Source organism: Mustela erminea, chromosome 17 (assembly GCF_009829155.1).
Source record: "Mustela erminea isolate mMusErm1 chromosome 17, mMusErm1.Pri, whole genome shotgun sequence".
NCBI lineage: Eukaryota > Metazoa > Chordata > Mammalia > Carnivora > Mustelidae > Mustela > Mustela erminea.
In genome coordinates this window covers 10,444,606-11,598,038 of record NC_045630.1, presented here as the reverse complement: position 1 = coordinate 11,598,038, position 1,153,433 = coordinate 10,444,606, and the positions used below count along the sequence as shown (strand labels likewise).

Genomic DNA, 1,153,433 nt, shown 5'->3' with positions numbered 1-1,153,433 from the left:
GTGAGTGTGGAGGAGGACCCCGCCGGCCTGACACTCAGACCTCGGAGAAGGGGGCACAGCTGGGCTCATATCGATGTCTCTAAGCTCAGAAGACGAGTTCCTTCTGCCTGAACCTGGAACTCTGAAGAGGCAAGAGCTGACTGGTCCTGGCATTTCTGTGGGTCGTGATGAGGCTGGTACTGGGTGCAGTGGAAAGACCGCAGACTTGTCCCAACTATTGCTATGGGAAGGAGCTACCACTGATAGAAGGGAGTGATGTTCCCAGAACTCTCGCACCCCACAAACAAGCAAACAAACAAACCAACAAGTGCCAAATACAGAAATACAGCTCTTAGAATCCTAACCCCAGCAAAACAACGTTCGAAAAGAAGGATGGGTTTGGAGCTGAGAGACAGCCGAATAACCAGCACAGACCGTGGATGCACAAAAGGGGAACTTCAGTTTTGTTTTAAAAGCAATGGGAAGTCACTGGTTGGTTTTATGTAGGAACTTGGTCTAATCAGATTTCCCTTTTGAGAATATCACCCTGCTGACCGTATAGACATGAGAGCAGAGGAAGGCAGAATCCACAAGGTCGATCAGGAGGCTCCAGCATTGAGTCTCAGGAGACATGGCGGTGGTGTGTTGCGGATGGAGAGACGTGGCTGGATTGCAGATGGGGGACGGATAGGACTCACCTACAGCTCGGAGGCAGGGACGGTAGGGATAGCAGGAATGATGAACTCCTGGCTTTCCTAGACTTGGAAGCAAATGTCATTTACAGAAACAAGAAGGCTTGGAGAAGTGAATGAAGACAGGGAAATCCCAGGATAACATTTTGGATCACATCATATTATAACATTCCCACTAGACAAGTACATGGAGAGATCAAATAGGTAGCTTGATGGGAGTTAGACTTTGGAGCTAAGGAGAAATGGTGGGACACTACCATGGGTGACATGACTGGGTAGAAGAGGTCCTGAGTCTCAGAGCTGGCGACAGTGTCCAATCTGGGCAGAACACCGAGGGAAGCTTCTGGACTTACTGTACAGAATATTTTTATTTAAAAACCCCATGTGTTATATAAGCTCTTCAACTGCAGGTAACAGAGGTTTACTCAGATTAACTGAGATAATCAGGGTGTATTTTCATCAGAGTCATGAAAATAAAGATGAGGACGTTAGCCCACAGCTGACTTTATGGTAACTCAGGGACACACAATGAGCCATGTTATTTTAATAGAGTTTGGAGGAGGTTAGGAGGAGCTAACACAGCAGAGTAAGAGGAGGATCCTAGACTTCCTTGAATACCCCTAGAGAAATATCAAATCCTTCTATATACCCAAGAAATCAATCTGAGGACTGTAAGAACAACATACATAACTAGAAGGAGAGAAAAGGCTACACCGTGGAAGGCAGGAGACGTGATCTGGAGGAGAAACGGGTCACAAATGCTGTGGAGAGGAGAGGCCTCTAGTCACAGACCGGAGTGGGGGGTTAGTGTACAGGGGTATGTGGAGGAAAACACTTCCCAAAGCCATCGACTGGGAGAATGAGAGGGGCTGATTATTGGGAGTTGTTACAACCCGTGGGGCTCAAAGATGGAGGTTTAGAGGTCCAAAGTGTGGCTGGTGAGGAGGTCGGTGGGCACTGTAATGTCCCTGTGGAGAAGGCGAGCAGATGCCCAGGAGAGGATGGAACGACCTGAGGATCCCCTGGGACGCACTGGGAGAGATGGTTCCCCCTTCCTGAAGCACATCGGGGAGGGGTGGCATTGCCTCTCGGGGGACAAAAGAGCCAGTCAGCACCACTGCACTCCTCTGCCCCTTGGCATACGTACAGAGACACCTGCTGAGGGCAGGTAACCTAGACACTGGCCTTTTGCTGTACTTTGCTCCAAACCCCACACTCCTGTGCTCTGATGTGACCACCCTTCTGGGACAAACCTGCATGAGTCCCAGCATGGTATGACCCTCCCCCAGAGGACCAGCATGGGTCCCTACCAGGCCCGGTCCTTAAAGTTCGGAGTTTTAAAACCCAGTTGGCCTGACTGGGATAAAAACGAGAGTTTCCCTACTCCCATTCCAGGATGAGGGAGAGGGATGGAGCCATTCCCCACCCCCCATCAGCATAAACTAACTTCAGTAAGCAGCACAGTACCAACAATGGCAACCTAAACTGCTTACACCAAGCCCCAGCTCCCAGTGCTCTGCAGGTGCTGTTTTTCTTGGGCAAGTGTGCTTGAGAACCAGAGCAGTGGGCCCCTCTTCCAGAAGACCAGCACAGCCCCCCTGTCACGAACCACACCTACTGATCACAGGGTTCTGCAAAACTTCAGCTCTAGTGGAAAAAGCATCAGATCTCTTCTAACAAACAGACCAGAGCACATCTAGATGAAACTCGCCACACTCTGGCCAAGGGCCAAACACTGCCCACTGCAGGGAAGGAGGAACTCTTCAGGGGACTGACCTGAGGGAAAGAGCAGCCAAACACAGCAGCGCGGTGCATGCAGCATGGTGCACGCGGCACACAACAGGACACTGCCTGAAGCACCAGGCCCTGGATGATATATGGCCTCTTCATAATAAAGCCATTACAGTATTCTCAGGAACAGGAAACATAACAGGCCTTCCTAACATACTGAAGACAGAGACTTGGACAAAATGTCAAGATTGAGGAATTCATCCCAAAAGAAAGAACAAGAAAAAGTCATGGCCAGGGATCTCATTGAAACATATAGAAGTCATATGCCCAAGCCAGAATTTAAGGCAACAATCATAAGGATACTACCTGTGCTTGAGAAAAGCTTAGAAGACACCAGGGAGTCCCAAACCACAGAGATAAAACACTTATAACCTAGTCAGGCCAAAATAAAAATATGCTATAACTGAGATTTGAAACTGACTGGGTGTGGTGAGCACAAGGATAGAAGCAGCAGAGGAACAAGTAAGGACAGAAGATAAAATTGTGGAAAATAATGAGGCTGAAAAGAAGATGGAAAGAAAACTCTTGGATCATGAATGTAGACTTTGGGAACTCAGTGACTCCATAAAACGTAATAATGTTCACTTCATAGGAGTCTCAGATGAAGAAGAATTTCATAGGCGTCTCAGAAGAAAAAGAAGAGAGGGCAAAGGAGGCAGAAGGCTTATTTGAGGAAATTATAGCCAAAAAATGTCCTAATCTGGGGAAAGAAACAGACATCCAAATCCAGGAGGCACAGAGAACTCCAAACAGAATCAACAAAAACAGGTCAATACCAAGATACATTGTAGTCAAATTTGCAAAATACAGAGACAAAGAAAACAGCCTCAAAGCACCAAGAGAAAAGAAGTCCCTAATTTATAAGGGAAGTCACATCAGGTTAGCAGCAGATGTCACCGCAGAAGCTTGGCAGGCCAGAAGAAGGTGGCCTGGTATGTTCAACCTGCTGAATGGGAAAAATAGCTAGTCCGGAATATTTTTTCAAGCAAGGCTGCTATTCAGAATAGGAGAGATAAAGAGTTTCCCAAACAAAAACTAAAGGAGTTCATAACCACTGGACCAGACCTGCAAGAAATATTAAAGAGGAGTCTTTGAGTGGGAAAGAAAGACCAAAAACAACAAAGACTAGAGGTGAACAGAAATCCTCCAGAAACAAAGATGTAACAAGTAATACAAGAACACTAAATTCATATCTTTCAAAAATTACTCAGTGTAAATGGACTACATTCTCCAGTCAAAGGACATAGGGTGTCAGGATGGATTAAAAAAAAACAAGACCCAGGGGCGCCTGAGTGGCTCAGTGGGTTAAAGCCTCTGCCTTCGGCTCCGGTCATGATCCCAGGGTCCTGGGATCGAGCCCCACGTCGGGCTCTCTGCTCAGCAGGGAGCCTGCTTCCTCCTCTCTCTCTGCCTGCCTCTCTGCCTACTTGTGATCCCTCTCTGCCAAATAAATAAATAAATAATCTTAAAACAACAACAACAACAAGACCCATCTGTATGCTGCTTGCAAGAGACTCGTCTGAGACCCAAAGACACCTGCAGATTGAAAGCAAGGGGATGGAGAACCATTTCTCATTGCTAATGGACATCAAAAGAAATCTGGGGTAGCCATCCTTAGGTCAGACAAACTAGATTTTAAACCAAAGGTTGTAACAAGATCTGAAGAGGGGCACTCACTATATCATAATAAAGGGATCTATTCAACAAGAAGATCTTAACACTTGCCAATATTTATGCTGCCAACTTGGGAGCACCCAGATATTTAAAATAATTCATAACAAACATAGAGGAACCATAATTTAAGTGGTGGATTTTAACACCCCACCTGCAGCAATGGATAGATCTTCAAAGCAGAAAATCAACAAGGAAACAATGGCTCTGAATGACACATTAGACCAGATGGACTTAACAGGTATATTCAGAGCATTTCATCCTAAAGCAGCAGAATATACATTCTTTTTGAGTGCACATGGGACATTCTCCAGAATAGATCACATATTGGGTCACAAGTCAGACCTCAACAAGTATAAAGAGACTGAGATCATACCATGCATATTTTCCAACCACAACAATATGAAACTTGAAGTCAACCACCAGAAAACATTTGAAAAGACCACAAATACATGGTGATTAAAGATCATCCTACTAAAGAATGAATGGGTTAACCAGGAAATTGAAGACAAAATTTAAAAATACATGGAAACAAATGACAATAAAAACATGACAGTCCAAAACCCTTAGGATGCAACAAAAGCAGCTGTAAGAAGGAAGTATATAGCAACGCAGGCCTATCTCAAGAAGCAAGGAAAATCTCAAATATGCAACCCATCCTTACACCTAAAGGACCTAGAGAAAGAACAACAAATGAAACCTTAAGCCTGCAGCAGAAGGGAAATAATAAAGATTAGAGCAGAAATCAATGCTATAGAAACAAAACAAAACTCAGAAGAATGGATCAATGATACCAGGAGCTAGTTCTTTGAAAGAATTAGTAAAATTGATAAACCCCTAGCCAGACTCATCAAAAAGAGAAGATAAAGGACCCCCAAAAATAATCTCATGAATGAGAGAGGAGAGATCACAACCAACACCTCAGAAATACAAATAATTATAGGAGAATATTATGAAAAATTATATGCCGACAATTTGCACAATCGAGAAGTAGATAAATTCCTAGAAACATATAAACTACCAAAACTGAAATAGAAAACTTGAAACAGACCCAAGCCAGCAAAGAAATCTAATCAGTAATTAAAAAATCTCCCAACAAGTCTGGGCCAGATGGCTTCCCAGGGGAATTCTACCAGACATTTAAAGAAGAGTTCATACTTATTGTTCTCAAACTGTTCCAAAAAATAGAAATGGAAGGAACACTTCCAAACTCATTCTATGAAGCCTTCATTACCTTGATTTCAAAACCAGACAAAGACCCCACTAAAAAGGAGAATTTCAGGCCAAGATCCCTGATGAACATGTGTGCAAAAATTCTCAACAAGAAGACTAGCAAATAGAATTCAACAGTGCATTAAAAGAATTATTCACTAAGATCAAGTGGGATTTATTTCTGGGATGCAGGGGTGTTTCAAAATCCACAAATCAATCAATGTGATACACCACATTAATAAAAGAAAAGATAAGAACCATATGAACTTCTCAATATATTCAGGAAAAGCATTTGACAAAGTACAGCACCCATTCTTGACAAAAAAAAAAAAACCTCAACAAAGTAGGATAGGTGGAATGCACCCCAACATCATAAAAGCCATATATGAAAAATACACAGCTAATAGCATCCTCAATGGGGAAAAGCCGAGAGCTTTCGCTCTACAATCAGGAACAAGAGAGGGATGCCCACTATCACCACTGTTATTTAACATCGTGCTGGCTGCAGCAATCAGACAACAAAATAGAATCCAAATTAGCAAGGAAGAAATCAAACTTTCCCTATTTGCAAACGACATGATACTCTATGTAGAAAACCTGAAAGAATCCACCAAAAATTTGCTAGAACTGATATATGAATTCAGTAAAGTTGCAGGATACAAAACAACATACAGAAATCTGTTGCATTTCTATACACCAATAATGAAGCAACAGAAAGAGAAATTTAAGGAATCGATCCTATTTACAATTGCACCAAAAACCACAAGATACCTCGGAATAAACCTAGCCAAAGAGGTTTAAAGATCTGTACTCTGAAAACTATAGAACTCTTGTGAAAGAAATTTTAAGAAGACACAAAGACATGGAAAAACATTCCATACTCATGGATTGGAAGAATAAATACTGTTAAATGTCTATAGTTCCCAAAGCAATCTACACATTTAATGAAATCCCTATCAAAATACCACCAGCATTTTTCACATAACTAGAACAAACAATGCCAAAATTTGTTTGGAACCACAGAAGACCCCAAAAAGTCAAAGCAATCTTGGAAAAAAAAAAAAAAAAGCAAAGGTGGAGGCATGACTATTCCGGACTTCATGTTGTATTGCAACGCTGTAATCATCAAAACAGTTTAGTACAGCACATGCAACAAAATAGAAAACCCGGAAGTGGACCCATAACTCTATGGTCAAGTAATCTTTGACAAAGCAGGAAAGAACATCCAATGGGAAAAAGACAGTCTCTTCAACAAATGGTGTTGGGAAAACTGGTCAGCAACATGCAAAAGATGAAACCGGACCACATTCTTACCCCATGCACAAAAATAAACTAAAAATGAATGAAAGGTCTAAATATGAGACAGGAAACCATCAAAATCCTTGAGGGGAACAGCAATAGCAACTTCTTACTAGATACATTTCCAGAGGCAAGGGAAATAAAAGCAAAAATGAACTATTGGGACTTCATCAATATAAAAATCTTCTACACAAAATCTTCTGTCCAAGAAAATAATCAACAAAACTAAAAGACAACCTTTGGAATGGGAGAAGATATTTGCAAATGACATATCTAATAAAGCATTAATATCCCGAATCTATAAAGAACTTAACAAACTTGACAGCCCCAAAACAAATAATCCAGTTAAGAAATGGTTAGTAGGCATGCATAGACATTTCTCCAATGAAGACGTCCAGATGGCCAGTGGACACATGAAAAGATGTTCAACATCACTCATCATCAGGGAAATGCAAATCAAAACTACAATGAGAGACCACCTCACAACTCCCAGAATGACTAAAATCAACAACATAGGAAACAAAAGATATTGGGGAGGATGTGGAGAAAGGGGGACCCTCTTACAGTGTTGGCGGGAATGTAAACTGGGGCAGCCACTCTGGAAAACAGTATGGAGTTTCCTCAAAAAGCTAAAAATAGAACAACCCTATAATCCAGCAATTGCACTACAAGGTATTTACCCAAAGGATACAAAAATACTGAATCGAAGGGACACATGTACCCTGAAGTTACAGCAGCATTTTTCACAATAGTCGAATTACAGAAAGAACCCAAATGTCCCTTGACTGATGAATGGACAAAGGAGTGGTCATGTATATATACAATGGATACTCAGTCATAAAAGAGAATGAAATCTTGCTGTTTGCAGCAATGTAGATGGAGCTAGACTGTATTATGCTAAGCAAAATAAGTCAGTCAGAGGAAGACAAATACTATATGATTTCACTCTTATGTGGAATTTAAGAAACAGAACAAATGGGGGGCACCTAGGTGGCGTGGTTGGTTAAGTGTTGGATTCAGTTTCAGTTCAGGTCTTGATCTCAGAGTCGTGAGACTGAGCCCCACATCAGGTGCCACCCTCAGTGTGGCGTCTTCTGGAGATTCTCTCTCTCTCTCCCTCTACCCATCTTGCTTGTGCGCGCGCTCTCTCTCTCTCTCAAATAAATAAATCTTAAAAAAAAAAAAAAGATGAACATGGGAGGGGAAGGAAAGAGGCAAACCATAAAATAGACTCTTTTAAAAAAAGATTTTATTTATTTATTTGACAAACAGAGAGAGAGCACAAGCAGCAGGAACAGCCAGCAGAGGGAGAAGCAGGCTTCCTGCTGTCCATCCCAGGACCCTGGGATCATAACCTAAGCCGAAGGCAGACAGTTAACAACTGAGCCACCCAGGCACCCCTCAGTACATATTTTTAGAAAGAATGAGAATTATTTTATGTTGCTGATTAGGAATATATCCCAATACATTATTTTATTTTAATTTATTTTCTTAGTGGGGGAGGGACAGAGGGCGAGAACCCAAGCAGGCTCCACGCCAACACAGAGTCCAACACAGAGCAGATCTCAGGACTCCTATACCATAACCTGTCCCGAAATCCAGAGTCAGACTCTTAACCGACTGAGCAACCCCAGGCACGCCCCGACTATACTTTAATTAGAGGTAGGCTGCTGGACTGACCAAGAGTCTAATCCACAAAGAACGGCCAAGGGAATGTTTGTGGGCAAAGCACACATTATTTCATAGAATAGTTCCGAGTCCTTCCCAGCACAGGGTGACTAAAGGCCAAACTTCTACGTTATGAAATATCATCATGATAACTTTTACCCGGAATTTTCTTTTTAACATGAGGATTAACAAATGTCCCAAATAATAATTACGAAATCTCAATAAAGTAGCCATAAAATGGCTAGGGGCCAAGAACGTCAATTGGCTGTCTGTATCTGGGTGACTTTCTAGACTCTGTTTCCTTGGTCTGTATATCTTATCATACACCCTACACCACACTGTCTTCATGAGGAGAGCTTTGCAGTAAACATTAAAGCCTGGTAGTGTAAGTCCTCCAACTCATTTCTTTTTCTTTCTTTCTTTTTTTTTTAGATTTTTATTTATTTATTGGACAGAGAGAGAGGTACAGCGAGAGAGGGAACACAAGCAGAGGGAGTGGGAAAGGGAGAAGCGGGCTTCCTGCCAAGCAGGGAGCCTGATTCAGGGCTCTATCCCAGGACCCTGGGACCATGACCCAAGCCAAAGGCAGACACTTAACGACCAAGCCACCCAGGCGCCCCTCATTTCTTCTTTTTCTTTTCTTTTCTTTTTTTTTTTTTAAGATTTTATTTATTTATTTGACAGACAGAGATCACAAGTTGGCAGAGAGGCAGGCAGAGAGAGAGGGCAGCAGGATCCCCACTGAGCAGAGAGCCCAATGTGGGGCTCCATCCCAGGACTCTGAGACCATGACCTGAGCCAAAGGCAGAGGCTTTAACCCACTGAGCCACCCAGGTGCCCCTCCCCTTTTTAAAACATTTTGTTTTTTCATTTCTTCTTTTTCAACTTTCAACTTATTCTAGGACTTTGGTTCTCCTCCACAGATGTTGATATCAGCCTCTCCGTTGGGATTTTTATCAAGATTCCACTGAATCTGTAGGGTCATGTGGGAGGAATAGACATCCGAAAAACACAGAATCTTCCAACCCAGGACTAAACTCTCTTTCTCTCCATTTATTTAGGTCTCCTTTAACTTCTCCCGGCAATGTTTTATTATGGAGGTCATCCTGTATTTTGTTATATTTATCCAGTGGTGCACCAGCAAAGCAACTTTTGGGTGGGTGTCATAAAACCCCGATTTGTTCTGTGCCAATTTCTGTGTGTAAAATAGGCACACCATGATCAATTTCAAGCGATCAACGTGAGGTCTCTAAGTGGTTCAGGAGAGAGGAGAGAATTTGAGCCAGTTCCTACACACAGTGGATACAATCCTAAATATTTCATGGGTTTGGGGCTCTTTTAGATTCCTAGTATTGTGACTGTAATGTTGTTATCATCTCCTTTTGTGGAGTATTAAAGCATGTTTTGTTGGGTGGTTATTTGCAGATGGGGTTGATGATTGTTTGTTTGTTTGTATTAAGACTTTCCTGTCAGGCTAACTCAGCCCTCTTACTGAGGCAGTGACCCTTCTGGGGTCTTTACTCAGTACCCGGGTGTGCACGCCCAGATTGGTCTCCACACAGAGTCTCTAGGGAACCCCCGTTTCTGGAGCACTTTCCTTGCCTAGCTTCTTCCTCCACCTTCTTCCCCACAAACTGAGAATCACCTCAGCGCCACCCTCCCCCGAGTCTTTGTCTCTTCAATTCAGCAAGATCTGCTAGGGTTCTGCCTGGGTTCCCATTCCCTGCCCAGCAGTGTCAAAATTGCTTTCAAGGCAGAAAGCTGGGGTGATCCAGGGCTCACCTTATTTGTTTCCCTTGCCTCAGGGACCACAGGCTATGTGGCCAAATGTCCCAAAGGCCGAGTGTCCCCAATATCCAAGCACCTGTCATTTCATATCTTTTGACCTGTCTCCTAGTTGTTTATGCCAGAAAGGAACAAGCTCCAGTTCAGTGACTCCTTTGCTGCCAGAACAGAAGTTACGGGTTTGCTTTCTAGTCTGAGTCAACACATGCTTAATCTAAAACATCTGTGTTCCAAGGCTTGTTCTGTTGCTAAGGGCCCCTGACAGCAAAACACTCCCCGGAGTTATGGGAGAACCAGAGTGCGTCTTCTGAGTGAGGGGAGAGACGGGGGAAGGCTTGCAGGGGAACATGCTGGAGCATTCAAGACTCCCCAACTTCCCAAGTCCAGCTGGGAACTCCTGATCTTAGGTCCCCAAACCTGCTCGTCCAAGGCTTCCTGGACACCATGCTTGTCACCCTTCTTTCCCTTGCACCCCACATCCGACCCTTCGGCAAGTCCATGAGACCCGCCTTTACACTACCTCCAGAGCCCAGCCAGCCTCACCAGCCCCACCATAGCTGCCCTGGTGCTCGCCCCATCCATCCCTGCCTCACCACCCAGCAGCCAGCGAGATCCTTGCAACATGTAATTCCTGGGCTCTACCTGCCAGCAGCTCCTCGTCTCATAGGGAGTAAAGCTTCATGAGGTCGCCCCAGTCTCTCACTTTGACTTTTGCCATTCTCCCCATTACCCGTGCTGATCAGTCCACGCTGGCCTCCTTCCAGGAGCTTTGGCCTCAGGGACTTTGCCCTTGTTCTACACTCTTCCCTGAAGGATTTACTGCCAGACACTCACTCAGCTGGCTCCTTTCCTTCCTTGTCTTTGTTCAAATGTCCCTTCTCCATGAGGCCCTCCCTGACCACTGCATCAAAAACTAGAATGGCCTCCACAGCCTCTAGGGCATCCTGGTCCTGCTCCCCTGCTGCGTTTCTGTCCAGGACACCCACCCCTTCTTGTTTGTTACACGCCTTGCCCCTTGTCTGCTCGATCCCGCCATCACCACCACCACCACCACCACCACCACCAGGAGGTAAATGAAGGGGGTGAGTATGTAATATGATCAGGAAACTGAAATTAGGGGGATGTGGCTGGAATGAGGGACATGTGGCAATGGGTCCAAGAAGCATGTCAGCTCGCCATGCTGGCATGTTTGAACTTCAGCCTGAAGCAGCAGGTGTTGCTAAAAGGTTCTAAGCTGGTATGGGTGACAAGGTGTGGAGTGAAATCTGAGCATATTAGTAGTAATTTGGTAGAAGATATTGACTTAGAGGTGGTGAGTCTGGACACAAGGAGGCAAGGTTCTAAGATCAACAGTTCAGGTGATGAATTATGAGTACCTGAATTCAATCAGTGGCAGAGGTGGGCTTTTTCAGGGAAAATGGTGGTGGAGTAGGAGGCCCCTAGGCTCACCTCGTCCCACAAATACAACTAGATACTATCAAATCATCTTAAATACCCCTGAGATTTATCTAAAGACTGGCAGAACAAACTCCACAACTAAAGGTAAAAAAGAGGTCATATTGAAGAAGTTAGGAAGCTTGGAGACGTGGTTTGGGAGAGAAGTGGATCGTGGCTTTTGCAGCAGGGAGGGAGCCGCAGTCTCGGAGAAGAGCAAGTGACAAACTACAACACGGGGAAGCTCACAGGGAAAATAAACCACAATAGCAATTGGCTTGGAAAGCAAGAGAGGCTGAATTTCATGAATTCTCATCACCAGTGGGGCTTAAAGCTGAGAGTTTTAAAGGTCAGAAGCTTGGCTTGGGGAGAGCTCGGTGGACAATGGGGATACTCCAAGAGAAGGCAAGCAAACAGCCAGCCGATAGAAATCTGAAGAGCACCTGGGGCACACAGTGGGGAAGTTAGTTGCTCATCTCAGAGCATGTCTCAGAGAGGCAGCAGTCATACATGGATAGACCCCTCTGGGAGAAAAGGAACTGGCTGGTGCCATTTCCCTCCCCCACACCTCAGCATAACCACGGGGCCACCTGCAGGAAGCACTCACTACCTACCTTGCTTGCCCTAAGCCCTGTTCTCCCGACACTCTGGTGGAACCACCATTCTCAGTCACATTTGCCTCACTCTGGTGGAACCACCATTCTCAGTCACGTTTGCCTCAGTCCCAGAGCAATGGACTCCCTCCCCCAGAAAACCTGCCCAAAGTCCTGCCAACACTGCATCTCCTTACCCAGGAGTTTTGCAAGGCCTCATTTCTGGTGGCAGCAGCAACAGGTCTCATTTCACAAACAGACTGGAGCACACCTGGGGGACCAAATACACAGCATTAGCACACATTGGAAGCAGCAGGCCCTGGAGAGTAGGGGACACTACATGGCAGGAGGACATTACCCTCAGGAACAGGAAATGTAGCTTTCCTAACACAGAGAAACAGGCACAGAGACAGACAAAATGAGAAAACAGAGGAATTTGTCTCAAATGAAATAACAGGATGAGGCCACAACCAGAGATCTAAGTGAAACATATATAAGTAACATCCCTGATGGAGAATTTATTTTTTTAAAGGATTTTATTTATGTATTTATTTATTTGAGAGAGAAAGAGAATGCATCGGGGAGGGACAGATGGAGAGGAAGAGGGAAAGAATCCTAAGCAAACTCCTCACTAAGCATGAAGCCCAACACGGGGCTCAATCTCATGACCCTGAGATCATGACCTGAGCTGAAACCAAGAGTCAGATGCTTAACTGACTGAGTCACCAAGGTGTCCCTGCCTGATGGAGAATTTAAAGCAATGACCATAAGGATAATCACCAGAATTGAGAAAAGAGCGGAAGACCTGAGTGAGAACCTTAACACAGAGATAAGGAATAACATAGCAGAGATAAAGTTCTCAACAAATGAAATGAGAAATACACTTGATGGAATGAACAGCAAGCTGGAAGAAGCAGAGGAACAAGTTAATGACCCAGAAGACAGAGTAATGGAAAGTAATTAGCTGAACAAAAGAGAGGAAAAAGAATTATGCAAAATGAGAAGAGATTTAGGGAACTCAGTGAGGCCATCAAACATAACATTTGTATTATAGGAGTCCCAGAAGGACTCAAATAAGGGGGCAGAAAATTTATTTGAAGAAATACCAACTGAAAACTTTCCTATTCTGGGAATGAAGCAGATATTCAGATCTAGGAACCCCCAACAAAAATCAGTAAAAGCAGATCCACACACCAAGACATAGTATCTGTTTTGTTTTGAAGATTTTATTTATCTATTCTAGAGAAAGAATGAGAGAGCATGGGAGTGGGGAGAAGGGCAGAGCAGAGATGGAGAGACAGACTCCATGTCGAGCACAGAAGCCAACATGGGGCTCAATCTCACAACCCTGAGATCATGACCTGAGCTTAACTGACTGAGTCACTCAGGTGCCCTAATGCCAAGACATAGTATAATTAAAATGGTAAAATATAGTGATAAAGACAAAATATTAAAAGCAGCGAGACAAAAGAAGACAGTTACCTACAAAAGAAACTCCATCAGGCCATCAGCAGGTTTTCAGCAGAAACACTGGAAGGGAGGGGTATGTTATGTTCAAAGTGCTGGATGGGAAGAACCTACAGCCAAGAATATTCTATCTAGCAAGGCTCTAAGATTAGAAGGAGAGCTAGTTTACCAGACAAAACAAAACAAAAATTAAAGCAGTTCGTGACCACTAGACCAGCCCCACAAGAAATATTAAAGAGAACTCTTTGAGCAGAAAGAAAAGACCAAAAATGACAGTATGAGGGTAGGAAACAATACTCTAAATCAGTAAAAAATTAGTCAAGGAACTCACAAAGCAAAAGGATATAAAATATGACACCTTATACCCAAAACCTGGGTGGGGAGAGGAATTAAGAATGGGTTCAAACTTAAACCATCAACTTAATACAGATGCTATTTACAGAAGACTTTACATATGCTTAATGGTAACCATGTATCAAAACCACTACTAAATATGCAAGTAATAAAGAGAAAGAAATCCAAGTATATTACTAAAGAAAACCAGGAAAACATGAAGGAAAGACAAGAAATGATCAGAGAAAGTCTTCAGAAAGAAATACAATGCAAGTAATAAGATGATAATAAATACATTACTCTGAGGTGATGAATCACCAAATTCTACTCCTGAAACAAATATTATACTACATGTTAACTAACTAGAATTTAGATGAAAATTTGGAAAAATACTTTGGGGGCGACAGTCAGTTGAGCATGTGACTCTTGATCTCAGGGTTCTAATTTTGAGCCCATGTTGGGTGTATAGATTACTTTAAAATAAAATCTTAAAAAATAATAATGGGGGGGGTGTCTGGGTGGCTCAGTCAATTAGGTATCTTGCTTCAGCTCAGGTCATGATCCCTGGGTCCTGGGATTGAGCCCTGCATTGAGCTCCCTGCTCAGCGGGGAGTCTGCCTCTCTCTCTCTCTCCACCCCTCCCCAGGTTTGTGTTCTCTCTCTCTCACTTGCTCTCTCTCTCAAATAAATAAATAAAATCTTTAATATGATAATGATGATTATTACTTTGAATGAAAATGGACTAAACACTCCAATCAACAGACATAGAGCGTTAGAACAGATTAGAATACAAGACCCTTCTATATGCTGACTATAGGAGCCTAATTTCAGACCTAAAGACACATGGAGATTGAAAGTGAGGGAATGGAGAGATATTTTATCACGCAAATGGATGTCAAAAGAAAGCTAGAGGGGTGGCTGGGGGGCTCAGTTAGTTAAGTGTCCAATTCTTGGTTTCAGCTCAGGTCAAGAACTCGGGGTCGTGAGATTAAGCCCCATGACGGGCTCCCCACTGGCTGTGGAGCCCGCCAGAGATTCTTCCCTCTCCTTCTGCTCCTCCTCCCACTCCAGCATGCACTCTCTCTAAAATGAATAAATACATAGAATCTTTAAAAAAGAAAAAAAAAAGCTGGAGTAGCAATATTTATATTTAGCAAATTAGACTCTGAAACAAAGACTGTAGCAAGAGACAAAGAAGGAAACTGTATAACCATAGAGGGGACGATCCAACAAGATACAACAATTGTAAATATTTATACACCCAACTTGGGAGCACCCAAGTACATAAAACAGTTAATAACAAGCATAAAGGAACTCAACAATAAAAATACAATAATAGTAGGGAACTTTAACACCCCATTTTATTCAATGGACAGACCCCCTGAACCAAAAATCAACAAGGAAACATTGACTTTGAATGACACAGTGGAACAGATGAACTTAACAGACATATTCGGAACTTTGCAGCCTAAAACAGCAGAATACACATTCTTTTCAAGTGCACATGAATTATTCTCCAAAATAGATCACATTTAAGTCTACAAAACAAGCCTCAATGAATTCAAGAGATGGAAATCATGCCATGCACCTTTCCTGACTGTGATACTATGAAACTAGAAGTCAACCCCCCCCCAAAAAAAAAATCTGGAAAGAGCACAAATACATAGAGGTTAAATAACATGTTATTAAACAATGAACAGGTCAACCAGGAAATAAAGGAGAAATAAAAAAGCATATGAAAACACATGCAAATGAAAACACAATGGTTCGAAACCTTGGGTGCCAGCTAAAGCGGTTCCAAGAGGAGGAGTTCATAGCAATACAGACCTAACTCCAGAAGTGAACCAGTGGCAGAAGCACTGAAAGAAAGGGATGGATTCCAATCATATCTAAGAAGCGAGGCCTTCAGGACTTGGTAGATAAACTGGTGTGAGGGGGGTAAGGGGGACAGAGGAAGAGCTTAGGATGACCACTGGACTTCTAACTCAGGTCACTTGAGGGGTGGTCGTGCCATTGGCCTAATACAGATGTAAAGCCATCACACAGCATTTCCAATCGTCGTCCTGTTCCTGGGTCACCAGGGCCTGTGACCCTGGGCTCGACAGCCAAGCCATTCTTTGTATTCACCACAGGGGAACACCCCGCTGGTGGCAGGAAGTCTGACCTGAGTACCATTTCGTTGCAGCTTCCCTTCCATCATGAACGACCAAGCCCATAATATAAATATTGCTTCAGTCTGTCGTCTAGGGCTTTGTGGTTTCTCCACCCACCCCGACTGCCCTATGAAGTAACGGAGAAGCAGATTTTGTCTGGGTTTCCCTAAAGAGAAGTTTAGATTTGTAGAAGGGGACAAAAGTACACAGGAGGGATCATCCCACCAAAATCTACCTTGACAACAAATATTTGGACACAGCACAGTTCCAGACACTAAACTTAGCACATATGCCCTCAAGGGACTACTTTATCCCTCTGCCTTCCTGTGACAATCATTCCGTTAACTGGGTGGTGAGAAAAAGATGCTTTGGCAGCCAAGGTTGACTGGTCAACCGTGAAGTCAATGGTCACGGTGGTCGGCTCGCCATTACCACCAAGTCCAAGCCATCTGAATGTCCCTCCAAGGCTGGGACTGGCTGTCCTCCCCAGGCTGCAGGATGAGGAGCCCAGGGCTAACACCCAAGAGGAAAGTGTGAAGCATCTTTTTCCTAGAAGAGAGACCAGCCTGATGGGTGAATGCTGGATCTGAAATGCAGGGGCTATAAGCAGAATTAGTAAAGGGGGCGGGTGAGTAGCAGGGTAGAAAGGAAGCATCCTGGAAAGATTCCCTGAGGGGCTAGAAAAGAGAAGCAGAACCTGTCAATGAGTATGGAGAGAGCTGTTGAAAGCAACTCCCTTGGACTCAAGCCGCTTATACAGCTATGACCCTGCATTTTATGGAATGGAAGTCGTGGGCGATATGGGGGTTAGGATAGAAAGGCGTGCACTATAGGACAGTAGAATATTTGCATTCATTTATTTGAAAAGCTTTTCTAAAGCAATAGGTAGCAACATGAGATTGTCACGTTATTGGAATATGCAGATTAGAGGCTAGTGCTGTTTAGCCCATGGATAACTTCTAATAAAGGTTATGCCCAATTAGAAGAATGTATATAATTTCTTTTTTTTTAAAGATTTTATTTATTTATCTGAAAGACAGATCACAAGTAGGCAGAGAGGTAGGCAGAGAGAGAGGGGTGGGGAAGCAAGCTCCCTGCTGAACAGAGAGCCCGATGCAGGGCTCGATCCCAGGACCCTAAGATCATGACTTGAGCCGAAGGCAGAGGCTTTAAGCCACTGAGCCACCCAGGCGCCCTATAATTTTTTTTTAAATGATACTGTCAAAGATGGCAATTTCAAGTTAAGTATATATACTCTGTAAGAGTTCTATCCCATGGGTTTGAAGTTGGTAACTTTTCTTGAACATTAACTCACCCTACTATGAGTTTCAATAAGTGGATCAAGCCAAGAGGTTCACCTTCATGATGTTTTTAAATGATAAGGGAAATAAAAACATTTGTGCCCAAAACAGCGCCACAGATCCTTTCCTTCTGCAGCTACTTGAACTGTTGTTTGGAAGAAAGTTAGCTTCCTTGGACTATTGAGAACTGACCTGAGTTAGCGGACAGACGTGAAGACAAGAGCTCGTTCTACATGGCCAAGCAGTTCTGTATGGCTTTCATACTCCAAATGGAAATAGATTGTACCCTGAATATATTGTACCTTGAATATTGAACATATATAGATATATATATGATATATATGATATATGTTTTCATATATATATATGAAACATATATAAACATATATATATATGAAACATATATATATGAAAAATGGGTGCTATTCTGTGTTTCTGCACTTACCAACCTGTCTTTGCTTTTATGTTTATGACAAATAGCATCGAAGGAAGTAGCAAGTCACTGCAAAAAGCCCTCTCAATAGACAGAAAGAGACAGAGAGAGAGAGAGAAAATGAGATTGATTGATCTTTTACAAAACAGTAAACATACAGCCTTGCTCACGTACAGCAAAACCCATCTGGGTCACTGAGAAATTTTAAGGTTTCAAAGTTGTTCTCTCTAAATATATTAGTGTTTCAAATAGAACCCTGGTTCCCTTTTTGCTAATGTGTTTACAATTTCTTTAACCAGAAAAGAGGAAGTATTACAATACGACTGAGTTTCCTTAAATAATGACATGGCAAAAATGTGTGACTCTGATAGGAAACGTAAACAATTATGGGGCATCTGGCTGGCTCAGTGGGTTAAGCATCTGCCTTCGGCTTAGGTCATGATCCTGGGGTCCTGCATCGGGCTCCCTGCTCAGCGGAAGTCTGCTTCTCCCTCTGACTCTCCTCCTCAGGTGCTCTCACTCTCTCTCTCTCAAATAAATAAACCGAATCTTTTTAAAAAGGAAACGTAAACAATTATGAATTCTTCAGGAAATTTCTCGAACTTTCGTTCTGATGGAAGAAAGAGCAAGACTTTTCAAAACTGAGCTTGTCAATGCAGCTCGCTTTGTTTCAAAGGGCACCTTTGTGAACTATATAATCTGATAAATGTACAGGGATTGACTTGAGGTGAAACTATTTCATGAGGACAACAACCTACTAGAAACATCTAACCCTCGCTGTGAAAGTGAATATAGAGCTAATGGGTCAGAAACACGGGAGGGCCCCTACTTCATCTTGGGTGTCGTTCCTGAGGACACAACAGTGCCCTCGGGAGCTTATATTCCAGACAGGTAATAGAAAAGAGCTGAGTTTGGGGAAGTTAACAGTGCTATGTAAACACAGCGGCTTTCATGTTAGCTCAAAGGACTAAGCAAGTTTTGAAAAAACACATTTTATACAAAAGGAAATGGATCTGGATTAAAATGAAACCATTTCTGTTCTTTGTAGGCATTTGGCAAGCTCAAGGAGGAGATGAGCAGTGCTGAACAGATTGACGATTTTGGAGTTTGGAGCATGTCAAACGCTGTATAAAGGGATTCTGCTTCTAATTAAATAAAATTAGGTGCTAGCGTTTTGTCCCACCATCCCTGCCAGTTTTGGCATTCTCAGTTATCATCCTTCTAACTCTTTAATAAGCAAGAAACCTATATCACAACAGAGATGGTGAGGCTCACGGGGTCATCTGATCCAGATTCCATGCTCTGACAGATGATCTCATCAAGAATCTTGCAGAGGGATTTGCCTGGAACTTACAGCTCTGGATGCACTTGGCTTCCATGGGCAGAAGCCCAGTTCTGAAGTCCCCGCGGTTAGATAAGGCTGTTGGAATCTTGTGTTGTCTTGATCTGTGTTCCTTGTCTTCCATTACGTGCATTTTTCTGACTGTCCCATGATTGCCAAACCGGTAGGGCCACTTTGGTGTGACGGCAATGGCCAGTCTGGAGACTGGTCTTATGCCACTGGTGGCAACGGGTGGGTGGGGGGTTCCTGTCTGGCAAGGCTGAGCCTGAGATCATCTGGGAGCCTTTCCCCTGGAATAGCTGCCATTGTGTGTATCCACCTTTGGCTTTAAGCTGCTGGGCGACGTGGTGGGGAGTGTGCACCGGTCCTGGGGAATTTTATGCTCCTTCTCGACAGTTCTTTGTGCAGTTGTCTCTCAGGGAAATTCTGGACAAGTTCCTTCTGTAACTTCAGGGTTAGCCTGATTGGCAAGGTTGGGGGCGGGTTCTGTCCAGCTGAGCACAAATTGAAGATACTTGTTCATTCGTGGGCTTGCATCCCTGTTTCCAGGAACAGTTGTTCTAAGGGTAGAAAGTGGAAGACTTCGGAATTTCAGATAATGCTGACTGGCTATCCTCTCGGGACTCCTGAGGGTCTTAGCAAAGTCCCACGTGCTACACTTACCCTGAGTTTCAGGTTTCTTTGTTTTTTTTGTTTTTTTATTACCGAGAGTATTCTGCAGGTTTCCTTAAAATAAACGATCAGCTGCTAGATCCCCATTTACAACTTTGATGACTTTCCAAAATTCATAAACGAATAGAACAATAGTTAGCAATGTCACATTAACTGGTTTAAATCTACTGGAATCTGCCAGTGTTCTCTTATGCTCCCCTCCAAAGGAGGTCTGATGTTGGAGTAAATGATAAGGAAACACTTATTAGAGTAGACCAAAGCCAGTACTGAACCAGGATTCTAGGGGTGCTGTAGAACCTGGCTATTGGGAATGGGAAGAATTGTAGTGGAGACATGCCCCTTCTAGTATGGCCCAGGCCTAGCCAGATCCTTTTGTTAGGTTTTCTTCAGCATGGCTGAAAAAGGCAATACTTTCCCAAGAGAAGTTATTTAATGTGGTATGGGGGAGGGGGGAAGGTGAATCACAGAGAATTAAAAAACCATAACATCATTTATTCAGAAATATTCCTTGAGCATTGAGTATACACCAGAGACACAAACAGTAAACAAAACTTAGAAAACTCCAGTCCCTGCTACCAGCCCCTAAAACTCCTAGTTTTTAATACCCTTGCTGATTCAAAGGACAAAAACTGCAAAATATAAGGAGACACATGAAAAAAAATTTTTTTTTTTTACAATCACTTGTGCAAAGTAAAGGGACATGAGAAAACACTTGATAAACTTGACCAATGGTGGAAATTGTCCTTGGGAAGTTAGACAGTAAACAGGTAAAGTGAATGTGTGTCATCTGGTGCCAGGAAGACACAGCAGGTGAGGGGAGAAAGAGGGAGAGAGGAAGGGGCGTACCTGGTGGGGGACATCAGGGAAAGCCTCTCTGAGAAGGCCTGTGGATCTCATTCTATCCCTCTCTAGTCCCAAAAGTTTGGTTCGACCTTGCAAGCACCTCCTCGTTTTCTAGCCCCACCTCATGGACCTGCCTCATGGAAGCTGGTTTTGCAGACAATATGGCGGCCTCCAACTGAGGACTGGCACTTCTCCACCACTGGCCCAGGACTCGCCTCTCCATTCTGCTCTCTGGTCGAGGAGCCTGGATTCGTTTTCTAGGTCTGCTGTAACAAATGACCGCAAACTCACTGTCATGGAGGCCAGAAGTCCAAAATCATGGTGTCAGCAAGGCCACACTTCCCCCAAAGCCTCTCTAGGGAGATCCTCCCCATCTCTTCTGGCTTCCGGTGTCCTCAGGCATTCCTTGCTTGGGGCTGCATCAGTCCAATCTCTGCCTCCACAGGGACACCTTCCCTCTGTGTCATGTCTCTTGTCTTCTTAAAGGACACCAGTCATGTTCATTAAGGGACCATCCTACTCCAGTATGACGACGGACCTAATCACATCTGCAATCACCCTATTTCCAAATGAGGTCACATTCTGAGATACTAGGGTTGGGACTTCACCATAGCTTTAAATTTTTTGTTGTTGTTGCTATTTAAGTACAGTTGACACACAATGTTTATTGGTTTTTGTACAACAGAGTGATTCAACAGTTCCATACATTACTCTAGCTCACATAATCAGTGTAGTCACCACCTGCCACCACCCAATGTTATTGCAGTCTTACTGACTGTTTTCCCCATGCTGTACTTCATCTCCCTGACTGATTTATTTTATAACTGGAAGTTTGTACCTTTTAATCCCCTTCACCCATGTTGCCCATCCCCCCAACCTGTCCACTGATGGCCACCAGTCTGTTCTCTGTATTTATGAGTCTGTTTCCCTTTTCATTTGTCTGCTCTTTGTTTTGTTTTTTAGTTTCCACATATAAGTAAAATTGTATGGTATTTGTCTTTCTCTGAGCAACTAGTTTGGTTAGCATAATACCCTCCAGGTCCAACCACATTGTTGCAAATAGCAAGATTTCATTCTTTTTTATGGATGAGTAGTATTCTAGTGTGTGTGTGTGTATACCACATCTTTATCCATTCATGTATCAACGGACACTTGAGTTGCTTCCAAATCTTGGCTATTATAAATAAAGCTGCAATGAAGAGAAGGGAGCATATATCTTTTCAAATTAATGTATTCATTTTTTCTGGGTAAATAGTAGTGAAATTGTTGGGTCATATGGTATTTCTATTTTTAATTTTTTGAGGACCCTCCATATTGTTTTTCACATGGGGTTACACCAATGTCCATTTCCACCTACACTTTTTATCCAAATCCTCACCAATACTTGTCATTTTGCGTCTTTTTGATACTAGCCATTCTGACAGGTGTGAGGTGATCTCTCATTGATTAGCATTTCCCTGATGATGAGCATCTTTTCATGTGTCTGTTGGCCATCTGGATGTCTTCTTCAGAAAAATGTCTATATATGTATACTTTTTTAATTGAATTATTTGTTTTTGTGTGTGGTGAGTTGGATCAGTTCTTTATATGTATTGAATATTAACCCCTTATCACAGAAATAATTTGCAAATATCTCCTCCCTCGCTCATCAATAGGTTGTCTTTTCATTTTGTTGATGGTTTCCTTTGCCGTGAGAAAACATTTTACTTTGGGATAACCCTCACAGTTTGTTTTTGCTTTGTTTTCTTTGCCTGAGGGCATATATCCCAAGTATGTTGCTAAGACTGATGTCCAAGAGATTATGTTTGTTTTGGTTTAGGAGCCTCATGTTTTCAGGTCTCCCAACTAGGTCTTCAGTTATTTTGAGTTTGTTGTGTGTGGTGTAAGAAAGCAATCCATTTTCATTCTTCGTCATGGTGGCAGCCCATGTTTCCCAACACCATTTATTTGAAGAGACTCTCTTTTCCCTGAAGTATATTTCTGCCTCATTTGTCATAGATTAATTGACCATATACTCATGGGTTTATGTCTGGGTTCTCTATCTTGTTCCATTGATCTGTGTCAACGTATGTTTTAGGGAGGACACAATTCAACCCAAAATAGACCAAGAGTCCACACAATTATTCCCCAAACAAGTGACTGGGCCAAGAGTGACTGACATCATGACTGAATGCGCACATACACTGAGAATTTCTTAGTGCCTCCATGGGAGGCCGACTTTATGACAACACTTTAATTGTGTGGAAAGCACAATCTTCTTGCAATATGAGTAACACCCTTCTGTCACAGGAGAATGATTAAGGTCAAACTCTCAGTTTATTACTAAATATACGTAGATTGGTAATAAACAAGGGAATGTAGAATTTGAAGAAACTAGAGGCATCTGCTTAATTTTCTTAAATGTATAGAGATCATAGGAATAGCTAATATTTCCTGAGTGCTTGTTAGATTCCAAGTAGAGCCGATTCTTGAACAACGCGGGGGTTGGGAACGCAGACCTTTCACATAGTCGAGAATCCACATGTAACTTTTGACTCCCAAAACTTACCTACAAGTAGACTACTATTTCAAAGCCTTACCAATGACACTAACAGTTGATTAACACATATTTTATATAGGTATTTTATCCTGTATTCTTACAATAAAGCTAGAGAAAAGCAAATGTTAAGAAAATCATTAGAAAGGAGAGTGTGGGTGGCTCAATCAGTTAAGCGTCAGAGTCTGGATTTCGGCTCAGGTCACCATGTCAGGGTCATGGGATCGAGCCCCGCCTCCGGTTCCACGCTGAGTATGGAGCATGCTTGGGAGTCTCTCCCTCTCCTCCCGCCCCTTCCCCTCCACGTGCTCTCTCTCTCTCTCTGGAAAAAAAAAGAGAGAGAGAGACACACACACACACACACACACACACACACACACACACACAAGTGTTACTACGGACTGATGGTTGTGTTATACAATAGAACAGTTATTAGTCTTTTCCATTACTTTGCAACATGGAAAAGCTATCAGCAGTCACAGCGACCACCACTCCACATCAAGAAGGTGGGGGAGGTGAAGGATCAGTCACTCTGGGAACATGTAAGAATAAGGACATTCAGCTCAGTCAGAAAGCACAGCCCACAGTTCACGTGCGAGAGCTCTGTAGGAGACACTAGTCCCTTGCTTTCAACAGGGTTGTATTGAGTCACAGTTCAGGTTCACGTGCATCTCACAGCATTAAGTTAGAGAAAAATACCACGCTATGGTATTCCTATTTTCATTCTTACTAGCAGGGTCCTTCCTTTTTATTCCTCACTTTAATTTTTTTTTTTTTTTTTGAGTTTTGGAGTCACTGTCACCCCTGGAAAACTTTTGCCTATGGTTGTTTCCATGAATATTGGGCTACCATTCCTGAAAGAATCCTCACAGCTGGTCAAAACGAGGGAAGACAACTGGCATTTATTGGACCCGACTATGTGTTCGGCACCATTGTGATGGTTTTCCATAGGCTGTATACTTTAAGTCCCAGTGACGACTCAAGCAGGGGCACTATTCCCGCCCCAGTGTCCACATGAGGAGTCCATGCTGGCGCTGCTGAGTTGTGGCCTGAATGACAGGTGTAAGCCCTCAGCCTCCTGTTTCTCTTCGCTCTGTGAGCCTGTTGCTGAGCTCTAATGTTAGGAAACTCCTCTCCTGGTGCAGTGTGGTGCTGAACTGCAACAATAACAACAAAATAACAGAAGAGACAATTATGTATTGTAGTCCTGGCATGTATCATGTGTCCTCATTAATCTTACCCCTATAATAGCAGCTCTGCTTAGGTGGTATTATTTCCCAATTTTATTGCTAAGGAGACAGGGCTGGAAAGTACATCAACACACTGCTTTCTTCACTGAGAAAGTTCCTCTTTAGACAAAGTCTCTGCACTTAGTGATTGATTTCTCATTCTGGTGGCGGCATCGAGTTCCTTGAAGACCTGTCTATGCTGTTTGAAGACCGCGCTTGGAGGCCCGCTGGCTTCGAAAGGTCAGGTAAATCCCTCGGGGTCTCACAGGGAATGAGTGGTAGAGACAGGATTCCAACCCAGGTCAGACCATGCTCTCGCCCAGCACCGAGCTCCCTTTCCCTGGATTCGTGGATCGGGGTGACGGTCGCAGCAAACAACCCTGTAAAACATGCTTTGTCTCCCCCATCCCCTGCCGTGATTTAACAGTGAGTATATTACGGCAGAAAGAACAAGGCTTTTCATAAATGATCTGTTAGAATTACAGAAGCATGTGTGGGGCGCCTGGGTGGTGTGGTCGGTTAAGCTTCTGACTCTTGGTTTTGGCTCAGGTCATGATCTCAGGGTCCTGGGATCGAGCCTCACATCGGCTCTCTGCTCAGCAGGGAGCCTGCTTCCTCCCTCTCTCTCTCTGCCTCTCTGCCTACTTGTGATCTCTCTCTCTCTGTTAATAAAGAAAATCGTTTTAAAAAAAAAAAACAAAAACAAAAACAGAAATTCACACATATCTTGGATGGACTTGACCATCAGTGGGAGTGAATCAAGAGACCGGACGAATCCGTGTGGGTGGGGAAGAGTAGAACGATCCCTACCTCCCTCACAGGCACCTGGAAGCAAACTCGGGGAGCCAGCCTGGTTGTCATTTCGTCAGCAGAACCCCCATCCATTGTACTGGCCCTGTCTGGACTGACCTTGCGCTCACATTGGCAGCAGTGAACCTTTCTCCCAGGACAGGAAGTCAGGGGCCCAGAGCTGGCCGTGTTTATCCAGCACAGACTGTCCTCTGTTGTAAGGCCATTGTGAGTCATCAGGCTTCTCCGGCCTGGATGAAATTTCTCTCAAAACAATTCCCCCCTTCAAACTCTGACTTCATATTCATCAAGCGATCTTTTATTATTCCATTTCCTGGGTACCTCACCATCGGAAAAGGGGGTGCTCTGGAGAGGACTTACAGGGATCCTAGGTGAAGCAAGGGCATATCCACTACTCTAAGCTAATAAATTAGAATTGGGGTTTATATATAAACTTCTAATGAATGTGGTTCATACAAGTCTGTCTCCTTGAGACAGATGAGCTCTGGGAGTCCTGGCATGACCCAGTTTCTGGACCTCCGAGGCTAAGTCTGGAGCCAAAGTCATGGTGCCCTCACCCTGAGGGGGTCTGAGGGGCTGTCAAGCCAGATACATCGCTCCTGAAGCTCTTCCTCCCAGCTTCAACGACAAACACAATGGTTGGCCATATAAATGCCTGGAAACAAGGGAAGGTCAGCAAAGTTTTCAGAAGTCTAAAAAGTGACTCAGATGGCACACAAACCCAGAGATTATAGGAGCCACGTAATTCAGAAAAGTGACAAAAGGAAAGACCAAGCTTTGGAAGAGAATGAAAGTAAAAGCACGTTGTAGGGAAACAGACAGAAAACGCCACGGTGTCCACATGAGGCTCTGTCATGCAGTGATTCGTGGGCCCAGAAAACATCGGGAAGCACTCAGGTGGTCAGTGCAGGGGTGGTAGGGGAAGGGGGTCAGGAGAGTCACGGGGCTTGAAAGTAGGGACCTGAGGATGACGCCTGGACTGGCAGGTGGGGGGAAGGGTTTGCCATTTCCACTGCTCACTCTTTTTTTTTTTTTTTAGAGATTTTTATTTATTTATTTGACAGAGAGAGATCACAAGTAGGCAGAGAGGCAGGCAGAGAGAGAGGGGGGGAAGCAGGCTCCCTGCTGAGCAGAGAGCCGAAGGCAGCGGCTTAACCCACTGAGCCACCCAGGCGCCCCATCCACTGCTCACTCTTAAAGAGGAAAGAAAATGAGCTAAAACAAGCCACTGGAAACATCTGTATTTATGGAACTATGGCGCGGCTTTACGATTCTCTCATCTTCTGGTGTCTAAAGCTTCTCAGAACACTAAGAATTCAAAATGCGAGTGGTTAGGAAGACCTCCCTGCTTGAAATAAGTCTTCATTCTGAAACCGTGGGGTGTTCCCGCACAAGCCGCATCCAAAGAGCTCCTGTGTGTGGACTGTGAGCTGCCCTAAGAGAGCCCAGCAGAGGCTGGGGGTGTGGAGGGAAGGGGTGTGAAGGCTCACCTGTGGTTGGGAGCCACAGTTTGGATCTCTTCTTCTCCAGGAGGCTGACAATATGCAGGTTTGACAGCAAAAATAGCAAAGGAAAGAAACGATTCTAGTTAAGTACCATTAGCAAAGCCACTGGGTTCTTAAGGACCCGCCTGCAACTGTCATTGAATGATCTATGGAGATTTCTTGTACATAATAAACGGTTTCCAAATCAGTTGGTGTCATACCCAGCTCTGCCAAGGTTGGTTTTCATGCATCACTTTGTCCTTTCACGGTTCTGCCCCATGACTCTCCCCGAGCCTTGCAGTATCAGTGGGACTGTATTTGACTCTTTGAAATCTTCGTGATCTTTATTTTTAACTTTTTTTAGAGAGAGACAAAGAAACTCACGCAGATTCCCTGCAGAGTGTGGAGCCCCATGCAGGGCTTGATCTCACGACTCTGAGATTATGACCTGAGCTGAAATCCGGAGTCAGTCACTCAACCAACCAAGCCACCTAGGCGTCCCCTTTATGATCTTTAGTCTTTATTTTTATTTTTATTTTGGCGGGGGGGGGGAGAAATTTTCACAATCTTTACACTGAGACCCCTATCTTCTTTAATCTTTGAACACTAACTCAAAAAGACAGGAATTCTTCTATGATGGCTCTGCTGTGTCCCTCCTCCCTCTTCTTTTTTGAAGTTAAAGTTTCCACTGTAGTCCCTGTTGAGGAGCAAGCTCCCCAGCCTTATTGACTAAGTATCTGTCAAGTGTCTGTTTTCCAAAACTGCCCCATTGATGAGGCAACATATGATTGTCCAATTGGGATTAGAGATCGCCGAAGTGCTGTGTCAATAGTGCAGAGAGTGTAAAAACCTCCTAAGCACACAAAACCATAAACGCTGTGGGAACAATGTGCAGCAAGGGGGTGTTTAGTTATTCATACTTTAATCAGAACACTGGATTATATTTAATACCTGGAATTTGCCAAGTGTGTTAAACTTTCATGTCCACAATCTGTGGCCAACATAATGAAGGGTAGCTTTCTAACTTCAAAATTAGACCCTTTAAGGGGTGACTCAGTGGCTCAGTCGGTGAGGCATCCAACTCTTGATCTCAGCCCAGATCTTCATCTCAAGGTCATGAGTTCAAGTCCTGCACTGGGCTCCATACTGGGCATAGAACCAGTATGGAGTATTAAAAAAAATAGTAAAATAAAATGAGGCCCTTTAAATAAGAGAATGTAGAATCATACAAACAAAAGAAATCTGGGATTATAGAGCCATCATTCAAAAACATAAAAGTGGCAGGCCTTCCTTAAAAGTGTCTTTTGTCCAACTGGTAAGAAATGAGTCTGTGACCCAACCCATTCTTTTGAATACATGGCTTGACCAAAACCGAAAGGTGAAGGTAGAATATTCCTATGACTGACTAGGACACTGACTGTTCATTATAATTGCCAATAAGATATTCAAGAAAGAGTTGTAGTGCTCTTCGATTTCAAAGGAAGGTTTAGGGGTGCCTGGGTGGCTCAGTCAGTTGAGCATCCGACTACTGATTTCGGCTTAGGTCATGATCTCAGAGTCTTGGGATCGAGCCTCCCACTGGACTCTGAGCTCAGCAGAGTCTGCTTGGGATTCTTTCTGTTCCTCTACCCCATCCCCTGCTTGCACGCACACATGTGCTCACTCTCTCTCTCAAATAAATAAATGTTTTTTAAAAAAAGAAAAGAGGGGTGCCTGGTTGGCTCGATGGGTTAAGCCGCTGCCTTCGGCTCAGGTCATGATCTCAGGGTCCTGGGATTGAGGCCCGCATCAGGCTCTCTGCTCAGCAGGGAGCCTGCTTCCCCCTCTCTCTCTGCCTGCCTCTCTGCCTGCTTGTGATCTCTGTCTGTCAAATAAATAAATAAAATCTTTAAAAAATAAATAAATAAATAAATAAATAAATAAAAGAGGTTTTATAAGAAATATATTAAACAAAAGTTAATTTTCGTTTCATTATGTTGTCCTCAGTGAGTTCCTAAAGGACACAGATACTGGTTTTATCAAACTCTGTAGCCCCAGTGCCTGGAGTAATGGCCAGCCTACTGAAAACATTCAATAAATATTTGAAGGATGGACAAAGTAATGAATGAATGACAGGGAACTGAAACAAAACTATACAGAAAACTATAAACAAAACTATACAGAAAAATACGACCTGAGAGTTCTGATTTAGAATCTCAACGATGTCATTTTGATTTTATTAAAGTTCTATATTGTTTTCTTTACTAAACAGGAATTCTGTGTCCCACTAATAAATAATTCACTTCTAAACCCTATAGGTCTTCTACACTTAAACTTATTTTCAGGAGAGGAATGTTCTAGGAATATGCTGAATTTTATCCTGGACATCCCATTGCTGGCTTTCCCCCTAGGCATTCTAGTGAACACCTTGTTTTGATTTTCAGAGACACTTCACCATGAAAAATGGATACTGTGTCACCTACGCCCTTCTCTAATCAAATCCAACAAATCTACCTGAAGTTTATTAAAAAACCATATAGAGGACACAAGAAGGAGTAAAGATCAGAAAAAGGCAAAAGGGATGGGGCGCCTGGGTGGCTCTGTCCTCAAGTGTCTGCCTTTGGCTCAGGTCATGATTCCAGTATCCTGGGATTTGCCCAGTGTTGGGCTCCCTGCTCCGCCTCTTCCTCTGCCCCTCCCCCAGTTCATGTACATGCATGTTCTCTCTCTCTCTCTCTCCCCAATAAATAAATCTTTAAACACACACACACACGCACGCACAGATTTTAAGAAGTAACATTGGGAGAGGACGTGGACAACAAGGAAAGGCAGAAATGGAAATAATTTTAAAGAAGAGATTCATTGTGCTACGGTGTTCACGATAAATACCATAAACGTTCAGAGGGAAAGAAAGAAACTACATGGCTTTTTGGGTATCATTCATGTAAAACATTCTTTCAAGTGCATAAAGACTACAGAAATAGGGACATCTGGTGGGCTCGGGTGACTCTTGAACCGTAGATTTGATTTAATGTTTATATATATTTTTAAAAGAGAATAGATAAAATCCACCCCAAAGTATCCATGGAAAATCATTTGACAATGACAAATGTCATTGACAATGACATTTCCCCATCTGTAAAATGAGCCTAAATATCTCCAGGCTCCCTTTTAGTCAAGTACTGCATATTTTGCTTTGAATGGGAAAATCATACATATACACTAGTTCACTAAACAATTATCTTAGCACTAATTTTTATGTTGGCATCATGCCATCTCTGGAAGCATAGCGGGGAAGAAGAAAAATAAGACCCTTCCCTCATCAAGCTAATTGTCAATTGGGAAAGTCAAGGGTGGGGCACTGCTTCTAGCCAATAATCTCTATAAGAATAATGAAAATGTAGCTGTTGAGACAAAAGATTGCCTCTCTTAGAGACAGACAAGCTCCCTTTGTTGTTTTGTTGTTAAAGTAGGAAGGTTCCCTGCCCCCACCAATTTCTTTGAAAAACAAACAAGATCTAAATCACAGCACTTCAATGAGATGCTAAGATATGTGAAATCACATAGTTGTCTGTTTGCTCCCAGGAGGCTGGCTGGCACGGTCCTGAAGTAGTGCCTCTTAAATAAAACATTCCAAATCGAAGCACGAGGGTCCCCACTAGACATGATCACGCTGTAGGCTTTTTACCAGAACCAAAACTGTAACAACAACAACAACAACAACAACAAAACCCCCGAGAACCTACTGGCCATATAGGTAAAAAGGGAATGATGTTCTGAGCTGGGCACACACTTGGCTTTAATCTCTGCAGGAGCCCACCAAGGGAAGTGTGTAAGTCACATTCTCCCTTCTTCCCAGAGTAGAGAACAGGTTCAGAAAGGGAAGTAATTCAGTTAAAGTCAGGTTGCCAGAAAGTAGGGAAAAGAATTAAAATTAAAGTTCTTCTGACTCCAAATGACCATGTTCTTTTCATGATACACGCTTTCTCCGGTAAGGGAAAGCTTTGAGGCCAGGTTTACCAAGGCGCATTCTGGGGAACACCAATGAGGCCAGATAATCCAAGAGCATAAATGGAGTCCACCGTCAAGTATCTTTGGGAACTACCAAGCATATTAAAGGCTGTGAGGTATTACATAAAAGAAACATTTGATTTTATTTAATCAGTTTTTCTCAAACTCATTTAACTGCCAAACCTAGATTTTCCCCCCAATTAATAGTTATTAACATCTCTTGGAACTAACAAATAGTTTACCATATGCTTAAATGACTGAAAAAGAGGAAAAAGTGTTGAATGAGAGCTTTAAAGTGAAAATTCACTTTTTGAATGGAATTTAAATAAACTACTAGCAGTTCTGAGGGTAGCATTAAAAAAAAAGTGAGATGTAGTTTGTTCTCAAGGTGATGGGGGTGGTGGAGCGGATGGAGGGAGTCAGAGGCAAACAGGGAAACAGACATAGGACCATACATGTAGCATATTTCAGGGCAAGTTCTTAGTAAAGAATGAGGACTAAAGTTGAAGGGAAGATTTGGGAGAGAAAAGAGGCTTGAGCTAGACCTGAGGGATAGTGAGATTTAGAAAAGGGGAGAGTCTGGGAGACAGTGAAAGGCAGAAGTATGTTTGGAGGATAGTTGTTGCAGGATTGTAGAGTGCAATGGTCAAGGAAGAATTCTTGAGACATTTTGGGCACAAAAGCTGTTTTTATTATAGTGCGAGGACAGGACCTGTGGGCAAAAAGACCTGCATTGTGATTGTGAAGAGTGACTGATCACACACAGTTTCCCATCCGATGGAAGAGAAGGGGACATTAGGGCTCCAGGAAACTGAGTCTATAGGTTCCTGGAGGTCTATTATTAAGATTGTGTTTCCCTTGTAAATCATTAAGACCTTACAAACTATAGAGGAGTTTCAAGTCTTATAGGACAGTGATCTTTATCAGTTGGCCATTTGTTTTTCCTTTGTTCTTGGGCAGTTACTAGTGCCTGAGGAATACCATATATATCAGATATGTATATAGTATATCCCACCTTATATTATATATACCCCACCTTAAGTTGGGGAGGGGTCATGGGGTGTCAGCTAGGGTTTTGCCCTCCGTTTGCCTTTTGCTCCCTCATCACAGTTAAGAAAGGATCCTCAGAACTACAGGGGGAAATAAAATAGGACAGGTAGGGTTGGTCCAGATTATAGATAACCATACAGAAACCATTCTGCTGATAATGATGAAAGAAAAGATTAAAATCTGATTTGGAAAGCTGATTGATTAATCTGTATAAGTGTGGGGAGAGAGACTTGAATTTTACAACTGGCAGCCCCTTAGACAAAAGTTAACAGAACTCTAACGAACAAATCAGTCAATTCTCTAATCCAGTCCCTCTTGCTCTAAAGATAATGGAAGGCCAGAGAGGTCACTTGATTTTCCTAATGTCACACAGCTTCAGGAGCAGGATACCAGAGTTAAGAACTCAAGAAGTTCAATACGCAGGGATTGAGCACAAAATGGTGCCAAAGAAAGTTAAATGTACGATGGGGAGCAAGGGCACGACACAAATCAGCACCTTTGCCAGAGGGATTTCGGTTTGAAAAGGTCTATTTAAAATAATTAAGACAAACCACCAAAACCCCTTTGAACTCCAGGTTAGCCCAACACCTTTGCAAACAAATACGTTGTTATGTTTAGAGGTTGCTGTCAACAAAGAAACACAAATTACAGGAAAAAAGAAATTACATTTTTAAAAGGGAGCGTATCTTAAAAAACACATGGGAGAGGGTAACAGAAAAGGACAAGCTTTCCTGATAACAGAAGCGGCTGCCACAATCTTCCCTCCACTTCACGTTATAATCCTTTTATTTGGTATTTACTATCAGGGACATAGGGGACATCTCCGTGCTTGAAACGCGTTTGGTGCTGGGACTAGCTTCAAACATACCAACAACAAATTAAAGAAATTCCGCAGTGAAACCCTCAGCGACCAAAACGGTAACTAATTTGGGGTAAAAAGAGGAAAAAGATTAGGCTAGGTGGCGTGACACCTGTGGCCAGGAAAGCAAGCGCGGGTATTTAAAAATAAGTAAGAGTCAGAAAAGGGTTTCCGCAGACTGCCACCTTGGGCACGAAGAGTCCGAGCACAAGGAACGAAAACCACCCAGGGTAGACGAGCCCGCCAAGGCAGCAGAGGCCAGCCGGGCGCAGCCAGCTATATCCGCCAGGGATACACGCTAACGTGGCGGCCCCTCTCCCGCCACAGGGGAAGCCTAGCCCCGCCCGCGGATCCCGGAGGCCCCGGCCAGAGACTACCACTCCCGACTCCACGCGCGTACGCGTGCCAGGCCGCCGCAGCGGGGTGGCGCGCAAGGCATCGCGGGACTTGTAGTTTCCTCCCGCACTCCCCCTCCTCCCGCCCCAAGCAGCTCTCTGGAGGCGGGGAGATCCTGTTCTATGTAAATGATCCGCGGTGCCAGGCGGGCTTCCCCTCCCTCCCCTTACCTTCTCCTGCGAGAGTTTGAAAATTCCCGCGGAGCCGGCGCCTAGGCCGGAACACTCGCGAGAACTCAGGTCTCCGCGCCGCGATCTCCTTTCCGGCAGCTGCCCTCCCTCCGCGCCCTCCCTCCGCGCCCCGCCCCTCGGCGCCCCGCCCCACCCCGCCCCACCCCTCCCAGGCTTATAAGACTTGGTCTGTCCGCCCGCGGTAATGCTTAGAGCAGGCCCGGCGCCATCAGTCTTTAGGAGGCAGAGTCGTAGGGAGGACTTGGAACGGCGGCGCGGCCGGCCTCGGAGTCGCGGATCTGCGCGTCGGACGGCAGCCAGCGGAGGCGCCTCAGGGGCTGTGGGTCTGCGGCGGCCGGCGGGGTCGCGGGCGGGGGCTGGAGGTGCGGCGGCGTGCGCGCCCTGCCTGAGGCGGCCGTGTCTCCCGGGAGATGCTGTGACGGACCCGCGCGGGAGGAGCTCGCGCGCGGCCTTGCGCCCCCTGCACTCGGCGGCCGGGGCGGTCTGCCGCCCGCCCTGCGCAGGTAGGGAAAAGGCGGGAGGGGCCGGGCCGGCGCGCGAGGGCGGGTCCGCGCGGCCTGGGCCGCAGGGCCGCGGGCCTCCCTGCGTGGGGCCGGGGGCCGCGGCGCGCGGCGCGGGGGCGGGCGGCCGGGCTCGCTGGGCGGGCGGCGGGGGAACGCGGTTGGCGGCGGGGGCCGCGCGCCCGGGGGAGGGGGCCCCCCCAGGCAGCGGGTTACATAACCACCGGCCGGCGGCACATGGCGGCGGAGAGGCGTTGCGGGAACCACCCCTTGCGCCTTCCGCGGCGCTGGCCGGGCCCGCACGCCGCGCCGGGGGGCCGGGCCCGCGGCATGCCCTGGGCGCCGTGCTCCGGAGTGGTGGAGACCTTGGCCGGCCTGGCCCCGAGCGAGCTTACCGGGCGGTGGAGCCGGTATTTCATCGCCGTGTGCTCCACATGCTCCTGGGCCTGGCTCGGGTGAGTCCGGGCCGCGGGAGGGGTCGGGGCGGGAGTGGAGAGTGCGGCGATTTGGCCAGCACGTCTTGGGGTGGCTGTCGTCTTCCTGGACCCCCGAACTTGAGGATGATCACTTTTGTTACTAGTTGACTGCTGGGCTGTGGGGGAGGTTAGTTGATTCTCAGCGCCAACGAGGTCCGTGCTCGCTGTTATCTTTTTTCAAATACCGTTTGAAAAGTATTTGGAAGAACCTGGGCCCTTTAGGGTAAAATATAGGCCTCATGGAAACTTTAAACTTCCGTTTATTCTCAGAAGATCCTAAAGAATCGGTAGATTTTGAGAACCTTTCGTGAGCTTTGACCGACTGGGTGGGAGACCAGGAATGACAAGTGCAGTTTCAAGTTAATGCTGGAGGGATGCTCCTGGTGTGTTAAGTGCTATGGGAAGTGTGCATTCTCTCCGTTACTGTAATTTTTGATCCTGTTTTTCAGTAACCTAGCAAAGTGTCACCAGGTCGCAAAACAGCCAGAATTATTTTAAAATGATTTTTAAAAGATTCTTCTGTAGCAATTTGGGGATGGACACATCTTTATTTAAAAGGAAGCATAACATTGTTCCCTTTTCTCCTGCTGACCAGGAAAATTTACAGCACCTTCTAATTTTTCTTCAGAATGAAGTCTAACTCTCTTAGGTTAGGCCAGCAGTTACCACGATAAGTCTCTTCTGCTTTCCAGACTCAACTACTCACATATTTATGCTTTGCCTATTCCAGAATCCTCCCCATATCCGGGCCCATTTTTCTTGAAGATGTATGTAGGTGTTTCTTTGCTCATGGCCTTCAGCCTGGAGCTCCATCCCTGCTTTATTCAAGCTCTGAAATTTCAAATCCTCCTCACTTTAAATGCCATGTTTTCTAGTCACTCTTCCATTTCCCTTTATTCCACATCATTTATACCACTGTTGCAGCATTTATTTTTGTCTGATATTCTAAGGGTTGATTATATGTATCTCCTTCTGGAAGGTAAACTCTTTGAGGTCAGGAAGTGGGTCATCTTAGTGCCCTAGAGTTCCCTGCCCAGCACAATGTTTTAAAAGTACTTGGAGATTAATAAATGTTGGAAGTAAGTTTGAAAGAGCTGCTACTAAAGAAGTTTAACTTAGTAGTTTATTAGTAGAAGTTTAGAAGCTTTTGAGTCCACTGACAGCTTACACGTACATCATAATTCTTAGTCTTTTTAGAAGTCACAAAGTAAAAATGCATAGAGAATGTTCTGTGGAAATGTTTGTTCTGTGTTGTTACAATATAATTAGTGAACAACTAAATGAGAGTTTTTTTGCTGTAGTGGGATTCAGCTGCTTTTGAGGCTGTGTGTGTATCCCGCAGAACTGATTTGTGGTATTCTTTTTTTTTTTTTTTTTAAGATTTTATTTATTTAATTGACAGATCACAAGTAGGCAGAGAGGCAGGCAGAGAGAGAGGGAGAAGCAGGCTCCCTGCCGAGCAGAGAGCCCGATGTGGAGCTCCATCCCAGGACCCTGGGATCATGACCTGAGCAGAAGGCAGAGCCACCCAGGCACCCCTGATTTGTAGTATTCTGTGTTATAAAATCTTTCCTAGTATTTTTGTGAATTTTATTTTGCTTCTTAGTACTGAGACCATATATATTTAAAAATAAGTTGGACCCCAAACTCTGTGGCCATTAAGAGATTTTTCTTTTTAATAAGTTTACTTTTTTAGAGCTGTTTTAGGCTCACAGCGGAGTTGAGTGGTAGGTACAGAGACTGTAGTTCACACTCTCCCTGCTTCCACTCAGGCATAGCTTCCCCCCATTATCAACATTCCCCACTAGATTAGAGCATTTGTTACAATTATTGAACCTACATGGACACATCATTATCACCAAAGTTCACAGTTTACATTAGGGTTCAGTCTTGGTGGTGTATGTTCTGTGGGTTTGGACAGATGTATAATGAGAAGTATCTACCGTTATAGTGTTATCAGAGTACTTTCACAGCCCTAGAAATCCTCTGTACTCTCTCTAGTCATCCCTCACTTACTGCTAAACCTTGGCAACCAAGAAAGTCTTTTTACTTTCTCCACAGTTTTGCTTTTTCCCGAATTGTCCTGTCATTGGAATCATGCAGTATGTAACCTTTTCAAATTGACTTTTTTCACTTAGTAATAATTCTGATTCCTCTATGTCCTTTCATGGCTTGATAGTTCATTTCTTCTTTAAAGTTTTTGTCTGTTTATTTAAGTAATCTCTCTGCCCAGTGTCTGGAACCTGAGATCAAGAGTCACAGGCTCTCCTGTTTGAACTAGCCAGGGGGCCCTCGCTCACTTCTTTTCAGAACGGAGTGAATATTACGTTGCCTAGATATTCTACCATTTATTTAGCCATTCACCTACAAAAGGACGTACTAGTTTTCTACAGATCTTAGTAGTTACGAGGAAAAGCTGTGATAACATCTGTGTGCAGTTTTTTGTGTGGACATGTTTTCAGCTCCTTTGGGTAAATACCAAGGAGTGTGATTGCTGGATCCTATGGTAAGAATATGTTTAGTTCTGAAAGAAACTGCCAAACTATCTTCCAGAGTGGCCGTACCATTTTGGATTTCCACCAGCAGTGAAGGAGAGTTCCTGTTGCTCCACATCCTCACCAGCATTTGGTGGTGTCAGTGTTCCGGATTTGGGCCGTTCTAAAAGGTGTGCAGTGGTGTCTCATTGCTTTGAAATGCATTTCTCTGATGACATATGAAATGGAGCTTCTCATGTGCTTCCTTGCTATCTGTGTATCCTCTTAGAGAGTGTTTGCTAAAGTCTTTGGCCATTTTTTAATTGGGTTGTTTGTTTTCTTGTTGGCTTTTAAGAACATTGAGTTTTTAAAAGTCGATTTTATTGCTTAACCAGTCTATTTCTATTTCTATTCCCTGTGGTGAGTATCTTTGCTGTCCTAAAATACCATGTTTTGGATCTGTTAGTTGCAAGGCATTGTGACTCTGGAATTAACAGGAACAAGACATGATTTTTGCTTTTTAGGAATTCATACTATGGGGGGTGGGAGGACAGACAAACAAAAATAACAAGTTTCAAAAATAATAGTTATGATTGCTAACCTAAAAGTAGAAAAGAGTGAGCTCAGAGATGAGATTAGTGGGAAAGGATGGGTCTATGCAGACCACACTGGGAGTTTAGTCTTTGATGGATGGGGTTTTGGCACATAGAGATGAAAGGGGGGAATAGCGTAAAAGAATGAAAGTGCTGGGCAGTAGCAAACTTCTGGTGAATTTGGGAGACAGCCCTGTAGAGATAGTCTGGAGCTGCCATTCATTGCCTGTGGCTGAGGATATTGGTTTTTATATGCAGTAGGGAGTCATTGAAGGGTTTTGAGAAAAATGATATAATCCTTTTGTGGTATCAAGAAGATGAACATTTTTATTTCAGTGGCAGCCAGCATTTTTTTTTTTTTCCCAATGTCCTGCTCTGCCTGCCTAGACCTTCAGAAGGAATTGAAACTTTCAGAGGTTGCTGATGTTGACATGTCGTAAAGGCTGGGACTCTACTTAATTTTGTACAAAACTGAGCAGAGCGTATATTTGTGAACATACATGTCTATATGAGATGTTCTTTCTAATAGTATAATTTTTCAGTTCTCTTCATTGTGCTTAAAATGTTAAAATTCATACTGTAAATTGTGATTTGAAAGGTCTTGAAGCCAATTTTTGCCCTGTGGATTCAGAGGCTAACTTGTGAATTTGAAAAACTTTCTTTCATTCACTGAGCACTTTTTTAAAACTCTTGTGCCAGGCCCCATGATAAACTAAGAGTTAGAAAGATAGGTATTCACATTATCTAGAAGCTTGGGTGTGACATGAAGACGGAGTAGAGAAGTCCAACATTACATGTATTAGGGAGCAGTAGAACCAGGACTTAAAGCCATATTAATTCAAAGTTTGTGCCTTTTCTAATACTCTGGATGGAACCTGCAGTTATTGTTCAGCTTGCTGTTTCTCAGACACTAAGAGCTTTGAGAAATTCTTTTTCCTCTTGAAATAGCATCAGTTTGAGAATACAGCTCGAAATCCAGAGGTTCTAAAGGGGTAAATTCCTTTAGTTATGTAGAAGCTAAGTCTAACTTGCAGGACCAAGAAGTGAATTATAATTGTTATTGTAATCCTAAGAAACAACTGAATGGAGAAGGGAAATGGGGATTTGAAGAGAGAGGAGCACTTAGAAGGAAGCTGTGGTTTCAGCCTTTCATTTTTGTGTGTGGAGCATTTTACCAGATGATAAGCATTTAGTATTGGTTGAATGAATTAAGAAATAGACTCAGAATTGATAAACTCATTATCCATTGAATGTGACAGATTAAACAGATCACTAAGGAAGTTAACAGCTTCAAGGATTCAAAGTTCTAGAGCCTTTAAATTTAATCTCTAAGTTTCTAAGGATAGCACTAACTTAACATCATTATAATCTTAATCTTTTGCGGAAATACTGTGTACTTGGGTTTGCTATATGGTGTTGAAGTGGCTGCAGAGCATCTTGTTACTGGCCTGAGGTGGAAGGCATCAGCTAGAGCAGAAGCAACAGTGCTTTGGAGATGTGTGACTGACCTTGGATGTACCTGTACAGAAGTCCGTGTTATGGAACTGTGACTGGGCCTAGCAGAGAGAAAATCATGGATCAATTTAGGACAAGTACTTTTACAGAGAAGTTGGACCACAAGTGTGCCTGAGAACCAGGTAGTGGGCCTCTCCCCCTTGAAGACCAGCACAACCCACCCCCAACGCATACACTGACCATAGAGTGCTGCAGAACTTCAGCTCCAGTGGAAACCACATCAGGTCTCTTCTAACAAGCAGACCAGAGCACATCTAGTTAAAACTCGCCACACTCTGGCCAAGGGCCAAACACTGCCCACTGCAGGCACGGAGAAGCTCTGCAGAGGACTGACCTGAGGGAAAGAGCAGCCCAAACACAGCAGCAGCGCGGTGGCACGCAGCACGCAACAGGACACTGCCTGAAGTACCAGGCCCTGGATGATATATGGCCTCTTCATAATAAAGCCATTACAGTATTCTCAGGAACAGGAAACATAACAGGCCTTCCTAACATACTGAAGACAGAGACTTGGACAAAATGTCAAGATTGAGGAATTCATCCCAAAAGAAAGAACAAGAAAAGGTCATGGCCAGGAATCTCATTGAAACAGAGAAGTAATATGCCTGAGCCAGAATTTAAGACAACAATCAATCATAAGGATACTACCTGTGCTTGAGAAAAGCATAGAAGACACCAGGGAGTACCTTAACACAGAGATAAAACACTTAAAACCTAGTCAAGCCAAAATAAATATGCTATAACTGAGATTTGAAACTGACTGGGTGTAGTGAGCACAAGGATAGAAGCAGCAGAGGAACGAGTACGTGACGTAGAAGGTAAAATTGTGGAAAATAATGAGACTGAAAAGAAGATGGAAAGAAAACTCTTGGATCATGAATGTAGACTTTGGGAACTCAGCGACTCCATAAAATGTAATAATGCTCATTTCATAGGAGTCTCAGATGAAGAAGAATTTCATAGGAGTCTCAGAAGAAAAAAAAAAGAGAGGACAAAGGAAGCATTTGAGGAAATTATAGCCAAAAAGTTTCCTAATCTGGGGAAAGAAACAGACATCCAAATCAATGAGGCACAGAGAACTCCAAACAAAATCAATACAAGCAGGCCAACACCAAGACACACTGTAGTTAAACTTGCAAAATACAGAGACAAAGAAAACAGCCTCAAAGCAGCAAGAGAAAAGAAGTCCCTAACTTATAAGGGAAGTCACATCAGGTTAGCAGGAGATATCACCGCAGAAGCTTGGCAGGCCAGAAGAAGGTGGCTTGGTATGTTCAACCTGCTGAATGGGAAAAATAGCTAGTCTGGAATATTTTATCAAGCAAGGCTGCCATTCAGAGTAGAAGAGATGAAGAGTTTCCCAAACAAAAACTAAAGGAGTTCATAACCACTGGACCAGCCCTGCAAGAAATATTAAAGGGGTCTTTGAGTGGAAAAAGAAAGACCAAAAACAATAAAGACTAGAGCAGAAATTCTCTGGAAATGACGACTTAACAAGTAATACAAGAACACTAAATTCATATCTTTCAATAATTACTCAGTGTAAATGGACTACATTCTCCAGTCAAAGGCCATTGAGTGTCAGGATGGATTAAAAAAACAAGACCCATCTGTATGCTGCTTGCAAGAGACTCATCTGAGACCCAAAGACACCTGCAGATTGAAAGCAAGGGGATGGAGAACATTTCTCATTGTTAATGGACATCAAAAGAAAGCCGGGTAGCCATCCTTAGATCAGACAAACAAGATTATAAACCAATTGTTGTAATAAGAGCTGAAGAGGGGCACTCTATCATAATAAAGGGATCTATTCAACAAGAAGATCTTAACACTTGTCAATATTTATGCTGCCAACTTGGGAGCACCCAGATATTTAAAATAATTCACAACAAACATAGAGGAACGATAATTTAAGTGGTGGATTTTAACACCCCACCTACAGCAATGGACAGATCTTCAAAGCAGAAAATCAGCAAGGAAACAATGGCTCTGAATGACACATTGGACCAGATGGACTTAACAGATATATTCAGAACATTTCATCTTAAAGCAGCAGAATACACATTCTTTTTGAGAATACACATGGGACATTCTCCAGAATAGATCACATGCTAGGTCACAAATCATGCCTCATCAAGTGCAAAAAGATTGAGATCGGGGTGCCTGGCTGGCTCAGTTGGTTAAGCATCTGACTTTTGATCTCAGCTCAAGTCTTGATCTCAGGGTCTCTGAGATCTCTCTCCCTTTCCTCTGCCCCTGCCCCTCCACCCTGAGTGTGCTCTCTCTCTCCCCCCCTCTATTTCTAATTTTAAAAAAGCTGATTGGGATCATACCATGGGTATTGTCCATCACAACGCTGTTTGTCTTTTTTTTTTTTTTTTGTCTTTTTTTTTTTTAAAGTAGGCTCTGCGCCCAACATGGGGTTTAAACTCACGACCCTGAGATCAAGAGACACACCAACTGAACCAGCCAGCAACCTCTCCAATCACAGCAGTAAGAAACTTGAAGAAATCCACAAGAAAAAAGCTGGAGAGACCACAAATACATGGAGGTTAAAAAACATCTTACTAAAGAATAAATGGGTCACCCAGGAAATTAAAGAAGAAATTAAAAAATACATAGATACAGTGTACTTGGAACCTCTTAACACTTGAAAACAGTCCCTACAGCACGGGTTCTGTTTCTGATGGGTTAATGCAAATTTGACTTTATTTTGTTGAATTTATTTATTTATTTATTTATTTGTTTGTTTGTTTTAAAGATTTATTTATTTGATAGAGAGAGATCACAAGTAGATGGAGAGGCAGGCAGAGAGAGAGAGAGAGAAAGAGGAGGAAGCAGGCTCCCTGCTGAGCAGAGAGCCCAATGCAGGATTCGATCCCAGGACCCTGAGATCATGACCTGAGCCGAAGGTAGCGGCTTAACCCACTGAGCCACCCAGGCGCCCCTTGTTGAATTTATTTTGATGTAAGGTAACAGAATAGTAATAAAAATCTACCCACTGATACATTCAAGATAGCAAATGTTTCACAAAACTTTCTACTTCCTTTTATTTTATTTTAGGAGGTTCTGCCCCAGACGTGGGGTTAGAACTTACAACCCCAAGGTCAGGAGTCACATATTCTACTGACTGTGTCTGCCAGGCACCCTTACTTCCTTTTGTTTTAGATTAATTGTGGATTTATAAACTTTACCTTTAAGGTTTTCCTTCAAATTAGGCTGCTTTTTTACAGTTTAAAAATTATTATATTTTGGAATTTAGTGATTAAGTCAAATGGCTCTGTGTACTCTCTGAGATCATTCTTTTCCCTTGAGTTTTCTCTTTCTAGACCATTGAGTACCCCCTACCCTGAAAGTTTTTATTTCCATATGTCAGTTTTCACCTCAAGATCATTATCTTTTGGTGTTAGCCATTGAAGCAGTTTTTCCCTCCTCAAAAAAGTGTTTTATGCTGTGCTACTCAGAACAATAGTGCTGGGGATACAAAGATAAGGCAGGGTGCCCGAAACTATAGGGCAGACATGGTGTCAGTTTTACCTAAAGATTTGAAGTCTAATTAATGTCCAGTACATGGAAGTTGCTTCATAGATTGTAGCTTCCTTCCCCTCACCACTCATTTTAGGGTGGGAATGCCTTCTGATCTTTTTTTATTCATCTATAATTTCCCATTTCTGTGTCATACTGAGGAGGAGGAGTTTTTTTTTCTTCCCAGCAGGGATGGCTAAATTATCTCAGGACATTATTAAAATTTTGTGATTTTTCCATCTGGTATCATTTTCACAGTGATTTGAAATGTTATTTTTGTCATAAGTGGAATAGTTCAGTCTCTGGTCTCTTGATTTCATTGATCTGTTTCTCTGTTTTGTTGTTTTTTTGATTTTGTTTTTTTCTTAATCGTACAGAACCAGCTTTTTGTTTCATGGATTATTTTCAATTATGATTTTTCTGTTTTGTTTCGTTAAATTCAGTTCTCTTATTCCTTTCTTCTGTTGATGGTTTAATTTGTTCCTTTTCTAGTTTAAGGTGGAAGCTTAGGTTACTGATAGGAGATCTTCTAGTTGTTTAGTGCTGTGAATTTCCCTCTAAACACTGCTTTAAGCTGTATTACACAAATTTGGGTAGGTCATGTTTTCATTTTCATTCAGTTCAACATACTCTTCTTTCTGAAGGAACTTATTCGACATTCTTTGTACTTCCTATCTGCTGGTGACTGTCTTTTTCACTCTTGTGTGTTGAAAAGTATTTTGCCTTCATTTTTAAGTGATATTTTCACAGGGGATAGAATTCTAGGTTGAATTTTTTTTTTTCTTTCACAACTTAAAATATATTGTTTCACCATCTTCTGGCTTGCATAGTTTTCCACGAGAAGTCTCTTGTCATTCTTGTTCATCTTTGCAGTGTAATACTTTTTAAGATTTTCTTTGTCCCTTGCATATGATATATTTTGTTTCAGTTTTAGTATATGTATTGCTGAAGTGAGCCCAAGTATGATGTATTTTGGTGCCATTTCTTCATGTGCCTTGTGGTTGAGTTGTTGGCCTTTTTGGATTTGTGGGTTTATAGTTTTCATCAAATTTGGAAACTTTTGGCCATAAGTTTTTAAATATTTGTCCTTTTTTTTTTTTTTGAGATTGCTGTTATATATTAGGGCACTTGATATTGTCCCATACGTCATTGATGTTCTGTTCTTTTCCTTTCTGCCTCAGCCTTTTTTTTTTTTTTCTTCCATGTGCTTCGTATTAGATAGTTTCTTCTGTGGATGTTTAGGTTCAGTAATATTTTAAGTGTCTGAATCCCATTCAGTATTTCTCATCTCTCGAAGTTTGATTTGGTCTTTTTTATATCTTCTGATATATCTTCTGTCTTCTTGGACAGAGGTATTATGGCTAGGATAACTGATTTAATGTCCTCATCCAGTAATTCTAACTTCTGTGTTATTTCTAGGTCTACCTCTTTTTTGTGCTCTCTCTCGCTTTCTGTCTGTCTCAAATAAATAAAATCTTTTTTAAAAGGGGGAGGTAATTTTTTTTTCCCACACCACTGAAGCAGTCAGTACCTTTCTGAGTACTCTACTCAGTGCCTCATGTATTAGGAGGTTTTTCCACTTTGGAGGTATTCCTGGCCTTGTGTAAGCTTTGGGGATTGTTTCTCCTCTCTTTTTCCAATGATTCATCCCTTGGCTTCTGGTAGTTTCTTTCCATGCTTATTACATGGATCATATGAGGTTCAGGGGACCCCACTGCTGATATCTAGAGCTCTTTTTGTGTCTCAGACTTTCTGATCGCTATTCTCCCTGAAGCTTTCTAGCTATAATTCTTTAGGACTCCCTTTAAGGGAGAGTGTATTTGTGGTAGACTGTTTTTGTTTTTTTCTAAAAACGTGTTTCATATTTAAGGATAATTCCAGGGATATATAATTATATGTTGACAGCAGTGTTTGCTTAGAATTTTCAAGATATTCCAGACTTTTGGCTTCCACTGTTGTTGAGAAGTCATTTCTTTTTATTCTACCTAGGATTCACTGTTCTTCCCAATTCCAGAGAATTGGTGTGGTCTCTACAGATTTGGGAAATACCTTTTAGAACATTGATTCTTCTTCTTCTTTTTTTTTTAAGATTTTATTTATTTATTTGACAGAGATCACAAGTAGGCAGAGAGGCAGGCAGAGAGAGAGGGGGAAGCAGGCACCCTCCTGAGCAGAGATGTGCAGGTCTTGATCCCAGGACCCTGAGGTCATGACTGGAGCCAAAGGCAGAGGCTCAACCCACTGAGCCACCCAGGTGCCCCAGGCTTTTTTTTTTTGTCCTCTTAATAGATTTTATTTATTTGTCAGAGGGAGAGAGAGCACATGGGCACAGGCTTGGGGAGTGACAGGCAGAGGGAGAAGCAAGCTCCCGCTGAGCAAGGAGCCCAATGTGGGACTTGATACTGGGATCATGACCTGAGCTCAAGGCAGATAGTTAACCAACTGAGCCACCCAGGTGTCCTTAGAATATTGCTTTTTCCTTATTATTTAGTGTTATATTTTGAGGGATTCTGAATAAACATGTTAGATCTTCTTCCTCTCTTGCCTGTAACTTTTTTTTAAAGATTTTATTTTATTTTATTTTATTTTATTTTATTTATTTATTTTTAAAAGATTTTATTTATTTATTTGACAGAGAGAAATCACAAGTAGTTGGAGAGGCAGGCAGAGAGAGAGGGAAGCAGGCTCCCTGCTGAGCAGAGAGCCCGATGCGGGCCTCGATCCCAGGACCCTGAGATCATGACCTGAGCCGAAGGCAGCGGCTTAACCCACTGAGCCACCCAGGCGCCCTAAAGATTTTATTTTTGAGTAGACTTACACCAGTGTGGGGCTTGAACTCAACACTGAGATCACGAGTCAGATCCTCCACTGACTGAGCCAGCCAGGTGCCCCTCTTGCCTGTAACTTTCAACTACTTATTTCTTTGTCTCTCTGTCCTACATTCTCGAAGAGTTTGGGGATTCTCTTTCTCGTCCTAGTTTGCTGTATTATTTGTTTTTTGAGTTTGCTTTTGTTTAAGTAGGTACAAGAGTACTATTTGTTGAATGGAGACAAAAGAATATTTGTAAGTTAAAAAGAATCATGATGCAGTGATTACCTGTCTACTCACCGTAAAAGTTTTAGAAAAAGGACATTGGAGTTCTTCTGTATTCCTTTCCATTCCAGCCCCTTTCCCTCTTCTCAAAGTAACTACTATTATAGTCCAAGTAACTACTGTTACGGTTTTTGTGTTTGTTTCCTTGCTTATTCATAGTTTTGTTACATATGTTTGTGTTTTTAAATATTATTTTCTTAGTTTTATAGCCTTTTAAATGTTATGTGAATATAATCATTTCTGCGGATATTTTTTGCTCCTTTTATTACTATTGTTATTATTTTTAAAAGATTTTATTTATTTGACAGAGAGAGATCACAAGTAGACAGAGAGGCAGGCAGAGAGAGAGATAGAGGGAAGCAGGCTCCCTGCTGAGCAGAGAGCCCGATGCGGGACTCGATCCCAGGACCCTGAGATCATGAACTGAGCCAAAGGCAGCGGCCTAACCCACTGAGCCACCCAGGTGCCCTGCTCCTTTTATTATTATCACACTCTGACATTTGTCCATATTGTTGCATATTGCTGCAATTCTCATTACTCCTTTGAGGTTTTCTCCCCCATTGAGGTTTTTTTTTTTTTTTTTTAAAGATTTATTTATTTATTTATTTATTTGGCAGAGAGAGAGAGAGAGAGTGAGAGGGGGAATACAAGCAGGGGGAGTGGGAGAGGGAGAAACGCTTCCCGCTGAGCAGGGAATCCAATGTCGGGTTCCATCCCAGGACCCTGGGATTATGACCTGAGCCAAAGGCATAGTCTTAAGGACTGAGCTACTCAGGCACCCCCCACCAATTGAGTTTTAAATTTTATAATTTTTCATTCCAGGAGTTATGTTACTTTTTTCAAATCTACTTGACCTTTTTCATTATAATTTTTAGTTTCTTCCTCACTAGCAAGCTAGATCTTTGAGTTCTTTACCATATTAAACATATTTTCTGTTCTCTGATTTTTTTCAATATCTAAAATCTTTGATAGATTGATTCTGCTGGCTGGAGTTCCTTGTTCTAGTTTGTTATTTTGACTGTGAGTCATTTTCTTTGGAATTTCATCTTTGAGAACTCTGAGATTCTGGAGAATATTTGGTGGTGTCTGTGGGTTATGTAGAGCATTACCAACCTGAGAATAATTTATAAAACATTGCTGTCTGAGTATTGTCAAATATCATAGCTTGAATTCTGGCCTCCACTTTGTGTGAAGGGAAATATTCTTTTTCTGAGCAGATACTTCTAGCCATGGCCAAGAGGAGCAGCATTATTGCTCCCTGTCCTGCACAGTGGGTGCTTCTCTCACTGATTTCTCACTGATTTATCTCACTGATAAGGCTAATGGTATAGCCTTATGGAGTTGAATGGCATGGGGAGGAGGCTCTTCTTTGTGTGCCTTGGCTCTATTAGTCCATAGCTTTTTCTTCTGCCTCTATGCATCTCAAGAGTCTCAAAGTCAGAGACCACCAGCATTGGATTTGGTAACCAACCCTCAAGGCCCAAGCCAGCTTAGAGGTTTCCAAAATCCTGCTGTCTCTTTCTCTCTTTTTTTAAAGATTTTATTTATTCATTTGACAGAGAGAGATCATAAGTAGGCAGAACGGCAGGCAGAGAGAGAGGGGGAAGCAGGCTCTCCACAGAGCAGAGAGCCCAATGTAGGGCTTGATCCCAGGACCCTGAGACCATGACCTGAGCTGAAGGCAGAGGCTTAACCCACTGAGCCACCCAGGTGCCCCCCGCTGTCTCTTCATGTTTGGCTCTATCAGTTCATTCAAAAAAGTATTTTAACCATCATTTTTGGTTATTTACAATATAAGGATCATCCAGGAATCTAATCTCTATAGTGGAAGCAAAAGATACATTTTGATTTTTTTTTTCTTCTGTGGAATTAAAGACACATCCCAGACTCGATTCTTGAGATAACTGTGTTTGGACATTTTTTTATGGACTTTCTCCCCTTTGACCATAGCAGTAATTTTTCTAAAATGCATTAGTTCTTCCTGTTTGTGTGTGAAGAGTTCTTTGAGAGTAGGTCAGGCAATAAGATTAATGGCGTTGAACCAGTTTTCAAACAATCTAGGGAATCATGTATGTCCTTAGGACATCTGGCTTAATAAATCTATACTCTCCTAAAGCTGTTGGGAAATACATTTTTAGGTGGGAACCACCTCAGACCCAGAAGCACGTAAAGTGGGTTTTATGATCAGATTTTAGTTTTAGCTTATTTACTTTTATGTGGTGGCTTTTTCTTTTTTTCCTTCTGGCTAGAGATAATCAAGTATATTATAGTACAAATATATCGTAATAATATTATCTTTTAAAAATACTTACAGTGAAAGTATGCGAGGCTTAACAGCAAAAGTGACTAGTGGTCTTCTGCCCTTGCCAGAAGTGAGTCTTCAGGCCCTCGAAGATGAAGTATCAGTGGAATCTGTGCTTCAGGGAAAGATTGCTGCAGGTATGGTAATATTGCTGAAAACTTAGATTTGATTGATTTGTAAGCTAATGAGCATGTATTATAATTTTTTTTTACTGTGGAAGAAAAAACAATACTTGGTTATGGTGGTCTTATATAAGTATAGAACATCTACAGTTAGTTATGTAATAACACCTGTATACTCTCAAACATATTTTCACTGAATCTTGGGATGGTTATTTTTCATTTTTCCTTATGAAAAATGCTGTATACTTTGTATCTTTCAGTGTTGGATATTTATATTTAGAAAATAGAAATACACAGCTGGGGTTTTTTTGTTTTTTGTTTTTTTGTGTTTTTTTTCTGAGGGGGGTGGAGAGAGCGCGCTCGCTTATGTGTACCAGCCAGGGGGCGGGAAGGGAGAGAGAGAGACTCTCAAGTAGGCTCCGTACCCAGTGCAGAGCCTGATGCAGGGCTTCCATCTCACAACCCTGAAATAATGACTGAGCCTAAATTAATAGTTGAATGCTCAACCAGCTGCTCCTCCCTGGCGCCCCTGATATTTCTTTATGATCCATCAGTAAGTTTTATTGGTGATGAATTTGGATTAGAATCTAAATAGTCATTATAAAAATCTGATTGTAGGGCCGTAGATAATACAAAATACTCAGAAAGTCTTGTGGGGTTTTTTGTTTTTTTTTTTAAGATTTTATTTATTTATTTGTCAAAGAGGGAAGCAAGGAGAGAGAGAGCTCAAGGGGGGTGAGTAGCAGGCAGAGGAAGAACTAGGCTCCCTGCTGAGCAGGGAACCCGATGCAGGACTCAGTCCCAGGACTCTGGGATCATGACCTGAGCCAAAGGCAGATGCTTTATCGATTAAGCCACCCAGGCATCCCAGAAAGTCTTGTTTCTTAATTCCACTAATCTGAACAAGATTCTAATGTGTAGTTTGATTATATAATGCAGCAGAAAACCATACCAGAGTAGCCATTAAATTGTGGATTTCAGTCTAGTGAAAGGTCTTGCAGGAGACTTTCCTGAAAATGAATTTCACAACTATCCATCCTAGCAGGTAGACAACAAAACTTATCAGTCATTTAGCTAGTTAGAGTGCTACCCCCTTGATTATTAAAAGTAGTAACAGTGCTTCCTGTATGCCAGGCACTGTAACAACTTTTCATTGAGGTATTAGACCCTTACTGTTCTGTGTGGCTAAGAATCAAATATCCCAGTTATACAGGCAGCAAGTGGTGAAAGTGATTTTTGAATCCCATGTATTCAGGACCTTCATTGTGCCATGCTATTTCCTTAAACTAGGTAGCTGCCCTTACAATGTAGTATATCCAGCTGTGTACTTAGATGCACGGTATACATCACAAATTGAAAAGTTACCACCAGTCATGTAGTTGGTCAAGGGAAAATTCGAGTCTGTTCTTAATTCCTGTTTTACTTACCTTCCCCATATGTTATTCATCAATAAGCCAGTCCTTTTAGTCCTGTCACTGAGCTGAATCTCCACATAAATAAAGTCAATCCACTTGTATTTATTCACGGTCACTGACCAGGCAGAGGGTATTCTCCTCCGGTGTGGACCCTGTGCTCCCCCTTATTATCCATTTTCTGCTTAGCAGCTAGAGTAACATTTAAAAACATAAATCAGATTGCTTAAAAACCTCCCAGTTACTTTATATTTTGTACATAATAAAATCCAGACATGACTAGTAAGGAGTCAGGAAGGGCTTCTGGTATTTCCTATTGTTACACTAGTTATGTCTTCTCAAAGTTTGAACTCTTCGGGGATAGAATCGTGTGTTCCACTTCATGAGCGCCAGAGCACCTGGTTTAATCCTTGTGGTATGATGCAGTGGAAGTGTGAATTTTGGCATTAGACTCATGATGCACTCTGGCTCTGGTATCTGTACCCATGCTTTTTTTTTTTTAAGATTTTACTTATTTATTAGAGAGAGAGCAGGAGCAGGGTGGGTGGCAGGCAGAGGGAGAAGCAGGCTTCCTGCTGAGCAGAGAGCCTGACACGGGGCTCAATCCCAGGACCCTGAGATATGACCTGAGCTGAAGGCAGATGCTTAACAAACTAAGCCACCCTGTAGCCATACATATTTGAGCAAGTTGTTTAACTGTATGAAAGTTTAAATAGGGGTGCCTGGGTGGCTCAGTAGGTTAAAGCCTCTGCCTTTGGCTCAGGTCATGATCCCAGGGTCCTGGGTTCGAGCCCCGCATCGGGCTCTCTGCTTGGCAGCGAGTCTGCTTCCCTTCCTCTCTCTCTGCCTGCCTCTTTGCCTACTTGTGATCTCTGTCTGTCAAATAAATAAATAAAATCTTAAAAAAAAAAAAAAAAGAAAAAGTTTAACTGAACTTACCTCTGATGAGGTGTGACAAGGAATAAATGAGATAATCTGTTTATAGCATGTATAAAGGCCCCACATGGCATGGTACCTTTACTGAATGGCTGCTTTATTATTGAGGTAATAGATATTCAATATATTTCACTAATTGGGACCACTCTGTTCTATAAATAGATTTCACTTTGGAGATGATAAAGTTATATCTGTGATGAGCTGTGTATTATATGTAGAAGATTCACAGACCTGTACCCCTGGGGATAAAAATATATGTTTATAAAAAATAAAAAATTAATTATATATGTAGAAGATCTAACTGCTGTTTAGTTAGGTGGTGTACATACGGTATTAAAATAAGCAACATTTTTTTCCCCTTCCTTCTAGGGAGGAGAGGACTTGCTTGCCTGGCGTGTGGTCAGCATCTGGAGGTGGTGCACTCGCTCACAGGAGAGCGGCTGTCTGCCTACAGATTCAGTGCAGTGAGTCAACAGCCGCCTGTGATCCTGGCTCTGAAGGAATTCTCTTGGCAGAAGAGAGTTGGATTGTTAATTGGATTGGAAGAAGCCGAAGGGAGTGTTCTCTGTCTTTATGACCTTGGCGTGTCCAGAGTGGTTAAAGCAGTTGTTCTCCCTGGAAGGGTAGGTCCTGGTTAAGGTCTGTGAGCTTCTGCTTTCTGAGCGGCGCTCCTGCTGGGAACACAGGTGTGTTCACTTCGTGACTGTTCACCGAGCTGTCCATTTATAATTTGTTTACTTTTATGACAGTGTGTTCGTTTTCATTAGAAGTTCAAGATCGAAAGAGGTTCAAGATAGTATATTATCAAAAGAACATAACACTTACAATAGAACTTTCTTATTCTTGGTTAGAAAATTGCAGAGTGAAAGTAGGGATGACATTAAGGGTTCTAACATTCTTTTCTCTAAAAAGTATCATCCGAGTCTTGTTATCCTCGGTTGTGTTTTTCGAGGACACTGAAAGTTTATATTAGAATATTATGTTCATTAGTATGGCATTTTTTGTTTTGTCTTTTTTAATTTGAAACTGTAGCCTTGGAGCACTGTGGAAGATAGGTCTTCCTTGTTGTTTAAGATTTGAATGATATTTAAATAGTGGATTTATTTATAATTTATTAATTCTAATATATGTATGCCTTCCATATGCAAACATCTTAACCAGTAGTAAGTATAGAAGTACTTTGAATTCAGGTTGTTTCTTCAGTAGGTTTATTCCTGCTCTTCCATATGCTAAGAAAAAGTATGTGCCCTTACCAAATGTACACACACGTATAAATGCAAAATGATGGAAGAGTAGAATTCTCTCTGTACATAGTGTGGAAAAAAAATGCAACAAATATTTAATAGCATATAAACACTATACAATATGGATAATATATAAACCATACACAAATAATATATAACATATAAACAAATACATGCATTCATATAAATGTTATATTGTAGTCATAGAATAGCATTTTTTTAAAGTTAAGAGATAAATGTCAGAATACTATGTTTTTGCAGTTTGGGAAAACAGACTCAGTGGGCAAATATAGGGATCTGAAGTGGTTTATAGCCTGGTTATCTTATATGTACTTGCTAGTGTAGATGTTAAGGGAAGAATTAATTTAGCAGTTTATTGAGTGCTTAGTGTAGATCAAGCTGTGTGCTAAATTTTGGAGATGAGTAGAGACGTAGAACTTGGTCCACACTGTTGAAAAAGCTGATAATCTAGTGGGAGAAGACAAGTCAGAAGTTTACAGCATAAATATAATAAGTATTTTTTTTAATATATATATTTTTTAAAGATTTTATTTATTTATTTGACAGAGATCCCAAGTAGGCAGAGAGGCAGGCAGAGAGAGAGAGAGAGGAAGAGAAGCAAGCTTCCTGCTGAGCAGAGAGCCCGATGCAGGGCTGGATTCCAGGACCCTGAGATCATGACCCAAGCCGAAGGCAGAGGCTTAACCCACTGAGCCACCCAGGCACCCCTGTAATAAGTATTTTGATAAACTCAAGCACATGGAACATGAAAACAGATAGGTAATTTCTACTCATAGAGGTTGGACGTTTCAGGCAATGAGACCAGCATGTAAAAAGTCACAGTATATGGAACATTTGGGAACTGAGCTTATTTGGAATGGCTGCGGGAGAGGGGAAATCGGAGGTAGGGTCTAGAAGTGCCGAGCGTTGAGATAGTAAATGACCTTGTTTGTAGTTTGTGGCGTCTGCCTGAACTCTCTGGTGAAGACATTTTAAGTTTAAAGCAGAACTCTAGTGTAAGAAGCTCTTTGGATTGGAGTAGTTCCGGCAGATAATAATGGTGAGCTGAACCAGGCAAATGACCTTGGAAAGGGAGAGGATGGGGCAGATTCAGAATATATTCAGAAGGTGACATGGATAGGACCTGTTGATCATTTGGTTAAGAGTAACTGAGAAGGAACAAGAGTTTTTATTTATTTTTTAAAGATTTTTTAAATGGAGTGTGTGCATGCGCATGAACAGGAGGGAGGGGCAGAGGGAGAGGGAGAAGCAGACTCCCCGCTGAGCAGGGAGCTCGACATGGCACTCCTTCCCAGGACCCTGGGACCATGACTTGAGCTGAAGGCAGACATTTTACTGACTGAGCCCCCAGGTGCCTCGAAACAAAAGAGTTTTAGATAAGTTCTTGGTTGCTCAGTTGTGTGGATGGTCGGCATCCCATGAAAGAGGAAGGAGAAAGGAAGCATTGGAAGAGTAGTGATAGATAACCTTCCATAGAATTTGGTTAACTAGTTGTTTTTTGGCTAGGGCAGAATATTTCCTTTTAAAGTTGTTTGCTTTTAACTGCCTTACATTAAAATTAATTAAAGTACCATTATCAGTTAATTCATAGAGTATTTGTGTGGGGAATGCAAACTGAGATAGATTTCTTAACCCCTATCTGAGGGAATTGAAGAGACTGTGCTCTATTATTTATAGACATTATTGCCATAATTTGGAAAAGGAAGACAGTCCATAAAATTACAGCTTTCAGAATTAGAAACACTGTAGAATGTTTTGTGTACCAATGAATTATAGACAGAGTCAGGCTTTTGTCTGTGATAATAAATTACAGCCTGAAAAAATAAATAAAAATAAATTACAGCCTGAAACAAACTTCTATATTAATGCATAAACGATTGATAATTAATTTCCTCTTTTCTTTCTAGGACTCATCAGTATCATAGTAGAAGTCACTAAGTACTTAATTACCAGATATACCTAATTGTGAACTAATAGGAAACAGAAGGAAAGCTGAGTATAAAATAGACTGTTTATTAGGTATAGACATTTAAGATTTGACACATGAGAGGAAGGGTAAAAACATAGTTCTATAATGTAGCTACAGTATGACTTCTTAAAAATAACTAAAGTTCTTGTTAAATGTCAGTGATCCAGTCACTGCCAAAGCTTAGTGTGAAGTCCATTATTATATGGCCCTTTTAAAGAAGGTTAGACCTCTTCAGGCTTCAAGGCATATACAGGACATTTGTTTTAAAGAGTAAACAGTAAATTTTTCTTGAATGATTTATTTTTACTCTTCCTCAGGAAAAGAGGCTATCTGATTATGGAGTAGTTGGTTGAGAGCTTTGAAGAGAAAAAATCTAAGTTTGAGTTTTACACTTAATGTCTGTGTGACTTGAATAACCCCAGCTAAACTTTCTAAGTTTCAGCATGGTTTCATCTTTGAACAGGTAGAATTATATGTGATCCAGTATCCAGGGTTATGATGAATGTTAGTGAACCAATTAGCGCAAGGCCTGGCATACAGTAAACTTGGAGTAAACACCGTTATTATTCCAACTGCATGATTTGTTTTACATTGAAATAACAGTGTCATTTCTATTTTATCTGAAGATTTCATAGTGTTATTCAGATTTACAGGTATCAAATGCAAATTTATAATTCTCTGATAGAAAATGTTTAAATCCATGATAACTAATAATCTGCTTTAACTTCCAGTTTGTTTGTTGAGTTTTTTAATTGTATTTTCTCACTTTGTATAAGAAAAACAAATGCTTTATTCTGCTTTTCTAGGTGACAGCAATTGAACCCATAATTAGTCATGGAGGAGCCAGTGCCAGCACTCAGCATTTGCACCCAAGCCTGCGATGGCTTTTTGGCGTGGCTGCAGTGGTGACCGATGTTGGGCAGATTCTTCTTGTTGACCTGTGTCTGGATGACATGTCATGCAGTCAGAATGAGTTAGAAGCCTCAGGTAATTGTTCAAAACCCAAAACTGAGCATCTGAATATTCTGATGCAGCGGATTGGTTTGTTTGTTTGTTTGTTTGTTTTTAAAACATCTTTTTTAAAAACATCTGAGCAGAGAGCCAGATGCAGGGCTTGATCCCAGAACCCTGAGATCATGACCTGAGGTGAAGACAGAAGCTTTAACCTACTGAGCCACCCAGGCGCCCCTAACCTAAAAACCTTAGAAAGTGTATGTGTTATAATGTTTCAGGAAAGGACCATTTGATCTTGAAGACCTTCTTGATAGTTAAAGCAATCCTGTAATATTAGGGCAGAGCTATTCCTCTGTAGATCAGCTAAGAAAGAAATGATCATTATTTTATCCCAGTTTATAATGAGCATAACTAATAAAAATTGTCAGTGCATAGTAAAACTGTTTAAAACTGCAAGTAGTAAAAATTGTATTTTACCAAAAACTCAAGAACCAAGTCAGATTTCTGAGCAAAATTTTAAATCTGTAAAATGCGACTTGAAAAAAAACTTACTTGGCAGAAATAAGTGGGTCAAGCCTCTGCCTTTGGCTCAGATAATGATCTCAGGGTCCTGGGATTGAGTCCTGCATTGGGCTCTCTGCTCAGCAGGGAGCCTGCTTCCCCCTCTCTCTCTGCCTGCCTCTCTGCCTACTTGTGATCTCTGTCTGTCAAATAAATAAATAAAATCTTTTTTTAAAAAATGCTTGAAATTCTCTTTATGGAAAATTGATAGAGGACTTCAGTAGTCTTTTTTTTTTTTTTTTTTTTTGAGGACTTCAGTAGTCTTGAAGTTTTGTTTCAGAGTTTTTAGATAATATCATTCTAGATGTAAGGCTAATTAAAAATGCTTGTATTCATAATTAAAACTCTTCAGATCAAAATAGTGGAGTTAAAACATCCTTTATAAAATCAGAGGTCAACAATCAATAGTTGAATTCATCACAAGGATGATTTTATAATGGAACTCTTGGGATTGTGATCAGAGATCAGAATCATTTCTCAGGTATAAGATTTACAGAGCTGTTGAATAAAAAATTGGGGTTTAATGCAGAAGTTTTTATGATAGTAATTTATGATTACAATTCTTTGCACTTCACTGTAATACACATAACACAGAAAGTGAAGTTTTGGGGCACCTGGGTGTCTCACTCAATTAAGCATCTGCCTTCGGCTCAAGTCCCTAATCAGCTCAAGTCCTGAATCGGGCTCCTTACTCAGTGGGGAGTTTCCTTCTCTGCTCTCTGACCTTCCCCTGTGCACGCATGTGCTCTCTCCCTCTCTCTCTAATAAATCTTTTTTTTATTTAATGAAATTCCCGGTATTTATCATACTATACTGTTTTATACTTTTCCAAACTTGGTAGTATTGTACATCTTCCCACATCAATACAGATAGTCTACCTTACTCTCTTAAACAAGTGTAGAGTATTCCATTGTATGAAATATTTATTTTGGCAGAATTTAATCCTTGCTTTTTATCAGAAGCAGAGGGATTAGGAGAGGGATCAAGTACAATATATGATTTTCCCCCTCTTCATAACAGCATTGAGGGAATCTGCCCTTGTATGTGGTTATATCACTATATGGGTCTGAGTATTTTTCCTTTTAATTGAAGATTTCAGAGATCTTCAAGTAGACAGAATATATATTAGAACTCCCACATACCCATCATCTAAATTCAAGTTTAGTTTTCAGTTTCAAGTTTTAGTTTGGTTTTCAGAATTTACCATATGTGCATCTTTTTTCTTTCTTATCCCTCTTCACCCTTTTGCCTCTGCATTAATTTAAAGCAAATATTGGCTGTCCTACCATGTAATCGTAATGCCATGATCAGTCCTAACTATATTAATAATAACTCCTTGGTGTAGTCCAAAATGGGTCTATAATCAGATGGCTGTGATTGGCTCTAGAGCATCTTTCTGCATTTGTATTGTTTGAATCTCGATCTGAACAAGGTCCACACATGACACTTGAGTTACGTCCCTGTCTCCTTGAAGGTAGAGCGGACCTCCCTCTGTCCTCTCCTTTCCTATTTATTTTTAGTTCTTCTGACTTGCTGAAGAAGTTAGTTTATTGATAGAATGCCCCACATTTTGGAATTAGTGGAGTGTTTTCATGTGGTGTCACTTATATTTTGTATTTTTTGCAAATGAAAGTTAGCTCTGATTAGGTTCAGATGTGACATCTGGCAGGGACACTTCCAGAAGTGCTGGATATTTCCTGCTGTATCACATTGAGAGGCATGTGGTGTCTTGTTTCACCTTTAGTGATCAGTGGGTCCAAACAATGACACCACAAACCTTCCTTGTTAAAGTTTCCCGTCTGCCTTTGTACCAGGGATTCTCAACCAGGGCTGATGTTTGCCCTGTAGGGGATAATATCCTGGGGACGTTTTTGGTTGTTGCTCCTGGAGGGAGATGGTGCTTCTGGCATCTAATAGACCGGCCAGGGATGCAGTTCACTATTATGTAGTGCATAGGACCATTCCCCCAGCAAAAATTTATCTGACCCAGAGGGTCTGTGGAGCCAAGCTTGAAAAACCCTATTTAAATTGTTTCATCCATCGAGATTGTTACCTAAATCTTTTGATTCAGTAGGGGATATAAAAATGATTTTGAGATTCTCTTAATCTAAAGAATTTTCTCGTTAACTAGGGCTGTTTACCCTGAGATACAGTTTGTTTGGAAGAGGCAGGATAAATGCTTACTATTTCTTTAAGTACTAATTTTCAGGGTAAGGACCTGGTACACGGTTACTTAAAATGGTTCAGTAAGATCTTTTGTTGGTGAGGACAGGAACTTAGGAGGTTTTGTGTACTTCATGTGTTTTGTTCTTTTACATTCATTATTGTTTATTGATGTTCAAAAGAAAAAATTTTTTTAAACTTATGAGAACACCTTCATGTAGTCTGACAAATCCCCTTTAGATGTTGATAGTTTCCTAGATTTTTGGCACACGATGTACTAGGCTCATCTTAGTATTTTCTGCCCCAGACGGGGACTGGCCATTTCTCCAAGGGGAATATTTAGGTTCTTAGTTCTAAATTTGAATAAAGAAATCATCAGCTTTTTTTTTTTTTTTTTTTTTTTTTTAAAGAAAACCCAGTCAGCTTTGTTTATGATTATTAAGGAAATTGTGTAATCTTTTTTAAAAAAAAGTGTACTTCAGATAATATTTGAGATGTACCATGAGGTTTTTTTAAAAAATCACACAGTTAAATGGATTTTGAAAATTAGAGCATTTAACTAGGAATGGTTGGCTGTTTTATAGTTCAGTGTGCTTTGTTATCACGAATCTAATTTTAATTGACCACAGTAGTCCTCAGTTGCAGCTTGAATAGTGGCTAAAACGTTTGCTTTTATGGTTGTTGTGATCTGTTAATCTTACTTGTCTTGTTTTTCTAGACCTTGAAGTTGTAACCGGCATCCCAGCCGAAGTGCCACACATCAGGGAGACCGTGATGCGTGAGGGCCGCCACCTGTGCTTCCAGCTGGTGAGCCCGTCGGGCACCCCTGTGTCAGCCCTTCGCTACATCAGCAGGACGAACCAGCTCGCTGTGGGCTTCTCTGACGGCTATCTAGCTCTTTGGAATATGAAAAGCATGAAAAGAGAGTAAGTATAGCTTCTTCTCTTACTTGATTATTGGTAGTTTCTTTCTGAATATAACTTTGTTTTGTTTTGTTTTTTAAATTTAATTTTATTTTTTTAGTGTTCCAAGATTCATTGTTTATGCATCACACCCAGCGCTCCCTCTATGCAATATGTGCCCTCCTTAACACCCATCACCAGGCTCTCACAATGTCCAACCCCTCACCCCTCCAGAACCCTCATTTTTGTTTCTCAGAGTCCACAGTCTCTCATGATTTGTCCCTCTCTGATTTTCCCCAACTCACTTCTCTCCAACTCCCAATGTCCTCCTCAATTATTACTATTTTAAAATTAGCATAAAGAGAAAAGGGTATGGTTAAAAATAAGATTTTTTTTTTTTTAGTTTTATTTATCTAAGTGATCTCTACACTCCATATGAGGCTCTAACTCAGGACTCCAAGATCAGAAGTTGCATGCTCTTCCAACTGAGCCAGACAGGTGCCCCTCTTCTTCTTTTTTTTTTTTTTTCTTAAATAAAAAATCTTTAAAAAATGGCTACAGAAGTGACCCTTAATTGAGGGAGGTAGCAGCTCAGCATTATAAACTTTTGATCTCTTTGAAGAGTTAAGTAGATGCCTGTTTTTCTTGTAAGTTGTCAGTTTAATATTCATTTTTTCCCGCAAGGCATGTTGTATTTATTTATTTATTTATTTACTGACTGACTTTGTTTATTTATGGCTAAGTACCAGGCTGAAGCGGCAGTGCCAGTCCCTAGTAGCTCCATGGGGCGAGTCCACCCTACCTCTCTTTGCTTGAGAACCTTTTACCAGCTCTTGTCCTTTTTTTTTTTTTTTTTAAAAGATTTTATTTATTTATTTGACAGAGAGAAATCACAAGTACACTGAGAGGCAGGCAGAGAGAGAGAGAGAGAGAGGGAAGCAGGCCCCCCGCTGAGCAGAGAGCCCGATGCGGGACTCGATCCCAGGACCCTGAGATCATGACCTGAGCCGAAGGCAGCGGCTCAACCCACTGAGCCACCCAGGCGCCCCAGCTCTTGTCTTTGAACTGCTGCTACGTGAATGCCCAGGGAACCTGGTTTCTGTAGTCTTTCCCCTGGCGCTGTCATCTCTTGGCTAACTGTGCTTTTTTCTATGTGGTTTGTGGGAACTCTTTGGATTCTCACTCACTGGGGGTGTCGTGGTGGGGAAACCTAAGTGCAGGGAGCTGAGATGGGAGTGTTGTGTCCGTGTTCGTCTTTTGTAGGGGGTCTCTTGCTCGTAGCAGTCTACAGTGGCCGACCCTCACCTGACAGGAGGGGCTGGTTTGCACACGTGTGTGTGGGGGGGGGGCACGTTAGTTGTTTTGGCCCTTCCCAAGGCCGTGTCCATTGTCTTGCCATCCTGTGTACGTTACGATCAGGCGATTCTCACACGAGACCCCTTATTCTTTCTGCATGAAATTATAACTTAAAAGTATGAACTGTGCTACTTCTTGTGCCTGTTGTAGATACTACACGCAGCTGGAGGGTGGCAGAGTTCCCGTGTATGCCGTCACTTTTCAAGAACCTGAGAACGATCCGCGTAATTGCTGTTACTTGTGGGCTGTTCAGTCGACACAAGATAGGTAAGTGTGACACGTGTGTTTTTTAAAAATACTTGTCAAAGATGAGGCCACATTTCATTTTTGGGGGGAAAAGCCTTGTGGTATACTTTTTTTAAAGCGAAAACAGCGTAATTCAGTGAATTAGCAAGTGGTAGTTGAAAGGATTTTGAAAGTTAAATGTTTCTACATGGTTGAGTAAATTCTTGGATATCAGTGAGAAAAATGATATTTGTTTGACTTGCTTAAATGCTCTTTCGGAGTAAGCCAGTACAGGTGAGTGGGCAGCCTCTTACCGCCTTAGACAATTTTTATGGCCTTCTGTGTTCTTGCACTCCTAAAATTTCCTTTCTTCTCTTTGTTGTGTATGTCTCTCTCATTTTTATTTACCCCCACTCTGTTCCCTGGTCCTCCTGTTTGCCTTTTTCAGTATATTCTTAGCATTAACTTGGTTAATTTTTCTGTCATAACGTTTAATTTTGTCCCAATTATAGCTAGTGAAAAATCTTTCAACTGAATTCTAACCCATTAAGTTTGTTCAACTAGAATAGTGTAAGTATTGATTTTGTGTTATTTTTCTTTGGTGTTTTGTTCTTTCTTAACTGATGAGTGAAACAGTTGAGCTTGTGGTATAAATGCCGTGATGGTGATAACGTGCAATTCCCAGTACTTTCTCTTCCCAAGTCCTTCCTACTGTGGGCTTGAGGTACCTGAGTTATGGTCAGTTTGGTTTTTTTGTTGTGTGTGTGTCTTTTTTTTTTTTAAAGATTTTATTTATTTATTTATTTGTGTGTATGTGTGAGAGAGAGAGAGAGAGAGAGCACATGTAGAGGAGCAACAGGCAGAGGGAGAAGCAGGCTCCCCACCAAGCAAGGAACTTGATGTGGGACTTGATCCCAGGACCCTGGGATCATGACCTGAGCCGAAAGCAGACGCTTAACTGGCTGAGCCATCCAGGCGTCCCTGGATTTTGTGTTCCATGTCCCTACTTGGTGGTTTGGCCTTGTTTTTCTCTGTAGTAAGTCAGGAAATAAAATTATTTGCCACTTTGAAATTTGTCATTCCTGGAAACATACTGAAATGAAGATACAGAGCCCACTGTTGGGCTACCCCTTCTTAAGTCAAACCCATATTTCCTTTCATCTGAGTGTAGTGGGGGACAGCAGCAGCTGGAGGGATGTGCCCGCTGAGGGCTCTGGATGATGGGCAATGTGAAGGGACTTTTATCTAGACAGTTGTGATATTCTGCTTATTTTTCCTCCTAGAATTGTCTCTTAGGATAAGTTCTATTGATTTTTTTATTCTTTATGTGGGTTTTGTATTTTTTTTCTGAATTTCGCACACTAAATTCTAGAGTGCTTTCCTCTTATTTTGGCAAATAAGACTGCCTTCTTTTTTTATCATGCCATTCTTCATTCTTGTAATGTTATCTGTAAGTGATGCCCACTCTGTTCTTATAACCATGAAGCTTATCTGAACATTCTGTGTTCCTGATTTTCTTTTGTAAAATTCCTGTGAACTGTATACACTTCTCTTCGTTCTTTTTTGAGGTAGTTTTCAGAGCTCTCTACAGCTGATTCTTGAACAGGGTGGGAGCTGGGGCTCCAATCCCCCTGTGCTGTCAGAAATCCACGTTTAACGTTAGACATCCATCCTGCCCCCCAAATTTAGCTACTGATAGCCTGCTGTTGACTGAAGCCCTACCAATAAACATCAGCAATTAGCACATATTTTGTGTGTTAAATATGTTACATAACTATATTTTATAGTATTGCCTTTTGGCTTATTGTTTTCAGTATATCTGTACTGTGCAGTTCATCTGCAGGTTTTCTCAAATTGTCACAAATCTCCAAAAAATTTCCCGTTTGTATTTATTGAAAAAAAATCTGCATACAAATGGACCCACACAGTTGAAACTTGTGTTGCTCTAGAGTCAAGTGTATTTGTGTTTGAAGTACAAACGAATCATAGATTAAAATATGGGCAGTATATACTGTTCTCTCTTTCTCTTACGGTGATGCCCAAGGTTTACTTCTCTTATTCACAACATACCGAGTAAGTAACCCATAGGAACAATTCTGTAATGACTTTTAAACACTTAGTAGTACTGTATATAATATTCTTTTAATAGGACAAGGTCAATTTAATTGGTAAGTTGGGTTATTTATTCCTACATGGTTTATTTTGTGTTTGTCACTATTATTGATGTGAGGTACTTTTGAGATTGGTATTTTTGTGGGCTTCCAGTCTTTGATTTGGGCCCTTCAGTTAGTACGTCGTGGGCCTCTTTGAGAATCTGATGAAGGCTGTGATATATATTGGTATGTGACTGTAACATGATTTAAGGCAGAATTCCTCACCTGTGGTCTGTGGGTAGACCTAGAGTGGTCTGTGAGCTCCCTGAAATTATATATAAGATTATTTGTGTTTGTTTACATATGTATATGAGCAATACATAATAAAATATATGTACATCTATACAAATAATATGTGTATACATGTATAAATAATATTTATACACATGTAAATAATATATATAAGTAATGCTTATACACATGTTGGGGTGTGTGTGTGTATATGTAGATGGTATTGGTATTGGTATATATAGATGGTATTGGTATTATAAGTAGATGAAAACAATACAAACTCAGATTACAAGTCTAACTTAGAAAGGTGATGTCATCCTTCTTTTTCCCCATCAGAGTGATTATTTAAACAAAATTTTAAAAAGAACAAAAAGAATCACTGTAGACTGATTATACCACCTCAGAATTACATAGGTATAGATTTTAAATTGTTGCCATAGTGCTCATCAATTATAATAAAAACCACATTAATTTTTAAATTTTTTTTTTTTATTTAAATTCAATTAATTAACATGTATTGTTTCAGAGGTGGAGGTCAGTGATTCATCAGTCAAGGCACATTAATTTTATAATATAAGAAAGTAGATGAAAAAACTGCTTTTCCCTTTATTGTTGTCTGTGGTTTATCCTGTTTAATATTTGGTCTTTTAGAGGTTATTCTTTGTTTCACAACCATGTGTTTATTCATTCCACACACTAATTGAGTGTTTATATGTACTGATGATTGTTGTAGAGAATGAAGCGCTGCATAATGCCAATAAATTTCTGTTCTTCTAGATGTTCTCTTTCAGCAAGTATATTTCATAAATATACTAGTGCACATATTTCATATAATTTCAGGTAGTGATGTTAAATACAGAAAAATAAAGCTGAGAGAGGAGATATAGACTGTGCAGTAAAGGGAACTGTTCTTTTAGATAGTTTAGTTGGGGAGATTTGTATGAAGTCAGTTGGGGCGAGTAGGTAGCAAAGCAATGGGGATATTTGGGAGAAAGAATTCAAAGGACTTAGAAAAATATCTCAAGGAAAGCTAGAAGAGCGGTAAAGGGTAGAATGCAGACTGGTCGTAGATGAAGTCAAAAGAGTGGAACTAGTTTATATAGGGCCATGGAGGCCCTATGGAGGGATAAGGTAAGTATATGAGTTCGGCCTGACTAGACCAGGCCAATTAAATCAATTTCTGGTGGTAGGGTCTGAGCATTAGTATTTTTTCAATGCTCCTTTGGTGATGCTAACAATAAGCAACCAAGATAGGGAACCACTAGGCCAGAGTTAGACTAGCTAGAGAAGAAATCTGGGAATCCTGCACATGGAGATAATTGATGGTGGAGAAGGAGAGGGTAGAACAGCCAGCAGAGGACTGCGGGTCGTGTAGTGTGAGGAACACGAAGATCTTGTGGTATCCTGGAGATCAAGAAGAATATGTGTGTTAAGAAAGATCCGCCAGAAAGAATAAGAATTCACATTCAGTCTGTGCTCTTAATACCTAATGAACGCCGTCCTTAAGCAGAGAGGAGTTGATTGGGGATCTTGGCCATATATTCATACTGTGTAGCCCTCATCCTGTGGCCCTAGGCAGATCTTCATTTTAGGTAGAAGCCTCACGAGATGGCGGAAGAGACCAGGAAGAAGGAGCAAAGGACATGCAGTCCCCTCAGGATGGTTTTCTGTAGTTGCCGTGGGATAATTTGGTGTGCATCCTTTTGGCCACAACGGGGGCTTGTTGCGCCAAGCTCAGAGCACACCTGTTGAAGATGGGGCGAAGCAGTGTTGGGTAAACCACTGTAGGCTCTACTGCATACGGGCCCACCTAAAGTGTAAAAATGACATCGGCTTAAGCAAGTTAGAATCTGTTAAAAATAAAAATCAGTTTTTGTTTCAAAGGACTGCATTTTGTGAAAACAGCCAAATCACTGGAATTCCTTTACATTGACCTTAGTTTTGTCGTGTGCACTCAATATTGTATACTGGGCAGTAAGAGCTGCTTGATATATTAGTAGGATCTTGAGTGTTTCTTCTCAGCTCATTTCTGTTTCTTTCAGTGAAGGGGATGTGTTGAGTTTACATCTACTTCAGCTGGCCTTTGGTGATAGAAAGTGTTTGGCATCAGGACAAGTCTTGTATGAGGTAAATGGTACCGGGAATACGGGTTCATTCTGATCATTTTATCGTTGTTTGACTAGTTTAGTCTTTGTTTTAAGAAATTAGCATATTGAAAAGTCCTTCTATTCCAGTTAATACTGTATTCACAATGTAGTAGAAGTGTTAGATTAGGGATCAGAAGATGAGCAGTTGTGTCAGCATAGCCTTCTGAACTTCCCCATATACCATTTTCATCTAAACTGAGGGGATTGGACAAGACTCATTCGTGACTTCATTGGTACCCAGGAAAAGGAGCTCCATTTTGTTGCTCTAATATGGCAAGCAGTAAGCCATGGGGTGACTTTATAAACAGTCTTGGGGCACCTGACTGGCTCATTCGGTGGAGCATGCAACCCTTGATCTCAGGGCTGTGAGTTTGAGCCCCATGTTGGGTTAGACATTATTTAAAATCTTTTGTTGTTTGTTTTGTTTTTGTTTTTGTTTTTGTTTTTGTTTTTTTGGAAAAAGAGAGTGCAAGTAGGGTGGAGGGCAGAGGGAGAGGGAGAGAGAAAATCTTAAGCAGGCTCTACGTTCAGCATGGAGCACAATGTGGGGCTTGATCTCACAACCCTGAGATTATGATCTGAGCCAAAATCAAGATTCAGATGCTTAACTGACTGAGCTACCCGCGCCCCACTTAAAAATAAAAATATTAAATAAATAAATAAATACAAATTTTTTAAATTAAAATAATTGTCTTGCCACTTATAAAAAGGATAAATGAGTTAGTCTTTTAGGTGACTGAAATTTTTCCAGCTGAATTCTTGAAGACAAAGTGGCGTGCTGCTAATAGCCACCTGGTCAGCCCCTACTTCCTTTCTGTAGAACAGGCTTTCTTAAGCTAGTGTTTGAGGTTGTATGGATGGCCTTTAAAGAATCTATAAAGCCTGTGAATTATCTGAGACATTTTTATGATTATGCATTTTTCTGGAAGAAAGTTTCATAGTTTTTCTTAGGTTCTTTTTTTTCCCTCCATAGATTGATTGATTTATTTGGGAGAGCGAGCATGTATGCACAAGTGGGAGGGGCAGGGAGAAGAAGGGAGACTCCCAAGCAGACTCTGTGCTGAGTGGAGAGCCCAATGTGGGGCTTGATCCCAGGACCCCGAGACCATGACCTGAGCCGAAACCAAGAGTCAGACACTCACCCAACTATGCTACCCAGGCGCCCCGGCTTTTGTTAGATTCTTAAAGAGATTGATGAGGGGAGAAAGGGGGGGCTGTTGTTCTAGAGCAAGAATGTCACTCTGAACAGAGGAGCAGGTTTGCTGGCCTCGTGTGTCTTTGTGCAGAATAGTGACGGTCAATCCAGTTCACACTCCGGCCCCAAGTACCTGAAGGTTCCCATGTTTGATAACTGCTTTAGAAGGTTTGTTGGTCATTATTTTCGAGAGACTAAATATCTGTGATTTATACTACATAAAATTTCAGAGGCCTTTTCAAGTGATTTGTTCTCTTTGTAACTTTTTTATGTTTTCTTTGTATTATGTGAAAACTCTTTAAATTCAGAGAACATTTAAGTTTTGAATGACTTCTGGCTTAGAGTTCTATGAAGATAGAGATTTGTGTGCATTTTCTGTTTCAGGGGTTAGAGTACTGTGAAGAAAGATACACACTGGACCTCACGGGTGGCATGTTTCCTTTGAGGGGACAGACTAGTAATACCAAACTGTTGGGATGCCAGAGTATAGAGAAGTATCGATATCATGGCGACAGAGAGGAAGGTATGAATGAAGGTTGGTTAAAAGCACTCTTATATGTCATGTGGAATGCTTGATTTTGATAGTTACCTTGATGTAAGATTTATGACATCCACCTTGATGGAAGATTTATGCTTTTTTAGAGTTCATACTCCTGGCAGTTAAAAAATTGGAATACTGATTATGGAATTTCTTTTAGGTCTGTATGAGACCGTCGGTATTCTTACTGTGCAGTTTGCTGTGCAGAACTCAAGAGTCCAGTAGCTTGAGGGACCCCCTTGTATTTTAATCCAGCTTTTTAAACAGACAAGAATGGTCTCTAGATTTGACTAGTATGAATAGTCTGTGAATAATGGTTCCTTCTGCGTATTTTTTGAGACCTCTGGCAAACAGACCTTGCTTGTCTTTAATCTTTCTCTTTCCTTTTAGTATCATCCCTTCTTCCTGGTAAACAACCTTTGCATGGTCAAAATGGCATAGGTTTTGGAATCCCTCTTGGCTTCAAATCTCAGCTCTGTCAGTAGTTGTGACCTTTGATGAATTATTTAACATTGCTGAGCCTCCCTTTCCCCATCTGAATGGAGTAACGCAGTTGGACCTTTTGCAGAGGGTGGCTGTGAGAAGTAAATGTGATGCCGGTGGAGGTTCGTTCGGCTCTGGGCGTGCTCCCTACAGCCGTGCTTGTGTGTGTGCTTCCTGAGACTCATCCTCATGGTTAGCCCCTTCGTCTGGTTGTGTCCTCTGTGCTTGTTCCACGTCGGTTTTTGTGGCCCAGTCTTCACGTCCAATTAAACATGCCCAAAACAGCTTTTCAGACTCTCCCTCTTGTATTCCCTACTCCCCTCTTCTTTCTGTGTTTCCCATTAGTTGTGTCTCAGATGTTTACTTTTTCTCTCCTTGGTGCCTCTTACCTTGTTCCTATCTTTCCATTCCCCGCAACCATCATCCAGGTACTAGTCTTCCCCTCTTTCCCATAGAGCTGGATCAGCCCTTCTCAACTAGAATCCTCTAAAGAATCAAGCCCTGTGCCTCGAGGCGTGTTCCCTTGTTGGGAGAATATGCAATCAAATAAACGAATCAAAATAAATCAAATAAATTCCTACTTTTACCTTCAATACCTCAAAGTTGCCAAAGTGTTAAGTGAAAACAAGCCACACTATAACTTTCCTGATGAGTATTTTTTTTGTAAAATCTTCTTGAAATGGAGAGACAGTAAAGATATACTGAATGAAACCCTTCTTACAGAACGCGCCATAGAAATGCTCTTTGACATATCAGACGTGATAAAACTTAATTTATGACAAGATGTTGCTGAAATTTTATTTGGGGTAATTTTAGTTTGTGATTATTTATTCAATTTATAAAAATTATATTCTTTTCTTTTAGCTCTGTCTCCTGACACTAGTGTTTCAGTCTTTACCTGGCAGGTGAATATATATGGACAAGGAAAGCCTTCTATGTATTTGGGGCTTTTTGACATAAACCGTTGGTATCATGCACAGATGCCGGACTCGTTAAGGTAGGACTTCGCACTCTTTTCTCTTTCACATTTGTGTGTGTAGCAGCTCGGTCAGTTAATGATTTTGTAACATTTTCTTTTAGAGCAGGAGAGTATCTGCATAACTGCTCGTACTTTGCATTGTGGTCACTGGATTCCGTTGTGAACAAGACTTACCCGCGTTACATCTTGGATATACTAGTTAATGAGAGAAGCTTAAGTAGAGGAATTCCCCCTTCATATCCACCTCCCGAGCAGTTTTTTAACGCAAATATTTACAACTTTGGTATGTGTTTCCTTAACATTACCTTTCGAGAAAAATAACATGCACAAGTATATCTGTGTGGGTGTTTGTACGTGTAATATGTATTTGTATAGTATGTGTGGTATGTATGTAGTGTGTAGCATGCAGGTATGTGTGCTTACCTGTTCATGTCTCGTTACTGTTAGTTAATATATGGGTAACTTAGGAAATTTAGTTTGATATGTACACCAGAAATTTAATACTTAGGTATTTTATAAAGATACTATGACTTATGAATTCGCTAGAAAAGATAAGTATTATTTATATTAAGTTTGGTATCTTGTCAGAATGGAAATATTTGGAAAAGTTATTTTAAAATTTATTACATGTAATTTGATATCTTGCCTAACAGTCTGTTAGGATAAATTTTGTTGTATTAATGCCGTCTATGATATAATTCGTAAGCAGATTTTATTTTATTTTTTCTTACATCTTTTTTTTAGATGCCACTTGTTTGTTAAACTCAGGAATTGTTCATATAACTTGTAATGGCTTTCAAAAGGAGGTAGGTAACAACTAACAATGTGGACAGAGTTTCTTAATGAACTGAAGTCAGATCATGGATTTAAACTTTATTTAGTGTTAATTATATAAACTGTTGTTTCAGCTTAAATGGTAGCTTCTGCTAGGTTTGTGATATGAGCAACTAGTAGCATCAGTTACTGATGGCAGCGTGCCAGAAGAAGTATTGGGGTTGTGTGGATGTTAGCTACTTGAACCTAAGGAAAAGAGCAGAAGTAGGTCAGTGTCTTCGCCGTATCTCTTTGTATCCATACTCTTCATTCTCCTCTTTCTTCTCAGGAAGCTTATGAATGAGGCAAGTAATGCAAAGAAGATACCTAGCACAGTGTCTGGCACAGAGCAGGCAATGACTAGATGTTGAAAAAGACTTCTCCAGGAAAACACAAAATGACAGATTTTGAAATTGATAACTGGCTAGATGTGCCTGAATGCCATATTTATACTTCATATTGGATCTCTCTGACATTAGATCAGGAGGAATAAACTGCAGGGGGTGTGTGTGTGTGTGTGTGTGTGTTCATTAAGACCTGTCACGAAGTCTGTCAGCTGTCAGCATTGGAGAATGTAACAGGGTTACCCATCAAAGACAGAATGCCCCCCAAAGTATCTTCATCAGTAATATTACTTTTAACTAGCATGCATTGGTTTAGCTCAAGAACTTGTAAACCCGTTTCCTTGCAAGAAGTGTAAAAATGGAGTCTTAAAATTTCTATTTAGTGTCTTTTAGCTTTATTCAGAATATTAAGTACAAAGTAGATGATAAGTTTATTAATTCTTAAATTTGATTATTTGAAATTATGTATTAATGTTTATTCATCAATCTTTATAGACTTTGAGGTTTTTAAAGAAATCAGGAGCATCTCTCAGTGAATTCATACCTGATGGCTATAATCGATGTCTTATGGCTGGCCTTCTGTCACCAAGACTTACTGATACTCACCCTTCCAGTTTAAGTCAGGTGAGATGATTTATAACACTGTTGTTTCTTTTGTTATTAGCTTTCTATTATAGTATTACATTATTATAGTAAAAGTCTACTAGATAATTTCTGCAAAAGTAGATTCAGTAGTATAATGCTTATGCTTCATGATCAGTAACTGTGGTCTTAGGTTTGGCTTAGAATACATACTACCAGGACTCAGTAGGCCATAACTTGGCATGAGGTTCATTTAGCTGTATAGAAGGATTTAGACAGAAGCCACATAGTGGCGGCCCCAGGCATGTCATGAGTAGAAGTAGTAACAGGCCAGGAGCCATTTTCCAGCCCCTGTGAAAAATGCGTAGGTACAAGTGAGTAAGACCTCATGAGTAAAAATCATCTTGACTCAGGTGGATTTCATGGTCTAGAATGCCAGTATGTGATCATTGGCATGAGTGTCACTGGGAACTTGTGCTGTCATAGGACTGTTGAATCGGAAGTTCTAGGAGTGGAACCCCGCACTTGGTGTTTCAAAAAGCCCTTGATGTGGGGGCGCCTGGGTGGCTCAGTCAGTTAAGCGTTTGACTCCTGATTTCGGCTCAGGTCATGATCTCAGGTTCCTGGGATTGAGTCCTGCTTTCCCTCTCCCTCGGCTCCTCTGCCTGCTTGTGCTCACACACACTCTCTCTCAAATAAATAAATCTTAAAAAAAGAAAAAGCCCTTAATGTGATTCTGATGCAGTGTTCTAAGAACCACTGCTTTATAGAAACTCGTATCTTCTGAGAGCCTGGGAGGAGATTCCAAGTTCCTGCAGAACAAGGCCGTTCTAGAAGTGAGACTCACTCATGGAAGCCAAAATCTCAACTTCCTAGTGGAGGTTTATAATCCAATCAGTTTTCCTGGTCCCAGTACATTTTACCTACCAGGGGACATTCTAACAGTAAACAGTGTTGCCTGGGGACAGCTCATAATTCACATTTAATTTAACTCATTATTTGTTAGTAAAACACGCTAGAATAAAGTAAGCTCCATTTTCCCATGGAGAAAGAGAAAATGTTAACTCTCCCTAAGTAGTGTTTGGATAAACTTATTTTAAAAATTACAGATATGTGGGGTCCCTGGGTGGCTTGGTGGATTAAAGCCTCTGCTTTTGGCTCAGATCATGTTCCCGGGGTCCTGGGATCGAGCCCCATGTCGGGCTCTCTGCTCAGCGGGGGGCCTGCTTCCTCCTCTCTCTCTCTGCTTGCCTCTCTGCCTACCTGTGATCTCTGTCTGTCAGATAAATAAATAAAATCTTTTAAAAAATTACAGATAAGTAACATTATGAATTGCTGGAAAAAGAGCCTTTTAAACACCCATGGGATATAAATACTGCCACTCATGGTTTAACATTTACGGTTGGATTTTAATACTTAATTTCATGGAATAAATGAAATATTCGATACCGTTATCACTGGGAGATTCCTCCCTCCTTCCTCTCCTTTTATAGTTTGGTACCTATGTAAATATTGACCATGTGGTCATGTCGTGATCATGGTCGATGTTAATGTTCTTACTACATAGCTTGTTTTTTCCTGGAGTTTCTAAGTGGCCTTAAAAAAAAAAAAAAAAAAAAAAAACCACAAACACCTTGCCTAGTCTCACACAAGCTTAATTTTTTCTTCCAGTTAGTTTTTGCTTTTTGTGGTGCCCCTTTAGACGAAGGGTCTGACCTTCTGTCAGATTACTTCATTGCCCACTAATTTGTCACCTTTGCCTCTGGTTCTGTTTTGGGGGAGATTTCTTCATCATCTACCTGGCTTCCCATCAGCTTTTTAAAAATTTGACCCTCATATAAAATTTCTGTGAGTACTTTTTCTTTGATCAGTCTTTTGTTTCTAGTATTCTGTTTTATGGATGACTACCTGCTGCCCGTGTGTGTTCACAGTCTTACTTGATTTTTGCACTGGCTCTGTTTCCTCTGCAGTTTAGTTTCTTCGTCTGGTCTCTTTGATGGCAGTGGCTCTCCTTATGCATTTGGTGGCCGTCATCTGTTCATATGTAAAGTGGGTCAGTAACAGATGATACACTGTATTTTGCAATGGTATAGTTCATGGAGAGGAATCCTTTTCTTGAGGATAGTAGATGGGACATGCACCATTTCAGTGGAGCAAGGCCACACTTTTGGGGAGCCATTCCATTTTCCCAAAGATCTGTGATGCATGTGTCCATGGTTCTTTATTGCAGGGTCCTAAGGGGGTACGGCTCGCTGTTCCATAGACTAAGTGTCCACCGGTTGCTTATTTTTAGCCCAGCTCTGACCACTCTTGACACACACACCCCCCTCCTCTGTACCTGGACTCTCCACGGACTTGGCCTGAGGGCTCAGAGAGCTAACTTGACTAGATTCTCATCTGTAGCTCCCGTCTGTGAGGACCTAAGGATGCGATTTCCCTCACACTGCTGAGTTCATCACCTTTCCTCATGACTGCCATTCATGGATTTTGTTGAGCTGTCTCACCCCATGATGCCTTCTCTTTTCTTTGCCCTCGTTGATTGATACTTTTCTCTGCTATTTACTACTGATCACTCACTGGGGTCTGGTGATGATACCAAGGCAGCAAGTAAATGGCTGTGTGTGATGTTCCATCTTTATCCATAGGTAACAAGAATTTTCTTTTTTTCAGGAAAGGCTAAAGCAGTTTATAAGGTTGCTTTTGTCTGTTGTGAGTAATAAATGGTCTTTTTTAACCCATCTACTTGATCAGAGTTATGGGAGAATTGCTAATATATTGTGCAGAAGATATCGATTCTTTCTGTCTAATGGCCCAAGAATACTCTTGAGGGCTTTGTTTGATAAAACGGCATCATCCCACTCTGGGCAGTTGATTTCCAACCATATGCATTCAGGGAACACCTTTGCTCAGTCTTTCGTTCATAGTACTCTGTTTTATAGTGTCCATTCAGCTGCCCTCAAGAAGACAAGGAGAAAAAGCACCAGATTCACAGTGGTTTCCTCCAGGAACTTTGGCCCCAGTGGCCCTGCCCACCCTACTGTCAGGAACTGGAACTTACTTTCCGGCCCAGTGCTCCAGCTTCCTGACCGCAGAGAACTCACGGCTCATCATCCTCAGGCCTTGGGCACTCCCAAGTGCTCCATTTAACTTTAGGGAACTTGATACAGATTCTTTTTTTTTTTTCTGATTATACACTGTCAAATTTAGTTAAAGCAGTAATACCTTAAAAACGTGAAAAATAACTTGTAATTCAGCCACGTGAATAAAACAGCATTTAATGTTTTCCGTGATTAAAATCTGGTATCCACCCCATTTGGGTTTTTTTTCCCCCAATTACATAAATAATACATGAATAGTTTGGATTTAGAAAATCGCTATAGGGTATTGAGGCATGTAACTATTGGCATTTTGTTAACTATCCTTTGTGTGCCCTTTTTTTAAAACTCCATTCCCAGAACAGGCCAAAGTAAATTACATTCTTTAGCAATGCACATGTAGAGCTAAAACAAAAAGAAAAGCAAGAACATGATGACTTCAGAAGGCAGGAAAGGGGTCGTGGTTGCCATGGGAGATGAGAGAGGTGGGTGGGATTTGTTTTTGGTCAGGTCCAAGCAGACACAGCTTCCAGGTTACTGCCACATATTCTCAGTCTAAACCTGGGTGGTGGTCTTGTCAGTGTCCCCTTCATAATCATTTGTTTATATACATGGTGCATGGACTTTATGTATACTTTTCTTTCATGCCTCTCTTTGTATCCCTTCTTCATATCGGGAAAAGGATGATACAGATGCAATTTCATATTTTCATTGGGTGGTCAGTGTTCTGTTAATTACATTATTTGCAGGTTTTACCCTTGTTTTATTGGGTCTTTTCCCTCTTGATTTCTTTTATGGTATCTTTTGCTACATACAAATGAATATTTTTAATACAAAAACTCCTGGCTTAAAAAACCTTGCTAATCAATGCTTCATTACCATTTAAGGCTTAGTTCATCTGTGTTCATCAGGTAAAGGTTGCTTTTCTTTCTCCCGGATGAGGATGAGTACAGCTGTGCTACACCCCTTACAAAACAGAGCACAGAATGTCCTTTTGTCAAACTACTGAGATACCACATTTATTTGATTTCCTCTGTCTGTGTACTGGGTTCTGTTTCTGGGTTTTTTATTATGTCCCATTAATCTGATCTATTTTTTTTTTTTTAAAGATTTTATTTATTTATTTGACAGACAGAGATCACAAGTAGGCAGAGAGGCAGGCAGAGAGAGAGAGAGAGAGAGAGAGGGAAGCAGGCTCCCCGCTGAGCAGAGAGCCCGATGCGGGGCTCAATCCCAGGACCCTGAGATCATGACCCGAGCCGAAGGCAGCGGCCCAACCCACTGAGCCACCCAGGCGCCCCAGTCTGATCTATTTCTATGCCATTTTAATATACTGCTCTAATATTTGCTGATGTGGCTCTTTTTTCCCTATAATTGTCAATTCATAGGCATTTGTTCTTTTGTATTAATTACAAGATGATTTTATCCAGCACTCCCATTGGAACTCTTCTTGGAAATTTGTTATAGTCATGTATTAATTTTGGAGAGAATATTTTTATCATCATTTCATCCAAGTCTTAAATGGTCTATTTTCTCATTTATTCAGGGTTGGTTTTCTATCTCAACAAGATCTTATAGTTCTTTTCAGTTCTTACAGGTGTCTCTTGTGCTTTTATCTCTTAAGTGCTCCATAGTTGTGCTGCTTGTGACTAGAACGTTTTTCCTCTATTAAATTCTGGGTGGTTATTGCTGGTACATAAAAATGCAGTTGGATCCGCAAATCAGTCAGTGTGATACAACACATCAATAAAAGAAAGAACAAGAACCATATGATACTCTCAATAGATGCTGAAAAAGCATTTGACAAAGTACAGCATCCCTTCCTGATCAAAGCTCTTCAAAGTGTAGGGATAGAGGGCACATACCTCAATATCATCAAAGCCATCTATGAAAAACCCACCGCAAATATCATTCTCAATGGAGAAAAACTGAAAGCTTTTCCGCTAAGGACAGGAACACAGCAGGGATGTCCATTATCACCACTGCTATTCAACATAGTACTAGAAGTCCTAGCCTCAGCAATCAGACAACAAAAGGAAATTAAAGGCATCCAAATCGGCAAAGAAGAAGTCAGATTATCACTCTTCGCAGATGGATATGATAATATATGTGGAAAACCCAAAAGGCTCCACTCCAAAACTGCTAGAACTTGTACAGGAATTCAGTAAAGTGTCAGGATATAAAATCAATGCACAGAAATCAGTTGCATTTCTCTACATCAACAACAAGACAGAAGAAAGAGAAATTAAGGAGTCAGTCCCATTTACAATTGCACCCAAAACCATAAGATACCTAGGAATAAACCTAACCAGAGAGGCACAGAATCTATACTCAGAAAACTATAAAGTACTCATGAAAGAAATTGAGGAAGACACAAAGAAATGGAAAAATGTTCCATGCTCCTGGATTGGAAGAATAAATATTGTGAAAATGTCTATGCTACCTAAAGCAATCTGCACATTTAATGCAATTCCTATCAAAGTACCATCCATCTTTTTCAAAGAAATGGAACAAATAATTCTAAAATTTATATGGAACCAGAAAAGACCTCAAATAGCCAAAGGGATATTGAAAAAAGAAAGCCAAAGTTGGTGGCATCACAATTCCAGACTTCAAGCTCTATTACAAAGATGTCATCATCAAGACAGCATGGTACTGGCACAAAAACAGACACATAGATAATAGAACAGAATAGAGAGCCCAGAAATAGACCGTCAACTCTATGGTCAACTAATCTTCGACAAAGCAGGAAAGAATGTCCAATGGAAAAAAGACAGCCTCTTCAATAAATGGTGTTGGGAAAATTGGACAGCCACATGGCAGAAAAATGAAATTGGACCATTTCCTTACACCACACACAAAAATAGACTCAAAATGGATGAAGGACCTCAGTGTGAGAAAGGAATCCGTCAAAATCCTTGAGGAGAACACAGGCAGCAACCTCTTCGACCTCAGCCGCAGCAACATCTTCCTAGGAACATCGCCAAAGGCAAGGGAAGCAAGGGCAAAAATGAATTATTGGGATTTCATCAAGATCAAAAGCTTTTGCACAGCAAAGGAAACAGTTAACAAAATCAAAAGACAACTGACAGAATGGGAGAAGATATTTGCAAACGACATATCAGATAAAGGACTAGTGTCCAAAATCTATAAAGAACTTAGCAAACTCAACACCCAAAGAACAAATAATCCAATCAAGAAATGGGTAGAGGACATGAACAGACATTTCTGCAAAGAAGACATCCAGATGGCCAACAGACACATGAAAAAGTGCTCCATATCACTTGGCATCAGGGAAATACAAATCAAAACCACAATGAGATAGCACCTCACACCAGTCAGAATGGCTAAAATCAACAAGTCAAGAAATGACAGATGCTGGCGAGGATGTGGAGAAAGGGGAACCCTCACACTGTTGGTGGGAATGCAAGCTGGTGCAACCACTCTAGAAAACAGCATGGAGGTTCCTCAAAATGTTGAAAATAGAACTGCCCTATGACCCAGCAATTGCACTACTGGGTATTTACCCTAAAGATACAAACGTAGTGATCCGAAGGGGCACGTGCACCCGAATGTTTATAGCAGCAATGTCCACAATAGCCAAACTATGGAAAGAACCTAGATGTCCATCAACAGATGAATGGATCAAGAAGATGTGGTCTATATACACAATGGAATACTATGCAGCCATCAAAAGAAATGAAATCTTGACATTTGCGACAACATGGATGGAACTAGAGCGAATCATGCTTAGCGAAATAAGTCAAGCGGAGAAAGACAACTATCATATGATCTCTCTGGTATGAGGAAGTGGTGATGCAACATGGGGGCTTAAGTGGGTAGGAGAAGAATAAATGAAACAAGATGGGATTGGGAGGGAGACAAACCAAGTGACTCTTAATCTCACAAAACACTGAGGGTTGCTGGGGGGAGGGGGGTTGGGAGGAGGGGGGTGGGGTTATGGACATTGAGGAGGGTATGTGCTTTGGTGAGTGCTGTGAAGTGTGTAAACCTGGCTTTTCACAGACCTGTACCCCTGGGGATAAAAATATATGTTTATAAAAAATTTAAAAATTTAAAAAAAAAGATACCTTTCAAAAGACCTAAAAAAAAAAAATGCAGTTGGTTTTTGTGTATTCACTTAATATCTATTTATCAAATCAGAATCTCTTACTAGATTTTCAAGGTCTGGAGTCATCAGCAAATACGGGCTTCTACTTTTTCCATTTTTGTTTATCTTCTCACAGCATTTGGTAGAACCTTTACAAACTTTGGAAAAACAATGGTACCAGCAGACATTCTTGTTTTGTCCCCAGTGTTAATGTAAATTGCTTTACTGAGTCTCCATTTAGAATCATGCTTTTCTTCATTTTGAGGGAGTCTTTATCATAGTTAAGCCCCTCTGTTCCTGTTCGACTCATCTGTTTTTTCATTCAGTTCTTTTAAAAAAGTTTCTTGTTCTAATGAATGAAATTCATACGTTTCTTTAATATTCAGCGTGATTTATAATGATTTTAAATAAGACTTGTTAAGACACAGCTAAATCTTATAGTCACCTGCTTACAGTGGTTTTTAGTAAATCCATGGAATTGTGCACCTGTCTCCACATTCAGTTTGAGAACATTTTTCTCACCCCCACAAAACCCCCATGTTCTCCCCCCATTTCCCAGCTTTCAAACCATTCTGCTTTCTGTCTTCATAGGCTGCTTGTTACTTACAGTTCATCTGTGTGGTATATGCATCAGCCCCTCATCCCATTTGTTCACCCATTCTTCAGTTGGGGGGCATTTGGTTTGTTTCCAGTTTGGGACTATTATGAATGATGTTGTTCCATGTATAGTTTTGATGTGGGCTTGTGTTTTCATTTCTCTTGGGTATGGAGTTGCTGGGTCATGAGGTAACTCAGTATTTAAGTTTCCCAGAGTGGCTACCATTTTCCATTCCCACCATCAGTGTACAAGGATTCCAGTTACTCCACGTGGCCACCAATGCCTCTCACTGCCTTTGTGTTTATAGCCGCCTAGAGAGTCATGAGTTTTTAACTCTTTAAATATTTGTATTTTTAAAACTTATTAATTGGTTTTAAAGAGAATGCCTGTGGGGGAGGGGAAGGGGGAGAGAGAGAACCTCAAGCAGACTCTCTGCTGAGCGTGGAGCCCCACACAGGGCTCAATCCCAGGATGCTGACATCATGACCTGAGCCAAAACCAACAGTTGGATACTTAACCCAACGGAGCCACCCAGGTGTCCCTAAGTGTTTGTATTTTTATAGAACTTGCTATCTCTGAGACTGTGATCAGATATCTTCTACCCTCATTTCTTACTCTTTTTCCTTTTTTTAAATGCATGGTTCAGGAAGAACAGTTAGAAGCTATCTTGTCAGCAGCAATCCACACAAGTTGCCTGGGACTTCTGACTGGATGTATCAAAAAGTGGACAAAAGAAGGTAAGATTATGGTTTTTAACAAATAAAAAAATCACTTTTATATTTAAAAATTTTTAAATGATTAATTTGGGGGTTTAGTTAAACTTTATTTTGAGCTAATTAGATTCACATTGCTATTTTAAGACATTGTGTACAGAGATCCTGGGTTACCCTATATCATCACCTTCCCTCTGCAAGATCTGGTAAGCTTCTGGTACAGTATCTCAGTCATGACCCCCATGTTGTCCTTTTTATAGCCGCACCTATGTCCCCCTACGCATAAACCCAGGGAGCCACCAGTCTATTCTCTATTTCTGTAATTTTGACATTTCAAAAATGTTTAGAAATGACATTATACAATATGTAACTTTGGGATTGACTCTTCAGCAAAATTCTCCGGGATTCATCCCAGTTGCTGTGTATCCTTCTCTTTTAAAAACACACATGCTACACCCCCTTTATTTTTTATTGAGTCATTCGAGAATAAGTTGAAGGCATCAACATTTCTCTTCTTGTAAGTAATTCAGTATTACTTCCAAGACCAAGAACATTCATTCCAAAACCACTTTATACTTACAAAATTCAAAAAACATTGATACATGCTGTTATCTGATCCCCAAACATTACTGGAATGTTACTAATTGTGCCAGTAACGTCCTTGATAGCATTTATAGGGATAGAGAATCCAAAATGGAATCCAGCATATACTTTGTATTTAGTTTTTATGTCCTTTTAATGTCTCTTAATCTCATATAATTCCCAGGCTTTTATCTTTCCAAAAATTGGCTTTTTTTTTTTTTTTTTAAAGATAAGCCTATCAATTTACAGACAGCCTTTGAGTGTGTGTTGTTAAGCTTTCCTCCTGATTAGATTCAGAGTTGACATTCTTCACAGCAGCACTGTGTAAAACAGTGCGCTCTTTGCTGTGTTTCGTACCAGTTTGTTAGTGTTGACGTTCCCACTGCTCACTTGATCAGTGTGGTCTTGGTCAGGTTCCCCACTGGAGCTACTGATTTTTTGTTTGTAATTAATAATCCTTTATTTTCTTCCATGGATATTTACTAATAAGAACAACCAAATTCTGCGGCCAATCTTCGCTTTGTTCTTGAGTGGACGTGGAATAAAGTGGTTTTTACAAAAGAGGAATTTGACAGACTGTGTAAGTATTATATTAAAATATTAACCTCGATTTGTGTTTTAAGTACATGACAGTCATCATTTTTTTTTTTTTCCCCCAAAGATTTTATTTATTTATTTGACAGAGAGAGATCACAAGCAGGCAGAGAGGCAGGCAGAGAGAGAGGAGGAAGCAGGCTCCCCGCCGAGCAGAGAGCCCGACACGGGGCTCGATCCCAGGACCCTGGGATCATGACCTGAGCCGAAGGCAGCGGCTTAACCCACTGAGCCACAGTCATCATTTTTAATCATTTTGAAGTTGTAAACTTGTTTTTTTTTTTTAAAGATTTTATTAATTTATTTGAGAGAGAGCACAAGTCGGGGGAAGGGGCAGCAGGCAGAGGGAGAGGGAGAACCAGGCTTCCTGTGGAGCAGGGAGCCCAAATCGGAACTCCATCCCAGGACCCTGGGATCATGACCTGAGCTGAAGGCAGATGATTAACTGACTGAGCCACCCAGGCGTCCCTGAAGTTGTAAACTCTAAGAAGTCTCAGAGGAAAAACTTTTCTTTTAATATTAGGGTGGCAGAATTAGTATTATTTTTATGTTTGTTTTTAAACATTTTATTTTTAAATAATTTCTGCACCCAGCATGGGGCTCGAACTTAAAATTTCAAGTTGAAGAGTCACATGCTCCACCACTGAGCCAGTCAGGTGCCCCGACGAAATTCTTTCTTGAGCAAGACTTTGCAATCGATTGTTAAACTGGCAACGTGTTAACATGCCTATAATACCAACTTTCAGAGTTGTACATTTTCTTTGATCTTAAGAGATTAAATTATGAAGTTTGCAGATGATGGAGTCAGGGTGGTATGCCAGTTGACCTCAGAAGGTCCCCTTCTTACTCATTTTCTGTTCAAAATATTTATAACCAAAAAAAAGCTAAAGAGGAGGGCAAAAGGGGCACCTGGGTGGCTCAGTGGGTTAAGCCTCTGCCTTCGGCTCAGGTCATGATCCCAGGGTCTTGGGATCGAGCCCCACATCGGGCTCTCTGCTCGGCAGGGAGCCTGCTTCCTCTTCTCTCTCTGCCTGCCTCTCTGCCTACTTGTGATCTTTGTCAAATAAATAAATAAAATCTTTAAAAATATATATTCTTAAAAAAAAAAGGAGGGCAAAAACTCATCACCTCTGTCTTTTGCTAGCAGGTGACATTATCAGTCATTTGCAGTAATTTTTCTTCTTGTCAGGCTTATTCATTCATCTGTCGTTAATCTGAGTTTTGAGGTGTCCTATAAATATCAGAAACCCATTATGTACAAAAATAATGTGATTGCCCTGTACATGAAAGTATAATTTAAGTTTATTTAGAAGTATATATTTTTGTTATTTCTATCATTGTATCAATGATGAATGAATTAAATGGACTTTTTAGTTAAGTTATTTTTAGTAGAGAATCTACTGTTAGAGACATGGGGTTCTTTAGTATTTTTAGGTCATACTTACAAAACATAAATATGAAATAATTATAAATACTTAAATAATTGAATAAATTATTTGAATAGTTATTAAATATTTAATCACTTAGTTAAAGTCAGGAGCAAACACCTGGTAATTCAGAGTTAGGGCCACAAAATGTATTTTTTTGAGTGGAAAATATATTCAGGACTGGGCTATGTAATTCATGTAAGAAAAGAAAAAAATTCAGATTGGTTCATAAATTATATGCCTTTATTACACTTTGAGCATAATCTGGGACATCAGGTTTGAACATGGTAACTCAGCCATTATTGCTGCCTTGAGCTGCATTACTGGTTAATGGAGTTCTTTTAAAAACCTAAATGTAATAAAAACACAAAGCATAGTATTTTAAATGTATGGGAAGTGAAGCAAATCAATTTGATTTGAGAAAGGATTTCTAATTAAGATATGTTTTCTAGTTTCCAGTTACCCAGTAAATATTAATGTGATTAAATCTTAACTAAAACATGTAATCAGTAGCAACTAAAATACCCATTTTTTCCCCAAAAAAGGATTTGAAAATTCATTGTTGAGTTTAAAATGAAAGGACAACCAAGTCTACAGTGAATTATAACAAGCACGTAGTTTTATTATGTCTTTATCTGAGTCTTAATGTCTCACTTTGGAGCACTGGAGATGGAAAAAGTGCTCTTATAAAATAATCACAAAACAATGTGGCATGTAAAAGATCTGATAGGAAAGATTTTTACTTGAGGGGGAAGCATTTAACGAATAGACTTATTTCTAGTCAGTCTGAAGTTGACTCTGTGTCCCCTTCCTCTGCTCACATTGCTTGTTCCTTGTTCTGCATCTTAAAAAACTAGGAATTTATATTTGTCCCTTCTGGGTTTCTTAAGGTTATTTGCCATTTCAAAGTCTCATGATGTGTAGTCTAACTCTGTAGTTAATAGGAGTTTGAGAAATCTTGCCTTTATGATTTTAACTAATTCGGATTTATTGTGTCAGAACTAATCTGGTATTTTCTCCTGGAAAGGTATACCATTATTTGACGGCTCGTGTCGTTTCATCGACCCACAGACCATACAGGCTCTCCAGCAGTGCCACTTGCTTCTCAGCAACCTTAATTCCGTCTTAAATTGTTTCACCACAGAAGCCCAGGAGATCACGGAGAGAGGTGTGCTCTTTGTCTCGTATAAATGAGTTTTTGTTTAAATTTTACTTCAAGGAAAAATAAACTTCCTTGTCTTCCTTGTCTTAGATGCATCATTGTGCAAAGTACGAAGAGACTTATTTTATTTTTATTTCTTAAATGGAAACTGCAGACTATTACTAGATGTGCCCTGAGCCCATGCTTAAACAAGCTTGGGAAATCTGCGGGTTAAACTTGCTGTTAAGGTAGCGTACGTACTTCCAGTAGAGTTTCAAATTCTTCAAATATATGTAAGTTCTTATTCACAGAGGTCATTGTAAATGTTTGTCTTTGTTTTGCCATTTAAACAAAATAGCCAGTTTCACGTAAAGGCCCGGTTTGAACAACCTACAGGAATATCCCTGTTCTGGTCTGTGTTACTGGCTGCGTTTGACTTCAGAAATGCAGCATAGGCGGAAGCTCATGTAGCTCAGATGTCTACTTAGTGAGTCACCCCCTTTAGCATCGTGGAGATTTTCTGTTCAGGCTAAGTATATTGAAGAATCCACATACGCTGTTAAAAGTTTTGAGAACTGGGCAGGGTCTTGATTCTCCACACGGTTGGTGCACTGCGTGTTACTCGACCGGTGTTTGTCTCCGCAGGCCTCATGGACTTGCACAAGAAGTGCCTGATCACACGGCTCATCGGCCAGTACACACAGGTGGTGCTCTGGTTCTGTCACTCGGGGCTCTTACCCGAGGGCTCAGGTAAAACACTGACTTCAGCTGCGGATATTACTGGAGACTTTCTGAAATCTCTGTCATTTGAGGGGTTCTCATTTTCGGGTTGCCTTTTTTCCACCCTCCCTCTTCCATTAAGAGTTGTTTTAATATGCTTATTAACCAAGATTATTTGCCATCAGTCGAATACCTCTTTTCAACTAATTTATGCTACCAAGAATTAGATTTGACTTTTGCTCTGGCTTGTAGAGAACACTTCTAAGTCCTCTAATTTTCTGCATTTCCAGGTCACATGTTAGATTCTATTGAGAAGCACTTCTGTCCCTTTGCTTAATTGCTGTTGACCTTACTCTTTCATTATTCTCTGTGATTTTTACCTAAATAGTGAATACTGCTTGCTTTCTAAGTATATGAATGATTAAGGATTAAGGGGATGGAATTATCTCTGGAATAGCTTTTCCAGAGTTTTAAGCCTATATCCTTGTTTTTTACCAACTGTTATGAGAGACTCTTTTCTTGTTTGTGTATCTGTTAATAAAGGGATGTGTATTTATTACTTAAATTTAGGAAGCCTGCAGACTAAACAGTATCATGCATTTATAGTAAAATAATGTGGATGACCTTAGGTATTGTTAGGATGTTTTGGAAATATTACTAATTTTCCTGACTCTTAAAAAACTCTAGATGATGCTGTGCAGTTGTCCAGGTTGTACTACAACTACCCTGTAATTCAGAACTACTACACCAGTCGTCGACAGAAGTGTGAGCGTCTGGCAAGGTACCTTCCAGAATTTTCCAAAACCTCTTAGAAGTTATTTTTGTAAGAAGTCATCTCTTTCTCAGAACAGAATTCATGAGGCTACAGAAAGATGAAATGCGTGGAATTCTCAAGTGACAGAATTTGTCACTAGCATTATTATAGTTGTAACATTTGCATGTTTGCCTAGATCTGTTACACCTTGTTTGATAATTTGAGTGTGGCTACTCAGTATTTCCTAATTAAGAGTTGTTACCACAGTTGATTTATTAGAAGAGATTCTGTCATTTAAGCATGTATTTTTCCTGAGGATTCTTATTTATACTTTTTAAAGATTTTATTTGTTTATTTGACAGACAGAGATCACAAGTAGGCAGAGAGAGAGGAAGGGAGGCAGGCTCCCTGCTGAGCAGAGAGCCCAATGCAGGGCTCGGTCCCAGGACCCTGGAATCATGACCTGAGCTGAAGGCAGAGGCTTTAACCAACTGAGCCACCCAGGCACCCCCTGAGGACTCTTATTTACTTATTAATTTTTATGAACATATAATGTATTTTTATCCCCAGACGTAGAGGTCTGTGACTCGCCAGGTTTACACACTTCACAGCACTCACCATAGCACATACCCTTCCCAATGTCCATAACCCCACTACCGTCTCCCAACCTCCCTCCCCCCAGCAACCCTCAGTTTGTTTTGTGAGATTAAGAGTCTGAGGATTCTTATTTAGAAAATGACTAAAGGCTCCCAATTCATCAGAAAGCCACAAAGCATACCTTCAGTTAGGCTTTTTACGTTCTTTCCATTAACAGTTGCTTTTCAGGCCCTTCAACCACTGTGTTCCTGTTCTCTTTGTCTTATTTCCTTTATTTTTCCTTTTTAATATACATGAATGTTACTCTCATTGGTTCCTTTGAAATAATGAAGCAGAGGTAATAGAACAAAGAGCAGGGATTATATAGTCTTGTTCCTCGGGTGGGAGTGACGCTTGCAGCACAGCATGCAACATTGACAGTGGTGGTTCACGAACATGGACATCAGGTGTGTTGTCAGAATCCCCCAGAAATCAGTCCTCAGAAGGCCATGCTGTCTATAATTTGGTATGTGGCAAGTTTGGGGTCCGGTCCTTTAGAAGAAATAATCTTGGAGCCTAGGCACCGAGGTGGGAGATTGATTAGGCATATTATATTTATTTAATTTTTAAAGATTTTATTTATTTGAGAGAGAGTGCACACTTGAGCAGAAGGAGGAGGAGAGAGAGACTGTGAAGCAGACTCCCTGCTGAGTGCAGAGCCCGCCGTGGGGCTCCATCTCACGACCCTCAGATCGTGATCCCAGCTGAGCCACCCGGGTGCCCCATCAAGCATATTTTAAAATCCTAGATCTGTTAGTTCCTAGATCTAATTCTAGATATGTGTCCCTGAATGGCTTTGCTACGTTTTTCTAATCCTGCTTGTCACGTAAGACTCGCAGGCCATGTAAATAAAGGTGGAGTGGTCGGTGCGGTGCTGACTGTCAGGGGGAAAGCTCAGGAAGGAGGAACTGCCACCCACCGGGCTGTTGTAGATGAGGCAGGGACAGGTTCTGCTGCCCACTGCAGGCGCTCGGGATAGGTTTTTGAAGGAATCTCTGGGTCAGAAGACTCAGGTGGTGAAAGGGAACTCATAGCCCTTTGACTGAACTGCTGGGTGTTTATACCCGACTGGCTGCCGTGCTCTTGGGCAGTTTGCTCTGGGTGGTAGAAGCAAGCTCAGGCATCTGGCGGCTGGACCGCACTCTCCCCCGGGGAACCTGTGTGCACTAGCTTCCTGGCGACCAAGCCCGAGGCCTCTGCATCTAATTCTTGTTGGTGACTGGACTTCACATGGTGCCAAATGGGGTCCTGTTCTCAACTCTCTTCTCCTTTGGATTGTGGGGATCACAAGAGTTTGGAATAAACATGAATGGCGAATAATCCTGAATGTTGCCTGTTTTGCAGAGGGAAATGGAACCCCGATTGCCTGATGATTGACGAAATGGTATCTCAATTGGGAGACGGCGTTGAGAGGTTGTGGAAGCGGGATGAAGGAGGCACAGGAAAATACCCTCCATCTAGTCTGCACGTACGTTTCTGGCCACGTGCTCCCCCTGAAGACTCTGCGGTTGCTGGGGGTATTGTTCCCGCCCGGCACGGGCTTGGGAGAATCAGGAAGTGTGAATGAGTGAACATACAAAAAACACACTGAATGTTTTATCCCTTTTACAGGCACTGCTTGACATATACCTATTGGATGACGTCACTGAAATAAGCAAACATGCTGTTGTATCCTTTAAACACTGTCAATTCCTGTATTACGTTCATCATAAAATTTGAGAGTAATAGGAACCTCGAACGTCTAATCCAGTCTCAGCTGCACATTTGCAGTTTTTTTAAAGGAAGGTTAACCCAGGGTCTGTTGTTTGGGTTCGAATGGTCTATGGCAAATCTGAAACTATGCAGAATTTTGTTATAATTTTCTGGGGTTAGGATCCACAGCTGTCATCAGATTCTCGTGTGTGAGTGTGTGTGTGTGTGTGTGTGTGTGTGTGTGTGTGTTGGACATCATCAGAGTTACCAACATACCAACAGCAATTCTGAAACATTGCTGGCCAAATGGTCTTCTTTTTCTTTCTTTCGTTTTTTTTAAAGATTTTATGTATTTGTCAGAGAGAGAGAGAGAGCTCACAAGCATGAGTGGCAGGCTCCTCACTGAGCAGGGAGGCCGATACAGGACTCAATCCCAGGACCCTGAGCTCATGAGGTCATAAGCCAAAGGCAGAGGCTTAACCTACTGAACCACCCAGGCATCAAATGATCTTTCTTAATGAGGTTAATTTATGTGTTCAATACGAATACATAATAAGTTAGTTTAATATTATGTTAGGCCTCGGGCCTGAACCCAGTCTTATTTGCAATAGTATTTTTGTGCTGATGTCAGTTTCTGAGTTTAAAAATGTGTAGTCCAGGGAGGGGTGGCTCAGTCAATTAAGCGTTTGCCTTTGGCTCGGGTCATGGTTCCAGGGTCCTAGGAACGAGTCCTGCATTAGGCTCCTTGCTCAGCGGGGAGTTTGCTTCTCTCTCTCTGTCAAATAAATAAATAAAATCTTTTGTTAAAATGTGTAGTTCCATTCATAAATTATAAGTTACATGATGTGTTTGCTTTAGCCTTTGGCTTTTGCTGATAACTGGAATTTTGTCTGTACCTCTGCTTCTTCAATGCTAATAAGCTACTGACTTCATGAGGAAAGTGGGCTTTTGTTAATCTCTTTTGCAGTGGTACTTACTACTGAGTGTGAATTTGTGAATTTGCATCTAGAACTGGCTGCACAGTTATTTAATAACACTGCCACACCAGGGTATCTGTTTAGGCTTTCGGAATCCTGAAAGCAGCCTCTTTAAGCTCTGGTGCTGTAGTCTCTTGATCCCTAATACAAGTAGATATGTAGGAGATTTTCTTCTTGTTATTGTCCTTAATTCTCTTTTTTAAAGACCATTTATTTGTTGCTCGATATTATGTATTCCTTCCCAAACAAAGCAGATACTTGCATTGAGTCATTTCCCACTGCCTTTGCCATTCCTTGGGGCCAGGTGAAACTTATTCAAGGCTTTTGGCTGATAGATCATAATGACTATGCGGTAAGTCTGTTCGCTGAGAATGTAAGCTTTCATCAGCTGTTAGAATTTCAGAAAGAAGTACGTAGCTGGATTAACTGTGATATTAAAGATATGACTCAGTCTACTTCTGGAGTAATTTACGGACTCAGTTCAGTCGATACCTTTATCAAGCAGTGTCGTTGGCAGTGAGAATACAAAGATGCAACACTTTAGGACCTCAGGGCCCACAAGGTCTAAAGAAGGAAATAAGTAGTAAACAATTACTAGTGGTACAGATTCGGCCATTGTTTTGTTAGAGACCCGGCCATTGTTTTGTTAGAGACCCGCTTGGTGTGTTGCCATAGAAGGCAGGACTTGGTATTGATGTGTGACCTTGGTGGCAGAAAGATTTTACATCAGATCTCAACCAGGCCTCAGAAGAATGGGGCTTTTGATAGGCTTTTATTTATAATAAAATGTACCATGGATTAAAGTAGAACTTGACAGGTTATGTTTAAACTGTTGTTTGTGGCTGTAGTGTCCCCCGTCTTTTTTTTTTTTTTTTTTTTTTTTTTTTTTTTTTTTTTAAAGATTTTATTTATTTATTTGAGAGAGAAACAGTGAGAGAGAGCATGAGCGAGGAGAAGGTCAGAGAGCGAAGCAGACTCCCCATGGAGCTGGGAGCCCGATGCGGGACTCGATCCCGGGACTCCGGGATCATGACCTGAGCCGAAGGCAGTCGTCCAACCAACTGAGCCACCCAGGCGTCCCATAAAGGCTAGGTGTTTTTGTCCAAGTGCAGCACATTTTATGTGCATGTAGCATTTTTTGTGTTCTCTTTGCAGAGTGGCTTGGATCTTCTGTTCCACCCAGCTACTGTAAAACCTGTGTCATGGCAACACTCAAAGATTATTGAAGCCTTCATGAGTCAGGGGGAGCACAGACAAGCTCTCCGATACATTCAGACAATGAAGCCCACGGTGTCCAGCGGTGAGGATGTTACCCTTCACCTCACCGTTTTGCTTTCCAATAAGTAAGTACATGTTTTGAAAACACCGTTGAAGCCTTGATCATATATGTTAATAAAATGGAATTGATGAGACAGTCATATAAAATACTTTGCTTTGGTTGCATTTACATCCTGTTCTTAGGATTCTTCATTGTCAACGTTAAGAAGAATGTAAAAAACCTTTTATCTTAGAATAGGATGAAGAAGGAGTACTCTTCAGTAAAAGGGGAAGCCAAACTGAGCTTCATTCAGAATTCTCTCTCTTGCTAAATGGCAATGTGGGCATCTCCCCTGTGGTCAGTTGAGGTTTGAGGGGGGGTGGGGGGAGGAGCCAAAGATACAAAGGAAGGATAAAGCCCTGTTGAGTTGTAAAATCAGGTTTTGTATCTTAAATACATGAACCAAATGGGATTTGAGCAGGTGGGGATTTGAGTAGGTCCTGTCTTTACATTGTTCCTTTTCTTCCCTTTGCCAATGTTAGTGCTCTCTAATCAGCATGCTATAGATCCGTTCATATTATAGCTGTATATGTATATTGCTGTAGTTACTTGTGTATGTGACAACTATGACAAGTTAAAGGCATAATTGGAAATACAGTTGTCTGGTAATTTGGGTTTTCTTGTTAACCATATGATTTGGGGAAATTTCTTGGAGCTGTTACTTCCTATGAGATTGTAACTGTTTTATACAACTCACTTTTTTTATCAGTTCTGTTGGTTGGTCATTTTTATATTTTTAGAAATTCGTTTCTTCACTCACCCCAGATTGTTTATGAACCAAATGCTACTTCAGTATCAGCATTCGGAAAGTTAAGCTTTCTTTGTTCTCAATGTATTTCTGAGAGTAGAGGGTTGAATCTCTAAATTTCAGGTAGAAGAGGAGTTCTGTAGTATGGTAATGGGTTGATTAGATAGGTAGGACACTACTAGTGTCCTCGAAAGGAATAAATTAGGAAGTACTTGTTGAAGTGAAATAACTTGAATTAGCCACAAACATTTGGCTAGCCGAATAAATCTGGAATGAACGTAAGGGCAAGACAAAATTTAAAGAAGCTAGTGGCGATAGAGGTTTAAAAAAATGGGTTAAGAGTCCCAGTACTGAGTAGTCAGGCAGCATGTAAATTATTTTCAGTTGCATAAAAGCTGTTCAGTCTACTGACTTGAAAGAGGTTGTCCTTAACCACTAATGCTGACATCGAAAAAACAGATGTTGGAATCTTGGAAAAACACCTTTGAAAGGTTGCTTGTTTTCCTCTGCGATCCTTGTTATCTGTTATCCTTCAGTTCATTCACTACACATTTTTGTGGTTTGCTGGGTAGATCTGATGAAGTTCTAGAACCTAGGTGAGGTTCAGTGGGCAGGAAGAGCATATGAAAACTCCCGTTGAAACCTCCCTTCTCCTCACCTTCCCCCAACCGCAAGGTATATAACATGCCTACCCTCACAACCTCGGGCAGCAGCTCTTCCTGCCCACGGGTCCTGTCCCCGTGTTTTAATAAACCACCATTTTGCACCAAAGATGTCTCAAGAATTCTTTCTTGGTCATCGGCTCCGGACCTCAGCCCACCGAACCTCACCTAGGTTCTAGAACTTCATCAAGTAGTGGAGTATGAGGGCTTTCTTATTTTTAAAATTTACGTCAGTGTTGGCAGTGGAACAGGCTTTCTTGAAGTTGGAGATAGTGTTGTCTCCTGCTAGAGGGGAAATGGAAAAATACATTATCATTTGCCCTTTGCCTTCAAGTATACTCTCCTGGTAGATTAATATTCAATAAGTCATAATCTTACTCTTACTACATTTGCTCAATTAGGAGTGGACATCATACTTTGAATTGGAAAATTTCCATGGACTGGTGGATGGAGGGTCAGGAATTAGGGTTGGTTTTTCTTTTGTTTTGTTTTTAATTTTCAATAGTAAAATACTTACATGCTTCCAAAAGGTTCAGAAGGATACACAGTGAATTTCCAGCCTGCTACACTGCTTCTTGGTACCCATCAGTGTTAATAATTTCTAGTGGTGGACCTATGTAAGCAAATGCATGTATGTTTCTTCCCCCTCCTACTTAAACTCCCACCCCACCTTTTTGAAAGCACTTGCTAGCATTTAATGAACCTCCCTCTGTGTGGCTTCAAGCTACTAGGATGCAGGCCCCAGCCCCGCCATCACACACACCCTTCATCTCCTCAGCTCTTCTGCTGAAGAAGTTCGCCCTTCGTGATGATGGGCTGTTTGGGGAGCGTTCCTTTCCCCAAAGCTTTGTAGTAGTCCCATCACAGCACATTAGTGATGGGAGCAGCTCCAGGCTCATTTCTAGCAGTATTTACCCTACCACCTCCCCCTACCACCCCTACACAAACAGTGCTACAATACAAACAGCACACTCTATGTCTTGCTACAGTGTACTTTTTCCTGTTTAGTTTGGACTTGATATCCTGATAGGACAAAGAGACTTTCCTTACTTTTGACAGTTACGTAGTAGTTCCTTGTGATGTGCTGTGTCAGTATTTATCGAACCAGCTCGCCTCAGCGAACATTAAGGTATTTTTCAGTCTGTTGCTATTTTAACCATTGCTGTGAGTAACCATACATTTTACACAGGTGCAGATTTCGTTTGTAAGACATAAAATCCTAAAAGTGGAACTACTGGGGAAGGGACATTTGATAGCTCACAGCACACTGCCCTCTGGTGGGTGAAAGTGGTAACAGTAACAGGTTTCATCTCACCAAAATAATAAGAGAATGCACCTTTTCATAAAGCTGCTATTTCCTGCTTGTGACCTGCCTTTTGTTTTTGTGTGTGTTGTTGAGATTATTCTTCCTAACATGTTAGAGCTTTTTGTGTGTTAGGGATAGTAATCATAGGTTTTTTTTCCCCTCTTGTTTGTCATTTGTCTTTTTACTTTGTTTTAGAATGGATTTTGTTATGTTGAAAATCATGAAATCAGAATTATCAGTATTTTCATTTGACTTTTGTGTTTGTTTTTTCACTTTAATGTCATTTTTTGTTTTTAGTTCTCTTCATGGTATCTGCTACCACTTTTGTGGTTTTTGTTTTATCATTTAGGTATTTATCTGAAATATATTTTGGTAAAAGCATTTTTAAAAGAAGATTTCAGTGTATACAGAAATAGAATAGTATGGTGAAGGTTCCATATACCAGTCTTACATTGGATTCTACAAATAGATTATGTCCTACCTACTTCAACTTTATGTTCATATGGTTTATTTTTAATTTATGTTGATATACTTATTCATTCTTCTTGTTTATTTTTCTGTCTATAAAAATGTGCTCATCTTAATACTCCCATATTTTTTAGGCAGGAAAAAATTTACCCCCCTAAGACACTCAGGTATATAACAATCATACTCTCCTCCCTGTCCTGGTATGGGGTGAAATACAAGGCAGTTTTAGATTTTTAGGGAATACCTGTAAATTTGTTAGTTATCTGGGTTCGTAACCTTTGTAAGTCCTGCAGAGTATGTTAAAATATTCTGGTCCCAAAACAAGAAAATGAACAGTTGGCCCTGCCTGGCCCGTCAGCACAGGGAGCCCTTTTCTTCCCTGAGGAACTTTATATCCACAGGAAGCCTGGCTCAGTGCTGTGCGAATTATTCTTCCACGTATTTCCGGGCCGAATATTAATCGACGTGACTTAGTTCACATATTCTGTGTTTCTTACATGTGTCTTGGTTATTTATTAACAAGTTTTTATGTCAGTATTTGTGACTGTTTCAGTAACCACAGCTAAAGCTTTTTTATGAAGTTGTCCCTTGAAACCAAAATTATGTGTTGACTTAGAATTTGGTAAATGATGGCCTTTTTAAGAAAAATTATTTCCTGGTACTCATATGTACTTGCCATGTATTTATTCTACCTCTCACAGCCCTGAAAGTTTTCAGCCCCTCCAAAAGTTCTGACAATTTTAGTGTATATCTTTCAAGACATTTTGTTACCTATTTAAGTAAATAAGTACATAAACATGTATAGGCTTTGTTTATTGGTTAATTTTTTTACAATTATAGTCACTGCTGATACAGTTTGGAGCTTGGTTTTTTGTTTTTTCAAGAGTGTGTTACAAGAAACACTGTTTGATGTCTCACTGCCCACAGAAGACAGTGTCTCATGCTCCCACATGGTGTCTGAAACTCCCTAATTTAACCCGTGTTTTCCAGTCAGCTCTTGCTTATAGATCAGTCAGAATATTCTTTGACTGAGATAAGCCCGTCAGCATCCCTTAAACACAATGGTGCCCGGGTAGGTCTTTGCTCCCTTCCCCTTCCACTGCTCTCCTGCCTGGCGTGCATCCGTAAGGCCCGGCTTTCTCTGCCGCACCACAGTGGTGCTCTTCTCACTCCCTTGTATGCTCTGTGCTTTCCTGTCCTGTACTCCAGTAACGACCCAGAACAGCCTCACACGAAGTCTGCTCGTGAGATCAGCAGACGTCTTGATGCCGTGACGTGTGTTTAAGAAAAGCTCAGAGTTCTCCAGCGTTACAAACCCAGAGTGTCACTGAAATTCTGTAGGTGGGTCGCTCGTTTGGAAAGCTTCCAACGGCTTTCCTAACACTAGGTCTCGCGGAACGCTGTTTCAGGTACATGGTGGAGGCCTGGACGTTCCTGCGGCAGCACTCCACCAGTCTGAACATCGAGCATCTCCTGACGCACACGTACAGAGTCTGCCAGGAGACAGGCCTCATGGAGGACTTGCTGAAGCTGCCTTTCACAGACCTCGAGCAGGTAACAATGCCCCAGCACGCGCTTGTCGGAAATGCAGGAGAAGGGAGTAGCTAACAAGTGTTTTGGTTCTTCCTAGGACTGCTTGGTGAGATTCTTGCAGTCCAGCACCAATGTTCGGAATCACGAATTCCTTCTAGTTCACTATCTGCAGCGTGCCAATTACGTCTCTGCCCTGAGGCTGAATCAAACTCTGAAGACCAATTTTTCGGTATATAGTGAAATGTGTTCCATTATGGGGGCCAAGAGAGTAAGGAGAAGTGGTAACTGTTGTGTGAGAGTTTCTAGCTCGGTAACCACCGAGGCTCTTCATATCCCCTTGACCTTGGAGATGCCTCGTCTGACCTTCCCTAGCACGTTGGGAACAGGACATTATTACTTACCTGGGTCCATTTACATAGGCCATTTCTATTTAGATAACTGCCCACAGTCCTGCCAGCCTAACCACTTCACTTAGGGGGAGCTAGAGGAGGAGGTAGAGGAGCAGTGGGAGTTACGTGGTTCGAGGAACGTGGACTTCAGGGCTCAGACAGATGCTCTTTTGTGCCGTGCTTGGAACACATTCTTGGAGCCTTGGTTCTTCCATCAGTAAAATGACAGTGTCTGTTTGTGGGGATGCGCACGATGTGTCAGAGGTGACCTGTCGCCTAACCCACGTAGATACTTGGTACGTGATGACCATTGTTAGTCGTGGAGAAAACTCAAGCCTGGACGGGGGAGGGGTGGAACCCAGGACAGATGGGGACTGATAATGCAGTCAGGTGTGTGTCGGAGGTCCTTGGTTTGGAAGAATGGATATGGGAGAAGGAAGATATTGTTAGGTATTCAGAATTATGTTTTAAATGGTAAATACATAAACATAGCACTTTTGAAGAATAAATGTTTACAGTTTATGGCATGTTTAATAGAATGACCGTGATCCTCGTTTGCGGGAGAGATCAGAGGTTCGAAATGCTATAGTAGAGCAGTATGGGAAAGTCCTTCCTAAAATCCAGCGAAGATTAGCTGTTGAGCAAGCTAAGCCTTACCACCTGTCCACATCACCAGTTCTTCGAGAAGGTAAGATTTGATTGAATACTATCATAAAAACATATCTTTGGTGAGAAAGGACATCAAGCAATTTATCTCGTGAAACTGTTGTTCTCACATTCAGCTCATTTTTGCTTTCATTACGGTGGCGTGCTTTTTTTTTTTTTTTTTTTTTTTTTGGTGGGCCGCTCTGCTCTCCCCAAATGTAAAGTTTTCTTAGAGGTTTTTATAACTGATTTATTAGGGCAGAACAGAATAAAGGATCTCGTTTTATTTCGTTTGGACACTCCCGTCCACCTTTTAGAGAACACGTACAGTAAATTACCTCCACCTCTCAAAAGTCCCAAGTTCTATTTCTGCATAGATGTTGCTGAACTAAGTATAACCTGTAGCTGCTTATCTTGTGAGCCCTATGTCCTAGTCACTCATATTCATCTTCTGGTAAAATACTGGTTTAGAAAGGAAAGTAAACCCTGAACTTGCATTCTTTGTTTTACAGTTTCTAGACCCCAACCATTATCCACTGTTACAAAGCAAGCTGCAGCAGGGGCTGTGTTAACAAGATCTGCTTTCATCAGTAATGTGTTGTCTAAAATCGGAGAGATTTGGGCATGCACTGAACCTAAAGGTGGCACCTCAGCCTCCAAGAGGTACGCTTCCCTTAACACCTTATGGTCTTACCACTCTTTTTTCTTTCCCTGGTATCCGAAGCAATCATGAGCCATCCAGTCTTAGAGTTTATTAGTCTGTGCAAAAAGGAAAAACTCTATGTTGACTATTTTGATTGTAGGAAAATTGTTTTGTCTTTAAAAGCAGTTATGTTTATTGTTATTTGTAAATAAGCAGAAAGGTACAAAGTAAAAAGTGAAAGCCCTCCTCTCCTACCTGATAATGCCTTTTTTAAAAAGCATAGTTTAATACTCTCTGTAATACGTACTGAGAAGTTACATTTTTATTTTCTTTGTAGTCCTAAAAGAGAACCCTCTCCTCTGCCACATCCGCAAGTGCCTGAGGCATTTGTTGGAACACCAATTTTAAAAGCATCACAAAAAGCTTCTAGGTAAGACTTAGTTAAATCATTTTAAAGTCACAGTATTAGATGATAATTACACTGTCATTTTCAATTACCTTTAAAATGTTGCAGTATTTTAAATTCTTGAATGAGTTTTAATACTTTTTTAAGGCTTTTAATTTTTTATTTTTTATTTATTTATTTATTTTTAAATAATTTGGGAAGTAGCACAGTAATTTTAGCACCAGCTGCTAGCCTGCTTAGAATTTTGGCTTAATGGTTTCAGATGCTTAGAGAAAAGAAGTGAACTTTGTTTTATTAAAAATCATGAGCAAAATAAACTGGTAACTTCTTTTAATACAATTTCCTTGTTGATTGATCCTGAGCAAAGGTTATTTTTGGAAATCGTTAACTAATTTTGGCTTATTGAAACTTCTATACGACAGAGCCCACTAAAATGCCTTCCGTGGCTTCAGATCAGTAATACTTGTACAACTTAAACTGTAATATTAGAAAAGTAAATAAATAGTAAGTCAAACTTCTGTATCCAAGATGAAATGGTAATTGTATTTCATCTCAGAATATTGGGTAGTTGAAAAAGATATTCATATTCTCAATAGCAGAGAACAAGTGTCTCAAAACATGCTTATATGATCGTTATAAATTTGATTGTTTACATTTTATCAACAACAAAATTATGTTATTTTTTGAAAATAAAATGATCTGAATTTACAATAGAATAAGGTACTCAGAATAAGTTAATAATTTACAAACAGTTGGAGTCAAAAGCTGTTTAGAGTGGGCATATTTTCAAAGCATGAGAGGGTTTTCTGTTTGGGGGGTTTGGATTTAATTAGATTGATGTTGTTTTCCTTTAATTACCAGGAAGATTATTTCAAATAAAAGTCATTATTATTATCATTCTGTTTTCCTAGCAGTAGTTCCAGTTTTTTCCCCACAAGTCACTTTTTCTCAGTCCCTTTGTACTTTAATAGATCTGGGGTTCAAGAAGGGAGCAATTAATAAAAGTTTTCAGACTCATGACTAATGGCCTAAGGACCTAAAGAAAAAGAAGTATTATGAGAATCCTTCAAAGCTATGATTAACTCAGATGGAAGAAAGTCAATTGAGGTGTGAATATTTATTTTTATAGAAATCATTCTGTTCCCTAATACTGTGTTTCAAACTGGTTTGTGTTAGTGGGTAGTGAGTAAACTCAATGGCTTGTGACTGGCCCATCTTTCGGTGGAGTAGCCGAGGTCGTATCCCTCGGTACTGCATACAGTAAGGCTAGTGCTGTGCTGTGCAGTGTGTGTTGTGTGTGTGTTTGATATGAAATGCATTACTAATGTGTACCATGCCCAAAGATTTGTGGAAATCTTAAGATACGATGAAGTATTTAACATTTTTAAAGAGGATATAATAAAAACAAAATATCATAATCAAAAAATATTTTCTTGATAATTGTTTTAGTATAATTTAGATACATTGTCTTATAAGAATTTTGCTTTTACTCAGTAGGTACCTTTGTTGGACAGGCCCTGCTTTTGAGAAGGAGTCCTTGATAATGATTAAAGATCTTGAGCAGGAATACTAGCACAGTGCAAGACAACTAACAAAATTCCAATTTGGGATAGTTCAGTATAAAAGTGAGCAAATGGTTTACAAATAACAGACTTTGAATACAAGTGAAGTAGAGAAGGAAAAGAAGAATTAGACAATAGAGAAACAAATGTTAGTGGCCTGATGGGATATTCTTGGTTTGGTGGAAATCTCTCAAAGCTGTGCTTAGTACAGAATAAGAAGCAGTAGGATTAAGGAAATGCTTCCAGTAATATTTCCCACCAGGCACCAGGCTGGGTCTTCAGGCACCCATCTGGGCTCTGTGTTCATCTACTATCCCAACTGTGAAGATCTCATTTGAAGGTAGAGGATGGGACGACAAGGCACAGCCATGTGGTGTTTTTATTCCCAGGCACGGGGACATGCTGGACCTTTCTGGTCATTCTCAGCCGAACCAGAGTCATTTTAGGGAAGTAAAAATACATTGTTTGTATTGCTAGGAAATTGTCCGTAAAATAGACTATTCATTAGGAAATTGCCTATGCAAATGGCCCATTAAAAATTGTAACCTGAAAATTTCACTTTAAATTCTTTATCTGTAAGTTTTTAAACTGTTGGGACTATGCATATTTAATACAAGTTACTGATGAGGTTAGTTTTATCATTTGCATGAACTGCATCAGGACTTTATAGAAAACCAGCAGATTCTGGAGATACCATTTTGTCATTGAACACTTTAATTTGAAAAAATTAACTTTTTGTGTGTGTTGGTGCTCAGTCTTTTATTGCAATAAAAACCATAAAGGTAAAGCAAGCCAGTATTCATTATGTATATCACATGTAGATAAAATGAGTTTTAATGTGTTCATAAAAATATATTTATTTTATAGTAATTATTGGTAAAAGGGCGGGGGACTAGAGCTTTCTTTTTTATCGTTATCCAGAATTCCTAATTCTTGGTTTTACTACTGAATTAATTTTCTGACTTTTTTTAAGTATGATATTAATATCCTCACTGAACTTACAATTTCATGTGGTTACCCTATTTTAACAGTGAATATGGAGTCTAATGGTATACTAAATTTTTTGTGTTTTCACCATAACTTGATAAGTTAGTCACCTGCATCTTTTTGTGTACATGTGTGCGTGCTGTGCTTACAGGCCACTGGATCTGGTCGTCCATCCTGTGCGCCAGCCTTGTCAGCGTTTGGGGTTTATTCAGCAAACCCCCAAAAGATCTCCTGTATACCTAGCATCCAGTTCATTGTTGAAAGGATCACATCACAGTCCCTCTAGGACTGTAGAACTACATGTGCTTGAAACTCCTTTTGTGGTGAAGGTGAGTATTATATACCTCGTGTTCATAGTAAAGCTAGGAAGTTCTCACTTGTCACACAGCAGGGAGAAATAAGCCATCTCTGATATCTCTGGATAACTGACAGCTTTAAGCCTTTGTGGGGTGGGGGGGAGCACCTTTTTTTTTAATCTTCTTAAATAAGACTTTACAAGACTTGACCTGTGCTTCCCTGATGTTATACTCAAGGTTAACAGTTACAAATACATTGTTGTTCGGAGAGTAATCCAAGTCTCTGGTTATTACAAGTTGAAAGCTTAATTTAAAACCTCTGAAAAAAGTTTTCACATTCCTGGGTTTGCCCCCGCCCCATGCCATTTCTGCTGCCATTTTGCTGTTACTTCTTCCTTCTGTCAGAAGCTTTTAGTTCTCTGGTTTCTTTTTAATTTACATTCTCTCACTCCTTTGATGAAACTGCGCTCTGTTACTCCTTCTTACTAGCAGTAAATCTGTCTTAATTTCTTTTCCTCCACCATCTCTGATAAATAATTAGTTGGGAAACCACGAAACTAGACTTGTGGTGGCAGGGCGCAGGCACCTTTTCCCATCCCGTTGTCAGAATGGTTTCATAGCAGTTGTGTGCACTGGCTACTTGTCCAGTGTTGTGGATTGAGTCTTGGAGGTGCCCTACCTTCATTTCTTCCATTGTTTCTGGATATTCAGCATAGAAAGTGAAGCTAGGGGCTTCTTGCTTTTTCTTTCCTCCTTCTTCTTCTTCTTCTTTTTTTTTTTTTTAATTTATAAGAGAGAGAACAAGCAGGGGAGGAGTGGGAGAGGGAGAGGGAGAAGAAGCAGGCTCACCTCTGAGGGAGCTGACACGAGACTCAGTCTCAGGACTCTGGGATCATGACCTGGGCAGAAGGCAGACATTTAACCAACTGAGCCACTGAGGCATCCCAGATTCTTACTTTCTGAGGTGAATAAAAGATAGTTCAACAAATGTCAGTCCTAAAATAGTTACTGAAAGAAGTGGAAGAGAAGGTTGGTGAGTGCCTGATATTTACTCTCCAGGGCTGTGATTCCAGTTTTCATCCATTAAAAATAAATCACATTTTGTATTCTCTAAATCAAGGAATAATTTTGTGTCTGCTACCCAAAGTAGTCTTGAAAAAGGATCAGTATAACCTAACAGATACAATGGAATTTGGTGATCTAATGGGGTACAACCATCTGCGTTGCTAGTCCTTCAGAGGAGAAGTGAAGGGAAGGGATTATTGCAGCTAAATAGCTTCTGTGCTAATTATTGTTATTCTGGTAAGTCAGGATTCTCATAAGTCATCCATCAGTTACTGGTGGACTTATGTGATGAAATTGTATTTCTTATAAAACATTCTTAAAGTCAGGCTTATCATTTTGTATTAATTTGCTGTAATTAAGCTTGGGGTTTTTTATACACATACTGTCCTTTCTCTTCACCTAACTAAAGTTTTGTAGGGACCCATTAAATAATTGATCTCTGCACCTTTATTAACGTATAAAACTGGGAATAACCAAGACCTTAAGAGTGATTGTGGGTGTAGTTTTGTGTTTTGTAGCCTTAGGTATAGAAATCTCTTGGGTAGAATTTTGTATTTTCTTTCCAGCAATCTATAATAAAACCTTTTACTGATGTGTTTATTAGAGTTGAGTATATAGACACCATTGTGACTCAGTTGGCCTTCTCTGTCCTTAATGTAAGTGGCTTTTACAAATACTAATGGTGGAATTCTATTCGTTTGTTGCAGAGAGCGAAAACTTTGGCCATGTCAGTTACTTCTTCTGGATTTGCCGAGTTCACTCCTCAGTCCATCTTAAGGTCTGGACTTCGAACACCACCTTTACCCTCTCCCTCTCTGTCACCTGGAAGATCCATTACCCCTCCTTCACGACTTAAGGAAACTAGAATTTCATTTATGGAAGAAAGCGTGGCCACAAAACGGACTCCTGGAGTAAGTTTGACAATGTTTGGAACAAATTAAGACTATATTAGTATTTACAAGTAAAAAAGATAAATCGATTTGCAGGGGGTGGGGAGAGAAAGAGCATGAGCCAGAGGAGGGGCAGAGGGAGAGGTGGACTCCCCACTGAGCAGGGAGCCTGACTCGGGGCTCTGTCCCAGGACCCCGAGATTATGACCTGACCGAGACAGATGCTTAACTGACTGAGCCACCCTGGTGCCCCAGATAAATCAATATGCCTATAGATATTTAAATACAATCTCATAGATAGGCATGAAATCAGAAAACACTGATTCAGAAAAAATCTGGCAGTGACTAGCCAAGCCAGACCCATCATTTACAACTGAAGTTTTAAAATAGGGCCCAGAAGACCAAGTAAATTGCCTATAATCAAATGGCTAATTGGTGGCAGAAGTGGGACTATAGTCAAGATCTCCTAATTGCTTTTTTTTTTTTTTAAAGATTTTATTTATTTGACAGATGGAGATCACAAGTAGGCAGAGAGAGAGGAAGGAAAACAGGCTCCCTGCTAAGCAGAAAGCCCAGTGTGGAGCTTCAATCCCAGGACCCTGGGATCGTGACCTGAGCAGCTTTAACCCACTGAGCCACCCAGGCACCCCTCTTTTCTTTTTTTTTTTTTTTTAAGATTTTATTTTTTATTTGACAGGTAGAGAGCACAAGTAGGCAGAGCAGCAGGCAGAGGAAAAGGGAGAAGTAGGCTCTCCATTGAGCAGGGAGCCCAATGCAGTGCTCAAACCCAGGACCCTGGGATCATGACCTGAGCCAAAGACATATGCTTAACCAACTGAACCACCCAGGCGCCCCAAGACCTCCTCATTTCTTAGTCTATGTGTTTTGTTTTGTTTTGTTTTTACCTTATATTGTGTTGCCTGTCTTATTACTATGTTCCTAATTGGGTGTCTCTTGAGACGGTATGTAGTCAGAGTTCCATTGTGGGTTAATAGGAAACCATTTAGTGGTAGTGGGTTGTCTTGCCTATTTTGTGTTTGAGTCTTTGAGAAATACCGTTTTATTCCCAATCAGGGAAACATTAACAACCATTAACTTTCATGTATCTGGAGAGAATGGATTTATAATAAGTGAGTTTTGACTGAGAAGAGAATCTAGAGAAATACCAAACATGAAAAGGTTGTAAGTAATCAGTTACTATTGATTGGAGATGGAGAGCTTAGACTCGACTGATTTCTCCTAGTAAATTATTTTTTTCGAAACCTTTTACTTGACAGGGTACAGATGACAGTAGGACGAAACTGTCTGTTACTACACCTCTCCATAAATGTGGAGGTCCAGCAAAAAGCGAATGGCTAAAGAACAAAGCCAAGACAACAGCCTTTTCCCTGAGTAGTCCTGAAAAGGACCATCAGGAAGTAGAATTAAGGTCCCAGGACACCCCTTCCCAGAGTTTGGAGAAACTGGATATGAGCCGAGAGAGTAGCGGAGCCTCCACCAGGTCAGACCAGACGACCTTGGAGTATCAGGATGCACCTTCCCCGGGAGACTTGGAAGACAGTTTCGTGGCCCTGAGGCCAAGGCGCTCTTCCACAGAACTCATTATCAACTTAACTGAAGCGACTGAGAAGGACAGTGATAAAGATGTGCTTGAATCCGAAACGAGTCCTCCAGACCTGGAGAAAGAAACGGGTAAGAACTCCTTTCTAGATACTTAAAAAATGTGTAGTAGAAGTCTTCCCACCGTGCACAAAGCTTTAGGATTAAATAATTACACAATCCCAGTGTACTATATTCTAGACGCAATGCATACATCTGCCTTAAGGCCCTCTCTTACAGCTCTAAGAAGTAATAATACTGACTCTACAGTCTAGGTTGTTGTTATAGTTTCTGACTTGTCCAGCAACCTCAACTTTCTGGAAGGCTGCTCAGAAACCAGGTCCATCATTCTCTTCATCATCCCTAATTCCAGAATAATCACTAGACAATCAAACCAGATACCCAGAGGCCCATGAATTTAGAGTCTTTATGTTTACTTCTATATCAAAAAGATTTTGAGCTCCTAATGTCTGTGGAGAACCGGCGAGCCCCCCAGCGAGTGTGCTCCGTGTTGGGGAGCCTGCCGCTGACTGCAAGTAATTTAGAGCCTAGGGGACTAGCTATATAAACAAACGAGCACTTACAGTGTAGCTGGAAAAACACTCCGGTAGGAGGCAAGGAAGGGGCCAGGGAGGCATCAGAGAGCGGGGAGAGACTTGGCCTAGAATCAGATCAGAAAATTCAGTCCGTTTTTTGTTTCGTAGCCCTGCACAGGTTTAATAAGCATATTTAAGGGTAACTCCTAACTTAGAATCTGCAAAACTAAATCACTTCAATAAGTATCTTTATCATACTGGTTTCTTTAGGCCTGTGATGTCTCTATGTAATAAACACAATCGTTATTGCTCTAAGAGCCTAGGACTCATGAACAGCCTCTGTCTACAAGTGTACATCAGTCCAGATGTGCTCTAAAACAGTTGAATGATAAAACAGAGGAGAATGTTCATGACCGTATCTTCATTGATGATTCCTAAAAAGAGGAGGCAATCTCAAATAGAAACTTTTTATTGTTTTCATGGGGGGTTATATAGCACAAACTATAGGATAAAATAGGCTAGAATTGCATCTCAGCTACTTAGTAGGCCTAGGATAGTGTATCTGTGTGCTTCTGTGTCCTCATCTGTAAAATGAGGATAATAGTCCTCCCCACTTTGGTTGTCGAGGACTGAGTCGACCTATGTATAGCATCATACATTGGGCCCCGACTGAGAGAAGTGGTAGGGTACGAGGGGCTCCCAGACTGGGCTCAGACTATTAGAAGGACCTGTTGCCATTCTGAGGCCAACAGAGTAAACCTAAAAGTACGAAAAAGCAGATCCAGCAGCTCGTTACAAGTAATCATCCAGGGAAGATCCTGAGTACTCCATAACATTTGGCAGAAGTGGTTGTAACTGTTGCTCATGCATGATTTGTAGGCACTGTCGCCGATCTGGAGACGAAGGACCTCTTGATTGAAGAGGAGGTACTCGCAAACCTCTGTCCCTTGCACCCCATTCCAGGAGGTGAAACTTCCCGCTGCGCTCCGCCAGCCCACGACGGGTAAGCTAGTAGGGAAGGCTTCACGTGTGCACAGAGTGTGACGAAGTGGTGAGCCGGTAGCTTCGTATTCCACGCGTAGAGGAGCTTTTATTATATTTAGTTTTATTTTATTTTAGTGGGCATTCCTATTTTGGTAGTGGTTTCTGTTACGAAGGACCTTCATTTGTATGAGCATGTGTTACAGAGTAGTTGCTGTGAAGTTTTAGATTGATGCTAGACATTTCTGGAACATACAGTCGTGGTGAAGTAAGGCAGATCTCCTATATTCTTTGGGGATCGTGTTTCTGATGAAGCCGTGCATTCCTCTGGCCCCTCCTGGGTTCAGTGGTTTCGGGTAGATGAGGTGGGTCTCCTGCAACACCAAGGTGGAATGCGGGGGCCGTGGCTTGGAGGCAGTTTTGTTCCCTGCCATTTGGTGAATACAAGATTCCAGCAAAGGTTTTCATTTGCAATGACTGCTTGAACTGTTATGCTCCTGGTTGGTTTTATTCAGTGTCTGTACATTCAGGCACTGTACTGGACCATATGAGGTCTGCCAGCCTGAGGCCAGGTCCCAAACGGTTTATAATCTGCAGCAAGGTCATAGATCTTAGATCAAGATCATAGGGCAGCTTGTGTTAGACTATAAACCACTACATCATTCCTTTCCTGAAAGTCAGCTGAGCTCATCAGTGAGGTGACTGACGGCCCCTCTGGCAAAACCCCCTCCTCCCGTTGCAAGGCTGGATGCCTTGTGCCTTGGCACTGGGGGCAGTGCTGTTGGAGAGGATTCAGAAAAGTTGCAGCTTTGATTATTATGAAGTCCTAAGGGTGATTTACTGAGGTTAATCCATATATAACACGGTCCTTTAAGATACCCTAAGTGGTTCAATGCTTTGTAAGTCCTGAGGGGGTTCACACCCACCCACAGAAATCACTGTTGTAATAGTCATGTCTCACACACTGACCTCCATCATGTGCTTCCCTTCTGAGAAGACAAATCCTGATTAGCTGGTTGGAATCTTCGCCAGGCCTCCAGAGAAAAAGTGGGAGGAAACAATATTATAAAAGCATTATGTAGATTGATGATTTAATTCTAATGTTTCTTGAATTTTAATGAAAATACTTTTGGCAATGGGTTTGACAGAGAATTGCAACAAATTGCGAAGCAGAGAGTAATCACCTGACAACAAACGTTGTGGTTACTGGTAATCTAGGTAAATAGTCACCATCGTGACAAGCCTAGGTCCTTTTAAAATGTAAATGTATTAGTTGTTGCTTCTTGGTTATCCTAACATCATGAAACAGATATAAGTCTTAAAAATACATCTGTAAGGGCATCTGCCTTCAGCTCAGGTCATGATCTCAAGGTCCTGGGATTGAGCCCCTCATCAAGCTCCCTGCTCAGTGGAGAGTCTACTTCTTCCTCTTCTTTCCCTCTCCCTGCACATCTATACATTGGGTATATATTCCAAATGTATGTTTTTTTCTTGATTTTACTTTATAATTTTATTTGTCCCATTTTTAAAAAACGAGCATGCTTTTATTAGGTTTTGGGAAATGGTCTGTTCAGAATAGGAGGGGATTACTGTGCCCATATTTCCAGAACTTATTTACACGAAGTGGCTTAATGCAGGTCCCACTGGTCTCCTACTGTGAGTCTTCTTTCATACTCTTTCCAGATAATACTAAAATATTGAACCTCATTTTACTGAGTATATAGGAAATACTCCATAATATCTGAAGACTTAAGAATGTGCCCACAGAAAATTAAAAACTGGCATAAGTGTAATCTATATTGACCAGCATTTTAAAACAATTTTATTTGTAGTTTAAGGCCATGCATATTAGAAAGTGGGAATACCAAATACAGTTTTATTCACTTACAAATGTTATAGTGTTACTCAAAATGAACTTGGGTGGTATTAAGTTCTCCAGACCTTGATTTTTTATTACCAAAAATGACAGGTAGCAGAGAGAGTGGGGTTAGAGCAGGGAAGAGCAGGTGGATCTTCTCAAATACTAACGCATGTGTTTCTGTTTTTAAAGGAAAATCCTTACCCTGAAATCCCAGGTACCAGTTTTAGACGAAGGACTAGTATCCATTGAGACCTGCACCTCTACAGTTAGAGCAGGTAATAATCAATGTGTATATTATTTTGACTTTAGAATTACTTCATTTTAGGGGTACCTGAGTGGCTCAGTCGGTTGAACATCTGACTCTTGATTTCGGCTCAGGTCATGACTTCAGGGTCATGGGATAGACCTCCCTTGCCAACTTCCAACTCCCTCCCCCACTCTGGCTCACGCATGAGCACATGCGCGCACCCTCTCACTCTTGCTCTCGCTCTATCCCCCATGCTCCCCCAAAATAACCCCCAAATAACCAAAAAAATAATAATTTCAGTTTTAGTGTTTTATGTGTTCTATTCTTATAGAATACATATATTCTATATATGTATTCTATATTCTATATAGAATATATGTATTCTATAAGAATAGAACACTTAAAATATTCTTATTCTATGTTCTATTCTTATAGAATATATAGATAGATCTATCTATATAGATATAGAATATATATAATATATATTATATATATTTATATATCTTATATATATTATTAAATATTAAATATATTATATATATATTTATATATATATCTTATATATATTAATATATATAAGAATAGAACATAGAATAAGAATATTTTAAGTGAATAAGAATAGAACATAGAATAAGAATATTTTAAGAATATTTTATTTTTAGAATATTTTATAGAATACATATATTCTATAAGAATAGAACACATAAAACACTATAACTGAAATTATTCTCAGTTCTTTCTCTTCAATCAGGTTCTGTAGCTATAAGTAACCTTGTGTTCTAGGGAGATGTATCCACTATCAGAGCACTGAGTTGCTTGTAAGGCACTCGGAGGTCTAATAGTAGACGTCTTAGAATGGTTTTTGTGGACATATTTTCCTTTATAACATTAAAGAAGAGTAAAATTAATTACCAGTCCCCAGCCAGATGGCATATCGGCTTTTCGATCTTCTGGGACTCCGATAGCTACATGGGGCAACTTCTGTTTTTTAACTGAAGACCAAGATTGGTTTTTTATTAGTAGAAAAAATAATTACAAACAACTGCATTTACTCTAGGGAAATTAACAAATATGTAGAGTTCATTTGACTTTTTTTTTTTTAATCTAGTGACCTTTTTTTTTCTTCCTGTTAACACTGATAATTGGAAGGTAAAGTGTGTGTTTTCCCATTCCTCTTTGCCACACGGACAGGTGAAAAACTTTCTTCATTTTGTTTTATAAGCTGTTTTTGTATATTACGGATACTAGCCCCATTATCTGTTAAAAGCATGCAAATGTTTTTTCCTAGGTTTTTTTTTTTTTTGTAACTTTTAACTCTTTTTTAACTTACGGGGGTTCTTGGGTGGCTCAGTCTGTGGCCTTATGGATACTTTCTGCCAAAAGAGAACTACCTAGTCCTTTTCACAGTGAGATACGGCCCAGACTGCAGGTCCCTTTTGCTATTGTACACCTGCTCAGCGGGGGTAACTGCTGGCCACTTGTCAGTCCCCTGATAACCATGATTTCCAGGTTCAGTGAATAGGGAACAAACATTTGAGCTCCTCTAAGCAATTGTTCTCATACTGAAGTTTCGCAGTAAGGGCGGGAATTATACCTAAGTTAAAGAAAAAAGCCACTATTGTCATTTTTAAATGTAAAACTTACCTTCATGTGTTTGTAGAAAGCAGATACATATTGTTTAAACTGAATGGATACTGAAGATATGGGATTAATATGTAAACCCTTGTAGGCTTTTCCCCTGTAAGAAGTTAGAAACTATTGGGCAATAGGACAGATTTTCAAGGAAATGTTCTCAAGTGCAATATGGCCTGTGCCTTTCTCTTGCTTCTCAAACAGTGTATGTGTGTGTGTATTTTTCTTTCAGCTGTGGCCGATGTGCACAGTGATAGCAGAGACTCTGGACTTGCTGATCCTGAAAGTCCTGGGGTCTCTGACCATAAGCGCGACCAGGAAATAACACTGAACTTGCAGGAAGATCACAAAGTAGAACTTGATGTCCTGAAAGCAAGTGTTGACTTAGCGGAAGAAAAGCCTCCTGTTTCTGATGCTCCTCCTGATCCTCAAGAAATTCATGTAAAAAACTAATTTTTTACTTCGTTGTTAGTTTTGGTTTAGTTAGGTTTCAAACCATAGTTTAAACCTAATGTATTCACTTATTTTGACTGCTGTATAAAAACCTCTTTATAATATCCATTAGAAGAAAGCATGTAAATATTTTGTGGAATATAAAAGAACACATCCTTTAAGTGAGAAGAGTGTTTTTCGTGAAAATCAAAAAGTTATGTTAAAGAAGTCAGAATTGTAACCATTAATTTCTGCTTAGTATCTGGTTCAAATGACAGTTCTTTTAGCCATGAGAAAACAGATACTGGCTACTGCAGAGACCAGTATGACAGCGAAACTATTCAGAGCATTTGAAAATAACAGAATACAGTTCGAGAGGATTGTTCCCCCATGCAGACTAGTAGGAGAGTGCTCAATAGCTGGCTGGGGTTTAACTTCTATAACATGAGAAGGGATTTCTTTTCTTTCTTTCTTTTTTCCTTCTCTTTTTTTGTACTTAATATGACTTACGGTTTCTCAAAATTGCACCACATTTCTTTTAATATCAACAGGCAACTATATATGATAAGTGAATGTAAGATTTAAAAAAAAAAAAAAACAAAAAAAAAACCTCTTCTAATTTATAGAAATGTGATTGTATAGTATTTGGAAAGTTTCTTAAGTCATAAAAATGTCATGGTTGTCCATATTCATTTTCATGAGTATTCTCACTGTAAAATGGATGGATAAAGTCCCTATTCCTTCAGCTGGGAAGCTAATAAAAATTGTGGGCATGGTATGAGTGAGAATCCTCATTTCTGGGTATTTCCAGTCTTCATCTCACTGAATGTGGGGGGAGTGGGAAAATGTCATTGTCTAGGTGGGCGGTAATGTTCTACCTTCTTGGTCAGGAGATCTCTCTGTTACTCTCTACCTCCTCCTTTTTCTCCCCCTCCCTTACCAAAAGGTAAATGCAAGGACCATTCCTTCTTCCACCAAACCCTTGCAGGAGAGGTACTGAACTTGAAAGCCTTAGGAATTTCATGGTTTATGCAGCCCCAGCAAAGGGAAGAGGATTGAGTCTAGCCCAAGGGAGCTTATGTAGGTGAATTCTTCTTCAACCTTATGGGGATGATGCTGTTTAGAAAAAGTGTGGTTAGTTAGGGAATTTGGGGATTACCATTAAAACAATTTGGGGATTGTCTTTTTCTCCAGTTAATGTTTTTTCTCGGGCGAGAACAGACTAAGTCCTTAAATTAGTATCATAGTAATTTTCAAGGTTTTATAAGGACTGTCTTTTTTAGCTAGGGAAATGTGAAATTTCTATTTTAATTCCATTTAGAATCTCAAAATCTTTTTCTGTCTAGTTATTTTGACCAAGTAATAATGTCTGATTTCTTAAAGGGATATTTTTTTATAAAGTAAACCCATAAGTATATGCCATATCAAATGTAGTTTATGTTTAACAATTCATATGCCAAAGATGAGATGATTATTAAAAAACTGTATGCTTTAGGCTAAAATAAATGTACACATTAAAATTCTTTAACCGGTCTCTTATCTTTAATTCATTGTAGGTGACTGAACATGAAAAGCTCGGAGTTCAAGATTCAGGACACGAGGCTAGGAGTCTTGCATTTAACGAGTTGTATCCCTCAGGGACTCTTAAGCTCCAGTATAATTTTGATGCCATTGAGCAACAGTTTTGTTACTTATCTGATAATAAAGACTCTGCTGAGTGTGACGTTCCTGAAGTAGATGGGGAACTTTTTGGGGCTCAGAGCAACTTTACCTTGATATTGGAAGGTGAAGAAGGAGAATTAGAGACCGGTGATGCTGCAGCATCTAATGTGTCAGCTCCAGCAGCGAACACGGCAGCTGAGGAAAAACCCATATACAGTGGGGAAAACGGTGGACCTGGTGCAGAGTTGGCAACGGTCGTAACTAGTAATCAGGAGTCCCAAAAGGTAGAGACCTTACCATATGTGCCTGAACCAATTAAAGTAGCAATTGCAGAAAATTTGCTAGATGTAATCAAAGACACAAGAAGTAAAGAAATTACTTCAGATACAGTGGAACAGCAGTCCATTCATGAAAACATACCTTTAATAAGCCAGCAGGTCGTCACCAAGGTAGTCAAATCTACGTTGAAGACTGTTCAGGAAACCAGTACAATGACTATAAATGTGAGCCAGCTTGACGACACGATTTCCTCCAGAACGCGCAGAAGAGTACGTGTACAAAACCCAAGCGTCCTATCAGCACAGCAGGAAGAGTCCACAGCTGTTGATACTCCTGACACATTGGGCCTTTCAGGTAGGAGGACTCGGAAAAGAAACGAAATTTCCGGGTCTTCTGAAGGTGCTTCTTCTGATGTCAGAGTTCTCTCTCAGAACCAGCAAATACCTCAAAACCCTGGGACTCCCCGGAGAGGAAGGAAAAGAACAGAAGATAATCAGGACGTGTTAGGAAGTGATCGTCCCGTGGAACAGGACGTAGAGGTTACTCCAGCTGGCAAACTAAGGAGGGTAAAACCCTCTCAGCTGTTGGAACCAGAAACTGAAAAAAGTAAGCTTTTGTCTGTTACCAAAAAGACTCCTAAAGGAATTAAAAAATCTGTGGACTCTCTGGAAAGCGTTGAAATGGTAGAAATGGTAGATCTAGATCTGAAAGTTAGTAAAGGAGCACGTCCCAGCGGAAGTACCCAAAAACTGAGAAGTGCCACTCTAGAATCTTCTAAAAAAACAGGACATAGGTCAGTTGGAGAAACTAAGCTTTCATCTGTTACCAAAAAGACTCCTAAAGGAATTAAAAAATCTGTGGACTATCTGGAGAGTGTTGAAATGGTAGATCTAGATCTGAAAGCCAGTAAAGGAGCACGTCCCAGCAGAAGTACCAGAAAACTGAGAAGTGCCACTCTAGAAGCTGCTGAAAGTAGAGGACATAAACCTGATGGAAAGCCCGTGGACCAGGCACTGCCTGCCGAGCCTGATAGAAGTCCTAAAAAGAGGGAATGTAGCACACTTGATGTCACAGAAGACTCCAGACTGGATTCCTCACAGCTGAGTCTTCAGGCGGAGTTTGGTAGGCCTAGAAAACGTGGTAGACCGAGAAAAGTTAATCCATCTGAAGATGTTGGGTCCAAGGCTGTCAAGGAAGCAAAAAGTCCCAAGAGGAAGTCAGGAACTCTCAGCAGCCAGAAGAGGTCGACAAGAAAGACCCCGGCTAAAAGAAAGACTGATGTTGCAAAGACAGCTTTAGAAAAACTCGTTTTAGTGCCAAACGAGGAACTTACTCTGGTGACAAGCTCTAAGAAAAAGCTTACGAAAAGGACTGGAGATCCAAGCCAGACGTGTACATTAGGCCCAGTATCAGAAAAATACACCGATGAAGGAACGACAGCCATGGAAACTGACAACGCAGAAGAGAGGGTGCTTGCCCCAGCCACTCCACTGAAGTCGTCCCGTAGCACGAGAACTCGATCTAGCAAGGCCATCTCGTTTCCCGACCTCTCTGAACCGAAAAATGAGTTTGTATTCTCTACTCCCATGTCAAAGGTTCCAAAGAAGGAGAAAGGTACGTTTATTTATATTCAAAGCACAGTTTTCATCTTGCTCAAAGTCTTCAGCTTAAGATTCTGTTGTTTAAATCACAATTTGATTCAAGACCGTAATTATTTCTCCTAAAAATGGTTAGTATTTACAGGGAATTCCCCCCCCCCCATAAAGAAAACACGCCTTATCTTTAAATAGTAAAATTTAGAGATTTTATGTTTCAAATTTTTATTCTCAGATTCAGGAATTTCACTGTGACTGTTGAAGCCTTATAATTCCCTTGACATGGGTTTAATCTTCTAGGATAGTATCATTTCTCTTCATTCTGCCCTGACATAAGTGACTTAATTTCTCCCCCGATAGAATCAGCATTTTTTTAAAGATTTTATTTATTTATTTGACAGACAGAGATCACAAGTAGGCAGAGAGGGAGACAGAGAGAGAGAGGGAGAAACAGGTTCCATGCTGAGCAGAGAGCCCGATGTGGGGCTTGATCCCAGGACCCTGGGATCATGACCTGAACCAAAGGCAGAGGCTTTAACCCACTGAGCCACCCAGGCACCCCTAGAATCGGCATTTTTAATCTAAGTGCCACTGTGTTTAGCTCGTGTTCCAGCAGATATCACCACCTCAAATTGTTTTAAAGGGAAGGAGTAGAATTTTATTGAATAGGATACAGAAATTATTTCAGTGCCTCTTCCCTGTTGCCCTTAAATTGGCACGACTTCCCATCTAGCCTCCCTCATTGCCCCTGATGAGCTCACAACTGTATCACTGGGTTGGTATAGCACACACCTTCCTTCCCAGCAGGGGCGGCGTGTCTTCCCAAAGGGTGAGAATATCTTATTCTTTATCTGTGCTGTTAGGATTTGGAGGGGGGATGTTTCAATGAAGTGGCCAATTAGGAGGAAGGGTCTAAAAGGTAATGATGATGAAGGAAATATTGAGACACTGGTATAGCTGAACAGAACCTGTTAGGGTCGTTCTTGGCAAATGTGATAAAAATGGTTAGGTGTGCAAAATGTAGTCGCTCACTTAAGGCTGAAGATTGGAATTTCAGCAAAGCAGCTCAGGGACTCATAAGTAAAGTACGTGACTTTGTTGTATTTATTTAAACCTTTCAGAACTATTGAATGTACTTCTAAAAGCATTAGTGAACATCCTATAAAGTTAGTTGCCTCATGACTTGAGGAAGGCCACTAGAAATTTAAGCTGCTAAAAAATATTCAGACTGAAAATTTTCTGTATTCAGCATTCACCCTGCAAACATCTGTATAAATGTGCTGGATTCTGCAGTCATTCGATTTAGTTACATAGCCTGAGCCTAGGGAGGGACCCTTCGCCATCAGATGGATCGTTTGTTTTACAAAGTAACTTATAGTTGCAGGAGGTCCGTCTTCCTGCCCCCTACCCCAGTTTGTTAAAAATAGATCTTTGATTTTGTAGTGCTGTAGGATTCAGTTTTTCACAGCATGAGGAAAGGGAGGTCACGGCCGTGCTCTCCATGGAGCCAAATGCAGTGACAGGAGTATGTCTGAATTGAGCTCACTTGACTAAGCTGTTAGATCAGATAAATTTTAAATGAAATGTCATAGGGTGAGTAGAAGGTCATTAACACAATCCTTTCATGCTTTCCTTATGACTTAGAAAAGTGTAGCAGACACACAAATTGTGTTAATAGGTGTCACTAGCATCTCTGATCTTCGTCGTCTTTACGTATTTGGTGTCTATATGCCCGTGGACTAGTTTTACTTGTTTTTGGAGTAAAATACGTGCCAGCCATGGAAGATGAGAAATCCCGTGTCTCCGGTTATCAGCAGGACCGATAAGCAGCGTTCCCGTTTCCTTCCAGCTGTGTGTCTGGGGACGTAGTCTGCTGCTTCTCCCGCCTCACTTCATGAACATTTTCTGATCCTCTCTAATACTCTTCAGAACCGGGTGGGTGTTCCTGAGTCTGTGTGGCTCGTGGCTGCCCCACATCTCCCGAAGGGCCGCACATGCTTGTACGCTCTCCTGTTACCTACTGGAACTGTTGTCAGGTTCTCTCGCATTAAAAATAGGCACCTTGTCTCGGTAGAAGTGGTGAGAAATTGGGGACCGAGCTCTCTCGTTCCTGCCACTCAGTAGCTGGGCAGCCGGTCCTTTCCCTTTGCCACATCGGGCTTCTCACTTGGACCACAAAGGGGACAGCGCCAGCCCCGCAGCCTTCTGGCCACAAAGCCATCACCAGCATCCAGGGCCACCTGCCTCTCTCGCCCTCCTGCTAGAGTCCGCCCCGCTCCCCTGCCCGTCCTCGGCGTGTCCTGCCAGCAACCCCAGAGGGCAGGAGGCACCGTGGAGCGGGCACGTATTCTCATCAGACGGGAAGGCGGTCAAAGAAACAGCCGTCTTAGAGTCTAGTTCAGGGTGTTTTGCCGGTCAAAAGAACGGGAAGCTTTGCTGTCTCTGTAGATTTGGTCTACTTTCTGCTACTCAGCGGCAGATCGTGCGGAGGGGCCTGCCGTGGGCTGGAGGCCGTGCTGGGGTCGGTGTCTGTCAGGACTCTGCTGCAGCGCTGTGAAGTGTCGCTGCTCTTCCTCCTGCCCCAGTGCGGGGAGGTTGAGGCTCAGGGAGACGGAGCCCCCGCGCCGCGCAGGATACGTAGTGGCGTCCCGGACGGGCTGCCCGGAGGGAGTCGACGCGGCCGCGGACCAGTGCGTTCCTGGCACCGAAGCCCGCACTCGGGAGCGCCGTAGGCCGGCAGAACTTGCCCTCGGGAAGCGTCGAGAAGTGGGGGAGGAATGGACATGGCCAGCAAGGATCACAAAGTCTTGTTGGGCTTAGGAGAAGCACATGTGGGAGAAACGGGGGAGGCCAGACGTTTTTGCCCTGGAGTGGAGGGGTCGGCGTCACCTTACTTGCTCCATGGACGTGTAGGGGGAGACGTGGGGAGGAGCGCGAGGGGTCCGAGAAGCCAGAGGGGCTGTTGCTCCCGGTGGCCCGGAGAGGAAAGACAGCGTGTTTTTATTCCCTAGAAGGAACCTAGACAGCTTTCTTTTTAACGACCGAAGGGCAGTCACACCAGCTCCCCCGGCTGTCGCCGCGGCCGCCCCTTACCCGCTAGTAGCAGAGCGGACTTCGATTTCCGACCTTGCCTCGGTTTTTTCTTGTAAGCATCATGTGCTTTAAAAGCAGAATTTGACGTCTTAGAGAAGTCTTGATTGTCTGATCGTCTCGCTGGGACTAGACTTGGAGAATTTTATTTCCGGACTTAAGTTCTTGAAGTAGTAACCTCCTAACAAATGCAGACATCGCTGGAGCACTCCCCGAGCACCGTCCACGCTGCTCGGATCCGCTCGTCTTCGCGGTGACATCGTGGGTCCCGTCACTGATGGCATTTTATAGAAACTGAGGCACAGAGGGGTTTAACTGATTTGCCGCCTGCAGAAGCTAGGACTAGCCAGCGGCAGGCAGCCTCACCAGCTGCTTCCACAAGCACAGGGCTGCTTGCCGTGAGTCCAGAGACCCCGTGGCGAGAACAAAATCTGAGATGAAGTCTGTGATGTTTTTAGTTACATACTTTGAACCAGTTCTTAATTCAGCCATTTTACTTTGTCTTTGAAATATCTTCCTATCAGCCGGTTCTTCCACAGTCATTACTTTCTCTGCTTGCTTTTTTCCTTTACAACGTGGACTTTCTTCTGTTGTTGCTTTGACCCAAGCAACTACCTCTGAATGAGCCGGAAGGAAAGAACTTTGGGGTGTTCTTTGAAGACAAAATTACTTCTGTAAACTAAAACCTTGTCTCTGGAATAGGTGGGCTTACGAAGCAAACTAGCTTAGCTTATGTACAAGATTGATGCTTCCCTTCCTAAGAATGTTTGAGGAGCAGTAAAGATTAGAAGTTGGGGTGTCTGGGTGGCTTGGTGAGTTAAGCCACTGCCTTCGGGTCAGGTCATGATCCCAGGATCCTGGGATCGAGTCCTGCATCTGGTTCCAGCAGAGAGCCTGCTTCTCCCTCTGCCTCTGCCTGCCTCTCTGCCTGCTTGTGCTCTCTCTGGCAAATAATAAAATCTTAAAAAATAATAATAATAAAATCTTTAAAAAAAAGATTTGAACTAGTTGACTGATACAGTTCTGAGCATTATAGGTGTTATTTTTCTACTGTAGCATTTAGTTTGAGGCATTAGATGTTCCTGAATGTTGGGTTTGCCCCATTGTTCTTGTCCTCCTGGTGCGGCCGCTGTGTTCAGATGCTCGTGTCTTCCTAACGTGTGTTGTTTGTTCCAGGCTTTAAAAAAACCATCGTTAACTGAGATGGATATAGATGGGCATGGATACAGTGTGTGTTCTTTTCTCCCTGCCTTGCTTTAGGGAAAAAAATAGAGGCTCCGGCACAGCTGCAAGAATTAGTTTCAGATTTATCTTCTCGGTTTGTCTTCTCGCCTCCTGCGTTAAGGACCAGGCAGAAAACCACATCTAACACATCCAGAGCGGGAGATGAACTGGTAAGAAGTGCAGTTTATTCATATGCTTATTTAAACATGCTCTATACTCCGTATCGGCCATGTTTCCTAAATAAACCTCTGGTGAAAGCACAGATTTTTAGACCAAAAGCCCCAGATCCTTGTCTGCACTTCTGTGGGCTGCCCTTAGGGTACAGTATGTCACCGATGGTGTGTTCCTGGCAGCTGCGGTTTAGATTACCCATTAGGGGAAAGGCTTCTAGCTTTCAGTGTCGCCTCAGAAGGATCCGGATGTATTTATCTAGATTAGAGGTCTGAGGTCCCTGAACTCCCGGGGTATCACGCACACCCCACACTTGGAGAGAGCGTGTTTCAGAGGTGACTGTACCACCTGACTGCACATAACCCTAAAAATCAAAATAGCTCTAGGGCTGAGTGGGAGACAGACCCATATTTTAACATTAATCTTAAACATTTCTTGAACTATCTACTATGAGCCGGTTACTGTTGAAGGACAAAGACTTGCACAGAAATCACTTGGGCAGATTCCTGGTCTTGCAGGAGCTCAGTTTAATTGGGGAGGCTGAAGCACGTAATTGTTTCCCGGTGTGGTGGGGATCATTTATGCTCAAAGAACCCTATCGACGGAAAAAGGCACCACTGGAAGAGAAAACTGGATCGCAGAGGCACAGAGGCCTGGCAGTACGCGGGGGTGGGGCGCTGCTTACAGACGGGTGAAGAGCCACGTGCACACTGAAGGAGGGAGGCCGTGAATTCTAGGGAGGAAAACTAGTCTCTGGTGGCCTGTTCCCTTGCGAGATGACGAGAGCCTGGACGTGGACGGAGGCAGTGGGGACAGGAGGGCACAGACAAGGACGTGTTCCACGTGAAACACGCGGGCCTTGGAGAGGAACCGGATGTGTGGGGATAGGGCCCTGGATGGCCCTAGATGACCGGAGTTCCTACTAAAGATAAAAGGGGTGCATTTGGGACTTGTGGCGTCTGAATTCACCAGCCCTGTTTGGCCATATTCCTTGACTCAGGATAGAACTAATCCAACGCGGATTTTAAGTATTTACTTGCGATTTATCTTCTTAAATTTTTAACGCGTAGAAAGATAATGCTCCGTCAGAAACCGTGGGAAGGCCAAAAGTGAAAACAACCAGGACATCAAAGACAAGACAAACAAGCAGGTATGACCTTTTAGATGCTGTAATTTTTATCCAGAGTCATAAGTTAGAGAAATGAAACTCTTCAGGGAGCGGTCATTCTCAGGGGCATTTGTGCACACTGGCTCGTGGTGATGGCTGGGTCTCCCTACATAGCAGTGAAAGCCCATCCATCCTTTTTAAAGAAGGTTCAAGAGGGCAGTTCTGTGCCTGTTGGGACTTCATTTTGGCAGTGGGCGGGGGAAGGCAGTGCGAGGTTTCAACCTTTTCTTGGTAAATGTAGGTAATTACTAATAAAAATAATTGTAACTTAAAATTCTTGCACTTATTCTACTAGTAACAATAAAACTTCCATTTGTGGAGAAATTGAAATTTCTCTTGGTATATTAACGCTTAAGCATGATTGAATTTCATAAAAGTACCAAGTAAATCCACTTGATCACCCTTTAAAAACGGACTTCATGAGACCTTGGAGGCCATATGAGACCATAACTCATAACACCGTTGACATGTCATTTGGCTTCGTGTGTATTTGTGGGAAACGTTCCTATGACAAAAATGTGCACGAACTTGCCAGTTGCTGGCATGTGAGAGCTGATTCTCACGCACCTGACGGGCCTGCTGGACTCTCAGCCCACTGACATGGGAAGACTTTATACAGCCTCCAGCTGCCATTTGTGACCGGATGCTTCTCTTCACTTCTAAAGATAAAGCACCAGGAAAGGGTACTGCTCATAGAGGCTTTTTCCTCAGTGTAATTGGGAAGTGGATTCTAGTTTACATTATAATGTGTTTATTCTTACCTGAATTATGTTTTGTTTTCAGAAACAAAGAAGAAGATAATTGGTCACCTCCTCCTGTGAAAATCCGGCTGATTTCTCCTTTGGCAAGCCCAGTGGACGGAGTCCAGAGCAAGCCTCGAAAAGCGACAGCAGTGGCGGGAAGAGCTCCGGGAAGGGGCAGGAAGAAGCTGTCTTCCTTTCCAAAGCAAGTTTTACGCAGAAAAATGCTATAATTTTTTTTCAAGTTTTTAATGAACACCAATTTGTAAAATCATCCTAATTGTGTGGATTATTAAAAATCATCTAATTTGGAAGAAAATAATTTGTATAAATTACTGTAAATTTTTGTAAACAGAAGGTCTTCAATAAGTATAATAACTCCATTAAGGAGTGTGATTCTTTTAGTCTGGGCAGTTTTTCTATTTTATATTAAGACTTCATACATTTATATAATATGTAAATATGGCTTATTACTGGAATGTTAAATAAAGTGTATACTTCATGGTAGTTTGTGTCTGTTAGATTTTTGAGAGGGGATTTCTGTTTTAATAATGATTTTATAATGCGAGTAGGCATTGGTCCCATTTTCTTTTGCTACAGTTCAAGGTATTAGACCAGCCTTAAAATGAAGATGATTGAAGAACTGATTTTTTTTAAAAGTTGCTATTTTATAATTTATGCACTTTGCTCCTATGGTTGAGATTTCTAATCATAAAATGTACATATATCTATTTTTGCCTGTTACTATGTTGAAATTGAATTATGGGCATGTAATTTTGCCGCATTTTGTAGTTGAACAAATTTTGTATATTCTACCTCAAATGAGTCCTTTTCCAAGCAGTGCATTGGTTAAATACAATGTTGTCATTTCTTGTTCAGCAAGCTTAAAGGCTCTTTACCTTTATGGTCTCTTCATTTTTCAGAGACTGTTATCCAGATTAGAGTGACCGGTTCACTGCTCACTAGCCTCTTGGAAAGGTTTGAGAGGAAGGGAAATGTTGAACAAATCTTGTCTCATGGTTGCTCGGTGCACCTCGTGTGTGCCTAGTCTCGCTACAATGAGAAGTCTGAACAAATTTTATTATATTCTTGCTGTGAAGGAGCTTGCTATAAAAAAAAAAATCACAGAAATCCCATAATATTCAGGTTTGAAAACTGACGCATTTTCGTAGGACCTCAGGCAGAGACTATTGAGGACGGGGATCGAGTGTGAGGTGGGAAGGGAAAAGAAACAAGACACCTGTCTGCAGTACGACTGTGTGCAATTCAGTGGGGACGCTTGATGTAGCCTGGGAAACTCATCCCGAAGTTAGTGCTGTAAAATAATTTATAACAGGTCATCGGATAGTGTGTAACGAATGGACCATTAATAATTGATTGTCTAGAAACAAACTGCTTGTGTTGGCTAAGCTTGTAATGTGTTAGTATGAAGCAGAAGCACTGTGCTTTCCACCTTATTTTTCTACCAAATCAAAACCACCAGAGCTGGGAAAATGACGACCCCTCTGCCGAGTACTGATGGTGTGCGGGTGGCTGTGCGCGTGCGGCCTTTCAGTCAGGTTAGTGATGAATGCGATGCCGCCTGGTTGAGACTCTGACTAGATCTTGCATTTTATTCCTTGTTCTAATGATCGTTATCAAACGTGTATTCAAGCTGCTTGTCATTGATGGAACATTAAACTTCTTTAAATGAACTTGTTAAACGAGTAATTTAACGATCGCAACATAATTAGTGAACACGTAACCTCATTCCTTTGCACAAGTAGCTCAATAAAAAAATAATTGATGAGAGAAACGTACTGCAAGTTAGTTTTTTCAAACCAGTGTGAGTTGGTGAATACAGATGCACGCTCTTTTTAACGAATGTCCTTTTCCTCCCAACTGCTCCTTCAGCTGTGTTGCCACTGCAATGTAGGGTAAAAGAGAAGGGATCCTTGTCCTGGGACCCCGTAGAAACCTCTGATTACCAAGGCATTAGTTACAAGTTTTACGATAATTGACTGCTGTGGATCAAACGCAGTCCTGGAGAAACGGTGCAAAGCAGTTTGCAGTCTCGTTACGTAAGTACTTGGTGACGGAACGTACCACAGTGGGGAGGCAAACAGCTCCCAGAGATGGATCAGGTCTAGTTCATTCTGCCTGGCTTGGTCATGAAGATTCTGGAGATGGAGGCATTTCACATGACCCAGGGGCCAAGTGAGATTCGGACAAGGATATTCCAGATGGAATGACGAGCAAGGGGTGTGTCGGTCCCGAAGGCGTACAGTGAGTGTAATGGAGACATAGGTGAGCTCTTCCTTCCCATCTGGACCTTGTTCAGCCTGATGCTCTCCTCGCTCGTCCATTAGTATTCAAGATTGCTTTGCACGTTTTCCGTCCGTGTCTCTGATTTCTACTCCCTAGCATTCATCTGTATCACAGCTACCAGGTGGCTTGTCACAGGATAGCTTTCTACGCCTAACTGGACAACTTCAAGTGCAGGGGCTCATGGGGGCTTCTACAGAGGCATGGCTTTTCAGGCCCCCGACTGATAAAAAATAAAGGATTTTGTATGCAGTTTAATATCTTAGCCAAGAAGAAGGAGGAAATCGTCATTTTATAACCTAACCATTTTATAACCCGTCATAAGGCTAAAGGTAGTCCAGGGGTATTTTTCACTGGCTTTTAATACGTTAGAGTAACTACACGTTTTGAACAAGATGTAGAAAGTAGGCACCTTAGTTACATGGCTTTTAGGACGCCTCATCAAACAGATGGCATCTGATCATACTCCACCACCAGTTTGGGCTAGCTTATACTGGAACAGTAGCAAGGAGGAAAGCGGGCCAACTCGAAAGGTGACAAGGGTGGATGGTTCTGGGCATGCCTGGGCAGCTGGTGCCCCTTGGGAGGGGGGAACCCTGACTCTCTGACTTCCCATCTTTATGCTCATGGTGGGGTCGGAGCACCAGCTTGGTGAGACTGACTGTGTTTGAAGATATAGCATTTTCTTAGGAGCCCTTGAAGTCAGATGAGCTTGGGGTCAAGACTTGACTTTCTCACTCACCCACTATGTGACCTTAAAGGTTTTAAGCTCTCTGAGCCTTGGTTTCCTTCCATACAAAATGGAGATGTTGTTAACTTAGGAGGCTTACTATCACAAAATTAGATGAAATAATTGTTAATCAACACAGTGCCTGACAAGTAGTCTTGATATTAACCTCTATAATTTTTTCTTATTTGAGAGAGACCAAGACGATATTGGGGGGCTGGGGGGTGTGCAGAGAGAGTCAAGCACACTCTGCACTGAGCGCTAAGCTCAGTCTCACGCACCAAGATCAATCCTGTAACACCAAGATCGTGACCAGAGCCAAAACCAAAATGTGATTCTAGTATATTCACAGATAGGTGCAGCTACCAGCAGTTTCAGAACTAAAATATTTATGACCTCAAGAATCAGTCACTTAGCTTCATCATCCTTGTCCCTCTGGTTCTCAGCAGCATTAGTCCGTCTATTCCCTGTTCTGCCCAGGTCACGTGAATGCAATTAGTCTTTTGTGACTGGCTTCTTCGACTTGGCATAAGGTCTTCAGGGTCCATCCACGTAGCACACACCAAAATTCCATTTCTTTGTGGGTGGATACTGTCCCATTCTATGGATGTACACATTTCGTTTAATCCACTCTTCAGTGGATGTTTGAGTCGTGTTGGCTTTCTCCACAGCCTTACTTTGGTTTCTGCGAGAAATAATGCTGCTAGAGACACTCGTGTGTAAGCTTCTGTGTGGGCACATATTTTTATTCTTCTTGGGTTTACACCCAGGCATGGAATTGCTGAATCATACAGTAACTAGTTTCATCACTGGAGGAACTGACTTTTCCAAAGCCAGCTGTACTGTCTTGTGCTCCCCACAGCCAGTGCACAAGGGTTCCACTTTCTCCAATCCAATCTAGCTATGTGACTATCCTAGCCTTTCTGGGTGTGACATGGTACCTTGTGGTTTTGAATTGCAGTTCCCTGATGACTAAGGATGTCAAGTATCTTTTCATATTGTTGTCCATGAGTGTATCTTCCTCAAATGTCTCTTCAGATCTCTTACTCATTTTTAAATTGGATTATCTTTTTACATGGAGCTGTTCTTCTGGATACAATTCCTTATCAGATAATATGATTTGCAAATTTTCTCTCATTCTGAGGGCTGTCTTTTCACTTTCTTGATGGTGTCCTTTGAAGCACAATCGTTTCTAATTTTGATGAAGTCTTACTTTTTTTTGTTTTTGGAATTCATGCTTTCGGTGTCGTTAGACTCTGTCCAATCCAAGATCATGACTATTTACTCCAATGTTTTCTTCTGTACTGAAATCTCTTACATTTAGGACTTTGTTCCTTTTTTTTTTTTTTAATTTTATTTATTTATTTGAGATAGAAGCACCCAAGCAGGGGAAGTGGCAGAGGCAGAGGGAGAAGCAGACTCCGCACTAATCAGGGAGCCCAGTGCAGGCTCGATCCCAGGATTCCGGGATCATGACCTGAGCTGAAGGCAGATGCTTAATTGACTGAGCCACCCAAGTGTCCCTCATTGGTCCATTTGGTGTTAATTTTTGCATAAGGTATGAGGCAAGGGTCCAAGTTCATTGCTTTTGCATGTAGCTCTCAAGTTTTTCCAGGACCTCTTCTTGCAAAAGCTATTCTTTCCCCATTTTTGGCAGTCTTGTTGAAAATCAGTTGACCATGGAGGCCTGGGATGACTCTGTATGCCTATCGCTGTGCCCGTATCATGCTGCCTTGGTCACTGGTTTGTACTAAGTTGTGAGATTGGGAATTGTGAATCTTACTTTGTTCTATTTCAAGATGGTTTTGGCTCTTCTGGGTGCCTTCCAGTTCCATGGAAATTTTACTATCAGCTTGTCAATTTCTACAGAGAATCAGGTAGGATTCTGATAGAGATTTCACTGAATTTGTATGTCAGCTTGATGAATTACCATCTTAACAATGCTAAGTCTTCTCATCTATGAACATGGGGTCTTTCCAATTTTTAGATCATCTTTAGTTTCACTCAATGTTTTGTAGTATTCAGAAGATATGTTTTGTACTTCTTTTGTTAAGTATTCCCAAGTATTTTGTTCCTTTTGATACTACTAGAAATGGAATTTTTCCATTTCACTCTTAGATTCTTCCTTTCAAGTGTATAGAATTGATTTTTGTGTATTGATCTTGTATTTTACAACCTTACTGAACTAATTTATTCGTTCTAATAGTTTTTTTGGAGAGTTCCTTAGGATTTTCTTTAAACATGGTTTCCTTTGGTTCCATGTGCTTATAATGCTCACAGTCTGGCATCTGGTCACTGATAGATAATTTCTGTTGCCTGCCGTTTTCCCAATATATGGGTCTTACTCTCCTGTTTCTTTGCATACCTCATCATTTTTTAATGGAAAGCTGACACGAGATAATATGGTGTAGCAAATCTGGGAACTGATTCTCCCACCCCCCGTATATAGCTTGTTGCTGTGGCTTATTTGTTGGGTGACTGGTTGGACTATTGTAGCGAAGTCCATTCCTCACCTCAGGAGGGCACAGATTTGGGTATGCCCTGGGCACCCTGGGTGACACTGGTTTGGGTTGGGCTCATTCCTCTCTTGACATCAAATTGTTCGACTCCACGGATTGTGGCTGACTGCTTTGTTGTCAGCAATTCCTGGAGGCATAAATTACTCTGCTAACTAATGCAATCAAATTCAGGTTCCTTTAAAAGGAACAGTCTCTGAGAACACTGACTGATATTTTTCAGGACTCCAGGGGGGTCCATCCAGCTACGGTGTTTCCCAGCCACCCCCCCATACCCACCTTGCCCCCGCAACTTCTGCAAACTAGAGGGCCTATAATTTAGTCCTTATCAAAACAGACCTCCTCCCAATTCCCTTCCATCATGACTTCCATTCTTGAGTGTGCCCTTAGGATCCAGCTTCTCTAAGAGGGCAAATGAAGTCCGTGACTTTGAGAGGACATGAGCTGCTATCCCCCTGGGCAGGATGTCTACACCTTGGCTCCAGACTTGGCGGTGGGGACAATGGCAAGTTGCTGTTTTAGAAGCCCAGCACTTGTTGACTGTGGAACAGCTGCTCGAGATCCTCTCAGCTTCTCTGTCCTGGCGTGGACCCACCACCTCGGGGACTGGGCAAGGACAGCCAATACCCTAGTGTTCTCAGCGGGCTGATCCAAAGTAGAGCCTCTGTAGCACACCGGGTACAAGAAGGAGTCCCTGGGCACCTGGGTGGCTCAGTGGGTGAAGCCTCTGCCTTCGGCTCAGGTCATGATCTCAGGGTCCTGGGATCGAGTCCTGCATCGGGCTCTCTGCTCAGCGGGGAGCCTGCTTCCCTCTCTCTCTCTCTCTGCCTGCCTCTCCATCTACTTGTGATTTCTCTCTGTCAAATAAATAAATAAAATCTTTAAAAAAAAAAAACAAAAAAAAAAAAAACAAGAAGGAGTCCCACCTCTCACCAAGTCTCTCCCAGGACTTAGCCTCGGCAACATGCAGATGGGGGTAGGATGTGAAATGCTGAGATCCTGCTCCTGCCAAGAAGAAAGCCCTCCACCTGCAATCTGGGGAGAGAGGCAGCCTTGTGGTGGGGGCTCCAGCAGTCTGGGGGAGTCTCTGCCTGGCTGAGCTGGCGGGAGAGAGAAGGGAATGGGCTGGCTTCAGATACCAGACTCCCCTTTCTTCATAACTGTGCTACACTTCCTTGAATAGATGTTTTGTCATTGGCCATCTGCCCTGAGGACCGTTTCCAGGGTCCTGAAATGATTGTTTTTCCTTTTTCATGAAACAGGGAAGCTCTCTGTTGCCGTAGTCATTGCTGTTAGCATAGCTGGGTGTTAGGCTGGTCTCGGAAAATTAACATCACTAGAGACCAGCCTTTCAACAATTCTGAGGGTTTAAGAGACACTGCTTGTCATAACCTCTGCTAAGAATAACAGAGAACAAAATGAATAACTGGTAAGTGCCCGTCTTAATTCCTTAGGAGGTATGTACCAAGACTTGCCAAACAACTTGGATGACAAAAACTACAATGATGAACTCTGAATTTGTAATTTGACTATAGAGAGAGAAGAACTCTGGGAGCAAATGTGTGATTTCCATGCATTCCGGGACCACCACAACCATACAAGACCCTAAGAACCCAGAACATAGGAAGACATTTATTTTTGACCTGGCATATTGGTCTCATGATGGATTTCAAAAGGACCAAGATGGTGTGTTGATTTCAGCTGATCCTAGCAGTCAATTTGCAAGCCAGGTAACTCGCTTCAAAACACAACTTCAAAGGAAAGGTGGTTTCTTTTGTTTTCTTTTTTTAAATGAAGTATTAATGGTAGAACAGTATAATTTTTTAATGCAAGCATGCTCTGGTATATACTTCCATTTGAGAGTTTGATTTTAAATTTTTTCCTTTTTCATGCTAAACATGAGGTCCCAAAGTATAGTTATTGCCTAAATAATTTTTAGGAACTCAATCAGTTGAATTACCATATGTTGTCATATTTTGAATAAGAAGTGTCAGTCAACTCAATTATATCTTGCCTCTCTGAAATAAGAAAATAAGCAATATTTGTGATACACTCAGCATTTGAGAATTCTTGTTTTACCAAGTATTTCACATGTGCCAAACATTATTCCCTCCTGGGGAGTTAGATAGGCAAGTGCTTTCGAAATGTTACATGTTCTGGGATAAGAACATGGGATGTGATGGGGTAACAATGGAGAGGAGGTCATTTCAATCTGGACAAAGCTCATGGAGTTTCTAGGATCTGGGTGTGTGTAGTTTCGATCAAATTTGGAAAAGTCTCAATCATCATTTTTTTCAAATATCCTTTACCCTGACCCACCTTATTCCTTCTGTGATTCCAACCAGGCTTGTCCACAGGTCACTGAGGCTCTGTTCATTTCCCCCTAATCTTCTCTCTCTACTTTTGTCTGCCTATTTGTCTTTCAAACTCAGCTGAAAGCTCACAGCTTTTATTAAACCACTCCCGAAAACTCCCCCTGTCGAATACTTCTGTCCTCAAAAACTCCCTAAAAGGATCTCATGGACCCTGGAATGCTCTTGAGAACTGCCATCCCAGAGTAATCAATTAAAAAAAAATCAAATTAAATTTTGTAACTAGTCAGTCAATTGTGGGGAAATGTGATTAGGAAGCGCTCCCTCCAAAACACAGCAGGAAAAGAGAGGGAAAGTAAAAAGGAGATGGGAGGAATAGAACACAAATAGTGAGCAGGTAAACTCAATGCCAGCCACATCACTTATTACAGCAAATGTAAATAGACGTGCCAATTACAAGTCAGGAATGATTAGATTTCATAGGGAAAATGGGATCCAACTCTGATTAGAGAAACCCCATTTTACATTATCATGTAAAAATTAAGGAAAACTATAGAGGCCATATTTACATCACATAAAGTAGATTTCACCACAAGAAACACTCCATAATCATAATCAATTTGTTAAGGAAACATACCATCCTAAATGGGTATGTTCCTAATAATAGAGCTTCAAAGTACATGAAGGAGAAACTGCTAGAAATTGAGGGAGAAACAAACAAATCTACAACTGTCATTAGTGATTTCATCACTCCTCTCTGAGTAATGGATAGAACAAATAACCCGAAATCAGTACTATACAGAAGACCAGACCAACACCATCAGCCTAACTGGCCATTATGTATTAGAGAACTCCATTGCTACCCACCACCCAACCACAGCACCACACATTCTTTACAGCTGAACACAAAACTTCCACTACAACAGACCATATTCCAGGTCATAAAACTAGTATCAATATCATGAGATAACTGAAATCATACAAAGTACATTCTCTGTCCACCAAACTAGAAAGAAATTAAAGATACTGGGAAAATCTACAAATATTTGGAAATAGCAGAATTCTAAATAATCCATAGGTTAAGGAATAAACCATAAACAAAATTAGCAAATACTCTGAATACGAAATTTAAGGGTGCCTGGGTGGATCAATCGGTTAAGCATCTGCCTTTGGCTTGGGTCATGGGGTTGAGCCCTACATCAGGCTCCCTGCTCAACAGGGAGTCTACTTCTCGAGGTCCTGGGGTTGAGCCCCACATCAGACTCCCTGCTCAACAGGGAGTCTACTTCTCCCTCTTCCTTTCCTCTCCCCCATACTCTTGCTCTCAAATAAATAAATAAATAAATCTTAAAAGCAAAAATTTAAAAATTTTTCAAAATTTGTGGGCCATAGCTCAAGGAGAGGCTTAGAGAAATTATATAGCATTAAGTTATTAGAGAAGCACAATCTCAAGTCAACATTCTAGTCTTCCACCTAAGAATTCAGAAAGGAAAGAGCAAATTAAATACAAAGCAAGCAGAGGGCGAAATAAGAAAGAGCAGTAATTAATGCAAAACAGTAAAATAATAGGAAAACCGATGAAACTCAAAGCTAATTTTCTCAAAAGTTCAATGAAATTGAACCTTTAGCCAAACCAATCAAGAAAAAAGATACAAAATACCAAGATGAGAAATGAGTCATCATGGCAGATTTTAAAGACATGTAAAAAGGAAGGGAATATTATGAAAAACTTATTGCCAATAAATTCAACAAGTTAGATGAAATGACACAAGCCACTGAAGGTCACACAAAAACAGATCATTGAACTAGACTGAAAGGAACTGAATTTATAGTTAAAAACCTCACAAAGAAAACTCTATGTCCAGATGCCTTTGCTGTGAATTCTACTGAAGTAAAAAATAATGAGAATTCTTAAAACAAAACAAAACAAAATCCTAGAGCTGACAGAAGAAGGAACATTCATTTTTTGAGGACAATATTATACCAAAACCAGCCAAAGTTTATGAAAACACTACAGGCCAATATCTATCATGAACGTAAACACAAAAATTAACAAAATTTCAGCAAATAGAATCTAAAATATTTTAAACAATACATTTCTATCAAGTGGGACTTTACTGGAATATAAGATTGGCTTAATATTTGAGGATCAATGTAATTCATCATATGATCAGAATCCCGGGGGGCAATATTTGGTCAGATGCAGAAAAAACATTCGACAAAACCCTGTCAAAATTAAAACTCTCAGTAAACTTAAAATAGGAGGGAACTTCCTGGAAATAACCTTCCCTGAAATACATAGGTAATATCATATTTGATGCTGAAACACTGAATGTGCTCCCCCTAAGATGGGACAAGGCAAGGAGGACCAATCTCATCATTTCTATACAACATTTACTGCAGGTCCTAACCAGGGCAAGTAGGTAAAAAATAGGAAATTAGTGATATGCAGATTAAAAAAGGAATAAGTAAAACTATTTTTAGATTACATCATTATCCATGTAAAAAGCCCTAAGAAATCAATAACAACAAAAAGGGTTACTACAGTTCATAAGGTTGTTTAGCAAAGCCAATATACAAAAATCAATAGTTTTTCTCAATACTAGCAGTGAACAACTAGAGAGTGAAACTTAAAATATTTACAATAACACCAAAAATATGAAATACTTTAAGAATAACTTTAACAAAACATGCAAAAGCTGTTCACTATAAAACATTATTGAAAGGAAGACAGACATGCATTAGAAGACTCAATATTATTAAGAAATCAAAATGAGTGGGGTGCCTGGGTGTCTCAGTGGGTTAAGCCTGCCTTCGGCTCAGGTCATGATCCCAGTGTCCTGGGATCGAGCCCCATATCGGGCTCCCTGCTTGGTGGGAAGCCTGCTTCTCCCTCTCTCACTCTCCCTGCTTGTATTCCCTCTCTAGCTATGTCTCTCTCTGTCAAATAAATAAATAAAATCTTAAAAAAAAAATCAAAATAAGCAATCAATTCAAAGCAATCCCAACCCAAACCCCAGCAATAAGGTTTTGAAGCAACTGATAAGCTATTTCAATAATTTACATGGAATGGTAAGGGACTTAGAATAGCCAGAATTATTATTTTTTGAAGATTTTATTTATTTATTTATTTACTTACTTACTTATTTGAGACTGAGAAAGTGAGGAGGGGAGCAGAGAGAGAGGAACAAGTAGATTCCATACACTGAGCACAGAGCCCAGCATGGGTTTGCATCCCCTGACCCTGAGATCATGACCTGAGCCAAAATCAAGAGTCAGATGCTCAACTGACTGAGCCACCCAGGCCAAAATTAATTTGAAGGACCATGAAACCTGAATAATTAAAACCCACTAGAGAGCTTCAGTTATCAACACAGAGTGGTACTGGCTGAAAGATAGAGATAACAGATCAATGGAACAGAAAAAAGTATCCAGAAATCAATCTTCATATATTGTCATATTTTTATGAGGATGCTCTAATGGGTTGAATAGTGTTCCCTCCAAATCTAGATCCACTCAATACCTTAGAATGTAACCTTATTTGTAAATAAGATATTTGCAGAAGTAATTAGGCCATAGTGGATTACAGTAGAACCAAAATCCAATTCTTCTCTGATGAGCGAAATTTGGACACAAAGACACACAGGGAGAATGCCATGTGACTATGAAGGTAGGTGGAATGATGTAGCTATGAGCCAAGGAATGCCAAGGAATGCTGGCAGTTACCCGAAGCTGGGAAGAAGTAAGGAAGGATTCTTTCCTAGAGCCTTCAGAGAGAGCATGGCCTTGCCAGCACATTGATTTTGGACTTTCAGCCTTTGGAATCATGAGAGAATAATTTTCTGTTGTTTTTAGTCACCTGTTTAGTGGTAATTTATTATGGCAGCCCTAGCAAACTAATACAGGTGACAAACTTCTTCAAAATTAAAGCCTTCCAACAAATGATGCTGGAGATATTAGATATCCATGTAGAAAAGTATGACTTTCTTATTCTTTCCTCACACCATATAAAAATGAATTCAGAATGGATCAGAGACCTAACTGTTAGAGCTAAAATTATACAGCTTCTAAAGGAAAGGAGAAAATGTCTGTGACCTCAGATTTGAAAGATATCATAGGACACAATCTTAAAAAATATTTTTTAAGTTCAAGTATAATTATGATAAAAGAAAATAATAAATGAGACTCATTTGAAAAAAGCTTTTGCTCTTTAAGACATCCCAGTAAGAGCATGAAAAGGCAAGCTATGAAGAAAGAAAATAGTTACAAGACAGATAAAATATCCAAAATATATAATGAGAACATAAGTAGCAACCTCTTTTACCTCAGCCATAACAACTTCTTCCTAGGCACATCACCAAAGGCAAGGGGATCAAGGACAAAAATGAACTATTGTAACTTCATCAAGATCAAAAGTTTTTACACAGCAAAGGAAACAGTCAACAAAACCAACAGACAGCTGACAGAATGGGATAAGATATTTGCAAATGACATAGCAGATAAAGGGTTGGTGTCCAAATCTACAAAGAATTCATCAAACTCAACACCCAAAAAATAAATAATCCAATCAAGAAATGGGCAGACAACATGAACAGACATTTCTGCAAGGAAGACATCCAAATGGCCAATAGACACATGAAAAAGTGCTCCACATCACTTGGCATCAGGGAAATACAAATCAAAACCTCAATGAGATACCACCTCACACCAGTCAGAATGGCTAAAATTAACCAGTCGGAAAAGAACAGATGTTGGCACAGATGTGGAGAAAGAGGAACACACCTACACTGTTGGTGGGAATGCAAGTTGGTACGGGCACTCTTGAAAACAGTATGGAGGTTCCTCAATAAGTTGAAAATAGAGCTACCCTACAACCCAGCAATTGCACTAGAGAGAGGAACAAGTAGATTCCATACACTGGTTATTTACCCCAAAGATACAAATGTAGTGATCCAAAGGGGCATATGCACCCCAATATTTATAGCAGAAATGTCCACAATAGCCAAACTTATAGAAAGAGTCTAGATGTCCATTGGCAGATGAACAGATAAAGAAGATGTGGTATATATATTCAATGGAATAGGATGCAGCCATCAAAAAATTGAAATCTTGCTGTTTGCAACAATGTGGTTGGGACTAGAAGGTGTTATGCTAAGCAAAATAAGTCAATCAGAGAAAGAAAATTATCATAGGATCTCACTGATATGCAGAATTTGAGAAACAAGGAAGAGGATCATAGGGGAAGAGAGGGAAAAATGAAACAAGACAAACCAGAGAGGGAGACAAACTGTAAGAGACCCTTAATCTCAGGAAAAAAACTGAGGGTTGCTGGGGGTTGGGGGAGATAGGGGGCTGGGTGATGGATACTGAGCAGGGTATGTGGTATACTGAATGCTGTGAATTGGGCAAGACTGATGAATCACAGACCTGTACACCCAAAACAAATAATACTTATATGTTAATATGTATATATAAAATGAATTTTTATAACTTAATATTAAAAAAAACAAGTCAATTATCATACGGTTTCACTTATTTGTGGAGCATAACAAATAGCATGGAGGACATGGGGAGTTAGAGAGGAAAGGGAGTTGGGGGAAATTGGAAGGGGAGGTGAACCATGAGAGACTATGGACTCTGAAAAACAATCTGAGGGGTTTGAAGGGGTGGGGGTGGGTGGGAGGTTGGGGGAACCAGGTGGTGGGTATTATAGAGGGCACAGATTGCATGGAGCACTGAGTGTGGTGCAAAAATAATGAATACTGTTATGCTGAAAATAAATAAAAAATTAATTAATTAATTTTTTAAAAAACAAGTCAGTTTTTAACCCACTTTTTAAATTTATTTTTTATTTTTTTTAAAGATTTTATTTATTTATTTGACAGGCAGAGATCACAAGTGGGCAGAGAGGCAGGCAGAGAGAGAGGAGGAAGCAGGCTCCCTGCTGAGCAGAGAGTCTGATGCGGGGCTTGATCCCAGGACCCTGGGATCATGACCTGAGCTGAAGGCAGAGGCTTTAACCTACTGAGCCACCCAGGCGCCCCCAAAACAAGTCAGTTTTCAAAGGGAAAAAAATTGATCAGAGGCTTTGTTAAAGCAGATACCAAAAAACAATGAAAAAGTGTCATACTTTATTACTTGTTAGCAAAATGCAAGTTAATACCACAATGAGATAATACTATATGCATCCATGAGAATGACAAAAATTAAAAACTGACAATATCAAGGGTTGACAGGCATGTGGAGCAACTGGAACTCTAATGTGGTACTTACGGCAGTGCAAAAATGTTGAGTTATCTTGGAAAAGTAAGCTCTTTAAAAGACATGCATACCTTTGACCATACAACCCAGCAGTTCCAAGAGAAATAAAACATATGCTCTCACAAAACAAACAAACAAACAAACAAACAAACATTGGCAGGTGTCCTTTGCAACTTTATATATAATAGTCTCAAACTAGAAACTCACATTGAGAAAGGTAAGAGGGTCAGAGATGCAGTGGGGAAACAGACCTCAGGCACAGCAACCCTCACATAAGAAGGACAAATCACGGTGCAGAAATTCTCCCCACGGATTGAAAGGATGGAGTCCTGCCATGGGTATGCCTAGCCCTGGGTACCTGAATGGTGAGAATGGGCCCCCCTAACACGTGGCTTTGAAAATCAGCAGGCCTTAACTCTGGGAGAACCTGAGGGCTCTAAGAAACTGAGACTCCATTGTTAAAGGTCCAGCACACAATTTGAGACACTGCACAGCAGCAGGAGTTCGAAAAACACTGTATGCAAAGGTTTATTGATTAGTTTTAGGTAATGTGTCAGAGGGTTAGGGATCTGTAGCAATTTTATCCAGGAACAAGAATGCTGGTCGGTGCCATTTTTCTTGCTGTCCTTCAGCCTAGCTGGCCGAATGCTTGCAGAAGCCAGTTCTGATGCTTTCTGTCTACCTTGTTAGCACTGTTTGCCCTGACCCAGCATTCCCCAGACTGCCGCTACTACAGGCAATCCCTCCAAAGCGGCTCTCTCCCCACCACAACCAGCAGGCAGCTTTGGCTTGGATTGGAACCTCTCCAAAGTGGTTCCTACCCCAGTGGGGGTAAGCAGCCAGCCAACCAGCACATTGATACAACTACAGCCAGGCCTATTAGTCATCCATACCAAAGACCAGCCCTAACTCACCAGTACACCCACAGCAGCCAGTCTCAATAAGAAGGTACATGCAGCCCACAACAACAGCCTCCCTAGACCATGTGATTCCACTAACTGAGGCAGACTGTGCTGCTGGGCCCTACAGGACACCTTTTATATAAAGCCACTACTTTCAAGACCAGGAGACATGGATGACCTACCTAATAAACAAAAACAAACACAAATGTTAAGACAAAATGAGAACACAGACAAATATGTTCAAATGGAAGAATGAGACAAAATCTCAGGGAAAAAAAAAACTAAATGAAATGGAGATAAACAATCCACCTGATAAAGAGTTCAAAGTAATGGTCCTAAAGATGCTTACCAAACTCAGGAGAACAGATGAACACAGGGAGAATGTTAAAAAAGGAGATAGAAAGTATTTAAAAAATCAATCATAGCTGAGTAATACAATAACTTAAATGAAAAAGACACTAGGAGGAATCAACAACAGAGGAGAGGATGCAGAAGAACAGATCAGCAATCTGGAAGACAGGGTGCTAGAATACCCTGAACAGCAATTATTTAAGAAAAAATTTATTTTTATTTTTTATTTTTTTTAAGATTTTATTTATTTGACAGAGAGAGAGTGATCATAAGTAGGCAGAGAGGCAGGCAGAGAGAGAGGGAGAAGCAGGCTCCCTGCTAAGCAGAAAGCCTGATGCGGGTCTCAATCCCAGGACCCTGAGCTTAAGGCAGAGGCTTAACTCACTGAGCCACCCAAGTGCCCCAAGAAAAAAAGAATTTTTAAAAATGTGCATAGATTCTGAGTCCTCTGGGACAAATCCAGTATACTAACATTTGCATTATTGGGGTCCTGGAAAGAGGAAAGAGAAAGTGGCAAAAAAAAAAAAAAAAACTTATCTGAAGAAATAATAGCTAAAAACTTCCCTAACTCTTGGGAAGAAAAGAGACATACAGGTCCAGGAAGCCCCAAACAAGAGGAACCCAAGGAGGTCCACATCAAGACATTTAATAACTAAAATGCCAAAAATTAATAATAAAGAATCTAAATAATAGCAAAAAGAAAGCAAAATGTTTTATACAAGGGAAATCCCAAAAGGTTATCAGCTTGTTTTTCAGAAGAAACTGCAAGCCAGAAGTGAATGGAGTGATACATTCAAAATGCAGAAAGGAAAACCTACAATCAAGAATACTCTACCTGACAAGACCATCATTTAAAACTGAAGGAGAGAGAGTTTTCCAGAGAAAAATTAAAAATGAAAAAAAGTTGATCAGCACCTAACCAGCCTTACAAGAAATGTTAAAAAGACTTAGTGGAAAAGGAAACACCATAAATAGGAGAAAATTATGAAGGGAAAAGTTTCATTGGTAAAAGCAAATATATAATAAAGGCATTAGATCAATTACTTATAAAGCCAGTATAAAAGTTAAAAAAAACAGAAGTAGTTAAATCATCTATATTTTAAAAAATCAGTTAAGGAAACACAAAATTTTAAAAATGCGAAATAGAGTGTTGTGTACATAAAACATACGGGGAAGAATTTAAAATTGTAGATCTTTTAGAATGTGCTTAAACATAAGCAACCATCAACTTAATATAGACGGCTATATATATCAAATATTACACGTGATTCTCATGTAGCCACAACAAAATCCTATCACAGATACACAAAACTAAAGAAAAAGGAATCAAAACATAACACTAAGGAAAGATATCAAACCACAAGAAAAGAGAACAAGCAAGGAACAGAGAAGAATTAGGAAACAATGGCCAAAATAATAAGAAGCACATACCAATCAATAATTACTTTAAATGTAAATGGACTAAATGCTCCAATCAAAAGATATAGGGTGACTAGATTGGTGAAAAAAAAAAATGTATATGCTGACTACAAGGGACTCCACTGTAGACCCAGACACACCAACTGAGCACTTTGTGCTTTCAGTCACAAAGTCAGAAAAAATATTCCATGCAAATGGAAGTGGGGGGGGGGGAAGCAGGGTAACAATGTTTCTATCAGACAAAATAGACTATTTTTTTAAGTTATATTTATTTTAGAGACACACTGAGCACACGCAAGCAAGGGATGGGGCAGAGAGAGGGAGAGAATCCTCAAGCAGACTCCCTGCCGAGCACAGAGCCCTACTCAGGAACCAGGTTATGACCTTGAGATCATAACCTGAGCTGAAATCAAGAGTTGGGGATGCTCAACCAACTGAGCCACCTAGTCTGGTGTCCCAGACAAAATAGTCCTTAAAACAAAGACTTTAAAAGTCTTTAAAACAAGAGACAAAGAAGGGCATTACATGATGATAAAGCAAACAATGCAACAAGAGGATAGAACAACTGTAAATCTCTCTACACCCAATATAGGAGGACCTGACCAATATTAAGAGACATAAAGGGAGAAACTGACAGTAATACAATAATAGAAGGGGACTTAACACCCCACTCATGTCAGTGAACAAATCACTCAGACAGAAAACCAACAAGGAAACAGTGACTTTGAATGACAGGTGTGACTAAAGGGACTTAACAGCTACATTCGGAACATTTCATCCTCAAGCAGCAGAAAACACATTCTTCTTGAGTGTACACAGAACATTCTCCAGGATAAATTTCATGCTAGGCCACAAAAGAAACCTCAATAATCTTAGGGAGTTTGAAATCATATCACACATCTTTTCTTTTCAAAGAAAGGGGAAGCAGACTCCCCCTGAGCAGGGAGTCTGATGTGGGACTCGATCTCAGGACCTTGAGATCATGACCTGAGCCAAAGGCGGACATCTAACCTCTGGGCCAACCAGACGTCCCTAAGTATCTTTTCTGACCATAATGGTGTGAAAGTAGAAATCAAGTACAAGGATAAAACAAGAAAAAACACCAACAAGTGGATGCTAAACAACAGGCTACTAATCAACCAGCAGGTCAATGAAGACATCAGAAAGGAAAGCAAAAGATATATGGAGACAAATGAGAATGGACACACAAGGGTCAAAATCTTTGGGGTGCAGCAAAAGCAGTACTAAGAGGAAAATTTAAGTGACACAGGTCTACCTCAATGAACAAGAAAAATATTAAATAAACAACTTAACCTTACTCCTACAGGAATTAGAAAAAGAACAAATAAAAGCCAAATTTAGTAGGAGGAGGAAATAATAAAGATTAGAACCAAAATAAATGAAATAGAGACTTAAAAAACAGAAAATAACTATGAAGCTGAGAGCTGGTTCTTTGAAAAGATAGGCAAAATAGATAGATCTTTAGCTAGACTCATCAAGAAAAAGGAGACAGGACTCAAATACATAAAATCAGAAAGAGAGACATTACAACAGACACCACAGAAATATAAAGGATTATAAGAGAAAATTACAAGAAATTATAAACCAACAAATTGGAAAGCCTGTAAGAAATGAACAAATCTGTAGAAACATATGACCTTCCAGACTGAATCAGAAAGAAATAAAAAATCTGAACAGACCAACCACTAGTAACACAATTGAATTCATAATCAAAGAACTCCCAAGAAAGAAAAGTGTACAACCAAATGGCTTCCCAGGTGAACTCTACCAAATATCTAGAGAAGAGTTAATATCCATTCTCCTTAAATTATAAATACACACAGATCAAAGGCATAGAGTAAAGAGTCATAAATGAACCCCTGCTTATATGGTCAGTTAATCTATGAAAAAGGAGGCAAGACTATAAAATGGGGAAAACACAATCTCTTCAGTAAATGGCATGGAGAAATGGGGCAGCTACTTGGAAAAGAATGAAGCTGAACCACTTTCTTAAACCACACAGGAAAATTAAATTGATATTAAATTAAATTAAATTAAATTGATGTGTAGTTAAAGACCTAAGTGATAACTGAATCTATAAAAATCCTAAAAGAAAACATAGGCAATAAACTCTTAGACAATGGTCTTAACAATATTTTTATGGATCTGTCCCTCAGACAAGGGAACCAAAGCAAAAACAAACAATTGGAACTAATCAAACTAAAAAGCTTTTGCACAGCAAAGGAAACCATCAAGAAAATGGAAAAATCAACCTACATAGATCAGTAAAACAGACAGAAAGCCCAGAAATAAACCCATGTGTTTATGACCAAAAATCTATGACAAAGGAGCCAAAAAACGGCAATGGGAAAAGGACAGTGTTTTCAGTAAATGGTGCTGGGGAAATTGGACAGCCACATGCAGAAGAATGAAACTGAACCCCTACCTCACACCAGTCACAAAAATTAACTTGAAATGTATCAAAAACGTGAACATAAGGGCTGAAACCATAAGACTTCTAGAAGAAAACATAGGTGGTAAGCTTCTACACATCAGTCTTGACAATAATGCTTTGTATTTGACACCAAAACCTAAAGTAAATAAGTAGAACTATATCAAAACAAAACAAAAAAACCTTGTATACAATAAGGAAATCATCAACAAAATGAAAAGGAAACATATGAAATAGGGAAAAAATTTGCATATCATGTATCTGGTAAGGGGTTAATATCTAAAACAGATGAAGAAGTCATACAAAAAACAAAACCCAAAACAAAACACACACAAAAAACAATCCAATTTAAAAACGGGCAGAGGAAATGAATAGACAGTTTTCCCAAAGAAGATATGAAAATAGCCAACAGGTACATAAAAAGATACTCAACATCACTCAACACCTGGGAAATGCAAATCAAAACCATGATGAGACATCCCCTCTTACCAGTTAGAATGGCTTTGATCAAAAAGACTAACTCTGCTGATCATTTCACATTATATACAAATATCAAATCATTATGCTATTCAACTGAATCTAATTTAATATTAGATGCCAATTACACTTCAATTTTTTAAAGATTGTATTTATTTATTTGAGAGAGAGAAAGGAGGATAGAGAGGGAGAGGGAGAAGCAGGCTCCCTGCTGAGCAGAGAGCCCGATGTGGGGCTTGATCCCAAGACCGAGATCATGACCCGAGCCAAAGGCAGACGCTTAACCGACTAACCCGCCCAGGCATCCACATTTTAACTTTGTTTTTAAATATTTATCTATTTTATTTTTTTTTAAGATTTTATTTATTTATTTGACAGAGGGAGATCACAAGTAGGCAGAGAGGCAGGCAGAGAGAGAGAGGAGGAAGCAGGCTCCCCACTGAGCAGAGAGCCCGATGCGGGACTTGATCCCAGGACCCCGAGACCATGACCCGAGCCGAAGGCAGAGGCTTAACCCACTGAGCCACCCAGGCACCCAATATTTATCTATTTTAGAGAGAGAGAAAGAACATGTGTGCATGAGTGGGAGGAGGGGCAGAGGGAGAGAATCTCAAACAGATTCCTCCATTGAGCTCCTAGCCCATGTGGGGCTCAATCCCACAACACAACGAGATCATGACCTGAGCCAAAACCAAGAGTCAGACCCTTCACCCACTGTGCCAGATTCCCCACATCCCAATTTTTTTAAAAAGATTTTATTTATTTATTTGTCAGAGAGAGAGTGAGCGAGAGCGAGCACAGGCAGACAGAGTGGAAGGCAGAGTCAGAGGGAGAAGCAGGCTCCCTGCGGAGGGCAAGGAGCCCGATGTGGGACTCGATCCCAGGACGCTGGGATCATGACCTGAGCCGAAGGCAGCTGCTTAACCAACTGAGCCACCCAGGCGTCCCCCCACATCCCAATTTTTAAAAAGATAGTTGTAAAATACTGCAAGAATCATGCTGTACAGAACCTTGATTGTCACATTTTTCTCATCCCCAGGTGAGGATGACCAATTAGCTTTTGTTGACCACCTATTATGATAATTGCCGAATAACTGTTCTATGTACTATAGTACAGGAAAATGTTTCATGTAGTTGACCATAGGATGGAGAGTAGGAAGAAATTAGAAATGTAAGTCTAAATCCAAAACTAGTTATTTTACTAAACTTAGTAAGCACTCCTTAGGTTTAGCTAATAGCGCCCAAGGTAGAGTTGATATCCTTTATGTGAATACGTTTTTCTGAGAAAAGTACAGTCACGATGTTTTCAGAAACCACTGGTCAGATTCTACATTTTAGGCCAGAAGCTCCCCTAACCCTTCTAGGGCAATAATTTTTATGGCTTTCTTATGAGAAATGAACAGTATGAGAAGACTGGTTACTGTCTGTGGTATATATATAAACCATACCATGGTGATATGTGCATCTTTCCCAGAAGTAAAAATTATATAGATGATACAAATGGATCTATAATGGGGGTGCCTGGATGGCTTAGTCAGTTAAGTGTCTGCCTTTGGCTCAGGTCATAATCCCAGGGTCCTGGGTTCGAGCCCTGAGTCGGGTTCTCTGCTTGGCAGGAAGTCTGTTTCTCCCTCTCCCTCTGCTGCTCCCCCTGCTTGTGATCTCTCCCTCTTTTTCAAATAAATAAAGAAAAATCTTTAAAAAATGTACCTATTGTAATTAGGGATCGTGTAAAGATTCTTTACTATTTTACTGATATGGGAGACCAGAGAAAAATGTACTCAGACAAGGGAATATTGTTGGCTTTGACCATGACCCAAATACTGAAAGAGCCAGACCAATTCCTCTCTTCCAAGCAGTTGCGGGCACAGGCATCTGTGCCTCCCACTTAAAAGTGGGGAGGGGGGGTACAAATATGTACGTGTGCTTATTGTAGAAATGCTCCAGAACTTCTGGGTCTTGTGGCAAAAAGAAAGAAAAAGAAAAGAAAAGAAAAAAAAAGAGTTCACCAGCAGAGGACTACAATTAGTGCAGTCATTTTGTGATGTTATTGTTTGTGGAGTAAAAAACAATGAGATGGTAGAAGATGCTTTCACTCACTGGTCTCTGTCCCCTGGCTCCTTGCAACTGATGTCTAATTGCTGGGTTTTAAAGACTGAGCCAGGCTAGGTTTGTACTAGGCTTTTTTGACACCAGCCCGGTGAAGATCCATGGTGATCAGTGCCTTCCAAATAGCCAACTCCCTTTTTGGTCTCCAGCTTTATGCCACTGGTTCTAAGACAGCATCAGAGTCTTCTGTCAAACACGCAGCATGGGGGCACCTGGGTAGCTCAGTGGGTTAAAGCCTCTGCCTTCGGCTCAGGTCATGATCCCAGGGTCCTGGCATTGAGACTCACATCAGGCTCTCTGCTCCACAAGGAGCCTGCTTCCTCCTCTCTCTCTCTCTCTCTCTCTCTCTCTCTGCCTGCCTCTCTGCCTACTTGTGACCTCTGTCTGTCAAATAAATAAAATCTTAAAAAAACAAACACAGCATGGTACTAAGCAAGTTATCAAAATATTTATTATGTTAAGGGTATTGTGAAAAGCCCGTGCTGAACGCGGTGTCTGTGATCTTCTTTCCAGACAGATGTTTTCCATGATCTCGGCCGGGGAATTCTGGACAGCGCATGGCAAGGCTATAATACCACCCTCCTAGCCTATGGCCAAACTGGCTCTGGGAAAAGCTACTCCATGGTTGGGTTTGGTGCAAACAAAGGTATCATTCCAAAGGTGTGCGAGGAGCTCTTTCAAGCAATTGAGAAGAAGGAGAGAAATGAAGACTACCAGGTACGCGTGATCCGAAAATCCCTTCTTTGAGGAATTTCATTTTTCATTTTGGAAATTTCTGGCTCCAAACGATCAGCATCTCTATTTCAGGATAATGTTAATTTTCCATACCCAAGTCTTTCCAGGATTGCAAGATCAGGTTGCCGCTAACTAGAATGTTGACCTTTTCTGGTTCTATGGAGGCAAACCCAAGGCAGTAATTTTGAAAAGCACTTTGAGTATCCCAGCAGCAGACGTCTTAGAAGCTAATACTCATGAGGGATTCTTGCTGAGGCTGATCCAACAAGACCCTCACTGACTCGCCTGTGGTTTCCTTTACTCCGCCTCTTCTACCAAGGCTGTGGGTGTGTGCTCATTTTCATTTCTTTCTTTTCTTTACTTTTTTTTTTTTTTTTAGTAGGCTCCACGCCCATGGAGCCTGATGCAGGGGTCAAACCTGAGATCAAGACCTGACCTGAGACCAAGAGTCAGATACTTAACCAACTGAGCCACCCAGGCGCCCCTGTGGCATCCTGTTTTTTCACGGAGAGCATTCTTTCTCTCTCCGAAACTGAATTATAGGACTTTAAAGAACATGGTCTTCTTCTCCATGTATCACCTGCTTTCCTGGAGTTCCTTTTTTCTCCTGTTTGTTGGATCTCTCATATTGGAGGCTTTCTTTGTCTGCTAACATTGGTTTAAAGCATGTGACACCACGCTCGTTGGAAGCTCTGGGGACATGAGAGGTGACAGAAGACCCGCCACCGGGAGACAAAAGACAAGCCTGCCAGAAGGTGGTGGCAAATATCAGTATCTTAAGATCTTTTCTCTAGGCTGGGGCCATTCCAACTCCTCCAGCCTCCCACTTAAGGGGAGTTGGCTGGTCCAGAAATATTCCAGAAGCACAGTAGGGTAAAGACTGGTCTTTTTCTCTACAATGTTCAGATTGGGGGTGAGCAATAAAGAATGACATTTTTCTGTTGCCAATCGAGACCGAAACACACACACACGCAGGGTCGTATATAGTTTTAACCTATATTAAGAACTTTTCCATAGCATCAAAGTTATGTGAGAATTGCTTATTGCATGTGAATCAGAACTTGCTATATTTGTAAATGATTTTATTTACTCGTCTGAGAGAGAGAGAGCACAAGCAAGAGGAATAGCAGACAGAGGGAGAAGCAGACCCCCCACTGAGCAGGGAGCCAGATGTGGGTCTTGTCAATCCCAAGACCCTGGGATCATGACCAGAGCCAAAGGCAGAGGCTTAACCCACTGAGCCACCCGGGGCCCCAAGCATTACTATATTCAATATTAGCTTCTTCCTTTGTTGGAAATTAATGTTGTTCCTATATGACTTTCTTCCCCAAAGATGAGGTTCCAGAGAAGATTAACTCTATGTTCTTTTCTATACAGGTTACGTTCAGTATGTTGGAAATTTACAACGAGCAGGTAACGGTGATTCTATTCTCTGGCACACACACCTGTGGGACTCTGCAGCAGAATACCTATGGAGCCTCCCCTCCCCGACCCTAAGATAAAGTCACAACCCTGTAGCCTGGCATGGACTACAGCCCTCACTTCCCTCTCCCGCGCTACCTCTTGCCCCTTTCTCCACTCACTCTGTGCTTCCGCCACATAAATATCTTCCTCTCCGGAACATGTCATTCTTTCCAACATCTACTCTTCTCTGACCCTAGAATTCTTCCCCTACCCCTACCAGTCGACCTCAGTCGGCCTGGGGGGCAGAGGAGATGGCAAACTTTGTGTTCAAAGGACCAGATGGTGTCTGCTGAAACTATTCACCTCTGTTCCCTAAGCAAATGGAGTATGGCGGGGTCCCAGTGGGGGGCCGTTCTTGGACGCTGAAACTGGAATGACACATAATTTTTGATGTGGAGCCGAGAGCCAATGGTGAAGAAAGAATTCTTGAGCTTCTTTTGGTGCAAAGAGGTGCTTTCGATAGAACAGGGGACAGGACTCGAGGGTGGAAAGAGCTGCCCCAGGGCTATGAGGAGTGACCGATCGTGGACTTCTCTCAGTGGGGGGTTAAGGACAGCATAAACCTCTAAGGAACGTGTGCGTGTTAGAAGCAAGGCCTCCAGGACCTTGGAGGGTTGTTAGTGTTAAGATAAAGTTGCTTTTAGTCTTTAAAGAAACATCAACATGAAGGCGACCAGTCGGCCAGTTGTGAGTTCCTTGGGGAATGCCACACTCAGCAACTTGGGCTCCAGGTTGTAAGAAAAATTTAATTTCCGCTGCATTTCTCCTGCCTTGGTTCGTCCCATCAATTTGCACATGTCACACAATATTTTTCTTGTGATTTTTTTCAGTCACTTAAAAATGTGGAAAATGTTCTTATGTCAAGGATCCGACAAAAACAGGTGGCCAGCTGAACGTAGTCCCCAGGCCATGTTTTGTTTGTCCCTGGGGTGGCTGGAAAGGGCATGACCTCAGACCCTACTTCTCTCATTGACTGGCCATTGACTTTGGAAAATCACTTTCTCTCAGTTGTCTCATTTATCGAGAATGTAAAATAAGACATTACACATCAAGGTGACCTGTTTTCAATTTCTAACACAGAGCTTAGAAAATGCCAGATATTCGCTGCCCTTACCCCTTGATCATATAATACTGTGAAATTTTATTTGCCTATTTGGGTCTCCGGAACAGATCGTGTCCTTGTGAAGACCTTTCTATAGGAAATGCCCTCTCAATACTCAATACGCTTTGTAGGTTTAGAATGGGTGCTCCGAATATTTACTGAGTGGACGAATTGACAAAGGCATCTAAAACTGTAACTTTCTCATAAGAAGACCGTAACCTAATTGTTTTTGTATAACCCCAAGCACCATCCAAAGCCTTGCACTTAATCATTCCGAAGTAAATATTGTGAAAGGAATAGATCTGTCAGTGGTTTTTTTTTTTTATATTAAGGAAAGAAAGTACCCATTTTGTTTCTTACACTCTTTCATGAGTCAGTTATTACCATTGAAGGCTGATAGTAAATGCAAATGAGTTCTTTTAAAAAAAGTTTTAAAATTCCAATTAGTTAACATGCAGAGTCATATTAGTTTCAGGTGTACAATATAGCAATTCAGCACGTCCCTACATCACCCGGGGCTCATCACAACAGGTGCACTCCTCAGTCCCCCTCTCCTGATTCACCCATCCCCCGCCCGCACCCACCTCCCCTCTGGTAGCCAACAGTTTGTTCTCTAGAGTTAAGAGTCTGTTTCTTGGCTTCTCTCTGTTCTCCCTTTGCTCATCTGTTTTGTTTCTTAAATTCCACAAGAGTGAAATCATGTGATATTTGTCCTTCTCTGAAGGGCTATTTCACTTAGCATAATAGTCTCTACCTCCATCCGTGTCATTGCAAATAGGGAGATTTCATTCTTTTTTATGGCTGAGTAATGTTCCTGTATGTGTGTGTGTGTCTGTACCCATTCATCAGTCAATGGACACTTGGGGTTTCCCTAATTTGGCTATTGTAGATAATGCTGCTATAAACCCTCATGTGCGTGTTTCCTTTTTATTAGTGTTTTTGTTTTCTTTGGGTAAATCCCAGTAGTGCAATTGTTGGATCATAGGGTAGTTCTATTTTTAACTTTTGAGGAATCTCCATACAGCCTTCCACAGTGGCTTGCCCAACAGGGTAAGAGGGTTCCTCTTCTCCACATCTTTGTCAATATCTGTTGTTTCTTATATTGTTGATTTTAGCCATTCTGACAGGTGTGTGGTGGTATCTCATTGTGGTTTTGGCATTTCCTTGATGATGAGTGATGTTGAGCATCTTTTCATGTGTCTGTTGCCATCTGAATATCTTCTTTGGAGAAATGGCTGTTCATGTCTTCTGAACTTTTAAAAATTGGATTATTCATTTTTGAGTGTTGAGTTTTATAAGTTTTTTTTTTTAAGATTTTATTTATTTATTTGACAGACAGAGATCACAAGTAGGCAGAGAGACAGGCAGAGAGAGAGAGAGAGAGAGGGAAGCAGGCTTCCTGCGGAGCAGGGAGCCCGATGCGGGGCTCGATCCCAGGACCCTGAGATCATGACCCGAGCCGAAGGCAGCAGCCCAAACCACTGAGCCACCCAGGCGCCCCGAGTTTTATAAGTTCTTTATATACTTTGGATAATAACCCTTTTAAATGTCTTCTCCCATTCACTAGGTTGCCTTTAAATTTTATTGTTTCCTTTGCTGTGCAGAACTTTTTATTCTGATGAAGTCCCAATAATCTCTTTTTGCTTTTGTTTCCTTTGCCTCAGGTGACATATCTAGAGAGAAGTTGCTGTGGCCTAGGTCAAAGAGGTTACTGTCTGTGTTTTTCTCTAAGATTCTTATGGTTTCCTGTCTCACATTTATGTCTTTAATCCATTTTGAATTTATTTTTGTGTCTCATGTAAGAAAGTGGTCCAGTTTCATTCTTCTGCGTATTTTTGTCCAATTTTCCCAAAATTATTTGTTGAAGAAACTTTTTCCCACTGGATATTCTTTCCTGCTTTGTTGAAGATAAATTAACCATATAGTCTCTGGTTCCCAGTGGATTTTTCTGTTAAGGTCACCGATTAAATTTCTATTTCTTTCAAGTTGCTAAGGCTTGGAAGACAGTGTGCTCCTTTATCTCATACCAATAACTTTGGGAAGACAATTTCCTTTGTTACCCAGTTCTGGTAGTCATCTCACTGTGGTCTCCATACTGATATGTGTTTATGATGATAATCTGTCTGGAATTCTGTTTCCTCATCTTTAAAATAAGAACACTGGACATCCTAAGAATCTTTCCTTTCCTCATATTCCTCGACTCTCTGGTATATTCCCAATAGGTACTTCAACAGTCAATTAAAATGAAGTTTATTATGTACTTCTAATGTTTCGGACATCATCCTAGACTCTGAGGATGAGTTAATCCTTGGACTTAATTCCCACCATAGAGGAGTCTGGCGGGAGCTATAACACTTTACAGACAGTGATGCATTACATGTGCTCCGTGAATGGCGGGGAGCAAGGGGCAGAGAGGAGGGAGTGCATGACTACGTGGGATGTTTAACAGCAATGGTCAATGGTCAATGGTCAATGGTCAATGCTGGGCTTGGACTGGACTTTTGTAGGGAGGTTGGAGGCACAGACAGGGGCATTTGAGGCAGGATTAGTTGTAACTAGTCAAAAAATACATGAAAGTTCATGGTGGTTAAAGGAAGAGTCAGTACCCTGCATAGCCAGATTTGGATATATGGTGCGGTCATCAGGAGATGAAGCTGAAGATAGGCTCTGCCAAAAGTAAAGGGCCTTTGTCCTGGCAATAGTGGAGAATCTTTGGAGGATTTTAGAGGGAAATCAGATAATCAGATTGGGTTCTGGAAGAGTTCTCTAGAAGCAGATTGGAGTTGGATTTGAAGGTGTACCAAATAGAGGCAGAGTTCAAGAATTCCCAGGAAAGCTCAGGTGAGTAAGGAAGGTCTTGTGATAATCACCAATTTTGATCTCCAGACACACATGGAAGGTCCCGGCACCAGGATCCACCCCCATCTCTGGATGCTCATACTTCCACTCCATCCAGACAAATCTACTTATTTTTTTTTTTCTAATAAGACTTACTCAGTCCTATCTTAGATGTTCCTTCCAACAAGTTGTATGTTAGAGGAAAATTTTCCTAGCTACACCAGAAATGATCTCCATTTGGATGTCTCCTTATCCCTGGCACCTTATGTCCACTGTCTTAGTTTGGCTTGTCCGAACTTCAATCTGTGATCTTTCCCTGGCTCTAGGATGAAAAGTCATAGAATATCGGAGTTGGGGAAGATCTCAGAGATAACTTAATTCACCCCTTCCTATTATGGACACTCAGAAAGTAAGAGATTTTCCAAAGTTTTATCAGGTTAGAGGCAGAGCCAGGACTGAGAACCCGGGTCTTAGACATCTCTGTACCATGTAATACCACCCCTCTGGGGCCTTTGGCTCTACCACAATCCCACAGTAGAACCTACTTAGCCTTGTTAGAAGTGGCTTTTCTTGGGTGAGAGACAACATGGGCTTTCACCCAAAGCCATGGTCTCGGTGTGATATCTCACCAGTCTCCAATAATAAGATCTGAAGAATCACCCATATTCTCCTAACATTATTTGTTAGCCTAGCTCTGGCTACACTGTTCTGTCAAAATTCATTCAATGTAGAAGAGTGCCTCTTCGACATTGGGAACCAGGTCAAGATCTACAAGTAAAAGGCCCTGGTCCCACCCAAAGGGAGTTCACAGGCTCGTTGAAGTGCTTTAGGTACAAGAAAATACTAGAACCGAGTTTTTTTTAAAAATTCTGCTTATTACAACAGGTTTTCCCTTATTACAACAGGTTTCCCTCCTGTTGGCCATTCCCCTATTTCTGACTTACCTAAATTATGAACTTGTGTAGTGCCTCCAGAAATTTAACATTTTTTTCATTCATGTAGTAAGTTTTTATTGAGCACTAAATATATTCTAGGCAGAGGTGTAACCATGAAGTAAATAGAAATCCCTGTCTTCCTGAAGTTTACTTTATTTATTCTCTTTTTCCACAGATAAGAGACTTGCTGTCTAGAACCAAGAAACCTGGGGGACTAAAAGTGAGGGAAGATCAACAGCTGGGCTTTTATGTGGATGGCCTGAAGTCGGTGCCCTGTGAGAACTATGCACAGATTGAAAGACTGATGGAACAAGGGACCAAAGTAAGGACCACAGCATCGACCAACATGAATGCCAGCAGCAGCCGGTCTCACATGGTTGTCACCATTCAGTTCAAGCAGGTGAGACTCACGGGAAGGCTGCTGTCCCAGTTTCCCACCAAGCGTGGTCCATGGGAAGGGTTGCCAGTGGCGTGAAGAGTTGGTGAGTGTTATGGAATCCTTTCAGATTTGACCTATGGATTAAGGTGGCTACTGCCAACCATGGGCTTTAGGGTCAGAAAGAGAAGTGAGGGACTTTCTATTTTCCTACCTGTTCCACACAGGTTCCCCAGGATGATGAAAACCAGCTTCATGAGCCTAGAGAACCACCAGATGCTGACCAACCCTTCTGATACTTGGAAGTAGCAAAATAAGGTCTTTGAAACTAGCTAATCCATGTAACTCTCCACTAAGTAGAATTTTTTACAAACCTGAGCCTATGTTTTTTCCTCCTTACTTCTTGTTAGATATCAGAGAGTAAACTCTACATCATCAGCAGTTTGATTCAGAAATACTTATTTTCAAAACCTGGGTAAACATTACAGTTAGCTATGATTTCACCACCTCTGTTTCCTAAGCCACAGTCCTAATACATAGATAGAATGGTGATAAATGAAGATTACCTTGTTCTAACCAGGAATAGTGGGAAAATACTGGACTGTATCTCTTTGTTTACCGGCTTTGAAACTTCAGGAAATCACTTACTCATTTTTAGTCTCAGTTTATTATTCTGTAGAATGAGACAAATAGCTATCCTACGGGAGTGCTGGGAAGCCTAGAGAAGTACCTGCATTTTAAAGAACTTTGAAGAATAACTGGGAGGATGGTAGAGAGGGCTCTGAGCTCACCTCCCCCACTGACACACAGAGACAACCACTCTGCATAATCCAGCTAACTCTGGAAATGACCTGAAGACCGGCAGAACAGCTCTTTCACAGCTAAAGACATAATGAGAAGCCCACATTGAGAAGGGTAGGAGGGGCAGAGATCTAGTTGGAAACTAATCCCCAGGCACAGCGACCCTCAAAGAAGAAGGATATCTTAGGCACTAGGTATTTCTGGAGGAGCCAGGGTATCAAGCTTTACATGAGGCACCCCCTGCTCTGGAGACCTGCACCAGAAAGACAAGCCTGATAATATCAGTCTTTGAAAAGTAGTGGACTCAACTCTAGGAGAGGTGGAGGAGGGCTATAAGAAACTGAGAGTCCATTCCCAAAGGGCCAGTGCACTCTATCATGCACTGTGAGACCCAGCACAGAAGCAGTAGTCTAGGAAGTGCCTGGGTTATACATGAAGAAGATTTAGTGACTAATTTTGGGGCATGTGCCAGAAGATCAAGGATGGTAGGAGCTTTCTCAAGGAACAAGAGTACTGGAAGGTACAATTTTTCTTGACCTCCTTCTGCCTAGCTGGTCCATCCTTGAGGGAGCCAAAATCAAGAGTCAGACACTGAACTGACTGAGCCACCCTGGTGTCCCTCTACCAAACATTTAAAGAAGTGTTTAAAATATCCTTTTCAAACTATCCCCAAAAATAGGAGAGGAAAGAAAGCTTCCAAACTCACACTATGAGGTCAGCATTATCCTGATGCAAAACAAAGCAAACAAAAAAAAGTACAGATCAATATTCCTGATGAACACAGATGCAAAAATCTTCAACAAACAAATTCAATCATACATTAAAAGTATCATTCCCCCACAAATCCAGTGGGATTTATTGTAGGGATGCAAGGATAATTAGCCAATTAATTAAATAACCAATCAATGAGAAGCACCACATTAACAAAATGAAGGATAAAAATTATATGATTATCTTAATAGACCCAGAAAAAAAGCCTTTGACAAAACATGTATTCATGATGAAAAAACTCTCGATAAAGTGGGTTGAAAGGGAACATTTCAACGTATATAATAAAGTCCATATATACCAAACCCAAAACCAGCATCATACTCAATGGTGAAAATCTAAAGGCTTTTCCTCTAAGATCAGGAACAAGGCAAGGATATCCATTCTTGTCACTTTTATTCAACAAGTACTGGAAGTCCTAGTCAAAGCAATCAGATGATCAGACATGAAAAGGAATAAAAGGCATCTAATTAAGGAAGAAATAAAATTTCCATTATTTGCAGGTAAAGTGATATTACACATAGAATACTCTAAAGATTACCGAAACACTATTAGAATAAATGAAATCAATAAAGCCTCAGGATACAAAATTAATACACAAAAATCTATAGATTCTTTTTTTCTATACATTAATAATTAACTAGCAGAAGGAAAAATTAAGAGAACAATTCCACTTACAATTCTATCAGAAAGAATAAAATACCCAGGAGTAAATTAAACTAAGGAGGTAAAGGTAAAAGAAATGTCCTCTGAAAACTCTAAGACATTGATAAAAGAAATTGAAGAAGATGCAAATAAATGGAAAGACAATCCATGCCCCTGGGTTGGAAGAACAAATATTGTTAAATCATCTATACTAAAATCCAAAGTGAGCTACAGATTCAACACAATCCCCATCAAAATACCAATACTATTTTTTTTATAGAGCAAATAATCCTAAAATTTGTATGGAACCACAAAAGACTCCAAATAGCCAAAGCAATCTTAAAAGGAATAGAGCTGGAGTAATTGCAATCCTACATTCTAACCTACACTACAAAGCTATAGTAATCAGGACAGTATGGTACTGGCACAAAAACAGACAGATAGATCAATGGAACAGAATAGAGAGCCCAGAAATAAACCCACACATTTACGGTCAATTAATCTATAACAAAGGAGGCAAGAATATATGATGGGAGAAACGACGATCTTTTCAATAAATAGTGGTGGGAAAACTAGCCAGCTACGTGCAAAATAACGAAACTGGACCACTTTCTAACACTGTACATGACAATAAATTCAAAATGGATTAAAGACCTAAAAGTGATTACTGGATCTACATAAAGAAAAAATAAAACATAGGGAGTAAATGCTCAGACAACAGTCTTAGTGATATTTTTCTGGATATATCTCCTCAGACAAGGGAAACAAAAGCAAAAATAAACAGTTGGGACTACATAAAAATAAAAAAGCTTTTGCAGAGCAAAGGATCCCATCAACAAAATGGAAAGCAACATACAGAATGGGAGAAGATATTTGTGAATGGCATAACCAATAAGGGGTTAGTATCCAAAAATACAAAAAGAATTTATACAAATCAACATCAAAGTAAAAACAAAAAACAGTCTGGCTTAAAAACTGTTCAGAGGATCTGAATAGACATTGTTCCAAAGAAGACTGATACAGATACATGAAAAGATGCTCAACATCACTCATCACCAGGGAAATGTAAATTAAAATCACAATATGAAATATCAACTCCCACCGGTCAGAACGGCTAAAATCAAGAAATCACAAGTGTTGGCGAGGATGTGGAGAAAGGGAAATGTCTGTGCCCTGCTGGTGGGAATGCTGACTAGAGTGGCCATTGTGGAAAACGGTGTGGAGGTCCTCCAAAAAATTAAAAATAGAAATACCATGTCAATCCAGTAATTCCACTGTTGAATACTTGCCCAAAGAAAATGACAAAACTATTTGAAAAAGATACATGTATCTCTGTATTTACTGCAGCACCACTTACCAGAACCAAGACACAGAAACAACCTGAGTGTTCATTGATACCATATGGTATATATACTCAATAGAATATTACCTCCCTTTGATAAAAGAATGAAATCATGCCTTTCAGGACAACATGCATGGACCTAGAGGGTGTTAGGCTAAGGGAAATAAGTCAGACACAGAAAAAAAATACCATGTGACTTCACTTGTATATGGAGTCTTAAAACACAAGACAAATGAGCAAAGAGATACAGATAGAAACAGACTCATAAATACAGAGAGCGGGTGGTTGCCAGTGGGGAGGCTTTGGAGGGATGGGTGAAAGAGGTGAAGGGAATTAAGAGGTACAAACTTCCAGGTATAAAAGAAGTAAGTCACAAGGATGAAAAGTGCAGCATAGAGAATGCAGTCAGTAATATTGTAATGACATTGTATAGAGACAGACAGTAACTCCACTCATCACGGTGAGCATTTTGTAACATATATAATTGTCAAATCACTATGTTGTACACTGGAAACTAATGGCATGTCCCATGTCACTTGTGCTTTGATTAAAAGTAAAAAAAAAAAAAAGGGAGCCCCCAGGTGGCTCAGCTGGTGAAACACCTGACTCCTGGTTTCAGCTCAGGTCGTGATCTCAAGGTTGTGAGATCGAGCCCCGTGTGGAGCACCACACTCAGCAGGGAGTCTGCTTAAGATTCTCCCTCTCTCTCTCTGCCCCTCCCACCTCTCTCATGAGTGCACACTTTCTCAGATAAGTACATCCTTTTTTTTTTTTTTTAAGATTTTATTTATTTATTTGACAGACGGAGATCACAAGTAGGCAGAGAAGCAGGCAGAGAGAGAGGAGGAAGCAGGTTCCCTGCTGAGCAGAGAGCCCGATGCGGGGCTCGATCCCAGGACTCTGGGATCATGACCTGAACCAAAAGCAGAGGCTTTAACCCACTGAGCCACCCAGGCGCCCCATCCTTTTTTTTTTTTAAGTAAAAAAAAAATAAAGATTGTCATAAACTTTAAGTACTATTCAGATGATTTTATGTTAGTAACATTCATAGACTTTACATATGGTTTGCCCTTTTTTAATTTGATGTTTTAGAGGCAAAGGAAGAAATCCACTGAAAAACATGTATGTAGCGATCTAGCATTACGCTCGCTCGCTATTGGTGTAATGATATTAACATCTGTTACTGTATGCAGGGCATGGCTAGAACCGTTACTTCTCTTATCTGTTACCCTCCTAACACCCAAATAATATGCCATGATCCCTGTTTTCCAATTAAGACAGTTGCAATTCTGAAAAGCTAGTTCTCACAGGCATGTAACCAACAAGGGATCTGTCACATTCTAAAATCCACGTTCTTTTTCCCTCCCTGCATGACCACACTGTCCCGAACAGTTCCTTATTTTGCAGATTTCCCAGTATTCAAATGTTTGATCACAGAAATACTAGAGCAGTAATTGGGATAATATACCCCTGGAAATAGCTTTGCAAAATTGAGAAAGAGAAACTGAGACAGATATTTGAGCCTGATGATTTATTAATGTGAAATGTCCCTGTAAAGAAGACAGCCCTTTTTTTGAGAGAGAGAGAGAGAGAGAGAAGAGTGAGCAGGAGGTGGAGGGGCGGAGGTAGAGAGAGGGAATCTTAAGCAGGCTCCTTGACCAGCAGGTAGTCTGACATGGGGCTTAGCTCCCACAACCTCGAGATCATGACCTGAGCTGAAACTAAGAGTCGGGTGCTTAACTGACGGAGCCACCCAGGTACCCGAAGTAGTTTTTTAATTTGTAAATTTTATTATATATTTTTGAGTGTGAAGTACAATTCGGGAAAAAATTTTAATTCCAAGAATTTTTTTATTATGTTATGTTAGTCGCCATACAGGACACCATTAGTTTTTGATGTCATGTTCCATGATTCATTGTTTGTGTATAACACCCAGTGCTCCATGCAATCCGTGCCCCCCCTTAATACCCATCACCGGGCTCACCAGTCCCCCCACCCCCTCTTCTAAAACCCTCAGTTTGTTTTAAAGTGTGAACGAGATGGACTTCATATGTAGCCTGCTACCACTCTAATAGCACGACTTGTGGTGCTTTCCTACAGGTTTTCCTAGACAGACACCTCACCAAGCAGTCCAGTATTAATTTGGTGGATTTAGCAGGAAGTGAAAGGCAGAAATCTTCAGGATCTGAAGGAGACAGACTGAGGGAAGGATCACGAGTTAACTTAAGCTTAACCAATTTAGGAAATGTTATCAGGTAAATAATTGATGCATGGGTATTTATTTCTGCTGTAAAAATGTCCTCAGAAATTTTTAAAAATCAGATTAATCATAGACCTCGGTTCATGACCCACTGTCATCATTGGCTCATACCTGGTCCTCCTATATATTTTATTTTAAACATATTGTTCTTGTTGTTGATGTTGATGTTGTTGTTGTTGTTCTTTAAAGATTTTATTTGACAGAGAGAAACACAGTGAGAGACTGAACACAAGCAGGGGGAGCAGGAGAGGGAGAAGCAGGCTTCCTTCCCAGCAGGGAACCTGATGTGCGACTTGATCCCAGGACCCTGGGATCATGACCTGAGCTTAAAGCAGACGCTTAACAACTGAGCCACCCCAGTGCCCCAACATATTGCTTTTTAATAAAACTAAGAACACCAGTAAAGTCACCACCCAACCCAAGAAAGAGTTGTTATTTCTCTGCTACGCTCTCCTTAGAGGTAGCCACCATCTTGGATTTTGTTTATCCTCTCTTTGTCCCTCACTCCCTTTCTTGTTTTATCACTTCTGACTATTAAGTTTGTGACACTCATTTCAGAAATGTACAAAAAAGGTAAAATATTATAGGTTTTTAGATCTTGTTCTTTTTTAAATGATCAAAGTATAAATTATGTGAAGTACACCAATCTTAAATGTTCAGTTTGGTGAATTTTTATATGTATATATCTACATGATTACTACCAAGCTCAAGATATAGGACATGCCCAAAGCCCAAGAAAGTTCCCTCGTATCCTCCCCCTAGCTTTTACTCCCACCAAAAGAAACTGACCTTTGCTACTAAAAATTGGTTTTGCCTAAAACTATCTTGATTTTCATCTAAATGTGACCATTTATAAGAGGTCACCCACTTCTGCATCTGGCTTATTTCACTAAGGACTGCGTCTGTGAGACTAAGCCATGTTTCTCATGTAATGTATTCACTCTTTTTCATTGCTATGTAGGATTCCATAGCAGAAAATATACCACAATTCATTTATCCCTTCTTCCACTGATGGACATTTCGTTTGTATCCGGGTTTTGACTATTATGAATAATGTTGCTGTGAACATTCTTGTACATACGCTTTGGGGAAAATAATTTCTTATTCTCCTCAAGGATACATCGGGAGTAGAATTGCTAGGATTGGCTTTTGTATCCAACATTATTAACAATAAGTGTCCATGTTATGTGTGGCTTTGGTTAATTGCCTTCTATTCTGTCACTAAACATTGTGTCTATGAGACTCCCTATGGTAGTAGAAGTTGTTACTTCTTTTTCTTATGATATAGTATTATATTATGGGTATACGCCATGATTTATTCATTTGTTCTCCTTTTGGTTTGGCATTTCAGTTGTTTCCAGGTTTTGGTTATTTGCTATTATAAACAGTGCTATTATGAACATTCTTGTACAAGTCACTGGGTAACAATATATTAAAGTTTCTCTTGAGTACAAAGGACTGAAATTGTTGCATTATTTGTAAGGTTGTGTGCAATAGCTGCTTTTTTTTTTTTTCAGTACCTAACTTTTGACAGTGGGGACAGATTATTTTTCAAGAGTTTGGGGCAATTTTTACTCCCAGCAGCAATGTATAAAATACCCCACTGAGCCACATCTTTTCTAAGACTTAATACTGTCATATTTCTTGATATTTTCTGATTAAATGGTCTACCCATGGTCTGGATATTCCTGGTTATTAGCAAGTTTGAACAGCATTTGGTATGTTTACTGGCAATATGTCTTCTCTCAAAATACCTTATGTTTGCCAGTTACTGTCTTTTTATTGATTTTTAGGCATTTTTTACGTATTTCATATTACTCTTTCCTCAGGTATATAATAAATCTTTTCCCAGCAGGTAGCTTGTCTTTTCACTTTAAGGTATCTGTTGATGAGCAGAAATCATGGTAATGGTTTTTGTTTTGCATTTTTTGTGCCTTGTTAAAGAAGAGTCCAAAAGGTATCTCCCTACGTTTTGCTTAATTTCCTATCCATCTGGAGTTGACGTCTGTGCATAGTTTAAGATAGGCATCCTTTTTGTTATTTTTTCCTTACAGATTACCAATTTTTCCAGTTACACTTGTTGAACAGTTCCTCCTTTCCTTGGTGGATTTCCTGTGCTACCTCTGTCACAGACCAAAATTCTATATATTTTATTTAACTTTTTAATATGTTCAACTGGTCAAAGTCTAAATATTAATAAATGCTTCATCCTCTTCCTGGATAATACAAGGATCTCCAGCCTACATTTGTGATCGTTGTTATGTATGTTAATTCTACTCTTCTTTAACCCCAAAGACATTACTATTTCTATTTTACACAGTGTTCACCCTTTAAATTACTCCTGCCTTCTTAAACCTCAGAGATGCTGAGATCAGTTTCCTCCTGGTGGAAGAAGAGTCTATAGAATTTCCTTCAGTGATCACCTGCTGATAGCAAATTCTGGTTTTGTTGAAATGTGTTTATTTCACCTCATGCTTGAAAGGTAATTTTGCTGGGTATATAATTCCAGATGTGCAGTATTTTCTTTCAGCTCATTAAGGCTGCAGTTTCCTGTTTTCTGCTGGTGGTCTAATGGCTATTTCCTTGAAGAAAATCAATCTTTCCCTTTAGCTGCTTATAAGCTCTTTTGTTTTGATGTTCTCCAATTTCATTATGTTGCACCTGAGTGTGAATTTATTTATTCTGCTTGGAATTCCCTGGCTTCCATAGCTCTGTAGATTAGTGATTTTCATCAGGACTGGAAAGCTCTCAGCCAGTACTTCTCATGCACTGTCTGCCCATTTATTTTCTCTCTTCTCTTCTGGAACTTCGATCAGACCATTTAAATCTTCTCACCTGTCCTCCAAGACTCTTAACCTTCCTCGATTGTTTGCCATCTCTGGAGGTCTCTGGGCTGCAATCCAGTTCATCTCTTTTGAACTATCTAGTTCATTAATTCCAGTTATAGCAGTGTCTAACTTGCTGTTAAACCTGTCCATTGTATTTTTCATTTCAGTTACTGTATTTCTTTCTTCCCAGCAGATCATTTTGTTTCTTTCTCCAGTCTTCTAGACTCATTCCATATATTCCTTGTCACTGTTGGTGATTATAATTTCCCATCAATAGGATTGCCTCCCTTCTCCTGCCCGCTCTGGTCAGGGACAACACTGCAGTGTCTGCAGTCCCCTGGAGTGGGGTGGGGACTGGCACATTGACTTATTCACACTTTTTCTGGTGCCTTGTCATACAGGGGTCCTAACTTTATGGGCTCTTCTGAGGGCAGAATGAGAGAAAAGCAAGAAGAGGACTTAACCCCTTTCCCCATTCTGGTCTTTACACTTCTAGCTGGTGCCCTCTTCCTCAGACTGAAACTCTTCTTTATACACAGATTTACAACAGCCTGCAGGTTCCTCCGGTTTTCCTCACAAAATTTAGCATGTCTGCGCCTCAGATCTAGGCTTCCCTGTCTGTCACCGTCTCTCTGTCAGGGACGTCTCTCTGTCATGAGCTCAGAGAGGGAGCTGGTGGCCCATGTGGGTCGCCATCTTGCTGCAACATCGTCATACAGAAAGTGTCTCAACTAGTGGATATTATTTAGTCATGGCTCAGGTTTATGGGGTCAAAGACAGGATCGGACGGGTGTTTCTGACTTATTCCTGGGGAGACAGATTTCTTCTTGACCTGTCTTTTTTAATCTGTTCTTTTGTATTTCCTTTTTCATTAAGTGCCTTGGCTGACGCCGCCATGGGGAAGAGAGTTTTGCACGTTCCCTACAGAGACTCCGTCCTGACCAAACTTCTCCAGCCAGCTCTGGGCGGAAACAGTAGAACCACTTTGGTAAAGTGACTTTCTTGCAGCATGTGAGACTGACCTGGCGGTTGCTGTTGTCGTCACTGTTCCTGTCACAATTACGCTCTGTGTACTGTGACGTCACACTTTGCATATATGTAACACATTCTTCCCTTGCTCTTGACTCCTGGAACTCTTTCTACTGCAGTGTTCAAATATTGCTCGTTTTTGTTTTTTATTCATTCTCTTCTGTAGTTTTCAGGTTCTCTACATGGAACATTACTATTATTATCCAGAAGAAACATATGAGTTTTCAAATCACACTGAGACGGTCGTACTATTCTAAATTGGGGGTCATTTCAGGGCAGGACTAGAAGTCTGTCTGATCATGTGTGACCATGTGACACAAGGCAGGTGTTTAAGCTGGAGAGGAGCTGAACTGTGTCATCTTAGCAGAGACTCCAGAGTCTTCCTAATGAATGCTGGCCAAGTGGGTACAATGTAGAATGTGTTAGAATCGGGATTCTCTGCCATTTGGCTCCGGGTGTGGGAAGGAACAAAGCCGGGCCAACTCTGCCTGCCTCCTGCCTGCTGTCCCGGTTGGGAGAGAAATGCTCACTGCCCGGCCGGTTCTGTGCACACTGTCCTAAATTCACAGCAGAAGACATCCTTAGTCTCTATCACTGAGCCTTGCAGCGTTTAAAAATATTGTAACATTTTTCTGGCTGTCTATCTGCCCATGGGCCTCAATGGGAAAATCCCCCAAGAACCTGGAATTTAAAAAGGGCCCATAAGATGCTCAGAACATTAGACTACAAAGTCAAGTGCAGCAGGTCTGAGCCGGTGTGTGCGAACACTGGTGGACTTGAGGGTCTGCGGGGTAAGGCCCTGACTCAGGCGCTACGATGCTTTAACAGAGGTAGATGTGGTCGGGAGGAGGTTGGACGTTCCTCAAAGAGCACCTGCAAAGCCAACATCCAACCTCTCCGTCCTCTGTGCTCCGATCCTATTTCTGGCACAAGTATCTTCACATTTCCTTTGCTTTATTTCTAAAGTGGATCTACTAACTGTATTCCCTCAACAGTGTTGCTGTGTGTTGGGAATACGTGTCCTGTGTTTGTGTCGTGTATCTGAGATGTCCGTGAGCTGCCTCTGTGTGTGTGTGTGTGTGTGTGTGTGTGTGTGTGTGTTGGGGGGTACATGTGAGGTCGACATAGGCTGTAAATGTAGGTTGCGTGTGTTTTCCAAGTTACAAAGCTCGAGCAATAGTGTAAATCACAAGATATTCTATGAACGTTAGCCACTACAACAGACCCCTCTAAAATCGCTCAGGCTGAGAGGCCGTTCTTTACAGATCGCAGCCATAAGCCCGGCTGACCTCTGCTACGAAGAAACTTTGTCCACACTAAGATACGCGGAAAGGTACGGGTATGAGTGTCTACTATCCCGCGTGGCTCCCGGTTCTGAATCTGCCAGATTCTTCCAGTACCCTTCCACCCAATGGGTTGGCAGCTGGGGAAGAGGTCTGGGAGGAGGCAGGACAGAATGCTTCCTGGGGGACCCGGGGCCCCCTGAGCCTGTCACTCGGTTGCTCCAGCTCTGCCTGGGAGAGGCACCGGGGGCTCCAAACAATGGAGATGGACTGATGCCAATCCTGATGTGATTGACATCGGTCTCCCTGTATTTTCCCGCTGAGCGGCACGGCCCTTCACACATTTCTCCCCTTGTCACGTGGCTCACGGGGAGCACAGAGAAAGGCAGGCAGGGGCTCTTACGCTAGTAACATGGGAGGCCCGGCTTTCCCCTGGGCCGGTTCTCATTTCTCCAGGCCCCACGCATACGGATGATCCTCTCAGAGCAGATGGTCACCAGCATCTCCCCCCGGGGAGGGGCCGTCATCGCCCGGTTCCTTCTGTCCAGCGGGGCCGGGGAGCAAGTCTACACCCGTGGCCTGGGCAGGAGGCTGTGGCCCAGACAGGTTCCTGCTTTTTGAGGCAGGCAATCTGGATCCTGCTTCTCCAGACCCTTTTAAGAAAGATGAGGGTGCGAGGCAAGGGAGCCTCTAAGTAGCAGCCCTCCTCCCCTTTTGTGGGGCAGACACCGAGAAGCCCCCACCAAGACCCACCTGTCAGGGTCAGACGGGACCTTGGGATTCTGGGCCTCCCACCGCTCAGCGGCCTCCCTTACGGAGGGACGCGATTTCTCATCAGAGTCGGGGTGAAGAACCCAAGAGATCAGGCATGAGCCATGCCTGCCACGGGGCGGCTGCTCAAAACGGCAGTGGTCACTGTCCCGCGCAGTAGTGGCCCCTGGTAGGGAAGGAGGCTTGCATTGCAAGGACACAGACTAGCGTCTCCCTTCACGGAGCAGCCTAGAGACCGTGTCACACCGTTAGATGTTTCTTCCAGCATCTGCACTGCGAGCTCACGTCTTTGGGTCGACTTGGTCGCTCCGCTCACTAGATGCAAATCTGTTGCCGGCAGATTTCACACGAGAGATGATGTGATGCGGAGGAAGGAGAAAACAGTAGCCGAAAGTCCTGGGATCACAGCCTGGCTCTGCCATGGGGCCGTGGGCCTTGGGGGCCAAGCCTTAGAAACCCGTCCCTTCCTCACTGAAAGAAGTAAGGTGACCACAGTTAGCCAGTCAAAGCCCAGGATCCGCAGTCAAGCTCCAATTGCAGAGGCAGAGCGAGTCAGGAATGTGTTAGCTCTGCCCATTTCTGGCCGGCGCCCTGCAAAGTGGCCCAGGGTCTCAGTGTGTGTTATTCTTTGCACACGGAAGGGCTAAAAAGATCCAGAATAAAGCTGTGGTCAACACCTCGATGCTGATGAGAGAGTCAAAGGCAGAGAACAGCAAAGCACTGCTTGCACACGGAAATTCCAGGACGGCAGGTAAACTGAGTCTGGGTCCAGGCCAGCAGCAGGAAGGCCGGGAGCAGGATGGCGGGAGGGACCGGTTGCAGGCTCAGCATGGGGCTTGGGGTGGGGGGACACCTGCTTGGAATCACTGGAGCCCTAGCCCAGGGCAGCCTCCAGGGACATTTTGGCCGTGGCCCTGGGGAAACACACTTTATTTTGAGGCAAATGCAGAGTCCCATGCAATTGTAAGAAATAAAGGGCCCTGCCCTTCCTGGAGGGTCATTTTCAGTCTCATTTTTATTACCATTTTTGTTCTGAAGCCATGGTTTCTCCCGAGACTACTCTTTCCTTCCCAGAATTGCACGGCGGCCATCTGACGTTGATTCTACTGATGGCCTCATGCAGTTAAATGATGTTCAACTCTCCAGAAACCTTAACGGCAGCACCCCACCAGCACCAGTAATCCCTGGGGGCAGCAGAAACACTCACGGCACACCCAGCTGGTTTTTAGTTATTCTGCTCCTCGCCTTTGATATTGCACAACTGTTGCTGAAATGCCTCCTCCCCTTCCAGAGTGGCCGCCCTGTCTGCTGGCCGAACAGGGTCCCAGGCCGCAGACAGGCCAGCCGACCTGGGCACGCCAGCTGCAGCAGGCTCGGGAAGAGTGGCAGCAGCGGTACCTGGCCATCGCCCAGGTGAGCCTCGCTGCCTCCACCTGCGGAGGCCGGCCCCTGGCGGGGATCCTCACCCCGTTTCCAGATGCGCATGGCCGCTTGGGCAGCACGCTCAGGTGGATCATAAGGGGGGCTTCTGTTTCCAGTGAGTGTGTAGTACGGGAGATGTGACAGTGACTTACATTTATGCTGGGTCAAGGACAAGAGACAAGCAGGGACAAGAGACAAGCCAAGAGGGTTGATGAGTGAGGCTGAGGGTAGATCCAAGGCTGCCCATAATTACAGTTTGCGGAGAATTTGAGGACCATGAACTGTCTTATGGGGATGGTGTGATGCCCTGAACCCCGGTGTCTAGCGTGGCATTTGCTGCTGGTATCAGATCCTAAGTGGGTTGTCCTGTGACTTTCACACGTGGGTCGGGGAGATGCCCGCTTAGTCCCCCATCCATGGCACACTCCCGCCATGACCTGGGCCCCAAAGTCACAGGCTCTGCATGAACCCCAAGTCAGGGACTAGGCACAGAGCCCTTGGGGAGAGGTGGCGTCAGCCCAGCCGGCCTTCCAAAAGGCTCGTGAAGACTGGAATAGAGGTGAGCCTCAGGCTCAGGGGGCGCAGTTGGGGTCGGGGGGTCTGCAGCACTGGGAGGCCAGGCCGAGTTAGGGCCCAAGGGTTCCAGAGGTGCGGACAGTAACAACAGAAAAGGATCTGACCCTCCTTACTCTCTATCTGAATTTCAAGATTTAAAAGTTTTCCTTGTGCCTTCACGGCACAGTCCAGGTCTATCGATCCTCTAGAAGGCCAAGACCGATCAGTACTGCACTCAGGGATGAAAGGCGCTCAGGTGACCAGGAGAGTCCTACAGCCGTCACATTTGTCATCAACATCTGATGACCAGTAGGGGGAGCATGGGAAGTAGAGGAACAGGCTTAGCTGCGGCCTGGGGAAGGATGAGGCCGGAGAGGCAGCAGCCTGGGGCCTGGAGATGGCAGGGGGTGCGGTATGGGGGGAGGGGCGCAGGGCAGGAAGGAGAGGTCAGGGTGGAAGGGGCCGATGCAGGGCGGCCGGGAACGGGGAGCAGAGCTGGGGACTGGCTACACTTTGCAACAGATGAACTCAGCCCCTGACGACTGACCTGCCAAGGGTCTCACCCCTGCCCAGACGAGCCCCCAGCCTCACTCGGCCTCCCTCGTCTGGATTCGCTTTACTGGGTAATTTGACGGGATGCATGGACCACTGGCTTTGGGAGCAAGCGGATAGGACAGGAATGCTACTCTCTCCTGAGCGTGCGAGCCCTGGGACCTCTCCGTGTCTCCTCCAGGAGCGGGAGATGACCGAGACCTTCCCTCACCTCCTCAACGTCAACGAGGACCCGCAGCTCACGGGCGTTCTCAAGTTCTTCATTCAGACTGGTACTCGCCACCTCCTCCCCCGACCCCGACTCCCTCTGCACCTGCCCCTGCTTCTTGCTTCACAAGCATGTTTCTGTTCCTTTGGAATCTCTCTTTTTGCGGTAAATACATGCAACACAGAGCTCCCCATGCTGACCGTTGTTAAGTAGTTCAGGGACATTGGTGCATTCACAGTACTCTGCATCCATCACCCCCGATCTGTCTCCAGAACCTTCCCTCTCCTCAAACCGAAACACTGTCCCCAGTCAACAACTCTCAGCACCCCTGCCCCACCCGCTGCGCTTAGGACTACTCTAGGCCCCCGTGTGAGTGGGATTGTACCATCTCTGTCGGTCTGTGATGGTATGTCTCACTTAGCATAATGTCCTTGAGGTTCCTTTTTTATTGCAGCAGGTGTCAGATCTCCTTCCCTCCCTTTGAAGGCTGAGTAATAGTCCATTATGTGTGTAGACCACATTTTTTTTTTAATCTATTCAAACTTTGGAAAATGGCATCGGTTTCATAGTAATGTCTGGCTTTCCACACCCTCGCCCTATGCACACCCCAGGACAGGAGGGGGATCATGCAGGATGGAAGTGGGGGGCAGCCCCCCAGGAGGGCCAGAGTGGTGCTCTGGGCTCTGTCCAGCGGTCAGTAACAGGACAGAGACAGAATGTCACAGACCAGGATCTGGAAACCAGGCTTCAGCCCATCTCCCAAGGCCCAGACGCAATAGTTTCTTCCCCCAGAATTCCTACCAGTAAGGTGGAATTTGAAAAAAGTTAGGAATATCTCCCAAAAAGGGCGGAAAGTAAAACAATTATCCCTAAGGCAGCGTGGTGTGCAAGGACTTCTGGCTGAAAACCCTAGTGGGGGCAAAACCCTTGCACGATCCTCTAGGAGATGAAATGGCACGGCCCAATGTGCAACATGATCCTCCATCAGGGTCAAATCCCAACTCACTGACAGACCAATTATCCTCATTCTTTTCAAGGCTCATGTGACGCTGGTCGCGCTCCATCGAATGCCATCCTTCTTCAGGGCTTGGGGTAAGTCTCCAAGAGCCATCTTTGCCCAGCAGGCGAGAGCCGTGACCAGTCAGCCCACAGGAGAGCCTCAATGTTGGTCTGGTCATCACCGGGTCAGGCCACAGAGCCGGCTGGACCACCCCAAACAAGAAAGTGCCAGACTGTCCTTGGGATCCACTCCAGGGCTTGGGGAAGAAAGCCTCGTAAGGGCTTTCAAGCCACTGAAATCCCTGCTGCTGCTCTCCACTTGTCTCCTCGGCTCTGATGTGGGGAGTTAAGAGGAAGACCCGTGGCCAGACGCTGTATAAGAATTCTGCACGAGGGGACCCACGTAGATGACGCCCACCTCCAGTGTCTCATGTCTTTTCTGGTCTTACCCACCAAAGCGACAGCACCCCAGATCCCTGCGCTCAGAGCCCTGCCTCACCAACTGGGCTGAGAGCAAGCCCAGCCTTTGAGGTGATCGCCTCTAAAAAGGGAGGCCCCTGCCCCCTATGGTGGTCCCTGTGACCTCATAGCTATCCTCTACCTCTGTGGCCTGGCCACGGATTTCCAGCCAGGAGGCTCAATCAGCTCTTACGTACCTCAGCCCTCCCGAGCCAAAGTGCAGGGAGAGTAGGAGAGGGGGTCTGTGCGGACCCTGCCCCGCCAGCCTCCAAGTCCCTTTTCCCGACTCCTCCAGGGCACCCCCCTGGCGGCCTTTGCAGGTCTATAAATGGCCAAACTCCAGATGATCTGAGGTTAGACCCTTTCCTGCAGGACCCCTGGGCTCCGAGCAAACAAGAAATATGGATGTGCATGTGTCTCGACACCCAGAATATTCCATGACAACCAAGGAGTCTAGGAACATTCTTGAACAGTTACACTGGTCATTCACAGCACACAAATAATATCTTGGGGGCAGCCAGTCGGTACCTCTGACATTGTTCCCCAAGTCTTTAGCTGGGTTTGCATAAAAAGACCCAGAAATGGATCTAAAGTTCTCTGGGGTATGTGAATTATTTTCAGTCATTATTAGTCGCCTGTCCCAGCATCCCCTCAAACACAATTTTGCCACTGGAGGTCTTACTGAAGCAGGAAAGAGGGCAAACAACCAGAAATGTTCGCTAAAGTCATCACTGTTGTGGCTCCTTAGACAAACTCTTGTCTTTTTAGAATTTCAGATAAACACGCTTCCTTCACCAATCTGGATGGGACAGTGATGGTCACACCACACGGCGAATGCAAAGTTGTTGTTAATGGGGTGCCCATCGTGGCCAAGACCAAGCTGCAGCACCTGGTAACCCTTCCTGCCTGGTCACAGAATTCCCTAAGTCCCACCTGCGAGCTAGGAGAGGAGGATCTCGACAGGTTCCTCCGCACTCCCGCTGCGGTGGGGCCGGGCGGGGGCTGGGCCCCAACCACCCCGTGTCCTTCTGCTACAGTGTCATGATAGACGTGGTCATGGCTCGGGGTTGGGAGATCTGATAGTCACTCGCTGTGTGTTCTTGGGCAAATCACTTTGCTTCTCTGGACTTCATCTATAAAACAGAAAGGAGCGAACTAAAAGTTCATCAAGACGCTTCCCAGCTCTAACGTTTTATGACATCTTAGACTTCTTAAAAAACCTGCCACAGGGAGGGACTCGCAGAGCCTGGGCCTTCCGTCTCCTCCCCATGCCTCAGCCGGAGTCCCCAGCACCACAGGGACCCTCCCCAGCCTCCCTGTGACCCAGTCCCCTCTTCAACCCATTCCTCACACCGTGGCCACAGAGAACCTTCTAGACAAGCTATTGGACCACGCCATCCTGGAAATTTTCAGTGACCCCACTTTGGGACACCTGTGTGAGCCGCCCCATCTCCCGGCCTCCTCCAGTCTCACTGCTCTGCGCGAAGGTCACGCTGACCTTCTCTTGGTTCTTTGGAACATCCCAGGCTCTGTTTGACAGCAGCCTTCCCCACCTTGCTGAAACTTACCGCCCCTGACCTCTTAGCTTAAATAGTGCACCTTGGGAGAGGACCGCTCTGATCCCTGGTACATGGCAGGTCCCCTCGCCCTTCTGCAGAAGCACCCCCTTTTCATTCAAGCCTCTTTCTCAGGCTATTACACTATTCGTCTGTAAAGTCCTAGAGGGCAGGACCCAGCTCTGTTGGGTCCCCACTGGGATCCCTGGGTCAGAGCTGGGTGTGGGATGCAGAAGTCATCAATGAAAGCGCGCACACAAAACCAAGACGCCAAACTCTTCCTCTCTGTTCTTGGGTCTCTTCCCTCTCGGGGGAACTCAGGAAGGTCTTGTGATTTAACACAGCCAGACAGGGCTTGGGGCCTTGGCTTCCCCTGGAGCAGGCTGACCCCACACCCCTGGTCTCCGCTCTTCTCCCCCTGAGCCAGTTGTCTCCTCCCCAGGACCGCCTTATCTTGGGATCCAACAGCGCCTACCTCTACATTGGGTTTCCTGCAGAGCGAGGCAGTGAAGACTTGAGCAGGTTTGACTATGACTTCTTCCAGCTGGAGAGAGCGGCTGCAGAGGGAGTGAGCGTGGACAAGCTTGGTGAGCAACCCCGGGCCCTGCCTTCTAGCATCTTCCATGCACTGATCGGAAAGCAACTGCTTTTGTTATGCGCTCTCCTGCCTCCCTTAAGAAAATAATCATTTACTGTTTCAAAGTGCAATGTTTGGAACGTTCAAATAGGATTTCCATATACGTGCAGAAAGAGGGCGTGTCTAATATTTATTTCGTTAAACTGCTTCTTTAATAAATGGAGTGGGGAGGAGGCGGGTGTATCCCGCTGGCCCTTGGACAACAGGAGTTGAAGGGCACGGGTCCACTTACATGTGGATTTTTTTTTTTTAAATACAGCATAGTTCTGTAGATGTACTTTCCTCTTTCTTAGGACTTTCTTCTCTCTAGCGTACTTTATTGTAAGAACACAGGATTGTTGTAAGAATACATAGAACAGACAAAATACACTTAGTTAACTAGTTAATCAACTGCTCACTGCTGAGTCTTCTGGCCAAAAAGAGGCTACTAGTAGGTACATTTTGAGGGGGTCAAAAGTTAAGTGGACTTTTTTACTCTAAAGTGGGGGTCAGGGCCCCAACCAATAGCTCAGTGAGTGGACACAGGGACATCCCCCTAGGGGATCAGAATCCCTACCCAAGGCTCTGCTAGGACATTTTTTTTTTTAATGATTTTTTTTTAAAAAAGATTTTATTTATTTGACAGAGAGAGAGAGATCACAAGCAGGCAGAGAGGCAGGCAGAGAGAGAGGAAGGAAAATAGGCTCCTTGGTGAATAGGACCCTGAGATCATGACCTGAGCCGAAGGCAGAGGCTTTAACCCACTGAACCACCCAGGCGCCCCTCTGCTAGGACATTTAAAGGACAGTCATTCCGTTAGCCTTATTTCCGCGTTCTGGAGGTTTTACTCGAGTTTCCCCTGCTCTCCCCCAGGCGCCGTGTGGCTCTCAGACACAATTCCCACTGCCTTGTGGCCAGTCCACCTGTCCTCAGTGGCTGGACATGCTCTGCCCCCCTGCCCTGGAGCCTCTTGCCATGGCAGGGAAACTGTGTGGGAGATTCTCAATTTTGAATCAGTTTCTTGAGAATACAGAAAAGTTTCAAGAGTCGTGTGTAGAACTCTCATACACCCCTGAGCTCCTGTGTCAAAATTTACTACACTTGCTTTATCATATACCTGTGTATGTGTGTATATACTTAAATGTGTGTGTGTGTTTGTGTGTGTGTGTATATGTATGTATATATATATACATATATATAAAATCTTTAAATGTATATATAGATACATTTTTTTTCTGAATCATTTGAGATTAAGTTGCACTACGGACTTGACGCATGTTGAACTAATTGTTTGTGTCAGTAGTGTCCTTTATAACAACAAAAATTTCAAGTCCAACATGTAAGACAGCATTCAGTTGTTGTGTTTCTCTAGTCTCCTTAAACCTGGTAAAGGTCTTTGTCTTTCGTGACCGTGACATTTTTAAAGAGTAAAGCCCTGTTATTTCGTATAATCTTCCTTCATTCATCTTTTTGGTGGCTGCCCAGTTTCTCCACTGTGAAGCTACCACCTTTTTTATTAATATTTTATGCGGAGAGGCTTTGACATGTAGACACCCTACACCTCACCATTCCTTCCTCCGCTAGTTTTGTCATCCTTCGATCATTCTTGCTCAGATTATGATAATTTTTGTCAAATGGTGCATCTCCGGTTCCAAACTTTCTTCTACATTTATTTGAAAACAATCTGCCGCAGCTTCTCTTTGCTTACTCACCTACCTATTTCCGTATGAACTCAAAGAATCTAGTCTTACACAAGGGGTTTTAATCTGTTGCTTTCAGGGTCTATTTTGATGAGCAAACCATCCTAGATATGGCCCGGAGGAGCCCCAAGCGCATCTCCATGTCTTCGTATCATGTCCTCATTGTTCATTGAACACTAGCCTCCTTTCTGGCAGAAGAACACGTTCCAGGTTCATCTACAGACTCTCAGTCCCAGCATCCTGACTCCTTCTGGTTGAGAATAGCATTTATAAATCAAGATCTGGAGCTAGGTGTGCAGACCGCTGTATCGATAAATAGATATAGCTCTATGGACAGACAGATGTACATCTCCCTCAGACATACGGATAGCTTGGTCTATACCCACAAAACCATGAGTTCCTAATGATGAATTCCATGTTCAAAGCCCCAGGGATTAGTCTAGTTTTCCCTTGGTGCAGAAACCTCCTAATATAATATTTATGTCCCATTTTTCTCCATATTTCCTCTGGATTCCTTCCCCTGGAGCAGAGGGAGAGGGAGAAGCAGACTCCACAATGAGCAGGGAGCTCCACACGGGGCTCGATCCCAGCACCCCGAGATCATGACCTGAGCCAAAGGCAGATGATTAACTAGCTGAGCCACCCAGGCGCACCCCTACCCCAGCACCTTCTTAAGCATTTGTCCCTGCAGGGTCCCCTCCCCTGCACCATCAAATGCCCTCTGTGGGTCATTCCCATCACACAAACATGCTCCACTATCTTCTGCCATAAAAATAAACAAAACCCTACCTTGACCCATCCCCCTTTAGCTACCGCCATATTGTTTTTGTTCCCTTCAGTAGAAAACTAGTCAGCTATTTCCACTTTCTCATCTCCCACGCACGCCCTGGCCTCCTCCAGGCTGGCCTCCGTCCCGACCATTCCTAGATGCTGTGCACTCTGTGTTCTAGATCTGTAGGCACCTGTCCACACCCATCTCACTGAAATCTTGGCAACGTTTTATACCATTGAGTATGCTCCCCTGTGAACTATTTTCCTCTTGGAACAACATGCCCTCTTGGTTTCCTTCGAGGCTGGTTCTCCCACATCCCCTTTCCTGGCTGCCCCTCATCTGAGCCATGTTGTGCTTGGACCTTGGGGCTCTTCTCCAGACGGTGCTCCCCGGCTCCTCATCCCGCCTCCAGCAGTGCTCAGTGCCATCTTATGGAAATGACCCTCAGCAGCTCTGCGTCTTGCTATCTACTCGCTCTCTCCTTGGTATCTTCACTCAGCTGCCTTCTCGATGCCATCACCTGCGCGTCCCACGGACGTCTCAACCACTCACTGCACCCTATTTCCATACCCAGGATTTACCACATTGCGAGTTGCTCAAGCCCCAAACCTAGGCCTCCGCCCTTCCCTCACTTTGCGATCCAGTCCGCCTTTCTTCCGTCTGCTTGCGCTACCATTTCTGTGGAAGCTACCGACTTCTCTTGCCTGTTACTCTCAGGTTGAAAAATGTTCATCAACTTCTCAGTGTAAGACTAAAATCCAAACTCCTTACCACGGCTTTGAAGGCCTTATATAGTCCACCACAACCTTATCTCACACCGCTCTCTCGTTACCTCGCTTTGAAACTTCCTGGTCTCTTTGCTGCTACCTGGAGGACACACCAAGCCCTGTTCTGCCTCAGGGCCTTTGCACTTGTTGCTTTGTTTTTCCTTGCTGCTTTGGCTCATTCTCAGCTTTCAACTCTCAGCTGGAATCTTACCTTTCGGGTAGATCTTCCCCCTTTCTTGGTCACATCTAGTTACTCTCTTACGTAACTCTATCTCCTTCCAAACATTTATCACATTTAAATTTTTACTTACTGCTTTACTTGATTATCTATATATCCGTGTGAGACTCTCAGCTCTAACTGGGATTTTTTTCTCTTGTTCATCCATTCATTTGTATCTTCCTTCATTCAGCTAATAAATATTAGCTGAGCCCCTACTATGTGCTAGATGTGCTTCTTAGTCCTGGGGATCCTGTCCTGCTAGAGAAAACCCAGCCCTGGGTTTCTGAGAAAGATATTCCTTCTGCTCTCAACCTGCCTGCCACCCCCCAGCAAAAATCTTGGATTCCTCGAAGTCAAGAGCATTCAAAGCTCTGATGCTGTCCTTCCTTGTGTCAAGGAGACTCCAGAGCACCTTCCGGTCTCCCACACCCAGGCCCGGGGTGGCTTTGCTCAAGGCTCTCCTGGATCCTGGGCAAACTGGTCCTCCACGGAGAGCTTTGTGCTACGCTGGGCCCCCAGGGGGAGGAGCAGCTCATACATGCCAGGCTAACCCTTTCCTTGAGCACACAGGCTTGCCTGAACTTGCCTGAAAACCATGGATGGGGGGCACAAGGGATGCACCTACACGCATGTCGGTCTCTCCCTTTCCCCTACGCCAGAGTATATGCCTCTGAATTTTAGCAAAATAAACAGACGTGAGATTCACCTCCTTATCCTTTGCTGCTGCAGTTCCTGACCCAAATGGACAAGGCTCTGGAGTACCAAGCCACGTACTCCATTTACCCACACGCACCTGCCTCCCCAGCCCAGGGCCAGAGGCGCAATGAGGGGTAACAAGCCCCAGCCCCCAGTGGAAAGCACTCGGCCTCTGTGAAGTTTCTGGGTCCTCAGCAAGGCAGCCTGGGGACAGTTCTGGGGAGGCAGACCTCAAGGCCACCGCGGGCCACGGTGTGGACCCGTGGGCAGGAAATCCCTAAAGAGCTGAGAGTCGCTGACACAAGGCAGCGTCAGCCTGGGTGCGGCAGGGCGACCGGCCGTGTCCCCATCTCCAGCACCCCCAGCTGCAAGCCGCCCAAGGAACAGAAGTAAGAACAGGTTACCTGTCGGGCCAGCTGCAGCTTCAAGAGGAATCCCCAGACCTTCACGGGGCCAACCCTGTTTTAGGCTCCCTACCCGCCTCCCGGAACAATCTGACGCTGCTTTGGTCGAGGACCCTGAGACCACGAATGGGAACCAGAGGCGGGGAGATCCCTGTGGGATGCCCCCGAGATTCACGGGTTGAGATGAGTCGGCATTTAAGAGAGTCAGGTGGTGGTTCTTCTCCACACTTGGTTTTGTTTTTAAAGATTTTGTTTATTTGAGAGAGAAAGAGAGAGCGTGCATGGGGTGGGGACAGGCAGAGGGAGAAGCAAACTTCCCGCTGAGCAGGGAGCCAGACGCAGGACTTGATCCCAGGACCCTGAGACCAACTGAGGCAGACCCTTCACCAACTGAGCCACCCAGGTGTCCCTGGTTTTTGTTTTTGTTTTTTTAAATTACATGCTTATAATTTTAAAATGCAGACATTTGTTGAACAATCAAATGACTGAGGAGCATATGCATTCCCTCCTGGCTGGCAAGTGTCCCGGAACAGGAGGCCAGTGCTCAGGAGCACGTGCTGTCCTCCTAGGGGCCGCGGGCCGCGGGGACGGGAACGCAGACCCCAGCGTGCTGGCTGTGTTCCAGGACTATGTCAAACTGATGCCGCTGGTGGCGGAAGCGAATCAAATGGGCGAAGAGCTGGACAAGGTAAGAGCTAGAGGACGGTCCAGCACTCAGTCCAGGAAGGGCCCCAGAGAACAGGGTCCACGGCCCCTCACACCACCGCCACGGCCGGCTCCGTGGGGTGGATGGGGACACGGGAGCCTGGAGAGGTCAGGACCTAGGACGCCACCATGAGCCAGTGACAGCACCCAGGTCAACACCCAGAACTCTCCAGTCCCAGCTGCTAACGCCATTCCTTCCACCTCGGGCCACCGATGCCCCCACAGCCACCAGGGCCCCAGAACTCAGGACCGCAGACCAATGCCTGCCCGCCGAACCACCCCATCCCAGATTGCCCTCCAGTGGGGTTTCTCTGGGTCCGGCACCCCGAAGCTTTCTGTGCCAGAGAGGACCTACATGGGGGTTGGCTCCCTGGTGACACAGGACCCCAGTCCTCAGGAAACTTGCAAGAGACTTACGTCGGGAGGGTCAGAAAAAGGGCAAGACAGGGCAGGGATTGTGCGGAAACGCAGGGTGACTCAGGGCAAAGTGTTTCTCTTACCAGGGACTCAGAATGGAGCTGAAGGTGAAGAATTTAGCGTCTTCAGACTCCAGGGGCTACGACCTACAGAAAGAGGTCATGGTGAAGGTGACGCACCAAAGGACTCATGAGGTGACACGCCCCTGGGGACGGGGTTTCGGAGGTACTTTCCCGGGGACAGAGGTCAGTTCAAGCCCTACAGCCTGTGGAGACCCAGAGAAGGGACACCACGTGTTGAGTGTGAGCTGGGACCCTGCGGACAGAGGACCCTCCTCTGTGGTTCCCTCCTGGGCCTTTCCCACACGCACGAAGTCCTGAGACTGCCCCAACCACCAGCACTGAGCACTTTCTGTTGAACAGTTTTTCAATTTTTAATTTATTTGAGAAAGAGAGAGAGAGCACAAGCAAGGGGAGGGGCAGAGGGAGAGGGAGACGCAGACTCCCCGCTGAACAGAGAGCCCGATGCGGGACTTGATCCCAGGACCCAGAGGTCCTCATCTGAGCCGAAGGCAGATGCTTAACTGACTGAGCCACCCAGGAGCGCTATTTTTAACATGAGTACCAGAAGGGAGCCCGAGAGTTTAGCCAGCTGATGGTCGTGTCTGTGTGCGAGCGAGCGAGACAGAGCGAGAGAGACAGAGAGGTGTGTCCCTCTGGAGAAGTGAGAAAATCTGCATGCTGGTTAAGATTCCAGAAAAGGCCTGGCTGATCCTTTCCCATGGTTGCCTTTGCTCACTGCCAGGAGGGTCCCCTTCAGGTACCTATGACCCCTTGCCTTTCTCTCTGCCCAACAGAAAAGACTGGGGAGCTCCATTGGTATCTATTACGTATTTCTGCCCTCGGAGCAACCCCGGGACCTCTGGCCCCAGCCCAACGCGCTCTCCTCAGCCTCTCTAGACGAGCCCCAAATGCTCCAGGGGCATCTGGGTGGGCAGCCAGAGTTGGCAAACGTGCCACTGGTGGAAGGGACCAACCATCACTGGGTGATCTACCCTACCAAGCAACGAGCTGGTCCTCCTCTGGGTCTCACCCTTCTGCTCGTTCCCCCAAAGTTGTCAAAATCCTCTTAAAATTGTGTAATGTCACAGGAAAAGAGTTATAAATGGATCCTCAGGGACCCATGAGTGTGTTTCCTGCCGGGCACCAGGGTCACAGAGTCTCAGCTCGACGGGCCCACCGGTTGGGAGAGCCCAGGGAGCCGACCTGAGCCAGCCCAGACTGGAGCTGAACTTTTTTTTTTTTTTTTAAGATTTTATTTATTTGACAGACAGAGATCACAAGTAGGCAGAGAAGCAGGCAGAGAGAGAGAGAGGAAGGGAAGCAGGCTTCTCACGGAGCAGAGAGCCCGATGCAGGGCTCGATCCCAGGACCCCGGGATCATGACCTGAGCCAAAGGCAGAGGCTTCAACCCACTGAGCCACCCAGGCCAGAGCCTGAACTTCTGAGACATTCTTCTGTCTCTGCCTCTGACCCAACACTGCGGTGGCCTCCTCTGTACCCCGTGGGGTGAGGAGAGAAGCTAGACATGTCCCTGTCCCTTCACGTCACAAATCTCACAGCTCTGGAGGCTGGAAGCCCGAGATCGTGGCACGGGCGGATCTGGTATCTGGTGAAGGATGGCTTCACGGGCCAGAGCAGACACCTTCTTGCTGGGTCCTCACGTGGCATTCTGGGCCTGGGAGGGCTCTGGGGCCTGCTTCATCAGGCGCTGATTCCATTCGTGAGGGGCCCACCCTCCTGGGCCAGTCGCCTCCCCCAGGCTCTGCTTCCTCATCCCATCACACCCGGGCTTGGGTTTCAATGCACGGATGTGGGGGGACCTAACACTCAGTCCAGAGCCGCAGGCTGGACGTCGGCCCCTCGCACACCCCCAGTGCAGCTCTCGGGGGTCCAACACAGGGGCCGGACAGGGCCATGGGGGGAGAGGGAAGTCTCCACTGGAAAGGCTGGCTGCACTCACTTTTCAGGAGCTCCCAGGCAAAAGCTTCCAGCCAGGGTGTCTGTGTCCACGGTCACCCCCTCTAGTCCTGTAGAACTTCGCTGACGCTCAGAGGGCAGGGCTGTTCCTCTCTGCACTTGAGGCTGACAAGAAAAGAAAGAAGTCTTTTAGGGTCCGGAAGATGTTCTTTCTTTTGAAGACACATTACACTCAGAGAACGATGTGTCTGTTGAGTTGTTTCCAAGTTGCTCAGACAAGGGGTTGCTCGGTTTACCCGGTAACCACTTCTGATGGGATGTTTATGGTCCAGAACATTCCATCTCACTTGCATGCCCTCTCCCCGCTCTGCATCTTATGCTTCTGTCCTCTCAGTAGCCATGTCCCTCACCCAGTGAGGAGACAGACAGTGGCAGTCTCTCTCAGGGGCGTGAGCTCACACGTTTACCACCTTATTATTCTGTAGCCCAGACGCCCAGCCCAGGCCCCCCTGCATGAAAACAAAGGCACTGGCAGAGCTATTTTGCTTTCTGGAGGCTTGAGGACAATGTTTCCTTCCTTCTTCAAGCTTCTAGAGGCCCCTCCTTTCCCAGGCTCATGGCCGTCAGGCTCCATTTCCAAAGTCGGCCACGTGGCATCTCCCTGACCCGGCTCCGGCCACGGCCTCTCCAGCCGCCTCTTCTGCCTCCTCCTTCCACATTTAAGGTCCTTGTGATCACACGGGGCCCACGTGGGTAAGCCAAGCGAGTCTCCCGATTTGAAGGTCAGCTGATAAGTCATCTTGACTCCCCCTGCATCGACTTCCCTTGGCCACATGAGGTAACACACGGGCAGGTTCCCGAGACTGGGACGCGGACATCCTGGAGGGCCATTCTTCCGCGAACCACGAGCCTCACACCTCCATTCCTCCTGGGAGGGCCTGTCGCCTCCACTCTTCGTCATCTCCTCGGGGTTGTTCAGTTCCAGCAACTCGAGGGTGCTGAAGTGACGGGTCAGGAGTGAATGTGGACAAAGTTGGTGGAGAGCGTGGTATGGTCCTGGGTACCCCAAGCGCAGGCCACGTGACGGAGGTGAAGTCAGACACCCTTGACTCGTCCGTGTGTTTCCAGGTGTGGATCTGGTCGAAAGCCAAGTTTATCAATAGGAAATTCCTAATGGAGGAGCTTTACCAGCGCTTCCTGGAGGGGGAAGCCAGCCACGTGGCTCGGGAAGATGACCCTTTCTGGGACCCCGTCGAGGCCGTGCACCTGGGCTCGGCTCACGTGTGGCTCCAGCCCCTCGCCTACTGCATGAGGCTCGAGGAGCAGGTGGACTTCCTCAGCTGCGACGGGACGGAGGAGGCCGTGCTGCACGTCCACGTGACGCCCTGCTCCCCGGGGGGACAGTGGGTGTCTCCCTCTTCCCTGGTCCTGGGTGTGCCCAGCAGAGGGCTCACAGCATGCCTGAGCTCTCCCGGGAGGTGGTCAGCTCGGTGTCCCGAGGAGCTCACGCAGCCACGACTTGGCCAAGCCAAATCTAATTGGATTTTTGCCATGGCGGTCAAATCGGCTGACCTGGAATTTTCCAGAGCCCGGTGAGGAGGCCCTAGAGCCGGAAGGGAAAGCTGGTTTTCCAGCTCATCCCTTCTCCATCCAGGGCATAGGATCCAATCATTTTTTTGTTCCTTTTCTCAAGGTGGACACTGAGGTGCCTTTGTTCCCCAGCCTGGCCTCATTCTGGGTGGTTATTCGACCTTCTATGGCGATGGGCTTTGCTTTAACTCTGCTGTATTGTCTCTCTGCCTCCCTCTGGGGAGCCTCCTCTCTTTCTCTCTTCAGGCCAGAGGCAGTTCAGGCAGTTTTCACAAAAGCCCAAGTCTCTTAGCAATCCTAAGAGAAGAGGCTGGCAGGCAGGGGCTCTGGTCTGGGGGCTCCGTCCCCTTGGGCACCCATGGCAGCCTTTTTGTCTTTCTGAAGAGGCAACAGGCTCAGAAAGGGGGTGAGAGGCTGCAAGTTCCTGTGACCCGGGGACCGAGCTGACCATCGATTGTCTTTCTTGCGACTCTATGACACTTTCTGGTCTCTGGGCTACCTCGGGCTACTGGTTTGCTGATTGGTTCTGGGCTGCTGGGTTGCTCTCACGGCAAGTTAATAAAGCAGGATTCTAGTTTCTAGGCTTTAGTCTTTGTGAGTTTGGTGGGAGAAATGGCCCCTGTTGGAAAGTCCAAATTTGCAAACTTGTAGGCCTGGAGTTGGCTCTGGATTGTGAAGCGTCCACCAAGGAAAGTGGCACCTCGAGAGGCTGCCTCTGGGTGGCCGGACAGCTTTCCCTGGGTAGCAGCCCCTTTCTCCCAGTGGGAACCTACCTAGGTCTCCAGGGTTAGCGCATTTATTGCATGAAGTGGATACATTGCTGTCTCCTCCTCAAGAAGGCTGTGAACTCCTTGAGTGTCTATTGAATGAACGAATTCCACAGCTGGTAACATCCCCTGTCTTTTCTTCAGAGACACGGGCCATCTCTTGAGGAGTCTCAATTGTCCCCTTTGACTACACAATCCTAACAGGTTGGGCCCCGGCTAACCCATGGTCCATGTTCTCCTTCTCCATTTGCAGAGCATGTGGTGACGAGGATGTGGTTATGGACCCTTTGGAGCTGCTGGGCAAGAGGATGGATTTCCAGATTGGCCTCGTGCGGTGTCTCGGCATCAAGTGGCTCAAGGAGCGCGCCGAGCGAGGCGTCCAGATGGGGTACCTGCCTGCCCCGCGGAGCCGTGCGCACACACTACCCACTCGTGGGCCCTGGTTGGAGGGAGTCTTGCCTCAGGGGTCAAATACGAGTGTACCATGAAATTTTCTTCAGTTTCTCCTTGCCCAGCCCCAACATGAGTATTTCCTCATCTATTTAGTGGAAGTTCCATTTCCTTCAACGTTGTTGGACAGTAAGCCACGTGTGCTGAGAAGAGTGATTGAAGCAGGAGTCACAGATTTTGTCTGAAAGAATATCCAGTAAAGCTGTTTTATCTATATGGGATAGTTTGGGTTTTTTTGTTTTGCTTTGTTTTTATTTTTGTTTTTTTGAGTTGGAAACAGAAGGACTGTGTTGCAATATGGCAGAAACACCAGATAGGCTTAATTAGGCTGAAAGGATTTTAAGTGATCAAGGGAAGTTTTGAAGGACAAAAACCCAACCACCACCTCACATGGAAAATGAACATTTTTCTAAGTAGAAAGTATTTATCGAAGTGTTTATCCATTTCCTTTTTGTTAGACACGTAATACCCTCCATGTAGGGGTGCTTCCCAGGGGCGGCACTCGTGACGGGCAGTTGCTGGTCATCTTGGATCGACTGACCGATCCAGACCATCGTCCTTCGGCTCATGTGATCCTTTTCTTTAGAAAGGTGTTCCTTCTGGTTTTAAATGGTGTTTTCTGTTCTTTCAGGTACAGAATTTATGATCTTTCAAGCACTTTCTATACCAAGCCTGTATGGAAAACTGTGAATCCTCAAATAGAAGAAACTGTCCAATTTACAGCCTTAAATGCATCTCAGGAGTTTCTGAACTATTTACAAACAAACGCTCTCGTTGTCGAGTTATGGGGTCTGCAAGGTACCCCGTTTACTTCCTCTTTGGCGCGATGCATCCTTCCATCAGCCACCACGTGTTTCTGGGGCTACTGAGGGACGGAGGGAGAGGGCGGGAGTCAGGGTCTTAATAGCCAAGAGCCATCTTCTCCTAGGTCCCTGGGCTCAGGTTCACAGGTTATACAGTTTAAATCTCTTCACGTGACACTGGGGACCGAGAGGGGGAGTTTCTTTCCTGGACGGTATCTTTCCCACATTGCAGAAGGCTGTGCCCAACTGAGCTCCTCTCAGCCAGATGTCATGGTCACAAGTGAAGGCCACATCATGGTGGACACCAAGAAAATTTCCACAGTGATGGATACAAGCCAGGTGGGCACATTCAGGTGGCATTCAGGTAGACAAAGCAGATGACAAAGAAATCCCAGGGGACAGCTGTTGAGGGACCAGCAGAGTTCCTTCCACTTAACAAGTGTTTTCTTGATTTCCTCCTGTGTTTGAGGGTCTTAAACCCTGCTTTCTACCACCCCCCACCACCAACTAGTTGTGTCCTGATAGTATAATTGGCAGTCCTAAGAGATAGGCAAATAAGCCAGCCAAAGGCTAAATGGACGTGTTTTTTATAGACCACCTCAAATCAGATATCAGAACTTTATATGAAGTTGCTCAAGTTAGAACAGGAGACGGAACTGCTCAGAAACGTTAACAGAGCCTTGAGAGAGGAAAATGTGCTGCTCAAACACTCACTCGAGAAAGTTGCTTCTGCCAAACCAGGTAAGAGACGACCCAAGTCCTGGCTGTTTACTTTTTAAACTTCTACATCTGAGAGGTGTGTTTGTATTTCTAAGAAATTCACTTAAAAAAAAAAAAGATTGTATGTATTTATTTGTCAGAGAGAGAGGGAGAGAGCACAAGTAGGCAGAGCAGCAGGCAGAGGCAGGGGAGAAGCAGACTCCTCACCCAGCAGGGAGCCTGATGTGGGACTCGATCCCAAGACCCTGAGATCATGACCTGAGCTGAAGGCAGAGGCTTAACTTACCGAGCCACCAGGTGCTCCTCTAAGAAATTTACTCTTTAATGAGTTGAACTAGATCTTATTTCATTAAAAAATGCAGAACTTCCCCCCACTTCTGCCGGGTAAGGTCTCTTTGGAGGGTCTCAGCGATGCTGGGTAACTGCTGCTGGGGAATGCCGTCAAAACACAAGTGCAGGCACTTGGAGGAACAGACGATTAAACAAATACTGTCTTTTCTCACTACCTCAGCACTTAAGCCATCAGATACCCTGAAGGTCCCTCCAACGCCAGCACAGCTGCCCGCAGCCAGGGACAGTCCTCACGTGTCTGCCCAGCGAGCCGGCTCGGACAGGGAGCTGGCCATGGCCCTGAAGGTCTTCTACCAAAGCATGAACGCGGCGAGAGGACAGTTTCTCAGACTGAGACATTATAAACCTCCCGTAAGTAACCAGAAGCCCGAGAGCAGAAGGAGATTTTCTCCATTAAATTCAGGCATTTGAGGGAACTGCACTGCCTGAGCTTGGGGAGGAGGGGGGAGGGGAGGGGGGTGGACACCTGAACGGAGTGGCCACGGCTCCCCTAGGTAGCCATCGTGGGACATCGTAGGACATCCGCGCATTCTTTGACTTTGTGATTAGCAGAGCATTCCCGAAATGCAAATGGGGCTATTGTTATAAACCAAATAAGATACTGTGGCAGAAAAACCATGACTACTTCAATAGATTCAGAAAAAGCCTGTGATAAAATTCAGCATCTTATCATGGTAAAAAAGTCTTAGCATATTAGGAATAAAATGTGCATTCCTGAATTTTATAAAGGCCATCTTAAACACAGAGCAAGCATAAGGCAGAGTGGCAAATCCTGAATGTTCTCTGTGTTGCATCAGGAAGAAGTCCGAAATGCCACCAATCAGAAGTATCTGTTTCCCACTGGACTTGAGGCTCTTGTCAGCACCACAAAGCAAGAAATACAAGGTAGAAAGATTGAAAGGGGGGAAACTAAATTATAGGAACAATAGCACATATTTCTACAGTATTTACTAAGTGCTTTAGAGTTACTAACTCAATTCTACAACAACCCCTTGCAGTAGGAACCAGGATTAGCCTTATTTTACAGTTCAGGGCCCTAAGGCACAAGAAGGGTTAAGTAACTTGTGTGAAGATACACAACTAGGTAAGTAGCAGGCCCAACCTCCAAACCCAGCCAGGGCCACTCCACAGTCTATATCCTTCCTATTACCCCAGGCGGCCTCTGTTTTTATTCCCAGATGACATGTTTCTGTAAATTAAAAATCCAGAAGACTCTAGAAATTAGCTATTGGAATTACAAAGTTGCTGGAAAGAAAATCAATATTTAAAAATTAACTGCATTTGAATGTAACAGCATCAAACAGAACTACCTTGTATAGAAGATGCCATTTATAATTGTATCAGATATATAAAGTACTCAGGCTTACAAATAACACAAAACTATAGACTTCCATGGAGAGCATTTTGAAACTCACTTGAGAGACGTTAAAGATGTAAATAAAGGGCGAAACACGCCGTGTCTGCATGGTTGGGCTGATTTGTTCTTGTAAATCTGTCACAGCTCCCTGAGAGTCCGTGTAATCCCAATCAAATGTAATGGGGTCTGACAAGATGATTCTGTCATTTAGATGGAATCAAAATAAGTGAAGAATAGCCAAGACCAAGACCCCAAAACATCGTAGGAAGACTGGCCCCACCTGACACCAAGGTCTGTTTTAATGCTACTGTAACACATGGTAACATCTCGGTCCCGATCAGATAAGGTGGCCAGAGGAAAAGGACAGAAGACCCAGAAACAGATTCACTCAGGACTGGGGACTTGAGAGATGACGGATGAGACGCAGTGGTCATGGAGAGGATGGATTTTTCAACAAACGGTGCTAGAATTAAGAATACCTACAAGGAAAAACGAAACTGGAGTCTTACCGAAGAGGACACCGAGATCACTTTCAGGTGACAACTGAGGACCCAATCATGGACGGTAAGAGCCTGGACACAACCATGAGCTCATGGTGGGACATGACAGGACAAACAGTGATGAACGCACCGACATTAATATGGTAAACTTGGGCCCATCTAGATACCCAAACAGAGCCAAAAGAAGTTCGGAAGGGTTATTTATAACACATTTAACCTACAGCGAACTAATATCCACAGTCAGGAACTACACATCAAAAGGATAAACAGCCCAGCAGGGGAAAAAAAAAAAGTGGTCAAAAAACCTAAACAGAAACTTCACAAAAGAACCAAAAAAGTTAATAAATATACAAAAAAGTGCTTAATGTCATTAGAGGTTTGGGAAACACTACCTGAAACCACAATGAAACCGTACCATAAACCCAACTGTACAGGCAAAATTTTAAAATCTCAAAAGCCTGAGTTGTGGCAACCGTCTGGAAAGAATGGAAATCGGAATGGCCACTTAAAGCATTTTTTTGCCATTTACCCTAAAAAAGTTGAAGCTACACCGTCCCCAGAAACCTGCCACTGTCCTCCAGGGAGTTCACTGGTCCTGCAGAGGATTCAGCCCCGGTGCCCTGAAGCAGAGGTTCTTGAAGTGTGGTCCCGGGCCAGCAGCTCCAGAATCATCAGGGGTCTTAGAAATACAAACCGAGGGCCCTGCCAGCCCTCCTGAACCAGACCGCTGGGGTGCAGCTCTGGGGTCTGCGCTTTAACCAGCCCTCCAGGTGGCTCGGTCTTGAAGTTTGAGAACCATCTCGCAAGACATTCAACATACGGAATGAATTCACTTCTCTCCTACGTGTCCAGAATAGTACTCATTATATACACCATTCTTGAGAGAATTGAGGAAACAGTCACACAGATCATTTCCTATTCTGTGGTTCAGTGAGGAAGTGGCTGGAAAACCCTAGAGAAACCCGGACCTACACACACTGGCTGTTCATACCATCTGCTTTCCACCCGAGAAGGAGCCCCAAACTGGAAACATCCCAGTGCACGCCCTCCTCGCCGAGGAACACCATCCTGCTGTGAAAACAAACTCCAGCCCCCCCGCCACACGGGGCCACACGGGGCATCTCAGCACAGACCGAGCTGACCCGTAAATCACAAAAGGCACCACCCAGTAGGATCGCATAAATGGTCAAGAAACAGGCAAAATAGACTGTTGAGGGCTGCATTCCAGGTGGCAAGTTAATGCTTAAAGTCAACAGGCTAGTGGTTATGCCTGGTGGAGGGGGTGAGCGGGAGGGGCTCGAGAGGCAGGTGCTTTCTGGGGCAGGTGTATTCACTCTAACACATTACAGGTACTCATTTGTGTGTTTATCTCATAATAAAAAAGAAAGAAAAGCTTTTAGGTGAAAAGCTAAAAAGAAGCCACAGCCTGTTTGTATTACTTCTCACTGCGAATATATAAACAACGACCTTCAAGAGAAAGTTGGGGTCAGAAAACACACTGGAGAAAATGGCCAAGGTACCTAGCAGCCATTTCACGAGTGATCCTGGAGGCAGAAACCGAGAAGACGCTCAGGGGCGGCCTGGGTGCCCGCGCGCATCTCAGCACCGGCCCCCTCCAGCCCACCCGCACCCCTGCAGCCTCTTCTCGGGCACCTGCTTACCTGGGGTGGGGGACTCGGCAGCCCAGCTTCCCCCGCCCACGGGAGAACCGCCAGCTCCGCACGGTCCTTGGCCGACCAGTCCTGGAGGAACACAGATCCTTCCAACCCGAGAAAGCGGCATCAGCTCAGCGCGGCTCCCCGTTCGCAGCACCTTCCTGGGGCCAGGGTGCTCCTGGGTGACACGCGCGTCTGCCAGCAGCTCTCAGCCGCCGCGCTGGGAGAATGTCCTGGGACCCCACTCAGTCCACACGTATTTTCACTCCCATCACGTGAGGCTACTGTCCTTTTTTCCCCTTTATTTTCAGGATGACGATGGATTGCTCCGACCGTTTGTGCACCAACAGTCGCAAAGGCTAAAGGACTTCGGGGAGCTGCTGGAATCCAGCTTGTGGAGACTGAAAAGCGATGTTGCTCGCATAGTGAGAGAGAAGAGAGCGGGCTTGCTGCACCCCGGCTAGCGTGGGCCGCTGACCCAGAGCACCTGCGCTGCGCCTGCCGCTCGCTGGGGCGGCCTGGGAGCTTGATGAACTTGGCCCTCTGCTGAGCTGGGCACTCAACATACCCAACCCATTTCTCAGACAGTTTCTGGCCTTCAGTTTGATTCCAAATCCTGTAAAAACGAACCCCGGGTGAAGGTGAGCTGGGAACGGGCCTGTCTCCAGCTGAATCCTGTTCAATCAGTCACTTCCCCACTGCAGCTGGAGGCAAGTGCCTTCCCCTCGATAAGCCTCTCATTCCCTAATATAGACGAAGGACAACAGTAGTGACTGGGGGTGGTTAACGAGCATGACAAATACAGGGGCGCCTGGGGGGCTCCTTGGTCAGGCGTCTGCATTCAGCTCCAGTCATGATCCCAGGGTCCTGGGATCGAGCCCTGGGTCTGGCTCCCTGCTGGGAGAGGGGGCTGCTTCTCCCTCTGCCCCTCCCTCTGCTGATACCCTCTCTCTCTCTCTCAAGCAAATAAATAAAATCTTTAGAATTATATAAAAGACTATAAAGCACTCAGAACAGGGCCTGGCACACTGAAGCATTGATACCTTTATAGTAAACGGCTTGAAAATTCAAATAAAGCTATTTTGATCAATTTCTTGCTGTCAGACCTGGATACAAACAGTGGTTTCAAACCCTCACTTTGCAGCCTTGCTCCGGCTCTGCTAACTCGGCCTCGTTGAGTCGATCTTCGAAACATCCCTCAGGCCAGCAGCTGGGCAGCTCGCGCCATGGGGCCCAGGTGGGGCGGGGTGGTGGTGGGGCAGGGGCCGGGGCAGAGAGTGCGATCTGCAGGGGATCAGTCAGGCCCAGGCGGTCTTGGCTCCACATGGAGCTGCCTGCCAGCCCCACAGAGGGTCACCGGGCACAGGTGGCTCTGGGAAAGGCTGCCGAGAGCCCTGACCTGGACGGCTGTTGTACTCACAGCAAGGCCCCGCGAGCCACCACGTGGCAGCTCCCGTCCTTCGTTAGGTTTCCAGGAGTTTGGCTCAGTTGTCTCCAGATTGAGGCATGAAAGGATAAACAAATCAGGCCTGCCCAGGACTCGGGGGAGGGGGGCAGGGGCTGCCTCTGGAGAGGGCATTCCTGCAGCAGAATGGGGGGGATGGGGGGACGGCTGATTGCCGCAAGAAACCAGGATGGCGGAAACAGGGGCAACAGGCCAAGTCTTTGCCCTGAAGTGTGATGTTAGGGGGATAAACAGGAGGTCACCGAAACTCCACTGGCAGGACAGGCTAGCTAGGAAGGCAGGGAATCTGGTAATTTCTGCTTAAGGATGGGGCCCAAAGGCTGTATCAGGGAGGCTTGGGTTTTTCCTGCAGCTCAGGTGCGGGACTAGTACACACATCAACTAAAAAACAACCTGCAAGCTTGCAGCCCGAGTGTGGAGCTCCATGTGGGGACGGCGGAGGGGCCTGGGGTCTGTAAGGCTGCATGGTGTCCTCAGGAGCCTGTCGGCGAGGCAGGCCAGCAGGGAGGCCCCAGGAACCAGGAAAGGCTTCTACCCCTTAGACTGAGCCTCAAAGTTCTCTAACAATTTGCAGAAATAACTGCAGAAAGGATGTGTACTTTTGGCAAAGGAGCAGCTAGAGGAGGCTTGTGGGTTACAAGGAACGTCTAGACGAGACACGCTTGTACACAGATGTATACACGCCAGTGTCCGCCTTAGAGCCACTCGGCACACACTGCCAAGCTGCAAAGAACATGATGCGGTCTGTGGCCATATCCACTAACCCCCAAATGCACCTCTAAACCATCCAGGCCTCAGCTCCAACCTGCAGACCTCCACGGAACCCACTGGTGTATTAGGATTCCGCCCTGTGGCTCGTCGTGAGATCTGCGGCTCCTGCACACCTCCCTGATTTTAGAGAGGATAAGACCTTTCCTAAGGGCCCACCAATGAGGCCACAGCTGAAACTAATTCCCAACCAGGCCGGGAAGAGGATGGGCAAGACCCCAACACCACCACCACAAACCTCCCTCTTCAAGCTAGGGCCCCGCTCAGAAGGGTCCCTCCACACGAATCAGGTTCCTGTCCATGTCGTGCTTCTCACTGAAGAGTAGAAATTTCATAAAGGCAGTGGCTGTCCTCTTTATGTCATGAATAGCACAGAAGACAATGTATGTGTTTATTATATGCTTATTACAAAAAGGAAATTCCTTTGCCTTATTTTAGGGCTTCAGTGGAAAACCTAGTTAAAATACAAAAAATAGGGGTGCCTCAGTGGCTCAGTGGGTTAAGCCTCTGCCTTCAGCTCAGGTCATGATCCCGGGGTCCTGGCCTCGAGCCCCACATTGGGCTCTCTGCTCAGCAGGGAACCTGCTTCCCCCCGCCTCCTACCTCTCTGCCTACTTGTGATCTCTGTCAAATAAGTAAATAAAATCTTGGAAAAAAAATAAAATACAAATAATAAATGAGAGAACAGTTCCGGTCAGGCAGTGCAAATCAACAGAAACTGGCCAGCTAGATCTTTAAAACCAATCACAGGTACAGAACTGTAGAAAAGAAACAACAGGCCCAGTTACTAGCAGTACCCAGGTCAGAGCCCAACTCAAATACCTACACAGGTCCAAACACAAAGCCACTGTTCCAGTGACAACTGTTTATTATTCAACTTAGGTAAGAGTCAAAAAGTCAGTGTCGATGGGTGAAAAAGTAGGCTAAAATAGCAAAAAAGTTTCATTTGGCAAAGGGCCAAAGAGTATATAGAGAAACTCCGTAGGTGAGGTCCCATTCAGCATCATAGCAGAAGGGAGTGGCCCCCTGTGACCACCGGCCTGACCGCCTCATCCGGGACCTGTCAGCAGCACAGAGGGAGGCGCCCACCCCAGCCTCTGATCCGCCAGCTCATGTTTAAAAACTGACCATGAATTCTTCAATGAAAAAGTCAAAGATTACTTCTCTCTCACAAGCAATAAAACCACAAAATCAGCTAAGATTTGAAATTTAGGGAAGCTAGTACAATTTCCTGCTTTTTAATGTGTACGTATTTTAGATGTGACAAATCTTTTTCACATACAGTCAGACAGGATAGAGAAGAATTTCAAATTTCAAATTAAGAAAAGCCGTTAATTCATGCACTTTATGCCTTCAGGTAATTCTTCAACGGTTTAGACTTCAGAGCTGCTGATGACACTAAATTCAATGCCGCGCTGGTTGAGTCTGTCAATCAGCTTTGTTCTGGAGAAGGCTGCTCCGGGGGTGAAGACCCCACCCCTGTAAGACGAGAACAAGGTCAATCCCCGCACAAAGCAAGCTCTAGCCCTCTCCTGGGGGGCGGGTCGGTGAGATTCGCTGGAGGCCTGGCCAGCAAGCCATGCAGAGAAAACCTTCATTCTGGAAAACCTTCATTCCATACACACTAGTTTGGGTTCCTTTCTCGAAATCAGCCAAATGAGCAAAGGAGCTATAAGCCAGGAGGAAACTAGCCCTCAGCAAACCCATCCAGAAGGGCTCAGCTCCCAGGGGGATTGTCTCTGTGGACTGCTGAGTGTTTGAGGGGGACACTGAGGGTCATCAGCCTAAGGGACCACTGCTGTCAGTAAAGGCAATCCTCAGATTCAGGGGGATGAAAAGGGACCTGAGTGAAATAAATTTAGGCAACATAAATAAGACTTAACATAGAAGAAAAAGAAGTTTTTTAAAAATCTAATGACTAAAATTTATAAAGTGCTAAATATTTTCAAAGGGTATACAGCTGACTCAAACAACATGCATTTGAACTGCATGGGTCCACTTATATGTTACTTCTTTACAGTACTATAAATGTATTTTTTCTTATAATTTAACATTTTCATTTCTCTAGCTTACTTTAAGAATGTAGCACATAATACCTCTGTCAACAGTAAACTATTCATTAAACTTGGGGGGAGTTAAACGTTACACATGCGTTTTCAACCATGCAGGGGTCAACTGTAGAATTATTTGGAAAAATTTAATTAGGCTTCACTTTATACCATTTTTATGTCACTGAACATTGTTTCAGGTCATGGCTACATTTATTTGTTTCTAAGCCTGCAAGCCTGGACTTATCTGTAAAGTTAGCCTACTTTTACAGTAACAGCTAAACACTCTAGTAACTGAGTCCACTTGATAATCATCTCGCCAAGATGCCATGCATCAGTTCCCACTGGCATCAGGGCTTCCCACTGCCGGCTGGGCGCCATCAGCGCTGGCAAGAGGCTCCTGACAAGACTATTTAACAACAGGAACCTTCCCTGGGTAGCTGACTCCTGCCCTGCACTACTTTTACAAGGAAGGAAAGCCAGCCTACATAACCCTGAAACTTCTCTATTTATCTCTGCATTGTTCTCAGAGGCCAGTCAGAAACTGTCCTCTCACAATTTTAATTTGCCCCTATCTTTGGATCAGAGGTACTGAAAATGCTTATGTGCAGACTCAATGTCTGAAAACTGAAAATAAGCTAAAATATAACATAGATGAAAATGACATCTTCGAATTAGAAGAAAACCAGACTCACGTCTTCGGAAGATCCGAGATGTCATTCAGAAGAGTCATGGCTGCCTGGACCATGGCTATGGAGGTGGCCACATAGCCAGCCTCTGCAGAAGACAGGAGATCAAAGCAAACTGTTAATGAAGTATGCATTTGGCAACACCCAAAAATCAAACGGTTGATTTGATAGCTCACTCTAGGTATACAGAATTTTCTCAAAAACTCTGTTCACTTAAAACTAATAATATTCATATAATAGTTATTAAGTTAGGATCTGTTAGTGCTTTAATTTTATTAACCATACTTCATTCTCCCAGCAATTACATGACATTAATCCCATTTTTTAAATCCTCATTTTACAGGGGAGGACACTGAGGCACAGACTTGAAGTCAGCAGCGGCTGGGCCAGGAGCACCCAGAACTGCCATGGTCCACAGTTCACGCCCCTGCATGGCCTCTGGGAAGCAACTGAAGCCAATGAGCCTAATTCCTTGTTTCTCTATCCACACACCAGGCTCCACTTAAAAAAAAAAGATTCCATTTCTTTAAGATAAACAACTGAGTAACAGAAGTCCAACTTAAGAAGTAGCTTTAAAAGAAGTCTAAAAGCAAATGGAACTTTAGTGTTTACAATTCTGCCAAATCACAAAAATATGATCTTAAAAAGCCTGGTGGGAATCTGAGAAGGCAAGATACAAAGTACCTTTGCCATCTGGCTTGATCGAAACTGCAAAACAGACCCCCTCTCATCTATCAGAGGTGATGGTAATTAAATGACAATTATACTAGAATTCACACGTAGGACTGTCTCTGTAGAGTTCTGAAAAATTCACACACCAAAAGTTCTTGAACTTTTTTGGGCGACCGATCCTTTCAACTACCCATCAAAAGCCTTTACCTACTCCAGAAAAATACACATGGATGCACACATTCTACAAACAATGTCAGTGTTTCACCTGGCCCACAGCTTTATGTTAAAATTTCACTGCTTTAAAGTGACTCTTGAGTATGAGAATAAATGTCAACCAGCCCCTTTTCTTATTAATATTAAAATATGCCACTCAGAATTACTAATAAAATTAGACTGTAACAATTTCAATCCTTCCTTCAATGGAATAATTTATATATATACATATATATATATAAGGGGATAAAAAAACAGAACAAACTTCACATAACTGCTGGGAGAATTATTTAATAAATAATTAGATTACTCATGTATTGATTTAATTACTTAATAAAATAATTTGTGCAAGTTTATCTCTAAAACAATGAAGCTTTAAGAAAAAAAACCTCACAATACTGCTTTCTGCCTTAAGACAATGTAAAACTCTGTAGCATTCTTAAGTCATATGTGAAATACCTGGTCCTTTCACCTGAGTACAAATTCTCATATTTGGTTTGTTCTTCTCGGGACTAAAGCCTTGGCCGTATCCTTGACCAAAGAACGTCAGTGTAAATGACGCGGCATCAATCTGAGAAGGAAGCAAGCATAGGCCTTATTTCAGGAACATGCCACTTCCTCCCCGAACCTGGTAAAACCTATTACTCTACTTCACAGGAGACATTTTCAATAGATGAAAACACCACTAATCGGCCAGAACATCCTATCATGCATTAAGCACCAGGCAAAAAATCAATCCACGCCCGGCTGGTGCTGGGGGAGGCTGAGGAAGAGGAGTGAGCGCGGACGGTTCTTAGCCTGGGGACTCCAGACGGACAGCACCTTGAAAACAGCAGTTCCAGAGGAACAGCTAGCCTGGTGCTGGCAGCAGAATGTGGTCATCTGGTTTCAGATTATCAGTTTGAGGAGACAGGACCAAACTAGCCAACAAGTAGTGGAAACACAGGCCAGAAAGAATTGGTACACTTGGAGATGTAAAAACCTGATTCAAAACATTAAATTCTAGAAGACTTATCCAAGCATCTTTCACAAGTTCTAAACTAAGAAAGAAGATGAATGAAGAATTCAGTTGTGGTCAACAAATTCTTATTAATGAGATGTCAGTCAAATACGTTTCCTGTCTTTTCTGGAGCTGAGAGCTCAGTGCGGGATACATATATATGTGTGTATGTGGAAACATACACAAGCGGATCTAATAACAATGTGAGACATGAATTAAAAGGTGCCAGACTAATTCAAAGGAGGGAATTATTAAATCTGTTGGGGAGTATGGGGCAGGGTTTTGAAATGTGTACACACACACACACACACACACACTAAGGGATGTGTACTACATAGAAAAGCGGAGTGGGCACCAGAGGGGACAAACCATCGTGGGAAGGCAAGAAGGGATGCAGGATCACGGTGGACCAAGGAACAGGGTGCCTCTCGTGTATTAAAGGAGGTGCAGACAAGGTCGGACAAGGTCGGACACACATGCAGCACTTGTCCTCACCCACCTGCAGCACACAGACTACCTGAGCATAACCCTCTCAGGCTGGGCACATATTCAGCTTTAGAACAAATTTCTTTTCTTCTTCCAAGATTTTATTTATTTATTTGAGTGACAGAGTGAGTGAGACAGAGAGACAGAGAGGGAACACAAGCAGGGGTAACGGCAGAGGGAGAAGGAGAAGCAGGCAGGGAGCCCGACGCAGGGCTCAATTTAAGGACCCTGGGATCATGACCTGAGCCAAAGGCAGACAGTTAACTGACTGAGCCACCTGGGCACCCTCTAGAACAATTTTCAACACAGTCTCCAAGGCTGCTATGATCAAGTAACCAGAGTTGGCATGAGCATGAAACCTACCCAGGACTGGAACACGCAAGACCTCGCTCCTCCAGAGGTAAGACTGTCAGCCAGTGGCCTCTCAGGGTGGGAACCGAAATCACCCCCACCGGACTTGGAGCCCACCCACCTGCACACCAGAGGTGACAACCCTGGCAGCTCATTAACATAACCAGTTTTTAAAGAAAGCGCAACGTTCAGGCCACATCCAGACCAGCCACACTCAAATCTCTGGTCAGCAGTTCTAGGCTCTTTGTCAAAGCTGAGAACCACAGCTCCGTACTTCCAGGCCCTACCCCACACCTACTGCGTCAGGACACTCGGACACAGGGTCCGGACGTGCATGCAGAAAAGCTCCCTGTGGCGTTCTGATACATAAACTCCCATGTAAGAATCACTGTCGATACAGTGCGTCAGGGAACCTGTTTAACAAAGATGATGACCAGGTCAGATCTGTCTTCCATCTTGAACAGCGATGGGAAGAAATATTTGCAAATCATATACCTGATAAGGGATTAATATCCATATATTGAGAACTTCTAAAACTCAACAACAAAAACACAAACAACCGATTCAAAAATGGGAAAAGGACTTGAATAGACATTCTCTAAAGAAGACCTACAAACAGCCAACAAGCGCAGGACGAGATGCCCCACAGCATGAATCCCTGAGAAGTGCAGATCAAACCACAAGGAGATACCACTTCACACCTGTGAGAATAAGCACAATAAAAAAACAGCCTGGGGGCGACTAGGGGGTTCAGTCGTTAAGTGTCTGCCTTTGGCTCACTCAGGTCACAATCCTGGGGTCCTAGGATTGAGCCCCATTGAGCTCCCTGCTCGGCAGGAAGCCTGCCTCTCCCACTCCCACTCCCCCTCCTTGTGTTCTGTCTCTCCCTGTGTCTCTCAGTCAAATAAATAAATAAAGTCTTTAAAAAACAAAATGAAAGAACAGGATGCTGCTGGCTGGCTCTGTTGGTGGCACACGTGACTTGATCTCGGGGTCATGGATCTGAGCCCCACCCTGGACCTGGAGATTACTAAAAAATAAACTTTTAAAAAGGCCAGGAACTAAGTGTTGGCAAGGATATGGAGCAATGGCTACCCTCGTGCACTGCTGGCGGGACCAGGACAGGTGGGGGGGGGGGGCATGACAGGGCCTGGAGCCGTGGAAGCATCTGGTGGCTCCTCAGAAAATTACAAAGAGATTTCCCACTGGAAATCTCTTTACCCCAAGGAAGTGACAGGAGGATCCTGCAGGTGTATCTGCACAGCCAAGTTCACAGCAGCACCGCTCAAGACAGCCGAAAGGGGGAAGAAACCCAAGCGTCCATGGATGGCTGGACGGAGACGGGGGTCGTACGCATGGGAGGTGTGGGTGTCTGCGCGTGTGCGGTGGGTGGGTATGAGTGTGTGAAAAGGAATCACTACTATTTAGCCTTAAAAAGGTATGAAGTCTGACACCTGCTACGACATGGAACCTTGAGGATATCATGCTCCGTGACACACGCCAGTCACAGAAGGACAAATACAGTCTGAGCGGACACACTCACAGACAGGAGAATGATGGTGGCCAGAGGCTGGGGAAAGAGGAGAAAGGCGAGTTATTGTTTACTGGGGACAGAGTTTCAATGCTGTGAGAGGAAAAGTTCTGCAGCCAGACGGCTGGGATGCCTGCACGGTCATGTAACTGCTGCAGACCAACGTGAGTTCGTGCAGAACGAGTGCTGTCACTGAGACGCGCGGATACCACCGAATGCGCACAAGTGGCTAAGATGGTACCTTTCATGTTACGTGCATTTTACCACAATTTCAGGCAGAGAGGAAAAAGAAAGAGAGGAACAAGAGCCTGAGCTAAGGTGCATATGATGGGTTTGTAGAAAAATCTAGAATGATGCCTACATTCGTGACTGGGCAGATGACAGCGCCACCAATCGAGATGGAAAACGAAGAGGAGAAAGAAGTTTCAGGGAAAGACGTTCAGATTCATGATGTGTGCAATTTCAAGTGCCCGAGGGACATCTGGGTCAAGAGGTCCAGAAAACAGGTGGACAAGCAGCCGATCGAAGCGGGTCTGCTGAGAACACTGCGGAGACAGCCCAGGCACAGTGCAGGGAAGGAAGAGAGCGGGCACCTGGAAGAGAAACGGTCTCAGAAGCCAAGGGAGCGAGCATTTCAAGGACAATAATGTCAGAGATATCAGACTGAATAGGGACCCACAGCATTCAAAACATTTAGCAGAATGAAAACAAACATCGACTCTACCGAGGGAAAAACGGGGCGAAGAAGGGCCGAGGACTCCTCTCTGGGCTGGCATGTGCACAGACAAGGAGAGGTGGGGGCGGACGGCAGGGGACACCACGAGGAAGTCAGCAGGAAAGGTGAGGCTCAGGCCGGTATGGTCCTCAGGTCCACTGCACTCAAGCACACGAACTCGGGCAGGTAACACCTGCTCTGCGGACTTCCTCAGCTGGAGGAAGCGGCTAATACCTTCACGTATATGACCCCGGGAGGACTAAATGCGATGTAAAGCACTTAGCTCCACACCTGCCACACAAGAAGGGCTCGATCTTTAAAAAGCACAGGTGGCGGGATTGTCTTGTCCAGAGTCCTTCCCTGAGCTGCCGAGAACGTGGAGACAAGAGCAGCGGCCACCAGCGGAGAGCAGGACTCCGAGGGGCGCACTACCCACGTGCTCAACCCCACCAGTGAGGCAGGAGCGGAAACTGCGGGGGCGGGGTAGACGGTGAGGAAAGCCCATGAGGAGATGGAGAGATCCCTAATTCAAAGCGACAGTATCAGCAAATGGTGCTCAAGTTCCAAGTTCCAGTGAGAGGGGGAAGCAGGCATTCGCCTCACGCCCAACCTCGCTGTCGGGGAAGGGAGGGCAGCTCCTGGTGGTGCCCAGAGCAGATGGAGCTCACAACCCAGGCCTGACGGGGGGTCTGTGAACCACATAGGGGGAAGGAGGGAGGAACTGGCATGGGGGGAGGAGGCACCGGCGTGTGCAGAACGGGAAGGGAAGCACTGGGGAGGAGGCAGTATGGAGGAGAAAAAGGAAGGCTAAACATTTCTGAGATCTCTGTGACGTCAGGAGAATAAAAGTTTGGAATCAGACGACTGGGTTCTCACCCCGGCTTGGCTAAGTACTCGCTGTAGGACTTTGGGCAAGTTACTTAGCCTCTGGGCCTCAGGCTCCTCTTGACCAAAGGAGGAGGAGCTTACTGTTTATGGCCACTTCAAGAGTGTTTGAAAAGACTGAGTCACCTAATTTATGTAAAGAACATAAAAGCACATCTGAAGCACAGTAAGTGCTCCAAGTTTTACCTTCCAGTAAGTGTGCTGAGGAAAAGTAAAAATGAAATAAAGAAAATCATTTAAGAGCTGTATACAAGAGAAAGGGTTACCTGTTTTTGCGTTGGACCTTGTTTTGAAAAATAACCAAAGGAGAAGAGCCATGGGAACTAAAAAAAAAAAAAAAAAAATTTAAAAACCTTCAGTGATATTTTTTAAAAATTTTTTGGAAAATACTTCTAAAGACCTAGTTTCATAAAAATACCACTTACTTTTATGAGAAGCTGCCTCCCAATGCCAAACTTCACAAAGAATAAAAAGAAAAGTCCCGCAAACATCAGCTTAATGACAGAAGTGATGCCTCCCACCGTCATGTAGGCGGCGTACTGGACCTAGATGAGGGCGTAAAGTCAGAATGTTACCCCCAACTTCTGCAGACAACACAATACAAGAATGTAAGCTACTTACAACTTCCTCTGTGGCCATAAACAGTGAGCAAAAGCAGTTTATGTTCTAAAATCTTGTTCAGAAACCAGACCTTGGGAGCCCATTTTTAAAATAAATTATTATAAGTGGTAATTAGCTTCCCTGACCTGAACACAAAAGTCCCTTGATCCATACATAAAAAGCCCACAACAATGTACCTAAACGTAGTAATTATACATTATAAGATACAGATTCTAACTACAACCTCTTCTATGAGAAAATAATCTTTTAAATTGAGATACAGTTTCCTCTCTTTTCCCCCCTGTGGCATGCTTTAGCTTTGGTCCTTTTTTTTTCCTTTCATTTTTTAATTTAAATTCAATGAATTAACATATAATATACTATTAGTTTCAGAGGAAGGAGTCAGTGATGCATCATCTTATATAATACTCAGGACTCTTTACAATATATACCCTCCTTAATGTCCACCACCAAGTTACCTCAGCCACCCAAAACACTCCCTCCAGCAACCCTCATTTTGTCTCCCATGATTAAGAGTCCCTTATGGTGTATCTCTCTCTCTGGTTTCATCTTGTTTCATTTTTTTCCCCTCCCTTCTCCCATGATCCTGTTTTGTTTCCACATACGAGATCATGACAGTTGTCTTTCTCTGATTGATTATTTCACTTAACATAATACCCTCTAGTTTCATCTATGTTGTTGCAAATAGCAAGATTTCATTCTTTTGGTGGCTGGATAGTATTCCATTGTACATATATACCACATCTTCTTTATCTATTCATATGTCAATGGACATCTGGGCTTTTTCTATAGTTTGGCTGTTGTGGACACTGCTGCTGTAAACATTGGGGTGAGGTACCCCTTCGGATCACTACATTAGTGATCTTTAGGGTAAATACCCAGTAGTGCGATTCCTGGGTCGCAGAGTAGCTCTATTTTCAACTTTTTGAGGAACACAGTTTTCCTCTTCAAGTCTCAGAAATGGGAGCAATTACTTCCCAGACCAAAAGGAGCAAGATGTTACTCCAGAGGTTGGAGGTCACAAGGAGGAAAACCCAGACATCTCACCAGCAACAGAGTATCCTAGCAGCCAAAACTCTCAGGAAGGGCTGTTGGGTGTTTAGGATACCAGCATTCCCAGCACTAAATTCGCTGCTGTTCTGTTTCATCAACGAGGTATGCAGCTGCCAGACCTGAGTTATGGGGAAAGCTACCTCCTCCCCCATGAAAGCAAAATGCTTTATCCTACCGATTCTTACACTTTCAGAAACTGAACCCTGCATTATTTAGCCTGCTCTTTTTTTTGCTTTGCAAACATAATAATCCTACATTAAACAGGTATGGGAAGGATAATGAACAGTACACTCTTCATTAAAAATTAAATCATATGCACTTACAGGTGACTGCTCCAAATTCTCGAACAAGTAGCGCTGAGTCCGCCTCACAACGGACACGTCTGATCCCAAGAAGGGAATGGAGTAGCTGTTCAGTTCTCTGCAGTAAGAAATCGGCCACCTGCAAGACAGACCCGCAGACCCAAGAATATGCTGCATTTTCTTCACTTACGGTTAACTCCGCAAATTTCTGAATAAAAAATGTAGCTTTTCTTGAGGCAGTAATGACAACAAAGATGGCAGATCTGCTCTCAATTACAATTTATCTACGTGTCCTGTGCTCCCCACACCTACACCAAACAAATGAGTGGGACAGAGCAGAGTTCCTCACAGCAGGGGCTCGCAACAGGTATGTTTTACCCCATCAATCTCCCCAGACAGTACGCTCATTTCAACAGCCAAACCCTAGTATGAGTTTAGAGTTCTCACATAAAAGTGCTACTAATAGACAATCTAGGGCGCCTGGGTGGCTCAAACATTAAGCATCTGCCTTCAGCTCAGGTCATGATCCCAGGGTCCTGGGATCGAGTCCCGCATTGGGGCTCCCCACTCTACAAGAAGCCTGTTTCTCCCTCTCCCATACTCCCTGCTTGTGTTCCCTCTCTCACTGTGTCTCTCTCTGTCAAATAAATAAAATCTTAAAAAAAATAGATAATCTACATTAGATCATGACACTTATTAAAATGGTGGTTTTACAGCACAAAATTAACTGATGTTTGATTTTGATAATGATAGTAAAAAGGCATAAAATTCATTTTCTCCCAGAATGCAAATATATTATTATATATGAAGTACTTAAGCTTAGAATAATGTATTAATCATACTATATTTAGCTAGGAAAACAATCCTGTATTCACTACAAAACAGTCTCAGGCTTTTCTAAGTGGCAGACTTTATTAATAACCACACCAACAGCAATATACTTAGATCTGATATGCTAAAGAATGGATTTTGGGGTGCCTGAGTGGCTTAGTGGGTTGGGCATCTGCCTTCGGCTCAGGTCAGGATCTCAGGGTCCTGGGATCAAGTCCCAAGTCAGGCTCCTTGCTCAGTGGGGAGTCCGCTCCTCCCTCTCTCTTCTGCCCGCCCCTCCCCCGCTCCGTGCCTCCCCCCCTCTTCTGCCCCTCCCCCGCTCATGCTTTTTCATTCTCTCTCAAATAAATATATAAAATCTTAAAATAAAAAAAGAATAGATTTTAAGTTAATATACCTTCTTTTCAATTTTGAACCAACAATTGGGACAGGTTTCAGATTTGACTCATTTCGCAGTTTTTTCAAATTACTCTGATCTGCAAAACCATAAACTGCAGACTTCCAGGTACCATCGTGAATGCACAACCCCTAATAAAAATTCAGAAAGTAAAGAAACATGTCTTAAGGGATAATGACAAAACATAAAACCAAGAAATTTACAAGTGTTTACAGAGAACAGAATTCCGCCTCTCTCTGAGCAAGGCAAAAATCCCTTTCTTAATCTCGAGATGAATCTCAGGCAGGACTCCCTGGCGTGATCATACTCGATATTTACACCCATGTGTGGTCCTTCTTCTTCCTTCCTACCCTCACTTATGCTCCTTGTAAATGCCACTGAGTTTTTTACCTATGCATTTCCACTCAACTAACTGACCATACTCCTTCAAAATTACCCTAATTCCTCTCCCTATGCTGATTCCTCGAAGTTTCAAGACGTGTCCCTGAGCACATTTATGTAACACGGACACAATGTACAGAACAATCCCGGCCCCGGCACAGTCGGGGTCCCACTGCCCCCAATGCACCTTACTCCAGACTCAAGTTATATAAATTCATCCCACATGAGTCTTGTTAAAATATATTTTTTTTAGTTTTAAGGCTCATTAATATTTATATTTTAATTTCTTCCCCCACTTCTTCAGTTTCTTTCTGGAACTGTAGGCAGCAGAGAACCCTTGCTTGATCTTGCCCAGACTCATTCGTTCAGTATTTCTCATCCTCAGTGTTTTCCATCCTTCCAGCGTAATTACACCCTCTCCACGGACCTCACCTCCAACGCCCATTAGACGTGAGGGGCAGAAAGGAGAACACGGGCGAGGATATAGCCTCGGACTTGACTCTTCTTGACCTCCTAACTTTCGGTTGGGCCTTTTAATTCTCTGTTACGTAAGTATTTGAAACTTCATTTATAATTCTGATTGTACATAACCTTTCAGGTAGTTTACCTTGTTTGAATGAACAAAGTTATTTAGAAATATTCAAAACCAATTCTGTTGCAAGATTTTTGAGAGAGGAGCATCAGTAAAACTGATGTGAAGACATTGTTGCTTGTTAATAAGGAGAATAATAAGAGAAACAATAAACCATCAGAAGCTGCAGGTGTTTATATCAGAGCTCTGACGACAGTGAAAGGCAGAGAGACACCAAACTTAATTCCCACTTTGATATGGATTCGTATCTTCTGTTGTGTTAAAACAAACAGAGCTAGAACTCTGAGGGGTTTCTATGTGAAACTACTCTCAATCTGGACCCAGTCAATGTGACCTGTTTGCAAACATTAAGATTCCCAGGGGCACCCTGCTAGCTCTGTCGGTGAAGCACATGACTCTTGATCTTGGGTACAAAAATTACTTAAAAGTAAAATCTTTAAATAAAAATTAAAAAATAAAAAATTTCCAAATACCAGGAGAAAACAGCTTTTTGGAAACCTAAGAATATATTCTTATACAAATAAGCTATCAAAAAGGCACAAATCAGTCCATTTTAAAAAACTGTTTACCTTATTGAAAAACATAAAGTACACAAAACATAAAGAGGCCATTTAATGAAATTGTAAAACAAATATCCCTGTAGACAAGGCCCAACTTCTGTCCTGCTTTCATGGTAATAAAGACAAATACTTGCTTTTCCTTAGAGTTTTACCACCTAAGTATTCATTCCTTGTGAATTTTGCTTGTTTCTAAACTTTACAGAAATGGAAGCCCACAGCCTATATTCCTCTGAGTTTGGCCTTTTCTGCTCAAGACTGTGATATTAAGATTCATCATGTGTTAGAAATTGCTCCTACTATGGAAATCAAAAATTACATGGAAACATATGAAAATGAAAACACGATAGTCCAAAACCTTTGGGACAGAGCAAAAGCAGTTCTAAGAGGGAAGTTCATAGCAATACAGGCCCACCTCAAGAAGCAAGAAAAAACTCAAATACACAACTTAACCTTACTCCTGAAGGAGCTAGGAAAAGAACAACAAGACCCTAAACCAGCAAAAGAAAGAAAATAATAAAAATTAGAGCAGATACAAATGATACAGAAACTAAAAAGCAACAGAAGTGATCAATGAAACCAGGAGCGGTTTCTTTGAAAAGATAGCAAAATTGATAAATCTCTAGCCAGAACCATAAGGAGAGAGAGAAAGGACTCAAACAAAATCACAGAAGAAAGAAGATAAATAATAACCAACACCACAGAAACACAAACAATTGTAGAGAACATTAGGAAAATTTGGGGACGCCTGGGTGGCTGTCAGTTAAGCATCTACCTTCAGCTGAGGTCCTGATCCCAGAGTCCTGGGACTGAATCCTACGTCGGGATCCTTGGCTCAGTGGGAAGCCTGCTGCTCCCCTTGCCAGGAAAATGCAAATCAAGGGGCATGTGGGTGGCTCAGTCAGTTAAGCAACTGCCTTTGGCACTGGTCTTGAAGTCCCAGGATCGAGTCCTGCTCTGGGCTCCCTGCTCAGCAGGGAGTCTACTTCTCCCCCTGACCCTTCCCACTCTCGTGCTCTCTCTTATCCTCTCTCTCTCAAATAAATAAAATCTTAAAAAAAAAAAAAAAGGAAAATGCAAATTAAAACTAGAATGAGAAATCACTTCACACCTGGTAGAAAGGCCAAAATCAACAACATAAGAAACAAGTGTTGGTGAGGGTGTAGAGAAAGGTGTGGAGAAACTCCTGCACTGTTGGTGGGAGTGCAAGCTGGTGCAGCCACTTGAAAAAACAGCATGGAGGTTCCTCAAAAAGTTAAAAATAGAGCTACCCTAGGATCCAGCAATCACACTACTGGGTATTTACCCAAAGAATATACAAACACTAATTCAAAGGGACACATGGACCCCGACGTTTATTGTAGCATTATCTACAATAATCAAATTATGAAAGCAGCCCAAGGGTCCACTGACAGACGAATGGATAAAGAACACACACACACACACACACACACACACACACACACACTGGAGTACTACTCAGCCATAAAAAAGAATGAAATCTTGCCATCTGCAATGACATGGATGGAGCTAAAGAGTCAGAGAAAGACAAATACCATATGGTTTCACTCACAGGTGGAATTTAAGAAAGAAAACAAACAAGCAAAGGAAAATAAAAGAGACAAACCAAGAAACAGACTCTTGAATTCCTATATTGTATTGAATCACCACATTGTACCCCTGAAACTGATATAACACTGTAAGTTCACTATACTGGCATTAAAATAAAAAACTTTAAAAAAGAAAGAACTGCTCTATTGCTGGCCTTTCCATTTTCTAAATGGTATCTTCTCATAAACAGACATTATCAATTTTAAATGTACACAAATTTATCACTTTTTCTTTCTATCTAATGCCTTCTCTGTCTTTTTTAAGAAACCATTCCCTATACAGCCTGGTGACTATAGTTAATCCTGTATTCCCTATGTGAAAGTTGCTAAGAGAAATCTTAAAAGTTTTCACCATAAGGGGCACCTGAATGGCTCAGCTGGTTAAGCATCAGACTCTTGGTTTCAGCTCAGGTCTTAATCTTAGGGTCATGAGTTCAAGCCCCATGTTGGGCTCCAGGCTGCACATGGAGCCTACTTAAAAAAAAAAAATTTCATCACGAGAAAAATAAATTTGCAAGTGTGTATGGAAATGGATGTTAACTTATTGTGATAACTGTATTTGCAATATACTGCAGTATATATAAATACCAAATCAGTATGTCGTACACCTGAAACTAATGTTATATCAATTATATTTCATTAAAAAATAATAAAATATATGGGGGGGGGAGAAGCCATTCCCAACCCTGAGGCCATGAAATGCACATCGTCTTCTAGAAGCTTCACTGTGTTGCCTCTCACACTGTAATCCACCTAAACTTGATTTTTTGTACACAGTGCAAAGTATGAATTTAATTTCATTTCTCTCCATCTGGATACCCAGTTGGCCCAGCATCACCTCCTGAAAAGCTCCTTTCCCATAAATCAAGTGCTCACACACGTGAACTACTCTGAGCTCTTTACTCTGTTCCAGGCCTACTGATGTCCCACTGCCAATGTAATGCACTGATTTAATAATGAGTCTTGATACCCAAGAGCACCTTTCTATCTTTTTCTCCTTCAAGAATGTCTTGGTTATTATCAGCCCTCTGCATTTCCATATATATTTTAGAATTAGCTGGCCAAACTGCACACCAAAACAAAATCCTGTTTCAGATTTTGATTGGAATTACATGGGATTACAAATCAATCTGAGGAAAACTGACATCATAACAAAACTGAGTCTCCCGATTCATGAATATGGTGGATCCTTCCATTTCTTTGTCTTCCTTAAGGTCTCCAAACATGTGTTATAGCTTTCTTCACAGAAATATTGCACATTTTTCTATTACTATCCTTAGGTACTTAATTTTTTTCTATGCTATTAAAAATGGTCACTTTTTAAAAAAAATTCATTTTCTAACTATAGCTTGTATATAGAAATGCAACTAATTTTTATATTAATTCTGTGTCCAGCAACAATAAAGACTAGGATGGAAATAAATGAAACAGAGAATAGAAAAATAGAGAAACTCAATGAAAACCAAATTTCTCTCTTTGAAGAAATCAACCAAATTGACAAACTTTTAGCCAGACTGACAAAAAGAGTGAAAGAGAAAAAGTTAGAGAAAGCACTCAAGTTACTAAAACCAGGAATGAAAGAAGGAACATCACTACCAACCTTACAGAAGCAGAAAGGAGTATTAGGGAATACTCCGGACAACTGTACGCCACCCAATGAGAACAACCTAGATGAAATGGACAAACTCCAAGAAAGACACTATTACAAATTGAACTGTGTCTCCCCAAATTCATAGGCTGAAGTCCTAACCGCTAATACCTTAAAATGCAACCTTATTTGAAAACGGGATTTTTGTAGACATAATTAATTAAGGGGAAGTCAAACTAGAGTGGGTAGGCCCCGTCCTTAACAGACCTGTGAGATGCGGACACAGCATCCCCACAGAGAGGACGCAGAGATCAGAGCGCAGCATCTACACACCCCAAATGCCCAAGAGCCAGCAAACCACAAGAAGCCAGGAGAGAAATACTGAGCAGATTCTCCATCAAAGCCTCCAAAGAAACCAACTCTACCAGATCTCCAACTTCTAACCTCCAGAACCGTGAGAATAATAAATTTCTGTTTTTTAAGCAACCCAGTTCTCGGCAGTTCGTTACAGCAGGCCTAGAAAACTAATGCCAATGCAAACCAGCAAAACTAACTTAAGAGGAAATAGAAAATCCTAGTAAACCTGTAAGTAAAGAAATTGAATTAATAATAAAAAAACTTCCCACAAGGAAAAGCCCAGGCCCAGATGATACCAAACATTTCAAGAATTAATATCACTTGGGCGCCTGGGTGGCTCAGTGGGTTAGGCCGCTGCCTTCAGCTCGGGTCGTGATCTCAGGGTCCTGGGATCGAGTCCCGCATCGGGCTCTCTGCTCAGCAGGGAGCCTGCTTCCTCCTCTCTCTCTCTCTCTCTCTCTCCGCCTGCCTCTCTGCCTACTTGTGATCTCTCTCTGTTAAATAAATAAATAAAATCTTTAAAAAAAAAAAAAAAAAGAATTAATATCACTTCTTTGCAAACTTTTCCTAAAAGGTCAGTACCAATTACCCTGATACCAAAACCAGACCAAAAAAAAAAAAAAAAATCATGAGAACTACAAACTAATATTCCTTATGAATATAGATGCAAAAATCATCAACAAAATGCTAGTAAACTAAATCCAGCAATATATAAAAAGGATTATATACTATGACCAAGTGGGATTCACCCCAGCAATGTAAGATTGGTTCAACATACGAAAATCAATTTTAAGCAATACAATAGAAGAAGGGAAGAAAAAACAAAAACCACATGATCATCTCAACAGATACAGAAGAAGCATTTGATAAAATATAACACCCTTCACATTAAAAACACTCAATAAACTACTAGAAGGAAATTTCCTCAACCTGATGAAGAGCCTCTATAAAAACCCATAGCTAGACAAAGACATCCGTTCTCGCCACTTCTACTCCCCACTGTACTGGAGGGTCTAGCCAAGGAAATCAGGTAAGGAAAAGAATTTTTCTAGCAATCTATGAAACTCATTTACTCATTCTAAAAATATTGCCTATAGATTTCTTTGGAATTTCCTACATTTACAATTATATCATCTGCTGAAAATAGTTTTGTTTCTTCTTTTAAAAAAAAATATTTTTATTTATTTATTTGAGAGACAGAGATAGCAAGAGAGAGCATGAATGGGTAGGGGAAGGAGAAGCAGGGTCCCCACTGAGCAGGGAGCCCGACTCAGGGCTTGATTCCAGGACCCTGAGATCATGACCTGAGCCAAAGGCAGATGCTTAACCGAATGAACCACCCAGGCACCCCTTGTTTTCTCATTTCCAACCTATATACAGTTTCGTTCTTTCTTCCTGCACTATTGCTCTGGCTACAATCTGGCGGAAGCAATGGGCACCCAGGTCTTACTCCTGCGCTCAGAGCAAAAGTTTTCAATGTTAAATACAGATTTAACTTTATTACAGCTTTTAAAAAAAAAGATAATCTTCCCTCTACTCCCGGCTTGCTGTAAGTTTTTAATCATGAATAGAAAGTACATTTTACCACACTTTTTCTCTGCTTATCGAGATGATCATAAGACTGTCCTCCTTTAACCTGTTAGTGAGGTGGATTATAGTGATTATGTAATACGACACGTCCTATTCCTCTCTAAAACTAACTTGGTCAAAATATATTATTCTTATGTATTACTGCTTTTAATTTGCAAATATTTCACTTCGAATTTTTACATCTGTGTTCCTAGAACATGAAACTGGACTGGACTTTTGCATCCCGGAATTGTTCTTGTAGGGTTTTAGAATTAAGGTTCAGTTAGCCTTGTCCACTCAAGTCAGCTGACAAAGACGCTTACTGAGCTCCTACTATGTGACCAGCTTCTGGTCACATAGTAGGAGCACCAGTTCTGGGTGCTTGGCGAACTAAAAAGATAAACATCTTTCTTTTTGTAGTGCTCACATTCCAGAGAGGGTTACAAACTCAATAAAAAATACAATACACAGGCTTTAGAAGATGCAAAGTACTGTAAGAAAAAAGAAAAAGAGTAGATATGATGAAGTGAAAATGATGGAATCAAGTTTGCAATTTTAAATGGGACTTCGTCAGGAAAGTAACATCGGAGGAAAGACTTGAAGGAGAGGGTGTCAGTCATGCAAACATCTCTGACAAGTATTTGCAGGAAAAGGAGAGAGCCAGGACAAAAGTGGAGGACGGAAGTGTGCTGGCATGTTCGAGGGGGCACACGGGTCAGCATAAATGAGGGAGAATGCCCAGGTGTGGGAGAGGAGGCTAGAGAGGGGACAAGGGCCACGTCACTTGGATTCTTGCACACGACCGGAAGGACATGGTCCGAGTGAGGTCAGAACAGGATCATCCCAGCTACATGTCAAGCATGACTCTACAAGAACAGGTGGTAGCAAGAATAAGGCGTGGGAGAAAGAGAGATGGTGAAGAGTGATCAGATTCTCACGTTTCGCAAAGGCAGAATCAACAGGATTTCCTGACTGACAGGATCTGAGGATCTGTCCTCAGAGGACAGAGAGCAATGACCCCGCCGTCCAACCGTGGAAGGACACGCCACTACCAACCGAACCAGATACAAATGACCCGAGGTTGGAGCGCATTTGGAAACAAACAGGAGGTCAGTTATGGACAAGGCACAGTCTGAGAGAGCTATCAGGTGTTCAAGGACAGATGTTAATTAGGTGATTAGATGTTTTAAGTCTGGAGTTTAGAAAAAAGGTCTGGGTTAATGACATAAATTTAAAATACATTTCATCATATGCAAATATACAGAGATTTTCATGTTATCTCTTCAGTGATTTCTAGTATAACTGTACTGAGGTCTACAACACACTCTAGGACAGAGCTTGGCAAACTGTCTCTGAAAGGTCCAATCTGTAGGCCACAGATGGTCTCTACGACCTATTCTTTGTATTTCTATCGCAGCCCTTTAAAAATGTAAACAATCATCCTTAGCTTGTGGACATATAAAAAAGGCCATGGGCTGGGGCAGCCGGGTGGCTCAGTTGGTTAAGCATCCAGCTCTTGGTTTCCGCTCAGCGTGTGATCACAGGATCTCAGGGTCATGAGATGGAGTCCCATGTCGGGCTCCACGCTCAGCACAGAGTCTGCTCAAGACTCTCTTTCCCTCTCCCTCTGCCCCTCCCCCTCACACCTGCCACAGGCAAGTGGCTGACCTGTTCTAGAGCCCCAACAGCCACTGTATAAGCCTCCACGCAGCACACACGGAACATTTCCATCACGGCGGGAAGACCGACTGGACAGACAGGACAATTCTACACTATAATTTCAATCCTCTGAAATTCAAGCATGTGGTCTATGGTACAATTTTGTGTGTAAAATAAAAAACCTCCAGGGGAAAAGACAGAGAAGGAGGGACAGGACAGCTCAGTGACTGGGGATACACAGAACCTGTCCCATCCTTGTAAAACTCAGGCTGTGGGTTTTGCTTTAGGGGGAATGAGAGCGGGAGCTGCACTCCTACGGAGGCTTCAGCTGTCTTGTCCTGAGTCAAGCCCCAACTTTAAATTTAAATAATATTAATAAAAATAATACTTAATAACATTTACTGGGCAATTTGCTAACTGCCAACCTCTGTTCTGATTTAGAGTCATTGACTCAGCGACCACATGAAGCAGATGCTATTATCATCTCCTTTTACAGATGAAGGAAGGGGGGCCCGTGAGGACAGTGTGGTACTTGCCCAGGCTCCCATCACCCATAAGTGGCAGAGCCAGAACTCAAGCCCAGGCAGTCCTGCTGCCAAATCTGGCTCGCCTCCCTGTGAACCACCAGGAGCTCGTCGACCCTCTAGTGAAGGGAAGACACCTTCACGACACCAGCTCTCCTTCCAACTGCATCTCCTGCTGTTCTTTCAAAAGCAGCCTCTTTTCTACTCTACCAATTTTCTCACGATCTCCCTGATGTGACATCTGGGTTCTGTCATCCTGCAGCAGCTCCCTACAGTCCTCTAACTCATCTTCTGCTTATAAAACTCTCTCTCCTATCTGGAATGTGGTCCATGCTGGAGAGATGGAACTGTCTCTGTGGTGCCCCCTCCAGAGGCCTGCGACCCAGGCCGAGGCAATCTGACTACGCCATTACACCAGGTCATACTGATGGGCTCAAGAAAAGCCCAAAGGCCCCATACTTGACTGATCTTTCCTACCATGTGATACATCAACTCTGCTAGCTGTTCCCAGGAAATGAGGAACTTTAAGGACAATGTATCCCTGGGAACGCCAGCACCTTCCCTGCCACGCTGAGAGCCACACAGAGGAACCCAGAGGAAAGGAACGCAACATCAGTAAATCCCACACTATCCCCTGCAGAGTCAGTCAGTTCCTCTTTGTGTTGCTGGTTTAAACTGGGTGGAGCTGGGTTTCTAGCCATGCTCCCCGGATCCATGCACGTATCCCACTCTTGCTTCTGAACCTTGCTCAGGTGACTGCTTCTGACTTTCCAGATGCTATTTCCTTCTCGAAGCTAAACTCAGCAAGGCCTCCAGGAGGCCTTCCCCAGTTACTCGGGCTCGGGCCCACTACCACTTCCCTTTACTCGGACTCTCCAGTGGGCATTCCCTGTCACCACGGATTTTAGCATGCGTGACACAGCTTTGTGTCTATTAACCTGATCCCACAATCTGGACGACTAGAACCATGAGTCTCACCCGCACACGCTCATACCATCCCGCAGCTGTGTCCCGACGCCGCTGCTCCCTCTCCCTTAGCCCAGCTCCACGGCTCCCGCCTCCCACACTCGGCGCAGCTCTCACCTCTGGCCTCCCAGCGGGGTTTACTCTCCATCCTCAGAATCCTACAGTATTTCACCTGATCTCTCTAATGTCTCTCTCTCCTGTCAAGCCACATTATTCTCCCCTTCAGGAGAGGCCTGTATCTTCCGTTTCTGGGTCACACCACCTTGTACTGCTATATGTACCTGCACCACCACAGAGGGCTTGCTGAACGAATGGATTTTGAACCTCAAGCGCAGACCTAGACCTGGCTCAGACTGCCGGCGACAAAAGGCCTATCGTAAACATGGGCCTCCGGGAATACGGCCACCTCGGGTCTCACGTTCTCCAACAGGCTGGATGGTCAGTGATGACATCACCATCTCTTTCTGGCCACGATGGCCTTGGCCCGTGAGGCGCACAACACGAGTGTACAGACTTGGACTGAACTGGTTGACAACAGTTATTACACAACAATGAGAGATATTTTGGTGCTGGGATCATGGGACCTCATTCTAATACAATGAACCGTGCAGCTGTTTGTAACAAAATTCTATTTTAAGTCTAGGTAATTCCAAGCAAGCCACCATCTCTACTTTTTAAAATCAAACATAGTGACTCTCATACCCTAAAAATTACAAATATGTATGAAATTTAACTCATCGAAATCTTTTTAGGAGGCATGTATCATTTCCAAAATGTTTTTGTTAACTTTTAAAAACACCTGAGAAACAGAAAAACCAACCTCAGGTCCGGAATGTAGAGTCAGGAAACTTTCCACAGCAGTCAGAGTGCCTACAAGAGCAGCAGAACAGTAGAGTCAAATCAAATAAAATCCACACAACTAAGACATGCAGAATGCATTATTCCTATTTTTTAAAGATTTTATTTACTTATTTGAGAGAGCACAAGCAAGGTGAAGGGCAGAGAGAGAAGCAGACTCCCCATTGAGCAGGGAGCCCAACGAGGGGTTCGATCCCAGGACCCTGGGATCATGACCTGAGCCAAAGGGAGACGCTTAACTGACTGAACCGCCCAGGCGTCCCAAAATATAGCAATTTCTTAAGACTGGTCTTCCTAGTTTTAATTCCAAAGAAAACAAAATCGTGGGGTCTTGGAAAGCTGACCCTGAAAAAGAGAATGAACAACCTGGTCATCAACAATGATGAGAACCACAGTCATCTAAGTGTTGCCCGGTGACCGTCGATAAACACCTAGATCATGAAGTGTAATCCCCTGAGATGATTCTGACTTAACTGACTTAACTTTAGAGACTTAAGTTGATAAATGGGGACCTACCGGATCCATAATTTTAAGATTAAGTGTTTTAAAGACGTTCAGTTGGGGGGCACCTAGGAGGCTCAGTCAGTTAAGTGACCCATCTTGGTTTCAGTTTAGGTCGGATCAAGCCTGGGATCAAGTCCCGTGTCAGGCTCCACACGGAGCATGGAGTCTGCTTGGGACTCTCTCTCCTTCTATCCCTCCCACCACCCAACACTCACTCACGCTCTCTCTAAAATAAATAAATAACTTTTTAAAAAAATAGATGCTCGTCTTCTTTTTATTTGGAATGGTTCTAGCATTTCATCACTGAGTATGATGTTGGCTATTGCCCTCTGACATTAATTATGTTAATAAAGCATTCTATTCCTAAAAACCTGCAATCAGTAAATGGCATGAATTGTCAAATCATTTACTGAGATGGCCCTCTAGTTTTTCACCTTCAATATTCTGATGTGAAGATGACATAACTTCCTAATAAGCCTTGGTTTTGATATATTATTCTTTTAAAATGCCATTGAAGATTTATTAAAAATTTGGCATTTTTTTGACTACTAATTTCACAAAGCAAGACTGATCTGTAGCTTTCTTTCTTCTTTGGGTGCTATCTATCTGGGACTTTGGTTTGAGTTATGCTACTTTTTCCTATAAACTAGAACACTTTCCATCTTTTTAAGCTCTTAGGACTGGAGTTACCTGTTTCATGTCATTTTCTAAATGGACCCTTTTAAAATATGCAAGACATTACTAATTTCCATTGTTTTACCACAATATTGATATTTTTCCTTTTTTTTTTTTAAAGATAAAGGGTTTTTAGTTCTAAACTGGTATTATTCACATCAAAAAGCTCTCAAGAAGAGCATAATAGGGTGCCTGGGTGGCTGAGTCAGTTAAGCATCTGCCTTTGGCTCAGGTCATGATCGCTGTGATCCCAGGGTCCTGGGATGGAGCCCCGCATCGGGCTCCCGGCTCAGCAGGAGCCTGCCTCTTCCTCTCCATTTGCCTCTCCCCAGCTCACGCTCTCTCTCTCTCTCTCATTCTCTCTTGCTCTCTTTCTCTTAAATAAAACTTTTTTAAAAAATTAAACTTTTAATTATAATAGTTATATCAATTATATTTTTAAATGTGTTAATTCCTAAACCAACCACGTTTGGATTATAATGGCTGTCAGAAAATCTTTTTCCAGAAATTTTGCAGCTTTAACCATAACTAAGTTGAGACAATGGACAATTCCTCACTTTGGAATACACACGGTACTAACTGCATCTTAAAAAATCGTGTCAAAACTAAGCAAGTGGGTTTTTTTTTTAATTTTTTTAAAGATTTTATTTATTTGACAGAGAGACAGAGGGAGAGAGAGCGCTTACATGCAGGGGGAACGCGAGAGGGAGAAGCAGGCTCCCCACTGATCAGGGAGCCCGATGCGGGCTCCAATCCCAGGACCCCAGCACCATGACCCGAGCCGAAGGCAGACGCCCAGCCAACTGAGCCACCCAGGTGCCCCTTAAATGTTTTTTATTATTTTCTTTCTTTCTTTTTTTTTTTTTAAGAGAAGGTGAGAGGGGGTCGGAGGAGCGAGAATCCCAAGCAGGCGCCACATCCAGCGCAGAGCCTGACACAGGGCTTGATTCCACAACCCCGAGATCACCACCTGGCCAAAGTCAAGAGCTGGATGCCTAAACAACTGAGCCACCCAGGTGCCCCAAACAAATCATGCATTTGAACATTACCCATTTATAGTTATATCTCTCTTCCCAACTAGATTTTAGTTCATCACAGTTATAAACATGAAAATTTTCTATTATTAAATTCAATTACTGCTTAGTGATGGATAATTACCGTTCATCTTATTTCTGGTATATATTACCCCCAGATCTGCTGGAATGGAGTCAAAGCCACTGCTTCCAATGATATAAGATCCTTTTTCTGCAGCTTTCTCATGATACTTCCAGTACATTAATTCCAAAAACTAAAAAATTCAGGACAAAAATCTGAATCAGAGCTATACAGAAACATGTACATCAGCATTAAATGACAGACCTTAAAAGACAAAGCAATTACATTGTGAAAATGCTAACCAATGTGGCTTTGTAGTGAAATATTAACTGTGGAAATGTTTTTCACTTTTTCAGCAAATATTTACTGTACATCCATCACGTGGCAACTAGTGGGGGGCAAGGGCTGATCTGACTTAATGACACTATTAACTTTTTCAGAATGACTTCTAAATGCAAAAGTAATATTATGAAAAACTAAATTAATATGCAAAAACCCCACAAAGACAGCAAGAACACATCTCTAAATCGTATCACACAGAGGGGCATCATTACAGACATGGGTCGGCACGCACATGGTTGGGGTGAACAATGTGGAGGAGGAGAGATGGAAGAGAGAATAATGTCTGCTCAAATCCTCCGCCTGTTTTTACAAATTACTTTTAGAACAATTCTAGAGTCACAGAAAATCTACGGAGTGGAGAGTTCCCATGTACCCCGACCCAGTTTCTCCTATTGTTAGAGTTTTCTGTTAACATTTGCTACAATTAACAAACCAACACTGATAACATTATCACTGAAGACCATACTTTTTCCAGATTTCCCTAGTTTTCACGTAATGTCCTTTCTCTCCCCCAGGATCCCACATCACATTTATCTGTCGTGTGTCCCGAGGCTCCTCTTGGCTGTGACGGTCTCCTCGGGCTCTCAGGACCCTGACAGTTTTGAGGACTCTGGGTCAGGTATTTTGTAGCATGCCCCCCGTTGGAATTCTTCTCGTGACCAGCGTGGGCTTACCGCTTTTGGGGGGCAGGGGGGAGACCGCAGGGGTAAGGTGCATTTTGTGACATTCCATCAAGGGTATGTACCGTCACTGGGACTTACCAGTGTGGACGGTGGCCCTGAACACTCGGCTGAGGTAGCGATTGTCAGGTTTCACCACCACCAAGTTCTTCTCTTGCTCCCTCCTCTCTGTACTGTTCTCTCGGGGAGGGACTGACTCTGTGTGGCGCCCCCTGAGGAAGGGGTGGTGAGTCACGCTCCCCGCCTCGAGGGTGGAGTAGTTACACAAGCAATTTGGGATTCTTCCACAGAACGTGTCTCTACTCATCCCTTTGCCCATTTTTAATTAGGTGATTTGATTTGTATTACTGCCTTGTAAGAGTCCTTCATTCAGTCTGGATCTTATTAAGGCTCTGAGATCACTTTTACTGCAGTTTATAGGACACTTTAGGAAGGTTTCCTCATTTTCTTTGCTGTGGGATTTTTTTTTTTTTTTTTAAATAAGACAGGAATTGGTTTCTGTCTCACTCAGGTTTCCTACCTCTTCTTGACTCGATTTTGGTAATTCACACTTTCCTAGTCTTTTCCAGTACGTTACTAGATTGGCACACTGGTGAGCACAGTGGCAGAGACCACAGGGACAGATGAGGTGACAGTTCTCGAGAAGCCGGGGTGGCCTGGTGCTTGCGGACCTACTTCCTGCAGGCAGGCGAACCCCAGCTGAGTCCTGCTTCTACAGAGGGGAGGGAGGACTCAGCGGCACGACTTAACCCCCCGCAGCTTCAGTTTCCTCATCCACAAAACAGGCCAGACGACACCGACTTTACAGGAACACGGAACATTCAGATGACACAAAATGCTGGATTAGCAGAGTGTCGGGCGTGCGGTAAGCACTAGAGTGTGAGTGTCTACAATGTTTATATTTGGAGGATTTTACACTTCCTTTTCTGTAACGCTGTAAAGGTGTCTGATTACAAGAAGGGAATTCATTATGAAAACGTTACAAAAGTGAGATTCTAAGAATTTACACACGGCGCACTGTTTTAATTAAGCCCTCTCACAGCACACGGAAGCTACAGAAAGCAGCACATCCTACACACAATTTTTTGCATTCCCTGCAAAAAATGAGGTGGTAAGGCAGGAAAAAAATTCAAGAGAATGGAAGACCTGACCATCGCACTCTCCTTCAAGCCATCAGTGGAACCGCGCGTCTCAGCACGAGGGAGGGGGTCCCCGACTTCTAAAACAGGTCTATGGGGCGGCACTAAATAGTCCCCACCTCACAGACAGCTCCTTCTTTCTTCTTCATTTTACATACCTGAGGCTCTCCACAGATGTCAATACAGCTCGTTCCATTTTCGATACATGCTTTTACTACAGGTTCTCCGTAAAATCGATACTGGAGGGAATAAAGAAAACCAACCGTTTACTCTCACTTAGCAAGCCTGAAGACTGACTGACCGAGTGAGTGATTTGAGAGAGAGAGAGAGAGAGAATGTGGGCACATAACAGGGCAGGGTCAGAGGGAGAGAGACAATCTCAAGCAGAGTCTGGGCTGAGCACAGAGTCCAGCCTGGGACCTGATCCCACAACCCTGAGATCATGACCTAAGCCTAAATCCAGAGGCGGACACAGAACTAACGGAGCCACCCAGGCGCGCCTTCCTTAGCAAGCTTTAATGAATGAAATGCCATTGAGTTTTGCAAGTAGAGTCTTAGTTATTAAGAATCAAATATTCATAAAGGAGCCGAAAAATCACGTAACTGCACCACACCACTTCTCACAGGGTGAATGAAGGCACGATGGAATTAGAGGAACGTGTGCTCACCTCTAATTGAAAACCAAACAGGAAGTTTTACAGACCAAGTGATTCATTCGAGTTGAATTCTGAAGAACAAGGATTTGCCAGCAAAAAGAAAAATCCAGATAAAGAGAAAAGTATATGTGAAGGTGTGAGAAAAGGTAAGGGTAGCTGAAGCTCAGAGTAGCTGATAGGGACGTGATGAGAGACGGGCCTGGAAGGAACACTGCGGCCAGGTCAGGACTACTAGGCTCTCCTGAAGAATCCAAAGTAGGACAGTGGTGTAAGGTGTACAGAAAGCACACCTCACTCTGCCTGACCCACTAGAAAACAACACCATGGCTGCTAAGAAATGACAAAGGGCGGAAGGAAGGAAGGGGACGGATACACCAAGGGTAAGACTGTTAAAGAGACAGAAGTGACTGGGCTTGCTGATCAGACAGACAAGGAGGCCAGTGGCGGCGGGGGAGGGGGTAGGTTACTGGTCCTATTAGTCAAAATACAGACCAACAAGAAGAGGAGAAAGTTCATTTGTTGCCATGATTGGCCTCGCTCTCCACAAAATTCCCAAGTGAGAAACCTAGAACCTGGTTTTTACTCCACCTGCCCTGGAAGTCACCAGGTTTTACGAATTAGTTCCCTGAAAATCTCAAATCAGTTCCCTCCCCTCTACACATCCAAATCTGAGTTCATACCCTTACCACCTCTCACGCAAGTTACTGTACACAGTAACCAGCTTCCCCGCAGCCAAGGTAGTCCCATGGCCAAAGAACACCAAATCAGTATTCTAAAATAAGAATCTGATGTTATCTTTGTTTTGCTGCGTACACACACGAACACACGCACGCGTGCACAGATACATATACATCTCTTAAAATCCTTTGCTAGCTCCACAGTGCCTATATCTACTAGAGGAGAAAGTCCAAACTTCTTAGCATGTCGCGAAAAGCATCAGGTCACACCACAACCCCTTCATCCACATATTCCAACAGCTCTCCACTGCCGGTCATCTCCGAATTGTGCTACTTCCTTGCCCTCCATTCCCTGGAGCCCCCTCCCCCGTTCGTGGCTGCCAGGCTAGCTCCTGGCCCCTCTAGTCTCAGCCTTCTGGCCTTGGCTTAACTTCCCAGGGCTCAGAGAGTGAGCCACAGCCTGCTGGCTACTGGGTTTACCTACAAGTACTGGCAAGCGGCAGTAAAGCATTACTGAGCTTTCTGAAATAAAAACAGCTCCTTCTAGAAACAGAATGCGCTTCCCTCTCCGCCACAATCTCTCCCCCCCAATCCCCACATCATATTCTGTCTCAACTGGCCCACCTTCCTCTCTGCTCCCGGCAATCTGAGGTTGAGACTTCAACACTAACATCCCTATATTAATTTTTTTTTTGTTTTTCTCCACTTTCTAACCTTGTGCTTTTATGAAATAAATGAACAAATGGTAACAATCCTTGATCTCAGAGGAGAGATTTCTTCCCAGCGAAGCCAATCAGCTTATAGGTCAAAACTGCAATCCTGTTCTCAGCATTCCGTGTCCTAACGCGGCTGTCTCCCAGCCACGTAGGCAGGCTTGCCTCAAGGGGCCCACAGACCCACTCCCTCAGCTATGGAAATAAAATCAGTATGCTTATTCACGCTTTTTTTTTTTTTAAAAGGAAGCACAAAGGAAAAAATAAAGCCTCATTAACAGTTAATACATGAATTGACTTGGGCATGTTCCCTGGGCCACTTGACATGGTCCCGTGTTGAATGGAAACTATACAAGGGGCTCTGAGGGCAGCCTGGGAGTGTCCCTCATGCAAAGGGGCCCACAGTGATGCCCTCATTCATTCATTTTCGGTATATTTCAATTGAATGCCTGTTTACACATGCCTAAGTAGTTTTACAGATATCCTGTTCACAAAATAGACAAAGAGGTAAAAACAAACAAACAAAAACCTGCGAAGAAACTGGTAATGACCCCAAACTCGCAAAGTGAAAATGCCAATCCCAGGAGAGCCCAGGAAGGAGCAGATTTGGGGCAAAAACCTAGGGACTCAGATGCCCATGGAGCATCCAAGTGGAAACACCAAGAAGGCAGCCGGACCTCCCCATCTGGTTTCCGGAGCAGTCCTCACTGGAAGCTAATGTGGGCCATCAGCATACAGATGGCATCCGAAACCTTTCGACCACAACCCACGCTGAGAAATCCACTTCATGTGGCAGTCAATATGTACAAATACACTGAACTGAAACACAAGTTTCATAAACCAGCACTTACCCATATTACATGTAATTCACTCTATTTTCTATTCTAGGCTACCTGATCTTTTTTTTTTTTAATGCTGGAGTCTCAACTTACTACACTACGCTGTTCAAAAATGCTGGCCCAAAATGGACAAGTAGGAAGCACCAAAGACCTCTCTTCAAAACAAAACAAAACAAAACAAAACACACAAATGAAAACCAACCAACCTTCTGGGTTTCTGTCTGGGATGATGACAAGTTCTGGAGATAAGATGGTGCGGGTTACACAACACTGTCAACGGACCAAATGCCACTGGTTTGTACACTGAGAAATGGCTAAAATGGTCATTTTGGTTGTGTGTGTGTTATTACAATACTAATAATATATTATTTTTAAAAAGTCTGGCTCAGAGAGTGCAAACAGAGAAGTTTGTAAGGCTCGAGAGCTGAGCCTCTGGTACTTACAGGAAGATGAGACTATCCGACAGAAGGGAGGGGGACGGAGCTGGTGGAAAACCAGGGAAGAAACAGACCGCAGGAGCCAAACACAGGAGGACGTGACCGAAGGGAGAAAAATGCCGAGAGCCTGGCTCCAGGTGAGTGTGGGCAGCTGGTGAGGCTTCGCAGACCGGGCTCCCTGGTCTGCGAGGAGCAGGGAGGTTTGCAGAGGTCGGCAAGAGTGGCTTAGGATGGAGTGGGAGCGAAAAGTGGATGTAGAAGGAGAAAGAACGTGTTCAAGGAATTCAGCTGCAAAGGCGGCACAGAAACAGTCCAGAAGAAGGGCAGATGTGATAAAAATGTCAACATGGGGTCTTCAAATCCCCCAAACAGGGAAGGCAGAGTCAGGGTAATGCAGATACGCAGGTGAAGAAACTCTCTTTCAACAGCTTCGACTGTCATAACAAAAAAAAAAGGAAATAAAATCATCAGATCACCGAGGGAAGAGGGACAGGAGGCTAAAAACGTGAAGACAAAGAGGACACAAGCCGTTGCTTCAAAGAGCAGGAGAGAGAACAGTCCAGGCAGGTGGGGTTAGGGTGGCTGGAGCTGCTCAGGCCCCACAGGAGGTTTGTCACCACATACTTAAAGACGGACCGTCAGCAAGGGGACACACTTTCTCCAGACACACAGAGCTGCGGGGTTACTGGCTGACAGGGGATGCAAGTTCAGGTAAGGTAGAAGGGACTGGAATAACTGGAAAAAGTTTTGGTGATTCAAAGGGGCACCTGTACCCCAATGTTCATAGCAGCAATGTCCACAAGAGCCAAACTGTGGAAAGAGCTTAGATGTCCCCCGACAGATGGAGGGATAAAGAAGATGCAGTATATATATAATGGAATACTATGCAGCCAGCAAAAGAAATGAAATCTTGCCATTTGCAATGACCTGGATGGAGGTAGAGTGTGTTATGCCAAGCGAAAGTCAGAGAAAGAAAAATACCCTATGATTTCACTCACATGTGGAATTTAAGAAACAAAACAGATGAACACAGGGGAAGGAAAGGAAAAATAAGATGAAAATTGAAAGGGAGGCAAACCATAAGAGACAGTGAGTTCTAGGGAACAAACAGGTTGCTGGAGGGGAGGTGGGTGGGGGGAAGGGGTAACTGGGTGTAAGGAGCAGTGGGTATTATATGCAACATTCTACCTCGGAAACTAATTTTTAAAATAAATAATAAATAGAACACACACACACACACACACACACACACACACACATACACACACATCTTTGGGTTTTTCCAGAGTACTGGGGTAGGAAGGGCAAGGAGGTTGGCTGAGGATATACAGAAGAGAATGGTCGTAGCAAGAGAGCACAGAATCAAAACTAATTAGGAATGAGATTAATCTAAACAAACAATTTGAATACATTTTTACTGGATAATCAAAAAACCTTTCTGCTTTCATTTAAAACGTGATTATCAGGGGCACCTGGGTGGTTCAGATGGCTAAGCAACCGCCTTTGGCTCGGGCCATGATCCTAGCGTCCCTGAGATCAGCCCCACGTTGGGCTCCTGGCTCAGCAGGGAGTCTGCTCCTCCCTCTTCCTCTGCCTCTCCCCCTGCTCATGCTCTCTCTCTCTGCATCTGTCTCGAATAAATAAATAAATAAATTCCTCTAAAAAATTGTTTAAAAAAATGATTATCAATCTCCTAGATGCTTAGTTTTCAGACATTCTGGCAACTGTGATGGCTTCCACAGACCAGTAACTGTTACCAACATTCACCCTGGGACACATGCCAGAAGTGTGTCCTCCATGTCCAGAACAACAACAGCGGATGGTTCTAATCTCAAAGCATCCTCTGACCCCAACCACTCTCAGTACCTCTTCCATCCCCATCCTGTGCTCAGCCTGCCTGGGCTACTTCCCTGTGGGTCCCCTATGACCCCTTTTTTCTCTCAGAAGACAAGGAACTACAAAACCATACATGAGCTCGTGCTCTGGCTTTCAACCATTCAAAGATTCTGCTCACTTCAAACCCTGACCTGGCCTGCCATACCCTCGGACCTAACTCCTGGGTTCCTCTCAGACGTGATCTCCCACCTCTGCCCTCTCTGGCGTTCCTGTCCTGCAAACCCACGTCATCTAGGACATCCGTAGCTGCCCTTCCCTGCAGCACCTTCTCAACTACTGCCACGGCTCCCCTGCTCACCTCACTCGGGGCTCGACACTAATGTCAGGTCCTGATGACCATCCACCTCACAGAGACTCATGTGCCAATATCTGTCTCCTTATCCTGCTTGATTTTTCTTCAAAGCACTAATCACTACCTACAATTATAACCTTAGTTTTCTGTCTCACCCACTGGACTTTAAGGTCCATGAGGGATTCTCAATTTTGCTCACCTTTATGTCCAGGTACCCACACTAGAGCAGTATCCATGTAATAAACATTCAATGAATATTTGTACTGAATAAATAATAGAAGAATATCATTTATCAGGAAATAAAAAAATATATTAGGGGCACGTGCTCAAATTTTTTTTTACTTAAGAAGCATGCAGTAAGAAAAAAAAAAAAAAAAAAAAGCTGACAACCAGAGCTGTAACCAATGAAGGAACCAGGAGCCAGTCCCTGAAGTAGGGCCACCGAGAGTCTGACTCTCTCTCAGGAAACCTGGGTCACATCCACTGGCTCCTCATAAGGAATGAAAACTCCCCCACACGGGCCTGAAGTCCTGAACCAACTCTTCTGTCCTCTGTCCTTATGTTCCTCTGGAATATCAAATACCAGACTCTGCTGGAAATGAATACATTGCTTGTTCTGACACAAAACCGGGTGGATGACTTACTGGCCCCACACAATTGAGGACAACTGCTGCCTGTTTAGCCATTTCATCTAGTGAGGCTGGATTCGTGATATCACAAATTATTATTCCAACTTCGGATGGAAGTGTCGGTCTTCCTGAAATAAGAAATAAATTGTTTGAAGCAAATCCTAATACAGCATTAGATCTTCCAGATCGTCTTTTTATAGAAATCAGGGATGGCAGATTTACTAAATATACTAACAAGAGGTAAAAGTTTTTAAAAGCAGATAATTTTTTAAAAAAAGAAAGAGAGAGAAAGTTATGAGGAATATGGAGTTAATACTACAGGTTGCTAAAGAAAAAAATCATTAAGCTTTTAAAAAAATCTCACTTAAGCAACATGCAAAGAATAACCGTGTGTAAATGACAATTTCACCATCATTTGGATACCGAGTAGATGACTGTCCTGATTTCTTCTCTGTTGCAAGAATTCCATTATAAAAGTTTCTCATCAACTACCAACCAATTACATATGACAAAATACGGGGGAGGGGGGCGGTAAAAAGATGTTGTTAACAGGGACACGAGAAAAAAAAGGACTCTGAGGTAGAGAGCACAGTCTAGGTAAGAACACTCATTATAGGCTTATAATGAGTAAATTACTGTAATTAGCAGAATGCAGGTTTTGATGGATCAAGGTGTTCCCCACAATAACTGAACCTGGGCATTACAATCTTGGCTACTTAGCTAGGCTGCACCTGTACAGTCTTGGTGGGAAGGAAAAGGAAATGGAAGACCACATTTCAACAGTGAAATTGTTTCTTCTGAAAAAGTAAAACAAACCAACAAAAAACACCAAAAAGCTCTTTGGTCAAGAGTGCCCATTGGTGGTGACAGCAAAAAGGATTCTGCTCTCCGGGGCCCAGGGTGGAATCAGAAGTGAGATGAAGATGAAACAGAAGAATGCAGGCGCATATGGGTGTATGAGGTCCACTCGGGTGGGAAGGAGCCGCAGTTAAAGGCTCCTGAGACCTAAATGTGGGCGCTGTCTCGCTGTCCCATCCGTACCCCCGGCCTTAGGGCAGGACCCAGCACGGATGAGACCAGGCAGCAAAACCCTGTGGAACGAATGCTAAAAGAATAAGCCAACGCGAAAGAGTAAGCTCGCTGGCGAATTCTCACAAGCAAAAAAGAAACTGAAAAGCGAAGTCCACGACGTCCCCGAAACCTGGAAAGCTGCCTCGCTCACCGCCAAAACCCAAGGCGAGGGGAGAGGACGAACAGTCGCCGGAAACCGATGCCGTCCCCTCCCGTCCGACCTCACCATCAAGACCCCTCCAGCCCCACCAGCTCCCCGTCCGCCCCGCTCTAGAGGGACACCCGGCCGGCCAGGGAAGAACCAAAGTCCTCGGCGGCTTGGCCTGCGGGACCCGCCACGCCAACGGGGGGTTTCAGCCCAGGAGACACGCATTTACTGCTGGGCTTCACGTGGGGAGCGGCCCAAAGCCACGGCCCCCCCCGCACCCCGGGCACCGCTCCGGACGTCCGGCCGGCCCGGGAGCCCTGGGGAGCCTCCCCCACCCCCCAGCCCCCGGAAGGACAAACGCTCGCTGCGGGCGACCCGAACCCCTGCCCGGAGCGGGAAGCCGCCCACCCCGCGTTTACCCAGCTTCAGCGCAGCCCTCTCCACCACTCGCTGCAGCTTCTCCCGCGAGCGGCCCGCCACGGCCCAGGGCAGGCGGGGACTCAGCCCCGGGATCACCTGCTCCCGGGCCACCTCCTGGACCACGAACTGGCCGGTGAAGCCAGACGCGCCCAACACCACCAGGTGGAAGGGCCTCGCCTCGGTCGCCATGACGAGCCCACAGCGAGCCGAAGCCCGGGAAGGGTGGAGTCCTCCGCGCCTGCGCCTCACGCAGCGATCCCAGTACCGGGCGCAGCAACGGCCTCTGCCGCGGCCGCCGTCGCCGCCGCCGCCGCAGCCAGCGCGCCGCGCTCCCGACGCCCCGCACGCGCCGCGGCGCAAGGGCCACGCCCACGTCCACGCCCCCACCCACGCCCACGCCCACGCCCACGCCCACGCCTGGTGTGCCCGCGAGAGCGTCGCACAGGGAAGGCGTTGGCCCCAATTCCTGATGTCTGCAGGGACCCCGCAGCGGGAGAACTGTTTTCCAAAGCCAAGGAGTGTTCGCGAAGCCGGAGCAAGCTGGTGGAGGGCGAATGGGTTCTGGGGCCCAAGGCCGCAGCGCCCTGGACCGCAAGCCCCTGACACCACCACGGGTGGTGCCCCTCCGCCCTCCGCCCAGGGACCTGGGGACCCCCTTCATGGTTGTCACTGCCCTGCGGCTCCCTGGAGGAAACAACTCCCAGAGCTAGCCTGCCTTTGAGCAGGGAGGTTAGGCAGATCCTCCAAATGCAGAAGTAAGTTTCTTGAGCTGTGCGATTCATATATCCAGAACCATTTTAATACATTTAAATGCATTAGTAAATGCATGGAGGAGAAGAGCCATCTCCGGGTCCAGAAGAATTGCAAATAATTGTGTAGTTACTACCTCCTCCCGGAGAGGAGCTTACCTCCATTCCCTCTGGATATAGGATTTGCTTAGCCACTTGTGTTAACCTTAAAAAGAGCCCTGCCCCCTATTTCACCAGCAAAATCGGGTTTAACCAGAAATAGCAGAGAATTGCAATTCCGGAGAAATGAGCTATGGCAAAATCAGATGCAAATCCCCAGAACAAAGGAGGGGAGTCCTTATTTATAGAAGAAAAGAGGAGCCCGGGAAGGATTTCATATACAAAAAGTCCATTGGAATAAACTGGGAGCTCAGATACTTACCAATTGAACCACCCAGGTGCCTCCAGAGGACTTGTTTAATAAAGTTGGTATCATATCCATTCAATACCATCTATGCAAGTGGAGAAGAATGAGGGAGGCATACCTGTTGTGACACGGAAATTATCCAAGATACATTGTAAGTGAAAGGAGCAAGTTCACTAACAACATGAGAGCATAAATCTTCTTAAGATGAAAAGGATGTGTTCATTTTGATGAAACCTTGGGCAGAATACATGACAGGTCTTCCTAAAACAATCGCTGTGAAAGGCTTGGGGAACTGCTCAGTGAATGGAAACTGTTATTAGCAGTGTTAGTGGTTATTATGGAAGTGGATCTGTATGAATTAGGCGAGCAGAAAGGGACTTGCACATTAAAAATTTTACCTTTCTATATTGTTAAAACTTTTGAGCTTTCCAAACAAGTACGCATTACTTTTATAATCATAATTTTTCTTTTTTTAAGATTTTATTTATTTATTTGACAGAGAGAGACAGTGAGAAAGGGAACACAAGCAAGGAGATGTGAGAAAGAGAGAGAAGCAGGCTTCCTGCTGAGCAGGGAGCCCAATGTGGGGCTCGATCCCACGATCCTGGGATCATGACCTGAGCTGAAGCCAGACGCTTAACAACTGAGCCACCCAGGCACCCCTATAATCATAATTTTTAAAAAGGAGCAGAAGCTGGCTTTGCACAAGGGGCAGAGAAGCCACTGTGGGAATCATGTCTTGTCATCTGCAGTCCTGCCCCTGAGGCCAGGTTCCTGTGTCCCCCCCCAAGGCACATGTTTGGGTCCATTGTAACACCCAACAATATGCATAAATCTCGCAAATGCTCCTTTGAGCAGAGAAAATTCAGGAAAGAAAGGGTAAATCTGTACCAGTCCCTTTATTCAAACTCCAAAAAGCACATCTGATCTACGGTGACAGGCATCGTGGAAGAATTTGCTTTTGCATCGAGTGGTCCCAGAAGGTCAGGCTCTTCTTGAAGTAATCCTTCAAGGGATCCCTTCTCCCCAGGGGACCAGCATAGAGGGTCATTTCAGCTCTAAGGGTAGCACCAAAGAGAAGGAGAGCCCCCTCATCCTACAAAAGAAGACGAGATTAGCTTGGGGACAAAGGTCACTGGCCACCCTCTTGTTGAAGTCAGAGACCCAGCCCTCTGCGACCTGGGGCCTGAAAAGAGAGAATTCCTGGACTGCCACCTCGAGGGTTTGCCAGGTGACATGGCTTCTCTCCTGGAGCAAACTGCAAGGAAACCCCTCTGAGTCCTCTCCTCAATGAGGCCTTGACCTTGGTCTCTACAGACTTGAACAAACACTGATACAGTTCATAACATCTCAAGGCTGCCTTCCAAGGGCGATGCTGGCTTAAAATGTCTGCCTGAGGGAATCCAGGCTGCCAAAATAATTCAGTGTTTGTTCCAACCAGCTCTGAAGATAGGGCCCCAGCTTCCCAGCCTCTGCAGGAGGGTAATAAGCTCTAATTTGCAAGCCCCTATGCTTCACGTAGACCCACCACTTCTTCCCACTTTTTGTCATTCTTTTCTTCCTGGGTTCCCTTTTCCTTCACGGGCCACCTTGGTTAAGTTCAGTTTCCCTAGTGCAATAATTAAATGATTAATTTAGTGCAATTAATTAAATTAATTGATTGGTTGATTTAATTAATTTAGTGCAATAATTAAATGATAAGTGCAATGATTAAAATCTGCCTTTACCATTTCATCTGGTGTCTGGTTTGTTTCTTTTCTTTTCTTTTCTTCCTTCCTTCCTTTCTTCCTTCCTTCCTTTCTGTCTTTCTTCCTTTTTCTTTTTGAAATAGGCTCTATGCCCAATATGGGGCTTAAACTCAAGACTATGAGATCAAGAGTTGCACATTCTACCAACTGAGCGGACAGGGAGCCCCCTGACTTTGTGTATCTTTGACACAGCAAATCAGACAGAGAGAAATAAAGGAACACAGAAGTGGCTTTAAGGCTATTCCAGAAGCGAACAATACTTTGGGAGGCAGGGACTGTAGGAAGGAGGCAGAAAGTGGATGTAGGTAGGACCCACATTTAAGAACCATTATGGCAGTTACGGTGAGTGTGAAGGGAAGAAGTCATGGAGAGTCACCTCTTAAGTTGTCCTGATTGCCAGAATCATTTGTTAATCTCCAGGGGATAACGCCACGCTTCCGAATGTAAACAGAAGACCGGCAAAACAGCCAACACAATCAGAAAATCCCTCGCGCGACCACATTTTAGAACAGGGGTTCTCAGCGCACAAGAAGTTGCTGAGTAGTACAACACGGGCCCATCTCTCCTAACTCATTGTTTCCACCAGCCTCTGCCCATCATGCTAAAAAATGATTCAGTGAAAAGAAATTAGTCTGGGTTGATCTTTTAGAAGAACAACAGAAACTAAGTCCTTTTTTTTTTTTTTTTAAATCAATTGGGTGCTACTTGTTCTTTCCCTTTCACATCACTTTCTCTTTTTTTCCCTAGCTGAAAATCTGTTACTCAAAGTTCTCTGTGCAAATCCTCAGATATTTATACTTTATTATTTTTAATGGTTTTTTTAAAAAAATTATTTATTTATTTGACAGAAAAAGGTCACAAGTAGGCGGCGGAGGGCAGGGGGGGGAGCAGGCTCCCTGCTGAGCAGAGAGCCCGATGCGGGGCTCCATCCCAGGATCCTGAGATCATGACCTGAGCCGAAGGTCACCCACTGAGCCATCCAGGCACCCCTTTAATGTTTTTCTTTTTAATAAGCTGTGTATCCCATACCACAATGAGGCCATTCATACTGGCTCACAAGAGCCAAGGGTTCAATTTCCAGCAATTTTATGAGCCACTTGAAGTCACGTTGGCAACTTGAACTCCACGGTGGTGGGAATATTTAGTGGCACAGACCTTGCAGGTGGAAGGCTCAGTCCATAAGATGGCGCCGCACTTCAGAGGCCAGTCACAAGCCCTGGGCCATCTGTACTTTTGATGTGCCGGCCAAAAGCCCCTCCTCAGGTTTGATCATTTGCTGGAGAGGCTCAGAGACTACCAGGGGAACACTTCCCTTGTTATTGCGGGCTTATTATCAAGGATATTAAAAAGGATACAAATGCACATCCAGATGGAGAGGGAGGTAGAATGAGGTCCAAAAGGGTCCCAAGCACAGAAGCTTCTATTCCTGTAGAGTTGGGGTGTCTCGTGCTCCCAGCATGTGGATACCTTCACCAACCTGCCTGGAAGCATGATCGATATAATCATTGGCCATTGGTGTTGGAACCGAAAATTCCAACTCTCTGGCAACATCATTCTTTCCTCTGGGGTTGCAGAGTAGGGAGCAGACCCCATCCAGCAGCTCTCTAGGGACCCACCAAGACTGATCAATGGTTATGACCAGACCTAATGGTTCTGGTAATGAGCCAAGACTCAGCTCATTAGCATAAACTCAGGTACCCTTGAAAGGTGCTCATTAGGAATAACAAAAGGTGCCCCTCTCATTTCTTTCACTCTGAAAATTACAGGAGTTTCAGGGTCCCTGTGCCAGGCACCAGGAAAGAAATGATTATTTCTCATTATATTAGAAGATCACATGTCACAGGCACTCATATAAGTGCCAAGGCCAGGGCGAGGGGGCCTTTCCAGGCTTTGAGTGCAAAATTTAAGGAGCCATCAAAAACAAAAACAAAAAAACAAAAAACAGGGGCGCCTGGGTGGCTCAGTGGGTTAAGCCTCTGCCTTCGGCTCAGGTCATGATGTCAGGGTCCTGGGATCGAGCCCCACCTTGGGCTCTGTGCTCAGCAGGGAGCCTGCTTCCCCCTCTCTCTCTGCCTGCTGCTCTGCCTGCTTGTGAGCTCTGTCTGTCAAATAAATAAATAAAATCTTTAAAAACAAAAACAAAAACAAAAAACCCTCAATAATCAAGAAAAATAATATTTTTTTAAAAATCAATGCAGGGATGGCTGGCTCAGTTGGTGGAGTGTGGATCTCTTGTCATGGGTTCAAGCCCATACTGGGGATAGAGCTTACTTAAATTAATTAATTAAAAATAACTTTAAGGGGCGCCTGGGTGGCTCAGTGGGTTAAGCCTCTGCCTTCGGCTCAGGTCATGGTCTCAGGGTCCTGGGATCAAGCTCCACATCAGGCTCTCTGCTCAGTAGGGAGCCTGCTTCCTCCTCTCTCTCTGCCTGCCTCTCTGCCTACTTGTGATCTCTCTTTCTCTGTCAAATAAATAAATAAAACATTTTTTAAAAATAACTTTAAAAGACAATGCAAAATATCCGTGATGAACAAAATGTGAAAAGCTCAAAATAAGATAGGACCAAGGTTACTGATTTTTACTTTGACCTCAGACTCCAGTCAGCTCAGCACAGCTCTGTTGCCGATGCAGCATCCAAAACATGCCTGATGGCCCAAGTGTCACCCGTTTGATCCCCCTGCGGACATCAAGGGCTCCATTTTGGACACGATAAGTTTGGATATCCAAGACATCCAAGTAGGAATTGTCAGGTAGGAAATCTGGTCTTCTCTTTGGGAGGTCGGTGGTAGGACCTGGATGGAGCTAAACATGTGCGGTTCTTCATAAACGGGTGGTAATTACAGCCATGTGGCTGGGTAATATTAACCAAGGGCATGAGTATGGGCAGAGAAAAGAAAAGATCCAAGGCTAACGACACTCCCGCCAGTGTTAACAGCTAACGTGCTCCCTCCCTGTTTGCTGATGTAAGGTCCTTGCTCCATAACAGAACTAATTTCCTCTCTTTGAGATTAGCAGACCCCTGGCCTTGGGGAATAAGGGACCAGAACATTCCCAGGCCACAGAAGCCAGAGCCTGTGTGAAGTCACCTTGGCTTTCTGATGAGCCCAGCAATCTTTTAGCAAAGTGTTTTTCTCCTTTAAGGCCACACCAAGGACTTTATCAATCAACCTTTGCACAACTGTAGAACTTGCCCTCCTTTGCAGAAAGAACAGACTGCTCCTGCCCACCTCCAGGTGCCAAGGAATAAGATCTTCTTGGACAAACCCTCCCGGGCACCAAGAAATTAGAATTTCTTGCATGACCTCCAAGTCCCGAGATTATCCTGTAGCTGATGTCATTGAGTCTGCATGTAATCAAGAAATGTCACAGACCACAGCACTCCCTTCACTGATCAGTGCCCCTTACGGGTGCCTGGGTTGTCCAGTTGGTTAAGCATCCAACAAAGAATCCATCTTGGTTTCCTCTCAGATCAGGATCTCACGGTCATGAGATTGAGCCCCACGCGGGTCTCCACGCTCAGCCCAGGGTCTGCTGGGCAGACTCTTTCCCCCTTTCCCTCTGTCCCTCCCACTTGTGCCCTCTCTCTATGTCTCTCTCTTTCCCTCTCTCTCTCTAAAATAAATAAATAAATCTTTAAAATAAATAAATGAATAAAAACCTTTAAAAATGTCTGGGCCAGGCAGAAACCTCAGAGTTGGTCTTTGGACAAGGGTCCACCTTCTCCCTGGGTGGCCGGCCTCCCTTCTTTCCAGTCAAAACTCTCTTGAGTCTTGGCCTTTGGAGAGCGATGGGTGGCCAAACTTGGATTTAAGTAACACAAGAACTGAGCCCTGAGACACTCCCATATCTTGAGCTCCACTGCTCAGTCCAATAGTCCAATAACATGGGGTATTACAATTAAATTTTAAACTACATTAAATTTCAAATTCTGTTCCTCAAGCACATGAGCCACATTTTAGGTCGTTAACAGCCACACAGGCCTGCCATGCTGGAGAGTGCAGATGCAGAACCTCTCCATAGCACAGAAAGTTCCACTGGACCATGAGGAAGATGAGAGGAATCAGCAATGGAGAGGCACAAAGAACTAGAAAGTACAGTTGAAACCAGGGGAGTGTGGTATCTTGGAAGCCATCTGAAGAATAATATTTCTAAAAAAAAATTTTTTTTAAAGAATATTTCTAGAAGACACTTCACGGGGCCAAGCCTTCTGAGGACTGAGAATGGCTACTGTCTCAGCAACGCGGTGGCTGCTGGGGTTCTCGACGTGGACAGAAGGGGAGGGAGCGAAAATCTCACAGTGAACAAAAGCAGTTTTACTGTCATGGGAAAAAGAGATCAAGGGGGCAAAAGCTGGAGGGGGGAAAGGGGATCCAGAGAAATTTTTTTTGGTTTGCTTCTTCAGCTGGTTTGTTGGCTTGTAGGACAATCCAGTGGAAAGAAACTGATGATATGGGAGAGAAAGAGGAAATATTAGGGAATGACCTTGAATCAAAGGATGAAGGTTAGTGCACCCCCAAGCATCCCAGACAGGATGTCAGAGATAGTAGGGGGGGATTATAGCATTGGGGCATAGACAGAGGTAAATGGATAGTGCATGAGCTTATGCAACTCCCCATCTGATTATGGGACTTTTCGCAGTGATGTCTGAAACCAAGTCTTCCCCTGGGAGTGAGGCTTGAGGAAATAGAAGCAGGAAATCATCTAGGGTGCTCCTACTGGTCTGGGGTAAGACAGCCTCCCCGGATGAGAGCCCACACATTTACAGCAAGCATCATCCCCTCCGCTGTTGCTTCTCTCAGCCAAGTTCAACTGCACAGGTGCGGTGTCGAGTCAGCCCAGCAATCCCACAGGACCGTGGCTCCAGCCTAGGGATTTGCTCACGCAACAGGCGATCTCTCAGGGCTCTGACCCCAAGCATGTGCTTGTCTTCTGCTCCACAAAAGCGGGGTGAAGCTTTCTTTACTGTCTGTTCCTCCCAATCGCAGGGACAGAGAAATTTTATTTTTGTTTAGTTGGGAACCTGGCAAAACATCAAAATTTGCTTCAGTTTGAAATAACGCTTCTGGGCAGAGGCTGATAATCATGTATTTGGAGAAAGAAATGTATATGAAAATAAAATAAGGAGACTAGGACTCCAGCTCTTTTAAAAGAAAGACAGCAGGGCGCCTAGGTGGCTCCGTCAGTTAGGGGTCTGACTCTTGTATTTGGTTCCGGTCAGGATCTCTGTGAAACACTGGATTCCACGCTCAGCACGGAGTCTGCTTCTCCCTCACCCGCCGCCCCCCCCATCAGTGGAATCCCCCCCACCCAAATAAATAAATAAGTAATAAAATCTTTAAAAAATAACCTCTCAGCGTAGTCCTCCAACTGGTACCCAAAAGCCTAATGACTATCAACAGAAGGGATGCTATTTGAGGGGACATATTTGGAGACTAGAGGTTCTCCAACGGCAGGTGATCCAAATCACCGGAAGGTTCTATTGAGGCACGACTGCTGGCCCAATCCACGGTTTCTGGTTGACTAGCTGGGGGCGGGGTCTGAGATTCTGCATTCCCAGCAAGGTCACCGGTGATGCCCCAGCTGCTCCAAGACCACAACTTTGAGGACCACTGTAGAGAAGATTGCTTCAAGAGAAAAACGGGATCAGAGACCGTCTAGCCAGTGGGTGTCTATAGTGCTCACCAGAACCTCTCGTGTGAAGGTGCTAAATTATGTCAGTAGATCATTTATTGAGAGTTGGACAGGTAGAAGCAGCAAGCCAGGTATATTAAAAATATCGATGCAAGGCCTGCCTTCTCCCCATGATTACCCCTCCTCACTTGACAGGGGAATCTAGACTGTTCTTTGATCCCCAGTGGGTGGACACCACTCTCCATAACCTGACCCCCAAGTACAGTGCCACCCCTTTCTCCCTCAAACTTTATGATTTAATAATATCAAAATGCGGGGCACCTGGGTGGCTCGGTCAGTTAAGCATCTGCCTTACAATCCCTAATCCCTATAATATAATCCCTATCAAAATACCAATAGCATTTTTCATAAAAGTTGAACAAATAATACTAAAATTTGTATGGAACCACAGAAGACTCCAAATGGGTTTGGCGATCTTGAGAAAGAAGAACAAAGCTGAAGGTGTCACAATTCTAGATTTCAAGATACAGTACAAAGCGGTACTAACCAAAACAATATGGCGCCAGCACAAAAACAAACACACAGATCAATGGCACGGAATAGAGAACCCAGAAATAAACCCATGACTGTATTGTCAATCTATGACAAAGGAGGCAAGAATATACAACGAGGAAAAGACCATGTCTTCAGTAAATGGTGGGTGTTGGGGAAAGCCACATGCCAGAGTGAGTCTGGACTTCTTACACCATACACAAAATAAACTTAAAATGGATTAAAAACCTAAATGTGTGATCCAGTAAGGGATAATGAACATATACAACTCAAGACCAAAAAACATATATGCAGCAATCTGATTAAAATGGGCAAAGACCTGAATAGGTGGTTCTTCAAAGAAGCCACCCAGATGGCCAACCAAAACACACAAAAAGATGCTTATCACTCATTATCAGGAACATGCAAATCAAAACCCCAGATTCTGCACCTGTCAGAATAGCTAAAATCAACGACACCAGACCCAACAGATACTGGCAAGGGTGCGTAGACAAAGGAGTACTCATGCATTGTTGGTGGGAATGCAAATTGGTATAGCCTCTGTGGAAGACAGGATGGAGGTTTGTCAAAACATTAAAAATAGGGGGGCACCTGGGTGGCTCAGTGAGTTGAGCAACCAACTCTAGATTTTGGCTCGGGTCCTAATCTCCTGGGCCCTGTGATCGAGCGCTGCATCCGGCTCTGTGCTCAACAAGGAGTCTGATTGAGATTCTCTCCCTCTAACCCCCTCCAAATAAGTGCATAAATAAAATCTTTAAAAAGGAAAAAAAGGACTATGTCTTGGGGTTTCCGGGTGGCTTAGTCGGTTAAGCATCTGCTTTTGGCTTAGGTTCTGATCTCAGGGTCCTGGGATTGAGCCTGCTCAGCGGGGAGTCGGCTTCTCCCTCTCTCTCTGCTTGCCCCTCCCCCTGGTTGTTAAATAAGATAAAATCTCTTAAAAATTAATTTAAAAAATAAGGAACTCTACATTTTTCTTCTTAACATTTTTGATGAGTATGTTTTCTGACTCCATATTATATTCAAATTTATGAAACTCCACACAATACTGATAGACATAACTGCAGTACAGTACCCCTCTATAGATGTACACTTAGACCATTGTCATTTGTCACTATTATAAATAACCCCACTGCGCGCATCTATATAGATTAAACTTTTCTTTCTCTTGCATAATTTTATTACAGTAAATATCCAAGCTGAAGATTAAGAGGTCAAAATCTCTTAATACATATTTTCTCTTTATACTGTGTTTATCTAGGGTCCCTATTAGGTGCAACTTGAAGTTATTTACACATATCACTACTATCTGAACCTGAACTCTTTTTTATAGCCATTGCCAAGTTACTATATAAACCTGAATTGTTTCTTATAGCCATTGCCAAGATACCTGCCCCAAAGCAAAATCTCGTTAAAGGCAAAAAGTTTCAAGCAAAAGGAGGCTCCCTGCTGAGCAGAGAGCACAGAGCAGGGCTCGAACCCAGGACCCTGGGATCATGACCTGAGCTGGAGGCAGATGCCCAACTGAGTGAGCCACTCAGGTGCCCAAACATTTATTTTTGAAACTGTTCAAACCTTCTGAAAAATAATAATGCAGGGAACACCCTTATATCCTCTTCATTCAAAAACTTACTATTTGGCCACTTTTACCATGTATCCTCATATGTACATACTCTTGCTGAATCATTTGGAAGTAAGTGACAAAAAGTCTCACAGGAGTTTTTAGAAATCTGGGATCCCATGGACAACCATGCATTGCATTTGGCTGTTGAATCTGTTTATCTCCTTGAATCTAGAAGGGTCCCCTCACCATTTTATAACCTTTCATGACATCAACTTCTTTGAAGAGTTCAAGCCAGTGACCACATAGAATATCCCACAATCTGGACCTATCTGTTGATATCCTCAGGACTGATTCGGGCTGGACGTTTCTGGTGAGTTCTACTACATTGGTGATTCCGGTGGGATCCCCCCAGCGATCCATGCCCTGTGCAATTCCCTCCCTTCGAGCCTGAGCAGAATCTGTGACTATGATGAACTATCCCTCCTGGGATTATGCTTTCTGATGCAGCAAGAGAGATTTTGTGATGTAATTAAGGGGCCAAATCACTGGTCTTTAAGAGAGATCATCCAAGGGGTCCTGACCTCATCATGCGAGAGCTTTAAATCAGAAATGGGGGGGACCCAAAGATTTGAATTTCTAGAGAGACTCCATGTGAGGTTGTTGGCTGAAGACAGAGGAGCTGAAAGGAGCTCCTGGCTCACGGCCAGCCAGGAAGCAGGGAGACCCCAGTCCTACAACCCTAAGGAACTGAATTCTGCCAACAACAAGAATGTGTTTAGAAGCAGATTTTCCCCAGAGGCACCAGACAAAAACTCAGCCTGGTGCATAGTTTGATTTGGGCCTCGTGATGTCCTGAACTGATGCCAGACCAGTTCTGAGCTGACAGGTGGGTATTGCCTTAAGCCGCTAAATGTGTGGTGCTTGGTTACAGAGCCATCGAAAACCAGTCCAGCATTGTTGGACCCTTCTTTGGTGCTATTGCAACACCCCAAAAGGAATACAGTGTCAGCGTGTCTCATTGCTGGAGATATCTAGACTGCAGGATCCGAATGTCCTCCTTGTTATTGGGATATCACTGCTTCTAAGCCTTTTCAGTGGACAGAATCAGGGAACAACAAACTTACAGAAAAGCTGAAAGAACATCCATTGAAAACGAGAGCTGATCTGATGTTGTGCCGCCCTAAATACTTGCATACACATAGTGTATATGTTATCAGTATCAGTCTGGACTCGTGCATTTTTACTCGATTCAGTGGTTTGTAAGCTTTAATGTCATTATTTATGCTGATATTCGAATTGTTCCGTATTTAGCCAGTGAGAGCCAGGATATCAATAGGGAATTTTTAAATCCTTTTTTAAAAAGATTTATTTGTTTGTTATTTGTTTGAGAGAGAGAGAGAGAGCACATGAGCAGGGGGAGGGCCCGAGGGAGAGAACCTCAATCAGACTCCCTGCTGAGCGCAGAGTCCCATGCGGGGCTCAATCTCAGGACCCAGGGATTATGGCCAAAATCGAGTCAGACACCCAGTGGACTGAGCCCCCCACGTGCCCCTTTTTAAAAAAAAATCTTAAGCCCTGGAGTACCTGTGTGGTTCAGTCAGTTAAGTGTCTGACTCTTGATCTGTGGGTCTTGAGTTTAAGCCCCTCGTTGGGCTCCACACTGGGCTGGAAGCCTACTCAAAAAAAAAAAATCTTAAGCCCTAAAGTCTCACCACAATTAATATGAACAATAATTCCTTAACACGGTGTCAAATCCAGTTCACGTTCCAGTTTCAGGATTGGCTTCACACTATCTTTTTATAGCTCCATTTAAGTCAGCTTCCAAACAATATACACTATTTGTTGATAAACCTTGTAGGTCTTTTAGTTTATAATGAATCCTTCTACCCCCACTGATTTTTGTGCCATTTATTTGTTGATGAAATCATGTCTCCTGTCCTACGGATTCACCCACATTCTGGATTTGGTTGATTGCATCTTTAATATGTCATTTAATCTTTTCCTTTATTCCCCTGGTTTCCTGCACGTGAATAGGTAGACCTAGTTGCTTGATTAGGTTCAGGGCAATTCCTTGCACGAAAACGCTTTGTGGCTGGGGCTCTGTGCTCCCCAGATCACACCATGGGGCACAGAGCATTAGACTCTCCCATCTGTAGAGACTGAGGTTCATTTCGGTCACTGGGCTGAGGTGCGGTCAGCTCTATTCCTCCACTACAAAGTGGACTACATCACCCTGATTGGCGGGCATTGATAATCCTTACTTCACTACATTGCAAAGCAGCAAGGTTCGAATTCTATTGTGCCTCCTGCAATTATTATGCTGAGATTTGTCAACTAAGGAGTATTGTTGGTAAGAAAAAAATGGAAGAGGGTCACTTGGGTGCCTCAGTCAGTTGAGCATCTGACTCAAGTTTCAGCTCAAGTCATGATCTCAGGGTCTTGAGCCCCGTGTCCTGCTCAGCCCTCAGTGGGGGTCATCTTGTCCCTCTCCTTCTGCTCTCTGCCCCCATAAATAAAATCTTTAAAAAAAAATGATAGAAATGCTTGATTCATTCCCTTCATCCATTTTCATAACACAGTGATCGGTGGATATTTTTAGAATTGCTATAAACTCATGGATTTTTATTTAATATGTTTCAACACATTGCGGTCAAAATTGTTTGGATGTTCAAACTGTCCCATTTTTTAACAGACTCAGTGGGGAGCCTGCTTGAAAGTCCCTCTCCCTCTCCCTCTGCCCCGCTACCCCTCCTACCCTCTCTAAAAAAAAAAGAAAGAGAAAAAGTAAGAAAAAGAAAATGAAGTCTTTGTGAACTCCAAATCTGTATGTTCCAATAAAACGTTATTGTTTCACCTGACACATTTTTTGTCCATGATTCATCTTAAAATTTTTTTAGGGTATCAAGATTCACTTTTTGTTCTCATGCAAATATCCAGTGATTCCATTAACACTTGTTGAAAAAAATAGGTATATATTTTTTAAAGATTTTATTTATTTACTTGACAGAGATCACAAGTAGGCAGAGAGGCAGGCAGAAAGAGAGGAGGAAACAGGCTCCCTGTTGAGCAGAGAGCCTGATGTGGGGCTCGATCCCAGGATTCTGAGATCATGACCTGAGCCAAAGGCAGAGGCTTTAACCCACTGAGCCACCAGGCACCCGTAAATAGGTATATTTTAGACTCGGAAGGGCACCTGGCTGGTTCAGTCAGTGGAGCGTGTGACTCTTGATCCAAGGAAGGGCCATGAGTCGAGGCCCCATGTTAGGGATAGAGCTTACTTAAAAATATAAAATAAAATAAATAAGATAAAACAAAATGTGTGACAAACGCGACATCTGAACAAGTTGATGAGCCAAGTGGGGGAAATTCGAACACTGAATATTTGATGACATTCAGGTGTTAATGTTATTTTTCTTAACTGTGATAATGGCATTGTTGCTAAATTTTTAAAATCCTTATTTTTTAGGGACATATATAGTGAGTTTTTTAACTGGTAAAATGGCATGGCGTCTGGGATGGCTTCAAAATAATCTAGGATATATACTGACCTCAAAAGTGAAAACATCTTTGCACCCCAACTATAACAGTTGTTTCTTCTAATCTGGATAAATTCGTTATGAAAATTAAGATATCCTCAAGTTGGGTAAGGAAGGTTAGTGTGTTACATCGCATAACACATGCCTACTTAGCAGCGTGTTGATGCCAGTTGACTGTACACCCACGTGTCACTGTCGGACACACTCTTGCTGAGGCTGCGTGCACACAAGGAGGACCCACCTCCAAACAGGAGGTGATGCAGAGACATCAGGGGACTGTGTTTGGTGGCTTGATGGTGCTTCTCAACTCTGTCTTCCCGAAGTATTGGTGCACACATGAGGAATCGAGCTTTGGTCTCATCCAGACCCACGCTTGCCTTTGTTCGGTGGGACATACATTCAGACCTAATATCTGTGAATATTCCAGAAGATGGTGGGTTGTGCTAATTTTTAGGCCTTGCTTTGTGTGATTCCTTGTATCTTTGGGCTCGCTCCCTCTCCCACGCACAGAGGCATTCAAACACCCGCATGGGCATAAACTTCACTTCCAACATAGTTCTTATCAAACTTTTCTGCATTTTACATTTTCTCTGAACCCAATAATGTTGCTTTGTATAAGATTTTCCCTAAATGCTAGTGGGAAATCACCCACCTTCATGCACAATTATATCCAACTGGAACATTTCAAGTAATAAACATCCCATAATCACAAACGTGATACAACGTAGCAAACCAAGTGACCAGGACATTGATTGGCCCATGGCTGGGACTCCCAGATTAAGGAAGATGACTTAGTTGCCACTTTTGTTTTATGAACACAAAACATTTCATAGCCAAAAAAAGTACCTCATGCAATTATCAAACAACCTTGTGCAGCAGATACTCTGACGTCTGTTTTACGCGTGTGGAAGGCACTGTCCTTTGGCAGTCAGGTTTAGGACCAGGAACAGGACCCGCAAGGGCCGCTAGGTGGCGCTCGTCTGCTCCTCTAGCCCAAAGGCTGCAGGTTTTGACAGGTTTGTGTGTTTCCCCGGAAAACACCCCTGGGCATTCTCTTAATAACCCTTTCCACCACTTTGGCTATAAATAGTGGCTCTTACACCGCTGGGCCCTGAGCCGAACCCTATTTTAATCTTTATGGCCATCACTCAGGAGCCAGCCCAAATCTGTGCTCCTCTCTCTTCCCGAGAACATCCTTGTGCACATAAAAACATTTTTATTTTTACTTTATTTTAAACTCTAGCTTATTTTTTTAAAGATTTTATTTATTTGAGGGACGGCTGGGTGGCTCAGTGGGTTAAAGCCTCTGCCTTCGGCTCAGGTCATGATCCCAGGGTCCTGGGATCGAGCCCCGCATCAGGCTCTCTGCTCGGCGGGGAGCCTGCTTCCCTTCCTCTCTCTCTCTGTGCCTGCCTCTGCCTACTTGTGATCTCTGCCCGTCAAATAAATAAATAAAATCTTTTTTTAAAAAGTGAGCGTGAGAGAGAGCGCAAGCACAAATTGGGAGGGTGGGAGAGGGAGAAGCAGGCTCCCCGCTGAGCAGGGAGCCCCCATGTGGGCCTAGATCCCAGGACCCTGAGACCAGGACGTGGGCCAAAGGCAGACGCTTCACCAGCTCACCGGCCAAGCCACCCAGGCACCCCCAAAATGCAAACTTTTAGACCAGTAGAAATACCTCCCAAACGTGAGTCTCACTCACCTTTGTCATGTTTTTAAGCATGTTTCCACATAAGGAAGGTTGACAGGATGGAGGAACACAGTGCGAGCACTGTTACATGGGCTTCTGTCATTTCATGTGCGTGTGGAAGGGGGGGCACAGATGGCCTGTCCTGCCCTCACCCCAGTGGGGGGTCTCCTAGCATCGGCAAACATCCCAAGAACACTTACTAATATCCAGCAATCAAGGTTAAAATGAAAGAGAGTTGTCTTCTTGGCGCTCATCTCGGAAGTACCCAGGGTGGGGGCAAGCAGGGAAGGGTCTTCCAGAATGGCTGGATTGCAGGAGGCCCTGCAAGGTGAAGCTGGACGGGTAGAGGGGGACAGAGCAGAAAAGGAAGAGGGTGCCTCAGGGTACCCCCCTCATGGTGGTCTGAGCACCTATGGGGTGGAAGGCCATGGAAGAATAGCAGAAGTATTTGCACCATCGCACAGCCCTTGAGTGTGTCTTTGGTCCTCAGTGGGGAGGAACAAGCTCTGAAAGTCTTGCCAAGAGTAGAGGGACACAGCAATAGTGAAGGGATGACCGCCATTTTCCCAGACCAGTTTCTTTCCAGTTCTTTCTCTCCCCAGCCACACGCCTCAGAATCAAGGCAGAGAAGCTGATGCTAGCGGCCAGATCTGGGTAAGCCACCGTCTAACACATCTACTAGTTACCTTGAGACCCGGGTCGTCCAAATTAGACTGAAAACATCTGCCTGCTTATATAAAGTAAGTGAGAATAAGAGTAAATAAGGAAAAGAGTCAGCCTCAAGATGGAGACCAAGGTTGTTCATGACTTCAGTCCCACTCCCAAGAAGACCGACTAGCAACTAAGCATGGACAAGACATCATTAAAATCCCAGAACGTAAGGGTGAGGCCAAAGCAGCCCCTGGAACACAGAGCGAGGACCGTGTTTGAAGAGGAAGAGGAGGGGTTCCATTTTGATCACACCGTTCCTCCGCCTGGCCAACACGGTGCGGCATCGAGGGGGCCCCCTGGCCCACCTTTTCTCCATTGGGAAAAGGAGGGCCTAAGGTGGGCACCCAGTTCGCCAATGTTGTGGGACACTTTGGGGAACCCCTGGGGCCCGACCGCCGGGGACCAGAGAGAGATGGACAAGGGGGCAGGGCTTACAATAACCCACGCTTAGATCCTGGAGGACCACATTCCTGCAGGGGGCAGTCCTCCAACCAGATACCAGCCAGCAGCTCTGTCCATGGGCAGAGCTAAACTGGTGGCCCCTCTGGCCACAGACCTCAGTTGCAGTCCTGCCTGACGTGGATCCCCAGTCCACGCGGCTGAACCCGATATGGAGCACATTCTACATTCCTGCCTGGGCAGGGAAGCAAAGTGACCATCCCACCAACTGCTCAGCATAGCCTCCAGTCTTGCCCATCTGGGAAGCATGGCCACAGATGCCCGGCAGCCTTGAAGGACATTCCGTGGCCCACTGGGGCAGGGAACCAAGCCAGCAGCCCTGCCCAACTGTTGAGTGTCGCCTCTGGACGCACTTGACCAGCAAGTGCAGACAGTGACCCCAGCTGACTGCTGAGCATGGTCTCCAGTCCCACCCAACATGAATGTCGAGTCCCGCCAGCAGTGGCACAGTCGGGGCACATGGTCTGGGACCCCACCCACCTGGGAGCTGCTGCAGAGCCTGGCCCATAGCCCTGACCTACGGTAGTGGATTGGTGACACTACCACACCCGTGACTCTGCCAGCCAGAGGAGGTCACAGAGCCTAAGTGAAGGCTCCATATGGCCCCGGAGCCCAGCTGGCAGCCGTGCCCAGCTGGGGAGCCCAATCCAGGGCTCCCACTCAAACATCCCTCAGAGCACAGGCTAGAGGTCCCTAACAGCAAGCCCCACCAGCCATGAGTGCTTCTGCTGACCCACACAGGGCACCACGCTGAGCTGACAGGCCCAGATCTTCCCCTGCTGAGACACCTGTAAAGCCTGGACGAGGAGATGATGTGCTCGAAACAGACAGCAATACAAGGACATGGAGATCACGAAAAATCAGGTAAACTTGACACCGCCAGAGAAAATGAACAAAGCTCCATTAACTGACCCTAAAGAAATGGAGATTGGGGTGCCGGGGGTGCTCAGTCAGTTAAGTGCCTGCCTTCGGCTCAGGTTATGATCCCAGAGTCCCAGGGTCAGCGGGGAACCTGCTTCTCCCTCTCCCTTTGCTGCTCCCCCTGCTTGAGCTCTCTCTCTCTCTCTCAAATAAATAAATAAAATCTTTTAAAAAATTAATAGAGAGGCTGGCCCGGGGGCTGGGCCAGAAAAGGCCTTTCCCCGTGTAGCTTCTGGGCTCCTCAGGGTTCTTGGGAAGAAGGCGGCTTACTTCTGCTTGGCCAAGTCCTCACCTCCAATTTCCAGAGCCAGTCCTGTGGTCCTTGAGCCCTCCCAACCCCCAGCCTGGGCTGTCTCCTCCTCTCTCATTTCCGGAGGAGGACGTGGAGCCCGGGAGGCCAGGCAGGTCCCAGGGCGAGGGCACCATTGCTGTAGATGGGGCTGTTCTCATCTTGGACAGCTGTGGAGGGGTCCTCTCAGTCCCATGCCATCAGCTAAAGAAAATGGGTCCAGAGCATGTCATCTGTTTCTCTAACAATTTCTTGGTGTGTAGTTGCCATTTGGAATTTTCACAGGATTCTTCACATTCCTCGTAAGTGTAGGAAAATCTCTGTTGTTCCCATGTCAGCGTTATTTTCCTCCTGGGAGGCTGGTCACCTCCGTAAAGTAGGTGGGAAAATTAGATGTTGGGGCTCCGGAAGAGGTTTGCAAAGCGAGGGGCACTGCTCCCCAGTGGCTCTGGAGGGCGCCCCTGAGCTCAAACTGCTTAAGTTCTTGGAACCCAGGAGGGGGCGCTCCTGAGCACCAAGCCCCCGCCGAAGCGCCCGGCACATCCCCACCAGACTGGCTGTTAGTGTTCTGGAGTATTCCTTGATTTTTCCATCTCTTCAAGCAGACGTTTGCTGAGCGCTACCCGGAGCCGAGCAATGGAAACTGATAATAGTTAACAGCTACCTGTTACCCGACCACTCAGCAGCGCTTTCTTGGTAACTACTAGGCCACAGGTGGAGCTGGGGTCAGGGAAGACCAAATCTTGAGGGATGAGTAGGGTTGGGTTTGTTTTGTTTTGTTTTTAAGATTTTATTGATTTGGGGCGCCTCGGTGGCTCAGTCGTTAAAGGTTTGCCTTCGCCTCAGGTCGTGGTCCCAGGGCCTTAGGATCAAGCCCTACATCAGATTCCCTGCTCAGCGGGGAGCCTGCTTCTCCCTCTCCCACTCCCCTGGTTGTGTTCCCTCCTTCCCTGTGTCTCTCTCTGTCAAATAAATAAAATCTTTTTAAAAAGATTGTATTGATTTATTGAGAGAGTCAGAAAGAGAGTGAGGACAAGCAGGAGGGAGGGAGGGGAGAATCTCAAGCAGACTCTGCACGGGTTGGGGAGCCCCACTGGGGGCTCGATCGCACGACCCCAACATCATGGCCTGAGCTGCAACAAGACCAGGGAGCTCAGCCCAGGCACCCCGAGGAAAGAGGAGGTTTTATAGGCAGTGGGAATAGAGGGGCCTTGTGGTGAGGAGAAGCCGGGGCACAGGGTGGGGCTGACAGCGAGGACAGCGGCCTGGAATGAGCTTCTCTGGGCCTCAGGGTTATCTCCTCAGGAGGCCCACTGGGCGCCTCACCAAATGGGGGCAGCGGCCAAGAAGCCGGATCCTTCGGACGTGTCACTCCCCGTTGCTGTCCTCCGCTCTGAGACAGGCTGTCCAGGCCGCGAAGGGAGCGCCTGAGACCATGAGGTACAGGGACCCGCAGGCACAGCCCAGCCTGGCCGGCTATTTCAGTGACCTTGGACAAGTCACTAGACCTCTCTGACCTCCAGCTTCCTCTTCTGGAGGATGGGGTTCCTTTTACAGGCAGGAGATTTCCTGCGGGGCCTTAGAGCCAGGAGGCCTGGGTTCAAGTTTGGCTCAGCCACTTACTGGTCGGTGTGTCCTGGGGCAGTCCCTGGCGCTCTCTGAGTCAGTTTCTTCACCTCTAGGACGTAAGCTGCACCTCAGAGGATGAGTGAGAACTTGGCTAAGGCGATGCTTTAAATCCAGGGCCTAGAATGGGCGCTCACATAGCAGCACTTCTGCCAGAAGCACGGTTTGGCCTTCTACTGCTCCCAAATGCCCTGTTTGCGGGCCTCGTCTCCACAACAAGATCTTACCCTTGGTCAGGTCGTAAATTACGTTGCCTAGTACCAGGCACACCAGTGAGCACAGAATAAACAAACCTCTGAGCCCCGGAGCAGCGCCAGGATACCAGACGCCCAGCCCTTCCCTCGATCCCGCCAGTGTTCCCGGAGCTACTATGTTGGGGCTTGTAAATTCTGGAACTTTCCCTTTTAAGGACTTAAAGTTTCTCCTCAACAGGGTTCTGCCGGGTGAGATGCTCCCAGGATAGCAGAGGCGTTCTGGGGCCACTTCTAGTACCACTCACCCATTAACCTTTCTTGGACAATACGCTTTCTAAATATCAGGTCGTTTAATCCTAATAACAACTTTATGGGGTGATTTATTATTATTCCCATTTACAGGGAAGGGACCCGAGGCAGGGGAAAGGTATGGCATAAGCTGAGGCCTACACAGCAAGCCAGTACATGGGACAACCGGGGTTTAAGCCCAGGTCTTTCCAAGAACAGAGCTCATGCCGGTGGCTGCTATGCCAAAGGCCTCCCAGGGAATCTTGACATACAGGCCAACACCTTATGATACTCAGTACTCGGTAAAGAGTACTTAGTACTCGGTACTCAGTAAAAGTTAGCTCTTTTCCTTCAATCAAGAAGTGTATATACTGGGCACCTGGCAGGAGGCTCAGTCGGTGAAGCGTCTATCTTCGGCTGAGGTCACGATCTCAGGATCTCGGGATCAAGTCCCGCGTCAGGCTCCAGGGGATCCTGCTTCTCCCTCTGCCTGCTGCTCCCCCTGCTTATGCTCCCTCTCCTTCTCGGACAAATAAATAAATAAATAAAATTTGAAAATAAAAGAAGTGTAGCGATTGACTCCAGGTTGAAACAATTCCCGTGGTGACGAGGCTGGGTAGAAGACGTCACCTCTGGCCTCAGCTGATCCACTCTCGGTCCCAATTTGGAACGTGGTCCAGGAAGGTGTAGATACTTGCGGATTTTCCAGCTGGGGCTGGAAGGGGGACGGGGTGTGAGCAGGTCCTCATCCAAGCACACGGGGCCTCGTGCAGTGACGTCACCGTCAGGTACAACTTTCCCAGGAAGGTCAACTTCCCAGGGGAGCACAGGGGAAGACAAGCAGCAGGCAGGAGGGCCACACAAGGATCTGGGAGCTGAACTTGGTGTTCCTGAGAGAGAGATGCCCGGGAGAAAATCTATTCCATACGGTCAGTATTTACAGATGACACCATCCTCTTATTTCGGGCCCCAGACAATGGTGAGCTCTGGGGGGGCCCCACGGGGAGGTAGCTCCAGAGCAAACCAACTTCCCCAGCCGCAGGGTTCCCACCTCCCTTGAAACACTCACCTCCTCTCCGACAGACCCTTGGACCCATTGGTAGGGCATCTGCCGGTCCCAGTGTGGCTGGGGCAATCCCTGTTCACAGCTACTGTCCTGTGATAATTACTGTTTTGTGTGATACGCGGCAGGTGATTCCATCCATCCTTCCCATCTGCCCTTCACGTTAAGCCTGCCCTCTCCTGGTGAGGGAGACTCATTACATATATCCCAGCCACGGCTGGCCCCGGAGGAGGCCCCTCTGGGGAGCCCAAGCCTGGAGGGGTAACATCTGAGGTCGCCCGCAGGGGTGGGAGGGACAAGAGGGGACAGAGTAATGTGCTGCCTTGAGAAATGGAGCTGGTGCCTACTTTCTAGGAAAAGAGATGAAAACCTTGGACTGTTCATCGGCCCAGAGAAGGCCAGGACGATACCCACTGGGGAAACCAGAGCCAGACTCCCGTGCCCTGAGAAATTTCTATTTAGCTGAGGCACAAAGATAAATAGTGCAAGATATAGTGCACCAGATCCTGCAGTCACTTGTTTATTGAATTGTTATTCTTGCTTTCTTTTGTTTTTAAAAGAGAGCATGGGAGGGGCAGAGGAAGAGGAAAAGGAGGAGTCTTAAGCAGACCCCCCACTGAGCACAGAGACGGACGTGGGGCTCAATCTCACGACCCTGAGATCATGACCTGAGCCGAAACCGAGAGTCAGTTGCTTAACTGACTGAGCCACCCTGGTGGCCGGTGGATTGTTTACTCATTCAACCCACATGATCTGAACTACCCCAGGCTAGGTGCTGGGATGTCCAGTCCAGGGCGATACACCCTCCAGATGGTAAGTGCCATATACCAGAGCTGTGCTGGGCTTGCTGGGTCCCATCCCAAATTTGCCTTGCAAAGCTCGCCCCAAACCCACTTTATTTAATTCTGTGTCATGGTAGATAGCATTCAGCCCAATTTTCTGCCCCTGGCACTGGAGAAGAATGACCGCTGGCTGGTGTGCCCTGGGCAAGGAGGTTCTAGGAGATGTATGGGAAGGAGAAGAGATACAGCTGGAACAGGGAACTCGTGTCCACACCACTGCTGGGTACATAATAATAATATCTGAGTAAATGTTTAAAGGAAAGAAAATACTTTGAATGAATTAAGTGAATGGATGAAAATGAAGAATTGAGGGGCCGGGAAGGAAGGTTTGCTCTAGATGCTAAGACGTTCTCAGGTCTTCTCCTGGGCATTTGCTGACCCTGGAGAGGAAGGACAGCCCCATCCACAGGCCAGTGTGGCAAAGTAGTGGCCCGTGCCATCTAGGGACCAGAGCCACATTTTTGTTCTAACCCTGAACTCTGGCTGGGGCAGCGGTCACTGTCTCTGTGCTGAGCCGGACAGTGTGTGGGGCCCTGCTCTTGTGATGCCCAAGGGAAGGCACAGCTTAATGAGAAAGGGCACCTCTGGAGGAAAAATTCAACTCCAAGTGGTTGCAACAGAAACGACAACGAGTCTCTGTCCCATTAAAATGCCGATTAACGAGTCCCTGAGCCGACCCATGAGTGGAGACTCTTTGAAGACCAAGGGTGCTCCCTGGGGAAGTGGCCTTTCTCCAGGGGGTACACTCAGATCACGAACTTGCACAGCTGGGATTTGGATTTGAGGGGTCTGTGCGATCCTTGGGCCGCCTCTGGTAGACTCCCCTACGTTCCACCTCTTCCCGTGCCTACCATCCACCCCGTGGGGGGACCGAGGTCACCCCCAAATGGTCCCAGCCACCTTCCAACCGTTTTTCTCCATCCTCCTGTCAAATGGATGCCTCCCCTGCACCTTTGTCCCTCCCCTGCACCTTTGTCCCTCCCCCTGCACCTTTGTCCCTCCCCCTGCACCTTTGTCCCTCCCCTGCACCTTTGTCCCTCCCCTGCACCTTTGTCCCTCCCCCTGCACCTTTGTCCCTCCCCCTGCACCTTTGTCCCTCCCCTGCACCTTTGTCCCTCCCCCTGCACCTTTGTCCCTCCCCCTGCACCTTTGTCCCTCCCCCTGCACCTTTGTCCCTCCCCCTGCACCTTTGTCCCTCCCCTGCACCTTTGTCCCTCCCCTGCACCTTTGTCCCTCCCCCTGCACCTTTGTCCCTCCCCCTGCACCTTTGTCCCTCCCCTGCACCTTTGTCCCTCCCCCTGCACCTTTGTCCCTCCCCCTCCCCCTCCCCCCCCTCCCTTAACCCCAAGCCCCCACCCCACCCACCTTCTCTCACCCCCATACTTCTCTGGACCTGCTACTCCCTCCAGTCACCTCCTCTTTCTTGTCAATCCCCAACTCTATTTTTTTTTTACTGTTTAAAAAGTATTACTTATGGGGCGCCTGGGTGGCTCCGTGGGTTAAAGCCTCTACCTTCAGCTCAGGTCATGATCTCAGGGTCCTGGGATCGAGTCCCGCATCGGGCTCTCTGCTCAGCAGGGAGCCTGCTTCCTCCTCTCTCTCTCTGCCTGCCTCTCTGCCTACTTGTGATCTCTGTCTGTCAAATAAATAAAATGTTAAAAAGAAAAAGTATTACTTATTTGCTGGAAAATTTTGGGAAAAACAGAAAGGTATCAAAAGGAAACAAATTAACCTATTCCCCTACCATAAGACAACCAGTTTCAAAATCATTAACATGAATGCCTAAACTCCTGTGTGCGTACAACATATATCTTCATAAAATTGATGGTATACTGCATTTACTGTGTTATAATATAATTTTCCATTTAGTATATCGTGGACATTTTTTCATACCATGCTTCCAAAATGTATATATTTTTTATTTTAAAAATATTTTTATTTCTTTACTTATTTAAGAGAGAGAGAAAGAGCAGTGGGGGGAGCAGAGGGAGAGGGACAAGCAGACTCCCTGCTGAGCACGGAGGCCAACACGGGGCTCCATCCCACCATCCCAAGATCAGAACCCTGAGATCAGGACCCAGCTGAAACCAAGAGTCAGACACTCAACAGGCTGAGCCACCCAGGCGTCCTGCCAAAATGTATATTTTAATGACTGTGTAGTATTATCTCAAGATTATCTCAACCAATCGTTATCAGATATTTCATGTTTCTTATTTTCCACTCTCGGAATTCTTTATAGGAATAAATTCCTAGAAATAGAATTACTAGGTTAGGGCTATGTGACCATTGTTAAAGCTTGTCATCATTTATCAAATTATTAGCCAGAGGATTTGCACACATTTAACTTCTCCCAGTTGTGCGTGCATTTGCCTTTCCTGAGCACCCCCTCAGGACACCCCAGGCCAAACTGGATGTGATTGTTTTTAAAAACACCTCTAATCTAGCTGGACCCCTGAAGCCAGACTACCTGCTGGGCACCCCCACAGCCCTCTAGAGGGTTCTCCGCTGTCAGCCTCCCGCCGTGAGCTGGAGTTCTGAACTGCTGGGGCACATTCGAACACACCCCACATCGGAAGGGATAAATGAATGACAAATCTGCGTCCTCTGCTCTCTCTCTGACTTTTCCTACACCTTCACCCTCAGTATCGCTGCTCGGATACAGACACACCCTGTGCCCATTCCCACACACCTGAGCACTCCCCTCCTCTGCCCCACTTGGGGGCTCACATCTCGGGCTGACTCCCAAGCCCCCATGGCTAGCCAGACACTCTAACCTGAGATCTGGGCCATTTCCATGTCTGCTGAGCATCCCCTTCCGGGTGCCTGGCCTCGTTGATTCTGTCTACAACTCTGATGTCAAATTCAAGGTTCCCCTGTTCCTCTGAGACCCTCTTTCTTATGTCTCTACTTCTGTGTGTGGTTCAAGTGGCCATGACATATTTGACCCGTTTCCCCTCTTGCTTTCTACCACCAGTCATCTGCCAAGCTCCATGGGAGGACATCTTTCTGGTGGGTTTCTTCATGGGCAGCCCTCCTGCCAGCCTCACGGTCACAGCCATAGGTCCTCATTGCTGTCCTCTGGACAGTTTCATCAGCTTCCTACTGGTCTCCTCTGCCTCATCTCTCCCTGTCGCCATTTGGCTCCCTTCCCAGTGGTTCCTGAAGGCTGTCAGCTGAGCCCTCTCCTAGGAGAACTTCCTTAAAAAACAAATTACTTGTTGGACACCTGGGTGGCTCAGTGGGTTAAAGCCTCTACCTTCAGCTCAGGTCATGATCTCAGGGTCCTGGGATCGAGTCCCGCATCGGGCTCTCTGCTCAGCAGGGAGCCTGCTTCCTCCTCTCTCTCTCTCTGCCTGCCTCTATGCCTACTTGTGATCTCTCTCTGTCAAATAAATAAATAAAATCTTTTTTTTAAAAAATTACTTATTTGAGAGAGAAGGCGTGTAGGAGTGGAGGGAGGGGCTAGGGAGAGGAAGAAGTAGGCTCCCCTCTGAGCAGGGAGCCCCGCACAGGGTTTGATCCCAGGACCCCAGCCCAGGACCTCAGGATCTTGACCCGAGCCAAAGGCAGACACTTAACTGACAGAGCCACCCAGGCGCCCCTCTTCAAAGCGCCTGATCATCTCTCCTGTCACCTTGGACTTCTCAGCAGTTTCTCATTGAGTACTGATCCCAACCTCAGCCTCTCCAGACTAGAAGGACACTTTGGATTTTCGCACCAATGTCTCCTCCCAGCCCTGATGCCCGCTGCACCCCAGCAAAGAGCCCACATTCTCTCCCAGTGAGGGCACTTGCCTAGAATAGAAACACACCTTCCTCTTCCTCATCTACACACCATCGTCTATGCCAGTCTTTCCATTTGGATTTGCTATCCTTCAGGGACCACAACAAATCTTATCTCCTCCACAAAACTATCCCTCAGAGACCACAACAAATTTTATCTCCTCCGCAAAACTATTCCTCATTCTTCAAAAACTTCGAAGTGATCCTTTCTCCTCCTGGATCCTTATGACACTTCCATGTAACCATCGTTTCGAATTTTTGTGGAAGTTTGTCTGGCCCTGGGGTCGGGGACCGTGGGCGTCCTGAGATGGATGAGGGGAAATCCGGATGAAGCAGTCACCACACCCTAGTGGTACTTAGCATAAAAGGCTTTAATAATTGCTAACATCTACCGTCCAATTACATGAGAAAGCATCTTGCATGCATTACCTCATTTAATTTTCACAGTACATCAGGCAAATTAGTGCCTCAAAGATTTCAATCTGGGAGAGTCTCCAGGGCTGTCATCTTTTTTTTTTTTTCAAAGATTTATTTATTTATTCTGGAGAGAAAGAGCAGGGGGAGGGGCAGAGGGAGAGGACCCTAACCCTAACCCTAACCCTAACCCAATCTCTAGCAGATTCCCAGCTGAGTGCGGAGTCTGATGGGGGACTCGATCCCAGGACCCTGAGATCACAACCTGAGCCGAAATCAAGAGTCAGTACCCAACCGACTGAGCCACCCAGCCCCTGGGCTGCCATCTCATTGAAGAGGAAGACACAAGTGCTAGGTAAAGGCGCTGGCTTTAGTTAGATTTCACACTTAGTCAAGGTGCTTTGGAGGACACTGATGGCAGTTACCGAGAATGGGCAAAAGCTTCCCGAGCTGGCACTTAGGGACCCCACAGATAAGGTGTTATCATTGTTCCTATCGTACAAATGAGGAGACTGAGGCTGAGAGGGGGTGAGTGACTTGCCCATGGTCGTATAGAGGACATGGGAGGGAGCTGGGTCTTGAGCCCAATCCTTGTGATAACAAAGCCCATGCTTTATGGCATCATCATTACAGGATTTGGGTTTTAAGAAGGCTGTTTCTCCCAAATCCTTTAGCACATGATTTCATGTAGTTGGAACCCAATCAATACTGTTTGAATGGGTGAATAAATGAATATTGAGTGAATAAAAGAGATGAAGCCATCGGGGCACCTGGGTGGCTGAGTCGGTTGAGTGACTAACTATTTTGGCTCAGGTCATGATCTTGGGGTTGTGAGATAGAGCCCCGAGCTGCACATCAGGCTCTGAGCTGGGTGTGGAGTCTCCTTAAGATTCTGTCTCTCAGCATTATATGTTGTGTACTCTCTTATTTCATGTCTCAGTTTTAATTGAACATTGGGGAAGGCAGTATTGTAACTGTGACTCTGCCAGTATCTTCATTTAGAGGCCTGTGGTTGTTTTCGTCTCCTACGAAATTCTTGTTACCAAGAAAGGCAGGATTGCATTTTTTTTCCTTTCAGATGGAGTTGGTGTAGTGTATTCTTGGTTATCGAAATACTCGTAGTTTGGGGACTATGAAATGGTAAATATTCATGATGTGTAAAAAAGCATGATACGTAACTGTGTGATCTTAATTACAAAAAAAAGCTTACTTAAGTGGATACACACATGGGCCCGAGAAGTCGAACTGTAAACTGCTTGGGATTATGCATGACTTTGTTCTTTGCTTTGTGTGTTTTTCAGCTTCCTTTAATGCACATGTTAACTTTTAAAAATATTTTTTTAACCTAAAAAAAAATAAAAGATTCACTCACTTTCTTCTCTAAAAACCCGTAGCTCTCCGGAAAAAAAAAAAAAAGAGAGAGAGATAAAGCCATTGTCATAGGCTTTTTCTTTCTATACTCAGTTACTATTCCCAGAAAAATCCAGTTATCCCGTTAGCTCTAGAGATCTCCCTTGTTCCTTAGGTATGATGTCTGGGTTTATGTGTGAACATATATCAGTGTAAATGTGTGTGACTGTCTGTGTGCGCTCTGGCTTCTCTGGCCAATATTCAGATTATCTGGATTAAATAGGGTGGATATAATGATATTCGTAGCTACTAGACTTAGGAAGGCAGCATTGTCTTTAAAAGGCTACCAACTAACTACTCATTTAGAAGCTAAACTTCTGTAACAGTAGGATTTCTCTCAAACATGACTTTGTCCAACCCCATCTCATGCAGTTAAATGCTGACTTTGGTCTTTTATCATAAGACAGGGCTGAATGCGTGCTAACAGGTACTAACAGGTATCTGGGATGCAATACGGCCTTGGGCCTGTTGTTAAGGCTGAATTGTGGCCCAATCCACATTCATGTGCTGAAATTCCCAGTACCTGAGAAGATGACTGTGTTTGGAAATAGAGCCTTGAATGAGGTAATTAAGGTACAGCAAGGTCCTGCAGCTGGGCCCCAACCCATTGTGATTGGTGTCCTCAGAGGAAGAGATCAGGACACAGACACAGAGGGAGGACAGGCATTTCAGGCAGCTTTGACTGGTAGAAAGCTTTGTAGATTTAACAAAATCTTCGTCCAGATTCTGAAGGCAGCTCTTTACGTGTGAACAGAGCTGGCACAATGTCTTTGCAGGCTGGGTTCCCCGGCACTCAGACTCTGGAATGCTGGTTAGCAGGCAGGCTGTTTATGAGAAGTATCCTTTGGATCAACACTGTGGAAGAAAGTGGACCAAAGCTAGAGTGGGCAGAAGAAGTGGAGCTCCAGTAAGGATGGCCCTGGCCAACCTACAGGGATCTCTGGAGCTCGAGGCTTTCCCGAGTTGTCCTGATTTGGGCTGAGGTGGTTTTGATCCGTCACTGAATGTGGGCCGCTTGAGTAGGTCTGTGGTCTTGGAGAGACAGCTCTCGGAAGCCTGAGGCAGTTCCTGAAGCTTCTAACCAGTAGGCAGAAGAGTAAATGCTCAGTCAAGACCCACCTAGTCTTGGCATTGTTTTTCGGTATTTAGACATTGTTTATTTATTTTAGAGAGAAAGGGAGAGCATGATCGGGGGAGGGACAGAGGGAGACAGACAGAATCTCAAGCAGATGCCCCATGGATTGTGGAGCCTGTGGTGGGGCTCCATCTCATGACCCCGAGATCATGGCCTGAGCTGAAATCAAGAGTCAGAAGTTCAACCAGCTGAGTCACCCAGGCACCTCTGGAATCTTTCATTGAGCAAAAAGGTGAGCTTGTCATGGAGCTAATTTCTGAAACAGATTCCTAGAGCTCTGGGGAGGGATCCTCCCTAGGAGTCATCACAGCCCAGCTGGAGCTGGAGCCGGGTCACCGAGTTGTGTCACCTGAGCGTCCCAGCCGCAGAGGCAACATCGGGGCTTTCCGCCAAGGGCACTGTGTTCACCATACAATCCTGGTTTCATCCAGGAAGTGTTCATTAATGCAGCCTGAATCATGTCATTAGCTCATAGACATTATCACTATTGGCTTTTGATGACCATCCATTAGACCCCTAATTCTTTTTCTCATGTGCAAATCTCTTCCTGCACAGAAGTCCTGGAAACCAAAGCAGCTGTATGGCTTATTTTCTTAGAATAAACATTAAATTTTTTAATATTTTATTTATTTCTCGGAGAGAAAGAAAGCACAAGCAGGGGGAGGGGCACTGGGAGAGGGAGAAATGGGCTCCCTGCGGAACGCGGAGCCTGATGAGCGACTCGAAACCCCAGGACCCTGTGATCATGACCTGATCTGAAGGCAGACGCTCCACCGACTGAGCCACCCAGGCCCCCGTCAACTTATTCCTGTGCTGTTTTAGACCCTTAAAGACCGATGACGTGGTCGGCTGTCCGGAGGGCTCTCCATTCATCTGGCTTTATGGGAACAGGGGGAACCTGAAGGACAATGCTCCTGCAGCAGTGGGACTGCAGCCAAACCACACACTCCCGGCCAGCACCAGCCGGGGGGCCGGAAGGAGAAAACAAGGGGAACAGGGCAGTTGCACGTGCGGTCCAGATGGCGGCATCCTGAGGCCTCCTGAATCAGCAGGAAGGGAGGGGTGGTTTCCACCTGCCTCTCTCCCTCACCTTGCCCTTTGTGTTCCAGACTCGCCAGGGATCTTTAAAGACAAAGTTCTCCTCAATGCAAACCCTAAAGACAGCCCTGCTTGGTTCTGATTGGCGGCCGTCGTGGGGGCGCAAGTTCTGATTGGTGGAGGCGGGAGCGCCTGGTGCTGATTGGCAGGGACCCCTTCGGGGCAACCAGGCTCTTTCCCGCCTCTGGGTGAGAATTCTCAGCGCCTGTCCCCAGCCTGTTCCCGGCTTGTCCCCGGCTCCCCAGCCCTCCAGCGCCGGGTGCACCTCGGAAGCTGCGTAGGTGCCCGCCCTTCCCCACCCTAGAGGGCACCTGCCGCCGTGTGAGCCCTCCCAGGTTCCTTCACTTTTCCTCGTGTTGTGCCGGCTCTAAGACACCTGCACCAGCTCAAGGTCAAGGGCCCCCCTCGCCCCCCGTGATTAGCCACAGGCACGCACGGCGGCTCGGGGACCAGGAAAGATGACCAGCATGAAGATGGCCCCTCAATAGCTCTGCTGACAACCCATGAGAACACAGGAAAAATCACGCACATCACTTCTCATCACCATCCCCAGATTTCAGAAACGTTGCCAAGGAGGGCAGAAAACCCACTCTCCAGGGCCAGGCTCCCCGTCGGCTTAACTGGCTTTTGGGAAATGCAGCGGTGGGTGTTGAAGACAGGCTCTGCGCCCTGCCAGCCCTAGCTCCCAGCCCTCCTCCAGTCGGCCTTGTGCTTTCCAGGGGTCTTGGGCTCATCTCCCAGCACCTACAAAACATCCCTCCCTGTAACTGTGTGAGGCGAGAGTGAGGTCTCAGAAAGGCACCCAGGAACTGAAAACCAGGTTTTCCCTCTTGTTAAGATCTCGGAAGGCATCTGACTTGTCCCAGTTTGTCCTTTTTGGAATAAGAAAATTTTTCATTTCATTTTTACTGTAGTAATCCACGGAAGAACGAAAAAATCCAAGTGGAAATCGTGCAGGGAAAAAGCAATTCCATTACAAATGGGACCTGGAGTAGTTGAGAAATGGAGGAGAAGAAAGGGCTCGGGTCCCACAGCCAGCGCAGCTAAGACACCGCTGAGCCCATGAGGTCACAGTAGGGTGGCTCTGGAAAGTTCCCCAGGAGAACGGTCTCTGAGCCTCCGGGGAAGCGAAATGCCGAGGGCTGTTGGCCATGCGAGCACTGTCCCTAGGAAGGCTTTTGCAGACAGATTTCCCTCATCTCCCCCAGACCTTGCTCGCCCTCAGGTCTGTGTTGTGTCGTTTTTGTACTGTAACCATTTCAGCATTTCTCATTAGCATTGACTGTTATTTAAATTATTGATCCCTTAAGTGTTCATACCTTGCTAGACTGAGTAGTAATTAGTTAAATGGGGGGTGGGGGAGATTTACACACTCACACACACACAGGTACTCATCAATATGCATGATTTCTAAAATTCTATTATCTATTATTGTTTTCCCCTCTCTTCCTACTTGTTTTATTCTCTGACAAATCCAGGATGGTTTGCAGACCTGTAGGCAAACATGGCATTTCCTGTGGCCTATATTAAAATCGGCAGTGGCCAAGGAGCTGGGGAGGGTACTTCCCCAGAGAAAAGCTCACTCTGCTCGAGGAGCTTGACATCTGCGCACACAGGCTGTGTCCCTGCAGGGACCAGCCCCGCCTGCTCCCTGACCCTACTCTTCCTGCCTTTCTGCCAATTTATCATTCTGCGCAGAAGGGAAGAGACCAGATGGATTCTGGCCAGAGTTAATACTAATGTACTTCTATTTGTGAGTAATCATTTTTAACAGAAAATGGGGTTTGCTATCCTGAAGGGAAGGTCAGACAGAGAAGGCTAAACACCTTGTGATGAGAAGCTGGTCTCGCTGAGGGAAAACAAGGAGGCAGAGGGGCTGACGGTCGTTGGTGCAGAGCAGAGGAATCAAAAGCTAAGCCCAGGAATATACCAAATTAAAAAGCCATCTTTTTGCACAAGGGGAGGAAATGAATAATTTAGCTTCGGCTCGGTGCAGCCAGGAATCTTATATCTGGAACAAGGCCCAAGTAAGATCAAGATAACCCAAGAACTAAAACTAAATGGAAACCATCGGCCATCTCTCTTCTCTGCCACCACGTTCTGGCCATTTGCTGCCCCTTTGCAGACACATTGATCCCACAGCTGTGCTGATGCTGTGTTTTCGGTTTACAGACCCACGACACTGCAGATGCCTCAGGAATCCAGAAAGGGCCTCTGAGAGCTGCTTCCCAGAGCTCCTCGTGTCTAGTCCCCTCTGCTTCTCTTGCCCTGATGAGCCTCTCCCTCTGGCCCTCAGCACTGGTATCACACGGTGGCCCTGATAGGGTTGCCAGATTTAGCAAGAAAAATATGAGATGCCCAGTTAGATTTGAACTTCAGATACACAACAAGTCCTTTCTCAGTACATCTCATGCAATAACCGAGCATTTGCTGTTTTTATCTGACATCCAAGGGGGCTGCGGTAGCAATCCCAGGGAATAAGCCATGTAGATATCCCCAGCTTCTTGTTTAGACATAGAAACTCTTTCCTTTGCTCTGCTGATCTTGACCCTGGACCTGTACTGTGTGTAGTGTAGGTCTTGGAGACTCTGTACTGTAGGGGCTGTTGTGGGACTCCAGCCTGAGTGCTCTCCCCGAAGCCTGGTGGACGGCTGCTCCTCCCCATTGCCAGGACAGGACGTAGACGCTGTACCCCAAATTCAAGTGATCTGTTTTGAGCAAATACCATTTACTAAATCTCCTGATTCTGTGTTGCTTTGGAGACTCCACACTCTCCAAAGAACCCATTCTTGTCCAGTTCATGATCCTCCCTTATGTTCAGGTTCCCAAAAGAGCATCAGCCTAGGGTATCACTCCCCCAATCCAATCAACTGTGGCCAGGGCTCTACAGTGACAAAACACGAAACACAACAACTTGTTGAGAAGGAAACACCTGCGGTGGTCTCTTACTCAGAAGGGGCTTTGGGCACAGTGGGAGCTTCCCACTCTATGGGTCTATTCATTTATTCACCTCTTACTTGCATAGGCAGCTTCAAAGGACTTCATCCAACTCTTGCAACCCAACAAATACAGACATCCACATTGTCTTTTCTCGGTGATGGAGAACAGAATGCTTTGGACATGTTAAAGCTTGATGTCATTTGAGAGATTACATAGGTAGGAAACTGATGTTCAGGCTGAACATCTAGCTACCGGACCCCATTCATCATTGCTCCAGGGACCACCTGCCTTCTTTGGCTCTTCTGAACCACGAAACGATCCTGTACCCTGAGTCTCTTCTCCAGGGTTGACCAAATTACTCTTCCTACTGCAACAATTTAGTTTTTCCAATGGAGAAGAAATTGAAATGGGGAAAAAAACCAGATTGGAGACTTTATTTACAGTCACTTTTGGATCAAGTTCCTATCCACACCAGAAGCGTAGGCAAGGACACCTTTCTTCTTTGTTTAGTTTGCATGGAGTCTGTCCACCCCCAATCTTGTACTCAGAAAATAACAAGCAGGGGCTGTCATCATTCCAATAAATGATGTGAGCCTTCTCTACTCCCTGAAGGCATATCTCCTTCCTGACCCTTGATCCGAGGCAATTAAGAAAAGCAATAAAATCACAAAACCTCACTTTTGATCAATGCATTCCGGCCAGAGGGAGGGAAAGCGGGCTGTCCTTACAGAATATCTATAATTAGATTGGGTTTGGAACTTGGACTGCTGCACTGAAAAGAGGACAAACACCGTTTAAATCGCCGTCTCAATACTTCAGAAGGAGCCAGAGGGACCCAAAAGCTCCGAGCAGAACTGGGGGTGAAGTCAAGGCATTTTGAACGATGACCTTATTGCAACATGCTATAAGTGGGCACGTGAGAAGTTGGGTCTTGTACAAATGAGGGGTGGTACTTGGAGGTCATCCTTTTTCTGTAGCCTAATGAACTAAAAGCAGTGAAAAGGAATAAGGTATTCAGACAGACAGTACGGGTTCCCTTGCCCCTGTAACACCCCCAGGTGCCATGAAGCTACAAACTGGAGTTTAAAAAAATTAACAACTCTATTGAGGTATAATTTATGTACATAACGGTATCTGTGTAAATTGTCTACCCAATGCATTTGGAAAGACGTATGTATCCACGAACTTAGGGCCACAATCAAGATACAGAACATTTCCACCAATTCCAAAAGTAGCCCTGGGACCCCTGCCGCCCACCCTTCTGCCGTCCTGCTCCCCTCAGTGAGCCACTGATCTGTTTCTGCCACTGTGGATTAATTTGCATCATCTAAAATTTTATATGAATGGAAACACAAGACATGTACTCTCTTGTCACTGGCTTCTTTCACTCAGAATAAATACTTTGAGATTAATCCATATCACTTTTATAGTCACAAGTTTGTGTTTCTTATTGCTGACTAGTATTCTGTTAGTGATGGGAACTAGTGTGTTCTCACTTATTTGCTATTATAGATAAAGCTGTCATGAACACATATGTGTGAGTTTTTGTGTGGACACCTTTTCATGGCTCTTAAGCAAGAACCTAGAGGTGGAATGACTGGGTTGTGCTGGAGAGGTGTGCTTAACTCTGTAAGAAACTGCAAGCTGTTTTCCAAAGTGGTGGTACTATTCCCTATGCCCACTGGCTGTGTATTAGGATCTGGTTACTCCATATCCTCACCACCACTTTACAGTGTCAGTCTCCCTGTGTAACTTAATTTTTTTTAAGATTTCTTTATTTATTTGAGACAGAGAGAGAGCAGGGGGGAGGGGCAGAGAGAGAGAGAGGGAGAGAGAAGCTCAAGCAGACTCTGCACTGAGCGTGGGGCCCGACGCAGGACTTGATCTCATGACTCTGAGATCACGACCTGAGCCGAAACCAAGAGTCAGATGTTTAACTGACTGCACCACCTAGGTGCACTATCTTTTGTGTAACTTAAAACTTGCCTTTTAAATTATCTTCAGGTGTAGAGTTCAGTCACAGTAAATGCATTACAGTGTTGTACTACCATCACCACTTCTCTCTATTTTCAAAACTTTCTCAGCACCCAAACAGAAACACTGACAATTAAAAGATAACTCCATTTCCCCTTCCGTCTGCCCCTGGCAACCATTGTTTTACTTCATGTCACTTTGAATTTGCCCACTACCCACATTTCTTATAAATGGAATTACACAATATTTGCTCGTGCCTGGCTTGTTTCTCATAATATAGTGTTGTTCATGTTTGCCCATGTTGTTGTAGACATTTCATTGATCTTATTGTGGTTTTGATTTACATTTCTTTAATGACTAAAGATGTTGAGCATCTTTTCACGTATTTATGGGCCATTTGTATATCTTCTTTAGAAAAACGTGTATTCAAGTTCTTTGTCCATTTTTCATTGGATTTTTTTGTTGGATCGTAGAAGTTCTGTGTAGATTCTGGATATTAAACCCTTAGCAGATATTTGATCTGCAACAATTTCCACTCATCCTGTGGCTTGTCTTTTCATTTTCTCCATAATTTCCTTTGATGCCCAAAATCTTAGAGTATTTGTGACATCAAACTTACCTGTCTTTTGTTGCTTGTGCTTTTGATGTCATATCTAAGACTCCATTCCCAAATCCATAGTCATGAAGATTCACCTTCATGTTTTCCTCTAAGAGTTTTATGGAGTTAGCTCATACATAGGCCACTGATCCGTTTTGCACTAATTTTTGTATATGGTATGAGGCAGGGATCTAATCTCACTCTTTTGCATGTGGAAATCCAGTTGTCCCAGAACAACCATCTGGTGAAGAGTATTCTTTCCCCTTGAATGGACTGGACATCCTTGACATCAAAAATCAACTGGCCAAAGATGTTTGGGTCTATTTTTCAACTCTCAGTTTGATTCTTTGGTCTATATGTTTATCCTTATGCTAATGTCACAGTTTTGTATTTTTTTTTAAGATTTTATTTATTTATTTGACAGACAGAGATCCCAAGTAAGTAGAGAGGCAGGCAGAGAGAGAGGAGGAAGCAGGCTCCCCTGCTGAGCAGATAGCCGGATGCAGGGCTCGATCCCAGGACCCTGGGATCATGACCTGAGCCAAAGGCAGAGGCTTTAACCCACTGAACCACCCAGGCGCCCCTGATTACTGTAGTTTTATAATATGTTTTGAAGTCGGGAAATGTGAATCCTCCAGTTTTGTTTTGTTTTTTTCCAAGACTGTTTGAGCTATTGGTACCCCTTTGCAATGCCACATAAATTTGGTATTTAGCCTTTCCATTTCTGCTAAAAAAAAATGGCCATTGGAATTTTGATGATTACACTGGGTTTGTAGATTGTTTTCAGTGTACTGACATCTTAATATATCCATAAACACAGGATAACATTCCATTTATTTAGGTATTCTTTAATTTCTTCCAGTGGTGTTTCTTAATTTTCGGTATGCAAGTCTTCTCTTCCTTGGCTAAATTCATTCATATGTATTTTATTCTTTTCAATTCTTCTTATTATTATTATTCCTGTAGATTATATTATGAATGAATTGCCTTCTTAATTGCCTTTCTGGAATTTTAATTGCTGGTATTTAAAAATGATTAATTTTGGTGCACCTGGGTGGCTCAGTCGGTGTTCACTCAGGTCATGTTCCCAGGGTCCTGGGATTGAGTCCCATGTCAGGCTCCCTGCTTAGTGGGGAGTCTACTTCTCCTGCCTCTGCCCCTCCCCCTGCTCATGTACTCTCTCTCTCTCTCACAAATAAATAAAATCTTTTTAAAAATTGATTTTTGTGGACCCAGTAAACTTTGATGGGTCCATTTATTAGCTCTGGTAGCTTTCTTGTGGATTCTTTCTCATGGATTCTCGTGGAATATATATATATATATATATATATATATATATATATATATATATAGTCACCTGCAAATAGTTTTACATCTTCTTTTTCAATTTGGATGCTTTTTTGGAGGGGGGTGGAATCTAATTCTGGCTAGAACTTCCGTACTGTGTTGAATAGCAATAGTAAAAGTAGAATCCTGATCTCAAGGAGAAAGTTCCCAGTCTTTCACCACATTAGCTGTAGGGTTTTTGTTTGTTTGTTTGTTTGTTTTTGAAATTCTCTTTATCATGTTGAGGAAGTTCCCTTCTATTCCTAGGTTATTGAGAGATTTTTGATGAAAGAATGTTGGATTTTTGTCAAATGCCTTTTCTGCCTTGGTTTAGATAATCATGTCCCTCCTCTGCTTTGTTCTATTAAAGGCATTATTACATTAATTTTCTTAAGCCAGACCACCCTTGCATTCCCGGGGTAGAGTCAGTCTTGGTCATTTTAATCATTCTAGCAGGTTTCTCACTGCTTCCATTTGAATTTTCTTGATGACTAATGATATTCAACATCTTTTCGTGCTCATTAGCCATTGGTGTATTTTCTTTTGTGAAGGGTGTCCAGAGATTTTTAACTGGATTGTTCATCATAATATTGAGTTGTACGATCTTCACATATTATGAATACAAGGCCTTTATCGAATAAATGTATTGCAAATATTTATTTCTGCTCCTCAGTCTGCTTTTTCATTTTCCTATGTAATTCAAGGAGTAAAAGTTTTTATTATTTATTTATTTATTTAAGACTTTATTTTTAAGTAATCTCTACACCCAATGTGGGGCTTGAACTCACAACCCTGAGATCAAGAGCCACATGCTCTAACCATCTAAGCCAGCTAGGTGCCCCCAAGGAGTACGAGTTTTTAAATTTCAGTAAATAGTTTTTCTTATATGGTTTATATATTTTTGTGTTCTAAGAAAACTTTGCTTACCCAAAGGTTGCAAAGATTTTCTCATTTTCTTTTAGAAGTTTCATAGTTTTAGCATTTGCATTTGGATCCATTTATTTCTAGTTAATTTTTATGCGTGAGGTAAAGGTCACAAATGGGACATGTGGTTGTTCCAGCCTTAGGTGTTGAAGATTTCCCTTTGCCCCACTGAATTACCTTGGAGCCTCTGTAGAGGATCTCCGGTGCCCATAAACACAGACACGTCTGGACTGTCCTCGTGCCACATCAGTTTTGTTACCGTACCACTGAGTTTCAAAACCAAGAAGTACATGTCCTGCGATTTTGTTCTCAGGTTTCATTGGCTATCTCTTCTTTCTCTCTCTCTCTTTTTTAAGGTTTATTTATTTATTTGAAAGGTTGGGGGAGAACTCTGGGAACAGGGGCAGAAGGGGAGGAAGAGAGAATCCCAAGCAGGGATTCTCTGCAGGGAGTGAAGAGCGGAGTCCAACGTGGGGCTCGATCTCATGACCTTGAGATCACGACCTGAGCGGAAACCAAGGTCTGAACCTCAACTGACTGTACTACCCTGGCACCCCTCACTGGCTATCTTCTAAGTCACCTGCAACCCTACATGAATTTTAAAATCAGCCTGTCCACTCGTAGACACTGCTAGGACTTTGAGGTGGTACAGGTCTGCGGATCCATCTGGAGGGAACAGACATTGTCACAACATGGCATCTTCTACTCCACCGGCAGACTGTGTCTCTTCATTTATTCAGGTCTCCTTCTTTCAGCAGTGGTTTATAGTTGCCATTGCACAGGTTTTGCACACATTTTGTTAAATTTGAGAGTCTTATGTTTTTGGTCCTATTGTAAGTGAAAATGAATTTTTTTTTAAATATTTTATTTATTTATCAGAGAGAGAGGGGGGAGAGAGCGAGCACAGGCAGACAGAATGGCAGGCAGAGGCAGAGGGAGAAGCAGGCTCCCAGCTGAGCAAGGAGCCCGACGTGGGACTCGATCCCAGGACGCTGGGATCATGACCTGAGCCGAAGGCAGCCGCCCAACCAACCGAGCCACCCAAGCGTCCCGTGAAAATGAATTTTGATTCATTTATTTGCAATTTTTAATTTCATGTTCCAATGGTTCATTGCTGGTATCCACAAATACTACTGATTTTTTTGTGTATTGACCTTGCCTCCTATGACTTCACTAAACTCACTTATTCTAATAGCATTCTACAGATTCCTTAGGGTTTTCTTGATTAACAATCATGTCATTGGAAAAAGTTTTATTTTGTCCTTTCTAGTTGGTATGTCTTTTATTTCTTGCCTTTTCGTAGGTGACCCTGTACAACACTGAATACAACTGGTCAGAATGACCATTTTTGCCTTGCTGCTGACCTGAGGAAGAAAAGCATTTGTCTTTTTCAACTAGGTATTTGATATTGGCTGTGAGTTTTTCAGAAATGCCCTTGAGCAAGTTAAGTAAGTCCGAGTTTGCTCAGAGTTTTTATTATGAATGGTGTATGAACTGTACACACTTATTGGTATGATAATATGGTTTCCCTTTGTTTGTTGAAATGGTGAATTATATTGAGTGACTCTTTTTTTTAAAAGATTTTATTTATTTGACAGACAGAGATCACAGTAGGCAGAGATGCAGGCAGAGAGAGAGGGGGAAGCAGGCTCCCTGCTGAACAGAGAGCCCGATGCGGGACTTGATCCCAGGACCCTGAGATCATGACCTGAGCTGAAGGCAGAGCCTTTAACCCACTGAGCCACCCAGGCGCCCCATATTGAGTGATTTTTGAATGTGAAAACAACATGGTACTTCTGGGGTTAATCTCAATTGGTCTCAATGCTGTATTTTCTCATGTATGTTGTTAGATTGGACCGATTAGTATTTATTAGGGATTCTGTGTCTAAGTTCACGAGTGATGTTGGTCTTTAACTACTTTTTCTTATTGTCTTGTCTGGTTTTGGTCTCAGAGTGATGCTGGTCCCATGAAACAAACTGGCAAGTACACTCTCCTTTCTGAGGTGTTTTGTCAGATGGGTATGATTTCTCACTTAAATGACTGATAAAAATTACTGAGGAAACATCTGGACCTGGAGTTTTGTGAGGTTTTCATTTGTGTTATTCAAGGCTATTTGGATTTTCAATTTTGTTTTTGCTTTTAAAGGTTTTATTTGAGAGACAAAGAGTGAGCCAAGGACAGACAGAGCATGAGTTGGGTGAGGGGCAGTGGGAGAGGGAGAAGCAGACGCCCTGCTGAGCCGAGAGCCCAATGTGGGGCTCGATCCCAGGACCCTGGGATCATGACCTGAGCCAAAAGCAGATGCTTCACAGACTCAGCCACCCATGCGCCCTAGAATTTTACTTTTATTCTTTATAGTGCTGACACCTGGTCAGAGAGAATGAACTCGAGTTTCTACTTCCACGGGTAGCAAGAACCTCAGTTTCTTCATTTTGATTCCTCCTTCCCAAACTCATGTGCCTCACCCGACACTAACTTCTTTAAGCTGCTAGATTTCTTGTTCCTGGAGCTCCAGCACCCAGCTCAGTCCTAGGCACGCGGCAGGCACACACACGTTTGTGGAGGTGCAAGGCGGCGACCGCCACTGCTCACGGTCGCACCGATCTCAGGGCAACGGGCAGAAAGTTGAGTTCAGGAGTCCCTCTCATTAGAACCAGGGAGGAGAGATCCCTGTCTCTCAGCACCCTAAACCCAGGAAGAGCTAAACTGTCCTAGAACTCTCCAGGAAATGTTTAGCTTACCCGAGTTTTTATAGGGCTAGTGCATGGGGCACCATAGATGTTGATCTCTGAGGTTATTCAAACGGCAGATGGCACCAGAATTTGTGCCCAAGCCTTGATTGTGCTTGTTCTTTTCGAGGGTGCAGATAACGTGACAGGATGGAAAGCAGAGACGGGACTGGGGAGATACAAACCTGCAGGGAGGGATGTGTGTTTCCGGACGTAAGCATCACACAAATACAGGTGCAAACACCACACACACTGCGCGGGGAAGTATCCAGGGGTGTATGAGTATTACTGAAACCCACAGAAATCCACAAGAGTTCGGCAGATCATGCAGTGGGTAGACAAAAATCAGTCTCTTTTTGAATTGGGGGGTAAATGCCCACAAAGCCAGCCTCTCAGCAAGCGGGTTCACAGCCAAAGGGTTTCTCTGTCTTTTCCGACCTTCCCTGACTCTCTTTCAATTCCTGCCCCCTCCGCACCCTGCCGCCCCAGCACGCCCCAGTTCACACCTGTCCTTTCAAAATAAGGCCTGCTTTCAAATTTCAAATCCTCTCGGCATAATACACAGATTCACAGCCCAGTGGATTTTGATTTTTAAATCCGAAGGAATGAGTTTTCAGAGTAAATTTCAGTTCCTGTGTCAGGCACACAGGGGAACGGTTTAGAACCAAAAGAGCTTTCACGTAGGGACCTCTTAGACTTCCCAAAATAGACGGCCATCTGCTCGTGGGGCCAGACCAACCTCTCAAGGCATTTCACTGTTGCTTTAAAGCCATTTTTCTCAGTACCCCACGGCTCAAAGAAACTCTTGGAGACGCTGTGTTGGTGTCATTTTAAATTACAAGCTTGATCTGTTACCCTCAAATACAGTTTTTGGGGAAGATTAGTTACAAATAATTGTCACTACTTTCAAATGGGAGAAAAAATTACATTGTAGTAAAACCGGATGATTTTTTTACGCGTGAAATAACAATTTCTTTTTTTTTTTAATCACCAGATGGAATTACTCCAATTCATGCAATAAATGACTATTACATTTTTTTAAAGTTGCCCTAAGTTTTTCTAGTTGAGATTTCATGCTCATTTTAAGTCAAGATACCAAGATATTCCTGAGCTCACCTCACACTCCCTGGGAAGCGTGAGGACACATATGGTTCGTCTGACACCCAAATGGGCCCCTGAGAACCAGGTAGTCTGTCTCAGTCCTGTGCCTCAGTGTGAGGTCTTCGGCTTCAGAAACGGGTGGCCCTGGTGGCAAATGTGATGCTACAGATTATTTAGGACTTTGATAGTGACCTAAAAGAGGTGAACAGGAGGGAAATTCTGATTTATCTTGACATAAAACTGGCAGAAATCCCCACCACCAAATTCCTGTAACTAGAAATCACGAGGGTTAAACAGAAGAGGTTTGTCTCTGATGGGGCAGACTTGGGTGAATGTCTTTTCTAGAACCACATGAGATAGTACCATCAACATTTTACATAGTTTACATACCATCTGAATACAAATTCTTAAAATTTATAATAGAACATTAAAATAATCTTCTAATAAAATCAGCCTTAAGTATAAGGAATCTAAATTTTAGTCTCTTGTACACTTCTAAATAAATATCTTTGATCTATAATCCTTGAAAATATTACAGTTTATGGTACATGATAGAGACAAGTCAAACGGTATTATAAGTGAAAATAAAACACCGACTTAAAAATGAACAAGCCTAAAAGTACACTGAACCGAAATTGTAGAAAATCAAAACACTAAGTACATAGCAATTAAATCCGTAGCATCGGGATAACCAAACGCATGCTCAACAACAGACTTCCAACTTATATAAAAAGCCCTTTAAAATTCATATAATCTAAATAAATAAGAGAAACACACAGGGAGGTACTGTACCAGCCAGTAACAACTAGAAAGTAATTTCTCCCTTTTTCTTTCAAGTGATCCTAACAAAAAACATGAAATAATGGTCACTTGCTAAAAAACTAGAATTCATGTGTTCTGTTTCTGTTAAAAGGCTGCCTATGCTATAAAAAGCCAAAGTGAAGCTTTCTAAATGTTAGACCACTGTACCTTAGAAAAGGAAATGCCACTGAACTGGCAGATTGAAACAAAAATCAGACACTTACCTATTTAAGATATGATTGAATTTTCGCTTAATGATCCCATAAGAGGTCTAAATCAAGCCCATGATACGAATGCACATTCGAACATCTGAATGTGTGATTTGTTAATACTGAATTATATATCATGATTTAATTTCATGTGCCAAAGTAGTTTATTTTACATAAGACCAGAATTAAAACATCTAGAGCAGGAACTAAAATCTTCTGGATCTTTGTATTCTGGTTCTTAGATTCTCAGAACCTAATAACAGGTGCTCACCTACTGAGAAGTGGGTCTGGCACTCCTCATTCCTCAGGAAGCACTGAACCCATGATGAAGCCGGGTGCCTGAGACTTAGAGGGAGCTCTTTAGTTTTTCCTCTTTACCTCTAGGCCTGTGATTAATTTCTGGCTAGTTAATCAAATTAATTGTCCCAGATCTATCACAGTGTCTGATTTTGGGGCTAAGATTTCTACAACTCATCTGTTCCACAGTTAAGCCTTCCATCTGTGCCCACACATCTGTAGTCAGGTTCAAACGAAGATCATCTTTGTTATTCTACATCAGGTATTTGCTTATGACAACCGTCTGAAACAGACATGCACGCATGCGCGTGCGCACACACACTCACACACGGATCATCTCACAGATGAAGAACAGAATCTGGAAATAATGCACAAAGCCTAAATTACACAGCTCCCAAAGCTAATTAAAAAAAGACAATGAAACCGTAAGGTAACTCCTTTTGATTATACACAAACTTATTGCGTGATGGCTGGAAGCGATGTCTTTGGACCAACACATGTAAACCAAGTGTCCTTTAACCATTAGCTTGACGAGGCAGCTAAAAACGGTGGGGCTCTACCAGCGCCCTTGAAGTTCTGCTGGGCATAGCTCGCTACACTAGGAAGCAGCACGGAGCGGGCGGACGTGCTCTCCGAAGCCCATTCCTTCCATCCACGATGCTCGGATCGCCCTGTGCCTCAGGGTTGTTCTGAGAGCGCCTCTGGATCACCATTTCGAGCTGCCATTTCTGGAAGTCCAGGGCTCCTTGCTGCGGGGAGGGGATGCATGTTACAGAACTCTGAAAATAAACGCTGTTTAGAAAGTTTCTCTCTTTGATTCTCACTGCCTGCATGCCTGTGCCTCTTGAGCGCCGCTAGGAGAGGTAGATCCAGTGTTTCAGTTCTGCCATTCCCTGCAGTAGCTTAGTGTAATAGAAGTCCACGTTGTCCGCGAAGTCTGTACAAACGGGCGACTCCATGTCACCAAAAGTGCAGTACAATGCAGTTCCTCCGACACTCAGGAAAACCGTTGCTATGCACAGCAGGACCAGTAAAATACAGGAACCACCTCCCACTTCATCTGCGAACAGGAGAACAGAATAAGGGTAAACTGGTGCAAAATGGAAATCCCGGTGTCTGCTGTCTTCTCGCTGATCATGGCAAGTAGACGTTTCTAGTGAACCTGAGTCCTCCAGGGGAAGGAGTTGCTGACAGGAAGATAGTGCATGTGAGGACTGCATGGGACCCACCTGTCAGGCACCACAGACACACACCTGTCAGACACATGCCTGTCAGTCACCACACACACATACTACCCTTTAGTCACCACAGACACACACCTGTCAGGCACCACAGACACACCTGTCAGACACATGCCTGTCAGTCACCACACACACATACTACCCTTTAGTCACCACAGACACACACCTGTCAGTCACCACAGACACACACCTGTCAGTCACCAGACACATACCTGTTAGTCACCACATACACACACACACCCACCCACCCACACACACACACCTGTCAGTCACCACATACACATACCCGTCAGTCACCACAGACACACACGTCAGTTATCACAGACACACACTTGTCAATCACCACACAACTGTAAGTCACCACATACACCTGTTATCCCAGACACACACCTGCAGTCACCACAGACACACACCTTTTAGTCACCAGACACACACCTGTCAGTCACCACACACATATACCCATCAGTCACCACAGACACACACCTGTCAGTCACTACACACACACACCTGTCAAGTCACCACATGCACCTGTTATCACAGACACACATCTGTCAGTCACCACAGACACACACCTTTTAGTCACCAGGCACATACCTGTTAGTTACTGGAGACACACACCTGTTACCACACACACCTGTTAGTCACCACAGACACACACTTATCAGTCACCACAGACACACACATCTGTGGAGCCCGTCAATGTTAAAATGAAAACTAGCTCATTTACACAATGAATATAATCGCCTCTATTAAAAAAGAAAAGAAGGACAGTTCTTCTCTGGTATGCTCATAGCCTTATTTTGGAGTACAAATTACAATCTCAATATTACAATATCTTTGGAGTTCACATCATGAGCTCACCTTAAAGCAAGGTCAATTTGATATTAAACAATAAAAAATTGTCTTTGGGTGGGATCACTTTTGCATTCTACTCAATTTTACTTTTTTGAAAAAATATTATTTATTTGAGAAAGAGAGAAAGCAAGCAAGAAGGGACAGCAGCAGACAGAGGGAGAAGCAGACTCCTCACTGAGCAAGGGGGCCGATATGGGACTTGATCCTTGGGTGCTGAGATAATGACGTGAGCCGAAGGAAGATGCCTAACCCACAGAACCACCCAGATGCCATTACTCAATTTTACTCTTATCTTTTAGTGGAACAGTGATGTTCTAGCTAGTACAGTGATTTCTTTTTATTTTGCTTAATAACGGGCAGGACTGTTTTTAATAAAAATGTCCATATTGGTCTCTCAATATTAAGAAAACGGCTATTCTGGGGTGCCTGAGTGGCTTAGTGGGTTAAAGCCTCTGCCTTCGGCTCAGGTCATGATCCCAGGGTCCTGGGATCAAGCCCCGCATTGGGCTCTCTGCTCTGCAGGGGGCCTGCTTCCCGCCCCCCCCACCCCCCCTGCCTCTCTGCCTACTTGTGAGCTCTGTCAAATAAATAAATAAAATCTTTTTTAAAAAATTAAAAAATAAATAAATAAAAATGTTTTAAAAAAAGATTTTATTTATTTACTTGACAGAGAAAGAGAGACAGCGAGAGAGGGAACACAGGCAAGGGGAGTGGGAGAGGGAGAAGCAGGCTTCCCGCTGAGCAGGGAGCCTGATGCGGGGCTCGATCCCAGGGCCCTGGGATCATGACCTGGTCGAAGACAGACACGGACTGACTGAGCCACCCATGCGCCCCTTCACAGTTTATTTTAAAACATTTGTCTTGTTTGTTTTATTGACAGGTGTTAACACTATTTATAGCTCCGTGGCCAAACCTGGAGGCCGTGAGGCACAGGTGGCAGCCGGGCAGAAGCTAAGTGACCGGGCTAAGATGTGATGGCCACCTAGTATGTAGGAACGTCCTCTGAGAATCCAGGGCTCCTCTTGGTAAGCAACGATTCAGTGCCGTTCGTGCAGAGAACCGAGCACTCTCTCTGGAGAAGCCTGGGTGCTGAGCTAAAAGGAGGGTTGGGAACAGATCGTTTCCAAGGCTCCTTCATAACCGTAAATTAGAAGCTTCTACTGTAAAAATTTAGAGAACTCCACTGCGATCATTTTGTGTACCTAGAAAGCATAGCTACGTGTTTACTCTGCTATTTTAGCAATGCCGTTGTTTTATAAACTTGAGAAGCCCCTTGAAAACTCATGCTGTATTTCTTCTCACCCTTACTGACCTAAGCCTCTGATAGCCTTAGCAACAAAGGCACACATGGGGCCCGGGGGAGGGGGCAAAGGTGAGCATCTTCAGAGGCTCTATTTCCTTTAAAGTCATGTAGAAACCCCTGCAGTGTGACGCCTGAGTGGCTCACTTGGTTAAGCAACTGCCTTTGGCTCAGGTCATTATCCTGGAGCCCTGGGATCCAGCCCCGCATTGGGCTTCCTGGGAGTCTGCTTCTCTCTCTACCTGCTGCTCCTCCTGTCTGTGCGCATGCGCGTTCTCTCTCTCTCACTCTCGTTCTATCCCAAATAAATAAATAAAATCTTTTTAAGAAATAAAGGCAAAAATACTTTAAAAAAAAAAAAAGGAAAGAAATCACCAGAGAATATCCTTGTAATCCAGAAATATTATTTCTCAGACCTCCAAAGGAATATGAATGGCTACTTAAAAACAAACAAACAAACAAACAAACAAAAAAAGACAATAGCAGGCTCACTTAAAAAAAAAAGTATTAAACAGGAAATTGAATGAGCTCCAAGCAGACTGTCCATCGGTAAGACAGGGAGGCCAGGAGTTGAAGTTTATGACTTGCTCACTTATTTGAACCAAATGCTCAGGAATAACAGAACTGCTGATGATCATTTGATTCTATGTTTGTTTGTTTTTTTTAAAGATTTTATTTATTTATTTGACAGACAGAAATCACAAGTAGGCAGAGAGGCAGGCAGAGAGAGAAGAAGGGAAGCAGGCTCCCTGCCAAGCAAAGAGCCCAATGCGGGGCTCGATCCTAAGACCCTAGGATCATGACCTGAGCCCAAGGCAGAGGCCTTTACCCACTGAGCCACCCAGGCGCCCCTGATTCTATGTGTTTCTTTACAGCACATACTAAAGCAACAAAGTACACATGCACTTTTTACAAACCCTGTTACCAAACATGCTCCCAAGTCGACCCAGAGAAGTAGCTGGGTGCTAGACCCGGGAGGGGGGGGCTCCACCCCCGGGGGGGCTTTACCTTGATCCAAGTCATCATCGATCTCCTGGAACCTCACTCTTCGTTTTGATGGTTTCTGCTGCATCTGGGCAGGATGGTCTCCTACACCCTCATTCCTCTTCTTTAAGATAGAGACCAGTCCTTCCGCAGGGACTACCTGTTGGAGATAGTTCACACGAACAGTAAAGAGGCCGATTCTACTCAACAGGCACTGGCATTTCTATTACAGGTTTACCCAACTCCTACAGAGAAAAACGCCGTCACAATTAATTATCAGAATCGTTACAACAGAATAATACTTTGACTCTATGGAGATGACCGCCAAATAACACAGATCTGAAACGCGAGCGGCTGTCCCCACCGCCAGAGCGGGTTCCAGCGCCCGTGGCCTGTTGCAGCGCGCAGGGACCAGAAACACGGTTCCCTGTACCCACCGGGCTCTCAGCTCCATGTCCCCCGGGAGGGCCCCCGTAAGATGGTCACTCACAGCCCCACTCTGCTTAATCATGACTGCTGGTGTTTGCCGTATACCAGATGCTGATGCCCGCCAATTCTTCTTCTATTCACCAGCAATTTTAAGAAACGAACATGTGAGATGTGACATATACTCGATGCCATGAACTCAAGTACCCAAGATGGAGAGTCGCGTGTTACCGACTCAGCCAGCCAGGTGCCCCCCCACCCCCCGCCCCATGCCAACTCTTAACATCAAAACAGGTGGCAAGCTCAGGTCCTCTGAGACACTATGTATTTACGAAATTAGGCTCTACTGCTCAAAGTATTTTAAGGACTTATCTTCTGGAATATCCCAGAGCCAGTTTCCTAGGGATCTGTTGCTTTGTAATACGCAGAGGTTGGCAAACTACAGGCAGTAGGTCAAGGGCCCCTTGCCTACTTTTTGTAAATAACATTTAATTGGAACACAGCCAAGCCCATTCATCTACACACCCTGTGGGGCTGCTACAACAGCAGAAATGAGGAGCTCCAACAGACCCTAATGCCTAAAATGTGTACTATTTGGCCCTTCGGAGAAAGAGCTGGCTGAAATCTCCTGTCCCCCACCGCCACCCCTTTCTATGCTGCCTCCTCCCCACCCTTTCTTTAGGAACAAAGACAAAAACAAAAGCCCTTGCCATTTAGGACTTAAGAGACTCCACGGTGTAGGGAGAAGGGGTCAGCTGGTCGAGCCACACAGGAAGCAAAGGGCCCCTCCACCAACAAGCAGCAGGTTGATTCGAAGAAGTTAACCTGTGAGTTGGTCTGATGGCCAAGCTGCGGGTGATGACACAGGTGGGCATTGTGGGCCCAACATGCAGGTGTCAGTGACTTGCTGGGAGCAGGTCACTGGAAGCTGAGGGCTCTGCTTGTGATGTCGTCTGTGTGATCGATGGCATAAAATACTTAATGCGATTTCCAGCTCCAGCCAGCCATCGCTGATAATGTGCTATGCATAAATATTAACTGATCCTGTTCGTTCTTTTTATAACTCAAGGCTTTTAGGGCCAAATGACTCAATATAATCTTCTACTGGGCTTCCCTGAACATGGGTCTATAGAAACCATTATCTTAAAAAAAAAAAAATCAATGTTAGCAATTTATTCTTTTTATAGGAAATGTGTATTTCAGATGATGTCCTTCTTTTGAGAAAACTAAAGCACTTTAGTGACATTAAAATGGAAAGTACAAATATGCAAAGGAACAGACTTTCAAATGTTTCTTTAGAAAGCAACAACATCAAACACCCCCTTTATCCAACATTAAAGAGCCCCTTTCTGCAGCCAGGGAATGACTTCATGCACACCACACTGAAACGGAGAGGAAAAGAGTCCTAATAAATCTCTGAAGAGCAAGAGATGGAAAACTGGAAATGACTTCTAATGGCTATATTACTACTAATGATGTATCACGGATATTCTTTTTATTTTTTGTAAATGTAGGAAAAAAGGAGGGGGTGCATTTTCATAGCCTATCTATTGTCATGACCTATTTTCTCCATAAAATAAAGTCATACATTTACTTACAGTGAATTCATCTAACCCTAAGTGTTTTCAAGTTGCTTTAAATACTAAGAAAAAAAATCCTACTGATAATTGGCGGTGGGGGAGAAGCGTGTGGATGAGCCCCAGAGTGGCGTTACTGTTACCTTTACACCTCTGGAATATGACACTACATCAAAAACTAATGATGTACTGTATGGTGACTAAGAACATCAAAAAAAAGACAGCGAAAGTGAACAAAGGTATGTTGAAGGACTGAACGAACCTCTGAAGTCATCAGCAAAGACACAGATGTGCTCCCAAGACCCGGCCACCAGTCTTGGCGCACCGGCTGGTAGGTCCCTACCCTAGTCCCTCTTGGCCCCATCTGGGGCATCCAGCTCTGGAAGTCACGCAGTTAAGGACTACAAGCCTTCCCAAGTGGCCCCCACCTTATTTACTGCGGGAGGCAATGAACTTTGGCAAGTTTTTGAAAGCGGGGAGAAATTACAGTTGTGTGAGATGGGTCAACATTCTGCTTTGACCTCGTCCCCCCAACCTAAGCCTTAATTCTTGGCTAGAAATCTAACCACACCTTATACTTTCTTTTTCTTTTCCTCTCCCACCAAAAATGGCTTGTTTCAGCAGGCACGCTCCAGTATGAAGTGAGGGCATGTGCACTTTTCTCTTCTTTCAGTGGGGTTCAGGGACCTCCTCTGGGGAGCTTTCCTTTCTCAATGGCCCTGAATTCCTAGTCTACAGACATGGAACAAGGGATGGTGGGTCCAAGTTTAGGCCCAGGAGATGAACGCCAAGGGGGAAACTCTTAGAAGACAACCGGTGGGTGTGGTCCTTTCGGTTTTTGGCAAGAGTTTTGGGCAGGCGGGTACCTGGTGGCTCAGTCAGTGAAGTGTCTGCCTTCGGATCAGGTCATGAGTTCTGGGATCCAGCCCTGCATCGGGCTCCCTGCTCAGTGGGGAGTCTGTTTCTCCCTCTGTGCCTCACACTGCTTGTGTTCTCTCTCGCTCAAATAAATAAATAAAATCTTTTTTTTTTAAGATTTTATTTATTTATTTGACAGAGAGAGATCACAAGTAGGCAGAGAGGCAGGCAGAGAGAGAGAGAGAGGAGGAAACAGGCTCCCTGCTGAGCAGAGAGCCCGATGCGGGACTCGATCCCAGGACCCTGAGATCATGACCTGAGCCGAAGGCAGCGGCTTAACCCAGGCGCCCAATAAATAAAATCTTTAAAAAAAAAAAAAAGAGAGAGAGAGAGAGAGAAAGTAAAAAAAAGTTTTTGGGGCAGGGGTCTTAGAACCTACCCCTACCACAGAAATTCCACCTACCACACCAAGGCAGTCAAACATAAAGTTTAAGAATCAACTTTGGGGGGCGCCTGGGTGGCTCAGTGGGTTAAGCCTCTGCCTTCAGCTCGGGTCATGATCTCAGGGTCCTGGGATGGAGCACCGCATCAGGCTCTCTGCTCAGCAGGAAGCCTGCTTCCTCCTCTCTCTCTGCCTGCCTCTCTGCCTGCTTGTCATCCCTCTCTGTCAAATAAATAAATAAAATCTTAAAAAAAAAAAAAAAGAACCAACTTTGGCAGAGTTTTCCTCGATTCTATGGGAGAAAGGCAAGTAAGCCAAAGCAAGGTCAGGGTCTTAGTTTAGGGTCTTATGCAAAAGACTGCCAAGTGTTTCTAAGTAGGTAGAGAAGATGATTTAGGACACACTGTCTTCTCCAAACGACCCCCTCCCCAAAGTTTCAATGTCTTTTTCCCCCTTTTCTTACAACAATGTCAGCATTAAAAGGTAAAATTTTGAAATCTCAAAACAATAAAGCTTTTAAAAACCAAATTTAGCTGTCCACTTCAATTACCAAGTTTCTTTCCTATCTAAACAAAATATAACAGCCCTTCCACTGAGAACAAACAAAAAAAAAATCTAAGCTGTAATTAATGTAATTGTTGCTGGTGGTATTCCATGAATAAGTGAAGAATTAAAAACAAAAGCAAAACAAAACATCCATCTGGCCTAGTCCCGTACATTTGCAAATAAATAGTTCTACTGTGCGGCCCCTCAAATGTCAATGATCGTCTTAAATAGCATTTTAAGAATTAACTGATCGTAAAAAACAAAAATTATTTTGTAACTCTACTGGCACACAGTAAGCCTTCTGTGACAAGGAAAACACCGAGAGGGCCTCACTGTTAAAGCTGCCTGCACCCAAAATTAAAGGAGAAAGCAGACACCACCTAAGATTCCTCTAATGACAGAGACTTGCTCAAACCAGAACTTCGAGGCTGGTGAATTTTGGACAGGAATACATGCTTTTTTGTTGTAATGTATTGGATGCTCTTATTAATGGGTTGTAATACTGTTTCTGAGAACTGTCTTGTGTTTCCAGCACTTGGAAGATGCCTTGAAATGTGAATTATAATGTCAAGTGACAGGATTTTGTGTTTTGACTCATCATTTCTCTGTTCTGCTTTTTTCCCACCTCCCCTAATCAAAAAATACTTTAAAGTGTCTATTTTAATGCTTGGAAAGCTGTAGTAAACTTAGTCTCCCTGAATTGATCACAGATGATATACTTGAGGTCAGTTTATTGTTTGCCAAGACATTATTTGGGTCTTCAATTTCAAATGATAGAAATATGTTCCACAGAAATGTTTAAAATGTAAATTATTGGGGCGCCTGGGTGGCTCAGTGGGTTAAGCCGCTGCCTTCGGCTCAGGTCATGATCTCAGGGTCCTGGGATCGAGTCCCGCATCGGGCTCTCTGCTCAGCGGGGAGCCTGCCTCCTCCTCTCTTTCTCTGCCTCTCTGCCTACTTGTGATCTCTCTCTGTCAAATAAATAAAATAAAATCTTAAAAAAAAAGTAAATTATTTTAATTAGCTGGGAAAGGGTCATTCTATTAAATATTTGAATTAATATTAAAGTGAGATATTTAGTAAGATAAAGGAAACCACCGTTGTAGTCTGTCAGTTTCTCATATATATTAAAAAAAAAGTTGTTTCTGACTACCTTGAGAATTAACATTCACAAATCACACTCGTATATTCTAAGTAGCTTACACGCCGGTGAGTTCACTCTAGAAAAATGTGTCAAATTTACTGCCACTGTTCACTGAAGGAATGTGATGGCCCCTGCCAGCGCCTTCAGGTTTGGGCTCCATCAAAAGACCTGTAATTTGGCCAATCAGTACACACCTACACAACATGCCACACGTGACCTTCACAACTCTATCACTCAGGCATAATTAGTCCCATTATACAGAACAAGCCAAGCTCAGACACCTCATATAACCTGCTTATTACATTGGTCGCACCAACTAGTATCAGAGTTTGATACAAGCTTGTTAAACCTCTTGTCCTTTTCTTGATGGGAAGAGATCTTATTTTCTGTGACTGTTAAAATTTTGCTTGGTGTCCTCTGTTAATATGTTACAATTAAAGTGAGATGAACACAATTTTCAAATAAGCCTAAGGGGTTTCTTTTGTCTTTCTGAAGTACTTTGTATCTCTAGCAACAAATCCTTACCTTATACACCATCAGCTAATGGCTAAAGCCATTGATCTAGCAACGTGGGGGAGGAGATGGAGAGATGAAAGATCTTTTGTGTCATTCAATTAATCTGCAAGTAGATTAATGTCATGGCTCCTAAGACAGCAAATTAATATTATAAGTGACAGCTGGAGCAAGAGGAGGCGTCTACAGGGAGGAAAGCCATCTTCCGGAAAAAACACAGTGGGGACCTGTGACCCCACAGTCATGCACCTTACAACAGTGTAGGTCAGACAGAGCAAGAAGGTGGGAAAAACCAATAGTATCAAAGTCTGTCAATGGGGAAGTTGTTTTTTTTTTTTTTTTTTTAAGATTTTATTTATTTATTTGACAGATACATAGAGCACAAGTAGGCAGAGCAGCAGGCAGAGGGAGAAGGAGAAGCAGGCTCTCCATTGAGCAGGGAGCCCTATGTAGGACTCGATCCCAGGATCATGGGATCATGACTTGAGCCAAAAGCAGCTGCTTAACCGACTGAGCCACCCAGGTTCCCCCAATGAGGAAGTTTTAAAAGATGAGTTTAAAGAGGAAGAAATTGTTTTTAAAAAAATAAAGAGTTTTATCATGTCTCTATGTTTCCAGATTAGGCACTATCTCGTGTTTTTTGTAATTTGCTTAACAGAATGATTTCATAAGTACAAAACAGGAAAAGAAATAACAATGTCCAAGAACCACTCCACTTTTTAACCCCCAGTAAACTGTTTAAATAGGGAGACTCCAGAACAAACACTTGGGTTTTCCTGCCCACATCCACTGCTAAGACCTGAACCCCACCCTCGCTGCTTCTCACCTCCACTGTGGAAATAACCTGATGGGTCTCCTTGCTTTGGCACCGCCCCTGTACCTTCTAGTCTCCACAGAGCAGCAGGAGGTCAGGTCACACCTCCTGTTCCAAACCATGGCTTTCCACCACGATTGAATCTGATTTTGGTTCCTTACCCTGGTCTGGAGGCCCTACAGGTACCGGCTTCACCTTATCTTCCTGAACTCTCTGTTCTTCTTCCCCTGTTCACTGTGCCCCAGTGTGCTGGCTCTTCCAGTGCCTTCCCTCCCCCTGGATTAAAAAAAGAGCCCATCCCCCCACCCTGCCCATCAGCTCCATCACTCTCGATTCCTCACCCTGCTGAGACTGGCACAGCGCTTACTAATACCCGAACCTACATTGTTGATTATTTTATTTTTTCAAGTAGGCTCCATGCCTCATGCGGGGCTTGAACTCACAACCCTGAAATCAAGACCTGAGCTGAGACTGAGTCAGACTCAACAACTGAGCCACCCAGGCGCCCCTACATGGTTTATTTTATGTGACCTTATTTATCATGGGTCTCTCCCTCTAGAAAGTAAGCTTCACAAGAGGCTGACCTGAGTTCGCTGGTGTGTCCTCAGTTTCTAGAATATAGTAGGTGCTCAACAAATATGCCAAAGAGAAAATGAATACACAGACAACCAGTGTACATATAGACAGCACCTAGCTTACACTTATTAAGATAACATAGATTTTCCCCTTTACATAATCAAAAATAGGTCTTCAAAGGTTATTCATTTTTCTGAGTACACTAGGTTTAAAAGCAAAACCAAAGCCTTACTCTGTCTAGGTTCTGTTATTGACAATAACGTGTTGGCTTTGTAGAGGACATTTCCCATGAAGCCTCTTTAGGACTGGAAGACTGCATTTCCTCCACTTGCCCTGCTCCCCTGCACAGAAGACCATAGTCACTGTTTCTAAAACCCTCCTTTGTGCAGGATCCATAGACCAGGTACCTACAGGATTTCCTAAACTGCTGCTGAGCCCTGGCTGCCATCTTAACTCTGTGTGGAATCCCACAGTGGCTCCTCTTCACGTAACTTCCCCATCCCGGCAATCTAGCCAAGAGACAGAGCTGGAGACGGCACAGAGAGCAGAGAGGGGCACAGCTTCTCTGATGATAAATCCAACAGCAACTCCGGGTTGGCAGCATTCTCCCCATCAGAAAGTTTAAGGTTTTGTTTCTTGGGACACAATCTGAAGATACCTAAGTAAATGGGGCGGATACAGACAGAGCCAGGAGCATGTCCTGCCCTCTTTCAGATCAAAAACTTGTTAGAGCACCAAGCTTTGGGGAAGCTTGGAGATATGGAGAAGCAAACTGGCTTCTTTCCCAACTAATCCCTGCAAACAGATTACACGTGTACATATTAGTGAAGAAAAATGAGTGGCTTATCTCCATATGACATATTATGCTCCTAAAATGTGCTCACAGAGGGGACCTCTTGAATTGTATACTATGATTATTTTCGGTGTGAAAAGACAGATTAATTTTCAAAAAATTCACCCAATACTCAACATCACTCATTTAGAAAACTAAATAACTCCCCAACCCCCACTCCCTCATGGAACAATCCACTACAAGTGGAGTGGACTGTTATTAGCAGCATGGGATTGGATCAGGGCACCACCTTGAATCTGAAGAAAATACTTCTCGTCTCAGGTTTGATGCTAGGAACAGCTGAAGAGTTTTGGAACTTTAGTTTTGTTTTTATTTGACAGAGAGTGAGCACGTGCAGAAGTGGGGGGAGGGGCAGAGGGAGAGCGACAAGCAGACCCTGCGCTGTGTGTGGAGCCTGTGGTGGGCTCGATTCCACAACCCTGAGCCCGTGTCCAGAGTCGGAAGCTGAACCAACGGAGCTGCCCAGGTGCCTTGGAATAGCTGAAGGGTTTTAAGAGAAGCTATCACAACTCTCCCAGTGTCCAGTCCCAAGCAAGTCAATGAATTTTGGCATTACAAGGCTCCTTGGGTAAGGGGAGTTTGAATTCCAACATTAAAATAATGTCAGAATATTATGGGCATTGCAATAAAATCTCATCTTTTCCCCAAAACCAGGATAGTTAAATTCAGGCAACAGAGAACACCTGGGGTTGGACACCTGTTGGGAATGCAGGCTTTACACACGGAGTGTCCCTGTCTGAATTTTTAGTCACTGCATCTGTGATGTCATGGTATACACAGAAGTTAGGTAAAAATACTGAGAAGGGAACAAAAGAGTGAATCTCCCTACATTGCTGATGCTGCACATGTAATAAACTTTTTTTTAAAGATTTTATTTATTTATTTGACAGAGAGAGAATGAGCACAAGCAGAGGGGCTGGGAGAGGGAGAAGCAGGCTTCCTGCTGAGCAGGGAGCCTGATGTGGGGCTCGATCCCAGGACTCTGGGATCTTGACCTGAGCTGAAGGCAGACACTTAACCAACTGAGCCACCCAGGCACCCTGTGATAAACTTCTTATATTAAAAACCTATGAAGTGAGCTTAAATGTTTCTAACGCTTTTTAAAAACAGTGCTGGTTCTACTTCTGGTAAGAGCGTGTCCTGCTCTTTTTTACATAAGAAAGAATATCAGGGCTCCAGACACTAAGCTATCATTTTACTTGGCAAAGTTATTCTGGATTTAAAAATGCTTCTCAAATCCAGAAAAGTTTCATTTACACAAGTCTCTGCATCACTGAGTTAAATTAGTGTAGATGGTTTTAGTTCTCTCTGAGATGGTGCATGAGCTTTCCATCTGATGGGATGAACCTGGTTGTTTAAAGGACACTGGCCTGCCCGTTGTTGTCAAGGCCCAGGAGCGCAGCAGCCGGAGCCCAGGAATGCCCAAGAGGCAAGAGAATGAGGGCAGAGAGACCGGTAGAAAGGGAAAACCTGGCAGTGAAAGAACATTCCACCATAAGCACAGAGGTCGGAAGAGTGGGGAGCACTGACGAAGTCGGTGAGGGGCGGAGTCACTCACAGGAAGAAGGGCAGGGTGGGAAAAGGGACCAGAGGGCTGCCTAGGACGACACGGCCATGTGGACGCTATGCTGTGCATCCCCTACTCACTCAAGTATGAAGCATGAAAAATATTCCAAAAACAATTTTAGTAAAATTACCCAAGTGAGCCCCCAAGAGATAAAATCTCATTCCTCACTGAATCATCTCATTCCTCACTGAATCCTCCGCACCTGACCGGAGATGGCCTTAGGAGAATTCTGCCGAGAGCATGTAACCTGGTTTGGATTAAAAAGGAGTTTGTGGGGCACGTCGGGGGCTCGGTGAGTTCAGTGTCTGCCTTTGGCTCTGGTCATGATCCCAGGATCCTGGGATCGAGTCCTGCATCGGGCTCTCTGCTCAGCGGGACCCTGCTTCTCCCTCTCCCTCTGCTGTTCCTCCTGCTTATGCTCTCTCTCTCTCTCTCTGTCATATTAAAAAAAAAAAAAAAAAAGAAGTTTGCACTTACAAGCAAACCTACTATCAGCTGGACATTTTACTTAGCTCAAAACTCTACTCTTACAGTATTAAGGAAATTGGTTTTGTTCGTAGTGGATCTTTTGAGGTTCTTAAAACAGCACAAATTAAAAGATAATAGAATTTTAGGAAAGAGAACCATCACACATAAAAAATAACTTCACAGTTAATGAATAACTTTGGATATTGTTCAAAGTTGAATATTGAAAATATTGAATAACTTTGAATAACTGTAAAGTTATTCAAAGACACTTTAAAATGTAAACAGTTTCAGGGCGCCTAGGTGGCTCAGTGGGTTAAGCTTCTGCCTTAGGCTCAGGTCATGATCTCAGGGTCCTGGGATAGAGCCCCGAGTCAGGCTCTCTGCTCGGCAGGGAGCCTGCTTCCCCCTCTCTCTCTGCCTGCCTCTCTTCCTACTTGTGATCTCTGTCTGTCAAATAAATAATAAATAAAATCTTTTTTTTTAAAAAAAGAAGAAATTGTGGTAAGATATGTCTAACACAGAATTGCAATTTTAACAAGTGAGTGGCATTAATTACATTCACAAATGTTGTGCTACCACTACCAGGAGCAACTTTTTAAATTTTCATCTGCCCAAACAGAAACTCTGCACTCATTAAGCATTATGAAACGATTTCAAGAGGAAATTAGGAAGAAAAAAAAAAAAAACCACAGTTCATAGAAGGCTGACTTGTAAGTGGTAATAAAAATCTGGTTAAAATAAACAAATGAATGAATACTGGATCTAGTGCTTTATTATTCTATCCAACCTTGATCAAGAAAAAATGAAAACCAGTTTCCGGGGAGCTGACCAGAACAGACAATGCAGGGAGCCAGTGACTTCACGGCCCCTGATCCGAGCAAGCTCCCACGGGCTCTACCTTCCCGGGAACTCTGGTGCCCACTTTAGCTCTGCTGCTTTTCCAGTTTCTACTTGAAGTTTACGTTTCCTTCCCCAAGTGATGATGCAGAATTAGAAAACAATGGCTACCAATGGGACTTAAAAGATTACTTGGAAAAAACTGTAAGATGAAAAACAGGAAGAGTAACTGGTGTCCTAATTTTCAAGGGAGGAAATAGCAACATGGAGAGTTTGTAGGAACTCTGTAGGGCTGCTAGCTGCTGGGTCTGTATGTAACCTCAGACAAAGACCTCTCCAATTTACGAGGCCAGCTTCTAAAGGGGCTACAGTTTGTATATGGCTGTTTTTTTCCCCCTTAACTTTTTTTTAAAAAGATTTTTGTTTATTTATTTGAGAGAAAGAGAGAGAGCACAAGCAGAGGGAGTGGCAGAGGAAGAGGGAGAAACAGGCTCCCTGCTCAGGACTTGATCCCAAGTCCCTGGGATCATGACCCGAGCTGAAGGCAGACACTCAACTGACGGAGCCACCCAGGCGCCCCCTTTTTGCCCCTTAACTTTAAAAACCTGTATTATCAAACAAAGGAGAATAGTCACCTTGATCCTGTGTACCATTTTTTGTTTGTTTTGTTTTGACCAGCTTCATTACTGTTTGGAGAAACTTTGGATTATATATAATATTTTACTTAGTCAAGCAGTAAGTATGAAGTCTGTTCAAACCTACAGCTTATAAATTCATAGTACAAGAAAGAGAAAACTCACAATGTACAACTTAATGACTTAAAAATCCACCCAGGGGCGCCTGGATGGCTCAGGGGGTTAAAGCCTCTGCCTTCGACTCGGGTCATGATCCCAGGGTCCTGGGATCGAGCCCCACATCGGGCTCTCTGCTCAGAGGGGAGCCTGCTTCCTCCTCTCTCTCTGCCTGCCTCTCTGACTACTTGTGATCCCTCTCTGTCAAATAAATAAACAAAATCTTAAAAAATCCACCAGTATCTCCTTGTCTTACAGTATTTTAAAATGTTTCCTTTGTTCTGTTGTACTGTTTTAAAGAATAAAAAATATATCAATAATCATAAGAGTATGTATTATGAGGGAGAAAAATGAGATTTCCTTACAAGAATGTAATTAATCTTATCTTGATCATAATTTCCAGAACCATCAAATAAGTCACAGCAGTATAAAAAAACCGTGTTCATAGCACTTACTGTCCCCGGAGGCATGCAATCAAAGTTCTTAAAGTATAAACATCATGATCAAAGTCATCTTATTCAATCCATATAAAAAAACAAAACTACTAATTATTAAAAGTTTACATTAAGTAGATTTCCCCCTCATGCTGGAAACAGGGAACATTTACAAAAACGAGGCACTACTTAGCAGAGAGGTACTTGCAAAATTTCATTGTACTTTTAATTGTCCTTCTGTTAAATCCCACACGTACCTCTGCAATCTCTATCCTTTTGGCGAGATCGTCAAGGGAAAGACTGCTCTCGTCCGAAGGCAGATCCTCCTGCAGACTGTAGGAGGCTTCGTCGGGAGAAAGATCTGGAAGGAGGTCTGAGTCTTCCTCCTGGTTGTCTTCACATGACAGGGAGTCTTCAGCATCTTTTAAGCATCCTTCTATCAGGCTGTTCAAATAGTCTTCCGTCTCTTTATTGACTCGCTCGTCCTCACCCCCCCTCTCCTCGGGGGCCATACACACCTCCAGACCCCCTGCACTTAAGTCGGATTCTTGATTACTCTCGTCGAGCGCCCTCTCAGCGTGCTCTGGGTCCGGAGGCCCCCGCAGTGATTTTCCATCCCTGTCTGTGAGATCAAGTTGCTGCAGCTCATTGAATTCACTGTTCTCAAGTCGGCCTGGAGGCAACGCCTGCGAAGCATCCTTCAGCGGCAAGCGGAGTCCCTTTCTCTGAGCCTGGGAATACTGTCCCTCGGGGGCGGGGGCGGGCGCGGGGGCTAAGAGGGCAGAGCCGGCTGGGATCAAGGGCTCGAGCATGGACTCGCCTGTGAGTGACGCGGTGGGGGCTGCGGTGGGGGCTCCTACTGAGGCCACACCTCGGCCGGCCTGAGTCTGAGGCGGCTGCCGGCGGCTGTCATCCTCCCAGGCGTCCCCAGACCGGCTCCCCGCCGAGTCCCAGGGCTGGGCGTGGAGCGCCCGCGTGGCCTTGGCGCTGCAGACCGGCTCCTCCGTGTGGCCCATCCCTGCAGTTACCAGCTGGCTCGGGGGCTCGGCCTGCCTGTCCATCGGGGGACAGCAGGGGTTGCTCTCCTGGGTTCCCTCTGGATGCTGGCTTTCTTCCCTTGGCTCCGGGCCAAGACAACTTTCATTCTCTGAAGACGAAGGAAAACAAGTTGTTGTAAGATTCAAGCACGGCGGGGAGAGAGAGGACATAAGTGAATTACTACGTGTGACACAACAAAATTCGAGACCTCTCCAGCGGAGATGGCATCTGCTTGGATTAACGGTGTCTTTAGAGAGAGGAAATACTCTGTTCAGTCAATAACCCTTTACCTTTAGAAATTAACAGAGATGGTTCGGACCATGTTAAGAATATGAATATGTAATTTAGTCTTCGCTGTCATTGGAGGTAGTTTTTTAAAGGCTGAGGGATATTTTTCTGAACTTTATTGGCTTTCTGTATTTCCTTCCATATCTACCCTCCACTGAAGATCAGATTTATACTGTTATTTTTATGGATTTTTCAGTTTTAAAGACTACCTACTGTGGACAAAGAGGATTCATTCTCTCAGTTCTTTCTATTCCTTTCCTCCAATGATGTATTATTTCTCCTCCTCGAGTTTCCCACTACAGTTCCACACAATTCTGGGGCAAAGCAATATTCACGACCCTGCTATGGCTTTGTAACTATTATTCACCACTGACCTACATTGTGGAAGGGGATACATTTTCCTTTCTGATTTCCACTTTATCTTGCGTGCTGTTGATGGCTGCCTCATTCCTTCATTTAAAAAAATATCCTTGCCAGGGCACCTGGGTGACTCTAGTCAGTTAAGCGTCTGACATCAGCTCAGGTCATGATCTCAGGGTCCTGGGATAGAGTCCTGCATCGTGGGGCTCCCTGCTGCTTCTCCCTCTGCCTCGGCTCCTTCCCCCAGCTCATGCTCTCTCGCTTTCTCTAATAAATGTAAAAAAACAAAACAAAACAAAACAAAACCCTGCCTATGTATTTTCAAACTCTGACAGATTTACAACTATAGCATATGTCCCAAAAGATAATCTACCAGTTTTAAAATGTATCCTTTTGGGGCGCCTTGTGTTAAAGGCATGGCTTTAGTGGGTGGCTCAGTGGGTTAAAGCCTCTGCCTTCAGCTCAGGTCATGATCCCAGGGTCCTGGGATCGAGCCCCGCATTGGGCTCTCTGCTCAGCAAGGAGCCTGCTTCCCCCTCTCTCTCTCTGCCTGCCTCTCTGCCTACTTGTGATCTCTGTCTGTCAAATAAATAAATAAATAAATAAATAAATAAATAAATAAACAAACAACCAAAAAAAGTATCCTTCTTGGGGCACCTGGCTGGCTCAGTCAGTGGAGCATGTGACTCTTGATCTCGGAGTTTTGAGTTTGAGCCCCCTGTTAGGTATAGAGATTACTTTAGAAAACAAACAAATAAATCTTGAAAAACACAAACAACAACATCCCCTCAGCGGAGCTGCTCTCTCGGCGGGCTACACAGACCCGGTCCTGGCATTCCCTTCCTGTGATCCCTGCAATTTCCTCTCGTACTGTGCTGGGAACATTGCTTCTGAATCCCAGGTCTTTCTCATTGTTCATTCTCTCTTGGATTTTTTTTAAGGTACATGGAAGGCAAACTTCGGATTGTTCAGATCTGAGTCTTCCTTCGTGCCTGACTAAAACTTTGGTCGGGTTGTTTTCTATGATGGAGGTAACTTCCTCTCACAGCCTGCAAGCCACTGCTGTACCGTGTCCCGCTTCCCTTTGGGCTGTAGTCTCTCAATCAATCTGAATTCCAGCCCCCATCACCTACATTTGCTTCCTGGAAGATCTGGATTCTTTTCTTTATATCTGATGTCCTGAAGCTTTGTGAAGTTCTTCATGCTTCGTGTTGGGTACTTGGTGGGACTTTCAACCTAGAAACTCATGACCGTCAATTCTTGGAATTTTTAAATATTATTTCCCCTACTCCTTTGTCCCCTGTTGCTTTCTGTTCCACCCCTTCAGAATGCCTGTCTTCCGATTTGGGCCTCACAGACTGATGGTCTCTATGTTTTCTGCCACACTATTCCTCTCCTTGCCTTTGGATTAACTTCCTGGGACACTGCCTCAATTTTATCCTTTGACTTTTCTAATTAATTTTTTAAAAGATTTTATTTGTTTATTTGATAGACAAATCACAAGTAGACAAGAGTCAGGCAGAGAGAGAGGGGGAAGCAGGCTTCCCGCTGAGTAGAGAGCCAGATATGGGGCTCGATCCCAGGACCCTGAGACCATGACCTGAGCCGAAGGCAGAGGCTTAACCCACTGAGCCAGCCAGGCACCCCTCTAATTAAGTTTATTTTTAGAGAGAGAGAGAACTCGAGTGAGGAGTGGAGGGGTAGAGGGGGAGAGAGAGCGAATCTTAAGCAGGTTTCATGCTCAGCACGGAGCCTGACTTGGGACTCCATCTCATGATCCTGAGATTATGACCTGATCAGAAATCAAAAGCCAGAGGCTCAGCTGACTGAGCCACCCAAGCACCCCATAATTAATTTTTTATTGTGGACACCACACCTTTTATCTTCTAAGAATATTTTCTTTCTCTGAATGTTTTTCTTTTTTTTATTCTTTCATTTGAGAGAGATACAGAGACAGACACAGAGAGAGCACAAGCAGGGGAAGAGGGAGAGACTCCCTGCTGACCTGGGAGCCCGACGTGGGGCTCAATCCCAGGACCTGGAGATCAAGACCCGAGGAAAAGTTAGACGCTTAACCATCTGAGCCACCCAGACGCCCCTGTTTTTCTTTTCTTATTGTAAGAAAATAAGAAAAAAATAAGTTCCTTATTCTTTTCTTTTCTAAGATGTATTTGAGAGAGAAGGAGAGCAGAAAGAGAGAGCTGAGCAGGGAGCCTGATGTGGGGCTCGGTCCCAAGATGCTGGGATCACGACCTGAGCTGAAGGCAGACACTTAACCGACTGAGCCACCCAGGCGCCCAAAACCACTCCTTATTCTTGTTTTCATATATATAGTATTCTCTCTAACCTACGACACTGTTCATTTTCTTAAAGTTTTCATCTGTTCTCTCCATTTTATTTCCTTTGAGCTTCTTGGGGTTGGATCAACTGGTCTGGTTTCCCGTCTTTCTATCTGAGGCGTTCTTCAGTGAGGCAACAAGAAGCTCTGTGGTTAAAGGCAAGTCTTCTCCAGGAGTGGTCAGTCCTCAGCGTGGGAGGAGGAAGGCCTGGGCCATTCACTGCGAGGCCTTTAATATGAATATCTGGAGGTTTTATCTCCTGGACTTGAGTAGCCCGTTTCCCGGAGAGGAAGCAAGAGAACAGCCGCCACAGTTCTAGATCGAGCTACAGAAAGCAGGTTAAGGCTCTCACCATTCAGGTGGTAGGATTTTCACGCAATTCTCATTTTCTATGTAAGACCTCTTCCTTGAGTTGTGCCTGATCCCACGTCCACATTTCCTCCAACCGAGGCGCTCTATGAAATAAATGTCAGCCTCCCGCTTGGCAGAAAGGGCTTATAAAGGTCTAAGTGTCTCTTGTATAGTCTTTTGGCTGAACCTCCCTGCTCCCAGTCCGACTCTGAATGCATGACGTCAGAGGCACCTCCATGCTTCCGATTCCCAAACCTTTCAAGGCAGGATTCAACATTGAACCCATAGACACTTAGCTTTCCGCCTTCTCTGCTGTAATAAGCCAGTTGCCACCCATCCACCTGCTTTCCAGCTTCTGGAACTTTCTCGATATTGCATATGCTGCTGCTTCCTTGCCAATCCTGTGGCTGTGGGTTTCTGCCTTTAAGGATGCATTTCTGGGGGCATCTGAGTGGCTCAGTCATTTAAGGGTCTAACTTCGGCTCAGGTCATGATTTAGGGGTCCTGGGATCAAGCCCCACAACAGGTTCCCTGCTTAATGGGGGTCTGCTTCTCCTTCTCCCTCTGCTAATGTGCACTCTCTCTCTCTCATAAATAAAATCTTTAAAAACAAATAAAACCCATAAAAAAACGAATGCCTTTCTGATATCTCAGTAGTATTCCAACAAAAAGTAAAGGTAAATGTCTGATCTTCTCTGATTAATCAAAAATATTTTCTGAATTTTTGACAAGTATGTATTCTAGTATAAAACTTACGGTTAACGTTTGTTAATATTAGCCTGAATTTCTGTTAATTGGTGCTCCTGAACCCAAAGATCCACTGACAGAGTCTGTTACTCCCTACTGCATTCACTCACACCTACTTCAGAAAAACTCTACTCCGATGAAAAAAAAAAATGGAATTACAGCTGAGTATATGACTGATGCTTAATACACACTGAGTTAAAGGGGGAGTTCTAAAAGGAGCAGTTAGACACATAATCCACAGAAATGTCGCTGTCTCTCAGTTACTCTTTCCCATTTCCCCATGAGTTTTCTCTTTAAAGTTTTATTTTGTTTTATTTTATTTTATTTAGTAATCTCTACACTTAATGAGGGGCTCAAACTCATAAATCCAAAATCGAGAGTCACATGCTCATCCAACTAAGCCAGCTGGGTACCCCTCCCATGAGTTCTCCTTACAGTAACCCCCCCCCACAATTCATGATGTAAAATTAATCATTCATGAGATAACACGTCTTATACTTTCTGCATATCTCATTAATTAACATTAAGTACAAACATTTGCGTGGTATCAGGACTGTAAGATGACATTTTCACAGTATACACTGAAGAAAAAATACTTTAAGTATGAAATGTTGATAATGTACAGCTGCCACAGAGGAGAATTCAGACCTAAAATTGTTCATACCCAGTCATCAGGGAAAGTTAAAACCACAGTGATACTCATGTCCCCTAAAATGACCACAATAAAGCCTGACACAGTAAATGCCAGCCAGGATGTGGAGCGACAGGAAGCCTCGCACACCGCAGAACGGCCTGGCAGTTCCTTGTAAAATTAAAAATGTACCTTCCCTATGTCCAGCAATTCCACCCTCAATTCTTTCCCCAAAAGAAATGAAAACATAGACCCACAGAAAGACTTCCCGGAAGGTCTATTCACCCCCTCCCCCAACTCATGCTCTCTCTCCCTCTCTCTCTCAAATAAATAAATAAATAAATAAAGTCTTGATTATTTATTTACTTATTTATTTATATTTAGAAATTTTATCCATGATATCCTCAGCCTGGAAACAAACCCAAATGTCTGTCAACAGGTGAATGGATAAACAAATTGTGGTATAGTCAGAGTGGAACATCACCTAGCAACGAAAAGAAATGAATCAATCCCACATGTAACAATATGGGTGATTCTGAAAAACAGTACACTGAGAAGTTCTACTTATATTAAATTCCAAAGCGGAGAAAACCCACCAACAGTAACAGGAAGCACTGGGTTGCCTGGGCCTGGAGGTGGGAGAACTGATTATGAAGACAACTGGGAGGAAGATTTCGGCGTGATGTGCTACCTCTCGATTGGAGTGATAGTTATGTGAGTGTATACAGTTGTCCAAACGCCTCAAATTACACACTTAAAATAGGGATATTTGGGGGCACCTGGTTGGCTCAGTGGGTTAAAGCCTCTCCCTTGGCTCAGGTCATGGTCTCAGAGTCCTGGGATCGAGTCCCGCATCGGGCTCTCTGCTCGGCAGGGAGCCTGCTTCCCCCTCCCTCTCTCTCTGCCTGCCTCTCTGCCTACTGTGACCTCTATCTGTCAAATAAATAAATAAAATCTTAAAAAAAAAAAAAGATTTACCAGTTGATCCAATAATTCCACTACTGAAAACATGAATGGGAAAAGATGGGAACTCCTATGTTTATGGCAGCATTATTTACAATAGCCAAGATATGGAAGCAGCCCAGCTGTCCAGGAGCAGATGAACAGATAAAGAAGATGTGACAGATATACAATGGAATATTACTCGGCCATAAAAAAGAATGAAATCTTGCCTTTTGCAACAACATGGATGGACGCAGAGGACGTAGAGGGTACTATTCTAAGTGAAATAAGTCGGCCTGAGAAAGACAAATACTATATGATGTCACTCACATGTAGAATCTAAAAAAAAAAAAAACAAGTGAAGAAACAGACAAAACACAGAATTGGGCCCATAACAAAGAAAATGAACTGATGGTTGTCAAGAGAGGAGAGGGAATGGGGAGGATGGGCAAAATGGCTGAAGGGGAGTGGGAGATACAGGAGTGAAGAAGACAAAAGAATAAAAAGTGCAGCACAGGGAATATATAGTCAGTGATACTGTACTGGCATTATATGGTGAGGACGGTAGCTACACTTGTGGGGAGCCCAGCATAATGTATAGACATGTCCAGTCACTATGTTGTGCACTGAAACTAATGTAACACTGTGTTTCAACTATGCCCAAAAAAAAAAAATCAGAAACTTATTTTTTTAAATAGATTAGAAAAATCAGATTAAAAAAATCAGAAACCATTTTTTTAAATAGATTAGGGGTAAAATGTAGGAAGAGAAATTTGTATTTCAAAATGCAAAATATAAAATAAAATTTTATTTGGAGAAAAATCCAATTTCTTTTTTAAAATTTTACTTATTTGAGAGAGAGGGAAAGCACAGACTTGCTGCTGAGCAGAGAGCCTGACTCCGGGCTTAATCCCAGGGCCCTGAGATCACGACCTGAGCCAAAGGCAGACACTTAACTGCCTGAGCCACCCAGGTGCCCCGAAAAATCCAATTTCTTAAAAAAAAAAAAGTGAAGGAGAAGAAGAGACAGAACAGAGTATAGTAGGAGTGACTTAGGGCAATATCACAAATTTGCCTCACAGAAGAAAAGGGGATAAAGATGTGGGGCAGGGCTTTGTAAAGAGAAAAAAGGCAGATTAAATTGAAGCCATCATCATCACCATCATCTTATCACTTTGTGCAACTCAGTCAAACAGCTGATGCCGTGTGTTTACTGCGCAGGCTCTCAGGCCCAGGGACGTGAAGCCTCAGACTATAAATCAGTAGTAAAATCATACATTAGGAAAAAACAAACACCCTAAGATGTATTAATTTATCTTTATTTTTTATAAAGTTTTTATAACGAACCCACATTAGTACTGTAGGAAAGAGTTTCTAAAAATCTTTGAACTTGTGGTATAAGACACAGAAGTGGTAGAAAATATATCATAAATGTTTTAGAAATGTATACTTGCAAATTAAAGTACACCGTAAGTCAGTTAACAAAAAGGGAAGAGAATATATTGCCATAGATACATTACCAAGAAACAGAGCTCTTAAGTATTTAGATTTACAGCACACATTTTGGTAAAGTCTGTATATAGTAACTGTTGGTTTTTAAACAAAACAGGGCATCTGAACCTACACCAAAACCAATGCTGTTTCAGAGCATTTTTGTGCAGTTTTGTCATATTCTGTTAGATATAACTATCTCCTGAAAACATGGAAATAACTGTATGTTTTCATAAGAAGTTAGATGTTATTAATTCCTACTACCAGTTTTCTAAAAATAGGGTTACACAATATAAAAAGAATCTCAGTTTGCAATTTGTCTGGTAGGAAAGGTATATGCAAAAAAAAAAAAAAAAAAACGGTAAATGTGCAAATTGTAACACTTGTAAATTTAGCATAATAATACTTTTAATACTTGTAAATGTAACGCTTGTAAAATTTAAGAAGCAGGCATCTCTTACATTCTTCCCTACAGTAAAAACATACCCGGTTCTTTGGCTGTGGCTCCTCTGTCCTTTGGGTCCTCAGAAACTATTAACTGTGTAAAGCATTTCCTTCCCAGAGGCTTTTCTACAGTTGTTATCTAAAAAGTAAAACAAAACAAAAAACACACGTTTTTGTTAAAAAGTTTTGAAAACTGTTGTGTTAAGTTAGAAAACCGAAAATACTCTGAGAAAGGTTTCATTATTTCCTAGAACAGTCCATATAACAGACATGTGACTCTTAACATTTCTTCCCATAAAATACTTCCGAGGAGACGGGTCTCTTACCTTAGGTTTGGAGAAAAGAGGACTGTAGAAAAAAAGAGAAAAAAAAGATTTTTAAAAAATTACAGGAGCAATATGCTTCCAAACAAATGTCACTGAAATGGCTGTAAAAATAAATTATAGCTTCTCTGGATTCTAATATTAGCACAGAACATTTCCAGTGCTGAAACATCGCCACTGGTTCACACAGTTCAAAGGGCAAGCTCTCTCATGTTAGCTCCTTAGCTAGTCAATTACTACTGAAAACCCCCTTCTTTGGGGTAAATGCTGAGATCCGGGGGGAGAAAAATGTTAACATTTTGCTGATAATGTAAAGAGTATTTCACACACATATTTTTAAAATTTCAGATTATGTCTTTATAATCTGAAGTAGGTAATGATAGAAGATAATTTTATTGGCATTATCTGTGGGAACAGGTAACAAAAAAGGGAATTTTTAAATATTCTATGTTTTAGAGGAATATCAAAGATGACAGAATGCATATGTCCACAGAAAAGGTATGCACAAAAATATTTATAGCCACTTGATTCATAATACTGAAAAACCAGAAACAATCTGAATGTTTATTAACAATATCATGGACAAATAAATTGCTACACAGTCCTACAGTGAATCTACAGGAAGGAATAAAACCGGGCAAATTACCAGTACATGCAACAACATGTAACACACACATAGCAAAATGATGGGCAAAAGCAGTTAATACAGAAATCTCCATTCTGTATGATTAGGTTTCTAAGAATTACAGAACAGGCAAAAACACTGTTACAGTACTCAGTAGTAATTTTGGGGGTGGGTGCTGAGGGATCTTTCTGAGGGGCTGTGCTGTTATGTGTCTTGGTCAGAGTGGTAGTTACATAGACATTTATATGTATATAAAACCTTCACTGAGCTTCTGTGCTTTAATGTATGTAGAATTCAAAATTATTTTTATAGTAAAAAATTTAGGAATAATAATTTGGGGGGGATTATCCAAATTTGAAACATAAATATGCCATGTCGATATTATATTAAATAAATACTTGTTTTCAAATGATTAAAACATCTGCAACACATTAAAAAATGATTAATTCCATGGGAAAGTCAGGGAAAGTGTCTATATACTGAAGATTTTGAAAGAACACAATGTTCCTTATCTATTGTAAAACATTCCATGATTTTAAAACTCTGAGAAGTTTAAAGTTAATTTAACATGCTGAGAAATTAGGTTATAATGCAGAGTCCCTAAAAACATTGTTTCCAAGGTTCAAATCAACAGCAGAAAACTGTCATCATGAGAGGTGAATGAACATCATTTCTGAATCTACAAAGGTTCTTCAAAGGCTGGTCTCCAAAATAATCAGAGCCTAATGCAACTGTCCACTACGTGGGTCTGTTTCATTACGGACAAGTAAGAGTTTTCGTTTACTCTTTGTGATTACAGAGGAAAAGGAGAAAATGTTATCCACAGGACTGAATCTTGCAGTGTCCATATCAAGGATTCTTGTATATCTCAGAAATCTCGTTTAAACATCACTAGTTTAAACACTATCATGTATCCTTGCCTGCAGATTTCTGAGTCTTAGAATAATGAATTAAAAAATATATTTACATGCTTTATTATTACTATGATTTAGTTTTAAAAATCTCAATCTTTGATACAAATCAAGCAATTTAAAATAATCTGGTAAATGTAAAAAAAAATTTATCTGGTAAAAGTACCTTTCCTTCTGCAGTATTTTGGTTAAATATTGCACTGTTTCTGCTTCCCGCCATTAGACAAGTCTAAAAGATGTGTTTTGGCTACAACATACATACTGGCAAACAACTACAAAAAAAATTCTAATACACAATTTTTTCCCCATTTCAATCACCTAATCTCGCAACCAAAAAGAGATCAAAATTAAAAGTTGTATTTTAAAATTTCTGATTAGAAGGTGTTTTGAACTTACATAAAGTTGAACTTTTACTGAGTTCTCAGACACTATGATAAAAGCCAATCAGATAAACACTAATCACTTTATCTGTTTTAATATCTCCCACTGAAAACATTAACAAATAAAAAATGGACCATGAATTTCAAATATTCAGTGCTTCTTCGATACTCTACTTCAACTCACTCTATACAAATACTGATGTACTTACTCTTGGTGTGTTGTGCAAAACTTAGTAAGTCGTTCAAAATCTTCACCATTAAATCCTTTTTCTGAATTCCTTAGAGTTGTAACTGTATGTGGTTGTACAGTTTTCCATTTTGTTTCTAAATTTAAAATATTTGTTAATTACTGGATATTATGAAACATATTTAGGAGGGCAAAAGTAGTTAATTGGCACCACCACTCAAAATCCCCCGGCAAAGTTATCTTCTCATACAGCCCAAGTTAACACAGTGAAAAAAGGCTGTCATTACTTTTCAATACGAATAAATATTATCCCAGGGATGAAATTAGCCAGTAGGGCATGCCAAGGGATTGGAAGAAATGCAAACAGTTTTAAGTGTGTTCTTTTCTTGGCATTGATACAAAGAGCAAAATATAGAGAGAAATTTTCTCACAAGGACATAGACTCCCGGTAAAATTGCTACTTTCTTTGCAATGTTAACTTAACTGTTGAGGCATCTCTTTCCTGACTTACAAAACCAGGTCAAATAAGTTAAATTTCTAGATAGGAAGGTGTTAGATTACTGATAAGTGCACAGCCCTTGTAAGTCTGTACTTACCCCACTCTTCTTGAATGGCAGAGAGATTTGCGAGCAATTTCTCGTGATACAGTCGTTCAAGCTGAATGAATTTCATTGCTTTCTCATCTGAACAGAAAAACTGAGGAAAATAGAAATCCAGACTCTTTACATTTAGCCTCATATTGGAAGAATGTCCTCTTGAAATTGGAAAACTTGGAGTTTACCAAATATTAAATTAAATATTTAATATTTTTAAATTAGGGTTTCTTGGTTTGGAGTAGGTAAGTTTTGATGCCATAGCTACTCGGGTTCCATTCTGCCAGCAAACAGAAACTAAAAGAGGGTTTTAATGCTCAAGGAATGCTCACTTGCCAGTGTATCTCTAGCAGAATCAATTAAGAGGAATTTAGTTGCAAACAGGATCCACCTGGAATCCTGGAATCTAAATGTTTCCCATTTTTTCCCTCTCCTTACTTTACTTTCTGTCAAGCAACTACATTACCCTCTAGTCAAGTCAAGCGTGTGCTCCTGATTTTGACTCACCGTGACTCTCTAATTTTTTCTCACTGAATGCTTTTCTCTCGCAAGTCAAAGGTTTGCAAGCCAAAACAAGGACAGAGCACAACATTATATGGATCTTTGGTAAAAATTTAATTAACTGGCCAGAGTGGTTTTTGTAATTATGTGAGTTTCCTCTTCTGTAGATTTCCCTATAAGGTTCTTCTTCTCCATCTGTATCACACAGTTAGCAGCATACGAGGCCGTGGTCAGGTGCCCAACTGTCTGCCTTCCTTTGGGCCATGTTCTAAATGCTGACCCAGAAAGAGGGGAAGAGAAGAAAACGCGGGTTAGCTTTCTGCCCTTCCCACGATCACTTGGACACTCAGCTCTCTCTCGCATCTGCAGTCTTCAAACTATGCCAGGGATCATAAACTAGGCCGGGGAGAAGTGGGGGCAATTCCACTTTCCTCTGCCCGTGACGTAAGTATACCGAAGTTTCTCAAACTTTACTGAACACAAAAGTGATCTGAAAAACTTACTAAAAATGTACATTCCTAGGTCTGATCTCTAGAAGCTCTGATTCTGAGGCCCATGGGGGTGCACACTATGAAGCCCCCGCCCCCACGGCCGGAAGTGGATGCTGGTCTATACTACACTACCCTGTGCTCACTATTTGGTTAGAAGAAGATTGAGGGAAACGCACTTCGTCACGAGCTGCCACCATCTGAGGTGGTTACCACCGTCGATCTGACAGGGCTCGGGGTAACGACTGCGTTTCCCTCGATCTCTTTGGAGGTGAAGAACAAAGTCAACAGGTGAGGACGGAGCTGAAATCACACAAGTGGGGAAGCACAGACGGTGAGGGCACATTCTTCTAGAGAGTCTATATATGGGGCCATCCCTGGAGAAGAGAAGTGATTTTTACAAAGGGCAGTTGGAAAACTGAGGGAAGAAATGTTTCCTGTATAAAAGCTAATATGCAGTCTCACTTGACAGCATTTGATCTGTTTAGTTCAAGTGAAGAATTCAGTCTTCCTTTTGTAGCTAAAAGCTAGACTAAGACGCTCGCAAGATCTACTATGTGTAATGTGCTCCCCAGGCTCTGCCACACGAATATCACTTGACTTATGCTTCTGTTTTAATTCAAAAGAAAGAAAACCCAACAGATTTTCAAATTATATTTTTTAGCAATGTGCCTTTTTCTGCCCCTCATAAACACACCAATATTTAGATCGTAGTAAAGTTGGGGATTTTTCATGGAAGGCCAAATTTGGGTGGTTCTAGAGAATTTTCTGGAGTGGAAGAAATTGTCTACACCTTGCTTTCTGAGGTGGATACATGGATACACAAAGCTCTGTGCACCACTGAAACACCCATCGAAAATAACAGATAGATATATATGTTTTTGTATGTAAACTCAATTTTTAAAAAATGGGCAGTTCTCCATGAGTCCTATGAATGTCTTCCTGTAATTAAGAAAAGGATACAGTCCTCCTCCCGGAAATAGGACTCTGCTATCTGTTAAAAACAAACAAAGACAGGAAGTTAGATTAACATTTGGATAAAAAGGCAAATACAGAACAAATCAACACCTCAACATTCTCCAAGTCTTTGACATCAGACTAAGAAAACTCTGAACTACACACACCAGCTGAGAAGAAATCTGACTGGAGGCACAGGACACATTTCTGAAGTCACCGATCGCAAGCAAAGCCAATGGACACATTCTTTGGTCTTTGTAACAACCCCTCTCTCCCTGCTCTATTTCAAATTCAAGTCAACTTCACCAAGTCATTAGAGTTTAGAAGCACAAACTCTAGAGAATGAGGAAAATACTACGGGACCTTACAACAGCGTAACGGGGTGAAAGAGTGACTCCGTCTTGTAAATCAAAAAGTGAAAATGTGTGAAGTCACATGAGACTCATTCGCGTTTCACCAAGTACTTCACAGGACACTGACTTTTGGTTCTCTTTCGATATTTCAGAAAATTCAGGGCCAAGTGCTAAGAGTTGAGCAACGACATGCTGCACGGGGTAAAGGGCACTGGAGGGGTGGGGGTCAGTCCAGAGATTGGGGAGCTGGCCCCAGTCGAGGCTTATCAGTTACCAGCTTCATTCCAAGGCATATTTAAATTGAAAAATTGTTTGATTCTGAACATTTTGGGATCTTTCACTTATATTTTTATTTAGATACAGCATTTGTAAATAGAACAACAGCAAAACTGAAAGTATTCACTGGAAACTTTCACTGAGAAATACTTACAGAGACTGCTGTCATATTTAGAATATTTCATATAAATTATTCACACTTTTAAAACAGTTTCACTCTTACTAAGTCTCTAGTAAGAGAGGTGCTCCATCTATAGATCTCTGTCTCCGTTTTCCAGCTAGCTGCTGATGTGAAGAGTAATATGGTACTTGTCAAGCCTATAAGCTAGCAAAAAGGGAGGTTTTTCATAGAAAACTCTTAAATCATCGGAAACAAACTGAGGGCTGCTGGAGGGAAGGGGGTGAGGGCATCCCCTGATGAAGTAACTGGGGGACAAATTTAAATTTTATTTTATTTATTTTTTAAAAAGATTTTATTTATTTATGAGATAGAGAGAGAGAGAGATCACAAGTAGGCAGAGAGGCAGGCAGAGAGAGAGATGGGAAGCAGGGTCCCTGCTGAGCAGAGAGCCCGATGCGGGGCTCGATCCCAGGACCCCGAGATCATGACCTGAGCCGAAGGCAGAGGCTTAACCCACTGAGCCACCCAGGCACCCCCAAATTTAAATTTTAAAACAAAGGAATAATTTTTCCCAAATCCCACAGTGGAAACAGCATAATTTAAAAGGAAAATATTTACCTAGCTTAAAGTTTACATTATCACTCCAACATTTTTCCATAAGCAATAAATACAAGTGGACTCAATCTCCTCTTTCCAAAGTTTTAGTTTAACCTAAAGCTTGGGGCACCTGAGTGGCTCAGTAGACTAAGCCTCTGCCCTCGGCTCACATCATGATCTTGGGGTCCTGGGATCAAGTCCCACATCAGGCAGGCTCTGTGCTCGGCAGGGAGCCTGCTTCCTCCCCCCACCCCACCCCCGCCTGCCTCTCTGCCGACTTATGGTCTCTCTCTCTCTCTCTCTCTCTGTCAAATAAATAAATAAAATCTAAAAAAAAAAAAACAAACTTTAAACTAAAGCTTGAGGGACGCCTGGGTGGCTCAGTTGGTTAAGCAGCTGCCTTCGGCTCAGGCCATGATCCCAGCGTCCTGGGATCGAGTCCCATGTCGGGCTCCTTGCTCAGCAGGGAGCCTGCTTCTCCCTCTGCCTCTGCCTGCCATTCTGTCTGCCTGTGCTCGCTCTCTCCCCCTCTCTCTCTCTGATAAATAAATAAAATTTAAAAAAAAAAAAAAAAAAAAAAAAGCAAAAAAAATAAATAAATAAACTAAAGCTTGAGTCCATACATACTTTCTATTCTGAGGACTTTGCAAAGGATAAACTGATTTTCAACATTCTGCTTGTCTTTCATCAGCTCATCCATCTAACAGTACCAACTGGAATCAAATCGTCAATATTTAACTACTTTTTTACTTACAAAACAAGAATTCCACGTACTACGACCAGTAGTGTGCTGACACACGCCTGACGCCTGGCTCTCGAGTACTGGGGAGAGCCCTGACCTGTAGTGTTCACTCGTTTCTGTGTCGTCAAGGCTTCCACCACAGCCAATCTCCAGCGACCAACAGGAAGGACCTCACTGAGTATGGTTCTCATGAGCTATAGGAGCACGCTCCAGCACACCGCTGGGTCACGTCTAATAGAAATCACGAACTTTGCATTTATCAACTTCCAGTGAAAAGTCTCCGGTATGGCATCGAGTTTCTCTATTATACATCACATTGAATATAGTCTCCGGTTGCCCATTAAGATTAAATGTCTGGCTCTTCAAAGCCATTCTTGTTGCCTTTCTGCCCTCGTGTACCATTGGCACACGCTCATTTATAAAAGGCTTCACGCTCTTATAAACTAGACTTTCTCGCACTACAGAAATACACATTTCAATTAGCTTTCAGATTTCTGTGATGGTTCCAATACCATAAAAGCAACTATAAAGGTAGGGTCACGAGACCCAAGGCCTCAAAAGCAACAGGCATTTCCAGGTGAAAGGGCAGCTGGGGAAAATAAGTTCGCGCCCCTGGGCAGTCTAGCAGGGCAAGAGCAGACGGGATTTTCTTTGATGTCCCATACGTCTAAATCTGGGAGGAAGCCCGGTAGAGCAGAAACGAACGGGAGGTGTGGAGGTGACTAACCGGACTGCATTCTGGTCCCAGCTTTGCCACTGCTGGCCATGTGACCTTGGACATGTCCTTTTATGTCTCAAGTCTCAGTTTCCTTATCTGTACAATAGGGACAGTGGTACCTGGGACTCTGAGAGACAAGGCTGCTGTCAGGATTGAGAGAGGGAGTGTGCGGGCTGCCTGGGTGGCTCAGTGGGTTAAGCCTCTGCCTTCGGCTCAGGTCAGGATCCCAGGGTCCTGCGATCGAGCCCTGCATTGGGCTCTCTGTGAAGCAGGGAGCCTGCTTCCTCCTCTCTCTCTCTGCCTGCCTCTCTGCCTACTTGGGATCTCTGTCAAATAAATAAATAAATAAAATCTTTTAAAAAAAAAGAGAGAGAGAGAGAGGGAGTGCGAATCTAGCGTGGGGGCCAGCATGGAGCAGCAGATGCTGAAAATGGTTTGAGTCTGAGTCTGAACCGCAAGGGCAAGACTCAGAGTAGGACCATGTGGAGAAGTAAGTTGAAGATCACTCTGGGAGGGCAACAGTGTGAAGGTTTCAAGTTTCCAGGTTATTTTGGTTCTAGGTTTCCTTTACTTACCAGGAACCAGAGAGGGGAAGTAGGAAGGTCTCATTTTTGGCCATAGTCACGCAAGGAGCCCAGGGGGTCCACTGCCTGCCTGAGTCTGACACCAGTTTCCAGTACAAACGCACTGAGCACAGAGTACCATGCTTGAGGTTTTTCTTCCCACTTCTATAGGAAAAGCTTCCAAGTTTATGACTTCAGTCATATACTTAGAGCTAACCTGCAGTCGTATTAACTAAGTGTGTGAAAGATGATTCATACCGAGAGCAAGAATTTCTAAATGGAATCTTCAAGAGTTTCAAGAGCTAAAAATACAAGCCCATATCTGATGTAACTGCAGTCATGTTTCCAACAGCCTTTAGCACATATTCTCTGATGGAATATCACTTCAAAAATAACAACTGTCCCCAAAGGGACTCTCCCTCTTCAATTCCTCATTTCTGTTCATGGAACTGCCACTCGCCCAGCCCGGATCTCCCGGCCATCTCTGACTTCTCTGTTCCCTTTCTTACCACGCCACGTCCTAGGGATTCTTCCTTCAAAGGGACTGCACTCCATCCCTCTCTGTGGCCACCACCACCACTGGAACCAGCATGTTTTTCTCACCTTATCCTTGACTTATCACTATCTCCTTTCAGTTCTTATTTTCATTAAAACTGTGTAAGCCTGGGGTTTCAGGAGTCCAACGGTCCTATGATACATGTTCACAAAGCCCCGCCCTCTTGGCTTTCTCTCCATTCTTCAGGAGCAAGCACTGAGAGATCTGGTTTCCTTCTCTTTTAACCTGTGTATCCCTAAACATTATGCCTGTTTGGGCCATTTCTGGACTTTGGGGTTTTAGAAGATGAGGACGGAGCCTTTTGCTCCCCTGGCCCCAACTCTACAAACACACAGCGCACACACACACCCTCCCACACTCCCCTACTCCATATGGTTATACTGCAACAATGGGTAGGTAACATTTAATGTTTGCCTTACTGTAAGCCAAGCCATATAGTAAACTCTTAATTTTCCTTTCCTGAAAACTTTTTGTTTTCCCTGGAGTTACTTTTTCCTTTCCTTTTCCCCCACCTTTTTTTTGGGGGGGGGGCACAGTTTTCCATGCACTTGCCACCTATACAACTCCAAGCATGCCACCAAGAGTCTATCTTCCCTCAATACATTCAGAAACAGCAAATACTCAGAAATAGGAAAATGATATAGAACTTTCTCCCCAGACTACTCTGGTCTCCTCCAAACAGAACTGGAGCCTCTCTCCTTGGTACAGAGCTGTCATCTTAGAACATTCCTGCACCTCCAGACTCTCTTTACCTCTCCTGGGTAGCACCCTGATTTCTGATATCTCACACCCTCCTGCTCCCAGGTTTACCCCTCTGCTTTGGAGCAGCCTCTAGAGGCTTCGTCAGAAAGGGGTAAAAGGAGACAGCAAAGGCCCTGGGGTAGGAGCATCCTTGTATATCTGAGGAACTGCCAGGAGGGAAGTGGACCTAGGAAGCAGTGAGTAAGAGGGAGCATTTCGGAATTAAAGTCTAGGAGGGAACAGCCCAGATCGTGCAGGGTCTCACAGGCCCTGTAAGGATTTTAGTTTTAATTCTGACTAACAAGAGAAGCCACCAGAGGGCTCTGAGTGGAGGACTGACAGGATCTGACTTGGGTTTTCTCTAGGTCACGAAATGACTGCCATGTAGAAGACAAAGACAAAGGGGAGAGGGAGAGTTAGGGTGGGGATTTCTAAAGTGATGAGTTCCCTGCAAGAATCCAGGTGAGGTCTGAGTCCTGCACCAGGGCAGAGGCAAGAAGGGGTCAGATTCCGGGGACCCGTGCACACGGAGCTGCAGCCTGCACTCACTGCACTGGATGTGGGGGGAGAAAGAAAGAAAAGGTGACTTCAAAGCATTTGGTCTCAGCAACTAAAGGGATGGAGCTGCTGTTGAACAAAAGGGGGAAAACTAGGGATGCAGAGAAAAAGCTTTTTGGAAGAAAAAGCAAAGTTTGATTTCAGATATCTTAAGTTTGAAGTGCTCTTCAGACACCTCAGGAGGCTGGCTATTGAAGCCTAGAGTTCAGAACTGCATACAGGAGAGCTCTGACGTGTAAAGGTTAGTAAAATATATGGGGCACGTCAGGGGCTCAGTGGCTTAAGCATCTGGCTTCAGCTCTGGTCATGATCCCAGCGTCCCAGGATTGAGTCCCACATCAGACTCCCTACTCAGCAGGGAGCCTGCTTCACCCTCTCCTTCTGCTTGTGCTCTCTCTCTCTCTTAAATAAACAAAACAAAACTTTAGGGGCGCCTGGGTGGGCCTCTGCCTTTGGCTCAGGTCTTCGTCCCAGCATCATGGGTTTGAACCCCATATGGAGCTCCCTGCTCAGCAGGGGGCCTGCTTCTCCCTCTCCCACTCCCCCTGCTTGTGTTCCCTCTCTCGCTGTGTCTCTCTCTGTCAAATAAATAAATAAAATCTTTAAAAAAAACTTGTAAAAAATTAGTAAAATATGGAGGCAGATAAAGCATGCCAAGAAGGGAGGGTCCCAAAGGCAAATAAAAAAGTGCTTCAAAATGGACTATAAGCTCAACTTGTCAAAGCTCCTCCCATCACCAGCAGGAGGAAAACTGAGCACTGACCACTAAATGGGCATGAACATGTGACATGGAGGCCATGAAGACTTACGATCTTCAGAATGTAATTTTCATGGCATGTGGGGACAAAAGCCATACTGGAGTGGGTTCAAGAGAGAATCAGGCATGGAATGTTACCAAAGCAGAATCCTTGTCCAAAGTGTTTTAGACTGAATCAAATCATAAAGGAACAACTAGACAAATCCTAATTATAGGGCATTCCACAAGAATTCTTGGTTCTTCTTAAGAATTCTTGGTTCTTCTTAAGTTTAAAGAAGAAAAACAAAACAAAACAGAAAAGGCAGGGACTGTTTGGGATTACGGAAGACTAAAGAAGCCTGATGACCGAATGCAATGTGTGCTCCTTCACGGGATCCTGGGTTAGGGGGAACTAGTCATGTTTGTGGAACAACATGAGGGAGACGGAACTACAGGCTGTCCGTGGAATAATACTGATACCAGCGTCTCATTTCCTGGGGCTGATACCAGCACTGTCGGGGAGTATCCATGCTGTTGGGGACACATGCACATATGTTGAGGGGTGATGCTACAGTGCACCTAAGAATCACCTGCAGTCCTTGAATTAGTGACAATAAGGGTGCCATCATAATGCTTACTCTTTATTTGGCTCTTACTGTGTACCAAGCACTATGTTAAATGCTTCCGCACATATTACTCCATTTGGTCCTCCACGTTACAGAACACATTGAAAGCCACTTAGATTGTTAGTGGTGGAGCCCCAACCCCCGCTTTTAAACCCTCACCATGCTCTCTAAGCCCCTCTGTCAGGGGAGGACAGATGGCCGAGATATTTAAGAAGCAGGATCTACAGGACTCAGCAAACTGATATGTTTCTGGGGGGTGGGGAGGATGGGGGGGCTGGAGGGGTCCTGGGGAGGGTGGGCAGAATTTTACTTTGAGACAATAAGGGGCGCCTGGCTGAGTCACCAGAAGAGCACATGACTCTTGATCCCGGAGACTGTGAGTTTGAGCCCCATGTGGGGGGTAGAGGTTACAAAAAAGAAAAATAAATAAATAAACTGAAAAAAATTTAAACAATCTTCAGGCCTAGATGTACTAGAACTGCTTTGGCTGTAGGATCGTACACCAGTAGAAAACAGCATTCCTCTTACCTTTCTCAAACAACAACAGCCCAGTGACATACACTCCTTGAAAAGATCTGACTACATCTGCTATTTCCATCTTTACTCCAAAGAATTTTTATCAAATTTTTATCAAAATTCTATAGAAGAGTCCAAAGAAGAGTAAAATCATCAGCCGTTTACCTTTCACCTAGATCTGTCAATTGTTGACATTTTGCCAAATCTGCTTTCTCTCTCGGTCTTTTCCTCTCTTACGTATCATAAGTAACGATAAGTAAAAATATCATAATACCCTTCACTGTATGTCACTTCACTCCCAAATATGTGGGCACATCTCTCTCAAGAACAAGGACGCTGTCCTATAAAACCTCTAATTCTGTTACCAGTCTCAGGGAATTAGGGCAATAATATTATTTAATATACAGCCTATATTCAAATTTCTCCCACAATGTTCCAAAAACAGATGCACTGAATGGAATAAATAAATTCTGGTCCCAGGACTGTAAGGAAATTGCTTGGTTGGTGTCTCCATTAGTTCATTATTTTCATTTTGAAGGAAAAATTAAATGCGGCTCATACATATCTTGTTTTTCTGAATTAGCTGTTGTGTAAAAACTCTGCCTCACCACCATCGAGAAGGCCTCCTGGTGTTCAGAATCCCCATCTCCTAATTTACCCTCCCAGTCATCAGCAGAGTTATTTTTCTGAAATTCACATTCGATTTGGCATTCCCACCATTAAAAACTCCCAGTCCCAAAAGGAGGGCCATGGTTGCTGCCCCTGCCATCCAATGTCAAGTCCCACCTCCTCCCCATCTTAATCTCCAACACCATCTCAGCCTTGCCTTTGCGGGGGCTGACCTCTCCTCCGGCTCCAGCTCACTCCGCTCATCTCGTAAGCGCCTACACACCCCACAAAACCAGCTCAGTCATCCTGTATTCCTCTGATGCCCACAGAACAGAGCGAATCACACATTTTATGCTTTTGCCGAACCTTAAATATCTGTCAACACTTACTACAGACTTCTCCCGTTATTTATCTCTACAAGTGTTTCTCCTGTTCCGCAGTGGCTCTCTTACACACATGCTCTGTTACGTAATCTTTGTTTCCCCAGTGTCTAGCAGAGTTTTTGGCATCTCGGTGGTACTTACTAAGCGCTTGCTACACTGACTCTTAACTTGTACACAGCGTATTCACTACATAAATCAAGTGATTGTCTGAACTACAAGTGGATTATTGAAGGCCAATGTGTGGCCACCAGTAGCCATACGCTAAAGTTCCCACCAGCCACTGACCCAGCATCACATCCTGGGCTCTCTCTCCAATGACGGGTTGGAGGGAATCGATGACAGAGAATTGTCTTTCCAGTGACTCCAAACCCCAGGCCCAGGACTGTGGGGAGGCGGGACGTAGAGGGTTTGTTGGGAGTACCTGGTGCAGGCAGAGGGGGAGTGCCCTGGAATCCAACTGCTCAACCTCCCCGCGGATAAGTGAGAACAGATACTGGAGAACTTGCTTCGGGGCCTCCCGTTGATCGTTAGCGTTTACTTCTGCAGACTCTTCATCGCTCACAGCGGGTGTGGACGCGCTGAGCGTATTTTCTTGCATCAAAGCTGTGGCATCTCCTGAAGAAAGTCCTTTAAGAAGTAAAAAAAAATGCCTACGTTAGGATGAAGTATCATCCTGATAGAATACCTTAAAATAATTATGTCTGCTAACATAAAATTGCATAAAAACATAAAAATATGCATAAAATTTGCAAATAAAGCTAATCAAATGGGGGGGAAGCTCAGAACCACAGATTTTTGTCCTCGTTAAACTGTGCCGTCATCTGACTGCTTCTGTTAGCACACACGTGAACCATTTTTGCAGAATTTTAATTAAGAGTATTAATAAAAACAGATCTAATGGAAAGTATGCAGGTTAAAACCTGACCACAAACTTGAGTCAACAGAGGAAAAAACGGATTAGCTATAATTGAAAGTCCTGGCTTGCTCAAAATACAACAATTAAACAGCAAGGTAAATGCACTTATCCTCTAAAACAGCTAAAGAAGTTAAACCCTTCTCTTTAAACTCTGGTCTGATAACTGTAGCACTACTTCTGGATCCCAAGAGAGCAGCAGGAATTCAGATGCCAGAGCCAATGGCCATGGAAAATTTTTTCGTAATAAGAAGCTACCAAACATAAATGTCAATAAATAAATAAATAAATAATCCACGAATAAATGCTTGGCCTAGAGCTCCTGATGTGATGTAACAAATTTTGAAAATTTAATCACTACATGTTTGAACTTCACCCTTTATGGAAATCTCAGCATCTGCTCTAATTGCATATTCACCTTAAACAGACTGTCTGCATCCGTACATCCATTTAGGGGATCAGCCTCAGAACGGCTCTTTCTCAGTAATGCAGTATCTGTCCCACGTTTGAGGATGCCTCCTGCGAGCTCTCTGGAGTGGACCCGGAATTCTTCCTTTACTGACTTCTAAATAAATTCACTGCTCTACCCAAAAGGTCAGCTCTTCATCTCCCTAGTAAAACATTCTGCAACTTGAGCGACTACAGATTCTAACAGGATTTTTTTTCCCATCTATGCCTATTTATGTTTTACCCTAACAAAATCCATGCATTTCTGTATAACAGAAATGGGGCCTATGGTAAACTTGTCCTCTGAACTCTGTAGAGAGCCTGCAGGATGCTGGATTATGTCACGGTGATGGCTGAAAGGTTTCATCTGCATTAGGTCAGAACTCCTGCATCCACAGGGATTCACTTATGGGCTATGGTTATTGTAACTGTAACCAGCAGTGTCTTCAGCATGAAAACTCCAAGTGCTGGCATTTCTAAAATCAATCACCTATGGTGATTCCTTATATTTTAGAAAATTCCCTTCTATGAATTTCGTACCATTTGGGATCTGGAAATACAGGGCTTAGTGATGGCCTGCCATTTTGCAGGAAGAGTATTTTTGAAAACATGGATTATTCTTCTGCTATCTACTTTTCTAACGAAATGGCAGTAGTGCCAGTATGGGAAGAGAAGCTTTCCATAGAGAACTACAAAGAAACTAAGAGAATTACTGTTTCTTTCTCTTTTCCCCAGCCACACTACTATGTCCAAGACATTTAATCTCATATAGACTGTGATAAAGCCAGCCTCCCCAAATTCTATACTTCTCTTGATTGGATTCTTCCCACATAGTTATCAAATAGTACTCCATGCTTCTTCCTTGAAAACATGTAGGAATTATGTAATGGTCATTTTCAACAAAGGGGAGTTAAAGATAACCCTTGTAGAATATTACCAAAGGACAAGATTCTCAAACATAAAGAAAAATGACAGACCTTATGAGTTTCTTATCTAAAGGAGGTCAGAACAGGGTCCCAAATAATGGAACTGGAAACACGGATTGTGATTATCTGTTAGACAGTATAGACCCATAATGGCCATGGTTCTTGCTAGATCCATTTTCAAGTTACTTTATTAATTAATATTATGGATACATACAATTTATAAACATGGAATGTATTGGTACATAAAATTATGGAGCCAACAAAAGAAACTGTAATAAAAAGAAGAATATTAGAACAAAACCAACAAAAGTTTGAAAAGCATATACACAAGTCTAAAGATCCCAAGAGCAATGGAAAGCCAATATAAACCGAAAGAATATAGTAGTTTAATCGCCAAGTGTAGGGAGGGAACGGAAAATATGAACTAGGCTCATATGGGTCATTCCAAATGGGTTAAAAGGTCAGGGAAACTTGAAGGACTCATACCACAAAAGGATTATTATTTTATTTTATTTTATTTTTTATTTATTTACTTGAGAGAGAGACAGTGAGAGAGAGCATGAGTGAGGAGAAGGTCAGAGGGAGAAGCAGACTCCCCATGGAGCTGGGAGCCCGATGCAGGACTCGATCCCGGAACTCCAAGATCATGACCTGAGCCGAAGGCAGTCGTCCAACCAACTGAGCCACCCAGGCGTCCCATACCACAAAAGGATTATTTATTGGGGCTGAAGATCATGAGCTTCATTGACAACTTCATTACAAAACTTACCTCTTAAGATACTATTCCTTGCTGGGACAGAGTAGTATAAATAAAAAACCACTGGAATGGACCAGGAGACAGCAGTTCTGTCATTATTTTTCCAAGTGACCTTGGATTACACATTTTATTTTCTATACTGTTGTTCCTCATCTTTAAAATGAAGGGATTGGCCAGATGAGACCTCAGATTCCTCCTAAATCCGACCATCTCAAACATTCAGTCTCCACAGTGATTTAAGAAATGTAACCAGGCTGGCCACTATGACCCCAGCCTCTAGACCAGCTCCCATGGACCCAGGCTCCAGGATCATCCCAGCCCCAAGCAACCATCCAGCTGACTCAGGTTCTAGGCTGGGTCCTATGGGTATAGGCTTTCAGCCAACATAAGAGCCAGGCTGGCTCTCATGGACTAAGCTGTCAGGCCCACCACCCTAGTGGTCCCTGGTACCTCATCCATCCCCAAGGACCCAGGATCTAAGGCCCACCCACATGGACTCAGCAGCAGGCCCACCCCAGTAGACCCGAGCAGCAGGCTGACCCCTGTGTACCATAGCACTAGGCCTGTCCACCTGCTGACCCAGGCACTAGATCTGACTACCTGAGGACTCCAGCACTAAGCCTATCCATGGTCATCACCAATGGGCCCACCCAGAATCTCCAGACAGGCTGACTAGTGAAGTATTTCCCTGTTGAAGCCACTCTGTAAAGACTGGTTCTTTAGGTGTGCAGACACTAACACAAGTCCACAAGGATCACAAATAATCAAGAAACATGACACCATTAGAGGAAACTAATAAAGACTCAATAAAAGACCCTATAAAACTGGAGAATCTATGAACCACTTGACAAGGAATTCAGAATACTCTTCTTAAAGAAATTTAGTGAACAATAAGAAAACACTGATAGATAAACAAAATTGGGAAAATAATGTAGGAACAAAATGAAAACTTCAACAAAGAAATAGAAACCATCATAAAAATCAAACGGAAATACACTGAATACATTGAGTTGAAAAGCTGAATAGGAGTACTCTAAAATGAGAAATTCAACAGAGAGCACCAACAGCAGACTCAACCAAGCTCAAGAAGGAATCAGTGAACTTTTTTTTTTTTTTAAGATTTTATTTATTTATTTGTCAGGGAGAGTGAGCACAGGCAGACAGAGTGGCAGGCAGAGGGAGAAGCAGGCTCCCCGCCGAGCAAGGAGCCCGATGGGGGACTCGATCCTAGGACGCTGGGATCATGACCTGAGCCGAAGGCAGCCGTGTAACCAACTGAGCCACCCAGGCGTCCCGGAATCAGTGAACTTAAGGATACTTCATTTGAGGTAGGCCTGGGTGGATCAGTTGGTTAAGTGTCTGCCTTTGGCTTGGGTCATGATCCAGGGGTTCTAGGATGGCATCCCCCATCAGGGTCCTTGCTCAGTAGGGAGCCTGCTTCTCCCTCTGCCTGCCGCCCCCCCCCCCTTATACTCTCTCTCTCTGACGAATGATTAAAATGAAAAAAAAAAAGTCATTTGAAATTATCTGGTCAGAAGAGCAAAAAGAAAAAAGAATCAAAAAGAATGTAGAGGGATGCCTGGGTGGCTGGGTTAAGTGGGTTAAGCCTCTGCCTTCGGCTCAGGTCATGATCTCAGGGCCCTGGGATCGAGCCCTGCATTGGGCTCTCTGCTCAGCAGGAAGCCTGCTTCCCCCCATCTCTCTCTGCCTGCCTCTGCCTATTTGTGATCTCTCTCTGTCAAATAAATAAATAAAACCTTAAAAACAACAACAACAACAACAAAAAAGACCCACAGGAATTCTTTAAAAAAAAAAAAAAAAAGAATGAAGAAAACTCACCTGAATTGTGCAGTACCGTGAAGAGAAACAATCTCTTCATTACTGGAGTCCCAGAAGGAGAAGAGAGGGAAAGAGGGCAGAAAACTAACTTAAAGAAATAATGACTAAGAAATCTCCAAATATGGAGAAAGATTTGGACATCGAAGTTCATGAAGCTTGTAAGTTCCCCAAAAGTACCAACCAAAAAGATCTTCTCTAAGACACGTTCTAATAAAACTATCTAAAATCAAAGAAACAGTATTTTTAAAACAGCAAGAAGAGGTGCCTGGCTAAGCTCAGTCAGAAGAGTGTGCAACTCTTAATCTTGGGGTCATGAGTTTGAGACCCATATTGGGCATAGAGGTTACTAAAATAAAAGTCTTGCGGGGGGGTTTCAGCTCCCAATGCTCCTATAATAACACTGATAAACTATGTAGAAAATACAAAATAACAGTAATTTTTACGAAGACACAAAAAGAAAAAAAATCCTTCACAGACCAGGGACCCCCTAGAAAGGTATTTGTGGATTTTTTGGCAGAAACACTGCAGGCCCAGAGATAATGGGATAATGTAGTAAACATGTTGGATTTTAAAATAATTTTGATGTCACATGAACTTATAAAAGTTTTCTTTTGTGTAATAATTAGTAATCACAATTAGTACAAAAATTCCTTCTGATACATAAAAATTTTCTGGTAAAGACATTTAGAGTTAAGAAGGAAAGCCAAATAAAAACTGTACACTGTACAACATGTCATTTCATCTTTGCTACAAAGCCTTATTTAATTTAATTGAAACTTTTTTTCCCCCAGATATGAATCTATACAGGAACATAAAATTCTATTTACTTTCATCTGTGAAAGTCAAATGAGTTATAGTTAGAACTCCACATTAAGCAATTTGGTGATACTATTTATATGCAGATGTGACAAATTCATAGGCCTCTAAGTTAACACCTGTCTACTTCACCAAGCTCTAATCAACATCAGTGTTTACTTGCGCCTATAGTGAGGTTGGTTTTTTTTTTTTTTTAAGATTTTATTTATTTATTTGACAGAGAGAGAGAGATCTCAAGTAGGCAGAGAGGCAGGAAGGGGGATGGGAAGCAGGCTCCCTGCTGAGCAGAGAGAGCCCAATGCGGTGCTCTATTTCAGGACCCTGAGATCATGACCTCAGCCGAAGGCAGAGGCCCAACCCACTGAGCCACTCAGGCGCCCCTTCAGGTTTTATTTTTTAAAAATTAGGGGTGCCTGGTGGCTCAGTGGGTTAAAGCCTCTGCCTTCAGCTCAGGTCATGATCCCAGGGTCCTGGGATCGAGCCCTACATAGGGCTCTCTGCGAAGCAGGGAGCCTGCTTCCCTTCCTCTCTCTGCCTGCCTCTCTGCCTACTTGTGTCTCTGTCTGTCAAATTAATAAATAAAACCTTAAAAAAAATTTATTTGTAACTACCTTCTTCCAGAAATGAATTGCCTTGAATGATTTCATTCAATGCATCATACCACCGGAATTCTGTCCATTTTGATACTTTTATTTTTTTTCAGAGAGAGAGTGGGAGTGGGAGTGGGGTAAGTTTGGAGGGAGAGGGGAAGAGAGAATCCCAAGCAGGGTCCATGCCCAGCACAGAGCCAAGCGTGGGGCTTGATCTCACAACCCTGAGATCAAGACCTGAGCCGAAATCAAGAGTCAGACACTGAACGGACTGAGCCACCCTGATGCCCCTTGACACACAATTACTTATTTATTTTAATTCCAGTATAATTAACATACAGTGTCATGTTAATTTCAAGTGTACAATATAGTGACTCAGCAACTCACTACATTACTCAGTGTTCATCAAGATAAGTGAATTCCTAATCTCCTTCACCTATTTCCCCCCAGCCCCTCAAACCCTCCCCTATGCTGAGTACCACTTTGTTCTCTATAACTAAGAGTCTATTTTTTAAAGATTTATTTATTTATTTATTTGACATGGAGAGAGACACCGTGAGAGAGGAACACAAACAGAGTGGGAGAGGGAGAAGCAAGCTTCCCACTGAGCAGGCAGCCTGACGCAGGGTTTGATCCCAGGACCCTGGGACTATGACCTGAACCAAAGGCGGATGCTTACCGACGAAGCCACCCAGGCACCCCAAGAGACTATTTTTCTGTTTGCTCCTTTTTTTCTCTTTGTTCATTTGCTTTGTTTCTGAAATTCCACGTATGAGTGAAATCGTACGGTATTTGTCTTTTGACATGTGATTTTTTAAAAATTCAACTTGGAATCTGGCTCTGGTAGTGGTTAAGAGACATATTGTGGGAGAATTCAGCAGTATCCTTTTCCTGAAAACATTCGGAATGTCCCCTGACATCATTCACATTCTTCTCCATTACTTAATCTACTGTCAGTCTGTCATCTGTGTGACATGGAAAACGATGAGCTTCAGCAAAGGCACGACCTCACACCTGGTACCTTACCTTAGGTGGTAATTACTCAGGAGAGTGAAAACTTCTCAGGGACAAAATGGGGATTAGCAGGATGCCACGCAGAAGACATGGAGGCTGAGGTAAAGGTCGCAGCAGTGATGATGCTTAGGATAAAATGTTCACAGTGACGACTAAGCTAAGCTGGGGACATTTCAGGACAGGAGAAGGGTTATTTAAAGGCCTAATACATTTTAAATTCTACACACTCCAACTCAGAGTATAAGGACACTATCTTATATGCAGGATGGTGTGGTTTTAAGAGAACAAGCTGCTCTGTTCACACTGCTCCCTCTGCCTGCGCTGTCAGCTTTTAGCGAGCAGGTGCACGTGAGGCAGGTGCGCGTGGGGCAGGCGTACACCCAGCGCCGTGACCTCAGCCCTGAGCACAGTGCTGATGCAGAGCAGGTATTCAAACACTTCTGGGAAAAAAGCTGACCAAATGTTAGTGCCTCTCATGGAGCATACTATAAGCCCATATACTCTTGATTCTCACAGCAGCATTATAAAGTGGGTATTAGAAATTGTAGATGAAGGGGCACCTGGGTGGCTCAGTCAGTTAAGCAATTGTCATCAGCTCGGGTCATGATCCCAGGGTCCTGGGATCGAGCCCCACATCAGGCTCCCTGCTGAGCAGGGAGTCTGCTTCTCCCTCTCCTATTCTCCCTGCTTGTGTTCCCTCTCGCACTGTCTCTGTCTCTGCCGAGTAAAAATCATCACCATCACCATCATCATCATCATCACCTTAAGAAAAAAATAAAAAGAAATTGTAGATGAGCTTCCTCAATAAAATAAAGACTATATAGGAAAAACCCACAACAAACATCATATTCAAGTGAAAGATTGGGGGTTTTCCCCCTAAGATCAGGAATAAGACATGGATGACCACCTTTGCAACGTCCATTCAATGTAATAGTGTAAGTTTTTACCAAAGTAATTGAGGAACAAAAAGGAATAAAAGGCATCCAAGGTGTAAAGGAAGAAGTAAAACTATCTCTGCAAATGACAAGGTCTCACATCTAGAAAACCCTAAAAAATCTGCAGATAAAAAAAATTTAGATCTAATAAATCAATTCAACAAAGTTGCAGCATAAAAAACCAATATGCAAAAATTAGTTGTATTTTTTTTTAAGATTTTATTTATTTATTTTTCAGAGAGAGAGAGCATGAGCACAGGCAGACAGAATGGCAGGCAGAGCCAGAGGAAGAAGCAGGCTCCCTGCAGAGCAAGGAGCCCGATGTGGGACTCAATCCCAGGATGCTGGGATCATGACCTGAGCCGAAGGCAGCTGCTTAACCAACTGAGCCACCCAGGCGTCCCAAAATTAGTTGTATTTTTATACACCAGCAATGAACAACTGGAAGAAGAAATTAAGAAAATAATTCCATTTGCAATAGCATCAAGAAGAATAAAATACCTAGGAATAAATTTAGCCATGGGGAAGTGAGACTCGTATACTGAGAAATACAAAACAATACTGAAAGAAATTAAAGAAGATAAAAATAATGGAAAGACATTCCCTGTTCATGGATTTTAAGACTTAATGTTGTTAAGATAACAATTCCACCCAAACAATCTGCAGATTCAGTGCAATCCCAATCAAAATCCCAATAGTGTTTTCTGCTAAAATAGAAGAACCCAATCCTAAAATTCATATGAAATTTCAAGGGACCCAGAATAGCCAAAACCATTTTGAAAAAGAACAAAATTCAAGGACTCATACTTCCAGATTTCAAAACCTACTTTAAAGTTACAATAAAAACACGTTGTGGTACTGGCATAAGAACAGACCTATTACACAGAGACCAATGGTACAGAATTGAAAACCCAAGAATAAACACTCATATCCACAGTTAATTCATTTTTGACCAGGACGCTATGGCCATTCAAGGTGAAAAGAACAGTTCTTTTATTTTTTAAAAATATTTTATATGTTGGGCACCTGGGTGGCTCAGTGGGTTAAGCCTCTGCCTTCGGCTCAGGTCATGATCTCAGGGTCCTGGGACTGAGCCCTACATCGGGCTCTCTGCTCAGCAGGGATCATGCTTCCCCCTCGCTCTCTGCCTCACTGCCTACTTGTGATCTCTCTCTGTCAAATAAATAAATAAAATCTTTAAAACATATATTTTATTTATTTGTCAGAGAGACCATAAGCAAGAGGAGCAAGGCAGAGGGAGAAGCAGGCTCCCCACTGAGCAAGAAGCCCCATGCAGGACCCGATCCCAGTACTTTGGGATCATGACCTGAGCTGAAGGCAGACACTTAACTGACCGAGGCATCCCTGGACATTGTTTTCAACAGTGTTGGGGTAACTGGATATCTTCATGTAACAGAATGAAGTTGACCCTTACCTTATATATACCATGTACAAAAAGGAACTCAAAATGGATCAAAGACAGGGTTGCCTGAGTGGCTCAGTTGATTAAGGAACCAACTTGATTTTGGCTCAGGTCATGATCTCAGGGTTGTGAGATTGAGCCTTACATCCACTGGCTCCACACTAATCATGGAGCCTATTTAATATTCTCTCTCCTTGGGACGCCTGGGTGGCTCAGTTGGTGACGACTGCCTTCGGCTCAGGTCATGATCCTGGAGTCCTGGGATCGAGTCCCGCATCAGGCTCCCAGCTCCATGGGGAGTCTGCTTCTCTCTCTGACCTTCTCCTCGTTAATGCTCTCTCTCACTGTCTCTCTCTCAAGTAAATAAATAAAATCTTTAAAAAAAAAAAAAAAAAGAATTCCAAATGCCATTAAAAAAAAAAATTCTCTCTCCTTGTGCCCTTCTCCCCACTCACACTTGTGTGCTCTCTCTCTCTCAAAAAAAAAAAAAAATGGATCAAAGAGTTAAAACTATAAAACTCTTAAAACAATGGGGAGTTATCTTATTCACATTGGATTTGCCAATGATTTCTTGAAACAGCATGAAAAACACAGTAAATAAAAGAAAAAAACTAGTTAAGTTGGACTTTATCTAAATTAAAAATATTCTGCATCATAGGATACTATGATGTAAGTGAAAAGACAATCCACAGAATTAGAAGAAAATATCTTCTAATCATAAATCTGATAAGGGATTAATATCTAGAATACATAAAGAACTCCTATAACTGAACAATAATGAAACATAGCACCCAACTCAAAAATGAGCAAAGGACCTGAACTGACATATCACTAAAGAAGATATGAAAATGGCCAATAAGCACATGAAAGATGCTGAACGTCACCAGCCATTAGGGAAATGCACAATGAGATGCACAATGAGATACCAGTTTATACCCATAATTATGGCTATAGTGTAAGCCTGACCATTTGTTTTTTGACTATAATGTAAGTGCTGGTCTGGGATAAATATGCTACCAGTGACACAACCAGAGGAAGGACCAGGCCACCCCCCCCCCCATGTAGTTCCCCTTTTCATAAAAAGCCCTGGCTGACCTAGATAATTCACCATTTGACCAACCCCTTCTCCCTTTCTGTGCTTTATTTTCTGCTTTTCTGTTTTAAATTCACCCACAAAGTCCGAGACGCTCCACCCCTGACCCGATAAAGACAGAACCCCAGTCTGCTCTCTTCTTTTTCTTACAGGTGATCTTGCTGTGTGGCCTTGGGCATGCAACGTACCCTCTAGAACTTGTAAATTATAAACCTTGTTTTTCCAAGTTTACTTATGGTTGTTACTGAGATGTGTCTTGTAATCATAATAAGAACCCCAAGGGCCAGTCCAGCCACAACTTTGGCTCTGGTCAGGGAAATGTCTATGGGGGTTGCCTCAAGTAATACAGGCTCAGGTAAGTGGCCCCTGGCATTTCTAGCCCACGGCGTCACTATCAATAGGCTGAGATGGACACGGGACAATGGCAATCATTAGACAAATGGACAGTAAGCGATGATGTGGAGAAGCTGGACCCGCACCCCCACCCCAGCGCCACCGTGCATCCCTGATAGGAATGTACAATGGTGCAGCTATGGGGGACGGTTTGGCAATTCCTCAGAACATTAAATGTGAATTACCATATGATCCAGCAGTTCCATTTCTACATATATACCTAAAATAGGCATATTTCTAGGTATACAGGCACAGATATATGTATGCCATATATCAAACAGATATACGTATGCCAATGTTCACAGCAGCATTGTTCACATTTTTATTTTTTATTTTTTAAAGATTTTATTTATTTATTTGACAGACAGAGATCACAAGCAGGCAGAGAGGCAGGCAGAGAGAGAGAGAGGAAAGCAGACTCCTTGCTGAGCAGAGAGACCGATGCGGGACTCGATCCGAGGACGCTAGATCATGACCTGAGCCGAAGGCAGAGGCTTCACTCACTGAGCCACCCAGGCGCCCCTATTCACATTTCTAAAAAGATTATTTATTTATTTGTTTTAGAGCTAGAGTGAGGGAACAAGTGGGGGGTGGGAAAACAGAGGGAGAGGGACAAGCAGACTCCTTGCTGAGTGCAGGGCAAGATCATGACCTGAGCTGAAATCAAGAGTCGGACACTCCACTGACGGAGTCACCCAGGTGCCTGGCAGCCTCATTCCCATCAGCCAGAAGTTGAAGGGATATTCATCATAGACGAACAGATATACAAAACATGGTACATACATGCCGCAACATGGGTGAGCTTGAAAATATCATGCTAAGTGAAAGAAGCCAGTCACAAAAAAGCAAATGAGTATATGACTCTACTGAGATGAATGATCTACAACAGGGAAATTCATACAGACAGAAAGCAGAACTGAGCTTACCAGGGGCTGGGGGGAGGAAAGACGCAGGGACATTCCTGAATGCTTACAGTCTCCGCTTGGAGTGGATTTTGGAAACAGTGGTGATGGTTACACAACATTATGAATGTAATTAATGGCCCTGAACTGTATACTTAAAATTGCAAATTTATGTTATACGTGTTTTACTGCAATGTTAAAATAATAAAAAGGAAAAAAAGCCTTCATTTATGATTATGTTATGATTCTTGGAGCCATTACATAACTGAATTCCTCAAACCACTTGTTGTTTAGGCTGATCCACACCTTGGCCATAATTTTGGAAGATGGCTCAGAAGTAATTTTTAGGGGGCGCCTGGGTGGCTCAGTCGGTTGACCGAGGGACTCTTGGTTTCAGCTCTGGTGATGCTCTCAGGGTCATGAGATCGAGCCCCCAGGTCAGGTTCCCCACTCAGCCCAGAGTCTGCTTCTCTCCCTCTCCTTCTGCCCCTCCCCACAGCTCATACACACTGTCTCTCTAAAATCAATCTATCAATCAATCAGTCTTTAAAAAAGAAATCATCTTTGATAATGGCTTATGTAGCTCCGATGGCAGACTCTCTGTGCTTCACTCTTTTCTCCTCCCACATTTCCTCGCTGCAAGATTCTGGTGAGAGCCGGAAACGTGGAGAGGAGCGCGCTCAAATTTATTTATTTATTAGATTTTATTCATTTATTTGACAGAGGGAGAGAGAGAGAGAGAGATCACAAGTAGGCAGAGAGGCAGGCAGAGAGAGGGGGAAGCAGGCTCCCTGCTGAGCATAGAGCCCGATGCAGGGCTCGATCCCAGGACCCTGGGATCATGACCTGAGGCGAAGGCAGAGGCTTTAACCCATTGAGCCATCCACGAGCCTCTAGCGCTCATATTTAAATATCTCTAATCACTGGCTAAGCACATTTAAGTGGTAAAAGAGAGGTATTCCTTCTTTTTCCTCAAGCTAGGCCCTAGTGTTTTGAGTGAGATAAATCTGAAAATGAGCCAACTTCCTGGCGACCTGACCTGCGGTCAAAGGGACACCTTATGTAATGCCGGCACAATTACCACCGCCCCGCCCGGCACATTCCTCTGCCCTCACAGGGAGCCTCGCAGGGCTGCAGTTGGGAGCTGGGGCCGCCATCAAGCTGCCCCGGCCACCTAAGGGACGTGACCCGACTCCTCATCAATGCGTGGCTAAGGATGACATCCAGTTACACACGACAGTCACCCAGGGCCTGGAAAGTGGCAGCGCTGGTCTCTGACTGGCTGACTGGCTGGCAGGTGACTACAGCGTCGATGCAGGGATGGGACCGCGGGACTTGATTTTAGGCAGCGTCTTACAAATCACTTCATGTTTCGGGAGTGCTGGGAGGGGCGGAACTCAACCAAGGCTGAAGGCGCACTCCTTGCATTTGCTAAGTCACCGTTCTCCAGGCTTCAGTGGCCATGTGCCATCGCAGACTCCAAAGGCCAGCACCACGTAACCTTCAAAGAACACTCCTACTTCCCTCTCTGGGAGATGCCACGAAGGACGCGCCTGCTGAGTGGAAGGAGCAGCTCCTTTTACAGCTTGTGTGCCTCACTGAGCTCGTAAGGAAGCAGAGCACTAATTAGTCATCAGAAATTTTAATGAGCCCTTCTGAGGTCTAGATCAACAAGCCCAACTCCAGATTCCCGCGCTGTAGCCTCCAGCCAGACAGCCTTGAGCCTTGAGCAAAGACCAGGATTTCTTCTCTCCTTTCATAGAACAGGCTCAGTTACTTAGGATACAAACTGTCTGAGTATCCTGAACTCAATATTTAGATTTTTAAAAAGATTTTATTTATTTATCTGACACAGACAGCAAGGGCATACAAGCAGGGGGAGTGGGAGAGGGAGAAGCAGGCTTCCCTTTGAGCAGGGAGTCCGATGGGGGGCATGATCCCAGGGTCCTGGGGTCATGACCTGAGTCAAAGGCAGACACCTAACAACTGAGCCACCCAAGCACCCCTCAATATTTAGATTTTTACAAATACACAATGGATCTGAAGAAGCATTTCAGGGAACTCAAGTGGACTGTAACAGACTCATGCCCAGGGTGCTCCCAAGGGCTGTGAAAGGCCAATCTCCAGTCCACTGACTCTTGTAAAAGCAGGTGATGCCATGAGCACATAAGTTGCACCCTTCCTATCACAGCTGTTCCCTCAAGTTCCACCACTTTCTAGAATTTGCTCCAGGCTGTGTTCAATTCATATCCAAGACACAATTAGCACACATAAATACTTCTGGGATTTAGACTCTAAATTGTGTGTAATATGTCAACTAGCCGGATTGGATTCCCAATTTTCCTCTTAGAAGTCTGCTTAGATATTTTAAACTTTAACTCATTTTATTAAAAAACTAAAAATATGAAGAGATTCCCCTAAGCATACATTTAATTATGCTGATTTTCAGGCTTTTCATCCAGGTCTATAGACAAGCACCGCAGTCTTTTTGTTGTTGTTGTTGTTGTTGTTTTTAAACACCACCAAAGTTTAAATGTAATTAATATATTGTTTTTCCTTTAGAAGTGTACTGCTAATCTCAAAAGAGCCAAATTTTACCATATTTTTCAGTTCATTCCAACTACATTAAATTCACCAGATGCCAGGGTACCTGGGTGGCTCAGTGGGTTAAGCCTCTGCCTTCAGCTTCAGTCATGATCTCAGGGTCCTGGGATCGAGCCTCGCATCGGGCTCTCTGCTCCGCGGGAAGCCCACTTCTCCCTCTCCCGCTTCCCCTGCTTGGATTTCCTCTCTCTCTCTCTTTGTCAAATAAATAAGTAAAATCTTAAAAAAAAAAAATTTTAAATAAATAAATAAATTCACCAGCTGCCAAATACAAAATATTCCTTGGTTCTCTAGGATAAATAAAACTTATCAAATTTGATGTGGCCTCTAAGAAACATGATCTTCTTATAAACTGAAGTTACACATACTTTATTTCTCTAACAAATGTAAAGATATACACTTAAATTCAAAACTTAAAAATAGAGCCTATTTGGGGCGCCTGGGTGGCTCAGTGGGTTAAGCCGCTGCCTTCGGCTCGGGTCATGATCTCAGGGTCCTGGGATCGAGTCCCCCATCGGGCTCTCTGCTCGGCGGGGAGCCTGCTTCCCTCTCTCTCTCTACCTGCCTCTCCATCTACTTGTGATTTCTCTCTGCCAAATAAATAAATAAAATCTTAAAAAAAAAAAAAGAAAGAAAGAAAAATAGAGCCTATTTGTGGAAGAAGAGGACAACCTAAATACCCAAAGGAAACAAGATTGTTAAATTTTCCTTTAAGCCTCCCTCCCTGCCCTTAATATTCTGTAATTCTCTAAAAGCTACTGACATCAGAGATTCTCTTTGCATTAGTGGAATTATATGAGAAAGAAAAATTTAGAAAACCAGGAGTCAACTCAGAACCTTTAAGAGTCAAAAGAAAAACACAGAGAAACATGCTGAATTCATTGCAGTTTACAAAAGAAAATCATGTTAAGTCACATTCCGTTATGCCAGTAATCTTTAAATTTTGTGAAGACAAACGACTAAGTACCAACTGTATCTTCACATCACCAAACAAACGACCACTATTGTTTTAAAAAGTGTTTCACTGAGCTATAGTCCACATAAAATACAATTCACCCACTTTCAGTGACCAAACAGTTCAATGGCTTTAGTAGACTCAATGTTGTGTAACCAAACCCACAATCAATTTTACAAAGTTTTCATTACCCAAAAAAGAAAACCTGTCCTGCTTAGCACCCATGCTCTTTATTTCCCCCAACGTCCCCAGCCCTGTCTCTATGGAATTGCATCTTCTGGACAGTTCATATTAAATGGAATCTTATAACATGTAGTCTTTTGTGACTGGCTTCTTTCACTCAGCATAAGGTTTTCATGTTGTATTACATGTTACTAGTTTATTCTTTTTTTTTTAGACAGAGAGTGTGCCTGCGGGAGGAGGGAAAGGGGCAGAGGGAAAGGAGAGAGAGAATCCTAACAGATTCCAGGCCCAGCGCAGAGCCGGACATGGGGCTTGATCTCAGGACCCTGAGATCATGACAGGAGCTGAAATCAGGAATCTGACGCTAAACCAACTGAGCCACCCAGGCACCCAGCACTTTATTCTTTTTTGCCAAATAATATTCTATTGTTTGGCTATACCCTCTACCTGCTTTTCATCTGATGACTACATTTTTCAAATGCCAACTTGAATGCTTTTTTCAAAATTGGAGAGCCAGATGGATGTAACAACTTTGTTAAAAATACAACAAAGCAATGAGAAAAAAGCCCTTTTAATTAAGTACAGTGTTGACTCTGTGAGTGGTGTTTAGAAAGTATTATTTTAAATAAATAAAGGTAAGAAGACATCTACTCTTTGTAGGGATTATGAGTAAACAACAGCTAGGGAGTGAAAAAAAAGAAAAAACCAAAAAACAAAGGAGACTACACAGAAAATTATTTACCTTTGGAAAGTCTGACTTTAACAGTAGAAAACTGAAAAGCTAAGTCCCTAAACATCCTACCTGAATTTATGCTTCCATTAAGCAGAGTTCTGTGAAATCAGTAACAAAATACTCTGAGAAAAATAAAGACCAAAGTCTTCATTACATATGTATCAATATATATCTGTAACTACACAGAAACACTCACATACATTTGGATGTGCACATTTCTCAATTTATCTTTATATAAAAATATCACATTACAGACACTTGACGGAGAATACTAGTTTCTGTACAGAATGTGAAAGGCTGGACTGATGGAATCCCCGTATTTTTCATCTTCTTTCTAGATAGCTATAAGGGCAGGACTGAAATCACAAAAAATAACTAGATAAGGAGAAAGTTGTCTGACTGGCAGAGAGAGCGTATCCTCAAGCAGATTCCGGGCTAAGAGGGGAGTTGGAAGTGGGGCTTGATCTCACAACCCCAAGATCATGACTTCAGCCAAAACTAAAAGTTGGACACTTAACTGACTGATCCACCCAGCTGCACCAGAATGTCACTTTTTAAATTATATTGTAGAAAAAGAGTGGCTTCTGAGATGATCTGGCCAGCTCAGTCAGTGGAGCTTGCATGTGGCTCCTGATCTCAGGGTTGTGAGTTCAGGGCCCATACTGGGTGTAGACTTTACTTAAAATGTGGCTTCTAACTGGGGAGCTCTGTCTTGGACTGCTACCCTGAGGGAAGCCAGCTGTCGTGGTCTAAGGCAGGAGGTGAGGTACTGGGAAGTAAGCCACACAGGGAGGGACGGAGGCCAGCTACAAACCATCTGAGTGAGCTTGAAAGCACATTCTTCAGCCCAAGTCCAAGCCTTGACATGTCTGCAGGCCTGGCCAGTAGCTTTACCGAAATCTCGTGAGAGACTTAAGCCAGAGGCACCAAGCTAAGCTACAACCAGCTTCCTGACCCACAGAAACCATGGAATAATAATTATTAGTTGTGTTTAGCTACTACATTTTATGAGAATTTGTTATGCAGCAACAGATAACACACAGACTATACAAAATTCTTCAACTTTCTGCTTTTTTATGATATTCTGCAGTCCCTTCCTATGTTTTCAGTTGCAACAAATCCCATTCCCAATGCTTCTGGAAATGGCACCGTCTATTGGAAGAGCTAGAGGACAGCAGAGCACACATTTCTACAGTTCTAGCTATCAGGTTAGGATCTTTAGAAGTAGGTGACATGGGTGGCTCAGTCGGTTAAGTGTCTGCCTTCGGCTCAGGTCATGATCCCAAGGTCCCAGGATTAAGTTCTACACTGGGCTTTCTGCTCAGCACGGAGCCTGCTTCTCCTTCTCCCTCTGCATGCCACTCTGCCTACTTGCGTTCTCTTTCAAAAATAAAGAATAAAATCTTAAAAAAAAAAATTGAAGTAGGTGACATGTTTCCCCAAACTATCAACCCCTGCCTGAGTTGTCTGCAAAAGCTTCCCACTGTTTCTTTGTTGTTGTTGTTGTTGTTTTATTTACTTGACAGATACAGAGACAGCGAGAGAGGGAACACAAGCAGGGGAGTGGGAGAGGGAGAAGCAGACTCCCTGCTGAGTAGGGAGCCCAATACGGGGCTTGATCCCAGGACCCTGGGATCATGACCTGAGCGGAAGGCAGACGGTTAACGACTGAGCCACCCAGGCACCTCTGACTGTTGCATTAGTGGTTAGAATGCCCAGACCTAACCTGAAGATGTACCCACCATCCTCCAAACCTCTCTCCATTCCACACACCATGCACCCTTGTGACAACTGCATTATTTAACTTAACACCTGCTTTGCCACTAAACTCTAGGAGGAATCCATGAGGGTTAGAGAAAGATCTGTTTTGTCATTGCTGTATTTCTACTGCCTGGGAAATAGTCACATAGCAGGAAGTTAATAAAAGTTGGTGAAATACCATCATTATTATTAATTCTACTGGGAGAAGCTCACTGTTGAGCAGGACAAGGGGAACTCTGGTACAGAGGAAACACATCTGGCTCATCAGCCGCCCCTGGGTTCACACCCTCCTTCTCCCCCCGTCTCCTGCAGAGGCGGACAAGGCACTTCGCAGATGAAACCTGAATCTCCTCGTTTATAAAAATCAAGGGGTGTAGCTTCTAGGTTGGTGAACGTGCTGGGACAAGGGAGAGTAGTGCGCCTGGAGAGGGAGTGGAAAGCCCCCCCATTCTTTCCCCAGACCTTGCCTTATGCATCCTTTTCCTCTGGCTGTTCCTGAGTCATATCCTTTTATGATAAACCAGTGATGGGGTAAGTAAACACCAATCAATAAAATAAAAAATAAAAATACATTAACAAAATAAAAAGGGGTTAGAGGGGCGCCTGGGTGGCTCAGTGGGTTAAAGCCTCTGCCTTCGGCGCGGGTCATGATCCCAGGCTCCTGGGATCGAGCCCCATATCGGGCTCTCTGCTCGGCAGGGAGCCTGCTTCCTCCTCTCTCTCTCTCTGCCTGCCTCTCTGCCTACTTGTGATCTCTGTCAAATAAAATAAATAAAATCTTTAAAAAAAAATTTTAAAAAAAATAAAATAAAAAAATAAAAAGGGGTTCGAGTAGGCCATTTTCAAGATCCTTTCTGGCTTTCTGAAAGCAACATTGTTAGCCAAGTTCACGGTCCCAAGATCTAGACAAACTCCCTGTCCAACATGTCCACTTGGATGTCTAAGGGACCCCAAACTGCCACACTGTCTTCCGCCCTCTTCCCCCCGACATGCTCCTCGTCTCTCTACACTCCCACCCCCCGGCACCGGCATCACCGTACATCTGGTGCCTAAACCACACGACTGGGGCTAATCCTGGACTCTCCCCACACCTGATCTACGACCCGGTCCAGTCAATTCCTCCCCCTCAGTAACTCCCAGTCCACTTCTCTCCAACCCCACAGCTAATCCCTCAGGAAGGAGCACCAGCAGTGACGCCACCTGGATTATTACAAAAGCCCCAACCAGCTGCACGGTCTCTAATCTTGCACTATTCTAACCCATTCTCCACACCGTCAGTTGAGCGATCTTTCCATAAACTGCAAGTCCTAGCACATCACTGCTGTTCAAACCTGCTGGGAAGCCCGAACTGGTTATTACAAACAATAATCCTTTATAACCTGGGCCTTGTTGATCTTCCAAGCTTCAATGTCTCCCTTCTAGTCTGCTCCAGACAAACTAAGTATCGACAGTCGCTGAAACGTGGGATGCTTCCCTCTTGGAGTCCTCTGGGCTTCAGTCTGTGCTGTGCCACCTCACGTCCTGCCTTTGCTCTCTCTCCCCATCTCCTTCCCGTAGCTGGCACGCATTTGACCCTGTCTCAGCTTCGATGTCCGATCTCATCAGCTCCTCCAGGAAGGCTCCCACAGCCCTTCTAGAACACCATCTCCACAGCAATGTGCTTACTTAGTACCACCCATGCCTCCCATCCTGCTAGACTGAACGTGTTAGTCACTTGGCTCCCATAGTCAAGCCCAAAACTCAAAGGCAGATTCACCGACAGTGTTACAACGCCTGGCATACACACAGTGCTCAGTAAATGTCTGCTGAGTAACCCTGTATGGTTATACAAAATAACGTAAAAAAATCTTATGAGGGGAAGAATTCTTCTGTGATGTAAATTCATCCTCTAGTTTATCTTAAGATAGACCAAGAGTCAGAGACTTACAGTGCCTGGGTGGCTCAGTCAGGTAAGTCTCCGACTCTTGGTTTCTGCTCAGGTCCTGGTCTCAGGATCCTGGGATCAAGCACCATGTCTACTCCCCACCCAGTGGGGAGTCTGCTTCTCCGCCTCTCTCTGCCCAACCCCAGCACCCAGGGATGCTCACTCACTCTCTTAAACAAATAAAAATAAGTAGTTTTAAAAAATAGTTGTTGGGCACCTGGGTGGCTCAGTCTTTAAGCATCTGCCTTGGGCTCAGATCATGATCCAGGGTCCTGGAATCGAGCCCCACACTGGGTTCCCTGCTTGTCAGGAAGCCCGCTTCTCCCTCTCTCACTCCCCCTGCTTATGCTCCCTCTCCCTGTGTGTTTCTCTCTGTCAAATAGATAAATAAAATCTCTTTTTAAAAAAATGTTTCTGTGGTGAATAGAATCCATGTTCTAATTCCCATAAATATATTACATTACGTCACAAAAGGGAATTAGGCTGCAGATGAGATTAAGGTTGTTAGGTACTTAGCTGACCTTCAAAAAGGCAGATTATCCTAAATTATCTGGGTGGGCCCAGTGTAATCACAAAGGTCTTTACAGGGGCGCCCGGTGGCTCAGTTGGTTAAGCAGCTGCCTTCGGCTCGGGTCATGGTTCCAGGGTCCTGGGATCGAGCCCCACATCGGGCTCTCAGCAGAGAGCCTGCTTCTCTCTCTGCCCCTCTCCCTGCCACTCTGCTTACTTGTGCTCTCTCTCTAGCTGTCAAATAAACAAATAAAATATTTAAAAAAAAGAAAAAAGAAAAAAACAAAGGTCTTTACACCGTGGAGGGACTTGGCTGGAAATTGTTGGCTTTGATAATGTAGGAAGAGCAACTACAAGCTAAAAAATGTGGCCTCTAGAAGCTGGAAAGGCAGGGAAGCTGAATTTTCTCTGGAGCCTCAGGAAAAGAATGCTGACACCCTGACACCCTGTGTCAGACTCCTGACCTACTGAACCATACAGTAATAAATTTGTGTCAGTTTTCAGCCACCAAGGTTGTGGCAATTTGTTATGGCAGCAATAGAAAACGAATATAATTTTAATATTGGGACTGTTTTTTTAAATAAAGGGAATTTTGGCTAGGAATCTTAAAGTCCCTTCTGAGTCTACAATCATTTGACTCTATGTAAATCAGGAACACTTTTATTCTACTGTTACCTAGGAAACAGCTACCTTTCAGAGGAGATATGATCTGTCTTCTTTGATCAATCCCTCACTGAGGGAAGATTAAAAGAGAGGTTACTGTTTCTGCAGGTCACTTTCCAAAGATATTTTAGTTTAAAGGGGCTGGAGTGGAGATTAGGTAAACCAGGACTTCAGAATTTTCAAAGTTTAATGTATAGTCTGTAGGAGAGTTAAATTGCTCATTTACCTACCTAATGAACAAAATGGGTTACAATCCCCAAATATCAATACCAGAATCTATCAATCTTAGATGGGTTTGGCAAGGCTTTTCCAGTTTTTAATTCGGGTTCTCTTAGGTAGGTATGCAGGGTCCTGTCATATCAAAGTCCTCATGAGTCCCAGGATCTCACTCCTGGCTCAGCTACAGCATACAGACATCACTCAGCTGCCTCCACTAGGCATTCAGGTTTGGGAGCCAACTCTAGAGTTTCTACTACGGTTGAAGCCAGATGGGTAAAATTCAAATCTGGCCTTTGCATTATCAGTTATTTTTATGGTTAAGAGTTATTACTTTAGATGTCAGTTAAGCTGCCAGCAGGGGCGTGATACCTAACATTAAGCTAGGGAGACACTGGAAATAGGTTTTTCAGAATATACCTTAGGGTATATTCAGGTAAGCCTGAAAAGAGAGTATTAAAAAGATCTCAGGAGATAAGAAAGACACTGACAAAAGAGGTGAGATGGACTTAAATTAAATCAGTTTCTTAATTTCCTCGAATGTCGCTCCTGGTCACGTCGCTCAGAAATCATCCGGTGACACACTCAAAGACTAGGGGTACCATTTAGAAGCACCTGTCTTTGGCTAGGTACTTGATAAAGTGCTTTATCTACAAGATCACTCATTCTAAGGACAATCTTGCAGAAGTGGCATAGGATCAGCCGTCGCACAGATAAAAAGGAACAGGCTCAGGGAAATGAGTTAAAGGTCACATGGCCAGGAATAGGCAGAGCCAAAGTCTTTGCTCTTTCCACTGTGCAAGCCTGACTCCAGCCACAGATGTGTTTCCAAGATTTGTTTTTCTCTAGCTTTCACGCCCTCCCTGTCCCCGCCGAGCTGGAGGCCGCGAGTGGAACAAGTCAGGGCACTGAATATGAGCAGCAAGTCAATCTGGAAGTTCTTCCTTTCTCTATTTCCATGTGCTGCCTATCTCTGGCTTCCTGCCATTTGTTGAACTGTTTTGTTAAATGCTTAGATACCGGGTGACTGAGTAAATAAAGCATGTTCTATGGCAACCCTCAAACACTTATCTGAACTTGCTTTTTACAGCCACACAAAATTTATGGGTTAATAGTTGTCCGGGGCTGGGGGTGTGGGGGTGGGGGAGACATGGAAACGGGGAGTGACTGCTAACCGATACAAGATTTCTGTAGAGGAGGATAAAATGTTCTAGAATTAGATACTGGTGATGGTTGTATAACTATGTGAATATACTAGAACCAGAAGGTTTTACACTTCATGAAGGTGAATTTCAGGGCATGTAAGTTACATCTGAATAAAAGAAACTGTAGCTAAAATCAAAAGGATCAGATATTAACAAGGGTTGGCGAAGATGTGGAAAAATTATACCCCCATATATCACTGGTATAGCCACTTTGGAAGGTAGTTTAGCAGGTCCTCAGAAGTTGAAGGAAGTATAGATTATGAAGCAGCAATTCTACTCCTATGCATGCATAACCAAAAAAGGGAAAATCTATGTTCACATGAAAACCTGTATGCTATCAAAGGAACACTATTCAGTATAGCCAAAAAGTAGAAACAGTCCAAATGCCCATCAGCAGACAAACAGATAAATGAAATGTGATATAGTTATTGCAGTGTTATTTTAATAGACAAGAGAAAGAAAAATGTACTGATATGTGCGGGTACAACATGGATGGATTTTAAAAACATTACACTAAGTGAAAGGAGTGAGTCATAAAAGACCATATATTGTACGATTCCATTTATGTGAAATATCTTGAGGAGACAAATCTATAAAGAAAGAAAGTGGATTAGTGGTTGCCTAGGGCTGCCATGGCTCAGTGGAAAATGGGGTGTGACCGCTAATAGGTATGGGTTTCTTTGTATGATGAATGATGAAAATGTTCTAAAATTGACTGTGGTAATGATTATACAACTCTGGGAATGTACTAAAAATCAGTGAATTGTACATATTAAGTAGGTGAAGTATATGGTATGTGAATATCTCAATAAAGCTTTTAAAAAAATTAGTGGGGGAGAGGAAGGGCCAAGGGAGTGGGTGAGAGGGAATCTCCAGCCCACTCCACACCCAGTGGGAAGCCCGACACAGGGCTCGATCTCAAGACACTGAGATCATGACCCGTGCCAAAATCAAGTGTCAGATGCTTAACTGACTGAGCCATCCAGGAGTCCAAGATGTTAAAAATATATAGGCTAATTTTCATTCCTTTTTAGGATATTTAAAGTTATGACAGATTCAACTATAGTGAAAACCTGATGTAATGCAGCTTGAAACCCTGCTTAGCTAACTATATTACAGGGATTCAACTCTCTACGGGAAACAGTCTCATAATAATGACAACTGGACTTTTGTGAGGCTGAGTTCAAGGTTTTAGCAGGTTTAGAGAAGAAAGCCTGTAAATAATAACAGGTCTCCTAATACTATTCCTCTACTTCTTTTTCCAGCACTAGCTTTTGGATATACAAAAAATTATTACAAATTAAACTAGGTAAAGAGGCATAAGAGTAAATAAATTCACCTTAATAGGGGCACCCGGGTGGCTCAGCGGGTTGAGCCTCTGCCTTCAACTCGGGTCATGGTCTCACGGTCCTGGGATCGAGCCCCACTTCAGGCTCCCTGCTCAGCGGGGCGCCTGCTTCCCCCTCTCTCTCTCTGCCTGCCTCTCTGCCTACTCCTAATCTCTCTCTGTCAAATAAAAAAATAAAATCTTCAAAAAAAATTCACCTTAATATATATTTTTAAAAAGTGTTGAGAGAGCACCTATCTATAAAAAACTTATTTCTGGGCTGGAATTGAGTATCAATCACACTTTATATATCATTTCACATTTGAAAAGCTATTCCATTATTAGAAAAGTACCCACTTTTGGAACTTCATTTACTTAGGATCTTAGAATTTCACAGTAATGAAAGAGCTACCATGCCCACGTCTAGACACCTATGCACCAACTCTCTGTGCTGTTTGTTTGGACACAGGGAATGGATTCGGGAACAGCAAGATGGAGACATCTTTAGGCAGCTTTCCTCCAGCTAAAGATGATGACACTGAACTGTGGCAGTGGAGATGGAGAGAAATAGGCCAGCCAGAGTGATCTCAGGGAGATTTGATCACTAAGACCTGGTGATGGGGTGTGTACTGAGACAGGCTTTAGCCATCGCTCAGGGTACAGTGCGAAGAGCTCCCAGGCCATCCTAAAGCCTCCCATTCCAAGCCCTTCCACCTCCAGAAAGAAGTAATTCTGCTCTCCTGGGAATCTTCTACGCAGCTTAAAATTCTTCTGCCCACCCACACTTTCCTTCTTTTAATTTAACAATAGAACTCAAAGTACAAATAAAAATGTACCTCTTACAAAAAAACAAAACAAAACAAAACAAAACTACATAGATACAGAGGTGAATCACCAAGTTTTAACCAAGTTTAGACCATCCCATCTCTGTTCAGGAATCTAAGGAATTCATACCTCAGAAAGGAATTTTAGAAAAATACTTGGATGAACATCACCATCATTATACAGTCTAGAAAACTAAAGTACAGAATGGTTAAGTCTCACCAAGTTACCAAAACCACAAGTAAGAGTTGAACATAGGTTTTGCAATTCCTAATTCAGTTTTCTCACACTTTATCATTTTATTTAAGATATAGAATTGAAAAGCTAATCTATATAAAGACTACCCCTAAGTTTTAGAAATCATGTATTTCAAATGCATTAGGGGATAGTAATTCTCACTAGATAAAAACTCACTAGATAATAAATATAGAAAAACTTCAAATAATATAAACATGCCTAGGGAAAATGAAATAAGGCCATGGAAGGAAGGAATAAAAGGAGCTACAACTGACCCATATACATATGCCACTGGGTCTCAGTTCCTCAAAACATCAAAAGAACACATTAGAGAGGCACAGTCAAATTGCTCTTGAATTATAGTCATTGGATAAACCAATTTATGTACAAATAGCACTACATACATCATCTGTTTATTTTAGATCTTTTGAGAAAAGGCTCTCATATCTCTTTTCAAAATTTATTTTAATTTTCTTTAAGCAAACTAAGGAAAAGCAAAGATGAAAAGATCAGTTAACTGGAAAACCTAATTATGAACTGCGTTAAAAAGTTATCAAGTCACTTTATCGAATAAAGAAGGATAAATTTGTATGAACTACAAACTTTCATCTTTAACTCCAAATTTAAAATAAATAAGTAAGTCAACAGGGTATGGAGAGACCAACTATATCTCTAAGCAGCCAAAGAAGCAGAAGATGAGAAGACCCTCCCCTTCATTCTCTTAAGCCTCACGCAGAGACTGCTGGCTTAGGTAAGCTGGTGCTACACTACAGAGTCCCAGCCTTGGATGTGCTGGAATAATCCAGTCCCACATGTTCTGGATGGAAAATAACCAGAGATGGTCTTTTTCCCATGGGTGCCCTATGATTCAGGGGGAAAAAGTCTATAGCTCCAAACATCAACTGCCAAACAATATACCAAATGAGAACTACTCTGCAAAAAAAGGAAAAGAAAAAGAAAAAGAAAATACTCTGAATTAGTTTGTAACCAAAGTGATACAACGAAAGCTAGATGTCTTATTCAACACTGATATAAAATGTCTATCAATATATGTTAACACCGATTATTCACTTACTAAGTGAGTTGGAAAGATCCTGTAAAGAATTTAAAACTGTACCAGCACCTCGTGCTCTCTCTCTCTCAAAACAAAGAAAAAGTTACGAGATCAAGCCCTATATCAGGCTCCATGCTGAGAGCGGAGTCTGCTTGAGATTCTCTCCCTCTTCCTCTGCCCTTCCCCTTGCTCTCTCTCTCTCAAATAAAAAGTAAAATAAAATAACAACTATATCAGCACAAAAACTCGCAGATGGGAGATCAAAGCCACAGTGATGACAGAAGGAAATTTTTAGGGCTGATACTGGTAGAAAATGGTCTGATTTATAAAGGAAGAAGACTTTATATACTTAAAATACCTTGTGTGAAAACATGTACAAATAACTTCAATTTCAGCGTGTTTATTTTGGCAAATTACTGGGAATCACCATAAAGAAGCGGCTGAATAAATCACGCACACCCAAGTGGGGGGGACACTGGAAAGCTGTCATATGTGTCACACGACACACGGCTGGATCTCCACATGCTGCAGAAGTGGCTCCAGCATATATCAAGAGACGTGAAGCAAGATGCAGGACAGTATGGCATACGGGACATGAAGACAGCATATTTTTAGGTAAAGAATAGTATGCAAAATAATTTTTAAAAATACCTTGCGGTATCTCCTTCATTGGGCCTCTTTTGGTTCTTGGGCTTCTTTTTCCGGGTGCTTTATTGTCCTTTCCCACGAGGGCCTGCCCATCCCTGGGGCTTTCCCCAGGAGCGTTCTCCGAGCTCTCGAACGCAGCCACCTCATTGCTGGCAGGGAAGTTGTCATTATTGTTGAGACTGTCCTGGGCGAGCACGTCAGGTCTGCCCATGGCGCTGGCAGCACTGCTCAGATGCTCCTGCCCGTCCCCATCCAGTTGATTTTCATTTTCATCCGATGCAGAAGGCAAGCGTGTCACTATGCTTCCCCTGCCGTCACCAGGATGACACCCATCTTGTGACTCTATCTGCAGATTATCTGTAGGAGTTCCGCTGTCATCCATCAGAGCATCTTCTGTGGGACCATTTACATTTCAGTCAAGTCCTTCCATGTCTACAAAGAAAGAAAGAAAAAAGCTACTTCATCTCTGGATCCTCGGTGATCTTTAGATTTCCTTTTCTCTTGGGTTGTCTTACTGTAATTAGGGAAAGGATGGAAATGACTGACGCTCATTACTTCTATTTCTTCCCCACTCACAAGCCCACCCAACCTCACCGGGTTCTGGCTTGAATACAACAGTGCCCAACCCTGGCTGTGTGTTTATTACCTGGAAAGCCTGTCCAGCACAGAGCCCTGCTACCATGGAACCATGGCCTTAATGAAAGAAATTACTCATTAATCAGGATATCTGGTAAAAATCAACCACTCTTTTTATCGCTGGACACTTACCAAATGAAAGTTGTGTAAGCCCTTTGGCTGAACAGCAGCAATACTTGCAAACAAACACATTTACAGACATTTCAAAAATAAATGGAAAGATGGGCGCCTGGGTGGCTCAGCTGGTTAAGCAACCCCCTTCAGCTCAGGTCATGATCCTGGAGTCTTGGGATCAAGTCCTGCATCGGGCTCCCAGCTCCATGGGGAATCTGCTTCTCCTGACCTTCTCCCCCCTCATACTCTCTCTTTCATATTCTCTCTCTCTCTCTCTCTCAAATAAATAAATAAAACCTTTAAAAGAAATAAAAGGAAAGAAGGTATGTAGAAAATTCAGGTAGTAAATTGCAATATTCTATTCTCATTATATCATTTACTTCCTAAAAATAAACCCTGGGAAGTACCTTAGAATTGTCAGCAAATTCTTTTTATAAAATTAAAAAAAAAAAAAAAAAAAGAGGGCCATGATTAACTCTATAGACTAGTTTAGACTTGGAAAATCTAAATCTGCTCCAAGGATCCTTCTAACATAGTAAACATAGAGAAAATAGATTCTAAGCATTTTATCAGACATGTTTTGTCCCCTCTTATCATCCAAGAGTATACTACATTTTAAGGGAATGATGTCAGCAAGATCTTGAAATTTTCTGCTTGCCAATTATAATTTGGGGTTTGAATCAAACATAGTATTTCAGTAATCTGAGAAAAATTTTAGTGACTTTCTAAATTCTTCAAATTAATAGAAATGCTTATTTGGTGTTTAGAAACATGCAAATAAAGTATAATTCTTTTAAAACATGAAAACGAAGTACAAAGTAAAACATTAGCTCTGCACTGGTTGTATCATATGTTTTTAACGTATTTTACAACTGGAATATTTTATTTGATTCAGACCTAAATGTACTGGTTGGCAGCCTGGGTGGCTCAGTCATTCAAGCTTCTGCCTTCAGCTCAGGTCATGATCCCAGGGTCCTAGGATCTAGCCCCCATCAGACTCCCCGCTTGGCAGGAAGCCTGCTTCTCCCTTTTCCCCCTCCCACTCCCTGTGCTTATGTTCCCTGTCTTGCTGTGTCTCTCCCTGTCAAATAAATAAATAAAATCTTAAAAAAAAAAAAAAAAGGACTGGTTGGCAAACATAAAAATATCTAAATTTGGGGACGCCTGGGTGGCTCAGTTGGTTAAGTGGCTGCCTTCAGCTCAGGTCATGATCCCAGCGTACTGGGATCGAGTCCCACATCAGGCTCCTTGCTCGGCAGGGAGCCTGCTTCTCCCTCTGCCTCTGCCTGCTACTCTGCCTGTGTGCGCACGCTCTCTCTCTCTCTAACAAATAAAATCTTAAAAAAAAAAATCTAAATTTGGATGGTATCAATTTCCTTTTACCACATATATATATTAACTTGGGTTTAGACCTAATATAAAATCTAAATAGAATATAATTTTTAATTTAAAAAGTTATTATTTTAATGAAGGGTTTTTGAGATTACTATCACTAGAGAACCCAAGTTCACGTGACTTATAAAATGTATGTGGCTAAAACAGACAAAGATCAATAGAACAGGATAGGGAGCCCAGAAACAAACCCACAGTGATATGGTCAATTGATCTATGACAAAGGAGGCAAGAATATACAGTGTGGAGAAGGCAACCTCTTCAATAAACGGTGGGGAAAACCAGTCACATATTAAAGAAACTATATTTTAAGGGAAATACTAATATCACTTTCTCATATCAAATATACAGAAAAATAAACTCTAAGTGGATTAAAAAGACCTCAGTGTGAGACCTTAAAACATAAAACTCCTAGAAGAAAACATCACAAGTGTATTCTTGGACACTGGCCTTAGCATCACCTTTCTAGATATATCTCCACAGATGAGGGAAAGCAAAATGAACTGTTGGGTCCACATCAAAATAAAAAGCTTTGGGGCGCCTGGGTGGCTCAGTGGGTTAAGCCACTGCCTTCGGCTCAGGTCATGATCTCAGGGTCCTGGGATCGAGTCCCGCATCGGGCGCTCTGCTCAGCAGGGAGCCTGCTTCCTCCTCTCTCTCTCTCTGCCTGCCTCTCTGCCTACTTGTGATCTCTCTCTGTCAAATAAATAAATAAAATCTTAAAAAAAAAAAAAAAAAAAAAGCTTTTGCAAGTGAAGGAAACCAACTAAATAACATGGCAACCTACAGAATAGGAGAGGATATCAGCAGTTGCTATACTCAATAAGGGATTAGTATCCAAAATATATAGAGAACTTACACAACGCAAGACCAAAACCCCCAAAAATCTGATTTAAAAATGGGCAGAGTACCCGAATAGACATTCTGCCAAAAACAAACAAAACAAAAAACTAAAATCACACAGATGGCCAACAAAACATGAAAGGATGCTCAATCTCCCTCATCATCAGGGGATGCAAATCAAAACCACAATGAGATATCACTTCACACCAGTCAGAATGTCTAGGATTAGAGAGACAAGAAATAACAAGTGTTAGCAGGAATGTGGAGGAAAGGGGAGCCCTTGTGCATTGCTGGTGGGAACGCAAACTGGTGCAGCCACTCTGGAAAACAGTATGGAGGTTCCTCAAAAAATTAAAAACAGAAATACCAGATGATCTAGTAATTCCACTGCTAAGTTTTTAACCTAAGAAAACAAAAACACTAACTTGAAAAGATAAATACACTGCCAATATCACAGCATTGTTTACAGTAGCCAAGAATGGAAGCAGCCTAAGAATCCACTGATCGACAAATGGATAAAGAGCGTGTAGTAATATAAACATGTACTAATACTTAGCCACTAAAAAGAATGAAATCTTCCATTAGGGACAACATGGGTGGACAGAGTATCATGCTAAGTAAAATGAGTCAGATAGAGAAAGATCAATATATGATTTGACTTATACGTGGAGTCTAAAAACCAAACCAACCAACCAATCAGCAACAACAAAAAACCAGAATCATAAATACGGAGAATAAATTGTTGGTTGCTGGAAGGGAGGGGCTGGGGGTAGGGGCGAAAATGGTGAAGGTGATTAAGAGGTGCAAACTTTCAGTTTAAATGACTGACAGGGATGAAAAGTGCAGCATACGGAATATAGTGAATAATATTGTAATAACCTTGTGGTGACAGATGGTAATTACAGTCCAGCAATAACAACTAGAACTGTAGACCATTACACTGTATACATGAAACTAATGTAATATTTTATGTCAACTATACTTCAATAAATCAATAACCAAGTAAACAAAAAAAGTGCATATAGCTAATATGGTGGAAACTACACAAATGTCCACTAACAGATGAGTAGGTAAACAAAATGCAGTATATTCATACCAGGGAAGTTCTGGAAGTTCAGGAAGGAAGTTCTGATACACGTAAAAAATATGGAAGAAGCTTGGCAGCATTATAGGTAGTGAAATTAGCCTGACACAAGAGGATGAAAACAGTATGATTCCACTTGCACAAAATTTCTACAGTGGGCAGATTCATGGAGACAGAAAACAGACCGGAGGGGCAGAGGGCAGGAGATAAAAGGAAGTTCCTGTGTAATGGTTGCATTGTTTTTTTGCTCAGGGTGATAGAAAAGGTTTGGAAATGCAGTGGTGATGGGTACACAGCAGCATTGGTGTCAATAATACCACCGCATCAGACAGTAAAAAACAGTTAAAATGGCATATGGTATGTATTCTTGATCACAGCAGTGAAAAGAAATTCATGTGGCTATGCAGGGGAAAAGTCGGTCCTTAAAACTAGGCACAGCCTCGGCTGACTTTTATAAACAATCAAGTTATATTCTTTTATTTTTTTAACATTTTATTCATTTATTTGAGAGTGTGTGTGCGCATGTGCACATGCACTATGGGGGGAGGGGCTGAGGGAGACGGAGAAGGGAGAGGGAGAAGAAGAAGCAGACTCCCCGCTGAGCAGGGAGCCTGAGGTGGGGCTCCATCCTAGGACCCTGGGATCATAACCTGAGCTGAGGCAGACACTTAACCCACTGAGCCACCCAGGCGTCCCTATTCAAGTTATATGCTGACGTGCATCTGAAAGTACGAAGTGTACCTGAGAGACACACGGGTCACATGCTAAGGAGGAAGTGGGAGGCAGAGAGCCCCAAACAATTACACTTCTCTCTTGCTGAATCTCCTCCATCACGCAGTAGGAACTGTGACAGGAACTTCACATATCTCATATCAAACCCTCCAAGCAAGCCCTACATGGGAAGTACGCACACTGTGTTTCAGATGGAGAATCTCAGGCTTGGAGAGGCAAAAATAACTTGTTTAGGCTCATCTTAGGAAATGGAATTGGATCTGAAACCAGGTCCCCTCTCCTTTGACTCCTGGGCAGCACAGGATAGAGGCTGAGAACCCAGGCTAACCCAGGCTTGGAGTCTGGCGCTGTCATCTAACAAACGGTGTGTGCAACCTTAGGGCAAGCTGCCTACATCTCCAAGCTTCTGTTTTCTCATCTGTAAGTGGAGAGCTAATGCACCCCTTCGAAAAGTCATTTGTGAGGCTCAGACAACATGGCAGGAAACACACTTGGGAGAGTGCTTGGCCTATACTGAATGCTCGGTGAAAGTCAGCCACCACTGCTTCCCAAGAAATTTCACTGGTTGGTATTAAGCACCAATAGGTTTTTTTCGAGTGGGTCCAGAGCTTTACTGCAGTCTCAGAAACAAAGCATTTCCAGATTTCCCAGAAATGTTAGGTTCCTGATAATAAACTAATGTTAACCAGCATCGTCTGAAAATGCTGAAATTTAATTTATAATGGGGGATATTTCATTTGGTTACTAGAATGCTTAAGCATCTGTTCTGGGCATCCTGTTTCAGATGATTAAGATATCTAGAAATTAGTAATGAAGGCTTCCTGGTGAGTATAAAATTACAAATCACATTTCACAGTTTTGTTGAGGCTCTGTTTCAGACCAAAGCTCTTACTGAATTTTCATAATTACCCTAGGTAGATAGGTAAGTTTTAGTCCCATCATACGAACGAAGAAACCAAGTTTCCTATCTCATGAAGAGTCATTCAGCCAGACCCGGGCATAATGTCCTGCTCATTAGCATTCTGTACCACCACTGTCCTTCCCCAACACTGCTCTGTACTGTGTATTTTTGCACATGTGTCCTACGATATTTAAGCCACTTGAATGCCCACAACCCAGCCACAGAGAATTTTTATTCTTTGCCACATCTAGCCCCGGGCCTTGTACTTAAGAGCTACAATGACCGCAAAGCCCTGACTCTGGCATATTTTGGCTTTTTTAAAAGCACGGTAGTGAGTGCTGTTCAAGTTTCCAGCCTCTCATGTGAAAACAGCATTCCAAATATGTACACTGTGCAGAAGTTATTTGACAAGTTGACTCTGTACAGCTGAGAACTTCAAGCAAACACATCTAAGTCAGGCTTACACAAAAACTTGAAAAATAACAAAGCCCTGGAAGAAGTTTTAAATAAACCAATAATTTAGAGTAACAGACTAACAAAAAGAAATCTACACTTTGACAATAACATTCTCCTTCCCAGGTAAAATTAGAATTCATCCTTTGAAACATCTTAATGGATAACTGCTAAGATTAAACATCAGCTGTCACTCAAACAAAAAACTTAATCCATAGGTATTACTCAATTATTTTATTAATATCCTTTAAGGAGGGGCGCCCTGGGTGGCTCAGCTGGTTAAGCATCAGACTCTTTTTTTTTTTTTTTTTTAGATTTTATTTCTTTATTTGACCGACAGAGATCACAAGTAGGTGGAGAGAGAGGCGGGGGTGGGGGGGGGAAGGCTCCCTGCTAAGCAGAGAGCCCAATGTGGGCCTCAAACCCAGGACTCTGAGATCATGACTGGAGCCAAAACCAGAGGCTTGACCCCCTAAGCCACCCAGGCACCCCAGCATCAGACTCTTGATTTCGGCTCCGGTCTTGATCTTAGGGTCCTGGGATCAAGCACCACGTCAGGCTTGCACTGGGTGTGCAGCCTGCTTAAGATTCTCTCTCCCTTTTCCTCTACCCCTTGTCCCAGCTCAAATTAAAAAAAAAAAAAAATCCTCTAAGGATTTTTAAAATCCTTTAAGGAGATTCTGAGTGACATTTTTTTATAATCTATACAAATTAAGCTAAATATATACTTTCACTTAAAAAAAAAAAAGTTATCTCTGCACCTAATGTGGGTTTTGAACTCACCACCCTGAGATCAAGAGTCTCACGTTCCACTGACTCAGCCAGCCAGCCTCTCCCATACTTTCACTTTTGAAAGAGCCAAGATTTTTAAGAATTAAGATACAACACCAAGTTGAAATTCAATGGCTTCAGAGTTAAACTAAAATTTAAAGGAAGACATTTACCAAACCAGTAAGGTATTCTATTAATCCCAAATTCAAATTTGGCTACTCCTGGTCAGCTCGGGATTGAGGACGAAAGTCATCATACCCATATGTTGTGTTCATTATGGGGATTACATATCTCACTTCACATTTTACCATTTTACTCGTTACACATTTGAAAACACTTTTTTTTTTTTTAAAGATTTTATTTATCTATTTGACAGAGAGAGATCACAAGTAGGCAGAGAGGCAGGCAGAGAGAGAGAGAGGAGGAAGCAGGCTCCCCGCCGAGCAGAGAGCCCGATGCGGGACTTGATCCCAGGACCCCGAGACCATGACCCAAGCCGAAGGCAGTGGCTCAACCCACCGAGCCACCCATGTGCCCTGAAAACACTTCTATCTCATTGCTAAATCCAAGATTTTTCATGGTTAATGCTTTGTTTAGACATGTGTACCTGTCGGCAATGTTCAGTATATCAGCAATCACAAGTATGCCTCAGAGGAATGATGCTCAAAACTTTTGCAACCCAGAATAAGAAATTCAATTTTCATTGAGATCCTGTACACACAAAATAAGTATATGTAAATGAAACATGGATTTTTATTTATACAGAGAAAGCAGTGTTCAAATAGAAGAAATTAACTGAAATCACGTGACTCTTAAGACCAAAACAACCCTGGGGCAGCTAAGCTGACTAAAGAAAGCATAATTTGTTTCATCTTCCCCAGTCCTCCCTTCCTCATTTCAACACAGCTGACACATCTATGGGGCCTTTGAGTTCAAAACCCATTACATACATGGAGGGACAACTGGGTAGCTCAAGGTTAAGCTTCTGCCTTGGGTCATGATCCCAAGGTTCTGGGATCAAGTCCCTCATCGGGCTCCCTGCTCAGGGAGGGAATCTGCTTCTCCCTGTGGTCCTCCCTGTCGCTCCCCACACCCACTTGTGCTCATGTTCACGCCCTCTCTCTCTCTCTCAAATAAATAAAATATTTCTAAAACCCCAAACCCATTACGTATATGGAAATGACAGGTCAAGAGCCTCACTGTGGGTATAGCCAAGCAGTGCAGACAGTCACCACACTCCTCTTTGCCCTCCTTCTTGGACATATACAAATCTTACTTGAAAAAAAAATAGTAGCAAATCTCTAAACAGTATTAGCTCTCTCTGCCTGCCTCTCTACCTACTTGTGATCTCTGTCAAATAAATAAATAAAATCTTTAAAAAAAATAAAATAAATAAAAGTAAAATCTTTAATATATATATATATTTTACAAACAAAACTACACATTTTGTTCTAAAAAGATAATTCGTCCTAATATAGTGGCAAGAGCAAAGAGTTCATTACAATATTCCCTTAAGAGGCCTGACCAAATAGCATTATCTGAATAAAAATGCTGATTATTAACAGTAATCAACAGTTATTGAATATTCACTAAGTTTCAGGAAGTATATCAGTCAAATATGTGTGTATATATATATATATATATAATTTAATCCTCACACAGATTCTTCAAAGTACTTCTATAATTATATCCATATTATAGAGACAAAACAGAAAGATTAAAAGATTAAATATTAAATAAAAGATTAAAGATTAAATAAAGATTAAATAAATAGGTCAAGGTCATATAGCTAGCATGTGGCAAAGTCAGGATTCAAACTCAAAGGTCCTAACTCCAGAGCCCATACCCTTAATTACTATCATCATTTTTATATCAATTTTAAAAATCAACTATTCTCAGAAATATATTTTTGTAAACAACAAATTGCTAGCTTAAAGGAGAGAGCAATACAAACAAGTTCTAGTATCTTGAAATGTTTCTAAGATATATAAAGTTTAGAAAATAGGTTAAGACAAAATAAAATAAAACCCACCAGTAAGACTACTTACTTGCTGTCTTCCTTAAATACGACGAATTCTTTTCTTTAGGGTTATACATTTATCTCTGTTAATCCCTGTTAGAGATCATCATCGAGAATCTGACACGTATCCCTGTACATAATGAGTAATTTCTACAAGGCAGGTGACAGTTACCCGCTAAGCCAGCATCACAGCTAAAGAAGAAATAAAGGACAAGTCTCCAAACTTTGAAAGTGCACCCCTGACGAGAAGAGAAATGCCACACGTTTGCCCGTGGTGCATGGGCTTGTTTTTAACTTACATGGACATATACTGGGCTAATCTGTATGTATATATCCACTCTGAAATAAACACGGAAATAAACACGCAGAAAGGACTGTGGAGTTCTACCTCTGGCAAGGGCATATGAGCTCACTTCAGACAAACCGCCCTGCTGATAACAACCAGGAGCGCTGGCAGGAAGTTTCAATCGCGAGGCCAAAAGAGTGGAGCAGAGCTTTTAACAGACATACAGACCTAGAGGAAAAACTCAAGTTCAAGGGCTTGCCAAGGAAACGGGAGCCTCCGGCTTTCAATTGGGACCTAAAGGGGCTCCTTGCTAGAAGAAAAGGTGAGGCTGAGATGGAGCAGCCTTCACGGGGACGAAAGCCCAACAGAGCATCGTCGTTTTGGCTTGAATCAAGCTGACCTGCCCCAACATGGCTGCCCGCCAGCAGCATTAGTTAAGTCCCCTCTGGAAGACGGAATCCAACAAAGGCTCAAACGACCTCCACACATTTTCAACCATAAGGCTCAGGGTATAACCTAAAATAACCAGGCATATAAGAGATCAATATTTGACCCAAAAATGGGAAAAAAGGAGTTAACAGAAAAAGTCATAAGAGATCCATGCATTGGGAGTTAATGTACAGGATCTTTAAGTATTATGAAAATGTTGAAGGACTTAAATGGGAAAGAGAGAAAATTTCAGAAGAGAATTAGAATTGGTAATATAGTAGCAAAAGCAAATAGTTTAGTTTGCTAAAAAGCAAGTTAATCACAAAAAATCACTAGATTTGATTTTTTAAAAGTTAAATATTCTATTAGATACTAGATTAGATATTCTAGATCTTAAAGACACAGTAATGGAAATTATTGCAGGTATGGAACTCAAGGGCATTTTGAGCCTTTAATCTTTATTAATTTCTAAAAGACTTCAGAATGAAAAAAGAGCTAAGTGTGTGACAACTTCTGAATTCATTCAAAAATGGTGTCTAATAACTTCTTAATCAATTCCAGAAAAATTTTACTTAAATGTGCTAAGGGGAAATAGAAAAAGAGTAACTTTGCCACCTTCTATTTCCTGTTGTTTAAATACAGTCACTGATATGCACGAGGCGTTGCTAGGCACACTGTACTATCACGAATAAAACTTTCCCTTTCAAATCAGCTTCTTGCCTTAAACTGATTTATGCATATTTCAGAATAGTTGACCAAATGTGAACTCATATTCCTAAACTTCGAAATTATAAGTACATTAACACGCATATAAGATAACCAAATACTATCTTTTCCACAAGTGCACCAACTATGTATGTATCTGTGCCACCACCAAGCAACCTTGGTGGCGGAGGAGCTGAAACGTCATCAAAAGGCCCAGCTGCCCTGTTTGCTTGTTTCAAGTGTCCTCGATCTTTAGTATTATATTTTTAATATAATACTAAATATATATTTAAGTGTTATTTTTGAGTCCCAAGGTTTACTTTGCAGATCCTAAGACAACAGACAGAACCAGGGCTGAATTCAATGATAGCCATGGATAACATGGAATTACATTAAAAATGTCTGCAATTAACTTCTAACAAATGAATAAATGCTGTGCTTTACTTTGCAGGGAGAGACAGCAAGACAAAAAGAACCTGGCAAATATCTAGACTAAAACCATTGCTCCAAATCCTTGAGCATTAGTTGGAAATCACTAAATCATTAAATGGATCAGTAGGGATCCATCGCAAAATTTGGAATTGGAGGAGGGACATGATCAGGTTTACATATGAGAGAAATCACTCGTGTTGATCTTACATAATATGAGCTTTCCTCTCCTTTAACAGGGTGAGACATGCGTGGCTGCTGACAGGACAGAAAGGGCCAGCTGAGGGAGCGGTTAAGGAGAACAGGAGAGATCGCACAGACGAGGTGGGATGGCGTCCAGGACACGGGAGGGGGCGAGTGCCCTTACAGAGATGGGCCGTGTTTCCCGTTGTCAAGGAAGAACAGTGGGGGTCGAGGGAGTGGTTTACACTGGAGTTAAGTGAGAGACATTTGTAGTCCATAATGGATCTGTCTCAGGGAAATAGGGAGTAAAGTATCTGCTGAAGGGGGAAACGCAGAAAAGTTTAAAACAGCCCCTCGAAGACCGTGGGGCTGCTGCTGCGAGCCCACTGAAATCCACTCCGCTACAAATCCGGTCCCCAGTTGGCTGCCTTCAAGTCATGGTGCAAGCAAGCCACAGAAGAGCAGCTAAAAGGATATTCTCTTAACCCAACCTTCTCCACAAGTGCAAAAGTATCAACAGAAATGCTGGCATGTTCTCGCTGTAACAGAAACACACAGATTTCTTCAGTCTCTCTCAACACCAATTTTTAAGAGTGATTCTCGTTTTCCTATTCCGTACCACTCTGCTATTGTTCTTCCTGCCTCTTTATATGGATAAGAAAATGCAGTGTATAAAATCCTTGCCTCTGGCTGATTTCACTTAAAGCAAATGAATTCTTCAAATCCTGGCCTATATTGTGACTGTGCACAGACCAGCACCTCATCTCATCCGGTCCCTTAGAGCTCACAGATGGTATTCACTACACTTCCGTGTTTGGCACAGTTTAGAGACACCAGAGTTCTAAAATGCCACCTCTTTTGATGAAGTCAGTTTCAAATTTCATCTTATTTCTTTGCAATTTCAGACTTCTCTGACACAGATACAAGAGGAAATTCTTGGAAGACAGTCAAGATACTGATTTAGTGAATCAGCATACTTGATTTCTCATACTAGCTCTTTTCCTAGGATTTAAAGTTTCCTCTAAGATTCCTCCAAATTCCAACAACTGGTGATCCTAGTTATCAGTTCGCAAGTCCTCTTTTACTTTTTTTTTACTGCTTCAAGTCTAAAACAAGTATCTCTTTCTGGGTCATTATTCTGTGAGCTACGATCACTAGTTAGCTACGTAAAAATTACAGCTCCGGGTAAACTCACACATTTTCTTCTGCCACCTTCATTGCCTATGCTTCCTTATCTTGAAAAACAGTGAAGTAAGGTTGCCCTCTGAATGGGAATATGATACCCCTGGCCCACATCAGGAGAATACTGGTTCTGAACTGTTTACGCAACACACCTACTAATTCTTTGTTTTTATACACAGTGCTCTCTGTACCCAAAAGCACACATTTGGCTGCCACTGACATTTTAGTAGGGGGACACAAAACAAAGCAAATAAATCTCCACATGGAGAATGAAGCTTGACCTCAGAAGTGGAGTGGTTTAACTGAGCTAGCCTGATGTTAACGTAATAGTAATTGTCTCTATGAATAAGATACACTTACAAAAAAAAAGATACACTTACTAGATACAGTGGGGAAAGACAGAGACAGATGAGATAGCATCAGGGAAGAGTTTATAACCTAAGGTTAGTACCCAAAATATAACAAGAACTCATACAACTCAATAGTAAAAATAAAATAAAACAAAACAAAAATAATCTGATTTTAAAATGGACAGAAGAAAGGCACCTGGGTAGCAAAGTCAGTTAAGCATCTGACTCTTGGTTTTGGCTCAGGTTATGATCTCAAGTTCCTTAGATGGAGCCCCTTCTCAGGCTCTGTGCTCAGGCCGGAGCCTGCTTGAGTTTTTCTCTCTCCATCTGCCCCTCCCCCAGCTTAGTCTCAAATAAATAAATAAATAAATGAATAAAATCTTAAAAAACACACACACAAAGATTTATGAATGGCCAACAGGTACATAAAAAGATGTGCAACATCAGTAGTCATCACGGAACCGCAAATCAAAACCACCAGTAGATATCATCTCATACCTGTTAGAATGGCCCTCCTCAAAAAGACAAAAGATAACAAATGCTGATGAGGATGCAGAGAAAGGGGAGCCCTTCTGCACTCCTGGTGGGAATGCAAACTGGAGAGAAAACAGTACGAAGAATCCTCAAATAGTTAAAAACAAAACTATCATATGACTTAGCAGTTCCTCATCTGGGGATGGAAAACACTAACTTGAAATATATCTGCACCTTCATGTTCATAGCAGCAGTTTTTATAATGGCTAAGATATGGAAACAACCTAAGTGTTCATCTATGGATGAACGGATAAAGAAACTATAGACACACACACACACACACACACACACACACACACACACACACAATGTCACGTAATTCACCCTTAAAAACAAAAGGAAGAGGTGCCTGGGTCACTCAGTGGGTTAAGCCTCTGCCTTCCGCTCAGGTCTTGATCTCAGGGTCCTGTGATCAAGTCCTGAATCAGGCTCTCTGCTCAGCAAGGAGCCTGCTTACCCCTCTCTGCCTGCCTCTCTGCCTACTTGTGATCTCTCTCTCTCTCTGTCAAATAAATAAATAAAATCTCCTAAACAAATACAAAAATGTATATCAAAGAACAGTTTATCAAATAACACAACTAAAGGCCAAATTTATTAATATTATTTTGTGAAAGCATATAAGAAATTGGTAAAAGGTGCTGTGCTATTTTATGAGCACTTTCCGAGGGAAATCCTAATACGGTCAGTTTTTAAGCACCATTATTAATTTTTTTTAGAGAGGGGAGGGGGCAGAAGGAGAGAGGGAATCTTAAGCAGGCTCTACGCCCAGCATAGAGCCCTATGCAGGGCCCAATCTGAAGACCCTGAGATCATGTCCTGAGCTGAAATCAAGAGTCAGATGCTTATTTAGTCCTTCCATATCTCTGCCTTTCGGGCTCTTTCCACTTTATGTGCTTTTATCCCCCTGAACAGGTTTTTCAGTAATTTACAATTCTACCACGTACAAAAATAGTATTTAAAATCTGTTTCATGATCTGCCCCAACAAAATCTAAAATGGATTTATTCATGTTATTCACACTATCTCTTGTTTGATAACAAATTTCTATCAAAACAAAATCATCATGATTCTAGATTATTTCTATTATTCTTTCCCCTATCCTATTTCTCTAGTCTGTCTTTTCCCTCACCATTATCTTTATTATTCTATTGGTGGGTAAGTTCAGAATTTTCTAACCTCAAAAAGGTTAGAGAAAAATACATTGTAAGATACTGAACTGTTATTTACACTATGACCCAAAACCTCAATCTCAGCATGAGATGCTAGTTATGGCTGACACTCTGTCTACAACTAATCTCTAAAGGGAAAAAAAGAAAACAAAACAAAAATCTATTTATTTACTATGGGCTATGAAGAAGAAAGATTTTTTTTTTTAAAGATTTTTTCATTCATCCATTTGGCAGAGAGAGATCACAAGTAGGCAGAGAGGCAGGCAGAGAGAGAGAGGAGGAAGCAGGCTCCCTGCTGAACAGAGAGCCCGACGCGGGGCTCGATCCCAGGACGCTGGGATCATGACCCGAGCCGAAGGCAGCGGCTTAACCCACTGAGCCACCCAGGCGCCCCAAGAAGAAAGATATTTTGATATGGAAAGAGAATTCAACAAAAGAGAAAAGAACATGCCACATATACCATTGAATCTTGAACAACACGGACTGGAACTGCATGGGTCCAACTATATGTAGATTTTTTTGATAAATAAAGACAGTATACAACTGTAAATCTATTTTCTCTTCTTTACTATTTTCTTCATAACATTATCTTTTTCCTGGCATACTTTACTGTAAGAATACAGTACATAATATATATCACATATGAAATATGTTAATTAAGTTATTGATATGGCTTCCTATTAATAGTAGACTATTAGCAAAAGTTCTTGGGGGAGTTAAAAGTTACATTCAAATTTTTTTGACTGTGCAGGGGTTGGCTCAAGGTATTTCACACTTAGTACCTTCAGTTGCTAATCTGTACCACTTAGCTAAATAATACTAATAGCTAATACTTATTAGGCAATTAGCATCCAATCAAAAACAGCATTTTTATTTTTTTTTAAGATTTTATTTATTTATTTGTCACAGAGAGAGCGAGGGAGAGCGAGCACAGGCAGACAGAGTGGAAGGCAGAGTCAGAGGGAGAAGCAGGCTCCCTGCGGAGCAAGGATCCCGATGTGGAACTCGATCCCAGGACGCTGGGATCATGACCTGAGCTGCTTAACCAACTGAGCCACCCAGGCGTCCCCAGCATTTTTATTTTTTTAAGGTTTATTTATTTGAGAGAGGGCTTGAGCAGGAGGGGGAGGGGGAAAAGGAAGGAGAGAGAGAGAGAGAATCTCAAGCAGGTTCTGCTAAGCATGGAGCCTGATGTGAGGTTCGATATACTGACCCTGAGATCCTGATCTGAGCTGAAACCAAGAGTTTGACGCTTAACCCACTGAGCCACTCAGGCGCCCTAGGCTTTGTATTTTGTATACTAAGCACTGTACTTTATCTATTAGCTCATTTAATCCTCAGAATTGCCCAAGAAGAACAGAAAAATTTCCCACTTTGCAGATGTAGAAATGGAAACAAAGAAGCTTAAGTAACTTCATCAAGGTCACAGAGCAAGTGATGGCAATTAAGGAACACACTTGTGATGAGCACCGTGTACTGTATGAAGGTGCTGAATCACTATATTATTCACTTGAAACTAATATAATGCTGTATGGTAACTAACTGGAATTTGAATTAAAAAATCTAAAAAATCATTCAACTATTACAATTCTAAAAAATTAAAATAATTAAACTCATTACCAATAATTAAAGCGCTACTTTTATATGTGATCTTCAATAATTTAAATAAAGTCACAGTTATATTAATATAGGGGAAAAGAAGCCCAACAAACCCTCCATAATGATGGAGACTAGAATAAATCTTGTGATCTTGCATTGGAATTAGTGGGATCACATGAACTCATGGTTTTCAAGATGAGATACAGAAATAAATACATATATATAAATAATATTGCCTAGTTTTGTGCACTGAGAAAATCTAGAACCAATGACTCAGTGCCATTGAATATACTTAGCTCCCAGATCTGTTTTTTTTGTTTTTTGTTTTTTTTAATTTTATTTATTTGACAGAGAGAGATCACAAGCAAGCACAGAGGCAGGCAGAGAGGGGGACGCAGGCTCACCGCTCGGCAGAGAGCCCAATGTGGGGCTCAATCCTAGGACCCTGATATCATGACCTGAACCTAAGGCAGAGACTTAACCCACTTAGCCATCCAGGCACCCCCCAGATCTTGGGTTTTAAAGACCATCCTCAAGGTGCCTGGGTGGCTCAGTTGGTTAAGCATCTGCCTTCAGCTCAAGTCATGATCTCACAGTCCTGGGGCCAAGCCCTGCATCAGGCTCCATGCTCAGCAAGAAGCCTGATTTTCCCTCTCCCACTCCCCCTGCTTGTGTTCCCTCTCTTGCTGTCACTCTCTGTCAAATAAAATCTTGAAAAATAATAATAATTTAAAAAAATAAAGATCACCTCCACCAAAAGGAACCATCGATCCTTTCAGAAACAGCTGATTCCAAGACTGGGGAAAAAGGAAAGTACAAGCTAAACTTGGAATACTTTGTGGAGTCAGAAAGTCAGTAAATCCAGAAAGATGGGGAAGTGTCAAAAGGATGAAGGAAACATCCTTATGGGGCTCCCAACAGGCAAAATGCAGCACAATTTGAGCATCAAGATAATAGATTATAATCTATTATAAGTAAGATAGGAACCCAAGTGCTTATAGGTTTATATATATATAGATAAATACATAAGAACAGACAACTCTTTCTTCAGTAGAATACCAATTAATAAATGTAGAAAAGATAACAGTTATAAAAAAAATTGCTCCTTTCCAACCATCACAGTATAACTAATTCAGTCAAGAATCATTATGGATGTCAAAATGAGTGGGTCCAAGTTTCATCTGACAAACTTCACCTTGAACAAGTGATTAAAGTTAAGATCACGGGGCGCCTGGGTGGCTCAGGGGTTTAAGCCTCTGCCTTCAGCTCAGGTCATGATCTCGGGGTCCTGGGATCGAGCCCCGCATCGGGCTCTCCGCTCAGCAGGGAGCCTGCTTCTCCCTCTCTGCCTACTTGTGATCTCTCTCTATCAAATAAATAAATAAAAATCTTCTAAAAAAAAAAAAACCATTTAAAGTTAAGATCACCAAAAATTTGACAAACTGATATGCTCCTGATGGGATTCATGAAAAAGGACATAATTCCATTTCTGTGGTGTTCTTGACAAAGATGCATAGCCTAAATCAATCATTTGGTGACATTCTTCAAAATAACTGCCCTGTCCTCAAAAATGTCAAGATCAGGGACGCCTGGGTGACTCAGTTGGTTGGACGACTGCCTTCGGCTCAGGTCATGATCCCGGACTCCCGGGATCGAGTCCCGCATCGGGCTCCCAGCTCCATGGGGAGTCTGCTTCTCTCTCTGACCTTCTCCTAGCTCATGCTCTCTCTCACTGTCTCTCTCTCAAATAAATAAATAAAATATTTTTTAAAAAAATGTCAAGATCAATAAAGAAGAAAGACTGGGGCGCCTGGGTGGCTCAGTTGGTTGGACGACTGCCTTCGGCTCAGGTCATGATCCTGGAGTCCCGGGATCGAGTCCCACATCGGGCTCCCAGCTCCATGGGGAGTCTGCTTCTCCCTCTGACCTTCTCCTCGCTCATGTTCTCTCTCACTGTCTCTCTCTCAAATAAATAAATAAAATCTTTAAAAAAAAAATAAAGAAAGAAGAAAGACTGAGAATAGTCTACTTAAAGGAAGCTAAGAAAACACAGTAGCTAGGGGCACCTGGGTGGCTTAGTGGGTGAAAGCCTCTGCCTTCGGCTTGGGTCATGATCCCAGGGTCCTGGGATCAAGTCCCACATCGGGCTCTCTGCTCAGCGGGGAGCCTTGCTTCCTCCTCTCTCTCTCTCTCTGCCTGCCTCTCTGCCTATTTATGATCTCTGTCAAATAAATCAATTTAAAAATCTTAAAAAAAAAAAAAAGAAAGAAAAGAAAACAGTAACTAAATGCAATGTGTGATGTGTGGAATTCTGGACTGGAAAAAAAAAGCTATAAAAGGTATTATTAAGACAACTATCAAAATTTGAATATGGACTACAGAATAGGTAACAGTATGACATCAACACTGCATTTCCAGACTTTGATAACCATACCATGGTTATGTAAGAGAATGTCCTTATTCTTAGAAAATTTACCTTCCAATATATTTAGAACCAAAAGATATATCTGCATTGTACTCTGAAATGGTTCAGAAGAAAGTCTGTGTACCACAAACATATACACATACATTTACTTATACACACAGAGTGCATAGAACACAATGATAAAGCAAACGGGCAAACCTGAAACAATCAGTGAATCTGTGTGAAGGAAACGGGAATTCTTTACACTATTCTTGCAACTGCTCTATAAGCTTGAAACCATCTTAAAACATTATCCCCCAGTCGTTAAGCGTCTGGCTTCGGCTCAGGTTTTGACCCTGGGGTTGTGGGATTGAGTCCCACATTGGGCTTCCTCCTCACCAGGGAGCCTGCTACTCCCTCTCCCTCTCCCCTCCCCTGACTCATGCTCTCTCTCTCTCTCTGACAAATAAATAAATAATAAAAATATTAAAAAAAAAAAAAAAAAAGGTTATCGCCCCAAACCTGTTCTTTCTCTAATTTCTAATTTTTTTTTTTTCTGGCTACCTTTAAAAAAGGATTCTTTTATTTTTCACCTATTTTATTTCAGATCAGTTAGTGACAAAGTCTGATTCATCATGTCCAACATTAATAATGCATTTTGAACTGTATCTTACATCTTTTCCTAAAGTATGTAAGAATGAACTATCTTTTCTAAGAATACTCAATTTGTTGTTAATTGGCAGTATTTTGGAATAAATCATTTCTCAAATGCACTCCCTGAACATAGCTATAGATAAATAACTCTAATTTTAAAAATTTTTATCTTCCCACACAACTCCTTTGTAAGTATATTCCACTCAGAAAATTCTATTTCCAGAAAAAACTTCAGAAAAGTATTAACACAGTACAGCCACCCTCACTATATAAAATCTTCCCTGAATTATTTCCATATATATAAAAAAAATCTTCACAGGATCTGGCAGAAATCTGGAAAAAGAAACTAAGTTTTAAAACAGTGTGTGTGGCACGTTTTGTGGGGGAGATTATCATTAGGAAAAAAAGGTACAGACACACAGGATATATGAGGAAAACGGGTTGTCTAGGGGAGCTTTCTACCCTCTGATTCTGTATCTCGATGTTGGTCAAAGTTGTTTATAGTCATGATGGAGTATCTCTGCACAACCACATACTTGACAAGGACCCAGGACGGGACTCTGAGGAACTGTGATGGGAATATGATATGGAGATACCGATGAAGATCTAGTCAGTGTGGTTGTTACCATATCTGTGGGCGGAATTGGTTGAGGAAGAAAAGCGTATAATTACAAAGACCAAATAGGACAGAAATAGCACCTGGAAGCAAATTACTCAGGGAAGGAAGCATGAGAGATGTAAATGGATGTTTTGAGCTAAAAGTTTTTTTAATGCTATGAAGAAACCTTCAGAAAGACACCAATGTTCTCAAAATTAAATCCATATATAATGTGCTCAATTTTTAGAAAACGGTAATTCAATTAGCAACAGTAGAAAAGGGACAAAAACAATAGCTCCTTTTGGTATGGAGTCAGTCAAATATTTAAAGGTCTATTATGTGCAAAGTACTGTAACAGTTAATAGAATCCATTTAGGAAGATAGAGGAATTTGTCTGAAAATTGGGCATTGGGGCCTCTTGAATTAGTCTTCGCAAGTCAGAGAACACCTTGACCACTGCTCTTACTTTTCTCTCTGTCCTCTTAAACTAAGGTATGTAGAAAAAGCATGTTGGTAAATGTCAAAAGTCCTGTCTTCCTGATGGTAAAAAAATGTTCAGGGATTAATTTTAGTTTACTCAAAAACAGATTTCAATATTTTTTAAGAGTGATTTGAGAGGAGGGAGAAAGTGTGCACCCACATGCCGCCACGCCTGGTGGGGGGGCAGAGGAAGGGAGAAACAGAGTCCCAAGCAGACTCACACTGAGCACAGAGCCCCAAGGGGCCCCATCTGATGCAACCGAGACCACGACCAAAGTGGAAGTCGACTGGATGCTTAACCAACTGCATCACCCAGGTGCCCACATATTTCAATATTTTTATGCATTCACTTCTTTTCTGATTAATATACTTTAAATGTTATAAAAATCTTACTATTTACATGTCAAGAATGAAACCCAGGGATGCCTCGGTGGCTCAGTTGGTTAAGCCACTGCCTTCAGCTCAGGTCATAATCCTGGAGTTCTGGGATTGAGTCCCACATTGGGCTCCCAGCTCCTTGGGGAGTCTGCTTCTCCCTTCTCATGCTCTCTCTCCCTCTCTCAAATAAATAAATAAAATCTTTTTAAAAAACAAACAAACAAGAAGAATGAAATCCACATTTAAGCCTCAAAAGAAGATGGCCAGGGCCACCTGGGTGGCTCAGTGGGTTAAGCCTCTGCCTTCGGCTCAGGTCATGATCTCAGAGGCCTAGGATAGAGCCCCGCATTGGCCTCCCCGCTCGCCGGGGAAGCCTGCTTCTTCCTCTCTCTCTGCCTGCCTCTCTGCCTACTTGTGATCTCTCTGTCAAAAAAAAAAAAAAAGAAGAAGAAGAAGATGGTTGTTTTTAAGATTTTATCTATCTATTTGAGAGAGCGCATAAGAGCCGGTGGGGGAGGGATACAGTCAGAGGGAGAAACAGACTCTCCACCCAGCACGGACTCCAAAACAAGGCTGGATCTCACAACCCTGAGATCATGACCTCAACCAAAACCAAGAGTGGCAGCTCAACTGAGGGAACCACCTAGACACACCTGACTGATTGGGGTTTTTTTGTTTTCTTTTAAGATTTTATTTATTTATTTGACAAAGAGAGAGAGAGAGAGATCAAAAGTAGGTGGAGAGGCAGGCAGAGGGTGGGGGGGAAGCAGGCCCCTTGCTTAGCAGAAAGCCCGATGTGGGGCTGGCTCCCAGGACCCTGAGATCACAACCTGAGCTGAAGGCAGAGGCTTAACCTACTGAGCCACCCAGGCGCCCCAAAGTGGTTTTGTTTTCTTTCATTTTGTTTTAATGCAAGGAAAGCATCACTAAACAGGCAACTGCTAATGTTAAATCTTAATTAAAAATGTAGAAACTCAAACCTGGCGATTCACAGACCTGTACCCCTGGGGATAAAAATATAGGTTTATAAAAAATAAAAAATAAAAAAAATGTAGAAACTCAGTACAGTTTATTACTGTATTCAAGAATATAATTCCCCATCATTCCTAAGTTCCAGAAGTTCCACCTCAAAGCATGAAGCAAACCCTAGAGGCAGAATGGAACAAAACGAAGCGATGTTCTGATTTTGGACTTGCTCCCACTTCCATATGAAAACAGGAGCCTGTACTTATTAGCTGGGTAACTGTCCCCAAATTAGTTCAGCTGTAGGAGCCTTGATTTCTTTGTTGTAAGAATGAGATGAGGTGACGTATGGGAGACTACTAAGGCCATCCATAAAGATACATTAAGACTGCTCTGGAAAATAGCCGCTGGGTGTAGAAGCAATCATAAAATCCTGTTCTACATGGAAATCCAGTTGTATTTACTCTGCTTAGGACTCTGTGTGATTTCCAAATCTGAGAGATCGAGTTTTATGAACTGTGGTAAACCAGCAGTATATCCTTAAAGATAACCTCTCCCCGACTAATGTTACTCTCCTCCTCTAACTTCTGTTGGACGTACATTAATTAGGTTTTCTTCCTATATCAACTACATCAGTCAACCTCTTTTGTAATTTCTTTTTAGATTTTTGTACTGTAATCAGGGGCTTGAATTCATAATCAGAAGTCACAACATCCTGGAACGACTGGGAGGATAATTGGTTGAGCGAGAGAGTCTTGATTTCGGCTCAAGTTGTGATCCCACGGTCCTGGGACTGAGCCCCTCGTTGGGTTCCTTCTCAGTAGGGAGTCTGCTTCTAAATCTCCCTTTGCCCCTCCCCACTCTCACTCTCTCAAACAAATAAATCTTTAAAAGAATACTCACAATATCCAGAGGAAGTATTTCTTTCTTTACCTGTGTATAATTTAATACTTAATTTGTCTATTCAGCTTATTTCGGTGACTATCTTTTAGTTCCAGAAGGCACATAGAGTACTACCTAAAATGTCTTTAATTTTTTCATACAATCTTTTTCCATGTTTCTTATCCCACATTTTTAAAGTCAGAAAATGCTCATTCTTGGGCACCTGGGTGGCTCAGATGGTTAAGCAACTGCCTTCCACTCAGGTCATGATCCCAGAGTCCTGGGATCAAGCCCCACATCGGGTTCACTACTCAGTGGGGAGCCTGCTTCCTCCCTCTCCCTCTGCCTGCTGCTCCCCCTACTTGTACTCTCTCTCTGTCAAATAAATAAAAATCTTAAAAAAAGAAAAAATGTTCATTCTTTTAAATTTTGGGGAATCTAAATGTGGTGTTTGTTGCTTCTGTCAACTCTTACCCATGGTGGATTATTTTAAATTTTGAGATTTCACAATTTTTTGTAATTTTTTAATTCTGCGCCTCTGCAGTGAGGGGCTTCATGGGTGGAGTTTCGTGTAGGCGGATTTAGGATCACTCGTTCCAGACTCTGCTTTTGCTTTTTCCAGGCCTCCCAGGTTGCGTTACCAGCCAGGGCCAGGGTTTTTTTTTGTTTGGTTTTGTTTTGTTTTTAAAGGAACTTTTTTTTTCTTTTTTTTATTTGACAGAGAGAGATCACAAGTAGGCAGAGAGGCAGGCAGAAGAGAGGAAGGGAAGCAGGCTCCCCACTGAGCAGAGAGCCCGATGTGGGCTCGATCCTAGGACCCTGAGATCATGACCTGAGCCGAAGGCAGAGGCTTTAACCCACTGAGCCACCCTGGCGCCCCCAGGGCCAGTTTTTATATTAATTCTCAGCTGAGGAAAGCACTCAGACGAACCTGAAACCTCAGGGTTAACAGACTTATGGTTACAATGTCTCAGGGAAACTACTTCCTTCAATATAATGTCAAGGCAGAAACAGAATAACTTCCCCCTTTCCTATCAGGCAGATTACTACCCCTACCCCCCGTCCATCAAGGGTCCTGGCTGTATGTGGAGCTCTCAGCACCAATGCCCTACTTGGGTTCCTTGGCTCAGTCTTGACAGATTCCTTTTCCGTCCCCATGTGACAGTTAAAGCTCAAGCCCATTGCAGGCACCTGGGTGGCTCAGTCAGCTAAGCATCCAACTCGATTTCAGCTCAGGTCTTAATCTCAGGGTCATGAGTTCAAGCCCCACGTTCAGCTCCATGCTGTGGGTGGAGACGACTTAAAAAAAAAAAAAAAAAAAAGGAAAATCAAGACCATTTGATAGCTGCCTCCACCCTATCCTCCTCAAAGAACTCTTGATAATATGTAATATTTATTGAACATTTAATGAATACTAGGTACTGTGTTCACACTTTACACCTTATTTCACTTCATTCTCATAGAAACTTTACTATTTTTCTCCTGTTATAGATGAGGAAACAAAGACTAAGCAACTGGCTCTAGTTTATGCAGCAAGTAAGTAGCAGAACGGAGATCTGAACTCAGATCTATGTGAATTTGGAGTGTGCACTGTTAATTACCATACACAGCCACTTTTTTCTTCCTAGTGCCTAAGCTGGTGCTAAATGCAGGACAGTCTGTCAAGGGCTGTCTGCTGAATGAACACATTCTCCTTCAGCATGTGTCTGTTTTGGGAAAGCCTGAGAATCATCAAATATTGGCAGATTACTAAGAGCAGATAAAATGCTGAATGGCACTTTCAGTCATTCTTTATACTCTAACTGCAATATTAAAATGCCTGTCTTGTTGACTTCTTGTGCAAATGAATTTTTTAGGGACAGCAAGACACATGCCATCATGTTCAGTAATTGTTGTAATTGTCACCATCACCAACAGGACAGAACCCCTCTGAGAAGAACCTACAAGCTAGCGGAGAGCACACATGCAAGACCTGGTAGGCAGCAAGACATGATTGATGAATATTTAATAGGAAGAAGAAAGAGGAAAGAATAAAAGCTGACTGAGGCTCTGCAAAGTCAAAGGATGATAAATGTGCTCTTTCTGGTAACACCAATCCACTCCCAAAATCAGGGGTGGAAGGAAAGGCAGATGCTATTTTTTGTTAAAACAGATGTTATAGGGGCGCCCTGGTGGCTCAGTTGGTTAAGCGTCTGCCTTTGGCTCAGGTCATGATCCCAGGGTCCTAGGATTGAGTCCCACATCCGGCTCCCTGTCCGGCAGGAAGCCTGCTTCTCCCTCTCCCACTCCCCCTGCTTGTGTTCCTTCTCTCGCTGTGTCTCTGTCAAATGAATAAATAAAATCTTTAAAAAACAACAACAACAACAAAACAGATATTCTAGAGCAGACTTAAAAAACCCCCACAAGACTCAAAAAAAATCTTTAGGTTCAAATACATGACATCCCAGAATGTTTGCTGCCAGCGGTCAGCACTGTAACAGAGCAGGAGAATAAATACAGACGTTTGCACGGGGCTCACCCTGCGCCATGCGTACATTACCTCGCATCCTCATGATGCTTCCGTTGGGCGGTCACTATTAATGCCTCCAGCTTATGGGGAACAAACCCAGGCATGGATAGGTTAAACAACTCATCCGAAGCCGAACAGCAGTGGGAATTCGGGCTCGAACCTAGGCTAAGGAGCTCAAGAGTGCGTGAGGCCTCCCAGGGCTACGCAGATGGTGGAATCGGAGCAAGGCGCTGAGGATGAAGCCTTGAGACAAGACAGGAGAAGGAGAGGAAGTTGTGAGTCTTTATGATCTGGCCTGAGAAAAGTCCCGAGGTAGTTTGAGATACTCGGTGACATAAATTCTACATACACATCTTCAAAAACTTACTTAAATGAAATAAGCACTGTCGTTTAAAAAGTATCTAGTAGATACAGTCTTGTGTTGGCTTATTTATTGCTTGAGGATTTTCCATGAGTTATTTCATGCATGAAGATTATTCCCCGAGTGGAATTCAAGGGTCTGAAGCAAGAGAATGTGTTACTTCTTGTGCCCTCCACAGAGACTGAGGTGCCCCACAGGTGTTTGTAAACCCTTGCTCAGCTGGACCAAAATACTAATGTCTCTCTTTTACTACCTCTTACCTAAGGAAAAAAATGCTCACATCACTTAAGATGATGTTTAGAATCTATTTAACAACAAAAAAACCCAGAAATATTATCTGGTAGGAAACAGACATGGAGGAGAAACTCCAAACAGAGAGTATTTTTGTCTCTGAAGGATGAAATATGATAAGAACAAGTCAGCAAATTCCTAAAAGGAAGCATGAATTAGTAAAAACAGCAGCAACAAAAGGCAACAAAATTAAAGGGGCCTACTGTACTTTCTGACCTAGAAAAGTTGTAAGCCTGTAATTATAAACCCTTGCTGCTCATGTTATGCAAATTAAAGAAGAAAGGTTAAATATTCAAAGAAAACACAGAAGAACTGTTAATTTTTTTCTGAAGATAGAAATGAGACAGATGGAACCAGACCAACATCAAATTTATTTTAAAGCTTGTCTATTTTTTCCCTCTTCAACTACAATTTTACTAGAAAGGTTCACCTTCTCACACTCTTGACTGGCTTTCTATGAGGGAAAAAACATAAAGAGCATTCCCTGCCCACTTAAAAGGCAAAATGAGGGGCTACCTTCGTCTCAGGTAATGGTCCCAGGGACCTGGGATTGAGACCCGCACCAGGCTCCCTGCTCGGCGGGAATCCCGCTTCTCCCCCTCCCACTCCCCCGGCTTGTGTTCCCTCTCTCACTGTCTCTTTCTGTCAGATAAATGAAAAAAAAAAAAAAAAAAGCCTTAGATAGATAAATAAATGGCAACATGAAAATCTTTGAAACAGGGGACGCCTGGGTGGCTCAGTTGGTTAAGCAGCTGCCTTCGGCTCAGGTCATGATCCCAGCGTCCTGGGATCGAGTCCCACATCAGGCTCCTTGCTCAGCGGGGAGCCTGCTTCTCCCTCTGCCTCTGCTGCCACTCTGCCTGCCTGTGCGCGCTCACTCTCTCTCTCTCTCTCTGGCAAATAAATAAATAAAGTCTTTAAAAAAAAAAAAAGAAAAGAAAGAAAGAAAATCTTTGAAACAAATGGAATAAAACTGGTTCCAAGAAGAATCATGACTGGCCAGACTGAAATTAAGACATCATTTTATTAATAGAACTGTCCTGAAATTTTAAAGGTAAAAGACCACAAAATAATAAAAGTAACCTCAGAGATCCAAGTCAAAATGCATATGAGGATTTGCATAATGAGGACAAAGTAGTGGATGGAGGGGGGGCCTGGGTGGCTCAGTGGGGTAAGCCTCCGCCTTCTGCTCAGGTCATGATCCCGGGGTCCTGGGACCAAGGCCCGCATCGGGCTCTCTGCTCAGTGGGGAGCCTGCTTCCCCCTCCTTCTCTGCCTGCCTCTCTGCCTACTTGTGATCTCTGTCTGTCAAATAAATAAATAAATCTTAAAAAAAAAAAAATAGTGGATGAAGTACAGGATATCACCGAGACTACTGAGTTTGGAAATAACCTGACCCCACAGTTAGTTTAAAAATGACCCGAAGAAGGGTCAGAGGGTCTACAGAAAGAATTAGCAGAGGAGATAAGAGCAGGAGACAGAAAGAAGGAATGTGCTGGGAGAGAAACTACAAAGTCATAGAACAGTGCGGCAGGATTTCCTTGTGCTACTTAAGCCTTTATTTCATATGAACTGCCAATTTTGAAAAGGTTTTAACCACAAAAACATCTGCACCTTAATTATTTCCTTAGGACATGCTTTTCTCTCTACTGAAAGGACAAGGTCCACTTCAGCAACCTTCAGAGAAGGCATTAACTTGGCAGTGTCCCACCAAAAGAGAGAGGGCAGGCTATTTTCTAAAAAGGTAAAAACCAAAATCAATCTTTTAAGCTTTTTAAAGTAAAAAAGATACTTTATTTGTTTCTTGTTAGAACAAGACTTCCAGGGGCACCTGGGTAGCTCAGTGGGTTAGGCCTCTGCCTTCGGTTCCGGTCATGATCTCAGGATCAAGCCCCGAACAGGGCTCTCTGCTTGGTGGAGAGCCTGCTTCCCCCCACCCCTGCCTACTTGTGATCTCTCTATCAGATAAATAAATAAAATCTTTAAAAAAAAAGAACAAGACTTCCTAATGTTTCCATGCTGGTGCTCCTTTGAATTCTGAAGACCATATTTTCATGGCTTCCTAAAGGCAAAGTTAACGTCTTTTATGAACATAGCTTACTGAGTGCCTACGAAGTACATACCGCCAGGCAGAAGGGGAAAAGGGAACGGGATAAAAAAGGGTTAAAAAGAAAACCACAGGCCCAAAATGGCTTCACTTTGGCCAAGTTGCCAAACTGGGGCTCCATAAGCTCACCTGCCTGCAGTTCCAACTTTCCCTAGAAATGCAGCCTTAACTGGTCGTCAGGAATGTTCTGGTCAGTGCTAAGAAGGCAATCTATCTCCCAAAGGAATTTGAGGTAATCCACTAATAATATCCTTACGTAAAAAAAAAAAAAACAAGACTTATGTCCCCCCAAAAAGGTGACCTCATCTGAAATAATCCTTTCTTCTGTGTATGACCTCCTTGTCCTGCTTTTTAAAGCCTTTCTCATCTGCGGAGCTTCCCTCGACTTGCTAGGTGCGGTGGTGCCTGATTCATGAGTCAGGTTATAAAGCCGATTAGATTTTCAAATGTACTGGATTGAATTTTTTTAATCAAAGAATTAAGAAGTGTAATCTCCAGGACTACTCATTCTATTTGAGGAGACAGAGCACATGTACATGGAACAACAGTAAAAGACAAGCTGTTAGTAGCGACTGGGAGTCGGGGAAAAGAAGAAAGTGATAAAGCAGAAATAACATGGGGTTGTGAGTAGTGAAATCTGCATTCTAATCCAAGCCCTGTTCACAGCTTGTTTGAAAAGCTTGGGCAAGCCATCTCTCTGAGTCTTAATTTGCTCAGCAATAAAAACATGGGCCCTTTCAACTGTAACCCTTTATGCCATTATTTTTCTTGAATGGTTTCACTTAAAAAACATAATAATAATTATGATGGTCCTTAAACACTGACATGACATCTTATTTTTACTTATAATCCCAAATATGTAAAAACAGAATGTTTATGTGCTTATAACTCCAATATGACTATTAAACCAAAACAAATTTAAAAATTAATTTAAAAAACAATAAAATTAAAATAGCATCAATTTAATATGATGTTCACTGCTCTGTAAAAATTCGATTTCTGATCGCAACTTGAAAATGGTATTAACTGTGATGACCTTGAATAAGCTCATATTATTTTCTTGTAGCTCATCAAAATGAACATTCTAATAAGTTCACTTTATTCCTTTTTGCACTTCTCTGTATTTTATACATCTTATGTGATAAACATGCACTTTTTTCCAATTGAGTTTTTAAAAATCATAGCCTTGTTGAGATAAAACTCACATTCCTGTATAATTTACACATTTAAAATGTACAATTCAACTGTTTTGGGTATATTCACAAAGGTGTGCAACTCTGTCACAAGAAATTTTAGAATATTTCCTCATCACTCCAGAAAGGATCTCCCCACTCTCTCATAGGCATACACCTAATAAGAGTCACTTTACAGGGGCGCCTGGGTGGCTCAGTGGGTTAAAGCCTCTGCCTTCGGCTCAGGTTATGGTCCCAGAGTCCTGGGATCGAGCCCCGAATCAGGCTCTCTGCTTGGCAGGGAGCCTGCTTCCCTTCCTCTCTCTCTCTGCCTGCCTCTCTGCCTACTTGTGATCTTGTCTGTCAAGTGAATAAATAATGAAAAATCTTTAAAAAAAAAAAAAAGTCACTTTACATTCTGTCAGCTCCCTCTCCCCCCAACCCCAGGCACCCACTTAACCACAAATCTACTTTGTCTCCATGGATTTGCCTATTCTAAATATTTCATATAAACGGAATCATACAGTATGTGGTTTGGGCCTGGCTTATTTTGTTTGGTATAATGTTTTCAAGATACATCCACGTGGCAACATATTACCAATACCTCATTTCTTTCATTGCCAAAACATATTCCATTGTATCAACATAGCACATTTTATCCACTCCTCAGCTGACAGATATTTGAGTTGTTTCTACTTTTTGGCTATTGTGAGTAATACTGATATATTCGTTTCGATACAAGACTTTTTCTTTCTTGAACACCTGTTTTCAATTCTTTTCAGTATATACCTAGAAGTGGAACTGCTGGGTCATATGCTAAGTTGATGTTTAAGTTACTGAGAAACCACATTTTTCACAGTTGTCACATCATTTTATATTCCTACCAGCAACGTGTAAGGGTTCCAACTTCTTCATCTCAAGTACAAAGAGTTATCTCATTGTGGTTTTTATTTGCATTTCCCTGATGGCTAGTGAGCATCTTTTCATGTGATTACTGGCCACGTGCATATTTTTTTTGGAGAAAGTTCTATTCAGATACTTTGCCCATTTTTAAACTGGATTACTTGTCTTTTCATGGAATTGTAAGTTGTATTATTTTTATACTCAGAAAACATGTAGGGGCGCCTGGCTGGCTTAGTCGGTACAGCATGTAACTCCTGACCTTGGAGTTGCTGGCTCAGTGGGTACAGCATGTAACTCTTGACCTTGGAGTTGTAAGTTCAAGCCCTATGTTGGGTGTAGAGATTACTTAAAAATAAAATCTCTTAGGGTGCCTGGGTGGCTCAGTGGGTTGAAGCTGCTGCCTTCAGCTCAGATCCTGATGCCAGGGTCCTGGAATTGAGCCCCAAATCGGGCTCTCTGATCAGCAGGGAGCCTGCTTCCCCCTCTTTCTCTGCCCACTTCTCTGCCTACTTGTGATCTCTGCCTGTCAAATAAATAAATAAAATCTTTTTAAAAAATAAATAAATAAAATAAAATCTCTTAGGTTGCCTGGGTGGCTCAGTTGGTTAAGCAACTGCTTTCAGCTCAGGTCATGATCCTGGGGGTCCCAGGATCGAGTCCCGCATCAGACTCTAATCCCACATTGGGCTCCCTGCTGAGCAGGAAGTCTGCTTCTCCCTCTAACTTTCCCCATCTTGTGCTCTCTCTCTCTCTCATTCTCTCCCTCTCAAATAAATAAATAAAATCTTTTAAAAAAATCTTTCAAAAAAAGAAAGAAAAAACTTTAAAAAGCCTTGAATATATGCTATTTTTTTTTCTTTTTTATCACTAGGAATGTGATAGTTGATACAAAAAATGAGAGTTGTGTTAGTAAAGAAACCTTCCCCATTCCTGATAGACTCCTTTACTCACCTCTGGGGAGGTATACTGATTTAGTGTTTGGTAAATTTGGTAATTACTAAACTTGGTGGGTCAGTCACCTTCTTTCTTCCTCAAGTGAGCCTGCCGGCCAAGAACACTCTGCTGTGCTCTGTTGTTTTAGCCAGGCAGGCGCCTGGACATGAAAAGACATGGAGGAGATTAAGAATGAATCAAAATATTAGATAGATGGACAAGAAGGACAGGGGGGATAGGACAGGCACTTCAATACAGGTACAAAGGGGGCACCTGGGTGGCTCAGTGGATTAAAGCCTCTACCTTCAGCTCAGGTCGTGATCCCAGGGTCCTGGGATCAAGCTCCGCATCTGGCTCTCTGCTTGGCAGGGAGCCTGCTTCCTCCTCTCTCTGACTGCTCTCTGCCTACTTGTGGTCTCTGTCTGTCAAATAAATAAGTAAAATCTTTAAAAAAAAAAAATTACAGGTACAAAGACCAGGAGTTTTTAGAGAAAACTGAATGGCTGGCAGGGGAAAGCAAGAGGAGTAGCAGGAGGCCTCCTGAACTCATTACTGCCTGTATTTTAACTCAAATCCCAACTCCCAAGCCTTGTTACCAGTCTCTCAGCAACCCATCTCTCTTTATTCCATACTAGTCTTTTATAAAATGTCTTCCCTAACTACAATGGGCAACTTATTTACCTCTAAAATGTACAAGGATTTTTTTTTAAGATTTTTATTTATTTATTTGACAGACAGAGATCACAAGAAGGCAGAGAGGCAGGCAGAGAGAGAGAGGGAAGCAGGTTCCCCACTAGGCAGAGCCCAATGAAGGGCTCAATCCCAGGACCCCGGGATCATGATGTAAGCCAAGGGCAGAGGTTTTTTTTTTTTTTTTTTTTTAATTTATGTATTTATTTGAAAGATAGAGATCACAAGCAGGCAGAGAAGCAGGCAGAAAGAGAGAGTGGATGAAGCAGGCTGTCTGCCGAGCAGAGAGCCTGATACAGGGCTCGATCCCAGGACCCTGGGATTATGACATGAGCCAAAGGCAGAGGCTTTAACCCACTGAGCCACCCAGGCACCCCAAGGCTTTAACCCACTGAGCCATCCAGGCGCCCTAAAATGTACATGGATTTTTAAAAACAAGATATGTAGTATTGGTAAGGGTTTAATGAAATACACATTGAAACAGGCCCCTCAGTCTGAATGTAAATTGGCACAATGTATCAGAAAACAACTTCACAATATGTAGCAAGAATATCAAAACAGTTAAGACCTAGTAGTTTTATTTCTGAAGACTGATGGGGAAAGAAATACTCTGAATATCAACAACAACAACAAAAAAAAAAAAAAAGAGAGAGAGAGAGAAGAAGAAGAAGTGGGGAGGGATCTTCTATGCACAAAGCTGGACGTGGAGGCATCCTTTTAAAGGCTTATTTTGTTCCAGAAACTGCTCTGCATAATTCCATTCACATTACTTCAGTTAATCTTTGTAACTCCAATGAAGTATCATTTCCCCCATCTACACATGCAAAAACTAAGGGGAAAAGTGTTTCGATAGTTTGTGCAAGGTCTCTGTGGCAGTCAGTGACAAACGGGAAACAACCTAAATGTTCAATGACAGAGGAGCAACTCCCTCAGCCGTTTATACTCCAAGTGTTACAAAGTCACAAAATATGTACATTATAAATCTACGATACATTGACTGAAGTAGATTCTGAAACACATCACAGGATCTCAACTGTGTTCACACACTGCAGAGACTGAAAGTAAATACACAAAACTGCTACCAGTTCCTTTTCTTGGTCAATGAGAGTACAAGTGATTTTTTTTTCTTTTTTGGCACTTTTCCATATTTTGCATATTTAAAGATATGTTTTAACTTTTTTTGTTTGTTTGTTTCTATTTGACAGAGAGAGAGAGAGAGAGATCACAAGTAGGCAGAGCATCAGGCAGAGAGGGGGCAGGAAGCAGGCTCCCTGCTGAGCAGAGAGCCTGACTCGGGGCTCTATCCTAGGACTCTGAGATCATGACCTAAGCTGAAGGCAGAGGCTTAACCCACTGAGCCACCCAGGTGCCGTAAAGATATATTTTTATACTCAAAAATTTTTTTTAAAGTTGAATCACTAGGTGCCTGAGTGGCTCAGTCGGTTAAGTATCTGACTCTTGGTTTCAGCTCAGATCATGATCAGGGTTCTGGTATGAAGCCCTGCATAGGCTCCACACTCACTGGGGAGTCTGTCTGAGATCCTCTCACTCCCTCTCCCTCTGCCCCTCCCCCTGGCTCTACCTCATGTGCGTTCTCTCTCTCTCTCTCTCTCTCTCTCTAAAATAAATAAAATTTTGGGATCCTGGGTGGCTCAATGGGTTAAGCCTCTGCCTTCAGCTCAGGTCAGAATCTCAGTGTCCTGGGAATAAGCCCTGCATCAGGTTCTCTGCTCAGCAGGGAGCCTGCTTACCCCTCTCCCTGCCTCTCTGCCTGCTTGTTTTCTCTCTCTCTCTCTCTCTCTCTCTCTCTGTCAAATAAATTTTTAAAAAATCTTTAAGATAAATAAAATCTTAAAAAAGTAGAATCGAGAACGTATTTTTAAAAAATCACTAATAATGCTACCATTAATCTAAATACTACTCTTTAAAAAGAAAATAATACAAGTAAATACAAGGTTATCACAAAAGTTTAGCAAACTTAAAACAAAACACACCATTTACTAAGTGCTTTCTGTATGCTACACCCTATGGAAGGTAATCACTTTGACACACATTATCTCATATAATATATTGAGGGTTTTCTTCCTTTTGGGATGTGTGTTTATTCACCATTTCAGAAGACAGCCATTGCTTTTTTTGTTCTATTTTAGAACCATCAAAGAGTTGCCTGAAATATCTGCCAATAACCTAGAGAAACAGGAGTTCTTTCAAAGCCATTTTTCAAGGGCACAAAGTATAGACCTCTACTTAGGAACGTTACAGATCTTAGAAATGAACTCATCTCAACTGTTACAGAATCCATCCCTGTACGTTCACTAAATCCTAAGTCAAAAAGGTGGCATTTGAAATTCCGATAAAATAAAAAAATAAAATTCTATACAAAATTTACTGAATTTTTATAAATTATACTAAACAACAAAGTTTTTCATGTATTTTTCTTTCCCTGTCTAGAAAACTAAAACAAATCTACATACAGCTGTTCATGACATTAAGAAATAAAATTATGTACATATACTTATGATGTGTATTTTTCATCAAATATTTAGGTGAAAACTGATTTCCACTGCTTTTCTCACAGTATTTAGTATAATATGGTTCACCTATGGGCTCAAACATTAGCCATTAACCTGACAGGACCTAATGCTGGGTTTGGATTTATTCACAAGCCACTATATTTCAAAATTATTCACCAAAATGTGTATGAATGTTGTAATTTGTACATGCACTTGTATACTGTAGTGTGTAGGTTCATGTGGATTATCAGTAACATTAAGTAATGAACTCAACTAGGATAAAGAACATAATCCATACAGCATCAAACACAATTTTTTTTAAAGATTTTTATTTATTTGACAGACAGAGAGCACCAGTAGGCAGAGAGGCAGGCGGGGGTGGGGGTGTGGGGAAGCAGGCTTCCTGCCAAAGCAGAGCCTGATGCGGACCTCGATCCCAGGACCCTGGGATCATGACCTGAGCCGAAGGCAGCAGCTTAACCCACTTAGCCACCCAGGAGCCCCATCCAACACAATTTTAACACTATTTTTAAATCACAAAACCTAAGCCAGGAGTTCTCTAGCTTAGTTTCTATTCTGCTTTTGAACAAGAAGTAAAAACTCATTAATTCTGTCATTTCCAAAGTTACTAGGAAAATTTCAAAATGAGTTCAGGCCGACATATTTACTCTTAATTAAGGCTCTCACTGTCTCACATAGCCCTTTCTTTCTTTCTTTTATTTTTTTTAAAGATTTTATTTATTTATTTGACAGAGAGACACCACAAGTAGCCAGAGACGCAGGCAGAGAGAGAGGAGGAAGCAGGCTCCCCACAGAGCAGAGAGCCCAGATATGGGGCTCGAACGCAGGACCCTGGGACCATGACCTGAGCCAAAGACAGAGGTCCCAACCCACTGAGCCACCCAGGCACCTCTCTTTCTTTCTTTTAAAGATTTCATTTATTTATTTGACAGACAGAGATCACAAGCAGGCAGAAAGGCAGGCGGGGTGGGGGGGAGGCTCCACACTGAGCAGAGAGCCCAATGTGGGGCTCGATCCCAGGACCCTGGGATCATGTCCTGAGCTGAAGGCAGAGGCTTTAACCCACTGAGCCACCCAGGCGCCCTCTCACATAGCCCTTTCAATCCATCCTGCATATCAAAGGCAGATTTCTCTGCTGAAAACGAGTACTTGGTGTTTTACAATAAAAAGAATGACTTGAGGGGCGCCTGGGTGGCTCAGTGGATTAAGCCGCTGCCTTCGGCTCAGGTCATGATCTCAGTGTCCTGGGATCGAGCCCCGCATCGGGCTCTTTGCTCAGCGGGAGCCTGCTTCTCTCTCTCTCTCTGCCTGACTCTCCGCCCACTTGTGATCTCTCTGTCAAATAAATAAATAAAATCTTTAAAAAAAAAAAAAAAAAAAGAATGACTTGATACGTTTGTGGAATAAGTATTTCTTCATGTCTCAATGATCTCTGGTGACATCATACTGTCTGGCCAGTGCAGCCAGTATCACCAATTTTATATTGTTACTGGCACCAAAGCAATCTCTGCACCTCAGATGAGCCCCCAACATCTCCACAGGCCACTCCCAGCACCCCATGTTCCGGCCCTCAATTTCTACTCCTCCGTACTGTCAATTGCTTTCTGCTGTCACCCCTCCCACCATTAGCCAGTTCAAGCACATCAAGAACTCCAGACTTGTGCATTTTTGTCTGGTTAATAGTGACATGTTGACTTATATCTAGAGCACACTGAAAGTTGGTAGAGAGGCAGGAAAAAAGACAGGTGTAAAAGTGAATATTCTTTCGGGGTGCCTTTGGTGGCTCAGTTGGTTAAGGTTAAGTGTCTGCCCTCAGTGCGGAGTCCTGGGATCGAGTCCCGCATTGGGCTTCCTACTCAGGGGGGAGTCTGCCTCTCCCTCTTCCTCTGCCCTTCTCCCCTGCTCTTGCTCTTTTGCTTGCTTGCTCTCCCCCAGATAAATAAAATCTTCTTAAAAAAAAAAAGTGAATATGCTTTCTTTTAGTTATTCAAAAGAATGTATTTTGATGGGGTTTTAGGAAAAGATAGAATACCAGAGCAAGGCAGTTTACTCTAGGTTACAAATTCTAAAACGATAAACCAATAGAGAAAAAAAAAATTGTCCTGGATACTTTAGGGTGCTTTAAAAGATTATTGGTAGAAAAATAAATAAATCAATAAAATATTATTTGTAGAATACGATTTTCCCCGAAGATGTTTTATTTCAGTGGTGAATAGTCCCTGAAGAAAAATATCTGATAAAAAGAACTACTACTAAATACACTCTAGTACAGCGTATGTCCGTGTACTCAAAATATACTTGTACTCACTTTCTTCCTGACAAATCCAACTGACATCTTAAGTAGCATGAGAGACCAATGGATTCTGACTCTAAATTAAAGCTTTTTATTAACTTCAACTACAGACAAAATACTAATTTTTGAATAACCATGTTCTCCTCAAGTTAAAATTTATCTACATTTTCTCTCCGGAGCATGATCACTTTTGTAATAGAGCAGGCAGGAGAGGAAAGAGGGAAGGAGTAGGGTTTATACTCCTCCCCCCCTTCAAGTCTCTAATAAACCATGACCTGTTCTGACTTTTGAACTTGCCATAGAAGAACAGAAACCAAAAGGTGAGGTAAGGCAGAATAATTTTTGGGGCATTATGGGTATCTTTTCACATATTCTGAGGAGCTAGAACAGAATGGAAACTCTACAGCAAAGGTTAGACAAAATACACAGTACTATACAAGTGTATAGTAGTTATAAGACAGACATTCTTAGAATATAAGAATCCATAAGTGTTCCTGGAACAGAATTTTTTTTTTTTAAAGATTTTATTTATTTATTTATTTGACAGAGAGAGATCACAAGTAGACAGAGAGAGAGGCAGGCAGAGAGAGAGAGAGAGAGAGAGAGAGAGAGGGAAGCAGGCTCCCTGCCGAGCAGAGAGCCCGATATGGGACTCGATCCCAGGACCCTGAGATCATGACCCGAGCCGAAGGCAGCGGCTTAACCTGCTGAGCCACCCAGGCGCCCCTGGAACAGAATTTTTGCTCATGTTTTGCATGCATAGGAATATACTCTTTGAAGCTGTCAGGGAAGGCAAGCCATTTTAGCAAAGGTCAAAGCCATGTTGGGGTTCATTAGGGAATCCCTACATTTTCCCCAGCTAACAGCTGAAAAAGGACATAAAGCCAGTAGGCATCAAAATCCACAAAATTATAATTAAAAAAGAGGCCACTTGATATAATTAAAAACTATCTCCCAAATTAAATGTTCTTTTACTTTAGGTGAATGTTAAACATCTTTCTCTGGCTTGTGAAAATATGAGATTTGGTGGACAGAAGACCTAGGAGATCAATTTTTTTATTTTTTATTTTTTTATTATTTTTTTATTTTTTTTTTTTAAAGATTTTTTTTTGTAAAGATTTTATTTATTTATTTGACAGAGAGAGATCACAAGTAGGCAGAGAGACAGGTAGAGAGAGAGAGAGAGAGAGGAGGAAGCAGGCTCCCTGCTGAGCAGAGAGCCCGATGCGGGACTCGATCCCAGGACCCTGAGATCATGACCTGAGCCGAAGGCAGCGGCTTAACCCACTGAGCCACCCAGGTGCCCATTATTTTTTTTATTTTTTTAAAGATTTTATTTATTCATTTGACAGAGAGATCACAAGTAGGCAGAGAGGCAGGCAGAGAGAGAGAGAGAGGAGGAAGCAGGCTCCCCGCTGAGCCGAGAGCCCGACGTGGGACTCGATCCCAGGACCCTGAGATCATGACCTGAGCCGAAGGCAGCGGCTTAACCCACTGAGCCACCCAGGCGCCCCTAGGAGATCAATTTTTAAGCTGGAATTCAGATCTAAGACTAAGAAGAGAAACCATTTTTTTCTCTCCTCATTCACCAAACCTGTATTATAGGATTTAAATAAGGAAGTCAAATGACCTTGTCATTACTTTTAGCTCTTTACATTGCTTTCCCAGTGCTGCCGGCATAGCTCTAACTGGGATGGTAAAGAACTCCACAACAACAACAAATTTTTTTTTAACTATTGGAGCAAAAGGAAGTGGTTACTTTGTAAGGTGTTGAAGAAAATAAAGCCTGGTGACTGAATCTGGATTAAGAAGTCACAAATGAGTATAAAGCCTTTTCCAGGAAAAAAAAAAAATTATGAAAAATTTCATAATTTACTGATCAGCATAGTTTCCACGAACTTTCACTCTTTTCTGAGTTGAACTTGAGGGAGGAAATCACAACTACTTTGGTATGATCCCTTTCAAGTCCTGAGTTAACTAAACCATCTTCATGCTCCACAAGCAGGGGAAAAAGAAAAACTGAAGGAAGTAATCTGATACAAAAGAAATAACTCCACTAGGTTCCAATAAATAGAATACATTTTCACAAAAATAAGTGCTCATAGGAGCGCCTGGGTGGCTCAGTCATTAAGTGTCTACCTTTGGCTCAGGTCTTGATTCCAGGGTCCTGGGATGGAGCCCAGTTTGAGCCCCACAGTGGCCCCCGTTCAGCAAGGGGTCTCCTTCTCCCTCTCCCACTCCTTCTGCTTGTGTTCCCTCTCTCCCTGTCTGTCAAGAAAATAAATAAAATCTTAAAAAAAAAAAAAGTTCTCATTGAAAAATCTTAAGCAATGTTTTTCAGTTCCTCTAAAAACGTTTTTGAGATATAGCTGTACAGTTTTATTACCTGCAAAAAAGAAAAGTAGCAAGAAAAGCAATGTATGCATAAAAGTAAAATGTAAGTGGTATGCTCTGAAATACTCAGAAACAACAGCATTCTGTATCTTATCATAAAGTTCACATATTTTAAGGAAATTATTTCAAAGTCTCTAGTATAAAAGATGCTTTAAAATATTAGTTTGCCTTCGTTCTAATTAGAAAACCACAACCACTGAATGCACTGAATTTTCTAGATGCATTTAACAGAGGGAAAAAAAACAGTAATTATTCAGCTAGGTAGCAGTCTTCCAGGAAAAACAGGGTAAGTATTCTCATAAGAGAATTTAGCAGATACAACAATTAGAAAACATTGCTAATTCCTAAAATCGCCTAAGTACTGTCATTTAAAATGTCAAAAGACCAAATGTCAATAAAGGTGACAGTGTTTGTTGCTTACTGCTTCAGCATTCTTCCTACAGTCAAACAGAAAAATAAACTTAATTTGTCAGTATTTTGACAGACACATTACTATCTTTCCTTTCCACATGGCTAATGATGACAGAAAAAGAGGAAGTTCTAAGAGAGGGCAGGGAGGAGCAGGGTGTTACTACTAAGTTTCTATCTCCAAATACTTCAGACAGCAGAATCTCACAACAGCGATTGAACAATTTAAGAAATCTCAAGTTATTATAAGATTCAGAAAAGTTTTACATGACGTTATCATGTTCAGACATGATTTTCCTTTTTCTTTTATTGAAGTATAATTGACCAGTGATATACTTCTTTAAAAATATTACAAATAAATTATTTCAAATATGTGAAAAACAAAAGTATTCCCTGGTTAAAAGAAAATATAATTTCCCCCAAGGGAATGATTCCTAAATAAACAAAAGAGCCTATATTTGTGTGAATCTTCAGGGACTCAGAGAGAATGCTCCACAACAGTAGCAAGACACAGACACAGTGAGTATGTGAGTAGAATTTCTCAATTAAAAAAAAATCCATAGAGAGGCCACTTCAATCATTTAAGATCTTCTTTAAAAATTGAGAACTGCTGGTCAGTTGGTTAAGCGGCTGCCTTTGGCTCAGGTCATGATGCTGGCATCATGGGATTGAGTCCCACATTGGGCTCCTTGCTCAGTGGGGAGCCTGCTTCTGCCTTTGCCTCTGTCTGCCATTCTGTCTGCCTGTGCTCACTCTCTCTCTCTCTGACAAATGAGCGAAATCTTTGGGAAAAAAAAAAAATTGAGAACTGCTGGGGCACCTGGGTGGCTCAGTCAGTTAAGCATCTGCCTTCGGCTCAGGTCATGATCCCAGAGTCCTGGGATCGAGCCCCATATGGGTTTTCTGCTCGGCGGGGAGCCTGCTTCTCCCTCTCCAGCTCCCCTGTGCTTGTTGTGTTCCCTCTCTCGATATCTCTGTGTCATAAATAAATAAAAATCTTTAAAAAAATAAGTAAATAAAAATAAAAATAGAGAACTGCCAAACTCTCAATTACTCTTCCTCAAATTAAAAAAAAAAAATTGCCAAACATGGACGGGACTGGAAGAGATTATGCTGAGTGAAATAAGTCAAGCAGACAGAGTCAATTATCATATGGCTTCACTTATTTGTGGAGCATAACAAATAGCATAGAGGACAAGGGGAGATGGAGAGGAGAAGGGAGTTGAGGGAAATTGGAAGGGGAGGTGAACCATGAGAGACTATGGACTCTGAAAAACAATCTGAGGGTTTTGAAGCGGTGAGGGGGTGGGAGGTCGGGGTACCAGGTGGTGGGTATTAGAGAGGACACGGATTGCATGGAGCACTGGGTGTGGTGCAAAAACAATGAATACTATTATGCTGAAAATAAATTTTAAAAATTAATTTTAAAAAATTGCCAAGACTAATTTGTAGGAACAAAATATATTATCTTTCTTATTCCATTAAAATGGTGTCAATGGACAGTCATCTAGATTTAAATACAAATGAAAACACCACATTCTCCTACTATAATGTACACATATGTCTCACCAAACAAGCACCATCCAATCACTTCTCCTTCCCCAAGTCTATCTCTGATACTTTAATATATGCCAGATCTACAATGACCAGACTTTACAAAGGAATTTTGTTTGCTGACCACATAATTTAAGATTTCTTTATGCCATAAAGGTTGGGGAGGGAGCATTTCTCTTAGATTATATTAAATATTAAATCTTTCAGGTGAATTTTGCCACCGAATTTTAATATTCAATGTAGATGTAAACAGTGCAAATAAAGTTGTATTTAGGAAGTTTAACAGGATATACAAGTCTAGGGACTCCTGGGTGGCTCAGTTGGTTAAGCATGTGACTTCTGAGTTCAGTTCAGGTCATGATCTCGAGGTTCTGAAATGGTGTGCCATGTCTGGTTCCAAGCTGGCCATGGCACCTGCTTGGGATTCTCTTACCCTCTGGCCCTCCCCTTGCTCTTGCTCTCTCTAAAAATTTTTTTTAAAAACTTAAAAAAAAAAAGGGGGTGCCTGGGTGGCTCAGTGGGTTAAGCCTCTGCCTTTGGCTCAGGTCATGATCTCAGGGTCCTGGGATTGAGCCCTGCATCGGGCTCTTTGCTCGGCAGAGAGCCTGCTTCTCCTCTCTCTCTGCCTGTCTCTCTGCCTGCTTGTGATCTCTCTCTCTCTCTCTCTCTGGGTCAAGTAAAAAAATAAAAATTTAAAAAAAAATTAAAAAAAAAATACAAGTCGAGATAGGAATAATGATGGGTCCCATTGATCCCACTGAAGTCAGTTAGCTGCAGGATTAGTTTTCCAACAGAGTTATCTTTCACTTTTAACAATGCTGAACAAGAGATGGTTCCATGTCAATCACCCCATTGCAAAAACAACTTAAAGCACATACCTAGCCAGCACGTCATTAGTTTTCTACAAAAAAGTGCAATATATTTCCCTCAGGTCATGATCCCCAATCCTGGAATTGAGCCCTGCCTTGGGCTCCCTGCTTAGTGGGGAGTCCACTTCTCCCCTCTCTCCCCAGTTCTCTCTCTCTCTCTCATATATAAAATTTTTTTTTATTTTTAAATAGTGCCATATTTCCTTTTAAATTTATCTAAACCACCACACGCACGTTGTTTGCTAGTAATCAGGCTCCCAGCCTTTTAGAGCCAAAAATTAAACCCTTTCTTTCTGAATCTTGCTGATAAGATTTTCTCTTTCCTTTGACAAGCAATGCCATCACAGAGAGGAGCACATTTACAAAATTCTAAGCCACATCTGAAACTGATTCAGAAAATAAGTCTACAAAAGCAGGAACTCTACCTGTTCACAGTAAAGGTCAATCTTCCTGTAGGTCTTCAAGTTCTCCCTTCTTCACAGCCACAAGTAAAGTAAACAGAGACTCACACAGGCCTTGATACACTGCTGACATGAAAACCTCAATAACTGTAACAATGACAGCCCAGGAAATGACTGAGCATTCTAATCATCTTACCACTCTCAGGAAACATGCACCTGTTCATCCTCCTCAGTGTGAATACAGTCAACACTAAGAGGAAGAGACTTCTTGGAACCTTCTTCCTGCCACACAAACTTCTCAGTTTGAATATCACAGCACCTTAGGAAATGGATTTTTAAACTTACCCCCGAGATTTACTCCAAACTCTCAGAGTAGGAAGACATCTTAAAAATTACACAGTTGGGGTGCCTGGGTGGCTCAGTGGGTTAAGACTCTGCCTTTGGCTCAAGCCATGGTCTCAGGGTCCTGGGATCAAGCCCCACATTGGGCTCTCTGCTCAGCAAGGAGCCTGCTTCCCCCTTTCTCTCTGCCTGCCTCTCTGCCTACTTGTGATCTCTGTCAAATAGATAAATAAAATCTTTTCCTAAAAAAAATCTTTTAAAAAAAATCATACAGTTATCCTATAGCTATGTGTTGCTCAGTAAGGTCCTAGCCATTTGCTATGTACATGTAGTTACTGAGCACTTGAAATGTGGCTGGTCTGAATTCAAATGTACTCTAAGTATAAAAAACAGATTTTGTAGATGAAGCATGAGAGAATGCAAAATATCATTATTACCAAATCGATTACATCTAAAAGTGTATGGATTAAATAAAATATATTATTAATTTCACTTTTTTTTAAAAGATTATTTATTTATTTATTTGACAGACAGAGATCACAAGTAGGCAGTGAGACAGGAAGGGAAGCAGGCTCCCTGCCAAGCAAAGAACCCGATGCGGGGCTCTATCCCAGAACCCTGGGATCATGACCTGAGCCGAAGGCAGAGGCTTTAACCCACTGAGCCACCCAGGCGCCCCTTAATTTCACTTTTTAATTTGTTATTTTTTATTTAGGAGACTTTACATTGCTCATATGGCTTGCATTTACAGTTGGATTGTTACAGACCTACAGTCTCTATAGCAATGCTTATAAACTCACACCTTTATTTTTTTTTTAAGATCTTATTTATTTATTTGACAGAGGTCACAAGCAGGCAAGAGAGGCCACAGAGAGAGAGTGAGAAGCAGGCTCCCTGCTGAGCAGAGAGCCCGATGTAGGGCTCAATCCCAAGACCCTGGGACTATGACCTGAGAGGAAGGCAGAGGCTTTAACCCACTGAGCCACCCAGACGCCCCTAGACTCCCACCTTTAGTTCTGATACCAAACATGAGCTATCACTTGACATTTCCCAATCACGACTGCCATTTAAAAGCCAAAAGAAGGGGCGCCTGAGCGGCTCAGTTGGTTAAGCAACTGCCTTTGGCTCAGGTCATGATCCTGGAGTCCCCGATCGAGTACAGCATCAGGCTCCCTGCTCAGCAAGGCAGTCTGCTTCTCCCTCTGACCCTCTTTCATGCTCACTCACTGTCTCTCTCTCAAATAAATAAGCAAAATCTGAAAAATAAGTAAACAGGGCACCTGGGTGGCTCAGTTGGTTGGGCGGCTGCCTTCAGCTCAAGTCATGACTCTGGAGTTCTGGGATCGAATCCCACCATCAGGTGCCCAGCCCCAAAGATAGTCTGCTTCTCCCTCAGACCCTCTTCTCGCTCATGCTCTTTCTCACTGTCTCTCTCTCAAATATATAAAATCTTTAAATAAATAAAAGCCAAAAGAAGGGTGCGTGGGTGGCTCATCAGCTGGGCTCCAAATTTTATTTTTGGTTCAGGTCATAATCTTGGAGTTGTGAGGGTAGAGACCCATGTGGGGCTCCCTGCTCACCGGGGAGTCCACTTCTTTTCCTGTCTTTCTCCCTGTGCTCTACCCAGCATGCACCCTCTAAAATAAATAATCTTTGAATAAATAATAAAAATAAAAGCCAAAAGAAAAAGCAGCAATTCTTTTCTGGATCCATTGATATTATAATAAAAATAACTTAAGAACAATGTAAAAATAGAATCACTTTGCCCTAACACCATTTTAAAGAAAGATTACTTGACTTCGAAAAGGCAAAAATAGCACAGGATGCAGAAATTACATCTCTTAAGAAAATAAGGTGGGAAATACACAAACCAAGTGTTTCTAATAAAGTAGATCAGAATGTTGATCACATCTTTAAAGTGAAATTAACATTTCTTTCATTTCCAGGACCTAGGGCCCCAGAAAGCTATATAAAATCTTATCTTTATTATTCAAGCACCCTCAACCACAACCAACCACTAACATTATAAAAAGGAAATACTTACAACTTAATTCTCTTGTCCAAAACTAAGGGAGGAAAAAAGGAGAAGAAGAAATAAAGGAAAGAAAAAAAACGCAGCTCAAAAGCAAAATAAGAAACATCAATTTCTCTAGGGCTAGATGGGCTACCTTTAGTCCACAAACCATATGGAATAAGAAAACATATTTAAAAACAAATAACTTGCACCGTGATTTTTTAAGAGTAATTTAAACGTGAGAAACAATACATTTCTAGAAGCAAAACCTTTATTCTTTTAGCATGACATATTTCTTCTTTATTTGATTTAAAACTACTCAGGCCTCCAGGGCTTTTGAGGGAAAAAAATTACTGTATTTCTGAATCTATGAAAATATTTAAAAGAGTAGAGGAGAGAGCTCTTTAAAGAATGGAGGGGGTGGGGCGACTGGGTGGCTCCGTGGGTTAAGCCTCTGCCTTTGGCTCAGGGTCTTGGGATCCCAGGGTCTTGGGATCCCAGGGTCCTGGGATCGAGCCCCGCATCCGCTCTCTGCTCAGCAGAGAGCCTGCTTCCCCCTCTCTCCCTGCCTCTCTGTCTGCTTGTGATCACTCTCTCTGTCAAATAAATTAATCAAATCTTTAAAAAAAAAAAAAAAAGAAGAAAGAAAGAAAGAGAGAGAGAAATAAAGAGAGAAAGAAAGAGAGAGGAAAAGCTTTCTCAGGTGTCCAGAGGATCCAAGAGTCACTTCTAGAAAACTGTCAATGGGGAAACGTATAAAAAAAAGAATTTGAGGAAATTTGGACCAAGGAGTCCCCAAGGCTTCCGCAACAGTTGCTGAAACACTTTCTAAGGTGTCCTGGCAAATTTATAATCCCCAGAAGGCCACACATATTTGCCTGTCAATTTCTTTATCCATTTTGAGATTCATCAGCTGAGTATAATCTTCAGACTTCAATTCGCCAGGTGATACATTCCTTAGAAACCTTTTCCTCGTGCATATAAATACCAAGCTCAATTACGCTCCCAGTCGAGTAAGCAGAAAGGATTGCACATATTTTAATGGGGGTGTTGATTGGCTGCAGCTTCCTGCCCTGGTGTAAAGAGTAATGGGTAAATCTCTGTCTGAGTATAATCCCTAAACCCCGGAATCACGCAAAACGAATCGAGTCTCCTAACATTGCCCAACCGGTGAAAAGATTGCCAAAATTTCCATTAGAGCGCCCTATTTTTAGAGGTTTTGGAATGGGTCTTCAAAACTGCACGCCACAGTACGCCTGTGAGTAAGTTTACACAGGGATCAAAATAAGCATCCTGAGGTCGCAACCCTTCCCAGCTTACGAAGAGATTTAACGCTTTTAAACCTTGATTTTTATAAAAGCCTTAACTTTAAATCTGTTCAACCCGCAAATTAAAAATAAAGACTAAGGGAGATCCCGGCCCAGAGGGAGGTACGGATGGGAGACCCCGGGCGGTTCTCGGGGGCGGCGGAGGGGACAGGTAAGAAGGCAAACAAGGACGGTCCCCGGGGTGGGGAGCCGGGGCAGCGGCGGGGGGCGAGCGCCGCACAGACAGCGGGCTGCAGCCACCGGAGGCGCGCGGGCAAGCGCGGAGGGCACCGGGCAGCCCCGCGCCGGGAGCGCAGCCGCTGCGCGGGGCGCCGGGGGAGGAGCGACGGGGTCCCGGGGGGTTTCCCGCGGCGGCCGCCCGCCGGCCGGCGCCCCGCATCCCGCTCTTCCTCTCCTCACCTGGGAGTCGGAGGCGAACGCAGGGCTACGGCTGGACGCCGGGTCTGTTTCCAGCCCCGCTCGCTGACATGGCGGCCGAAGAGCTGTCACAGAGCCTGCTCGGGTCTCCCGCCGCTCGGGTGGAGGAGACACCTCTTGCCTTCCCGCCCCGCCTCCCTCTGCGCACCCTTCCCCGCTGGCCGGCTGGCGGCGGGCGGCCCGCGACCGCGGAGCATAGAGCTCGAGCGGCTAGAGAGGAAGCGTAGGGGGACGGACTACCATAGAGTACCAGCCCAGCCACAACCCGGATGGTCCGTCTCTCTCTTCGTCCGTCCACTCACAGTCCCCGGGAGGCTCACCCGGACGGAAACGGAAGTGAGAGAAATGGCAAGAAGAAGGGACCGTTCGCATGCGCAGTTTGTAGTGTCTTGTCGCCCCGGGCCTAGTCTGGTTTTGGGGAGATGTTACACGTGGAGTGCTCTGTACGGAGCCGGCTGGCGGTGTGACGCTCTCCGGGGACGTTGGGACAGACCGTAGAGGCTGAAGATGTCGGTCCCGGTGGCAGGGCTCCCCCGGCGGCTGACGCTCTCAGCCTTGGCCGGTGCTGGTCGCTTTTGCGCGTGGGGGTCTGGAGCGACGAGGTGGAGGGGCGTCCCCGCGGGGCACCGCCGGGGCTTGGCTGACCTCCAGCCGAAGCCGGTGCCCCGTCAGGGCTTCAAAGACTCAAACTCGTGGTTGCCCAAGTACCGCTCAGAGCGCAAGAGTTACATAACCAATCCGAACCTGGCCACGACCTTGGTGCGGATCCTGAAGGAAGAGGCGAAAAGCCCTGACCAGCTCTTCCTGGAGTGCAATCCAGGTGAGTCGGCCGGGGACCACCTTTCCTTGGAGTTCATCGCTCGTGCCACCTTCTCTCCACCGCCCGTGGGGGCCCGTTTAAGACATGACCCCTTGGAGCAGCTGGGATGTTCGGTCCCGGTCGTGACACCAGGAAATATTTCCGCAGCGGTTTGCACTTCACGCAGCATTTGATAAAACGTGCTCCTAGATTTTACTGTCTCCTCAAAATACTTGCAAGTCCCTCCCCAAAGAACTTCTGTCTTTCACATACTCCTCCTAGAGATCCTAGCAGGAGGCCTAGAACGTAAGATGTATAGACTTTCTGAAAGGTGCTTTTTTTTTTTTGGTAAAGATTTTATTTTATTTCTTACGTAATCTTTATATCCAACGCGGGGCTCGAACTTATGACCAGGAGATCCAGAGTCGCATGCTCCACCCCCGACACCCCTGCAGAAAGTACTTTTTTTTTTTTTTAAAGGAGCACGGCTTGTCCTGAGTCAGTTCTGTTTAGGTTTGACAGTATCTTTTCCTGGTTAGAGTCCATGAATAAGTGGTATGCTAAAGGCAACTTTGTTTGTTTTTCCTGGGTCAGTAAAACATTGTGATTAAGAGGCTTTGGCTTTGACAGAATAGATTCAAAGCCAAGCAGCATCATTTATCAGTTGTGATGGTAGAGTCAAATGATTTTTATGTAATCCCCAGGTTTCCTGTGTGTAAATGAGGAGTGTAGTATCTTCTTTGGGAATGTTGTGAGGATCAGAATTAAGTAATACGTGTGAAACAGCGACACTAGTCGATATTGAGAAAAGTTGTTTCTTTTGCAAATAAACTTATTCCTTCTGTTAATAACACTAGGTCCTGGAATCCTGACTCAAGCATTGCTTGAAAGCAAGGCCAAGGTGATTGCCCTTGAAAGTAACAGAACTTTTCTTCCACATTTGGAGGTATACTTTTAGTTTCTAAACTAATTTATTGTTCAGCTAGCTATCTTTGAGTATTTAGGGAAGGGAAAATTAAACACCCAATTTATTTTTATAGAATCACTTTGGGGGGCCTTGCTGTAAATATATTTTATCCCTCATGACTAGAACATAGCGTAATTAGTATCATAGAGCTATCAGTGCTTGTTGAATGACTGAAATACTGGAGTTCTGAGACTTGTTCTCTGATTCTGTCTCTGCTGCAGACTCGTTGGGGGACTTTGAACAGTGTGTAACTTGACATCTCTAGGCTTGTTTCCTTATCTCTGGTAGGGTATCCTGTGCCTCTGCTTTCTGTGAACTTAGAATCTAGGTTAACAGGACTATGTTAACTCTGGATTTAGGGTTTCAGAGGCAAGAAAGGTTTGGTATGGTCAAATACAGTAGCATGTGGGGAAAGCATTATCCAAATGGGTTTTTCAGTGAATTCTCCTGCTTATATGGCAGACATATAAGCTTCACTGTTAATGTGAACCAGAAATACCTTGTCTCACCGCCAGCCTCTTCCCTTCTCTTTCCTCTCCCTCCTGAGTCTCTAGATTAGTTTAGGAAATTTGTACTTCTGGTGCCAAATTCCTGAAACCACATATAATGGTATTTAAAAGTGCCGGACAAGGGGCGCCTGGGTGGCTCAATGAGTTAAGCATCTGCCTTTGGCTCGGGTCATGATCTCAGGGTCCTGGGATCGAACCCCGTATTGAGCTCCCTGCTTGGAGGAGAGTCCCTCTGCCTGCCGCTCTCCTTGCTTGTGCTCTCTCAATCTCTGTCAAATAAATAAATCTTCTAAAAAAGTGCAGGGTGACAACAAAAAATTATGAAAATGTCCACCAAATCCAGTTGTTTATTTTTTAAATAAAACGATGCATGTTAGATGGTTGTTATCCTACAACTGACAGATTTGAAAAGAACTAAGGATTTTTTTTTTTTTTTAAGATTTTATTTATTGGGGCGCCTGGGTGGCTCAGTGGGTTAAGCCGCTGCCTTCAGCTCCGGTCATGATCTCGGGGTCCTGGGATCAAGCCCGCTTGGGGCTCTCTGCTCGGCAGGGAGCCTGCTTCCTCCTCTCTCTCTGCCTGCCTCTCTGCATGCTTGTGATCTCTGTCTGTCAAATAAATAAAATCTTTTTGAAAAATTTATTTATTCATTTGAGAGAGAGAGAGCACAAGCAGGGAGAGAGAGAGAGAAGGTGAGCGGAGCAGGGAGCCCAATGTGGGACTGGATCCCAGGACCCTGAGATCATGGCCTGAGCCTAAGGCAGGTGCTTAACCAAGTGAGCCAGTCAGGTGCCCCAGAAATTTAGGGGTTTAGCCAGATTATTTAATTGATGCTGAATCTTCTGGGATCCCAAAAAAGCATGAAGAGAAAAGAACACAAAATTGAAGAAAGATCATGAAGTGTGATTTAGTCACCACAGCCATCTGCAATTTCAATTTCACCTCGGGAATTAGAAACAAAATAGTTTTTATTTTTATCTTTTTATTTATCTATTTATCTATTTATTACGATTTTATTTATTTGACAGATCACAAGTAGGCAGGGGATGGGGAGCAGGCTCCCTACTGAGCGGAGAGCCTGATGCAGGTACTTGATCCCAGGACCTTGGAATCATGACCTGAGCCGAAGGCAGAGGCTTTAACCCACTGAGCCACCCAGGTGCCCCTATTTTGATCTTTTTTAAAAAGGATTAGTTTTGTTTTTGAGGGGCGAGAGAGAGAGAGAGAGAGAGAGAGAGAGAGAGAATCTTTACCAGGTTCCCTGCCCAGCTTAGAGCCTGAGCCAGGGCTCGATCTCAAGACTCTGAGATCATGACCTGAGCTGAAATCAAACAGTTGGACACTCAACTGACTAAGCAATCCAAGTGCCCCAAGGCCTGTGTTTGAAGGTTAATCTGCATGTTCACAAAACAATTAAAAAGCATTAAACTGTCTATTTATGGGCTCCTGGGTGGCTCAGTCCTTGAGCGTCTGCCTTCAGCTCAGGTCATGATCCCAGGGTCCTGGGATCAAACCCCACATCGGTCTCCCTGCTCAGCTAGAAGCTTGCTTCTTCCTCTTCCAGTCCTCCTGCTTGTGTTCCTGCTCTCACTGTCTTTCTCTCTGTCAAATAAATAATAAAATCTTTTTAAAAAATGTCTATTTAGTTTCTTACCAGTAACACAGTAGTTGGCTTTCTTGGAAGATCAAGATTCGTGTTAATTTGAAATCCATGATTCCATGAAAAATGGAATCATGGGGGCTAGAAAGTTCATGACACGCATAAGTTTCCTATAACAAATACAGGAATACTCGTCATAAGTGTTTCTGAAACTGCAGAGTAAACACCAGATCAATCTCTGATCAGATCCAGTCTTTGGTTAGAACTAAGACGATGTTCCAGTTCCAGCTTTCAGCTTCTTTCTAACCCCCCACCCTCTCCCCTCAGCACTAACTTAAGTTCAGCCCTCAGGAGGTATCCACTCTTATTAACCATCATTATGACAGGGAAAAGCCATTCAGATAAGGTTTAATGTGAATTCATCTATTTGCCAGAATAAAAGAGAAATAACCATTTAAGTAGACGTTTTGTTGGGATCCTGGGTGGCTCAGTCAGTTAAGTGTCCAACTCTTGGTTTTGGCTTTGGTCGTGATCTCAGGGTTGTAAGATAAAGCCCTGAGTAGGACTGCTCGCTCAGTGGGGAGTCAGCTTGAAGATTCTCTTCATTTGCCCCTCCCCCTGCTTGTATGTGTGGGTGCATGTGATGTCTCTCTCTGAAATAAATCTTTTAAAAAAATGAAATAAATAGAAGTCTTGTGGCTGTAAATCACAGCTTTTTTTTTTTTTTAAGATTTTATTTATTTATTTGACAGACAAAGATCACAAGTAGGCAGAGAGGCAGGCAGAGAGAGAGGCAGAAGCAGGCTCCCTGGTGAGCAGAGAGCCCAATTCGGGGCTCGATCCCAGGACTCTGGGATCATGACCCAAGCCGAAGGCAGAGGCTTTAACCCACTGAGCCACCCAGGCGCCCCTGTAAATCACAGCTTTAAAGCGGTGCTCTCAGCCTACAATGCTTCTAGCCACCCAGAGTTTTGCTCCTAAAAACTGAAAAAATTTTCAAGGATGATGCTCAACTCAGAATTTTTGTTTAACATTAGAACCCCCACCCTCTCTAATAAAATTCGTAGGGCTCCACATGAACAGTGTTTCAAGCAGGAGCAGTTTTTCTATCTGGATGTGCTAGAGATAAGTTTTCAAATTGTGTTCTGTAATAATAAATCATGATATATTCCTTTTTGGAAATGAGAACTACTGTTGTAGAAAGAGCTGTGCATGTTCAGTTGAAGAGCCCTCAGCTTTTGTGGCAAATGGTGTGGTATTTCAGCAGAGATAGAACTCAGTCTTTTCAAGTCAGGCTGAAGTCAGCCCTAGACATCACTGCTACCCTTCAGGACCCTTGGGCAATTAAGTAATTTAATCTGTTTGACCTTGGTTTTTCTCATATATAAAATAGAGACATTAATGCCCACTGGTAAAGGATCTTGTTGCGGGCGCCTGGGTGGCTCAGTGGGTTAAGCCGCTGCCTTCGGCTCAGGTCATGATCTCGCGTCCCGGGATCGAGTCCCACATCGGGCTCTCTGCTCAGCAGGGAGCCTGCTTCCTCCTCTCTCTCCCTCTGCCTGCTTCTCTGCCTACTTGTGATCTCTGTCTGTCAAATAAATAAATAAAATCTTTAAAAAAAAAAAAAAAGGATCTTGTTGCAATTTGGTTTTATTTTAAACATTTTATTTATTTTAGAGAGAGCGGGGGTGGTGGGGGAGGGGCAGAGGGCAAGGGAGAGAATCACAAGCCGACTCCTGGCTGTGCATGGAGCCCAATGTGGGGCTTGATCTCATGACCCAGAGATCATGACCTGAGCCCTAATCAAGAGCATGCTTGATCAACTGTGTCACCCAGGTGCCCCTCTTGCTGCAATTTAAATAAGATGAACTGTGCTTCCTGGTTTGTTTGTTTTTGTTTTTGTTTTGTTTTTTAATTTTGTTTTTATTTATTTATTTGACAGAGAGAGTGAGAGAGCACAAGCAGGGGGAGCAGAGGGAGAATGAGAAGCAGACACCCCTCTTAGCAGGGAGCCCAATGTGGGACTTGATCCCAGGACCCTGAGATCATGACCTGAGCAAAGGCAGATGCCCAACCATCTGAGCCACCCTGTTGCCCTGTGCTTCCTGGGTTTGAATCCTAAATGCAGTTGGGTTTTTAAATGTGATTTCACTATTATTATAGAACTAAATTATTCTGGAGTTCTGGCTGTTATATCATTTTCCCATTATTGCATGGTATGTAACAGGTGCAAAAACAAAAACATACTTTCAGAATAGGAGTGGGACAAAGTCTGAATGTATACATTCCTTTTACATTTCTATCAAGCCAAAATTCATTAGCTTTTCTTAGTTACAAAGGTTAAAATAGGACTCTTGAATAACTTCTGAGGTTATTTTGTTGCTATCCAAACAGAACAAATTGTAAGAATTTCAAGATAATCTGTTTTAAGATAAGCATCAAGTGAGTGTTCTTTTTCTCTAGCTGTCATAACACCACACTCTGGTTCTCTTCTGTACATTTTTGGCTTATTCCCAGCTTTTCGTGAGACTCTGGAGTTACTCCATCCTCAGGCCTCGTCTTCTGTGCTTCTCTTTAGGGGATCTCATCTGTACCCCTGGCTTTAATAACCTCCAACAAGCAAAATTTTTACCAATTTATAACTTTACCCTGGACTACTCCACTAATCTTCCTGTTCAGGTCTACAGCTTCCCACCTGGCATCTCCACTTCCTATTCTCTGGTTCATGTAAGAGGAATCTCAAACTTCACAGGACCAAAAGTACCTGATTTCTACCCAAGTCTGTTCCTTCCCTAGTCTTTCTCAAGGCTCTCCATAAAAATGATTAGAATTTACTAGATTTAGAAATAAAATAAGATTTATAGGTTGAAATCAAACACTTAAGGAAAATTAGGTTTTTGGAGCACCTGGGTGGCTGTTGGTGAAGCCTCTGCCTGCTTCTCAGGTCATGATTCTGGGAGTCCTGAGATAGAGCCCAGCTTTGGGCTCCCTGCTCAGCGGGGAGTCTGTTTCTCCCTCTCCCTCTGCCCCTACCCCCACCCCCACTCATGAGCATGCACTCTCTTTCAAATAAATACATAAAATCTTTTTAAAAAATAAATAGACATTAAAAATAAAAATTGGGTTTTTTATTTCATAACTTTAAGTTGCAAATTCTTGAAACCTCGGTATATACCAATAGAATTTTCTGTGCATGAGAATCTCAGAATGCATTTTAAGTCCCATTGACCACTTCTGTTTGTTTGTTTGTTTGTTTGTTTGTTTATTGTGTCTTCAAATTATGTTTATGGAGTCTTGTCGCTAACCCTTGCTCTCATTACTAAGATGTCCAGTGCTACAACAGAATGAGCACATCAGGGCAGTGAAAAGATGGAGGTATATCGGACCTCTTTTATGGCAGACAAGGAGCTCTCCTGTATTTGCTTCTGTCTTTAGAAAACATAAATGAAAAATAAAGGGGAAAAGGGAAAGTGACCTACACGATGAGTATAGCCAGGTTCATCTGGTAAAGGACTAATTAAACTCTTCTAGTAAAAACAGGACTGTTAGCATTTCACTTTAATATTTTTATCGTTTTGAGGGCACCTGGGTGGCTCGGTGGGTCAAAGCCTCTGCCTTCTGCTCAGGTCATGATACCAGGGTCCTGAGATCAAGCCCTGTATCAGACTCTGCTCGGCGGGGAGCCTGCTTCCTCCTTTCTCTGCCTGCCTTTCTGCCTACTTGTGATCTCTGTCAAATAAATAAAGAAAATCTTTTAAAAAAAAAATTTTTTTTATAATTTTTTTTCCCCTCTGCTCCGAAGCATCTGACCACAACCAGCAGATGTTGCGGCTCTCTGCCTGGGCCCAGGTGTGGTCTCGCAGTCTCCACTGATACTCCAGGCAGCTGCCACTAAGCAACCAGATGAGTGTGAGGACGCTTTCGACGCTTTCTGAGTAGCTGAAGCCACTGAGAAAAAGTAGAGAAAGTGAGAGGATAAGTGAGAATTTGTTGAAGGTTTTTTGGCTTGGGGGCTTTTTCTCAGTAATATTGTACTTTGATTGCTTTTCAGGCATTAATTAAGTTCTCTTAACTCTTAAGTTTTAGGATAAAGTTTTTGAAGTCGATCTTTGAGTGGGTACAAAGTCTCCCTAACACTGACAGTTTTAAACCTGTTATCTCTGTCTCTCTTCAGGCCCTGCAGAAAGAGATGAATGGAAAACTAGAAGTGGTCTACTGTGACTTCTTTAAAATGGACCCTAGAAATTTTGGAATAGTAAAACCTCCCATTATGATTTCAGAAACGCTTTTTCGGCATTTGGGAATAGAAGCAGTTCCTTGGTCAAAAGGTAATGCGTCCTGCCTGGGTGGTAGAGTGTGTGGACAGGTGCTCTCAGGTGACTGTGGTTTTCGCCTCACATAGACTGAATCCGAGCAATTCCATGGATGGCCATGGAAGATGCCGAGGCGTCATTTTAGTTGATTTTATATAGCTTGTAGAGTTAGTCTGACTCAATAAAATACGATTTTAGGAAAAATTTTAACAATTTACTCGAATATTTTTGCTTGTATTCCTAACAGATACCCCATTAAGAGTAGTTGGAATCTTCCCATCAAAAAATGAGAAAAAGATACTTTGGAAACTTTTATATGACCTGTATTCTTCTACTTCTATATTTAGTTATGGACGAGTAGAACTAAATATGTTTATTACTGAAAAAGAATATGAGGTATGTTGTTACAAGTACTTGATGTACTTGTTTTGGAAGAGTTTTGTGATCTGTCTCTGAGTGGTGTTAATCTGAATGACTTTAACTTGAGCTCATGGCATTTGAGAGTATTAAGATGGATTTTAAATTTTGTAGAGCATTCTTTAGATTCGAGGTTTTTTGTGGTTAAATACACATGACATATTTACTGTTTTAACCATTTTTAAGTGTACAGTTCCATGGCATTAAGTTCACATTGTCATAAAGTGTACCACCATCTATCTCCTCAGCACATTTTTACCATCCCATACAGAATTAAGCATTACTCCTCACCCTGAACCTCTGGTAAACGTTGTCCTACTTTCTGTCTCAATGACTTTGACTATTCTAAGTACTTCAGTATTGTAGTTAGTGTCTGACTGACTTCATTTAGCATAAAGCCTTTATGGTTCATCCAGGTCAAAGCATGTGTTAGAATTTCATTTTCTTTTTAAGGCTGAAAAATACACCATTGCATACGTGTATGTGTGTGTGTGTTTGTGTACATTTATTTATTTTTTACACACAAACATATACACATAGATACATACACCCACCATCTTTTCTTTTTCCATTCATCTGTCAATGGACATTTGAGTTGCTTCTACTTTATTGTTCTTGTGAATGATGCTGCCATGAACTTTGGTGTACAAATACCTCTTCAGTCCCGGCTTTCAGTACTTTTGAGTGTATACCCAGAAGTGGAATTACCGGATCTTATGGCAATACTTTTTTTTTCTTTAAGATTTTTTTTTTATTTGATGGTGGGGGGGCGGTGAGAAAGCATGCAAACAGGGGGAAAGAGAGAATCTTCTTAAGATTTTTTTTTTTTTAGGGGCGCCTGGGTGGCTCAGTGGGTTGGGCCCCTGCCTTCGGCTCAGGTCATGATCTCAGGGTCCTGGGATCGAGTCCCGCATCGGGCTCTCTGCTCAGCAGGGAGCCTGCTTCTCTCTCTCTGCCTACTTGTGGTCTCTGTCAAATAAATAAATAAAATCTTTAAAAAAAAAAAAGAATTTAAAAAAAAATTTGTTTGTTTGTTTGTTTTTTGTGGAGAGAGCGAGAACACAGAGTGTGAGAGAGAGAAGCAGACTCCTGCTGAGCAGGGAGTCCAACCTGGGGCTTGATTCCAGGACCCCTAGATTATGACCTGAGCCAAAGGCAGATGTTTGTTTAATCTACTAAGCCAACCAATCACTCCAATACTATTTTTAATTTTTTTTTTAATTTTGTAATTTTCTAAGGACCCACCCTACTATTTTCCATATTGTCTGTACCATTTTATATTCCTACCAGGAATGCACAAGAGTTTCAATTTCCCATGCTCTCCCCAACACTTGTTTCCTGTTTTGTTTTGTTTTGTTTTTAATACCTGTTGTAGTGCTTTGATTTGACTGGTGATGTGGAACATCTTTTCATGTGCTTATAGACTGTATATCATCTTTGGAGGAATGTCTATGAAAGTCCTTTGCCCTTTTCTTTGTGTTGTTTTTTTGTTTTTTCTGTTGAGTTTAAGGAGTTATTTCTATATTTTCAGTATTAACCCGTGCTCAGATATGTGATTTGCATATATTTTTTCCCCGTTTATGAGTTGCTGTTTCACACTGTTGTGTCCTTTGAGTCCCAAAGTTTTTAATTTTGATGAAGTCCAGTTTGTCTATTTTTTCTTTTTGTTGCCTGTGCTTTTGGTGTCATAGCTAAGAAGTCACTGTCAAATCCAATGTCATGAAGCCTTTTTTTCTTACGTTTCCTTCTAAGAGTTTTATAATTTCAGCTTTTATATTCTGGTCTTTGATCCATCTTGAATTACTTTTTTTTAATGGTGTTGGGTAGGGGTCCAACTTCATTCTTTTGCATATGGGTATCCAGTTTTCCCAGCATCTTTTGTTGAAAAGACTGTCCCCCATCAAATGGCCTTGGTACCATTGTCAAAACATCATTAGTCATACACATGAGGGTCTGTTTCTGGATGTTCTATTTCATTGCATTAGGCTATTCAGTGTCTCTTGAGATTCCATATGAATTTTAGGATGGATTTTCCTGTTTCTGTGGAAAAAAACATTGTTGGAATTTTGATATGGATTGCATTGACTCTGTCGATCACTTTGGGTAGTACTGACACTTAAACATTGGTCAGTCTTCCAATCTGAACACATGTTGTTTTCCATTTGTGTTTAATATTTTTCTTTGGTGTTTTGTAGTTTTCAGTGTACAAGTCTTTCTCCTCCTTCTTTAAATTGATTCCTAAGTATTTTACTCTTTTGGATGTTGTTATAAATGGAGTTGTTTCCTCAATTTTACTTTTTAGATTATTCATTGTTAGTGTATAGAAATATGATTGACTTTTGTGTGATTTTTATATCCTTCAACTGTTAAAATACATGCTGATTTCATGTATTTTAACAGGGATATTTAGAGTTTTTTAGACTCTACTCTCTGAAATTAAAGAGCCTTCTGAAGTTCTTTATAAAATGTCTTGAGAGTAATGTTTCTTTTCTGCTCAGAATGCTTCACATTTATCAATCTTCTAATCCATAGTAACATGAGATGCTCCTGTGTATGTAGGAGTTATGGGTTAGGGTAGTGGAATAAGAAATGAAAGGGTGATTTACTCACCAAGACTCAGTAAAGAAATAGTGACTGTCCGTGGAAAGCATCAGGGGACTCAGAACCTTGAGGCTGTACATACATTATATACATGAAGGATTGCGAGAAGAGGAGCCTGGGTGGCTCAGGCAGTTAAGTATCTGCCTTCAGCTCTGGGATCGAGCCCCAAATAGGGCTCCCTGCTCAGTGGGGAGCCTGCTTCTCCCTCTCCCTCTGCCTGCCACTCCCACTGCTTGTGCATGCTCTCTCTCTGCCAAATAAATAAATAAAATATTTTTTTTAAAAAAAAAGATTGCAAGAAGAGAAACGGGTAACACTTCATCAGTTTTTATCTTGCTACTGGGGAAATGTTTTAGTGCTGTCTTTACCATGGACCTTTTCATGTGTCGTTTTTAGTGTCCTGTCCTGTTCTCATTCACTGTGGAAACTCATTCACTGTGGAAACTGCTCGTCCTTCACGTGTCAGCCTGAATAATTCTTGACTCAAAATTTACTAGCCCACTTGATACATACTTCTGACCTACACTTGTCCTTCTCCAGAGTCATTGTACATTTTTGTTTCATTTTTTTTCTTTAATAAGATTTTGCCCTGATGGGGGCTTGGCTAAAGGAAATCAGTCTCACATACATTATATTTTAAGTGTACATGATGATATATTTCAGTATGGAAGTTTAAAAGGATTTTCTCTTCTTTGAAATGGTTACGGTTAAGATTTTCAATTCAAATTTTCTTTAATTTCTAAATATTATTAAGATATGACTTTTAAGATTCAGAATTATGTTTTGATTGCTTATGGTTATGCAAACATGTAACTTTTATTTTCCCTTTACTAGAAACTGGTGGCAAATCCCCAAAATCCACACTTGTATCAAGCATTAAGTGTGCTCTGGCAAGTAGCTTGTAATATTAAGCTTCTGCATGTGGTGAGTAAAATTGCAAAAGAGAACTTGATTTTTATCTTTTATTATTTATTTTTTAAATTTTATTTTATTTAAATTCAGTTAATAAACTTAGAATGTATTACTAGTTTCAGAGGTAGAGTTCAGTGATTCTTCAGTTATATAAAACACCCAGTGCTCATTACATCACGTGTCTTCCTTAATGACCATCACCCAGTTACCCCAGCCCACCAGCCCTTAACTTAATTGTTTTTTAAAGAGGCTATATTTTTTGACCAGGAAATGGAGAAAAATGAAAAATTAATTTTATTATTTTCCCCAGCTATTGAAGATAATAGAGTAAGATAACTTGGTGCTTATGTTTTTGTCACAAATGTTTATATTTTTCTCTGATTATAAAATTAATATATGCTCATTATAAAAATTTAAGACAAGAAAGAAAGAGAGAGGGAAAGAAGAAAAGAATTTTAAAGACTCATCACTACAATTCCACCACCCAGAGGTCACTATTGACATTTGTGGCCTATTTGTAGCCTTTTATTTTTCCTGTGTTTTGTTTTGTTTTGTTTTCTTTAAATAGTAAAGATTATATTATTTTGTATCTTATTTTTCTTCACTTAATAGCTAATACAAGGGTTTTTTTCCTCTTATCACTAGACATTTTTCCTAAGTTTTCAGTGGCCAGTTAAAAACCTCATTATAGGGGCACCCGGGTAGCTCAGTCATTAAGCGTCTGCCTTTGGCTCAGGTCATGATCCCAGAGTCCTGGGATCGAGCACTGCATCGGGCTCCCAACTCAGCAGAAAGTCTGCTTCTCCCTCTCCCAGTCCCCCTGCTTGTGTTCCCTCTCTCGCTGTGTCGCTGTCAAATAAATAAATAAAATATTTTAAAATTAATTAATCAACTAATTAATTAATTCATCATGTGTATCTCCATGTAGTCCCTTCAGTGTTGTTATCCAGAAGCCAGTTAAGCCCCTCAGTGTGCATACTTAGTCATTAGAATGTTACTCATTTAATCTTAGCTTTTGTTCCAATTCTGTTTTTTCCTCCAATGCATGAGGTTCTTAGATTGAGTCTCTGTTCCTTGTCCTTAGTATCTGTTATGCCTATACTGTTTTTCCTGTATTCCCAGATCTTTTCACATTTGTGTTCACAACACTGACCCTGCATTTGTACGATGTAACGTTGGTACTGCCGTGCTTGGTGTCCCTCATCTTTTGTTACCTCAGTGATCTCTCATTCTGTTGCTTTTTATCTGGGCCTCCCTCCTCTCCTTATCGGCTAGTTTCTTCATAAAGGACTCCTGAGGACTTTAGCTTTCTGTAGAGTCTTCTCTTTTTTTGTTCTGTAGTATTTATTTTCAAAGGCCCAGTGTTGACTTTTGCCATTTATTAATGTCAGTGTTGATTTGATGGCCCCTAATCTGATTATGAAAATATGGAAATCTTAGCTGTTAAGCCAACTTAAGGATCTATTTGTGTAATTATATTAAGGATGATACTCTATCTAAGTAAGTAAGAGATCAGCAATGTCAGGATAGCCCTTTGATTCTCCTCTACTTATCTTAAAAAAAAGAGGAAGTGACATCTGGGTGGCTAAGTGGGTTGTTCCTCTGCCATCGGCTCAGATCGTAATCTCAAGGTCCTGGGATTGAGCCCCACATTGGGATCTCTACTCCGCAGAGAGCCTCCTTCCCCCACCCCCTCTGCCTGCCTCTCTGCCTACTTGTGTTCTCTGTCTGTCAGAGAAAGAGAGAAAGAAGAGGAAAGGTTATGATTTAACTATTCCATGTTGTTTTTCTTAAGTCCAGTTAGAATGGTGACTTGAATTTAATTCATTCTGTTGTTTAGAGGCAGTAATAATTCAGGACACTTTGAAGAGAACTAAAATGTTTTTGGTTTTGTTTACCTTCCCTCAAGGAGCCTTGGTCCTCGTTTGGCGTATACCGCCACAGTGGGGGACAGGAAAAGTTGAAGAATAAGGTAAGAATGAATACCCTTTTCTTTTCCCTCTAAATGGAACATCCTGGTTTTGTTTTGTTTTGTTTTGTTTTTTTAAGATTGTCTGGTATTCTGTATTTATTTAAATATCTACTTTAACAATATTTGGAAATGTTCTTTCAAACCTACCTTACTGCTTTTAATAAATTCAAATTATTTTGGAGGAGAATTGTAATTTTCAGCTGATTATTCAGCAGATACTAGAGTAATAGGCGCAAACAGAATTTGACTTCCATCTCTATCTCTTAAAATGAGGATACATCCCAAGTTTGGAAAATACAGTCATCTAATACATTGTTCATCTAATTTGATAAACTAAAGATGTAATTTTAAAAGTCAGAGGTGTGTCGTATTACTGTTATTACTGTTTATAATGATTGTGTTCATAAACCGGTATGTCTTATTTCTTACCCAGAAGTTGAGGCTTTTGTTTGTGTTTTCCCCTTTTTATAGAACCAAAGTGTTGATATTATAAAGTGATCTTCTGTTTACTTTATATCAGGGGGACTTGTAGCAAAATTGGAATGAAGTAGCTGAATTTTAAAAAACAATCCAAAGTTTAACTTCAGTCTGAAAGGCCCCATTTGCCTACTTACTTCAGTTTTTATTCTCATTCTTGCCACTGAAAGAAAAAAAAGAAAGCGATCGATTTAAAAATGATCTGACTTTTCAGTGGTCATTGTTGTGATCACTGAGGTTTTAGCTCTATTTCACTCTCCATAAGCATATTTTTGTAGCGTCACAAGATAGAATCAGAGTAATTTATTTTGGCTTAAGTCCATTAGGAACTTATCCAAATGTCCGCAAAGTAAAAATTCCTATATATCACAAACTATCATTTTTTCACTGACGAGAGCAAAAACTAAAAAAGGTTTTTTTGGCTAACTTAAACATACAGACTTTTTTTTTTTTTTTTAAAGGTTTTATTTATTTATTTGACAGAGAGGATCACAAGTAGGCAGAGAGGCAAGCAGAGAGAGAGGAGGAAGCAGGCTCCCTGCCAAGCAGAGAACCCGACGCGGGGCTCGATCCCAGGACCCTGAGATCATGACCTGAGCCGAAGGCAGAGGCTTAACCCACTGAGTCACCCAGGTCCCCAAACATACAGACTTTAGGGGTGAAAGGAAGATAACCAGACGCCATGTTTCCTGAGAGAATTGGATTCAGATGTTCCACCTGTGTCTCTGATACCAGCATGCTCTTAATTGCTGCAGAGTCACTTTGAGACATTTAACAGTTTTCAGAGCACGTTATTCTTATTTCCATCCAAGTTGTTCTGGATTTTCCACTTTTTGGAAGCCATATTTTTATCACTGGAACTTTTTTCCTAAGCTACAAATAGCTATCCATTTAACACCAAGACAGTTTTTTCTTCCCTATTTATCAAGTCTGTTATCTGTAACTACAAAGCTATCCACCAGTTTCCCTTTTTTTTTAATTAATTAGTTAATTTTTAAATAACTGGGGTTGCCCAACCTGGGGCTTGCACTCACAACCCCAAAGAATTACATGCTCTACCAACTGAGCCTGCCAGGTACCCCCGCCAGCTTGCTTTTTGAAGTCCCCTTCAAAACTCTTATTAACAACAACATACAACACTTTATGGTATGAGGTTATCTCCCTCTCTAATTAATAATTACTAAATATTTTTTGAATTTCATTATCTTCCTTTTTTTTTTTTTTTTAAACTAATTCCTTCAACTGTAAGCATCCAAAACTAGAAACGAAAATTATTGAAAGTTTCCTTTTCAGGCAATAGGTCTTCCACAAAGAGTATATATACTAAAAAAAGTGTATGTACATACATATGTGTGTGTATATGTAGTTAGAGAAATAAATAAGGGATCACTAGCTAATATATGAGATTTCCAAAGGACTTAACGTAAGGCCTCTGTGCTTTCTGAGGGGTAATTTCTGAGGGAAAAGACATCTTAACCTTACATTAAGGCATGTGCTTTTTTTTTTTTTTTTTAAGATTTTATTTATTTGTCAGAGAGAGGGAGAGAGAGCGAGCACAGGCAGACAGAATGGCAGGCAGAGGCAGAGGGAGAAGCAGGCTCCCTGCCAAGCAAGGAGCCCGATGTGGGACTCGATCCCAGGACGCCGGGATCATGACCTGAGCCGAAGGCAGCTGCTTAACCAACTGAGCCACCCAGGCGTCCCAAGGCATGTGCTTTTTAAAGAAATCCAAATATGGTACACTAGAGCAGGTTAGCTGATTTTCTCAGTAAAGGGCCAAGCAGCAAATGTTGTATGCTTTATAGCCCACATAATAGCCTCTGTCTTATTCCTTGTTTTTGCTTTTTGTTTTTCTTTTTTTTTTCTTTTTTTTTTTTTTTTCTTTAAACAATGATTTACAAAGGTAAAAACCATTCTTAGATCCAGACTATACAAAAACAGGCAGGCCGTGAACCATAGTTCATAACCCCATAGTTTTTTAAATATCCAAGGGAAAATTATAAGTCAATAATGCCTTTTTATCCTTAGGTTCTGGTGTTGTGTCTCAAATATAGAAGAAATTCCATACGTGTTAGTGTACTGGTTGGGATTTGATTTTAGCCTTCTTCAAAGTTAATAAGCTGTTACTCGTCCATGGATACTGCCCACAGATAGACTCCTGGATCACACAAAGGACTTTACTGCCCCCACCTCCCATGGGGTAACGTGATGTTCCTCAGTACATGCTGGGGCTTGCATTGAAGCTCAAACACAGAGCTGGGAGAATCCACTTCTTTTATAGCAAACATGAAGCATGCTTCTCTTTGTCCTTGATAGAGCCATTATCTCACCCCTCATGGTGGCCTGCTGCAGACAACCCAGAGAAACTGCCCAGGTGAACAGTGCTTAGGGCCTTGCATTCTAGGCACACCCAGCAAGAGTGTACAGGAGCGCTCAGAGTGTATGGTAGTTGTCCCTTCCAACAACTAGCTTGAATGAGTAAGCAAACCCCCTCTTGCTCTGGTAGTATTTTATGACTAACACTATTTTCTTCTCTTTCCAGAATCCATTAGCACAAACAGATAAACAAGTAGAAGAAAACATGTGTTTAATTCAACTGACTCCTCTTGAGAATTTATTTACAGAAAATTTAACATCTGTTAACTATGATATATTTTTTCACATGTTAAAGCAGTGTTTTATGAAGCGCAATTTCAGACTAATGGACCATTTACAGTAAGTAAGAAGAATAAAAGCAAGTATAAAAGCAATTTAATAGAAGAATCATACTTTCATGTTAAAGGTCTATCTTCTGGATCTTGTCTATATCTTGAGTAACAGAGTCAGGTACCATGTTGTCACTCATCTGTTTCTTCACAACACTTCCTTCCCCGGTGCACATTTTAAGAAAAATAAAATTCAGTTTTCCATATAGTCCTATATTCTTGATATTTTCATTTTCATTTAAATAGGCTATTTTAAATGAAAATATCAAGAACATAGGAAATTGGGACACTTGGGTGGCTCAGTCAGTTGAGCTTCTGACTCGATTTCAGCTCAGGTCTTGATCTTGGGGTTGTGAGTTCAAGCTCTACCTGGAGCCTACCTTAAAAAAAAAGACTATAGGAAATTAAGCAGTAAATAGGTAAAATGTGGTGAAAAATTGTTTAAAATTCCCTTGGTGATCTCTGAATTAAAAGCATGTTTACACCTGTCACCAGGATTCCATTCAAAATCAAAAGATATTGGAAATAGTTTCCACCAACATATGAAACTTGTTCAGTTGTTATTGTCAGAGGCTCACTGATGGTTTCTTGCCAGGCTAATAAATAAGGCAGTTTTCTACTTTATAATTTATTCACCAGTAATTATTACATGAAGGGGTAAAAACTGTTCCGTCTTCGAAATCTGCTGGATTCCAGTTTCTGCTGTTTGTACTTACTGAACTATTCCATGGACCTAAATGGAGTTAAGATTGTTTTTGCAAAGAGAGTTAACAGATGAAAGAGGTAGGCAGAATATTTTCGAAGGGCAATATTAAACTAGAATGTTGTTTTAGAATTGAGAATGTGTTAAAGCCCAAATTTGCTTTTTTCGTGACAGGTAAGCCGTGAAACTTTAGAAATGATAATAAAAGCTATACATTATATGCAAGCTCTTAAAACAAATAAGATTAATTATATATCCATAAGTTATACATTTTATCTTTTTTTTTTTTAAAGGTTTTATTTATTTATTTGACAGAGATCACAAGTAGACAGAGAAGCAGGCAGAGAGAGAGGAGGAAGCAGGTTCTCTGCTGAGCAGAGAGCCTGATGCGGGGCTTGATTCCAGGACTCTGGGATCATGACCTAAGCCGAAGGCAGAGGCTTTAACCCACTGAGCCACCCATGCGCCCCTAAGTTAAGCATTTTAAATGGGGCATAGAAACCATTTCTACCAATATTTACTGCGATTATAAAAAGGAATTAAGCAGATTTACTTTGTGTTTCGTTTGCAGGTTATTGAGTCCAGTTAATGCAACGGCTATATTGAAGGAAATGGGGAAACATGGAGACATGAAAATAACAGATCTGTACCCTCAAGACTTTAAACAGCTTTTTGAAACTATAGAGTATTTCAAAGAATCTTGTAGGTGGCTATTCGATGATTGCATGGAAGAAATGATCGTGTAGGGTACTTGACTGCCCACACATTAGCTGGAGCCATTGGTTTATTTGGAAGTTACGGCACAGATGGGAGAGAACTAAGTTTGAAAAGCTTCCAGTCTTTCAACAGAAGATAACTATTCTTGTTTTGCAGATTGGGCAGGTAATTTCTTTTGAAGGTGATACTTTTAGCAAATTAGATAAAACCATGGCTGCTATTTCATTCACAAAAAATAAAATGAAAACTTCTTTTAATTGTGGATTTGATTAGATTGCATTTGTTTTGTTTTAAATTCCTATCAACTGTGGACATACTGCTAGTTGTAGAATATTGCCAGATAAAACTTAGTTTTAAAAAATCCCTTTGGCCAAGGGTGTTTGGCTGGCTCAGTCAGTAGTGTGACTTGATCTCAGGGTTGTGAGTTTAAGCCCCACGTTGGGTGTAGAGCTTACTTTAAAAAAGAAAATCCCTTTGTCCAAATACCTTACATTGAATTAACTTAAATATTCCACTTTCACTGTTGATTTTTGCTTCCTCCTGGAGGGCAAAAGAATTTGTACATTGTTAAGCTTAGAAAGTAAATTAAAATGGTTTTAAGTGGTTTGTTTATTTTTCAGGTTGTTCAATTATATTGTCCAGTACTGTACAATAAAATTATTTCAATTTTAATATGGCTTATACTTTTTAGAAATTAAAATATTTTAAGTAATAAGATATTGTGTTTTGTTGGTCTCTAATGAAATACTATTGAACCTAAGTTATTCACTTTAAATTCTGTTGTGTACAGTCAGTGTGCTTTTTTTAGTGAGTAACTCGATTTGTTTTATTCGAAAGTTGCTTAAATTTTTGTTCTCAAGAAAGTTCATCTGCGTTAGACCTTTACATGAACCTAAATGGAATTAAGAATGTTTTCTTAGGGGCTCTTGGGTGGCTCAGTGGGTTAAGCCGCTGCCTTTGGCTCAGGTCATGGTCTCAGGGTCCTGGGATCGAGTCCTGCATTGGGCTCTCTGCTCAGCAGGGAGCCTGCTTCTCTCTCTCTCTCTGCCTACCTCTCTGTCTACTTGTGATCTCTCTCAGTCAAACAAATAAATAAATCTTTAAAAAAAAAAAAAAAAAGGAATGTTTTCTTAGATCATTGAAGAAACTACTGGATTTTAACTGAGACATATGAAATCTCAGATTTGTTTGCTATTATAATACTTTGTAATACCTGAGGCATATTATTAGTAAGTTTTTGCAAGGCAGATTGGCAGCGTTTAGCCAAACCAGTTCTTCCTGACTTCCCTACTATAGTCATTGGTCTGCAATTCAGCTTGGCTGGAAATGGAATCTTCTTTCTCCTAGAATTCCTATGCTGCCATTATATAATCTGCCATATCTTTCTTCTCACTGTTCCTTCCACTCCTTTGCCTCCAGCCTAAATTTCTCCTGACGCTTCTTAACTAAATGAATATTAAGGTACCTGAGGTGGTGATTCCCATGGCAAGGCCTGCTACCAGGTAGTTGGGGCTTAACACTCCCAGAGATATTTTGCCAAAGGGCCTCATGGCTGGCTAAGGATAATGAATGGTCATCTGGTTTGTTTGAATTCACCTAAATCTGATGAGTTTAGCAGAATGTTCACAGGATGGGGCACCTGGGTGGCTCAGTCATTAAGCATCTGCCTTCGGCTCAGGTCATGATCTCAGGGTCCTGGGATTGAGCCCTACATCGCGTTCCCTGCTCAGCGGGAAGCCTGCTTCTCCTTCTCCCACTCCCCCTGCTTGTGTTCCTGCTCTTGCTGTCTCTCTCTGTCAAATAAATAAAATCTTTAAATAAAAAAAGAAGGGGCGCCTGGGTGGCTCAGTGGGTTAAAGCCTCTGCCTTCGGCTCAGGTCATGATCCCAGCGTTCTGGGATCGAGCCCCGCATCGGGCTCTCTGCTCGGCGGGGAGCCTGCTTCCTCGTCTCTCTCTCTGCTTGCCTCTCCGCATACTTGTGATTTCTGTCTGTCAAAAAAATGAATAAAATCTTTAAAAAAAAAAAAAAAAAGAAGATGATCAGTCTTTTAAAAAAAAAAAAAAAAGAAAAAAAAAGAAAAGAATGCTCACAGGAATCATGGGAGCATGCCTGGTATCTCCAAAGAAGTTTTGTTCTTTTTTGTTGTTGTTGTTTTGTCTTTTTAAAAGATTTTATTTATTTATTTGACAGAGATCACAAGTAGGCAGAGAGGAGGAAGCAGGCATAGACCTGCTGAGCATAGACCCTCTCCCCCCGCCCCGATGCAGGGCTCAATCCCAGGACCCTGAGATCATGACCCAAGCCAAAGGCAGAGGCTTTAACCCACTGAGCCACCCAGGCGCCCCTGAGGAATTTTTACTGTAAGGAGAACTAGCTATCCATACAGTTAATTCTAGGTAAGATCACGGTGGCTCAAGACAGCAGAGCTGAGAGCTTGAATCATTACGACAGGAGACGCTCAATGGTATTTAAGGTTCTTTTTGTGTACTTGTTTCTGGAATATTGATAACTTTCCAATAAGAAAATAGAAGTGTTTCTCTAGAATATGTAAGAACACAGTCAGTGTAAATTTAGAAAGTGATTGGGACCAAAATAGTCATGTTTTATATTGTAGGACTAAAAAAAAAGTTTTCTGTTATTGTGGGATATTACCGCTCATTCTCATCACGAAATCATAAAATGGCATTTAACAAGTTAATCATCTGAACCTTGGTTTTGCGTGTGCAAGATGAAAGAAAAGGATTTAACTTCGTGGCCTTCTATAATTATCTGATAATGTATCACCAAAAGCATATCTCCCTTGAGGAGGAAAATCCCCCTTCATCCACCAAGGAAAATCTGGAGAGTGAAGTAAACATAGAGCTTCCACTGTCTCTCAAATAAATAAAATCTTAAAAATAAATAAATAAATAAAAGCTTTTATTTATTAGAGAGAGCACAAGGGGAGTGGTGGGAGGAGGCAGCAAGAGGGAGAGGGAAAGGAAGAGCAGGGAGTCCCACGTGGGACTTAGTCCCATGACCTTGGGATCATGACCTGAGCGATAGACACATGCTTAACCCACTGAGCCACCCAGGCGCCCTGAAGGAAGAGGTTTTTTAAGTTCCATGCCCTATTACTTTATTATTTGCATCAATCTAAGACTTCAAAAAGGGATTCTAGTTACCTCATGAGACACATAATACACTTCAAAAAGCAATCCAGTAAGTCTTGGTTAAATGTTCATTTGGTTTATTACTAAAACTGCTGGGTAGTTCTGTATTAAACATTTATAGGTGCTATTTAATTTCCCTCTTGCTAATAAAACAGTGTGTGAAATTTTCAATTACGGTTTATGGGAAATTGAGGCCCAACTTTCTATGCTCTTTTTTGGTTTTTATCTGCTCATTAGAGGCGAGGATATTAAAGTAACGGAACCGGTAGGGCGAGAAAGCATTGCTTTTCAAAGTCCAATTTAGATTCCTGGTCAAAGCTGACTGTAAATTTAGTTAAGAATTTTCATTAGAAACATCAAATCTCGGGGCCCCTGGGTGGCTCAGTGGGTTAAAGCCTCTGCCTTTGGCGCCTGTCATGGTCTCGGTCCTGGGATCGAGCCTGGAATCAGGCTCTCTTCTCAGCAGGGAGCCTGCTTCCTCCTCTCTCTCTACCTGCCTCTCTGCCTACTTGTGATCTCTGCCTGTCAAGTAAATAAAATTTTTTTAAAAAGCCATCAAATCTCTAAGACTTGCAGAAAGATGGCTTCAGGATCCTACCCATGATTTCCTTATTATCTATGGTATAAAAACCTGTACTCCTCTCTTACCATCTTCCACTCCTCTACAAAATACACTTCTACTGTTTTCATACAAGAGGAACCACTAAAAGAATTGATTGAGTTGCAGACCCAGGCATTCTGAGCTTCTGTTTCTAAAATATATCTAAACCACAGCCCTTCCCTCCCAGGCAACTTTAAAGGATAGTAACATCTTTCCAGTTTCTGAATGGGCTTTGTATAGGAAATCTGGAACCTGATCTTTATGATTTATCATTTAAGAGTTCTCCATTTTACAATTTTTAAATGAATCTCTTTTATTAAGTAAAAACAACTTAAAACCCTTCTGGTTCTGAGTATGTGGTTCTCATAGGCTGTTATATTGTATTATTGTGGAATTGCTTATTCATGAGTAGGAACAGATCCAAATTTTGTGGGGCTTGGGTTTATACAACTTTAGGGAGCAAGCCCCCTTTAAAAACTGTATATAGATCGCAAAACTTAATATTTTAGCCATTTGAAGTGTATAATTCAGTGGCATTAAGTACATTCACATTGTTATGCAAAAATCACCATGACATATTTTGATAATTTTTTCATTATCCCGGGTAGAAACTCCATACTCATTGATCACTAATTCCCCATTGCCCGCCCCAATAGCCCCCCATGGCTGCTCTTCTACGTGTTGTCTTTATGGATCTGTTGATTTCAGGTACCTCATGTAAGTGAAGCCATACCTTATTTGTCATTTTGAGTCTGGAGTATTTCACTGAGCATATTTTCAAAGTTAATCCACATTGTAATATATTAGTATTCCTTTTTAAAGCTGAAAAATAGTCCATTGTATGCACTTTTTGTTTATTCATCTGTTGATGGGACACTTGGATTATTTCTACATTTCGGGTGCTGGGCATAACGTCACTTGGGCATGCAGCTATCGCTTGTAGTCCCTGCTTTCAGTTCTTTTGGTTATTGGGGGACCTCTTTTTAAGAAAAAGGATACAAGGGGCGCCTGGGTGGCTCAATGGGTAAGCCTCTGCCTTCCGCTTGGGTCATGATCCCAGGGTCCCAGGGTCCCAGGGTCCCAGCCCCACATCGGGCTCTCTGCTCAGCAGGGAGCCTGCCTCCCCCCTCCCCGCCTGCCTCTCTGCCTACTTGTGATGTCTGTCAAGTAAATAAATAAAATCTTTAAAAAGAAAAAGGATACAAAACAGTATGACTCTAAGTACAAAAGGGAGTATTTGGAATGAGAGGAGAAATCACAACAATGTACAATATTTTAAAAGCTGATAAATAGGGGCACCTGGGTGGCTCAGTGAGTTAAAGCCTCTGCCTTCAGCTCAGGTCATGATCCCGTGGTCCTGGGATCGAGGCCCACGTTGGGTCTCTGCTCAGTGGAGGGCCTGCTTCTCCCTCTCTCTCTGCCTGCATCTCTGCCCACTTGTGATCTCTGTCTGCCAACTAAATAAATAAATCTTTAAAAAAAAAAAAAAGCTGATAAATACCACAAACATCACAAAATCCAGGGGAAAAAAAGTATGATAGATCCTTCATATTTTTTTCCTGCATTTTTGGCTGCATACTCTTTGATCTTATGAAGAGTATAGAAGGATCCTCATTTATAAGAATTTTAGGGGCGCCTGGGTGGCTCAGTGGGTTAAAACCTCTGCCTTTGGCTCATATCATGATCCCAGGGGCCTGGGATAGAGCCTCACACTGGACTCTACTCGGCAGGGAGCCTGCTTCCCTTCCTCTCTCTCTGCCTGCCTCTCTGCCTACTGTGATCTCTGTCAAATAAATAAATAAATAATTTTTTAAATAAGAATTTTATATTACAAACCAGCTTCTATAGAGAGAATGAAAAGACAACTCAATCTTTTCCTCCAACATAATTGACTGAAATTTTTTATTATAAATGAAGTTTTTTTCTTTCAGCTTCTCAACTACACTGGTGATTCCAAGTCTCTGACATCCTGTATGGTGTCTTGCCCTCGTGGCTTCTCACATAAGGGCAAGCCTTGGGGTTTCAATGCTTTGATCTTCCACCTACTGTCCCAGGTCCAGTTCAGCAGAGTCCTTGAAATACCTGCTCCTTCCCCACTCCCCAAACTCTGCTTCTACCATGTTGGTCCTAGGTCCTACGTCGGTGAGCAAAGTCCCTGCATCGGGCTCCCTGCTCAGCGGGAAGCCTGCTTCTCCTCCTCCCACTCTCCCTTCTTGTGTTCCCTCTCTCGCTGTGTCTCTTTGTCAAATAAAGTATTTTTTTAATTAAAAAAAAAGATAAATCTGGGGGCGCCTGGGTGGCTCAGTGGTTTAAGCCTCTGCCTTCGGCTTGGGTCATGATCTCAGGGTCGTGGGATCAAGCCCCACATTGGGCTCTCTGCTTAGCAGGGAGCCTGCTTCCCCCTCTCTCTCTGCCTGCCTCTCTGCCTACTTGTGATCTCTCTCTGTCTATCAAATAAATAAATAAAAATCTTAAAAAAAAAAAAAAAAAGATAAATCTGGATCATCACTGAGGACTGGTGGATGTGGGGATGGTGCTGGCCTTCACTCAAGATGGCCTCCCGAGTATAAGACCATGGCTGCAGGCTAGGGCAGTACACCCTGGCTTCCCTGTATCTGAGCTTACTGCTGCTTTTTGTCCATTGAGGAAAACAGGGAGGGCCTTCAAGTGAGGCTATTCAAGTGAGGGACCCTCATTCCAAAGTTTCCTTAGCCTCAGTTCACTGGGCCAAACTAGGGCCAACAAGTGCCCTACTTTGTAAGAAAAATGCTATGCATGGAATGGGCTGCTTCCCAATTCTTGGCACCCTCTTCAGATTTGGGGTCCAAGGACCCTCAATTCCAGGCTCAGGACCCAAAACCCAAATCAGGAAATAATTTGTTGTTCTAATTTTATATTCTGTGGCTCAACATTAAGTTATCCTGGCTTTATATAGTATCTCAGGAACTGAAATCCTACATTCTTTCTATGCCTTGAACCTTCAGTTGAGGAGTTCATGTCTTATCTTGCTGGTGCACTGCTCACAGGCACACAGCGCCATACTCAAAAGATTCTGGAGAGAGCATCCATCCATCTCTTGGTTTCAGCTCAGGTCACGATCTCAGGGTCCTGAGTTGGAGCCACGTGGGCTCCCCACTGGGTGTGGAACCTGTTTAAGATTCTCCCCCACTTCGGGGTGCCTGGGTGCCTCAGTTGGTTAAGTGTCTGCCTTTGGCTCAGTCATAATCTCAGGGTTCTGGGATGGAGCCTCACATTGGACCCCTTCCCCCTGCTTGTACATGCTCTCTGTCTCTCGCTCACTCTCTCTGATAAATAAAATCTCAAAAGAAAAAAATTCTCCCCTTCCTCCTCTGGCTCTTCTCCCCTGCCCCTCCATGTAAGATCACTCTCTCTATCTTAAAAAAGAAAGATCCCTGAGAGAACCATCCTAGGAGGATAAGCACTGAGACCCCACCATTCATTCATCTGTCAAGTCTTTGCATGCTAATTATGAGCAAAGCAGCATTTAAGAGTGCAGGAAGATGGCAGTTTGCATGCCCCATGTCAGTGGACACCTGCTGATGGAAATTCCTGCTGCCCAAAATCTGCTTCTGAGATCAAAAGTCTTGTATACCTTTTGCCCAGTATGGATCCACATAGAGCCCTCTTGCCACAGCCTTTGGATGTTGAGCTTTTCTCACAGTGTTGATCATCTACTCTAGCATAAACAGCTGATCAGAGCCTTCAAGTTCTCTTGGCTCCAGTGAAAGACTTTAATCCTTGGTCCAGGCACCTCTTGCCTGTCCTGGGTCCTGTTGTATAGCCAAAAATGACAATGAGCAGTGAATGAAGAAAAGAGATCTATATTAATCAAATGCCATGTGTAAACTTAACTGGGAATCTGAATTAAATACATAAACAAAACATTTATGAGACTACTACCAGAACTTTTTAGGTGAAATGATGGTATTTTCCCATCAGTATTTTATTATGGCAAACACAGTAAAATTCAAAGAATTGAGAGTGAGCACTGTTTATCACCACCTAGATTCAGTCTTCAACATTTTACTATACTAGCTTTATTACATACCTGTTTATCCAACCCTTTATTCAACCATTAATCCATCTTATTGGGGGGGGCATTTCAAAGTAGCTCCCAGCATCCAGAACTGCCAGAGCTCCTCAAGGTCTCCAGGATGATGGGTAGGATGGGTGAATCTGATGGGCAGAGCCTGGGGCTTGACTTGGACCCTAGCTGCATAAGAAGCTTCAAACTGACAGTATTGGTTCTGTTCTTTAACACAGACAAAATAACGGTGGTTTAAACAATTTCCATGTCTCTCTCATAGAAATGTCTAACGAGGTAAACAAGGGCATAGAGGTCTTCCTTTCACATTCCCACATTTTCTGAGATACCATTTTTTATTCATGGTGGGAGGTGGCTCATGGGATATTCCTCTAAGACTTAGGATAGTTGGCTTTCTGAATCAGGGGGAATGGGTCATGTCTGGGTAGCCGAAACCACATCCTAGAACAGGAAAGACTCTAAGTAGAGAGTCCAGCATGTTTCCCCTGAGAACTATTCTTACTCTTTAGTAATTGGGACTGTTTTATGATAGAATTATCTCCTGGTTTTCTGGAACTCCTTATGACATGTTATTTAATTAAGTAAACACTTTGAGTTCCTTCTATGTATCGTACTTAGTGCCAATGTACGATGTGATTATCTTAGCAGTGCTGGTAGGGTGCTGTATGTAGGCATTATCCTATAGTCACAGACTGAAGAGTTTTAACTCAGAAAAATTGTTCTTTTCATATTTCTATGGTGTTTTGAAGATTTTTCAAAATGCTTTCTTGGGATTTATTCTCACCACTCTGAAATACAGTATCATCTTCACTATGCAGTTAATAAAGGGCTTGGAAAAATTACCTAACATCACATGGAAGAACTGGGATTCAAACCTATGTTTTTGAAATTTTCACCCACCACTCCTCCCCCTACACCACAGCCATTTCTAGACTACCTCAAGAAGTGTCAAAAGTCTGCCTCTCCAGGTTATGGGAATCAGGCTATTATTACAATCCCCAATCACCCCACAGATTAGTCACTAATTGAAGTATAAAATGTACCTTTGATGAGGGATCAGAAGGCTAGTTGAAGACAAAGCAGAGGCTGATCCTCTGCAACCTCCCTGCACCCTCACTTCTGGGTGGGATATGGGTGACATTCTTTGGGGACCTCCCAACTATCTTCATGTTAATGCCATGCTAGAGGGGAAAAACAACTTTAACGTGCCAATGGCATGGCCTCTAGTACCTTATAGGTCCTCTTTAGCATATGAAAGTTCTTTTGAAAACCTCCCTTTTTCCTTACCTCCCCCAACCCCAGATTACATAATCAATTGCTCCTCACAACCCTAGTGCAGCTCTTTCTGTCCATGGGACCTGTCCCCATTCGTGCTTTAATAAGCCACCTTTTTGCACCAAAGGTGTCTCAAGAATTCTTTCTTGGCCATTGGCTCTGGACCTCACTCCACTGAACCTCACATTTATTCCAAAACCACATCACTTTGCGCCCACCTTGGGGCTTTGAGTCTTTTCATCTGGACTCTGAGATTTGGTGCAAATTTGTTGAGTACTTTTATCTTCCTTCCAGGGGCTTTTCAAGGAGTACAGTCTTATACACTCTTACTGAAACATTTCCATGTTGATTGGTCAGGCTGCAATCCTCTAGCCCATGGCTACTCTCCGGGGAGGAGAAAGCCTGTCTTTTGGCTGGAAGTTAATACCCTGGCCAGGATGGTAATAAGACCCAGACACTAGATGCCCTCTCTTTGCTTCTGTCCTTATACAAAGGACTGTCTGGGCACAGGACCATCATCTAAGTGACTAGCTAAGCTGTCAATCCTAAGACTCCCATGTGAGGTTTCCTCCTGGTTGATATAATGCAATCCCCTCCACTTCTCTGGTCTGGCCTTTTCTGGCTGTGGGACCTCCTCTGGAAGCTGGCTGAAACCAATACCTGATGGAATAAAGCCCAACTTGGAGGGGTCGCCTGGGTGGCTCAGTGGGTCAAGTATCTTTTAATTTTTTAAGATTTTATTTGGGGCGCCCAACTTGAGGGGGTTGCCTGGGTGGCTCAGTGGGCGCCCAACTTGGGGGGGTCGCCTGGGTGGCTCAGTGGGTCCAGTATCTTTTAATTTTTTAAGATTTTATTTGGGGCGCCTGGGTGGCTCAGTCATTAAACATCTGCCTTCAACTCAGGTCATGATCTCAGGGTCCTGGGATCGAGCCCCCCATGGGGCTCTCTGCTCAGCGGGGAGCCTGCTTCCCCCTCCCCCTCTGTCTGCCTCTCTGCCTACTTGTGACTTCTCTCTCGGTCAAATAAATAAATAAAATCTGAAAGAAAAAAAAAGTCCAACTGGGGACCATTTCCTAGTTTGCTATAAAGGTCATATATGCTGGAATGCCATTTAGACCTTGATGGATTCCCATCTTTACTGTTTTCCATCAATGTCCTCTACTAGCTACTTAAATTATGAATTTGGGTAATTTCCCTAGTAAAATTTTTCCAGCGTTCTCCATGGGTTAAAAATGGCAGGTAGAGGGCGCCTGGGTGGCTCAGTGGGTTAGGCCGCTGCCTTCGGCTCAGGTCATGATCTCAGGGTCCTGGGATCGAGTCCCGCGTCGGCTCTCTGCTCAGCAGGGAGCCTGCTTCCCTCTCTCTCTCTCTGCCTGCCTCTCCATCTACTTGTGATTTCTCTCTGTCAAATAAATAAACAAAGGGACGCCTGGGTGGCTCAGTTGGTTAAGCCGCTGCCTTCAGCTCAGGTCATGATTCCAAGATGCTGGGATCGAGTCCCACATCGGGCTCCTTGCTCGGCGGGGAGCCTGCTTCTCTCGTCGCTGCCTCTGCCTGCCTCTCTGCCTGCCTGTGTGTACTCTCTCTCTCTATCTCTGGCAAATAAATAAAATCTTTTAAAAAAAAAATAAATAAATAAACAAAATCTTTAAAAAAAAAATGGTAGGTAGATAATACAGCTTTCAGGGTATAGGGCAGTATTTCAGTCCATTCACCAGGCACCCATTGGTAGCCTAGGATGAGAAGGGGAGGGGCTTCAGCATCCCTTCCAGGCCTCTTAAGGCAGGAATGCCTCAGGGGAAGGCAGGATTGTGATCAATAGTGATTTCTTATTTGAGGGATGCTTCTGGTTGCTTTTGACACACAAAACCTCTGACATGTCCTGCATGGGAACACTATGTGGGAGTTGGGTGGGATGGGGGCGTGGTAGATTTTGGTAATGGACCTTCTCTACTTTTCCCGGAGCACTGATGAAGTTTTAGAATATAAGTGAGGTCCAGGGCCAACGACCAAGAAAGAATTCTTGAGACATCTTTGGTGCAAAATGGTGGTTTATTAAAGCAGAGGGACAGGACATGTGGGAAGAAAGAGCTGCTGCCCTGGGGTTGTGAGGGGTGGCTGATTATATACTATGGGGTTGGGGAAGGTAAGGAAAAGGAAGGGTTTGAAAGAACTTTCATGGGGAGGGCGCCTGGGTGGCTCAGTGGGTTAAGCCGCTGCCTTTGGCTCGGGTCATGATCTCAGGGTCCTGGGATCGAGTCCCGCATCGGGCTCTCTGCTCAGCGGGGAGCCTGCTTCCTCCTCTCTCTCTCTGCCTGTCTCTCTGCCTACTTGTGATCTCTCTCTGTCAAATAAATAAATAAAAATTTAAAAAAAAAAGAACTTTCATGTACTAAAGAAGATATACAGGATACTGGAGGCTTTGCTATTTGTCAAGTTAAGGTTATTTTTCCTTTTAGTAAGGCATGAACAGTAAGATAGTTGGGAGCTTCCTGGAGGAATGTCGCACTCCTCCTATCACACGTCCTTGTAAATAAGCTTTAGGTTTAGAAGAAATTCAGCTTTATTTACATTTCCCTCTGCCTCAGCCTTCCTCAATATTATGGAGGGGAAGATGATGTTAAGGCTTTAGGAACTGAGTTATGGGTCTCTGCAAGTTAGGCTATTGGTAAGAAAACTTCTTCCTTGTCAATTACTTGGATATTTGTAAACTGAGGGAGACTCAGGTCTTGCAGGATTGTGATCTCTACAAGTTAACTATTTGTGTTTCCTTTAGGGAAGCCAGAAGTGCCTGAGGAATGTCACATATAACCCATGCAGGGGTGAGGAGGGTGGGGTTGCTGGACGCCAGCTTCTGCCTTGCCCTCATCTTGCTTTGGTTCCCTCATTAGCATGAGCTCACTAGGCTTCTTCACCCCCAAGGAACTCTCCCTTGGGGTGCCTTTTTAACCCACTGGAAACAGCTGGGATTGCAAAATTTAGGAAAGGACAGATCTCCCGTAATGCTGCATGGTCACAGTGGGCTCTGTCAGCTAGCTCTTTCCTGCAGGAAACAGGGCAAATATACCTATTTGGTACCCTAGGTCCTCCCAGGCTTTCAGGGCTCTAATCAGGACCCAGACCTAAGGTCCTCTTGGAGAACATGTTTGGCTAGTGAACTCCCTCCTGAGATACTGGATAATTATTTAACTGAACAGGCCTCTTCTGAGTAAACCTAGGTTGCTGGAGGAAGCGCAGCCCATTCCAGACAAAGGGGACTCTTGACCCTCTCCCCATTCACTGTTCTTCCTAATAGATGTGGGGGCTTCTCCCTCACTTATTTCCCAGGTTAATGGCTATAATTGGAGCCAGCTGTGGCTAGTCTACCTCGGGGTGAGGACTTTGAGGGATATTCGAAAGCAGCTGCCAAAACCCTATTTGTTTTGAGGAAATTACCTGTCTTCTCTAGCCCAACATGGACAGCTTATTCCCCCTTGTTGGCTGCAAAACATGGCATCTGCTCCTCTGTTGAAGCTGATGAGCTCTAGAACCAGAAACACTTTCTCTGCCATCTGGCAGCACTTTGCCTCTTCTGCGTTCCCTTCACCACCTGTTTCTGCATCAACTTGGATGTGGCCTGCACAAGTTGTGGCCTGCTTCTAGATCATCCTTGGTACCTCTGACACCATTGATCCTCTTACTCCAAAGAAGAGCAACCCTTGGACCTTACACCACCTACTTCAGATTTCCCCACCAATGTCCCAATTAAAAATTGAAAGGAGAAAATGGACTTCTATTTTTTATTTTAATTTTTTAAGATTTTATTTGGGGCGCCTGGGTGGCTCAGTCATTAAACATCTGCCTTCAGCTCACGTCATGATCTCAGGGCCGTGGGATTGAGCCCCGCATTGGGCCCTCTAATTGGCGGGATGACTTCTCCCTCTCCCACTCCCCCTGCTTGTGTTCCCTCTCTCACTTGTGTGTGTGTGTCTCTCTGTCAAATAAATAAATAGATAAAATCTTTTTAAAAATCGTTTTATTTATTTGTCAGAGAGAGGCAACACATGCAGGGAGGAGCGGCAGGCAGAGGGAGAAGCAGGCTGCTGGCTGAGCAGGGGTCCGATGTGGGGCTCGATCCCAGGACCCTGAGATCATGACCTCAGCGGAAGGCAGATGCTTAACTGACAGCCCTGCAGGTGTCTGCGAAATGAATTTTAAAAGAGGATCCAGGTGGGATATATTCAGTATTTAAACTAATTTCAGTTCATTGCTTTAAGGTAGACATGTCTTAGGGCGCCTGGGTAGCTCAGTTTGTTAAGCATCTGCCTTCGGCTCAGATCATGATCTCAGGGTCCTGGGATCCACCCCCACATTTGGGGGGAGCTACTCAGCAGGAAGCCTGCTTCTCCCTCTCCCTTTGCCCCACCTCCCACTCATTTCCCTCTCTCTCTCTCAAAGAAAAAAAGAAAAGATAGATGTCATTAAGGGTATCAGCATTAAATATGAAACTTTTATTCTACCATGATTTATTGAAGGTCAAATGAGTTCGTGATTCTCTGTTGCAGTTTGTTAGCAAAAAGGTAACTTAAAATGATGGTTAATCTCAGCTCTCTCAAAGTTTTGCTGGGATGATAAACGAGATTGAATTCATTGGACATCTCGGTCTTTTCCAAATGAGATAAAACACGAAAGCATTGAGTACTGGAGGTTTATGCTGTTGACTCCTTATTGCAAAAAACTAAGGACACTTGAGTCTCTTGGTAAACATGCTTTGTGCTTAAGTGATTCATAAATTTGGCATCTAAAGTGTTCTGGTGGAACAATTCACAATGGGTTACTACTTAGTTTTCACTGGAGAGGGAATTTTCTAAGAGTGAAAAATTTTGCCAAATGTCATGAAGACTAATGAAAATAAGAAAAGCAGCTCTGTAGGTAGAAAAGTAGATGATGTAGGAAAGACGATGTTAAGGTTTGAAGCCGATAGCCGAAAAAGAATTCTTGAGACATGTTTGGTGCAAAAAAAGTGATTTTATTAAAGCACAGGGACAGGACTGGTAGGCAGAAAGAGCAGGGCATTGGGGTCTTGAGGAGTGGCAGAATATACACTCAGGAGCTGGGGAGGTAAGGAAAAGGGAGGTTTTCTTTTTTTTTTTTTAAAGATTTTATTTATTCATTTGACAGGCAGAGATCACAAGGAGGCAGAGAGGCAGGCAGAAAGAGAGGAGGAAGCAGGCTCCCCACTGAGCAGAGAGCTCATTGCAGGGCTCGACCCCAGGACCCTCGGATCACGACCTGAGCCGAAGGCAGAGGCTTTAACCCACTGAGCCACCCAGGCGCCCCGAAAAGGGAGGTTTTCAAAGGAACTTTTATTTGCTAAAGAGGACCTACAAGATACTGGAGGCCTTGCCATTGTCAAGTTAAGGTTGTTTTTCTCCTCCAGCAAGACCTCAACAGGAAGACAGTTGGGAGCTTCCTGGAAGAAAGTCACACACATCCCACCCAGCAGGGGGGTGTGGGGAGGTTGCAGGAGGTCAGCCTCTGCTTTGTCTTCTGCTAGCCTTCTGCTCCGTCATCAGTAGAGTTTGTTAGAAAGATATAAGGAATGGGAATACATTTTTGTTGAAGATTAAAGAAGGTAATTTTGACCTAAATAAGATGGTTGTTTGGAGAGAAATGGCTTGGGACAAAACCTGAATGCAAAAGAAAGTTGTAGAAAGTTCGTGAAGGGAAGGGTGCCTGGGTGGCTCAGTGGATTAAGCCTCTGCCTTCGACTCAGGTCGTGGTCTTAGGGTCCTGAGATTGAGCCCCGCATCAGGCTGTCTGCTCCGCACAGAGCCTGCTTCTTCTCCCTCTCCCTCTGCCTGCCTCTCTGCCCACTTGTGATCTCTCTCTGTCAAATAAATAAATAAATCTTAAAAAAAAAAAAAAAGGAAAGTTAGGGAAGGGTAATCTTTGGAAAGGAATTTTACCTGCGGTCAGGATGAACTAAGATAGAAATAAGTGGATTTTAAAAATACAGTGGTATTTAAAAAAAAAAAAGTACAGTGGTATATAAGATTGAAATTCTCTGTTCAAAAGACAAAGCTTTCTTGGACCCCTGAGTGACTCTGTAGATTAAGCAGCTGCCTTTGGCTCAGGTCATGATCCCAGGATCCTGGGATGGAGCCCCGCATTGGGCTCCCTGCTCAATGGGGAGCCTGCTTCTCCCTCTGCCTTTCTTTCTCTCTTTCACAAATAAATAAGTAAAATCTTAAAATAAATTAAAAAAAACCCACAGCTTTCTCTTGAACCGTTGGTATGCTCTTCATAAGAAAATGTGAAAAAAAGATATATTTTTTTCCTTTGGTCTGCCCCCGCAAAACCCCCAGTTTCTGTTTTTGTCTTTATCAGGTCTTTGATTCCTAATCCTATTTAGGCACAGGCTATAAAAACTTTCTAAGGTTTTAACAAACTTCCCAAGATTTAAATTGTAAATGAGTGACTTTAACTCATTAGGTCTTTTTATTTGGTATGGTAAGTTACTCTGGAAGTACTGTTAAACAAATGATAAGCCTTAGGTTACGTTTGGGTAAATGCTCTAACTATTCTAGAAATAATATCCAGTTCCTAAAGTTTCTTGATTTTTTTAAAGCTTTTAATTATTTATTTGACAGATCAAGAGAGTATAAGCAGGGGGAACAGTAGAGGCAGAGGGAGAAGCAGTCTCATCACCATGCAGGGAGCCCGATGTGGGGCTTGATCCCAGGATCCGGGACCATGACCTGAGCCGAAGGCAGATGCTTAACCAACTGAGCCACTCTGGCACCCCTAAAATGTTTTTTTTTTGTTGTTCTTGTTTTTGTTTTTTAAAGGTTTTTATTTATTTGAGAGAGCGAAATCATTCACAGTGGGAGAGGAATGGCAGAGGAAGAGGGAAAAGGGAGAAGCAGACTCTCTACTGAGCAGGAAGCCCAATGTGGGACTCAATCCAGGTATCCTGGGATCATGACTTAGCCGAAGGCAGACCTTAACCAACTGAGCCACCCAGCTGCCCCAGTTCCTAAAGTTATAATATATTCTGGTATAAGATCATCACTTAATATTTTGATTATTAAAGTGTTAAGTGTTATAGAAATAACTGATTTCCTTGCCAGACTTTTAAAAAAAGATTTTACTTATTTATTTGACAGACAGAGATCCTAATTAGGCAGAGAGTAGGCAGAGAGAGAGAGGGGGGAATGTAGGCTCCCCGCTGAGCAGAGAGCTCTATGTGGGGCTTGATCCCAGGACCCTGAGATCATGACCTGAGCCGAAGGCAGAGGCTTAACCCACTGAGCCACCCACGTGCCCCATTGGCAGACATTTTGTAACCTCTCCTCAGGTTTTGTTTTTTTTTTTAAAGACTTTATTTATTTATCTGACACTGAGAGAGAGACAGCAAGAGAGAGAACACAAGCTGGAGAAGCAGGCTTCCAGCTGAGCAGGGAGCCCAATGCAGGGCTGGATCCTAAGACCCTGGGATCATGATCTGAGCCGAAGGCAGACACTTAAGCACTGAGCTACCCAGGTTCCCCCTTTCCTCAGATTTTTAACCATGTCCATTTTTTAGTCTTTTGCCATTTATAGTTTTTGTAACTCTTGAGTGAAACATTGCTGGTTCTCTAACCGTTCTTCCAGACTAAGAAAACTTTCTCTTAAGACATTACTGATACATAGAAATAATAAAACGAATTGAAGCATTTAACTTTTCTCTCTACCTAAACCCTCTGAAATTCAAAGGATCTATCAATAAGTATTCTTTCTTCCATGGCAATCAGAGTCATTTGCCCAAGTTCAATAGAATCTGTTCTCCTTATAACAGGACACCATTAGAAACATTGGTTATTTTACCAAGGCTTTAACTCTAATGTCATACTTGAAAGAGATATGCACAGACTCAGATATGACCAAACAGTTTTAAGGAACTAAGGAAGAAGTTACAGAAGATGAGAACCTCCACCTGCAACAACCTTGAAAATTTAAGGATCAAAATTGTTCAGGGGGCAAATGATGAGGATTCAGAAGGCTAGCTGAAGACAAAGCACAAGCTGCCACCCTTAGACCTCCCTCCCTCCCCCTACCCCCACTCTGGGGTGGGATATATGTGATATTCTTCCAGGAAGCTACCCAATAAAACCTTGGTCATGAGCCCCTTGTCTTGGTGTATATCAATGGGTCCTATGCCTGGGGATGTGTGGTGTGATGAGGGAGAAGAAGTCAAGCTGAGGACAAAGCATTTCCTGGGTGGGATGTGTGTGATGTTCCTCCAGGAACTTCCCAACTATCTTCATGTTCATACCTTGCTAGAGGGGAAAGCAACCTTAACGTGACAATGGCCAGGCCTCTACTACCTGGTAGGTCCTCTGTAGCATATGAAAGTGCTCTTGAAAACCTCCCTTTCCCTTACCTCCCGCAACACCCAAGCATATCATCAGCCACCTCTCCGTAGCTCTTGATGCCCACAGGTTCTTTCCCTGTTCTTTAATAAAACCATTCTTTTGCACCAAAGATGTCTCAAGTATTTTCTTGGTCATTGGCTTCGGATCTCACCCCACCAATCCTCACCTACATTCCCAAATGACATCAAGTGGGTCATATGCTTGGGGAATGATTGCCAACGTGTATCTTGGGGAGTAGAGATTGCCATCTTTGGAAATGGAAATTTCCAAAGGAATTTTTATTTTTTTATTTTATTTTTTTTAAAAGATTTTATTTACCTACTTGACAGAGAGGCAGCGAGAACGGGAACACAAGCAGGAGGAGTGGGAAAGTGAGAAGCAGGCTTCCCGCTAAGCGAGGAGGGTAGTGTGGGGCTTGATCCCAGGATCCCAGGATCCCAGGATCATGACCTGAGCCGAAGGCAGACACCCAACGACTGAGCCACCCAGGCGCCCCTCCAAAGGAATTTTTATATGTTAAAGTAGACTTTTACAGGATCCTGATGGGTTGTTATAAGATTGCCTTTTGCCGTTAGCAAAGTATTAACATCAAGGCAACTGAGTCCCTAGAGGAATGTCACCCTGTGTGTTTCAAGGACTTGTCAATGGGCTGTAGGTAGTAAGGAAATTTAATAATCTTATTCTGCCTTTGTTTCCCACATCAATAATGATACTGTGTTGTTGTTTTTTTTTTAAGACTTATTTATGGCAGGGGGGACAAAGGGAGAGGGGAGAGCAGCAGATTCCCTCCTGAGTGGGGAGCCAGTAGTGGGGCTTGATCTCATGACCCTGATATCCCTGTATAAGCAGAAACCAAGAATCTGATGCACAACCCACAGAGCCACCAAGGTGTCCCTCATACTGCAGTCCTGTAGGATATTGTTTTTATTCTGAGGAAATACATGTGATGGAGTTTTGGAGTGTTGTTGAAATCCAGTCCACCAAGAACAAATTTTCTTTTTTTTAAGATTTATTTATTTGACACAGAGAGAGAGAGAGAGAGAGAGAGATATCACAAGCAGACAGAAGGGCAGGCAGAGACAGGGGAAGCAGGCTCCCCACTGAGCAGAGAGTCTGATGTGGGGCTCGATCTCAAGACCCTGAGATCATGACCTGAGCCGAAAGCAGAGGCTTTAACCCACTGAGCCACCCAGGTGCCCCCAAGAACAAATTTCTGAGATGTGTTTGGTGCAAAAAAACCCACGTGGTTTTATTAAAGCACAGGGATGGGCCCTGTGGGCAGAAAGAGCTGCTGTACTGGGTTTGTGTGGAATGGTTGATTATATACATATACCTGAGAGTCAGGGGAGGTAAGGAAAAAGGGAGCTGTCTAAAAGGACTTTTCACAAACTAAAGAAGACCCTAAGGACACTGGAGGCCTTGCTACTGTCTAGCTAAGGTTGTTTTCCCCTCTAGCAAAGCATTAACGTGAAGCTAGCTGGGAGTATCCTGGAGGACTGTCACACACCACCCACCCAGGAGTTGGGTGGTGGGTCCCAGGGGTCAGCTTCTGCTTTGTTCTCAGGCTTCTGCTCAGCACAGGTGACAGCACTTAATTAAGAAATGAGTTATGAGGGACGCCTGGGTGGCTCAGTTGGTTGGGCAGCTGCCTTCGGCTCAGGTCATGATCCCGGCGTCCTGGGATCGAGTCCCACATCGGGCTCCTTGCTTGGCAGGGAGCCTGCTTCTCCCTCTGCCTCTGCCTGCCATTCTGTCTGCCTGTGCTCGCTCTCCCTCTCTGACAAATAAATAAATAAAATCTTAAAAAAAAAAAAAAGAAATGAGTTATGAGCAATCATGGTGTCTGCAGCTTACTTTTAAACGATTCAAGAACAGACCACCTTCCTTTCACGGGGTTCAATAACAATACCTACATACCTGGGGAGAGAAAATGAGCAGAAACGGTGAAATGCCAAGAACGGTCTGATCTCGGAAGAGGGTATAGAGGTATCCACCGCACTGTTCCTTCACCTCTCCGTCTGCATACAAACTAACTGAACGCTGGGCCAGTGTGTGTAACACCGCCACTCCTCGCGGAGCGGCTAGGGGACCGACGGTGGCCGGCCCTGGCAGCCCGGAGGCACAACCCCACCCCGCGCGCCGCTCCCGCCCGCCTCGCCGCCGGACCGGGTCTGGGCATGCTCAGAGGCCCCGCGCGCCCGCCCCGCCCCGCCCCTCGGGCGTACGCGTGCGCGTGCGCGTACGGCGCAGGCGCGCGGCTCCCGGCTGCACGCGAGACGCTGGCTGCCGGACGCGGCGGACCGCTGAGGTGCGGACCTGAGGTGATGGAGCCCCCGAAGGTGGAAAAGTTCAGCACCGCCAACAGGGGAAACGGGCTGCGCGCCTTGGCGCAGCTGCGTCCCGGAGAGCTGCTCTTCCGCTCGGATCCCTTGGCGTACACGGTGTGCAAGGGGAGTCGTGGCGTCGTCTGCGACCGCTGCCTCCTCGGGTACGTGCGGAGCGCTGTCGCCCACCGGAGCCCTCGGCGTGCGGGGGACGTAGTGGGGCTGCCCGCCGGGTCGTGGGTGCGGGACCCTGCCGGGTCGTGGGTGCGCACGTTTGGGGGTTGCTGCCCAGGTGCTCAGCCCCGCGTTTTCCGGGGCGCGTCGCGGCTGGCAGGGGACTGGGTGCGAGGGCTGGGGGGCGTCCCAGGCTCAGCCCCCGTCACTCCGTGGGGCCGAGCCGGACCCGGTAGCACCCCCCGCCCGTGCCCCCGGGCTGCCGTAGGAACCGGAGGGAGCCGGTGGGGCAGAGCTAAGGGGCAGCGTTGTCCTGCGGGTAGTTTTACCGGGGAACCAAAAGTCTGTGTCCTGGGCGGCACGCTTCATCGGTGCGGCCCCGGAGGTCACAGCTGGCTGGGGGTGGTGGTGGGGGCGCAGGGATGTGTGCCAACCGGGCTCGGTAGTCGGGACCCGCCAGGAGAGGACCCGGCTGTCGGGAGGCGGGAGAATCTCGCTGTTTACCGAACACTTTCCAGGGTCCAGGTTGTGTCCCGCCTGGAGCTCCGGACATGAACGGGGCATCCCTGCGGAGCGCATCGGTGAGAGCGAGAATTCAACGAATCCGAAGGGCTGAACTAGAGATGCAGTGCAGTGCGGTGGGAGCCCAAGTTACTGAGGTTCCGTGGTGTGCTTTGCCTTTAATGGCTGTGCAGGCAAGTCTAAGTCTTAACCATCTTTCGGGATGCGAGAATTCCTGCGAAAGTGTTTCATAAGCCTGGAAGCCCGGGGCCAATGTAAAGTGCTGTGTTAAAGCAATTTATGGAAACACGGTGTGTGTGTATAGACACACACACACAGAGTCGTAGGACTTGTGTCGAGCAACTAATGTTACTGAGCTTCTATTATCTGCCAAAGAGGAGATGGGTGGGATGATTTTCCGCAGGAACACCCTTCAGATCTCCTAGCCTGGGATTTGGGTGGGTGGAGGTGAGGAGGTAGTTGCAGAATTCAGATCGGTAGCTTGACCATTAATCTTAACCAGTTCCTCTTTTGATTCGTAATTGAGGAGTTTATTTATTTAACTTTGCATTTTAAAGTTACTAAGTAACAGTAACAATTGTATCTGTAGCTTCCTGATATGACCATAACAGTAACAGTAAAAAAATCAGTTGAGAGAGCACTTTCAAGTTTTTGTAAACGTCACAACGTAAAAAAAAGTTTTGAAAACAGTTAATTTAGGACTCGACTATTTGCTGAAGGCCTCCAGTTGAAAGTTATAGATCTTTGATTCTTATTCAAGCAAAGTGGAGAGCTGGGCTCTTCTTGCTCCTGTTAAATCATCTGGGGATGTATCTCAAGTTTGAATAGAAAACTGGCGGCCCTATAATAGTAGGTGATGGAGAGAGGAGGTGTGGGTTGTCTTCCAGATGAGATCAGACTGGCAAAGTTATTTAGTCGTTGAGATGGAGAAGTTTTGGAATTAATACATGATGACAGATGATTCACTGAATTATCAGAGCTGAACTTGAGTCATGTGATACACAAATTGTCTGTTTTCCAAAGTAGACTATGCAGACCCAGCTGTTGGTGGGTGGGATGCTTCTTTATTTACTATGCTATTTCATTACTGTTAGCTATTACTCCTATAGCTCATTAATGAGACATTACTTGGTTAGTAATGCTTTAAGCAAAAAAGGAATTTCATGTTAAGAGCATTGGGGAGATCTCAGCATTACTTTGAGGTCTGGAGGAACCCCAGTTCTGAAAGTGGGTAGGAACCAAGGGGAGTTCCATAGTCAGAATTACACTTCAGAAGTAGTTGGAGTTGGGACCTGGGGAGTACATCATTTGTGATGCTGCCTGGTAGTGCTAGCTTCTCCCACATGTGTTACCAGCACCGCAATCCTGGGCCCTGCTGCCGGTACTCTTGCCACTGCTGTGGGGAAACTGAGTATTGTTGGAATGCTGCTTTCTCATCCATGCTTTTTTTTTTTTTCATCCATGCTTTTTTGTGGTATTAGCTTCTGATTCAAAATCCTCAGTGGTGTCTTGGGTTAGCTGAGACTGGGTCACTGCCTGCATCCTCGCTGCAAGAGAGTTTGAGAAGGTGACTGTTAGGACTTCTTGGCTTTTAGGAAAGGAGGCAGTCTCTGTTCCCACCAATATGCATTATAGTGGGGGAATTAGCAAACATAAAATAAGAAAGGGATATCAGTAAATACCAAGCATCCACACAAAAGTAAAAGGAGTTTTCATACTGATACACACTTGTTTAGTAGTGCTTTACACACGAAATACATTTGCAGTTATTTATTTATTTACTTGCCCTTACTAGGATATAGCTGCCCTGAGCTGTGGGAGTAGGTGCTCGGTTGAACACTTCCGTGTCAGTGGTTAGTATTTCTGCAGTGCCTAGTTGGGAATCAGCACAGCCTGAAAACTGTTAGAGAAATCAAACTGTGGTGCATTGTTTGGTGCAGTTTTCTACTACAATTGAATGATCATCACTGGGGTAAAGTTCTGTGTTCTTTCTCACCTTGTAAGTAAAATTTGTTTGTTCATCATCCGTTGTGAAGGCCTCGAGTGTAGGTGTTACATCTTTCAATTTTTGTAGCCCCAAGTGCCTGACACATAGTAAGCTTTTAGTTTGTGTTAAGAACATCTGGCTGAATTTTCCTCTAGCTGTTCTTGCCTTTCTGCTGTCTTCCATTTGAATTAAATGGAATGAAAATACTCATTTGTAACACTAACAGTCTGGGGTGGGGGTGGCAACATAAAATAACAGATTTATTGTAATTTATTATTTCATTCTACCCGATTTCCTTTGGTCTTGGGCTGTTTGAAAAGGGCTTTAGTTCTCACATATTGATTTTTATTAATAGAGAAACTTGAATGAACCCACTTCATGGCTTTTCTTCCCTTTTTTCTCTCAGTAAGGACTGGTCTTTCATCGTGTGAGTAGAAAAAAAATGAAGTATGTAAATTGCAGAAAGATTAAATGATATAAAGTTGTGACCTGAAATAATTTATATGATCCTTTTTCTGCAGTGGCTCACCTCTTTAGTTTGACCTGGAAAAGATTGACAAAGGGTTACTTGTGTTTTCCGTTTTCATAAACCCGGCATATAAAATTCCATTGTAATTATTTTGTTTGTAGGTCTACCCACTTCAGTGACCCAGTTCTCTAATCTTATATCCTTGAAGCCTAGCGCACAGGAGATGCTAACAGTTGTGAAGGGATAGTATTTAAGGCAATTTTAAGTCACTGTATGTTTGTTTTTGTTTTCTAAAGTTACAAGTTGCCTGTAGTTTCTGTATCAAGAACTTCCTCTGACATACTCTGATGATAGTTTCTTTTCTTGGGTAAAGAGGATATGATTTCTCTTCCATCATTAAGGCTGAGCTTGAGGCTTAGTGCCTTCCAACAGGGAGGAGGATGAATTGGAAATTGAAAGTTCATCTTTTCCAGCCCTGAGAAAGCCCTGGTAAATTATGGGAAGAAAGGGGACAAAGGTAGGGAAAATAAATTACAAGAAAGACAAGTTTGGGGATTTTTTGGAAAGATCTTTTTTTAAAATTTAATTTAATTTTTTAAAAAAGAATTTTATTTATTTATTTATTTATTTGACAGACAGAGATCACAAGTAGGCAGAGAGGCAGGCAGAGTGGTGGGGGGAGTTGGCTCCCCGCTAAGCAGAGAGCCCGACTCAGGGCTCAATCCCAGGACCCCGAAATCATGATCCGAGCCAAAGGCAGAGGCTTTAACCCACTGAGCCACCCAGGTGCCATGAAAGATCTTTTTTAAAAAAGTAATCTCTACACCCAGTGTGGGGCTTGAACTCACAACCCTAAGATCAAGAGTTATACACTCTACTGACTGAGCTGCCCTTGAAATATCTGTTTTGAGTTTCCTCATCTGGCCCGAGTTTTGGAGTTGGGGTGAGTGTGTTCAATAAGTTGAGGGGTCAGTCAAAAGTAGAAGGCCTTTGGCTGTGCTCCTTATTTGGAATCTTGGGGGGTGGGGATAGTTGTGTGGGGGTGGTGCTGTTCCAACTTGGAGATATAGCACAGCAGTGGTAGAAGGAAGTGGCTAGACAGATGAGCCTGTGGTAGCAGGGGAGTCTGAAATGCTCTCATATCACCGGGTGGGGTGTGGAGGAGCTGGTGGGACAGCAGGCATCACACAACTCCAAACTGAAGGTCAGGGTCATGGATACAGCGCTGGGAGCAGACATGACATCCCAGAAGGTGAGATGGCAACAGTCCAGGTATGGGACATGATCACCTCTTTGCAGCAGAGGTCAGTGAAGATCCACAGAAATACCAAGATCCTAGGTCTTCTTGCACCATAAGATTGTGTCCCTTAAGCCCCATTTGGAGAAAATTTACCTGAAAGCACCTATTTAAACCAGCTCGGGTAAGGAATTAAACTTAAATGTCTGAAGAGACAGAGATATTTGGCAAATTTTAAGTTTCTGGCTATTTCCTAGGGTGAGTATTCATGAGGAAGTTTAGACTAAATATAGAAAAAACAACCCCATGTCCATGAGACAGAGTTGATCAATTAATAGAAAATAAAGCAGCTACATTTGAGCTGCAGTATGGGTAGATATGACCAGGCACTAAAGGGCAAGAAAAGAACACTGTGGTGAGTTGATGTAATCCATCTCCACCAAGGACTGAACCTGGGGGAAGGCCGGACACCTTCATAGACTGAGGTCGGAAGAAGAATGCTAGAGAAGGTGGCAGCCGCGATGGAATGTTTTGAGGACAGCTAGGGAAGTGGTTGCTGAGTAACTCAGTCTTAGAGAAGAGAAGGTTTGAAATACCCTTCCAGAAGAGTGAATTGCCTCATGGAATGTAGCATAGCTGGGAAGTGCTGGGGGTCCACATCAAACTTGTGTTCATTTATTTAGCGTGAGAGCAATTTTTTTCTCTCTCCATGGTCAGCTTTTTTCTCTCTCCATGGTCAGCTCCTTGACTATGAAATTTGGTTTTATCCAGGATTTCCAGGTTAGTTTAATGGATGGAGAGTGGGAGAAAGAAGTGGAAGTTGTAGGCAAGGGAGGTAATCAGGCACCATGATTTTCGAGCAAGGGACTGAGGCCATAAGGTTGATGGACTGTGGAATGTGATGGACTTGTGGGGTTAGAGGACATGGTGTGGTCAAGGAAAAGGTAGAGTGGTCGGAATGGGAGAACTTGAGATATATCTATATATCTATGTATCTATATCTATATCTATATTTATTTATATGTGTTTATATATGTATGTATAGTAGCGTGTGTTGGAACAAGAGGGTTTAAGGTATGGCAGAAAGTACCTGAGTTAGGGAAGAAGATTGTTAAAATGATCGGGAAACAGAGGCTGAGGTCTTAGATTGATTGATCCTTCCTTTCTTTTCTCTTCTCTTTTCTTTCTTCTTTTTAATGAGAGAGTGCATGTACGAGTGGGGTGGGGAAGGGGAGAGGGAGGGAGAGAATCCCAGTCAGGCTACACGCCCAGCACAGGGCCCCAGCTTGGGGCTCCATCTCACCAACCTGGGATCATGACTGGAGTCAAAATCAAGAGCTGGATGCTTAACCGACTGAACCAGCCAGGTCCTGTGCCCCTCCCACCCCCCCGCTTTTTTATAGGTGAATTTTCTAAGTAAGTGAAGTTACCAAGAACATTAGCATTAAGCATTGGATGAATAGTTTCAACAAAGGCAAAATTCTCACATTTGCTTCCTGAGCAAAATTTAAGGGCCTGGTAGGAAGAGCCACATGGGGACAGGGAGGCACTCACCTCTGTTTAAATAATGGGTGAAAGGCATTCTGTGGGTTTATGGCTGGTCAGTACCAGGTGCTGGCAAACTGCTGTCTTGTTACAGACTCTCCTTGGGGAGGTGGAGGGTGAACTGTGAAGGTCCTCAAAGAGTAGAACCTTGAGAAATGGCTTGAAGTCAGGATTTGCAGATGCCTGGCACTGGCTAATGGAGTCCTGAGGTTCAAGGAAGGATTGATAATGAGGTGGGTTGGGAAAGGACTGTGGATATGACTTCCATTTTTCTTTTTAAGTCAGAGTTATAATTCCTGTTACTTTTGCTTCTTTTCTTCTGCAAGGAGGTTTGGGAAAGGGCGGTATGGCAGAGCCCTGAGCCTGAAAACATTTGGTCCATGTGAATGCTACAGCAGAGGATGTTCTTAATCAGACAGGATGACCTGCTTTGTGGATAGCAGTAAGTTTTTCTCCTTCTTCAGACAACCTGGCGATTGTTCAGAGAACTCAGGAACAGAGCAGCTGTGGGGTGGAGACTGGTGCTTGGAACTCAGCAGTACAGTTGGCCTTACCAGGGGTGATGTGGCTTCTACTGGTACAGAGTGCCTGGTTTGCCACTAGTAGAGGAGGATCCTGAGTTCCCCAAATGGCAACACATATTTGGGACCAGCCAGCCAGCCGGTGTCAGGTTTTTATCGTAGACCCTTTTGTAACGGGGAGGGATCACTGATTTGTTCTTTTTGGAACTTTTCCTGCCCTTTGATCAGCCTTCTCTACCTGTGCTGCCATCTCTGAGACGTACTGACAGGTTTCTGTAGACCTTATCTGGTTGCCTCTGACTTTCACAGGACAATTGAAGCAATGGACTAAAACCTGTGGTTTGACTGCTGTTGACTACACTGTCATTTGAGACAATTGATAACATAGAGCTGTGTTTCTCAAGCTTTTCAGTCTCAGAACTCCTTTACACTCCTAAAAATTGAGAAGGATTTCATAGGAGGGGCTTTAACAAACAGTTATTTAGGATTCTGAATAGGTTTTACTCTGAGTACTTTACTTACGTGGCTATCTCTATGATTTTATTGCATAAAATATTAAAACTGACAACTTTTGAAAATATGTATTTAAACAGTTATTACATTTTAACAGTTTTTAGTGAAACAGACTATATTTTCTGAAACAAAAGAACACTTACAGAGAGTTGCTCGCTTGACATTTTTGTGTATCTCTTTAATGTCTGACTTAATAGAAGACCTTTGGATTCCCATAACTGCTTCTGCATTCAGTATTTTACAAAATGTCATATAGCCTCTAGAAAACTCGACTGTACACTCATGGTAGAATGAGAATAAAAAAGGCAGAAAAGGTGTTAGTATTATTAAGAAAATATTTCTGACTTCATGGGTCTCCTGAAAGAGCTTTGGGGACTTCCATTGGTCCCTGGACTGTATTTTGAGAACTACTGTTAGAAAACACCGGACCTGGGACACCTGGGTGGCTCAGTGGGTTAAGCCTCTGCCTTTAGCCCAGGTCATGATCTCAGGGTCCTGGGATCAAGCCCCGCATCGGGCTCTTTGCTCAGCAGGGAGCCTGCTTCCCCTCTCTCTCTGCCTGCCTCTCTGCCTACTTGTGATCTCTCTCTGTCAAATAAATAAATAAAATCTTTAAAAAATTTAAGAAAGAAAACAGTGGACATGTCTTTTTTTTTTCTTTTTCTTTTTAAGTAGTCTCCATGCCCAGTGTGGAATCCAGTGCAGTACTTGAACTCAGGACACTGAGATCAAAACCTGAGCCGAAGTCAAGAGTTGGACATTTAACCGACTGAGCAACCCAGGCGCTATTGGACTTTTTTTTTTAAATCATTTTCAGAGGCTAAGGTTTGTTCCTAGTGTATGCTGTGAACCAGTGAACAAAATTTGGTTCTGGTTTTCTCAATAAATCAGGATATATTTTGGGATCAGGAATGAAGGTATGGACTTAGTGCTGCCTAGTTGGGATGAGTTAGTCAATTTTTGCTTCTCATTGTCTAACTTTAGGCTCGTTCTTAATTTTTAGCTGTCAAGGAGAGATGGGTCCCCTGTATTGGATACGGCCAAATATGGGATGATGATTAACCTTGATTATCAAGGGAAAGTAAGAGAGCTAGCTCCCGGGGCGCCTGGGTGGCTCAGTGGGTTAAAGCCTCTGCCTTCGGCTCAGGTCATGATCCCAGGGTCCTGGGATCGAGCCCCACATTGGGCTCTCTGCTCTGCAGGGAGCCTGCTTCCTTTTCTCTCTCTCTCTCTGCCTGCCTCTCTGCCTACTTGTGATCTCTGTCAAATAAATAAATAAAATCTTTAAAAAAAAAAAAAAAGAGAGCTAGCTCCCATTTACTTGTCACCGCAATATATGATGATTGAATATTATTATTCAGTAGCTAATATTTATTATCACTTAGCAATACCAGGCATGATTTTAAGTGCTTTACTTTGTATTATTTTACTTAATTCTCATAACACCCCCCCCAAAAGTATCTATTATGTTCCTTATAAACACAAATATAGACCATTCATATACTTGCAGGAGTGCAATTTGATAGGACCTGTCAACTGAGCACTAGGTTTTCTCAGCCCTGCTTGGTGGAATTCTGACAGAATTACAAATAACAATGGCTGCACAAGGATGCTTAGTATAGCAGTTTGATAATTAAAAAGGGAGGGAAAATATTTTAAAAAGATTTTATTTATTTAACAGAGAGAGAGAGAGCTCACAAGTAGGTAGAGAGGCATGCTGAGAGAGGGGGGAAGCAGGCTCTCTGCTGAGCAGAGAGCCCGATGTGGGGCTCAATCCCAGGACCTTAAGTTCAGGACCAGAGCCAAAGGCAGAGGCTTAACCCATGGAGCCACCCAGGTGCCCCAAAAAGGGAGAGAAAATTTTAATGTCCATTAATAGGGGACTAGTTAAGTTATGGTGTAGCCATGTTATACTGTCCAGCTGTTCAGATGGAAATAGATCCATTTTTATACATTTGGATGGCTGTCCATGACACACTGCTATGTGAATAAAGTTGTAGAACAATGTATATATTTTAAATAAATCTTTGTGTGTGTGTATGTGGGTGTGTGTATGTACTTGTACGTATAGGAAAAGTTTGGAAGAACACCCAGAATGTGATTACTTCTAGAGAATAGGACTTGGAGGTGGGAGGGAAGATATTCCTTTGTACTTTTTATATTTTGTATCCCCCACCCCCAAGCTTGTATCCTTTTTTTATAATTAAAAATTTAAATAAACTTTGAGAACATCTTTCTTAGATTTTGTTTCATTTTGAAATTGTAAGAAATGGTGTGTGCTGCTTGGGATGAAGAGTCCTTACTAATGCTTGCCAGCTTAGGTTCACTTTTCTTTCTTTTTTGAATCAGTTGATTAGACTAAGAGCGAACCTCTTGACAGAAAGTGAGTTAGTTCATTGGCTGGCCCCAGTGGCTTTAGAATTTGAACTGAGAGAAGTAGAACTCCTGTTCATAGTCCTAATGATAGTCTGCCTCTGCTCAAGCCTGTTGTTTAACTTTTCCTTGGTATTCCTGAGACATCTCAGTATTCATTACTAAACTTTATTCATCGCCTCCCCCACCCTGGCCCCGTGAGCAGACAAGATGACTCTGTTTCTTAGTCCCCTTGCAGTTTGACTGGGGTCCTGTGATTCCTTTTTGGCTAGTGGAGTGTGGGCTGGAGATGATACAAGCCATTTCTGAGTCTGCCATGAAACATCCTGTGCATTCTTCCTGCCCTCTCTTCCTTGCCTTGAAGTCTGTGGAGGCCATGAGTGGGTTTGGAGAAACAGGCATGAGTCATATCATGGAGGAGAGCTGCTCTGGGGAATTGCACTCCGTGCCTCAGAGTTAGTGCGAGCTAGAGATGAACGCCGGTTAAGTCACTAAGAGCAGCTCTTCTTGAACTTTAATGTGCAAATAAATCTCTCACAGGTTTGGTTCAAGTGTAGATTGTGATTCAGTAAGGTCTGGGTTGAGTGTGAGGTTTTGCATTTCTGACAAGCTGAAGATGCTGGTTTGCTGATTATACATGAGTAGCAAAGACTTAAGAAAGAGTTAAATTAAATGGCATGTAGCCCACTCTAAGTATTCAGTAAAAGCACTTGTCAAACGGATACTCTAGCATCCTGAAATAGCACTGAATATGATGAAAAGGAACTAGGGAGTCTACATTTATAGTCAAGTGTTAAATTATTCCTAAGTACATCTGTATTCTTTCATGTATCATGGGCTGTAACTTATTATTGTATGTGCAGAAAATATGTGAACTCAGAACCTGGAGTTATTTTTGTTTTTTAAATATTTTATTTATTTATTGAGAGCAGAGAGCCCAAGTGGGAAGAGGAGCAAAGGGAAAAGGAGAGCAGATGCCCCGCTGAGCAGGGAGCCTGTGGGGGGCTCGATTCCAGGACCCCGAGGTCATGACCTGAGCCGAAGGCAGATGCTTTAACTGACTGAGCCACCAAGGCATCCCAGAATCTGGAGTTATTATTATTTTTTAAAAAATATTTTATTTATGGGGCGCCTGGGTGGCTCAGTGGGTTAAAGCCGCTACCTTCAGCTCAGGTCTTCCCAGTGTCCTGGGATCAAGCCCCGCATCGGGCTCTCTGCTCGGCAGGGAGCCTGCTTCTCTCTCTCTCTCTGCCTGCCTCTCTGCCTACTGGTGATCTCTGTCTGTCAAATAAATAAATAAAATCTTAAAAAAAAAATATTTTATTTATTTATTTGAGAGGGAGAGAGAGGAGAGAGAGAGAGCATGAGAAGGGGGAGGGTCAGAGGGAGAAGCATACTTCTTTCCCAGCAGGGAGCCCGATGCGGGACTCCAGGATCATGACCTGAGCCAAAGGCAGTCGCTTAACCAGCTGAGCCACCCAGGAGCCCCTGGAGTTATTTTTAAGATCATTTTGAACATACCATTATTTTGGTATTTGCAATTTTTGTATGCTTCTCTAGCTACATCCATGAAAAAGTAACCTTTTTCCTTTATATTTAAGATTTTTTAAAATACTTTTGTTGGGAAAGAATTTCAAATTAACAGAAAAGTGGCAAGAATAAGAATGGGCCCATGGGGCACCTGGGTGGCTCAGTGGGTTAAGCCGCTGCCTTCGGCTCAGGTCATGATCTCAGAGTCCTGGGATCGAGTCCCGCATCGGGCTCTCTGCTCCGCCGGGAGCCTGCTTCCTCCTCTCTCTCTGCCTGCCTCTCTGCCTACTTGTGATCTCTCTGTCAAGTAAATAAATAAAATCTTTAAAAAAAAAAAAAAAAAAGAATTTCAAATTAACAGAAAAGTGGCAAGAATAAGAATGGGCCCATGGGGCACCTGGGTGGCTCAGTGGGTTAAAGCCTCTGCCTTCGGCTCAGGTCATGATCTCAGGGTCTTGGGATCGAGCCCCGCATCAGGCTCTCTGCTTAGCGGGGGGCCTGCTTCTTCCTCTCTCTCTCTGCCTGCCTCTCTGCCTACTTGTGGTCTCTGTCAAATTAAATAAAATCTTTAAAAATCTAGTGGAGGGATGCCTGCGTGGCTCAGTTGGTTAAGCCGCTGCCTTCGGCTCAGGTCATGATCCCAGCGTCCTGGGATCGAGTCCCACATCGGGCTCCTTGCTCCGCAGGGAGCCTGCTTCTCCCTCTGACTCTGCCTGCCACTCTGTCTGCCTGTGCTCGCTCTCTCTCTCTCTCTCTCTAACAAATAAATAAAAATAAAATCTTTAAATAAATAAATAAATAAATAAATAAAAATCGAGTGGAAATCACTCCATATCGTATCTGTAGAATATTTTTCCTTTTGATAGCTCTGTAATACTCTGTTTTGTGTATGTGCCATAGTTTCTAATTTCCTCTGCTTGACCGTTTATGTAATTTCTAGTATTTTGCAATTGTGAATAATGCTGTAATGAATAATAACTTTGCATTTAAACATATTTTTGTTCTGTTGCAGGTGTATATTCAGTGTAAATTTCTGGAAGTGGGAGTGCTAAGTCAGAATGTTAATAGCTATGTGGGATGGTACCATTTTACGTCTCTACTAGCAATGTATAAGAGTGCTTGTTTCCCTCAGCTTTGTAGACTAAGTGTCTGGTTAGGCTTTTGAATTTCTGGCTATTAAAGTTTTGCCAGTCTGATGGGTGAGAAGTGGTGTCTCAGTATAGTTTCATTATGCACTTAAGTTATATTATCAGTAAATTAAACATCTGTTTTTTTTAAACGTTCTTACTTTTTGGGCACTTGAGTGGTTCAGTTGGTTGGGTGACTGCCTTTGGCTCAGGTCATGGTCCTGGAGTCCCAGGAGGGGGACATCGGGCTCCCTGACCAGTGGGGAGTCTGCTTCTTACTGTGACTCTCCCCTCTCTCATGCTCTCTCAAATAAACAAAATCTGTAAAAAAAAACCAAAACGCTTTTATTTATTTAATTATTTATTTCTTAGAGGTTTTTTTTTTTTAAAGATTTATTTTATTTATTTATTAGACAGAAAGAGATCACAAGTAGGCAGAGAGGCAGGCAGAGAGAGAGAGAGGAGGAAGCAGGCTCCCTGCCAAGCAGAGAGCCCGACGCGGGACTCGATCCCAGGACCCTGAGTGGGGGCAGAGACAGGTTCCCTGCTAAGCAGAGAGCCTGATTTGGGGCTTAATCCCAGGACCCTGAGATCATGACTTGAGCCTGAAGGCAGAGACTTAACCCACTGAGTCACCCAGGTGCCCCTATTTCTTGAGTATTTGAGAGAGTCAATGAGAGAGAGAGAGCATGAGCAGAGGGGAGGAGCAGAGGGAGAAGGAGAAGCAGATTCCCTTCTGAGCAGGGAGCCCAGTATAGGCCTCAGTCCTGAGACTTTGGGATCATGACCTGAGCTAAAGGCAGATGCTTAACCAACTGAGCCATCCAGGCAGTCCTATTTTATTCTTTTAAAAATTTTATTTATTTCAGAGAGAGAGACAGAATGCAAGCATGAGTAGGGAGAGGGATAGAAGGAGGAGCAGACTCCCTGCCCAGCAGGAGCTGGGCATTCGAGCCCAGTGTGGGGCTCAATTCCAGGACTCTGGGATCATTACCTGAGTTGAAGGCAGAAGCTTAACTGACTGAGCCACCAAGGTGCTCCTCCTTTTTTTTTTGTAAGGAAACTCTGTGCCCAATGTGGGTCTTGAACTCATGAACCTGAGATCAAGAGTTGCATGCTCTACTGATTTATCCAGCCAGGCACCCCTGTTAAACATTTTTTAATATATGTAAAGTGCATATGTATATATTTTTGTGAGTTGTCTATAAATATCTTAAAAAATTTTTTATGTATGTATATCTTTTTACCATTTATTAGATTTCTGGTCTTTTTTTTCCTGCTTCAAATTTTAAGCATTTTTTTTTTTTTTTAAGATTTTATTTATTTGTTTGACAGAGAGAGAGAGAGCACAAGTAGGCAGAGAGGCAGGCAGAGAGAGGGGGAAGCAGGCTCCCGGCTGAGCAGAGAGCTCCGTCCCAGGACCCTGAGATCACAACCCAAGCTGAAGGCAGAGCCTTAATCCACTGAGCCACCCAGGTGCCCCCAAATTTTAAGCATTTTTTTTTGTACATTATCAATATTAGCCTTTTTCTTTGATAAATATTGGAAATATTTTCTTTGGTTGTCTTTTCACTTTGATTATAATAGAGTAATTTACCTGTGCTTTTTTTTTTTTTTTTAAGATTTTATTTATTTATTTGACAGCGAGAGAAATCCCAAGTAGGCAGAGAGAGAGGGGGAAAGCAGGCTTCCTGCTAAGCAGGGAGCTTGATGTGGGGCTTGATCCCAGGACCCTGAGATCATGACCTGAGCCAAAAGCAGAGGCTTAACCCACTGAGCCACCCAGGCGCCCCCCACCATGCTTCCTTTTAGATCTTGTATATTTTCTTTTATTTGAGAGAATGTGTGTGCACACATGTGCCTGAGGAGTGGAGGAGGGGCAGAGGGAGAGAGAGAGACTCTTAAGCTGACTCCCTGCTGATTTTGGAGCCTGTTCTTTGATCTCACAACTGACCTGAACTGAAATCTCAAGTTGTGCGTTTCACTGAGCCATCCAGGTACCAGGTACCCAAGAGCTTGTATACTTGAAATCTTTACATTTAGATCTCTGACTCTTTTTTTTTTCTTTTTTTTAAGATTTTATTTATTTGAGAGAGAGACAGAACAAGCAGGGGAAGAGGCAGAGGGAGAAGCAGGCTCCTGCTGAGCAGAGCCTTAGGCATGGCTAAATAGCCAAAGGCAGATGCCAAACCCACTGAGCCACCTAGGCGCCCTCATTGCTGATTCATTTAGAATTTAGTATGTATGGTATAAGGTATAGATCTAATTTTTTTGTTGTTTTAGAGAGAGAGAATGCAGAGTCGGGGATGGAGGGGCAGAGGGAGGGTGAGAAAGAATCTTAAGTAGGCTCCATGCCCAGCACAGAGCTGGATGTGGGGCTTCATCTAACAACCCTGAAATCATAACCTGAGCTGAAATCAAGTCAGATGCATAACCAACTGAGCCACCCAAGTGCCCCGGTATGAATCTAATTTTACTGTTTTCTAAATGGCTGTTAATCCCATTACCATTAATAGAAAACGTTAGAGCAAATCACTGGGTCAAAAACAGTGTTTGTATTATAGATCATATACTAATTGGCTCTAACTCTGAGCTTTCTATTCTGTTTCACTGATCTGTATACTTGTACTTGTATCACACTGTTTCAGTTACAGAGAATTACAGAGAATTTAATAGCTGGGGGTACTCATGTCATCTTCAGATACGCAGTCTCATTTCTTTTTTAATTTTTATGCCTCTCATTGTTCTTTCCAGGCTAATACACTCTGAGTAATGCTTTCAGAGTAATGTTAAACAGTAGTGGAGGTAGTGGGGTTTCTTGTATTGTTCCTGGTCTCCCTGGGGCTTATTAAGTAAGATTCTGGATTTAGTACTGAGGGACATATATTTTATCATGTTACGGAAGTATTTCCATCTTTTTTTCAAGAGTTTTTAAACTATTTTTCAATTTTTTAAAAAATATTTTTTAATTTTTCAGTTTTTTCACTATTTTTAAAACTATTTTTCAAGAGTTTTTAATTAAGAACAGGTGTTCATCTGTGGAGGGTCATGATTTTTTTGACTTATTAATGTTTCACTATAAACTTACTTAAGAGACCCTATAGAACCAACTTGTACATAAGTCTTCTTATATTTCAGGCTTGTTTACTTCGGTAAAGAGCATCATTAAAATAAAACTGTGTTGCACCATGAAACATTTTTGTATTTTTTAAAGATTTATTTATTCATTTATTTGACAGAGATCACAAGTAGTCAGGCAGGCAGAGAGAGGGAGAGAGAAGCAGGCTCCCTGCTGAGCAGAGAGTGGGATGTGGGGCTCCGTCCCAGGACCCTGGGATCATGAATTGAGCTGAAGACAGAGGCTTTAACCCACTGAGCCACCCAGGTGCCCCTCACCATGAAATATTAATCAGTGGGGTGTTTATTGCAAATTATTTCCCGTATCCAGTCTTGTCTAAAATTTTCAACAGCTTAATCAAATAAAGATGAAGGGTTTTTTTTTTCTCTCTCTCTCTCTCTTTTTTTTTTTTTTAAGATTTTATTTATCTGATGGAGAGAGACACACAGAGGAAACAAAAGCAGTGGGCAGTGGGAGAGGGAGAAGCAGGTCTCCTGCCAAGCACGGAGCCCGATGCAGGGCTGGTGACCTGAGCTGAAGGCAGACGCCCAATGGCTAAGCCACTCAAGCACCCCAAGGTGAAGTTTTTAAGATGCTAGTAGTGGCACCTGGGTGGCTCAGTGGGTTAAGCCTCTGCCTTTGGCTGAGACTGAGTCCCACATTGGGTTCTCTGCTTAGCAGGGAGTCTGCTTGCCCCCTCTCCCTCTGCCTGCCTCTCTGTCTACTTGTGATCTCTCTCTCTCTACTTGTGATCTCTCTCTCTCTGTCATAGAAATAAATAAAATCTTAAAAAAAAAAATAAGATGCTAGAAGAGCTAAGGATAGAATGAGTTGGATTGTATCTCAGAAGCAGTCTGATCTGTAACTTTTGGACAGGAATAATCAGTGGATGCTAAAATTAGTGTGCAAAAGTATGATCAGAAATAGGTATTTACAGTGGTGCCTGGGTGGCTTAGTCAGTTAAGTATCAGCCTTGGGTCAGGTCGTGATCCCCGGGTCTTGGGATGAGCTCCCTGCTCCCTGCTCAGCTGGGGGTTGGCTTTTCCCTCTTCCCCTCCCCCTGTCTGACCTTTCTCTCTCAAGTAAATAAATAAAATCTTTTTTAAAAAAAATCCATAATTTTTAGTCTCCTTACTAGATACTTATTAAGTGTAAGGGAAGAAATATAGTAACTTCACAGTAGAATAAACTTAGCAGGTGTCACTTTAACCAGGTGATCAAAGTTAATAACACTAATAATATGACATCGAGATGGTATACTTCCTGATACACACTGAGCACGACACAACGTCCCTTCTCTGATGTTAGATGTCAAAAATGTAACCTGAATTTAATTATGAGGGATCATCAGAGGAAACCAATTTGAGGGGTAGTATACGGTAACTAGGCAGTACTCTGCCAGTGAATCCAGGTTGTGAATGACAGAGACTGAAGAACCTCTTCCAGATTAAAGGACACGAAGGAAGCACGAAAACTAAAGCCTGCCAAGTATGATCCTGGAGTAAAAATTGGACATCAGGGTGCCTGGGTGGCTCAGAGGGTTAAGCCTCTGCCTTTGGCTAGGGTCATGGTCTCAGGGTCCTGGAATCGAGCCCCGCATCGGGCTCTCTGCTCAGTGGGGAGTCTGCTTCCCTTTCTCTCTGTCTGCCTCTCTGCCTATTTGTGATCTCTCTCTCTCTCTCTCTGTCAAATAAAGATTATATTTATAAAATCTTAAAAAAAAAAAAATTGGACATCAGTGTGGGCCACCTGGGTGGCTCAGTAGGGTAAGTGTCTGCCTTTGGCTCAGGTCATGGTCTCAGGGTCCTGGGATCGAGCCCCACATCAGGCTCTCGGCTCGGCGGGGAGCTTGCTTGTTCCCCTCTCTCTGCTTTCCTGTCTGCCTACTTGTCTGTGCCTACTTATTAAGTAAATAAATAAACATCTTTAAATTTAAAAAAAATTGGACATTAGCAGGACAATTGATGGAATTTGAAGTCTATAGTTAATAATATTGAATTGGTGTTAATTTGTTTTGCAGTTAAGCTTATTATTGAAGTCTATATACATATCAGAGATCACATTTTTAAAAGGATTTTATTTATTTATTTGTCAGCGAGAGGGAGAGAGAAGCATAAGCAGGGGGAGCGGCAGGCAAAGGGAGAAGCAGGCTCCCCACTGAGCAAGGAGGCTGATGTGGGACTCAATCTCAGGACCCTGGGATCATGACCTGAGCTGAAGGCAGGCGCTTAACCCACTGAGCCACTCAGGCATCATCCTGAAATTACATATTTTTGAGTAATCAAGAACTGTTAAAAAAGTATACCTTATGTTATTAGATGGTAAAGGAAGTTTTAAGAAATCTCAGGTAATAACAGCTTTGTTCTCTGATTATAATGCAATAAAGTTAGAAATTATTAGATTTAGCATTAAGTTTTTGATTTTGATAATTGTTCTTCGGTTATGTAAGACGTAAGCATCATATGATGTCCTTGTGAAGGACAAATGGAATTCTTTTTCTTTTTAAAGATTTTATTTATTTATTTGACAGAGAGAGAAAGAGCACAAGTAGGCAGGCAGAGAGAGAGGAGAAAGCAGGCTCCCAATTGAGGAGAGAGCCCAATGCGGGGCTTGATCCCAGGACCCTGAGATCGTAACCTGACCTGAAGGCAGAGGCCTGACAGGCCACCCAGGTGCCCTGACAAATGGAATTCTTTACTCTTTCTTGCTATTTTTATTATCAATCTGAAATTATTTCCACATGAGAAGTTAAAAACAAAAGTTATCTTTTTGAGGTAGATAATGGATGAAGTGACAGACTGGGGTTTGCTTTAATATAGTTGGGAGGTATTGGTGAAGAGTATAGGTTGTATAAGATTATCCATGTATTGATAATTTTTGAAGCTGGTTGATGAACGTGTGGGGTTTCATTATACTATTTTCTACTTTTGGGAATGTTTCAAACTCTGTATGAGAAAAATAGAAGAAAAGAAAAGATAGAAGAACTGTCCTCAAATGTCTGGTTATTATTATTATTTTTTAAAGATTCTGTTTTTATTTATTTATTTGACAGAGATCACAAGTAGAGAGACAGGCAGAGAGAGAGAGGGAGAATCAGGCCTCCCACTGAGCAGGGAGCCCAATGTGGGGCCCCATCCCAGGACTTCAGGATTATGACCTGAGCTGAAGGGAGATGCTTAATGACTGAGCCACTCAGGTGCCCCATGTCTGGTCATTCTTGATTAGTCATATTGAAGAATGAGGCACTAAAAAGATTTAGATTGAAAAAGAACAACTCTGGGTGTTTGTTCAGATTCTTGCTCAGTGGGTATCTATATATTTGGTCATCTGGTGTCTCCCAACTGTCAGGTTATTCTCTTGGACTGGTCAGTTTTTCTACAAAGGGCTCATACCAGTTTTGGGGATCAGAGCAGTAGAATCACTGAATGACAAAGGAAAAGGATTATAGAGGTTAGACCTTACATAATTGTAGGAATTGGTAAAGTTGCTGTTACCTCTGAATTGTGTGGGCCCTGAAGTCAGTGGAGCTGGCAGAAAAAGCTGGATGTCACGTTGGGAGAAGCAAAAACACATTGGAATTCAACTGGAACTAATGAGGACAACTTGAAACCTGTGTCTGCCTGTCACTGCCTTCCCCTCAGTGACACCGATGACCTGAGGAAATTGCTAATGCTCTTTGCCACAGAACTGTTCACGTACCGGGCCCCACAACTTGGAGAAGGTTCAGGAAGAGATACCGTAGGGGATGGAGGAACAGAGGGCCTGCCTGCTATCCCAGGCCAACAAGGCAAGCCATTAGATAGTGACAGTGTGCACAGGCTGCAACAGTACTTGGTACCCTACACAAGGCTTACACACCCTAGGAAGAGGATGATGATGGTTGCTTCACTTCTGCCTTCCAAATCGCACACATCTCTTTTGGTCAACCTTAACTCGGAGTCATACAGAGAGGAAATTTGGGGAATTGTAGTTCCAGCTTGCTATGTCGATAGACTACAGAAGCCACTGCTGTTCATCCCTTGTCACACATGCATACCTTTTAACCAATTTTTAATTTTTAAAAAAAGATTCTATTTATTTATTTGAGAGAGAGAATGAGAGAGAGAGTATGAGAGGGGAGAGGGACAGAGGGTCAGCAGACTCCCCACCAAGCAGGGACCCCGATGTGGGACTTGATTCTGGGACTCCAGGATCATGACCTGAGCTGAAGGCAGTCACTTAACCAACTGAGCCACCCAGTGGCCCCTATTTAACCACCCTTAACCATGCTTGGTGACAATATTAGGTTCATTCACCCAACTATCCTGTGCACAACTGAAAACACATGGTCATTCTCCAAGATCCTGTCTACTACGTTGGCCAAATGACGTTAAATGAGCATGTGAAAGGAAATCAGCACCTTTGCATCTCTCATATCATTGATTGTGGCAGAAGTCCTCGAGCGATGCAGTATTGGTTTTGGTTTACTGTTCAGGTAGGTAAGGGGAGTTCCAGTGGCTTTCACATGCAGTTTATACTACACTGGTCATTACTGTATGGGTAGGAGATTAGAGGGGCTGCTGCTTTTTTTTTTTTTTTTAAAGATTTTATTTATTTTATTTTTTAAGGTTTTGTTTATTTTAGAGAATCTCAAGCAGACTCCATGCTGAGCACAGAGCCCAACGCAGGATGCAGTCCCATGACACTGATGTCATGACCTGAGCCAATATCAGGAGTTGGATGCCCAACCAACTGAGCCACTCAGGCGCCCCAAGAGAGGGGATTCTGACAGTTGTTAAGGATGTCTGTTCCAACTGTGCTTTCCGGCAGAATCGAACTGCACGGTGGATTTGGGATCTGTTGGATCCACTCTGAGATAAATCTGAGCCCAGTCTGCATTGATCCTCTGATTTCCATAAGCTACTGTTCCTGAAAGTTTGGACCAAAGTGGTATTTTGAGTCTTCCGGAATTAGCTCTGGTTTAGAGCCGGTGTCTAGTAATCCTCCTGAGGACTGCTTATGTCCTCTTCCCCAGTACAAAGTCATTGTTATAAATGGCTGTTGATCTCTTTGGGGAAGCCTAGGAGGAAAATTTACAGTATCCATATTTGGCTCTGTGGTAGAGTTCTTCCTGAAGGGACCTGACCTTCTCTTTATTCCAGAGACTCTGGGTCTCTGAAGTGGCTCCCATCTGGGGATTGGTAGAGGGGCCACACCTTTACTTTTTTGGTGGTTTAGATCATACTTCTAGAGTTTTTCCACTCACACTAATCAAGACTTCACTAGATTGCCCATCTGTTTCAGTTCTAGGGGCACTGATTTCTTAGCCAGTGACAGAGATCTCTGCAGTTTAAACCTTTCTGGGTACTATTTTGGTTGTCATTATTGTGTTCATTCCCACCTTGTCTTTGGTGAGTAAGTGCTGCCACTTGGTCCCTGACCCCACAGGATCCCATTATCTGCTGCTTAATTTAGGGAGTCAGTTTGATGGCAGGAGTTATACCACTTTTATTCCTGACCTATGAAGTCTAGCCATCCCGGAGCTCTGAAAGGCGGCCAGGGTTCCACTCGTGAATATATTTATCTTAGCTTGGTGAATGGAATGTTTCCTGGATCCTTCCAGGGACATGGTTGAGAGTAAACAGGTCTTCATACGAAATCCACTCAGTATTCTGATTTCCTTAAGCCATCAGGAAGACCTCAGTACCCAAAGAAGTTTTGACGTTTCATCTTCATTTAGTGTAGGTTACCTTTAGGTCTAGGTTTCAGTAAACCAACCAAGCAAACTATTAGGTATTCCTAGCTGCTTGAGGCAACCTGTTGAATCCACAGTTTCTGCTTAGTGCACCCCTAGCAATAAATTCATCCTAATCCAGCATTGTCTTCCTCCTGAATCCAAGACTCCGAGGATCCTTTCCCGTATGTGTTCCTCAAGTTTTTGTTGATATAAATTGCCAAAATCTTGCAGTTCTTTTGGTGTGTGATGAATCTCCTAATGAGTCACAGTTTTTTTCCCCCAGAGATCTTAGTCATCTGCCTGACAGTGTACAGGAGCGGGGGTGAATGGAGAGGGAGATGCAGGGCTCAATCTCAGAACTCAGATCATGATCTGAGCCAAAGGCAGATGCTTAACGGACTGAGCCTCACAGGTGCCCTACACTTTTTTTTTTTTTAATTTATTTTAGTGCACACCCAAGAGGGGGAGAGGGAGAGGGAAGAATCTCAAGCAGACTCCCTGCTGAGTGTGGAGCCTGACTCAGGGCTCCATCTCACAAACCTGAGATCATGACCCGAGCTGAAATCAAGAGTTGGAAGCATAATTGACTGTGCCACCCCGCTGCCCCAGTGGGCCGTTGTTCTCTGCTTTATTCTTTGGGGTTAGCTGGGACTTGAGTCATGGATCTGAAGCACTGAGAGATGGTGAAGGTAGTTCAAGAGCAGGTCCAGCGGTCCTTCACAGGACACTTACCATCCGGGGGGACCATTGCAGGTTCTTCAGGCAAAGGGAGACCACCCTCTTCAGGGTGTTTTTCCTGGTAAAGGAAATTCAACAAAATTTAGGAGTTTAAGGCATCAGGTTTCATGGGTTTGCATCCCAAATTTACGGTCCCACTCATGACCAGTTTCCTAACTTTAAGAGTTAAAACACATGTGTATGGAAATTCAGTTTATGTTATCATCAGTTCTTGGGACACCAAGTGTGGTCTGGGGATCAGCAGCAGCATTATCAGTGGGAGCTTGTTAGCAAGGCAGAGTTTGTGCTGCAGCACAGAATTACTGCATCAACATACGTTTGCTGTGTAGAGTTTCAGGGTATCTGTGTCGCTTGTGTATTTACGTTAAACAGATGAATGGATTTCTGTAAGTATTACAGTTCTAAGCAGCCTTGTTATTTGATAAATATTACCTTTGAATTTTTTTTGGAAGCTACGATTTGGTTTCATGTTTAATTCTGTAAATGCTACGTCTGAAATTTTTGTCGATCAAGTTTTAGATGATTTCCCCTTTCCATCTGGGAGTTCCCCATTTAGACTCTAACTTAGATATGATGCTCCCTCTGGTGGACAAGGGGGTAAAAGCACACAGACATTTTTCAGTATAGTTTTCAGCTATTAAAACTCAGTATCCCTGAGTGGTCTATCTTTATGAACGTCCTTTCCAAACTGTTCTCAACTTCTGACATTTAGCATAGCTTCTGTTTTGAATTTGAACCAGAAAAACAAAATTTTGTCATAAATCTCTATAGAAAACTCACCATAATGAAAGAACACTGGGCAACTTGATAACGTAACAGTGTCTTAATAATGACTTTGTTACTCATGTTAAAAGCAGAAACTCATGTTTGAAACTAGTAGTCAGGGCCTCCTGGGTGGCTCAGTTGGTTAAGCATCTGCCTTCAGCCCAGGTCATTATCTCAGGGTCCTGGGATCAAGCCCCATATTGGGCTCCCTGCTCAGCAGGGAGTCTGCTAATCCCTCTCCCTCTGCCCAACCCTCCTCCCCCGCTTCCCAACTCATGCTTTCTCACTCTCTCTTTCAAATAAATAAATAAAATCTTAAAAAATACACCAACTAGTAGTCAATTGAATTTGTGACAGTCTGAGGGAGAATTGTGCCTATTGATCTATATTTAAGTGGGGTTTATTACTACAAAATATTTTGTACAGTGAACTCCCCCTTAAATTTTGTTGTAATAATTACTTGTTAGGATAAAAATAATAAATGTGATTTTGTGGAATAACCTTTTCTGTTCTGTCTTGTTCTCATCTTAGAACTCAAATGGTTGCTTCCCCTGTAACACAGCTGTATTTCTAAATAGTCTCTGAAAAGGCACATAACCCATGTGATAAACATCTCAGACACTTTATTTTAAAAGCAAAAACTCGGGGCACCTGAGTGGCTTAGTTGGTTAAGCATTGGAGTCTTGATCTTAGCTCAGGTCTTGGGAGTTCAAGCCCATTTTGGGCCCTGTGCTGGGCATGGAGCCTACATTTAAATAAATAAATAGTTAAAAATAAATAAATAGTAAAAATAGACAAAGTCGTCATTGTTTAAATACAGTAAAATCAAAAAGTATCCTTTTAAAGTTGTAGCCATTTTATTTTACACATGGCCTATTCATGTTTAATTTTAAACATTTAAGGGTATTTATAGTTCTAGGTTAATATTGATTTTTTTCCCCCAGATTTTATCTATTTATTTGACAGAGAGAGAGCACAGGAGCAGGGGGATCAGCAGGCAGCGGGAGAAGAAGCTGAGCAGGAAGCCTGACTCAGGACTCCATCTCAGGACCCTGAGATCATGAACTGAGTGGAAGGCAGACGCTAGACTGACTGAGCCATCCAGGCCCTCCTGACTTTTTCATTCATTACTTTGGTTAAGAATCATAATGTTAGAAAGTACCCTATTTTTTATTGTTTTGGTTTTGTTGTTAGTTGTTGAGGCAAAAATAAAAACCAGAGAAGGGGGAAAAGTTACTTTGATCAATGGATTTGACTTCATAAAAGTAAAAAACATCTGTATGTCAAAGAACTGACTTATAATCGAGAAGCCAAGAAACTGAGGGAAATATTACATATCCTTACTACATAGAAATCATTTATAATTTGTGAGAAAGCAGCTTACTTATGAAGTATTCCCTACTTTCTGGGGCTTTTTTCCTCTTTGTCTTTGTATAGTTCTGATCTTCAGATTTTTAGAACCTGGGAGAGATTCTCTTCTGATTCATTGGTTCACAGTGTTGGCTATACATTGGAAGCACCTGGAGAGCATTAAAAAAGTATTAGTGGATAGTTCCCACCCCAGAGATCTAACTTAATTGGTTTAGAGTGTGCTTGAACGTGAAAATTTTGAAAGCTCCCCAGGTTACTCTGAAGTGCATTCTGATTTGACAACTGTCTTTCTTTTTCATCCTTATTGACCCCCTCCTTTGCATCTTAATATTCATGGGCTAAGGTGAAATATTCATGGGCTAAGCGGGGTTCATTCAGGCTGCTCATGATATCCATAAATAATTCTGCATATTGAATTTCAAACTGGACATTCCATTAGCATGTTCTGTTCACATTTAAATGATTGTCGTATATAGGGCAGGCACGTATTAAATTGAATTTGTAATTGGAATGGTTGTGATATTTCCCACAAATTTGATGAATATATAAAAATTTAATTCTTACTAGTGTTTTTCAGTTACTGTGTTTACCTTTTGTTAGGAAGTAGATGCTAATTAGAAAGATTTATGTTGTACAGGTGATCAAGAAAAGAATGCTTAGATGTTTAAGTAATGGTTTCTCTGGGCAATTTAATTTTTGTTTTGCCTTTTTACTGAATATTATTAGATAGCCTGTTCAGGTGCTGAAAACATAACTACCTTACGCAAGACATTCTTAAAGTCTATTAATAAGTTGGTTTTCATTTTTCTTGAAAATTTACTTGCAGAATTTTGAAAAATATCCAGATTTCTGGGCAACATCTTAAAACCCTACAGGAGAGGCTGATGCATAGCCTGAGTTGAGACCAAACAGGATAATGGTGAGAATTATTGGTACAGATAATGACCGTGGGAAAATGCATGTAGACCATGGGGAAATGCATGTAGATTGTCTGGTAGAGCAGTAGTCTATATTGGAGTGTGTTTGTGTTATAGAGGAGGTTATAGGGCAGAAGGTTGGAATAGATTGTGTAATACAGAAGCCCTGACAACCAGTCTAAAGAATGTGAACTTCACGGTAACCGGGGTGGCTCAGTCAGTTAAGCATCTGCCTTTGCATCCTGGGATTGAGCCCTGCGTTGGGCTCCACAGGGAGTCTTCCTTCTCCCTCTGCAGGGCTTCCCCTGCCCGCCACCGCTCATGCTTTCTCTTTCTCAAATAAATAAATAAAAGTCTTTAAAAAGAATATGAACTTTATTTTGTAGTTTGTTGAGGAGCCCATAAAAATTTTGAGTAGCAGTACGAAGTGCACAGAGTTCTGGGAGATTAGTGCAGCAGTACTGATCTTGTGAACGTGCTTGAGGACAGATGTAGAAAGACTGAAGATGGGGATTCCAGTTAAAAGAGAATTTGCTTTATTCTGGGTGTTGAAGCAGGGAAAGCCTGAATTGGTAGGGTGGCGGTAGCTCAAATAGAAGATAGGTCGTTTGAGAGAAGAGTTGACCCAATTCACTGAGTGATTATCAGGTGAGAAAGGAGTGAAGGATGAGTGGGGTTTTGAGCTTGAATTGTTGGAATAATGGTGATACTATGCTGTTTGAAGTCATTGGTGTGGGTGAGATCTCTGGCTGCTGGTGAGGACCCCGCTTAACGAAAATCATGTCTCAGGATTGGGAGACAGAAAGCTTTTAATTAAGTTAATATTTCCCCCCTTTTGGCTGAGGTTTTACTGTCTAGGTGAGTAGGGTAAATAATTTAATCTGTGGAGCCTCGATTTTACTTACTTTGAAATGAAGCGGGCTTGAAATGAATGGACTGATTTCCGGCGTCCTTTTTAAGCTTTTCTACAATTCTTGAATCATTCTTGTGTTTCCCGCCTCTTCCTCCTTTTTGTAATAGGTTTAGATATAATTCATATATCATGCCATGCACCCATTCAAAGTGACACAAAGTAACATACAATTTGCCATTTTATCCGTTTTCAAATCTATGATTCAGTGACATTAAGTACATCAAAATGTTATGCAGCCATCACCACAATTTTAGAGCATTTTCATCACCGTCCAAAGAAACCACCCTGTACTTTAAGCCCATCTTCTACTCTAAAGGAAAACATTAGGATTAAACCCTTGAATTTAGGCTCTTTACCACCTGTCTTACAACCAGATGAGTTCACAGCCCTCTGCAAAGCACTTCCAGTTCAAATCCGTCCTTGCCATCCTGACCACTAGATGGTAGTGTGGGAACACCACTGGGAGAGTCTGGAAGTGGGGGACTCCACGTCTGTTTGTACCCTATTACACTAGGTGGTCCACAATTACCTCTTTCTGTGGCTGTAGGTGTAGTGTGTGATGCAGGCAGCTTCAGAGGACTGAAAGCCTTCCACTTTAAGATTTTGCTAATGCAGAATGTTATCTTTCCAGTTGACCATGTTTTCCAGGCATTGAAACCTCTCTACCTTCCGTCTGGTTTCTGTTTGTCATTTGTTAAATGCAGTGACTCTTAACATTTTCATTGTTCTCACAATACCTGTGAATCCTGCTAAGTCTTCAAGCCAGTTTTTTTTTGTTTGTTTGATTTCGATTTATGCCCCTTAGTACCTTAGGTCTCTTCACTCTTCCCATTGCTTTTCTTTCTTCCAACCAGCCCTGAGCCATGGGCCTTCTAGAAGATAGTGATTCTCAACTTTGACTGCACTTTGGAATGACCTGAGGAGCTTTTTAAAATCCTGATGCCCAGGATACACTCAAGAGCTATTAATCTTTGTAGGTGGGACCCACACACATCATTATTTTTTAATCTCCAAATTACCTTCCAAATATTTTTCTGTCTGCCTTTATCTTTTAGAAAAATCTTCCTTTCTCAGGACACCTGGGTTGCTCAGTTGGTTAAGCAGCTGCCTTCAGCTCAGGTCATGATCCTGGAGTCCCAGGTTCAAGTTGGGCATCAGGCTCCCTGCTCAGTGGGGAGTCTGCTTCTCCCTCTTACCCTCCCCCACTCATGCTCGCTCTCTCTTATTCTCTCTGTCTTAAGTAAATAAATAAAAGTCTTAAAATTTTTTTTTTCTTTGTCAACTGAATGGGAAGTCATCACAGAACCAGAAAAACCATGAGAGACTCTTAACTCTAGGAAATGGAGAGTTGCTGGAGGAGAGGTTGGGGGGGGGATGAGGTAATGGGGTGAGGGCCATTAAGGAGGCCGCCTGACGTGATGAGCTCTGGCTGTCATAAGCAGCTGACAAATTGTTGAACACTATATCTCAAACTAAGTATGTACTCTATGTTGGCTAATTGAATTTAAATAAAAAAGTAAAAGTTCAGAATATGGAAAGATGGAAAGAATAAACTTCGTTTATCTGTAAAAAATGAACTTATTTAACTAGGTCCGCTGTAAATTCACGATATTTTAGTCTGATGTCTCTACTTTCCCAAGTGGTGCACGAGTCAACTTTTTTTTTCTTTAATAATCTTTTACTAGTTCTTTTCATTCTTAACGTGGAAGTGTCTCTTTGCTCCATTCCTGCTCCTACCACCCTAGTGTAGGCTCCCATTTCTGTCCATGCTCTCCAGCCAGAGACTATCAGGAACATTCTTGTAGTTGAAAAAATTTGGGTTTACTAACCATGGAGAATTATGGGCTGTTTCAGAGAATGTTAGAAGGGATTTATTACAGGATTTGGCTTGTGTTAGGTGAATTGGGGGAGGATTCAAGGAAGTAGGGCTTCACTCTGGATTGGATGCCATCAAGAAGTGGGTGTAATTCCGTGATTGAGTACCCTAATAAATCCTGCCTAGCAGGCAGGAGCAAAGTGAGGCTAGATCTGATTGGTAAAGCAGTCACCATCACTTGTAGGAGTCAGGATGCGGGATCATTTTTGTGGCTTGGATAGCGTTCACGTTTTGTCCGTGTTCAGACATGATTCCAGAGAGGTCCTGTTTTTGTCTTGATCCATCCTGGCCACAAAGTGGTTTTGTCTGACATTGATGCTCTGTGAGATCCTTCATATTCATCAGGAGGACAGCACCGCCTTGCCGTGAGTGACAGCCAGCGCCTGATGACACAGGAGCGAAGCCATAGAGCCAGGCCAGCTCTGGCAGGTCGGGACAGCTCATTCCTAGAGCCCTTAGCTGATTCCATGTTGGTGTAAATCTTCCCTGCTTCAGTCTGCTCTGTGAACTCCTACTGTATCAGTCTTCCCTGTCCCTTTACCAACTGTCTTAGCTCATCACACATAAATAGTGATTCTTTCCAGCTTGGCCCAGCTCTGGTCAGTCCTGTTTCCTGGTGTGTGCTGTATTTTAACCAGACTGGTTCCCTCAGTGCCTTGTGAGGCAGTCATGCCCTCCCCTGCTTTGGCGCTTTCCCTTGTGTTATCTTTGCTGTTCTGTGAGTTGGAGCAAGCTACTTAACTGCTTGGAACTTGGTTTTCTTCATCTTTTTTTTTTTTTTTTTTTTTTTAAAGATTTATTTATTTGAGAGAGGGGAGGGGGAAGAACAGAGGGAGAGGGAGAGAAAATCCCGAGCAGATGCTACGCTCAGCTCAGAGCTTGTCTAGGGCCTCAGTCTCATGACCCAGAGGTCATGACCTGTGCCACAACCACGCGTCAGTCGCTTAACCGACTGAGCCACACAGGCGCCCCTGAGCTTGGCTTTCTTCATCTTGAACCCTGCCTTTCAGGGTTATTCTTAGGATTGAAAGAGGTTGTAACACAAATGAAAGTATTTGATATACAGTGGGCACTTGTACTTCATGAATGTTCTTTCTTTGTTTTACTTGTCATTGATTTCCTTCATTGATTTGTGGCATTAGGTAATACTACATAATTTAGCTCTTAATATGATTATTATTAGGTTATTTCCTATTGGTTATGTCCCCTCTGGTTTTAGCCTCTTTGAAGACAGGGATCTAGTCTTATTTTTCTGTGTGTTTCCAGAACCTAGCACTGTTCTGAGCATACAAAAAGACACTCAGTAAATGTCTCCATGACTGAGGTTTGCAGGGTTATCAGAGCGCTGTGTCTACAGATAACAGATATCTGAGACATGTTCCTGATACTTTTTGAAACTTTCTCCCTCCCTTAATTAATTACTACTCTTGGTCAGTTTGTACTACAGGTTAGGAGAGTTTGGTCCACAGGCTGAATTCTTGGTGTGAAAACAATAATTCCATGTAGTCACCTAAAAGTTTACATCAAAATAAATATTTAGAGATGACTGTTTAATTCACCTATTAGAAGTGACTTAAAACTCAAAGAATATAAGTGTTAAGCATAGATAAGTTCATATTAGTGTACTTTTAGTCTTTACCTCAGCCTGCATATGGCCAATTACAGACAGAAGTGAGTTGCATTTTACATAACTATTTAAATAGTTATTTATAATTTTTAATATTATCTTTCTTTTCTCTGTATCTCTGAGTGGCACAGATGAACTCTCTGATCTACTGTTATTTTTCTTAATGATTTTTAGAATGCCAGTTTCCTTATGTAGGTTCCTCTGAAATGGCTTTCTAATAAAGTGAATTTCTCTTCTCTCTTTTTTCTTTCTCTTTAGTTTATTTGTTTTTAAAATACCTTTATTTATTTATTTTTAAGATTTTATTTGTTTATTAGACAGATATCACAAGTAGGCAGAGAGGCAGGCAGAGGGAGACGGGGGGAAGCAGGTTCCCTGCCAAGCAGGGAGCCGGATATGGGGCTCAATCTCAGGACCCTGGGTTCATGACCTGAGCCTAAGGCAGAGGCTTTAACCCACTCAGCCATCCAGGTGCCCCAACTCTTTAGTTGTTTAATCTGAGCCATTTTAATTAATCCCTGGGCTTCTGTTTTCTCCTTCATGAATAAGGATAATGTCTACCTCCAGTGGTTTTAGGAGAATTCTATGAAAGAACAGACAAGAGTGGCAGGACAGTGCCTGGAATCAATCTTGTGTTGCTTCTCAAAGCAGTGCCCACCATTCACCTGTGTCAGGATTAGCTTGGAGTGAGGCTTATTAGAATCTGTTTTCCTGTGCTTCTCCTCAGAATGTCTACTGTTTTAGACACAGGAATCTACATTCTTACCAGCTACCTGGGTGATGCTGGTACTCACTGGACTTTGAGACTTGCTTACCTGCAAGACAGCGTTCCTTTTGGAATCTGTTCTTTGCCTACTTTAGTTGTCATGTTGTGACTAAAGTTTGATAACACCAGGGCCAAAAATATACTGCTTGAATGTGAATATTTGCAACAATTCTCAGTAACATACTGATTCAAATCTTTAGTTTTTTGTTTTTGTTTTTTTTGACCTTAGTTCAGATTTTTTTTTTTAGTTCAGATTTTTTTCTTAGAAAAATTCTCTTTCTGTCTTACCTTTGCTTTTTGACTAAATTTCCTGAACTTGACCCTTTTATGTAAGAGATGTAAAGTAAGAGCTTTTCTTTCTTTTGTTGGTTTTAGTCAATATACATAACTCAAACTGTCAGATGATTCTATAAGTCTATCTTAAAACACACAGACTGATTTTGAATGAAATCATCCATGTAATTACTTTTTAATCATTAATTTATCAGTCACAGATCGTATAAATTGATTTAAGTTTAATTTGGATCCCAGCTTTTTAATGAGCAGTGTACTTGCAGAAGATCAATTTATTGAGAAGTCAAATGATTCATGTAGCTACTATGCATAGAGCATGGTAAAAAAGCAACAAGTGGAGCCTAAGTTAGAAACTTGAGCGTGATTTTCCACTGCAGACTGATACCTCTTATAACTATTTTACTTGTATTTTGGGGCACCCCTATTTTTTTTCTTTTTCTTTTGTAAATGAGCACATTATTCACTTATTCCCTATTTAGAGCAGAGCTCTCTCTTATATACATTCACTTCTTTTATCTCACTTACTACATTGTATCTTTTTTTTTTTTTAAAGATTTTTATTTATTTATTTGACAGACAGAGATCACAAGTAGGCAGAGAGGCAGGCAGAGAGAGAGGAGGAAGCAGGCTCCCTGCTGAGCAGAGAGCCCGATGCGGGGCTCCATCCCAGGATCCTGGGATCATGACCTGAGCCGAAAGCAGAGGCTTTAACCCCCTGAGCCACCCAGGCGCCCCACTACATTGTATCTTAATTATTTGAACGATATCCTTAAATAGTTTTCTATTGTGCTTGGAAGCTCTGGATGCAGGAGCTGTGTCTTATACTACCACCATATATACCACTTCTTACTGTTCTTCCTTAATGTAATTTAAATTTATCAGTATAGGTCTAAGCCATAGTTCCTTCATTTTTCTTTTTGTACAAGTGGATAATTTTATTTATTTTGTTATCTTGGAGACTGATTGATCCTCTGCCTTCCTTATAGGTCCAGGAACTGTCCTTTTTTTTTTTTTTTTTAAGATTTGGTTTACTTATTTGACAGACAGATCTCAAGTAGGCAAAGAGGCAGGCAGAGAGAGAGGGGGAAGCAGGCTCCCTGCCAAGCAGAGCACCTGATGCGGGGCTCGATTCTAGGACCCCAAGATCATGACCCGAGCCAAAGGCAGAGGCCCAACCCACTGAGCCACCCTGGCGCCCCCGGAACCGTCCTTTTTAAACAATGCTATGCTCCTCTGAAGCTGTTCTCCTTTAAATGGTATCATTTGGAGACTGCAGGATTGCTTTGTCTCTAAGGCTCTGATCATTGACGAAAATGATATGTGTGGGCTGCTTTTTTGAGATGAGTTTTTAATTAGTATTTATTTATCCATTTGTCCACACGGTAGAGTGAAAAATAGCTCTGTATTGGAGCAGGAAGATATAGGCCTGAGTCCTTCTTCCATTCTTTGTCAGATTTGTGACTTTTCATTTTCCTCATCTGCAGCATGGAGGTGATAATTCCTCCTGCTATCCATGGGATTGCAGTGAAAATCAAATTAGTTTTTGTACCGAAGTATTACATAAATGTGATGTATTGTCATAATCATCCCCTTCATCCTGACATTGTTTTTAGAAATGAAAGATAAATTAATAAATCAAGAGTTGGAATGGGATTTTGGTTTGTCTCTTTTTGGATGGAACATTTAGAAGTTAATGTAGTTATTTGTATATTACCTATAATGTCTGTTGGGTAATGGATTTGCTATTACCCATTCTGGAGGAATTTGAACTTGTTATTACTTACGTCATATTTGTTAAGGAGCTTTGTTATCAGATTTTGGTTCAGGTTTTGGTTATGCCATTTTCTGATTGCATGAACCTGGAAAATTGCTAGCTGAACCTAGTTTCTTCAGTAATATAGTGAGGATAGTAATAATAAATAATAAAACCAAAACCACCTACCACATAGGGTTGGTGAAGGGTATAAATGTCAAAACCTATGATAAAGTCTGTAGCACTCAGTACAATGCCTTGGGTATTATTTATTTATAGTGATAGTAATCGGTATAGAAGATCATGAGAGTTGACATGGAATACTTGCCATGTGTCAGGAATGATGCGAGGGCTTTCATGTGCATTATCTCATATAACCTTGCAAAATCTTCTGAGGTCTCTAGAGGTATTCTTACCATTCCCATTTTATAGGTAAGGAAGCTGAAGTTTAGCTAGGCTATAACTTGATCAAGGTACATAACTAATTCTGTCTGAATTCCGAACCCATGAGGTTTATTACTCATTAAGTTTTCCATTCTTGTTGGAAACTTACCAGATATCAACAGTAATGATGTATTCTGTGATGCGGTAATATTGATTCTAACATCTTTCTCAGAGATTAGGAACATGTACACACAAGATTGGATACATAAGAACCTTTCTGGTAATATGTAGCTAGTCCAATCTTTTAGAGATTTAGGTTGAAGCTAGATATTTTTGTGTTCTTCGTTCTCTTTAATAAGACATTTTGGTGAATGGTATCTGTGAAAATAGTGAAAAAACAATGCTAGACTTATTAAAATAAGAAATCTTATTTAAAATGAAGCACAGGGGCGCCTGGGTGGCTCAGTGGGTTAAAGCCTCTGCCTTCGGCTCAGGTCATGATCTCAGGGTCCTGGGATCGAGCCCCGCATCGGGCTTTCTGCTCAGCAGGGAGCCTGCTTCCTCCTCTCTCTCTGCCTGCCTCTCTGCCTACTTGTGATCTCTGTCTGTCAAATAAATAAATAAAATCTTTAAAAAAATAAAAATAGGGCGCCTGGGTGGCTCAGTGGGTTAAGCCGCTGCCTTCGGCTCAGGTCATGATCTCAGGGTCCTGGGATCGAGTCCCGCATCGGGTTCTCTGCTCCGCAGGGAGCCTGCTTCCTCCCCTCTCTCTCTCTGCCTGCCTCTCTGCCTACTTGTGATCTCTCTGTGTCAAATGAATAAATAAAATCTTTAAAAAAAAAAAATAAAATAAATAAAAATAAAAATAAAATGAAGCACAAAACTATTCCTACTGCATTTAAATTTTCTTTCCTTTTATCAGAAAGTCCCCAAATAATAGGTTGGATGAAAGAGAGAGAAAGAAAGAGGTACTGATTACTGTTTTCTGTGGTTGCTCATGGCTGATATGAAAATATGTATATATATATTTTCATATTCTAATATATATATCATCTATCGATATCTACATATATATATTAGCAGCCAATTTCTGACAGCAGCATTCTGTGCTGTCCCATCTTAATTGCTGCATGTTCTTGTAGAAAGCTGTTGTGAGAGTCACAGTTGTACAAGAGAACATAATTACGTAACCACCCTTCCTGTAAGTGGTCCCTTAAGCCTATAGGTCAGCAGTAGAGAGAACTTTGTGACTGTTCTTCCCAAAGAGTTCTTTAGTTTCATTTTTAGAGAGAGAAGTCTTTTATTTGCATGCAACAATACTTTAGTAAATGTGTATTTAAGGGGAGGAATAGGGTACCTTTGGGGGCTAAGGAAACGAACATTTTCATGCCGTGAGTGATACCTTGTGATAAACTGGTGTTCTGGGCGTCTTAATGGTTGTTCCTTTCATCGCCAGGTTACTGTGACTCATTATGTAATGCTTTTTAATGTTTTGCTTGAATTAATGTGAATGTTTTATGAAAACACCAGATTTAAAGAACTTACCAGCAGTCTAATTCTTAGTTGAATATTAAAGCACATCAACTGAGGTGTACATATCAGCAAGGGGGAAATCCTTCTTTGAGTACCTTAACTTCGGTAACTTAAAAAAGAACATCTGGGTGTAATAGAAAATTAGTTTTGTTGCTGTGAACACTAAATCCTTTTTAAGGACAAGTGGGTTTTGTTTAGGTTCAAGAGAGGAACATTGCGATCAGCCTGGTGGTATAAGGACATATGGTCTAAGTCAGAAGAAACTTGAAATTTGGGGTAACAGTTTGATCTCTTTGGGAAGTCTACTTATTAAAACCGTACACTCTTAGGAGTCTTGGAGGTTCCCTGTTTCATCCTTGCTTGTGGTGCACTGTTCTTCTCTTTGTCCCGGGGTGGACGTTTTCTAAGTTCTTATGGGACATTCCCCTTACTGAGAAGTATACAGCTTTGATTTCCCTGTACCAGATATGGGAGTGATACTTGCTTCTTTCTGTATCCCAAGTTACTGTGTTTATAAAACATGTGGAACCTCTTACCTTAATTTTATTGGCCAATGTTATGTGTTTACTAGATCTTTAGAAGAGGATGCTGTACTGAGATTGAGTAGCTGTTTATCTCCTGATGTGTTGGAGGACGTGTGCTTGTGCCTTTGAGCGCAGGTGGTAGAGAGCCTGCCTTGGCTGCTAAGCTGAGGTGAGGCAGAGAGCGTATACAGGAGTAGGGGTACGGTGGTCCACAGTATTGTAGCTGTGAAAGAAATCCGAGGGATAAAATACAAGCTTGTACCACGTGGATGCTTATATGTGATGTGTACGGATATGTGATGATCCGTTTATGGGGTGATAAGAAGTATCTAATATGCCTAATCTGTAATACTGAGGATTAGCCCAGTGAGGAGGACTCCATGGCTTTACACACAACACCCTTCAATGAGACCAGTCATGGAAAGATTCTGTGCCCTGGCCTGTCTCAGAATGTCCTGTCACCTCTGATGGCAAACTGAGAATCACTCTGATGTTATGGAGAATCACTCTGACGTTATAGAATTTTTTAACTCCTGAGAAAGGAGATTGCACATGGACCTAATGGTGTTTCGAGCATGTTTATTATATCCATAATGTATGTATAACACTGTTTCCCTGTTGGTTATTTTAAAAATGGAGATATAGAAAGATCCTTGGCGCAGAGGGAAGGTAGCTTGAATTACATTGAGATTTGCTTTCATTTTATCAGGCCCAAAGCAGCAGAGTGGGAGGAACAAAAGAGGGATTGATTGCTATGTTTCCTAGGAGTGCTCGTTGCTGGTAAAACTCACCTTTGCTGTGCAGTGCTGTCTTGTAAGAGAACTGATGTAAGAGCCACGATTGTATCAGAGAACATAAACACATACCTCTCCCTTTCTCTTCAATTAGAAATCAACAGGTATGTCTGAATGATAAACGGTTTTAGTCTTACCATGCTAAGAATTTTGAAATACTTTAACATAGCAAAAAAATGTGTTGATAATTGTTGAAGCTGGTTTCATTAGATCCTGAAGAAGGTGCATTATACTTTACTTCTTTGTATGTTTAATGTTTTATTTTATCAGATGTTCAATTAAAGGTATTTTAAACTTGTATGACAGAAAATCTCACATGGTGTCTCAGCAGGTAGACTTCTTCTTCTTTTTTTTTTCTTTTTGAAAATTTTATTTACTTATTTGACAGAGAGAGATCACAAGTAGGCAGAGAGGCAGGCGGAGAGAGAGAGAGAGAGAGAGAGAGAGAGAGGGAAGCAGGCTCTCTGCTGAGCAGAGAGCCCGATGCGGGGTTCGATCCCAGGACCCTGAGATCATGACTCGAGCCAAAGGCAGAGGCTTAACCCACTGAGCCACCAGGCGCCCCAGTCTTCTAATTTTTATTAAAAATAAGAGATGTTGGGGTGCCTGGGTGGCTCACTTGGTTGAACATCTAGCTCTTGGTTTTGGCTCAGGTTGTGGTCGTAGGGTCGTGAGATTGAGCCCTGTGTTGCTGTCCGCATCAGTGGGGTGTCTGCTTGAGATTCCTTTCCTCTGCATCTCCTCTCCACCATGTGGTTCCATGTGCGTGCGTGCGCACACACACACAGTTTCTCTCAAATGAATAGATCTTTAACCCACTGAGCCACCCAGGCACCCCTGATGAATAGATCTTAAGGAATCATGGAACACTGCATCAAAAACTAATGTTGTACTAACTGGTGACTAACATAACATAATAAAACCAAAGAAAAAACCAAAAATCAAATGAATAGATCTTAAAAAAAAAAAAAATCTAAGAGACGTGGGCACCTGGGTGGCTCAGTTGGTTAAGCGTCCTGACTCCTGATCTCAGCTCAGGTCTTTATCTCAGAGTGGTAAGTTCAACCGCCTTGTTGGGCTCCACATTCGGTACTGAGCTAATTTTAAATAAATAAATAAATAAATAAATAAATAAATAAATAAAATATATAAAAAAAGACTTGAACAAAATGTATGTGTTCAAGAAGGCTGAATCCAAAAAAGGGTTGTGGCGGGCGAAAAGTTTCTGACCTACCTAACACTAAACAATTTATTCTTTTTTTTGGTCATTGAGTGTTAGAAACTTGATTTTACCTGTTCTGCATGTTCCCTAATTAACAGAACACTTGAAACATTCTATCCTAGCAGAAAAAGAATTATACAGTTAGCTCTAAAAAGAAGTCCTGCTGAACCCCACAGCCTATGTTTACATTTTGCATCCCTTCCACATGTATAGGAATGTGTAGGAAACTTACTTCAACAGCAGGATGCTTTGTATCACAAGTCATTTGGGGAAGTTTTGACTAAGTTATTTTGTAGGCTATGACCTATAATACTGGAGAATTAGAAATTATTTTTCTGGATAAAAGTACCATTCACAAAGCTTAGCTCAATTTTTCCTGAAATCAGGAAATATCCTCGAAATTAGTATTTGAGATATCTATATGTAGATATATATATATTTTTAAAAATATTTTGTTTATTCTTTTGAGACGGAGAGATAGAGAGCACAAGCAGGGGGAGAGGCATTAGGAGAGAGAGAAGCAGATTCCTTGCTGAGCTGGGAGCCTGACCTAGAGCTCAATCCTGAAGGTAGATGTTTATGAAGGAAGATGTTTAACCATTTGAGGCACCCAGGCGCCCCCAGTATATGGTATTTAATATAGTAATTTTGTCAGAAAATTAAGAGCCTGGTCCGTGGCTCTTTCTAGAAACCATACTATTTCCTTTTAAAAGCAGTTGTTGCTAATTTAAGAAAATTTTTTTTTATTTTTGTTCTTTAAATGTTACAGTTAGAAGATGTAAGTTTTTTAAATCTCTGGCTTCGAACAAATTCCCATTTTGTTTGTTATATCTGCTGTAACTTAGAGCAGATTTTAAGTATAAAGAAGATACATCTTTCTTTAGACTTTATTCCCAAGTGACATCTTTCCCAACGTATTCATAGACAGATGAGGCGCCTGGGTGGCCCAGTGGGTTAAGCCGCTGCCTTCGGCTCAGGTCATGATCTCAGAGTCCTGGGATCGAGTCCCGCATCGGGTTCTCTGCTCAGCAGAGAGCCTGCTGCCCTCTCTCTCTCTCTGCCTGCCTCTCCATCTACTTGTGATTTCTCTCTGTCAAATAAATAAATAAAATCTTAAAAAAAAAAATAAAAAAATCTTAAAAAAATATTTTTTTAGGCATCTAAAACAATTTAGATGCCTAAAAAAATATTTTTTAGATATATTTTTTTAGATATATTTTATTTTTTTAGATATAAAAAATATTTTTATATCTAAAATAATTTTATACCTAACCCACAGTGCCTAGCACAATGCCATATAACAAGGTATAACCTTCAGTAAAAGTGTGCGAAACGAATGATCTTTTAAAATAAGTGCTGTTTTTATTCCCATGTGACAGTTGAGGTGATGAGGCTTAAAGAGATTACTTGACTGAAGTCACTCAGCCCTAAGTGACAGAGCTGGATACTAAACTCAGGTCTTTGTGATTGTCAGCCCAAGCTATGAACCGTGACCCTGTCCTGGATAGCGGACAGCTGTGCACATGGGTAGACAGGTACTTACTTGCTGGGTTTTTGTTTTTGTTTTAAAAGATTTTATTTATTTATTTATTTGTCAGAGAGAGAGAGAGAGAGAGAGCGAGCGCACAAGCAGGGGAGTGGCAGGCAGAGGGAGAAGCAGGTTCCCCACTGAGCAGAGAGCCCAATGCGGGGCTCGATCCTTGGACCCTGAGATCATGACCTAAACTAAAGGCTGATGCTTAACCGGCTGAGCCACCCAGACGTCCCCTGCTGGTGCCTTTATACACAGTATTTAGCTGTATTTTAAGGTGTTGTATGTCCTGAGATGCAATTAATTACAGCTATCATTTAAAACACCAATTATAGGATAATTTCATTGTGGTTAGATTAGTTTATTTTTCTTATTTCAAGCTGTCCTTGTCTTTAGTCTTTAATTCTTCTCATATTGTTTGGTAAATTATAACTGTCCCCAGCACCATGTTCTCACTGTAGGTTTTCAACAGATGTTTGTTAGAATGAAAAAGTGGGAAGGCTGCAGTGGCTAATTTTCTCAGGCATCTTTGTCCTTAGTTACATAAGTATGTATTAGGTTGGCGCTCCTGGGTGGCTCAGTTAAGCATCTGCCTTTGGCTTGGGTGGTGGTCTCAGGGTCCTGGGATGGAACCCCTCCTCAGGCTCCCTGCTCAGAGGGGAGTCTGTTTCCCCCTCTCCCTCGCACACTTTCTCCACCCTGCTCATGTGCTTGCTTGCTCTCTCTGTCTCAAATAAAATCTTTTTTTTTTTTTTTTTAAGTTTGTGTTAGGCTACTGAGGACTGACTTATGTTTTTTATCCTTCCAGCTACCTGATACTTAATAATTGGTTGTCTTAGTATCAACAGTGTGGATGTGGTGGCTTTTGTGCTACAGTACAGGTATAGGCTATTTAATGTTAAATATCCATTCTTAGTGTGTGAAAAGTACTTGATAGCTAAGCAATCAGTAATTCCACATTAGAAATATAACCTATGGGTCAGAGGGAGAAATCCTGGGCTTTAGAGTTAGAATCGGATGGACTTATTCCAGCCTTTTCAGTTTTATGCGACCTTCAACAAGTTGTATAAATTCCTTGAACTTTCATTTTCTCTTTTATAAGAAGTGTTTGCTAATAGCTGTTAACAGTGTAATTGAGTGTTTTCTGTATACAGAGAATCATGACCTAGTAAGTTTAGGTAAACCTGCCTGTAGGTCACATAGTGTAGTAAGTAACTCAAGCTGAATGTAAATCCAGGACTGCCCATTGCTAGAGTTCCCTCTGCCCTTTTCTTCAGGTGGTTCTCCCTGTTTCAAAAAGAACATTAAAATAGAATCCTCTCGGGCGCCTGGGTAGCTCAGATGGTTAAGCATCTGCCTTTGGCTCAGGTCATGATCCCAGGATCCTGGGATCGAGTCCCAACTCGGGCTCCCTGCTCAGTGGGGAGCCTGCTTCTCCCTCTCCCTCTGCTCCCTGCTTGTGTTCTCTCACTCTCTGTTAAATAAATATATAAATAAATGACTAAAAATCTTAAAAAAATATTAACAGGTGATTTTATTTTATTTACTTTTTAAATATTTTTTAAAAAGATTTTTATTTATTTATTTGACAGAGATCACAAGTAGGCAGAGGAGATAGGCAGAGAGAGAGAGGAGGAAGCAGGCTCCCTGCCGAGCAGAGAGCCTGATGTGGGGCTGGATCTCAGGACCCTGGGACCATGACCTGAGACAAAGGCAGAGGCTTTAACCCACTGAGCCACCCAGATACCCCTATTTTATTTTTTTAAAAGATTTTATTTATTTATTTGACAGACAAAGATCATTAGCAGGCAGAGAGGCAGGCAGAGAAAGGAAGGGAAGCAGGCTACCTGCTGAGCAGACAGCCCGATTTGGGGCTCGATCCCAGGACCCTGCGATCATGACCTGAGCCAAAGGCCAGCGGCTTAACCTACTGAGCCACCCAGGCGCCCTAACAGGTGATTTTAGAAAGTGGGAATTTCTTAAAAAGTAAGGTACCTGTTGGAGAAACTATTATAGTTAATTTGGTCAATAAGACTACACTTTAATTTCAAAATCTAATAAATTCCTTGTAACATTTATTCATGTATCCTGTAAGGAGGAAAAATAGAATGCATAAACAAAGAAAACTCTGAATAGTCCTTAAAAGAGACTATGAGATAATTTTTAGAAACAGCTTGATTCTGAGAAAGAGAAATTAGGTTTTAGTGTATCACAAATTAACCATATTTTAATGTTGGCCTAGATTCAAACAAGCAAATTGGTTTCAGTTCACATCAGAGATGTCTGTAAATTGTAAGGGCCTGAAGCATGTTGTTTTTAATAGAGAAACATGACTAGTTGGAACAATTTCTTTTTGTAATCCCTCTTTTAAAAAATTGCTGAGCTGGAGTAATCCAGAGACAAGCTGTCATTTGCAGCTTTTTGTGGCATATTCGAGAATGAAGTAGTCAAAGAGTTTTGTGTCTTAATAATGTGTCTGTTTTTAGTTGTAATGTTCAGTCAGATGCCAAGTTGAAAATCGCCCCCACTCCCAAAAAAGGGTAAAGAGTTATTCTTTTATTGTATATTTGTATGGGAATAGGGAGAAATGGGCTTTTATTTAAGAGAGGAAAAAAGGGTATTGCACAAATCGAATGGATGTCAGGTGGGTCTTGAGAGCATTAGAAGTGGAAACTCTTCTCATGGGTTGCTTTGGGACTTCAACTGCTTAGGTCACTAGGTCCTGAGTTAAATCCCATCCTCTAAGTGCTTTGTTAGGCAGCAGAGCAGAGTGGATCAGAATCACGATAGCTGTGGCCTCTGGATCAGTAGCATTGAGGTAAATAGTTGCTTTCTGGAAATGTAGAATCTTAGCCCAACCGTAGAGCACCTTCTTGAGAGTGGACACTGGGACAAGATCTCCAGCTCATTCGTGTTCTTGCTAAAGTCCGAGAAGCACTAATTGAATATGAGGACTGGGATGAGCTATACATCCAGACTAGCAGAATTCCTGATTCCGGTACTTTCTTTTTTTTTTTTTAAGATTTTATTTATTTATTTGACAGAGAGAGAGAGAGAGATATCATAAGGAGGCATAGAGGCGACAGGGTTGGGGGGGTGGAAGCAGGCTCCTCGCCAAGCAGAGAGCCCGATGCGGGGCTCGATCCCAGGACCTGAGATCATGATCTGAGCCAAAGGCAGAGGCTTAACCCACTGAGCCACCCAGGTGCCCCTGAATCTGGTACTTTCTAACTTTGTGACTTTGGGTGGTATTTAACCTCCTGTGTCCCAGTTCCTTATGTGTGAAACAGGGGTGAAAGTGGCATAATGCTCAGTGTTTAGAGGACTGTCGTGAAGAGGAAGTGCTCCATTAGAATTAGCAAGATAATTTTAAAATGTAGGATACACTGTATATACTAGATGTGTAATTACAAAATAAAATACTCATATTCATAGCATGACCCCATTATTCATTTATTGGTAAAGTTTTTAAAAAGTAGCTTAGGATCCTATACTAGTATTATCTTAGTGTGCCATATTTCTGTATTACTTGTCATAAAATAAAGTGAAATCTAGGTAACATAACTTTTGAGCATGAATAAAATAAATTTAGGGGAACCTGAGTGGCACAGTCTGTTGAGTATCTGATTCTTGGTTTCCACTCAGGTCATGATCTCAGGGTTCTGGGATCAAGTATGGCTGATAGCAAGCCTGGGGTTGGGTTCTGCGCTGAGCGGGAAGAGTCTGCTTGAGATTCTCTCTCCCTCTGCCCCTCCCTCTATGTTCTCTTTCTCTCTAAATAAATAAATAGAATTTCTAAAAAAAATATTTGTGGGGCGCCTGGGTGGCTCAGTGGGTTGAGCCTCTGCCTTCGGCTCAGATCGTGATCTCAGTGTCCTGGGATCAAGCTCTGTGGGGAGCCTGCTTCCCCCTCCCCCTCTGCATGCTTCTCTGCCTACTTGGGATGTCTCTCTCTCTGTCAAATAAATAAAAAAAAAAGTTTAAAAATATTTTATTTATTTATTTGACAGAGATAGAGAGATCACAGGCAGGCTGAAAGGCAGGTGGAAAGGGGGAAGCAGGCTCCCTGCTGAGCAGAGATCCTGATTGGGGGCTCGAACCCAGAACCCTGAGTTCATGACCTGAGCCGAAGGCAGAGGCTTAACCCACTGAGCCACCCAGGTGCCCCGCTCTCTAATAAATAAATATAACTTTAAAAAAAATTTAAGCTGTTGCTTCACAGTAAAACCTTTTATTTTTATTTTTTTAAAGATTTTATTTATTCATTTAAGAGAGACAGAGAGAGCACAAGCGGGGAAGAGGGAGAGGGAGAAGTAGACTCTCCATTGAGCTGGCAGCCCAGCATGGAGCTTGATCCCAGGACCTGGAGATCATGCCTGAGCCGAAGGGAAATGCTTAACCGTCTGGACCACCCAGATGCTCCAATAGTAAAAATTTTTAATGTGCCATAAATCACTGTAAGGTTGTAGTTGAGGGTTTTAAAAAAAAATTTTAAGTATTTAAAAAATTTTTAAAAATTTATTTACTTGAGACAGAGCACCTCGAGAGAGGGGGTGGGTACAGAGGCAAAGGGAGAGGCAGACTCCCCTCTGAGCGTGGAGCCCGGGACCTTGGGATCGTGACTTGGGATCATGAGCTGGAGGCAGACCAGCTGAGCCACCCAGGCGTCCCAGTAGTTGAGGGTTTGAGTTTATCGGCCAGCAGTACTAAAGGCAGTAAGTACCTTAATTATTTTGACAGTACAAATAGGGCCAATTTCTTACTTCTCTCCTGTCCATTATAGCTCTAAGGCTCAGCAGCTTCCCTCTGGCAATACCTGACTGGCTTGCCTCATAGGATAGCACCTTTCTAGAAGGGTGGTGAGGTAAAGGAGAGAAAAGTGAGCTACCTACTGGGAAGGACGAAGGAGAAGGACGTGCAGACAACACCTGCTTGTTGCCTTTCCTTGTCTCCCCTTTTTTCTGCATTAAGTTGCTGACCTCTGGTCCAAATGTGGAGTTCTTCTATACATGGGAAAGATTAAAAAAAGAAATCCCAGTGCTTATGTTTTATAATTCTATACATAGGATTAAGTTTTGCTGTTAATAACTTTTATATCTGTTTTTAAAAAGATTAGTTAAGCTTTATTAGTCCTGAACTGTGGAAAACAAATGTCTTTCTTGTGTGGGGGGGCTAACTACAGCCTTCAAAGTTTAAGCTGAAAGACCCTACTGCAGAATTACAATATTCTGTGTTCTGTTCCATATGATTTATTTAAGTGTTAATAGTGGTTAGTCATATATAGGATTAGGTTAGAAATAAGTTCTTGGTAACCTTTGGTAGGCCTAAGGTATTCAGTTTGCATTTGCCCTAAGTTTGAGTGGTCCTATAGATTTGTTTTGTTTTGTTGTAAAGGTCAAAATTTCAACTTCATTAGTGATAGAGCATTTGGAAAACATGGCTTTGGTGTACAGCAGCGGTCAGCTCACACAGGGTTAGGCAGCAGAGGCACACTCAGTTTCTTGGCAATGTTGGACAAGCACAGGCTTTCCCTTGAGAGGCAAAACCTGCTCTAAAAATTATGATATGAAGGAGTTGCCCCCAAAAGAACCATAAAGGGGTTGAGCCTTGTGTGTCCTGCTTCCCAAACTCACCAATCATAGAAGTCATAAATGGCATTGTGTTTGTCTTTGATGGGGGGGGGGATTTAAGTACATAAAAAATGTTTTTCAAACTCTACAAGGTATAGTAGAAAGTCAGTAATATTCCTAGGTAGATGCTACTGAACTTGTAAAATAGTGTTTTTAGAAAGATGGTTCTGAAATCAGCTTACAGCAGTACTTTACAGAGCAGGTCATGGAAGACTCCTCTGAGATTAACAGAATACCCACTGGCAAAGGTAAGGTGCCAAGGTACCTTTCCCAGTTGAAACAGCTACTATGTATACTCTGTGTGTGTGTGTATCAAAATAAATAATCCCATAATAAATCAGATTTACTCTAAATATATTCAAGATCCAAACTGCTAATATAATATTTATCTCCAGGGTGTAAAACAAGTTAGACTCAGGTTACTGGTTTTCCTTATTGCTGGAACCTAAGCCATGTGAAAAGATTAAATAAAAAAATTAAGATACCTACTAAATAAGGAAATGAAAAAGATTCATTAGAGAAGACCAGATTAACTAGAAATTCTTGTATGGATCTTTAATAGTGGTCATGCTGTAGAAAGTATGGAAAATCTTTGAAGGGAGTGGTCTCAATCTCTACTTTCAATTGAACATCAAGTCTTTTTTATTTTTTTAAGATTTTATTTCTTTATTTGACAGAGAGATAGAGAGCACAGTCGGGCAGAGGGAGAAGGAGAAGCAGGCTTCCCAAGAAGCAGGGAGCCCAATGTGGAACCTCATCCCAGGACCTTGGGTTCATGACCTGAGCCAAAGGTCAGATGCTTAACTGACTAAGCCACCCAGGCACACCCCACCTTTTTTATTAAAGATTTTATGTATTTATTTGACAGTGAGACCATAAGCGGGGGAAGGGCAGAGGGAGTGGGAGAGCAGGGATCCCAATGCAGGGCTCCATTTCAGGACCCTGGGACCACGGCCTGAGCTGAAAGCAGACACTTAACCAACCGAGCCACTCAGGCACCTCCACGCATCAAGTCCTGTCAGCTGTTCTGTCAAATGCAACTTAAATTTGTACATTTCTGTTCTCACTGCAGCCTGACCCATCAAGCAGGCTCATGCATGTGCTGACACATATGCATGCGGATATCTATGCGTCTGAGTATCTATGTCTCTCTACGTGTGTGTATATTTTAAGAGAAGAAATGGTCCAAGACAACTTACATGCCCTATATTTGGGTTTTGGAGAAGGAGGTAAATACTTGGAGTTTTGAGATTGGGTTTTGGAGAAGTAAACCTGCAAGAGTGTATTTTGTCCTGTCCCCGACTTTGGTATTTATCTTAGAGCAGAAAGCAGGGAGCACTGAAACATACAGGGCTGGATATGTCATCAAAGAAGGGTCAGCCCACTGTGTACAGGATTCTGTATTAGCTTTACTGAGTGTAGAAAAAGCATGATTTTGACCTTTTATTTGTTTATTTTTTAAAAAGATTTTATTTATTAGAGAGAGAGAGAGGGAAGGGAGGAGCAGGGGGGAGGGAGAGCGACAAGCAGGCTCTGCGCTTAGCATGGAGCCCGACGTGGGGTGGCTCTCATGACCCAAGCCGAAATCAAGAGTAGGACACTTAACTGAGTGAGCCCCCTGGACACCCCTGACTTTGATCTTTTAGGCCTGAAATGTCAGATACACATCATGGATCTGCTACTCCTTTTTCTCAGAGCAAGCTTGACTAAACTAATCTCCTATGATATTTTGGAATTGGCCCCCAAATCTTTCTTAATACCTTTCTCCTGCTAGTAAGCCATTATCAGCTGAATATGAAACCCTTTTCTATGTATTACATAATTGAGCGTCCTGGGCAGTCTCCTATCTCCCTAAAGCTTCACATACCATCACTGTTTGGTAACTCTCAAATTTGTACATGTTTGGTTGTGATTGTGGTGTTGGACTGAAGCTCTGGACTCTGCTCTGCAGCAGCTGAAATCTCTGTTCAGTTCTCGTAGTTGTATTGGGGTGCTTGCAGCTTGTTCTGTCTGTGTGTAGTTTGGGGTTCAGCCAAAAATTTGGGTAGAGTCAGTACTTAGAATTTGGGGCACACTCTCTCTAGGTCTTTCCTTTTTTCGCCCTCTCTTCATTTCCTACCTGTTTTGATTGCCCAAAATTCTGGTTCTTCAAGCCAGTAAGACTGAGTTTTTTTTTTTTTTTCTTCTTCTTCAAAGATTTTATTTATTTATTAGACAGACAGAGATCACAAGTAGGCAGAGAGGCAGGCAGAGAGAGAGGAGGAAGCAGGCTCCCTGCCGAGCAGAGAGCCCGATGTGGGGCTTGATCTCAGGACCCTGAGATCATGACCTGAGCCGAAGGCAGCGGCTTAACCCACTGAGCCACCCAGGCGCCCCAAGGCTGAGTTTTTAATCCTAGTTTCAGCCAGCTCTCCCAAATGGCACAAAGCAGGGCCTGCCTTCAGAAAAAAAGTTATTTATACTAGCCAACCAACCACCCAGCCAGTCAGCCAGCCAGCCAACCAGCCTGCCCGAATTTCACTGCCATTCCCCTATTCCAGTAACCCCTGTTCTCCACCTCCGCACACTCCTGCCTTCTCTGATGAGTTTCTTTCTGCTTTCGATTGCTCTCCAGTGCCTTTGGGATAGTTGCTTTTTATATTTTGCTCAGAATTTATACATTGTTATTGGCAGGAGGATTGCTCCATATAGAGCAATTACCCATGACTTTTTTCCTTTTTTAAAAAATTGAGATATAACTGACATGCCATAAAATTCACCCCTTTAAAGTATACAATTCATTGGTTTTTAGTGCAGCCATCACCACTCTCTAATCCTAGAGCATTTTAAGCAGTGAAGAAAGAAATCCTGTAGTCATTAGCAGTCACTTCCCATCCTCCCCTTCTTCTGAGGCCCTGGCAACCAGTAGTATATATCCTCTCTCCATGGATTTGCCAGTTCTAGACATTTGTATAAGTGGAATTATAACAGGTACCTTTTGTGTCTGGCTTCCTTCACTTAGGTAATGTTTTCATTGCGTATCCTTGTTTCCTTGTTGTATCACATGTCATGACTTTATTCCTTATTTTTTCTTTTTTTTTTTTTTAAGATGTATTTGTTTATTTGAGAGAGAGGGAGAGAGAGTGAATGCCCTTGCCTGTGTGTTAGCAGGGAGGAGGGGCAGAGGGAGCGGGACAGAGAGAATCCCTGCTGAGCATAGAGCCTGACGAGGGGCTCCGTATCATGATGTTGAGATCATGACCTGAGCTGAAATCAAGACTGGGATGCTTGACCAACTGAGCCACTCAGGCACTGCTCCATTCCTATTTATAGCTGAATAATTTCTGTGTCATAGATATACCATATTTGTTTGTCATTCTATGAGAATTTGGATTTCTAGGGGCACCTGGGTGGCTCAGTGGGTTAAAGCCTCTACCTTTAGCTCAGGTCATGATCCCAGGGTCCTGAGATCGAGCCCCACATCGAGCTCTCTGCTCCGCAGGGAGCCTGCTTCGTCCCCCCCTCTCTCTCTGCCAGCCTCTCTGCCTACTTGTGATCTCTGTCTGTCAAATAAATAAGTAAAATCTTAAAAAAAAAAAAAAGAATTTGGATTTCTACCTTTTGGCTGTTAAGAATAATTAACTGATTTTTACATCTTCATTTGAATTCCATGTGCCTCCCCTAAGTTCTAGACTCGTATCTCTGGTAACCTGTTGGTCATGCCTTCTTGGATGACTCATAGACAACAAAATTCACTTTGGAATTCCACTCCTTATCTTTTCCTCAGACCAGTCCCACCTTCTCTTTTCTTAGCTGACCTGCTCACACTGCGACCCTGGGTATCATCTCTTATTTTCCCTCTCCACCATACCCCATCATTACCAGGCACTCATTATTCCTTTTTATAAATAGCGCTCAGATTTTCTGCTTTCTACTTTGTTGCGCGCTGCCGCTGTTTCCTTAGTTCGGCTCTCCTGCTCACCTCCTCCTCTGTTACCCAGCCAGCTGGCCTTCCTGCCTCCAGCTCGCTCTCCAGTTCCTTTTTCCTATATCTAAAATGATTCTTCTAAAAATAAAATCTGTTCATGTCCCTCCCTTGCTTTCAGCATCTCCTGTGGTTTTTCATTGCTCTTGGGATAGATTGTAAGCTAAGTATGGCTTTTTTTTCCCTTTTTTTAACCTTTTTCCAGCTCTACCTGTTGAACTTTTCCCTATCTTTGTGCTCCAGCCACCATGAATTACTTTCAGGTCCCTAAATGGTCCATGTTGTTTTTTGCCTTTGGCTTTTGCATAGAATGTTCTTTTTGTCCCTCTCCCCTGATTTACAGCCTTTTCTTGGCTAATTTCTACACATCCTTCACATTTCAGGGCACATGGCCCTTCTTCCAGCACCCTTCCTGTGCCCTCCTTATCTCGGTTAAGTTCTCCTCTTAAGTGTTTCCATAGCATCCTGTATTTTTTTTTTTTTAAGATTTATTTGTTTTAGAGAGGGAAAGAGCATACACATGCATGTGTGACTAGTGGGAAGGGGCAGAGGGAGAGGGAGAGAAGCAGACTCCCCACCGGACACAGAACCTGACACGGGTCTCAATCCCATGACCTGAGCCAGCATCAAAAGTCAGATGCCCAACTGACTGAACCACCCAGGCCCCAGCATCGTGTATTTCTCCCATTGTAGCACACTTTATTCTTTACTCTTTCTCTCTCTCTCTCTCTCTTTTTTTTTTTTTTTTTTTTGATAGAGCTTTTGCTTTGTTGGTGGCGAAGGGAGAGGCAGAGGGAGATAGAGAGAATCTTAAACAGGCTCCATGCCCAGCACAGAGCCTCACACAGGGCTTTGTCTCATGGCCCTGAGATCATGACCTGAGCCGAAATCAAGTGTTGGATCCTTAACTAACTGAGCCACCCAGGCACTCCCACACACTTTGCTTTGTGTTGGGATTTCCCATCCTTTTATTTATGTCTTCTACCACACTCTGGCCTTCCTGAGGAACCATGTCTATTTTATTCTTACAGGAATTCTTAGCTTTCTGTGTAGGGACTGGCATAGAAGGTACTTGGTAAAAATACTTGAAGAAAGCAATGGGGAACTTAGTGACAGGGCTGTAGACCATTGAGTTAATCAGTAAGTAATTGATAGCTGCCATCTGTGTGCGCAGGACTGTGTGAGATGTTGGGCAGGTTGTAAGCCAAGGGGAGATCGAGGGCCAGGTCTCCTTATTGAGCAACATTAGTTGTAAAAGTAAACAAAATGATGGGAAAACAAATGACATACTGTCGTGAATGTTAAATCTTGTGGTTTAGGGGTGCCTGGGTGGCTCAGTGGGTTAAAGCCTCTGCCTTTAGCTCAGGTCATGATCCCAGGGTCCTGGGATTGAGCCCAGCATGGGGCTCTCTGCTCTGCGCCTTCCTCTCTCTCTCCCTCTCTGCTTGTTTCTCTGCCTACTTGTGATCTCTATCAAATAAATAAATAAAATCTTAAAAAAAAAATCTTGTGGAGTAGATGACACCCAGTTTGTTTTTTTAAAAATTTTTAATTTATTTTTCAGAGACAGTGAGAGAGAGCACAAGCAGGGGAAGCAACAGGCAGAGGGAGAAGCAGGCTTTGTGCTGAGCAAGGAACCCGATGTGGGACTTGATCCTTCGATCTTGGGATCGTGATCTGAGCTAAAGGCAGCTGCTTAACCAACTGAGCTACCCAGGTGCCCCTAGACGACACCCAGTTTAAGAATTTGTGTGATTACTGAATATTGGAGTATTCAGAGATATGTATGTTATAGAAGGGCACTCTGACCCAGCTAGGGAGGAATAATAATTAAAAACTAAATGAATAATAACCATTGATTAGTTTAAAATGACTCTTAGGGGCGCCTGGGTGGCTCAGTGGGTTAAGCCTCTGCCTTCTGCTCAGGTCATGGTCTCAGGGTCCTGGGATCAAGCCCTGCATCGGGCTTTCTGCTCAGCAGGGAGCCTGCTTCCCCCTCTCCCTCTGCCTGCCTCTCTGCCTACTTGTGATCTCTCTCTCCATTAAATAAATAAATAAAATCTTTAAAAAAATGACTCTTAATACTCTTAATACTTTCATTACTTGGAGTTATATGGAAATATTAATTAAGCCTAGAAACAATGTTCTTCACAAAGTAGTTCTTCAATAAATACTTTTCAGTTAATTTAAGTGGAAAGTGTGTGACATTTAAGTAATTCAGTCTTTCTATGAGAAGTCCTAATGATTATGAGGCAACTAGAGTATTGTTTAATGAACTGGTTAGAATTGGTGATTGTGTAGAAACGTGACTTAAAATTTGTCAATTTTATAGCCCTCCTATAATTTTGACAAGGACTTAATGATATTTACATATTAAATTCTCTTTATCTATGAAAGGCTTGAGATGTTTCAAGCATGTGGGGCACAGGAATTGATTGAGAGATGAAGGCAGATATGCAGTTGTGTTTAAGCTCGGCAGGGTCACTTGTGTATAGTAAAGCATCTGAACTCCTGATCTCTTGGGAGAAAAACATGCTACAGTGAAAGGATATGTTTGTTAATTGAAATGATCCTTTGTCTGTATTCATTTGTACTATAAAGACCAGTATATGACTAGGTTCTTTGCAAGCAAAGATAGGTCTTTGGATTTTGGTGCCTTTTCCCCTTTTGTTTCTAGGTATTTTTTACCAGAGTGTGTGTCATTGAATAGGTCTGCTTTCTGCTACCGTTGCTTTCTTTGGTCTCTTTTCCTTCTCTTGTCCACTCCACATTGCCTGTGTGGGTGTATCTACTTCAATGAATATTTGCTGAGCAGTGTTCCAGGTATTGTGCCAGCGACAGATGATTATGGGCATCACGGGGATGGCTGACAGGGCCCATGGGACACCTCTGGATGAGAAGAGGTTAGTGTGGGAACTGAGTAGAAGGAGGTGGTCACAGATGCCAGAGAAGATAGCTTCAAGAAGGAGGAGTGGCTCAGAGTGTGATCCTTTAGAGAAGTCAGATAGAATGAGGAGAAAAAGAGTACTATTTTGGACTTAAAATCCAGGGGTGATTAGTGATTTGCCAGGAAGCAGGTTCATAGATTGATTAGCAAAGGTACATGAGGTTGGAAGAAGAGGTCAGCATTGGTGAAGAAACAGGTAAAGTGTGGCGGTAGAGGGAGGTATTTTGGGAATGCATGCTGACTGACTGACTTTCTTGGCCTCAGGAGGCAAGCAGGTAGGGTTAGACTTGCACCCTTCAGGGGAAGGATGAGTTTACCACATAGGAATGCCTTGCTTCTGTGGAAGTAAGACTGCAGAGGCTGGAGTTCAAAAGAAGCCCTCATGCAGTTGTTATTCATGAGGGATTTCCACTTGTGCCCGGATTGCGCTTTTCCTACTGCCCTGCAGTTTAGGGAGTGCATCTCAAGCATCAGTTACTGGACCTATATTGAAAGATGTATTTATTTATGAGAGAGAGAGAGAAAGAGAGAGAGTGAGCATATGACCAAGCAGGAGGAGCAGAGGGAGAGAGGATCCCAAGCCAACTACCCCCTGAGCACATAGCTTAGTACGGGGCTCAATCCCACAATACTGAGATCATGACCTGAGCTGAAACCAAGAGTTGGACACTTGACCGATTGAGCCACCCAGGTGTCCCATAAGTTGCAGGACTCTTTTAAAGAATAATCAAAATCTCACTATAACTAAAACAACAGTGTTTTAACATTGCTAGATATTTCTCTAGTTATCTCATTTTTTTGTTTGTTCAAATCAGAATCAAATAAGGAATACGTTGAAATTGGTTGATACTGTTTTTTTTTTTTAAAGCTTTTTTGTTTAGGTGAAATTTACATAACATAAAATTAACCATTTTAAAGTGAACAATTCAGTGACATTTAGTACATTAACATAATATGTTCCTCCTTCCCTGTAAATGATGAATTGATGGTTGGATCTAGGCTTGATCTGTTTCAGGTTCAATATTTTGCAAGAATATTTTATAGGAGGTTTTGTGTTCTTATCAGGTGGCACATACTATCTATGAAAAGGGAAACCTTTCGACAGTTTTTTCTTCTGTATAGTTTGGACATCTGTTAAGTCTCTATATTGCTTTGTAGTTGAAAATACATCATTTTTGGAGAATTGTACCACAGTCCATCTTACATTTCCTTGGAGGCTAAACCAGTGTTACCCTAGGGAGCTGTGTTGCTGGGAGTAGCCCTGAGTCCCTCTCTCTGTCTTTTTCTCTTGCTCCACTGTATTCAGTCCACTAGCATAATCTGGTGGTGTTACCTCTCAAAGATACTGAATCCACACGTTTCCCTCCAAGTCACTGAATCTCTTGCCGTGGTAACTGTAATAGCTTTCCTCATTCTTTGCTTACTTTCTTGCCCTTTGTTAGCCATTTTTCCATAGCTGCTTATTGATTTTCTTTTTAGTGTTAAAATAACACAAATGTGTCATTTTAGCCATTTTTACCTGTACAGTTCAGTGGCTTTAATTACATTTACAGTGTTGCGAAGCCATCACTTTTATGTTTCCAAAACTGTGTAAATCATCCTGAACTGAAACTCTATAGGCAGTAACTCCCACTCTCCCTTCCCTATGCCGCTGGTAACCTCTAACCTAATTTCCATCTTTATGAATCTGCCTATTCTAGATAGTTTTCATATTAAGTGGAATCACAGTATGTGCTCTTTTGTGTTTGGCTTCTTTCACTTAGCATAATGTTTTCAAGGTTCATTCATGTTGTGGCATATATCAACTTCATTCTTTGTTATGGCTGAATAACATTCCATTGTATGTGAGTACCACATTTTGTTTATCCATTCATCTGATAATGGGTGCTGGGCTGTTTCCATCTGTTGGTTATGTTGGTATACGAAGCTGCTATGAACATTCGTGGACAAGTGTTTTGGGTGGACACATATTTTCATTTCATTTCTCTTAGATATGTAGATTTTCTGAGTCATATAGTAATTATATACATAACGTGTGTGTGTGTGTGTGTATTTATTTATTTTAGAGAGAGAGCGAGTGAGCAAGCATGAAAAGGGAGGAGAGGCAAAAGGAGAGGGTGAGAGAGAGTCTCGGGCAGGCTCCGTGGTCAGCATGGAGCTGGATGTGGGGCTCAAATTGCAGGACCCTGAGATCCTGGAGGACCCTGAGATCCTGGAGGATCCTGAGGACCTGAGCTGAAATCTAGAGTTGGACACTGGGCACCTGGGTGGTTCAGTGGTTAAGCGTCTGCCTTCAACTTCATTCATGATCCCAGGGTCCTGGGATTGAGCCCCGCATTGGCCTCCCTACTCAGCAGGAAGCCTGCTTCTCTCTCTCTTCCACTCCTCCTGTTTGTGTTCCCTCTCTCACTCTCTCTATCAAATAAATAAATAAAATATTAAAAAAAAAAGAGTTGGACACTTAATCAGACTGAGCCACCCAGGCGCCCCAAGGCCCATGCATTTAAATACTTTGCACAGCAGAGACAGTCCTTCTAGGCCTCCTTTTCCTTGGCTTTTAGGTGTGATATAATGAGACTCCCTTAAGGTGATCACCACATGACTGACCAAGTTAGAATGTATAGCTCTAAAATTGGGAACGGTTTGCCTGTGGTGTTCTAAGTATTGGTTTGAACATTAGATGAGTGTGAATGTGGTAAGGAGGATTGGAGAGAGAAGCTTTTAGACACATCTTGTAGCAGCTGGAAGTTCTGAGCATTTTTCCCAGAGCACCTGGGCATTTGCTTGTCTACTAGGACCTCCTCACCATGCAGAAGATGTGTTTCTTGCGCTTCGAGGAGCCAGCATCACAGATGACTCGTTGGCTGGTGAGACTGGATTACTTTCCCTTCCTGTGCTGCCCTGCAGTGCTTGTGTGAGAATGTGGGATATTTCTTCTGGCCAGGATCCATTCTGTCTTCTCCTTGGGGGTTAAGGACAGGTGGGAGTCAAATATAAGTAAGTTGGTATTTTTAATCTGCATTGTTTCTTGTCCTTCTGGGATATCAAAGGTTAAGAACCTGAGACAGATCTGTTACCAGGTTTATACGTAGTTTGATGACCCCTGGTTATCTCTTAAAACATTGCCTGTAAATTGATGCCTCTTAAATATATACCACCAGTTATTTTTTAATTTTTTTTTTTAATATACCTCCAGTTTTAACCTCTCCCCTGAGCTCCCGAAAATAATAAAACTCCCTGTGGTGTGGTGAAATCCCAGGATGACTGCTTGCAACATGCATTTGGTTCCAATAGAAGAGAAGGTTATTAGTTTCCTAATCTAGGCTATAGATGGAGTAAAAAGTGTGCACACCCACACACACAACATAAAGGAAAACAAATTCCAAAGGGCAAATAGTGCAATAAATTGTGATCTAAGTAAGAATCAAATTAAAACCTGTGGTGTGCTTTGGAGCAGTTGACAGTAGGCAGAAAGATTGCATTTAATTATGGAATTAGGAACATTCTCCCCCCATCCCCCCGAGTGGGCTTCACGCTGGGTGTGGGGAGCCCAGTGCAGGGCCTGAATTCATGACCCTGAGATCAAGACCTGAGCTGAAATCAAGAGTCGGATGCTTAACGGAATGAGCCACCAAGGAGCCCCAGAACATTCTTTTTTGAGAGGCAGAAGGATCTTGACATTATCACCATAAAGAATGAAATGGAATCTTAACTGAATGTACTGTTTGGTCCTTTGGTGAACAGTATTCTCAAAGTTTGGTTCCCAGACCAGTAGCATCAGCCTCACCTGGGAACTTGTGAGAAATTCAGTCTCAGACCACACCCCAGACATAACAAACCAAAACCTCACTGGGTGAGGCCTTTCAGCCTGTATTTTAACAGATTCTCCAGGTGATTCTGATGCACGTTGCACTCTAAGAGCTACTTCTACAGACAGTGCATGGAAAACTTACTTATGACCGTGTAATGGAATGTGAATTTTAAATCTTGACAAGGGAAAAAAAGGCACAGCGGACAGAAGATAGGAGGATGTGAAGGGTAGGTGTAGGTTCTGATAGCTTCGCTCTGTGAAGGAGGAGTTACGATCTTTTATAAGAATCTTATAAGATTTTCCATACAAAAATGGAATCGGAAGTATGTCTTATAAGTAACCAGCCTAAGAACATAAAATTAGTGCTGCACATTGAGAGGAAGGGAGAAATGTGTTCATGGGAAGCAGAAATTGGCCCCAGCATCATGGCCTAAGAGCTTCATGTTTCATAACATCTCAAGGTGATAAATGAAGAAATCGATATAAAAGTGTATTATTTAGGGATGCCTGGGTGACTCAGTGGGTTGAAGCCTCTGCCTTTGGCTCGGGTCACGATCCCAGGACCCTGGGATTGAGGCCCGCATGGGGCTCTCTGCTTAGCAGGGAGCCTGCTTCCTCTGCTCTCTCTGCCAGCTTCTCTGCCTACTTGTGATCTTTGTCTGTCAAATAACTAAATAGGGGTGCCTGGGTGGCTCAGTGGGTTAAGCCGCTGCCTTTGGCTCGGGTCATGATCTCAGGGTCCTGGGATCGAGTCCTGCATCGGGCTCTCTGCTCAGCAGGGAGCCTGCTTCCTCCTCTCTCTCTCTGCCTCTCTGCCCTCTTGTGATCTCTCTTTGTCAGATAAATAAAATAAAATCTTTAAAAAAAAATAACTAAAATCTTAAAAAAAAAAGTGTATTTATTAGAAAATTGAGGGGAACTGTCAGAGACTCTTTGTCAGAGAGAGAAAGAGTGAGCACAGGCAGACAGAGTGGCAGGCAGAGGCAGACGGAGAAGTAGGTTCCCTACCGAGCAAGGAGCCTGATGTGGGACTCGATCCCAGGACGCTGGGATCATGACCTGAGCCGAAGGCAACCGCTTAACCAACTAAGCCAACCAGGCATCCCCTGTCAGAGACTCTTAAAATGAGATGGTTAAAATATGATTGCCTTGGAGACAACAAGGCAAGGGAATCTTCTTGTATTCTTAGACTTTTTAGACCATATGCTATATATTCTTTGATTAAAAATTTAAAAACTATATGTGTTTCAGTCCGTTAAAGCAATATCTACTCATTAAACTGCAGAAAGGGTTGTTTGTCCCTTTTCTAGGTCCTCTTTCACAAGGTTGAAAGCATCTGATTATTGTAAAAGCAGTTTCTGTATGGGACCTAGGTGAGTAGATTTATAGAAATGTTTTTTTGTTTTTTTGTTCTTTTTTTTGAGGCCCCCTGTGGCTTGTGCTTGGTAATTAACCTTTAGTTTGTATTCTTCCCATATTTTTAGTACTTAAACAACATGAGGGATCATTAGAAAACTAAAATCAAGTATTTTAGATGAATGCTTACTTTTGTTTGTTTGTTTGTTTGTTTGATTTATTTATTTGACTGACAGAGAGCACAAGGAGGCAGAGAGGCAGGCAGAGAGAGAGGAAGGGAAGCAGGCTCTCTAGGGCTCCATCCCAGGACCCGGGATCATGACCTGACCTGACCTGAAGGCAGAGGCTTTAACCCACTGAGCCACCCAGGTGCCCTGAATACTTACATTTTAAAAACAAAATTGCTCATAGTGAAGACATCCTAAATAACACCTTGAGGTTTTTGTTTCCCGCAATTGGTCTGAATGTCCTCCACTTTCTGTATCTGAATAGTGCATACTGCTAATTAGCTTTTAGAGGCTCAGGAGATCAGGAGATAGACTTGGTGACTGGGCAGTTCTGTACCTGGTTGACTTTAGGAGTGTCTGCTTACATTTTTATAGAAGTATTTTGTATTCAAATGTAATGATCTATTTATAAATAAGAGATAAAGTGTTTTAATCTTATGCAGTGGATCCCTGATGAGCCAAAAATGAAATTCTGAACTGAAACAATAAGCTGAACACCAGTGCATAATTGCTGTGCTCGCTAAGGCTCTAATCCTCTCATAAAATATTTATCTGTGCTTTATATCACATTGGTTTTTAGATCTCTTCCATTGGAAAGTATCTTTTGTCAGCTTGCTAATTATGGTTAAAATTAGAGATGAAGTGTGACTGCATTCTTATTTTAAATATGTTTTAAAGTTGGGCAAACCACTTAAAGATTTATTATGGAGAAATTGAGGGAATAGTACAGAAAACTCTGCTAGGTCTTTTACTCAAATTCAGCAAATTTTAACATTTTGCCACATTAGCTTTATACGTATTTATTTTTACCTACAAACACACACAATTCTTTCTAAACCATTGACAGTAGATTGCATACATAATGTCCCTTAATACTTTAGTCGGTGTTTCCTGAGAACAAGGACATTGTCTTCTGTAACACTGCACCCTTGATCAAATCCAAGGATTTTTTTTTTAATCCAAGGAATTTAACATTCACATAATATTTGTATCCTTTGCATATTTCCAATTTGCCACTGGTTCCAAATTTTTAAAAAATTTTTTATTTATTAGAGAACGGGGGAGAGAGAGCGCGTGCAAGCGGGGATGGGGAACAGGAGGAGAGGGAGTTGCAGGCCCATGGCTGAATGGGGAGCCTGGCTCAGGGCTAGATCTTAGGACCCGAGGAACATGACCTGAGCCGAAAGCAGTTGCTTAGTTGACTGAGCCACGCATGTGTCCCCAAATATTTGTTTTTGTTGCATTTTTTTCCTTCTAGCCCAACATCCAGTCTAGGATCCCACATTCCATGCACTTGCCATGACTTTTTTTTTTTTTTTTTTTGGGATTTTCTTTATTTATTTGAGAGAGAGAGAGCACAAGTAGGCAGAGCAGCAGGCAGAGAGGGGGAAAAGCAGGCTCCCTGTTGAGCGGAGAGCCTTACATGGGGCTCGATCCCAGGACCCTGGGATCATGACCAGAGCTGAAGGCAGAGGTGTAACTCACTGAGCCACCCAGATGCTCCAGTTGCCATGACTCTTGAGTCTCCTTTAATCTGGAATAGTTCCTTAGCTTTTCTTAGTCTGTTTTTTTTTTTTTAATTTAAATTCAGTTATTTAACATATAATGTATTATTGGTTTCAGAGGTAGAAGTCAGTGATTCATCAGTCTTAGACCCAGTGCTTATTCTATCACATGCCTGCCTTAACGTCCATCACCCAGTGATCCCTTCCCCCTCCCACCTCCCCTCCAGCAACCCTCAGTTTGCTTCTCATGATTAAGAATCTCTTTTGGTTTTCCTCCCTCTCTGGTTTCATCTTGTTTTATTTTTTCCTCTATTCCCCTCTGATCTTCTGTTTTGTTTCTTAAATTCCACATACGAGTGAGGTCATATGATGATTGTCTTTCTCTGATTGACTTACTTCGTTTAGCATAATGCCCTCTAGTTCCATCCGTGTCATGGCAATCATAGTCTGTTATGATGTTAGTATTTTTAAAGAACTTAAGCCAGTTATTTTATAGATTGTTCTTAAATTAGGATTTATCTGATGTTTCCTGATTAGGATGAGACTTAGGTTGTTAATCCCCACCCAGAGTACTCCTTAAGGTTAACACCAGAGGTATACCATGTCCATGTCCTCCTCATTGGTGAAATTTTGATCACCTGGTCATGATACTGTCTGGGCTGAGTAGTTTCTGTTTTTCTCCTTGTAACTAATAAGCCAGCCTTGGGGAGATACTTTTTTTTTTAAAAGATTTTATTTATTTGAGAGAGAGAGAAAAAACAGGGGGAGGGGCAGAGGGAGAGACATGATCAGACTCCCAGCTGAGCGCAGAACCCAATGCGGGCTCAATCCCAGGACCTTGAGATCATGACCCAAGCCAAAGACAGATGCTTACCCGAGTCACCCAGGAGCTCATTTGGGGAGACAATTTGAGACCATGAAAGCATCTAGTCCTCATTATTTTTTTTCTCCATATATTTAGCATCTGTTTACAATTGGTTTTTGCCTGAACCAGTATCTACTGGGATGGTTATAAAATAATGTTTTTAAAAATATTAAAATAGTTATTAAATTATTTTGAAATACTTTATAACATAATAATGTATATTTCTGGGTGCCTGGGTGGCTCAGAAGGTTAAAGCCTCGGGGCGCCTGGGTGGCTCAGTGGGTTAAGCCGCTGCCTTCGGCTCAGGTCATGATCTCAGGGTCCTGGGATCGAGCCCCACATCGGGCTCTCTGCTCAGGAAGGAGCCTGCTTCCTCCTCTCTCTCTGCCTGCTTGTCATCTCTCTCTGTCAAATAAATAAATAAAAATTTAAAAAAAAATTAAAAAAAAAAAAAAAAAAAAAAAGAAGGTTAAAGCCTCTACCTTCAGCTGAGGTCCTGATCTCAGGGTCCTGGGATCAAGCCCCGCATCAGGCTCTCTGCTCAGCAGGGAGCCTGCTCCCTGCCTCCTGTCTCTGCCTGCTTCTCTGCCTACTTGTGATCTTTGTCTGTCAAATAAACAAACAAATAAATAAATAAATCTTTAAAAAAATAATGTATATTTCTTCATTTAAGGGGAGATATATATTTATTGTTGCAGTGAATAACAAGATCTGTTGGCAGGTTTAATAACTACCATAACTTGAAAGTAGTTATGAGCATGGATATTCTTTTTTTTTTTTTTTTAAGATTTTATTTATTTATCAGAGAGAGAGAGGGAAAGAGAGCGAGCACAGGCAGACAGAATGGCAGGCAGAGGCAGAGGGAGAAGCAGGCTCCCTGCCGAGCAAGGAGCCCGATGTGGGACTCGATCCCAGGACACTGGGATCATGACCTGAGCCGAAGGCAGCCGCTTAACCAACTGAGCCACCCAGGCATCCCTGAGCATGGATATTCTAAGAGGCCCATGATCGTTGTGTGATATGAAAACACTGTGATTTTTTTTGTTAACATATAATGTATTATTTGCTTCAGGGGTACAGGTCTGTGAATCATCAGTCTTATACAATTCACAGCGCTCACTATCACATACCTTCCCCAATGTCCACCAACCAGCCACCTTTTCCCTCTCCTCCTACCCCCCCAGCAACCCTTAGTTTGTTTCCTGAGATTATTAAGAGTCTCTTATGGTTTGTCTCCCTTCTTTGTCCCATTCTATTTCATTTTTTTCCCCTCCCTACCCACCATGATCCACACCTCCCTGACCTGCCTCTCAAATTCCTCATATCAGAGATCATACAATAATTGTCTTTCTCTAAACTGACTTCTTTCGCTTAGCATAATACCCTCCATTTCCATCCATGTTGTTGCAAATGGCAGGATTTCAGTTTTTGATGGCTGCATAGTATTCCATTATATATTTTATATATATATATATTTTTTTTTACATATTCTTTATTCAAAATAATGATTTTCTAATGCCTTCACTCCCTCCACATTTATTACTATTTATTTCTTACAAAGGACGAGTCCTCCCTCATTTATTTATCTAATTTTTATCAGTATGAACTCATACTGATAGGTTGAACTGATAGGCTAGAAACAAGAAAAAACATAATTTATTCAGTGGGTTATAGTCCATTATTCTGTGTGTTTTGGTGCTGAAATTGTCACAGATTTGACTCATGGAAGCCCCTTCACGTTGGCTCCTCTGTTTTTTTGATCTGCCTCCATGCTTTTTTGAACTGTCTTTTTACTCTCTGGCACAACATGTTCCAGGTTTATCTTGTATCTTGCCTTCCCAACCTGGGATCAGCCATTTTTGTAATTTCCTTTAGCTTCTTTTAATATATTAACACACCAGCCTGGTCTAGGAGGTGGTGACATTTCTAGTATTTAGGGATTTTCCCAGCCAAGATAAATTGTGGAAAAACTAAAGAGATCCAGATTAAAGAAGTAGTTAATGAGACTTCACCTCTTTGGGAGGTGGTCGGTAGGTGTTTGTGGTGATGGTGGAAAGCAGATGGCCAGCAGCAGAGGCCACTCCTGTGGGTCATCAAGGAAATTGATTAAATATGACAGCACTTCTTGTTTGTTTTGGCATACACTTGTCATGCTGAGATTCCAGAAGTTGCCTTTTGCTTTGGTAATGGACTATAGAAGTACTGAAATTACTATTGTTGTGGACCCCAGTAGTCCCCTGGACCCCTGTCAAATGTGCACAGGGGATAGGGATTAGAGAAAGGGATTGACTACAAAGGAGTACAACAAGGGAACTTTGGGGATGATGGAACTGTTCTGTATCTGTGCATTTGTGGAAAATTATACAACTGTATATCAAAATAGTGAATTTAGGGTGACGCCTGGGTGACTCAGTTGGTTGGGTGGCTGCCTTTGGCTCAGGTCATGATCCCGGTGTGCTGGGATCGGGTCCCGCGTCGGGCTCCTTGCTCAGCGGGAGCCTGCTTCTCTCTCTGCCTCTGTCTGCCACTCTGTCTGCCTGTGCTCACTCTTTCTGACAAATAAATAAATAAAATCTTAAAAAAAAAAAAGTGATTTTAGTTAGGGACACCTGGATGGCTTAGTGGGTTAAGTGTTTCGCCTTCAGCTCAGGTCATGATCCTGGGTCCTGGGATTGAGTCCCAAGTTGGGCTCCCTCCTCAGCGCACCCTCCTCAGTGGGGACCCTGTTTCTGCCTCTGCCTGCTGTTCTCCCTGATTGTGCTCTCTAGCTTACTCTCTCTGGCAAATGAATAAATAAAATCTTTTCTTTTCTTTTTTTTTTTTTAATGTATTTACAGGGCACCTGGGTGGCTCAGTGGGTTAAAGCCTCTGCCTTTGGCTCAGGTCATGATCTCAGGGTCCTGGGATCCAGCCCCACATCGGGTTCTCAGCTCAGCAGGGAGACTGCCCCCCCACCCCCACCTGCCTTTCTGCCTACTTGTGATGTCAAATAAATAAATAAAATCTTTGAAAAAATGAATTTAACAATGTGTAAATTAAAAAAAGGCACATTGGATAGTTTCTGACAAAGTAAAGCAGAGCCAACCTAATAGTATATAAAAACTCAATTTTGTCTAATGTTGTGTGTCTGTCTGGTGCTAAAATAATGGAAGTATACCAGTTTCCCATTGTTTTAGTGTTATAGATACATAGATAGATAGATAGATAGATAGATAGATTTATAGTTGGGGGGAGAGCCAGATGGAGAGGCAGAGAGAGAATCTGAAGCAGGCTTTATGCTGAGCTCTGAGTCCAATGTGGGGCTTGATCTCACAACCATGAGATCATGATCTGAGCCTTGGTAGGTTTATCTTCCCCTTACATGCAAAGTTCAGAATTTCAGACCTTTTCAGTGCCTGTTCCAAGGCCATCTTTTCAATCCGTGTTCTTCTTCTTCCTCTGGATCTCAGGCATGGTTGGTTACAATTGATTATATAGTAGTAATTCTCTGAACTATATTTTTCAGTATGAAGAGACCACTCTTTTGATTTCCAGCCCTTTATACTCAACTGTCTACTTGATATTTCTGTTTGGATATTTCAGAGGTACTTGAAATTAAACATTAAACAAAATTAAATTAAAATTAAAACACTGTGTATTCTCAAACTTCCTTTTTTCCCTCCTCCTCCTCCTCCTCCTCCTTTTTTTTCCTTTTTTTAAGTGGAGCTCAACGAGGGGCCTGAACCCGTGACTCTGAGATGAAGACCTGAGCTGAAATCAAGAGTCTGACACTTAACTGATTGAGCCTCCCAGGTGCCCCTTGAACTTTCTTCTTAAATCTCCTTCTCCCACTTTCTTTCAGTGATAGGTACCACTGTTCTGCCCTTACGAGAAATCTGGGGGGCATTCTCGATGTCTTCTTTCCCTCTTTCTACCCCATCAACCTGGTGATCAGTGAATCCTATTGAATTTAGCAATGAAATATTTCTCAAATATATATTTATCTCAGTATCTCCACTGTCATCACCCTAGTCAAAGCCATTGTTCTGTCATCCCATAGCCTCATGTCTAAAATTTTTTTGAAGATTTTATTGATTAAAAAAAAAGATTTTATTTATCTTTTTTTAAAAAAGATTTTTTATTTACTTATTTATTTGACAGACAGATCACAAGTAGGCGGAGAGGCAGGCGCAGAGAGAGGAGGAAGCAGGCTACCTGCCGAGCAGAAAGCCTGATGTGGGGCTCGATTCCAGGACCCTGGGATCATGACCTGAGCTGAAGACAGAGGCTTTAACCCACTGAGCCACCCAGGCGCCCCTATTTATCTCTTTGAAAGAGAGAGAGTGGACACAAGCAGGGGAAGCAGTGGAGGGAGAGGGAGAAGCAGGCTCCCTGCTGAGCAGAAAGCCCAATGCGGGGCTTGATTCCAGGATCCTGAGATCATGACCTGAGCTGAAGGCAGATGCTTAACCGCCTGAGCCACCCAGGCACCCTTGCGTCTAAATTTCTGTGGTAGTTTCCTAACTCATCACCTGGTACACATTCTTATTTCTCTTCTAGCTGTTGTTCTTAGTTTAGGGCTTAAAATCCTTACCGTGCCTATGGATCCTTCCTTGCCTCATCTTGAACCACTTCTTGACCTTTTCCTTTCCTCTCCTCTCTTTCCAGGCAGTCAGCAAGTCTGGCTCACTTTACTTTCTATATTTCAAAGTTTGTCTCGAGCTCTCCTGCTTCTGTGCCTCCTCTGATGGTCACTTCAGGACTTCATTGTCTCACCTGCAGGCCGCTCATGCAGCAGCTTCTAACAAGTGGTTTCCCTACCTCCTGATTGATTTCTCTCTATCTATCTTTCTTTCTTTCCTTCCTCCATCCATCTATTCTTTCTTTCTTTCTAAGATTTCATTTATTTATTTGATAGAGAGAGCACAAGTAGGCGGAGTGGCAGGCAGAGGGAGAGGCAGGCTCAACACTGAGCAGGGAGTCCGATGTGGGGCTCGATCCCAGGACCCTGGGATCATGACCTGAGCTGAAGGCAGAGGCTTAACTAACTGAGCCACCCAGTTGCCTCTCTGTCTTAATTTCTTGTGCACTAGTCCATCCTCTGTTACCCACCAGAATGAGTTGTGTGAAATTTCTCTGGATCCTGATTTCTTATGACATAAAGTCTGACCCTTTCTTTACTCCAGGCTCATCTGGTCTCTGCCCTGAACTTGTTTCCACTCCTCCAGTTTCCCCAGAGGAGGTTTGTCTGCCCTCCTGCACACCCTGAAGGCCAGTTCTTCTCCCCTTGACTGGGCTCCGAATGCAGGCCTCCCACATCTCCACACACACCTTACCCAGCTGCCTTTTCGCCTTTGTTTTAAAGTCATTTCTTTCATGGAAGCCTTCCTTGTTCTCTCTACCACACCACACCACACCACACCACACCACACCACACCATACCACACCACATTAGGTATTCTTCTCTGTTGCACTTTCCAAATGAAATTACAGTTAGGTTTATGTGTTTGCTCATTTTCTAAACTGTGAATGCCTTCATCTTTATGAACCTAGAATTAGGCAGACATACAACTAATTTAGGATAAATGAGAATGAATGCATGAACATGGCTGTTCTGTAAGCCAGAAGCACGTGCCACTGTGAAAATGGCAGCACTTTCCTTGTGGCAGAAAAAAAAAATGTTTGTGAGCGCGTTTTCTAATTTCAATTTTTTTCACATTGTTTTCTTCACTTTCAGTTACATACTTCTCCCTGACAGAATGGATGAATAAGTAGCACATATATAAATGTTTTTGAAAAACGATGACATTAGGCCACCATGCTTTCTGTGATAGGTTTTTGTTTCTTTGTGGGAACGTACTTGTGACATGATTATTTTCTGCCACTAAAAGTGTCCCAAGTTTTTATGATGGATTTTCACATATCAGTATTTCATGACATTTTGCATCATTTATGGCATTTAGAGCAGCATATATATGGGGTGTTCAGTACATATTCTTGACGATGAGTCAGGAGTGTAGCATAACCTCTCCTATCTGATAAAGATGGGCAGCCTTTAAATTAGAGAATAAACACATTTGGATTCCCTTTCCTTGAAATGAACTCAGGTTCTTAGGCTAAAGACATTCGGAAAATATAAGAAATATGACAATATGCCCAAGGCTTGATTTATTATTCTTTTTTTAAAATAATTTTTTAAAAAGACTTTATTTATTTGAGAGAGAACACTAGAGAGAGAGCAAGCACGAGTCGGGGTAAGGGGAGTGGGAAAAGCAGGCTCCCCTCTGAGCAGGGAGCCCTGTGTGATCCCACACCCTGGGATCATGACCCGAGCCGAAGGCAGATGCCCAACCCACTGAGCCACCCAGGAGCTCCTGATGTACTATTCTTACATTCTCTTCATTTAATGTTTTTCAGAAATTACTTTAAACACTTTAGAGTCATTGTATGCCTTTATAATTTTTTTAAAGATTTTATTTATTTATTTGCCAGAGAGAGAGAGAGAGAGCGTGCACACAAGCAGGCAGAGTGGCAGGCAGAGGCAGAGAGAGAAGCAGAGTCCCCGCTGAGCAAGGAGCCCGATGGGGCACTTGATCCCAGTACCCAAGGGTCATGACCTGAGCCGAAGGCATAAGCCTAACCCACTGAGCCACCCAGGCGTCCCATTGTATGTCTTTTTTTTTTTTTTTTTTTTTTTAAAGGTTTTATTTATTTATTTGACAGAGAGAAATCACAAGTAGGCAGAGGCAGGCAGAGAGAGAGAGAGAGGAGGAAGCAGGCTCCCTGCTGAGCAGAGAGCCTGATGCGGGACTCGATCCCAGGACCCTGAGATCATGACCTGAGCCGAAGGCAGCGGCTTAACCACTGAGCCACCCAGGCGCCCCCATTGTATGTCTTTAATAATACTTGAACATAGCTATCTTCTGCCTTGTGGTCTTTTTTTTTTTTTCCAGGCTAACTTGTCATCTCCTGTAGCTGGATAGTTAGTTATCATGATGATGGTTGGGTTTTGCTTGGTCAGCATTTGTTGTAAGCATGGCAGAAATTTACTGAATTTATACTTGGCTAATTAAGAGCTTATAATAATTCTGACATGCTGACATGAACTTTCTTTGTACTGTTTAAGGCAAAGAGAAAAGGATTTGCTTAGCTAATTAAAACTAAACAAGAAGGAATGTATAATCTACTTGAGGCAAACCAGTAACTGTTTTCAAGCATGTAAAAATCAACACAAACTAAGGATATGTCAATTAAAATTATTTTATTAATTAAAGCTTAATGGATTCTCTAAGGCACAACTTCCCTCTGCCTTCTTTCTTGGCTTTTGTTGAGGTTGTTAGAAAAATAGGGACCCGTTGGTATTTTTTTTTTTTTTTTTAAGATTTTATTTATTTATTCGACAGAGAGAGAGCACAAGTAGGCAGAGGCAGGCAGGGTGATGGTGGTGGGGGGAAGCAGGCTCCCTGCTGGGCAGAGAGCCCAATGCAGGGATCGATCCCAGGACCCTGAGATCATGACCTGAGCTGAAGGCAGAGGCTTAAACCCACTGAGCCACCCAGGCACCCTCTCCCCCATTGGTATTTTTAAAGTTCTTTGTTCATGATTCACAGTTAGAAATACATACTACATTGGTATCTAGTATAAATAATACATAACTTGAACAAAAGTGGTAGAAAGCATATTTAACCTTACCTTTTATCACTGTTTTTATTCTCTTACATTTGAAATTTTTAAAAAGTGCTTCTTGGGACTGACGAAATCGATTTTATAAATTGATGAGGATCTGCCTGTGGTGTGAAAGAGGCCCTGTGTGGGATTATAAACTGGAGTGCCGGAACTTTCTGTTGCCAGGTGCTAGCAGTGCCTGGCATGAAGCACGTGCTCAGGAGGTACTAATTGAATGAACTGGTTGGAAAGAGGAGTAAGAAATGAAATCGGAGCCATAAAAGGAGTAGATGTTTTGGGCAGTGAGGTTCTTAGATGAATCAGCAGGGGCAAAGCGCTTTGTCATATCACTGTTTGGTTTAAGAGTGCTTATTTTCAAGTAACGGAAACCAGCTTGGAGCTTATGCAGAGAAGGACATATCAAAAGGATCGGGGTGGCTGACAGAACTGAAGAGCAGGGCTGCATCTTGTGAGCTGGGAAGGGAAGCGGGGGACTAGAAAGCCTTTAAGAACCCAGGCACGTTGTCCTGCTCTTTTTCATCCTTGCTTCTTTCTGCGTGGCTCTCCCCCGCCCCCCGCCCCCCAGAATGGTGTCCTCTGATGTTCAGTTCACATGACAGTTTATGTCCAAAGCTCCTGATTTTATATTTTTGTCCAGGTTTCAGTACTGCATGTGCCTTGTATATGGTGGAATTAGTAAATTATTAATCTTTTGATAAGATTAGGTATTAAAAATTCCAGGTCACTAGTGTTAGATGAGATCTCTTCTGTCATCCTGCTGTAAGGTTTAGGATTTCTAATGCTCTTGTTTCACCTTTAGGGTCATATGAGTGCGTTGTGTGTGTGCATTCCTGTGTGATCATTGCTGGCAGAAGTGTAAATTCAGCACACTTTTGCAGCCTCCATTACTAGGTGAGGCGGATAGGATGGTTACAAAGATAAATACAGTATATTGAGAATGGTTTTGCCCTTTGAAGGTTATGGCCCTGTTCCAGCAAAGTGTGTCAAGTCATGCATAAATGAGCTGTATTGATGATGTTCATTCAGAAGTAGTCTTTACACCTTCCGTACCCAGTTTCCATGCCCTGTTTGTCACATTTACCTGTGACATCTGGGATGTCCTTCTCATCCGGGATGAAGACCTGCTTTGACCCTTCTTCACTTTTTGGTTCGCTATTTGTATTCCACCTGTGGGCTCCAGCTTTTATTTCAGTATCCGTCCTTGTAGCCTGATCCAGGTGCCCTCATAGCTGTGAACTGGCCACAAGGGTGTCTTCTGGCCTCCTGCACCCCTCTTGAACCCAAGTCAGAAAAACAAGAGAGCTGGACCAGAAGATATGGTTCTTCTTTCCAGGAAACACTGACTGATGGAAAAGAGAAAATCACACATTTAAAAAAAAAAAAAGATTTTATTTATTTATTTGACAGAGAGATCACAAGTAGGCAGAGAGGCAGGCAGAGAGAGAAGGGGAAGCAGGCTCCCCGCTGAGCAGAGAGCCCGATGCAGGGCTTGATCTCAGGACCCTGAGATCATGACCAGAGCCAAAGACAGAACTTAACCCACTGAGCCACCCAGGCGCCCTAAAAAACACATTTTTTTTTTAAAGATTTTTATTTATTTATTTGACAGAGATCACAAGTAGGCAGAGAGGCAGGCAGAGAGAGAGAGGAGGAAGCAGGCTCCCTGCTGAGTAGAGAGTCCGATGCAGAGCTCCATTCCAGGACCCTGAGATCATGACGTGAGCCGAAGACAGAGGCTTAACCCACTGAGCCACCCAGGTGCCCCGAAAATCACAAATTTTTTAAAAAATATTTATGTATTTTAAATTTTTTAAAAAATATATTATTTATGTATTTATTTTAGAGAGAGGGGATGGGAGGGACAGGAGTTGAGAGGGACAAGCAGACTATGTGCTGAGCCTAAGCCCCATGCGAGGTTTGATGTCATGACCCCAAGATCATGACCTGAGCCAAAATGAGGAGTTGGGCACTTAACTGATAGAGCCACCCAGCTGCCCCAGATCACAAATGCTTTAAAAAAAAAAAAAAAAAGATTTTATGTATTTATTTGTTAGAAAGCGAGAGCGCGAGCACAGGCAGATAAAGTGGTAGGCAGAGGCAGAGGGAGAAGCAGTCGCCCCGCCCAGCAAGGAGCCCGATGTGGGACTCGATCCCAGGACGCTGGGATCATGACCTGAGCCGAAGGCAGCCGCTTAACCGACTGAGCCACCCAGGCGTCCCCAAAAATGCTTTTAATGCAACGTCATAACCATCATAACTCAAGTTTGAAATGAGTACCGCGGGATTATTTATGCCAATGCCTGTCACATGGTAGGGCCTCCAGAAAAACTTTGGGAAAGAATCAGTAAATGCATGAGAGATCCTCTGTTATAGCCTCATTGAAGAGGTAACATTTGAACAGGCTCTGAACAGTTTGGGTGTGTGTGGATAATGAGTTGGGCATTTTTCCTGTAGGAACAACTTGTGTTCAGGAACCGAGTTGTGGACTGATAGAGAGCAGTTGAGTGTGAATATGGTGTTACTGTGTTGGGAGGATAGCTGAAGGGGCTTACATTAGAGCAGGTGGAGGAGGGCCTCATAGGCCGTGGTAGAGATTGACTTCATTTCCTGAGAGCTACATGAGAATTTCCCAGGAAGGAGCAATAGGGGGAGATTTGTTCTTTTTACAGGTAACTTTTTGATCAGTCTCAGCCTGGAGTGGCAAGAAATGGGCCATGTGGACATGAACTAAGATGCTCTTTTAAAAGTCTAGGCAAAGATGATGGAGGCTCTTTGTGAAGGCTGTAGCATTGAGGGTGAAAAGAGCTTAAGTTGCGGGGAGATAGACGTTTCGGGACTGTTTGGCTTTAAGACAGGGTCAGATTTAATCAGTCTCGTCCATTCAGTGTATGGAGTGGAGGCTAATAAAGCTGAGCCTTAGGTACACTGTCCCCTTCTTCTGTGTCCTTCATGATTCTCATCCTGTGTCTACGTGGTTAATCATTCCTTAGCCTTGTCTCCAGTTTTCCAGTCTTGTAGTTACTTCTTAAACCTGACTGTAGAAATTTGATTGGTCTCTTTGGCTTTTGGTTATCATTCACACTTGTACCACTCAGGTATGGGTGCTTTGGATGCTAAAATGAAACAAACAGACAAAAAACAAGTGCTCAGTCTAAAGGGGGAGATAGGCATATACACAGTTCCTATACACGGTGATAAACGCTTTAATGGAGGCGTGGATGAATACTATGGAAGCTAAGGGGAAGGACTCTGGGATGCTCCAGAGGTCAGTTAAGAAAGAGAAGGAGAAACAGCTCTAGCTGGTGCTGGTGGACGAATAAGTCAGATAGGAGAGAATTTGAGATGTCTGTGGGATATTTGGGTGGAAATGATCAGGAGGTTGGAGCCATGGATGTGGAGGTGCAGTAGGTCTGGACCTTGACTGTGCGGCAGGGAAGCTAAGCAACAACAAAACCAGGCCCCTCGGGCTATGCCTGGAGGCTTTGATTTGCTCCACCTGGGATTGGGACTCAGCTTGGTACGTTCTGAACCACTAAGGGGATGCTGTTGTGCAGCCAGAGTTGACAGTCATTTTAATTCAGGGCGGAGGTTTTCTTGGAGATAGTGGAGTGTAGTAATAGCTGAAGCCTTCAGCATGGATCAGTTTGGGAACAGGAAGAAGTAGAAGAGAAAAGAACCAGACAAAAACCCTAAATTGTGGTTCGCGGCGAGGATGCGCTGGCCAGAGAGAACCTGGGAGCACAATCCCTAAGTCTTAATTGCATCCTTTTAAAATTTAGGGTGTTAACGTACATTTTGCATAACTTCTTTCTTGGGATTCAGAGTGGATTGTGTATCAGTATACCTTAATGCCTAATTCACACATATTTTGTTGATTGACAGACTGATGCAGCTGATAAACATTAATCCTTTTATCACTGATGTGGAAAATCAAGACCTTTAATTCTTATCAGCAGCAAATACTTATATCTGCCTCCAAGTTTATTTAGAAAAAGAATGCATGAAAGTAACAATTTCCAAGAATCCATTTTATTTTCTGAATTCAAAGTCACCTGTCATTTTTGCCATAAATTCTTTGAGGCATGAAATAGCCTGCCAGTTGTCTATTGCTCTCAAAGTTAATGAATGGTTATCAATTTATCATGGGTAATAACCTAGCTGCAAATTGTAAAGAAGGCATTCTATCACTTCCTAGCACTTTTGCCTCAAGGCTGTATCTGCCTTTTCTACAGGATTTGGAGGCTCAGTCTCCCTAAAGCTTTTAACGGAGCACATTTCTTTCTTGGAAACCTCTTTACACTTCGTAATACTGCAGTGAAATATTAGCTGGTTATACCTTGCTCTGTGTGATAGATTTTGTGTAAATAAAATTTCTTGATGTAGGATGCCACAGTTTTATATTGAACCAATACAACATTTTAGTTCGAGAGATATTTAATTTTTTATAACCGATTCATTATTCTGTTCAGTTCTTAGAAGTAAAGTGTTGTGGTATTCTAGCTCTCCAGCTTTTTGGTTACATAGTTAATGATTGGAGAAACAGAACTGTTTCAAGGAACCTTACTTCTTAAAGTTACTCCTTTTTCTTTTTCCCAACAAAGAGAAGAGCTCTGTAACACGAACTCTTTGAAGTCAAGTGTTTGGACTTGGCTGTATTCTTACTTAAAAACAGCAGCAACAACAAACTGGGTCCATGTCTTATTCAGCTTCACATTTCAGGCCCTGAGCATAGTATAATTCTGTAAATTCTATTGAATTTCATTAATGTGAACTATCACCTTGCTTCACAAGTCATAAGTTCGTGGTATGGTGAAGGGTCCTATACTAAGGAATGGGAGGACATTGATTTAACCCCATATGTGGCTTTTATCCTTGAAGTATACATAGGACCACAAAAATAACTGTGTTTCTTTTCAGTTACAGATTTACGAATTTCGGTCTCATTTTTTTCATTGTTAAAGTTCCTTCAGAACTTGCTTTTTTTTTTAAAGATTTATTTATTTATTTGACAGACAGATCACAAGTAGGCAAAGAGGCAGGCAGAGAGAGAGAGGGGGAAGCAGGTTCCCCACTGAGCAGAGAGCCCGATGCAGGGCTTGATCTCAGGACTGGGATTATGACCTGAGCTGAAGGCAGAGGCTTCAACCCACTGAGCCACCCAGGCGACCCAGAGCTTGCTTCTGGTCCGGTTCCTTTATGTAAGAATTCTTTGTGTATTTTTATCTGTTTCATTTTTACTCCTTCAAAGGAGCCTTGCACAGTGGCTTGTGTGTAGCAGTGATTAATGTAATTAGTGAGTTTGCTTTAATGAAGCAGGAGAATAAATATTACTGAGATTTCTTTGAGGTTTCAGTGTGTTCAGTAATCTCTGATCAGTTTTACTATTGCTATAGGTTATTTACTTCTATAGGTTATTACTATTGCTATAGGTTATTTAAGGAGCTCTAAATCCTTTCAGCTTCTAAAAGTGGGAGGAAAGGAATTCTGCTCTCATTGACTCCTCTTTGTGTTCTTATTCCTAAAACATGTATGGAAAAGCAGAGAGAGAACTTCTTCTATTAATAGTTTGTTTTATTTACTTCCTGTATTGCTTTGTGTTCTCTTTATGTGTTTATTCTGTCTCCCCAATCGTATAATCTGTATTTTCCTTGGTGGATCCAGATCGTAAATTCATTATAACTGCTGGGGAGAGTTGGGCACATAGTAGGAACTGCAATAATTGTTGGTTGGTTGCTCGGCTGACTCATTAGTTATGGGGCTCATCTTGACAGTGAAGACATCGAACCCTATCAGAATGCACAACAGTTGTTCTGTGGATGCATATCTGTCCTATAGAAATATTTCCTAGAGAGATTTGCAGTTTCCCTTCTTAACTCATTTCATAGCAGAATGATCCTTACTTTTCAGGGAGCATATCCCTGTATATTTATTCAGGATTTCTCCTTTTGCAGTGTGAACAGTTTCCTCATGACCTAATGTTGAATCAGCAGGTCCCGAAGCAGCTGTCTTCATTGGGCACTTACTGCTCGCCTTTAGTTGAGGTCCTTAACTAGAGTAGGAGCCAATGAGAAGATCCACTTCTACCTTTGCATTTTTTCCCCTCCCTCTCACGTTCAGAAAGCTGGTGCTATTCAGGTAGTAAAAATGTGGACTGTTGTATGAACACGGTTGAAGTTTACTAATAATTTGCCAAAAACTACTTTGTATTCTGTCCATGCTCATGGGCATGTGACTAGTGGTGACACAAGGGATTACCTTTGTTGAGGGTTGATCTAACTTGGGGATCAGCAGATTGCTTGACAAAGCTCTCCTGCTTTCCAGGATTGGTTTGTTTCCTGCTCGTGCAACTTTGGTTGCGCGGGAGCCCTTTGAGCCTTTTTTTTGGCATGATTATATTGATTTATTTGAGAAAGTGTTGTGGGTGGGGAGAGGAGGACAAGGAAATGCTGCACCGAGCATGGAGCCCCATGTGGGGCTTGATCCTACAACCCTGATATGGCCTGAGCCTAAACTAGGAAGGAGTTAGATGCCCAACTGACTGAGCCACCAGCTGACACCCTTTGAACCTTTTGAATATCTCACTTCCTATAGATTTGGAGTTCATATTTACTGTTGCAAATTTTTATTCAAGTAGGAGCTTCATTATATTTATTGGTAAATTAACAAAGATGTAAAGTTTTATTCAAATAGAAGCTGTAGGGTTTTTTTCCCCCCAGTTATCTTTTTTGGTCACTAGCATAAATGGCATCTTTATTATAAATATATTGTCTTAGTTTTTATTGTTAATGTGTCAAAATACTATTGATTATTTATTTGATTGTTGTAATCAGCAACTACTAAATTCTCATTTCTAACAGTATTTTGGCTTTTCCTCCCTTGGGTTTTCTAGTTACAGTCATAACATCTGGATGTATGGATACTTTTGCCTTCTCCTTAGCGGTATAGAGATTCGTAGAGTATATTGGTGGAGAGCTTAGGTTCTGGAACCACTCTGCTTGGGTTTTAATCCCACCTTCACTAACTTCCTGGCTGCATGACTTTAGTCAAGTTACTATCTATGTGCCTCCATCAATGTCCCCATCTATAGAATGGAATCATAATAGTATATTCTGTAGGACTGTTATGAAGATATATGAATTAAATTATTTAATATATGTAAAGTGCTTGAAACAGTGTCTGACACATAGTAAGCACCAGAAAAATGTTTGATAAATAAAAAACATCTTTTTCCCCCTTGTGTTGGCTAATACTTTTAAATGAAAGTTAAAAAATGATGGTGAGCTTTCTTTATTACATGTAGGCTTCAACAGAAATGCCTCTGATGTTTCATTATTTTAGTGTTTCAGTCATGCTTCCATGAATCATTAGGAAGTTTTGGACTAATGTAAAATTTTGCATTTTTCAACTATATTAAAGAAATGGTCATCTGTTGCTATTTTGCTAAGGGTTAAAAATCAGGAATCATTTAAAAATTTTATCTTATGCTTTTTGGCCTACACTGAGATGGTCGTCAACTTTCCTTTTTCTATCTATATGTTTATTTACATGAGTAAATTTCCTAGTATTCAACTGTTCTTACCTCAGTGGAATGAATACATTGTAATCATAGCTTAGCTTTCATTCAGAGCACTTCTGAGTTCTTTTTGGTATTATTTTTGAAGTTTTTGCATTAAATATTCATAAGTGAGATCTGACAGTAATTTTTAATCTGTCCTTTATCAAGTTTTGGTGTTAATGTGATGCTGTAATATTTGAACACTTCTCTTTCTCTATATGCTAGAGAAGTTTAAAGGTTTATTTATTTATTTAGAAAGAGAGAGACAAAGAGAGCATGAGCAGGGGGAGGGGAAAAGGAAGAGTCAGAGGGACAGCCAGACTCCTTGCTGAACGGGGAGCCTGATGCAAGGCTCAATCCCAGGACCCTGTGATCATGACCTGACACTTAACTGACTGAGCTGCCCAGGCACCCCTAGAAAAGTTTAAATTGATTATTTCTTCTTTTATTTTTTATTATTTTTAAAAAGATTTTATTTATTTTGGAGAGAGAGCATGTGTACTGCACAAGTGGGGAGAGGGGCAGAGGAAGAGGGAGAGAATCTCAGGCAGACAGCCTGCTGAGCTGGAGGCCGAGACTGTGCTTGGGGATGTGAGTGTGGGGGAGGTGAGCAGGTGGGCAAGGAGCAGGGGGCCCAATCTCACAAGGTCATCCTCTGAATGGAAACCAAGAGTAGGCCGCTCAACCAACTAAGCCACCCAGGCAGCCCTTATTTTTAAAAAATTCTTCTTTTAAAAGGATGCCTGGGTGGCTTAGTCAGTTAAGCGTTGGGTCAGGTCCTGATCCCAGGGTCCTGGGATTGAGTGTCACATCGGGCTTCCTACTCAGTGGGGAGCCTGCTTCTCCCTCTGTCTCTGCTCTCTCTCTCTTTCTGACAAATAAATAAATAAAATCTTTAAAAAAATCTTAAAAAAAAAGTGTTAAATTAGGAAGGGAGCTAAAAGATTTAGTCTAGCTATCTTAATTTTTTTTTTTAAGATTTTATTTATTTGAGAGAGAGCGAAAGCGATCACAGAGGGAGAAGGATTCCAGAGGCAGAGGAAGAAGCAGACTCGCTGCTTGAGCAGTGAGTGCGATGTAGGGCTTGATCCCAGGATCTTGAGATCATGACCTGAGCTGAAGGCAGATGCTTACTCGACTGAGCTGTCCCTACCTGTCTTAATTTTATAATTGAAGAAACAGTGGCAGGGTGCCTGGGTGGCTTAGTTGGTTGGGTGTCTATGTTTGGCCCAGGTCGTGATTTCAGGATCCTGGGATTGAGCCCCACATCAGACTCTCTGCTCACTGGGAGTCTGCTTCTCTCTCTCTTTCTCTCCACCCTCCCCCTCCCCATAAGTGAATAAAATCTTCAAAACAAAACAAAACAAAACAGTGGCTTGTATATAGCTACTCGATGGTATAGGTCTTTGGAGGTTAGGTTTGGGCTTGTGTCGTGGGGGAAGTAACATTTGTTGAACATTTACTTAGGTGTTTAAAAACAATATCATGGGGTGCCTGGGTGGCTCAGTCGTTAAGCATCTGCCTGCGGCTTGGGTAATGATCCTAGGGTCCCGCATCGGGCTCCTTGCTCGGCAGGAAGCCTGCATCTCCCTCTCCCACTCCCCCTGCTTGTATTCCCTCTCTCGCTGTTGTCTCTCTCTGTCAAGTAAATAAATAAAATCTTAAAAAAAAAAAATAAAAACAATATCAGGGATGCCTGGGTGGCTCAGTTGGTTGGACGACTGCCTTCGGCTCAGGTCATGATCCCGGAGTTCTGGGATCGAGTCCCGCATCGGACTCCCAGCTCCACGGGGAGTCTGCTTCTCTCTCTGACCTTCTCGCTCATGCTCTCTCTCACTGTCTGTCTCTCAAATAAAAAAATAAAAATAAAAAAATCTAAAAAACAAAACAAAACAAAAAACAATATCATACTTCTGATATATGCATTAGATGTAGGTTTGCTTATTTGAAATCTAAAGTCAGAATATAAAATCTTTTTGACTTAAAAAAATTGATTTCTTTTTTCAATGAACAGTTTAGTTTCATTGCAAAACTGACTGGAAAGTACAGTTTCCAAATACCACCTGCCGGAACACCGTGGACATCCCCCACCAGAGTAGTACGTGTGTTAGTTGATGAGCCCACAGGGGCACATCATTGTCGCGCAAAGTCTGTAGTTTACATTGGGGCAGTCCTGGTCTTGGTTTTACATTCTGTGGGTCTGAACAAATGTATGATGACTTGGGTCTACCAATAGGGTATCACCCAGAATAGTTTCACTGACCTAAAAATCATCCCTCACTTCCCCAAAAATCATCCCTCACTTCCCCTTATCCTTTGGCAACCACTGATATTTTTACTGTTTCCATAATTTTGCCTTTTCCAGAATGTCAAACAGCTGGAATCCTATATTGCGTAGGTTTTTCCAGATTGGCTTCTTTTACTTAGCAATATGATTTGAGTTCTTCTATGTCTTTTCATGGGTGGATAGCTCGGTTTTTTGTTTGGGTTTTATTTTTATTTTTTTAAAAAGATTTTATTTATTTGAGAGAGAATGAGAGTGAGTGAGCACGAGAGGGGGAAGGTCAGAGGGAGAAGCAGAGCCCCCCTCAGTTGAGCAGGGAGCCCCATGTGGGACTCATTCCGGGACTCCATAATCATGACCTGAGTGAAGGCAGTCGCTCAACTAACTGAGCCATCCAGGTGCCCTGTTTTATTTTTTTAATTGCTGAATTATAGTCCATTGTCTGGATAAAATTCTAATAGTTTTGGATGGCTGAATGTCTTTCTTAAAGATCTTACCTCAGTCTCTTTTTAATCCCAGAATCTAGTTAGTCAGCTAACAAATATTTGTTGGAAGCCAACAAAGTGTTTTCTCATTCTTGAAGGCTGTGGTGATATAGCAGTGTTCAAAATAGACATGAGCCTTGCCTGTCCTTATGGAACCAGGGATAATTTCTAGAACCTAACAGGTGCCCTGAACTGTATTTTTGCTCATGGCCCATCAACTCATTGGAGGATCTTTGTCTTGTTTTCAAGTTTGTTATGTAATACATATTCTTTCCACTAGATGGTGGTAGAGTCATATAGCTGGGTTATTTTGCACCATAATTAAGTCAACTAATTGTTTGCTTGTAAATACTGTTTTCTTTATAGTAAGTAAAATTTAAATCTGTTTATATTAATTCACTAGAATGTAATCACTAATTAAAATGAGAACTTTTAACACCTCTTGCAGAATGAATCCCAATAAGTAGAATTTCTCAAATTTTTAAGTTTGTCTTTGTTAAATAATGAAAATGTATTGAGATTTGGCTACATGGCACACTTTGTGCTAATATTGGGGATTCAGAGTTGAATATGATTCCTTTTTGTCTTTGATATGTTATAGTTTAAATGAAGGAGACATACAGGAAAAGAGATCCAGGACATGCTGTGGAATGTATACATAGTAAGTGTACCATTAGATGAGCTTTGACAGGTGCATACACCTGTGCGTAACCTCGATCCTTCTGGAGTTTCCACTGCCATTTTGGGGTGCTGTATTTAAGGGTCCTGTGCAGGCTGAGTAAGCAGAGGAAGCAAGTTGCATTACCTGAGAGGGTTATCTGGTTTATGTATCAGTTCAAATTCAGCCCTCATGAGTCCTGGATGTACTTTGTTTCTGTCCTTGAGATTTTACATGAACTGGTTGTGGTGGTTTTCTTACCCTTGTATTCAAAACAGTACATCTGTGCTAGAACGCCCACCCTTTACTTTCTGAGATGAGGGACTTGTTCATCTACTCCTAACATAACTTAGAAAACAAAAAATAACTCCCAGACTTAATAGCAAAAGGTAATTGAATCACAGGATTAAATGTTTCAATGGTGAGAATCGTAGCCTACGCAAAGCAGGTAACTTTATTGAGCACTTTGTTCCGGACACTATTCTTTGTGGTCATGATCTCTTTTTTAGGACAGTTCTAAATAGCTGGTGTTTATTTTTCCTTGGGTGGGGACATGAGTGAGGTAACTCATGTTCAAAGATATTATAGAATTTATATAACATCACAACTAAAGAAGTAAGGCTTTGTAAGCCAGGTTTCTCTGGTTCTAAAGCAGGACATCCCCACCCCCAACTGTATCATGCTGTCTTGGAAGGAGTGTTTAAATTACAGGGTGAAGAACATCGGGGCACCTGTGGGACTCAGTGGATTAAGCCTCTGCTTCAGCTCAGGTCATGATCTCAGGGTCCGGGGATCAAGCCCCACATCAGGCTCTCTGCTCTGCAGGGAGCCTGCTTTCCTCTCTCTCTCTGCCTGCCTCTCTGCTTACTTGTGATACGTGTCTGTCAAATAAATAAATAAAATCGTAAAAAAGAAGAACTCCACGGGGTGCCTGGCTGGCTTAGTGGGTTAAAGCCTCTGCCTTTAGCTCAGGTCATGATCACAGCGTCCTGGGATTGAGCCCCACATCGGGCTCTCTGGTCAACAGGGATCCTGCTTCCTTCTCTCTCTGCCTGCCCCTCTGCCTACTTGTGATATCTGTGTGTCAAATAAATAAATAAAATCTTTAAAAAAACACACAAAAATGAGAATTGCAAGTTATTTTCCTAGTTGTGGAGGTAATGAAGACCATCCAAATGAGATCAACCAGTGGTTATTTATTCAGAGTCTGCTGTAATAAGGGAGCCAGCCCTCACCACTTTCATTTGGCAGAGATTCAAAGGCACGCTGTGGAGTGGGAATGCTTTTTGGTGGATAAAAAGGGAAGTTCAGGTGTGCTCTGGTTGGAGCTGTTCGTATGGGAATCTGGAGGCAGGCTGATTAGAAGCAGGACATCTATGTGATTGGTTAGGTGCATTTTTAGTTTTCTCTTTTGGTCCTAAGGTGAAGTAGGAGGAAAAATGAGGAAAGCTATCTGCAATCAAGTCGTGGTCATTTGGGGCCAATCATTACAGAAGTTATTGCATGACTTCCTATACTGGTTACTGTAGAGAATGTGTTGGTTTCCAGGGCTGGATGCTGCAAGTTGTGGGTCAGAATTCTATTTTTATATATGGTCTGGCCATTGTCCATTTGTGTGTCTATTGTAGTGGATGTGTTGGGGACGGTAGTTCTTGCTAAGGATTGATTATATAATATATATCCAAATATATATATATATTTTAAATTTCATTTATTTATTTGATAGATCACAAGTAGGCAGAGCAGCAGGCAGAGAGAGAGAGAGAGAGAGGGAAGCAGGCTCCCCGCTGAGCAGTGAGCCTGATTCGGGGCTGGATCCCAGGACCCTGAGATCATGACTTGAGCCAAAGGCAGAGGCTTAACCCACTGAACCACTCAGCTGCCCCTATATTCAAATATATTTTATTTTCCTGGGATAATGACAGTTTGACTTTTGGACAGGGAAGAGTAAAGGAAGAAGAGAGGATCATTTCTTGAACATCTGTTTTATCCCCCACTCCGAGCATTGGTTCTTAGTGTGTTCTCAGGAGCAGCAGCCTCGCATCCTGTGGAGCTTGTTAGCAGTGCAGGCAGTCAGCCCTCAACCCCAGACCCCCCGAATTCGAAACCGTGAGTGGGACCTGGCAGTTTATTTTTTCACAAGCCCTGCAGGTGGCTCTGATGCATGGTAAAGTAGGAAACTGCTGCTTTCTCTTAAGAAATCCCAATAACCACAAGTCAGGTTAGACTAACCCTGTTTCATAGTTAAGAAAATGAGGTGCAGGTTGGCACCTTGCTCTGATATGGGGAGTGGTAGATGCAGGAGGGGACTCCAGGCTGGTGGGACTGTAAGGACCCGTGCTCAGGTGAGCTGCTTGTTAGGTGCCTCTTACGCCATAAAAACCAACCAACCAAAGCAACAAAAAGTGTATGAGTTTCCTAGAGCTCTTGTAATAAATTAATAGAGATTTGGTGACTTAAAAGAGAAATTCATTCTCTCAGAGGTCTGGAGATCAGAAGTTTGAAATCAGGATGTTGGCAGGGCTTTCTCTAAAGGCTGTTGTGGGGACACCTGAGTGGCTCAGTCAGTTAAGCGTCTGCCTTTGGCTCAGGTCCTGGTCCCAGGATCCTGGGACTGAGTCCTGCATCGGGCTTCTTGCTTAGCGGGGAGCCTGCTTCTCCTTCTGCCTACTGCTCCCCCTGCTCATGCTCCCTCGCTCTCTGACAAATAAGTAAATAAAATCTTAAAAAAAAAAAAAAGGAGGAACGCCTGGGTGGCTCAGTTGGTTAAGCAGCTGCCTTCGGCTCAGGTCATGATCCCAGCATCCTGGGATCGAGTCCCACATTGGGCTCCTTGCTCCGCAGGGAGCCTGCTTCTCCCTCTGCCTCTGCCTTCCATTCTGTCTGCCTATGCTCTCTCTCTCTCTCTGACAAATAAATAAATAAAATCTTTAAAAAAAAAAAAAAGGAGGCTGTGGTAGAGAATCCTTCCTCGAGTCTTCGGAGCTTCCGGTGGTCCCCTGCTCCTTGGCTTCTTGGCCTGTAGACTCCACGCTTGTCTCTGCAGTCCCATGCTGTCTTCCTGTGTGTCTGTGGCTCTGCGTGTCCGTGTCTCTGCATATCCTCTCTGTGTGTCATTTTCTTGCAAGGACACCATTCACTGTATTTAGGATCCACCCATTGAAGTATGATCTCATTGTAACCAATGACATCTACAGAACCCTGCTTCCAAATAAGGTCATATTCCGGGTGGACATGAATTTGGGGGCCATAGTGTTCAATGCATAGTGCCTTTGTAGAAAATGCATTGACAATATACCAGAGTCTCTTTCTGGACAGTATTCTGTTTTATTGGCGTATATATTTATCTTTACATCAGTGCTGTGCTCCTGTCTTGGTTACTCTGTTTATAGTAAGTCTTGACATCACGTGCTATGAGTTGTCCGCCTCTGTTCTTTGTGAGATTTGTTCTAGCTGTTTCAGGTCTTTGCTTTTCCATATAAATTATAGAACCAGTCTATTTCTATAAAAATGCCTACTGGAATTTTGATTTGGATTGCTTTGAATCTTTTGATCAATTTGATTTTTTTAATATTTATTGGGTTTTCTATAAATGTATTTAGGTCTGCTTTTTGCAGGTGTTTTATGGTGGCTTGAGATGTCCCTTGGCTTGTGGTTGCAGGTTCAGTCTCTGTCTCCATCTTCGTGTGGCCTACTCTCTGCATCTTCTTGTCTTCTGCCTCTTATTGGGACAGCCATCACTAGATTCAGGGCCCAGATAGGGAATCTCAGATCATCTCTTCTTGAGATCTTTAACTTAATTACATCTGCAAATACCCATTTTCCAAGTAAGGCCACATTCACAAGTTCCTGGGGTTAGGATGTGTTTGTATCTTTTTTTTTTTTTTTTTTTAAGATTTTTATTTATTTATTTGATAGAGAACACAAGTAGGCAGAGAGGCAGGCAGTGAAAGAGGAAGGGAAGCAGGCTCCTTCCTGAGCAGAGAGCCCAATGTGGGCTCAATCCCAGGACCCTGGGATCATGACCCAAGCCGAAGGCAGAGGCTTTAACCCACTGGGCCACCCAGGCGCCCCGTGTTTGTATCTTTTTGAGGGCCACTCTTTGACCCACTACAAGAACCCATGCTCAGTCACCTGAGCATGAAAAATTGAAAACTTACTACTTTATGGTAAAAAATGCAAAGCAAATCTTGTTTATACACTGAGTACAGGAAAATGTTAGGGTCTACTCTTTACTGGTCTTATTTCCTGCCACTAGCCCCAGCTCACTGGACCCCAGCCACACTGTCTTTTTGCTGTTTGTGAAACTCTCCAGGCAGGGTTTTTTCCTGTTCCCATTGCCTGGGTTTTTCATCCTCCAGATGCTACAGGCTATTCCCTCAAATTCACTTGGGTCTCTGCCCAACGTCATCTTATCAGAGGGCTTCTCTCTAAAATATCTATACTCTCTTATACTCTTTTATCATTCTTCACCACTATGCTGCTCTATTCCAAGCATTTAACACCATCTGATACATTACCCATTTTCGCTACTGTCTTCATAAACTGTAACGTAAACTCCATGATTGTAGGGTCTCTGTTGTTTATTAATATATCCCCAACACCAGGTGCCTGGGTGGCTCAGTGGGTTAAGCCTCTACCTTTAGCTCAGGTCATGATCCAGGGTCTTGGGATCGAGGCCCGAGTCAGGCTCTTCGCTCAGCAGGGAGCCTGCTTCCCCCTGTCTCCCTGCCTCTCTGCCTACTTGTGATCTCTGTCAAACAAATAAATAAAACCTTAAATATATATCCCAACACCTAAAAAGTATCTGGCACATGGCAAATATTTAGCAAATTGTTTTGAATTAATTTAAATGAGTGTGGGAGGGAAAAATAAAAGAAGATGAAAACAGAGGGAGACAAACCCTAAGAGATTCTTAATCATAGGAAATAAGCTGAGGGTTGCTGGAAGGGGTGTGGGGAGATGGCGTGACTAGGTGATGGGCATTAACGAGGGCACATGATTAATGAGCACTGGGTGTTTTTTATAACTGATGAATCACTGCCCTCTACCTCTGAAACTAATAATACTATATATGTTAATTAAATTTAAATAAATCTGAATGAGTGAGTGATTTTCTTTAGTTGAGAAATAACCTTTAAAGAACGAGATGACTTTATATTGTTTTTATTTTTTTTTAAAGATTTTATTTATTTATTTGACAGAGAGACACAGCCAGAGAGGGAACACAAGCAGGGGAAGTGGGAGAGGAAGAGGCAGGCTCTCTGCTGAGCAGAGATTCCCGATGAGGGGCTCAATCCCAGGACCCTGAGATCATGACCTGAGTTGAAGGCAGAGGCTTTAGCCCACTGAGCCACCCAGACGCCCCGCAAGGAGATGACTTAAAAAAAAATATATATATATCTGTTTATGTATTTGAAAGAGGGAGAGAACATGCAGGCACACTCCTGTGTGGAGGGCCAGAACATGAGGGAGAGAGAATCCTAAGCTGACTCCCCAGTGAGCGCAGAGCCCGAGGGATTGAGCTTGCTATCCTGAAATCATGGCCTGAGCCAAAATCAAGAGGTAGAAGATCAACTGACTGAGCCACCTGAGCGCCCCAAAGGAGATGACTTTTTAAATCACATTATATTAAAACCCATGTTTTAGAAATAGCAGCTTAAAGAAGCTCCTAATTGTCAAGTTTGGGACAATTTATTTTAATTTTTAAAATTTATATATATAATTTAAAGTTTGGGATAATTTAAATATCAAGAAAGAATAATAATTCTAATTGATTGTAATATTTTGAATAAGTAAAAATGTCTTGGTCTGTAGTGGTACAAAAGGGTAGTTGGTAGGGGAAGAAACAAAAGAATGCCTTCTCATAAGTATAGACAAACGATAGAAAATTACCACTTTGAGATACTCTTGTAAAAGTGTTTCACTTGAGTCTAATCAATCCTATACTGAACTTTAGGGTTTTAGGAAACACGGGGGATAGAGAAACAAGGTAAATGGGCTCAAGAGGAAAACAGTCACTTAAGTTCAAAATGCGTGGCATTTAGTAAGACAGTCTTTTGGAATGTTTCAAAAAGTCATTGCAAAAAAAAAGACTGTGTGTGTGTGTGCGTGCGCGAAAGACTGAATTTTCTAGACTAAAGGAAATTGAAGAAATATAATTAACACTGTGATGTATGAACTTAGATTTGATCCAGGTTGAAGGGGGGAAGTTGTAACATGCGTTCTTCCACCAATTGGAGACATTTGAACATGTTTTGTATAGTAGATAATTCTTAGGAATCACATGCTGAAGGTTCTCGGGATGGTTGTGACCTCTGCAGTTTTCAGACGGATTAGCGAAAGAACCATAGAGGTGTGTGGGTGGTGGGTGAATGGAGCCGACATGGCAAATCGCTCACACATGTTGAGTCAGGGGAAAGGGTGTAGTAGTGACCGTTATATTTTCCGCCTCAGCTTTTCAGTCTGAAAAAAGTGGGAGGAAAATAAGGAAAACCGTTCTCTTAAAAAGCTTCGTGTGAAAGAATAGTGTGCCCAACAGTCCAAGTAAGTGATGATTACATGGCAGTTAATTCCCTGGAGGAGGTGAGGCTGCCTTTAACTGGGAAAGAGTGTGGAATGAGGAACTGACTAAGCGTGAAGCTGACCGGTCCACTGTGATTTATGATGTTTGAGACTCCTTCTAGCTCTCGGTATGTGGGTGTATCTGTAGACTATAAGTCTGAAAAAGAAATATTGGAAAGACAATCATCCTTGTATTGGGAGAATCAATCTTAAAGACAGGTGAGACCACTTCAGGTATGTGGCCTGTGAGTCCATCTCTGTCTCTTTTTCTCTGTCTGTCTCTCGGACATTTGTGTGAGGAGCTACAGGGAGGGGTTAGGTATGTTTGCAAATATCACATGTTTTTAGTATTTTACCTTGTCATAAGCCTGACATTTTCCTCTGGCTTTTATAGCCAATACTCAGTTTTTCCATTTTGAAGCAATCAGTTATGGTATTGATTTTACAAGTATTCTTTTTTTATACTTCATTTTGTTACTCAACTTTAAGGAACCTAAGGGGACAAAAAAGTTGGGTGCATGCTATAATTATTCTATCACCCACCCAATTTCTCAGAGAAAGGCAAAGCATCACAGATTACCTTACAATTAAATCTAGTTTCCAAAGGAAATGATATAATGAAAGTAGGGCATTTAACACTTTAAAATATAGTTTTAATTTATAGGATTTGAATTGCTTCTTGAAAACTATCTAACTTAAAATAGAGAAGTTGCTCTAAGTTACTGTGTGATAAAATTAGCTAGGATGCCATTTCTCAGTCATTGTGTTATGTAATAATAGGAAATCCCTTTTAATAATGCAGTGTCAGCAGATGCCTTGACTTACAGAGGTTCATAGAATTTGTCCCCATATGGTATCAGTCTAAATCATACATAAGTTTTCATTGAAAATTTAGTAATAGGCAGAGATCCTGTTGTAAACTCAGAGAGCCAGCTTCAATGGGTTTAGAAAAACAGCACTTTTTAGATAATATCTTTAATGTGAAAGTTCTGTTTGCTAAGATTAGTACATTTTCTCTCCCAGATCACAGTATATTGGGTGTATTTTTATATTCTTTGGAGGATCCTGTTCATTTATATAGTAAATTGTCCCACCGTGTTAGATAAATAGAACTAGTTCCAGAGTTGCCTGTGTGATAACTGTGGTAACACATTATCTTACGGGTATAGCACGGTGATGTCTTGATTCTCTGCTTACCTGCTGTTTGCTCCATTTAGTGATGCAACTGTGTCAGTTTGTTCAGTGGGAAAATAAGGGATGATTTTGGGCTGTACTTCCACAGTAGCACTAGGAAACTATGCCTTATCTTCTTCGCTTCTTCATTATTTGTTCTTTGTTTTTAGAGGCAATTGGTATAATTGAGTCTTTTGATTTACCTTAGTAAATGGGAGGTAAAGTTTAAGAAAGAAACCAGTTGTAGCAAAGTTTGAAATGGAATGGAATGAACTGCTTGAGATCTTGAATGAACTTGATCTTTGGGGCAATTCATTGGTTATATATTCATGTTATTCAGTCTTTACGGATGTCTAGCAAACCCTTACTTTTTATGAGTTATTAAGGTACTTCCTTCATTTCTAGAATTTTTTTTTTGGACGTCCACTCAAAGCCAAAGCTCTAGGCACATTTCAGAAGTGAGAATGTTTGTGAAATTAAGTCTGGGTCATTCAGGCAAATTAAGTTCTTATCTGCACTAAGCTCTCCCAGACAGATGACTAGAAGTCTCCTTCGTACTTGTGCAAATTAAATTCCTAATCTCTTGGTTTGCAAAAGACTATGTCTTAACACCTGTAGGGGTTTTCTAACTCAGCTCTCTTGAGTTCATTTTCTTTGTTGTTAACTGTGTCATATGCTATTAGACTCTGGGCACCTTGAACAGTTTGAAATTCAGATAAAGATTTGTGTGTGGCTTCAAAATAGCAGAATCTTCTTATTGCTATTTATCCCTTAGGTGACTAGTAAGAAGGGAAAATTTTTATGTTCTTTTAAACTGTTTGTTTTTTTTTTTTTTTTTTTTGCTAACTGTGTTCTGATTGGGATTAGAGTCATGGAAAGCAATTTTAGAGACCTAGAACAGACTTGTAATTGAAAATAATATGTTTCCATTTTGTCAGAGTTGACTGTTAACAAGTTTATTCTTATTCGTAGCCTAAACTGCTGGCTCTTAGTGTTTTACCTAGTGTTTACTATATGTTAGGTTTGGTGTTAATAAGTACCTCATGTTATGTCATCCAATCCTCACAATATTTCAGTGAAACAGTAAAGTAAGATTGTTATGTTACCACCACCACCATCATCATGATGACCTCTTTACCATCACTCATGTATTTTTTTAAGATTGTATTTAGAGAGAGAGAGCATGCACGCCTGTGCATGCAAGCAAGTGGGGGGAGGGGCAGAGGGAGAGAGAGAATCTCTAGTGGATTCCATGCTGAACATGGAGCCTGACTCGGGGCTCCACCTCATAACTCTGAGATCATGACCTGAGCTGAAACCAAGAGTCAGGCGCTCAACCGACTGAGCCACCCAGGCGCCCACCCTCATGTTTTTAGGTGAGGAAGCTGAGCCTTCAGGAAATAAAGGACATACGTGACCTTTGTTATGTTGAAGTGTGTTCTTCTTGACCTGATGTGTTGAGTATTTTTATCAGGAGTGTTGAATTTTGTCAAAAGCTTTTTTTGCATCTACTGAGATGATTGTATGGTTTTTATCTTCCATTCTGTGAGTGTGATATACCACATTTATTGGTGTGTGTATGTCCATCCTCATACTCAGTGGTGAAGAGGTGAAGTGTTGAAAAGCTTTTTCTCTAAAACGTGGAGCTGACAACGGTGCTGCTCTTACCACTCCTATCCAGCATAGTACTGCAAGTCCCAGCCAGAGCAGTCGGGCAAGGAAAGAAACAAAAGGCATCGGAATCAGAAAGGAAGAAATAAAAGTATGTGTTTGTAGATGACATGATCTTCTATATAGGAAATCTGAAAGGCCCCACTAAATAACTGTTAGAATAGGTGAACTCAGTAGAGTTACAGGACACAGAATCTAATGTAACACCCGTCATGGCCACTGCAGTTAACAGCACTGTACTGTGTATTTGAACGTTGCTAAGAAAATAGGTATAGGTTTTCCCTCCTGAAAATACTGTAGTTATGTGAAGTGATGGATGTGTTAACCAACCTTATTGTGGTAATCGCTTCACTATATATGTATGTCTGTATACGTATATATATATTAGATAGTTACGTTGTATACTTTAAACTTATACAGTGTTATTTGTCAGTTATATCTCAGTAAGGCTCAAAACAAAGGGGGATAAAGAAAATTTATTCAAAATCCCATGGCTCCTAAGTGGTAGAACTGGATCTAAACCCTGTGTTTCATGCTTCCAGAGTCCACATTCTGTACTCCTATCTTACGTGTTTATAGCTTTCACCAGGTTGTCCTGTATCTTGATTCAGCTTCCATATTTAGATGTTATTATGGATAATTTTCACAGTTTATGTGTCTTGGATTTCCAGCTTGAGTTCAGCTTTGGAGCTGTTTCTTAGGTTAGTTTTTAAACTGGTTTATATGTGTACCTGGGGTTTCATGGAACTTTCCAAGGATTTTACATGCAAAAATGGTTTTAATGATATTTAGATGCTTAGTGTACATACTTACTTTCCTAGAATTTTTTTTTTAAGATTTTATTTATTTATTTGACAGACCGAGATCACAAGTAGGCAGAGAGGCAGGGGGTGTGTCGGTGTGTTGGTGGATTTGTAGATGGGATTACTCTGCTCACTTGTTAAGAGCCCTGAGAATACATATAACCCTCTCCAGAGAGGCTGTCACATGGTAGGCATTTTTTGCTTGTTGACTGAATGAATGGATGTACGAACATCATGTCATTAAAGAGAAAGTAGTGAGAAGAAAAGACTAATAATAGTATCAGGCCACACTTCCAGTGTGTTTATTATACGCTATAATGAATGCTTTATGTACTTTAATGTGTGCATCAACTCACAGAGCCCTCATAGCTGCTCCAGCGACTCTCACATCTTTCTTCTCTTCTTCTCTAAGATTCTATTTATTTCTTTATTTAGAGAGTGTGTGTGAGGGGGAGGGGCAGAGGGAGGATCTCAAGCAGACTCTGCGCTGAGCTTGGAGCCCAACGGGGGGCTCGAACTCACAACCCTGAGATCATGACCCGAGCCAAAATCAAGAGTCGGACGCTTAACAGACTGAGCCACCCAGGCAGCAGCAATGGACTCTCACATCTTATTCCATGGATTGGAGTCGAGAGAGTGCCTGAACACTCAACTTTAACTCCCTGTGAAGTGAAAAATGCAAAGGAAGACTTTAGAGTCTGTCTGACCTGCTCTGAGTGACAAAATAGCATAGGCATTGTGGCCTTGGACTGTGGGCCCTCGACAGGTTCTCTGTGTTTAAATCCTGGTCCTGATGTGAAGCAGTTGTGCAGATTATTGGCCAAATGTGCATTAATTTACTCATCTGCAAAATGGGGGTGACAGTAAAATGTAACTTATATGATTGTCGGGGACACTAAAGGAGTCCTTTGTGCAACGTGCTGAGGCAGTACCTAGCAAAAGTAAAGTGTCATTAAGTGTTATGTATTATTTCATAAATGACTATATTATCATTTTTACCTCACACAGTGAAATGTTTTGAATGTCAGAGTGCCGGTTATCTTCTTTAGTTTTTCAGACAAGAAGTCTTTAGTGGGGGCACCTTGGTGCCTGAGTCATTTAAGTCTCTGCCTTCAGCTCAGGTCATGATCCAAGGGTCCTGGGATCGAGTCCCACTTCGGGTTCCCTGCTCAGTGGGAAGCCTGCTTTCCCTCTCCTTCTGCCTCCTCCCCCGGACTCCTGGTGTCTTTCTCTCTTTCTCTCAAATAAATGAATAAAATCTTTTTTTAAAAAAGTCAACAACAACAACAAAAAAGTCAGCTTTAGGGGAGTATTTTTCTATATGACTGAGAAGTTACTCAGACCATAAAATGTCATTGTTGTTAGTTTAGGGAAAAAGAGAAGCTATTCCTTGTCCTTGTATTAGTGGTTCTGTAAAGCATCTAGAATGCTTTCCAGTTTCTTACAGATACAGAGTTCCAGTGATACCAGAAAAGAAGTGACTTGGCTGTTTCTCAAATAAAGATCATTAGTAGCGAGTAATATCAACTTGTTTTTAAATGAGCCTCCATTTGCTCATCAGTGTAGTGGGCTGTGGGTACTTTTCTCACAGGATTCTGTTGGGGGTGAAATGGGATAATTTGGAGTCAGTGTATTCACAAATTCTGTAGCATTTCACAGACCATGTCTTGGCCCTTTAGGTGAAGTGACCTTGAAGCAAAAAGATATTTTTGTACTTATGAATAAGTTAGTGTCCATGAATGAGATCTAAGAAAGGATCACCATAGAACGAATTATACTTAAAATAATTGCTTTTTAGATCTTCCTGTGGGTCTCCTCATGAACTCTTCCAAAGTCTTGGGGGAAAAGTTCCTCCTCATATGTCTGTAATATGAACATCATTGTGAAAGGCCAAGGGGAAAGGCACAAAACAGAGATTAAAGGTTACCTATCATTTGCTTTTGCAGAATAAGGACCAGATTGGAGGACTGAGGTTCACCCCACTCACAGGTGTGCATCCCTGCCCATGGTCTTAAACCAAGCAACAGGCAGCGATATCTTTACAACACATGGCAGAGAGGGCATTGTTCCATTCATGAAGGGATTTCTGCCTCTCTTAGGAAAGTACAAAGGAAGGGGCACACTAGCACATTCAGAAAAGTGGTCACAGACGAGAAAGTCCCAACCCTGTAATTATGAAAGGGATTTTGCGAACTTTTTTTTCCTGAAAGCTCTTGATTCTGCTGCTGATTGTTTGAATTCTCTTCTGTACTCCATTAAAGTAGTCACACATGAGACTCTCCATTTTGGTCCTGTGAAGGTCAACATTCTCAGCTTCACCTTAAATATGTTTGCACACTTAATTTAGTTGTTGCACCTCCAAAGTCCTGTGTGTGTGTGTGTGTGTGTGTGTGTGTGTGTAGACGTGTACTTGTTGATTTGAAGAGAGGGTTCCTTCATCTGTAGGTTCTGTCTGAAGAGATTTCTGTAAATTTGACTTTGTAATTAAAAAAAAAAAAGTACTGGGGTACTTGGGTGGCTTAGTTGGTTAAGCATTTGGCATGGGTCATGATCTCAGGGTCCTGAGATTGAGCCCCATATCGGGCTCCCTGCTTGGCGGGGGTCCTGCTTTTCCCTCTTCCCACTGCCCCTGCTTATGTTCCCTCTTTCATTCTGTCAAATAAATAAAAATCTTTAATAAAAAGAAACAAACAAATACATATTTATCTGGCCTTAAGTATCAGTGAATTCCTCCTGCAAAAGAGGTCTCCTGTTTCTGGGTATATACCCCAGCCTGTTGGCCTGTAATTAGTGGGAGCTATTATTTTTTTGGTGTTTTCTCTTGATTGTTTTAATTACTTCAGTCTTAAATTTATGGACTTACTCATTGCAGTTTTCTGATAACTAGTGAAATAGAAGGATGGTTTTCAAACACGAGGGAGAAATATCCAGGGAGCCTTTCTTCTTCTGATGACAGTCGTCACTGTGAGGTTCTTCAGACTGTCCTTTGACGAACAAAAATGAAGCATAGCTTGATGTCTACAGAGCAGAAAGGGCTAGGTATTATTTAGAACTGCACAATCCAGTAGGATAGCCAGTAGACACTTGTGGTTATTTAAATTAATTTAAACTTAAAATTTGCATATTTTAATTACATATCTACATATTAGGTGTTCAGCAGCCACATATGGCTTATGGCTTTTGTGTGGACAGTGTGGACATAGAACGTTTCCACCATTGCAGAAAGTTCGATCAGTGCCCATCTATTGTGTAACCTCCAAAGTGTGTCAGAACTGCTATGTGTCATTTGTGGGGGTGATTTGCTGAGTAAAACCGTGGAGCCAGAGAAGTTTTCTTTATATCTGAAGATAAAAATTTAGGGTTAGAAAATAAACACATCTGAAACAACAAAACAAGGGGCACCTAGCTGGTTCAGTCGGAGGAGCACGCAACTCTTGATCTCGGGGTCATTACTTCAAGACCCACTTTGAGTGTACAGATTCCTTAAAAATAAATTCACAAAACAAAATAACAGTAACAATATACTCTTCAAAAACTCTAAACACCAATATGAGGGATTTGTTTATAAACACATCAGTTCTTTAAAATCTTTTTATTGAACCATCGTGTATAGATACAGTTTAATACATATACACTGTCTGTGAAAGTATGTATTACAGGTCGATGCATTTTTACAAACCAGACACCGCAGTGTCACTGGCCCCCCATGTGCCACCTTCTGTGTTGAAAGTGTTACAGAGCTCGCTTATTTATTAAGGAAAGTATTCTTACTTTTAAATATTAAATGATTTGAGACACTATGTCATAAGAAAACCCCTGTTCCATTTATGAAATAAAAATTAAATTTTGAAGTAAAGTTGAATTGAGGTTGTGTTTCCAAACCACTATGGTAAAAATACTATCTCCAATGTGTGAAGCAACTTTAGGCATGAATATTAGACATGAATGTAAGAAGCTATAGAAGCACTGTTTGTGAATGTTTGACAGAGGCTTTCTTGGTATTTAATCCCTACTATTCCCTGGCAGAGCACTTCAGTTTAGGAAACACAGGGATCACCAGTTCTTCTGTGAATTGCCAAATTTCCATTTCATGTGCACCAAGGAAGAAAAACCCACAGCCTCACCTTCAGATGTAGGATTACAGTAAATGTTTAACAAATGAATGTAGTAAGTTGGAGTGATTAGACTTTCCCAAGAAAGAGTGTTGACTTCGGTGACACATACACTAAACTGTCCCAAACAGTAAAAATACTAGTATTTTTTCCATTTGTAAGGCAAAGTTTGGAGCTTTCAAAGCATAGAAACTGGTTGGTTTCTAGACTCTTTGTTTTGTACTTACATATTTAACTCCAGAAATAAGAAAGTTGTAGGAAAATAATAGTCACATGAATATTTTTAATTTAGCAACTTATTTTATAGATATTTCATGTAATAAATCTTTCAATGCAACTTCTTATGGTCTAATAAATACATAACTTTTTAGTCCTCCTTACTGAAGAAGTTAATAAATAGATTGTTTTATACCTATTGATTTTGTTTTGTTTTATTTTGTTTTCTATTTGAAGTATAGTTGACATATAATTAAATTGGTTTCAGGTGTACAACCTAGTGATTCAACAATTGTACACATTATGAAATGGTCACCATGATAAGTATGTTATACTGTTACTGACTGTATTTCCTTTGCTATACTTTTCATCTTATTTATTGTTAATGGCCTGCAATAGAGATTTTTATTATCTATTGTAGACTTCTATTTTTCAGATTTTTTTGGGGGGGGGACTAGAAATCACAAAAATGCATTTTCCCATCTTGAGTTAGCACAAACACATACATGTTTATAACTGAAACCAGTAAATAACACTTTAGTAGCTGTGATGTGGTATATATTTTATCCCATTCATCTTTAATCTCTTGTTTAGTTCACTTAAAAAATGCTCTACTAAATTGATTTTACAACTCACTAATGGGTTTCAGCTGGCAGTGTGAAAATCCTATTTTCATCCTGTATAGAAGCCCAAGTTTGGCAGTTGCTAATTGAGAAACCCTGCTTTCCTCCCTCTCCATGTGGGGCTGATGGTATGAGTGTTCCTTCATACAGCCTCTGTTGGCCATCAGCTTCATTTCTGTCCCTGTTAAACACGTGAGCTCCTACTGCCTTTTGCTTCTTGTGGCCACTGTCTTCTAATCCTCCTTGACCACTTAAAGCTTTGGCAGTGGTATAAAGTGTGCCCACTCTCCTCTGTGACCAGGTGTTTGTTGGGATCCAAGGGAAGGGCCATAATTCTTTTCAGGGTGGGTCTGCACCCTGCACCATCACTCCTTTCTCCATTTTTTTTTTTTACCCATTATTTTTTAAAAAATGGAGATAAAATTCACATAACATGAAATTCACCATGTTAACCATTTTGAAGTGTATGTTTGGATTTTTAGCATATTCGGTGTTATGCAAGTATCACCACTGTGTAATTCCAGAACATTTGTAGCACTTCAAAACAAAATGCTGTATCTCCTGGTTTTCTTCTCTGCTACCCCCAGGCAACTACTAATTTATTTTCTTTTTCTGTGGACTTGCTTTTTCTGGACAATTTGTATCACTGAAATCATACAATATGTGTTTTTCCATGATTGACTTCTTTCACTTAGCCTAATGTTTTTTCAAGGTTCATCCATGTTATTTGTTAGCACTTAATTCCTTTTTTTAAAAAAGCTGAGCTATAATTGACTTATAGCACTATATTAGTTTCAGACATAAAACGTAATGATTTGATGTTTTGTGTATATTATGAGTTCATTCCTTTTTATGGCCAAGTAATACTCCATTTTATGGATATGCCACCACATTTTGTTGATCTATCCATCAGTTGATGGGCTTCTACCAGTTTCTGACTATTGTGAATAATTTTGTTTAGAACATTTGTGAACAAGAGTTTATGTGGATATATGTTTTTATTTCTTTTAGGGCGTGTGTGTGTGTGTGTGTATTTGGGAGTGGAACTGGGTCATATAGTAACTGTTTATTTTGAGGGTTGGCCAAACTGTTTTTCACAATGACAGCAATATTTCACACAGCAGTGTACAAGGGTTTCAATTTGTCTACATCCTCAACAACACTTATTTCCATTTGTTTTAAAGTTATTAATAGCCATTCTAATGGGTGTGGATTCATATCTCATTTTAGTTTTATTTGCACTTCTCTAATGATAAATTATATTAAGCCTCTTTTAATGTGCTTATTGGCCATTTTGTATCTTCTTTGAAGAAATATTCAAATCCTTTGCCCATTTTTAAATTGAGTTATTTGTCTCTTTAATGTTGACTTGAAAGAGTTCTTTATATAATCTGGATATTACTTCTTTATCAGATACGTGATTTTTCAAGTATTTTCTCCCTTTTTTTTGGGTTGTCTTTTCACTTTCTCGATAGTGTCCTTTGATGCACAAAAGTTTTTAATTTTGATGAAGTCCAGCTTACCTGTTTTTTTCTATTGTTATTTGTGCGCTTGGTGTCATATTTAGGAAACTGTTATATAAGCGGGGTCATTAAGATTTATACCATCATTTCTTTCCAGGAGTCTTAGTGCTCCCATTTAATCCTTTAATTTATTTTAAGTTAATTTTTACATATAGGGTAAGGTGGGGGTTCATCGTCATTCTTTTGGTTGAGTATATGCAGTTGTCTCAGTACCATTTATTGAAAAAACTTTTCTCCCCTCCCACTGCATCTTTTTTGAGATCTATCTATACCTCTGTGTATAGGAAGGAGAATCATAATTATTTGTAGATTCATTCATTGATTCAGTAACATTGGATCCATTAATATTTCATTCCTTTTTTGTCTTAAACAACTTTATTTCAGTGCCATTTAAATACCATGAAATCCATGCATTTTAAGCATACAATTCAACTATCGTAAGAGGAGACAGAAGGCAAAGAACCAGACCCCATTCTAGAATGCTCTGATGGCTGTCAGAGGCCCTAATTGTAGGTATGCACATAAGCATTTGACTCAGGAGACAAAAAGTGCTTCTGTCCCAAAACAAATGTGCCACATAATTTGTCTTCTCAGAATTTCTTGATTGTTCCCAAGGTGAAGATATAGGACAGGGCTTCTAGGTTTTTACAAAAAGGGAAGTCTAGGGAAACTTGTGAGTTGTTGGCCAGTACCAGGAAAGGGATTTCTCTGGGCCTGAGTGAGCTACATTGTTCATGTCTTGCTCCAGCTGTCTCTCATCATTCACCCATAAGCTTGTGCTTATAAAGTCCTCTCCATGGTTGAAAGTTCATTTACTGTTGTTGTTTTATAATAGAAATCTGATCATGTATTTGCAGGAAGAAAGTTATAAATAAAGAGTAATTTACTGACTTGATTTTATTTTCCCACTGTTGACATTGTTTGTATTTTGGCAAAAAGGAGCTGGATCACATATAGAAAAATTCCCTCTGAACATTTGCCAGAATCAGTTTACTGTCATTTCTAGTTAAAAAGGTTTTCTTTTTTCAAACTTAACATATACCTCCTTTTTGCATAGCAGATGGGAAAGATCAATGAGCTGCTACAGAGAATTACAGGTTTTTTTTTCTTTTTCTCCATTTGATCTTTGATCTTAAGACAGCTTTTAACCCTGTAGTAATCTCCTGAGAGATTTGAGGAAATATTTTGTAAAACAAAATTATGGGGACTATGAATACATAATTGTTGCTCTCAAAGCATTCTGTCAAATGGAAAGTAAATGCTTTTAAGAAATCATTATCAGATGTTCTGTGTTTTTTATTAGGCTGAGTTCTTGATGTACTTTATATCAAGCTGCATTATTGCAATTTAAGTTTTGAATTTATTGTTAGGGAAATAATGAGACTTTTCTTGATATATCAACAGTCGGAAAAAATCACATTAATGAACAGCCAAAACTCTTTAATTAGGTTTTAAGACTAAAAACTATATTAGAGTATTTTAATTTGGAATGTGAAATGTTGCTTTTATGTTGACTTTTCAATAAACTTTAAATTTGTTTCATAGTGTTGTACTTTAGTAAAGAAGTTCAGGCATTAATAAAATCAAAATTGTGGTGTAGAAAAAGCATAGCTTTTACCCTTAAAACATGGCAAAACAAAACAAAACAGGCTAGACAATTGTACTTTTATTATTTTTTGGGAATCCTTCAGAGAGTTTAAGTTATAGGGAGCCAACTAGCTTGAAGTTAAAGGAGAAACAGATGCCTTCAGTGTGAGACAGGAGTACTTGCTTACCTATACAGATACTGCTGGGCACTGGTAGGAATTTAGCTAGAGCAGTTAAAGAAACGATAGGGCAGCCAAGAAAATGTGAAATCCTGGAGGCTGAACATATAGGGAGAGTTTATATCCACCTGCTGGCTTTTTCTCTATGAACTCTACCAGGTATTCCCAAAAAGGATAGGTGAGATTCCTAAAATAGTGTCCTTTGGTAGTGCAGAGTTTGGGGAGAACAGTAGCTGCTACACATGGAGCAAGAATTTCTGTCAGGACCCTCCTTCTCTATCTTTGCTTTCCCCTCTACTGAATGAAATTAAGGGGGAAAACAAACAAACAAAAGTAATAAAATAAATAAAAATCACTATTGCCTTTAAGGCACTGGTAAAATCCCATTCTCATGTAGGGTTTGGGAAGAGAATCAAACCTACCTGGGGATGGCATGTTGGGTCCAGAACCACAACTAGATAAGGGGTAGGAGTGACAGAGAAGCCCATATCTCTGAGACCCAAGGATTCAGGGATGGTCTAAGATTTTTTTTTAAAAGATTTTATTTATTTATTTGGGAGACTGAGATCATAAGTAGGCAGAGAAGCAGCAGGCAGAGAGAGAGAGGAGGAAGAAGGCTCCCCGCTGAGCAGAGAGCCCGATGCGAGGCTTGATCCCAGGACCCTGGGATTATGACCTGAGCCGAAGGCAGAGGCTTTAACCCACTGAACCACCCAGGCGCCTCGAGTGTCTAAGATTGATGCTTAATCAGAACACTAGAAAATCCCTCTTCCTATTTTCTTTTACCACAGTGGTAAATCAGGTAACAAGTAACAGTGGACTCTTGCTGGGAGAGCAGCCAGGCCATGCGGCAGAGCTGAGAGTATAGCAGACAGAAGAAACCTTGGCAAACCAGTCCTCATTCTAAACACAAGTTACAAGTAGATGAATTTGAAGACTGGTACAGGGAGGATAACCATATCTGAAATAAACCTCAAACTCAGCCTGACTTCTACTAGACTAACTTAAATCCCCACCCTTAAGGCATAGCAAAACAAAAGGTGTGTCTATTTCGAGGCATAAAAATTATCTTAGTCCCTCCTCCTTCACAAGATACTCAACTTTCAACAAAAATTGGGAGGCCTGCAAAAAGGCAGCACTAGTACCCACAACATTGTCAAGAGACAAAGCAATCAACAGAATCAGATTCATACATGACACAAATACTGGAACTGTCTGATAGAGAATTTGAAGTAACTGTACTCACTATATTGAAAGCTCTAATGAAAAAATGAGATGGGTAGTTTTAGGAGAAAGATAGATATTATAAGAAAGAATAAATAAAATTACTACAAGTGAGAAAAAGCAGAAATGACCATTATCTTTGGTGTACTTATGTGTTGTTCTGACACCGCCAAGGAAAGAATCTGTGAACTTGAGAATAGGTGGATAGAAATAACTGATGAGGTGCCTGGGTGGCTCAGTCATTTGGGCGTCTGACTCTTGGTTTCAGCTCAGGTCCTGGTCTCAAGGTTGTGGAATCGAGTCCTGTGTTGGGCTACAGGTTGTGTGAGGAATCCTCTCTCTCCTTCTCCCTCTGCCTCTCTCCTGCTTGCGTGCTCTCTCTCTTGCTTGCGTGCTCTCTCTCTTAAAAAAAAAAAAAAAAGAAAGAAAGAAAGAAAGAAAAAAATCACAAAAGATTAAAAAAAAAGGGAAAAACATAAAGCAGAGCAGTGTCTAAGAACTATGGAATAATATTGGCATGTCTAACATAAACACAATCGGAATACTAAAACCACTAAAAAAATTAAACTGGAAAAGGCAAAACAGATCAGGTGTTGCAAGGGCTGGAGATTGGGAAGGGGTTGATTCCCAAGGGCAACGTGAGAATTTTTTTGGGTAATGACCTGTTCTGTAACATGAGGTGTGTAGGAGTGCTGACAGGACTGACTCCCATCTCTGGCCTTCTGTCTTGTTCTTCGCTCAGTTTCTTCTCTTGGGGCTTTGTGTGTTCCAGGCCCCTTGGAGATTAATATACACACTGTAGAAATGCCCAACCAAGGCTGGGTTTGGGGGAGGCTTGCTTTTTGCCTCCCAAGAATCAGAGAGAGTATGATTTTTCCCCTTCCTGATGCACAGCTGGTGCCACAAGATCTAATTAAAGGTTAGCTGTCAATGAGGTGCATACAAACCCTTTGAGGTGTGTGCATACAAACCCTTTGAACTCACTACAGTGCCCCTCCCCGTGTCCCCTTGCTCTGTAAAGTCTGGGAGCTAAGGTCTAGATTTTGCAGAGAATAATTATGCAGCTGCTATGGCTCATCCTTCTGCCACCCCCCTCCCCCCCCCCGTAGTAAGTTACCCTGAATAAAACTCTGTGAACTGTAGGGAGTGGCCTCCTTCATTTTCTGGTCTCAAAGTGCCTTCTTATTTGGGGGATACCTTACTTTCCCTCCTCCTTCTAACAAGTCTAGACATGATTCTATTGGTCAAAACCCATAGAACTGCATATCTGAAAGAGTAAATTTTACTCAATGTAAATTTAAAAGAAAACCACCCTAGGGTGTGAGAGGAAACCAAAATAGAACACAGAAAATTACTAATGACCCTAACTATATTACAAATGAGGAACATAGCTTCACTGAAAGGAGTGGGGAAGAAAAGGACTAGCTTAATTAATGTTGGAAAATAGTATTTTGGCTGGATATTGTTAGGCTAAAGACCAAAAGGAGCTGCATACAAGTACTGTACTCTGTTTAGTAAATTTGTTTCTCGCAGAAGTATGGATTAGCGAGCGCCTAGGTGGCTCACACGTTAAATGTCTGCCTTCGCAAATTCGTGAAGCATTCCATATTTTTCCTCTCTGCCTACATGTAATCTCTCTCTGTCAAAAAAAAAAAGAAAAATCTTTAAATGTCTGCCTTCGGCTCAGGTCATGCTCCCAGGGTTCTGGGATCGAGTCCCACATTGGGCTCCCTGCTCAGCGGGAAGCCTGGTTCTCCTTCTCCTGCTTCCCCTGCTTGTATTCCCTCTCTTGCTGTCTCCCTTTGTGTCAAATAAATAAATAAAATATTTAAAAAATAGAAGTATGGATTAGCAATTCAGAAACTGTATGTTAACGAGAGTTGAAAAAATAGAGTAGATAACGAAAGCCAGAGAAATTACAAATAAGAAAAGGTAACAGGTTAGAGTGAACCTGTGGTGTTAGATTGCCATCAGAGATATCAGTATGAATTCATTCTGAATATTTTAGTTATATATGTAAATAGATACAGAAATAAATTATTTTTAAGTAAATGAATTACAAAGTGTAGTATACGCATGGATTTGTATTACATACATATTCCCATCTCTGCTGAGAGGCTCTAGAAGCAGAGATAGCTTGGGGGTGATGAACACACCTGGTTCCTGTATCTTGTTTTCCAAATAACATTCTCCAATAAAAGTAGGTAGAACAGTTAAAGAACCTTAGCTCCCAGACTTTACAGAGCAAGGGGACACGGGGAGGGGCGCTGTAGTGAGTTCAAAGGGTCTGCACACACCTCAAAGGGTTTGCATGCACCTCATTGACAGCTAACCTTTAATTAGATCTTGTGGCACCAGCTGTGCATCAGGAAGGGGAAAAATCATGCTATCTCTGATTCTTGGGAGTTAAACAGTTAAAGAACTGGTTGATTCCAGAACTGGGTTAGAAATCTACAAGATGAGCCTGGAACATTTTATTTTGTTACAACTAAAGAAATTCTTTTTTTTTTTTTTTAAAGCTTTTATTTATTTATTTATTTATTTGGAGAGAGGGAGACTACATGAGCAGGGGTGGGGTACAGGGATGAGGAGAAGCAAACTCCCTGCTTAGCGGGGAGCCTTATGCAGGGCTTGACCCCAGGACCCTGAGATCATTACCTGCTATGAAGTCCAACACTGAATCTGACTGAGCCACCCAGGCGCCCCCCCCCCAAGGAAGTTCTTAAAGAATGGGACATATTGGGGCACCTGGGTGGCTCAGTGGGTTAAAGCCTCTGCCTTCGGCTCGGGTCATGATCTCGGGGTCCTGGGATAGAGCCCCGCATCGGGCTCTCTGCTTGGCAGGGAACCTGCTTCCTCCTCTCTCTCTCTGCCTGCCTCTCTGCCTACTTGTGATCTTTGTCTGTCAAATAAATAAATAAAATCTTTAAAAAAAAAAAAAAAAAAGAATGGGACATATTGAGGGGTACAGGAGCCAAACAGAAAGCTCTCAATGACCAAAACTGGAACAGTTTGAGCAATAAAATGTCACAGCAGTTTTAGATTATAAGTCACAGAATAAATAAAGGTTTATGAGCCCATACTGATATAAATAATTAGAGGAATAAGTAAATAGGGAGATAGCATACAGAAGAATTTGAATTATAAATGTAGAAGGAGTGAGGGAAATAGAAAATCACCATTAGTGCACCATAGTAATAATTGTTACAAGCAAGATCCAGTGATGGACACTAAAATTAGTGGATGAAAGTTTGGGAAGAAACAGGATGTTTGCAGAATCTCTGAGTTTCTCTTCCAAGATCCTAATTACAAAGGATAGAGAGTACCTTTATAGTGGATAAGTCTGGCAGATACCACCTTAACTAAGGGCAAAGAACATTACCTTTATGGTATTCTTGCCAAAATATATAACCTCAACATAATTATGAGAAAACATCAGATGGACCCCAAATATGTGATTATTATTCTTCAGAAGTATCAGGTGTCAAAGACAAGAATAGCTTTAGGGATTGTCACAGATTAGAGAGACTAATGCGTTAGAGAGACTAATGCGTATCAAAATGCATTGTAGAATTCTGGCCAGAATAAGGACATTAGTGGAAAAATTCATTTGGCATCTCCTTCCAACTCTTAATTGCATTATTGATTCATGAAACGTTGGGAAACAACTGGTGACAGGTGCTGAGCTGGGACCTGTGCTACAAAGATTATTAAGGTACGTTTCTTCCCTTGACAAACTTGCAGTTGCTTGAAGGTCATAGCAAACAATAGTAGAGGAAAGTTAACTGTCATGAGGGACATCCTAATCAATGTGCTTTTTACTGAGTGTGTTCTCTCCAGTTTCCTTGTGCCTTATGCTTGACATTTCTTCTGTCATTTAGAATCTCAATCCTATTACTCCTTGCAACACACATGTCATTAAAGCCACTTTGGAATTCTCAGTAGTTCCTGAAGGAGTTTAACTAAGGAAGGGCTGTGGTTATCACACTGGCTGTACGTTACCTGGTATCCCAGTGACTCCTTGCATAACACACTACTTTTACCGGGAAACTTTGGAGTATAAATAAAATGCCTTTGCTTAAAATTCTGCTTCTTTGTTTTGTTTATCCTATGGTCTATTCATGGAATAATAAAATAGCTTAGAAATCTGTGGACTCTCCTTGTAGGAAACACTATGTACCCTCCCCCCCTTTTTTTAAGACTTTATTTATTTATTCATGAGAGACAGAGAGAGGCGGGGGGAGAAGCAGGCTCCCCACTGAGCAGGGAGCCCGATGTGGGACTCGATTCCAGGACCCTGGGATCGTGACCTGAGCCGAAGGCAGGCGCTTAAGCATGTGAGGCACCCAGGTGCCCTATGTACACACTTTTGCAGTAATTTCAGATCATTAGACCTCAGTGATGCTTATGGGTTGAAGCCTATGTAAAGAACCATGTTTTGGGGCAAAGGTGAACTATGAATTTGTCTTGATATTTGGTTTGGTTCTTATTACCTTAGTAATTTTGGTAGGGTGGCGATTATGATAACTCAGACAGTGAAAAGTTATAAAAAAAAGAGCATGATGGGGCCAGGTCAGGATACCAAGGTCCTGGGATGGAGCCCCGCCTTGGGCTCTCTGTTCAGTGGGGGCAGCTTCTTCCTCTTCCTTCTACTCTGCCTGCTTGTGCTCTCTCTGTCAAATAAATAAATAAAATCTGAAAGAGCATGTTGTGTTTTGTAATGATGATTGTGAAGGCATGCAGCAGGACTTTTGTACCGTAGCGGGCTGCCTTCAGAGTGGGAATATGATTTAGAAAAGAGTCAGCCATCAGTTAAGCAGCCAAGACCAAGCGAGTGATGGCCTCCCCGCCTTTCCCCTAATGGAATGAGCAAGGAATTTAAGTATGGGATGATGGTCTTGGGAATCTTTTACGTTACTCTTGTGTCTCAGCAGGGTTAAGCAGTGAGGTCAAGTTCCTTCACTTCCTGCTACTCCATTCCTGATGGGTTCCATTTGCCCTAGTGCTGTTGCTGTGACATTGGTCTAATTTGAGATTTAAAGGTGAACCTTTTAGTTCTTCATGTTTCAGTGTCAGAGTGGTTGTGCTAGATTCAGATTGTGGGGGTTTATGGAATGTCTGCCAGCTGAGAGACTGCAAAATCCGCATTCATCTGCCTCAGTTCATTTGATCTTACTTAATTAAATGAGGTTTTGAAATATAATGGAGTACAGTGACATTTTATTGTGTGGGCTGAACTGTCTTGAGGGAAGAAGTGGGTGGGAAACCTGAATTGGTGTTTTAAGAGTTACTGATGGGAATACGGAAGGTCGTGGAAGAATGGTGTGCAGTTTTTACAAAGTAAGCTGCAGAAAGGCCAGTGAGACTGCAAGATAAGGTTGTGTGTGTGTTTTGAGAGTTCCCTCTAACACCAAATGCTTCTGAGGACACCTTTGCTTACATAAAACCATAATGATTTACATTTTAAGATGGAGTTCTCGCCTATAGAAATAAATTGGTTTGTTATTAGTGAATCTAGGATGAGGGAAATGTATGCTACAGCTGAGGCGCTTTCCTGATTTACTTACCGATAGGTAATATCTTAGGTTCTAGTCTATGAAACTCTTCTTATTTATAGTTTAATTTGTGATATGTCTGAGCTAATTTAAGCTTTGTTGGTCATAGATTATGACTTCGTTTGCCTTTTGTCTCTTAGAAATATTCTAAGAAAAATTCTAGAGTCCTTTATTATGTAGTGAAGTCTCACAGCATATTGAAAATGAAACCTGACACAAAGAAGTGGTTTTTGTTTTCTAGTGAATATGAACAGACTCACTAAAGAGAATCTCTTACTGTGTTTTGTTTTGTTTTTTTACTCCATGCAGATTACACATTTTGAGTTTTTGATAAACTTTATTTCCTGGATGATCTCTCTTACTGAGTGTGCTCTAATTAACTTTTTAAAAAGCACCAGTGCCACCTCCCCACTGCTTTAAAATCTTTTTGTGAGAACAAGGAGAATGATTAACTTTCTAATTGATGTGTGGTGGCGTAGCTATCTAAAATACTTTCATTAAAGCAACTTAATGTTTTAAAGATAGCCAAGTTAAATATGTAATCATTCTCCTGAGTAATTAAAATGAAAGAATGGATATAATTAGAAATTGTGTCTGTCTTTTTATAGGGCATCGCGTAACGGATAGTTCTGCTTTGAACACGCAGTTGGTAATAAATGGTTCTGTAGTTTCCTTGGAGAAATCTGCTAGAGGAGGTGTTCCTTCAATACCTGTAGTCCAGTCTGAGTTTAACTTAACTTTTACATTGTTTTTGTGTGGCATCTGCAGTTATGCAGTGAGATAAAAACCATTACATGTGTATCGTACTGTCTTTTTTCTCCCACAGTATAGCCAGCTAATTGGGCTTCTAGAAACTGATTTTCTTAATTTCAGGAATAAAGGCAGTTTTTGAGTTTTTAAAATTTTTTTTAAAAGATTTAATTAATTAATTTGTTTATTTATTTATTTGACAGAGAGAGATCACAAGTAGGCTGAGAGGCAGGCAGAGAGAAAGGGGGAAGCAGGCTTCCCGCTAAGCAGAGAGCCTGATTCGGGGCTCGATCCCAGGACCCTGAGATCATGACCTGAGCTGAAGGCAGAGGCTTTAACCCACTGAACCACCCAGGTGCCCCAATTTTTGAGTTTTTAATTTTTAAACAAACTCGCTTCCTTCCTTCCTTCCTTCATTTATTTGAGAGAGAGAGGAAGAGATAGCGTGCGTGTGGGGAGGGGCAGGGAAGAGGGCGAGAGGGAATCCCAAGCAGACTCCACACTGAGCGCAGAGCCAGTGGGGTGGGAGGATGGGTGAGGGGAGAGAATATCAAGCAGACTTCCCTCCGAGCAGGGAGCCCATGGTGGGCTGGATCGCATGACCCTGAGACTGTGACCTGAGCTGAAATCAGGAGTCAGATGCTTAACTAAGCTACCCAGGTGCCCCTCAGCTTCTCTCGTTTCTAAAACATTGTTTTCTACTCTCTCGATTTTCTTTCCACTGGTAGGGCTGTTGCTTCTTATTCTTCGTGAGCTCCTCTTTTCAGTCCACTAATGGTGAAGTTCTTTGGGTTATTTCTCTGGGTTCCTTTCTTTCCTTATGTGTCACATCTTCTCAGAAAATGTCTTTATATCATCGCTTCAACTCTCATCTGGCCTGGGTGATTCCCAAATAAAAATTCCCAGCCCAGATCTTTCTTTGGGATTCCTGACTCCTATCTAGCTGGCTTCACGGTAGTTCCAGTAAGTGAGAAAAATCACTGAGATGTCCCATAAGTGCTTTAGACTCAATGTCTCGAAATAATTCTTTAGGGCTTCCCCCTGCCCTGTTACCCCCCTTTTCTGGTTCTGTCAGTTTTAAGCGCCTCTTCTTGCCTGGCAAATGCTCTGGCCCTAAACTGTATTCCCAGCTTCATTTTCCATTATGATACATATATTTTTTAAAGATTGATTTATTTGAGAATGAGAGTGTGTGTGAGTGGGGTGAGTGGTGTAGGGAAAGGGAGAAAGCAGGCTCCCTGCTGAGTGGACAGCCCACTGTGGGGCTCGGTCCCAGGACCCTGAGATCACAACCCGAGCTGAAATCCAGAGCTGACCGCTTATGGGACTAAGCCACCCAGGTGCGTCCCCCTGCCATCGTGCATATTTAACATATGCTGTAGTGGTCCTAAAATACTTGGCTTCCTATCAGTATGTCCCGAACCTGTCTATATCCCTGTTATTTTTGCTTGCTTCATGCCTCCCTCTCTGAAACAGATCCTCATCTCTTAAACACGCTCCAACATCTCCTTGCCAGCTTGATGCCAGAACTTTCCCTGATCTAGGGAAGCTACATTCCTCTTACTCTATGTTGCTCTTTCTGTTTTGTAAACTCCTATATTTTATTGAAACACATTTAATGGCATTACCTCATTCTGCTAATCCTTATCTGTTTCACTAGTCTGTTACATTCTTGAGGCAGGAGTTAGGACATTTTCACTTAGAGGACCCATACACTGGGCCTGGCATATGGTGGGCATTGCCTGGTGTAATGTGGTATTTGATTGTGGGGTTGAGGAGCGAGACTTCTGATAGTGCTTTCGGTTATCATTCACATTAAATTCTGGGCACATAGCAGGATTGGTTCCTGCGCCATTTCTCAGCCTGCATGTGGAGTCAGACTAGACTCCTGCTGATGTATATGGGGAAGTGGTTGTGGATTTTTAGAACTCTGGCTAATGGCATTTATCATAATATTTGACTTGAAGATGACCATTTTCCTTCACAATTCAACATCATTGATATTACCATGTATTTTACAGCCGATAGTCTCTCATGATGATAACTGATAATGTTGTATATACTGTTTTTAGTAGTAATCTTTGATAACAACGTGCTATATAATCTTATCATAGCATTTTAGATTTGATGAATTTTAGCGATTAAGTATGTGAGGTTACATGATGATTTCCATTCCTGGAGTTGTATCACCCAGGGGTGTTATTGGTTGTAGTGGACATTGTGGTTTCTACTCAACATTCTTTCCAACCCTGCCATGTAAGACAGTAGTTGTGCAGGGTGAGTAGAGTGGGTTCCCCTAACCCCCTGTCCATGGTGGTTTCCACTGGTGGAAATAACTCAGGGCAAACTTATTCCCTATCTATAATGGGAACGATGCCTAGGTGTGTCCAATTAAAGACTGGGGGCTTTTGTTGGGTGGGAAGAAATACTTGCTCCCTCTCCCTTTTCCATAAGAGCAAGGTAGTGTGGGTAGCCCCTGGAGCTACTGGCAGCCATCATACCAGAGGGGCGATAGCCTAAGCTTTAAGCTAGGAGTGGAAGAGGGCTGAGCCAACAGTTGCTGAGAACTGAGTTGCTGTCTGAGAAACCACGGAGAGGCAGTAGAGTGTTAGCATTCAGGATGCGGCTCTGGATTGGAGAGACTGGTGTGCCTGCTCTGCCCCTTCCTCACTGTGGCTCTCGGGGCAAGTGATATGACCCTCTTGCAGTTTTGTGGTGTGTGAAAAAGTATGGATGGTGGTGTAGATGGAAATAGGATTGTCCTCTCAGTTAATCTATCAAATAATCAGCATTTTACTTTAATAGGAAAATACCAGAGGTAGTCCCACAAAGGTCAGAAACATGGTACTGGAGGTGTTAACAAATGCAGTTGGCAGAGGAAACAAGGAGAGACATGATTATTAGAACACTGTTTTCTGTTTGCAGTTGACGTGGCATTTCATATGGAGAACTCTAGTGAGTCAGTGGTAAAACTGACTCAAAACAATGAACCTAATGAGCATTGTGCCAAATGAAATAAGCCAGAGAGAAAAGGGCACATACTGTATGATTCCATCCATATGATATGTTCACAATAGGCAAATCTACAGAGACAGAAGGCAGATTAGTGGTTGTCTAGGGCGGGAGCAGGGATGGAGAGCAACTTCATATGGGCACAAGGTTTCTCTTTGGGGCTAGGGAGCGGTTTTAAAATTAGAACTGAATGATGGTGAGTTGTTGAATCATTATATTGTGCATGTGAAATGAATACAAAACAGCTAAGCATACTGGATTAAAATTAAAAAATTAGATCATGGTGTTGGTTATACAGCTCTAAATAAATATACTAAGACCTATTGAACTTTATACTTAAAGGGGTGAATTTTAGGGGCGTCTGGGTGGCTCAGTGGGTTAAAAGCCTCTGCCTTTGGCTCAGGTCATGATGCCAGGGTCCTGGGATGGAGCCCTGCATCAGGCTCTCTGCTCAGCAGGGAGCCTGCTTCCCTTCCTCTCTCTCTGTCTGCCTCTCTGCCTACTTGTGATTTCTGTCTCAAATAAATAAATAAGTAAAATCTTTAAAAAAAAAAAAGGAGTGAATTTTATGATATATAAATGATTTCTTAACAGAGTGTTTTTTTATTTAAAGAGTGAAATAATTCAATAGGATAGTAGGATATAAAATTAACCCCAGGGACGCCTGGGTGGCTCAGTTGGTTAAGCAGCTGCCTTCGGCTCAGGTCATGATCCCAGGGTCCTGGGATCGAGTCCCACATCGGGCTCCTTGCTCGGCAGGGAGCCTGCTTCTCCCTCTGCCTCTGCCTGCCTCTCTGTTTGCCTGTGCTCGCTCGCGCTCTCTCCCTCTGTCTCTGAAAAATAAATAAAATCTTTAAAAAAAAAAAAAAATTAACCCCAAAATTACAAACCTTCATATACATAAACAATAACTAGTTAGAACATATAATGGAAGAAAAACACCATTGACAGTTAAACAACAAAAATGTTAAAATACCCAGGAATTAAACTGCAGAAATTTGCAAGACTTGTGTGAAGAAAACTTTAAAACACTCCTGAAAGGCTTAAAGGTAAAGTGTACAAAACTGAAGTGCCTTGTTCTAGGAGAAGATGACACCACTCTAAAGTTGTAATCAAGGATTTGGGCGCAAGCAGCTGATGTGGGAGGCAATACCAGGAAGCACCTGTGAGAGAGTGGGGGTGGGGGGGTGCTGGGGGGAGCGAGCTGAGAGATTAGAGTGGGGGAGGGAGTGTTGGGCCAGGGGGCAGTGAGATGGGATGGAATTAAGCCAGTACAAGGTGTGTTCATGAGCTACCAGCTCTTGGTGGCTGGAGTTCAGTCCTCTTGGGGACTTCTGTAGAGCTGCATAGAACCCACCTCAGAGTTGTTCTACCCGAGGGTGAAGAAATCTGGTTCCCCCCAGCTTTGGTGGCTGGTTTCTTTCCCATAGTGTGGCCACAAGCATTTTGGGGATTAGCAGCTTCTACTACTGTGGCATTCCAGATTTGTGTTGTTGGGATGTAGAAGACATTCCAGTTTCAAACACAGCTGAGGAGATGGATGTACTCCGTGGTCTTCGTTATCTCTTCGGTGCTCTGTCCACTACCTGCAGAGCTATGGTCTTCTCTGAATGGGGCCGTAAAGGGGTCAGGGAGCAGTTATGCATTTTTTGTGCTGAAGACAGGCGGTGGGCTCCTCCACAGCAGACCTCTCCACACGGGCTCCTTCCAGGCCTGCTCAGAAGTCTGGACTGGCTCATGGAAAAGGAGCTGGGCTGTGCTAGCTGTCATCAGCTTTCCATTGAGTCTGGATACCTGCTGATTAGAGTTAGTCATATAGGATACTTTGTAACATTGACAAGCCAATTATTTATTTTATTTTATTATTATTATTTTTTTAAATATTTTATTTATTTATTTGATACACAGAGATCACAAGTAGGCAGAGAGGCAGGCAGAGAGAGAGAGAGGAGGAAGCAGGCTCCCTGCCGAGCAGAGAGCCCGATGCGGGACTCGATCCCAGGACCCCGAGATCATGACCTGAGCCGAAGGCAGCGGCTTAACCCACTGAGCCACCCAGGCGCCCCCCAATTATTTATTTTAAAAAAACAAGAAAATGGGGTGCCTGGGTGGCTCAGTCATTAAGCGTCTGCCTTCGGCTCAGGTCATGATCCCAGGGCCCTGGGATAGAGCCCCACCCGGGGTCTCTGCTTGGCAGGAAGCCAGCTTCTCCCTCTCCCGCTCCCCCTGCTTGTGTTCCCTCTCTTGCTGTGTCTGTCTCCGACAAAATCTTTAAAAAATGGCAAGAACATGTTTTGTTCCTTTAGCCTCTGCCAATATGAATTCCAATATATTTGGTACGCAGTCACTGTTAGTAGTATATAAAATAAGGAAAGCCTACTAGGATTTTTGCAAACAATATTGATGTGACAACTTTTTTAAAATTAGTTTTTAAATTTTAATTCCAGTATAGTTAACATACAGTGTCATATTAATTTCAGGTATGCAGTATAGGAATTCAACACTTTCATACTTTGTTCCATGCTCATCATGATAAATGTACTGATGGGACAACTTTTTGAATGTTGCTCAAAGAACCATTATGGTATATAAGATACATAATGGTTCTGTGAATCAAAGATTCAGGATTTTGCAAATAACTATTATAATTCAGTATTTTACTTGTTTTTTTTTCTTACAGATCCCAACTGCTATTTTTATTTGATGATGCCTAGTATTTCAAAAAGCTTATTTGAGAAGATATCAGTAAACCGGTTGGCTAATTAAAAATATCTCTTGGTTTTGAAAACTCTGCATAAGTATTTTGTTATAGTTTGAAAAAGGAGCAATGCAAAGTGACCATATTACAATAAATTATCTGTGAGATTTAGAGGCAGACATTTATATCCATAAGTAAAGATGTAAGTTTTCAGCTTTATTCCTGATAGCTAAATTTACACAGATGAGCTTAAATACGCTGCTTGGTAGACATTTTTCATGCCAAGTTTTAAGTACTGTGTATTTGTTTTCTGTTTTTGTTCTTTTCTTCTCTCTTTTTCTACTTTCCCTTGAGTTGAGTATTTTATTCCTTTTTATCTCTTCTGTTGGCTTAATTAGCTATACTTCATTTTTTGTTGCTGTAGGATTTAAAATGTTTATCTCTAACTTATAATTTGTTAAATATTATACACATAATGTAAGGTACACATAATGTACACATAATACCTTATGATAGTATATTTTCATTTTCCCTCTCCCATTTTTTGTGCTATTTTGTCATACATTTTACTTGTACATTTTAGAAACACCACAGTATTTTGTCATTATTTTTGCTTTAAGCAGCTTAAAATTTTAAAATTATCTTTCAAGTAAAATTTTACAATAGAAACAAAGATTTTTTTTTAAAGGTTTTATTTATTTGGGAGAGAGAGAGTGAATGTATGAGTGGGGAGAGGGACAGAGGTAGGTAACAATGTGGGCCTCAGTCCCAGGTCCCTGAGATCATGACCCGAGCCAAAGTCACACCCTTAACTGACTGGGCCACTCCGGCACTGCTGAAACTTTCTAATTCTTTGACCTCATTTCTTTCTACTTCCTTCCTCTCACATTTAAATACCCTCAGTGTGTACCTGCTCCAGGTTTTTCTTTCTTTTCTTTTTTCATACTCTCTTTTAAAAGATTTTATTTATTTATTTGAGAGAGCGAGCGCGAGAGAGAGCATGAGTGGGAAGGGGTGAGGGGCAAGGGAGAAGGAGAAGCTGACTTCCTACTGGGCAGGGAGCCTGATGGGGAGCTCCATCCCCAGGACCCTGGGATCATGACCTGAGGCCAGAAGCAGATGCTTAATGACTGAGCCATGCAGGTGCCCCAGGGTATTGCATATATTGTCCGTCTCTGGGGATGTTGGTTCACAACCGTTTTAGAACTTCCCAGGTATAATATGAAATCAGGGCCTGCATGCCAAGGCCAAGGAGAGACTGAGGAATAGGTCCAGCCACTTCATGTTTGTAGGTGGCAGTCTTAATACGCAAAGGTAACATATAAAAGGTTTGCCTTGGGTGGCAGCATGACGAATGTATCTCCCCAACTTCCCATCAAATCTTGAAAGTTTAAAAGGAGTTCTTAACTGGTTCAGTCATATATATCCTGCCGGTGTTCTCAGCATCATATCACCATCTCAAGGCTATGTCCTTGGAGCAGCCTCTGAGAGCAGAACACACATTCCAAGGACAGGGGAGGGAATGAGGATCCTTCTTGGGCCTGAGTCTAGTTCACTGGTTAGTTGGCAGTTGCTACTTTGTTGTTGTTGTTGTTGTGTAGAGAAAGAGAGAGAGAGTGAGTGAGTATGGGGGTGGAGTGTAGGGGCAGAAGGACAGAAAGAATCTTAAGCAGGCTCCATATCCAGTGGGGAGCACAACTTGGGACTCGATCTCACGACCCTGAGATTTTGACCTGAGCCAAAAGTCGGATGAGTCAGATGCTTAACCTACTGAGCCACCCAGGTGTCCTGTGGTCACATCTTTTTGATGATGTTCCCCAGTAGGGACCACTCTTCTCTCACATATTCTTATGACTCAGGTTCGCACCTCATGCAGGTCATCTTATGAAGAAAGCATTCTTACGCCTACTCTGTATATAATACCTTCCAGTCTACACTCATTTTCCCTGTGATCCTACTGCATCTTTCTCCATAATGTTTACTACTGTGTGACATACTATGTGTTGATTTATTTATTCTTGTTTCCTCTGTTGGATTTTAGATATAACAAGGGAGGAAATTAATTTTGTCTTTATCTTCTAGAACAGTATTGGTCACCTAATATGGATTCAGCAAATATTTGTGGAGTGAATGAATAAATGAATGAAAGATGTCAGTTCATTAAGAAAGTGATGGTATAAATTTTTGGGATTAAAAACTATCTTTATTCTTAAAATTATATTATTATTTTTTAATTTTTAAAAATTTTACTTATTTATTTGACATATATATTAATTGTAAGGTGCTTATGAATTCATTGTGTGGAAACCTTGTAGCCTGTGTTACTAATTCTCCAGCTGACCATGAGCAGACTATACTCTAAGCCTGATAAATAAAGAAATGGGGTTAGGGTAGTCTCTTCCAACTATTTTATTTATATATATAAAATATATCTGTATGTATACTTATTCTAATTAATTTTTTATTTTTAATTTATTTTTATTTTTTAATTATTTTGGAAGATTTTATTCATTTATTTGACACAGAGAGAGAGATCACAAGTAGGTGGAGAGGCAGGCAGGTTCCCTGCTAAGTAGAGAGCCTGATGCAGGGCTCCATCCCAGGATCCTGAGATCGTGACCTGAGTCGAAGACAGAGGCTTAACCCATTGAGCCACCCAGGTGTCCATATTTTTAAATTTTTTTAAAGAAGATTTTATTTGTTTATTTCAGAGAGCATGGTGGGGTAGGGTCAGCGGGAGAAGCAGACTCCCTGCAGAGCAGGGAGCCTGTTGTGGAACTTGATCCTGGGACTCCAGGATCATGACCTGAGCTGAGGGCAGTCATTTAACGAGCTGAGACACCCAGGCACCCTGTTTTTATTTTTAAAAGAGTGAGAGTGAACAAAGCAGGGAGGGTCCGAGATGGGGAGAGAGAGAGGGAGAGAGAATCCCAAACAGACTCCCTGTTGGGTGTGGAGCCTGACTCAGGGCTCAATCTCAGGATCGTAAACTGAGCTGAAATCAAGAATTGGATCCCTAGGGGTACCTGGGTGGCTCAGTGGGTTAAAGCCTCTGCCTTCGGCTCAGGTCATGATTCCAGGGTCATGGGATCAAGCCCCGCATTGGGCTCTCTGTTCGGCAGGGAGAGTGCTTCCCCCTCTCTCTGCCTGCCTCTCTGCCTACTTGTTATCTCTCTGTCAAATAAATTAAAAAAAAAAAAAAAAAAGAATTGGACCCTTAACTGACTGCACCACCCAGACTCCCCACTCCCCCTTTCTAAACAAGTTTTTAATGAGGTCTTCTTTAGTCTTCTTTGCAGAAATCCATCATAATCAGGTTAAATATCCAGTAGAGAATAGATTAATTCTGTCATTTTCCTGTGCAGATAAGCTTATTGGTTTTATGTTGCTCTAGAATTTTTTGGTCTTTGGTCTGTCATCAGAGGGCCTTCACAGTGTCATCCTGTCTTGTCTCCAGTACTATTTTTTTTTTTTTTTTTTAAGCAAACTGTATGCCCAGCTTGGGACCCAGTGCAGGACTTGAACTCACAACCCTGAGGTAAAGACCCTAGTTGAGATCTAGCGTTGGATGCTTAACCGACCGAGCCACCCAGTTAATAGTATTCTTTATCACCATCCTTTACTGTGTTTCCTACTGTATATCCCATATATTCTAATTTTTTAGTTCCTTCCATTAGGCATTGCTGCCTCCCATTTCTGTTTATCAAAATCTTACCTTTCATGTCTAATATTAAATGCTATCTTCTTTGTGACATAGTACCTAATGCTCAGGATGAAATGAGGGTGATTCTTGACGTGCCTGGGTGGCAGTTAGTTAAGCCTCTGCCTTTGGCTCAGGTCATGATCTCAGGGTCCTGGGATCCAACCCTACACTGGGCTCCCTGCTCAGTAGGGAGTCTGCTTCTCCCTCTCCCTCTGCCCCTCCATCGTGGTGTGTATGCTCTCTCTCTCGCTCAAGTAAATAAATAAAATATCTAAAAATAATCAAGTAAGTGATTTTTTAAAAAAAGATTTTACTTATTTATTTGACACAGAGAGACATGGTGCAAGAGGGAAGACAAGCAGGGGGAGTAGGAGAGGAAGAAGCAGGCTTCCCACCGAGCAGGGAGCCCATGCGGGGCTCTATCCCAGGACCTTGGGATCATGACCTGAGCCAAAGGGAGATGCTTAACGACTGAGCCACCCAGAGGCCCCTGTTTTACTTTTTTTTTTTTTTTTAAAGATTTTATTTATTTATTTGTCAGGGATAGAGGGAGAGAGAGTGAGTGAGCACAGGCAGACAGAGAGGCAGGCAGAGGCAGAGGGAGAAGCAGGCTCCCTGCCGAGCAAGGAGCCCGATGTGGGACTCGATCCCAGGAGGCTGGGATCATGACCCAAGCCGAAGGCAGCTGCTTAACCAACTGAGCCACCCAGGCGTCCCAAAACTGTGTCTTAATATGTAGTAACTGGACTGTCTAAAAAAAAGATCTGTCATATAGAAATAGGCATACTCCAAAACCTAGACAAAGAAAATGGCAAAGTTTATCAATTTCTGCATTCCTACCAAATATGGGTGGTTGTCTTTCCAGTTAATCATTTTTTCTTGTTCTACATGGTAGCTTCTCTTACCTAACATATGCTAAAATTTTATGGGGTACTTCCGTTCCTATTAATATTTTCATTTTAATGCTCTCTCTGAAGACTTATTATCTGGAAAGCTCTCTGTTAGTGATATGTTAGAGCAGATTGATGGATCAGATATTTTTGAGCAGCTGATCTTTTAACTTTCTGGAAATCATGCCAAGTATGTGGAATTTCTTCGACTGCCCATTCCTAAGACCAGCTCATCAGGTTCGTGGATTCTTGGAAATAAAACTATAGTTCTTCACATGTCCTTTCCAACTTCTTAAATTATGTATAAATGAACCTTAGATGACAATGATTCCAAATTACTGTAGCCTGAATGATCGGTGACCACAGTGCCCTCAAGGAAGTAGGAGTTTAATACATGTTGACTGCATGTTCGCTGTGCCTGTTAATGGGTTCGTTCACTTCTGGTCCTAAGCTTTAAGAGTAGTGTCATGGTATTCTGGAGTCAGAGTTTCTCTTTGTTGTACTTTCTAAGAACCTTCTTTAGCTTCATCTTCTAACCTTTTAAATTGAATTCTTTTATTAGTTTCTTATTGCTGTTATAGCAAATATTTCTGCAAATTTGTGAGCTTTAAAGCACCATACATTTATTAATTTATAGTTTTGGGAGTCAGAAGTGGCTTTCACTGAGCTAGTATCAGTTGTCAGTAGACTGCATTCACTGGAGGTTCTGGGGGAGAACCTGCTTCCTTGCCCTTTTCAGCTTTTAGAGGTGGCTTGCATTTCTTGGCTCGTAGTTCCTCCTGCTGTCTTCAAAGCTAACAATACAGCATCTTCAAATCTCTGACTCTGTCTTTCTTCCTCCTTCAGTCAGTAGGGGATGCTTGTGATTACACTGGGCCCACTGGGATAATCCAAGAATGATTTTTTTTAAAAGATTTTATTTATTTATTTGACAGAGATCACAAGTAGGCAGAGGCAGGCAGAGAGAGGAGGAAGCAGGCTCCCTGCCGAGCAGAGAGTCTGATGCGGGGCTTGATCCCAGAACCCTGTGATCCTGACCCGAGCCGAAGGCAGAGGCTTTAACCCACTGAGCCACCCAGGCGCCCCAATAATCTTATTTTTTTAAAAAATATTTATTTATTTATCTGAGAGAGAGAGAGAGAAAGAGAGAATACGAGAGCTTGCAGTGAGGAGGGGCAAAGGGAGAGGGCGAGAAAATCCATGCTGACTTGTCTCACAACCCTCTGATCAGTGCCCTGAGATCATGGCCTGAGCCAAAAACGAGAGTCGAGAGTCAGAAGCTTAACTAACTACACCGCCCCCAGGCACCAATCTCCTTATTTTAAGTTCAGATGATTAGCAGTGTTAATTCCACCTGTATACTTCATTCCTTTTTGTCATGTAGCATATTCATAGGTTTCAGGATTAGGATGAGGAGGCCATCTTTGGGAGGCTATTTTTCCAGGTACTGTAGTTCAGTTCTTTTTTTTTTTTTTTTAAAGATTTTATTTATTTATTTGACAGAGAGAGATCACAAGTAGACAGAGAGGCAGGCAGAGAGAGAGAGAGGGAAGCAGGCTCCCTGGTGAGCAGAGAGCCCGACGTGGGACTCGATCCCAGGACCCTGAGATCATGACCTGAGCCGAAGGCAGCGGCTTAACCCACTGAGCCACCCAGGCGCCCCTGTAGTTCAGTTCTTGATTTTTTTATTTCCAAGAGTAGTGGTGTGTTTTTTTTTTCCCTTTCAATTTTTTAAAAATAGGATTGCAGTAACTTTTCCCTAAAAATGACAGTATAGTTTTCTGTTTTCTTCCTTTTGCAACAAAGACTGTTGCGTGTAAGGCTTTATTCTAGAGCAGTCCTGTCCAATAGGAGTACATCATTTCAAATTGCTGGTAGCACCATTTGAAAGAAATAGTTTAAATCAATTTTAATAAAGTATTTTATTTAACCTCACTATCAAAAATATTATTTCTAGGGCGCCTGGGTGGCTCAGTGGGTTGGGCCGCTGCCTTCGGCTCAGGTCATGATCTCAGGGTCCTGGGATCGAGTCCCACGTCGGGCTCTCTGCTCAGCGGGGAGCCTGCTTCCTCCTCTCTCTCTCTGCCTGCCTCTCTGCCTACTTGTGATCTCTCTCTGTCAAATAAATAAATAAAATCTTTAAAAAAAAATTATTTCTAGCTTATGATCAGTATAAATTTTTGTCTAAGATTTTATTTATTTATTTGACAGAGAGACAATGAGAGAGGAAATACAAGGCAGGGGGAGTGGGAGAGGGAGAAGCAGGCTTCCTGCTGAGCAGGGAGCCCAACTTTGGGGCTCCAGGATCATGACCTGAGCCAAAGGCAGCTGCCTAAGAACTGAGCCACCTGGGTGCCACCTGGGTGCCCCCAAAATTTTCGAGATGTCTTCATTGTTTTCTTACTAAGTGCAAAAAATTAAGTGATTTTTCACCACCCGTTAGAGAGCAGCAGTATATAGACACAGCATACAGAAAATGAAGTACTTCGGATTTTTGGGCATGAGCCTTTTTTGAATCTTCTAAAGCACAACTGAATATATTACAATTCAGTAACTTTAACCAATAATCTGAATTTTTGTATAGAATACCTATATAACTACAGAATAGCCTCGACTTTGAACTTTGTTTTAAAATGATAACTAAAGAATAGCCTCGACTTTGAACTTTGTTTTAAAATGATAAATACTCTTCAGTTTTAATTGTGTATGGAATTGGTTCATAGTATTTATCATTGATTATGAGAAGAACACTACTATAGCAACATTTTTTTCTTCAGGAAGTGATTTCTGTTTAAGTCTTTATCCACTACTACTATTATTATTATTGTGTCGTTAATAAGTAGTTGGTGGATATGATGGGATTCTTGGAGAAAGACATGGTTTAAGTTTTATAGGCATAGTATCGAGTGGTGGAGCATAGACTGAATAAATATTTTTCAAAGGACTGTACCCTAAAATACATATAAATATATTTTTAATATATAGTATAGTGTATATTATGTTATATTATATTATATTATATTATATTATATTATATTATATTATTTTCATCTCTGAGGCATGCCATGCAAGACTTACCTGTGGGTAGAGGGTATGACGTGGGCTAGTGTGTGACCTGGTCCACCATCTGTGAAATCAGTTACTGTCTTAACTCAGGCTTGAAAAAAGAGTTTAAACTTTGATTCCAATAATTTATTTTTTTTAATTGAGGTGAAATATATATTACATAAAATTTGCTATTTTGACCATTTTAAAGTCCATTTCAGTGGCCTTATTTACATTCAGGATATTGTGTAATCATCACCACTATCTTTTTCCGAAATTTTTTCATCTCTCAAAACAAAAATTCTGTAACTATTAAACAGTGAGTCCCCATGTCCTTCTCCCACCTAGCCCCTAGTAATCTCTAATCTACTTTCCAGATTTCCAAATTTTCCTCCTCTAGATTTCATAGGAATCAGATCATATTTGTCCTTTTGTGTTCAGCTCATTTCACTTAATTTAATGTTTTCAAGGTTCATCCATGTTGTGATATATATATATATCAGAACTTCATCTATGGTGTTTGATCTTGGTTGTCCATACTAATTTTCTCTTGAAATGTGTGCAAAACTGTTTTCAATGCAAAAATGCATTTTAAAATTGTTCTTTTCCTTTCATATTATGTGACCTTAGTAATAGCTTTTTTAAAAAAAAACTTTCCCCAGTGGATACTATGATAATTGTGGGCTTGTTGATTCATGCTGTTGTAATTTCTTGCAAGTTATCCTGGCATGTAGGATTCATTTTTCATGTGATCTGCATAAAAATAGTGGTGATGAATATTAATCAAGTCAGAATGCAGATTTGAATGCTAAGCTTCAAAAAAAACTTAATTAGAATACACAAGTCACATTAGTGGTCCCTTGGTAGGGAAAGTATGTTTCTCCTAGTTTTGTAGCTGAAAACTTTTCTCTTGTTTTAACCTATAAACTGATAGGTGTCACTGTTTGGTAAGAAATTGGGAGTGGCGTGGGCTACAACTGCTGTGCTCAAATGATGTTCTCAAAGTGGTTCATTATTATCATAACTTATTTTATACCAAATTAAAACTGTTCTTTCCAGGACCAAAATAGGGATTTATTCAGCCAGTCAAACCAAGTTTACTTGTTGAAAAAAAAAATTTTTTTTAAAGATTTTATTTGACAGAGAGAGATAGGGTCACAAGCAGTGGGGCTGGAGAGGGAGAAGCAGGCTTCTTGGAGAGCAGGGAGCCCAAAGTGGGGCTGATCCCAGGACTTTGGGATCATGACCTGAGTTAAAGGCAGATGTTTAATGACTGAGCCATCCAAATTTGCACATGAAGGCACTGTGCTGGGTGCCACAGAGGAGATACAAAGAAATACAAGTTCCCAGGAACTTTCATTCTAGGGAAGTTAAAACCTGAATGGATGTGGTTCAAGACAAAAATGTAGTTATCACAAACACGTACAGAGTTAAAAGAACAACACAGAATTCAACAGATTTATCCAGATCACAATAAGTGATAGCAAAGGATAAGTTATATTAACTAAATGAACTGTGTAGACTAGTCATGTTCAGTATTTTTTATTGTGAATAGTAGAACACCTCCTTATATCCCCCCTTTTCTTTTCCCCAAATGAAACCTTAAACTAATTTCAAATATGTTTAAAAAAAAAAAAAAAAGAGTTTGCGGGCTGCCTGTGTGGTTCAGTTGGTTGATAAGCATCTGCCTTTGGCTCAGGTCATGATCCTGGGGTCCTGGGATAGAGCCCAGCATCAGGCTTTCTGCTTGGCAGGAAGCCTGCTTCTCCCTCTCCTGCTGCTCACTCTCCTACTGCTCCTGCTTGCACGCTCTCTATCAAATAAATAAATAAATAAAATCTTAAAAACAAACAAACAAACATGTTAGCAAAGACCTTACTGTTGGAAGACAGGGTTCCAGACCAGTTCAGCCAACTAACTAATGACTTGGGACTTTTTAGCCGAATTCTCGTTTAATTTCCTTATTTGAAAATGGCATTAATATTGGGATTGTTGTGAGGATTAAAAATAATGGAGGGCGGAAAGCATTTAAAACCATCTGGAACATTCTAAGTACTAAGTACGTTGTATCTGTTAATATTGTTGTTATGCTAGATCAGGAGGGGTGGAAGTCAGAAGCCTGACTCCAATATTCAGTTACAGTTTTTCAGTGATACACGTATATTTATCTGTGAAAAAAAAAATATGAATATATGTGGGAATAGATATGTATGTATTCTGTCTACATACATATTATGGAGAGAAAATATGTCCATAAGCACTGTGACAGTGGTGGCAGGGAGAACTCCTGACATGATAACCACACATTAGAAATTTCTCTGTTCTAGCAAACTTCTGCTAAACTTGAACCTTTGTAGAGAAGACAATAGTTTTCTTCTTATCTGGATTGTCTTGTGTCCCACATGGCTGAGTTGGGATTTCTGATTCTTGCTTCAGGTTTTTGTTAACTTGTCAGATAATATTTTAAATGCCACTTAAAAATTGATTTATTTAGAATCTTTTGATTTTCTCTACTATATTAATACTGCTGTCTTTACTTGTAAATAACTGTATGATACGTCAGCCCTGGTGTTCTCTCTCAAAAGAGGATCTACTCTGTTTTGCATTTGGTAGCAACTTCTGTCTGACTGCCTGTAGGGAGAGGAGGGGCCTGGAGTCCTCTGGAGAAAGTAGATTTCCAACTGGGCACATATAGGGAGTCATTTCTGTGTTGCAACATTAACTATCATCCCCTCCCCTTCCACCCCAAAATAGCAATTATAGGGAATTATTCTTTAATCACTTCATGTTTAGTATTTACATTAGCATATCAAAAGATGATATTTAATTCTTAAGGTTAATGGCTGTGTTTTTTAAGAGTTTTAATCATTTGTGGGCTAAAAGAAACATCCCACTTTGATTTGCTAATGCATCCTTATGGAGACACTGCTGTTAAATAAATAAAACATCCTGCTGGGGATAGAACTGTTGTGGTTTTATCAGCAATCTTTACAGATGAAAATTAGATGTTCACTAGATTTTGCCTGGTGAATTTTAGTCGTGGCAGAGTATAGCCTAATGATGAGGCATATGGGTTCTGGAGTCTGACCACATGGGTTTGAATATAAGCTCCATTATTTACTGTGTGACTTGTGGCAGTTACTTTCTCTAGCCTTTCTCTAGCCTTAGTTTTCTTGTTCATAAAGTGGGGCTGAATTTGGTTCGTAGCACATAGTGTTATTGTGAAGATTAAATGAGCTACTTAGCACAGTTCCTCGCATATGGTTGCACTAGTTACAGTAGTTGTTGTTGAGAGGCAGTATGGCCTGATGGAGGTAGACAAACATGGTTTATAATTTTAGCATGAGGTGGGTGGGGTAGTGGGTCTTTATTCATGACCTTGAGCGAACCCTCCATCCTCTCTGTATTGATTTCTTGAGTCTATAAATTGTTGGTAACCTTTCTTATCAGGTAATTGGGATGGAGATGTGGTACAAAGCAAAATTTAATAATTGCCACTATATTTCTCTTGCCCCTTTCCATTTCTGAGTTCAGTTTAGGAATGCTGCAAATTCAGAAAACCTTTCAGTTCCCTGGAGGCGGGGTGGTGGAAATTAGCCAATATTCTTTCATAACACATGGGAAGTAGTTGTCATTTAATATATTTTGCTTAATTTTACTGGAATTTTTTTTTTTTTAATGCCTGCCCAGTTTTTTTTTTTTTTTTTTTGGCTGAATTAACAGGCAACAAAGAGAAGCACTGAAAAGAGATCAAGTATTCAAGAACTTGAAGGTTTTATTGCTAAAGGAGAATGAGCAAATAAAAGAATAGGCAGTGCAGTTTTGCTTTCGCCAGAAGCTAAGAGGGTAAGAAATGGAAGGTAGGCCACCCAGGTCGGGGAAGTGAGATTGGGATCCTGTGTTGTGTCCTGGATTCGGTGATGGAAATGTGAGCAACCTTAGGAAGCGGTTTTAAGGCTGGGAGGGTGCCTGAGGAACTGTCCAAGGGGTTGTGAAAGCCGTTCTTACTGGGCAGGTAAATGTGCCAGAGGTTTGGGGCGATCTGATGGTGGTCAATCCAGGGGCAAAGACCTTCCCAGCAGCTTCCTGGGGCCATGCTGTGAATGGTAGTTAGCTCAAATCAATTTGACTCCACCAGCTAGCCAGTTAGTAATAGATAGAGGTGGGGAGAGTCTCCATTCCTCAGACTTACTTCAAGGGAAAGATTAGGATAGGAAGGGCCAGGACTTTCCTATGGAGAGCTCCCAGATTTCATTTCCCCTCTATTTATCAATACTCCTGGGCAGTTCTAAAGCTGGTGTTGGGAACAAGGAGCTCTGTTTTTACTGTTTAGTAAAATGTTGGTAGAAGTGTCAAGGTAATATCACACTTGTTCATTCAAGGAGTTGCATAATGGCACACTGTCCCCTTTTTATAAACATGTCTTTTGTTTTTGTTTTTGTTTCCTACCCCTTGGCTACTTCTCAGACTTCTTCCTGACCATGAAATTTAGGACAGAAAAACCACAAAAAATTACCACAATTCCTTCAAGTTATAGGGACAAATCTTGACCAGGCTTGACCAGCACCAGCTTCCTGGGCATGCAAAGTACCTCAGGCTTACCAGAGCCCTACACTTGGTTTAATGCTCTACTGTCTCTATCTTGAAAATCTTAATGTTTTTTGAACAAGGCACTTCATTTATTTTTGCTTATATAGATCTTATATACAAAGCCATAAGGCACTTTTAACACAAGAAAACAACCCATTTCTCATCTTATTGCACTCTTATCAGTGATAGGTCAAAGGAATTTAGGGCTGGAAAAAGTTGGCTGAGGTTAAAATGAGCTTCATATTTAATAGAAGTCTCTTTTTTTTTTAAAAGATTTTATTTATTTATTTGACAGATGGAGATCACAAGTAGGCAAAGAACCAGGCAGAGAGAGAGAGAGGGGAAGCAGGCTCCCCCGGATTGGAGATCATGGCCTGAGCTGAAGGCAGAGGCTTAACCCATTGAGCCACCCAGGCACCCCCTTAATAGAAATCTTAAGTGTGCTATGACACTACGTATCAGGGGTACTTTTCCAGGATATCATATTCTTTTTTCGGTCTGGGTTGATGAGAATATTTTGAGATCGTAAAGTATGGTTGGCTAGATGTTTCAAATCAAACAAACATAGTAGACACAGAGGTTACTATAGAGTTTTTTTGACTTTTGTTGTTGTTGCAGTGAGAAAGGTTATGTGCAAAGCAACACTTTTTGTATGGCAACAGATCTGTTCGTAGTGGGTTCAGTGCCAGCCCTGCACATAGGGTGAGGACCAAGAGGTCTCTTGCACCATCCCTCTATCCTGTTCTTGAACATGTGTTTTGAAACAGACATACACACACATACGTGCATTATCTTGAAGAAAAAGATCTTCACTAATAGAACTACTTAAGCACACGGTTTCAAAATATCAATATAATGCCCTAGTGATAAATAAGGAAGAAATAATTGGACAGTTACCATGAAATAGTATATGCTACCACGTATAAATGCTTATTAGGCACTAGAATTCATGGTGAAGAAATAGTGTAATGTGCTGCTCATACGGGGACTGAGAAGTGTGTCGTGTTGGTGGTTCAGAGTTGCATGACATTATCATCTGAAATGATGAGCAACTCTTGGTGGAGTCTGAACCAAAAAAAGGGACCAGTGTCCTTTGATTTACCTAAGTCGTCATAATAGTGGAAAATTTAGCACATATTAAATATAGTAAACCAGTATGAGGATTACTTCTGCTTATGTGTAAACAGGGATTTGGTTTAGACTTAAATGTTGGGTATTTGAAAGCTGTGTGGGATTGTGACATATATCGTAGGATGTAAGCGCCCTCATCTATTTCAGAGTGCCTATGGTGGCACCCCGTGGTTGGGGAAAACCAGACCCCCCCGCCCCCCGCCGCCCCGCCACGTGCCCCAGTGGGGGCGCGGGGTGGCTGGTGGGAAGCAGAGCTGGATTCTGTCTACAGTTGTGAGGAGATTTAGAAAACAGGACAATGATGCTGCTGTGCTCGTCCAAATCCGGGGACCTCCTCCTTCCCTATCATGGCCAATCCCATTAAATAAACCGCCAGTTTCTAATACAATTCCATAACAAACACCTTGGAAATGTTTTGTTTGCTTTGGAAGTTGAGTCAGGATATAGTCACAGTAGTGCATCATGGCTCTGAGCAGGCAGGCTGGACCCAGACCGCCTGCATTCCGTCTGTGCACTGCCCCTTCCTAGCTGTGGACTCTCCTGTGAGTGACTTAGTCTCTCCTGTGTCAGTTTTTCTCACCTGAAAACAGGTAGATATGTTGTGAGGATTTTTAACAAGCTGCTCTGTGTCATGTGCTTTGAATAGTGCTTGAAACAGCACTGTGCACACAAAGTGTGGAAGAGATACTTGTATAGTGAGAAGGCCAGGAGAGGGTTTTTATATTTTATTTTATTTATTTCTTTTATTTTTCATAGGCTCCACACCCAACGCGGAGCTCAACCCTAAACCCTGAGACTGAGAGTCACATGCTCTACCAACTGAGCCAGCCAGGTACTCTGAAAAGGACAGGGTTTTTAAGATTTTTTAATTTTATTTTTTATCTCTTTAAGTAATCTTTTTTTTTTTTTTTTAAGATTTTATTTATTTTTGTGGGGAGAGAGAGAAACAGTCTTCCTGCTGAGCAGGGAGCCTGATGTGGGGCTTGATTCCAGGACCCTGGGATCATGACCTGAGCCGAAGGCAGCCACTTAATGACTGAGCCACCCAGGTGCCTCTTTCTTTAATCTTAAAACCTGAACCCATGACCCTCAGATGGGGAGGGTGGCATTTTCCACGGACTGAGCCAGCCAGGTGCCTCAGGAAGGACAGGGTTTTTCCTTTTTAATTTTAATTTTTAAAAAATTTTTAAGGATTTTATTTATTTATTTATTTGACACACAGAGGTCACAAGGCTGCGGAGAGGCAGGCAGAGAGAGATCAGGAAGCAGGCCGAGCAGAGAGCCTGATGTGGGGCTCTATCCCAGGACCTTGGGATCATGACCTGAGCCAAAGGCAGAGGCTTTATTTAACTCACTGAGCCACCCAGCTGCCCCAGGACAGGGTTTTTTTAAAAGTGAGAAAAGACATTATAAAATTATAAACATGTATTGCAAAAAATGAAAAAGGTCATGTGTTTTGATTTTCTCAGATAATGAATCTTTACTGGAGCTTTGTGTAGTTGTCAGTGAGTAAAATTCATCATCATTTTTCCCTTTTCCTCTCTTTTGGCAAGGATAATAGTGGTTAATAGCTAACAATTATGGATCTCTTGCCATTTGTCGAGCAGGGCACTAATAGGTTTGCAAGGACTGTTATCATTTAATCTTTACACAATCCTGTGAAGTTGCTACTATTGAATCCCCATGTTTATGTACAGATAATGAGACAGATTGAGAAGTTCACTCCAGGTGTCTTGGCTTAGAGGTAGACTGGAGTCCTCTGACTCCAGACCCCATTCTGAACAGTGAGGTAGGCAAATAAAGATACCATTCAGGAGAAGCTTCCAGCCTCCGTCTCAGATAGTGTCGGGTGATTAAGTTTTGACACTTTCTGGTTGACCCTAGGATCCTTATGTTCAGCACGCTGGTAGCGGTTTTGGTTTTGTTTTTAAAAGTGGGTCAGTGTCTAGATCAGGACTGTCCAAAAGTACTTTGTGTAATGATGACAATATTCTGTATTTGCTGTGTCCAGTGGTCATTAGCCACGGCCATATGTTGCTGTTGAGCACTTGAAATGTGGCTAGTGTGTCAGAGGAAGTTAGTTTTGAAATTTATGGAATTTTTAAATTACTTGAAATATAAATGGTCCATGTGTCTGGGCAGCAACAGGTCTGGATAAGTAAAGGGGATGCAGAGAGAAAATACTTTCAGGAACATTCCAAATGCTGTCGTTTTATTGCCTTTTTTTTTTTTTAATCTCCTGGACCTGCAAAACCACCCCTCTGCATTTGAGTGGGAGTCCATGTCTGCTCTCAGGTGTGGAAATAACAGATACAGCTAGCGGGACTTCTGCCTTTTTGGATCCGGTGGCCTTATTGCAAGTCTCCAGAAGCATCTTCGTCTAGCAGGTGGATGCCCAGCGTGAAGTCGTCAGGGGATGCTCGCGGAGCCCCAGTGTCAGCATTCCCGGGCCTGCTGAACTGGCTTTAAGAAGTGTTTAGTTATTGTGGCATATGTTTCTGTGTTCAGGCTGGAGGAAATGTATTCCCTTCAGCCTGAAGTCAGCACAGATGGGATCTTGAGCCAAGACCTCAAACACGAAGGAACTAAATTGCTAACCCTTCAGTGCTGCTGGGCTGTTGCTGACCACAACAGCTGTGGTTGCCATGGTATGTGGGGAGCTTTCATAATGAAAAGCAAGAAATTAACGTTTATAGCCATTATTGTGATTTGAATTTGAGGTAGGTAAATGAAGGGTGGCATATGTTGCTGGCTGTATGTATTTATTTATTTAAGATTTTATTTATTTATTTGACAGAGAAAGAGAGCACAAGAGCAGGGGGGAGCAGCAGAGGGAGAGGGAGAAGCAGGCTCCCCGCTGAGCAGGATGCCCCATGCAGGGCTCAATCCCAGGACCCTGAGATCATGACTTGAGCTGAAGGCAGCTGCTTAACTGAGCCACCTAGGCGCCCCCTGTTTATTTATTTTTAACAAAGCAACAGGATTAGAGCAGAAGTAGGTTGTTTGTGTTTGGTGTGTCCGTGTATATTGTGGGGTGCGTTCCAATACAGGCCAGTGTCCAAACGTGAATAAATTACTGTGAAAATGTCAGCTTTGAGTCAGCGTATCTGAGATGTTACTGTGCTGAGTTTAATCGTAAGTGTGTGTATGCTTAAACATACATTGCTGCTTCTTACTCTCTGAGCTTCATAAGATGGTATCATGGCTGAATACAGTCTTACAGGATTTTTTTTTGACTCAACATTTTCAGGATGCGTCTGTGTTACTGCTCAGAGCTACAGTTCAATCCCTCTCTGCTGCATGATATACCACTGTGTGGGCTCTGCTACACTTTATCCATTCTCCTGAAAGCAGACTTCTGGGTTGTTTGTAGTAAAATGTTTCATTTGATGATATTTTCTTTTACATTATTGTTTGAAGGTAGGAAGGCGAGGAGGGCATAGATCATTCACATCAGAAGAAGGGACCAGGGGGAGGAGGGATCAGGAATATAAGATATATTTAAAATCGGGAGAAGAGACGGGACCTGAAGTAGTGTTTTCTGAATTTCCGGAGCATCACATATGCTGTCTTGAAATTCTCTAACATTCCTGTGAGAGCTTTTACTCTTTACATTTATTTATTTTATTTTATTTTTAAAAGATTTTATTTATTTATTTGACAGAGATCACAAGTAGGCAGAGAGGCAGACAGAGAGAGAGAGAGAGAGAGAGAGAGAGAGAAGCAGGCCCCCTGCAGAGCAGAGAGCCCGACTCGGGACTCGATCCCAGGACTCCGGGATCATGACCTGAGCGGAAGGCAGAGGCTTAACCCATTGAGCCACCCAGGGGCCCTACTCTTTACATTTAACTTGTGAAGAAATCCACACAGAGGGAAAGTAACTTTTCCGTAATCATGGAGCTGAGAAGCAAGAGTTGGAGCTCAGTGTTCAACCTGAGTTTTTTGGACCCCTGTGCTCTCAGACGGGCACAGTCGGCTGTGAGGCCATGAGGGGAGATGAGGTATCAATGGAAAAAGGTTGCCTTCTGGCTTTGTCACTTAAAACAGCTAAGTAAACATAACCCTGGGAAATGTGAATTCATGGTGGACAAATGAAGGAAAACAGACAAAAGGAACTTCATGATTGGGTCCCCTGCATGTTGTTCTCCAGCGCAAATCGTCCTGATGTGGCTCTGACCTGCCCAGCTAGCTCTGTAGTCCTTACTCTTCGAGTAATTTTCCGTCTGCCACGGAGGACTCAAGAAGCCACGCAGTCCCAGGCTCACCACTAATCAGCTGCAGACAGAACAAGTTGACCCTGATTAATCAGCAGTCCACCATCTGAAGGTTTTGTTTGTTTGATGGTTAATCTTTATGGAGAATTAGGATAGAATGGGGTATCAGCCTAGCATAGGAGAGAACTTTGCTGTTTTCCTTCTGTATGGTATTTGACTGCTGTGAGTGCAATCCATAATGGAACATAAGTGCAGATTCAGAATTATTTCCATGATCTTAAATTATTGACTTCCACTGCTGGCCCAGGGCTCATACAGCCTGAGTGATTGTGAAGCTGAATAGAGAAAAGTCTCCTTTGGTAAACAGTGGCTGGAAATCGGCACTGCTCTTTGCAGGGGGCTGTTGTACTTCTCATGTTTTATTTAGGTGTTTAGCAGTGCCATTGGAGTTTCTAATTAACATTGTGCCTGAACTTCAATTGTTTATGAAGGCTCACCTAGATTTAATCATAAGATCAGCTTGATGAGGGTTTGCAGAGGTAAGCTTTATTGCTTTACACACAGTGGCTTCTAGCCTCTCTCTTGACTGTGAAGGGAGCATTGATTCATAAGAACATTACAAATAGCTCAATGATCATTGGAGTATATTGAGTGGAGAATGAAATGCAGAAGTCTATTACAGATACTCTGTCTCTATTAACCTCTCTAACCCTTCTATTTAGTTTGATGGATAGAAGGATTTGTGCCCTGAAATCACAGAGGTACCACGTGCTTGGATGTGGGATCATCTGTAGGATGGTGTTGTTAATCATTTTAGCAGATCAAGACTCAGTTTAACTGGTCCTGAACAATTTTGCTTCATATTTGATGGTATTTCACAAATTTAGAAAGTAGGTAATCAGCATATCTAATCTTTCTTTTTTTTAAAGATTTTATTTATTTATTTGACAGAGAGAGAGAGATCGAAAGTAGGCAGAGAGGCAGGCAGAGAGAGAGAGGAGGAAGCAGGCTCCCTGCTTAGAGAGCAGGATGCGGGGCTTGATCCCAGGACCCTGAGATCATGACCTGAGCAGAAGGCAGAGGCTTAACCCACTGAGCACCCTGGTGACCCCAGCATGTCTAATCTTGAATTTACTCATTAGGATGAATAAACATATGTTTTTTTGATACTTACTGTATTTTGTATTTTGATATTTTAGTGCCATATATTGAATTATTATAATATTCCTATGACTACAATAAAAATATCATAATTCTGTTTTTTGCCATTATATTGGAAAAAGAAATAATGAAGGTAGCATGCACGGTTTAGCAAGGGTATTCTTATCCTGGGCTAGAATGCATTATGAGTTACTGGCTTTAAAAACACAGTTACTGGGATGTTTTAAAACTGTACATAATTATACCATACCTGATTTTTAGAATTTAATATTATCAATGTTTTCCATTTTAACAATTCTCCTTCGTTACTTCAAAATACACTTTTAGCTTTTAATAAAGAAAGCTTTGCTTTGAAAGTTACCATTAGGGGAGCCGGGGTGGCTGAGTCAGTTAAGCATCTGCTTAGGCTCAGGTCATCTCTGGGTCCTGGGATCAAGCCCCACCTTCAGCTCCACACTCGGTGGGGTGTCCACTTCTACCTCTCCCTCTGATCCTCTCCCTACTAGTGCTCTTTCTCTTGAATAAATAAATAAAATCTGGAAAAGAAAAATAAATGATCATTCAATTAATCTAGGGTATATGAGTCTTATAAGGTACTGTGATGATGTTCATCTGCTACAAGCACTTTTTTAAAAAGTTAATATAGTCATCATGTATGATCAGTTTCCTATGATTTGTAAACTTCACATTTTGTGATATTTATGAATTTCATGTGTTTCTGAAAAAGACGATGGTAGAGGTAATTTCTTTCCATGTGAATGTGTTTGTTTTTCAAAGTGTACGTGGCCAGATACCATGTAATTCATAATTCTTTTTGTGACTAGAATAATTAAATAAAGTTAAGTGCTTGGGTCTTTTATCACATGGCTAATATTGTTTCCCATGGCTGTTTTGTTTGTTTTGTTTTTAAAAATATCGTCAGTTTTCACTCTCAACTGCAGTAGCCTGAAAGGGGCAAGAATTAATCTTTTGGAAATGGCTGGTGGGAAATCTATAGGGTGTCAGAATATTAGAAGTCGTACAATAGCACAATAATGACTGATGCTGTGACTCATGTTATTGTTTCGTAAAGTTGTCAGGATACCTCACATAGTTTCAAAAATGTATTTGAAATGAGATGTTGACTCATTTGAAATGAGATGTTGACAAGACAATGGTTATGTTGGTGTAATACAATGGTGTCTGTGATTATTTGTAACTATGAAGATTATTTGTAGAAAGCACTTAAAATACTATGTTTTAGTTCCGTGTTAAATTATTTTCCTGCTAGACTAAGCTCTGTGAAGGTGCTACTGTTTCTTCTTGTTTTGTGTTTATTTCTCACTGCCTATCATGGTAGCTGGCTTAATAAATAGTTGTTAGGTGAATAAATGAATGAGTGACTTCTTCTTTTTTTTTTTTTTTAAAGATTTTATTTATTTATTTGACAGAGAGAAATTACAAGTACACTGAGAGGCAGGCAGAGAGAGAGAGAAGGAAGCAGGCTCCCTGCTGAGCAGAGAGCCCGATGCGGGACTCGATCCCAGGACCCTGAGATCATGACCTAAGCCGAAGGCAGCGGCTTAACCCACTGAGCCACCCAGGCGCCCCTGAATGAGTGACTTCTTAAACTGAAAACAGCATATCTTAAAATTAGTCTCCTAGCAACTGAAGGTGAAAATTAAGTAGCATGAAAATATGGCTGTAATCTCAGTGGTCTCGTCGAATGGCTTATTAATATAGTGTTTTTGATACTTGGATGCCATGAGAACATTACACAAATTTGTATTGATCGTGTACTGATTCTTAGATCAGCATAATTAATTTCCATGTTTGAATTTTATGTTTGTTCACACAAGTAATTTTAAAGTTGGTGTTAATGCGTCCTGTTTATGGATGTTGAATATTCCCTCTGTAGTATTTGTAATAAAGTTTACAGGTTGGCATAGTACTATAAAGCCATAAATGACTTCATTGCCATAGGATATAAGCTCCTTAAGCTTAGGCATGTATCTTTCTCATCTTTGTTTCCCTTTAGTACCATTTTCAGTAGTAGTCATTTAAAAAATTTACTAAAAATATGTGTGTAATTAAAATCTCATGAGAAAATCTACAGCTACCTCGAGATTACTCCTTTATGATATGGCTGGTTTTGTTAGGCATTTGGCCACGTGAGTCCGTTTTTTCGAGGCAGGTAGAGAGAAGGCGGGGTTTTAGATCTAGTGTGATGCCATCTAGTTTTTACAGCTGTGTCCAGGCTGAATACTCTTTTTCCTTGGCTTTCGTGAGAGAGTTCTCTGTTTTTCCTCCTCTCTTCTGCCTATCTCCTTCTCAGTTTTTCTTCTCTGATCTCCTCCTCCCTAATGGCTTCTGCCTCTCTACCTCTCTACCTCTCTGCCTCAGTCCCCAGTGTTCTCCTCTTCACGCTCTTTGTGCCAGTTGTTGTGAATGACTCCCTTCCCGGAATGTACTCTGCTCTTTCAAACCTCTGCGTCTTTGCACATGCTTTGCCTTCTGCCTAGAATGGCCTGCCTTTTCCCTGTAAGCCTGGTGGAGAACGCTTACTTACCCTTGAAGAACCGTCAAGTATTTGATTTGTGAAGCTTTTCTTCAGTAGAGTTCATCACCCATGCATCTGTACACATCGCTGTTACAGCTTTTACCACTCTCCATTATGGTTGTTTATATATAGGTATATTTTTCCTCACTAGACCGTGTGCTTCTTGGCAACCTGGCCATATTAAGCATTTATTATTTTTGATAATGAATGAATGAAGGATTCGTGGCTTGTCTAGAATAGGTTCTATGTTTGGAGACCGTTTTCCAACTCACACCACAAAGGGGATCATCTCAAGTGGTTAAGAAGACCATAGGGACCGTATAGGCTGTGGACAGTGTCCTACAAATTGATAGTCCAGCAGGTAGATAAGAAGTTGAACAGTTTCCTGGGGCACCTGGATGGATTGATCAGGGAGCCCGCTGTGGGGCTTAATCCCAGGACCCTGGAATCATGACCTGAGCTGCAGTCAGGTGCTTAACCTCTGGAGCCACCCAGGTGCCCCGTCCAGTGTATTTTAAAATCAGGTTTTTGAACTAATTCTGCCCTCTCATTGTACATGGCATATGTGTCTTGACATCTGCAGCCTCTCAACGTGTGATGTCCTTGCTCATATTCTTTAGGTGGTGTCAGAGTATAGAGCCAGCGACTGGGGCCCCCCTCCCTGTCTTGCAGTGATGGTCCCTGCTACATAGTGATACACATAGCTCATTTGAGAACATGGGGGAACTTCTCAAAGCCACACTGACAGCCAGTGACTTGGCTCTGTCTCCTTGTAGAGAATTCCTTAGGGCAATTCAGGTGACTCTGAAAAGAGTCAGTTTGTCTCAGGCTGAAGGGAAATAGAGAAAATATTTCCAGAAAGGACTGCATGATTGGTGTTGGTAATGAGGTTGTTGTTTGGCTGACGTGGAACGTTTCAGGAATGGAAGAAAATGACGTATTTCTGTACTTGTACTTCGCCTGTGTGTATGGATTTGTGTATGAATTATATATAAATTGCCCACTTCCAAACATTTGTGTTTTAAGATCCATGCTGTTTGGTTATAGATTTTTTTTTACTTGGGTTTGGTGGCAGAAGTGCAGTCTTCTGTTTTGTTTTATAATGGAGGGAATTTCAGGGCGCCTGGGTGGCTCAGTCAGTTGAGCATCCGACTGTTGACCTTAGCTCAGGTGTTGATCTCAGGGTTGTGGAGAGCCTACTTAAAAGAATTTTTAAAAATTAATAGAAAATAAAATGGAGGGAATTTCTAGCTTTAATTTTTTGAGAAACTGTTTTTCACAGTGGCTGCACTGATTTGCATTCTTATCAGCAATGCCCAAGGGTTTCATTTTATCCAAGTCCTCACCAACAGTTGTTATTTCTTGATGTTTTGATTTTAGCTATTCTGACAGGTGTAAGTTAATATCTCATAGTGGTTGTGATTTGCATTTCCTTGATGATGGGTGATGTTGAGCATCTTTTCATGTGTCTGTTGGCCATCTGTATGTTTTAGGGAAAATGTACATTTAGATCCTCTGACCATTTTGTAATTGGATTATTTATTTATTTATTTTTGGTCTTGAATTTTATAGGTTATTTATATAGTTTGGATATTAACTCCTTATCAGATATATCATTTTTTTCTTTCCTTTCTTCTTTTCTTTTTTTTAAAAGATTTTATTTATTCATTTGCGAGAGAGAAGGAGAGAAAACACAAACAAGGGGGAGTGTCGGGCAGAGGGAGAAGCAGGCTCCCCACCCAGCCGGAGCCTACCTGACTCATCGCAAAACTCTGGGATATTGACCTGAGGCAAAGGCAGATAGAGGCCCAACCCATCGAGCCACCCAGCTATTCCCAGATATATCATTTGTAAATATCTTCGCCCTTTCAGTAGGTTGCCTTTTGTTTTATTGATGATTTCCTTTGCTCTGCAGCAGCGTTTTATTTTGATGTCATTCCAATCGTTTATTTTTGCTTTTGGTTCCCTTGCCTGAGGGGACATACCTATACATAAATATTTCATATGATGCAGTAATTCCACTATCAGATATTTACCCAAAGAAAATGAAAACACTAATTCAAAAAGATACATGCACCCCTATGTTTATTGCATTATTATTTTTCATAGCCAAGATATGGAAGCAGCCCAAGTATTCATTGATAAATGGACAGATAAAGAAAAAGTGGTCTATACTCCGCCATAAAAAAGAATGAGATGTTGCCATTTGCAGCAACATGGATGGACCCTAGAGGGTCTAATGTTAAGTGAAGTAAGTTAGTCAGAGGAAGACAAATACCAGATGATTTCACTCACACATGGAATTAAAGAACCAAATGAATAAACGAATGAGAGACAGACAAACAGACTCTTAAATACAGAGAACACACTGGTGGTTCCCAGAGGGGAGGTGGGGAACGAGATGGGTGAAACAAATACCAGGGATTAAGAATATTTTTATCTTGGGGCGCCTGGGTGGCTCAGTGGGTTGGGCCGCTGCCTTCAGCTCAGGTCATGATCTCAGGGTCCTGGGATTGAGTCCCGCATCGGGCTCTCTGCTCAGCAGGGAGCCTGCTTCCCTCTATCTCTCTGCCTGCCTCTCCGTCTACTTGTGATCTCTCTCTGTCAAATAAATAAATAAAATCTTAAAAAAATATATATTTATCTTGATGAGCACTGAGTGATATATAGAATTGTTGTATCCTTATATTGCACACCTGAAACTAATATAAACACTTTGTATGAACCATATTTCAATTAAAAATTAAAAAATAGCACAGCTTATGCAGGTCAGCATTAACAATGCTAACTAACTCAGGTTGACTATGTACTCCTGATACCATGTGAGAATTGTCTTGTGCGCCTGTGATCTTTATCCCCCAAATACGTAACTCTAATGTAACCATTTAAAAAAAATGAAGACAAACCCACATTGAAGGATATTTGGTGAAGTACTTTTTTTTTTTTTTTTAAAGATTTTATTTATTTATCTGACAGACAGAGATCACAAGTAGGCAGAGAGGCAGGCAGAGAGAGAGAGAGAGAGAGAGAGGGAAGCAGGCTTCCCGCGGAGCAGAGAGCCCGATGTGGGGCTCGGTCCCAGGACCCTGAGATCATGACCCGAGCCGAAGGCGGCAGCCCAAACCACTGAGCCACCCAGGCGTCCCTTTGGTGAAGTACTTTATCAGAAGTCCTCAAAATTGTCAAAAGTACTAAAAAAAAAAGAAACTCTGAGAAACAGTGAGAGCCAAGAGTAGCCTGGGCTGATACGACTAATGGGATAGGGTATTCTGTCTTCGTGGAATCCTGGAACAGTAGAAGAGAATTAGGTAAAAATGAAGGAAATCTGAATGAAGTATGAATATTAGTTAATAACAGTGCATCATTGCTGGTTCATGAGTGGTGACCATAGCACCACACAAATGTAAAATGTTAGCACGAGGGGAAGCTGGGCTGGAGTATGTGACTCCTGCGCTGTCTTTGGACTGGGTGGGGGGGGATGGGCAAACAGGTAAAGGGCCTTAAGAGATGCAAACTTCCAGTTACAAATGAATAAGTCATGAGGATGAAAAGTACAGCGTGAGTAATATAGTTGATAATATGTAGAAAAATAAAATGGAAGGGATTCAAACTGCTTGTTGGTTCTCTCCAGCAGGCAACCAAATTATCATTCTTACATAATAAAGCATGGCTAAATTCATCATGATTTGATTGCTGCTCTTTATTGTTGAATCTCTTTCTGGCAATAGGATTTAGGCCAGAGTTTCTGACATTAGTGTTTTCTTGTTTTGATATATTCTGACCTCTGTATCAAAAGCCTGTGATCCAGCAGAGTTCAAAGCAGGATTCCAAAGATTGGTGTTAAGATGGGTCTGCCTGTCAAGTAGTTTTTCAGGTGATGTCTGCATCGCCTGAAAGGTTGCATGTTTTGCGTTGTAAGGTCCTCTGCGTTGCTGTGTTGACATCAGGGTCTTGTGTGTGTTGTCAGGTTTGTGAACAGTGAGCTCAAACCTCCTTTCATCATGGGGAGTAGGTGCACGGGAGGTCTCTCACAGTATGTTTTGGTCAGAACTAGATGTTTGGATTTCATTCCTCAAAGAAATTAATACCTACCTCATTTTCAGACGTGTTAGAGATCGTTGGTTTTATCACTTTCACACCTGTCTTATATGACTTAGTTTGTCTTAATATTTTAGGTAAAAACTGTTAAGAGCAATGAAAAAACATGTATCCTTTGCCTACTCGTATAACACCTCTTACTGAAGGACATAAGATAACAGGTGTTTATTTGGACATTGGAGAGGAGTAATATATATTACCTCATTCAATTTTCCTTGCTTTCTGTTTCTATGAAATGAATAAAAATAAAAGAAAAACCAAAGCCATGTGGAAAAATCATCTGCTTTTACAGCTAATGATAGTTTTCAATTTTTTACTATAAGATGTTAGTTCAAAAATAAAGTAACTGTTTTCCTTTAGAAATTTCTTTACTGTCCTAAATTTTGTTCTCTTGCTACTTAGGTTTTTAAAAAAACTTATATCAATAGAAAAATGCTCATAGGAAAATATATCACATTGGTTTAGTATGTTGTCATTGAAGATGAACTAATTACAACGCTTCTCTTGTTAACTTGGTGTGAAGCATTTTATACTATGCAATTCACACCTCATACAATTCGGCCATTTAATTGTGAAGTGCAGGGGCTTCTGGGTGGTTCGGTTTGTTAAGCTTCCCACTCTTGACTTCAATTCAGGTCATGATCTCAGGGTGGTGAGATGGAGCCCCAAGTTAGGCTCCAAGCTGAGTGTGGAGTCTGTCCCTCTAACCCTTCCCCAACTCATGCTCACTCTTCCTCTCTTTTAAATAAATAAAATAAATAAAATCTTAAAAAAAAACAGTGCAGTGTGATGTTTTCAGTATATTCTCAGAGTTGTCCTTCCACCACCAATTTTAGAACATTTTTCTCCCCCGCCAAAGAAAACCTGTAACCATTAGCTGTCATACCAAAATCTGTCTGATCATATGGCAACTTTATGTTTAATGTTTTGAGGAATTGCCGGGAATTGTTTCCAAAGCGATAGGCCATTTTTCATCTCCACCAGGAATGTGCGAGGGTTCAGTTTCTCTTCATACTTGTTAACCCTTGTTACTGTCTTAATATGACCCTCCTACTGTGTTTGAAGTGGTACATTGTTGTCATTTGTGTTATATTTCCCTTCCTAATGATTAATGATGTTGAGCATCTTTTCATATGCTTATTGGGTGTTTGAATATCTTCTTTGGAGAAATGTCATTTACTTTAATTGACTTTTTGTTGCTGTTGACCCATATCCAAGTGGCAATAACTAGTACCTTTCTGATGTCATTATTAAGAGGATCAAAAGAATTAATATATGCAAAATGCTTAGAGCCGTGCTGGAACACATGGGTTATTATTATTACTACTTATAATAATTTCTTCATGTGATTAATGCTTCCTAGTGACCCTATTCTGTACTTGCTGATGGGAGCTATGAAAAATAAACTTGTGCTTTTTTTTTTTTTTTTTTTTTTTTTCCAAAAAACATAGTCTCCACACCCATCCTGGAGCCCAACATGAGGCTTGAACTCATGACCCTGGATTAAGACCTGAGCTAGATCAAGAGTTGGTCACTTAACTGACTGAGCCACCTACATGCCCTCAAAATAAACTTTTTAGCCCCCAGTTCTGCAACCCTGGTGTTTACTACATCTGTCTAGTTGTTCATTTGTTCCATCATTCAACAAGCATTATTGAACACCTACTCTGTGTCACCCGAGAGCCTAAAGATGCAAACCAAACCCAGTGATGTTGGTTTTTCTCAAGAATTCTGGAGAAATACCAGTGTCATCAGTGTAGAGCAGTGAGTGCTTTGCTGGAAGTCTGTGCAAGCTGTGGGGGAAGCCCAGGTGGAGCGTTCAGGAAGGGCTTTGCAGACATGCTGAAACTGAAGCGGGAGGGGGACAGTCTCCTGCAGTAGGCTGGGGTCAGTGTTGGGGGCTGAACAGGGGTGTGTTTGAAAGCATAGGAATGTGAGGGGCGCCTGGGTGGTATGCCTCCGCCTTGGCTCCTGGCCAGCTGGGAGTCGGTTCGGCCCTCTCCCTCTGCCCCACTCCCATTCATGCGTGCTCTCTCTCTCTCAAATAAACAAATAAATAATCTTAAAAAAAAAAAAAAAGCACAGGAATGTAGAAGCACTAAGTGTTCAGCAGGGTGAGAATGACAGGACTGCTGGCCAGTGCAGTTTTGAGAGGGATCAGAGTGTTCCTCCCGTCAGCTGGAGAGAGGAAGACCCCTCTCCTACTTCTGTATGTTTCTTGCTCAGAATATTCTTTCCCCTTTTCTTAACATGTGCAGTTGTTCATCATGAAATGCCCCGCTTTTCTCTAGTAATACTCCTGTCTTAAAGCCTTTTTTGTCTGATACTAATGTAGTCACCGCAGCACTCCTGTGGTTACTGTTTTGTTTTCAACCTGTTTGTGTCTTTGAATCTAGAATATATCTGCTCTACACAGCATATAGTTGCATTGTGCTTTTGAAAAATGCAGTCTGACATATCTCCCCTTTGATTTGAATGTTTGGTCCATTTCCATTAATTTTTAATGTAGTTGGATTTATCTTTAGATTTACTTTGTATTTTCTATAGGTTTCATGTCTTTTTTCCTCTGTTCCTTAGTTCATTGCTGCCTTTTGTGTTAAATACATGGTTTTGAGTGTACTATTCTAATTTGTTGATTCTTTTTTAAGTTTTAATGTTTATTTACCTTAGACCGTACATGTGGATGAGTGGGGGGATGGGACAGAGGGACAGGGAGAAGCAGACTCCCCTCTGAGCAGGGAGCCCGACAGGGCGCTCACTCTGAAGACCCTGAGATCATGACCTAAATGGAAATCAAGAGTCAGCTGCTCAACAGACGAAGCCACCCAACCACCACTGATTTGTTCAATTTTTAAAAGGTTTTTATTTATTTATTGGAAGAGGGTGAGGAGGTAGGGAAGGGGAGGGGAGAGGGAGAGGAGAGGCAGCCCCACACGGGGTTGGATCCCAGGAGCCTGAGACCATAACCTGTGCTGAAGGCAATTAACTGACTGAGGTGCCCCTTGATTGTTTTTTTTTTTCCTTAAGGCATCTTTCTTGAGTAATTTCTTTTAGAGATTGCCCAAGGGCTGTGGTGCTCAATGCAATAGCCTTTAGCCACATGTGGCTTTTATGCACTTGAAATGTGACTAGTCTGAACTGATAAATGATTATGTAAAATACAAACCAGATTTCAAGGACTGAGTATGAAATGCAGAATGTAAAATATTTCATTAATGATTTATATATTGATTATATAGTAAGACATTTGGCTTAAATTAAACTGTAGAAATTTCATGTTTGAAAACTTTAAAAAATGTGGGTAGAGGGGCGCCTGGGTGGCTCAGTGGGTTAAGCCTCTGTCTTCAGCTCTCAGGATCCTGGGATCGACCCCTGCATTGGGCTCTCTTCTCAGCAGGCAGCCTGCTTCCCCATCTCTCTCTCTGCCTGCCTCTCTGCCTACTTGTGATCTCTGTCAAATAAATAAATAAAATCTAAAAAATATATATTAAAAAAATGTGGGTAGAAAATTTTAAATTACTGATGTGACTTAAATTTGTGGCTCTCATTTCTGTTGGACAGCACCACTTTAAGGGTAAAGCTTGCATCCTTAATGTACCACGATCTTTTTCAGTTTTTATTTTATTTTATTTATTTAATTTTTAAAAAAGATTTTATTTATTTATTTGACACAGAGAGAGAGAGAGAGAGAGAGAGACAGCAAGAGAGGGAACACAAGCAGGGGGAGTGGGAGAGGGAGAAGCAGGCCTCCTGCCAACCAAGGAGCCCACTACGGGGCTGGATCCCAGGACCCCGGGATCATGACCGGAGCTGAAGGCAGATGCCCAATGACTGAGCCACCCAGGTGCCCCTATTTCAGTTTAATAGTGATGTAATTCCCACAAAATATAGCAGCTTTGTTCCACTATAACTCTATTTTCTTACCATTTCTTTATGCTGTTTTTGTCATATAAAGAGTATATATTTGTTATAAAACAATACATAATTTTTACTTAAAGTAATCATAATTTTTTTAAAAAGAAATTGAGAATAAAATGGTACATGTATACAGTGTTACGTTTGCCTCCATATTAACAATTTTTAATGCTTTTCATTCTTATGTATGGAGTTGGGTTATCATCTAACTATACTATTCAAGTTCTTGTATTATTTCATATAGTTCAGGTCTGTTTGCAATGAATTCTCCCACTTTTTGCCTTATCTGGGAATATCTTTATTTCTTTATTTTTGAAAGGTGCTCTCTCTGAATAAAGAACTATAGGTTGCAGTTTTTTTTTTTTTTTCCTGTAACTACTTTGAATACACTCTTTTATTTGTGTCTGGCCTTTATTATTTCTGGTGAGAAGTCAACCGTTAATTGTATTGCTGTTCCCCTGCATGTGAAGCTGGTTTTCTCTTGTAGCTCTTGAGATTTTTCTCTTTGTCTTTGAATTTCTGCAGTTTGACTATCATATGCCTGGGTGTAGTTCTTTATTTTTATCTAATTAGGCAGTCATTAATTTTCTCTGATGTGTAGATTAATATTTTTCAGAACGTTGGGAAAATTTGAAATCAATTTTTAATTGATGTGTGCTGACATATGATATTATATAGTTTCAGATGTATGACATAATGGCTCAATATTTATATATTATATACATATAATATATTTTTGTATACATTGCAATTGATAAACCATGAGAAATCTAGCTACCATCTGTCACAATACAAAGTTATTATATTTTATTAACTTTATTCCTTATATTCCCTGTGTTCCCTGTGCTGTACATTGCATTCCCATGTCTTATATATTTTATAACTGGACATTTGTACCTTTTAGTTCTTCTCACCTATTTTGTCTATCCCCCACACCCCTTTTCCTTCTGGCTGCCAGAAGGACAATATAGATTGTTCTCTGTATCTATGAGTCTGTTTCTGTTTTGTTCTGTTTTTTGGTTTCACGTAAGAGTGAAATCAAAAGATAATTTGTCTTTGGTTTATTTCTCTTACCATAATACCTTCTAGCTCTATCCGTGTTGTCACCTATAGCAAGACTTCATTCTTTTCTTTTTTTTTTTTTTTAAGATTTTATTTATTTATTTGACAGACAGAGATCACAAGTAGGCAGAGAGGCAGGCAGAGAGAGAGACAGAGAGAGAGAGAGAGGGAAGCAGGCTTCCTGCGGAGCAGGGAACCCGATGCGGGGCTCGATCCCAGGACCCTGAGATCATGACCCGAGCTGAAGGCAGCAGCCCAAACTACTGAGCCACCCAGGCGCCCCAAGACTTCATTCTTTTTTATGGCTAAGAAATAGTCCTCTGTGTGTGTATCTCACATCTTTTTCAGTAATCTATTGTTGGATACTTAACGTTGCTTCCATATTTTGGCTATTGTAAACAACGCTGCAGTGAACATAAGGATGCGTATGTCTTTTCAAATTAGCGTTACAGTTTTCTGTGGGTAAGTATCCAGAAGTGAAATTACTAGATTGTGTGGTATATATACCAACTATATTATAGTTTTAATTTTTTGAGGAATCTCCATAAAGTTTTCTTTTTATAGATTTATTTATTTGAAAGAGAGCAAGCAGGAAGAGGGGCAGAGGGAGAGGGAGAGAATTTCAGGCAGACTCCCTGCTGAGTGGGCAATCTGATGTGGGGCTTTATCTCACAACCCTGATACCATGCAGGACCAGAGCTGAAATCAAGAGTCAGAGGCTTGACCTACTGAGCCACCCAGGTACCCTGCCATACCGTGTTCCATAGTGGCTGCACCAGATTCTCTTTGGTTCTTGGGGAGTGTCAGTGGCTCAGTTGGCTGAGAATCTGATTCTTGATTTTGGGTCTCTTATTATCTCAGGGTCATGAGATCAAGCACCGTGTTGGGTTCCACACTTGGTTTGTCATGTGCTTGGAATTTTCTCTCTTCTTTTCTCTGCCCCTCCCCTGTTCTCCCTCCCTCTGTCTCCAAGAAATTAAAAACAAACAAACAAACAAAACTTTGGTTTTTGCAAATCCAGAATAGACTTCCATTTCCTTAGCTCTCTCCCAGATTACCCAGCAGTAACCCAAACTGCACAGTGAGTTTGTTCTGTCACTTACTGTGATGCCCAGTTTTCCATGATGCGCGCTTTCTCTTTTTGCTGTGTGCCTATAAACCTAACTTGTGCTCTTTGGGCATGACTTTAGCACCCCCAAATATCCTGATATCCTGTTTTCTTACCACCTGACGTACGGTCTAACCTGGAACTTTTTTAGGAATGTATAAAAGCCACATTCTAGACCTGTGGCATTAGACTCTTCATTTTAAAGAAGACTCTCGGGTGATTTGTTTGAAAAGCAGTCGTCTACTGGATTCCTATTTCTACTGCTCCATGTCTGTTTCAATTCTTGTGTACAGTTGATAGTATACACAGTTTGGGGGGGGTGACTGCTATTTTTACAGGGTTTATCTTTGAATCCTTTCATTTAGTTTATTCTTTTTCTTCTGTTTCTTTAAATGGAAACAGTTCTAATTTTTCTTTTCTTTTTTTAAAGATTTAATTAATTTATTTGACACAGAGAGAGAGATCACAAGTAGGCAGAGAGGCAGGCAGAGAGAGTGGGGGAGGCAGGCTCCCTGCTGAGCAGAGAGCCTGATGCGGGTCTGGATCCCAGCACACTGGGATTATGACCTGAGCTGAAGGCAGAGGCTTAACCCACTGAGCCACCCAGGTGCCTCTAGTTTTTATTTTAAGTTATAAATGCTGGCTGCTTTTCTCTCGAAGGACTGTGACTTAATTCAGTACATCAATATTTGAAGAGGAAGTAGAAACACAATAAGGCATTCACTCAATATTTGTAAGCTACAATAAAGCTTATAAAGCCATGTGAGTTTTAAGTACTATGGATAAATTGAACTATTTACCAAATAAGTATATTTTGTTTATTTGTCTCAAATGTTTTAGGCTTAATATTTACTCAGAGCAATTTGCAAATCTCAGGTATTGTGTTACACACATAGACTTTTTAAATAATTTGGCTATTAAGTTCCGTTTGTGAGACATTTGGGAGACATTTGGGAGATAAAAGATAAATTTTCAGTATGTCAGCACATAAGAAAAACCTGGTCTTGTAAGATTTTATTCAATAAAATACCCACACAGAAAACATCTAAACTTCCTTCTAGAACCTTAACCAATTTCTTTTCTTTTTTTTAAAAATTGTGTGTATGAAAGATTTCTGCATTAGAAATTTGGTCAGGTTTTTCTCATCCCTTAAGTCCTAGGCAGTATTATTTAATGTCCCATTGGTGAAATATTTCTGAGGTAGGAAGACAATCTGCCCTATTCAGCTACTACAAATAATGTCTTTCGACAGCTAGTAAATAGAAGGGCCAATTAACTCCCTTTGTCTTTTGTTACTGAGCTGTTGAAGTATAATTTTCAGTATAATTTTTTTCCCCAAAATAAGACTTTTTAAGGACAGTGACTGGTGATACTTCTTTTGATGCACATGCAGACCCATGTTACTATATAAAATTTCTGTGCTTAAGTATAGTTTTATCTTGTTCATTAGTTGCATTTTCTTCCTTTTACATTCATCTCTGTTTAGAACATTGTGGGAATTAATTTTTCTAAGTTTCTTCTCACTGTAAATGTAATGAGAACCCAGAAAGTTTATGAGATTTGACCTTTTAGAAAGATAAACAGAAACATTATACTTCTAGTTTCTGGTTTTGCATGTGAGAAGCTTGGGAGTTGTCACTTTAGCCTAACAAATAAAAAACTGAAAAGACTGAAAAACCACTAGCTCTTCTTGGATCTGTAAGGAAAGGGAGGACCCAGGGTAACCTACTGTCTCCCAGATTGAAGACAGGCATGGGAGTAAAGGGAGTCATGGCTCAGCACAGCAGACTCATGAGCAGAAAGCAATACGGTAGTGGGAAAACCTGATCTGAAATTGATGGAGGCTCAATGTGGACAAAGGTGAGTTAAAAACTCCAGGGGACCCTTGTCACAGAGGGACCTCCCCATTTTTCTGAATTTTACCTCCAGTAGCTTGACCAGGTTCTCATAGTAAATATTTGGAAAAAATCCTCTTGTGCTTTTGGAAGGGGGAAGGAAAAAGGAACCATTTTGAAATATGCCAAAGCACTCTGTTGTTGTTCTTTTTTTAAAGATTTATTTATTTATTTTTAGAGAGAGTGAGAGAGAGAGCGCACAAGTGGGAGGGGCAGGGAGTGGGAGTGGGCAGGGAGTGGCCAGATGAGTGCTTAGCCAGAAGCAGGGCACATCCCACAAGCTTGATATCACGACCTAAGCAGAAAGCAAGAGTCTGGTGCTCAACAGACTGTGCCACCCAGCAACCCTCAGAGCATTCTAGACTTCTTGACAAGGCCTGCCCTCAGGAGAATCTAGTTAACCATATTATATCCGACTGAGGTGTAAATGGAGACTCACTACCTTGGGGGAAGGGAAACACCCAACTCCAGGAAACTCTTGCTATCTTCTTGCACTTAAGGGGGCAGACAAAAACCCTGAGAAACACTTGTGAAATGCACAGTGCTGAGGCATTATGCTTACTAAAATATTGAGGCATAATCATAAAAATATAGAACACTTCTCCTCTTCCCACACTTAATAATACCACATTACTAAAGACCAATTTATAGCTGTTAAGTTGCCTGGTACATCATGTCCAGCCATCAAGAAAAAAATCACCACACATTATCAAAAGGGAAAAAACACAATGTGAAGAGAAAGAGAAATCATTAGAACGATACAGCATGGATATTGGAAAAATCAGATTCAGAATTTAATGATTAATGTGATAAATGGTTGGTAAACGATTAATATGCTAAAGTAGACAGCATATAAAAATCGATGTACAATGTAATTAGAAAGATGGAAATCATAACAATGAACCAAAAAGAAATGCTAGAGATCAAAAACACTAACAGAAATGCAGAATATCTTTAATGGGAGTATTAGACAGAATATGGGTAAGGAAGGAATCTCTCAGCTGAAGGATATCTCATAAGAAATTTCAAATACTGAAAAGGAAAGAGAAGAAAAAAAAGACAAACCAGACTATAATAGTCAAATATTATAGGACAACTACAGAAGGTATAATATACATGTATTAGGAATGCCAGAAAAGAAAGAGAAAAAGGAGCAGAAAAAATACTTGTACCAGTAAGGACTAAGTAAGGACTAAGTAAGGACTATTTCCCTAAAGTAATATCAGACACCAAATCATAGATCAAGAAGCTCAGAGAATGTTAAGCAGGATAAATCCCCAAAACTATGCCTGTGTATATCATATTTTTTTTTTTTTAAAGATTTTATTTATTTATTTATTTGACAGAGAGAAATCACAAGTAGATGGAGAGGCAGGCAGAGAGAGAGAGAGAGGGAAACAGGCTCCCTGCTGAGCAGAGAGCCCTATGCAGGACTCGATCCCAGGAACCTGAGATCATGACCCGAGCCGAAGGCAGCGGCTTAACCCACTGAGCCACCCAGGCGCCCCTGTGTATATCATTTTTAAACCTACAGTAAACCAAAGGTAAAGAGAAAATCTTGAAAGAAACAAGAGGACCAAACACATCACCTATCAAGGAACCAAGATGAGAATTTGCATCTCACTTCTTAGAGATCATGTAAGCAAGATATGAGTGAAGTGAAATATTTAAAGTGTTGAGAGAAAAAATTCTCCGCCAATCTTGAATTCTGTACCTGGTGAAATTGTCCTTCAAAAATGAAGGAGAAATGAAGACTTTCTCAAACAAACAACAACTGTAAGAATTTGTTGCCAGTAAATCCACCTTGTAGGAATCGTTAAAAGAAGTTCTTTTTAAAAAACATTACTTATTTGAGAGAGAGAGAGAGAGCACAGGCAGATGGGGTAGAGGGAGAGGGTGAGAGAATCTCAAACAGAGTCTGCATGGAGCATGGAGCCTTATGTGCGGCCCAGTGTATGACCTGAGGTCACAACCTGAGCAGAAACCATGTGAATCCAGGCACCCCAGAAATTCTTTTGAGAGTAGAAAAACAATATAGGCCAGACACTTGTATCTACATAAAGAAAGGAAGAATATTGAAGGAAGAATAAGTGAAGGTAAAATAAAAACTTAATTTCATCTTCTAATTGACCTAACAGATAACAGATCATTCAAGATGATAATAACAGTGTACTATGTATGCTTACTTATGTATGTATATATTTATACACACACACTTACTTATATATAAGTGAAATAAGTGACAGAAATGATAAAAGGGAGAAGAAGGAAGAATTAGGATTGTTTTGTTTTTATAGAGTACTCACTCACACCGGCCACAAAATGGTATAGTGTTATTTGAAAGTTGGTTTGGATTAGTTGTAATGTTACAGATTTTTGTTATGGAATACAGGGGCAATCAGTATAAAAAGTAGAAAACAGAAGTATAACTTGTATGCTCAGAAAGAAAGGACAATGGAACCATATAAAATGCTCAGTTGAGACCACAAAGGGCAGAAAAAGTGGAAGATAGAAATAGAAAATAAGAACAAGAGTACCAAATAGAAATAAGTATCAAATATAGATATTAATCCAATTATATCTGTAATCATGAGAATCCTCAGTGGTCTACTATGAATCAGTTAAAAGACAGAGGGCTTGTGCCCAAGAGTTTTCAGCCTATTCTTCCTGAAAGGCTGCTGTCCAGATTTCAGAGTTGCCTAACCAACTATCACAGTCATCAGGAAGAGAACTGGATGAGCAGATAGTTCATACAATATCACAGTGGGCCAGCATCTAAGGTGGTGGCATAGGAATACCCTGAACTCAAGTCCTCACATGGCCACACTTAAGCTGCACCTTCATATAGAGCCGGTTCCTTCTGAAGAAGAATTGTTGGCTGATTGAACAGCTTCTGCCCGATAAAGGATAGAGGGACCACATAAAGAATGGCAGCAGAGATGGATACGTGGTAATGATGGGAACCCCACCCCTAATGCTATGAACTTGAGTGGGAAGGAATAGTATACTGAGGGACCCATGTACAAATTTCCCTACCTTGGGACACAGGAATTAAGCTGTATCTTATAGAGGAAATAGACTAGAAGTTAAGGAAACCCATCTACTGATGCTAGAGCATCTGTGAAATGGTGAGAGACCTGTTGGAAATCTTTCTGGGGATAGAGATACTGTCTGAATGCCATTGTTTACATTTCTCTCCACTTTGATAGTGCAGATGGTGTAGGGTCTGGACACTCTAGCTCTCCTGCTGCCCCAGTGATTACCAGAATCCTAGTCCACAGCAACACCAGCTTTTCCCCCAAGGAGTGGCCCCCACCTGCACACACATGAGCTTAAGTGTCTCACCAAGGTGGCCCCGACCTAGTGAACACGAGGACACTTTCTGGGCCATGGTCTCAATAGAGTGGCCCATGAGTGGATTGTCCTGAGACCCCCAGACTGTACTCCCTACAGCTTCAGTCAGCTAGCCAAAGCTGCCAGGTGCATCCAGTCTACACAGAAAATGTTCTTCTCAAGGCCACTCCTTCAAGATTGGGAGAAGAGCTGTCTCACCTGATTCATAGAAATAAACATAGAAATTTTTTTTTTTTAAAAAATGAGAAAACAGCAAATATGCTCCAAAGGGAAGCACAAGATAAATTTTTGGGAGAAAAAAGAAAAAAATGAAACAAAGAAGAGGTAAAAATGCAGTTGTTAAAAGAGTTCAAAGTAGGGGTGCCTAGGTGGCTTAGTTGATATGTGTCTGCCTTCAGCTCAGGTCATGATCCCAGGGACCTGGGATCGAGCCCCACAGGGAAGCCTGCTTCTCCCTCTCCCACTCCCTCTACTTGTGTTCCCTCTCTCACTGTGTCTCTCTTTGTCAAATGAATAAAATCTTTCAAAAATAAAAAAGAGTTCAAAGTAATGCTCATAAAGATTTTCACAGGAGTTGAAAGAAGAGTGAATGAACTCAGAAATTTAATGAAGAAATTTAATGAAGAGATAGAAAATATAAAAAAGAAGACTTGAAGGACAGAATGACTGAAATGAAAAATATACCAGAGGGAGTCAGCAACAGATTAGAGGATGCACAAGAATGGATAAGTGATCTGGAAGAAGGGTACTGAAAAGCACCTAAGCTGAAAGAAAAACAAACAAACAACTAAAAAGAATTTAAGAAAATGATAGGTTATGGGACTTCTGGGACAACATTAAGTGCACTAACATTTGCATTATAGGGTCCCCAGGAGCAGAAGAGATAAAGGGGCAGAAAACTTACTTGAAGAAATAGTAGATGAAAAAAAAAAAAAAAAAAAAAAATAGTAGATGAAAATTTCCCTAACCTGGGGAAGGAAACAGATATGTAGGTACAGGAAGCGTAATAAGACCCAAACAAGGTGAGTCCACGAAGGTCTAAACCAAGACATATGATTAGACATATAATAATTTTAATGTCTAAAATTAAAGCTAAGGACAGAATTTTAAAATTAGCAAGAGGAAAATAAACTAGTTACATACAAGGGAAACCCCATAATGCTATCAGCTTATTTTTCATCAGAAATTTGAAGGCCAGAAGGGAGTGGCATGATATATTCAAACTTCTGAAAGGAAAAAAGCTACAACCAAGAATTGTCTACCTGGCAAGCTTATCACTCAGAGATGAGGAGTTAAAAAGATTTTCCTAGACAAAAATTAGATGAGTTCATCACCACTAAATAAGTAATATTGAAGGGGTTCTTTCAGTGGAAAAGGCCACAGCTAGAATCAAGAAAATCATGAAAGGAAAAAATTTCATGGGTAATAGCAAACATATAGTAAAGGTAGTAGATTAATTATGAAGTTAGTACAAATATAAAAGACAAAAAGAGTAAAAATCAGTTATATCTAAAATATTAGTTAAGAAGTAAACAAAATAAAAAGATGTAAAATAAGATGTGGAGGAGGGGACTGGAACTAGTGTCTTTAGAATATATTTGAACTTAACTGACGATCAGCGTAATACAGATGCTGTATACTTAGGATGCTAAATATGAATTTTCTGGTAAGCACAAATCAGAAACCTGAAATAGATACACTTTCACATAAAGAGAAAAGAATTTAAGCATAGCACTAAAGAATGTTATCAAATTATAAGGGAAGAGAGTAAGAAGAATGGAAGAGAGAAGAACTACAAAAACAACAAAACAAGTAACAAAATGGATATAAATATATACCATCAATAATTACTTTATGATTTCGAACATTTTATTTATTTATTTTAGAGAGAAAGAGAGCAAGCATGAATGAGGGGGTGGCTCAGAGAGAGAAACCCAAGCAGACTCCATGCTCAGCATGGATCCTGATGTAGGCCTTGATCTCACAACCCTGACATCATGACCTGAGGAGAAACCAAGGGTTGCATGTTTAACTGGCTGTGCCACCCAGGTGTCCAGACAAAATAAACTTTAAAACAAAAACTGTGACACATGACCAAGAGAGGCATTATATAATGATAAAGGAATCCATAAAATAAGAAGATAAAACAATTATAAATATCTATACACCCATCACAGGAGCACCTAAATATATAAAGCAAGTATGAACAGATGTAAAGGGAAAGACTGACAGTAATACAATAATAGAAGACTTTAATACACCACTTATATCAGTGAACACATCATCCAGACAGAAAATCAATGAAGAAACATTCGCTTTGAAAGACACATAAGACTAGATTGATTCAACAAAACATATGGAACATTTCATCCCAAACCAGCAGAATTCACCTTTTTTCAAGTGCGCATGGAACATTTGCCAAGATTGATCACATTTTAAGCTATAAAATCAGTCTCAGTAAATTCAAGAGGATTGAAATCATATCAAAGAGTTTTGCAACCACAACAGTATGAAACTAGAAATCAATTTTTAAAAATTGGAAAAAACACAAACATGGTGGCTCAGCAACATGCTACCAGTGAACCAATGAAGAAATCAATGAGAAAATAAATACCTGGAGATAAATGAAAATGGAAACACAACAGATCCAAATCTTTGAGACACAGCAATTACTATTTCACAGAGGAAAATTTATAATAATGCAGTGATATAAGAAATAAAAATTTCCAACAATCTAACTTTACACCTAAAGGAACTAAAAAAAGAAGAACAAAGAGAAGCCAGATTTCATAGAAGGAAGGAAATAATAAAGATCAGAGTGGAAAGAAATGAAATTGAAACTAAAAAATTAATAATAGAAAAGATTAGTGAAACTAGGAGCTGGTTCATTGAAAAGATGAAGAATATTGATAAAACTTTAGCTAGACTCATTCATGACAGAAGAGAAAGGACTTAAATAAATAAAATAAAAAATGAAAGAGAATTAACAAGCAACACCACAGAAATACAAAGGATTATGAAACTACTATGAAAAAGTTTCTGCACAGTAAAGGAAACAGTGAACAAAACTAAAAGACAACCTATTGAATGGGAGAAGATATTTGCAAATGACATATCTGATAAAGGATTAATATTCAAAATATGTAAGGGACTCCCACAACTCAACTATAAAAAAACAAATAATCCAATTAAAAAATGGGCAGAGCAAATGAAGCAGCATTTCTCTAAGGAAGACATACAGGTGACCAACAGACAGATGAAGAGATGCTCAGCATCACTAATTTTCAGGGAAATGCAAATCAAAACCACAATGAGATATCACTTCACATGTTAGATTGGCTAAACTCAAAATAACAAGAAATAAGTGTTTGTGAGGTTGTGGAGAAAAAGGAACCCTTGTGCAACATTAGTTGGAATGTAGACTATTGCATTCACTGTTAATGACAGTATGGAGGTGCCTCAAAAAATTAAAAATAGAATTATCATATGATCCAGTAATTCTACTCCTGAATATTTACTCAAAGAAGGTGAAAATAAATGTTGTTTTTTTTTTTTTAAGATTTTATTTATTAATTTGTCAGAAAGAGATCACAAGTAGGCAGAGAGGCAGGCAGAGGGGGGGGAAGCAGGCTCCCTGCCGAGCAGAGAGCCTGATGCAGGCTCGATCCCAGGACCCTGAGATCATGACCTGAGCTGAAGGCAGAGGCTTTAAACCACTGAGCCACCCAGGCGCCCCCCCACTTTTAAAAAATTATTTATTTATTTATTTATTTATTATTAAATAAATGTGTTTAAAACATTATTTACAATAGCCAAACTATGGAAGCAGCCCAAGTGTCCACTGATAGATGAATGGATAAATATAACGGAGCATTACTTAGCCATGAGAAAGAATGAAATCTTGCCATTTATAACAACATGGATGAATCTAGTAAAATAAATCCGTAAGAGGAAGACAAATAACTATCATTTCACTCATATTTGTAATTTGAGAAACAAAGAAAAAGCCCAGACAAACCAAAAACTGGACTTAAAAAAAAAATTATTTGAGAGAGAGCACAAATGATCACCGTGAGGGCCAGAGGGAGAAAGACTCCCCTCTGAGCATGGAGCCTGATGCACACGTCCATCCCAGGATCCTTATATCACAGCCGGAGTCAGATGCTTAACCAACTGAGCCACTCAGGCATCCCTATAAAGTATACTCTTAAACATAGAGAACAAATTGCTGGTTAGTAGAGGGAAAGTGGGTAGAGAAATGGGAGAAATAGTTGAAGGTGGAAATTAAGAGTATACTTAAAATTTTTTTTTAAAGATTTTATTTATTCATTTGACAGAGAGAGATCACAAGTACGCAGAGAGGCAGGCAGAGAGAGAGAGGAGGAAGCAGGCTCCCTGCTGAGCAGAGAGCCCGATGCGGGACTCGATCCCAGGACCCTGAGATCATGACCCGAGCCGAAGGCAGTGGCTCAACCCACTGAGCCACCCAGGCGCCCCAAGAGTATACTTAAATTGTGATGAGCACCAAGTAATGTGTAGAATTGAAACTATTATAACATTTTATGTTAATTATACTGAACTTTGTAAGTGAATAAGTAAATAGGTTATATTAAGTTAAAATAAGTAAATGTATATCACACTGATACTAATTAAGAAAAGAGAAGTAGTTGTATTAATATTAGACAGAGTTGACTTTATTTTTAAAGGTTTTATTTATTTATTTGATGGAGAGAGAGGAGAGAGCACAAGCAAGGGGAGTGGCAGAGGGAGAGGGAGAAGCAGACCCTGAGATCATTGACCTGAGCTTAAAGTAGATGCTTAACCAAAGGAGCCACTCAGGTGCCCCTACCTGAAGAAATTTAAAAATGGTATTTCTACAGTATACTCAGAGCAGTTTAGAATTAATCTCAAAATCAGGGAAAATTATTGGAAAATTGTAAAATATGTGGAGATTAAACAACACACTTCTAAATGACACATAAGTCAAAGAATAAACCTTTAAAATTAAAAAATATTTTAAATTAAACAAAAATTTGTCAGAACTTTTGGGATATAGCAAGAGCACTGATTACAGGGAAATTTATAATGTTGAACACATATTAACTATGAATATATGTATTAAATATTAATACTGACATATAGCATTGAATACATATGTTAAAAGAGAAAGACAAAAAAACAGTTACATGTTTTGATTTTGGGAAAGGAAGAAGTACAAATGAATTGCAGAGTAAGCAGAGAAAAAAGCAGTCAGAGTTATAACGGAAACCAGTGAAATTCAAAACCAGAAATTACAATCCCAGGACCCCAGGATCATGACCTGAGCTGAAGACAGACATTTAACCAACTGATCCACCCAGGCATCCCAGTCCATGTGATTTATACAGCTGTCATCTTTGTATATTTATATAGGTATCACCTCATTTAAGACGGGAGATCATTTGCTGTGATGAGCACCATATGTTGTAAGAGATGAAACACTAAATTCTACACCTAAAACCAGTATTGGTGTGTGTTAACTAGATGGAATTTAAATAAAAACTTGGACAGAAAAAAACCCCCAGAAATTAATAGAGAAAATCATTGAAACCAGAAACTGTTTCTTCAAAAAGATCAATAAAATCCATAAGCCCAACCGGGCTGACTCAGAAAAAAAATGAACAAAGATACAAATTACTAATAACATAAATGAAAGAGGGGACATTACTGTGGATCCCATGAACATGAAAAGGATAATAAAGGAATACTATGAACATCTCTAAGCCCATTAATTTTATAACCTAGATGAAATGGACCAATTTCTTGAAAGACAGAAGCTGCCAAAACACAGAGGAAGAAGTGCACATGAATGGGCTTGTATCTATTAACAAAATTGAATCAATAATTAATATTGTCCAAAACAGAAACAACCAGGCCCAGATTATTTTTCTGGTGAATTCTGTTGTGCATTTAAGGAAGAAATTAAACTTTTTTTTTTTTTTTTTTAAATAGCCTCTACTAAGAGCAGAGGTAATACTTCTTAACTCATTCCATAAGGTAAGCATTACTCTCACAACTAAAAACAGTCAAAGACATTGTAAGAGAAGAAAATTATAGACCAGTATCTGTCATGAATATAGATGTAAAAATTTTCAAGAAAATATTGAGAAACCATGTTCATAAATGTACATAAAGAATTATACAGCATAGGGGTGCCTGGGTGGTTCAGTGGGTTAAGCCTCTGCCTTCGGGCTCAGGTCATGATCCCAGAGTCCTGGGATCGAGCCCCACATCAGGTCTCTGCTCAGCAGGGAACCTGCTTCCTCCTCTCTCTCTGCCTGCCTCTCTGCCTACTTGTGATCTCTATCAAATAAATAAATAAAATTAAAAAAAAAAAAGAATTACAAGCATAGATAGCTTAGTGAGATATGACCCAGTAAGCAGTGTTGGTTCAGCATTCAAAAATCAATTAGGGTCGCCTGGGTGGTTCAGTCATTAACCGTCTGTCTCTTGATTTCAGCTCAGGTCATGACCTCATGGTCATGAGATCACACCTTGCATGGGACTCCTTGCTGGTCATGACGTCTGTCTGAGATTCTCTCTCACCCTTTTCCTCTGTCCCTCCCCATACTCTTGCTCTCTTTTCCTTTCCGTAAATAAAATCTTAAAAAAATCAATTAGAGGGCTAAAAAAGGGAAAATTACATTTGCACTTCCTTATCAATAAATGCAGAAAAGTTACATGACAAAGTCTAACATTCATTCATGTTAAAAGCTATCAGTAAACTAGGAGTTTCCTCAGCTAGAAAAAGTATATCTACAAAAAGCTGTAGCTAACATACTCACTTCTCAGTTGTGGATAACTGGGGTTTTTGCAGTACATCTAAGACAAATCAAGGATGTCACCCTTTCCTTGCTCCTTTTCCACATTGTTCTGGGAATACATAGCTATTGCAATAAGACAAGATAGGAAATAAAAAGGATAAACCTTTAGAAGGGAAAAGTAAAGATCTTTGTTCACAGATGACATGATCAGCTCTGTAGGACATCTGAAAGAATTGACCAAAATCTCTTGGAACTAATAGGCAACTATGTTGCAGGATACAAAGTTGATGTACACAACTTAGTTACTTTTCTACATATCAGGAATTATTTTTTAAAAAGAATTTATGTATTGAGAGAGAGAGAAAGCATGAGAGGGGAGTGATCAAAGAGAAGCAGATTCTCCATCGAGCAGGGAGTCTGATGTGGGACTCGATCGGGGACCTCAGGATCATGTCCTGAGCCAAAGGCAGTTGCTTAACCAACTGAGCCACTCAGGCACCCTGCATATCAGCAATTATTAAGTGGAATTTGTGAGCATTTCTTTTTGTTTTGTTTGTTTGTTTGTTTGTTTTTTAAGTTGTCTTTATGCCCATTGTGGAGCCCAATGTAGGGCTTGAACTCAAGATCCTGAGATCAAGAGTCAGATACTCAAGTTGACTGAGCCACCCAGGGCCCCAGTAAGTGGAATTCAGAAATTAAAATCCCAATACTATTTTTATTAGCATGCTTCCATAAAATTGTTAGGTATAAACCTAACAAAATGTGTGTATCTATTTGAAGAAAACTACAAAACTTTGTTGAGTGAAATGAAAAATGAATAAAATAAGTGGAAAGAAATTCCATGTTCTAAGGATAAGAAGAGTCAATATCGTGGAGATGTCACTTCTTCCCAGGTTGATCTATTAATTCAATTCAGTAGCAGTCAGAACCCCAGTAAGTTATTTTGTGGATATCAATAAACTGATTCTAAGGTTTAGAGATACAAAAGACCCAGGATGCCTTATTGGGGAATTGCACAGGTGGAGGACTGACACCATCCAACTTCAAGACTCAATATAATATAGCAATTAAGTCAGTGTATTATTGGCAAAATAATAGATGAATGGATCATTGCGATAGAGTTGGGAGCCCTGAAATAGATTCGCATGAATAGTCAGCTGCTCTTTTACAGAGGGACAAAGGCAATATAGTGGAGCGTAGATAGTCTTCTCAACAAATTGTGCTGCAACAATTGGACTTCCCAGAGCAAAAAGGGAATGTTCTAAACACAGTCCTTATACCTTCTAAAATAGTTAGCTGAAAATGGACAATAGATGTATGTGTAAAGCAAGACTGTAGGACTCCTCTTAGATAGCTGGGGAGTAAACCTACAATACCAGTGGCATGATTAATGAAACACATACTTGATAAGCTGGACTTCATTAAAATTTTAAAAATCTGTTTTGCATAAAATGTTAAGGGAATGAGAAGATGAAACTGGCTGGGAGAAAATATTTGCAAAATATACATATTATAGTAAGGCACTGTTACCTATAATATTCAAAGAACTCTTAAAATTTAACAATACAAAAACAACCCAATTAAGAAAAAGATAAAGATCTTAACAGACATCTCATCAAAGAAGATAATTCAGATGTCAAATAAGCATATGACAAGATATTCTGATATCATATACAGATTAAAATGACAATGGAATACACTATGTATGCAGTAGAATGGCCAAGATCCAGAATATTGACAGCATTAAATTCTGGTAGGATGTGGAATTAACATAAATTCCCATTCATTGCTGGTGGGAATGCAAAATGGAACAGCCAGTTTGGAAGACAGTTTGGCAGTTTCTTACAAAACTAATTATAGTTTTACCGTATTATCCAGCAGCCATGCTCCTTTATATTTACTCAAAGGAGTTAGATACTTCTATTCATGGAAAAATCTGCTATGGATGTTCAAAGCATCTGTTTCATAATTTTCAAAACTTGGAAGAAACCGAGATATCCATGGGTCACCTGGGTGGCACAGTTGGTTAAGCGCCTGACTCTTGGTTTTGGCTCAAGCCCTGATCTCAGAGTCTGCCTGAGATTCTCTTTTCTGCCCCTCCTGCTTGTGTGCTCTCTCCCTTTCTATATCTCTCTCTCTCAAATGAGGAAGTATTTTCAAAAAAGAAGAAGAAACCAAGAAAAAGAAGAAGAAATCACCTTCAGAAGGTGAACGGAGAAATAAATTCTGGTACCTCTGGAGAGTGGAATATTACTCAGCGCTGAAAAGAAATGAACTATCAAGCAATGAAAAGTCATGGAGGTACCTTACATGCTTATCACTAAGTGCAAGAAGACAACCTGAAAGGCTAGCTAGTATGATTCCAACTAGATCACATTCTGAAAAAGACTCAGCTTGGAGACAGAAGAAAAGATTAGTAGACACCATGAGTTGGGTTATGGGGAGGGATGAATCGGCAGAGCAGAGGATTTCTAGTGCTGTGAAAATACTCTGTATCATACTAGAATGATGGATACGTATCATTATACATTTTTAGACCTATAGTTTATACAGCACCGGGAGTGAACTCTAATGTAAACTGTGGACTTTGGAGGATTTTGATGTAGTATTGTAGGTTCATCAGTTGTGACTGATAGAGCACTGTGGGGAGGCATGCTGATAATGGGGAAGGCTACGAATGTGGGGTGGCTGCAGGGATATATGGGCACTTTCCTTGTATTCCTCTCAGTTTTGCTGTGAACCTAAATCTGCTCTCAAAACAGTTACAGAAAATAATTTAAGAATCAATACAATACATGCATCCTGGGGGGCAAAAATCTGAAAGATAATTATCCCTTAGGATATTTTTCCTGAGTATTTCTATATTATAATATTGCTCCAAAATAGATACGTTATTTTCTAGTGTATCTAGATGAAAATATTTTATATGAGATGCATGTATAGTGAAAGCAAGCCATACATTTTCCATCTTCAGTCTTTTTTTTTTTTTTAAGATTTTATTTATTTATTTGACAGATCACAAGTAGGCAGAGGCAGGCAGAGAGAGAGAAGGGAGCAGGCTCCCCACCAAGCAGAGAGCCCAATGTGGGGCTCCATCCCAGGACCTTGGGATCATGACCTGAGCTGAAGGCAGAGGCTTTAACCCACTGAGCCACCCAGGCGCCCCTCAATCTTTCTTTTTGACTTCACCCTCTTTATCAGGTCTTCTATGAAACAGCTGCCGGCAACCCAAGTGTTTCCTTTCAGACACTAATCACACCCATTGTTCCAGATGACTTGCTTTTATTTAATGTCTTCATCTTCTCCATAACCATAGATATTTTTCCGTATCTCTCACTTTCCTCTTTGTATATTGTAGATACAAGACTAGAATAAAAGCTGACATGCTTGTAATGTGCATGACAGAGTAAGACAAACAAAGGTGCTAGTATTTACTGTGGCTAAGAAGACGAGCAGGGTTTTGGTGGTAGTTTTTTCTGTAAGTTCTGTTAGATAAAGCGAGCAGGGATATGTGAGGAGAGATGCGGAAGGAAAGAGGGGAATGAGGGGCTTATCCATGATGGGTGTGGACCAGCCGCTGGTGTTTATGTCCAGTGGTCCTTCCTCGATTGAACTGGATCCTGATCTTTTACAAACCCTTCCACTTGAATGATTTGTCTTTGAGGAGACAAAAGGAATGGTGATGGTGCTTTGACATATGAAGATAACAATATTATGCCTCAAGGTTTGTTATGTCTTTCCTCCATGACTTGTGATACATGTTTGCAGGATACTCAGTGATAAATGAGGGTTGGTTGTGGGTTAGTAATTGGTGTGTGCGTGTGTACAATGCTGTATGGTCTGTCTTATAAATATGATCATTAGACGGAGTTATGTGAATCATTCATCTGCTTACTAAATACTGAGCAGGTGATTTGTGCTTTACCTTGTGTTAGCTGCTGCTGGAGTAAAGACAGGGTTGGGGATGAGGTAAAGAGCACATGAGTACGCCACTAGATGTGACGCAGTGAAGTAGCCACCCAGCGAGTGGAGGACTCCGTCACATCTTTATTCAGTTTATCCTGTAAGTTTCAACATTTGGGGATGTCAGAACTCAGGGCAGCTACGTCTTTGGCAAGGCTGATGTACTTTGGAAAAATCCTTATAAAATGCATTTTAAAAGGCTTTTCTATTTTTACTTGCCACTTTCCTTTCAGAATTGCTCTGTTGAGGGGAAGACGTGACCTTAAAAATCAATTTGAAGTTTTTCAGAGTAGTAACTTATTAAGGAAATGGTAATTGTTTTGCTTGCTGTCTGTGGTCTTGGGGCCACAAGTGCACCGCGTTCATGACTTTCTAATTCCCTTTTGCTTTTATCCTTGCTTGTCTCGCCTCTCATCATGAATCTTTCTCTTACACCCAATCGCATCTTTGTAGTCAGTCTCTCCTTTTAGTCTGTTTTTTTTTTTTTTTAAGATTTTATTTATTTATTTGAACAAAAGAGATACAGCAAGAGAGGGAACACAAGCAGGGGGAGTGCAAGACGGAGAAGCAGGCTTCCCGCTGAGCAGGGAACCTGACATGTGGCTTGATCCCAGGACCCTGGGATCGTGACCTGAGCTGAAGGGAGACCCTTAATGACTGAGCCACCCAGGTGCCCCATAGTCTGGGAATTTTTAATGCCTTCTGTTCTGGGGTTATAGTATCACCTTTAGTAGTCATCATTTTTTTATATTGCATGCTTCATTAAAACCTTAGACGTTTTGAAGATTTTATTTATTTATTTGACAGAGAGATCACAATTAGGCAGAGAGACAGACAGAGAGAGATGAGGAGAAGCAGGCTCCCTGTTGAGCAGAGAGCCCCATGCGGGACTCGATCCCAGGCCCCCGGGATCATGACCCGAGCCGAAGGTAGAGGCTTAACCCACTGAGCCACCCAGGCGCCCCAAACCTTAGACGTTTTGAACTTGGAGCTTCATGTTGGTGAAATAAATTAGACTTTCCTTCATCACTGTTTTTTCAAACAGACTTATATAAAATGACAGCTACCAATTTTTAAATTAATTAGGTTGATTACAATTCAACACTTTTCTTTGACTGTTGTGAGGTAATATTGTATGCATATGTATGTGTGTGTTTATGTGTATATGTGCTGCCGATGCGAGCACTGTGTGAGTTTATGTGTATATTGTCCTAGTTTTCCAAATCAGGGGTCAGTCATCTTGATACTCTGACCATCTTCTAAAAAGCAGCATCATGACAGCTTTCATTTCATGTGATTTGTTAGATTTTGCTGCCTACCATTTCAGGGATAATATACTTTTAAACCAAAGAGGCTTCATATCCCGAATAACTGCCTCTAATTCAGTTTTAAGGTAAGGCTATTTTTTGTAGGTGAGACCAGTACTTTTTTACCTTTAATGAAATACAAATTGCCTCGAGGTCTTAGTGAGACACAGATTCTGAATTCAGTTGGTTTGGTGTGTGGTCGACCTCCCAGATGAAGCTACGCTGCTTGTGAAGTCCGCGTTACCTTCAGTCATTTTGGGAGGGGGACATTCTCAGGAGGGCTCCTTTCAGTGATTGTTGGAATCTCCTCTCTCATTCAGATCCTTTCCCTGGTGGTAGATCATGCCATGAAGACAGAGGCAGCTTTGCTGATGGCTTTGGTATTTTTCCTGCCTGTAACGCTCTTTTGCCTTCCCTCTGCTGGCTTCCAGGGAAAGGAGAGGGGGAGGGACTCCTCACTTGGGGAGACGTTGGACCCATTTTCTGAGTTGCTTATTTAATTCTCCTGTGGTCTACGAATGCTAGGAACTTTATTTGTTTTATGATCTAAGTAGAGGCAAATTTTAGTTTTAGCTTGGAGATACAGTTTTGGCATGAGAAGTGGAAATAAAATTTCTAACAATCTAATAATGTTAAGTGTAACAGAAACAGTGCTATTTAAAAGAATACTTTAGAAAATTTTTGGAAAAGTGGATATATGCATTTCTTTTTTTTTTTTAAATGACATTTACTCTCTAATTTTCATTTTTGGTAGATGATGTTTCTCAGTGTTAGCTTTAAAAAAAAAAAAAAGATTATTCTTTGGGGTGTCTAGATGGCATAGTAGGTTAAGTATCTGACTCTTGATTTCGGCTCAGGTCTGTTATGCCCCCCCTCCCACCAAAATGGGTCTTGATTAAAGGAGGGAGACTGATATAAAGTGAAGGTCGAGCAAAGCTTTATTTCGCGCCAAGCATCAAGAATCAAACTGACAGGGCTGCACCTCTTACAGAGAGGGGCCACATTTCTCTGTTTCACAGACTAGCTTATTTATTTATTTATTTATTTATTTTAATTTATTTTCAGCGTAACAGTATTCATTGTTTTTGCACCAAACCCAGTGCTCCATGTCCTCTCCAATACCCACCACCTGGTACCCCAACCTCCCACCCCCTGCCCCTTCAAAACCCTCAGATTGTTTTTCAGAGTCCATAGTCTCTCAATTATCATATGGTTTCACTTATTTGTGGAGCATAACAAATAGCATGGAGGACAAGGGGAGATGGAGAGGAGAAGGGAGTTGAGGGAAATTGGAAGGGGAGGTGAACCATGAGAGACTTTGGACTCTAAACCACAGACTAGCTTTTAAGGGCAAAGGCCATGCGGTCCGGCCTGGCCACGCACAGGTAGCCAATGAGATTGTAACACACACAGGAAACTCCACAGTGATGCTAGGTGACCAATTGAATTACAGTTTACCCTATGGTAGACATTTGAACTAGCTTGTCACACCTTGGTTAGAATTGGCACCCAAAAGGCACCCAAAGGGCGGGGCCCATACTCCTTGGTAGCTAGGGAGACCAAGCTATGCAACCCCCCACTGATCGGATGTCTCCACCTGGCCTGACCCACCCTTGTATTTGAACTTTGTTACCTGGGGCTGGTTTTTGGGACTTGTTTTTAAGTCAGTCCCCTGGGGAAAAGGGAGCAGGGATAGTTTAAGGGTTAAACAACAAGGTTATTCTTTAACCTTAATGGTCCTTACAAGGTCTTGATCCAGGGTTGTGATCTAAGGGTTGTGATCGAGCCCTGTTGGCCTGACTCCTGAGCTCAGAGTCTGCTTAAGACCATCTCCTGGGGCGCCTGGGTGGCTCAGAGGGTTTGCTCTGCCTTCTTGTGATCTGTCAAATAAATAAGTAAAATCTTAAAAAAAAAAAAAAAAAGACTATCTCTGCCCCAATGCCTCGCTCTCTTTCTTACATAAATAATTTTTTTAAAAAAGGAAATTATCTGTGTGTACATATTTTCACTTATGAACTTCTTTTATAAAATTGGAAATCAGCTGTATGAATAAACAGATGGGGAAAGCATGGTGTACGCCTTTTTTTCCCCTAACACATTCAATCTGTGTGTAGTATGTGTGATTACCAGGTTAGAGTTTTGAGTTTGCTCTTAAACTAAGGATTTCTAACGTAAAATTTTGAAAACTGGGGCGCCTGGGTGGCTCAGTGGGTTAAGCCGCTGCCTTCGGCTCAGGTCATGATCTCAGGGTCCTGGGATCGAGTCCCGCATCGGGCTCTCTGCTCAGCAGGGAGCCTGCTTCCCTCTCTCTCTCTCTCTGCCTGCCTCTCCGACTACTTGTGATTTCTCTCTGTCAAATAAATAAATAAAATCTTTAAAAAAAATTTTTTTTGAAAACTGTTGTATTTGTTGGGATAGTTATCTGAATGAAGGTAGAGACCATGTTACTTTTAATTTTGAGATACAAGGTGTAAGAACCACAGAGAGCTATCCTTAGAGCCGTCTATCTAACAGTTGTCTCTTGACAACTGTTAGATAAACTCTCTTAGGAGAGAACCAATTTTGAAAAATTTGCTGTGTTTTTTTTTTTTTTTTTTTTTTACAGCTCTCAAGCATTACTGGTCTTGGAGGTCTAGTTGAAAGTACTTTTTATATGTAAATTCAGTTACTCATTTCATAAACATTTATTCACTGTGTAGGATGTGCAAGGCACTGTCGGAGATACTCATGGCTGATGCATCCCACTTTCCAGGAAGCCTTTAGTGCATGTGTCAGGCAATCTGGGTTCACTGGTCTTCCTTCACGTATGAGAAAATCTTGAAGTCTTCTATTTAACTTTTGATTGCAATTTGTATATGGTGCTCTGCACAAAAGCACTGACAGACTTGGGCTCTCTCTTCCACTTTCTGTCACCAGCCTGTGTCTTTAATCTCTTCAGTGCTCTCCTGGGTTAATTTTATCGTCTGTATCTGTTAATGTTGTTAAAACAATTTAAATGAATTATTCAATATATCTTCATTTGTATTAAGCATATCCTGGGTTCACTGACTCTTCCAAGGCTTTCATCCTTGATGAAATGAAGAAATGTATTGATTCAGATTTCATTTAAACCTTTTATTTATTTATTTACTTATTTATTTATTTAAGATTTTATTTATTTATTTGACAGACAGAGATCATAAGTAGGCAGAGAGGCAGGCAGAGAGAGAGGGGAAGGGAAGCATGCTCCCTTCTGAGCAGAGAGCCCGATTCGGGGCTCCATCCCAGGACCCTGAGACCATGACCTGAGCCGAAGGCAGAGGCTTAACCCATTGAGCCACCCAGGTGCCCTAAACCTTTTATTTTAATAGAGAGCCTTTCTTGGGACTCCCTAAATTAGTCTTTTTTCTGAGTATTCCTGTTTATGTCAGATAAAATCTGTTCAGTTCCTTAGTAGCCATGTAGGGAGATGCTAAGAGAAATGTCTCAGGAAGTGTGAAGGGTGGTACAGGCTTTACCTACATTTCTAGAAGGGTCTGTGAGCCCTGAGGCATCAGAGATTGGAATCTCTCCTTGTGAGACCTAGCCATTGTGGGCAAGTCCCACTGCTCTCTTTGTAATGGAAGCAAAGGGCTCTATTCACCTTAGAAGTAGAGTTTTCTTTGCCCAACATTCTTTGTTCTTCTCAGACATTAAAATAGAACTGAAGTAATCGGAGGGATATAGCCATCTCTTGGTTATCTTTTTGCAAGGCAACAGCTTTATTGAGATATAAATCATATGCTATGTGGTTTATATGTTTAAAGTAAGCAGTTCAGTGATTTTTACTATATTCACGGAGTTGTGAAACTATTACTGCTGTAACTTTTTTTTTTTTTTTTAAGATTTTATTTTTTTTATTTGACAGACACAGCAAGAGAGGCAACACAAGCTGGGGTGCGGGAGAAGGGAGAAGCAGGCTTCCCGCTGATCAGGGAGCTTGATGCGGGGCGCCATCCCAGCACCCTGGGATCATGACCTGAGCCGAGGGTAGACGCCCAACAACTGAGCCATCCAGGTGCTCCCACAGTTAATCCCCCCCCCCACAATTAATTCTTATACATTTCCATCACCATGAGAAAAATTCTGAACCCATTAGAGGCACTTCTCGTTTATCTCAGTTAAACTTGTTTCCACTCCAGCCGTAGGCAACTAGTCTACTTTCTTTCTCTATGGATATGTCCGTTCTGGATGTTTCATGTCAGCAGAGTTAAATAATGTGTGATTTCTTTTGTAACCGGCTTCTTTCATTTAGCATCCATGTTGTAGCACGTGTCAATGCTTCATTTTGTATGACTGAATAATAGTTCAGTGCTTGCATATGCTACCTTTTATTTACCCGTTCATCAGTTGGTAGACATTGGAGTCTTTTCACTTCTTTGGTATGAACATTCATGCATGCATTTTTTTTTACCTTTTTAACAATTTTTATTATAATTATAATTTATATTTTAATGAGTGATTAGTAATTAGTGATTTAATTAGTGATTAGTGATTTCTTTACATTCAGGCTCACTCTTTCTTTCTTTGTCATTATTCCTGGTTTAATTCTTGATGAGGTGAATATCCATCCAACACCTGGCCTCTTTACCCCAATTTAGCTCCCTCTTCTTATGGCCATACCCTAGGACTGGTGATGACCAATACCTATTACTTCTGCTGCCTCAATATATGACTCTCCATCTGCTACTGTCTTACAGGTGTCTAGCACAAGAGCTAATGCCATGTAATAGATGCTTAGGAAGCATTATGGCTGTTTCTGCTCGTCTGCTTCTGTTGTAGCATCTACTGTCCTTGAAGGCAAGAACTGTGTCTTTTGTTCCATATTTATCCAGAACTATGACAGTCCATGGTATAAAAAGTCTGGTGATTTTCTGGGTGCAGTGAAATGAAGAACAGCAACAACAGGAAGAATGTAGCATCCCAAAGAACTTTGTATTAGAAAAAAGAGAATTAACATTTACATTTTAAAAGAACACATAATTTTTCAAAACCATTTGAGTAATGACATTTCAAAAATGTTTTTTCTCATTTTCTCATATAGATGTTATAATTTATTGCCATTGGTATTCTTTTAGTTTTGTCAAGGTTGATCAGTTAAAAATTTGGCTTCTGAAGATTATTGTAAATGAGCTATAACAAGGAAATTACTTTTTAGTAAAATGGCTTAGTTTACCTACAAAGAGTTAATTATCCTTACTCTCTTGTGCTGAATACTTTTTCCTACCAGCCTAATGTTGGGAGGGGGAACTTGATGCAGTATGGTTTGCTTAGCCTTTCCCGTGATCTGTGTAGAAAAATAAAAACATTCAGTGCAGCCTTATTATATCTCATTCTTTTTTTCTTTTGAAATAAGAGAAAAATTTATAGAAATTTTGTAGTATTTGGATGCAGGTGTTAACTTTCTGGAACATTTAAAACTTAGGTTGACCAACAGTTTTCCCAAAAACACAAAAGTTTTTTTTTTCCGCCAGGAAAGACAAGTTTCAGTGTTAAATTGTATTTGTGTTTGGTTGCTTCTAATAAGCTAAGAAGTAGTTACCATTTAATTATATACATGAATATTTTAGTAAATAACTTGTACTGTTTCTGTACTTTGATCCCAAAATTTAGAGTTAGCTATATGAAGAAAACAACTGGGAAAAAAAGGTTTATAAAATTCTGAATTTCTAGAATAGTTAAACTTTTAAAAACATTTCTACTCAACACTGAAGTATTTCCAAATGATAGTTAGGAACTTCTTTTGAGAGTTTACTATTAAAAAAATCTCTTAAAGGAATAATAATAATGTGATGATAAGAAGACTAATACTTAATTAGCACTTCCTATGAACCAAGCAGAATGTTAATAGTTTTACTTGTGTTACTTAATTCTCATTACAGCCAAGTGATGTTGGTACTATTAATATTCTCACTCTCATTTGGTGGTTTAGAGAGATTAAATTGCTCAGTGTCAAACAACCACTAGGTGATAAACTAGGATTCAATTCCAGGCCATAGAATTCCAGTGTTAATGATTTACTGTATTATATTTTCTTATAGTGCCTAGTTGAGAAATATATACAGGCACAGTCTGAGAAATTAGTTTACAAAGTATGCATCCAGCAAAAGATAAAACTTAATAATTTATTAAAAAATAAATTGAGTTTAATCTCTTAAAAAGACAGCCTAGTAGAAAATGGGCAGATAATATGAACAGGTAATTCATAGAAGAGAAACCTTAAATGGTGAATGAACTTGAATAGGCTGCCCAGACTCTTGAGGGCTTATCAGGAGCATGCCTAATAAAAACACAGTGAGATGGGGGGCCTCTGGGTGGCGCTGTGGGTTCAGCCTCTGACAACTCCTGGTTTCAGCTCTGTGATTTCAGAATGGTGAGATGGAACCTCCTGCCTGGCTCTGTGCTCAAGCATGGGGTCTGCTGCTTTCAACTTCTGACTCCGTTCTTTCTCTCTCTCTCAAATAAATAACTAAATCTTTACTAAGAAAAAAAACCACAGTGAGATATAACATTCCACGTATTTCAGACTGGCAGAAAGTAAAATGACTGACATTTTGAAGGATTTACAGGACATAGAATTAAGGGCACTCTTAAACTGCTTAGGAGTGTAAAATTCCTGCAACTACTCTGGAGACCCATTTGTCAAAATGCAAAAACTTCACGATGTGCCTTTGTACAACTTGAGCCATTCCTCTTCTAGGAAAATGTACTCTAAAGCTGTGGAAGTCAGAGTGGGCTCCCCAAGGTCCTTTCAGGGGATCTAGAAGATGAATGCTATTTTTATAATAATATTATGTCATTATTTGCATTTTTAAGTCTCATTCCATCACTAGGGTATGCAGTGGAATTTTCTAGAAGTAATATGTCATGTGATTATTCAACAGAAACAGAAGTGAGAATCTAGCTGTCTTCTGTTAAGCCAGGCATTAAAGAGATTTTAAAAAATGCAAAATAGTACTACTCTCCTCACTAAATTTTTTTTCAGAAAATCTTTTTTATAGAAATACATTATTTATGTCAACATATAATGGATTATTAAATCCATTAGTAAATATTTAAAAAATTTATTGGTTTTACTCTCTAATTCAGTAAATACTTATAGCTATACAAATACAAATATTTATAACTATAACCTGCATAAATAGAACTTCTTTATGGTCTTTTAGGTTTTTAAATCCCAAATGAGGGAAAAAAAATCCCAAATGAGATCAAAGAGTTTTGAAAATCATTGCATAATACAAGTTTCATTGTAGTATTGTTTATAATTATACATTTCTAACTTCCATTTTGGTACATTGTCATAGTTTCTCCTGTTTTTCTATGTAGGCCTTCTCAATGTTCCAAATTCTGGTATTTATCTTACCTTTCTATACTTACTCCAAGCAAAATTTCTATTCCAAAAATCTCACCTAAGTGTTTGGAGAAAAGCAATGTCATTATCTGATAAATGGAATCTGTGAGGTTGGTAGTTGGGGCCATGGGAGAACCTGGTATTGGCCATACCACTTGCTCCCTTTAGGAGGACCACAGATACTTAAAAATCTCCTGCACTGACCCATTAATTCTCATTGCATGGTTGTCAGCTAATGGTCACGCTATACAAGTCTTTATGAGTTTATTATTAATTACAATGCGTTAGCAGGTATAACATTTAATCCTGTGTGTTTTACGGACTCTGAAGATTTTTTAAAATTTGAGATTAAGTCAGCACAGTCCACTTTCTTCTTTTATTTATTTGAGAGTGTGCAAACATGTCAGCTGGGGGATCGGCACAGGTAGAGGGAGGGAATCCTTACGCAGACTCCCTGTTGAGTGAGGAGCCCATCGTGCAGCTGAATCTCTAGACCATGAGATCATAACCTGAGCCGAGATCAAGGATACTGAACCGACTGAGCCACCCGGGTGCCCTGTCTACTTTCTTTATAAACTTGAAGTTTCATTTTGTTCTCCAAAGACAGAATGAGTTATTTGAGATTTCATTACACTTATTTCCTAGACTACTTGAGGAAATTTGTAGTTAAAAGTTAAAGCAATATACTTAATTATAAAATATAAGGGCAAATTTTTAAAGCAGGCAGAAGGAGAAGATGCTTCAGGGCCTCTGAAATGAATAGATTAGTATAATTAGATAGTGATTTTGGCTTTTGGTTTTCTCACTGTTAACGCTAAAGTAGATTCATGGTCTTGTTAAGTTTCGTTTAAAATTATTTACTTATTTGAGAGAGAGTGAAAGTGAGAGAGATCACAGACAGGACCCTGAGATCCTAACCTGAGCCAAAGGCAGATGTTTAACTGACTGAACCACCTAGGCACTCCTAAGTTTCATTTTTTAATTAGAGGAAGATACAGAGAATTTCTCCTTTGTGACAAACTATTTCCTGGTATTGAAATTAAGTTGACCATTTTTTACCAGTTTAAACATTTAGATCATAGAATATTACCATTTTTTGCCAGTTTGAACATTTAGATCATAGAATATTGTTGAAAATTTTGATCCAATATTCTTATACATCTTTGCAATTCTACCCATGGCATTTTGATTTTTGTGTATATGCTCGGCGATATTTATACTAGCAATGCTTGTGTACTTAAAGGATTTCTGATTTTACTCTTTGGATGAAATCAGATCTTTTTCTAAATTTCTCAAATTTTCATTATTTTGGATCTCTGGAAGACTTGTGGAAATTGAATACATCTCTTAGACTTACCAGAGTTATGTTACTACACCGAGCCTCAAGAGGTTTCCTATGTAGGATCATGGGTGTTGTTACTAGAACAGATTCCTTTTCAGCATTGCAGTTTGGTCATAAATTTCTTCTGTACTCATGTGCTTTGCCTAAAAAACAGCTGTAAGTCACCAGTTTTTAAACATAAAGAGGGCCCGGCACACATATACTGAATTTTGTAGAGAAACATTATGAAATGAGGAAAGCTTAAGTCTGTACTCTTGTAGAGATGTTAATTTTCTCTTTAACTTGTGGTGGTCATTGCCTTGCGTCAAGGAAACAAAATGTGAGGAGTCGTAACTGACTTTTAATTTTGTTGAAGATGTAACAGTCCTCTCTGATTGTCATTTCCTCAAATGAAACTTTCCTAAAATGTCTTTAACTTCTTGAATCAGAGCACTCAAGTTGATCATTCTGATCCCATTAAAAATAATGGTAATAGAGGGGCGCCTGGGTGGCTCAGTGGGTTAAGCCGCTGCCTTCGGCTCAGGTCATGATCTCGGGGTCCTGGGATCGAGTCCCGCATTGGGCTCTCTGCTCAGTGGGGAGCCTGCTTCCCTCTCTCTCTCTCTGCCTGCCTCTCCGACTACTTTTGATTTCTCTCTGTCAAATAAATAAATAAAATCTTTAAAAAAAAATAAAAAAATAATGGTAATAGAAATTTTAGTGAGTGGAGACTAAACAGTGAAACACTTATGATGCAGGTCAAAATTTGGAATCAGAGCCAAGTAAAAAGTGGTACTAGTGTCTGTGGGCATGCACGGAGAATACCAGATTTGTCCCACCTGTGGGTTTTGCTTCTTTAGCAATCATAGGGGAGGTGTATAAGAAACTCTTTGTGGAAAGGGCATAGAGATAGACAAATTAACTCGAGCACTCTGAAAATATTTCTCTCAGCACCTCAGTTTTAACTCTGTGCTGCATGGTTTACTTGGCACAGTGGGAGCAGGCACTTTGGGCAGATGATCTCAGGTAGTCACAGTTTTATGAGTTGTTTCTTATTCCCATTTTATAGAGAGGAAGTTGAGGGTAAGGGAAGTTGCAAGGTTACAGGACTGGTAGGGAGTGGGCTTAGTCCATTAGTCCCTTGGGGCTACTCTAACAAAATGTCAGACAAGGTAGCTTTTAAGCCCCAGAAGTTTATTTCTCAGAGTTCCGGAAGTTGGGAAGTCCAAGCTCAAGGTGCCACATGGTCCAGTTCTGGTGAAGGCTTTCTTCCTGCTTCATAGCAGGGACCTTCTCTCTGTGTCCTTTCTTGGTGGAAGGGGTGAGGGAGCTCTTTGGGCTTGCTTTTTAAGAACAATAATTCTGCGGCCCCGGGTGGCTCAGTCAGTCAATCATCTGTCTTTGGCTTGGGTCATTCTCTCAGGATTCTGGGATTGAGTTCCATGTTGGGCTCCTTGCTCAGTGGGGAGTCTGCTTCTCCTTCTCCCTCTGTTCTTTCCACCTGCATGTTCTCTCTTGGTCTCTCAAATAAGTAAAATCTTAAAAAAAAGAAAAGAACACTAATTCCATTTATGAAGACTACCCTGATAACCTAAGTACCTCCCAAAGGTCGTACCTCCTTATCCTGTCACCTTGGAGGGTTAAGATTTCAACTTCTGTATGTTGGTGATGACACATTCAGACCATAGCACTTATAGTGCCCATTTTGAGCTCTGGATTGCTCAAACATTCTCCTTTTAGGTAATGGGGACTTCCCTTTTCTATAAGAACAGCCCTGTTGTTCTCTCTTAGTCGCTCTGTATCAGAATATGACTTTTCCTTCATTTCAACTCAGGTCCTATAGTCAGTGCTGCTTCTCAAAACTTGGTTTTATCTTGTGGCTTGTTTTGCAAGTGGTATGTGTTGATCTGTCCTTGTTAATTTTAAGTTCTTGGAGCATGACTGTTGTGCCCTCTCTGCATTTATCAACACAGGACTTTGCAGGGTGCTGTCCACAGGGTGGCCTGTCACTGAACACTTGTTGAATTAACAGTTGAAGTTTCTGTTCATCAGGTAACACTCTCGCCCCCAAGTACAATAAGTAGCTTTAATTTAGGAGCCAGAAAAGAGTGGGAAGGGAAATACCCAAGTCAGATGGTCTCTCTTGACTAATTTGGCTCAGATACTTTGCTGTGCTTTTTCTCTAAGTGCTAATATGGGTTCCAATTGTTCGTGTTTTGCCCAGGAAGGTATAGTGCCTGTGGATCATAGATTCATTTTTTTCCCCTGAAATATTAACCATACTTTGAATGTTAGAAATTTGAAATAAAGGGATAAGTGATGTAGAAACATGAATCCAAACCAATTCTGCCTTCCTGTATTAGGAGTCTGTGTTATTTTGACTGCATCTGCTATTTTGTATTAAAAATTATTTGAAGGGCACCTGGGTAGCTCAGTAGGTTAAGCATCTGCATTTGCCTCGGATCATGATCCCAGGGTCCTCGAATCGAGCCCATTGTGGAGCCAGTGTAGGCTTCCTGTTCAGCAGGGAGTCTGCTTCTCCCTGTCCCTCTGTCTCTCCCCCTGCTTGTGCTCTTTCTCACTCACTCTCTCTCAAATAAATCAATCAATCTTTTAAAAAACCTATTTGATAGTTAATGGATTTTGGATCTGGTCCTCTTTAATTTTAAAAGAAGCCTTTGGGCCCTATACCAACAAAATTACCATCTGGAAACAAAAATGGAAGGTTTTTTTTTTCTGTATTATTATGAATATTTATGCCAGAGGAGCTCTGTATGTTTAGCACTTTGCAGTGTATTTTCTTTGGTCAGAGTAAAAGTAATTGTACTATGCTTGGATAGAATGGCTTGACTTTATTTGGGATAAGCTCCTTTTTATGGTGGAGAATTTCATTTGCTTTAGAAATTTCCATGGGCAAACAGCCAAATCCTCAGGTACCTGACATTAACATTTTTAATGAGTCAGGATTCTGAGCTTGTAATGATATGTACAAACATAAAAATTCTCTTATTTGTTTATATATTTATTAAAAGGATTTTATTTATTTATTTGACAGACAGAGATCACAAGTAGTCAGAGAGGCAGGCAGAGAGAGAGAAGGAAACAGGCTTCCCGCGGAGCAGAGAACCTGATGCAGGGCTTGATCCTAGGACCCTGAGATCATGACCTGAGCCGAAGGCAGAGGCCTCAACCCACTGAGCCACGCAGGTGCCCCCCCCCTTTTTTAACATAAAAATTCCTTTTTTTAAAAAAAGATTTTATTTATTTATTTATTTATTTGACAGAGAGAAATCACAAGTAGGCAGAGAGGCAGGCGGGGTGGGGGGGAAGCAGGCTTCCTGCTGAGCTGAGAGCCTGATGCGATGCTTGATCCCAGGACCGTGAGATCATGACCCAAGCTGAAAGCAGAGGCTTTAACCCACTGAGCCACCCAGGCTCCCCTAAACGTAAAAATTCTTTAAAGAAATATTATTTCTGTGGTATCTTTGTTTTAAAACACATTTAGGCTTCATTCACTTAGTTATTTTGGTTTTTGCCTTTTCAAAAAAGGGAGCTCTTTATTTTTAAGACAGTCCGTATTCCTCATATTCCATGGAGAATCTAATATCTTAATTGTGTGAAGGAATATTTTCATAGAAATTGTTATCAGAGAATCTTTCTTAAGCCTTGTATTGGGGTACTCACTCCATCAGACTTCCCATGGTCAACCCTCTTTCTTTAGCAAGTGTAATTGATGCAGGCTCTACCTGATGAGCTCTGTTCTTTTTCTTAGCTCACATTTCTTCTCAAAGGTCACAGTGATCAGTCACAAGCTAAATTTCGGTCCTTGAAAAAGCACAGAGGTGTCCAAAAGATTTCTGGGCACAGATCTTCAGCTCAGAAGAAGAGGTGCAAAAACATACAGTAGGCTCTCGTTTGCTTCTGATTGTACAGGGCTGTGCTCTGTCTGGATGAGTTTCTTTGGAGGGCAGGAGGGTTGCCAAGCTTTCTTGTGGTTCCTGAGCCTTTGCCTGAGCCGGACTGGCCAATAGTGAGTGTACAGGTGGCGGATGAAAGAGAGATTCTCTGCAAGGCACACTGGGAGACTTCCAGGGGATCAAGACATATTGCCTGTGTACTAAGCATACGATTTATGAATGTGTTGTGATACGTTGTTTCCTCTACACAAAGTTTAAAATGGATTCGGCAGGTGCCAGCCCTAGCTGGGAATTTGAGTCACTAGAATTTGTTTTCTGTATCCTTTCCAGAAAAATTCTTTTTCTTTGCCTGGCATCTGTCCATATTAATTTAGGGCAGAGTTTTAATCTGGGATACTTTCCCCTGCTGATAACCAAGGACAGAGAGACAGTCCCTTAAATACTACCCCAATTATTATGATTTGAAGGAGCCAGTCTTTTTCTCTTTAATTTTTTTTTAAGAGACAGTGGTTTCTGTTGTATTCATATATAACTTCTTAATTTGTATACTGGACAAACAAGTAATTTTGCTCTGTTTTCATTTCCTTTCCACATTTCTGTTGCCTTTGCTGTTGGCGAAACTCATTATGGCCCAGCCTTTACTTGGAAGAGAGAACTTAACTTGTTTTGCTCAGTGAACCACACTATCTGGAACTACTGAGCAACTTAAGAATTTTTTGTGATTTGACACTGTTCTATACCATATCATAGTTTGCATGAATAAGTGATAGTGGATTCCTTTTTGCTGTTTTGGTAGGTAGAGTAAAGATAACACTGATTTAGGTGTAAAGTAATTTTAATATCTTCTTTTGGGGGGATAGAATATAATTTATCTCTTAAGCGGAGAGGGCGAAAGAGGTTAAAAAAAACTAATCATTTCCTCTTACTGATACACTGCTAACCTACTTCCTTATATTGCTTTTTTTTTCCTTTTTTTTCAGATTTTATTTATTTATTTGAGAGAGGAAAGCATGAGTGGTGGGAACAGACAGATTGCTTTTTGTTCACAAAGTCCATTTGGACTTGGAGCTAATCATTTTGCAAGCAGGATGTTTCTGCAATCTGTGAAAATTCTGTATTCATTACTTCTCTGTGCCTCGGAGACCACTGTAATTTGCCTTAGACTGTGCACAACTTTTGTCATCTTCAAATATAGTTTATATTTGTTGGGTGTACAAGAGAAGCAGAACCAAATCATTTTGAGTATTGGAAGGAAACTCATTTAACTCATTCTCCTTTGCAGTGCTGGAATTTGCTTCATGGCATGCTCTGCTCCGAACCTTATCCCTGAGAGAGAAGCAGTATCTTTACCAAGGCTCAGTGGGTTTCTGATCAAACACATAACTTTTTTCTTGGATTCAGTTGACATTTTTTTTTTGAGACTTGAGAACTTAAATTTGTTTAGTTCTTTGATATGTAAAAGTAACTCAGAACATTTAAATAACTCACGTTAAGGAGTTCCTTCACACATCAAAACAATGATTAAATTATTTAGGTACTTAGACTAATTTTGGTATTTACTGTGCTGACATTCTGTGTTAAAATTCATTAAAGCTGTTGGTAGCTATGGGAGGGAGAGGATACAGTTTGATGTGCTAACTTGTTCACTGACCTTCTGAGGTATCTTGCTTCTGCTCATTAATTTTTAAAATTGAGAAGAAACACTTCATACGTCTGGGGCTTTTAATTTGCAAAAGAAATTGCCTCTGAATAACTAAAACCAGAAAGAGGGAGATGAGGGAAAATCTGAGGAACCAGGTCTGAGGAAGATGGCATTCTGGGGGACCCCAGTGATTCCTCCTCAGGAACGTTCCTGTCCAAAGCATCCTCTCCCCTTTTGGCTACCTGTTCTTAGGTGGGCTGGACACACTGGGTATCTTTGGCACACTGGGGCTTCTTTTGTTTTCAGGGTTATTGGGAACCCAGCTGCACCCCACCCCCAGTATATTGATTTAAGTCTTAGATCTGGTAGTGGTTTCCCCTGCACGTTCTTTTTTTTTTTTTTTTTTTTTTAAAGATTTTATTTATTTATTTGACAGAGAGATCACAAGTAGGCAGAGAGGCAGGCAGAGAGAGAGAGGGGGAAGCAGGCTCCCTGCTGAGCAGAGAGCCCGATGCGGGACTCGATCCCAGGACCCTGAGATCATGACCTGAGCCGAAGGCAGCGGCTTAACCCACTGAGCCACCCAGGCGCCCCCCCCTGCACGTTCTTAGTTTGGTTTTTTGGGGGGGTGTTTCTGAGGATAGAGAATGATACTCATATTTGCTATCTTACTTGCACTATTATTTTTTTATGGGGAGAGTTAAGGAGATTCGAAAATGTACCACTGCTGCCATTTCGTCAGAATTCTCTCGTTTCTTTTTCAGTCTCCTGAATCTTGAGTTCCATTGCATTTTGTTATTTATTTTGTAATTTATTCCATTTTGTTATTAATCTTCCTTCTATGTAATCTTTTAAGATGTTTGTTCATGTTGTCTGTTCTCTCTGTGTTCTATTTCGTTTTGTGGATTTGGATAATTTCCTTTCCTTCCTTTTCTGCAGTTTTTACATTAAAATTCCTTTTTTGCATGTTTAGCTCATTGATTTTCAGGTTTTCTTCTTCTTTTAAAAAGATTTATTTATTTATTTGAGAGAGGAAGGGGTGGGGGAGGAATAGAAGGAGAGGGAAAGAGATCGCACTGAGCATGGAAGCCCCACACAGGGCTTGATCCCATGACCCTGAGATCATGACTCAAACTGAAATCAGGAGTTGGACACTTAACCAGTTGAGCCACCCAGATGCCCCTCAGTTTTGCCTCTGTAAGGATGATGTTTGCTTTATCTCATAAGTTTTGATTTTTTTTTCATTATTTAATCTCATATTTTTGGGACACCTGGATGGCTCAGTTAGTAGAAGGTAAGACTCTTGATCTTAGGACTGTGAGTTTGTTCTCCATGTCATGTGTGGAGCCTATTTAACAAAAAATACATATTTTCTAATTTTATGATCATTCTTATTTGATCCTTAAATTCCATAAAAACATGCTTTTATATTTTCATGCATGTATTTCTCTGGGTTTCTTTTTGTTACTCATTTCTAACTTAATTCCTATATGATTGGAAAAAATGAACTATATGGTGTTGATTCTTTGGGATTTTGGGGATTTACTCTGTGGTCTACTTTCTGGGCAGTTTTTTTTTTTAAGATTTTATTTATCTATTGACACACAGAGAGAGAGAGATCACAAGTAGGCAGAGAAGTAGGCAAAGAGAGAGAGAGGGGGAAGCAGGCTACCCTGCTGAGCCGAGAGCCTGATGTGGGGCTAGATCCTAGGACCCTGAGATCATGACCTGAGCCGAAGGCAGAGGCTTAACCCACTGAGCCACCCAGGCACCCTCTGGGCACTTTCTGTAAATGATCAGTGGGTGCTTAAAAGAAGTATCTGAGTATACTTCATGTATCAGGTGTAAGGTTGTGTGTACTGCATGAGATCAAGTAAGTTACTGAGCTCCTTATTCTTTATCTGCTTGGTCTGTGAATTCCTGAAAAAACTTTATATCTCTCTATAGGTATAACCAGTACTGTTGGTACTTACTGTACTCCAGGCACTATTTTAAGGGCCTTACATATATTAGCTTACTGTGTTGGTCATTCTTCCTTTAAATCTGTTACTTGTTCTTTATATATTTTGAGACAGGATATATTTGCCACTAGGTACCTACCCCTGGGGATTGGAGTCTCTTATCATTGAGGATTGACCTTATTCATTTCTAACAAAATCTTTAACTATAAAATCCTTTTTTTATCTGAAATTGATGTGGTTACACAGGCTTTTTCTCTTAATATTTGCCTGGCATACTGTTTTTATCCTCCTCTGTATGTCCTTTTGTTTGAAGTGTGTAAAATAAACATAGACAGCTTATGGATGGATTTTTTTTTAATGGTTTATTTATTTTGGGGGGAGAGAGAGAGCATGAGTGGGAGGGACAGATGGAGAGAGAGAATCAGAAGCAGACTCTGTGCTGAGTGCAGAGTCTGACCTAGCCCTGGATCGCACGACTCTGAGATCACAACCTGAGCCCAAACCAAGAGTCGTTTGTTTAACCAGCTTCACGGCGGATTTTGTTGGTATCCAGTTTTATCCAAGAGCAGTAATATGGTGTGATGGTCAAAGCAAGAACTTGAATGCCAGATTGCTTGATTTGGATTGTCGCCTGGGGTGTTGATACGTGACAGCTACAATTCTATACTTCGGGTTGGGAGGCATTTTGGCTTTACTTAGATTTTAACTACCCCCACCCCGCCCCTCGCCCCCGTTTTATGTTCTGTGTCTGACTCTCCCTGTCCCAGAAGTGAAGTACCTGGTATGTTTAGGTTCCAGTTATCTTTGGGATTCTCTTCTTTCCCTTTCAGAATCCTTGCCACCTTCTTTGCACTTCTCTTTACTTTTTATCTCTTGAAAATGAATTGAAGTGTCCTTAAAGTCATCATAATAAGACTGTTTACTTTTAGGACTGTTTGAAAGTAAGTGTAAATCATAGATGTAAAAATCTGTGACGAGTACCCCACCCATTAGACGTGCTTAGAACAATTTGTTCTTGTTTTCTCATTAATATTAACATTACACTTTGACTTTTAGGGCTCTTGGGTACCCTCTGTTTATCCACAGGGCTTCCTGCCTTTTGTTTGTCACTATTAATTTTATCATCACATTTATTCTTTTTATTTTGTAATTCAACTTGTTCTTCATTTTTCCTTTTTTATTATACAGGTGATTTAAGGGGATGTAACTTTTGAGCATCTCAATTCAGCATGTGTAAAGTAATAACTGGGTTTAATGAAATTTTAAGATCATTTTCCAGAAGGAGTACACTCATAATTAAACTATATGGTAAGACTTAGATAGTTTTTCCATCCGAAGAGTATAGAATACTTCAACTAGTTGATGGGACTGGATTCTGTATTTCATATGGAGAGTTTAAAGTCTCTCTGTACTAAAGTTTTTGGTCTCAATGGGACCAAAAAAGGTCCCATTGATTTTAATTTATTTTTTTTATTTGAACGAACATTAATGGTCGTGATGATACAGAACAGTGTGAATGTGCTTAATGCCATTTGTTAAAAAACAAAATTCAACTGAGTAAAGTGTAAAGATCTTACTTGCTTTGTTCAGTGGGTCATGATTTGGGCAGTGTCTGATGTAGCAGACAGAAAGTGGCCCTGAGATGCTGTACAAAATGAAAGACGTGTATAGGCAGAAGAGAGTTGGAACAGGAAAATTATACTAGGTGAAAGAGTGCGTCACTTTCCTTAGGGGAAAGCTGGGGTCTACCAAGAAGATTACCTAACTAGTAATACCTGATTGGTTGTAAGATTTCATTTTTGGGGGCGCCAACATTGTAGTTAAGTTTAGGGGCTTAGAAAAAGCGACTCCACTGTGGGCCTTAAGTTCTCTTTTTTAACACATTGAAGTATATACTTAAAAATATTTAAAGTGGTAAATATTATGTTATATATATTCACCACAATTTAAAAAAAGACCGTCAGCGGTTATGTCCGTGTCTCACATTGAAGAGGAAAGAAGATGTTCATCAACATGAAAATCTAGTCTTTCGGGAGCATGCGGATGGTGTGAGGACAGCGTATCGGCATCAGTATGCTGATTTATGTCTCTTTCTTCAAATATGGTTCTCACTCATTTCCTAATGTGAATTTTTTTTTTTTTTTTTTTTTTTTTTTAAACAGGAAGGAAAAACTGATGCGATGTTCTCAATGCCGAGTTGCAAAATACTGTAGTGCTAAGTGTCAGGTAAGAATGTTCAGCTACAGGGGTTCCTGGGTGGCTCATTTGGCTCAAGTCATGATCTCAGGGTCTTGAGGTCGATCCCTGTGTTGGGCTCCCAGCTCAGTGCGGAGCCTGCTTGTCCCCATCTTTCTGTTCCTCACTCCATGCTCTGGCTCTCTCTTTCACTTTCTCTCTCTGAAATAAATAAATAAAATGTTCATCTCTCTAGAATTGAAACCTTCAAGTTCTCTACTCTTCTTTTGTGTTCCATTATGCCCATTGGCCTATTTCTGCTTCTTTACAATCTTTGATTTATTTTAACTTATTTTCCTTTAATTTAAAAATTAATGATGTATATGGTAAAATATAATTTCTATGATATCTATCTATATATATAAATATGTAATATCCATGTATCAGGAAGAAAATTGTTAACTCATCTCTTTTTGTCCTCTTGACCTCAGTTCCATTGTCCAGAGATATCTAGTTTCTTGTGTCTTTGCAGAATTTTTTCCTTCTAACACATTCACATATTTATACTCTTTGTTTAGAAAAACAGAGATGGGTTATTCTTATATACCTAAATTCTCCTTTTCATTTTAGAACCTTCTAGAGGAACTTCTGATGTCATCCCCCTGATTCTTTTACATGAATGCACCACAGTTGTTACTTCTTTGTTAATGAATCCTTAACCTTTTTTCAGTATTTGGTATTGTCAGTAACGGACCAAGCATCTTTTGGTGCACATTTCTGCACACCTTCACAAATTAATTGTAGGATAAATTCTCCCCAGCTATACTGATGAGTAAAAGGATACGTGATTTTGAATTTTTAAAGGTAGTACCAAATTGCCTTCCAAGAGTAATTTACGACAACTGACAGAGTCTGTGAGAGTACCGTTGTTAATGTCTTTGAAATTCTTTAAGGGGTGTATAATTAAAATTCAACATCACCTTTTCTTCTAACCTTATGATTAATCATTTCATAAGAAATGTAATTATGCTGTAATGAATTGCATCATAATAAAAAGTGCTAATTGGAGGTTTGGTGTCTGTGTCACTTGCTCTCAACCTTCTACCCATCCTTTTTGTTTCTCATTTTGGGGTGTGTGTGTCTGTGTGTGTGTCTATGCGGACACCTTTTTCCTTTTTTTCACATCTAGGCCGTGCTTCTCTGAGGGAGTTTTGCTCTCTCGCTTTCTCCTTTGAAAATAATTTCTTATAGAAGTCAGAAACCTAAACATACAAATTAATCAGAGGACCCAAGTTCTAATGACTATTAATAAGCCATTGGCTTGTTAAATTATTCCAAAGAAAGCATGAAAACTCTTTGGGCCTCAGTTTCCTAATCTGTACTACTGAGAAGAGCTAATATTTATGAGATATCTACTGTGTATCAAGTACTATTTTATTCTGTTTACTCTTACTTGAATTTTGGGAGTTTACTACGATTGCGCTCATTTTACCAATCAGGGGACTGAGCTACAGAATTGGAAGTAAAGTGCCAAACATCCTATACCGAATAGGCCCTGGAATTTGGATCCAGAGTTCTAATTTCACTTCTAAGCCCAAATTTTATTTTTGTTCTAACATTCTGATTAGTTGTAGCTTTCTGTTTCCTGTTGTATTCACATTTTTCATGGATTTTGTTTTGTTTTTAATAAGGGTGCAACCCTATCCCAAGGAACACAAAACAAAAAATACTAAAATAGAAGGTTCCAAGTAACACTTTCCTAATAAAAATAGGGAATGTGAAAAAATTGGATTATTTTTGCCTCATTTTATAAAGCAAAAATTCTGTCACAGAACGATACCAGATTTATGTAAGATCATTAGTAATAAGGAAAAGCAAATTATGAAAACAAAGCCATGCTTTTTCCTACAAGATAAATTCTCAGTAGACTATTTTATGGTGATGTTATCTATCTTATTCATGTGAAACTGAAATTTGTTACAAGGAGCTTCAAATTAAGAAGAATATCTCTAGAGCCAACAAATTACATATATCTTCTGGATGACCTTCTTTCCAGTTTCTATGAGCTAAACATTTACTTTTATTTTCCCCTTTTTTTATGAATGTTTTTTTCCTCCAATGCTGCTTTCTCCTCTTTTGTAGTATACTCAAGGAAAAAAAACCCCATTATCTGATTAGAATGTGTTGAGGGAGTTTGGTGGGTGTGAGTATGTCATTTTGATTCATTGTGGTGCTTGTACTTTGACCGCATATATTAGCTGTTTACTGTAGCATCAATAATAATGTCATCATCAGATATACTGTAGAAAGTAATGGGAAAATAGCTCCTAAGATGAAAGATACCACATATAAGCCAACTAGTGCATGCTTGTGTGTGTGACAGGGATGAGGGTGTATAGAGGTGGATGGGAGTCAAAGATTGGCCAGAACATATGCATTTAAACTGCTCTGTTTAGCTCACCCTTCAGGTACAGAATTAAACATTGTAATTATTGTGGATTCCTACAAAGCAGCACAAAATTAAACTGACAAAGCGAACTATGAACAGTAATGAACAGGAGGCAAATGCCCTCGGAATGGAAATTGACATAGAGGATGTGAATTTGTAGCACAAAATCTATAATAGGTTTGCCCTGGAGGGACATAACTTTGGTTCATTAGCTTGGCATTTGATGTGTGGGGCCGTGGCATCAGTGAGTTGTGTGAGAGGCTATTGAGGTGTTAGGAGGTATGATGTCCCTCACGCCCATAAGGCTGGTTTCAGTGTTACTGGTTTTCACATTTACTTTTTAAACAGAAATTAAAGTAAGAGGAGTGAATGTTTCCTCCAGTTTCCTTCCCCATTCCTATTGCTGTTTTCCAGAGGTAATCTCTGTGTTTGTTTTGTGAGTGGAGGATACACACTAAACTGTTCATCTACCCTTATTACCTAGTGTTCACATACATGTATATATTGACTGTTATGTTCAGTACTGTTTCTTATACTGGAAAATATTTTGTCATCAGTGGGTTTGTAATTCCTCTGTGATACTTTATTATGATGTGTCATATAATGCGATAGAGGGCTTATATATGGAAACCAGTCTGATTTCTATATAACCGAAACATCATATGTGATTTTGAAATGAAAGAGGAGGGGTGGGCTAAGTTTTCTTTTAAAGAAGCATGCTCAGGGGTGCCTGGGTAGCTCGGTTGTTTTACCATTTGCCTTCAGCTCAGGTCATGATCCCAGCGTCCTGGGATCAAGTTCCACATTGGGCTCCCAGCTCAGCAGGGAGTTTGCTTCTCCTTCTGCCCCTCCTCATGCTCATGCCTGTGTGCATCTATGCTCTGTCTCTGTGAAATAAATAAAATCTTTTAAAAAAAAATGCTCAAAATTTGCAGTGTTGCTAACAAGTAAACCAATTTCAAGCAAATTCACTAATATTGTTTTATGTCTTCTCGGTTTAACTTGATTCATAATACCTATATTTCTAATTGAATTAATTGCTGATCAAAATAAGCAGCTGGGTACGGTACCAAATTACAATTTATATACTTTTAAAAAGTATTAAAAAAAAAGTACTTTTGGGGCATGTGGGTGGCTCACTTGGTTGAGCATCTGCCTTCGGCTCAAGTCATGATCTCAGGGTCCTGGGATTGAGCCCTGCATAGGGCCCTCCGCTCAGGAGGGGGCCTGCTTCCCCTTCTCTCTCTTCCTGCCTCTCTGCCTACTTGTGATCTCTGTCAAGTAAATAAATAAAATCTTAAAAAAAAATTTTTTTTTAAGATTTTATTTATTTACTTGACAGAGAAAGATCACAAGTAGGCAGAGCGACAGGCAGAGAGAGAGAGAGGGAAGCAGGCTCCCTGCTGAGCAGAGAGCCTGATGCGGGACTCGATCCCAGGACCCTGAGATCATGACCTGAGCTGAAGGCAGCGGCTTAACCCACTGAGCCACCCAGGTGCCCCTTTAAAATTTTTTTTAAAAAGTACTTTATTAGCAGGGAGAGGCTCTATTTTATCTTAATAATTACAGACCTCTTTAGAAATGTGAATCTTACTTGGGTTGAAATTCTTTGATGATGTTTAGGTTTTTGGGTTCTACAAATGTCTAGGGCCCTAAGCTTGTCTTTGCTCACTTTGCATTCACCTGCTGAGTGGTCCCATCTGCTCCCATGACTTCATTTGGCATCTGTGCATTAATCATTCTTGAAACTCCATCTCTAGTCTTCTCCTTTGTCTGAAAGACCAGACCCATACCTTATGGGGAACCTCTACTCTGGTGGTGTACCTCAAATGCCTTATAGCAGGACCTCAGTGCATAATCTCTGCCCAAAACAGCATTTGTTTTCGATTTTCAACCACAGTGAATAATTCACCAACCACCCAGTAGTCTGAGTTGCCAGGCTGGAATCATCTTCAGTTTATATCCTTTCTTGGCCCCATGCCTAGTTAATCAACATGTCCTGCTGATTTTACTACTTATGATCTAAATTGGTTCCCTTCTGTCTTAGTTTCTCCACCAGCACTCGTGTGGATGGTCCTCTGACCTCTCTCCTACATTGACTGTGGTCTGTGCTGTCCTGCCACGTCCTTTTCTCCTTCCTAGCCGGGAGCCAGAGTGCGAGCATTCCAGAGTGTGAGCGTGACCTGTCACTCCCCAGCAGAAAACTCTGGCCCTCTTCCTCAGAATGAAATTCAAGCTGTGGATTTTGCTACAGTTTTACATCTGAGCCTTTGGCTACGTGAGTCTTTGGGCTTGGACCCAGATCTGCCCCAATACCTATTGAACTCCTTCTACTTATCCTTTCTAACCCAGATTAAATGTCGCTCCCTCCTTTCCTAAACTACTGAGACTATTTTGTGTCCCTCCTTTTTCACACAGAAATTATCTTAATGATTGGTTTAATTGGCTATTTCTGCAGTTAGATGACCAGGCTCATTCAGGGGGTACGTTATTATTTCCTGATGCAGATGTAACATTATTGGTTACGGGAACGAATGAGTACATTGTTCAGTGATACTCTTTGTTTGGAATTATTTTTTGAAACACTACATTATTTTTTTAGTTGAAATATAATTGTACTACAACATTGGTTAGTTTTAGGTATGTAACATAATGATGTGATATATGTATATATTGTGAAATGATCATTACGGTAAGTTTAGTTAACATCCATTGCTACAGTGGTGTTCCTAAAGCTTCTATTACGGATGCAGGAGAGACAGATAATGACAAATGCCCACAATTATGTGAGTGAGTGTGCTTTAGACGAGCAGGAGCTCACGTTTGAAAAGGTGATTACAGAAGGACTTCCTGTAGACATGACGTTTGACCTGGGATCTAATTGCCAAACGTAGCCAGCCATGGAAAGCTCCGGAACAGATTTTTTACATAGAAGGAAAGCAGATGTAAAGAACTGAAGCAGGAACAAACCTGTCATGTTAGAGGAATAAAAAGGAGTTTGATAATGGTGGGCAGTCATTACCGTACATGTGTCCAGACCTGTAGAATGGACCCCACTGTTCACCAGGGACTTTGGGTGATAATGATGTGTCACTGTAGGTTCATCATTGTAATATATGTACCATCTGGTGGGGATATTGATAATAATACAGGTGGCTGTGCATGTGGGGTCGTCAGTATGTGGGCATCCTCTGTACCATCCTCTCACATTTAAAACTCCTCCAAAAAAATTAACTTTAAAAAAAAATAAATACAGGAAAACAATAGGAGTTGGAGGTGAGCCTAATTAGTGAAGATCAGAAGGTCTTCTGGTCCATCCATCTACTGATTCACTTAGCAAACATTAGGGTCAACACTAGAACTTTTCTAGGCCCTGGTGCAAAATTATTGGTTAGTTTGCTTATCACAGACATACTCCCTGCTTCTTTGCTGTTTCCAAGAATTGGCTAAGGAGTTGTATCCATAACTTATATAAAATGTTTCCAACTCAGAAGTAAGACATCACAGTAAAATGGGTTTGATTTGAATGGCCCTTTCAGTAAGATAAACATTAAAAGTGCTGCACATCATTAGTCATCAGAAAAATGAAATTAAAACCACACTGAGGTACCTTTATATACCCACCCACTAGACAGGCTGAAACACAAAATACTGACTATACCAAGTGTAGTCCAGGGTGTGGAGAAACTGGAACCTCAGGCTCTGCTGGTAAGATAGTAAAGCGGTACACGTGCTTTGGAAAAGTTGGGTAGGTTCTAAAATGTTCAATGTACACTTAACCACATAAACCAGCAAGTTCTACTCCTAGGTAGAACATACACACACAAACACACACACACACACAATTACTCAGCCATGAAAAAGAACAAACCACTGAAAAATGCAGCAACATGAGTGAATCTCAGAAACATCATGAAGGAATAGAGCCATATTAGAAGAGGCAGTGCTGTTTGCTGTTCCAGAATACGCGCAAGTAGTGTCTAATGATGGAGACCACATCACTGCTTACCTGGGTCGGAGGGCTTGGATATAAAGCAAACAAAGGACCTTTGTTTGGGGGGTGGATAATGATAGTCTATAACTTAGTTTTGGTGTTGTTACAAGGATGTGTGTATGTATTTGTCAAAATTCATCAATCTGTACTCTTAACACTGGCACATTTTATTGTAATATAAATTATATCTCAAGAAATTGTTTTAAAATTATTGATCACTGCAGGGGTGCCCTGGGCAGTGCAGTTGGTTAAATGTCCTGACTCTTGTTTTCGGTTCAGGTCATGATCTCAGGGTCTTGGGATTGAACACCACATCGGGCTGCATGAGATTCTCTTTCCTTCTTCCTCTGCCCCTCCCCCAGCTCTGCCCTTTCTCTCTCTCTTTCCTTCCCACAAATAAATAAATCTTTAGAAAAGTTATTGCTTACTGCAGACTCTTTAGGTGTGCATGGATTTCCTTTCCTTCTCTATATAATAAAGGAGTCACAGCCTCTCATCCCCTCAAAGAATGAGACTGCTGCTGGGGAAGCCATCCTAGGAGGGTGAGAGGGGTCACGAAGACTGAAGAGAAGGCTGAAGCAAATCTCTGCATCAGAAATAGGAGCATCAAATTTAGCCAGATTCTCCATTTTGACACTCCTCTGCTTACTCAAAGTCATTCTAAAAGCAAGGAGGTGTTTTCAGACTGTGTGACATGCAGACTTTTGGTTAAGTCTCCCTGTAATGCTACTTCTCAATCCCATTCTGTGCTGGATATATACTCTTTGATGCTAGGTCCTTGCTGGATTTCTGCTTGGTAGGCTGGCTGCCGTCTTGGAAAAGACTTCGTGGTTAACTGCCCTTTGACGCGGCCTCCACTGCCCTGTTTGTGCAGCCTGTCTTACGCCCAGTTTCTGACTTATGGACATAACCTTGAACTCCTCATTCATTGATGGCCCTTCTTATACACTTCGGGAGTTGAAAACTTGATAATTATTTGTACCAGGGAGCTAAAATCGGCATGTTCTGCTAGAACTCGGTGCTGACTTTCTGATTAATCCAGCATGGGAGTTTCTTTCAAAGAAGATTGGATATCTATAGGAGTAAGTGAGTTACTTAGTCTTTCTGGCTAAAATGTATCAATTAGGTCATTCCATCTTCATATGATCTATCATTAGATCAGAGGTTGCCAAACTCTTGTGTAGTGGTCTAGATAATAACTGTTTTAGGCATTGTGGGCTATATTTTTGTCATAACTACTCAACTCAACTACTACTCAACTTGTCCGAAGGAGTGTAAATTGTAAGCGTGGCTATGTTTCCATAAAGCTTTATAAAAGCAGATGGCAGAATGGATTTGACCTGAATCATGCATTAGACGATCACTGACTTATTTTAGGGCACTAATATTATTATTTATTATATGGTTGCTCAATGAACAAGGAGACTGTAACTTCATTTTTTAAAGAAATAACGCTTTTTTTCTTGTTTCTTCTGTCAAATTGATGCCCTATGTTAATTCTCCTGCCTCACTCCATCTTTGTATTTGGCTCTGTCTGTCTAATTTGATTAAGGCTAGTGGGAAGGCACTCTTGTTCTTATTTGATACAGTATTCAGTAAGCTTTGAAAGTGGTAAGTCTAATGTCTATTACTAGGTCTCTTGTGTGCTCTGAGGAGCTTTTATGCAGGATTTTAATCAATACCTGTCAGTCATCTGAGACACCCGGCTTAGCCTTCCAGTTTTCTTATTCCAGATTCCAGCTTTTTAGACCTTCATGTTATCTGTCAGCCTGCAGTTCAACACTGGACTACTTCTGAGGCATGAACAGGGAGATGCTGTTGATTTGCTCTTAAATGGTTTTTGAGGGACTGGATAACTGTTGGGTTTCCTTTCTTTCGTTCACGTTTCATGGCAACTCAACTATCCCAAGTTATGCTCATAGAAAATCTCTGTCCACATTATTTGTAAGTGGAATGAATCATGACTACATGGTAAAAAGAACATGAACACCTGTGCATGCAAGATGTATGTCATTGGTAGTGCACTCATTTATTTATTTATTATTATTTTTATTTTAAAAAATACTTTATTTATTCATTTGACAGAGAGAGACGCAGCAAGAGAGCGAACACAAGCAGGAGGTATGGGAGAGGGAGAAGCAGGCTTCCCGCTGAGCAGGGAGCCCGAAGCAGGCCTTGATCCCAGGACCCTGGGATCATGACCTGAGCCAAAGGCAGATACTTAACAACTGAGCCACCCAGGTGCCCCACTTATTTATTCTTTTAAAAGATTCATTTATTTATTTATTTATTTAGAGAGAGTGAGAGTGCCAAGCAGGAGGAGGGTCAGAGGAAGAGAGAGAGAGTCTCAAGCCAACTCCATGCTGAATGTGGAGCCCTTCTTGGGCCTCAATGTCAGGATCCTGAGATCATGACCTGAGCTGGAATTAAGAGTCGGACATCTAGCTGACTGAGCTACCCAGGTGCCCTGGTCGTACACTTATTTTTAAAACCAGATATGAACGAAGCTAACCTGGCAAAACAGTTTACTGAGTAAATCTTTGCATTACAGAAGATTTCACTGAAGCACTTATTAACATTTAAACCATTCTTTGAGTTAAAAGCAGGTTTTCCAAAATATTAAAAGTGTTTATTGAATGGTAATTCTTCTTTCTCTTTCACGTAAAAATACTTCTCCCTAAATCACAGTTGTTAGACATAAGGTAATTATATTGCTATTATTTGTAAATATAATAACATGATATTTATAGAAAATTCAAACAGATTGGGAAAGCATAAGGAGAAAGGCAAAATAGCTTTTTCTTTTAGGAAAAACTGAAAAAATTATTACCAATTGTTCAGTTTTGTAAACGAATATATAAGGAGCATTCTTACACTTTTACTGTACAGCAGTTACATTTGTGAGGATTAAGTGCATTATAAATATTATTTCTATGCCAACAGTGTGCACATTAAGAATTTTGATGTTCATGGGGTGCCTGGGTGGCTCAGTCATTAAGCGTCTGCCTTCAGCTCACGTCATTATTTCCAGGTCCTGGGATTGAGCCCCACAATGGGCTCCCTGCTCAGAGGGAAGCCTTCTTCACCCTCTCCCACTCCCTCTGCTTGTGTTCCCTCTCTGCCTCCTGCTTGTATTCCCTCTCTCACATCTCTCTTTGTCAAATAAATAAATAAAATTAAAAATAAAAGAATTTTGATGTTCATTACCAAACATATTTCAGAAGGCTTAGGTGTCACCTGAGTGGCTCAGTTAGTTGAGTGCTTTCGGCTCAGGTCATGGTCCCAGGGTCGTGAGACTGAGCCCCATGTTAGGCTCCACACTGGGCTACAGCCTGCTTGGTATTCTCTCTCTCCCTCCTCCTTCTCCTACTCGCACATGAGCTCTCTCTCTTTTTCTCTGAAAGGAAAAAAAGAGAAACTTAGAGTTCTACTAATAGTTTAATAAGTATAGGATGGTATTTTTTTGTTCCTTCTATTTAGTATTACAGTGGCCTCCTTTTTAATTTAGTCTAGATCAGTGGTTATTCAATCTTAGCTTCATGTGGAATCCTTGGTGGTGATTAAAAAGAATTTGGATACCTGGGCCTGTCTTGTCACTGCTGTCCGAATCTGTTCAGTTGTCCCAGGCTATAAATTTAAGTATATATTTTTTATGTGTACATGTGCTGCGTATGCCTGTGCACCATTGTTCTAGATCTGCAGTTTTCTTCTTTCCCAGACCTAACTCTATCCTTTTTTTTTAAAGTTCTTATTTATTTTAGAGAGAGCTAGAAAGAGCTTGTGAGTGGGGGAGGGGCGATGGGAGAGGGAGAGAGAATCTCAAGCAGACTCTGTGCTGAGTGCAGAGCCCAATGCCAGGCTCGATCCCAGGACCCTGAGATCATGACCTGAGTGAGAATCAAGATCAGACGCTCAGCCGCCTGGCCCACCCAGGTGCCTCTCTACCTTTTTATATAATAATTACATTTTCATCCTCGCTACTCTTCTTGAAATGAAATACCATAGTTAAGACAATCTAACTAGTTATATATTTTTAAAAGTCAGCATCAGTGTAATGTTATAACTTGAATGTAAAGGAGAAAAAAATGAAAATACCTTAAAATAATATGTATTTTATTTATATATTTTATTTTTTCAAATTTTTATTTAAATTCTAGTTAGTTAATATACAATATAGTATTGGTTTCAGGAGTAGAATTTAGCGATTCATCCCTTACAAATAACATCCAGTGCTGAACACAACAAAAATAATACATATTTTCTATATAGATGCTCAGGCAAGAGTAGACTAGAAGACATAAATAAGAAGTCAGGTATTTTCATCTACACAGAGTCACCTTGGAAAAGGAAGTACAAAATGTAGGATCAGAAAATACGTTGTTATTGGTAGGTACCTCAAATACCATAGCTGATGTTGCCTTCAGTGATATGCTTTTATAAAATATTAGATAACCTTAGCTGAAGTTCTTAAAATGCATTCATCCCGTGATTTACCTAGAAAATCCAGTGCTATCAAGGCTGTGTAAAAACAAGCTTTTTGTTTTTATATGTGAAAGGAGGCTTAGTTCCAGGCTCGGATAATTAGGAAGTAAGTTTGTCCCTTCTATAGAATGTTTGATTGGACATTTAAAAGTCGTCTTGGGTTGAACAATTGATTCTTTTTTAAAAATTAATTTATTTTTTACTTCTTAGAGTATGCAGGCAGAGGGAGGGGCAGAAGGAGAGGGAGAGAGAATCCTTAAGGAGATTTCCTGCTAAGTGCAGATGCTGATGTGGGGCTTTGATCCCACCACCCTGAGACCATGACCTGAGCTGAAATGAAGAGCTGGACACTTAATTGACTGAGCCACTCAGGCACCCAGATGGATTGATTCTTCATTGTATGGAACTATGCCACACAGATGTCCACCATCTCTGGTTCCTGGCCACTCAGGGCCCATGTCTTTCTCCAGGCATCCTAACAAATAAGGATGCCCCCCATACATTTCCCCAACAACCCTCAAGATTAGGGTTACCCCCATTGGGAGCTACTGGTTTACTTAATCAGTTTTTGTTCTGAGTCCAGTACTATAGAAAATGAAAATGTAGAGATTGCCCGAGTGGTTTCTGAGTCCTGTATGTACTGACACGTGGAATCATTATAGATGTCTTCATTTCTTTTTTTCCATCCAAAAGTCTTTTTCCCATTGTCTTTGTGTCTTAATGCAGTATTTTAATTTCATTTGTTTTTCATGCTATTTTGTTTTTACTGTGAATCATTGATAATGTTCAACTTTCAGAACAGAAAACATTACAGCCAATGTTGTGGACAAAATCTTAATTACATCCTGCATTGCAGTAAGGGAAGAAAATAGGAAAATGTAAATCTGGGAGGTTGTCTTTGAAAAACTGGCAGATATATTATGTGCTGTTGAGGTCTAGATCAAAGTTAAAGTTTGTACAGTTTAGATAATGCCTAATGCTCTTGTAGATCGTGAGGTTTTGCTGCAGTGTCGAATGTGGTTATTTAAGAGATTGCTTTGTAAGCTTTTTCTGTGGTGTGCCTCTGTTAGTGAGCTGTATGGTAAGATGCAATGGTGATGCTGAGCATCAACCTAATAATTACTGTTTGAAAAACATGGTTTTTAATATCATAGTACGATATGAAGTAGGCTGTACCTTGACACTGTGCTATAAACCAGTTTTAAGTGGCATGATTACTTTCTATATTTATGTAGGTGTGACTTGGTTTTTAGATTAAAAGAATGAATATCTTTTTCCTGAAGCAAATGGGAAGATAAGTACGTTCTCTGGTGTTTTCCTGCAGTGATTTAGGAATAGCTTTAAGAAACATACTATCTAGTTTGTAATTACAGTTGAGAAATAGGAGCGCAATATTAATTATGCTGAAGACCTAAAGTTGTTTCGACAGGAACTCTCCAAAATTTAGATGTTTAATTCTCAGGAAGGTCATCTAACAGATCAATAGGTTCATTACCTGGGAGTACATTTTGTGGTTACTTCACCCTGGGAAGCCACCAGGAGACGGAGATGCTCAGAACATAATTGAGTATTGAATCAAATCTGCTCTTAAGATCTTTTGGTCCAGATGGTCTCAGCCTTCGTCTGCTAGGTGCAGTCCTAGCAGATGTTCATGTTTTGAACAGGACCAGAGTGCTTTCTCAGAGACCTCTTCATACTTGTGGTTCATTTCTGCCTACATAGCCGGTCAAATGAGGGCATCTGTCAGCCTTCTCAACTTTTTTTTTTTTTTTTTTTAAAGATTTTATTTATTTATTTGACAGACAGAGATCACAAGTAGGCAGAGAGGCAGGCAGAGAGAGAGAGAGGGAAGCAGGCTCCCTGCTGAGCAGAGAGCCCGATGCGGGACTCGATCCCAGGACCCTGAGATCATGACCTGAGCCGAAGGCAGCGGCTTAACCCACTGAGCCACCCAGGCGCCCAGCCTTCTCAACTTTTAATACCAAGTGAAAACTCTTCTACCAAAGTTGTGGTTCACCCATCAATCAGAAATAAAAAATATTAGCGATAGTTTTCTATCAGTGGGAATGATCATGAATTTGTTTGCTAAACCCACTCTCATTGAAAGATCAGATGAAGGAAAGAAAATATATAGCTATGTGGGAGTCCATTTATACCAACCTAACTTCCCAAAGGATGGCAATAACAATCACAGAAAACTGTTCACTAAGTTATACAAGTTTCTCTCATGCAGAGCTTTTTAGCAAACTGAATTATCTCCAATCTCTAAGCAGGGTGGATATTATGTAGCAGTTTTCAAACTTAATTGACAATGGAACCATATTTTTCTTTCTTTTTTTTTTTTTCATTTCATTTTATTTCTTTTCAGTCTTCCAAAATTTATTGTTATGCACCACACCCAGTGCTCCATGTGCCCTCCACAGTACCCACCACCGGGGTCACCCAACACTCCACCACCCTCCCCTCCAAACCCCTGTTTGTTTCTCAGAGTCCACAGTTTCTCATGGTTCGTCTCCCCCTCCAACTTTCCCCGAACCCACTTCTTCTCTCCATCTCCCAGTGTCCTCCATGTTATTCCTTATGCTCCACAAGTAAGTAAAACCATATGATAATTGACCCTCTCTGCTTGACTTATTTCACTCAGCATAGTCTCTTCTAAACAATTTAGCCCTCTAAACAATAGAAAATTTTCTTTCACTGACTTATAGTTTAATATTACTTCTTCTAGTGAGTATGGATATTAGAAGTAGCTATGTGTTGACCATTATAATTGTCCAGTATGTTAATTAGCATTCTTGGAATAAATTCCTCCTATGATTTAATACTTGGTAAAGCTGTGTGTTTTTCTTTTCTATCAGTTGAGAATTATATAAGCCATTATGTTTTATTTTTTGCCTTGCCTGTAAGGCAAGTCACATAAATGTAGTGCGAAGACATGGCAATTATTTCGATCTTATGGGTAGAATACTAAGAACTTTTATTCTCTTTTATGTTTATGTAGCTTGGTGGTGACATTCCACCCTGCCTTACTTTACTCATCTTTAATGTAAGGATAAGGTACACCATTTGGATTATTGTGAAAATAAAATGTTTCAATTGTTTAGCCGTGTGTCTGACATACTGTAGAATGCTACGTAAATGCTAGAGGACTTTTTTTTTTTTTTTAAATAACTCTAATGCTTTTTCGTTTCTAATTTTACAACCTTATTTCATTTACATCTTTATTTTGAAACAACTGAGTCTTGTTTAGAAGTGAGTGAAGCTTAAAAAACTAAAAAAACCTACATAAAATACTAAAAAAGCAAAAAGATTAGAAATATCACATCAAGAGCATTGCTGTAGTGGATAAGAAGAAATGAAGTGAGGCAGTCATGGGTCACGTTGATAAAAGAAGTGATGTAGCCCTTACAAACAATGTCTTCAAGATTTGAGTTCGTAGGAAATAGCAGACAAGCCACACCTTCACCCAGGAACTCAACATGGGCAGTTTCTGAGCAAAATGCTGGCTTGAAACTCACAGTTTTTCTTTCTTTCTTTCTTTCTTTCTTTCTTTCTTTCTTTCTTTCTTTCTTTCTTTCTTTCGAAACTCACAGTTTCAAAGTAGTTATAGCACTTTTGAATTTTTTACAAAACTTATCTATTTGAGAGAGAGAGTACACTCAAGCTCACGAGTTGGGGGAGGGCAGAGGGACAAGTTGACTCCCTGCTTAGCTTGTAGCCCCAAGTGAGGCTCCATTCCAGGACCCCGAGATCACGGCCCTAGCTGAAGTCAGACACTTAACCAACTGATCCACTCAGGCGGCCCCAGGTTTGAAATTTCTGGTTGTACTGCATGTTTGCGCTAAAGGTGGGAGAGAGAGAGTTCCTCCTGGAGGGATTTCACAGGGCCTGGAGTTGGGAGGCGTTTTTAGAGTTTCTGAAGCCAGAATGCACGTGAGCATCAGGCATTTCAATGATGCAACTTGTAGCGCTCAGTCGGAATGGAACGTGTCCGACATGTGGTCGAGCTGTCTCCCACTCACCAGGGTTAAGTCTTAGATACTGTGGGATGTATTTCCCTATAGAAGTCATTCCATGTGGAGGAGCCTTAGCATTTCTGACTCCAGGATTCAGGGAGACAGTGTCCTCCCCATTGTCCTCTCTCCTCAGTGTTGCAGGTTTGGAGACTGACTCAGTGGTCTTTTCAGCCACACCAGCACATGGGTAGGATGGTGGGTTAAGTGACCTTATAATTTACATCCAAAGCGTACTTTTCAAAATGAAAAGGGGCACTCTTAGTGACTAGGCCAGGACGACATAAATAAACATCAGCAGTCCTGGGCAAATGACATTTGGTCACTGTAGTTAAGAACCTCTTTCTGTGTGCTCTTCAAAAACAAAAGGTTTCATACTTATTGTTATGTTAGCCCCTGATAGTTCTACTCCCTAAGGCAGCACAGAAGTTCAAAAGGCCATCTGCCCTGTTTTGATTTTCCTGAACCATGTGTTTATTTTCTAGTTTGGTGTGATATTTTCTTTTTGTATTCAAAATCACTGTCTCTTATTGAATCCTATTAATCAGCTAAAAGATAAAAGACTATCCGATAAATTATTAAGTAAGCCATAATGATTCTTCCTTGGACTCCACAGCCAGGTAATAGCTAGGCAGTAAATTAAAGGTGGAGAGAAGCGTTGAAGTCCACGCCTGGTAATTACATGCTTGGCAAAGACTGGATTCTGCATCATTGATAGTATTAGAATATTGCTTTCATTTTCTATTTTGTAGTTATAGTTAAGCTGTTGACATTAAATTCATGTTGATCACTCTCCACACAAAACCGGTGTAAATGAAAGTTACAACATATACCCTCCCCACTCTTGTCTTAACAGAAAAAAGCTTGGCCGGACCACAAGCGGGAATGCAAATGCCTTAAAAACTGCAAACCCAGGTATCCCCCGGATTCTGTTCGACTGCTTGGCAGAGTTGTTTTCAAACTTGTGAGTATAAAACTCATGGAATATACTTGGGTTTTAATTAAGCAGAGCACTTGGAGTTGTGTGTATTATGTATATTTTGAATAAGATTGTATTATTTAGAGAGAGAAAGAGTTGAGTGGGGGGAGGGTCAGAGGGAGACTCTCAAGCAGACTCCCTGCTGAGCTCAAAGCCAGAGGCAGGACTTGATCTCAGGACCCTGAGAGCCCGCCTGAGCAGAAGTCTAGAGGAGGACGCTTAACCAACTGAGCCACCTAGTGCCCCATATTATTATTTAAGGCCGACTTTAGACCCCTGTGAAGGTAGAAGGCAGGTTATTCCAGGGAGTAGCTTAGGACAAAAACTTGCCATTTCCCTGTTAACCACAGCATTAGTGTGGCTGGACAACACAGTGCCCTCTTTGAAGGCCCTGTGTGTGTGTAATCCCCTGGAAACATAAGGTCATATATTGAAGGCATGAGATAATCAGAAATGTCTGTTACGTTGTCTTCATTACTTTTCGACTATGAACTATTGCATAGGGCAGGTGTATAACTTTTCACTTGCTTCTTAAAGTGAGGTTTTAATTAGATGATAATTAATCTTACATGGAAGAGTGCTTATCTTTTTTTTTTTTTTTTTAAATAGCCAAGTTTCACTGAAATTGTTTTCAGTCCTTTTCCCCTCCTCTGCCTAAACAACCACTAGATTCTGTGAAATAAGCCTCTGGCAATACCCTCCAGACTTATTTTTGCCAGGCTTTCACATGAATATCTCTTTCTCAAATTATTTCAGAATAAAGCTCTCTTCTGTCCTGTTGTTTATTGATTTTTTTGGGGTATGGGAAGGCTATAAGATTTTATAGAGGGTTTTTAATCATGGAAAAATACGTTTTTACAACTAAAACTAACACAATGTTTTTTGTCAGTTATACTTCAATTTTTAAAAAATGGATGTGGAATACCAAATGAGCATTGTCTTTGGTCTGAATATATAACGTCTATTATATATTTAGTTACTATTTGCAAATACATACATTGTGTTGAACTAATATATACAAATTTATTTCGTAGCATAATACATTCAGATCAAGTTTGTTATTATGCATTTCTTTAATTGCTAGATATTAGAAGTATGATCACTATATTTGAGGCTGAACTTTTTTTTTTTTTTTTTTTTACTTTATTAATATCAGAAAGAGAACCAGGACCTACTGGATCAGAATCTAATAGAAAGCACTGATAATAATAGATTTGTTCTATTGAGCATTTAGGATTTCCAGGCCCCATGCTAATTGCTTTGCAGGATAGACCTCATTTCATCCCCACCACAACCCAGGGAATCTGTGATTCTCCTATGTTTTAGATAAGGACATTGATGACTTTCGACTCAAGGTAGTTTGGTGAAAGTTGCAGTTTGTAATAAACTCTTACTTTTATTCATCCATCTCTGCTTTTCTGTAATTAGTATTAAAATCCTTACAGTGACACAAGTCTGTAGATAGAGCTGGGGAAAAAGAAATAAAAGTACGAGAACTTTTTGTAAAAGAATTTTCCATTTGGAAATTAAAATGATAACTTGATTTCTAAGTCATAACTTAGATTTCATTTTAAAATTGTTACTGACTGAATAATTCAACTCTCAGAAAGTGATGAAGAGGAGGAATATATACAACGTCTTTTTAAAGAGTTTTATTTAAGTAGCTAAAGAGATTCAAATATATGCATTGATATTGGAACACTTGAAATTGTTTTTGGTGCTTTCCGCCCTTGCTTTATAGATGGAAGAAACACCGTCTGAATCGGAGAAACTTTACTCATTTTATGATCTGGAGTCAAGTAAGTGATTGTCCATCAGCACCAAAAAAATCCTATCATTTTTTTTTGCTGACCTTGTGCATTGCTTTCTTTTTAACATTGTTCTGTCTCCTTATTATGTGAGGCAAATCTAATAAACCTTTTCATGTCTTTATATATGCTTGATACATTAGCTTATTTTACTCCAGGGTAGTTTTGACCTTTTAGGAGTTTATAAAGTACTAGAACCTGATCTTTGTTTCTTTTTGATGCCAGGGAACAGTGATGTGAACAAGGGGCTTCCCGGGTTACTGGTCCTTTAGATAATGAGCAAAGTAGATGGTGTAGGGGATTTGGGCTGTCTGATAGCATTGCACGTTCTTCTTTTCCACTCCCGTGGTGGCGGCCGTGATATTTGGGAACACTAACAGACCCTTCAGTCTGAGTGTTCAGTCAATGTAGGATTTATGTTCCTTTCATACTGGCACAGATCCCCTTCAGAGAGGTAGGTTGTCCACGACTTCAACTGCAAAGTAGCCAAAGCTCATAGAGTAAACTTTGCTATACAGTTTAATATTTCTGGGTGGAGACAAATACAAAGATGATCTAATACAGATTTATGGTTATGGGATTCTAAGTGCCAATGATAATAAATTATTATTTAAGAAATTAGTGGGTTAATTGTTCTGTTGAACAAGTAATTTAAAGAGAATATGTAGAGCTGACATGAGCCCCAGAATTACGTTATAGTTCAACTTGATGTATCTTTTCAGTTTTAATAGAGAACTAATTAGTCATTTTTTCATGTTATATTACTGCTAAGTAATTAATATCTCTCGCTGGGAGTCTTACTGTTAATGGGAGCCCTGCTCAGTAGTGGTGCCACCCTTGCTGTCTTAAGTGAAATGTTCTCAAACGTTATTAATTGTACACTCTTAGCCTAGCACCTTTTGTGGTATAAATTAAATTGAGTTTTGAATGGGGTGGTTTTTTGACGACTGTGCTCTGGGACCTACTCCTTCTGTTTGGGTATTAGCAGCACCACATCTTGTTTATTCAATGTGGGAATAACTTGAAGACAAGATTTCTTGGGTTGGCCTCCGTTTTTTTCTTGATGTACTTTTTATATGACACATTTCATCGGTTAGACTCTGGCTGTAAAGTTTTTACTTTTTTTTTTCCTTTTATTTTTGTTTTTTCCTTTGAGATATACTGTTTATCAGTTGGTCATACCTGGTTGAAAATTGTTTCATGGGAAGAGGTGCTTAAATTCACTGAGTTGATGTGGTTGTGGTGGGTTGAGCATGTGTCCAGGGGGATATAGAGGACCCGTAACACACATCTTGCCTGATTTTAGTTGTAGTGTTTTTCATCCGTACATGTATTCATTTTGTTTTAAAAGAATTTGATCTTACATAGTAGATGGAATTTGGCACAATTTGATAATGTAGGTATTGTAATTTGTAGTTGTGAAAAAATAAAAAGGAACGTATTTGCTCTCTGTCAGAATGGAATCCAGGAAGGATAAATCTGGTTTAACAGCTAACATCGAACACCTGAAAATTGTCTATTAAAAATTCACTGTGTGATTGTGCTATTTATTCTCTCTTTTAAAAAGATATTAACAAACTGACTGAAGATAAGAAAGAGGGCCTTAGGCAACTCGTAATGACATTTCAACATTTCATGAGAGAAGAAATCCAGGATGCTTCTCAGCTGCCACCTTCCTTTGACATTTTCGAAGCTTTTGCAAAAGTAAGTGTTAAGTGTTTGATTTCCTTGTTAATGCCCTAAATCAACCCTTTACTTCTTATTTTGTTGTTGATCCATGAAAATTTAGGACCCTTCATACCTTAAATCACTCTTCTACATTACCAGTGAGGGAAAGAGAGAATGTACTGCTTATGTTGAAAGGAGTATTACTACTTCTTCTGTTTTATCGGTGCTCTTACTCATGGCCCGCTTATGTTCATTGTCAGTATGCAAAGCACCCTTTCATACTCTCACGAGTGTGCTTGCTTTTCTCCAGAGGAAACAGCCTGTTCCCTTGTTTCTTACGAATGGATTGTTAAGGTTGCCATTGCAGTGTTCTTTCAGTGATGGATCTTGGTTTTTGAAGTGAAAAATATATTGGAATCCATTTCTTGATTATGTGATTACTAAATAATATGAAAATATAACCATTTCTGATTTAAAAATCATTGAAAATCCATCTAAATGTTCCAGGTCAGTAAAATCCTATGTTAGGTATAGAAAATAGGTTTAATTTAGTATTTTTGTGTGGGGTCTCTTGGTAGTCATCACGTGACATGTTCTGTTTGCAAATTATTCTGATGGCTTGTTTGGGACCGGGGAGAAAGCATGCACCAGCTGATTCTTGCTCTCTGTGCTGGGATAAGGACAAAGGATCAGATACCTCCCCACTGCTGGGTGTTTGCTCTCCTGGCTTTCCCATATTGTGTATTTTGGTTCCCTTCAATATTGATCACATTTTAATAATAAGTAAAATTTAACATTCGACGGTGATTTTTACCAGTGCTATTACATTTCATAAGTGCACATCTACTAACATATTATTCCATGAATATTTTTAAAGTATGTTTTGTAATCTACCTGTTTTCTAAGAATTCAAAGGTGATTTGTGTGATTGCTCGAGATGTATTCTTGATTTGTAGTTTTATACTTCAGGGTATGTTTTTATGATTTTCTGGTAGTATCACCTTAACATTACATTCTGGTTGTCTCCAGTTTAAAACTGATTTCAAAATACAGTGTTTACTTATAATACATAAGAGAAGTGTCTCTTTTGTTTATTTCACATCCTTCTGAAAATCATAGTCTTTAGGAGTACTGTGTGTACAATACACACTGGTGCTTTTGTTGTTAGACACTCTACAGAGTAATGCCTCCTGTAAGATAAAAATATGCCTTGTGTTGACTGTAACTTCATTCGTGGTGTTAAGTCTGTGGCTTTTCTGTGACAGTTGTTTTTGTTGTTAGCAACTGTTCGAGTGGTAATTACTGGTGTTACTACTATTTATGGAGATATTTAAAAATACTTTATTGTTCAATATAACATGTGAATTACTTTTTCATTTCTCATATTTCTTTTTAAAATTTTTCATTTCATGTCCTTACAGTGAAATTCTTTCCATGCTGTATAGGGGAAAGTTCTGTCATTATAAATAAGTAGACGAAGTTTTAATCATATGCTCTCCCTTCTCCACACTTACTTGTATTTGTTATTGTCACAAAACAAAAGACATATTTGAGATTTTGGGGGGAAGTGGGCTCAGATTTGTGATTTCTGCCTTACAATGTAGATTAAAGTAACATTACCCTATGGCTCCTGTACTTCCTTGCAAAAGTTTTACTAAGATTTTATAAATTGTTAGTTTTCTGCTTATACATATGTCCTTAAAAGGGATCACTTTCCTCCTCCTCTTTTTCTCCTCTCCTTCTTCTTCTTTGTCGTCATTTTTGTTGTTGTTGTTAATAGAATAGTCTAGGGGCGCCTGGGTGGTTCATTCAGTTGTGTCTGCCACCTGCTCAGGTCATGATCTCAGGGTCCTAGGATCGAGCCCTGCATCGTGCTCTCTTCTTATTGGGGAGTCTGCTTCTCCCTCTCCCTCTGCCACTTTCTCTCTCTGTGTCTCTCTCAAACAAACAAACAAATAAATAAAATATTAAAAAGTCGACTAGTCTAATATTGAAGTTAATCGGTGTCATGCCAGCCTCAGGGATGGCTGCTGCCATGGCAAGTGTACGCGGTGCCGGCCATGACGGACACATTGGAAGTGGCTGGAGACTGTTAGAGGATCTTATACCAACATACTGCCTCTCTCCCTGTCTTCATGGCTTAGAATTAACCAGAGAGGAGGGGACCCCACAGTGTGTCCAGCCCTGTACAGACTGTGTGGCATAGTTTCAGGCTGCCCTGCCGTTCTCAGCCTCATGCACTGGCTTCCAGTTTATGCTGAAGAGAGCTGGCTTTGCCTTGTCCCAATAAAGAAAATCCGGTTTTCTATTTTGCTTTTGGTCCCCTTCTTTTGTAGTCATTCTGGTTCTGCGCAGGTTTTAGACCTTCTAAGCTTATATCTTAGCTCATCTCATTGTCACTTAAGGCAGAAGGAGTTCTGAGAACTTTTTTATATTTGTTTATATCCTAATTTTTTTGACTATGAAAGTAGAGAGATTAGTACGATAAATCTACATGTCTCTGTCACCTGGTTTCAATAATTTTTGAATTTGTTTTTTATTTGACATTTTTAATACTTAGATTTCAAACACACGTTCTTTATTTAAAATTGAGATTTCCAAACATTCCTTACAATTAATCCTTTCTTATGAAGCCTCTTGGCCACCTGAGGAGTTAGTGAATTCACTTATTCAATTAAGCAGACTTTTTTTTTTTTTTTAAAAGATTTTATTTATTTATTTGACAGAGATCACAAGTAGGCAGAGAGGCAGGCAGAGAGAGGAAGGGAAGCAGGCTCCCCGCTGAGCAGAGAGCCCGATGCGGGGCTCGATTCCAGGACCCTGGGATCATGACCTAAGCCGAAGGCAGAGGCTTAACCCACTGAGCCACCCAGGCGCCCCAAGCAGACCTTTTATATATATATTTTTTGTAGGCCTACCATGTGCAAAGCATCCTTGATACAGGTTATAGAAGTGTTGGCTGATTATAAATCAGAAAATTTTCCACTAAGGCAAAAACCTCAGCAAATCAAAAGTCTTACTTGGGAATATGCATATATTTGTTAAACTTGCCCTTGCCTTGAATCAAAAGGGCTCAGTGGAGAATGAGAAGGTTTTTAACCTGAGCTCATGATTAATTCCGGCTAGGCTTTTGTCTTTTTTCTTTTTCTGCTTCATCTTTTTTTTTTTTTTTTTTAATGTTAACATGCAGCATGGTATTAGTTTTAGTTGTACAATTTAGTGATTCAACACTTCCATACATCATCTGGCGCTCATCACGACAGGTGCACTCCTGAATCCCCGTCACCTGTTTCACCCATTCACAGAACACTGTGTGTTCTCTGAAGCTGAGAGTCTTTTCTTGATTTCCCTCTTTCTTTCTCTCTCTCTTTGTATTTTTTAAAAAGATTTTATTTATTTATTTGACAGAGGGAGAGAGAGAGATCACAAGTGGGCAGAGAGACAGGCAGAGAGAGCGGGGGAAGCAGGCTCCCCACTGAGCGGAGCACCCGACATGGGGCTTGATCCCAGGACCCTGAGATCATGACCTGAGCCCACACTTAACCAATTGAACCACCCAGGTGCCCCAAGAAGGACAGATTTAAATGGCATCCTGAGTAGTCTGATGGTTAAGTTGCTTTCTGAGACTAGAAAATGAAATTCCCTCAGTCTTGATTTCCTCATCTGTTATTGGGAATTGTCCTCATCATCACTGTATCTACTTCAGAGATGAAAGTAAAGATTAAGCCAGAAGTACTAAGTGTAATGTATATTACTAATTCCTGCTACTGCTGGCCCCACCTCGCAGCTTCATTTTTATTGGGGTCTAAAACTTCAGTGTTTTATGTCTCCCTGTGCTGTCAGCTAGATGGTCAGGAGCCAGTCTGCAGCTCAGTGTAAACCAGTCTCTGCCGGGTGGGGGGGGGGGGTGGCTCACAGTCGTGCCCACTGCTCGGGTCTCTTGAAATGCTGAGAATTACATGTAGCTCTTGTGGATGGAAATCTTTTACTGTTTCCTGCATTCACGAATAGCTCCATGACTTCTAAGTAGTTCCTTGGGATGTCACAGAGGACGTACAGAAGTAAGCTTCACATGATCGATGAAATGTTTCTCACACATGCATTTTCCAAGGATGAAATGAAATTAAAAGACTCATTAATTATCATGTTATAATTCACTGAAATGGCATGGAGTGTGTAGTATTTCTCTGTTCTGTCCTTGAAATGTATGTTGATTTTTTTTTTTTTAAATATTTTATTTATTTGACAGAGGGAGATCACAGGCAGGCAGAGAAATAGGAGGAAGCAGGCTCCCTGCTGAGCAGAGAGCCCAATGTGGGACTCCATCCCAGGACCCTGAGATCATGACCTGAGCCGAAGGCAGCGGCTTAACCCACTGAGCCACCCAGGCGCCCTTGTATGTTGATTGTTATGCGTAATAGTTATTAATGCCTAAATTTAATGTCAGTAGACCTGGATTTGAGTTTATTTCCTATGCAAAGAGTAGATTTTTTTTTTTTTTTTAGAGATTATTGCACAGAGTTTGAGAAAAAATGAACTTAATTATTTTTTTCTGGACTTAGAACTTCCTTTTCTAAAAATGCATTTGGTGGGACGCCTGGGTGGCTCAGTTGGTTAAGCAGCTGCCTTCAGTTCAGGTCGTGATCCCAGCATCCTGGGATCGAGTCCCGCATCGGGCTCCTTGCTCAGCAGGGAGCCTGCTTCTCCCTCTGCCTCTGCCTGCCACTCTGTCTGCCTGTGCTCACTCTCTCTGACAAATAAATAAATAAAATCTTTTTTAAAAAGTGCATTTGGTAAACCGATGAGAGATGTGATAAGATCAGTGTAATAAAATAGAAAATGAACTAGTTGCATAAAATGTTTCAAAAACAGACATTAAATTGGAAGTTGCCTTCCTGACTACAAAATGTGTCTTTGTGTTTCCAGAGCTCTCTGAAAAGTACTTTTGAACTGTGTAATTGTACAACTGCCACAGAATTTATTGATTGGAAATTCCACATCTGTTTGAGAAGATATTCTCTCTGTTTTCCTTTCAAACAAAATAATTATTCTGGTAGCATGTTATTTTATTCTTTAGGGCACATATGCGACCTTCAGAACCTGCCTTTCTAAACTCTAAATTTTAATGTTATTAATTGCAGCTGTTTTTTCAATATACACGGTGGTTGTACAGACTTGAAAATAAGTTTAGTTAAGAAGGTTTTTTATTTTTGTAAGCTGCTATTTAAAATTTACATTCATTTTGCTCCTGATCAAATTGTTTTTTACTGGGATTAGAATTCTTTTTTATTGGAGGAGCAGTGGAAAATGTGTTCACCCAAGAATCTTGCTAATTCATGATAGGAAAAGAAATAGTAATTTAATACTTTTGATTGAGATATGTTAGAAATAATACACAAGAAAATAGTAATGATAGTATTATATTTGAGACTGCATGCTTGGTTTGGCTGCTGTGTGATGTGTACAAATCTGTGTGATATTCTGCCATAACCTCATAATTTCAGTAAAGCGTGTAAAATCAGCAAGAAGGAAAAATTACTAAATAACCCCTTTTTGGGGTCCCTTTTAATTCACTGAAGAGCATTGTGCCTGAGTAGAAGGTAGGAACAAACTTGTTCTTGATATATTCAGTTTTTAATTTAAAGTTTTCAGTTTGTTAGCCTTCTTATTTCTAGATGTGCAGGGTGCTTTTATTACCTCACTGTTGCTGGTAGGCTAATTCGTGGGAAGAATATTACTTCTTTTGGTTTGAAAAATCAAGAGTGTGTATGTTTGCTTCTCGAGGGTTTCAAGTTCATGCAGGATCATGTTTTAGAGCCTTTTTTTGATCAGCTCAGTTGGGTTTCCCCACTGTAAAGAAAGCAATCTTTTGAATTAATAAAGTGATGAATTATCTAATTACAAAGTTGTTGGGAAATGGCACTATGATAACTTCGACTGCATTACTAAATGATCCCAGTGACTGATCAGATGTTGCCTGGGTTCCATTAAGGAAAAATATGCCATTAAATATTTACTACTAAAAGCAAGTAGACGAATCAGGATTGCTAACCTCTGATCACTGGGGTGCTTGTATCTTGCTAACCTCTGATCACTGGGGTGCTTGTATCTGTTTGCTTGGAGGTAGCTGCTAGATGGGACATCCCTCGTTTCTGCTCAGCACAGCTGCTAGAAGACTTCGTTGTGGGAATGTCGCCTCTCGTCTGGTTTTAAGGAAAGCAGGCAAACAGCCAAGATGCTTAACTGTGTGCAGATCCCAGCATTGTAATTATAAAATGCTGACGCACTTATGATTTATATGGTTTTCTCTTTATTACAATAAATTGAATCTCTGCGTTGGTTCAAGAGACCATTATTCTCAAAAACATTCTTCCAAATAAAGTGACATTTGTAGGACACTTGGGCTTTCAAAACAAAACAAGTCATTGTGTTTTTAATGTGTGTTTCATGTTCTTCATTTTTAGCCATTCAGTTAATATTTATCTTCATTTAAGTGTAAATAACCTATGATGAGTTGGTGTATGTTTATTATAAAGACCAGATGCTAGCTAACTTCTGAAGTTGGGAAGGATAATTAGTAAATTCTTAATCAGCATTTTTATTCATACCTGTGTTGGTCAAGGTTAATTGCTTATGAAAGGCTAATGCTGTAATTAAAACTATTGATGGATAAACGTGTTTGCCAAGCCTTGTTGCCTTCTCTATTTGAGTGTACAACTTGCCGTTAATTCAGAATGAGGCTATATTTTTTAAATGACAATATGTCATTGTGAAATGGCAGAGGTTGTTTCCTTGCTTTGGCCTTCCCTTCAGTGGCAAGAACTGGAGTGCTGTGTCTTCCTACCCGAGTATGACTTTTTATTTTTTTTTAAATTTATTTTGTTCATTTTTTTTTTTTTTTAAGGTTTTACTTATTTATTTGACAGATGGAGAAAGAGAGAGAGAGCGCACAAGCAGGGGGGAGTGGCAGAAGGAGAGGGAGAAGCAGGCTCTTTCCTGTACGGGGATCCCTGACACAAGGCTCAATTCCAGAACCCTGAGATCATGACTTGAGCCAAAGGCAGAAGCTTAACTGACTGAGTCATCCAGGCCTCCCCCTCCCCGCTGCAAGTGTGGCTTTCTTAGAGCCAGGAATTAAATTTTATTTTGAGTCGCTGCCTACCTTTGTGGTATGCAGTAGGTATTTAATTGATGGCTGAATAAAGGACTGCGTGAAAACTGTCCATTTTTTTAAATGAAGCATATTTAAATAAATATGTCTAAAAAATAATATATTGCTACAAACATGTAAGACTAGGTGAAAAGAAGACTGCTGTTAGGTCAGAATCAGAGAGGCTGCCATTATCCTCAGTTCTTCAGGAAGGGATGAATCATCATGTTAGTTATTACAGAGTTCAGCATACCGTTCCTATAAAAGTCCGGATGGTCAATATGGTGTCATAGGCCACGAGGCTAAAGTGAAGTTTTACTGTATCATGGCAGTTTGTAGTGTGTGCTGAGACCACAGCTTCTTAACTCTGTTGTTGGTGGCTGAGAGCCTGCCTGGGCCACATGTAAGTGAATGGGGGTGCCGTGTTCTAATAAAACTTTGTTTTTGGCCACTGAACATTGATTTTTATATACTTTCACTTATCCCCCAAAATTCTTTTTATTTTCCCCCTAAACATTTAAAAATGTAGTCAGGGATGCCTGGGTGGCTCAGTGGGTTAAAGCCTCTGCCTTCGGCTCAGGTCATGATCCCAGGGTCCTGGGATCGAGTCCCGCATCTGGCTCTCTGCTCAGCAGGGAGCCTGCTTCCTCCTCTCTCTTTGCCTGCCTCTCTGCCTACTTGTGATCTCTGTCTGTCAAATAAATAAATAAAAATCTTAAAAAAAAAATAAAATAAATAAAAATGTAGTCAAACACTCTAAGCTTGTAGACTGTGCAGAAACAGATAGAAGGCCAGACTTGGGCCATGGACCATTGTTTGCCAACTCTTGAATTATTCTTTGTAAGCCAGAAGAATTTTTGCACTCAGAAGGAAACAATATATGCGACGAGAAAATTCTCTGAGAATTAAAAAATAAATAAATAAAAGAAAGAGAGGGGCAGCTGGGTGCTCAGTTGGTTAAGTGGCTGCCGTCAGCTCAGGTCATGATCCCAGCGTCCTGGGATCAAGTCCCACATCCAGCTCCTTGCTTAGCAGGGAGCCCGCTTCTCCCTCTGCCTCTGCCTGCCACTCTGCCTGCTTGTGCTTTCTCTCTCTCTCTCTCTCTCTCTCTCTCTGACAAATAAATAAATAAATAAATAAATAATATTTAAAAAAATTTTATTTACTTATTAGAGAGAGAGTGAGTGGGCGAGAGAGCACAAGTGGGGGGAGCAACGGCAGAGGGAGAAGCAGACTCCCTACCGAGCAGGGAGCTCGGTCCCAAGACCCTGGGATTATGACCTGAGCTGAAGGCAAACCCTTAACCGACAGAGACCCCCAGATGTCCCCGAAATAAATAAATAGTTCAAAAGAGAATGTAAGACCCTGGTCTCTGTCTTATATCAGTACATCAAGAGACTGTGAAGAGATCTATCATGAGTTGCCTGGTGCTGCACTACCCTGATTTCATTTCTTTCTTCCTTTCTTTTTTCAGTTAACTTTTTTTTTTTTAACTCTACAGAGTAGTTTAACAACTACAATCACATATAGCTCTTATAAACAGCCCTCTGAGTCATTCAATATCATTTTTATTCCTTTTGCAGATGAGGAATGCTTAAGGTCACATTGTTTTAAAAACAAAAAAAGCCAGAGTTTTAACCTGGCTCTCTTAATTTCATATTTGCCCCTTATTTCACATACTGCATTCTGGGTTACGTGAGTTCTGTGTTAGAGCTCTAATCACGAACTATTATAATAACGCCTTAGGAGCGAAATCCAGTGTGAGCAAAATGAGAATATTTGATAAGATTTCTATCACCAGTACTAAAGTGGTGCTATAGGCAAAGCTCTGAGTTATTTAATTAGGATTCCTGCTATTTTCATACAGGTGGTACATCCTGTCTTACACTTCTCTCCCTCATATATTTAAATCTGAGGAAGTGCCGGTAGGGTGTGTGGGAGGAGGGTGGGTTTTTCATAGCAAGTGTTTCTGAACTGATGCTGCCACAGCTCTAGGTGACAATGAAGGTGATTGGAATGGAATTTGCATGGAGTTAAGCTACTTTGTGAAATCTGGATTCCATAACCTTGAAGTACTGAATATTAAAACATTAATTATTCAAGAGCAGTTAGCCTGGATCTGTCTCATTTTTAAGCCATTATTAGAGGTGGGTTTTTTTTTTATGATTCTATAAATATTTGCATTTACAGATTAGAATATTTTATAATGTACTAGAATATATGCACAATATAGAAGAAAATCCTCTTCGACCTTCTTGGGTACTTCTTTTTCTTTGAGGAGTATTTATGTGACCTTAAAACTTATATCTGATATTAATGGGATAGGCAAGTAATTTACAAATACCGCTTTTGGACAAATACTTGTCAAATAAAAGAAAAGCGTTGGAACTGTGTTTGGGCTTGGCACTTGTGGGCCCTATTTCAAGTTTTAATTAATAATTTGGGTTTGGGTGGCCTGGGTGGCATAGTCGATCAAACGTCCCAGTCTTGGTTTCGGTGAGGCAGTGATCTCAGGGTTGGGAAACTGAGCCCCACCTCTGGCTCCGGGCTCAGTGTGGAGTCTGCTTGAGACTCTCCTTTCCGTCTGCCCCTCTTGCTTGCACTTACTTCCTCTCTCTAAACATCAGGAAATCTTTAAAGAAAAAAATAATTTGTTTTTAGTTTCGATGTTTATAGGAAAATTTTTGTAAGGCACTCACTGTGCAGACCTGTTTACTTGGGATCAGCTGAATTAGGATCAGGATGAAAAATACCTTCACGGCACTTTCTTACCCTCTTCGGCTTTCCCTCTTCAGCTGGTAGCAGTTTATTGAAATGGCAGAGCCACGTCATCATTTTTTTTTTTTTAAGATTTTATTTATTTATTTGACAGAGAGAGATCAGAAGCAGGCAGAGAGGCAGGCAGAGAGAGAGAGGGAAGCAGGCTCCCTGCTGAGCAGAGAGCCCGATGCGGGACTCGATCCCAGGACCCTGAGATCATGACCTGAGCCGAAGGCAGCGGCTTAACCCACTGAGCCACCCAGGCGCCCCGAGCCACGTCATCATTTGAGGAGCCCATGCAACTTGCTGGCCGGTGTCCTGGGGCCTTATTCATGCTTCACAACAACATTTTAGGTTTAGAGCAGAAGTTGATAAGGAATGTTATTTTGGTGCCTCAGAAGTTTTTTGTAATAGTTGGTGACTTTGGGTTTTCTTATGTTCCGTTTGTTCAAGATTCCGAGAACAGTATCAGCGAAAACCTCTAAAGTGGAGATCTAAAGGTGTGATATTGTCTAATGTTTAGAAATATTTTACTTGGCCTCTGGCATGACCTTCCTCTGATTCTCCTACATTTCTTACCATTTTGTTTAAAAACTTAATATTTGCTTATTCTCTTTTTACTCACTGAATGGCAGTACTCCACGGCCCCTGCTCAACGTGGCTGCCTATGTGCTGAAAATCCCCCAAGCCTCAGTTCCAGCCTTGCTATTTCTTCTGGTGTCCAGTGTTACATTTTCTACTTATTAATAAAAATATTCCCTTCTATGATCTGTTTTAACTTCAGATTCATCATGAACGATACTTAAATTCTATCTTGTTCTCAATAAGACATGCTGCTTATCTTTACTTTTTCTTGTCTTTACTTTTTCTGTCTTTTCTCTTGGTATGGTGGTCTCCTAAGTCATCCATGCTCAAAACCTCAGCGGGCCCTCTGGTTCTTCCCTCTTTCTTTCCTTCAGATGCCCTGCTGCTTTTGCAAGATCTCTTATCTGTGTTCTTTTCTTTTTATATTTGTTGCCACTGACGCACGTCAGGCCCTTTCTATCTTACCTAAGTGGCTCTAACTAATCTCTTTGCTTCTTAATCTCTCAGTCATCAGTGATGATTGCTATAAAGATAACTTTTTTGAACTGAAAATATTTCCTTTATATTGTGAAAATGTGTGTGTGTGTGTGTGTGTGTGTGTGTGTGTGTGTGTATTTTTTTTGGAAAGCAGATCTGATCATTTGAATCCTCTTCTTAATCCTCTGCATTTGAGAACTCTGCAAACCTCATCCCACACTAGTCCCAGAGCTGGTTACCCCTAACTTGAGAGGTGTAACCATTTTCCTAGCACCTTGCAGAGTGACCAGGAATTTGCATGGATTCTCTCAATGTACCTTTTACTCCTTTATGTTGTTGCATTGTCAATATGTTTCTTTAAACTGCTAGATCTTAACGGTAGCATGTTGCTGTGATAGTAACAAATGAAGGTAGGCGGGACAAGTACATTCTCTGGATAGGGAATTATTTTTGACAGGCCAGGGTATGTTTTAGCCAATGTGTAAAGCTGCCCGTGTGTATGAGAACTCACAAGGAGAGGCCATGAGAGCCAGTGACAAGTCAGCAAGGCCCGGTTATGGCCTGTGTGTGTGTGTACGTGTACACATGTGTAAGCAAGCGGATGGAGGTCATTGTGTTCCTTTGGCTTCTGAGGTAGTGAGTGTCTACTTGTAAGTTGTTCTAATTTGATAAAGAAGCTTTAGCTTCAAGTAACGATCATCAGCAGTAGTAGAGTGGGCTTCTGCTTTGTCAACACTGCTGGATTTGATATTAGATAATTACAGGGAGATGATCAGATTTTGGAAACCCATTCCTGGAAGATATCCATGTGTGTTGCTAATGGTTGGCAGTCAGGCTTCTAGCTTTTCTTTAGAGCACTCATGCTATAATGATAACTTTTTTGAGCTGAAAATATTTCCTCTGTATTGTGAGATTTGGTTGATCTTTGTGACATCTTACCTCTTCAAAGTCAACCAAGAGAATCTTGTAAAATCTTTTGCATTTTATGGAAGAAAGATTTTAGTTTTAAAGATAATTACCTTTTAGATTATTGGAGTAGCAGAGTATTCTCCACATGGCAAGGAATGTTTAGACTTGGATGATTTTTTTCTTTCCAGATTTTTATTTATTTGAATGAGTGAGCACGTATGTAGTAGGAGGGGGTGGAAGAGCAGAGGAAGATGGAGAAGCAGACTCCCCACCGAGGGGGGAGCCAGAATGGGTCTAGATCCTGGGACTCTGAGATTGTGAGCCAAAGGCAGCTGCTTTGCACCAACTCAGCCACCCAGGCGCCCCTTATTTTGGCACCGAAAAGTCCTTTTGAAAACACCTTCATGTTTTCTTTCTTTTTTCTTTTTTAATTTTATTAAAAAATTTTTTTAAAAGATTATTTGATGGAGAGAGATAGAGCGAGAGAGGGGACACAAGCAGGGGGAGTGGGAGGGAGAGAAGGAGGCTTCCTGCTGAGCAGGAAGCCAGATGTGGGGCTGGATCCCAGAAAAGGCAGACACCTAATGATTGAGTCACCCAGGCGCCCGCCTTCATGTTTTTAGTTATAGAATATTGTAACATCTCCATGAGTGTGATCACCCACATGTTTCCGAGAAGTCATCAGCATTAGTTGAGGTGGATTCAGGGTACTCGGAAGCTTTGCCATTTGTCATTTCCCCAATAGTCAAGATCCCTAATTTTGACCTCTGCATGTAGAGTTTCTGCCCCCTTCTTTCTGGCACTTTTTGTTACTATTTTTTTGATTCTTCAAGATTCATGTCAAATTTCCCCTTTTCTGATAAGCCTTTCTCAACTCTCTGAGATACGTCTCGTTGTAGTCGGAATGGGAAGGTACAAGCATAAAATATAAGTGTATAAAAAAAATCAAGAGCAGGCACTTGTTGTAATTCGGTCCCTCTAGCCAGGTGCTGGTGAGTTGGCCAGCTTATCACAGAAGGGAAGAGCCAGAGGCTTCATTCAACCCCTCAGAACCCATCGGCTGCCAAGGACGAATGGCAGCATTTCACATCCAGACGTTTTGGAGTCCTTCCTCCCAGTCTGTTCATGGCATTCGTCTTTTTAGGTAGTTTTGTCTCCTACCATTCTGGTCCTTTTTGGAGAATCAAAGAGGTTTTTGAAAAAGGTCTGAAAAAGCTGCCAAGTGATAAATTGTAATTGTGTTTATAGCCAAATGATAAACATAGGATTAAATGGTATATTGTGTGGTGTATTTTTTCCTGAAAATCTTGCTTGTAAATTTAATTTCTATAAATAAGATATTAAGTTATATGAAGTAGGAAAATTGGGGATTAACGGGGTTCTATTGTGATTCTTTTGTGAAGGAAGGTTTATTTTGGTAAGCTCTTTGCTCTGTTTTTAAAAACCTGGATTCCTGCATGTCTAGAGTTCCTAAAGCAGAGTACATTTACGATTAGTTAAATCTTTTTTTTTTTTTTTTCTCCCCCTTCTGCAGGGACCAATTGTTTCTTTGATAGACAACAAATTCTTGGGGCTTGTTTGCACTTATATTTCTAGAATGAGGTAGGCTCTGCCTTGCTAAATTGTAATTCATGGGAAGAGTGCTATGGATTTGGCTCTGAAAGCCTTTGGCTGTGAAGCTAGTCAGCAAGTGGCTTTCCCTTTTCCAAAACCTGATTAATGTTCCTGAGAGCATTTCTCTGTGAAATACCTCCTCCATAGTCCAGCTTGGTCTTTTCTGAGTGAGATTTCAAAGCCCAGTAACTTCAGGTTTTTTTTTTTTTTTTTTTTTAAAGATTTTATTTATTTGACAGACAGAGATCACAAGTAGGCAGAGAGGCAGGCAGAGAGAGAGGGGGAAGCAGGCTCCCTGCTGAGCAGAGAGCCCGACGCGGGGCTCGATCCCAGGACCCTGAGATCATGACCTGAGCCAAAGGCAGAGGCTTAACCCACTGAGCCACCCAGGCGCCCCAACTTCAGGTTTTGATTGACCACAGTGTACACGGAACATGAGAGGTAGCTGCCTCCGGAGACCCTCCGCTGGCTGAGGGAGGGAATAAGAATGGTATGCACCCTTCCTGCCACATTTCTCTAGGCTGCCACTTGCATCAGTTCCACTGTATTTGATACATTGGAGCTTTTCTGTTTCCTTTCATGTTAAACTGGCCAGTTCACTATCCTGGCACTTGCCTGGAGGAATATAACAATCCAAGCACCTGTTCTTAGTTTTTATCTGCATATATTTTCCATTCATGTCATAATGTGACATCCATTGATCCAGCTACCTGCCTTTCTTTCTTTCTTTCGTTTTATTTATTTGAGAGAGAGAAAGAGCAGGGGGAGGGTCAGAGGGAGAGGGAAAGGCAGACTTACCCCTGAGCAGAGAGCCTGACATGGGGCTCAACCCCGGGACCCTGGGATCATGACCTGAGCTGAAGGCAGATGCTTTACTGACTGAGCCACCCAGGCGCCCTGACATGTTTTGATAAATGCATTGTTTTGCTGGAATTTGGGCCTACTGTGGAGAGCTTGTGAGAAGAGTGTGGGCCAACATACTTGCTCACACTATATATTGGCCTACGCTCTTGGTAACACTAAATATTTTAAACAACTCGAAAATAGAAACAACTCTGATGTTCTGTTAATTATATTAATATAGAATAAATGCTTTAAAAACTCTTAAGTGTAATTAAGCTTTTAAGATCTTATGCAAATACGTAATTTTGCATTTTTCTAGGTGAATAGTAGTTAGGGGGCTTATTTTGACGTTGTGTTAGAATGTTGACATTACAGTACTTTCCATCTTTATATTTAAGTGACAGCAGAATCCTAAGTATGAGAAAATGTGATTAATTCTCACACATTGAAGTCATTTAATCATCCTTTGAATAACAGCTGCTTTTTATTCAGTACATTGAACATAAAATTCTAGAATGTCTTTGTGATATCATAAATTTTAAATGTGAACCATTCTTCCTTTCACGTGTCATATGGTATTGTTGTTTTGAGTTTGTTGGTTTGATGGGCGGTTTTGTGATATTGCTATTCTAGTTGGCTAGGTGGGCATTCTTCCGGGACCAAACTCTTTCCCAGCCTGTGTGTCACTGTGATATTAATATTGGCAATAAGAAGTGGGGAAAAATTGGTTTGACTTGTCACTTTAAGCTCCCTTTATTTCTAGAACATATTGAAAAAGTAGAGGAATAGGATCAATACAAAGTATTAGGCTTCTAACTTGGATATTTTAGGTCAGAAAGAATCAATTTCAGTTCATCAAATTTATGTTGAGTCTATCCACAGTACTCTGGAAAAAGGACAGGTAAGACTTAGTTTCTGTCCCATCTGGTGGGAGACATAAAAGCAACATGTGTAAATAAATATAATTATATTGAAAGTTTTTTGAAACCAAGACTGTCATCCTTCTCCTCTTGTCTTCCTTTATGCCAAGCTCAGTACATTGTAGATTCTTAGAATATTCTACAGCAGACTGTGATAACGGATGACAGTCTTGAGATGGAGGTTTATGTGCAGAGATCATTTGATTTGGGCCTTCAGTGATAGGTATTGTTGGTGGAAGAACCAGTGCTGACTTCCTAGAATTTAGGGAGGCCTTTGGGACCCCATGACTAGAAATGAGACTGTTCTAACTTTGGATGCCAAAGGAGGAAGCAATCCAAGAGTTTTGCTGTTGTTTTATGCTTAACGAATGTGACCATTTTTGGTTAGGAGCAGTTGATTGAAGATTTTTCTTGAAACTTATACCTGACGCTGCTCTAGTGAGTCTCAAGGCTCCCTTCTCTGCGTGAGCCTCCCCATGCCACCTGCTTTCCTGATCCTGATGGAATCACCTCACTCAGGATCACAGCTTTTTCAAGTGGGAAATTTGACTGAAGGCTTTTGTTAGTGGTGTTTTTTTCTTCTTATTTGTTTTCTGTTTTGGAAAATAAATGGAGAAAGATCATTTAAAAAGACATGAATAGAAAGAGTAGCTTTAGATGTTTCAGGAACCCTGATGGTCTCAGGCTTTTTGGGATCCATGAAAAAAGAGAATTTCAAAAAGGAGATGGTCAACCTGTGGAAGTTAAGAGATGTTAAGAAGGGAATAAATTCAGTGTGAATTTAGCAAAGAGATATTTACTGGTGCTATATTTTATATTTCATGTGGACCAAAAGTGTGAAGACTTTCATTGTTCTTTACTTCAGAGTAGAAGGTGAGTGATTTATTAGGCTTTTAGTATTTTTACCAAAATGGTAAGTTGTTTTTCAGAATGTATTGCTTCTAATGAAAAGCTGAGCAATTCTTTTTTACTCTTAGGATAGCCTTCCCTCCCCCATATTGGAACTGAAAATTACTTCTGTCTGAATTGGTATGTTAGGTTATTGGCCTGAAAATCAGCAAGACGTTTTGAAGTATTTCACGAGGAGCTGTAGAGTCACGGTGTTTTAGAATTTTGCAAGCTTAACAGCTTTGTTGTGTTTTGTAATGAAAGTATCCAGGATGGGAAGAAGGAAAGTCAGAATGGTCTTACCTTAAGCAAAATCATTTGCCTCATTTCATTTTTTGTAAAACATAGTTTAACAATGTTAACCTGGAAAGTGGGGCACAAATTTTATTTGGAGATTTGTTATACCTTAGTAAGTTGGAAGCGTAGGTTTGTTTTTCTGTATGTTGTGTGATCTCTTAAGTACTAAGACACTAAATAAAGTTATTATCCATTGAAAAGCCATACCTGTTAGTGTCTCCACCATGCTGTGGAAATTCTTACCAGGAAATGAGGTAGATGATGGAAACCAAATTGTGCTGTCTTGAACAGGGGAGGTGCTTGAATGGCCAGAAAGGTTCACCTTGGGTCCCGAGAGTATCATTTTAATTCATAAACATTAAAATAGTGTAATGTTTCTGTCTCCGTTTTAGTATTTAAAAAAATATTTTGAAGGAATATAATGGCATACCCAAAGTAGAAGTTTGGCAGATACAGCCTGCAGAATGTTTTTAACTCAACTCGGAAATGTGTGTTGTCCTTCCGTTTTGATCTGTGATGAAAGCAGATGCCACAGAGAAGGTTTCCCAAGTCACTGGTGGGATTACCCCATTCACCTGTCAAGCCTCTTCACATTGTGAAGGGAGCGAGGACCGGAATAACTTGATTGAATGCCGCTGCCAAGTATCAGGAGCATATTCAAGAGGAGATTGGGCAGTTAAATATTATACTCATTTATTAAGACAAGATAATAGTTGAAAAATCAGAGGACGAGCTAACTATGTGTACTTTTTACAGAAAGGGGCTTTGAGTTCTTTTATATTCGATTCTCTAATTTAAAATTCTGTGGTAATTAAGAGAAGTCAAACATCAGTGGGAATTTTCCTTCTAAACGTGACTGAGGGAGCTTAGCTGTTAATTTCAAATTATCTTTTTCAGATGGTTTTATTTTCTTTATCATCCATCCCTCTTTAATATTCATTCCCTAACATCTTTATGAGGAAGTTGCCCTTATCTGCATATTATAGAATGGAAGCAATCTGACTTGACCATTAAAAATCTTCTCTAATGTAATGAAGCCATGAAATTACTATGACCCATAATATTTTATGTGAAAAGGACGATTCGTGTTACATTGAAGATAACAAGGAAGCTCTTATGTGGAGGCATGTGCTGAAATCAGGTTTTCTAGAATTCTATTAAATTGTTGCTTGACTTTAACATTTTTCTTCAGTCAATTCTGTATCTTCTCATGAAATTTTAGAATTAAATGTGAAACAAAATCTTCAGTCAATGCTTCACTAAATGAAGTCTGTGCCCCTGAAAAACATGAGCTCTGAACTCCTTTGGATTCTGCAATTATTTTGAGAGATTTAGAGCATTGTCTCATAGAAGCTGAAGGCAGCCTCAGGAGAAGTGAAGTAATTGCAGGCAGTAGATTACAGTTTTATAAAATCACACATTCCTTACTCCAAATAATTGTGCCAACATGTACCCCTATCTTCTGTGTCTGTGTTAGGGATTCAAGACGGAGCAGAGGTCCTGCGGGTTCTGGACAGGACTTCTCCAAGTGATGGAGTCCCGGAATACAGTGATTTTCCGTGAAGAAGAAAGTCTCCTATCTCATTGGTAGTTTTTAAAGAAACCAAGCCTCACCCCACAGAAATTGGTATCAGGGCTATTCATCTATTACTTCAGATATATATTTATTAGTTCGAAGCTTCTGGCTCATGAGCAAGGGAGATAATGACAGTAGATTAAGTTCAAGCTTACTGTTGGAGATGTCTCAGTGATCGTTCTGTAAAGAGGCATTTTCAAGGTAGAGATGACTGTGACTGTCGGGGTGAATGCTGGGGATGAAGAGAATATTCCGATTCCAGTTTCATGGGGCTCTCAGGCTTTGAGCTATGATTTACTTGGTTTTGAGGATGGGGATAAAAAAATCTTTATGTAGCTTTTTTCTCACTGTTTTTTCCACGCTTAAATATTCAGTGGAGTCTGTTTTTATATTTTCAGTTGTTTTCTCTTGATGGTCATTTTTTCTTATTCAGAGAAATATGTGTTTCCATGGCGTGTTTGTATATTCTGGTGGAATTGTTTCAAATTCATTACTCTTCTGTACATTTGAACTGGGGCTTTTTTTAGTGAAATATATTTCTAACTGTGGTTACCTCCATAGAAATTTCTCAAATTTATTGTATTTTATTGCTTACTTTCTTCAGATTTTTAACTATAGTATTTCTTTGGTGCATGTCCTCTATAGGAATTCATTCAAATGTATTTAAAATTATGGCTTGTTTTCTTACTTACTAGTATCATATAAAGTATAGTATCATTATTTAATAATATGTATGTGATATGGGATTTTATTTACTAGTGAAATTATTATGTTTTATTCTGTGCTAAGTAATTGTTGATCCAGTAAACTTGAAAAAATAACTTTATGGGGTGGCTGTGTGGCTCAGTTGGTTAAGCATTTGCCTTCAGCTCAGATCATGATCCCAAAGTTCTGGGATCAAGCCCCACTTCATTGTCAGGCTCTCTGCTCAGGAGGGAGCCTGATTCTTACTCTCCCTCTGCTGCTCCCCCCTGCTTGCGCTCTCTCTTTCTGTGTCAAATAAATAAATAAAATCTTAAACAAAAGAAAATAACTTTATGATGTAGTTTATTTTTAGGTTAGTAGACTGTCATTGCATATCCTTATTTCCAACTGGATTCTGGTCTGTAGTATATGAGCATAATAATTAGTTTTCCTCCTAGAAAATTATTTCAAAAATCACTCTCAATAAAATGCATTATAAAATATACTGTTAGAAATTATCTTGCCTGATTCCTTGCATCATTGGGAGGTATATTAAAATTCTCCAGAGAAACAGAACCAATAGAGTATATATACAGTTAGATACATAAAAGAGACTTATTTAAGAATTGGCACTTGCAGGGGCACCTGAGTGGTTCAGTTGGTTAAGCATCTGCCTTCAGCTGAGGTCATGATCTTGGGGTCCTGGATCAAGCCCCATGTCGGGCTGTCTGCTCAGCTGGGAGCCTGCTGCTTCCTCTCCCCCTGGTTGCTGCTCCCCCTGCTTGTGCTCTCTCTGTCAAATGAACAACAACAACAACAACAAAAAAAAACTTAAAAAAAAGAAAAGAAAAAGAATTGGCACATGCAATTATAGAGGGTGAGAATTCCTACATCTGCCATCTGCACTCCAGATAACCTGGAAAGCCAGTGGTGTAATTCAGGCTGAGTGTGAAGGCCTTAGGAACAGGGTACCTGATGGTATAAGTCCAAGCCCAAAGGCATGAAGATGGGAGACTTAACAGTGCAAGTCCTGGTGAGTCTGGAGGTCTGAGAACCAGGAGTTCAGATGTCGAAGGCAGGAGAAGGTGGCTATCTCAGCTCAAGCAATGAGAGCAATTTCACCCTTCTTCTGCCTTTTTATCCTATGCAAGCCCTCAGTGACCTGGATGATTAGTGAAGGCAATCTTCTTTATCTGGTCTCCTGACAGAAATGCCCATCTCTTCTGGAGATTCCTTCACAGACATACCCAGTGCTAATGTTCTACTAATCCAGTCAAGTTCACTGATAAAATCAACCATTCCAGGATGCATCTTATATACCTTTTCATCTTGTGTGCCAACAGATACGATATGGGCAAATTTTTGTAATCAGAATCTTATTTTAAATATATCAGAAGGTACAGTTTGGTGTACTCTTATAAAAACAATAGCTAATATTCATTGAGGTCTTTGTGTCAGCTGTGTTCTAAGTGCTTTTATAAGTGTATTCATTTTCCATTGCTGGATAACAAATTGCTACAGACTTAGGAGCTCAAAACAGCACCCATTCATTATATGGAAGTGAGTACACCAGGGGGCAGGAATCTTGGGAGCTTTCTTAGACTTCTGCCAGTCATAATGAGTATCGACTCATTTATTCTTCAGAATGCTACAAAGTAGACACTTTATTAGTGGTATTTTACAGAGGTGGAAAATAGGAGAGCCTGGATAGCACCTTGGGCACCTGCCTTGAGAGCATGGATTCTTTCATTATTTTCGTCTACTCAACTGCTATTTCTTTGCTAGGAGCTCAGGTTCATAGATGTTCAGTCCGTCATTCCTTCTGTGCATCTGTAATTCTCTCTTCCATTCTTTTGTCATAGGAGATTTCCTTAGGATATACATATACTTGTGTTCTTAGAAAACCTTTACATGGGTCAGATCCTCTTATATAGATTTGAATTTAATTTCTTGCCCTTTGGAATAGATTCCCAAGTCAGGAACCAACTGCTGGATCCTGTCCCTAGATTTCTGCATTTATTTATTTATTTATTTATTTATTTATTTATTTATTTTTAGGTGTAATTTTTAAAGATTTTATTTTTAAGTAATCGCCACACGGGGGGCTTGAACTCACAATGCCAAGATGGGGCTGCATGCTCTACCATTTGAGCCAGCCAGGGGCCCCTGAAATAATAATAATAATATGATTATTATTATTTTAATGAAAAATAGGAGTTTCTTGGGCCTCTTGAGAGACCGGAAGCTTAGATTTCTGTATTTAGACCGTATATCACTGTGAGTTCATTTTTTCATATTAACTTTTGCCAACACCTTTAAAGTCTGGATTGAGATTTTTGCTGAAAAACTGGGAGATGTGGCTGGACTGGGTCAGTTCCCAAATGGCAACAGTTTGCTGGGCTGGGTAGCAGCCACTCCTTTTAGTGAGGTGTGAGGAGTCCCATTTGTTATCTCCACTTCAGTCAGCTAACCCCAACACATTCTCTCAGACTTCATCTAAACTTAAACTTGAGCTATAGATTTTTTAAAAAAGTCATTATAACTGAAGTGGTCTTCTGTGTCTTTTCTCTATCTTACTGCTTATATAGTCCTGTCCACCTGGGATCTTCCCTCCCTATTGAAAACCTGCCACTTTCTTCATCGACGGGTTCTAATTCCATCTTTAAGTGAAAGCTCTTAGCGTCTCACATGACAGAAAATCCAGTCCAATATTGAATAAAGCAAAAAAGGAGATTTGTTAGCTATGAACTGAAAAAGTCCTCCTTTTAGCAATGTTAAACGCAGGGGCTCCAGTGATGTCATTAGGATTAGTCGCCCTCCATTGCTAGGCTCTCTTTCCATGAGTTGCTTCCATTCTCAAACAGGCTCTCCCATGTGCGGTGGCGACATGGTGGTCAGAAGCTCTGTTTTCATCCCCTCAGCTCCAAATCCAGGATGAAAAATGATTTGTCTTTTTGGTTGCTTAAGCAAGATTCCAAAGATTAGCCTAGCCGTGATTGTATTAATAAGCATGGCTTGGGTCAGATATGCATTTTATTAACCAATTACTATGCACAGTGGGTTGGGGTATTTCGGTTTGCTCAGCCTGGGTCACATGCCCACCCCTGGAGTTAGCTCCAAGGGAGCAGGGAGACAGATAATGGGGAAAAGATGTTTGCTGGAGGAATATGGGAATGAGAGCCAGGTGACGGAAACAGCACGCACCTTCTTCTTCCTTGCGTACCCTATTGTGGGTGCTCTGTCCCTCTGATAAACTTCTCTATCCTGATTGTCAGCGGCACATGTAATATTCTGCTTGGCATTGTAGTCCTTTACTGATTCACTTGTTTGTCAGACATTCATTTAGTGCCACTGACACTGCAAGCACGGTGCAAGCGGATGGGAATACAAAGATAAAAAAGGCGCGTCAGTTGCCTTTGGGAATTCACAACACAGTATGTTCAGAATGCGCCCCAACAGGATCGTAAAGCATAGGAGAGTCAGAAATATTGTGTTTCCTTATAGCACGTAACATAATATTTTCTACAAAATAGGTTCCTGATAGATAGTAAAAAATTTGTGCGTGCAGCTTATTAAAACATAGTTTCATTACTTCACACTTGCTAGACAAATGAATCTCGGTTTCTGACTTTCTTGTTTACACTCACACCAGAAAACCCCTCCTGCTCTAGCTGGATTGCTCCTCACCCAGCAGGAAGTCCGCAGTCTCTTTGTCAGGCTCCTACGGAGGTTGGTAATTCTGTGTCACAGTTAACTTGTTGGTTTATTTTGGATCCTGTAGTAGAATTGGGTATTCTTGAGGGCAAAGAATTACTTAATACATGCTTGTTGACTGGAATCTGTTGAGTGCTGGAAATGTATGCACTTTGATCATGGGAAACAGTTTCTGGTTTCTTATCCACCCCCCCCCCCCATCTCTTTGTACTCTTTTTGTTCGAAGGATTTTTTCTTTTTAAGATTTTATTTATTTATTTGACAGAGAGAGAGGTATCACAAGTTGGCAGAGCAGCAAGCAGAGAGGGGGAAGCAGGCTCCTTGCGGAGCAGAGAGCCTGATACAGAACTCCAGTCCAAGACCCTGAGATCATGCCCTGAGCTGAAGGCAGAGGCTTAACCCACTGAGTCACCCAGGTGCCCCTGTTCAAAGGATTTTGTCTGGATTTTCCCTCAAGTGCTTATTTATGTTTATAGGAAGATTTAAGTTTTGGTCTTCATTCTGTTTTCTCTGTGTGCGTTTGTAACTGGTATTATTTTAATACTTGTCACAAAATCAGCATTGGATTGCTAAGCAGAGAGGACTTGTATCTTTGCAAAGCTAAAACTAACCAAAGAACGGTTAGCATTATTATAGAAAGAGAATGAGCTCCACTGACAGGCTGGGTGTTTTCTGTGATCCAGTCTGAAGTTAATATCCCTTGTTTCTATTTGCAATAAAACTCAGGCTTTGATTTCCTGAAGTCTTTGTAATTGCTAATGAAAAAAAACAAGCTCGGTGTGCTTTGAGAAGGATGAGAGCCAACACTGAGTAAGGCCATATGCCAGGTACTGTGCCTTGTGTATATTATATTTTAAGTCTTCACAACAATTTTATGGGGAAAGTACTGTTACTACTGTATTGCAGGATATAAAGAGTCCTGGAAAGGCGAAGGAACCTCCCCAGGGTCATATAGCTTGTCAGGGCACCTGGATAGCTCAGTCAGATAAGCTCCCGACTCTTGATTTTGGCTTAGGCATGATCTCGGGGTTGTGAGTTTGAGCCCTGTGTCTGGCTCCATGCTCAGTGGGTAGTCAGTTTAAGATTCTCTTCCTCTGCACTCCCCCCCACCCCCTGCTTACTCACAAATACTCAATAAAAAAAAAAAAAAAAAAAACCACAGTAAAAACCCCAAATTCATACCTTGTACCCATCCTCCAAGTTAATGGCATCTTAATTTTGGTAATGCATTAAACATTTGCTGGTGTAATGTCATCACTTACATTCCCAAAAAGGCAATTTTGTGTATTTTTTTTTTACCTTCTGTATTAACAACAGGAGACTATATATCGATAGCCAACACCTTTCGTATCTCTAGGTATCTTTAATCCTTTGACACAAAGAGAAGCCATTGTCTATAACATATGCGAACCTAATACATTTCATCACTTACTTTATTTTTTATTTTTTTTTTTAAGATTTTATTTATTCATTTGCAGAGAGAGATCCCAAGTAGGCAGAGAGGTAGGCAGAGAAAGAGGAGGAAGCAGGCTCCCTGCCAAGGAGAGAGCCCGATGTGGGATTTGATCCTAGGACCTTAAGATCATGACCTGAACTGAAGGCAGAGGCTTAACCCACTGAGCCACCCAGGCACCCTTTATCACTTATTTTAAACATTTATTCAGGTGTTTTAAGAATTTTGTGTACATTATAAAATATTGAAATAATAAATAAAAATACAGATAAAAATTCAGGTTCCCCAGAAACCCAACTTCATAGAAATCACCACTGTTAATAGTTAGGTCTACATCTGTATGTTTACTTAATATATATGTTCCTGAAAACACACCACATATAATTTTATTTAATGGTTGTGTACTATTCCCTTGTAGGAACATTAGAATTTAATTAACCAGTACCCTATTAGGTTATTTCCATTTTTTTGTTTTCATTGTAGAGAAAATGATTTTAAGTGGTTGCTTGTACAAGATAAATTAATAGAAATGATATTGCTGGGGCACATTCTACATTTTTATATTTGTTGCCAAATTGTGTGCTCCAGGATATATTTTATTATTTTACATTCTACCAATACTGTATAAATGTACCTTTATTTACAACCTTCCTAGCATGAGATATTATTATTCTTTTTAATCCTTGCCAATTTTGTAAGTGGTGCAAATATAATCAGTTTGTAATTTTAATTTTTTTAGTTATAAAGTTCTCATGGCTCTTAAGCCATGAATTTGCATGATAAAGCCTTGAGACTTTGACTCTTTGTCCTTGTAAAATGTTTGAGGCTATGTTTCTAACCAGACCTAGATGTTTTCTCTGACTTTTCAAAGTAGAGATGTTTCTTCCTTCGTTATATGGTAGAGAATAAGACACAGGGAATCTTGTGTATTTGTGATGGTCTAGCCATTGCTACCTAATGACAGCCTTATTTTTAAAGCCATAAAGTTAAAAGGTTTTAATCTGATGGAGGTATAGCTTTTATTTTTAGAGAACTTCCAATTTGTCTCTTAATTTTTTATGAAGGAATACTCAGAACCAAATGTGGAGGCTCCTGTAGGATGTCTGAAATTACATTGCAAACACAGGAGAACCTCCTATACTGTTCACAGGTTTCTTTTTTTATATTCAGATATTTTATTTTATTTTATTTTATTTAAAGATTTTATTTATTTATTTGACAGAGAGAGAGATCACAAGTAGGCAGAGAGGCAGGCAGGGAGAGAGGGGGAAGCAGGCTCCCCGCTGAGTGGAGAGCCCGATGCGGGGCTCGATCCCAGGACCCTGAGATCATGACCTGAGCCAAAGGCAGAGGCTTTAACCCACTGAGCCACCCAGGCGCCCCTATATTCAGACATTTTAAATTTAAAGCAGTCCATTAGGTATTAGTTGAGTTTGTAAGCTTAACTGTACTTTTTGTTATAGAAAAAGATTATTATTGAATATTTGCATTTTTTCAATTTACTGTCTTAGTAGTGCTTCATACTACTATGCAGTTATATTTTATTACCCACCTGCTGTAGTAGCTGCTAATTATTATTTTTTATCCCAGTAAGTGCTTTCTTTTTTTTTTTTTTAAAGATTTTATTTATTTATTTGACAGAGAGAGATCACAAGTAGGCAGAGAGGCAGGCAGAGAGAGAGAGGAGGAAGCGGGCTCCCTGCTGAGCAGAGAGCCCGATGTGGGACTCGATCCCAGGACCCTGAGATCATGACCTGAGCCGAAGGCAGCGGCTTAACCCACTGAGCCACCCAGGTGTCCCCAGTAAGTGCTTTCTTGCTTTTCATGAGTACATCTCTTCTTAGAAGTTCCTTCCTATTTTGCTTGGCTATTGATAAAACTGTCTCTGAACAGGTTTAAACAGACAAAGGAAAAAGCCTATGTCGTTTGTTGTTTTTCCAGAAGAGGGTGTAGCAAGAGAGGAAAAGAACAAGTATATTGTCCCATCCCTCTTCATATTAAGCATCTCTTAAAAATTAAAGATGAGGGCATATTCATCATACTGAAAAACACTCCTGCAATCGTAATTCATAAATAATATTTGCAATTAAATCCAAGATGTCCTGTTTAACAGGAAGCTAACAGTAAAGCTGTCTATCTCTAAAATATGGAGAGCATTGCCCTATGAGACAAGGATGAATGGACAGAACAGATATTCAGGACTGAAATGGAAGTCTTGAAAGGAAAAATGTTTTAATTTAATTAAAAAGCACTACTGATTCCGGACAGATTCATAGCATCCTCTGATCAATGCAATGGATCTATGGCATTTACACATCAGAACAAACATAGATGAACTTTTGACATTTGGTGCACGAGAAACTACTCTCATTTTTGCCAAGAAATTTATTTATGCTGCCAGGGGAGGGTGGGGGAAGAACGGGTGGCTGCTTCCTATTATATTACTCACGAATTTCAAATTTTTGTCTTTATTTATTTATTTATTTATTTATTTATTTTTTAATTTATTTTTTTTTTAAGATTTTATTTATTTGACACAGAGAGAGAGAGAGAGACAGAGACAGAGATCACAAGTAGCAGAGAGGCAGAGAGAGGGAGGGGGAAGCAGGCTCCCCGCTGAGCAGAGAGCCCGATGTGGGGCTCGATCCCAGGACCCTGAGATCATGACCAGAGCTGAAGGCAGACACTTAACCGACTGAGCCACCCCGGTGCCCCGAGTTTTTGTCTTTAAAAACAAATGCTGTGGCTGTTTCTTTCTCACTAGAACGGTTATTGTGTAATCCAGAATCACTGGCCTTTATTTTTTAATATTTTTTAAGGATTCCTGAATTTTGTGTTAAGAGCTTAGGGTCATCACGTTGGTGCACTTTGTTGCTCATCCAGCCTTGGGAGGCTAGTTTCTGCCTCCATTGCTGTCCTGATGTAAGTGGTTCCATCCTAAATGTGGTTCCAGTATTCTTGTCTGTTCTGTGTTCTGGTGGAGCTCTCTAAGGCATGTTCCTTCCACATGGTGCTCCCTTCCTGAAACTCTTCTCCCCAGATTTTCAATACCTGCTTGTCTCCTTGCTTGTTCATACTCTACTGATCTGTCAAAATCACTCTCCCCCAAGGATTAGCCTTGTTTCTCTACACATTGTTTTCCTAGGGGGTATTATCCTCTTTTATAGATTCACTTATGATTTTTCAACAATGAGGGACTCTGTCTATTTCAGTACCCCCTCTTGAAATCCCAGCCTCTTTTTCCAGCTGCTTGCCACTTATCCCCATCTCCCTATCCTCTCTGCTTAAAGCCTGGATGATTATCTCCACTTCCCCTCAAGTCTGTGCGCACTCACTTGTTTCCTTTACCCTTTGATGGTCTTCTCCTCCACCTGAGTTCCTCAACGTAGAGTCTTTTGATCTGAACATTTCCAACATCCCCATGATCTTAGAGAAAAATAGGCAAAAGCATGTTGCCTATGGTAGCTATAGATATTGTTATTTATGTTGTTAATTTGCCTGAATTTAATACAATTTAAAATATTTGATTTTATGAAGTTTGCCGTAATCTTAACCGTAATTGAAAAAAATGGATATGTTGGAGAACCTGGGTGGCTCAGTGAGTTAAGCATCCAGCTCTTGATCTCAGCTTAGGTCTTGATCTCAGGGTCATGAATTCAAGCCCCACACTGGGCTCTGTGATGGGTGTGGAGCCTACTTAAGAAAAAAACAAAACCCAAAACTAAAACCAAACCAAAACAAATATATATATCGTCAGCTAATCCTTTTCAGGGCCCTTGGGGAACAACAGTTCTCTAATTTTATATTGAAAGAGAAGGAAAATGTGACCTGTTACGTGGGAAATTTGATTACACATAGTTTTCAAGACTGTATTTCAGAAAATAAACTATGTTTATATGTAAATTTATTTTATGTTTATGTATATTCACTTGTAAAATATATTGTAGCATATGACAGAAATAGAGGATTATATATAATATAAATATACATTATTAAAATAAACTTATTTATATATAAATCCGCATTTACTGTGTGAGTTAAGAGCTGGCCTGTGAAGAAAAATTTCTCCTATTATGAATGTTGATATTTTTTTACAAAGCCAATTTATTGTTGAAGTAAGGGAGCCCAGTTTTTTTTTTTCAGATTGTCTTTGAGGACATTGAGCGTGTATATTGCTGTTCTGTAAAATCCTTGATTGTGGGGGAAAATGTTACCATTTCTTGGATAGTTGTAGAAACCAGGACTGGAAAAGCTTACGAGAAGGGAAAATCTGTGTGATTTTCTAGTTGTGACGGAGGCTGTGCTGATCGCATAGAAATTGTCTCTATCTGTACCAGGAGCCTGTGTGTTCAGACTTCAGAATCATCTAATTAATAATAGTAACTTTCTTCTTTTTTTGTTTAGAATCAATTTATTTTGAACATGTCCCCTGCTGTTTTCTAGAGAAAAGTAGAAGGAGGTGTAGAGTTCAAAATCCAGCCCCTCACACATACACGCACACGTACGCACCAAACAAAACAGTAAAATGACATCTTTGAGCTTTCACTAGAAATTTAGTCTTTGTAATTCATACTTCCTTTGAGAATTGATTTTGTCCTCTTGTTGATGAATTCTGACTTTCTTGTTCCATGGCTGTCATCTTGGTTGTTTAACGATTTATTTTTCTTGCTCAGAGAATTGAGTTTTCGAGATCATATGGCTATACCTTGTATTGGTGTCAAGGTCAAAATCTTTTAATTTTATTGATGGAACCAGTATTGTAACCTGAGGGTCTCCTGCTGTATATTTTAATCCTGTCATATATTTTAAACCTTGCCTAAAAACGGTCATATCTTGGCTTTTGGTCCAGCAGATACTTTTATTGAATTCTTTGGCCATGTCTAGTTTACTTTTCCTTGAGAGAAATGTAACAGAATACCACCAGCATCAAGATCGCAAATAGATTGTTACCATGGCAACTGGACAGTTTTTAATATTAGAATTTTCTTGTTAAAGCAGAACTTATGACATTGGGGACCTTTCCCTGACTGAAAACTTTATGCTGCCTCTTCTGGTTGGCATTACCCTGTGTCCAGGAAGAAAACTATTGTTCTTTAGTAAGAAAACAGGCAATTTAAGCACTTTGTTTACTCCGAATTTCTCAGCTCCTATGTTAGGAAGACCAAAGATTTCTCCACTCTACTCCTCTTTGATGTGATATCTTTTACAGGTGAAATATACAAGACTCACTGACTGAAGGGAATCACAGTCTTGTATCTGACAGCAAAAAATTTTGCTACTACTAACCGCGTGAGTGGTCTTGGGAAGATAGCTTAGGTTCCCTGGGACTGTTTCTAAAAATTGTAAGTGGAGGTATTATTCTCTGCCTTATTTGTCTAATGAGCTTATTTTAGTAAAGTAATACGTAAAATATTTATTACTTCTTTTTGTTCACAGTATATAAGGAGTAACTAATATGTGTGCTCCATATTGGGTTTATGAATGACTTCATTTAACCCCAACAATAACCCTGTGAAATAGATCTGTTATTCTCAATTTCTATACGGAAATGTTTGTAGGCAGAGAGCCTACTTGGTTTGCACAGATCACACAACTTATGAAGTGTCTCGGTGGTGGCAGCAGAGTGGTCCGTCTCTATCCCAGTGCTTTCCCACTAATTCTTGTGCCCGCCATGTTAGCTGGCACACAGTAGGCACTGGATATGTGTTGAATAAATGAATACTGAAGTGAATACTTCCAGGAAGGGCTAGTTTGCCCTTGGTCGGGCTGCCCATTTGTAGATCAGCTGGATCTAGAACAGGTGAGAAAGTAGACGTTACTCATTCTGCGTCAGTGTAGCTCGTAGTTGTTTCTGTAATTTTGTTCATAGTCAGTCATCCATCAGGCTTTCATCAGAGCTTACTGAGCCGGTGCTGTGGGCCGGGGACGCTAGCGTGCAGGGATGAGTAATACCGTCTCTGCAGCTGCTGGCCTGGTTGGCTGTGTAGTCAGGCTCTTTACATGGTGCCTGAACGTGTTCAAATATATATAATGTTTTATTAAACATTTACTACATCATCAAATAACTTTGTCATTAGGGCCTAGGAGAGTTGAGGCTGAGAGGCCACTGCAGGAGGCAAATCCAGGCCCGCCCCTTGTGGCTCACGGCGGTGGCAGTGGCCGTGGTGGGCAGAAGCAGGGGAACAGGGGTGAGAACACGTGAAGGGGGTGGAGTTGCCAGTGCTTGGAGGCTGCCTGCGTGGGTGGCAGGAGGAAGGGAGGGAAAGAGGATGCCCATGTCCCCAACCTGGGAAAGCCAGGCGGTGTGGTAGTGCCTTTCTGAAAGACAGCAGATCCAGCAGGAGGAGCTACAGCGGGGAGAACAGAGGGAGGGCCGGTGTAGACGACGAGTTCTGGTGTGAACAAGTCGAGTATGAAATGCTTGTGGGGCACCCAGGGGACGTTATCAGAAGAGAGCTGGTCCTGTGGAACTGAGTCTCCAGAGAGATTTGGGGAAGAAATTGAGACTTGAGAATTCAGAACTATATAGCTGACGGCTGATGCTGTGGAAATGGGAGTAATTCATGGAGGGGATGGAAACGAAGATTGGGGGAGTATGGAGGGAACCTGTGAACGGAGCTAGCTGGAGGCTGTCTGGAAAAGAGAAGCGAGCAAAGGTGACTGAGAGGGAGGGAAATCAGAGGAACTCCTGGAGAACAGGATTTTGTAGAAACCAAGGAGAGAAAACGTTTCAAGAAGGAAGTCAGCAGTTTCCTACTGCAGAGAGGTCAGTTAAGATGAGGACTGACATGTTAATTGATTCAATAATAAAACATTCTGTATAGAGCTTTGCTAAAGTGCCTTAGGGAAGAGTGATGGGTGTTGGATCTATTTTTATTTATTTATTTAAAAAATATTTTATTTATTTATTTGACAGAGAGAGAGACCACAAGTAGGCAGAGAGGAAGGCAGAGAGAGGGGGAAGCAGGCTCCCTGCTGAGCAGAGAGCTTGATCCCAGGACCCTGGGATCATGACCTGAGCTGAAGGCAGAGGCTTTAACCCACTGAGCCACCCAGGTGCCCGTTTATTTTTATTTTTTTAAGGATTTATTTATTTAATTTGAAACAGAAAGCGAGAGAGCAAACACGAATGGGGAAGGGACAGAGAGAGAGAGAAAAGGAGATTCCCCACTGAGTGTGGAGCCCTCTGTGGGGATTGATCCCAGGACCTCAAGATCTTGAACTGAGCTGAAGGCCCAGAAGTTAGAGGGTTAGCCACCCAGAGGCTCCTGAGTGCTGGATCTTTTAAGGAAGTTTGTCTGTGAATAAGAAAGGAAAGGAAGAGTAGGTGGTTGGTTGGTTATTGTAAGGAAACGTAAGCTAGGGAGCCAGTAGTGATGCACATTTAAAGACAAGTTTGGGAGTGAGATTTCTGAGAAGGTGAGAGCAAAGGAATTAACCTTGAGCCCTGGGGTCCTGGGGTGTACAGTTTCCCTGTGAGACTCTTGTGGGTTTTCACACGGTGCCAACTGCACAGTCTGCTACCTTGGACTCGCCAGTAGAAGGGCCTTATCGAGGAAACAGAATGAGTGTGTATGCCAATGTGTGCATCATACTACATTGAGGTCATTGTCCCCTGAGTCTTTAGCTCACCTGATAACAGCTTCAGAGACATCACAGTTCAATAAGGATACTGACTATACTTATATTAACACGTCACCTTCTAGGAGCTCCAGGTGCTCTAGGGCGAGTCTATAGGGACCCAGAGATAAGGCAGAAGAAGTGAACCATTTATCACACAAATTGCATGTTGTGCATGTCTCAGACGTGGCCCCAGTGCTTGGCCCTCATGGACAAGATTGTCCACAGGTTGTGGACCCATACTTTTCTTGAGGCAGTGATTCAATATACTTTTCATGATCCCTTCTTTTTAAAAAATTTTTTTTAAATTTATTCATTTGATAGAGAGTGACATGTTAAGAGAGGGAACACAGGTAGGGGAGTGGAAGAGGGAGAAGCAGGCCTCCAGCTGAGTAAGGAGCCCCTTGCGGGGCTCGATCCCAGAACCCTGGGATCATGACCTGAGTTGAAGGCAGACGCTTAGCCGGCTGAGCCACCCAGGCGCCCCTCACAGGATCCCTTCTTGATGAGGACCAGCAGACAGGTCTCTGGTTTCCCACCACGTGCGGAATGATGTCCTCTGTGGTCTGGTGTGTCTGCGGGGCTCCTGCGGCACAGGTGTCCCTGCAGTGAGAGGGACAGGCGTTCACCCACGGAGTGTGGGAGCTTGTGGTGGTGGTTCTTTGTGGTCCTTGATGTTGTCTGAGGATTTTCTCGGCTCATGCTTCAGTTAGTAGCTGTAACACTTACAGTCAGTGAAAATGATTTTCTCGAAAATAGTTAGCTATTGCCTTTTTAACTCGTTTCTTTAAAAGATTTATTTATTTGAAAGAGAGATGGAGATCATGGGCAGGAGGTGCCGAGGGAGAGAGAATGGCAAGCGGACTCTGGGCTGGTATGGAGCCCGATTCGGGGCTCGATCTCACAACTCTTGAGATCCTGACCTGAGCCAAAACCAATGCCCAACAGACCACACCACCCAGGCGCCCCTTACACTTTATAAACAGGCAGGTACTCCCTGCCTGATCTACCCCTGCCATTTGCTCAGCAGTTTATGATGCTTTCTGTGACAGACTTTTCTTTCAGCCTGGCCTGTTTAACCTGTGTGCTCTCATGTCCTGGGTTGATCACACCTGCTCATGGTACTTGGAGGAGAATGTGGAGTGTGCCAGGCTTTTCTCGTGCCACCTGGTTCACTGCAGCGCATACTTACAAAAATTGTATTGTGCTGTGCTGGAGTGACTTGGAATGTTGGAACAGATTTTGGGGTAGTTTCTTTGCTCAGGTAGTGATCATACCTGCCTTAATATGTGAGACTTATAATAAGTTTAAGATAAAGATGTCTGGGGGGTGGCGCCTGGGTGGCTCAGTGGGTTAAGGCCTCTGCTTTTGGCTCAGGTCATGATCCTGGGGTCCTGGGATCAAGCCCCTCATCCGGCTCTGTGCTTAGCGGGAGCCTGCTTCCCCCTCTCTCTCTACCTGCCTCTCTGCCTACTTGTGATCTCTCTCTGTCAGAGAAATAAACAAAATCTTTAAAAAAAAAAGATACAGATGTCTGAATTGGTTTGGGGAGGTAGTAATGACTCCTTTACCACCTAACTATATGAAAATCAAAGTCATTTTTTCCCAAGACCAATATTTCCCTCTTTCTATTGTAATTAGTTTTCTCATTCTGCAAGTTAGCTATGATAATAAATACTGAATACTTGGCATGTTTTCTCAAGTATGAAAATAAAAGCTTATACTTAATGTGTAAATTACAGCTGAACATAGGTCCAGACATATGGTTATTAGTGTTGCTTAAATCACTGGGACTTCTTGTCAGCGTTGTTGCAAATGTTCTCAAAGGGCCTTCAAATTGCTTCCTTTTCTGTCCCCTGTAAATAAAATAAGTACAGTTTTAAATGCATGAATTTCACATTTATGTGGCCTTTTACTTGGAGGTCCACATATAATCAGCAACGACTAGTAGTGAGAAGTCCAGGTGCACTGGGCTTGCTTCGATGCCTCATGGTCTCTAAACATTTGGTCTAGTGTTTCTGGCTAAGAGCCAGCAGCAAATTATACTTTCTATGCAACTATTAGCTCACTCTCTCCCTTCTCAGACCCTGATCGGCAAAATGTACTCATAAGACATTGAATTTGAATTGCAAATTTGTGTGTGAATATTATTTTACAAGTAGTCAGGAAAGAAACCAAAGGGGAACATTTCCCTAATTTGTTAGCAAGCTGTACACATAATTTGTAACCGATGCTCATCCTGACCATACAGTCATCAATATTCTGTAGGATCTAGAAATGCCAATATTCTCAAATCTTTCTTTTGTTTTTGTTGAGATCATTTTATTAAACTATGTATTTTCTTTTTTTCTTAAAAGCCCATTTAAGTGTACTATCACAAGATGACATATAGTCTTTATTTCATAGTATATAGCATTGCCTGGTTTCAAAGAAATATATAACCTCAGAAATTTGTGTATTAATCATTACTTTACTTTTAACTGCTTTGTAGTAAGCTGCTGGTAGAATAGTTGAGATGAAGCCAGGAGGCAGTGCAGGAAACAAGGATGACCGTGTGTCTAATTATGAGTGTTTGCTTCAGAATAAAGCTAGGGTTTTCTTCTCTGTCTGTGCAAGGAGAAAGAGAGTGAGAAGAAGAAGAGCGTAGTTTCTTTTCTTCTCTTTTTTTTTTTTCCACTTCATTTTGTGAGGCACCTGTGCTTATACTTCTGTTTTGCGGTTCATAATATTGTGTATTGATATCAGGAGAACAAACCAAACATTTGAGAGGAGAGCAGTGGGAAGAAAGATCACCAGGTGGGGATGGTCTTGGCAGTACATTATGTGTCTGAGACTCTCACCCTCTAAATTAAAGTCAAAGCCAAGCCCTGAAGCTGTTTCTAGGCCCCGTTTTAAGGATGGACAAGTTACTGTTTTTACAGGTACACTTCATGGGGAAAGAAACTTCCTGGAGAGGAATCATATCCACAGAGTTGATAATTTCAGAAACTAATCACATATTCTCCTTTTTAAAAAACTGTTTTAGGGACGCCTGGGTGGCTCAGTTGGTTGGACGACTGCCTTCGGCTCAGGTCATGATCCCGGAATCCCGGGATCGAGTCCCGCATAGGGCTCCCAGCTCCACGGGGAGTCTGCTTCTCCCTCTGACCTTCTCCTCGCTCATGCTCTCTCTCACTGTCTCTATCTCAAATAAATAAATAAAATCTTTAAAAAAAAAAAAACTGTTTTAAAAAGATTTTATTTATTTATCTGACAGAGGGAGAAATCACAATTAGGCAGAGAGGCAGGCAGAGAGAGAGGGCAGGCTCCCTGCCGAACAAATAGCCCTATGTAGGCCTTGATCCCAGGACCCTGAGATCATGACCTGGGCTAAGGCAGAGGCTTAACCCACTGAGCCACCCAGGCACCCCACATGTTCTCCTTCTTAATAGGTTTGGCTCCCTCCCTTGGCTGGTTTCCTCCCTGTTCACATGCTAATACAGAAAACTTTACTGTATTGCTTTTTCTCCTGTAGCCAGAATCGGTCACTTAAGTTTTGAATATCATCCCAACATCCCTTAAAGTATGGAGGAGCACACTCAGTCACCAGGAGGATGGCTTCTTTCAGAGCCTTGTATTTAATCTTGCTCAGTTATAGTGGTTTTCTCCCTGTAGGTCCACACACAGATTGTCTTAAATATACGAGTGATTCTCAGGGTGCCTGGGTGGCTCAGCTGGTCAAGCATCTGACTTTGGCTCAGGTCATGATCCCAGGGTCCTGAGATTGAGCCTGCTTCTCCCTCTCCCTCTCCCTTTGCTTCTCCCCCTGATAATCCTTACTCTTTCTCTAATAAATAAATAAAATCTTTAAAAATATGTAGGAGAAGAATAAATGAAACAAGATGGGATTGGGAGGGAGACAAACCATAAATGACTCTTAATCTCACAAAACAAACTGAGGGTTGCTGGGGGGAGGGGGTTTGGGAGAAGGGGGTGGGATTATGGACATTGGGGAGGGTATGTGCTTTGGTGAGTGCTGTGAAGTGTGTAAACCTGGTGATTCACAGACCTGTACCCCTGGGGATAAAAATATATGTTTATAAAAAATAAAAAATTAATTAAAAAAAATATATATACAAGTGCTTCTCACCATCTGCATTGTTCATTTGGGAATTCTTTTGAGCAGAGTGGCTCCTAATATTTGTAATACTTGCACTGTCTCCTACTGAAGGAGCCTTTCATGTGTAATTACTTATCTGGGTGGCCACCACTACCCTATTGGTGAGTTCATGGCCACTGCCGGGGGCAGGTAAAATCCCCCTTTGCCATTAGCATCCATGAAAAATGACATGTTTACTGAGCATTTACTATGTACTGTGTGCTGTGCTAAACACTTCATTTGAATTATCTTGTAAAATATCTGTTTGTGATCATTATCAGTGGGTGACAAACATAAAATTACTCAATCTACAGAGAAAATATACTGTTAAAGTATAATTTTCAAAATAATAAAACCTGACTTTCATGCAGACTGTAATGTGTCAGTGATTTATTAACTTACTAAAAAGGTAGCCGGTGAAGATGAATGATGGTTCCAAGAGTGTTCTGATATTTAAAAAACAATGTTGGACTAACGTCGTTAGGTTGGAGAGAAAAGCTGGTAATGTTCTGCAGGCAGTGAAACCCCAGCTTATAGGGCTTTCCTGTCTGTGGGCCAGAGCCTACAAATTCACCCGTGGTTCCAACTGTCTGCGCTCTAATGGGATAGTAAATAAAGAAGTCAATCCAGGGACATTGCTCTAGAGGATGAAACCTTGGGCAAGCCTATAATATGGTACCTGGTACCATACCAAAAGGGTATATGGCTCTATTATTTCATGGTTTGGATAGTTTTGATAACAATAGCTTTTTTAAATTGAAGTATAGTTGACAGACGGTGTTACAGCAGTTAAGGTGTACATTGTGATTCAGCAACCGTACACATTGTGTTCTGCTCACGAGTGGGGTGTAGCTGCCATCCATACAACACTGTTGTAATACTGTTGGCGCCCTTCCGCATGCTGTGCCTTCTGTCCCTGTGACTTATTCATCCCATAACTGGATGCCTGGACCACCTCCGGATCCCCTTTACCCCCCCAGATCCCTCCACTCGGTCAGTTTGTTCTTTGTAACGGTGGCTTCGTCATCATCTGTAGCTGAGTTCCTTTTCCTCCCAAGTCTCCAGCTCAGTAGGGACAGGGATGGGGGGAGGGGAGGAGCGGGCAGGACTTAGACCAACTTGCTAATTCATGCTGCCTCTGTTCCCTTTGGTTGGAACTGTTTCTCTTGTGTCACTCAGCTTACTTCAGGTAGATGCTCAACCTTTTGGATTTTTTCCTTCATTTGCTCTCATAATGGGACCGGGTCTGTCCTCTCGTCCTTACTCATTTCTGCCCCAGGTAGTTTAGCTAGTTTGGTCTCTGAACTGGCCTTGCCTCTGTTCTTATCACTCCACCCGTGCCTCAGTCTTCTAACTTCCACCATCCTGGCCATGGGTCCGCATGACCCCCTGTGTTACAGAGAAGCTCTGGATCCCCAGCATGCTGTATGCGCGTGGCTCTGGGGGGCCAGGAGGCCACTGCTGGGTGTTGCGTCCTCTTCGGTGTTGGTCACAGTTTTGAACCACGGGAGGCTTCTCTTAGAGCTGTGATCCTAAATCTCAGCTGCACATTAGAATCACCTCATGTGCTTTAAAAAAATACCCAATGCCCAAGGACCTCATCCCAGACCAGTCAAAATGTCTGTGGTGGGGTCAGGTGGTAGAATGTTCCAACAGATTCCCAGGTTTCTAATGTTTGGGTAGGCACAGGGAAGTGGGTCATCACCAGCACTGAGGTTCCTGTGCCACTCTAAACCCTACTTGTTAAAATGGATGTTTAAGGGATTTAGAAAACACATTTTCTTCCAACAAGACTTGGCTTTTAAGAGTGTGGTCTTGCTTTTGACTTTAAGCAATGATTTCCAGGTGTTGAAATGTAATATCCAGTCTTTCTCTTTGTAGTTCTGTTTCAACAAATTTAAATATCCCTTAAGCAAATGGATGCCTTTGACAGACAGAGGCAGTGTCCGGTATAAGGAAACACAAAAAAGCAGAGCAATTAATATATTTCAGGAATAATATTCCCATGACTTAGGGGCGCTTGGGTGGCTCAGTGGGTTAAGCCTCTGCCTTTGGCTCCAGTAATGATCTCAGGGTTCTGGGATCAAGCCCTGTATCAGGCTCGCTGCTCAGTGGGGAGCCTGTTTCCCCTTCCCCCCACCGCCTGCCTCTCTGCCTACTTGTGATCTCTCTCTCTCTCAAATAAATAAAATCTTTAAAAAACAAACATTCCCATAACTTAGTGTTTTCTCTTTCTTAGAGGTGTGATAAATAAGGCAGAAAGGCTTAGTATAACTTGCCCAAGGTCACTTAGGAAATGTTGCAACTGAATTTTGAGCCAATTTATTTCAGTCTGGCCCTGTTTGTATATGGAGGTCAGTTCTTCTGGTATCTTGACTAAGAAATAGAGTGTCAAATGTATTTTTAGAAAATATAAACTATTAAATAGTGATTAGAGTAAATGGGCTTCTACTATAGAAGCTTTTAAACTTGTAATGAAACTGAGAAATGAAATTGTTAGCTCATCTGACCTAATCATTTTTCAAAATACCAGTTATATGAGAAAATGTATCTTAAGTTCAGAACAGTTTTGGATGTCAAATATCAGACTTTTGGAGATTGTCTTTATTAATATTTTCTAACCAGTTAATAATCATGAAGTTCTAAAATGGCTGTTGCTTTTTAAAATGTGGATTTTATTATCTTATGTCTTGGGGGTCATATACTTTCCAAAGATAGAGCACTCCAATTTTATAATGAAAGTCAATGGGAGAAAATTTTTCCATTTGAATGTGGAATTCAGAAAGTGTGATTATCAACCATTTGCAAGGCAACAAATATACTCATTAGTTAGCAAATACTGTGTATCTGGTATGTGCTAGGCACTAGTGCTAGGTGCTGATTATAGAAAGATGAACAAAAACAGTGTCTTTTATTCACAACTGTATTGGTAAACTATTAGATACTACATACACATTTCTAAAATAAAGAATTTGGGGGGCACCTGGGTGGCTCAGTGGGTTAAGCCTCTGCCTTCGGCTCAGGTCGTGATCCCAGGGTCCTGGGATTGAGCCCCACATGGGGCTCTCTGCTCAGCAGGGAGCCTGCTTCCCACCCCTGCTCCCCACCTGCCTCTCTGCCTACTTGTGATCTCTCTCTGTCAAATAAATAAATAAAATCTTAAATAAAATAAAATAAAATAAAAAAATAAAGAATTTTTTCCACCATTCAGGGAATTCATAGAAAACAAACACTAATTTTCTCAGAAAGTGAGTACTGAACTTCTCTCAGTCTTGTGTTATCTTTAGAAGTTCACATTGAATGAAAACTTGGGGGAATGATTTATATAGCAAATTTCACATAAATTTCCACTTCCCAAGCCTGTGGAGAGTATTTGCCGGTAAGAGGCACTAATGGGAGCAGGGGTTTGTCATTGTCGCGTTACAGACAAGTGCTGGCCGGTGCCAGAAGGCAGAATTTTATTAATACCCTTCATGAAGCTTTTTTTTTGGGGGGGGGGGGGTAAAGGCTTTGCTTTAGATTGAGAAACCTTGGAGGATGGAAATTGTGCTCACGTTTCATGCTGGGGGAGGATCCACCTTGCAGACCAGGTGATCCGGGAAGGTGAGTGTGTAAGTGCTGCGGTGCTGAACTCTGAGCTTGCCGCTTTCTTTGTTCTGCCTCTGTGACCGGCAGCAGATGCTGGGTGTGGGTTGACTGCGGCACTGGCCTGTTGGGAGAGCCTAATGGATCAGGCAAAGGAGCGCTGATAGACCGCAGCTGACAGCCTTGTACCTGCTAGCAGCCTGCTCTCCAGCACGCTTCACATGGGCTCTGAGGAAGAGGTTCAGCCTGTAGGCGACAAGGAACGCACCTCTGCAGCAATGTTTCACATGGATGAAATATTCGTAGTCTTTTTTTTTTTTTTTTCTTCCCAGACCGGTTCATAATGTTTAGTTTTTTTTTTTTTTTAAAGAATTTATTTATTTATTTGACAGACAGAGATTACAAGTAGACAGAGAGGCAGACAGAGAGAGGAAGGGAAGCAGACTCCCCGCTGAGCAGAGAGCCCGACATGGGGCTCGATCCCAGGACCCTGGGATCATGACCCGAGCTGAAGGCAGAGGCTTTAACCCACTGAGCCACCCAGGTGCCCCAATAATGTTTAGTTTTTGTGCTGGCTGGTTTGCTGTTTTACTTAAATATTGATGTTTAAAATTTAAACACAGATGTTAACACTTCCTTTTGTTATATTTTAATTAATTATTGGAGGCAGGGCTGTTAAGAATGGTATATCTGAAGGTTGTATGTAGGTCACCGTTGTCATGGGGTGTGAAATCTGGAATGTACTGTGGTCTTTGTTCATGTCTGGGTAGTGTGAAGAGTGGGAGATAGAAATTCTGAAGATAGAGCAAGTAGGGATCCTTGTGAAGGCTCAAAGTTCTGTGCACAAGCAATCTTGTATTTTGATGTTATGGGTATGGCAATGACATTTTTTTCTGGTCCACAGAAGCAAGTATCATTAAGGGACCAGTGGACCAGAATGTTAAAAATTTGGCTCATACTGGCTAATTTGAGACCCCTGGTTACCAAAATAAGACATATACAAGGATACAAGTATATATGAATAGGAGTGTCATCTATATGTGAGCAAAGGAAGCTTTCCTCTGGTGCTTATTATCCGCAGGAAAGGAAAAAGGAAGGAGAGAAGGCAAGATGGATTCCCTGGGCACATTGAAAGTTCAGTCCAGCTAGAGTGAGGATTCCGAGGGCCTTTTTGTTCAGGTTGAGAGTTGAGGCCAGGACTTTAGGAGGGAAGTCCCATGGGGCTAACATTGATTGAACACTGGTGTTAGCTGAGCTCTTTGCTTGTGACCACTGGGTTTGGCGGTCTGCGCATTTGCACTGAATTTGATTTAGGAGGGCTGGTGCCTTGGCTGAGATTACTGCTGTAGTCTGAACCCAGAGCCTAGAAGCTTGATCATTATTTTATTTTCTATGGGGCTATGTTTCTTCAGTAAACTTGAGATTTTTAGGGCAAATGTTGTTAAGCAGAAGAACCCGATTACCCGATTAAGTGTCTGCTTTCGGCTCAGGTCATGATCCCAGGGACTAGGATTGAGCCCCGAGTTCTGCTCCCTGCTCAGCTGGAAGCCTGCTTTCCCCTCTCCCACTCCCACTGCCTGTGTTCCCTCTCTCGTCTCTCTCTCTCTCTCTCTCTCTCTCTCTCTCTCTCTCTGTCAAATAAATAAATAAATAAAATCTTCAAAAAAAAAAAAAAAAAAAAAAAAAAAAAAGAACCTGATTTCCCCTGGCTCATCATGCTCTCCTATGTCAGGGAAGGTGCAGGAAGAGGAGGTTAAGCTCCAGTCTCTTTTTTTTTTTTTTTTAAAGATTTTATTTATTTATTTGACAGAAATCACAAGTAGGCAGAGAGACAGGCAGAAAGAGAGAGAGAGAACAGGAAGCAGGCTCCCCGCTGAGCAGAGAGCCCGATGCGGGGCTCGATCCCAGAACTCTGGGATCATGACCTGAGCCGAAGGCAGAGGCTTTAACCCGCTGAGCCACCCAGGCGCCCCAAGCTCCAGTCTCTTTTAAAGAATGAGTTGGAACAGTGATTTGTTGGAGGATAGGAAGACATAGAAAGTATTGATAGTCCTGAGACTCTGAGGTTGCTCCTTCTTGTCTGGGGAGAGAGGTCAGATCTTCAGTTTTACCTGACTTAAGAACTCCAACAAACCAGATTCATTTACAGTATTTCCTAGGCAATGTGTGTGGACTGTTTAGTTATTTTAGTCATGAATACATTTTAACCACTTTTTTCCCTATAACATATGTTGAAGCAGAAGTCTCATCTGCTGGAAGCAATATTAAAAGTGCTTACATAACAATAATGTTGATACAAAAGATCATTTGTAACCAAACAACGAAGTTTAACTACTGTACTTCATTTATCTTCATCTGTCTGGAGCGCAAAAAAAGAGATATTGAAAAATATGGGAAAGTGAGGAAAAGAAAAATGCATTAACTTTTTCGGGACATAAAAGTTATAGGGAGGGGTGCATTGCCTGGGTGGCTCAGGTGGTTAAGTGTCTGACTCCGGGTCATGATCTCAGGGTCCCGAGATTGAAGCCCCCGTCTAGCTCCATGCTCAATGTGGAGTCTGCTTAGGGCTCTCTCCTCCTGCTCACATTGTCACTCACTCTCTCTCAAGTAAACATATACATAAAATAAAATCTTAAAAATAAAAAAAAAATATCTACACTTTATTTATTTTCATGATTTTCTTCTTTCTCTTCTCATCTCTCTTAACTGGTTACAGGTTCCAGTAAATCCAGCCCCTGAGTGTGTCATCGTCCTCTGATGTAGGAAGTACAGTGGACCCGTAGGAATGAAAGAGGTGCCGTTTCCCTGCTGGTTGAGTAAAGAATCGCAAGTGAACTGAGACCCCAGAGGCAGGATACACCACCACCGTTATGGTAGCCCTGCTTCCTTCTTACCTTCCTGGTACCCAGTCGGGAGCTAGAATTGAATTCTGAAATGTAGCTTTTCATGGACTTGTAGATGCCTGTGAATTCCTGGAGGGCAGGTGCTTCAATTCCAAGTATCTTGCTTCTCTGGGGTCTTTCCCTAAATCTATACTTGGGATGCCTGGCTGGCTCAGTCGGTGAGCATCTAACTCTTGGTTTTGGTTCAGGTGGTTACCTCAGGGTCCTGGGATTGAGCCCTTAGTAGGGCTCAGTGCTGGCTGTGGAGCCTGCTTGGGACCCTCTCTCTTGCTCTCCCACCTGCATGGCCTGCCCCAGCCCCCCGGCCAGCTCTCATGGACACGCTCCCTCTCTCTCTCAAAACAAAAGAAAAAACCTGTAAATGTGTGCTGATTGAATTCATTTGTGGAATAAACAGGAAACACTTCTGTGGAATGCTAGTGTGATTTTAATCGCTAGGTCTTCTTTGCAAATATAATAACCAAAGCTCTGAGGAAGGGAGGCATCCTTCCACTTGTAGTGGTCGGCCTGACCATCTTTTTCCTGGGTCGTGGTTTTGATATGATCAAATGCAGGTTCAACTACAGAATGTGATTAGGTGATATCCTAGCTGATAAATGAGAAGCAGAAGAGGAAGGAGGCCAGCAGGGGTCAGTTTAATACCAGCTTAAATTGCAAGCACAGTATGTGTTCCTTCTCTGTAAAGCGGAATGAGAATGGAAACTGAAACGTACAGTCCAGATGTCATCTTTCTTTATTTTAAGCCATAGCGAAGAATTGCCAAAAATTTAGATAAAAAAACTTCTAACCATTTTTGTTGGCTGATGGACTATGAGTGACAGAAGATAAATTATGAACAGTAGGTGGTTTAGCTCTCTGTTCTGACATGGCAGCATAGGGCTTTCAGTGAAACTTAAATTTCCTCGCTGGCTGTTTTGTATTGATGTTCACCAGAAGATGCCTGCAAATATTATATGCATTTCTTTGATCTTAATTACTTGGTAAGGTTTTTATAGCATAATAATTTAACCACACCCCCCCCCCCTTACTTTGCTGGCTAGCTGTAAAGATAAAGTACCACTAGTCATAGAATTGCATATAAAATACCAGTATTTCATGGAGTTATAATAAGAAATAGGACATGGAAAGATTAATCCTGGGCACTAAACTTCAAGTAAAATAACCAAGGAATATGTATTGAATAGCTGCAGGTTATCTTAGAGGACTGAAATGGACTTCTCTGTGCAACCTGGATGTATGGGGTTGACATTTATAAAACCCAGCTCCCAGTGCTAAGAACACAGTGTGTGTTAAAACTCGGAGGCCTGCAGGCTAATTAGTGACTGAGAATAAGTACTCTTAGCAGATGGAATTGTTTTCTTGATGCCTTAGTTCAGCTCTGTGCCCTCCTGGCCCCCACCATAGACAGTGGCTCCTTGTAACTCATCGTAACTATTGAACTGCAAATTCTTATGTTGAGACTGGAGAATGATGGACTGTTTGACCTGGAGGACACTTTCAGGGTCATAAGTCCCTCGTTTGATGACAGGCTGTGTGATGCATCAGGGGCCGGGCTGTGGATGGCAAAGCACTTCCGACTTCTACAGTCTTCTTTGTTCATGATACGACGCTGTCCTTTCCCCTCTGTACTGCGTGCTTCTCTTTACTGTTCTGCGTCTTGGAGTTTCATGCTAAATATATCGCGGACGTTGAGAACCTGCCTTTGTCCCGCAGCCACTACTTAAGTTATAGACTAGAACTCCATGCATGTAAGGACTGGTCATAGCAGGCTCCTGTCTGGGCTTTTAGTGGCTTTTTGGGGTTGTTGTGAGCCATGTCCTCCGGAGCTGTTAGGGCGAAGAGAATGTGTGTCTCTTCAGAGGGGAATAGGGCAATGGCTTGCAAAGAGAGTAAGTAACTCCTACTCATTGCAGTGCTCTTGGGGATGGTCATGTGGTCTGGGATCCATGAATATCAGCACTTCAGGGCTCAGCGATGCCAGACTGCTGGGGTGTCAGGAAGGACTCGGGGCAGCGTTAACTTGTTCACCTAAGAGGTCATAAATGTCTGGACAACAGACAGGCAGCTCTGCTAGCACTTGTATGATGAGAAAACCTGTTTTGTTGGGTGCGTTAGGTTTTCTCTTTTTGACCATTGAAGTATCTCCTCTGTATGTATTAACTTTCTATTTTGACAAATGGCTGCTAACTTACTAGCTTAAACAATACATATTTATTGTATCTTAAAGTTTTGATGATTCTGATAGTTAATTTACTTCCATATTATCTAAATTTTGCCTCTGATATATTCTTCCTTTGGTTTTGTCATTCTACGTTTCACATCTGGGCTTCTTAAAATGCCTGTTTTTTGGGGGAAAGAACACAGTAATTAAAAAACAAAACAACAAAAAAATAGAACACTGATGTGAGCACATTGACATTCAACCCAGTGTTTTATCCTAGGGCTCTTGCTCCAAGCCAGTGTTACTGTATGCTGAGGACCCCATTCTCCAAATGTGTCTGTTTATCTTTTGCTTTAAAATAGCAGATTAGGCCTAACAGTTTATTTTTGCTTTTGTTTTCCTTGCCTAAGGAGACACATCTAGAAAAGCATCCTGTTGGTTGATGTCAGAGAAATTACTGCCTGTGCTTTCTTCTAGGATTTTTATGGTTTTGGTCTCATGTTTAGGTCTTTAATCTGTTTTGAGTTTATTTTTGTGTATGGCATGAGAAGGCTGTTCAGTTTCATTCTTTCATATGTAGCTGTGCAGTTCCCAACACCATTTATTAAAAAGACTGTCTATTCCCATTGTACATTCTTGCCTCCTTTGTCATAGATTAATTGACCATATAATTCATGGTTTACTTCTGGGCTCTCTACTTGTTCCATTGATCTGTGTGTTTGTTTTTGTGCCAGTGCCATACTGTTTTGATTACTACAGCCTTGTAGTATGTCTTGAAATCTGAAATTGTGATGCTTCCAGCTTTGTTCTCCTTTCTCAAGATTGCCTTGGTGTGCAGAGTCTTTTGTGGTTCCATACACATTTTAGTATCATTTGTTCTAGTTTTGTGAAAAATGCTGTTGGGATTTTGATAGGGATTGCATTGAATGTGTAGATGGCCTTGGGTAATGTGGACATTTTAACAATATTAATTTGCCCAGTCCATGAGCATGGAATATATATTTCCATTTGTTTGTGTCCCTTTTACTTTTTCATCGGTGTTTTGTAGTTTTTGGAGTATGGGTCTTTCATCTCTTTGGTTAAGTTTACTCTTATTTTATTCTTTTTGATACAATTGTAGATGATGTTGTTTTCTTAATTTCTTTTTTTGCTGCTTTATTATTAGCACATAGAAGTGCTACCAGTTTCTCTGTATTAGTTTTGTAGCCTGCAGCTTTACCGAATCCATTTATTACATCTAGTAGTTTTTTTGGTGGCGTATTTAGGATTTTCTGTGTGTAGTATCATGTGTGCAAATAAAAGCTCTTTCACAGAAAAGGAAACCATCAACAAAACAAAAAGATAACTTGTTGGATGGGAGAAGATACTTGCAAATGCCATATCCAATAAGGAATTAATATTCAAAATATATAAAGAACTTACATAACTGCATACCAAAAACAATCTGAGTGAGAAATGGGCAGAAGACTTGAATAGATGTTTTTTCTAAAGTGGACATCCATATGGCCAACAGATGCATGAAAAGATGCTCCATATCATTCATTCTCAGGGAAATGCATATCAAAACCACTATGAGATATGACCTGGCATCTGTTAGAGTGGCTAAACTTGAAAAGATGAGAAATAACAATGGTTTTGGGAGAATGTGGACTTAAAGGAACCTTTGTACACTGTTGGTGGTGTTGGAAGTTGGCACAGCTACTGTGGACAACAGTATGAAGATTCCTCAAAAAATTAAAAATAGAGCCACCGTATGGTCCAATATTCACCTCTTGGATGTTACTTGCCCAAAGAAAATAAAAACACTAACTTGAAAACATTTATGTAACTTTGTGTTTATTGCAACATTATTTACAATAGCCATGATATGGGATCAGTAAGTGTACATCAACGGATAATTGGATAAAGAAGATATGGTGTGTGTGTATGTATATGTATTTGCATATACGTTCAAACAAATGCATTGGAATATTACTTACACATATAAAAGGATGAGATTATGCCATTTGAGACAACGTGGATGGACCCAGAGGGTATTATGCCAAGTGTAGTTAGTCAGACTAAAAAAGACTAATACTGTAACAACCCACATGAGTAAACAAATAGCAGAGTCAGACCTATAAATACAGTGAATAAACTGATGGTTGCCAGAGAGGAGGGGGTTGGGCAAAGTGGCTGAAGGGAAGAGGGAGATACATGCTTCCTGTTATGGAATGAATAAATCATGGGAATAAAGGAATAAAGTGCAAGAAATACAGTCAGTGATATTGTAAGAGCAATGTATCAGGACAGACAGTAGCTGCACTCGTGGTGAACTTAGTATATAATGTGTAGAGTTGTGGAATCACTTTGTTGTATACCTGAAACTAATGTGACATTGTATATCAGCTATACTCAAAATAAAATAGAGTTACTTTAAAAAGTAAAATAAAAAAGTAGCTACATTACTGAATATAATTGAAAGCAATATGTTGACTTTTAAAAAATTATTTAACTCCGGATTTTCACCAGTTCAAGCTGAGAGCCCTTGCATCCAGTCCAAATCTACCCAAATTTGTTGACTGGCCTGTAAACCCTTAAGTCAAATGCCTCACCACAGATACAGTCTGTCTGGGGAGTCTACCAGGTCCCATGGAAGCACATCATAGACCACCTCTGGTGATTTCAGAGAGCTGGTAATTATGGTCTCAGCCTCTCTCTGCTCTCTGCTCAGGTCAGAATGCAGTTTTACAAGTAATGCACTAGGTAAGTGTAACACTGTTAGCGTCATTCAAGAATAATACTGGACAGGATAAATTCCAGAGTCATACTGTGCTACCGGAGAAAAAATGTGAATTTATAAATGAGGCAGACCTGGATTCCAGTTCTGCATCCATCACTTGCTACCAATTACATAACTTCTGAGCCTCAGTGTCTTGATCTAGAAAATAAGAATGTAATATTAGCATCACCATATTAAGAGGATTCAAGTCTCACATTGAAAACATAGAAGTCATTCAATTAATATTTATTCAATTTATTATTAATATATATTTTTTGAGTTATTAATATGTTAATATAGTAAATTGTCGCTTTAATAAGTATACCTACTAAGTAGAGAGGCAGTTCTGGAAAGGGTGATATCAAAGAGCAAAGAGAAGAACTGGGAGCCTTCTGGAAAAAGCTAGGACTTAACTCTGGACTCCTGGAGTGTGCTTTAGATTGGTACACAGTGGGTTATAGTGGGATTACTGGGATGTAGCAGCATGGGTGAAAGAAAGATTTTGTTAATTTGGTGCAGACAACATAATTGTTTTTTATTGATTCTAATTTAATAGAATTTGTCAATTTTTATGCTTCAGTTACTTCAGATTAACCGTTATTGCATTAATGGTGATGTTAAATAGAATTTTGATCATTTTATTAACACTGATGTGGTTCTTAATTGATAATTGATACTTTGATAAAATACATGAGAAATGATAGAGGAAGAGAAGCTTCAAAAATTCAAAGGCATCTGGAGGTGAATCTGAGTGTGTGTCATGTTATATAATGTCACACCTGAGAATGGTGAATATATGGGCCTGTCCTCTCTCTTGTTCACAGAAGAAGACAGAAAGGACCTTACTTCTTTAGGGATGGAAAGAACAAAGAAGAGGGACCTTGGGCTTGGGCCGGGGATATAGTCTGTGAAACCGAGGAGCCAGAATTGAACTTCACTGAGAGCCTGCTTTCAATTCAGCAAGTATGATCGAACATGCAGCTCTGTGCTCAGCTGTGTAATGGGCAGTCTCTGCCTTTGGGTTAGATTCCCAGAAGAATATCTCAAGGGTTGTAAGAGATAAAGAAATAAAGTGGTCTGAGGATATATGAACATAATTTCTGGTTGGATAATGAGGAGAATTAGAGACGGCTTAAAAGCCTGTGATGTTGGAGCTGTGTTTTGTTTGTTTGTTTGTTTTTAAGATTTATTTATTCATTTTAGAGAGAAAGAGAGAGCAGGGATTGGGGGATGGGGGCAGAGGGAGACAGTCCCAAGCAGATTCTGTGCTGGTGCAGGGCGCAACACTGGGCGGAATCTCATAACCCAAGACCAAGACCTTAGCAGAAACAGGCGTCAGATGCTTAACCCACCACGTTACCCAGGCACCCCTAGAGCTCTTTCTTTCTTTTTTTTTTTTTAATTTTTTCATATTAACATACAATGTATTATTAGCCCCAAGGGTCCAGGTCTGTGAATTGCCAGGTTTACACACTTCACAGCACTCACCATAGCACATACCTTCCCCAATGTTCATAACCCAACCACCCTCTTCCTACCCCCCCTTCCCCCTACAACCCTCACTTGTTTTGTGAGATTAAGAGTCTCTTACGGTTTTTCTCCCTCCCGATCCCATCTTATTTTATTTATTCTTTTCCTACCCCCCACCCACCCAGAGCTCTTTCTTAAACAGTGAGGGAAATTTCCACAGACCAGAGAGAAGGAGGCTTTCTCTTATAAATAGCGAGTCTTTTGCTAAGAACTCTCTGCTCGTACGGAGGAGGAACAGTTTGCTGGTATTTGAGAAGTAGAAGGGGTATGCTCAATGAAAGTTTGAAAATGTTTCCCCAAAGCATTATTCATCGGACGCTTTAGGGATTTGCCCATGGAGTGGAAATAATCAAATAACATAAAACATTTTTTACTATTTGTGGAAGTGAGTCTGGAATATGGATTTACAGCTGTTTTATCAGCTGATAAAATTTCAGTTCATCAGCTTCAGTTCATATGTTAACACATGGTTATTAACTTTGTAAATTATCTAGGTGTATTTATAATTGTGGTCTGTCTCTTCCCTTTGGCCAAGCATCTACTCAGTAATCTCTAGCCTGGTTTGTATTTAGGCTATGCAAATTTATTTTAATATTGTTCTCTTCTGTATTCAAAAGACAGACAGTAGTCTGGTAAAAAGTTGCAAAGTGAGTTCTGTATTATTTAGCACTAAATACAATTTTTGTTACTTTGGGGCAAGACATTTGTCAGATTCATAAAATTGGATATTACTATTCATAAGTAAAATTGCCCTAAGAGTCATTTAATAGAAGGGAATTAAGAAACCATAGAAAATGAATGAGACAAGGAAAATAATATTTTCTGCAATTTATATTGTTTACTTGGGATTTTACTCCAGTTTGAGTTTTCCCTTTAAAGGATATTTTATTTTTCTCATTTCTTTTTCAAAGACTAATATTATAATATTTTCCTTACATGAAATAAAAAGTGTTAGTAAAGATTTTGAGGCATGTTATTAAAATTATTTATCACAAAGTCATGGAATAACCACCCTATGTCAGGCCCTTTTTGGATATACACAGATGAATAAGTGATGTTTTCTGTCTTCATAGACTTCATTATGTGGCATACAACCAGTTTACTGTAATAAATTAGTTCTCCAATAGTAGTGTGAGCAAGATAGTTTGGGGGTGCAGTGGAAGGAACTATTAATTCTGTTAGGATGGTCTGGAAATGACATGTGCACTGGTCCTTGCAGGATGAATGGAAAGTTGCCTGATGGAAAAGAGAAGATGGTGTGAAGGAAAAGGCATGGCATCTTGCCCTGCCCTAAAAAAAAGAGCAAAAAAAAAAAAAAAAAAAAAAGCTGAGCTTTTTAGGGATCATGAGCTCTGATATATGGCAAGCAGATGCGCATTATAAATGGACTTAAATGGAACAGTTGTTAAAGGGGGCATATAATCTCCTGCAGAAATGAGATTTTCAGTGCACAGAAGGAGAACGTTTTTGATGTCTTGAGGAACAAGCTCAAAATTCTAAGGAGGTAGTCAGCTGTGTGTGCTATTTTATAAATAGCAAATATGTGGATCTTGAATGTTAACTTTTGTGAGACCGGCTGATACAGGACAGAGGATTCTGAAACCCCAAACCTTTGGGAGTATTTCTCCCAAATTGGAGTAATATCCAGGTCCTTTCACATAATCCTACCTAGAAAGGGGAGCACTGAGGGAGTATTTTCTGTTGATCCTTTGGTTCAGCGAGATGTCCCCATGGGAGAAGGCTTATCTAAGCTGGACAATAGCTCATTTATGAAGCTATGGGATGATCACTGAAGGCTACCGTGTTTCTGACATGTTTATTCCTCCTGCTGATTTGCTGGCTTTTCATTGTTGTTTCATGTTTATATTGAGTTTTGCTGACATGCAAATACCCAAGACCTAGCGTCCTTGAAAGATATGGTCTTTTTTTTTTTTTTTAAAGATTTATTTATTTATTTGAGAGAGAGAGAGACAGAGAGTGTGTGAACCAGGTGATGGCCAAGGGAGAGGAAGAGAGAATCTCAGGCAGAGTCCCTGCTGAGTGTGGAGCCTGATGCGGGGCTTAGTCTCATGACCCTGCTACGATCATGACCTGAGTCGAAACTGGACACTTAAGAGACTGGACCACCCCAGCTGCCCCAAGATGTGTTCTTTAACAACGAGGACTGCAGGCTCTCCATAGCCTTGTTTCTTTCTGCTAGCTCATATTCATGAAAAAGAGAAATTATCCCAAAAACTAAAGATAAGTATATTGCAGACCGGGTGCCTCAGTCATTGTAAGTAAAGAACTCTCCAAGGGCAGGTAACAGGAAGTTGAGTTAATGTTTCACAAAATCACAGAAAGCAAAAGCTAGCAGGATTATTTCTTTGGCACATCTCTCTTCTTTAGGGGTCTTTGATTTTGAACTCACTCTCCAGAGCACCTGGGTGTCTCAATTAAGCATCCAACTCCTGATTTCAGCTCAGGTCACGGTCCAGGGTCATGAGACGGAGGCCTGTGTAGGGCTCCCTGCTCAGCAGGGAGTCTGCTTGAGATTCTCTGAAGTAAATAAATCTTTAAAAAATTAATAATAAAACCCACTCTCCTTAGGTGTTCATTTCTTCCAAATTACCAGTTGGAAGCTGATTTTGTTCATCTAGTCAAAGATTGCTGGTAACATGCATTGCAGAATTGTAGAGTGATGCATCAACGTCCATGGAGAGCATGTAGAACACAGTAAATATTTGGTAGATACCACTGTCCTCACGACTAGCAGCACCGCCACCATATTTCACTTTCTTGTTCACAGCAGTTACCAGCAGGTAATGGAGTCGAGGAGCCAGCTAGATGGCAGATGTCAGGAATTTTAGAATCCCTTCAGGTTTGGGCCAGAGGATTGAGTCCAGACCATAAGCGCTTCGTCTGGGAAGGTAGTGCATGCACCCTCGGAATGATGCCTGATACTGCCTGTGTCACATCGGATGCCTGGGCCATGAACAGTTCGTCCTGGAAAGATCAGGTCTTAGTGTCTTGTTGAGAGTGAGAATAAAATCATATTGAAAAAAATGCAGAAATGTTACCGTATTTCATCATTTCCAATTACAGATTTCTTTTTCACATTTTTTTTTTTAATGTCTGAAGTCAGTGTGATTTAAAGTCAACAGCATGGCTTAGGTTAACATTGTTTTTTTCTTGCTAGTACATAAATAAGGAAGGGTGTGTCTTAAAATCAGTGGCATTTTGGGTTTGATGAAATCTGGTAAATGCTTCACTATGTGATAGTCAGGAAATGGCTGGTGAGAGTCCAGAAGAGGGTTAGGACAATATTTCATGACAGATTCATGGGAGTTGGATATAATTTGCGTTAATGCCTAGGGTCCAGCCTTGTGGGGTCATTTCCGGTGTGTGGCTCATGCTCACATTTATCTGCTGCGCCCCCTAACTATCTGCTGGATTTCCCATCCAGATGTCTCATCTGGAAAACTTTGGTAATCTGTTAAGAGTCCCTTTTAAAAACAGTTCAAAACTTTTAACTGCTCTCAAAGGCCCTAAAAATTGCCCCCCTCTTTTTGCCTCCACAATAAAAGGGACTTTTGTCATAGCAGAGCATGGAAGCGTGATCTGGGCTCAGTCCTGAATCTGCTACTACAAGTCCCATGTCTCAGGACATGCTTCTCAAGCCTCTGAGCTTGTTTTCCTGATTGTAAGTTTGGGTGATGCTTATTCATCTCAGAAGGTCATAATGTTTGCCAGTCACCTTGCAAAGGCCTGAGTACATAGTGGATGTGTAATACATGTTAATGTTTTTGCCTATCTCAGTTTCTTCCTCTGTCAAATGGGCTTCATAATCTTTGCACAAACAGTGCAACTGTTGGTAGGATTGTGGGGCATCTTGGTGGCACGGTTGGTTCAGCATCCGACTCTTGATTTCAGCTTAGATTATGATCTCAGGGTCATGGGATCGAGCCCTGTGTTGGTCTGCACTCTGGTGTGTGGAGTCTCCTTGATGGTTCTGTTCCTCTCCTTGCCCTGCCTGGAATAGCTAACTGACTAGTTTGATAGGATTGTTGTGATGATTGCTAGAAATCATTTAAAAATTGTTTTAACATTATTATATCTTTATGTCTTAAATTACTGTTTTATAAATTGTAAAGTGCTCTATCCTAAATCTTCAACAAACTGGGTCCAGGGCTTTCTTCCAGAACAGTGAACTGCAGTGCTCTATGTGGTCCAGCCACGTGCCTGCTCGTCCTTCTACAGCGTGTGCCAGGGACTCTGGCATGTTTTAGCGTTTGTATGTTTATGGCGCAGGGACTTTACTTTTCACTATATTCTCCACCCACGTTCATCAAGATCCAGTTCCAACATCCTTGCCTTTTCTGATTCCACTGGAAAAAAATTGCTTTTCCCCCCAAAGTTTTAGGTGTTTAGCCTTCTCTTTATTTTTTTGAAGATTTTATTTATTTATTTGACAGAGAGACAAAGCGAGAGAGGGAGCACAGGCAGGGGTAGTGGTAGAAGGAGAAGCAGGCTTCCCGCTGAGCAGGGAGCCTGATGCGAGGCTCGGTCCCAGGACCCTGGGATCATGACCTGAGCCCAAGGCAGACGCTTAATGACTGAGCCACCCAAAGCCCATGGCCTTCTCTTTAATGTTGATTTTATTCTGATTTGTACTGTGGTCACTGTTTTGTCTGTTTTCTTATGCACTAAGCTGAAGGCTACTCAAAGGTAGGAACACGTTTAATTTCACAAAGCATTCTGTCCACAGAAACTGTATAGCATATATTGAATTGAACAAAGCGCATGAAGGCAAGCAAAGCGACATTTCCTATGATGGGGCTAATGGTTGCAAAGGTGCCATGTGTGGTACTTGCAGAGCCCAGCTGTATTGATGGGAGTGACTCATGAATGTTTTGAAATGTTGTGTAGCATCTGGTTACACTCTTCCATTGAGCAGCCGGAGATGGAGGAGCCCATTGTGTCAGGACAGCCATTTTCAGTTTTTATTTACCAGTAGAGTGTTCTTCTCATGGTGTTTCACCTGAACCCCAGTGTATAAGAAAGAGACGGAGTTGCTTTGGTTGATAGAGACACTGGATTCCCACCTGCTCCCCGTGCTCCCTCTCTCCCATTGCCATCATGCTGGGACCTCGGGAGACCCTTGGGGGTTTCTTCCTGAAGCACGGTTGGAAAATCCAGGAGCCACAGGTGAAGGAGCGACCTTCTGTGCAGGAGATTAACCCAGAAGGAACTGTGTCTCCCTCTGGCAGCAGTGTGAAAGAAAGGTTGGAGGGGATGTTTGATTTCTTTTTTAATTGCTTGATCTTCTTCTGGACGACCTCAGAGCGATTGCCAGTGTTCGAGGATTACCCTGCCCTCCCGGCGTTGTCCATTTTGCTAGTCTTTACAAAGGTATATTGAGCTGGATGCCCACATGTCTGGCTAATACCGTAAGTATTCCAGGCTGTCGAGACCTAGCACTTGTGCTGACTTAGTGAACCTGTGCCATTGTTTGCTAAATTGTTTTTTTTTTTAAGATTTTATTTATTTATTTGACAGAGAGACCACAAGTAGGTAGAGCAGCAGACAAAGGTAGGGGGCAGGGGGAGGCAGACTCCCTGCTGAGCAGAGAGCCTGATGTGGGGCTCGATCCCAGGACCCTGGAATCATGACCTGAGCTGAAGGCAGAGACTTAACCCACTGAGCTACCCAGGTGCTCCCATTTGCTAAAATTTTAAACAGATAACAGTATTGGTTTTTAGCCCCTGTAGCTTGTGCTTTGTTCCTGCCTACTATAGTTTGCTCAGAAAGATACTGACAATGGGCCCTGGGTGTATTTAGTTACTGTATTGAGAATAGTTATTATACTATTTAAAAAGAAGATGAATATTCAAGTGATAGAATCAAGTAAGAGCCATTGGTTTGGATAAAATAGACTTCGTTTCTAAAAGGAAAAGTTTCGGGGTACCTGGGTGGCTCAGTTGGTTAAGTGTCCACTCTTGATTTCAGCTCAGTCATGATCTCAGGGTCACAAGATTGAGTCCCAGGTAGGGCGCTGTGCTCAGCTAAGAGTCTGCTTATGATTCTCTCTCTGCCTCTGCCCTTCCCTCTCCTTGTGCTCTCTTGTGTGCTCTCTTTCTCTAATAAATAAATAAATGAAATCTTTTGAAGGAAAAGTTTTCATCGATTTGTCTTCCCTCAAAGCCCATTTTTTAATCTAAAGTTCCTTCTTACCTATATGGAGATTATAAAGTTAAAAAACAAACAAAACTTTATTTCTGTTCTGTTGGGGTAATAATAGTTTTTTGGCTAAGACTCAGAAATTTAAAACGTGATAGACCCATTGGTTGTATCGGCATCTTACAGGTAAGTAGTTAGCTTGGTTTAAAGTAATATGGAGGTAAAAGATTAGTTGTGTACCACCCTGCAAGAAGGAGTATAATTATGGTAGTCAGTTACAGTCTTACACATTTTTCATTTAAGATACGAATAAATGGGTAATATAATTGCTTTTCCTGAGACTATTTTTATTTTATACTCTTACTTTTAAGTTTTTTTCTCGAATGTTTCTACATACAAGTTTTAAAAGAAATGTTAGCATACAGTGTTGTATTAGTTCCAGGTGTATAGTCTAGTGGTTCCACACTTTATGCAGTGCCCGGGTTCTCATCAGGGCAGGTGCACTCCTTAATCCCCATCACCTGTTTCACCCATTACCTGTTTCATCTGTCCCCACCCCTTCCCCACTAGAAACCATCAGTTTGTTCTCTGGAGTTGGGAGTCTGTTTCTTGACTTTTTCTGCAAACATTTTTTTTCAAATGTTCAGATTTATCACTACATTTTGGGTTTGCTTGTGCCTTTAGAAGAATTGGTGTTTTCTTTTTAGAAGGAAAAGGCATAATTTGGGAGGGAGTATAGAATTGTATAGAAGGAACTAGTAATTTTCCCATTTTTACTACTGTATCATCAGCAGTTAGTTTGAATGGTAGTGAGAAAAGTATGTGTGTGTGTGTGAGTGTTAAGCAGAATGTTGTTAAGATAAAGAGAAGGTATTTTTTCTGGTATCGCACATTTTGGAGATCCACTTAGTCAGGAGCAGGCATTTTGCTGCATACTGAGAAGCTTTTTTTTTTTTTTTAAAGATTTTATTTATTTATTTGACACAGAGAGATAGAGATCACAAGTAGGCAGAGAGGCAGGCAGAGAGAGAGAGGGATGCAGGCTCTTCGCTGAGCAGAGAGCCTAATGTGGGGCTCGATCCCAGGACCTTGAGATGGTGACCTGAGCTGAAGGCAGAGGCTTAACCCACTGAGCCACCCAGGTGCCCCGAGAAGCTTTAAAGGTTAGACTAGAGAGGGTGACCAGTGTCTCATCTGCTGTACCCCATGCCTACCAGAAAGTTTAGTTCCCAGCTTCCCTACTTCCTCCTCCATCGCAAAGCTGACATTTAATGAGCCCCAGCAGTGACCTGGGAATGTGCTAAATATTTTACATACTTCATGTCATTTCCTCCTCACAGTAAGCTCTTACGGTGTGCGCTAGGAGTGATTGTAATTATATCTGCATTTTACAATATAGGAAATGAAGCAACTTCCCCAAGATGAGGCAGCATGGTAGAGGCGACATCCAAACTCCTATGTGTCTGACCACAAAATCATCCATGCATTGATTGTTTGTTTGTTTGTTTTAAGATTTTATTTGGTGGAAGGAAGGAGGAAGAGGAAGAGCATGCAGGGGGAGGGACAGAGCCCGAACAGGGAACCTAAGGTTGGGCTCAATCCCAGGACCCTGGGATCAGGACCTGAGCTGAAATCAAGAGTCGGATGCCCAACCTCCTGAGCCATCCAGGCACCCCTCTGTGTATTAATCTTTACGTAGCTTCCTTATTTTGCATTTTTGGGTACGCTATGCATTATGCCTTGAGTCTGTGAAGAATCATTAGAAGACGGTACCCACGTGATGTTTGTAGTTGAATGGGTATTCCAGTCACACCCTCTTGAAATAGTTTCTGTGTCGCGGTTTATTTACACAGTAGGTTGAGTGAAATATGCCTGATACCCATGCCATTCTGCACAATGCTTCCACTCTACCATTATAATAGTCTGGAGAGTAGGTATTTGCCACCTGATGTGGGGTTCCTAGAGCCCCATAATCAGTGAAATAATTCACTTTTTAAAAAAATAATTTAAAAAATATGTCTTAGGGCTGAATCGTAAGCTGTTTCAAGATAATATAACCTGGGGGCCAAATATCTATGTAAATATTTATTTTGCAGGGACAATTAATTTATTAAGCAAATAGTTCAGTGACCCTTCACTGAGAACCTGCTACAGACTTGGCAGTGTGCTGGAGTCAGGGACTGGCTGTGTGCAGTAAAGGGAAATAAACATGTGGAGGGGACACTGTGCTGAGTGCAGGGCCTGGCACATGCAGAAAACACTTAGAAAGCTGCCTGGGGGCTCAGTCAGTGAAAAGTCTGTCTTCCACTCAGGTCGTGATCTCGGGGCCCCGTGTGGGGTCCCTGCTTAGAGGGAAGCCTTCTTGTCCTCTGCTCCTCACCCCACTCACGTGCGCGCTCTAGTTCTTGCTCTTGCTCGCTCTCTCAAATTATTAAATAAAAATCTCTAAAAAAAAAAAAAAAAACCTTAGGAAATATTTGCTAATTGAAAGGAAGACCAGAGTTGAAATTGTGGTCTCTTTAAACTGGGCACATTGGTTATTGTCTCTGAGTTTGTTTCTTCATCTGAGATAAAGGGTAATAAAATCTACATCAGAGGGATGAGTTAAAATAGGGGAGTATACCCCAGACTGTGTCTGGCTCATATTAGCTAGTTAATCATTGTTAGTTACATAGTGTAAAACAAACAACACGTTATCCCTATTCTCAAGGAGTGTTAAGGTTTAGGACTGGTGGTTCTTCCCTGCTGCGAGGTTGGACTTCACTCGTTCTGTCCTGGTATTTGCTTTCAAATTCTGTCTGGATAATCCAAAGGGTTTTTGGACTCTAAGAAGAAAACACACATATACAAACAATCACACCCAGACACTCCCCAGCTTCTGCATTCCTGTCTCATTCTTCTTCTTTTGTTCTATGAGTTCACACACTATTGCTTAATCCCATCAAGTCCTTTTACATTTACATGCTTGTAGTAGCTCCAGAACCTGGGAAATGAGCAGACACAGCAGAATTCTGTTACCGGATAAAACTGTGAAGACAGAAGGAGATGGATAGGTATCAAAATTTCAACAGCTAATTTTTCACTTGCTTCTACAAACAATGTGGTTCCTATAAAGAGATTTACTGCATTTTCGTCTCCTAATTGAAAATCGACAGACATGAATCTGAGTGATAGCAAAGGGATATGATGTACATTTGACATAGGCTTCTGTTTGAATAGGTCCCTCATTTTAAAGACCCCTTTTTTCCTCTCTCTCCAACAGGAAGAGAAAATGATCTGTTTTTCCTTCCAGCAAAGAGTGAACTGATTTGTTCTGGTCCCTATCGCTATTTTTGTGAAAAATTGCTAGTGTGAGTTGTATTAGATGCAAAGCTGTCTTTTTACTTATTAAGGTCAATCCATATCTTAATAATATATTTTGTGCTTTATCTATTTTCAGAGTTTATCATTCAAAAATTTTGATTTCTCAGCCAGTCATGTCATATATAATTGTTTAAATCCCATAGGTCATAGTGATGACATTTCTATATATTTTTTGAATGTCTTTGAAGACGATCCTATCTTTAATGCCCCTCCTCCCCCCATTTTCTGAAACTGGAATTGAATCATCATTAAAGGGTAAAATCGTATGTCTATATGGTGACATTAAAAGCCAAAGATACTTATTAAATTTAAACTGCTACTTTCAGGCACATATTTCAACCCTTTAGCAATACTTTTTAGTTAAAATTGAAATGTCAAATAACATAAAATTTAAAACACACATTTGGGTTAGTATTGCCATCACATGGTATTAAATATTAAACATTAATTTATTTCACGCTGTTGGCAGGTCACAATGATTCAGTGTTTAATGAAAAAAATATTGTCTGCCTGATGACTTCTATGTACTGTAATAGAACTGTGTATGTTTATTTACTATAGATTAATAGGCTTTGTTCTGCCAGTGCATACTTAAATGATTTATAAGTCATGCATGAATATGCCTATTTCAGACACAATCTGTAACTGAAATCCACAAATTCTGTAACTTTGGGGAAATCTGTCCTTGTTTCTTTTATTAAGGAAATGTTTATAAAAAGATGCCTCCACCTCATGTATGCTACGTTCCAGACAGTAACGAAGGCAGGCCTCATGAAAACCAGGTGCTTTGTACCCTGTGATGGGTTTCTTATCTGAAGTAAAATCTTGCTATAAGTGGATCTGAAAAGAAAGCTGCTTTAAGCAAAGGAAATGAATCTAAAATGATTAGAATGCACTACTTGGAGCAGAAGTAAACAGAAATCTTTAACAGGGAATGAATCTATCTCATGATATTTTAGCTTCAGTGTAGTTAGACATAGGATTTGTTCATACCACTATGTGACCTTGGCAAGTTGCTCATCTCTCTGTCCTTCAGTTTTTTTGTTTTTCTTAATCTGGAAAAAATGAGTGTAGCAATAGTTCCTGCATGTCACTGTATCAGGAGTTGTGCCTGGTACTTAGCAGATACTACATAAGTGTGTCTTTTTTCATTTTTTTTTTTTTAATAGATTTTATGTATTTGAGAGAGAGTGCGTGCGAGTGAGCAGGAGCAGCTGGGAGGGCAGAGGGCAGAGGGGGAAGGAGACTCCCCGGCTGAGCAGGGAGCCTGACGCACATCAATCTCAGGACCCTGGGATCATGACCTGAGCCAAAGGCAGTTGCTTAACCGACTGAGTCACTAGCCCCAAGTGTTATCTTTTGATATTAATATATATGATATGCTTGATCAGTCCTTCAGTAGGGTAGAGAATTGGGAACAGAAGGATGAGCTATTCAGAATCAACCGAAATAGCACACTGGTTGAGGGGTCTGCTTACGGATGCCAGCTGGAGGTGGAGATGCACTGAGGTGAGCCCCAATGACAAAATGATAACATTTTGTTGAAGGTATTTCATATCTACAACTTACCTATAAAATATCTCAGGGAAGATACTACCATTTGAAATCAGCTTCATTACTTTTCATTATCAGAAAAAAATTGTTACCCTGTGAAGCCCCCACACCCCATCCCCCAAACCCAAATCCAGCCAATAGAGTCCTTACCTCCAACTCAAATAGACTACCCCCGACTCAAATCTGTTATGGTTCCATGAATTGATTTTTTTTTCTTTTACAAAATCATATCTGAAAGTTGCAAATCTATACATGGGGTGTGTTTAATTTCTGGAAGAGCTTACAGTAGTCAGCTTCTAGGCTTTCTTTTTTTTTTTCTTTTAAAGATTTTTTCTTTATTTATCTGACAGAGATCACAAGTAGGCAGAGAGGCAGGCAGAGAGAGAGGAGGAAGCAGGCTACCTGCAGAGCAGAAAGCCCGATGTGGGGCTTAGTCCCAGGACCCTGGGATCATGACCTGAGCCGAAGGCAGAGGCTTAACCCACTGAGCCACCCAGGTGCCCCAGCTTCTAGGCTTTCATCCTAGGTTATTGGTCTCGTAAAGCTATTAACTATCATTGAAACATAGCTCCTTTTTATTGAGGTATAATTGATATATAACATTATATTAGTTTTGGGTGTACAACATAAGATTTGATATTTCAATATATTGTGAAATGATCACCACAGTGTAAATTAGTTAACATCTGGCACTGTGTATAGTCACAAATTTTTTTCCTGTGATGAGAATTTTTATTATTTTTTAAAGATTTTATTTATTTATTTGACAGAGAGATTACAAGTAGGCGGGCTGGGGGGAGGGCAGTGCGGGAGGGGAAGCAGGCTTCCTGCTGAGCAGAGAGACCAATGTGGGGCTCGATCTTAGGACCCTGAGATCATGACCTGAGCCGAAGGCAGAGACTTTACCCACTGAGCCACCCAGGCACCCTTATGATGATGATGAGAACTTTTAAGATCCATTCTTTTAGCAGCTCTCAAATATGCAGTACACTATTATTAACTGTAGCCTGTTATGCTGTACATTATATGCCACACATTATATCAGCAGCACCTCTTTATTTAGTACTGGAAGTTTGTGTCTTTTGACCTGTGTCACCCATTTCACTTCAACACCCCTCCCCCCACCACCCCGCATTTCAACTTATGCCTTTGGCAACCACCAGTTTGTACTTGTATCTCCGAGCTTGGGTTTTTGTTTTTGATTTCGCAAAAAAGTGAGATCATCCAGTATTTATTTGTCTTTCTCTATCTGACTTATTTCACTTAGCATAAAATGCCCCTCAAGGACTGTCCAGATTATTGCAAGTGGAAAGATTTTTTATTTTATGGCTGAATAATATTCCATTGTGTGTGTGTGTGTATGTGTGAGATTTTCTTTATCCATTTGTCCATCGATGGGCATTTTATGTTGTTTCCATTTCATGGCCACTGTAAATAATGCTGCAGTGAACTTCGGGTGCAGATATCGTTTACGGTTAGTGTTTTATTTTCTTTGAATAAATACTCAAAAGTGTAATTGATGGATCCTATAGTAGGTTTTTTTTTAAAATTTTTGAGGAATCTCCCTATTATTTTCCAGAGTGACCACACCAATTTACATTCCCATCAACAGTGCACAAGAGTTTCCTTTTCTCCATATCCTCCTAATACTTGTTATTTCTTGTCTTTTGATAATACCATTCTGTTACCTGTGCTCACAGGTTGGAGGTGATAGCTCATTGTGGCTTTGATTTGCTTTTTCCTAACATTAGCGATGTTGTAGATCTCTTCATGTATCTGTTGACCATCTGTGTGTCTTCTTTGGAAAATGTCTGTTAAGATTTTTTTTTTTTTTAAGATTTTATTTATTTATTTGACAGAGAGAGATCACAGGTAGGAAGAGAGGCAGGCAGAGAGAGAGAGGAGGAAGCAGGCTCCCTGCTGAGCAGAGAGCCCGATGTGGGACTCGATCCCAGGACCCTGAGATCATGACCTGAGCCGAAGGCAGTGGCTTAACCCACTGAGCCACCCAGGCGCCCTCTGTTAAGATTTTTGCCCTTGCGGGGTGTGTGTGTGTGTGCACGTGTACACGTGTGCACACTGTTGAGTTACATGTGTTCTTTATATATTTCGGATATTAACTGCCCATCAGTTATTTCATTTGTAGATATTATCTCCCATTTGGTAGGTTGCCTTTTCATTTTATTGATAGTTTCCTTTGCTGCGCAGCAGCTTTTTGGTTTGATATAGTCCCATTTGTTAATTTTTGCTTTTGCTGCTATTGCTTCTGGTGTCAGATGGTTGCCTTTTTACAAGTTTAATTTAGGGGAGTTGTCTTTATAGTCCAAAATGTTATAATCGTCTTTAAAAGTGTCTCTCAACTTTATTTTTCTCTTCTTTTGTTTGGTAGAATTCTAAGTGCATGAAAACAGCTTTATGAAAAGGAACTTAAATTGTAATTTAATTTCCAACTCAAGACACACATGAGTTTGCTACCAGTTTGGCAGTGTTATAAGCTGATTGACTATTTTATTTTATTATTAACATATAATGTATTATTTATTTCAGGGGTACAGTTCTGTGATTCATCAGTCTTACACAATACACAGCTCTCACCACTACACATACCCTCCCCAGCGTCCATCACCCAGCCACCCCACCCCTCCAACCCCCCTCTGCTCTAGCAACCCTCAGTTTGTTTCCTGAAATTAAGAGATTGACTGTTTCTGATGCCATCAGTGTGCTGCTTTTGGAGTATTCCACGTTCTGTTTAATGATGTCTTACTGGTTTTCTGTAAACTTGCATGTTTGGTCTAGTGAAGATTTATTTTTTGAAATATCTCTTATGAAATGTGGACATTATCTGTCTTTATACCTAGCTTCTGTGAAAAATTGTCGCTTCATGTTCTGTAGTTTTACAGTCACTAAAAATAGTGTTCTGAGCTTAGGCGCTTTTAAGTAGATACATTGTGACAGCCAAATTTGTCAGGAAATAGTTGAAGATGTGAGTACTGGACTATGAAAATGAGATTTCAGAGGAGTGTTGGTAGACCCAGAGTGAGGGTCGATTAGACAGCGCCGCTGAAGTTGTAGAGAGTATTATTAGACTGGGGGATCCGGGTGGAGGAACATATGAATGTAGAGAAGTCCGGATTTCCATTTTAGATTTCCTACGATTTTTGAGACAGTGTTGCAGGTGTGTATCAAAATAGAAAGAGGAAGGCAGAGCTCATGGGAGAATGGAGAAAAAGAGGAGGAGGGAAAAGAATACACTTCTAATTTATCCTGCTAAGTGCTTAAAATTAGCAGGTTATAGAACGCATCGTGCCAAAGGGGACTCAGTTTGAAAGTGAGCTAACATGGAGCAGACATGACTGCCGAGGGGACCTGTTCTCAGCAGAGAAGAGACAAGGTTTAATATAACAAGATCCCTTATCTGGGGGGGGGGGGAAGTAACCTGAGAGTTCATACAACATCTTATCTAAGAAACAGTTGCCAAAGCAAATATTGTAATGAAAAGTAAGGGCAGTAGACTTAATGCGATCCTGTCTTATTAACTGATAAGAAAAGCTAGTTTTGGAAATAAATAAATACATACAGGTATACACAACACACACACACACACATACATGTATTTCTTTAAGGGTTAAGAGAAGGTATAGTTTTTTTTTTTTAATTTTTTTTTATTTTTATTTATTTGTCAGAGAGAGAGAGAGAGAGAGCGAGCGCACAGGCAGACAGAGTGGCAGGCAGAGGCAGAGGGAGAAGCAGGCTCCCCGCTGAGCATGGAGCCCGATGTGGGACTCGATCCTGGGACACTGGGATCATGACCCGAGCCGAAGGCGATGTTGCTTTAGGTAAAACTCTTCATCATGGCATATACAATGATTCCCAAACGTGCATTGACATCAGGATTTTTATAAGACTTACTTTTTTCTGAAATAGTTTTTCCAGTGCATTGAGGAAATTAAAAACAAAATTTAAGTGACTATGTAAAGTTCATACTGGGTACTTTTCCATGAATTCCAACTTGGAACTAAATTTTGTGTTAATTTCTTATCTGTTCTAAATTTGTGTGGAATACTGAGTAACAGCAACATCAGTATCTTCCTGTATTTTTATTGTCCTTCACAGTTTTCACATCTGGTTCACAATCTCATTTTTTTCCTCAGAACAACCCCACAAATCAGGTGGGTGCTTTCCTCATTCTTGGAGTGGTAGAGATGGCTCTGCAGGGTTTCAGAACCCGGTGGCACAGTGATCATGGAAGCTGGAGAACAGGAGCACTGGGAACCACTGGAACAGCTCTGATTTTGGAAAATAAGTATTTAATAGAACAAATGAGTCTGGCTGAGCTTTATCAGGGGAACCATGCAGGGTAGCCAGTCTTTGTGAAGCACACACTTAGACCTGAAGTGAAGCTGAGTTTCCAGACTTAGATAAATTCGTTTATGTATACTCATTTGACCAAAATTACTTACCTTAAAATATCATCTCTGTATTCAGAGACGGTTCAAGTTGGAAAGAAGGGCAGTTTTTAGATGCGACAAGAAGATTTTTAAGCCTTCTGAAATCTTTTCATCATCCAAAAATCAGTGTGTCAGAGCCCAGCCTCTGTTTAGTGACCAGACTTTCCCTGTGTGTGTTACATTGGTGAGAGGGCATTATTTGATGATGGGCTCAGGAACAGTCGGGAGAAACCGGTAAGTCACCAGTTCTTGCCTTCTTGGCCCCAGCCTCACTTTTCTTGTGGTGATTTTTTAGTTGCATGAAATAGTTTACCCACAGACACTTCATCAGTGGCTCAGTGCCCTAATCTTTTACTTCAAAATCTGTTCTCAAAAGATGTAGCCTTGCTCCCCATGAACTATTTCAATTGAGTCCCAAACCTTATATCAAAAGAATGGATCTTCCTAGTGCGAGCAGTTGGGGTGATGAGAGACAGTAAAAGCAGGAAAGGGTATGTTCCTGCTACTATGGTTCTGAAGTAGCATTTACCCATAATATTTATCCAGTCCATGCAGTAATTATCCAGATTCTGGTACTACCTGGACTCTGTTGGAGGGAAAGACTACCAGAAGAATCAAAGCAAACATTGTAACCCACTAACAGAATTTATGTTTTTGAAGAAAATAGGTAACACAGCTAGAAATTGTGGTAGCTTAGTTTTTGCTTTCTCTGAGAAGCATTTTGTTAAACAAAAGCACAACTCTAGAAACTTCAGCTTCATTTCTTTTGATTAAATTTCATTTAATTTTGATTTTGCAATTTCATTAAATTTTATTTAATCAAAAGAAATGAAACTGGGGTTTCTAGTGTTGTGTTTGGAACACATAAAGTTTGAGATCTGGGGCTGGAGATATTTCCTGCTGAACTACCATGGACTTCAGCCCAGCGTCTGGCAATTTGTTACACTGATCTGCTAATTTTTAGTGTGGTTCTTCTGGGGCTCAGTGTAGAGTCACCCAGCACAAGTGGCCAAGCGGTGTAATAGCCTGAATTCAGATCAGATCCAAGTGAGTTATAACTCTGGAACCTTCAGGCTTGAGCAGAAAGTTGTTCACCAAATAGTATTTGGCTTTTTAATAATTAATAGTTGTTTGTGTAATATTATGTGTATACAATATAATATTTGTATATGTAAATACATATGTATGGGTATTTTAACATCTATAACTAACCAAGAAATATGCTGAATGTTCTTCCTTTTTTTTTTATAAAGATATTTATTTATTTATTTGACAGACAGAAATCACAAGTAGGCAGAGAGAGAGATTGAAGGAAGCAGGTTCCCTGCCAAGCAGAGAGCCCGATGCAGGGCTCGATCTCAGGGTCCTGGGATCATGACCTGAGCCGAAGGCAGAAGCTTTAACCCACTGAGCCACCCAGGTGCCCCCGAATGTTCTTTTAAAAACGTTTTAATTGTCGGTGGTGCAGTCATTTGAGCGAATGAGTCTTGGTTTTAGCTCAGGTCCTGATCTTAGGGTTGTGAGTTGGAGCCCTGCATCAGGCTCCACACTCAGCATAGAGTCTGCTTGGGATTCTCTCTCCGTCTGCCCACCCCCATCCCCCGCTTGTGCTCTCTGTCTCTCTAAAATAAATAAATGAATCTTTTAAAAAATATTTTAATCAAAGAATTGGATTTTAGATGTCTTCAACCCAGTTTGAGGTATTATAATCATATTTGATAGCGTCAGTATTGGAATCTATCAAATTGTGTTTGAACTCGGCAGAACATGGTATCCTTTGGACATCTCCCCATGCCTCAGTTTCCATATTTGTAAAATGAGGATGCTAAAAACAGCAACTTAATATGGCTTTTGTAGAGATGGGATAAAATCATAGATGTACTATTAATGCACATTATAAAGTGCCTTAAAGTGATATTCTTTTTGCATTTGATATAATTCATTTGCAAGTAGGAAGCCTCAAAACTTATTTGATCATAATAAATGCATATATATAGCAATATGAACAATTCTCTCTTTATAAGTTATACTTGTGCTGAAATAATGCAAAGTATCAATTGATCTTCTCCACTTAGGGTAATGACTCTACTTTGGAAAACTTATTACTTGGGTTTAGTGCCCTTTATACCATGACAGGAAACCCAGCTGTGCAGATAAGACTCATTTGGACTGTCCAGTAGAAGAAAGTACTTACACTCCAGGTAGAATCTGATTTGAATAACTTGAGCAATGACTAGTTCTATATAATAAATGGATTTCCATGGTTACAGTTTCTATTAATAAACTTTATTCAATATAAAGAATACTATTGAGTAAGAAATTCTGTATAGTGAAAATTTTTTATTTTCCTTTATTTGTTCATTATATGTATTACATTTGAATATCTTTTTTAAAAAAATTATGTTATTTTAGTCACCATATAGTACTTCATTAGTTTTTGATGTAGTGTTCCATGATTCATTGTTTCCCTATATATTTGAGTATCTTTATGATGTTAAGTTTTTTAGTGTTTTCTTCTCTCTCTCTCTCGCTCTCTCTCTCGGCAGAGGTGGGGGGTGCAGTGTAAAAAGGATTATTATATAGGCTGGGGTTTGTGAGCTGAAGATGTACATTTTTTGAGCCAAATACCATGGTTATCAGGGAATTAGCTTCTTTCCACTAAATCAGTGAGTTTCATCCAGTGAGGTCCACTCCTGCTAGCTAATTGGAGTCTTGGTCTTGGCCTTGGCCTTTTCACTTTGCTTGTGGTTGCCAACTTCTTGCCATGTTCATATTGGGTGATGCCCAAATGGTGGTACCTTTCTGAGCCTGGTACCACCCTCAAGAAGTAGTTTTATCAGAAATAAATAAATGTACCTATTTACCCACTTCAGTCCCCACCCAAACTCTGTCTCAAATGAGCACCTCACCCTGATTTGTTGTCTTTGTGTATGTGTGTGTGTTTGTATGTGTGTTTGTGTGTGTGTTTAAGCAATTGAGAAATAAATTCCTTTGATTTCATACCCTGTTCCTCTCTTGGGTCAGAATGTCTCATCAATATTAATGTTCCACCTTGAATGAGGATGCTGTACTGGTTTGTAATTCAAACTGGGCACAGGTGGTGACATGATCTTAAGCGGGTGAAAGCCCCAAATCCCTTAGGTTATTAAGAGAAACCCTCTCATTCTCTAATTATTTAGCCAGTTGTCGCCTGCATAGTGAAAAAGATTGCCCTTCTATTCAGTCTGGTCCCTTTAAATTTGACCAAAAGCTTATCAGCCAGTTATCTTGTGGCTGGATGGATGGTTGAAGCTGTACCTTTAATTCTTTTCTCATTTGGTTACTAAATTGGCAAGTGAAGCAGGGAACCTGGCTGTCAACTCCCACTCTCTAATTTCATTCTTTTGGGTAATCTCTCAGGCTTTATTGTCTCTTGATTTGCTCTCTCTCTCCCCTCCTTTTTTTTTTTTTTTTAAACATGCCATATCAGTGGTTGGTTCCCATGTGACCTAGGTCATGCAGGCTCCATGGCCACAGAGTTCCCTGGAGTAAACCTTTGTTACAAATTATAGATCTTGTGACAAGCAAACATAATCGGTGTGAGAGAGATGGCCATTATTTATTTTACTTATTTATTTTTTTAACAGCATGGTCCTATGGTAATAGATAGGACTTTAATGTATATAGGTTTACATACATATGTCTGGCTCGAGAAAATTCTCATTGACAAAAATCTTTGACTTATAAAATAAATTAAGAGTGTGAATGTGATATGGGAAGAGGCACCAGTATTCGTTTAAATCAGAAATCTTACAAAAAGTTAGGAGGTATTTCAACCAATGAAGGGAAAAGTAGAGGTGACGGAAAGTTTGAACGTACTTTTTTTTTTTTTTTAAAGATTTTATTTATTTATTCGACAGAGAGAGATCGAGTAGGCAGAGAGGCAGGCAGAGAGAGAGAGGAGGAAGCAGGCTCCCTGCTGAGCAGAGAGCCCGATGTGGGACTCGATCCCAGGACCCTGAGATCATGACCTGAGCCGAAGGCAGCGGCTTAACCCACTGAGCCACCCAGGCGCCCCTGAACGTACTTTTCTTACAGTGAGTGGGCTGTGACTGGGGTCATCCCAGAGTTGCCCTGCTCCAGTCTGGCACACTTGAAGTGTGGTTAAAAAGAAATACAAGACATTTTTCTCTGTGGTAAAGATACATCCACTAGGCTTAGACAAAGGGAAAGTCTCTCTTGCATTAAACTCATAAAACCATAAACTCTTCTGCCCTTTGGACTGGAATGATTCACCTTGATCCACATTCAAGGCCTCAAGCTATTCATGCCATTTGACTTTTCTCTTCTCTTATTAAGAGACTTTGTGTTGAAAGTACTAGATACCAGCTCTGGCTAGTTTTAAGTAGAAAGGGCATCAGTTAGCTGGGCCCTAGAATATTTTATCATGTCAAAGAAATTCCTTGGTAGCCAAGGCAGAACTTGTAGACCTGCTCATTCTTCAGAATGCTACCAGAGATGTGTCTGCTCTGCCAATTTCCTCTTAGTGTCTCTCTTTCAGACATTTTTTACCGCAAGTGGGAATCTGGTACCATTTAGGTCAGGCATTGGTCACCACAGCTGTGTTCTGTCTCTGTCTCTCTCTCTCTCAAATAAGTAAATAAAAATCTTGAAAAAAAACAAAAAACCAACCCACTTAGATAACTTTAAGATCTTGATAAAAAAAAAAAAGATTTTATTTATTTGACAGACAAGATCACAAGTAGGCAGAGAGGTAGGCAGAGAGAGGGGAGAGGCAGGCTCCCCGCTGAGCAGAGAGCCCAATGCGGGGCTCGATCCCAGGACCCTGAGACTGTGTGACCTGAGCCGAAGGCAGAGGCTTAACCCACTGAGCCAACCAGGTGCCCCAGATTTTGATATTTGTAAAAATTGAAAAGAGTAATGCCAGTCTGGGGACTCTGCATTACTTATTTCAGGAAAAGGGAGATAGAGGAGGGGCCCCGCATGGTGTTAGGGGTAAAGACACCTGGGCCTCCGTAGCACCCCTTCACCTGTTTCAGTTCTCTCTGTGGGATGCGGAGCGTCTCCTTCCATGCTGCAGTGCCACACGTGCAGTGCCTCACAGCCGTGCTGCGATGCTGGGAAATGCGAGTGCTCCATTCAGAGCCCTCATTTCTGACTTACAGCAAAACTGCAGGTACAGTAAGCTAAGGACTCAAGCCACAAAGACAAAAGCCAGGTAGTAAAGGGGAAGGGGAGAGAAAAATTGTATTCAGATTTTTAAAATTTATTTGACTGAGAGAGATCACAAGGCAGAGAGGCAGGCAGAGAGAGAGAGAGAGAGGGGGAGGAAGCAGGCTCCCTGCTGAGCATAGAGCCCGATGTGGGACTTGATCCCAGAACCCTGAGATCATGATCTGAGTGGAAGGCAGAGGTTTAAGCCACTGAGCCACCCAGGCTCCGCCTGGATAGTTTTAAGGCATCTTCTGTGATTTTGGTGTGGGCTTTTTGAAACACTTTTGGGAACAAACTGGGGTACAAATATAATTAAATAACAAAATGAAAAACAAAGAAATGAAGAAGTTAGAAGATAATTTCAATTTCATTATTGCCAAAAATGAAAGGAATTTCCTGGGGAGGAAAACATGGCTAAATTAGTAAAACAGCTTGTCTGTTTCCATGGTTGCATTCTTACTACGCTTACATGTAGAGAGCTGAAGAAAATGTAGCTGTTACTTTTCATACAGTTTGGAGTATTCATAAGCAAAGTATGAGCCTGAATGAACTGCCTTTGTGATCTTGAGGAATAAGGCCCCCTGTGGTTTGTTGGTATAGCATGAATGTTAATCAGTTAATTTAGCCAACAGTGATGCAGAAATGTCATAAGACGTACTCAGAAATCATCGGCTACCTGGCTGGCTCTGTCTTTGGGGCATGGAAATTCTTGATCTGGGGATTGTGAGTTCCAGCCCCATGGTGGGTATAGAGATTACTTAAAAATAAAATTTTTAGAAAAGAAAAAGACTTAATCAAAATCACAGCATTTTTCAAACATTCTCTACTTTAAACCCGAAGTTTTAATTTCTTATCTAAAATCCTCCATTATTTGATGAGGGCAGGCAGAAGAAGAAGCAGGCTTACTGCTGAGCAGGGAGCCCAATGTGGGACTCAGTCCCAGGACCCCGAGATCATGACCTGCGCCGAGAAGGCAGGAGCTTAATCAAGTGAGCTACCCAGGCGTGCCTCCAATTTTTATTCTCATTTGAAAGTTTTGTTTGGAAACTATAAAAGGAAAGATAAAATTTAGTAGCTGTTTAATTCCTTCAGGAACTTTATATATAGAATCCAGGTTCTTGGTCTGTTTGGGCATAATAGAGTTTACAGAAATCTAAAACAGAGATGAACGCATTGCCTGTCCTGATAGCAGAATTACAGAAACATGAAACCTCAGCATTTTGCAGATCACGGAGATGCCATTTTTGTGTATGTTCAGAATATTTCATGAATAATGTTTAGATGGACTCCATATAAACCCAATTTGTATTAGAACTGAAATACTTTTATTCTGTACAGAAAACTCGAACTCAACTGTAAATGAAAGCATATTTAAGTGTTTATAGTGGGCAACAGAAAGCACTGGAAAATCTAGTGTTAGTAGTGCTTCCAGTCCTTTTTTATAGTACTAAAAAATACGAAGCAAAAGGAATTCTGATTTTCTATGCAGAAGATCTGCTCTTAGAGCCTGTGTTTTCTGTCTGCTGTTCTAGGCCAACATTGCATCTTCCACTGTCAAATTGAGTTAGCTGTGGTACAGATCACGGAGGGCTCTAAAGCTATTTTTCCATTAAAAGCAAGGCATTTAAAAATATATGAATAAATGATTACAGTGTACACCACTGACGCTTTCAGTTTGCTCTTTTGTATGAATTCTGTTTTTAGGGTGGCATTTTAGGGTGGCAATCCAGAGTAAATGGGAGAAAATGATCCAGAAAATCAAGTCTGTTTTCACATTCGCCCGTGAAACCTTCATTTTCCCTAATGAAGTGATTCAGCACTCCAGAATGAGAAATCCTAATATGTAGATGAGAGAATCCCAAGATGCATTTTAAAACGGGGTCATTTTAAAAAGGGAAAAGCGCAGTGCACTTGCGTGGAAGTGACTTTGGACTCTCTTAGGTGTGGGAGGTGAATGATGAGTGGCTGTTTCATGAGCTGTACTAACCCCTTTTATAGTGTATTTTAGAGTCCAATAAAAAGGAGGAGGAAAGTGTTTTGTGGCAGTGTTTCCTGGTATAAGAGATGATAATAAAATAAATTTTTTACATGGAAAGTAATTTAGCAGAAACTCTAAATTACTTCGTGTGAGTGTGTGTGCACACGTGTGAGTGTGTGTGTTTTGTTTTGTTTTCTTCCTATGATTATCCTTCTCCTAAACCACAGGAAGAGGCAGTATCTCTCACAGTGGTCGGTTGAAGCCATGGTTGCTTGGACACAGGTTTTAAGTTTGAGTGTCCAAAAGTATGCATGCACTGAGTATGAAGTTTTTATTGATAAGAGGTTACATTTCAGGTTATATTTCACATTTGATTGGGAGATTGGTTCACTTTTATTGTAAAAAAAAAAAAATCATCTTCTACCTCCAAATAAGAGGAGGATTTTTTTAAAAGCCCCTCAAATGTTTCTTTCTGAATTAACTCAGTGTGCTGTGTTCTTTGTCCATGAGCTAAGAATTCTTCCTATACCAACATTTTGGAGTGGGAACCAAAGTGATGTTCAAATAGTTAAACATTTCCTCAGGTAGTACAGTAGGATTTCAAAAGTAAAGGCAATGTATAGATAACTATTAGAATAAAAAGAGCTAAACTGATTGTAGAAGGACAGATCAGGAAATATCCCAGGATAGGGAGGAATAAACAGATTAAAAGATATAGAGCTTAACATCTTGGAAGATCAACACCCCTCTGTTAGGATTTTTAGAAGCCGATCATAGTCTTAACAGAGGGGAGGAGATAATCAATGACATATCATTGAAGAATTCTCCACAGGGCTGAAAAATCACGCCAGTCTTCAGACTGAAAGGATTCACTGTGTGCTGAGTCAGATGGAAAAAATCCAATACTCAGTTACTCCTACCCTGAGAGCTTCATGGAATAAAAAGCAAGTACCTACTACAGAGAAAAAAAAAAAGTTAAAAAAAGCGTAAGAACTAGATTAAAATCACATTTCCCATAAGCCCCATAAGATTCTAGAACATAATGAAGTGATACTTAGATCTCCAGGAAAGTAATAGTTTGAGCCAATATTCTATGTAACCAAGCTATTTGTTAGTTAAGGTAACAATAAAAGGGGTGCCTGGGTGGCCCAGAAGATTAAGTATCTGCCTTTGGCGCTGGTCATGATCTCAGCCTCCTGGGATCAAGCCCAGCATCGGGCTCCCAGCTCAGTAGGGAGCCTGCTTCTCCTCTCCCTCTGCCTCTCCACCTGCTTGTGCTCTCTCTGTCTCTCTCTGTCTGTCTCTCTCTCAAATGAATAAATAAAATCTTAAAAAAAAAAAAAAGAAGGTAACAATAAAAATATATTCAAGGGGTGCCTGGGTGGCTCTGTCTATAAAGCGTTCGACTCTTGGTTTCTGTTCAGGTCATGATCTCAGTGTCCTGAGATTGAGTCCCGCCTCGGGCTCCATGCTTAGCAGGGTGTCTGCTTCTCCCTCTCCCTCTGCTCCTTCCCACTCTCAAACAAATTCAAATAAAATCTTTAAAAAATATTAATTTCAAATATGCAGGTATTGTCTAGACTATAGACAATATGAAGAATTTCTATATGAAGAAATAAATCTGGGGAGTTATTTCAACGATGTGGTAAAAGAATCCAAGAAATCATAATACCTGAGATGTAAGAAAGAGATGTATTTAGGGTGCCTGAGGGGCTCAGTCAGTGAAGCATCTGCCTTCAGCTGAGGGCATGAGTTTGGGGTCCTGGGATGGAGCCCTGCATTGGGCTCCCTTTTCAGTAGGGGAGTCTGCTTGTCCTTCTCCTTCTGTCTGTCTCTCTGCTCTCTTTCTTGCTCTCTTCTCTCCCAAATAAATAAATAAAATATTTTTTTGTTGGATTTTTTGTTTTTGGTTTTTAAAATAATTTTATTTATTTATTTGAGAGAGAGAGAGAGAGAGAGAGAGAGATAGCCACGGAGATAGAACAAACAGAGAGGAGAGGAGGAAGCAGACTCCATGCCAGGACCCTGGGATCATGACCTGAGCTGAAGGCAGATGCTTAAGTGACTGAGCACCCCAGGCTCCCCTAAATAAAATCCTAAAAAGAGAGAGAGAGAGAGATGTAGGTGAAGTGAAGCAAAGGAGCAACAACAAAAAATGGAATTAATGCGACATTGACTCTTGGGACATTTTCCTTTAAACAGGAGAGACTTGGTGGCACAGGATTGCATTTCTTCCCCTGTGAGTCTGTCCACAATACTTGAGTTCATGGTTAAAAATATTTATGTAATTATAATCTTGTAAGTGCCATCTATTGCTTTTTGGTCTCCTAAAACCAACTACTGAGAAAGTATAGAGCATTGTCTAGTTATAGAAAAGAGCTTAACTTTTAAAATAATTATTTTTGAGAGAGAGAGTACACATGAACTGGTGGGAGGGGTAGTGGGAGAGAGAATCTTAAGCAGTGTCCACAGCCGTGTGCAGAGCAGGACCCAGGGCTCCATCCACTGACTGTGAGATCATGACCTGAGCTGAAATCAAGAGTTGGATACTTAACTAACTGAGCCATCCAGGCACCCCAAGAGTTTAATGGTTTATAAATAAACCCTGAGAATGTAAAATAATACTATAACAAAAATCCAGAAATACAAGGTGACCGTATTATCTTTTATTTAAAAAATTAAAAACTTTTTGTTGTGGCTTGAATATTATATTTTATTTTTATTACTTTAATTAATTTAGCATACAGTGTTGTAATTTCAAGTATACAACATAGTAATTTCACACTTCGTACATCACCTGGTGCTCATCATGGCAGGTGCAGTCCTTAATGTCCATCACCAGTTTCCCCCATCCCCCCTCCCAGCTCCCCTCTGGTGACCATCAGTGTGTTCCCTAGGATTCAGAATGTTTCTCGGTTTGCCCCCCCCTTTCTCTCTCTTTTCTTTGGAAGTAAAATAGTGACCATCAGAAGAATGGAAAAATGTACATTTTAGAATATTTTTTTTTCCAGAGAGAGTTGTTTTGGAGAAAGGAAAATTTTTATTTTATACTTAACAACAACAACAACCACCAATATGCGTGTATTACTTTCTTAGCTTCCTATTACTTTCTTAGCTTCAAAAACTTAAGGGGCACTTTCATCAATAGGGGATTGTTCAATTATAGTTCTTTCTTGTAATGCAACATAGTGAACGAATGGAAGAGATTTTATATGTGGACTGATATCTAGATTTTAAGTGAATCAATTAAACTGACTTGTAGAATGAAATGGATGGCATGATGTAATTTAAGTCAAAACACGTCTATATTTATATAATGTCATGTGAGGAAAAAGTCTAGAAGGCTACGTAGCTACTCTCACTTCTTTTTCCAGTTCTGCACATATGTAAAGGTTTATAGAGGCTTTCTCTCCCTTTTGCAGCTATGACACTCAGTAAAGGTATTTCGAAAAATGAGATTGTTTGAAGCCCTGAGAAGGGAATGATGTGCCCAAGATCAGCCCGGAAGCAGGTTGCAGAATCAGAAGTATAATCCTCTTAGTAGCGGTGTTGCCAGGTTCTGGAAAAGTTAGCCTCGTCTTCTCATTTCTACCAGCTCTCTGAAGCCATCCCAAGTAATTAATCTTCACAACTACAACAAGGATAGTGACTGTATTAAAGTTTATGTGAAGCGTGCATAAAAGTATCTTCAGGAAAAAATATATATTCCTGACGTTTTGGTGGGAGGTGAGGATGACCAAGCAAACCTCTGTAAAGGAGGTTGCAATTGAGAAAAGTGACAGACCAAGATGGGGGCGGAGCTGTGACCAGAGTTATCTTGGTAGTTCAAGGGCACCCAAAACAACCCAGGTGACCAATGCAGCCTTTCCTGTCGCTGTTCATGTTGCTATCACAGAATTAATTCATGCACACTTGATAAATAGGGGAATGATACCGAATGTGTCCATCTCTGGCTTACAGGTGATTTTTCTTGACATGTTAATGATCAGGCGTAGCAGCTGATCCCAAAGTACAGCAACCTACATACACGACCCATCGAGAACCTCGGGCCCTTCACCTGCTCTTCTTCGCTTGATGGGGCCACAGTTCCCTGGAGTCTTTCTACATTTCTGTAACATAGACAGCCTTCTTTCAAGCTACCTTCCCCGTTACTTTAAAAGTTTTGTTGTATGTTTGCTGTTTTCTTTCTTTATTAAGGGTTTAAAATGTCTTTTTTAAACGGTTCTAAGGTTTTTTAAAAATTAGGATTTCTTTAGGGCTCTCTGGTTACAATATTTTATATTTCTTGAGTGTTCTGCCTTATAATCCCTCATAGTGTAAGATTTTACAGACCGTGAGATATTTCAGGAATGTATACACTTGTGTGTATGTGTGCATTTTGTTAAGTATTGTAGACCTTTGGTTTAGCTGATAGAGCAGGGAGGGCTGCCCGATAGAACTTTCCGTGATGGAAATGCTTTAGGTCTTGCTCGTGGCCACTCACCACTGTGGCTGTTTAATTTTAAGATCACTGAATTAAATACCAGATTGTGTTCCTCACTTGCACAGGCCACACTGCAAGTACTCAGCAGTCACCCGGGCCTCAGGGCTCCCAGGTGGGCAGCCCATCTGGAGGGGGTTGGATTTGTGCACCCCTGTGATGACCAAGCAGTCTCTTGTCAGCATTCCCTGTTGAGAGGTTAGGCATCCGGAGGAGAAGTTGCCGAGGAGGTTCCAGGACAGTGTCGGGAATTTGGAACCCTGGGGAGAGATGCTGCCTTGAGCCTGAGGAGTGGAGCGGGCTGTCCGTGAATATCTGTTTCCCCCAGAGGCTCCCTGCTGCCCAGCTGACGACCACAGCTGCATTTAATGAACCTGTGCAGTTACGTATGGTGATGTATCCCTAGCCAGATGAGGAATAACTTGAGAGCAGGAATTGCATTTTATAATTCTGCATCTTCCTCTGTGAATAACACTTCACTAACATATAAAGGAAGGGCCTCATTATCTGGCTGGAAGACAAAGTGTTACTCCTATTCCCGCAGAAATTGAGAACAGTTCTTCACTTGCAGTGAACTGGAAGGGATTACACGTGGTGTGAGAAGAACAGAAACTAGTGGTGGGGCTTATGATATTTCCAATTATACTAGATAAAAAAGTGTTAGGTCTTGTCTTCTGTGGTTGTACACTTTCTACCTCAGCCTTGCACTTAAGAGCAGATCTGTTAATGAGATGTAGGAGTTGTTTTTTTTTTTTTTCTCCCCCAAGTTGGTAGTTCACAAGACCTATTTTGAGAACTGGGAGTGTAGAAGCCTAATGCAAAAAAAAAAATTAAAAAACCAACCAAAAAACAACAACAACAACAACAAAAAACTTTTGTTGCAGAAACAGATTTATAAGGATTATTTTTTAACGATATTATCTATTTGAGAGAGAGCCAGAGAGATCGCACAGGGAGAGGAAAACTCGCCACTGAGCAGGGAGCCCCACTTAGGCCTTGACCCCCGGGGATTGTGACACGAGCTGAAGGCAGATGCTTAACCAACTGAGCCACCCAGGCGCCCACAAAATCAGATTTAATGTCACGTTTCACTTTGCAGTACTCTGTGCATCTCTGTACGTCTGCCATAGCTCATAACCTGATTTCCTTCTTTCGTATGCCCCTTCATCACTCTTTCTTTACTTTGCATGTGTTTAAGTAGACACACAGTGTAAACATAAATTCCAAGTTATGTAGTGACAAAGGTTTCTGAGCAAGTTTTAACTGATTTGTAGAATTCCATATTTTTACAGTAACATTTACAATGAGGCATAGTTCACTATGCCAGTGATTTAGCATTTATTGTCTTACAGGTTAAATGCAGTATTCTGTTCCGTGAGATATTTTAAGGTACTTACATTTAATGCACAGAGTGGTGTGCGAGGCCAGTCAGCGTCCCAGTGTGACTTGAAGGAGTGCTTCCTCTGTGCCGGGCGTATTCTTTTAAGGTAGCCGACTTGGCGTTCTCAGGCCTCATTGTAATTCACACTGCATCCCGCGCTACTGGAGAACTAATGAAAATGCTGGCACTACAAGGCTTTATTTTACTGTTGAGAATTCTCAGTGGTTACAGTATTATGTAGTGCCTAATTCTCCTGGTGTTGCCTTTTTTTTTTTTTCTTTTAAATAGTGATTTTTATTTTCAGTCCAGTGATCCATTTTGTTCATTAACCCTCTAACCACTGGGTAAGCATCATGTCACAAAAGACCTTCCGAAGGAAGAGGCCTGCATTGGATTTATTATAACTATAGATGTCCTAATAATTTCTAAACCTCAATATATGTTTTCTCATTGGAATGAAAAACTGGCTTTCAAGTCAAACTATGAGATGATCAGGGTGCCTGAGTATGAGAGCAAATACTGTGTTTTTCCTATGGTATGCTCTCGTGTAACACAACTGTTTCCATAGCAGAATTAGGTGAAATTTCATAAAATCTGCTCGTGGCTCCTGAGGAAAAACTAAACTAGGGCATAAGGATTTTAATGTCACTTTGTCCCCTTTTACTTGATTTCCCATCCTTAACACGGCATAAACACTGAGTGGACCCTTCATTTTGAAAAATTGATTTGCTCTGGGAATTTGACTGGTATTAGATCCTGTGCGTGGTCTGTACCGAATTGTGCCCCAAATAGTAATTGTCATTCATGCCATGCCTTTGTGTGTCACATGCCGTATCTGATGAATGACAGGCGTCCCAGATGACTAAGGCCATTTTGAAATGTGAGAGATACTATCTCTACGATATTATGAAATGTGTTATGATCTCATTTTGATATTTTCCCTTGCACCTTAAAGCAGTACTTTGTTGTGTATACAAACGTGAGTGTGTATATGCATGCATTTTAAAAAGCTAATGTTGAGAATTACTCCATCGATTCTTGTTTGAGTCTTTAAAAATATTCCGGCTGGGTTTTGTATGTGGTGTTCCCTGCGATAGGGATTTCTATTTACTTATTTTATTTTATTTATTTATTTTTTTTAAAGATTTTATTTATTTACTTGAGAGAGAGACAGTGAGAGAGAGCATTAACGAGGAGAAGGTCAGAGAGAAAAGCAGACTCCCCATGGAGCTGGGAGCCTGATGCGGGACTCCATCCCGGGACTCCAGGATCATGACCTGAGCCGAAAGCAGTCGTCCAACCAACTGAGCCACCCAGGCGTCCCTCTATTTTATTAAGTCCATGTGTTGTTGCTGCTGATGTCAACTGCCCAGCTACTCCAGAAGCTGCTTTCTGGACAGCATCTTTCTTACACTCCCCACGTGTCCACACGCTATATCAAAGAAGCAGGAAACAGGAGAGAAAACATACCTCTTTGAAAGTGGAATGTCATCTGGAGTGAGAAGGAAGTAAAAATGATTCATAGTTTGAGGTAGAAAGATTGCTTTCAGGGATGATTGAAGACCAGAATCTGAGTGTATCAAATACTATGCTTGTCAACGACTCCGCATTCTCACTGAGAATATGGAGTCTATAATTTGAAAAATTCTTTGGAATAAAAGGCATTAATTAGAAACTTAAGTATTTAGATGAAAATATGCAACATGTGAAAAATATCTCTCTGAATTAGGATGCTGAGTAACTGAGAAGGATACTGCCATAAGGAAGAATTTTTTTTTTTAAGATTTTATTCATTTATTTGTCAAAAAGAGAGAGAACATGAGCAGGGGAAGTGGCAGGCAGAGGGAGAAGCAGGCTACCCACTGTGCAATGAACCAGATGCAGGACTGGATCCCAGTCATGGCAGACACTTAACAGATTGAGCCACCCAGGTGCCTCGTAAGAGAAATTTTTTTTTTTTTAAGATTTTATTTATTTATTTGACAGAGAGATATCACAAGCAGATGGAGAGACAAGCAGAGAGAGAGAGAGAGAGAGGGAAGCAGGCTCCCTGCTGAGCAGAGAGCCCGATACGGGACTCGATCCCAGGACCTGAGATCATGACCTGAGCCGAAGGCAGCGGCTTAACCCACTGAGCCACCCAGGCGCCCCGTAAGAGAAATTTTTAAAGATTTATTTATTTATTTATCAGAGAGAGAGAGGGGGAGAGAGCGAGCACAGGCAGACAGAATGGCAGGAAGAGGCAGAGGGAGAAGCAGGCTCCCCGCCGAGCAAGGAGCCCGATGTGGGACTCGATCCCAGGACGCTGGGATCATGACCTGAGCTGAAGGCAGCTGCCCAACCAACTGAGCCACCCAGGCGTCCCTCGTAAGAGAAATTTAAACAAACATACATACACACATACATACACATTAGAACTTTACTGTCAGGGCACCTGGGTGGCTCAGTCCATTAAGTGTCTGCCTTGGGCTTAGATACACTCCATGGGGCTTCCTGCTCAGTGGTGAGTCTGCTTCTCCCTTTCCCTTTACCTCTCCTCCCTGTTTGTGTTTGTCCCCCCCCCCCCCATAACAAACTAACTAAATAAATAAATTTAAAAAAAAAAAGAATTGTATATATATAATCTCAGTTTATCAATTCACTTGACTACTTCTACAGACAAGTATTGTTTAACGATTCTATTTGCTCTGTTAATTAAGATACTTCTTTTTTTTTCCCCCTCTTTAACTAAATACTCTTTGTTTAGGTTAATTTAACTCCCTAACTACTGAAAACTGGGGTAATGTTTCTGCAGTCTATGAACAGTGTTAATATGATGTCTAAAACTTCTATACATTTGGTTCCTAAATAATCTATAAAGTCAGAATTATTAGAAAATAAAAATATATTTTAAATTGAAAAAAAAAGATTTCACTGTCAAATATGGTACTCAGTAGCCGTATTTGGCTACTTATTATTTTTTTTTAAGATTTTATTTATTTATTTGACAGACAGAGATCACAAGTAGGCAGAGAGAGAAGAGGAAGCAGGCTCCCTGCTGAGCAGAGAGCCCGATGTGGGGCTTAGTCCCAGGACCCTGGGATCATGACCTGAGCTGAAGGCAGAGGCTTAACCCACTGAGCCACCCAGGCACCCCCGTATTTGGCTACTTAAAATAAAAAATCGAATTCATAATCAGTTTATTCAGTGGCACTAATCATATTAATTGCCACGTGTGACTAGTGACTACCATATTTAATGGTGCAGATATGGAACATCTCTGTCATTGCAGAAAGTTCTACAGCAGTGCTGGCATGGAAGAATTTCTTAATCAGGAGAGACACAAGCAGCATGATAGTATTCCCTAATTATAAAAATAAGCCGAACAGTGTAATAGTGACACTGTATTTTGCAGCTAACTTTGCCTGAGGACATAATAGTAACCTGAGAATTATAAACACTGAACCTGTCTCCAGCTCTGCTTTAAACTTCTCTGTGGTATTTGGACCTATTATTGCGTCTCTCCAAACTTACAACCTGCCTTGCATGTGTTTCATAGACCAGCCTGACTCCTGGTTCCCTGTTTCCTTTGTCATTTTTTCTTAAGCTAGGATTTCTTTATGTAGCTTTAAAAAAACCTGTGTTATGGGGCGCCTGGGTGGCTCAGTTGGTTAAGCGACTGCCTTCGGCTCAGGTCATGATCCTGGAGTCCTGGGATCAAGTCTCACATCAGACTCCCTGCTCAGTAGGGAGTCTGCTTCTCCTGCTGATCTCTCTCCTCTTGTGCTTGCTCTCTCTCTCTCAAATAAATAAATAAAATCATTTAAAAAAAAAAAAAAAACCTGTGTTAGTTTTTGTATTGAATGTACCCATGCAAGCTACATCTTTCTGAGGGTGGGTATGGATTATAGAGAGAATTCCAGTTTTTCTCGTTCAACCTCGGTTTCCCTACTTGTTTAAAAAAAAAAAAAAGATTGATATTACTAACCCACAGATCATAACAGTGTGAGAATTAACGAATTGATCATATGATCATAGGGAACAATAGTAAAAATCTTAAGCAGAGATGTCTGGACAAGATGATCTAGAAAAGCAGTGGCTCTTAAAGGCTTAGTTAGTTATCAAATTAAAAAATCCTAAAGCATTCCTCAAATTAGTGTTTAAATACCATGATACTGAAAGTTTTTATGTTTCTGGACAGTGCTTCATTTTCAGACATTAGAAAACCTGTAAGGCCCAAATTTTTAGGTCTGAAGATCAATATAACTTTGTTGTAGGTGTTCATAGATATTGAAATAGTTCTAATCATGTCATTTTCTGAAAAGCTCAAAATACTTGAACAGTGTGTTATTTAACTTTACAACATCTCTATGAGATGGGTAAGGGGCAGTTATAATAATTATTCTATAATAAGAGTTAAATTTTTAAAAAATTTTCTTAAGATTAAATAAATTACTGGTGTTACTTTGTTCTCTAGCAGGCAGACCAAAACAATGTAACACCTATTATTAACACTAAACTCATTATTGAACAGGTTATTGCTAATTATCTCATTTAAATTGACAATAATCCTTTTTATTTTTAATTAGTAAGACAAATTGATTTCAAAAAATTTTAGCAGGATGATAAGATGGAGAACAAAAACCAAATGTAGAGTTTCTCAGGAGAATAATGGTGTAGAATTTTTGTATATAAGCAAGATAATATATTAGGAGATGTTCTAACATCATTTATTCCTATAATGAATTGAAGTTTTAAATTTTAAAGAACTGCTAATTGAGGATTTAGGATAATAGTTATCATTAATGAATGTAAAAAGAATATTGGAGCTTTATTTGTGAAATTATGTCAGGCCACTAAATTGCTGTCCTTAGTCTAAATGATGTTAATGTAGTTTCTAAATTTATCTGAAAAAATTTTAATATCTGACTCTAAAATCCTACTTCAATAATTCATTCTTTTTTTAAGGATATTTCCTAGGATAATGGAAATTTCTAAAAATTTCTGAAATATATTTAAAAAATTTTAAAATAGAAAGTATAATTAAAATAGACCTTACTTCTTTTAGAAGAAACATTGACTCCAGATGTTACTTTTAATTATTTTCATGAAATCAGATAAGTATTGTTAGAAAACACATACCTTGTTTTTCTCCCTTTGTGAAACTCATTCATAAAGATAGGTCAGTAGAATAGAGGTCTTCGAACTTTTTAACCATTGGAACCTAAATTGCCCTTCAGCTAATATAAAAAAATGTGCTCTAGATATTAAGATTTATGGCTGTTTGGGATTTTATGCTGCCCTTCAGCTGGAACTGCAGGCTGGCCCTGAGAGGGGAAGACAGTAAGTCAGGCATCACTAGTGAATACTAGACCTATACAAAAGGATGTGTGATTATCAGAATCAGATACTTTATTTATTTCTTTAAAAATTTTCTTTAGGGACGCCTGGGTGGCTCAGTTGGTTAAGCAGCTGCTTTCGGCTCAGGTCATGATCCAAGGGTCCTGGGATCGAGTCCCACATCGGGCTCCTTGCTCGGCAGGGAGCCTGCTTCTTCCTCTGCCTCTGTCTGCCTGTGCTCGCTCGTGCTCTCTCCCTCTGTCTCTGAAAAATAAATAAAATCTTTAAAAAAAAAATTTTTCTTTAAAAAGATTTTATTGGAAGAGAGCGTGCACGCAAGCATTAGAGGGCGGGGAGGGACAGGGGAGAAGCAGACTCCCCAGTGAGTAGAGAACCACATATGGGTATGTAATCCCATGTAAATGTAAATCCTAGTATAGTTAACATGCAATGTGATATTAGTTTCAATATATGATATATAGTTTACAATATAGTGATTCAGCACTTGCATACTCACCCAGTGTTCATCAGGACAGGTGCACTCCTGAATCCCCACCCCCTGTTTCCCCCATCCCCCTACCAACTTCCTCTCTGGTAACCAGCAGTGTGTTTTCTGTAGGTGAGAGTCTGTTTCTCAAGTTGTCTCTTATTTTCCTTGGTTTTGTTTGTTTTGTTTCTTAAAAATTCATATATGAGTGAAATCATATGGTATTTGTCTTTCTCTGACTGGCTTGTTTCACGTAGTATTATACTCTCTAGCTCTATCCATTTTGTTGCAAATGGCAAGATTTCATTCTTTTTTATGACTGCATAATACATATATGCATAAAACTCACCTCTTCTTTTTTTTTTTTTTTAAAGATTTTATTTATTTGTCAGAGAGAGAGAGAGAGCGAGCGAGCACAGGCAGACAGAATGGCAGGCAGAGGCAGAGAGAGAAGCAGGCTCCCTGCTGAGCAAGGAGCCAGATGTGGGACCCATCCCAGGACGCTGGGATCATGACCTGAGCTGAAGGCAGCTGCTTAACCACCTGAGCCACCCAGGCGTCCCAAACTCACGTCTTCTTTATCCATTCATCTGTTGATGGACACTTGGGCTGCTTACGTAATTTTGCTATTGTAAAAATTGTTGCAGTAAACATAGAGGTGCATGTAATGCTTTGAATTAATGTTTGTGTATGTTTTTAGCAAACACCCAATAGTGTGATTATTGCACAATTCTGTTAATTTTTTGAGGACTCTCCATACCGTTTTCCACAGCGGCTATACCAGTTCACATTCCCATCAACAGTGCACGAATGTTCCTTTTTCTCCATATCCTCTCCAATACCTGTTGTTTCTTGTGTTGTTGATTTTAGCTGTTCTGGCAGGTGTGAGGTGATATCTCATTGTAGTTTTGACTTGCATTTCCCTGATGATGAGTGATGTTGAGCATCTTTTTATGTGTCTGTTGGCCCTCTGGATGTCTTTGGAGAAATGTCTGTTCATGTCTTCTTCTCATGTTTAATTGGATTAGTTATTTTTGGGGGGTATTGAGTTGTACAGTTCATGATATGTTTTGGACACTAACACTTTATTGGATATGTCATTTGCAGATAATCTTCTCGCTTTCTGTAGGTTATGTTTTGGTTTTGTTGACTGTTTCCTTAGCTGTGCAGAAGCTTTTAATTTTGATATAGTCCCAGCAGTTTATTTTTGCTTTTATTTCTCTTGCTTCATCAGATATTACTGGAAAAATGTTGCTATGGCCGATGTTAGAGACATTACTGCATGTGTTCTCTTCTAGGATTTTTATGGTTTCAGGTTTTACATTTATGTCTTTACTCCAGTTTTAGTTTATTTTGTGTATGGTGTAGGAAAGTGGTCCAGTTCCATTCTTTTTTAATATATAGCTACATAAATGTAGCTGTCCAGGTTCCCCAATACCATTTGTTGAAAAGACTGTCTTTTTTCTACTGAAAATTCTTCCTCCTTTGCTGAAGATTGGGAGGAAATTAAGCCTAGAAGTAAGCTTGTAAGTGTGGGTTTAGATCTGAACTCTCTATTCTGGTCTTTTTTTTTTTTTTTTTTTTAAAGATTTTATTTCTTTATTTGACAGAAAGAGAGATTACAAGTAGGCAGAGAGGCAGGCAGAGAGAGAGGGAAGCAGGCTCCCCGCTGAGCAGAGATCCCGATATGGGACTCGATCCCAGGACCCTGAGATCGTGACCTGAGCCGAAGGCAGAGGCTTTAACACACTGAGCCACCCAGGTGCCCCTGTTCAGGTCTTTTGATATATGTGTCAGTGTTTGTACCAGAACCATCCTGCTTTGAGTACTACGGCTTTGTAATATGTCTTGGAGTCCAGAATTGTGATACCTCATTTTGTTTTTCTTTTTCAGGATTGTTTTGGCTATTCAGTGTCACTTGTAGTTCCGTATCACAAGATTGTTTTTTCTAGTTCTGTAAAGTATGCTGTTGGTTCTTTGATACGGATTCTATTAAACATATAGGTAGCTTTGGGTAATACAGACATATTAGTAATTCATCTAATCCATGAGCATGGAATGTCTTTACATTTTTTTGTGTCATCTTCAATTTCTTTAATCAGTGTTTTTTAGTTTAGTTAGGTTTATTCCTAGATATTTTATTATTTTTGGTGCAGCTATAAATGGGATTATGTTCTTATTTTCTCTTTCTGCTCCCTCATTATTAGTGTATAGAAATGCAACAGATTTCTGTGCATTGATTTTGTGTCCTTCAACTTTACCAAATTCATTTATCAGTTCTAATAGCTTTTTGGTGGAGTCTTTATAGTTGTCTGTATGTAGTATTGCATCATCCGCAAATAGTGACAGTTTTACTTCTTCCTTACCTATGTGGATGCTGTTTAATTCTTCTTGTTGTCAGACTTGATTTTCATAGGCCTCGAAACCTTGGAGAGTAGTGTAGAAGAAGTACAACACAGTCCAATAGCGTATCAGCTTTTCCTTCCCTTAAAAAATGGCATTAGTTCAAGAGTCTTCTAAGGTAAACTATTTCATGATCATTAAGCATGGAAACCAATTGAATTGCCCTACTTTAGGGTCTTCTGAAGTAAACTTTGAAATAAGGAAATATATTATGTAAGCATAAGTAACAACACATGATGCCAAATCTAGTTTATAAATATTTTTATCGTAGATTTTTAGAGGCAGACAGGACCTTAGAAAATTGTGTGATTATTTTGTGTATACGTGTATTATTTTCATCTCTTGCATAAAAGTAAAGGGGCTGGAGAGGTTATCTGTTCCAGTTCAAACTGTTAGTACTGTGCAAAGGGACTCAGTTCTCCAGCCTGGTATCTTATCTGGTATCTTTCTACCACCACCAAAATTTTGTTATTTAGTCCTTTGGTTGGCTTTTTAGTACATGAGCTGGAGAGGAAGAAGAGAAGGGTAGAATACATAATCAGCATTTCCTAAAATAGAAACTTTGTCCACCAGTAGCAAAAAAAGGGAAAAGTACATCTAATCATGTATTGTTATATGCTCCAAAGAAAATACTTCCCCAGTTCTTCCTGGGTCTACCATTTTGCCGTGGGATATATGGGAAATTGGATTTGGTTAATATTTCCCATGAAGTAAGGTTATTTGAATTGTTGAGGTATAGATTTCTTTTTTTAAAGATTTATTTATTTGAGAAAGAGAAAGGTAGGGAGGCAGAGAGAGAATCCTTATGCAGACTCCCTGCTGAGTGCAGAGTCTGATGGGGAACTCCATCTCAGGACCCTGAGATCATGACCTGAGCTCAAATCAAGAGTCAGCTGCTTAACCAACTGAGCCACCAGGTGCCCCTCATCACTTTTGATTAATTGTGTCACCACCCCTACTCCCATTCCAATCCTTCAGTAATTCCTGTTAGCCCTTCTTCCAAAATGTATCTATAATTTATTTCTCTCCCCTTTTTTTTGCCACCACTATAGTCCAGAGTAACATTATATCTTGTCTGAACAATTCTAGAAGTCTCCTCGCTGGTCTTCGTCCTTTCCTGTTGCATTATAGTCTTTCCACCTGGAAACCAGAGTGATCTTTTTAATTTAATTTAATTTAATTTATTTCACATAGGGAGAGTGAGAGAGAGTGAGAGCATAAGCGGGGGTATTGGTAGAGGGAGAAGCAGACTCCCCTCTGAGCAGGGAGCTGGAATTTGGGCTGGATCCTAGGACCCTGGGATCATGAACTGAGCTGAAGGGAGATGCTTAACTGAAAGAACCACCCAGGGGTCCCCAGAATGATCTTTTAAAATGTAAATTAGGTCTTATTTCCCCTTTCTCCTCAAACCTTTCGCTGACTCCCATCACATTTAGAATATAGTGCAAATATCTTGGAGCACCTGACTGACTTGGTCAGAAAAGCTTGTAGCTCTTGATGTTGGAGTCCTGAGTTCAAGCCCCATATTGGGTATTGAAATTGTTTAAATAAATAATTTTAAAAAAACTTAAGAAAGAATTAAGTTTGCATTTCTAGTGTTATTTCAGTACTAACATACCTATTCCCAGCTTACCTACACCAAGTCACTGCAGACTAGACTTCTTTCTGTCCCCTTAATACACCAGGTCTGTTTTTGACACACAGTCCATACAATTGTGAGTTCCTCTGACTGGAATGGTTTTAGATGTACAGGTTTCAGTATACATGTCTACTCAGAAAGGGCTCTCTTGACCTCTCAATCTAAAGGGACTCCCCCATTAAATCTATATTACGTTCTCTTTGGGCATTAGAACTGTCTAAAATGTGGTTGTTCATTTGTTTATTGGTTTTCATGAGGACAGAGTCCTTGCCAGTCTTATTCGTAGTATTAGCAGTGTGCAAAACACCCCTAACCTGTGAGTTACGTGAAAGATGCTTGAATGATGCTCTCAAAGAAACGGATTCAAGTCTTTCTGCGCATGAAGGAGAGGTCTTTTTAACTAAAAGAATTTTTCAGTTCTTTTCAGATTATAATGGAAACCGGTTTTGAAAATCAGTCAGATTGAATGTAATGATGTGATTAAGGTTACCAATGAAATTAAAGATTTTAGCCATTCCAGCACACTTACTGAATAATTACTGAAGTTTCTCGTAGCCTAAAGGACCATTCAAAAGGCACAGTTCCAATCCACTGTGTTTCTCAGGCTGGAGGAACTACATGCTGTGGTGGAGATGGGGAACCAGGAAGGGGCAGACCTGCTGAGGTGACATCAAGGTCAGGTCAGGTCTGTGAGTGTCTTCAATCTCTATGGCACTGTGTTCATCCATAAGAGAAGCAGGGGCTCCTGAACCTCCTCTCTCATGACTGTGACTCCGTTTTTTCAGTATTTCTTCAAAATATTGAAATGAGCAAATAAATACTCTGTGAAGTGCTGGGTGTCACACCTCACCAGGAAATGCAGGGGCAAGGAACTAAAATCATGAAGATTGGAAGGATCTGAGAACGCCACTACTCCCACTCTCTTGTGACACTTGGTCTCATTTGTCTGATGCGATAGTTCGGGGTGGTTATGATCTGCAGCCCCTTGGCTCCCAGCTCCACCCTCACCCCTGCCTACCTTTCCTGGCGAGACCACATCTGCCCTCCCCTGCTGCATGCTGCAGGAGTCGGGCTCAAGGGTGTCTGGTTGAAGCTCCAGGGAGGAATCTATGGAGTCTATAGCTATGTCCTCGATCACAGAAGCAGGGAGTCTGGGAATGAATGTGGACGGCTGTTTGTGACATGGAGTTACTGTTTATGTAGAAAGGTAATGCATGTATTCGATGTCAGATAACAACATTACAGGTCATGGGGTTTAGTATCAAATGAGTCATGAGTGTTACTGATAGGGCAGTTCAGTCTTTTCTAAACTACTTAGTGACCCGCTCATTAGACTCTGGCCATTGCTTCAGGATGTCTGTGAGAAGCCACTGGAATTGTGGAACTGATTGTGGAATGTTTGGAGCTCCTTACAATCCCCAGTTTATATTGATGTTTTAGGTATGCACTTCTCTCTTGACCCAAATCTCAGTCACCCCTGACTCCTTTGGAAGGGAGTAAAAGATGAAAATTTTGAATTCTTCTTGTCAACTGGGACTTCATTACTGAAGTATTATTTAAGGAAGGATATATTTTTTAAGAACCGACTGTATGGCAGGTACTCTTGTAGGGAGCTTTTATAAATCTTATGTAATTCTCGCAGGAGCCTTGTGTACTAAGTGTTACTCTGCCTGTTTACAAATGAGGCGGTGGAGGCTCTGGGAAATTAAGTTGCTGGCTCAGAGTTACACCACTAATGAGGCACGGACGAGCTCAGACCCCAGGTCTGATTACTGAGATCAGTCCTTTTCTAGGATGACACGCCCAGCTCCCCATGCTTTATTCCTTGACTATGTAAAGTCAGGGTAATAATACCTCAGTATCTATTTCATAGAACTGTAAGAGCCAGGTGAGTGTGAACACAACACCTATATAAATTCCAAGTTCTAGTATGATTATTAGTAGCATTAACTTAACAATGTTACCAAAGTATTCCTTTAATTAACTGTCATTTTATATCAAAATTTCTGAATACACATCGTGTTTCTGTGGAAACTTGTATCTGCAACAGTGGATGTTTTAATTATTTGTTAGACTCCTCATGGTTATGTTTGGGTTTTCTTGAGAATAAGTTTTACACCCTTCCAATTGTTGGCAAATATTCATACCAGAGAAAAATATCCATCTGTTCAGCTTCTAGCCAAAACATCACTGTCAAAATAGCAGATTTAGCTCTGACATGAATTATGGTGAGACAGAATAAAACAGAATGTAAGTCATATCCCAGCAATAGATGTGGAAAGAGGTAGTATCATTCTGGGAAAATGTAAGATTTTCATCATATAAAGTTAGGGCTGGGTTTAGAAGAATATAACAGATGCCAAAATTTGTACTTGTAAGATATCATTAGAGTTGGAATTGAATGAACAGAAATAACGGGAGAAGAAAAATCACTGATTATTTAGTGTGAGCCCCTTGTATGGTAGATAGGCTTCACTCCCAGGTATCCACGTAGAATGGATGTCTCCCCGAGAATATCAGGCTTCTACTTAACATAGTATCTATATTTTTGATGCATCTGAATGTTATGCTATGATTGTCCTGAATGTTAACTAGTTTCTTTTTTTCTGAGGCATGTTTTTTGCTATAAGGTATAATTTTATGCTTTTGGTTAGGATACCCAAGTATACTATTTTTATTCTTTTTTGTTTCATTAACTAATTTTTACCTTTGAATACATAGAAAAAATGTTTATAAGACACACACAAAAATAAACAAAAACTTGTGAAGCAGTCAACCATCCTACCAAATAGAATGTTACCAGTACCTGTGAAGTTGCATGTACCCCTCTTTTATCTTCTCTCTCTCTCTCTCTCTCTCGTGAAGTAACCACCATCTTGAATCCTGTGTTATCATTCATTGGCTTTACTTAATGGTTTTTCACGTGTGTATTACAATCACTATTTGGTTTAGCTTTATATGTTTTTAACTTTTTTTTTTTAAAGGAGTTAGATTATGCTTAGCTTATTCTTTTTCTACTTCCTTTTTTTGGTTCAGTAATTTGAAATGTATCCGTGATGAATATAGCTATACTCATTCAGCTTCACTGCTATATAGTTTTCTACTGTGTAGATACATCACTGTTTTTTGGCTTTCCTTTTAACTATTACACACTTCAGTGCCATAACATTCATGAACTTATCTCCTCTTGAATGTGTACAGGAGTTTTTGTAGGATATGTAATTTGTGATGAAATTGTTGGGGCATGAGTGTGCTTATCTCAGCTTCACTGGATAACATCAAATCATTTTCCAAAGTGACTGTATACATTTATACTGAACCATCTGTGTATCAGAGTTCACATTATTTCAAATCTTTGCCAACATTTGACACTGTAGGATTTAAGGATTGTTGCCAACTTTTAAATTAGCATTTTAATTATAATTGTTTTTTTTATAATTGTATTTTTCAGTTGTAAACGTTTTTGGCTTAGACATTACAGCATTTTTTATCCTTTTTCATGTTTTCAATTTCTTAGTTCTTTAAACATATTAAACACTTAGTTTAAATTCTGACAGTCCAAATTATGAGATCTTTGTGAGTTTAATTTAGCTATATGATATTTTTTATTGAGTCTTTCTCACTAGTCTTTGTTTCCTTATTTTATTTGTGTGTGTATGTGTTTAAACCATTAACTCAAGAAATTCTTTGAAGTCTGTATTAAATGTGTACTCATCCAGAGTGAATTTCCTCTTGTTCTGGTGGCTAACTAGGGCTTGAGCAGCCATAGTTCCCTCGAAGGTTAATTTCTGTGTTTGAGACTACTTGGACTGGAAAGATAACATTCATTTAGGCTGCAAGCTTGGCCTGTTGCCAGATTATGGTTGTAAGTTGTCTGGAAAAAAGGTATCCCTGTTTATCCAGTGCTCAGGTCTAAATGGCAGTTTCCCTTCTGTCCCTCATCTGGAATGAGTTTGCTGTAATTCGTTCTAAGGATTTCATCCTCTGGAGTCTGGGTCTGCTACAGAGTTGGTTTTTCAGTTCCCTATTCTGGGGTGGCCCAGGTGTCTGTCAGGGAGAATTTCAGGGTCCCTGGCTTAGCCAGCCAACCATCTCCAAAGGAGAGCTAGCCAGAGATACTTAACCTCTCAGGGCTGCTTTTGTTTTAATGTAATCATCTAAGTATATTTTTCTTTATTATGATCACAATTGTGAATCTTATTTTATTTTTCAATTTTTTCTTTTTTAATTTTTCTTATATGCTTTAATTTTTCTCCGTCTTTTATTATAAAAACTTTTAATCATGAAGAAAAGATAAAAAGGATGAGGTAGGAAGGATACCACTTAAAGTCATTAATTGTTACAGGAAGTTTGACTCTGTATGTTTTGCTGTGCATCTTCTAAAAATAAGGATGTTCTGCTTTAGAATCACTATATCATATTACACCTTAGAAGATGAATACCAATTCTCTAATATTTCTCTAATACCTAAGTTGTATTCAGTTCTCCAGTTGTCTCTGAATATCTTTTATGTTTTTACCCGAAAATAAGAATACAAATAATGTAGTGATGCCTTTCAAAATATATATATCAGCAGGGCTCTTTCGGTTATGTGGTTCAGTATACTGTCAGATACACAAGTACACTTTATTGTTCGAGCTTTTCTGAAGTCTGCTGTTCCTTTTTTCTCGTAGCCAGAGTCGCTTCGTCTTTTGCTTTCTCTTCACTTTCCCTGTGCATTGCCAAGTATTTGAGTATGCATTTAAAGACCTCTAATTTAGTTGGAAAACTATTTTTATGTTTTTGTTTTATCTTTCAAAAAATATTTTATTTATTTATTAGATAGGAAGAATGAGTGGGCATAGGTGGGGGAGGGGCAGAGGGAGAAGATAAGAGAGAATCTCAAGCAGATTCTGTGATGAGCAGAGAACCCAACTTGGGGCTCGATCCTGCATCCCTGGGATAATGATGAGCTGATCTGAAACCAACAGTCAGAGGCTTAACTGACTGAGCCACTCAGGTGCCGCTATTTTTATGTCCTTTTTAAAAAGTTGTACTTCTCAAGTGGAACAGACAAAGCTAGTTAGCTTATTGACTTTCAGCCAAGTAGTTACTTTAAGTTTTGTCAGGTAAGTGGACTGACGTCAACCAGGATTCCACCTCTGGGTGGCCTTCTACCAAAAAGCTATTTGGCTATACAGAACAAAACCCATTGTCTTTTGACTGTTCTCAGGGCAGCTGAATTCTGCTGACCCCTGTGCTGCCCAGGTGCTGGTCAGCCTGACTGCATGAAGACTGAGGGTGATTCAGGTCACTTTGTGGGGTGAAGATAGCAAGATAATGATTTCTTCTTAAATACGAAGCGAATCTAATGATGTGTTGCTCATTACCTGTAACTTTATTTGGGGCTTAAGACTTGATGAAGTTAGTGTTGCTAGACATACTGTTCAGATGGCCCAAGGTCAGTAAAAATATATTGCTATTGAATTATAAGAAGCACCACATAAGAAATACGGATGTGGTGCTTTCTTGTGTGATTTCGTAGTTATTTATGTATTCAGCCTTACACACGAAGCCCTCCTGTTTGTGTTTCTCTTTGTCACTGACTTCACAACAGCTCAGTAGGATTTTAAATATTTATATTTTACATTTCCCTGCACCTGCCCCATGACAATATGCATAGACCATGCAAACAAAGATGTATTTAGTGAAGAGATTGTGAAACTGTTTTATTGCTGTCCTGATCTCCATCGGAAATGAAGCTGCCTTTCAAAACCCTGTGTTTCGGCATGCTGTCTAGCTGTCAGTAATTGTGCAGATTATAATCACGAGCTTCTCTTCAACATGTGTATGGCTATTGTGGTAATAACTGGTGAATCATTGCATTTTAATTTGAATGAGTAAAAAATGGAAAGCTCAGCAGAAGCTTTCTTTAGAGAGGTAGAAACTATAAAACAAGAAAGAAAATAAGAAGAAAGACTATAAGGTATATCCATGAATTTTTACTTAGTGTATAGTAGAAAATGACTTTGATAATGGAGGGGGTGTGTGTGTGTGTGTGTACACTCACACATATATATGGTTTCGTAATACCATTAATATAAACATGGGCATATATATTTGGGGGTTTAGATAGTTTAGCTGCAAAGTGACTTTTCTCCAGTCCTTTTTGTGTGTTTTTTGACTGTCATTCCTCAGTAATCACAAGGTTTTATTTCTTGATTTTTACACTTAAATATCCTGGTACCTTGTCTTTGGAAAGTTTGTTTGCTTGGTTTTTTTTAATTAATTAATTTATTTCAGAGGTGGGAGGGGCAGGTGGAGTGAGAATCTCAAGCAGACCGCGCTGAGTGGGCACCTTGGGAGGGCCGGATCCGAGGACCCTGAGATCATGACTTGAGCCAAAACCCAGAGTAGGTGCAGAATGGACTGTGCCACCCAGATGCCCCTCATCTTGCATGCTCTTTTTTTTTTTTTAAGATTTTATTTATGTATTTGACAGAGAGAGACACAGAGATAGAGGAAACAGAAGCAAGGGGAGTGGGAGAGGAAGAAGCAGGCTTCCTGCTGAGCAGAGAGCCCGATGTGGGCCTTGATCCCACAACCCTGGGATCATGACCTGAGCCAAAGGCAGCTGCTTAACAACGGAGCCACTCAGGTGCCCGTCTTGCATGCTTTTACCAAAAAGTCTTTAAAAAAAAAATCACCTATTGATTATTGACTTTGGATGTGAAATCTGGTCTCTGACTGGAGTTGAAGACTTTGACCTTGACTTTGTCAGTGTCATTATTCACAGCTTGGCATTGTGAAGACCCTGTTCCATTTAGGACAGTCCTCACTTCTTTGGAATAAAAGAAAGTCTGATTGATTATGGAGGGTGGGGAGGAGGAGAGGACACGTTTACTTCAGTACCTCGAAGGTTAAACCATGACCAGTTAACTGTATCTTTTGCCTCCTGGTGTTGAAAGGGTGTTCTGTTGTAAGAGATTCTGCAGATCAGGCAGTTGATGGAGCCAGCCATGCTCTTGAGAGCAGTATAAGACAGGAAAGCCCCGGTGCCTCTGAAAGGCACATCCTGAAGGGAAAGGGGCAGGACAGGAGGAGTTGAAAACTAGGCTTTCTTTAAAACCAGTGATCACTACAAATATTTTGATGGTCCCGGGGATCATGGGTAGATCATCAAGCTGGTAGGGAGGGTGCAGCCAGGGAGGGGAGCATCAGGGTGTGACTAATCTTGACTTGAAACAGTGTATGGGGCGGGTGTGGCAGAAGGCGGCCTGTCCCACTGCCCTGTTCCAGCAGACTGGGGAGTGTGGGACCCTAGGACATCGTGCTCATATCTGCTTCCCTTTCTTGGCCATGTTGCTCCTTGGAAATAGATACGTCTTTCCTATCCGTTCACCCAAATGTCACATATGCTATGAAAGAAGGAAAACACACTTTTTAAAGAGGTAAATTGACCTTGGCTTGAGTTTTGTCTTCTTGCCGATTAGCTGGGGGACCCCAGTCAAGATACTTCACGATTTAAAACTCCAGTTTCCTTCTTTGATACTGGAGGTGTTAACATATTCTCTGGTGGTGTAAAGACGGAAAAGTCTGCCCTCAGTTCTTAGGCTTTAGAAATGTACTTTTGTCAGCACCCGTAGTCACTGAGAAAAAGAATATATTGTGTGTGTGGGTATAATATGAAGTTTATAGGAAGATTTACAGAAATACTAATTTCTGTTGACAGGGTTCTCTTAATTTTATTTATTTCTCTGCATCCCTGCCGCTTTAGGCTCACTGATGATTGGAGTGTGGGGTGGGGCGCAGTTAGCAGTTGTAGACACCGTAATCACCTGCCTCAGACAGTACTCAGAACTTCTTTTGTGTTCATGTGGTTTATTCTGATACAAGATAAATGTTGTGCCTGGGGACCCTGTGTCTTCTGGAAGATCATCATAGGAAAGTAAGTCACTGAAATGTATCCCCAGTATCCCAAGAATATCCTATTTTCATGCCCTGTGCTTGGTGCATATTTGTTGAATTGTTAGATAAAAGATAATTTTCTTTATGGGGCACCTGGGTGCCTCAGTCACTTAAGCCTCTGAGTCGGTTTTTGCTTAGGTCCTGATCTCATGGGTTGTGGGATCAGCCCCCTTGTCGCGCTCAGCAGGAGGCCGGCTGGAGAATCTCTCTACCTTCTCTTCCTCCACTCCACCCTCCTCTCGCGCTCTCTCGCTCTCGCAAATAAATGAACCGTTTAAAAAAAGATAATTTTCTGTAGCCTACATTATATGCTTTTATTGTAACTGTCCTCTGAAAATATTGACTAAGTTTATCATATATTTATGGAACTGCAAAATTGTTGATCCAAAAATACTTGTGAAACTTAAATACTTTATCACTGAAAAAGTTGTCAGTGCTTAGGAGATCAGGGAGGGCTGAAGTTCTTTTTCATTAGATTTATTTTTTTATTTTAGAGAGAGAGAGCATGAGCAGGGCTGAGGGGCAGAGGGAGAGGGAGAGGCAGAATATCAAGCAGACACCCAGCTGAGCACGGAGCTGGACTTGGGGCTCAGTCCCAGGATCCTGAGATTGTGACCTGAGCTGAAATCGAGAGTCTAACACTTAACTGAGTGAGCCACCCAGGTTCCCCCGAGGGCTGAAGTTCTCAAATGGAATTTAAATATCTACAAATAGAAATTCAAATAAGTTTCTAATGTATGTATGAGGGCTTTTTTCTGGTTACAAAATATAAGATAGTCAATATAAAAAACTTAAGAATACATAGAAAAATCAAAGCAATGAAATAAACATCACCTCTAATTTTTAATCTTATGTTATGTTTTCCTTCACTGTGTTTTCTATGCATTTGTGTTCTGGTTATTTTATTTCATTGTTTTCCCTCTTAACATTATAATAACTATTTCTTTTCATAAAATACTCCTTTTTATAAGTTAATTTTTATTTTAAGATTTTATTCAATTATTCATTTATTGATTCATTCATTTTTAAAAGATTTCATTTATTTATTTATTTTGAAGTTTTATTTATTTATTTGACGCAGACAGAAAGAGATAGCGAGAGCGGGAACACAAGCAGGGGCAGAGGGAGAGAGAGAAGCAGGCTCCCCGCCGAGCAGGGATTCCGATTTGGGGCTTAATCCCAGGACCCTGGGACCATGACCCTAGCTGAAAGCAGAGGCCCAACAACTGAGCCATCCAGGCACCCCAGAGATTTCATTTATTTATTAAAATTTAAGATTTCATTTATTTATTTGAGAGAATACAAGCAGGGTGAGTAGCAGGGAGGGAGAGAAGTAGGCTCCCCAGTGAGCAGGGAGCCTGATGTGGGACTCAATCCAGGACCCTGGGGACCATGACCTGAGCCAAAGGCAGACACTTAACCAACTGAGCCACCCAGGCGCCCCATAAGTTAAGTTTTTTAATTTTAGTTCTAGTATAGTCAATCCTAAATGTTATAATAGTGTGAGGTATACAATATAGTGATTTAACACTTCTTTTTTTTTTTTTTTTTTGGTAAGATCTTATTTATTTATTTGACAGACAGAGATCACAAGTAGGCGGAGAGGCAGGCATAGAGAGAGAGGGAGAAGCAGACTCCCTGCTGAGCAGAGAGCCCGATGTGGGGCTTGATCCCAGGACCCCGGGATCATGACCTGAGCTGAAGGCAGAGGCTTTAACCCACTGAGCCACCCAGGCGCCCTGACTGAACACTTCTCTACACTGCGCAGGGGTCACCATAAGTGTGCTGTTAATCTTTCACCTATTCCACCTCTCCCCACCCACCTCTCCTTTGGTAACCACCTGTTTGTTCTCTATCATTAAGAGTCTATTTCTGGGCGCCTGGGTGGCTCAGTGGGTTAAGCCGCTGCCTTCGGCTCGGGTCATGATCTCAGGGTCCTGGGATCGAGTCCCGCATCGGGCTCTCTGCTCAGCAGGGAGCCTGCTTCCTCCTCTCTCTCTGCCTGCCTCTCTGCCTACTTGTGTTCTCTGTCAAATAAATAAATAAAATCTTAAAAAAAAAAAAAAGAGTCTATTTCTGGGGGAGTTTGTTGGGCTCTGTCAGTTGAGTATCTGAGTCTAGGTTTCTGCTCTCTCGTGATCACATGCATCATGGGATTGAGACTCGGGTCTGGCTCCCTGCTCAGCACAGAATCTGCTTGAGATTCTCTCTCTCTACTTCTCCTTTGGCGTTCCCTCCACTCTTTCTCTCTTTTTTTCTTTGCTTGTTTGTTTTGTTTCTTAATTCCACATAGGAGTGAAATCACATATTTGTCTTTACCTGACTGACTTACTTATTTTGCTTAGTATTATACTCTCTAGCTCTTAACAGAATACTCTGGAAAAATATTTTAATAATATTCATCATGGCTATATCTTATTCACTTAATCATTCTACTGTTTGGGTGTATAAGCATTTACTGTTTGAAATACATCTGAAATAAATATCTTTTATTGGCATCTTTGATTATTCCATAAAATTGTTTCTTAGCGATTTAATTACTATGTCAAAATTCAACATTCACATATTTTACATAATTTTATTACATATGACCAGTATTTTTCAGAAACGTTGATATACTTTACTGGCCTGATATCTGTTATAGTTCGTGGTATTTCTGTCTTGCCACATTCTTACCAACACTGAATGTTACCATAAGAAATAAAGGCTTTGGAATATGACTTATTCATCTAATCTGTATTGCAGAAATAAACCCAGATATTAACCAGAGCATTTGTTGTAACTAAAGAAATACCTGAGGTAATGTCCTTATTCTTCTGTATTACTATTGATGTGACTGTTTCTAGCAGTTTGTATAGGGATCGCATTTTACTCATCTTTATGCTTCCCATAGAGATTTGGACACAGTAGGTACTCAATAATATGGAAAATAATTATCAAATAATGTCTATCCGAATGGGTTCCATCACTGACTAACAGATTTGTATATATACTTTAAACAAATATCAACTCTTTTTATTGGAAAGCATCACATAAAGTGCCTGGGCCCTCATTCTTGTTTTTGTGTGAAAATTCCATTCATTGGTAGGATATATTGGTGTATTTGAAATAAAAAATTCTTATCTGCGCCTCCAAAGTCACTGTTAGTATTGTGTGTAATTTAGCTTGTAAATTACATCCGAAGCAGCACGTCGTTTAGATAGTAAGCGTTGCCCTCATCAGAAAGATTTGTATTATCAGTGGAAGGATGTTAGAAAATGCTGCTAGTGGTTAGTGAGAAGGTGACCAAGACACTAGCTGTGACAGAGAGGTGAGATGTGTATTAAACCAGATTCTGAAAATCCTTTGCTTTTAGTGTTATGGCAGTACCTTGTGGATCTGCATTTAGAATGATAATTCATGCTAATGGCTTTCATCTCCCATGAGCCAGCAGAAATCAATTCTAAAATGGCAGAATGAAAGGGTCTAGCAAATAAAGTCAATGAGCTGTCAAAGAATTTTTCTTCATCAAATAAATCCCAAAGCACCCTGTGTTATACTGACCCTTCATTCTCTTCTCTTGAATTCTCATGCTGATTTGTTTGGTTCCTGATTTTTTTTTTTTCATAATAGAAATATTAACAAACATATTTGGTCAGTGAAACAGAAGGTATTTGAAAATAATACCTTGGAGCAGTGATTCAATCTTTAGGAAAATGGTAAAGAGGAAATACCGCATTGATTGCTGTTGCTAAGCAACGACTTTCCCAGCAGATGTGCTTGGGACAGTGGCGGTGTCTGCCAGTGCGCCACGCAGGGTAAAATGCAGTACAGCATCGTGAGGTTTCTGAGAAACCAGAATGACAGCCTTGCATTTCCTCTTTTTCCACAGTTTACTGTGATCAATATTTGAGAAGCTCAGACCAGAGTGTCAGATACATAGACTGAAAAATTTAGAACACTGTTGGGATTTTTAGAGAACTGTGAATGGATTTGTAGTGCCAACTCCAGTGGAATCGGAATTCCTGTTTTTTTTCAGAAATACTATGGACTTACCATTCATGCCTTTATCCAGTCATTCATGGTGCTCTTAAGAGCCCGGTGTCTCTCGTATGGCTGACATGTGCACCGTCGGTTCGAGGTAGGACATGAGAGGGGCTAGCAGCAGCAGGTGCAAATGCTGTGTCAGGAAGAGTGCTTTGGGCTTTCCTCCCAGGACCATCGCTCTCTGGCTTTAGGGCACATGAGGATCTCCTGGGCAGCTTGTTGAAAGACTTTTCCAGTCCCACTCCTGGTGGTCTTATTAGCTGAGACCTGGAAGGTAATATAAGAATATGTCTTTTTAATAAGCTGCCCAGGTGATTGTGATATACCAGTGGTAGGAGGACCCCTCTTGCGAAATAGTCAAGTGGATGGATTGGTGAAGATTTCTTCACTGTTACCAGGCAAGATGATGCTTGTGAGTTTTACTTCAGTAATGGGGAAACTGCTCTTTCTTCAATCTGTGCCTCTTTTAGCTTGATTCTTTATTCTTTTAGGAATTTATTTATTTATTTTAGAGAGAGAGAGCACAAGCTGGCAAGGGGCAGAGGGAGAGGAAGAGAAGCGGACTCCCCGCTGAGCTAGAGCCAGGTGCCGGGCTTCCATCTCAGGACCTGATCATGACCTGAGCCTAAACTGAGAGTTGAATGCTTAACTGACTGAGTTACCCAGGTGCCCCCTTTGGCTTGATTCTTAAGTCTCTCTTTATTAGAAGTGCTTTTGATTCTACAGGGTTAGACTAATTTGGGGTCCTTCCAGAACCGGTTCTGTGGATGTCCCTCAGGAGGATGTTGGAAGGCAGCACACTGTTGCTGTTTGTGACTCACCCAAAAGCAAAAAATGAGAATATACACATAAAGTATACAAGCCCCGATCTAGACAGCCTGCAGTAAAGACTTAAATTTTCTCATTGCCTTTCATTGAAAACAGAAACAAAACAAAAACCCACAAATGAACAAGTGAACACCTGAATCTCCTGGTCACCTAATTATTGCTACTCCAAACCTGGTAACATTTCAGTGGTCTGTTGGTCGTGAATTCAGCCTGTCCTTTTGTGCTTATACATTATTTGTGTAAATTAATGAGTAACTTTGTTCATACAATCTTTTAAGAAGATGATTCATTTTTCCTTTCTCCAGTTATATGCGCTCCAATGCCCAGTTTTGTTCTTTACTAGACCATGTTTGAGATCTTGGCCTCATGCCATGTAGCATTATGGACTAACACGTGGTTCTTATTAGTTCATGTAGCTCGTTAACTATTCATCTATCAAGCTAAATGACTCATAGATGACTTGTACATTTAAAACTGCTCAAAAGTTATTAAGGCCTGTCATTTATCATCACTAACATTTCTGACCTTGTTTTTTGGTCCCTCACCAGAGTGTTTGTTCACTGGAGTTACCAACACAACAGGAAGAGAATTAAGTCACACTCAAAGCATTACCAGTATGAGTGGGGAGATTTTAAAAGTTGGCAGTAATCAATAGCAGAACTTAATTTATATACCTCATAATGGAGACATTTTTCATTTCATTTATGTTTTCCAGATTGCTTCCATTTTTAAATTAGTTGCCCTCATTTCAGACCATACTGCACAGCAAAATAATATATTTCTGGATCTAAACCATCATATATGGTTTGACCTTTAGCTGAATCAAGTAGTAAAGATCAACATGAATTATGCTTGGGTGGAAAGGGATTTGAATGTTGCTCTGCACTGTGTTTTCCCTCATCCCACATGCTGTTTAATATTATTAATTCAGCTTGAATGATGATGAGCCCAAAACGACTTTAGTTGGTTATGGCTAATGCATTCTTGGATGTTATAGAAGTGCCTGTAACACCTGAGTGGTTCCACATAAATAGCAATGCATTTTTTATTTTGTCCACAAGAGAAAATGCGCCATGATTGCCTAGAAGCAGCAGAGAACAGGTTCCTAGATGTATGTTCTTTCCATGGTGCAAATACATAACTTCCATTAGTGCTAATAGGGCCTATGTATTTGCACCCAGGAATTCAGTATTTAGAATATGACAAGCAATGAATATTTGAGGAGTTATTACTGAACCTTTCAAATAAGTTGAAAGACATAAATGACTTTGAGTATTAGAGAAGAGTCATAATCCCTTTGAAATGAACTGTTTAGAATATTTAACTCTATCATCAGTGTAGTGCTAGTGAGAAAGGAAGCATCCACACGTTTAGATTCATTTCAGCTTAATATTGTCTATGTACATTTTGCTGTAACATCAGCCCTGTGGCAGCGCAGTTCACAGGATTTCGGTGGGATAGTCCTGGGCTTGTTCCTGACAGTGGGACCCCTCATTCTCCCCTTGCTTCATTTGCTGCCATTGTGATGATTTTCATAGCAGCTCCGTTGCAGAAACCAGAAGTTCATGCAGAGAGATAACTGTACTTTCAGTTGGCATATGCGGCAAAGATAACTATCATTCTGGAATTATTTTGTCATGTAGACCTCAAACAAAAATGCATTATCTTATTCTATAGAATAGCTGGGTCTAAAGAGTTCCTCATCACCCGAAGTTTTGTATACCAAGTTGATTTTTGTTCATATTCTCTTTGTACACAAAGAGAGATATTCATCCAGATGAAAGCCATTATACCAAGATATAGGCCATATTACATTTAAGAATGCTTCCAGTCTCTTAAGACTTAGAAATCACAGATTTATAGGGAAATAATAATTTTTCTAATAAAACATGACAACTCCCAAATAGCTGGGCTTATTTTTACATTTGGCATCTTGAAGGACAAAATAACTTAACAAGCTGTGTTGCAGAGTCACCTGGGACATCCTGCTTGTGTGGCTCTTTGTGAGAGCCGGTGTCACTGAGGAATGTGCAGGTTTAACGGGGCCTTTAAAGTGAGACAGTGGTTTGAAATGCGGCAGTGACTTAAATAGGCACAGGACAGTTACTGATCACTCATCTCAAAATACTTGAAAATAACACTTAAAAAAAAAAAAAAAGATTTTATTTGTCAGAGAGAGAGAGAAAGAGAGAGAGAGAGAACACGAGCAGGGGGAGTGGCAGGCAGAGGGAGAAGCAGGCTCCCGTCGGAGCAAGGAGCCAGATGCAGGACTGGATCCCAGGGCCTGGGATCATGACCTGAGCTGAAGGCAGATGCTTAACCCACTGAGCCACCCTGGTGCCCCTACACCGTGCAGTTTTTAAAATGCCTCAGATTTTTTCTGAATATACAAGCAGAATTAATAGTACCTAAAACAGAAATGTGAACTAATGGCGTATTATTGGGAATGGTGAGAACTGTGAAGATACAGGAACAGTTTGGTGGTTGCCAGAGGTGGGAGATGGAGGGTGGTGGAAATGGGTGAAGGGAGGCCAATGGTATAAACTTCCGGGCATAAAATATCTAACTCTGAAAGGTTATTTATTTATTTAAAGATTTTATTTATTTATTTGACAGATAGAAATCACAAGTAGACAGAAAGGCAGGCAGAGAGAAAGAGAGGAGGAAGCAGGCTCCCTGCGAAGCAGAGAGCCCGATGCTGGGCTTGATCCCAGGACCCGGAGATCATGGCCTGAGCCGAAGGCAGAGGCTTAACCCACTGAGCCACCCAAGCGCCCCCGTCCTGAAGGTTTAATGTCCAACTAGTTACTATAGGTAGTAATATTGTACTGCATATTTGGAAGTTGCTAAGAGAGTAGATTTTAAAAGTCGTCATTAGAAGAAAAAATATTTTGTAACTCTGTGTACTAATGGGTGTTTAACTGGATTTAACTCTGGTGATCATTTTGCAATGTAGTCCAGTATCAAACCAATATAATGTTATATGGCATTCATATTTCAGTTAAAAAATAAGTGAGAGCTGCATTCTACTACCGCGCACTCATTTGGTTTAAAAATATTGCAATTTTCTCCTTGATTGTAATGGTAATGAATATCCATTTTACAAAATTGGGAAAATCTAGAAAGATTTGTATAAGTGTTATTCATTTTTTAAAAATGATTTTATTTTATTTATTTATTTGAGAGAGAGAGAGAATGATAGAAAGAGCATGAGGGGGGATGGTCAGAGGGAGAAGCAGACTCCCTGCCAAGCAGGGAGCCCGATGTGGGACTCGATCCCTGGACTCCTGGATCATTACCCGAGCCGAAGGCAGTCAGTTAACCAGCTGAGCCACCCAGGTGCCCTGCTGGTCATGTTTTAAGCTGTAGATGTAATTGCAGTTTTTCTTTGTTTATGTATTTTTTCTTTTTGTTATCACAAAAGTGCTATTTATGTGTAATTTTATATGCCACATTTTCACTTCTCATTAAAGACATTATTGCATTTCACTACAGTATTTATAAATGTGGCTTTTATAGTAAAAGAAATATTATTGGAAAAATATGCAAAAATTAATATAGTTCTCTGTTGTGAAGCCTGTATATTTAGATTTTTCGCTAATGTATTTACTGCTGTAGTAAAGAGGGTTCTTAGCTTCCTGTTCCATTATTTAGTGTACAATTTTTTAAAAGATTTATTTATTTATTTACTTTGAGAGAAAGAGAGAGAGAGAAGAGAAGAGAGAATAGGCGGGGATGGGCATAGGGAGAAGGAGTAAGAGAATCTCCCTCCCAAGAAGTCTCCCTGCTGAGCGTGCAGACACAGGGCTCTACGCTGAGATCATGTCCCTGAGATCATGACCTGAGCTGATCCGAGAGCTGGACGGACTGGGCAGCCCAGGCTCTTCCACTGTGATTTCTGTTGTTTCTTAACTCACGATTTTCTTAAGGCCCCTGCACTTAATAATTTGAATGTTTAATATATTTGCCTTTCTTTAAAAAAAAAAACCCAACTTTTTAATAAATGCCTTTAAGGGTATGAATTGAATTGCAAGCACAGTGTTGGCTATATCCTACATTATGAGCTCCTTTTTGTTATTTTTCTAAGAAATATGATATTGTAGATGTGCTTTTTGAGTTTTTGATAGGTGGAATTTTGTCTTTTGTTTCAGAGATGATCAGTTGTTCAGACTCTTTCATGGACTTTTTTTTTTATTAGTTAATGGATACAGAGTTGGTGTGCTTAATAATCCAGTCTTGGAGGTGAAATCTTCCACAACCGTAATTGTGGATTGAATGCCCTGTCTCCCAGTCTTCTGCTTTGATTTGTTTTCACTCTTACTCATTTCTTTTTTTTTTTTTTAAGATTTTTTATTTGTTTATTTGACAGACAGAGATCACAAGTAGACAGAGAGGTAGGCAGAGAGAGGGAGGAAGCAGGCTCCCCACTGAGCAGAGAGCCCAATGCGGGGCTCAATCCCAGGACCCTGGGATCACGACCTGAGCCGAAGGCAGAGGCTTTAACCCACTGAGCCACCCAGGCATCCCCTGCTCTTACTCATTTCTAATAGCTTTTGATTTTCATATTTTGAGGTTATATTACTGAAGGATGAAAGGCTCCCAGTTGTTTCATTATAGTATTGGTAGCAATATAAATTGCCCTAAGGTCTTGGTTTTTGCTCAGATTTTATGTTACCTAATTTTAATTTGTTAACTCTGCTTTTGTTCTGGTTATGTTTCACATTTCTTTGCCTACTCTCTAATTTTTAACATTTCTGTTTCATTTTGCTTCTGACTATTTTAAGTTCTTTGTACTGGTTAAATAGAGTTTAAATAATTCGCATTTATTTTTGCAGCTAATAAGGGTTTCCCGTTTTCTACATTCAGTGCTTCCTTGCTGTTTTTTTTTTTCTTTTTCTTTTTCTTTTTTTTTTAAGATTTTATTTATTTATTTGACAGAGATCACAAGTAGGCAGAGAGGCAGGCAGAGAAAGACTAGGAAGCAGACTTCCTGCTGAAAAGAGAGCCTGATGCGGGGCTCGATCCCAGGACCCTGGGATCATGACCTGAGCTGAAGGCAGAGGCTTTAACCCACTGAACCACCAGGCGCCCCTCCCTGCTGTTTTCTAACATGAACTTTGTTTTGTTTGCTTTTGTGTTCTCCTATGAGTGGAAGTGAATACTAATTACAGAATCTACTAATTAAATTTATCTTTCGATAATGTATTTAAAAAACAATATATTTTGATTGTCATGCCCTGTTTCTAGAATGTAGTCTTCTAAAATGGTAACATTGGTGATTTTTAATTTTTTGTTTTATTTTCTTCATGGTTGTTCTTTACCTTTTCAATGTTTATAATCATCTCGACTTGACTATCTTTTTTTTAAAAAGATTTTATTTATTTATTTATTTGACAGAGAGATCACAAGTAGACAAAGAGGCAGGTAGAGAGGGAGAAGCAGGCTCTCCACTGAACAGGGAGTTCGACTCGGGACTCGATCCCAGGACTCTGGAATCATGACCTGAGCCAAAGGCAGAGGCTTAACCCACTGAGCCACCCAGGCGTGCCCACCCGCCTTTTTAAAAGATTTTATTCATTTGTTTGAGACTGAGAGAGAGAGAGAGAGTGCACAAGTGAGCATAATAGGAGCAGAGGGAGAGGGAATTTGGGAGAAGCAGACTTCCCTGTTGAGCAGGGAGCCTGAGATGGGGCTCAGTCCCAGGACCCTGAGATCATGACCTGAGCCCAAGGCAGACACTTAACAAATTGAGCCACCCAGGTGCCCCTTAACTATGGTTTTTGATCATCAGTGCTGTAATACTTCATTATTTTCCAGTTTTCTGGATCTCAGTTTCTTTTCATCTGTAGCATGCAAGATAATCATTGCGACAACTGCAACATCCAGCATTTACTAAGTATTTACATAGTGCTGCCGTCGGCCCTGCACTCAGGGCCTTTAGATGAGCTAACTCATCTTCATTTCTCTGTGCCATTCCAAGGTATGTCCCATTAATGAGTCCACTATACAGGTTAGGGAATTGGGGGCACCTAGAGCTGAAATAATGTGTCCATGCTTACCAACCTACTGATGCCAGGACTCTAAGTCAGTTCCTGTCTCTAACCCGAGTCTGTGCTCTGCAACCTTATACTCCTACTGACTTACTTCTGTGGCCTGGGGGGAAAAATACACACAGACACCTATTAAGAAAGTTCGGGGGGTGGTCAATTTTCTGAATCTTTTTGCACATCTGAAAGAGTGTCTTCAAGACTTTAGACATAAAACATCAATGCATGCGAATATGAAATTCCTGAGTCACAATTTTGTTTTTCTTCAGGAGAAAAGTGAAAGTGTCTCTGCCATGCCATTGTTTGACTGTTGCGGAGTTAAAGTCCAAGGCCAATTTGGTTTTTGTTTCTTCCTGGGCAGCCTGTCCTTCTCTTATTGCTCCAACCCTGTCTGTGTGTTGTTAGAATTTTTTTTCTTTAACCTTAAAATTCAAAAATTTTACTAAGGGTTGTTGTCCAAGTGTGAGTCTCTTTGATTTACCTATGCCAAATGTTCTGAAATTCCCTTTGATGTCAGATTTAGCCATTTCCTTAGATCAGTAAAAGTTATTTGAATTATATTTCTGGTTATCACTCCCGTTTTTATTGGTTCTTTGAAACACCTATTATTCATTGGTTGGATTTCTTCTTCCTGAGCCCATAGCCATTTTCTTTTCCCTAGCATGTAGCTCTCTCTCCTCTAAAGCAGAGGTCAAAAAGCTTTTTCTGTAGAGCCAGATAATTAGCATTTTATGCTTTGTGAACCATGAGGCAAAATTGAGGATATTATGTAGCTATTTATATAACACAGGAAAACAAATTTCTATAAAATTTTTATTGATGAAATTCAAAATATAATAATAATTGAGTAGAGCTTTGTTTTTTTGGGGGGTTGGGTGTTTTTTTGGTAATATAGATCTAAGGAACAGAATATAATTTTGGGGGGGAGAGAGAAGTTTTTGCTTCATTGGGGTTCAAAGTTCCTTATCATTAATTGATTCCAAGTGTTTGTCTGTAAAAACCATTTTTAGCTCACAGGCTATTAAAAAAACAGATGGCAGGCCAGATTTGACTTTCAGGGTGTAGTTTGCTGACCTTGGTTCTAATGAGCTGGAGAATTTCTCTGATTTGCTGGCTGCTCTTCAGGACTGATTTTCTGTATTGTCCTCTTTGCTTTTATTGCTTTGGATGTGAATTTCAAACTTCCATTTATTGTTGTAAAATCATAGCCATTTTCCTGTACAACCCAACCTGTTGACTTTGCAAATCATATTCATCCCTGGCTTTTGTTCTTTTCGGAGACAAGGTTTTTTATATCTCACTGAGAATGCAAAGCGGAAATCTTCTTGACGTAGTCACAGGTAATGACAATATGAGTCCCTTTCAGATGACACCCTGAGTGCCTGCAGAATGTGCCTCATGGTTTTCATAGGCTTGTGCTTTGCTTTCTCTGTTTCGTCTTTCCATAAAGAAAGACGTAAGCAGTCGTTCGTTCAAAAGTTAAACAGACAGTTATGGGGCTTCCCTTTCGTCTCCAGACCCGTTAGACCTTCCTTCCCGTGTTAAGCCAAAGGAGTGTTTGTGTCTCCTCTCCCCTTCCACTTATTTTCCAACCCTTTCTCGCAGTGTGACATAGCCAAAATGAGGCTGATTCTTTCCCGTCACTCTTAATTTTTAAAAATTTGAGAGTGCACATCTGCTTCTGCGTCCCCAGAGGTAGTCTACACATCTTATTTAACCAGACTAGTTAATGCAAAGCAGCAGCCCCCACAGTGGACTGATTCCAGCTCTACGCTCTCCAGTCCTTGTCTGTGTCTTATTGATAGGGTTCCTGTGACAACTTGAGATCAAATGGTAGGTACAATTAGGATGTCAACCCAAAAAGGCGAATCTCAGACCTTCTCTTAAGCAAACCCAGCTCGCACCACATGCCTGTGATTTATTTGTCTCCCTTCCACTTAGAGGTGAGACATATGTTTCGTGTCTCATAACGATAAGTTTCTAAACTTTAGAGCATCTTTATTTTCTTTCTTTTGTAAGATTTTACTTATTTATTTTGAGAGAGAAAGAGAAGAGCATCAGTGTGGGAGGAGCAGAGAGAGAGAGAGAGAGAGAGAATCCCAAGCAGACTCCACTCTGAGCACAGAGTCTGATGCAGGGCTTGATCTCTGGACCCTGAGATCATGAGCTGAGCTGAAACCAATAGTAAAATGCTAAACCAACTGAGCCACCCAGATGCCCCTTTTTTCTTTTCTTTTTAAATTTTTTATATACTCAACTCTTCTTTGGATGCTCTTTCAGCTTCTGCTCTTCATATATTGTCCTTGATAAACATTACTGCCCTTTCCCTGGGTCATATTCATATGATATGGTTTGCTTCTTTTCTTTCTTTCTTTTTTTTTTTTTAAGATTTTAATTATTGATTTGAGAGAGAAATAAAAGGAGAGCACAAGTGGGCAGAGGGAGCGGGAGAAGCAGGCTTTCTGCTGCGCAGGGAGCCTGATGTGGGGCTCGATCCCAGGACCTTGGGATCCTGGGCTCGATCCCAGGATCCTTCAGCTCAGGATTATGACCTGAGCTGAAGGCAGACACTTAACCGACTCAGCCACCCATGCGCCCCAATATAGTTTTTCCAATAGCTTTATTTAGTAGCTCCCAATTCCTTGTACTTTTCCAGTCCTTATTGCGAACTTGAGGTGGAAATAAGAGAATACATACTTAGGTGTTCCATCTTAGAGCTCTGGGATATTTTGAGGTTTACATAGGTCACATAATAACACAAATCAGGTCACATAATAACATGGGCCAAGGATGAGTAGGAACAAATGAAGAAAATATGGAAGAGAAACATACAGATAATAGAATCTGATGGAGGTGAAGAATACAGATGTCTGGACTTAACAATGGTTTGGCTTACGATTTTTTGACCTTCCAATGCTGCGAAAATAATACACGGTCATTAGAAACTGTATTTGGAATTTTGAATTTGGATCTTTTCCCAGGCTAACAATAGGCAGCTCCTATACTTTCTTGCGATGCTGGGCAGAGGCCGCGGCGCACAGCTCCTGTCAGCCATGCCATCATGAATGTTCAACAACCTACACACTTAAAAGCATTATGTCCCCATAGAAGCCTTGTTTTTGCTTTCCTGACAGTATTCTTATTAAAATGGGCTCTGTGTGTTATTTTTTTAAAAGATTTTATTTATTTATTTGACTCAGAGAGATCACAAGTAGGCAGAGAGGCAGGTAGAGAGAGATGGGGAAGCAGGCTCCCTGCTGAGCAGAGAGCCCAATGCGGGACTTGATCCCAGGACCCTGAGATCATGACCTGAGCCGAAGGCAGAGGCCTAACCCACTGAGCCATCCAGGTGCCCCAGGCTCTGTGTATTATTTGATTTTGCCCACCTATAGTCTGACTTAAGTGTTCTAAGCACATTAATGGTAGGCTAGACTGATACAGGCTGTTTGGTAGGTTAGGTGTACTGAATGCATTTTTGTTTTATAAAATGTTCAGCTTGTGATAGGTTTATTGGGGTATAACCACATCATAAGTTGAGAAAATCTGTAATTTTTTTTTTAAAAAGATTGATTGATGGGTTGATTAATTTTGATTTTGGGAGAGAAGAGGGGGTAGAAAATTAGTGTGGGGGGGGGCCTGATAGAGGGAGAAGATGTCTCCACGCTGAGCAAGGAGCCCAGGGCAGAACTGGATCCCAAGATCCCAGGATCATGACCGGAACTGAAGGCAGACACTTAATGACTGAGCCACCCAGGTTCACGGAAATCTGTAATTTAAGAGGCAGGAGTAATTGTATGAATGACTTATACCCAGGATGCAGATTTTGTGATGTTTCATGTAAAATACGTACTTAAATAGCTGGGGTAAAGCAAACAATTAAAATGTAATTTTTATGTCTAGTATCTGTTATCTGTATAAAGTGACCTCTCATGTTCATTTAGGTGATTTGAAGCCCTGATATGGATGTGTGTGCTGTGGCACAGGATGGCATTCCTGGCCAATGCCCAGTAACGAAGTATTTGGGAACCTCAGTTTTGTTTTTTAGGAAGCTTCTGGGTCTGATAGCACTTGTGGCAAATCACTATTTCTGAAAAGTGAATTGAAAAATTAGTATGGATTCAGTTACCATAAATCCAGCTTTTTATCATTCTTAAATCAGCTTAAGTGGTACAGTTTCTAAAACTATATTTAGATGTGATACAATTTTTCTACAATAGTTAAGGTTTTAAGGTATTCCCAACCTTTCCCAAGTTTCATTAAAGCATTAAATACAAAGTGTTCTTTCTGCCCTATACGATGAGTTATGAATTGGTCAGAATGACAGATTTACTCGTCTGAGAAGATGCTGAGTCAGGGGTTCTGTTCAGGGAGTGTTCCAAATTGTTCTTATGAACTGTGGTGGGTAAAAATCTAGAATAAAATTGGTTATTGATTTTGCTTGTTTTGCATTTGTCACAAGAGAATAAAATACTTGCAGCCCTTTTTTCAAGCATACAAATTCTGTACAGTGTTTTTCTTCTGTTGGTTTTGTGTGGCTTTTTGAAGGACTAGAATTTTCCAAATGATGCTAACTCCATTTATTTCTTGGTTGGTACTTTCAGCACACCCAAATACCTATTTAATTTATTTAGCTAGTTCATTTACCAACAGAATTCATGTGGGTTTTTTCTCTATAGATATTTCAGAACTACTCTTCTTAAAGAAAATTTCATGTTGGTTTATGGACGAATGTTGACTTCAGTGTAGAATTTTCTCATACATTTTGGTGTATAGTTACGTATCATTTGGGCTGTATTTTTGTTTTTTATTATATATATATATATATATATATATAAAATTTTATTTTTTTAAAGATTTTATTTATTTGACAGAGAGAGACGCAGTGAGAGAGGGAACACAAGCAATGGGAAAGGGAGAGGGAGAAGCAGGCTTCCCAACAAGCAGGGAGTCCAGTGCGGGGCTTGATCCCAGGAATCCGGGATCATGACCTGAGCTGAAGGTAGATGCTTAACCTACTGAGCCTCCCAGGTGCCCCCCCCCCTTTTTTATGATAGTTGTTTTAGTAGTAGTTCGGGTCACCAATAGTTGTCTGATTTCTTTGAGATTATCTAAACATTTAAGTACACATAATTCAGATTTCCAGGATGCCCCAATATAAAAACAAGGGGGTAAATATAATTAGGTAGGTATGTGTTTAATTTTTACATTTTTTTCTTTTTATTCATTTCAGGTTTACGTTGTTTCTAGTTTTTCTATAAGATATATTTTTAGAATTTTCTTTTTTTTTTCTATTCTTATTATATGTAGTTGAAATTATCCTAGGAATAGTTAAAGAATATGATTTCATGGGGTGCCTGGGTATCTCAGTTTGTTAAGTGTCTGACTCTTGGTTTCAGGTTCAGATCTAGCCCCGTGTTGGTTCTGTGTTCAGCCTGGACTCTGCTTGTCCCTCTCCCTCCCGCTCTGCACCCAGGTGCATGACCTCTCTCTATTAAGAAAAAAAAAAGAGAATATTTCATGTAAAATTTTCAGGAGAAAATCTAATTCTTACTATGAATGCCACACCAAGCATAAATTTTCCAAGTGTGGTAGGAGAACCTTGGCTGAAATGGTAATTCTAATACGTGGTTTCCCTTTTGAAATTTAAAGTGAAGATAAGATGTTAGTTGTGTCTACCTAATTAAAGAGGTAAACTGAGGCAAGCTCCAAATTGTCCAAAACTATGTGTTTAGGAAGAGTGATCACAATTCAGGACTGCCTGACTGCAGCGAGCTACAGGCCCTGACAATGCTGTTTGTGGGTAGGGGAGGCTCGAGGGGGACTCTCAGTTCCCATCAGGGAATGCTTTTCTTGCAGGGTCTTTTGCCTGAGTTCAGGGATAAGCTGGGAAGAACTGAATCAGTTAAAAAGGTGGAGGTTAAAAGTGGAGGTTGTTGAAGTCCATAAGAATGGTTAGCCAGCAGTGGCCCATGGCTTCTGCCTTTCTCCCTTTAGATGGGACTGGCCCCATGAAAGTTCTGCCCTTTTAATCAGAGCTGGAGATGCCTGGTTCAGGCTATTTTCACGTCTTGCCTTTAAGGAAAGCAGCCAGATGGATCCTGGGGAAGATAAGGACTAGGAAAGCTTGCTGATGTTTTAAATATGAGAAGGATTTGAGAGCGTTAGTTACTGAAGCCAAGTAGCCAGGACCAAGTGAGAGACTGGACCTACAGGAGGACGGGTAGCAGGTGTACTTTGTGTTCTTATAAAATTCGTATGTTGAAATCTCAACTTCCATTTACTTCAGAATGTGAATCTGTTTGGAGATAAGGTCTTTAAAGAAGTGATTGAGTTAAAAGGGGGCCTTTAGGGTAGAACACTAATCTGCTATGACTGTTGACCTTTTTGAAGACAGACACTGAACATGTGTGTGCGTGTGCGCGCGCACCCCCCACATAGGACCATGTGAGGACAGTGACAAGATAGCTGTCCACAAGCCAAGTAGAGAGGTCTTAGGACATACCAGCCCTGCCCACACCATGATTTCCGTCTTCCCAGCCCCCAGGTCTGAGATAAAAGACCTTTTTTTAAAAAAAAATTTTAATATTTTATTAACATCTGATGTATTGTTAGCCCCAGGGGTACAGGTCTGTAAATCGTCAGACTTATACACCTCACAGCACTCACCATAGCACATACCCTCCCCAGTGTCCATAACCTAACCACCCTCTCCCTAACTCCCCTCCCTGTGGCAACCCTCAGTTTGTTTTGTGAGATTAAGAGTCTCTTATGGTTTGTCTCCCTCCCGATCCCATCTTGTTCCATTTTTTTCCCCCAAGTCCCCCACGTTACCTCTCAAATTCCTCATATCAGAGAGATCATATGATAATTGTCTTTCTCTGATTGACTTATTTCATTCAGCATAATACCCTCTAGTTCATCCATGTCATTGCAAATGGCAAGATTTCATTTCTTTTGATGACTGCATAGTATTCCATTGTGTGTGTATATATATATATATATATATATACACACACACACACACACACACACATACCACATCTTCTTTATCCATTCATCTGTTGATGCACATCTAGGTTCTTTCCATAGTTTGGCTATTGTGGACATTGCTGCTATAAACATTGCGGGGAGGTGCCCCTTCAGATCACTACATTTGTATCTTTAGGGTAAATACCCAGTAGTGAGATTGCTGGGTCGTAGGGTAGCTCTATTTTCAACTTTCTGAGGAACCTCCACACTGTTTCCAGAGTGGCTGCACCAGCTTGCATTCCCAGCAACAGTGTAGGAGGGTTCGCCTTTCTGCACATCCTTGCCAGCATCTGTCGTTTCCTGGTTTGTTAATTTTAGCCATTTTGACTGGTGTGAGGTGGTATCTCATTGTGGTTTTGATTTGTAGTTCCCTGATGCTGAATGATGTGGAACACTTGAGAAAAGGCATTTCTGTTATGTAAGCCAGAACCAGGCTGTGGTTTTTTGTTATGGCAGCACAAGTTTATTCATATAAGGGAGCACTGGCCAGGATGAGGACAGGGTGACTGAGGTAACAGAGGCCATTGGCTCTGTGAGGACAGACAACTCTGTTGCCTAGAAAACTCCCCAGCCTCTTATGGACTTCCAGTCCGAAGTTCAATGAATGTTTATTGAATTACTGTAACTGAATTATCCGTGGGAGGGAAATAGCCCCAGGGGATTCAATGGGGAAAAAGAAAACTGGGGGTATTATTAATTTCTAGCCTTTCTTTTCTTGGTGAAGTCTTTGAGGAGAGATGAGTTCTGATTTGTCACCATATTGTATTGTTAGCTGCAGAAACTTTTCATTTCTATGTAAACAAGTTAATGTACTTTTATTCTCTCTCTTGAATGGAAGGGGATATTGACTCTATTTTGTTAGAGAGGGCAGATAGTCCTTGTTACTAAGAACTGTGTTTTCAAGGAAGACTTGCATTTCTGAGACTGTGTGGATTTGATGCTTCACATCTCCGTGGTTTGGTTGACGAAATGGAAGAGGTCAGAGGAAGAGGGCAAGAGCCTCTGAGGAAAGGTGAGGCATTCACGTGGCTCCACTGAGCTCTTGCGGGCGGTTCAGAGGCCCAGCCTGGGGTTTGCAGCAATAGGAGTCCCCTGACTTGACCTGGAAGAAGAATCCAGCACTAAGATGCTAGAGGGCTTTGTAGTTCAGTTGGGGAGGTTGGCTGTGAAAAGCGAAAAATTGCCCAAGTGTAAATGAGAAAGGATAGAGGGTTTTTATTTTTGTTTTTAATAACCAAAAGTGGATTCTTAAGGCAGTGTTTCAGGAACTTGGGTACTATATGAAAAGACATATATGGGTAGCAGTCATTGTTTTTTTAAAATTAAATACTTGGATCATAAAAATATATAGAAAAAGAAAATAAGACTCACCCACAAGTTCATCACTTAGAAATAAGAAACATTTTTAAAAATAAATTATTTGTGTGAAAGAGAAAGCTTGAGCAAGAGAGGTATGTATGAGAGGCATTATTATTATTTTGAAGTACATAGTTCCGAGTTTTCCCTTTATATGTATCAGTGTAAATAATTTTAAAATAGTTTTTAACAGGGGCACCTGGGTGGCTCAGTTGGTAAGCATCTGCCTTCTGCTCAGGTCATGATCCCAGGGTCCTGGGATTGAGCCGCGCCTTGGGCTCCCTGCTCAGCATGGATCCTGGTTCTCCCTCTCTGGCCACTCCTTCAACTCGTGTGATCTCATGCGTGCGTGCTCTCACTCTCTGTCTCTGAGAAATAGATAAAATCTTTTAAAAAAATAGTTCTTAATAAACCCAGAGGTTCTGGTGGTGAGTGATGCGAGCCAGATTGCTGTGCTTGGGCTAACATTTATTGCCTTTGTTGTGGCCAAGTTGGAGTAGCTGATGTTTTCATCAACAGGCTCCATTTCTTGGACTTGTCTGAACATGGTCATCCTCATTTTGCTTCTGTCTCCTCCTTTACCAAGGTCAGCAGGCCATAACAGCTGGTACCACCACATTCCTAATGGCCTAATTAAATATTTCACATAAAATGCACATACCATCTGCTTAGGTTATGGATACAGTGACCCAAATAATAACGTGAATTGCATGTGTTTGCTTCAGCTGATCTAGAGATGAACCCACATTTTCTGCAGAGTGGAAAAATGCTGGTATTGCGCTGGTTTAAAACATGCTCCTGCTTCTGGCCCCTTGTTAGTAGGGAGGATGATTTGCCATCAGGGATTATTGATTTTTGCCTAATTTGTCTGTATTCTGATCTGGGATCTCTTGTTCCCAGTACCATATTTGTGTCCCAATAGAGCTAGTGAGGGGGCGTTCTGAGCTGGTCGAGAGGTGAGCAGTTTCAATATCCTGTTCCTGAGGATTGTATTTGTTACCTTGGTATCTGTATATTGTCATTAGCCGTGGAAACTGCAGGTTTATATATAAGTGAAAGACATTTTCATGGAATGAAAAGGATTCTGTATATATTATGTGAAAAAACCTGGGTAATATGAGGGCAAGAAGTCCTTATCTTCAGGTACTGTTGGTTACCACGTTTGCATTTCTGAGACTCTACGTGGATTTAACGTCTCACATCTTGACGCCTGGATAAGAAACTTCCATGTCTGTGGACGGGCAGAAGAGAATGTAAGGCCTAGGTTTGATTCCGCGTGACCTTAGCTAAGTAACTGAAATTCCACGAACTTTAGTTCCAACTCTAATCAGATGGGGCTCTGCTGTCCACCTTCCAAGACTGTTTGGACATTCAGGACAGATAGATGACAAGGAACATGCCTGGAGATTGGTCTGTTATTCCCACCCGCTGCTCCTCCGTCAGGGTGTCCGTGAGCTCACCTGCCTGGCATCCGCACTTCTCCCTTCTCGGGAAGCGGCCCACGTTCGCTTCATGTGCCTCCTCCTTCATCTCTGGGTCAAATCGTGGTGTAGTTGTCGGTGATGAGATCCCCTGGTGAACATGCAACCCAAGCCAGCCTGTCAGACACGCTCTCCTGAATCCCTGTGCTGTGTGACATGGTGCAAATGTGAACGGTGGTCCCAAAGGGAAGGACTCTCCGGTCCTTTCCACCACTCAGGGCCCTGCACCTGCTCTGGTCCCTTAGAGTCAATACTTTCTCTTTTTATTAAAGCTAAATTAGCAGGGTTGCTTGTGTTGCTTACATCCAGAGCCCCCTGACTAGCACACTTGAGGGGGAATAATGTCACACACAGATCTATTGATCTGTTTAGTGATTACCTTCCTGTTCACATGCCAGTGCTCAGTGCTGGGGTGCATTCTAGGAGAGAGAGCTGAGCTCTCCTGCTCCCTCGGGGTCGCGTTCTCTGAGCCCCATTCCCTGGCTTTGCAGCAGGATCCGCGCCCAGCACCGCTGTTCTGGGAGAGCGCAGCTTGGGGCCCAGTCCCAAATTAAATGTAGCACTAAGCCTAATGACAGTTCATTTAACTCTGAAAACAGTTAATTAAGAAGTTTTAAGTTAAAAAAAAAAGCCCTCTAATGCCTGTTAGTTAATTATGGTCTTTTTAAAGAAGCCCTGTGATTCAGTCTTTTCCTTTGTTTCACTTAATTTCACCTTTTTATTTATTCAGTCTAGTCAAGACAGTGTCTTTGTATAGTTTTATACTACCAGATAGGTGAAACTAGAAAATTCTGAACTTTTGCTGAAAATTGTAACCTTTGATTATTCACCCTGGTCATTTATTTCTCTGTTTTATCTTGCTGTTGCAACATTCAAAGCTGTAGACTAAGCTCTAATAATTTAGAAGTGCCAGGGGCATTGTTGGACCAAGATGACAAGCCTTTAATGACTGTCTTAGTTGGTAAAGCCACTGCAGCTGCTGTATGAATATTCATTTGTGAAGCATTCTTTGGTAGGAAAGTTATAAATCTTACAAGGTCCAAACTCCTTTTTTTTTTTTTTTTAAAGAATAAGTCCTGGCCACTTTTTAAAAAGATTTTATTTATTGAGAGAGAGAGAGTGACTGAGAGAGAGCATCATCAGGGGGCAGGGCAGAGGGAGAGGGAGAAGCACGCTCCCCACTGAGCAGGGAGCCCAATGTGGGGCTTGACTCCAGGACCCCGAGATCATGCTGCGAGCTGAGAGGCAGATGACCAACTGACTGAGCCATCCAGGCACGCTGTTTGTATAAATCTTGAAAAATAAACTTTTAACTTTAGAACAGTTTACATTTACAGCAAAAATGTAAAAACAATAAGATCCCCCCATATATCTGAAGCACAGTTTCTCTCTTACTTACTTTGGTATGGTACCTTCGTCACAGTGAATCCATATTCATACACTTATGTTAACTGTAGCCATACCTCATGCAGACTTCCTTAATGTATACCTAATGTCCTTGTTATACCTAATGTCATGTCCCTCACAGAATGCTACATTACCCTTAGTCATTATAGTGCCTTAGGCTCCTCTGTGACAGTTCCTCAGACCTTGTTTTTGATGATCCTAACAGTTTTGAGGACTACTGGTCAGGATCCACTTGGTGGCTCAGTGGGTTAAGCGTCTGCCTTTCGTCTCAGGTCATGATCTCAGGGTCCTGGGATCGAGCCCCACATCAGTCTCCTTGCTCAGTGGGGAGTCTCCTTCTCCCTCTCTCTCTGCCCCTCCCCCTGCTCATGTTCTCTCTCTCTCTTTCTGTCTTGCTTGCTTTCAAATAAATAATCTTAAAAAAAAAGAAGAAGAAAGCTGCCTGAGATTCTGTACTCAGCAGTACTATCTCTTTTAAATGTTAGTGAAATGTTAAATACCTTTTTAATTTGTTTTCCCCTGGATAAAAACTTTTGTATTGTAGTTATGGTCAAGAACTGCCAGCAGTAGGTGACCGTTGGTCACCAGGGTTGCTTCTGCTGGTCTGGCTCCCTTGGTGGGTGTCCCCTCCCTCCGTCAGAGCTCCATGTGCGTCCCTTCCAAAGCTGTGTGCTTCATCGAACAGGATGACCTGCCCCGACAGAGGAGGACTGTACTTACCTCCTGCGTACGTGAGTAGCTGTGCTTCCCTGCCAGGACCTCCAGACAAGCTCTCAGACTCCATTTTTGGGAGAATGTAGGGCAGTCAAGCTTCTAAGAGTCTAGAAACATCCACTGAGGCACTGCATGTAGGAGTCTACCTTTCTTTTATCAAAAAAAAAAAAAAGTCATGCGCAATAAAATTTAAAAAGAACACATACTTTGTAAGAACTTGTTGTAGAATTCTATAATTATCTCCATAAATTTACCTGTATAATTTTTAAAACAATTTTTAATAATTGTTTGCCAAGCAGTAACACCCTGGTTACTGACTGTGAAGAGTGCCATTTGTGTTTTTCTTTCATATATTTATCTAATTTGGATTAGAGCTAGAAATGCAAACAGATCAGCAATTAAATTGAACACTTGGAAGCTGGACATTTACTATCTTAGTTACACAATGGAAGAAAAAAAGACAAAATTCATTACCTCTACCCAGGAGTGATTTTCAGAATATTTAATAGTTGCACAGGGGACCTGGGTGGTTCAGTCCATTAAGCATCTGACTTAATTTTGGCTCAGGTCAGGATCTCGTGGTCACGGGATGGAGCCCCACAACTGGGCTTTGAGCTCAGCAGAGTCTGCTTGAGTTTCTCACTCTTTCTCAAATAAATAAACAAATTTAAAAAAAAGAATAGTGCTGCACACACTTTGATACTCAGAGCGGGATAGCCAGAACCACCAAGAGATCACGTCAGGGGCATTCTGGACAAAGAGCAGCCCTATCCAGGCCGGAAGAACTGCCAAAGATGTGAGAACTTCTGGCTTATAAATGATATGAAATTAATAACTTAAAATATTTGCGGTATTTCTAAAAAAGAAGCTTTTTAAAAATACAGAAGTGACAGTACAATTTATTTTTGCTACCCTTTAAGATAGTAGTGTCCTCTGTAAGATATAATTCTCTAGGAAAGCCGTCTTCATTCTTTCAAGGTAAAAAGTGGCCCATCGTCCCAGGCAGCCAACCAGTGCAACAGCTGAAATTGACAAAGGCTCTGAATCCTTTGTTTCAAAATACAGCCTAATCAGAGTTTTCACAGAGCTTCTCAACCTGCTGTTGAGCTATGTGATCGTGTATTTAGTGACCTACAGAGTAATAAATTAGTGAGAAGTATTATTTGTTAAAACAGGGACTGTCTGAACCACAGAAGGTAAAATTTAGAAGAAATTTTGAAAGCTCACTGACTCACAGAGGTCCAGTGGCACATTGCATTCTGTGGGCTAGCACTCTCGGACTGCCGTTGGACTTGGAAGGAAATCTAACTATAAGTGAACTCTATTTCAAGGTATAGCTTTTTTTGTTTGCTTGTTTGATAATGACATTCCACTCATTAATTTTTTTTATATTTTTAAAACCATTACGTTACTTACTATCATGAATTTCACATTACACAAGGCCCTTATGTCACCTGAACAGCATATACTTTACTTCTGCTGCTGCCCTGGGACTCACACTTCACATGGGCCAAAGAATTTCCAGGAGATGACAGTATTATGTATGTGTAACAGTTTGATGTCTTTTATTTTTTAATTTTTAAATTATTTTTTATTTTTTTAGAGAAGAGTGAGTGCCTGTGCGGGGGTAGGAGGAGAGAGGTCAAGAGCAAAGGGAGAAGGAGAGAGAGAATCCCAAACAGACTTCAGGGTGAGCAAGGAGCCCGAGACAGGGCTGGATCCCAGGACCCTGAGATCATGACCTGACTAAAATCAAGACTTGGAACTCAACCAACTGAGCCACCCAAGCACCCATGATGTCTTTTTTTTTTTTTTTTTTTTAAAGATTTTTATTTATTTATTTATTTATCAGAGAGAGAGAGAGAGAGAGAGAGAGCGAGCACAGGCAGACAGAATGGCAGGCAGAGGCAGAGGGAGAAGCAGGCTCCCTGACGAGCAAGGAGCCCGATGTGGGACTCGATCCCAGGACGCTGGGATCATGACCTGAGCCCAAGGCAGCTGCTTAACCAACTGAGCCACCCAGGCGTCCCCCCATGATGTCTTTTTAAAAAATTATTTAATTTACAGAGAGAGAGAGAGAGAGAGAGTGAGCATGACTACAGGGGAGGGCAGAGGGAGATGAAGAGAGAGAGAGAAGCAGACTCCTTGCTGAGCAGGGAGCAGGACTTGGGGCTCCATCCCCCTACCCTGAGATCATGACCTGAGCTAAAATCAGGAGTCAGACGCTTAACGGGCTGAGCCCTCCAGGCTCCCCCTGATGTCTTTTTTTTTTTTTTTAAAGATTTTATTTATTTACTTGACAGACAGAGATCACAAGTAGGCAGAGAGGCAGGCAGAGAGAGAGGAGGAAGCAGGCTCCCTGCTGAGCAGAGAGCCTGATGTGGGGCTCAATCCTAGGACCCTGGGATCATGACCTGAGCTGAAGGCACAGGCTTTAACCCACTGAGCCACCCAGGCGCCCCCTGATGTCTTTTTTGATCCAGATTTTTGCCACTCATTCGGGAGAGGTGAGGATGTCATCAGGGATGAAAGACTGGAGCTCTCCCTGGGCAGATATGAGTAGGACGTTGCAGGGGTGAAAAGCAAGGGAGCTAGCAGAGAGTGCCTGCAGGAGCCTGTAGGGTTCTAGTTACAGATTTTTTTTTTTTTTTTTTTGAAAGATTTTGTATGAGAGCAATGAGAGCATGAGCTGGGGGAGAGGCAGACGGAGAGAGAGAAGGAGACTCTCTGCTGAGCCGGGAGCCTGAGACTCAGTCCCAGGAATCTGGGATCATTACTTGAGCTGAAGGCAGACATTTCACTGACTGAGCCACCCAGTAGTGCCTGATCTTACTGTTTTTTAAATGTCAAATTAGTTCTTCGTATCTCTTCTTTCTCCCTTTTCCATCAGACCCATCTATACTGTTAGCAAAGTGACTCTCAAGTCATCTGCAGTGTGTCCGAGGTCCACTGTGGATTCCCTTTGCTGGAGGTAATAAATGAACTATGAACTTAAATATGAACTGCAAATATTTCTAATAAGGGATATTCTTGTGTAATGTTTTTACTGGACTTACCATTCTAGAGTGTAGAATGAAACAATAATCTGAATACTACCTTTCAGTTGTTTTAGCATACTTTGTGCTTAGTTTTGTTAGACTTGTTGGAACTGAAAGACTGCCTATAATGATTTCATTAAATAAAGCCCAGCATTGTCTGTTGGTATGTGTCCTTTGCAACCACCAACCACATTCTCTTTATTTTGGTTTCACATTTCACCTTTTCAAAAGCAATGAATGCTTTACTTTTGCCAAGAAATGTAAAGATCCCAGTAAGATTTATTTTTCTCCTTTCCCCGAGAGAGGCGAACCTGAAATTTCTATATAATAATAATGATTTAAATCAATTCAGTCTAATATTTACTCTTTTTAAAGAATAATTATTAATTTGATTTACTTGCCCCAGTCCCTTGAAAGTTATGACCATATAATAATACATTTTAATTCTGATAGATGCCATAATTTTATATTCCATTTTATCTTACAGTACCATTTGCTAGAGAAATGGATAGAATGTGGATCTGGGTGTAACACACAAACACGTGCGTGCTCACCCTTATCTCTGTCCAGTTATGTGTAAATGAAAGTCCTTAAAATCTTAAAATAAATGTTACATCCTTAATTTTTACATAATAACAACTTTATATTTAGTGTTTTAAGGTTTTCTGGTTGTTTTAACATATGTTTTTGCAATGGTTCTCAGACTTGAGGGTGTATCAGAATTATAGATTGTTGGAGTTTCTGATTTGGCATGTTAGGGGTGGGGTTCATGACTGGATTTTGAAGTTCCCAGGTTGCTGATGCTGCTGGTATGGGGACCAACACACTGTTGTCGTATTTGATCCCTTATAAGAATCCTGTGTGGTTTGGGGCATATTTACATGAAGGAATTTAGGTGTGGAGAAACTCATGCTTCTCCTAGGGGCACATCATGCATTGGTGGTTGACCAGAGGCTAGAATCCATGAAGACCTTTCAGGTTTTCTCATTCACAGGGCAAGAGTTCAGGTCCCCAAAATATATCTCTTGATTTCAAATGTTTGGTACTTTTGTCTGTCTGTCTTCCTTTTTTTTAAATTATTTATCTTACAGAGAGAGGGATCATATAGGCAGAGAGGCAGGCTGAGAGAGAGGGGGAAGCAGGCTCCCTACCGAGCAGAGAGCCCAGTGAGGGGCTCGATTCCAGGACCCTGGGATCATGACCTGAGCTGAAGGCAGAGGCATTAACCCGCTGAGCCACTCAGGTGCCCCAGTTGTCTTTTGTTTTTTAAGAACCATTTCTGGGGGCATCTGGGTGGCTCAGTGGGTTAAGTGTCTGATATCAGCTCAGATCATCATCTCAGGGTCCTGGGATCAAGCCCCTGGCTTAGACTCTACACTCAGTGGGGAGTCTACTTCAGGATGCTCTCTCTCTCCCTCTGCCTCTCACCCTCCTCCTGACTTGCCTGTTTTTCCCCTAACCCCACCAAAAGCCATTTTGTGTTTAGGTACACCCTCCCCCAGTTTTCACGTTTGTTAAATACATCTGTGAAATTTTCTTTCCTTTTGAAGCTATAACTGATTCGCGTACCTCAGAATGCTCTAAAAATGGAACATCTTTTTATAGAAACAGAAAGCTTACATAACTTGTTAAGACCACCCAAGGTTAATCACTAGGAAGGATGTTGGTTTTATACCCAGCCTGGTGCTTTGGCATTATTTCACTCCAACTTGGGGTGGTGGTTCTAGGTAGAACCATTATTTGTGGGTCCAGAAAATGACCACGGACCATGAATGACCTAGGACAGGGAATCTGAAAATCATACCACCAGCCATGGCTGAAGGACCCTGTATCCCCTTCAAGAATATTATTATCCATTATAACTTTGGTGGAGAACTGATGGTTTGGTTTCTGTGGTTGGTCCCAGCCACTTAACCTAGGGTGGGAACAGTGGCGTCCAGAAGCAAACTATGGGTTGTGCCCCCCGCACCCCAACTCTGTCTGGCGCGTTCAGTGTGTTGTGTGCAGTGTGATGCGGAGGGAGGACTCACGCTCGGCGCTGCTGGAGCTTGGACACCGGTGGTGGTCCTCGCTGATACCGTGATGTAAATGGTGCTGTACTTGTCCGATTCGTTTTTCTAGCTCCTACCTTCTGTTTCCTCCTGCTTTCCTTTCTGCTCTACTTTGACCTCGAAATACTTTAATTCAGAAAAGAAGTAGTCAGAGAAAAATAATGGCTGGAGGACAAACTGAAAGTCATGACTTTAAGTGTCTTCTGTATTTATTTTTTTATTGTTGCCTTTTTTCCCCTTTTTGGTAAGACAAAGAAAGCCTTGATACATTTTACTTAGTCTTGTTTTTCTGTTTCTGGTTTTTTGTTTGTGTTTGTTTTTGTTTTTTATTTTTTTGTTTGTGTGTTTATTTTTACTTTGTCTTCTTGGCAGTATTAATCTTCATCAGTGTGCTTTCATACCGGAAACTAATTCTGGGCTTAGCTACTCCCCCTCCCACTCTTTTAAAATTTTATATGACGGTTTTAATGTGCTCTAGGCTCTCTGTGGTGCTTTAGATATACTATTTTACTTAATCTTCTCATCAGCCTTATGAACTATTTAGAGGAAATAGATTCCAGGAGGTTGTATAGCCTGGCAGAGGTCTCACCTATGGTGCACGATGAGCTGGGGCTTGGATTCACGTCTTTCAGACTCCAGAGCTTATGCATGGAAGGACTAGTCTGTATCACCTCCCGTAGGAGACCATTACTGAGATGGAGGCTCCGTTTAATAACACAGATTTCTTGAAATAAATAAAGCTCCACAGAAAATAAGATCCTGACTTCAAACTTGTCTCATATTTTCCCTTGTTACCCTGTCAGTTTAAAAAAAAAAAAAGTATCTTAAAGAGAAGGAAGGAGTTGCACTGTTTTGGCAACATCTGTCTCTCCTAAGCACACCCACTGACAGCATGTCGCTTTGCTGTACTGGGGAGTTCTTGTTCTAGTCATTTGGTCTTTTAAAAGCAGCCTATGATGGAGTTCCTTTGTCTTTTTTTCTTTTTAAAGATTTTTAGGTTTTAAAATTTATTTGAGAGAGAATGAGAGACAGAGCATGAGTAGGGAAAGGGCGAGAGAGAGAGAGAGAGAGAGAAGCAGACTCCCTGATGAGCAGGGAGCCTGATGCAGGGCTCGATCCCAGCACCCGGGTATCATGCATGACTTGAGCCGAAGGCAGCCGTTTCATGACTGAGCCACCCAGGTGCCCTTTAACTTGTCCTAAAACCAGAGCGCTACCTTGATAAGAACACCAGTTTGAATTTTCAGCATGTACATCAGGCTCTTTCACGTCACTTCGTGCTTGAGGTATCTGGCAGCTTTCAGAAAAGGGCAGCCACCCTGTGTGACGGAGGTGCCCCATTTGTAAGGAGGTCGATGAGAATCTCTTCCAGAGCGTGTCCATTTCACATCACTTCCTTCCCCTCTCCTCTGTCAATCTTTTTTTATCTTTTCTTTTTATGTCTTAGGTTTCTTTTCTTGTTGTATGAGTATGTATTTTAATAATAGATTTTTAAAAAGATTTATGTCTTTATTCTAGAGAGAGGGAGAGCACAAGCATGGGAGGGGCAAAGGGAGAAGGAGAGAAAAATCTCAAGTACAGCGTGGAGCCAGATGGGCCTTGATCTCGTGACCCTTAGGTCATGACCTGAGCTGAAACCGAGAGTGGGACTCTCATCAGACTGTGCCACCCAGGCACCCCTGTATTTTAATAGTAGATTTAACACAACATTCAAAGTTAGAACAGTGGATTCGTGAATATTATCAGGGGTAATTCTAGACAAAACCAAGTATCTTCTCTCCCTTTTGGCCTCTTTCCTCCCTCCCTGTGGCCCTGTCTCCCGGCTTCTCCCTCCTTGCCTTTCTTCCTTCCTTTCTTCTTGGCCCCAGTAGAGAATAAGCAGTTGACTCTTGGATTTTTCCCTTAGTAGCTGAGTAGCCTGGAGAAAAATCATTCATTTATTCGAGGCTCAGCTTCCTTATCTATAAAAAAGTGGCGATGCCGTCTTTCTGGATATTTGTAAGTCTTGGACGAGAACGAGTAGGCCGTACAAGAGAGCGCCCTTGTGCACTGTGCGCGGCACGGAGCCATGGCAGTGAGGGGCCTCGCTTCGCAGCTACCAGGTGTGCCTTCTGGAAAACAGTCACAGAATCAAAACACAAGAGCTAAAATGGAGACTGAAGGAGCACATTACAGGCAGACCTATAATCTGACTGATAAGAGAGAGATATTTAAAAGGGTTATGTGAACTACAAATGTTAGTAACCTGTGCCCCTCTTGAAAAGGAATTATTTTTGCTAATTAGATTGTCATCAGGTTTTAATTTAGAAATATTAGGTGCAGTGAACAATGAAATAAGATCTTCCAGATTGTGAGACAAGATTATCTTAAACCTAGAATTCTCTCCCCAAAGTTGCTGTCATGAGTGAAAGCTAAGGATATTTTTGAACATGCTTAGAAATTCTCCTAGAATTTCTAGGACTGCACTTGAAAGGATTAGTTGAGGTTGTATTTGTTGGTAAAAAAGGACGTAAAAGGGAGAGGAAGACGGGTTGCAGGTAACAACAGAGGTCAGAGGTCTGGAGACCTGAGCTCTGGAGAACAGAGGTCCCGGAAAACTAAGAAAGTCGGAAGAATTGGGTGTATGGTGAACAAGAAAAACAATCTGAAATTCCAGCCCCATATGGTTCTGATGTGGATGCGGGGAGCGCAGGGGTGGGCAGGCTAGGAGGGACGTGAAATGAGGCAAGTTGCTTTTTGTCTTGCTGGGGGTGAAAACCTATCTTAATATAGTTTATTAAAAAGCAAACTCATTACAGAGTTTCTGTTTGGGGTGATGAAGTCGTGGAAACAGTGGTGATGGTTACATGACATTGTGAATTTAATTAATGCTACTGAAGTGTGAACTTGGAAATGGCTAAGATGGCAAATTTCTTTATGAAAAAAGGGAAAAAAAGTCAAATCAGAGTCGGTGAGATGCATATTCGTAGTGCTCCCTAGACATTATTTAGGCTCAGGGAAGCAGAGCTGGGACCATGGCACAGAGCTGGGGGCAAGTAGGCCCCTTTGTTCAGTGCACGCCAGGGACGGAGCTGCCCAAGGCTAGGACCCTCTCTTCTGTGTTCACGGCTGGGCCAGCACCGCCTGAATGAATGGATGGTCGGGTAACATCACATAGTTTATGTACGCAGCTCCCTGCTCCTACAATGGTGCCCGATGAAACAATATTCTGACTAATTTGGCTTCCTATATGCAGAGAGGATGGGCTGGTCAGAAGATGCCTGCCTGATCTTTCGCTCCTTATCTTTTCATTGTAAGCGAATAAATTGCTATTATTAAACATTCTTTAGAAAACTCAAATGAGTTAAAGATCTACAACTGAATTTTAAAAGGTTTGCTACATACTTTTTCCAGGGCTTTCCTTAGTGTGTATGAAAAATGTGTGCCCAGAGACCATGCTATATTTTCCTTCTTAGTACTACAATGTAAAGAGCTATTTTTAAGAAAACTTCACAGCCATATTTCCATCAGTAGGTACTCTGTGAAATTAATACTTAATTGAATATTCTTTCATTTTTCCCCCCTTCCTCTGTGTATTGTTGTTATCCCAAAGGAATGTGTTCCATTACTTGGCTTTGTTTGCTTGCTTGCTTGCTTGATTTAACTCATAATTTTCTATTTAAACAATGAGTATAAGCATGTTTATTTCTTAAGATAGATTGAAATTTGGTGGTCCCTTTAGTGCTTCAGTCTTACTTAAGAATGAACTGAATTCAGACACATTTTAATTAAAATACTTAAAAGTTTCAAAGCTGGGGACACTGGGTGGGGCTCTGTCAGTTAAATGTCTACCTTTGGTTCAGGTCCTGATCCCAGGGTCCTGGGATGGAGCCCAGCATCAGGCTCCCTGCAGGGAAGATGCTTCTCTCTCTCCCTCTACCCTCCTCCCTGCTTGCGCGTTCTCTCTCTCTCAAATAAATAAATAAAATCTTTCAAAAAAATTAGAAGTTTCAAAGCTTATAGTTTTGGAATCTTTTTTTTTCACAGTTGAGCTATTGAAAAATTGCTTCAGCTGCTTACGTTGTTGGTTTTCTGAATGTTGTCTGCAATGATCCTCTTGAGCATTTTGAGAAAAAAATTGGACAGATTTTTAGTTTAGTCCTTGATTCCTGCTCTCCTCCTGTGTTCATCCTGTGATTCTTTGCCTACACAGGATACACGAGAACAAGACCTTGTTGTTCCTCATTGTGCCTTTGAGCCCTCATCTTACAACTTTTCTGCTCTTCACCCCATTTACTCCTCTCTTAAAGGTAGATCCTCGGATCGGAGCCGTGCAGCTGGGCTCATCTGATCAGCATGTCAACCAGTTATCGCATTATACATTTTTTGCATGTTTATGCAGCAGTTTATTTTTTCTTGTCTTCTCATTTTATATTTTATCTTAAGAGCAATGAAAAATTATTCTTGTAGATTTTTTTTTAAAGATTTTATTTATTTATTTCACAGAGAGAGATCACAAGTAGACAGAGAGGCAGAGAGAGAGAGAGAGGGAAGCAGGCTCCCTGCTGAGCAGAGAACCCGATGCGGGACTCGATCCCAGGACCCTGAGATCATGACCTGAGCCGAAGGCAGCGGCTTAACCCACTGAGCCACCCAGGCACCCTTGTAGATTTTTTTTTTTAATAGACTTTAAAAGTCATTAGAGACATTCTCTCATGGGCTAACTAGACCGGTGATGTTGTGGAAAGGGTGTGGGGATGTGGAGTCAGAATACCGAGTTTAATTACAGGCTTTGCACCGTCCCGGTTTAAGGAATTTGCTGAGTAGGTCACCCTCTTGGGATTATTGTATGCTGAGGAGTCATCTGTGGGGAGAGTTGTAGCACTTATTGTGCGTGCCCAACATGGTGGAGATTTCACTGTCACTAAGTTTCTGTGTTGACATGAAGTGAACTTGGACCTCTTCCTGACTAAGCAACTAAACAAGAATTCTGAGTTCCATCTCTTGGCATGCTGGCCCTGCTGTTTTATAGTTCTGTAGTATTTGTCTGTATGGTGAGAGACTGGGAGGGGAGATCGTGGAAGGCTTTGAAATTGTGAAAAAATCAGTGAGCATTCTGTCTAGTTCAGCCAACCAGGTTCTCTCTGCGTTTCATCATCTTTGAGCCGTTTTATAACTCACTCTATTGTAGGAATCAGGTAGTAAAGCAAATGACCTTGTCTGTGGAAAGCTAATTCTGATGGGAGAATGCAAGAGATGATTGCCGTATGTATACTGACCAGCTTCATTAATTTTGCCTCTTTCTAGCATTCCTGGTCCTTGTATATTTTTTTCCTCTTTGGAGTCTCCTTTGAACAGGCCATAACATCTTACTGGTGCTCTAATTAATAAATTTAACAAAAACTTTACACTTTCTTATTGAGATTTATGATTTTAACTTTCCTTAACTTTTCTAAAATTATTTCTTTGCAACCCAGTAGAAGAACACAATTCTGGAAATTGGGATCCAATTCTGGAAATTAAGGGATCTCTTTATTGCTCATATCACTGAACTCTGATTTCCTCATTTAAGGAATAACTTGTTGACTTTTAAAAAACTTCTTAATTCCAGTTAGTTAACAGTGTTATATTAATTTCAGATGTACAATATGGTGGCTAAGTTTATTATTACCAAGGTGAATTGGCATAAAATCAAGGAATTTAAGTATCTTACTTCTATAAAATAATTGCAGCGCAAGTTTTTTTTCTTTTTTAAAGATTTTATTTATTTATTTGACAGAGATCACAAGTAGGCAGAGAGGCAGGCAGAGAGAGAGGAGGAAGCAGGCTCCCTGCTGAGCAGAGAGCCTGATGCAGGGCTCAGTCCCAGGACCCTGGGATCATGGCCTGAGCTGAAGGCAGAGGCTTTATTCCCCGCCCCCGCCTAAAGATTTTATTTATTTATTTCACAGAGAGAGATCGCAAGTAGGCAGAGAGGCAGGCAGAGAGAGAGGAGGAAGCAGGCTCCCCGCCAAGCAGAGAGCCCGATGCGGGGCTTGATCCCAGGACCCTGAGACCATGACCTGAGCTGAAGGCAGAGGCTTAACCCACTGAGCCACCCAGGTGCCCCGCAGCAGAAGTTTTTTGTTGTATTTTTAGCATTCGTGTATGTGCACGTAAATTAATGTTAAAGAAGATTATTTATTTTGGTGTTACTATTTCTTAAAATGGGGTTGGTACTTGAATTGCTACTGACAGTTTTCAGTAATGAGTGAAGAAACTGTTAGCACTCTATAGTCTGCTGTTAATAAGGAGAAACAATGTGTTTGCCTATGAAAATGATAACTAGACTGTTAGCACTATCAGTGCTGATCGACAATTGTGAGTGTTACTGTAGTCAGTAGTTTTTAACTATTATTACGGTCAAAGCCATTTATTTTTTAACCTACCTATTGACTTAATAATTTATGTAGAGTGGGGGTGAGGGGCCGGGTGGGAAGGACAGAGGGAAAGAGGGGATCTTGAGCAGGCTCTGCACTCAGAGTGGAGCTTGATACGGGCCTGATTTCAGGACCCTGTGATTGCACCTTGAGCCAAAATCAAGAGTCAGACTCTCAACAAAATCAGCCCCCCAGGCGCCCAGTCAAAGCCATCTCTGAAGGTCCCCACGTCACACAGCATTATTAAACACTGATTGAATAAGTGTGTCTTAGCTCAGGCCACTATATCAGAATACCAGAGACTGGGTGGCTTAATCAACAGAAATTTATTTTCTCACAGTTCTGTGGTGTAGCTGCCTTCTTGATACATCCTCATATGGGTCTTTCCTTTGTGTGTACTTGGGAGAGAGAGCAAGCTCTCTGGTGCCTCTTCCTAAAAGGACACTAATTCCTATTGAATCAAGGCCCTACCACTATGACCTCACTTGACCTTAATTATTTCCTTAGGGGTACCTTTTCTAAATATAGCAACATTGGGAGTGAGGGCTTCAATGTATGAACTGTGTAGAGGCATAAACATTTAGTGTCTGACAAGGTGTGTGATGTTAAAAGTAGGAATCACACATCTGAAATACAGGTTGGAGGATGACGCTAAATGCTGTCCCCAGAGGAGGCCAGGTGAGTGTTGAGGACATCAGCCGTGGCTTGATGAAGTCCATGCTGCCAGAGTGTCTCCTGACCGAGATGATGCCAGTGGTCCTGACCCACCGTTACTCATCTGATCTGATTTCTTCATTCTTACGTCCACGTATCTCCTAAGAGGAGAAAAAAGGGCAATGCACTTACTCTTCTGTCACTTTGAATTTAAAAGCCAGGACTTCTCTGGGTCAAGGTGTGTCTCAAGATTCTTTGAGCCTAATAGTATCTCAGAAAAGACAGATGTTTTATATTCCTCTCACTCTTAGTTTTTCCACCTAACCGCCTTCACGGGTTTGTTGCAGTGGGAATACTGCTTCTTAGAGAATCACAAAACATGATCTTTCATGGATCCTGGGGTAGTTTACTTGGTTTAGAATTGCATGGATGGTGTTATTTCAAGTCCTGTGGCTTTACTTCCGTGCCACCTGCCTTTTCTCATCATTTATTAAAGCCAGCCTTTTGACTTTGATGTATGTCATGTTAGCACCTTGTAAATCCTTCTAGTAATACCTTTGTGTTAGTAAGGTGTGTAAACACTGTTGTTTCTACTCCATTTGCTTCTGTCTCTGTCATTTTCATAGGGCTTTTTAACCTGCTAATGTTCCAAGATATTAATTTAAAACAGCCAGCCAAATAATAGAAACTTCCTCCTTGCCCATGATGAACTGACCTCTTTTTACCCTTCTCCTTTTCAAATTCAGTTTGGAAAGCTCAATTTTCATAATCTTTTGAGCTAGTACTTTACCTCCCTGGTGCTCGCAATTCAGCAGCCTTATTATTTTCAAGACCCTATACCAAGAGCACACCCCAACTACTGTTTTTTTCTAAACACATTTTACAAGCTCAGTCAAGATTTTCATATAATTTTCTTTCTTTAGTTTGTAGGAAAAGTACTTTGCCTCTTCCCTAATTCCCTCCCCTTGCTTTTTCCTGTCTTGGTTAATATTTGAAAGATTTAGCTTGGCCATTTCCGGCTTTTATCTCTTAGGCCTTCTCCTGTTGAGCTGCATGGTGAGTGTCCAAGTTAGGTTATGTAGAGTAGACTGTATTTGGTGTTTCCTCCTCAGTTTCTGATAGTCCATAAGTTCATGAGTTAGTCTACCTAAGAAGTATTATTGTTGTAAATACTGCCTCTTTCGTGTGGCGGTTTCCTTCATTGCCCTAGGCTTATACAGAGTTTCTAATACTTTGGTTGATGGCTTTTCTCTTGATTTGGTTGATAGAAGAAGAGGAACTTCATCCATCTTCTCTTGACTCTAGACTCTATCTTTCAAAAGGGAATGTGGACAATTTGAAAGGGGTCTTAACTAAGACCCAAAAGTATCATGAAAAGATTGATATGGTTAAAGGAGCTAGATTACGTGACCCGCTAAGGAGTAAGACTGTGGAGAAATTGAGGACTGGGCCCTTCACAGAAGTTCCTCGTATTCTCTGTGTTACGTATAAGTGGGCCTGTCTGCTCTTAGGTGCCTGCCTGGAGAGCCTCTCCTATCTTGTGTTTTTTATCGTGCTTTAGTATGGCCTTGAAGAATCCAGAGCTGTTTCTTACTTTACGAAGGATTTCGATTTGACCCAGGGAAGATACTCCTCCAGGATGTTGAGCACTGGTGGGGGGTGTGGTGTAACTGGGAGAGGGTCCCTGTGGAATCAGCCTCTCGCCTTTTCCGCCCTGGAAACTTTGGAGGTTCCAGATGTAGGATTTGAATCTGGGTTCATGTAGTCCATCTTATCTTCTTTTTCTGATTATGACTTGAAGCCCTTCACAATGGTAGGAGAGCAATGAGAGGCATCGAGCGGTTCCTCAGATACATTTCTTGAATAAGAGTGGTGCGCAGTCCCAGGGAGGACACGGCGTGGTGCAGCATCTATCAGCGTTCTACTGGGAATCACATGTCCATGAGGATCATGTGCAGATAATGGGGCTGTGTGTTCCCGAGCCTGTGGCTTCAGTCTCTGCAGGCCTTACCTTTCCATTTACAATGCAGGATCTTGATCAGAAGAATTCTAAGGTCCCCTGTAGCTCAGTCCTGTGGATGACCGTGGGAATGAGCTTTAATTGTGCAGGAAAGGGAGGCTGACATAGGCAAGGGAGATGAGCTAAAGCAAGAGACAGGAGGAGGAGTGGGAGAAGGCCATGGTGGCCTGAGAAAGGAGACTGAAGGAGGTGGAGGTGCCCAGGAGTGGGAGGGAGGACAGGGGTGGACCAGAAGGACAGTGTTAGTGGCCGCCAATCCTGGATGTTTCTCTTCTGTTGGACTAACTGGGCAGGCTTTGAGACAGTTTGTTCAGGTTTCTCTTTGTTTCCTTCATTATTAGGTTAAAATCGTGCTTTCTGTGAAGATTTCAAAGAATTATTTTTGTTATTCAAAATACCCCTGGGGGATAAGCAAAGATAATTGTCTCTACTTCATAAAATGTGGAAAAGAAGGTGTAAGGCGGTGAAGCTGTTTATTCAGGAAAACCATGTGCTAGTGTTGGAGTCCTGTTTGTCAGCTCTCTCTGTTTGACTTTCCTGCCTTCAGCTGCGTGTGAGAATCGGGAGGGTACATCATCACGGTGCTTGGCGGGGGCCGCAGAGGGAATACCGTATCCGAGAGGTGTCCTTCATCCTCACGTACTCTTACTGGGCAACGGTTTCCAAACCAGGCCATCCAGTCTGTGCACGTGTTTCATAATTCAGTAACTTCAGTTCCGTCTCTTCTAAATAAAATGATGCAAATTAAGAAAATGTCCATACCCACAGGAAGCAGAGCTTCTACGGTTTCCTGTGTTGGTGTGCTGAGGGGATCTTTGGATATGCAGAGTGCCATTCATGAGATGATAGAATTCCTATTATCCTTGAATTTCCTGAGTCCTTTATGCAGCAAATGGGACATTAGCTGTACTGATCCTGCTGGGTAGTCTCAGCCTTGGGGGCTGGAGAGGACGTGAGTTGTTCATTAATTTTGTAAACGGATTTCTTACATCACAGCCACATGTAATTTCGAGGACACGTGTCTCTGAGCTCCACAAAGTAGAGACCAGGGTTTTTGTTTTTATTTTTGTAGTGAAAGTGATCCATTTATCTCTAGGGGGAACAAACGGAAGCCATGTGATGTACATATTATAGTAGACTGTGTTCCTGCATGGGATTTGGTTGCTTTTATCACATCGCTTTATGGCTCCTTAAATCACATGCTCTGCCTCTGTGAGTTCCGGGGAGTGTTTGCAAAGGGAGGCATCACTTGCCGGAAACTACTCTAGTGAATGCTGCCCGTTCTCTTTTGCCCTTCTGGATTCGAGAATCAGGAGGCAAGCATCTGCTCGTGACTTTGGGAGGAAGGTGTTAGATATTTAAGATTCTTAAATAAATACACAGGATTTTTTGTCTATTAGAACTTCCTTATTTGGGGATGTTCAAATTAAGAAAAAGTCTGTTTGCTGTAGAGGTGCTAAGGAGACACATGGTTCCAAAATACGTGATGTCTTTTTTTACCCCAACCTCCAAATGTACTATGATACTGGACAGTTTAGTATTTCTGACACAGAATGGTCCCCTTAAGGAAATTTCAGAGTTAAAAGTAAAATTCTTTTTGCTCCCTTTCTTTTTTTAAATGATATTAGAGATGGGGCACGTGGATGCCTCAGTTGTTAAGTGTCTGACTTCGGCTCAGGTCATGATCCCAGGCTTCTGGGATCACTCCCCCCATCAGGCTACCTGCTCGGCAGGAAGCCTGCTTCTCCCTCTCCTACTCTTCCTGCCTGTGTTCCCTCTCTCACTGTGTCTCTGTCAAATAAATAAATAAATAAATAAATAAATAAATAAATAAAATCTCTTTAAAACATATTAGGGAGTCTGCTCATTTTTTTGAAAACTGCAAACAAAAAGGATCGAATCAAGTGTTTAACTTGCTTTCCCTTACAAATTGCATCTCAGATTAACCAAGTAATTGAAGAGAGAGTCCCTTTATGGAGAAGTAGCTCAGTGAACAGATGAGAAAGGATTCAGAAGGGTCAGATTTCATTATTTGGCAACCCCAGTAAGTCATTGGATCCAATCAGTGAGCACCATTGGCTGCCAACACTGCTGTAGAAAGACAACTGAGACTGTATGTCTCCTGGTGGAGTGTACAGCCTGTGAAATAGTCTTGCTGAAATTTCAACGTATTATCTGGTCTGGCCTCTTTCTCTGACTACTGATTAATAAGAAGTGCAGAAGACGGGAACAGAGTGAATTAAACATCACAGAGACACAATTTTTAACAAATCCAGACTAGGCAACTCTATAGGGCGAAGGACTTTTTTTCATTAACAGTAACAACAACAACAACAAAAAAAAAAGCAACTGAAGTAAAAGAGAAGGAAGATGAAATCTATAAATTGAAAGGATTAAGATATGTATCAACTAATCCTAATGTCTACATCTTTTTTGGACACCAATTTATTACAAACTGTAAAATAGTATCATACAGTTGGGGGAAAGGCACAGTATCTCAATATTTGGTTATATTGAGGAATTTTTGTTAATGTATTTAAGGAATTATTCCATTGGGATTTATAAAAATGAGCCCTGTGGGGGGAAAAATGTGAGTCCTTTATGTAGTGTCAGATGAAAGGTTATGTCTGGGATTTGCTTCAAAAAAATACAGGAAGGCTACGAATATAGGGTATAAATGAAGAAAGACTGGCCGTCATCAGTGAATCTGGAAGATGGATGCATGGGGATAGTCTCTAATTGATGTATATGATTGAAATAGTCATTGTGGAATGTTTTTTAAAAAGGATTTTAGGTAAAGATAGGGAGAAAAGCTTTGGGTACAATGGAAAGGAAATTGGAAGAGGAGGAAAAGAGATATAAAATGCTTAGGATGGTACCTGATATGTTCTATGTATGGAATACTTAACTGGCTATAATTATTGCATGCACCAGTTCATTTACATATCCAGTCCCTCATTTGCTTGTTTTAGTAAATATTTATGTGTACATATGATGTGCCAAGGGTATCTTTGGCCTGTACTCTTTCTACTGAGTCTTTGACTTGTGTGTGAATAGCTCCCAGAGTAGAGGGTTTAAAATGGCACCGTATAGTGTCATTGCTGGATTCATTCAAGTTTTGTCATCCACACTCTTCTCAGTGTAGCTCTAAATTGGCTCCTGGGGCTATGCCTTTCTCTTGAATCATTTGACTCTTAAAGGGTATGGTTGCCCCCTACTTGATTCCAGAAGGACCACCTCTGATCCCTGACTCGGTTCATCTAAGTGATGGCCAGTTGAACAGCCAATGCCAGATTTATAGTTGGGATCCTCTGGGAAAGCTCCCTTTCCCTGCCATTTCACCTTTGGAAGTGTTGTTACATTCTGGAAGATTTTCCAATTACTATACCTAATTACAAGGAAGAATAAATTACTGAAGCAAGTTAAATTAGCTTGTGTGTCACAACAGTAATTAACATTCAAATGGGAAACTGCTGCCATTTTTATAAACATCACTAAGTGGAAGCAGCACCCCTTTGGAAAGCTGAAAGCACGAGGGTGTTCTTCCCCTGAAGTCTGACGTAAGGATGGTCAGAGAGAATTGCTGGGTTGAGTGTTTAGAAAATCTGCCTGCAGGAGATTGATGTCATTGGAGAGATCAGTTTTTGAATTGCCCCTTTTTAAATCTCAATTCTTAGAAATAGCAAGTTCCCTGTGCATTTATCATCATCGACTTTCCCTTCCTGGCCCCACATGTTTTTCCTTTCTCTTTTCTCCATATTTTCCGGAAGGACTGGACACCAGTTGGAGACATTTTGTGGACTAAGCTTTTCTCAGGAAGAGGCTCTCACAGCCTTTTCAGATTATGTTTTTCAACAATGTCATGCTCATTCTTTGCCCGTTTGGTGCTCTCCTGCCATAAAGATGTTTATTCTTCTGCTCTTTGGTCTCCTGATTTTTTTTTAAGGATTTTATTTATTTATTTGACACAGAGAGAGAGAGAGAGATCACAAGCAGGCAGACCAGCAAGCAGAGAGAGAGGGTGAGCAGGCTCCCTGCCAAGCAGAGAGCCCGATGCGGGGCTTGATCCCAGGACCCAGGGATCATGACCTGAGCTGAAGACAGAGGCTTAACCCACTGAGCCACCCAGGCGCCCCTGGTCTCTTGATTTTATGTTGTCTTTTCAAGTTCTTCTGTTGAGTGCACAGAATTTTCTTGCTCAGTGTGACTTTCATCCTGGCATTATCATATATAGAATTTAGTAATTTTTAATGGCAGTGCTGAAGTGGTAAACTCAAAAGGAAGAATGCTTTTCAAAGTATAGAGTAATGGCACCCACAACTAGTAATAAGTGGTTATTTAGCCACTTTTACTAACCTCATTTGGTGTAGTGTGTGGGCAGTTAAAGCTCAGCAAGGTTTGGGAAAATCATTTGAGTCTGCCATTGGTGGTTTGGGTTATGAATTTTTTTTGTTGTTGTTTCTTCAGTAATAAGTCTAGAATTTATTTAGAGAGTTGACTCGGTAACTCTGGGTCAACTGTGCCCTTTGTAATGATGAATTGTTATCATTTTTGTTCTTGTTATTTTAAATTTACAAAGTCTTAAATGAGGTGAGGATTGTGAGTGAAGGGATCTAATTTAGGAAAGCAGTGAGGTTATAAATTCTGCTCATAACCCAGAGGTGGCCCTTAATATTCCCGGGCACTTTTCATTTGTAAGGAACAACACATTAGTAGAGTGTATGAAGGTTTAAATCACTTTCTTCTTAATATTAGAAGTAGGTGCCTCTGCTAATATGATAATATTTGACCAAGTCATGGCTGTAAGCATAGATCTTTGTACCATCGAGTCAGTGAATCATGGTGGTTCCTATAATATTGAAATCACAAGCCTAAAAATATTTAAGATTTTTCTTTCTTTTACTCTATATTAAAACAGAAATCTATTTCTACCTACTTCGTTACAGTGTGTAGTTTGGGGAATTCATGCATTACTTGTGTTTCTTATGCATGTGTTCTTTTAGCTCAAGAATGACTAAGGTCGGGGCACCAGGGTGGCTCAGTCTGTTAAGCATCTGCCTTCAGCTCAGGTCATGATCTCTGGGTCCTGAGATTGAGCCCCACATTAGGCTCCCTGCTCAGTGGGGAGTCTGCTGCTCCCTCTCCCTCTGCTCCTCCCCCTGCTTGTGCTCTCTCTCACTGTCTCTCTTTCTGTCAGAAGAATAAATAAAATCTTAAAAAAAAAAAAAAAAGAAAGAAGAAAAAGAAGAAGAATGGCTAATAGTCTCCACCTCCGGGGAAGAGCCTGCATTTACTGGTATCACAGACATAAGGCTAATACAGGTGTTATTCTTGTTGCTTTGAAAGTGTTTTCCTGCTGCTGGTGGTTAAATTGTATATGTCATTTTTGTTTTAAGGAAGAAACTACTGCTTTCTCCTTCCAGTATCAGTTCAGTTTTAGATGCTGTGCTGTTGTTATTGCTGTTATTTGTCCGGAGAGGCAAATATGGCTCCAAAGTGGGGTGCCCTTTATGGATCTGGGGCAATGGCAGGAAGGAGGAATGGTTTTTCTACCCTGGTCCTCAGCAGGACCAGCAGTGTGTTGATGGAGATGGATTCTGTTTACTGACCTCAGTTTTGCACCTCCAAAGTGTCATATACAAAATCAAAATTGTCTTGGGGTTCCCTGTAAGGAGGATTGTGTTGGGGCCTGGAGGAGGCATGAAATGAAAAGGAGGGTACTCGGGGCGCCTGGGTGGCTCAGTGGGTTAAAGCCTCTGCCTCTGGCTCAGGTCATGATCTCAGGGTCCTGGGATCCAGCCCCGCATCGGGCTCTCTGCTCATCAGGGAGCCTGCTTCCCCCCTCTCTCTGCCTACCTCTCTGTCTACTTGTGATCTCTTTCTGTCAAATAAATAAATAAAATCTTTAAAAAAAAAAAAAGGAGGGTACTAGAATAGAATAAAAAATGATCTCCTTAGTGCTTCTCTGAACTTTAGCTCAGATTGGAAGACTTGTTTCCCATTATCTAGTTGGTTTTGAATAAATATCCACATTGAAAAGGACCATAGAAGGTGTAGGAATTTGGGTCAATACAAGTTGCTTTTCATGAAGAACATCTTTAAGGTAGGAAACTCTTTGGAATAAATCACGTTTTTGAACAAGGCTTCTGTTCTGTGTTTTATACAGCATAGTACAGTTGGAATCATGGCTAATTTTACTTGTTTCATTTACAATGTATTTAAAAGCCCTCCTCAATGAATAGTTGGTAATTAGGTGATTGACATATTCTCCCACTTGACAATCACACACGCCAGTAAATTGCCCTATATTTTCCACGAGTATTTCCAATAAAGGTTTGAAACTTTCCCTCACAAATGGTGCTGACCAAAATTAAAAGGGACTGAAGGATACTTTATTTCCACAAATTGAGTGACTGCTCATGCTCAAATGCCCTGTCTTCCTTCAGAAATGAAGTACTTCCAGATTTGTGATGGAAAGTATGGTTCATCCTGGGTGGTAAGATAGGAATATCTAAAGTGTTTTAATCCTTAGGTTTTGGGGTGGTTTTAAAGGTTAGGTCATGTCTACAGTGTAAAAGTTGCTTGTAGACAAAAAATAACCTTTGTTTGTTTGGGTAATTGTTATGGCAATCTCAAAGACCAAAGCAATTACTCTACTTGACTGTAAACTCTCAGGGATACTTTGGTTTTGTTTTGTTTTATTTCCCATATTACTCGGAAAATCCAAAATTTATTTTCATAATTTATGTAGAAATCATCTTGAAACCTAACTTTAAATTTTGATACAACAAAGGGATAGTTTCTCTGTCACAAAGTACCATGAGATAGTATTTCATAAACAAATAACCTCATCATGGGGCACATGGAAGCTACTCCATGAGCTGTACTTCTGTTTTGTTCCTTTTTAAATAATTTTTAAATAATTCCTTTTTAAATAATTTTTAAAAAATTATTATTTTTTAAAGATTTTATTTATTTATTTGTCAGAGAGAGAGAGAGGGCAGAAGCAGGGGGAACAGCAGGCAGAGGGAGAAGCAGTCTCACTGCTGAGCATGGAGCCCGATGTGGACTTGATCCCAGCATTCTGGGATCCTGACCTGAGCCCAAGGCAGGCACTTAACTGACAGAGCCACCCAGACATCCCTCTAAGCCCACTTTTTAATTGAATTATAATTTACAAACAATAAAATGTATTATTTAGATAGAATTGGATGACGTGAATATTGACAGATATTCATGTAGCACACACTCCCATAAGCTGTAGGATATTTCCATGAGCTTAGAAAGGGTTATAATATTTTAATTTATAATATTATAGTATACCTAGTTTTAAGAGTAGCAGAGAAGCATGGCTTAGCGATCAGAGAAAGCCTCTCTTCACTTTATTAGGAGAAAGACAGATATTTTATAATGAACAACTTAGTAATTGCTCAGACTCTGTTCTATGCCAGGTGCTCCTTTAGCTCCTAGAATAGATCTTTCTCGAGTATAAGGTGTTCACAAGTGGCAACACTCACTCCACCCAATAACAAAAGTGTGATTAAAATAAAATGATGGGGGCGCCTGGGTGGCTCAGTGGGTTAAAGCCTCTGCCTTCAGCTCAGGTCATGATCCCAGAGTCCTGAGATTGAGCCCCATATCAGGCCCTCTGCTCAGCAGGGAGCCTGCTTCCTCCTCTCTCTCTCTCTCTGTCTCCTGCCTCTCTGCCTAATTGTGATCTCTGTCAAATAAATAAATAAAATCTTTTAATAAATAAATAAATAAATAAATAAATAAATAAAATGATAGGCATAGGCAAATCAGGGAAATTAAAACTAAAAGAGTTGGTGTCTGGGTGGCTCTGTTGGTTAAGCGTCTAACTCCAGCTCAGATCATGATCTCGGGGTCCTGGGGTGGAGCCCGCTGTCAGGCTCTGCACTCAGTGGGGAGCCAGCTAGTCTCTCCGCCCTTCCCCCTGCTGGAGCTCTCTCCCTCTACCCCTCTTGCTCTCTCTCTAATAAATAAATAAAAATTAAAAAAAATAAAGATAAAGAAAGGGATATCAAAGTGTCATACAAATAGAATTTAAGGTAAAAAACATTAAATGAAATCAACTTTATATCTTTCATAAAAGATAAATAACTTTTTTTCCTTCGGTTATCCTTGAAACATTTAACAAAATTGATTCTTGGGTGGATATAGGCATCAAGGGTTCGACTCCACCCATTGCTTAGGAAATAAAAAACTAAGTCTTGGACCAAAGTGGAAATTGAAATATTTTAGAAAATAAAAATACAGTATCTGATACAACTAAAAGGAAGCAAGCAGATTGTACTCAGGAACTCATAACTTTCAAATAGTCATTCTTAGGTCATAATAGAAAATTTCCTGGGGCACCTGGTAGAACAGTAAGTTAAGTGTCCGCCTTTTGGTTTTTGGCTCGGGTCATGATCTTGGGGTTGTGGATTGAGCCCTGCATCAGGCTCCCTATTCAGCTTGAGATTCTCTCTCCCTCCTCTGCCCCTCCTGCTTGTGCTTTCTCTCTCTCTTTCTCTCAAATAAATAAATAAATCTTAAAAAAATAAAAAAGAAAATTTCCCGGTTATGAAAAGAAAAGATGAGAGAGTGATTTGGAAAATAGCATTTATTTTGCATACAGAAGCGCTGAGAAGTCTTGGAGGAATATAGAGACTTCAAATACAACAAAGAAAATACCAAGAGATTTACAAATGTTAAACAATATAGGAGATTAATTGCAGAGGCATATTGTGCTCACGGATGATAAAACTAAGCATTATAAACATGATTACCTTTCCAAACTAAATGGTCTTTATCCATTGTCCCAGACACTTAGTGATCATTTAGAAGAACGAATGCACAAGAGAGTGTGCCATCCAGTAATGTACAGTTAGTCTATAAATTTATGGGGAAAAATTACTAATCAAAGTCAAAATAAGGCAAATAGTGATAGGCCATTTGGCAGAAATTAATAAGAATTGTTAATGTTCAAATGTTAGCAAGAATTCAGTAAGGGAGGCACTCTCATATTACTACAGTTGCAGAAATTGATTTATATTTTGGGACAAAGCCAATCTTAAAAAAAAAAATTTATTTATTTATTTATTTATTTATTTATCCATTCATTCATTCCAGAAATCAAACAGAGTGAGTGGGAGGGAGAGGCAGAAGCAGGTCTCCTGCTGAACAGGGAGCCCAATGAGGGGCTTGATCCTGGGACCCTGGTGGGATCATGACATGAGCAGAAGGTAGACACTTAACCACTGAGCCACCCAAGCTCTTGCTGTGATTTAGATGTGATTTAGATGTGATTTAGATGTGATTTAGATCAGAACTCAAACCTGGGGCTCACAGTGCTGTGCAGTATATTACTCTGCCTCTTAAACATCCTTCTTTAACTGTGATCTGGAGCAAGAAAGAGTATTTCGATGACTAAATCCAAGACTTATTCCCATTTATTTGCTTTTCTAGGAACATGATTTTTCTTTTTAAGTTCACTCATGCTTGTCTTTTTTGTATATCATATTATTGTATGTCTTTCAAAGAAAGTAAATTCTGTCGTTTGTTTGCTGTATAACAGACTTTAAGTGATTTTCCTTGTCTCTACTTGATAAATTAACTTTGGTGTTTTTCCTTTTGATTTACTAATTTCTGGCTTCTTTTTCCATGCATTCTGTCTATTCGCTCCACTATTGAGAGTAAAGATGAACTTGCCCATGACTCCAGTTCCTTGGCATCAGTCCTTTGCGTAGCTCATGGATTGCTAATCCCAGTTAGTTAGTGTGTTAGGGTTTAAATTTGCTGGATGGAGGGGATTGGGGAAGGACACCCAAGCTTTTAGGAAGCCCAAGCTCCCTAAAGAACTCAAGAGAAAAGAGGATTTCATTCCTTTTTAAATCACTGCGAAATGACAGGAAACATTATAAGTGTATTATAAATTGGAAATTTAATTGGGCCTGAGTGTGTAGTAGTTGATACTGAACCTCTACTTTGGAAGAGCCTTTATCTTTCAAAAATAGGGTAGAATTGGAGCTCAGAAGCCTTTGTACCTTGATACTGGATTGATGTCATATGGTAGCCTGAACGCTGCTTCCTTGTGACTGTGCAGAGGGGTGCCTGGGTGGCTCAGTCTGTTAAGCCGCTGCCTTTAGCCCAGGTCATGATCCCAGGGTCCTGGGATCAAGCCACACAGTGACTCCTTTCGCAGCAGGGAGCCTGCTTTGCCCTCTCCTCCCCACTCCTGCTCTCGCTGTCTCTGTCTGCCTCTTTCTCAAATAAATAAAATCTTAAAAAAAAAAGAAGAAGAAGGAGAAGAAGAAGAAAAAACTGTGTGAAGCTTAATGGCAGCAAGGTAGACTTGTCAGAACCATACTAATGACTTTTGGGCCTGGCCAGCTGAATTGCTTGACATGATTCCTCTGGATGTAATTGGATTTTTTCTGTATACAGAAAGGAGAGGGTCTTGCTACTTTTAAACCACATACAATGATTTATTAACCTCAGTCACAGTGATAGGTAGGCATTTCAAAGAAATCATAATTACAAAATACAGCAGGCTCCAAACTTTCTTCATCTCTTTTTCATTCCAAGGAATGTCTGATGGGGGCAAAAGATTTGGCTATTTGTAGCACCAAACTTCCTTCACAGATATGAGTTCTGCCTTGTTGCCACAGTGTAAGAATGTTTTACCCATGTTGTTGTTGTTTTAAAGATTTTATTTATTATTTATTTGACAGAGAGAGAGAGATCACAAGTAGGGAAAGAGGCAGGCAGAGAGACAGGGGGAAGCAGGCTCCCTGCTGAGCAGAGCGCCCGATGTGGGGCTCGATCCCAGGACCCCGAGATCATGACCTGAGCTGAAGGCAGAGACTTAACCCACTGAGGCAGCCAGGCGCCCCTGTTTTACCTATGTTGTTAAAAAGATATCAAGAACAATGTGTTATGTACTGCTTTTTATTATTTTGAGATCATTTCAGACCTAACATGGAGGCAAAATACTGTGACTTGTTCCCTGAAGTTCCTTTTCCTCTTGCTGGATCTGGCAGAGAGGTTCATCCATGTCTCCCATTGCTATGGGAATGCATATGTAATTTCATGGAGGTGCTTTTTCTGCAAACTTTATTGATTTTTGAAACATTTCCTAGCTCTTACCTTTGTCAGACACTACTGTAAGCATATTATATTGATTAACTTACTGCACCATGCATCCATAAAGTTTACTGTTGATACGTCCCCTTTTACAGCTGAGGAGCTTGTGGCTCAGGGAGGTGAGTTTGTCCGGTGACTATGATGCAGACTGAACCGACTCAGTCTGGCTTCAGAGTACAACGCCTCAGCCACCACTCTGTTAACATTGTGCTTTGGTCTGGTCTCTTGAAGCGGGGTGTTCAGAGAGTAGTATGAGAGTGCCTTGCTTACAAAGGACTGAAAGACAAAGAACCCAATTAAAGAAATGGGCAAAGGGCATAAGTAGACATTTCTGTGGAGCAGGATGCAATTGGCCGAGGAACACACGAGAAGGTGCTCCACATCATCAGTCATCAGGGAAGTGCAAATCACAGCCACAGTGAGGTACTACTTAACATTCACTAGCATGGCTATAATAAAAAAGGAAGAAAGAATGTCTCGGCAAGGAGGTGAGAAATGAGACCCCTTGAACATTGCTGGTGGGGATGTGTAGCCACTGTGGGAAACAGTAACTCAAACAATTAAACATAGAATTATCATATGACTAAGTCATTCCATTCCTAGATACATAGATGACCCTTGAACAACAAGGGATTGAGTCCCTTATATGTGGATTTTTTTTTAGAAAGTACAGTACTGTAGCTGTATTTTCTCTCATGAACGTAACATTCTCTTTTCTCTAGCTTTTTTGTAAGAATAGAGTTTATAATACATGTAGCATACAAAATGTGTCAATTGATTGTTTATATTATCAGTAAGACCTCTGGTCAACAGTAGACCAATCATAGTTAAGTTTTTGGGGAATCAAAAGTCATCCATGGAATTTTTGATTATGCCCTTGGGGTGGGGGTCTTGGCTCCCCTACCCCTTGTGTTATTCAAGGATCAACTGTATACCCAAAGAATTGAAAACCAATACTTAACAAATACATGTGCACACATGTTCATAGCAGCACTGTTCGCAACAGTCAAAAGGTAGAAACAACCCCAGAGTTCATTAACGGATGAGTAGATAGGCCAACTGTGTTGTAGCCTTGCACTGGAATATTCTTCAGGCATAAAAAGGAATGAGTACTGATATATGGCACAACATGTAAGACTTTTGAGTACATGCTACATATCAGAAGATAAACACAAAAGGCCCCTTTTTATGTTCCATTTATGCAAAATACTGAAAATAGACCAACTTATGGAGTCAGTTCAAATTAGTGGTGGAGGGGAGGGCAAACAGGGAAACTGCCGGACGGCTGTAGGGTTTCCTTCTGAGGTGATGAAAATATTTTTGGATTCATTAGAGGTGGTGCTTGTGCAACACCACGAATGCACTAAATGCTACGGCATTGTTCATTTTATTTATTTAATTTATTTATTCACTTATTTTTTTAGAGAGCAAAAGAGAGAGCGCGCACACACACAGTGGGGTTGGAGGGGCAGAGGGAGAGAGAGAATCTTAAAACAGGCTCCACATTCAGCCAGGAGCTCGATGCGGGGCTCAAACTCAAGACCCTGAGATCGTGACCTGAGCTGAAATCAAGGGTTGGACACTTAACCAACTGAGCCATCCAGGCACCCCTGAATTGTTCATTTCAAGGTTCATTTTTATGTGGATTTCACTTCAATAGAAAATTTAAGAAATGTGTAAAATGGCTAAGGTGTTCCCATCCCCCTGCCTCCAGTTACTGCCTTTGTAGTGGCTTTTGTGGGCCCACGCAGACATGTCACAGCAGATAGCAGTCCGGCAGGCACGGCGATGCTCGTGCATCAGCAGACATCACGGTGAGTACTTCACATGTACGGGGCATGAAGGTCCACATGGTTCTCGGACTAGGAACCTGCCAGCTCCAAGAGTCAACAGAGCAGAGGGACAGATAAAATATGACTGCTCTGTGTTGACTGAGCAGATACTGAATAAATAAAGGGCTTATATTTTGGGTAAGCAGAGGGATAATGTGTCTTTTCACAGGGTGGGTTGTGAGCGGGGAGTTGCCAGAGCTGCCCGCGTGTTCGGGCAGCGTCATGTTCTCGGTTTCTGATTACGGTTGGTTCCCTCACGCGTCCTGGAACCGCTGATTCAGGCGAGGGAAACGCTCACGAAAGAGCCCTTCACACAGCTGTACGTTTTCTCTTCCTGCATATGAAAGGGGACATACCAGTGTGTGGCCCCCAGAAGATTCTTCCAGTTCTGCCCAGGCCTTTGATGTTCTCAGGCTCTTTTCTAAGGCAGCCAGAAGCTTTTAATAGTTACTAGATTCATCTCTACAGTCTCCCAGAGAAGCTGAGAGAAAAAATAGATAGTACTTTCTTTTAAAAGAAATAAAGGGAAAGCTTGGGGCACGTTGAGGTGGAGCCGTTGACGTGAAATTAGGTGACTGGGGGGTGGGACATAAACCTTGTTGCCCGGAATTCCTCAGCTCTGGAATCGGATGGACATGCACAGGTGTCTTCGTCTTCAGACAGTCCCTCTGAGGTTGCTGACGTGGGTGTTGATTTGGCAACGTCTACATTTGCAGGGTTTTCCCCCAGGTTCAAAGTGATGCACAGAAATGTTTGCTTAAAAATGTGTGGATTGCTGTGCTACTCAGGTATTTCTTCCCGTCTAGTTGGACACATTTTATATATTCCTGGGTGAAGTACAGTCAGCGACCAGACATCACCTGCCTCAGCAATGTAATTACTTCCTTCTGTGTCTTAACACTCACTCACTCTGTGGAAAGGCTGTCTCCTCCTGCTTTCTAGATCCTATTCTTTTATAATCTTTTAGGGCCACTCACTCCGCCAGTTGTCTGTTCTCCCTTATTGTCTCTTTCCAGCCTTTCTATATGGTTATGTCTGTTTTATTTGGGGAAGGAAACGAAAAAAGTAAGAACGCCTCTGTCAGATCTCTTTCTCTGTTTATCTTTGCATCGTCTCTCTCTCTCTCTCTCTCTCTCTCTCTATTTTTTTTTTTTTTTTTTGCCATCAGTACTGTGAAAGTGAACTCTCTCAGTCTGTACTTCCTTCTCGTTGGTGCATCTGCTCACGTGGTCTGGTGTTCAGGTCCCTGACTCCATCAGCACTGCTCTGGTCTTCATGTGGCTAAATCCTGTGATATTGGCTCCTCTCTGAACTTGACTTTGTGACTGCTTGGACTGTGGATGACTGCCTTCTCAGAACACTTCAGCAACCCCGTACTCTCCCCCAGGTCTTCCTACACCACCACCTGCCATAGCTGTGGGCTCCTTTCAACTCTTCCTTTGTTCCCTATGCCCCCCTGGGGCGACCTCATTAATTCCCACAGATTCATTTACCATCTGTGTGCTACTGATTCCTACATTTGGCTTATGTTTTAATTACCTTGGTACATTCCCAGCAGCTAGCCCAGAACCCGGTGTGCACCATGCATCTGGTCTGTTGGGAGTAAATGCATGGACTGAGGGGAGACCTTTTCCTCAGAGCACTCATCACTCTCGGGAAGAGCTATTGTTATCATTTGGTCGCTTGTTTACAAGGACATAAACTTCACGTGAGCAGAGACATTGTGAGTCTCGTTCCTTGCCAGAACAGCGCATCTGCTCATGGCAGATACTTACTGAAGATGAGCAGGTGAATGAGCAGGTTCCCCAGCAACATTCTGATGGCAGGAACAGCTCTTCAGTGGGCCTGGCTTCCCTTGGTTACTGACTTTTCCCCCTTCCTTGTGTGCTCCCCCTGGACATCCCTGGGAATTAGGGATGTGGAACTCACTCCCCCCGCCCCCAGTCCCACCAGTGCTGCTCCTGCATATGCTGAGTAGAAAGTTAGAGTCTTTTCTAAGAAATCTCCCCCACCTCCTTCCTTGGTTTTGCCACAGAAAGAGGAAAAGATCAAGCATAACAAGTTTGGCTCCCTGTGAGGAGGCCAGCCCTCATAGCAGTTGAGAATGTCCACTCTCCGGGGCATTCCTCAGTCATGAGAGCAACCTTATTTTTATACCCTCTTCCTTCAAGCCCTTTTCAAAGGGACCTGTTGGGAGAAGGCAGCTTAGCACTTGGTGCATATTGTACCCTGATTTGAGCTGACGGTGCCAGGCTGGAGGAGGGAGGAGGGAGGAAACCCAGCACAGAACTTGGGCTCTACCCGCCCCCCCAAGTGCCTTCTCTCCTGAGCATTACTTTTGTTAGGGGGGATCTGCTTCTTTGGACTGCTACCGTTTTGGATTCTACCTTGGAGGCTCTGATTTTCCTCAAAACTGTCAGCCGTCCTGTGCCCTGAGGTCCTGAGGTATGGCCGAGCAGGACTTCCCTTGGCCCTCTCCCACATTGCGGGGAGCATGTGCCGTCGTGCACCTTGCGCCCCCAGCATTCAGGTCTTAGAAGTATTTTCTGTCCATCTCAGCATCATTTGTGATTGTTGTTTTTTGTTTTTGTTCTTGTTTTATTTTAGTTGCACTTGTTCCTTTATTGTAAAGTGACAACAGCTGAATTATCAAGATGCTTATATGTTACCTTTTAAAGAGCATTGGAATTAATAAACATGGAGCAGAGAAAGCTAATCTGAATTTGTGTTTTTACTAAGAGCACTCTAATTATAAACACAGGCTAAAAACAAATCAACCAGACTCTTTGGCTCTTGGCAGTGTCTGATCTTTTTTTCCAATCTAGAGGGCAGAGACCTGATTGCCTTTATTTTCAAGTTCAGAAGGATACAGGTAAACAAAGGTTAGAATGGTTTCGTAGGGAGTATGTATAAGCCTATAAAATACAGATGTAAATTGGTTAAAGAGTAATAAAACGTCTTTCTAGTTCATGAATGATTAGCAGTATTATAAAGAAATGAACATATTGTCATATTTCAGTGAGCTCAGCCTTACCACTTGGTATGCTTAATTATTTTCAAGGCTGTTTCTTTTTATAAAATCAGGGCCATAGAATGAACTGTGTTTTCATTGTCATTTTATAGTCACTTATAGTTGTGGTTTTGTGTTTCCAAGTTACGACTAGGCATTGAGTATAAAAGTCACAATAATTTATAATATTAAGAACATGGCACCCACTATTTCTCTAACCATGCTTGTTCCAAAGAACTTTTCAAATGAAAGAATGGTAAAAAATAATTGATGTGTTCTGGGAGTATGAATATTTAAAGGATCAGGTTAACAATACAGATGAAGGTGACTAACTGTGCAATAGGAATCTACGATAAAATCAATGTTATTGAGGCATGCAGCTGAGGGGATTACGTACTTCACCCCTGAACCACATAAGATATATATTAAGGGTGCTCCTTGCACCCTCCCATTTCCACAGAAAATAACTTTTCCTTGTGTGAAGCTGATACCTGGTAACATAATGTCTTTAGTAGAAGTTGTAACACTCGTGTGGTAAGGCTAAGTTGTTTATGACATCGGTATATGGTAGTGTTCATGTCTTTTTATGGGATATGCTGGGAATTCGGTACAGCTGGAATAACCGTCATGCTTTATTGTGTTTGAGAGTCTGAGGTGGTCCATAGCTAGGCATCCTAAGTGAGAAATCTGATCGCAAGATTCAGATTTTTTGCTGCCACCAGCTGTTGGGAAGCACTAGCTATTTTTTTTCATAAAACAGGAGATAAGGATTTAAAGTGACTCAACAGCATTCTCAGCCGTTCTGTTAGTTTAAAAAGAATTAACGTGCCTCGAGTGGCAGTCGTGTTCAGATGGGTTGGTTACAATCTTCAGAAATACACAGAAATCATCTGTGTGGCATCAGCCCAGGCTGTCCCTGAGGCAGTTCCAAGTGTCCTTGTGCCACACCCTGACAGACTTCTTCCCCAGAGTCCCCCCTCGCCCCCATGATGTTTGTTCTCATGGCCTTCACCTCAGTCCGGAGTGTTCTCTTGGAGTAATGGGGGTAAGACTTGTCCTTCATTTAGCCCATTTGGAGATGCTTCCTCCTCAGTTGGCGGTCATTTCTGTGGAGACGCTTCCTCCTCAGCTGGTGGTAGTTTCTGTGTAGCATCGCTTTACTTTCCTGCTGCCTCCTCACTTCAGAAACGTTGCTTCCATGGATGTAGCCTGGCAAACCTTCCTCTGGTCCCTGAGTCCCTGAGCCAGACGAGATCAGATCCTCCTGTGAAGCTGTTACCTTCTCTGTCATACCCTGTCATTTTCCGTCACAAAGCACTTACCACAACTGCTCTATCGTAGATGTTTAGTCATTGGTGGAATTCCACTAGGATGGGAATAATGTTCATTAGCGCATCTCCAGAGTTGAGCACCATGTTTCATGGATGAAGCACACGATGCCTATTTGTTGAAGAAAAGAATATGAGCTCTTCACAACCAGCGTCCATATTCTTGGTTGGGAGACCGCTGTTGGCTTCACTGGGTGAGAGTAACATGAGGGTCTGGAGAGAGGCCAGAAGAGTTGTAGCTGTGTGTTGAAGGAAAGATCAAAACGTGGAAGACATATTCCAGCCTGACAGTCATTTGGAATGTCCTCTTCTTGGCGAGATCTGTCTGTGTTTGGTTATCTTTTTAGGCTTCAGATTAAAAGCTTTGAAGTCATACATTTACTGTCAAGAATTTATGGACTAATTGCTACATTGTCGGCACAATGCTGGGCTCCGTGGACACGTGTTGGGGAGACAGTCGTCAGTCAGTGACTGGGGTCGGCTGTGATGGGATAGAGGATTCCTGGCGTGGCGGGGAGCGGAGAGGAGGCCATCTGAATCACACGTGGAGGCGGGGGAGGCTTCTGGAAGCCACGAGACCTCCATTGCTCTTTGAAGTCCTCCTAGCAGATAGTTTCGTGAGTGCAGATGTGGCATGGAAGAGAGCACAGCTGTGTGAAGGCAGGGAGAGGCTAACAGCGTGGCACACAGTGACCCCTGAAAGTGGCTCTTCTACTAGGGCTCAGGGCCACGAGGTGAGACTGGGCTGGAGGCAGGGGCAGTCACAAACGCTTGAACACATGGGGAACTTGAAGTTCGCAGGGAAAGGGGTTCCCCCCACTGCCTGGTCCCAGAGAAGAGATGTCTTTGGGGTCCCCTGGCAGCTGCATTTGTCTTTGTAAGCGACTCTGCTTAGAAGGCTGGGTGTGGGGTTGCTGAGGAGTGAAAGGAGGGAACAGGTTCCCTCAAGCATTTTCTGGAACGCAGGGCTGTTCTGGTATTTTCTTTGCCTTGGTGTGCAGGGCAGTATCATTGAGGGTGAGTGGAGTCAGCAAACAACCCCACCTTCGGTCTGCCTCCACCCTGGAGAAGGCCGCAGGAGCTCTGTGAGCCCCCCCAGGATTCTTTTAGACTTCATCATCCCCTTTTAATGTGACCAGATTTTAGAATAATGGCTTGCTCCTGGGCCTGACCTCCGAGCCGGTCCCAGTGCCTGCCCACTGCAGTCGGCTGGGGGGTGCTCACCCGCTGCTGTCCCTGCTCTCAGATGGAAACTGGGATGCGCTAGAATCATCTGAGATACCACGTGAGGTTAGGCCACGGCCGCCCTCTTGGCTCCCTGCCGTCTCCATTTTCCTTGGCCTCTTTATTCTCTGATTCTTCGGGAAACTCAATTACCTTTACTTCATTATGCAGAGCAATTTAACTCTCAAACATCCTTAGGCTCTGGGCCCACCTTGCAAATCCAGAAGCTCATTAATGTTTCCCAGCACTGAAGAACTGGCAAGGGCTTTGAAATTTCTGCCTTCTTTTCTTCCTCCCCAGGTTTCTCGGAGTGAAAAGCAGCAGTGTAGAGATTTATTTTCCCACTAATAAGAGTTTCACACCTCCACACCTCAGTGTGAGAAAGAGATAGTCAGTTTCAATTTTCAGAACTTTTTTCCCCTCTCATGCATATTAGATAGGTAAAGAATCCCATGGAAATCCCTCTACGTGGAATTCCAAGTAAATGAAAATATTAAAAAAATAAAGAAGCACTTCTCTGAAGTGTTAGTGAATAGGAGAGCAGGCAATGACAGGAATGGATGTGGAAGAATGGATTCTGTCCGTTCGCTATTCAGAGGCTTATCGTTGGAGCAGAGAAATGAAGGGTGCGGGGTTGGGAGCATGAATTTAAGAATCACATCAACCTGGGTTATAATTGTGCCTCCTTTCCCTCCTACTTTATGAATTTGGGCAAGTCACTTAATCCAAGCGCTTGCTTCCTTATCTGTAAAATAAAAGGAGTCCCCACTCCAGGGGCCTGTGGGGGAGATTTCAGTGAGGTATGCAAAGTGCTTGGGGTTCTTGTGTTTACCAGTTACGTATCCAGAACCTGGGGAGTCCTCGGTACCGACGGCCTCATCTCACTAACGAAATTTCGGGGCTGTGTACCCTGTATTCCTGACACTCGGAACGGGATGATCTTCTGTTTGACAAGCCAAACCTGTTGTCCTGCCAGGGACTTTGCACTTGCCCTTGCCCTGTCTGGAATGCTTCAGCAGACACCACTGCTCACAGGCCGGCACCCATTCAAGCTTTCTTCCGATTGGCAGAATTCCAGGGTTTGGGGGGCCTGCAAAAGGTCAGCTCAAAGCATGCAACCTTCCAAGCAGCTTCATAGTAGCTGTGGGACCGTGTTCAGAGCAGACGTAAGTGGGCCTTTATGGACCTGGTTAATGGAAAAGCGCCTGTTCTCTGCTCTGGAGGGCCTGATGAGGCTGGTGGGGGTATGTGTCCTTCCATTTCTCCATTCTTGTTCACAAGAGTGTGGCACAGAATAGCCCTCTGGGTGAGCAGAAGGGGGAGAGCAGGATGCTCATGTGGCAAAGGAAAGATCAGAACGAGTTTGGGTCCACCCGTGGCCATGTGGAGCCCTCTGTGAGGAAAAGAACCATCTCTTTGAGTAAACCATTTTATTTGGTATATATCCTGATATAAGTGGCTCCTTTAAGTCTGACTGTTAAACGTGTACTTCCCTGATCCTTTTTAAAATTAAATCAAATTTTTATGACAGGCTCCTTCTCATTCTTCAGAATTCTGTTGAAAATAGTCCTCACAGAGGTGGGGGGAGGGGGTACGTGGACTGCTTGGGTGGCTCAGTCTGTGGAGGGTCTGATTCTTGACCTCAGCTCAGGTCTTGATCTCAGGGTTGTGAGTTCAAGCACCATGTTGGACTCCACACTGGGCTTGAAGCCTACTTTTATGAATAAATAAATAAATAAACAAATACTTAAAAAAAAAAAAGAAAAAAGGAAAAAGGAACATGGTCTCCACAAAGAGGCCTTCTCGGGTCATCCCATCTAAAAGTCGCTCCTCTCACATGCCTGTGACACCACTGATTGTCATCCTATTGTTAATGTGACCTGAAGCGATCTTGGCTCTTTACTTCTGGCTCTGCGCATCTCACACGCTGCTCACTGCTCCATCTACAGTGTCTGATGCAAAGTTGATGCTCAGTAAGTATTTCTTGGGTAAACATAAAATTTATTACCTAGATTAAAGAGCAACATTAAAAAAAATTTTTTTTAAGATTTTATTTCTTTATTTGACAGAGAGAGAGAGATCATAAGTAGGCAGAGAGGCAGGCAGAGAGAGAGGGGGGAAGCAGGCTCCTTGCTATGCAGCAAGTCTGACGTGGGGCTCGATCCCAGGACCCTGAGATCATGACCTGAGCTGAAGGCAGAGGCTTAACCCATTGAGCCACCCAGGCGCCCCTAAAGAGCAACATTTTTTATTTAGTCAGTTTTATTGGTTAAAGAAAAAAATTGAAGTAGAATTAATGGTATTGGATTGATTTTATATATATAGTTATATATTCTGTGTTTGTTTGTGTATTTACCTAATTCAGTAATTTGAACACTTACTACTTTGTTCTAAGAATTCTAAGACCTACGAGCTTTTTGTATTTTTCAGGGGTTTGTAAAGAATAAAGAAATACCGGGTCGTGTGGGTGGTGCAGTCAGTCACGCCTCCGACTCTTCGTTCCAGGGCAGGTTGTGATCTTGGGGTCCTGGGACTGAGGCCCACATCAGAGTGCATGCGAGCCATGTGGTCACCCGAGATTCTCTCTCCCTCTCTCTCCCTCTGCCCCTCTTGCTCATGCTCCCTCTCTAAATAAATAAATCAGTCTTAAAGTTTAAGGAAAAGGAAACATAAAAATGTGTACCTTACTGTACCTTTACTGGAGATTTCTTTAAAAAAAAATAAAAATAAAATAAAGCCAGTTTCCTCTTTTAGCCACTGTGTAATTGTTTATCCTAAAGTGTTTGCTCAAAGTGAACTTTGAAATGTGTGGTAAACTTTCAGACAGAACTATATGTCTGTCCTGCTAGGAAAAATGCCCTTTCATATATATCTCGGTGGCTTCACGTCAAAATGTGCTGTTTTGCATGTCAAGACAATCTTCTTTTCTTACTGTGTGTTTCAAAGGATGGCAGTGCATGGCATGAACTTGTAGTGCCAGACACATCAGTTACAAACCTGTGGATCTGAGTCATTTTTCATCAATGATGGAGAAAGAGACTCAGGGGAATAATGAGTCTGTTTTTACCTGGAAGTAGCAGTATTCAGGAAAGGATGTCTTCAATCAGAAATCAGTCATACCCACGACAATAGACCAGTGTGGGTTTTAATAATCCATTCTGCAACCTGCATTTCCCCTGGCTCTTTACTTATTTAAGTCAATTTACCTCTCTGTTCCTACCACCGTCTGTTCAATCTGCTCTGCATAACCAGGGAAGAATAGGCCCATTTCCTAGAATAATTTAAGCATTTCGATTTCTTGCAGTCTCCAACCCGCTGGGATCTCACGGACCGTGTATTTCTTTATAAAGCTCATCCTCCGTCTGAACCGGAGGTAGGCCCAGATCTTTCATGCAATGGTCTGAGGCATGTGGGTCTGAGATACCACATTGTAGAAGCCCCGTAATAGACGTCCTGGTTTGCAGATTCTCAAAGCAGTTTGCCTAGGTACTGATGACGTTATGCGTATCTCTTTTGTAACTAACCACAACACCTGATTGTAGCAGAGGACAAGAAGGGGAGGCCAGCCCTGGAAAAGAAGACGAAGCTTTTTGTGGCAAGAGGGGACGCGAGTCCCATTGGACGGGCTACCCCGGTGAACCAGGGGCATCCTAGTGTTGAAGTAGGCCTTCTGCTTGTAACAAAGAAGGTGACTAAAAGGAGCTGCTGGAGCGGGAATGCCTCTCGGCATCTGCCTCCCTGATGATCTATCAGGAGAGATGACGTCTGAATGACGGAGAGCCTGTCTTTGGAAAGCTTGGGCTTCTGAGAAAAGGGGTTGCTGCTTCTGCCAAAACCTGGCAGTGTATTGTGGTGAGGAGCAGACCGCCTGTCTGTTTCTGCTGTTGGGCCGGTCCTAACTCCGAGCTTCAGTTTGATCATCGGGACACGGTGGCAGCTCTGCAGCCAGAGCTTCCCAAAGCACTTTTTGCTGATACTGCCAAAGCACAAGCTGCAAACAGGCAAAGACTTGTAGGTTGTGAGTCCTTGCAGAGGTGGGAGGAGGGGCCAGGAGCACCTGTGCGCTGCTGGGCCCGTGGCGGCACCGGGGGCAGCCCTTGTCCTCTGTCTCACACCACCTGACTTCTAGGTTTGCTGACAGAAGCCCTCCATAGAAATCCCCTGCTCTTCCCAACAGATGGAAGGCAGAGGCTCCAGCTTTGCCTGGTCTGCGTGTGAACGCTTCGACTCCACTCTCATATCTCCTGTGAGTCCTCCATGAATGGCTCCCATGTTGAATCATTTGCTTAGACCAGACACCCGAGTCATTCGAGCCCCATTTGTGCCACACACTTCTGTCATCCGGTCAGCCGTCAAGTACCCTTTTGACCTACATCTTCCTTTTTAATGTAGCGAATTCCCATGCGACCTTCAAATTCAGTGCAAGCATGACCTCTTACAGGGACTCGTTCGGTGACTCCCCCCTTCCCTTTGATTCAGCTGCCCCTTTGCTCTCCAGAGCACCTTGTGAGTATTCTAGAACACAGAGCACCCTCTGTAAATGTTAATTTAGTTTCCTGTACTAGAGCTAAAGCTCCTTTGGGCATAGATGGAATCTTATTTGACTTTATATCCCTAATTCTTGGCATGGTGCCTCACAAGATTTTAATGTTTATTGAAGGAATCAGAGAAATGGGTCTTTGAATTAGCCTTGCATCATAACCATGATACAGCATTTTTTCATGGGGAAACCCATTCTCAGCTTCCACGTAACTTACCATTATAAGCTTCAAAGTCTTTATAGATGGCATTTGCTAAGTTTAGAGTCTAAACTCTTTAAACAGTTTAATTTTGTATATGGTGAATAGCTTGTCCTCTGCCCCCACCCCAGTGGCAGGATTTATAAAATCCTTTTCATGTTGTTGTTTTATGTCCTTTTACTTTTTTGTTAGCCATTTCTCAGATTTCTGGGGCTAAGGGCTGTCTGATGAAAGGGTGTTATTAGCTAAATTGACTTGAAATGATGAGAAGGCCCAAGAAAGCCTTTCTGCATGTAGTAAACATGTAAAAATCAAATTAAGTTTTCCAAGTTAGGAGCCAAGGCAAAACTCCCAGAGCTTAACATTAATTAAAAAAATTCTTCCCTGGGGCTCCTGGGTGGCTCAGTTGGTTAAGCGTCTGCCTTCAGCTCAGGTCATGATCTCAGGGTCCTGGGATCGAGCGCCTTGTGGAGCCCAGTGTGGTTTCCCTGCTCAGTTGGGAGTCTGCTTCTCCTTCTCCCTTTACCCTTGCCCCTGCTTGTGTGTGCACCCTCATTCTCTCTCACAAATAAATAAAATAAATCTTAAAAAAAAAAAAGAAGGAAAAATGAATCAGTAGGGTGACTGGCGTCTGTCTGCTATTAAGAACTCTGCTGTTCACACCACCAGCGAAGCCCTGTAGCCTTAGAGTCCATACTGGGCCCCTTCCTGCTCAGGGGTGAGGCTTGGAGAGCTAAAGCCCCCATCACCCCATCTGTTTTTTGTAAACAGATTTCCCACTGGAGCAAAGCATGGAGCCAAATGGGGAACCTTGGCTCCTTAATATCTTACTTGGCCCAAGAAGTCATTGACCAAGTCACTTTCATGTTGTCTGTGGGGACGGACGCAGAGTGGATAGCACAGGGAAGGCTTTGGAACCATCAAGACTCGGATGATTTTCATGGAGTCTTTCAGTGAGCTGGGACTCGGTGTCCTATTATATGTTTGTATTACAGACACCAAATGGGCCTGTATTTGACTGTTAGTGAATTTGCCATGTAGTGAAGCCCCAGAAGGAAGGCGAGAGAATGTTCCAAGCTGGGAGAGTCGCACAAAGCACAGACCTCAAGTCCTGTGGAATTGGTGTGTACGAGTCATTGGAAACTGAAGCATAGATTTCATGCTTGATGCAGTCGCAGTGTCTGTCATATAATCCTGGGTGTTTGGGAAAATGGGGCACAAGTACAGAGAATTTTCTGTCAACCTGGCTGCGAAGGGAGGAAGACAGGGTAGCTGGAGGTGAATGGGATTAGAGGTGGGTTGTCTTTTACTTCCTTTTAGGTTGGAAGACTCAGAGCAGGATTTTAGGCTGAGGGGAAGTCATCACTGGGAGAGAAGGGGACTGAAGATGGAGTAGAAGTGATGGTCCTGCGAGAACCTTCTGGAACAGAGGCAGGGAGGGAAAACGTAGGACCCTGGATGCACAGGTGTTGGGGGAGTCCTGTTCCTCTCAGAGAGGGGAGAAGGTAGGAGATCGGCGCAACTGCTGCTCATGGGTTTGAGTAGAAAGTTGATGGCTGGTTCTGTTTTCTCTGTGAAATCAGAAGCAAGGCCCTCTGCACACACAGAAGGTCGGGGCTTGAGCAGAGGTGGAAGGGGAGAGAACCGCGGGGGACAGATCTGGACCGTGGGATCTCAGGTTCCGGGGTCCCGAGTAGTTACAAGGATGAATTGCTCTTCGTACGTGTGTTAGCCGCACAGACACTGAGTTCCATGACTCTCTCCATTAGCGCTTAGCGGCCAGATGTTTTCACACATAAAAATAGCAGGCATTTCTCCCGTGCTTACTTTGTGTCAGGCGTCAGTAACAAGCAGTATCCGCACAGCAATGCCATGAACGAAGCCCCGTTCTTTCCATCCCCGTTTTGCAGAGGGGACTGCAAGGCTGGATGTGTTGGTTAGTGGTGTCACAGATACTGAGTCGCAGGGCAGCTCCGGAGCCTGCACTCCTGGAGCTTTGCTGGTGTAGAGGTGCACAGCGGGGCGCTCCGTGTGGAGCTCCGCCCAGCAGCTGAGGCATTAAACACAGGGAGCAAGGGAAGGGCATCGATGACACCGATCCTGTAAGGAAGGTCACGATGCCCCTTAGGTCCAGGAGGGTAGGAACAGGCATGAAGACGGGGCTTCATGAGTCTGATGTCTTTGGAGAATGGAGCATCCCAAGACTGGCCTGCAGGGGGCGGAGGGTCTTACACAATAGGAGGAGGCTCACAGTGCATCTGGAGGCTGGTGGGGAAAGGTCTTTCACCCAAACTATGTGTTTGGAAGTTTACTTTCCTGAGGTGTCCTATTTTCCTTAAAAAATGTTGGCCATACTAGGTATTCTTTTGGGTGCTGTTTTTGACCCCCCAGTGCAGACACACTTTGCTACCTGTAGAAGCACCGAATACTTGAGAATATTTCAAGATCCACTCCGTTGCAGGACCAGGGACGGTGCATAAGTGTCAATAGGGTGGAGGGGGCAAGGTCATTATGACCTGGGATTGGGTCATTTCTTGATATCCCGTAGTTATCCTTGGGAGGAGAAAGAAGGCCTGTGGTGTACACTGAATCTGGAACTTTTGGTCTCCGGATCCCTTTACACTCTTCAAAATTACTGAGGACCCCAAAGATACATTTTTAAATGGGTGTCTACTGATCTTTGCATGTTAGAAATGAAAACTGAGAAGCTTAAAGTATTTATTAATTCATGTAAAGTAAGAAACCCATTAAAGTTTAATATAAATATTTTTGTGAAAAATAACTTTCCAAAAACAATTACTAATTGGGGAGGAAAAAGTTGCATTGTTTTATAGTTTCGCAGATCTCTTTAATGTATGGCTTCATGGATGGCAAATATTTCTTAATCTGCTTGCTCGCTCACTCTTTTGTGATATTATGTAACACATGGCCTCTGCAAAACTCCTCTGCCCACTCATAATGAGAGTGAAAAGGGCAAATACTATTTTTATATTATAACGAAAATAATTTCAACCTCTCATGTCCTCTGAGAGGGTCTTTGAGAGCTGCTTTGAGACCTGGCATACTCAGGCATGTTCGCTGAATAAATCAATAAAAATATTTGCAGTGAGTTCCAGTGTGATATCTCTCTTTTTGGTGATGCGCTCAAAGACTGCAGCCTGATCATCAAAATTAAATAGGCTTTCCTTCAAAAGCCTTTATTGAGCAAGTATATTTAATTGAAGAAATTTGTTGATCTGTTCTTTAGAATGAAATGACACAGACCTAAATGAGAACATTGTCTAAAACAGAGTAAGTACACAAAAACTTGGTTCCTTTCCTTTTCTCTCTGCTTCCCCTTTGCAAGTGTCTAGTCTGAGCTGCCATTAGTCTAAAGACACTTAACTCCTGCTTCACTGGGTTACTCTAGTTTCGGATGACAGTTGTCCCAAAATGGTTCTTCCCATGCTGTCTCCATACATCCAGTTGTAAGTTCCTCCAGTCGGTTCTGAAAGTCCGTGTGGCCCCAGTTGAGTCCACCACTGCTCCCAGTAAGCCCACAGACTTGCTCTTCTTTCCACTTCCCAGCATCCTCACCCCCCACCCCTACCCTCCGCTGCCTCTTTTCTTGTCTTGCTGTGAGCTGCCTCCTGCGAGATTCTCTTCCCCATCGTCCGAGCTCTCTATTTGGTTCCTGCCCTAGCATCTGCTGGGCTCGTCCCTCACCTCGAGTGAGTAGGTTTGGCTTCCTAGGCTCCAGAGGATGTGATGCTGCCTTGGGCTCCCAGAAGCAGCTATTGTAGTCAGGCACATCTTTATTTATTGTGGTTCCTCCAACACCTACCCAAGGATGTCGACTTCCGACCTGGGGGTCGGAGTGGTCTGGCTGAAACTTACCTCTTGTCTTTACTTCTCCAGTGTCCCTTGACCAAATTTGAAAGCCTTTACTTCTTCCCTTAGGATGACTGTTCTCTTCAGAAGGTTCTTTGTTCCTCCCACATAAAGATCTATTGGAAGGTCAAACATGCCTAAATGTGTCTTTGGGTATTGACAACAGAGACTCTTAAAATACCTCCATATAGGGGCACCTGGGTGGCTCAGTGGGTTAAAGCCTCTGCCTTCAGCTCAGGTCATGATCCCAGGGTCCTGGGATTGAGCCCCGCATCGGGCTCTCTCTTCAGCAGGGAGCCTGCTTCCTCCTCTCTCTCTGCCTGCCTCTCTGCCTGCTTGTGATCTCAGTCTGTCAAATAAATAAATAAAATATTAAAAAAAAATAACCTCCATATAGTGTTGAATATGTTTTCTGGGTCAAAACGGACCTTAAAGATAATTTTTTAAAAATAATCAAGTGTTCATTTATCTAATTAAATTTATCTAATTAATTGCACCCATCTGCTGGTGGGGTGGGGATTATGGGGAAAAGATTAACAAATAATTATTTAGCGTCTACTCATTGTTAGGCTCTTCAAGTCATATTTTTCATTCTTCTAATAACCTTTCAAGGCAGGTTTATTGTCTGCATTTCACAAATGGGAAAACTGAAGGTCAGAAATCAAAGCTCCTGATTCACTGCACTATATTTAAGAAATAATAGAGTCAGGATTTTAACCTGCTTGGCCTCAAACCCTGTGCTTTTTCTGGTATGTTACAAAGCCCCACTAGCTAACAGAAACTCCCTCCTGCATGTAGGAGACTGTGATAACATAGAAACAGTGTTGCAGGTTGTGGGGGGGGTTATGGTATTAATAGTTTTCCCTTGAATAATATTTCAGGAGTAATAACTTCTGTAGAATATCATTTCAACCTGGAGCCAGGCTTCTAAATAAGGCTTATCCCTCTGGTATCTTTCAGGATGGTAAACTGGGAGCATTATTTCAAAATCTTCATCTTGAGACAGGGCTCTAGATGGGGATCTACCCTTGGGGCATAATCACAGTAACAGGGACAGGGATTTTTTTGGTTCTGTCTCCCTGTGGCCTCTTGCCTGTGTCCCCGCCTCTGCTGTCTTTGTTGGTTGGGTCCTCTTTTTTTTCTCAGACAAGCAGTCTCAGTTCCCTCCATGGCAGCAAAGGAGATATCCTTGGTAGGGGTCTTCGTTTGTCTACATGGGTTATTCTCTGCTTTATGCAGACAGAAACATTAATACATGTAGAATTAGCGATGTAGCAATAAATCATGTTAACCAGTAGATATGAATGCTTCTTCAGACCTTAGTAGACCTCCTTAGAAGATGGGGACAGTCTGTTTCCCTTATTCCTGTGAACACGCAGAACAACAGCGTCAAAAGACTGTAGTCAGTCAGATGATCATCTAGAAATCTAGAAAATGACAAACCAGGTAGTTGACCCCTGATTATAAAAGACTTAATTACCAGTTCACTCATTCAATTAATACTTGTATTAATTTTGAAATTTATGCCATATTCTGTTACAAATTTGGGGTATACAGAATTTTACACGAATGACGTTCCCTATTCTGGACTGGATTTTAATTGGAATTTTGTGGATTTTTGAACATGGCATCATCATTTTACGATAGCTGGGACCAGATTTTGAGTAATTTGGAGTAAGTGGTTTTAATCACAAACCTGTAGGAAGATGAATTGGTTCTTCCTCCAGGTTTAATTGTAACTACTGCTGTGCTCTTGTTGAAATTAAAGCTGAACCTGACATTGGTGGCTTATTTTTGTTGTTGTTGAAATAATGTGTTCAGCGTGAGTGAGCAGTAGTAAAAAACACAAAACCTCAGAATGAGTGAAATGCAATTAACTTTGCTTCACCAAAGTCATTTTTGCTGCCGCAGTTACCTGAATACTAATATCTAAACTTGATTTGTCAGAAGAGTGAGAACCTAGTAGCTAAGAAATGTGATATATTTTGAGAAAGAAAAGAGTATTATTATAGGTGTCCTATATGTTGTGCTTTATTTGGCTAATATTTATTTCTTTTCAGTCAAATTGTTTGGGAAAGAACAGATTCCGATGTTTTCTTCTGAGACTTAAAAGGTTAAAACACTTGTATAGCAAATTTGTGTGCATGCTAAAAGTTGCTATGGTGTTTTTTTCTTTAGAATCAAACCTAGTGAGATGAGTCAGAAGTAAATTTCTTTTTTTATAGCTCCAGCTGAGAAAGAACAGAGAAGAGAGGCTGAATGGGTTTCCTTATACACAGAAGTGAGTGCTTGATTCAGATGGGGAAAAAAAAATGTGTTTAGGGGCACCTGGCTGGCTCTGTCCATAGAGTATTTGACTCTTGATCTCAGGGTCATGAGTTCGAGCCTCATGTTGGGCATAGAATGTACTTAAAAAAAATGTATAGAATCACAAATTTCTTAAGATATGGGTTAAAGGATAAGAGAAATCTTGGCGTTAAATTGTAGACAGAAGGACATCTTTGTATCTCACAAAACCTCACATCTTATATGTGGTATTTTCAAAGACAGTCCTTAGGGTGTTGGTCTTTATTTGGACGGCACTCAGGACCTGAGGTTAATTTTCATCTTCTACTTGGCACATTTTGGATTTTGTCTGATATAACAGAAAGTTCCTAAACAGAAAAATTTTTTAAGCATGATTATATTGGATTAGGGCAGTGAACACATTATTCATCTCAATAATGCTTCCAGCTTTTGAATTCATTAAAATAAAATAAAAAAAAGCTTTTCTTTATCTGTCTCATTATTTTTAATGCAGCTCCGTCACAGAGCAGACTTAATCCCTTTGTTGGTGAAGATAGTTAAAATTTCTCTTCTGAGAAGAAAAAAAATCCCTTCCAGTTAATCTAATACCTTTATTTTTTAAGGTCTTTTGAACCATCTTCATGAAAACAGAACCACAGTTAAAATTGGGTACCAGTTGCAGTAAAGAAAGAGATGTGGTGTGGGATGGTGGCGGACAGAGTAGAGGCTCAGTGTGTCAAGGGATCCTGAATGCGGAATCTGGTCCTGTTCTTCCGTAGCTCTGTGTTTTGGTCAAGAAGTCACTTAACCTCTCTGGTCTCAGTTTGCTCCTACCTGCCTTCCTCTTACTCTCTCTCTCTCTCTCTCTCCGTCTCTCCTTCCTTCCTTCATCCTTCTTTCTCTTTCCTTCTTTCTTTCCTTCCTCCTTTCCTTTCTTTTTTTATTATTCTTTTTATTTTTTAAAATTTTTGTTAGAGAGAGAGGAGAGAGCTCCTGCTGAGCAAGGAGCCCGACGCAGGACTCAGTCCCAGGCCCCTGGAATCATGACCTGGGCTGAAGATCGCTGCTTCACCTATTGAGCTACCAGGTGTCCCCCTTTCTTTTCCTTTTTCAAGATTTTATTTGTTTATTTGAGAGAGACAGAGCACAACAGGGTGAAAAAGGGCAGAGGAAAGGAGCAGACTCCCCGATGACCAGGGAGCCAGATGCCAGGCTCTCTTCCAGGGCCCTGGATCATGACTGAGCGGAAGGCAGATGCTTAACCCTCTGAGCCACTCAGGCGCCCCCCATAGTCTCAGCTCTAATGCAGAAAATAAGGGCTTCAATTCAGAACTCCAGGATACTTCTTAGTGAGAAGTGTTTTTATCACTTGATCAAAATGCAGCAGAAGGTATCTTTTAAAATCAAACCTTGCCGATTTCCCTTCCCTTTCGAACCCCACATCCCCGACCGGGTAGTGCCCTCCTCCTCTAGTTTCCTGTACAGAAGTACTTCTCTCAAAGCAGGTGTTTCTCTCCTTGGTTCCAGTTCTCGGTTCCTCCCATTTTTTTCTGAAAACCTCCTCATCGCCCCTTGGTTGCCACCACTCGACCCAGACTCCCTGTCAAGGTCACTACATTGCTAACCTGGTGCGTTTGTCCTGGGACACGCCAGGAGGTTAGGGTTCCCTTGCTCCCCACCCCAAAGCACTAGAACTCCCCCATGTGCTAGACGCACGGTCAGCTTACTGGTTACACGAGTAACGGGCTGATCGCAGCAGGTTGTTGGCGGGGTGGGGCGGGTGGCTGGGAATCAGGGTTGTGCTTCACTTTCAGATGCCTCCAAGTAACCTTTCCTTTGAGAGAGTTTCTGCCGCGTGCCCAGCACTGTGCTTGTCGAATGGCAGGTGCTCTCTACCTGTAAGATTTTTATTCTTTTCTTCCCCTTCCAGTTTCCTCCACCCGTCTGTCCTGGCTTCTCAATCGTCCTGCGGAATTATAAGCACCGAGCACGTCCTCGTTCACTTTGCTTTCAACATGTAATAAAGGCATCTTCTTCACGGGGCGCTTTCCCCGCTCGCTCTCCTGTCTCCCAGTAAATGAGGGCTGCTCCCCGGGCTGTACCTGCAGCTCCTGCCACAGATCCTCTGAGCTGTGGCCTTTCTCCAGCAATAAATCATCCGAGCGTTCCCAGGCTTGGGAAATTAAGAGAGCAGGATCCCCTCCTTTCCCTTAGGGTTTGCCGAGGCGGTTTGTTTACGGTGAAGAATGTGCCGTGTAGCTGCAGCTTTAACCGGATTGACGAACATATGGATTCAGATGGAAGCAGAATGAGTTACTGTGAATACGTTGGGCGCTTCTGCCACCGAGGCAAGAAGTGAGGGGAATCTGATCATTCTTGAACAGATTGTCCTCTGTCGAGCCCTGTCATCCCTGTGTGCAGATTCACGAGTAACAGCCCGAGTCTAACTCCAAAAACCACATAGGGCCACCCGTGGGCTCTTTGTCTGTCTGCTTCTGTGATTAGGGGGGCAGTACCATTAGCCTCCACTGGATTAGCAGCAGCTTGGAGAGTGCTCGAAATGTCAAGCAACTTCTTTCCCTTTTCTCTGTCATCCTCAGTCGGTCTCTGCCCTCCTTTCAGAATGCATTGTTTCTGCCATGCTAATTGCAGGCTAATTACATGTACCTGGTTCTGGACAGGTTGCAGGTTTAGGCCCCATTCTTTAGATTCTCTGGACAGTTTCCCTCCTTGTCTGTTCTCCCTGCTTCCCTTCCAGTCCCTCTTCTTCTGTCCTCCTTAAAACCCACCTTCTGGAAAGGTCTGCTGTCAGTCACTGAGGCCCTGTTGTGCCTCAGATCTCTGTCTGTCCTTAGAAAGCCATTTGCTTTTAAATTCTCTTCCTTGAGCACCTGCGTGGCACAGTCAGTGAGGCATCTGCCTTCTGCTCAGGTCATGCTCTCAGGGTCCTGGGATTGAGTTCTGTGTCAGGCTCCCTATTCAGCAGGGAGCCAGCTTCTCCCCCTGCCCCTGCTGCCTGCTTGTGATCTCTCTCTCTCTCTCTCATGCTGTCTCTCAAATAAACAAATCAAACCTTAAAAAAAAAGTCTCTTCCTTAACTGTCAGAGAAGCAGTTTTGCTCCGTGTTTAAAAAGACTGGCACTTGGGGTGCCTGGGTGGCTCAGTTGGTTAAATGACTGCCTTTGGCTCAGGTCATGATCCCTGAGTCCCGGGATCGAGTCCCACATTGCGCTCCCAGCTCTATGGGGAGTCTACTTCTTCATCTGACCTTCTCCCCTCTCATGCTCTCTCTCTCTCTCAAATAAATAAAATCTTTAAAAAAAAAAAAAAAAGGTTGGCACTTGGTGGGAAAACAAAAGTTTGTTTGGATAAAGGGCTCTTCCTTGAACCCATGACGTTACCTGACATGTATGTGTTCTGCTAATTTCAGTCTGGGGACATTTTCCTTCCGTTTGGTGCTCAAATGCCCTGAGTTTCTGGATGTTTCTGAAAATTTTGATTTTAAGAAAAGGTCAAAGGTGAGGCAATGCTAACAATTTTATTACCTATATTCTTGTCTTCAAAAGAGTTCTCTCTAGGGACACCTGGGTGGCTCAGTCAGTTAAGCGTCTGCCTTTTGCTCTGGCCATGATCCCAGGGTCCTGGGATTGAGTCCCGCATCAGGCTCTCTGATCAGCAGGGAGCCTGCTTCTCCTTCTGCTCTGCTTGTGCTCTGTCTGTCCTATAAATAGATAAAATTAAAAAAAAAATAAAGAGTTCTATGTATTCACTTCCCTGTTCCTCCTGCAGGCTGCCCCCTTTGCCCTGGGTATTTTTTCTGTCAGCTCACGTGCCGCATCATCTTGTAATGTTCTTTCTCTTGTCTGTGTCTCCCAGATATGTAAGCTCCCTGAAGCCAGGGACACCTTCTACTTTGTTCATCATCATATCCTCAGCAAACTAGCACTTTGATCAGGACATTGTGAATATTCAAGTATTTATTAATAAATAATGATTAACGCACTTCCTGCTATTTACCCAAAGGAGGAGGAAACTTGTGCTTTCAAAAATCTGCACATGGTTATTTATAAGCGACTTTATTTGTAATTGCCAAATCTTGAAGGAAGCAAGATGGCTTTCTCTAATTGAATGGATAAGAAACTGAGCTACATCCTATAATGAAATATTATTCAACACTAAAAGGAAATGAGCTGTCAAGCCAAGAGAAGACATGGAGGAGCCTTAGATGCATATAATGAAGTTCACTTAATAATAAGGATCCAATGTGAAAAGGCGGAGTGCTGCCGGATTCCAACTGAACCCCAGTCCAGAGGAGGGAAGGCTGTGAACACAGGAGAAATAGCCATGTGGCCCTAGGCTGGAGGGAAGGGTGCAAAGGCATAGAGCATAGAGGGTTTTTAGGGCAGTGGAAGTACACTGTGTGACACCACGACAATGGATATGTGTAATCCTATACTCGTCCAAACCCCTAGAACATTCCACATCGAGGGTGGCCCATGAACTATGGGCTTCATGTGATGATGGGCCAGTGTAGTTTTGTCAGCTGTACCCCGGTACCACTCAGGTGGGGATCCTGACCCTGGGGGACGCTCTCCGCGTTGGGTAGGGATTTTGTTTGTTTCACTCTACCATTTTTAAAGGACGTTTTTCTCTCCTATTTGTGTGCTTTGGAAAATAATACACAAAAGTTACCAAAAAGAAAACGCAGAAGACTGAGCCTGTTGAAGAATCTGTTTACTAGCTTTGAAGTCAGACAGCCCTGGGATAAGATTCCCGCCTCTATTGCTCGCAGCAGCAAGCCTCTGTCACCTGAGTACCACATGGCTTGCTTATCCGCAGCAGGTATGATCTGGTATTGCCACTAGTTAGATGAGGACAGCTCCCACACTGGATGCTTACTGCCCACCAGCCGTCGTGCTACAAAATCTCCACGGCCTGTTTCCTTTAACCTTCACCATGCTGGTGAGGTGAGTACTGTTATTATTGCTTGCGTTTTGGGGGTGAGACGGTCAAGGCCCACAGGAGGTTAAGCTCCTTACTCAAGGGTACCCAGCTAGGAAGTGGCCGGGCTCCAAGGGAGCTCACAGTTGACCGTCTTACTCCAGAGCCCCTGCCTGTTAGCCTGCAGGTTCCTTGAAGGTGGAAACATTGGGCGAGAACATAGTACTTACGTGAGAACCAGACTTTGATGATCAAAACAAATGAAGAGCTGAAACAGCTCTTTAAAAATTGTCTTTGATCCAGTGAAGCTGAGAGGCTTACAGCACCTTTAATTGTCCAAGTATGTGCACGGAATTATTTAATTTGATCCTGACAACTCAGTAGTATTGGCCAGAATTAGGGTATAATCATCATGAGAATAAAAGTTGCTATTTATTGAGCAGCTAAGCACTGTACATACTTTGTAACTAATTTTCAAGACCACCTTGCCAGTTAGGTGTTCATAATCGTGCTTCCGTTTTTAGAAACAAGAACCTGAAGTTCAGAAGTGGGAATGAACTTGGTGGAGGCCACACTGGAGGTATAGTGGCAGAGCTCAGATAGAGGCTCAGATCTGATTCTCAAGCCCCTGTTCATTCCAGTGCACACATTAATAAATTTGCACGGTGAGTGGAGCGCTCGGGCTGTTTGCACTCTCTCCACGAAATCACCGTAATATTGGCATCTTTATAAAGCAAGAAGAGCCTGCTACGTCGGGAAGTTCTAGTTCAGCTCATCCAGTTCCTATAGAATTGCGCCTGGATGAAAACGGAGTTGTGAAGTGAGAATGGAGGCAGAGTTTAAATAATGATTTTATTCATATTTTTCTTTAAAAAAAAAAAAAATCTAATTCCAAGGAGTTTGACATGATATAAAAGGAGTGAGCCTATCTAAAAATTATTTTATCATTTTCAGTTTTGTGGTCTTATTTCTTTTGTTGTAATTGTTGTTGTTGTTTTTGTTTGTTTGTTTTATTTTTTTATTTTCTTAAAATTTTATGTATTATTTGATAGACGGAGATCACAAGCAGGCAGAGAGGCAGGCAGAGGGAAAGAGGAGGAAGCAGGCTCCCTTCTGAGCAGAAAGCCTGATGCGGGGCTCGATCCCAGGACCCTGGGATCATGACCTGAGGTGAAGGCAGAGGCTTTAACCCACTGAGCTACTACCCAGGTGCCCTGTGTTTTTGTTTGTTGTAAAGATTTATTTAGTTTAGAGAGAGCACACGGCAGCGAGTGGGATAGAGAGAGAGGGAGAGAATCTCAAGCAGACTCTGTGTTGAGCTTGGAGCCTGATGTGGGGCTTAGTCTCCTGACCCTGAGATCATGACCTGAGCTGAGATCAAGAGTCAGATGCTTAACTGACTTAGCCATCAAGGTGCCTCTGGGTTTGTTTCTTTGTAGAAAATATTTGCACAGTTTTCCGGAGTCCAATAGCTACACACAATACCATACACCCATGCTCTCCTAATTCCAGTTACCAGAATAATAACTGTGTTCTGGAGACTGACTCCAAAATATTTTCAGGAAGATTAAGTATATGTTTTATCTTAAGGCTGTGAGAAGGACATTTGGTAATAACTACATTTCCCATTATGCTATTAAGGAGCAGTTTTTTCCCCTTAAATTCAGTTTGACAGGTAAGTGAAAGACTTAGTCTCCTGCATTGCTTTCCGTGGTACTCACAAGCAGAGTCCCACCTCTGAGTCAGTCTACACCAGGGAGCAGTGCTGGGAAGAGGAGGCCAAGATGTCCTTCTGGCAATGTTGTGCTCCCCAGGGCACCTGTTTCATGCTTTCCAAATTAGCCATGTATATATACCTTCAATTCAGTGTCCGCCGTCTTTAGTGAAGTGGGAACACAGTGACTATATCCAAATGTTTTCTGTCTTGCTGCGATTTTATTTATGAGGGTTATTAGTGACGCAAAACCCACCTTTATGGGTGGTTGTCTGAAATGCCCCCAATTAAAAACAAGTGGAGAGGCTGCCAGTCGCTGTCAGCTAATCACATGATGGTGTCCTATCATTTGTAGCAGTTGACCGGAGAAGGGAAAATGAGAAATGCAGCTTCTTGCAATCTGCTGGTAAGGAGGGTGTATTGCTCTGTCCATTATTATAGAAGTAGAATAAAACAGCAGCTTCCCATTATGTATTCGAAATAGGGAAGTCTGTTATTACTTTATTCTGGGGTGTAATTAATCACCTTCAGTGGAAGTATCGGGCATGTTACAGTGAAGAGAAGTTTCATCAGAGACTGCGGTTTAATAACAGTGGGTCAATCAGACTGATACTAGTGCAAACACAAACATGAGCCTCAAATACCAAAAATCCATTTCTTCTTCAGTGTTGCTCAGAGAAGAAACTGACCTAAGAGGTGCTAGGTTAGAATGTTAGAGCCGAGTCCCTCTCAGAACGTTGCTGCATCTGAGAGGAAACTGGAATCCACAGGATTGCACCTGGGAGCAGCCTCTCAGATCCTCAGTAATCCCTGGGGTGGGGGGTGCTGTGTCCATCACCACTTGTCAGCTCTTCAGGGAGGCTGTCAATCCAGGCCGGGAGAACTTTGCCGGGCTTCAGTAAGTAGCCTGTCAACACGGTCAGGGAGTGGGAAAGAAAATCTCCAGCTTTTTTCCCAGCCAAAGTTAGAAAGCTTTACAGAAGCTTCTAGAAGCAGTTTGTTAACAGTGCTGCTGCTCTGTGAGGAAGAAAATGCCTTACTTGAAAGTGTAAAAGCTTTGGGAAAATTATCTTTTCTGCATTAAATCCCGTTTTCAGTATCTTGATCCAGTGCCCTTCAGTGGGATTATACCGTTGGACGTTCTCCCAGACGTGTGGATGGAAGATGTTGACTGACCCACCCACTGGGGTGATCCAGGGTAAAGCTGAGGGTCCTGATCATAAGTAAGCAAAATATTGAGAATTTAGACTTTACTAACTTGACATTTATGACGACTCATATAGGACTGCTTTGACTTTTTCCTTTCAAAGAATTATATACCTGTTAAAGATTTATTTATTTATTTGAGAGAGAGAGAGCGAGAGCATGCGTGTACTAGTGGAAGGAGCAGAGGGAGAGAGAGAATCTCAAGCAGACTCCACCCCAAGTCCAGAGCCTGACATTGGGCTTGATCCCGAGATCATGACCTGAGCCCAAACCAAGAGCTGGATGCTCGGCTAGCTGTGCCACCCAAGGATCCCTCTTTCAAAGTGTACGGTAACAGAATCTTACTTGGAATGCCGTTATGTCACCAAGACTGCAAGTAGACCGTTTAAACACACTAAGAAAGCCTCTTATTTCTATGCTTTTCAGGAAGATGTATTTCATGCAATATTATGTGCCTTACAAATAATCCCTGTCTTTTAAGTAGGTCCCAAGTCCCTCCACACTATTAGTCTGACTTAAGAATATATGTGTGAGTATGTATTAAATGTACTACAGCTCTGTTTCCTTTAAGAAACACACTATCATCCAGACTGACTTTTTTACCCATTACTACACGTTAGCAAGATTGTGTTGTACTTTCTGGCAGCAGTTGTTTCTCATCATGGGTTCCATGTGGGTCCCACTTACGAGAGGCTGGTTGTGTAGCCAGTGTGACTTGCGCAGAGCCTCCGGTGCTTGTGTTTATCTCCATGAAGAAGCCACTGAAGGTGACAACTACGATCTCAAGGCCCCCACACTTGGTCTTCGCTTTTATCGTTCTTCATTCTGTCCTGGCCAGTTAGCGTTTGTCGATGCCCAGGAAAGCACAACATGCTTACAAGGACTCACTTCCGAAAATAGCCTTGCCTTGCTCACCCGCTGAAACTTAGGCCTGGCTGCCGTGACAGAAGATTGAAGAGAATCGGTTTTACTCTCGAGAGAATGAGCACCATTGTTCTGGTATCGAAGGCAAAAAGGAAAAAGAATATGGTTGCCCTTAGGTTTGAGGGTGGCAGTGACTGGTCACTGGCAACTACTGTCTTCCAGTCATTTCTTTTTTGCTTCAAGGTAAATTCTGAATGAGAGAGTAAGAAAAAAGAAAACTTTTTAAAAGAGGAAAAATAGACATAAATATAATTTTTCTTCTTTATAAGAAAGTTAACTTTGTTCCAAAGTAGGTACTCTTTTGGGATGCGTGGGTGGCTCACTTGGTGAGGAGTCTGCCTTCAGCTCAGGCCATAACCTTGGTGCCCTGGGATCGAGCCCTGGCTCTGGCTCCCTGCTCAGCAGGGAGTCCACTTCTCCCTCTGCCCATCCCCCAACTTGTGCGCAGACTCTCTCTCTCTCAAATAAAAAATTAAATCTTAAAAAAAAAAAATTAAGTCCTCTGTTGCTTTTATCTGAACTGTACCTCCGCGGAATGCAGAACTCCGTAACCGGGATTTAAACAGGAACTAGTACTGTATTCTTCACCTTTGAATCCAGGAGATACAATTCCTAGACAACAATGTAAATTTGGAATGTTTTTTATTTGTTCTGAAATTCTAGATTGTTTAATAAATTTACATGAAGATTTCGGGAAACATGTATTTATAGTGACACGTTAATCATTCGCTCTGTATATTCTGAGAACGTTCGGGAGGGCTGTGATTGCGTAAAGGATTCATCACAGTTCCTGACCGGCTTGTACATGTTTAATAAACATAAGCTGTTGTTGCTGTTGGCCACCACACTCTGAAGACAGGAAAACGACGGTAAGCAGTTAGAGGCGACGGGAGTGTTCTGCCTGCCCAGCTTTCATCTAGTACTCAGCCAACTTTCAGGATGCCCCTTCCCCCCATCAAGGTCAAGGTATGCCTAACATTCAGATTCCTCAGAATATCAGCACAAACGAGACAAAATCAGAAAAATAATTATTTGTCTTCGTTTGAATATTAGCTCTTTTTGTAGCTGTGGCCTGTGACTTTGGCCAATGTTTATTCAAATGCAGTTCAAATCCCCAGAGCTCTTTGCAGAGTTTCCTGGGCTGTAGCCCGAATCCAGAAGCCCCTGAGAACAACGTGCAGTGCAGGAGGAGCCTTGATTCCTGGGCTGGACACTCTGGGGTTCAGGTGACTAGCCCCGCATGTATTAGCTCCATGTGGCCCTGGGAGATTTGATTTCTCCCACACTGTCAGGAGATTGCATTTTCCAATAAAAGTCACCACCAGCTTCAAGAAAAGCCTGGCAGTTGAATGGACAGGCCACCTGAAGCCATGCAGGTGGCCCCTGGCAGTTTCTCTTCACGGTCATAAGTTACACAAGACAGTAACTATGGCTTTTCATCACAGTGCCAAATGACCAAGGTGGGAATCGCCACCCAGCTGAGCCAGGCACCATGACGTGCATTTCAAGAGCATTTTCATCTAAGTGGTTGGAATTAAAAAAAAAAAAAAAATTGATGCTTAAAAGCACAAGCTTTATTTGATAGGGAAACAGCCTCATAGAACAGTAGTACAAGGTGAGCACCATTTGTAATTGTCCTGACGGAGAGACTGAGGCTTAGAGAAGAATTTCTTTCCCAGGATGATACACACCAGAGCAGCGGAGCTGGACTTGAAGCAGCCGCCCCTGGGCTTCAGAGCCCACCCTCTTACCTGTTTAGCACGCCTTTCAGGAAGAATCTGGTATTTGTAGCTCATTGGCCATTCTTGGCTTATCTTCCTATTTCCTATGTACCTGCTTTCATCATTCATCTACTTTGGAAGAGATCTTGGCTTTAGATGGTATTCTTATGTAATTAAAGAGTGATTTCTCCATTTTTAGTTTTTTTTCCCTTATCTTCTGATCAACTAATACATAATGGAAGGGCTCTCGGGGCTTAATGAAGGGGAGAGTTCCTTCACTGAAAACTGAGTCAAAGCTAATGCTCCCATATCTTTAGGAGACTTGTTCTTGGTGTGTTCGGATCAGCCACTCCTTACTTTCTAGGAAGATTCTTGGCTGCTTCTCCCCTCAAGGTATGCTGAAAAACTCAAAATTCTGTTGACCATCAGCTTGAATAAAGCTAGGTTGGGGGTATAATAACCCTATCAGGGAAGTCTTCTGTAATCCACCATTGTTAACCTTTTTAGATTTTCTGTGTAACAGCGACACATAACAAGAATTTTGAATTTAAAGGCACAGATGGGTGATCACAAAATCAGAATTTATTGGGGCACCTGGGTGGCTCAGTTATAAAGCATCTGCCTTCGGCTCAGGTCATGATTCCAGGGTCATGGGATCGAGCCCCTGCTCAGCGGGAAGCCTGCTTCTCCCTTTCTTACTCCTCCTGCTTGTATTCTCTCTCTCTCTCTGTCAAATAAAATCTTTTAAAAATCTTTTAAAAAGTCAGAATTTATCATTTTGGTATAATAATATGTGTCATAATCAGCCACTCTGACACAGTTTGATTGTTTTTCTCTTAATGGACCAGGTGAGGCACTAGAAAAGGAGAAATCGGGTGCAGAATAATTCCTTTTCTTGAATACAGGCAATTGGCAGTGGAAAAACTAAAGTGTGTTTTAAAGCCCCTGTAACACGCCCTTGAAAATAATCATTAAGGGTGTGAAAAATAATTAAGAATTTTAGTTCTAATTTTGTTTTTCTGTGTGATCTTAGCAAATCTCCTAGATATTGAAATACTCATTTCAGTTCTCTGCTTTTATGCTTCTTAATTATTAAGAAAGTGCTTCTTAAATATTTTTCACTCCTTTGGGAAGGATCCTTCATAAAGATAAGGTTAAAAGGTTAATTTTACATCTTTGGTATTTGAAAAATTAAATTTTCTGAGGTAGTTAAGTCAGATATTAATATAACACCCCATCAGTCCTCTGGAACCTGCTCTGAGTTTTGCCATTATTTCTTATTGATTACAGCTTGCTCTTTTTGCTGCTTTTGAATTATTGATGGTGGATCCCCTCAGGGTATACAGGCATTGTGAAGGGGGAGGATGGATCCGCATCCCTGAACGGCTCAGGCTGAGGCTTGGTGGCCCCTGTGCTCCTGAAAGACAGCTCCCTGGGGTCTCAGTCACCCTGTAACCCTATGAAGTCCTAGGTTGTGGAGGGGAGACAGAAAAGGGGTTAGATTGTGCCCAGCAGACTTGAAGGACCTAACACTTGAGAAAAGATTTTCTACCTGTACTTGTTCTAAGGAGAGCAGTTCAAAGAAATTTAGGCGCTCTAGGAAGCATTTAAACTGTGAAAAAAGAGAATGGGTACAAGAATTCTTAAAAACAGATTTTTATTTATTTATTTTAAAGATTTTATTTATTTGACAGACAGAGATCATTAGTAGACAAAGAGGCAGGCAGAGAGAGAGAGAGAGAGGAGGAAGCAGGCGTCCTGTTCAGCAGAGAACCGGATGTGGGACTCGATCCCAGGACCCTGAGATCATGACCCAAGCCGAAGGCAGAGGGTTAACCCAGTGAACCACCCAGGTGCCCTAAAAACACATTTTTAAAAATAGTTGACAGGAAGAGGTTAGCTGACCCAAACACATTCCTTATATTTTAGTTTGGGGTGTTTTTTTTTTAAAGTCTCAGAAGCTAAATGTCATTAAGATAACTGTCTTGGGGCAACCGGGTGGCTCAGTCAGTTAAGCATCTGCCTTCAGCTCAGGTCATGATCCCAGGGTCCTGGAACTGAGCCACATGTGGGGAGCCTCTCCCTCTACACTCCCCCTGCTTGTTCTCTCTCTCTCTCTCTCTCTCTCTCAAATAAACAAGTAAATAAAATCTTTAAAAAGAAAATAAAACAACTGTGTTCATACCACTGTCTTCTGTAGGTAGACTGAGAATACATACGTTTTGGTCTTCAGGATGCAGCACTTGGGGGTGAGGGGTTGGGAAAGCTGAGAATGTCTACAGCATCCATCCTATTTGTAAATGTAGTCTTTTGGGTTGTATTCAGAGAATTGGGAAAATAAGAGTCACAATTATTTTTCTTCAGCCTGATTTCATTAACTCGAGGAATAGCCTCTTTTTTAACAAAGGAATACAGAGAGAGAAAGAATGTGTATGTGTGTCAGGGCAGGAAGGCCTATAAATCCAAATGAGATTTCTTCTCAAATTCAGGGCAGTAATAATCTCTGAGTGAAATTTGGAGATTTGCTTATTTTTAAAATGTGCTGCCAAATACCAAAGAATAAGCCCAAAACACAATAGTAGAATTGAATACAAATGTGAATGCCAGTGTATTTTTAGTTGAATTTAAAACAGGAAAAAAAAAAATCTACTAAACTTGTGAGGCTTGAGAATTGCCACTTAACCATGTGAGAGTAAAAATGCCACCTCAGGTAGGGAGAAAAGAAAATCGCCTTCTTTGATATTTCCTGGGTTTGGAAGGTTTTGTGGGTTTTGTTTGTTTTCATATTTTGGTAAAGAATCATTTATCTTCTACTGAGACTGCTGTGTGGAAATCTCCATATATGCACTTTGGGGATATATAAAAAAAGAGAAATCTGTATTAAGATTCAAGTCTGTTAATTTCTCGGGCTGGAGGGAGTGGGGTAGAATGGGGAGTGACCGCTGATAGGTACAAGGATGTTTCGGGGTGGGGTGATGAAATGCTCTGAAATGAGATAATGGTGATGGTTTTAACACTTTGTGAATTCTACAGACCTCTGGATTATGTATTCTAAAAGCATAGGTATTTTTTCTCCATTTTAAAAAAGATCATTAATTCCAAAAATGTAGTTGTTATGTGCATATCTTTTATAGTCAAAACAGTGGCTTAGCTTGTCGTTCTTATATGTGCTATCAGGCTTCTGTGCCTTACATTTCACCTACTGCTTCTTGATTAGTCTTCCTCAAGCAATTACTTCCTCGTCATAAAAACTTGCAGTGAATGCTCATTGCTTTTAGGCACGTCTGTGCATATAGCTGGGCAGATTGTGTACCGCACAACTCTTAGGTGTAGGTGTGTCTTTCTCATCCTGTTCTTTGGGATGGATTCAGGCTCGTTATCTGCACCTTCGTTCTAACCTTCCCTTCATCCACCTCTTAGCCTTTACAGGCTCACTCTTCACGCGACTTACTTATTTTATTTGTTCCCTGGTTCCTTTGTTGGTTCCTCCTTTCATTAATTCACTCATTCTTTCGGTAAACTGTATTCCTTATCTTAAAATTGCCCACTGGTTGTTAGTCCATTCTGCCCAATCTGTAGACTTTGTCTCATCTTTTCCCTTCACTCCCCAGGCAGTCTGAAGGCCCTGCTTGCCTTCTTCATTCCCTGTGCCACCCCGCCCCCCACGGCCATTGCAAAGCCACTGTTTCCAAAATAACCCAAGATTCTAGCTCAAAACAGGAATGGAGGCCATGGGAAATTCATTCTTCTGGACTGTTTCTGGGCTCTTCCAGAAGGCGTCTGGGGAGGGAGATGCCTTTCTTTCAACTTTTAGATCTGAGCATGAGGCACCTTATGCTTTTGGAATGGATGATGGCTATCCGACTAAAATCTGAGTAACTCCTCACATGGATGGCTAGTTTTTATGCTCTTTCAGGATGGCAACCACAAATCAAGAAGATCTGCATATTTATCAGAGCTGGCCTGAGCTCTGAGCTTTAAGCTTCTGTTTATGGATGTTCATTCCACCCAGTTTGTTGGAACTGTGCTGGGGTGGTATTTTGGGAATGTGTGCAACTCCTGACACATTTGAGAGGATTTCAGGATATGAATGATCAAGAAACCAGGACCTGTGTCTCTGATCTAATGCTCCCAAGTGCTGTTTTCAGTGGGCACTTCCAGGCTTGAGAAGCCTCTTCTTTTCTCTTTCAGTTATTGTTTTCTCTTTCAGTAAGTGAACAGAGGATGGTTTTGGAAAGCTAAACACCTAATAACGCGTTTTATAATCCATGAGACCTTTAAGAAACTTAGTTTGAATGACGTATAGCCCGCTTGGAGTTTGAATAGGTGGCCCCTAAAATTCCTTCTATTTGTGTGATCTTATATGCTTCTCTTTTATTTAAAATTCTGTTTTGGCATAAACATGCAAAGAATTTCTTATTCCATGTCTGTATCTATGTATCTATATCTCTATATAAATATATTTGCGACAGTTGCCACATTCGTTTTAATTAAGAGGCTTTTGGAAGATTGATTTTGAAATCACTTATTGTGTCTGTATTTTAAGCAAGTTTGTATTCTTTGCCCAATTACTTCTATGTTTATTAGCATTGATTTGTTATGAACTGACTCAAGGAATGAGACTGGAAATGATAGTTCTCTGGAAGATTTTACCACGTGTCCCTAAGATGGCTTATTTTACTTACGACCCTCCCATCATTTCTAGAGTGTTCTAAAGCTGTCCAGATTGGGATCGCTTTCGACAGTCCCAATGATTGGATTTAATCAGGTCATACAATATTAATTAATCAAATACTATGAGAATTAATATGTTTGACACTAGATATGGGAGAATGGATAGGACCAAGGCCCCTGCTCTTAGCAGCTTACAGAGGAGCTGCACAGACAGACCTAGTTAAACAGGCAGATGACCAAACCACTGTAACTCATCCATGTATCAAGCAGAAAATTTACTTTTTCCATTCGTAGGCGTGTACTAGCATTTTAAATAGTAGTAATTTTCATGCACTAAAAATACTGCTATAGTTTGAAGTCCGAGAGGCTCTTTTACATCTCCAGCTTCTGTTGGCTATTTCAGCACTAACCAGCGGACCAAACAGCAGCCCTTCTGGCATCTGTGTTCAATGTTTTTTGTGGTCTGACTGAATGTTTTCTAGGGGGCATAATTTTTAGATTGGCTTGATGTGCAAAAATGTGTCCTTTAAAAGTGGCTGTTATTTTGTGCTTGAGTGGAAATGAAAACTGAGTCATTCCAAAGGAGTGGAGGAGAAAAGGAATATTTGGTAAACCCATTTCAATTACCTAAAGGTGTAGAATAGTAAATTGAAAACTTCATGTTACTTAAGCCCTGTAAAAGTTAGGGGGCGCTATGGTCCCTTTCCCTCATGCGACTTTTAGGTAAATAATGTAATGGCCATTTGGGAAAAGACCAGTGGTTCTTAACTTTTTTGGTTTATAGATTCTTTTGAGAAACTGTTAAAAGCTAAGCACATGTACATACACATACAGAGTTTGCATTTAATTTCAGAGGTTCATGGATCCTGAAGCATATTAGTGGGCCTGCGAGGGGCATATAAGTAGTGTGTTAATTTATCTTATGAAAATTATTTATGTGTAATTTAAATTTCACCTACAAAATTTATAAATTATCTAGATTATTAATAAATTATATACGTCATCTTGCTGAGGTGAGTATATATATTTTATTTGAAAATCCCCAATTTAGGGATGCCTGAGTGTCTCAGTCGGTTTAAGCAGCTGCCTTCGGCTCAGGTCAGGATCCCAGACTCTTGGGATCCAGTCCCGCATCAGGCTCCTTGCTCGGCAGGAAGCCCGCCTCTTCCTCTGCCTGCCCTCTCTGCCCCTCCTGCTTGTGCTCTCTCTCTCTCAATCTGACAAATAAATAAATAAAATCTTAAAAAAAAAAAAAAAAAGGAAATCCCCAATTTAGAGTATGTCTTAATGGAGTTTAGGTTGGGATATACCTTTGGAGTGTTTCTAAAAGAAAGTATTTTCAAGTAAAGGCTATTCCTCTTGAACTGTCAGTCATACGCCACTTCTAGAAGGAAAGGTGAAAAAATAAAAACATTTTTTTCTTAATGTAATACAGCAAGTGACAAAGTAAGCTGACATGCTTATGAAGCCTGGTAGGAGATGTGGTTTGTAAAGGAAGATTAAAATGTCATTTTATCTGAGGGTTCACTAGTCATTTCCCCAGGGCCATCTTTGCCTGTATATGGAAATGGATTCTTTTGGTCCAAATATCATGCATTTTTAAAAAGCTGATCAGAAAAATAATATGTTCTCTTTGAAGTGAAGTACCTTTAGCCTATAGATGGCAGTGGTTTAATTGTAGAGTTTAAAATGAAAACTTAAGTTGGGGGACAGTTTTAATCATCATAATAACAGCTGCAGCTGTGTCGTTGGCTGACTTCACTGCAGCTGGAACTAGAACAGTGAAATGTTTTCAAGAAGTATTTTGAAAGTAGGTGAGTTTATTGCTCTTTCTCTTTGCTGTTTTTTTTTTTTAAATACATTCATGAAAGAGAGAGCAACTTTTAATTTTTTTCAGTGGTTTCCTTGCTACTCCTGATAAAGCCACAGCCCGCCCTCCGTTAATAGTTGCCAAGAGTGATGATGTGAATCAGGAGTCATGGGTTTAGGTGTGGTAAGCTGTTGCATCAGATGCGCCTCTTAGGCTTTTCTTCTCAAACAAATTTTCAAGTACAGAAAACAAAAACTCCTGAAGGGACAGTGAGATATTACCATTAGATAGCAAGTTTAATAACATTCAGGATTTTTGAAAAGTGTTTATTTAAAAAAAACAAACAAACCCAAAACCTTCTTTCTGGCTTCTCCGTTTAGTAAAGTACAGAGATTTGCTTTGGAAAACATTCTCATTCTTTAGTGACTTAGTGAGATTTGGAACAAGTGTCCTTTTTAAGAACTCCAAGAACCCAGGAGTGGGATGCTCATGATATTCTGCTTTTTCCTCAGTCCTGCTGTATGAGTTGACTTGCATGACATACTTTGGGAAAGTTACCTTTTTTGCATTAAATCAGATGTTCAAATTACAAACTGTTGAGTTTTGAGAGTTCTTTGTATATACTGGATACTAGTCTTTTATCAGATACATGGTTTACAAATGGTGTGTTCTAGTCTATAATTTGTCTTTTCATCCTCTTAGCTGGTCTTTTGCAAATCAATACCTTCAAGTTTTGAGGAACTTTATCAGTATGTTCATTTTCTGGGTAGTGCTTTTGGTGTTGAGTCTAAGACCTCTTTGCCTAGTCCTAGAGCTCAGGATTTTATCATTATTTCTGGACTCCCTGTTCTGTTTCATAGATCTGTGTGTCTGTCCCTCTGTCAAGACCATATACAGTCTTGATCACTGTTGCTATGTAATATCTTGAAATCAAGAAGACCTCTCCCTTTACTCTTTTTCACAGTTGTTTTAGCTATACTGATTCCTTTGTATTGTCAAATAAATTTTAGAATAATTTTGCGTTTATCTACAAAAATTGTTGCTGGGATTTTTATAGTAATTACATTAAACCTATATATTAATTTGGGGAGGATTTACATTTTCACTGTGTGGAGACTTCCAATCTATGAACATGTTGACCTATTTATTTAGACTTCTATGTTTTCTTTTTTCAGCATTGTCTTGTTTTCATCGTATGAGTTCCATACATGTTTTGTTGGACTTAATATTGACTTATTTCATTTTTTGGACAATTACAAATAGTATTGAAGTTTTGCTTTTCAGTATCCATATGTTTCTTGTATATACATGCATATCTGCATATCCTTATAAACACACACACACACACACACACATTTGGTTATGTTCATATTGTATCCTGAAAAACCCATGCTGATGACGTGTATAATGCAGGTGGTCAAAGCCCTGTGATTTGACTCAGAGCTCTTCCTTTTAACCCTTTCTTACTGATTGATTGGTTGATTGCATGATTCATTTATTCTTTGATTTGGCAAACATTCACTGTGACAACATCACGTACATAGTTCTTTGTCAGGAACTTCTGGACATTTGAAGTTCAACAGATTGGATCTTTGATCTTATACAGTTGCTGGAAAGAGGACAATGCAGAGAACCACATATAATATTAATCATGATAAAATAAGCATCATTCTAGAAATAAAACCTATGTGTGGTGGGAATGCAAAGAAATGAACAATTATGACTATGAGTATTGAGAACATCTTCATGAAGAAAGTAGCATATGTGTTGGAGTAAGGTTGATTTTTACCTATCGTTGGCAGATAACTGGAGGAACTGAGGGAACCATGTGAGAAAGTCCTAGACCTATAGAAAGGAGTTGGCATATTCCTGGTCCGTGAAGCCAGGTTATGTTGAACTTTGTTGTGATATAGGGGATTGCAAAGGTGAGGCAGGCTTTAATGGTGGGGTTTCTGGAATGTTCTAGTATGAAATGTGGATTTTATTCTGTAGGAAATAGGGAATTATTTCAAGTGTTTAAGCAGGAGAATACCATGATTCTGATGATTTAATAAGATAATTTTGGTCATAATATCAGTGACAGATTAGAAACTCAAAGCATCAGGGAGACGGGAGTCCAACTCTCACGCCATTGCAGTAAAGGTAGGAGAAAAGGAAATGTAAAACTGATCTCTTTCAGAAAGGTCAGAGCCATCTGAAGTGCAGCCAGTGACACATAATGATTGCTTTTAATACAAATAGCCTTTTCTTCTTATGATTAGGAAGAGATGAAAATCCTCTGTTATACAAGGAGAGTGAAAATTGGATTGTGAAAACGAAAACGCAGTTTTCACTTACAGATTGTAGCTTCTTTTCAAATAAATATAGGTTGTAAATTTTTGAGTGATGTGGTTTTGAATTTTCAAAGGGAAGTTACTAAATTGATCTTCTTATGGGATGTAGTCTTTCTGAGTTATCTGTTTTATAATTTTAAATTTCAGGTTTTCGTGGCTATAAAATTGGAACAGTACTTGTGAATTGGAGCTCAGTTTGAAAAAATTCTCTGTTCTTACCACTGAAGAGATGGAGGTCTGAGAATGGTATATGGAAGGGTAGAGAAGCCTAAGGGTTTGGGGCTACCTTTTGTGTGTATATATGTATACACACACACACACATATTTAAAATATTCATTTATCTATTTTGGGAAAGGGGCAGAGGGAGAGGGACAGCAAATCCTCAAACAGACTCTGAGCCAGAAGCCTGAGGCACAGCTCAATCCTAGGACCCTGAAATCAGGACCTGAGCCAAAATCGAGAGTTGGATGCTTAACCCCCTGTGCCACCCAGACGCCCCCCTGCCCCCGCAAGCATCTCTGCCTTTAAACTGGAGTAGTTGTAGGTACAGTGGTATATTTGACTTAACCAGAACTTTAACTTTGAATATACACAAGCCAGGTCAGTGAAGGGCAGCCTAGAGAAGTAGTTTCTTCTGTGGGTTCATGATTATTTATATGTCAAGAATTTACAGTGTTCGTCTCACCAGCTAACAGGTGCAGTAAAATTTGTTCTCTCCATTTTCAATCCTAAAAAAGAGAGAAAGAGATGTGTTCAGAACTTCCTCAATCCTGATGGAGAAATTACTCATCGTCTGTGAACAGATGAGTCCTCTCCCGGCAGCCTCTTCATGTAACCTCTAGTGAGTCCCTTGACACGTTTCACTTCCCTTCTGTGCACAAGTGCTCCATTCAGGTTTGATTAAATGGCAGACTAATAGCTGCAGACTGTCATTGTTCCCTTTGGTCTACTTTGAATAGTGAACATGCAGCAGAAGATACTGCAGGTTGAAAGGAAAAAGCACGGAATGTCAAAAGGTTAGTCCCTCAAAGCCAGTTGGACCAAATGAGAAAATATAAAATGTCAGTCTGGGCAGCTGAGATCAACCACGTTCTGCCGTGTTCTTCAGTTCCATTTTTACTGCATTTGATGAATAAATTTTCTTTTGTTTCAGGTATAGGTCTTTCTTTGTTTTAAAGGGGTTAAGTCAACAATTACATGTTAAACTTTCATGACCCCAACATTGAGGTATTTAGAAATACGGATTAAGATACTGGTTTTCAGGACGCCTGGGTGGCTCAGTTGGTTAGGTGTCCGAGTCTTGATTTTGGCTCAGGTCATGATCTCAGGTCAGAGGATGGAGCCTCGAGTCAGGCTCTGTGCTCAGTAAGGGAGTCTCCCTCTCCCTCTGCCCTTCCCCTGCTCATGCACTTCCATCCTCTTTCTCTCTCAAATGTATGTGTGTGTATACACGCACACACACACACACACACACACACATATAGTATTTTTCATCTTGCATATTTTGCTGGGGGTCTCAGTGAGAAAACATGGGATAAACATTAAGGCTCACTAATCCAGAGTCCTCTTTCATCTCCTGAAGGGAGAAGCAGTACATGAGCTCTACTAAGGTCCATGGCTTTTAAGTCAGACAGCCTGGGCTTGAGTTGAATACCAGCACCACTGCTCATCGGCTCTACCACTGGAACAACTTCCTTTATTTCTCTAAATTCCAATTCGCTCATATTTAAAATAGCAATTCATAATATTTACCTCCCAGGCTTTTTTTTTTTTTAAGATATTTATTTATTCATTTGACAGACAGAGATCACAAGTAGGCTGAGAGGCAGGCAGAGAGAGAGGAGGAAGCAGACTCCCTGCCGAGCAGAGAGCCCGATGTGGAGCTCAATCCCAGGACCCTGAGATCATGACCTGAGCTGAAGGCAGAGGCTTAACCCACAGAGCCACCCAGGTGCCCCTCCCAGGCTTTTTTTTTTTTTTTTAAAGATTTTATTTATTTATTTGTCAGAGAGAGATCACAAGTAGGCAGAGAGAGAGAGAGGAGGAAGCAGGCTCCCTGCTGAGCAGAGAGCCCGATGTGGGACTCGATCCCAGGACCCTGAGATCATGACCCGAGCCGAAGGCAGTGGCTTAACCCACTGAGCCACCCAGGCGCCCCCCTCCCAGGCTTTTTAAATAAGGTTTCAGTAAGATTCCTCTCGAGCACTTAATGTGTCTGACCCATAGAAAGCATTCAGTGAATGGTAGGTGCTATTTTTTTATACACAAACATATATTGGACTCCTACTATATTCCAGGCACTATTTTAGATACTGGGATATAGGCGAATGAAATAGGCCAAGGCTCCTCCCCTTGTGGAGCTTATATTGTAGTAATAGGAAGCAGCAATAACCGTAACAAACAAGTAAATTATGTCAAATGATAGAAATTCATGAGAGCTGGGGGCAAAATTCAGCATCATTATAAGGATTAAGAATGTAGGATTCTGGAATAGACTACAGTTTTATTTTATTTTATTTTATTTTATTTTATTTTATTTTATTTTATTTTATTAAGATTTTATTTATTTATTTGACAGAGAGAGATCACAAGTAGGCATAGAGGCAGGCAGAGAGAGAGAGAGGAGGAAGCAGGGTCCCTGCTGAGCAGAGAGCCCGATGCGGGACTCAATCCCAGGACCCTGAGATCATGACCTGAGCCGAAGGCAGCGGCTTAACCCACTGAGCCACCCAGGCGCCCAGACTGCAGTTTTAAATAGGGAGTCACTTTCGGTCTCATTGAGAAGATGATGTTTGAACAAATAGTTGAAGGTATACAATTATTAATATTATTAATTCTACCAAATAGGATTTTGCTTTGTGCCTACATCTCTGCCCTTGCCATGTGTAGTACAAGTTGGTAATAATAACAGGTTATAACTTAATACTAATGCTAATAAAATATAACCCTGATAATGGAAATTTCAATACACTATCTCTACACCCATGTTAACTGCCTCTTCTCCCTGCTCATGTCTCCCGTGTCTCTGTCCCTCTGCAGCGAGTGCGCAGATCAGACCAGTTTAGAAATTAGTTCTTTAAAGATAAAATAATGCAGAAAATAGAGCATTCTCCAACAGCATGAGGATTTCCCCACTGTCTTTTGTCAAAAGCTTTCCGGTAGAGAATCATAACACCAGTAACACCAGTGTTTCGGGACACAGTCCGGCTCGTCTGAGCTGCGGTTGTTAACAGGAAAGCTGACGCCTTCTCTGTGGCGAGAGAGACGGTCAGCTGCCGATGCGGGCCAGCTCCGTGCTGCACTGATCGAGGCCTATCCTGGTAGCACACTCACCTGTGAGCATCTCCCTTTGCTAGTCGTGACGGGGTGGTGTCCTCTTTCTCGGTGCTTGCATCAACTTTTGATGCATTTACCCTTTGCCTTTCTCTGTGGGGATATTAGCTTCTCTCTGGGGCAGCCAACGTCGTCGTTACCAACCCCGCGAGATACAGTCATCCCTCTTCGTAACACATTTTGGAGTTTCCCCTTTATTTCTGAAATGAAATTTATAGATTACATAAACAGGTATACACGTAATTTTAAAATTAAAGGCATGCTCTAATTGTAATATAAATAAAAAAGGATAACTTTGAATGCGTTTGACTGGGGAAATACTTGCTCAGGATTGTTCTAGAAAACCCAGTGAAGTAACCGGATATTTGAACCTACTTCTAATGAGTTTGGTCTAAGGAAAAGTAGAACTTGCAACTGAGAATTGGCAAAAGTTCGTTATATTTGAAACTTCGAAATGAGCTTGAAATAAGCATATGCAAACACACAGAATCACCATTTGTGTAACATGTATGAGGTAGGTCCTCTCCATCTCTGTTATATAAATGTAACATCGGTGGGTTGATGCAGGTGTGTTGGGTCAGTAACTTAAAAACCATGCGTTGGTGACACATTTTTCCAAAATGGTGAACAAGTCTTGGTATCATTCCAAAGAAAACAAAGTATAATCCTTCCTTGATTTACATTCAAGGAAGTTGCAACCCTTGCCAATTCAGTATATCTGAAGGTGAGCAAGCAACACTTTGTGTCTGTAAGTAAAGAGGATTTGGGCTCTACATTTAGGTCACTAGAAACCAGAATTTCTCACCTATAAGAAAACTTGGTGGGGCATTTGAAAGACTTGCAGGATGTAGAATAATTCTTTGTTCCCCAAGATGGTTCTCTCCAGCATGGCCAGCTCCAGCCTCACAAATGCCACTGTGGGGTTCTCTCCTGCTGAGAACTGCTGGTCAAAAGCTGGCCTGTAGGACTTGTGCCCTCTCCAAGCTGCAGCGTTGTATTGCTTCCTGACTCGACTTGGTGGCACGCTGTGTCACTTACACGAGCCCCTCAGTGTTCTGGAACTGTTCCACTTGAAGCACTTTCCAGACGGCTGGCTGCTAGCTTCTAGAGATCCTGAAGGGGGCCCCTAATTCTCCTAACTCCCCGGCTCCCTCTTCAGATATGGCTTCCAGGTTCCCCAAAGGTTCTTGTGTATAAAGGGGAGAGAATGGGTAGGTCGATGACACTCCTGTTGACCACCTTTCCTTTGTTTTTTCTTTTCTCCCCTCCTCTTCTCTCTTTTCTCTTGTCCTTCCTTTCTTTCTTTTCCTTCCTTCCTTTTATTTTTTTTCCCAAGTTTTATTTATTTATGTAGCCTTTACGCCCACCATGGGAGCCCGAGATCAAGAGCCGCTCGCTCCACTGACTGAGCCAGCCGGGCGCCCCTCAGCACCTTTCTGATTACAGAACTGTTCCTTTGTGTTTACTTTTTCTCTGGTCATCAGAGTTTCAGGCCACATCCTGATACTTGTCTGTTTCTCGGAGTCCCCGTCACCACTTCGGGTCAGGATCATCATCACTTTTGCTGTTCTCTTTCTTCTGTTCCTGAGCTTTGCCAAGCTATCTTTTACGACAGGTCTCTACTCCCTCAGAATGTTCATTTCCCTCCAACTGCTCATTCACTCATGGTTCCCAGCTATATTGTCAACATTGATGTACGCTCAATGATTGCTTCCTTATTGTTGGGTTTTTTTAAAAGGTTAATTTGGGGTTTTGTTTGTTTGTTTGTTTGTTTTTACTCTTTTTTTGGACTGTCTAGACCAGAAGTAGGAGGTATCTGAAAGACTTGATTCTAGAAAGCACTGGGTTCTTTGTCATACAGACCCATTGTATGCCGTGTGGTCAGCACCTTAACCACAGAGGCATGTGGGACTTTGTCTTTAATTTGATACAAAGGGTCAGTACACAGTCTTAAGAGCAAAGCTGTACTATGATGACTTAATTTGTGTTCATTTCATGGGGTTTTGTTTTGTTTTGTTTGTGTGAGAGGAATTGGCTGGGGAGTCTACCTCAGTACATGGAGTATGAAGAGAGATTATTCAAGGCTTTCATTGCTGGTATCAACACACTTGCCAGCTAGAGTAAAGTCTCTTACTGTTGACCTATCAGAAATCCATTAAGGGAAATATGATCAGAATGTGTTCTAAGTGGAAGGTCACACTCCACTGCGGTGTCATGGGTGGCCTGGGGTGAGGCTGTCCAGGTCTCTGTCTGGGACCATAAGACACGGTCTAACTGGAGACAACACATCTACTTGTTTTCTTTATAAAATTACGTTATTTGTGTCACTTTCCTGCACTTATGTCATCTCCCTTCCATTATAGTTAGTCTTATACTTATCCATCTCCTCCGTTAGACTGAAAGTGCTATGGATAGTCTTGTGCATTTTCATGTGCTTGTATGGCCTAGCACACTTTGTGACACGTAATAGATGGCCAGTACATGTTAGGATATTGGGTCTACTCAAACTTCATTTTCTTATTTGTGCATAGCATTTTTCAGTCTTATGTGATTTCTTTGGCTACCATCAGATAATTTTAGACACTGATTCAGTTGATACAGCCTTAAAAAAAAATCCATAGGGGGCGCCTGGGTGGCTCAGTGGGTTAAGCCTTTGCCTTCAGCTCAGGTCATGATTCCAGGATCCTAGGATGGAGCCCTGCATCAGGCTGTCTGCTCAACAGGGAGTCTGCTTCCCACCCCCTTCTCTCTGCCTGCCTCTCTACCTACTTTTGATCTCTGTCTGTCAAATAAATAAATCTTTTAAAAAAATCCATAGAATTATAGTCTTTTATTACAGAACGAATTTTTTTTTTTTAAAGTCATTTTGGCCATGGGGCGCCTGGGTGGCTCAGTCAGTTGAATCTGACTCTTGGTTTGACTCAGGTCCTGAGCTCAGGGTCGTGAGATTGAGCCCTGCATCAGACTAGGAGCTCAGTGCAGAGTGGGCTTGAGATTCTGTCAAGATTCTGTCCTTCTTCCCCTCCCCATCTTCCCCTCCCCCTACCCCGGCACGTGCTCACGTATGCTCTCTCAAATAAGTAAATGAAATTTTTTTAAAATGTCACCTTGGCCAGTTTCATGTTGAACAGATGAGAAAACCAAAACCTGGGGAGGTTAATGTCTTGTCCCACATCAGGAGCCAGTTTGGAACAGACCTAAGACGAATATATAGGTTAAAGAGCCTGAGAAAGAGATTGGTTTTCACTTACCAAAACTGAGTGCTGCTTTCCTAATACTACTAGCAGAGGAATTTATCGCTAATTCAACAAATACTTACTGACATCTGTTATCCAGAAGGTATGGTATTAAACCTTAACAATGAGGTATAAACAAAGACAGAAATTTTATTCTGAAAAGGCTCTTATAGGGAGAGATTGAAACATAAAGAAAAGGTCATGTATTGCTAGATGAACACAGTGACAGAGGATATGACGGGTGGTGACGATGACCTGATTGGTGTGGGGCTCTGACAAGGAAAGCTCTTGGCACCTCCAGATAGAGAAATAATCCCAGCCTTGGTGCTGGGAGTGTATGACTTTGATAGTTCTATAGAAAACCATACATTTCTTTGAAGAAAAAAAAAAAATCCAGGGAAGATTTGACAGAATAGATATTTAAAGTGTGTGTTTTGGGGGCGCCTGGGTGGCTCAGTGGGTTGAGCTGCTGCCTTCGGCTCGGGTCATGATCTCGGGGTCCCGGGATCGGGTCCCGTGTCGGGCTCTCTGCTTGGCGGGGAGCCTGCTTCCTCCTCCTCTCTCTCTCTCTGTCTCTCTGCCTACTTGTGATCTCTGTCTGTCAAATAAATAAATAAAATCTTTAAAAAAAAAAAAAAGTGTGTGTTTTGGGGGTGGGGGGTGTCTGGGTGGCTCAGTAGGTTAAGCCTCTGATTCTTGGATTTGGTCCAGGTCATGATTTCAGGGTCATTGGATTGAGCCCTACTTAGGGCTCTGAACTGCTTGTCCCTCTCTCGACCCCTTTTGTCCTCCACCACCCATTCATGCTCTTTCTCTCTCTAAAATAAATAAATGAAATATATGTTTTAGAGATTTTATTTATTTGACAGAAAGAGAGAGAGACAGCGAGAGAGGGAACACAAACAGGGGGAGGGGAAGAGGGAGAAGCAGCCTCCTGCCGAGCAGGGAGCCTGATGCGGGCTCCATCCCAGGACCCTGGGATCATGACCTGAGCCGAAGGCAGACGCTTAATGACTGAGCCACCCAGGCACCCCAAATAAATGAAATCTTTAAAAAAGTATTTTTTTAAAAGTAATTTCTACACCCAACATGGGGCTTGAACTTATGAGCCCGAGATTAAGAGTCAAATGCCGCTGACTGAGCTAGCCAGGCGCCCCAGGACAGCATGCATTTTTGTGTGATGATTTTATGAGGTCTTTTGGACTTAATATACTACCTATGTAAAACAATAAAATTATGCAATACAATGTTAATAGCTTTAGTTTTAAGGGAACAAAAATCTAAAGATGCAAACCAAGGACTGCCACCATTAGGAAATGCATCATTAACAACACAGGATGACTTTGGCTGTTGCAGGGAGTGGCTCTTCTTCTCTTTGGCTCTTCAATGTTTGCCCCATAAAGTTCTCTTTAATCCTGGATGGCTTTGAACGTGCTCGGCCTCACTTATCATCTGACAGTTGTTCTGGCTCTTCAACATTTTGGATTTCTGTGGTTTTTGAACTCCGTAGTTGACTAAAGCCATTCAGTTTTTGTTAAGAGAACAGGGTAGGAAAGGAAGAGAAGTCATTGTAAAGGACACTTTCTTATCTCCCCTTTAATCTTTCTCTTTAACTGCCCTTCACTGAATGTTATAGATCTCATGTTCCCTGAAAATCAGAATTAAAGCCAAAAAATTCAAAGTGTTTTCTCATGACAGAAACTTCCTGTGAATTAATTCCATGATCTGTAGGTTTAAATTATGCCTCCTCTGGGAACCAGAGGATTTGCCTTAAGTTAGTAACTGCTGTACTTTGCATTATGTGTTTTAGTAAGGATCTGAAAATAGCCCTGGATAGCAGGAGCATATTTACTTGGTTTCCTTGTTTAGAGCATGTGCTGGGTTTAGCCCAGCCACCACCACATGCTGCCGTCTTGCGTTTGGTTACTGACCTCCAGCTAGGTCATAAACTTGGGCTTGTCACGAAGACTACCTAGAGTTCAGTGAGAAGATTCAGCTAAGAGTTAAATGATACATGTCCCTTAAATACGTGATTGTTTTCCTTAATGAGTTGGTACACTCTTGAAAATTACTTGGCAACTGTGGGCATTTCATTAACATGTAATAAGATTAATATTTAGTATATTGTTTTTGACGTATATGACAGATGTTTGGAGCTTTAGCAATTTGTCATTTAGCAGCAAGGAGTAATTTTCAAATCTTAATACCATCCTGTATGAATACACTTTGTAAGAATATGTAGATGTGTGTGGTAACGCTTGGTATATATCTTGATACTGTGTCTTCTTGACTCAAGAATAACATTGGAAATTCCCTTTTTTTATTCTTTCTTCCTAGAGGATCAGTCTTTCCTTCTCAGACATCCTATGAAGTATGTTTATTTTTGAAATTTGAAAAAATAAAAAGGGATTTTTCTCTTAAAAATATAAATATTTTTTATTATTGCTATAGCTCACTAAAGGTGGGATAGGTTACTACAACAGAGGATACAGGTGTGTGTACGCTGGAGTTTTATTCTGAGCATGGAAATTTTTAAAAAGATTTTATTATTTAAGAGAGAGAGAGGGTGACTAGGGTGGAGGAGGGGCAGAGGGAAAGAGACAAGTGGACTCCTTGCTGAGCCGGGAGATAGACTTGAAACTCAATCCCACGACCCCGGTATCATGACCTGAGCCAAAATCAAGAGTCTGCAGCTCAACTGACTGAGCCATCCAGGCTCTCAGAGCATGGAATATTTTAATTAGCTCATGATATTTTGTTTGATTAGATAGTCTTTAGTAAAACCCTTTTATTGTGTTGTGATACTACTGTCGTCAGTGATACTCTCAGATGCTGTCATTAACATTGTGTTTTTTATCCCAGAATGAGATCATTAATTACTCATTTTAGGGCTAGTTTCCAGAATAGTACATTCTTCTTACTTTTGTACTTACCGCCCTAAATGGCAAGTCTTTATTCTTCATTAAAAGAGTCTGGCATTAGCTGCTATTAATTTTAGGACAGGAAAGAAAAATAATCAATGTTGTTCCTTGTCTGGGAACAAACTGAAAATTAAATATCTAGGCCAAAAATATATCTAGACGATAAGTATATCAAATTGACCTCTATTTATTTTAACAGGCATATTTTGAGGAATTTTGTGCTCTTTCATTTTTAAAAGATTACAACTAAAATGCAGAATAATTTGGGAAAGTGGTGTCCTTGGCACAAGGGGTGGGGTTTTAAAATTCACCCTCACGTTGGAAAGTCAAGTAAAACAAACTTGAGGGAAGAAAGGCAGTTAGCCTTGTTCTGACTCAATTTGCAACTTAAAGAATAGTTTCCAAGTGGTTCTTTGTTGCTACACATTTACTAAGTGGGCTTTTTTTTTTTTTTAATACTCATAGAACAAGAAATATCATGTATTAGGATTATATCGTAGTAAAAGATTACTTCTTTAATAGTACAAAATGTTTGAAGATTAGTACATAAAACGGGCTAAAGATGGGAGATACAGCATGATGCTCTGTGTTAAAAGGTGTGATCATATTTTCTGGTTATTATGACACATAACCTTCTCAAAGGAAGGAGTATACCTTATTCATTTTGTACTGCTATAGTAGCAATGTGCAATGAGCGTGAGATCAAAGAAGGCCCTTCCTCATTTAGTCTTTTTTTTGTCATCACTGAGTAAATATTTATTGAGCAGGTGTTGTGAGTCAGGCTTAGTGCTTGGGGTTGGGACATGAGCTCTTACAGCACATGGTCCCTGCCCATCTGGATCTCACAACCCAGCAGACGACGCAAGTGTGTAAATAGCAAGCCTCAGTACGTTAGTCAGTGGTAAGTACAGAGTGTTCTGGAGGCACACAGGAGGGAGAGGTTGGGTTGAGTAAAATGATTCCACAGAACAAATCACATTCAAGCTTCGCTGGCCTGTCACCCATCATTTATTTACAAATCAAAAAGTTGGCCAATCTGTCGAGGCCATGAGCCAGGCTTTATACTAAAGAGTAAGGTAACAGAGACAAACATGACGTACTTCCTGCTCGCAAGCACAGGGATTGTGGGAGTCAGACACACACATACAGATGATTAAAATCCAACAAGTTGAATGGGAAGCTGGTGGGGGGAGAGAAGGAGGCAGCACAGGAGACCCTCACTTGGGATGGGAGAGGGAAGGCCTGCAAAGACCACACAGGAATGACTGCTTCTCCCTCTCCCAGTGCGGTTCCCGCTGCTTGTGTTCTCTCTCTCTCAAAGAAATAAAATCTTAAAAAAAAAAAAAAAAAAAGTCCTCAGAGGGGTGTTTGGTTGGCTCAGTCAGTTGAGCATCCTACTCTTCTTGACTTTGGCTCAGGTCATGATCTCAGGGTCATGGAGATGACTCTGCGTCAGATTCTCTCTCTCCCTTGCCCTCTGCCTCTGCCCCTCCCTGCCCCCCACACCCCGCCCATCTTCTCTCTGTCTCTCTTTGTCCCTAAAATAAATAAATAAAATCTTCTGGCTGTGCTGCACCTGACTTTGACCTTTAGGTCCCACGTGGTTCAAGTGGCGATGGGGCATCAGCAGTCACGCCTCCATGGAGGAGGAAGGAAGAAAGGTGGAAAAGCCAAAGAGGGTCTGTGCCTTACTCCTTTATATGAAGCTCCTTTTTACTTTCACACAACACTGATATTTAACTCATACATATATTTTTTAAAGGGCCAAGATCTCTTCGTGCAGAAGAGGGAGAATGGGTGTTTGAAAGTAGAGAACTTGTAAAGGCAATAATAAAGCCCGTATGAAATGAACAGAAAGGGGCACCTGGGTGGCCCAGTGGGTTAAAGCCTCTGCCTTCGGCTCAGGTCATGATCCCAGAGTTCTGGGATCGAGCTCCACCTCATGCTCTTTGCTCGGCAGGGAGCCTGCTTCCTCCTCTCTCACTCTTTCTCTCTCTCTCTCTCTCTCTCTGCCTGCCTCTCTGCCTACTTGTGATCTCCGTCTGTCAAATAAGTAAATAAAATCTTAAAAAAAAAAAAAAGAAATGAACAGAAATAGGTAGTCCTCACTTTTTTGTTTATTGGTTTTTTTAATGTTTCCCAACGCTGACATTCCTCAGTAGGCATAAGTGAGAGTTCTAGCCTGGTTCATTTCATTATTGGGTCAAGGTGGACCATCCTCTACATAGACCAGTGTGGATCACTCCCCCATGGGTTTATTTTATTTTTTTTCCTTAATGATTTTATTTATTTATTTGACAGAGAGAGAGAGAGATTGAGCACAGCAGGGTGAGTGGTAGGCAGAGGGAGAGGGAGAAGCAGGCTTTCTGCTGAGTGGGGAGCCTGATGCAGGGCTCGATCCTGGGGTCATGACTGAGCCGAAGCAGATGCTTAACCGACTGAGCCACCCAGTGGCCCTCCCCTGTGGGTTTAATGCAGGGGCCTCATTTACCTCTGTGAGGCTTCAGGGGATTTGAGCTGAAAGATGGAATTGAGTTGTATCTTCTGAAATTGTGTTTTATAGGACCCTCTACTTGGAAGAATCTCTCCGGCTGCTGTAAAAAAAAAATTCTTTTTAAGTTTATTTCTCTTAGTATTCTCTACACCCAACATGGGGTTTGAACTCATGACTCAGATTGAGTTGCGTGTTCCTCTGACTGAGCTAGCGAGGCACCCCTCTTAGGCTGCCTTTTTAAAAAAAATTTTTTAAAGATTTATTTATTTATTTGACAGACAGAGATCACAAGTAGGCAGAGAGGCAGGCAGAGAGAGAGGAGGAAGCAGGCTCCCTGCTGAGCAGAGACCCCCCCCCCCCAACTTGAGGCTCTATCTCAGGACCCTGAGATCATGACCCGAGCTGAAGGCAGAGGCTTTAAAGCACTGAGTCACCCAGGCGCGCCTCTTAGGCTGTTTTTAAAACAATTTTTGCCCTTTCAGTGGCCTTCAGTATAGCACTTATGATGTCTTCTGCTTCTTGTATTTTGAAATTTTTTCTGTAAAAACTTGAATTTTGGAAAAATAAACTAGAAGGCGGAGTTGTGCTCAGCTACTTTTTGTTTAAATCTATTCTCTATTGTATTTTGAAAACAATTACTTGTATACTCTGGTTTCCCTTCAGAATTGCATTAAGCTTTGGCCTTTAACTAACGAAAACAATTATTATTGTTAAAGTTTTATGGTGTTCTGGCTTTATATACTTGGTTGCTGATAATATACAGGCATTTTTAGAACCAGTTATTTTTCTCATAGTCCCTTTGCTTTAAAAGTTCATTATCAGCATTGCATAGCTATTGTTATTCGCCTCATAGAAATACATGTCCTTTGTGCTACATTGCCGTGATAGTGAAGTGGATAGGTACATCAATAATCGTGACATTGTAACTATTACGTTATATATTTCAACAGAAAGAAATGCTGTTATAGCAAGAATATGTACATTTGACCAGCGATGGGAAATGATATTATTCCATTGTGTTTTGGGGACTGAAGGAACCCAAATTTTAAAGTAATACTTTTGTTTTTTTTTTGTTTTTAACCATAAACATGAGATTTCTGGCTGCATGAATGACGGAATGGATTCCTAAGTTCCTTCCTACTTAGCCCAGTAAGCGTGAGGGAGGGGAACCTCCTCTTGTCATCAGTGGGTTTGCAAAACCTGACACGTGGATCAGATTTCAGCATGCACACGAAATGGTTTCTGTTGCAAAATGAAACACTTATTTTAAAAAAACGAGATAATCAAGTTTCCATGCCACTCTGGGTTTTGCATTCTGTTATCCTGGTTTTGAGATATTTTTGATGTCTGGGGAACCCGCTTCCTGTGTCTTGTTTAGGCAGAAGGGGGCAGCAGAGAAACCATTGGAAAAAGTCAAATGTGCAGGGTTGCTTAGTTCTAATGGAAGCGATTGAGTAATATAAATGCACTAAAAGGAAATGAAAACTGAAATTAATATTTTTTACTTGTTAAAACCTAAAAATTATTAGGAAGAAATGAAAATAACATGATTTGGATTTCTGCTTGTCAGTTTTGGCTAGGCTATACAGCTAATATCCATTGCAAAATGGATATAATATTTTGTGGGTTTTGTTATTCTTCTCAGATCTGACAAGCAAATGTAGAGTGGATTATTTAATGGAGTTCAGCTTTCGATGTGGCTTGTTTTCCAGAAGATATCCTGTGTGTTTATAGAAAAGCAGACGCGGAATGGGTTTTTGTGGTTTCTTGTGATATGTTTATCCGTCGGAGTCAGAGTTTCTAAGGAAAAACATTTCATTTCTTGTTAAAACAAAGGGAACTTAATGCCTTTTGACTAAATTTTAGTTTTGGAGTTAACAGTATAACTTATTTGTTGTTTTATTTTTACAGTATTGCCTTTGTAAATTTTTCCCCCTATTTGTTGAAAAGAATGTAATTTAAGCAAGCCGATTGGTTTCATGCTCTTGACCTTTGAAAATGTGTTACCTAATTAATTGAAGCAGTACTATTTTTCTGTAAAGGATGACTTAAATCCTGTTGATGGGCCTGGCTAACTAATTTTATTTACTATGTATGAAAGCTATTCTGTTTCTCATTAATATTCAATATTTCCTTCTCTGTGGTGCAGGACAGTAGATTAGCATAAGTAAGGGCTTCTCTCTGAAAACCAATCTAGTATTTCGATATATTCTGAGTTAAGGATAAAGATCAATGTTCAGTGCTTAACATGCAACTAATGCTGCTTTTCTCTGCTTTATGAGTGAAAAGAGGAATCTTAAAGTCATAATGTGTCTTTCTCTGCAAAGGAGCCAACGAGGATAAAGCTGCAGTTCTGTTCTAAATCCATTGTGTGTGTTGTTTTACATTGTGGTAAATTTAACCTATTGATTTCTCTGTTATAGCTGTGTTTATAAGATAAGCTGGGAACTAAATGGCCTCCATGTGACTTACAAAGTGAGAAGTTAAGTGTTAGTTGTATTCTGATGGTAAGGGTGGATAGCATGGCCTAGTGCTTAGCAGGGTGTGTGTGTGCACACGTGTGTGCCCATTTCTTAGTGCTCTGCACACAGGACTGTGGTGCATTCTTCCTCGGGGCACTTAGTGGCTCAGCTTGTCCATGTCCTCTTGACCCTGGTCCTTCCCATTCTCACTGTGTGGCAGGTGTTAGTTGATACATGCTAGTTGTACAGAAATAATGGGTTTGAGCACATTCTCTTTCCTCGAGAGGAAAGAATTACCTCTGCTGTCATCTGTGACTCCAGAGCACTTCTCTGTCCACACTGTGGGACCAGCTGGCCAGCGAAAGTGTGTAAAGTACACTGCTCCTTCCGCGCAGGTGTGTTCACCCTTTGAAGTGGGGCCAAAACTCACTGATGCTCTTTCCCCTTTTTAAGATTCATTTATTAATTTGAGAGAGAGAGGGAGAGGAGGGGAAAGGGCACAGGGAGAGGGAGAGAGTCCTCTAGCAGACTCCCTGCAACCCTCTGTGGGGCTCGATCCCAGGACCCTGAGATCACGACCTGAACCGAAACCAAGAGTTGACTGCTCCACTGACCCAGCCACCCAGGTGCCCCACTCTTTCCCTTTTAATTTTTTTTATTACTTTTTAAAAGATTTATCTATTTATTTGAGAGAGAATTAGCAGGAGTGAGTGAGAGAGAGGGAGAGAGACTCTTGCAAAGACCCCATGTCCAGTTCAGAACCTGACACGGGGCTTGATCTCATGACCCAGGATCACAACCCAAGCTGAAACCAGGGGTCTGAGGCTGAAACCAGAAGTCTGATGCTTAACTGACTACACCACCCAAGGGCCCCTCTTTCCGTTTTTAAAGCATTATTTTGTGTATGTGTGGGTTTTTTTGTGTGTTTTTTTTTTTAAGTTTTATTTATTTGACAGAGAGAGAGAGAGAGAGATCACAAGTAGGCAGAGAGGCAGGCAGAGAGACAGGGGGAAGCAGGCTCCCTGGCGAGCAGAGAGCCCAATGCGGGGCTCGATCCCAGGACCCTGAGATCATGACCTGAGCCGAAGGCAGAGGCTTAACCCACTGAGCCACCCAGGCACCCCCTTATGTGTGTTTTATTTTGGGTATTTTCCATTGCTTTGTCTTCCAGCTCTTTTTTTCTGTACTATCCTACCTCTCTCAGTGTGACAGAGAGAGAGAGATCACAAGTAGGCAGAGAGGCAGGCAGAGAGACAGGGAGAAGCAGGCTCCCTGGCGAGCAGAGAGCGCAATGCGGGGCTCGATCCCAGGACCCTGAGATCATGACCTGAGCCGAAGGCAGAGGCTTAACCCACTGAGCCTCCCAGGCACCCCCTTATATGTGTTTTATTTTGGGTATTTTCCATTGCTTTGTCTTCCAGCTCTTTTTTTCTGTACTATCCTACCTCTCTCAAACACCATGCACTGCCTTTTTCTCTTAAATACTGTGATTTTCATCTTTAGAAGTTTGGGTCTTTTTTGTGCCTTACATATACTACTTAATTTGGGGGACATATGGAATGCAATTATAACAACTATCTGTGCCCTTGTCTTTTCATTCTAACATCTCTGGTGGTTCTGAGTCTGGTTATAATATAGTGTATTTTCTTGCTCTGTTTTTGCCTAGTAATGTTTGATGGGATGCTGGTCACTATTATTTTCCTTTCCTGGGTACTGGGTACTTTTGTATTCCCTAAACTTATTAGTGAGCCTTTTCCCTGGAACATAGCTAAGCTACTTGGGAACACTGTGATTTGAGGGGAGTCCCACTGTTGAGGTTGGCTAGGTGGGACTAGGGCGGTGTTTGGTCTGGGGGAGCTACTGAGGCAAGACTCGGAGTATTCCCCCCCCCCCCCCCCCCGCCACCCCTGCTGCCAGATTTGTTCATGTTTCTTAGAGGAAGATGGAGAGAGAGAGAGAGAGCATGAGCATGGGGGTTGGGGGGTGCAGAAGGAGACAGAGAGAGAGCCTTATGCAGACTCCATGCCGAAATTGGAGCCCGGTACAGGGCTCGATCTCAGGGCCCTGAGATCATGACCAGAGTTGAAACCCTGAGTTGGTCACTTAACCAGCTGTGCCACCCAGGCACCCCTCTGAGTCTTCTAGTCAATGCTCTGTCGAATCTGAGGCTTTTCTGTTTTGGCTCATGAAAACAGGCTATATTCTTGGCCTTGTTTAAGTACCTGGAACTGTTAGCTCTGATCATTGGTTCTGTCCTCAGGCTAGATTACTGTTCTCCTGTGTGCGGGCTGATCACCGCCCTGTTAAATACGTAAGGGGGACCATTGGCAGATTTTTCAGTTTCGTCTCTGTGCAGTTCTTTCCTCCCTGTTGTTCCGACCTGTAAACTCTGACCTTCTCGGTCTCCCTGTACTCTCAGCAGCATCTCTTTAACTTGGGGAATCCACCAGGCTTCCCCTGACTTCCCCCTTCCTGAGCCACGGTCTGGAAACTCTCTTAGGTCAGTAAGCTGGGGAGTCCTTTTGTTCGTTTCTCTCAGCAATCATTGATTTTTGATTCCTGATGTTAAGGATCACAAAAGCTATTTTTTTGCACATTTTTTATCTGGTTTTTGGTTGTTGCATATGGAAGGGTAAATCCAGTTCCTGTTACTCCCATCTTGGCTGGTAGCTCAAGTGTCTCTGTCTAAATTCTTATAGGTATCCCCTCTCAGAGACCATCTGAACTTGGTGCTTTTCTTTCCTCTTGACGTTGGAGTTCTGTTAGTGGTGCTGCAAGTTCAAGTTGTAGGCCCTGCCAGGAAAAACTGCACAGCATCCCCAAGAAATACCATCACCGTGCTGTCACGTGGCTTCTCGCCCTTCCGTGGATTCCTCAACGGGTTTTCAGAGAATGTTAAGAGGATGACCAGATTTCTGCCTCCTCGGGGGGTGGTCTGAAGAAGAGCTGAATAACATGGCCATTTCCAAGCAGATATGTTCATTGTTCCCCATACCGTCTTCTGCGAGGGTGCACGGTTGAGGTGATGTGTTGGCATCACAGCCTCACGGGTGCTGAAGACGCAGGGTGGACAAGGGGATAGCCCCGCCCACAGGAAGCTCACGGTTTAAGGAGAAACAACTATGTAAATACAGAACTATAATATACCTTGATAGGCTGTGACTTTACAATTCAAAGACTTTTAGGAGCCAGAGACATTCTCCGTCACCCTCTGTACTATTTTAAGCAAAAGCGGAACTATTTACCATCCTGGTGCTTTTTTGTGCTTTGGTTCCTTGGTGAACAGAGAGTTTTCTTATTGTATCATCTCTCAACAAACCATCAAGAGCAAAACAGTATTTTAAACATTTCTTTTCACTGAGACTGACTTTATCTCCAAGTGACACTTTTTATTATTTTATCTCATTTGTAGCCACCTACATAGAATGTGCTGTTTGTTTATATAATTTTTCAGACCGGTGATGGGTTTTATTCTGTTTAACAGGTGGAAAGCAATTCTAAGCCCTGATTTTTAAAATACGTGTTTCCCTTGAAAGCTATTTTAGTGGAAAAATAGGATTGTCTGCTTTTATTAAATTTGTTTGGTTTTGTTAAAAAAAAAACTTAAAAAAGTTTGGTCTTCATGACTATTTTTACCTATGCTTTTAGAAGCAGAATTACTTCTGTAAAAATATATTACTGAAGCTTCACTATTCTCCAAGGTATCATTAAATGAAATACTTCCTACGTGTATTTGAAAAAGAACATTACTATGCCCGGCTTTTAACTTTCTTGTTTTGTATTTTGATATCAAAACAAACAAAATATCACTTCTCAAAATTTGAGTTTTCAAAACACACAAAATTCACAATGCAAATCTCTCAGTAGTCTTCTCGTAAGTAGCGTTGGGAAGAAAAACTGGACCAACTTAGCTCTGAGCCTTTTTAAAATCGAAGTATAGTCACCCAACTGTGTTAGATTAGTTTCAGGTGTATAGCACAGTGATTCAGCAGTTCTGTGTTCCTTACTCAGTGCTCATTATGTAAGTGTGCTCTCCATCCCCTGGATCTATTTCACGCATCCCCCCTCCCCTTTTCGTCTGGCAACCACCAGCTCTTTCTTCTCTATTTAAGAGTCTGTTTTTGTTTCTCTCTTCTTTCTTTCTTTGTTCATTTGTTTTGTTTCTTAAATTCCACATATGAATGAAATCATATAACATTAGCCTATTTCTTTGTGAAGTATTTCACTAAGTATTCTACCTTCCAGGTCTACCCCTGTTGTGCAAATGTCAAGATCTCATCCTTTTAATAACCAAGTAATACTCCAGTGTGTGTGTGTCTGTGTGTGTGTCTGTGTGTCTGTGCATGTGCACATATCACATGGTCTTTAACCATTCTTCTATGGGTGGACATTTAGGTTGCTTCCATATCTTGGCTATTGTAAATAATGGTGCAGTAAATACTGGGGTGCGTATTTCTTTTTGAATTAGTGTTTTGTTTTCTTTCGGCAGATACCTAACAGTGGAATTATTGGGTCCTATGTAATTCTATTTTTAATTGTTTGAACAACCTCCGTGCTGTTTCCAGAGGGGCTGTACCAGTTTGCATTCCCACCAACAGTGCAGGAGGATTCCTTTTTCTCCACATCCTCTCCAGCACTTTCTTCCTGTCATTTTGACTCAAGCCATTTTGACCGGTGTAAGGTGACATCTAATTATGGTTTTGATTTGCATTTTCCTGATGATTAGTGATGTTGAGCATATTTTCATGTGTCTATTTGCCATCGGTATGTCATCCTTGGAAAGATGTCTAGAATAAAGTCCTCTGCCCATTTTTAAAATTTGGATTCCTTGTGTTTTGGCTATCTTTTGAGTTGTATAAGTTCTGTATACATTTTGGATATTAACCCCTTATCAGAAATGTCATTTGAGAATATCTACTCCCATTCGGTAGGTCGCCTTTTCATTTTATTGGTAGTTTCCTTTGCTGTGTAAAAGCTTTTTATTTGGATCTAGTCCTCATTGTTTATTTCTGCTTTTGTTCCCCTTGCCTGAGGAGATGTGTCTACATACCTGTTTCTGTGGCTGATGTCAAAGAGATTACTGCCTATGCTTTCTACTAGGAGTTTTATGGTTTCACATCTCACATGTAGGTCTTTTATCCATTCTGAGTTTTTGTAGATGGTGTAGAAAGGTGGTACAGTTTCATTTTTTTGCACAGCTGCCCAGTTTTCCCAGCACCATCGTTTTGAGTAACTCAGTGTATTGATAACTGTTTTGATACTGTTACTACAGCTTTGTAGTATATCTTGACACCTGGATGGTGTTGCCTCCAGTTTTGTTCTTCTTTATCAAGATTGCTTTCATTATTTGGGTTTTTCTGGTACCATAAAAATATTAGGATTATTTCATCTTTTTCCTATGAAAAATGCTCTTGGTGTTTTGATGGGGATTGCTTTGAATCGGTAGGTTGGTTTGGTGGTATGGACACTTTGACAACATTGATTCTTCCATTCCGTGAGCATGGCGTGTCTTTTCATATGTGTCATCTGTGATTTCCTTCATCAGTCTTTTATAGTTTTCAGAGTATAGTTCTTTCAGCTCTGTGGTTAAGTTTGTGCCTAGGTATTTTATTCTTTTTAGTGTAATTGTAAATGGGATTGTTTTCTTATTTCTCTTTCTGCTACTTCATTATTAGTGTATAGAAAAAACAGATTTCTGTATGTTAATTTTTTATCCTATAACTTTACCAAATTTATTTACCAGTTCTAGTAGTTTTTTTGGTGAAGGCTTTCGGCTTTTGTCTATAGTATCATGTTATCTGCAACATGTAAATTCCTTTCATTTCTGTTTCTTATCTAGTTGCTGTGGCTGGGACTTCCAGGACTGTGTTGAATAAGAGGGGTGAGAGTGGACATCCTTGTCTTGTTCCTCACTACAGGGGAAAAGCTGTCAGTTTTTCACCATTGAGTATGATGTTAGCTCTGCATTTTTCACATATGGTCTTTATTATGTTGAGGGTTTTTATCATAAGTGAATGTGAAATGCTTTTGTTGCATCTTTTGGAATGGTCATATGGTTTTTATCCTTTCTCTAGTTAAGGTGGTATATCACATTGATTGATTTTTGAATATTAAACCACCTTTGCCTTCCAGGAATAAATCCCACTTGATTGTGGCAGATGATTTTTTTAATGTATTGTTGAAGTCATTTGGGGAATATTTTGTTGAGGAATATCACATCTGTGTTTATCAGAGACACTAGCCTGTAGTTCTCTTTTTCCGTGGTGTCTTATTTGGTTTTGGTATCATGGTAATGGTGGTCTTATAGAATAATTTGGAAGCTTTCCTTCCTCTTCTTTTTTCTGGAATAGTTTGAGGAGAATGAATATTAACTCTTTTTAAATGTTTGGTAGTTTTTGTTCTCTGTTTGGTAGAAATCTGTATGTATTGTCACTGACTTCTCTTAAAGAATCCTCATGGGGCACCTGGGTGGCTCAGTTGGTTATTATCAAACTCTTGGTTTCTCATTCTTGGTTTAAGCTCAGGTCATGATCTCATGGGCCACAGGCTCTCAATTCAGCAGGGAGTCTGCTTGAAGATTCTCTCTCTGCTCCTCCCCTCTCTCTAAAATAAATAAATTTTTAAAATAAAATACAAACTGATTAAGGAGTCTCTGTTAAAGAATTGCTTTGGGGGAAATCAAAGTAATGCAATCATTATAGAACCAAAAATTTAACCTAGGATTTATTAGAATATTTGGCCACTTTTAAGTTTCTTCCCAAACTGACAAAGATTGAGGGTTTTTTCAGAATAGTCAATGCAAATTCTAGAGAAACAGCTTAGATTTGGGCAATAAAACTAAAATGGGGGTTGGCTTTTCTTTCTGCTTGATAATTTATCTTTTGAAGAATTAACGTGTAAGTGTAAATTTGAGGTTACTCATAACATGCAGTATGGCCTTCATCCCAGAATGACTTAGTAATGAACAGGGTTTTTTTTTTTTTTTTTAAATATTTTATTTATTTATTTGACAGAGAGAGATACAGTGAGAGAGGGAACACAAGCAGGGGGAGTAGGAGAGGGAGAGCAGGCTTCCTGTTGAGTGGGGAGCTTGATGCAGGGCTCAATCCCAGGACCCTGGGATCATGACCTGAGCTGAAGGCAGATGCTTAACCGACTAAGCAGCCCAGGTGCCCCAGCAAGGAATAGTTTTAAGTTCATAGGGAGTATGTGGCCCACACTACCTAGGGTAAAAAAAATAAAACCTTCATTAAAACAACAGAATTTTTTGTGTGCAGGTAGGTATGCTGTGTTATAAGCAGCGTTCTTCCAAAACTAATTTCTATATGGTTTGTATAAATTAACTGGTCAGTATGGGCTGGTTACTGAGAAGCCCCTGAAGGTCTGTCGTAAGCTGACTCTTACACTAGTTAGAAGCTGAGCAGACCTATTGCTAACTGTATTATTTTCCCCACATGGTAAAGTGACATGGGGAAAAAGAACTGTCACAGTCCACTCCAGATAGATGCCTGTCTCCAGATGATTGTGATAGTGTATAAACTAGCAGAATGCCAAAGTGGATGTCCACAGTTTGGGTGAATATTGGGCACTCTTCCTTTTCAAGAGGAGCGCAGATGGAAGGCTCCTACAAGTTAGTCATGTGTGGAGATATTAACACATGAGTAAAACCAAACCTCCCGATGTAGAGGAGTTTAGAGGAATGATAGACATGAACCTCAAGTAAACTTCTTTTTGAGAAAAGATATCCAGAGGAGTATTAAGGCAAAGCAAATTATTCTTCAGGCTGCACTGAACTCTGTCACCATAGGAATTTCTCGGTAGTGTAGCATTGAGAGGGCCACTGCCTGCCCTCACTGACCCATGTGGGTTCCCTTCCACATCATTTAAATCTGAGTCAAAACAGGAAGACAACTTCGTAGACTTGAAGTTAAGGGTAACAGTGGTAGAACTGGCTACTGCGGGATCCCTTGGGTTGTGTCCATGGTAAAAAACCCCGGATTCTCTTTAATAAGAGAAATGTAAGTATGTGAGCTGCCTTCTTCTGAGGATGTAATTCTTTTTATTTGATTTTCTATGACTTTCTTTCTTTCTTTCATTCTTTTCTTCTTTCTGAGAGAGAGAGAGAGAGAGAGAGAGAGAAAATGCGAGCAGGGGAAGGGACAAAGAATCTCAAACAGGCTCCATGCTGAGCCCAATGTGGGCTACATCTCACAATCCCAAAATCACAACTGAAGCTGAAACCAAGAGTCAGATGCTTACCCAACTGAGCCACCCAAGTGCCCCAAGAATGAAATTCTTAGTGAATTATTAAGGGAGAGTACGAGAGCCCCAGGCATATTTGTCATGTGAATGCCATGTTTGAATATCGTGCTCTGTTCACTGTGCCTGTGTCAGGTATTTGGTGAAGCTTAATTGGCATTTCTGTTGAATTTTATATTTGTTTATTTTTGGGGAGGATTTGGTGATTTGTCTCATGGACAGCAAAAGAGGAAGCATCCTCATGAAGGCTTTTCTCCAAAATTTGTATTTGAAAAATTCCTCATATCTCAATGTCTTAATTTTATGATTCAGAACATGGAATTATAGAATTTTTGAATTAAAGGGAACTTAAGAGGTGATCTGATTGGATTCTTACTTTACCAGATGAAGAGACTGAGTTCCCCGTGGTTAACTGGCTTGTCCAAGGCTGCACATGTAGCTGGAGAGTAAGCCAAGAGGGAACCTGACGTGTGATTTCTAGACACATGACCCTTACTCCTGGGCATGTAATTTGCAGTTTCCACTCCATTCTTGCCAAGGCCAGCTGCTCCGAAGACTTTGTCTGCCCTGGAGGGAGGTATAAGTCGCTGAATGAGAAGAAGCATGTGTAGATGGGCCACGGTGGCTATAGCTGCAGCTCTGGCTGTACTAGCCAGCGCCACCATTGCTTGTCTCGACTCCCACTCTCAGCCCAAGGGTGTGGCCTTCCTGTAACTTATGATGGGGACCCTTGGGAGCCTGCAAGGAAGACTCACTCCTTGAGCCCTTGGCCCTGAGTCTCTCCTTCCTCCTTGCTCCAAGATGGCAAACTGACATCCTCACAGTACGTCTGGGCCTCTCTGCTTTCCACTGAGCATCTCCCGTGTGTGCACCTGCCTCCTTGAGCAGAATTAATTTTAGTGAAAGAAACCAAGTTGGAGTCCAGGAGACCTGTAATCAGTGGTTTGGTAGTAAGTCAGAACTCGGTCAGAGGCTTCTGTTTATTTTCTGATGAGAATGTGAGGCTGTTGATGAAACCTGGATTTTTGAATGCAGGTTAATGACTTTGCTGGAAGCAAGCAAGAAATTAAGGCTTTCTTAACCATACAGAGATTTCAGCTGCAGAGAGAAATGAAAATAAAAATAAATTCTTCTTGGGGTACCTGGGTGGCTCAGTCAGTTAAGCATTTGCCTTTGGCTTCTGTCATGATCCCCAAGTCCTGGGATCGAGCCTCGAGTCAGGCTCCCTGCTCAGTGGAGAGTCTGCTTCTCTCTTTCCCTCTGCTCCTCCCCCTGCTCATGCTTTCTCTCTCTCTTGCTCACTCTTTCAAATAAATAAAATCTTAAAAAAAAAAAAATTCTTCTTATTCTTAGGACACATAGTGTTCATTTTTTCCTTAATAAAATCTGACCTCAAACTTAAAAATAAATGTGTTAGATACCAATCTTGTTTTCCCTTCAGCTAACTTGGGACCTTAAATGCATTCCAAGTTGCAAAAGGACCACCCGTGAGTAGGCTTGTACAGCTAGCTGAATGGTAAGGAATCCATTTATAAAGAACCTTCTATTCAGGCTGTTTCCAGGACTATTAACAGTATTTTTATCAGGCCCAGAATAATTTTATCTTTGTAAGATGGTACAGTACCAGCTTAATAGGTAGTAATTTCCTTTATTAGACTTGTATTTAAGGGTGGATGAGTCATTTTCCTGATTCATTCATCAGATCTTTATCACGTATATTCTTTGTGTCATACATTGTTCTAGGTCCTAGGAGAGGATTAAAAATATGGTCCTTGTGTAGGAAGAGAAAAGACACAATTATACCAGGATACTGAATACAGTTTTATAGTATATGCAGTGTTACAGCTGGTCAGGGCCTAGATGCAGATATGCCCGCAGCCAAAGAAGGTTACATGGAAATCAGTGCATCAGAGGCAAGAGAAGGAACTATGCATACAAGGCCAAGGAGAAGGGACCTTTTAGAAGAGGGACATCGTGTGCGAAACAGTGGGGTCCTGAGGGATCACAGAGGGCTGACCTCTGAGTACCAAGTCCAGTATGATGTTCTCTCTTAGCTTGCTTGAGGGGAGGGGGACATAATGCTAGTATTTGCTTTGCTGCTTGGACTGAGCTGTGCTAAGTAATCTGAACTTCCTTTTCTACCCAACAGGAACTATTGGAGGCTTTTAAGAAAGGGAGTGAAATCAGATTCTTGTTGTTGGGAAATATTTTAGTAGCTGAGCAGTAAATAGTGGAGGTTGTGGCCACTGGGAATGAGGACACTGATTGGTTAGCATTTATAAAAGAAGGTGTCGGGTTGGTGGTAAGCAGCGGGCAGTGACTGTGAGGTCAGAATCAGTTTGCGGGATATTTTAGAGGTACATCTAGAACTCAGTAGATCAAGGAATTTAGAAGGTGAACTTTGGGGACTGGGAGAATGTTGATAGCATTACATATGGGAAGGTATCATCTCTGTTGAAATTGCAACTGGGGGTGTTTTCTGGGACACCATAGCTAACCCGTGGCTTTCTCTAGTGCAACTCCTGTGCTTTTGTATTATAGTTGTCTGTGACTTCCCTGGACTATGACTTGCTCACGGTCAGGAATTTGTTCTACTTTGTTACTGTTGTCATTGTTCCAGCATCTGGCCCAGTGCTGGGCACTTACGGGGCGCTTGGTAAGAACTTGGCCTGGGGGGGCGGTCGGAGGTCGGGCGAGAAGATGAGGGCACCAGGCATTCACATAAGGATTTCCTCTGTTGAATTCTTCCTGGGTCCAACGAGGTGTTTGTTTCTGGTTGGACTCCCAAAGTCAGTTGTTATTCTCATGATATGAGCAATTTTTGCTGGATTTCCATTTTCCAGAAACTACCCAGGCTTCGATTTGACTGTTTCCTTGGCGACAACCCACTCAAGTTCTTAATGTTTTGAGGTCACACAATAAAGTGGAGATAGATACCTACGTTTTTCTTTAACTTTGGCTCTTTGAACCTATGGTTCTGTGATTTAAAAAAACACAGTAGGGGCGCCCAGGTGGCTCAGTGGGTTGATGCCTCTGCCTTCGGCTCAGGTCATGATCTCAGGGTCCTGGGATCGAGCCCTGCGTCGGGCTCTCTGCTCAGTGTAGAGCCTGCTTCCTCCTCTCCCTCTCTGCCTGCCTCTCTGCCTGCATGTGATCTCTGTCTGTCAAATAAATTTAAAAAAAACCAAACAATAATTTCTTTCTAGATTTATTTGTGATTTTCATTCATTCATTCATTCATTCATTCATTCATGATACTCTGTGGTTCTGGTCTTCAGTTAAATACACTTACAATTGCCACAAGATTTGTCTGTGGCATCTTCACAGCCGGACGTCTGGTAGGCTTTTGTAAATGGCTTTTGGAAGAATGATTAGTTTGCCAAAGCATTAGCAATCTTTCCTATTGTTACCATCTGCTTTTTGTCTAAAGAGACAAGTGTTGGGATTTTATTTATTTAATGGACTTTGTTTGAATCAGCTTATTTTCCCACTGCCCAAATTACTAAGGGAAAGCATGAGCATTTATTTCAGGGGCTATATCCCTGTCTTGCTTGGTGGAGCCAGAGGCAGGGAGATAGATCACTTTCATAGCCATCAAGCGCTGATATTTCCCATCTTTTCTGTGATTAAATTTTAAGAAGAATCTCTTTGTGATCTTATTTGGTTCTGGCACGAGACCATATATCTAAAGAACAATTGTCAGTGGGATGTGTTGGCTGTATTTTTTAGTTTGTTTTCTAAAGAAGGGAAAGATAGAAGAATTTACATTTCAAATTTTTTTTCCTTGATGGGAGGCTGTTATGTGCGGGGCTCTTGGGATACTTCCTCTAATTTACCATTCACACCACCCCTCCTTGAGTCCTATCTTTATAGTTGAGAACAATGTTTCCCAGAGCTTAAGAAGTCTACAGAGCTCCATTCGACCTCAGTTTTTGCAAATCCAGGTCTTCTGCAGATGGTGGAGGCTTGCATGGATGTCGGAGAGAAGCTTCTGCCCCCGCAGCTCCTCTTGGGCTAGAGGGCTTGCACCTGCAGATAGAATTCATGAAACTGGAAGCCGATAGACTTGACCCCAGTTGGAGGGAGAGACTCCTGTGCTGTGAAAACCATCCAGATGGGGGCATTTCAGTTCTTCCTTGGTAGCCATGGAAATCATAAGTGAATTACAGTACCTCAGTCTAGTAGGAGTTCTCATTTTGAGAAATTAATAGTCTTTTGTCTTCTCTCTGTTGATGTGATGTAGGGACTTGTAACCCCTGATGAGCTGACTCGCATGGTACAGTCGGCAGACATGAGAGCAGTCTTACTCCTCTTGCTGTTTAAAAATTGCAAGAAATGTGAAATGGAGGAGTTCAGAAAACCATTTTGGGAATATCTGTATTACACCAAAGCATAGGCAATTTCACCTTCAGTAAATTTAATCCCTTGCTTTGGCTTTAGAGGGCAGCAATCTTCAATGAGATATTTTGTTGCCTGCTAATAACCTCAGGGATTTTTTCTGCTGCCCTTGTGGTCTTTTGAGAAGGATTCTTCCATTGCAAAGGATGCCTTGGTATAATAAATGGCAAGAAGTATCAGGAGTATTTGAGTGCTTACACCCATCTGAGATTTATTAATTTTCCAGGTTTGGGTTAACACGGTTCTGTGAACAGGCACAAGGCCTAGCAAGTAGGATTAGGATGGTTTCCAGGGCCTCTGAACTCATATCAAGCAAAACTGGCCTGCTAGGCAGCTAAGTCCACTGAATAGGGAAAAGACTTCGAAAGTGCTTTATCTTGCTGCATAATGTTTGTAAATTTTATTCAATTAATTTACAGCTGCAGGGCTCATGAGGGTGAAATTAAAGTTTTGCAAAGTTTTGATAAGGAGGCCGCCAAACAGGTTTGATTCGCAGTAGAGGTTTTGGAAATGAGTTGGCAGTGATGCAGAAATAGAAGGTTTGGATTTCAGGAGGCGCATTTGGCATTGTTGTGTCCATTTGATTAACAGTGGAAAGCCCGTGGTTTCCACCTGCCACTTCCGGCATTTCTTCTCTCTTACGTCTTCCCCATGCTGACCTCTGACATGAATAAGCATCTCTTACAGTTAAGTCTCATCAGCCAAGCGTTCTTGGAAAGCCTGTTTTATGAGTACAAGTGAGTGGGAATCTTTTTCTTTCTACACCCTGGCAACATGCACTTTTATCTTTCTCTTTGAGTTGTGGACTTTTGAAGGTCTTTCTCCCTCTGAAGGTCAAGGCACCAGATGTCCCTTTACTTGGAGTTCAGGTCTGTCAGTCACTGCTGAAGGGTCACAGATAGAGGACACAACACAGGTTTTCACGTAATATTAACAGACAGGGCTTTTAACACTTATGCTTGTTAAATTTTAATTTTTTTTTTTTTTTTGTGAAAGGAATTCTAATTGCTCTAAAACCCCAGCAGGAAATTTCACACTCCTGGAACAGGATTTCGTAGGTTATTTAAAAAGTCAGATTGGAGGCTGTCTCTTGAGAGGGAAAGAGGACACAAGGACTGGCGAGGGACATGAAAGCGGCTTCAAGTCTACATGGAATGTTTTATGTCATGGGGAAAAAGGCCTCAAGGATGTTGGGAAGGTAAATACAGAGAAGTGTGCTGTGGTACGTGGGAGTTTGTTGAATTCTTCTCCTTTGCTATTGTTTTCCGGACTGTCTGCGGTGAAATGCCTTTTGTTTTTCTTACCATTTCCAATCTATCACAGACCAGTATGTGGTCACTAAGCCATGACTGGCCTGGAGTTCTGGCCCTACACACCATTTAGCACATATATTTACCAAGACCAACCCCAGCTGATGCTTTCTTCAGGGAGACAAGCCCATTATGATATGTTTGGATGTCTCAGCCTTGTCAAGTTGTCATCAAAGTTTCTAAATGCGTATTCTTTATTTTAGTTCTTATCTCACAGTGGATCCATAAAAGAATTCCAGGCCAGTGGGATATCTGAGTAGCCCTGCTGTAGTCTTTGCCAGAAGTAATTCATAAAAATGATTCCATAAATTTGGAAATATTTATATTTTAAAGATATTTCACATTAGCTCATTTGTTTCTTCTGTGTATTTGTCCCCAAAGTGGGTCAGTCTTTAATTCCACAATTAAGCGTTGGTCTTGGAGCTGTGGTAGGTGTTCCTAAAAATGCAAAGATGAATAAAGTATTGTTCCTGCCTTTGAGAGCTTGTTACATAAGGAAGGCAACAAAATTCAACAAACTTTTTTTTTTTTTGAGCACTTGATTTGCCTTAGGCTTTATCTTAAGCAGTGAATATTCAAAGATGTGTAATTCACAGACTTTTCTTTCTTTCAAGGAATTTCCATTTTATAATGGAGATCGAGCCAGTATCTTGTATGTTATACCAGGAGTATACACTAAATGTTTGGAAACCCTGAAAGTAGCCATGACTTATAATCGGGCAGTTTTAAAGTTTTTACAGAGGAGAGAGAAGCTTGTTTGAACTGGTCTTCTTCAAGGACAAGTAGGGATTTTTCAAATTGGCAAAGGAATAAAAAGTCAAAGGACTGTCGTGAGCAAGACTGAAGAGATGTGATAACTCGGCTTGAAAAGAAGTAACCCGTAATCAGCAGATCCGTGCGATTCTAGAATGCGCTGAGGGAGGTGAGGTTAGAGAGGCAGGAGGGGACAAGGTGTTATGGGGCCTTGAATTTCAGAGTAAGATGTTTAAACTTCATCTTGTTCACCTGAGGAGGTTTCAGGGCATGATCAGAGTTGCGGTTGGTACTCAAGATAGTCTGAGGACTGGATTATGAAGGGGGGAGGCTAGAGGAGAGGAAACGAGTTAGGAGACTGTTAAATAATCTGAGGGAGAGATGATGAAGACTTGGCTCTGTGAATTTAGAGGAGGTGAATTTTAAGGACCATTTCTGAAAGGGAAGGAGTGGGATGTGGGCAGAGAGGGGCTGGGGTGGGGGGTCAGGAGCTCAGTAACAGGAGTAAACTAAATCACAGAGGGACGTGTTTTCCTGCGGATGAAGAGACAAATCGTTTTTCCACAAAGAGTAATATAAATTATTCTTTCAATAGCTCTGATATCCTCAAAATAATCGAAGTTATTTTAGGAAACTGGTGACAATGAAAAAAAAATAAATTTGCCCTGGGGAAGGTAACAGGGTTTTCTTTATATTAGCACCTCAGATCTTTGACGTAGGGTTTCCGGTATAGATCTTTGGCTCTGCCCTTTGAACTCCACATATTCATGCATTCTTCAGTGTTCGTTGAAGCCTTGCCCTGTGAGACACATGGATTGCGAGCGAGGAGCTCACAGGCTAAATATGGAGGGAAGACACATCAACAGAGCGAATGGCCTGGGTAGGCACGCTCAAGGGCTAAGTCTGCTGACACAGCCGTAGGGCCATCAGAGACACTGGAGGAGGAGAGTGTTCCTAGTCTTAGGAGATGAGTACATGTTAAGTGAAAGGAAGTAAGAGGGACCTTTTGTGACCCAGAAATGTGGAGGGTAAAAGGAGAGGTAGGCCGGGGCCAGATCCTCAAGGGCCCAGAGTTGCACGTGAGAATTTATGGTGGGGGGAGAAGGAACCCGAGAAGGGTTTTGTTGGAGGCAGTAAGAAGGGAACAACCTTAGGTTTAGGTAGCTTGCGCTGGCCATCACGTGGAGAGTGGGGTGTAAGTTCTGCCGTGGAAGTGTAGAATCAGGGAGCCCAGCTGTGAGATACTCCAAAAATTCAAGTGAGTAATGCCTGGGATCTGAACCATGTCAGTAATATTGGGCATGGACCAGGGAGTTAGTATAACGAACATAGAAAATTGACAGGACATTGAGATTGACTCAGGTCAGAAGAGGAGAGAGGGGTGCCTGGGTGGCTCAGTGGGTTAAGCCTCTGCCTTCGGCTCAGGTCATGATCCCAGGGTCCTGAGATGGAGCTCGCATCGGGCTCTCTGCTCAGCAGGGAGTCTGCTTCCCCCTCTCTCTGTCTGCCTTTCTGCCTACTTGTGATCTCTGTCTGTCAAAAAATAAATTAAATCTTAAAAAAAAAAAAAAAAGAAGAAGAAGAGAAGAGAGAGGGAGGTGTGAGATGACCCAGGGTCAGGTTTGAACTACTTGAGTGATGGGGCCACCACATTGGGCAGAAAGATGAGGACTTCAGCCGTAGACATGGAACCAGGCCCCTGAGATGTCTAGAATATTCATAAATATTTGTTAGTATTTGTGTCCAAGTGTTACAGGGAAGTTGAGTCCAGAGAGGACTGTTCCCTGTCATCAGCAGGTGGGAGCAGATCCTGGAAACTGACGGAGGAGTTGCCTCTCCCCCTCACCGAGCAGAGCAATTTCAAACAACCTCACTGGGTCTCTTTCTGTGGTTAAAATTTCCTAACTACCATTAAAGATAGGAAAGAGGGCAGTGTCAGGGAATTGACCTCAAGAGGCAAAAGAAGCCAATTTAAGTGTAACCGGCTGGTGTTTATCTTTGGCTTATGTGCTGGAGGAGTGCAGTGGTGCTAAAGGAGAAAATGGACGGGGGAGCCCCTCCTTTCCTGAAACTGTTTAGTTGGAGAAATTTAAAAATATGTGAACATGAAATAATTTGTCAACAGGAACAACACATTAACATAAGCTGTGCATAAAAATGCCATTTATGCATATAATTAAATAATTTTTATGAAATTTATGTAAGCCATAAATATTTTTAAAGATTTATTTATTTATTTTTGAGAGAGAGAGTGCACAAGCAGGGGGAGCAGAGAGAGAAAGGAAGAAGCAAGCTCCCCACTGAGCAGGGAACCTGACATGGGGCTCGATCCTAGGACCCTGAGATTGAGCTGAAGGCAGACACTTAACCGACTGAGCCACCCAGGCATCCCTAAGCCATATTTTCAAAAGTGTGATACAGTTCTTCGTAAACTAAGCTTTTAAGGACTGTGATGACATAAAGTAAAGTAAAAATACTGCCAGTAGCATTTTATCAAGGAAATCCACTGCCGGTTTGAGAGAAGTGTGAGTGGGGAGTGACGGAGCTAAGGAACACCCCCTTTGTGCCAGATGCTATGCCAGGAGAGGGAGGGATAAATAGGCAAAGCCCGCTAACATTTTTAGCAGTTTCTTTTAGGGTAATACCCTGTCTTCACCAAACGATTGATATGAATGTGACGCTTGACATCTGTTTGGGTTTGTGGACTTTCGTCCTTAACTGGAAGGTACAGGGCCACAGGAGCACAGCAGTTATTTTTGTTCACAAATACTATGTTTGGCTGCCTCTTATTAGAAGTATAATTCTAAGCAGAACCAGCCCCTGCATCTTAAAAAATATTTGATGGAACTTCATATATTTCAAACTCCTTGATCCATAAAAGAATCAAAACGGTCCTTTAGCATATTCATCAAAGTGAAGTCTTAGCCACTTACCTGGTTTCTGGAAGAGACTGAACTTCATAATGCCTAGAATATAGAGTAAATGGTCGTTTTTACTCATCTTGTTTCATTTTATATTGTTTTCTACCTTCAAAGATTCTTTTCCTCCCATGATAATATTTTAAGATTGGGGATAAAAAAAGAGACTGTAGTATGCACGGGAAGTCTTTGCATAATGTAAGCAGAGGCGGTGTTGGGGGCCTGCCTTTGGGCATTCAGACTCACCTTCTCAGAGGGCTGCTGTCCAAAAATACTCAGGAATAGAAGAAATTCAAGTCTAAGGGAAGGGTGGCAGAGCTGACCTGTTCACAGCTCGGTGGGTGGGTGTCCCCAACTTCGGGGTTGGGGCAACCTTGAACTTTCGACCAGAGCTCTGGATGTGATTACTGGTCTCTTGAGCGGGGCTTCCGGCGCTGGGGCAGCACCCAGTGGGGGGCAGCCAGGGAAGCAAAACCTGCAGGCGGATGCGAGGGACTCTGCGGACATTTGAGTGACTCATGAGGGGGTGATCGAACTCTACACGCTGGCAGGAGCACAGCTCCCAGTTGACAGGTACCTTCTGATTCCTGGGGTACCAACCTGGCTTTTTCATGTAAATGAACTCTCTCTCAATCAACATTTCTGTATTGTCTATGAAGGGTCTGCACAAAGGTTATACTAATCTGAATATTAACCCCAGTGAAACAATTAGGAAGGGTGGTGTGTTAGGTAAATGTCACTCCGAGCCTCCCAAAGATGAATAAAATGTATTATTTTTAATTACCCACTCCAGTTTTCCTTTCTCTTGGCGTGGAGAATTGCGAGCTGCTTATCTGCGCTGGCCCGTCCATAAATACTCAGCAGACATTGTGCTGCTAACGATAATTTCATGATTTAATCAGAGAGGGCTGGCTTTAGATTGCTGATGAGGTAGTGAGAATTGGCATTTAACAAGTTAATTGGAATTGGAAAGAGCTATTAAAAGGCCATGAGAAGGTCTTTCATGAAACCCTTGAATATGCTTCAGTCTGAAGCTCTTATTAAATTATGCTAAGGGTGTTTTTCCTTTCGCTTTAAATCACCCATTACGATCATCTAATCAACTTCCTGAATATTGCTGCCGATGAAATTATTATTAACTTCATAATCGTTGGAATTTGTATTTTTTTCCCTCCAATTGTCAGTGAGTCAGTGTTTGATAGAAGACAATAGCTTTTCTCATCCCCCTGGGACTGAACCAGATCGGGGTTAGATTTTCTGCACATCTTTTTGAGTTTCAAGCTATTATTCTGGATGCTGGTGACTGTTTGGAGCGCTCAGTTTCAGTGACTGCTTCATGGCCTCTTGAAGGCACGGGCTTGCTTCTCTTGAACGGAGGGCCTTGCTGTAGTCGGTGTTGCCCCTAAGTCAGCTTGTTGCCGTGAGGAGCAGATGCACAGATGAAGTGCTTGAATTTTTCTGTCCCTTTCTACCAACTTAGAGAAGGCTGTTTTTTGCACAGCCTGTCATGGGACAGACTAATTGTTTGTGTCAAAATAAATGGTCATATTGAATATGATTTTGAAGAAAAAAATTGCCTATCAGGTCCGAGGATTTGATAAGAACTACTTTTTTTGAAGTCTTAGGTACTTGTTTTGGACCTAGATCTAAAGGCTCCATCAATGCTTTTTAAGGCGCTTTGATGAATATAGATTCATTCTCCTAAAGATCAGTAAAGATCTTGAAACACAGTTGATCAGATATTTCCATAAGCATAGACTAGATGCCACTTTTCTTTTTTAAAAGATTTTATTTATGTATTTGAGAGAGAAACAGCATGAGTAGGGGCAGAGGGAGAGGGACAAACAGACTTTGCACTGAGCACGAAGCTTGACACAGGGCTTAATTCCAGGACCCTAGATCGTGACCTGAGCCAAAGTCAGATGCTTAACCGACTGAGCCAGCCAGGCGCCTCTTGGTGCCACTTTTTAATTCCAGATTGTTGGCCAGATGAAGGTTAGACGGCAGTCTCCTGACGAATCACACTGGGCCAGCTGTCTGGCTGTGGCCTTTTGTTCTCAACTCAGCAGTCCCACAAAACCAAGCAGATCAAATCTGTTAGATGAAAACTGTTGTAGGTCTCCGTATTATTCAAAGATTGAGGCTGGTTAGGACGGTGGACTCCATTTCCACTCTTCTTTGCTTAGAGACAGCCTGAAAATAGTTGGGCAAAATGGCGTTTTAGTTATTTTTAGAACTTCTTTTCAATGTTTTAACATGTATTTATGTATAAAGTTTATATTACATATTTATGTTTTAATCAAAGGATTAAAGTGTGTACATGTTTGTATATACAGACATACAGGTCTTTATAATATAATAGTGTTTCTGAAAAGTTGAATATAGGAATTTTATAATTTAAAAACCATTTTAATAGTACAAGGGAAACCTACTATCTAAAGAAGTACAGTGCCTTATTCTAAGCGATGAACATAATTTTGTTTTTTAATGTAAAAATCAGGGCAGTAAAGGCAAAATAAGTCTCCTAACATGAAAACTTTTCTAATATTTTGTTATAATTTATTTTGCAAATGAAATAAAACATGACAGGACAGTTTTGAAAAGATGTATTTTTTTTAAAGATTTTATTTATTTATTTGACAGAAAGAGATCACAAGCAGGCAGAGAGGCAGACAGAGAGAAGGGGAGGGGGAAGCAGGCTCCCCGCTGAGCAGAGAGCCCGATGCGGGACTTGATCCTGAGACCCTGAGATCATGACCTGAGCTGAAGGCAGAGGCTTTAACCCACTGAGTCACCCAGGTGCCCAAAAGATTTTTTTTTTTAAGATTTTATTTATTTATTTGACAGAGAGAGAGATCACAAGTAGGCAGAGAGAGGCAGAGAGAGGAGGGGAAGCAGGCTCCCCGCTGAGCAGAGAGCCCGATGGCGGCTCCATCCCAGTTCCCCAGGATCATGACTTGAGCCGAAGGCAGAGACTTTAACCCTCTGAGCCACCCAGGTGCCCTCCAAAAGATGTATTTTTAAAGAAAACAATAGTTCCTTATTCATTGGCTTTAAACATTTAAATATTCAAGTCGTGGGCTCCTTTTACATACCAAGATATAAAATATTTTCTCCTAGAGTCTATGGTTAGTGCTTCTGGACTTTCATGAACTCCTGTAACGTAGTAGGTTCTTAGGCAGGATACCTGGAAAAGCTCGAGTAGTTTGCAGAGGACTTTTAACTTTGAGCTTTCTTGGGTTGACATTGATCCAGTATTTGAAATATACTCATTGGCATGCAAGAGGTAGATGAGTGGGAAGGTCAGCCGTTGGAGGACGAATCCATCTTCTTTCTTGTTCTCCATTTACACTCTTACAGCAGACACTTGGAATTAGTGTCTGTTCAGGTACATGTGTAGATATAGTTTCCCCCCAATTGCTTATTAGTTTTTGAAGGCATGTATTTGTATCTTACTTTCAGTTTTGCTCAAAATAAAATATAAAAACAAGTCTAATCATAACTGAGAAATAAGTAGACACAGGAAGAAAGAAATAAGGCACAAATGCTACTAGAAAATTATACGGGTGATAGGATGCAAGCGGGAAAAACTTAGTGCCAGCTGCTCTGTGTAAAAGGTAGTAGAAACTAAGCTTCTCACTCTGCAGAATTTTAATCACAGAAGCGTACTGGAAAAAGGCATAAAGTTCTTGAAGAAAACCAGCTCAAATCAGGCTTATCACTAAGAAAGGTAATGTAGTTGTGTAATGTGGTGATGCAGGTCTCAGAGCCTAAATATTTCTGCACATCCTATTGGTGTGATAGGTCAGGAGGTGGCTGGTAAACTCCAATATGGGCCGAAAATGGGAGGACTGCGCAAGTTCGTACAGAGCCTCCCAGTGAGAAGTACTGGCTGGGAACTGGGGTGAGATGGGAGCAGAGGCAGGGAGTGACAATTAAATGTTGGAACAGAGGAACAAGGGGTTTTTAGATGTGTCTGCTTGTCAACACGGGAGTAACCAGAAGCCTTTGCTTTTCCAGCTAACTCGGGTCAGGCCAGTGTGGTTTGCAGTTGCATCCTGGGAAGCATGAGGAGCCTCCATTACATAGAGAGAACCATGGCCTGACAGCAGTGGAGAGGCTCCCTGGGAACCTGTGTGAGCTGACTTGGAATCCTAGAGGCAGCCTGTGGCGTGCTGTGCACTTGCTGCCTTTGCTGCCCCTTCAGGGAGCTGGGTTCCCCCAGAGCGAGGCGCACCACAGGGAATCAACAAGGTTTACAACCAACTCCCAACTTCTGCTCAGTGCTTTCCACAAACTGGGAAAATAGTGCATTTAAAGGGAATGTGTTGAAGTGCATTCTGTTTCTAGAAGAAAAACATAAGGACATCAGCGTGTTGAGTCTTTGTTCAAAAAACTGTCTCTTTCACATGTCTTGCACATTTTCTAAATATTTAAGAACTCAAGAAATGAATACTTGGTAAGGGAAGAACATTTAACAGGCCCTGTGGGGGGCAACTGTAGATTGTGTATCTATGCCTAGTACTTATGAAATGCTTTAGATTCCTGGATTTGGTATGAGAAAGTGGATTGAACATGTGAAATCAAAGACTTGGATAAGAAATTGTTCATGTACTCACAGAGAGCCTATCATTTCCTGGCCTTTGAAAAGATGGGCAGACCATTTGGCAGTTATTGTAAGTGTCTCTTCTCATAAACTGGACGTGTTGTCATATAATTGGAAGTAGGGTGGAGATGATAAACACTCGCAAGAGCCATGAATCCTTTTGTTCAATACAAGATGGTTCTGGTATCTTTTTCATATACATGATCTTCCGAGGCTGGTAGTTTCTCATTAACCCATTTGGGGACTGAGCTCAGGATGACCGTGTATTCTGGCTGGGTCTTTGTGGTCCTGCTCCGAAGTACTTGTATTAATCAGAGAATCTAAAAAGTACTTCCATAAATATGGCGGACCGAGGTTGCCAGATTTCTTAGGCGGAGGATGGATGATTGCTGTTTAGAAGGTTTGGACCTCAGATCGCCATTCTTCCCACTGTCGTAATTGACTTAGTGCTGATGCTTTGCAGATCTTGTCTCTCTGTTTATTCAGTTGTGCTCTTTGCCAGCAGAGAGGCCTGGACAGGAGGGTAATAAGAGACCGTCTCCACAGAGCTGCTGAGCCCTCAGCTGCCGCCTGACAAGGGCAGTTAAGGATACAGCATTTCAGGTTGTCCATTCTGCTTGCTCGGGGTTTGCCGACTGAAGAAAGCAAGCTCTAGACACAAAGCAAGGTCTAGTCACTTGAGCTAAGAGGGATAAGCATGAATGCACCTATACGCTCAGCAGCAAGCTCATCCACATTGTTCCTCTAACATTTTGTATGTTTGTTAAACAGAAGATGCTTCTGTTGACATCTCGGTTCTGGAGAAGTTAGTGTCTGACACCCGCCAGCTTTAGTGACTCCATCCTCAGGGCATTGCCTTTCCACTTTCCATAAGGTAAAGTCTCTTACATAGTTTCCACTAAGTATGGAGGAGATGGTACCTCCGTCATGGTCTGATAGAAGCTACCTTTGTGTGAACAGCTTATCTTAAAGGAGTGTTGTTGGTTCTGGTATATGGAAGTAATGCACTGAGGGAGTGAAGTTGATGTTTCCTGTCATTTTGAGCAAAGTGGGGACATGAGGGCCCCAGAATTGCTGTACTTGATTTGACTGGTGACTTTGGTGCCTGGCCTGCCCTTCCTTTGTGCCTTCTGCTGCTGAACTCCTACCCAGGCGACAGGCATCAGCTCAGGCAACTGGCTGGTCTCCTCCAAATCTTTAGGCATGATTCGTCTTCTTAGTCTGTGTTTTCACAGAACCTATTCTTACCTCATCATTTTATAGCTGTTTGTGCTCATTGGACCCTCTTATCACATTGCTGAGCAGTGGGAAGATGGAGGGACAGGGACAAACAGGCTCCAGACTAAACGTGGAGCCGGACACAGAGCTCGATCTCAGGATCCTGAGATCATGACCTGAGCCAAAACCAAGAGTCAGATGCTTAACCAGCTGAGCCACCCTGTGTCTTAATCATTTCTGTACTTTTAGTGCTTAGCAGGATATAAGTTCAGTAAGTATTTATTAAATGAACTATTAGATAGCTAAAGCCCGCAAAACTCTACGAGATACAAAATGAGTATGGAGTCTTTCCTTCTACTCCAACGTCAACGTTCTCACACTTAGGTTTTTATTTTTATTTTTCCTTCCTGTTAAGGAAAGACCTATAACGTTATATTTGTGCTAGCCACGAGAAAGTCTATTCGAGAAAGAGACAGGGAAACAAATGATGGTGCTGTGCGTACGTGGTACAGTGATGTGTGCAAGGGGTTTGTGGAGGCCGGAGGAGGAGCGCCTAGTCCAGTCTGAGGGTCCAGAGAAGACTGTTTGGAGCGGATGGCGCCCGAGGGGAGGATCATCGGCTTTGGTGTGGAGGAGCCACTGGTGGGAAGGGGTGGAGACACACCAATCTGACACTTGCTGCATTTTCCCAAGGCCAAGGACGAGGAGGGTGTAAGCAAGGCAGGAAGCTGAATGCGGCAAGGAGGAGCCAGATCAGACAACGCGTGCGCGAGAGTCTGCAGATTTTGGTGTTGATTAGATATGAAAAATGGGAACCTTTGCAAGTCTTAGGTTTGTTAGGATATGAATTTCTGCTATTTCTGGAGAAACAAGGTGTGGCTCCTGTGGTGTATGACTTGAAAGCCCTGAGAGACCACCAGAATTACCTCAGTAAGTTCTGTTTTAGGAAAGAAAGAACAGGGGCGCCTGGGTGGCTCAGTCAGTTAAGTGTCTGCCTTTGGCTCATTTCTGACCCTGGGGTCCTGAAATCGAGTCCCACATTTGGCTCCCTGCTCAGCGGGGAGCCAGCTTCTCCCTCTGCTTCTGCCTCCCCCCACTCATGCTCTCTCTCTCACACACTCTCTCTTTCAAATAAATAAATAAAATCTTTTTTAAAAAGTGAAGAAAAGGGGCACCTGGGTGGCTCAGTGGGTTAAGCCTCTCACTTCGGCTCAGGTCATGATCTCAGGGTCCTGGGATCGAGCCCCACATCAGGCTCTCTGCTCAATAGGGAGCCTGCTTCCCCTTCTCTCTCTGCCTGCTGCTCTGCTTACTTCTGATCTCTCTCTGTCAAATAAATAAGACCTTACAAAAAAAAATGAAGAAAAAACAAGGGGTGCCTGGGTGGCTCAGTCAGTTAAGCATCTGACACTTAACCTCAACTCGGATCTTGATCTCAGGTCCCACATTGGCCCCACACTGGGCATGGAGCCTACTTAAAAAACAAAAAAGAAAAAAACAATTACTCTGGACCTTTGTGTATCTGCCTGGGCCTTGAAGGATGAGTCTTTGAACTACAACCCATAGGTATCTGAAAGTGTGGAAAGTTATAGACTGTGGGAGTGAAGACACTCTCTAGAGGTTCTGTCTGGGGAAGCACAAAGTATCCAGACATCCACTCTGCGTCATAATGACGTGAGCTGTAACTAATGCAGTGTTGTGAGGTGAGCAGAAAGAAGGACTGGCCTTGCAGTCATTTCTCACCACGCAAGCTCAGGGAAGTTACGTGACTTAGTCAAGGCTGCCTAGGCCAGATGGCTGGGCCTCATTCATAGAGTTGGTGAGGGGACTCAAGATTGTGGGAATGGAAGGCCCGTGGCTCAGAGCATGGCCCATGAGGTCTCTTTCTCTTCTTCAGTTGCCGTGTAAGATTATCACCAGCTTTATGCTGGCATTTTCCCATGGCCAGAAACAATGTGAATATTAAAACCACTGCATAATCCTAGGGGTCTTTCCCACAGTTGCTCCTGTGAGAGGGCTTGGAGAAGTCTCTGTGATGAGAACACTGCACTCTCCCTGGTATATTCTTTCCCAACTTGTTGGAACCTCCCTTCCCAGTGGTCCTTGGGTTTTGGTGTTTGTCACAGGCGTGCCCCTGTCTGGATGGGGAAGGTCTGCGGGATGGTAGAGCACACACCACAGAAACTGGAAGTAAACCGGTTATTTATATAGATTGTGTTTCTCCTTTAAAAGAAAAAAAGCTGGGGAGGAGAAAGGGAGGGGCATGCCAATAAATCAGATTTCTTTATATTTTAAATTTATCCAGATAAACACAGATACTATTTTAGAATTTTATCCTCTGTTGGAATTAAAAAAGTAAACTGGAAAATTATTGCTCAAAGATCCTGGTTTCTAGTGTAGAACCTTCAAATTTTTAATGTATAGGGTTGTTTTCCAAGAAGTAGAAATGTGTTTATTCCTGGTTGCCCAGTGGTTTACTCTTATCTGATAGGTCTTGGGTAATTCTAAACAGCAGTTGAAGTTTGCACTGTGCCATAAAAATGAAAATAAAAATTTTGAAGCCATTTCAGCATTTTTATTTTGGAAGAAACTAAACAGTTACAATGATCCCAGCCCCCCAAAAGTAAGATTAACCCCACTGTTATGCATCATAATTAGTCCTATATTATCATAGGTACAATATCACACATGACCTTTAATCTCAACTGACTGTTTATGCTTGAAGTAACATTTGAATGGATAACATGTGTAATTAGGACAGACTTTTGTATACTATAGTTGAGGAAAAGCTACATGTGCTTTTAAAGGAAAAATTTATTAAATTAGTAGAGCAGTTATCAAGATTTTTCTGTTACTGTGATTACTACCAGCTTTGCTGGTATAGAACAGTGATAACTTGGTTAGGAAACCTGTTTTCTTCTGTGTCCTGTCCTCCGTGCCCCGTAGAAAGTTTACAGGTATTATGAAGATCAGTGCTTATATAAGTATCATTAGAAAGTGAAGATAAATGTAACATTTGAAGCACATAATTAATATTCCTGATGTGGAGTTAGCCCCAAGCTAATTACTCATGCCTTTTGGCCCTTTATTTAACTTAGTGAGTACATACTTTTCCAAGCACTGTTAGGATTTCTAGTGAAGCTGCAGTCACACAGAGAGCTTTGTCGAAATCACTCAAGTATGTGTTTTAAAAAAGCTGCCTGTCAGTGCCCCATAGAAATGCCAAAGCACAAATCAGTAGCATATTCTCCTTGACCACTGGAGAAAACAACCGCAGGCAAATTTAAAGCACATTTCACAGTGCGAGCCCAGAGCTGATTTCAGTTCTTGGCTGACATCGGGGTTTTGTTCTGAAAGAGCATGAACACTCTGTTTCCCTGGTGCCATTGATCGCCTGAGTGTCCTGTAAGCTAGGGGCCGGGTAGAAGAGAGTCACTCTGATTGCATTCACTGTTCTCCTAGACGTGGCTTCTCTCCCATTTGGGATACATTAAGTGCTCATGAAAAAGCTTACATCTTGCTCAGTTTAGCCATTGGTATATATTTGTAGAATTTTTCTACCTTTTTTCTTTTTTTTACTATAATATTTACTTATTTAATCAATACGTTTAAGCCTGGATTCAAAATAGTTTCACCGTTTCTTTGATGGAAAAATAATTCCTTGTCTTTTTAAATTTTATATGCTCATTAGAGAGAGCAAGAGAGAGAGAGAAGATGTGTGGGTTGGGGGTTGGCGCTGAAAAGCAGAGGGAGAAGAAGAAGCAGACTCTGTGCTGAACCCAGAGCCTTAACTCAAAGCTCGATCTCACGACCTCTAGGTCACGACCTTAACCTAAAGCAAGAGTTGGGCACTTAACTGACTGGACCAGTAAGGTGCCCCAGTAGTTCCTTATCTAACAATGGTAGACTGAAAGATGGCCTCTGAGGGCAGCTCCATATAGGACCAAGGGAGAAAAGAACAGGGAAGGAAAAAGAAAAAAAAAAAAGAAAACTGGCTAAATTTTTTGAGTCTGGGCCTCTGGCAATTGGAAAGAAAATTTCTCCCTACTCACATTTCCCTCAATCTCCCCTGGGCACACACCCCCTGCCACACATAAAAGCACTAATTCCAGAGGTAGGTCTTAAATAACATAATCATGGAAACTGCGCCATTGGGAGGCTGAGGCAATACTTGGGAGTGGGAACAGGGCCTTCGGTGTGTCTGCTCATCTCCTTTGTTATGCTGAAGGCGCAGGGGTGCCCGGGTGGCTCCGTGGGTAAGTGTCTGACTCTTGATTTCAGCTCAGGTCATGATCTCAGGGTCCTGGGATCAAGCCCCGTGTCTGACTCCATGCTCAGCAGGGAGTCTGCCTGTCTCTCTCCCCCTGCCCCTCTCCCTGCTTGCTCACTCTCTCTCTCTCTCTCTCTCAAATAAATAAATCTCAAAAAAAAAAAATAAAAATAAAATAAAATGAAGGGGCAGTTTTCTGCAAGAGGCTTGGTTGAACAGAAACCTGTTTCCATGGGTGTGCATAAGAGATTGGTGATGTAAACCATGATCAGGGGAAGGAGATATTTTTGGAAGCTGATTAACTTCAGTGAACTTCGGTGAAGGTTTTTTGTTTTTGTTTTTAAAGATTTTATTTATTTATTTAAGAGAGAGACAGAGATCACAAGTAGGCAGAGCAGCAAGCAGTCAGAGAGGGGGAAGCAGGCTCCCCACTGAGCAGAGAGCCTGATGCGGGGCTCGATCCCAGGACCCCGAGATCATGACTTGAGCCGAAGGCAGAGGCTTAACCTACTCACCAAGCCACCCTCACGCCCCTAGGTGAAGATTTTATGAAGACCAGAAATGTTCCTTTGTGGAGGTCTTAAAGGAACAGTTTAAGAAATCGGGAGCGGTTTAAGGGCGTCTGGCTAGAAATATGGATGAGTTAGATGTGCATCCTTTATAGAATAATAATTCTCTGGATCTAAAGTTTATAACTAAAAGAGATATTAGGAAATACAGTATCATTTTTTTAATAAGATTCAGTCTTTTTTTTCTTTTTTAAGATTTTATTTATTTATTTGACAGGCAGAGATTGCAAGTAGGCAGAGAGGCAGGCAGAGACAGAGGAAGGGAAGCAGGCTCCCTGCTGAGCAGAGAGCCGGATGCGGGGCTTGATCCCAGCACCCCGGGATCATGACCTGAGCTGAAGGCAAAGGCCATAACCCACTGAGCCACTCAGGCGTCCCAAAATACAGTATCATAAGATATTATTTATGGATGTGGAAAACGGAACTTACTCCTGATGCCTAATGTTTTAGTTCCAGAAGAAAGAATATACTAGGGAAATGTAATCTGTATGCACTGAAATTTCAAATACGGTTAGTATTTACCCACTGAACAGTCAAAGGGTTCAAAGCCTCTGAAACTAACAATGTGGTTTAAACCCTTCTGGATATAGCGTATGTGTTCATAGTATGTTTGCACATACATATGTATATTCATAAAGTAGATATAAATGTGACCACCTTCTATAGAAATTATGAGCTTTTCTGAAATTATTAAAATGATATGCAGTGTAGGACGCATATTGTGGTTCATAGAAAGCTCGTTTTAGAAAACATTTCGGGATGTCCTATTGACAGCAAAAGTCAGCAGTTATCAATCTCCTCAGACTTACATCTTGAGTAAAATAAAATACTAAATGAACTGCTTTGCGGAACTTTTCTCATTTCTCTCAATTTTTAAGCCAGAAGGCATAAGAAATTGAGAACTCTTTAGGAACATGTGTGCGTGTGTGTCTGTGTTTGTTACATGGGTTATATTTCTGTGGCAGTTCCGGGCTTTGTCAGATGTTGAGAATCTGCAGGGCTCCTCCCTTAGTTGGGGAGAGTCTGCTCTGGACGTGGCAGAAATTAAATCAGCTCATGAATCAGAGGGATCTGTAATGGAGCAAGAGCATGGCGTTTATTCTTCTAACCCCATGGTTTTCTTTTCTGATGAGAGCTTAGTTAGAAAGTCAGTATACAGAACAGATAAGAAATGATACTTTATTTACATTTAAATTTAGGGTCGCCTGGGTGGCTCAGTCAGTTGAACAGCAGACTCTGGTCCTGACCCTGGGGTCATAGGATGGAGCCCCATGTCGGGCTCTGTGCTCGGTGCTTACTCTGCTTGATTCTGCTTCTTTCTCTACCACTGCTCCTCCCCCTGTGAGCGTGTGCTTGCTTACTCTCTCTCAAATAAAAATAAGATCTTAAAAAAATAAATTTAAATTTAAACATTTGCTGTAAGTCTCATCACTTAGAATGGGATACTGTTTTGATTAACAGGTGGTAGGTGCTAAGGGATGGGCTTCCGTGTAAATCTTCGTGCTGGATCCAGAAAGGACCTTGTTATTGCTATTTATTTAACCTTTAATCATGGCAGTGTTGAAATCCTACTTTGCCAGATTGAGAGTTTTTTATAATAAAAATTAAACTCAGGATGCACAGGCAGGTGCAGTCATGTCCTGTTTGCAAACAGACTTGATGTGTCAGTAGGTAAAAGTATGGAAGACGTTGCTTATTTTGAGGAAAGTACCATGGGTGCCAAGGAAAACAAATGCCCAAACTTTTTCCTCCTGTAGCTTTTAGAAGAGCCTCTGCTTCTGAGATATATTTCTTGTCATGGCTTTCAAAAGGAGAAAAGCAGTTCTTGAAGTCCAGAGGAGAAACCAGGAAATCTTTCTTTTATTTACTCATTTAACAAGTATCTACTGGCTGACTAGTACATGCCAGATGTGCTAGAACCCAGGGTTACAGTGATGACTAATTGAGACAGTGCTCCAGACTTCATGGAGCTTATACAGGCTTACCTCCTTTTATTGTGCTGTGCAGACACTGTTTTTCCACAGACTGAAGGTTTGTGGCAACTCTGTGTTGATCAAGTCCACTGACGCCATTTTCCTGACAGCATTTGTTCACTTCATGTCTCTGTGTCACAATTTGGTGATTTGGTATTTCAGACTTTTTCATTATTCCTTTTGTGATGTTGATCTGTGATCAGTGATTATGATTCCTTGAAAACTCAGATGATGGTTAGTATTTTTTAGCAATAGAGTTTTTTAACCCACTGAGCCACCCAGGCGCCCTAGCAATAGAGTTTTTTAAAATTAAGATATGCATATTGTTTTTTAGATATTACACTGTTGCACACTTAATGGACCACAGTATAGTATAAACATAACTTATAAATGCAGTGGGATACCCAGAAATTCATTTGACTTACTTTGTTGTCCTATGTGCTTTATTGCGGTGGTCTGGAAATGGACCCTCAATATCGCTGAGGTTAGAGCCTATAGCCTCGTGTTAGAAGATGGGCGCTGAACTAGTAATAAAAAGTAGCAAGCGATGCTTATTCTCTTACAACAAGAGTGACATGGTGGGTCTGGAAATAGGCACACGGAGTTGTAGATTTACTAGCAAGAATTTGAGGTCACTTCCAGCCAGAAGTTCTATTTTCCCCAAAATCTGGGAAAAGCATTCATCTGCTGGGGACTGCAGGTTAAATGGGGAATTTGGATTTGAGGCCCGTCAAGAAGACCTGACATAATCACGAGAGAATGAGGACTTAAAAGTACTTAATTATCGTTGTCTTTAAAAGCACATCCAGGGCATCTGGGTGGCTCAGTTGGTTGATTGTCTTCCTCCGGCTCAGGTCTTAATCCGAGTCCTGGGATCAAGTCCTGCATTTGGCTCCCTGCTCAGTGGGGAGTCTGCTTCTCCCTCTGGCCTTCTCCCCTGCTCATGGTCTTTGTCTCATAAATAAATAAATAAATAAATAAACAAACAAACAAATAAATACAAACAAATAAAAAAATAAAATAAATAAAAATCATACCCATACAATTAGCGTCATGTTTGTAGGTAGCGACGTGAGGAAGGAGATAAAGAGAAGTGAGCCAGTGGTGTCGTTGGCTCTGCTGTGATCAGGGAGGAGAGGAAAGCCTGCTCCAGGCCTTTGTGGAATAAAACCACCTTTCCTTTGAAAATCTTTGATGAACATTCTTGGTATTTCTGCTCTTTATCAGTAATGCTGAATTCAAGTCTGCCATTATCCAGATCATCGCAAGATTTTCAACTCAGAGGTTGATTTCATTCCAAGAATTGCGGTTGGTAAGATACAGTTGACCCCTGAACACCATGGGAGTGAACTGCCTGGGTCCACTTACACACGGAATTTATTCAATAAATATATTACAGTACTGTGAATGTGTTTTCTCTTCCTGATTATTTTCTTCATAACGTTTTTTCTGTAGCATCCTTTATTATAAGAACACAGTATAGAATACATAGAACATACAAGATTTGTGTTCACTGACTTTATATGTTATTGGTAAGACTTCCAGTCCAGAGCAGGCAATTTGTGCCTAAGTTACTGGGGAATCAGTAGTTACGTGTGGATTTTCAACTGTGCGGGGGCCAGTGCCTTAGCTCCGCTCAGGGGTCAACTCTGTTTCATTCATTTTGTTTGTCCTTGTCATGTTGTTGTCTCAGGGGCCCAAGCATTTCCTGCCTTCCTCACGGCACTGTTTTGTAGATGTACAGTCCCCTCATGTACTATTTTGTGTCACTCAGCTTCGTTTCCGTGGCTTTCAGAGGTTTGTGCACAGTGACAAACTTCACGGTGTCCTTGAGGTGGACGTCTTCTACAGACAGACCTGGGCGAATGTATTTGTTACTGATTGTTTAGAAATATGTCTGTAGCCTCCCATAGTTCAAGGCAGGTGAGAACCGAAGACCTTGTCACCTACAAGCCCGGTTCTGGGCAGCACATTGTAAGGAAAACGAGGCTCTGACTGCATCACACACAAATACAAACATTTATTATCCAGCAGGCGCAAAACCTGTCAAAACCTATTCTTTTTCTGTGTAGGTATTCCAACACGTACCTCCGAAGAAGTCACTCACTTGAAGTGGATGTATTCATATTTCAGCTTCAGGATTCAGCTCTAGAGTTGTTGCAGTCGATTGACAGAAGGTCATAGAGTTTTCATTATACTATTAAATATGGGGCCTTTCAGTAGGGTATGCTGTTGAAGGGCATCCATATACATTATTGCCCAAATCAGAAAAAAGACTTTGGAGAATGAAAGGGGGAGCTATTAAAATTATCCTGGGGTAATCGGTGACGACTGAGACTCTAGCAGGCGAATTGGAGCCTGTGGTTTTCCTTGCAGTGGGCATGCTTGATTCCCGTACTCTGTTCGTGCAAAGCAAAGATAACCATATGGTACTTCTTCCACACATAAATCTTAAACACTCACTGTTTTGCCAAGGAAAAAAAATCATTTCTATCCTGTATAATGCAAATTAAGAAATCCTTTAAGGTTGGGCAGAGACAAAGATATTTTAGATCTTTTTATAGCTACCTCTGGCTTTGTGGCATCTGATGAGAGCATGCCGGATAACCACTAACCACTCCCGCAATAATTCCTCATTGGTGCTTGAGATGCTAAGTAATGCCAGTAAGATGTGAATGGAAATGCACTAAAATGCGTAAATCACACTGGAATACTTTTGTATTGAAGTACTTAAAATTTACTACAGATGTTAGAACAGTACCTTTGCTAGAGGATGAAATCCAGTGGTTTTTAAAGAGAAGGTACAAGGGGTTCCTGGGTGGCTCAGTTGGTTAAGCGTTTGCCTTCAGCTCAGCTCATGATCTGAGGGTCCCGGGATCGAGCCCCATGTTAGGCTTCCTGCTTGAAGAGCCTGCTTCTCCCTCTGCCTCTGTCCCTGACTTGTGCTCTCTCTCTCTCTTTCTCAATAAATAAAATCTTAAAATACACACACAAAATTAAAAAAATAAAAATAGGAAGTGTGGTATTCTTTATTTTTGTTCAGCTTTAACGCTGCGCTAAGAGAAAACATGAGTGTTTGCAGCATTTAGCAACAATTTTACTCTTGTTTGTGTAGTCTTCTGGGTACTCTAACCACAAAATATTAATGCACATCTTTAGAGATAAAATAGTGTGCTCTAAAGAATACAGATAATCACTGATAACTTGTGATTATTTTACTAGATTTTTAAAGTAAATAATTCAAGAGTAGCTACTGTAAGATCAATAATCAGCCTGCTGAGGAATAAATAATGCAATCGATTTACATTCTTTTGTTGCCACTGATAGAGCAAGAACGATTCACCCTTCCTCTGTTCTGTAAGAGTCTAAGAAGAAAATATATCCAAACTTGAGGTATCAAACTATATTTTCAAAAAAATATATATAAAAATATGGTTCTCTTACAGATACAAATTTGAGCCCATCATAAATTCATTTGACTAATGAGTAGGGGAATCAACAGAACTAAACCTTGTTCCCCTCAAATTCCAGAGACCACACACACACACACTCACACACGCACACATGGGACACTTGTAGAATGCTGGAATAAGGTTGTAAGATTAGTAAATTGATTATTATTTTGCAGACAGTATAATTGTGATCTTTGAGGTTATCTTTCTCCCACAGAAAAATCTTTTGCATCTCTGTGGATAAAAATCTCTTAAGTTAGCAAATAACATAACAGATTGCATCCTGATAAATAAACAGTAAGCCAAACAAACGCACATTATTCTAAACTATTACATAATTCTTGAGTGGGCCTATTAGTGATCTAGCCTGACATTGAAAGGACATGAAGTTATCCTTTTGAATAATTTACAGTTTTTCCCCCAGTTTTTCCTAAGAAAGGATATTGTTTTGTTTGGCTCTGGTTTATTCTTACTTATGTGGTTCTTAAGCAGGTACCACCAAACTGTGCCATTTGTCTGTGTTTTGTATCCTGTTTATTTGCTAGAATCAAGGAGTGAGTTGAAGTGAGGGCCCAGAAAAGGAAAGGGCTGATAGTTGTGACTTTCCTGAAATGTAAGCAAGACCAGCTGTGTGTTGGTTTGGAGCTTTCATTCTTTGTGAAGGGAGCTCTTTAAATCCAGGAGCTCAGTTTGGCCCTTAGGCCAATCTCAAAGAAGTGTGTCTATTGTAAATGTTCTCTAGAAGCGGAAAGATGTATTCAATTCTGAGCCAGCACACTAGTAATTAAAAGATAGAAGCTAGGGAAAGAAGAAAATAGTCCTATATTTAACTGCACTTATAGCTTCTAAGAGATATAATCCTTTGTAACTTACATGCAGATACCCACTGAGTGGGGGAAAATGTCTTCTTGAATGCAGAGATGTCCTTAAGATCTTGGGGTTTAGATTTTGATGTCTGCTTTTAAGGGTAACCTACTCTTCTCAAGTGGGAACCAACCCACTGTACTTCAATGGTGTTTCTCCTTCTTCAAAGCTAAGGTCATAGGAGTTAAATGCTTTATTTTTTTCTAGTGGATCCCATTGTTTTATAGTTCGTAGCAATCAAACAAATTGGTAACTTATTTGCATTGGGGATGGACTTCTCTCAGAATGGTTTTGTTTCTGAGTGACAGACACTAATTATCCCTTTGAAAATACACACGCAGTGCACAAATGGGCTCTTCTGTCTTCTACGTGGTGATCTTTGATCCCTTCAGCAGTTGCTACTGACCACCTATTGTTTATCTGGCATTATTCTAGATATTGGGGAGATAGCAGTGAAAAACACAGAAAAAAAATCTGCCCTTATGGAGTTCACATTCTAGTGGGGGACATAGATAACAAACAAGATAAACAAAATGTTTTGTTAGGTAACAAAACGGTACACTAAACTTGGACAAGGAGTCAAGTTCAAGGCTCCTTGAGGCTTTCCCCCTCTTGTGTGATGAGATGAAAAGACTTTTGATAATCTTTCTCTTATGTCAGGAATAGTGCCCCCTCTGCCCCCCACCCTGGTCCCCAGCTTTCTGTAAGGACTTTTCCTACAGGGTGAGCCTCCCCACCCAGGGCATTGACAGCTGAGTTGATAAAGTAACAGATCCACTCAGGGTCAGGAGCTGATATATGCTGCCCCAGTGTCCCAAATTGCCCCAAAGGGTCTGAAATTAAGGCCTTTTGCCCCTTACAAATTGTGCATTTTCTTACTTGCTCTTCCCTAGAGATCCGATTCTGTGAGTGACAAAGGTTGTTTAAAATTAAAATCAGCATTTATGATTTTATGTGGTGTATTCTGTCCTGAGACAAATTTCATTTGCTCGATCTAGGGTTTTTTCTGTTTTGTTTGTTTGCTTGCTTGCTTGCTTCCTTCCTTCCTTCCTTCACTGGAGCCCAGACTTCGGAATAAAGCGATATGCTGAGCCTCATCAGTTTTCACTCACCTCATGTTTATTGAGCATTTAGTATGTGCCTGGGACTCTGCCAGTAGTTGTGGACACCGGGAGGACAGGCAAGGCATGGCTTCTGCCTTCCATGCGTCTAAACCACTTAGAAACTTACAGAAGTAGTTTTTGCTTCCTTACCCATAAGACGCAACTAGAGAAAAATAACAAAGAACATACTGGCGTCTACTTGGGAGGTGGGGATGGGAAATAAATTGGGTTTTAAATTTATCACATAATGTCAAACAAACAAACAAGAACGGTCAAAATTCTCTTGAAAATTCCTTAAATTGTCCAAAAAATACAAGCAATATTTTACTTCTTTGCTAGAAGTCAGAAAAATCTTTAAAATCATTTAGACATCCTTCTGCAATTATGGCCCTTTTCAGACCTGATCAGCCCCATCATCTCTTTAATGCAAGTGTTGTAGGATTCCCAGCTGAGTGCATTAATCTGGCAGCGTATATATGATGTGACCCTCCTCTGTTTTCACCTCGGTTCTCAATGTAAGGTGTATTCTGGCACCCCCGAGAAGATAGAAACCACTGTCAGCCAGAATGATCAGAGATGGTTTCATGGGGGGGACTTCATTTCCTGTCTGTCTTTAGCTAGAATATAACCTTCATGAGCAGAAGACATTCTTTTGTTCACTGGTGAGTCTCTAGTACTATAGAACATATGAGGAGCCTAGTACATAAATTGTAGAATGACTGGCTAGAAGGACACCCAAGAGTCATCACTGGTTCTTTTTGCCTCATCTCCACTTCCGATCAGTCAATACATGTGTCCGTTCTGCCACCTCACTCTCTGAATCTCACACCCTTCTCCACGCCTGCTGCTGACACCTGTTCAGGCCTCCATCATATCAGTCACTGAATCAGCCTCCTGACTGCTTTGCGTGCTTCTAGTCTTGTCTGCCTTCTTTCCCCCAAGAATCTTTCTACAGCAAATGGGTTGGAAAACTACCCTTCTTTAAGACCCTTTGATGACTCCCCATTGACTTCTAATGAAAGCTCCTTAACTGGCATAATACAAAACCCTTCATAATCTGTCTGCTTTTTCCACTCCGTTCTTTTTGACTAAGTGTCCTCACTTTGTGTTCCATGCTCCCGCCTCACTGAAGTTCTCCAGCCGCACCATGATTTCAGTCCTCCAGGTCATTGCTATAACTTGCCTTGCAAGCCTGACTTCCTTCCCTTCAGTGCTGGACCTTTTCTGTGAAGCTTTCCCTGGACTCTCTGTTCTGGGAATGATGTCACACCTTTCTGCTCCCACAGCGGCCTGATTCTCTCTGCCTATAATTAGGGTCCCTATCCCATGGTATTGAAAGTGCCTCTTACTTCTCTGCCTCCTCTGGTATTTTCCTATTTCTCTGTATCTTAGGAAGTTTTTGTAACTTTAACCTAGGTAAAAGTAAAAGTAAAAAAGTAAAGCTAACCTAGGTCTGACGTAGAGTATATATGTGAAGTAAATCGTGAATGAATAAGTGAAAGACTAATTCAGTGGGACTTGAATGTGACCTTGAAAGATGGCTGGACTTCCTGTACTCTGAAGACTAAAGTGAAGTGACTGTTATTAGAGATGAGAGGGTCACAGAGCCAAGCTAGCAATGATGGAGTTGCTGATGTTAGAGGTTGAGCTCTGATGATCTTAGGGATGCTGGGGATGGAGGGCACCTGGATTGTGTGTGGCATTTGAGTCATTAACTCACTTCATTCCCTTTTTTCTTTAGTCTGAGAGTGACATTGAGATCATAATAGTCCAATAAGGAGTCTATTAGTCCAATAGTCCAATAAGGAGTTTTTTGGAAAGACAAGTTAGAGTGGCTCAGATAAAATTTGTCCAGATGTTTTATAGTGACAAAGGTTGCATTATCTCAGAGTTGTTTTGTTTTTTAAAGTGTGTCTGTGAAGCTCCTCCTTGTTCGATGGAAGAGGCTTTAAAAGAAGCTGCCAAGATGTACTTTTGTTAAACATTGGCAATAATAAATTTTTATCTGAACTAATTTCGAACCTTTGTTATTATTTTTTATTTTAGAGAGGGGGGAGGGGCAGAGGGAGAGTCAGGATCCCAAGCAGGCTCCACGCCCAGCTCAGAGCCCAACATGGGGCTCCATCTCAGGATCCTGAGATCACGACCCAAGCCAAAATCAAGAGTCAGACATGAACCCACTGAGCCACCCAAGTACCCCTTGAAACTTTAAAGAAGGGAAGACCCTAGTTTTTATTTTCATTTGACAAACTATTATTTTCTTTTTTAAAATGATCTCACCAGACAAGAAAGGACCACGAAAGCATGCAAAAGAGGTTTTGCATTCATTTTTGCTACTTTAAAAAAAAAATGTATCTTTCTTCCCTCAGGCTAGTGGTGTCATTTTGATTTTAGGACCTTTTATTAGATTATGGGTATTCTAATTAGAGCAAAAATAGATTGCTTCAATCTTTCCTTTGTCTATTCTTATGATTTTAAATTATTTATTCTTCTGTGAACATTATCGCACGTAGGTGGGAGGGCTAGAATTTGGTAAGGCAGGCCCAGCCTAGCATAGAACCTCATAGAACCTCATAGAACCCCACTGTGGTCTGTTCTCCATGCTGCTGCTTTGCAGGTTACTTCTCTGCCCATTTAGCTGCCTCGATCCACTGCGGTCTTCTGGAATGGGGGCGTGGTGGAATTCGGCTTTGTACTCCTACTCGCAAGCATCACTGCTGATGCGTAACGGACTCTCAAAGAATATTCGTGGGGGTGCCTGGGTGGCTCATTGGTGAAGGGTCTCCCTTCAGCTCGGGTCATGATCTTGGGGTCGTGGGATCCAGAGCCATGTTGGGCTCCTTGCTCAGCGGGGAGTCTGCTTTTCCTTTCTCCTCTGCCTCTTCCTCCTGCTTATGTGCCTGCTCTCTCTCTCAAATAAATAAAACGTTAAAAAAAAAAAAAAAGAATATTGTTGGTAAATGATAAAGCATGTTAATCCACAGTTTGAAAAAATCTCCAGTGAACCCCACTGCCTGTCAGATAGGGTCCAAGCTTTCTGGCTTGGCTTCAGACCCCAAATTACCCAGCATTCTCTTGCACGGCCTTGACCTGTGGCTCTATCCCTGCCGGGTTCCCGCCTTGTCCTCCAGTGCCTTCTCCTTCCCTGGTCTCCTGTTTCTGCTTCCGATTCTCTGCCACCTCTCACCTCTGATACACCCTTGCAGGAACAGCTTCTCCTGATTGTCCAACTGAGCAAAATGTTTCTTCCTTCCTGCTTCCCTAGGACAGCCTTGTTTGATATCTACTTTATTGTTTATAGCTTTTATGTTATACTTTAGTCGGAGAGGATACGAGCTGTCTCACTCACCTTTATATCTTTCTGTATCTACCAAAGAAGAGCCTCTCAATAAATACTATTACAATATATTCAATAAATGCCGGCTTACTATAAAGCAAAGCATTTTTTTTCTGTTTTTTACTTTAACCGAAGGGAAGACAATTGAATAATTTATCTAGCTTGACCATGGCGAAAATTACAGGATGCTGGTAGAAACACAGTTGGAATAAATGAGCCAAAAAGGGCAAGTATCCCACATACCTTTGACTTTTTTTTTTTTTTTTTTTTTTTGTATTTCAGCCAACACCTTTAATGTTCTTCAACTCTAGTTGCTGTGTTGGTTAATCAACCACACACTAAAGTGTAAGATTTTGAACTTTTTCTTTTAGAGCCCAGAGGAGTTACAGTGAATCAATTTGATTGCCCTGAACAAAATGGGGATTATTAGAAAGACGGTGAAAGCTAACTTAGCATTTCTCTGCCTTCGTGTTTCTGTTGGCAGCGTGTTTCAGTGTGGGTCAGCGGGTGGGTGACAGTGAAGGATCATTGTTTGGCTGAATATGTAGGAAATGAAGTCCCAGCTCCGGTGTTTTTTTCTTTTTCTCCTCAGTGAGAATTGTGAATGAAGCAGACAGCAGAACTACAGATGGGTTTTACTTTGCCTTTTAGAGTCTTCTCTTTATGGTTCCATTCATATTTAATTGAATTAAAAAAATGAAAACATTTTAATGGACTTAAGTGTTTTTGGACATGTTGAAATCTGCTTCTTGTGCAAATGAACATATTGGCAAGGAACAGATAACATGATTGCTGAGACTTCCCAGTAGCATTTCTGAAAGTATTTTCTGTGGAAAATCTGGGTGATGGTATCAAGATAAAGGCATTGGGAAATGCTGTGTGAGCTGAGCCCCAGAGAGTCCCAGTGTACATTTGTGTGGTAAAGGAGGAAAAGTTCTGATAAAAAAAAAAAAACAACAACCAAAAAACTTATTAAAAAATAATAAAATAAGATAACTTGTTTGTTTAGCCCAGTGTTTCTGAAATTTCTGTGATGGTAGAGCACTTTTTTCAAATAACACTTTTAGTCAGTTTTGGCTACTGTAGCAATTTTACTAGATTGGGGTGGCTGGAGCAACAGATACTCATTTCCCAGTTCTGGAGCCTGGGAAATCCACAACCTCGGTGCGAGCAGGGTCAGCGTCTGGTGAGAGCCCTCTGCTGGCATTGCAGATGGCGGCCTTTTCCCTGTGTCCTGTGGTGGAGAAAAGAGACCATCTCCCTTGCGTTTCTTCTTGGAAAGGCACCAATCCTGTCTCCCCAACCCCCTCCGCCCAGGGCTTTCCCCTTAGGACCTGGTCAAGCCCTGCCCCTGAACTCCACTTCCAGACGCCATCACATTAGACATTAGGAATTGAGTTTCAAAGTATGAATCTTACAGAGACAAACATTTGCCTAATTTATTTTGAGAAATGCTGCTTTATTTTACTGTGGCTATTATAACTTTTAGGGCTGCCATTTTACTGTTTTGTTTGTTCTTTCTGGTTTTTGTTCCCTGATCCTCCTTTCTTGCCTTCCTTGGGTCAGTTGAAAGGTTGTTTTTTTGTTTGTTTGTTTGTTTTTTGTTTTGTTGTGCCTTTTTTTTTTTTTTTAAGATTTTATTTGTTTGTTTGACAGACAGAGATCACAAGTATGTGGAGAGACAGGCAGAGAGAGGGGAGGAAGCAGGCCCCCTGGTGAGAGGGAGAAGCAGGCTCCCTGCTGAGCAGAGAGCCCGGATGTGGGGCTCCATCCCAGGACCCTGGGATCATGACCTGAGCCGAAGTCAGAGGCTTTAATCCACTGAGCCCCCCAGGCACCACCCACCCCCCTTTTTAAAAAATACACTAATTTTTGATTTTCAAGCTCTACCTCCTTGTACTCTTTTTTAGTTTCTTTAGGGATTACGATACACATAGTTAAATTTTCACAGTTTACTTAGAGTAAAATTTAACCATTTCATGTAAAATGTAGAATGCTGCTTCCATCTGTATAACGTTGTCTGTGCTACATTTGCATACTTGAGAAACTTACAATACAATGTTTTACTGTTTGGTTTAAATAGTCATATGTATTTTGAAGGAATGCAGAGGGGAAAATTCTCTTTGATGTTTACCTACACAGTTCCTATTTCCAGGCAGTAGCTCTTCTTTCATGAAGTTCCAAGTTTCCATCTGGTATCATTTTTTTCCCTCAGCCTGAAGAACATTCTTTAGCTCTTGCAGAGTGCAGGTCTGCTGGCAGTGAATCCTTTTTTATTTTATATGAAAATGTATTTTGCCTTCATTGTTGAAGAATATTTTTCCTAGATACAGAATTAGAGGCTGACAAGGTTTGGGTTTTTTTCCCCCTTTCAGAATATGTTTTTGTAATCTGTTGTTGCTGCACCAAATTATCATCAACTTAGGGACATAAAGCAGTACACATTTTTTATCTTAAATTTCTGGAAGCCAGAAGTCCAAAATTGATGTCAGCAGGCTAAGCTCAAGGTGCTGGCAGGGTTATGTTCCTTTAGGAGCTCTAGAAGAAAATCTGCTTCCTTGCTTCTCCAGCTTCTAGAGGTTGCCTGCTTTACTTGACTCATGGCCCAGTTGTCAAAACCAACAACATCAGGCTGGGTCTTTGTTACTGCCATTTCTCTTGCTCTCTCTTTTCTGCCTTCCTCTTTACCTGTGAGGATCCTTTTGATGATAATGGGGCCCATGGGATAATCCAGGACAACCTCTCATCTCAGGGTCAGCTGATTAGTACCCTCACTTCTATCTTGATATCATAATTGCCTTTTGACACTTAATTTAACATAGTCACTGAGTCTGGGATTTAGGACTTGGACGTCTTTGGGGGAGCCATTATTCTACCTATCATAGCACCATAAAGATATTGTTTCACTGACTTGTAGTCTCCACAGTTTCTGAGGAGAACTCAGAATACTTTTTCTCACTGTTGCCTTATATGTATATAAGATGAGATTTTCCCCTGGCTCCTTTCAAGATTTTCTCATCTTTCTTTTCCATTGGATTGAGTGTAATGTGTTAATGTTGGGTTTTGTTTTTGTTTTTTGGGTTTTTTTTTGTTTTGTTTTGTATTTATACTGTTGAAGTTTGCCGAACATCTGCAGTATGTATTTTTATATCTTTTGCCAAATTCAGGAAAGTTTTGGTAATTGTATTTTCAATTAATATTTCTGCCCTATTTCCTTCCTCTCTTTCTGTTCTTTCTTTGGGAATCCAATTACAAATATGTTGGACATTTTGAAATTTTCTCACAATTCTCAAGCTTTTTAAAGGTTTATTCAGTCCTTTACTCTCTGTTCTATAGAGTAGATGATTTTTAGATGGATTTTTGTCTTAAAAATGTATTTTTTTAAAGTTATAATAAGGCTTCTGGCAATGGTGAAGTAACTCCTATCATACAAAGCAATCATATATAACAACTATAAACTCTACATAAAATATAAAAAGCAACTATCTAAAGGCACTGGAGAGGGGTGCCTGGGTGGCTCTGTGGGTTAAAGCTTCTGCCTTCGGCTCTGGTTGTGATCTTAGGGTCCTGGGATCGAGCCCCGCATCGGGCTCTCTGCTCGGCGGGGAGCCTGCTTCCTCCTCTGTCTCTCTCTGCCTGCCTCTCTGCCTACTTGTGATCTCTCTCTGTCAAATAAATAAACAAATAAATAAAATCTTTAAAGGCACTGTAGAGTAATGAAAAGTAGAGAGAAGCTGGAGGGTAATCAACATTTGAAATAAATGAACACCACTAGGTGAATTATAATCTGCTGTTAAGCCATCCGGTGAATTTTTTATTACAGTTATTATAGTGTTTAGCTTAGAATTTTTAGTTAATTCCTTTTGTTTGTTTTTTTTTAAACATTTTTTTGGTGGTATTTCTTAATTTGTTTATTTATTATAAGCATATTATCCTTTTTTTTTCCTTAGGTATGGTTATGAAACCCATGATTAAAAACATTCTTGTTGAGTTATTACAACATCTGAATCACCTTGGGTTGGTCTCCATTGACTGCATTTTTTTTTTCCTTAGAATAGGTCATTTTTTTAATTGTCTAGTAATTTTGGATTTTATCCTGAATGTTTTTAAGATATTGTAGGATTATGGATTCTGTTATATTCTTCTGAAGACAATTGAATTTGGTTTGTGTTAGGAAGCCATTATCTTGGCTGAGCTCTTGCTCCAAACTTTGTTACCAATGTGAAGGGAAGGGAACTCTTTCAGTTCCTTGAGCCTTGGCTTGACTGCTGGGCAGCTGCTTGATGCTTGTGGATTTCGGAGGTCAGCCAGAGATCCAGATACTATTTATGCAGTAAATTTAGGTTTTCCCTTCTGTGGTTCTCACTGGGATAGTTCTCACTTTCTTCTGTTTCTTTGAGTTTTAGTTGTCCCAGGTTGCACAGATTTTTGTTTAGCCAAAAAGCCTTAGAAACAAGAAACTCACCCAGCAGTGTTCATTTATTTCAAATGTTGATTACCCTCCAGCTTCTCTCTTCTTTTCATTACTCTCCAGTGCCTTTAGATAGTTGCTTTTTATATTTTATGTAGAGTTTATAGTTGTTATATGTGATTTCTTTTTATGATAGGAGCTACTTAACCATTGCCAGAAGCCTTATTGTAACTTAAAAAAAAAAAATCGATTGATTGATTTTTGAGAGACTATGCAGATGATCAGCGGGGAGGGGCATAGAGAGAGGGGGAGAAGGAGAGAAGCACTCTCTGGCTGAGTGCAAAGCCCAATGCAAGGCTCTATCCCATGACCCTGAGATCATGACCTGAGCTGAAATCAAGAGTGAATGCTTAACTGACTGAGCCACCCAGGTGTCTGCTTTATGGTACTTTTTAATAACTATGGCTTCTAATTTATGTTTATAGCCCAATTAAAAAGAAAGGCAAGATTTTCTTCTACTTTTATTTGCAATAAGTATTCTACTAGAATTAGCTTGACTGTCACAAGTATCAGAGTTAAGTTCTTTGGAGCTGCAGACTCTTTCTTAATTTAGTGTGATTCTTTCTCAGTATCCCTTTGGTATTAATGACCTAGGCCATGGTCGATTTTCCAATCATGACATTTGATTTCTTCTGGAGAAGTTTTGCCTGAGACGTGGATCTTGTAAGATTGAACACAATTGGAATCAAATGCTGAGGAACTTTTAAGGCCTCTCCCATAGTGTTTTCCTAGCCCCTGTAGATACTAGTCTTAATACTCAGCAGTTATTATCTGTGATTTATCATGAGGGTGATTCATAACCTGAAGTTTTACATTAATTTTAAAGTTTTTAATTGCAAAAATAACAAATACACACAATCACTTTATTAAAAAAAAAATCTATACAAAGCTAAAATCCCACTTGATCATTGTTCTCAATCTCTATTTCCTCTTCTCCTCCCTTCCTGAGAGACCATGGGTAGGTAACATTCTGGCATGTGACCTTAAAGATTACATATCAAGCTACCAGGCTGTCTCAGTCAGTATAGCATGTGACTCTTGATCTCAGGGTTGTGAGTTCAAGCCCCACATTGGGTGTAGAGCCCACTTTATTTTTATTTTTTTTAAAGATTTTATTTATTCATTTGACAGAGAGAGAGATCACAAGTAGGCAGAAGAGGCAGGCAGAGAGAGAGGAGGAAGCAGGCTCCCCACCGAACAGAAAGCCGGATGCGGAGCTCGATCCCAGAACCCTGAGATCATAACCTGAGCCGAAGGCGGAGGCTTAGCCCACTGAGCCACCCAGGTGCCCCTCACTTTAAAAAATAATAAAAATAAAAAAAGATTATGCACACACATACCCCATGAGAAAAATTGAGAATTGTTTTGTGCTGTTTTGATAAGCAGCATCATGTTGTGTATATATCTGTAACATTCTTATTTTTACTTACTACTATGCCTTAGATATCTTTCCACATTTACTGTGTACAGATGTAATACACTGATATTCTATACTCCAGTGCTTCTGTAGATAGAGTTAATTTATCCTATGGTAATCCTCTTAGGAAACCCTTCAACCAGTATTTTTAATTGAACCAGTGAAGCTTCATTGTTTTTGGAGCCTACTTACTTGAAATTTGTGATAATTAGACCAGGAACAGAATTAAAATTGATGGTTGCCACTTAATGACTTAAAAGAATATTTTTTTCTAACTGAGATATAAATAGCTTTTAAATACTAATTTAAAATGCTTACACATAAATTTTTCACCACGTTTCATTATCTAACAAAATTGTAGCTGGTTCAGCTTACTCTATGCATTCGAAAGCAATAAAAGGTACATGCCATTAAAATAATTCCACAATTATTTGTCATGAATTAGGACCCTGTCTTTGTAAATTTAAACATGATCAGTACCTTCCCATTTTATCACACCCCCTTCACTTGGTTCTGTTACTTTCTGACTAGCATTCTGACAGATCCCTGTGTAAGGAGTTTACCTCTTGGTGAGGAGCTCTCCCCTTGGAGCTGATCTCTGGGTAGTAGGGGAAGGAGTACAGAGACTTTGCCTCTTGGTGCTCTAATAGCCTGAAGCTTTTTGTCATTTTGGATATCATTTTCAAAAGATAAAATGGGAATGAATACAGGTTATGTCAGAGAACTAGTAAATTAAAGTACTTATTTTGGTATAGATATATTTATATAATCTCTTAAAGATTACTCCAAAAAATGCCCACGTGTATTTCTGGATAAACACCAAGAAAGTATAATTGGACCTAATCAATATTAAATACTTCTTTCTCTTTCCCCTCCTTTGACGATTGAACTCTCTTGTGGCATCTTTTCTCCTCTTACCCAAAGAGGTCAGGTGGATGTTATCAGTCCAGCCCTCAGGATGGAAGGGAAAGGAAGGAGGAGGGCCTGGGAAGTCGGTGCTGTTGCCGCAGATTTAGGAATTGCTAGGTCCCACCTTGCTGGTTTTCGGTGCCTCTTCCGTTGTCTTTATGACTCTCTGCATCGCCGCCACCTCTCAGCCTTCAATACGGATGTGGAAGTGAAGGGCGAGGTTCTCTAAAAGCACAGATCCCTCCTCTGAGCAAAGATTCAGGCCAAACAAGTGGCCACCACCTGCCCGGGCATGCTTCACTGAAGGAAGCGAAGACGGGGTTGTGGTTCCCTTCTCCTCAGGCTGAGGCTGCTTGCTCCCAGTGAACCTGTGGGGGGATGATGCGCTCCGAGGCACTGCCCTAGCCCAGTGCCTGCTTAGGCGCCTGGGGGAGAATTAGACCCGTTCCTGCCCCGTGCTAACTCCAAGTGGAACTCTGCCCTCATAGGTGTCTAGAGCACGGAGAGGATATTGCTTCCTTCCTCTGATTCAGGAATGAGCCTGCGGGGAGTGTTGGATCCTTGTTCAGAAGAAGGTTCCTGCATACCTTTGGGGTTAGATAGAGATGAGTTTGAAAGCCTCGTTATAAAAAGCTTGAGGTCCTATGTTTTGGGTTTAAAAATGTCATCTTTCTCTTTTCTGTTGGTTTTGTTTCTTGGGTTGAGATTGTATTTATTTGTTTGGCTAATTAACATTAAGATAATTATGAAACATAATACATGCATTTATGAACTGGTCTTATATTTCATTTCTGGCAACATTTTTGTCCCTGAATGCTTTATGTGGTTTATTTGCAAAAACAAATACAGGGCATCATTGTAGGGTACAGATTAACATAGATAGACCTACTTTAAAGGTTTTTATCTAATTTAGAAACAAATTACCACGATTGGATCCTTACTGTTTAATGTAACGTAAACAGTCAATTACTATGTAACATAAACAGTCAATTAATACTTATTTTGTATGTTATGTGTATTATATACTGCATTCTTACAATAGAGCAAGCTAGAAAAAGAACATGTTATTAAGAAAGTTATCAGGAGGGGCGCCTGGGTGGCGCAGTGGGTTAAAGCCTCTGCCTTTGGCTCAGGTCATGATCTCAGGGTCCTGGGATCGAGCCCCGCATTGGACTCCCAACTCAGCAGGGAACCTGCTTCCCCCTCTCTCTCTCTGCCTGCCTCTCTGCCTACTTGTGATCTCTGTCTGTCAAGTAAATAAATAATATCTTTAAAAAAGGAAAAGAAAAGAAAAGAAAGCTATCAGGAAAGCACATATCTGGTACCTATACCATATGGGGAAGAATCTGCATTAAGTGAACATGAACAGTTCAAATCCATGTTGTTCAAGGGCCATCTGTAAATTGTCACTGCAGCTGAGTTGCAGGCTCTAAGAAACAGAGATAACAATCACATGGTGCCCTATGAAGCTGATTGCCATCATTTTGTTTTCCTGTGGGAGCTACCTTCTTTCCTGTTCAAACATGGCCTGGTCCATGATCCCTCTTCCCATGTTGGTTTTAGTGGTTTCATTTTTGGTAGGGAAATCACCTTTTCATTTCATTTTTAGACATGGGCAGTGGGACCAACTTTCACATAAGACATTGGTCCCTGCCCTGCCGCAGATATGTGTGGTCATTCTGGAGGATGACTAGGGCTGATGGCTCTTACGCCTGTGGAACTGGCTCCCTTTCAGAGCCATTTCCAGTGCTTTGGTATGAAGAGCATCTCCGACTGCGTACTAGTTAAGAGTGGTAATTATTGTGGTTCTTATTAGCCAAACAGGAGCAAGTGCTCCTGTGGTCCACCACTATCGACAGTATGCTTACGTACAGGACCGCACTGTTGGTTGAGATGAGGAAGCGGTGACTTGCGATTCTGCTGCCTGAAGGGTCCTCGTGTGGCAAGTTGTGGACACTATGGGCTCTGCCTCTTCTGCTCCTGTTCTTCCACACTCTTTCAGAGACCTGCTCAGTCATATTCTCCTCCTGAGCCTTGCATTTATCAGCCCGGACATAGTAAGCTTACACATTTAAGTTTGTTTTATTATTACTTTCAGTTTTTCTTTTTCAGTTGCTTTTAATAGCAGAAGAGGTTTTGTTATGAAAGAAAGAATTGTAAAACTTTAGATTTGAAGAAAGCAGATCGTACCCCTTTAATAAAGGCAAAGTGACACAACAGCTTTTTACTGCTTGGGTGTTCTTTTTTTGCTGACCTGTATTTTAGTTTCTAGTGTCTAGACTTAATAGTCTGGATTTAAACACAAAACATATAAACAGAATCATCTGGAACTGATTTTTTTACACTAAACACTTCTTTCTGATCCTCGTTTCCAGGAGGCTCCTTCCGCGAACCATACCTCCAGATGAGCATCACTTAAATAACCAAGAGAGATTTAACTGTCCTTAGTTGGTTTTCTAAACAGTCACCTGCATTGGATTCACTTATGTTAAGACTTGACCAGCTGGTAGCAAACCACAGATTCATTCTCATAGACCCTCCCTGCAGTCTGTCATGCCCCCCCAAGTAGGATCCTGCTAAGGACTGTTTGCTGCTATTCTCAGTCGGGACCCCAGAGCGTGTGGCCTTTATAAATATTTGTGGATTTCCTGCCACATGATGCTGACTGAGCCAGACCTCTTCTGGGCATGGGCACATCCAGGGAAATGCATCTGAATCTTCCACTTGTCTTCCAGGCTGCTGTTACGCAGATGCTTTCCATTCAAACAAGATAATAAAGTAGATTCAAAATCAAATTAATTATAAAAGTACGTAGCTAATACAAATAATGTCGCTTGCTAGATTCAGGAGCAATTTGTTCTTAGTGGTGGTATTGAGCTCCCCTTTCCTTGGAGAGCCCCGAGGCTGTGAGCCACGGAGAGCATTAGTGAGTGGAGGAGTGTCTGTTATTTGTACCAGGAAGCACAAGTCTGCAGAGCAACATTAAGATTTAGAATTTGAAGAAGCTTTGCAAATCCTGACACACCAGGTGATAAAACCCAGATGTTCTCTCCAACCCACACCTTTCCCTCCAAGCTCCCCACACAGACTGGATTTTTCTTGTTTAGTCCAGGAGATAAGGGAGGGGAAGAATGGTAGCAGAGTCTGTGTGGTAGAGAAATGGGGTGAAGGAATGCTTGGCTTCCTTGCCAATCAGATAGTTCCAGCTCCAAGGAGTGTGCTAATTAAGAACAAAACTTTTCTCCCTACTGGCTGTCTGGTCCATAGACAAATACGGATAGGTAAGCAGTCATTATATTGGAGCAAGCATATTTGAGCATTGATAATAGGCTTCGGTTTAGTTTTTTACTGATGAGAATCATGATCTTTGTGACATGTACAATTTCTCTTATTCTTGCTCTCTCTTAATTGAGCCATGCTATCTTAAACCGGCCATCATAACGATCTCAAGGGGACTCTAGCAGCTCTGATCCACCATAGCTTTTACCCCTATGGACTCTCCCTCTCAAAGTTTACGAATTCAAAGAAAGATTACTCCTACTAAAATAAAGCACTAAATTCTGCCATTCCCTCCTCCCACCCCAGGCTTTAATTATAAAACGACTATCACACCAGAAAATAAACCTTAAATATTTTAACGTTTTCCCAGCAGGAGGACAGCAGCACATAAAGCAACATGCAATTATACTAACAGATTTATTTGTCTCTGACCCAGGAAGCTATGCATCAGTGCTTTAAGATGATAAAGTCTGCTCTGCCCACCCCGTGGGAACTAATGAATTAGCATAAATACCTGCGAGCAGGTTAAGTACACACAATGTGACAGATAATAAATAAGGAAAGTCAACAATGGACAAGGACTTTAAAACATTGATCTATCAGATGTTCGAGAAAAATTTGCCTATAAATGTAGAGCTCAGCTCAAGTTTTAGTGAACAGCTTAAACTGCACTGTCTTCTTTTTGCTCTAAGTCAGGGTTCACATTGCTAATTCATTTCTCAGGTAGTTGCAGCCTGGGCATACATATTTACAAGTTACAATAATTTTGGATGTAAATTGGCTAAAATTCAAAGAAAAAAAAAGTAATATAAGAAATCCTGGAAACCTGGTCCCTAACCTCCATGGGAGAACAGCTTTCTGAAATGTTTTATTTCTCCTGGAATTGTCGAGAAGCAAATCACAAGTCTATTCACTGATTAAAATGAAGTCTCCTGGGGTGTCCACTAAGCCACCTTTGATGACCCCAGTTTGATTTACTGTCTTTTTACTTAAAGTAAATTAAACTGAATTGCTTTAAAAAATTCAGATCTGTAATTAACTCAGAAGGAGTTTTCATCTAGTAATTCAAATTAGTAATATTTAATATTAAATGTAGATATTTCTATGGTAATGAGCTTTAAATTTTCTGCAGGGGGCGCCAGGCTGGCTCAGTCCAAGGGGTGTGAAACTCGATCTCGGGCTGTGAGTTCGAGCGACGCATTGGGTGTAGAGATTACTTAAAAAATAAAACAAATCTTCAGGTTTTTTTCCCCATCTCTGCATGTGTTTCTTCTATGTTTCCTTTTCTTTGTAGTTATTTGATAGGATCTTATAAAGCAAATCAGCAAAATCATCTCCTGCCTGGGAATTTCTAAAGCAAAAGCAAATATAAAGGGGGAAAATGAAATAGAAATCTGGATTGAAGAAGAAAAACATGTCTTGTGTCAATAATAGTTAGATTTTCTTGTAATAATGGAAAAATGGGAAAAGGGCCAGAGCAAGGTTGCTCAATGAATTGGAAGTAAGTTCTTTGAGGGCAAGTCTTGTGCCTTAATGGCCTTGAATCCCCTTTGTCTGAGACCATGGGAAGTGTGTAACTGAGCTGTCAGCTAATGTTTGTCAAGGGGGAGGGCTGAGCTGGGAATTAACAGGCTTTGAGAACATTCTCACATCCAAGGTGCTAATAATTTCTGGTGTGAATTTGGTGATAACAGTGTTTCAGTATTTAAAATTAATTTGATTTCTCTGGCCAGTTTTGAACTTAAGTTAAGTTTAGAGGTGAGGAAACAAATTAAGGAGATGGTGTATTTCTTTGCAGGAGAATCTGAGAAGGCTTTTCTAATAGCACACTTTTAAATAGCCTCAGTTTATAATCTGGGATGGCGAAGGAGATAAATACTAGAACAATTGCTTCCTTTACTCCTCAGGTGACTTCATTGATTTGCCCTATTGCTTTGAATAGCAAGCATCTCAAGTAAATTTAAATTTTGATTCTGTTTACACAACTTGTTTTACACTTAGCTTTTCAGTAGCGTATTGACCGAATAAAGCAAGGCACACACCCGGACTCACTTCCTTGTGCCTGAATCCTGTGAGGAAAATACAGGAATAGCTGTGCAAGCTTTTTATTTGACTGATTGGACTGCGTGACGTGGAGCTAAAGAACCAGAAGGAAAATATTTCCTTTGGTAAAGTGTGCTTTCTGGTACTTTTTTTTTTTTTTTTTTTTACTGATTTCATTTATTTATTTGAGAGAGAGAGAATGAGCAGGGAGGAGGGGCAGAGGGAGAGGGAGATGCACACTCCCCGCTTAGTGCAGAGCTGGACTCAGGGCTCAGTCCCAGGACCCCGAGATCACAACCCCAGCTGAAGGCGATACTTAAGTGTACTTTTTTTTTTTTTTAAGATTATTTATTTATTTATCTGATAGATCACAAATAGGCAGAGAGGCAGGCAGAGAGAGAGAGAGGAGGAAGCAGGCTCCCCGCTGAGCAGAGAGCCCAATGTGGGGCTAGATCCCAGGCGCCTGGGATCATGACCTGAGCGGAAGGTAGAGGGATTCACTCACTGAGCCACCCAGGTGCCCCAGCTTTCTGGTACTTTGGGCTCAGCCAGGGACAGGTTACCAAGAATCACTGAGGAGTCACCTTCTCTAGAGAAAAATGAGATGGGGTTTTCACATCTCTGGGACTGCATGCATATTTACTTATTCTGCCTTGTTCCAGAAAAGATTTAAGTAAAAAAAAGAAAAAATTAAAATAAATAAAGTAATGAAGATAAGAAGTTAAGGAACATAAGTCGAAATCAAAGTATGCAAATTGTATGCCGTGAGGGTCTCCAGGCCCAAGAGGTGAATCACACTTTGGGCTGTTAGCTTTGGAACAGAACAGATGCAGGCAGAGTAACATGCATAACACATTTGCAGGGTCCCGAGCTAAGCTGGACCTCTCCTGAAGGCTGGGGATGGGGCTGAGCTGGGGAATACCGTGCTAAAACTGGGACATTCAGTCGGTCAGCAGTGTTTATTCAGCTCCCACAGTTTGCCAGTTACTCAGATGCTGGGGAAATTGCGGTGCCGGGTAACAGTCCTTGGAGAGGAATAACTCAATGTAGTGTGACTTAATCCAGGTTGGGAGGGTTTCTGGAGGAGTTGAAACCTTGGCTGACTTCTAAAGGGTATGGATTGCTTAACCCTGGATGTTCCAGGTGGAAAGGGCAAGCACCCTGTACAGAATGACAGAGGCAAGCAAGTGTGATGCCTTCAGGGACTTGTGTGTCTTGGTTCCATGTGGCGGACTAGAGAGTGCAAAGCAGAGACTGTGTTAGAAATGAGACCAATAACTAAGGGACACGAGAAAAGGGTCCATTATGTCATGCTCCAGACACAGGGCGACAGGATGAAGCCCTTACAGCGGGAAGGAAGGGAGGAACCTGTGGTGGAGGCAGGGAGGCTGGAGAGGAGTCACTGCAGAGCCTCGGGGAAAAGATGCAGAGGTTGTGCTGGAAGCAGTGACCTTGGGGTGGAAGGGCAGGTGCAGGAGGTAGTCAGGAGCCAGTCCGCTGGGTTTGGCCGGGAAGAGACACCGAGGGGACACCGAGGAAGGAGGAGCCAAGGCCACTCTGGTTTTTGGTGTGGTCACCAGGCAGAGGAGAGTAGCATCGCAGGCTGAACTGCTGTCCTTGAAAAGTCCTGCTTGTTTGTGAGGTTGGCCTTGGCTGATGTCTGGGGACTGAAATTGGGAGCGGGGCGGGGGGCGGGGGGTGTTCCCATATCTAATGAGTGACTCACGGTACCCAGACTATACAAACATTGTGGTTCTCGCTGAACAACTGCTGTCCTTCTAGGTGGCTGACATTAGTGAGAGGCTACCTGTGTCAGTCCCCAGTCCTCATGGAAATCCCTGGGCCCTGGATCTCTGCACGTTTCCCAGGTCGACAGCCTCCCACACGCGTTATCCTAACTCGTTGCTGGGAGAAGAGCACGCGCTGCCTGCCTTCCGGGGAGAGGACCCTTGACCACGTGTGCTTTCCCCCAGACTCCACCTGTGCCTCTTCCTTTGCTGATTCTGCTAGCTTTTCCCTGTGATAAATCACAGACGACTGTGAGTGCGACAGTACACTGAGTCCTGCGAGTCCTTCCTGTCAGTCATCAAATTTGGGGGTGTGCTGTCTCTTGATGTAGGGCCGTATCAAACAGGGTAAAGAAGTGGCAGCTTGCAGGGTGAGGGCTGTCATAAGCCACACTGAAAATTTTCCAGTTTAGTTCTTGTTGGACTTGATGAGAATTATTTTGAGCTGGCATGTCATTATTGACTCTTGTTGCCTTTGCAAAATTATTTTCCCAGGAAAATCGAATTATTTTCAACATACCTTCATTCATTAATTTATTCAGCAAGTATCTGTTGAAAACCACCGAATGTTAGGAACTGGTTAGACACTTTATAGGTGATAACAGTGCTTTAGGATTGTGGGGTTCATGTTCAAAGAGGTTGTCATTTCACTGGGAAGCTCAGACATTTGCCTTTGGAAAGTAGCATAGCATTCATTTCATACATGAAGTGTTGAAATATTTCAATATGTAAATGATTTGGTCATTGAGAAGAACAATACCCCAAGTGTTCCTGTGTTGGTTTGTGGGCAAGAGGACTGGTGTATGAAATTGGGAAAATTGTATTTAATTTAGAATGGATGTTCCAGCTATCAGGTTCGTTATCACACGGGCCATTTTTCTTCTCTTCTGATGTCACGATGTATTTAAAAGACAGACTCCTGGCCTATACTGTTTCAGGAGTTGTAGAGTGGTCATTCCTTTAGAGATCTGCCCCAAATTCAGCACGGTGTCTTCAAGCTACTCTTGCTGGATATTTCTTTTGAAGAGAGGTCAAGTCACCCTTAAATGGTGGACTAAGAGGAGCCCTAAATCAGTGACCAACTGCTTTGTTGTCTTGGAGAAATAGTCTTTAGATGGTGTCTTTCACCTAACATTGAACGGCACCGTCTTCCTATTAGCACTGTTACTGGTGTGTAATTCATGCAAATGAACTAGGAATCTTTCCTGGTTCTCAGTCCTAATGAGCAGTTCCTCATTGAGCTTGCGTGATTTTTTTTTTTTAAGATTGTATTTATTTGAGAGAGAGCTCATGAGTGAGGCTGAGTGGGGATGTGGGGAAGGAGCAGAGGGAAAGGGACAAGCAGACTCCCTGCTGAGGAGGGAGGCTGATGGCGGGGCTCGATCCCAGGACCTGGGGATCACTACCTGAGCCAAGGAAGAGGCTTAACGGACTGAGCCACCCAGGTGCCCCACAGGATTCATTTTTGTTGCACGGAGAAACATGAAGAATTTTGGCTAGAGGTTGTTGAGATTCTAAAGAAATATCAGCCAAATTAGCCAATTTATCAAAGAGATGAAAAAAATCTGCTTCCTTTTTCCGATTTTTAGGCTAACTGAAAATAAACTTAAAAAGATTAATAAAAAATATAATAAAAATAAATAAAAAATAAAAATATGTTTTCCACTAAGGGCAGGAGAGCAAAAAATAAAAAAGTATGTTTTCGTATAATTTTTACCTATGTAAACAAATAAACTTTTAAGTTTTAGTCTTTGCAAAAAAAAAATGGATTCCAGTTATGACCCTTTTTTCCCCTACATGAATAAAAATAAATCAGTCTGTGGTTTAAAAACAGCAGCACCGCCCCTTGCTCGGGCAGTGCAAGAAATCCAGACTGTCTGTCCTGTCAGTTCTCCCTTCATTACAAATGGATTTCAAGGTGATATTCACACCACTGTTTGAGGGATTTAATTTGGTTGGTTGGTGTTTATGTATTTTACTATGTTGAACTTTTTTTTTACTACGTATTGGCCTTGATGTGGATTACCATACTACACATTTGATCCTAAAAGAGAATGAATCAGCCTATTTTTTCCCCAGTTGATATGTATATGCTTGGCCACTCATGTGCTACCCAGTCCCATTACACATCTTGTTGCAACTATTGTTCCCTATTATTTAGCCATGAAGCATTTATGAGAGTTTAAAACATCTGTTTCTTTTCTTTTTTAAGATTTTACTTCTTTCTATGCAAGAGAGAGAGCATGAGCAGGGGGAGGGGCAGAGGGAGAAGCAGAGTCCTCCCCACTGATCAGGGAGCCCAATGTGGGGCTCAGTCCCAGGATCCTGGGATCATGACCTGAACCAAAGATGCTTCACCAACTTAGCCTCCCAGGTTCCCCTAAAACATCTATTTCTAAGGAGGGATACCTGAATAAAATCAGGTTTATGTTATGAATGAAAAAAAGGAATGGATGCTGTGACCATTAATGTCCACAAAGCCCATCGTGTTCTAGGTGGTGGTGTGTGGGAGGGACTGCCTCCCCAGGCTTCCGATGGCATGGGTTAGTGAAGTAACCAGAAGGTATGGTGGGATCCAGATGTCTTTCTTGGTGGGAACTGACTGATCGTATCAGAGCCCAGATCTAGAACTCCTTCTGCAAATGGGAGCAACCTTTACAACTAAAAATTCCTCAATACACATATGTCGGAAAGAGAAATATTACATGCTCCAACTCAGAAATGAGTGAAGCACCATAAATATTTACTGAAAATGAAACAAGAGTGAGTCCGTTTCTTCTCTGCTTTTTCTTATTTGTTTCTTTGTTATTTCCAGAAATCAAGAAAGATACTCTGCTGCTTTGGGAATGTCATGTCATTTTTGTTGTTAAATACAAATGTTCAGAGTTAAGATATGATGACGAGAGGGTATAATTTATGGTATGTTCCTCATGTAAATGTAAAGAATGCTTAAACCATCTGTTGAAATGAAATATTTATATTTGGCACATTGTGTCAGATATATGGTGCTTAAAAAGCAGCTACTTAGTGATCTGTGGAGTCACTTGATTTGTTGACACTGCTACATTTGAAATTCTAACTTAAGTATTCTGTACTGTTTTTTCTATTTTAACTTCCATATTAATGCTTAAATGTTTTTTCTTCCAGCATAAGTGGATTTTGCTTCACAAATATTGGTAGTAATTAGGTTCTTACCAGCTTAAGCTGGCTTTTGCATGCAAGGGACACATTTCTTCTTCATTAGTTCTAATTGAGTTCCAGAAAATGAAATATTACTATGCTACAGAATAATTGTCTTATTTGCTTTTTTCTTGAAGCTTCTTATGGAAGTTCAAGACCTTTAAAAGGAGAGGAATTTTTTTTGTTGTTGGTTTTTTTCAACCCATTTATCCCTTAGCCTCAAGTCTAAAATGACTTTTTATAACTTATGAAAGATACTGCATTTAGTTTTGGTTCTCAAAACTATGCAACATTCTGGGGCACTTGGGTGTCTCAGATGGTTAAGCATCTGTGTTCCACTCGGGTCATGATCTCAGGATCCTGGGATCGAACCCCAGTTCAGGCTCTACCCTCAGTAGAGTCTGCTTCTCCCTCTCCTTAACCACCCCCCTCACCCCATTCATGCTCACTCTCGTGCTCTCTCAAATAAATAAATAAATAAAACTTTTAAAAAAAAAAAGCAATATTTTGATAAGACCCAGCCAGGTCAGCTCAACAAACCTGCTGATAAGGTGTAAGCCAAGTACAGTTTTTCAAACAGTGAGTTTTAATTTCCTTTTAATTTAAAAGCTCTTCTATAGTTATAGAATATTTACAATCATTTTAATTTGAATAATTCGATTTTTTCCTTCTTTTATTATCTCTGACTCTGCTGGTTTAGAAAGCCTGGCCACAGTATGCTCCCTAACTTGAGTGTAATGTCAGACCCAAAGGATCTGCTCCCTTTTTCCTTTGCCTTCACTGCTAGTGAACTTGGAGTTCCTCAGTGATGTGAATTTGAGTAGGCAAGTGGGTACCTTTGTTAACTATAAGAAGCTTTGTTTTACATTATTTTTATAATATGGAAAGTCATTTTCTATACTATAGAATTTTGAACATGTCCAACAGTTTTTTGTTTCCACAGTAAAACTGGTGTTGCTGTTGTGAGCTGTTTCTATAAGACTGAGAGATGTTTTTATGTGGCCTTTCAGACTGCCAGCTGTAGTACTTGGCTATAAAAAGTCTTCCTCAAGCTTCCGAATACTGGCTTTTCGAAAGCGATCTTCCAAGTTTTTTGAGAAAGAATAAAACCTTTATTTCCCCAGAAAGAGAAATGCGGGGAAAGGACCCAAATCTGCCAGAGAGAAATGAATCATTTATTCTTTCATAAGATAATGTGCTACTTTAGGTTATGGACTGAGGTTTGCTTCTATCACTCCTGGTTTCCATCATACATTTTTAATGCAAAAACTCCATTCGATGAACAGGAATATGTTAGAAGGAGTCGAGGGAGGGAGGGACAGAAGGTAGAGAGGAAGGGAGGGAGTAAGGAAGAAAGGAAAAGACCAGTGAATCCAAACCACCACCCGCAGAGCCACCTTTTCTTTTTCATTGTTGCGTGTGACGGTGTGCTTTCTATACCTAGATAGTGCAGGCGGACTTTATGGAAGAAGAAGGCTAATATTTATTGAGAACCTCATTATTTCATTTAATCATCACAAAAGCCATCTGTGGTAGGTCACATCAGGTCACAGCAGCAGGATTGGGACCCGGGAGCTCTGACTCTGGAGCTTATGCTCTAAACCTCTGTACTCAACCGTTAAGTGTGGTGCAACTGCCAAACACAAGTCGTGAACTCTTTACAAGAGATCCTTAAATGTGAGCACAGGTGGGGCCCCTGGATGGCGCAGTCAGTTAAGCATTGGACTCTCGGTTTTGCCTCAGGTCATGATCTCCGGGTAGTGAGATCAAGCCCCACATGAGGCTCCTCGCTCAGCAGGGAGTCTGCTTATGTCTCTATTCCTCTCTGCTGCTCTCTCTCCCTTTCTCACAAATAAATAAATAAATCTTTTTTAAAAAAATGTGAGTGGGGCAATCTGGGTGGCTCAGTCAGTTAAGCTTGTGACTTGATTTTGGCTCAGGTTATGATCTCCCATCACGGGATCGAGCCCCCATGCAGGGTTCTGTGCTCAGTGTGGAGTCTGCTTGTTCTTTTCACTCTTTTCCCTCTGTTCTCTCTCACACTCGCTTGCTCTCTCAAATAAATGAATAAATAAATAAAATCTTTAAAGAATGTGAAAAGAAATACATGTTTTGCACGCATTTTATTTTGACCAATAATGTACGATTATCATGGCTTTGCATCTTAGCTCTTCCCTCCTGTGTATAAGATCCTGATCGTGCATTGTTTCCCCCTCTCCTCTGTAGGTGCAGTATGATCACAGACAGGGAGAAAATTTTTGCAGTGTACATCTGTGAAGCCTCAGACCAGGCAGTGGTTGCAAATTGAGCTCTACTGTTTACTGTGTGACCTTGATAAATTACTTTGCCATGGCAAACTTTGGTGTCCTCATTCTTAAACCTGCAGTGCTGTATGTCACTAGAGTAGTAGATGAATTAGATGCTCCCCAAATAATTTGTGAATTAAATGAGTCATTTTTCCTCCTTGCTCCCTTTTTCTCCTGTTTTCCCTGGGAAGGAAACAAAATCCAGCAGTCACGGCAGGATGAAATGGATAAAGGCAAGGAGGAAAGGCATAGATTAGATTCGTGCTAATTTGTTGGTGTCTTCCCCCCCCTTATCAACTTTATTGAGCAATAATTTTACACAATTAAATGAATCTATTTAATTAGATGAATTTTGACAGTTTTATACCCTGGTGAAACCAGTCGCACTGAAGATACAGAATAGTCCCATTACTTTCAAAAGATTTCCTCTGCCACTTTTCCCTTTAAGCTATGTTTTATTGCAATAAAATTATACCTAACGTGAAATTTGCCATTTGAACTATTTTTAAGTGTGTCGTTTGGTGTCATTACATTCCCAGTGTTATACAACCACCACCGTCTGTCCCAGCAGTTTTCATCACTCCACATAGAAACTCTGTGCTCGTAAAGCAGTAACTTCTCGTTCTCTCTGGTAATCTCTAACCTACTTTCTTTCTCTATGAATTTGCCCATATTAGGTATTTCATATAAGTCATACAGTATTTGTCTTTTTGGGTTTGACTTATTTGGCTTAGCCTGAAGTTTCCAGGGTTTTTCCATGCTGTAGCTAACCTGTCAGCACTTTAGTCCTTTTTATGGCTGAATAATATTCCACTGCATGTGTGTAAACAGTTTGATTCTCCATTCACCTGTTGATGGACATTTGGGCCATTCACACTTTTCATGTATTATGAGTAATGCTCCTCTGAACATTGGTATACAGAGACCTGTTTGAGGGGCGCCTGGGTGGTACAGTTGGTTAAGTGCCCAACTCTTGGTCCTGCTCAGATCATGATCTCCAGGTTGTGAGATCAAGCCCTGCATGGGGCTCTGTGCTCAGAGCAGAGTCTGCTTGGGATTCTCTTTCCCTCTGCCCCTTCTGCTGTCTCCCTCTGTACACACACACTCATTAAATCAACCAGTCAATCGATTCGTCAATTAATCTTTAAAAACAAACAGAAACCCAAAGATCTGTTTGAGTCTCTGTTTTCACTTTTTTTGGTGATATACCCAGAAGTAGAATTGCTGGATCAGCCCACCTGTTTTCTGCAGCAACCGCACCATTTTGCATTCTCACTGACCGTGCACAAGCGTTTCAGTTTCTCCAATCCTACCAACATTCCAGTTTCTCCAGTCCTACTGTTTCCTGGTTTATTTCTTTTTGGTTTTTTAAATTGGTATCCTAATGGGTGTGAGGTGGTATCTGACTGTGATTTTGATTTGCATTTCCCTGATGATTGGTGAAGTTGAGCATCTTTTCCTATGCATGATAATGGCCGTCTCTGTATCTCTTCTTTGCACCTGGACCTTTTTTCAGTCCAGCCCTCAACTCCCTCTCCTACCCCAGGCAACCAGTGATCTCCTTCTTGTCACTGCATATTAGGTTGCATTTGATGTAAGTGAAATTATTCACCCAGTTCCCTTATATCTGACTTCTTTCACTCAAGCATCATGGTCTCGAGATAAATACCCATCATTAGGTGTATTTACTCCTTCATATTGCTGAGTCCTATTTCATTGGATAGATATAATCACATTTTTTTTAATCCATTCACCAGTTGATGGACATTTAGTTTGAATAAAGCTGCTATGAACATTCATATACAAATTTCTGTATGAACGTACGTGCTCGTTTTTCTTAGGTCAATACTGAGGGGCTTGGTTTTATGGTAGATGTTTCCATGTTTAACTTTATGAAAAACTGCCAAACCACTTACCAAAACAGTTGTACCATTTTATGTTCTTGCCAGCAGTATATGAAAGTTTTAGTTGCTTTGTGTCCTTGTCAACACATGGTATCACTAATCTTTTTAATTTTAACCATTGTAACTGCTGAGCAGTCATAACTCATCATGGCTCTAATTTCTCTTTATTTGCTTAGATAATGATGTTGATCATCTTTTCATGGATTTTTTTTTTGCCATTTATGTATATTCTTTTGAACAGTATCCTTTTCCTATTCTATATTGTGTTGTTTCTCTTCATATTATTGAGTCGTAAGCATTCCTCATATAGTGTGGATATAAGTTCTTTGTCAGACATGCACTGCAAACATTGCCTATCTGTGATTTGTGTCTTTGTTTTCTTAATGGTATCTTTGAGGAGCAAAAGTTTTTTAATTTTGATATAGTCCAGCTTATCAATTTGTTATGGTTTATGTTTATTTTATGAAATGTTTGCCTTAGTAAAGTCACAAAGATTTTCTCCTAAAAGTCTTATAATTTAGCTTTTACATTTAAAATTATAATCCTCTTTAGTGAGTTTTTGTGTATGGTGTGAGAAATAGGTTAATGTTCATTTTTCATACAGGCATACGTTGTTCTATCATATGTTGAAGAGACTTTCCCCTTCCCCATTGAGTTACCTTGTCATCTTTGTTGGAAATCAATTGATCATATAACTTTGGCTCTATTTCTAGATTCTCTATTCTGTATATCCTTCCTTCAGTAACACACCATCTTGATTAGTATAGCTCTGTAGTAAATCTTTTGAAATCACGTAGTGTATGCCCTTGAAGTTTTTCTTTCTTTCTTAAATATCAGTTTGGTTAGGGGCACCTGAGTGGCTCAGTGGGTTAAGCCTCTGCCTTCAGCTGAGGTCATGATCCCAGGGTCCTGGGATCGAGCCCCGAGTTGGGCTCTCTGCTCAGCGGGGAGCCTGCTTCTTCTTCTCGTTCTCTGCCTGCCTCTCTGCCTACTTGTGATCTCTGTCTGTCAAATAAATAAATAAAATCTTTTTTAAAAATCGGTTTGGCTATTGTAAATTGTTTACCGGTTCATATAAATTTCAGAATCAATTGGTTAGCTTTTTCCTTTTTTTAAAAAGCCTGCTGATACTTTAATTGAAATGTTAATGAATGTGGAATACTTGAGGGGAGATTTGATATCTTAATATTGAATTTTCCAGTCTATGAATATGATAAAATCATTTATTTATTTAGTGGTTTTTAGTATCTCTCAAATGTGCGTTTGTCTTTTGGTTGTGACTGAATATGTTGAATGTGTACTCTAGCCCAGGCAAATGCTTTACACTTAATCCCCCACAATTACCTTATGAAGCATGTGTTGTTTTTACTGTGTTTAATGGGACAGCTGTAACTGAGAGAGGTTAAGTTACTTACCTAGAGTCACAGAGCAATAAATACTGGAACTGGAATTTAAGATGTCTGCTGACTCAGGTAGGCCATGCTTTTAGTCACTAGTAGTCAAGATAATATGTTTAAGAACTAAGAACTTCTAATAAGTCTTAGGAATTGTTGCTTGGCTATTCCCACCCCCTTCTCCCTCAACTTCCTTCCCTTCTTCCCTCCTACTCCCTCTGAGTAGATAGATACACCCGTGGCAGGATAGGCAGATCTCTACTCAGATCTGTAGTCAGCTTTCTCAGACTCATGGCGACTTCCTTATCCTTAGAAAGTCACATCAAGATTATCTCTGAAATGTATCATAATTAGACCTGGATCTTTGTTGTTGTTGTTGTTGTTGTTGTTGTTGAACACATCTAGACACCACCAAGCAGAAAATATGTCTTGGACTATCAGTATCACTTAGGAGATCATTAGAATTCCCCATAGGAAATTGTTAGAATTCCCTGAAGTTGTCTAATTGCATACGATCCCCTTGATGTGTCGGTCACCTGACACCGTTATCATATCCTGTGTGTGAGGTCTCAGAATGTGGCACACTTGGATTTCACTCGTTAAAAGTTGCCTGGAACTTTAGTTGTGCCTAATGGTTCTTTCTTCCTCCTTTAAAAGACAAAAACGAATGGGCTGTTTTATAACCTCTTTCCAATCTTCTGATCTTCGGAGAGGGAAATGTTGAAAGGCATAGTGCAGCTGTTTTATGTTGCAGTTTATAATCTAATTAAATGTATTTTATCCAGATCATTATGGACTTCATTAGAGCTGGACTTTTTATAAGGGGGATGATGAGTTAGATTTATACAGAATCATCTGGGTCTTTTAAATTCTTCGATCATGCCAGCAGTGCCTGATGAAAAAATCAAATCTGCCTATCTGATTCAGTTGGTGATTCATTTTTGGACAGTTCTTGCTTCCCATTTTGTTCACTCTTTTGTGAGCATACAGTTGTCAGAATGATTAATAAGTGAAGTTTGTTATTTCAGAGAGAGTACCATTTGGGAATGATGTATAGGCTTTTTAGAAGCCTATATATCATTTGAACATCCTGGTACATATGGGAAATAAAACATCTAAAGTAATTGGCATAATCTAGGTCAAAGAGAGATGAAATTACATTTTGCTTGCTGTGTTTTTGTGTTGGAGGAGAAATTAGTTTTGTGGTCTTCAGTTTAATTGCTAAATTTTTCCAGTGTCAGGGAGAAGTATCTAAGCTAGAAATTGATTTGAAAAGGGAATGTGACTCATGTTGGCCTTAGTTACATAATTTGTATATAAAGTTTTGAGGGTATTTTTACTCTCATTTTGTTTTAGATACAATAACCAACTTCCATGTGACTCTCCTAGTCTATCACATTAAAAATAAATTATTATTAAGCTGCACCTAACAAAAATTTTACCTTTCCAAGGAATTGTACATGGGATATCTTCCTCTTCATTATTTTTTATTTTCTCAATCAGAGTGCATGTGTGGCCTTGAATTTGCCCATCCTTTCAGCTCTGATCATGGGATCCTAATGACATTCATAGGTTAAGTTACTGCACTTGCATAATTTATTTTATCAGGTTAACTATGGCTGTTCCCAAGCAATTCAGAATTTGCATTCAGTAAGGGGCAATATGGAAATACGATTTGATGATTAATACTTAACTGAAACGTTGGTCTTGCCCAGCTCCTTGAAGGCATGAAAGTTGCATTTTTCTTCCCGTCTCCTAGTTTGGTTGTCTAAACGTGTGGGCCTGTATAGTCATACGTGTCATGCAGCTGGTGCAAGATAGCAGAAATCCTCCAGTAACTGCTCAGTGTTCCTGGTTTAGTTCTCAACTGCTTACAGACACCCGATTTCTTTTCTCCATAGCCTTTAACTCCTGATTTTCCTTGTGTCAGGCCTAGCAATTCTTTTTGCTTTTTATGACCTCGTCACGTACTTTGGACCTGACACTGAGAACCGCTTCTTCATTAATGTGCCTTTGCTTCCTTCCTTCGGCAGTGACTAAGAGTGTCCCTCCAGGTAGAGACTACCTTTGGGTATGCTGGGTGAATCGCATGCACAGTGTGGCCTGGCCCTCAGACTCTCCTGTTTGGCTGCCTGTGTATGTTGCTTTCCTCTGAACTTGTCTGGAAGCTGTCACTCAACAGATACACTATACAATGAGGCTCTTGGACTTCATAGTTTGCTACGATTCTATCTATGATATTCTTTTGTGTTTTGGATTGGGTCTACCTGATGAGAGTACCATGGGGCTTAGGCTTTCTGATGTTGCTCTTAATTGGAGAAAGAGATAAAAATTCTACACATAAATATGGGTTTAGTGGCCTATAGGTAATCTCTAATCCTGCATTGTGAAGTGAAAAGAACATTTGCAGTTTATGACCCTTAAGCTCCAGTGCATTTTGTACAAGGCTGCTCATGGTTGTATTAATACCTTCACTACCTGTTTCCTGAGTTGTATTACTTATTGATATTTTTTCATATAGATCTTACATTTTATTGTTATTAAATTTGCCCTATGTATTAAACGATATATATTGCTACTTTTTGTATAATTTTTTTTGAAGATTTTATTTATTTATTTGACAGAGAGAGACTGCAAGGGAGGGAACACAAGCAGGGGGCGTGGGAGAGGGAGAAGCAGGCTTCCTGCCGAGCAGGGTGCCCAATGTGGGGCTCGATCCCAGGACCCTGGGGTCATGACCTGAGCCGAAGGCAGATGCTTAATGACTGAGCCACTCAGGCGCCCCTGTATAACATTTTTTATTAAATATCTAGTGGAGTGAAAAGTTAATGATTTTTTTTTGATATACTTATCTTACATCTGTGCATCTTAGTAAATTCTTTTATTTGTTTAAACATTTAATTAGCATTGGATTTTCAAAGTATATAATCTTATCATCTTCAAATAAAGACAATTTGCACATATATTATATATATAATTTCTTACATTAAAGCAGTATTTTATCTATTTATTTTTTTTAAAGATTTTATTTATTTGAGAGAGAGAGCGTGCACTAGGGTGCTTGCGCTCCAGGCTGAGCTTGGAACCCAATAGGGGGCTCAATCCCAGGACCCAAAGGTCATGACCTGAGCTGAAACTCTGACACTTAACCTATGGAGCCATCTAAGTGCTCCCAAAGCAGCATTTTAAGAGTTAATGATAGTCATCCTTTTCAGGTTCTCATTTTCATTAAAGCACCTTTAAAGTTCCAGCATTTAGCATTGTTTGCTATTGAATTTTGCTGAATTGTCTTGATCATCTTTAGTTCTCATCTTTCCTGTTTAAGTATTTTTTTTTAAAAAAGATTTTATTTATTTGAGAGAGAGTGCATGGCAGGGAGAAGGAGCACAACCCTGAGCGGGGCGGGATGGAGGACAGGGGAAGAGGGAGAAGCAGGCTGACAGCTAGATGCGGGGCTCGATCCCAGGACCTCAGGATCATGACCTGAGCTGAAGGCAGAGGCTTAACCAACACAGACACCCAGGTGCCCCGCCTATTTAAGTATTAAGTGTGTTAAGTATTTTTAACACACTTATTTATTGATCTGATTTGTTATATCCACACTGGTCTCCATAAGGAACCTTATCGGATCAGAGCTGAGTTCTTCATCAAAAAATTATATGCCTGGTGAAGAGGGCTAGAAATCAGTTTCCTTGGTACATTTTTTTCCCAGTGACCCATGGCCCCTAGCCTAGCCTCTCTGTGAAACATGAGACAGAGCCTGTGACCCTAAATTAGTTCTATCTCTATGTACCTACATAATTTCTACCCCAAACCATCTGTTCTTTTTCTTTCTTTTTTTTTTTTTTTTTAGATTTTATTTATTGGTCAGAGAGAGAGAGGGAGAGAGCACAAGCAGGGAGAGAGGCAGGAAGAGGCAGAGGAAGAAGCAGATTCCCCACTGAGTAGGGAGCCAGGTGTGAAAGTTGATCCCAGGACCCTGGCACCATGACCTGAGCTGAAGGCCGTTGCTTAACCGACTGAGCCACCCAAGCGTCCCCAGACCATGCATTTATGTGTGATTCTTTATCCTGGAAAATCACTAACAGGTTTATGCACGTTTCACTCAAGGGAAAACGGAAATCGTGTGGTATCTCCTTTTTACACAGAGTTTTAATTTTTAATGAATAATTACGTATTCATCCAGAACATGTTATTTTGGTGTGTGTGGACATGAACTGATGTAAGCCATTTCTTGTATACTGAGTCATGAATCGTTATAATTTGCATGAAGAACTGGGCCCACAAATAATGAATTTTTATTGCACAGTGAACTCCCCCTAATTTAGAAAAATATACTGTGAATCTGTTTGAGTTAGATCTGTGTTTAATTATTTACAAAACTCCTGAACTGGAATAAAATTGGGTTACTTATTTTTCTGTGGAATGATTTATTTCTGTTTTTAAAATACAAGTCTTGGATGGAAGAGGTTACAAGAGGACCTCATTGACAAGTCTGTCCTTTCTGGCCAGGAACCTCATGAGGACCCTGTAGCAGCTATAGTTAGCTGCAGATACTCTTAAGCTGAGTGTTCTAACAGGTTTTCCTTTACCTGCAGATCCCAGAAATTGTTGGTAAGAATCATTATTCAGGATTGTTGGCTCTGTCAGCGGGGCTCTAACTCCAGTATTTCTGAAAAAGGGAAAAAAACACACTGTAATGGCTTTGGGAAGCTGCCAGGGAAAAACTATCCCCTCCGTTACTTTATATTATCCTTTACTGCATAGATGCTTCATTATTCATTCTTCTCTGAGGATGTTCATCATAAATGCTGTTTGATCACATTTTAAAGGTAAACTGTTTATCACATGATCATCCAGGGATCCCAGCCCAAGTCAGCACCGATGCCTCACCACAGACCTGTGCCCTGTAGGAGAACACGTGTGTTTACCATCTGTCCAAAAGCTGTGAGCCACACCCATGTCCTTTTGAGTCATTCCTTGTGTTTCTGGCCATCCCCTGTATTCAAATAGCCATCTTGTTTTGGTGGTGTTGGTGCTTTTCCAGGATATGTTTTAATTAGGTGAAGTAATTAATTTTGGTTTTCTGGACCTTTCTGACTTTTGGTGATGTTCAGACATTTTTCGTTTTGGATACAAGTCCAAAACGATTTGCTTTTAGTGCTTTACATGGTAGTATGTGCTCTGTGAACGTTTTGTTCAACTGAGTGGCAGCCACTAGTGCCTGGTAAGACTTTCGTAGATGATATAGTTTTGTGTCAATTGTCAGAAAATCTTAGATTTTTTAATTCTTCTTTGACTATTTCTAATATTAACAGTAGTGGGGTGAGGCAGTGTAAGTCCACATGGACATTAGAATGGATGACGATGATGAGTGCGTGTGCCTGTGTGTATGTGTACTTATGTGCCTATGTTGGCGTGTATTCATTTGTATGTAAGCAAGAGTAAGGATAAAGACGTCATGGGACTGGCTGAAAAAAATGACAGAAAAATTTCTCACTATGTTCTGGAAATTATTCTAGGCCATTCAGACCATTTGCCTTTTCATTTATCCTTCAGGATACATTCATTAAGCATCCACTGAGAGCAGGCACTACAGAGAGTCCTGGTGACCGCCTCAAAGAACTTGGTCCGGAGAAGGAGGAGCAGGGAACTGATTAAGAGAACTGTAGAGTTTCGGGGTGGGTGTCACGTGGAGCGTCCATGTGAGAATGGAGTTGGAGAAGGCTCTCAAGAAGGGAGTCTTGGATTTAGTCTCGAAGATTAAGGACAAGGTGACTTGCTGAAAAGGGAGAAGGGGACAGCAGACACCAGTCCCTGAAGAATACAGGGTTCGTTTCTTCTTGAGGGGTGGGGAGAAACCTTCTGAACCTCAGATGTCACACCACGTCCCAATTTTAGAATTGGGTTGCTAATCATATTAAATACTTTGACATGAGTCTGCAATTGAACAGTGCCCCCAAAGGGCAAGCTGTGACCCCTGAATGTTGTGTGGTTTGGAGTGTGCCGTGTAGAGCTACCGTCGTCCTCATTGCTTAGTTTGCAATTAGGAATTTGTAGACAGTCCGAGTATATGGTTCTTGAATGATGATTACTTGCCCGGAAATTCTCCATGGATTTTTCTCTCCACTCTTTCTTGTCATATGAATTTGTTTCTAACCTTAATTTTTCTCCGTTCTTACAATATGTAACAGGTATCTGTGGATCCAGAGGAACCTCTTATAAATATTAATTAGCATTGAAGAATAGCAGATATTCAAGGGATGGTCTGCGAAAGGATAGAATATGGAGGGAAATGGCTATCCATTGTTTTTTTTTTTTAGCTATGCATTCTAAAATGTACAGGTAACCTGTCACAGCAGCCTGTTCTAATGGGAAGAACATGGCACTGGAATCAGATGGACCTGGGGTCACAGTCTCAGAATGTCACTTACCAGTCCTCTAACTTACAACATATTACTTAATCTTTTTGACCCTCAATTTCCTCAACTGTGAAGTAAACACACACTAAAGCCAACTTTGTGGGCAGAGGGTGTTTGAGAAAGTCTTACCAAAGACCTCTACAGGGCTCAAGAAATAGTAGCTATTCTATTGTAGTTTCATCTAGGAATACGAGTAAAGTATATGTATTCGGTCACACATTTATTTTTCTAATAGAGATTTCCTGCCCTCTACATTGAGCTAGGCATAACTCCATCTCTCATTGAAAAAAAGATTATGACCCTTCTAATTGTCTTTCAGAATGAGAAATTACAATATTTTAATATACCCGGCGTATTTAATCACTCTATGAATATTTTGTTCTCTCAGCCTTAAGATTTATCTCTTATAGAGTATAATGATTGCAGAAATGCCCACAAGGCAGATTTGGGGCTTAGTAGGCTGGTGCTTAGACCCCAAGCAATGCTGGAGTCCATGCGCAGGCGCAGATAGCTGTATACGCTTCCTTTCACAAGAATATTAGTCTCTGAACAAGTTAACCAGAAATGTGTTATTAGAAACTCTAGAAAGATGTTACTTTCAGCATCTGCAGCATTTTGTCTTTTTATGTTTAGTATTGTTCTTTTCTTGAGATCCTTATTGCGGGGGAGAGGGTAAAGAGGAACCAAGTCTTTTCTCTTCAGGAGGGCTATAAGGATTTTATTACGAGCCTCAGGGTAAGTATATCTTAATTAGGAGGTAGTTCCTAGCATGGAGTTCTTCAACATTTATGTGTCAGAAATGGAGAAAGGACAACCATTTGTCTTCTAATTATTTGTCATTTGTGCAATATTTAACAATTTTCACACAGAATTTCTAAGCAGTAAATACTGAGATGCAGTAGAATCAAAGAGGTAGGGACCACAAAATGTTCACGCCCTATCAGAATTTAGAAATGAGCTAATAGAGGAATTGTCAAAATACTTTAGCATGATGCTATTTTTTTCCAAATGAAATAGATTCCAGGAGACATTTTGGTAAGGTCCGTTGATGCTTGCTGAGAGGAATATGGGAGAGCCTGGTACCTCTTCCTCAGATGCCCCCCAACTTGGCCTGTTGGACCCTGGGGAGGTTCTGGGAAGCAGAGTTTGCTGTTTTAATACAATGCCTAGTTGAGAACCTTGACCCCCAGAGGGATTTGTCTCAGTATGGCTAAGGTCGGATGGTTTCTCTTGCATTTTGAATTAATTTGTCAAATTCCTATTAGAAAGGAACATTCAGAGGGCAGTGTCAGCTGTATCGGGTTGTTTCATCTGAGAGGAGCAAAACATGTGCAGAGCCATTCCAAGCCCATGTTCATACTTGTGTAAGAGAAATAAGCCACAGCATGTGTTAGGTCTGTGGTTGTGAAGCACGAATAGTTGGCCACTTGTGATTGGGGGATGTTGTGCCAATAGGCTTTAATCCTGGTGGTTTTACTGTTTCTTTAACCTCTCAGTAGGAGACATGCAAATCCTCTTCCATTTTAATCTTTGCATGTTAATAATAATAGATTGTGTCTATGATGCAGGAAATAAATCCAAAATAGCCCCAAATTAATTGCAAACCAAAACATTAGAATATATCCATTTGAAAGGTGAGTACTTTTATATTATAAGATCTTACAAGGTTGACTGAATAGATTCTAGTTTAATACTATCCAAGAGAAATGTCGCACTTAATTTTACTTAGCCTCAGATTATGTTGGACATTAACCATAATTTATACTAAGACAATGGTGCTGATCCACTCCCGAGTTCATGTAAGTTAATCTTCTAGCACTTGAAGTGAATTTGGGCTCAGCCACTTTCTCTTCTTCCCAAATCTCTTTTCATCTTGTGGTGAGATGTTGAGAACTCTCAGCCTTGGTCTGTGTCTTTGAAATACAATAAAGGTAATTGTAAAGAGAGGCTTGAACATGTGACCTTGCCCGCCTTACAGCATGATCTAATCAGTGGAGAAAACAACTGGCCAGAGCTTTTCCTGCAAGGGTTCTCCTCTCTCTACTGCCATACAACTGATGTATGTCATCTTGTAACATCTAAACTGTCACCAGTTACTCTCTTAACCTCTCATGGTGTTCTTATGTATTAGGAGCTTAGTAAAATTTAGTGAGACATTTAGTAAATAGAGGTATGAAGTCTCTGACCAGTTTGTAAGCATCACTTATTCCTTTGAGGAATATAGCAATTTTATGGTCCCATGTCAAGGCCCATCTCGGATCATCCTCAGTGGTGTGCTTATTATTGAGCTTTGCTTTTCCTGTTCCCCACATTGATTTTATATATTAGCCTTTTATATAATGAGAATAATCAAGTATATATATTTGCATATATCTACCTTTACATCTGAATGAATGTATATAAAATATACTTGTGCATACACACGTGTGTACAAAGGGACATCTCAATCTGAATCACTTTGTTTATGGACAGAGCAACAAACGACAATTTCAAGGATTATTTTTATAACTCAGCTGAGAAACTTAAAAATTGTTATTACCCATTGCTGGTATTTTTTAAGATGCAAATCTGGGGCACCTGGGTAGCTTAGTTGGTTGAGCGTCCAACTCTTGATTTCAGCTCAGGTCATGATCTCAGGGTCCTTGGATCGAGCCCCGAGTTTGGCTCCATGCCCAGCACAGAGTCCGGCTGGGATTCTTCCTCTCCTTCTGCCCCTTCTCCCAGTGGTGCTCTTTATCTCTCTCAAATAAATAAATAAGTAAATTCTTTAGAAAAGGGAAAGATGTAGAGGCGCCTGGCTGGCTCAGTCAGTGGGGCGTCTACCTTCGGCTCAGGTCATGATCTCAGGGTCCTGGGACCGAGTCTCACCTGGGACTGCCTGCTCAGCAGGGAGTCTGCCCCTCCCTCTGCTCTTGCACTCTCTGTCTCTCCCTCTCCCTCTCTCTCAAATAAATAAATAAAATATTTTTAAAAAGCTGCAAGTCCATGTGGAAACCCCCAAATTGCCATGGTCTGTGTTTTGTTCTTCTTTCCCTATAACTGTGCTTGCTTCTTCGCCGTAGGAAAAACTAAGCGAAGCTCATTGTGGCATTAAAGTATTAAATCCCAGTAGAGATTTGACTGTCCAATATTTTTCCCTAAGAGAAAAACCTAGCCCAGTTTATATAAAATAAGTATTTAAATTGGCTGTGTTTTACTTCCTCTCTGTCTCTACTTATAAAATTTGCTTAAAGGTATTTGTTTTTTCATTTGTAGAAGGCAGATAATAAACTCACTACACGAGGAGGCTAAGAGCCTTTATACCCTGGAGCAAAATCATATAGGAATGAAGGCGTAGGTGTGACATGGAAGCACCAAGAGACCCCTTAATGATGAGCCTGACAGTTGGATGTCACCTCGTCACCACTGATGGAAAGACACTAGGGCGGGCAGGTCGATCTGGCTCTGTACCTGATGGAATGGAAAATTCTTGGAAGTGTTACTTGGGTGTGATGTGAAAAACTCTTTTCTGATTTCTCGAGTCCTTAGTGTCGATGTCAAGAATTGGCATTTAAGGCCCAGAATCCAGTGGCCCAGAGGCACCTCACACGCTTGGGGGTAGTGTTAGGGACCTTGGCCGCAGCCAGGGTGCTCATGCTGTTTCATATTTCAGCCTTCCGTGGAAGATTTTATGTGAGAAATGGGTTCCACTACGTAGGACATGTTGGAAATAGCCCAGTCTTAGCAGGCTGAGGGGTGGCCTCATTAGTAAGACTCTGGGTGGTAGCCTCGGCTGCCCGATCCAGCTCAAAATACAATCATTCTGCGTTTCTTGTGGTTTTGCAACTCTGTTCCTTTCCTAAGTGTAATGGGAAAAAAAATTTGAAGTCATAAGTAGCAGATAAAATTCTGCTTTTTAACATAAAATTAAAGGAATTCTTCACAGCAAAACCCTGATAGGAAAAGGAAGAAGCCAAATTGGGAGAAAAATATTTACAGCTCATAAGACAGAGAAGGGATCATTTTCTTAATTCTGGGGTCGGTCTCTACAGTCCCAGGGCCAAACATGGCCTTCTTTTGATTTTTTTTTTTTGTAAATCAAGTGTTATTAAGACACAGCCACACCCATTTGTTTGGACATCATCTGTGGTTGCTTTCAGAGCCTTCTGGTGGCAGTTATGGAGTTAAAACCCAGATGGCATTGGCCCGCAGGGATGAGAGTATTTACTGTAGAGCCCATCGTGGAAGATGTTTGGCAACCCCACTCTCATGAATAATAAGCTCCTCTGACTGCAGATCAATACAAAAAGACCCAACAACCCAAGAGAAAAATCAGTAAGATGCATGGATGATAGTGTCTCAGCAAAACAAAGCAGATTTCTCCCACATGGGTCAAGTGAAAAGACAGACATGCAGGGGTAGGATTAGAGGATGAACAAGGCTTGGGGAGACACTAGAGTGGGAAGCCACGACCATCCCTGGATCGGAAGCCAGAGAGCAAACAGTTTTACTGGACCTTGGAGAGAGCTGGGACAGAGCAGGCTAGATTGCCCCAAGGGAGCTGCTCAGGGAGGGAGGTAACCACTGCGAGAAACAGGGTACTGGAAAGAGACAGAAACAGGAACATCTCTCCGCTGCCACCTTCCAGTCTCCTGCTGGTGCATCCCGGGTTCTGACCTAACCAGTTGCCCCCAGGTGACGGAACCCAGATGAAACTGTGCTCAGGGGTCAGCCTCCTGGAACACGGATGAAAGGATCCTCAACCTCATGAAAACTGCACTGAAATGTCACTTTTTACCAAAGTCACTTGGGAAAAGAACCGGCTGTTGGAGAGCACCCATGTTAGTAGGCATCCAGGGAATGCGTGTGTGTGTGTGCGTGTGATTGAATGCGGTCATCTCTCAAAATGAGAAAGGCACTTCCCCTTTGACTTCGTAATTACATTTCCAGGAATGTATCCTACAGATACTTTAGCAAATACATGAAGTGACCTAGGAGCAAGGCTATTCATGGCAGCCTTGTTTGTAATATGAAAAGAATAGGAAAAATACAATTTAATAATACTGTAAGTGTCCATCAGCAGGGGTCTTGTTATATAAATTATGCTGTATCCATTTAATGGACTACTATGAAGTCTTAGGAGAATGAGGAAAAAAGAATGAGGGAATTCTTGATGTTCTCATCTGAAAATAACTCTTAAGTTACATTGTTTAGAGAACAGAGAAAATAAAAATAGACATACAGTGTATAGCCATTCGTGTACACAATAGGAGGGAAAGAAAGAATACATACATATTTTCTTGTATATGTGTGAGAGGGTAAACCTATGGAATGATAAAATTTGATGCCTTTGGAGATGGGCAGGGGCAGAGAGATTTTTCATCTTTTTGAACCTCTTAAATTTTGATCCATAGCAATATGTTACCCAACACGGGGCTTGAACTCATGACCCTGAGATCAGTCAGATGCTTAACCGATTAAGCCACCCAGGCTCCCCGGCATATTACCTAATTTTTAAAAAGAAAAGTTAAGAATAATCTTAAACAGATAGCTTCTGTGTAAAAATTTAATTAGGACAATCTCGAAATTCTAGACTTTGATTTGTGACTTCTAGTAGTTTCACAAACAAGATCTGAGAAGCTCGTTGGCATCTGCACTGGTGTTGTAGCTCTAAGGGCTTCAGGGAGGAAGCTTGTCTCCACCTCAACCCAGTTTCAGCAGTGGCCCAGTGGGCATTGGTCCCATTTACCCCTTCTTAAATTGTTTCTTTCCTCAAAATTCTTGAAATCAGTAGTGTTAGGTCCCCCAATAGTGGGTCTGTGATCAAAGGAGCGAGACTGATACAAAGCGAAGGTCAAGCAAAGCTTTATTTCGTGCCAAGCATCGAGAATCAAACCGACTGTTCGGGGCCGCCTCTTACAGAGAGGGCGACCCCTCCCTGCCTTACAGACTAACTCTTATAGAGCAAAGACCAAGTGGTTGAGCCTGGCCACACACAGGTGGCCAATGAGATTGTAACACACAGAGAAAGCTGCACAGTTATGCTAGGTCACATAAGGGTGGCTAATTGCATTACAATTCACCCCATAGTAGCTATTTGAACTAGCCTATGACCTTGGTCAGAATTGGTGCCCAAAAGGCAGGGCCCACACTCCTTGGTAGCTAGGGAGACAGTATGCGCACCCCACTGTTTGGATGTCTCCACCTGGCCTGACTCATCCCCGCATCTGGGCTCTGTTATCTCTACCTGACCTGACCCACCCTTGTATTTGGGCTCTGTTATCTGGGACTGGTCGACCATATTTTACTGGTTTCCGGGACTTGCTTTTAAGTAGGTTCCCCTGGGGGCGGGTTGGGGGCAGGGTCAGTTTAAGTTTTCCTGCATAAACAACAAAATCACTGTTTAACCGGATGGAATCACTCTGGCTAAATAGGCCCTTACAAGTAGCACTGTTTGTTTTTTAAGTGTTCTCTATCATTTGGGTCTTCAGCTAATTCTGTCTGCCTCCATCTATTGGTTTGATTTTTTGAAACTTTCTGTGCACGTGTAATCTCCTTTTCATTTAAGGTAGATACATGCATTAGCTGTTCAGAGCTGCGTCTTTTGAATATTTATTTTGATACGGAGCAAATTGTGGATTATCAACAAGTCAACATTTGGACAATCAGGGGATCAAAATATAGGAGCAAATCTGGATTTCTCAAATCTGTCTCTTTTCATTTCTTTCTTTCTTTATTTTTTTTTCTGGGCAATATTTGCCTGAAGTGGAAAGACCTGAATATGGATGAGCGCATGTCGCGAACTGATTTTCAGCTCTAATTGCTTTGCATGATGAAACGGGCAAAGAAAGTAGATTGGGAATATAAGCAATCAGAGATGAGATTCTTACACCTGCCAGGTACCACGTGTAGCCCACAAGCGTTCACAGAGAAATTGAAATGCTGCTATCCTGTGACAAGAAGTTCCAATTAATGTGATCCAGATGTATCTGTCTGCCGGTAGCTCACCTCATGAAATGACAATGCTGTCCTAACGGTGGAGGCAGTCCAAAGGCTCAGTGAGTGAGCGGCGTGGGAGTTATCCCAAAAACTTCACTAAGGGGCTCTGGCCTCGTTCTTTTCCATTTGCATCAACTCAGGAACGGCAGCTTACAGGGAGCTCTCCAAGCTGGAAGGCTGGTAGCATGATGGCATTTTATACAATGAGTGTCATTCTGAAAGTCTGAGTTCCTCAAATATGTGGCAGTGGAGTTCGGGGCTTCCCACAGCAAATGGCTAGGCACTGATCAACGAAATGAGGCTACACATATCATCTTAACTTTGGCTGAGAAAGATCTGGACTGTGTATGGACCATTTGAAGCTCTAATTGAGAATTGAAGAGTTCAAACAGGGCTACCCTGACTCCTTGACCTGCCAGAGAAGAGATGGTAGTGTTTGTACTGCCAAAGACTTTGTTCCTAATTTTATTTTTATTTCTTATTTTATTTTTTAAAAAGATACATTTATCTGAGAGAGGGAGAGAGAGGTGCAAAGAAGGGCAGAGGGAGAGACAGAATCTCAAGCAGACTAAATGTTAAGCTTGGAGCCCAGTGCAGAGCTCAGTCATACAACCCCGACCACATGACCTTGAGCTGAGATCTCCTAGGAGCCCTGCCTCTCATTCAGTTTTTGAGGCCAGAACATTATGATGCATTGTCCCCTATATGGGTATGTTGTTTCCCTTTCCTTGTTCATGTTGTAACCAGGAGCTTCATTCAAGCTAATTTATGCTTTTTTATTTATCAGGAATCAGGTGGGGGATTGAGATCTCTGGGAAGGGAGGGCTGACTTTGCAGCACCAGCAGACTACAACGATTGCTGCAGTCTTTCAGAAGGCCAAGGCCATATACCAGTCAGCAGTCCCGTGGGACAACAGAGGTATGGCCCGTAGTCAGCGTCCTGCTTAGACATGCCCTCTGCCCCCAGCCACGTGCCCAGATCCCCAGCCCATGCTCACCGCTCCCTCCGCAGGCTTCTCCCACTGATGGGTCTGTCCTCCGCTCCTTAGCCTGACTCATCCTCTGTGAAACTTTTCTTCTCTTTACTAGGTAGGAACTCCTGAGCACATAAAACCTAGCTTTATCCTTTGTGTTTTCTTTCTTCAGTGTCTGTAACAAAAGATACTCATTAATTTGGGGCCATGATTTTTCTCTTTTGACTGTGGCTCTTGGCCTACTGAATTACAATCCACAGCAGCCGGCCCACTATTTCTATTTTCAGTGAAGAAATTGGGTGGCTGGATTTCACAGTTTTGCTCTGGGAATTAGGCTGATGCTGTTTAGTATGAAATAATACAAATTTTCCTGAAAGGCCAGATTGACATGAAAAAAAGCTAAATGGGCCAAAATGCATTTGTATTATGTTCAGGCCCTTTTCACGGAGTTACATTTTCATTTGATCCACAAACAGAAATCCACCAGAGCACATTCTGTCCATGTACAACTTACTAGAGGACAGAATTGAACACTTATTCATCCTCCGTTATTGCCAAGAGAGGACTGTGCTAGGTAGTTTTTCATAGGATATTTAGTAATTATTTAATTATTGCTCGATTCCGTATGCTTATGCAGCCCTCATGGTGATCTGTCTGAAATACATATTGTTGCATTGCTATTTTTTATGTCTTTTAATTAAATCTTTTACTTTGAGATGAGTATAGATTCAGGTGCATTTACAGTACAGAAAACAGATATCTGTGCCTCTACCCATTTGTCTCCAGCAGGACCATCTTGCAGAGCTGTAGTGCAGTAGCTCAGCCAGAGCACTGATATTGATACAGCCAAAAACTAGAGCATTTTCAGCACGGCGAGGATCCCTTACATTGGCCTGTTGGAGCTACACCTGCTTCCTTCCTTCCTTCCTTCCCACCATCCCTCTCTCAATCCCTCCACTAACCCGTACAACCACGAATCCACTCCATTCTATCATCTTACTTTGAGAATGTTATAGAAATGGAAATACACTGTATGTAACCTTTTGGATTGGCTTTTTTTTTTTTTTTTAAATTTCCAACTCAGTGTAATTCTCTAGATAGTCATCCATGTTGTGACATGTATTAATAGCTGTTTTTCTATTACAAAGTGTTTTGTGGTATATCAGATAGACCACCCAGTTTAACATTTCACCCACTGAAGGACATCTCTGTTGCTTCTACTTCTTTGCCATTACAAAGATGCTACAAACATTCATGTCCAGGTTTTTGTGGGAAAGTAAGTTTTCATTTCTCTGGACTAAACTTTCTGGAGTGCGATCGTTGGGCTCTGTGCTAGCGGCCCATCTAGCATGTAACTTGCAGGGATCCTCTGTAGTATTTATTATTACTGTGATAGTATTTACAGATGAGGAAACTGACATCAGCATAGTGGTGGACTTGCCTCAGATTACGTATCTAGTAAGCAGTAGAGCTATGACTTGAATTTGGGTCTGTCTGACTTTCCAAATCCATACCTTCCCCAATCAAGGACTCTAGCAGAGTATGTAGCCTTTACGTGTAACAGTGTTTGGAATGAGAGACTGAGGACGATGTTTCCACCTGACCTTGGGACACTAAAAATGGGGGCATCAGTAACAAAGACACCAGCATCCGTGACAGACACCATCGATTGGGACTCCTGGCATTTCAGTACAGAAGCAGCAGGTTTTATGATCCCACCTTTGCTGAGAGGTCAAAGGGGTAGAAGTGCCTTCCGCACGAATCAAGGGCAGAGCCAGGACTCAGGTGGACAGATGCTGTCCAGGCTCCCCCTGTCTGGGGAGCATCCTTTCAGCTTGGACGGCCTTCAGGGCTGCAGGCAGCCGGTGACTGCACCGTCAGAGGGCGGATTCTACCCATTACTGCCATGTTTGTGGGAAGGGTGTGGGGGTGGTGCGGGAAGCAGGAGACTGAGAGGCCCCCAGGTGTCGGATGATCTGACCGTGGCAAGCGCTGACACTGACGGTGTGTGCGGTTATCAGACGTGCTGTGGGGAGTTGTCACCCCTTCCTGTAATCTGAGAGACTGCTTCTGGGTGACATCTTGACAGGAGGCTGCCCTTTGGGAGAAAAGTGCTCACTCGGTGTGTCTGACCAGCAGTTAATTAGTGATACCTCTCGCCCTGAGAAGTAGACTGATGTAACTTGGGCATGTATCATGGAACGACTGGTTTTTGCTAATTTTTTATCCGATAAAAAGGAGGTTTTATTAAGCAGTTTGGGGAAATTGCAACTATGAAATTAACACATTGCTACAAGAGTGAAAGAGTGTTTTCCATGTAGCTTTGGAGCCTATGTGACTCAAGACATTCCAGGAAATATCCCTTCTGTTCCAGACATTTTAAACAAAGGCAGGTTGTCGTTGCTTTCTGCAGACTAAACATTGTTTCTGAATTAAAATGGCTGATTTCAGGGTAGTCCCTGCAGACAGTGATGAAACCAGAATGAAAACGACCTAATTTGATGTTCAAAGCAGCAAAGTCTTTGGAAATTTGCTTCTTCCATAGCTTAACACCTTTTTAACCTGACATAATGTTTATTGTCAGAGGTTAATATTATTTCTGTTATCCTAATGGATTTTCTCAGTAAATACTTTACCTGGTTTCGGAACTCAATATTTAATGTATAATAAATACATCAGTAGATTCCAGAAGTGGGTCTGATTAAGCTCTCACTCCCCCTTTTCTTGGCACATAGATAATTTGTTACCAGGATTGTTCAGTATGATTTATTGTAATGATTAACACGTCCGTGATCCTTTCTTTGTTTATGTGATTTTCTATGAGGACCTTAAATAATAGGGTCATACATGTTATCGTTAGAAGTGTTGAGGGAAAAAGAAGCTGGTCCAAACTCCTCATTTTATGTATAAGGAAGTTCCTTACCTGGCGGGTAATCCTTTGGGAAAAGGAATTCTACATTGCATCAATGTTTTTTGGGCAGTGTTCTGGGGAGGCTGCTCCGCCTCTCCCACAAACACGTGGAGGCTCATGCACCCCTCAGAACGCATGCATATGTCCCTCCAAGACATGCACATATCTTGCTTGTGTTACATTAGATCACTCTTATTTTAGTGTGCTGTATTTTATGGTATACATACCCTGTTATTTGATAAAAGCTTCCACTGTAAAAGAAGTTTGAAAACTCTAGTCAGGATGTGTAAAAGGTTTCTGAGGGCTCTGTCACCGGTGATACATACAGTAAATGACCCTTTTTTGTGTGCGGGTGTATTTCTGCTTTTCTGTGCGACGAGTTTGGTAGTCACAGAATTTTGAAAAAGCTTATTTTATAATATTCTTTTAAGGCTACTGAAGTGGATTGGCTACCTAGAATATGATGTAGTCGGTTCTCAGTATTGGGGCCCCTGGGTGGCTCAGTTGGTTAAGCATCTGCCTTCAGCTCAGGTCATGGTCTGGTGTCCTGGGATCGAGCCCCATGTCGGACTCCCTGCTCAGGGGGAGTCTGCCTCTCTCTCTCCCTATCTTCCTCCTATTCCCCCCTGCTTGTGCTCTCTCTCATTCAAATAATAAATAAATAAAAACTTAAAAAAAAAAAAAGAATGTTCTAAGTATCTGCTTGATTGTACATGTCCCATGGAATTCTGATTTTTATCTATATGAGTAATATAGATGTACCGGGAGAAAAAAAAAAAACCCACCCAACCTGTCTTCTCCCAAATACAAACTGAAAAGCTCCTAAGTTTGTTAGGTGAATGTGTGTTTCAGGGTTCTGCAGTCAAACTGTGTATCTTGGAAATAAACAGGCCATAATAAACAGATAAATAAGGCACTGATTCCAAGGAGAGCACTGGGTCCCTGGGCTCTTTTTGATCTCTTCTGCCGGACTTAGGGAATGTTAGAAGGACTACATAGTTTTGGTGTTGTTTTTATTTTGTTTTAAAGAAAAGGCAGCCATGTCTCTGGGATAGGGCTCCTTCCAGAGTGCTTTTGTCCTTAGGTCGCTGAAAATGCTGGTGTCCTCTTAGTGATGTCACCATGACTGTCACATGTCTGTCTTTCTGTACGTCTCTCCCTCCCTCCTCACACTGACCTACCCCTAATTTAAGCATAGATCTACTCAGATAACAAAGGGGAGAAATGTTACTCACTGTCTTTATCCAGATGGTGTGTTGGTAAGCTTAAGTCCCAAGCTCCTCCTCTCGGAATGCACTGAGTGTTAGAAAGTCTAAGTCTGCTGTGTGATTTAGGCCAGGAGAGTATGCAGGACGCTTGGCCAGCTTGGGTGACGAACTTTGTCCTAACATTATTCTTTCCATGATTCAGTCAGTTATTCTTGAGAACTGACCTTCCCAGTTACTGATGCCTCTTTTTTGTTTGTAGAGGAATGCTCTGTGTCTCTGTTTTGGCACATACTTGGATGGAGGGGACAGATTATATCTATATCTATATCTACATCTACATATATCTAGGTATATATATTTATTTATAAATATATAAATTTATAAATATATATAAATATATATGTGTATGTATAAATATATATATGTGAGAGTGAGAAGAAATAGAATAATATCATGATATGACTTTTGCTTTTCGAGATGTCAGAGAGGAGGGTAAAATAAGGGATGACGGAGATCATCAAATTGTGTGTGTGTGTGTGTGTGTGTGTATTTATATATTTATATTTGATGTGTGCTCTTAAGTTCAGGGTGATCTATTTTTTTTTTCCCTCCTGGATCAGATCTGTCATACACTTCCTTTCTAGGTGCTGTCCACCAATGCAGATTTTTTATTGTTCAGGGAGTATACTGAGTTTCTTCTTTTTATGGAAAAAGATAAAGTGCGAACTATTGTGTGTATCTTTGTATCCTAGAATTTTTCTTGTCTGTCCATATCATATCGCAGAAAGTGGAATCTGATGTGTGCTTGGAAACTACTGGACTGTGGTATGAGAGCTCATACTTGTCCCTTCACTCCTAGATAACCTGGCCAAGACATTTGACTGTAAATTTGATGATCTCCGTCATCCCTTATTTTACCCCTCCTTTCTGACATCTCGAAAAGCAGAAGTCATATCATGATATTATTCTCTGTTTCTTCTCACTAGACGGTCGGTATCTACCATCAACACAAGTCTTTCAGAAACAATGTTGACAGTTGCCAAGGGTGTAGCAGTCACTGTTTTTAAGTCCTTTCTATATGTTCCTTCGTATGATCCATACGATCATTCGTTGCCTTCATAAGGCAACGGCCTTATGAAGGGGATTTTAGCACTGTCCTCATTTAACTGATGAAGCAGTTCATCTCCAGAGAAGTTAAGTAACTTGTCCAACATAAGTAGCAACCAAGTGGAGAGTCAGGATTTGAACTCAAGCGGTTTTGCCCCTGCGTGTGCCCTCTCTTCTGTCCCTTGCTATCTGCTGCTCGCTGTCTTGGAGTTGAAAGCCACAGCATCACCTTCCAAACAAGGCTAGTTCCCAAAGTGAAGCAGTTCATTCTCAGCATCATCTTCTATACCGAGAAGAATGAAACCTGTATCTTTTTTTCTTGACCATCTTAAAATAATACTGACTTTGGAAAATGACAAAGAATGACCCTTTCCTAGTGAAAACCATGGAGAAAAAAAAAAAAGAGAACATGACTCAAACAGCTTCCCTCGGCCATTTTCAGACATCTGGTTTTCTCTGTCCTATCTCTGAATTCCATAATCTAGCAGCGCATCACGTGGACTCATCAGCCAGAGCCCGCTGGCCTACCTATCCTGTGAGCTCTAATTGCTAATGTTAGATATGCACAGACACATGTTCCAACAAAGCTTTCCATCAGTGTCATCACATATCATTTCTTGAGACTCCTCTCACTGATGAGTGAGCGTTTGCTTTTTAAGTAGATGCGTCTTTAATTATCAGCAATTGGGCCTTTTAGCTGTTTTCATCTGCTGTGGATACTCAGCTTAGGACAGTTACCCAATGAGTTTGAGAGGAGCAAAACCATGCCTGTGTCCGAAGTGAAGAGGCAGGTCTGGTTGGGAAATGTAGAAAATGGGTTGGTAGAGATATAGCAAGGTATATTTGATTGCTGCTTTAAAAATTCACAAACCGTGATGCCTGGGTGGCTCAGTTGGTTAAGTGTCTGCCTTTGGCTCAGGTCCTGTCCTGGGTCCTGGGATCGAGCCCTGCATTGGGCTCCCTGCTCAGTGGAGACTCTGCTTCTCCCTCTCCCTTTGCCCCCGCCGCTTATGTGCGTGCTCTCAATCTCTCTCAATCTCTCTCTCAAATAAATACATAAAATCTTAAAAACAAAATGCACAGGTTAATAGGTGACCTTATTCTTCCTACATTGCATCCTACCATCCTGGTATGAAAAAAAGAAAATTCTTCACAAAATTCAAATTGAGCTGAGAAAAGCTTAGAGTTATGGTTGTTACTGTTGCTATGTCCTGAGGTGATGAGGGGTTACCCTGAAACCCTGGAAAGTACGAAAGTGAACACCTTCTGCCTGCCAGAAGGGAATCCTCTGTAATGATGTGACGTGTCCCTGCAGACTTCCTACCTGTACAGGTCCACATGGGCCTGTGCTCACACGTGGTTACGTTCCTCGCCCTCAGCCGGAACGATGGGGATCATCATTATCCCCATCTGCATCATTATCTGCATCTGTAATGCAACTTACATTTTTTGCTCAGCAATGATGCAGGATCATCTTTCCATATCTTTCTATATTTTTCTGTTTCTTAGGGATACAGATCTCTTTCTAATGGTCACATCCATAGCCTAATAGAAATGTAACGTACTAACACCTGCTGCTATTTTTTGAGCTCTTTTTCTGTGTCTGGTATTGGACTAAACCCTTTATATACAAATGAGGAAACCAACATTCAGAGATAGGTTGAGTAACTTGCCCCAGGTCACATGGCCAGTATGGGGCAGAAGCAGAATTCAAACCCAGGCCGTGTGGCACCAGAACCCACATGTGCACTGCCATTCATGTAATTGACCCTCTGTGGATCGACACTGGCATCTTGTAATTTTCCCTATTTATTTGTTTATTTATTTATTGAGAGCAAGCTCTGTGAGCAGTGGGTGGGGCAGAGGGAGAATCCTCAAGCAGACTCTGCGCTGAGCAGGGAGCCTAACACAGGGCTCGATCTCAGGACCCTGAGATCATGGCCTGAGCAGAAACCAAGAGTTGTATGCTCAGCTGATGGAACCAAACGTCTTTGTAGATAGATGCTTGTGAAGCTGTTTTTCTGATGTGTACCTCTTCATCTTGGAGAGCTGACATATTTTTAACAAATGATTTTAGCTTCTGTTGACCTGTGCAGAGAGGTCACAGCTTATCTTCCGAGAAGGTGATGCCATGAGCATAGCGATGTGTCATCTTGATAATGACAGTGAATTTCAATTCTTTTGTCATTTGTTGAGGCTTTTATTTATTTAACACAAGAGCTGCCAGTTTGGGGCTCTATTCAGCAGTTCCTGTTCTCAGTTGCTGCTGGAGTCCCAGGTTTTCAATTCTCAGTGTCTTTCAGGGCGCAGGAGAGACAACCCTGATTATGTAGCAATTTGGGGTACTCCCCCGGAGTCAGATGTTCAAAGAGATCGCAAACGGAGTATTCGAGTCACACAGCATTTACAAAGGCAAGTGCTCATACTTATGCTCAGGATCACACTGAAATGTGCAGTTTTATTTTTCTATTTTCCATTTGAATGGGTTTCAGTTTACTAAAAAAAGGAAAACAAATATATAAGCAAGAAATTCTGTCCGTGAAACTTACACCTGTCTTGCTGAAAAAGCAATATAGTGGGAAAGCTGAGATGGACTTTCATTGGTAGAGAGATTAATTACTACCTTGGAGAGTAGGGAAGGCAGATCAATCATATAAGGATAGATAAGTGGATTTCCTACCCCCCGAAAAGCATCTCCTTCCCTCTTTCTTTCCTCACAGCTCTACAATGGATCCTTAGACTTGACTGGGGGACTGGTTGGCCACCCAGGTGACTGTGGCTGTTGGATCCAAGTTCATGGGCTTCAGTCCCTCTGGTGTGGGGCCAGTTCACACTCTGGTATTGCCTGACCACACCTTCTCTGTGGTCGGGCGCTGTGGGCGGTGTGGGTGGGACGAGAAGCCAAGGATACCATCCCCACCGCAGGAAGTGAACTCTGGACACTTCTCATGGCTGAGTTCTGGTTTGCAATGAAGCAGAAAGACATAATGGAATTTTGCACCTATGTCATGAGACTTGAAACTCCTCTGTCTTCCCTGAGTGCCGCTGGTGGTGGCAAGGGCTGTAGACGGTTCTCCTGACCTTCACCCAAGGTGAAGAGAGGAGTTTACATCTGAGGTTGGACAGATGCCCTTTGATGTCTCCCTTTCTCAGATCATTTGATGATGTTCATGGAATAGTCCCACGTTTCTGCCATTAGCATTGAGAGTAGCTGCCCATGATCTTAATGAAGCAGATGAGGTCCTTTTTTTAAAATTTAATTTTAAAAAAATTAACACATAATGTATTATTTGCCCCAGAGGTACAGGTCTGTGAATCGTTAGGCTTACATACTTCACAGCACTCACCATAGCACATACCCTCCCCATTGTCCATAACCCAACCACCCTCTCACTACTCCTCTCCCTGCAGCAACCCTCAGTTTGTTTTGTGAGATTAAGAGTTTCTTATGGTTTGTCTCCCTCCCGATCCCATCTTGTTTCATTTTTTCCTTCCTTACCCCCCAAGCCCCCACTTTGCCTCTCAAATTCCTCATATCAGAGAGATCATATGATAATTGTCTTTCTCTGATTGACTTATTTCGCTCAGCATAATACCCTCTAGTTCCATCCACATCACTGCAAATGGCAAGATTTCATTTCTTTTGATGGCTGCATAGTATTCCATTGTATATATCTACATCACATCTTCTTTATCCATTCATCTGTTGATGGACATTTAGGTTCTTTCCATAGTTTGGCTATTGTGGACATTGCTGCTATAAACATTTGGGTGCTTGTGCCTCTTCAGATCACTGCATTTGTATCTTTAGGGTAAATACCCAGTAGTGCGATTGCTGGGTCGTAGGGTAGCTCTATTTTCAACTTTTTGAGGAACCGCCATGCTGTTTTCCAGAGTGGCTGTACCAGCTTGCATTCCCACCAACAGTGTAGGAGGGTTTCCCTTTTTCCGTATCCTTGCCAGCATCTCTCATTTCCAGACTTGTTAACTTTAGCCATTCTGACTGGTGTGAGGTGGTAACTCATTATGGTTTTGATTTGTATTTCCCTGATGCTGAGTGATGTGGAGCACTTTTTCATGTGCCTGTTGGGCCATCTGGATGTATTCTTTGTAGAAATGTCTGTTCATATATCCTCTTCCCATTTCTTTTTTTTTTTTTAAGATTTTATTTATTTATTTGACAGACAGAGATCACAAGTAGGCAGAGAGGCAGGCAGAGAGAGAGGAAGAGAAGCCAGCCCCCTGCTGAGCAGAGAGCCAGATGCAGGACTCGATCCCAGGCCCCTGGGATCATGACCTGAGCTGAATGCAGAGACTTTAACCCACTGAGCCACCCAGGTGCTCCATCCTCTTCCCATTTCTTGATTGGATAATTTGTTCTTTGGGTGTTGAGTTTGAAAGTTCTTTGTAGATATTAGATACTAGCCCTTTATCTGATATGTTGTTTGCAAATATCTTCACCCATTCTGTCAATTGTCTTTTAGTTCTGTTGACTGTTTCCTTTGCTGTGCAAAAGCTTTTTATCTTGATGAAGTCCCAATAGTTCATTTTTGCCCTTGCTTCCCTTGACTTTGGTGATGTTCCTAGGAAGAAGTTGCTGCGGCTGAGGTCGAAGAGGTTGGTGCCTATGTTCTCCTCAAGGGTTTTGATGTATTTCTTTCTCACATTTAGGTCTTTCATCCATTTTGAGTCTATTTTTGTGTGTGGTGTAAGGAAACAGTCCAGTTTCATTTTTCTGCATGTGGCTGTCCAATTTTCCCAACACCATTTGTTGAAGAGACTGTTTTTTTCCATTGGCCATTCTTTCCTGCTTTGTCAAAGATTAGTTTACCATAGAGTTGAGTCTATTTCTGGGCTCTCTATTCTGTTCCATTGATCTATGTGTCTGTTTTTTTTGCCAGTACCATACTGTCTTGATCATGACAGCTTTGCAGGAGAGCTTGAAGTCTGGAATTGTGATGCCACCAACTTTGGTTTTCTTTTTCAACATTCCTCTGGCTATTTGAGGTCTTTTCTGGTTCCATATAAATTTTAGGATTATTTATCCAATTTCTTTGAAAAAACTTCATGGTATTTTGATACGGATTGCATTAAATGTGTAGATTGCTTTAGGTAGCATAGACATTTTCACAATATTTGTTCTTCCAAGCCATGAGCCTGGAGCATTTTTCCATTTCTTTGTGTCTTCCTCCATTTCTTTCATGAGTACTTTACGTTTTCTGAGAGATTCTTTGCCTCTTTGGTTAGGTTTATTCCTAGGTATCTTATGGTTTTGGGTGCAATTGTAAGTGGGATTGACTCCTTAATTTCTCTTCTGTCTTGTTATTGGTGTATAGAAATGCAACTGATTTCTGAGCATTGATTTTATATCCTGACACTTTACTGAAATCCTGTGCAAGTTTTAGTAGATTTAGAGTGGAGTCTTTTGGGTTTTCCACATAAAGTATCATATCATCCGCAAAGAGTGATAGTTTGACTTCTTCTTTGCTGATTTGGATGCCTTTAATTTCTTTTCATTGTCTGATTGCTGAGGCTAGGACTTCTAGGACTATGTTGAATAGCAGTGGTGATAATGGACATCCCTGCCGTGTTCCTGACCTTAGCAGTAAAGCTCTCAGTTTTTCTCCATTCAGAGTGATATTCGCTATGGGTTTTTCATAGATGGCTTTGATGATATTGAGGTAGGTACCTTCTGTCCCTACACTGTGAAGAGTTTTGGTCAAGAAAGGATGCTGTACTTTGTCAAATGCTTTTTCCGCATCTATTGAGAGTATCATATTGTTCTTGTTCTTTCTTTTATTAATGTATTGTATCACATTGATTGATTTGTGGATGTTAAACCAACCTTGCAGCCCTGGAATAAATCCCATTTGGTCTTGGTTAATAATCCTTTTAATGTACTGTTGGATCCTATTGGCTAGTATTTTGGTGAGAATTTTCGCATCTGTGTTCATCAAGGATATTGGTCTGTAATTCTCTTTTTTGATGGGGTCTTTGTCTGGTTTTGGGATCAAGGTAATGCTGGCCTCATAAAATGAGTTTGGAAGTTTTTCTTCCATTTCTATTTTTTGGGACAGTTTCAGGAGAATAGGTTTGAATTCTTCTTTAAATGTTTGGTAGAATTCCCCTGGGAAGCCGTCTGGTCCTGGACTCTTGTTTGTTCAGAGATTTTTTTTTTAAGATTTTATTTATTTATTTGACAGACAGAGATCACAAGTAGGCAGAGAGGCAGGTGGGGTTGGGCGGGGGGGTGGGGGGAAGCAGGCTCCTTGCCAAGCAGAGAGCCCAATGTGGGGCTCAATCCTAGGACCCTGGGATAATGACCTGAGCTGAAGGCAGAGGTTTAACCCATTGAGCCTCCCAGGCACTCCTTGTTGGGAAATTTTTGATGACTGTTTCAATATCCTTACTGGTTATGGGTCTGTTTAGGTTTTCTATTTCTTCCTGGTTCAGTTTTGGTAGTTTATATATCTCCAGAAATGCATCCATTTCTTCGAGATTGTCAAATTTGCTGGCGCAAAATTGCTCATACTGTGTTCTTATAATTGTTTGTATTTCTTTGGTATTGGTTGTGATCTCTCCTCTTTCATTCATGATTTTATTTATTTGGGTCTTTTCTCTTTTCTTTTTGGTAAGTCTGGCCATGGCTTTATCAATCTTATTAATTCTTTCAAAGAACCAGCTCCTAGTTTTGTTGATTTGTTCTATTATTTTTTGGTTTCTATTTCATTGATTTCGGCTCTGATCTTTATCATTTCTCTTTATTATTTCTCCTGCTGGGTTTAGGCTTTCTTTGTTGTTCTTTCTCCAGCTCCTTTAGGTGTTGGGTTAGGTTGTGTATTTGAGACCTTTCTTGTTTCTTGAGAAAGGCTTGTATTGCTATGTATTTTCCTCCCAGGACTGCCTTTGCTGTGTCCCACATATTTTGAACCATTGTGTTTTCATTATCATTTGTTTCCATGAATTTTTTCAATTCTTCTTTAATTTCCTGGTTGACCCATTCATTCTTTAGTAGGATGCTCTTTAGCCTTCATGTATTTGGGTTCTTTCCAACTTTCCTCTTGTGATTGAGTTCTAGTTTCAGAGCATTTTTGTCTGAAAATATGCAGGGAATGATCCCAATCTTTTGGTACTAGTTGAGACCTGATTTGTGACCCAGGATATGATTTATTCTGGAGAATGTTCCATGTGCACTAGAGAAGAATGTGTATTCTGTTGCTTTGGGATGGAATGTTCTGAATATATCTGTGATGTCCATCTGATCCAGTGTGTCATTTAAGGCCTTTATTTCCTTGTTGATTTTTTTGCTTGGATGATCTGTCTATGTTAGTGAGAGGGGTGTTATAGTCCCTACTATTATTATATTATCATCAATGAGTTTTTTTGATTTTGTTATTAATTGGTTTATATAGTTGGATGCTCCCATGTTAGGGGCATAGATATTTAAAATTGTTAGATCTTCTTGTTGGACAGACCCTTTGAGTATGATATAGTGTCCTTCCTCATCTCTTATTATAGTCTTTGGCTTAAAATCTAATTGATCTGATATAAGGATTGCCACCCCAGCTTTGTTTTGATGTCCATTAGCATGGTAAATTGTTTTCCACCCCCTCACTTTAAATCTGGAGGTGTCTTTGGGTCTAATATGAGCTTCTTGTAGACAGCATATTGATGGGTTTTGTTTTTTTATCCATTCTGATACCCTCTGTCTTTTGATTGGGGCATTTAGCCCATTTACATTCAGGGTAACTACTGAAAGATACTAATTTAGTGCCATTGTATTTCCTGTAAGGTGAATGTTACTGTATATTGTCTCTGTTCCTTTCTGGTCTACTACTTTTAGGCTCTGTCTTTGCTTAGAGGACCCCTTTCAATATTTGCTATAGAGCTGGTTTAGTGTTTACAAATTCTTTTAGTTTTTGTTTGTCCTGGAAGCTTTTTGTCTCTCCTTCTATTTTCAATGATAGCCTAGCTGGATATAGTATTCTTGGCTGCATGTTTTTCTTATTTAGTGCTCTGAATATATCATGCCAGTTCTTTCTGCCCTGCCATGTCTCTGTGGATAAGTCTGCTGCCAATCTAATATTTTTACCATTGTATGTTACAGACTTCTTGTCCTGGGCTGCTTTCAGAAGTTTCTCTTTGTCACTAAGACTTTTGTAAGTTTCACTATTAGGTGACAGGGTGTGGACCTATTTTCATTGATTTTGAGGGGGGTTCTTTGTGCCTCCTGGATTTTGATGCTTGTTCCCGTTGCCATATTAGGGAAATTCTCTACAATAGTTCTCTCCAATATACCTTCTCCTCCCACCCTCACTTTCTTCATTTTCTGGAATCCCAATTCAGATTCATCTTATGGTATCACTTATCTCTCAAATTCTCCCCTCAAGGTCCAGTAGTTGTTTGTCTCTCTTTTGCTTAGCTTCTTTATTCTTCGCCATTTGGTTTTCTGTATCACTAATTCTCTCTTCTGCCTCATTTATCCTAGCAGTAAGAGCCTCCATTTTTTTTTTACTGCACCTCATTAATAGCTTTTTTGATATCAGCTTGGTTAGATTTTAGTTCTTTTATGTCTCCAGAAAGGGCTTTTATTTCTCCAGACAGGGTTTCTCTAATATCTTCCATGCCTTTTTTGAGCTTAGCTAGCACCTTGAGAATTGTTATTCTGAACTCTGTATGTGACATATTACCAATGTCTGTATTGATTAGGTCCCTAGCCTCTTGTTCTTTTTTTGTGCTGAGTTTTTCTACCTGGCCATTTTATCCGGATAAGAATATATGAACAAGAGAATAAAATACTAAAAGGGTTGCAAAGGCCCCAGAAAAATGTATGCTACCAAATCAGAAGAGACCCCAAATCGTGGGGAGAAAAAGGGGGTAAGAAGAAGTTAAAATATTTTTTTAAATTAAATAAAAGTTTAATTTAAATAGTTTAAATTAAATAATGTTTTAATTAAATAAAGTTTAATTAAAGTTTAAATTAAATAAAAGTTTAATTAATTTTGCAAGACTAAAGAATCATAGGGAGAAAGCCCTGAATTTCATGCTTTGCTTTCCCTTCCTATGGAATTCGGCTGTTCTCCTTGATCAATGAGCTTGGTATTGGCCGGATATTCTTGCTGATCTTCTGCGGGAGGGGCCTGTTGCTGAGATTCTCAAATGTCTTTGCTTGAGGCAGAATTGCCCTGCCCTTGTCAGGGGCTGGGCTAAGTAATCTGTTTGGGTTGGCTCTCAGGAGCTTTTGTTCCCTCAATGCTTTCCGCTTTCCATACCATGTTGGAGGATGGGAATGAAAATGGCGGCCTGCCAGTGTCAGGCTGGAGGAGCTAAGATCTCAGGGCCCCACCCGTCAGCGCCCTCAGAGAAAAGCACTCAATCCTTCCCATCTCCCTGATCTCCCTGTGCTCTGAGCTCACCTGGCCTGTGACCGAGCATTTCTGTCTCTGGTACACAGTCGCATTTGGAGTCTCCAAACCCAGCAGATTCCTGCCTCCAAAAGAAGTTGAGTCTCTCTGGATCTGCCACTTGTGGGGTCCCCGCTCAAAGAGCAGTGGCCCGACTATGCTAAGGATCACGGTTTACGGTAACCCTGAGCTGAGAGCCCACTCCTCAGCTCCGTTTCTGTAGCCGGCTTCCCTGCTCTGAAACCCGCGAGCTTCACTACACTCAGACACTTCCGATCCTGCTGTGGCCCTGCAGGACCTGAGACCACACTGTACCCGTGAGGCCTCCATGCCCACTTAGCCTCTGGAGCGATGTCCCTCAGTGGAGCAGACTTCTAAAAGTTCGAATTTTGTGCTCCACTGCTCTGCCGCTTGCCGGGAGCCGGCCCCTCTTCCCGTAGCTTCGGGTTCACTTCTCTGCACATCCTACCTTTCAGAAAGTGGTCAATTTTCTGTTTCTAGAATTGCTGCTCTGCTTCTCTTCAGTCTCCTGTTGGGTTTGTAAGTACTCGGAATGGTTTGATAACGATCTAGTTGAACTCCTGCGACCTGATGTCAGCTCAGTCTGCTGCTCCTCTGCCCTCTTCTCCCCTTCTCAGATGAGGTCCTTTTAAGTTTTTACTTTTGCAGTGAAATTGTCCATCTACCTAGACAAACCTATAAAGATGTGTGCAGAGAGCTAACTGTATGAACCTGAGTTGGGTTCGTGCTCAGGTTGTTAGGCCATGGGGAAAAAAAAAAGGCTGTGGGTTTCATGCTATGATGTTGAAGCTTCAGATTCAACCCAATATAAAAGTTGAAGGAAGTTTTCTTTTCTCCCATTAAAAAGTAACATTTCTTTCAGCATATAACTTAAAGGAACCTGAAAGAGAAACCATAATCCTTTGAGGAGTGTGGAAATCAGAGATGGATAATAGTGGTTAAGACCACAGATTTTATCATCAGGCCTTCTGATTTCAATCCTGGTTCTGACCTAGAGAAAGTTATTTAAACCCTGGGGCTTCAGTTTCCTTCTCTATAAAATGGGACTAGTAATTATAATAATAGTGCCTGCTTTGTTAATTGACATAGGATTATGTGAGTTAACTCCTGTAAAGCAATTTAGAATAGAATCTAGCCCCTGATAAGCCCTCAATTTAATACATCTCAGCTTTATTACTGTTATTGTTTTTATTAATGTTATAATTTAATAATGATATTTTGTCATTCTCACAGGCTGCTTTATTATAACAAGTTAAGAAGGATACAAAAACATTTCAACTAAACTGGTCACAAATTTAATGACTGAGCCTAGGGGCTCAGTCATTTGAGCATTCAACTCTCAGTTTGTGCTCTGGTCGTGGTCTCTGGGTCCTGGGATGCAGCCCTGAGTTGGGCTCTGCGTTCTGTGGGGAGTCTGCTTAAGATTCTCTTGTCCTCTGCCCCTCCCCCCACTTGTGCACACACGTTCTCTATCTCTGAAGTGAATAAACAAACTCTTTAATAACATAAAAAAATTGAGCCCAAAGCTAGGTCTAATGTTTGCCAGAAAGGAAATGATTTATAGAGTTTGTAGGCTTTTGGAATCTAAGTAGGTCAAGAGGAATGCGTCCTCCATATGCAAGTCCTCAGAGTTCATTAGGGAACTGATACCACAAGAAACCTCTCTGAAGAGTTTAGCAGTTTCTCACTGAAGATCACAGCTGCTGTGAACATTATCTTATTTACGGTCCTTTTTTTAAGGGATTGTGCTGAAGAAAAGGCTGCCAGCATCGATTTTGTGTGGCTGTTAGCCTCTAGATAGGTCTTATTGGATTCAGCGCTCTGCTCTATTCCTCTGCTCTGGTGGTGGGAAGTAGATGTCAAATCTGTCAGCAGGATAGGACTATGCTCAGATGAATTCAGGACAAAGGGTTGTTCTGATTGGGTAGAGGAGCTTGCAAAATCCCTTGTTTCTAAGAACTGAGTACTTGTGATAATGATAGTAAACTGTTCTGGCAGGCCAGTAACAATTCTATAAGCAGAAGATACACGCTGTGTAAAGCAAAAAGTATTTTGAATCTCCTTTCTTTCTGATATATCTTATATAGCTTGTTAATTTTCCCCCCTCCGCTTTATTGAGGTATAATTGACTCTGGTTATATTTCTTCACATTATTCTGCTATATAAATAATTTCTTTAAAGGCCCTGAATGCTAAGAAAGCAAAGATTTTATTTTTAATACTGTCCTTCAGTTTTTAAAAAAGTGTACATTTTTAGTATTTTGTCAGTACTAAGTTCCTTGATACTGGCATTATAGGATGTGAAAATTTAAATTATCTATTGCCTGCCCTTTTTGTTGGCATTTAAGATAGAGCAAATCCATATAATCCAGATATGAATTCTTGACATCATAACAAATAAGGTTCAAGATCTTGTGCAGCAGATAAGTGTCTTTATGTCAAGACCTCAGCTAAGAGAATCCTTTGTGGAAATAAAGCTTTTCTCTCCTCTCCTCTCCTTTTTTGACAGTGACTTTGGATTATAGAAGGTGCTAAACCCAACACCTGTAAATCAAACTTAGCATTTGGAGCAAGCCATTGTCTCTACTAAAAATTCTTCCTTTCATAGCCTTTCTTTCCCAGTATTTTGCTTTGGAAGAAATTGAGACTTCCCGTAAAACAGTGGAGAGAGTACGGAGCAGAGTTTTTCAACCTTGGCAGTACCGACATGTAGTTCTGTGTTGTGGGGTCTGTCCTGGGCATGGTAGCACATTTAACACCAGCCCTGGCTTCTACCTACTGGATACTGGTCACAACAATCAAAACTGACTCCAGATGTTGTCATATGTCTACTGTGGGGCAAAATTACCTCAATTGAGAGCCACTGGGGTAGAGAATAATGAAGAAATGCAAAAAAAGCCTCAGAAAGAAAGTGGGGCTAATTGGTAGTAGAAAAACACTGAGGGGCTTGGGTTTTCTCAGTCAACAAAAGTTTCTATTTTTTAAAACATAAGAACCGAAGAAGACATTTGGAAATTACTTGTCACACCTAAGCTGAAGTATTAATACCTTAATCACACTGAGATCATGAACTAATCAATAAGAGTATGGATAAGTAAAAATATATATATATGGATAAGTAGACAATGCATACACAACAGTTACCACACAGAAATGTAATGGCAAACGTGAAATGTTCAAACTTATCTATAACATCGATCATTTCTCTTATTCGTACTGTTTTTCTACAGTTCAGTCCAAAAAAGTCATTAGATGAGGCAGAGCAAAGTAGGTACCTTGGTTTGTCAGGGCTATGGGAGAGGAAAGTGCCACAAAGGCCCAGAGGAAAGTGTCAGAAGTGAGTGGGAAGAGAGGAGGACATTCCCAAGTTCGTGTTAGAGTTGGACAGGGGAGGTGCAGAGTCGTGGCTTGTTGTGGAAAGGGAGGAACCAAGAATGAAATGACTCTGTTCGTTGGAAATACTGGCGTGAGCTTATACTCAGTAGAGAAAGTCAAGGATGTGCAGAATTAACTATCGACGTAAATTCAGGTGTGCGTTCTGCTTACCTGTATCCCAGCTCTGTCTACGAGGAGACTCTGGCTGCAGTAATAGCTGGTACCCCATTCCTTAGTGCATTGGATTCTGATCGCTCTTCTCTACCTAAAGTGCTCCTTGGAGAAATGGCTGATTCTAGGGCTGGGACAGAGAAAGTAGATGAACCTAGAGTATCTTGCTCTGTAATTAGAGAAATTACTCAAAGAAAAGTCGGGGATACATCAAAAGGACCTGGGAGCCAGCTTGAAGAGGCTCCCACGAACGCAGTCTGGGACAGTGCGATCATCAAAACGACAGTGAAAGGTTATAACCCATTAAGTAAAACAGAAACTCATGAGTCCATACTGATCGGAAACAGTGCTTAAAGTCTAAGTTTGATGAGGAATGGGACGTGTGCATAGTCTCACAGTAACTCTCCACGTCCCCCAGTACTTACTAATTTCAAAGGGAAAAAGGGAAGCTTCACAGGGGAAAGGCCTGGCAGACACCACCTTAACCATGTGATCCAAGTTGATAGCATCAGCACGAAGACTGATTGAAACTATGTGCCACCCGATGGAATGTGATGAGAACACATCGTCTTCACTGTGATGTTCATGCCGGAGGTGCACGACCTGAATGCAATCATGAGGAAACATCAGGTAAACCCAAACCATTATACAAAATAACTCTCCCCTAATCTTCAAAAGTGTCAAAGTCGTGAAAATGAAGGAAACCATAAGCTTTGAGCTGGACCCATTCTCTGAGGAAGTCATTAGGAAATGATTGGTGAACTTGAAATTGAGTCTACCGATTACATGGCTGTGATGTGACCGTGTCACTGTGTTTTCATGGTTGTGGGCAGGATGGTGTCATTGTGTTTCAGAAATACACAGTTTGGAGGTGATGGGGCAACTAACTCTCATATGGTTCAGAAAAAAATAAATCTTACTGTTTTTGCAGCTTTTCTCTAAGTTTGAGATTCTTTCAAAATAAGAAATAAATAGCAAAATTAGTAATGGCTGGGCCGGTGGTCTTATACCGTGCTGGTGTAACCTCTGAAGAGCAAACAGTAGGTTTTGAAAGCCTCAAACATCATCATATCCTGACTGACATCTGGTATTATGTTGTAAGTAAACGAAGAAAAAAATCTATTGAACAGATCATTGTATTATAGAGCCAAGTGGCAGTCATATTAATAGACTGTATGTGTCGGGGGCTCTTACCTGTTTACAGATCTCTTGTGAAAGACTGGAGGCGCCCTTCCTCCATCATTCTCATCATTCTTAGTGCTGGCCCTTCAAGGCTGGGTGGCTCTGAGTGGTCCGACACTGGCTAACCTATTTCCCCCTTACTGGCTTTCAGTATAAATTTTATTGCTGCTGGAGTAATTCTAATTTCCTTGTTTTCTTTATCTTTTATCTTAACTATCTTCCGGGCTCCTGGCCTCTTCCTTCCTCTCTGCCAGTCCCTCTCTGCCCATCCCTGCCCCTCCTCCACAGAACCCCTGCCTTCTTGCATATCCATGAGGACAGGCTTTGCCGGTTCTTGTGCTGGAACATTTTCAAACCCGGCCTTCCCTGTTGCGCTCCCTTCCCCTGGCCCTGTGTCTAACCTGCCCCTGCCCACAGACAGCATCACCTTGGCTGTGAGCAGCTCAGGATGCCCCCTCTGATGTTAGCAGTGATGGTTGCTTGGGTTTCTGGATCTTCATTTTCAAACTGGTGGCCAATTGTTAGAAGCTAGAACACTCATTCATCAGTGTGCACCGAAAGAAAATTCTCCTCTGATGGCTGAGTATGGGATCTTTTCTTTAGTTTAATGTTATTGTGCCTAGCTTCTGTAGATCGCCACTGGTATTTCAGTGGGGAATTAAAGGAGAATTTCTGCTCACGTCCACAGAGCTTAAAACATCTGCTGTAAGTAAATAATTCGTTAAAATATTCACAGTCGGGCGCCTGGGTGGCTCAGTGGGTTAAAGCCTCTGCCTTCGGCTCAGGTCATGATCTCAGGGTCCTGGGATCGAGCCCCACATCGGGCTCTCTGCTTGGCAGGGAGCCTGCTTCCTCTTCTCTCTCTGCCTGCCTCTCAGCCTACTTGTGATCTCTGTCAAATAAATAAATAAAATCTTTAAAAGAAAAATAAATAAAATATAATATTCACAGTGAAAACAATAACATTTTAAAAAAATGTATTCACGGTATCCTTACAAGGATTCTTTTTGTGATTACTTAACACACAAGGAAAGTATGTTTGGGAAAAGTTAGTAATGTGACTGGTTAACCAGCTCATAAGTAGCAGAGTCAGGATTAAGCCCACATCTCTTGATTCAGAATTCACGAAACTTGGCTGTTATGTGAAACCCCTGTTCATCCAGAAAGCATGAATGCGATGTTACCTGATCACCAGGAAGTCATGCGGTCTCTGCAGTTTGTTCTCAGGACACATGCTTTCTCCTAATAATAAATCCCTAATGAAAGCCGAATTTCTCCAGTGCCTTTGAATTCTAAGTGATGTGGTTTTTTTTTCCTGCATTCTTCTCTTTTTCTTATTTCCTGTTTACTAGATAATACTAATAAGGCAGAACATGAACTGTACACCAGGTTTCAGCTCTGTTCTCAGAAAGCAGGAGTATGGACATTTGGTGCTGTGTAATAGAGAAAATATAAGAAAAGCACATCATCTCTTTGTAGTACAGGCTATGATTTTCAGTGCAATTTTCCTCTGATCCATTCATCCACCTTCCCACAAATATATTTTTGCATTCTTCTGCTGTGAAACATGCCAACCTGTCTCCTACCTGCACACCCCTTTCGGCTCATGCTTTCACCCCACGTTGCTTTTGTCTCTGCTTTGCTGCATTGGCGAGACCTCCATTGTTACATTATCCTAATAAAAAAACCCCACAAATTCAAAATTAGATAAATTTAATATATCAAACCCATAACTGTTACATTACAGTCTAGAAATCAGGTCAGAACTGCTGCTATGTAATAAAATTATGCAAGTGGATAAAAAAATGAGCAGTAGGTGTCGAAGGAGAGATTCTTGACATGGCAATTTTCTCATATTTAAAGCACACACAAAAAGCCTCTGGAATGTAATCTGTCTTCTTGGCACATTTGAAAACAGTCCTGAATTCATGTACCTATTCGTTCTTTCCAAATAGTAAGCATGCTCTCTTGGTGCAGCAGAGTGGAAATGGTGCCTATGGAAAACGGACAGTGGAGGGTTTTTTCTCCATGTGGATTAAAATCACAGCATATTCCTCTGGTCCCAGATTTGCCCAAAATGTACCCTAGGACCTTGTGGGATCGCCCTCCTCTCGCCGGCGTCAGGGGTGTGGGTGGAGCAGACACACAGTTCTGTATATCGACAGAGGATCGGAACAGATAGGACAGAATTCTGCCTTTTTCCCTGCTGCGTTTCCTTGTGGGAGGGGCGTGGCTACGGGGAGGGTGGCAGTTGGTCAAACCGCATTCACACAAATTCCGTTTTTCCACTCGGGTTCGCGTTTACCACAGAAGAGCATATGCACATGCTATCAGCGGAGGTGATTACAAAAACTGTTAATGCCTCCTGGAAGGTGACATCACAAACTGTCAAGGCTTCTTGCCAGGGAGAATGTAGAAATGGCAGGTGCCACCTGTTGTTTAAACCGGAGAATAGCTCCAAGTTCTATTGCAGGAATCTAAGGGCAGCACGAGGCGTAAATATCCTGTGAGCTTCTCTCTTTTCCCGTCACACTGAAGCTCCAACGCCTTATTTATAATCTCACACATTTGTTATAAAGTGAGCTGTCAAATGTGCATTTTCACAGCGTAGGATAGGAGAAGATATTTGAGTTAAAAACATTCACGGGGTCCTTGTTTACGACTGTGTGTGAATTTCAGTATTTTCTTACATACAGTGGGCTTGGGGCTCTTGATGTTGGCTGATTTTTCCCTTAAGAAAACAGAACAGAAGCAAAAAAGGAATTTTTCTTCCTTAGAGCTGCCAATGATGGATGAAAACGTCAGAAAGTACTTAGAACCACCGTCACGTTCTCTCTTCCAGCGAGCCATTCATCCACAGCCCATGATAGCCAATACTCGTTGCGTCGGTTCATTTGGGTGTCAGGTGACTTGCTTTGTTCCTGGACGTTGGGTCCTTCTGCAGGGAGGAAAGGATAGCTCTGGAGGGCTTAAAGCACTGGTGTTAAGCTTATGTAGTGGAGCAAATGTGAACTTTATAGGAGGAGAGGTGTTTTGCTTTTGTTTTTTTAAGCTTTACTCTTTTAAATATTTTATTCATTTATTTTAGGGAGAGAGAAGCATGAGTGGGGGGAGGAGCAGAGGGAAAAGAAGAGAGAGAATCTCAAACAGACTCCGCGCTGAGCATGGAGCCTGACTTGGGGCTCAGTCACACGACCCTGAGATGATGACCTGAGCTGAAATCAACAGTCAGACACTTAACAGACTGAGCCACCCAGGTGCCCCTAAAGCTTTATTTTTTTCTTAAGTAATCTCTGTATCCATCTTGGGGCTCGAACTCATGGCCCTGAGCTCAAGAGTCCGATGCTCTAGACTGAGCCAACCTGACCCCCCTGTGAGGAGGAGCTTCTGACAAATGATGTTTGATCATGTAGGTTGCAGTACATCTTGTGAATTACCAAACTCTAATCGCCAGAGACTGATGCCCCCTGTGCTAGTTACCGTGGATAATTCAATAGCTATCTCAGAACGCAAGAGCTCTGTGCTTAGAAACAGACCGGAAGGCAGTACAAGGTCAAGTGAACGTAAGCCTTATTGGATTTTAGTCTCTGAAGCTGTTGCTGTGTTTTAGACCATTTTTCAACATTCTGAATTTTCGGGAGCTGGCACTGGGGGCTTTTGTGAGTGCAGCCTCCCACCCAAGGCAGAGACAGCGGCTCATATTTGTCTCCTTTCCTGACATCCCCTTCCCCGATTTCTCACACACATGGAGCAGGCCTGGAGTGCTGACTTCACGACTCTGCTACGTCACTAACAGTGCACTTCAAGTCCTCTTATGAGGGTTGACACCAACCAGTGGTGTTCATGTCGGCCTTTTAAATTCAAGAAGGTCAGAGCTCAGGCAGAGTAATAAAAGGAAATGCAGAAACAGCAGGAAGTAATAGACGGGGGAGGCAGAAGGCATTTGAGGGCTGGTTCTCAACTTTGGGCACATTCTTAAGCCCTTGGGGCCTTGATGTCCCCATCTATAAAGTGGGAAATTGAGGCCAGGTCAGAAGATTTGGAGGTTTCTTGTACCTATAATTATAGGCAAACCTCAGAAATATTGCAGTGTTGGTGTCAGACGACCTCAATAAAGTGATTATTTCAATTAAATTGGTCAAATGAAATACTTGGTTTCCCAGTGCATATAGAAGCTATGTTTATACTATACTTTGGTATAGTAAGGTTGCAATAGCAATTATGTCTAAAAAACAACATATATATTTTAATTAAAAACACTTTATTGCTAAAAAATGCTAATCATCAGAGTTTTCAGCAAGTCATAATCTTTTTGCTGCTGGAGGGTCTCACCTCCACATTGATGGCTACTGACTGGTCGGGGTGGTGGGCACTGAAGTTTGGGTTGGCCATAGAAATTCCATAAAATAAGATAACAGTGAAGTTTGCCTCATCGATGGATGCTTCCTTTCATGAGGGATTTCTCCTGAGCATGCGATGCTGCTTGATAGCATGGGACCCATGGGAGAAATTCTCCCAGAATTGGAGTCAGTCCTCTCAAACGCTCCTTTTGTCTTATCAACTTAGTTTATGGGATATTCTGAACCTTTGTTGTCGTTTCAACGGTCTTCACAGCATCTCCAGCAGAAGTACATTCCATCTAAGAAACCACTTTCCTTGCGCCTCCATGAGAAGCAACTTCATCCATTCAGGTTCCATCATGAGGTTGCAGCCCGTCCGTCCCGTCCTCGGGCTCCGCTCCTGATTCTCGTTCTCCTGCTCTTTCCTCCCCGTCTGCCGTGACTTCCTCCCCTGAACTCTTGAACTCCTCAGAGTCACCCAACTTCTTCCAAACCCTTATTAATGTTGATATTTTTATTTCTTCCCATGAATCCCAGATGTTCTTAATGGTATCTAGGATGGTGAATCCTTTCTAGAAGGCTTTCAATTTACTTTGTCCAGATCTATCAGAAGAATCACTATCTATGGCAGTTGTAGTCTTAAAAAATTTGTTTCTTCAGTAATAAGATTTGAAACTTTGATCCATGAGTTTAGAATGGATGTTGTGTTCACAGGCACAAAAACAACTCATTGTCCGTCTCCATCAGAGCTCTTGGGTGCCCAGGTGCATTGTCAGTGAGCAGTAATGTTTTGAAAGGAATCTTTTTTCTGAGCAGTGGGTCCCAAAAGTGGACTTGAAATCTTCAGGAAACCAGATTGTCGTCCAGGCCTTGTTGCTCTGGTCACAGAGCACAGGCAGAGTAGACTTAGCATTCTTCTTAAGGGTCCTAGGATTTCTGGAATGGCACCTGAGTGCTGGCTTCCCCTTAAAGTCACCAGCTGCACGAGCCCCTCACAGGAGAGTCAGCCTGCCCTTTGAAGCTTTGAAGCCAGGCGTTGACTTCTCTCTGGTTGTGAAAGTTCTAGATGGCATCTTTCAGGGCAAGGCTGTTTCATCAACATTGAAATCTGATGTTGCGTGTGGCCGCCTTCATGACTTCTCGGAGCTGGATCTTCTGGAGAACTTGCTGCTGCTTCAACTTGCACTTCTGTCCAGACGACTTCTTTCCTGAAGCCTCGTGAACCAACCTCTTGCAGCTTCAGACTTTCCTTCTGCGGCTCCCTCACCACTCTGAGCCCTCTTAGTGCTAAAGACAGTCAGGGCCTTGCTCTGTGTTAGGCTTTGGCTTAAGGGAATGTCGTGGCTGATGGCTCTCCTGTCCAGACGACCGAAACGTCCTCCGTATGCGCTGTAAGGCTGTTCCGCTCTCTTCTCATTCATGCGTTCTCTGGGGCAGCCCTTGTCATTTCCTTCATGAACTTTCCCTTTGCGTTCACAGCTCGGCTCATGCTTGGTGCTAGAGGCCCAGCTTCCGTCCCATCTCAGCTTCCACACGCCTTCCGCACTCAATCACATCTAACTTTTTTTTTTTTTAAGATTTTATTTATTTATTTGACAGAGAGATCACAAGTAGGCAGAGAGGCAGGCAGAGAGAGAGAAGGAAGCAGGCTCCCCACCGAGCAGAGAGCATGATGCAGGGCTCGATCCCAGGACCCTGAGATCATGACCTGAGCCAAAGGCAGAGGCTTAACCCACTGAGCCACCCAGGCACCCCCACATCTAACTTTTGATTTAAAGTGAGAACGTGCGACTCTCCCTTTCACTTGAACATGGAGGCCATTATAGGGTTATTAATTGGCTCAGTTTCGGCATAGCTGCATCTCAGGGAATAGGGGGGCTGAGGAGAGGGAGAGAGATGGGGAACGGCTGGTCCGTGGAGCTGTGGGAACACACACATTTATCAGTTGGGTTTGCCTGTCTTCTCTGGGTGTGGTTTGTGGTCCCCCAAAAGTTGTAATAATTATATCACAGAGTACTGATCACAGGTCACCATGACAAATAGAATAATGATGAAAATGTTTGAAATTGTGTGAGAATTACCAAAATGTGACACAGAGGCGCGAAGTGAGCAAAGGCTATTGGAAAATGGGTGCCGACAGACTTTCCTGATGCAGAGTGGCTACAAACCGGCCACAAACCTTCCATTTGTAAAAAACAAAAACGAAAAAACCACAGTACCTTCCAAGTGCAGCAGTGTGCAGAACAACAGAACAGGGTGTACCTGTGTGTGTGTGTTTGGGGTTTACCTTGCGAGTGTGCCATTAGATAGACGTAAAGCCCTGTTTAAATTGCAGGTTTCCAGTGTGAGTGCAAGCCTGTCCTTTCCCGGGATCACAGGTGGTGACAAGATGATCTCTCCAGTCCTCACCCAGGCGCACGATTCTGGGAGAAGGTTACTTGCTCCTTCCGTGATACACGTTCTTCAGGGTTTTCCTAGGAGACTCATGGATAGACTAGAATAAACACAGCTTGCTTTGGAGGAGCACAATTTTTCCTTCACTCTCCTTAGCCTAACAGTTTTGATCTTCAGCACATAATATCTAAAGAGATGAAAAATTTTATATTCATAAAGAATGTGTCATATTTAATACTGGATATCTTCTTTTTTAAAGATGTATTGATGTATATGTTTGAGAGAGAGAGAGAGAGAGAGCGAGCAGGGGGAGTAATAGAGGGAGCGGGAGAGAATCCTCAAGCCGCCTCGTCAGTGGACTCAGATCATGACCTGAACCAAAATCAAGAGTCGGCTGCCTAACAGACTGAGCCACCCAGCTGTCCTAGGCCTGATGCCATGTTTGGGAACAATTGCTTGAGACCTCCAAACAGCGCCGGCTGTTTCCGTTCCTGAATTCCGTGTTGCTCATTGCCTTGAGGTTCTCGAGGTTGCCGCTCCTTTATTTCGTTCACGGTCAGGTCGTCAGTAGCCCTGCCGTCATGTGTTCATGGTGTTGCTGATGTTAAGTACAGCCAGTGGAGGAGGGGGTCTGCGTGGAGGAGGGGGCTCCTTCACAGACACCCCCATTCTGTGCTGTCTGTGCTGGGTCCTCTCTGGGCAGGAAAGACAGCTGTTTTGTTACATGAGACAGGCCAGTGTTTGGTACCTGCTGATTAATGTGTTCCTTCCTTCATGTCCAGGAAGGCTGTAGCTGAATTCAGGCTACACACTTTTGGGGTATCTTGGAAACAGACCTCATTGACTTCACCTGCTGTCCTTTGGTCCAAACAAGCCCCCCCAACAGCACAAACGAGCTCATTTTCCCTGGCTGTCCATCTCTGTTACTCACAGGAAATCCTCTCCGACTAAGCCAGAGTTCCGCATGGGTTGCTTATCGCTTCCCAGTTTTCTCACACAGTTTCTAGAAATGTGCAGAAAGGCAGATGTGCCAGAAGGACTTTTCACATTATCACCTGGGGCTTCCATCTGGGAAGTGGGGGGATCAGGCTTTTGTTGCCCTTTGGTAGGCCAGGGCACAAACACGGGTCCACCTGAGCATTCCTGAGCTGTGCCTCTTCACAGGTAGTATCTCCCCTCTCCACCCCGCTTCCCCAACACACATTGTCCCACCACACGCCCCGCCCCCACACACCCACACACCCACACACTCACACACTCACACACTCACACACTCACACACTCACACACTCACATTTCCTCTCTTCCTCCCCTCCCCCCAGCATCCTTCCCTTTTCTCCTACGCCCACCGTTTTTAGTCAGAGTGGCAAGGCTCACTTTTCCTACAAAGTCTAGTTTTATTTTTATTTTATTTTATTTTTATTTTTTAAGACAGTTTATTTATTTATTTGACAGAGAGAGAGATCATAAGTAGGCAGAGCAGCTGGCAGAGTGAGAGCGGGAAACAGGCTCCCCACTGAGCAGAGAGCCTGATGCGGGGCTCGATCCCAGGACCTGAGATCATGACCTGAGCTGAAGGCAGAGGCTTAACCCACTGAGCCACCCAGGTGCCCCTACAAAGTCTGTTTTTACCCTAACAACTTTAAATTTACCTCAAGGGACCATTGCATAGAGTCAGATTTCTTGTAGCAAGCAGGGCCTGTTTGTGCTTTTAATGCAGACATGGAAAACACAATCATTATTTGTTAAACCAGTCTTAAAACATTGTAGAAATGATTCCCAAATGTGCAGTCCTTTTTCCTCACGCTCCAGACATCTAGTTGTCTTCCAAGTGCGTAAACACTGCTCATTGGCCTTGGGAACAGCCGGGTCCTCAGTCACCACGTCTGCCATGGAGGCCAGCTGCGTGTGGAGACAGACTGAAGGTGAACTTCCAGTATCAAGAGGTGTGAGGCCTGACCTGTAACCAGGGCTCCCTCCTCATCACGGTTCTGACAGAGACTCTCATGTCAAGGAAGACATCCGGTAGCGATTGATAGTGAATCACAACCAACCGGAGCTTCAAAGAACTTGGCTCCCCACCTCCCTTTTCTTAACCCCGTTGGCAGTTTTCACAGGATTCGGTTTGCGAGAGGCTTCTGTAATAAGCAGATGGTTATGTTTTACTTGTATAATATCATTTTAAAGGTGCCTCTTCACATCCTTAACCCGTGGTTGTGTGGGCCAGTTGCAGAAAACAGCAGACCTGGGGTCCAGGCCCTGGAGATGAGGACCGGAGCCCACCCAGGCGGACGGGCGGTCCTCGTTCGCTGGCCGTCCAGCTTTAGCTTCGTGACAGCCCCTCGTGGAGACAGACGACTGCTTCCATCTTGGATGAGCAAACCCATGTCCAGGGAAGTGGTCCAAGGTCAGAAAGTAGTTAGGTGAGAAACCAAGATTTAAATCCGGTTCCAAGCGTCGTCTTCTCTCTACCATATGTAATGAATCCCCGGCTACAAACATTTGCTTTGCTGCTGTGCAAAAAATTTACACTTCTTCTCCCGAGTCTCAGAACGATGGGAATATCTTAGGCGTGCCATATTCTTTTTTTTTTTTTTAAAGATTTTATTTATTTGACAGACAGAGATCACAAGTAGGCAGAGAGGCAGAGGTCTGCCATATTCTTGATGTGATCTTCCTTCCTGATCTTCCTCCCTTTATGTTTAATTGTTATCCCATTATTGTTATTATTATTGTTGTTTTTTTTTTTTTTTTTCTGGTAACATCTGTCATCCCATGGGTCTTTCCAGAGAACAGTGTTTATTTCCCATTTTATGGGTTGGCCCCACCCCCACTCAACACTATCCACCAAGTTCTTCTCCCAAACCCTATGCAGCCCTTTGTGTGTACATGTATTCTTGGGCTCCCAAGGATAGAGGCTCCTGTATGAGGAAGCTGGATGAAAGCCTGGAAAGGTTATTTTGTTGAAATTCTTTCCTTGAAGTTCCTTTGGCAAAGGAGCCAGGCTGGAACTCTTACCAGAACAGTTGTGTTTCATAGTTACAGTATAATCGGGAGACTGTAATTCATGGCCATTAAATTGCTTCCTTTGAAGTATAAGAAAAACCAGAACAACTTTTATGGCCCCTTAGCCCACAGGATTATAGTACACATGAATTAAAGTCAAGTGTGTTATGAACTCTCCCAGGTACCACAGCTGGCAGGATTCCATCTTCTCCCTCGTGCTCATTAATTGGTTGACTTTCAACTGAAAGTGGGGTGGAAGCTATCAGAATCTTGGAAGCCTCTTTCTTCTCTCTCATCTTTGCAGTTTTGTAAAAACAGCCCGAAGATGAGGGGTCTCCTTAGGGCAGCTCGACTAACAGGAGGACTGTTCTTTCTCGGTTGGATCCCTTCAGGAAAGGGCGGCAGAAAAAGAAGAATATATATGTTCCAGGCACTTCCTGCCTGTCAGCGCACTGCTGGCCATTCTGCGTCCCCGTGTTTGCTGATCATCACCGTTGGCCCCGTGAAGTCACTAGTAGCATGAGACAGGCTCAGTAAATTCAGTCAGTCCAGGGTCACTCAGTAGAGGGCAGTGCCCAAGTTCCAGCTGAGAGATGGGAGCTAAGGCATGTGCTTTGCACCCAGCCAACAGCGCCTCCTGGAAATGATACCTGAGGCCATAGAAGAATCAAGAGCCCCATGTCCTGGGCCCGGATGTTCCGAGCACTATCTGTGCAGTAAATAACTGAGATTTATCCTGTTATCACCGTCTTTCAGGAATTTAATGGAAAAACTGTGGCAAATGAAAAGCAGTGAAAAATATATTAGTATTTAAAGACTCTCCCTGTGAAGTATTTCTAGCATATAGAATGAATATGTGTCTCACACTGTCTAATTTTAAGAGATGCTTAAAATCGATATCATTAGGAAAATTGGCAAAGTAGTTCTATATTGCTAGAAAAAGTACATCTCCTAAAGGGCAATGGTTTTATCATTAAAAATTTCATTGATAGCTGAGCTGATTTAAAAAGTGGTTGTGGGGAGCACCCAGGTGGCTCAGCCGGCTAAGCGTCTGACTCTTGGTTTCTGCTTGGGTCATGATCTCAGGGTTGTGAGATTGAGCCCAGCGTTGGGCTTCTGGCTCTGTGCTCAGCGCGGAGTGTGCTTGAGATCCTCTCTCTCTGTCCCTGTGCCCCTCCCCCACTTGTGTGCACTCTTCTCTCAAATCAATAAATAAATCTTTTTAAAAACTGAAGTAGTGGAGGTCATAGGGTAGCTCTATTTTTAACATTTTGAGAAACGTCCACATGTTTTCCAAAGTGGCTGTACCAGCTTGCTTTCCCACCAACAGTATAAGACGGTTTCCTTTCTCCACAATACTGCAAAGATACAGATGTAGTGAAAAGAAGGGGCACATGCAGCCAATGTTCATAGCAGCAATGTCCACAATAGCCAAACTATGGCAAGAGCCGAGATGCCCTTCAGCAGATTAATGGATAAAGAAGATGTGGTCCGTACACACAATGGAATATTACTCAGCCATCAGAAAAGATGAATACCCAACTTTTGAATCAATATGGACAGAACTGGAAGGGATTGTGCTGAATGAAACAAGTCAAGAGAGAAAGTCAATTATCATATAGTCTCACTTACTTGTGGAACATAAGGGATAACATGGAGGACATTAGAAGAAGGAAGGGAAAAATGAAGGGGGGGAATCGGGGTGGGGGGAACAAATGACGAGAGATGATGGACTCTGGGAAACAAACTGAAGGTTTTAGAGGGGAGGGGATGGGTTAGCCCAGTGATGGGTATTAAGGAGGGCACATATTGCATGGAGCACTGGATGTGATACACAAACAATGAATCATGGAACACCACACTAGAAACTAATGTACTGTATGGTGACTAACCTAACATAATAAAAAAACTTCTTAAAAATGGTGGAGGGTGGTTCTTTCAGAATGTGGAATGTAGAATTATGTTCCACTTATTCTTAGAGGAGGCAACCCATAGGACATAAAAATTGGTGGACTTACATTGGACATGGTCCTTAGTAATAGATTTTGTCACCTGCATTTATTGCCTGGACCATCTTCAATATGGACTTCTTACTCCTAGGGAATTCTGGTTATTGCAAGTCCCGCCACGCCACTAGATGGCGCTGTGGTAGCATGGATTTGCCTGATGCCCCCGCCAGGGGTCTGAGAGACAGGTGAGAACTTTATGTTCTGTTGGGACCCCCCAGAGCCTAACGAAGTGTGAATTAGAGCTCATAGTATAACATCGTTGTTTTCACACTTCTGGTTCTGGGTCCATTTTTTTTTTTTTCTATGTGCCTGCACATCTTCACTTGCTGTTTCCTTGCTCCTGGACCGCCTTTCCTTCTCTCTTTCTAACGCCTGCCCACCAATCCTCTTTGCCTATAAATTTCTCTCTTCTGTCCCTTACTCTTCACACTTGTTCTCTCTTTGACGGGTGGGTGCACAGCTCACTTACCTGGTGCAGTGATAGCCCGAGACGTTTCTCTGTGAGCCATACATGGGACCAGATGTGGGGGGGTGGGCTACTTTGCAGGGACATAATCATCATGCCCTTCAGACTGGGCTCTCTCCTCAGTCCTGGCACGGTCTCTTTATGCTTTTCCCTACCACGCATTCGGGGCTTTCTCAAGAGTACTCTGTCTGGTTCTAGTAAATACAGGCAGAGGAAGGACAGGGACTCCGGCACGGATAGAGTATGTGAGGGGTGTACCAACTATCTTGATCTTCTTGGGCATCATCGAGAAGCAGAGCTGAATCCCGTTTTTTTTTTTTTTTTTTTTTTTTTACATTTTTTTTTTCTTTTGTCAGAGAGAGTGAGCACAGGCGGACAGAGTGGCAGGCAGAGGCAGAAGCAGGCTTCCTGCTGAGCAAGGAGGCCGATGTAGGACTCGATCCCAGGACGCTGGAATCATGACCTGAGCCGAGGGCAGCCGCTTAACCAACTGAGCCACCCAGGCGTCCCTGAATCCTGTATTTTGAAGTGGGGAAAGAAAGATCCCGAGGACCCCCAGGTCTCCTCCTGGTCAGTCTGGTGCTCTATCCCGAGCGGCTGCCTGCTCCAGAGAGGAAGAATCTTGACAGATACAGAGAGGAACCATCGGCCAATGTTCCTTTATTGTAGGGCCTGCAATTCTGAATACTCAGAGGGGTGACTCAACTCTGACTAGTGTCTGTAGTTCAAAAGAGGGTCTTGAAAATCATTTCAACTATTTCGATCTCCCCCAGAAGGTGTTTGTCACTGCTGTGTGGGATTATTACCATTCCCGTCATCAGGCCGCAGCTTTGCAAAACCAGGGATCACGTGATGGGAAATGGGTGTGGTTCTTAGATTTTGGCAAGGATGTCTTAAGTCCAAACTCCCTATCTTTCAAACGTGGTGAATTCCTCATGTCTTTGGTTTCTAGGAGGAGGCTGGACATGGTCTCTTCAAAATACCCGGAGCAAGGAGAAACTGAAAACATCTGTACTCTCTAAGGTTGGAGATAGGTTGGCAAGAGAAGGCGGTGCTCATGGGAATCAGACTTGTAGGTGGGCGTGCATGTTTGGACTTGCCCGGCATATTTTCTCTTCGGTGCAATTCATCTTCTATTGAAATAAGACTTCCTCACTTGTCAGAAGCAACACTTTCCAAGATGTCATTCACACTAACAAATTATGTGACGTTCAGGTGAAGAGTTAGAAGGCAGTGTTTAGAAATGGCCTAAAACGGCCCAGAATGTGATTATATCTGCTGGCTGTAGGAAGATTGTTTATATTAACTTTGACCCTCACCTGCGTCAGAGGTGCAGGCCGAAGGCCCCATTGCTTAAGACTCGGGTAAATAATGTAAACATGTTGTTTGTGGGTGGGCTTCCCCTGACACCACTGCACTTGAAAAAGTAAGTTAGATCTTACTTAGATGAAACAAATCAGTCTCTAGGTGACCTAGACATTCCATCTGTGTAGATTATATTTTCAAAGAAATGTGATCTTTTTGTTTTCCAACACTACATCAGCCAAGAATGAATTTAACATATACTCACTGATACCATATTATATTGAAGTGTATTCTCTGCCTTCGTGAATCCTAACAATTTACTAGACAAGATGCACTCAGTGAATAACCAATGATCAGCGTAAGGCCTGTAGGCCTAGTATTTGAGCTTTCTTTTATCTTGCGTAGTGAACACTCGAGAGATACTCCTCGATGACTGGGCCTTGCTGCAGAGTAAAAGGTCATAATCGAAATGTGTGTCTGGTGGTGGCCGGGGTGGGGGGGGCAGGTTGTTGGCGGGGGGCAGGGGGTGGAGCAAGAAACAGGGATGAGTTCTTGGACTCAGGCCTGGGTTCTAAGGTTTTGGGGAATCTAGAGAAGACTCCTATCCTTTTCGGTGTGGGGGCGTGGTTGGTACTGTGGGATGTTCTAGAGAGATGCAGAAGGTGGGCACCCCCTGCAGACCACAGCCCCCTTCTGGCTTCGCATCGTGTTTCCTTTCCTTCTTCCAGGTTCTTGTTTCTCTTTCTCATTTCTCTTGTCTCCTCTTCCCATCTCTTCTGGGAAGAAGAGCAGAGATCTGCCACTTAGCAGGGCCTGCCCTGCGTCTTCATCTGGCTGGCCCGAGGGAGGAAACAGGGAGAGGCAGCAGCAACGAGGTAGCTGTTTCTGCCTATTTGTCCACAGTCTGGCAGGCGCAGCGCCTTTGTTGGAAAAACAAGTGCCGAGATTTATGTATCTGATCATTATCAAGAATCTCTTCTAAGGAATTAAGCAAGAGAAGATGTCTTCAATCAACTATTATCACGCGGAAATGGGAGTCAAGAACACTCCTAGCTTCTCTCATTCAACTAGGCTTTGAAACTCTAAGTGAACTAGCCAGCCTGTTTCCCTATGCCCAGCAGACAGACAGCCGATAAATGCTTGCCAAATGAATAAGCAGATAAAAGAAGTGACAGAGCCAGGAATTTAAACCAGATTTTATAACCTCAAGTCGGGCACTCTTTCTGCTTTATTCTTCATCTTCCCAAGGGGACCTGGGGAGCCCAAAAGAACAGGGTATCCAGTGCTATTTGCTCAGCAGTTAATGTTTGATTTTGAAAGAAGAGTAATATGTCAGGCTCTCATTAGCCCTTATCTGTCTCTTTAACTTGAGTTAGCTAACAATTATTTATATATCCCTATCTTTTTTTTTTTTTTTTAATCTCACCTTTATGTCTCTTATACTGATGAGAAGAGGCTCAATTGTTCAAATAAAGACTCTGGGTCCAGACTTTTTAGGTTTAAGTCCAGGCTCTGCCACTTGCGGGTTGTGTGACCTTGGGGGTTATTTAACTTTTAGGTATCTCAGAATCATTAACTTTGAAATGGGGTGACAATAGACCCTACATCAAGGGGGTTATTGTGAGGATTATAGGAGTTAATATGTGGATAGCCCTTAAAAGAATTCCTGGTATAGAATAAGTATTATGTCGGTGTCATTAACTTAGTACTGTTGCAAATATTACCACTCCTTTGTTTCTTCCAACTTTGGAAATACACTTAATGACAACAGAGTGTGCCATTAACACGGTCTCTTCTAAAAAATGTTTCTTTTTTTTTTACTCTAAGTTTTGTTTCAATTCTAGTTAGTTAACATCTAGTGTAATATTGGTTTCAGGAGCAGAATGTACAACACTCAGTGCTCACCAGGGCAGGTGCTCACCAGGGCAGGGGCTCACCAGGGCAGGGGCCCTCCTTAACCCCCTTCCCCCATCTAGTCCATCCCCAACCCCCTGCCTCCATCACCCCTCAATTTGTTCTCTGTTGTTAAGGGGTAAGAGACAACAACCCATGTTTTCCCTTTGCCCTATGCTCATCTGTTTTGTTTGTTAAATTCCAGATATGAGTGAAATCATAAGGCAATTGTGTTTGTCTGACTGACTTGTTTTGCTCAGTATAATACCCCCTAGCTTCATCCATGTCATTGCAAATGGCAAGGTTTCATTCTTTTTGTTGGATGAGTAATATTCCGTAGTGTATATGTACCACAACTCTTTATCCATCCATCAGTTGATGGACATCTGGGCTCTCTCCATAGTTTGGCTCTTGTTGATAATGGTGCTAGAAACATCAGGGTGCATGTGCCCCTTCGAATCTATTTTTGTATCCTTTGAGTAAATACCCAGTAGTGAAATTGCTGGGTTGTACGGGAGTTCTATTTTTAACTTTTAAAAATATTTTTGCGTAAACCCTTTATATATATATGTATTTCTTTTAATTTCCGCATTGCTGTCTTTCTTATATTTTGGTTTCGTGTTTGGTTGGTCATTTGTCTTTGTTTTGGTAGAATAACATAACATTTACCATTTCAATCATTTTTACATTTACAGTACAGCGGAGTTGATCACATTTACAGCATTGCACAACCACCACCACTATTTATTTCCAAAACTCTCTTATCACCCCAAACAGAAACTGTACCCTATTAAGCAATAATCCCGTCATCCCACTCGCCCAGTCCTGGTGATCTCTCATCTACTTTCTGTCCCTATGATTGGAGGATTCTATTTATTCTTCTGTGTCTGGCTTCTGTCACTTGGCATACTGTCTTCAAGGTTCCTCCGTGGTGTAGCAGGTGTCAGAACTGCATTTCTTCTTGTGGCTGATTAAGATTTCATTGGGGCTCAGTTGTTAAGTGTCTGCCTTCAGCTCAGGTCATGATCTCAGGGTCCTGGGATTGATCCCTGCATTGGGCTCCTTGCTTGGCAGGAAGTCTGCTTCTCCCTCTCCCATTCCCCCTGCTTGTATTCTCTTTCTCTCTCTCTCTCTCTCTCTGTCAAATAAATAAATAAATAATTCCATCGTATGTGTTGTTTCCACATTTTGGCTCTTGTGAATAGTGCTGCCATGAATATTGGCATACAAGTATCTGTTTGAGTTTCTGTCTTTAATTCCTTAAGGCATGCCCCTAGAAGTGGAATTGCTGGGTTATACGGTAATTCTGTGCTTAGTTCTCTGGGGCCCCACCAAATGGTTTTCCATAGCAGCTGTGCTATTTTCCATTCCCCTCAGAGCGGGAGAGTTCTGGTTGCTCACACCTTCACCAACATTTGGTATTTATTTTTGTGTTAATAGCCTTCCTCATGGGCAGGGGGTGGTAACTCACTGTGGTTGTCATATAGTCTCTTGCTAGAATTAGAGCTATTAAGTTCAACAATTTATAATAAAAATTGAAGAACTCAGACTGTATGTCAGACATGAGTCGTCAGGTAGGTCGCCGACTTAGAATTGTTTATTTAGCAAGAGGCAGGTCTTGATAAGCACATCAGGTTTCAAAACCCCGGATTTAGAAAATGGTGTTTCCTTATACTTTTTACCCAGGGTTGATGCTCTCCGTGCCCTTCCAAAAGCCAGTTGAGAGGTGGGGGGTCACCAGGGGTTGTCACCTGCACAGAGCTGCTGTCGGGAAGGCACCTCCTGGTCTTTTGTCTCCTGAGGAGAGAGGCCGGCCGCCGAGCCTCAGGGGAGGCAGTCCATGACTGTACCTTCTGGAATTCACTCGCTCACAGGTGTCTGCCGCCCTGGCCCCAGTTCAGCATAACGTTTTCCCTGGAGGAATGCCACCCTTAGGATTTCCTTGTCTACAGACTCTGTTATTGTCAAACCTTTCAGCTTGGATCGGAGAGAAGCTTGTTTGTCTGGGCAGTGCCAGAAAAGTGCCTACGCATGACCTCCTGTCTGAGCGTCTGCCAAAGAAAGCTGTTCTCTCTTCGTGGCAGTTTGGGGCTTGAAGATGCACCAGATAACGGCTGGTTCTGCTCCCGGCGGTTCTGCTTACTCCCTGATGTGCAAGGCCCCTGTCCTCACCCCTCACCTTTGTCCTTCCTTCTCTGTCCTCATGTTCTCCCGGCTGCCTTGACTTGGCTCTTGGTTCCCGGGTGCTGCTGGGTGCTCTGTGGCCCCGGGGAAGGGCTGGGAACCAGGAATGTGGGCCCCGTCCTTCTCATGCCGAGCCATTTGCATAGCCGAGTGACCTGGAACCAGGCCTTTATTGCAGAGCCCACGTCTCAGTTTTTCCCAGGGAAACTAATCCCTGCTTCTGATTCACAACTCAGATTAAATGAGATTCCATGAGATGAAAGTGCATTGCTAATCGAAACGTTAGCAATAGCACCTATCAAAAGCTTCTGGAGCCTTCTGGAGCTCACAGCACAACGCGTGCTCAGACTAGAAGCTCAGTAACTTCTAGTTCACACTTCTGGCTTCACAGTGAGCTCAGTTCTCCAGTCTGTAGTCCCCTATTGATGTTCCCAGTCACCTTTGATTAGTGCTCAGGAGGTCTTTTTTTTTTTTTTTTAAGATTTTATTTATTTGAGAGACAGAGATCACAAGTAGGCAGAAAGGCAGGCAGAGAGAGAGGAGGAAGCAGACTTCCTGCTGAGCAGAGAGCCCGATGTGGGGCTCCATCCCAGGACCCTGAGACCATGACCTGAGCTGAAGGCAGAGGATTTAACCCACTGAGCCATCCAGGCGCTCCTTTGAGGGGTCTTTTAACAAATGACTCTTTTTCTCCTTCTTTTGCTTCTCCTTTTAAAGGGGACTTCATCCCATTTGGCATCCTTGAATAACTTCAAAACTATCTCATGGTGTAGGGCCAGAAAGTTATTTCTTTGTCTGAAGTCCATTACCCAAAGTGAGTTCAGAGGCCCTGGGAGACCTCACTCCGGGAGACCGGAGCTGACCAGGGTACACCCCAGGAAAATCCCTGCCTCTGCTCATCCCCCCAAAACAGACACCGTGGCATTCTGCACCAGCTGATGTGGGCTTGGAGCCAGTCCACAGATCAGGACTTCCCTGGAATGGAGGTCATGTTAGCGCTTCAGAACATGGGCCAGACGCCTTCATTCAGAGCACAAGAGACATCTTGCTGAACAACAGGAAGGAGCTGGAGGAGGTAGAAGCCCGGGGCTGATAAACTGCTCTCTCCACGTGGCCTTCCTCCTGAGGGCTTTGAGCCTCTGGCTCTATAGAGGTGTCTCCAGTTTGGATAGGGACCCTGGAAAGCCAGGCAGCCCTTGGTCCACACAGGTTCTTGATTGGCTTGGGCTCTCGAATCCTGCCCTCAACTGTGTTTGTGGAAGCTGCCTCTACTTTCTTTTTTGTACTTGGAGGTAGAGATCTTGTGTCTTGTGACTGTCCATGTTTGTCAGATACCTACTGAATTCCCACGGTGTCTGGAAGTCTTCTCGATGCTGGGACTCTGCATTAGGTAACCAGAGAGACAGAGGCCCAGCCCTTGTGGGTTTGCTTCGTCCTCAAGTGGTTAGCTCCCAGCGTTTCAAGTCACACCCATGTCATGAATTGTATTCTGTGCAAACACGTTAACTTTGCATAGAGAAAAGATTCATTCATCACAACATACTACACCCTGATCCTGGCCAACGAGCTGGCAGGTGTGTGCTGTTGATGCAAGAGTCTGGGGGAGTTGGGAGCTGCTCTGGACACTGTCCCCCATCAGCCAACAGGTTTTCATTGAGCATCCTCCGTGTGCCCAGCAGTGGAGAGAAAGTCATTTCAGAACATGCCTCCCAATGCTCTTTTCTTCCTTCCTTTCTTTCTTTTTTAAGTTTTTATTTATTTACTTGATATATAAAGAGGGAGAGAGCACAAGCAGGAGGAGTGGCAGGTAGAGGGAGAGGAGGAAGCAGGCTCTCCACTGAGCAGAGAGCCCGATGTGGGACTCGATCTCAGGACCCTAAGATCATGACCTGAGCCGAAGGCAGACACTTAACCCACGGAGCCACCCAGGTGCCCCTGGCAATTCTCTTTTCATTAAAGCACCACAATGCGTGTCAGAGGAGATGGCTTTTAAATATATATATTTGTAATATATATGCATATACTTATATATATGTATATGTGTAAAGTAGAACAAGAAAAGTTATTAAACATTCATTACATTGGGCATTGTTACCTGCAGGAAAGCTATTAAATATTGGAAGATTAGAAATGGTTATGGGTATAAATCTTACACCAAAAACTGCGTGTGCAAGAAATCACATTTAAAATCTTTTCTATGAAGTCTGGTATGTGGCAGATGCCTCTTTGCCCTGGGATGGTGGAAAACTTCCCCTCCCACTTGGGTGTCTGGGGTCCTCCCCAGAACCAAGCTGTTAGGGGCCTGGGGCTCTCAGCCCTCCCTCCCTGCAGGCCTGGCGGCTCGCAGGCTCACAGATGCCCCCCTGCTGCATGCAGGGCCGGAGAGTCTGAAGGTGCACAGGGCTCTGCCCGTCATCCCCTCCTGGGGAACTAAGGGCAACAGTGCTACCCAGAATCGGGGCCCCGGCCCTGGCTCACCTGGACCTCAGTCTTCCCTGAGCCCTCTACTACCTCCTTGGGGGCGTTGAGCAAGGGTGCCCCACGGAAACAGAAGAAGGAGGCAAGGCTAAAAGAAGAATACGGATTCATGTCTCAGAATCCCACCCACTCTGCAGCCCTTATTTGTATAATCTGGAAAGATTATCCGTGAGTGTGTTACTGCTCTCTCCTCTGTTAGGTGCACGAGTGGGCTCAGGTGAAATCCTTGTCGTCCGAGCGGCAGCCGTACGGACCGTATATGCGCGGGTGATAGATTCGGAGTTTGCACCTCGTCTTCACCCCCTTGCGGTGGTCTCTGTGCCCCGCGTGCCCCGCGGCTGGCCCTGACGTTTGCGAAGCCCCCTCGGCGGGCAGTATTAACAAGCACCGCTGTGTGTTTCGGCAGTAGGCATTCGGAGCATCCTGGCGAATCATGTTTTATTCTATTTATTTATTTGTTGTTTTAAAGAATTCTTTTTTGAAGGTTAGCTTTTTGCCTGTGCCCTCTTAACAGTATGTATATATACATATATATATATATAAATTTTTTTTTTTTTAATTTCTTTCTTTTACTTTCTGTCACTGCACCCCGGCTGGTTTGTGATCGGGCCTGTGGATCAGGGGCAGTGGTGGGTAAGCGAAAACAACACGTGTTCCTGACTCAGGGCACAATACCTCACTTCATGACTGGGGCCGTTCCTGTTTCTGAAGCGAGGCCAGAAATGCCTCCGGGAAGTCTAACTGTGGCCCCGCACAGGAGGAGAGATGACGCGGCCGTGAGGGGCCTGGCCTGGGGGCTCCTGGCGCCAAGAGGCCGCTGGGGAGGGCGCCTGTGTCAGGGGACGAGGACAGGGGCAAGAATGTTCCTCCGAAGGGCTGATCGAGCGAGACTAACCTTCCCGCCCCCCTCTCGTCAGCCAGCACGTCCAACCAGTAGTTTAATAAGAAACCCCAAGTGCCTGGTCCCCGTCTGTCGTCGAGCACCTTCAGCGCAGAGTCCCAGCCCCTGTCAGCTGACTCCGCTGCCTTCAGTTTGTTGGGCCAAACTCTGACTCTTACACACGCAGGAGACATCCGAGGATGGGTGTAAATACTGGTAATCACAGAGCAGTCCCTAAAGTATAAGCCATGAGGCACTTACTGGTGTGGGCAGATTTTCCCTGCAGTTTCCACTTTAAAATTGCTACTTATGTGACTTGGAGATGTGAGCGTGAAAGAAGCTGTTCTAATATTTTATGTTTCTGAGGGGAAGGAGCAGCGAGGAGAAGTCGAGAGAAGAATGAAGGACCAACCAAACGGGCAAATCCCTTTAGATGCCTTTCCACACTTGGGAATTTAAAACTATTTTTGAGGCGCCTGGCTGGCTCCGGTGGTAGAGCGGGCAACTCTCAATCTCGGGGTTGTGAATTCAAGCCCCATGTTGGGTGTAGAGCCTACTCAAATAAATAAATTAAAATAGAATTAAACTAGTTTCTAAGCAGCTACAGTGATTAGATGTATGGGGCTTTTCATTCTGCTTGGCTTCCCTTTTTGGGATGTTTTGGAAGAACATGGTGTTACGGCCAGCCTCCAATATGGCCGCCAGTGTTTCTCGCCTCCAGACCCTCACATCCTGGGATACCCTCTCCCACCTTGGGCCAGAGTTGGCCTTTGTGACCGATAGCATATGGCAAAAATGATGGTATGCCATTTCTGAGATTAGATTATAAAGCACATTGGCTTCTGTGTCGATCATTCTCTGTCTTGGGTCACTTACTTGGAGGGAAGCCTCGCCTTCTCATAGCGGCCCTATGAGGAAGCCCACATGGTGGGTCTCTGAGCCTCTGGCAAAGAGCCAGAGAGAACCTGAGCTGTGCCAGCAACCCCACGAGTGCGCTTGGGAATGCTTCCTCCAGCTTTTGTCTAGCCTTGAATTGCTTGTGGTCCCTGCGACCTCGTGAAACATTGTGAGCCAGTGGCTAAGCCACTTCCAGACTCCTGAGCCCCCAAACCGGGTGAAATAATGTTTGTGGCTTTAAGCAACAGGTATGTTATGTAGCAATAAGGGACAAATACTCATGGCTTAGCTCTTGATCTGTACATCCGTCTATAATGATACGGCTTTTAAGCTGTGATTCTCCTCTTATTTTCTGTTTTAGCATTGCTGAACTAAGATGTGAGGAATTTATTTCTGTGCTCGCCCTGGCTCACATAGATTGTAAGCATCTGGAAGGTAGAACTTTCTCAGGACTTGCCACAGTGCTTGGCCCATGGAAGGGGCCCTGTCATTATGTGTTGAGTTAATGAATAAATGCATTTTATTTAAAGAAAGGAAAAGAAGGTATTTTAGTTGAAGGGAGGCATCTACCCATTCAGGTCTGTTTTGTTAATATGAGAGGGATGTTATTGGAGCAGTTACCTGAATTTTCCTCTTCTTTGGATACTTGGTAAATTCAAAGTATTTACTTTTTCCTAACTTGACCTCAACTTACAACCTCCTTTTTATTATCATGCTTCATGTTTGATAAACTTGAGGATTTCTTTGAAACAGTCCCAGCTCAATTTGGGAAGGGGCTGCTCTGGATCCCAAAGAGTTAGCAGTCACCTGTACAGGAAAGTCAGTATCCTGTCACTGTCATCACAAATTATCACAAGGTCAGTGGTTCTGAGAACTGCACACTGATTATCTTATGGTTCCGTAGGTCCTAAGATCAACACAAGTCCCTCTGGATTATAAAAATCAGGGTATTAACATGGCTGCATTTCCTTTTGGAAACTCTGAGGGTGAGAATCTGCTTCTGGCTTCTAAAGGCCTTTCTCCTTCCTTGATTTATGGCCACATTCCCCCAGACCAAGACTTATTAGTGAGGACTTCGAATGTGGGCTCTCTCCTAGTACTGAGAATGTGATTGAGTGTTGAAACGTGAACTCATCGACTCTGCTTCTTGGTGCGTTATTTCCTTCCTTTGGAGAAAGGTGTCATATGAAACTGTGGCAGATCCAGACATTTCATGTGAGGTCCAGATTTAGGATCGGGGAGTCAGCACTAGCACAGAGTTCCTCTGTCTTACCACTTTTCTCACTTGAGAAAAAAAAGTGAAATATAACAAACACAGAAGAAAAACCTCCCAACGTAGGTAATATGGGATGAGTTAGAATTTAGCATCGTGATGTATGACAGAAGAGGCAAAGAAGAGGTGTCCTTATGTCTCTTCAGAGATCCCTGAAGATACCTTATGGAAGGCCATCATTAGGACCTCAGTTTTCTACCTCAGTTGTACAAGTTAAGATCTGAGTAGTTTTAATACAGTTGGAAAAGACTGTAAACCACCTACAAGCCCTATCACACCTGAACTGAACTCTGAAAGCCAAACAAAACAAAACAAAACAAAAAAAGCCCTACTTGTAATTGGAGGTCAACTGTGCAAGACAGAGAATGTGTTTATCCTTGATTCCTTCAAGGCAAAAGGCAAGACATCCAGGAATCTGTGGCAGTGTTATGGTCACCCCCCCCGCTTTTCCAGCTAACCAGTCATCTGGAGTTTAATGAATGGATAGGAGTTCACTGCATGTCTCCTGCATGGCCAGCCCCACACTGGCCATTGGTTATGCACAACAGGGTAGATTTGTGTCATTGGCTACACAGGGTGTCACAGGCTACAGTGAAAGGGAGTCAAGCATGAGAAAAATTCACAGTAAAATGAGGGAGAAAAGAGGGACAGTATGTGTTTGTGGCAAGACGGATTAACTGCTTCCTCTGAAAAGACCTTGCAGCAATGGTGGCACTTATTTTGGGCCCTGAAAGGCAGGGAGGGTTTTTAGGAGGAGGAGGGCAGAACATTCCAGGCTGAAGAAATGTTCTGAATCTTACCACAGGCACTGATTGAAATAGTCTAAGAAGTCACAGAGTCCAGAGGTGCCTGGGTGGCTCGGTCGGTTGGGCATCTGACTCTTGGTTTCAGCTCAGGTCATGATCTCAGGGTTGTGAGATCGAGCCCCCCATCGGGCTCCGTGCTCAGCGGGAGTTTGCTTGAGGATTCTTTCTCTCCCCCTCTGGCCCTCCTCTCACTCAATGCTCTTTCTCTCTCAAATAAATAAATCTTAAAAAAAAAAAAAAAAAGATGCCACAGAATTTGAGTTAGACATGGTCTAAGTTGTTTCATTTTCGCCATCCAGGCAATTCTGCATATGTGAGAGTGTTTTCAGTCTCTGTAATAGAAAAACCACCTCAAACCAGTTTAAATCGCAAAATAAAGAGGATTTATTGTTGCACAGATCTCAAAAGCATAGACTTAGGTCAGGCTTCAGATATGGTTTGATAAAGGTGTTTGGTAGTAAAATGGTTACTGGGTGTCAGGTATCACGTTGACATATCCCACCTTCTGGGAGAGGAGCTATTCCCTTCTCCCTCCAGCTCTCAAACAAAAGTCTTGGGGTCCATTCCATTTGACCCAGTTTAGGGCACCCACCCAGCCTTTCTTCCAAACCAGTCTTTGTGGCCAGAGGAGCACCCTTTGCTGATTGGTTGAGGCCCTGCTTGGTTTAGGCTCTGGTCACTACCAGTCCTTGGGGCAAGGGAGCCAAGTGAGGCTGATGAGATCAAGCCAGTCAGGGCCCATTGCTAAATGAGGGCTTGAAGTGGATTCCCTCATATTACAGGCCACTTCCGGGAGGGGTGGGGGTAGGAGTGGGGGGAAGGGTGCTGCCAGTGACATCTCACACTATAGACTCATCAAGGCCAGCTGCAGAAGCCTGGCTCTGGGTGGTTGAATTTCAGGTGGGGCAGGATCACTTGCTCAAGAGAGTGATGGGGGTTTGGCTGCTGAGCACCTACCTCATACCAACCACAGTGCTTGGAGTTTTACCTAATTGCATCTGCCCTTAAAATTTAAGAAAAAAAATGTTTTAATTTAAATTAATTTAGTTAATATACTGTGTATTATCGGTTTCAGGGGTAGAATTGAGTGATTCATCAGTTGCATATAGCACCCAGTGCTCATTTTATCAAGTGTCCTTAATGACCATCACCCAGTTATCCCATCCCCCAACCCCCCTTCCCTCCAGCAGTCCTCAGTTTGTTTCCTAGAGTTAACAGTCTCTTATGGTTTGTCTCCCTCTCTTTTTATTTTATCTTATTTTTCCTTTCCTTCCCTATGTTCATCTGTTTTGTTTAAATCATAGAGTATTTGTCTTTATTTGATGGACTTCTTTTGCTTAGCAAATATCCTCTAATGGCAAATGGCAAGATTTCATTGGTTTTTTGATGACTGAGTAATATTCCATTGTGAGTGAGTGAGTCTGTGTGTGTGTGTGTGTGTGTGTGTGTGTGTGTGTGTGTGTGTATTCCACATCTTTATCCATTTCTATGTCAATGGACATCTGAGCTCTTTCCATAGTTTGACTGTTATGGACATTGCTATAAAATTGGGGTGCAGGTACCCCCTTCAAATCCTGTTTTTGTACTCTTTGGATAAATACTGAGTAGTGCAGTTGCTGGGTCATAGTGTAGTTATATTTTTAACTTTTTGAGGAACTTCCATACAGTTTTCCAGAGTGGCTGCACCAGTTTGCATTCCTACCAGGTGTGTAAAGAGGGCTCCCCTTTCTCCCCATCCTCATCAACATCTGTTGTTCCCTGTCTCATTAGTTTTAGCCATTTGGACTGGTATAGGTGGTATCTCATTGTGGTTTTGATTTGTTTTTCCTAGATGCCAAGTGATGTTGAGCATTTTTTTCATGTGTCTGTTGACCATTTGTATGTTTTCTTTGGAGAAGTGTCTGTTCATGTTTTTTGCCCATTTCTTGACTGGAGTTTTTGGTTTTGGAGTGTTGAGTTTGATAAGTTCTTTATAGAGCTTGGATATTAGTCCTTTACCTGATATGTCATTTTTTAAATATCTTCTCCCATTCCATAAGTTTCCTTTTAGTTTCATTGACCATTATCTTTGTTGTGCAGAAGGTTTTTGTCCTGATAAAGTCCCAGTAGTTCACTTTTGCTTTTGTTACCCTTGCCTCTGGAGACATGTCTAGCAAGAAGTTGCTGCAGCCAAGGTCAAAGAGGTTTCTGCCTGTGTTCTCCTCTATGATCTTGATGGATTCCTGTCTCACATTTAGGTCTTTCATCCATTATGAATTTATTTATGTGTATGGTAAGAAAGTGGTTAATGATAATTTTTTGAGGGAAGTAATCTGTCATTTCCTAATGGAGAAAACTGAGACTAGAGAGAAAATGACTTGACCAAGTCTGCCTGCTTAGGGAATGGCCAAATGAGGATTGGAACAAACAACGTCTGTTTCCAGGGGTTGAGCTCTTTTTTGGTACAGCTGTGACCATATTTGGGAAGTTCTGATTACTAGGGCTGTGGGTGGTGTGTGTGTGCATGTGCATGTGTATGCGGGTGTCTTTCTGCCTTTTTCTGTGTGTCCACAGGTAGTTCAGTTTAGTTTACCTAATAATGTGAAGCCAAACATGCCTCCTGGTATCTTCCCTGCATTTATTCTAGTTTTGGGGTCTAGAATTGTGGTTCACAGACCCAGCAGAGCATTGGAGTCCCGTGAGAGACTGTTATAAAAATATAGTTTCCTGGTCTCTATGCCAGTTCACCTGAATGAGAATCTGGTTGTGGGGCCTTAGAAATTGTTGCTTGTTTTGATTTGGTTTGGTTTTTCGTTTGTTTTTAGGTAAGCTCCTTTCCCAGCATTCAGTGTGGGGTTTGAACTCACAATCCTGAAATCAAGACATGAGCTGAGATCAAGAGTTGATTGTAACCAACTGAGCCACCCAGGCACCCTGGAAATTGTACTGTTTTCCAAAAAGCCCCAGAGTTGATTCTCTAGCGCAAAGGGCTTTGGGAAACCCTTCTCTAGAATAGAGCCACCTCTCTCTCAAGAGGTGGGGCTTTGAAATCAGAGGAGTTCAACTGCCCTGTCCATGTTTCTAAGTCCTGTACCTTGGGCAAGTTTCTTAATAACTCCTTTGTTTCCTCCTTTGTAACATGGGAATGAGGCAACCTCTAGACCATGAAGAATAAGTGAAGACCACGTATGTGGTGCTCTCAGCACGATGCAGGCACACGGAAGAGATTCAGGGGTATCCTTTCTTACTAATAATTGTTGAACTTCCCTCAGTTCTTTTTTTTTTTTTCCTCAGTTCTTTTTAAGAGTGTGTTTTCTACCTCTGTGTGATTCCCGTCTACTTTCTAGGAGGGTGGTGTGCTGTGGGGGTGGGGGTTGTGTACCTCAGCACAAAACTCTAGACCTCTGGCCACATCAGAGAACAGTAGGACCATGACTTCCCGAGGCCCGAGTGCAAAGTTTCTCTGCGTGCAAATACCCTCTGATACTGAATCTTGGAATTTCCCTTCTTTGTTTAAGAAATTTGTTGAATTTCTTGGGAAATTTATCAGTGATGATTACAGGAACATCTGGATTCTTCAAGATATTTTTGGACATTCTTCAACTTGGTCTCAGGCCTAAGCTGTGTTTGGAGGCATAGATGGATGTAAGAGTTGGTTTCATCATAAAAGTGGGTTGTTTCCAAGACCGCTGTGATCTGTTTTATCTAGTACAGATCTGTCAGCATTTTCTTACCCAGCTACAAGCAATGACTAATTCGAAACAGGGTAGGTGGACCTTCCAGCTTGCTGCACACATGCAGTGACATCTACAGAAAATGCAATCGTGTTCATTTCATTCTATTCATTTTGTTTCTTGAGCCCCAAATACATGTTTATTTGCTATGCCCATTGGAACTAGTTTTCTTTAAAATATCTGTAAGTTTGGGTCACCTGCTTGGCTCAGTTGATGAAGCCTCTGACTCCAGGTCCTGATCTCATAGATCATGAGAACGAGCCGCACGTCAGGCTCTGTGCTCAGCGGGGTTCTGCTTAGATAGTCTGTCCCTCTGCGCAACCCCCAACTCATGCATGTGTACACACTCTATCTCAAATAAAGAAAATCTTTAAAAGAAAGAAAACCCTCTAAGACAAGGCTTAACTGTTTTGAAACTTGATGAAAGCAGCATGCAGCCTGGTGCAAGGCACCTAGCACGTTCCCTTGGATGAGGGTGCTTCACTGCCAGCTTGCTGTGGGGCGTGGGTGGCTCACCTTCACACGGAAGGCCTGGGAATGAAGAAATGAAGTTTCTGTTCTTCTTTGATGAGGCAGGGGATGGGCTGTTCTGGCCTTTTCTGAAGACCATGAAGATGCCCAAATGCTACCTGTTTCATTCAGCTAATTGAGACATTTCCCACTGGCTTTAAAATTGCATAGGATTTGGGGGATGGTAGTACACTAGTGTAACTGCAGTGGGCTTGGAGGGGCTGAGTAGGTGGTCTGTAAATGTGGCGCAGTGGTGGGTAGGACAGTACAACTCTGTACAGGGCACGTGTGTTTCGAGGTGGGTGTCTTGGATTGAAATGTCAGAAGACAAACTCAGGTACTTAAAGAAAATGGAAAATTCCCCAATACTGTAATAATCAGAAAATTTATTTTAAAAAATCTTTTTAAAGGTTTTATTTATTTATTTGGGAGAGAGAGAGCAAGATCAGGGGGAGAGAGGGAGGAGAAGCAGACTCCTTGCTGAGCAGGGAGCCCAACTCAGGGCTGGATCCCAGGACCTCAAGATCATGACCCCAGCCAAAGGCAGATGCTTAACCGACTGAGCCACCCAGGTGCCCCTTTAAAAAAAATTTTTTTTTTAACAGACTCCTAAGCATCTCCAGATTTGATGTCTATGTCTCCTCCAGTTCCTGGAAGAGGGGACATGAACAAGGGATTTAACATGTTCTTGAAATAAATCCTTGACATTGACTATCTAAAATTTAGTATTTCAGGTGGCCTTGAAATGGGGCTCTTCCCTTGTTCAGAGTCACTGATGATGTTACTTAAAAAAGAGTTTTAGTAGGGTTAGTATTTTGAGCCAGGTATTGTCAGCATGAGAGATTCAAAGACTTACTTCTGAGAACCTTCCAGTCTCATGTAGTGATAGGCTTGCGAAGAGATTATTGCTTTCTCGGGGGCAGGTTGCCAGTGGAGTGGGAGCAGGATAGGGACCTAAATCCAAGAGGACTGGGAAAGGTTTTGGAAAGAAGAGACTCCTGCAGGGGTTTTACAGAGAAGTAGTTTTCCAGGCAGAGGGAATAGGATATAGAGAAATTTTTAGATGTGAGAGAATGTGACATGTCCCCGGGTGCTGCTAGAGCTTAAAATATTGAGAAGGGGGTGACTAGAAATGAGGTCAGAGAGATGGGAAGGATGCAGACATCGAAAGCTCTAAGTACCTTGCAGAAGATATAGGAACTTTATTTCGTGGTAATGCGAGCCACTGAACCCCTTTGCAGAGAGGATTACCAGGTACCATTAAAAGATCACTGTGCAATGTGGAGATTAAGAGTGGAGGCTAGACTTCAGGATGAATGCTGGATTTCTCACCCATCCAGATGAGAAGATGTTGACCTACATTGGGGCAGAGGTGACAGAGATGGGAACAAAGGGACAGATGTGAGATATGCTTAGCAGGTGGATTGGACAGACGTAGGGTATGATTGGATGTGAGACGTGAGGACGTAGTTGTCCTTAAGGACTGCTTTGCATGACTGAGTAATTGGGGGGGGCGTTAAGATAAAGGAGGGAGAAGAGGAATGCGGTAGAAGATAATAGGTTCACTTTTAGGCATTGATGTCTTTGAGGTGCCTGTTGGACAAATAGAAGGAATCATCTGACTGATGACCATTATATGTATTTGAAGTTTAGGAGAGAGGTCTAGATTTGACGTCATCAGGATGTCAATGTGAGTTGAGATACAGACATAGATGAGCATTCTCAGGCAAAGTGTGGACAGTGTGATTAAGCATCTGACCTGATTTCAGCTCAGATCACAGTCTTGGGTTCCTGGGATCAAGCCCGGAGTTGGGCTCCTCACTCAACAGGGAGTCTGTTTGTCCCTCTCCCTTGTTTCTTCCCCCGCTCCTGCGTGCACGCTCTCTCTGTAATAAATGAATGAAAAGTACACAGTGAAGAGCAGAGGACAGGAGAGCGCCTGAAGGATTGTCAACCTTAACGGGATGGTGAAAGCAGACATCCCGAAGGGAGCCCAAAAGAGCCAGGGAGGGAGATGATGAGAGACCCAGGACAGAGATGTTACTAGACCCAGAGGAGGAGGGCATGCCGTTTGGGCAGGGGAGCAATGCCCAGGAGAGCGGGAAGACGGAGTGAGGTAGGGATTTACGCATCCGTGGACATGCACTCTTGGGTTGGTGCCGGGCCCTGCAGGTGTGTGTTCGGTGGTCCCGAGAGAGCAGATGTGTTGCAGAGCAGCAAGGGGTGAGTGGGAAGGAAGAAACTGATGTACAGAGAACATTGTCTTAAGCATTTGGATGCTAAAGAAGAGAAATATATACTATGCTCATTCCCAATGAGGTCAAAGGAGATATTTGCTTGTTTAAGATGAGAAAAATTTGAACATGTTTATATGCTTGGGGCAAGAAGCAGCCTGGAGGGAGAGGCCCAGGAATCTGGGATAAAAGAACTAAATCAGTGTAGGAGTTCTTAGGATCGAGTTTCCCCAAGTTTGGTCTGGGACCGGCAGTATCAACCTCACCTGGAAATTTGTTAGGAAAGTAAATTATTGATACCCACCTCAGATCTCCTGAATCAGAAACTCTGGCTTTGGGCCAGAGTGGGGGGTTTAAGAAGCCCTCTGGGTGATTCTGATGCACACTCCCAGTTTGAGAAGTCCTGTCCTCGAGGGAGAGGAGGGCTGGGATCCAGAGCCCAGGTGGTGCACAGACCTTGCCCAGGAAGGGAGGGTACTTCTGCAAAGGCACAGGTGCAGATAGACTCATGGTATGTTTTTGTGAAGCTACGGAAGTTTGCTTCTGATTGCATAATTTTTCTTGTAGAAACAGGAAGGAGCCTTGCCTACTGAAAGATCCTGGGGTAACAGTAGGGTTGATTGAGTCCCTTCAGATGCATACATATTTAGGTTTTGGAAATAGTGCCTTCTGGTTGAACTAGAATGTGAGTAGTTTTAAGCTGAAATATACCTTATTCTTTCTCTTATCCCGTTCTTTATTTCTTTTGGCCCTTCTCACCAGCAGCAAGATACCTTATTGGTTCCTGATCCCTTCAAACCAAAACTGTCCCATCATGTTATATATCTGGAGACTCAGTCTTTAGGTGTTTGGGGCTTTGTGTTTGTTTGTGGTTTCAGTGGGGCCTTTCTGTCATTTCCTTAATCATTGGAAACTTTGGGGAGGTGGCTGAGATCACATCCTTGAGAAGCAGAACAAAGAAGAGAACTGAAGCAGGAATCCATCAGACCAAATGGAGAGACTTTCAGATGCCCCATTTTATTAACACTCCCACACAGAAGTTTTGAAACAAACAAGGGAAGAACAGCACAGCTTGTTTAAGAAGAAAAGTCAAACCATGTAAAAGTCTGCTGTGGGCATCTGGTCAGGGCTCCCAAGGGCCCACGTGGGCTGGACTTTTGATCTCCTGAGATGGGTTTCTTAGGCGGTCATAAAATGCTGATTGTCCTTTCATTGTAGGATTTCAGTCTTGTGAAGGACTTTGACAGAGAAGCAGCATTTTGGCCGGTGTGGTTCTCCTAGAAAAGCGGTCAGTCTCCTGCAATTGGCCGATAACTTTCTTTCCCTGTTTTCTTTCCTTCTGATGAAAGTGCATTTACAGTAATTCTAACAGAGGCACACCATGCCCCATGGGTAGATGTCAGAACTGGAGACAATATCCTGAAGCTTGTGGCAAAATAAGACCAGGTAAGGAAGAGGGGACACACGGTGTCTGTTAGGTCTACAGTATCATGTGTCCTCATCAGGTAGCCAGGGAACAAGGTCAAGGTGAGACATCATCTACCTCCACACAGCCCCAGGGGCTTCAGGAGTCTTTTAGGAAATGCTGGACCATATCTCTTACAACGTGACTGCAAGAGAAATACGGAGGGTGCCCAGGTGGCTCAGTTGGTTAAACCTCTCCCTTGCTCAGGTCACGATCTTGGGGTCCTGGGATGGAGTTCTGGGTCAGACTCCCTGCTCAGTGGGGTGTCTGCTTCTCTGTCTTCCTTTGCCCTGCCCCCCTACTCCTGCTTCCTCTTTTTCTCTCTCGAATGAATGAATGAATGAATGAAATAGGGAAATCCTCTTCTAACTAGAATATAACACTCTTAAAAGCAGGTCCAATGAATCAATCCTTGTGTGATTTTTTTTTTTCCTCCTCCTGTGGAATAAATAGACTATGAATGTTGTAGGAACGGTTTAAATGGACCATGCCATTACATTTTTCTATAGTACCCAGATTTTCTGTTATGGGGGAGATGAATTCAATATGAATTCAGAGTTTAAGAGGAAGTTAATTAAAGAAAACTTGTTATATCAGGATTTCTTTGATAGAGTATTTAACTTACAAATAATCCTTTCACTGTTATATTAGGTCAACCTTCAGACTGACATTTTGATTTTTTTCATGTTTCATCAGAAACAGAGGCAATAAATGCCACTTTTATTTAAATCTAAATGTGAGCTTATCATCACTGTAATTAAAACTCCCACTGCCTTTAAAGATGGGAATTCAGTATTACTCAAAAACCTTCGTGGGAGAATATGCCTGAGTTACACAGGAGAGTCACAGCTTTATACACCCCCTGAAGAGTAGGTGCCACAGCTCTCAGGGTACCAGGGACCTTGGATGTACCCACAGCCAACCTGGAGAGAAGACCAGGAGAGTCTCCTGCCCCAGCCTGCCTTGAAGACGTGTGTGTGGAAGCAATAGTTCTTTAGAGTGAGCGGAAAAAATAGAGAAAAATAATATTGAATTCTTTCTTTATGCAACACGTTCTATGTGATCATTTTCTAAGTTAAAGGACCCTTTCTTACTTTAAACCTAACCATAAACAATTTTACTGGAGCCAGAACTTGCACATGCTTTTAATATTAACACTAAAGGATCTTTCTCAGAAATGCCTGGCTTTTCTGTTTCTGTCTCTGCTTTGTTATGACAGAATAGATGGGGCTTTTTCTTTCCAATCTGAAAATTTTCTTTTTTTTTTTTTTGCTCAGTACCTGGAGCATTTGTGTTTATAAATGTTTGGCTTCTGACAGCTGGTTTGGGTTCCTCTGTGTGAGGGAATCCTTACATTTGAACTGCTTTGCAAGTGTTTATTCCCTTCAAACATTCCTAATGTAAATGTATACCTACAGAAAAGAGATTTTGAAAGGTTCTTCTTAGGTCTTGTCTGTCCTGACAGCTCAGCATTATTATGATTATGTCCTGCTTGTTTGTCTAAGTTGGTGCTCATGGAGGGCTCCTAGGTAGGTAGTTAACTAAGGGACATCCCATGGCAGCACCCAGATCCTTATGGTCGGACCTCTTAGATGGGGAGGGCTTCTGGACACTGGCCCAGCCCAGGGGACATCCCCTAGCACTGTTCATCATAGAATCTCAACATTTATTCGGTTCCATCTTCATTCTGTACGCAAACGTTTATTGAGCACCTATAAACTAGCTCTTTCAGGCATTGGAGATAGAGGTCTGAGCCAGACAGGCGAAGTTTCTGTTCCCTGAGAGCTTGATTTTTAGCAGAATCACAGTGGGATGATTCAGATGGGGGCTTGGGAGACTTTTCTGTGAAAAGATAGTAAATATTTTAGGCTTTGGGGACTTTCTGGATTTTTGTTACAACCCTTCTACTCTGCTTGAGCACAAAAGCAACCACAGATGGTGCGCTAGTGAACGGGCAGGACTGAGTAACAATAAAACTTTATTTACAAAACAGGTGGCCTATGTATCCCAGGCGTTGTGCAGATAATGCCGGTAAATAGCAGCCGGCTTCCGGATCACGCAGTCTGGACTGGGATTTTGTTTCCCATGCTCTAAGGCATTTCTCCAGGCAGCATCAGGAAGCCCTTGAGACAAAGTACATTTCTCAGCATTTGCTGGTTATTGCAAAATTACGGGCGGCTGCATTCGTCGTGTGGTTTGTATTATTTTCTCTGCCTTGGGTGTAAAAGGTTTTCTCAGACTCCTCCGTGAGGGTGCATCACCCTGATTTGTTCTGTCTGTCATGTGTATGTGAGATGCAGGAAGGAAACTGGCAAATCCAGGTCCAAACCCTCACCCTGGAATGAAGCATTTGATTCCTGCTCCTGTTCCAGCCTGGGGGAACAGGGGAGCCACAGACCTCCCTCCAGCTGTGTGTATATGGATGAGTCAAGATTTGGGTCTTACCCTCGGGAAGTCCACGGGCACAGGAGTCAGATAGATGACTTACGTTCTGCCTTCCTTCCCTGGTTGCGTCTGACTCCCTATGGCATTGATACAGGGAACAGGAGAATGACCAAGCCCCAAGCCCTGTGCTGGGTGAGCGCACAATAAAGCAAACAGGTAATAACGCACAGTGACGTGCAGCCAAGTGATACCGCCTGTGACAGAGACCGCATGGCTTGGATCATGGGGCCCCCACTCCTCTGTGTAATTCACATGGCTTCCCAGCAAGCCATGCGCCCGTCTGTGAGGCAGGTCACGGTATCATTCCCACTTGGATGAGGAGATAGACGCAGGCGCCCAAACCCCACAGCTAACGGGGAGCAGGGCTAGCATAGGAGCCCAGACAGGGTGATCCTAGAACCATGCTTCCAGCCTCCGGGCTCTAGGAGATGATTCTGCTCTTTATAAGTATGTATGCGAAGGCGTAACCTCTGGGAGATTGCTTTAAAAAAAAGAAAATGTTTTGCTAAGAGCATTTTTTTTTTTAAGATTTTATTTATTTATTTGACAGAGAGAGAGATCACAAGTAGGCAGAGAGTCAGGCAGAGAGAGAAGGGGAAGCAGGCTCCCTGCTGAGCAGAGAGACCGATGCGGGGCTCGATCCCAGGACACCGAGACCATGACCTGAGCCGAAGGCAGCAGCTTAATCCACTGAGCCACCCAGGCGCCCCTAAGAGCATTTTTGTTTTTCGACAAAAGTGCTCCCTATGGCTGGGACATTCGAAGCTGCATCCAGCCCACAGATGTGTTTGGAGTACACAGGTTTTTAGTTTTTAGTGTGTTTGTTTGTTTGCTTGTTTTTTTTAAGAAATCTGAATTTGGACACTGTATTCACTTCCAGGGGCTGCCATAACAAAGTACTACAGCCTGGGTGTCAACACAGTTGTCCCCTGTCAGGGTTCGGAGAGCGTCTGCTCTGTTGCGGTCCCTGGGTACCGACGATAGCTGGCCATCCTCATGGTCTCTTGGCTCCTAGGTGGGTCACTCCAACCCCTGCGTGCAACTTCCTGCGGAGTCCTGCGTCTCTCCTCCCGTGTCCTGCTTACGAGGGTCACTGGTCACCCAGAGGGAGGGGGCCCGGCTCCAGCAGGACCTCATCTTAACTAATTCCATCTACAGTGACCCTGTCGCCCTGAGATACTTGGCGTTGGGGCTTCAACATCTCTTTTTTAACAGACACCTCTAGCTAGGGTAGAGTTCCCTTTCTCCCCCACCCCTCCCATGACTTTACCCTGGAAGCGAGTCACAAGTCTCCGTGGCTGCTGGCCTCCTCCTTCCCTTCCAGACCTTTCTGTTTGGTTGCGTGGTGGGGGTGAGAGAGAAGGGTTGAGCGACAGATTTCCAGTCCTCTGATTTGGTTCACTACAAAGCTGAGTTTATTCTCTGTACTAAAGACACCTCCTGGGGGCGCCTGGGTGGCTCAATGGTTAAGCATCTGCCTTTGGCTTAGGTCATGATCCCAGGGTCCTGAGATTGAGCCCCGCATCGGGCTCCCTGCTCTGTGGGAAGCCTGCTTCTCCCTCTCCCACTCCCCCTGCTTGTGTTCCCTCTCTTGATGTATCTCTCTCTGTCAAATAAATAAATAAAATCTTAAAAAAAAATTAAAAAGACAGCTTCTTCCCACGTACTTAGAAGGCACATACCACTGTGAGAGGGTCGATATCTGAGGTTAGCCTGTACTGCCCTGAATTTTTAGTCCCTTTCCCAAGTGTTTCTGGGGAAAAGTCTCTAAAGCCCTGGGCACCGTGTGGCTTAGCAGGAGCTGGGGACACACTGGGAGGGAGCGGATCCCAGGGACCTGGACAGAGGTGAGGCAGGGCCCGTGCCGACCAGCACGCTTATCGCCCACACTGCCGTGTTTCGGACAGACGCTAAGAAAGCTTTGGGAATAGTTGTTCTTCTCCCCCTCTCCCACTTAACTTCTCCAAAAAAAGATGATTCCTACTCACGGGATAGGAAATGAGTCTGTAAAATGGCTCTTTAATTTTGGAAACCCAGAACACCTTTAGGACCAAATTCACTTTTTAAGTGACTAAAACAACAAATGGCAACGATTGTACTTATTTTTTTTACAGGAACACTTAGTTGACTTTCAGTTTATTGCCATTCTGGTTAATTTTTACTAATCTTCAAATGCCAGGCAAACTCTGCGAGCACCCGCCGTTATGTTGGATACCGTGAGAGGCACGAAGGTGGGCTAAGGGGGGGCTTCTGTGTTGGGGGAGAAGTATGCACAGGGATACAAATGCTAGAACAAGGAATGGACAAAGGAACACATAAAGATGCCATATTTTTCAGATGTTCCGACTTAGAAGAGTTTACTTCATTATTCCTGGAGCCCGTGTTTATTGGCTTCTCCGATGAGCCAGGCCCACTGCCGTGTGTTGGCATAAATGGGATCAGAATGAGGGACGTGGACTGGGCATGACTTCTTGACTTGTACTTGGCTCTGCTTCTCACTGGCTGCATGACCCACAGGACACGTTTAACTCCTCTTTCTCTCGAATTTCTTCATCTATAAAATGAAGATATTAGATCCTACCTCCCAGGGTTTGGGAGAGAGTCGAATGAGCATATGTGGACAGGCTGAGGGTTAAGAGCGAGCACACGCTGGAAAGGTGGTAGGACTTCCAGGGCGCCTGGCTGGCTCAGTCGGTTAAGCATCTGACTCTTGATTTTGGCTCAGGTCATGATCCCAAGGTTGTGAGATCGAGCCCCACTTCGGACTCCACACCAGGCGTGGAGCTTGCTTAAGATTCTCTCTGTCCCTCTGCCCCTCCCCACCCCTGCTCATGCACACATGCTCTCTCTCTCAAAAATAAAATAAAATAAAATAAAATAAAAGTAGTATGACCCTGCTTTCCTGGAGCTTTCCTTCAGAGATGTTACTAACAAGTCAAGAAGTACTAAAGAGCTAGTACAAATTGGGGTAGGTGGAGAGCAAACTGAAGACCGTATTCTCATGCAATGGAGAGAGTATTAAAGAAGGACCTACTTTAGATTTTGTGACCAGGGATGGACTCCCTACGAAGGTGGTGTTCAAGTTGTCTGCGGGGGAGAGCATGGAGAGGAGGAGGGAGAGCAGGAATTGAGGAGTGGGTAGCAGGCAGGGCTGGATCAAGCAGAGCCTCAGAGGCTTTTTGGAGAAGTTTGCATTTTATTCCAAAGCAGTGGAAGGCCGTTGAAAGGTTTGAAACGCGAGCATGGCCGTGAACATCTAATTCATGTTTGAAAAAGATGATTTTGAGGGGTGCCTGGGTGGCTCAGTGGGTTAAGCCTCTGCCTTCGGCTCAGGTCATGATCTCTGAGGTCTCAGAGATCAAGCCCTGCATCAGGCTCTCTGCTCAACAGGGAGCCTGCTTCCTCCTCTCTCTCTGCCTGCCTCTCTGCCTACTTGTGATCTTTGTCTGTCAAATAAATAAATAAAATTTAAAAAAAGAAAGAAAAGGTGACTTTGATTCTATGTGGAGAATGGATCCGAAGCACGGGAGTGTAGGCTGAGCACAAGGCAGTTACACGAGCGCAGGAGACAGATTCGCTTTCGCTGCGGTTGGCACGGGAGATGGAAAGACGTGAGCGGATTCAGGGCGCTGTCTGGAGGCAGAATCGTCTGGACTCGTATGAACTGGATCTGGTGGTTGAGAAACAGAGAGAAAGAGGAAGGTTTTAAAATCTCTCAGGCTTCTGACCCGAGGGGCGTTTGGGTTGATGAGATGGGAAGGAGGGCGGGCGGGGCAGTTTGGGGGCAGCACGGGGTCACGTGAAATTGAAAAATGTCACTGACACAGGCTTATGCTCACCAAAATGCAGTTTGAGAGACAACGAGTGTCCTGGCGAGGGCCCTCCCAGCAGGAGACATGGCTCCGAGAGATGTGGACAGCCACGGGGAGGCCTGGGGACGTGGGCCTGGCCCGGTGGCCCCGTTAGGGGAAGCCAGCCTGGACAAAGAGGGTGGCTGTGGTCCCTCTCCCTTTTCCCCTTCCCGACGTCCACAATAAGTTAGTTATTTTCACTGGACTTTATTTGGATAAAAGTCTCGTGGAAGCAGGAGGGAGAAGCCAAGGTCTGCCCCTCCATCATTTAGGAGACGCCTGGGACCTCGCTGGTGTTTAATAAACATTTGTAAGTTGGCTGAATGCCCTGTTCTCGACACAGATGCCCCGGGCTCCGCAGCCTCCTGAAATCCTTTCCAGGGCTGTGTCTGCAACTTCCCTGCTACAACCTCAGAAGCGGGATTAGAATTCCAGCCGAAGCAGCAGAGAGGATGGCTGTCGTGTCAAAGAGCAATTGAAGGTGTTTCTGTGCAGTTGCACGTTTGGGCTTCGTCGTCCCCCGGAGGCACCCTCACTTCATGACTTTGGCCTTCCGTAGCCGAGGGCACAGTGGCGTCTGTGGCCCTGAAGCACCTCGTCCATGTGGGCAGCAGGGCGGGGACGGTTACAGTAGCAAGTGGGGTCCTCATTTGTTTATAGAGTGTCTGCTCTGTGCCCGGCAGTGGGCTCGGTGGTAATAAAGACACTGTGTTGGTTAAGGTAAGGTCGGGCTCCTCTAACAGAGGGACTCCGCAGTAAGTCGACAGTGGGAAAGAGACAGATACTAGTTCTTCCTCGCCAGTGGTTCGTCGTGAGTGGTCTGAGTTCATGAGTGGCTCTGCTTCATGCTGTTCCTCAGGGCCTGGGTTCCTGGGATGGTGTTTCTCTACCATCCCCGAGGGGCGTGTCATCATAGGCTCTCTCCAAAGAGAAGGAGCAAGAAACCACAGGAGGGGTGAGACCACAGTCTCAGGGTTTTGGCCCAGAAGCAGCTCCAGAAGCTCTGGAAGCTTCCACTCATGTTCCACTGGAGAACTTAGTCAAGTTGTGTCAACTTCCCATCTCAGCAAGTCAAGGTGGCCAAGCTTGATCCTGGGAGAGGTGGGGGGACCTGGAAAGATTGTTCCTTCCTGAGCCCCGGGAGCAGGGAGGACCGGGTGTTGGTGAACAACTAGCAGTTTCCAGCACATCCCATGGTGTAGGCATTATTCTGTATGTTTTGGAGATGAGAGCATTGAACTTGACGAGGTTCATTAACATGATTTGCCCAAGATCACCAGGTTTTAGGGGGAAACACTCTGCTGTGTCTGACCCTGAAAACTTGAGCTCTCTTCACCACATCACCAGGGAACGCTTTGTCGTTGTCGTAGAACAGCGAGCTTACAATGGAACGGTGGGCATATTAACTCGCTTCTGGCTTCAGGAGCCCATCTCCAGGCCCAGGACTTACCTAGCCAGCTGCCATGTTTCATGACAGAGCTGTGGAGTCAAAACAGAGTGTAATCCTCATGAACCAGAATCTGATCTCCTCGACCTCAGCTTCCCGGAGCTAGAGGTGAGGACATGAAGACAATCTGGTTAGCAGAGTCTTAGTAAAACATTCTAGGGGTGGCCTGGGGTCAGAGGACATTCAGATCAGTGCCCCCTGCTCCCTTCGTACAGTTCCAGCGAGGGTGGGTCAGAGGCACCGCAAACCTGGCTGTCATCACGGAGGAGGCGAGGCAGCGCTAGGGCGGCTGCGCTTAGAAGGACAGCAGAGCACTCAGGGCAGACTTGCCTTCAGCTGGGCTCTGGGGTCCACATCCCTTTCGGTCACTAGCCAGCCACATAACCCTGGACAAGCTTCTCAGTCTTCCCAAGCCTGCGATCTCTCGCCTGAGAAGTAGGCTTCATTAAACCTACTTCTCTGCATCGCTTTAAGTATCAGTGATCTGCTAAGCGAAGGGCCTGCCACGAAGCAGCACCGGGTTTTCCCGCAGGAAGAACAATACAGTCTCATCAGACCGTTGTGTGTGTTCTGCTAATAGCCTGTGTAAACCAGAATTGCGCAAGAGCTAGTTTGGGTGCAACCGGGTATTCAAATGAAACATTGACATTTTTATGTGTTGTTTTAATAGTCCTTATGATAAATGTCAACAAAGTGTACTTTTTAGAGACACTTGGTTTTTACACACACTTTGAGAGGTAATAAAATCTCCCATTAATGCTAATAGCATTTGAACGGAGTCAGGACTTAGCCGTGTGACACAAAGTAAGTCACCTTGCTCTTTTCCGAATGCAATCTGAATTTGAAAACAACACAAAGGAATGCTGGCAGTATTTATTCAGGGATATGTGCCTGCGTTTGAGAGATGCCATTTACCTCCGACAGAGGCGTTCGGACCCTTGGCCTTTCTCCGCCCTGTCGGTTAGTTGGGATTTTCTCAAAACCCCTTGCCCTTTGCGGGGTTTGCGTGCTCTTAAGTAAATGAACAGAGTATGTATACTTCGGGGCTCACGCTGACTGATTTATAACAGGATGGCAGATCTAGCACAGAAAACAGGGTCAGGCAGCTACCCCGGCTCAGGGACTCGCTCAGGGTTCGGTTCTCCTGCGGGGGGGAGAGCTGGGGGCTGGCGCCTGGTCCCCACGCGCACTGGCTCTGTCAGAACATGATCTTCACTGATACCGGGGAGAGAAGTGCTTGCGGCCCGTCCACTGCTCACGATGGTCCTGTTCCTCCTGGTTATCTCTCGTGCCGTGCCATCCCCTGAACAGTCTTTAGTTAATTATCGTGACTAATTCGCCAGTGACCCTATGCTAATTTCAATTCATCCAAGGCTCTCAATTTCTTAAAGAGGAAAAGACCCAGCAGACTTATTTCTGTTACATTTTGCCTCCTGTTCTGACTTAACAAAGAGAATTCACAAGTACTCTTTTTTTTTTTTTTTTTGAGGAGAAAGATCAGTTTAAAGAGTATTACCAAGGTAACACATTATTAACTGAAAAAACCATCAGCATTACACACTTTAGAGGTTGTTTCACAGAGCACAGCAGCCGTTCCTGAAGTCTCCTGGTTTTATGATGCAGAATATTTTCAGCTTCTCTCGTGATCAGGGATGGGAAGAGGGAACATTTCCTCAGCAGTCTGTGGAGATGTCTTCCAGGCCTCGGAAAGACGTAGACCTGAGGGTCCTATCTGACGATGTGGGAAGGAGGTGGGAAGCACAGAGTTATTAATTGGAATTTGGGAAATGTGTGTTTCATGTCTACCATCTGCCTTGTGATGTGGGGTTACTGCTATCTCCGCCTTCTAGTGTGGAAAACTCAGTTTCTGAAAGGTTGAGTAACTTGAACAAGGTCATGAGATTAAAACATACCAGAGCCAGGATGTAAACCCACGAATGCCTGACTTCAAAGTCCATATCCTCTGTTTTGCCTCACAGTGGTTTCAAAAACGCATATTGGTAACAACATTTATTTGGCCTTGACCTTCTGTCACCCCTTGCTTTGGAGCGCGTCCTTTTTCATCGTAAGGGAAATTCTGAATCATTTTGTTGAAATGAGAAGTTCTAACCATTCCTTCTTAAAAAAGGAGTTTGTTTGTTTGTCTTTTTAATATTTTATTTATTTATTTTGGGGGGGGGGGTCCGAGCACATGAGCAGGGGGAGGGACAGGGAGAGAGGGAGAAGTAAGCTCCCCGCTGAGCAGGGAGCCCCACACTGAGCTCGACCCCAGGACCCTGGGATCATGACCTGAGCCAAAGGCAGATGCTGAGCCGACTGAGCCACCCAGGCGCCCCAGAGGAGTTTGGGTCTTGAAGTTGGGTCCTTGAAGTTGGGTCTGAAGTTTGGGTCTTGAAGTTGGGTCCGAAGTTGGGTCCTCCTCCTTGAAGAGGAGTTTGGGTCTTTCCTTGTTCCCAGAGGAGTTTGGGTCTTGAAGGATGTTGCCGTTTCTATTGTCTGATGAAGAGCACTTCAGGCAGAGGAACCAGTGTGGGCAAAGGTGTGGAAGGGAGAAAGTTGTGGGGTTAGTCAAGGAATGAAGAGTAATTCCAGTGCGTATATCTGTGCGGAGGGTCTTGTCATGCCAAGACTGAAAACCTCGCCAGCAGCTGGTGAGCTGAGGGACGCTACTTTGAAGGGTGATCAGAGTGCCTAGAGCGGTGTCCTAAGATTGTTCCGACAGCAGTGTAGATTGAAGCGGGTTGAGATAAACTGAGCGAGAACTCACGTTATCCATAATAAGCTGCTAGAGAGCTAGTAAAATCTGGATTTCCATTTCTTCGGTTCAGGAGCCATGAGCTCTGTTCTGGAAATTTCCCAGAGCTGTGAGTAAACACTGTGTCACACACTGGTCAAGGATGCAGAGTTTGGGGAAGTTAAAGAACACCCATAAGCCAAAAGGTAGATGCTCCAAGATTAAATATTCCTTAGCACTAGTGAGTAAGCAGTTGGAAATAGGAAAACACGAATTCCTGCCACTCTCCTGTCCGTTGCCTCCCACCAGCCCTTTCCAATGAAACTTGATTTCTCCTATGGCTGTTTGGGTAAATTAGTCACAAATGGAATTATTCAAAGAATGAGGCATTTACTCTGCATTTAATGCACTGCCATTACCCCTCTGTTTAGGTCTTTGATCTTTATTGCTTTAATTAGAAGACATTTTTGAGTTATGCCTGCCCCTGCTCTGAGGGCCCCAGGAAGTCTGTGTCACACAGTCGGCAGCCCCGTTGTGAGCTTTCCAGATGAGCGAAGTCTGGTTTACACATGCGTCGTTTTTGTTGGCCCACCAGATGTGGTCACAGGTCAGGCTTTCTTGCTTCTCAGCCTGAAACAGATCCACAGTACAACAGATTTCCAGGAACAGCCCCATGTTTCCAGATGTGCCCCTGTGCTATTGACTTTTCCCAGACCGATGGTTCATAAGCACTCAGTAGGTACTGACTGAACACCAGCTATGTGCCTGCCATTATCTTTGGAGTTTGGAACATGAAACTTCTTTCTGGTTCATTTATCTGATACCTTGTTTATAATCTTAAAAGCAAACCAACAGGAAAGACTTGCAGAAACATTCAGTCGTATTTGAAATAGGTGTATTTCTATTAGACAGCGAACTCTAAAAAAGCTATCATCGTAAAGACGATACAGTCGAGAATGTCACGTAAGGACAGGCATTAGGGTGGGCGACAACTCTTTCAGCCTCTTTCTTCTCTCAAAATTCGCCGATCCCTGTGTAAGACAAGCAGAATGAGGAAAAGAAACAGATTCTCCTTCTGATGAGGTTAGTTGTCGGCTCTAACGTCAGTCCACCGGCAGGGAAGCCAGAAACGCTGGCGGTCTGAGGGCTGCCTTAGCAGGGTGGTGCCCGGTGAGATCTGAGCGCCTACATCAGTGGCTCCCAGGGAGAGGCAAGCAGGTTTACTGCTGATCTCTGGGAAGGCTCAGAAATTAAAAAGGTTCTGAAGAGGATGAGTTGCCTCGGGTAGCTTGCAAGGGAATGAATGTTTGAGAGACACGGGAGGTCCTCCCCTCCCGCCGACCAAGGAGGGGTGCTTGCTCGCTCTTGTTCATAGTTACAGCCTCTTGGGCAGGGCCCCAGGCCTCAGACAGAGCGGAAGTTGAGCATAAGGAGGAAATAAAAGGGCCGTAGATTATCTGGAATTCTGTCACCCCAAGGGCCAGACCTGTAGCGGCCAGGTTTATACTCCCTGTTGATTAAAACAGAATTTAAAAAATATATATATGGCTAGAAAAAAGTTTGAAAGGAAATATTCCATAATTTTAATCCCGGTTAGAGAACGCTTGGTGATTTGTTTTTCTTTTTTTCCCTCTGTTTTACACATTTAATGTCAGGTGTGTATATTACATGCATGCTAAAGTAGCAAATAATTCAGAGAAATAGTAATTGGGATGAAGAAGAAAGGGGAGAAAACTGTGTATCAAATTTTATTTGAGAGAGAGAGAGAATGCATGGGGGCAGGGGGCAGGGGGGAAGCAGAGGGAGAGGGACAAGCAGACTCCGTAGTCAACGAGGAGCCCACCGCGGGGCTCGATCCCAGGACCCTGAGATCACCAACCGCAGCTGAAATCAGGGGTCAGGCACCCAACTCATTGAGCCACCCAGGTGCCTCTCCAGTATACTTCTTCTAAAACTTTTTTTTTTTTTTTAAGTGTTTGCCCTAGAGTTTGCAATATAAAGATACATTTATAACTAATCCAAGTCAACTTTTAAATAACTCTGTACTGCTTCATGGGTGAGTACCTTACAATAACAAAATAAATGTAATTTCTGCCTCCTGTTCTCTAATTGCTGTATAAGCATGCATAATTCAACATATTGTTGTTATTATTTGAACAAACTTTTGTTTGTTAGATCAATTAAAAATAAGAAATGTCAGCATTCTGTTTTACCTTCCATTGTTCCTTCTCGATGCTCTTCCTTTCTTTATGAAAATCCAAGTTTCTGACCTACATCATTTCCCTTTCTCTGAAAATCTTCTAACGTTTCTTACAGTTCTTCTGGCAACAAATCCCCTCAATTTTTGTTTGTCTGAAAAACTCTATTTCTCCTTCACCTTTGAAGGGTAATTTCGCAGGGCACAGAATTCAAGGTTGGTATTTTCTTTTCTCCTCTTAACATTTTAAATATTTCGTTCTACTCCTGCTTGCATGTTTCTGAGAAGCCAGATGTCATTTTTATCCTTGCTCCTCTGTAGGAAGGGCTTTTCCCCTCTGGCTTCTTTTAAGACTTTTCTTTATCTTTTATTTTCTAGAGTGTAAATATGGTGTAGTTTTTCGGCATGTATCATGCTTGGTGGTCTCTGGTCTTTCTGGGTCTGTGGTTTGGTGTCTCACATTTATTTGGGGGGAAATCCCAGCTGTTGTTGCTTCAAATATCACTTCTGCTCTCTTCTCTCTGATAGTCTTATAACGCATATGTTATACCTTTTATAATTACCCCACGGTTCTTGGATATTCTGTTCTGTTTTTGTTTTTTGTTTTCCCCCTTTTTTCTCCTTGCTTTCCATTTTGGAAATTTCTGTTGTTATACCCTCAAGTTTAGCCATTTTTTCCCCTTCCCCCATATCCAGTCTAGCAAGGAATCCATTAAAGCATTCTTTACTTCTGTTACATTGCTTTTCCTCCCCAGCATTTCTTTTGAATCTTTCTTAGAATTTTCCATCTCTCTGCTTCCATTATCCACCTGTTCTTGCATGTCATCTACAATTTTTCCCCCCGTGAAAGCCCTTAGCATACTAATCAATATTTTTAAAATCCTGGTCTGATAACCCCAGCATTGCTGCTGTATCTGGCTCTGGTTCTGATGCTTGTTTGGTCTGTTCAAACTGTGTTTTTGCCTTTTAGTATGCCTTGTAACGGTGAAAGGCCTTTAATAGCATAGTGGTGAGGTCTGGAGTCCTGTGATGAGGTCCTGTGAACTTAACTAGTGCTTCTCAGTGCTCTTCCCCATCTTGGGTGGGACAAGGTATCTAATGTGAGCTGGAGTTGGGTCTTTCCCTTCCCCTAGTTCACTGGATACAGAGAACCACAGTTCTCTGTATCCATCTCCGCAGGTTGGGGGCAGGAGTCTGCCCTCCGATCTCACTTCTCTGACAGTCCTAAGAAGAATGGTTGATTTTTTTCAGTTTGTTTCACTTTTTACTTGTTAGGATGGAGTGGGGACTTCTCTGCTCCTTCTGTGCTAGAGTGAAGAACCCAGTCTCATCCTGTTTTGAAAACTGGGCTTTGGATGGTTTTATTTTCTCGAATGTGAGGTCAGCAACAGAAACTGCCTGGCAACCCAGTGGTTTCTAGTTTTATAAGAGCATATAAAGAGGGACCTCTTGTCTTACCCAATAAGCTCCCCTTGACTCTTTTAGAGTTCAACTAAAATTCCAGTTTCTGGCAAGATCTGAAACTCTAGCTTTTTGGGTTTTGTCATGTATTTAAAACATCATCCCAGAAGTAAGCCCATGAGAGACATTATCATGTATTAAGGGCTACTGTGATTTTTCCTCTGTGGATGTTCCTTGAAACATGGTGAAACTCAGAAATGATTGGTTTTGCAGCTGTGGAGGTCAGTCCCTGGCCCACGGTTGTGTGTCCCTGTTTTCTCTTTACCATTCAGCACAAGCAGCATTTGGGGCTCTGTCTCTCCTGCCCCCCCCCCCCACCTCATCTAGTTGACATATTGATAGGAGGTTGGCCAGGCTGTCTGGCAACTGAACCAAAAACCATATGGCTTGTTCAGTCAGAAAGGATGTTCGGGAATAACAGAATCACGTGGACAGCCCTGCACAAGAATTTCAGTTGTAGAGGCACTGAACTTGACAATGAGGGCAGGCATCGCCTAGGCCTTCCCCTTGTTTTACAGTTTTGGAAGCAACATTAGCAAGATGGTGTCTCTGACAACGCCCAATTCTCCAGTCTCTCCATGTATAGTCACCCTGCAAGATAAATGATAGAGTGAAATGAAAGAAATTAAACCCCTTGTTTAAGGCCCCAAGGGTAGCACTAGAAACAGACGAGGAGTGAGATTTGTTGCCTGCTGCCTTTGGATCTCACCATGAAGTCAGTGGTTCCGAAGCATAGCTCTTCTCTACCACTGACCCTTTCTTGTGTCAAGTGCTGGCAATCTCCTGTGGGAGCAGATGAAAAAAAGCTGCTGGCTCATGTGGAAGGCTCTGTGAGCAAGGTTGTGTTAGGAGTGAGGCTGTAAAGTGAGCGTAACCCTCCTCAGAGCGCTGCTGCGAACATGGACCCCTCTCCAGTCTCTGCCCTGTTCATTCGGAAAGCGTTTACCAAGCCCTTTACCAGATTCTATGCCCTGTTTCAAGCACAGGGGTGTGTCCCTGAACAAACAGACAGGAACCCTTGCTTTCATGGAGCTTACGTTTACATAAATGCGAATCACAGTAAGATGGCTTTAGGAGACCTGGGGTTTCTCCTACAAAGATGTGCCCCCCTTTTTGGCCCCCAGGGCTTCTGAGGGGTCCTGAGGGCACCGTGTGAAAACCACTGCACTAAGCCATGTGTCTTATTAATATTCAGGACATTGTTCCGAGCTGGAGTGGAAAAAAAAAATTGGAATTCTATGAGAGCACTTAAATTTTCCATTACTGTCATAAGCCCTTTCAGGAACACCGGGTAGGAGAGGAGGATGGTTCTTGTGTTTGAGGGTCCAGTTTGGGGAGCTAATTAGTGGCTCATCTGTTTTTCCTTCCGGAGCCATCCAGAACACTCACAGCTGTGTGTCTCACTTTGCATCTTATGCAAGTCGATACTTGAGTGGGGGGAAGGAAATTCGGATCCAAAATGCTGACAGGATAAAGTATACTCTCTAAAGACTCATTCCCGTTAGAAATGAAGTTATAGCCCAGACATCTTCTCTCAGCCGGCTGATGTGGAGAAAGTGGCAAAACTTGAGAAAATAATTTGCTTGAAAATGACGTTTCTGGGGGTGCCTGGGTGGCTCAATGGGTTAAACCTCTGCCTTCAGCTCAGGTCATGATCTCAGGGTCCTGGGATCGAGCCCCACATTGGGCTCTCTGCTCAGCAGGGGGCCTGCTCCCCACCCCACCCCACTCCCCCGCCTGCCTCTCTGCCTACTTGTGATCTCTGTCTGTCAAATAAATAAATAAAAATGTTAAAAAAAATTTAAAAAGGAAAGAAAAATGACATTTCTGGAAATCAGGGTTGACTCAGTTTATATCAGAAGAACAGGTGTGTGTCCCTTGGCTGAGAGGGGGGACGGGAGTCTGTTTTTTCGTGGCACCTGAGAGAGAATTAAGAGGAGGTCATGAACACTGTCTTGGGATTATCTTCAGTTCATTTCAGTGGCCTGCGAACATTAGAACCTTATCTAACTCCATCTTCCTTGGGGAATCCTCAAGAACATCTGGGAAAATTTTAACAAAGTGAGTTGATTTTTGGAGATAAGGGGTAGATTTTTTTTTTTTTAATGTTGGCGTCTTAAACACACAGGAGGCCTTAGACATTCATGTGGAATCTGTCCCAAGACATTCACGAATTTCCAAACGTAACAATGCCATATAGCATAATTCTTGCTTTCTCTCTCCTTGAAAGACGTAAAATATAATTGAAAAAATGAACTAATCCAGGTATGTAATGATCCTATAAATTCAGTATGAAAGCAATCTGTACAACTAATTTCTGGCTGGTCTTTCTGTTCACTTCTGTTCGCTTCTGTCACCAGCGTTATCAGCTGGTTTTCATGTCAGCATCATTTTTTGGCAGAGAAAAGGTCCTTGCCGCTTCACCTGTTTCTGCTTTTATTACAAATAGCCGAGAATAGCAAAGCCTATGAATGATCATCCTTAGTTAATGGACCTTTTTTCTGTGAACATCAGCCTTACAACGAAGAGGATCCAAATACCTTTCTCAATAAAATGACGTGTGGTGACCTAGCTCGGACCTCCAGCATCAAGGTTGCTCACACAGGTCAGTCTTAAATCCGTCAACACCGTCTGTCGTACCTGCGGCTGGTGAAACTTTCCGGCAACGCTGATTTCCCTGATTTTACCTACATTTGTTTGTCCTTGTAATTTGTTTCCCCAAAAGTGTCCTGTCCAGTGCACTCGAGTAAAATGCGTAGATTTCACTCATTTTCTCTGTGCATGGTGCATCTTACCGCTTAGAAGAGGAGCCATGAGACTGAAGAGAGCGTTGGTGCAGGATGGGCAGGCGAGGACGCTAGGCCTCCGGGTGTCCTAGGAGAGCAAAGTAGAAGGTGGGAAAACAGGGAACTGTTCTCAGATGCAGAGGAAGAGGCCATCTGGTTGGTCACCTCCACCGGCCTCTCTTCGCTCCTTTCATTTTATAAATGGGGAAGCTCTTCTCCCTTAAAGTCCTAGCCGGCAGAGTCGGGACTGGATCCCGGGTCTCCTGACTCCCGTCCCTGGGCCTTCACGGTCAGGCCCTGCTGGCTGCTGAGCTGGTGGCTCGTCCTCGTGAGAAGACCTCGATCACGAGCATCTGCGGCCCCGGGGCGTCGGAGCTGGGCTCGGTGTTGGGGCCGGCCGCGCCCCTGCCTCACTTACAGGTGGCTACAGCCGCTCTCCGGGGCACTACTGTCGCTTCTGCTTAATCACTGGCACGAGCTCGACCCCTCCCGTCCTGAAACACTCTCTCTAGGGGGATCCCAGGATCCGGTGGTTTCGGGTCATTTGTCCCCATTGTCTTTCTTGATGTCGCCGTACTATATGCTAGAAATACAAAGGGAAATAAAATGTGGCTTCTCCTCTCCAGGGTAACTTTGTAGCTTTTAGGAGAAACAGACAGACAGGTGAGCAGTCATGGTCCTGCAGGAGGAGGGCTGCGGATGGCGGGGAGGGTCTGAAGCAGACTGGAGGGTGAGGAAAGCGTCCCGCAGGGGGGGACCGTGGCGCTGAACTTCGGAGTAGGAGACAGTGATGAGGCAAGGGAGAAGAGCACCTCAGAGGAAGGGAAGGGCACAGTGGTCTGTGCGGCGAGAGGAAGGGAGATTTATGGCAAAGGATGGGGAGAAGGTGAGGAAAAAAGCAAGGGCCAGAGCGTGAAGGACCTTCCTGGACAACCAGTCTGCACCATGCGGTTCGTATTGTCAGAAATGTATTTTGTGGCCTTTGCGCCCCCTAAGATGCCTTCAGGTTTCACTTTTCCTGCTTCGGAACGTGAGGACCTTGCTGACCCCAATTCTGCCACCATCGTGCAAATTCTGACACCACCGTGCGGCCCTTGGAGCCTTTGTCTCCTCATCTGTAAAATTAAGGGGATAGGAACTCCCGACTTCGGTAGAGATAAGGAATGTGTGAGAACACCTCATGTAACACCCAGCTCCCTGTAGCTATTAAAACACATTGGTTTCCCTTCTTTCCCTAAAGTCTGCGATGATTGCACGCAGAGCCCCTGGTGGTTGGTACGGACCCTGACATCAGACTGGCATTTTCTTGCCAAGGAGCCTTTCCTTTATACCTGAGCACACAATTTGAGATCTGGAGTGAAATTAAGTCTGAAGATTTGCCTCATGACTTCCTAAGTCTTGTGAGAAAAAATAATCAGTAGGGTAAGTTACAGCTTTTCCAGATCTCCTGCTTTTGAGCAGGGCTGACTACAGGGGTAGACCATGAGGAGTTTTGGAGGACAGAGACAAAAGGCCGGGGAAGCTACTGGATGTGACTGAAGCATGTGGAGGAGACTATACTGATTTGACAGATCTGTTTGGCTTGAGAAGGATTTTGAGCCTACCAAACCTAATAGTAGTATTTCTGGAGCAGAAGGTATGCATGAGCCAAAGCACATAGAAGAAATGTAGCAACCCCGGGAAGGATCCAGAATGTAAAAGAAAGAGTTTCATTATTTGCAGTGACATGGTAGTTCAGATTTGAGAGGAAAAGGTGTGCCCCTGAACAAGTTGGAGCTAAGGCGTGAGGACTGGCCACTTTCGAATCCCTTCGCAGGGTCTTTGCCAAGCAAGAGAAGCAAGAGAAACACCGAAGAGAAGGGAGGGGGACACGGGGGTGATGGGACAGGGGGAAAAGGAAAGTTATGGAAACAGAAATGAAGGAAAGAGCGATGCGTCGGCTTGGTTTGTATTTCTGTGACGTCTGCTGTGTCAGAATCATGGTTTTTCTCCTGCCTGTCTTCTTTCCTCTCATCCTTCTTTTGGGGGAACTACACATTCAGGTCTAAATTATGACCATGGTAAAACGATGCAGTCAAGTCAAAGTGAGATGCGCTTGCGTGAATAATCTTCAATTTCATGGAAAAACTTGTCTGTAGCTGGCGGTCTCTTCTTTACCTTTGGATTTAGTTCCTTTTCTATGCCAGTTCTTTTGCAAGTAATTGACTAATGCTGCAGATAAACACATGCTCACTTGGTTTGCCATAATTTGCCTCCCTTCCACATCTTCACTGACAGTGTCATCCTGAGCATTAGTTTCTGTTTCAGTAAATTGGGAGACAGACTAATAGCATGCTGGGATGGTGATCATTTTTCTAGGGGCTTGCTTCCGCTGAAGACCTGACATCAAATATGTTAAAAAGGCACCAGGAAGGGCGGCTTGACTGCCTTAAAATGCGTATGGAATGTTCAAGTGGTGACACGGTGAGGGACAGATCCGTGTCCAGCAAAATATAATTATCAAGGGGCTAAGTCAGAGCTCGAGAGAGCTAGGCAGAGAAGGGAAATCAAAAAGTCACCTCTTGCCCTCATCCCTAAATCCTTCCCAGGTGTACCAGAGCAGGCTCATCTGAAGAGGGGGGTAGCAAAGAAGACCGAGGAGAGCAAGGTGAGGGGAGGGTGGTGGGAGAAGGAGGGATCCTGGGAATCCATGGTCTGTACGGACCCAGAAGAAAGCAAGTGGAGTTAACACCATCAGAAATTACACCTGTCCGCCTAGCTTGCTGCGGGCAGACGTATCATAGTTGCCATTTTGTCCCTTGACTTGGCTCGACTCAGATGATCTGAGCTGTCAGTTTATCTGACCATCTGTCCACGGCTCGTCTTACGGGCTCACATGGTTTTGTGGATAATGTCTCAGATGTTTCCTGAGCATCTGAGCATGTCCTGGACTTGGGGGAGAAGGCCATATCTGTTCACAAAAATATTTATAGAGGGCCTACTATATGCCAGACACATGAGCAGGTGCAAGTGTAGAAAATACCATGATTTATTTACGTGGCTTCCTGATAATGAACATTTGGGTCATTTGCAGTGTTTTGCATTAACAAGCATTATTACTATGGACGTTCTTTTCCGATGTGCCTCCCGGAGCTCATTTGCAAGAGGTTCTCTTAGGTAGTGAAAATGAATGAACTTTAGCTACATGCATCAACATATGTGAATCTTACGAACATAATGTTGAGCCAAAAACCAAAAACAAACACAAAAAATTTGCAAAATAATAAATGCAGTATGATTCCGTTTATAAGCAACCAAAAGCATGCAAAACTAAACAATATGTTGTTTAGGGATACATGCATATGGGATCAGACTATTATAAAAACAAGGGAATAAGACACACAAAATTAAGATAGTGTTACCTCTGGAAGATGGAGAAGGAGTGAGTGGGTGGGGGCACGAAGGGTAGTGTCCTTGTTCTAGCAGTAATGGAAGATGTGGGTGATTTCTATTTGTGCAGTGGGCAGGAGGTAAATGGAACCTAGACGAGCATCATAAATACTACAATGTATGATATGCAGCTTTCCCCCACTCTCTGAAAGTAGAGAGTTCCTTATGAAATCTTCACTAATCAGAAATGGTGTGACACAAAGATGCAATTACCATTAATTTATAGGGAAATTTTTTTGAGCGTTCTCAGAGCCCAAAAACAACCTATCGGGCTTTTCTGATACCTTAAGACACATCTTGTTAATGGATGCACAAAGTAAATGTTTTAAAAAGGCACACACAGAGAGATGCAGACAGACACAGGCCTCGGGTGTGGTGGCTGGATGCTGAGATGCTGAGTGTAGGTCTTGGGGAAGGAGCTGGCGGGGCGCTCTCGCGGCTCGGGGAGGGGTGTGGAGGGGAGCCTTCATAGAACAGTTAATGCTGAACGCTATTTTTGCTTTTTGCCTTTTCCAGTGAAAGTGGAAATCCTCTTCAGATTTCCTCTGGTTAGTGAAAACAGGTACTAATTTTAATGTAGGTCTTTTGGAAAAGTGAAGTGGAGTAGCGTGAGATTCTGAAAAGCAGAGGACACCTGTATTCATACACTTATGTATAATGTACATTATTATATTTATATTGAAAATACATATTTAATTTTTTATTTAAATTATTTTTAAAAGAGAGGTGTGGATCATGACCCCAGGGGACTTACGGTTTATTGAAAAAGAAAAGACCTATGAGCGCATAAATGCTGTCAAGGGCCTAAGAGCTGTGACTTGTGGTGTTCAGCGGCTTACAGTCCCCGGTAGAGATTGATTTTACATCATTAGCTTCAGTTCAGAGTAGAATGTGGTAAGTGCTATAGTTTGTGTGTGAATAAAGTACTATGAGAGCATAGAAAGTGATATTAGTAGGAGGTAGGAAACCTTCCCAAAGGGGGTGTCATTTAAGTTGTAGCTTGAAGGAGGAATAAAATTATGAGCAACAAAGACAGTGACCAAAGCATTTTTTAAATAGGAAGCATAGGGACAGAGATCGAGACCTGAGCGAGTACAGGGCCGGACCAGGGACGGCAAAGAAGCCAGTGTTACGGAAACGTGCAAACGTGGGGTGTGGTGGGAAGGGTGGGGGAGGGCTGGCTGTGGAGGGCCTTCAGGGTCGTGTTGGAGAATTTTGTCTTTTTGCTGCAACCACGGGGTAGATCTCACATTTCTCTTTTCTGGTGGCAGTTTGAAGGGTGGATGGACTAAAGATGGTGGGGAGGGCAGGCAGAGCGCCTACCTTGGAAAGTTGGACGCAAGAGATCTTGAAGGTCCAAGACAGGGGACAACAATGGGAAGGACTAGGCAGGGGTGATGTGTGCGAGTGACTCAGAGGTATGACCTCATAGGCAGTTGAATGTGGAATGATTTACCACTTTTTTATCTACCTGCCTACCATGTCTATCACTTCAGGAGGTAGGGGGAGAGGGAGAGGGAGAGAATCTCAAGCAGACTTCCCAAAGCGAACCCCGATGCAGGGTTCGACACAGGGTTCCATCCCAGGACCCTGAGATCCTGACCTCAACCGAAATGAAGACGTGGATGCTTAACCGACTGAGCCATCCAGGCGCCCCTAACACTTTCTTCATCTTGCCCTGTGGCCTTGGTTTTGCACTGACTCCCGTGTCTGTCTCATGTTCTTCTGCAGCCTTAATTTATACAATTGTGCTGTAGCACACAACTTGGGAATGGAGTTTCTAACTGCACTGTAGCTGCCATCTTGAAAAACCTTGTCTGGGAAAGATTAGCAGGGTGTGACTAATGCAGGTATTCGTACAGGGCAAGTGATGTAACGATTAAGGAGAAATATGTTTTCCCTAATTACACCCTCCATCCCCGAGGACATTGATTTAATCGTATCAGTGAGTTAACATTTAAAGGTGCCCGTTATACTACGTTAGTTTCTTTTCACTTTAAAGTATTATATCCATTAGCCTTTTTTTCTAGTTATTTAAGATAAAAAGGATTATTGTGCTCAAAGTTAAACAGAAAATGCTTTTTTATTTCAACAAAAATCATTATTGAAAATCTAAAGTTCTGTTCTGCCATAGTAGGTATAATAAACTAAACACATTTAAAAAAATATTTTATTTATTTATTTGAGAGAGAGAGAGAGAGAGAGAGAGAGAGAGCAGGGGTGGGAGCAGAGGGAGAAGGATAAGTAGATTCCCCACAGAGCACAGAGCCCAAGGACACAAGGCTTGATCCTAGGACCCTGAGATCTTGACCTGAGCTGAAATCAAGAATCAGGTGCTTAACTGACTGAACCATCCAGGTGCCCCCTAAACACATTTCATTTCATTTTTAAATATTTTATTTATTTTTTTGGCAGGGAGAGAGAGAGAGACATCACAAGTAGGCAGGCAGAGTGCGGGGGGAAGCAGGCTCCCCATTGAGCAGAGAGCCCGATGCCGGGCTCGATCCCAGGACCCTGAGATCATGACCTGAGCCAAAGGCAGAGGCTTAACCCACTGAGCCATCCAGGCGCCCCCTAAACACATTCTAATCTCACTTGGTGTTGAACTTCTGGGCTTCGTTTGTGATATGTAATACTGTGGTTGAAGAACAGGCAGCAGACTTAACCACAGGATGCACTTTGGAAAGCGTAAGCAATTTTTCTTTTTGTCGCTGTTCGTTAACTTTGAACTCTACACATAAGCAATTACCTTGAGATGTGCTTTCCCTACCTCCTCTCTTCGGAGTAACAGCCTGAAAAGTATTTTTAGCTAATTTAAAGATTTTGTATAGTTGGAGTTCAGTAGATCAACATGCAGACATGTTTCCCAAGGTAAATACGGAAGGAAAAGAAAGAGTATCATCTTGCCTTATTTCTTTCTCCTGAATATACTGATAGTAGTTTATATTATGGCCAAAGAGGTCTGACTGTCTTAGTCCTCTTTAGGGACATAGCCAACACTTTACCCAAAGGTATTTATTTTTATCACTCTCTGGGATGTTTGGGGGATTTCGTGATTACATGCCTGTAAAGTTCCTGTGTTTTAGATTCTTAGAGCCTCCCGCTCAGCCTCTAATTGCTACCTGCTCTGTCTGATGACTGCCTTTCTGTTTGGAATCTAATGCCTTCCTAAAACTAAAGATGCTTAACCTTTACCTCAAGTAGGTTTGCACTAACCCCCGAATAAGGAAGGGCGACCAGCTTCTCTTGGGACAGGACACTGTGTATGCCCTCAAGGACATTTAGGGAATTGAGGCTCATCGTTTTGGGAAGTGTTTTTACCACTCTCTGCTGTGTGTATATCCAGGGCAATATCTCCTTTAGCTTAGCAAGAACCTGGAGCATCTACACTAGCCTACAAAACATGTCATTGGCATATGTTGACTTTCAGTGTTTTTTTGCATAGAATGCCAGGCATGCTGGCAGCGGGGCTTCCTTTCCTTAGTCTCGAGCAGGAGCCTCTGAGAAGCTAGTATCACAGTCTTCTCTAATTAGTTTGCTTAGAGCAGTGGTAACAATGATGCCCGTCACCCAGGACTTTCCTCTTCACCAGTAAGCTTCTGCTGCTTTCATTTTGCTTTGGAAAATCAGAAGGTTTTCTGATTTATCGGGCTGAATTAGGGCAGGAGAAATCATATGAAATCATTAGTTTACCCTCCCCCCATTCTTTTTTTTTTTAATTTACATTTTTTAAAAATTTATTTTCAGCATAACAGTATTCATTGTTTTTGCACCACACCCAGTGCTCCATGTAATCCGTGCCTTCTCCAATACCCACCACCTGGTACCCCGACCTCCTACCCCCCGCCCTTTAAAAACCTCAGATTGTTTTTCAGAGTCCATAGTCTCTCATGATTCACCTCCGCTTCCAATTTCCCCCAACTCCCTTCTCCACTCTAACTCCCCATGTCCTCCATGGTATTTGTTATGCTCCACAAATAAGTGAAACCATATGATAACTGACTCTCTCTGCTTGACTTATTTCACTCAGCATACTCTCTTCCAGTCCCGTCCATGTTGATACAAAAGTTGGGTATTCGTCCTTTCTGATGGAGGCATCATACTCCATAGTGTATATGGACCACATCTTCCTTATCTATTCGTCCGTTGAAGGGCTTCTTGGTTCTTTCCACAGTTCGGCGACCGTGGCCATTGCTGCTATAAACATTGTCCCCCACCTCCCAAATCTTGTCAGTCTTCTCTTGTTCATCATGACAATCCGTGATTGTTACTGACCATCAGTAATTCTCTTTCCTGGGAGTCTTTGTAACTTTTTTGTTGTCAACTCATTCATTGTTCTCTTAATCCTCCTTTCTTTTCATGCCTTGTTTTCCTTCAGTTTCTTTTTTTTTCTCCATGTCCCGAAGCAACCCTTGCATTTCAGCTCGTTGGGGTTAGCTTTTACAGATAATGCTATGGTTTATTTTTTCTCCTCCAAATAAGCTTTACCATAATCATCTTTACTTAGGAGCATTTGTGCTATTTTCTTTGAAACCAGCATTTCTTTAACCACCGTTGGTAATTCACTAAATCTCTTTTAGAAACAGCAGATTAATTCTTGTTTGGGCTGTTACACCATTCGTTGTCTCTGAATTCAAAGTTGGAAACCTCACGTATGCAAATTAAGTTATGCCTGCTGTAATTATCAAACCCTAATTCCTTCAGCAAATATGTTCTATTTTGCATTTAGATGTTGGGGGAAAATGAGGAGCAATGTGCAAAATAAGGCTGGAGGGAAAGAAAGAATCATTTGGAATTTTATTTTTTTTTATTTAAAGGAACTAATTAAATCTGTGTATAACCTAGGAAAAAAAAACCCACCTCTTATATTTGTGGTGGGGAGTGGTAGGAACACTGCTGAACCCCACAAATCAGGAAGTTTGGGTGTCTTTTCTTCAGGGGGTAATACTGAGAGTAATCATTATAAAAGACAGTGTAAAGAAGTGAGGGGTTTTAATGGTTAGACCACAGGCATAATGTGACTTTTATTTATCTATTTAAAGATTTATTTATGATATTTTAGAGAGAGCGCACTAGCAGAGGTAGGGGCCGAAGCAGAGGGAGAAGGAGCAAAGCAGACTCCCCACCTAGTGGGGAGCCCTATGTGGGGCTCGATCTCACGACCCTGGGATCATGACCCGAGCCAAAACCAAGAGTCAGATGCTTAACCGACTGAGCCACCTAGGTGCTCCCTTCTGACTTTTAGTAGTTAGGATTTATCTGTCATCATGAAAAAATATTTTACAAAGCACCTGAAGAGTGTTTTTTGCATCATGGACGTTTGGGGCGAGCAGTTCACGGTCATATTTTTGTATAGTTAAGGAATACAGCAGGCCCCTGGCCACCACGGACCCTGGCTGGTGTTTTGGGGAGCACCCACCTGCTCCTTGGCATTGCGGGTGATACATGGAGTACAGAAACCCTGTGCCCCATTTTGGCTTAGTTCCTGTGTGGTTTCTGTATATGTCTTTATAGATCTTTCTTCAGTTTCCATATATGTTAACGGTCTTCAAGTGCTGTCAGTGAAAAATAACCAGTTCAAATTCCGGAACATTCAGGACCTGTCTGTGCGGTGTCGGGATGGCTTTGAAACCCATCTTCTCTACCCAAACCATCCTCCCAAGTGCTTTCCCGTGGTTATTTAGAGAGAGCTGTGTGGTAGGCGGGAAAAGAAATGTGAACTTGGGTTTTAAAGCAACTGATTAAAACTCTATTCCAAAGGAAACTGCCCTGCTTAACTCAGTACTGAAAGAAGATGCTGGGAACCACGTGCATTGAGTCACCTCCAGAGTCTGGGCAAATTTGGCCAGACTGTGAACATGGCACAAGCCATGGAACCTTAGATCAAGGTTGTATTTTGGGTTTTGAGTGACTCACGATAATCCATTTTATGACAACTGGCTCAGAGGCTGGAGAAAGCAAAGAGCCGGGAGCGGTGATGGACGAGTTTGGGTGACGCTAAGAGTGGGGGAGGGCAGCCCAGTCTGTTGGGTGGAGGAACTCAGGGCAGTGGCCGGAGCCTCGGGGCCTGGTGCGGCTGAGGCGATGCCGATGTCCGGTCCCCCACCTCAGTTACGCAGAGCATGGCTTCTGTTCTGCCACAACCTGGAGATACACTCAGTGATGCGCTATTTCGTGAAATCCACACTATGTATTTTTTTCACAGTTTTATATTCCTGGAAGTGAAGTCCACTTCACAACAGCTAGCCTGACATAGTTTGCTCATGTTTTTTCTTAGTAGATCGGAACAACGCAGTGCAACTTACTCTTTATCCAGTGTGTCTTACGGTTGATGAACTTTGGTGATAACGATCTTGTTATTATTCACTAAGCTGTCTGTGTGCCAGGAGCCCTTCCCAGGCCTGTGTGCAATAGTAGCTCATTTAATTCTCATAGCTTTTCTGCTTTACAGCTTTCTGGTAAATTCTGGTTGTTTGCTTCTGGGTTCTTCCTAATCAAAATTAATTGGCCAATAATACAGAAATGCAGACACGTCATATAGCACATGGCACCCCACATAAAAATACTAATTCCCTGATGTTCTTAAATTTGATCAGGTGGGGCCGTCTGGGTAGTTCAGTCGGTTAAGCGTCTACCTTCAGCTCAGGTCATGATCTCAGGGTCCTGGGATCGAGCCCCATGTGGGGCTCCCTGCTCGTCAGAGAGCCTGCTTCTCTCTCCTGTCCCTCCCCCAACTCGTGCTCTCTCTCGCTCTCTCTTTCTCTCTCTGTGTCAAATAATTAAGTAAAATCTTTTACAAAAATGTGATCAGCTGGGAAGGCAAAAGGTGCCCGTGAAAGCGAAAACCACCACGTTTACTTTGAGGGGAGACGGGAGAATGGCCAGAGTGGGTGGGGAGGCGTCCCTGCAATTCTGTCTCTAATGGCCCCGTGTGTGACTTCCTGCAAATACGGGGACATTCGCAGGACAGAGTGTCTGGGCTTCATTTGCTCTTTCTTCCTGGAGCCATTTGCTCTTCTATAGCTGATTTATCTTTCCAGCCTGCCCCAGGGAGGGAATATCCCTCTCTTTGTGGCACTAATTTGGTAATGGTGGCGGGCTGCAGTCAGACAGTGGGAGAGTGGAAAATTCAAAGGCCATCCATTTTCCTTCCCATCTCCCAGCTGGTCTTCGGTCATCGCCAGCAATTCCTCCTGCCGACGATCAGACTGTGGGGAGGCCAGCGTGCCGCCCAGGGCCATGCACGAGCCACAGACTCATGTGTTCCTGAATTGGCCTGACAGATTCGAGCGCTGCCCTGCGCTACTGCAGCTAGGTTCCTGATGGAGCGACCTACAAAGAAATACGGCCAATAGCCAGGAAAATTATCTTGGCTGAGAAAGGCTAAAATTTGTCAGAATTAGAGAAGAAAGTGACATGTTTTTACTTTCTTATTTCACTAGGCAAACGGGTGAAAGGGCTAGATTTTTCTCCCTCCGTCCCAGTGCAGAGCCTGGGCCTGTTGTATAAAATAGGCCGTTAATGAATGGGTGAATAAAGGCATGGTTCAGCACAGCACCGTTCCAGACCTTTCCTGGCGCTTGACCCCTTTCTTCCCCAGCCTGCCTTGTGTATAATTCCTTCAAGGGCTGAGTTTTCTGCTGGGAAGGTTACTTTGACAAACTGAGTCTTGCTGTTGTGTGAAGGCAGGTGACTATCGAGCCTTAGAATGGTGTGTTGATTTCCCTTAGCCTTCCTTTCCTCATCCTTAAAAATGAAGACACCATTCTTTTATTTATTTATTTGAGAGAGAGAAAGAGCGAACACAAGTGGGGGATGGCAGAGGGAGCAGCAGACTCCCCGCTGAGCAGGGAGCCTGATGTAGGGCTCCATCCCAAGACCCCGAGATCATGACCTGAGCCGAAGGCAGGCGCCTAACTGACTGAGCCACCCAGGCGCCCCAGTAAAGACACTGTTCTAAGAGCTCCCTTGCGAGGGCGCTAGAGCCCCGAGGAGACGGCCAAGCAGCAGGGCTTCGATATGGGGCACCGTGGGCGCGCCCGTGCTCTTCCCTCCGGCAGGACAGGTGCGCCTGGGAGGCTTTGCCCTGGTTGGAAACAGCGGGTGCGGTGGTGTGACGTTCAGGTGGCCTCAGCATGCGGTAACAGAGAAGTCTGAGGGGCCACTGGGTCCCAACACCCCTGCCACCCTCCCCCACTTCCTGATGGCGCCCCTCATTGGGTGCCCCCGCCCCTGCGTTCAGTCCTCCCTATGTATCCTTTCTGGCTCTTCAGGGTAAGAATTACATCCTGGCATTTTAGGCATGACTATCTTTGATATCGTTCTGCTTTTTCCTTCCTTTCCACTTGCAATGAGGTGAACTAGGAACAGGACACATTTTAGAGGCTTATAAGGTTTTTTAAAAAAAAAAACAAAAAAAAACAGGGAATGCCATGGGTATGTATTTCTTCCCACATGCTATGGCAAAACCTCATGTCTCGCTTCTTTTTACTTCTCGGGGTTGACTTTTGTAACGTCTGCTGTTATCAGATGTCACCACCTTCCGCTTTTGGAAGTCACAGTAGTCTGTGTGGGTATGAAGCTTATGCCAACTTTCTTCAATCTCAGGAAAACATTTTCCAGAATTCATAATTCAGTTGATGCTTTCCCACTGGGTCACGGAAGGCATAAGAAGTGGGGTGATCCTTCTGAGTCCAGGTTGAAGGGCCTCCTTTCCCTGACCTGTCCCTGCTGGGCTCCGGCGTGGCGTGTGTGTGATTCATTGCCTAGTGCTGCCGTGTCCCCGGCTGGTCTCAGCGTCTCAGCGTCTCAGAGCGCGGGGTCAGTGCTGACACCTTCCTATAGCTCCAGAACCTGGTCTGTGCAGGTCCCTGAGTGAGTGCTTGTAGGAAGGAGTGCAGAGGGGGAGACAAAGGAAGGAGGGAAAGAGAGAAGGACAAGAGGAGATTTTTGTCATTGTCGCGTAATGACAGTTGCCTTGGTTTATTAGCAGTGCTATGTAGAAGTCACAAAGGCTAACATCAGAAAGTCACTCGTACCAAATGTACTCTGTCCATCGACATTCACTCAGCAAACATTTTCTGAGCGTGCTCAGTGCGTTAGACCAGTCTGAGCTGGATTGTGTAGGGGGGAGTCATAAAATAGAATTTCAACTCTCTTGGAAATCAAATATAAAAAAATTGTTACCTACAGGGTAAGATGTGGGAGTAGATTCGTGGGCAATTAGGGAGCATGAGCCAGAGAGCCCCCCTCCCCCAGCAAGGCAGTTGGGTGGCTCCTGCAGGACGCAAGTGTTGAGTTGGGCCCTAGAGGATCATGGGAGTTGAGGAGATGAAGGGAGGGGACACTCTAGGTGGAAGGACTGGCCGCCCCTGACACAGGTGTCAAGAGTGGAAAGTGTGGAAAATAGTGCAGGTGGGCAAGAGAAGAGATGAAATGAGAAAATTAGGTCAGGACCAGATCCAGATGCAGGGACGGCCTCCCCCACCTAGGCCAGGACTCATCTGTATTAAACCCCTGCTTTTGTTTTGCTCTCTTACTTAGGAGCCCCAGGAACTAGTTAAGAAGAGTTTTTTGGTGGTGTTTTTTTATTTGAGAGAGGAACATGAGCAAGAGAGCACAAGCAGGGGGAGTAGCAGAGGGAGAAGGAGAAGCAGGCTTCCCACTGAGCTGGGAGCCCAATGTGGGGCTTGATCCCAGGACCCCGAGATCATGCCCTGAGCCGAAGGCAGATGCTTTACTGACTGAGTCACCCAGACGCCCCTGAGAAGAGTTTGTTAAACTTAACAACGTATCTCAAAAGATATATTTAATCTGCTTTTCCAGATTCCTTCCTGTCTTCACATCTGATGAACACTGATCCAGGGAGGGGACCTCCCGTGGGACTCTCTGGAGGTCACCACTAAAGGGGTGCAGGGGCGGCATGCTGCTGCTTTATCGAGGGGCTGGCTCAGGAATCCGGCCAGGAGAGAGGCTGGGAAGAGTACCATGGATATGTTCACGGTGCTGTCAGCAGAGACAAATGATCAAGTAGAAATCCCACCGGTGTGTTTTGTGTCCCTGGCTGTCTGCAGGAGTGGCTGGAAGGAAGCAGGAAAGGGACACTTATGAACTACGTCAGGAGAAACTCGGGGTGGTGGGGAATGAAACCATGATTTTTTTCTTCTCTTTTCCTTTGCAGTCTCAGGGACTGGGTGTGCACGGGCCTTCCCAGAAGGATTGACCCATTGAGGTGCCTCCTTATCTCCTGCCACTGTCTGCCAGAAAGTGCCCCAGCTGCTAGTTCCCAGAACAAACCCCCCCGCACCGCCACCCACACCCATGCAGCTTGCAGATGTGCCATGTGCTCTCCTTATGCTCTAACGTGTGACAGTCACTCCCTGAGGTGTCAATGGCAAGTAGGTTCAGCATGACATCCTCTTGCCTGACAGAATTTCTCCTGGAAAGAATATTCACCTCAGTTTCTACAGAGAGTGATCCGGGCTCACATTGGAATCTTTCACTGAGGATTGTGCGAAGCAGTTGGTTCATATTTGGTTTTATCTTCCACATGGAACATTTTTTCCTGTAGTTTGCTTTTCTCCATTACCGTGATGGAAAAACATGGCGGATCTGGTGCCACGCCCAGTGCAGTCTCCGTCAGGGGCTGCCAGCATTTTGGATTTTAGTGCTCCCATGGGGAAACATTACAGAGCAGAGTACCTTACTGCCTCGGGGTAGAGTTTTGCTCCACTCTCCTGGAAAGAGAATCACAAAACTAGATTACACGTAAGAGAACATTTGTAGAGACTCGAGCTGAACAGAAGAATCCTTAAGTGTTCTCTGTGAGGGGAAAGTTGAGCTGGTTGTGATAATACACTTTCTGGCCAGGAGCGTGACTGTGGGAAGCATTTTGCAGAAAGGATGCTTATGGCAGAGCTATGGAAATTATAACAATATCCTGTAATAAATTATTTAAGAATATCATTGTGTTTCTGAGCCTCGGGATGTGGGAGCAAAATGGCACGATGGAAACCCTGTTAAGAGCTTTTATACTTTTATACACACTTGACAGGCGTCTGTTGCCAATGCTTTTCTCATCAACTGAGTGATATAAGGAGGTGGAATGCCAGGAACTACCCGGAGGGGAAGAACAAAGAACAATGGACAAATTTATGACTGTTGTTCCTGTTTTGCTTTCTCTTACCAGGGACAGTTGTTGAAGATATCATGGGCTCTGCCGTGAGGAAAGCCCATAGGAAAATGAAAATGTGGGTGGGTTTCTGAAGACAGACCTGTTATCTGAAAGGCCTTCATTTTGTGAACCTGCTAACATTTGGTAGCTCCAACTTGGGAACACTCTAGAACAGGAAGCACGATTTTAGGACTAGTATCCCTTCTCTTACGACACTGGCCTTGATATTGATTTTAGCCTTTGCAAGTCGTGGTTGAGCATTTGGTGTGTCTAGTGTGCACTCTTTGTGACCGTAGCTGGAAACGTGACCAACACCATTACCGTTGTGGAAACAGATCGTATTTAAACATGCAGGGCCTAGAACACATGTCCAAGTGTGTTGTGATATGGGATGTAGTAAAGACGTGGTTCATAAATTAGATTGTTTATTTTTTTTACTTAGTTTGTATCATAAAGTACATTTGCAAAATCTTTAATAATATTCGTATAACATAAAAACAGATGTTTAGCTTTCCCATTTAACAAGTGGTACCCATGGTTTAACTTGCTTTAAATTAGATTATTTATAAATATTTAAATGAATATTTTTTATCAATATTTAATCAGCAATTTTTTAATCCTATCAGCATACATCCAATTATTTTTGGTTTGGGCCTTAGCATCATGCTTTTAAAACTTGATGCTTACCATTCTTATAATCTACTCTTTAGAAAACCAGCTAAGGGGCGCCTGGGTGGCTCAGTGGTTTAAGCCGCTGCCTTCGGCTCAGGTCATGATCTCAGGGTCCTGGGATCGAGTCCCGCATCGGGCTCTCTGCTCAGCAAGGAGCCTGCTTCCCTCTCTCTCTCTCTCTCTCTGCCTGCCTCTCCATCTACTGTCAAATAAATAAATAAAATCTTAAAAAAAAAATAGAAAACCAGCTAAATTAAATTTTATAATTTTCATGTTATTTCTAAGTGACGAAGTAAGAGAAGGTTTTAGAGGGCAAGGTGCAAGCTCATTTCAAATAACACACTGGAGACTTTAATAGTTTTCATGCCAGCTGCCAAAAGTAAGATTACATACTCATTATATGCTCTCCTTCTAGCATTTTTCTAAATACTACAGACATTTTGAGGTGGTATGGGAGAATTTCTTCCAGATAAAAGTCATTATAATGGAGCATCTTGAGTCACATTTATAGAATTACCATTTTTATGTTGTTCTATGTTTTCCAGCATCCTTGCTTGCTGTCTTCAGTCAGGGGCCCCTTAGGTTTACAAACAGAAGAGCCTGTGACAGAAACATTAGAAAACTTCCGAAGGCCCGACTCCACAAGGCTGTCTGTTGGGGGAGCACGGTGATGGGGCTGGGCACCCCAGTTCACAGCCGGGTCGCCGATGAGATGGGGAGCCTCTCCAGCTATTTCCCAGGGAAGGGGAAATATATTGCACTACCTGTTTTATCCATCAATTTTTAAAGACTGAAATGGAAAAGACGCGTAAACACCCTTCCTGTTGTAAACCTTCTGGAATTCTGGGATTTGTGATTTTTGTCATTATTGCTGCCTCTTCGTGCCCGAGCTCACCTCCTTCCCCAGCCTGGTTCCCTCCCGTTCTTCTTCTGGGTGGTGGATTGTACACCTTTCTTTCTCATGGCTAGCGAAAGGTTATAAAAGAGTGACCAAAGGAGGGAGTAGGGTATTGGGAAAGGCCAGGGTTGAATCACGAGAGATGGCTCCATATTCGACATGCAGGTAGAATCAATCAGGAGTAAAATTTTAAATCTCTTGAGGTTTAAGGGTGTCTAGGTGGCACAGTCAATTAAGCCACTGACTCTTGGTTTCTACTCAGGTCATGATCTCAAGGTCCTGAGATCAAGCCCCAAGTTGGGTTCTGTCCTCAGCGAGGTGTCTGCTTGGGATTCTCTCTCTTTCTCCCTCTGCTCCTCCCCTCTCTTGACTAAATAAATCCTTAAAAAATAAATAAATATTTTGAGGTTTATGAGAAGATTCTGAAAAAAATAGTTGTCTTTAATAAAATGTCATATGGCACAGAGAAGAATAATGTACCCAGACTGAAATCTTATCGTGCTTCTTAAGTTGGAGAATTAATGGTGCTGGGGTAGTGGGGGAGGGGAAATAGTTACTTTATACAAAAACCATTGCTTTGGATTTTCATATGTGCCAACTCTCCCTATTTTTTTTTTCCTTCTATGAAATGATATGCAGTAAGCTCTCTGTTGAAAATTTACCTTAAAAAAAAAAAAAAAGAAAATTTACCTTTAGCCTCTCTAATTAATAAATTCTGTAGTGTCACATTTCTGTGCCTTAACATTCTCCTTATGCCTTAAATAGAGAAATAAAGGAGATGGAGATGGTCTTTGAGAAAACCGCCTGATGGTTGTGTTTAGAAACTGAGTTCCCTTTTGTTTAAATGTTTTAAAGTTTGTACCTTTGGAAATTGGAAGCATTCATTAAGGGAGGCTCGAAGCCAGCTATGGTGGCTATCCACACACGGACCAAGTTCTTTGTCGAAGTGAGTAGTGAGGGCGAGCGGGTGCTGGGGAGTGGATGGCTTCTTCTGTTACAGCGTTCTAGAAGGACTCTGTTCCGAACTGGTGGTATGTTTTCTTAGGGCTCTTTAGCTTTGCCGTTAAAAAGTGGTTTTCCCTTGTGTCTCAAATACCTTATTTTAGCCGCTGCTACAATAAAGAGCTTCCAGTTCAGAAAATTTGAGAGAAAAACGTGAAGTTCAACCGTGTATAAAATAACTCTCCGAAGTCTTCACTTTGTGTTTCGGTATGATTGCTACAGGGGAACTTTTAATCGCAGAACACAAATGTCAGCTTCTGGACCTAGAACCTGAACCAAATGATGTAAAAATTTGGTTCTAGAATATTTATATGTGATGCCTGTATTTTCTATATGTAGATATTCTAGTATGGTTAGTATGCAGTGTTACATTAGCTACAGGGGTACAATACAGTGATTCAACAACTCCATGCACCACTCAGTGCTCATGGGGACAAGCACACTCCTTAATCCCCATCGCCTGTGTCGCCCACCCCACCCACCCCCGCACCTCCCCTCTGGTGACCATCAGGTGCGTTTTCTGTAGTTAAGAGTTCGTTTTTTGACTTGTCTCTTTTTTCTGTTCCCTTGTTTTGTTGCTTAAATTCTACATATAAGTGAAATCGCATGATTTCTATCTTTCTCTGACTGACCTGTTTCACCTAGCATTATTTCTCTAGATCCATTCAGGTTGTTGCAAACAGACAGATTTCATTCTTTTTCTTTTTCTTTTTTTGGGGGGGTTATAATTATAGTGCATTGTTTTCTCAGTATATTTATTTTTTTTTAATTTAATTTTTTTTTTCAGTGTTCCAAAATTCATTGTTTATGCATCACACCCAGTGCTCCATGCAGTACATGCCCTCCTCAATACCCACCACCAGGCTCACCTACCCTCCACCCCCTCCCCTCCAAAACCCTCAGTTTGTTTCTCAAAGTCCACAGTCTCTCATGGTTTGTCTCCCCATCCATTTTCCCCCAACTCTAGTCCATTGTAGATACCTGCCAAAGCTGCTTTCTCCATTCATCAACCGATGAATACTTGGGTTGCTTTCATAACTTGGTTATTATAAATAATGCTGCAGTACACATAGGAGTACATGTATGTTTTTGAACTAGTGTTTTCATATTCTATGGGTAAATTCCTAGCCGAAGAATTACTAGATCATGCAGTAATTGTAGTTTTAATTTTTTTTTTTGCGGAAACTCCGTATTTTTTTGAGCAAACTTTTCCACAGTGGCTACACCGGTTTGCATTCCCACAAACAATGCACGAGGGTCCCTTTTTCTCTATATCCTCACCAACACCTGTTTGTTTCTTGTGTTTTTGATTTTAGCCCTTCTGACCGGTGTGACATGGTTGCTCATTCGTATATCCCTGATGTTGAGCTAATGTTGAGCATCTTTTCATGGGTCTGTTGGACATCTGCATGTTTTCTTTGGAGAAATGTCTATTTGTGTTTTCTGCCCATTTTTAAATTAGATTATTTGGGTTTTGGGTTATTGAGTTGTATCAGTTCTTTGTGTATTTTGGACACGCTCTTTATCTGATATGTCATTTGCAAATATCTTCTCCCATTCTGTAGACTGACTTTTTGTTTTGCTGATTGTTTCCTTTACTGTGCAGAAGCTTTTTAATTTTCATGTAGTCCCCATGTTTATTTTTGCTTTTATTTCTCATGCCCAAGAAGACATATGTAGAAAAATCTTGCTATAGGCAATGTCAAAAATTACTGCCTATGCTCTCATCTAGGATTTTTATGGCTTCAGGTCTCACCTTAGGTCTGTAATCCATTTTGAATTTATATTTTTGTATGGTATAAGAAAGTGATCCAGTTCCATTCTTTTGCATGTAGCTGTTCAGTTTTCCTAGCACCATATTCTTGCCTTCTTTGATAAAGATTAATTGACCATAGAATTGTGGGTTTCTTTCTGGGCTCTCAGTTTTGTTCTGTTGATCTGTGTGTCTGTGCACCAGTGCCATGCTGTTTTGATTACTATAGCTTTGTAGAATATCATGAAATCCGGGATTGTGGATTGAAATTGCCACAGTTTTATTCCTCTTTTTCATGATTACGTTGGTTATTTGGGTTTTTTTGTGGCTCCATATAAATTGTAGGATTACTTGTTCTAGTTCTCTGAAAAATGCTGTTGGTATTTTGATACAGATTGCATTAAATCTGTAGATCCCTTTGGGTAATATGGACATTTTAACAATATTTATTCTTCTAATCGACAAGCATGAAATTGCTTTCTTTTTGTGTGGTCTTCAATTGTCATCATTAGTGTTGTATAGTTTTTAGAGTGCAGGTCTTTTCACCTTTTTGGTTAAGTTTATTCTTAGGCATTTTATTCTTTTTTTGGTGCAGTTATAAATGTGATTGTTTTTCCACATTTCTCTTTCTCCTCCTTCATTATTAATGTATAGAAACTTAATGGATTTCTGTATATTGATTTTGTATCTTGCAACCTTTCTGAATTCATTTATCAGTTCTGGTATTTTTTTGGTGAAATTTATAGGGTTTCTAAAATAGTATTATGTCATCTGTAACTAGTGAAAATTCTATTTCCTGTTTACCAATTTTGATGCCTTTTCATTCTTTTTTTTGTCTTATTGCTATGGCTAGGACTTCCAGTACTATGTCAAATAAAAATGGTGAGAGTAGATATCCTTGTCTTATTCCTGATCTTATGGGAAAAGCTCCCAGTTTTTACCATTGAGTATGATGTTAGCTGTGTGTTTTTCATACATGTCTTTTATTATGTTGAGGTATGTTCCCTCTAAACATACTATGTTAAGGGTTTTTATCGTGTTTCATAGAATACTTGAGATTTTACTTTAGTAGTTTTTTTTTTTTTTTTTACGAAATACAGAGGTTCAGCAATCACTTGTACCAACTCACTAGAGCTTTACTATCTTGAAAAGCTACGGTGTTATATTATAAAGGCTTTTGATGATTTCAACAGCAATATTGTGAAGAATACACATAACTATATTTGATAATTATAAAATAATTTAAATGTATGTTTTAATTTTATGTCACGATAAATATTTTAAGGTAATACTCCATAATACTTTAATTTTTAGAAAGAATTTCTAAGTTGTTTTTTTAATTGAAATAATCCTATTAATATGCTTTTCTAAAAGCATCTGTGTGAAGTCCTCATTCATTAATTGTTTAACCTGTGCACTTTCCTAAGAAAACTGTTTATACAAAAAAAAAAAAAAAAACCCAACTTTGAAAAGTGTTTAAACTTTTATTTCGGGGCTTTATTTCCATTCTTTTACTCCTTGGTATAAAGAGAAATTCCTTGCATATTTTCACTTGAGCACATACAGATATACTAGGGAGTAAAACTAGTATTTTTAATAAAAGTGGGAGTAGGTTAAAAAAAAAAAGTAACTGTTTTAGCTCAGGAACACCGGCACACAATGCCTCTCAGAATAATATGAAGGAGGAAACTTGTCTGGAATCGGCTCAGTAGGACTTTAAAGCATCCTACTTATATTGTGGATTGGGGCAGAATGAGAGAGGGTAGCCTACAGGTACCAGTGAAAACAGGAAAAGGGGAAAAGAAGGGAGGAAAGTTAAAGGAAAAGATGCCAGAGAGTAGGAGGGAAGGCAAGGGATATGGGAACGATCGCCCCTTCGTTCATTTTGCACACATTTATTTCCATGTGTCTGGACCCTGGCTTTTTTTTTTTTTTTTTTTTGGTGGGTGTGGGGGGTATGAGGGAGGGGCAGAGGGAGAGGGAAAGAGAGAATCCCAAGCAGACTCCCCACCCAGCATGGACCCTTTCATGGGGCTCAGTCTCATGACCCTGAGATCACAACCTGAACTGAAATTGTGAGTCAGATCCTTCACCCACTGAGCCACCCGGGGGGGCCGGGGGGGCGTGCCAGACCCCAGGCATTTTAAGCAGAGGATCAGACGAGCCCTCAGTCTCTTCAGAGGCCTAAGCCTGTCATTCCATCCATTGGACTAATAGAAGCATTTGAAACAAAAGATGAGGCAGAGTGGAGAGCGAGAATGGACCGAGAGATCTGGGCAGGGATATCAACAGACTGGATGCCCAAGGACAGGAGCGCTGGAAGATGAGCTTCTCCTTACTCCTTGGTAGAGTGTGGAACCACATCCCGTCTCTTCTCTTCCACGCTGACCGGGGACCTGTGACTGACTTCTGGTGTCTTCTCTGACCCTGTCCTAGATAGTGTCCCCCTGGGGACCCTGAGGACCACACCCACACAACCATCCTCTCCCAAAAAATCCTATATTAGTGTCTTTCACGCAAGAAGCCACCATCACTGCCCTCGGAGTATTGTACACAGGAGTTGCGTTTGGTGTCAGATAAATGGGTAAATAACGAATCGGGGTGATGAATGCTACTAACAGGCTGAGCACATCACCTAGGTCCGAGGGATCCACAAAGTCTCCTGGAGGAAGCAGACGTTTCCCCATGTTAGCTCTTTTTTCTTTCTTTTAAAAAATTCCGTCAAGATAAACCTATTCTGGGAAGACCTTTTATTTTGCTCCACAGTGGAGAAAAAAATGTTTACATTTTGGTTTGATTCAAAGTTAACAGATTTGATTGGTTTGATCCAGTGTTTCATTGGCGGGTTAACGCTGGTAAAGTCGTGATTATGCTTGAAAAGTACATGTTAAAGTTTCTGTTCCTCTCCTGCGATTTCATACCCATTTAAAAATGTGTGAAGTTTCTAAAAGAAAACACAGGGTCTTTTGTCCTGCATTTCCACCATCCATTTTGTACATAAATATGTGCAGGCAGTACGCCGTTGTGACTTAATACAAAACACGTGCCCCTAGAGCAATTTAACTCGTGTGTTTAAAATATATTTGTGTACACCAACTTATTTCCTGATTTGAAACTGAAGTTTTATCAGACTTTTAGAGGAAATGCCAAATCATGATAGGTTGCACTAGATTTCATAGGAGAGCTCTTTAGAGCAGTGGAGGAGTCTCAAAGGACTGAACGCTTTTTCATACTTTATGTTCTTTCCTAGAAACCTGATTTAGAGTCTTTCGTTGTTGCTTTTTTGTTTTTTGTTTTTTTTCTTTTATGGAAACTGTAACAGTAAATCAGCATCCATTTGTGGTGCCTGGTTCATCTCAAGTCTATGGTGGCCTCTTCTGCTTTCTTCTTGATGGGCTTTGTTCGGTTTTGTCCTAAGTGTCTATCTCCAACCCAGCTGCTGCCGTGCGTTCCAGGCTCTCATACTTGGTCTTGGCTGGGATGTCTAATATGCCATTTCAGATCTAACACGGCTGAAATAAAGCATCTGGACTTGCCCCCAGCTCCCTGCAACCAAACCTTTACCAGTCTTGCTCCTGTTAATGAATGGCAACTTCATGGAGCCCACATTCAGGCCCACGCTCAAACCTGATCCTTGACTCTCTCTGCTCCCCTGGATAGTCCATTGTAAATCCTACTGCAGCCCCACTCACTTCTCCCCACTTTTGCCACCAACATCCAGACCTCCAAGCTAATCTGGGCTTCTCATTCCCTCTCCTTCTACCCTTGCCTTCCTATAGCCCATTCTCTATGCGACAGCCAGATTGATCCTTTCCAAAGGGAAATCCTATCATTCGCACCTTGGCTCAGAAGTAACCCATTGCCTTTTGTCTCATTTAGAATACAATGTAGACATAAGCACCTATACAGTCTAACTACTGCTCTGATCTCTCATTTCACTCTTCTTCTTCCTTGCCCTGCTTTGCCCACACCAGCTTTCTTGCTGTTACTCTGTACCTAAAAAGATTTTCACCTCAGGGCCTTTGCACTTGCTTTTCTCCTGACATGAACATGCATCACCGCTACCACCCCCACTAGAATTTAAGCTTCATGTAGGCAGAAACTTTGTTTATTCCTTCACTGCTCATCCCAGCACGTGCCTGAGGCAGCGATGTGTGGCCAGGACCTCGATTTTCTGATTCTAAGTCCAGTGCTCTTTCTGTGATTCTGGGTGGCCTTCCTTAGGTTTTGAGGTCCCTTGAGCACAGTGATTGCATCTTCTGTTCCTTTTGGTCCACACCCCGTAGGCTACAGGACTGTGCTGTCTAGCTGGTGAGGCCCTTCCATGTCCCCAGTAACTGCCATGGCTGGACTGAACGACTTTGTGCTCCTTGTCGTCCATCAGCTCAGATCACAGACTCTCTCGGGGTGTCCTTCCCTCTTTGTAGGAATAAAAGACAGGCTGCTGTTCCTCATCGATAGACAGTGGCATTTGGAAACTGCAGGCAGGGTGAGGGGGAAAAAAACCCAAGCTGATAGGAGTCTAGTTCTCAATAAATAGATTATTTGTATTCTGAAACTTGAACCTGTCACGGGACTGGGTGACTCGGGAGAAAAGGGTTCTATTGAAATTAACAGGCCCTGTTAATTTAAGCCTGAGGTTTGTGCGGAATGTTGCTACTCCTGCACCTAACCTGACCTTCTTAAGGAAAAGTGTGTCCCAGACAGCTTCTTTTGCAAGTGAAAGAGCCTCCCTGTTTGGCTTGGATCTTTGCAAAGCAACCACTAAAAGTATTCAAACTCCGACTTTTGCTTTTGAACATTTCTGTTCTTTCGCCTGCCTGCGAAGTTTCTTAGGCGACTCTGGTAATCCTGATTGTCTTCCCCTTGTTTTCACAGGTGATCTGCAATGCGTTCACCATCTGCAATGCGGAGATGCAGGAAGTTGGTGTTGGCCTCTATCCGAGGTATGGCGAATGGTATTTCATTTACTGGAAGAAACAACTGTAATTCACCCCAGCTCCCCGACCTTGTGGAAGGTGTCAGGACGGCCATTGCCGCAGCTGGTTCAAGAGCGATGCTTGAAACCCAATGATAAATTATAAGAAAATGGAAAGTGTTAAGTTTAAAGGAAAGAATTTTATAACCCCGTAGTATATGCTGTGATATGAGCAAGGAGGCAGACCTCAGACCTAAATTCTTGATCTCGGGAGCCTTGGGGTAAGAAGTTAGGGATCGTGGGTGCTAGCAAAAGTTGGTCATGACCTTGGGGCATCTGGGTGGCTCAGTTGGTCCGTCATCTGCCTTCAGCTCAGGTCATGATCTCAGGGTCTGGGATGGAGCCCCGCGTCAGGCTCCCCGCTCAGCGGGGAGCCTGCTTCTCCCTCTGCCTGCTGCTCTCCCTGCTCGTGCTGTCTCTCTCTCAAATAAATAAGCAAATAAATAATCTGAAAATAATTGGTTATCCCCCACCCCACCCTGATCTTGGGCGGAAGCACAGGGGTGTTTCACCAGACTCAGGGGGTTGCACCCATTGGGGTCGTTTGGTCTTTTGGCTCAGCATACTCCCCTGCCCCTGACTTTCAGGGTTTGGCCTTCTGAAGTGTTCTCTGCTGCGGCTGCTCAGGGGACTCTCTTCCCTGAGCTGCCAGGCCGCCCCTCCACGAGCACTGCAGTCACTCCTCGGTCCATTTTGTTTTTTTGCTGGGAAGGTGCAAATACGAATATAGTCCTTCTTATCTTTAGTTGTGAACCTGAGAATTCAGCTGGTTTTCTTACTTCTCCCAAGTGTTGTAAGTCACGGGGTTGTTGGTCGGGTCCTGAGAAAGACAGGTCAGAGCAGAGGCTTGGAGTTCACTCTGCCTCGTTCCAATTCGGTCCCCTTCCAAGCTGCGCGTCCTGGGACAAGCCGTTGACTTCTCTGTGCTCGTCCTGTCATCTCTCAGTGCCCCCGTGAGATTCACATGGTGCTGGAGTTCTGGAAACCTGTGTAAGGGCTAAGAAAGTGCTTTCTACACAGCGAGCGCTCCCTGATCGTTCTTTTGGGGATTGCCCAGTATGGCGCAGCTTACATTCATTCCCTTTCCAGATGGCAAAAAGTCACTTCCATGGTATTAAAATGACTGGCCTGGGGCCCCCGGCACTCCAGGATCTCGTCAGCAAGATGCCGTCAGCTTTCTGCGTCAGAGGGAGCACTCTCCTTGTCCTTCAGGAGGCAGGCACATCCTGCAGAGGGGCCACGCGGGCCAGAGCTGTGTGAGAAAGGCTGGTGCTGTCCAGGCTGCCATCTAAGGAGACAGCCGTGCCCCACGCTCAGCCCAGAAAGCGCTCAGAAATGTTTTTGTTAACACACTTCCCCTAAGTAATCTCCATCTTGAGGAGCATTTTGCTGTATGCGATGTGGGCTAGTGACATTTCTGGGACTTATCCTAGAGCCCTCAGTCCCTCATCCCCTGTCAGCCTTACCTGTCAGTCACATTAGATGTTTGACTCTGTCTGCTGAGTGACGCTACCCTCTTTTTTCTCTTTCCCCCAGTATGTCTTTGCTCAATCACAGCTGTGACCCCAACTGTTCCATTGTGTTCAACGGGCCCCACCTCTTGCTGAGAGCAGTCCGGGACATTGAGGCAGGAGAAGAGGTAAGCCACCTGCTTTTCCCAGTGCCTGGCCTCCTTTTGCATCAGAGACCCTTTCCTGAAACCAGTTGTGCCTCAGGGACAGCTTGTCCAGATCCTTCCGCCAGGGAGAAGAAATAGTGCATCCACCCAGCGACGGATTTGCCCTGCAGTCCGTGTCCAGGATTACAGATGGATTGCCTTCGTAAACCACGGTTTTTCTGGATCTCTGCAGGTCCTCTTGTGTGTGTGCAAGAGAGGGGTGTGAGTGTGTGAGGGAGTGTCTATGCTCAGTGCAGGCAACAGTCCACCAGACCCTCACATCCCAGCTCGTGCTTATCCTTCCCTGGGCAGGAGTACAGCCCAGCTTGTAAATGGGATCCCAAGGGTTTGCTTACCCCCAGGGCTACTGTCCCATTTTGTGGGTGACTCATATGTATCTTCATTTGCTAGAAAGCAAACAAGATTGACTCATTCACATGGTCATGGGGCCTTTGCGGACCTCGCGACTGTCTCTGTGTGATTGTTCAGCAAAAATGTGAAGGGAAGAGAGGCCAGGGAGTGTAGCCTCCAGCAGTGACTTAGCCTTGACCCTCCAGGGTTGTAACCTGCCACACCGGCCTCTTGGGAAGAAGAGCCTTCTCCGAAGCTCCAGGTCTCACAGGGCAGCTGGGGATGAGCTGCCCCCGGAAGCCCCCAGGATTTGTACACCCACCACCCCGAATGTGGGCTTATAGGTATTTACGCTTTTTAGGACCTAGTTTCCTTCCACCTTCCAATTTGCTAAAGTGGGTATTTATTGCAAGGAAAGCAGAGTATCATAAGCTTTTATGGCATTTATGCAACACTCGGCCAATAAAACCTAAACTCGGGGGCACCATATTTTATGTAGACAGGGATTTGGCTTCGAGAAGATTCCCTCCAATCTGATTTGCAACTGAATAAGCTGTCTCCTGTACAGCCATTTACTGGATTTCCCTTTTTTAGGGCCCCTGTGCTCAGTACACTGGGCTATCTGTCAATGAGATGGAGAGTGATGTTTTTTATTCTAGGGCCACATGTGACTTCAAGGCAGGTAGGAAGGGGGGCACCGTCCATTTGCAACAGCTTTAGTGCGGAGCTGAGGGCTGACTGTCCGCAGAGACAGTGTCGCTGCTGCCAATGGGACGATGATTTACTAAATTAAAAAACAAAACAAAACAAAACAATAACTGGAGAGGTAAACAGAAAAACTATTAGGAACAGTCAGAATTTTCAGGAACAACAAAGAGATTTTCCTATGCCTGCTTTTCTAGGCTTGGCTGCCCATTCTTTTCCTTGGTTGGTTTTCATTTAGTTGGAAAAAAGTCTTGTTTCTTGGTGCTGATTTCACTTTTTTCACGTCCTTTCCCTTCCATCTCTGGAACAACAAGCAAACCCTTCCTCTTGCTCGACACAGAATAATTGTGCTCAGCATGAGGCCCTGCAGACTCAGATCCGTTCCCGCATGATACTTACCAAAGCATCTTCCCAACAAAGGGAGGGTTCCTTCCCTAAGTCCTTCAGACCATCTTGTTCGGAAGATAATTTTGTTTAATTGAGGTGTAATTGCCATACGACATTCTGTATGTTTCCGGAGTATCCCACGATGATTTGATGTTTGTCTATGTTGTGAAATGATCACCACGGTAGTTCCAGTGAACATCCATCACCAAACATAGTTACAGAAATGTTTTCTCTTCTTTCTCTTGAGAACTCCTAAGATTTACTCCTTAGTGACTTTCAAATAGGCTTTGCAGTATTGTTGCCTGTAGTTCCCATGCTGTACGGACTTTATCATGGGAACTTGGTTCTCTTTGACCCACTTCACCCATTTGGCACCCCTGTCCCACTTCTGGCATCAACCGATCTGTTCTCTATGTCTATGAGCTTGATTTTTTTTTTTCCAGAAAATAAAATTTTTACCACCCCATCGTGCATGTTTTGGTGGGTGACATTTCGCCTGCACAATTGTTGCCCTTCCCGCATGTTCCTGTGTTAATGTTACACACCTTTCCGAGTCCTTTCAAACATCATCTCTCTATAAATGTCTTCCCGATTTCCCAGGAAATGTCTTTTGCTTTGAGATCTCCTCTGGCTCTTCTGATGACCTCTCTGTTGGGCCATAGGCTCCATGAGGGCAGGCCGTTGTGTCTTACTTTCGTATCTTCTTCAGTACCCGGTACTTGGCCTTATCCCCAGGAGGCATCCATGGCTCCCTGTTGACTTGACTTCCATTCAAGTGAGCTTCCATAAAGACCAGGATTGCTTATCACCCAGGGAACCGTTGGCATTCCGGATGGATCAGCAGCTCGTTGTGTAGGATGCGTGCGTTGCTGAAGGCTGCTGTCCTGAGTCCACTGATGCCTGTAGCGCCCCATCCCCACCGCCGACACTCCTCCTGCACATTTCAAACTGGGCCCTTGGGGCAGACGTGGGGCGGAGGGGGAACCAGGAGAAAAAACATTTTGAGGTTGATTAAAAGGGCAGTTTCTTTTTACTGTGCAAATATTTGCTTTAGATCAACAGAACAAGGAAGTAAATTTGGAAGCTTTTGGCAGTTTCATAGCATCAGCTTTGCATCTTGGCTTTACTGCTTGTCAGTGAGCCCCCAGTGCTAGCTTGTTCTCCCTGGGATGTGAGTCCCAGAATATAGGCTCCATGAGCGAACACTGCATAGTGCTTCTTGTAGAGAAAATCCTTACTCTGTGTCTGTTGAGTGAGTGAATAAGGCTTGCTGAAGGCAAAACAGAGGTGGAATTGAATGTTAGAGCCATTTTTAAAACTACTTCTAATCTCCAGGTGTGTCCCTTGGGCCCCAGAAAGAAAGTAACACAAGAGCTAGCCGTTGCCAGTAAGATGAGAACATTTCGGACCTCAGCCCAGGAGAGCTGGGGATTTACGAAGTTTCCAGAGTAGAAGTCACCGTGGAAATTTCCTACCCTTTGTTTCTCTACACATGAAGCCACTCCATGGACCGCTTTCAGAACCTTCCCTTCAAACCAGCACTGTCTGCTACACATTGCTACTTCAGGATTTCCACGGCAATGCTGAGTTGTTGGGTCTGTCGGTTTGGTTTGGGTTAGTTGGTTTGGTTTGGTTTTGCTTTGGGATTTTTGTCTCCTCATCTAGTACCTGCTACAGACAGGTTTATAGTAAGGTTTGAGGGATGGCCCTCATGCTGGATTGCTAACGGCTGCCTTTCCAGGGTTTGGGTAAACCATGAAATGCGTATTATCTGCTGACAGTGTTCTAAAATGTGGATCAGGGGAGAAAGCTGGACAGTCTGGACCACCCTCCTGGGAATTCTTGGTGAGAAGAGGCTGTAGCTCTTACAGATGCTACCTCTGGAGCCGTATCAACTTCGAGAAATGTGATTTGCACAAACTGAGCATAACAGCATCTGTCCTATCAGTTTTAATTTAAATTGTTGTGAGATTAAGACAGTCTGTTTCTTCCCTCAGACCTCTTTAGTTATGTGCAAACTCATTTGACTACTTAATTGGGTGTTGTGTCCTGGGGTGGGCATTGGGAATACAAAGATGAGTAAGACCTAGCCTTGCCTTCAGGAGCTTAAGGTATAAACAAGAAAACTGGCACAGAACAGAAAGTAGTAACAATAGGAAAAGTATAGTAGGATAAAGTACACGGGGCTTTATAGACATTCGGATCGGGGCACCCAAGTAGTGGAAGGGCCCCGGGTAGGGAGGGGGTAAGAAAGGCTTCCAGAGAAGTGACTTGGACTCTCAAAGGATCCATAGAGTTCCAGTTGGCTGAGACAGGAAGGCGTTCTAGACAAAGACACAGAGGCAAGGGACAGAATAATGATTTCAAGGAGCAGGAAGTGTTCTAATCAATAGACTGGAGACTTTGAATGTGACCAGCTGAGGAAGGAATATGCAGGGGCCGGACGAGATTGTAGGACCCTTTGGGGGCTTTATCAAGGAACTCCTGCCATGTCTGGTCTATGGGAGGCACTCAGTAGATGTTCGTGAAGGGGTTGGGGACAGGCAATGGGGTGCCACTGAAGCAGCAGTCTATGTTCAGATTTTCCGTGTGTAAGCAAGTGTGGGTCAGTGAGGGTCAGGCTGATGCAGTAATCCAAGCAAGAGGTGACAGTGGCACCCCGAAGTCAGGAGGAATTCAGGTGGCAGCTCATGACGGGGGATCTGAAGAAGCAGCTAAAATTAGCCTGATTTGCTAATGACGGAGCACAAGGGTGTGACAACGAGAGGAGAAAGCCTAGCAGGCAGGTGTGATTTGAAAGATAAGTGAGACCTGCTGTCTTGTTTTCCGTTCAGAGCCAGTACCCGCAGAAAAATTCGTAATTGTCACCGTGTGATTCCAGAAATGAAAACGAAGTCTAATTTTAATTTGGTCTTCTTATCCACTCTTTTGTACTTAATGAAAAGATGGACTTCATGGAAAAGGGATTCCTTTGCCTTGAAATTTTCAAGTAAGCAGCATATCCATATCCAGCAGATACCTTTCATCATCTCACTCTAATGTTGCAAGTGATTTACTGCATTTCCCATAAAAGCTGCTCTAAAATGGCAAAGCAATGGTCAGTGGCATTAATATTTTAATGCGATTTTGTTCTATGCCATTAAAGCATCCACTGATCAATGGCAAGTTTCACATTTACGTTCCTGCTAAATGAGCCCTACGCGTAGTGAGCAGATTCTTAAGTAAAAGTGGTGAAGCAGCGAGTCTTCAAGAAAGGTTTTTTATCTTTGGCTGATAAAATGATTTCAGTGTCATTGCCCATTAGTAACCTATGGTGCTTCCCCCCCCGAAAATATGCATAAAAATGTTTTGCCATTGAGACCCTTAGTTTTGACACAGAGTCTTTTGTGAACTTGGAGGAACATGGAGGAGGCACAAAGGGGGGGGATGGGGCAGTCTTCGCGGGAAGTGGCATGTTTGAGTCAAGCTTGCGGGCTGAGAGCACTCAGAAGAAGCCGATGGTGCTGGGCAAGCATAGGCTGGCAGAGCCAGGGGCAGGGGTGCTCAGGACCCACACTGTTTCCGAGGCTTTGCAGGGTATATAACCGTGAAGACTGGAAAGTGACCAGAGAGATATCCAGGCTAGAAAGGCAGACAGAAGATCAGTGGGGAAGCCTTTGTGTGCCTTACCCCCCAGGCAGCAAGAAGTCATCAAAAATCGTCACGTGGGGTCACTTGGGTGGCTCTGCAAGTTAAGCCACTGCCTTCGGCTCAGGTCATGATCTCAGGGTCCTGGGATCGAGCTCCATGTCAGGCTCTCTGCTCAGCAGAGATTCCAGAAATGAAATTCCCCCTCTGTCTCTGCCTGGCTCTCTGCCTACTTGCGATCTCTTTCTGTCAAATAAATAAATAAATAAATAAATAAATAAATAAATAATAAAATAAAATAAATAAATAAAAAATCTTCCCATAGGGAAATGACGTGATGAGATGTGAGTTTTAGGAAGATCTCTCAGAGGAGTTTCAAGCATGAGAGCTAGACCACAGGCGGTGGGGAGGCGCATTAGGAAGCCATAGCCCAGTGCAGGTAGTGGTCACGGGCAGTAACGGGGTAGGGATGGACTCCGTCAGAGTCTGTGTAGTGGGGTTAAATGAGATAACTAGTGTCATATTGGCTGTTCACTGGCTGGCATGATCACTCATGAGTTTTGGCCCGTGTAATTCAGTCTTGGGTTAGCCAGACTTCTTTCTCTGGCCCCGGATTTGTTGGCCTCACACAGGGCACGTCGTACTGACGCAGTAACTACTGCCAGTTGATCAGATCTGATGGCGGGGGCTGATGACTGCCGTCGGGCTGGAGTAAGGAGAGTCCCAGAGCCAACCCAAGAGGGAGCACGGAGTTCAGTTCGTTTTAGCGTCAACTCATTTTAGGAATCGAGGGCCCTCAGAGGCTGCCGAGACAAGACGAATGCCTGTGTTGCCCCAGACAGAAACACAAGGCCGTTTCAGAATTGGTTATTCGGAATTTGGTACATAGTGTTGTCTATAAACAAGAGGAACTTGCCTGCTGCTCTGGCTTCAGATCACAAAGCAAAAAAAGGGACTCCATTCCGAAGGAGTCCCGTTGTCATCGAACACTGTGTCGCACAGGCTTATGCGTTTTAGGGTCAGTGTTGGTGCAGCCCCCCAAGAAGTGAGTCTCCATTCAGCCCCCAGAAGGATGAGAAGCAGCTGTGTTGCAGAAAGACTATCCGGCTTGATGTGGATGTGCAAATCCACCCACATTGTCGCATGTTGTCGCGTGCTGCCTTGCTCCGTGAGTGCCTGGCACGTCCTAGGTGTTCAGTGACACCAGCGTCTATACTTCCGGAGGCTAGATACTCTTGTTTCTGTGTTTCAGAGTGGCGTGTTATAGTTGCCTAACGTGGGAAGGGTCTAGAGAGAGCCAGCCAGCCAGACCCAGCTGTGGCTCCTGTCACCCTGGGGACAGCCATGGTGGGTGAGACCGCTCTGGCTGGCTGACCAGGCCTCCTTTCCACTGTGGCCCTCCCGAAGCTATGTTTTCTGTCAAAGACCATGGCCTTCTGTGCTCTACCATGCTTTCCAGGATGTAAGATGTGCTTTGTAGACACAAAGTGCTTTCTTTTAAGTCTTTTAAGTCTTAAAACTTTACATCTAAGAAAAAGCACCTGGGAATTTTCGCTCTCTGGAGCTTTGGTCACCCGGTCCTGCTGCTGTCCTCTCCTGCGGCACCTCCACTTCCACCCGCCACACACACCCCCAAGATTACTTTCTACACATAAAAATGAATACAGAAGTATTGTACATAGTATGTGACAAGTGGACACCTGTTACTGAGAAAAGGAGAAAAGTGTGAGGGGACGAGGGGACCCGAGGGGGGGAGCGTCGGGTGGGCAGACTCCAGGGAGGAAGCAAGATTGACGGAAACCCAGCACAAGTGAGGGGGCCCCATTGTGGGTTCTGGGAGCACCACAGGGGACACAGCCAGTGTGGTGGATGGGCGTGGGGGTGTGGGTGCATGGGGACAGGAGAACCGAGGGCTGGTGGGGAGTTGGTGCTTATTAGAGAGGGAACTGGGCTGGTGGTGATTGTTGTTGAGATTATCGTTATAATTATTCTTAGCCTTCATCCATTGCAGACTAATATTTTTGTAAAATTTCATGAAATTAAATTATTGGAAAAATGAAAATTTAAAAACATAGACGCTAAGAGCCCAGTGTTTTATTATTAGAGTCATATAAAGTATCTTACCAGATTCCTGTAGAAGCTTCTAAACATTCCTTTGCGTTTGTTTTCTGACATTACTGTGGACTGGTGACACAGCCCCTGGAACCACATGCTGAGTTGCGCTGTGGCGACCCCTTGTCAGGATGTGGCCCGTAAGCAAAAGCAGGGTCCTTTGGAGCATTTTGAACACAGCGAAGAGCTGATCTGTCTTAACAATCTGTCTTAGGTTTAAAGAAAATCATGGAGAATCACCGCCTAGAGGGTGTCGTGCGGGAGGGACAGGGGAGGCAGGGAGACAGGCTGTGAGACTTGCTTGTTTTATGGGCAAGAGAGGAAGGCAACTCAGACCAGGACAGTTACATTGGGAGAGGTAGAAAGTGATAGATTCTGGCTATATTTTTAACGTGAGTGCACAGAATTTCCTGGTGGATTGGGCGAGAATTGGAAAGGGAGAATGAAGTCAAGGATGACTTTGAACTTTCTGCTTGAAGGACATGAAAGCCGCATTGCTCTCAGCTTGGACTGGGACAGGTCCATCAGGAATGGAACAGGCCAAGGGATCAGGGGGGCCATTTTGTGTATGTTGAATTAGCCTGGTCGAGTGTGGAATGTGTGAACATCACAATGTTACCCAAAGACCCATGTCTCCAAGTGAAGCTTGACAGCGACAGGGAAACCTGACCTTTCACCATTCAAGACAACATAACCACTGTTGAAGGCCCAAGGAGGTCAACTTAGGGGTTTCCATCTAGGATCCCGTTCTGACATTAGTTCTCCTTCTTTTTTTTTTTTTAAATCTATGTAGTCACAAGTAAAACGGTCTCCTGACTTCAAAGCCACCAAATTTGGTTGACTTCAGATTCCATGAGGCTGCAGGACTGATTAGGATTTAAGAACACCTGGGTACGTCACCTGCCTCCCCTTTGGTGGCCAGAATTGATCTGGCTTCTCTGATCGCAAATGGTTATAGCGTTTACTACCCGACACACACCAGCTCTCAATAGTCTCTTATTTGGTGGCTCAGAGACGAGGTGTCCAAGTGTATAGTGATCAGGAGTCTGGGTCTTTAAAGTAAGTGTATAATATACAGGTGCTCACCACACAACAATACCCGAAGGAAATGCATTAAAATTTTACATGTGATTATTTGCGTAGATTGTAAGTAGTCTCTTTACTTTTTGTGCTTTTTGGTGTGTTCAAAATGTGTTCTGCTTAAATAATCAGCAGTGATGTAAGCACGTGTTAGAGATGCTGAGCACCGCAGCCACGTGACCCTGTCCTCTGTGCAACCCCCCCCCCCCCAGCTCACCATCTGCTACCTGGACATGCTGATGACCAGTGAGGAGCGCCGCAAGCAGCTGAGGGACCAATACTGTTTCGAATGTGACTGTTTCCGATGCCAAACCCAAGACAAGGTACGTGGCAGGGTGTGGGGGGGCCCAGCTTGGAGCATCTCACAGGCAGGATCCCAGTGACCTCTCAGAGAATTCTGCTTTTCTTTTATTAATCCTCAAGGAAATGACTCTCAGGGCAGAGTGGGAAACGGAGCTGGATAAAAAGAATGCGTGGTGGGACATGTGTTTTATCTCCTTGAACTTCTAGCACCCACGAAGCGGTGAGAGGTTTAATCTCAGGTAGGGATCTATGGAACTTGATTCTGGAGGGAATCTAGGCATTAAACATATAACGAAAAGGACCCTGAAGGCCTACACGCTGTTAGAGCATACAGCTGGGTGCTGGGGTACGTTATGGCTGTGAAGCTGCTACTCAATTCGTGAGTTGTTCTAGTTTGTTATTTCCTTAAAATTTGGTCTGTAAGCCTTTTTGCTATAATGCTCATAGCAGAGAGAGATCACTTATCTCTAGCAACTTTTACTCTCTGAGAAAGAAAAGCCAAAATAAAAGCTATAAAGACAATGAATGAACTTAGGTTAAAAAAAAAAAAAAAAAGAACTTTTCTCCTTTTATTCATGTGCTTTCCTCACATCAAATCTATTGACTTTTAGTTTGCACACAATTGAGTTATCTGAATAAATCTTACTTTTGTAGAGTGTTTTGTGTTTGTGGGAAGTCTTTTATAATCACTGTCATTTAACTCAATAATTGTGAATTAGGAAATGCAACTCAGAGAGGTTCAGAGGTGTGCCTTTAGGAGAGGGTGAAGAAAACGTGGCAAAACCAAGTCTCAAACTTAGATCTTGAGACGGAATCTAGTCCTCCTCCCTCTCAACCGTACAGTCCCCTGCGGTCTCTGGGGTCAACATCAATGGAGAGAGGCTGCGGTTCTCACTGCAGGAGCTCAGGGACCTTGTGCTCATTCTACCGAGGCCGGAATCAGTGAACACAGTTAGTTTTTAGTGAAAAAGAAATAAATGCACGAAACGGGAAAAGTTGGACCCGCTGCTAATTCCTGCCCAAGAATTAGCCCTTTGCGTTAGCCCTTTGCGACAGCCACTTGTGCCGGGATTATAGGGGATCCGCTGGGATTTCTCCCCAGACCGTCATTGAGCATCTTTTCATGTGCCCGTTGGCCATCGGTATCTCTTCGCCCCTGTCAGCACGGCTAGACTCAGAAAGATAAATAACAGGTGTTGGTGAGGTTGTGGAGAAAAGGGAAGGCTTGTGTGGGACGTGTTGGTGGGAACGCAAACTGGTGCAGCCACCGTGGGAGACATTACGGATGTCCCTCAAAAAATTAAAACTAGAACAACCATATAATCCAGAAGTTCCGCTTCTGGGTATTTAACTAAAGGAAATGAAAACACTAATTTGAACGGATAGCCGCATCCTCACGTTCATCGCAGCGTTGTCTACAATAAACAAGACATGGAAACAATTTTCAGTGTCCAACCATGGATGAATCTTCAGGAAAACGTGGTGTATATACACTGGATGACTGTTCGGCCCTTGAAGACAATGGCATCGGGCCGTTTGTAAGAACATGGATGGACCTTGGGGGCATTATGGTAACTGAAATAAGTCGGACAGAGAAAGACAAACGCGGTGTCTAACACCCGCAATTAAAGTGGACGCCCTTAAGGCCCCTCCCAGCTCTGTTACCCACATTTCTCTAAATGTTCCCTAGGAGAAGCGAGTGGGGTATATACCCTGAGGTGAGACTACAGATGTGATCTCAGTCAGCTCGTCAGTTTTGTTTCCAAGTTTCTATTTACCCGAGAATTTTTTTTTTTAAAGATTTTATTTATTTATTTGTAAGAGAGAGAGAGAGCGAGAGTGAGCACAGGCAGACAGAGTGGAAGGCAGAGTCAGAGGGAGAAGCAGGCTCCCTGCGGAGCAAGGAGCCCGATGCGGGACTCGATCCCAGGACGCTGGGATCATGACCTGAGCCGAAGGCAGCTGCTTAACCCACTGAGCCACCCAGGCGTCCCTTACCCGAGAATTTTATTCTGTTTAGTGATGTAAGTGTTCCTCCTGAAATCTCCGTATCACTGATTTGCTTTGACAAAGACCGGTATGAAGCCAGCTTAAGTGCATCCCCCAAAGATTACAAATTCGAAACTACTGAAGTCAAAATTGAATTTACTTTGGTTCCAAGGTTTAAAGTTTTCAACATTACTTTTCTGCTTTTTTTTGGACCCTGAGAAATTCATCTCAGCAGGGTTTCGGGTCAAGTGGTATTTATCAGGGTGCCGTCTGCATGTTGCTGGACCCATGTGCTGTCCGGCTTCAGGAAGGCAGGAGGCCTTTCAGAGCGGCTGTAATTGGCACGTGTGGAGCTACGTGTCATTTCTAGTCATCAGCAGCTTAATTGCTGGAAGGAATAGAACTTACCTTCTAAGGGAGGTTTCAGAACCATTTGACTTCTCCTGTGGTTTGCACAAGTCAGAATCCTAGGTCACAGAAGCAGAGTAACAGACCCACAGGCACTGATGGTTTCTGTAAGTTTGTGGCTGGTATGCAGCGTGCTTCCTTGGATGTCACCTGCTTTATGGCAAAAAAAGCTGTGTTTCCTGCCCATGTCACTTTTTCTTTCCTAAAGCCTGTTACGTCTGATCCTTCTTCTGAAACACGGTGTCCGTCCATTTACTAGTAACGCCGCTGCCTCACCTCACTCCTGGATTATTGAAATAGCCCCTGGCCCTCCATGTCCCCTCGGTCATTCGTCCTGCACCCTGTCCTACAGTAAGTTTTCTGAACCACCGCAGTTTCCATGTCACTGCTTTACTCGGAATTTTGGAAAACATTGGTCATTGGCTTTAATCTTCAGGATAAAACTTCAGACTCAGCTTGGCATTCAAGGCCATGACCCCAAAGGCCAACCTACTGTGTTTCCCTTCCTTTCTCTTCCTTCCCCAGTGAGTTCTGTCTCATCACACCCTCCCACCACTCAGAAGCCTCTGATGGGCTTCCAGGCACACATCCATACACATCTCTCTGCATATCAGTGTAAATATGTAAATGTAGGCAGATGAGTGTGTATGCTAAACTGGCTGTAAATCTTACGTTAATTTGTGAAATAAGAGTGACAGGAAATGAGACAAAAGCAAGTCAGTGCCCCAAAGGCATTCTGTTGGATCCTCTAAAGTGACCAGAAACCAATCACAAATTACTCTAAATGTCCCAGCAGCCAAAGCTAAAGGACTGATTTCAGAATTTACAGTAGCCATGAGGCTGGACACACAAGGTTCCTCGGCTGAAGCCCAGTTTTTCCCAGTACTGAGGCCAGAGCCACTCCAGAGGGTCCCACACAGTTCCCTGGTAATGTCCTTAGCAGACTTCCACAATTATTAAAATAGCTGATTTTTTATTATATTCTTCAATGTGGCTGATAGACACAATTTCAAATTATAATTTAATGAAAGAAGTAATACAAAGTGTTAAAATTGATCTACTCTTGTTTCCTATCTCCCAGATGGTTTGCTCCCTTCTGAGAATAAAATTTACACTATACAGAGGGAAGCAAGGACAGCATATCCTTCAGATGATCCTTCGTTAATGGTATTTCTTGCTGTCTTTTCAGTTATTTTAGTTTTTATGTAAGTGATACGTGCATACAATTTGAAAACTCAAAGTGCTAGAAGCCAGTTCAAAACACTTTCCCGGGGCACCTGGGTGGCTCAGTGGGTTGAGCCTCTGCCTTCAGCTCAGGTCATGATCCCAGGGTCCTGGGATCAAGCCCCACGTTAGGGCTCTCTGCTCGGCGGGGAGCCTGCTTCCTCCTCTCTCTCTGCCTGCCTCTCTGCCTACTTGTGATCTCTCTCCCTCTGTCAAATAAATAAATAAAATCTTAAAAAAACAAAACAAAACACTTTCCCTCTCCTGCTCCCAAGATGACTCCCTTTCGGCTTCTGGCATTTATTTCATGTTTCTAGAGCTAAAGCTCCCTTAAATCACATGCTAGGGATGTCGTTTGCTACTGGGTTGCTTTGAGGACTATTTTTCATTCTTAGGATCTCAAGTTTGGTTTTTCCCCGTATCTCCCAGTTCATGTTTTATTTCTCCCTATCCCTGCTTCACACCTTCGTACTCTCTCCTCCCGAATCCTCCTGTGTTGGTTACCTTGTTGAGCATCTCCATCACTCCCCCAAGAGTCTTGGCCAGTCAGAGCCACAGCTTATCCACTGGAGTGAACTCATGTTCTGATCTTTGATTTTTTTTAATTTTTTTAAAAAAATTAACATATAATGTATTATTTCATTGATCTTTGATTTTTGTTGGTTATCTTTCTTAGCATCACATTTCACGAAGTGGTTTGGAATTTGATAACACAAGCTCGTTTCGTGTGGGAAGTATTTTGGTTTTGCTCCTTTCTCTGCTTCTCTGCGCATCCCCTCTCTCTGCTGGCCATGCACTGGCCTCTCCCAGCCCCCTCAGAGTCATGGCATTTGGAACCAGTGGGCCGCAGTGGTGTCGGGGCTCTGCGGACACGGTTACTTAGGCGATGGGCATCTTGGTGCTCTGTACCTAGAAGTGTGTCTTCTGACCTTTCCAGGCCCAGAGCTTCTATATATACTTAGCCTAAGGGAAAAGGTCATCAGCCCTGTGTCTTCTGCCTCTTTCTATTAACAGATAGCTCATCCGCTGGCTTAAAGCCTCTCGCCTTTCTCGTGGGAAGCCTTTCTAGTCCATTCTAACCACGGGAACGGAGGGCGCTCCTGCTGCTGCTGCCTCCAGAGCGGAGGAGGCCCCAGCATCAGCTTGGCGTCTTGCTTTGCTTTTCTGTTTGATTCTTGGTCCAGGGAGATGTTTTTTCCTGTTTTTGAATTAGTAAAGCTATTTCTGGCTTCTCTTTTTCTCTTTTACTCACCGTCGCTGTGGGGTTTAGGGTAGAGGGGAGCACTTCAAAGTCTTAGAGCATCTTGATGGGATGTCTGCGATTTGCTTTTCAAGCCTGTAAGTGTGAATTCAAAGCTTTAGAGGCAGAGAAGAGGTGAGGATAAACCATCTCACTCTGCTGGGGGCTTCCAAGTACATGTGCGCCTTTTACCCAGGACCAGCCTGTCTGAGATCCCCAGAAGGATCCAGATCCTTTACCACAGGGCCTTCTGTGGAGAGAGACTTGAGCAGAGTCCTTCTGGAAATGTATCCCTTCTGGAAGCAATTGAATAAATGGCTCTGTTGGGGGTGGGGGCAGGAAGCCGGGGTGAAGCCCTAGTAAGCTTCTCATTCCTGATGCTTCAATGCTAACTCCATTTCCTTTTTAATCTCTTCCATAGGAATGAAGCTGTTAGTTATTGTCCTTGGTAATTATTTCAGCCCGTGTTTGCAGATCCTCGTGTGTAGCATGGAATTTCCTCTCTTTGGTCCCTCCTGAGGCTCCCTGACATTGTGCATTATGGAGGCCGGAAGTGGCCCAGCACCCTACATGGGGAGCGCCTTCCAGGGGTGCTGTGCTCAGGTCCTGCAGACGCTGAGCCTCGACGGGGCTATTCTGTTAGACTCTGGTAAGCGGGCAGCAGACTCAGGAGTGAGCCACGGAAGAAACGGAGATTCTCTGAAGCAGTAATCAAGGCAGTGTTAGAATTAAAGCTGTAGTCAAAGGAAAGGAGAGTTCTCTGCCCAAGAAGAAGTTGATGGTAACTTGAGTCTATTTAAAATACAAGCAATTACTTAAAGGTCATTTAGTAAACCGAGATTTTTTTCTGCTGCCTTCTTCCATTTTGCTAAATTAATTGTAAGCAGAAATGCCTTGTGGCGGGCCGATGAGCTCAACCAGCTCTGAGTTGTTTCATATTATAGGTTTTAACAGCCTAAGTGGAGCGTGGGCCCTGTGTCTGATGTTTTTGTCGTAACCGGATTACCTTATCTTCAGGAAGATTTGGCAGGGATTGAAGAATGGTGTGTGTGTGTGTGTGTGTGAGAGAGAGAGAGAGAGACAGACAGACAGACAGACAAAGACAGATTTCACGGGGTCCAAGCCCACTCTGAGTATGTGTTCTCTCTGCCTTGCTTCTCCTGACAACAGAAGAAAGGCTGTCCCTGGGGTGAGCTCAGGGCTGGCTTGCACTGAACGCTCAAGGGAGGAAAGGAGTTGGTTGACTTCCTGACCACACGATGCCATCTGCGGTGTTACCACGGAATGGGAGAGGCTCCTGGGCTAGGTGAGATGGTCCTGGTCTGCGGCCTACAAAGTTGGCCCGGGACATCAACAATGCAGCTATTGTGTCTCCTTGGAACATGCTGCCGGCTCGTCACAGCCCCGCCTTCTCCCCAGACAGCAGGCAGCTGTGCTCCCGGGCTGTTTCGGGGTGCTCTGGTGCGTTCAGAATTCCACCCCAGGGCAAGAAGAGGGTGGCTCCTCAGTTTGTGGTGACAGGAATTCTCTCTTGCAGCCATTCCAGTTCTTGCACAAAAACGCTTTTCTTTCAGCTTGTGGTCTGCAAGAGGCTCTGGCTCAGGGAGCTGAGCGGGGGCTGGTGACAGCGGCTGGGACACAGACGTCTGGGTTCCCGTGTCCCAGGCACCATACGTAGCCCACCACGGGGCGCGCAGCGTCCAGGAAGTGCTGGAGAAGGAGTGACCTTTCTCAGGGAATGTTCTATGTTAGGATGCCTGCTAGAGCTCTGGGGGCACGTCCCTCATGCTCGGTCCTGGGCTGAGTGATTCGTACACCTCGTCTCATCCAGTCGCCATGACTCGAGGAGGGCGGCGCCCTTCTTTCTGTCTCACAGATGCCGTAACTGGGGCTCTTAGCTGCGCAGGCCATAGTCTTTACCTCTCCACTATGCTGTCGCTCTCATTTTAGGAAGAGCAAATAGACTCTTCCTGTTTTTTAAAGATTTAAGTATCCCGCCCGGCACCTAGGTGGCTCAGTCGGTTGGGCATCTGCCTTCTGCTCAGGTCATGATCTCAGGGTCCACACTGGGCTCACGCTCTCTCTCACTCTCTCTCTTCCTCTCAAATAAATAAATAAAATCTTTTAAAAAATAAAATAAAATTCAAGTCTCATTTTCATTCAGTAACATTCACTCTTTTCAAAATGCATGCCGTCTGCAATCACCACCACTACTCCAAGAAAAGTCGCGTTCCCCCCACCAGATTCCTTCCTACCACCTTGTGGTCTGCCTCCTCCCCCACGTCCAGTTCCCCCACTTCCAGCCCCTGCTGACTTCTGACGCGCTTTCTGTCGCTGCAGCTTTACTTTGTTCAGAACATCCTATGAGTGGATCCGGACAGTCATTCATTCGATTCTGGGTTCCTTCACGTAACATTACGCATTCAATATGCACCGCGTTGTTTTACACACACACACAACTCTCTAATCTCAGTACTTGGCTCCCTCTTATTGCCATATAGTGTTCTGTTATGTGGCTGTTCCGCAGTTTATCCATTCACCAGCTGAAGGACATTCGGTTTTCTCAGTGGTTGGTGGTTGTCAGTACAGCCACTGTAAACCTTCACATACAGGTTGTTGTGAGAACATAACTATTCATTTCATCTGTGTAAATACCTAGGAGTGGGCTGGTTGGGCTACATAGTGAATATATGCTTAACTTTATAAGAAACTGCCAGACTGTTCTCTAGTGTAGCTGTACCACTTTGAACTCCCACAGGCAATGAGTGAGAATTTCAATTACTCCACATGCTTGCCACTTGATTTTGTCAGTTTTTCTTTTGTTTGTAATCATTATTGTAATCCAGTAGATGCATAGTGATGTCAAGAAAAAAATGCTGTTGGTATTTTGATAGGGACTGCATTAAATCTGTAGATTGCTTTGGATAGTATAGACATTTTGACCGTATTCTTGTTCTGCCAACCTATGAGCATGGAATGGCTTTTTCATTTGTGTGTGTCATCTTCAATTTCTTTCATCAGTGTCCTATAGTTTTCAGAATAGAGGTGTTTTAACTCTTTGGTTAAGTTTATTCCTAAGTGTTTTATTATTTTTGGTGCAATTATAAATGGGATTCTTTCCTTATTTCTCTTTCTGCGACTGCATTATTAGTGCATAGAAATGCAACAGATTTCTGTATATTGATTTTGTATCCTCCAACCTTACTGGACTCTTTTACCAGTTCTAGTAGTTTTTGGTGCAGTCTTTAAGGTCTTCTACATATAGTCTCATGTCATCTGCAAATAGTGAAAGTTTTACCCCTTCTTTATCAATATTTATGCCTTTTATTTCTTTTTCTTATCTGATTGCTGTGGCTAGGACCTCCTGCATACAAATGGCAAAAGTGGACATCCTTGTCTTGTTCCTCAGTTTTCCACCATTGAGTATGATGTTAGCTGTGCAATTTTCATGTATGGTTTTTATTATGGTGAAGTATGTTTCCTCTAAACCTACTTTGTTGAGGGTTTTGATCATGAATGGATGTTTTACTTTGTCAAATGCTTTTGTTGCCTCTATTGAGATAATCATATGGTTTTTACTCTTTTTCTTGTGGATGTGATGTATCCACACTGATCGATTTGTGAATAGGGAGACACACTTGCATCCCAGGAGTACCACTTGCATGGTGAATGATTTTTTAATGTATTGTTAGATTCAACTTGCGAGTATGCTGTTGAGAATTTTTGCATCTATGTTCATGAGAGATATTGGTCTATAGTTCTTTTTTTGTTATGTCTTTTATCTGGTTTTAGTATCACGGTAATGCTGGCCTCATATAATGAATTTGGAAGCTTTTCTTCCTCATCTAATTTTTGGAGTACTTTGAGCAGAATAGGTATTAGCTCATCTTTAAATATTTGGTAGAATTCACATGTGAGGCTGTGGTCCTAGACCTTTGTTTGTTCGAAGTGTTTTAATTACTGATTCAATTGCATTGTTGATAATTGGTCTATTCAAATTTTCTGCTTTTCCTGATTCAGTTTTGGCAGGTTATATATTTCTAGGAATTTATCCATTTCTTCTAGGTTGTCCAGTTTGTTGGCACATAATTCTTCATAATATTTTCTTATGATGCTTTGTGTTTCTGTGGAGTCACTTTTATTTCTTTTCTCTCATTTCTGATTTTGTTTGTTTGAGTCCTCTCTCTGATGAGTCTGGCTACAGGTTTATCAATTTTGTTTATCTTTTCAAAAAACAGCTCCTGATTTTATTGGTCTGTTTTATTCCCTTTTTTAGTTTCTATTTCATTCATTTCTGCTCTAATCTTTATGATTTCCTTACTTCTACTGGTTTGTTTTGGTTAGTTCTTTTGGGAGCTTCTTTAGGTATAAGGTCAGGTTGTGTGTTTGAGCTTTTTCTTGCTTCGTGAGGTGGGCCCGTATTGCTATAAGCTTCCCTCCCACAACAGCTTTTGCTGCATCCCTGAGTTTGCACCATTTGGCTTCCTTTTCAGTTGTCTCCATGTATTTTTTAAATTCTCTCTTTGATTTCTTGGTTGACCCCTTCCTTGTTTAGTAGCATGTTATTTAACCTCTGTGTATTTGTTCTCTTTCCAGATTTTCCCTGTGGTTGATTTCTCACTTCATGGTGTTGTGGCTGGGGAAGATGCATGGAATGACTTCAGTCTTTCTGAATTTGTTGAGACTTGTTTTTGTGGCCTAACATGTGATCTGTTTGGGAGAATGTTCCATGTGTACTTGAAAAGAATGTGGATTCTGCTGGTTTAGGATAGAATGTTCTGAATATATCTGTTAAATCCATGTGGTCTGATGTGTCATTCAGAGCCACTATTTCCTTGATTTTCTGTTTGGATGATTTATCTGTTGATGGAAGTGAGATGTTACAGCCCCCCACCCCTTACTGTATTACTCTCCACCATTTCCTTCACGTTTGTTATCAACTGCTTTATGTATTGGGTGCTCCCATGTTGGGGGCATAAATGTTTACAATTGTTGTTTCTTCTTCTTGGATTATTCCCTGTATGTTTATATGGTGTCCTTCTTTGTCTCTTGTTACAGTCTTTGTTTTAAAGTCTGGGGCACCTGGGTGCCTCAGTGGGTTAAGCCTCTGCTTTCGGCTCAGGTCACGGTCCTGGGGTCCTGGGATGGAGCCCTGTATTGGGCTCCCTGCTCAGTGGGGAGCCTGCTTCTCCCTCTCTCTCTGCCTGCCTCTCTGCTTGCTTGTGATCTCTGTCAAATAAATAAATAAAATCTTTAAAGTCTGTTTTGTCTGACAGAAGTATTGCTATCTGGGCGTTCTTTTCACTTTCAATTGCATGCTAAATGCATTACTTCACTTTGAATCTGCATGTGTCTTGAGGTCTGAAATAAGTCTCTTGTAAGCAGCATATGGACGGGTCTTATTTTTTTTAATCCATTCTGTCACCCCCTTCTCTTTTGATTGGAGCACTGAGTCCATTTACATTCATAGGAATTATTGATAGGAAAGTACTTCTTGTCATTTTGTTACTTGTTTTTTTTTTTTTAAAGATTTTATTTATTTATTTGACAGAGAGAGATCACAAGGAGGCAGAGAAGCAGGCAGAGAGAGAGAGAGGGAAGCAGGCTCCCTGCTGAGCAGAGAGCCTGATGTGGGACTCCATCCCAGGACCCTGAGATCATGACCCGAGCTGAAGGCAGTGGCTTAACCCACTGAGCCACCCAGGTGCCCATTTTGTTACTTGTTTTATAGTTGTTTTGCAGCTTTGCTCTGCAGAACCTGGTGTTTCAGGGGTGTCTCCTGTGCGTTGCTTGTGCAGTTGAGGGGACCTCCGGCAGCCTGGGGCAACTCCTGCTGAGCCCTCCTGGTTTGGGGTGGGGGGGTGGATCTGCAGAAGCACGCAGGGGCAGGGCGTGCTGTTGGCAAGCTCGGTGGGGAGGGTTAGTGCTGCAGCTGGTTTTTACAGGTGTCTGTATGTCTAGGCTGGGGGGCAGGGGAGGGCAGTGGCACCAGCTCCTTTGTTCTGGGGGAAGTCTCCCGAAGGTCCCTACCCCCTGCAGCACAAGCTCCGAGAGAAGTAAATAAACCTCCATCAAACCTCCATCTCCCTCCGGTATACCCCAGGCATTTGCCGAACTGCTGCTTCTGGGCGGTATCCCCGCCCAAGGACAGGGCCTCAGTTCTCTGTGCCCTCCCGGCTCCCCCAGAGCCACGCCCACTGATGTTTAAATCCCAGGTGTTAAACCCCACTGGTGGGGAGAAATCTGGATGTTAGGGCCCTCTGGTTTTCAAACCCAGGTGTTACGGGGATTCATTTTCCCCATGCGGATCACCCGTGCCCGGGGTTGCTTGTGCGGGAGCCAGCGCCTCTTCCCTCTCTGTGACCATGGGTTCCTCCCTCTCGCGAACACTCTCCTGGGTCTGTTTTGCTCCGAACCATGTCTCTGCCCTTCTTACTCTCCTGGCCTCTTCTCTACATTTATTGGTGGAGAGTCTGTCCTGCCACTCTTTGGGTTGCTTTTCTCATTTACACTGATGTGGTGTTACCTACTTGTATCTGTGGACCCATTGAGTTTAGGATCCCCCACTCTGTCGTCTTTCTGAAGTCTAGAGTTCCTTACTCTTTTGTTGTTTTTTTTTTAAGATATATTTATTTTTGAGAGAGAATGTGAGTGAGGCAAGTGAGCAGTGGGACAGACAGAGAGAGAATCTTAAGCAGATTCACTGGTGGGCCTGGAGCTGACATGGGTCTCTATCTCATGACACTGAGATTATGACCTGAGCCAAAATCAAAAGTCTGACGCTTAATCCACTGAGTCATGCAGGTGACCCAGAGCTCCGTATTCTTTACACAAGTTTTGTTTTTTTGTTTCTATTAGATGTGTGCTTCAAAACTTATTTTTTCTGTCTGTGGCTTATCTTTTCATTTTCTTAACAGTCTTTTGAAAAGCATAAGTTTTAAATTTTGACATAGTCTACTTTTTAGGTTTTTTTTTTTATGGTTTAGTCTTTGGATGTCATATCTAGGAAGTATTTGCCTAATCTAAGAGAAGAAAGATTTTTCATCTATGTTTTCTATTAGACATTTTATAGTTTTAGGTTTTGCATTTATGTCTTTGATCCGTTTTGAGGTAGTTTTCTTACGGTGTTCATTTTTTGCATATGGGTGTCCCATTTTCCCAGTACCATTTGCTCAATCAATATCTTACTTATGGCAGTAAGATATTATAGACAGTACAGTTAGATAGAGGGGTTGGGTTCTAGTCCTCAAGCCTGTACTTGTAACATCGGTGACACTAGCCAGACAGTTCAAATCAAATCTGGGTGGTGGTAACATGGCAGCTTATACAGTAGAGAGAGCACGTGCTCTGAAGTCTGACCGTCCTGGGTTTTGTTGTTTCCTCACCGTTTGACTTTGGTAAATTTCCCTGTCTTCTTCTTTGTTTACTCTTGTGAAATGCTAATGATCTATCGGCAAAGCTGCTTTGCGGGTTCAGTTAGATGAAAGCTTTGGTTGGGAGATTGTGGATGCTCGGCGGTTGCCATCATTGTTAGCCAATGTTCTGGGGACAGAACAGTCTATACGTGGAGCTCCGGGAATTATAGCCTCCTTAGTTCTGATCATTTGCTGGTCAGGGTTCCTGAACTTCTCATAGAATCTTCTTGGTAGCTTTTTAAGTCTTCCTGTTCTAACTTTTCATACTCTCCACTTCCTCCCCCATTTTTGTTTCTAGTGCCTTCTGTGTGGTTTCTGTGGTCACCGTGTTGGATGTTGTGTCGTCCTTGGCATAGCCCCTCTCCCTAGCCTGGGCTCTCCCTCATGAGAGGGGAGCTGACCTTTGTCCAGACTTTGGGGGTCAATCACTGCCCTCCACCTCTACTCACGTGGTGCTGCTCCCTCCACCTGCTGTTGGTGCCGTTGCTCAAATGGAGGGTGTGCAGGGGCTGCAGGTAAGGCCATGGGGGCAGGTGCCCCGGGGGGCTCTCAGGCTCAGTAAGAAGGCAGCAGAGCCCGCGTGAGGGGCACCGCATAGAGTCACAGGCTAGACCGCTCCTCCTTCCCCCATCCCCGGACAGAGTGGGGTCATCCTGGACCCTCCCTCTCCTCTCTTCTCTCCCAAATGGAGATGACGCCTCTTTTAGGATTTGCCACAGAGGAAGTCTTTTCCCTTTCTGAGTGAGATCCCACTTGGAATCTTCTACTTACACTGAAGCAGAAGTAATGCAACACTGGGGGACAGAGACTGGACTGGGCTTCCCTTGCTGTTCATGCCCTACTTGTTACAGTGCGACAGAGCGTCACCCACACTTCTTGGACCCTGAGCTGAAAACAGGCCTCCTCACCGTCACAACAGTGTCCGCACTCCGAGGTGGGTGGACACCTGCTCACTCTGCAGAGGGAGTGGTGGCAGAGGGCTCTGCCTGAAACCGGAGCTGGCCCTGCAGCGGACCATAGGACAGATGGCCTAGAAGTCCAGAGGGGGGAATGGAATATTCTAGTCCCCTTAATTATCTTAAACTCTGTATAGAAATTGAGGACATATGCTGCCATCCAGAAATAGCTTTTATTTATTTTACTTGCAAATCTGTTTTCCCCTCGTCTGTTTGCTGAGCTCAACAGTGACCTTGAAGGCTGATGCTTTTGGTCTCCAGTACCTGCCCCAAGCCCCTAAGATATGACCTGCTTAACGTCACAGAACTTGGGAATCCTGCAGCTCTACCCCTGCACCTCACTGCTGAAATACCGGCGGAAGCACTTGAAGCAGCGGATCTCGTGCTAACTCTTTGGGGTTACAGTTTCCTGGGCAGAGACCACCTACCAGCAGTGACGCGGCCTCCTTGGAGGCTTCACACTGGGGGCTGGATGTCGTTGGTGACAACGGTCAGTGCAGCTCTGTGGATTGGGGATGGTGCCCCACCGAGTGTGGTTCCACGGACCTACTCCCCTGCTCCGAAAAGTAGCTGTTAGGCTCCAGGTGAATATGGCCGGTTGGGCACGTGCGTTTCTCTGCACCCTCTCCCCAAGTCCTGCTGCAAAGATGGTCCGAGTGGCTCTTCCTACCTTCAGAGCCTAAAAGGTGGAAGCGAGAGCGCATGCAGCCAAGAGGTAGATCGGAAGGCTTCAGTTCAGTTCGAATAGCGGGAAGACACATTCGGTCTCTGGTCCGTCGATACCTTCCTTCTGCAGAGAGGAGGAGTGAAGGGCCTGGGGGAGTCCGGACCGGGGAGTCCAGTTCTCCTAAGGCTGGGCAGTGCCCTTTTGATGAGGCAGCGTGGGTACTGGCCCCGGGTGCGGAGGAAAAGGAAGAGATAAAGGTAAAAGAATAAATTGTTCTGGAAGGTCCCCCTTGGATGATTTTCCTGGAAAGACCATTTAAATTTGCTTATTCCTCATTTTACAGTTCGTGAAATATTATCTTTATCCAGTGTCTCAAGCCCTTTGGATAATTAAACTATAGAAATAAACCAGAAAAAATATTTTTCTTATTTTTTATTTTTTTAAATATATTTTTAAAAGATTTTATTTATTTATTTGACAGACAGAGATCACAAGGAGGCAGAGAGGCAGGCAGAGAGAGAGAGGAGGAAGCAGGTTCCCTGCTGAGCAGAGAGCCCAATGCGGGGCTCGATCCCAGGACCCTGAGATCATGACCTGAGCAGAAGGCAGAGGCTTTAACCCACTGAGCCACCCAGGCGCCCCAGAAAAAATATTTTTTTTAGACTGGTTTTGCCACTGGTAAACTGAGCACATTTTAATTATAATGTCTGTGCAAGACCCTGGACGAAGATTCGCGATGCTTCCACTACCCCTCTCGGAGGGTGTGGGTAGGTTGGTCTTATAAGAGGGGACTAACCCAGTAGCTATTGAGGGCGTCCGGCGAGCCGGGACTCACTCTTCGCAACAAGGGCGGGGATTTGGAGCGAGTCTGTTCTGTTGCTAGGCTGAGCGTAAACCTTCTGGAAATCAGGCTCCCGGCTGTTGCTTAGCACTTGAGTAGACTCCAGTCTCCTTTGGGCTTCTTACTCATCCAGCTTACTTTTACTATTTGCCCCCAGTCTTCTAGCAAGCCTGCTTGAGTGTTTTCTTCTCTCCTTTCCCCGTCTTTCCTTCTTCCTCACGTACTTAGTGAGTGGCCTACAGTGTCCCCCCACCGTGGGAATCAGTGCTTCCTGGAAGTGGCTTACGGTCTCGCGTGGAGACAGACTGCAGACCCACGGCTCAGTCCAGTGTGGCCGCTGTCCCAATGGGAGCCTGTTTGAAGCTACAGTGGGAGCAGAGGAGAAAAAACATCTCCCTGGTCCATCCAGGAAGACTTCGCAGAGCAGGAGGCGTGGACCTGAGGTGTAATGACTTTTCAGTGCATTAGGGAGCATTGCAGACGGGACGCACCCCGTGAAATGGCCCGGAGGTCTGGAGAGTGCCGCGAATCAGGGCACAGCCTGTGGTTCAGTGTTCTAGGATACGGGCTGGCGGGGCTAGTGATCTGGGGCCGGGGCGGGGGCCGCGGCTGGGTAGGCAGCGTTTGCATTAACATCCCGGAGCCGGGACGGGAAGCCGGTGAGGAACAGTGAGGGTGGCCTTTTGGCCAGCAATAGCCAGCAAAGTATAACAGAAACTGTAGCAGGAGGCAGGAGCATCAGAAATTCTGAAAACAGTCCAGGAATCCAAACGTGGTTCTGCCACCATTACATGTCCAAGAAGGACTGAAGGGCTTTCTGGGAGCTGCCATCACAGACAGGCTCCGACAGGCACCCCACAACGAACGAGGTGTTACCGGGTCCAGTGAGTGCCTGCGGATGTGGCAAATGGCTTGTTTCACACGTTCAACTGCTCACAGATAGCTTCGGGGACCGTCAGTTAAAGGTTAGGATGTTTACTAGTTGTGCAGAGTGTTAGTTGCTGGGGGGAGCGAGTGCGGCTCTCCAAACTGACTCGGCTTCTGTGCTTCTCCGTAAGGAGGAGATGGTCCTGCCTCATTTGCACACAAAGGCGTATCTTCTGCTTGCTTTCCTCGCGGCCTTTACCACCGGGTCATTTCCAGACCCTGAGAACTCTAAGAAGTGAAGACAGGTGTAGGTCTCCTCCGTCTCTCGTTTTGATATGTAAATGTGGACTGGACTTATTAAAGCCTTGATAATGCTTTTTATGTCTATGAAATTAAAATTTGAGGGCTGCTGCTAAATGCCCATAAAATGCAGCTTCCTTCCCTTTTGTCGTTAAACCCCGCCATGCAATAAATTTATTTATCCTTCATTAGAATCCTCTTGCTCTCTTTCAGCAGTTAGGACTAACTTCATGGCATTCTTTCTGTACCTTCTTATGCTAATTCCTTATTGTGCCTCTTAAAATGGAACACATAAAGTAGCAGCCGATTAATAAATTACATTTTCTACAACTGAAATAAAAATACGTTAATTATTTCTAAACAGTTAGCCCGCATGCAGCATGGGGAAATTGCTCAGGAGGATGATCGAACAGAGCTTCGGAAGGTGAGGAAAACGGTCCACCTTTAAGAGCCCATCAGTGAAGATCTACTTTTTACAGCTGCTCTCTGTTACGAATGAGGTCCCTCAAAATCATGGTGAACATGGTGAATGGGCACCTCTTTCATTTCATACCATTCCCTTTTAGCTCAGCCAAAGACCCTGAGCAGTGTCCCTCACAAGCTTTTCTCTGAAGCTGCCGTTCACTCTGGCCAGCAACCCCACAGCTTAAAGACGAAGAGACGGTCTGGGGTGTGGAGAGACAGCACCGGGAGGGCCCTGAGGAGAGACAGAGGGCACAGAAAGCCTCCTACTTGCAGAAAAGGACCCAGCCAGGGTGACCTGCTGTGCTTGGCCTATGCTACTACGCTTGGGAAAATGCACTTAAACTGAAGGTTTTTGGACTGGATGTACTAACCTGCCCTTTTTTTTTTTTTAAAGACATAAAAAAGACGTGTTTTTAAGACATGCTTTCTCCATGGGGGTCTTCTAAGAACCGTCTTTCTCACTTGTCTGATCTCTCCAGTTCCCTAGAAGTATCCCAGTCATCGAGTTCTAGAATCCTTTGACTTGGATAAGTCCCTGGATAAGTTAGATATTTGTTTTTTTTTTGTTTGTTTTTTGTTTTTGTTTTAACATCATGCATTTTGGGGTGTCTGGTTGGCTCAGTTGATAGAACATGTGACTCTTGATCTCAGAGTTTTAAGTTCAAGCCCCATGTTGGGTACGGAGATTACATAAAAATCTTTAAAAATAAATAGCTAAAACTAAAAATCACACATTTTGCCACTAAAAAAAGAATTTTACCTGTAAAACTAGATTTTAAAAAGATTGCCCACTCTGGGTTTGGGCCATGTTGACCTTCATCTGCCGACTCTCATGACAGACAACCAGCAGGCATTTGCTGAGTGCTGTTACTCAGTGACCCAAAAGGAAGACCCTGTTGGGGCGCCTGGGTGGCTCAGTCAGTTACGCAGCTGCCTTCCTCTCAGGTCATGATCCCAGGGTCCTGGGGTCGAGCCTTCCTCCCCTGGCTCCGGCTCTCTGCTCAGCGGGAAGTTGCCCTCTTCCTCTGCCCCTTCCCCAGCTCTTTCCCATATCTCTCTCGCTCTCACTCAAATAAATACATAAAATCTTTAAAAGAAAAAAACAAAAAACAAAAAACAAAACCGAAGCTGTTAACTGAAGCTCCCTGAAAAGCAAGCCAAAAAAAGAGCAACAGTGAGGACAGTGTTACACCTACTAGGTTATGCCTAAAATTTTCCTTTATCAGGCACATCTGCATGTCACCATCTTCTCTTGTCTCCGTGGATAAAGACTGCTTTACCTGAGAAGGACAGAGACGGAAGGGCGTGGAATGGCCACAAAGAAACGGTCCTCATCCCCAGGTCCTTTAGCATTAGTACCCGAAAAGAAACAAGGACTCATGCTGGAAAGCAAGTCGACTTCGTGACTTCAGTCCCAGTAGTTTGTCTTGTTTCGTTTTGTATTCTGTTTGTTTTGTTTTCTTTTCTCTTTTTGAGAGGAGCGCATAGGCCTGGGTTGTGAGGGGCGGGGGAGAGGGAGAGGGAGAGAATCTCAGGCAGACTCCCTGCTGAGTGCGGATCGGTTGTGGGGCTCAGTCTGATGACCCTGAGGTCATGGCCTGAGCTGAAATCAAGAGTTGGATGCTCAGCCGACTGAGCCACCCAGGCACCCCAGTTCTGTTCTGGTTTTTATTTATTTTATATATATGTATGTATATATGTATATGTACACACATATACATATTTATATTCATATATTTATATATGTATTTAAGACTTTATTTATTTGTTTTATTTATTTGTTTATTACTTGAGGGGGAGAGAGTTCACATGACTGGGGGGAGCAGCAGAGGGAGAAGCAGGCTCCCCATTGAGCAAGGAGCCCAATGTGGGGCTCAATCCCAGGACCCCAGGATCATGACTTGAGCCAAAGGCAGATGCTTAACCACCTAAGCCACCTAGGCGCCCCAGTTCTATTGTTTTATAAACAAGATAAAGTGGCAAACAGAGTAGTGGGGGGGACAGTTTAAAGATGGAAGCAAGGTGATGGACTCTTTTGGGTTTTGCCCCAAAATAAGCAGAAAGGAGCAAAACTGTGACACAGTGTCTTGGGTTTCAGACTTGCCTTTCGGTGGTTTCAAGGCTGACACGAGACACTCCTGTCAAGTTTATTTAGACGGTGCCCTCAGCCCTGGTGCTGGGAGCCTCCTCTCGATGTTATCTGGCTTTTTCCAAGGTAATCTAATACTGCTCTATCGTTGGGGAAAAATAAACTGTTTCCACAGTGTTGTTGGTTTAGTATCTAGTTACCAAGGGTACCGTCGGTGGAGAGCAGTCAGATTTTTAATATTAATAGCAGAGCTTCAAGGGATTGTTTATACCCTTTCTGCATTTATCATTTCAGACCTAAAGATTGAACAGACAAGTTTAAATGTAAAATCACTAATATTGTCAATTATGGGTGATTACTGGATATCCACTCGGTTTCCTTCTCTGACAGTCGCTGTGCTGCAGTATTAGCAACTGGAGAAGCCTTCCCTTTCTGTAAAGTATAGCTAGCTTCCCGAAACGGTTTGCCTACACAAGTCCCGGTATTGATGGAGCTTTTCATGCTACCATAAGCACATCTCAGTAATTTTTACCCAGGAAAATTACTGCTCCTGCCATCCAGGCTTTCAATTAAGTGTGCTTTGCTATGAGATGTATCATTTCGATTTTTATTAATTTAAACATTTTGTGTCAACAGAAGGTAGATCATTATTAACTGGTGCAATGTGGTGTCTCGCAAAATACATACGTGTCATAGAAAAGTAATTAACTCCTCGTTCCATTGCTGAACAGATGTGTAATGGAATAAGATTCGGGACCCAAGGGTACCCTAGGACGCTTATTTATTTATTTCAAGTCATTAAATTGTTGCCGCAGATACCTCGTTGCAAGTTTTCCAAACTTGGTTCTCTTTGTCATTGTTGCGCGCCACCCCCCCCTTCAACCTGTGTTTGAAAATAGCTTTTGAACCATCACCCACAATTATAAACTCATTTTTGCCGTATCATGGTAATTTCAAGCTCTGGATGGGCTCCCTTTGAGATGAGAAAAAGGTTTGATGACCTAGACTTAAGAATACAGACGCTCTGGGGAGTTTTGTTGTTGACAGCCTGGGACGGGCGCTTGGGGAAGCAGGGGCTGGTAAACCAAACCAGTGTTTACCGGCCCACACACCGGCCCAGAGGAGCTTAAGTCAAGACCTCATGATGGACACCAGACCATTGTCTCTTCCTCTCCTTCCCCTAATAGCTCTGATTCTACTGGTCTGTTTTTAGCACCATTCTCTCTTTCTAGGCTGCTGCAAGCAGTGGTCTCTTTCTACCCTGATACTCTGGAACTTCCTTTTTGCAAAGAAGCCAGAAGGATGTTTTCGGGAGGGGCCCTCTTTCTCAGTGCCCCGCTCACTTGCAAGAGGAGATCAAGCTTCATGGACCCGGCCAGCGGGCCCTGCGTGGCCTGGCTCCTGCTGACTTTTCCAGCCTCGGCTCAGGTGCCTGGGACACACCAAACTCTTTCCTGCCCTGGGGTCCTTGCACTTGGCTTCCCTCTGCCTGGAACAGTCTTTCTGTAGCTTGTGTTTGCCCGGCTCTTTATCGCCTCCTTAGGGAGCCGTCCTTGACCACCCTGTGGCAAGCAGGTGTCTCTCTCCCTGTTCCTCTCTCCACTGCAGCACAAACAATTATTACATGTCATTACTGGCCGTTGCCTGTTGGCTTACTTGCTAAAAAAGTAGGGATGACCTTCCCAGTCTCGTTTTCTGTCGTGTCTTCAGTGGCCACAAAGTGCTTCCGGAGCAATCACGGTGCTTAATAAATTTGTGTTGCGTGATTGGGTAAGTTAAGCCTAGCATCAAGTTAAGCCCTATAGGATCTGCCAAGTAACTATATTACTGGAAGCTTGAAGATGACTTTTGTTCATAAGCAGTTTCGTAATCGTTCAAACAGGGGACCATCGGGAATATTCTTGTCTTCTCCTCCAAACAGGACCTACCCAGCTCCCCACACTGAGACTTACAGACCCACCTGTAAACCACCCTGTGCAAAGATGGGATGTCTAGTCCCAGTTGTCATCTTGGAAGATTCATTCTCCTAGCATTTCTCTCTCCTCCAAGATAGCACCCATTTCCAGCGTTTGTGAACCCAGACTTTAGTCACACGGGCTTGGTGGTGTACCTAGATTGGTGAGTTTTTTGATCTGGTCAAGAGCATAAATATTATTGCCATTCTCTAGTCAGATGTCTGCATATCTCATAGGGACGCAGAGAGGTCACAGCAGCCAGGGCAGAACCCTCCTGTCCTGTCCCTGCTAGGTGGGTGTCCCTGCTCCGTGTCAACATCTCAGTGGAGAGCTCGGGACACTCACTTTGAGTAGACCGACCATTCCGCTCTCAGGCAGCCACGATTGCAAAGTTCATTAGTCTCATGCGCTAAAAACTGCCTCTTTTAACTTCCTGAGAGTCTCCTTCTGCCCCGTGGAGCAACAAAACGTAAATTGGTTCCTTATTCTGGTCTCTGGCTCTTGAGTGTTCACAGTGGCTTTTGGATTACGGAACCAGGGGCTCAAATCCGTCGCCCCCACTTTCTAGCTACTTGAACTGGAAGATGTTTGTCATCCTTCCCAGCTGCCGTCTTGTCATCTATAGAGGAGGGACTGAAATGGTTTTTACTTTCATTCGGTTTCTTTGAATCTCAGCAGTGAGATAAAGCAGTGAAAACAATTAGTACAACAAACCTTTCCTAAGTGGTGTGATTGTTCATGCCTCTCCTGGCCTGCCCTCTGAGACTCAGCCCCACCGATTCCTACCAAGCCGTGGTCCGGGCTTGACATCAGTCAGTCCCAAGAAATGCTTGGCTGTTTAGTCAGCCCCGAGTCGATACACCCTAACCAGACTGCCTTCTTTTAAACCACTTTACCGTGCTGTGACGGGCCTGCAGATGGCCGTATGTATTCAGTGTGTGTCGTGTGATGGCTTTGGAAGTTGGTACGCATGCTGGCAGCCATCGGCACAAGCTATGCTGGAAATCTACCCATCGCTTCCAGAAGTTTTCTTCTATGCTCTTTATTACTTCATTTTTTTGTGACGAGAGTACTTAAGATCTGGTCCCAAAAAGATCTGGTAAGATCTACCCTCTTAGCGTATTTTTTAAAAAGATTTTATTTATATATTTGAAAGAGATAGAGCATGAGTGTGGGGGGAGGGGCAGAGGGAGAAGAGGAAGCAGACCCCCCACTGAGCAGGGAGCCCAATGCGGCGTCCCAGGACACTGGGATCATGACCTGAGCTGAAGGCAAACGCTTCGCCGACTGAGCCCCCCAGGAGCGCCTTAGCGAACATTTAAGTTTACACTGCTCTTAACTGTAGATCTATGTAGTCTTTTTGAAAAAATGAGCATCTGTTGCCAAGATTTGTTCTAGATGCTGCCATGCTATCTCTAGTGGATACACTTTACCTTTTTAAACCACAGCAAGCTTTAGCCAGAGATGGGCAGTTGGTTATCTGACGGAAGGCTGCCATTGTGCAGACCTCTGTTTTTGCTATCTTCTTGGGACTCAGTCTGCCACCTCTTTGGGCTTCTGCTGTTGCTCCCTTTTTCCCAGTTCTGCAGAGAGGAATAATCGTGGTTTCCTGGCCGCCTTGCAGAGTTCTTTGATGACCCTGGGATATAATTCATCTGGAATTAAACATGGGACCTTTTCTAAAATGCCGGGTTCTTCTCTATTCTATTTTTGAATCAGTTTGGGAGAAAGAAAAAGGAAAAAAAAAAAAACCCTAAGAACCATGTATCTCTGTTCTTTCTGTTCCCCCGTGATCTCTCACCACTTCCTCTGAGCAGTAAATGCTTCCCTCCCGTGCATGCTTCCTTGCTCGAGGAGCACTAGAATTCACTAGAACAGTTTTTCCTAAGCCTTCTCACACTGTCCTGAGACTACTGCTTCTCCTTTGTGAATGTCCTTGTGTTGTCTGCTCTGGGTCCCGCCTTCTGTGACAATATAGCTCATGTGCAGCGGTTCCTATGAGCTGGCTGGTGTGCCGAGAACTTTCTATACACGCTCTCAGTCCATCCTCTCGTCTTGCTTCTGGCTGGGAAGGCTTAACAGCCCTTAACCATCCTGTTCTCCGATCTTTTTCTAAGAAGGTGGACTGGTGCCCTTGCAGTGGCTCATCATGGATTAATGATGACTGTGTCCTCATTATCAAGACTGCAGTTGCTTTGTTACAAAGCCAAAACCAAAAATGCATTGGAAGCGGGGGCAGAGAGATGGGCAGGTTGTTCTAAAATCTGTCACGGGCGTCATAAGACCGAGACATGTGTGCGGGCTTCCTGGTGGTTCCTGCTTTTCTGTTCCAGCACTGTCACATGGTGTCGTGCCCGAGAGCATCACAGGTCCTGTAGGTGGACGCTGGGGCCGCTCCCGGCCTCCCCCGCAGCTGGCCTGCCCCCTCGCCGAGCTCCCCTGCGTGTCCTCAGGTGCCCCTTCCCGTCCCCTTCTCCCCCAGCTTTTGCAGCTTTCATGACTGCCCCCTCCTCCTGATTTCGGGGGGCACAGAAATCGTGCTCCTGTCAAGCACATGGTCACTCAGCTTCCCACCCCTCCATAGGCCGCCTGCCTGTCACAGAGCCCAGTGTCACTGCCACCCATGCTTATGACCCCAGCCCATTCCTCGGTGGCCTGGCTCCTCCAGCCAGCGCCCGGGCTCTCCCTCGACTCGGCGTCTTTCCCTGCAGCGTGAACACGCTCTCTTCCAGGATTCGGAAGCAGCTGCTTTTGCTTCTACCCACTGTTTCTTTTTCTTGAATTTGTGAAAGCCCCTGAGAGAGTTTGTGCATATGTTTCCTTGTTTTCTCTTCTCTTCTCTCCCCGATGGCCTTCCCGTCACCACCTCAGAGACTGTCCCCTTCCGATGCCAGTGAGCCCGATGCCCCCATCCTAGCTCTTGCGCCTCCTCCCCTTCTCCTGCTCAGCTCCGGTGCTGGCGCCGGCTCTCCTGGCCTGGGGGGGCTTCCCGAACACGCACGTCTTTAGATTCCGCGTCCCGACACTGACTCCCGAGTCCGTGCTTCTCGCCTTTGCTCGGCTGCTGGCTCTGCTTTCCCATTTCCCTCTCGCGATGGGCTGGTGTTGGGCGCAGTTCCCAGTCAGGAACTGAAAGTGTCCTAAACACCTTCTTTGTGCCCTCTGCAGTCCTCGTCGTGCGCCCAGGCACAGAGTCTGATGCTCCGCGGCACTCACTCCGGTGTCCCCCCGAAGCCGGCGCCATCTCAAGTTCTCTCAAATGGGCTTCTTCCTCCCATGCCTGTCCCCAAGTCGTTGCCTTTTCCGGGTGCACATCCTCTTGTCTGGACTCTTGAAACATCCACCTTGCTTCCTGCCTGCAGTCCCCCCACTCTTCAGTGGATTTCCACACAGACATTTGAGCAACGCCGTTTCTACAGTTGGTTTCTACCGAAGCTCCTTCCGTGTCTCCATTGCCCACCCAGGATCAAGTTCAGCCTTTCTTGGGACCTCCTCCCTGCTCTTCAACCGCATCTCAAGACCCTTGCTTTCTTCCCTGTCCCTCTATTCATGGCTTGATTCAGCATTTTGTTTACAGGTCGAGGGGTGTATTCTGAAGTAAGTCCCCAGTAGGCACTCGTGCCCCCGCCAAAAGTATCTTAGTCCAAACAGCAGTAGCTGCACACCCAGTAGGGCCACAGAGGACCGAGGTGCACCACCCACCCTCCACGTCATCACCCGCGCCCCACATATCTCGTCCCCCTCCCCCTCACTTCTCCTGCTGTCTCCCGCCCTTTGCCTCTTGGCTAAGACTTCTAGAGTCTTCATGATGGATCCCAGACGTCATCCTCCCTGGGACACTTGGCGGAGCCCTAGCTGCCTAGGAAAGGATGCTGCCTCTGTGCTCCCTCCCAGAGCCCCAGGGCTTGTCTCTTGTCACATGTAACATCCAGAAATGATCTGTGTAGGTGGCTCTTTGAACTGTGACCGTAAGCCCCTTGAGGCCAGGCTGGTCTCACCTACATCTTTGTAGTTCCGATGCCTAGCCCAGTGTGTGTGCGGGAAATGTCAGCGCACACTGGCCTGAAGACAGTCTCAAGAGCCCTGTACTAATAGCGCTGTGGACTTGATCGCTTCTTGTGTCTTAAACGAATAAACTAATTTGCGCAAACGCAGAGAGCATGGGAGTTGTAATTGTAGGTTGAGGAGACGGGAAGAAAACCTAAACCATTAAGTGCTTGTGACAAATCTTCAGGGTGTTGACATAAGAAGTGACAGTGTGATCACAGACATTAGAAGTGGTGGAGGAGGCAGGCCCTGGTCCTCATTCCGGACTGTGCGTTAGTATGACCCGATGAGCTTGCGAAAGACCCAGATACCCGGCCGCCCCCCAGAGCTGCTGCTGTCATTTGCCTTGATGGGATCTGGGTCCTTGTGTTTTTGGACGCTGTCCCGGTGATTGTGAAATGCACCCACCGCATCGCACCCTGACAGCAGGGAAGAGAACCAGCAGGACAGGAGCTGATAGGTCTGAGTCTGAAGGGATCCCGTAGAGCACGTTCCCCATGTGGATGGGGGGACAGGTGGGTCTGTTCTTGGCAGGGTGGGAAGCAAGGCAGCACGCTCTAGCCCCCTAGAGCAAACGAAAGCCTCTGAGCTCTGTGAAAAAGGGCATATCCCAAGTAGTTCAGCGCCCACTGGTGACAAAAAACAGTCTACTCTTGCACAAAGATGGAAAGATTTTCATATTTGTTTACTTCCAGAAAAGAAATCCTTGCCTATTCTAATTGATGATAAGCATTTACTAATATTAGAATCCTACTCTCACAGAATCTAGAAAGTTAAACAGACTGTAAAACAGAAATGTTAAAGGAAGGGGCGCCTGGGTGGCTCAGTCAGTTAAGTATCTACCTTCAGCTCAGGTCATGTTCCTGGGGTCCTGGGATCGAGTCCCATGTCGGGCTCTCTGCTTATCGGGGACCCTGCTTCTCCCCCTCCCTCTGCTGCTTCCTCCACCTCATTCCATTTGCTGTCTCGCTCTGCTCTCTCTCTCAAATAAATAAATAAAATCTTAAAAAAAAAAAAAAAGAAACGTTAAAGGAAAACAGCTGGGCTTTATACTTTTGATCCACAAAGTATGACTCAAAAAGAAAATAAAACCTGATTAAGAGCTAATGATTTCATAAACCCTCCATGACTGGCATCATAGCTTTCCCTGGGTCCAGGGCTATGAGAAGAGAGAATTATGCCCCCTTGTCTACCCAGAATGCCATTTTGGAAATGGAAATTGGATAAGGACCTTGTCAGACGTTAGTGCCCAGATTGCATCTGTACTTGTACTCTTTGAGGCAGATCTGAGATTCGCTGCTGGCGGCATGCCAGGGTCTCACGGACGATGCCCATGACCCTGGCGGTTCCCTGAGCAGGAGCAGGCGTATTTGGGGAACATACTTGAGCACCTCAATTCCCGGTCTCCCCGTGATTTCTAGCATGGCCTCTGCGAATTCCCTTACCCTTCTCTGTACCTCTGTCTCTTCCTGGGCCGTTGGACACCTCGGATCGTCATCTGGGGCTGTTTATGAAGCTCCACCAGACCTTTGTCTGGAAGGCCCTGTGAGCAGTAATGCATTCTTGGTTTAGGAGATGGTTATGAGAGAATGGAGGGGAGGGCAGGGTGCCAAACGTGGCCAGTGCTTTTATCTTTGACATTATAAAGAGGTTCCCTGGCCAAGGGCCAGATTGGAGTTTCCTGGAATATAAAACGCAGACATGTGCTTTCCGTTGGGGAGACGCCAGCGTGAAAGCTCCCGGTGTGCTCCGCCAGCCATGCATCTCCAGAGGGAGCAGAGTGGCCAGGAAAGAGCATCCGAGTCCTGGTAGTTTTGTGCGGGGGGTCTCTGATGGGGGCAGAAAAGAGCCGAGCCATGGAATCAGGTCATCTTCTCTCTCCTCCCCTATCCCCCCATCCCGGGACCTTGGAAGGAGCGCTTCCCCTGCCAGGCCCTCAGCCCTTGAGTGATTCCCCGCCACAGTGCCCTACCCCCGAGCTTCCAGGAACAGACCTTTGCACAGACTCATTCACGGACTGCAGAATTATTTTGAATAATTGGAAGCACACTGGCTTTTCTCCATGGAGAGACGAATGCAATTCTGGGCTCTCTCCTTTTGAAAATATGACTGAGATACGACAGATAATTCTGCCCCTCCAACTGGAACAGATTCCTTTCTGAACTTTTTGCTTGTTCGGTTCATGGTCCGAGGATCTCCGTGCCTTACGAGGCGGGAGGAACTGGGGAGTTTGTGCAAGCCAGCTCTGAGGAGGGCAGAGGAGGTGACCGGAAATTGCATTAACTGATGAGAAGGGACAGATTCTGATGTCACATTAAATACTTTCCTTTGGTCACCCTGAGGATTATCTCTGAAAAAAGCATGTGTGGGCCTCTGTCCTGGATCCCAACTAAGCTCTTCCCTGGACTTGGGACCACCGATGAAGGGATCTGATGTGCTTGCTTTAGCAGATAAGCAAATCCTGTGTTCTTGGGAGTCTGGAATGTTGCCCACTAGAATCACTGTACATACAAGTGGTGGAGGGAATGTGTGGATTCAGCAGTCATTGTCAGAGTCTCGGCTTGGCAGAGAGCACTCGGGGCGAGGGGCCGTCTTTGTCCTGTCCTCTGCATACTCTCTGGGCTCTGACTGGTGCCCTTCCCACCTGAGAAAACTCGGCTTAAAATAGAAGGAAGGAAGGAAGACAGAGAATGAAGGTATTTGCCATTTGTTGCACGAACACAAATTCCAGAGTCTCTCTGCTTCCGAATTTCAGGTCTGTCCTCACGCACAGCAGACCCCGACTACATCGGTGACTAATGGAGTGGAATGATTAGTTTCCGTCTCCATGGTAACCGTCATCAGGTGCTCACCTGGGAGGCTGAGCTGGGAGGCGTTGTTAGTCTCGGATTGGGGGGCTCCAGCCTCCCGACTTCCATTTTCCTCATGTTGCCTGTCACTCGTCCGCGTGTGCTGGGAACACTGAGCCCAGATCGCGCTGTTGTTCATTCCTGTTTTTTAAATGTCTCAGGAGGAACCATGTGGAGGTTATCCTAACCCTTGCTATCAGAGTGTTGGCCCTCACACCTAATGGGAATCTGCTGTGCCGCCACAGAAAGCATTTTCCCGTTTGCAGGAAACGTCCTGTTTTCCTCCCAAACGAGGAAAAGCAAGAGATGGATGTGTGGCGGGTTGGAGCCTGGGTGGTGCAGTCATCTGGGCGTCTGACTCTGGATTTGGCTCTGGTCACGATCTCAGAGTCATGAGATCAAGCCCCGTGTCAGGCTTTGCACTTGACACAGAGTCTGCTTGAGATTTTCTCTCCCACTGCCCTTAGCCCCTGCTTGTGCTCTCTTTCTCTCTCGAATGAATAAATAAAATCTTAAAAAGAAGAAAACCTGCCCTGAAATTTGTGGGTATATTTTATCTCAATGACTGTTGCTATTAGAATAATTTTTCATGTAAAATCTTAGCCTTTTTTTTTTTTTCCCGGAGGCTCAACCCTCCCACTCTGCGGTGTTTACGCTAGGCTGGCGGGCCCCTGCTAGGAGTTTGCGGGTTCACAGCCGCACAGCCGTCCCTTTGATTGTCTCTGTACAGACACGGAAAGAATTTGCTTGAATGCACTTTCCAGGCTGGAGCTCCTGCTTCACATAAGCCCCATTATGAACCCTCAGGAACACATCTTTCCAGTTGGTGAGGCGGCTGCAGGGAATGATCTCCTTCCTGTCTCTGTGTAATGTTTCACTGCATTCGTACATCGGCCCATCACGCGTGTTTTCCACAAAGTGCTGCACTATAGGCAGATTTCCGGCAAGCCCACAGACCTGGCTGGGCTCTCCCATTGCCCCCGGTGTGTGAATGCCAACTGGTTTTTATTTCCCCTAAATTGACCTGATTTTACACACAAAGGAGCTTATTTCGCTGAGAACGAGCTTTAGTCCTTGGGATGAGCATACCCAGAACAGAGGGAAGTTGTTGAAAAAGGCCGTTAGTGGTTCTAGACGTTCTCACCTCACCCAGGGCTGTTGTCGCTTTCCTGGAAGCGGTGAAGGTGCCACTCCCCTTCTGGCAGTTCTGTGTACCTGAAGATTTAACCTTGAACCTGTGGTTGGTCCGGGTGGGTGGTTTGGGGGAAGTTCGTCGTTGCAGTTCAGTCCTGTTTCTACCTGGGAAGCCACATTTTGTGGGAGCTGGCTGGTGTGGGCAGCTGCTGTGGGGACAGAAAGCAAAACGGAGGTTCAGTGGAACACTGCTGCAAGAGGCTTGGGGTGCTCCATGAGACCCCCTCAACAGGGGCTTATTTGGGCTGGGTTAGTGCCCCCCGTTGCCCTAGTGCTCCTCAGCTGGACCCAAGGTAGTGGCGGGAGCAGCTCTGGAGAAGGCTGGCCACTCTGGCCAGAGGACATTTTCCCCGAGCTCTGGGAGGGCTGGGAGGCTGGAGCTCCGGGCGCTGGTGAGGACACGGGATGTACAGTCCCGCTGCATCCTGCTTATAGGCCTGGAGATCATGCCATTCCCTGAAGTCGAGGAAGAAAATAACCTTTGAAAGGTGATTTAATTTCATCTGACGGCCACTCACAGCAGCTGGACGACTCCCTGGCACCTGCATCGGCCTCTTCCCATGGCTGTAGTCGTCGTGGAGCTCAGTGGAACGCGCCGGTTGGAGTCAGAGGCCATTCGGTCTGCTTCTTGGAAGAGGGGGAGACTTGTGTAGATGGCTCCATTGAGCAAGAAGCTTCCAGGGAGAGGGAAGGGGATGTGCAGAGCTGTGGGGGCCTGGCACAGCTGGTTCTTGATTTCGTATGCTCTGTTAGACTAAGACTGGCCTTGGGGTGCCTGCATGGCTCAGTCAATGAAGAATCCAACTCAATTTCAGGTCAGGTCTTGATCTTGGGGTCCTGGGATTGAGCCCCACATCCGCTCTGCACTCAGCTGGAAGCTTGTTTCTTTTTCTCTCTCTCCCTCTGGCCCTCCCCCTGCTCATGCTTAACAAATTTTTTTTTTTAAGATTTTATTTATTTGTCAGAGAGAGAGAGAGAGAGAGCGCACGAGCAGGGGGAGTGGCTGGCAGTGAGAGGAGCAGGCTTCCCGCTGAGCAAGGAGCCCGACCCAGGGCTCGATCCCAGGACCCCGAAATCACGACCTGAGCCAAAGGCAGATGGTTAACCAACTAAGACACCCAAGTGCCCCTAAATAAACAAATCTTTATTTTTTTAAAAAAAAAAAGGCTGTTCTCCCTCCCACCGAGCAAGGCAGACCCCAGTCAGACCCCCAGGGACCCCCGCCCACGCAGAAACTGAGAACTCAGACTCTGTATGGTGCCATTCATGATGTTAGTGCTTCTAGAGGGTGCGAAAGGAGGGTTAGGAAAAGGAGCCACTCAAAGAGTTGCTACCACCAAAGAGGCTTAGCTTCAGGAAGGATAACCATCTTGCTGAGGTCATACAACTAAGGTGCAAGAGCTCCGAGCTACAGTTTATGACTCTAAAGCCAGTGTTCCTCTCACCGAGTTCTAATTATTGTGTACAGTCACTTGTTAATTGCTAATTAGAACATGCAGCAAGTTGAACGCGCTGCAAGTGGCGAACATTCCTTCCTTTGCCTTCTTCCTCAATCCGTGATGCCCATTGACTGCTTTGTGCTTGGAGAGTGAATGCTCTATTTTTAACCGCTGCTTTTCTAGTTCATGAAAGAGCCACTTTCCCCCCTCATGTTAAATCTGAATTGCTTTCAGTTGTTTTTGCCAAAGGAGTTGGAAATTGGTTCCAGCAAAGATGTTTCCTGTGAATCATAAAGGTTTTGAATGATGTTGTATATTAATCTCTTAGTTCCAGTCCATTCGCCACGAACCAGAGTATCTCGGTCAGGGCTCTGCAAATGTTTGTTCCCCTCATGAGTTTAAGTCTCTCTCCTAAGTGCAGGCTCTGTATTTGAACCTCATTCTGTCTTAAAAACCAAACAGAAAACACTTTCCTTCTTTTGAGACTCTAGAATTATTGAATTACTGGAAAAGTCTGTAAGTGTCCTGTAATTTTATTTCCCATTCTATTCTTCTCTCCCTCCCGTCCAATCTAATTAGACTTTGCAAAAGGATTGGATAACAGGAAGTCCTGGAAAGCAGCTTGCCTTTCTCCTTTTCCTTTTAATGCGAACCATCTGAAATTAGCTCAGGGCAAGAGTTTCGGTGTCCAGCGCTTGTGAGCCGAGTGAACATGTCTGTTTAAGTGTCTCGGAGACAAAGTCAATCTGGATGGCTGCATCTGATGTTGGAACCTGATAGAGCCCGGTGGTCTTTCCCCAGGGGAGACACCTTGCCGGATCCCAAGCTTATCCTGTTAAGAAACTCAAATTTCCCATCCACCACTGGCACCTGGCAGGTACGCTTCCTACCCTGAAACCCAAAGGAAGCGTTTGGCCAGTTCAGTGGGATGTGTTGAGTGGGACCCTTTGATGTCATGGTGAGTTTATCTCCTGTCATCTGGCGCCTTTTTGTTTTGTTTTGTTTTTTTTAATGGGTAAGGGAACGGCACTAGGGTATTGATGGAACAGCTATGTCTGAGGGAACTTAAATGGCATCATGGGTCCACTCGGGACCTCTGGGCCAAGGGAGCAATGGGAGGCTCAGGATGAAGCCAGAAGAGTCAACACAGGACACCCCCAAATCGCTGTGATGCTGTTGTCAGGGAGCAGGGGTCCCGAGTGAGTGTGGGATTTCTTATGTGGGGGAGAGAGTTCACATCATCTTCTAAACCCACATCTGGGCATTCAGCTGGTTCGGGCAGCTGCAGTGGAAATATCGCCCCTTCCCACATGATCATGCTGTAGAAATATCAGAAGCCAGTCGAGATACAAGCATGGAACACAGTCTCCTTGGTTGAGAGGCTCTTTCCTGTTGTGGTGAAGTCGAGGTGTTCTATTCTTGTGATACTGTTACCCGTGGATCGTAGATCACTCCTCTCTCGTCTTTCCTTGGTCACCAAACACATACGGGATAACCTATCGTGCTGGCATGGGGGACACAGATCCGGTCGGATCATGGTCCCTCCAGAAGTTCTGAGGCTTGTTGGGGACACAGGAAAGCCGACCGTCAGGGACAGATCGGTGTCAAGAGAGGTGTGCAGAGTAGCCGCGGTGGCTCAGGACGGCTGGGTTAACTCAGAGGGCAGCATAAGACATGATTTCCGGAGGGAGGACATTCGAGGCCCGTTCCAAAGGGGCAAAGGGAAGAAGATCAAAGAAGTGAACAGAAGAGGTGACCCGAGGGAAGCACAGAGCCTGCTGCCCGGGTCCTTCCAGAATCCGAGGAGAAGGAGTTCGAGAAGGAGTGTCATGGCAGTCATAGAGCCTGGGGTGTGCCAGACTTGGGGCGGGCTCTGAGAGGACGGAATGGGGGCGAGGAAGAAGGAACCAAGTATCGGGAGAACGGACTTGAACCTGGGGCAGGGGAGGCAGTGAGGAGAGGAGCCTAAGAGGCCAGAGAGGGAAGGGAGGGACTCAGGAGACTTATTCTTACCAAGGCCTGACAGCAGCGGACAGAGGTCGGCCTCAAATGAACTATTGCCATGTTTTTTGTCTAAAATGAAGCCAAGCTCTTGACAGACTTTTCTGGAGGTGCGCAAGAGAGAGGTCACCGGAGGTACAGCTAATGTGGCTCTGTGCTGCTTCCACCCCTGGAGTGGTCAAGTGGAGGGAATGGGGGTGGGCGTCGGACCAGCTGCCTTCACGGCTTGGGGAGCTGATGACAGGAGGAGGAAGGCTTGCAAAGGGACACCAGCTCGTCAGGGCAGAGGTGCTGTCGGTGCTGGAGCCCGCGTGTTCTTCTCGTCATCATTCCCTGGCTGAGTGAACTCCTCAGGAATCCCTCTGCCTCTAGTCAGAACTATTTTTATCATTGGTAGAAAACTCAACAATAGCACATCTGATTTTTTAAAAAGGAAAAAAAGATAGATGTGCGTAAAATGACTGTTTCCACCTATCAGAAACCAATTTCAGGGCTCACCCACCCCCTGGAGCCCCATTCTCACAGTAAAGCAGAAATTCAAAAAGGAATTTTTTCCCTAAATGACTGTCCTAGATGAGAGCAAGTCTCTTTGATATGCTTGGATAAGAAATCATGAAATAAGGGTATAAATTTACTACCTTTATACCCGAGTGGCTGTAGAAAAGAACACACTAATAAACTCTTACATTTGCAAATGGAAAAAAGTAGAAGATTTAAATTATGCTCCCCTATGTTGTTTCTCTGTTTATGAGTGCGTGTCCTATGTATATAGGAATGCATATGTATATGAGCACATACACGCAGAATCGGATGTGCCCCTTCCCGCTGAGGGGAGAGGGGAGAGAGACCCTACTGTAAGGAGAGTCCCAGAAGTCACAGAACAGAACAAGATAGTGGGTGGGAGCGAGGTGAATCTGGAACCTGAGGGTGCAGGGAATACGACCTCTCATCATAGTGAGACATTGCAGGGAATTGATGGTTTGTTGTTGTTTTATAAAGATTTATTTATTTCAGACAGAAAGGGAGAGAGGGACAGAGCACGAGCACAAGCAACGGGGAGGGGCAGAGAGAGAAGCAGGCTCCCGGCAGAGCAGGGAGCCCGATGCGGGGCTCAATCCCTGGACTCCGGGATCGTGATCTGAGTCAAAGGCAGATGCCTAACCGACTGAGCCACCCACGCGCCCCTCATGTTGGAGGATCTACTGTCCTTTCCCAAATGCAGGGATTAGGAAGATCATAGAAACTATGAGTTGAAAATATTTTGAAGTCACTACTTCCCAGACCTGTCTTACCTTTTGAGCAAGCCTAGGACAGAAACAAACGCAAATAAAACATAAAGTTAGGGGCACCTGGGTGGCTCAGTGGGTTAAGCCTCTGCCTTCAGCTCAGGTCATGATCTCAGGGTCCTGGGATCGAGGCCCGCATCGGGCTCTCTGCTCAGCAGGGAGCCTGCTTCCTCCTCTCTCTCTCTGCCTGCCTCTCTGCCTACTTGTGATCTGTCTGTCAAATAAATGAATAATATCTTTAAAAAAATTTAAAAAAAAACAACAAAAACAAAACAAAACAAAAAACATAAAGTTAGTGCAAAGAGCTTGAGCCGTTAAGCCAGATGGACTTGGATTTGAATCTTGCCTCTGGCAGTTACGACAGAAGGACGTTTGTGGCATATACTTAAGGAGTAGGGCAGGTATCTTGTGCCTCATTTGCCATTAGAGGTATGGATGCCCTACAAGGATGTTGTGAGGAGTAATTGAAATCCGTACAAGGGACATCCAGATTGTGACCAAAGAAATGGCAGCCTCCATCTTCCAGATCTATCCTACAGCTGTTTCACTGGGCATTTGTTCCATACAGTGCTCTGTGCTAGGTGTGCGGAGAGGCGGGATCAAAGCAGAGGACCTATATTTAGCTCTAACGTGTACACAAACAACAGTGGAAGAACTCTGTCCACACCAGTCTCTTTGCTGTTTCTGGAACATCGGGCAAGCTCCTGGCTCAGCACCGGGCACTGGCTGTCCTCTCTGCCTGGAGTTCCTACCTTCTACCCCTTGACCTCTCTCTATATTATCTTCTCAGTGAGGCTTTCCCCGATCACCCTGCCTAAGACAGAACTCTCTGGGGCCAGTACTCCCTCTCCCCCTTTCCTGTTCACTTGCTTTTCCTTCTGATAAATATCTATTTCATGTGTGTATGTTTTCTGTTATACCAAGCTCCTCCTGTCTCTTCCTTGTAAACCCTCTGATTTTTTTTTTACTGCTCTATTCTCAGTGTCTAGAACATTGCCCCAGTAGGTACTCAGGAGATGCTTTTAGAATAGATGATCAGGTGACTTAATTTCAGCTGCAGGGAGGGGCACATGCCAAGGTCCTGTAGCCAGAAGAACAGCGGGTGTGGTATGGGCTATAGTAGTTTCCTATGGCTGCTCTAACAGATGATCACAAACTCAGTGGCTTGAAACAACACAAATTTATTCCCTTACAGTCCTGTAGGTCAGAAGCCTGAGACAGGTCTCACTGGGTGAAAATGAGGGTCCTTGGCGGGGCTACCTTTCCTTGTAGAGTCTCCTAGCAGGGGGCAGAAGGGCAGGGTTTGTTTCCTTGACTCTGCTGGCTTCTGGAGGCCACCTATGCCCCTTGGTTTGTGGGTCCCTTCCTCCATCTTCTAAGCAGACAGTGAGGTTGGGTCCTCAAGTTACATCACTGACCTCTTCTTCTGCCTCCCTCTTCAGCCCTGAAAGACACTTGTGATTCCATGGGCCCCACCTGGGTTCAGGACCTGCTGCTTATTCTCAGATCAGCTGACAAGCAGTCTTAATCCCACAGGCAACCTGATTCCCTTTTGCTACGTACCCAGACATATGTATAGGTTCTGGGGACTGGGACATGGACATCTGCGGGGGCCTGTTATCTGCCTCCTGTAGAGTCTAACAAGTGAGATGTCTTGCCTAGAGCTTGAGCTGCCGGGAGTAAAACACAAACCAGGAAGATTTCATCCTAAACAGCCATGATTGTCAAGGTTTAACACATGGGCTCTTTCTGGGAGGTGCTGGGGAGTTGCTTCACAGTGAGGCAGTGGGATGGAGGCTTTGGGAGGTGAGTGTGGACTTAGGGAAGGCACTTAGGAGATGCATGTCTACCTTTTGAAAAGCAAGTAACTTTCATTTCTCTCTCTTGTGTATAGAAAGCTGGGTTCTTACTTAGAATGCCCCCCCAAAGTAGGGTGTATTTATAGTGTCCTTTAAAAAACCACTCTGTGATGTTACTCAGAGGCCAGCCTGTAAAACCCTGCTACGCACAGGCGCCCTGCCTGACACGAGCGTCCACGTTTCCTCGTGTGCACACCCACTGCCTCACCCTGTTCTTGGGATCTCTTTTCCCTGGCTCTCCGTGGCCCTCTTCTGTCTCTGCCCTGCCACGCCAGAGTGATCTGTATCTTCCTCCCAGGCCTGCCCTGGCAGTGGTTCTCACAAGAGTCATTGTATAAACGTCCCCTAGGAGGCATGTAAAAATCTTCAGGGAGATTGCTGCAGTTAAAAAGTCCGCCCTCCCTCCCCTTGACCGTGATTCGGCCATGATTTAATACAGCTTCCTTGGATGGTTCTTCTCCCTGAAACCCACTGAGAACTTAATGAATATTAAACACCTGGTTTTGAATGGCATCTGATGACAGTTTTTGATGCTTTGATTAGCCTCTTTCAAGCAGTGCTGTCCAGTAGAACTTTTGTGATGATAGAGCTGTTCTGAATCTGGGCTACTCAGTACGGTGGTTACAGCCATGCGTGGCTATGGTGCTCTTAAAATGTGGACACACAAGAAAAAGAGAGGACCTGCTTACTAAACCAGAGGACCATGCTTAATAAATGATAATTCACAGTTTGTTGTTGTTATTGTTGTTTTATTTGACAGACAGAGATCACAAGTAGGCAGAGAGGCAGGCAGAGAAAGAGGAAGGGAAGCAGGCTCCCTGCCGAGCAGAGAGCCCGACTCGGGACTCGATCCCAGGACTCTGGGATCACGACCTGCGCCGAAGGCAGAGGCTTAACCCACTGAGCCACCCAGGTGCCCCCACAGTTTTGTTTTGAATTGCTTTTTAAGTTGTTGGGTATTCTCTTTCTCCTCCTTGTCTCCTCCTCCTTCTTTTACGTCTTTGCCGAAGTCACAATACGTTTGCATGGGTGTAATTGTACTCCTCTTACTCTTTCCCAGATGCATTTTGATTGATAACTACGTTTTTGATTCAAGTACCTGTCTGCAAACAAATGGTTCTTTCTCTTGCCCCTCTTCCCCATCCTGATATATCTCAGCTATATCGAGATATAATCCACATATGATACAAAGCCGCCAGCTGAAGTATAGTATATTCACAGAGTCGTGGAACTATGTACACAGTGGATTTGACGGCATTTCCATCGGCCCGAGAAGCTCCATCCCTGTCGGCAGTCCCGTCCACTTCTCCCCGCCCTTCCCCTCCGTAGCCAGTGAGAAACTGACTTTCTGTCTCTGTGGATTTGCCTATTCTGAACACTTCATTTCAGTGGAATCATACAGTATGTGGTCCTTTGTGACTGGCTTCTTGCACTTAGCTCGGTGTTTTTAGGGGACGTCCGTGTTTTGTTGTTTTTCACTGCCAGTAATATTCTGTTGTATGGATACATCACATTTTGTTTATCCATTTATTTGATGGGCATTTGGGCTGTTTCCACCTTATTTGCTAGAATTATGCTGCTGTGAACATTGATGCACAGGTTTTTGGGTGAACTTGTTTTTCTCTCTTGGGGATCTAAGGAGCGGAATTGTTTAATGATATGGTAACTCCATGTTTAACTTTTTAAGACGCTGCCTGACTGTTTTTGCAAAGTGCCTGCAGCATTTCACATTGCTACCAATAACACAGGAGAGTTTGGATTCTCCACAGCCTCGCCAACACTTGTTATTCTCGGTCTTTCTGACATCTTTATAGCCAGGCTGGGGGGTGTGAGGTGATACCTCTCTATGGTTTTGATTTGCATTTCCATGATGGCTAATGACGTTGAGCATCTGTCCAGGTGCTTATTGGCCATTTGAATATCTTTTCTGGAGAAATGTCTGTTTAGATCCTTAGCCCGTTTTTTTCTCCTTTGCCCATTTTATTAATTGAATAATTTGTCTTCCTTTCTGTTCTCTTCATTTGGCCTGAACAGGATGCTGATATGCTCACCGGTGATGAGCAGGTGTGGAAGGAAGTTCAAGAATCCTTGAAAAAAATTGAAGAACTGAAGGCACATTGGAGTATCCTTTTACCTGTGGATTGAGCCATACTGTTGGGACTGTCGCTTCTTTATTGGTTAGAGCTTGGCGTTAATGAGGCCAAGTCCTTGGTTTGACCTCTGCATGAGCCAATGAGTTTCATTCTGTTTCATGGTCACAGGCTGCATCCCAAAGCCCAGCCTACAGTCTAGGTAATGGCTGGGCATAGTATGGCAGGATTGACATGAATACTTCACCACCCTCAGATAGTAACCGAAACTCATGCCAGTAGTAGGACAGTGTAAGTAGTAGTCTCTAGATGGTGTACAGGCACTGTACTAGGTAACAGGTTTCTGTATTCCTTTCCTCCCACAACCTACGTCTCTAGGAAAAAATAACTTAGACTCCTTCAAAGTTAAAATCATTGACTCTCAGATCTAGAAGTTTCATATTAAATCAACCATGACTACCATGGCAGAGGGAGTTGGGGCACAATAAATTTTCTGGGCATAAATAGTAAGGACCACAAGCGGGTCAAAGTTCAGAGTAAGGAGAGAGCACTTATGCTGGAGGTCCTCGGAGGGAGGCCACACTGATGTACTGGGAGAGAGGTAGCCAAAATCAGGAACAGGGTTTGAATGGGCAGAGGCTCAGAGGGAGGTCCCTTCCAGTAGGGGAGATCATTTGAGCAAAAAACATGACAAAGGTCCTTCAGATGCCTTGGGGGAAATCTGATCCCAGACAGTAAGAACATCTGCAAATGAGGTTTCTATCTACAGTGTTCCTTAAGGAGTTGTACAGAGTAGGAGAGGTGGATGGACAAACTGGTCTTGTTTTTAAAGGTGAAAAAGGGATCTTCTGAAATCTGAAGCCAGTGGGTTGTTTTTTGTCTGTCTGTTGCAGTGTGGGTAAACAATCTGTAACTGATTACTAATAGAATGGAAAGGGAGCCACGATCAGCCCCGCTGCGTGGGCTCACCAGGAGCAAGTGAGTCCGGAGAGTCGTGGATTTCTTTGATAAAGTTTGTATGTGGATTTTAGGAAGACGCCCAGTTAAGAGCAGTCAAGAAATCGATCCTGGATGCTAGCATGGCCAAACAGCTTTCTAAATGCTTGAGTGGCTCTCCTGAGAAAATGATGCCTAGGGTCGCTGTGACTCTGGAGTGCCCCATTCCCACCTCGGTCCTTTGACTTTATGCCTTGAATGAAGATACAGAGCCCAAGGGCTTCAGATTCCCAAAGGTTGGGAATGGCAGAGGGTGGGCGGATAGAATCCAGAGCTCAAGACCCCTGAAGGCTTGAACGACGCCTGAATCTGAACAGACGAAATTCAACAAGAATGTATATAAAATCTTCTGTTTGGGTCAGAGAGTTTAAGTGTGTAAATAGACCTCAAGCTTAGCAGCAGAACATGTGGAATGATTTTAGGGTTTTGGTACACAGCAAAATTTAATCAAGTTTAAGAGGATGATATAACCCCTCAAAAACCTCCTGCGATCTCGGGCTGCATTAATGGAGACGAGGAAATGAGAAAGGTGATCTGTGAGTCTGATCATATCCAGAGTTTTGGGCCTGGTTGGACATAAGGCATATTAAGAAGGATCTAGAAAAACTGAAATAAATTGTGAGGCATGGGGCCAGGGTCCAAATGGAGTTTGAAACCCTGTCTGTAGGCAGAATGGGAGATACTGGGAAAACAGGCAGCTCTGGGAAGGAGAGGGGGGCCTTCTTGGGCTCAAAAAACCATTCTACTGCAGAGAAACAGGCTCATTCTCTGGGCTCCCCTGCCGTGGAATTGGGGCCCTGGATGACCTAGCCACAGTCAGGTCTCAGCGGGACAAGGCTTCACTGAAAACGGACTCTGTGCCAAGTGCTCTGCCGGGCACAGCCCACCTTCTGGTCCATACCATCCTGCTCTCACAACGCTCCCAGACATCAACACCCTTTGGCACGTGCGTCCGAGAGGGACATCAGAGGCACAATGGTCAACTCTGGGAGCTTAAAGAAGGTTGTCGTTCTGTCTGCTTCAGGGAAGCTCTCCACCCTGCTTCTCTCCAGAGCTCAGCTCCCCCCTGGAGCAGAACAACTCGTATGCAACACCCAGCAAATGCCAGGGACTGCATTTCTGAGCAAATACAATGTCAGCATCCACTTGGGGGAAAAGCCTCTTAGTTAAAATTATTCCATTTTTTTGCTCACTGGGGTGTTTTATAGGAGAGGGCTGCCTCGTTTGCCAGGAGACAGTTGCCAGGGTTGCCGAGGGAAGTTGGCATGCGGTCCCTTCCAGCGTGCCGGGGGAGAAAGTAGATGTATTCCTATCAGTGGCTGCAGAAGATCATCACATCTGGTTTTCGTTTCTAAGGCTTGTCACCTCAAACCTCTTGCAGATGAGTCAGAGCATATATAAATGAGTAGACGAGTCGTCACGGAGGTGAAACACAATGGTGAAATAAGGCACAGTCTTGCCCTAGAGATGTCTCGTGTTGCATAAGACGCCATCATTCCTCCTGACAGTTTGTCCAGTACCTAATCCTGGAATGAAAAGCCACAGAGGTTAGGCCGGCAATCTGTTACAGAGTCAGTGCGTTGCCGGAGCTACTGCTCCCCCCAAGCTCTGGGGATCATTCAGCACACTTTACCCACACATGTCAGATGAATATAAAGGAAGTCACCGACTCAATTTTTCTTCAGTAAATGCTCCTCGCCCGGGACCAGAGTCAACTCCTCAGAGACAAGACTCACCCTAAAATTACAGAGTGTGGTATACAGGAAGCGTGAAATAAAGGCCCTGGGCTGTGCGTTGTGGTGCTCACGAATCTAACCAAGGAATTCCTGCCTCGGGGGTAAGGTGCTATGCCTCCAGGGGGCCCCCCACTGAAAAGAAACACTTTTCTCGTGAGGTTCATAAAGACGCTAGTTCCCACTGCCACAGGCAGCTTGAGTGGTTATTACAAGTGTTTGCCAACGTTCTGGAAGGCAGCACCACCGGGTGGCAGGGAGGCTAGGAGGGGGGATGTTGATGGGGGGAGATAAAGAGGAGCTGGAGCACACTGTTGCTTCAGGGTGGGGTGTGCCAAATGGGGACCAGTAAAAGACGGAGGGGCCTTTGGTCGGGGCGTGGGGGATAGCACTGATTGGGAAGAGACTGGGTTGGGTGGTGGTGAGGGGCGTGGGTAGATGGGGGTTCAGTCCACTGGACCATTTTCCTTCCCCCTAGTGGTGCTCAGAGACCACGTGGCATTAAGGGCTCTAGGGACATCCTCAGAGCCTCAGATCTCACCGATGACAGAAGCAGCTCAGATTGAAATCCAGCTTTAGCTCCAGCCAAAGGCTCTGCCGTTTCTGCTGCCTCTGAGATCTGCAGCCCTTTTCGCTCTCGTGCATTGTGGCAGGGTGTGGGGTGTGCAGGTTGAAGGGGGGAGGGTGGCGGATGGGCCTGCACTTCCCCCAACACAGGGCACCCCAGCAGCAGCGGCGCAGGTGGGGAAGTGTGTGCGCGCCTCGTGCCCGCGCTCTGGCCTCCAGCTGCGCTTCTGCGGTGTTCACCTGCGCGGTGGGCGGGGCGCGTGGATTCACGGCAGGGTCCGCGCTCCCTACAGCACGACCGTAGTCCTCCGACTGCCTCCGGAAGAGGGCAGGGAGGAGTAGCGGTTCCAAAAAAGGCAGATCACAGGGCACCTGGGTGGCTCATTCGTTAAGTGTCTGCTGTCCACTGAGGTCATGATCTCAGGGTCCTGGGATCAACCCCCACCTTGGGCTCCCTACTCAGCGGGGAGCCTGGTTCTCCCTCTCCCTTTGTCCCTCCCCCTGCTTGTGCACTCTCTCTCTCAACTAAATAAATGAGATCTTTAAAACTAACTAACTAAATAAAAAAGGGCAATCGCACCAGGGCTGCATGAGAGGAAGTTAGGGACTCACAGCGAATCAGAGTCAGAGTTGCTCATCAGTGAGTACTGGGTCTTTTTCATTTTTTCTTGGGGATTTACTTCCTTAAGAGAGAAGGAGACTAGGGGGAGGGGCAGAGGGCGAGAGAGCATCTCCAGCAGACTCCATGCTGAGCGCAGAGCCCATCACGGGACTCGGGGCTTAATCTCATGACTGAGGTCATGACCTGAGCCCAAGTCCCGACTCACACCCTTAACCAGCCCTGCCACCCAGGTGCCCCTTTTTAAAGCATCCTTTCCCCCTGCCCACCGTTGATATGCCTGAGCCCTGTTCTTAATATCATATTATCTTCCACTTCAGAGATTCAAAATAAGAATACTTTTTTTTTTTTTTTTTGGTTAAGTATAGGCCTGATCCCTTTTGCTTTACAATTAAAAAAAAAAAAATAGCTTCAATAGGACCCGGTGGAGATGTATTCCTTCAAGTTGCTTCCCTCATTCGTGCCTGTGCGTTGTGTACTTGGCTTCCTATATGCCTAAGATTTGGACGACCCAGGGGCAAAAACGAGCTCCTCCGTTTTAAAATGGAATCTGTCTGAAGTTTCTTCCATTCTAGATCGGTTTTGTAACAGAAGCTAACACAGTACACAGGTCAGGCTGCGCTAACCGCATCGGTCGTCAGTTTCCGACGCAGCTGCACCGTTTCACGACGGGCTTTAAGGAGAATCTGGAGAGGAGCTCGAAGAAAGCAGGGTTCTTTGGGAAGCTTAATCCCCCAAAGTACAGGCTTGCTCGGAAGACAGTTTGTTGACGTAAACAGAATTTGCTTCTCTGAGATGCCACTTAACCCGTTTTTGTTTCTCAAGTATGTTTGCAGGCAGCTCTTCTGTGTGAAATAATGGGCTTTTCCTTCCCTCCTGTGCCTGGCGGCTCTTCAGGCTTGCCGAGAATCTCATTTTCCTTGTTTTCCTGGTGGAGACAATGAATCCTTAACTAAGGTTAATAACAGAGTGGGAACAGGTGCTGGCCATGTGCCAGGCCGTCATCAGCAGCAACGCCGAGCGCCTTCCCGACATCAACGTCTACCAGCTGAAGGTTCTCGACTGCGCCATGGACGCCTGCATCAACCTCGGCCTGCTGGAGGAGGCCTTGTTCTACGGCATCCGGACCATGGAGCCGTACCGGTGAGTCCTGGGGCCGGGCCGGAGTCGAGGCTGCAGGGCCTTCCTTGCGCCGGAGGACTTACGTACGTCCCAGAGTCATTGCGGGGACCGCGTCTTAGCGAGTGTCCCCGTTTTGTTCTTCGTTCCTGAGGTTCCGGCCGTGGGGCAGGCCCTGTGAGGGTGCAGGGTCTGCGGAGATGCGGTCTCTGTGGAGCTGCGGGTCCCGGTGTGGTGTGTGGCTTGCGGCAATTGGGCAGAGTGCGGGGTGGGGTGAGCCTCGGGTCCACGGCCGGTCCCTAGCTGTGGGGGGGCTTGTGTCATTCGCCTCTGTGGACCTGGGTGAGGACAGCCCATCTGGGGCCCTCGGTCTGGCCGACAGATGGTGGTCTCTTCCATGTGTCAGGGCTTTGTGGTTCCTGGGGTGCCTCCGCTCGAATCAAGTGACCCCGTAACCGCCTTCTGAGGCTCGCGGGAGAGCGGGGGGGTGCCCGTGCTCAAACGTGTCGGAGTCCGGTGAAGGAGTGATTGCCGATTGTTTCTTGACCGACCGCAGCCCCTTCAGACCAGGGCTGTGTCATCCCCTGATGCTTTTGTAACTCACAGGAGCTTTGGCGGCGCTGAGGTCGGGTGCTGGTGGGCGCAGGACCCAGTTTGCGGGGGGCTGAGAGCACGAGTTCGGAAGTCGAGACCGGTCATGCCGAGGGCAAGGGCTCAGAGTCGTTCGCCGTCTCCCGCACAGGACAGGGTCGCTCACGGCTGGGAAGGTGCCCTGAAGCCAGGGGGACTGGGAGGGGGGCCGTTCTGGGTGGCACTGAAGACCGTGCAGGCAGGATGACAGCCCTGAGGGGCTAAGCAGAGGGACAACCCAGCTCTCAGCCTACCAGCGCGGGACAACAAGCAGGGCAGGGGCTTTAGCAAAGGAGGGGGCAGGGTCCGGGCTACCGGCAGTCCCCACTTGAGGACATGCCTCAGGAGGTGATGGAGGGGAAAGTGACCAGCATTAAGGGGAGAAGAACGGAAGCAAGCCCAGGACCCCGGTGGGAAGTGAGACACGGAGCAGGAAGCCAGGCCTGGGCCAGGAGCGGGGTCCGCGCAGAGGAGCCTGAGGACCCCACCAGCCAGGTGGGCGACAGGGCTGCACAGGCCATTCCCGGCCCCACGGTGCCCCGAGGGTGTTCTCTGTGCTTCCAGAGGTGGCTTCTTCCACTGCCGCGTGGTCGGACAGCTCTGGAATCCAGACTGTGAGTCAGCTCGCACCCAACTGAGAAGCGATTGCCTTCGGGGCTGAGACCGCAGACTTTCCCATGAGCCTGAAATGTCTGCTCAGGATGATGAATCTTGTGGGTTTTCAGAAAATATGAACCGAGCACAAAGAGATAAGGCTTCGTTCTCTGAGCCTCGGTGTTGCAACGAGAGGCAGGTCTGGGAAGATTGGTGTCACCTCTCTGAACCCTGGGGCTGGGCCTCGGAAAGCCAAACCGCAGGCCGAGCGGGTGGACGGCAGCCAGGAGACACGGGTCGGGCCAGCCCTCCTTCCTGCAGGCGCTCCCCCAGCCCCTCACCCCACACTCCGGCTAGCCCTGGACCTGCACCTGCTGCCCCCTCCGCCCCCTCCAGGCTGCCCGCCCAGCCTGCCCCGAGCACAGACACTCGACACGGGTCCCCCTCCTCGATAGTACTGCTTCTGCACACAGTTTGAATCCTCTCCCCACGCCTGTCACGGCTTCTCTGAAGCACTAACTTAGCCCTCGGTGAACCGGCTCGAGTCCCAGAGGCGTTCCTTGTTGGGGGGTTGGGGGGAGGCACGCCCACCAGCCTGGACTCCGTATTGTTTGGAGTACATCTGGTTATATGTTCCTGGCACTCGGCAGGTCACAGTTTCTCTGGAAGGGTACCCTCCGTGCCTACGCCGTGTGACAGGTTTCCAAGCCTCCCCAGTTTCTCTTCCCTGGAACTTGTTAAGAAGCTGGCCTGGATCGGTCTGTGTTTCCAGAAATCCCATCTGCGTTGATTGATGCACTTGAAACGCATGGGATCTGAACGGTTCACAGGCAGCAGTGTTTATTGTAGGGGAAGCAACCCAGGGAGAGGGTGGACGCTGGTGCCCTTGGACTCTCTTCCCTTTAGCTCAGCAAAAGTGAAAACAAGGAACGCATGGGTCAGATGCTCGTTGAGCCCTTTAACAATCTGGAAGCAGGAATGTGAGCGTCGGTGGTGCTTTCTGCCCTGCACGTGTTTATGGGGGTCTGTGCTGGGGTCTGTCAGCCACTGACTTGGTCTCCTGGCAGGTGCACCTTCGGTTCCCCTTTAGCCAAGGACGTGGGCAGTTAGCTTGGCAGTTAGCGCGGCGTGAGTTACTGAGAGGGGACGGGACTGCCACCTGCTCTAAGGGTTTTACAGTGATAATGTATACCGTTTGCCGCAGCCAGATTGAGGGCGAGACTCTAGGGGTGACGTTCTCCCTCCTGACCTTGGCTCAGTTTGAACTACTGACCTTAAAGGAGAAGGCGCCCGCGTTCTGTTCTTACCCAAATAACCGCATTGCCCTCGGCTGCCTACTTGCTGCTCTGTCATTTAATTTGACTCGATAGAAGTAAATTCCCTTCATGACGCAACACAGTATTAAGATTTTTGTTTCCTGTGGTGCCTCGGTGGCTCAGTCAGTGAAGCGATCTTCCTTCAGTGAAGATCTGCCTTCGCTCAGATCATGATCTCGGGGTCCTGGGGTGGAGCCCCGCATTGGACTCCCTGCTCAGCGGGGAGCCTGCTTCTCCCTCTCTCTGCCCCTCCCCCTGCTCGTCTGCACACTCTCCCTCTCTCTTTCTCATTCTCTTTTTCTCTCTCTTTCTTTCTCTTAAAATCTTCCAAAACAAGATCTTTCTGTTTCATAAAGTAGGTTGGCATTAATTCACACACAACAAAATCTATCATCTTTAGTTCCTACCGTTTCTTCTGAGAGCATCTGTGATTATGTATGCATGGTCATCCGTCCCGTGGCACTATGAACATTAAGCAGAAAGAAAGCAATTTAAAGGTATTTCATAAATTTTCATTAAAAAATGTAACGAAATAACACCTTAACCACAAGATGAATTGAGTTGCAAAAGTTAGTTTGCCAGTCGTAATTCAGAGCTCGGGAAGCATCCTCCTGCTGTAGAAGGCACCAGGATTTACAGGAGAATCACCAGACCAGCCCTTGAAACTCTGCCCCCTAATATCACTGCTGAATGCTACACATGTGTGCAAAAATGAAAAGGAGAAAGAAACCTAAAAACAGAACTGAATATAGTTTTAAACTTAAATTATTTCGAATATAAAATCAAACTTGATTCTCTTTAGGACCCAGAGGAAGATCTAGAGAAACAGAGGCTCCTTAAGGCTTTGAGGAGGACTTGGGCGTATCACAGGTGCTCGGTAGCATAACTTTTGTTCTAAGACTAGCACAGTCTTCGAGGAAAGGACGTTTCCTAAAGGACATAAGTTAAAATCACCCTCATCTTTCAGTCTCCTGTTCCACTCCCTAAAGATAACCACGGCAAGTTTCTTCCCTGAGGTGTTCAGTGTGAGCCCCTAAACTTCCGTTTGGAACACACTGGCCTCACTCTTTAAAGCCCCCGTTCTTCTTCTGTCTTTTCCCAGCGGTTCTCCCTGCCCAGAGACTCTTGTTTTTCCTCCTCACTTCTTCTCCCCTCGAAGCTGCTCACCTGGGCTCTTCCCTTTTCCTCCCTGTCCTTTCTGTCCGTCCGTCCCTCCTCTCCGTGTGCCCAGGACGGTGGTGGTGCAGGCGGGAGGGAGAAGCCAAGAAGTCTCCTGCGTGGGCGGAGCAGCGAAAATCCCCTGTTCTAGAACTGGCCGTTTTCACTTCACTGCAGCGCGTGGCCATCAGTCCAGACCAGCTCCTGAATAGCCGTCCTGTTCTTGGTAGCACATTTACAGAGTTTTGTCTTGGGAATGTACCATAGTCTGTAGACCAGTCCCTACATTTCTATTTCCTTTTACTGTGTGAAGGAATACGCCATTAACATCCGCTTGAATCTTTGTGCACCGATGGGACCGGATCTGTGGGGCAAACCATGTGCTAAACTCCTAAATGCCAACTCACTGCATCTTCCCTGGAGATAACGACCCGCAGATGGTGTTCCTTCCACTGAGATGTCACTGTCCTCAGAAGCAAAGAGAGCTGGTGACATGATGTTTATTATACCTGATCTGAATTCCTTTCAGAACCTAGAAGGCTCCTCCCCTTTTCCTTGACCAAAGCCTGCTCTTACAGGGGGAGGTTTGCTGGTACTGACCAGCAGCATAGTATTTGGTGGCGGCTGAAAGGACATTTTGGGGAGTGTCCTGGGAAAGAGCAGAAGAACGTGAACTGTGAAGGGACTTGAAGAGGTGGGCACAGATCAGAGAGCGGGGAGCCGCCTGACTCCCCCTCGTGGACTAGATGGCGTGATCTCCCCTCCCTGTGGGGCCCACTGCGTAGTCGGGCAGAGTGGGAGCGGAAGGTGCTGGCCGGAGTATGTAGGGCAGAACTTCCCCTGCTGCCCGCACAGTGTGGGACCCAGAGAACACACCAGAGCTAGGTCTCTACCCGAGAGGAGGCCTGAGCGCCTGTACTCCGTGCAGTGTTCTGGTCACTTCCCTTGCCGACCACCTGTCTTTCTGGTGAGATTTACAGAGCTGTGTCCCCCCCAGTGAGTGAACGGTTGTCTTAGTCGCTGCCCGCGGATGTGGACAGTCATCCTTGGCCCCTTCATCTTTGTTTTCCCCACACTGTAAATGTCCGTCAAAGTCTCTTGGGCCAAACTCCTATCCAAGAGGTTGCGCTGTGTGTTTGTGTAAAGTACTGAGTTACCCTACGGACCTAGCCAGGCCCTCTTTTCCTTTGCTACCAGTTTTCAAAGACTGGCTTCTTAGCCATGGCCCCCGCCTGGACACTGGGAGGGGGTGACCGCCTGCCACAGTGCACAACCCGGACCATCAAGGCCCAAGCAGTTTTCATTTGAACTTTTTAATACCAGACCTTTTAATTCAGTTCCCAAAGGCTCTCTTACTTCAGAGTCTAGAAATCCAACAAAGGAGACACGGAGGAGAGGGAGTAGAACAGCAGGAGCCAGGACCGCGGTCACCCCCACACGCAGCTGCGCACATGGTCGTAAACCACGGACTTCCTGCGCACGCCTGATTTCCTGTGTTCCTCCAGGACGGTTGACCGCAGCTAACGCGGGGCTGTTGCTGGGGGTAAAGGAAAGCATTGTGGGCGGCTTCTTGGCCTGCACTTCTCTAGGGGCAGCGGAGAAGCGAACCTTTCTCCCCTGCGGGGACCCGCTCCTCTGAAAGCACCTGCTGCCCCGGCAGGCCAAGCCACTTTGCTCAGCACGCCGCTTGCGGGTTTGGGCCAAGACGTAGGTATGGGCTGGCTGTGCCAGGGGTTCTAGCTCTTGACCCCATGATCTGTGTGGGAGTGACCCGGCTTTGTGGTCTTAGTTCTGGAAGAGGAGTCCCAGAGCCTGTGCGCTGGTGTACAGCTCTGACCCTCCAGCCCCTCCAACAAGGAGGAGGCGGGCAGCCTCGGCCATGCCCACGCTCCTGAAGGCGGCCCCTCTCGGGCTCGCGGGTGACACCCCAGGCCTCCGGCACTTGAACAAGTGCTCTGGACTCTGACAGAGGTCTGGGGGATGGCAGACGGGCTTGGGACGTCTGGCAGCCTCACAGACCAAGCTGATGGTTCCTCCTCCTGCCCCATTTAAGTAGGCTGTGTCCTTGTCCTCCTGCCTGTCTGAACGCATGTTCCACAGTGACACCAGTGGGGGGCAGCCCGGAGGGAATCGGACATGTGTAGGAACCTCCGCCTCGCCTGTTTCCGAGAAGCGGAAGATGGCCTTTCCGTCATGCCTGGTAGCAGGAGACAGAATGGGACAGCATGCGGACTGCAAATGCTTACCCGTCTTCCACACTTGACCAACAGCTCACTAGGCAGCCTTCTGGAGGCACAGGATCATGTTGGGACATCTCGGCGTTCTGGGTCAGGCACACACTCATTCTTGTCAACTGAAGTCTTTATTGAGACCATGACATTCTCTGTGGTAACTATTGGCGAACAAGACAGACCAAACAAAGCAGCGTCCTGACTCTGGTGAAGCTTGTGGGCAGTCCTCAGTAGCCAGCAGCATGTCACGTTTGGGTCTCTCCAGAAAGCCAGGCACTCTGAGAACCCGAGGAGGAATTCTTGAGCTGAATCAAGGCTGGCTTGATAGGACCAGTTTGAACAAGTTTTTAACAATGCTGGAGTCAGAGTCCCTTCCGTGGATCAAATACTTGGGTCTCTTGGGGTTTACCTACTGACTTCAAGATTTTGTTGTCCATTCTTCTGGGTCAGTCTCCCCATAGAAGAGTCAGTATCTCTGGTTCGTGAATCCCTCTCTACCGTGTCCCTGTGTTCTCCAGGCGGGCATCCCCAGTTAGCTCTGCCGTGTCGTGCTCCTCCCAAACCTGGCTGTGTTGGTTTGCCTGGGCTTCCGTAACAAAATGCCAGAGGCTTGGTGGCTTAACAACAGAAATTTGTTTTCTGTCAGTTCCAGAGGCTGGAAGTCCACGTTCAGGGAGCCAGCAGGTGTGATTTCTTGTGAGGCCTCTCTCCTTGTCTCAAAGACGGCCATCTTCTCTCTGTCCTCACATGGTCCCTCCTCGGCCCACATGCAGCCCTGGTGTCCCTGTGTATCCAGATTTCCTCATCTTTTAAAACACCAGTCATGTTGGATTAGGGTCCACCCTAGGGGCCTTATTTCACTTAATCCTCTCTTTTAAGGTCTTTACCTCCAAATATACCATCTGAGGTGCTGGGGGTCTGGACTTTCACATAGGAATTTGGGAGGGACACAGTCCGGCTCCTAACTCTGGCTTTATGCAGCTTGGCCACTGCCTCCTGATTCTCCATCCCTGGAGAATAGCAGTTCCAAGGATCACTTCCCCTACACTTATTTTCTGTGTATCTGGACCTACTGGACATCACTGTCCGGCTTAAAAAAGGCTTTTCTTGCCTCCAGAGCTTACCGTTGAGTTCAGGAGCCCTTAGGGCACCCAGGAGCCAGTGCCAGGAGGCTTGGGTCTCTAGGAGTAACTGGGGTAAACCTCCAGACTCAGCTCATGTCCAGCCCAGTGCTAGTATGAGGGTGGACACCAGTTGGTCCCCAGAAGATGACTTCTCCCAGAAGCCAGCTTTCCAGGGGACACTGAGTGGAGAATGTGGTAATTGGATTTTTTTTCATGCCGCTCTTTTGACACAGCCTTAAAATCAAATGCTGAAGCTCCCAGTTACCTTTATTATAAAGTCATGTATAGAATAGAGATATATTCCTAAGAGAGAATCTGCCTAGGACACTTTCAGGTTCTTTGGCCCCATCCCAAGCTGACCAGGTAGGTTAGATCTTAACAAAAATTGCACATGGATAGGCAGTGGTGTTGCTGGGCACCCGGGACCAAGTGGGTGGTGGTGGTAAGAAGGTCGGTAGTGTAGGTCATGTGGTTGGATACATTCTTGTCTGGGTGATCTGGAACACGATCATCTGTGTGATCGTGTGTAACGTGATGCTGTGTGCATTTTCCATTTTCCTTCTTCCTTTTCTTCCCATCCCTACTTGGAGCAAGATATCCATTCTTTGCTCCAAAACCCAACAGCCATGAGTCAGCCCTATCCATTGCTGCAGTCTTCCCTGCCTTTTGGGCCCCCAGGGTAGGCCAAGACCCAAGACGCCTATAACTTTTCTCTGTCATCATCAGAGAGTGACTATCAGAACGTCTCATTTCAAATCAGGACCAGTAATCCTGCATGACTACCACCGTCCATTGAACTTGAACCCAGGCCAACAACTGGACCAGGGTCCCATGCCTTAGACGTGTCCCCTTCTGCGCATGGCACGGTTGTGGGTTGTAGTTCCCCTTGTACAAAGCGTACATATACTGGAGTGGGCACGTCTCTGAATGGAGCTCCCTCGACACCACTCGTGTCCAGTTTATCTGACCAGAAAAATGTGTTCTGTCTCCATGGGCCACCTAGTCACCCAGCTCCCAGCTTTGGCCACCTGCTTGGATTTCTATTTTGAATTGCATTGTTAAAGGCCCTTCCAGATTTGTATTCATGCATCTGCTGGAAATTTCTGGGCAGACAGAGGTCCAAGGTCTGGGAAGTAGTTCCCTGATCAGCCCCGGGTTCTAGGGGAATCACCCAGGTGGCCTATGTGATCAGACTCAGCTTTCGTCTGTGCATCTGACAGACCTCTGCTGGAAGTGGAAGGATAGACCTTCTGGGTCTCTTTGAAGTGATTGGCAAACCTTTATTTGAAAGCAACATGTAAAATTTCCATCTGACAGCACTTTTGTCCAACTGTCTTTGCCAAATCCTGCTCCTTCTCACGCTCCAAGCCTCTCCTTTATCACTCAAGTTCCCAGTCCAGGCCCCTGTCCTGTGAAGGCGCCAGACTCTTTAGGGCAGCATGACTCATTCTAGCACTTAGCCTCCTGGGAAAGGTACAGACCAGGAGAAGAGCCACCAGCACCTGCCCCCCATCTTTGGATAATTCCTCACTTAAAGCTCTTCTCCAGGGGCACCTGGGTGGCTCAGTGGGTTAAAACCTCTGCCTTCAGCTCAGGTCGTGATATCAGGGTCCTGGGATCGAGCCTCGAGTCGGGCTTTCTGCGCAGCAGGGAGTCTGCTTCCCTTCCTGCCTCTCTGCCTCCTTGTGATCTCTGTCTGTCAAATAAATAAATAAAATTAAAAAAAAAAAATCTCTTCTCCAAGCAAACCTGAAGGGCCCCTAGCCCTGTGCCCCTGCCCGCCTTGGTGGCCATGTCCTCAGAAAACAAAAGTTGACAGCTTGTAGCTTTCAGCCGGTCCACACATGCTCGTGCTTCGTGAGAGTCTTCCTTTTCTTCAACTCTCACACTTTAGGTACTGATTCTAGCGTCTGCATTCAAGCCCCGCTGGACCTGTCCTTCAAGGGCATCCTCATCCTGGCTCATGTGCTGTCTCTGTGCCCATTGCTAACCCTCCCTTGCCTCCCACCACACCGGGGACGAGAATGCCCATTCCTCTTTGCTCAAAACTCCCACGGCGCGGACCAACCCCATCCGTTCCCGCGCCAATGCCTACCTTGACTCTTGAGACCCTAGGCCAGGCCAGGACACAGGAAATACTTTTCCTCTGTCACGTTTGTCTGATTCCCAGTAAAAGCCTCCTTGCGGAGCAGGATGAGAGCCATTGTCCACCCCTGGGGCTAGGTCACCTGCACAGGAAGAAAACATCTAGTCTTCTGTGGTCACCGGTGGGTAGGAACAAACAGCACGGGCTCTGACAAATGGCCTGTAGTCTTCCTACTTAGGAAAGCATTTCCAAAATAAAAACATTTCCCAGGGGGTTCACTTTTTTTTTTTTTTTTTAACTTGCACAACCATCACTGAGCTCTTTGACTCTCCTGACAGATAATCTTCAGTTTCTTATTACAACAGATTGTACCCTGAGCAGCAGGATATCCCATCCTAGGGAATCTTTTGGGATGCATTGAATTTGTCCTGTTGAATCAATCTCTTGCTTGGCTGCCCCTGTGGCCACATAGCTGCTCTTTTCCTTTTTCTCAGCTCTTGGAAGAGATGGTTGGGGGAAAAAAAAAGAAAAAAGAATCCCATTTTCCGCTGTAGGGAGCCAGCAGAAAATCAGGTGGCCCTGAGAACTGGGAAATGGTGGCTAGAACGTTGAAAGGCTGAAAGAGAATGGACTAAAATCAATTTGAATTTCACAGAAAGTATAGGTTTCATGCTTAAAAAAAACAAATTGATCAGCACACACACACATGCTGTATATCTGTGTGTTTTAAGGGACTCCCATACTGAGTTTTCAGAAATTCTCCAGGGACAGATGAATGAACCCCAACCTGTAGGTAAACTGTTCGGTCCACCCTCGTAAATCCGATCACCGATAGACAGTGGTGATGGTATTTGTAAGGAACAGTAGGTGGTCCTTGAAGGAAATGAAAGATGGGGAGTAAGTGGTCCCCAAATAATGTTCCTAGCATGGGAAGTAGCCAGGTCACTCTGAGCACGACAAATACCCTTCGGGCTAGAAAGCACGCAGAGCCCCTGAGCTCAGGACCGCAGACTGGCTGGAAAAAATGTCTAGTATTCTTATGGCTGCATATGTTCAAGGGAGGGGGCTGCCACCAGGTTCTAATGTGGGGGACAGTGGGCTTCGGCCCCTGAAGAGGCAGAGGGCAGGGGGCCTGGGGGCAGGGGAGGGGCTGCAGACAACACCCTCGCTGCCGAGAGGCAATGGATGATGGAAATCTCTCTTACCACACAAAGGACACCGATCATAACATCCCGCTGCCCTTCAGAGTTAAAGAGGAGCAAATCTGCTTTCACTTATAATGGGATACATCGCCGTAATATCCTCCCAGAGTAAGATAAATTGGGTCCAACAGTCCTAAAAGCATCTGCCAACCTTTTATTAGCAGCATCCTTGGAGGGAAGTAGGTGAAAGGCCTTGAAACACTCGCCTCTACCTCTCCGCTCCCTTCAGCTGGGAAGGAATTGTTCTTGCTTATTCAGAGCCTGGGTGGACCAGGCCCCTCGCTTGTCCTAATCTTCACAGCCGTGGTGCAGAGGAACTTAGCCTGGGCTACTTTCTACGTGAGGAGGCAGAGGATGAGGCCAGCGTGACTTGCCGCTCCGTGGCAGAGCCAGGCTTTGAACTTGTGTTCGTTTATTTTTGTCATATTTACAAAAAGGTTGTTGGAGTCGGCTCGACCCCAGATTTGCTTGGTTACGAGGGTCCAGACTGTTAACTACTCTTTAGAGGGCAGGGTGGGCTTTCCAGCCACGCCACCCGCCTTCCTACTCCCTGAACCAGCCAAGGTGGTTTCTGTTGTGAGTGACAGAAATCCACCTCGGACTGCCGGACCAACGAAGGGAGTTTGCTGCCCGCATGGCTGCCCAGCCAGAGACAGATCTGGGACAGAATTCAGGGGTATAGTCTGGGTCATCAGATCGGTCTGTGCGTCTCTCTCAATCCTTCTGTCCTTCCACATAGCCTGACAGGCCCAGCCTGATTCTTCTGGCTCTGTGACAAAAGCAAAGGCCTGTTCTTGCAAGTTCTCAATTTGAGAGTATGTATTTGGGATGGACTTTTGTGGCATCTTTGGGTCTGTCCACTCCTGGTCTCATGTCCACTGGTAGGTAGCCCCTACCAGTAATGCGGGTTTTGTATGGGATGAAAGTTGTACAAAAGCTTGGCAAGAGCATGGCTGATGGACAAGCCAGGTGTCCACTGTACTAGTTTACTTAGAGTCGAGTAAAAGTGTCAGAAGACTCAAAGGTGGTAAAGAGAATAATTTAAAAAAAAAAAAAATGCAGCCCGCTCTGCACTGCCAAAGCTCTGTTGGGAATGAGGCTATGTAATAAGTGTGGGCTTCTAGAATCCCCGAGAGAGCAGCAGGACACAAGCCAGCAGCTTGGGAAGACGACTATGGATAGAAACCTTTGGGCTTGTGAGAGAGAGGGAGCACAAGCAGGGGGAGCAGCAGGCAGAGGGAGAAGCAGGCTCCCCGCTGAGCAGGGAGCCTGATGCGAGACTTGATCCCAAGACTCTGGGATCGTGACCTAAGCTGAAGGCAGATGGTTAACCACTTGAGCCACCCAGGCATCCCTCAAACAGCTGTTTTTCAACAGGAGTCATTAATAAACTGATGGACCCCTTTGGGTTTGCCTCGAAGCTCCATTTTTTTGGTGGTTTTTTTTTTTTTTTTTTGGTCCTAAGTCAATGTTTTTATCAAAGACTTCATGGGCTGACTAGAAGTTGTGTGCATCAAATTTGTAAGGATTACAAACCTGAGTGTGACTGCTAATGCTTTGGGGGGTGAAACAAACTTCACAACATAGCTCCTTAATTAGAAATATTCAGCTGCTACCAAAAAGACAAACTTAAAATTTGTGATTCAAAATTCAATAACAGGCTGGAGAATTTTCTAGTATTTTGTAGTGGTTTGTTTCTTGTTGCCCCACTAGTATTAATTCCTCCGTTTACTTTCTCCATCGAACCTCCGATGACCTAGTTGTGTAGTTTATACGTGACTGGCCACAGGGGCAGTCCACCATCAGCTTAAGCTGGAGAATGACATTTCCAAAGTCAAACCAGTCCGAGCCAGTGGTAGTTCATTCTTAGAATTCTGAGCTACTAAGACAGCAGATGGCCCCTTTCCCCTTTCCTTTTGCTCATAACTGAGGAAGCATGTGGCCAGAGGTCTCCAGACCTCAGAGAGAGGGAAAGCAGAGGTGAGGAGTGGGGAGATCTCAATCACTTTGTTCAGGTGTGCCCGAAACCGAGTTTGCTCTGTATTGTGCAGCTGCAGGAACACTTAGGCTGAAGATTTTCTTTCTTTCTTTTTTTTTTTTCTTCATCAGCCAGTCTGAATTGGATTTCTTGGTTCCTGCAACATAAAAATTCCTAACTGCTCTCTCTATCTGGGGGTGCCAAGGAGGGTACGCTAGGGCCATGCAGTGGCCAAGGCTGCATCGTTGTAAGGATTGTAGCAACATCCGGCCGTTGGAGGCGTGCGTCCATTGCAGTGTCTAGAGTTCCCAGCTGCGAGTGACCAGGGTGAGAAGAATCTTGTAACCACATTAGATGGGAAATGGGGATGTTTTGTCACTTGGTGAAAAGATTCTGTGAAGGACAAGCAGGTGTGAGATCAGTTTTCAAATGTTTGAAGGACTGTCTTGCAGGAAGGGAGTAGACCTCTCAAGACCGAGAGGGAGGAGCTGGGCGGGGGGACAGAGGGAGACACATTTCCGCTGGGATAGCAGGGTGGGCATCTTAGAACAAATTCAGGCACCCATAAATGGGCCATTTGGTTTGGAAGAGCTGTATGTGACCTGGCTTTGGAAGTGCTCATACGGTAGGTGGCCATCGGCTGGATTTTTTAGAAAGAATTCCTGTATCGGGCGGGAGGGTGGTCCACATGAGCTCCAGTGGCCCTTCTGGCTGAGATTGAGTTCTAGTACCCTCCCAGACCTCTGCAGTTTCCGTCACAAAGAACAGATACAAACCAGCTCAATTCGACTTGCCTGTAGCTTCGATTACCGTTCCGTTCTGAACGGCGCGTGCCCTTTCTTCTGCCTGGCTCTCAGAGTACATCCTCAGGACAATTACAGCTGCCGTAGCTTGTCCTTTTTTCCCCTGTGGCTTAGGAGGTGGTGGAGTAAGCTCAGTGAGGTGCAGATGGTATCGCACACACGAGCCTGGGTACCGTGGGCACCAGGATATGCACACGCAGATGCGTTCGTATGTATTTGAAAGTGTGTATTTCTAATCAGTTGGCTGGTATTTTTTTTAACTGAAGTAGTTGCTAATCTCTAAAAAGTAAGAGATCTTTACATTTGAAAAAAGCCTAGGTTTCTAGCTTTGCTTGGGAAATCGGAAGTCCTCGAGACAGGAAACCCATGTCCCCAAAGCAGGAGCAGCGGGGCTGGGCGGCTGTCAGAGGACAGGGTCCCCACCACTCCCCACCAGATGAGCTTCCCTGACCCGCCTTCTCTCCAGCCCTAAATGCTGCTTTCCCCCCTACTAGGCACTCTGCTGGCGGGTACCACCTTGGCCTTTGTGAGCAGGAGAATTGTAAAATGTAAAGACATTCGGCTTCTCAAATGTGAAGAACATAGAGGGAGAAAAAATTCTCACTCCTGAGTGTGTACTGTTTCAGTGTTTTAAATTAATTCAAAGTGTGGATTATTCACTCTTAGGGATGGATGAATGGAACAATCTGCAGATTTGTAGGAATATAACATCTAGGTAAAACCAAAGTTCCTTTGCTCATCAGTTCCCCTGTTAATCAGTTTCTCCTTAATGTGCTCTAAGCCGGGTATTCTTCGGGACCTCCAGGGCAGGCATCCAGCTCTCTTCCTGCAAAGTAGTGCTTTCCAGAGCAGTCCGGTCCCTGGGGTAGTTGTCCCATTGATACGATGCGAGAAAAAGAAAAGGATCCTCGTCAAATGAGTTCAGGCAGAGCTAGGTTAAATAAAATAGTCTCAGGTCAATGAGCAGAAAATCAACTACTGATCGCGATTTTTTAAAAGTCAGGGGAACCTTCGTGGCTCAGTGGGTTAAAGCCTCTACCTTCGCCTCAGGTCATGATCCCAGGGACCTGGGATCAAGCCCTGCATTCGGCTCTCTGCTCAGCAGGGAGCCTGCTTCCTCCTGTCTCTCTGCCTGCTTGTTATCTCTGTCAAATAAATAAATCTTTTTAAAAAATTAAAAGTCAGTTCACCAAATTCCAATTCCACAAAAGACCCATTTGCCAGAGACGCCAAACTGACGAGTGGTGATTTAGGAGCTTGTTGGAAATGTTCAGTCAGGATCACTGGATCGCTGACATTGAAAGATGCTTTTCTGAATATTAACTAACCTTGAGATGCTTCCTGAGATCACTAAAAAAAAAAAAAACCAAAACCAAAACCATTCTGGATGGTTGGCAAAGCAGGATTCTGCACTATTTGAAAAATTCCTATTTGAAAGGCAATTTTTCTGTCTCAGTGTTTGGCACTTCATATGTGTTAGGATTGTTTCGGCTATATTTGGTTTCTTTTCTGTGCTTTTGAAATGTAATTTTCTTTTGGTTTTCAATTTAAGCGTTTGTAATGTTCTTTCACCAATTCCTAAATAACTTATTAACTTTAATTTTGCATTTCAATCAATTTAGAATTTAAATTAGGTTTAGATTAATTTAAACCTTTGATATTTGAGGGATGCTTTTGAATTTATGTTTAATTTAAATGTTAATTGCTAGAGATACTAAATTCGGGCTGACAGGCCACCCGAGGAATTGTGGAAAAGAAAAAATGCTTGACATTTTAAACAAAGTTAAAAAACGACGTTCAGAAACATCCAATAGAAACCAGAGTCAGCCTAAACAATCCCATTCCTAGAAAATTACCCATTTATAAAAACAAATTGCTGTACTAATTCCTCCCTGTTTCATATTCTTCTGCTGCTCGTGCATTCCTGTCAAAGCTTTGAAAACATTCCTGTTACAAGTCAGAAATCTGGATAGGAAAAAAGTGACAGTTGGTAAATTTATGAAAATCAGCAAAAAATTAGTCAACTTGATCTTTCAGTGAATCAACCTGCTTTCTTTCAAATGAAGTGAAACGGGTTTCTTTGCTGCAAAACTTCTCAGAGCTTTTACTAAAACTAACATATATTTCGAATCTCCAGAAGAGGCTGATGATGTTTCCGCAACTCAGAAACCCGTTAAAGGAGCTGTGAAGAAGTTATTTTGATAAAAGCTCAGGTGCCTCTGGGCTCTGTGTTGAAAAGTCCCGTTAATTAGAGTTTTAAACCTTTTTTTTTTCACCTTGTAGCTCATTTTTAAAGTAAAAAGCAACAGACTCCAGCTTCACTCCTTCCAACTTGCTGGCCTGCTTCGAAGCAGCAACTTCTAAAAACCTTTGTTTTCAGCCCTTCTGATAGTTATTTTTATTCCTCTCGGTATCTTTTGATCTGTGTGTCTTCCATATCGACTACAGAAATTATCCCCTAGCTCTAAGAAGATAAAGATCTAGCTTATACTATTTTTTCTTTTTTCCTTCTCTTTTGATACTATTACCTCCATCTCCTCTTCCATCAAAAATGATGCTTATTTAATTCCTTTAATGGCTCCCCGTGAAAGGTCAAACAATATCCTGAAGTTTCTGTTTTTCTGTTTCATTGACTTTAGGCAGTGTCTCTTGATCTCATGTATTAGAGATTCAGCTACTCTTGTTCTTGATGGAGAATGAAAATATAAAATTCTCAGTTCAGAATCATTTTCAGTGACAATTTTAAAAGCCTGTTTCTCTGACTTCTAAGATCTGTTACTTCTGGTGTTAGTTGGATTGGGGTTTCTTTGTCAGTCACCCATTTTATATTTCTGTAAGTTTTAGGCTCTGCTCTTCGATGTTCTGAAAGTTCACACTGATGTGTCTAGGCATAGATATTATTTTATTGGTGCTAGACCCTTTTGGGGTTTTGTTTTGTTTTTTTGTTTTAATTAATTTATTTTTTTTTATTTTAGAGACACTTTTGTTTTAAGGACTCTTGTCTCCCTTTATCTCTGGAGAATTACTTATTTTTTCCTTTTAAATTTCATTCCCACTGTTTTCTCTCTTTCATTCTGAAAGTCCTGGCAGTCAGATGTTCAAATTCTATGTGTCCAGTGTCTTGGGCCTTTTGCTTTATATTCTGGGAGTTATCCTTCACTTTACCTTCCAGACATCTAATAGAATCTTTCTTTTTCTTTCTTTCTTTCTTTCTTTCTTTCTTTCTTTCTTTCTTTCTTTCTTTCTTTTTAAGATTCCTATTTATTTACAGACAGAGATCACAGTAGGCAGAGAGGCAGGCAGAGAGAGGGGGAAGCAGGCTCCCTGCCGAGCAGAGAGCCCGATATGGGGCTCAATCCCAGGACCCCAAGATCATGACCTGAGCCGAAGGCAGAGGCCTCAACCCACTGATCCACCCAGGCGCCCGTAGAATTTTTCTATCTCAACAAATTTTTGTGTTTTAAATTGATGGGGACTCTTATTTTTGAATAGCTTCTTGTTCGTAGCTCTCTGACTTTTGGATGCATCTTCTTGAATCTCTCTAAGGGTAATTCGCCTTTAAAAAATTCTCTTCTGTTTTCCAAATGATCTCAGTTTCTTTCAAGTTCTTTTTTATCCCCCTTGTTTATTCTGGTCGTTTTCTTGCTGCATACTTCTCTTGAAGTTTAGATGCTTCTTAGTTGTCCATTCATATTTTTAAACATCTTTATTGAGATACGATTCGTATATCTGAATAATGCCCGTTTAAAGTTTACAGTTCAGGACTTCTAATATATTCACAGAGTTGTGCACCGATCACCACAACCAACCTTAGAACATTTTTAGTATGTCCCCCTAAGAAAAACCCGTTCTCCTTACCTGTTAGCCCTAAACCCTCTCCCCCATCCCCTCTGCCCTAGGCAGCCACTGTCCATTCATAGTTGAAAATAGGGGTTAGAAAGGCTGGCTTGTTCTGGGGGTTTCAAAATGGAAGTCCAGGGTGCCTGGGTGGCTCTGTCAGTTAAGCGTCTGACTCTTGATTTCTGCTCTGGTCATGATCTCAGGGTCTTGGGATCATGCCCTGCCTTGGGCTCCATGCTCTTCGTGAGTCTGCTTGTCCCTCTTTGTGCTCCTCTCCCCACTCATGTTCTGTCTCAAATACATACATAAATCTTTAAAAAAAAAAAAAAGTCAGTAAGAAGACAATGGCTGGCAGGGAGGAAAAGGCCGAGGTTGAGACTGAGAAGGAAGGACCCAAGTCCCAAAACGCCAGGTGTGGGAATCAGGACCTTGGAGAGCCCCGAGAGGGGCTGGTGTTGGGGGTGAGTGGTCAGACCACTCCCCGTCAGCAGTCTTCACTTCTGCATTCAGGACCACAGGAGGATGTTCCCGCACCCGTGATGATGCAGCCCCACTGGGCTTTAGGCCTTGGAAAGGGGGAGCCGTCCTGTCCACAGTTGTGCTGCGCACACAGTAGGGATATGCATTTCTAGAGTAATTCAATGCCGTATGTTTGCGTAACGCTTTGCAGTTTGCGAGACGCTTTTGTATACTTTGATCTCCTCCTAGTAGGGACGGGTGCGAAAGCGGATTCACTGTGGAGCTGATGGGGCTTCCCCGGGAGTCCCCTCACTTGCAGGAGGCCCTTCCAGGACATTCTTCTCCATTCTGTATGTGTCCGCTTTGAACCCGTTTCCTCAGAGGAGATCCCCAAACAAACGGTGTCCTCTCAGGCATCAGAAAACCCGAACTTGGGTCTCTCTGGATCACAGCAGAAGATATTACTAGCCTCTGCTGAGAATTACAGAAGCCATGGCATTGTAGTGCTGGGAGCCTCGTCCAAGGTCACACGTCTGGTATGTGGCGGAACATTGCATTCCTAACAGTTTCTCCTGCTGCTTGTCCTCCCCACCCCACACGAAGATAGTATGGCTTCTGACCGACACCTGCGCCCAGGGCACCAGCCCTGGGGAGCAGCGCAGGACCTGCCGGGTCCTCCCACAGGAGGGATCCTCCCTCAGCGCAGGACCGGGGTGGGGGGGGTCCTCCCTCAGCTCCCAGGCTGCCTCTCTCACACCAACCGAGTGACAAAGGCCACAGCAGCAACCCCCCCCCCCGCCCCCACCGACACATTTCACTTGTGGTTGCGAAATATCTTTGAAAGTGTTTCCTCCGAACAAAGAAGAATACTGAATCCTCCTTTCCATTTCTATTTCTGAATGAGACTTTTCATCTCCTGTTGTTTCTTGGTCTTAAAATAAAATGTAAGCTCTAAAGGGAATGAAAAAAAAAGTCGGAGATCCTATTTTCAAGTGCCAGCTAATTCGCTGGTTCTCCCAGGTGGGGAAATCAATGTCTGCTCAGCAGAGGTGAGTCACACGTCCCCGGGTGCGGTGCCGCTGACTTTCTTCTTGGAAATTAACTCACCCTCCATGCCTCTCAACTTGCAGTGAGGTATATTTCATGCCTTTCCCCAGACACAAGCGTATGTATTCTGAGTAGAAATCTGAGCTGCCGGTGCCTGGAGGAGATGCTCTCAGTCTGTTGGAGGGAACTGAACTCCCTGGAGATGGGCCAGACGTCTCCCCAGGCCTCGGGGCTGAGGCTTCGAAAGTCCGCCGGCTCCAGGCTAGTGAGGAAACTTGGCTCTGGGAGGAGTTTCATCCTTACTAGACTCCTTCACTCTGAAGCTATTGATCCGGTAGCAATAGAAGGGGACCAACTCTCTTGGGTATTAACAGGGTATGATAGAGACCTTCCATCCTTGCTTCCGCTCCATGCCCAGGCCCTCACCCCGGCCCCCAGTAGGACTGAGAATCACCGAGACTCCGTGCTGACCGCCGCTCGCGGTAGCGTCAGAATCCTCGCCGGAGACCCTCCGCCGGCCCCTCGGGCTCCTCTCCCGTGACTTGCCTGCAGTCGGAGCCGAGAAGGGGATGCGCTCCTGGAGACTTCTGGGGTCCTGCTCCGTCGCTCTGGCCGGCCGCTCTCCTGATGGCTCAGTGCCTGTACCATCCTGCGGGTGATTAAAAATAACTTTGACAAAATTTGACACTTTGGGGGTGTCGAAATGAACCACAGACTCTTGTTTGGTGCCCCAGTTCCTTGGCAGATCAGAAGCAAAGTTGTCCATTTAAAGGTCAATTCTGAGGCTCCTCTCCGGGCACTGTTGGCTTTCAGCTCTGCTCGGTCAGGGTGTCCTCAACACCAGTCACCGTAAAGACACGAAGGGAGCCACAAAGGCACCCCTGCATCCAAGTCCGGACACTGTTGTGAGCCGACCCAGTGGGCCCAGCTGTGAGTGGCAGCTCTGGGCCTTCCGCTTCCTTCTAAGAGCACGTGTACGAACTGATGGACGTCTGCCGCAAGCAAGGCCAGCTTCTGTCTGTCAGCAGCTGGAAATGTTTAGCACGGTCCACTAACTGGAAACGTGCAGCCCAGCGAGGTGCTGAGCAGCAGATGGGACGTGTAGAATCTGACTGACACAGGGCCTTTGCACCTCTTAGGGAGTCCGTGGTGGAGCCCGGAGTTAACCTTCAAAAACCCAGACACCTCCCTCAAGAAGGTGTCTTGCACGACAGCATGTTCCCCATGGCCAGCCCGCAAAGCCAGGCAGGGAGTGGGGGAAAGCCCAGGGAGTGGGGGAAAGCCCGGGGACTGAGGGGAAGGAGCACCCGGATTACAAACAGCCTCTGGGGGAGCCAGCCTCCCTTCCTCCTCAGCTCAGCATAAGCCAGACCCTCCTGGCCTGACTCCCTGACTGTGGCGACCTCCCATCTCCTCTTAAATCTCCTGCTTGTGTTTGTCTCTAACCCAAATGGGGCCATCCTTGTTTTGTGGCCACGGAAGTATTTAAAACCACCCCCCGTGGGCCATAAGTTGGTTTTGCGTGACTTTATTTTCCCAGTAGCTTGAGAGATTGCTGTGAGGGTCCCACCCCACAGGGTGGGGGCCCCGGTTCTGGCTAGAAGGTGGCACCTCCCACATGACACACGGGGGGTGCAAACCACTGGGAGTAGGCATCATCCGTGCCAAACCTGGATCCAACTACAGCTGTGCTCGGGGAGCGGGAAGAATGGAACAGGGTGGAGAACCGAGGTCTGCTACCTCCCCTGAAGGTTGATGTCCCAGCTAATCTCGTTTGATCCCGTATTGGGTGAGTCTATGGCGCGAGCTTGGTCTGTGGCATCCGTCATTTTACTTGGTGCCGTTCAACCCCCCGGGGCTCAGGGCCTTGCTCTGGTCTCTCTGTAGCCCTTTCTAGACCCACTCTTAGAGCCTTCTGTCCCACTGGGGTCTCGCGGCCTTTCCCAAGGACACCTGGATTTTATTAGGGATCAAAGCCGTCAGCTAACACAGTCTGCTCATGGGGCACCAACGAGACCAGTGGTCTGTGGGCCATCTTCAGCCCTGAAACCTATGAATGTAAATCTCTTGTGCTTGGTACCCATCTGGATATCGACTTTTCTTGCCGCTCAAACTCCCTCTCAGAGCTGCCTGGACATGATTACAGTGCAAAGCAAGTGTAGGCTGTCCTCTTGATTCTTACCCCCGAACGGTGTAAATGCTGATAAGCCATGAGAGCAGAAAGAGCAGGGGAGGGAGGGAGAATGAGCGTTCCAGGCGCGTGAAGGCAGAATAAGACCCCTTAGCCTCCTGGATGGCGTTTGAATGGCTCAGATGGACTCACGTCAGGGCATTGATGTCAGTGTTTGACCGGGTGATGCAGTACAATCCAGAGACTGCTTTGAAAGTTCTCCTGCCTTTCTAGATTATTCTTGAGGCCTTCCCAAGGCTGGGGTATTAGAATACGAAGCTTATGCAGAATTAAGGCCATGCCATACGGTATCAGCCATGAAACCGTGAGAAGGAAGCTTACAGGGAAAGGGGATTCATGTTTGTTAGTCATCATTTCGGTGCCAGGCAGTGGCTAAAAAGCTTTAGACAGATTATCTCATTTGATCCTTTACAGTATCCTTGTCAACAGATATTATTATCGGTATCTTAATGATGAGAGAACAGAAGCTCAGAGAAGTTAAGAGACGTGTCCCAGGAGCCAGGTTGGGAACGCGGGTGCGTCTAACTCCACGTCTCCTAAAATTTTCTGCTTTTGCGAAAAGATGATAGAGTCTTAAAAAACCAAGTGAACAGCTTCTCTCGTTGATCTCACATCCCCGTCATGTCATCGAAAAGGCCCGGGTCCACGGGCTGAGCTGGTGATGGCCAGACTTGTCCACCGTCTTCCCAGCTGGAAGACAGCTCCACGGGGACCCCGCCACCCTGAAATGCGCTGGGTTCGTCGCACATCTGTTGCGATCCACTTCCTAAATTCTCAGCTTGTAGCCTGCCCATCCAGGGTTCTGCAGGGGACGGCAGAGCCCTGTTTTGGAGACAGACGTCCACTGCATGAAAGCCGTGTATGTGGCTCGGGTTAGAGGACGGGAGGGTCAGCCGGGGAGCTGGGGCTCGGCGCCCCCTCCTTCGTGGCAGCGCAGTGAGCAGTTCTGGCCTGGTGCTGGGATGGGGGCGGGTGTTTGAGTGCTTGCCTACAGGTCGGATGATTTCACTCCCCAACCTGGGGACAGGGGCCAGCCATCCCCAGAGGACTGTCAGCACGTCCGTCCACAGCACGTCCGTCCACAGCTCACAAACGCAGGAGTGCAGCCTTCCCCGGCTGTGTGGGAGGTCAGAGAAACCTCCTTCATTGCATCACAAAGCACGGCTAAGGAGGTCAGAGACTCTGAGAAGCATTTTTTTTTTTTTTTTTGAGGAAATGTGGCTGCATCACGCAGCTGGGGTGATAGGCAGGTGCAGGTCCGAGGCCCAAATGGCCCATGACACTGCCTTCCCCTGACTCTCAGGTCCTTGGAGCGTGGTGTCTGTTCAGGGGAAGAAAGCGCTCAAAAGCCAAAGATGGGGCTCTGGGATCCAGGATTTGAGGAACAGTGGGTTAAATAAGGCCCAGCAGGATGTCCCAGAGCCTTGCCGGTAAACTTTGTTCTAAAATGAAGAGCAAAAAAATGAAACAAGATGGGACCCGGGAGGGAGACAAACCATAAGAGACCCTTAATCTCAGGAAGCAAACGGGGTTGCTGAAGGGGAGGGAGGTGGGGCGGCTGGGGGCTGGGCACTGGGGAGGGCGTGTGCTGTGGGGAGCGCTGTGAATGGTGTAAGACTGATGACTTACACACCTGCACCCCTGAAGCAAACAGTACATTATAGGTTAAAAAAAGTACATTATCGGTTAATTTAAAAAGTAAGAAAATAAAATGGAGAGCAGGGAACTGAGTGATGGGGATTAAGGAGGGCCCGTGTTGAGATGAGTGCTAGGTGTTATACGCAACTAACGAATGGTCGAACGCTCCATTGGAAACTATTGATGCACTATATGCTTGGCTAACTGAACATAATAAAAAGATAAATGAAGAGTGGGGCGCCTGGGTGGCTCAGTCATTAAGCATCTGCCTTTGGCTCAGGTCATGATCTCTGGGTCCTGGGATCGAGCCCCACATCAGGCTCCCTGCTCACGCTCTCTCTCTCTCTCAAATAAACAAAATCTTTAAAAATAAATAAAATGAAGAGCACATCCTTTTAACATTCCACTGTTTCCAAGCTTGGAGTCTTGGTCTGTGTGTCAGCAGCTGGGCTGGGACTGGGGTTCAGCAGGCGAGGTATACAGGGCCGGGGTTTCAGGAGGCGCTCCCTCTCAAGGTCACACAGGAAGTATGTTCCACATGTCTCTCGTCTTCTGCTCCCATCCCTGGTCAGAGTGGGGTCACCTGGCACCCCAGCAGGGGTGTGTTCGGGCTTCCTAACACCTGCACCAGGTGCAGAGGCCCGGCCGTCCTCTGAGAGCCCTGTTCCTTTCCTCATCCCTATGGTGGGCTCTTGAAATAGAGAGCCTACCAAGTTTAAATTTTAACTTTGATCCTTTTATTGCATTTTTTAAAAGACTGTTATGTTAAAAAAGAAAGAGATAAAGATCGTTGGGTTACAGTGGAAAAACCCGATGAAAGCCACCGTAACCACCAGTCAGGCTCACGGCATCAGTGATGTCACATGGCTGTCATGTCCCCTCTGAGATTCTTGACAAAAACCCGTACCTTCCACTTAGTCATGAGAAGAACCCAGACTGAGGCACATAGTGCACAATACCTGGCCACTGTTCAAGACCGTCAGTATTAAGGAAAGGTCGAGAAGCCGCCACCAGTCAGAGGAGACCTGGAGGTTAACAACTGATGCAGTCTTGTCCCTGAATTGGATGCCCCAACAGAGAGAGGACATCGGCAGAGATGCTGGTAAAATCCATAGTCTGCAGTCTGTTGAATAGTGACCCGCCAGCACTGGTCTCTCAGTTTTCACAAATATTCCCTGGTAATAGAAGATCTTACTGGTGGGGGAGATCACGGAAGGGTTTATGGGAACTCGCTATGATCTCTGCAACTCTTCTGTAAATTGAAAACTGTCCCCCACAGACCGTGTATTTAAAAAGAGAAGACTGCTGTGCGGTAGCATTGTCAAGGCGAATATTGTCAGGGCCTGGCCAGGTAGTTGAAGGTGACAGAAACTGCCAGATTTCTGGATCATAGGAACTTCAAAGTAGAAGATGGAGTGACCAGCTGTTCTTGGAACCATGATCCCGTCGTTGGGAGGAACCTTCGCTGTGTCTCCTCAGTGTCTGTCAGAAGCTTCCAGCTGACCCTCAGGTGAAGTTCATACCTGTCAGCGACATGTTACTCAATTAAGGAAAAGGTGGGACATGTTAAGCAGATATTCCTTGAGAGTATTCAAATTACATTGTTTGTCTTAAAGGTGAAAAAGAGATTGAGAGCATGCGGAGTTTATGGGGGACAGCTTATCACTGTGATATTTAATGTAACTAATGAAGGTCAAACTGACCCAAAACCTTTAGACTCTGAGGGCAAAGAATGACTAGCTAGAAACTAATGGAGTTAACTGAACAAGAAAGTCTTAAGCCCCTGTGTCAGTGAATGCAGGCTCTTAAAATTTAAAAACAAAATTGTGTACTTGGAGTCAGGTATTTCTCCCATCACCCCCCCAAAATAAAACTGCTATTAAATCAATGGGGAGCTTAAAATTGATGACGTCCTAGATTCCCAAAATAAGACTGGGTAAATACACTTTTCCACATTTACCTGCCCATGGAACCCTGGGGTTCCTTGGAACCCATGTGGATAAAAGGGTTCTACCCTGTTTACTGCCTATTTGATATGGGATGAATTCTCAGCCTGAAGTCTGCCAAGATTGTAGTATTTAAATTTGGGGATGAGTGTGCAACACACTCAGTTACTGAGAGTTTCTGAATCCAAAGGAACTCTCTGTATAAATGAGCCCTGAAGACAGAGACCCAGCCTCGTGACTGACCACTGAGTCAGGCATTGGATTGGATGAGACCTATGGATCCTTTTCAGAGTCTTTGAATGTGGTAAGGATGCCCAAACCTGTCCCTTCATTAGAAAACATGCCTGAAAACCATGACGGTCTACATAGTTGGCAAAAGCCTTCCCTCCCTCCTGCAAGAAAGGCAGGGAGCTTTAGGAAACATATCTGGGGTGCCTGGATGGCTCGGTCAGTTGACCGTCTGACTTCTGATTTCTGCTCGTGATCTCAGGCTTGTGAAATTGAGCCCTTCCTTGGGCTCCTTGCTCAGCATGGAGTCTACTTAAGATTCTCTCTCTCTCTCTGTCCCTCCCCCTGCTCTCTCTCTCTCAAATGTCTTTTTAAAAGGAAAAAGAGGGGCGCCTGGGTGGCTCAGTGGTTTGGGCTGCTGCCTTCGGCTCGGGTCATGATCTCAGGGTCCTGGGATCGAGCCCCGCATCGGGCTCTCTGCTCCACAGGAAGCCTGCTTCCCCCCCCCCCCCTCTCTCTCTGCCTGCCTCTCTGCCTACTTGTGATCTCTGTCTGTCAAATAAATAAATAAAATCTTTAAAAAAAAAAAAAAAAAGGAAAAGGAAACTCACGTCTCTCCCTAAGAGAAGAAACAAACCATTTCTTTAACATGGGCTTGGGTGTTTGGGGCAAAGTTTCCCTGATTTTGAACCAGGATTCTCCTCCTTCTCTCTCTCTCTCTCTCTCTCTCTCACACACACACACACACACACACACACACACTCTTTTATAATCCCTGACCTTCTCCAGAATTAGCATCTTTTTAAAAAATATTTAATTAATTAATTTGACACAGATCACAAGTAAGCAGAGAGGCAGGCAGAGAGAGAGAGAGAGAGAGAGAGAGAGGAGGAACCAGGCTCCCTGCCGAGCAGAGAGCCTGATGCGGAACTTGATCCCAGGACCCTGGGATCATGACTTGAGCCGAAGGCAGAGGCTTAACCCACTGAGCCACCCAGGCGACCCCAGAATTAGCATCTTTTTATTAAAGCCCAGTGTGAAGGTTGTTTACCCACAAAGCCTTGCTTGGCAGTGTTTTCTGTTCTCCAGTCAGTGAGGGGTTAAAATGTCATTTCAGCAGTCACCCTCACAAGGGCTTTATTAATCCAATCCCCTGCTCCAGACTTGCCCTTTAGTCACTGGAAAACAAGAAAACATTGAAAACCACTTCAAATGAAAAATACTGTCGGACTTGATCCAAATGCTGGCAGCCTTTGCATGAGCAATGCAGTCAAGTGGGCTGCATGACAGGTGTGTTTGGAGCTGATGGAAACTTCCAGTTATTAATGACTCTTCTGAGAGAAGGCTGTAGGGGTCGGGTCAACCCCAGCTAAAGTTGCAGAACAGCCCATGAGAGAGAATGTTAGGGAGGCACACGCTTTCCCCAGAGCATTCCCAGGTCGTGAGTCTGGAAGGACCTGGAAGCGTTTCTCAGGTATGTGTCTTTGCCCAGTGCTAGTCCTTGCCACCGGTGGAGACCAGAAGGGAAGTTTCCTGCTTGGCATCCATCAGCGTGGAGTTCCATCAGTGGACACAGAGCTTCTAGATTTTCACCGACGCGTCATTCAAGGCACTACGTGGAGCTCTCTTGTGAAGGACAGTCCTGTGTTGGTCTCCGTGAGGTGGAGAGCGGTCACCGTAGGAGAGCAGCCCCTGAAGGCAGGCCCTGGCTCAAGTATCAAGAAGCGTGGCGTTCACACAAATGTATGGACCCAGACTTTTGAAGTTCAAGTAGTGTTTACTTGGGATTAGCTCAAGTTTGGTTAAGAGGCGTGCGGAATTTGGATGAGATTGTCAATACTGCTGTTTGTGGCGAGAGAAACCAGGCCAAGTCTTGTGAGGTCAGGAGGGAAGGGGGCTGTGCTGAGAGGCCACCCACCAAGAATTTAAGGTTTACTCCAGATGACCGCTCTGGAGCTCAGGACCGGCATGGTGGGCGAGGGGCTGGGGATATTTGCAGAGGAGGAAGACGGAAATCCATCTCTTCCAGCTTGAAGATAGGTGTTGCCTATCTCCAGTGAGAGGGGAGCGAACCTGCTTGGGTTGCTTGGGTTAATTGTCAATCCCAACAGTGCTGGGTGCTGCCCAGAAAACCAGTCCTCACTAGGCTTTCTACTCTCTATGGTAGCCTGGGCAATAGGTCTTGATCATTCCATGTCAGGTTTTTTTGTTCTAGGCAGTTCCCTGGAGAGCCCTGCCTGTAGGCTTCAGAAGATGGAGGACAGGTGGCGCCCAGGCCAGTCACCTGCTCGCTGACACACGTAGCTACCAGGCTGGCCTTTCCTCAGCGCCTGTCCTAGGTTAGGTATCACTTTTGCTTTTTTGAAACCATTTCATTGAGACGTAGTTCACCTAGTATACTACTCACTCATTTAAAGTGTACAATCCAATGGCTTTTTGTATATTTTTATAGAATCACATAAGAATCTTTTTTATGTGATGAATTTTTTTTTTAAAGATTTTATTTATTTATTTGACAGGAAAGATCAGAAGTAGGCAGAGAGGCAGAGAGAGAGAGAGAGAGAGGAGGAAGCAGGCTCCCTGCCAAGCAGAGAGCCCGATGCAGGACTTGATCCCAGGACCCTGAGATCATGACCTGAGCCGAAGGCAGAGGCTTAACTCACTGAGCCACCCAGGCACCCTGCAATGAATTTTAGAACACTTTCATTACCCCAGAAGAAAGTCTGTACCATTAGGATTCACTCCCCAGCCTCTCCAGCCCTCTGGTCTTGGGCAGCTAGCAATCTGCTTTCTGTCTCTAGATTTATCTATTCTGGATATTTTATGTAAATAGAATAATACAACATTTTGACTTTTTGACTAGCTTTCACTTTACCTGTTTTCAAGGTTCACCCATTTTGTAGCATATATTTTCATTGGAAAATAATATGCCATTTTATGGATATACCATATTTTTATCCATTCATTCATTCGTGGGCATTTGGGCTCTTTCCACCTTTGGGCTATTAAGAATAATGCTGTTAGGGACGCCTGGGTGGCTCAGTTGGTTGAGCAGCTGCCTTCGGCTCAGGTCATGATCCCAGCGTCCTGGGATCGAGTCCCACATCGGGCTCCTTGCTCAGCAGGAAGCCTGCTTCTCCCTCTGCCTCTGCCTGCCACTCTGTCTGCCTGTGCTCACTCTCTCTGACAAAAAAAAAAAAAAAAAAATGCTGTTAGGGGGCACCTGGCTGGCTCAGTCATTTAAGCATCTGCATTCGGCTCAGGTCATGATCCCAGTGTCCTGGGATCAAGCCCCACCAGGTTCCCTGCTCAGTGGGAAGTCTGCTTCTCCTTCTGTCAACCCCTCTGCCTGCTTGTGTACACTTTCTCTCTCTGTCAAATAAATAAATATAAAATCCTAAAAAAAAAAAAAAAAGGAAGATGCTGTTGTTAACATTTGTGTACACATTTTTTGTGGACATGTTTGTTTAGGGAGCTATTTTGGGGGGAATCCAAAAATGTATAACTTTATTAAAGTATTAATAAATTTATTAAAGTTGACACACACTGTTGTGTTAGCTTTGGGGGTTCAACTAGTGATTGAACAGCTCTGTACATGATGCTGGGTTTCCCACAGGTGTAGCTCCCGCCTGTCACGTACAGCCTTAGTTGTAGCTAGATTTGTAGCTTACACCATTAGTTGTATTCCCTGTGCTGTTGCCTTCGTCTGTGACTTGCTCATTCTGTAACTGGAAGCCTGCACCTTCCACTTACCTTCCCCTGTTTTGCCCCTTCTCCCCCATACCCTCTGCTCTGGCAAGTACCAGTTCTCTGTACTTATGGTTCTGTTTCTGCTTTTTTGGTTTTTGTTTGTTTTGTTTTATAGATTCTACATGTAACAGAAATCATTTGTCTATGACTTATTTCATTTAGCATAATACCCTCTAGGTCCATCCGTGTGATCCCAGGTGGCAAGATTTCCTTCTTTTTATGGCTGAGTAATATTTCTCTGTGTATGTGTGCGTGTGTGTGTGACACAAACACTTAGATTGGTTCTATGTCTTGGCTCTTATAAATAGTGCTGCAGTCAGCATAGGGGTGCATAGATCTTTCCAAATCCATGTTTTTGTCTTCTGTGGGTAAATGCTCAGTGGTGTAATTTCTGGATCGCATGGGATTTCTGTTTTTAATTTTTCGAGAAAACTTCACACTCTAAACTCCAAACTCCGTGTTTGCCACAATGACTACACCAACTTACGTTCCCAGCAAGTGTGCACCAGGGTTCCTTTTTCTCCACATCCTCGCCAACACTTACCATGTCTGTTTGATCCTAGTCATCCTGACAGGGTGAGGTGATGGCTCCCTGTGGCTCTGATTTGCATTTCCCCAAAGATGAGTGATGTTGAGCATCTTTTCATGTGTTAGAGGCATAAGTTTCCATTTCTCTCAAGCATATACCTAGGAATGGAATTGCAAGGTCACATGGTCACACTGTATTTAATATTTTTAGGAACCGCAAAACTGTTTCCCAGAGATGTGCGTAATTTTACATTCCCTCCAGGATACAGAAGCGTTCCAGTTCCTCCATCTCCTTACCATCACCTGTTATTATCCATCTGCTCAGTTCCTCAGTTGTCCTGGTGGGTGTGCTCTGTAGTTTGATTCACCTTATTGGCCATTTGTGTTTCTTCTTTGGAGGACTGTCTGTTCAGATCTCTGCCCATATTTTAAAGGGGTTATTTGTCTTTACATTATTGAGTTGCTGTAGTTCTTCATAAATTCTGGAGACAAATCCTTTACCACATCTGTGATTTGCAAATACTTTCTCCCTTTTTGTGGATTATCCTTTTGCCTTTTTTTTTTTTTTTTTTTTTGAAGCACAAAGGTGTTTAATTTTCATGGTGACCAATTATGTTTTCTTGCTTCTGTTTTTGGTGCCATATCTAAGACATCACTGCCTAACAGAAGGCTGTGAAGATTTATACACGTTTTCCTCTCAGAGTTCTGTGGTTTGAGTTTTTACGTGTAGGTCTTTGACTAATTTGAGTTAAGTTTTGTATATTGAATGAGGTAGGGATCCAACTACCTATGTCATGCACATATCCAGCTGTTACATATCTTTTAAAAAAGAAAGACCAGAGCCTTTCCTGGACAGTCACTCTGGCTTGTCTGAGGGATCACCTAGTCTGCACAGCTGCTTCCCAAGTTGAGGAGCAGTGTCAGGAGAACATACTCTTGATTTCAACAAAAATAAATAGCCCTTACACAAAGCAGGAGTACACAGGGGCTGAAAGAGCCAGAACTGGCATCTCAACCCCTGGCCAAAGCCACAGCCCTCCTGCTCACAGATGGAGCAGCGTGGGCAGATCACTGATGCCCTATCTAAGTAAGGCTCTGTGGTCTTCCCCATTTAAAGGGGAGCTATTTGGGATATAAACCCCAAGAGAGCAGGAACTTCGGCTTTGTTTTCATCTTGTGTCTCTGGGACCTAGAATCATGCCCAGCACATTGTAGGCTCCCAATAAACACTTGTTGATTAAGGAAATAAATAATAACCTCAATTATGTATTCCCCCAGGATTATTATATGGAAAAATTCTTTTTAAATAATGTGTTCGGGCATTTTATAGGCTGTAAAATGCTACTGAAATGTATGATTTCTTTGCTTTGTAGTGGAAAGGGAGATGTGGTAGCAATAACCATACAGCAGACCTGCAAATGAGGTGAATATATATTTTCTAGAAGGTGTAATTTCATTTTCAAGGTACTAAGGAACCAGCGATCCTTTAATAAAGTTAATTTATTAAAGAATTTTGAGGTCATCAAACGTTAACGCCCTTCTCTGGATTTTCACACTTCATCCTGGAGAGAATTGCATTTTCTCTGGCCTTCCTTAAGAGCCAGCAATATTGGAGTCGGGGGGGGGGGGCAGTGGGGGAAGAGCAGGCAGAGCCTGTCTTGTCTTCCAGCCATTTAATATCGGGATAAGGACTGAGAATTTGCATTACTCTTTATTCATTTCTTTCCGTTCAATATTTCTTTTTATCTCTTTTTCCCCTGTAGAAATAAGAAAGTAGTCCTTTCATATGCCCTTAAAATGACTGAATGTAAGATTTAACCTCTCTTTTTGTGCCTGCCCACTTACGGCCTGAAGGCAAAATTCTGCAGAGAAATTCTAAAGAATGCTGATGAAATGGGGTCTGGCACCAGGAGCAGTGGGAGAAGACCAACCAGGAGGCAGAAGACCGGGTTCTGGACCCGAGTCTTCATTAATTAGCTCTGTAACCAAACAAGTCAGTTTCCATCTCTGGGTTCTAGTTTCTCATCTGGAGAACAGAATGTTGAGCCAGGAGCTCCTAAGGACCCATCCAGCTCTTACAGTGCATGGTTCTGTGGTGTGTCCGGCCAAAAAGCACTTCCCTGGGCCACATCCCCGTAGCTTAGTCGGGGTGGCAGGAGCACACCTCCCTTCTCGGAGGATCAGACGGCAGTGTGTAACGCCCCCATGAGAGTGCACATTAGCTAGCTTCAGCTGTGCAAAGGAGGAGCAAAGTACGGGGAGCATCAGTGGGAGCATCTGATGATCGGGAGGAAGCGAGTCGTGGCCTGGGCCTTGAGGAAATCAGGGGATTGGGACTGGGTGAGAAGTCAGGTACACAGGTCCCCCAGATGGGGAATGGCTGGGGAGGCAGGAGGCGAGTGAGCAGGGCAGACAGCCCTGGGCAGGAGTGGAGAGTTTAGGGCTCCACGCCACCCCTGCGGCTCAGGGGCACTGTGTCCTCGGGTATCACCTTCTGCGTCTAGTCCTCAGCATGTGTCTCTGTGATGACTCAGTGGAAGGCAGGCAAGCTTCTGATGGACAGCAGCTGTTGAGTCAGAGAGGCCTGGGGGAGCGGCCTCTAGATAGCTCACTTTGAAACTGTGTGACCTTGAATGTCATTGGATGTCCCTGGGCCTCAGCTTTGTCCTCTGCAGAGCACAATAATGCCCTTCGAGGGTTGCTCCGAGGACAGGGTGAGAAGAACTGACTGGCACAATGGGAGTGCTCAGCAGGTGGCAGTGGGAGGGGTCATGTTAGTGAGTCTGAATTGAAAGAAGCTTCTAAGGAAACCATTTGTTGAAACAAGGCATCAAAACACCTGTGGGAACACGACGGAATGTTGCGCAGCCTTGAAAAAGAAGGCGATGTTGTCGTGTGCTGCAGCATGGAAGAACCTGGAGGACATGGTGTTAAGTGAAATAAGACCATCACGAAAAAAAATTAATGTTACGATTCCACTTAGGCGAGGTATCTGAAGTCGTCAAACTCCTGGGAACAGAAGGTAGGATGGTGTGCCCCAGGGCTGGCAGTAGGGCTACCCAGGGAGATGTTTAACAGGGATAAAGTTTTGATTTTGCAGGATGGAAAAGTTCTGCAAATTTCTTGCACAACTTTGCAAATATACCCAGCACTCCTGAACCGGGATGGAAGACAAAATCTGGTGGAGGGATGCATATTCTCTAGCTTTTATCTAATAAATATGTGATGCGGTATGTGATGCTTGGTGCTGGAAGCAGAAGCAAAGATACTGAGACACTAAAGCACAGAAAGTCCCTGCCTTCAGGGGAGAAAATAATGGAAGCCATCTTAGATCCCTCAGTTCCAATCCCAGATACACCATTGCTGGGCCTGTGACCTTGAACAAGTTCCTTGATTTCTCTAAACTTTAGATTTTTATAGATATAAGTATGCATAATTCCTGTCTAGCTCACAGACTGTCTGAGGAGCTAAATAAGCATGTGTTTGGACACGCGCCCTGTGAGCACACCTGTCATCCATTCTCCTCTCCCCTCTCCCCACCAGGCTCGCAGTCTCGTGGGCTGCACAAACCACAAAGGCATTATGTAAAGGGGGCATTCAGGGAGGGCCAAGTAGGGCTTCATTCCACTTTATGAGCCCCTGCTAGCCTGGATGTGGGGAAGCAGGCCAGATGAAGGGGTCCCTGTTATGGGCTGAGTGTATATGTGTGTGTGTGTGTGTGTGTGTGTGTGCGTGTGCACGCACACGTCTGAATCTCCCCAGCTCCCAGATTTCATCTGTTGAGTCCTAACCCTCAACATGATAGTGTTTGCAGGTGGGGCCTTTGCAGGTGATCAGGTTTAGGGCGTGTCACAAGAGTGGGGTGCTCACGATGATATTTTAAAGAGAGGCCACAGAGCCAGCTCGCTCACTCGCTTTCTCTGCCACGCAAAGACCCCACAGGCAGTGGGGCTATGTGGCCTAGGCTCTGCTTCCTAAAGACGCGACTCACAAGTTGGCTGTGATGACAGCGGGCAGAACCCCCTGCTCCTGGCAGTTCTTGGCGGGAGAGTAAGTGGACCTGCCACAGAGGATGTGATCCTGGCCTCTCGGGTCCCTGAGTGTGAGCAGCCGGTGCCTTGCTGTCCCTTCGGCCGTGGCAGCCCCTGTGCACTGTTCTTCTCCGGCAGCACGCTGCCCTCCCTGGTGCAGTTGGCTGTGACAGGCTGAATCCAGGAACCTCGCCCACCCTCGGTACCCAGGGCCCTGCCAGAGTTCTCGGCATGGTGCAGCCTTATCGTGGAGTGCGTCTGCCATGGAATCAGAGCAGTTCTTCCAATTTTCTCTCCTTGGCTGGCGTTCTTGTTATTTTGCCTGTCCTCTTGTCAGCAGAGTAAGAGAGCCGAATTCCCTGTCTTCTAGGCTTCTCTGAAAGGTCACCCAGCAGCTGAAGTGAATGACTAGGGCGGGGGCGGGGGGAACCCAGAGGAAAGGAAGTCAACAGAGAGGAAGTAGGAATAACCAGAGCTTCTTGAATGAGCATCTATGAAAACCGTCCATATGGCCGAATTTGATCAATCCTCCCGAGACTGTTGACATGGGTGGGAGCTTTGCCTGGACGAAACAGTTGGTGCAAGAAATTGCAATAATGTGCAGCACCAAACATAGATGTTTGTATGCAAAGCTATATGTTCTTATTTCCCCTTCCTTCATTGTCTCTAAGGTATGCCTCTCTGTGCACCGACGCCTACAGCCTCTGAAAAAGGAATGCATGTGTCTGTGAGAGACAGAGTGCAGGCCTGTGCCAGGGAGTGAGGGAGAGCTCGAGCACACAAAAGTTTAAGGAAGAGACAGAGACAGAGACAGAGGGTAAAAAAAAAAAAAAAAAGATTTTCAAATTGTCTTTTGGCTATTCAGGGTCTTTTGTGGCTCCATACAAATATTAGGGGTTTTTTGGTCAAGTTCTGTGATAAACACGATCGGTATTTTGATAGTGATTACATTGACTCTGTAGGTTTTTTTGAGCAGTATGGACACTTTAACAGTATTAATTCTCCCAGTCCATGAGCATGGTATATCTTTCCACTTATCTGTGTTACCTTTGATCTATCAGTGTTTTCAGAATACAGGTCTTTAGTTAAATTTATTTCTAGCTATTATATGTGTTTCGATGGGATTGTTTTATTTATTTCCCTTTCTGCTGTTAGTGGTATATAGAAATGCAACAGATTTCTCCGTAGTGATTTTGTATCCTGTAATTTTACTGAAGTTCTTTATTCGATCAAATCATTTTCTGGTGGAATCTTTAGAGTTTTCTACAAACAGCATCATGTCAACATCTGCAGACAGATTAACTACTTCCTTACCAATTTGGATGTCTTTTGTTTCTTTTTCCTCTCCCTTTGTTATGGTTTTAATAAAGCTGTGGTGTACATGGGCTATGGAATATTACTCAGCCATAAAAAAAGAATGAAATTTTGCCATTTGAGACAATGTGGATGGACCTAGAAGGTCCTAGAGGCTAAGTGAAATAAGCCAGACAGAGAAGGACAGATACTGTATGACTTCACTCATACATGGAATCTAAAACACAAAACAAATAAACAACAACAACAGGGAGAAATAGACTCAAATATAGAGAACAAACTGGTAGTCGCCAAAGGAGAGGGGGTGGGGGATAGTCGAACTGGGAGAAGGGGATGAAGAGGAACAGACTTCAGTTATAAAGTAAATCGTGGGGATCCAACGTACTTTGTTGGGGATCCAGTCAATAATATCATCACACACTTACCGTGGTAAGCATTTTGTAACGTATGTAATTGGCGAATCACTCTGACATTTACTATTATATGCCAACTGTACCTCAATTAAAAATTAAAAAAATAAAATTATCCTAGAAGAGTTGGGGCAAGAAGGATGATACGAATCAGGCCCTCCAAATGCCGTTCCTCCAATGAGCTGTGTTCCCTTTTGTGTTGACTTATCCAGCCCCCTTCCTCGATCATTCCATACTTCACAGCACAGAACTATGCTCTCCCTCATCCAGGCCCTTGTGCCTGTGGGGAGGCAGACAGAGAACGGCACGATGGAGAAAGCAGGGCCCAGGGACCCCTCTGCTCTCCCAGTGTCTGAGCACCCTGGAGGGGCCGGAACCGCAGCAGGGGACCAGTTCTGTGTGTGTTAAGCCCTCACTTTGACTCAGCCCTATCCTTGTAAAGATCTGAAGACCCTTTTCTGGTGGAGGATTTTATAAAAATAGGCTTTGTGTCTCATGGGTGAAAGTGCCTTCCGATGGAAGAGTCGAAGAAAGCCTCGAGGGCCCCTCGAGGGACCAGGGAGAGGAGCCAGTGGGTGGCGATGGCCTGAAGGTCAGCGGCATGGCGATGGACAGTGACTGCTAGGGAGTCCTCGTCCTCAGCTGGGAAAGCAAGCACCAGTGTCTGGCTCTGGCTCTGGCTCTTTCTACGTAGCTGAAAGGACCTCTCATAGCAGAGGTCCCCTTGGAGGGGGTCCTGTCTGGCTGGCAGTGGCTCAGCTGAATGCTGCGTTGCTGCCAGCTTCCCGTCCTGAAGGGTGTCCGAGGGTCCCATGCATCTGAGCGTGGCTACGGCCGACAGCAGCACAAACCCCACTCCCCGCTTGGACATGGTGCCGGGCCCCCTGGGAGTGCTCTCCGGAGCAGGGCAGTTTCCCACTGCTGTCTACACTCAAACAGCCTCTGTTTCCTCTTCAATGGATGCTCCATTGTAACGCACTGGGAGAAAATTCTGGGTTTCTCGGGGGAGAGGTTTAGCAGAGAGGCCGACAACAGGAAGGAGCCCTCGGTTCTGTTTGTTTGATCTCTGAGCGTGGATGGACACGCTGGCTCCTCCCCCCACACGCCAGGGCTTTGATCACGGTGTCCGTGAGGGGCTCTGGTCCACCTTCCTCCACGGCGTTGTGCTGCTCTTTTAAAAGAATCGCGGACTGCAACTTACCTGCTCACCCGGAGAAGGCAGATGCCGTGGGCCCACGCCTGAGTCACCGGGAGGCAGCTCGGGAGGACGGCAGACACACCAGATATGGAGTCCCAAACCCAGGTCCGAGGCCTCAGCTCTGCGCTTTCCTAGCAGGCCAGGTGGCAGTTTTCGGGCCGAGTGTGGAAAGCGAGATTTTGATTCCTCACTCAGAGGGGCTGATGCCGTGAGCCAGAGGCTGTGGACATGCTTTGTAGACTGTAAAGTGCCAAAGAAATTACCTTTTGTCACCATCCTCATCTCTGAACGGTGTTGAGAACCGTGTCACAGAGGAGGGACTGCAGGGACAGAGACGCTTCTGTCCCCTCTCATCAGGTTGCCGTTGGCAACAGGATCAGAGTCCTTGCTCGGGTGGGATGCTCACACTTTAATATGCGTCCGGACGCCTTGGGATCAAACATAGACTCTTGAGACCTTCCCCCTTGCAGATCCCAGCTGGTCTGGGATGCATGTGTAGCTAGCGCCCCTAGTGATTTTATTTATTTGAGAGAAAGAGTGTGTGTTTGCGCATGAGTTGGGCCGGGTTGGGGTGGGGGGCAGAAGGGGAAGGAGAAAAAGAGGGAAAGCATCCCAGGCAGACTCCGCACTGAGCGCAGAGCCCGATGTGGGGCTCAGTCTCACATCCCTGAGATCATGACCTGAGCTGAAAACAAGAATTGGACACTTAACCCAACGCCCCAACTATTCTTGTGCAGGTTATCCTTAAGTTCTACTTCGGGAAAAATTAGGGTGCACTGTGGGCCTGGGTGGCCATGGAGATTGGGCCAAGAGCCCCGCCTTGCCGTGTCCACGGGCACCCCCCGTCCAGGCCACAGGCAGGGAACGCTTCATGCCGAGTTAGCCAGCAAAAGTCCCACCTCTGCCACCGAGGGGCACCCCTGTTTGTTAATGAGGCTTCCTGTGTTTTTCCGGGTGAGATGTTGGGCTTCCTGTAGTTGTGGGTAAGAAGCAACACTGGGCTCCCAGATTTCTATTGCTGAGTTTTGAATCCATTTATAACTTTGGAGGCAAGGCCGGAGCCCATCCCAAACTCCAGCTCCAGTGTCTGGCAGAGTCCCTGGGAGCTCAGTGTTGGGGGTCCCTGATGGGAGTGGCCCTGTGTCTCACATTGGAGGTCCCGCTACACCACAGGAATTACCTGGCTTGCCCTAAAGTCCTGTTCTTTGAAGATGTAGAGAAGGAATCCAGACCACTCTCCTGCTCCAGGCTCTGTCTCCCTGATGGCTCCGTGAGCTGAGTTTTACCTTCATTCATCTCAAGCGCTAGCCCAAGCCCTTTGGTGAAAAGGAAGCCTGGGGAGCAGAGAGGCGAGCATGTCTGCGATCACATCCATGGTTGTGAGCTTGCGCCCGAAGATCTGCGTGCTGGGACATTTGCTGGGAACGTGAAAATTCTGGCCAGTGGAAGGTCCCAGACCTGTCCTCCCCGATGCCCTTGGAAAGCTGGCCAAGTGACCTCAAATCCTTAGAAAAAGCAGCCCAGATCAAATGTGTCATTTGAATGCACTCCTACGGCTCACAGGTCCCAAAAGGGACCCGCTCACGGGTCCCTGGGACCGCAGGCGTGCAGACCCAGAAGGTCAAGGCTTTAGAGTTCTCTTTCTGCCCCAGTGAATGGAGAAGATCAAGAAAGAAGTGGGGTTTTTCTGTTCGTTTGTTTGTTTATTAAATCAGAGCTGTACCTGTGCAGACACTTGGTGTTGCCTCGCACGTTTTCCCACCGTAACTTCCTCACATTTCTGGGAGGACCACGGCTTGGATAATTGGCGAGAGCTCTAGAGGGCGTGATTAAGTTATCTCCATTCAAGGCAGGAGGGTTCCAGCAACACAAGTGCGGTCGCTCAGAGCTGCGGGGCCCACCGGAGTTCACAGTTCCCTAAGCAGCCGTGTTGCACATCCTTGCGAGACGGGATTTGCACCGACAGGGACTTCTGTCCATTTCAGTGTCTCCCACAGTGGCACCGACAGCATTCGGCCTTCTGTTTATTATCCCTCTTTCTTCCTGATCGTAAAAGTAATGCCGTCCAAGTTGTACAGTTTCTTAAAGTGATCAAGGTAAAGCTGGGAGGAGGCCCACAGTCGTGTCCCCGAAAAGCAGCTACGATCAGTGTTTCCACTCAGCCCCCACCAGCGAGGGGCCCACCCCCAAATAGTGTCAATGCACAGTTTGTGTCTTTTTCTTGAAGACAGCTCCTCCATCGGTCCCCATTGTTTGTGGTTTCCAGAGCCTTCCGCCAGCTTCCTGGTCTTGCTGGGAGGGCTTCTGTGGGCCTTTTAGAAATCCCAGTAAACTCTGACTTGCTGGGCCATTACCCACCTAGTCTCTAGCCATGTCCTCAAGGTGAGTAGGTGAATTAGGATGGGGCTTGCTCTCCGAAGTCTTGAAGTCTTTGCTGCTTATCTCTTTTCGGGTTACTTTCCCTCTGGAATCCTTTCCTGTCATCTGTAAGGGCTGCTTCTGCTGCCAGGCAGCCGTCTTCATCAAGGGCTGGATTCCTTTAACTCTTATCTCAAGGCCCCTGCCAAGCTGGTGCCCTGGGTAGGGAGGTTTGCCTCTCAAGGGGTGTGGGGACCCTCATAACTCTCACCCAGGGGAACCTCGTGAGGTGAACGGAGCAGTCGGGTTAGTGGTCCCCCTCCTGCGCCCCCTCCTCCCCACCTTCCCCCCAGCTGCGTCTCTGTTCCTTGCTCAGATTAAAGCCTGGTGTCCCCTTTGGGAGAGATCCACTCGCCCACAGCAGTTTTTACCAAAACAAGAGAGGTGTTAATGATCACGTCCTGACGAATGCGGAAGCACTGGTCTTTCCTGCCGCTCTTGGGGGTGAGCACGTCTTTCTCCTTTGTTCCTGCTGCTAGCTGGGTGGCTCATTCCCACCGAATGATGAGGAATGTTCTCTGTCCACTTACCCTGCCGAGGTAATGCTTCTCTAGACGGAACCCAAGCATGTTCTCCCAGAAAAACGCACTTCCCTCTGTTGGGTTGAGTCCTGCTGCAGGTGTCGTGTTGGTCATAACGGGAGGAGCTGGGGACGACCATGACGGCTCAGCAAAGCCTCCCACAAAGCATGGGACCCACACATGTGCAACTGTGTTCCCGCCTCACCCGTCCTCATGCTCATCACACAGCAGTCGTGGCACCTGCTGGAGGGGCAAAGCTATGACACATTACGGAACATCTACAGGAGGACGGCTGACACATTCGGGGAACTGACCTCGTCCCAAGTCCTTTGCACAAGCCTGTCTTCATGGCCCCAGAGGATAAAGCAATCATTGACTCAGAGATAAAAAGAATTTTAGACTTAAAAAGGGATTCTGAAATTCTCTGACACTTTCTTATGATGTTCTTAGGGTCCACAAAGGTAAATGACTTGCCTACACATGTGACTGACTAGTGTCTTGCAGCCAAATCCTGGCCATGGGCAGATTCATGCCCCAAAGGTCCTGCCAATATCAAGCCTCTGAAAATAGTCATTGTCTTTTTCCAGAAGGACATATTCTATTATCCCCGTGAATAGAAAGTCAGTTTTGAGGGGCGCCTGGTGGCACAGTCGGTTAAATGTCTGACTCTTTGTTTCTGGCTCAGGTCATGAGCTCGGGGTTGGGAGATTGAGCCCCACGCTGGGCTCTGTGCTCAGCAAGGAGTCTGCTTGAGATCCTCTTCCTCTGTCCTTCTCCCCACCCCGATAAATACATTTTTTAAAAATCAATTTTGAAACAACCTAGGCAAAGAAGAGAGGATGTTTTCTCAGCTACCGTGATATAATGGAAAGAATGCAGACTTCAGAGCCTGGCCGACGTGTATGCAGATCCAGACTCTTAGACGCACTAGCTGAGTGATCTCAGGCAGTAGACTTAAGCCCTCAGCCCCCCGGTTTTCATCACATGGCAAGTGAAGTGAACAACCCAGCCTTCCAGACTTCATCCAAATAGGAATGGAGTAACCCGTAGAGCACCCGTGCCGTGCGCCGTCTAATTTTTAACGTCCAGGAAGTGATGGTTATTAGTCACTTGGGGTCAGAGATCTGTTCACGCGTCACTGTTCGAGTGGGGAAGATCGCTCTCTCCAGATACCGAGTTTGTTGTGCGTCTGGTAGAGGCTGGAAACGGCGCTGTGGTTGAAAAGGCAACACGACAGGAACAAGCAAATTGTGTCATTAACTGTTCCAGAAACCTCACATGAGGCGCTTTTCCAAATTCCAAAGATTCGAGGCTGCCGTCCTTTAAAGAAATTGTGTTAAAAGCATAGTGTTAAGAAACCCAAGACTTCCAACATTTCAAATCTGTCTGGGAGTACAGCTACTCGGAGCATAACCAATATTTAATGGATCCTGTCTTTTTGATGATAATTACAGCATTCTAAAGTAGGCTTTAAACACATCTGTATACCTGAACCGCTGCTTCGAAATTACTTGCTTCAAGGGGGCATTCAGTCTCTTGCTCAACTTTCAAGTTAGGTAACTACTGTTTAAATTGATGGCAGGTGTTTGGTCTATAAATAAAAGTTGTGCTTGTTTACCCGAGGTAGCCTGTATTTGCATCCCACCAGGGAAGGGGCGAGGCCACAGGGGTAAGCCCCATCAACGTGCAGCACCTCGGTGCTCCCCAAAACACGGGGCATTCATAGCCCAGCTTGGCGCGGGGGTGGGGGGACTGATCGACTTTGCATCATCCCCTCCCCCCGGCCCGGGTGGAGCTTTGGGCATATCACAGGAGCCATAGACGGATCTCCTGTGCCCCCACTGACCATGGTCTTGGCAGTTCCGATCCTGTGCAGACAAAGATGGTTACGTTTCTGGAAATGGAAGAGGATTTGGGGAGACTCTGAATGGAAGCCCTGGCTGACTGTACCCCAGTTGTGTGCCGTCATTCCCCAGGGGAGAGCACGTCTGATGCTGGAGGAGCTCTAGAAGTGTCTGTGCTGGTCTGGCCTGCGTCCTCGTTTCAGAGTCTCCTGAAACTGTCCCCTGAAACCTGGCTGTCCTATCAGCCAGGTTTGTCTGAGCGAGCACATGTGCTGTGTCTCGTTTCCTACCGCTGCAATCTCGCAATCTTGGTAATCCGAAGAAGGGCATCCTGGTGTCGCCTCCCTGTCTCCCTAACCTGAGGACTCTGTGTCTATGGGACTGGCTGTCGTCCTGAGGAGGTCAGCAGTGGGCACCCCGAGAAGCAGACCTCTGAGTACTGGTGCGAAAAGTTAACACACTACTCTTTTCTCCTTCTGAACCCACTGGGCTCAAAAAGAAGGGGCTTGTGCTGCCCCCCTGTTGACTGGGACCTGCACTGCTGGGATGGTTGCAGCTCGACCCAGGCGTGGGGTCACTGAGAGTGATGCAGGAAGTCACCCCGAAGCCCAGTCAGCACGGCACTGGGTGTCGGTGTGGGTTTGATGGGGAGTAGGAGGTGGTCCGAGGAGGGAGATGGGTACGAAGCTGGAGAAGAGTGAAGTGACAAGTGGTTCTGCACCGCCTTTTTTTCCTCCTGTTTGTCTGACAGATGGATTTGCAGTCTCACTGTCAGACGGTCACTAACACCGAGGTACACACTTGTGATGAAACTCCTACTAGTGTGGCACCACAGCGACAGCGCGCGCACGCACACACACACACACACACACACACACCCCCCAACACCTCAAGAACCTTGAGAAGCTTAGAAGGTCCACGTATGCTTGAGGAAGGGGCACTGGGGTCACCTTCAGCTGTCTCCCCACCCGCCCCGGCACCAGCTACCAGGAGGCCCGCTCTTTGAAAGAGTTCAAAGGCTAAGCCTTGCGTTCTCACCAAGACCTTCTGAGCTCCATTTTGCTAGAGACTTGTGTGGTGGTGTGGCTTTCTTCCCATTTCCCTTTAGAACTGATGGTTTGCAAACATCGTGGAAACAGGGAGGAGAGGTGTGTAGCTCTGTGCACGGCTGAGCGTGGAGGCCTGTGTTGTGTGTCGGGAAGTGGGGACTTGGGGAACGCATGCCCATGCTGTTGCCTAGCTCTGAGAAACAAAGCGGCAAGCTTGGCATCTCTGGACCTGATTTGTCAAAAAGAAAAAAAAAGGGAAAAAAAAAAAAAAAGGAAACACCCCGGCCAAGAGCCTTTATCTGTTTAATGTAGCAGAACTCAACTGCAGGAAACTCGTTTCTGTGTTAGCATATCACGAAAATGTGCCGTGCAGCTGCCTGAGAGCAGCCGGGGGCCGGCCTGGGTTATGATCTGGAAGAATTCGAATCACCCTTTACTTTTTTTTTTTTTTTTTTTTTTTTGCCCGTTCTCATTTTGATTTTGGCAGTGGCAGAAGAAGAGAATCCTCCCAAGAGATTTAATTATTTCCCTTCAAAATTCTCTTGGAATCATAATGACTATTAAAAATTGAAGGCACCCATAGCTCATGCTATTCAGCTTAACTGGTAATTAAAGTGCAATTAAATTTTTCACGGTGTAGATTGTGTCTGTTTTTTTCAGGGAAATTACAAACTCCAGGCCCTTGAGAGTTATGGGATTAATCTATAGACATTTAATAATTCAGCTTTGATCAGATGCAGTCACTGATGGGTCTCTGGAAGGGAAAGGGGGGTTGTCGAGGATTGTTTTGTTATTAATGATGCATTTTAATTTTATTTGGTTTCTTAGAGACCTGGAAATCACTACCAGTCCGTGAACAAAAGGCCGTTTCCAAGTGAGCCCTCGTTGCTCTCACGACTGTGTGCCAGTCCTTACGTGTCTACTGCCAGTGACGCTTTCCTTGGGTAGCCTTTGTGCAGTTTAGGGTCCACTCCTGACTTGTCACCAGGAAGGGTATCCGCATTTGTCCGGAAGGCGGGCTACATGGGCTGCCCCTTTCTGGCTTCGGCCCGATGCTTTTTGCTCTCACTCTCTTCACAGCTCTCCTACCTCCTTGTCTCGGTGCTGCTGAAAATGTCTTCGCATGGCGGAGCTGTGCCAGGAAGTGATTTCTTGACTTCTGATCTGAGGTAGTGGCCCCATGGGGACCTGATCAGCCATTACGTCTCTGTGCTGAGAACAGCCCCGGTCAGTTTGGTCAGAGGTGGGGGTGAGAGCAGCCTGCCGCAGTGCACCTGAGCAGGACACCCCGCACCCCCGCAACCCTGCACCCCAGCAGCTCCCCCACCAGTGCCGGGAAGCACTCCGTGATGCGGGCAGCGGCAGCTTCACGGGTCCGGATGGGTAGCAGAGGCCCACCTGCACGCCCTGCCTCCATCGGATTCATTCCTCTTTACACGTTTCCCATATTTAAAAATTCATCTTGGGAAATACCGCCTGTCCACGTGGGCCCGGTGTACGATCAGGAGCACAGTGAGGCGCTAGAGCACGGCGGGTGAGCACGTGTGTGCTGGGGCCCGATAGGTTTTTGCTGGAACTCCATTGCTTTGAGGTCTCCTGTTGGAGACACAGGATTTTTAACTTCCCTGAGCATCTGTTTTTCCATCTCTGAAGTGGGTTTATTGCACCCTGCCTGTAGGGCTGTGATAAGGATTAACTGGGATAAATCTTACCCAAACGCATGGCACCAAGCAAGCGAATACTGCTGGCTGCTGTTTTGATGATTGGTCCATGGGCTACGACGTCCGCATTCTGTGTTTGGTAGATTTTAATTCTGCATCCCCGCTTCGAGTCATTTTATAATACTTCCTGACGCCTGTCCAGGCTAGAGTGCTTTCTCTTCTCTTTCCCTTCCTGAGCTTTCCTGTGAGGGGCAAAGACGTTGAACAACCTGAAAGATTATTTCTGCCTTGTCCCCATCTTCCCGGCAGCTAACCTGTCGCGGGGCCTGGAGGAGGCACTTGGTATGTAAGAGACAGCGACGGAGATAGAAGGAAGGTGCAAAACCAGCTCACTAATGGGATGGGAGAGAAGGGACCCACTGTGGTGTCTTTATCCCATCTTAAGTCACGTGCCATACACACAAAAGCAGTAGTGAAAGGGGGCGCCTTGTGGCCTCAGTCACTTGAGCGTACGACTCTTGATTCCGGCTCAGGTCACCATCTCAGGGTCCTGGGATCGAGTCCCATGTCAAGCTCCATACTCGTTGTGGAGTTTGCTTGAGATTCTTTCTCTCCATTTCCCCCTGCTCCTCCCCCCAAAAAATAAATAAATAAAATCTTTGGGCAGGAAGGGGGGGAAGCGGTATTGAGGGACTGGGGACTATAAATTATGTTAAAGTCCCAGCCGCAGATTCTACAAGTAATGTGCCCGCGCCTGGATTCTGAAGGCATATTTGTCAGGTACGACAGCAGCTACTGAATCTCATATTAGCTCCCGGGATAATGGCACCATGCTTCATCAGTCTGAACGGGGAGCAGTGCGCAAATTTCTTTTGGTTGTCTGGAGCCACGCAGGGAGCTGAGCTCTGAGTATTGATTTTCAGATGGTGACTAATAGATGGGAAAAAGCAAAATATTTTTTGGTGCCAGCTTACCCTTTGCCCATGCCACAAACTTTGGCTGTAAATGAAAGTCAATCTTTATTTGCCAAAGTAAGTAAATTGTAAGGACAGGAGGTAGGCAAGAAGACCGTCAGCAAGTGTTCGGCCAGCTCAGAAAAGAGATAAAACTGATTTGGGACGTGGAATCCTATTCTAATATATTTTTTTAAGATTTTATTTGAGGGGCACCTGGGTGGCTCAGTGGGTTAAAGCCTCTGCCTTCGGCTCAGGTCATGATCCCAGGGTCCTGGGTTTGGGCCCCACATCGGGGCTCTCTGCTCCACAGGGAGCCTGCTTCCTCTTCTCAGCAGGGAGCCTGCTTCCTCCTCTCTCTCTGCCTGTCTCTCTGCCTACTTGTGCTCTCTGCCTGTCAAATAAATAAGTAAAATCTTTAAAAAAAAAAGATTTTATTTGAGAGAAGCGAGAGGATGCATAAGAGCGGGGAAGGGCAGAGGGAGAAGCAGACTGCCCGCTGAGCGGGGAGCCTGGCGTGGGGCTCAGTCCCAGGACCCTGAGACCATGACCTGAGCTGAAGGCAGACGCTTAACAAACTGAGCCACCCAGACACCCCTCTAATCTTTTTATTTTTAAAATAACATGGGAATATTCTAATAACTTTAATGACAGTTGGATAACTTTAGTCTAATCTTAGTTCTTGGCTTGTGCCATGAATGACACAGGTCACCTGACCTCCAGCTTCACATCTGTGATGAGAGCATAACCAGCTGGCTTCTATCTTGTGTTCCGGAGACTTGATTATGAAGTAGTCCTGTCTTCCCTTCTCAGCTCTGTCCGAATGCTGGCCGAATCTATGGATATGAGAAGCTTCTCTTTCATTCCCCCTGTTTTGATAGGAAACAGATTTTTTTTTTTCTCTTACCCAGAATCTTAGAGAAACAGTTCATCTCTGCAGCTACCTGGGCTTTGAACTCATGGATCTGCCAATCAGATGAGAAGCCTAAGCTTTCCTGCATTTTTGACAGGAAGTGGGTCCTACCTCTTGTGCTTCAGCTCAGCGTTTTAAGACAGTTTGCTCTAGCATGATACGTATGTGTATAGATGTAACATAATTGCTATTGTATATATGTACATATGTATGTATGTATGTGAATCTGTGTTTCAATAGGGAGAAATTTACTGGTTCATGTAACTAGAAAGCCCAGGGTGTCGGGCTTCAGGCATAGCTGAATCCATGGTTCAAAGGATACAGCTGGGCATTTTCTGTCTCCATCTCTCTGTTTACCTCTCTGTTAGCTTCATAATCAGGCACATCACATTTTTAAAAACCTGTTTTAGCTGATGGGTTTGTGTGACTGTGTCATTTTTCTATTCATCCCTCTTAACTGTAGAAATCGAGAAATTTGGTTTTTTTCCCTTAGGAATTCTCACCTAATTCTAGTGCTCCCAGAAGGTACTTCTGTAAGTGTCCCTTTGTTCTGTAAGAAGCATCTGGCCTCCCCGTGTCCAGACTTAATGGGAGGGTTGTCATATCCTTTCTGTTGCCACACTCCGAGGAAGACTGGTGCCACCAGGGATCTTTGGGAGGATGTAACTTCATGAAACTATTCATAGGCAACTGTTCTTGATCTACAGGATTGGCAAGTCTGGATGGTTCAACCTAGGCTATCAGATTTGGAGTGGGGAACGCGTCTGGAAAACCTTGCATAAATTGGTATTGTTTTGTTGATGGTTCATTGCTGACACCTCCCCTGTGCCTCGGTGTGATGTATAAACAGCTGGAGGCAAATGACAGAGCGAGCGACCATGGGGCAAGTCATTCATATTGAGCCCCGCGCCCAAGATGACCATGTTTCATGTCCCAGCCCGCGCTTCTGGCGTGCCTTTCCGGAGTTCTGCCATTAAATTAGGTTCTGTGAATCAGATAATGAAGAAGGGTAGAAGACGTTCTTAGAAGCTATAAAGCTTCTCTGCCAGTCCTGCGAGTCTGCAACGTTCATGCTTTTTAACTCATTCTGCCACTGTTGGCGGGGTCGCCAGAAGGCCAGTCTACCTGTGTGCCAAGGCAGTGAACAGATGAGAGAATTCCAGAACTAGAGAGGGTCCTACAGATGAGCTAGCTACAGCCTCTCACTTTATAGAGAAAACTGTCAAGTCTCGGTGGGTTAAGAAAAAGGCTCAGAGTCAGAAGGAGGCTAGGGTTCAAGGCCCTGTCTCCTGGTCCTGTCCTCTCTCTCCTAGTCTGTCATTTCACAGAACTATGCTGGCCTTCCCGAGTGGGGGGTGAGGCTCCTTCCCCACCCTCTTCATAGCTTGGCTTTTGTGGTTTTAAAGAAACTACAGAACTTGAGGTCACAGACAGGCCCATGAGGGAACGTTGGAAACAGGAATCATCTCAGAAGTCCGAAACCTCTGGGGCCCAGAGCCAGGTCCTGGACTATATCCGGTAGCCACTGCTCTGGGCAGCTGAAGCACGCCTGAATTCCATCTTGAGTGTAGCAGTCCTTCTTTGGGGAGGCAGAAGTCAAAAGCAAAACAAAACAACCTGGAAAACAGCTGGCCATTTTCGTATGAGATCAAGTAAATAAAATTATTTTTTTTAAACATTTTTAAAAAGATTTTATTAGATGGGCACCTGGGTGGCTCATTCGTTAAGTGCCTGCCTTCAGCTCAAGTCATGATCCCAGAGTCCTAAGCTCGAGCCCTGCATAGGGCTGCCTGCTCAGCGGGAAGCCTGCTTCTCCCTCTCCCACTCCCCCTACTTGTGTTCCCTCTTTCACTGTGTCTCTCTCTGTCAAATAAATAAATAAAAATAAAAAACAATAAATCAATAAGTCAATAAATAGAAGATTTTGTAGGGGGGAGAGGGAGAAAGAGAGAGGGAGAGGCAGCGGGTGAGGGAGAAGCAGGCTCCCTGCTAAGCAGGGGGCCCAACACAGGGCTCCATCCCAAGACCCTTGGATGACGACCTGAGCTGAAATCAAGAGTCAGACATTTAACCGACTGAGCTACCCAGGCACCCAAAGCAAAATTAGTTTTGATCTTAATACCAGGTAGCTAATTTCATAATTTACAGTAAAAGAAGACTCTCCTCATGATTTGCGGGGAAGAGAGGTTACTACTTGGCCCGACTCCGGGACTCGAACTAGCTGTGAGTGGCAGTGGCCCAACTTCTAGAACCCCATCTCAGGAGCACTGCCAAGTCAGATCTCTCCCATTCTGAGGTTTCAGTAACCTTTGCTTATACGCAGGCTTACTGTGAGCGTATGTACGATTACTTTCAATAAGTCAAATGATCACGAGATATAACACCGTGGGATATGTTTGCTGCGACACTGATGCATTCCTGAAATCGGGTCTCTGGGAATCGTGCGGATGTCGTTGAACATGTCCCCTTTCTTCAACCAATAGGATCACTTGCCTGGTGCGCAGAGCCTTAATCATTATTCTAAGTTTGTTTTTTGACATTTTGTTCTTGGCTTTTGTTGTTTGTTCGTCGTCTTCATGTGTCGCGGACTCTGTGTAGGTCCTTTCCTACAGACTCCCCCCCCCCTTTAATTAAATGCAGGATTCCCCCTTCTGTTATGGTAGAATGATTGTTTGTTTCAACCCATTTCCCTAACTTAAGGCATTTTTAAAAATCCCGATCCCATCACTGTGTATGACGGAAGAAAACCAACTTACTGGTTCACTTTACACGCTTGTACCTCATGAATTCTTCTCCGTGACTTGGGACGTGGCAGTCGCTATCCCCATTTTATAGATGAGGACACGGTAAGTCTGGTGGATTAGGTAACAGGGCCAAGCTTAGAGAGCGGTTATTCCTTCCTCTGAGCTTTGTAGCAGCTGCGGGCTTGATAAACGGGTCTCGGATTTCTTCATCTAGATCGTAGCTAAAAATGTTGACTAAATCCGGCCCCAGGGCGGCCTGCTTCCAGTGCCCTCCGGGCCGGAGGGGAACAGTAATCAGCATCCTCTGGAAACAGTTTTCAACTACTTCGTAATCCACCTTGTCAAATCTGATACTCTGTTTATTGACATTATTATTGGTTTTGAAAACGCTTTTACATATAAAAGCATCACAGACATTTTTTAAAGTTTAGCTATTTTAAACATTTGTAATTGCTTCTGGTATAATGTGTAGCACACCCAGACAAAAATAAACTTCTTGAAGATCAAATTCTCTAAGTGGGGCCTTTTATTTGGTTCTTCCATCAGAAACTTGATTTTAAAAGCCCACTCGGACTCTGCGAGTTCTGACTCCCCTGCATAAACTTGGGACTTTATGTGACGCACAGAGAATTTGGTGAGAATTGCTACGCCTTACGCTCTGTGATGAGAACTGCATGAAACTCACTCCAGCACAGCTGTGTACGACTGACCACAAACATGCCGTCGCTGCACTAGTTTCTGTTTCTTCCCCGTAGAGAAGGCCATGCCAGTCTTGAGCTACAGTGTCTAAAGAGGAGTCTCTACCATCGGCTAGCCTGCATCCTTCTCTCGGGGCCCGGGGCCTCTGGGTGGCTTTCATTCTCCTACAGGTGGTGCTGGCTTGCCCACTACATGTTTTAGGGCCCTTAGTACTAACTACAAAAAACTCAGTCTTGTCTTATGCTGTTGTACAAAAAAACAGTTGGCCCTTGCACACTATGAGTTTGAATTATGCGGGTCCATTTATATGTGGATTTTTTTTTTTTTTTTGGAGTACAGTATGGTTCTATAAATGTATTTTGTCTTCCTTGTGATTTTCTTAGGAACAGTTTCTTGTCTCTAGCTTAGTTTATTGTAAGAATACAGTGACTAATACACATGACAGAGTACGTGTGATCCGACTGGTGACGTTATCGGGAGGGCTTCAGGGCGGTGACACGCTAGTAGGAGTTAGGATCTGAAGAGTCCAAAATCATGTACACATGGCTTTTCAGCTGTGTGGATGGGGGCAGTGCCCCTTACCCCTGTGTCATTCAAGGACCATCCATGTGGTCTGTAAGAACAAAGTTTCCGTTATTGGTTGTTTCCCATAGATTTCATGTTTCTTAGCCAGGGTGCCCTATAGAAGCCCCCTGCGTCTTTCCGTAGTTAGAGCGGCGTGATGGGGCTGTGCTCTCAGTCTCCCTGAGTCTCTCTGACCACATTTTTACTACCATAAGAGTATTAACTCTCAAGTATTTGAATATTTATTGAGTATCCCCCATGAGCCGAGCCCTGGACCAAGTGTTGTTTTTTCGGGAAAGCATCTGTGGACCCTGCCACCGTGTAGCTTACGCCTCGCACGAGGGGCACACCTTAACAGCCTGCTGATGACAGCATCACGCATAGGGATGATCGGTGTTAAGAGCTTGAAGGGCAGCAATACGAGAGCTTGAGGTGGAGGGACTTGCCCTGGTCTCGGGTGCAGATGGATGGGTTTGGGAGGGTCCACTGTTCTGGGAGAGTGATAGGGCTTAGCCGAGGGGCCAGGGCACCCTCAGAGGAAAGCTCGTCCACGGCCCCGAAGCAGGAGGCATACAGCACACTCAAGAAGTTGCACACAGGCAGTGTCGTTGGGGGGTAAGGGGGGGAGTGGCTCTGGATGGGGTGGGTCAGGTGGCCATGTGTTCAGGTCAGCTGCCGCCCGGCGGGTTTCTCCTGGTTTCTGTTATCGAGTTCAGATGCCACCATGGGGTGTCTAGGGGGTGATAGGATCTGATCCCGGGGTTGGCTTGAGTTCATGCACTGCAGCACGAGATGGGCAGCTGGACAGCGGCACCTGCTGCAGGAATGTTCTCTGGTACACTGGTGCATTCGCAGATGTCACCAAGAGCCTCACCTAGGGCAGGATGTATGCCTTCTCTGTCGGGGCCTCGCCAGGGCTTGGAGAACAATGTGGCCTGCCTTTAACTCCCATGATTAACATTATTTACGCTTTACCACAAAGCATCAAAGCGCTCATTTACATAAACTCACTCATCATCTCGTCGGCCTCGGGGCATCGGAATCTGCTTCTTGTCATAAATATCCCACACTCCGTGCATGCAAATCATTAAGTTTTCATTTAATTAGGAGAGGAGAGATGGGGCGCCTGGGTGGCTCAGTGGGTTAAGCCTCTGCCTTTGGCTCAGGTCATGATCTCAGGGTCCTGGGATCAAGCCCTGCATCGGGCTCTCTGCTCAGCGGGGAGCCTGCTTCTCCCTGTCTCTCTGCATCTCTGCCTACTTGTGATCTCTGTCTCTGTCAAATAAATAAATAAAATCTTTAAAAAACAAAACAAAAAAGATAAAAAGGAGAGGAGAGGGACTTCTAGAACGGAAGGCAGGCTTTCCCCCCTGTGGTAACACTCACCGGTGATTCTGGCGAATGCGCTGTTTGCAGGGGCTTCACGGAAGCCAGCTCTAAGGGTCACACCACTTGAGGTGGGTCTGGAGGCAGGAGTTAGAATTCACAGGACTGCGACTTCAGGTGTGGTGCACACGGTGGACCTTCCTGCTGAGCCGGCGAGGCCCCTCCCCAGCCTGGCCGCCGGTCCTTCTTGGTGCTCTTGACCGCCTTGCTCTGCCGCTCGTGCCCCTGGGTCCAAGGAGTGCGGACCTGGGGCCTCAGGCCCTCCCGCGGTGCTCTGTGCACTCCGTCTGGTTGGGAAGCTTTCACCCACATTTCCGAGTCCCCTGGGACCTCTAGTTGTTTCTCTGGGGAGTAGCGGGTTCTTGGAGTATGGGAAGAGCTGGGGGCTCTTCTGCAAGGAGTATGGAGGGCGTGAGGATGCGTGAAGGGGGAAGAATGCGTATCGGGGATGGACATAGGAGTTGTGAGTAAGAAACAATAGCCAAGACATGGGAACAGCCCGCATGTCTCATCAGATGAGTGGAGAAAGATGATGTGGTACAGAAACACAATGGAATATGACTCCGCCATAAAAATGACGGAAACCTGACCATTTGTGACATGGATGGATTTTGGCCCAAGGCTAAGTGAACTGAGTCAGACAGAGAAAGGCAAATACTCTATGATCTCTTATATATGTGGAATCTTCAAAAAAGAAAACCCATTAAGAGATCAGATTTGTGGCTGCCAGAGGTGGGGAGGGCATGGGAGGAAGGGGTCACAAGGCACGAACTTCTAGGCGCAGGAGCGGGAGGCACTGGGGAGGTCACGTACACAGTGACTGCTGTGTGGTGTGGAGCGATGTTGTGAGGAGGGTAGTCTGTCCGTCTGTGTGTCCGTGTGTCTCCGTGAGATGATGCATGCTGTAAATTTACCGTGGTCACCCTTCTGTGGCATATGTAAATTAGGTCATCATGCAGCACACGGGAAACTGACACAGTGCTGGATGTCAGTTACACTCCACAAAAAAGGAAGAAAGAAGGTAACAAGGAGGCAGTCAGGCTGTAGGCAGTGAGGCTGGAAGCAGAGGGAGCAGGATATGATGGGGACGCCCAGGCCAGACTGAGGGCAGTGGGGAGGACTCTGGAGAGAGGGTGCCTGTTCCTGAGAGAATGAAAGAGACACGTCCTCAGAGCGGGGAGGAATTGGGGAATGAAAATAGGAGGTTCAATTTGAAGAGGTCCAGACAGCGCAAGTGAGAGAAAACAGGGCACATGGGAATCATAGCGATGGCTGAGCAAGGATGGCCTCTCTGCTCTCCCCCTGCCTCACTCGGGACGGGCCCAGCCCGGAGAGGACATTTCCAGGGGTCAGAGAGAACTTAGCCCAAGACCCCTGAGACTTCCTTCTTGTCCTTGTGCTGGAGTGGACGGACTGAGCCGCTGGGGGACTCTTAAACCTAGAGAAGACCCAGGAGTGTGCACGTGAGTGTGGTGCGTGTGAGTGTGCATGTGTTGGCGCATGTGTGTGTGTTGAGGTATGGAAGGAGTGTGTGTGTGTGTGTGTGTGTGTGTGTGTGTGTGTGTGTGTGTTGAGGGTGCTCCTTCTGAAGGCTCCTAGGACAGGGACCTCCCAGCTGACACTGGAACTGCCTCCAAGCACAGCACAGGCTCTGCCCAATGAGGCAATAGGCCAGGCTGGGGGGTGGGGCAAATATGGGGAACCTGAGGGCCGCAGCTGGATGTGAGAACCCTCCATGGTTTCCTAGGATTTGAAATAGCCAGTAACAGCCAAGGGTTGTATATATTTTTTTAAAGTAGGGATGTTTCTGCATTCTAGACTGCAATGCATTCGGGAGATACTGCACATTGAACCTATTCTTTATTTGGTTTCTGTGCCCCATGCTGCTAATCCCAGACACTGAGCGTCCTTGAACCCATGTCATGAAAAGCCTTACTGCTTTTGAAAATGCAATTCCCTAGAACACACAGAAGACAGACCACTGGTAATGAGCCTTGACAATCTCTTGGTCCAGCTCTCTTGGGGAACCCAGAAGCCATCAAGGGGCCACGTCTTGGCGATCTTGAAGACCTACCTGGTAGAGGGTGTTTGCTGCAGACCTGTAATCTTCTCAGAGTTGGCTACTTCCTACACTGACCCTAGAGCTCTTTGAGGTAAAGCCCTGTTCTAAAGGAAACAGGCAGCAAATCTCTTGTTCTCTGTCCTGCAGCTTGGTCCTTGGGTAGAAAGTTCCTGTAGTGACCGTTTTGAAAACCTCTCACCCCTCCTATCAGGGAAGTGACTTCCTCTGTTCCCAAGTGCGCTGTCTGGTACAGATCTGTCTCCTCCTGTCCAGCCACAGTGGTCATTCTTTCTCTGGGACTTTGCACCTCATGTATTTGACAGACCAGAATTGCAGTGCCTTCTGTGGAGAGAGTGAGAAAGAAGCCCCGAGACTCCTCACTTCCCCAGATACCTGCTGCATGTTTGAAACGGATAGAATGGCACGTTGATCTGATTTAGCCCGAGAGCCCCCTGCATGGGGCTGAGACTGGCTGAGAGGTAGAGTGTGACACATCGCGCCCCCTTCCGAATTCAGATCCAACTATGCAAGGAGTTGCGTGCATCTCAGATCTCATTCATCTGGCCTCACTGGTTTTGAATTCATGGTAATTTAGAGAGGGCTTTGGTAATCTTCACATTTCCGCTATCTGTGGAAGGAAAAAAAAACCAAACATGTTTCCTAAGCAGATGATGAATACCTAGGAAATTATAGGGAAATACTAACTCGTCTGTGCTGCCTTTACAGCATGCAATCCCAAATAAACATTATTCATCACAGACAGTCCCTCACTGCTCATTAAAGTAGGTCCCAGCAGAGTCTCTGTTTGGCAGCGTTCCATAAGCCAATACTTGGTATTACTGCGCAGGTTTAAAAAAATTTTTTTTTAAATCAAACTCTATTTTACTGAAAGATCTGAATTTCAGATTTCCATCAAGTAAGATGTTTCATGTCCCAGTTAGTCCTAACTAGCCAGGTTGTAGTATATTTTCTTTTTGCTAAAACAGGCACCGGAACTGGTGTGTATTGGACATAATAGCAGAGAATCCCAGCATCTTGGTCCTGAAAACAAAATCAGACTTCCTCACCCAGGTGGTAAGCTTCCCTTCCCCTCAGGGCAGTTCCCACCCATACTCTTGACTTTTACATGTGTGGATAGCACTGATGTCAGAGTGAGCTGTACAGGGAGGTTTTGCCAGAAAGAAATGTGGCCTGTGGCTGCTGCTTCAGATCTTGGGGCTGTCTGCAACTTTGCTCTGAAGAAAATTAACTGGACGCCATAATAAATGGTGGGGGGTGCCCTGCCGAGAGAGGGTGTTCATGAAAGGAGTCTCTGAGATGTGTTGAAGCTGGAATTGGGAAGACTGAGATAGGCATTTGGACAGAGGAGGAACACAGAGTTTCCAGTACTTGGCTCTTCCTCTTCCGGGAGAAGTCTCGGTTGACCAGATGACTGAGGAGATGCCACAGTAGGTGACGTGTTCCAGTGGCAGGAGGTGAGATTATAAAGGTCATCAGGGCATGTCCTGGTGACACAGCGTGGGTAGATCCCCCTTTAAGCCCCAAGAGTCAGAATGTAAGGAAAGGAAACAGAGCCCAAGCAAGGTTCCAAGCAAGGGAAACATCTGTGTGGTCAGAAACAGAAGTGAAATGGGGAGCCAGGGTCAGGGGAAAGCCGCTGGCGGCCCAGCCCTGGGATGCAGCAGGCAGAGGGGTCCTGTGGCGCCTGCAGTGTGCTGGGGACTAGAGAGTACTCTGTGATTCGGGAAATGGAGTCCGACTCACTGCCTAAGAGCAGGGTTGTTTTGTAAGTAGAGGAGGGCACCCTCGCTTCTATCCGGAGAACAGTAAAAGTAACTACGTGACCTGCTGGCTATGAGAAGTCTGCATCTCTCTGTGTCCCAGACGGAGGGCCGTGAGCGGAACCTGAGCCAAACCACCTCAGCGACTGGTCCGGCAGTGACTGGACCCTGCCACTGAGGGTAGGTGCCCTGGGCCAGCACTTAAGATTCTGTTCAAGAGGGGGCCCAGGTGCTTGTGGGGACAGCGCGCACACGGAGACGGAGACAGATGAGAGAGAATGTCCCGCAGGACATGAACTTGCACACCGAAATTCCAAAACACGGAAGAAAATACAGCCTCAAGGAAGAAAGCCAGCGAAGTCTGCAGTCAGGAGATAGATTCCATATGGAAGTACAGTTACAGACTAAAAGTTTTAAATATATTTTTAATCCTTAAAGAGCAAAATAATATCCCCTAGGGTGGGGAACAGACAGAAATGAAATCGGATTGGAGAATAGGAACAGAACCAATTAGAATCCTAGAAGTGAAAACTAGTCACGGAAATAAAAATAAACAATATAGCTCTATTGCATTTAAAAATAGGACTTGGGAATTTGCTCAGAACGCAGCTCAAAAAGAAAAAAAAAATTGTATATGAAAAAGCAGCTAATAGGCATGAAGGGTATTTTGAGCCTCTCCAGTAAACTTCTATTAAGAGGTTCTGAACAAAAGAATAGAACCAATGGCCAGCAAATTTCTTTCATTTGCCAGAATCTTGAAAAAGGTAAGAGTCCTCAAAATACAAAGTGAACTCCCAAGTACTGAGTAGGATCAGAAGACTTCAAATCCAAATGTGGACACGTTGTAGTGAAACTTCGAAACCTGAAGGACCTCCGTGAAATCAGGCTTTCAGACCCTTTGTCCTTCATATTTTAAAGCGGCCATTGATGACGCCGGAGCACGTGAAATTATATTTTTAATGTGGTAAAGAAAATAATTATCACAAAATAATTCTGCCCGTCGTCTATTTTTCAAGAGTAAGAATGAAAGGAAGATATTTTAATGGGGCCCCTGGGTGGCTCAGTAGGTTCATCGTTGAACTCTTGATTTCGGCTCAGGTCCTGACCTTACAGTCCTGAGATTGAGCCCTGCATCGGGCTCAGGGGGACAGCTGCTTCTCTCGCTCTCCGTCTGCCCCTCCCCCTGCTCATGCATTTTCTTGCTCGCTCACTCACTCTCTCTCTCAAATAAATCTTTAAAAAAAAATGAAAAGCCAAACTGCATGCTGCCCAGGGAGAAAAGGACACCAAATGATTAAAAACAGTAAGATGGTGACAGATGGACTAAGACAACATTACCCAGAAGAACGCTGGTCATCATTATTATCATTAACAAAAGCATTAGTAAGGATAAAATTCTGTGTGATTATGAAGAAGAGAGGTAGGCAGAAGCAGGTCATGTGGGGCTTGAGGAGGGGCCGTCACTTCAGGAAACAGTGGTTTGGAGGGCAGATCAGGGCTCAGCCCAGCGCAGGGCAGGACAGGGCAGGGGAGGGAGAGGTGCATCTCCGCGGTGCCAGGAGGACACATCAGGAGGAAAGAGGGGTGGCGAACCAGTGGGTAACGCTGAGGGGTGACATGGGGGGACCTCTGGGTGGTGTCCATTGCAGCGCGACAGTGTGGGGATGGGAGAGGTCCAGGAGGCACGCCCAGGTGCTACCAGTAGGGAGCCCGTTACCCCAGCCCTTTGCACGCCCACCCGGGACTGGTCTGGAACACGTGGTCTGGGAAATGCTAATCTGCTGGGTGTCTGCCACCCCCGAGAGAGGCTTTCGATGGAAGACAGCTTCTGACTAGAAAGGCAGCCAAGGACGGAGGCTACTTGGGACTGAATCCCATGTCTTTACTGGAGGCTCTCATTTTTACCACTGTATTGTAGAACTTCAGGGAGCACATTTTATAGTCGTTGTGATACGGATGGCAGCAGCCCCGAGAAGAATGAGCGGAGTCTGTGTGGAATCCTGAGAGCATTTCCCGGTCTTTGAGCTTTGACTCCTCCCTCCCCACCCCTCCCCACCCCGCCCCGTGACCTCCCCACTTCCACTCCAGCCCTGACCTCGCAGATGGCTCCTGCACTGTCAGCTGTCTGTTAGCCCCCCATGTGTAAAGAAGCTGTGTTCACTCTAGACAATTTCCAGGTAGTACCGAAGTCTTGGCCAGCAGACAGTTTTGATAGATTCACTGTGCTCCCGCTCTGTACCCCTAAAAGGAAAAAAAAGTTAGAACGTCAAAATTCCTCGCTTACTGAGACATGCAGAGGGATAGACTTGTTCTCAAAGGGATCAGGATCTTGCCTGTTGGTTGTCATCAGTAACAAATCATTTTTTTGGAATCTACTGTGGCATGAAGAATTAGGCATGTTAATTAACCAAATCTGATTACAAAGAAAGTCCCTGTCTGCTGGCAGCTTCTAGCCCCACAAAAACATGACAGAGACAGGCCAGTGGGCTGGGTCTTCTCATATGGAAATTGGGAATAGTGATGTTTGCATCACACTGCTCTGGGGACTTACGGGGAGGGGGGGGGGTGACACTTCCCTGATGGCAGGTGCTCTAGAAATACGGAAGGAAGGAAGGAAGGCAGGGAGGGAAGAATCATGGCAGAACAGAGTCCCGTAGAGCAGCCTTTGAAGAAGAAATCTACACGTGCTGCTCACACACACACCTACATGTTTAAGATTAGCCTGTTGGAAAAGCATCGAGTGGTTGGTTCTGTGTCATTGGGCATGACCGCGAGGACTAATCAGAACCAGAGGAGAGTGGGCAGTTGCAGGGGTGGGAGGTGGACCAGGAGAGGGCAGTGGACAGCAGTTCTTTGGAGAGAACCAAGGGTTAGGGTTAGTCTGGCTGTCTCGCAGAAGCCCCTCATTGTCGCTTCCTCACTGGCTTCCAAACACATGTGACCTCTGGGTATCGGAAGCAAGCCGGCAAGAAGCCAAAAAAGGCTGGAATTTCTGTTTAATAAATTGGATTTCTGCAGAACAAATGTGCACGGATGCTCACACGAGCGGGAGCACGTCCTCTCTGCTTCTCCCTCCTGCCCTTCCTCCCGCCCTCCGGCCCTCGCTCCCCATTTCTTACCTAAGACACAGATAAACTCATTAACTAGAAAATGCTAATCCGGCTGGCAGAGCCCTGCTCCACAGCCCTACTCGAGAAAAACACAGACAGTGAGCACATAAGCCCTGGTGACCCGCAGAGACGCGGTGTCACCATGGCCCGCGTTGGGGACTCCTGCCGCTTCCATATGCCGCCGCGCAGCATCACAGGGTGAGCGAGATAAACGGATCGGTGACATGACTATGTGTTGCAAGGAGTACTTCGGTGCCCGAGAGGGATTTGGAAAGGCTCTCGCTGCGCTTGGCAGACCTCTCTGCCTCGGTGACATAGCGAGCTCCCTTTCCGCGCTGATTTTACTCTCCATACAGTGCCCAAAGCAGTTTAGGAAAGACGTCCCTGGGGGATGGGGAAGAACGTGACTGGTCTGAGGATGTGGCTGAGCCTTCCCATGCCGGGGAGGAGTGGAGGAATTGAGGCACGGGTGTCTGGTCGTGGCAGTGAATTCTGAGGGCACAGCTTACTGAAGGCACATGGCCTGGCTCATGAGCCCCGCGGCCGCCTGTTCCTTTCTTCTCTCTGCCCTGCTTTATTTCTTCTGACAAAGACCGAGCCCACCATCCGTGATTCCTTCTCAGAAGGGGCCCACCTGTAGCACCCGTCCTCATTTCCTGTGGGTTTGGGAGGTAGATAGAATATTTTTTCAACTGGAAAATGCAGTTTGCTCGGGATTAGAGAGCGCATTAAGCAAAAAATGCGTTATTTCATGGTGGAAACGAATGGGTCTGGTTGGATGGAGAAGAGAACCATCCAGAGCCTCAGATTCCAAGCAGCCCTCCCACTGAAGGTTCAGAGTCTGGATGCACAAAGCTGTTTAGCTGTTTGAGCACAGACATTCAGGCGATGGTGCCAGAAAATCCTAGAGTACGCTCGTCTCCCGTTGGGGCTTGTCGGTGGCAATTCCTCCTTCAGAAACTTGGCTGCTACTCTTTCATGGCGTCCTTGTGGCTCTCCCTTCTTGGCAAGGATTCACCTGTAATGGGTGCTGGCCTTGTGCAGCACAAGGGGTGAAAGGTACCAGCTCCCTCCAGTCCCAGGCCCTGTCCCGAAAGAGCTTTGCTGACCCCAACGTAAGCAACTCTCCCATGCGGGGACCTGCCAGTGGAGAGGGTAGGTGAGGGCGGGTTCAGTCGGCTGACCCAGCAGGTAGGTGTTTCCCCGCTTCCTTCCTCACTGCAAATCAGTATTATTTGTATAACCCTCATTGTATCCTCCGGACACTCTGGGCATTTTATCAGTTCCTTGAATACTTAATGTTGCTTGATGCCCAAGGACCTTTGCACCTACTGTCCCTTCTGCTCTAGAATGTTCTTCATCTGTCAAATTTGACTCCTGTGTCAGCCCCCAGCTAAAATGTCTCCTCTTCTGGGACGTTTTTCCCGGCTGTCCAGTGTAGAGTAGGTCCCCTGGCTGTAGACTCCTGCAGAGGCCTAGCCGGTACTCACCAGACTTGTTAATGCTTCTCGGTGTCTTCTCCATGCCCACAGAGATGTTAGCTGCACCAGGACAGGAACCATTGCCTGCCTTATTTCCCACTTCATGGCACCTGTCACATAATGGGTGCTCAGAGCAAGTGAGTGAATGAATGAATGAGTGAATGAGTGAGCGAACGAACAAATGAAGGAAAGAACAGATAAATGGATTCTCCTGGTGTGTCTCCCTCAAGGTGTGTGCCACATCAAAGACGGGATTTTTCCCTGATCAAGAATATCGTTGCATCTGGGTCGTTCCATTGGTTAAGCATCTGACTCTTTATTTCAGCTCAGCTCATGATCTCAGGGTTGTGAGATCGAGCCCCACGTTGGGCTCTGCGCTCAGTGTGGAGTCTGCTTAAGGTTCCCTTTCTCCCTCTCCCTGTGCCCCTCCCCCACCCCCATTCACATTGTCTCTCTCTCTTTCTCTAAGAATAAATAAAATATTTTTTTAAAAAAGAATCTGTAAGGAGCTTTGCTTTCCAGCTAGAAAGTTCAGACCCCTGAGTAAGGAAATCCACTTACCCATTGACGCTCCTTGCGCCACCGTGACGTTTTGAGAGCAGCTGGGAGATGTCAGCTGTTACTATTGAGTGGAGAAAATGGTGAGCTTATGAAATTCTCTCTACTTTGGACCTTATTTGTCTTGCACCACTGTTTAATTGGAAGGAAATTTCCAGAACACATACCACACAGTTCTACTCAAAGGTCAATAAAAATAATATCGTAGAACCAGGAGAAAGGATTTAGGGTCATTTCCTCTTTGTATTACCTAGTCACATGTTTTCTCTCCCTTAACTGTAATAATTAGCTATTGACTACAGCTCTTTTATTGGTTTGAACTTTTTGTAAATGGAATCCTTGTTTGCTCAGTGCTTGCAATATTGCAGACTATTGATCATTCCAGATCTGTGCTAAATTGCACTGAGTTCTAGTGTCAGTCCTGCTCTGCTTCCGTTGGAAAGGCCCTCATCCTCTCTCTGCAACAGCTTTCTATTTATAGCTACTCATAATGATGGGGACATTTGCTTCATTGCCTATGAAGATATCTCTAGAAGGAATTATAGCCCAATAGGCATTCAGTCCCCCCAAATATGGCATATTATCCTTTTTACATGATCTCCAGGAAGTCATTGGACCTAGAACAACTTTTCTAGGCTCTTGTGTCATCTTGAAATTGAAGGGGTTGAAGTAGGCAATCCCTGATTTTTTTCTAGCTCTACATGGTCTGTTACTCATTTTAACCATTGTAAGCAAAGTACTTCCCACCCCTTACACTAACAGGCACATAATGGACATTTCAGTAGCAAGGCTGAGAGTGTGACCAACTCATGGCTCACAGGGACTCTACCATGCTTGTTTGTCAAGTACCACTCACATGAAACTCAACTCACCGTGTTTTTCCAAAATCCTGGGAGGTACCTGTGCCTGAAAATACTTTTCCTTCCTACTGATGGAGAGTCATCCCTTAGTTACGTTCTTTTAATTTTTATCCATTAGAAATTCTTTTGAGTTAATAAGAATTTCTCCTTTGAAATGCAAATGCCTCTATAAATTATCAATCATTCACAGCTGTAATTTAATCTCGTAAGATTGCTTTCTCGTCACACCTAGATGAAATCAGACTTTTCCAAAGGCAGTGTGAGGGTTTTTGGATTGGGTGAAGAGGGATCTTTGGTGGCAGTCTTCACTGGGGAAAGCTGCATGGCTGAGGCACCACTGGGAAGTCCTCCAGCCTGGAAGAGAGAAAAGAGTTCCTAGGAAGCAGAAGAGATGAAGAGAGAGAGCAGACAAATGTGCTTCCTTCAAAACTTTGATGTGCACTGGTCTAGCAGTAGGACTGGGCATGACGAATGGATTGTGGAAGACATTGCCCCCACAGGAACTTAGGAGTCTAAAGGAATGGTTGCTTCACGTAAACAAAGACCACATAGACCTTCAGAGAGAGTTGTTTTCCCCAGCATAAGTGAGCCCTTTCTAGGAAGAACAGCTATAATTTGCAATAGTGCTAAACACCCACTTCCAACTATAAAAGGACTGAAATATCCAGGGCATAGCCAGGCTACCATTCTGCCCTGTGATATGATGTGTGATCGTGAAAAGTAATGAAAATGGAATAAGGCATCGTAAATATATTGCTCTAATGAACACTGTTTGCTGTTTGCCGGCCTTTTTTCCGGATAGCAAATTACATTACTTCATCAACTTGGTAGGACATCAATAATGTCTTCAGAAAATGGCTCGTGGGAGCTGGGTTACTCAATGACAGGATTTTTGAAGACAATGTAATTTGGCATTTCCCAATTTTCTTTGATTTTGCACTGAGCAAATGGAAGACGGTGATAAGCATTTTCCACAAGTGGCATCTTAAATGGAACCCTGGCTGGTAGCAACAGTGTTCTGCCATTTATTTGGATGCTGGATTTCAGGTTTTCTGTGTAAGACAACCTCTCTGGCTTCACATTTTTCCAAAACTCTTCTTTTCAGTTGTGTGATGAATCTGGTTTCACCTGTAGGCTTCTGGTGGTGAGAGGTAATGCCAGCCCACAGGCACATTTGTCCTCAGTGGAATCAGATTTGTGCACCAAGGGCTATTGGGAATTGATTAGAAATGTTTTAGCCATACCCTAAGAAGTTAACAAAGTACACAGAGCTCATCTACAGCAAAACTATTCGATTGGTGGGATTAGTGGGGTAGACTTCAAAGAGACTAGATTCAGGAAGCAGTTGCTGGGTTGTGATCTCAGCTCCTCCATTTACTGGTTGTACCACTTCAAGAAAATTCCACAGCCTCTCAGAACCTTGGGGTCTACATCTGCACATCTCTATAACCAAGATAATAAACTGCACAGTTGTAGTTATATCAATGAAATAGTAGATGTGAAATCGCTGTGTCGTGCACAAGGAGTTGTTAGTATATTCTTTGTACAGCCTTCTGTAGCTTTCTTTACATTTTAATACTCGGTTGCCACTATTGGCCCCATCACCAACACCAATCTCAATTCAATGCTTGTTCTTACAGAGCTTTGTTCTCTACGCATAAGACAGACCTTTACAGCCTCCACCTTGGTCCCTTGGAACACTTGCCATCTAGATGTTCACTCTTGGGACATTCCCTCTCAATACCCAGCTGCCGTGCTTTGAGAAGCTACATGAAGAGGCCATATAAGTACTGTTGGTCACCAGTCTCTGCTTGGGCTTATTTTTCAGCCATTCCAGTTCAGGTGCCAGATGAGAATGAGGGAACCAACTTAGTATCTTGACATCATCAAATAGATCCTCTGATCCCAGTTGTTCCTGCCTGCAGCAATTTTGAGACATGTCTAGCCATTCAAGTCATCCCAACCTCACATACCATAGAGCAGAGATGCTCACAAAACATGTGAGCATGCTCTGAGAATCAAAGAGAGTTTTGGAGGGAAGGGAGGTGTGGGGGCTGGGTAAGCCTGGGGGTGCGTATTAAGGAGGGCCCGTATTGCCTGGAGCACTGGGTGTGGTGCATAAATAATGAATTTTGGAACACTGAAAATAAAATTTAAAAAAAATAAAAATCTTTTAAAAAATAAAATAAAATAATAAAATTTAAAAATAAGTAAAATTTTAAATTTTAAAAATCAAAAACCACAGTGGTTATTATTTTTATACTATTACATTTTGGAATGGTTTATTACACAGCAGTAGATAATTCAAATGTTGAACAAACATCTGTCATCCATAAACCTTCCATACTAGCTTTGCCAGGGTACACTGGAAACCTGGGGATAAGGAGGAAATGTGGGAAGTGATCATGCCGAGAGCTAGGAAAAGAAACAGGGTGTGCTACCTACACTTGATTACTGTGCTTCGGTAGACATACAGGTAGTGTGAATCCTCCAGTTCGTTTGTTTGTTTGTTTGTTTTTTCCAGAACTGTGTTGTTAGCTATTTCAGTTCCTTTGCTCTCCCATATAATTTTGAGAATAAGTTTGTCTGTATTTATAAAAACCCTTACTGGGATTTTTTTTTTTAAGATTTTTATTTTTTATTAGCAGAGCAAGACAGAGCATGTGTTGGGGTAAGGGGCAGAGGGAGAGGGAGAAGCAGACTCCCCGCTGAGCAAGGAGCCTCATGGAGAGCTTGATCCCAGGACCCTGGGATCATGACCTGAGCCAAAGGCAGACACTTAACTGACTGAGCCACCCAGGTGCTCTCTTACTGAGACTTTTATAGGAATTATATTTAACCTATATATTTATTTGAGGAGAACTGACAGCTTTACTGTATTGAGTCATTTAATCCACAAATACCATATATGTATTTAGATTTCGATTTCTTTCACCAGCATTTTATAATTTTCAGCCGTAGATGCTGTACCTGATATTTATAGATTTATACCTAATTATTTCATTTTTTATAGAGATTGTAGGTGGTATTGTGTCTTTAATTTTGGCTTTCATGTGTTCATTGTGAGTATACACATATATGATTAATTTTTGTGTGTTTGTATCCTGTGAATTTACTGATTTTATGTATTCTGGGAATGCTTTTGTAGATTCCTTAGGATTTTCTACATAATTATGTCTCTGCAAATAGGGACAGTTTATTTCTTTTTAATCACTTTTCTTTTGTTATTATACTGGCTAGTACTTCTAGTACTATGTTGAATAAGAATAATGACAGTGCTCTTCCTTGCCTTTTTACCAATTTTAGTGAGAAGGCATTTAGTATTAGTGTTTGGCACTGGATGTGGTAAATAAATAAATTGTCCTTGGCCCAGTGCTCTTTGCATCTCCTCATCAGATCTATAAGTGGACAGCAGATTGATGGGCTCAGTGTAGAGGCAGTTCTCATAATCTATGGCTTTTCTTTATTTGGGAACTGGGGGACTTAAATGGCATCTGTTCTTGTCCTGGCTCTCTGGGACATAAAACAGATAAAGTATACTGAAAACGAAACCCCTTACAATGCACTTTTTGTCAAGGTTCCTCATATCTGAGTCACCACTTACCAATTGTTATGTAGGCCACCCACTCTTGACCATATTTGATATGACACGCCTACTCCTCCACTCTTGCCCCTTACCTCTACTCTCTACACTATTTTTGGAATAAAGGTCTGAATTGGTTAAAGAAGAAAGAGGGGTCCCAGGTGACTGAGTTTGGCTACTGCAGAAACCAGCCCCCCCCCCAATAATGCATGGATCGCTGCACAGATTCCTACTTGGTCTAGGCTTGCATTTCTGGTCCATGATTCAGATAGTAGGAAGGAACCTTCCCAACACTTTGAAGCCAACAGGCTTATCAGGGTAGTGTTTCACTATGCCTTGTTCTGAGCAAAGTTGTGGCTAAGAACAATTTGTAGATCTGGCATCAGGTAGGCTATTAGTATTAGTTTTAAGTTGTATTGTGATTTTTTTAAAAAAAAATCTGTATTTGGGTTTTTTTTTTAATTTTTTAAAGATATTATTTATTTAAGAGAGAGAGTGAGAGAGAGCATGAGAGAGAAGGTCGGAGGGAGAAGCAGACTCCCCATGGAGCTGGGACCCTGGTGCAGGACTCAGTCCAGGGACTCTGGGATCATGACCAGAGCTGAAGGCAGTCACTCAACCAACTGAGCCACCCAGGTGCCCCTGTATTTGTGTCTTCATAGATATATTAATAACAAGATGGGAGTGGTCTATCACAGGTAACTTTTTAGGTGCCACTTTGACTGTGAGTACCCTGCCTGATCACAGATTTTGTCGCAGGCACTCCTACTCTCCCCTCCCCCCATTAAATGGGCAAAAGATCAAGCTCAACATTAATTATTCCCTCAGAAGAAAAGTTACTGCTAGAGGTTTCTCGAAGCCACCCAGTTAAATCCAAATGGTTTTGCTACTTCTATAGTGTGTTTGCCTTCTTGATTCACTTCCCCTTCAACGGTGGCAGAATAAACAAGTCCCCAAAGAAGAACACACGACCTTTCTTCTTGATCTCCTGGATCAACTCTCCCTTCTTCCTCCTTTTGGAAAAATACCGTGTGTACACCATTTCTATCTGTGTATAATGTCTGCATTACTGAAAAATGTCCAAATCTTACAAGTTGATAAGCATGAAAAAAGATTAGTCATGGCTGCAGTGCCTGTTCTGGAAATAAGATTAAAGGAACCGGAGTAATTTTGACCTCTTAAGTAGGGATTTGATAATATAATTAAGTATATAAAATGAATGCGTATTTCTGTAATTTAGAGAGAGTGATATATGTATTTGGGTTTTAGAGGGAGGGGCGGGAAACTAGCTTTCTGTACCTATCTAGCCTTCAATAATGTGAAAGGAGGCTTGATCCATTAGCAAAGAAAGCTTTCCATACACAGGTAGCAGAAAAATGTAATTTTCTCTTATGGACACGGTTTGTGGAATTCAGGGAAACCATTAAAAAGCACACCACTTTTCGCAAAATTATGTATTTTAGTGTAAAAAGGCCAGATAGTTTCTGTTACCACATGAGAGGAAATAGCTATATGTTCGAAAGAGAAATCCATTTTTGTGAGAAATCAAAACATTATACAGAGATTTTGGAGTCAGATCCTGATTTAAATTCTACTCCAACTACCTACTGGCTGTGTGATCTTAAACAAATTTTTAATTTCTTTGTGCTCAGCTTCCTAATTTGTACAGACAGGATGATCTGTCTGGCAGTTTGCTGTGCAGATCACAGGGAACAGAGGGAAGGAATGGTCCTCGCTGGGAGTCAGGCTTACAGGGTAACGTCCCACGTGTGATAGTTCTCTTCGTACCATGGAAAATGACTGCCTGTGGGAAGGGGGCAGGATTTTCTCCGGGCTCCTGGGACTCTGCTTTTATACTTAGCAGATGACAGGGGTCTGATTTGTGGCCAAGGATGCCGCCATTTTGCCTGTGATCAGCTCCTGGTTCCGCTGTTTTCCAGCTAGTTCCTAATGTCTCTGAGCTTCAGTTTCCCCTGTGGTGAAATGGTGATGGTAGTTCCAGGGTCAGAAGGGGGTTTGATTTTCCTTTTTAACAGCTTCTTTGAAGTGTGATTTACATACCATAAAATTCAGTTGTTTTAAGTGTACAGCTCTGTGAATCGTAGACATTTTTTGCAGTTGTGCAAATGGGCTCCATCATCCATTTTTAAAATATTTCTGTCTGGGTGCCTGGGTGGCTCAGTGCTTTCGAAACCTCTGCTTTCGGCTCGGGTCATGATCCCAGGGTCCTGGGATTAAGCATATAAGTCCTTAAGGGGGGGACCTTTCCATTCCTCCTGAATGGATTCCTGGTAATCGTCCTTTCAGGATCCTGGGATCGAGCCCCGCATCGGGCTCTCTCCTCGGCAGGGAGCCTGCTTTCCTTCCTCTCTCTCTGCCTGCCTCTCTGCCTACTTGTGATCTCTGTCTGTCAAATTTAAAAAAAAAAAAAAAATTCTGTCACCCCAAAGGTTCTCTTGCATCTGTTTGTGTTGGTTCCTACCTCCATGCCCAGCCCAGGCCACCACAACTCTAGACTTTCTAGAAATTTCTAGAAACTTCACCCACATGGAATCCTATGATATGTGGTCTTGTCTGGTTTCTTTCGCTTAGGCTGTTTTTGACATTTGTCCCTGATGCAGCGTGTGTCCATTCTTTGTTCCTTTTATGGCAGAACAATATTGCATTATATGGCTCAGTCATATCGGATTTACCCACTCATTAGTCAATTATTTGGGCTTCCACCTTTGGGGGACTACATTGAATAATACCAAAACGAACATTGGCATATAAGTCCTTAAGGGGGGACGTTTCCCTTCCTCCTGAATGGATTCCTGGTAATGGTCCTTTCAGGCAGCTCTCCCAAAAGCAGAGACCAGGTAGCCCCAGCCTGCTCATCACCCATCCCCATTCCCTGGAATCCATGAATCTGTTGTGTATGTTACATCTCTATGGATGTGCCTGTTTTGATTCAGTAAACAGAATCAAACAATATACAGCAGAATAATATCTGCTGGCCCATTTTCCAAAGTGGCTGCACCATTTTGCATTTTCCCCAACAGTGTGTGAAAGTTCCAGTCTCTCCACATCCTCACCAGCACCAGCTGTCACAGCCCTAGTCTAGTGGGTGTGAGGGGCAACTCGCTGTGGTTCTGATTTGCGTTTACCTAATGACTAATGGTGTTGAACATCTTTTCTTGTGTTTATTAACCATTTGTTTATCTTCTTGGAAAAGAAATGGCATTCTTCTATTCTTCTAGGAGGAGAAATGTCTATTCACTTCCATTGTTCATTTCAATTGGGTTATTTGTGTTCTGTGTAACTTTTTAAGAAGTCACCAAAATGTTTTCCAAAGTGCTTGGACCATTTGACTTCCCCGAACGGAGTATGGGAGTTCCAGTTCCTCTGTATCTGTGCCAAGACACACAAAATAATATTGTCAGTTTCCTTTGATTCCAGCCCTTTTAGTGGGTAGAAAGTGGTAGTGTAAAACACTTCCCCAATGACTATTTTGAGCATTTCTTCAGGTACTGACTTGCCATTTATATTTTTTTTCTGAAATAATGTCAAGTATTATGCCCATTGTTCATAAGTTCCTGCCTTACTATTACTGAGTTGTAAGAGTTCTTTATATAAGTTGGTTTGGGGTCTTAGATGTATACCTGCAGATTATTTACCCCAATCTGTAGCTTGGTTTTATTCTTTGTATCTTTTGTAGAGGACATACTTTTTTAATTTTTATGAATTCTGGTTTGTCATTTTTTACTTCTATGGATCATGTTTTTAGTGTCATATTCTTAAGAAATCTTTGCCTAACACAAGGTCATGGAGATTTTCTCCTTTTTTTTTAAAGTTGTATATTTGTATGTTTTATATTGAGATTGATAATTTATTTTAAGTTAATGAACTTATAATGGATCTTTATGTAAGGTATGAAGTTCAGGTCAAAGTTCATTTTTTCCCCCTACAGATGATTGAAAAAACACATTGTTTTTGTGTCTTTGTCCAAAATACATTGGTCATGTCTGTGTAGTTTCTTTTTGAAATATCTGTTGTTTCATTTATCTATATGTCTCTTTGCCAATACCACACTTGTTCAATTACTACAGATTTATAGTAAATCTTAAAATTGGGTTGAGTCCTCTTCTTTTATTTTTTTTTCAAAATTGTTCAGACTCTTAAGGTGTCTTCAAATTGCCTTATACATTTTAGAGCCAGCCTGTCTCTATCTATAGTTGTCCGTTGGGATTTTTATTACAACTATAGATTTTTTTATTACACTAATTTCTATCGCACTGTGGATCAGTTTGAGGAGAATCAACAACTTTACCACATTCACCTTTGCTTTTGAAGAATAGTTTAAGTATAGATTTCTTGGTGGACAGCTTGCTTCTTTCAACATTGTTACTCTTTTTTCTTTTGACTCCATGGTTTCTGATGAGAAGTCTGCTGTCTGCCTGTATGTGGTGAGGTGTTTTTGGTTTCGTTTTGTTGTTGTTGTTTTTTCTCCTTTCAATATTTTCTCTTTAATTTTGAACAGTTTAACTATGATGTGTCTGGGTAGATTCTCTTTGCATTTATTTTACTTGGAGATAGTGGAGCCTCTTGGGATCTATGGGCTAATATTTTGTATTTGTTAATTTTAAATTTGTATTAGTTAAATTTTGTGTTCATTAAATTTGGGAAAGTTTTGGACATAATTGCATCCATTTTCCCTAACTCTCTCTTCTCTTGTTTCAGGATATACCTGACTTCTTCTTATAGCTATTTGAGTGTTCTGTTTTTCTTCAGTTATTTTTCTTCTCTGTTCTATAGATTCGATATTTCATATATTTCATTGATCTGGCTTCCAATTTACTGATTATTTCAGCTGACTTAACCTGAGTCCCTCCAATGAACTCTTCATTTTAACTCTAGAATTTGCATTTGGTTCTTCTTTACAGGTTTTACTTCTCTGTCAACACTGCCTCCCATGGCCTTTTTTAAAAAACTGTTTACCTTTAAATGAAATGAAATCAGAGGGAGACAAATCATAAGAGACTCTTAATCTCAAGGAGCAAACTGAGGGTTGCTGGAGGTGGAGGTAGATGGGACGGCTGGGGGATGGGCACTGGGGAGGGCGTGGGCTCTGGTGAGCGCTGTGAACTGGGAAAGCCTGATGAATCACAGACCTGAACCACTGAAACAAATAATACACTACAGGATAATTAAAAAAAAAAATGCCTTTAATTCTTTGAATATAATTTAATTCCTTAGAAATATTTATCATAGTTGCTTTAATGATTCTTCATACTAAATCTAATATTTGAGTCCACCCAGAGTCCATTTCTTCTTTTTTTAAAAAAAAAAATTTATTTTGTTCAGTGTTCTAAGATTCCTTGTTTATGCACCACACCCAGTGCTCCATGCAATCCGTGCCCTCCTTAATACCACCACCACGCTCACCCAACTCCCTACCCCCTGCCCCTCCAAAACCCTCAGTTTGTTCCTCAGAGTCCAAAGTCTCTCATGCTTCGTCTCCTCCTCCGATTTCCCCCAACTCACTTTTCCTTTCCTTCTCCTAATCTCCTCTGTTTTACTCCTATGCTCCACAAGTAAGTGAAACCATATGATGATTGACTCTCTCTGCTTGACGTCTTCCACTCAGCAGTCTGTTTCTTTCGACAACTCTGTTGGGTATGATTCCTGTCTCTAATGTACATATTGCAAATTTTCTTTTGCTTCTGTCACAGATGATCACAAACTCAGTGGCTTCAAACGACACAAGTGTATCATCTTACAGTTCTGTAGGTCAGAAGCCTGACCCAGGTCTCTCCGGGCTAGAATCAAGGTGTCAGTGGGGCTGGGATCCTTCCCTGGGGCTTTATGGGAAAACCTCTCTCCTTAAGGTATCCAGCCTCTGGAGGCCGCTCACATTCCTTGGTTCATGGTTGCCTTTCTGAATTTCAAGGCTAATAGGGTAACAATTGATCCTCTGACCTTGCTTTCACCCCCACATCTCTTTTGCTGACTCAGCTGGGGATGGGTCTCCGCTCTTCCGGATTTGTGAACTTAGGTGGGAGCCCCCCTCCCCCCACCTGAAACGCACACCTGAGCGACCTAGGCCATTCTCCCCCCTCAAGTGTGTTGACCTTGATCTCATCTGCGGAGTTTGCTTTGCTGAGTGAGGTGACATATTCACAGGCTGTGCAGATTAGATCGTAGCTTCATCTGAGGGCCATCCCGCCCCCTACCGCAGCCTAATAATTTTTTTAATTGAAAATCGAACATGTAAAATCACATATTAAGTCCGCATTCTATTTTATTGCTCTGAAGGCTGTTGCCTTCAGAGTGGTTTTGTAACTGGCCCGGGTATAAACTGGGGGGTGTGGGGTGCAGCTTATTAATGATGTCTTTGCTCAGTTTTTTGCTTTAGCCCTAGCTCCCTAGAGGTCTCCCCTGTGACTGCATAGTATAGTGGTCAGCCAGTGCTGTGGACAGGGATGCTGCTCAGACATCTTTCACCTGAAAGGTTGCCCCCCTCTGCTGTGTGTGGGACGGTGTATGCGTTCAGAGTCTGTAGTGGTCTCCTTTGGCTTCTACTTCTTGCCAGGCTTTCTTATGGCTCCCTTATGGGCATGCAAGTTCCTAGTTACTCAGATGCTATGGAGCAATTGTTTCTGTTCATCTGTGGCTCCCTGGGGGGCGGGAGTGGATAGTGGATGGGGAGAGCCCCAGGCAAGCAGGCCATAGCCTCTTCCTTTGCTTACCCTAAGCTCTGTTTTGTTTTGTTTTGTTTTAAGAATGAACAACTTCCCAATTTGTTGTCCACCTTTGGTCAATTTCTCATGCCCTGAGATGGTTGCTTTTGGCAATTCTCTCCAGTTTTATACTCGTTTTTGTAGAGAAGACTCTGATCACTTCATATCATCTTTACTGAAGTTTTTATGCATGGGGTTGTCTTCAAATAAATTGAACTACAGCCCTTTAAGCATCTGCCTTCAGCTTGGGGCATGATCCCAGAGTCCTGGGATCGAGTCTCATTTCAGGCTCCTTGCTCAGTGGGAGCCTGCTTTCTCCCTCTGCCTCTGCTCCTGCTTGCACGTGCTCTCTCTCTCTGACAAATGAATAAATAAGATCTTAAAAAAAAAAAAAGAGTGAGAGAGAGATTGAGCTAAAGCAGTTAGAGTCCTTAGATCAGGGCCTGATATGTAGCAAGGGCTCTAACTGTATCTATCATAGTCATCATTATTGTTACTTGTGACAAAAACAACTAGACAGTCACATTTCCAGTATATATTCATAGTTATCCATTATAGAGCTTTTTTTTTTTTTTTTTTTTTTTTTTTTTTTTTTTTTTTTGTATGAGGTCTTATCTCCAGCCTCTAACTTGTAGAAAGTACTTTACTATAGAGCAGGTGTCTGCCAGCTTTTTCTGTACAAAGTCAGGTAATCAGTATGTCAGGCTTTGCAAGCCATGCAGTCAACTCCTGGGTCCTGCTGGTGTGTCGGGAAGGCAGCCATCTACCGTCCACAAAGGAATAGGTGTGGCTGTCCACCAGTCATACTATTTGTGAAAACACGCCGCAGGTGGGATCTGGCCTTGGCACCCCATTTTCCCAACCCCTTGTTACAGACTCACTTTCTCACGATGCTGCATCTCAGCAGTGCCAACTTTTATGCCCCAATAGAATTTGTTTTTTTAATCACCAAAGAAGAAGGAATAGTTCTGCTTCCCAGCACCACATTCCAGCACCTCCCAACACCTGTGCTCTGGGAACTTAAAACTTCTTCAAGACGTATGGGCTCTTGAGTAGCTGGCATCTGTATCAGATGATTTCAGTAAAAGTGCCAGTCACGCTTCTGGAACACATGTCAACAACAGCACTCATAGTATTGTTAGATACAGACACACAACTTGGTAAGATTATTGATGGCAAACTGTATTTCATCTATTTAAAACTAGATTATGCAGCTTTTTTATGAGTTTTTTATTTTTTATGAGTATCATTTTTTCCTCCAAACAAGGGTAGGATATGTCTGTTTTTTAAACCACAGCGTTCCCTTCTTGATTCAATCTTCAGTCTTTGGAGATCATTCAATTTCTAGATTACCTGTTAACTTAATTGTTCCTTACACACTGGCTTTGTACCTAGAAGTTAAAACAGCATTAATCAGGTTTTAAGACTTTTTATTGTTAAATATATCATACATTCCAAAGGGTATATAATCACGCATGAGCTGTTTAAAGAATTATAAAGGAAATATGCGTGTAACTGCTTCATGGTCTTCCTGGGTAGAGAAGCACTTGAGGGTACGTGAATCCTGTTTTCTTTACTGTTGACAGGTCTGCTGTGATCGTTGTATATTTTTATTTTTACCATATTTTTAACTCCCACAAAACCAGTTTCATTTGTCAGTATTCGTAGATTTGCCCATATTTGGCGTTCTCTTTGTTCTTTATTCCTGCTTGTACCTTCGACATTCCATCTTGGCTCACTTGGCTTCTTCCAAAAGTACACCCTTTAGAAACCCCTTTTGTTCAGATCTACTAGTGACAAGTTCTCAGTTTTTCTTTTTCCAAAAATGTCTCTATTTCATCTTTTTTTTAATTAAGACTTTATTTTTTTTTTTTGCAGCAGTTTTAAGTGCACAGCAGAATTGAAGGTACAGAGAGTTTGCATATATTTCCTACCCGGACACATGCACAGCCTCTGGCTTTCTCCACACACCCCCCTTCCCCAGAGCAGGACATTCGTTACAACACTGATGCATGATTATCACCAGAGTCCATAGTTTACATTAGTGTCATGCATCTTTTGAATGTGGACAAATGTATAATGACATGTGCATCATTATGGTTTCATATGTTTTCACTCCCCTAAACATCCTTTGAACACCACCTGTTCATCCCTCCCTTGCACCTCCCAGAAGCCACTGATTTTTTTTTTCTCCATAGTTTTACATTTTCTGGAATGTCACACCTTCGAAATATAGCCAGTATAGATTGGCTTCTTTCCCTTAGTAATACGCATCTAGAGCTGTTCGTGTCTTCTCATGGCTTAACAGACCATTTGTTTTCTGTACCGGATAATATTCCATTGTCTGGATGGACCACAATTTGTTTATCCATTCATGTACTGAAGGACATCTTGGTTACTTCCAAGTTTTGGCAGTTATGAGTAAAGCTGCTCTAAGTTTATATGTGTGTTTGTGTGGATATAAGATGTCAGCCCCTTTGGGTAAATACCAAGGAGCATGATTCCTAGATCGTATGGTTTACTTTATTTAGTATGTCTAGTTTTATAAGAAACCACCAAACTGTCTTCCAAAGTGGCTGCACCATTTCGCATCCCCAGCAGCGTGGAAGGGGAGTTCCCGTTGTTCCACATCCTCAGCAACATCTGGTAGTGTGCGTGCTCTGGATTTGGGTCCTACGGGATGTGTACTGGTATCTCGTTGTTTTCATTTGCATTTCCCCATGACATCTAACAGAAGCTTGTTTTCATATGCCTATTTGCCATCTGTAGCTCTCCTTTGGTGATATGTCTAGTCTCGTCTTTGGCCCATTTTCCTAGCTTTTCATTATTATTGCTGAGTTTTAAGAGTTCTTTGTATATTTAGGATAACAATCCTTCATCAGATGTGTCTTTTGTAAATATTTTTTCTCAGTCTATGGCTTACATTTCCTTTATCTTGACAGTGTCTTTTACAGAGCCCAAGCTTTCAGTTTTCCAGCTTATCTGTTATTTCTCTCATGGATCATGTCTTCAGGTTGTATCTAAAAAGGCATCATTGGGATGTCATAGTGGCTCAGTCAGTTAAGTGTCTATCTTCGGCTCAGGTCATGATCCTGGGGTCCTGGGATTGAGCACCACATTGCTCAGCGGGAAGCTTGCTTCTCCCTCTGCCCCTCCCCCTGCTTATGCATGCTCTTGCTCTCTGTGTCAAATAAATAAATAAATAAATAATCTTAAAAATAATTTTTTTTAAAACATCACCATACCTAGGACTAATCTAGGCTTTCTGTTGGGTTGTCTGCTAGCAGTTTCACAGTTTGTGTTTTACATTTAGATCTATGATCCATTTTGAGTTCATTTTTTATGAAGGGCATAACACCTGGGTCTGCATTCACTTTTCTTTTTCTTTTCTTTTTTTTTTTTTTTGCGCTGGATGTTCAGGTGCTTCAGCACCGTTTGTTGAAAACACCTGACTTTGCTCCATTGTGTTACCCTTGCTCCCTCATCAAAGATCAGTCAGCTGTGCATGTGTGGGACTTTCAGAGCTCAGAGCTCCCTGTTCTGTGCCCTTGGTCTGCTTGTTCTTTTGTCAATACCGCACCCTCTTGATTACTGCAGCTTTAGAGTAAGTCTTGAAGTTCGGTGTATTGATTCCTCCAACTTTGTTCTCCTCCAGTGTCATGTTGGGTATTCTGGGTCTTTCTGCCTCCATGTAAACTTAGAATCAGTTTACTGATATCTGCAAAATAACTTGCTGGGACTTTGATTGGAATTGCATTGAATCCATAGGCCACGTTTGGAAAAAGTGACATCTTGACAATATTGAGTCTTCTTATCAACACATAGAATACTTCTCCATTTATTTATTTCTTGGATTTCGTTCATCAAAGATTTGTAGTTATCCTTATATAGAGCTTGTACATATTTCGTTAGATATGTACCTCAGTATTTTGGTTTTGGGGGGGTACTGATGTCTCATTCTTTTTTTAATGGTTTATTGAACTATAATTCATAGAGGGGCACCTAGGTGGCTCAGTGAGTTAAGCGTCTGCCTTCCGCTCCGGTCATGATCTCAGGGTCCTGGGACCGAGCCCCGTATCAGGCTCTCCACTCAGCTGGGGGTTTGCTTCTCCCTCTGCCCATCCCCCCGCTCATGCTCTCTCTTTGTCAAATAAATAAAATCTTTTAAAAAAGAAATATAATTCATAGAACCATACAATTTACCCATCAAATCATACAATTCATTATATTCAAAGATATGTGCAGCCATTGCCATATTCAATTTTAGAACATTTTCTTCACCTCAAAAAGCAACCCTGAACCCTTTAGCTGTATGCTCAGATTAATGAAAGATATTTTTGAGGATATAGAATACTAGACTAGGAATATTTTGTGCTGGGCACATTGAAGATATTATTCTACTGGCTTCTGGCTTCTTTTGGCTTTACTATGACTCTTTGTAGTCTGTCTCCTGAAATTGGCAAGAAGGGAGGATTCTGTTAGACCCTGTGATGTTAGGTAGACACTGGACTTGCTCTTATGCCCCCCAAGCTTAGAAAAACAAACAAACAAACAAAAACAAAAAAGAGGAAGCCAGAGGGACCAGCATATGAGCATACCATAGTTGCCCCATTCTGCTTACTTCTCAGAGGTCCCTCTTCACTTAGATTTTGGCCTGACAATTCTATACTATCTTGCCAGCATTTTATTACATTTTAAAAATATCTTTTTGTAGTTCAGTCATGCTGGCCAGCCTCTTTGAAATACTTCAAAGTATTGTTAAATATTTCACACCCTGAAAAAGAGGACTACAAGGCACAATGTGGGCAAAAGCCAGATACAGGACAGCCCAGTCCCCATGGTTAGCATTATAGGAAACTATTTGCATACAACAAAGTACCACCTGCCTGGCTGGAGGATTCTGAGCAGTCCTTAGCACCGTCCTACAGGCAGCGCCAGCTCTGAGCAGCACCATTGACATCTCGCTGGCACTGGCCAAACTGCTCAGGTCCCAGGCTGCTCGTGAGCAGGTCTGGCAAGTGGGAGAGAACATGGTGCACGAGCCCATCATTACACAGAAATAGTTGAACATAATGTGCAAATTACAGATGTGACACAGGCAATGTCTTCGCAGTTCACTTTTCTAAAGATAAGTTGAAAACACAAACTTCCAGGTTCAAAATCCAACCCCATCTGCAACAGAAGAATTTCCTTAACAAGACAGCTCGTGCCCCTCTGTCAGTGTCCTCTCAACTACCCCCGTCCCGCCAGACTGCTCTGCATTGCTACCCATTCAGCTTGCATTAAAAAAAAAAAAAAAAAAAAAAAAAAAAAAAACAGGAAAACATACAGCTGATCCAAGTGGGCCCTTTGGCCATTGGAAAGAAGTACTTTTATGCTATTGGGACACTTTTTTTAAACTTTGCAATAAAATCAGGTGATTTTTCCCTATTGTTAATTTCAGTGTGGATGTAAGTGTGTCACGTCTAATTACCATACGTTCACTAGCCCTGGGGACTTAATGATACTAGCTTGTGTTTATATTTGGCTGTGAATATTTCTAAATGTTCTCCCGTTTCTTGTCTTAGGTTTCTTGTGATGTGAGGGGGTCAGTCAGGTAATTACTTGGTAGAAACAGGACTTCAGCCTAAATATCCCAACTCCTTCATTCGAATTTATCTACTATAAAACCTCTGTTTCTGAGCCTGAATTACATAAATATTTAAAATAAAAAAGCTCTTGTGTTCTCCTTTGATTTAGAGATTCTTCGTAACAATAGGTAATGTACCAACAACTATAAATTGTTAAACTTCTGAGAGTAAGAAAGTCCTGCCTTTTGGGTGCAGGACCTCTATTTAGTGGAGTCAAAATGTAATCTTTGCATAAGGCGATTCTGCTTACTCATTTTGTGGGGTAAATGAAACCCAAGAATAATCTAATCGCAGTGAGACAAAATCTCATTGTAAGGTTATAAAATGCTATGGTAATATGTGGTGGAATTATAACAGGCACATGCATTTTATCTTCTCATACTCAAGGGGTAGGTGCTGCAGGTGTGGGGCAGATCCCCTTGCCAGTGATGGGGGCCCAACAACACATATCACAGATAAAACAGGAGGTGAGGATTCAATTGAGGCAAGAATGCAGGATCATCCTTTCTTGGAAACAGGTGAGCATTCATGGCTCTGATCTTCCTGTAGCCAGCAAGGCAGGCAGTGGAGGTGATGGAGGAGTAAGGATTCGTTGTGCCTGTTGCGGAGGAGCACATCTCCAGCCTAACTGCGGGATTAATTAAGGTCATGGTAAGAAATAGTTCTTGTTTTAAAGTGATTTCTAGTACAGTATATACTGGTCTGTCTTTTCTTTCTTTGGTTTCATTTCCCAAAGTTAAGATCTTTGTGGTTTTTTTTTTTTTAAGGCTTTATTTATTTAAGACAGAGAGACACACAGCAAGAGAGGGAGCGCAAGCAGGCAGAGTGGGAGAGGGAGAAGCAGGCTCTCCACTGAGCAGAGAGCCCAATGGGAGGCTGGATCCCAGGACCCTGTGATCATGACCCGAGCCAAAGGCAGATGCTTAACAACTGAGCCACCCAGGTGCCCCTCTTTTTTCTTTTTTTTTTTTTTAAACTAACAACAAAAGTGTATCATATTACTAATGAAGCTACCCTACCACAAAGGCATGAGTAACTTTCATACAGCAGCTGGTTTAACTTTAGCTGCAAGGAACATCACATGACTCCATCTGCCTTTCAGGCTTCCTTGGCCCAGTCCCTCGTGAGTTTCCATGTCATTTCTATATGAGGCTTAGAAATCATTAAAAATCCAAAATTTTTTGAAACATGAGGCAGTTATCTGCCAGAGTCCATAATTCCCAAAAGTGAAAAAGTAAAACTCAGTGTCCTGTTTTTCTTGCTATGAAAAATTTCAAGCATACACAAAAATAAAATATGATGAACCTTCTTATATCCATCATCCAGATTCAGTAATTTAAAATTTTGCAACACTTATTTTATTCCCCCCCTTTGTGTTAAATTATTTTATTCTATTTTGTACTTCTTAGCATTTCTGAATCTGTTAATTGCTATCTTTTATTACTTTTGGAAATTCTCAGCCATTATAGCTTCATATATTTCTTTGACCCCATTCCCTTTCTAATCTAATTTGAAATTCGAGTTAACATATATGAGATCCCTGGGTCCTTTTCATTGCCTCACTGTGTTTTGCAACTGATACATTCTTTTGACCTGCCTTCCAGTTTACTAATTCTTTCTTTGGCTGTGTTGCATCTGATGTCAAGCTATTGAGTTCTTGACTCTGGTTTTCTATTTTTCAGTTCCAGATGTTTCATTGGTTATTTTTTATTTTATTTCTGATTTTCTGCTAAAGTTCTTTTCTATTATTTAAGTTCTCAAACATACTTTTTACATTTAAAGACCTGACTTTGAGTACCCATAGGTCTATTTCATTGTCCATGGTTTTTTTTCCCTTTGGTTTTCAGACAGTGCTTTGCTTTTTGTATGCCCGGTTAAATAATTTTACCAAGTGCCCTGCAGTTGGAGGACGTTAGAAAGGTAATTTTAGGTTCAGGATGACATTCTGCTTCAAAGAGAATTTACTTTTGCTTTGGGTAGTTTGTAGGAACACGTCACCTTAATCCCTTCAAGGTGTGAGGGATTGGGTCTGTGAGGGCTGGTCTCTTTCTGGTTTACCACTACTACTGTAGCCTTTGGGGGCCACAGATGAAAGCCAAGGATGCTTACCAGGGCTCCTTTTCATCCTTGTTGCACCCTGAGCTCATTTCTGTATGTCCGTTTCTGAGATGGTCAAAACCTCTGCTCAGCTCTTGAGCCCATCTGCCTTTCGAGTCTGCGAAGGGGAAGGTGGCAGCAAATGTACAAATCACCTTCTTGAGCTTCTGTTCTTTCTGCAGTTTTGACTCTTCCAGATCCCTTTGCCTCAGTGGCCTGTAATATCTCCAATTATTTTGTAAATTTTGTCTGACTTTTCTTGTTTTTACCAAGGGGTTTGATGTGAAATAAACTAATCCAACATTGCTGGAGGGAGAAATTCTGCTGAAGAAATTTAAATCAGATCTCAGACATGACATCATTTTATCCATTCATACATTAGCTGGCATCTCGGAAAAATGCGGACATTTCCTTACATGCCGACACTGCCTTTTCAGGTTCAGATTTCCTAGAATTCCCAGAGATGTCTTTTAATGATTGTTTTGTTTGAGGTCAGATGCACAAGGGCTGTATGTGACATCTGGTTGTTGTATGTTTTGAGTCTCTCTTAATCTAGAGTGGTCTCCTCTGCTGCCATCTTTCTCTTTTCATGCCACTGACCTGTTGAACTTGCGCATCAAAGTCCTGTAGAATTTCCCGTATCTCAGATTCAGCTGGTTGCTTCTATTTGATCCTCTATCACTTGTTTTTCCCATGAAATGAAATTTAACTGCGTGGGCTTGATTAAATTCAGTTTTGTTTGTTTAGATAGTACAGAGTGATTCCTGTTGCATGGTATCAGAGAGCACCGGAGGTCTGAATCTTACACTGTAAGGATGCTAACAGTGGTTGGTGGGTTCTGATGGTAACAACGTAATCCATCCATTATAAAACTCTCCATCATTCTTTGATCTGTTTGGTTACTCTGAAGTACAGCTTATAGAGACAAGTTGAGCTCTTCTTTTAATTTCAGTCATGTCTTTGACATCAGTTCTAAAAAAATCATCCTGAACAATCAATGTTTTTTTTCCTACTTTCAATGCCAAAGCTGCTCCCTGTAGTGAAGCAGTGTGATTGGTAATTACATCATGTAGGGAAACCTCAGCGGGGCTGGCAGGGCAGGTCCTGCCACTACCCGAGAGTCTTGAGCTTGAGGCATTCCTCTTTCGAGACTCATAGCCTCCTCGCAGAGTAGGGCAGCAAAATGCAGGTGTTTATGGGTCTTAGTCAAAGCTAGCCTGTGCTATTTTGCTCTGCTTATTTAAGCACATTCCTTTGTAGGCACTTACTCGCCACAGAAAATAAAGGCAGTTTTTCTGTCCTGGGCTCAGCATTCTGGAGTGCATGATCGCTAGCATCGTACCCATGGAAAGGGAATATATAACACCCAACAAGTAGCCCGTGGAATGATTTTGTTCCTGTGTTCTCTGCTTGCATTTCTGTAGCTGGCATTTCTGTTCCTGGGTCCTGCAGTCAGCTCCAGCTCTGCCGGAGCCCGACAAGCCTCTAGACCCTGCCTCATCAGATATTTCTCTTCTGTCCTGTTCACACTGTCCTGCCTGTAGTGCCTCTTCTCAGATTTTCTTTGTCTCCCATTCTGATGAAAATAATCACAGCCCCATTCAGGGGTGCCCAGCTGCAGACGAGCAGAAGTCCAAACTTCGGCTTTGCATTTCTGTCTCTGTGTGGCCTGGCCTGAGGGTGGTGTCCTGTCCCACCTTGTGTTCTGTCTCCTGACCGTCACTTGAGTTGCCCGTGTCCTCCCATGCCCCACGTGCCTGTCCTGGGATCCCATGGCCCCTTCCGGTCAGGACCACCTCAGGCTGTGTGGCTCCAGAAAGGCTCCCCTGGTCACCAAGGGCTCTCCTGCTTCTGGAGCCCCATGTCTGTGCCACAGCAGCCCTCGCACTCCTCTCCGTGTCATGATTTTATCTGCCTCACTTCTGCAGTAGACTGGGTCCCATCCAGGGCAGGGATTCTCCTGGGACTTCTCATTCCTTACCACTCTGGGCTCAGAACACGACCTCTCGTAGGCCCCCCTGCTCCATCCTACTCAGATTCCAGCCTTGGTCCCCGCACTCCTAGGCGCCCCCTTAGTCTTTGACTAAGACCCATTGACTAAGACCCAATGGTCTGAGCCATTTCTGGGTCAGACTCTTCGCTGGCCTTCCTTTTTGGCGGAGCCATGATTGAAGACAGCTGGCAGGCCCTCCTCTGTCCTCATCACGGTCACCCATGTGCCCTCGCTGGGGACCTTCTCCCAGCAGGAGGGAGCTTCCCCGGGGTTGCTCTGGGGGCAACTCCAGCAAGTAATCATGATTGTTATTCCAGATGGCAGCTGGGAGGCTTCTAGAAACAATTCGGGCACACGGTCAGCGCTCGCTGGAGCTGCGACCCTGCTCCGTAAATATTTATGTGGAAGCCCCCCCTGGCAGAGGCGTCACCTCATCCTCTCCCGACTGAACTTCACTTTGTTTTTTTCTTGAATATCTTTAGGCAGCCGGAGCAGGTACCTGTGAGGGAGTAATTACGCGCCACTTTCTCTCCCGGCACAGAACCAAAGGTTTTTCTCTCCTTCTGCTAACCGACATGACAGACACCCATTTAGTGGCATGATTTTTAGTATAAAATTACTTCTTGGCCTTTAAATTTAATTATTCCATATTCATAGCAATAAAATCAAATCCCAAATCCAGGTGTGCTTTTTGAGGAAAGCGTCCGGGGCAATTACCTCCTGATAATGGTGTTCTGTGCTTAAGCCTTTTGTCTGTGGCTCTTAAAATCTCTTCCACACAAGTAGATAATGATGTTCATCTTGTCCGGGGTGAGGGGTGAAGTGACTGATCTCCTGGCCCACTCGAGAGATGAAGAAAAATCCAGGACCCAGGTGTCGCCTTTGTCTCTTTCCTCCCCCTCGCTTCACAGCTCTTTCAAAGCAGCATGGCCGACCTCCCGTCGACTGAAATACCTCCTCTCAAGGACTGCTTCCCACTTTCTGAAGAGCACGAACGAAAGGAGTTTCTGTGTCACCTTTCGTGTGGGGAAGAGTTGAGGTTCGGGGAGAGGCAGCGGCGAGGAGACTGTGTCCACTTACCAGAGGAGATGTGTCTCCTGGTGACTCGCCCTCCTGTCCGTCACACAGTGGAGCTTCACTGTGTGTCCATGAGTTCACAAGTGAGAAGCCCTCAGAGCAGAGCTCGGCACACGGCGAGCCCCATGTGAGTCACGACTCTTAGGGCAGAACCTGTCGTCTCTGGACACGCAGCATTGGAGCATGTGCCCTTGCTCATGCAATCAGTGTGAATGGGCTTCCCTGTTCCCGCCCAGCCAGGCTGGTCCCAACCCTTGGAGGCCAGTTTATATCCTGTTTCCTTCCTCCAGGAAACCATCCTGGTCCAGCCAACTGCCAGTCGCCTCTCTTTCATCAGAGCTCCTACATGATTCTCTCCGTGTAATTCACTTGGTGAGCTGAGCGTGGCCATGCACTCAGGCCTCGTTCGGGCACAAAACGATGCCCTCTCCTGTCCCATTTTCTAACTGTGGAATGGATGTTTGTCTTGTGTCTGGTGGGCTGGTTGGGCCTTGAGGGGAAAGTTCATAGCTAGACATCCCCAGGCCCCAGGAACAATCCCGAACACACAGAGGAGTTCGGTAGACTAAGCTAGATGTTGTGGGGGCAGAGGTACACATTTTATTGAATCTGATATGATAAACTCTCGTTGAATCACACGGAGGTTATATCAGGTCTGGAGCATAGCCCTGAGGTTTTCATTCCTTGCTCTACTTATAGCACTCTCTTCTATTCTGTTATGTGGGGAAGAGGTCAAGCTTTTATTGAGCGACACCTGCATGCAGGACAGCATGGAGAACACAGATAGGGGTCCGGAATAAAAGCTCCGTAATGTAGTGAGATGATAAGTAAATACACAGGACCTGTACGAAAGATGGGCCACGGTGAACTCCAAGGGCTTGGTGGTTAAAAGGAGCGCATGGTGGCATCTCAGTGGGATCTCCATGGGGCGTCATGAACACTTAATTTGTCGACTGAATATGTACTGAGTGGCCATCTTCTGTTCCAGGGCTGTTCTAGGTGCTGGAACCTCATAGGCAAGGCTGGAGGATAAGCTCAGCACCTGATCTCTCCACGTGTCCCCACCCACTCCCCGAGAGAAACGCAGAGATCCACCCTTGTCTCCCTTCTCTCGTGTTGATTAGGGAGACTTTCCAGGCCCGTGATTTCCTTCCTGACACAAAGGACACCGTCCCGTCCTGACTACCCAGCTGACCCTCTCAATAGCTCCCGAACACCCCCAGCCAGGGTCTGCCCCCGACCCTTTCATGGTCTTCTGACTGGACACTGGCCACAAAGATGAGAGCTGCTGACATGGTTTACCCTTCGGTTTCTTCCAGGATTTTCTTCCCCGGAAGCCATCCCGTCCGAGGGGTGCAGGTAATGAAAGTCGGCAAACTACAGTTGCACCAAGGCATGTTCCCCCAGGCGATGAAGAACCTCAGACTGGTGAGTGTGCCAGGACCGTGTGTCCTTCTGCGGGGTGTACTGGGTCCGCCGGTCACTAGGCTGCATTCCTGTGACTTGTAGTGACCCTATGTAGTGCATGTACACACACACACACATGCCCATCATTGTTCAACGTAACGACCAGCTCTGAGAAAATCTGATTTGGGATGTTTGTGGATTTCTGTGGTCTAAATGCATGCACCGTGGCTGATCTCAAACTACCCAGCTCCTAAAATTCATGACAATGTAACAGTCAGGTCTTAATAATGGGCACGAACTGACCTTCGGGACATCACTACACCTGTGCCCTACTCCAGGGGAGCAGGTCACCCTTCCCCGTGCTGCGCCCCCCCCCACACACACAGACCATAGTCCCTAATCTCCGCCTGAGTCTCAGGCCAGCTTCCTGACCACCTGCCCAGAGCCCACCTTTGCAGCCCATACCCCCTTCTAGCCTTCCCTCCCTCTCCCCATGGCCAGCATACACTGAGCCGTGCCCTGCTTCCCAGGACACCTTGAACTTGATCACACTTGGGTCTTTACCAAGACATTTTCTCTACCATAAACGCTCTTCCACCCCCACCCGGGGCCTGGCAGGTTTTCACCCTGTACTCCTGCCAGTGTGCCGACGCTGCCCGCAGAGCCCTGGTCACACACAACAGGCCCTGCTCACAGGGGCTGCAGGCTTGGTTCCAAACCGCTGCCATGAAGCTAGTGTCACAGTTAAGAGAGGCTAGTGAAGTTTTCGGCTTCCCAGCGTCTATGGAAATTATGTTTATATGATATGTCTCGTCTATGAAGTGTGTCACAGAATTATGTTGAAAGAAAAATATATACGTAATTTAAAAATACTTTATTGCTTAAGAATGCTAACTGTTGTCTGAGCTTTCGGGGAGTCATAATATTTTTGTTGCTGGTGGCTGCTGACTGGTCAGGGTGGTGGGCGCTGAAGGTTGGGGTGGCCGTGGCAATTTCTTAAAATCAGACCACAACGAAGTTTGGCTCATCGATGGACGCTTCCTTACATGAGGGATTTCTCTTGAGCATGCGATGCTGCTTGGTAGCATGGGACCCGTGGGAGAAATTCTCCCAGAGCTGAAGTCAGTCCTCTCAAACCCTGCTGCTGTCTTATCAACTTAGTTTATGGGATATTCCAAACCTTGGTTGTCGTTTCAACGATCTTCACAGCATCTCCAGCAGAAGTACATTCCATCTAAGAAACCACTTTCCTTGCGCCTCCATGAGAAGCAACTTTATCCGTTCGGTTCCATCGTGAGGTTGTAGCCCGTCCGTCCTGTCCTTGGGCTCCGCTCCTGATTCTCGTTCTCCTGCTCTTTCCTCCCCGTCTGCAGTGACTTCCTCCCCTGAAGTCTTGAACCCCTCAGAGTCCTCCCTGAGGGTTGCAGTCAACTGCCTCCAAACCCCTGTGAATGTTGATATTTTGACGACTTCCCATGAATCACGGATGTTCATAATGGCATCTAGAGTAGATGAAACAGAAAGGTGAATCCTTTCCAGAAGGCTTTTGGTTTACGTTGCCCAGATCCGTCAGAGGAATCATGCTCTGTGGCAGCTGTAGCCAAATGAAATGTAGTTCTTCAGTATTAAGACTTGAAAGTGCAAATTATTTCATGATCCATGGGCTTAGATGGATGTTGTGTTAGTGGTCATGAAAACAAGCCTAATCTCATTGCCCAGCTCCGTCAGAGCTCTTGGGTGCCCAGGTCCATTATCAAGAGGCCGAAATCTTTTGAAAGGAATCATTTTTTCCCTTAAGTAGTAGGTCAGAGCTTAAAGTCACCAGCTGCCTTAGTGCCTGAGAGTCAGCCTGTCCCTTGAAGGTTTCAAGCCAGGCATTGACGTCTATTCTGTAGCTGTGAAAGTTCTAGATGACCTCTTCTTCCAGTATAAGGCCATTTTGTCTCTATTGAAAGCCTAATGCTCAGTGCAGCCATCTTCATTTATTATCTCGGCTGGATCTTATGGATAACAAGTTCCGTAAGTTAGGTTAGGCTTTGGCTTGAGGGAATGTCGTGGCTGTTTGATCTTCCATCCAGACCGCTGAAACGTCCTCCATAGCAGCGGTAAGGCTGTTTCACTTTCTTACCATTTGTGTGTTCACAGGAATAACACTTGTGTGTTCACAAGAATAACACTTGTGTGTTCACAGGAATAACACTTGTGTGTTCACAGGAATAACACTTGTAACCTCCTTCAAGAACTTTCCCTTTGCGTTCACAGCTTGCCTCACTGTTCGGTGCCTCCGCCGCCATCCCCTCTGCCTCAGTGGAGACACAGCTTCCTCACTCGCCTTAATAATTTCTGGCTTTCGATTTAATCTTCCTTTCACCTGGACACACAGCGGCTGTTAGAAGGGTATTAATTGGCCTGATTTCAGTATCATGTCTCAGGGAACAGGGAGGCCCGAGGAGGGGTGGTGGTGAGTGGCCAGTGGTGGAGCAGTCAGAACACACACCATGTCTATTATGTACGTATTTATTATATGTATCTTATATGGGCTTGGGCCATAGTGCCCCAAAACAATTACTGTTTACATCAAAGATGTGCAGATCGGGGCACCTGGGTGGCTCAGTCGGTTAAGCATCTGCCTTCGGCTCAGGTCAGGACCCCAGGGTCCTGGAATCGAGCCCGTATCAGGCTCCCTGCTCAGCGGGAAGCCTGCTTCTCCCTCTCCCAGTCCCCCACTTGTGTGCCCTCTCTCACTATCTCTCTCTCTCTGTCAAATAAATAAATAAATGAAATCTTTTTTTTAAAAAATCACAGATCACCGTAACAAATATAATAATGACCAAATAGTTGAACCATCACGAGAATCACCAAAATGTGACACAGAGACACAAAGTGCACCAGTGCTGTTGGAAAAATGGTGCCCGTAGACCTGCTTGACACGGGGTTGCCATGAGCCTTCAATTTTTTTTTTTTTTTAAAGCTCGGTATCTGGGAAGCACAGTAACACAGTAAGACGCGGTAGCCCATACTAGGGACACCTGACGCCCAGGAGACCGGGAGGTCTTTGCAGTTGTCTTGGTGACCGGTTCAGTGCTGTACAAAGACCTGACAGGAGGAGGTGTTCGCTGTGGGAGGAAGGCGGGGAGGAGTCAGAGCGGTACATGCGATGGCAGCGCTAAGCGCCGAGAAACTGGGAGAACTGGGTCTGTGTTGGAAGACAAGAAAGATGTTTATTTTCACCCTCTCCGTGAGCCTCCACGCCCCTGGGCTCTCTGCTGCCCCCGCCTCCCCACCCCCGCCGAGCTCCCTCCCACTCAAACCGTGGCTTCCAGATGGAGAGCTGGTGTCCTCACCGGGTCCAGGTGTTGGCGGGTCCCAGGGAGACCCGATGTGTGTGGTTTCACGCGGAGCCCCTGATACTTGAACAGGACCCCCGGGCCACGGGGCCCTCGTCTGCAGATGCGCTGCAGTGGAGAGATCCCAGCCGGCCCTCAGGTTGCTCAGGGAAGGCCCGGGGCTGGCTGGTCCCATGACAGGGGCAGCTACCCACGTGTGGAGGAGAAAAATCACAAATGCCTCAAAGATCCTTAAAAATGAAATTCCCTAGTGCTGGTTTTTTGCCTTTTTTTTTTTTTTTTTAAATGATAGCCATGTTCCCTTTCCTGATCTTTTGTTGACATAAGCCTGTGGTCACCAGGAAGAACACTGAGATTCCTGAAGGCACACGGCTCATCCTGTTCTTACCTTGTCCGACGGCTCTTCCCAGACGGGGAGGAACGCCTCGCCATCTCTCGCAGTCTCCGGGAACACGTCCCTTTACTGGCCCGGCTAATAACTGGCCTCTGGTCGAATCCGTGAGGCAGAAGATACTTCCTGGGAGGGTCAGCCGTGAGAACGTTTTGACAAAAGTAATGTGGGGGAAATGTCTCAAGTGCATCGTGTATCCAACCCAGGGTCACCTGCAAGTTGTTTCATTAGAGCTCAAATTAATCCTTTCTATTTCTGTAGGACTAGAAAACACTAATACTGCTCATATGTAGGGGTGCCCGGGGGCTCAGTCCATTAAGGGTCCCGACTCTTGGTTTCGGCTCAGGTCGTGATCTCAGGGTCCTGAGATCGCGGCCTGCGCCAGGTCAGAGCGGAGTCTGCTCCAGATTCTCTGTCCCTCTCCTCTGCCCTTCTCCCCTCTTTCTCTAAAACAAATAAATAAATCTTTTAAAAAATTACTGCTCCTTACTTCTCTGGTTCCCACGACAGAGGAGGTCACTGGGGCAGATGGTTTTGTTCCCTTTTGAAAGATGAAGGAGCTGGTGCGTGGAGACATTCTAGAGTCTGTCCAAAGTCATCCTTTGGGTGAGGCAGAGCCTGGACTAGTGTGTTCCATTTAATTCAAATTAATTCAATTTAATGTGTGGATTAAATTCTTTCTTTGTCCTTCCAGTGCAGTGGGGGAGGCAGACATGCAAACAGGACATTAAAGCGCAGCTGGAATCCCGGGCTCTGTGCTCTCCCTGCACTCTGGCCCGGTTAGGCAGATGGACTCGCTGGTGGGACTGAGCGTGCAGAAATCCCTGCGGGTCTGCTGAGTCCCTGATGTCAGCTGAGTGGAGAGTTAGGTCGCCTCATTCCTTGCGTGAGGCATTATCGCCTCTGTGTGCACACAACTCTTGGAAGAAGCATCAGCTGCAAAGGCAGGAAGGCAGACAGATACCTAGAAGACGATTTACAGGATCGCGTGGGCTGGGTGGATGCTGAAGCCATCCCCGCCTGCCTCACGGCCCTCTTTCTGGGCCCATTCCATGCTGCCTTCTTCACGTTCTTCTAGCGATGTTACCTCACCTCCAGAAGCTTCCTTTGTTAACTCTTTTAGCACCTCCTCCTCCTGGTACCGAAGGGAGGGCCCAGCATGGACCCTGACCACTGCCAATGGAAGATTCTCGGAGCAGCATCTGCCAGGTTGCCCCGAGGCCTGGGGCTAAAGCGTGGCCTGACCCCACGCGTCCTGTTTGGCTCTGGAAGTCGCTGAGGCTCTTGCCACGTTTTGATTATCAACCGAAATGCCCGTCCATGTTGCCCGGCGGGGAGAGCCCTCAGGTTTAGAGTGACAAGGGTCACGCAAGAGTCCCATGACTCTGAATCCCTCTGAATAGAATTTTCTTTCTTTTACAATGAAGATAATCCCTACCCAGTAGAGTGGTTTGGAGAAGCAAATGAGGTAGCGTGTGAGGAGATTTTGCCAAGGCCCAAGGATTCTGAGACTCTAAAGGATTTCTCTTGTTCTAGGAATCATTGTTCTGATGGTTTTTCCACCCTCTGGTCCCTTCCACACTTGGGTTTGTAGTTTGGGGTGATACGGCGTGTCCCCTGTTGAACAATTATGTTCTGTAACGTCTTCCCAGCGTTTCACATGGCATGTTCTCTCTCTCCTGGCGCCACCTAACAGATACACGTGCCCCAAACACAGCAAAATCTACTGAGCACGTGCTTGAATGAATGGAGTTTTTAATGAATGGAGATCTTTAAAAAGCTCTTCCCTGGTCCTGTCCTTTCAGCTAATACGTAAATGTAATGTGTCTATGGCTGGTGGACAGATCCTGGCTAGACCTTAGCTGAGCATGACTAGCAGAGCGAGGCTTCGATCGCGCCCGTTCCAGTGTGTGGCGAGGGTTTTCTGATCCAACAAGCAGTCCTGGGACACCAGCTAGGTGTGCTGTAATTCCATTCAGTTTTGATACCTTCCACTCAGAGATAGCATCAGATGCCGCCAGTTAAGGGCTAATAATAATAATAATAATAGGAATAATGGCACTGTCTGGGGACACAGGCTTCCACCCTCTCTCAGAGCTTACCAGTCTTCCCAGATCTCCACGTGTTCACCAACCTGGAAGCTCTTTAAACCCCAAACCTTTAAGGTTTTCATAGAGGCTCCATTACCCAGGTATGATTGATTGAGTCATTGGCCTTTGGGGATTGATTCGGCCTCTAACTCCTCTTTGTTCCTCAGAGGTCAATCACGCATGTGGTTGGTTTTTCTGGTAACCAAACCCATTCCGCCAGGTGCTTTCCGAGTTATTAACATAACAAGAGACACTTTTATTGCTTGCTGCACTTAGGAACTTCCAAGGGTTCTAGAAGCTCTGTGTCAGAAACTAGGATGAAGACCAAAGATACATCTGTCTTGTTACAAATTATGATGTCAAACAGAGGGCCAGGCGGGACATGGCCATCATCACATACAGGGCCAGGCAGGACATGACCACTGCTTTGCAAGCCCACAGGACCTGGGAGCCTAAGAGCAGGCTGGTTTCATTCTGCAGAAAGCCTCTCTTCCTGAGTTTTCTTAGGGCTCAGGTATTCCGAGAGGGAAAAGGGAAGATCTGTTCTCTGCCTTTTGATACTGATGTTTTCTTAGATATTCTTTACTAGAGACTCTGAAAATAATAGGGTGAAAGAACTTGAAAAGGGTTTCAAAGGCTGATTTTGGAGCAGGAGTGAGAAAGGCTTCAGAAGCAGAAATTGGTTGCAGATCCCATTAGGCCAGCCTCCTCCGGAGAAGGGATCCACTTAGCCCACCGCTGGCTTGGTTTAGGCTTTCATCTCCACTGGGCTCTGCTGAAATGCTTCTGACTGCTGCCACAGGCCAGTCCTGGGGTCCCTGTGCAGTGTTTCTCTCCTCCTTTCTCTAATCTGTTTTCATTCCTTTCCATTCATTTCTTGGAAGAATTTTGTTAGCCACTAACTTGACTTCTTGGAGCTCGTGGGCAACCCTCTTGGTCTGGGCTGTCTCATCAGTGAACCTGTTTGTTTCCTGGGAGCTCTGGGAGCTGACTCCCTCACCCTGGGCTAAGCAGGCCAAGCTGAAGCAGCTTGGAAAACACCAGACTTCTTCCCCTTCAGTAATCATTTTTTATTTAGACGTAAATTGTTTACATTACACTGTCATGTTCCTTTCCCTTTTCATTTCATTTTGATGACGCATTTTACATTTTGAGGATCTTTTTTAGCTTTTGTTGGGCCTGAGCAGGGGGTGCAGGCCACAAGCCCTGGACGTTTCTCTCATTCAGACACATCCAGGGAAAGCTCAAAGCACAACCATATGGGTCTCTTTCTACTCCAGCTTACCCCCTAAATTTAAGGCCCCCCAAATGGCTGATTTAAAACATATGGTTCTGTGATTCCCATTCCTTCGTCTGCTACAATGATTCTTAACCTCTTTGATCACATGCTTATTTTTGAATCGGATAAGAGCCACTGACTCACTAGAGAAAAATGTACATACACCCAACACTGGGTGGGGACGGGGGATTCAGGGACTCCCTAAAGCCTCTCCTTGGACTCTGTAAGTCTCCCTGGCCTCTGGATTAAACAGCTTTCTTCTAAATGTGTAATGTCACACCGTAGCCTGGGAGCAGGTGGGGTGGAGAGAGAGAGGACAGAATACAGCAGGGCGTGTTGCACCATAATCATCAGGCATGTCTTGTAAGAGTTATTTGAATGCCCCAGATTCTGATACATATGAATGCCCCCTACGAATCTCCAAATAGAGAATATTAGTATCAAGTATGTTTCTGAACCAAAAAAGAAGTTAAGTAACAGAATGGTCAGTAAAATGAAAGCATAGTGATTATGTCCTATTAAAGGAAACAAACAGAAATTTACCTGCCGGAAAGTGGAAGTCCAGTACGAGTAAGAAGCCAAGTGGGGAATCTGGACTTTTATCTCCACCTGGCATAAAAGGTATTTTCTCCCAATTATTGCCTCTTCCTTCTCCTACTGGGGTACTGTCAGAGAAAGCCAGCTAAAACAGGAGGTTTAAGTAAAATTCAGAATCTCAACCAAATATACAGAATGTCCAGATTTCAACTGCAAATCACTTGTCTTACCAAGAACCAGGAAGATCTCAATCTTAATGGGCGGCGGGGGGGGGGGGGGGTGTTGGGGGCGGAGAGAATCCACAGATCCTGACAGAGGTTTTAAAGCAGCCATTACAAAAATGCTTCAGTGAGCAATTATGAACACCCTCCAAACAAATGAAAAAAATAAGAAAGTCTCAGTAATAAGATAGAAAATATAAAGAAGATGTAGGAGCTTGGGTCATGATCCCGGGGTCCTGGGATCGAGCCCTGAGTCAGGCTCTCTGCTCAGCGGCAAGTCTGCTTCTCCCTCTTCTCTCTCTCTCACCTCTCTTGCGCTCTCTCTCAAATAATTTTTTAAAAAATCTTTGAAAACAAGAAAATATAAAGAAGATACAAATAGAAATTTAAGAATTGGTAAATACAGTTACCAAAGTAAACAGACTGGTGCTTTACAACAGAATGGAGAGGTCCAAGAAATGAGTTAGTGAACTTGAAGATAGAACAATAGAAGTAGGTTCTCAATCTTGAAAAACAGAGGAAACGACTGAATAAAAGGTAAAATGGAACAGAATTCCAGGGACCCATGGGACCAGTAACAAAGAGGCAACATTGGGAGCCCCAGAAGGAAGAAAAAAGAAGGCAAGGGGGAAAGAGTACATGAAGAGATAATGGTGGAAGCATTCGAATTGGAAAGAAAGAAACAAAATTATCTCTGTTCACAGAGAACATGATACTATATGGAGAAACCTCTAAACATTCCACAAAAATAACCCATTAAAACTAACAAATTCAACAAAGTAGCAGGATATAAAATCAACATGCAAAAGTCAGTTGTGTTCTTATATGACAATCCAGAAAGGAAATTAAGGAAACATTTCCATTTATAGTAGCATTTAATAGAATAAAATACTTGAGAATTAACAATGGAGGTGAAAGGATTATATACTGAAAACTATAAAACATTGCTGAAAAAATTGAAGACCTAAGTAAGTAAAATAACATTCTTTGTTTTTGATTGGAGGACTGAACATTGTTAGATGCCAGTATTACTCAAGGCCATTCATAGAATGAGTCCAACCTCTATCAAAATCCCAATGATTTTTTTCCCTAGGAATAGAAAACTCTATCCTAAAATTCATGTGAAACTTCAGAGACCGCCAAGAGACAAAACAGTCTTGAGAAAGAAGAAAAAAGTGGAAGGTTCACACCTCCTGATTTCAAAATTTACTACAAAGCTTACAGTAATCAGAAGAATGTGATACCAGCAAAATGATGGCCATATAGACCAATGGAAAAGGATAGTTAGCCCAGAAGCAAATTGTCACATGTATGTTCAAGTGATTTTTGACCAGAGTACCAAGACCACTTAATGGGAAAAGGACCGTCTCTTCATCAAATGATGTTGGGAAAACTGGATATCCATGTGCAGAAGAATGAAGTTGGATTCCTGCTAATACTGTTTTTAAAAAGTAATTCAAGGGATGCCTGGGTGGCTCAGTTGGTTAGGCAGCTGCCTTCGGCTCAGGTCATGATCCCAGCGACCTGGGATCGAGTCCCACATCGGGCTACTTGCTCGGCGGGGAGCCTGCTTCTCCCTCTGCCTGCCATTCTGTCTGCCTGTGCTCGCTCTCTCCCCACCCCCCTCTGATAAATAAATAAAATCTTTTTTTTTTTTTAAAAGGTAATTCAAAATGGAGCAAATACCTAAATATAAAAACGGAAACTATAAGACTCTTAGAGGAACACATAGAGGAAAAATTTCATGACATTGGATTTAGCAATTTCTTGTATATGACACCCAAGGCACAGGCAACAAAAGACAAAATAAACAAACTGGAGGGCTTTGGAATTTAAAACTTTTATGTATGAAAGGGCACAATCAACAGCAAAAAGGCAACCCACAGAATAAGACATTTGTCCAAATCATGTATCTAATAAGGGATTGATATCCAAGAAAACAGCCCAATTAAAAAGTGGGCAAAGGGGGCGCCTGGGTGGCTCAGTCACCTGAGTGACTCTTGACTTCGGCTCAGGTTGTGATCTCAGGGTCATGAAATTGAGCCCAATGTCAGGCTCCGTACTCGGTGTGGGATCTGCTTGGGATTCTCTCTCCCTCTCCCTCTACCCCTCCCCATGATCACTCTAAATAAATAGATAAATAAGTAAATCTTTAAAAAGTGGGCAAGGACTCAATGAGACATTTCTTCAAAGAAGATAGATGGCCAAAAAAACAGATGAAAAGATGCTTCTCCAAAAAAGAAAAAATTTATGGTAGCTCTCAAAAAAAAAAAAAAAAATTATAAAACCCTCCACCCAATAATAGCAGAATACATTCAAGTGCCTGCAGATCATATACGACCACATGCTGGGCCATAAATAAGTCTCAGGGAGGATAAAAGGATTCCAGTGGCCCAGAGTAAATTCTCTGACCACGTAGAATTAAATTAGAAATCAGTAACACGGTAATTGGAGCAAAGCCAAATCCACTCCACTGTCTTCTTTCCGGGACTTGGTTTGCCCCTAGAATTAATCTAGTGCAGTCTCTTCCTTATTTAATTAAGGAAACTGAGGCACAGGGAGGTGACATGACTTCTTCAGGGTCTCTCAGGTGCTTGATACATACTCATTGGATTGATTAGTTAAATCTGGCAACACAGAGCAGTCCTTTTATTACCAGTGGGAGGCTCAGTCCTGAGCTCACCACCTCTGTAACCCTCCGGAGGTCCCTTGGGCTGTGCTGGTGCTTTTCTCCCCTGGACACCCAGTGCCTCACAGCTCCCTTGATCACAGACTGTCCTGCTCCAGTTCTTTCTCCTTCTTGTGCCAGAGCTCTTCCCCGGGGAGGGCCAAGTCTTACTCATTAGAGCTGCTTAGACAATATTTAGTGAATGAATGGAGCCACGTTTTCAGTAAGTCTCGCCTCCTGGTGGAGTGGGGATGAGGTGGGCGGACCGGTCCTTCCCGTGGATCCTAGTTATTGAAGGTGTAGATCAGAGAAAAGCCAGCAGGGGCGCTGCTGAGCTGAGGCGTGTCATCAAAGGTGCTGGACTCTTCTGCTGCCCATTGGAAAGAGCTCTTGTTCTGGAACTACTGGATGTGTTGCTGGTCCGGCTTCTTACATTTCCTACTTCGGATGCCTTAGACCAATTCCCCTCCCCTTTCCCTGCTCAGCTTTCAACCTGAGACGTGCAGAGTAAGAAAACTTGCCTTTTTTCCCTCTTGCAGTGTGATTCCAGAGGTTCTTATCAGGCATCCATTTCTTTTCCCTCTGATTTTATATCCATATTTAAATCATGCTTGGGGAAGTCATTTATTGGATTCCCTCAGGCTCAGGGTAGAGAGTATATGAGATCCTTGATAAGCTTAATATATTTGTATTAAAAATTAATAAGCAAGCTATTGTTTGCAGCATTAACTCATAATTTGATTTAATGTATTTAATATAAGACCACAATTTTAAAATTACTCAAAAAGATGTGATAAGACTGCCATCAGTCCTGGGACCCTGTCTTTATCCCAGAATGAACCACGCCGATCACGCAGCAGACAGGGAGTGCTGCTGTCTCCTGGTTGACATTTCGAGGCAGTACCCGTGTAGCGGTCCCCTCGGAGGCTTCAGATGTGTCCTCGGCGGAAGATGATGTGGAGGCTCTTTTTAAATGCTACTATTGAAAAAAATAAAGTATAATGGGAAGAGATAAGCTTTTCCCAGTGTGAGCCGGCTTCAAGTTTCTGTTTCCCTAATCTGTTTTACATACTGCTGCAGGAGATGAAACCCAGATTGTCCTTTCTGGTGTGTACATGTGGGGAGGGGGGGTAGGAGGGTCTGAGCGAGGGGAGCCACAGAGCTACAGGAAACCATTGCTCTGCTTGGTCAGGGGTTTACTGTAACTTTATTTTGGAGGGGAAAGCCCTCTTCTTCTTCCCATTGGGCTGAAGGGTTGCGGCCCCCCATGGAGAGCCATGCCTACAGCCACGGGGCGCTCTCGCCCTGCATCACTGAGAACCGGTACCCCAGCTCACCTGTCCGCGCGCTTGACGCCCAAGACGAGGACCACATGTGCTCCATCAGCAGGGCTGAGTTTCCACTCCCCTCCTGTCTCTTCACCCCCCGGAGTGACACGTCACTCACACACATACGGAAGACGGTCGCTGCCAGGCTTTGCACAGTACCGAATCCTACTTCTTTCTTTGGTTTCTCTCCCGTTCTCTTCTGCTCCATCCATCACTTATAAAATGATCAAGTCTGCTTGTTAATTGTATCTATATTTAGTTTCACCTTCTAGATGAATGATGTCAGTGTTTTTTCAGTTTCTTCAAGTCGGTCCTCTCGCCCAGCTCTACCCTCTGGGTCCTCTCTGCTTCTCGCCACCCCCGTGGATAAAATCTACTAATCTTAGTGTCTCGGATCTTGTACGTTGATGCTCAGGGGTCACCCCCTGCCCCCGCCGTTGCTTCCAAGGCTGCATTCACCACCAAATAAAGAGAACACAGAGCACCATCAAAGCATCTTGACTAGGAGGACCCTGCGATCCCTCTGGGTGTCTCAGAAGCCACGTCTAGGTTTAGGGGAGCCCTGGGTTTAGTCCTGAAGAGTCCACGTTCACCCCGCACCAACCTCTCAGACCACACTGTGAGGGCTTTGGACCCCATAGCCCTTGTGGCCCCTCTGTAAGGGAGCAGGTGTGGAGGTGTGGGAGTGAGGCTGGAGACCGCTGCGCACTTCCCCTTCCTGCCTGTGGCTCCGTAATTCCAGAAGCCTCCTGCAGAGGCTCAGGCTCTGTCTTGCTGTAAGACAAGCAGGAAAATTCTGGATCTGCCACAATTTACTTCAGCTCTTGAGGAGGAGACCCGATTTCTAAAGTAGAAGAAAGTGAAACTTCTAACTGGAAAAAAAGGCCGGAAGGAAGGAAGATTGGAGACTGCACTATGTTTAAACACGTGCAAAGCAACCTCCCCTCGACAGAGCGCTAGGACAAAGACATTTGTCATTTGACGCCTGAGTCAAATGTACAGAACATCCGTGAGGGAAGGAACCTGGAGAAATATGGCCAGGAGCGCCCAGGAAGCTGGTGTGGGGGGCGGCGGTCCTGGGCAACAGGACCAGCCCACGATCCAGCAAGGGGGTCCCCAAGAGGGACAGGATGGAGGCGAGCTCTCCCAGGTCAGGCCTGACCTGTTTCCAGACTTCCTGTGTGTGGGGCCCGGTGGAGGGTTATTTTCCTTTATGCAAAGACGGTTGCAGGCTGCACTTGCAGCCCATTCATCTTCCTCCGCCGGATCCCAGAGACGTTGGGCCCTCTGCTGAGTAGAAGGGAGGAGAACGTCCAAGCGAGCTTTCAAGTAGGAGGATTTCCCGCGAAGGACTCAAAGCAGCTCTCTGATCTCCGGCCATCTGCTTTCAAACAGCGCTGCGCCTCAGACCATCAGGTGTCTAGACCCTCTGAGCACCCAGAGTCGCGCCCCAGGTGGGAGGCGGGAGGGCATGAAACAGGGCCCGTTTGTTCCCAGACTGGATCCTACCTTTGTTTTTGATCTTCTGTCCCGAGGGACCTCATGGAGCTGGCTCCCTGCAGGGTGGCGGACCACGCCCCCCCACCCCCCTGCCTCGGATGTCCTTGCCGACACCGTACACCCACGGGACCGACCCGCTCAAGTTCATCCGAACCTTCAGGGTTTGCCAGCTGGGATGTCCCCAGGGTTTGGGCCTGCCTGTCTGCAGGTCACATCTGGACTCCATGCACGCTGCTGCTCTCTGCTAGGCGGAGAGCAGAGCCTGAGCTGGCCCAGCTTCCTCTCCCTTTCTCTCCTCTCCCTCTCTCTCTCTCTCTCAGCAGCTACAGCCAGACCCTCTGCCTGCCTGTTGGCCTTCCGTCCAGCCTACAGAGGACTTTTTTAAAGAGGCAGGAGAAAGGCAAGGAAAGCAGTCCTGGGTCTGACCACTTAGCGGCCCTGGGTTTCCTCCCTGCGGAATGCAGGGCTCTGAGATGTGACCACGTGGCTTTCCAGCTCCGCCGTCTCTGGCTGCAAAGCTCTTCCTACCCAGGAGTCCCTAGGAATTGAGCTTAAGCAAATATTCTGCAAAGGCAAAATATATTATAGATTGGAAGAGCTACAGTATGTCATTTTTTGTTGTTGTTGTTAAAAATCGGAAGTGATCTACATTTCTGAGAGTAGCTTAGTGAATGAATGAGGGTCTGTAAACATGATGGGATTAATTGTACATGACCATTAAAGTGGTAATTATGCTGGCTGTAAATTAACATTGAATAATAGAAAGTGGCTCTTGTTTGTTGAGAGCTACGGTGTCAGTCCTTCTCAGCCCCAAGAGCACGTTTTGTGAATCACACGGGTGAGGTCTGGGCATTGGGGTCTCTTTCGAGGCTCCCTGGTTGATAGTACTGCACACCCAAGGCCAAGAGCCTGCGTGCCAGCAACTTCTCTGGGTGGGTACTTAACGACCACCAAGCCTTGTCTTTGCACGTCCACGTTGAGACGGGGGCTCCGTGCTCCCTTCCTGCTCGCCCCCTAGTGGGCAGTGCGGGTGACACTGTTTGTTTCTAATTGACTGACTGCAAAAGTACCATCGCCCTGTAACAAGCCATCCCCAAACTTACCAGAGTAGAACAACCGCTGCTTTATGAGACCCGCAGATCCTTTGGGCTAGGAATTCCTACATCACCATAGGAATCTCTTGCCTCTTTCCTGCAATGTCTTGGGTTTCAGCTGGAAAGACTGCAATCTGGCTACCTTCCTGCTAGCAGCTGGAGTCATTCCGGATGCCTTATGTGTGTGTGTGTGTGTGTGTGTGTGTGTGTGTGTGTGTGTTTTAAGTCATCTCTGCACCCAGCATGGGGCTCACAGTCATGACCCTGAGACCAAGGATCGCGTGCTCTTCTGACTGAGCCGGCCAGGGGCCCCCGGACGCGTCTTTATGCGTATGTGTGGTGTGGAGGCCAGGATGATGGGGAAGATGCACTCCGTGGGGGCCGTCGGCCAGAGCCCTGCGACTGGCCTCTCCGTGGCTGGGGCTTCTCAGCACGGAAACTCACAGCTCCGGGAGCAAACATGATTGTAAGCAAGACCTTCCTAGCCTCGTCTTGGAAGTCAGTCACGCTCCTTACACTGTCCTCTGGTTATTGAAGTGGTCGCAGGCCCACCCAGATTTCAGGAATGTTAAGGAGGCAGGACTGAGAGGACTTCGTGACAGACAACGGAACGTGGCAAGTGAAGGAAGCAGTTGTCCGAATGCTTTTGCTTCATGTCCTGGGACATGAGAAGAAGACACAGAAACACGCAGCTCGCCATCCCAGCGCAGGAAGAGGAGCGCTAAATGCTTCACACAAAAACGAGATCTTGAAGTGGTGGCAATGTGGTGTTTCATCTTTGATATTAATCGTTTTTAGTAGCTCTTCTCAAACCTAAGTCCCCACCGAACCTCTTCACCGACAACCCCTGAAGATCCTGGTTGGAAACCACACCCCCGCGGGACTCAGGTCTTAAGCACGTTCTCCAGACACCCCGTGAAAAATTCACCCTGTCCCTTCCTGTGTGGCTTGGGGAAGCACAGTGCTGCTCTCGCTGTGGACTGCATGGTTCACCCCACTAGGATCACGGGATCAAGATGAGCAGGCAAGAGGCCCATCAAGATGTTGCCGGGTGGACCAGGGAGCCCCCCACCACCCCGAACCGGAGGCCTCCACCCAGCCCATCCCCAGGGTGTGGCCAAAAGCTCTTGGTCTCATTGCGAGAAAGAATTCAAGGACAGACCAGACCCAGCGGTTGAGTGGTGCAAGTAGGTAAGTTTACGAAAGCGAGTGTAGACTCCTGAGACTCGAGCAGGTGAGCTCCAGGGAGAGCTGCTTGCACGGGGGTGTGGGCCTCTATCTTACGACAGTTCTTACCTCCAGGAGAGGATTTCTTGGGAGCAGCCTTTCTTGACTTTCCTCCCTTACTTGGTCAGGGTTTCCAGCCTTCTTTGTCTCGGGCCTGTCTGGTTTGAGCTAGCTTCTTGTGGCTCCATTTTGGACTATTGCCAAGAGGGGTCTCAACCACCACCCCTCCCCCATAGCCGCCCCTGACTCCCCCTTGGCAGGCCTCCAGGCATCCTATTAAAACCTAACTCACTGCCTCCTCTAACATAATCTATCTTCTTTCTTTCCCCTGTAGGCTTTTGATATTATGAGAGTGACCCACGGCAGAGAGCACAGCCTGATTGAAGATTTGATCCTGCTTTTAGAAGAATGTGACGCCAACATAAGAGCATCCTAAGGGCTCTGGCAGAGGGAAGGGCAGCTTCTGCCCATACCGGATGCCTCACAGAGCTCACACACCCCACGCTGCCGTGTGAGCCTCCCTCCTGGCAGTGCAGTTCTCTGTTCATGTGGGTAAACAAAGGCAGACATACATTGTGCAAATCACAAGAAGCGTTAGCTGTAGAGAAGCACAATTACAATAAATATAAAAAATGTCGTTGAAAATGCCATCTGGTAACCGTTGCTTCCTCACTGGTGACTTCAGTGTTGAGGAGCTCAACATTCTCCAGGGGAAGGATAGAGAGTTCTATTAGAAGCATGATAGTACAAGCTGTAACTTTCTCTTTGCACATCTGTGGGGATAATTGGATTAAAAATCAGTGTTTTCTCAAGCAAAAGCTTATTGTCTGTTTTGTCAAGAAAGCAGAGTTTCGGATGTTTTCTTTACTTAATATAGTAAGTGACACGCATATTCCTTATTTACTCCCCAATACATCTCTAATACAAAAGTGGTGTTCCGCATCCTAGAAAGAAGTCATTTTAGGTGTTACTAGAAAAGCACTGACGTCTTAATGGAAAAGAAAAAAAAAGTCTCAAGTGTCTCATGGCTCTTTGTGTAACTCTTCTGCGCGTTTTGTACCATTTTGTACATGTCACGCTTTTTCTTTTCTTGGAGTCTTTTCCGTTATCCTTATATCTGCGGCTTGGCCCTGTGACGTGCGCACCCCAAAGCTCCGTTATCCTAGATCCCAGCTCAAAACAGATGTTTTTGTTTCTTTTTCCTGTCTACCTGCTTTTCTACCTTTCTGTGCTATTCAAATTTGGGGAAACTTCCTCTGGGGGGAGTAAAGGGGGTGATTTCTTCTATGGCTCCGTGACCCTGTGAGCAGTTTTGTCCCTCCTATGTGGATGGGCTCGGGCAATACTTAGGTAATGAGGGAGGCTCCAGCCACCCCCGCCTTATTTTACAAGCAAGGAAAGGAGGTACTTACTAGGTGTGGCGTCCTGTTCCCCAGTCCCCAGGATCCGCCCCGCCCTCACAGAAGGAGCGCCGAGGCCATGCCGGGCACGGGCCACTGTCAGAGTAACACACAGACGCCTGTTCCAGCTGGAAGGGACCAGCCTCACTCGGCAGCTAAGTCTGACTGCCAGAAGCCAGAGTCGACATGCTGAACGCCTGGCGATCGCTTCGGTCGTGGAGACGGGCACGGTGTCCGGCTCCCAGGTGCGTTCTGCAGGCTCTCCGTTGGCCGCTTCTGCTGGCCTAGGCGTGGCTCATGGCCTGCGGTTGCCTGTGGGTCAGCCGGGGAAAAGAGGGTGATGGGGTCGTGAAGCTCACTGGGTTGCCCAGCCTCATTCATGTGGCAGCAGGGTGCCAGGAAGAGGAAGCAGGCGAGCCTCAGCAGGCAAGTACTTCCTGTGTCTGCTGGCTTTGACTTTGCCAATATCCCACGGGCCAAAGCCAAGCCCAAGGCCAGCCCAGAACTGGGGTTGGATAGAGCCTCCTCGCAGCCATCCTATTGCAAGGGCATGAGACTGTGGAGAGGAAGATAGTGTGACCATCGAGGCAATCCACAGAGCAGTCCTGTGTTGGTGTTCCAGAACATTCCGTGAATCAGATGACATTCATAGACCTTCTTTCTGGAAAACCATATCCACCCAAACAATTTGCTCTTAGGATCAGGGACCCTTGAACTCCCGGTGGCCCATCAGTGGGCTCCCCGGAGTCCTTCACCTACCGAGAAGTAGACTTGTCACCTTTCAGAATCACTTACAGGAATTACACTGGTTCGTCATTTTAAATTCATCAGAGGAAAAGAAAAGCCATAACAGAAGGCGTGGGTGGTCGCTCACCAGCCAGAGGAGCGGGGTTCGCCGCTGGAACCCTGTGTTCGCCGGGTTTCAGAGTGAAATTTATCAGTCGGTGATGGTCCTCGATAAAGCGATTTGCCGTCCGCCTCCTAGAGAAAGTGGGAGAGGCTTTTAAACCCTTCTGGGCCCCCTTCCCGCCATCTGAGGGAAGGTTCCCTCAGGAGGGAGGAGCTCGGCTTGTGTCGGCTTCTAATAGAAGCAGACATTCAAGCAGTGGTAACCGTGTATCCCGCATCTGTACCACAAAATAATTTGGGGGAAGGGGACGGGGAGCGAAGTGTTAAGTCTCCGTCACCGTGGCGGAGGATTTATGGCCGCCCCGGCCGCCATGACCGTGATTTCATTAATCCATTGTCCCCGGAGCAGCGGGCTTTTTGCACATCAGTAACTTGACGCCATTAGTTGCTCCTCTGGGATGAGAACACATTTAAACTGAAAATGAACACACCGGGCATGATTTATAGGCCGGCAGTGTGGATGCCAAGTGTGCACGGAGGAAGGCCGGCTCCAGCCAGGCCAGGATGCTGGGCAGCAGAGGGCGGCCAGCGCGACACGAGGCCACAGGGCCACGGACCACAGAGGGCCCCCCTGGCTTTGTAGCTTCACCACAGGGATAACAGGGAAAGGCCTTCGTGGGGGCCCACTCCGGAGTCGGGTCTTGAGAATTCTCCTCTGACCCCGTCAGGAAATGACGGTACACTCAGTCCAAGGAGCCCATGGGGATGCCCCAGGGAGAAGGTTCTGGGCGTTATCTTTGGAGCATCATAAAATCCTCTCAGGAGCAGTCCTCAGCAGAAGCTTCAGGAATGCACCGGAGCCTTCCTTTTACGTAAGGTCTGTAAGAGTTCGGCCTGCTGGAGAAGGGCCAGCAACACCCCCCTTCCCCCAACCCCCCACTCCCAGTGTGGGACCGTCCCTTAACCTTTCAAGCTTTGGATGCGTCAGAATGCTGTGGTCTCGCAGTCCACCTGGTCCAGGCCGATTCTGAACATCAGAGACTGGTTCTCTGCCCGCGCACTCAGCCCCGCACCACCGTCACCCCCACCGGTCTTCAGCACAGAAACCGAGGCACTGGCTCTCTCCTCTGACAAAGTTCTGTCCGTGCATCCTCCAAAGGCCATTTTCATTCCTGATCTCTCCCCGGGCTCCTCACAGTCCCCAGCACCTCGCCCCTCACCCCTGCAAAGACCTCCTTCTGTCTCACCTCTCCTTTCTCTGTCCTCCGTCAGAGCTGCCAGAGGCACCTTCCAGAAATGCCCACTTCCTCAACTCTTAGAGCCCCTCTGCTCTAAGCTGGCAGTGGTTCCAGATTGCCAGTAGGCTCAAAGTTCAGTCTTCAGACTGTCATCTGTGGTCCCAAATCACTGAATCTTAGACTTCTTGGTACCCCCATGCATCTGCCGCTCTAGCTGGACCAGTACGTGGCCCCCACCCGGCTTCAGTCTCCTAAATCACATCCTCTTGTTGGACAGGCCCTTGTTTGTTCGAACCGACCTAATCCCTTTTCTTCTCCGTCTCTCGAGATTATCAGTCCTCAGAGACTTAGCGTGGGCCTCCGTCCTCCTGTTTCTTTCTTTCTCTCTAATTGAAATACAGTTGAGTCCGTAACCATAATTCTTCTATGTGACACTCAAGTCCTATCAGCTTTGGCTATTGGGATTTTCTTCAGGTTAAATGTCTTGTGTGTTCCTATCATTTTGGAAACACTTTTTTACTCTGAGGCACAGTGAAATGTTTAGGGCTCACATTATACTTTCCCACTCTGGACTGGTAATTAGCCATTCTTTACGAAGCCCTGGTCTTGTTTGGTGAGGAATGGTATCCAGGAACCCTGATCCCCACACTGTGTTTGCTTGTTGCTACGCAGTGACGCTCTTTTCTAGACCTTTTAAAAAATCATGAGTTTGGGGCACGTGGGTGGCTCAGTGGGTTAAAGCCTCTGCCTTTGGCTCAGGTCATGATCCCAGGGTCCTGGGATCAAGGCCCGCATTGGAGCCTGCTTCCTCCTCTCTCTGCCTGCCTCTCTGCCTACTTGTGATATCTGTCTGTTAAATAAATAAGTAAATAAATGAAAAGTCTTAAAAGAAAATCATGAATTCACACTGAACCTGTCGGTTAAAATCCAGCACCTGGGGTGGTCCCTCATTTCCCTCCTTCGTATTGGTGCCTCTCTCATAAACACAAAATAGGCTGGAAATTATTAAACCACAACCACTACCAACAGCAGACCGATGGAGTAAAATCTTTTACTTTTTTTCTAAGATTTTATGCCCTAAGCAAAAACGTATTGTCACAACACTATGTTTGAAAGTTTAAAAGTTTAATTATTCTTTTCATTGTGGTTATGTCATCAGTTTGATACCCAATTAGATTTTTTCTATCCAACTTTAAGGTTTTCCCCTCTTACTGCCTTATGTTGGTATGTAAAAATCAATATAAATACACAGTATATATTAACATAAATTTTCCAATTACAAATAACACCGCAATGAATAACCTTGTGCATATGGGTTTTTTTGTGTGTGTGCTGGTGGAGATGACTCGTTAGGGTAATTTCCCAGAAGTGGAATGACTGATCCAAGGGTAAACGCATATGCCATTTTATTAGGTACTGTCAGATTTACCTTGGGAGGGGTTACGTAACAATGCCTGCTTCCCCTCAGTCTTGCCACTAAGGTGGGTTTTTCCGCTTTTGAATTTTTTGCCAAGCTGATGCATATCTCATTGTACTTTTAATTTCCTTATTGGTGAAGTTCGATGTCTTCAAACATTTAAAACCTTTTTGTCTAATTTTTTTTGGTGAACCCTACAGGTCTTTTATCATCTTTCTATCCGATTCTTTGGTCTTTTTTTCCCTTATCTTTAGTTGTCTCTAGATTAGGAAGATTTTCCCTTTCTCTGTAACATTTAGTCTCTCAGTTTGCCACTCATTTTTTGACTTTGCTTTAATATTTTGCCCTGAGTTTCTTTGAAGAGCGTTTTCCAAAAACACTCCGTAAGAAATCTACTCCAGGGTAAACCAGGGTCCTATTGGAAAGTTACAGTAGCATCACCAACCTTCCCAGCTGGTCCTTGGCTCTTTTTAATTACTATTATTTATTTAAATTCAATTAGCCAACATATCATTAGTTTTTGATGTCATGTTCCGTGATTCCTTAGTTATGTATAACGTCACGTGATGTGATGAGCACTGGATGGCCCTTGATTCTTAGCTGCTCCTGAATTGAGTGGATATTTAAAAAAAAACGTTTTTCTGCTGCCCATCCTATGATCTCCCTATCTTCAGCCAGCACCTTGCCTACTCGAGGCTCTTTACCTGGCGGGTGATTCAGTGTACTGTTCCTGAGCCGTCTGGGTCCTTCGTGGTCTTGCATTTTGGGGTTGCCTTAATGTTCCCTTAAACTAATTTCCATGTTAAAGCAGCCCCTGGCTGAGACGTGGTCCTCCTTACCCACTACATGACAGCAGTTGGATCCTGGGATTCAGTCTTCCCAACAAGAACAGTTGCGCGCTGCTTTGCCTGTTGATTCAGAGGCATGATGAGTCCCAAATGGCTGTAAGGTCATGTCAGTTTTCACAACGATGGAGCCATTGTTGTGTTCCCTGGAGGAATCCTATCTCCCTTAGAAACGAAGACATATAAACTAGAAGATCTCAAGGGCACAGGAATAGGAAGCAAAAATTCCACAAATGCATCATTAGCTGTGATTGTGAGAGAAAAGTATTTATAGCTCCATTTAAAGATAAATGCCAACCTAGCATATTAAAAGTAACTGTAGCATACAGTAAGCATCCCAATTGTGCTTCCCACAAGTACTTTCCTAGAACCTAGTAGATGAATTTCATTCTCTAATCATCTTTTTAAAAATATGTTTATTATGTTTCTTATTGAAATATAGTTGCGGGATGCCTGAGTGGCTCAGTGGGTTAAAGCCTCTGCCTTTGACTCAGGTCATGATCCCAGGGTCCTGGGATCGAGCTCCACATCGGGCTCTCTGCTCCATGGAGGGCCGGCTTCCTCCTCTCTCTCTGCCTGCTCATCCTACTTGTGATCTCCGTCTGTCAAATGAATAAATAAAATCTTAAAAAAAAAAAAGGAAATATAGTTGACACACAATATTACATTAATTTCAGATGTACACCTCGTGATTCAACAATTCTATACAGCTGCTCTGCTCACCACAACTGTAGCTACCATCTGTCACCATATGCTACAATAACAATACCACTGACTATATTATGCCAGACCTTCCATTCCGGAGCCATCTTCATTCCGTAGCTGGAAGCCTGCATCCCCACCCCTCCTTCACCATTTTGCCCATCTCCTCATCTGCCTCCTCTCTGACCGCGACCCATTTATTGCCTGTATTTATGGGCGTTTCTGCTTTTTATTCATTTGTGTTTTAGATTCCACATATAAGTGAAATTATATGGTATTTGGGGTCTTTTGTCTGAATTATTTCACTTATAATAATACCCTCTAGGTCCATCTATGTTATAGCAAATGGCAAAAGCTTCTTCTTTTTCAAGACAGAGTACTATTTTATTATATATACATATATATATATATCACATCTCTATCCATTCATCTATCCCTGAATACTTACTTTGCTTCCATATATGAGCTATTGTAAACAATGTTGCAGTAAACATGGGGGTGCATGTATCTTTTTGAAGTGTTGTGTTCATTTTCTTTGGGTAATTATCCAGTAGTTAAATTGCTGGATCTTATGATATTTCTACTTTAAGTTTTTAAAGGAAATTCTATACAGTTTTCCATCAGTACCAATTTACTTCCGGTCAGTAGTGTACAGGGGTTCCCTCTTACCATATCCTCATATCGTTATCTTATTATTTCTTGCCTTTTTGTTAATAGCCATTCTTTTTTTTTTTTTTAAAGATTTGATTTATTTATTTGACACAGAGAGAGATCACAAGTAGGCAGAGAGGCAGGCAGAGAGAAAGGGGGAAGCAGGCTCCCCACAGAGCAGAGAACCCGATGTGGGGTTCTATCCGACCCTGAGATCATGACCTGAGCCAAGGGCAGAGGCTTAACCCACTGAGCCACCCAGGCGCCCCCAGTTAATAGCCATTCTGACAGTTTTGAGGTAACATCTCATTATGACTTTGATTTGCATTTCCCCAATGATGAGTGAAGTTGAGTGTCTTTTCATGTTTCTCTTGGCCATCTGTATGTCTTCTGGAAAAAAAATGTTTCAAGTCCTCTGCCTATTTTTGATCAGATTATTTATTTGTTAGGTGTTGAGTTGTATAAATTCTTTATATAGTTTGGATGTTAACCCCTTACCAAATATGTCATTTGCAAACATCTTCTATTCATTAGATTCCTTTTTTGTCTTATTAATCATTTCCTTTACTGTACAAAAGCTTTTTAGTTTGGTATAAAATGGACTTCAGTCCATTTTGAGCTTATTTTTGTGTGTGGTATTAAAAGGTGGTCCAGTTTCATTCTTCACATGTACTGTCCAGTTTTCCAGAACCATTTATTGAAGAGACTCTTTTCCTCTTGTATATGTTGCCTCCTTTGTGGTATATTAACTGACCATAGAAGTATCCTTTCTGGTCTCTCTATTATGTTGCATTAATCTACATATCTGTCTCTGTGGCTGTACCATATTGTTTTGATTACTATGGATTTGTAGTATATCTTGAAATCTGGGATTATGAGTCCTCCGGGTTTGTTGTTCTTTCTCAAGTTTGCTTTGGCTATTTAGGGTATTCTGTGGTTCCATATGAATTTTAGGATTATTTGTTCTAGTTCTGTGAAGACACTATTGGTGTTGTTTTTTAAGAATTTACTTATTTATTTAACAAACAGAGATCACAAGGAGGCAGAGAGGCAGGCAGAGAGAGAGGCGGAAGCAGGCTCTCACTGAGCAAAGAGCGCAACATGGGGCTTAATCCCAGGACCTTGGGATCATGACCTGAGCCGAAGGCAGAGGCTTTAACCCACTGAGCCATCCAGGTGCCCCAACACTATTGGTGTTTTGATAGGGATTTCATTGAATGTGTAGATTCCTTTGGGTAGTATGGACATTTTAACAATATTAATTCCAATACATGCACATGGTGTATCTCTCCATTTGTGTTGTCTTCAACTGCTTTCATCAGTGTTTTTAGTTTTCAGAGTACAGGTCTTTTACCTCCTTGGTTAAGTTTATTACTAGATATTATTTGGAGTACAATTATAAATGGATTTTTTCTTAATGTCTCTGCTACTTTTTTATTAGTGTATAAAGACATAGCAGATTTCTGTATATTAATTTTGTAATCTGCAACTTTACTGAACTCATTTATTCTAATAGTTTTTTGTTGGAATCTTTAAGGTTTTCTATATATAGTATCATGTTTGTAAATAGTGACAGTTTTACTTCTTTCTTACCATTTTGCATGCTTTTTTGTCTTTTTCTTGTCTGATTGCTGTGGCTATGACTTCCAATACTATGTTGAATAAAAGTCGTAAGAGTAGACCTCCTCGTCTTGTTCCTGATCTTAGAGGAAAAGCTCCCAGTTTTTCACCATTGAATATGTTAGCTGCATGTTAATCATATATGGTCTTTTTATGTTGAGGTTATTCCCTCTAAACCCACTTGGTTGAGAGTTTTTCAAATAGTTTTTCTGCATCTGTTGAGATGATCAATATCAAACATACCAACATTCACATTATAAGGGCTCCAGAAGAAGAAGAGAGAATGAAAGGGGCGTAAAACAGAACTTAAGAAATAATGGCTGAAAATACCCTGAACCCGGGGAAGGAAGCAGGCATCCAGGTTCAGGAAACAAAGAGTTCCAAACAAGATGAACCCAAGGAAGTCCTCATCAAGATATATAATAATCATAATATATATAATATGTAAGTTATAATCAAAATGTCAAAGATGAAATATAAAAAGAGAATTTTAAGAGGAGCAAGAGAGAAGTAACTACTTACATACATGGGACGCCACATAAGGCTATACACTGATTTTTCAGCAGAAATTTGGCAGGCCAGAAGAGAGTGGCATGATATATTCAAAGTACTGAAAGTAAAAAAACCTACAACCCAGATTGCCTGGCAAGTTTATTGTTCAGAGTTAAAGAGAGATGAAGAGTTTCCCAAACAAACAACACTTAGAAGTGTTTATCACCACTAAATTAGATAAAACAACTAAAACCCTCTTCTCCTGAAAACAAAAACATACTCCTTGGAGAAAACTGGAAAAATACTATCACAAAGCAGAAAGTAAAAATTACATTTCCTTCATATGTGCAGAGATCAACCCTATTTTCAGTCTGGCATGTTTCCCTCAAGTCTTTTTTTAATTTTTTTTTTTTAGTTGAAGTATAGATAACAGACAATGTTGTATTACTTTCGGGTGTACAACACAGTGATTCTACACTGTACATTACACTGTGCTCACCACAGTAAGAGTAGTCACTATCTGTCAGTATATGATGTTATTACATTATTTTTCACCCATCGAGTTTTGTTTTCCTTCAAATTCAATTTAGTTAACATATAGTGTATTTTAGTTTCAGAGGTAGAGTTCAGTGATTTGTCAGTTGCGGATAACACCCTGTGCTCATTACAGCAAGTGACCTCCTTCATACCCATTACCCAAATACCCCCTTCCTGTACTTACCTCCCCTCCAGCAGCCATTTGTTCCCTATTGGTAAGAGGTTCTTATGGCTTGCCTCACCCTCTGTTTTTATCTTATTTTATTTTTCCTTTACTTCCCCTATATTCATCTGTTTTGTTTCTTAAATTCCACATATGAGTAAAATCACATGTCATTTATCTTTCTCTGACTTATTTCACTTAGCATAATACCCTCTAGTTCAATCCTATCATGCAAATAGCACTATTTCAATTATTTTTGATGGCTGAGTAATAGTCCCTTGTCTATATGCAACGCATCTTCTTTATCCATTCATCTGTCAATGGACATCTGGGCTCTTTCCATAGTTTGGCTATTGTGGACTTTGCTGCTATAAACATTCAGGTGCACATGCCCCCTTTAGATCACCACATTTGTATCTTTGGGGTAAATAAGGTAGTGCAATTGCTGGGTCATGGGGTAGCTCTATTTTCAACTTTTTAAGGAATCTCTATACTGTTTTCCAGAGTGGCTGCACCAGCTTGCATTCCCACCAACAAAGTAAGACAGTTCCCTTTTCTCTGCATCCTCGCCAACACTGTTGTTTTCTGAGCTAATTTTAGCCATTCTGACAGGTGTGAGGTGATATTACATGGTGGTTCTGATTTGTATGTAAGACCACCCTTTATATGGATTTGCAATCCAGGTAGTTGAAGCCTAGGCTGACTAAGGAACATCTAGTTGCAAACTGACTTGAGGTGGTTCTCAGCTGGTAGTTCCTATAAATCTATGGCAGAAACAAATGAAAAAAGCTCGCTGGAGAAGGAGATATTCATCTTAGGTCTCTAGGAAAGCCCACAAGTCCTTTTTGAAGGTCAGTGAATGACCAGCCAATGGTAATCAGGAACTCAAGAACAAAAACAACATGAGTTCTAGAAAAACAATAAGCAACAGCAATACACTTACTCACATTCTGAGTACTGGAAATGCCATATCCATATTTTAAAACTGTTAAGTTCACTATTTTAAAAAATTACAAATAATAGACTTTTTAAACTACAAAAAATAAGGAATTATTAAAAGTGACATATCTGACAGGAATCATAGTGATGCTAGAGATGAAAAATACAGTAACTGAAATGAAAGCTGCTGTAGACATCTTTTACAGCAGCCTTGTCATCAAGAAGAGAGAGTTAGTGGATTGGAAGATGGGTCAGAAGAAATTATCCGTAATACAACACACAGAGAGAAAAATACAGAAGTAAATAAGTTAAGCAATGAGGAAGAAACAGTAGGAAGGTCTACTTTCCATTTCACCTAAGACCCATAGTTTAGGAGAGAGAGTATGCAGAGACTGGATCTAAGCAAACAATGGTTGAAAATTTCCAAAACCAATAAAAGCACTAATCCACAGATTTAATAAAGAGAATTGAATAAAGAGTTGAATAAAGAGAATAAAGAGAAATTCACAACAGATAGAACACTGTGAATTTAAACAAAACTACAGGAAAAGAGAAAATCTTTTTTTTTTTTAAAGATTTTATTTATTTATTTGACAGAAGGAGAGAGATCACAAGTAGGCAGAGAGGCAGGCAGAGAGAGAGGAGGAAGCAGGCTCCCCGCCGGGCAGAGAGCCCGATGTGGGGCTCGATCCCAGGACCCTGGGATCATGACCCGAGCCGAAGGCAGAGAGGCTTAACCCACTGAGCCACCCAGGTGCCCTGGAAAAGAGAAAATCTTAAAAGCAACCAGAGTAAAAGGGCAAATTACCTTCAAAAGAATGTGAGTTAGAAATACAGGTGACTAGGGGCGCCTGGGTGGCTCCATGGGTTAAGCCGCTGCCTTCGGCTCAGGTCATGATCTCAGGGTCCTGGGATCGAGTCCCACATCGGGCTCTCTGCTCAGTGGGGAGCCTGCTTCCCTCTCGCTCTCTGCCTGCCTCTCTACCTACTTGTGATCTCTCTCTGTAAAAAAAAAAAAAAAGAAATACAGGTGACTTTTCCTCAGCACCACTAGAGATCAGATACAATGGAATGGTGTTTTCAGTTGATGAAGGAAGGTAACTGTTAGCTAATTTGTTATAACCTGAAAAGGAATCTTTGAATAATGAGGGTGAAATGAAGACATTTAAAAACAAAAAGCAAGAGGTCTTCTTCTTAAGAGACCTGACTGAAAAAATGCTAAAGAAGATTCATTCTACAGAAGGAAAGTAATCATAAATGGAAGGTTATAGCTGCAAGAAGAAATGGAAAAGAAAGTGTTGAATATTTGGACAAGTATACATGAAGTTTATCTTTATAAAACCATAATAATACATTTACTAAGGTTAAAGATAAAACATAAATTAGGTCATGATAACAGTATGTAAAGAAGGAATAAATAAAGGTAAGATGTTCTGAGGTCCTCATATTGTCCAAATTGAGGGTAAAGATTTTGATTTTTAGACTTTGATCATTTAATTATGCATGTTTTAATTTCTGGGATAGCTGCTAAAAGAGAGTCTGAGTGTGTAACTTAGAAGAGAAAAGGGGAATGATTTTTTTAAAACTTTTTTTAAAAAATTTGACAGAAATCACAAGTAGGCAGAGAAGCAGGCAGAGAGAGAGAGGAGGAAGCAGGCTCCCCGCCAAGCAGAGAGCCCATTGGGGAACTTGATCCCAGGACCCTGAGATCATGACCCAAGCCAAAGGTAGAGGCTTAACCCACTGAGCCACCCAGGCACCAGGGGAATGATTTTAAAAATCCTCCACTGTCTCCTCATAAAAAAAAAAAAAAAAAAAAAAAAGGGCAAGGAGGGAAAAGGGAGGAGCAGGGAGCAAAACTTAAAAAAATGAGAAAGGGAATTTCTAAACACAAAATAAAATATTGGATTTAAATAAAAATATATCACTAATTACACTAAATTCATTTTATTAAGAAAAGTAAATATAGGGGTGCCTCAGATGACTCGGTTGGTTAAGTGCCTGACTTGATTTCAGCTCAGGTCGTGATCTCAGAGTCATGAGGTTGAACCCTGTGTCCAGCTCTGTGTGCAGAGGGGATTCTACTGATTCTCCCTCTCCCCACTTCTCTGCCTACTCATGCTTGTGATCAATCTCTCTCTCAAATAAATAAATCCTAAAAAAATAGAAAAGTATAAACAGAGAAGATGCTTCCAGTAAAATAGTATCAGACTGGATTTTAAAAACCCCAACTGTATGCTGTTAATAAGATACATCTAAAACATAAAGAATCAGAATGTTTAAAGTAAAAGAAAAAGCATAATATGCAGATTCTAACCAACAGAAAGCTGGTGTGGCTGCTAATAATGTAATAATATAATATAATATGTGGGGTGCCTGGATGGCTCAGTCAATTAAGCATCTGCCTTTTGTTCATGTCATGATCCCAGAGTCCTGGGATCAAGCCCCACTTCAGGCTCTCTGCTCAGTGGGGAACCTGCTTCTCCCTCTCCCTCTGCCTGCTGCTCTCCCTGTTTGTGCTCTCTATCAAATGAATAAATAAAATCATATATATATATATATGTGTGTGTGATTATATATATGTGCATATATATGTGATTATATATTACATACACACACAAATATATATATGGTAATACATATGCTTTAAGACAAATGATATTAGAAATATAATCATGGTAAATAGTTCATTCTACCAAGAAGACACAATTCTAAAATTTGTGGCTTGTAATAATATTACCTTAGTATAGATAAAGCAGAAATGAACAGAATTGTTAGACAAATAGAAATATCAACAATCATCACGAGATACCAAATCATGAATCAGAGAAGAAATTAAAATGGAAATATGAACATATTCTAACTGATAAAAATTGTAGGATCAGTAATAATCAGACACAGTCATAATTGTATAGGCTAGAAATGTTCTAAGTTCCTTGTATTGTACAAATAAAAAATTCACTATCTCAAATTAGCACCCATCTCAAGAGGCTGGGAACAGCTCAGCAAATGTGCCCTACAAAAAAGTATGAGCAAGGAAATGACAAACATCAGAGCAGAACTTGGGGAAATAAAAAAGGAAGCTCAGAATGAGTGTATCAACAGCAATAACCATAAAACCAAAGTGAGTTTTCTGAAGACCAATAAAACTGACAAACCTCTGGCAAAATTAATGCAAAAAGAAGAAGAAGAAGAAGGAGATACACATATCTGGTGTCAGGAATGAAAGGGAACCTCACTCCAGATGTCTTAGCATTAAAGAAATGGTAAGAGAATAGTAACGACTTCATGCCAGAGCAAATTCCTTTAAAAAGACATAATTTATCACCAAAATTGATACTAGAAAATTTTTTTAAAAATCTGAAAAGTGATAAAACCATTAATGGAAAACAATGCAGAATTTATACTCTTTAGTACTCTTTCCACAAAGAAAATAACAAGCTGATTTTGTTTCACTAGTACAGTCTATCAAAACAGCAAAGGAAGAAAAAAAAATCAATTCTTTACCATTTTCTCCCCCAGGGAACAGAATGATAAGGGATACCTGCCAAGTAATTTATTCATTTTACCTTAATACCTAAATCTGACAGTACAGAATGGAAAAGTGCAAACCATTTAAACTCAAGAATATAGGTGTAAAATTGCTAAGGAATAATTGCGAACGGGAGTTAGGAATGCACAGTATGTTGCTAAGCCCATGTTAGCAACATATAAACACACCTAGGAATGAGCCCACATTAGAGAGAGATCGCCATGTGAACACCTAAGTATGTGCAGAAAAAGCATTTGATAAAATTCAGCATCTTTTCATGATTAAAAAGAAAACCCAACAAACTAAGAATAAGGAAACTTTTTAAAAGGTGAAGGATACCTACAAAAATATTTGTGCTTAATAAGGGACACTTGAAGTTTGCCTTTTCTGGTAGAAGATAAGTCCTGAATGTGTAAGGCATAGGATAATGAGTATATAAGACAACATTATCATCATCAAACTTGCTTAGAGACTACGTCTTAATTATTCCCACCACAAAATAGAAGTAAGTGATAATTACATGATATGATGAGAGGGCTAAATGCTACAATGGCAATTATATTACAAGATATGAATTTATCAGAGCAACCTGTTGTATAGCTTAAATTTACACAATTGTTACATGTCAAATATGTTATAATTTTTAAGAAATTTGCCTTTAATATCAAGACTTTTCTCAGCATCATATGCAAGGTCCTAGTCTATAAAAAGGCAAGGGAAAGACATAAAAGATTTAAGAATCAAAAGGGAAAAAACAAAACAATGATTTTTTTTTTTCAAATGAGAAACCCCTACTACCCTTTATTACCTCCAGATCCAAAGAATCAGATCTCAGGTGCCATGTGGGCATGACCTCAGGAAGAGGTTGCTCATATATCCTTAGAATATGTGTAGGAATTAGAGCAAGGAACAGAACAGAACAAAATAGAATTCTGGGTTAGGCTGCAGTTATTAATACAGGTGCACAAAGCAGAGGTTGTGGATTTAATGTTTCAACCCAAGGGGGGCTCTAACAATTTGCTTGCTTGCTTGACCAAAAACTAGATTCAGTTGGCTCACTTTATGAGGCTGGGTTCTCAGATCTTCCCGGATATGATGAAGAGGAAAGAATCCAGAGAGTTAAAGAGATCAAAATGTTGGAATGCCTCATCACGTGCTACCACATTCCCACGACTGCCCAGTCTCCGTAGTCTCTTTCAGAGGATACCCCCTTTACTAACATGTTGAAAGATGCTGTCATGTTAGAAGCATCAACAACATCCTTGAAAGTACTCGGGTGTCTGGATTCTTAAGACCCAGCAATAAAGGGGAGAGTTGGTAGTATTGAAATGGGTTTTCCAGTTTGACTGGGAATGATGAGATAACAGAAGGGCAGAGCTTACCCTCCAGGGACAAGATGGGAACAATGTGTATAGTGCATAGCATGGACAATATGGTGATCAGAATATTTTGACTTCAGACCCTTGTTTTTAATATCCATCTACATGGACCACCAGAGCAGTTGGCTTTCACATGGTAGAGCCCGCGGTGCCCCTTCGCCATTTTGTTTCTGGGCTGTGTCAAAAACTAGCCTTTGCTGGTCTTAATTATTCTGGCAACCCTTGGCACATCCCGTTGGTACACTATATTGATGGCATCATGCTAAATTAGTGAACAGTCAGTGGAAAAAGTACCTTCACTGATGTACTAAGTCCATACCAGCCAGAGAGAGGGAGACAAGCCCTCCCCGAAACTGAGGACCTCATCACAAAAGTCAAGTTTCTTACTTATAATAGTGTAGATAATTTTGTGTTCTCTTCAAAGCAAAAGATGAGTTGTTGAACCTTATGGCACCTACCACGAAGAGAATGGCACAGGACTTAGGAAATGTCTTTGGATTTTGATGTTGTAGGTAGGAAAAGAAATATGATGGTGTGCTCAAGTACATAGAATGCAACAGTCTTAGATACCCCATCACCCCGAATTAACTGAGATGAGAGAATAGTGCTGTAGTCTAATATGCCTTCAGTTAAAACAGCAGCTTAGAAACAAGTGCAGGAGGTTGAGTTCTGTCCCTATGGCTGTTTTTTGTACTTTGAATCAGTGACCAGTATATGATTCTCTGTAGAGGAACTGATGAGAGGAGTGCCTGGCTGGCTCAATCACTTAAGCATCTGCCTTCTGCTCAGGTGATGATCTCAGGGTCCTGGGACTGAGTTCTGCATCAGGCTCCCTGCTCAGCAGGGAGTCTGCTTCTCCCTCTGTCGGCCATTCCCCACCCCCTGCTTGTGCTCTCTCCCTCTATGGCAAAGAAGTAAATAAAATCTTAAAAAAAAAAAAAAAGAAGTGATGAGAAAGCACACTTCATATAAACAGAAGCCATGAAATTATTAAAGACTGATATCCAGAATGTTCAATAAATTCATTTGTACAGGGGCGCCTGGGTGGCTCAGCTGGTTAAGCGGCTGCCTTCAGCTCAGGTCATGATTCCAGGGTCCTGGGATCAAGCCCCACATCGGGCTCCCTGCTTAGTGGAGAGTCTGCTTCTCTCTCTCCCGCTGCCTGCTGCTCTGCTTACTTGTGCTCTCTGTCAAATAAATAAATAAAATCTAAAAAAGAAAATTCATTTGTATATATTAATGAAGTAACTTAAAGGATAGAAAACCTGAACAGGCAAAAGAGGAAATCTAGGGACGCCTGGGTGGCTCAGTTGGTTAAGCAGCTGCCTTCAGCTCAGGTCATGATCCCAGGGTCCTGGGATCGAGTCCCACATCGGGCTCCTTGCTCGAAAGGGAGCCTGCTTCTCCCTCTGCCTCTGCCTGCCTCTCTGTCTGCCTGTGCTTGCTCACTCTCTCTCCCTCTGTCTCTGGCAAATAAATAAATAAAATCTTTAAAAAAAATTGTTAAAAAAAAAAGGAAATCTAAATTATATTAATTGTAATAATTAATTTAAAATAAATGAAATAATTTATAAAATTAATTTATAAAATTAATGATTTAATTATCATTAGTGATTATAATATAATTACTGATTTATTGGGGTTTAAATTTAGCTTTTTTGTTATTGCTTTCTATTTATACCAATTGATCTGTTTCTTTCTTGCCTTCTTTTAGACTTTTTTTTGAGAGAGAGGGAGATAGAGCATGCAAGGGGGTGGGGCAGAGGGAGAGGGAGAATTCCAGGCAGACTCTGCACTGAGTATGGAGCCTGACACAGGACTTGATCTCATGACCCTGAGATCACGACCTGAGCCTAAACCAAGAGTCAGTCACTTAACTGACTGTGTCACCAGGTGCCCTCTTCTTTTAGATTTTTTACATTTTTTTATTCTGTCCATTAATAGGAGGTGACACTCCCATACTGCTTTTTAGTGGAGAGTAAAAATTACAGCATGCATTGATGACTCCTCAAAGTCTGACATTTCTCAGTGTTTCATGCTCCTCCCCAAGAGCACAAAAATCTTAGCATTCCTTAACTTCATTCCCTGTGTCCTGATTTGCATGCTGTCTTTGCTGCATCTTTGTATTATATATAGTTTAAATCCCATGAGATTGATGGTTTCATAGAATCAACATTCATTTAGACTTGCCCTCATGTTTACCTTTTTGTTGCTTTTTTCTCCCTGTATTTCTGAATTTCCGCCCGAGGTCAATTTTCTTCCACCTAAAGAACACTATTTTCTTTTCTAACAGCATATCTGTTAATAATGAATCCTCTCAGTTGTCATTTGTCTGAAAATGACTTCATTTCCCCCTCACCACTGGAGTATACTTTTATTGGCATTCTAGATTGGCAGATGCTAGCATTCAGCACTTTGAGGATTTCATTCTATTGCCTTTAACAGCCATAGTTTCCGTAGAGAAGTCATACGTGATTCTGTTCTTGCTCCTTTGATGACATCTGTTTTATTTCTTCACGTAGCTCTTTCTCTTTCCCCTCTCTGCAGGTTCATTGTGATGTGTCTGATTCGGGATTTCTTTTCATTTGTCCTAGTTGGAGTTTGTAGGTCTCCTTGAATGAGTGCTGGTTTGATGTTGTTCAATGTCATAGAAAATTCTTAGCAAATCTACTTGAATACTGCTCCTGGCCCATTCTTTCGCTGCTTCAGAGACTCCAATTCCATGTGTGTTAGACCTTCCTTCTGTACCCCCTTGTCCTTTCCCTCTCTTCTGTTTTCCTTCACTTCATATGGGGTATTTTTCTGAATTTCCTTCTGGTTTATTGGTTCTTTTTTCAGCTGAGTCTAATTTGCGTTAGACTTCACCGCTTAGTTCTTAGTTTCAGCTACTTTATTTTTTATATAGAGAGGCTTCTTTTTTTAATAGCCCAGTTTCTACAAAAAATTCTCAATTTTGTCTTTGTTCTTACTGAATATATTACTTGTATCTGCTTGAAAATCTGTATCTGATCATGCCATTATCTGGGCCACTTTAACTAAATGAAGTGTTTGTTGTTTATTTCAGTTTTCCTTCATGTTGTTTTTATCTTTGTATGCCCAATTTTTAAAAAATTTAATAAAATATTGTATATATCCATGATATATAAAAATTTATAGAAATAATATATAGAAAAATGTTTTCTTGGCTAGGCAAGCTAGCAATCTTGGATCACCTTAATCTAATTTCAAGAACTGAGATGATATGAAGCTGAGTTTCAGTCTATCCCAGCTCATCTTCTGTCTTAGAGTATAATCCTCTGTGGTCTAAAGCCTAAGCAGAGGGGATATCAGGCCCTTGTTGAGCCCTAGAGTACAGTTTTTGCCCCATAGCTCTCATAAATTCTAGTCAGCTTTCTGATTCCTCACAGTCTTTTTTGAAATTGGCATAGTGGAAAGAGCCAGTCCAAAGTATATCATGCCTTCAACAACATGATAAAGAATATTGGCATAATCTCTTTTGTCCAGAGGATCTTGCTTCATTAAAAGTACTCTTGCATTTATTAAGAGCATCATGATCATACTGTGTCTGGCCTCTCCAGGTGACCAGATGAATCATAGGAATTTTTTTTTTAATAGTAGAAGCATTGATGAACACCTTGTGTGCAGTGCCCTGTCATAAGTCCCATTACAGTCAGGGTAATATTGGCTCTGATCTCTGCTATAGAACATACACAGGAATGTTGCTGCCTGTGCCTTGTAACTGGGGGGAGAGAGGAGGGAGGACACATGTGAGAGTGAAAGCCATGTGTAGAGGGGCCCCAGTTCAGGCCATCTCATTTTGCCTGCCTAAATTCAGCATCAGGAGAGTCACCATGAAAAGAAGGAACAATAAAACATGTCCTGTAAAATAAGGCTACAAAATAGTGGATTTAGCTGAAATTTCCAAAAGAGCCAATGGCCAGATGAATGTGCTAGTGCCAGCCTCCCCCATAGGCAGAGACATCAGGATGAAGGCAAGGAAAATGTCACCACCTGTCTGCCAGGGACAGAGGCAGACATGCTCCTCCTCTCTGTCTCTCTGACTCTATTTGCATCTCCTCAGGGCGTCCCATTTTTTTTTTTAAGATTTTATTTATTTATTTGACATAGAGATCACAAATAGGCAGAGAGGCAGGCAGAGAGAGAGAGAGGGGTGGAAGCAGGCTCCCTGCTAAGCAGAGAGCCCGATGCAGGGCTTGATCCCAGGACCCTGGGATCATGACCTGAACTGAAGGCAGAGGCTTTAACCCATTGAGCCACCCAGGCACCTTGAGGGCGTCCTGTCTCACCTACAGCAGCTACAGGATAACCACATGGATGCCTAGACTTTTCTGGCACATTCCCAGATTATACACATTCTGGGTTGTGTCCAAAGAAGAAATTATGATAAAACGTATCTAACATACAATTTACCATTTTAACAATTTTTAAATATGTACGTCCCTGGTATTGAGTATATTCACTGTTATTGTGCAACCAATCTCAAGAACTCTTTGCATCTTACTTATGAAACCAAAACTCAATACCCATTAAACAATAACCCTCCATTCCTATCTCCCCTCAACCCCCCAAAACTATCTTTCTATTTTGTTTCTGGAAATTTGATTACTCCATGTACCTTATACAGGTGGAATCATAACAATATTTGTTCTTTTATGTGTGGCTTATTTCACTTGGTATAATGTTTCCTCGAGTTTCTGCCATGTTGTGTGTACACCACATGTAGTGTATTTTGTGTATCCATTCATCCATGGATGGAGAGTTGGGTTGTTTCCATCTTTTGGCTATCGTGAATAATGTTGCTGTGAACATTGGTATTCAGATATCTGGTCTGGTTCCTGCTTTCAGTTCTTTTGTGCACTTACCCAGATGTGGAATTGTGCACTTACCCAGCCGTCACGTACTAATTGTATGTTTAATTTTTTTGAGGAACTTCCATGTTGTTTTCCATAATGGCTGCCCCATCCTTGCCAATGCTCTCTATTCCCTGCTTTGTTTTCTTTTGTTTTTTAGTGCTACCCCTCCTAATGGGTGAGAAGTGTTATCTCATTGTGGTTTTGATCTGCATTTCCCTAGTGATGAGCCAGACTACCTTTTCTTTGGTCACACTTAACATCTAAACTGCCTTTTATATCTGGAAGCATATCTAAAATCCTTTGCTAGACCACATAAGGGTTTTTGGTTAAAGAGAAATAAGTGCCCGGGTGCCTGAGTGGCTCAGTTGGTTGAGTGTCCAACTCTTGATTTTGGCTCAGGTCATGGTCTCAGGGTCCTGGGATTGAGCCCTGCATCAAACTCAGAGGGGAGTCTGCTTCCCCCTCCTTCTCCCCTCCCCAATAAATAAATAAATAAAATTTAAAAGAAAAATATCATCGAAGTCAACCAGAGGGGTTCCTGGGTTGACCAGTCTGAGCCTTGGGCTATTTACTGAGGAAGGCTCTTCCCTGAGGCCCTGTAGGCCCCACTCCAGGAGTACAGGTGGGACACCCTCCTCTTAACCCCTCACTGTCTCTGAAGCACAGTGAAATTTACTTCAGATGTAATGGCTGGTGCCTTTTTACTGCTGCGAACAATGTGACATTAATTTCTAAGAGGTGCCATCTTGCAGTTCAATGTGTTTCATGGGTCACATGATCTCCGATTACTAAGGTGACACTTAGGACAATTTTATGGCAAATTGAATCCCAAATTACAGCCCCTGAAGGGGTCCACATTAATAATGGTCTGTAAGAGCACAGCAGGGGGCCTAGGCCAGGTTATGTCGCAATCAAGTACAGTTACTAAAGCCACATTGCAGTAGGACCAAGAAGAATGTGTTATTAAGACACATACGCTGATCTCCTTTCAGCGAGGCAGCGGCCAGATTGCTGTAGACACCCCTGGATTGTGGAATAATGAAGACTGCATTATGTTCACATGAATTGGAACTTCCCTGTAGCTAGCTTAAGAAGCGTGACCCACTATGAATGAATTGGAATTACTTTTTCTTTCTTTCTTTCCTTTTTTTTAAAAAAAGGATCCTACGTTGATCATTTAATTTCTCCTATGGGCATTTTACTTCTTCCAAGTGAGAAACCAGTGCCTCTAGCCTAACAGAGTGTGAGGAAGTCTACCTGGGTCTTCATTAAGCAAAGCCTCTAAAAATAATAAGTTTGTTTTATTAGAATAGGATAATCTCTGAGTGATTTCAGGATTTGAATGCACTTCTTCGTAGCAATGTGCTACGTTTGCGAGAGGCTAGTAAAGGAGATGGTTCTCCTCCCTTTTAAGAATCGACTGTTGTGGGTGCCCAGGTGGCTCTGGTGTTAAGTGTCTGACTCTCGATTTCGGCTTAGGTCATGATCTCAGGGTCGTGAGATCAAGTCCCGTGTTGGGCTCCTCGCTGAATGCGGAATCTGCTTAAGATTCTCTCTTTCTCCTTCTGTCCCTCCCCATGTGCCTGCTCACAGGTGCTCTCTCTTAAAAAAAAAAAAAAAATCTCCCATAGGAACCAGATACTGACATTGAAGCAAAAATAAGTGTCAGATAAGAACATTGTTTATGCTGTATTAAGCAACATCACCCTGAGATTTAGGCTTTTTTTTTTTTTTTAACACGTTGAATATTGGACTATTCCTGGATTCTTATGCAGTTTCAGGGAACACTGACTCAACACCTCTCAAGTCCATGTGAAACTGTGCCCTGGGACTTGGCTCTGTGGGTTCGTTATGTCCTACGTGGGGAGTACGCATTTCTAACTAATGTAAAAGACGAGGTGTTACCCAGTTCTTTGCTCTTCCGGTTTTCTTTAAAGACTTGAGCGTCCTTGTGATATGACTAACGAATGCATTCACCCGCTAGAACTAGCCTGCATATCTATCCTATGCGAGGTGTGCTGCTAGGTCCTAGGGAACCAGATGCTGTTATGTCTTATCTGGACGTATGGTCTAGCAGTCAAGACACACTGGGCATGCAGAACAGTAAGATGTGATAAATGGGACCTTTTTCGTCACCGAGCGCCCATCCCCTGGGTGCTAAAGACAAGATGGACCTCCTAGAGACTTTCCAGCGGCGATCCCCAGCAGATAGAGTGTATTTAAGTTGAAAAAGAGATAGGGGAAAGTGAAGAAATTAACTATTATGGACTGAATTCGGTCTCCCTGCATGTTAACGTGGTGAGGTCCTAAACCTTAGTACCTCAGGGTGTAACTGCATTTGGACACAGGGCTTTTCCAGAGGGGGCTCAGCTAAATGAGCTGATTAGGACAGGCTCTTATACAATCTGACTGGTGTTCTTAGAAGAAGAGGAAATTTGGACCCATAAATTGTCTGTCTGCCCAGGAAAGAGGCTTCTAAGGAAACCAGCCCTTCAGGGTCCTGGTGAGACTTTCAGCGCCTCTGGAAGGGAGAGAAAATACATTTCTGTTGTCCCAGTCACCTGGTCTGTGGTTATTTTGTTGACGCAACCCAAGCAAACGAACACACTAAGCGTTATTTCTATTGGAATATTTTTTTTTTTAAAAAAAAACACCACACCACCACCACCAACAACAAAAACAACTAAAAAAAAAAAAATCCCAGAAAGCTTGCAAATACAGGCCAGAAAAACGTTTTTTCCCCCCTGAACACTTTGACAGTAAGTTGTTGACCTTTTTTCCTGCTTATCCTTCCTGACCTTCCCTAGCGTTTCCTTCTCTGAAAACTTCTCCCATCAAAATAGTTGCTCCTTATTTCGCCTTCTCCCCACTAAACCCCCGGAAGATGGGACCTGGGTTTCTTTCTCTTTGTAGTCTCAGCTTCTGACTGTGTAGTTGGCTCACAGTAGGTCAGGGCTGGACAACTGTCAGCTGGGCGGAGAATGTTCCTCCTTAGGGTGGGGGGCGAGGGGGAGTTCTCAGGTTGGCCGGGGAGAGAGATGATAAAGAGGCAGTCACCGCGGAGCAGGGAGACCACTACCGTGGGAGAGGTAGGCTTGATGTAACCCCAAGACCACAGGAGGGTGCCTTTCAGAATTGCACGGGGCTGGACGTGCCCTTGGATGTTGCCAGGGCCTTTGCCAGGGCAAGTATTGAAGAAATGTTTGCGAGACTATAAGCTCCATAAGGGTTTGGGCCATGTCTGCCTTGTTCATGGCTGTTTCCCCAGCCCCGGGCATACCTAACACCTTGCGGTAAGCAATAAATATTTGTACAGTGAAGGCATGAGCCAGCCGGCAGCTAAGACCTTCCTGATTTTTTGCAGAGGCCCTTCCCACCTTCCGTGTCACTTTCTGACTCGCCCTTGTTCAAAGGTGTGAGCTAACTCTTACCTCAGTAGGGCTGGTGCCAGAGATCAAAGGCGGTCACGATATGAAAGCACTTAGCATAGCACCAGGTGCTCTGTAAACACGAGTCAGTACCACTGCCTCTTCCCTTCCAAGGGATGTGTTGGATGAAGTCGTGCCGGGCTGACCTGGTTGGGGTTCAGAGGCCCTGAGGACCTATTTATGCTCCTGTCAATGCAAAACAGACCCAGGAATTCTCAATTTACCATTCTTTAGATGTTCCTTAGGTTTTAATAAGGACCTTGGAGATTCCTTCCTTTGCAACCAGGCAAGAATAATTCAGGTGCAGTAATTAGGGTTCATGCAGTCGCTGCTCTTGGGGATGGTCCTAATGAGGGTTTTTCTTTTTTTCTTATTGAGTTGTCCTCAAGGGAGCTCTTATTAGTGGAAGAAGAGACCTGCGGTCACAGCGGGAGGTGGCCTGTGTCAGTCCAGGTTCTGCAGAGAGCCGGAGTCCGGAGGGTGTGTGTGCATGTGGACGGGGGTCCTGACTCCCCGCACACCACCAGGTCTCGCAGGAACATGGGGGCTGCTGTCCGGCCGTGAATAATGAGCTGTGTGTGTGTGTGTGTGTGTGTGTGTGTTGGTGCGGGGAGGTTTGGGGTGGGGCTTAAGGGGCTGTCATGGTCCTGCTGGAGCAGGTCCCTTGTCTTGTCTGTGCCTGAGTGACTGAAGACAGACCTCGCTTGCTTCCCGGAGCCAGAAGGTTCTCTGTCATTTGTCAGGACGGAGGAGCACAGCCCCCCGGGAGACAGGAGAAGGCCAGGTAACCTCGCTGGCCTGTGAGAGCCCTGAAGGTTGTGCTGGCTCCTTTCCCTGAGCCGGATCAGCACCCTCTGTCTACACTGTGTTTTCAGGCCGTCCGCACACCCCTGCACCTGCCCACTGAAAGTCACATGGTGCTGGTGAGTTGGGAGAAGGGGGTTAGGAAGAAAGCCTCCCTCCCCTGCCCCCCTCACACATGTGTATGAGGATTGGGGCCAGCTGGGGACTGGATGTTAGAAAAGTTACTTTGGGTCCTCAGGTGCCCAGAGGGCAAACTGTGGGGGTGGAAGCCTGGGGTGCAGATGTGGCGAAGATGTGCAGATGTGCGCACCTGCTCCTCTCAGCTCGGGGTGGGGGGGCACTTCTCACCCCACCCCTGCTCTTCTGCATCCCCATGAGGCAGGGCTAACACCTCTGCCCTGGGGGCCACACTCCCACTCCCCAAAAACCCGCAGCCTTCGGAACAGCCTGGGGCCACTCTTACCTGGGCGGATCCAGTGCTCCTGGGTCCCCCGCTTTCTGAGGGTGCGCCGCCCTGGGGGAGGGTGACCCAGGGAGGGCTGTCCCCTTGTGTGCGGCCCACACAGGCGTTGGAGAGGTACCCTGGGTACTTGACCAACACCTCGTTGGGTGTGTCCCTGGCCCGTCAGCCCAGCTCTGCACTGCTGTGTGCCTGGTGTGGACATGGTGACCACCCAGAGCCAAGTGTCACACCCTCCTGTCCCCGACCCTCAGCAACCAGGTGAGGGCGGCACATCATCCCCACAGCCCTGCGCGCGAGGGTGGGGATGCAGCTTAGGCTCAGCACTAGGTATGCGAGCCTGTGCCCTGTCGCTGCAGACCTTACCCCGGCTGCCCTCGGGCCCTCCTGGGAGTGGGGGCTGCCTTTCCTGCCAGGCCTGTGGCCGCACGGCCTGTGTGGTCTCTGTCCCTGGGGCTATTGCTCAAAGAAACAGTATCAGGCAAAGACTTTTACCTGCTCCTTTGCAGGTGGAGTGGGAGGGAGCAGTGGCCTCGGCAGACTTGCTGCCGGCCACCAAGGACAGGGGTGACACGGGCTGTGTGCTGAGCAGAATGAGCTAAGGGTGCTTCCCCTAAAGCCTTGCGTGTGCATGTGCACACACGTGTGTGTGCACCCTGACGTTCCCCCCGGGTGACGGAGGCAGCTTCTGCGTGACTGTGGAGCCCCTGCAGGGAGGGCTCCGCTAGCTCGGGAAGGGCTCCGGCCAGGCCTCACCCTCCGGAAGTCCCTTCAGGAGACCCTGGAAGGCGCGTGACCTCAGTCTAACCAGGATGCTCGCGAATTACCCTCTAAGACATTCAGACCTTCCATTTCCCGGTAAATGAGAGGAAGTGAAGACGTGATTGTCCCGAGAAGTGTCAGCTCCCCCATCCTTGCGGGGGGCGGTCAAGGCTCCCCTGCAGAGCGAGGCTCTGGGTCTGGCGCTGCACTCAGTTACGTGTCCCCTCTGCTTGAGGAGGACCAGCTGCTCCTGCCACCAGGTCTGACCTGGGTGAGCCTTTCCTGCTAGGGTGTTCCCAGAGCTCCTGAGGACAGGGTCGTGGGTCATGGGTCTGCTATGGGCTTCTTGACTCCCAACCAGCTACGAGGGGCAGAGTCCCCCTGAGATGTCCTGTCATCAGTTACCCCCAGGAACGAGGCTTAGGGAGTGGGGGGACACACACCCCATCTGCTGCTCACAGATGGGGGCCACTGACCCTGGCCAACAAAGGGACAAGTGCTGAATGAGGAGAGCCGCCCAAGGCGGCTGTGGGCGAGACGAGCGTCTGCCTCTCCACCTCCTCGTGGTGGGTGAGCGCTTAGTAGGTCTTGACGTCCTTCTGCGCCCCGTGTTTGTCCATCCACGAGCCCGGGGGACTCGAGCGCATGTCAGAATCCTCGGGGAAGCTTTCGGCCAACGAACGTATTTGTGAGGTATCTAAGCCTCCCTTTCTGAGAGCGGTTAGCCAAAGGCCTTCTGATCGCCCCTTTTCTTCTCGGAACCAGGAGGTAGACCTCCCATGAGGCCCTTCCGAACCAGGAGAACAGCAGCATTCTCATCTTGGGGAGTGCGGGGGGTTGAGGCCGAGACGGACCTCGTGAGAGTAACTCCTCTTCCTCTGGCCTCCCCGTGCAATGAGTTATGTCTCCACCAAGTGCCTCTCTCTGTTCAACTGCGGATGAAAGCATTTCCGTTTTGCCCCTTCTTCGGGTTGTCCCTTAGGAAATCTTCTGTGTCGCCTAAAATGTAGCCGAAGTACGTGTGCGTGCTCTTACCCCATTCACCTGTGTGACGCCAGTTACACAGAGACCGAGGAGAAGGCCGAGCCAGCCCTCCGCACGCCTGTCGTCTGGGGACGGGACGCGTGTCCTCCCATAGCACCGAAGGAGTGTAGACTAAGAGCTTGGGGTGCCCGACAGCAGGGGCCCCGCTCCCCCTTTATGCTTGTGGAATAAGCCGAGTCCGTGAAATGCACGTCCAGGGAGGACGAGATGATGGTCCCGAGATGGTCCGAGAAGGTCGGTTCCGGACGCTGCTCGGGGTGGAGGGATTGACACACGGGCCGGGGATCAAACGCCTTGTGCTGTTTTTGTCCTCTTGGTACAGCTGTGTCGCTTCTGGAGATTATCCTAAGGCCCGTGTCAGAGTGTGGAACAGAGCTCTCTGTCCAGCACGTTTGTAATGTCATTTATTAGAGCAAAAAATACGGACACAAGTGTAAGGGCAGGGACTCGTACCTCCACGCTGGTCCGTCTGATGGAATATTCTGCGGCCGTTAAGGTCCACTGTAGGAGCGTGCGAGCTGGGGGGCGTGAATGGCAGGCCAGGGGCACTCAGGGAAGAAAGCAGGTTCCAAAACGTTTCTGTCCCGATGACGGAGAATGTGTAAAATTATATGCCACCGTGTGTCTATAAAATAATGGCAGTGGTTCTCTCTGGAGTGAGATTGAAGGCCATTTTTAGTTCCCATTTCCAGCTTTTCGGAAGTCCAGGGAAAGAATGAAAGGCCTTCCTCTCAGGGGCCGTGGTGGTCGGTGGCTCCCTGCGGCCTGGCGGAGGCCTTCCCGGGGAGAGGCCCGGAGGATGAGCCAGTGAGGACAACTTAATGATTCTGACATGAAAAACACACTGTTTACCCAGCATGCGGGGATGCCGAGTACTGAAACCGTTTCTTCTGGTGGCCTCTGGGTCACCTCCCCTGCTGGAGACACCAGGTGGCTCTGGGGGACTCTAAGTCCCTTGGCTTCCAGCTCCGTCCTGGGCTGGCGGCAAGTGCAGGGAGAAGGCTTCCCCAGCAAGGCGGGAAGGCCTTGGCCGAGGGGCTCTGCGGGAGGCACTGGGGACGGTCTGGCCTGGGGCCTCTCCTCGTGCCCAGCAGAGGGGGGCCGTAGGGCTGGGCCTGCCTGGGGGCTCCACAGGGAGTGAATTTCCAGAGCACAAACGAGGTGACGGACAGGGTGACCTGTGTTTGTTCCCCCTCCCACTCTGCCCCTCTTCTTGCCCGCCCAACCCTGGGACCTAAGAAGATTCTTCTGGAAATGAGGCCTGGCTAAGGGCCCTTGATCGAGGAAAGAGGGCATGTGTTGGGGGCTGGTGGGAGAATCCTTCCTCCTTCATTGAGGGGGGAGCATGGTCGCCTGTTTGTAATGGGTCTGCCAGCCAGTCTTGCCAACGTGGCCGAGTCTGTCTCATGCGCCGGAGCCCACTGCATCAAAGCAAACGCTCAGGAAGGGTCTTTTCGGGGATGCCCTTCTCAGTGACCAGTACGGATCCCAGTGCTTGAGCATGACTCTTTTTTGTCTCTTGGAGAGAAAGGCTTCAGGAGGCTAGAAGCCAAGGCTGGGCAGTAGTTGGCAGGTAAAGGTGATGGATATATTGAACCCAGGGCCTGGGCTTGACCCGGTATGGACCCGGGGCTTCTCCTCCACTGGGAACCAGGGACTTAATCCCAACTGCGTATTTGCAAGTGCAGACCTCAGAAACTTTTGTTAAGTCTGTTTGAAATTTCAACAGACTCCTGCCCAAGGGTTTTCTGGTCCCTCCTCTTTTCCCAAAGGTCATCGCATCCATCTGTCCATCCATCCGTCTGTCCATCCATCCATCCATCCATCCATCCAATTAATGAGTAGCCCTCTATCCCAGACTCTGTTCTAGAGGCTGCAGATGAAGAACAAGAGGCCCCCACAGGTGCAGGGAGCACACCAGCCGCTGACAGGCCAAAGTGTTTACACTCAAAGGGCTCTGTGTGTTCATAAGAATTTTCTGGAAACTAAGCCTTCACCTGGAAGAGCGAGTGAAAGTGACAGACGTAGACACACTTTCTCCATGCAGGTGCCAGGACGTCCCAGCATACCTTGCTCATAAATGGTGTTGCCTTGCTTTGTTCTCATATCGGTCCAGGGTGCCCTGGTGGACAGGAGGTTAATGTTCTCCCTGAGATGATAACGCAGCATCGAAAGGGAAAAAGAATAAAAGTAACAATATGCAAATTGAATGGTTTGAGAGACAGATAAGATCCTAGGTTTGGATGATTTTTTCCCAATGTTAAGGGGTAGAGGGGATTGGAATCTCTTCTAGATGCTGTCTTTCTGGCTTCTCTTCTCTTGGGGCAGTGGTGGGGGGCAGGGGTGCTCAGAGTCAGGCAAGGCCTCGGTTCACTCTAATAGTGAAGGCTTCATTTCTAGAAAACCCTCATGGTTTATAGCTTCCTAAGAACGTACGACTTCTGCCTAGTGGGGCCCAAAGGAAGCCCAGGTAGGTCTGGTGTGTGATTTGGGGAGATGAGCAGGGGGCCTGGGAGGTGCAGGTGTCCAAGCCAGGTCTGCAGCGTAGGGGACACAGAGTTGGAGCGTGGCCGTGTGCGGGAGGGTGGAGGGGTGCTCAGATGTTTGCACAGATGTTGTACGACTTCTTGGAAAGGGCCGGAACGGCCACTCAGGGGAGAGTGTCTGTGTGGTCGGGTTGGGAAGAGCTTGTCCTTGGTGGGCAGAGGTCCTGGGAGCCCAGTGGCTGACTCCCAGGGATGCCACATGGTGCTGGGGCTCCAGACTCGGCCCCCACAGTCACCCAGCCCTGGCCATGCATCCACACTCGCTGGGCACAGGCCTTGGCCCAGGAGGTCCCTCAGGGCCCAGGAGGAAGCCCCCAGCCAGGGTGTTATTCTAGGGAGAAGAACCCACCTCCCCTGCCCTGAACCGGTCCCCCTCAGAACAGAAGAATACATTGGACAGAGAGGCATCCAGAACTCGGAATAGAATAGAAGTGAACATTTAATGCCACCATAATTTCTTTTTAAACACCAGATTCTTTTTTGACAACATTTTACACCTCATATACCACAAAAAGTCCGAGATCGTAGCCAGCAAACAACGCCTTCACCCTAGAAATGGCACAAAGCTTAATGGATTCAGGTCATCTGTTTTGGAGAACTAGAACTTTCTCTTCCAGAATGTTCTCCAGGTAGACTGTTCATGACCAAGCCAACAGCCAACTTGTACGTAGCAATGTGAGAGCCCAGATGCAAAACCCAGCCTGCTGGCCAAGAGGCTTGTTGGGACCTGCCCAAGTACAGAATGGCTGGGATTTCAGCCTTTAACACATGAACGTTATTAAGAAGTTGTTACAGCCAACCCTTGTAAGCTAAGAGCTTGATTTTCAAAACGGCACCAATCTTGGATCCAGTTAAGCTGTGAATTTAAAACCGTGACCTTAGCTACGACCATTGAAACTTAAAACGAGATTCTGGGAACCGGTCTGTGAATAGACTGTCCGTGACACAAATGAATGACTTCGCAGGCCTGGTCTCCAACTTCCAGGCTGGCCCATTTCTACAGATAAGCATATTTACAAACACATACATACATTTCTAGAGCCGTAGGAACCATGACGCTCATGAAGTACAAGGTCCTCATTTTACAGATTCGAACATGGGAGTCCCGCCCAAGTTCCGTGTCGCACCCAAGGCCGTAGGACCTCTGACACTCCGGCTTTCTGTCCCGTGCTCTCTCTGTGCTCCACACCTTCTGTGCACACACATCCTTTGACGCCCCGTGCACATGTGTGCACACGCCAGTACATAGGCGTGACGTGTGGCCACATGTTCATGGGAAGAGCCCACGATTCCAGATTCGGGGTCATGGACTGCCTGGAAGCAGCTCTGGACTTGGGCCTCAGTCACCCACTATTGACTTAAGCTTCTTCATCGAGACATGATGATCACCAACCCCTACACGGAGCTGTAATTTCTTCAAAGGACATCCCATCACGGATTCCATTTTCTCTCTACGTGACCCCAGAAGGGCAGCTCTTCTGAGCTCTGATCTCCCTACTGGGAAGCCCAGGGTTGCATAGCAAGGGAGGGAACTAGGCTGGGCCCCAGCCTCCTGACTCCTGGCTCCAGGCTTTTTCTCCAGGGGGAGCTGTCTCTCGAGTGAGACGCGGGACCCCAGCCCCTCCCCGCCTCTCAGGGTCCCAGGGCGGGTTGGGGACCAGATGCCATAGGGATTACAGGTTGTAAACCTCACTAAAGTGCTTTGGTTTCTCCAGAACAGATAGGTACAACACAAATCCAAGGGCAGGAGCTCAGGTGCTTCTCCAGACCCCCTTTCTGTAGCACCTGAGGGGTGCTTGGGGCTCTCAGGGGACCGTGGGGACCTACTACAGTCTGTGCTTTTTGCAGAAGTTTCCCAGAAGTCCCATCCAGGCCTGTGGAGGCTGGTTTCCAAGCCCGTGGTCATCAAATTCAAAACGCAGGGAACTTCCCGCATTGGCTACTCGCTATGGAAACGGCTTAGATGTTGAATGCAGCCTGATTCTTCGAGGACTGGACCCTCATCCCTGGTCTCCTGACTGATTTATCTTTCGCTCCCAGACCCCTGACTCCATTAGCGGAGCTCACGAGAGGGAGGGGCAAGAACAGCCACAGATGCACCCGCGCACGCGTCCGTGCACTGGCCTTGGACCGCGCTGCCAGGCGTGATGCACGAATAAATCACGAAACACAGGTGAGGCTACATGACGGTATCCTGACCTTACAAATCAATTATACTTCTTCCCGCAGTGAGCGGGACTGTGGGCTGCTGGTTCGCGGGACAGGCAACAGAGCAGGTGTGCGAGCCGGGAGCTCGGCGCCCACCCTGATGCGCCTGGACACGGGGCGTTCAGAGTGGGTTCACCGGGCGCGGTGAACGCCATCTATCGCCTCGAGTGCCTACTCCGTGCCCGGTGTTAGGACATCAGCGTCCGGTTCTGCAGGGGCCCTCCTGAAAGCAGAGCACATTCGTTTAGGGATGGGTAAACCAGCTTCTAAGAATGGACAGAAAACTTCTTTGAGAAGGTGGGCTTGAGTTACAAGAGCTTCCCCTGGCTTGGATTTAGGTTTTTATCTGGAAAAAAACAGTTTGTAATTATAAAATGGTGTGTGTGTGTGTGTGTGTGTGTGTGTGTGTGTGTGTCAGGGAAATGGCTGAGTGACACAGATTGAGTTCTTACCCACAAATGTTGACAGGTATTTGCTGGAGGAAGAGAAAGATTCTAATCCAAAAGAACGTGGTATTTTCACAGCCTGTTCCATGACACCTCCCCCCAAATACTTTGGACCACTTATTGGCAGTGTCAGTGGAGCTGGGCAGATGGCCTGGATTCATGGGGCACAGAGTCCAGTGGACTCTGCTGGCTGTTCTCTGTGGGGCCCGGTCTTCTGTTGGCAGTGATGCGCAGCGTCCCTCTGTCGCAGAAGGCCGAGGGCCCGGGGACAGTGGAACCAGACGTTTTCAGCATCAACTAGTTGTGACAAGACTTTCCACCTGTTTCTTACTGACACGGTTTCGAGGTTGAAAGGAGATGGCTTTAAAAGCAAGGGAATCTGTCAGCATGTGCTCAGAGCGGGCTGACATTCTGGAAGGCGGGAACACTGAGCCAACTCATGATTTCTTCTGGTTTCAGTCATAAAATGGACTCATCTTTAGTCATTTCTTTCATAGCCCAAAATCCTTTATGGAATTTTTGGAACCCTCCACTACACGTCAGCCGTGGCCGAGGCCACAGGTCGCGGTGTCTGCAGGCTCTCTCAAGCCTGGCCTTCTCTCCCATGAAGCACAGGTCCGTCACCTGCTTTCCTACCTGGACACCTATGGAAAGGGTTACAGATCAGCCCAGATGGGCCATCAGCTTTAAAATCTGGAGCCCACAGAAGGGCTTCTTGCACTGAAGTCCAGGAATGAGCACAAGCTGTGTGTGTGTCAGATTTCTGGAAGCACCTGCCCGGATGGCGTTTGTGGCCACAGTGAGGTCACTGCCACCTTCCAGGGATGCGGACTTCAAGCATAAGGCTAATTTAGGCCCACTGGCCAGCTTCTTGCCTGCTGAGTTCCCCGCAACGGGCTGCGTGGCTTCTTGTCCCAGCTTCCACTCCTGCTCCAGCTCAGGGTCCCTTGGAGGACTACCGCCGGCGTCCACACAGACCATTCTCTGCATCTGTCACAAGCTCCCCACGTTCGGAATAGTGACTGGAGAAGAAACCACATGCAGGGTGTTCTGATTTCAAAGCTGGAAGAGATGGAGGTCAGCAACAGTTTCGCTGTGGTGGACGGGGGACTTCAAGGACCCCAGGGTCCAAGGCTGCAGCTCTCAGGTGGGGGCCGCAAGCCCGGGACAAGCCCACCGTCACCCGGTCACAGCACCAACCGGCCTCGTGAAGAGTGACCTGGATTCACTCCCTGGGAAGCAATATCTCCATTTTCCTCTTGCGGGTCTGAGTTGTGGGTCTGAGTTGTATTGTGCAGCTCGTGCCTCAGCTCACACTATCTGGGCAGACCTCAGACAAGGAGCTTACAGATCTAGACGCTAATTTCACACAGGAGGTTTCCAGTCCGTTTGTGGATAATGACATGGAAACGGGTTCTCTGACCTTCTCCTTGGTCATCTGTCACCAGAACCAAACTGTGGTGCCACCTCAAATCATGCCATTGGGCGAGGCGTTCCACAGTGATTGGGACTGCCTCGGGAGAGTCGGCCAGACCGGCTTCCCTTTGTGCCCAAAGAGCATCGCCTGCTTCCTCAACCTCTGGGAAGAGCCCAGAAGCGAGACAGCCCACAATTCATGACGTCTTCCTATGGGTAAGCCACACTTGGTACATGAAGATGTTTGCAGCTCAGTGAGGTTTCAAGGAAAGAGAAAGGAGAGAAAAAGCCAGAGTGGACAATCTCTGCATGGAGTTGGCCGATAACTTCCTGAGCGACACTCATGGCACAGCATCTTGGAGAAGCCGGTCTGACCCAGTAAAAAAGCTTTAGGTTTCAGTCAACCCTTTGGCTGCTCACAAAGTTGCAACCAGTGGAGAAACACAGGCCTGGGGGGTAGGAAAGCTTCCAGGGTTTGAGATTTTAAATTTTTGTAGATGTTTTGATTTGGTCTCGCTCCAGAAAAGGCACTGGGGACCCCATGGCTGGTCCGTTGAAGGAAGGCAGTGCTGCATGGTGACTTCGGGGCCGGGGGAGACGTGCCGGGGAAAAGCTAAGTACGTGGGCTCCCCCTCAAGTGGGTGTTTCCAGCACAGACTAGAATACTCATTTCTGACAATTCCCAAATTAAAGGCTTTTCATCAAGTGGTATATTTCAGGGCAGCGACCAAAACGGATGCAAACTCTGACTCAAAAGATGGGCATTCCTTGGGGTCTGGAAGCTTCCATAATGTTCAAGCCCTTTCGTACAGGTGTGGGGAGGGCAGAGACGTGCCCAGAGCCTTGTGCTTGCCCTGCCGGCTGGGGTGAAGACTGAGGAGCTGGGGGACGCCCCACTTCCCATGGTGACAGGCGACTTGTCTAGCTAAGGGGGGCATGGTCCATTCTGGAGCGACTTTCACGATGTTGGAGCCCGTTCAGTTGTCCAACGTGCACATCTTCTCCAAGTGTGTGTCTGCCTGGGAGCAGGTGGACACGAGGCAGAGCTGGACTGGTCACCCATGGGACTGGCTTCCAGGTGCACGAGCCATCAGGCCATTGGTGTCGGTTCTGACCAGTCAAGGACCACGTGCCGTAGGCTCATGAGACCCCCCACTCCCGTGCCCTGACCCAGCTGAGCTCCATCGGCTGCCTGGCCAGCTCTGCTGGGCTATGTGCCTCCAGACACATGCTCAGGTCTGATTCCTTGGGGTGCATCTGGGTCCGAGGCACTGGGTAGCAGGGACTGTTGAACTGAGAAACTGGCTCACGGTGATCTCACGGTGATCTCATGGTGCACTGGAGGGCCGATCCGAAGTATACTCTGGAATAGCCCCAGCACCCTCCCCTCCTGGCCACAGGAGGCGGCAGGTGGCCCCTGCAGCTCCACGGCTGCTATTAGATAATCTCTTGACCCCTTGGTGCCCTGGGGTCTCATCACTAAAGTGGGTATGAGAATCCCTAAGGGAGTCGAGGCAGGGATGAACCCCTCCCCCATCTGAGGATGAAGCCCCACGTTCCTGGGACAGCCCGTGCACGAAACTCTGGGCTCTGGCTCTCCAGGGGGTGTGGTTCCCAGCAGGAACCCTGCCTTCCGTGGCCAAGCCGGAAGGGACCAGCCTTGTTTCTTTTTGGGATGGAGGCCTCAGGACGTGGGAGGTTGGGGACATTCTGCATTTGAGCAGCACTCTGGACCCCAGAGACGTTGTGGGGTCCCAGCACCCTCCTTGTTCTAAACAAGACTGCTGCCAGTCTCTGAGCACAGACCAGCGTGAGACGGTCTCCACGCCAGGCAAGAGCCCTAGCTTCTGATAGCGTCGCAGAACCACAGAACAAAAAATATGGCTCTATTGAGTTGGTTCAAGCTTTCAATCCAGTCTTTGGAATAAAAACGACTATGAGAAAGGTTTGGAGGGCCAAGAAAACCTGGGTCTGGGGGTAAAGGAACCAGTATGCACGCCAGGACTGGGAAGGAGAGGCTCCATCTGGAACAAAT

At 42.9% G+C, this 1,153,433-nt stretch overlaps 6 protein-coding genes across 15 annotated transcripts; 4 read left to right on the top strand and 2 right to left on the bottom strand.

Annotated features, from left to right (window-relative positions):
• The first annotated feature begins 33,360 nt into the window (after positions 1-33,360).
• AHCTF1 (AT-hook containing transcription factor 1) lies at positions 33,361-117,988 on the top strand. 8 transcript variants are annotated; one of them, XM_032319361.1, is made up of 37 exons: positions 33,361-33,716; positions 36,743-36,854; positions 47,705-47,829; positions 50,532-50,785; positions 54,203-54,383; positions 57,793-58,000; positions 59,483-59,599; positions 63,984-64,068; positions 65,668-65,806; positions 67,169-67,301; positions 67,385-67,566; positions 68,028-68,089; positions 68,936-69,064; positions 77,473-77,563; positions 78,612-78,701; positions 81,170-81,310; positions 81,929-82,033; positions 82,691-82,784; positions 84,738-84,861; positions 85,005-85,061; positions 86,268-86,414; positions 87,218-87,405; positions 91,974-92,118; positions 92,195-92,326; positions 93,024-93,174; positions 93,644-93,794; positions 94,112-94,204; positions 96,881-97,058; positions 98,798-99,001; positions 100,258-100,672; positions 101,995-102,118; positions 104,147-104,232; positions 106,069-106,277; positions 107,825-109,823; positions 114,155-114,288; positions 115,360-115,439; positions 116,241-117,988. In XM_032319361.1, exons 1-37 carry the CDS (start codon positions 33,398-33,400, stop codon positions 116,428-116,430), a joined length of 7,374 nt encoding a protein of 2,457 aa, XP_032175252.1. In that variant the 5' UTR covers positions 33,361-33,397; the 3' UTR covers positions 116,431-117,988. The 8 variants fall into 8 exon arrangements, with proteins under 8 accessions (XP_032175252.1, XP_032175251.1, XP_032175253.1 ...); XM_032319360.1 differs by having other exon boundaries at positions 65,668-65,818; XM_032319364.1 differs by lacking the exon at positions 36,743-36,854 and adding an exon at positions 34,460-34,572 and having other exon boundaries at positions 33,628-33,716; positions 65,668-65,818.
• A 21,493-nt stretch (positions 117,989-139,481) lies between these two features.
• LOC116576795 (kinesin-like protein KIF28P) lies at positions 139,482-180,264 on the top strand. Its single transcript, XM_032319369.1, has 21 exons — positions 139,482-139,517; positions 140,140-140,175; positions 145,277-145,501; positions 151,134-151,288; positions 154,998-155,109; positions 156,416-156,483; positions 157,846-157,955; positions 158,496-158,617; positions 159,915-160,005; positions 160,979-161,033; positions 162,168-162,291; positions 163,398-163,542; positions 168,700-168,818; positions 169,339-169,446; positions 172,360-172,634; positions 173,842-173,976; positions 174,670-174,836; positions 175,074-175,180; positions 175,435-175,582; positions 176,073-176,263; positions 179,736-180,264. Exons 2-21 carry the CDS (start codon positions 140,152-140,154, stop codon positions 179,886-179,888), a joined length of 2,634 nt encoding a protein of 877 aa, XP_032175260.1. The 5' UTR covers positions 139,482-139,517; positions 140,140-140,151; the 3' UTR covers positions 179,889-180,264.
• A 2,126-nt stretch (positions 180,265-182,390) lies between these two features.
• On the bottom strand, positions 182,391-216,681 carry SCCPDH (saccharopine dehydrogenase (putative)). Its single transcript, XM_032318375.1, has 12 exons — positions 216,325-216,681; positions 214,702-214,814; positions 208,706-208,786; positions 206,450-206,579; positions 204,075-204,124; positions 193,452-193,582; positions 192,245-192,362; positions 190,673-190,792; positions 190,514-190,570; positions 185,739-185,850; positions 184,401-184,482; positions 182,391-183,136 (listed from the first exon to the last, which is right to left on the bottom strand). The coding sequence occupies exons 1-12, from the start codon at positions 216,512-216,514 to the stop codon at positions 183,031-183,033; spliced, it is 1,290 nt and encodes a 429-aa protein (XP_032174266.1). The 5' UTR covers positions 216,515-216,681; the 3' UTR covers positions 182,391-183,030.
• A 39,647-nt stretch (positions 216,682-256,328) lies between these two features.
• On the bottom strand, positions 256,329-370,065 carry CNST (consortin, connexin sorting protein). Of its 2 annotated transcripts, none has more exons than XM_032317524.1 (11): positions 369,808-370,065; positions 324,139-324,567; positions 297,667-297,872; positions 289,157-289,187; positions 287,208-287,294; positions 286,634-286,748; positions 284,512-284,533; positions 284,228-284,324; positions 275,812-276,701; positions 263,733-263,868; positions 256,329-260,388 (listed from the first exon to the last, which is right to left on the bottom strand). In XM_032317524.1, the coding sequence occupies exons 2-11, from the start codon at positions 324,515-324,517 to the stop codon at positions 260,183-260,185; spliced, it is 2,169 nt and encodes a 722-aa protein (XP_032173415.1). In that variant the 5' UTR covers positions 324,518-324,567; positions 369,808-370,065; the 3' UTR covers positions 256,329-260,182. The 2 variants fall into 2 exon arrangements, with proteins under 2 accessions (XP_032173415.1, XP_032173417.1); XM_032317526.1 differs by lacking the exon at positions 369,808-370,065 and adding an exon at positions 365,749-366,134.
• A 122-nt stretch (positions 370,066-370,187) lies between these two features.
• TFB2M (transcription factor B2, mitochondrial) lies at positions 370,188-389,234 on the top strand. Its single transcript, XM_032317527.1, has 8 exons — positions 370,188-370,645; positions 371,482-371,570; positions 377,875-378,028; positions 378,261-378,409; positions 381,866-381,955; positions 383,853-383,915; positions 386,935-387,107; positions 388,372-389,234. Exons 1-8 carry the CDS (start codon positions 370,333-370,335, stop codon positions 388,544-388,546), a joined length of 1,206 nt encoding a protein of 401 aa, XP_032173418.1. The 5' UTR covers positions 370,188-370,332; the 3' UTR covers positions 388,547-389,234.
• A 19,007-nt stretch (positions 389,235-408,241) lies between these two features.
• Positions 408,242-1,118,197, top strand: SMYD3 (SET and MYND domain containing 3). 2 transcript variants are annotated; one of them, XM_032317687.1, is made up of 12 exons: positions 408,242-408,497; positions 583,966-584,029; positions 599,773-599,880; positions 601,637-601,694; positions 603,271-603,407; positions 966,616-966,683; positions 968,252-968,354; positions 976,847-976,957; positions 1,014,063-1,014,150; positions 1,019,002-1,019,176; positions 1,101,877-1,101,985; positions 1,117,981-1,118,197. In XM_032317687.1, the coding sequence occupies exons 1-12, from the start codon at positions 408,334-408,336 to the stop codon at positions 1,118,080-1,118,082; spliced, it is 1,287 nt and encodes a 428-aa protein (XP_032173578.1). In that variant the 5' UTR covers positions 408,242-408,333; the 3' UTR covers positions 1,118,083-1,118,197. The 2 variants fall into 2 exon arrangements, with proteins under 2 accessions (XP_032173578.1, XP_032173579.1); XM_032317688.1 differs by lacking the exon at positions 976,847-976,957.
• The last annotated feature ends 35,236 nt before the right edge of the window (positions 1,118,198-1,153,433 follow it).

What these genes read in the sequence shown, in the direction of transcription:
- CNST (XM_032317524.1), bottom strand. Translation starts at nt 324,517, where the DNA reads ATGGATGACAGCGGAACTCCTACAGATAATCTGCAGATAGAGTCACAA. An exon ending in CTATTTCCGGGAGGAGGACT is followed by an intron (nt 287,295 to 289,156) that starts GTATCCTTTTCT and finishes TTTTCTGTTCAG; the next exon opens with ATGAGAAAGCAATGAAATTC. An exon ending in CGATGATGACTTGGATCAAG is followed by an intron (nt 260,389 to 263,732) that starts GTAAAGCCCCCC and finishes TCCTGTTCGCAG; the next exon opens with ATGAAGTGGGAGGTGGTTCC.
- LOC116576795 (XM_032319369.1), top strand. Translation starts at nt 140,152, where the DNA reads ATGTTGGAAATTTACAACGAGCAG. An exon ending in CAAGTTCTTCATTCAGACTG is followed by an intron (nt 160,006 to 160,978) that starts GTACTCGCCACC and finishes ATTCTTTTCAAG; the next exon opens with GCTCATGTGACGCTGGTCGC. An exon ending in TGGGCGAAGAGCTGGACAAG is followed by an intron (nt 168,819 to 169,338) that starts GTAAGAGCTAGA and finishes TTCTCTTACCAG; the next exon opens with GGACTCAGAATGGAGCTGAA.
- SCCPDH (XM_032318375.1), bottom strand. Translation starts at nt 216,514, where the DNA reads ATGGCGACCGAGGCGAGGCCCTTCCACCTGGTGGTGTTGGGCGCGTCT. An exon ending in GAGGGCTGCGCTGAAGCTGG is followed by an intron (nt 214,815 to 216,324) that starts GTAAACGCGGGG and finishes TTCTTATTTCAG; the next exon opens with GAAGACCGACACTTCCATCC. An exon ending in AAGGTCCAACGCAAAAACAG is followed by an intron (nt 185,851 to 190,513) that starts GTAACCCTTTCT and finishes CTTCCTTCTCAG; the next exon opens with ATTGATGCCGCGTCATTTAC.
- TFB2M (XM_032317527.1), top strand. Translation starts at nt 370,333, where the DNA reads ATGTCGGTCCCGGTGGCAGGGCTCCCCCGGCGGCTGACGCTCTCAGCC. An exon ending in CTTTTCTTCCACATTTGGAG is followed by an intron (nt 371,571 to 377,874) that starts GTATACTTTTAG and finishes GTCTCTCTTCAG; the next exon opens with GCCCTGCAGAAAGAGATGAA. An exon ending in AGCAGTTCCTTGGTCAAAAG is followed by an intron (nt 378,029 to 378,260) that starts GTAATGCGTCCT and finishes TATTCCTAACAG; the next exon opens with ATACCCCATTAAGAGTAGTT.
- SMYD3 (XM_032317687.1), top strand. Translation starts at nt 408,334, where the DNA reads ATGGAGCCCCCGAAGGTGGAAAAGTTCAGCACCGCCAACAGGGGAAAC. An exon ending in GCAGAGTTGTTTTCAAACTT is followed by an intron (nt 599,881 to 601,636) that starts GTGAGTATAAAA and finishes CTTGCTTTATAG; the next exon opens with ATGGAAGAAACACCGTCTGA. An exon ending in ACATTGAGGCAGGAGAAGAG is followed by an intron (nt 968,355 to 976,846) that starts GTAAGCCACCTG and finishes CCCCCCCCCCAG; the next exon opens with CTCACCATCTGCTACCTGGA.
- AHCTF1 (XM_032319360.1), top strand. Translation starts at nt 33,398, where the DNA reads ATGCTTAGAGCAGGCCCGGCGCCATCAGTCTTTAGGAGGCAGAGTCGT. An exon ending in TAGATCATAATGACTATGCG is followed by an intron (nt 86,415 to 87,217) that starts GTAAGTCTGTTC and finishes TTCTCTTTGCAG; the next exon opens with AGTGGCTTGGATCTTCTGTT. An exon ending in GCTCCGCCAGCCCACGACGG is followed by an intron (nt 102,119 to 104,146) that starts GTAAGCTAGTAG and finishes CTGTTTTTAAAG; the next exon opens with GAAAATCCTTACCCTGAAAT.